Genomic DNA, 955,973 nt, shown 5'->3' on the forward strand with positions numbered 1-955,973 from the left:
TTCCTATGAAAAGTTTCAACCTCCTTCATGACCTTGTGCTCACTGCACCACCATTCAGCATGTCCTCCCTGAGCCCAGGGCTCATTGCTCATTCCCAGTGCTCTGCTGGCCCTCATCCCCACTTTCCCAGCACATCAGGTACTTCCTCCTCGCCTTTGGCTTTAAATGGCTGGGGGGCAGCACGGAGAGGAGGGACTGAAAACACTCAGCTGTTACCCCACCACACCAAACCCCACAGAGAAAAAAAAGGATGAAAGCCCAGGAGGTTTTTTAAGCTGGTATTTTTATTAGAACTCTCTACATAAAGCACCTTTGCCTGCCTTGAACTGACAGCACCTCTCCGAACAAGCTCTTCCGTAACACAGCACAAGATGCTTCGAACTACTCGGCGTTCCTGGACTTGGACACGGCCGCCCTCACGGCCTGCATGATGGCATCCTTGTCGATGCCAAACATCCTCAGGAGCTCCGCTGACTTCCCGCTGCGGGGCACCTGGGACACGGCCAGGCGGCTCACGGTGACGCCGGGCTCGCCCACCACCGCGGCACACACGGCCTCGCCGATGCCACCTGCGGAGAGAGGGCAAACATGGACTAGACCGGAGCGTCCGAGCAGGGAACACACAGGCTCTGTGTGTGCCTGAGCAAAGGGCCCTGCAAGGTACAGCCTCGGTCCCCAGGCTTATGAAAACACCAATCACATGTGTCCAAGTTGGCCTTTCCTTATATCAAAGGCATTCTGAGGACAGGCAGCCTGACATTTCTGAAGTACTTCCCAATCAGCAGCCAGACACACCTGCCTCTCAAGGGCACAGGACTGTCAGCAAGCTCTCAGCACCTCAGCAGCAGCCACCGAGGGATAGGTTTAAAAATACATTTAGACTGAAGAGTATTTACGAGTGTACTTAACGTGCTGAAATTCCAACCAATCTCAGCAGCATTTCAGAGCTCCATCTCTCCCCAGTGCTGTACGTGCCGCTGGGCACCTCTCTGGTTATGTAACACTCACAACCTTTGCTTGGAGCTCAGCTCACACTGAGTCACTATCACTGACAGGGACAAAGGATGCAATGGGAACTGTGTGGAGGCAGGAGAGACACTGGAAGCAAGAGTACTAGGGAAGAAGAAAACACACGACTTGTGTCCAAAGCAAGTGCTCTGGGACCTGGTAGGAGAGAAGCCTCAGTGCTGCCCTTCAGTCAGGGTGTTATCTGGGAGGTCTTCCCACAGCTTGGGCATGGTGGGATGTAACCAGTTGAACTGAGCCTGCAGCCAGGGGCACCTCTGCAGGGCAGCTGGTAAGATCAGCCTGATGGGGCCTGCAACACACTCAGGGTTCTGATGCTCATACAGCTGCCTTGCCCTGCCTGCTCCAGAGAGCTTAAATAGCCTGTTCAGCACCTCACAGTGTCATGATTTGCCATCTTGCAAATCTGCAGTATAATACTTGTCCAGAGTTGAACACTAAGCTTGAAAATTATGAGGTTCAGTGACCTATAACCATCCAGAGTCTGGAACAAAAGTATGGTGTATCCAGCACTTATGGCAGATCTAGCTCACTTCAGGTACCTAGCAAGAGTGATGCTCACCTTAAAGTAGGGTGAGCAATATTATCATAATTATATCTACTAATTTCTATTAGTAGATATCTACAACAGCAAAGAAAGAGGGAGGAATTTATCCCACAGGGACTGCAGAAACTGCCAAAAACATCTGATTTCAGGCAACCTGGAGCCAAGCTTTTGGACACAGGGAATACTTAAGAAGTTTGCACAGCAATGGTCTCTCCTGCAATTTCACACCTGCAGAGCAGCTGCTGTACAGCCACTCAGAGAACACTCCTGTGCAGAGCCCCTGCAGCACAACAGGAATTTACAATTTCACTGGGCACAAACGAATCCAGACTTCACTTGGACCAAGCACAGAAGAGCACACAAGGCTGAGATAATCAGAAAGGCAGCCCTGATTAAACCACTGCATCTGAGGAAACTTTCAACCCTCAGTGTCACTTGACAATCCTAACAGCAACAAAAAAGGCTGAAATCTCTCTTTTGCTTTAATGGAACAACAGCATCAGATCCCCTACTCCTCTGCTGGGTCAGAAGCTGGGAGCTTCCAGCCCCTGAGGGCTGTGACCTCCCGGACCCTGCTCACCTTCATGGTAGTGGTCCTCAACAGTGATGATTCTACCCTTGGTTGCTCGTGCACTTTCAAGTATTGTCTTCTTATCCAGGGGCTTTATAGTGAAGGGATCAATCACACGGATGAAGATTTTCTCTGCAGAAAACAGAATGAAATGATTTGCAACATGAATGTGGAGCATGCAGGACAATGCCAGTGGCACAGGCAATCCCTGTGACCTTCTAGACCATTATGAAAACTCCCAGGTACCTGAACCTACGGCTTGTCTACCACAGAACTCAACCAACCCTAATTTTTGTATGCATTCTTTCTCCATGCACCTTGTGAAATAGTAATATCCATATATATCCATAGTAACATCCATTCATTCACTGACAAGACAGAAAAGCCTTGGGTAGGTGACTCAAGGTCACTAGGAGTGCCCATCAGCAAGACATGTAACTGGCCTTCCCCCAGGTAAGAGCAGAATCCACTCACCAGAAAATCCTCCTTATTCAGATTGTCAATCACAATTTTTTTCCTGGACCTTTATTTTACCTTTAACTTTACTGTCAAACCAGCCACAATTTCCTCCTGATTCTTTGCTTTTATAGGCATTTTGAGTTTTTTCTTCACTGCAGGCTGCCACGTCCCAGGTATGTCTGAACTGCCCCAGCCCTGCTCGGGGCACCCTTAAGGTTGGCACCAAACTCAGGATCTGTCCTGTGCTCATAAGGCAGGCCCAGATGGCTCGTTAAAACTGCACACAAATGGCAATTGTTTATAAAGAATAGCAGTTGCTGAGGTTTTGTCTGACCCTGGCAAGCTGAACACTGGGTCAACTCCTACACATGAAGAGGCCCTATTGTCACAGTTTTATGACTGAAGGCTCTTTAGTGGCCAATACATTTTGGGTATTAGATACTGCCTCTGCACTGAGGGATTATCTCTCCAGAGGTTGTTACTCACACTTCAAGATCAGCAGAGCATTGCAAAGCATGGTAAAATACAGAAAAGTAACAATGGTTCTGAAAATGCAACTTTTAAAATGTCCTAAGGCTGGTGACTCGAGGTCATGACAAAGCATCAGTCCACCCAGACACTGCACACAAAGCTCCCCGTAAGCCACGGGCAGCATTAACTGTATTATCTCCTGCTATTTGTAATCTCTTCCTGGGCGCAGTCCCCTGACTCACAGATGGGGCTTTCACGGGTTCTTTTTCTTCTTATTTCACTGAAGGATTATCATGGCTGTGAGATGTCAGCGCTCTTGAGCACTACAGTGGACCTGTGCCTCCTCCCAGGCTGTTCCAGAGCTGATCCATTCACTCAGAGAAGCCCAGGGCAGCTGCAATCCAGGGCCGTGTCCTGCGGGGCAGTGTCCTGGCACACGGGGACAGGCTGTGGTTTGGTCCCTGGCTGTTTGCAGCACATTGTGCTGTGACCATGTGCCACTCCTGCTTCTCACACACTGTCTCCAAGCCTCTGCCCAGGGCACTATCACACAGATTAGCAGTTCTAAGAAGACATTGATCTGGCCAGTTTGGCAATTTTCATGGCTATTAATACTGCTAAGACAACTAAACCCCACTCCATTTTAGGCAAGACTGGCAGGCTAGAACAGTTTCATTAATGTTTACCAGTACAAAGGGTGAGCAGTTAGGCTGACTGGTATTGATTTTTTTTTTTTGCTGTGTTAAATTACAGAAAAGGAAAAAAGCCCCACCTTTCCTCAGCTGCTCTGCTGCAGCCAGAGCCTCATGCAGAGTGACTCCTGCTCCAATCACAGTCACTTGGTCATCCTTGCTCTTCAAAATCACCTGCAAGAAAACATGTCCAGGTACTTTTAACAGTAAATCTCACAGATTATTTTACATTTCTAGAGATTTTATTAGAGAGATCAAATCTTTGGCATTGCAGTGCTTTAGAGGGAAAAGGGCTTTTACAAGAGGATCAGTGAATATTTTTTCTGATTCTGTTTATCTGTGCAATATTTACCTTTGCCTGTCCAATATGGAAGTCCTCATTGTTGTTGTAAATGACAGGATTTTCAGGACGACTAGTTCTGATGAAACAAATGCCCTGTTTCCAAAGTAAACATGTGAGAAGTTACAAAATCAGAAAGGTGTTGACATTCTAGTTGGTAAACCCTATGAAAAAAATACAGCAAAACAACTTTCTATTTGTGTGGTGTTCATCCTTCTATGTCACCTCTGGTTCTACTGAGTTAACTCCCCCCTGCCCCACCAATTCCCATTAGTCCTTTTTTGGTAGCTGGTTGTTTCAAACATCACAAAACACTTCACCTCTTCTTACAGCACACTGATAACTTACAATTTCCTTTCTGACTCCAAGATCTTTAACTCTCTTTGGAAATGGTTCTCTCAGGGAAATGGAGAATCCTACTCAAGTTAATTAGAATCTTAGAACCTTGCCACATATGTGCAAATGTTACACTTATCAATTTTAAAGCAAAAGAAGAAAGGCTGGGCTGAAGGGAAAAATGCTTTCCATCAGTTAATGTTCAGATGCCCTTCCAGAAGAAAAAACTTGTACTTTAATCTCTCCCTCACGCTCCTTTCCCTACCCTCCATCTTTTTGTCACAAATTGTTCATTACATTTGTTACACTCCAAATTTCTACACTCCTTCACTGAAAAGCTGTAGTAGCAAGACTGAAAAACCTAAAATTATTTGCTCCTTTCTCAAGAAATACTGCTATATTAAGGAGATGATCCAACCCAGTGCTGCCCATGGCATTTGACCATTGCTATGTCCAAGCTGAAGGTCTGAGAGATCAGAAACTCTCTCAGAGCCAAGTGGGAAGTCTTAGTTGTCTTCAGCCACAGTTCAACTTAACTGCAATCCATCACTGGCAACATGGGAGCAAAGGGTGGCCTGTGGGACTGGGAACTCATGTGAGCCCCAGCTCCCAGTGCCCCCAGGAGCTGTAGCCTTAGACTGACAGAGCACCTGACTCCTGAGCTTCCACCTGCAGGCACTTGATGATCAAAATCTTCAAGACGAATTTATCTTTCCACATCCAGCTTCAATTTTGACCCCAGAGACATCGTACTGGGAGTGCACTTCTAAGTTTGCTGATACCTAAGAGAGTTACACTTAACCTTATTCTGAGCCAATACATATTCAAACTGCAATTGCCATGTAATCGTTTACATCTCCCCAAATCTGGCCAGTCTGTTCCAGACTGTTCATTCTGCACTCGCCTGGAGAGAATGTCTGCAACCTTTCCTTGCATAGAAAACATCCCACTGCCACACTGGAGCCTTTGAAAGAATTTATGTGGGTAGAGACGTGCAAGAAACGTGCCAGAAGCAACAAGAGTAGTACAAAAGACAGAATTATTCCCTGGCTCAGAAATACTGTGATGCAAACCTTGGTGTTGGCAGCTATTTCCACTGCTCTTTCAGTGGCTACAGCATCACTGGGATAAAACACAGTGGAGTTGGGAATAGACCGGAACATGCACAGGTCCTCCAGTCCCATCTGAGATGGCCCATCCTCACCTGAAAGAATTAAACCAGGGTTACAAAAGGGCAAGGGCACATTTCTGGCAATCACTCAACACAGCAGTGAGGGTCAACGTAAACCAGGCAAAAAAGAGAAAAGTATAAAATCAGGCACACACACGACATGCAAGTCTACCTGCTTGAGAAAAGAATCATCTTCTCCTTAAACTTGGAACCATCTAAACAGTAAATAAGGATAGAAAGAGACTAAAAAGAAAGAGAGCTGGGATTAAAAAGAAAAATAGGAAATAAAGTGTAACAATAAAACAACACAAAAGGAATACAACAAATTGGAAGGGTACAGATACAGAAAGAGGGTCACGAGATATCTGAGCATCCTCAGATTTACATGTACTGAGGCTACACAAGCAAAATTGATACTTGTCAGTAAGTGTTCCTCCAGATTTAAACTGCTGGAAATGTGAAAGGAGAATGGCATGTGTTCCATCAGAAATGGAGAGTGCAATTGGTGCAACTACTCTCAAATCCTTGGGCTCATTTCAAGATTAAATGAAGGGTATGTATGCATTTTTCAATACCATAAAAAGGTGTTTTAAGGAGCAGCAGGGCATCCGTGTTGTTAATTTAACAACTCAAGCGCCTCGTGGCATAACCTGCAGATCCATGGAAAGGAATCCCTGGCCAGGACACGTGCTGGATGCCATGGATTTCCATGGTTAAAGAAACAACCACCACAACACCCCCCACCCCCCGTGACCTTATGTAACGGAGCTTTGGGAATGGCACTGCTCCAAACCAGCCATGCAAAGAGCTCTGAATCCAGTCATGTCCCAGCCTGCAGCAGCAGGGCCATGAGCCTTCCCACATGCACCCGCTACCTGTTCGTCAAGAAGGACGAGTTCACGAGGAAGGAGGAGACTATTTTCATAAGGGCAGCACAAAACTCTGAAGAACTTTAAATATGTTAAAGAAATCAAGCATTGAACTCTGCCACTGTACATGCCTAGTAAAGTAACCACCAACCAGGAAGAGAGAGCTTCTCTGCTTTCAGTCATGACACGAGAGAAACCTCTCAACATCAGCTTCTAAATCTGTGTGCACTCTTGAGTGAATGAGTGGGATCTCAGTGGGCATTTTCCTTTCCTAAAATGCACCCACACAATGCAGACATAGAAGAAAAGTGAAATTATGGAGAATAAAATTATCAGGTACCTGAATTCGAATATTATTCAAGGTATCATGCTTTTCCTGCTTTTGCTACAGTGGTGCCAATACCACCAGCACTCATAACTCACACCAGAAATTTACAGAGTAGTACTAAGTTGTTTGGCCCCAAGTCTTTAAGAAAATCCCAATTTACATGGTTTTAGAGTACCATAGATCAAAAGAGAGAATAACTCTCAAAACCTCCATTTATAGCATAATAAAAAAAGTGAGTACTTAATATAAACAGTATCAAATGTCCAAGATATAAAACTGTCTAAACAACTGATATTTCTATTTTTGACAGATGTACACTGATTTCTTTCCTTGCATATTCAGTTTGGAAAATACGGATTTTTCCATTACTCTCTTACGACCTTAAAACTTATTTAATGTTTCGGTCCATCAGCCACTATTGGTCTAGGAGTGAACTTAGTACAAGTTCAGAAGGTCATTTCTCATAAATTTAATGGGTCCAAATTTCAGTGCAGCAGAAGCCCAGGTCTACCTAGAACTGCATACATAAAACTTCAATTTTCACCACAGATCCACATCGGATTCTGAATTCCATGCAGATTTTGAATTCCATGCAGGCCCAAAGTTCTAATAGGACATACACTTAATTCATACCCTTCCATTTAAAATTGAATTTTTTAACTGCTCAACGGTTTCTCTGTGTAATTTTCTTTATAACTCTTTATGTAAGTTGCAAAACTTATATAAACTTTATACAACTCTTTATATAAGTTGCAAAACTTTGGGTTGAAATTCTTTTTTGAAAGTCAAAGTTGGGGCCTGAATGAGATTTGTAATTCCAATGACTTTATAAATCCAAGTATGCACTTGGCAATCACAGCTCCCAGCAGAACATTCCAAGTGCTGAAAATTGAAACCTGGGAGTGTAGTTCTAGGAGACAATTTGGGTAGCTCAAACGAGTTTTATCTTCTTAAATGAGCAAAGACCAAAACTAATTGGCTTTTGCACCAACACACTTTGCTGCTTGCTAAAAGTCTTAAACTGGATTGAACTAGACTATGATGAGGTGGGAGGACTGATTTTAACAAGAAAAGAGACTTGTAAAAGAATCCCTCCCTTAATGACATGCAAAAGCCATAATCTGATACACTCTACATACAGTCTCCACTACTACAGCATATTCTACACAGCAGAAAATTTATATCAAGTATATATATGTAGCAAGTTTGAGGCTCTGGATGACAGTACACATGTTTACAAAGTATCTTTAAATCTTTACCAATATTACAGGTCAAATTAACTATTTTGTTTTAAACATAAAACCCCCAAGTCTTCTCCAAACCATACTGGCAGCCGAAACTACTAAATCAACTGCAAAACTGATGTATGCAGAGAGCCTTCATTTACTACCCTGTCAGCTCTCCCTCCCTTTCTTTTTCCCTATGAATACCCACTACTTTTTCAAGCATGAATGTCTACTTGCATTTTCCTTCTTGGTATGCAAGTCTGTTCTTGTTTTCATGGGTGATGTCTACGCATTTCAGTTAAAAAAAAAACCAAACTCCCTTCCTTCCTCAAACCAAAGTCAAACCCCAAGATGATCTGACATGTTCCAAAGAGCTAGGATGGGAAGCCAAGACCAGGGCAGGTTCTGCTGGCAAGGGCCCTCAGCCTGTTGCTCTCAGGCTGCACTGCTTTGGTTTCCACTGGCAATCCCTCTTCCCACACCTCTTGAGTGGATGGATTGCAGGACAGGGACTGGGGGAGCAAAGTCCCTCCATTGTAACACATGTCCTAGGGTCAGCTGGGATAGAGTTAATTTTTTTCAGCTGGTACAGTGCCATGGTTTGGATTTAGGATAAGAATACTGTTGATAACACACTGATGTTTTGGTTGTTGCTGGGTGCTGTCTACCTTAAGTCAAGGGCTTTTCAATGTCCTCATGTCTGCCAGTGAGGAGGTGGACAAGAAGTTGGGAGGGAGCACAGCCTGGACAGCTAACTGGAAGTGGCTGATCACAGCTCAGGGGCAGGCTGGACATCAGTCAGTGGGTGGTGAGCAATTGTAGTGTGCTTATTTTTCCTGGGGGTTATTTTTTTATTTACAATTATTATTAGTAGTAATAGTATATTTTACTTTGTTTCAATTACTAAACTGCTCTTATCTCAACACATGAGTTTTTTTCTGTTCTCCTCCCCATCCCACTGCAGGGGCAGTTTTGTTACCACCTGAGTAACCTCTACATATGTAAATCTATGGGAGCTGATGAGATCCATCCCAGAGTCCCAAGGGAACTGGCTGATGTAGTTGCCAAGACACTCTCCATGATATTTGAAAAGTCATGGCAGTCAGGCGAAGTCCCTGGTGACTGGAGGAACAGAAACACTGCACCCAGTCTTAAAATGGGGAAAAGAGAGGACCCTGGGAACTACCAGCTACCACCCTGTGCCTGGGGATCCTGGAACAGATCCTCCTAGAAGCTGTGCTAAGGCACATGGAGCACAGGAGGTGATTCAGGACAACCAATGGCTTCACCAAGGGCAAATCCTGCCTGATTTTGAGCAACCTGGTCTAGGGGAAGGTGTCCCTGCCCATGGCAGAGTGGTTGGAACAAGGTGACATTCCCAAACCTTTCTATGATTCAATTACCTGAATTACATAACAGCTTCACAGTTCCTGTTTCATCACACTTGGAGATTTTGGGGGTTTTTTTAATCAATGCATGAACAGTTCTAGTAGTAAAAAATACTGAGGTAAGTTGAAGCAGTTATTTCAAACTGGTGATCTTTGAAGGGTTTCTGAGATTGATGGACAAGAACATCTGGGCAAGAATAGTATCTTTAGTTTCTCACTTTAGAGACTGGGAAACAAAATAGAAGCACATGACTGCAAAGATGAACAGGAATCTAAACTCCTCAGATTCCATCAAATCCCTTTATATCAGTCTTTACTGGCACAGTACAAAAGCTTGTAGGAAAAAGTCCTATTTTCATTGGGCCAAAGAGAAAAAAAAGCAGGTGAGGGCTTGAAATCTTCCTCATTCTTTCTAAATACAACACTGTGTCTCACAAAAGCAAATTTGCAAATACGACTTCCTCCCACCAGTGTCACACTGCTACAGCACCCCAGCTACAGCACTGCTTGTCACCACAGAGCATGATCATCCCTAACTGGATGGGAGCTGCTGGCCCCCAGGTGCCCTCACCGATGGAGACGCCGCAGTGGGAGCCGCAGAGGTTGATGTTGCTCTCGGAGATGGCGGCCATGCGGATCTGGTCAAACGCCCGCGTGAAGAAGGTGGCGAAGGTGCTGGCAAAGGCAATGGTTCTGTCCCGAGTGGCACAACCGACTGCAACGCTCACCTGGAGCAGGGAGATGGTACAAGAACAGTGAGTTCCTCATTTATCAGTTGTTTCTGAGACGTCGTCTGTCCGTGGGACTTCTTGCCCTAAAAATTTAGCAGATTAAAAATCTCTGCCCAGTCCTGCTCCTGATTGTTGGCTTTTCCAACATGGAGAGGAAGCAACTTGCTCTTCCACTATCTATCCTCCTGCATCTCCTCTGCTCCTTGCTTCAACTGCTAGCTGTTGTTGATTCTTACTGGCAGCTTCTTTTCTTTATCTGCTCCAAACAGCCTTTCACTGAACTTTAAGAATTATCCCCCTTTCTTTTACTGGATCAAAAGCTTACACTTTCAGCCCAAAGGACACAGTTTTGCTATCTCCAGAAGGCAAAAATTATCATTACCGAGAGGGAATGGATTTACCTGTGTTATTTAGACTGATATTTACTAAAAGGGCTCTCCTTTAGCAAAATGGAAACTAGAACAAGATTCCTAAATTGTTTATTGCTACAATTACCCCATATACTTATTTGAAAAGCAAGTATTAGAACCCCACTCTATGGAGACTCACTGCATGGCAACACCAGTCTTTGGTAAAGGCAGGAGGGTAGTTACCATGTTCTGCTCAGCAATGTAGCACTCGATGTAGCGACTGGGGTGTTCCTTCTTGAAGAGCTCTGAGAAGGTGGAGTTCTTTGTGTCCCCATCCAAAGCAATCACTCGATCGTTGGCATGGCCCAGTTTTGCCAGTGCAACCCCGTAAGCTTTGCGTGTAGCCCACTGGGAAAGGAAAACACAGCAGGGCTGTTGGAACTTTCTGTTTCTACAGGTATTTTTTTCCTTCCCACTTTGTTTTGCCGTTAAGTCTATGAACATACAGTCAAAACCAAAACACAGCCAAAGGCATTTTAAATGACAGTAGTATCAAAAGTACATATGAGAACGGTGACTCGCAGAAGAGTAAATAAAAAAAAGGAAAAAGAAAACCACAATGCAGCATTAGGACACATTGTGTGCTAATGTATTGGAATTGGCAACTCCCTACCAATCCAGCTAGGAAATTCTTAAAACCTTGCTTTCTAATCATGGAAATTCACTGAACTTCGTAGAGTTTCTTTAATTTTAAATGCACATAAAGTAGTTCAGATAATTGATAATAGTCACAAAATGAAGAAGAGTGATTTGAGTCTTCCTATTTTAATATACCCTTTCAATAGCCAGCAAGTTGATTGTCTCACATCACAGAGGCAGGTGTTTGCCTGCTCAGGTGGGTAATTGAAATTGTGGGAAAGGATAACATGAAACCTCCTGCCATACATTTACACAGTCTCACACTTTGAAATATCTGACAAACAGTGAAAACAAAGGGAATACCTTTTCTCCCACTTTGTAAGTTGGTGGAGATGGCATCTTAATGTTTCTAATATTTACTATAGGTGCATCTTCTTCTGGGAGGGCTGGAGAAAGCTTTTTCTTATTTTGGATTTTATCATCTATTTCTTGAATGACTTGTTCAGCCATATTTTTTGGAAGGGGCTTTCCATGCCAGCTTTCCTTATCTTCAACACCTGTGTATTTAAAAATCACATTACAAGTAAGAAAAGTATAAAAACAATCTAGGTTTTTAGCTGCAGATTTTACCCAGGTAAGTGCAGTGGAGTATAACAGTCTAGTATTGTCTTCCAAGGAAGAAATTCCTTAAACAATTACAATAGTAATCAATTGCATTAAGACAGACATGTTTAAACATATAAGAGGAATAATTTACTCTGAACTTGTGACAAAATTCCAGTGTCTTCTACTTTTAAATTGGCACCTAACAGACTTGGTCTGTAAGTGTGGCAGGAAGCGATCAGTAAATCAGTGTGAACATTTCACATGAAATTTCAACAGTTGGGCCTGATTAAACAAACTCGGTTAAGTTTGAAACAACAGCTAACCAAGCTGTCTAATTCAAAAAGCTGACGTTTTTTACAGCTTTATTTTAATAGCTTCTGATGACTCTTATCTGTGCACCTGGCACTAACACCACATTACCTCTCTGGCCGATACACTGCTTTCCCTGAGCAAGTCACCCCGAGTAATGAATTTTGCTTGCTTACTCAAAGAAAAGGAATGAAGATATTCACTCCTGTTATTAATATTTATCTGGTCAGAAAGGCAAACTTGCAGAGTGCTGCTGAAAGCTGGAGCTGAAGAGAATCACAGCAACCCCTGACAACTGAACATGCATTTACTCCACTCCATGGACACAACGCCCCGTTAGCTGGGACACATCTCACTTGCAAGAACCATGGTAACTTTCTCAGCAATAATGGTGTTGAGAAGGGCAGAGAGTTTGAAAGACTTTCTGCCTGCTATTGCTCAGATGTGCAGGTACACACCTGTCCCCTGGACAACGATATTTATGTGAGTCTCACACCATGTAAAAATTCCAAAGGATCTTAGAGACACTGTGAAAAAACTCAAACAGCTGCTAACCTGTAAAATAATTTCTACAGGCTACTGTACCCTGTATGTCCATGAATTCCACATCAGATAAGAATTAAGCTGCAGTATGACCTGGTAGCTGATGGACCCTGTCTCATGCAGCTTTGTCAAAGCTGTAACTGCAGCACCCCCCCCCCCCCCTTGTTTTCCATGCATTGGAAAATACTGCCTGTGGGAACAGCAGACACAGCCACCTGCAACACAGGGAACAGGGACCTTCTGTGACAAAGCTACTCCCTTCTCAGAGTAGTCTCTGTGAGACTAGAGATCAAGGGCACGCCAAGAAAGTGGCCCTCATTTGCCAGGACAACTTTCAAGAGCAAGTCATATGGTACAATGTTTCCCTTGTCCCCAGCCATCTTCCAGACTAGAAAAGACTTTTTATAGAGTAACAACTCAAGAACAGTTGCCAGCAGAGGAAATCCTGCTCTGCAACAAGGGAGTTGTAACAGCCCAGTCCAAGTGCACCTGGGTAACATGAAGAACTGAGTCACATCTTTGCCAGCCTCCAATGAAGCCTCAGGCTGATTGTCCTCCTTAAGAAAAGGCAACAAAGCCTCAGGCTGATTGTCCTCCTTAAGAAAAGGCAACAAAGGAAGGAGACAATAGGGTGAAATTCTGAGTTTTCAGATTGTATGGAAGGATTATCAAGTAAAAAAGCTGACAGGATACAATGTATTTCCAATGTATGAAACGTTAAACTTCTTTATTTTTTACTAATGGCACCTTTATTGCAGTACCATGCACTTATCATACACGTGAGCCTGCACAGCAAGAGATGTTTTATTACCTGATATGCCTTTGCCTTTGTAAGTCTTTGCAATGATGGCTGTTGGCTGGTGTTTGGCCTGGCCAAAGGCTTTGCAAAGCTCCTCCACACTGTGTCCATCCACGATGATAGCATGCCAGCTAAGAACACAAACAGATCAACTGTTTCTAAAGGGTTTTAGCATGTGACACTCTCTGGGAGTCAGCAATAACAATAACGAATACTAATGCCATTCCAGTGCAGTGTCTTTTTAAGGGACCCAAAGTGTGCCAGAAACACAAACTAGCATTTATTTGATATCATAAAAAATACCACAGTTGCTTTTTTATAATGCAAAAAGAGTCACAGAGGCATCAACAGCTACAAGCAAAATTCACAGCCCACAGATAACTAAGTTATCCTACATTTCTTCAGATATAATGGCCATTTTTAATAACAAGAGCAAATCAAACATCTAAAAATAAGATAAAAACTGACAATGGAAGCTGATTAAAAAAAAAAAGCTCCATCATAATTTGCATGGCTGCTATTGTATATGACAGTTTGGGTTTTGCATCTACATAGAAATATGAAACTAAATGAAAGCCAATACACAAAGAATTCTCATCGTTTCCATGCTGTGTTTTTGCTCTACTTGCTATGACAGTACATGTGGTCACACAGTCATAAAATCTGTATTTAATATCATAAAAACAGTTTTAAGATCCTCTAACAGATGTATCTGAGTAAGCAGTCCTCTTATTTTTCCTCTAAACAACAAATTCTGCCACTTTTAATATTCCTGCCGTACCCATAAAGTCGACCAATATCAGGGATTATGAAAGACCACCTTCCTTGGTGATGGCAGCCTTTAGAGCTGCAAGCTCATTTGAACAATTCTGAGAAGCAAATAAAACGTACAGTTTGGACTGAGAGATTATCCTGAGCTCCTTCCCCTCACATACCCAAAGGCCTCGCAGCGTTTCTGGTAGATTTCCACGTGGTGCTGCAGAGGAGCGGGGTCACTTTGTCCAAGACGGTTAACGTCAAATATGGCAACCAGATTATCCAGCTTGTAAAAGCCAGCAAAGGCCATTGCCTCCCAAACAGAGCCCTCAGATAACTCTCCATCTCCAAGCAGACAATACACTCGATAGCTAGAAGAAATTAAAAAAAATTAAAATAAATTAAGTTTGATGTGTAAGCACTATTAAATTAAAAACCAAAACCCCTCTAAACAATTCAGAGTGAGAATTCACTGCTTTTTTCTATCCCAAACTCAACTCCCATTGCTCAATGCATTCACCTCAGATAACATTACATAGTAATCTTAGATAAATCAAATTAAAATATTTTTGAGCTGGTACACATTAGAAAAATAAGATGAGAAATACTGCATTGCCTTCCAAATCTTTGTCTCAAAAAAATCAAGTCTTAAGCCTCCCATTGCAAGGCTTGACTGAACAGGCCCATTGAACACTGTCACTGTGACTCAGCAGGATCTGAACAATGCAGGAATGGTTACTGGCTGCTTCCTCCTTCCTACCATGGACTCTCTGGAAGGACAACCAGCACCTGAATTTCAGGCAACTCTAAACTGTGGATGAATTCAGCTATGGTTTAAAGCATGCTGCATAACCAAATTCAGAATTCAGGAAAAAGATAACCAATGTGATATGACTTCATAGACTATTTCTCTAAACACTAAGCCTTTTATTCAGGTAAAACTCAGCAGGAGCACTGCCTCATCCCTGCAGAATTCATCCCCTGCATTTTTCTTCTATTACCACTCTCTTTTTCTGGATGACAAAGCTTTGTAAATGTTTATTACCCACTAAAATTAAAACAGAACAGTAAATTAGCCTTCAAATATACAATTTTAAAACAAAATAATCGAGATGGCTGTTGGAGATTTTTTTCTTACTAGACATTAAGCTGTAAGAGAATCTTGCTCTGAATCCCACCTGCCTTCGGCTAAATCTGAACTCCTTTCACTGAAGCTGCTCCCCAGTGCTGCACGCAAGACCACCTTTTCCTTTTGTCATGTAAGCACTGGTTAGATTTTTTCCACACGTAGCATCTGTTAAACTCAATTAAAATCAGCAAGTCATCTTTCACAGAAATGATTTCAAGCTAGTGAAGTGTAGGACACATTAACTGGGCAGCCTATGCTCGAATGTACTAGAACTGTCACATAAAATACATCAACTACATCAGGCTATTTTCCTCCTCACACAGATTGCCTTTAGACATTTTCTTTTCTTATGCACAAAACAAATGGCAGAAGCAGTCTTTTTTGTCTCTGTGGAGTTGAGTGCCTTTCTGATAACATTTTAAAGCCCTACTTTATGATCCAATGATGTTATTATTGACCATAACAGTTCCTTATCTAATGTTCTCCATTATTTGTCATCTGACTTTGAACAGACACATTTTTGGCTTGTGTCGTTCTTCTAAGGGGACATGTCCAGCCTCAACATGGCTATCAATTACTCTCTGGGAGTTAGAGGCTGTTCCAACAACTTACTGTCTTCTCTACTCAGGCATACTACCTTGCAATGCTGTCAGGTTACAACAGGAACACACATATGCACTAATTCTTGTTAACCTTTAAACCCTTGTAGTTTTGCTGGCAACAGCTTCGTAATTATCAGGCTCGTAATCTATCACTGAAAACCTGAATTTGAAATTAGATTTGGGAATGGAGAATAGAATAAAGTAGTTTTGTTTTTCCCTGACTAAGGATTTATTTTCACAAAATTTTCCCACTGAATGCCTATAATCATAAAATATGAAGATGGAATTACCTGGCTCTGTCAAAGAACTTGCCAGTGTATGCCATGCCACATGCAGCACCAAGACCCTGCCCAAGGGATCCAGTAGCCACATCAGTGAATGCTTGTCTCTGAGAATAAGAAGAGAACAATTATTTTACAATTAAGAAACAGAGGAACTAAATTGCAGTGCTAGAAGATGGTTCAACATACATCAAAATGCAGCTTCTCAGCCATAACAACATACAAGTCTCTCTAAATCTTGCCCTGAAATCCTTCTCTCTCTGCAATGTGTGTACCTTGATGGTCAGTGTCACAAACTAAACAGGTTCTCTGAGAGGGAATGGTAACTATGGCCCACAAATTTCTCAGCTATGCTTCAGATGGCAGCCGTTAAGAATCAAGGATTTTGTGTAAAAAAGGATCAACTTTCTTCAAAAGAAAGAACTGGCTGAGAATGGAAAGACCAACGAGGTTACAGAACTGGATGCAAACTCTTGAAATACCTCAAAGTTGCTTAAGGGACAAGTAAAGCCTGGATGGAACTTTACATAAGCCTTTTTTAAAATGGAAAATATTGACATGCAGGACTGTGGGGGAACTTTACTACAACAATAAAGGTAATTTTTATATGTTCACTCAAACACAGACACCAATTCAGTTGTGAAGCTGTAAGTATCATCATCCTTCTTAAAAGTCTTTGTCTTTCCTGTACAGTACAGCTGGCAACCAAGAACTGCCATAAAATACATGCTCTTATTGTTTCGCAGAAAACATCATTTTATATCAAAGGTTACAAGCACTCACTGGAACTGGGTGTCCTTCTAGGACAGAATCAATTTTCCTCAAGTTCAGTAATTCTCCTTCTTGTAGAAATCCAGCCTCTGCCCAAACAGAATACAAAATTGGTGCTGCATGACCCTAGGGAGAAACAGAAATTTTAAACAAAGTACAAGTTTCACAACTTCCTAGGATCAATACAAAGCTCTACAAAGCTGACAAACCCTGTCACTAAGAAAACACTGAATTATAAAATACTTTTACAGAACAACATTCACACTAATGCTTGCTTCCAAGTTTCCCACACCCCTGCTCAGAGCATCCCAGATCAATGAGCAAGTGTTATCCCCCTAGAACTTCTTCAGTGTACTCAGGTAAGATGCAGTGTGTGACAACAGGCAAAGTTTCAAGCTTTATACCCTCAGACCCTTGTGGCCAGGTCCAATAGGATAACTCTAAAGCAGCAGTCATCTTCCACCCTGGAGCCATCAGGAGTCACAAGAGCATGCAGAGGTTTGAAGCCATTTAGCAGCTCTGGGCAGAGACCCTGATTAATTAGAGAGGTAAAGCAAACGTGAAGAAGCAACTCTCAGTGCTTTTACCCCCTCAGCATCAGCTGCTTGCTTCTTACCAAATTCCTTATTTTAGAATGGGCATCAGAAGTGGCAACAGTTGCTATATCCAGTGCCAGAATATACATGATGGGCTACACAGCACTACTCTGAGCCACCACATGAAGAATTCTGTCTCTAAGATGAAATCTGTCTCAGTGGAGCAGGAGAGATGTGCCATGTTTTACACAGTTACGTTTTCTGAAGGCCCCTCACCTGCCTTAATGTCATATGATCAAAATGCCCCTGTGATTTCTAAGGGCATAAAGTAAAAGGGGATACAAACAGTAACAGCCAGCCCAGACGTGAGGTTTACAGTTTTCTAACCCACAATGGCTTCAGAAGTAGCACTGACTTTAATATCATCCTGGCACAGTAGGAATGCAAACTACTCACTAACTGCCCTGTTTCATGTAATGCTCCCTGAGAAGCTGGCAGGAATTAGTGCCCACTGGGATGTGGCTGCAGGCAGAACAGCAGGGCTGCAGTTAACAAGGACAGCACAGGAGCTGACTGCCTTGTTAGAAAATTGGTCATGCCAAAATAAAACAGACCTTAATGTATCCTGATAGATTTTATAGACAATATAATAACATTTATTACTTTACACTAGAACAAAGCGAAGACTTATCAAGAAACTTTATACAGACACTTTCAAACCATCTTTAAGTTATGCTACATCTTAATTCAACCAACTTTTAGTTGTCTTTCTGAAGCAGACCAATTCCAAGCTCTCAAATATTTCCAATAAATTTCTGTGCAGATGCAAGTGTAAGTAAGCACAAGTCAAGGAAGACCAGTCAACTTAATCTACAGAAAAGCAGCTCTTTCCTAGCAGAGTGAACAGGATCACAAAACATTTATTATTTACCTTTGAAAGAACAAACCGGTCGTTGCTGGCGTTTCTGGGGTCTTGCACTTTGTACCTCATGGTATGGAAAAACAGCACAGACATAATCTCTGCTGCACTGCAACATGATGTAGGGTGGCTACAAGTCAAGAAGACCCAAGATTACCACTTCTTGTTATTGTTTGCTCAGGTCCATATCTTTAAAATATCACTTTACCAGTCCCCAACTTCTCAGAATTAAAATATACAATCTGAAGTGTTTGAAAACACATCCCATCTGCCATTCCCCCAATGCAAATTAGTTGTACTTCGAGACAAAGGGAGCCTCTTATCTGGTTGAAGTGGATGCTCAATCCAGACCCTGCTGACAGCTCAAGGATGTGTCTTTTAGAGCTCTCTGTTCTTCTCCATGCCAAGGACCACCACCCTGAGGGGTGACCATGAAGCACAGGAACCTGTACAACCTTGGGCCTGAAATCAGACTCCACAGATTTATCCCACAGAAATTCACATGGATGCAGAGGAAACAAGGGCAGCTTTCCACAGTACTTGAGCCACTCACTGAGTGAAGGAATTAAAAGTGTGGCACCAGGACTTGTTCAGGCCCTGATGCACAGGCAGGGATTGGTAACACCAGATTAACTTTTGCAGAAAGTTCTGGAACATTTATCATTGTATAACATAGGAAGCACTTCATTTTACCATGTTAGAGCTGATAGAATTAAAATTCCGATTTCTAAAGAGGGCATTAAATAATGCAACTCTTGTATTTCATCTTCTACTGAAACTGGATTCAGAAATTTACTGTCTCCAGTAAACACCCAGATACATGTTATAAAATACTAACTTGCTTAAACTCTGGTTGGGAGAAGAACATCTCTATCACTTTGAAATATGGTACTAGTTGGTTCATCAAACATTTATAAGTATCTGTGATTCTGTGATGTGGGATAGTCTCTCCCTGAACTGTCTGGGATAACATTTGGAACATTCTTCAACAGGAGCATGAATTAATACTTCAACTACAACTTGCCTCAGAAACACACAGGCCCATTTCAGAGGTAATTGTGCCATAAAGCACCAACAAGCAAATACAGAACTCCCTGAAAAGGGTTCTTTCAAGTGGCAAATAATGAGTTACATATTTCATTTGAAGTGCAAAAGAAAGGCATATAATTACTTTTACATTACCGTAATTAAAATATTGATCAATGTTGTTATGCACCTGGAAGGGATGGCACTACTTGACCACTTAAGTGTACCAGCCTTGGCTTTTCAGCTGCAATAAAGCTTAAAAGGAGTAAGGAGGCTCTTTAAAAATCTTTATTAAATGTGGAAATTAGCACTTTTCGTATTTTACTGGTGTAAATAGGATCGTTTTGGATATCAGTTGTTGCTACTGAAGTACAGGAAAGTGGATGTTGAACAGTAAGAAGGTTGAAAATAACTTACAGTTTCATCTCACTTTCTCTTCTACCGACATATATTTTTCATCTTTTAACACAATATTCTTAAAATATTTGACCCTACTTATAAAACAGGACTAACTTACTATGAAAGTGTCACATTTCATTTCCCACATGTACATTACCATGCATGTTAGGATTAGACAACACTTTCACTAGAGCTTTAACCAGAATATTCTTTTTGATAGTAATAAACCTTCCCTCCCAACATCCCCAACGGTGCTGTAATAAGAGAATAAAAACATGCAAAACACTAGCAAAATACAAATTACAGTTAGTGTCCATCCCTTAGTAAGTACTCACACAGGGAAACAAAAGAATTAGCTTTAAACCATGGTTCAAACATATTAGTAAATATTTACGTATTTGAGTTAATGAAGAAGCCTTACATGCTTGTTTAAAGCTTTCATTCCTTTAATTTTATTAACTTTATACTTAACCATACTTCTATGAACTCCTGGTCTTGGTAAAAAAAGTTTTAAACCACCTAAAATGGTAACGCGTGGAAATAAAAAAAAAGCAGAAAAATTTAATAAATTACCTGAAAATTGGAAAAAAAAAAAATCTTGTTAAAGCTACAGGTAATTACATGAATTCCTACTATCAGAAATAACCAAAAATTTAACTGCTTATCAGATATCAGAAATCATTGTAAAAATCAACTACATCCTGATGGATGAACAACCCAGAACATCGTGGTGCTGGTCCCATTACTACTCTTTGATGGGTTCTACTGAAGCCTTAACTTTGAAATACAGCCCTTCAGGAGGAAACCAAACTGAAGTCCATCAGGACACCGAAATCTTGGATCCACATGAACCAAGAGTAAAATGATTACTCCAAAAAAGTAGTTTAGTAGGTGTTTTTTATTACTCAGCATCAATTATCTCCATCTACACACGTCCGCATTTCAACTAAAAAGGACAGTGGTGGAAAGTTAAAATGGAACACTGAGTTCAAGAGAAAAGCTAAAAAATTGAAGAAAAACTAATCTGCAACAAATTATCACACCACACATTATGAAACTTAACTGCCTCTTAAGAAACTCTTACAACTTCCACTTTTAAGAATGTAACCAGTCACCTCTAGGAAGCCCAGGAACTGTTTCAAAACTGTAAAAAGTTATCATCAGCTACAGAAGAGACTCTACACGTTCTGACGGAAATGTCTGCACTACTTATCTAAAAAAAACCAACCTTCTTCCACGCCCCAAAGCAAGTATGTTCAATCCTTACAACTAACTCAATCAAATTTTTTGCCCACGTAAGTCATTTTAAACACAAAATTTTTTTCCAGTTCACTGAATTTTTCCACCACAGCTGGTGAAGCACTCAAAGTGATGTGTTTGAGCAACTTCAGGATCAGACCGACTTTGCTCATGTCCAGGCAAAGGCTGTACTTTTTTTAACAAAAGGTAGAACAAGTAAAGGCTGCAAGAACTGGTGTGTCAGATCTACCACAGCACCACTTGTGTTGCAATACACACAACATTTTACAGAAATTACTTCCTTGAAAGTAGTAGGCAGCTCCTGTTTTGTCTGAAGTGCTTTTACTGCAAGTATTTCCTTCAGCTTTTACCAACTACACCTTCAACAAACACAAATTTCCTTACCAAAGTCAAAGCAAGCATGACAATTTATTTTTTTAATTAACTGTGAGCTTCTATTTAACTTACATTCAAACATCTTTCCATATTCTTGGTGCACACCAGCAATTTAAGCAAAGTGTACTGTCTCCTTCAATTTTTGGGAAACATATTCATAATGTACAGATGTTTTAGAAGTATGCATGCTTTGTCTAACTCCACAACAGACTGACTCTCTTTTAGGTATGTTACTACACCATCATCTTGGCAATCAAATCTTATTAAGAAAATACATGACTTGCCAACAGAATCTTCCCTCCAGAGCCCATCTTTCATAATCTGCTCGTTATCAGGTTGTGTAATAATTTCAGACTACACAACTCCAGTGGCAGAATAAACCAGAGGGATTAATGAAATGCCATTGTGCAAGAAGGACTCGGTATTGTAGCACACATGAACCAGGAATAAAAAGCTTGAGAAAAAATACTTTACTGTCTCTTCATCAGTATGGTGGGAATGGTTTTACTGCTGAATTCCATGGACCACAGAAGAGAAGCAGAGGCTGTAGCATGAACCTTATCCTTCAACAGCATATCAGACAAAGCAGAGAAATAATTTTATCTGCCGATAAGACAAGTAATACCACGCATCCCTGGGCCTGCTTAAAATACATACTAGAAGCTCGATACTGAAGCCCAAGTTCTACTAAGCAGATTTAGCACAATTTTTCTTACCTACAGTTTCACACAGGCTTGTGTAATAATGCCTCTACACTGCAGCTTTGAAACAAATCAAGAAGTAAAAGAGCAATTGTTGGGTATCCAGCACTTCTCCCTCCAGACTGGACCCAACAAACCCACCCCCACGGAGGCCGAGAGGTTTCCCGTGTCCCAACACCCCATTTCGCAGGAAGAACCACAGCAGCATTTCCATTCGCTGTCTGCAAACAGAACGAGTAAAGTTCAGTTTCTCTGTTTCCAGAGCCATGTGAGGCAGCTCATGCCAGGCACAGGGTGGAGACTGTAAGGCAATTCAAAGAAGCTTTATAACGTTTTACATACCACCCTTCTCCACACGAACCTCGGCATCCAAGAGATTCCTTCAGACTTTTTAAATTTTTTTTTTTTAAACACTGCAGTCAGTTTCAAAGAGGTCCAAAGGAGGAAATTGCAACAAGATGGGAGAGATTAAAAAAAAGGCCAGCACTTTATATGGAGGCACTGAAATATATTATTCAAGCAGAAAAAACGGCTTTAATTTTATATGAGTAAAAGAGGATTGTTTGCAGAGATTTTTTTTCCATAGGTAAAGCACGATCAAAGGAAGGATAACCCTGGAATCTGCACACATCAGAGCCCACACTAAATCCTGTCCAGAGGCCTGAATAAGCTGCCCATTGGAGACCACGGGCATGGCACAGATAATCCCACTTGGGCTCACTTGAAATTCTGTACAGAATTAGTTCCAACTGACGGGCACGCAATGAAAAAGAAGCCGCTTGCGCCTCGGGCACAAATTCTTTGGTTTCCAGTCCTGCATCAACTTAGCATTCCCGGCCTCTCTCGCAGTCACAACACCCGCGGGCACCGGCGCCCAGCGCGGCCCGGGCGGGCTCTGCCCGCGCAGCCCCCGGCCCCGGCCGCCATTTCCAGATGTGCCACCGCCGCATCCAGCGGCGCGGGGGGTGCGGGGCTTTGGCCGGGTCATCCCTGCCCCGCTCCCCATCCCCGCCGCTCCCGCAGCATCCCCGCACAGCCGGAGCGGGGCCTCTGCCCCAGGACACCGGCGCCTGCCCGGGTCCCTCCCAGCCCCAGCCCGAGGCCGGATGCCGCCCCGGGCTGCGGGAGCGCGGCTCCGGTGTGCGGCCGGGGCTCTGCCCGCCTGCCTGCCTCCCTCCCTCGCTCACCCGGAGCCGGCCGCGGTCGTGGCCTTGATGGAGCTGATGCGGAGCCGGTTGGCCGTGTCCTTCAGCGCCTGCAGCGTCTGCTGGTCGGGCTTGTGGTAATCCTCCATGGGGGCGAGGCGGGAGGGCCGCGGCGGCTGCGAGGCTCGGGCGGCGGTGGCTGCACCTGGGGCTGGGCTCCGCGAAGGCTGCGGCGGCGCGGCTCACCCGGGCCGAGCGCGGGGCGGAGAGAAGAGCGAGGGGCGGCCGCCTCCCGCCTCCCGCCCCCCGGCCGGGCCCACCCCCGGGAGGGGCGGGACGGGGCTGTGCGGGCCCGGCGGCTCCCCCAGCCCCGCCCGCGGGCGCCATTTCCCTCGTGCTGGAGGTGCGCGCTGAGGGGGCGGACCCGCGCTCCCGTGTTCCACCCTTCGCGAATCACGGACTCGTTCGGGTTCGGAAGAGATCTCTGGATATCACCCAGTCCAACCCCCCTGCCAAGGCAGGGTCACGTGGACCAGGTGACACGGGAGCGTGTCCAGGTGGATTTTTGATGTCTCAGGAGAAGGAGACTCCACGCCCTCCCTGGGCTGCCTGTTCCCGTGCTCTGCCTCCCTCAGTGTAAAGTTCTGCCTCAGCTTGAGGTGGAACTTCTTGTGTTTTAGTTTATGGCCATTGCTACTTGTCCTGTTCCTGGGCGCCCCTGAAAAGAGTCTGGTACCATTCTCTTGGCACCCACCTTTGAGGTATTTATATGTATTGATGTGATCCCCTCAGTCCTCTCCAGACCAATTAGGCCCAGCTACTTCATCTCTCATAAGAGAAATGCTCCAGACCCTCATCATCTTTATGATCTCTACTGGACTCTCTCCAGGAGCTACTTGTCTCTCTTGTACTGCTGAGGAGCCCAGAACTGACTCCAGGTCTGCCTCACTAGGGCCGAGTGGAGGGGCAGGATCAGCTCCTTCAACCTCTTCAGTTCAACCCCTGTTCAATAAAACTGTTGCTAAGGGTCTGTTCCTGTCTGTAAAAGAATGTTCACAGCATCCCACACCTTAAGAGTGACCTGTTTCCTCCACACAGTCTGGAGAAACAGTAGCAGACTTACCCCATGTGGCTTCCTTCCAGGAAATAATTCATATTACCATAATATATGTTAAAAATGTGACAAATACGGAGTCTTTTGCATAAAATATTGCAGCAAATACATTTTCCCTAGCAATTCTGAAAGCTATGTGATTAGAGCTACAGACTTAACTAGGCAAGTTAAATATTTCATGTTTGTTCTAGAAAGCTTGAGCAGCACTAGAGGTCACAATCTAAAACCAAAAAAAGTTTAAACGGACAATAAAAACAAATACTTCAGATCTTGCTCATGAAACCTGGTATTCCTGCACTGCCCTTTTCTATTTCAGTGTTCTGTCCACTGGTATTTGTCCTAGAAGCTGTACTATATAGATTTAAAAATATTAATATATTTTAAAATCTGTTTTAAAGTTAAACATTTACGTGTAGTGAACTAATGCTATCATTATCTAATTTCAGAAGACACTGAAATGTTGACATTAAAAAAACTACACTTTGACCTTCAAAACTGCAGTTTGGGTTTCAGCAGCAAAAGAAACCAGCTCCATGTGCAGAGCATCCAGCCACGCTCACTTGGCAAACTGCCACTAAGAAGTAACATGTGAAACTCTCAGCAAGGTAAGATAAAACTTTTTTCCCTAAACTAACCAATTTGTTAGAAGAAATAAAAGCAGACACCACTCCCTTAGCTTAACTGCTTTCATAGACTGTTTCATCAGTTGTCTTTTTGAAAATCCTTTTAATAAAATACTTCAGAAGGAACACTAGACTGGAAATAGGCTACGTGCCAGAAAGGAAGAAATGGAGCCAAACAACCAGATTTGACAGTAGCAAAGTGCAGAGTTCATTCTAGAGAGCACTATACAAAGGTTAACTGCTGCAACTGCCATTTGCTGTGCTCCAATCTATATTCAACTTTACAATAATTAGGTAGGCCAACTACTTTTTGTTTGTTTGTTTGGCAGAACTAGTTACCCAAATCTTTTAATTTCAGTAATACACTTTGAAATGATATGACAATAAAATTGGAATATGGAAGAACCTGATGAGAATCACATAAGCCTTGGTTTAAGTTCAGGAACTCTGGTTTAAATTTAGGGACTCTAAAGACATGGCCTATAGTGCCAAGAGCTTTCAAAGGCAGAGCAGTGCCAAGAATATGGTCAGTAAGGGACTATGAAAGATCTAAAGAGTTGCAAATAGCATCTACAAGGGAATTACTCATTTAAGACTCCTCCTTTGCAGAGTTTCAGTTATAAAATCTGCCTTAACTACTGGCAAGGTAACAGTAAATTCAAACCTAAGTTCCCTGTAAAAGACCCTTAACTGAACCTTGTATATGCTATACACCACCAAATATCTGGGTCTGGTTTTGCCATAGCCTCAGCTAGGCCTAAACTCAGACTAATCTTGTAGAGTGAGGGTAACCAACTTCACTGTGCAACTTGCTCAGAGAAGTCTGAGCCAGTCTTTCTCAAGGCAACAGCACACTTGACTCTGGCTGCAGCCATATGGTCAGAAGGTAAGTCTAAGGTAGCTTGAGCCACAAGTACTGTCCTGGATCAAGGCTCCTGATCATTCCTTGCTCATAGTGCTTTAACTTTCCCTGCTGAGCAGTCCCATAGCTCATGAACTGGATTCCTTTCAAATAAAGATGAAACAGAATATTCAGTCTGAGCAGCTAATGCAGCCCAGCTGTTAATGAATATTCAGTCCAACAAGCCAGACAAGAGCTCGTCTGGAGCAGAATTCAAACACATACAGTGCAGATGGGGAGTCCTCAGTACTTTCTCAGGTGCTCTCAAGACCTGCTCTACTGGAATCTCCCACCTGCTGATGTAGTTGAAGCCACAGAGTCATTTTAGCAGCACAGCAGCACTTATTAGCTTGAGCTCTGCTCCATGCTCACTGATCAAGAGCAGTTGTTAAAATACTACCTGTGCCAGGGGAGTAAATGACAATTTCTGTATCACCCCTGCTGCTTAAACGCTGTTCTTTAGACAGGTGACATTTGGCTCAACCATCATCTCAGTGACATGGAGTTCTCCATGTCAGTTGAGTGAGGTTAGGCCGGATAATTTGGTCTTCTCTAATCAGTGATTTAGAAGAGGTGTATAAATTCTTCAAATGAGGCCAAGTGTAAGTGAAATCATGGTTATGATGCCAAACTCCACAGTATTTTGTATTGACTGAAGATACTTTAAGAAAACATGACTGTACACCCAATTTCAGCTGCAGAAAATAAGTTTCAAAAAACTTCCCAAACATATTTGCATCAGGAAACAAAAAGCTTTCTGGATGGCTGGTAGTATCTATAAACAATCAAGTAATTTCTTCACAAAGTGTTTGCTTCTAATAGATTGATTTACTCCCTGTTTTCTGTCTGTACAGTACGATTAGGAAGTCAGCACTGCCAGGCTGTTACTGTTTCTCTCTGCATACATCAATGCTAGTGGTAAAGTGAGAAAATAGTGAACAGAAAGAGTTCAGTCACTCCCTCCTCCTTAGTCAATGTCCTTTGTTTTCTCTCACAATTCTTTTAAATATACACTGGCCAGATCACAGCCTCATTTTGACTTTACTGGGCCAGGCTGATTCCATTCTTGGATGAAGAGTGAAGCCTGTGATCAAGTCTCCGTGGTTACAGTGAAATGCTCTTGAGTCTTTCTTGTAAGGATGGCTCCCTAACAAACTACCTCTCCTAGCAATAGCAGTCTTAACAAGTGCCTTCTCAGGCTGGACATAAGGTGCTTTCTTGTTTCCCTCCTGTAAGAAAATAAGGGGACTGATCTGGATCAGACCAGTATTACTAAGGCTCACAACCTCCTTTGTTTCCTCCATTGTTATCTGGATGGTAGAAAGACTTTAAGTTATCTTAGATAATGTCATTGGGAGATTACTGCCCACAACTCACCCTGTTTTCCCTGAATCCTTGTGCTGCATCACCGAGTGCTTATTATGGTACTGTGTTGTTAAAACAGCAGCTCAAGCATACACAGGGTGAAATTCCACCTTGTGTCAGTGCCTCCACTTTGATCTACTGAAGAGGCATGTTATTTCTGCAGCTCTGACTAAGTGTGATGGACTGTAAAGCAATAGCTAAAGTCATGGTATACCTTGCATGCAGCAGTCAACATTTCTTCCACATTCCTGGGATTTGCCTCTGAAACCACGTACGATATGATTAAAACAAGGATGCAAATGTGTGGACAAACAGCCTTGCTTCAGAACATACAATCACATCTCGTTAGCTTCAATATTAACTACTAGACTAGACAGCTTATTAAATACATACACAGGATAACTGGGTTTTTCCATCCCTTCCTCCACATGTTTCAGTGGCAGGGCATTATTGTGCAGCAGAAGCATGAAAGCTCAGCTATGACTGTCATTTGCTGAGATACTGCAAAAATGCATTGCTGACAGAAGTACATGCAACCCTGTTTACCAGAGCAGGAGCTGCGTGCACAGAGCACTGCTGGAATTCAGGCCAGTTGGCTACCAAGGGGCTCTCAAAAGGAATTCCCAAACCCAGGTCTTGTAAGAGCTCATCACTACAAAATCCAAACAGTAGTGAGTAAAGAAAACGTGTGGAGGCGTGGGAAGGGACCAACAGGCTGAGCAATTGCAGTTTAAGCACTGTATGGATTCCAAACGGAGCTGGAATCTGCCAGTCACTGCTGTCCTGGATTGTAACCTTGCTAGTCCTGAACATCTCTGCACAGTGCACAGGGTTTCATTCCATTTGCAGGGTACCTTAAAAAAGAGAAGTTATGTGGTGGAGTTCCAGTCATTGTAGCCTGGTGGATGGGAATGCAGTACATTCTCAGACCAAATCTGGTGCTGCAGCTTTTCCAGAGATTCAGTCCATACTGTCACATCTTACTCCAAATAAATTCTGTTCTTTCATCATCGATAGCAAGTGTTTTTAGATAAGCACAAGTGCACACTCAAGTAAATACCCTGTGAAAAGAATATTCACCAGGCTGTGAAATAATGATCAGCTCTGCAGTTCCCATTGGAGCATGAAAAATACTCTAAACATCCTTTAGTTGCCATAGAACAGCAGTTTGTGCTACACAGGCCACAAACAGCTATAACCAGCAACCTGGAAAATGCAAGGTTCTCATGGAGCACCTGATCCAGAAATACCCAGACAGGGAAATCAGTTCGCCTTTGAGGTCTATGAGAGCAAAATACAAGAAAAAGATACATACAAGCAGAATATATTCATAGCTCAACTCAACTAAAACCTTCTCTGATAGAGCTGGCAAAGTAATTTGGAAAAGGAAGAATGTTTATGAAAAGCTCATTAACAGAACAGACCATTTTTGAGTTACAGACAGACAAATGCTGGATAAAAATAATTTAAAAAAAAAAATTTAAAAACATAGTAATTTTTATGTTACCTCTAAAGAAAATGTCATTTACTAACAACAACAACAACAACACCCTGGAAAACAAACCAAAAATTGGAAAATTTCCAAAATATTGTCACAATTTTATGATACATGAAAAATGTTCAGATTAAACCAAATAGGCCAAATAATATGAGACAAGTTTTATACAATGAGGCTTTTTTATCTCTATCTAACATGTAGCCCATCAGAGAAAAATCAAGTCATTGCATGTCTCACACAGTTAAAAGGAACTCCCTGTGATTGGTTTTGGTAATTGCTCTGCTATTTGATAATATTTAGGAAAGCATTTCTGCTAGCAGTGCAAGAAAATGACACTATTTAAATTGAAGTTTGTAATGCCAATATTACAGTATTTTGGGGTATTTGGATTGGTTTACTATAATCACTGAATAATATTATTTACAAAATTTTTAAAGTTTACAATCTGACTTTTCACTTGTTGCAATTTTTTCCTATTATCTCTTAAGATAAATATGAAATACTTACACAATAGGAGTTTGAGGCATTTGCCTGCATCTGTGCTTGAAAGTCCTCCTGAATACATAGATGTTCCAAAGTTACTGCATCATATTTGCTTTCTCTATTTGATTCTTAATTCAAGTTCCATAACACTCTTAAAATAAGTTGAAAGGTTATTAGTCTCTTTAGGCTTGGTTTAAATGAGTGTCTGTATTCAAATAACTGAATTTGGCAAAATTAAAAGAATAAAGTTACCAACAATAACTTGTGCTAAAAGAAATCTCCCAAAACAGCAACAGTTTCATAGGCTGTGTAAATTTAGGGAGAAGGTACAAGAGCTATAATAACTGAATAAAGCAGGGTTTATTTGTGCTGTAATGCATGTGGAAAGGAAGTGAAAAAAAATTTTCTTCAGCTTGACCTCTGCAACACAACAGGCTTTGACTGTTCTTGCCCTTTGAAAGAACAGTTGCATTAGAAGCCCTTCAAGAAGGAAATCATTCAAGAATGGATGAGATGGATCGATGCCAAAGCATTCTCTCATTATTCAGACCATTATGCATCACCAGAGCATCCTTCCACATGCAAAACCACAGTGGCTTCAGTTAGACATGGAACAGATTGTTCAGCTCATCTTCAGTAATAACATTAGTTAGCAGCTAATGAATTGTGAAAAAAAAAAATCTCCAATTTCTGTGCAGCATTGCATCAAGAATTGTAAGAAATTATACAAACTGCATGGGAACAGGCATGGGTGCAGTAGTAAGATCAAGCTTTTTTATCTAAAATGAAGTTACAGATAAAGCTACATCACAGGCCCAGGCTCAGGCACTACATAGTATGAATCTACATTACTTTCACATACTTCTTTTATCTTAGCAGTTTCCCCTCAGACAACTTTCCTCACATCTGCAGAATACTAATTTATTTTCAAACCCCCATCAAAAGAAAGTACTGCATGTGTTTCTAACCAAACCTTTGGGATTTCTGTTTGGGCTTCTGTTGTGGCAAGATTTTCCTATTAAACCATTAGAAAGCAAAGATCTGTCTTCATAATGGGTGCCCTGTGCCTTCCATCCTGAAGATTACATCAGGAGCAGGGCTTGCTGTAAACCACAACAGGCTCCAGACACATCCAAATCCTGCAGGCTTTAAGTGCACCCTTGTATCTCAACTCTTGTGTAAGATAGCAGAAGCTTCCTTTACAGCAATTTTGTTACATGGGAGAACTGTGTCCCCAGAGAAGAGAAGTTTATTTATTTGATGCTTAAAAAGTAAACCAGAGAGGGCACGTAGCATCATCCATAAATCCCAGAGAAAGCTGGATAACCTGCTAAGCCTCTCCCATTCCTCTTCTGAACCACAAGAAGTAGAGCAGGATGTGCAAGTCATATGCTCTCTAAATAAAGGCCACAGAGAGTTTTGCATACAGGAGATCTTTGCTCTGTAGATGCTCTTAAAGCTTCTTGACTTATTTATGAGGAGAAAAGAAACACAACTTGTGCATTTACATCACATACCTGCGTGTTTCCAAGAAAGGCCTGAGGGCAAGTGCTTTCATTTCAGCCAGCATATAAAGCTCATCCTTTTGTGGTTGTATTTCCCAAGGTTGGTTTTGTAAAATGAAGCTTCTTGAATTTTAAATAATGGATTATGGTAGAAATATTTTTAAAGGTCTATTTAAAATGAAAGACAAAATGCAACTAGGTATGAGCAGCCTTGTTCTTTGTAGCAGACTTTAAGCTGTAATGTGAGGCCATCAAGCAGAGATAAAAATTAGGTACTGCTGTGAATCAGCCAATTCCATTATGCTGCTTCATTACCAGAGGTTAAAAAAACCCTTAGCAGGGAAATTGTGCCTCCCCAGTCATTTTTAACACACCCTGAAATATTCTGAATTCTTACAGGCAATCCACATTTGAGCTTTGAGGATACCTGGAGACATGTAGCAGTACAGAAACAAAACTGTGATTCAAATTTTTCTCTGCTTCAGGAAATACCTTCCCAGGCCATACTTGTCTCTGTACAATATTCCCTTTCATATTTACTTCCACTCTTTTGCTATTCCTTCCCTTGTTCTCCTCTCAGGAATCTTCTATCCACTGGTTCTTTCTCTTTTGTTTTATTGCAAGTGCTCTTTCAAAATGCAGTAACTGATAAAAATATCTCTTCACTGCCCTCCTTTCTCAATGCTTTTTGAGCCTAATTAGGAGTGTCATATGAAGAAGGATTCTAAGAGGAAGTGAAAAATTGTTGCATAACTGCCAAGGATGAGCTTTACAGTTAAGGGCCGTATTTCAGTTACAGGTCTATCACTGCACTTTAACTCTCCCAAATTAGTAGGTCAGTGCAAAAGTAAATCCCTCAATCAAAACTTGGAAGAGAGAAAAAAGCTGATTCACACTTGTAGCTGGGTGAAGATAGAAGAAAAAAATTTCCACTACTGGGCACTGAAAATTTCATTCAAAGTTGTTTAACATATCTTATAATTTCTAATATTTTGGTTAGAAAACTAAACTGAAATTTACCTCAGCCATACTAAAGCTATTTAGTGATTTGAAGGCATCCTGTTCACAAATGAAGAAAAGCTGTAAGAATGAGGTGTCTTATACTCAGTACTCATGTTAACCTGACCCAGTACCTTGTATATTGAGCAGGAAGTGTAGTTGAATCCTTACTAAATAAATGAATCCACTGACTTCAATTAATGGCCCATAAACTCAAGCTACAACTTATTTCATTCTGCAAGCCTGCAAATAAAATCTGAATTTTAGGGGATGAGCTTTAGGAAGCCTGATGTTTTCACCCTGATTCTACCCAGTGCATATCACCATCATAGCAGGGATTGACTATTCCCTCAGGCACTTTCAGAAAACACAACTGTAGAGGACACAGGATCAAGAGAGAAAAGGCCCAAGAGAGCTTGGTCTGCATAAACTTTTTGTACAGTGCCTGGTTTAGCTGGACCTACAAATACAAATTCAGAAGTATTACCTTGTTTCCAAATCAAAGGGGGGCACTTCACATGAATAACAGTGAAGAGGAACACCTGGATCCAGAGAAGACAAAAAGATTAACAGCATCAACAATAAAAAAATATTCTTGCTATTGACCAAACAGGCAACACACCTAACATAGAATTTAAATCTTGATTCTAGAATTTCAAGTTCGATTCTAAGTTGGTTCCACTTTTCTTCAATTATCTTACAGTAAATCCCATGACTTCTGTACTTGTAGTCTTCTATTAGAAGAATCTGCTTTTGGATATAGTGCAGGAATCAGTTCAATATGAACCACTAGAGCAACAAACCTGTTCTCCCTGACATTGGATATGCCCCACAATCCCAGCTCCTATGGGCAGTTAGAATGGGAGTAAGCATCCAGCTAAGATTAAGGGACTCAGGGATAAGGTTTTGTTTCATTTCAAGATGTTTTCAACAGAAGTTCTGCTATGGTTTTCCTCCTCCTCAGTTTCCCAATTTGACTTTGTGAAATCTGGATTGATCAGTTGCATATCAGATACAGTAACAGGACAACTGCAATTTCCAATGAATTGGATCAAAGACCAACATGGGATTGAGTATCCTATGCCATGTCTATGGATGGGGGGGATACCATAAAAAAGTTATATGGAAAGGCACTAAACCCAGTTACAGCTGTACTTATGACAGTGAATTTGTAGCTGCATTTCTTAGCGTGAAAGGAAATGTATCTGTTTAGCAAATTCAAACCACAAGCATGCTGACAGCAAAACAGAAGCTGTTACAAGTGACAGGGGCTATTCCCAGCTGTCCCTCAAGCAGGCAGGTTGCACTTCCTTAGCAGACAAATGCAAATTGGTTCTACCCCCAGTATGGAGTAAGGAATTCGAGTTTCTCCTCTGGAAAATATTAACCCTAAACAAAAAACTGAATCTTCCAGCAGGCTAACAGGACTCTAGAAATAAAAGGAAACATCACAAGATTTTAGGAGGTGCTGAAACATTTGTTTTGAAGTTTTATTACAAAAATATATTTGCAAACATACAAAATTTTGGATGAAAAAAATGTTCATTCTTAAACATTTATGCAATAACTTAATAACTGCAAACATACATAGGTGCTATAAAATCCATACCATACCAAAAACGTTAATGATGCAGTATCTACATTTATTGACTTACAATTATTCCGGTTTCCAGAAATCTTTCCTGAAGCTCCCTTCCCCATGGTCTTCATATTGAAAGAACATGCAAATGGCTACAACTGGTGCATCCACAGAAGTGATTAAAACTCAGAAATTACTAAAGCACATAGTGTACATAAAAAACCTAACTAACCATATGTCCATACACTGAATAGATAAAAATAAATACACCACCAAATCAGAGATACTGCAGTTTTTCAAATTTGAAGTGAAAAGAAGATATTGCATCTTAACATTTTCGTAACATTGCCAGACAAAACTGAGGTGATACATATTGCACACATTCCTCCTGTTAAGATATGCTGTACAAAGCAACTCAAATACCTGGCAAAAAGGTGGCTGATTTGTTTAGAATACTTTTAAAAACCAACAAGTCCCAAATTAAAGTTTGCTTTCCAGAGTATTTCAGCAGTTGTATCAGTGGCTACACATGTGCTTCAGAAATAAAGCAAAATGAAGTAATTAGAATTGCAAGCAAAAATGAGAAACATCCAGCAGTGTTTAAATGTAATACTGAGCATTTATACAGAGAATTAAACAGTTTCTATGAAATCAAGATGCATCCCTTAAATTTTTTTTTTAAACTTTATCACTCATTCTGCAAATCTTGTGTAATCTGGAAAGATATACTGCTTCTAAAGTTATTAGCTGTTAGGCACCTTTCATATAAACTTTGCATTGTAAATAACAGCAGAGAAAGTCTAACTACAAAACTGAGAATTTTGATTTTCCTGAACAATTAAGCAGCTGTAGGTTTTAAAACTGTCTTTTATTAGGTTTGAGTTTGGACTCTCATTTTTTCCCCAGAAGCAACTTAACATGAGCCACGAAATACATGCTTAGATAAGAATTAATTTGGGGAGTACAGTCTGAACTAATAATCTTTAATTCTCAGAAATAATAGGTAAAATCCCATTAAGCCCGTAGCTAAAAAATAACAAAAACAAAAAATCAAAATCACTTGAAAATGGTCACAATCATTTCCTGTGATGCCCCCTGGTAACTTGCTACACCCTGGTTATCCCTACACATGGAAAACACGAATCAAGCACTTCAACAAGCTGGTGATTTTAAACTTATACAAAAAGTTAAAATAATTAGGGAAAAAAAAGTTTTTAAATACACAGTCCACATTTAAAAAAATATTCAAATTTTACACTATAACTGAGCTTGTGTTTTACAATTAACTCTTCATGCAAGGAGTTTATCTGTTAAAGCCACTACCCTGGCACTTGTCAAACCCCTGCAGTGCTGGGAGACACCCAGGCTGGTTCCGTGTCTGCTGCCACTGAGGTTGGGACAGGCAGAGGTTGGGACAGACACGTGCACGTGTCCAAGATGAACAGTTTGTCTGCTGTGATTTCAACTCTGGTTCTCTGCCAGCTCGTTCTGAAAGCTGGGGCAGGGGAGTAAACCAAGTGTCTGCTGCTACCAGGACACTGCAAAACCAAAGCCAAGGAAGAATCTGCCACTGCTTGTTTCCAGCGGGCCAGGCACCCTCAAAACTTAAGGATATTCAGAGCAGGATTACTTTTGTCAACTGCAGGTGGCTGAAGAACTCAAAATACAACTCCTTCATATCATTTCTACAGATCTTTGGATATGACTGTATTTAGCAAACAGCACCCATGAACACTATCAGCTTCCAGCATTTCTATTCTTACAAACTTTTACCAAATCTTTCTTTGAAGAAACTGTAAGCTGCCCACGAGAAGTGAGAAGTCATCTTTGCTAAATCCAGATAAAAGCAACTCTCTATTTGGTTTAGACTGTCCATTTTTGTTCAGAGGAACTGCTCATTGGTTTGTCCCTTTTAGTGAAACTTTTCCTAAAAAACCCAACAAAAAAATTCAGTTAGACCTTAGATCTAAATCTCACTGTTATGTGCATACACAGTATTACAACTCTAGGATTTATGGAGGAAGGTTCTATCTTCCTTAACAAGGCTGAGTTTATATTGCTGAATTCAAATGCTACTATTAAATCCAATATATTTCTTGATGAATGTGCATGACATTAGCATCTTTCCCTGAATCTTGCACGTTTTTCTAACAATACAGTGTGTATTTTAACTGGAAACACTGAACTCGAAGGCTGAGAAAATATTTTCAGAAGGCAGGTAGTGCTAAACAAAATATATTTTCCACTAAAAAGTTATGAAAAAAACTAAAATAGATCAAATACATAAAAATGTAAATATTTGTTGTATCTAAAACATCCCAATTTGTGAACAAGTCACAATTAAAGCTCAGTTACTAGTTTCCAATGAAATGGCCATGCACCTTGACTATGGCAATATTAACTAATCCTTAGGATATATATATCATACATATATGTTGCAAGGAGCCAAACAATATTTTTCCTCATATTTCAATAGTGCTAGAACAAAGCAGTGCATCATAACTCACTACAGATTATCTTTTTACTCAATAACCCAACACTTTTCTACTGAAAAAGCATCCTTTAAAACTACTATTGCTGGAGAAAGTTGGGACCTGGAGTCAGATTAATCACCTCTGCATGCCTTCAAGAAATAAATACAAGCCATGGGTAAACCAACACAGCAGCATAAGAAAGTATAATTAGAAATTTTCCAATTTCAAATGGGAAGGTAACCAGTTAAATTCTTAGTTAGTGAATAGGGATTTACTAAATCACATATACAAAGCAATAACATTTTAATTAGATAAACTTCAGACTATGAAGTGTGCACTAACAATCTGGGGAGAGGGCAACAGAAGAAAAGCATGCATTTGTTTCCCATCTGCATAGTCTTCAACACTGCAGTTCCAACACAACTGAGGAATGAAAACCAACTATGATGTGGTCCATCCTTAAGCTAAAAGGGAACAAAGTATTTAAATTTTATCAAACACCGCTGAAGAGGAAGAGGGTTTTCCAGTGGTGGTCTCCTAACTATAAATTTAAAACAAGAGAACTTCAACATGCAACAGAACTACTTTAAAAAAATTATACAATCACTGAAGATTTTGCATATTTCAGATTTTCCTTTTTAGAGAAAATGGCCTTACTCACTTGGATACTTGTTTAATGCAAGTAACACAAAAGCAAGTAAGATTAATGAAATATTGAAAGATGAATTTACGTGCAATAACTGCAGACTGTCAATGTATTGAGCAAATCACATTTTTAGACCTTTTGTTAAAGATTTAGCTCCAAAGGCCTGGCTTCCAGATCTGTTCCTTCCCCACACCTGCCAGTTTAATCACAAGGCATTTTGCTCTCCTTTTCCTTAGTCCTTCAACTGGAACTAGTTTCCCACAACTGAATTCTGTCTGGGTGTGCTGTAGTGTACTGTACTGTGTATTTGCTGGTTGAAAGAGTGTTGAGTCTGTAATCCTTGAACAGTGAATACAGCTGGGAATGAGAGCCAGAGCAAACATTTGCACATTCACTTAATGCTAATGAGAGCTCAAATGCAACTTAAGTCCCCTCCCCAATAAAAAAAAAGGTTTGCTGGTGATGATCACAGTGAAAACCTAGATCACTTCTGAGAACATTACTTTCATAAGTATTTAAGGAATAGTCTTTCCTAACAGGTTCAAATTCAAGACATTGAAAACTAAATATTCTTTTACAAAAATATTAGTTTTATAGATGAGGCATAATTGTTTCTAAAATGGACACATTTTAAATAGATTCAGCTTCAATTATAGCTTAATGTTGTCTGTACTCTTGGTTAGGACTTGCAAGTAGACTTCATGGATAGTGCTGAGAAAATGGGAATCATTCTGCAGGAAAAAAAAGAAGAACATTAGAAACATTAGTAAAAAGATGCAAAAAAGTTTAATGCCTTAGTAAAAAGAAGCAAGAAAGTTTAATTTAATGCCTAAGTTGTGCATAAGGATTCCTTACAGTGGCAGCTGCCAGAGTTAAGAGAAGGGAAGCAGCTGGGCACAAGAGGCAGTGCTGTTTGAACCCCTCCCGGGCTGTGAGCCACAGCGCTGGTCAGACACGTGAAGGGATCACTGAGCACACTGGATGCTCAAACAAACAAGGGTTGCTACGTCAACCTTTCACATTTCACTTCCCTCCAGAGCCCAAACCCTAGTCTTAGACACAAAGAATTTCATTCTGTGTACAGGTTCCCACATACAGTCTGCCTGAGTGTCACAAGTGATGGTACTTCTGTCTGTCAGAGCAGCCTCAATGGGACAGCAGTGTGTGTTCTACAAGAACACTCATGGCAAAGCATGACGGGGCAATGGATTAGTTTAACTTAGAGACAATATTTAGAGATATTTTTTGAGTCATTCACATGACAAGTTTACAGAACTGGTATCTAACCAACTAGCTTGAGGGTGTAATATTCTCTTTACAAGATTGAACAGCACATTTGGTATCCTGCTTGGAGTGCTGTGTGAGTACTCCCGTGCTGCAGGATATGCCTGTTTTGGTCTTCATTCAGCTCTCTCTATAAAGACTGGAGACAAAGATTCCTGTCAGCTCTCTAAAGTCACCACTCAGACTACTGGCACTTAGTTTTGGTTGCAAGACTGGTTTAAGTCTTTAACGACAAAAACCATACAAACCAATACAGGAAAAGGTTACATAAAATGGAACAACAGATAAATCAAGCAACTTAATGATGGGATCTGGTAGTGGCCCTTTTTGGTCCTAAAACTTGACCACTGGGAAGATATTGTTTGTTATTTTTAGACTTGCATTTTGGGTGTAAGCTCTGCACATCAGCATGGAGAGGGCAAGAGAATCCCAAGTTAAGAAAGAACCCTTTGTCATTCATGGCAACTTCACCATGGCATTAGAGGTCAAAATCATCTCAATGCATGGCTGCTTCCCAACAGCACAGACTTAATGCAACTGAACTTTTTAGTCCCTAGAAATAGCAGAAGTAAAACTTTGCAATTTCCATTTCAAAGAAACATACTTCAGGTAAAGATGAGGAGAGGTTCTAGGGAACTGAAAACAGGAAAGCTTTCCCTGGGGAAGCAGAAAACTTACAAAGACAGCAAAATCAACTCCCCCCATCCCCACACCAGCTTCTACTAGTGCAGCTGATTCATCACTTGTCTACAAATTCATATGGATGTGAGAGGACACATCCCATGTACTCTGTTCTAATTGCTCCACATCTCAACCAAGAGGAGCAAACTGTGCCATACTACGTGCACAGTGTGGAGTAATTCCAAGACAAAAGAACATATTTTGTAATGTTTCAGAGCAGAAGGAGTTACAGGGCTATGGAATTGCTCAGTGCTGGCTTCTGTACTTGGAACTCTCCCTCAGAGATTGAGCTCTGTATAGACAGTACCTTTATTAGATGTATCAGTGCTTCTTGCAGCTGAGACCTACTGAGAACAGTAGGAGGTGTAGTTTGAATTTCTGTTGTCCCAAGTGTTAAAGGCGAAGAAGAACTGGCTTTATTCTCCACTTCAGTAGCCTTTGTAGCTGATTGTTGAAACACACTGGGAGACAAGAGGACTGAAGGTGTTACTGTTGTCGTGGCTGTAACAAACTGTGGAGGTGCGACCTGTAAGAGAACAGAAAATTAATAAGCACCATTTCCAGTAAGAATGAAGGATGTTGTAAAGGCTGGAGAGATGAGCATAAAGAAAATTAAATAAATTGTAGCCACAATAATTCAGTCAGATATTACAAAAGAGGTGCTGTTAATTGAGAAAGATCTATCTATGAAGATTAATACCAATAGTAATTCTCATTTTCAAAGCTAAAGAAGGTAGCAGCCTTGAACATGCTTGCATGCAGACTCCTTGCTACCTTCCAGAATTTTTGAAACGTAACACATGTAATGAAAGATGAGCTTTTCACCGAGCTAATCAAAGGAGTCGGTAGCAGTTTTGCAGATTATTATTTTCCTTAGGGGTTCACAAAAAGGCAGTCCTGCTTCCTGCCTCCCCTGCTTCTGTGGTCTCCTATTTTTCTTCAAATTCTAAATGTATCTCAAAAATATTTAAAGAGATTGCTGAGTTATAATTAAAGTGTTGGAGTACACTGAAATACTCTCATTTTAAGTACATTTTCCCTTGTGGGGAATATGGGATGGGAATATTTTGAGGACCATCATCCCACCTCATTCTTCCACAGGTCTGTCTCCATTTCATGACAAAAATCCACATGCTGCCTTTACCACTTTTCCTTTTAAACAAAAATTGCAAATTTATAAGACTATTATATTTGCATGAAGTGAACATGAGTAAACATCTGCTTTGAGCAGCTCTGCCATCTCCTGATAACTGCAATCATTAGTCAGTGTCATAATCAATGTCTTGCTCAGGCCTCTGGAATGACCAACATGGTGAAAGAAAAAAGAAAATTAACAAGCCAATCTCACTCAAAAGAAAAGCAACACTAAATGTGATATATATAGATATTTAAAATGTCAGTAAAAGGAGTTCCCCTTGGATAACCAAAGATTTTCAGAAGAAAAAACCCTCCAAAACCATCTGAAGTTAATGTGTATTTAATAACATCAAGAGCAGCAGAACCAGAAAACTGATTTTGTTGTAGTCAAAACTGTGAAGACTCATAGCGTGGGATTTCAGCTGAAGACAATGTGTTTAAACCCACAAATATAGTTTACTACACAACATGCACACGTTCCTTAAAATTCCCAAATCCATATAAAATGTTTTTAGTTCGGTTATTATTTACTAACTGGGTTATGAACAGACTGTAGATCTTATCCCATAGCAGGCCAGTAGCTAGAACAGCATTTTACTTTAAGTAGCACCATTTTTACTGCCTTCACAATCAGATCTGGGCATGCTACTAAAACTGCTTTCATGTAGTGCAAGTTTGACAAGAATGAGGCAATTTCAGAGATTTGAAAAAGGAGGGGGTGGGTAAAGGAAAAGTAGAATTAAATTACAGATGGTATCCTAAAAATAACACATAACAAAAAGGTAATTAAAATAATTCTTGAAGGCTTGACTATTACCAGTTATTTTTTAACTGCAATCTGAAATTTAAAATTGACATTATTTTCAACTCTTACCCAAGACAGTTCTAATAATGTTAAATCTGAATTTAGATCACTAAAACTTGCTATTAGACAGTCTTGCAATAACAAATGCTTGTTATTCTTTTCTTCCTCCATCTTTCATTTCTTTCACTTTGTATCTTTTCATAACATACAAGGTTACCACAGGAATACTAAGTGACAGTAAGGCAAGGACTACATTTTATGCCTCTGGGGTTCTTAAGGCTGGGTTAAGGCTAATAGACCCTGCTACAATATTAAGGCATTAGTACTGCTTGTTTGAAACATTAAAAAAAACCAGTTCAAATGGTGCAAACTCATTGCAAGGCTGCAAATCCAAAAATGTGTTCTCATTTCCACATTAGAACCAACAATAAGAGGCAGTCGAGAACTCCCCCTTCCTTCAGTGCAGCTTCTTTCTGCTTCACAACAGCTCTTTAAATATGGCCAGTGGGTGATGACTATTTGAGATATCAACAGTGAACCACAGCTGCGTTTTCTCTTTTCTAAGAAAACCAATAAACAATTAGCAGAGGTACTTGTTCACTTACTTGACTTGCCTTAGACAAAGTCTTTGGCTGCGGAAACACTTCTGGTTCTTTGTTTTGTTGTACAGTCTAAATTAAAAAAAAAAAAAAAGAAAGGAAATTGTTAATTTTATACCTTTAAATAAGGCACAGGCTCCACTTCCACAGCATCACCCCTCACAACACTGACGAGCCTGTGACCTTCTGTCCCTTCTCAGATCAGCAGCTCTGAGCAGTTCATTTATGATACAAGTACAGATGAATTCTTTAGGACCCACTCACCACCCACTAAAAGCACCAGTTTGAAAAACCTCCTCATCCTCTACAGACAGGTCTGTCACTGGTAGCAGATGCTAATGATACAGAACTAATGGAACTGAATGTCTAACTTGGCAATTCAATCAATTCCACACAGTGGAAGTCCTTCATTATTTTTAAAAGGCTACTATACAACAGCACGTTTCCAAGGGAAAAATACATATAGTCTAAAAACAGCCTAAAACTTCAGGGATATCAGAATACCTGAAGGGGAGGGATTATCTTGCTGTTCAAGGCTGATGGCTTAGTGTGAGATTCTTTGAAGCTCTCTGGTGTTGCAAGTTGGCCAACCGAGGCAGAGATGTTCGGTGTTAAGGACGTTTTAGTGAGAGACTGCTGTTGCATTTGGTCATGCTGTGGGGTCAACCTGAGTTTCTGGAGAAGATCAACGCTTGTATGAGATGGATTTGAGACAGTTCCCGTGTTGGTTGTTGTCAAGGGTGCTATGAGCTGGCTTTGGGCAGCCATTAGGTTTTGTGGAGCGTGGTTCCCCTCAGACGGCGGCTGATTCACCAGTGGGGATATGGGCTTGGCAGCTTGCTGCATAACTTGCATTATACTGTTGCTTTGTTTTAGGCCAGGAAGCATCTGAGCAGGGGCAGCTTCCATTGTCGAGGCTGAATTAAGAACAGGGCTTAAACGAACTGAATAGCTTGAAACATTTTTTATATCAGGCTGGGAAACTGAAGCTGGAGGCATTAGCATAGGTGTTAAACAGTCCTGCTGATTGGCACTGGTTTTAACGCCTGGACTTTCTGATTTCCCTAGGGATTGTTGCATTACTGGTGACTGGTCAAAGGAAAAAGGCAAAAGCAAACTGTGCTGCTCTCTGGCAGATGCATCTGTCTGCAGCTTCTCCATTCTCTCTGCACTGGGATACGGAGCAGTGGGCTGTTCCTTTTGTACAGAGGTTCCAAACAGTTCCTCCAAAGTCAGATGCTTCTGCCTTGACTGAAATGGCTAAAAAGAAGGGAAAAAGAAGTTCTAAGCTTAGAAATATAGACAGCACTGTGCAACTCCCAGGGTCTATTACAAATTCAAGAAAACTACAAGAGACAACTAGGTCAAATGCATGTAAAATCAAGTGTGCCCTGTTTACAGGAATTTTGAAATTAATTTAATTTACAAGGAACATCCTGGCTACGGATGCTTTTGCTTTACAGCCTTCCTGGGACAGAATGTGCACTAGCAGTAAGGAAGGGGGAAGGCTATGGACTGTGGCATGAACATGGCACCTGCCATCATCCATCAGCCACAACTACATAAGGCATTCTGGGGGGATGTGGGGAAAAACAGACATGTTGAACAAAATCCTCACTGAATTTATGAAGTTGGAAATAATGAAACGGCCTAAAAGATGGGAAAGGAACACAGAAAATAGAAGCTACACAACTGAACTAGCAATACATGCCTAGACAGTTTTCCTCACCCTTTTCATTAACAATACAATAGATGTCATGATAGGTAAAAGAATCTGTATACACCTAAACACATGTGTATATATCTCCTTGAAAAGTGTGTATATATAAGCAGACAGTTACATCTTTAAGTCTCTCCCAAAAATGTGCATCTAGCTACACCACTGACATTGTTAGAAAAATATGATTTTAAGGATATCATCTTCTTAATATTTTACTGAAAATATTTTAAAATGTATTTTACTAAAGAGAAAAGAAACAACTATTAATACCACCCGTAATCTCAAATTTTTCCTTTCTTTCCTTTTTTTTTTTGAGGTTGCACAGGACTAGAAGTTATGTAAAACAGCTGGACTGAAATACAACATTCTGTTCAGAAGCCTGAATGGCCTGCAGCACAATTCCAGTGTATTCTGATGGTATGTCTAAACAAAGACACTACTTCACAATGACAACTACTGTACCATGACATTGCTCTGCTGGCTCCAATTTTCCCAGCACAGATAACAGCAGTGAAGCCATGGCAGTACAGGTGCCTAAAAAAACCTTGGGCTTGAAATCACACTCACTTTTGCCCTTGTTACTCACCTCTACTGCCATTGTTACTCATTTTTAGCCAGCTTCTAGTCAGGCACACTTTCATTTTGCAGCTGAGACATTCTACAGTTTATAAACCTTGTTAATTATGTTAGGAATTTTTTCCTAGAAAGTTGTTCTTACTTTCCTCCACTGGTATTACTGTTCCAGAGACCTGTGCTTCAATTATTAAGATTCCATTAAGAGAAAAATCACTGTTCCAGATCATTTCAAACTCTGCTTTTGACTTCAGTATGATTAATTGACTAACTTTCCTTTATTAATACATTACAACAGTCAAGTAATCAACTGACATCTCTGCCATGCTCTTGAGCCAACTCAGACCAGCCCCTTCCATGGATAGTCTCAAACATGAAGTTAGTTTCCAGCATGAAGTACAAACCTCACCTTTTGCCTTGTCCATCTCTGGCTGAAGTATACTTTGAGCCTATCATCAACTCAGTGTGTCATGAAGACAGATCAGCAGGGGTTGCAAAAAGGCAACATGACCACTTTATTTGATAGGAACAGAGTGCAGGTGCAGCTGCTGCTGCTCAAAGGGTTTCTCCAGAAATAATTTCAGGTAAGTTAAACTTTACAGTACAACCTCTGACTGCCAATTCAGGGTTCAGTATCAGTGTTCTGGTTCAGTTTTGCTGATTGCTGGCACAAAAGCATTGCATGATACAACTGATTTTAATTTTGAATGGCCAAGATACAACACTTGACTTCACAGTATCACAGAGAAGACATTTATTTTTATTCCCAAACATGTGGTATCTTTAGCATGAGATGAAGTTAGTCAATCAACATGCAAGTGTGACATTTTGGAGGGAGTTTAGGAATCTCACCATACTTAGCATATGCACACTATTTTTTAGGCATCTGTTTCAATTAGATGAAAAATGTATTTTTATAGTTGAAATGGAATGTCTTTCCAGTAGTCTTCCAGTTGTCCACATTATTAAAAATGTGTCTCAGCACCAACACAACTGTGATATATTCAAAGCCAGTTAACTGGCTTTACAGAATTATCATTTATGCTACCCAAGTAATTTTTTCCAGTATCTCTGCAGCTAATATTTTAAATAGCTCAACAGAATTAAAAATATGACATTTTACATGTTCTATAAATCGACTTTCCCTTTAATTAATCCAGAGCAATTTGTTAGAATCTTATCTTTCCAGTTTTTCCTTTACTAGTTATTTGATTCCTGTTCCGCAATTCCATGTGCTGTCAGGTGGAGCACTTCAGCTGATTTTGTACAGTCTATATGGAATGACCCAAAAGAAAATATCTGCTTTTAAAGTAAAGCCTCAGGCAACTCTGGTGCCAGGTCTCCAGACTGGCATGCACCAAGCAGAGCTGCCAGGGGTCACTCCAGCACCCAAAAGCAGAGGTGCTGTGATAGCGAATATCCCAGCAAACTCCCCACCCCTTATTTTAATAAATTAACTGTTACTGCCCTGTCCCCTAAAACAGATTCCTGCTGCCCATACCCCAGCCTTAACTGCACTAGAAACTACTACTACTCCAAACTAAGTATTGTGTTTAAAAGTACTAAGTGCAAGGTTGCCCACATTTTCATAGGGCACTTCATTTCTCCAGCACGGTGGTTTATTGCATCACAAACACACCGATGAACTACGGCAGGGAACTAAAGCTCCTGTCCCCTGAGGGGCATCTTCTGAGGAGCACCAGCACTGCCCCTCCCGTGCCCACTGGGTGGCACTGCAAGCAGGCCTAAGGCACTTCATGTCTTACTTATTGCAGAATTTACTTTTTTTTCTAAATTTATCTCTAAAATGTCTTGTATGAAGCTGCAGCTTCCTTGTGCAGGATGGTAACTGTAACTTCGAAGGCAGCACAGACAAGCCTTAAGGTCTGAGACAGGAGAACTCAGGGCTTGAGCTGCAACATTATGTCCACCTGACTGATTCAGTGCAATACTGTGGCACAGGCCAGTTTTTCATGCTTCCCGTCTCTCCAAGTCATCCTGCACATTACCACAGTCTGACTTCTTCCAGAATTCAAGCTGGCCCATTTAAACCTACCTGGACATTCACAGCAGTGTGGACATTTCCTCATATTTTTAAAATGCTAAGTCGAAAGAATTTAGGATCCTAAAAGTCTTCAAACTTGTTAGTTTATTTATAGTGATAATACATTCAGCAGACAACACTGCAGGCATTCTACCAAAAAAACCAATTTTGGTACTGAAACAAAGTTCTAAAGGGGAAAAAAAAAAAAAAAAGCCCTTCATTTAGGGTTGGATGAAACATACCTGCTCTTGCACTTGTAATGTAGGCTTTTGTTCTGAAGGTTCTGTGCTTTCTGGCTTTGGAGGATTTGAATTTTGTTGCATTCCACAACTTGATACCATACTTAAGTCACTGATCTGATTCTGAGGGGGCAAAAAAAAAAAAAAATTAATATAAATACACAGGTTAAAAATCTGCATTTACCCACTATACAATCCTGTTTACATGGCACTTGGACTGAAATACAGGTGTACAAAGCACTGATTTTTTGAGAGACTGTCGAATTCAGAAATTTTAGGAAATAAAAATCATACCAAGACATCCAGAATCTGCTATGTACTCATAAAGCTCTTACTCTTTATTATTATATAAAAAACTCCAAACCAAAACACAACTTTATATGTTTTCACCAAGAAAGAAAACTACCTATTAAAGAAAAGGTGGGCTTTTCACATCCTGTGTCTGCATTAGCTCCTAATGAGGAAGTTTGCTGTACTTCTTTAAATCAAGAACCCAATCTAGGAACTGCTTAAAAAAAAAAAATCCTGATGGAAATCACTCCAAGTGGCTGAAAGAGAGCTTGTCACCAGCTTATTTCCACCAGGTTTAACCAAACATGTACATATATTTTCAGGTGTTAATTTAATTTTCTGTGAACAAGACAAAACCAGACAAGTAAGTAGCACTATAACAGTCAGTATGTTTACAGATTGACTTGACTTTCATCTTTAATAAATATATACATAAACAACTATAGAAATTGTATTACAGTTTACATCACCACTGAAAAACCCCAAACTGTAGAACAATCCAGCTTTCAGTGGATAAACTACACCTTATGCATATGATACAGCTCAGCACTGGACAACACACGATGATTGCCCTGGTCACTTACAGCAGTGAAATATAGGTTAAATTTTTTAGCAACAGATTAAAAAGCAATCTGAGCTTTATTCTTTTGTTTTCAAATTCTAATTGAAAGCAATAAATACAAAATCAAGATGATAAATTGTGATTTAGGGACAGAGGTGAAAAGCAAATTGTCCCATCTTTCGTTTAGCCACCAACTTGAAGGTCAAAACTCTTTGTGCCTGAAATGCTGGAGGCCTTCTAGTTACAAAATCAGGAAAGGCAGCGTTCTTTTCACTAGAGGATGAGCTGCAGTATGTTTCCATGCTCATACTGAAATACACACACAAAACCACACTATAAAAAGCATCCATTCACTTCATTAAAAAAAAAATTTCAGAGTTCATTCATTTTCACATATGGGCTTGATGTAGTGTGTACTTGAAGGATTAAGCTGATTTGGAATCCTAGATTAAATCACTCAGACCTTCATAAATCTCTTTTTCACTCCCTCTGCCCCCTTCTCATGCTGACACTCTGCCAATCTCATGTGGGCTGCACACAAGGATTACTGTATGATCCATCTGGAATGTACCAGGCAGATAAGTACTTTCTGCTCCTAAATACAAATTCATGTGTAATTACCAAGTGCCATAAAATTCCTTAAAAAGGAAAAATTAAGACAGGAAAGGTCTCTCAAGAAGCCATGCTCCAAACAAGTTGGTTTCTTTATCATGGTAAGGTTGGCACACCTTGGCTACAAGGAGTTCCAGAGTTAACGTGCCAGAGGTTTGCTGTTAAAGCTGAGGTGGTCAACAAAACATTCTCCAAAGAAGCTTGTTTGAAACATGACCAACATTGTTCAATTCTGCTTATCTGGCAACTGCTACACAACTACAGGCACAGAGGGCTATGATGGGATCATGTTGAACAGGTCCAGCTCGCAGTTCATGTCACACTAAAAGGAAATGAAGTCACTGTTGCAGTTTCACCAGCATTCTAGAAGTATCAAGACATAATCACACACACATAAAACAATGAGAAATCAACCCCCCAATTTTAAAGTAGTTCTACTGTAACCTATGCCCTGCATATTTCCCTGTTGTATTACTGATACCACAGACATTGACCGTCCACTAAAAATAGTCTGCACACACCCATTGCCTCTTTAACAGAATTTTACTTGTCCATGATTCTTGTAACTTTTTTTCTAGCTTTTCAGTAGTCTCACATGAAAAAGATCTGAAAAAAAATTAGAAGACAACGTGGAATATCCCAAGTCACTTTATAAGCCATCTGTTGGAAATGTGTATTATCCAATATTGCTTCATCACATCCTAAGAGGGCACCAAAACAGTGTGTTCTTGTAGTGGGTTTTTTTTTTCCTTCTTTCCAAAACAACTTCAATTTCTTCAAATCTGTCTAAATTGATACACCATTGAAAGATGAACCATTCAGGTTTTGATGTTTCCTTCTGTGATCTCACAAAAGGTGCTACCTCCACAATGCTGGCCTTCACACAAAGACCTCTTCTCCCCGAACAGCACTGATGCACACACAGTCAGAATTAATTATTTTTTTTCATCTGTATTTTAAAGCTTTGAAAAAAGACAGGCTTTTTCTTGGAAATTAATATCTAGCCTGGGTCAAAGGTATTGGATTGTTTGTCACATTCACTGGCCATCAAGCTACATGAGACAGTGACAAGATAAATTGGTTCATACAAGGCTTATCCCACATGCTTATTCCTTTCTCCTCATCCCACATGGTACTGTAACCACCTAGAATCCCACAAAGCCTCAAATCCCAAGTACTTAAAGGAATCAAGCACTGCACTAACGTGCTCCCCCTTCTGCCACCAAGAAACCACGGCACAGCTCTGCAAGGAAATACTCACACGTGGCTTTACTACTGCACATTCCTGTATCATTGTACTTGAGAAGAGGAGTGTTCAGAATCTTTGTTTCCTTTTTAGGATCTCCCACACACTACCTTTATATTCATCCTGCAGTATGAATTTGGTCCTCACAACTATATAAAGTAATTCTTTCCTAAGAGAACTAACATGCTTCACTATGTAATCTTGTGAATTCAGCACTGGCAAAAGATAATAGACTTTTCCTTCCAAAACGAGTTAATTTATTAAAAGCACAAACACAGTAGACAGGACAGAAGTAGTAAACTGGGTAACAGAAAGACAGGGGCACAGTACTGTTACATTTAGTCTACAGCTACTAAAAACGTGTTTCATAGAGTCTACAGATGTACTGAATGACTCAATCTGTAATATCACAAGACATCTTTTGAGACTAAGAGACAGATGCTGTTGGGCAATTTTTATTTGCTATTCCCAGAGACAAAATTTTCTCACAGCAGGAGAAATCACTGTAAAATGGGCCTATCAAGCTACACTTCAAGTTGGATCACATGACCAGTATTCAATCCATCTTGCCTGAAAGCAGAGACTGTTTCCTAGTACAGTGTACCTGAGGGAGGGAACAAGACATCAGTCTGAAAACAAGGCGATGGCAGAGACAGCCCACCCTTTAAACAAAGCACAGCTGATGTGCTAAAAACTAGTTTCCTGAAAAGAGACATTTACTTACTCGTTCATATTCATCCTTGGCTTTACTGAGCATTTCCAGGATGTCAATGGGCCTGTTTTCATTGCAGCCATTGGTTCTGCTGGGACTTTTTCTGTCCTGGGAAACTTGCTGTGATCTCTGAGCTTCTTGTTCAACCACTCTGTAACAGGAAAGGAGAAACAGCACTTAAAAATTTTATCTAGAGTTAACATCTTGCAAAAAGCAGTATAGAAAAAGGTACTCCCAGCATATTAACACATTTCTTCCGCCTCAATAAAAATGTAACACTCATCTGACCAAAGTTACTCAGGATTTCATTTGCTACAAGGTTTATACAAGTCAAATTGTCGAATGGTCTGTAGGATTTATCTCCAACTCAGAGAGCACTAGGCTGTCTCTCACACAGTTTGCCTACAGTAAACACCACTTCTATAAAACTCTCCTGTTTAGACATTTTTACAGTAAAATACATGGACATCCAAGCACGTGATATACAAAGAACATAGGTTATAGTGTAGGTTAAGATACATTGTTTTACTCTTTACTTCCTCACATGCATTTTTTCCATATTTAGCCAATTCAAGCTGTATTATTCAGCAGAATATTACCAAACAGTTCTAACGTAGGATGAGGCTGAGCATTATACAACAAAACTAAGACAGTGGGAACGAAGGGAGTTGGCTCACACCAGATGTCTCTGGAGTCAGTCTGCAAGGAGACGTAGAGCAAGTGACTCCTCACAGCCCCATCTAAGACTCCAGGAAGAACAGCAAACCATTTTCTTCCTGAGTTGCCCTCTAGTCATTCCAATTACCTGCAGGCTGGAAACACGGTGTTCCTGCCAGCCTCTGGTGCCTACGGTTCACTCACCACTTCTACTCCACTCCTACTTGCCTCAAGTATCCAAAACTTCCATTTAAAAGATAGTTAAGATAGGCAGGAAGATGATGTGTACGTGGCACATTCCATTAATAAAAGTAAAGGCAGCACATACTCCTAATCCATATGCAGTTCACAAGATATACATGGCTGTGCAACGCGCTAGAGCTTATCCTCTTGAAATAAACACACACCAGCCTGTAATCCCTTCTTTTTTAAGCCTGCATTAATCAAATATGTTAAGAAAAAACAAGCACTGTAAACAGGGCAGAGCTCTGGAGCTGGCATGTCACTTGAGAACTTGCATGCTGTGGAACTGATGGCTGATGGGGGAGCCAAGAGGTGCGGTCACAACAATCACGAGCAGTGTCAATCATTCCAGCCTCCAGTTTCTTTGGGTCAGTTAGGATTCAGGACAAACCCTAGATTTTGTAGACTGTAATTATTTATATGCACCTCTATGTTGATAGTTCTGAGGAAAAAAAATAGTTCAAGTCTTGGAAGTTTCTCCCCAGTTTTCTAACAACCAAGTCCCTTTACTTCACTGGAGTTTAGTTGTGTTTATTTGAAAAAGGGTTAGATTTGGCTTTTAACAATTCAGTGTTGCTTTCAGAATTTTTAATGACACAAGCTGGTTATTTAACCAGCTTCTGGTTATTAGTACAGCTTTCTCTGCAAGCAGCAGACACCTGCAAAGGTAACTCACAATAGGGGGGCCAATCTACACCCTGACAATTTCCAAGAACTGCAGCATGTGCTCGTTTGGATGGAGCAGCTCAACACTCCACAAGTGTTTCTATGGTGACACCCTGAGAGAACATTTTGTTCACACATTCCACATGGCCACCCAGTCCTGACTTAGGACCTGTCTAAACTCACTCCAGAACTAAGGATGAGAAAGAGCAACGTAAAAAAATCACAACACTTGGCTGTGATTTTAAGTGTTAGCATAATTGTATGAGAAAAAAGAAATACTTCAGTTAAAGGATAAATTCTGGACAACTGATGTCACAAGAGTGCTGCCTGATAGGGAAGCAAAGGCTTCACTCGTACTTGGCCCAGGTTTCAATGAAACATCCTCCAGTGAAAACAGTACTAGTTGGTCTCATATTAAAACATCTTCAAGGAGTACATCCATTTCACAGAAATGTTTCACAAATATTTCTGAAAAACATTTCATAATATTTTTCTCTTGTTCATTATGAAGTGTTTGTTACCTCTTTAAAATTTACTTTTTTTGTTGAAGAATAACAGTTTATTTTCTCATGTAGATAATTGTGTGGTAGCTCCAACTCCATCCTGTCTTGTGCAGGTTACATTTAGATGGTGGTGATGACTAAATGTGAAACTGCATCCCCAGAACTCTGAGATCTCTCCCAGTTCTAGCGTGTTGCCTGTATCTCAGAAGCCACTTTGGGTTGAAACAGGGTAAAACAAGCTTATCAACAAAGCTAAAAATACCTCCCCCTCCCTGATTTATCAGTCAGAATACAACAGATTCACAAATATTTGAAACCCCCCAGTTTCTGTCCTACTTCTAGAAAGCTTATCCCTCAATCAATCATCCTGACTTAACTAGAGCCAAGTTAATTTTTTCTGAAGTCAGGAGCTTGACGACTGCCATAAAATGTTTTCATTTCAGAAAATTCTAGAATTCTTTGAAAAAAAAAAAAAAGAACAAAAAGTTCTGTAAATTTAATACCTTTCCTGGGGAAAAATAGCCAACTAATGCAAATGTGTACACTGAGCATGCTCTGTGTGCAATCCAGGATGAAATCTTTTTTAAGCAAGGCCTGCTGTTTCTTTCCATTATATCAGATAGTGGAAGAGGCACACATTCCTTCAGGGACACAGGAGCTGCTGTGACAGTTTGTTGAAGAATATCTGCAGTTAAAGCCTTGAAAATATACCTGGCACAACCTCACAGAAGGGCAGGGGGCAGGGAGAGAGTGTGAGAAGTGACATCTGTGATTACAAAGCAAACACTAATTTGCTTTTCTTTTGAAAGATAAGCCACCAAAATATAAATGGATGGTCTGCAATCTTGTTAACTCAGTCTGGCACAATAAGGTCAAGTCAAACAGCAGGGAAGAGAATGCAAATCTCCTTGAAACCTTTTATGGTTATGCTTTTAAAGTGCTGAGGTACTATAAAGGCAGTACTCCTTCCTATCAGTGATTAAGAAAAACTCACCTTAACACAAGGGTGTAAATCTAAATTTCCACTCCAGACAAAGACAAAAAAGCTGTGAAAAAAAATTAATACCCTTGGAAGAAAATGTAAATATTGCAATCCAGCAAATAGGGTAAATGTGCTTTATGGACTGTTGTGCTATGGCTGCACTGGTCTGTTACCTGATACTTCTAAAGATTCCTGGGGTATCTATAGCCACGGTTTGTGCTACAGTGGCCAGACTTGTTTAACATCAGATGGACTCAAGGTTTGCTCTGTGCCACTTAGAGCTGCACTGCAGCTGTGCATGACAGAATAGCAACATGGCAGAGTTTGAAGGGTTCAGCTTTCTCTCCCACTTCAAACATGAATCATGGCTGTAAATTAAAAGGTGCATTAAACAAAGAAACCCTTCTGATGCTCTCTGTTTATAAAGAAGAGAGACAAGCGAGGTTTTGTTATTTGTTTTGGTAACAATATCCAAGAGTCTGTTTCACCCAATGTTTTCCATTAACCCTTGTAGCCAATCCTTATATTTGGAGAAGCCAAGTAACAGCAAAAAGTTCAACCTAACTGGGAAGAAAAAAACAATAGCAGGAAATGGGAACTGTATGGGGTTATCAGGATAAGAAAAAAGAAAAAGAATCTAGAAAGAGATCTTGATATCAAAGTCTGTCATTTATGTTGTCTCACAGTGCTTCTGTGTGGAAAAGCCAAAATAACTCACTGCAAAAACCCCAGATTAGGAAATCAGAATTCAGCTGAAAATGTCTACATTGTGACTGGTTTCCATATAATTAAATATTATATATTTCCATAGAATTTTGCAAGCCTTTGCATGCCCTGACTTGCAAGCCACGACATGCTGATTAAGGCACACAATAGTTAAGGAAGTTCAGGAAAGTGGTGTGATAGTGAAGGGAAGCAAAGCCAAGAACAAGGGATGAGAAGACACCCTGTGCAGGACATCTAAATTTTGCATTTGTGGTGGTGCAACAACCTTGTCTCACAATTCAAGCTCCATCCTAAGGACACTGAAGATTTCCTTTAATCCTAGAAGATTCTACCTAGTTCTCCTGCTATTCTCCCATCTCTTCACTTTAGTCAGGAATAATAACTCTTAAAAAACCCCCGAACAAACCACAAACTCATACAAGAAACAGCCTACCACAAAACCAACCAAAAAAACCCCAACCATCCTTTATTTCATTATACTTTCTGTATTAGAAAGTCTTTTGCCAGCATCCCTTTACAAAACAATTTAAAATAATGAACAGTGCTCATGTGTGATTCCTTTGGAGAATGCCAACTTATACTTCGACTGATTCTTTTCATCACTTAACAGAAAATTTTAATCTTGGAGGTTTTTTAAAAACAAAACTATAATTTTCATTACTAAAAAACCTGGTACCAGCAAGAATGTTGTATTTCTCCATTTTAGGAGAGCGAGAAAAAAGCAAGCAATTTAACAGGTTCAGATTTTTTCCTGTATTGCATAAAAGAATTACAGAATAATAAGGTCCCAGTACTTACTTAGCCATGAGTTTTGCTATTCGATGACAGTCATTCTTGTCATAAAACCAAATACTGTAAATTGACACTAGAAAATAAGAATGAAAGTGTAAGGCAAAGAAATCAAATGCATAGGAAAAAAGTTAAAAAACCAAAGTGAATTAGATCTGCAACGTGAATTACCATCAATTTCCACTCAAATATTGTGTGTGACCAAGGACTATAAAATAATCAGAAATAGCACCTGTGCAAACACAAATATCTTTAGTTAGACAAAGAGCAAGAACTACAAAATGCTGATACTGGTTGTAAACAAAAGTGGCAAGAAAATGAAGTTTGAACCAGCAGATGCCATCTGCAGTTGCAGCCTCCTGTTTTGAATTGCTGACTTTACCATTTAAACTAGGTCAAAGAATATCCATTTTTTAAAAAAAAATAATTTTAAAATTTGTCAATTTCTGAAAATCAACAAAAATATTAGTTTGAATTACAGAATGACAGTTCACTCAGGGGCTCTCTGGAAGGTTCCCCATCCAGGAGGAAGCAGTACCAAAGCTCCAATCACACTGTCACAGTCATGGAGCAGCTTCAAAATAGACTCATAGTGACCCCTACTCTTTGAAGGTATCAAGGACAAAGCAATGAGGGCAAAGGGGTTCCAGCTCAGCAACACTCAGCCCCATTCTGGCTTTCAGAAGTAAAATTCCACTGCAAGTTGGCAGAGTTGGAGCCCGACTGCTGAGCTAAAGATACTCCATCAGAGGGAGAAACTTTGTCAGTAGTGCCATGTGCTGCTCCTTCCCCAGGAATCCCACTTCCAAGGGCCTCTCACCCACACACGAGCTCATCTCCTCATCGTCCCACAGTTGTGCCAACACCACAAAGCTGCAGAACTTTTTTCAGAATTGTATTGAATCCAACCCACAAACCAGATTATTTTAAATCTTAACTCACCTACAAAGTTTGTCAATGCACAGTGTGCAAGTACATTAAAGGCAACTAGACACTTTATATATGTTACCATTACAGTACTTTAATTTCTGGAAAAATGCTTTTAGCCTTGTAAAACTCACATTTACACTGCAGTTCATCCTGATATTATTATGAAGTTGAAATCATTGATTATAAAAATATAACTTAAAGTGAAGGAAAGGAATGTTTAAAAAAAAAACGCAACTTTTTCCAGCTGGATGAAGATTTTTATTTCAAAGTGAAATCCTTTTCTTTCTTTATTCACTTTTTTTCCTCCTTGAAATACTCAAAAGCCTCAAGACAGCCCACTCAAAATTATGTCAAGCCATGGCAAAGAGAGCAATTATTTGACAAACTTTTTCTCTAGATGTTCCAGTTATCCCAGGCTTACATCCTCAAAAACTCACATACACACCTCATTTCTAGAACAATATCATAAGACAAATTGAAATTGTTCTTTTTCTTTTACTCAATAACAACTGTATTCATTTGGGTGTTTGTTTCTTTAGAGGTTCCAGCTCAAGACAACAAAGCTTTTCAAGTCATAAACAAAGAAATCAATGTACAAAAGACATAAGCCAATACAAAAGCATTTCATACATGCTTATGCTTATAAGCCATACAAGCCAATGCTTATGAAATGCTTGTATTAAAATTTACAGTTTAATACAACTGGATTGTCTGCTGCAGAGAAACCTATAAAAATTTCCAGTTTTAGCTACTTCTTTAGTCATGCAACGTATTTTAGCACTGAAGAAAAGCTCTTTCCCTTCCCTGACTTCATTATCAGACCAACTGCCAAGAAGAGAAAGCTGCTTCAAAAGCATACTTGCTGAAGAAAGGAAGATAAGGAACCCATAATGATATCTTCATGGGACAAATGATACAGTCACACTCAATTCTGCCAGAAACAGGCCTACACAAGATCAGAAGTAGATCCAAATCTCCACTTGGTACTACTGGCAAGCAATTGTAGGGAGCCACTGCAGAACATTAACAATACTGCAAAGATGTAAAGCAGATCATGAACAAGCAAACTCGGGCACTAACGTACGTCCAACAAGCTGGAATGTTTACCTTCCTCTTTCCAAAAGAGAACTTGTGTACTACCAGTTCAGCTCCCTTGCCCCTGGAGTGTGTGTGTGTCCCAACTGCATTACTATATTTGATGTATTTCTTACATGCAGTTCCAGCTATGAACAGCCTTATATCAGAGTTGGTTCTTACCAGTTCTTTTTAAATATGTGATTTTTTTGCTACACCCAGCATAGACATTAGCTGAGCATCCACATGTCTAATGGCACCTTTCTCCTTGCAGTTCTTTCAAGAGTTTCACCCAACAGAAGCCACTGAATTAAGTGACTCATTTTCCCATCTAGTTAAACACTTTACATCCAGCTTTTCTACAGTGAATGCTGGGCAGTATCTTTAAAAATCAAGTAACAGCAGCTTGTAATCATCAGCAGCAATATCTTTCAGTAGGATTCACATTACACTTTGACACACCTGAAGTAATGAGTAACCCATACCACAGACAAATCGGGTTTCATAAAACTAAAACAACTCATCTGTTATCTTTATCTTTGTTCTTCTCTGACATATGTCATTTTTATTAGAAACACTGACCCACAAATATTTATCTAAACACATAACAAAACTCCTCTCCAAACTTGACTGGACCCCTTATTAAAACTTGATTGAAACTGCAATGGAAAACCAGAGAGATATTGAGAGAACAGAAGCATTGTGGAAGTCTTCTTGCTCAACCCTAACAGCTGGATGGTACTAAAAGGAAGGCCTTGGACTCTTCTCCATTGTTCTGCCACTGCTCCACGGGACAGTCAGGTCACTGTGCCACTGCTCTGAGATCTGAACTAAGAGTGGGAAGAGTCAAGTGCCACTGAGATGCAGAAGCCTCACTCTTTGGCAACATGAAATGAAGCTGAGTCCCAGAGCTGTAGTTTCACTTCAGCTCTCAGTTCAAGTAAGCAGAGAGGCAGTGTCACCACCCTCACATTGCCACAGCTTTGCCATTAACTTGTTCGACCCCAGTTCGCCCCCTCCCTGATGCCAGCTGGGTACATTTTAATAATGCTTTATGCATCAGCTTCACAAATGGGCCATCTGAGCACAAGAGAGAGGACAAAGAACAGGGGCACACAGTAAGGCAAAACTGTTCAAATGGAACTGTGCCCAGGGGAAGTGCACATGGACTCCTCAGCACTGCCAGTTTTGGAGATCCCGGACACTATCACTCTCTTCCCTTTGTTTAACCATTTGTGCAGATACAGCTTCAACTCATTCAAAGAGATGATTTGTTTAAAACTTCATTTAAGCAGCTGGAAGAGAAGACAGAAGAGAGAGAAAAGTTTTATTTTTACAGTTCCAATTTAGGTGTTGCCATACAATGAGGCAGAACAACTGCAAGTGGAGGATAATAACCCTTCAAACTCTGGAATGAAAGGACTCCTATTCTAAAACCCCATCTCCCATAAGGAAATGCACATATATGCATCACTTTACACTTCAAACACAGTTTAAGGCAAAATCACATAAAGCCATCTCTCTTAAAGCTTGTATTTCTTCTAGTTAGCTGAAGTACCACCTCTCCTCAGTCAGCTCTAGTATCTTCTCTGACATTCCTCATATTTATTTCCTCAGTGTAAGTATTACCCTGCCACACAGATTTATAAATCATTAGTTCCTTCCTTTCTTATTGTTTTGAGTGTCTTAGGCCATTTCACTAACACAGCTCACAGCACAATGCCACAAGCATTACCACTGGAGCAATTCCTCAGGTGGCCAACAGCATCTGAGATCAGGAACACTTTAACAAACTGCCATCTGACAGGATTGTATGGAATGAGAAGGATTGCTGCTCTGCAACACTGAACCGTGGCAGAAAGCCCTCCGTAGTTTGAGTGCCATCTTTCAGGTCAAACTACATATTTTTAGAAGTTCTTAACAGTTTTCAATCGTTCCTCTCCTCCTCCAGCTTGCATTGCTTCTTCTGCTCCAGAGATATGAAGAACAGGCTCCTTTCTTATCTCAGCCTAAAGCACTGGGTTAATGTGCTTGCTGGAGAGCCTGTCAGCCTCGGCAATCACAGAGATGTGTTACACTTAACGTGCTGCCAGCCGGGGACGCAGGTGATAAGGAGAGACTTTCCTTCCCACTTCTGAAACCAGTTAGGAGCTCTTTCAAAGACTTTTAATACAACTCATTTTGCTTTTTCTGTTCTGAATACAAATCGTTTTCATCAATAATACAAGCCCAGAAGACAGCACTTTGTAACTGAGTTTTCCACTTTAATGTATAAACCTCTCCAAAATCCACCATTTTTGTATTACTAACTCTTATCTTGGATAGGAATAAGAAGCAAGAAACCCCACCCCCCCCAAACAAAACCCCCACACCAGACAAGGACCACTTATTTTAATACCCAGGTTTTATGCTGAGCATCTGTCTTTTCAGCACCATGGAAATCAACCTGCCTGACCTCCCAAGTGAACTGACTTGGATTAGAAACTCTTTTAATCAAGACCAACACCAGCGATACAGAGGGAAAGTTATAAACGAGAAAGGCTCAGAAGAATTGTTCCTGCAGACTCTAACAGGTAAGTTGGCCATTCCTTAAAACTTTGCCTAATTTTCCTCTATGATTATGCAAACTATCAACTGTCAGCTCCAAATTCTCACATTATAGATTGAGTGGAAGTACTGAACTTTCAAACTGGACTGTTAGTACTGGCAGAACTGTATGCATTTTTTGAAACAGAGTTTGACATACTTTTCACAGAACACAGACAAGAGAAAACAAGCTTAGGTTCATTTAAAAAAAATAGGTCCATGGGATTCAGTGCTTCATGAACAAATACGCTGAATACTCTAAAGAATGTGCAGGTGTCCAGCAGGAGAGTTCAACAAGGATCAAATATACCCAGCAGACTAAGAAATAATAAATGGCATATTAAGTATAATCTAAAAATGTTTACCTTTTAAGAAGAATTCCAAATTTAAAATATGTTACAGTAAGTCAAACAACCTCTTTTTGATTTGTTCATTTCTTGCTTTGTTCACCTCTGGAGATATTTGTTTTCATTAATTCTTTATAACAATGAAAAGCAGAATACTTTTTTTCTATTTACTACTGTAAGTGGTATATTGTCTCACAGACTGTTAGTCACACCCTCTAACATTTTTGCTTTAGGGTCTGATGCCTCACAAGGAAGTGGTGTAAGCTTTGGGGCAGTGTTATAGCAAACTTTTAGGGTCCAGTGTTCTTTTGGGGCTGGAACCACATTGTGTAGACAGAATAATTTTGACAATAAAATTTCTGGAGTTGGGAAAGATTTCCCCGTTAACAGCTAAAATATGAGAAGGGTATGACTGGGTTGGGGGGAAACCTCACAGTGTAATGAATAACAAAGTGACCCAAACATCTTCCATTTTGCTCAGAGTACACATCAAAAGGTACTGTATCACTTGGTCTGTTCTCCTTCCAGAATGCCCATGAAAGTTCCCTTCATGCCCCACCCTGCAAAAACAGGAGGATCCCTCCAAGAGCCATGACAGATAACTCAGTAATTTCCAGTGAGAATAAAATAGCAATTAGCTAGTCTTGGTCTAAGTGGAAAAAGCATCTGTGCAACTGGATAAAGCACCTCATGTCTACAGCTTAATAAAACTAAGTTCTTACATGCAGCAAAGTAACAGTGTCATTGTATAGTAACAGTAGGTATTTGAAGAAATCAAACTACAAAAGAATGGTAAAACCCCACCAAAAATATTATGATCTAGCATGACAGGCAAATCATTCTTACAGCCTCCAGGCAAGCAAAAGCAATGGTTGTGTGCTGCTTGCAGAGTTCCTCACATAACTTGTGAGCAGCTCTGCACTTGCTGGAGTAACCCCACGTTACTGGGTATCCTCAGAACAGCTCTCGGGCCGTTTAAGACAGAAATGCCAGAGGTCTGATCTGGTGCCTGTAACACACTTGGCCCTTATTATCTTTTTAAGTCAAGACAGAATCCCAGAACAAAGTGAAAATGTGGAGTTTATAAAACAGTAGTATCACATTCAGTTACAAATACTGTTGAGACAGAATCTTCCCCAAATATGCGGTGACATAATTTTGCTTTGATCGTCTACCATGCCCTGATGAAGCGTAAACCTCTGTCACTGATCCTGTTACAACTGAACTCTACAGGTGCAAAACATGTTTCTCTGCCCAACAGCAGTATTAATAAACATGATTTTAGGTTTTTACCAAGTAGTTTGAACCATCCCCCATCTGTAAGCTAAGGAAACAGAATCAGCAGTTCAATCACTCAGCAATCTTAACAGGACGACTTATCCTTAAGAGTTTGAAATGATCCCAGTGCATTTCTTCAAGGATACAAAAAACTCCACTCTACAAGAAACAGGGCTGTTGCCAACACTGTGTAAGAGGCAGCTTTTCCTTACACAAGCCAGCAGTCCATCCTCTTTCAGTCATTAAGGATCTCAGCAGAACTTCACTTAGAGACACAGCACATTAAGCCCTCAGAGATACACATTACATTAACCACTGGCTTAACGCTCTGATTTGAATTAGTCCCAAAAATGCAAAGTTTTTCATGCCAGCAGGCAACTGAGCAAAAATGGACATCCTTCCACACGAAAAGAACCTGGATAAGAATCCCCTGATCTGCCCATACAAATAAAACGTGTACATGTTGGAATTTGTCTGCAACTTCAAACCAAGCCTGAAGGGGGTTTTAGTTTGGTCTTGTTTTTTAAAGTTTCACAAATGCTATGCTGATAGAGGCAAACAGCTTTAATACATTTCCATCGTATAAGTTGTTTTTTTCTAACTAATTCAGGGGATAGAGGCCAGAAAATTTGGAAAGTCTCATGTAAGAAAGAAAACCCAAACCACAACAACTAAATGCACAATGTAAGGGAGTTAGTGGGGTTGAAATCATAAATGAAAAAAAACTTAGATGCCATTTTCAATGCTTTTCAGCTTGTGTTTGAACAAAGTGAACACAAGCAGAGGACACAAAAACTCATCTGTTTATTTGTGGCACTTGGGAAAATAACCAATGACATACTAACTACATCGAACATTTGCAATTGGCAGTTGGTGGAGACAGGATGGAGTGATGAAAGAAAGGATAGTTTCTGACTAGAGTCTTTTAAAATGACAGTGGGAAAGAAATAAGAGGGAAAAATACTCTTGGTTATCTCAGAATGCAATTATTTCCCACATCTATAATTTTTCCTTGCTCACCTTTGCATAAATTCCTTCCTTCCTCAGACTCTTCTATGTCATCTCTATCCTAAGTCCCACGAGCCTCCCACACATCTTACAAACCAATGTCCCACAGGAAAATGAGAGCTTTTATCAATGAAAGGAAAACAAGCAGCTTTGGGGTTTCTACTGAACTCACAGCCTATACCTTCTCTGATTACAACTACCTGAAAGAAGGCTATAGCAAGACAGGGGTTGGTCTCTTCTCCCAAGAAGCAAACAGTAGGACAAGAGAAACCAACCTCAAGCTGTGCCAGAGAGATTTAGATTGGATATAAAGAAAAATTTCTTCATGGAAGGGGTAGTCAAGCACTGGAACAGGCTGCCCAGGGAAGCAGTGGAGTAGCCATCCCTGGAGGGATTTAAAAGCTGTGCAGCTGTGGTGCTTAAGGGTGTGGGTTAGTGGTGGACCTGGCATTGCTGGGATAACAGTTGGGCTTGATCTTAAAGGTCTTTTCCAACCTAAACAATTCAATGATTCCATCCTCAAAGTGATCCTTTAGTCACTCCCACTGGTGTACACCTGGTAATTCCACAGCAGCTCCTGATACCATCAGCAGCTTCAACAAACAAACGAATCCACTCCTTGCTTCCCATGTCACCAATTTCACAGCTGCGATTCTGAAATGACACCTTTGCACCATGAGAACCCTCTGCTCTATGGGGTGACTTCTATTTATCAACTTAACCTCATGTAAAGTTCATTTACCCACATAGTCCCTCCTCCTCTTTGTAAGGGCTGCATAATTTACACTTTGAGCTCTTTGGAGCACCAGCACTTTCAGTGTGTACCCAACTGGAACGTACTACACTGAGACTGAGGCTCAACTGATGACACAAAAAACTGCTAGAATTCAAAATGCAGCAAGAAGATCCCAAGTACTATTTCACCACTCATCTGTACCCAAACTTGCTGGAGTCTAAACTGCAGGAAATTTAGAATAGACAACTATCTGCTGAGTCCAAAGCCTATTGTGGAGAAAGAAACCTTCAACCCAGAGCTGAGCAATTTTCTCCACTTCTTCTAGAAGCTAATGATTAATATTTTTTTTTTTTTTTGCTTGCAAGAGGAAGTTCTTAGATCTGTCCTTGCTGTTAAATACTTTCAAAATCTATCAATCTTCATTATTCTTTCTGAGTTTTTATTAATCCTATAGCACTGTGTATATGTTTAGATTACACCTATCAGATTGTTACTTTAAAAGAATATAGCAATATTGCACTTTGACAGTGCAATTGACTCTTTTTATTGAAAGCAGGTGATGATCATAATATAATAGCACAGCTATTTAAGTAAATTTAGCCCAGCAGACAGAAAACATCACCAGACATTTCACTGGAACCTGCCCCATTACATTATACTTGAAAGAGATATCACAGTAATCAGAAGTGATCAAGGTTATAAAACAGAATCTCAAGTTTATATGGTTTAGAGAAAGTTGTACTCACAGCTGGCATTTCTGTAGAGAAGAAAAGGTTCATGGAGCTGAAACTCCAAATCTTTATTTACTGGCTCAACCAGGTTGTGCATGTTCAGTCGATTCACTATCGTAAAACCATGATAAGGAGAAGCTGACCTTGTTTCAATTAAAACAAAACCAAGAATTAATATCTCCATTGACATAAATAATTTTCTGAAACTGAGTTATGAATTAATCTTCAAATCTCCATTGCTTTATTAGGTGGAGCTTTAGCAGTCCTGAAGCTATCACAGTTTTTCTTCTATGCCATTTCTTGGCTGCCACCTAATTTCAATTTCAAACTACACTCTCCTCAAAGCAGGATTAGGATTAGCATTACAGTTCTACACTGTTAAACTGCTGAATCAAAGATATGCCTCTAAAAAAACCCAATTCAAAAAAACCCTATTCAAAAAAACTAGGGCAGGTCCAGCATTAAAATTCAAGTGTATTCAATACTTGACATGAGACAGTTTTGAGGCATTTTAGAATTCTTTTATTAAAGGAGGAAAACCCAAACCACTTACACAGCATCATTTCCCTTACTGTAAATAGACATGACAATAAAAAAGGGCTGCTCTCTTAAACAGCATGAAATGCACTTCTGGGGGAATCATAAGCAGTAATTTCTTCCTAAAGTGAAACTCTGAAAATAAAGAGTTACCCCAGTGTCCTCAAAGTACATATTAAATTATTCAGAATTATACTGCTTAGTGAAACTATTTTTATTATCTAGATATTTGCTGGACACCAGGTTCAAAAACACCGAGCAAGCACTGGAAGTTCAAGATAGTTTTAGATGTGTTTTCTCTTGCTGCATAAATGTCATGTCAGCACTCAGCTGTGCCTGTGAGCAGTCACATAATCAACAACACAGCATGATGAAGGCAGGGTAAAAACTAGACACAATTAGCTGTAAATATTAAGATTTCTGTAAAAATGTGGCCACCTTTACCTAATAATAGACAACAAAAACCCATCAAGAGCTTCCAAGGAAAGGGTAAACAATCCTTTCCACCACAGGTGGGTCTTTTAATGCACCTGACAGAACTTGTTTGAAATCATCAGCTAGTTACACAGAAACCCTTTGCTTTGCTTTTTGGGTTTGTTTGTTTTTTAAATTTGGTTTACTTTCTTACACTAAGTATTTAGAAGCTGGGAGCTGAAGTAACAGGAACTGGCTACTCAAATCCCTTCACAGTGCTAGGATAAAATATTGTAATGACTGAGCTATGACAGTGTGCTTCAGAGTGGCTTTAGCCTGCATTATTTCTATTTCTTGCATTCAACAAAGTTTTATTTCATTTAGACTTTTTATTTGCTTGTTATTTAAAACTTAAATTCATGATTGGTTTTATGTGCTCTCACCCCTTTCCCCTGTCTCATAGAACTGGAAATTTCTTTCATGGTTTTCATAAGGAAATCAAATAGTCCCTAAAACCAGACACCAGAGCAGCTCCAGCTTTTGGGCAACTTCATCCATTTACAAAAATTTTTGCCATTTTCCAGAAGTAGGTTACAACAGATTATTTAATTTGTCATGTCTGTTGTTTTCATAATCAACTTCATGGATTTTAGGAGACAAAGGACAACTTGGCATTTAACAAACTGTGACAAATTATACTGGAATAACGAAATAAGCTCAACAAACTGGGGTTTTAAGTGGGTTCATTAAGTTTTATGATTTCTCAGCAGTACTTTTAGGGGCTTTTGACAGAGTTATTTATCCATGTGCAGAGTTTATTCTTTTTGAAAATGTATACAGCTGTTAACAGCTGGACAAATAAGGAGCTGAGTATGAAAGCTCTACATGGAGATATCTGAAGTTTGTTTTCTTAAGGAAGGAAAACAAACATCACCACCCCTATATCCCCCCCTAAGAAACTCCAAACCAAGAAATCATCCCTTACCTTCTGTACACAAATAAGGTCCCTTCTATGTCGGTTTTCTCCTACAAAAGACAGCAAATGCATTTCAGGGACGTGCTTGTTCACACAGTTACATAGTTATGTTTTAGAATGTTTTAATTACAGAGACTTACAATAGCCTTAACTTTCCATAAGGTTTGACATCACAGGGCTAAAAACGATCTCCTATTTTCAGAAACTACCTATTTTTTCTTACAAAGATTAGGGCATTAATCTCACTTCCAAAAACTTTCTCATGCTAACAATCTGATGATGTGATCTACAGCATTCCACAACCTTCCAAAGCTGATCCTGTAAGGGCAGCCTTCAAATATCGGACAGGTTGTTTTCCAGAGTGTTACTGAAAGCACAGCAATGACAGCACAGCCAGAAACACCACAACAGAACTACGGGCCACGGCTGTTTCATACTCCAGTTTCCAGAGCAACCTGCACCACGGGCTTGTGACCGACCCACAAGCACAGAAAGTTCGTGCAGCTCCAGGGCTGAAGTTCCCCGAATTCCCACTTCTGTAGTTGTGAGACAAAACCGGCGCTCAGGCCAAAACTTGCGTTTTAATGCAGTGACTGACACTAACACCTCTCAAATCCCGCTCTTCCCGAATCAGGGCGCTGCGCAACAGGCACGAGCAACAGCAATAACAAAGTACAATGAGAAAAGGGAAAAAGCCAACGGGCACCAGGAGCCAAAGCGCCTCCGGCCCCAGCGCTGCCCCGTCACTGCGAACCCCCGAGCGCACACACGGCCTCGCCTCTCCCTCTCTCTTCTTATCCTCCTCTCCCTCTTTCTCTCCCTCTCCCTCTTCTGTCCTCCTTCTTCCTCCCCCTTCTCTTCTCCTCCTCCCTCTTCCTCTCTCTCCCCCCTTCTTTTTCCTGTCCCTCTCCCCTCTCTCTCCCTCTCCTTTCCCCTCTCCCCCAGCACAAACACCCTTCGGGTTCGTCACCTCCGCGTGCTGAACGCGCCCAAACCCCCAAAGTTCCCCCGGGGCGAGCGCAGCCCCGCGCGGGCCCCGTGCGGAGGCGCCGGGCCGGGCGGCTGCCGGGACGCGGGCACGGCCGGGCGAGCCCCGCCGGACTCACCCACTCGTTGTCCTTGGGGCTGAAGCTGTAGAGCGCGACCTGCCCGGTCACGTCGGCGATGCCGGTGATGAAGGGGTCGTGCTGCCGCAGGGCCGCCAGACTCATCTCCTGCCCCGCTCTGCCCGCCGCCTCCATCTTGGATCCGGGCAGCCCCGCCCGCGCAACGGCGACAACCGCCACGGTGCCACGGCGTTCCGGCCCCCCCGCCCCCCGGAACGCCCGGCCCGCGCCTGCCGTTCCGCCCGCCGGGCAGGCCCTACACGCCCAGAACCCTTCGGCCCCTCGGGACCTGCAGCCCTTCCAGGGCCCCTCTCCCACCTCCGGACCCGCAGCCGCTTCCCCGGGGCTCCTCTTCACATCTGCGGGCCCCACAGCCCTTTCTCAGGGCCGCTCTGCCCACCTCTGGGCCCTTGGGGTTTGGGCACGGGCCGTGCCCCCGCCGACCCCCGTGGGCAGGGCCGGGGGCTGGGTTCGCATCGTTGTTGTTATTTATTTACTCGCGTTATTAATAAAGAGGTTTCTGAGTTTATTGTGGGCTGGCCTATGAATGTAATGAGCTGGGTCATCTTGATAATTCACTGGAATTCTCTTCCAGCACTGTGGGGGTGATCCTGTGTGTTCCTGTGTTTGTCGTCATCTGGTATATGTTTCACAGTCTGCAGTGGGATAAGGAGTTTTCAGTATTTTAGAAGAATTTTTGGATTGATTATTTTTCTCAGGTGCAGTAAACGTACATAGGTGTGTTTCTCAGGTATAGTAAAGGTACATAGGACACTAAACTGTTCTATATAAAAGTACAGACCTACGTAGTACGTACTTATATTTGCTGGAACAAGAATAAAGGAACATGCAGTGCACTGAGATTTTTCCTACAATTTTTTCCAGTCATTAGTGGATTTTAGGAACAAGAAAGTATAGAATATTCATCACAACCAAGGCATGAATTACTTCTACGATAAGATCCCTGAAATTCAACTGTCTTTGTAGGATTTTGTGCAATTTGACAGAGAACAACCAAGATTGTGAATGTCTAAACAAAAGTTTGTGGCAAGCTTCTGACCCTTCTAAGAATGTAAAAAATTTCTGACAATTTCTCACAGGTCATGTTGTTCTCCATTGCAGGTGGACAAATTTTGGATTTTAATTCATCTTTACAGTATAATCCTCTCCCAGAATGGCAGCCATTTAATGCAAAAACTATAAGTGAGGATCCAGCATTGTATGGTTCTGTCTTTCTGAGAAGTGGAAATGTCAAGTTCCAGTATAATATCATGATTTAAATTATTAAAGCAAAGTCTCTTGGACAGAACATTATTTTACCTGTTTTTGATGTCAAACAATTCTAGTATAAAGTAAAGAGACATTTCTTAGAAAAAAATGTAATCTGGACGCAAAACTTGTCTGTCCTTCATCTTGGACCTGAGCATCAGTAAAAAAACCCAATAAAAGTCATACAGAATATCTTAGAGCTCTGTAACTCTTCCGTCTCCTTCTAATGGTTTTACCACAGGAGGGCCCAATCTAATCCATAAAATTTGGGTTTTCACTGGTTCTGTTAGTGGTGTTTGTCCACCAAGGGCCAACGGTGACATGATGTCAAAAAATACTTTGATGTAAAGTGTCCTGTTATTATTGACTAACAGTCTTTATTAGAAAAAGACAATATGAGAAAATTAAAGTTTGAAAACTATTTTATAAAGAAACAGCACTCTAAGAGCTCAACTGAAACAGAAAGAAAATGACAAACACTTTTTCAAAGAGCTGGTTTTAAACAGCATCTTAAACATCTGTGCCGAGCTGCTCCTTTCTGCAAGGTTATTGTAAGGCAAAGGTATCTTTCAAATTAAAAAGCTAATTGGCAAAGCGTGTGAAATCTCTTCAGGTGTGAGAAGTCCTTGGCTTCATCTCAAACTCAAACACAGGGAGCAGCAATGAAGAAAGGGAAGTGCTGGGTTTCAGTTATGGTTTTCCTCTTTATCTGCTAATTCCAGTTCTGCATTTCACTGAATTTATCCTCTCTGTCTATCCCACTGTTGTTGCACTGGAATCAAATATTTTGTATCAGAAGTGATCCGTGGCCTGTCATCTGCTTCCTCAGCCTTGAAGCACACCAAGGTATGTTGGATACTCAGAGCCAAGCTCTGACCTCAGTGTAAACTGCAATTAGTTGTAGCTGCTCAGGCTTCTTCTGTGATTATTGTATGTTACAAATTTCCCTGGAGCTGTGCAGGAGTTACTGCTGGGGGAATGTTCCTCTGTCACTCCCTGTTGTTGATTCTTGCACGGAACCAGGCAGAGGTGGGATGATGCACATAATGCCCTTTTCATGTTTTCTCTGTGAGTGGGACAGATTCCATTTGTATTTCAACAAGTGAAGAGAACATTGTGTTCTATATTTCAATTATGCTGAAGACATTTTCAGCTGAGATTTTATAGGACAGCATATGATGATTTGTTACCCTAAGTACTGTTATCTACCTTATATATGTTAATATTAAGGTAGGTGAAGTAATAAAGACCTTCTTTTATGCTTTCAGTTGCTTGTGACAGCGTGGCTGGGACTCTGTTGATGTTTACTCCTGGCTGGTGATAGTTCTGTTAAACAACCTCTTTTTGTGGCCCCTGTTTTTACACAGTAGATTATTTACGTATTCTCAAAACTTATTTGGGCTACAGTCACTCCTTTAAATTTCCTACAGAAAAGTCTCCTTCAATTTGCAGTCCCATTATTTTTCCCTTGTTAGCTGAGTATCCTCAGCAAAGAATATATTGCTGCTGTTGGGATGAGGGAGAAGAACTCCCAGTCAGTCAATTTTCTGTTATTACTCCAGGCTGAATTAGGGTCCAGCGAGTCCTGCAAATCTGAGTGACTCATGGAACTCATAGTCTTATCTTTGCAGTTTTCCACTTGAAGCAATTGTCAGAAATTCCCGGTTTTGTGAGTTGCTTTGCGAATTACAGGCTTCTGTTGTTTTCCTTGCAGGTGTTTTTCTTTGAACTGTAAGTGGGGGCAATTCCTGGGTTATTGATTAGTAATTGGGTTGTTATCTCTACCTTAAATTTCAATGATGATGACTGTAGTTTTGCAGACTTTTTATTTGGGCCTAGTCGTAGATAGTTATCACCAGGACAATTTGCCCTTTCTCAGTCAATAACTTAATGAACTTTTATTTTGCATTTTAGTTCTCTGAGTGGTTATAAAAAAACAAGGGGGAGGGGATGCTAGAATTTTGTAAGGGCTGCCATTTTGTTTGAAAAATCCTTTCATTTCACAGGAGGCATTACTCGAGCATTTTTATTTGCTTATTATTGTTACAGCATTTACTTCAGTTGTATTCTTTGGTCTGCTGTGAAAGCACATTTGATCTTTGCCATTGCTGAGCCTGGTGGTTCCTGAAATTCGGTGTCCTTGCTATACCTCACTGTACAAATAGTTCTTCCTGCGGTGTTTTTCCAGGCTGATAAAGGACAACTGAGAACTGCTGCAGTTAGAGATTATGACCCACCTCTGTAAATGGGATTTGTAAAAATCTCACCTTTTGAGGATTAGTACAGAAAAGGTCTTGCATGCTACTCAAGAACAGTTTATACCAAATTTATGGCATAAGGAAAAGTTACCTTCCATGGCAGTTGTTTTGATCCTTAGGAGTGGCAAGTGGATCAGAAGCCTTTCGCAGGAGTTCCAGCTTGCCATGTACTCCTTCTGCACTAATGCTGCAGCCACAGGAACCTTGTTGAATAATCCTGGGTACAAATATTTATTTCTAGCTGTGAAAAATCATTTTCCAGCTCTGGAGAAAAGTTTTCTAAATTGTAACACATTAAAGTGGTATAAATAGCTGTGAATACAGTCCAGAGGGATCCACAGCAGTGCTAATCTAAACAACTAAAATCCATGGGATAGGATGGTGTGTAAAGGGAATCCTGGTTTTGGAGGGCTATCACACTGACCTATCTGGCTGTAGACATGGGATTTTTTCCTATTTCCATGCTGTACATAAAATGTGTAACTCCTTTGCATAGTACCTGAGTTTTGCAGGTGTTGCAATACTGAAATCTGAATTTAACCAGGAATTTCTTTGGTCTTGTTTTGTCAGGAAATATTTGCAGTAATGATTCTGTAAAATGAATGCATGACTTTCTTTTTTTTCTTTTTTTCTTTCTTTTTCTTTTCTTTCTTTTTTATTTTCTTTTTTTCCCTCCTTATTAAACCAACAAAGTGTTCTAGAAAATATGAACCAGGATGCATTAAAAACAACAGCATTTTCTGAAATAACGTAATTTAAAAGAGTACAAGGGAAATGACATAAAAAAGCATTTAGCCATCTATATGTTTGCTGCCATTTTGGATGTATTACCAACAGTTATGGTCCTTCTAAGAGATGCTAAAAAAAACATTGAAAGAAGCAAAGAGAAATCATTAAATTACAGTTACAATTCAATAAAAACAAGAGTCTGAAAAATATTCAATTCGGTTTATACAATAAAGCTGTTCCCACAACAACAGTGTAAGAGGGTGAAATAGGTCACAGGCAGCCCTCCTTACATTGCTCAATAACATTAGAAGGATTAATCATTTATGGATTATCTCCTAGAAACAATGATCTGGTGCAGACAGGTAATCCAATCTCCTCTGTCTTTCTAACCTGGTTTGCCGTTTCACAGGAGGTTGTGGAAGGGTGGCAAGTTTTTCTAGGAAGACATTGCCTGCCAGCTTGAAACATGTAAATTGCTGGAACTTGCTTCAAAATATGACAGCTCTTCTCTGATGAAGGTAGGTAGTGAAATTAGACAGGTAAAATGAACTTTTTTGTAATGAGAACGCAGAGGTTCAGCTCAGAAATTGTATCATGTTCACCCTCAGTTCTAATCTGTCACTGACAGCATAAAGAGAGAAGTTTATCATTGACATAAATCAGAACTAGAGAGGAAATGTTATTCCTGAGACTCTGCATTTGCATAAATATCCAGTAATGTGTTTTTCCTGACTAAATTTCTAGAAAAAATTAAATACAACTTATTTTTGAATACAAGCCTTCCAGTGATGGCAGGCTCTGTAGGTACATTAGATGTAGATGTGCAGCCTGGCTTTTATTGCTTGATTTGCTTCATGTAATGCATTTGGCTTTGAACATACATCTTTAGCCACTTCTGTGATATTTTATCCAGCAGTAGCCTCAAGGCCTGCTGCTAAATATATTTGATAGTGCTAATTTAATTGCTGAAAATGAACTATATAGCAAATATCCATTGGACAAAATATTGCAGTAGCAAAGGTGATCAGTGATTTTCAATTGCTAATTTCATTTTGCATGTAGTTTCTGTTTTATTGGTATAATAACATTAGGAAAAAAATATTCAATTACTATCACAAGCAGAGTAGCCTGTTCCCCTAAGCCCTCTTGTATAGATTCTAGACTGCACAGTTCAAAAAAACCCCAACAAACAAGACAATTAGATTAACAAGGTCCTGCTCTCTACAGTGAGAAATACATCAGGAATAATTGTGTACCACAGTAGAAACCTTGAGCCTTGAGAAAGCTACCTTGGTAGAACTATGTTAGTTTTTAACTCAGCCAATTTTTAATTACTGAATTATCTATGTTAAATATACTCTGTCAGCTTTATGGCATTATTGTGTGCTTATATTTTTGTCTTCCCGTAAGCATCCTTTTGTTCCTGAGCCACTTTTGATGCCTCCATGTGTCTAGCCCTTTAAATACTGAGACTGTCACATAAATTTTAAAATGTAGGTTTCTATGCTCTTTATCTCTGAAGCCTTGCTGTAAAATAGCAAGTCAGAATTCCTTTTTCATATTTTTAGCTGACCCTCTTGCAAAATATGCACATATCAGGGCAATCATGTTTAAAATAGGTGAGATAAATTTTTTATGACCAAATGTGTATTTTTCAATAGTCTTTTCTTGATGTGGCACAGTACTAATAAAGAAGATGCAACACAATTCTGAGAGTAAATAGCTTCTGGAGCTTTTCAGACATGACTGAGAACAAATAGAATGTAGAACAGCCAGGTGATTTGAGCTGCTTTTGATGCTTCTTGGGTTTTCCAGTGTCAGAGGAATGGGAATTAGTAAACCTGCATTCATTTCATAGGTTATTAAACCACTTCAGCTCTCTGTGCCTTCATTTTCTGAGACATAAAATGAGTACAATACATTCACTCATCATTATAAATTTCATTGAAAGACTTTTTTGAAGCACAATATAAGCAGTAGGTATTCTGACTATATTTCACTGCTCCAGGGAAGGGCTGGTGGGTTGCTGAGGTATCACAAAATCTCCTTTGAAGGTGAGGGCAGCAGCTGCATTGTGGTGTTATGGTGGCACAGGAGCAGGCACGCAGGGTTGCTGTGCTCTGGCAGGGTGGGTGTCCTCGGCCCCCTCAGTGCCACCCAACACCTTCTCTGGGTGCTCATCTGCTGCTGGAGCTGGACTGCAGATGGGAACATACCCAGGTGTAGCCAGAGACCTTGGGCACGGCACTGTTTCCTTCCTGCACGTGGATCTCTTGCTCTTTCCTTTGTCAGCTTTCCTCAGGTTGTATCACGTCCAAGAGCATTCAGTGACATAACCACGTGGATTGAATGTGTGTCGTGTGCTAAATTCTGCCTCTCTCAGTTGCAGTCAGGAGTCCATGATGTGTTTCTGCTTTGAAAAAACTTGGAGGCAGAATCACCCACTCTGGGATGGGGTGGCCTTCCTCCAAGGGGTGAGGAAGGCGGGCTAAGAGGAGTGGGAAGGAGTCACCATACGTGGTGAAAAGGGAAGCTCAATTACATCATGACTAAGGAAATAAACTGGATGAGATCCTAAGCTCTTATTTGGCTTCTTTTCACCAGTTAAATTCTGGCTGATGGAGAATTCCTTTGCTGTAGTCACTGAGAATGGAGCCATAAAGTTGTCTGCCAGAGATCCTCAGGGGAGCCCTGTGGATAAGATGTGGGAGGAGTGGCACTGGAAGGGCGTTTCAAGGGGAGGCATTAACACACAATGGTGTGGAAATTTGTAACCAGAGTAGGACAGAGCTTAGGGTGAGACACCGCTATAGCTCAGGCAGGCCTTGAGGGCTGTGATGGAAGTGCAGTTGCAGCCTTTCATTTTGGGACCTTGTGTCCCTTGACTCTGGTGTAAGAAAATAAATGATCTGGTAGTAATGTGTTACTTAAGAACAAAAGCAATAACAGCTCATTTAATTAATTTCAGATGGGCTGTGTGCAGTTACGTGCATAAAGCAAAATGGCAGTCAGTTATTTCCTACAGAACCTTCTACAAAATTCTGTGCACAGATTTACTGAGTTTTCATTTTGAAAATAAATGTAACTTTAGAGATTGATCTACAAATTAGGTTGCTTGCTTAGGCACGTTTTCAAAGGAAAAAGAGCTGACTAATATGTTGTATGTTGAAACCATCCACTACACTCATACAGAAATTTTTCCCCAGAGGCATGTCACAATAAAATTACTTTTGCATGAGGAATTAGTGTACAGAACTGTTGAATCCAAAGAGCTTGTGCAGAGGTGATAGGTTGTGTCAGGTAAGGATTGAAGAGCTGATGAGCATCTCTACAATGGATTGTAATAATCTCAAATTATTTAAACACCTCTTAAGTACCAGTCTTCATGACAGGCTCCAATAGGTTCTTTCAAGACTCTCACAGTCAGTACAACTATTTCCCATTTTCAGAATTACTACCTCTTTTAAAGTCTGTATAAACCATGTGATTTTCAAAACAATTAATTCTAACAGACTTTGAGAGCTGCAGTGTAAACAATGCACATATGCACAAACAGCTGAAGGACCACATCTCGTCTTGCTTTTTCCTTCTGGTGTGACGCCTCCCAGAGCTGGCAGGTTCAGCCAGGCTCTGCAGCCCTGGGGTGACACAGTGCCTGCCTGAGTGCCCAGCTCCTCCTCTGCCCGTGAGGACAATCTGTGGCTGATGACAGCTGGCACAGAAATCCATGATGGGTGGGTGAAGCTTGCCATGCTTGCCTTTCCCCTGTCACTGTGTGCACCTGGCATTGGCCAGACAGGGATGGGGCATTTTAGGAAGCTTGGCACTTCCCCCACAAAAAAGACCTGTCCAGCAGGAGAACTGAGTTCCAGAAGTGATGAACTGTCCTACAGGGGCCAGAGTCCACCATTTACCCTAACAGAAAGATATTTAAAACCAGCTGCCAAAATATAGAACAAAACATTACCTCCATAAAATGTTTTCACTCTGAGATAAAACTGACATCCTGTGTTGGACTGAGAAAAATTCTGATCAGCTCTGTTTTCCTGATGGAGTTGTTACATGGATAACTAGTGGGTGGTTATGTCTAGGAGGTAAACTGGGCACAGAGGGAGAGCTGTCAGTGTACCTGCAGTGCATGGAAAGGGGGCGAGGGACCAGCTGAGGGAAAGGCTGTTCCTCCTGCTCTTTGCCTTAGCCCTTGGTAGCAAGTGTCCACTGAGGAGCAGGGGAGTTGAGCCTGAAGGAAGGTCTCAAGAGGCAGACATGTCTTTGTAATATATTTATGTGGTAAGGGGACTGTTTATAACATTTACAACATGGGCATATATTTTTGTAAGATTCTCCTGTTATATTCTGTTGTTTGTTTGTTTGTGGGTTTTTTGTTTGTTTGGTTTTTTGTTTTGGTTTGGTTTTTTTTCCCCTGTGAGTTTGGTTTTTTTGTTTTGTTTTGTTTTATTTTTGGACTCAGTCTTAAATTCCAGCTGTAGTGGGGAGCTGGCCAAGTAGGCTGTTTAAACTTCTAAGATTTAGCTCTTCAGGGCCACCAAGTGATTCATGAGCTTCTGTGACACAAGAGCCAGGCAGCTTCAAACAGCTGTGGGGAATGCTGAAGTTAAAAGGGCAATAACCTGTTTTTCTTGTTCCTTTAGAAAATACCCCCAAATATTGTGTAATATCAGGATTTTTACATTTATTCAACCTCAGATATTTCTTTTATAGGCTCTAAGCTATTAATGGTGCCTGTGTAATGGTCACACTTCTGCAAAGTGCTCTCTCTGTCTTAGGGCCCCAAGCCAACTGCTGAGAGCTGTGAAGGGTGATAACTATTTGTTTGGTTTTAATCAATGAGAGACTCACTAAGTGAAATGCACTACAAGTGAAAGCTAGTAACTGAAATGCTTACTTTATCAGGAAAACATGACTGCCAGAATAAGAGCATTTTATCAAACACTTTGAGATATAAAAAAATAAATGCATCATAATGAAGGTAATTGTACAAATGTATTTTATCATCATCATGTCAGCAGAACAGAGAGAGACTTATTAAACTTATTTCAATCTCCATTAGTTCTTTATAACTTTGACAAAAAAATCAGAGAGGAAGATAAAGAAATTGTCCATATTCTATTTCTTTAAGTTGATTTTTCATTTGCATCTCTAGTCAGAATTTAATTATTAATGTCTGCAAAAACCTATTCTGGTAATGGACTATTTGCAAACTGTTCACTGAGATTATTATTTAAGATTTCTCTTAATTGTCGTTTTAAGCAACATTGTGCTGGCTCTTGAAATGCTCCCAAAGCCATCAAGTGTTCTCCAGAGGATGTGCTAATGAGGTGTATAATGGGACATTAAGATGAATTTATTATTTTAATTTATACATAAAAATGTTATTTTTTATACTTTTGTTACTCATTTCTCATTAAAAGTAAGCTAATAATGGAAAATGTTTATCTTGTAAAATTGTCAAAGAAGAATGCCTTGCTTATATGTCTGTAGCAGCAGGGCCTGTATATAGACTTCAAATATAATCAGCAAAAGGATAATAGAGGAAAAAACCAACTGAAATGTAGATCTGTAGCAAGATCTGTAGTTAGTTCCCGGATTTTTGAGGCTACTACAGTCTCTTTGGGGCCCAGTTTTCCCTCGTATCTTGTCTGGAATTGCCTTTTTTTGCACTTCCACCAAGCTTATGCAAGACAGGAACTTTGTAAATCTCCATAACTTATTTTTCCAATGGGAAACTTTGCCGATGTATGTGTGGCTGTTGTGGGCTTCACTCATCTATATAATCCAGGGGAGCTGTTCCCAGCTTTAATCTGGATCTGGATGGCCCAGACTGACCTCAGTGGTGGGCTGACAAGGACTGATGGTTGAGCTGGCCCTTCCAGCAAGTCCAGAGCCATGGTGACTGTGGTCATCCTGGGAATGCTCACACTGGTAACATCAGTGCTATTTAGAGGAGCATCTAAATTTGTTTTCTGACTAGTCAGTAGATGAGGTGTGTGGCTATTTGAAAATGCTCATTTTGTGACCTTTGGCTTGCATCCGGGACCTATTTAAGTCCTAACCTTTGGCTTGTATCTTCATTTCTGGCTCATGCTCTTGACCTTTGGTATTTAGCCTCACTGCTGGTCTTTGGGTGCCAGATCACTTCTTGTCTTAGGCTTGGATTCTGGTGTTGGATATTAGCTCCAACTGCTTATTGCAGCTTGGCACTTAAAATTTTATGTGTGCTTTTGAAATTTTCCCCTTAGGGCACTAACTGTGCTCCTTAGAGTTCTCTTTCAGCCCTTATGTAAAACTCTTGTAATCGGAACAGCTCTATTCTAAACACATCCCTTTTCTCATGGGTCATTAAACTGAGGATGCAGAGCTGTTTGGACACTCCTCATGGGATCCCTGATTCCTACTTGGCATGAGGAGTCTTTTGGTTGCCTTTGTGCTCTCATTTGTGTGATGTGCAGGTGGGTGGGTGCCCAGCAGCAGAGCCTCAGCCCCAGGTGGCCGTGGGAAGTCTGTTTTATGGCTGGACACTCCAAAAGCCAAAATGAGTGCAAGCCTGATAAATCCTAGCATCCTGTTTGCTACAAATCTGCTGCTGAGACTCCACTCTGTAAATTTGACCCAATGTGTAAGAATGAAAAACTCTCCATAAATGAAAATGAAATCAGTTCATTTCCTCCTAAGACATATTACATAAAATGGCAGCAAAACCATATCTAAGGAAAATAAAAACAACCCCAACATCCCTGGGGTATTTTCAGTAAAAACATCACAAAATTCTGTTGCTTTTGGAGGTCAGATGGCAAGCTTCATGTTCACAGTCGTGACTACATGCTCCTGTGAGTTTGTTTCCCTGGCTTTACAGGGACTGTTCGCGTGAATAACTGCTCCCGCAGAGTGAATAAAGGCATTTGCAATCTGGTCCCAGCTGGAAACTTATTTCTGAAGCCAGTTCACTCCCTTCATAAAGCACAGATTCTTTATTTTATCTTGTCTTGTATTTAGTTTACATGATTTGAAATCTTTAGGTTGACTGCTATACCATTTCGAATCACTTCCTACTGGAAGAGGCGTACGTTTTATAGCTCTTAATTCTTTCTGGACACGTATTTGGAATAGAGATATTCTTCTTGTCTGGGAGGAGAAGGGTAATTGCTGCCTGCCTGGATATCAGTTAATTAGCAGTCTCCTCACCAGTGGACACCTGGCTAAATCCACTCCTTTGCTGAATAATTTATTAAATAACTACAAGACTATTGAGGCAGCCCCAACAGTATTTTATAACAAAGCACTAATTATTTGGTATATTAATGGCAAAAGAGATGTAAGGAAACACAGGGCATATATTCTCAATTGCTTACCAACCTTTCTTTCACACCCTTCTCTTGGATCACAGAGCTCAGTGAATTAGATCCAGTCGTTCCTCAAGTGAGGATGTGCCATAATTTCAGACAGTTATTGACTATCCTTTTCCTCCATGTTTAATGCAATCTTGGCCTGGTTTGGAATGCAGAATAACATTTCAAGCAGGACTCACTGTCATAGCCCTGGCAAGGCTGCTTAGATAGGGAGAATCAGCCCCACTAAGTGCTGACGCCTGTGCAGTGGCTTGGGAAATGTGCGGAGGAAATGCCTGATAAACCCTTTGCTCGGCTGCCCTGTCACATCTTTGTGGGGCTGTCCATTAACATGCCACCAGCCCAGTGACAGCACTGGGGTCTGCCCAGATCACTTAGCCTCTGTCTAGTGGATAAGACAAGCTTTCTGGGGAATGTACCAAGATAATTACAGGAAGGTGAAGCTGAATTGTGTACATGTGCTGCACCGAGTGCTCTGAGCAGAGGAGGCTTTATTCTGCACTACGGAGACCAGATGGACTCTGTGACTGTTCTTTCGGTTTCTGGGGGAGAATTCAATACATATGGTCTGGAATCAACACCTCGTTTTGTCAGTACAAGTCACACCATCACACTCTGCTGCCCCCCCTCTAATTTTTGTTGTTGTTTTATAAACAGAAGATCTGCTGGTAGCAGGTATGTGTTAAGGCAGCCTTCTGAAATTTGCCAGCTCTTTATCCCTTTTGCTGAACCCCTGCTGGAATCAAATAGCCCAATTTCTTTTCTTCGTGATTCCTGCAGGGTATGGACAGCTGTTATTTTGAAAAGAGAGGCTTTGTACCATAGTCATTCTTCTCAGCAATTTGAAAAAAGCACAAGCTTTCTGTTACTCTAATGTCTTATCAGATGGTATCTATTGATACATATATAACATCCTACTGTATAAATTGTGAAAGTGGAAGGTCAGTACTTTTGATGGTTGGGTCTAACTCTGTTCTTTTAGGGCCAGTCCTGGCAGCGTATCTAAGATACCTTGGTACACCAAAGGAATACACAGGTATTTCCCAGGTATTACTGAAAAATACCAGTGATCAGTTTAATGCTGGGATATGCTGACTGGGGAGGAAGCACACTCCAGTTTTTGGGTACTGCTTTCCAATACATGATTCCTACAAAACCGAGCACTTTAACAAGTGTTAAAACATTATTCTGCATGGCATTGTAGTTCATCTGTTGCAGTATATTTTTTTTCCCAGTGAAAACAAGGTTTAGCTCCATATCTTAGCATACTGAATAGTTTAGTGTGCTGCAGATTAATTTGAAGAGACCCCCATTACAAGCAACTGTAATAAAACTGGGGACCTAGCTTGGTAACTCTAGTTTAAATATATATGACTGTACTCCATGGTATGGTCACAGAAAAGAATTTAAAATCCTTTCTTGTCTATTTGTTAAAATAATTTACATTTTAATTTTATCTAGAACTTTTCTGCCACATCTTTAATTTATGTGAAATCATAAAGCTTTGTTTTTAATGAAATGTGCATGGTACAAAAAAAGAAACTATAATTTTAGATTTTCGTATATAATAGGTAGAGACATAAATGATAAGTTTTGGTGTCTGTTGGTTCTTCCTTGACTAAACATCTGCCCATTCTTTAGTGATGTTTGTGATAGGGCAGATTTGCTGTTATATTATCCCACAATTTTAGAATATTAAGGCAGTAAACAACACAGAAAATAAATTTTTCATAATGGAGGCAGCTAACTCACACCAGGACCAAAATGTGTTAAAGAACAAAGCTGAAACATTGTACTATCCTCTTGTTACAGACCAGAAATCAGAGGTGTGGGCAACACAGACCAGATAATTTTTAGGCTTTAGTGGGCTTGAGCTTGCATTGGTTCAGAACATTTTCCATATGAGTAGCAAAACTGAACTAGTCTTACAGGTAAAGGAGAAGCAAAACCTCACAGTCCTCTGAATACATTTTTGTTTTATTTAAAAGAGTTAGTTTTCAAGGTAGAAGGGGTTAGTAATGATCCTTTCAAATGATGATGATTTCTTTCTTATTTAAAAAGAAATCTCCTTACTGAAATGTTCTTAAATGTTGTTTAGAATGCTTTCATTTAAATTAAATGGTTGAGTGGAATGAGATAAAGAATTATGCTGAATTCAGCAACCTTTCAGATGGTGGTGCCAGTTTGCTCTTAGGAAATATCTGGGGGATTGTTCATCAGAGTGGTCACTATTGCAGCTCTTGTACCTCACTGACCACTGGAGTTGCTGTCTTTTGTTTTTGCAAAAGAAGTTTGATTTCATCCTGGGCTGCTCACACTGACTCGATGCACACTTCCAGGTGAGTATATGAAGACCATTAGTTTGAGAGAAGCAATTTTCATGGATTCCTTATGTTTGATGTTGCATAGGACTTGAATTGTGCACTGTGGACTCTGAAACTCAGTTTCATTTCGTATTTTAGAAAGCACACCTGTAACTTTTGAGATAAAAAAGTCATTGAAACTGTCACTGTCCATTGCACTCATGCTTTGACTTCTCCTTTGTGGTTCTCCTCATTCATTAATGCTGACATGCTGCCTGATCTCACTCACATTTTATGATGCACAGACACTCCATATGTATGAGAAAGACCTGCCAGAGCCTGGGAGGCTTTTTTTCTCCAGTGAATTGATTATCTTCAAAGTCCTGTCCCATATCTTTTTTTTTTTTTTTTTTTGCAACAAGATCTTCCTGTGTGTCAGGGTATTAAAGATGCCTTTAAACCAGCCTGTTTCCACTGCTCAGGGATCAGCCTTAAGATGGTGTTGGTTTAGGATGTACTGGAGGGTTGAGTGAGAGGGATTTTACAACTGCACAACCTCCACACTGATGACCGGGGTTAAATTGCCTTTAATCCCCAAGTATATACTAGCATAGGATTATTCTGGCTCCTGTTTTTTCACTGTAATTCCTGTCTACTTTGTGGATCTTACACTTAGATCTATTCTAATGATCTTCAAAGGTAGTAATTAATATAACCTTCAACTGGGAAAAGAATTGCAAAACTATTGTGAAAAATTTTGTTTTCCCTCTTTCATTTGTGGATAAGTGTTTGTATTTCACCCTGACTCAGAGGCACTTCCTCTGCTCCCTCACCCTCCATTGAGGAGCTGGTAGAATAGGCCTATCCCTGCATTCTGCAGAAAATTGGCTCCTTTTCCTCTTGCCACAAGGCTTGGACAGGAACGAAACAGTGGATGAAGCATCCACCATAAGGTCATTTTGCTGCTGTTATGTATCTCTGTATCTACCAGGCTTTCCCTCATACAGACTGGGATGCCTTGCTGGAAAACCTAATACTGCCTTTCACTGTGAGGATTCCCACCTTGCAGAGCTAAGGACAAATGTCCTCCACAGCTTTGCTTCCCTAGAATCCTTTTTGCACTGTTTTGAAACTGCACTGAGACCAACCAAGTGGAAGTTCCCACATCATTTCCAACCCAGGCAGAGATCATGCTGACCTTGCCCAGACTTCATGCTTGAATGTCTCCTGTATGCTCAGAATTCCAATTAAAAAATCTGGGCTTTGGGTCTGGAGTATAGTAAAGTAATAGGTACTGAATAATTTGACACGTTTCTGACTGGCTGGAGGTCATTTAAGGCTTTGAAACTAACCGTGTAAAAAAAGGTGATGTGGAAGCTATTTTTGGAATAAAAGCAAATTTTAAGGTGTCTTTAGTGGTTCACAAGGATGAACTTGTAAAAAAGAAAAAAGTACCTATTTATATCTTTTCAGGAGAGGTATTGTAATTCCTTTTTCTGTTAATATAAAATATTGAGTTTAGAAAATGTCCAGTGCATTTTAAGCACATTTAAACTTTATATTCTGTGAATTTGGCATACACACTAAAAAAGTAGCAGCTCTTTCTAGTCTCTTTTTTTCCCTCCCTCCCTGATTATGGATCACAGACACAGGGTGTACAATTTATAAAATGTATTCAAGTGCAGACACATTCCTAAATGTCAGGGCAGCTTCAGGTGATTCTATCTAATTTTACTGCTTTGAAAGCTGATAAAATTTAAAATTTCCAATAAGCTGTAGAAAAAAAGACTTTTTACTGCTGGAAAATACCTAATTCAAAATTTCTTCTAGTAGTATGGAAGAAGAACTTGATATGGAAAACATTTAAAATGTCTTAAAAATGAAACTGAATGCTGTATTTCAACATTCCTGTTTTTCACTTGGATCTTTTTTCTTGTTCAAACTTTTAGCTGTACTGTAACATTTCAATATTACTGTAAAAATATTTCAACAGGACCTGGTTGCACCTTCCTCAATTAAGGTGGTGCAATCCACATTTCACCAAACATTTTAGGGTTTCAATATTTTTTATCCACTAAGGATGAAAGTAAACTTTGAAATGCCTCAATTTCCCAAGGGATAGAAAATTTATTTCTCTAACTAGAAGTGTTTTGCCACATTTCTCCCTGAAGTAGGATTTGTGTCCTTATTACACGGTGTGCTTCCTCTTGCAGTCTTGATGATCAAAGCTTGAGAGCTGTCAGGTGAGAAAAAATGTGTGGCACATAAGAAGTTTGTATCAGTAACATATTGTTTAAAATCAAAGGAAATTACAACAAAAAAAAAATCATGTTTCTTTTCACCTTAAAACTAAATCAACCCAGTGTTAATTAACCTTCAGAGGCAGCAGTAGCTTCAGAAAATATTGGCTTTTCTGGGATTTTTATCAGAAGAAAGTCCTTGGTCTCCAAATACATAACACAGAACTGTTTTTACGGTTCCAAGGGATTATTTAAAGAAAAAAAGAAGTTACATCAAGATTTTTAGTCTCACTGAAGTCCATGAGCACTGGATTAGGTCCTTAGATCCGGTTATGTAAACATTTCTGTAACATTTTTAGACTGTAATGTTTGGCCTGTTACTATAGAGCGCTGCAGTGCTTTTCATAGCTTGATGTTTTAATACCTACATTTGAAGAGCTTATAATTTATCTTTTACCTGATACATCCACTTTCCATGTTAACATTCCTTTCCTTTCTGTCCTCATCAAAACATGTGAAACAGCTGCCTGGGGTCTGACACCGTGTAGGAATGCTGCTGAGTATCAGCAATCCCCAATTCACAGGAGAGGAGAGCTTATCCTTTGCATTTCATATTGCAGCTATTTCCTGTTTAAGGTTTTTTTTAATCCACTGTCCTTGCTCCTTGTGCCTAGTGAGTGGATAAATTTGGCCCCCCCGTGAATGCTGCATTGAAGACTTTCAACCTATTTTCTCTGTTCCTTGCTCTGTATGAGCTTTATCTCTGTGTAGCTTTATCTTTGTATAAAGGGTCAGTGCAGAGTCTAAGGTTTTAGCCCAACAGTGCTGAACCCCACCTAAAAACCTTGCTTCAGGTGTTAGCTGGGCCTGCAGTGACACAGGAGGGCTATGCCTTGCAGAGGAGGCCTGGAAGGAGAGGTCCAGGAAACACTTGGCTTTGGTTCAGGGAGCTGCATGGTCAGGTAGACAGTGAAGACAATACTCCATGTTCTAGGATCCTGTTAGAAGGAAATAAGGACCTCAGGGTTAAAAAGACTTGACTCTTTCCCATTAATTCTGCATACTGCACTGACTTTTCACCTAATTTTTCAAAAGATGTATCTCACTATTAACTGGATAGTGTTAAACAAAGGGGAGCAGATTGATCTAAAGGGGGTGAATAATAGCTGCCTTGTGTCAGAAATGCTGAAAGATTGCACACTGAACGAAGTGAAACACGGTCCCTCAGTCATTGTTCATTCACTCTACTCTCCTGTGCCATCTGTTACACGGTGCAGTGACACGCTAAATCACTGAATCTCGAAAGCATCAGCATTTTGCACAAAGGAAAAAGACTGAGAGTGCCAGGAAAATGCTTTTGAATGTGTGACCTGTATCTTATGCAAGCAGTGTGCCCTTCCCTGGCAGCACAGGCAAGCAGGGGAGTGGAGTTCCACCTCTTCTCTGTGCTAAATGGCAATAAATATTATATTATAACATGCATGCATGATCTGATAAACTTATGACAGAACTGTGGTTCTGAAGCACCAGCAGTGTTAATTACTACAGTGAAAATAATTCCTTTGCTACCAAATTAAACTGATGTTGCGTGGGCATGTGTCTGTTTTAATATTGCTTTTATTACCCTGTTTCTTACAGCCATTAGAGCTCTCCTAAGATGAGCACAATGTAGTTTTTCCATGTTCACCAGTTGTGCTGCTTTAAGAATGATGCCAATAGACTTTCTCAAACACTTGAACATACATTATGGAGGATGCACAGCTGCCCTTCTTCAAAAGCTGCTGGAAGAATATCACAGTGCAAACCTTCACTCATTTATGAAGTCAAGGAAGATGTGACCCTTACAAAGTCAATGGGGTTAGGTGACCTATATAGTTGTTATCTTACAATCTTTGTTGTAACTAATTCTGAACATGAGAAATAAACACCCTCTTTTTTTACTTACTGGAATTCTTCAAATCCTCATAAAAATTTACTGAGATAATAATAGCCATCATATGTTGCATAGATAGTACAGTTCATCTCTAAGTGCTTTTTAAAGATAAGAAGCATCTTCATTGATGCTGAAATGAAATTAAAATGGCTTGTGCTAAGTCCCACAGCACCTACTGACAAGGATGGGGAGTGATGAAACCATCCAATGCACCAAGTCTGTGCAACAGTAACTTCATCTTTGTTGTTCTTACCATTTGCAATTAAACCTATTAAAATACTTTTAAAAAATATAAAAAAAATAACTAATACTGTAATCTGTGCACGCTTTACCTTAAGCATTGCCTAGCTCTGTTACTGCAAGAGGTGGTCCTGTGCTCAGTCCTGTTTTCTTGTATTTTGGACATTTGGAATGCTGGAGCAACAATCTCAATATTGAAAGGAAGAAGGGAGAGAGGCACTCTACACTGCTGAAAGAAATCTCTTATATTAGTGGCATTTACCACTCCTCAGACTGGTCCAAGCAGACATATTTTCCTGCATTCCCAAAGTGAAGCCTGATCTTAACTGTTCAGATGTAATATTTGTGTGTGGTCTGCCTTTTCTTTCTACCTTATTTACTTCCATTGTACTGCAGCATAAATTTGACTTAAATTACCATATTAATACTTCTCCTTCTGGATCTTTTAAGCCATTCATAGTAGTTTCATAACACTGTATCTCACTGTGCTTTCAGTGCAATCCCCTCTCTATCACACCACGTTAATGAGAGAAGGGATAGTTCTCCCCACTTAACTTCTTGCATCATGCTTTGTGAGATACTTTTTGTTCCCGACATGTGAAGGTATCTTAGGATGCTGTCCTTGAAACCTTTGCTTTCCTTTTTGTTGTGTTCTTATTGTGTCTGCCTGGGCTTTAAGTTTTATGCTCTGCCAAATTTTAGCCCAGAGTGACAGCGGAGAAATGAGCATTATAATGAAAGTGCTGACAAACCCTTAGCTGTAATGACGTGAATGGCACAGCTATCATTTGAGTTTGCTGTGTTCTTTACTGTAAATCTTTAATGCTATTTTCTCCTTTTATCCCGTGTTGAGCAGTGGGATTACTCAAGTGGTTTATGGCTTAGAAGTTGTGCCATTGAGTGAGTTGTTCAGTGGGGTGGAAGGATTCCTCTCTGGGGGCTACCTTCTTCTTTTAGAAGTGTGGAAAAGTTTAGGATTTGAGAAGGAAAAACGCTGTCAGCAAGAGGGTCGATACTTCATTGCCATTCCAGCACTGCCATCAACTTTGACCCCTGAGATCACTCCCTCTAACGACACCTAATTTTGTGTGTGTTGGGTGAGGTAAGGTCAGTGTCCTCTGAGGTGGAAGAAACAGGGCATTTTGTACTGTAAAGGGGAAAAGAGCGAAGCTTAAAAGTGAGAAAATTTAGCTTGTAATAAAGAAGTGTCAGTGGATGATGTAGGCATTAATATTTTAGACTGTAATTCATTTGGAGCAGGATGTCTGCATTCCTGTGTGCCACAGATGCTGCCCAAAACATTTCTGACATTACCACAGTACAAATAATGTAGGGGCTAGATATGAATCCATACTGCAGTGCCCATTCCCTGTCTGCATGTACCTGATGTTGCAGCAATGGAAGTAACAATGCTGTGGATTTTCCCTTTGATTTCAGTGACAGCAGAAACAAATTTTGAAGATGCCTTTTGGGTTGGATCTCTAGCTTTTCTGAAATGGCAGAAGTTGTTTCATCTCAAATATGCTCTGGTATTTTATATCAGACAAGGATTTGGTTCTGGGAATCACCTCTGCCTGATTCCAGTCAGATGCAATTAGCATGTGGGTGGTTGTGTGGCTCTCACTGTGCCATGTGACCAGGTAATGCTAAGGAAGAGGGAACTGTAATCCCTTTAGCTCCACCATATATCTTCCCATGGTGACAGATTAACACTGTGTCAATTTGAACAAAGTAAAAATGGTATGCATAATATTAAAAAAGATAAAACAAAGTGTATGTGCAGAGGGATGTTAAAAGCCTACAGATATCCACTAACATGGGCCTCATGAAGCTGACTCCCATTTACCCATTGGGGAAATTAAATCTTCATCTTTGGACATGAAGAAGACTTGACTGTGCAAGGCCATGAGCTACCTGATCTAAAATGGTTCTGCACTGAGTAGGGGATTGAACTAGGTGAGTTCAGAGGTCCTTTTCAGCTGATATTGTTCTATGAATCTAGTCTATTAAAAGCAAGATTAGTGGTGAAGTCATTGTCCTTTCTGTTGTGAATCTGACAATACTTCTGAACTAGTGGGTGCTTAGACCTGTCCAGGGGGAGATTAATAGGTCTGGCAGGATCACTGAAGGAAGACCCTTCAAATGTGTTACACCAGAAACAGATGAACTCATTGCTGTCAGCAAAGTTAAGGTACAAGCTTTCATTTCATCTCCTGTGTTTCCCTGTCACAAAGACTGAGATCTGTATTTCTCTCATTCTTTACTATGACCTTTGAATAAAAATGCTTATGACTCAAAAGTTCACCTGCTTTGTCTGAAATCATCCCACTTTTCCTTTGCTTTACTGTATGGAAATGATGTTGATTCACAGAGATTACTGTGCATCACCCGCCTTTGCTCTTTTTCTTCTTTTGCTTTTCACATGTGACAGCATTATATCACGGGACTTGCATCTACTTCTCAGGTTCTGTGGAGCAGGTATGATTTGGGGAGTTTCTGGAATAGTGTTCCACAGATGTGGCTGCCCTGGGGAGCACTGCTGCCAGCTGCTTTCCATAAGAAACAGCACAAACTCTTCAGATCATTGTCTCTCTTTAACTCCCCTCCACCTTTCAAGATTTCACTGTATTAAGAAGGCACACAGACACATTGTCTTTACAACTATGTGTAACACTTGATTTCTTGAGCTGACAGCTACCACCAGTTATTCATTAATAGTCTTTTGAGGGACAGTGCTAATAGTGAGAACAGCAGCAGTGGGGGTGATATCATTATTCTCTGAGTCAGGTTTGATTAAAGAAGCTAACAAATCACCAAGAGAAGCTTCTGAGAATCAGAATTGCAAACTAGATGATAACAGCCTTCTCTGGATTATGTGTCGCCCTTCAGTTAAAACAGTTCTCTGTATTTCTGAGCTCTTCTTTTACAACATTTTGCTGTCATGAAGCATATACACAAAAGAAATCGTAGGGGAAAAGACCCGTGTAACCTTCCTGCTTTATTGTGCTTTACCATCATTGTACTCTCGGGCAGACCACAACAGATGAGGTAAAAGCAGAAATTTTGTGAGTTTATTCTTACCCCAGACCTGTGATAGCAATAAAACTTGTTTCATCTCTCAACGCCTCGTCTTATCTCCATGAAAAATGCAGTGGTTTTGATTTATATTAAAAAGGAGGATTAGAAGCTTAGTCCATTCATTTTTGTAAAGCATTTTGAAGTATTTAGAAGAAGATGTGAGTACAAAGGTTGGCTGGTTAGGAGCCTGCTGAGCAGGGTGGCAATGGTAATAAAATCCATATATGAGTTTTCTTGGTTGCTTTTCTGGACTCTTGATTTGCAGTGTGACATAAAGAATTCATAAAGAGCCCTTGGCAGAGGTGAACAAGAGCAGTTATACAGCACCTCCAGAGCAGATACATGGTGATCTCAGTGACTCCTGGGTTGAGAATAGGTACAGGAGACACATACACATATTTTCTTGAGTGTACAACCACAGTTGTAAGTAGTAATGAGCAGTAAGACTGGGGTGTTAAGCATTTTGATTTCATTATGATTGCTCTTTGAGACACAGATATGAGCTGAAGCATAAAAAAGTACTGATTTGTTGAGTGTCTAGTAAACTTTAAAAAAACTTCCAAAAATAGCAGCATAACTATAAGTGTAATAAATTCTAGATTTTTTGTCCCTTGTACCACTTTTCCTAATAGCTTACAAGAAGTCAATGTGTTAAGTCAAGCAGAAAGCTTTAGAAAACAAAATATATCTATTCTGCCCAAGAAGTGACACAATTTTTCATCCCTGCATGCAGAGGAAGTATTTGACACTAGGACATTCTGGTATATATGGTAACACATAAATCCATCTTGGTTCCTATATGGGGCTTAGCCAGAAGCCATGGAAAGAAATACTCTGCAAAGAGACAGCAGGTATGTGAATATTATCTCAGCCCCCTCCATCCAGTGACCTTTTTCTGGCAGCCTCCTTTTCACTGGAACCTAAGGGAAAACTACAAATTCATTTTCAGAGGGACTATGGCAAAGACCTGTGGGAGACAACAGTCCCTTCATCTGTCTCCCTGTTTTGGGCCTCACTTACCAACTTTGGTGCTGCTAAAACTTGTCCTAAGAAGTTTAGCTCATTTCCCTTTTCCCCCACTTAAATGTATGTATTAAATCATCATTCTATTCTGAGAATTGCTTCCCTGCACATTTCCCAATGGAGAACTAGCATGTATCTTACAGGGAGAAACAAGTGTGTTGATGTCTGACACATTAGATTTTCTTCTATATTTGCCCTTCCTTTGTGTACAGCAAGAGGCTAAAAATTGTCGAGGATATTTGTTGCTTGTCACTCTTATTTGTGCATGATCATACACATACAGCCTTATGCAGGGACATGGAAACTTGGAATTTTAAAACAGTAAGGAAAGGTTTTATATCCTTGTTTATCCTCTAGGCACTGTGCTCTCACTTCTCTTTTGATACTGATGGGAAAGAGGCTTATTAATGGGTTGGTTCAATAGACTTGTTAAGAGATTTTCTTTATAATAAAAGAAAAAGCCTACCTTTTTGAAATTCCATCACTCAATGAAATTCCATCACTGATTTAGTCTTTATTTTCCATATGACTAAGCATCTCCTTTTTATACAGAATAAAAATTCTTGTCAAGAAAAATTGGTCACAGTTCAGATGTTTTCTAACAAGACATCAGCTGCATCATTAGTGTGGTTTTCCTCTAAGCTGAGCATCAGCTTATATGAGAAAGAAGTGATTTGCTGAGCTCCACATTCTTCCTCCCTCTCCGATCTGCATATCGTGCTCCATTGCTGTGGTACATTAATTCTCTTGTGACCCAGCCATTCATAAATTAGCTCTCTCATCATCACTGCAGAGAGCACAGAATTGCAATTTAGTGAGGGAAAGATCCTGTAGGTCAACCCACTCCATTTCCTCATCAGTATGAGATTGAAACAGGCTTGTGAAGGAACGGGGGAAACCAGAGGCACTCAGGTTCTGGATTATTCTGGTGGCATAGGTGGAAACTGGGACAACCACCACCAAGATGCTTGTTTTCCACTCTCTGAAGAGTTTGAGACTCTTCTGTCTCTCCAGTGAAGACCTGGTATCTTTATTTAGAGGCAATTCTTCCAAGGAAAAGCCATCTTATTCTTTTCCCCATGAATTTCAGTGCAGAAGAACAGAAAAAGGATCCTTGTTGTTCAGAACATTTAATTTTAAAAAGTGCATATTTGATATTTGAGAAACAATCTATATATTTGTTCTGTGTAGCTTGAAGTGAAATACATGAGTGTTATCCCAAATATTCTAAAGTTAAATACAGTTTTATGGCAAACTTTGTTTTCAGGATCTTTTTCTGGTTTATAAAAATTGGTCTCATAGAAATTCTTTTTGTTTCAGTATCAAACCCAACCTTGCTTACTGTTTTTTCCCTGCATAAAGCCTTGCAACATAGTGGCAGCTCATGTATTTACAGACACACACCCTTCTCAGATGATGAAGGCAGATGAAGGTAATCTAGTCCTTTTATTGAGGTAAATCTTCACGCAACTATTTTTCTTCTGAAATATAATCCCTCTGGTTTTTATGTTTAGAATTCTTTGTTGACCTTGTCTGCTCTTACAGCTCTCACATCCACTGTTGTACTATGCACTGTTTGCAGTGTGCAAAAGAGTTCGGAATGCTGTGTTGTGTTCACACAAATAATATGGAATTTTGGGCTCAACTTTAAAGGAGTAAACCCACATTAGTTTCCTAATGCTGCCATATTTTAATATAAAATGCTTAGTGCTTTATGTTTGAGAAAATGTACAGGCTTAAACTCTGGTTATATCTTTTACACCCATCTTATGGTATTCTGACTGAAAATCCCACAGAACATGATGGCTCAGCTTTCAAGTCACTCTTATGCTCCTGGGCCATAAGAGTGAAAATGTATTTTGACAATGCCATTCAAGCCATACAGTGAGTTACAAATACTGATTGACAAACATCTGTTTCATTTCTCTGTGGAACTGTGCTTGACTAGTGTGTGATAATGGGTGGACGTACAAACATATTCCCTGAGTAGCCAATAATGAGAAAAGATGATTTTATACATTTATTTCTTACACACAGTGAACCTTCCAGTGCCATTGTTCATAGTAATGGGTTGAGGCCACACTGCTGCTGAAGTGAGAGTCAGTCTGTCTCTTGGAAAATACAATTCTGTAGGAGTTTTGCATTTTCTTGATTATGAACAGCAGCTTTATTCAAGTTGGGCAATAATCTCATCAGCTGAACTCAAAAACTTTCTGAGCCCACTTTCTGAGACATTCCTCTAAGGCAGCTAAGAAAGTTTAATTCTTGTGACTACTGCACAGCTCTTTGCACATTGTATTTCCAGTCCAGACTAATGTGCTGGGTGAGCTCCAAGTCGAATGTCCATTGGGATTTTAAGCCTAGTTCTTAACCCAGTTCAGAATTAGGATAAATGAAAATGGCCAGTTCTCAAACTGGCTTCACTGGTGTCAGAGTTAATTACAAGTTTCTGCATGAAGTCTTAGTCCAGATAAAACCTGATAGGAGCTGTACTGAGCAAGAATGTTTAGTGTCTTCAATACAGGCTTCTCTTTATGGACAGGGAACAATGTCCAGAGAGCCAAATGGAAGAAGGACTTTTCTTGTGGTAACTAAACATCAAAATCACACACACACAGTGAGGTGCCAGCTGTACCTGCTGTTGTGAATGCAGTTTGAGGAATGACCTGACAAAGAGCTACAATGATTAGAGAGGAGTTGAGGGGCAGGAAAAATAAGTAGTTATTTAACTTTTCTGAAACAATTTAATGGCTAACAAAAGTTCATTCACGTGTGTCCCTTTATCTGTGAGACATTTTTCTCTTGAGAACTGGCTGTATGATAACATGGATTATTATCTCCCTCACACTCTTTTACACTCAGTATTGTCAAATACACATAAACTGAATGAGAGTCTTGTTTATTTTGTGAAAGAGTAGAAAAAGAGAATGGAAAACACATAGACAACATCTACTTTAAAAATACTGTAGAATTATTAGATACAATAGATACTAATTAACAGCTGATGGAGAATTTAAACCCTGCAATTTTGTGTTAATTCTCAGATTTAAATAACTGCTTTCAGTGGGAAAGAACTGATGATGTATCCAGATGACAGATGGGTGGGACATTCCTTTGTTTGAAAAAAGTGAAAAATACAGTCACAACAATTCTGCAATTAAAGGCATAGTAACTGATCAGCCCTATTTTGGCATCCATTGTGTTAACCCTATTCACACTGATTGATTCCCTAACATATATGAAACTATTTTTTGGAGAAAAGAGTGTTCATGGTGTATAAAATTGTCAGAAAGAGACTCTTAAGAAACTAAAAGAATAGTTTAGTCACATTTTATTTTTCCTGAACATATTTAAGTGCTTTCTGTCTAGGCCTGTTTCTAAGGTTTTATTACTTCAGTTTTTCAGTACTAAATTTATGAAGAAATGATTGGGAAGCTCAATAAGTGCTTTTTTTTCCCCAGATTTTTCTTGAATTTGTGCAGCAAAAAGCTTTTTCTAAAAGATGCCTTCAGGAAAATGTCTTTTGTTTCCACTGCAAATGTATAGTGCTGTGACCACTAAAATGGGAGTCTGGAAATGAGAGTAGGCAGTAGCAGATGAAGCAGCACTACAGCTGTTTTGGGAACAGGAAAAAGGTATGATCACAAGGCAACAATTTGCTACTTTTTGGAAATCAACTCACTATATTCTTCTGGCTGTTTCAGGAGTAAAAGGAATTAAACAAGTCATATATGAAGAAGCTATTTCTAGTCAATTTTGCAGTCAATGTGTGATCATAATTTTGGTGAAAATTGGATTTTAACATTATTTTAAGAAAAGTGTAATATGCATAATAAATACATAGCATGTGATCTTTTTAAAAATCAATTTAACTTAGCTCAGCGTTAATGTACACAGATGTATCAGCTTGTATCTTCAGCACTGTGAGTGAAGTGGCCAATTTAAGCACTAAAGGAGAATGTCCCAGCTCGCTGTCATATGACATCTTTCTCCCTCTTTCAGTGCATTTTTAAGTTGTAAACCCTGCTGCCTCTGACCTGCTGATGCAGACAGTCTCCAGCAAAGCCATGAGCCACACCTTTATCTGCAGGCACCTGCAAAAGTCCAGTTCATATTCTGACTTCCAGAGCTGGGAACAAATTACTTACAAGGTACCTACCCCAAATGAATTAGGCAATCACAGTAAATTTAGAAGAACTTTAAAGAAAGTAATTAAAAAAAAAAGCCAAAGATTAATTAAAGTACAATGCAGTATAGATACTCTATAAATAAATCATGCATGAATAAAGCACAAAACCTGCAAACCTGCCAAAGTCAAAAGGATTTTGTACCAGGCTGCCAACCTATTAAGAAGGAAAACTCACCCAGCTGAAGGATCAGAGAGTGCTCTGAGGGAGATCTGTGTCTTCTAGATGGAAACTCCTTCAACAGTGGCAATTCAACCTGAGAGAAACACCTTCTCACAGCAAAGCTCTCAGTATTTTTCACAAATGCAAAGTTTCTTTAACCTAACAGAGCACACAGATACATGTATTTTGTCATTTGACTCAGGTTTATTTATGCTAATGCTGATAAATCTTTTCCCTCTTGCCTCTGATGCTTTGTAGCTCTTCTACTTCCCCCTAGCTCAGCTGAATGAAATGCTGTCTGTCTGAGACCTGTGCTCCCTGAGTTACACTCTGAGCTTCTGTGTGCATGTCTAAATTACTTTGGGTAGTTCCTTTTGTGGTTTGTATGCTTGGCTTTTGTAATAGGGATCTGTTGTTGTACCAGAGTTTCACAGTCTGAGACAAATATTTGATTGCTAAGCTGAAATGAAATGATTTAATGTAAACGTGAAAAATTTGACTGCATCCTTCTAGGAGGAGCTCTGTTCAAGAACTGGTCTCCTTTTTTCCCTAGATGTTTTTGAATACTTTCCATAAAATCTTTAAAGATCTAGGACTTGTGCTTTCTAGAAGAGAAATATATCTGCTTGTAATGAAACAAAGTTTCTGTTGAGATACTGATGCATTAATACAATGCAAAGGAAGGTCTATATGTCTATCAGAATTATTGCATTTCCTATACTGATCCATTAAATTCTTTTTCTCATTTTCCTTCTTAATTCATGCCGTTACTAAGATTATTTATTTTCTGAAAATCAAAATGCAAATCAAAGGTTCAGTTTGAAGAAGAAATTTCAGTTTCTCTTGTAAAAATGACACAGTCTTACCTACCCACCAATAGTCCTTCCTGTCTCCAGTATGAGCATCTGAATTGTGATGCATGATACTTGATACCCAAACCATTAATTTGTGCCTTGGAAAGATGTTAAAAGAATGATCTTCACTTAACAGTGATTCTGCATGACAGTATATAAAGTATAGACCTGTAGATTTTAAGCACATTAGAGACTATTGTGACTGTCTATTTTGATCTATGTAATTTTATGAATGAATCATTATAGCATGTCCAGTAGCTATGACTGAAAGAGAACTGAGCCTTTAGGAAAATATTCAGTAGTGCAAAGTCCTTTGCAGGCCCACAGTTTACACTTTGTTCATAAGGCACATCAGGCAGTGTTTCATACATTGTATAACAAACTGATACCATCCTCTTTTAGTTATCAAAAGATCATGTCAAATACCACAGAGAAATCTAAATATAATATATTAATGAAGTTATTTTATTAAAACACCTCTTAATCTCAAAAGGAAAAAAGTGGCAAGTGGTCTGAAAGATTAATTTCCCATTGTCCTATGCCAACTTGTATGAATTATACTGCCTTCCTTACTTACTGTTACTTAAAAATTCCAGTGCTGTCTTTTTTATTATCTTGCCCAGGATCTCTATCAGGCTGACAGACATATAATTACCTTGGTCCTTCCATTTACACTGCTCAGATTTGGCACAATTCAGCTTTCTTTCCATCAAGCTGAATTTTAGTATTGAATTCTCCTTCCAAGCTGGGGAACTGTCCTTGGAAAATTTAAAAATAATATCTGACACTGTACTGTTCACATCATGAAACCACAAGCATATGTCACTGAGAAATAAAAATGTTTTTGAAACAATTAAGCTTTACGTCTTACAAGAAAACCCTGCAGCAGTGGAGAATGACTTTAAACATGACTTAATGAATGACTTAAAATTACTTACTTTTTTGGTAAAAGTAACTTGGCTTCTGTAAGAATTTGAATACTTATTCTCTTGAAGTGCTTAATTAAGTGGTCAGTGGTCAGAGGATGATTTTGAAGCACTGGCATTTCTGACACAGGAATGCAAGTTGGGGTGATAGGTGTATTACTACTTAAAGGTTTATAGTGGTTTATTTAGAGGTCCAATGATGACAAGTTAAAACAAAACATCTTGCTAGTTATGAAGTAGTTTGCAAAAGCAAATTGATCTTCAAAAATTGATCTTTCAAAACCATCATGAGTTGATTATGGATTCAGAATGGTCCTTCAATAGAGCATTCTGGTTTATCAAAGTACTGCACTGCATTTTTAAATGTAAAAGAAGTAAAAAGGTTGATTTTATTTATAATTACTTTTAGTAGTGATTCTATTGCAAACCATAGGATCAAGGTGTCTTTTATATTGTGTAGAATCTATCATGACATGGAATATGTTCTTTAATATAAATAAGACTATTAAAAACAGGAATCTGAATTCTTCCTCCTTGTTCACTGCACTGTCACCGACTTTTTATTTAACATCATTGAGTTCTCTTCCATTTAATCTTCATTACATTGCTGGAATAGTTCCTGCAGCAGAAAGTTAAGTCCTAACACTATATAAATTAGCAGCAGAGCTCCCTCTGGTTTCAGTAATTCCATGATTTTATCCTGAATGCATAACCTGTCCTGATGTTGATAAAATCAATGTGAAGCAATGAAAGCTACTGGTTTGGGGTGCCCACAAATCATCAGATTGATTGCAGTTAAAATCCATATACATAAAATTATATATCCAGATATATAAAATACAGACAATTACTGTTGTGCTTGGGTGGGATGCAAACCTACAGAAACCTTATTCTTTGGTTTCATAAGCACACACAGGAACCTTCGTGCTGTCATTGCAAGGGGTGAATTCTGGCCCCATGGAATCAACGTCTCCCAGGGCGTTTCGCCTGCTTGCTCCAGCAAAACCCTTGGCTCCAAGCTCTGCCTTGCCTGTGACTGCTCTGTAAAGCAATTAGCTAACTAGCCTTGTTCTTACAGCTGTGCTGACATCAGCAGGGATGGTGGTGGCCAAAGAGTTTTGGCATGGATCTCTTTAATGTAATGTCATCAACCAGAGCATCCATAGTAGCTTCAGTACAGCCTGAAACACGGGATAGTGGAGGGTGTCAGGGGAAGGGCAGTAAGGAGGTAAGAAGCATATCCAGAGATATTTATATTAAGCAGCATTCAATGACATTAAGGTGAAAATGACATAAAGGTTGTTTGAATGTGCATTTAGAAGGTCAGGTATGTACAGAGAAAAAGAAATGCGAGTTGCATAGTGGTGAGTTTATTTAGTGTGCAGAATCCAGGCAGAGGTATTCTGAATCTGATGAAGAGAATAGTTAGATAAAATGTATTTTTCAGCCTATTTTGACAGTTCTTAGGCTTCAGACATGAGTTCAATAACCTCTTCATGGCAGAAAATATTTGAATTAATCAAAAAAATTAAGCATTGTTACTGCATGCTCAGGTGTGGAGAAGCAAAGAATGCAGTAGCTTCACTTTTTCTCTGGCTGACTAAATTTCTAACTTGATACAAAAGGTTTAATCAAACTAACTTCAAGTTACAAAAAAATACTATATTCTTCAATTTTGTCTGTAATATCTTGTGAATCTAAGACAGTGAGTTCCTTCCTTCATGCTGTTAAATCTAAAGTCAGTGATCGGATGCGGGATGGGCCTGCTGACCTTTTATGCAAAAATCTGGTAGAATATGAGGTAAATACCCTGGTGTGAAGATCCTTCAGGTTTGGGGTTATTTTAAGGTGCTGGGAAAGGCTCATGACTGATCCTTAATCACCCATTATTTCAGGTCTGCCGTCATGTTTTACTAAGATTCTCATTGAGGATACGGCTGCTGCTGCTCTCCATTGGTTCTGCCTGAGTTGTGAGCTCCTGGTTTCTGGGGGGAAAAAAAAGAACAGAAACTTGGGAGAGATTGCAGACTGTTGTCTTGGATTGACTTCACTTCAAAGTAAAGTTGGAAAATGAAGTTTGAATCATCCTGTATTTGTAAAGGTTTTCCCATAGTTGATTGCTATGGAATGCTTTTTATTTCTTCCTAATGCTATACCTGGTTACTGTCTTGTGCTTTAATATCAGTAGGATCAGTCTGGACACTCAGGTTATAATGAGTCATCTCTGCTTTCCTGGTTCTTTCAGATTTAGTTTATTTTTTGTGTTCATCTTGAGCTCTTTCTGCAAAATCACTGTTAAAGGGCCACTGTTGTTTGAAATTTTCTTTCAAGTATATTTGTCACAAATAATGTAGCCTCACAGCTTCTCTGTGTTATTGGTTATTCTAGGTGGCACAAAGGTTATAGCTGATTTTATTGCTCTTAAAATCTTTTTTTTATGGAGTGTCCTCCTCTGCAAGCTGTGTTCTTTTTTCTGGCATTTCACTTTATTGCATGGATATTGAACAGAAGTGGGCATTTACATTTCTAGCTTTATCTTGTTTTGTTGAGTTCTCTCATGCACAGATTCTGTTAAGAGCTCAGTAGCTAATTCCTTGTTGATTCTCATATCACTTCAGTATTTTGAGACCCTTTATTTTCTTTGCAATCTTCTCACTTTGTCAATTCTGGCAGCCTTATACAGTGCTGTTATTGGGTTTGGGGTTTTTTTTACAGTCTTCCAGTTCCATTTCATAATTCTCTTAATCCTCTTCAGATTTCATGTTCTTATATGTGTCATATACCTTCTATTTTTCCTCAAGAACTCTTTTGACATTCTTAGTCATCCACATCGGTCTTATCCTTCTTTTATGCCTAGAATAGCTGATTTTTCTCATGCTCTTGCAATCCCTTGTCCCCCCTTCCTTGCCCCACCTCCTGGTTTGTTCATTATTTAGCACTGGATGTGGCCGGATTGAAAGAAATACCAGATCTCATGGAAGTCAATGATATTGAAGTGTCTGCCTATTTAGGGGAAGCATTGATGTTTAGCTTCAGTGGTTCTGAGTCAGCCTTTGCCCCCAGGCCACTGCTGCATTGCTGGCTCATTTGAACAGCAGAGAAGGTGGTGCTTGGTGATGCAACAGGCACAGGCTGAAAAGATACAGATTCTGTTTGCCAAAAGGCAAATCTGTATGTAAGCAGGATGCTTAGGCAGAGGTAAAAAATAAATTGCTTCGTTTTTCAGATAAATTTCTAGGAAGGCAAAAAAAGTCCTTCTGTAGAGTGTAGCAGCTAATGCACTTGGAAAACATGTAATTTGGTTTTATAGTGGGCACCTTTCCATCAGAGGCAAGATCAAATCCATTATCTATACACACTCCAACCCCAACCTTCATATTTGAACATAATTTAACTAGTGTTTCTGAAGAAGTTTAAACATTGTAATATTGTATCTGAAAACAAAATTAGATTTGAAGGATGGAGAAAAAGAATATTTCACATGGGTTTACAGTGTAGACTCTTGACAAAAATCCAACCTAATGAAGAAGCATTCCTGTCTGTTTTTATATAGCTTGATTCCCCATGTGTTTTAAGTATTCTAACAGCTTATTATTCTAAAAAATAGGCTCACAACCACCCTTTTTTGAAGTCCCTGTTACATTTGCTCTCTCCAGAGTTCTGAAGCTCTACCTCCCAGGCATCACAGCACCATTCCTCACTGCCACAAATGAGGAACATTTTAATGCCTCATTACAGTCAGCTACTCCCTGAGCAGAGTGAGTGTTCTGTGTGGGTGTGTGTATGTTGTGTGTACCCCAGGAGCTGCCCACAGGTGAGATGCACTGCTCAAGAATAGGGGCAGCAGGGAAGGCAGCATTAGCCACCTTTCCTTGGGTCAGATACTAAAAGTAATAAAGATGTGCAGTGCTTTTTTTTTTGTCTTATTGTTGCCAAAACCACCTGAAATATTTGAGCTCTTTTTTCTCCTTTCCACTCTGAAAGAAAACTTTCAACTACAACTTGTTCCTCAATTAGAACTACTCTGTGGAGAGATGGCACTGATGGAAAGTGGCACTTTATATTGTGGCAATCCAGGACTACATCCAGGGGTTAGTCTAATATCTGACATACTTTAATTTACCTTGGACACTTTTCAAATATATGCCTGACTGCAAGATGCTGAGAAACTGTATTGTTAGCCAAGGATCTCCTTGGCAAAGGTCACGATCATTTGTGTTTCCATTGAGAACACAATGTACTGAGGGCTAAAGCAGTTCTGAGGTTCCTCTGAGACATCATAATCTAAAAAATACTGATGGTTGAGAGAAAATCTTTGCTAGGATTTTTAAAAGAATGGCGTTTTTTCCTCTTTCAACTTTGGTTAAACCTTGAATTTTTACAAATTTTTGCTGGACTTTGTGACTGTGTAACATACAAGGTACAGTTGCAACATGCCCACGTCGTGTGACTCTTGAATGTGATTTTGTATGCATGGGACACTCAAATGTGTTTTATATTGCTAGGTACCTATATTAGCTCTCCAGGAGCAGACTAAAAATTATTTCTCTCTCATCAAGTGTTGTTTTACCCACTGTATTGTACACAAAGTAGGTCAAAATGTGCTACAGCTATGCAGAGCCCTTAAACCTAAATCAACCTAATCTAAATCGAACTTCTAAGTGAAATTCACCATTTGGCTTGTTTACAATTTTCCAAATTCAGTATGAGACAAGAGGAAGCAATCTGTGTCTTTAAAGAATTAAAATATGCCCATAAATAAGCTCAATCACTGGCCTTTGTAGAGAACAAAACAAAAAACCCCTCATCTACTAAATCAGCTAGAAGCTGGAAATAAATTTTGAGATTGTACTCTATGTTGCTGGGTTTGTCTGTGTGGAGTTTTTTTTCAACTGTGTATTTATATGGAACAGCAAACACAGATTATGCCTTAGTAATTTTTATGGCTTCGGCATCTGTCCATTTGCTTTTATTCACATATTTTCATAGCCATAATCTCTAGTTTCTTATTTGATGATGCAAACCTTTCAGATGTAGAAATGGATAAAAATCTTACTGAATCTAGTGAGAGTCATTTTCAGGAATAATCCCTTTATTTGACAGGAAATAAAGACCCTGGGCGAAAAAAAAAACAACAAGCAGCATGCATATTAGATGACTGAAGATATTAGTGTCCAGTGCTTTCATAGCTGTGTTTCTGCATAGGGAAATGCTAGAATTGCTCCACAATAACAAACTGGAAAAGCCCCAAGACATAATCCACCTGATCCTAAGTTTTATTTTGCATGTATAATAAAACTTTATTGTGTTTAAATTCCAGAGTATGTTGACAAGTCTGTCATCTGTCTCAAGGCAATACCCATATTAGGATACAACCCCTTCCTTGGGAAATGACACCCCACTTTGAGACACCAGTTCCACGGTCACTGGAAGGAGCTTTACACATAAGTTCAAAGCTCTGAGTGAACTGCATCAACAAGCCAACTGTGTGAGGCAGGTGATTATAAAATATTGAGATTTGGCTGCACTCACTGATTTTCAATTAGCTTCAAGGGCGTACAGAAGAAAGCAAAAGTGTGACAGCATTTTTTAGTTGTTTTAGAAATATTAATATGATGCAAAACTGGAATATTTCCATAAATTAAACACATCACAGCACATCCTCATTTGATGTGCTTGGGCAGTGGTGTCTCTGATGAAAAAAACCAATCCCTAAACCCTCTACACAACAAAGTGTATTTCACAAGCACCTTTTGATAATTGCACCTGCTGGCTGAAAAACATAAAGGGAGAGCCCGTTGTGTCCTAAAGGAACTTTGTTATTTGCATCTACTCTATTACTGATTGAAAGCTCCTCTGTTGCCTTGTCTACTACTGGCGTGATCCCTCAGTGCTTTTCTATAGGGATTTGATTCCCTAGTCTATTAAGCTGGTCTTTGTGTTGTCAAGAGTACACAGTAAAGTCTTATGATATGAAAGGATATTTACTTTGCTTCCTTGTTTATGCTTTTGTCCTTTCAAACTCTTTGAACTCCAGTGAAAGCGCCGTTGTCAGAGGTTTGACCTGACATGGTTCTGTGTTTTGTTGCATGTCACCATAAAACCAGGAGGAAAAATTCTTGGTTGGGTAGAAATCTGGATATCCTACAGCATTCAGAGAGACAGGGAAAGGAATTTTTGAATAATATACAACTCATACATGTGTTTAGATACTCATAAAAACAAAAGCTGAACATTTATACAAGATGTTAATGTTAAAGCCAAAGATGGGATCTTTACATGACAGTCCCAGTTCTACCTGGTGAGGCACTTTAAAAATTATTGTCATATCATTTATATCGAGATTATATCACACGTCCTAAATTATTTAACTTCAATCCTTTACTCCTGTGAGTAGTGCAGCTCATTGGATCTACTTGTAAGAATGCCAGATTTTAAAAGAAAAATTGCTTTAAGCTCTTGCTCCAGATGTGAAAATCTAGGCTTGCGTTTCACTTCAGTAGCAGTTTACACTTGTTTCCCCCATTCTCTAATGTAGTTACTGGGATTGTCCCCTTGTTCTATAGGCCTGTGATTTTCTTATTATCTGTGGCTCCTGTTTCAGTGAGAGGTGCCTACACCAACAAAGAGACATGACTACATTTTCTCCAGTAGGTACCAATTAGCACAGGGAGGAAGCTTTCTTCTTACACTTGTTGTTAGCTCGTACATACTCTAAAAGTAGTTTGTGCCTACTGCTAGACCTACTTATTGTGAAACAGGTAAGGGCAAATCCTGCATGCTTTTGCTGCAGTAGAAAATTGTCTTCCAACAAAATAAATTTGGAATACGTTTTGTGTCATATCCATCACTGAATACATAAATTAGTTAATTGGGTGAAAAGATAAATATAAATATTTACCTTTGGTTTCTTGCTGTAAGTGTGGGCTGTCTCACACACTGAAATAGTGTGTATTCCTGTAAAAGGAAGAATGGATCATGTGAAACTGTGTCATGATACAGCCCCAGAATAAAGTAGGACATTTCTTGACCTTGGTGTGCCCAACTATGCAGCTGTAGTCTTCTTCAAGAGCTGCTTATGACAAGGAATGTAGTAATTTTAAAAATCTATTTGGGAAAGGTTCTACACAGAAATTTGCTAAATTCAAGTTTCCTGTATCTGCCAAGAGAGAAACATTTTTTGAATCCCAGGCAATGTGTTGTGTTTAGTAACTGAATAATTTGATTAGTAACTGAGAATTTGGTTTCACTCTGTACTCTGCTATATGTAAAACCCCATGAATTTTTTTTTACATGTTCCCTAATATCTGTGCCAGTTTGTTAATATTTAATACAGAGCTAATGAATTTCCCTTGTTCTGGTAGAAGTACTTCCAGATAGCACAGCAGAACAAGTTGGTTTAAAAGCGCTAAGCAAGTTTACATTTGAAAGGACACATTTGGGCTTTACAGCAGAAATCAAAGGGCTCTGTAGGAAGAGCAAGGACTCTTGCCCGAGGGCGTGTTTTCCTTTGGGCTGGGTTCCCCTTGGAAGCAGCAGCCGGGGCAGCTCCCATGGGGTGAGGTGGGAGATGCTCCAGGGGCTGGAATTCCCACTTGATGCGGTGGGACCCGGCCCGCCCCCTCTCCCGCTGCCTGGCTCTTGTCTCCCGCAGTCGCCGTGGGAGAGCCCCCACACAGCCGTGTTTGCCTCTCTAAAGTCTGTGCAGTTTTTAGTAGTCTCCCAGCCTCCGGTGCGGGGTTTTGAAACTCCATCACAAGCCACCAGCAGAACATTCTGCAGAAACTGGAGTGTGGCTTGTATTTATAAAAGTTATTTGTTTGCATGAGGCACATGTGCTGATACTGTGAGTCATCCATCCATTTTACTGTGACATTTTCAAGCACAATTATGTGTAGTGGAATTTTTTTGGTAGCTGGCTATGTTGCCCATCTGTGAAATCATCATTCTACCGAGCACTAAAAATAGAGATGAAACTCTTGAGAGAAAATTTTGAATCTACTTAAATGACAGTTTGAAATGTGTTCCTGCAGTCAACAGTTTAAATATTTTCTATCCTAAATATGGATACTCTAAATTTAAGGTGATGTAGTCCTGCTGTCACCACTTCAATTCACCTTGCTAGCACAGTAATAGAGTTGGAAATAATTTCTGGCCAGAAACCCAGCCTGGTGCCCACCAAAGCCAAATCTCTTGGGCCCTGAATGACTGAGACTGGCGTAGGCGGGCAAGAGCTCTGGAAGGTGGATAACACATGTGTTGGAAAGGATTTATTAATAACAGGGGATCACTGGAGAAAAATGCAAAGACAATCCATGATTGTAGATCAGAGAGGAACAGGGAGAAGATTATTTCTTGAGTTTTGACTACTGGGAAAGGAAGCTTTGAGATAAAGAACAACAGAATATCCAGTAACTTTTAATTGGCTATATTTTCAGTCAAAGCAAGTTAGTGAAAAGATATGGTAAACACTGAAAATAGCAAAGAACTACAGCTAGGAGAGGGAACTGCTGGAAGATTATAAACTCTGTTGCTGAGTAATGGCATCCTAATTGAAGCCACAGAAAGCCAAAGAATCTAATTAGTCAGGAAAACACATTTCATTACATTCTTAGTAATTTGTTTTGAAAAAGTCCAACTGGATTTTAAATTTAACAGATTTTCAGTATGTTCAGAGCAGATTACATTGTTTATACTTGCATATAGAGATAATGAAAAATATAGTTGCAGACATAGACAAGAAAGTGTTCAATTGAAAATCATGTTTGCAGTTGTTCCTTGTTATCTAGGTGCCATTATATAAAGTTGTGCACAGAGGATGGGAAAATAAATGAGGACTTTTGTTGAGTTGGTGAGCAATACTGGAGAACATCGCCCATTTCTTTAAACCACAGGCAATCTGAGACATACTTGAAGCTGTAGCTCAGCCAAACAAATGTGCACCCTGCTGCCTTCCCTCCTTCTCTCTCTCCTTCTCCCTCCCTCTCGCCCTCCCTGGTTTTGTACAAGTTTTCACAATGAGATTGTTTTCACAAAATGTACAGCTAAGTACTGAAGTAGTGTTACTCACTTCATTTACATTCAGCTTTCAAAAATTTGTAATTTTGGTGAGCTTACATGCAAATGATTACATAGCAAGACCTCAGTGTGGTAGGTTTCTTTTATCTTGAATTTTTTTTCAAGCATTAAATAGGAGAGAAGAAAATAAAAATTATGCTTAGTATTAGTTACTTTGATTATGCAAATTAATAAAAAACTGATGCAAAACCATAAAAGACTATTCTTGCAGAGGACACATAAAAATTCAGTGTTCTATCTCTTGGAAGTTCTTTTACCTATTAAATCTTAGGCATGGATATGGTCAATAACAAGGACAATTAAGCCTCCCTCTCATCACCTTTATTCTGTAGTGGATTAATGTATTTAAAAATCCATTTATGCATAGCTTTATCTATTTCTGAGTTCCCAGTTAATGAGTTTTCAGAAGTATGCATGTTTTATATTTGTCTATATAAACTACATCTACAATAACAAAGTGCTATTTTAAGTACTTTAAAGAGCCACCTTACTCGTAGTGACATCAGAAAGATGATATTCATTGATCTGGCATAAACAATATACAGACATTTAAATTTCATCATGCTCTTTTTTAGATAAAAATTCTAACTCAAGCTGTAGCTCTACCACAATTCAGATGAGAGGAATGAAAATAAAGTCTTTAGGCAAGAAAAAGAGGAATGCACCTGAAAATATATACAAAATTAAAAGGAAATACATAACATGGATGAGAACGAATCCTGCAAGCCCTTGTTTGCAGCATAACCACCCTTCATTAAAATATTCCTCCCATGAATAAGGATAGTAATAGTTTAGTATATATTAGCATAGTAATAACTTCAGCTGGACTATTAGAATTAATAATGGATTAACCCGCATGAGTGAGAATCCCTGCCTTGCTGAGGACTAGGCTGGTTCTGTAGCTTCCCATTTTTTATAAAATTACGTATTTGTTACGTAAGTTCCTCCCACATGCATTGCAATTGGATTTATTCTTTCTTCCTGCGATGATCCACTGCACAGGATTGCTGTGCTCCACTCCACAAGTTCATCGTGGCTGAAGTTTTGGTTTATCCTTCTGCACAGCGCCCTGAAATTCCTACTGGGCTCTGCTCCCATGATTTCCATTAGAGGCTGTTTCTTTGGCCGCCTCTTTTCCTTACAGGGAATAAATCCCTGAGAAGCAATAAATGTTATTGAGAAGGAAATGATAATAATTTAGTAGCAAATCTGCAACAAACGTATGATAATATTAAATGGATGTTCTCCCTGCTCTACCTTTCTATAACATATAAGGGACATACACTGAATGTGGTATAGAAGTATGACAGATGGGGACATTCATATTTGTTTCTTCTCTGAGGAATGGTTGTTTTCATTCAAAATGTCACCACTTATTGTGGTAGCTGGGATACATTCTAAAACATCCGCAGGATGCTGGCTATTTCATTCAGGAATGAGTGATGTCAAAGTGACAGAAAATTGATACAATTTTAGCAAAATAATTAGACACAAGTTTTTAGAAGAAGGGAAAACAGCTGTTCAGAGGAGAATTGATGGCTTCAGTAAGTAGCACTTTTGTGACTAAAGACTATCAGTGTTCTCAAATACTTTCTCCAAACTTTCTAAAAGGACTTTCTTTTTTAACTCTAATTATGATTTTGAAAATATTGTAGGGAATTTGAACTAGCGATAAAAGGAGAGTTAGCTTTTGAAATATGCACAACCATATGCTGTTGGTTTGGACAAACCATGAATAATTTTTTTCTCTGTTTCATGGTTTTATTGAGAGGCTTATGAAGTTTGGTTTTGAGGAATATTTGGTAGCTTCCAAATACACGTTGCTGTGTACAGCATATTTCAATACATATTGCAAGTACATATTGCTGTGGTCCATTGTAAGGATTGGGGGTTAGAAAACAGATTTTAGAGAGGCCAAAATCCAGGAAATTTATGGAAACATTTGCAAGGGGAGCAGCCCTTTTCTGTGGGATGCTTTTTTGCTTGTGTTAAATCCAGGCCTGATTAGACATAATTTTCTCAACAGTGCTTAAGTTCACAAGCCTCATTTAAAAAAAATTATTTGGATGCTGGACTCCAGCTTTGCCAAGGTACTGCGTGCTGAGCACATTAGGTGCCTCCTTCAGTGCCTGCAGTGGTTGTTAGGCAACTAGTCTTGATTTAGACACTTTTGAAAATCTACCAAGCATTTTTGACACCTAAATATCTGACTGTTGAGAAAAGAAGTACTTTTGTGGACATTTGAGGCAAGTGCTCAAGTACGTAGTAGACTATTTAATCTGGAAACAGCTGCTCTGTACTGACACCTGTGAACAGGATGTGGTGCCTTCCCAATCAAACCAAACCTGCAACATCTGAGCCCAGCAGGTCAGAAGGTTATAAAAGAGGAAGCACTGAACTGCAGGTCAAGAAGTGTTAGTGAGGGATCTCTCTGTGCACGGTTGTTTTTCAAATCAGCGTTGTTGTTAATTTTTTTTTTTTTTTTAATCCTTTAATTGACAAAGGTAAAGCCAAAAGGGATAGGCTCCACCTAACAGAGAGCTTCTTCTAAAGCTGGAGGCTGGGCATTCTTCCCTGGGTCCCTGGAGAATATCAGCGGTATTAAGGTTTTATTGCTCTACTTCTAATTACTGTCTCTACATGTTATTTATTATTAATTAGAGGGAGATAGTTGTGGATGAAGTATGGCTCAAAGAGCGGATAGGGACATGAATAAGGAAAGGGATGGTAGAAATGGTTTCACTGAGATGTTTTCTTAACAAAATACTACCTTTGTCAAAGATAAAAGTTCAAATCCTTTGACTGTGATTGTGGCTTGTTTAAAAATTAATTATGCAATAGTATTTAAAAATATGGGAAAAAGTTCATTGCAGAGAAAACAAACTGTAATTTTGGAGCATCAGTTATGTTTTGAATTTGTATGTCTACAATTCTTATTGTATTTCATTGATTACTTTTGTAGTGATTGAAACACTGCTTTGCTATAACTGAAGGCGGCTGTCCCGAGTTTCCTCCTTTGCAGTAGCACCTCACGGCCCCTCAGCCACGTGCATCGATACACGGCACTTCTGGGGTAGTTTCAGCACTAACGAGACAAAACCTTAAACGAATGTTTGAGGGCTCTGCAATGAAAAGTAACGCCAGAATTCATTCATTTCAAAGCCACATGATTTATCTGGGTAAACCTTGAAAACCTCGGCGTTAGCTTGGAGTCAGAATGACGGCATTTCAACAGGTCAGCGGAGAGCTCGGGATTGGGATGGGTAACTGGGGGGTTTCCCCGGAGGTGAGGGCAGAGGGGGCGGGCAGGTGAGCCGTGAGCTGTTCAGAGCGGGGAAAGGGAGCCGGTGCCGCGGGAGCTCCTCCCGCACCTGCCCTGGACGGGGGAGCGCGGCGGGAGCGCGGCCGGCGGCGAGCGGGTTAAGGCGGCGGCGGCGGGCGCGGGTCTATTTGCGGTGCCGGAGCTGCGGGCGGCCCGAGAGCGGCTCCGCGCCCCCGCCCGGCCCCGCCGAGCGGCAGCAGCAGCAGCAGGTGGCGGCGGCAGCAGCGAGGGAGTTAAACCCCGCGGCGGCAGGAGGAGGGGGACCGCGAGCGGGCGGGCGGCGGCAGCAGCGGCAGGAGGAGGGGGGACCGAGGCGGAGCGGGCGGCGGCAGGAGGAGGGGGACCGGGGAGCAAGGCAGCAGCGGCAGGAGGGGGACCGAGGAGCAGGCGGCGGCGGCGGCGGCAGCAGCCGGGTTGCTAGGGATGGAGAGATCCCGTGTCACCCGGATGTGAGTGTCATGTTGGCCCAAACTCTGAGGGATTTGGCAGCGGCGAAGCAGCAGCGGCAGGAGGAGGAGGAGCAGCAGCCGCCCCTCGCACGTCTCTAGTCACTACCATGGGGGTCGGGTAGCGGGTGGCGCAGGGGCAGCGCGCACCTGGCTCGGGGTGGGGTTGGGGGGCGTCTCTGCCCTTTTTTGTTTTTTTTTTTCGTTTTCCTCTCACACGCTGGAGAAAGTGAGAAAAATGCACCAGCAGCAGCAGCCCGAGCAGCACCCAGAAGGTAAGAGCCGGGGCGCCCACCAAGGGCAGCGGCGTGCTTGGGGCTGAAGGGAGGGAGGGGGCGGGGGAGGATTTATGAGGGATTTGGAAGTCGGGGATTGGGGGGGATTAGGGAAGGGGTTGAGGATGGAGTAGGTTTGGGATGGGAAAGGAATGAGCGGCCGTGTTCGAGGAGGGACCGGGAAGGGCAGAGGACGAGGAGAAGGCGGGATAAGGTGCTGCCCTCGGCGTGTGACCAACGTGCGAGTGGATTTATGCGCGCCTGTCTCTTGTCCTGGGGCCATTAATACCAGCCGGGAGAGGACACCGCTGGGTCTGCGCTTGCCTCTCACTTGTGTAATTGTGGACGAACCTGCCCGGGGATGCGGCTCCCGGGGGTTGCCCCGCGCCGGGCGGGAGGGCAGCGGGGTCCGAGGGCAGGGCAGCGGGTGCGATGCGCTCGGCCCCTGCCCGGCGGGGCGCACGGGGGCGAGACGCGCGGCTCCGCGGCGCTAATCCGCTCCGCCGACGGGCTCCGGCGCTGCCACAGCCCCCGCTGTTGTTTATAAATGATTCCTCCCTCCTCAATCAGCCGCAAGTTTGTGTTGCCCCCGAGGAAAACGCAAGCACCCGGGCTTTGTTTCCCTTTCGAGCATCCCTTGAAAAAGACGCTGGATGTATAGATAGATGGGCAGGTGGGCGGTTTATTTGCGCCGAGCCACGTTTCATGGCATCCCAAAGGGCAGGCGGAAGGCGGGGGAGATGGCTGTGCCATTGCTTTTATATCTGGAAAAAGAAAAAAAGGGGGAGGAGGGTAGAAGGGATGCTTTGGGAAGATGCTGGAGGTAGATTTCCCACCTTTGCCCCCGCGGTGGCTCTGCCCCCGTGTCACCCAGCTGTTGATGCGCCGCCGCTCGCCGCTGGCCAGCGCTCGCCGCGCCGGTGCCGCTCCCCGCGGCAGCTCCGTGGGCGCCCCGCCGTGACCCCCCCACTCCCCGCCGCCATCCCGGGGAGCCATCTTATGGCTCCCGCCTCCCCTCGCCCCCGGAGCGGGGGACGGGCCGGCCTCGGCCGCATCCACGCGCCTTCCCGGCGCTTCCGTGGTTCGTTCCCCCCGTCTAGAGCAGGAGGACTGTGTCTCCCGTGCCTCTCCTCTCCTCGACGAGCAGCGGTCACCTGGGAGCTGTTTTCCTCCCCTGCCCGGGTAGATCCGTTTCACAGTCATCCCGCCTGCCAGCCCGGATTCCCGGCACGTATATTGTGCCGTTCCTCCATTTTTTTTCCCCCACCCAGGCATCTTCAAGTTTTGAATCTCACTCAGGAGCCTCTCCTTCCTACAGGTGCATGTAGGAGTAGACTGTTGCGCTAGTCAAAGAGCTCGCGAGGAAGGATCCTTGCGAGGAGGTGGTGTTTTGCCTCTTTGCTGTCATCTGCATAAAGAGGACTCGATTATTGTTTGGAAGGTGCAGTTTATTTTTAAAATCCTTGTGAAAAAGCAAAACCAAACTCTGTCCTTTAACAGTGGGTTCACGTTTGTAATTTTCTAGTGTGAAAGATAGCAGAGCTTTACGAACATGTTCAGCACAGACAACGTTGGATTTTTTGCTTGTGGGAGGCATCCACGCATTTTTCTTTAAGAATGCAAAACAAGGCAAGATTTAACTTGCTCACAGGACTTCCCCCCCACACACCCCACCCCTCCTTGCTGGTTGGTCTTAATTGAACAATGTGTAAGAAATTTAAGCAACTACTCTTTTTGACCAAAATGAATTGAGATAGTAGTAAATGCTTAGGTGCTACAGCCAAGTTGTTCTTCAGGAGTAGGTATGTTTTCCTGGAAAAAAACCCACGAGGGCAGAAAAGCTACCATCCAGTTAGGAAAAGAAGTGTTAAGTTGTAGAACCAAAATAAGAAGTGTAGTACTTGTGTCTTGATGCTTACATTAAACTTGAAGTTATAATACTGATTCCTGAGCACGGTCGCATCTACCACAGCACCAGTGTGTGCATATGTCTATACCTGTGTGTCCAGTGGAAGCATCACACTGTCAAGAGGCAAGTCAGAAATATTGGGACCCATTCTAGCGTAAAAAATTATAACCAAGTACTTTTTTCTCTTGTCCCACAGAGGTGAACTATGCAAGTAGCACCAGAATTCCTCTCCCTGGTGACGGACCAGCTATTCAGTCAAACAGTTCAGCACCGTCCAAGCAAACTGTTCTATCTTGGCAAGCTGCAATCGATGCTGCTAGACAAGCAAAGGCTGCCCAAAACATGAGTACCACCACAGCCCAGCCTGTAGGATCTCTGTCCCAAAGAAAACGCCAGCAATATGCCAAGAGCAAAAAACAGGGTAATACATCTAATAGTCGGCCACCCCGTGCCCTTTTCTGTTTATCCCTCAACAACCCAATACGAAGAGCCTGCATTAGTCTAGTAGAATGGAAGTATCCTTTGCTGCATTTTAGTTTTTTTATAATTCTCTTATGTTTTCTGAATGTATTGAGGGGATTTTTTTTTTACAGCATCTCTTAGAACATTACAACTAACACAGTAGTTCACTTGCATGTGTGGGTAACTGTCGGTGTTGATGGTAGTCAATTTTGCTTCAATTACTGTTAAAGATGGCCTCTTGTGTCATAAAGACACAACATCATTTTACTGACTTGAGTAGCTCAGAGTCAGAGAAAACCTCTAAGCTGTTCTTTTTTTTTCCTTTTTTTCCTTGAGAGGAGATGGCGGAACATTTTCAAGCTTAGGTTATATTCCAGCAAATCTGTGTTGCATTTTTCACCCTTAAACAAGGTTGAATGGCTATGAGTGTACCTAGCAGTGTTAACTGGGAGATTACTGGAGATGTCAAACCTGTGTCTTCCATGTTGCAGTTTGGTGTATTGCCATTAGGGCAAATGGGTCAGATATAGAAATCTTTATAACGAGATTGTTTTTCCAGGTACTAAATGTAGGGAAGATTTTTACTTAAGCCGAGAAATCACTCTAAGTACACACAAGTGTCGGAAATATATTGATCTTCTGAGCTTTTACAACATATGTCTACCTCCAAACATATTTGGAAGCGTGGTGCATCTAGAGAGGAGATCAGAGATAGTGGCCTGTATTCGTGATAACCTCTATGCTGAGAAGGGTTGCTTTTTCTTTAGTTCAGTGGTTGTGATGTGGAAATATGTGGATTTCTCTGGCAGAACTGAGAGCATGTTGATTTGGTGTGTTATTTAATTATCAAGAAGAGGTTTGAAATAGAAAATAGTTTTGCCAAGGTACCAGGAGAAAATGTTAGCCTATTAGCCATGGCAACATCCCTGTAATGGGAAACAGCTGTTCAAGAGAGTAGATTACTGAGGTAAAACTCATTTTGTTACTATAAACAGAACAACCAACCTGGCAATAAGAGCTGTTACTCATTTATAGGGTTTTGTTTTTCAATTCTTTGAACAGAATTCAATTGTAAATTAAAGATAGTGAAATGGATTCTTCTTTCATTTAAACTGGTAGAAGTCCAAGTAATTTCAGTAAATTGGCCTCTCCTTGGCTAAGGTCAGGTAAATGAAATTACTATGGATTTAGAGTGGAATAACTCAGCGAGAATTTGTCCCAGTAGCACCACATCATAAAACAAGGTTGTCAGTCTTGTGCTGGTATCAATTGCTCATTTCAGTTTGGAAAATGCTGAGTGTTAAGATGTGTGTTGTAACTTTATTTTGTACACAGTATAGCAGCTGTTGATGTTGACAGGCTTTGTAGATGTAAACTTGGCCCTTAAGGTGACAAACTTTTTATAGGCCAACAAAGAAAATTTAGCAAATCTTCCCCCAGTCTTTTATGGACCTCTTGTGGAAACATATCAGGAAGTTGTGCATCAAATATAGGAAAGGATGCAAAAAATCATAGCTGAGGTCCAAAGTACTTCCTTTCCAAAATTCCACAAACAGGTTCATCTGGGTGCTTCCACGTTTGTAGTTAAAAGAAAACAATGAATACTTTGGGAGAAAGGAGAACTAATGATAAACTGAAGGGTGAACTTCATAGGCATGAATTTTAAGAAAGTTTTTGTCTCCAGAAGAAAAAATATATCTCCAGGTTTCTACTGCTGTCATCCAGATACAGGATAAAAAGCATAGCTGCAGTTCTTGGTGTTGTCAGTGTGAAAGCCTGAAGCCTCTCCTCATGCATGGCTACCAAGCCAGTCATGTTGTCCTATTCTTCATTTTACTCACATAAACTTTGATCTGTCCTGGCCAAAGCAAAATTATTCAGAAATCCAGCTGTTGCAGACATGAAGGGGCTCAGAATTTCCCTGCCTTGACTGTACAGCTTCTCAGGGCTCATACAGGGGAATAGTTGTGGTTTTCTGGAACTCTTTCTCATATCCTGCTGTGAACTATATCCCAAATTATTTTCCTCCTTTGGGCAAACATATTTCTATTTAATATTAATGAGACCTTTGTAAGTATCTGAGGACAGAACAGCTCCATGATTATTCCTTGCCCATCATGATGACCCACATATTGATTTAAGAGTGGATGATTATATTCATCTTTGGAATTTAATATAAAGTGCTCTGTGGCAGCATGAGTAATAGTTTTCACTCTTTTCAAAAGGAAGAGGACGTTGGAAGATCATTGTGATGGAAAATCATATGGTATATATAGTGCTATAACTAAAGGTGATGAAGTGTTTGTCATAGTTATCAGTCAAAAGATTGCCTTAAAAGTAAGACTTGTTTTACAATTGTTGATACTGAAAGGAGAACTAGACTTAAAAGTTTGTAGATACTCACAATTCATGAATTCCTTAACAAGATTTTCCAGACCATTTGACATATTTATACTACTGTCTATTTTTGCCAATTGTGTGGCCTTAGCTGTTTACATCCCATTCCCAGAAGATGATTCTAATTCAACTAATCATAATTTGGTAAGTACTCTTGAATTTTAATTTTGTGTTTGTTTGCTATGCTTTCAATTTGGTGGTTGTGATTAGCTGCTAGTATTTGAGACTGCATTAAGTAGAGGTACTTTCAGTTAAAAAAATTGGTATATAGTGGTACTACAAAATGTATATGGAATTGCTCTGGTTTTTTTTCCTCCAGTATTAGGCTGTGCTCCCTTATGTAAAATGAGTTTTTTCAGCAGTGAAATCCTTTGGAGGGAAATGTACATTAATATTATGCTGTGTGCATGTGTATATTTGTGTGGTATAAAACCTTTAATTTGTGTTTTTATTCCTTATATTGATTAAATTTATTTACTAGCTGTTATTGTTGCTGACACTTGTTTCAGATCTTCTGAGGATTTGCTGCCTTTCCTAGTGTGTTGTCTAGTCTGGTTTCAGTTTTTAATGGTGGTGTTTGGCTGTGTATTTTGCTTGATATTTTAGTTTTTAATGAGAGGATGGTGGGAAATTGTACATTCATGTATTTTAAAGTGATAGGAACATCAGTGTGAGTTTTCAGAGCAGTCACTGCTGATATAAGTGATCTTTAAAGAAGGGATGGTACTGCAGTAAATGTGTCTGGAGTTGTATTTCTTCCATTGAAAATAGTGTATTAGTGTTGTTCTTGAAAATATATAATGGAAACTAATTTTTCTAGATTCTCTACTAAAACTTATAAAGGCTGTCACACTCAAGGGTAATATTGAATTACATTGCAGTAATTTAATTGTTTATAATAAACTCCATCTTGAAATAGTGGAGTTCAATGGTCCTGTGCACTCAAAACCTGCATGTGACTTTTTTTGGAGAGGAGAGGGGGGTCATGAAATAAAGAATTGGATACCAGGAAGTGGGTAATTTTGGATTAATTTACCTGGAAAATTAGGGTTGATATGAGGTCTTTTGTATTATGAACACCTTTGCATAATTTGTGGTGTTTGGATGCTTGTTTGTTTTCCTGAAATTCTTCTGTATGTATGACCCATTTCATGTATTCTTTTTGTTTATCAAGATAAAGCAAATATGGGCAATACAAATTGCTGATGAAAGGCAGAATAATTCAGGTCAATGTAAAGAAGGAGTTATGCAGCTGTGTATCAAGCCAACCAACAGTCTTTATCTGTTCCCCCCCTCCATACACACCTGCTTATTTTCTTTCCCCACCCCCCCCCCCCCCCCCCGAGGAATTCAGGGCACAAATCTCCATAACTGTCAATCCACCAAGAGATCCTCTAATAACTAATTTCATAAAGCATTACATGAAAAGGGTAAAGCAGTTACTTGTGTCAGAGGCTAATCATTTTGAAAAAATGCTTTTAGCACTACATTTTTTAGGTTCATATCTGGTATTCCTGACCCAATTTCAGGTCTACAATGTGCTAGTATTTAGAACAAAATAGACATCTTCATCCCTGGTGGTTTTTTGTTTTTTTTTATCTACTGTGACCATCTTACCCTAAGCAAAAATAAAATTCTGTGGGGTTTTTTTTCTTGCTAATAAAAGGTCCTTAATCCTTACTCATTTTAAATAGAAGGGTTCTTGAACATGACCAGTGTTCACTTGGCCACTTTAGTTATCTCAGATTGTCACTTAAATTTGCATCCTGTTTATACTGAAGTTGAGTTGTTCCGCTGTGTTTGCTCAAATAGTTTATACTGACAAGGTGTTTTTGAGTGCTGGAGTAGAGTTAAGTCCAGTAAGGGAACACACAGATATATCCTGTGTGCTCCATCTAATACAATAAATAGTTCTGGAATGAGCAGCATTGGTTTTTCTTACAACAAAGGTTCTCTATTATGAAATACATTAACCAGCAATCTAGATTCATGTCTCTCCCTCCTCACTGACCATTTCCCTAGTGTAGACCCATTTGTTTGTTAGTGTAGATTCAAGTGTGCTGTGAGGGAATATTATAGAAGAGCTGAGTTAGAAATCTTCAGGCTTGTTTGGGAATGTGCTGGAGCATTTCCTGGTGCTTGATGTATGTGTTTGAGAAAGAGGGCTGTCTTACAGTGGAAGTAGAGATTAATCTGTTAATAGTGTTCAGATCTTTTTGCGATGTAGGTCTAAAGAACAGAGCAAATCTTAAAAATCACCATTGAATCTTAAAGGTTTGGTAGGATTTTAGCCCCCTGCACGTAGACACGTGTCTTTCCTGAGCCTTACGCTTCCAGTTTGATCTTACTAGGAGACTACTCTACTCTGGCTTTAATTCAAGTTCATCTTCATACATTTTAGTTTGCATATGGATGTTATATCTAGGGCTTGGTTCTCAGGGAATAAATCAATGTTGCTTCATTGAACTGAATAGATTAATTGCTTTCCATCAGCTGGCTGAACTGGCTCATATTTTTTTTTCATTTGTAAACAGAAAAATGAAGTATTTATGCATGTAGGGTTTGCCTGTGAATACAAAATATACATAATTTGTAATCAGCCATGGAAAGAGGAAGCAGTAGTACAAGAGAGCAAAAACCAGTGGAACACTTGAGTGGGAACTAGGAATGGAAACTTTCCAGTTTTTCTTGGGCTAGTGAGAAGGCTCTTTGCATATGGGGGCATTCGAGCAGGTGAAGTGTTCATTCCTTATGGCTCTGGGAAGTCTGCAGTGGCAACCACAATGCAAGGATGCATGTGCAGAGCAGATGTTCAGTCCTCTCTGTGGTGGGATGTTGGAAGGCAGCTTTTGTATGACGGAATTTGCAAGACTTGTAAGAGAAATTGGAGATGCGATTTCCGAGTCTGTCTTCGCCTGTGACTGAGGCAGTGAAACACTGACTGTGTGTCAACCACCCAGCTGCTGGTTGAGCTGTGAGTGAGCCCTGGCCTTGCTTTGTCATTAAGGTTTCAACATGTGGTGTCTGACCAACACAGCTGTATGTTGCAGTAGTAATGGCAAAATAAATTGTATCACAGAGTAACAAAAAATAGAACAAATGTTTTAAGAAACACGTCTGTGTGTCTTCAGAGAAATAGCAAATCAAATGTATGCATATTTATGTGTTTCTTAATAATAAGCGGTATCTTGGGTATCATTCTTGAAAGTGAGTCAGTTTTTGCTCCTAATTATCTTAAGATAAAGATCTGTGAGAGGGTTCCACAGCTTGTTTTTAGAACAGTAGACAGTTTATAGACTACTGACAGTGCAAGCCAAGTGTAAGGATGGTACAACTGTCTTTCTGTGTTGGTCTTTGCTGATCTATGAGTTGTCATTACTGATGTTTTTGTGATGGAGCCAGCTGCATGCTATAAGATAATGATGGTAATTTAGGGAAGTGAGAAGTTTTTTTTCCTTATATTGGTGACTAAATTAAGAGGGTGGTAACCACAGATGATGTAGGATAGGAGTCCTTTTCATTATCATTTTTTTTTGCATGTCTTTTTGTCTGAGTAGAGAAACTCTGATTTCTGTTTTGCCTCTTTGCCATTCTCTGAGAGCAGAAGGTGCACTACAGCAATCTTCTTGCTCAGGGCATTCCTGGTCATACTTGTTCTCTCTGAAGAGTTGTGGGTGATACAAAACAATGCATTCAAATGAAGCAAAAGTGTAGATTAAATTCAGCTTGACCACTTGCCAATTGTTACAGTCCAAATATTCTCAGTTTTATCTAATCTTTTGTCTAAAACACCTTGATGTGTCTCTGGTGTGTTCCAGGAGAGGCAGGAGGAAGGGATTTTCTTTTCTGTATTTTGAATGGAGTAGTGGGTTTGTGTTCTGTGTGGTGCAGTACAGACTGATGAACTTTAAAAACAGTTACTGAACTTGATTCTGAATTCTACTTCACTAACGATTAGGTCCCTAATCAGTGAAGGTACTTACACAAGTGGGCCCAGTTCTTCTGCAACTAAATGGGTGAAACTAGTATTGAACCAGAGACGTTATTTTTCTCTTACAGCAGAGCAGAGGCACTATGCTTTGGGACAGAGTCCTCATTAGCTCACTACTTCATATTTTAATGTAGTTTCTTTGGAAGTTTCAGCTGATCTGAACTTTCCATGCTTGATTCAGCTCTCCTTTTGGAAGTGTTTCTTGTCTGAACTTGATAAGAAGCAGTTTCTGTCAGAAAGGGTTTCCTGTATATATCTTTCTTCTGTTTCTGCTGTATTTTCCTTCCCCTCTCCTCCCCCCCATCTGTGGTATGTTATTTCCCTTCATGTCTTTTGTCTTTAACTTCTCACTCATTTCTTTCCTATTATCTTTTGTCTCTACCCTCTGTCTTCCCTCTGTGTTTACTCTTCTGTTTGTCCTTTGGTGCAGAATGATTTGCTCTATCTCGCTTTCCCACCTCAATTTTTCTTTCTGGTATCATCCTGCTGTATCATGTTCTGTTCTCCTGTGCTTTGCCTCCTGCTGCCTTTCCCATCAGCCTGACTGGCACTGGGCTTCTTATTTTACCATATGCAGGCAGACTGGCACAATACAAATCTGGATTTTGACTGTGATCAAGACATTGTTGGTTATTCCTTTTTCTTTCCTTTTTTTCCAACAAGTAAATGTGATCAATAAGGTGGCATCCATCCATACAGACTTGATGAAAGCTATGCCCCTGAAGTTTGAGTTGAGTCTCCTTGGTGTGTACTGCAGCTCTTGTGACTAGACCCTGAAGGTTTTCAGTGGTGACACTGTTCTACTTGAGAAGTTTGACAGCCTGTGCATTTTGGGAGACTTAGTTGTATAAATTACAGCAAATTGGCAATTGTGAAGTCATGTGAAAAGAGAACTTACCCCTTATGCATAAAGGGCTGGAACCTAATGTTAAAGACTCTATGCCCCTGATAGCAGGATTCTTCAGCCTTGTGTCTGGCTGCCACTGTCAGTGGGGAACCCTCTGAGTGAGGTTCTGTGTTAAAAGGTGGCCTCTCCAGCCTGTGCTTGCAGAGCAGGTCAGGTCCTGGATGTGTCTTTGTCCCAGGCAGTTGGGGCTGGGAGAGCCATAGTGGGGGACACTGCTACAGAAAGGTAATGTTTGTGTCCTACTTTCAGGCAAAGATTTCCTCTGTAAGTAGCTTTACGTGGATCTTTCAGTCTCTTCAGCAGTAGGAAATCCAGTGTTGTGCCTTCAATCTAGGGCACAGCAGGAGAGTACTCTGAGAAGAACCGGTTGAACTCTTGACTTAGAGGTGTCAGGCTTCCTGTCCTTATCTCATTAGCAACTCTGACTCATTCAGTTCTAAGACCACATGACTAATTAATCCATCCATTGAAAAGATATTGTTGGTTTTTTACCTTGCATCTAATTGTCCTCTAGATGTAGATTATCTGAAAACGTTGTTGTAGAATTTTAGTAATTTAAACCACATTTAGTAAATAATTCTAATTTTTTTCTTTAATTGCTAGATGTTCTATGTTGTATTTTAGAAAGGTTTCAATGTATGTCTACTGTCTTGGTGTTTACTTTTTCAGCTCAGTGGTCTTTGAGGCTTTGGTCTCATCCCCTCAGAAAATTTTCCTAAGTAACTTTTTGATATTGTATTTCTGATGTTTTTCTACCTCTGAGTTCTTAGCTAATGCTTTCCCCAAATGTCTAGCTGGCATAAAAGTCACCTAGGTAAACTTTTAAGGAAAGATGCAAGATAATTTGGACTCTGAAAATACTTCCCTTTGTGTGCAGGGAAAACATAATGGAGACTTTACAATGATTTGTGTATATTTAGCCAAACACCTGCATGCCTGCACTAAAGGCACTAGAATTTGTTTTCAGAGAAAATGTCATTAAGTTTATTCTGAAAAAAGATTCAAAAATACAGGATGTATTTCTTTCTGATATACTACAGGAATCTTATGTTGTGTATAAATTTCAGTCAGTGAAATGTATTCACAGTTCTGTGTGTAAATAGTCAGGAGGAGCCTGTGAGAAAATTAGTTTAATTTTGAAAAAAAAAAAAAATCCACAAATGTTAGGAGCTGTCATTTTTCATGCAGGTTTGAAAATGAAGAGGTTTGGATCAGTTTTGTGTCTACATGCTTATGCAAATGATCATTCTTTTCTGCTCTTTTTAATGTATATTCATTACCCTGACATAGATTTTCTCATTCAAAAAGCCATGAAATAACTCTTTAACTGCTAGAGCAACCTGCCTTATCTTTCATAGTAAAGCTGTTTGGTTATTAGGTGAGACAGCAGGGGTAGTAAGTAACCTTTGCACAACTGCAAGAATTTCTTAATAGATGAGACTTCTGTAAGGGGATTATTAAAAAAATTGTAATGTACTATTCAGACCTATCTGCATATTTTAATTTTTTTATATCACTGACAACCCAAAATTTCCAGTAGTATGCATTAGCTAATTATGGATTGCTTTGACTTTTATCGGTGCCAATGTTGTATTCAAAAAACTTTTTTCCTTTATGGTGTAATGAACACCTCTGCAAAATAGATGAAAATTTGGAGTTTTTAATGTTTTACTCCCACTTTATCCTGCAGTAAGTTCCTAGGCTTATTCTATCTGTTCTGCATTACACCAGTAGTCTTGATAAACATAATTCAATGGGTCAAGTCCATTTCTAGTCGTGAATGAAACAAATTTTATTTCACCCTCTGGCTTAGGAAGAGGGACATTGCTGAAAGAAGGATGTGACCAAAATGACTGGCAATTTCCAACTGGTAGAAAGGTCATTTGGGTTTGTAGAGGTTTAGGAGTAATACAGTCAAGTCCTTGTTCTTCTCTATTCTATGTGTCATGAAGATCTGACTACTTCAGCCCAAATTAAAATGTTTCTTTGGAGTACAGGGGTATGAGAAGAAGATCCACAACTTTGTGTTAAAAGTTTCAGTTAATGATGCTACAAAAACTTTTTTTTTTTAATTGCAAAAGAGAGCTTCTCAGTTGTCCAAAGCAGAAGGCCTTATAGAAAGATGTACTTAATCATTCCAATTTGAAAGGAAATGTTTTTTCCGTGTTCGGAGTTGCAGGCTTGTTCCTGTGGGGAATTCCTACTAAGGACTTGTCTCTCCTTAAAAAGATTTGCTGGTAGTGCATTACTGGCAAATTGCCTAGGGAGAGACAGCACACACCAGAAAGGGTTCTTTCTATTATAGCCTACAGTAAGTCTCTCAAACAGAGTAGTGCTACTCTGGTAGAGAAAACCTTTTCTTTTGTTTTCATTGTGCTGTGGTAGCAGTGATTCCCTGCCCTTCTTTTCCCTTACTCCCTGCTTGATAAAGATAAGCCTGCAAAATGCTTAAGTATGGACTGGTCATGCTTAGTAAATAAGTAAATAATAAAAGTAAATCAAATACATCCAAATACACAGAATAATTGTATTAGTTACTGTAGCAGTTGCATGGTCAGTGGGGAAGTAGTTAGATTTGGTGTTAAAATAGCTGTAATTGAAACCTAAATTGAGTGATTAGGCTGAGTGGGAGAAGTTTGTACTTCTCATACAAACTATTGGAATAGAGTAAAAGATGATTTTTAAATGCTCTGAAAAAACCATGAACAGTCCTGGTTATAAAACCAGTTTAGTGATGGTTATGTAAACCATGTGAATTACCAATTTACCCCAACATTGAGCATGTACATTGAACAGAACACTAATTATGGGTTTATTCCTTGACAGTAGCTGCTATGCTAAAGGAAACCCTGAAAATTGTTTCTGAAAGTTTTGCTCAAAAGATGAACACACAGAATTGAGAATCTTTCTGTGTTGCTCTGTGTCAGTGCCACACCAGACAGACTGCCGCAAATTACTTGGATTTGCTCTGTAAAACCTGTTTTAAAACTCTCATTTATGCTGAATATGGGTGTTTACCTACTTTTAAAAAGATGCTTCCCATCAGAAGCATGAGAGACACTGAGTACTGCGTGTATTTGTTTTTTAATATGGCTTGTGTGTCAGTGCTGTGTCTTGAAACACCACGGAGTTGGGATCCAAGGGTTTTAAAAGTGCTGGTGAAAGCTCACTTGGTTAATTTGAGCAGCAATGGGGAACTTTTTTGGGTGCTTTCAAAAAGGCAGTCCTTGAGTCCTTGTAAAGACTCATGTAGCTGTTAAATCAACTGAAATGTATTTTCTAATGTGGTGAGCTTTAATGACAAACTGTTTTTGGTCATGGTTAATTGAATGTGTGATTTGCTTTACCATTCATTTTGCAAGAATTCAGATTTGTTTATACTTCTGTCATGCAACAAAACCTTTATTTTCCAGGGCCATCTGGAAAAATTGGGCCATGGTGAAAGGTTAAATGAATATATATATATATAGTGACAGTGGGAGAATATTAATTAGGATGGATTTATTTCTAAGTGTTGTCTTTATTTTGGTCATTGTGTAATAATTTGCAATAAAATTTTCATTTAATGAATTGCAAATTGAATATCATTATATTCCCCCTCCTCCCTCCCCCTCACCTCAGAGGAGATTGAGACCACAAGTGTAGTTTCTGCTTGTATAAAATTCACTTGGTAAAACCAATTAGCAGCTACTGTAGCTTGTGGTTGCTTTCATAGTAGTTTTTATGAAGAACAGGGCTTTTAGAGTTCCATTTTTCTTGAAGAATGCCTTGATTAAACAGTGTGGTTCTTCTCAGAGATGCAGGCGCCTGACTTCAGCATTTGAAGCAAAACTTTAAATAAAGATTTGGGATTTATGCTCATAATTTAACTATAAAAGTAACATTTTCAATTATGTCAGCACAGCTAACTAGGATACATTATTTGTTTGTTCAATATCTGTGGGGATTGATAGTAATATTAAACTTTGAAGTCATGAGCAGATTGATTTGCGTGGATTTATTTAGTTACGAACCAAGATTTCCCCCTCCCCCCTCTTGTTTAATATTAAAAGGTATTATGCTGGTATATTTTCAGTTTAGATACATTTCTAGAAGTCTGGGCAATGTTTAACTCTGCTGTTATGATATTTTTCATGGTGATTGTTATTCAAGGCAGTAGAGCTGTTACTGGTTTAAAATCTTGTAGAATTATACATTTGGATGATGCCATTATTAAGGATCTGAGTCTTGCTGTTTGTTACTGTGGTAAATCACATACTACAGGCTGTGATCAGTATTGGTTGGTGTAGCTGAAGAGATGATGTTTCTTGGTTGATCTGATATATCTTAATTGAGGAAAGTAGTTCAGTCCATAGATTCATTTCTCCAGTTGTTCTAGTTGTCCTCCTCTCATGGTACAAACCAGGTGGTATGTTGTATTTTATCACACTGGACATCTGATGTTTGTTTTACTGAGCTACCAGGCTGCATTTCAGTAGAATTGTGTGGAAGATCCAGTGGCACAAAGGAGCAAACAGAGCTGTTACACTGGGACAGCATGAGGGCCAGAAATCTCTTTACAATGTAAGAATATGAACATATGAAGTGCTTGTTAATAAGGTTCACTAGTTTAATAATTACACTTTTCTGGGTTGCTGCAAAGTGCAGCAGCCTCCAGCAAGAGGCATCTTCTGTGGCTCAGCTAATCAGACAAATGCAGTCCTTCCAAGGAGCTGAGTAGCAAATACCCCAAAGCTGTCTTATGTTTATCAGACATTTTGTTAGTGCAGTTTTCACTCTGTTGGATTTATTATATTGCCATTACTGTTTTTTTTTCCTCATATATTCATCCAGAGTCCTTTAAAACACATGGCAATGATGTGTGACATAAGCCAGTTATTCATCATGAAATGATATTTAATTATATGCTTATCTTCATCACAAGAAGACTTATTAGTTCTGAGTTCAGGTAACTTTTGTTATTCAGTAATTTATTTCTTGCTATAGTAAAGGAAAAAGCTGAAAGAAAGCAACCTACCAAATTATGTACCTTTTGTATGCTTATTAGAATAAAGTCTTAATCTCTTGACACCACTGACTTCAGAAAAAAGTGAAAAAATTCAGTGATAAAAAGGAACAATGTTTAACTGAACTGTACCTAAAAGTATCACGGCATTAAATGATGCTTACTCTTTGTGCTGAAGCAAAGGTGAATACTTCCAGGTATCAAGTCTCTAGGACTGGTCTGCATCTGGCTCTGCCTCCTGTGGAGGTGCCTCAGCTGCTGTAATTCTCCAAGCATGGTGTAGAGCAGGACGCTTCTTTGTATTCTAGTACTGCATTGAGTGGTATTTCAAAGGTTTTAGGTTTTGTCTCAAATATAATGAAACTATGTCATTTAACTGAAATTCCCTAAAAGCTGGTTTCAGCAGGGGCTGTTATTTTGCTGGCTAAGGACTCAGTTTTGTTTGCACTGTCACGGGTGTGTTGGTGCCAGCCCACCTTAAGCCCAGGCACGTGTGCCATCTGTGTTCCTAATGCAATAAGGAGACCTTACCCTGAACTCGGAAACACCCTGGAGGCTTTGCAATCTTGACACCCATAGTTAATGCAGATTGAGCATAGGTAGACTGGGCATGCACAGACCTAGTCTGTCAGCATGGGTTAGATTTGTGACTTTTTTAAAGGACTTTGTCTCCTGTAGTAGAAGAAAATCAGCTGCTTCTCACATCTGTTTTCCCTAAGCACTATATGACTTGAGAGGGTTTATCAATGTGGATGAAAAATACATGGGCCACAAGTTCTGATGTAGCTTCATCTTCTGAGAGCATCTGATTTCAGCCAAATAAAGCAGAAACAAATTTCTGAGTTATTTTTACATGACTTTTGAGAACAGGAAGAGAGAAACTTGGTGTTCCCTCTCTCCCCTAAATGCAGGCTGCAGCAAGAGCCCAAATGTCATACCAAAACTCAAGCAATGGCAGGCTGTAGGGATGAGGTTTTATTAATTTTCATGCTTACAGAACTGATTGTCTACTTTAAAAGAAACACTGAATTATGTGGGTTAAGAAAGGAAAATTGTTTGGTGCCATAGTGGAAAAGGTGAGAGAACGTAGATAAAACGCTGACCGAGAACTTCAGGGTGAGCATTGAATGTTTTAGTTTGTCCCTAACTTCTTGGTATTCTTGGACAGGATATTTATATTTCTAGTATTTTATTTTCCCACCTACATAATAGTTTTCTACTTTAAAAGGATATCCACACTTTGATGCCATGAAGTATCCAGATATGGTGAATAAGGTTTGTGTGAACAGTAAGTGGAGTGATATGTAGGGAGTGCTCTTCAAGCAGTTTCTTGCTTTGCCTTTATCTGGAAATGCTTTGGCTGACTTTCTGGTTAGCACTTTCTGGAGGATTTTGTTGTTAGAGGCTATATTTTAAGTTTGAGTACGCAGAGTGTTTTGGCAGCAAATTTTGGCGAAGAAAAAGTGATTGGTAGTGGCAATATAGGAACAGAAGGAACAGCCACTGTTCCCATAGTGATACAGCAAAAGCAGTGACATTTAGGTAAACAGCAGTAGGACAGGAAATTTGGGGGAGTTAATGTTAGATGTCTCAGAAGATACAGTAAGCTCCCATACGGTGTTCGTGTGTATCTGAAAATGGTAATGTTAAGCCTCTATTTGTTACATTAGTAGCACAAGCACCCCTCAGTGTTTAGTTGGGAAGGTTGAGTGATTTCCTTGAACAGGTGATCTGTGAATGAAACCAAGGCAGGCAACATCCCATTCAGCAGAAATTGCACAGAACAAAAGAAAACCTGGTATTTTGAGTGTTCACAAATATGCTCATGGAACTGTCCAGCTGGTGGGAATAGTACCACTGAAGGTCTTTTTGTTTAGTGAGATTCTGTGTTCAGAAATGTTAGTTTAAGTTCCATGTTCCGTCCTTTAACAATAAAAGGAGAGAATCACAGAATGGCTTAGGTTGGAAGGGACCTTCAAGATCCTGGACTTCCAAGCCCCTGCCATGGGGGTGTTTCACTAGACCAGGCTGCTCAAAGCCCCATCCAACCTGGCCTTGAACACTTGTAGGGATGGAGCATAAACAGTAATGTTATATTCTTTTGATATGTGCCTGTGAAATGCTACTAAGACCATAAAATTCTTCTGAATTTGCTTTTACAGAAGTGCAGAACTTCTAATGTTCTTACTCAAATTTCATCTCTAATGAGGAACAGAATTTACCTGTAGTAATTCAGTCTTTGGATCTGGTGTCTTTGGTGTGCAGAACTCATTTGTTTTCGTGAGGTGAATGTTTGCTCCTTTAATTTCGTTGGTAAGTCGGGGAAAAGAAAGGATCAAACTTATGTGCCCAGGTGCATGCCAGAAAATATAAATCATGTGAAGAGGATTTAGTCCCTAGAAGAGATTATGAAATTTTTCTACCAGATGTGTAAACCACATTTTTGCAGAATGTGGAAGAAAAAGTGGAAACCCATAGAAATCTTATTTAAGTCTTCTTCAAATATTAAAACGCAAGTTAGTATGTCCATTTTATTCGAAAAAACTTCAGTATTTTGTATCAGACTCTTGTTTTCAGCATGGCATTCGGAATAGTTTGTGTTTGAGATACACAGCCAGTCCTATTATTAGCAAGTAATCTCAAAGTAAGTCCCTGGCAAGTGTGAAGGACAAATTAAGGTGCCAGAGGTCCAGGTACTTAGGCTATTTTCCACTTGGTTGTTTACTCATTTTTTTCTTCCACTTTTTCCTCATTCTTCATGGGAAGAAAGCTGGTATTGGAGGTTCCAAGCTGATATTTTCACCATAATAATGTACTTTTTGCCTTGACAAGGAGTGGAAGCTAATCTGTTGTTCTGAGAACTAAATCTTGAATGATATGGACTGATGGGTAACCTCATCAGCTATCAATGAACTTAAAGGATTTGGATGTCTCTTCATAGTCATTGTCTGCACACACAGAGCCTGTAATTACAGAGTATAATGCTGTTGTCTGCTCCTTGCTGAACTATTAGCGAGGTCACTAATAATAGAGATACTTTGGTTTCTTGGGCAAGGGGCGGATTTATAGGCTCACAATTGTCTGAAGGAGGCATTTCCTCACCAGACAGGCAGCATTCAGTGTGCCAGGCACTCCAGCACAGGGTCAGCACTCAGCATGCCCAGGTGACCCTGCAACAGCAGCTCTTCCTGTGTTGTACAATTTGTGAGCCCTACACAGTATGCGGAGACAAGACAGGGAGATCTTGGGGTGTGAGAGCACAAGTTTTCTTATCCTTTCTCCTCTAAAAGTTTGGGGGGCTGAGGGGTTAAACACCAGTAAAAAGCCCATGAGTTTACTGATAACAGAGGCAGTTCAGGATGTGCCCTACAAAGCTCTGATTGTGTATTTTGGCAAAGACTGGCAAAGTTGCAAACACTTCCTCACTTTTACTTGCTGTGACTCCAGTCGTGAATAGTGCATATTGAGGCCCTACTGGAATGAAAGAAAACCCTTAAAGTCGAATCCTTGAATTTGAATGTTACTATATGATTTTTTTAAGTTTGTGATGGAATATCTATTTCTGTAAAATGAAAATGGGGTAACTATAGGTGTTTATCTTGATGTAGAAAGGGCAGTTAAAGGGACTTATTATCATTCTATCTAGAAGCTAAGACTGATTTTTTTTTTTAATCTTAAAATTGTGTGTCCTTAAACTGAATATAAATCTCTCTTTGCATCTCTTTGTGTATTGGCTTGATTAGAAGTGACTGGGTTGTGCTCTGAGACAACCCAGTTACGGGGTGACTCATCTCATGCCACCTTTTTCATGGCTGCTCATGTTTTAAATTAATGCATTTTGCTTGCAGTCTTGTTAAACACAAACATTGGAAGTATAATGACTTAGCTAATGAGTGATAAACTGCTGTGGTCCTATGATCACATTGAAATACCTGGCTCCCACGGAGTAGACAAGTTTTCAGCTTTCAGATTGTAATTAATTGTTAGAATTGTTATCATTTGAAGTAGGATGTAAGGTCTCAAGGGATTTGTAGGGTTTTTTTAAGCCAAGCCTAGAGTGTGGGTATCTTACATAGAACCTGCCTTTTCAAGTATCTAGCTGTGTATTCAACTACTGTACCTGTTTTCAAATCAGAAACAGCTTATCTAAGTTTGTATTGCCATTTGTAGTATGACCTCTATTATGGATACTTCTTTTTGCATCTGGTTAACTCTTTCCTAAGGCTAAAGGCTAAATAAAGTCTGTGGCTCCCAGAAGATTATTGAAGAATTCACTCATCTTTGAAAACCTATAAATAAGTTACATGTTACAGCAAAATTGTAAAAAAAAAAAAAAATCAGAGGCAAACATCACAGTGGATTAATTTTTGATAAATGTCATGGCTTCGTGGTGTAATTTACTCTGTCAGGAGCTTTTCGGTTGATAAACGTTTATGAGAATTGATTCCCTAATTTGTAAGTTAGCCATGTGTTGCATGTATCTTTGCTCTACCAAAATAGTTGGATTCTGGCACATTTTATTCTATAGCTTTTCCTAATACAGTTTTTCTGCCTATACTAACAGGTTTTTAAAAGTAGTGATATTTCAATGACGAAAATAATAACACTTCAAAAGACATTAAAACTGGTGAATGGTTTCCCACGACTTCAGTAATAGTTGAATGCTGCTATATTTTCTGCTAACACATGCCATGATTACTTGATAACTTGGTGCTATATCTATTCAAGCTGTGCATGAGTTAAGGAAAATATCACATATTTTAGCTTAGAGTTGCTAGCTGTGATTTTGTATAGGCAGTAATAAGCAGTAAAATGTGCACTCTGTGTTTTGCAGTGACCTTCATTGTCAGATAAACCATAAGAGAAAAATAAAAATCAAAAGACATGCTTAGAAATTCTTTGTTTGGAGGGCTAAATCTGGCCTGTATTCTGCTGTCCTAATTGTGCATAGTGATCGGAGACCTTTTCAGCTTGGGCGGGCACAGATCTTCCAAAGGGCATAATCAAAGCACTTGGTTTTGTTTCTGTTTTACAGTCCTGTACATGTATCAGCCTAAACCAGTGATGTTTGTTCTGAGCTGTAGATTTTTAGTCGGCATACCTGTTTTTTATGTAAATTTGAAAAGCACTCGCACCTCTGAAAAGGGCCAGTAGGTTGTTTTTATCAATAACTTAGGCACCGTAATTAGTTGAAAGTTAAATGTCAAGAATTATCTCTCAGTTTGGATGTGCCCCAAAATTAACTTGGTCATGCTAGAAACAACTCTACATTTTAGCAAGATTTTCCTTAATGTAGGAACAACAAATTATAGCAGCTCTGCTGACTTGTAGGATCAACCCCCCAGTCCTGGCTCTAATGCTGACCAATAGGAAATGTCTAGGGAACAAAGTAAATGCACGGTACTGAATCCAGTTGTCCTCATCTCCAGAAGTTTGAGCCAGAGGTAGGTCTTGTGTTTAGTGATTTTAGATGTGACAGTTCACATTAGTTTAATAATTCAGGCCATAATTTTTTTAAATGTGTTGAGAGGACATCATCTGGTCGTTGTACTTGATTATTTTTATTCTAAAGATGCTTCAGCTGAGACAAATATTCTAGCATCTCCCTCTAAAAAAAACTTCAAATGTGGAGCAATCTCCCCCTCACCTGCAATTTTTTTTTTTTTCACTCTTTCCATTACTCCTTTAACAAACTATTTTGTCCTTTTGTGTCACTGTAGTAGATATTTTTCCTTTTTCTTTCTGCACCTGTAAGGAAGTAAAATTTAAGAATGCAGTGATGGTTGCTGTGAAGGTATTGCTCAGAAACAACACTTTGAATCAGAATGCTTCATGACACAATGACATTATTTTTCCAAGGAATCCAAATCTGAGATGCTGTTATGTATACTGTGTCACAATTGAGTACTGTATAAGATAGATTCTGACCCAGTATTTACCAAGTGATGATCTGGGTTACCAGAATATTCTGTTTTTCTTGCCTTTGAAGGATTCCTAGTCTCATATAGTGTGTAATGGATAAGACACTATTTATTCAGGATAAGACACTATTTATGATGGAATAACTGTTTTCTGTCAGCAGATGTCTTTTAAAAACTGCATTTAATAGTATTTTGTCTGTTATTAATGTAATGCTTATTTTGGCAAACAAACTTTGAAGTTCAAAGTAATCCAAGTTTTCTTTGTCAGAGGTCAAATAGGGAACAAGTTTGTTGTTGGATTCTGTATGGATCTCATTTTTTCCCCCTCAGTTACCCCTCCAATTTAAGTGTTACTTTTTGGATACTGCAACTACCCTCTACCATCTGATGTTCTGTTTTTGAGATTTTGAATTGTAGCAGTATTTGTGTATTGGAAGGGTTAGTAAGAAAAGTACATTTTGAGAAAGTAGCAGCTGTGATCATAATATGTCTGCTTTTGTACCACAAGCAAACAGAAAATGCACGTGGAACTTACTCCATCATTTAGTGCTGTGTCAGCTGTGCCTTTCAGCAGATGTCACTGCCACAGGTTTCTCATTTTAACTTTATCATATCACCGGAGTGCTTTTGAATAATTTCACTGGTAGAAGTTAAAGCCAGTAGGTCTTAGACAGGTTCTAGTAATGATTTCAGCTAAATCAGATGATCTTCAGGTATTTAAATATAGTTTCTGTACATTATTGGTAATGATATCACATTACATATTACCTACATATAATACTGGCTCACAACACCTTTCCTAAGTGTACTGTTGCATGCAGTATTTCTCATTAAAGTGTATCACAGTATTATAAACATCTTCCTATTTACTTGTAGTAGACAAACATATTCTGTATCATGCCACCATAAACTTGTTTGAATTCTCTGGTGTTTTTTTGTGGAGAAGGCAGACAGTAGTGATAAGTAAGCTGCAGAATATCCCAACATTTGTCTGGAATTAAACTGTGTGGTGGATAAAATTTGACAACTATCTCTTGCTTTATTTTCTTGTCCCAAGACTTTAGTCTAATTTGGTGACTTAATTTACTGATTTATAGTTTACTTAAAAACAATTTTGTATTTCCAGATTACTAAATTAACATGTGTATTCAGTAAGCCAGTGACATATTCTTTTTCTTAAAAGGTAGTGAAAGAAGCTGGTGATTCCAGCTGAAGTAGGAGGAAAACACAGTTGGACTGACATTGGTCAACAATAGGCAGCAGCTGTTAAAATCAACTGTTCTGTTTTCAGCCCACTTGCACTGCCTTCATTACCTGATGGATTGTGAATTAGTTACTTCTGTGCTGACTTCTTGATTATCTAAGAGAAAATAAGACATTGTAGTTAAGCAATAGAAAACAAATTCAATTGGAATTAAATAATGCCAAAATGATTTCTGTTTTGTTTTGGAAAACTATCTTGCCTCTTTGATTCTTAAAAATAAAAATCTTTGTAGAAGGTTTGATTGCTGGAAGGAGTCTATGCTCCAGCTGGTTTTTCCCCCATTCTTGTAAGTGATGATGATGACAATCATATCACTTTGCTGTTTTCCAGTGAGATGGACTAAAGTCTCTGTATGAGGTCCAAATTGATACAACCTTCCTAATTATCCATCAGAAGAGCTTTGGGATCCTGTTCAGACATGTTTTTCATTACTGGGGTGCTACATTTGCTACTAGAGACACTTCAGGAAGGAGGAATGAGAATGTTTCTGGGCAGCAACCTTCTTTATCAGGGCCTTCTCTTGACCTTCAGCTCAAGTGTTATTATCTTCAGTGTTGCACTGGTTCTAATAAATGAATGTACAGTCAAGGTATGAAAAGAGGCATTGCCCTCTTAGTGAATACAGATGATTCCACTCAAACTTTCTTCTTCTAGCCTATTGAGCAGTCCTGTTAGTTTTCAGCTATCCTAGATGCTAAGGAAGGGTGGACTGCATATTTATTTCTTCTGAGATTTCTCTGTTCTGCAGAGTCTTTCAATTAGCTCATTGAGAAAGGCAGCTACAATAAAGCAGAGAAAATAAATAACAGACAGGGGATAGAGTCATCTGAGAGAGCTGCCTCATCTGTAAAACTGTTAACTTCAAAGTCTTCCAAACTCCAAGAACTAAAACCATGGGATTGTTTGGCAGTTGGTGTGCACCCCCACTTCCATGCATGCTTTCCCTTGCCTTAATTGTTTAACTCAAATTTTAAATAGGAGATTGTTCTACTACTAAAGTGCTCTCTTTAGCCACTGCTGCTGAGCTGAAGTATGTAGTAATCAGGACAGCAATGGTGAAACTATGTTACAGGAATTTCTTTCTCCATTAGATGCTTTTGGATCACTGATAATAGCTTCTGTGAGTTCCTAAAGGAGATTCTAAGTGGTACAGATTACTAAGTAAGGAGCCATGTCACAAGCAAGTACACTGCTTGTCTAAGGTCAGCAGGCTCACTGAGGAAAATCTATCACAGATTGCTTCAGCTGAGCTTTGTGGCTTTGTCTATAAATTTACTTGTCTATAAATGTCCATCTCCTAGGAGGTGAGACAGGAATCCATGAGCTGACTGGGTCTGTTTGGTGTGTCCACACTGGGAGGATACAGGACTTTGGTAACAGAATATTGGCATGCCACAGTTTAAAAGAAAGTTTCCACGCAGGATAACTACAAATTTCACTTGCTCTGTCTGGAGTCTGCCTAGGAAAGCTCCTAAAATGAGCTCCCCATAGGGCACGTGGGTGTGGCTGATCATAGTTTTCCCATCCTTCTGCACTGGTCACAGGCTTGGGCTTGGAGTGGGATGAGGAAGTGGGAGCCTGATAGTGTGTTCTTCTGCTTCAACACTATCTATGTCCTCATGTAGTGGGGATAACAAAGTCAGGCTCAGGTGCTAAACAGGCCCTGAGGGAACTCTAGGCACTGTCTTGCTACCTTTGTGCTGATAGCCTACAATTGTGATGGTACTTCCTGAGAGCAATAAAAATGCTGCAAAATAACCAATATAATCTATGTACTGTTAATGATGGTGTCTCATCTTGACCAGAAACTATGAAACAACGGCAGGGAGGTTGGAACTAGATGATCTTTAAGCTCTCTTCTAAACCAAACCATTCTGTGAAGTTGATGGAAAATGGAGAAATACATTCTGGAAGTCATACACCATTTTCCAGTCTTATAAATTACTGTGTTTGGTAGTATTTTTGCATTTCTATTCTGTGTTTTTATATTTTCTGTCAGCCTCCAAAATGCAGGTTAGTGCATCTTCTGAAGTTGATACCATAATTTTTATATAGTACAACTTTCCATCTTTTTTTGAAGTGGGAAGTTATTCTGTGCTGAAGGCTGATGTCTGTAATAGTTTGTGTACTTGTGAGAAGAGCCTTTCCATTTAGCTTATCAGTCAGCTGTACCTCTCATTTTTATCTTGTGATGTAGACAACAGCTGGGAGAGGCAGGCTCTGGGTTGCTTTCATTGCTGATAAATACTTCAAAAATCATTAAAGAGAAGACTCTTTCATGCTGAGCAAAAATCCTGCTTTGTTGTCTGTCCTTTCATGAAAATGTAGAAGATTTTGTGTGTCTCATTAGCATTAGTTATCTGTTGCAAATATGCTGACTACCTCTGCAAGAATAAGCTGGCAGTTTTTTAGCATTATTCTCAGCTAGCAAAAAGTCGCTTTATCCCTTGCAAGCAGCATCTTGCACAGTGAGCTTTTGACTCAAACTCTGTGCATGAAAACAGTTCAGTCTTGGCTGGGGGAGGTGGAGGGGAAAGAAATAGCCAAGTCCCTACTGGACACTTTGTATGGAATTACTGTTAAGGTCATTTGCACTAAGAAACACAGTGAATATAAAACTCATTTATTTGGAATTCTAGTCTAGAAGCTTTTTACTTTGGACCAGAACTCTTTGAAAATTTAAGTTTGTGTCAGAACTTTGGCCCATATGAAGATTTTCTGGATAGTTTTTAAAGAAATGTCGAGTTTCTGTAGCCAGATGGATGTTTTGCAGTGACAAAACCTATTAAAGACCACATTGTACGAAGTCAAGATACTTGTGTATAATCTGTGATTCTCTCTTTGGGTCTTTTTCAAAAATGAGGTTCCAAATATCACATTTAATCAACACTAGGGTCACAGAGCTTACTTGCTACATCAATTGCTTTATGGAACATTTCTAGGTGGAAGTGTGTTGTGATAATTTATTTTTTGTATTTTTAAACAGTGACTACACACAGCAAATTATGGCAATAATATGTTTCATTCAACACAAGGCTCAGCAATTTGCAAAGGGGAGCCTAGGACTGGAAGTTCATAAAACAAGTGCTTTTATATTGTAGTCTATTCTAAAAGTAACCATAAGATTGAGGATTAAAAAAGTCACTGGTAAATGCATATTTGAAATGTTCATTTATGTCTTAGTGGTATAGTCTTCGATTTACCAAGCTGATTTCAGATATCAGTTGTGATAAGGATGTGGTCCATTACCTTCAAGAGCTGAAGTTTAATGACATATCGTAGTTTTCATTTCTGGTGGAGGGGGGATAGAATGATATTGGAATATATCACTTGATTGACAGTGGAGATGATGCACAGGAATGATGTTGTATAATTTTATCTGTCTTCTACTAAGGAAGTTGTCGGACTTGAGGTGTGGTTGCTTTCTAAATATACTGTCGAATTTGCTTTTGGACTTCTAGGATTTCAAAATCACTTAATTGTAGATTTTGGGTGTCAAACTGTGCCATGTAATGTGAAATTGTACGTGTGAGTCGTGGTCCTCAGTTCTTGTTTTACCCGCTGGCAATTCCTAACTCTTGTCTGATATTTGATTTCTTCCTGGCTGGTGATGTTTATCCTAACTGTGGTACTCCTCTCCTAGAATTTGAAACCAGTAATGATTGCCTGGCTGAAAAATTCAGGTCTCTTGAGAATACAACAAAGACGTAAGAAAGGGAGCCCATTTGTGTGGCTTTGGAGAGAGGCCAACACTTCTGAAAGTGTTTGGAGGTTGGGATTAAGAAGGACCAGCAGCAGGACTCTACTACCCATAACACCAGGGAATTTAACGTGCAGAGCCTCAAGGACACGTGCTGTCAAAAAAGATGTTCCATATTAGGTTTCCTTGCAGAACAGAGGTCGGAACCTATAAATGGATGATAAGAAAATTAGGGGTGAGAGAGGCGAGGCTAATATAGTTATTTGGGAATGGATTCAGAGCAAACTGAATCAATTACTTCAGACCTAATTTTCATACTAAAACTAAATTTGTGCCAGGATATTTGGTGAGAGTTGTCTGTGTTTAATATTCTTGTTTGAAAGTCAAGTATTTAATAAACTTGAACATTTTGTTCAGTTACTGGGCAATGTCCCAGTTTATGATGCTGTTGAAATGAAAATATTTTGAATGAATAGTGTTGAAAAGCACAGCAGAGGTCTTAATATTGATGGCATTTAAGTATTAATCAGGAACATGGTGTGTAGTGGGAAGTAACTATGTTCCTATGTAAACTTGGTTACTTTGATATGACAAGAGGTTGTTTCTTTAAAAGTGAAGACCTGGATTGATTCCGTTTTTACTCATATAAACTAGGAATTTATTCCTAAGGTGTCCACATACAAAAATATTTTCCACTTGTCTGAACTAAATCTTTGGTGTTGATTTTATAAAGCATTGTAAGTCAATTTATAATGTCCAGATGTGCTAGCATGGAGCTGGATTATATTGTATAAATATCACATTTGAGCTATTAAGCATCTACGGTGACAGGCAAGTAAGTCTTCTGACCTCATTTGTTGATGTGAAGTTACTTGAACAGCATGAAGGGGGTTTAGCCTTCAGAAGAGTGAATGGATATTATACACTATTAAAGTTTCCATACATGGATGATTCAGGAATGTAATCTGAAGAGTTTTATAGGTGAGAAACCAGAGAAGTAGAATAGGATTTTTATTAGTATTGTAGAATTGCTGTTCAATTCCTGGCCTTCAGTTTTGGTTTTAGCATGCTAAATGACTGTATCTTGATTCAAATATTTTTGCGGGGCTGGGGAGGAAGGAGGGGAAAAAAGAGAGAGAAAGAAAACGATTAAATTTTGAAAAAATCTAAGCATTTCTGAAACATTCGGCATTGTCAAAAAGGTTAGATAGGACTTACTTGCATTGTGAGTATTATAAATGCAAACATTACATAAAGCATTTAGGATTGCATATTCAAAAGCCCTGTCTTATGGAAAACTCTCTTTTTTTTTTTTTTTTCTGAAATCCACACACTTTTAACATGACCTTTTAGCTTGAAAGGTAGAATATGTTGGCAAAGGTAGGATAAATGTTTTTTATAAACTTGTGAAGAGGTTTTAGAAACCTGATAAAAACTAGGTTGAATGATGTTCAAATTTGAAGTCAAGTTCAATTGAACATACAAAAAAATGTTACAAGTAGTTTAAAAAACAGATTGAAATGTATTAAAAATCAGATTAATCATTAGCTCCTGTCTCCTCTGCCAAAGGAAACTTGCCTCACATCTGCCAGCCAAACTTGCTGTGGTTATTCCCTACCCTTGTGTTTCAAAGTGGTTTAGCTAAAATAGTTTAAACAATGAGCCTCACTTTTTTTTTTCTTTTCCCCTAAACTAAGCAGTGATGAGCAGCTAAGAATAGATTAAATGGGTTCTCCTTTTCTGCTCTGCAGCTGGATCCAGATGTTTACTCACAGTTTCACTTCCAAGTTTGATACATAATCTTTACTTGACAATTATTGCCCTGTCTGAGGGGTTATGCAACCAGAATGTCCCTCCTTTTGTTGGAAGCACGGGAGGTGAGCGAGGTTGAGAGCTTTGTAACCACACAGCAGCAGGGATTGGACCGAAACAGGCAGATGTGTTTGAGCAAGGGGCTTGCATGGAATTACCCCTGATGGATTTCAGTCTATAGTCTTCTAATAAATTTGAATGCTGTGAGGCTTCCCCCATTTGTGGAATGATGTAAATTCAGCATCAGTGAAGAGAAAGAACTGAAATTCTGGGAATGGAAAACTAGGTTTTCCTGTTTATTTTTGTTTTGCCCTCTGTGGACCATTTGTTTTGTGGATAAATGGTACTTACTTTAGCACATGGCCAAAATGTTAATTTTACTAGTTCAGGTAATTCAGAATTAATGTCTCTTTTTATGCTTCAATGCATTTGCAGTGGAGAAGCCTCAGTACATACATGAGCATGCAACATTTGGTAACGAGACATTATTATCAATTTGTTAAGTGCACAGATGGTACCTTTAATGCCATACAAGGCATGAAGAGATATGTTGCCAAGTTCTTATTTTAGTTATACTGATTGTGACTATAATTCTGCAGTTCTAGAACTATATCTGAATTTAGTCCTTGCTTTGGGTGGCAAAAAACAAATATAGGAGCTGAAAAAGTGTCCCCCCCCCTTTTTTTTTTCCAGTACCAGTGCAAACAGATGATTTAATTACTGAATTTAACTTGTCCTGTAGTGAGAAATTCTTGTGATGCATACGTGTACATGCGGTAAAGTGAGCTGAAGGCTACTCTTGGGAGTTTAATTATTATTTTCTATATTTCTGCATTGTACATATACAGTTTTCAGTTAGAAGCAACCTCTTTATTTTGGTATTTTGAAAGGGAAGCTGACAAATGCCTATAATAATCTGCATACTTAGATGTGAGAAGTGTGGATGTAATTTAAAGCTTGTTGTGTCGAGCTGCTGTTACCTCAAAGAGTGTGGTGCTCTGCCAGTAATAGAGCATCTGCTCTCTGTTGACATTGTCAGAGGTTGAGGTCAGTAATGGTATTATGATCTACTGTATACTTAGCAAAGAGCAGGGTAAAGCTTTTCTGTTTCTAACATGTTTTGCGAGCTGTGTTTGCCACCGCTATCAGTGATTGTAAAAAACAGGACTGTTTGTAGTTTGCTTAGGTGAATTTGCACATTGATTTTTACTGTGCTCTCAGATGTGAGAGCTACTGGTATTCCAACCTGATCATAAAGTAGAAAATATGTCAGGCACACTTCTGGTGAGTTTAATGTCTTTCATCATCAGGATAATATCCTCATCTATGTAGTGTACCTTCTGAAACGTGGGTCTTGGGAATAGAGATCTGTGCTCAGAAAGATGATATCACACCAAAGCTGACAGCGTTGGGTGTTCCAGAGGAGCAATTCTGGAGGCTTAAATGGTATCAGAGTGAGCTAGTAAGGAAGACAGGAAACTGAGGTATAATGTGGGCAGTGAGTACAGCTCTTGTGTCACCAGATGCAGCAGAGAAAGGGGATCGATGTGAACAACAGTTACTGTTACTGTATTGTTTTAGTGACATTTTGCTGATGCAACAAAGCTGTGGCCAAAGCAAATCACACAGCAAAAATGTACTTTCCTGGGCTTGTTTTGCTGATGCTTCTGGAGGAAAAGGAACCTAAAAGGTGTTCCTGTACCAGTGAAAGCACTGATAGTAATATTGTACCCGAAATCAATATGCTTTGTATATTTTATGAAAAGCATAAGCAACTGAATTCTCCCTCCCCATATGAAATTGGGGTTAGAGTCTGCTTGGGCCTAGCAAAATTCAAAGTGATTCAATAGTAAACCAGAAAGTTTTTTCATTGTCTCAGTGTATTTAATTAAATAGGCTTAGGAAAAAATAGGACATGAGCTTTGTGTTTAATTAAAATGCTAATTTGTAATTACAGGAGGCACATATGACCTCAAGTTATTGTGTAATAATCCGTTTCTTGTCAGATCTTGCTTCTAAATGGTGTAGTAGCAGTAACACTTCATGTTAGAGTGGTTTTGGTAATCAGAAACAGTTCCAGTTCAGCACAGTAAACTCTAGTCAGTAATGCATCTTACGTACAGAGTTTGTTTTTAAACTTCATATGAGTGCCTGTCATTAGGTAGTAAAGCACAGCCTCTCTGAAGCATTGCCAAAATCTTATTTTTGGTTCTGCAAGCTGATCTGGCCACACCAACCTGTGTGAAGAGCCATTGGCTTTGCTGTTGTGCTGCAGCAGTGCCTGGAGAATGCAGGTGTGTGTTCACACAACCTGAGTTTAGTCTTAGATATCTAAGCAAGGTGTGCAGAGTTGAAATGTGTTACCAGGGATCTTTTAAATATGTTATATAATTGGATGTTATTGATTACTCTTCCTGGCCCTCTGTGCTAGGTAAATATTTTATTACGTTTGAAACGCAGGTACTGATGTACTGGGAAGGTCGGACTTTGGGCACCTGCCTTTGTGTTTATGCTGTTAACTTTTGCTGACTGGCAGTGCAGGGACAGCTCCCCTGTGGCTGCAGAGCTCAGGCTTAGGTGGTGTTGCACGTGTGACCCAGTGGCTGTTTGATGGCTTCTTTCTCATTCTAGGATCTGCTTTGGGGTCATTTTTATAAGTTGGTGTGTAGTTTTAGATCTTGGTCTTTCTTGAGTGGTCTGCCAGTTATGTCAAAACATAGTGTGTATATGGTGTGTCTTACACAAATTATGTTGTTCTTTGCTCTCTGTTATGCCCAAATTGATTTGTCTCACTCCACTTCTGCATTTCCTCAGCACACCACTGGAGAGCTGTTTGTACCTATGCTTGTGCTCTCATCCCATGCCCACACACCTCTATGCTGCAGCCTGTCTTTCTGCTTCTTAAGGCTCTGCTGTCCTACCATGCCTGTATTCCTCTACACTGATCATGAATGTTCCATTCGTCACAAAATTCACTACTTGTTACTGCTGTCTATGTTCAGCTGTCCTTATGCTGCGTGAAAATAAGCACAAGTAAACCAAACTAGGCAATGCTTACCTGATGTTTGAAAGAATTGTTACAGTTTCAGGTGGCTGAGATGTGTTCAGGCTCAGTCTGTCTAATAAACCTTGGTCCAGAAACCCAGCACAGAGTCCAGGGCTTGTGCCCTGTCATTGGCAGTACTGAATTTAATGGGCTATGGTTGTCTCTGCCACGTGACAGAAGTCCAAGTAATCCTGAAAAGTTGGTACATGAGAATGGATTGCAGTCATAAGATTGCAACATCTTCCTCTGACAAGGTGGTTATGGGGAACTGTGCAAACAATTTTAGCAGCAGATGAGTTCCCAGAATCCTGAGATTAATAAAACAGTCTTAGATGATCTCAGATTCTTTACTAGAGTTAATTTTAAAGCAACACTGTTATCCTTGAGTAACTCTACAGCTTCCCTGTGTTGCTGCAATAGCTTTCTAAATTAAAATTGAGAACAGTCATAATTTTTTAATCTGGTCATAATAAGCAGATTTTTCATCTTATAAAGAAACTAAAATGTACATAAAATAACAAAGACTATTTTTGCATTTGCTACTCACACAGGATTAATTTGCAGAAGTTCTCTAGCAAAAGTTGGACTACAAGAAGTTAAGATGAGAAATAAACCACAGTTCTTATGTGCAGTTATGTTTCATTTATCAGATTCTGTTTTTTCTTAATGAGCTCAGAAGTTTGGATGTACACATGGAGAAGAAGAACTAAGGCCAAGATAGAATAGCAGTATTGTCCTCTCATCTATTGTTTACCCTCATGATTTGCAGATCCAAGTGTGGTTTTGTCCTTACACTGTGTGTATACATAAACTCATTTGGTAAGGGCTACACTGTATGAAAGTTCTCACTGGGAAAAGGAATGAAGTTACAGAACTTGTTTATTCAGGGAATATCCAGCCCTGTTACTTATCCAACTATTCCTTGGCTCAGAGTGGTTCTTCTCTGAATTCAGTTTTGTTTCAGTGTTAGAGAGAATAAAAGAATAATATATGTATATCATCTTAGGAAGAGACTGTTTCCTAAATTCACTCTCAAATAGTCTTTTCTCTAGCAAGAATAATGGCAAAATTGATCACTAATAAAAACCCTTCTTACTGCACCAGATTAATCAAGAGCACAAAAATGTGGAAACTCTGAAAATCTTCAGGAAGCAGAGGAAATCTTTGTATGTGCACACACATGTGTTCATGCATGACTGCAGGCTGATGAATGAGTACTGGAATAACTGAAACTGAAAAATCGTGCAGTTCCAATACAGTTGTAATACATAATGTTTATAAACATGGTTAATTCCCTAAACAAGGGAACTTCACATGTTTTTGTCTTCTGTGATCTTACCAGAGGGATAATTCCCATCCATGGAAGATTTACATGATATTGCAGTAGGTGGGGGGAAAAAATACTGAAAAGTTTAAGACTGGTGGAAAGCCTGTAAGTACACTCATTGCATCTGCTTTATACTGCTGACTAATTGTGTGAGTTAGCATGTATTTTTTTGTATAAACAAATAGATTAATGTTACATGTTTTTAAAGATTGCAATTAATCAGCAACATTCTCTTGAGGTGTTTTTTTTTAAATACCTATTTACATTTTTAATGAAAAACAAACGGAGTAATTCTTCAACTGGAGTAAAGGTACAGATCCATTAACATGGATTAGAAGCAATACTGTGATTATTGCCAAATAAATATACTAGGCCTGTTCATGCCTGTAGGTCTAGTTTGATTTTTAATGTATTCCAAAATGACTTGGAAGGTACTGGGTACCTATATTTAGAAGTCTTCTATTGGAATTCCTGTATCAGAAGAAGGAATGAATCATCTTTAATAACTTGTGTTCAAGTAACGTGATCCACATAATTTTTGCTGATTGTGTACAAAGATATTAAAGTTAAAATAGTCATGGTTTATTTATTCTCACGTGCTGTACCTTCTCAGGAGGTGGGATATGGTGGTCTTGTGTACTGGGTACAGACTCCACCTATAAAGTTCTGTAAAATTACAAAAATTAAATGATTCAAAGTAAAATTGATCAGGATGGAAAGAATGTTGTACTGGGCTAGTGATTCACTACCAGAACACTTTTTTTTCCTGAATGCTACTTTTGTCTTCTTTAACCTTTTGGTCAGGTTAACTTTCTAAGGAGATAAATTGCACCTCACATGAGATCACAAAACCACACAAAAGTGAAGTTTCCTTCTTTAAGACACTAAACTTGTATATAATAGTGTTACAATTTTATATTTTCTCAAATCTTTTGACATTATTTTATTGCATATAGCTATGAATTTAAAAAAACCCAAATGGCTCACCATTGCAATTTGTAAAGCAATTGTTCTCTTTCTGTTTGTTTATTTTGCCTAGATTTGTCTGCTCAGCTAATGATGAGTTTGGAATTCTGATACAGAGGTCCAAAGCAGGAATTAGGCTGCTTCTTGCTTTTAACTTCTCCCTGTGATTAAAAAAAAATAGTAGTAAGGATATAGTTGCATTTCTACACAGCACATAACATTTCTAAGTTTGTGCACTTCAAAGACAGCTGCTGTTGCAGGACTTTAGATGGCTCTCAGTGGAATGTACTATTTTTACTACTTGATTTCTTTGCTTCTTTGTTTGTTTGGGTTTTTGTTTTGTTTTGTTTGTTTTGGGGTTTTTTTGTTTGTTTTTTCCTGGATTGTTTTGCAAGCCAGTTACCAGGAGTGCAATTATATAATCCTGGTTTAATCACAGGCTAGTGTAAATTTGAAAGACTGTTTTACATAGGAAGCCAAACTTATCTGGCTCGATGGCAAAGACCTGATTTCGCAGAAAAACTTTCATGGTTTTGGTCAATGAAAATATGTAGTAGTACAGGTGACCACTTAAACCCTTTCTGGGAAAGGCACTGGCTGTGCAGGTCACAAAAATGTTTGCAAGTGTCATCCCTTCAGCAATAACTTTTAATTATGTAATACTTTGGATTGGATTCTTTTAACATATACTGGAAGAATAAAAAAAGTGAGTCTGTTGGTTGTGTTCATATCTGAAAATAAAAATCTTTGAATTCTGCTCCCCACACATAGTTAGGGAAGAAAACACTTTTGTATCTTAAATAGTAATTCCATGTAGGACCTTATAGTCTTTAAGGAGTTACCTAAGCTTCTGATTAGGAAGCTGTGATAGGAGTGCCAACTGTTATAAATAGTTAATCTAAGAAAGAGGATGATACATTGCTAGAAGAAAGATTATGCATATGATATGCATGCTTCTTGTTATGGGACAGAACCCTTTTCTGGTTTCTATATGTGGTTGAAAAGCCACATTTTGGGACACTCAGCTTAGTGTTTCTGTATTTTTAAAATGAATAACTAAGAAACTGCAGAAACACCATCTGGGTATTTTTAAAAAAAAATAAATCAGGGATTTATGATTAAAATTACTTTACTGACATAGTAAACTAAAGGAAGTTTAAATATATTCTGGTCTGAATTACTTTGCATTTCTCCTTCAGTAGTTACTCAGTAGAAGTTTTCCTTGTGGAGGATTAAAAGACAATGAATGCTGAAATCACATGCCCTAGGAACTCGTTAGCTTTTCTGCAATCTTGTAATCAGAGCTCCATATAATGAAAACTTCCCTTGTGGATGTACTAATCTAGGAAGCAGGCCTATATTAATTATGTAATGGGAGTTGCTTTAGATGCAGTTTCAAATGTTACTTTGTTACAGATGACTCTTTGCTCTTGAAGTGTTACTACATTTACTAATAAGCTTAAGAACTCTAAATTGTCTTTATCAAAAATAGGTCACCTGTTTTGTTTTCTAGCAGCAGGATTACTTTTTATGATTTAAAATCTCATTGTTCATTTTTTTGGTCCAGCCCAGCTTAGGAGAAATCTTTTTGAACTGATCTCTTTACTACCCCTTAGTTTTTCTAAGCTACTTTCACTTGTATAAAATGTTTGGATTGTAGTCAAATGAGTAGAAAAACTGAGCAATTCACTAAAGTTTTTAAAGTAGAGAGGAATTTGATGGAAAAGGGACATGTATTTTGGTAGAGTTCTTACCAATTTAGTAATAATATGATCCACATGCGATTGCAAACTTATTTTTTTATTCACCATTTATTGCATTCAGAATATTTTGTTAAGTCTCAGTTAAGGATACGTAGTTGTATTTACTTTACTATGTTGATTTAAATTCAGAGGAGAAATGGTCAGCAAAAGGTGTTCCCTGTCTAATAATTCTCTTAAGCATTGTGTTAACCAAATCTGTAATATTGGTTAGTTCTCGGGCGTCTCATTGAACTTCACTTAACTGCTCAACACTTTATTTTGTAGGCAGCAGTACAGGTATTGTTGCAATAGTTGAACCAAGAAAATTCTGCACCAGAACTGACCATTTTTAGTACCTACCTCTGGCTTTTTTCCATGTGTGAACAGCCAAAGCAAGAGTATGGATATTCTTGCTGGAGAAGTTTAAATATTAACTCTTATGTACAATATCCATCAAGTTGAGCTGGTAGAGGAACATTATCCTGGGTTTTATCATGACTTGTTTTATGACCCCTACTGTAAATTGCATCCGTATAGAATAACAAATGCTCTTAATTGGAATTGCTTGAACTGCTTTTATTTAATAAAATAGCTTCTATAGGACTTTCCTTAGTCATCAGAATAGATATTCAAATTTAAATAAGTACAAAAGCACAGTCTATTAGTACATGTTGCCATGAGAATGAACTTCAGTGAGTTTTATTCTAAATACTTGGGTATAGTGGTGCAAACTTTATTGTAACAAATCACAGCTGCTTTGAAGATGAGCACACAGCCTTAGTCAGTCGCTGGCCAATTGTTGTCTTTTTCTTCTCTCTATTCTGAATCATCGTGTAAATTGAGGTGGCTGAAAACTTTTCTGACATAAATAATGAAAAAATAGTCACCTGGAGAAACAACATTAACAGTTTCTCATGTAGAGTTCAGAACAAATTAATTGAATCTTGACAGTTTTTTCATTTTCATTGATGATTTAAAAAATCTTTTCTAGTAGGTATACTACGGTGAACAAGTTTTTAAACTTACTTACATCTTTTAAAACAAAAGACAAAAGTTTTTGACAACCTTTTTTTTCAGTTGTTCCACAGTTTTTTCCTTTTTTTATTTAAAGCATTGCAAATATCAGAATGTCAAAGAAAACATTTATATATCTGTTGAACTCCATGTAAAGATCCCACATGCTTTCTAAACAATGTTGATTCAGTTGAAGAAATAATTAAAAAAAATTTATTATGTATATTGTGAAATGCTCTTGGAAATCCAGGGGAGACTTATGTCATTTTTTTACTCAACATGGCATTTGTGATAGAGGGGCTTGTTGAAAAGCATGGTCTGATTTGTTCCTTAAATACTGTGAGCAGTGTTCCTGTGAAGAATAAAAATTTTTTTGAAGGTGATTGTGGATTTTAAGTGTCTGAAATTGAGGCTCTACAAATTCTACATAGTTTTCTGAAACTTCAGTTGGAAATCAAAATGTTAAATTTCAGATTTGTTGCACTAAGTTATTAAAAAGAGAGAAAAACATTTGCCCTCCAGGCCTTGTGTAGGAGTAAAAGGCTTAACATTATTCTGTATCTGTCCTCATGGTTCCTGCAAACTATTATTTAGTCTTATTCTGGTTAATCTTAGAGTTAAAATAAAAAAGTTGGTCCTTTGAAGGGTGTGTCCAGTTTCTGTCCCTCTTTGCCTCTGATAGACAGGTTCTAACCAGTCTTTGGGAGCATGTGGTATTAACTGGAGAGGGTTATGGTTTGGAATATTTCAACTGGCAAGTTTATTCACTAACCTTACCCAGGAAATACCAGGCTTGCTGTCCTATGGACTTGTCTAAGCCAAGGTCAAAAAATGTTCTCCCCCAAACTGGCCCCTTTTTTTGGTCTTTGTCCCAAAGGGAGCACTACCTACTCCTGCCATTTTTTCCATTCATAATATGCAGCAAGTGACTGGTGATGAGTGGGTTCTTTAGCAAAATTTCATTAAGTTCATTTCCCACACACATTCTAACTTCCTTCCAGAGCGAGAACTGCTGTTCTAAACTTTGTAATCATGTGTAACCTATTGAAAGAAGTGAAATTCTTTCTGCACTCAAGGGAACCTTTATAAAACTTCAGGTGTGATTCAGTTGTTCTTGCATTAAATAGTACTTACTCAAGGTGTAATTCTATTTGTTTTGATTATTAGATGGTTATTGTAACACTTGATCAGAATGACTCTACTTTTAATTAGTCTCCAAGGACATGATGTTGTGACTCATCCTCATGCTGAACTATTTTTAGTAAATATTTATGGTCTTACATAGTACTGGAAGGAAATGGACCCCAGTATGTTGACAGAGAGAAGAGTCCTTACTCTGGAGGTGTTCTAAGGTGTAGATTAAGTAGTGTGGCTTTTTCCACGTGACTGTTATGAGATTAGAATTTTCTAGACCACGTGATTACTGAATGTGACCAGGAGTGTGAGAGAGGGACATAAAAGATATTCAGAGGAATTTCAGATCCCTGTCTGGTTTTAGGTACATAGTAATCTGTGTTTAATATGGCCAAAGCCAGTGTGCTTGAGCTCGTTGGCAGTTTTCAGGGATATTTTATATACACATGCAGAAATATGAGAGATGACTTGTTGTTCAATTTCCTATACCATGTGGGAAATTTCTCTGCTATGTAGGACCAAAGTAGAGGGTGAAAAATGCAGAGATGGAGTTAGTTTCAGTATGCAGAGTTGTGGGTTTTTCTGAATGTTGATATCATTCAGTGAACACCGGCCTAACACATAGTTTTGCTTTCTCTGGGTTGGTAGGAGTGTATTTCTCTGCACTGCTGTTATGCTGGTAAAGCACAGGCTTTTGGGTGCTTTTTCCCACTCTGGTATTGCATTGACTTGTGCTGATGCTCTTCTACTTTATCTTAGTCTGTCATCATGCTGTAAATTAAAACTCATATCAGAACCAGTAATGAATGAATATACAGTATTTACCTGCATTCCATTCTGTACAACTTTTCTCCTGTGTAAGGTTTTCATCTCAGTATTCCCAAATAAGGTAGTAATATTTCAAAATTGGAAGGAAGTCATGCTGTAAAACATACTCACAGAAATAGTAAAGTTGTCAGCAGCAGCTTCTAAAATACATCCTTGTTAAATATTTTAGGATTCCATCATGTTCTCAATCGTTTCCTTAGAAGGGACTGTGATCACAGTGGAGAATGTGTTACTTTTCTTTGAGCAACGTGTCTGTAGTCAACAAGAAATAGTTTGAGGCTCATGACCTTCTAAAGTCCTGCCAGAATTCTAGTTAGAAAGTTATTCCATGGCTGTAAGGAGGGAATTAAGAATCCTGCTGCATGAGAATAGAAGCCTCTGGAAGCACAAGGTGATTTACATGTACTGTGTTTTTCCTGAGGGGGCTCTGTTTTCCTGTGTTTTTTTAAGCAACAAGCTTTAAAAAATGTTACAAATAATTTCTGGGGACAGGTGATTCCCATATTTTCTGCAGACTTCACTGTTGAGCAAAACCTTCAGAGACTTTTTAATTTCTGTTTCACCAAGCTATCAGGAAGGTGTTTCAATCACATTTGTGAGCAGATCTTTCTGGTTATTTGCAGTTGGGTGTTCAGATAGTAAGAAGAAACATTATAAACTTAGTGGTGTGGAGATATGAGTGCAACTCGTTCTGATAAATTTTGAGTTTTATATTTGTGTTTTCAGGTCAACTGTTTTACTGAAAATAACTGCATTAAGAGTTTAAGAATATATAGCTAACAGAAGTTCATTAAACTATAGGAAAGATGAATAAAATTGAATCCACTCACCAAAACATTTATAATTGTTTAAATAATACAAAATATTGAACAAAATAAGCTATACTTTCTTCAGGCCATTTGACATAAATATTGATGCATTAGTATAAGCTATTAAAACTAATGTGGCTTTGAATTCTTAAACTCCCCCTTTTCGGTCTCCTTAGCATGAATCTAGTGAAATTTTAATCCAGTTTTTGCTAGTTAAAAAAAAAATCAAATCAGTACTGCAAAATCAGTGATTCTCAGTGCACCAGAAACATGATTATTTCATCGTGCATTCGAAGAAACTTATTACGGTAAAATACTGCAAAATTTATTTGTGAAGAGAGCATGCAGCACATGCCACTGAGTTGGCTCTTTTGTTGCTGCTAGTGCAATTTTACTGAGTATACTGAATATGAAGCAAAGAACTCTGAGTAAAGTGGAACTTTTGCTGAGCTCTACATTGTGAGATTAGAAGACTGAACAAGATTAGCTCAAGGTAGACCTGTAGAAGCAAAGAGAAGCTGAAGGAGTTCGGTGGGGGGGAAGGCAATTTGAAGAAAGAAATATAACTTGGTCAAAGTTCTATTTATCTTTTACTTTCCAACTGGGCTGTAAAAATCTTTCTTGTCATGTTTTCTTAAACATACATTTAAAAGACTTCCTAAAAATACTCCTCACTTTGCTCCACCAAAACCAGATTGTTTTAGATAAAACTTCCCCTTCAGTTACTGAAACGAGTTGGATTAATCTCTGCAGGCCCAAAGAAAAATCATACTATGACAGCAATTTGCATTTCTCTTTCTTCCCTTGAGTGCTCCTGCATTTCATCGCCGTGCAATTGGTGCTAATTCAATTTGCTCTCATTATGCTTTAGATCTCATGGCATTGTCTGGTGCAAATTACTGTCTACAAAATCATGGTAGGCTCACTCAGTTTTTCCAAACTTACTTTTGTGTAGGCTGACTTAAATGTGACTACTGTTAACTGTGTTCATTCATTAAAATTTGTTTTGCTAATCAGATTTTTTTTTTTTCCTGCTAGTCTAGCAAGAGATATTTGTATCCTCTTTAAGGTTAATTGTGTTACTTCTCATTTTGACATGCAATTCCTTGCTAATCTCATGATTTTTTTTTTCTTTTTTTCTGTGGTTTTTTTTTTTTGGGTAGGTTATTGTGTATTCTGATTTAAACTACTGAAGATCATTTTAAGTTCTCTGGTATAAGAGAACTGAAAGAGTCCTGGATAGGCTGTGAAACACTTGGACTGCATTTTTGCATTTTTTTCATCCAAATCCTAAACATTTTGCATATAGTGATCCTAAATGTCTTAATGCAGGACGATGAAGCTATGCAACCTTTGGGCTGTAAGGTGAAAATTTGGAACAATAGCAGCACAACAGTGTGGCAGTGCTTATAGCAGATGCCCTACATACATATGACTGTTCTCCAGGTCTGGATGGGAGGCTATTTGCTGTTTGGTTTGCTGCTCAAAGAGGAGAGGAGGAAATTCTAAATTTTTGGAGTAATAGACAAGGTTTGTTTAGGGACATGTCAGAGCTTTTGACCCTGCTCTCTAGTGAATGACATGAGGCTTTAGTGTTCACTCTTAAGCCCAGTTTCAATGTTGTGCTTTTCTTCTGACAAGTTTACATAGGATGTCAACCAAGAAAGAGCAAAGACGGTCAGAGGTATGTTTGGAGGGCAAAATGGAGTTACTAAACTTATTAAAGGACACTTCTTTATTCATAGATTAATTTCTTTCCTGTAGGTTGTTTGAAGGGCACTGCTTTTTGGCCTGAGGAAGGGAGAAGCTTTTATTAATTGAGTTGAATTGCTCTTGTTTTTATAGCTATAAAGTCAAGTCTGATTAAAAAGCATTTCCCTGGGTTGCTTTGGCAGTCATTATTTCAGGTTGGCAAAAGCAATCTAGGCTTCTGGCATGTGTTGGATCAGATAATGATGATTTCTACTTGAGTTTATAGTTCTGTTGCTGTTATTGGTAACTTCCATGGTCCTATCTTCCAATTCCTGGAAGATGAAATCTGATATCAGTCTGGCTTTTCTTTCTTTTCACCTTGTGCCGAAGTTACTTAAAGAATCCAGCTCTTGATACTTCAACAATTCCCCTGCTAGATTATATGTCTTCAGTTATGCTTTCCTGTGTCATTTATTTTTTTCTGTGGACTCTTACTCTTCTGAAAACTGTATTTTTTTTTCTTTCCCTCCAAAGATGGAATATCTAAGGTTTTAGCTTGATGAACAATTTTCAGTCTCCCTGTTTACTTTAGCATTGCCTTCATCCTCCAGTGCATGTTTCTACTGCTTTGATAGTGGTGTAACTGTACAGCTGTGAGGTGAGACAGATCAATGAACAAACCTATGTAAAAATGGCCCCTCCCCACAATTTTTGATGAACTTTTAAAAGTTTGACACTTCATGCACTGTGGGTATTGTCTCTTTGACCTATTAGGTTTAGGGATCATCTGACCTACTATAGATGTCTGACTTTTATAAGCTCCATAGTACTTGTTGACAGTAATTGAAGATACACATGATCATGGACCATGTCTGATGTGAGTCAAAATTCTTACTGCTGGATAAACTGGCATGGATGTAGTATGAAGTTAGTCTCAACCTCCCGACTTTTCTTGGGTTTGAATTTTCTGAGCAGAATTTTAAGGGAAGAGCATGAAGACTTGTGGACTTAGAACTTTCAGCACTGGATTTCTGAAGTTTGAACGAATACATGTGAAATTGTTACAAAAATGTTCCCCAACACTACAGTAAAACTAATGTTTTTGAGACATAATGTTTTTAAAGAATACTGATGAATCCTCTTTTCTCCTCTGCCTTTAAGTTTTGTAGGCTACTGAGTTCTCATTTGGAACTGATTTTTGGTGTTGGCAGTTTGATTACATGTACATTATCATGGTTGCTTCTGTAACTGGAAGTACAAATATTATGTTGTCAAGTGACTCCAAGTACTGTAACAACTGCACAAGTCATCTGCAGAGCACACAGTGTTTAGGCACTTGCAATGCTTTTCTGTAAGGGAAATGTTGAGGGGAAAGGGTACCAGATGAACAGATGTGGGGTTTTTTGTTTGATTTTTTTTTTTTTTTTTTAAATCAGTGTAATAAATCCATTCTATGGAAAGTTAAGGATGTAGTCTCAGTATATGGTGGGCAATTCAGGGATGGAAAGTCTTAAAGTATGTTTTTAAATGTTATCATGGTTTTATGAATATTTTTCATGTGTTTCCTGGTGAATTGAGGTATTTGAGGTAAGGTAGCACACAAACATAGTAGCACGGTAAAATGTCATATGTAGGTGTGATGCCATATTAATAAATATTCTCTTGCAGATTAATGCTAAAAGAATAAAATTTCTTCATAACTGATGAGTAACTCCTTGCTTACCTCTTTCATGTAAGGCTAGTACAGCATTCATCCTATTGGTATCTAACCATCTGCATTCTTTATAGAAAGTGAATTTATTGCTTGGAACAAACTGAACTTCCTTATCTGCAAAATGATACTATCCAGACAGTCTTCATGAAAGTTGTCAGATGCTTCATTGTGAACCTCAAGTACTGTAGTTACTGTTATCTACTAAAACCTTGGTCTGGCTGGGCAAGTGATTGAAGACAGATATTAGGATGGATTCTGAAGAACTTGACCTAAACTTTATTAAATTGACATTTTCCAAGTAGACACAGTATAAGGATTACATGGTTCCTGCCATGTAATCTATAATTTAGGGCAGATCTCTCTCAGCTTATCAGAAGGATTCACCTTTCCTTGAATTCTTCTGTTTTCTTGCTTGATAGAAGAACAGAAAATCGGAGGAAGTTATGATTTACAAAGTTATTTCCTTCTGTAAGTGTTTGTACAATCCTTTATTTACACTAGAGGTCGTATTTATGACAGAGTCTTTTACCTGTACTGAATATTGGCTTCAAGTTTTAATAGGCTGGATTTTTGCACAGCTAAATGCAGTATCTAAATTTTAGTGTATATACTAATATTGAAATTTCAGTAATATTTACTAACTAGAAAGTAAACTCATCCACAGTTCAGTCAAAGGTAAATTTAGAAATTGGTAGTTTTTCACTGGTTCTACGAGATTGCCCAGCTATTTGTTACGTGTAGACAGGTGGTAGGATTTGTTTTGAGCAAACTGGTTGGTTATGCTGTAGCTGCAGAAGAACACTCAAAGAATCCAATTTCAACCCTTATGCACCTAGATTGAGTTTAAACAAATGACTGAAAGATGAAAGGGTCTATATCCTGTTATAACCTACTCTTCACCTATGTTTTAAACTTTTAATCCTCTACTAATCTTCTCTTACATGAACTTTGTGTTTGTGTTCATCCTGAACTGAACACACACAGGATTTTCAGAATTTTTGCCCTAATGCTGTTTTTGTGCTGAAAGCCAGACTTCATGCAAATCTGTATGAAAAGTGTCAGTGATGCAGTTTTAGTATTAACAGCATAGGAAAGTTGCCTTCTCATATGGGGGGAGGGGAAAGGCTTTTGTTTTTGCATTTTGCTTTAAAAGAGCAAATATATTCAATGCAGTAGGAAGCAAAAATGAAGGAAATTGTTGTTAAAAGAAATATTAATCTGCATTATAGTGGTGTGACAAGGAGAAATTCTCTAGGTTAGGATTGGGGCAGGAGTAGTTTAGATATAAATTAAAAAAATCTCTGTATTTGCAATTCCACTTTCTCATCTCTACTTGCTTCCTCTGGGTCTATATGCAAGGGTATAGCAAACATATGGAAAAGTTTCTGATGTATATATATATTTGAATTTTCTCCCTTGCAGTCTGCAATAGTTGGCCAGCATAAACGTCAGGAAATGCAGCCAGGTCATACTGACCTACTTTGCTTGCTTTTGGAGGGCAGAAGATTACTCTTCTATCCTTGTACTGTGATTTAGATGGATTTGGGAATAAGCCCAATTGAGGGGATTGGTTTGAAATCTCACTTTCTCCCCACTTCTCAGAATGTGCTACTACAAGGAGTCACTGCCATTTACAACATCTGAAAAGTGGTGTACTTTTCATTCTCCACTGTACCAGTAACTTATGTATTGCATATACAGACTATAATCTGGGTGTGCATATAGTCTGTAATATACAGACTGTATATTACAACATGCAGGCTAAGTGTGTGTTTTATGAGCTACCATTAAAACTGTAAAGAAAATGAGATGCATGTAGAATTTGCACATAGCAGTGTTTTAGCTGGCTCAGCTCCAGCAGAGTGGTGTTGGGCTGCATTCCTGATCTCAGTTTCCAGTGCCTGGTTTCATCCCTGCCTTATATGCCATGGTAGAGTGTAGTTCTGCATATGGTTCTTAGATGCTGAAATAGAGACCCCAGACAGCCAGAGTGCTGTCACAGATCAGGCTGCATGAATTGCCAGCCAATACCAGGTTTTATGGTGCTACCAAACTGCTGGGTCTAGCTGGTTATACACTGCAGCCAGAGTTTCAGTTACAGAATCCATTGGGTAGATTTAAAGCTCCCTGGCTTGGGCATGAAGATGAGTGCAGCTGCAGAGCCAGTGCCTTCCCTCTCAGATGATCAGGACTTCACTGTCAGCAACTGGTGTCTTGCTGCTGCAGTTTTAAGGCTATTTCTCTGCTAGATTGAGTTGAAATTAGTCTGCCTATTTATCTTATGATCATTTTGCTGTTCATAAGATAAATACATCTGTCCTTGATGCAATAAAGTTGGCATTAGATACGTGTATTAATTACTTCTGACTCAGTTAAACTAAGTGAGCAAATATGATCAAAGATTAACAGGAGTGTAGAAGTAGAATAACTGTTGTGATAGACAGTCTAAAGTATTGTCACACTAAGTGAACTCTAAGTATATTATTCTTTAGCTTAGAGCAAGAAAACTCAGTAATGTGTATAAGCAAATATGGTATATTTTTTCTTACCTTTTTGCAAACATGCTTTACACTGATATTTTGTGGAATTTGGTGAAACATGCAGTTAAAGGGAAGCTAGGGAGGCAAAGAAGCTTGATATCAGTCTGCTTGATGTCTGATTCTGTCTTCAGCATATCAAGTGAATTTGTTTGTGCCATCACTATAGTAATATTTTGCTGCCTGTCTTCAGACTTTACCTAACTTGCAGTGTCTCAGGGTCCTCCAAGGAATCAATGTATTCTACTTGGCCAGTGGCTGGGGACTTTGGCCTGGACAATACCATGGATCAACCAACAACTGAACTAAGTTGTCAGCCTTTTCTTGAGACTTTTTATGCTTTTCCGGAGGGGAGAATTGATGGTATCTTAACACAATTCTTCAGAAATTATAATATGCCCTGTAATTTAATTTTATTTGGTAACACATCTGTACTGCGCTTTCTTATGTAATGAACCAAAATCTAAGTGGGGTGTAAAATGTTGTTAGTACTCCACTGTTCTTGGTTGGTAGATGGAATAGCAGGTACAATAATGGATGGTTTAACTTCTAGATTATGTCCTTTCACCTGGGCTAAGTAGAATGGTGCTGCCTGTAGTATCTGTTATTTTGGGGAATGCAAGTTAAGGTAAAAGGGTACATATTCCAGAGACAAGGAACAAATGACAGCATTTTCAATGACCTGTGTCAGTGTATGCTATAGAAACTGTGAAAATAGCCAGCTACACAGCACAGTGCCTGATAATCATACTTTTGGAAGACTGCAAGTAAAGGTTAAAAAAACTATTGTTCCTCTTTTCCATATGAAGTATTTCTTACAGAAACATTAAGTTTTTAATAATCACAAGGTCTGATTGCCTACCTAACTTCTTTCTACTCTCCTCATGGCTTATTGCCATCACGGAATCTAAACGACGAAAGTGTGTGGCCTGAAGACCTAATCTAACCATGTCTTGTAACAGTAGTAAAAGGGCTTTACATTTGTCCAATATGTTTCATCCAAAAAACCCCCCAACCCCATTACTACAGCAAAACATCACTGGATACTTTCCAAATACTGGATTCAGACCATTTGACTTACAAGAGAATAGTGTTTAATTCCGGACGTGATGAATACATGACAGCGCAGACATCGAGGTTTATGTAACAAGGGAAAAGATAACTTTATGCAAACCTACCAGAATAATCCTTTTCTCTTCCAAGAAAATTGATCTGCGTTTTTAAGGATCCCCACAGAAAGGACTCCCCATGTGTGAAATGTTAAGAAACTGTGTGCTTATATAGAAAGGATAAATGGTTAAGGTGCCCTACTGAAAGGGAAGCCTGGAGTGCTTCAAAGACTTGTTTTGATCAAATGTGATTGGAGAAACTAGTGTTGATTCTTTGGTGGAGTTCGAGTGGTGACAATTTTGACCCTAAAGTAAGGATTTGAAGGTACAGAGTTTAAATACATTCACTGAAACAGACATAAAAGAAATTCATATCTTTAAATTATGTAACAGATTTATGTGCAGACTTCGTCACACCATGGAAATTGCTTTCTGACAGAGGGTAAATTAATCATCCTCTTGTGGATCAATTCAAATAAATAGGTGCAGAGGAAGGATAATAGGGTGGTTCTGTAAAGAAAACTTAATTCATAAGGGGGAACTGTAATAGCATGACATTTTTCAGCTAGGAAAATTGAAGAGAGAGAGAATCTCATTGGGAGAACATGAGGAAGAGGGAAAAGCTACTCAAGCTAAAGGATAGTGTTGGCACAAGAACAATTGGGTATCAACTCACTGTGGGTAAAGGTACATTAGTGATTAGAAGAGCTTTCTAAATGCCAGAGGGGTGAGATATGGGAGCAGCATTCCAGCAGGAGTGAACAGGACATTCATTTTGGCAGGATTTGAACCCCAAATTCACATATTATCTTAATGCTGTCAACTCTGCTGGGAAAGAGTACAGCAGAGAATGAAGAAATAAAGTAGGAAAAAGAGGCAAATTTGAATTTGCTGACTTGTTGCCTTGATTTACCACCAAACCTAATAAAATGCTAGGCTGTGTATTTTTTATGACAAACTTTAGAATATGTGGAAGAACACGAAATACCAGGAGTTTGTTCAGCACAGCTAATTAGTGCTGCTGCTTCTTTTCACCAAAACCTTTGCAATTAGTAATTGATGGGTTTTCAAAGTCCATTGAGAGTCCTGAGCAGGTAACAGCCCTGGTTCAAAGAGCTGTAGTTCATAGGACTCAGTAGCAGTGCATGTTTTATTATCTAAATGTATTTTTACTTCCTGGTTTTTTCTTTATAGAACAGGAAGGATAGGATTTCTAATGCCAAGTCACTTTCCTAGTTAGAAAAACCCATAGATATTTCATTATGTATACTTTTTGTAATGCTGGGGTATTAATGGAAATGAGGATTTATTGGAATCTAGTGTCACTGATTTTTGAGCTCCTTTCCTAAGTGATAATATATTGGAAATACATAGATTAATGATGACCTGTGAAATTAGGAATAAATAAGGTATTTGGGCAGAAGTACCAAAGTGTCTTATACAGAGAAAGAACCTGATGGAATTGTAATTAAATAAGACTGAAATGGAGAACTATTTTAAATATAAATCATGGTTTTATTCTTCTTGATCATGTGTTTGGTACAATAAGAACGATAAGGATGTTGTAGTTACTGGTGCAGGACAAACGTTATGCAATAGTGTGGAAATAATAACGTATGAAGTGCTTACCTGCTTTGAAGCAAAACCTTGATTTGTTTCTGAAAACTCTTGGGTGACTTTAAAAATGTAACAGTAGTTAAGGTTGATCAAAAGTAAGAGGAATAACTGTATTATGACCTTTGTATTTCAGTGAAATAATGCCTTTTTTGGTGTTTGTTTCCTATGGAAGAGCAGGACTGACTCTTTCAACAAACTTTCACTGCAGGGATCATTGGAGTGCTTTATGTATCTCTACACCAAATACTACTGTAGAAAAAGCACAATTGCTGGATGCCTCACCAAAACTAAATGTCACTGTCAGAAAACAGAAAAAGTAGATCTCTAAAATAATCACTTTTACTTATGCCTGAAGAGTTGTGTTCTGTGATAGCGAGTTTGGACTCTTTCAGCCTTGATTCACAAAAAATGCATATACTCATATAATTTGTCTGATTCCGGTGGTGTTATTACTGATCTGTTCTAGAGGAAATCAAGCAACTGATTTTTCTTGTGGAGCTATGATCCTGTAATAATTGTAACTTTAAGGCTAATCTGCCTTTCAAAAAACAGCATTATTTTAGCTTATTGTAGAAATGAAACTGTTCTTGTATTCCTGTTTTTCTGTTTTTCAGTGTTTTAATACAAAATTCTGAATCATCAGTGAACCTTTGTATAGCAAATATCTATTGTTGTTGTGAATAAATGAAAATTTACATTTTGCATTCCCATAAGTATCTGTTTGAAAAAAAACCACCCCAAACTTACGCTTTTAAATCTGAGCTAAGGTGCCACTTGTAAGTTGTGTCTCAGGTGCTTAACTTTTCAAGGAGAAAACCCAGATTCTTGGTCAACCCAACCAAAACAAAACTAAGAAACAAAGATTATTCTCTGGTCAACAAGCACGTGGTACTCTTGCCACTGTTTTTACATTCTGCTTTTCCTTCTTTGGCACCTTTCATCTTTTAACTCTATGTCCAGGATAAACTAAGCATGCAGATTTAAAGCTTGTCACTTGGTGTACATTCTGTTAATTATGATTAGGATTTAGTCTTATATGCTATAAGAAAACAAATAACTGGTTAATATTTAAAAAGGAAATGCTGTCATAGTTGAAATACCAGATTTTAAATATATAGTCATGTTGAGAATAGAGGTTCATTCCCTGGTATTGTTAATACAGACTTTAAATGTTCCAAAATAAGTACATTGTTTCTTAAGTCTCAATATATTTAGGCATTAGTAAGAAATTAATGTATGTAGTCCACTTGGTAGTTACAAAGTATGTTGCATTTTACTTACTATTTTTGAATATGACCTCTATGTATTTATAATTTAAGAACTGGTTTTGTTTCCAGAAAAGTCAGCTTTTAGGTCATAATTTTTAGTAATCTGTGGGATTTTTGGAGATCAGGGTAATTATAACAATTGTTACATACTTTTCTATGAGGTGACCTGTTCACCATGTACAAGGCTGAATTTGTTGCTGGTATTTTTGCCTCTTTTTATCTTAAAAAAACCCCAAACCAAACAAAAACCACAATAAACATAAAACAAGCCACAAAACCAGCCAAACATAAAGAAGTTCAGATGCTTCAAAAGGATGTGAACTAAGCCATGTAATATGGCTGAATTTCCCTGAAGGAGGAGGAAGGTGTCAGTTACGATTAATGTGAACAACATTTATGGCCCTGGAGATGTGACCTCTCGTTACAGTAAATGTGACAGCATGAATTACTTTCAATTACGGTGAACTACATTCAGCTACATTGGTTCTGACACACCTCACTAGGAGTCTGCTGCTGTGGGAGCTTGAACCAAAGGAAAAAGAGGCAAAACCTCAGAGTGCAAGTGTGTGTGTGTCACTTGAGCAAAAGCGCTGGATTCGGACTCTGATGTATTGGTGCCTCGGGTTTTACACACTTCTGTTACATCACTTTTTATTTCCATTGGCACTTTCAGGTTTATGCCTTGGGCACTGAAGAATATGGAAACCACCTTTTTAATATGCCGTGTATAATAAATGTAAATGCTGAATTATCTTTTTTAAAAGGTTAGATGAATTATCCTTTTTATTTTTGTCAGATAGTAACTTGCATCTTTACTTGGAAGTATAAGTGGGGTTTACTAGCTGTCAGCATGTCCAACGTGTCCCATTTTTTTTATGGCATAACTACTTTCTAATCTTTATTAACATTATGCATTTATTCTTACAAATTAAATATATCACAGCACAGGATATTTATCACTTGACAGAAGCAGTTCTTATAATGTCAGTACTTTTTCCTTCAAGGTTCAATTATCATGCTTGAGTTTCTACCTCTAAGCTTTCACAGAAAATAAAAGATGCCCAGGGCAGAAGTCAACCTTTCACTTTTGCTACAGAGGAGATGCCATCTATTTCACGCTGTGCTAAGTATTCCATCGAAACATGAGTAAAACAGTGCCTTTGGCAAACCATAAATTAGAAATAGCACTAAGCAAAGGAAATAGCTTTAATTAAAGCATTTTGTTTCACTTTGAGGACTCGATTTGCAGAGTATTGGGCATTTTTTCTGCAGAGATGAAGACCCCCTTTTCAAATTCAAGGGACTGGTGTTGGAATCACACTAGAAAATTTGTGATGTAAAACTGCTAGTTAACGAAAGAGGAAGAAAAACAGTGGATGCTGATTCCAAAGTGATTCTGAATTAAGGCTGTGGAGTCTAAATTCCTGTTAGTCTTCATCCTATGTTAAGAACTAATTTTCAAACCTCAGTTTTTCCAGTAGTTTCACTGGGCATTCAATGCTATAATAGTGGTTTGTGAAAATATTTGTAAATGTTTCAATGGGTATTATAAAAACCAATATGCAGTATAAACTGATTTCCATATGTTGGCAACTCCCCAGGCCATTAAGGTACAAAGATTTGTATTTTAGTTGTTTAACATACTAATACTTAGAGTAGAATAATATAATTTTTAGAGCTTTCTTCAAATCACTGAAACAGTGGGAGACTAATAGAATTTCCAAATCAGCTATTCTGGCTGTGAAATATCCTCACTTAAGCAGTCAGATTCCCTCAAATCCTGTGTTTGGTTTTGGGCCCTTCACTTCAAAAGGGAGATTGAGGTGCCTGGAGTGTGTTCAGAGAAGGGCAAAAAAGATGATGAAGGGTCTAGAAAATCCTATGAGGAGCAGCTGATGTTGTTTAGCCTGGAGAAAAGGAATCTCTGAGGGACCTTATCACTCTGTACAACAACCTGAGAGAAGTTCTCCTCTATCATGTCTCAGAAGAAAGGACAACAGGAAATGACCTTATAATTGTACCAGGAAAGGTTCAAATTTAGTATTTAAAAAAAACCCCAAAACAAACACTGAAAGAATGATCAGGCATTAGAACAGGCTGCCCAGGGTGGTGATGGAATCACCATCTCTGCAAGTGTTCAAGAGTTCTCTGGATGTGGCACTTGGGGATATGGTTTAGGTGTAGTTGTGGTGGTGGTGGGTTGATGGATGAACCAGATGATCTTGAAGGTCTCTTCCAACCTTGATGATTCTGTCATCTTTGGTAAATGTATGTTAAATTCTGTGCGTGTAAGTGAAAGAGAGGAAAAATCAATTTTTTGAGTTTGGCTCTTGGTCTCTGTGATTTTTATCTGATTAATATAACAGGTTTTTTTCTTGCCTACTTGAGGGTAGTAGACTTGGGTTCTTAAGATGAAAAAACCTAATATTTCCAGTAGAGAGATAACAACTCATTTCATGTAATTACTTTCAAGAATATAGTTTTAAAATATTCTTTAGGGTCTGTCCCACTGAATAGTTGGGAGAAAAGTCACAGGGATTATGACATTCTAAATCATCTGTAAAGCAGTTTTATAGGTGGAGAAAAAGCAGGTGTTGGTATTCTCAAACTGTCTTATAATGATAATGGAAATGAACTTGAAACAGTGACAGAATACTGAATATATTGATGTGGACAGTGAGTTCTCTGGAAATCAAAACTGATATTCCAGATAAGGGAATAAATTAAAACAGGCTTAGATGCAGTTCAGATGGGAATAATAACAAAATAATCTTCCTGATCAAGTGTTCTGTTTGCAGAAGCGGAAAATGAAATAAGACATTCAAAACTTAAATACATCCCCTGGGATGCCAAATGGTACGGGAATGAGAGGAAGGAAATGATTTTGTGTTGCAACTTTGAAATTATAAAGATGCACTTAGAGGCGTTTGCAGACTCTGGAATTGTAATTGTAGAAGGCACTGGAGGGACCCTAAATAATGTTCTTAATATTCCACAGGGTAATACGAAAACAGATTCATTTGTAGAGAAGAAAGAAATTTGGCTTCAGGGCAAGCAGACTCATGTCTTCCTTTCTATCAGAAGTGGAAGGGTTTTACCAGTAAGGTTTGATCTGCAGATCACAAGAAGTGAACAAAACTTTTTTTTTTTTTTTTTTTACTTTATTCAGTTTTGCTTTTACTGTGGCAAGTTTTCCTCGTACCTTAGCAATGTATATCAGTAGTATTTCAAAATTAGTGCATTTAGTGTTACTTTGGTTGAACACTTTGCTATCATGGTTAGAAGGAAGAAAAGAGTAAGGTTTCATGGTGGTGCTGTTACTAGAACTATAAACTAAATATTTTAATTTTTTTAGTGAATTTTCAGAAGAGTGGATCAGTCTTGTACCTGAATGTGGCTGAAATTAAAGCAGGTGTATGAATTAAAATGTATATATGAATTTAAAGCATGGGTCTTGTTTGTGGGCTGGGTACAAATCAGTGGTTTAGCTGTGCTATTTTTGAATTTTTCTTGGAGCTCCTCTATGCTTATAAAGAGCTATTCCACTTCTTAGTATTTCTCCATGTGCTCTGTTTGCAATGGAGCAAAGTGCTTCTGTTGAACACTGTCATGGCAGAAGAGCACGTTTCTCCTTGTTTTCTTCTCTACAAATCTACATTTTCTTTGTTATGGAACAGCCAGAGCAATCTGACCCTCAGATGTGTAATGAAAATGTCTCCATGTTCATTGAGCCTTCTGTTCAAGTTGGAAGAACTATAGAAATCTTCCCTTTCATAGTTATCCAAATACTTAATGGGCACACAAAATGGGAATCTCCCTGCATTTTATTGCTGCAGGGAAATATCAGTTTCTACAGCCACATGAAATTTTGCATATCTGGAATTTCCTATAAGACATTCTTTCAAAACAAAGTCTTTTGTCAGTGGAAAAGCTTTGATTTTTTGCTGTCGAATAAAATTTTTATTAAATAGACACTTCAACCATTTGGTTGAAAAACAACCACAGGAGAAGAAAAAGTACTAGGAAGAATTTGTTCAGCAAACTGAGACAATCAAGGATAAAGTTGTGCTTTAACGTTTTCATGGCTATTGTAGACCATTCTCCTGTCAGTTTGGATAAATACATGTTTTTGGTTCCTTACATCGCTGTTCTGAACAGTGTCTATGAGGAATGTTCTATCCTGCCTGCTTCTTTAGTGGAAAATCTATTTCATTGGCATCATTGCTGTTGACACTTCTGTAGTTTATGACTCCTAATGCTCTGGCAGGTTGTCTGCTCATAAATAATGCAATCTTCCTACATTTTTTTCAGTGGTTTTTAGTGCAATTTTACCTACTGAAAAATACAGAGTAAATGAAAGTGTATCTGTGGAGTTAAGAAATTCTTTCTAGAAGAAAATAATTCCAAAGAGATAATAGAGCTTGTGGCATGTTGTTCCCAGAAAGGCATTAGATATTTCACACTAAAAGTTATTTATCAGGTGTACCTTCTCCTCAGTATAGAGTTGTCATATCCACATCATATCATCTGATGTTAGGATGTATTAAACAAGAAAGTAGGAACTCCCTACAGATTTCTCTGATCAAATTTCTTAACATTGTTACTGATATAAGGGATTTACATCCTCTACTACTTTTAAAAACCTTTTTTTTTTTTTTTTTTTTTTTTTTTAATAATACTTTAATTCTGTAGGCAGTCCTGATACAGAAGACCCAGCCCTGGTCATAGCAACTGGCTGCTCTCCAAAAGCAGAGGGCTGAAGAAAATGTTCTCCGTCTTGCTGGTTTTCAAGGGGCAATAGTAAGACCACAAGTGTAGGATATTGATTGACCACTGGTCCAGGGCTCTGTCATTTAAAACCTGAGAAGGATGATTAGAAAATCTCCAATAAAATAACAGGCCTAACCATGCACTCCCTTTGTATTCACCTCAAAGTCAGATCAGGGCATAGGGTAGGTGTGGTGTGTTTGAGTTTTTGAAAGCCTTACTCATGAGGTTTCTTAAACCTTTTCCACAGTAATAAAAACCAACCAGACAAAAACACCCCCAAACAAACCCTACTAAACTAAATTATTCATCCTTACATAATGGAAGTTTCTAGTCTACTAGAAGTATTTAGAAAAACAAACTGTCCCATTGGGTCGATTTTTAACAAATCGTTGCGTAGTTTTTAATCTGACAAAAGCAAAAAGCTACTGTAGTCATATATCTGACAGATTAATGAGTAAAGTATTGTGATGAAACTGCGCTATCAGATTTGCCCAGTTCTTTTGTAATGAAAGTGAAAATTAGATTTGCAATCAGATGAATAAATCTTGGGCAAAAAAACACTCAAAGAATGTCATTGTTCTGTTTCTTGGCTGACACTATCAGTGCAGAATGGAACTACAAACCCAATCTGTTCTCCATATTGTTTTAATTTTTTTTTTCCCAGAAAGTCCTTGACATTCTTGAAAAACAGCACTGGGTCATTACAGAGCTGTCAATGAGTACCTAACCCACAGAAATGTTACGTTTTTGGTCTTCACTTCCTTTTCCACTGGGATGCCATATTCCTTCAGGGTGACTCTGAGAATGCCTGCATGAAGGATCTCCTGGAAAACAGGCTGTTTTTTGGGACAGACTTTTCCTTTGGCAAACTCCCCTATATAAAAGCTGAGCACAAAGTGACCATAACTGATGTGAGGGCCACTCCTATATATTGGAGAACTGTGTTAGTCAAAGAAGGAAGTGCACAGGTTGGAAAACTAGGAAACTATTAGAAAGTGAACATAGGAAAAATGTATATGTTTAAATCTAGGCTATTGCAGCATCACCTGAATTGGTTGGCTAAGTGTTTATGGCAGTTTTAAAAAGAATTTATAAACAGTATCTATGTTTTTGAAGTCTGATTAGCCAAAAAAAAAGTGGGAAAAGCTCTCACAGGAGTATTATTTTTTCTTATATGTTTTGTAGTGAAATGCTGAACTGCACTAATTATAGTTAGATTTGATTGATGAGGTTTTGGTCTGGAGTTTTTCTCTTTTAAGGAAAAACAATTTATTTTGGGTTTTGGAGTTGGTTTTGGTTTGTTTGTTTGTTTTTTAACTATTTCACCCTTGTTTTTTTTGTTTCTCCCTAAGTGTTCTGGGAAGTCTATATCTACAAAACACTCGTGGAACATAAAAAATAGACTTGTTACTAGTCTTGTAACATCTGAAAGTTTTCCAAGCTCCAACATATATGTAAAAAAAAAAAATATTCCATAGAGGATTTACTGCTGTCAGTGCTCCTGTGTGTTCTCTACTCATGGGTTTCTGCATGGTCACAGTGAATTTATAGGGATTAAAATATTCTCTTGATTTTTAAATTCTTGGAACTTGAAGATGTTGACTAAACTACATGATACCTAGTAATATTCTCACCCCCTGGTTTTTAGCTAAAACCTGCTGTCTTATAAATAAATGAAACTATTAGCAAGTAACAAAATATGTTTAATGTTAATGCCGTTTTATGACTAGGTGCAGGTTTAATTCATCACTTGACACTGACTCTAGTCAACTGTGCAAGGTAAAATTATGAGACAATGTGCCACTATACCCAAATATTCTGTTCTACTTTCTTTATTGTGGTAACCTTATTTTTTGTGAATATCATGAATTAGAGGGTGGCAGAAAGGCACCCAAGTAAATTGGATTCTGTTCTAGTTATATTCTTTATTGCTTACTTGGCCTGCTCTCAGCTGTGCAATTCAGATTCTTTGGCACTGTGCTCAGTCTTCAATAGGAGTTGTATGGATTTAGTGCTGGAGCTCTTGTGTCACCACCTGCCAGCATTTCTCCAGCTTGCCTTCCACACCTTGCAAGTGTGCAGTCAGTGCAAAGTGATTAGTTCATTTTCCCTTGGTTGATAAATTTTAAGTACATGGTAAATTTGTGGTGGATCTGTTACAGTTTTAGTAGTTTGAGTAAATTTTCAAAATCACAGCATTTATCTCGTTCCTCCAGAACAATAAGCAACAGGAAGGTTGTCTGTGTCTCTGTAAGGGTGTGTAAGGGAGTGTAAATGGTGGATTTAATAATGTGCATACAGAATGGATGTCTACTGTTTGCACTTAGCTGTTATTCAGCAAAACTCTGTATTACCTGTCAGAGAGTAGAGTTCTGCCTGAATATAACATAGGAGAAAACATAGGAAAGAATTTTGGATTTTTTTCTATTTAATGCTATGATCAGAAAATTCTTATTTAACATGTACTAAATAGAACTTGTACATGAACAAAAACAGCATGAATCCACACAGATGCCTGGTAATTGATGTGAAAATTTGTCATTTGGATGCAACATTTTTCTGTACAAACTCTTATTTACGGAACAGAGGTGTCGACATTGTTATTGTGTTACTTGCAAAGTAAAGTGGAAAATGCATGATTAAGAATATGGTAAGCAATCACACTCAAAGATGAAATGCAGGTCTTCTGTGCATTTAGAGGAGGTGATTGCAGGAACTAATGAAAGAAGTTATCACAGTGTTAAACATGGTCTGCTTATTCATCTACCACTGGCTGCCAGAGTCTGTCAGATGAAAGTAAAGGCATTACTGCTACCTGAAATTGCCTTTGAAGGTTGAGATACTATTTCAGTGATGTAAGTTGTTAAAATGCTCCTTCAGACTACATTGATTAAAAAAACCCCCAACTTTAAGAAACTTAATTGCACTTAATTTTAATTACAACTCAGCGTAATGCTGGCACATCCATTTTGTTTGTTTACTGTGCTCATTATTTGAGTTGATTTATTGCATGTTCTTTTTTGCAAACATAAATGCCTGCTTGAGACCTGGAGAATGGAACTGTTGTTAATTGGGGCTATACCAAGCAATTGTCACTTCACAGTTCAAAAAAGATGAAAAGATTTTGTGTCCTCTTTGGAAACAGTGAAAATTCTGAGAGCGAGATTTGTTGCGTGGCAGTGGTACCAGGAATGTGAAATCCCTTTGGTTTTATATACAACTGTTGTAAGAATGTTTATGCTGTGCAACACCTGCTTATTTCTACTCCTTAATATGGAGTTTGCATTTGGTTTTGACTTTCGAGTCTCAGCCTTGCCATCAGATGTCCCAAACTGCCAAAGCATCTGGATCAGCAGTAATATGATGGTGTCCTATAAAGAGACTGGAGATATCTCTGGGCCTAATGCCAAATTCCTGCCCAGACTTGCCCTGAATTTTGCATGCATTCAATGTATTCAGACATAAAAGGGTCTCACGTACTTGAAATGTCACGTGCACTTGAAGTATGGAAATAATGTCTATTGGCCCACGTCTGTGTTAAAAAAGTGTAGGGATGGGTTCATGGTTCTATTTTCTGAAGTTACTGCAGAGCACTGTCAGGAAGCAAAGCTGCACTTCCAAGTGCAGACTTCTGACATAGCTGAGACCAGTAGTTCCATTCCCTCTGGTGGGTCAGGACTGCTCAGGAAGGTACAATGTGATTTAATTGGATTGATCAGAACACAAATCCTTAAAATACTGTTTTTAGAACTCTCCCTGCCTTGTTTGTTATGTATCTAAAGACATAGTTAATCCAATTGTTCTCACCAAATTGTTGAGTGATAAATAATTCTAATTCTTCTCATAACTGGAGAGTAATTTACATGTCTATTCTTGAAAGTAAATTACTTTGTTTCTGTTTTTAAAGGTGATGAAATTAAGCTAGTCATGTGGATTTCTTTTTACCAGGTATATGGATTCCATGTTTGTTTCATTTTCTGTACTGGGAAACTACTGTAAGATTTTTCACATGTGGGAATAAATAAGTTTACTTTCCATTTTTTTTTTCCATTCTTACTGTGGTGTAGGTCACAGATGATTTTTGTGGGACTAAAGGTACATGAGGTGAAAAGTTAAATAATTATATTTTAAAATTCAGAACTCAGTTACTTTTCTGTCTTATAGATGCTACGTTTTCCCAGTGGCAGAACTTGATAGAATGGCTGTTTGTCAAAAAGATAAACAGCTTTATATGTTGTTGAGAGATTGACCATGCAACTTATTAAATACCACACGATTGATTCTTTTTTTTTTTTTCTCAAATTAATAATGTCGAGCATCTTGTGTTATGTCTAAACTTTATGAAGTTTATCAGTTTACTTTGCTTAATGGGAGCCACTTTTTCTGCTAAGCAGGTTTTTACTCTGATACAGGTGTATTACTCTGGATGCAAAAATGTGTTTTCTCAGTTAAGAAATAATTACCATCTCTGATGCCAAGGGAATAGAAATTAATATGGGAAGACTTAATTACATAGCAGAATAGATTAAGGTTTTGCAAATTAATTACTTATTATTTTGAAACAATTATTTTGTGAAGCATCTTAAGTTAAACACAGAGTTGTAGTGCATCACCTTACGACATGTAACAGTAGCTTTGCATATTTCTTTCAGAGATTTTGAAAATATGGAGATAAATGATGACTAATGTACACCATCTGGCCAGGGTGGGGGAAAAAAAAGATTTCCTGAGCAACAGGGTTTCTGCTAAGCTGATTTACTTAAAATAAGAAAGCAAAATTTTTTTTTTATTTTTTAAGAAAATGAAATTCTAATGATTTCACCTAAACTCACTGGGGAAGGGTAGCCTTTGTTTTGTACTCCATGATCAGTATTAAAGTGGAGCTCGTTGGGCTCCATCAGAAAGGAACTGTATCTCACCAGTCCTGTTGCATCATATATTCAGAAAGTGATTGCTGAGACTTGAAGATTTTGAGCAACATTAACAAAAGTGTTAGACAGCCTTGCAGGAATCAGCTGCCTGTGAGGAGAGATGACCCAGCTTTGTGTGGTACCAAGTCAGTGAGCAAACAACTGTAAATCTATACAACCTTAGGATTAGATCCTTTGTAATGCAGACATATTGTTGTGCTTCATATCTTCTATAGGTTTACAGCTGTCAGTTTTTTCTGCTAATTTTGTGATGCAATATAGAACCAAATGGAATAATAGATGTTAGAAATTATGTGCTATTTGTACTTTAATCTGTGCAATTTCTTAGAACCGAACAGCCTTCTCAGTTTCTTTTAATACAGTTTTTGTTGTGCAGGTACTCAGTCTTATGTATTTCTTTCTTTTTTCCTTTTTTTTTTCTGTCGTTTTCTTTCTCAGTGTTTCTACTTCCCCTTTTAATGCAATAAAGTATTCACTTAAAGATCTCAACTAATTTGAACAAAATAATAAATGTAGGGATTTCTCCGCTGTGAAGAAAATAAAGCAGATAAACGTGTGCATCACAACCTGCTAGAAGTGCAACCTTCAGTCTGTATTTTGCATTTATCTTTTACTGGTTTATATTTAGTTTTACCTAGCAACCCCACCTCTACAACTCTTCCAGTAATATTGAAAATGATGTGATGGATGAAACTTCATATAATCTTGAGTAATAGTTGCTTAAACTCTGGACATACAAGATGATGTGTGGCCTACAGATGTATCAGGGTTGCAGAGGCAAAAAGATTGATGTCCACGGTGACTGGCAAGAAATTACCCAAGTGTGAGAAGGGACTGCCAGAACCTTCCTGAGTGTGAGCAGGTTGTTAACTTTGCAGTTCATGTGAGAACATCTGTTGGCTGCCTACTTATTAAAGAGCCAAACAGTCTGTAAGGAAAGCACAGCCTGTACTTGGAATATTGTTAACTATAGGGCCAAGTCATTCATCTAGCCTCTGTGGGAGACACAAGTTGTTATTTAGAAAAAAAAATAAAAAAATTGAGTGTGTGAGAGCATGAAAGGAAGGAAAAATGAAACACTGAAAAAATAATAGTCCTCTTTGGTTGTAGATGTACAATTGTATAGAAATATCTGTGTTCCTTTTCTCAAGGTTTTCAAGGAACTGTGGCTCTGGGATTGCCCAGTGGCTGCTCTTACAAAGCATCTTTTTCTTGTGCTATTGGTTACATTAATAGCATTGTCCCTGATTCTATCTCGTGGCCATTATGAATATATATTTCTAGGGGCAAAATCCAGAACCATTCACATATGTGCTTTACAACAGGGAACAAGGATGGAAGGAAACATTTCCGTTCTTCAGAAAGGAAGGAAAACTTTCCCAGTGTTCAAAGTTGTGTAAAATGTGGGAGCTTTTAGATGTTGAATGCGCAGTGGGTGTGGGTAGTCATACATGCCCTGAATCTATCCCTACTTTTCCCTGTGATCATGGAAGAATTATTAGAATCATATCAGAATGACAGAAGTTACACAACTGTTACCTGGGAGAGACCTTTGGAAGTTACCTTTTCCTTTGGCTCCCAGCAGGACTGTTGCCAGCATTAGATCAGCTCAGCTGTACCATTCTATAGCTGCATCTTCAAAACTTCCTGCTTTAAACCTGCATGTTCCCATTCTGCCCTACCTTTCTGATAAAGAAACTTTCTTAATGTGCTGTGAACCTCCAAACTTGCATCTTATGACTGTCTCCTTATTTTCCCATGTGCTGCTAGTTATCATTTGGCTTCATAGTCTTTGTATCCCCCTTGTACTAGTTGTAGTCTACTGTTAGCTCTTCTCTTGGGGTCCTCTGGATGGAGAGGAGATTCTCCTTGCTGGAGAGGAAATCTTTCCTTTTCTGGAACCTACACTCTCAATACTCATTTTGAACCAAGAGATGCAAAACTGTAGAAGTGTTGCAGCCTCACAGCACTCAGTAGAGACGCATCACAATTTCCCTCTGTCTGGTCACCATGCTGTTCCTAATACAGTCCAGTATGGAATTTGTCTGTTTTACAATGAGCACATATTTAACTTGATGCCCACTGTGATTTCCAGGTCCTTTCTCAGCCCATATTGGTGTGGGATTATTTAACCTAAGGTGCAGCACTTCACATTTTTCCTTGGTGAGAGTCATGTGGCTTCTGTTGGTGCAGCTGTCAAGGTTTCTTGTGGTCCATCTGGCAAGTGACACACACTGACCTTAAACCCACTGGTTGGTTTAAAAATGAGATTATCCTACCTTCCATGTGGATTTAATAGAATGTTTACAATACTGTTTAGGAAATAAGAAACACTCCTTTTCCATAAAAGAAATGAAATAAACAGGAACAAGACCAATATTACCTTTTAAAAATGGATGGTAAGTGATAGGGTAGAGTTGTTTAGATTTGAACTGTCCCATTAAAATGAACTGCAGGGGTATGTGGCCATTAGGCAGGTTACACTGGCATCAGGACTGGTGTGTAGCCCAAAGAGCAGAAGAGCATTAGAACATTTTTTGAAGGGGAACTGTGAATGGCAAAGATGCTTTTTAGGGTGGAACCTGGTAGGCTGATGGATGGAATTAAATTACATGTTTACCTATAAAATAGGACACTGGACATGGTGATCCAGGAGGCCCCATCCAGTCCTGTATCCTGTGTTCTTTTTAAGTAAAGAAGCTATTGCAATCTTGTATATGTGAAACGTATATCTTTTGTCTCACTTTTTCTCTTACTACTATGGTTTTGATGTATATTTTGCCCACAGCAAATGCCAACCATAATATTTTTGTCTTCCTTATGTTGTCTTACATTATTTGTCGTTTTATATCCAAGCTGCAGACTTAGTTATATGCAGGGAGACAAAAATAGCTGTTATTGTAGAATGTGTACGTGGTAGGATTTGCTTGTATTTAAGCATTTTTTGAGTATGTTTCTCAGGAATGCTGATAATCCATATTATTGTAATCTCTGTGGTGCTCTCTAGCTAAAGAGGTTTGATGGATTTTGGTGCACAAGCCATTCACATTTCTTCTGTCAGGCCACTTCACCCTTGTTAAGAAGTAGTTGTTGTAGCTGACTGGTGATAAATTGATGGGTAAATGGAAGAGACAATTTTGAAGGCAATATTAGGAAGCTTGAGGAGAAGGAGGATGTCCATCAGTGTCACTGTACTGGAAGATCCCATACAAAATGTAAAGTAGCTGAGGAGAAACTGCCTTGGGTGAAGTGTTACAGTGTTCATGAAGTGAGCTCCAAGGAGAGGAAAAAGGCAGGAGCAGAGGACTGAGCTGAGCAGGAGATGAGATCCAGGAAGAAACCTTACCTCTCAGAGTGATCCCAGGGTGCTGCTTATTATAGATGAGGAGTACATAGTTTATTGATAAGCCTCTGCATCTGTTCGGTCACCAGTGTCAGGTTTATAGATATATCACATCCCATATGTAAACATCTTAAATGGCCTTTTCAGGAGGAAAAGAAATCTATCTTCCCAAGTTAAAGACCTTGCATGTGAGAATATCAAGGTCTTTTTTTTAAATTGTAAATGGTTGAGGCTTGGTTTCCTCTTTGGTTGTATATGAAGGTGCCAAGATGTGTAACAAATAGGGATCATGTACTTTTCTGCGTTATGTCTATGCTCTCTTTGAATGTATGACAGTAGAAGATTGTAATCCTGACTGGGCAGTCCATGTACCTAACACTGCTTGTGATAAGTGAACAACATCGTGTGTTCCCAAACAAGTTCAAAAAATGAATCATCCACTTTGTACCTTTTATTCTTGGCTGTAATATTTGAGTAGCAATAGGTAACTAAACAAAGTATTATACAAAGTGATGATATCTGAAGGTAAGAAGAACAGACATCTTAACTGATCTCTTTTGGTAGCAGTGACTTCTACCATTTATCCAAATCAAGTATGCTAATACTGTAGAGAGAAGAAGCCCCATAAATATTACCTAGTTAGCTAGGAAAAGAGATTCATTGTATAGTTCTGCTTAAAGTAAGAATGTTGGTAAAATGCAGAAACTAATAACATTTAAAAAAAAATTTAAACAAATATGAAGTTGGAGCTTCAATGATACCAGGTGGCAACACAGTACTTTAAAGCTTCGAACATAATGGGGTGATTTAAAGAAACTGTGGTGATGTGAAAGAAAGAATAAGTTAAAGTAAGCTTTTACATTAAGATGAAGAAGTTGTAAGACAGTTCAAAATTAAGTGAACACTCTGTTAAACAACTTAAAACTTTTTGAATATCCTTAGTGTGGGATAATGCCATCTTAACCTTCTTTATTAGGTAGAACTCTGTAGCTCCTAGTTAAATAAAGGCTGATATAATGAATGCTAAGTATACCACTGCTTGCCTTCTGAGGGTATTTCCAGGGCCCTGTTCTACAGCATTTTCCGGTTTTAATGAGTGCAGAGAATCCTATTGACCTGGATGGGACTATTTGCTTAAGCTAAAGGTACAGTATACTTCCATGTTTGCAGAAACAGAGCTGTTTTTTCTCTCAGAGTGTGAAAACAAGAAAATCTCATGCAATTATGTAATTATAACCTTGTCAGTAGTTATCATTAAGTGTTATGCAAACAAAACCTGTAAAATAAACTGCCATGGAGGTATCTCTTTAGTCCTGATCAATACAACTTACCCTCTTACTGCAAATTTGAACTAGTGAAAAGCTGTTACATTACACTGTCTTTTATTGTACTTTTTTGTCTTCTACAGGAAAAAGTAGAATATGCCTTCCTGATAATTTTTACAGTTGAAACATTTTTGAAGATTATAGCATATGGATTATTATTACACCCCAATGCATATGTTAGAAATGGATGGAATTTATTGGATTTTGTAATAGTAATAGTAGGGTAAGTAACTTATCTTTCATCATACAAATATTTTAAATTTTCTTTACAGGGAAGTAGGTACAGGGCTGTTTGACTGTGAGTAGCAGCCTCTGCTTGATTTCTGTTCCTGTGGAGCAAAAGAATGAACTAAGTGAAAAATTTTAAAAAAGTCCTAAAAGTTTTCTATGCTGTCTGTACCTGTAGGCTGCATTGCATGATCAGCTTTAGAGAATTCTGAGTTCTGACAAAGATTTTTCCACAGTAGTCTTTCAGAATATTTTTCCATCTGATTTGTCAAGGTAAACGGATGTCTTTCCATATGGTGAAAGTTGATCTGTTGATTACATCATTTTATTTATTTGTTTAACTCTGTGCTGTGATCATGTGGAGATATCTACTATACAAAGACCTCTGGGAGAACCCACATGTTTCAAAGAGTGGTCAGGGAGACAAAACTGAGTGATTCTTTGACATTTGCAAAATCAGAGGGAACTTGACTTTGTTTTGAGATGCTGCACGTCAGGCCCCAGACGCATTTATGACTTTGGTTTGCCTGAGGTAGAATGTCTGCTAAAAATTACCCTGTGCACCTTGCTATACCAGGAAGCCCTGGAGAGTTTGTTCTTTGCCTCAGAGCTTGGGCCTTACACAGGTTACAGAAGAGAGGAGAGTGGAACATCCCACATTTATGTTGTGCAGCTGCTTATGATGAATAACTTTTGTGTCAGGACTTCACGTCCATGGTTGTTCTAGTTCATTAGATCCTACCTTCAACTATCTGGGGAATGAATCTTGAGACAGATATTCACTACTTTCCTAAATATTGTGGAGATTATATTAAAAATGTTTTTTCAGTACTTTAAATTCTGCTTATTGAAAATATTAATTATCTAGAACATGGAGAACATCATCCATTGTATAACCCTGTATGTCGTTACTGGCTTGCAAAGGTAACCTTGGTGTGCATTGTGCAGTTTTAATTTCAGTTTTAAATTCAAAATTTATCAAAGGTTGTGTGTAATTGAAAGGGCCCAGAAATTAGAGTGTGTGCTGCTCTTTACTTGTGTCAAGTAAGGAAAAACAAAAAAATGAAAAGAATTTGTAGTAAAGCATCATTAAATTTGGGCAAGTACTATGAATGTACGAATGCCAGATTTTTATTTGATTGTGAGATACTAAATGTTACTGAGAAGATTGTATTTGGGCCAGTTGCTTGGCATTCAGGGAGTTTTGGTCCGGGACTAAAATTTGTGTATAAATAGATCCTTCATCAGGTCAGGTCATTCTCAACAGATTGGCCTCTGTGCCTGAAGGGGAAGCTTGGTGGGCAGGTGTGGAGACTGTCACACACGAGTTCTGTTCTCTTGCCAAGCAGTCACTTGAATAGACCTCTTCCCTTTTGTCAAGTGACCACAGAGTTACAGTAACCCTGGAGCAGTCTAATTAACATGACCTCTATCTTTGGCTGTGTCCTAAATACATGATAACTAAAAAATTTTCCATTAACTCATAAAACACTCATTTTTGGAGGCTAAATATAGTTAGGTCAAATGCTCACACTGAATCCATTGAAAATATGAATAAAAAAGGACTACAAGTTATCAAATACCTAAAATACACACAAAGATTGTCCTAGCTCAAAACCAAAATTGTTGGAATATAAACTATTGTATAGGTTGTCAGCAGCCTACGTGTAAGGCAAGGTGGACCTTTTATAACATGTCAGGCACTGGCAAAACTGCAAGCAATGCTTTTGTTCTTTAGAGAAGAGCACAGCCTACATGATTAAGCAAGCATGAGTCCCATTTATTTAATTAATATGTAAAAGCCCAGTGAAAAATTGATTTTCATATATAACCCAAGGTGGATGTGGAATCACTTCTGGATCTGATTCTATTTGGTTGGCTTCAATGTGAAATTTCATTAGGTATTTTAATAGCTCTGAAAGAGCTACCATGATGTCCTATATTGAATGTATTGAAATTTCCTTCATGTGCTTTCTCAGCAGAAACTGTAACAGTCCAAATGCATTAATCTTAATTATACCTAAAGAAATCTCTACAAGCAAAAGGGAAACATGTATAGAGACTTTTTTCCAAATCAAATCTGGCATTTAAACTTTGGTAAACTGTAGAGGATTGAAAATGTAACTTTCAGTAAAGGAGATCAATATTTCTCTGCCTTGGTGGCTTTATAGGAATGACAAATGTCCTGGTTTCAGCTGGACAACATAAAGTGACAGAGCTGTAGACATAGCTGCAATATAGATATAGCTGTAAGCAGAGCATGAACTACTTTGAGTGGTCTACTACTTGCCTGCTATCTCATCTAATTTCCATTGATTTCTGTTAAAGAATGAGGTCCTGGTAGAGAAAGTTTTCATAGCATCCCTGTGCCTGTAACCCTTTAACTTTCTGAGTGTTGTATGAACTGACAGGCTGAAAGCAGGTTCTCTGAATTCAGAACTTGATTCAGAAGTCTTTTTAATGTCTGCTTTTAAAGCATAAATAGTCACCCTTGAAATCATGGAGGTGGCTTGTTTTCCTAGAATTATGCTTCTGTTAAATTATGGGACTGAATCAGGACCTGAAATACTAAATATCTGGGTTTGGTTGTAGCAATATGTAGGTTGCTGATGTTCATTCCATCATCAGTAGAGTCTCCATTCTGTTCTCTTCTGGAGAAGAATGGAGTCGACCAGGGCTGAGTATTGACTGATATGGGTCAATTGCTGACTGGAGGGAAGGTAAAGTCTCCAATATTCTGATTTAGGCAACCTGTTAATATGTGATTTCAAGCAACTATCCAGCATGAGAGAGCTGTTAACCAGAGTTATGAAAACTTTTCATGACCAAAGTAAACCTCTGCACATTTCGGGCATCTTCTACAAGTGTGAAACACTTTTTAGGGTTACAAGACTCTACTAACTTGATAATCCTTTCAGGAGCAGTGCATTTTACAACTACTGAGCTACAGACTCTGCCAAGGATAACATAGTTTATGTGGTCCAACTGCAGTCTAGAAAACCACCCATCTGAAGTCGAGCTCCAAACTAAAACCAACCTGAGCTTAATTTGTATTTTCAAGCACTTGCATCACTTTAAATTGCTGCTAGAAGTGGGGAAAAAAAAAAAACAAACCCTCTCATCTTCCAAACTGTTCTAATGATACCTAGTTCATTCCTGCAGGGAAAAAATACAATATAATAAATGAGCCATCTGGGAATATATTTATCCTCAGAGGTATTATGTGTAAGAAAAAAATCTTTGTGATGTTATTAGTTGTTACGCTCTATTTTTAATATATTCAGTTTCTGCTGACTGTATATAGAATGTTGGAACTGCAGTGTCACTTGGAATTCATATATTCCACCAAAATTGGACTGGATGGTTTTAGTTATTATCTATTTCTTCGTCTAAAGAAAAGATTAATTCTCCAAAAGTTACAGTTAAAATGTTTGAACCAAAGTAGCAAAGTAGCTTCATTTATTTAAAAGTAGCATGTTGCATATACAAGAGGAATGCTACGTTATTGGATACTGTGTGATCTTTGTTCTCTAGAGGGATTATAAACTCTTGCACTTCCTAACTCTTCCTGCCATGATTTAATGTGTAAATATACCTCTCATTTTGACATCTGAACAACTTTTCTGAACTACCTGCAGTTCAAGTAATTTCCAAAGTAATTGCATGGTAAATGGATAGTGATGACCTTACCTTTCCTCTAATTTTCTAGATTATTTAGTGTAATATTGGAACAATTAACCAAAGAAACAGACGGTGGCAGCCACTCGGGTGGCAAACCTGGTGGCTTTGATGTCAAAGCCCTAAGAGCCTTTCGTGTACTGCGACCTCTCCGGCTTGTATCAGGAGTGCCCAGTAAGCTCTTTTCCATTTAATTCTGTTGGAATGAATACTGCAACTGCTCTGATTATTTCACTTTCTTGTTCCAGGCACTAACAGAAATGAGAGGACAAAAATCTCAACTTTATACTGTCTGGTTCTGTATATAAAGTGAATTTCAAGATGAGTGATACCCTTTTCCAAGTTGAACAAGGGATTGTGAATTCAGTCAGTGTATGATCTTCTTACACAGTTCAATAAGCAGATGGGGAATACACTTCCTTTTTAGGAGCTTTATATAAAAGGAAATTACGTGTTAAAATGCTAAAACACCAGAAAATAAAATTCAGGGTTTTTTTCAATTCTAAAAACCTGCAGGTCTGAAAGTGTAGGTGGTCCTAAATTGGTTTATATGTTGGTAAGTGTATGCCAAAGCACATTACACATTTCATCTTTCCTGCCCCCTCCAGTGCACATGAATGCCTTCTGTTTATCTCAGTAGACCTAACAGATAAATTAGGAAACTTAAAAAGTAGAACAAAACTGTTTAAAGAAAACCATTGAATTTTCTGATATTTCCCCTTTTCTTTTAATACATTATTAATTATTGAAGCTATTTGGGCTGAATACAAGATTCATGGCTTACGATTCAGCTCTTTCTAAGAGATTCAAAGGAAGAAAGCTAATTCTGTGTTTATTCTATCATGGTCTGTTACATGGAAATGATCATGATTTTGCATATTTGGCAAAAGGACTTCAGTGAGGATAGAAGCAGCCTATGGAATGTCAGAAACGAAGTCTATTAAATTAAAAATGAGGCATTATTTTATTCTCATTGGTACTGTGGCAACTTCATTAGTCTGGGAATCACTCATTTTGGTAAAGCCAAAATTTGGATAAATATTTGATTGAGAAAAAGAAAATGAAGTAGTTCTGAAAGTGATAGGAGAGATAAATGATATGAATAAGTTTGTTCAGCGTAAAAACGTGTTTTCCCAGTTAACTATATTTTTCTCTCCAGACCAAAAATACAGTTTTGCAATTGGCTGAGTGTACATTTTCTCAAGACTTGCCACAAAGTTGTGGTTGTTGTACAGAACTTGTTAAAGATCATATAAAATGACCTATAGCCCAACACTGACTACATACCCTTTCTTTTTAGAAAACCATAGATTCTTGTGACACATTTCAAGCACTTACTTCTGTGACATAACAGAGGAAATAATTGGTCAGAAAGTTTTAGATTCTTTTGAAGCTTTTTGTTACAGGAACATTTTGTGGTTCTGGGCAGTAGAATTTTTTTAAAAAAATTATCTCTGCATATCTGTTTCAATAATGTCTAATAATCTGTAATTGTAGAAAGTTTGGTAGTGTGAGACATAGAAATATGGCTTATATCTTATAACCTCATTTTTTTCCCTTTTAGGTTTACAAGTTGTCCTGAATTCCATTATAAAAGCCATGGTCCCCCTCCTCCATATTGCCCTTTTGGTATTGTTTGTAATCATAATCTATGCTATTATAGGATTGGAACTTTTTATTGGAAAAATGCACAAATCTTGTTTTCTTATTGATTCAGGTAAGTCATGAAACTGTTGACTAAAATAAGTGTTTAATTATGTTTTCTTTCAAATCTGTGGGATTTCAGTTTGAAATAGAACCAGGGGCCAAAAACTTCTGTAACCCTAATTTACACTGTGGTTTATAATTTTAGGAAGAGTGCATTCAGTGGAAAAAAACCCCAAACAAACAAAAAAACAAACCAACACCAAAACCACAAAAAAATCAAACCACTCAAAGACTAGAACATGTTCTGAGTAGGTTTTCATTTCTGATATGTGTAATTTAAATGTCAGTAATGAAAATAATAAGAGTGACTATGTACCAGGCATAACTTACTGGCTTCTTTTTCATCTCTGATTGCTGAAAAGGTACCTAGTCCTCTTTCAGGGAAGACAGACTTTACCAAGTTCATAATTTGTCAGTGTTTCTCCTTCAAGATTGTGTCAGTGTGGTAAGAAGTGCAGTTCTGAAATGAGTAAAGAAAGAAAATGGTGTTCTCTATCCAGGTGAAATGATGAAATGGAGGTGTGTGTTGTTGGAGAATTTTGAAAGAGTGAAACCTCATGAGGGAGAGATCTTACCTGGTGGCTAAGAGTGCATTTCTATCAACTAAGTAATGAAGATGATGTGTAGGAATTAGATCTCTTTTCCTTAATGGTTCTCGTGTTGGCATGAAGTGGATGAAAGTGAAGTAACAGCAGTGGAAAGGAAAGAAAAAAAAATTAACCTGAGGAGCTTCTACGAAATGATGTGTTATTACATGCTTCTTTCCACTGCTTAATTACTCAGGCTTTTGTATACATTGTTTTGATTAAGTTATTTTGCAGTTGTAAGGCTCAGATGAGAGAGAGACTCAAAGCTCAAAAGCTCCCACGTATTGCCTTTCTCAGCATTTCTCAGCTTGAAATCTGGATTTATGTTACAGCAGGGTTGATGTTTCTTCATGCAAGGGGTTAACTCATAAAAAATTGAGAACTCAAAGCTGTGATTTTTTTTTTTTGATCAATTTTCAGATATACTAGTTGAAGAAGATCCAGCACCTTGTGCATTCTCAGGGAATGGACGTCAGTGTGTCATGAATGGCACTGAATGTAAGGGTGGATGGGTTGGACCGAACGGAGGCATAACCAACTTTGATAATTTTGCATTTGCAATGTTGACTGTGTTCCAGTGTATAACCATGGAAGGCTGGACGGATGTGTTGTACTGGGTAAGTTCATAAATCACTGAGCTTGCTTTGCTTTTATATTCAAGGGAGAATTGAGCTGTGTTTTGCAATGCTGTCATCAGGAGATCTGGATGAGTTTTGCAGAAGACAAACTCAGCTGCATATTCTTTCCAGTCACACATGTTACTGGACTCCTCGGACTAAAAAGATATTTTAAAAACAAATTTTTTCATTGCTTATTTAAGTTTTTTTTTACCTGTTCCATTTGGATAAATGTAATACTACATTCATGTCCTTTGGACTAGCCTTTTTTCATGTGAGCCTACAGATATTAAGTGTGTCTTCAGTGATTAAGTTTAAGAGCTCTCTTTTTGCAGTATTTCTGCAGAATTTTTCCCAATGTTAACATAAATTAGAACAAAGCACGCTCTCAACTGTCATTGCTTGCCATGGGGACTGCAAACCATTTGTTAACTATTCAGAAACAACAAATTACAAGAACCGTGACCCTGATGTCATCTCCATAGAAGCAGCAGAAGGTATTCAAAAACGTAACTGTGTAAATTCCCACCTTTAAATGCTACTTTGACATAAGGTATGGTACCTGCACAGTCTTGCAACATAAACAAAGTCACGTGGACACAGACTGAGAAACTGAAGATTTATTTAATCCTCATTTTCCAAATGAGAACACACAGATTTTTAAAGGAATAGTCTCCTAAATATACAGATAGACATTTCTCTGCTTAACCCCATTACAGTCTAAAGGACACTACATTCTTTTGTGAATCTTTAAGCATCTAAATATCTGATGTGAGTGATTTGTCCAGGGTCATTCAAGAAGCCTGTGACAGCACCTTCCAGGTGCTGAACATCAGTGAGAATATTCTGTACTACTTGGTACTCTGCAGTAAGTCTTTGTGGCAATTAGGACCTTATAACTAATACAATTCTAACCGTTCAAGGGTTGGAAAATATTTATGGAAGAAAAGTGATTACTAGTAAGGATCACTGTTAGCAAGCTGTTAAAAGTGGACGAGATCTCCAGATGTATCTTACTGGAACTATACTCCAGGTGATGTTGCTACCAGCAGCTCACGTGGTGAATTTGTTACTTTGTCTGGCCAAGTGGGACTGTTTACTGTTATTATCTGTTGAGGGGTACTGGATGCATTTAGGAATCTAGTATTACCCAGTGAATGAACACATAATTTTATGTAGTCATTTGTTGCAAATCAAGGTGAAATAAGCTGTTGCTAAAACATTTAACACCAGTGTAATCTCAGATAAAATCTGTGATACTGAGGTATAGAATATGGAGATGTTTTAAGATAATTAATGGACATTCTTTTAGGATGGAAAGACAAAAAAAGACAGATATGAATATCTACTTTCGCTGTCTTTCCAGAGATACAAAACCAAATTGTAATAAAGGAATACTACAAGAAGCTAAGGCAGCCATTTTAGCTCAACGTGCATGGGTTTTGTGGATTGCTTTTTAGTTGGAAATCTGTTGATGATACACAGACTGAATCAGTTTTACACAAAACAAACAAATAAAACCAAACCCATAAATATTAGAAACTGCACAACATTCTAATTTCCATTCAGTCACTGTGTGAACAGTGAAATAAATTCTGTGGGCTTATCTTGCGAGCAGGTGTAATGTGAGGGGGTGAAATATGTGCAATATTTTGCATCATGTTCTGTGGCATTCTGTTAGCAAGGATGACAGCTGAAAATGACAGCTTCCAATAGCACTCCCTGGCACAGCTCGTTATCACCTGGTTAACGACAGTAAACTTGGTTTAAAAATTCTCCAAGCACCAATAGTGATTTTTCCCTTAGGCATATCTATTATAAGTTGAGGTCTTGATCCTGCTACTGCTGGGAACCCTTCAGATCGTGGTGACTCACATGGGCATCCTGCTGCTCACCAGTTTGCATCTGAATCCCATATGTCCTACTGTTTTTTAGAGAGTTCATCTGGCCACTTTTTTCTTTCTAACTTACTTGCAACTCACTGGATAGCAGATATTACATATTCCATCCACAAGAAATATGACTCTTTAGTGCCAAAAGTTAGACCTGGGAGGTGAAGGGGTGTAGTGTCCTTGTTTTCACCAGCCAGTGCAGCCTGTAGGTTCCCAAATTGTACAGTGTGTTTGTGGCTGCACACCTGTGTGTCTTCTCCATTTATACCAGGACTGTGTTTATTCCTAGTCACAGTCCTTTCTGTTTGCTCTTGAGCCCTAACTGAAGGCTTATGTTATTAGTTTTTGATTCCAGTGCAGTCCTTGTTATTGGCCAAGTGGCAGCTTTTGTGTGCCCAGGTTTTTAATGCTCTGGCTCCCTTTCTAAAGCTGAGACCATAGTACACTTCGCCTCACGTTCAATTTATGCTAGCAAGCTCTCAAGAATTACAAAAATTTGAGTCTGCATTTGCATATCTGGCTCTAGATTTTTCCCATGTCTTTGAAACATCTAGATGTATAGTCTATTAATGGCAAACACGGATTTTGTAAATTGGTTTTTATTTTTAGCTGTTGCACTCGCTACGTAGGAACACAGATAATGAGCAGTGATACTTGCCAGCAAAACCCTCAATTTTCTCATGAGCACCAAAATTATCACATTTAATTATTTTTGTTTTCACCATAGTGAAGTTATCTTTAGTTACTACACTCAAATAATCCACGCTGACACTACTGTAACTTGAATGAGAAATGGGCAGGGCCTCTGAGAAACCACCTTAATGGGATGGGCTGCCAGCACAGTTGATTCAATGATGAAGCAACTATATTAGTGGCTGCTGAATTTTCCTAGCTCAGTGTTATGGAGAGGTGCTGCATTACCAAGTCAAATATTAACAGCTCCTCAGTTCTCTGACACCAACTAGCACTGTTCAGATTGATCTGGAGACTTTTTGAGACTGAAGAACTCAAGCTGAAATTGCTGAATGCATTGATGTCTTAAATGGTTTTGCCTATTAATACACCTGCTGATATGTTAACAAGATATTCTCTCAAGGATTCATGTTTAAAATACTCTATTCATTACTTGAAATGTCTAAGCAGTCTCCAATATATCTAAAACTTGCATAAGGTTTAAGGAAAAGGATGTCAGGTTTTTTTAATATAACCTTTACCGATACTTTTTAAAACTGTCTGTTACTAGTTTTTGCTACTAACATATTATCATCAAAGAAATACTTCGTTCATAATTCCTCTGCATTTATAACAAAAAAAAAGTCTGCACTTACGAATCTGTTTCTTGCTTTAGAAAGCTTTATATACTTCAGTATATTCACTGAAGCATCTTAGAATATCTGAAGAAAATCCATCAGTTCTGAAACACAGCCTGTTTAGGTTACACAGCACTTTTGCATGTGTCTAAATGCCATTTTGCATAAACGTCTACAGAGCCATTGCATTAATGTTACTGGAAGTAACCTATCAAGATAGAAAAGACTGTATCAGTAACTGTATTTCCATATACAAGTACAAGAACTGTGGCTTCCTTACTGGTTTCTCAATAGTACCAGGCAATTTTCTTTATTATACATGAGCTAAAAGGTAGAAAATCACTCTATATTTATTTTCTAACTAGGTGGGAATTAGAAAAAACTATAACTCCCATGTAAACCTATGTATAGAAAAAGAAAATAATTACAATAATAAAACAAAGCAGTCTATTAATTTTTTTCAGAATGTTAATCAGATGATCAGGAACTCAGTCTTTTTGGTTGAGATCTTTTTAGAATGCTCCTAGTTCAAGAATCTTTAAGGAGATCTTACTCAGAAGTATTATAAGGAGGTATGGTGTACTTGAAACCAGGTAATGTGCAGCCAAAGAATTTTCCTGAACGAAGTGTTTTACGAATACATCTCACAAGAAAACCCTTGGCTCATGCACAAAATGTATTATTAAGCTATAAACAAAAAGCTGCAAAATAGGAAGTGTTATCAAAACTGTCATCAGAGTGCTGAGGAGTCTCCTGAAAAATACTTTTCAAAAAACGCAACCAGCAGTTAAATAATCAATAACATTCTAGGACTTTACATTGAATGATTTAATAAGCTAATGGGAATCAACTACTGAGGCTGATTTAAGCCATATTAGTCCCACTCCACCTGCAGAAAGGGCAGGCATGTTGCTGATCCAAATAATACTTGTCAGGAACAAATTTCATCTTATTGCCAGAGAGAAGTCAAAGAATGCTTGACAGCTTTTTTTCCCCTTTGTAAATCAGTTGCAAATATTCAGCAGTGTTAAAAATTGTGAAGAAAAATCGCAGAAAATACTTTATTTTTTCCTTTTTTTTGTTACATACTTATGGACAGCTTGATGCTGCTCTGTTAGCATCGCTCAGCACCACTTTCAGGTCATGTAAGGGAGACTCTTCAGTGGAACAAGTCAGCTCATCCCCAAAGGCATCGATGTGCTGCATGCTCAGTGCTCCCAGCCTTTGATGACTACATAGCCAGAAATTTAACACATGATGTACAGCTGGAGAAAGAGTGATAGAAATTTTGGATGGCAGCATTAGTATATTGCATAAATCTTGCTGAAGAGCCAGGGACAGCAGGGAGAATTTTTTCAATTTGAGTGTTAATTACTTCAATCCAGTTTCATGTTAAAATCTAACTTAACTCCTCTGCCTTTAAGGTAATGATTTGGACTAATTACCTTTTTATGTTCTCTAGGTATAAAAAGCTCCAAACCAACCCATTTTAGATTGCAAAGAGAGAGAACTTAATCTCAGAGAGAAAAGGGAATGATCAAATTCAGACATGCAAACAGAGCTACCATTGCAAGGAATAATACACATATTAAGAGTCTGAATTAGGATCAAAGGGGATGATAATGTAGTGTAAATTTTTTCCAATTAGCATCTTAACACAGACCCCACCCGAGGAGGATTTTAAACTACCTAACAGGGAAATATCTTTCCCATGAAGTGAACTTGATTGACTTTGACAAGTTATCTTCTATCTCAGTCTTAGCTGACTGCTGACCTGAACTGCAGTCAAAGCGTGGAACTAATTTCTTGTCACAGATCATTGCAAATACTAAAAAGAACTTATTATTTCTCCCCAGAAATTTTAAATAAAAATGGGTAGAAACTGGATTAGAAATAGAGTCTGGAATTCAGGTAGTGCTAAGAATTCCACTAGTGGAATAGCTAGAGTTTCTTCCAAAAACTTTGCCATGAGAAGAAAACCATTATTTTAAAAGCATTGTAGTTCCCAGTCTGTCCCAGGATAACAGTTTAGTAAATAAATTCAGATCTCCCTTGAGTATTCGAGTTTTGGTCATTATTGCTACATAAACTAAGGTAACAGCTGTACATCATCTAACTGAACAGCATATGCTATTCTTGCATTTTGTTGTGTCCAGCATATGGGGAATATTAAATACATCCAATTGTTATATAATCTTGTATAGGTGGCATAGCAGATACCAAATGGATGTTTAGTACCTATCACCAAACTGGATATTATTATTTTGTTCATTTTAATACATGATAGCTAAATATTTAAGAAGTAAACACACTGTTCATCATATTAGTTACTCAATTCCAATAGTTTTCGAGCCCTTAGATTTAACAAATCAGATCAGTGCATAGGGTGTATATATTTCTTTTGTGAAGTTAGCTTGGGCAATATAGATAAATAGGTAGAAGCACTCACAAAAATTGTTAATCCTAAATTAACAAGCTGAAACTCATGAAGGAATCAAACACTTGCATTTTTTTTTATACCCATTTTTTTAAGCCTGATAGAGTTTTCAACAGCAAACCTTCTCTGGGTTACTCTTTTGTAGAGGTTGTACTGGTAGTACTCTTGATTTTTGTTATGGTGGTGTCCCTCTACTCTGCAGTTTCAACTTGGGCATAGCTATCTGAAAAAGGACATAATTTCTTAGCAGTCACATTTGACATCAAGGCTTTCCTTGGAACAATTACTTGATTTCCGCCCGTCCCCTCCCCCTAGTTAGACAGTAAGCTGATTAATGGAATGCCACTCACAGGAATTAGCTAAAATAGCATTATATGTAATATGAAGTATCTGAATGAAAAAGACCTACATCCAAACGAATTTCTGAACGGTCTTAGTAAAATTTTACAAACTATCACATTTTAAAGAATAAATGCCTCATTTGAGTACCAAATTTTTATGCTTCATTTGCTAAGTATGGATAAAAACAACAGAAGGAAGATATTGAGGTCTGTTCAGATAGAGCAAAGCAAATTAATAAAACTGAAGCAGTCTTACAAGTTGAGGTTTAACTTAACAGGATCACTTATGTGTCCATATGCAACTGTAGCACAGTTTACTTACAGAAGACGGAGACCAAATTTAAGAGATGATTAAGCAAGTCTGAGGTTCTCTAGGTACTGTGGCAACTTCTCTAAGGGGTCTATTTCTCTTTATGCCTACCTTGGTGCCTGAGCCGTGGAATTCTGATTTTCCAGTTGTTGCTGAGCTGAAATGCTTAACAAAGCAGTGGGCTTGGTGCACGTCCCACCAGTGCACCTCTGCTTGGTTCAGTGTCAGCACCACAGCAAAGGTGAGTCTGGCCAGCCAGGAAAACGTCAGAGAAATCTGTGCTTTGACTCCAGAACCCAGATAAGATTGGATACAAAATTTACATGCTTTTACAAACCAACCTGGAGGCTGCTGTGCTTCAAGCACAGCCTGTTTTAAGTCAGCTTTTAGTTGACTCCACTTCAGTCAAGAATATCTCAGGACAAAACCTTTGAAGCCAGGGGGCTTTGAAAAACTATCTGGTGTACTCTACACTAAGTAGAATAAATAGCCTGATCTGAGGTTTTGTGAACCTCCATTGTATGCTTTGAAGAATGCAGGGTTAGTCCCACTTCACAAAATGCAGATTTCTGAAGGATTTTTACACGTGTAAGGTGATTTGGTAGATTATAGGTAGCAATAAGTAAACCCACCAGTTATGTGTTTGTTGGAATGTTACAACAAGAGGAAGGTAAAGTTGAAACCTAAGGAAGCTAAGAAACCTAAAATATTTAAGAGAGTTTGAAACATTTTGAAAAAAAATTCAAAATAGTTTCATGCAGCACATTGTATCTGTCATGGTACAAATGCAGAATTAGAGGAGTTACTGCAGTGCTTTATCATTATCCCCAGCCAAGGCTTACATAAATTAATATATACAAAGAGCTTGCAATAACTTTCAGTGAAAGAATACCAGGTGTACAGAAAAGTAAGACCTTGATTTGCATACAATAGCATGTGAGGATTTTACTCACAATTACCACAGATAGGGATAAATGAGATTTTAATGATTTCTAATTGATGTTTTAGATTGGAGTGTGCCATCTGCTGCTGTATAGCACTAAGGGTTATGTCTGCTGTAAATTTGACTTTCTCCCCATTTCACTTGAGGGTCCTGGTCTCTGATCACTTATGCTATGTTGTAATGGTAGTTGACTCCAGCTACAGCACAACTAACAAGATAATTCACTCCAAGTGCCAGATGAGGCATTTTCAGACTGTACCAAGTTTGTCCTATCAACCCAAGATAATTTTTCAAGACTGCAGGCATATACCCACAAATATATACACAGAAAATATAAAGAGCCAAGTGGACAATGCATAGTAAACATCTACTGTTATGGTCAAAAAGAATTAAGGGACATGAAAAATACTTTGTCCTTCCTATCATCCATCATCTCATATGTCCTCTGGTTGATGTGGTGGATAAACTAATTAGAACAGAAATTCAGACAGTAAGATTGGATCTGTAAAAAAGCACAAAGAAGAGCAAGAAGGATGGTACTTGGTGGTGCCTCACAATAGGTGCTATGAAGGCTAAAAGCCTCATGGCCTCAAAAAGAGCCAGGGCAAGTCCATTGAGAACCATTAAATATGACACCTCCTTTGGTTATTGTGCTTCCCTGAGCCATAGAGCGGGGGAGTCTTGCAAGATGTTTCACTGAGGATTTGAGTTGTAGTGTCTCCTTCAATTCCTGGTGTTATTTTAACATAATTCAAGGGCTTTTATTGCTTGTATTTCTTAGTTGCAACTTCTAGTACATTTGGAATTTGTCTTTAACTCCTTATTCTGCACTTTGCGTGAAAAGTCAACATTAATCCTTTCAGTCTTATTGCTGAGGATGGAGATTTTCCTGTTCTCATATATTAACCAAGTTCTGTCTCAGTCTTTAATCAGAAGGCAAATCGACTCCTTTAATCTTTCTTTAATTGGAAGTTATGGAAAATGCCATTTGACATGCATGAAATAAGCAGCAAAGTTTTCCAAAAGGAAAGAACTTCTTTTTATACTTTGATCTCTGGTATTAATGCAATCTGAAATATTTCTTCATGAATAGAAATTACAACACATTACTTGAATAGAGTTTAATTGTATCTAGAATTAAATGATAAAGTTGTTGAGTGTTGCTGTTTCAGGCTGTTCTTTTTAGGAATTCAATCTTAGATTAGTGTCAAGGTGTCCTACTAGGTTCAGGTGTTCCTGAATTAGGGAATGCTTTTGAATTAGCTCAGCACTTGCTCAAAACGAAACCTTTGTTCTAATACTGGTTAGCTGCAGTTGCCAGTTTTTACTTCACAAGACATTTGTCCTGGATAGATGAGCCTAAAACATTGGACTTAAAGTGAAACCACATAAATGAAAAGGAATTTTTTTATGTTACCCACTATAAAGTGAAGGAAGGAAATACAAATCACAGTTGCCCCTGCTGACAGAGCAGGAGAATTTGAGCTTCACTCAGGAGCTACTGAGTTAGCACAATGCCTAGCTGCTTGAATATGTTCTCTTTGTGAGCAAAAACAGAGTATGGAGTTGTATTGCAGTGATTTCCAGAGCTCTGTTTTCTCAAAGTAAAATTGCAAATATTAATATTTTGGGTTTTTCAAAAAGACACAGAGGAGTCAAATGTTATCAACACCAGATGAATTTGCCTTCACAGTGGTGACTTGCAAACAACTGCTGATGGAATAATTTGGTTAGATGCAAAATGCATTCATATGTGTTTGGAATTTAATTAAAACGTTTGGTCTGATCAGTTATTGCTGGAAAAACACTTTGCCTGTATGGTATGAGCCGTGTCTGTTAACATGAAATTGAAGCTAATGATCCCAACCTTTCTGAATGGCTATAATCCTTCAACTTCCTATCAACTTCTCCAAAATTCAGCTCTATTGAAACTAGAAGGAAAAAAAATCCAACCCAAATAAATATTTTCAAGTTTTCTTTTTCTTTCTACCTAGAAAGTGTAAGTAATTTTAAGGTACTTTTCGGTACCTCAGTTCAGTTACAAAAGCATTTTAGAAGATGCAAGAAAAAGCTGTGTAATGTAATCTTCCTTGGTTACTTAGGAAGTTTGTTTACTTTGGTAAGTATAAACTGGTATTAATACAAATCACCACTGAGGGGAAAGTGCTTATAGGCCTTAACTTGAAAAACTTAATACGTGTGCTTATATTGGACTGTCCATAGGGCCACTCTGCAGAAGCTGAGATTATGATACATTTTTAAAAGACAGGGGAAAAAATAAAATAGTTTTGGAAAACGTTTGTTCTCATGTTTGATAGGTCTGTTCCAACAGAGATGTTAAGGACAGGAGTTTAACTTGATCAGCCATAGAGCTCAAAGCCTGATCACAAATTTCCGATACAACAAACACAACAGCATTCACAGAAGTGAAAACAGATCTGCAAAAAGGATGTTCTACAACACCATGTCTAATTTTTGTCTGCTGAATTTTCATGGCTAAAAAACAGTTTAAGAAGAATCTAATGCAAACTTGTCAGTATAAACAAAAAAGTCACAATAATTCCTCTTCAAGAAGGGACATTTCCAAGAAGTTTCATGTCACAATTCTTTTTGTGACATAGCAAAATGTCTTTTTGCACCTGAATGCTACACACAAAAACAAATTTCCCTGTTTTAAAATACCTGTTTTTTCTGAATAGGCCTTTTTAGATCTCCATTGGTATATTTCTTAAGTCATCCTTTGATAGGTATAATGATCTGGCTAAGAATAGACAGTGGAAGAGTTCTTTATAGAAAATATGTGAGTCTATAGAGACTGTATTGAAAGCTCAGTTACTTCAACCTCACTTTAAAAAAAATTTATTAGCAACAACTTTTTAAAGTTTATTCAACCTTGATATAATTTATGTTCAAAAGTGTGTCTGGAGTGTTTCCATTATGTTTCTAAAATTTTACACAAGTTTGTTCTCATTTATTTATTTTTTAATTAATTTAAAATATCTGGCAGCATCTGACTAGTATTTCAGGAGAAAACTATTGGAATTCCATGTTACAGAAAAAGTAATACTTCCTGTAATGTTGAGATACATATTGCTGTTTATTTTCTCAAATGATCATTTGTGTCGATAGGATATATAGGAACTACAAATCCTGATATTTCAATATAATTTGTGATCATCATTTTTATCGGAGATCTGAAATTTATTTCATGTTCTCAGTGTTAAAGAACAGAAATGTTGTAATGCCCCATTTATGTTTGATATTATTTCTGATCTGAATACTAGGTTCAGTCACTGTTTTGTTTTAGGGTATTGTATTAGAAATGCAAAGTGAATGTGGCCAGTGCCACCTTTTCACATTGTTCTTTCATTACTGAAGGAATGCATAGAATGTTATCTAACCTGAATAAACAAATTCTCCTTTTCTCTAACTCTTCATTGCTGTTAATATAGTGATCTACTCTATAAGATCATCTTATTTCTTGCAGATGAATGATGCTATGGGATTTGAATTGCCATGGGTGTATTTTGTCAGTCTCGTCATCTTTGGGTCATTTTTCGTACTAAATCTTGTTCTTGGTGTATTGAGCGGGTAAGCATACACCTTTTTCATCATGAAGGCAGAGTCCTGAATTCAGTTGCCATGAACACACAGGTTATCTTGTACAGGTGAGACTTCAGTTGTGATGACATCTTTTAATAAACCTCTATTGCTTCCTCGTCTGATTAGAACAGAAAAAGTTGTCTCTGGTTGTCATATAAATAACACACAAACACCAAAATCAGAGTTTAGACCTATCAATATATATTCATGTCCAGCCTTGTGGCAAAGTTATAAAAAGGACTAATAATTCTCATACACTCACTTAAATCTTATTTCAATTAATCTTCTAAGGCATCACATAGACAAAAAAATTTGGGTAAGTAAATTTAAACAGTTGTTCATTCATTTTTTTAAGAACTGGATAAACCATAAACTTTGTGTTGAACCTACGTGATCTGGCAGCTGCAAAAAGGACTCTGCTGTTTAATAAATGACTGAATCATAACTTATTTCCTTACGTTTTACAGGTAAATGATGCAATAGGATGTGAATGGCCATGGATCTATTTTGTTAGTCTTATCATCCTTGGCTCATTTTTCGTACTTAACCTGGTTCTTGGTGTACTTAGTGGGTAAGCAGTTGAGTTAACATTGTGTATGCTACTGCTACTTGTAAGATGGCCTCTGCATTTACTCAAGCTTCTCAGCAATGGCTTTTTTGCATGCACTTGAGATTCTAATGTCATCCTACCAGTGTTTGCTCTTTGGACTGAACTGTGTGATTCTATTGCCTGTATCTGTCTTGACATCATGTTCACCATGCTTGCTAAAAGTACTCATTAAATGAGGCACTAATCTCCTTATTCTATAATATTCCTGCAGGGAAGAACATTTTGCACACAGAGATGGGTGGCGCACCTGTACAAATATTCTGCCCTGTGGTTATATACAAGTGTTTTTTTCTGAAAGACCAACTTTTGCTTTTGTTCAAATAGTCATAAAACAACTGAAGTGTTGTTTATGTTTACCAGTCACGTATTTTGCACAAAATTTTGCAAAGCATTTTTAATGGGTGCTTCAGGATCTGTCTTACAGAAGAGTGAGGCTGTGTTACCCTGACACAAAGTGTTTGGTGCTTCCTGCATTGCTGGGCTGTGAACTGCTGTGACAACCTGCACCAGGAGGTTGATATATTTATCAATAATCAAGTATCAATTTAATGCAGTTGTCTGTGGGAGGTTGTCACAGCTTTTTCTTGGTTTGTGAACTCCAGGCTCCAGCCAAGAATTGCAGTCATATCAGCTGTAGCTGTATAATGTGCTTTAAAACTGTAATTTATGGCAAGAGTTTGTCAGGTTTTCTTCTTACAAAGCCCCCTTACTTGAGGTTGCAACTCCATTTCCTTTGCTGTTTCCTGGTTACTGACATGGTTGAGCTTGGGAAACTCCAGTTTATGGTCAAGATATTTTCTGATAAACATACCAAAGATCCTGCTAGCATTTGAATACTAAAAAGAAAATTTAATTTAGTTACATGTAGTAGCTTTCATTTGACAAGAACAGTATTGTTTGCTGTATATCTCAGGCAAGCTGTGCCATCTTTGTTGGCTAACAGAAGATTTTTCTCTTGCATGGAAAGCTGCTTGACACCACAGTTACAGTGTCCTCAGGCTGCTGATTGTGTGTGCAGCCCTATTCATGTCTTTGCCACATTGTATGCTAGACTTGAAAAAAACTATAATGCATTATTCCAGGAAATCAGATAAACAAAATTTCCACTTGTTGATGTAACTGTGTTACAGGAGCATTTTTATGTGATGAGTGGTTTTACAGTGTGCTTTTTAAAATCTTAAATCATTTATCTATAATAGGTTACTGTTGCACACAGGAAACTAGGGAAAGCATACTTTTACCTTACTGTCAGAATTGCTTTACAAAGCAGATATTTAAAAGCTAAAAGGTAGTGCTAAAACCACATTGCTGATTTTTTTTTTTTTTAGTTAATCTCTTCCTTCCAAGGCCTATCCTATAAAGTCTGATTTATACAGTCATATCAGCTTTGTTTTATCCAAGGACAAATGTGTAAGCTGTTGTAAAACTAAGGGCCTAGCTTTCAGCCACAATGGACAAACAAAATAATAAATAGAAGGACAGAGAAATGAGAGTAGTTGCAGTGTAAATTCATTTCTTCTTTCATGCTGTTACCTAACGTTGCTGTGTGACCAGACTTTGCACTGAAGTCATTAGAGGATTAGGCTCTCACAGTTCCTTCCCTGGCCCTTAAGAAGGTCATAAGCACCAATTAGTTTTCTTCCTGTCGTGTGAAGGTGTCTGGTAACAGATAATAAATATTCCTGTTTTTCCTTCCGTAACTCAGATTGTTATTGGTTTGGGAGTTTTCTGGTTTTAAAAATAAATTGTAGGGAAAGCAATATCAGATTTGGTATTTTGTTGCATGAATTAATTCTTCTGCTGAATCCATGGAAATTTAGAGAAACCCTCATGACTCTGCTTTACATTTGATTTAATACATTTAAAATACTACATAAGGCTTGCAACATTATTATACATATGATATTTGTTGGAATATGGAGTTGTTCTTTAGCTGCTGTTCTAATACAGGGAAAGAGGTGTCTCCATGTTCTTGGGTTTCTTTCTGCAGACAAGAAATGACCCCTGATTTCTGGGTATTGTGTGACCCATGGAGCAGTAATGCTCTTCAGAGCCCTTGCTGGCTTGCCTTTGGTTTCCAGTGAACAGAAATGGCAGTGTCCAGTGTGACGTGAACCCCCCTTAAATTCATCCAGTCATTAATTGCTAAATTTATTTTTCTGCCATAGCGTCACCCCCCTTCAGGGTCACTTGAGTGCTCAGGGTGTTTGATGAGTTGTATCAATCCATGTTTGCCCTGAATACATGAAAGAGCCTTCCTAAAACTCCCTGGTTTTGATTTCTATCAGAAGAAAATTACACAAGTGAGCTGAGACATGTGATATATAAATATCACCAAGGATTGACACCAAAATCAGAAGGAAAAAGGAAAAGGGAGTATTCCTAAAAGATACTGATCGTACCAAACTGATGTTGAGTACATAAGTGAAGAAAATGTCTTGGTGTACTTGTTTAAAACTCTGACAAACAAGGACCAGTGTGGAATACTGTGACTCTGATTTATTTTGATTGCTATATGACATTTGTATATAAATAATAAATATTTTTCACATCTTTTCTATTTAGACCTAATAATCTAAATTTTATTGATAAAAGTGATGTGCTTGTAAAATCCAGTGGATATTTTTGTATTCCTTAGTAGACAGGAAATACTTTTCATTCTGAGCCAAGCATTGAATATGTAACACGTGCATTTTTTGTTTTTTATTTAAGAGTTATCAGCTTTTACATTTTATGCTCTTCAAATCATAGCATGAAACTTGGTTTGTGATAAATCAAGAGATAAACTTAAATTTCACTAAACTGATCAAATGTCAAGAATGCAAAAATTATGCCAACTTATTTGAAAAGCATGGCTTTGCATACAGATTTTGAAAGTGGAATCTGAATGCCTTTTCTGTATGAAAGTGTTACTTCCTGTAATATCAGGTTATGCTGTGTACATTTAAATTTGTCTGCTGTTTTGATCTGTTTGTGGGTTTAAAATACTCAGTCATTCTCTTTGCACTCCTTTGTTGCCCTGTGACCATCTGCCCCTTTGTATTTCTGTAATGCCTCTTGTGCACTGCATGTTTCATGTATTTAGATACTGTACAAGTGGATGAGAATGATGATTTGGCAGATCTTTTGTTTTTGCATCTAGCTGTTTCTGAAGGTGAGTATTTCCTGGTGATCCGTGTCAGTCTTGCCTGCTGAAGGTGACATTCTTAAAAATAGAGTTCATATTTTTAATAGCAGAAGTGTAAATTAATAGAAACAATGTGTGTGTGGAATCTGCATGTGGGAAATATTGTAATTTCTGCATGGAAGCTGACTGTGGAGATTTTATCCTGAACATTCCCTTGAATAACAAGGATGGAGAGAATTCATAGGCTTGAGTTAATTAATCTTTTTCAAAATAGTCAAATTTTTTCTCTGTATCAGACACTAGAAGTATTCACATTAGTCTAAAAGTGAATTCTCAATTGAAAAGCTATTTCAGTTTTCAAAGCTTGACAGGAAAATCCATTCTTGAAAAAGACTCCAGGTCAGGTTTTAGAATTGGCTCCAGTTCCAGTTCAGGCTCTAGTTCCATCTCAAAAATTAGAGCCAGCTTTAAAAAATACACTAGAAATGGTTCCAGCTCTAGCAGTGACCTGTAAAAATTGCCCTAGAGGCAGTTCTAGAGATGCTCTCCAGAATTAGGATTTAGATTCAGCTCTCCTAAATGTCTCTATAAATTGCTCCAGAAAGGACTGTGGGAAAAGAATACAGAACATGCTCTAAATCCATCTCCAATAAATGGCTGGACAATTGAACATAGATCCAGCTCTGGAAAAGACCTCAGGAAATGGACCTAGTCTCACTCTAGGAAAGGGCATTAAAATTGGCATAAGATGTATTTTTTGAAAGTGTTCTAGAAATGGCTCTAGACCCAGTTAGAGATGTGGCTCTAGGAAAGGGCTGGTGATGGCTCTTGGTCCACCTTCAGCAGGGGCTCTGCAGAAGGCTGTAGCTCTGACCTGAGAGCAGATTTGACAAACAGCTCAACCCTAAGGATATTAGAAAAATTGGCTGTAGATCCAACTCCAGAAATATACCTGGAAATGTATTTGTAATTGTGGTTCAAAACATTTGCCTGCTGATAATTTTTTTCATCACTGTGAATTTCTTAGGAATCTGTCTGGATACCTGGAACAGTCAGATCTTTCACGATTCTTTCAATATTTGGAAATACAGAGCAAAGTGCTTGCAGCTCTTGGGAGCTGCTATAGATGTATTCAGATATTTTCATTACCTTTGGCTGGTCTGCATTTTGTTCATTCCTGTTACAAATATAAAGGTGTTCATGGCTCTGAATAATTGTTTTAGCTCCTAGAAATTGCAGGGTGATCATGATACAGTCACACTCTATTTTGGTTGCTTTGTCTTTTGATCCAGTATTAGGGGGTTGGTTCAATCTGTAAGAGACACCAGTGCACCCTTTTTCCTTTTGTAAAATTTCCTCTGGTTATGGTATAAGGAGTAGGCATTGCATCTTTGGGGCAACTTCATGCTTGATGGAATGACAAAAATTGCTGCTGAGGGGCTGCCCAGCAATTCCAGCTCTGTGAAGGGTGGTGAACTCCTTCAGGAGCCTGCTTTTCATGGAGCTTTGATTACACACAGTGTGACAGGCATAAACTGGACCTATGTTCTCTGAAGGCATGAAATACTAGAACAGAAACTGGGAGCTGAGGACAGGCCTTCTCCAAATATTCTAGGATTAAAAAGACCAGAGCATATCATGGCAATTGGTGCAAGAGACGGTGAGCTGAAATTGAAAGTTAAGTTAGAAATTATAGGGTTATTAGGAAGTTAACTAAAGATAAACCTTAAAAAATGAAGAGAATCGAGTGCTAGTTATCCATCCTGAAAGTACCTTTAAAAGAGCATTAAAAGTTAAGATAAACATGCCAGTAATTCAGTATGCATTGAACTGTTTTGCTATGAACAGAGGAAATACTAGATTATAAAACTTCATAACTTATTTATCAAGAGGCATGGCTTTTAATGATGCATGATAATCTATTCCTGAAGATAGTCCTTATCATTAGGGGATGGTTTCTGCTGACGGCATTTTCTGCTCAGGGCATTAGTATTTCTTCGGGTAACCATGGGAACAAATAAGACTTTTCAAACACACTTTAATAAATCTTTAAGTTGAATCTATTGCCTTGCAAAAGGGCACCAGAACATAAGCTTTGACATGTCCTTATATCCTCCTACATGTAGTCTTGCAGGTTACTAAGAGAATGTTAATTTTTTCAATTTCTTTCTCCCAGTAATATTTGCGATGTATGTACATAATGATGCTAAAAGCTAAGGGTATGTACTCATCCACACTAATCTTACAGCAATATCTGTCAATTAATGTCATATAAAATATGCTGGCACAGATAAGCTCATACACCTAAGGACTGTTGTCTGCAGAATAGATGGAAAAAATTGTAGAAAAAGACATTTGAATAATGATGCACGAAATAGAAAATGGCACTGAACTGTCATCCACAGCCTCTCAGCAAAAGGGAAACGAACTGGTTTTGACAATGTTCCTTTTCACAGCAACAGGAAGGCCTAGTGAAAAAAATAAAAATTATTACTGAAAATTTAACTCCTTCCCATAGGAAGGATATACATTCAGAACAAGAGAGAGTCTCTGGCTGTAGATCTCAACATCTTATGAGCTGGAGTAGGCTCTTTTAGTTGTTGGGTGGCTACTGAAAGTAAAACTCAAACACAAATATATACAAAACAAGGGAATGTTATTCTTGATTGATCAACTAAATATACTAACAGTAATAAATCAGCAAATCCTTTAATCCAAATACAGTAATTACTGATGGACTGCTTTAGACAGAAGTGACTACAGTCAGTGGGAGTAGTTTGTACTCTTGAATAAGAACTTGGAGGGAACTGATTTTATTTCAGTCCTGTCTGAACTGACCACACCAAGGCTTCCTAGCGATTAGTTCTGTGAGTCCTGGCATGTAACAAACCACATCAGCTTCAGAAACGGTTGACAAGGGCCCATCCCAGTGGTGGGGTGATGGTTGGATATGGTCCTGTGCTTGGTACTGCACCTTCTTTTTCTAAGAATTCCAGTATGTCCTGAGCCAAACGGTCTTGACTCAGGACAGGAGGAGCACATCTTAAGGTGCAGATTTAATAACAGTCTGAAACATCAGGTCTTGGTTTTGTTGCTGTATCAAATGGTTCCCTATGTTGCTGTTCCCACCCGTGATCCTGTAGCATTGATGTGCACTCTGGCACAGGAAGGCTGTACAGGCCCTCTGCTACACAGAGGTGGTGCTGGAACCATTGAATATACATTTTGTCAACTGCTAATGAACTACATAGAAATAACTGTGGTAGGTAATACCAGTTTGCATTTTCCCATCAAGAACCCAGTGCTCCTTGCTCAAGGAAAATTCCTGCTAGGATTTTTTTGCGCTACAGAAATAATTTTAGTGTTCAGCCTCTGAGGCGTTTTGTTCCCCCCCCCAAAAGAAGGGGTAACAACGATGTATAAAAATCTCCTGTAATTAAAGATGTGATGTTACTTAACCTTTATGTATCTCCACATCTGTTACACTTTACACCCAGCTGTGAACTGTTGTCCATTCTTAGCTGTACACTTAAAGCAGTTTTAGTTCTCTGATTTGATTCTGCTAATTTGTTGGTTGGTATGGTTACCACTGTGTGAAACCTCTCCTGTGAGTCTGGTCCCCAACACTGTACTCCTGTGAGTACATTTTTATTATTATGTGACTATTCCCTGAGAATAAATGAGAGTCTGGATGTCTGGGTGACAGTTCTACATATAGCATTAGCATAACACTCTCTGCATCCCAAACCCTGTGTGCAGCAAGTTCCACACTGCAGGAGATTAATTATGTCTGTCACTGCATTTGCCGTGACACAAAAGGGCAGTAATATGGCTAACGAAGAATTTGTGTTCTGGTTTATGCTTTGACATCGAAAGCAACTTTTATTTCCCATCATCAATGCCCAGTGATGCACAGGAGATAAAACAACACTCCTGGTGTTGCACAGGCCCCCTTAGGAAATGTGTCTGGTCCTTAGCATGGGGAAACTTCCAGCTGGTAGGAGGCCAGAATAGGTGTGTTTGCAGTTATTATGTCTGTGAATTGCAGAGAGAAGGGAGAGTACACCAAATACTCAATTTAAACAAATTCTTGTCTTAAGATCTTTGGTTAATATGACCCTGCCTGAAATTTCAGGTGTGTGAACCAGAGAGCTGTGACTGAGTCCCAGCAGGTTCTCCCTGCTGCCACTTCCACCCTGTTGCATCGAGCCGTTTCCAACTGATGCATATCAGCAGGAGTTATTTCACTCTGTTGAAGGAAGAATAATCTGGCATGATTGCCCCAGACTACTGAAGCATGAACTCAAGCCCTGCATTTTATATGCTTCTGCCTCAACAACCACTGATGATGACGGTGTTGTGCCTAAACAGAGATGAGATCACCTTTCTGCAAGGACACAAGGAAATTTTGGGCAATAGAAATAAAACCTGCATTTTATGTAGTAGGTTAGGTATCACTAGAAGTAAATGAGATTATGTAAACAAGTCTTGGTAAAATGCTTTATTTTGCAAATTATGCCTCTATTCTGCTGCAGATGAAGCATCCCCCACCCTTCGGCCCAATATACACTTTGAAATGTCAGATCCAGGTCGTTTTACCAAACCAGAATGAAATACGTATTTTCAAGTTAGCTCTCTTAGCACAGGCATTTGTGAAACCAAATATTTACAGAGCTTAAGTCCACTTACTGCAATTAATGTGCAATTTCCTGAGCCTGTCAGCTTCAGAGGCTTCTGCTTGGAGTGCTGGGTTGATGACAGGGAGGCCAGTTGAGGCCATCAGTCCAACCATGTCAGTACTACATTGCCTAAAGAGCCAAAATCTTTTTCTTTCTTCCCTGGATCCAGGCTGTGCATTCCACAGCCATGAAATGCTGCACAAGCAGCTGTCTTATTCCTCCTTGCAGGAGAGCAACCAATGTCTATTTATCTTTATCTAAATATTCAAATATCTTTTTGTATAAATGTTTTTGTCAGAAGTTTTAAAGAACCAACATCTCTCTCTCTCCTCACCCCCATCATCTTTTTCAAATAACTTGTTTCTTGGGGAAAAAAAAGATGCTTTTGTTTTGGTAATAGGAAAGTCATTACTTTCCAATTCCATTAAATTCTACTTTCTTATTCATGGCATTTGACTAAAAGGAGCATGTACATATGTACCTGAGAGATGCCACTTCATTGTGGCTGTGATAGAAAAAAATACCTTAGAGCGAGATTCCTACTTCTCCTGAAGAAAATACAGTCTTCTCAGGTGCTATACTTCCTTACAAACAGTCAGGATTTTAAAAAGTTTTTAAATATCATGGAAATAAGCACCCTTGCGTCTCCCCCTACTGATAACTTGCTGCAGCATTTAACAAGGCAGTGTCTGACTTCTGTGCTGTATTAAAGGGAAAGGTCAGAGTTAGCTGTGTATATAAAAAACTGTGTTTAATTCTCTGCATGTAGCCATTTTAATGTAGAGTCAGAGTTAAAAGGTGGCTCAGCCATGGGTAAAGTGCAGTTCAAACTATCAGCCTTGCCAGCTGATTCATTTAAAAATTATTTCTTTCACTCCTCTCTATATAATAACAGCAACTTTCATTTTACCGTACCCTCACATGTCACATATCCTTTGAATTAATGAGAAACACCCAAAGGACTTAACTGAAAAAGATATGAATACTTAGTAAAAGCTAGCAATGCTTGTTAGCTGTGATTTCATGTTAAGCCACGATAGCTCTTTTTTCAAAGGCTCTGTGGGAAGAGAGGCACGAGTGCATTGCCTCAGTTGGGTGTAAATGAGTCTCTAATGCTCTAAACCCAGCATTCCATAAACCAAATAGTCTCTTACTGGCTTGTGAAATTTTTTTTTTTTTTTAAAGCAATTATCCTTCAGAGAGATCTTTGGGGCCCTCTCTCTTTCACAGGCATTTTTGTGACGAGATGGCCTTTTGCAGGACCTCGTCCTTGGATGGTAGATGAAGGGTAGCAAATGCAAAGCAAGCACTGGCATTCTTCAGCTTCATTACAGTGCCATCAGATGGAACAGGATGATCTCCACGTGCCAAAATGAAATTTTTTTAAGGTCTCAGCTGTAAAAGGTGTAGTGCCTGCCTCTTAGCTTTTGCAGCAGAAAACTGTGTAGCTTCTGCAATGTAACGTTAAAAAAAAGCAACATCTGTATTGTAAAGGGCTTAACTCTTAAATTAACTGATGTCTTCTAAACACTAAATTTATGCTCTAACATGTTTGAAGACAAAACAAAAATAAATAAAAACCCTGGTGAGATTATGTCTTTGCAGTTCTGAATAAATAATCTATTATCACTGAACTGAAATGCCTTCTTAAAGTATTTTGCAGTCTTAAACTAATTTTCTAATATTTTCCACTAAAAAAGGGATTTTATTGAGTACTTTAATAAATTTCCCCTTTAAAAGTGTATTAATTAGGGACTATTTTCTAGTGAAATTTCCCAATAAATAAAGGAGTTGCAAATTCATAGCAAATGAAATTGCTGTAGCCATTTTTTAAATTTAATTTGAGCACTGTTGTAAGATTAACATGGACAGGTAGTGGTAGGACAAGGAGTAATGGCTTTAAACTGAACAAGGTCAGGGTTAGATTAGATATTAGGAAGAAATTCTTCCCTTTGAGGGGGTGAGGTCATCGCACAGGTTGCCCAGAGAACTTGTGGCTGCCCCTTCCCTGGAACTGTCCAAGGCCACGTTAGGTGGGGCTTTGAGGAACCTGGTCTAGTGGAAGATGTCCCTGTCCATGGCAGGGGCTTGGAACCAGGTGGTCTGTAAGGTCCCTTCCAACCCAAACCATTCTGTGATGAACATATGAACTGGAACAAACCTGATTTTAAATATTGAATTTGTACATATTTACAGTACAGTTCAAAAGATGCTTGCCCTCCCTTAATTCTATGTGCTGATACTCAGATAAATTGGAACACGTTCGATCCTTCTAGTGAAGGGAGTAATGTGTTTGGAGTTGTGGATCACACCAAATGTTGTAATAACGTCAGCAGATGAGATGTGGTGGAAGAATATACTTGGCAGTGGTTTTGAGTTATTGTTAAGAGAATCATAGATTTATAGGTTAATTCAGGTTGGAAGAGACCTCATCAGGCCATTTTATCCAATTTCCTTCTCATAACTTTGTTATATTTATCATCATTCCATGATAATTTAGGGATTAAGCCAAAACACATACTAAACTAGACAGACAGTCCAATGCATTGTTTTGAGATTGGGGCAATGAGACAGAGGACAAAAGGATGCATTTCTGATCTGAGAGAGCAGAATTCTAGGTTCTGTTACAGAGAGACAAAAGGCAGAACATCCATATCTCAAACAACACAGGTGTCTGTCCGTGCTGCAGTTAAGAGAGAGCACAATAGTGGAATTCTGGAACACTGTGTGTTTGGGCACAGGCAATGAACTGTGGCTGGAAGAGGAAGGATTTTAGAACTGACTGCCAGAATTTCATTTTCATTGAAACTAATACTCAACATTGATATTACTTTGTTAGTGCAAGTTAATTAATATTTGTAGATAAAAGCGATTTTAAAATCTATACAGAAGAACACAATTAAATGGGGGAATGGACCCTTTCCCTCTGGGAAGTGTTAGGAATACCACTTAATTTTCAATTAAGGCAGAAAATCTCTGAAAGTTGTGATGTAACATGGTAGGGATTTGCCATGACTTCTTTGCACCTCTGCCTTGTTTTCAAAGCAGCTCTCCAATCTGCAGTGTATTTTCTATGTCACTGTGTTACTCTGCAATGTCAAGACCTAGGTCAAAATGCCTGGGAGTTTGTCAGTCAATGCTTTTTTTTCTGCTTTATCCAAATTTGATAGGGAATTTTCCAAAGAAAGAGAAAAAGCCAAGGCCCGAGGGGACTTTCAGAAGCTACGTGAAAAACAGCAGCTCGAAGAAGATCTGAAGGGATATTTGGACTGGATAACGCAGGCAGAAGACATTGACCCTGAGAACGATGAAGAGGCTGATGAGGAAGGCAAGAGGAACAGTACGTATTCCTTCCTCTGCTCCTTCTGTGGGGACAGTTTGACTGACACACTGGGGTGAACGTGGCCGGTCTGATGTGGCTTTCTCATTTCAGTTTGCAAACGTTTTGGGTAGCAGAGCAATTGTCTGTTGATACAGTGATGCTGAGTCATGGAACATAATTTGGAATCTCACAACTAACCAGTGCTCTGGGATGTCCATGTATAAATCATTGTCTGCACTTAGTCACCGCTGAGACTTTTAAACTTGGCTTTATTTGTGTTCTGTAAAAAGTTAGTGCATGGAAGCTGTGTGCCTCTAGGTATCACTGTAAATCCTTCCTCAAGAGGAGTGTGTGTTTGCCTGCAGGTACATGCATGGAAATAATAATAACATAAAGAGCTTAAAAGAAATAACCTTGTGCTAATAGTGAGGATTTTATTTTTGTTTTGAAGTAGGAAAATGAGATTCTGGATCTTTCTTTTTGATATTCAAGAAAACCATATAAAATCTTTTCTACTACGTGTCTTATCTGAGTGTGAAATAAATGGAGTCTTGTGAGATTTTCATTTGACACTAGGAAATATCACTTACTTACAGTGTATTTATTTGACATAGTGTGTTATGGGACAAGTAATTTATGCTGTAGTGACCTTCTTGTGCTTCTGACCTGAGTCCTAAGGTAGAGGAACGAGTTTCATGATATTGTAACAACTGTAAAAGTTATACTTGATTTCTGTATAGCACAAAATTCTGGTAACAGCAGTATTTTAGTGTCATAATTTAGCAGAGGTTATTTTAGCCTCTCTGCTATGTTTGCATAAAAGGATTTAAAATTTTTGTGAGAACACAGTTTCAGAATGTGGTTTATGATTTAATACTAAACCCAAGATTAAAGTCCAAATTTCAATACGTATACTAAGTAGCACCTTGTTGTTAATGTCATACTCTGGAAAGTTATGGTATTGGTTTATTTAGGTACCATTGAGTATTTATAAGGAAATGCATCTGCAAACTGTTTGTCAAAGACAACTCAGAATATTATTTTCTATGTTGAAATAATACATCATTACCCCTATTTTTCTTCTAGTGCTGCTAATTTATTATGAACTGTTCTTTTAAACCACAGTACTTTTCAGATGTAGTAAATAACAAAAATAGTGTGGTTTGATATTGAGTTAGCTGTTTTTAAACTTATCTCTGCATTGCATATAGTTAAGTTTTTTAAAATCTTTACTTTTGAATTTCAGATTTTTATTAGTCCTTTAGTTCACACTAAAAGCAGAGTATGGACCTGTGCTACTGACTGGAAGGAAATAATCATTTTATGAGAGGCTGGAAGGAAACCTGTGGGTTGATGTTGATGCCAGCATCACCCAGAAAGAAATAATTTATGTCTATATGAAAATCTGTTGCACAATCAGAATTTTTATCTAGAACAGAGCAAAAAATCCAGAGTTCACTATACTTAATTATTGTTTCTAACACTGTGTGGGAGGGATACATAAACTGTGGGTTTGGGGCCCAGTATCAAGTCCTAAGACTGAGAAGTAAAAGGTGGTACATTCTATGGAGTAAATACACTTTGTACAAGGCTGCTGTGCAGAACTGTAGGTGGTACAGAATTGTAGGTGATGCCAAATTTTCACAGAGCATTGGACAACCACCCTGTCAGCTCTGCTGCCAATGGGCTTGGTTTACAGATGAAATCCCAGGACCTTTTTGCATCCTGTTCAAACTGGGGTTTGTTAATAGGATGTAAAACCCCCCTTTGCTCCAGCATTCCTTAAACCTGGCTTCTAGGTCATATAGTTAAAAAAATACTTGTTTGCTTAGTTGATTGAGTTTGAAAGAGCTTTTAAGTCTAAACTTTTAACTTGGGAATAATTTTAGGCTAAGTTAAGGGTTGCAGGAAGCTTGCAGAGTAAAAATAGAAGGAAAGTAATTAAAAGAACTTTAAGAGAAATGTCAGGAATTTTATTTCAGGCATGCGTATATTTTTTGAGTGGAAATTTCCAGTGGATAGGCAATCTCCTAGCATTCCTGAGTTTGTGCACATGAGCTTAAATATGTGGCTTGGAATTTCATTTTTAATATCAGCTGCAATGGGCTGTAAAGGAGGAAGGGTTGCTGAGTTGCTCCACCTCCTTGCATTCAAGGCATGAATAGTAAGCTTAGGGAATAAATTTAGTCCAAATAAACTGATGATGGTTTCTTTTGAGTTATCTTTGAAGTATAAGGTAAAGCTGAGTCCCAGGTAGTCAGAATCATAATTTTCGGGCTTCTAGGCAACTGTATTCCTATTTGAATATCTAAACCTCTGGGTGATCAAGCTAACTGCTGATTTATGGTGATAGAAGACCACCATAGTGCAACTTCAATGGTGTGGAAGAGCTCTGGGCTTAGGATACAGAAGAACTCTGTGGCAGGAAAAGGTAGAGATTTCAAGAGCTGTTAAGTCAGTGATTAATAGTTTCTCACATCCTTTAAAATTGTAGTTGGGGTTCCTGCAACCCTCCCAGTATTTTAAAATTTCTAACCAGGGAAGGCATTAAGTCATTTATTTATTAACCCTATGTATTTTTCCATTTCTGTTACTGATAGTGGGCAGGTATTCAGTGATGTTGAATAAAAGAATACTTTTTAAATATTAGAATTGTAAATATGTGTTTAGTAAAAGTTGGAAGTCTTTGTTATGAACGAATAGCTGGATACCCTGAAGTCAGTGAAAAAGCTTCCATTACCTTCAGAGCATTGCAAATTCAGCTCAAAATGCGAAAATCCGTGCGAGGAGAGGGATTTAGCTGTGATTAGTTATGCTGCCGGTGATTTCAGTTTGTTTTGCCTAACCTTGCCTGTGTTGTGTGTACGGACACGTTTTTGTTTTTTTTGCGTTGCGACTGCTGCCACCTCCCGTGTCACTGCTGGGATTACATGTGCTTACCCAGGGGTTACACTGGCCGACTTAATGGAAGACAAGAAGAAAAGCAGACTTAGCTGCTTTGGCCGTTCTTCCAATAAACATGGTAAAACGTGTTCTGATTTGCAGTTGAACTTTCTTTTGTGCCAATGCTGCATTGGATGCGTTAGCTTTTGGGAGCACATATTGGATGCATTTTCTATAACCAAGGCTATCCATCTGTAGCATGTGACCCCTCGTGCATGCAGTCCTTCCTGCTGGTTGAAGTGCATGTCTGAAATGAGGTGCTGCTCTACCTCCCTGAAGCAGAGTGTTTCATCCATTCAGATTTCCTCTGAAGTGTCTTTGTCTGTGACTTTCTTGTTGAAGCATAGGTTTTCTTCTTCAGAAGTCAGGTAAACGAGATAAAAAAAGTACTTTAAATTTAGGTATGAAGAAATTAATACAAATATTTGACAAGCTTTATAATGGATCATGGTGTAAGCTTAGAACAGCATGATGACAGTATTTACAAATTATTTTTAATACAATGTAGAATCTCACAAAACCTAGCAAACTTTTACTGTATCTCGTCTTGTTATTGGTGGTTTCATTTCTGTACTCTCTGGTCTATTCAGTTTTTCCCCACTCACACTGGAGCTGGACAGGGACTTTAGAGTATGATAGTTGTTTTCAAATCTGCACTCTTTTAGTACGGGCAAATGTGTTGTTTTGCCATAATCACAATTGCAGTAGTTGAGAGGTCTGCTTTTAATCCTACCTGCAACAGTTATTTGAATAACTGGCTTCCTTGCTGTCACTATTGTAGTCCAGACTGAGGCTGAAAAATCTGATCCAGTTACTGTAGAGAGTGCAGAATGTTGTCAGAAATTGCTAGGACCCAATGGACTCATTTTGTGCAAACACTGAGTCTGCTTGAAGTTATTTATGCGACCATTACAGATATTGTCTAATAGCTTGCACAGCTTTACAGCCTGAAATAGTTTTTCCGTAAAAGTTACTGAAAGGTGGTTGCTGTTTTACTTTGAATACGTGTTTCAACACAGCCTTTAAACGAGCGGGTTCAGGTTCTGATGGCTCTCGTAAAGCAGCCTGGAACTGGCTGTAAACTTGCTGTTGTTGGCTGGCAGCCCCTGCTGTCTTGCTACTCCTGCCTGACCTTGCTGGTCAAAAGCATCCCCAACCACATGTGCACTGACTTGGTTTCTTCTGCCTTGCAGGGCAGGTAGAACTTTTGTGAGTAGGGTTTTTCTGAAGTACAAGTCAATGGCCTAAGTTTATTTTTTTTCTGTGTTAGTGAGACTTTTACACTGATCTGAGTAGCTCACACTTAGGCTGACACTGGATTAGAAATACTACCCTAAATATTTTTCTTTGTTTTACCTTTCCCTCTGTTTCCACTAAAAGCACCACGTCTGTGGAGTGTGCAGCATTCCCAAGGTTCATAGTGTCATCCTTCAGGCTGCAAGTGGTTGGTTCAGTGATGCTACTCTAATGAACACTGATTGTTTTGCTCTCCTCCCACTGCTATGCAGCTATTCAACCTTACGTTGCTTTTCCACGGGCTACCTATAAAAATTGAGAGCCTACAAGAATGATTGTTGATTATATCAACATTAAATCTACATGAAGACAGATATCTTACCATACTGTTGTGTAGAACATATTCCAAGCAGGCTCTCCTTAAAATGGATTTACGCCAAGGAGCTTCACAGTCAGAATAGATAGCACCACTTCTTTCTGATGTGTTTTCTGGGCATACAGCAGAGTTAGGAAAATTTGAGGTGAATTTGCAATGATAATATTGCCAATTTGGGGATTTTTTTTTCATCCTGTTTTCCTGTTTGACTACCTCAGAGATTTGGTATAAAGGATTCAGAAAATTCATGTCCTAATTTGAGAAAGAATTAAGAGAATTTTGGAGCTCAAGAAATTGGTTGGCTATTGCTAGCAGACAGAATATTACTTTTTTTGCAGGGTTGATTTAAAATTTTGCCGGTATAGTACCTTTTAAAATAATTCCAAGATTTTCTGCAGTAACCAACACTGATGAGCTGTGCAGGTCACTCCACATTGGCACATGTAACCAGAAGGCTGCCCAAGGTGCACCAGAGTGAAAATGAGATCAGCCCATGGATCAAAAAATGCACAGTGGAAGTTGAAAGAGGTTAAAATATACATTCTAGAGGGAAACATTTCTAGCAATAATACTTGACACCACAATTTGGTAGTTCAGGTAATTCTGGATTCTGCAGTGTTGAAAATTTTCATATTGCAGGATTATGTAATTTATTTCTTGTAACTTCTGCTGGCTAGGACACATCACTGCTGATGGACACATCACTGCTGATGGACACTGGCTTGCTCTTTGCTATGCATTATTTATGTTATGTCCTGGAGTGGAGTTTGAAATTCCTGCTCCAAAGTCTGAAAACTCTTTAGAGTAAATAGAGAACATAATAGATTGTTTTTCTCATGTTATATTTTTATCTACAGAAATAAAATGTAGTAGTTGAAGTATTTGACCTGTTTTCTATATACTCAGGAAAGTATTAATGCATGCGGTATGGGTTGCTTATATTGCCTAATGCAAGCACTCTTTTGTTTGAAGTGAGTTAGCTTAATTGAAGAGATTATTAGATCTAGAAATCTACATAATCTTTCCAGAAGAATGCCAGTGAAATAAGGGCAAAAGGTGAATAAAGAATAAATTTGGTCTCTGAACACTGGGCTGCCATTTTAAAGATCTCAAAGCTGACCATGCTGAGCTCACAGTCTTTCCAAACTTCAGTGTGCTGTATTTGCCTGATGAACACCACCTGCCCTTAAGAAGCTGTGGTCATTAAATTGGGTCTTTTGGAGGCTTGACAGGTTGCTTGCATTAGCAGAGTGGATGTGGACATGCAGTGCTGCTGCTCTTTTCTTCTGGCTCAAGATCTAATGGCATTGCTGGAGCTGGACTTCCCCACGGCGCCTTTCTCAGTACTCCTGTCAAGTGTTAATTTTGACATATAAATTACAGTATAATCGCAGCTGAGTTTCTAATGGGAACTGAACTGTCTATGGTTCTTTTTTCCCTCTTCTGTTTGTAACACAGCACCTGCAAGTCACTAAAGAGCTAGAGCAACAGCCATTCTATGTGTGAAAGAGAGAATAACATTCTGACTGTATTTAATAATTAGCAGAACTGACGTTCACTTCAATACAGACAAAGATTTTTTTCCTTTGTACATTGTTTTTCTTCATGCAGTCCTGTTCAAAAAGGTCTGGTATTATTGTGGACTACCATATCAAGTCTGGGTAGACTTGAATTAAAATGCCGAATAATTTTAAAACTAATAACAAATGTAGTTTCGGTGACACTGAGTGACACGTTATGAAGAACTGGATTCTAGGTGCTGCTTTTAGGTGAGGGAAGGGTTGATAAATTTGAAATACAGGTGTGAGACACATTGTACATAAGTAATAATTGCAAAAGTGTGCCTAGCTTTGTTTTCCTGGCAGCTCTTAGTAAGAATGTATGAAACAAGACTTCTGCACTCATATTTTGCAGTTACCCATCACAAGTACTGAAATGGGATCAGGTGACTATAATGTTGTGTTTCCTAACAGCATGCATGTCACCCAGGACAAGGCAAACAGTTCAGTTCTTTACCACACCAGGACACCCCTTGGATTTATTGCAGAACACCCCCCTGGCATTTTGAAATAAAAATTCTTAGTTCTAAGACCTGAGGCTATGTTTGAAATCGTTTTGTGATTTTTTTTCCTCCAACCGTTTGAAATTTTAATAGTTGAATTTGGATATCAGGGATTTTTTTCATTTGTTTTGAAGTCTGTAAGCTGTAGAGTTCACACAGGACTAGCAATATTAATTTTTTAAAACTGAAGCATGATATTAGAATTGAGGCACTTGCAGGTGCTAACCAGGGACTTTCCATGCATAAAGCAATTACAGTAATATTTTAAAAGACTCATCAAAACAGAAGAACCTTGTGAAAGAAGGTGTTGCTGTGCTTATTGCCTGAAGTGCTTTGTTTATTCAAATACCTGCATGGATGTTTTGGATCTTTCTTTGTTCTGCCACTCTCTTTAACTTTTCATATAACAGTGACTTACATTTATGGGGACAGATTCTCAGCTCTTGCAAACAGTAGCTGAGCATCTGGCCTGCATAGACCTGTCAGTCTCTCAGCTGGGATGGAATTGATGGGCATGGAAAGCAAACCAGGACTTACCATTCCGTATATCTTTGTGTCAGTGTTGAGGCAAGATAGAGACTTACTGACAGTTCTCATTCTGTACCTGGTGTGTAGACAAACTGGAAAATTCAGGGCCTGATTCTTAAATCTCACTTATATTATGAAGTGTGTAACTAAACCTGCTTTAAACCTCCTTTAGGCTACCAAATTAGTGAGACCTCACTATCAGAAGTAGGCAGTGTATCCCTTCTGCCTTCGGTACTCTCAGTGCACAAACACTGGCTTTTAAACCCTTCCCAACAAAACAAAACAAAATAAACCAAACAAGCAAATCATCAAAACAGTGGAAGGTACACACCACAATACCTTTAGAATGCTCTGGTTTTCTTCTGTTCTTGCTGTTCTACAGTAATTTCAGGGCATCTTCCGCCTCTCTTATTTTTTCTTACTTTATGTGATATTTGTACTGTATAGACCAGCAGCATTAATTTTACACTTTTCCTGTTCCTGAGTTATTTCTTGCATTCTTTGCATGCAATACAGGCATGTTCTCCCCTAGGAAGCACTGAGAACTTCAGCTGTTCATCATTTCCTAACACCTTTTGACATAAGGTGTCCTCCCTTTATGTTTCACTTGATTTGAAGATAAATGATGATGATCCATCTTCAAATGAGTTTTGTCTAAAAATCATTAGCTACAATTACTAACTGCTCAGTAATGATCCACTGTATGTACAGTAATTCACTGTGTAACAAATGTCATCATTCCCTTTTTAATTAGTATTAATTCTCATCATCATTTGCAGTACCCACCTGCCATTCCCAGTACTCCTTCCTGCTGCTCACACAGTATTTGCAGGCACATTTATTTTCTATCTTCTTGCCTTGATAATTCACGATGTCAGGAAAAGCACAGAGTGGTCGGTATGACCAGAGTGTGATAGTTCCTGCTTTCAGAAGTTGGATAATATTTCCTGGAATTACCAAGCATGTTAACAACTCTTCAACTGATAAGCACCTCCAAAGTGTTAACAGAATGCTTCTCAAAATGACAGGTCACAAAATCTAGCTCATGATTATTTCTTTACAAGGGGTAGCACTCTTTGTTACAAACCTCCTCTACTTTGTATTCTGTAGTGCATTGTCAACAGTTATGTTGAGTCATTGAAAAGAAACAAAGAAGCCACCACGCTCTGGAGTTCTGTGTGCTTTTGCTCTAAGAGGACTGATGAAGTGTCTGACTTCATCTACTGCTCCTCAGCTCTTCCAAGCTGTCATTAGAGGAACGAAAGGTGGAGGTATTGTTGCCATAGGACAGGAGATGGTGATGTGTGTGAAGCCTTGGCTGGTGATGAGTCTAAAGCAGTGCCTGTCTCCCCACAGCAAGCATGCCCACCAGCGAAACTGAGTCGGTGAACACGGAGAACGTGAGCGGAGAGGGGGAGAGCCCCCCTTGCTGTGGGAGCTTATGGTGAGTACGGGCACGGCTTTCAAGTGCCCACCCTGACCAACTCAAAGTTTAAAAGAATCATTCTTTCCCCATTTCAAACTGCTTTGAAATAGTCAAGCTTTGTATGACACTTCGGGGGTTTTTTTGCCTTTCGATAGGTTTAGACCAATTATTACAGTATTAAAGCACTCCTAAAATTCTCAAGGTAGGAAGATATAAAACAATTCAACTCAACTTACAATGAAGTCGTGTTTTCCTGAGAGCTTTTATAAAATATAATTATTGTCCAGAGTGATAAGAACAGAAGTTCCTGATTACATGGAAGAAGGAATGTTTTCTGTTAAATTGTACGTGACCTGGAGAATATCTATTTTTTTCAACAATAACTGAATGTATGGGAATTATTTCTATATCCTATGGTGTTCACTTTTTGTTTGCTCAGATTTTTGTGACTTGCAAGCTTGTTTATTCAATGTTTACTTACTTAGTTTTAAAGGAGATTTCCTTTCTTTCTCTTAAAAAATTTGTAAAGCTTCAGGATTGGTATTGCAGAAAAAAATAAGTAACAGGCAATAGACTTTTAGCATTCATGTTGCATTTTTTTAAAAGCTTGTTTTATATATATGTAATTCCAATGCAAAAGTCTAAAGAAAAAGAATTTGTGTTAATTACTCTTTCTACATTCTTAAAAATGTATTTTCCTTTTCTTCTAGTCAAACCATCTCAAAATCCAAGTTCAGGTCAGTATTTTCCTCTCATAATAGATTTTGTCCTTGTGTCTGTTCACACATCATAATGATCTCACAAAAATACTCTTTGTTTACTGTAGTTTTAATTTTACTATGTGAAAGTTCTTCCTAACAGTTACCAGCAAACACAAAAGTAAAGTATCCAGGAACACTTTTGGAAATCAAACTCCCTCATTCGCTTTGCTGATATTTGCAGCTTTCTTTTCACTTATTAGGAGCATTTGGGAATGTGAGCTTCTATTTTTCAAGTATGTTTGCAGAAGGAAAATGTTATAAGCAAAGTTAATAATTAATAGGCCTGATACTGCAGACACTGAATGTGTCAGTACAAAGCCATTAGGATTCTTTATTTTGATTTTATTTTCCCATCTTGTAGGACATATATTTAGTAATTAGAAAGGATAATTTCAAACACAGAAGAGATAGCCCTTTCTGTTTAAAAAGGTTAGGTTACTCCATGAAGGAACAACAACAAAAAGCTCTGTGATTTAAGGTAAGTAATCAAGTGGTTGACTTAGTGAATCATGAAGGGCAAAGACACTCCTCCAATTGCAGACAACCCACAGGGTAAATATTTTTTGCATAAAATTATCAGTGAGGGACAGTCAAGAAGATGTGGCAGCATCTGGCACCAGCAGTTTAGGTGATATCTGGAGTACCAGTTTCTTAACTCTGATAAAACTGATTTTGGTGTTGGATGCAGAGCAAGTAATTTACTGGTAACAGCAGTGTGTTCTCCTTGCGTTGGCTTCAGAAAGCCTGGAGGTGCACAGTTTGAGCCTGCTTTTGACTCCTACAAGTAGAGATATCCCAACAGTATGATTCTTGTCTCATTGACTTCAATCATAGGAGGTTCTGTGAGTGTGAAAAAAAGTCTGTTTAACCTACCCAGGGAACGAACCATCCTGATGATGGCCGTGGACATAGCCCTTATAGCAGGGGATTGGCAAGATAAGAATGTTCTTGAATACCATGTTGATTTAGGTCAGGAGAGGATATTTTTCCTTTATATGGTTAGAATACTGCAGAGGCTTGAAACATCTTTGTACTGATTTCTGGAACCAGTATTAATTTCCATTACTTCAAGTACAAATTTAAGGTGCATAAGGGAAACTTGGTTAATGCTTGCATACAGTTCCCAGAAGTGAAGCAGAGATATCTAGTTTTATGAATCCAAAGATACACCCTCATACCTAGGTACAGCCTTTAATTGTACTTTATTATCAATCTTATTTACTTCACAAACATTTGCTCACTGACATAATTTCAGGGCACATCAGTAGATATCTCAAGGATTTGGTCAGTAAGATTTGTAATGTTACACAGTAGATTTCTAAAAGGTGACCTTAATGTTCCTACCTTGCTTAATCCTGCCAGAATTCTGTCTGTGGTTTAGCTCAAAGCCTGCATTTTCAGACTAAATTTAATTTGAATTCTGAGTTGATTCATTGGCTTTTCTTTATTGCTATTAAGTGTATGGGGCCTTGGAAAGACAGATCTATCTTGTTACTCAATGGAATGTTGAATGCAGCTTAATCTAATTATGTCACAGGCAATTAGAGTCTGCAAAAGTTGTGGTTTACATTTAGAAATCTATAAAGAAATCTAAAAAAGGAATAACACATTAGCAGTCCCTAATCTGCAGCTGGTGATAATTTACACAACTATTGAAATACTGTACACGTATCTGTGAAAATGTACTTGCTCACACATATGTACTTGCACTATTTCTACACAGAAGAGGCCCTCCTTAAGTTCATATGTGTTTCCTATATAATAATAAATTTGTTTTTATTTGAACTTGCAGTCGACGCTGGCGTCGCTGGAACCGATTTAATAGAAGAAAATGTAGAGCTGCAGTAAAATCTGTCACATTTTATTGGCTTGTTATTGTCTTGGTCTTTCTGAACACATTAACTATCTCCTCAGAGCATTACAATCAACCCGACTGGCTGACCCAGATCCAAGGTACAACCAAAAATTGTTTGTCCCAGTTCTGACTGTAGATACTCGCATTTATCAGTGGCTACTTTTGTACTTCGTCATTCTGTTGTTTGCTGTCCTGAGGGATATTCAGCCCAGCCAAAGGGAGATACAGGAAATGACTGAATGTCTTTGATTTCCACAGCTGTAACACAGCTTAGTGGTAGCCAGCACAGACCTGACCATACTAAATTGTAAATACCTGTACTTTTAGCATGAAACCAGGCCTGAAAGATGAGGAAGGAAATGATACCTGGCGCGGCAGAACATGCTGTGGGCTGGCTGCTTAAGTTACAGTGTGGACTAAAGCTGTGAGTTGAGGAACTGTGAGCTGCACAAAGATTGGAAAGATGAATAGTTTATAGGTGGCAGGAAGCTTTACATCTTTGTGTAACTTTTGCCACTGAGACATAAATTAGAGTCCAACATGAAAAAACAATACTTTCTTCTTAAGCAAAAAGCTGCAAACTAGTGTTGAAAGCATAGTTATAATATGTTAAAATGAAAATGGAATCTATGAGGCAATTCAGAATCTTTCTTTCTTTAATATTTTGTTCCAGATATCGCAAATAAAGTTCTTCTGGCTTTATTCACCTGTGAAATGTTAGTAAAGATGTACAGCTTGGGCCTACAGGCTTATTTTGTTTCTCTCTTTAACCGCTTTGATTGCTTCGTTGTTTGTGGTGGCATTGTTGAAACCATTTTGGTGGAGTTGGAAATTATGTCACCCCTTGGAATTTCAGTGTTTCGCTGTGTTCGTCTCCTGCGTATTTTTAAAGTAACAAGGTAAGATTATCTAATACTGCTAATTCTAAGGATAGCTGAAGAGTGATCAGCAATTCTTTTGTAATACTTCATCATGCACTGCTCTTTTACTGTTTTGTTTGAGGTTTTTTTGGTGTGTGTTAACACACGCATTTTAATTTATAGGCACTGGGCATCCCTGAGCAACTTGGTAGCATCCTTGTTAAACTCAATGAAGTCCATTGCTTCACTGTTGCTTCTGCTTTTCCTCTTCATCATAATCTTCTCGTTGCTTGGAATGCAGCTGTTTGGAGGCAAATTTAATTTTGATGAAACTCAAACAAAACGGAGCACCTTCGATAATTTTCCACAAGCTCTTTTAACTGTATTCCAGGTAACTTTCTTTCATCCCGTATGAAACATTTTACCTTTGATCAACAAAACTGTTTAGGTGATCATGTTACCTGAAAGGAAAATCACGAATACTGTTTATTCAGTTTACTTTAAGTAGCATTCTGTTCATTAAATTCAGTACTCTGGTAACTCAGCACCATTTGTACCATTTGTTTCATATCTTATTTGATCTATCTATGCAACATAGCTGTCATGTTACTTCACAAAATGAGATCTCCTTTGTCCATTAAATACATGACTAGGAAAAGGGGTGGAGTGTTATTTTTATTTTGATCAAATTTGTTTCTTTAACTTCATTAGCTATATGAAAGTTCACCTATGCCCAAGCAGGAAAAAATAATAAGCCTCGTAAGAGTGCTTATTTACATATCGGTCATATCACTTACTATGATGCAAAATTAAGCATTAATTTCTTTAGAGATGCTTTCAGGTTTTATTAAAATTTTAAGGCAACTTGTATGTGACTTGTGAAAAGGTAGGGCCGTACTTAGAGTTTACTTTTCACGAATTTGTAATGCTTTTTTCATTTTTGCCAATGTGGATACTGGAATTAGGCGAATTGGTTTTATCTTTCTAGTCATTTTCACACTCAGCTCTGCATATTACCTCAGTCTTTGGTTTCAGATATTGTAGGTGAGAGTTAAAGGCTGACCCTGCAAGATTCACTTTTTTGGCAACTTCCTGTCTCTTGGGTAGAAGTTGCATCTGGTGATTGCCCAGAGCAAGCAAAAAACTTCCATTTAATTTTAGCATGAGGAAATATCAATGCAATGCTCAGAATTTTTATATTAACTTGATTTTTAAGTGGTGAACTTTTGCTATGTATGTGGCATTACTGAAAACCAGGGCTCTTACTTTCACTTTCCAAAATGAATAAAATGTCAATAAAAATTTATTTTTATTATTTTTGCCTTTGAAGTTCAGTCATACAAATGCATAGCAAAAAATAAAAGCTATTAGAGTTAAACCCAAGCTTTCAGGAGGTGTTTATTTGAATGGAAATTTTAAGAGAGTATGGTATTGCTTTATGCCTACAGAAGGTTAACTGTGTTGTGGTCATAGGAAGTGTGTTCATTGCACTTTTTGATGCTGAGTTACTAATAATCTACTAATATCTGCTCCTTAGATTCTAACAGGTGAAGACTGGAATGCTGTTATGTATGATGGCATAATGGCATACGGTGGTCCATCATCCTCAGGCATGATAGTCTGTATATATTTCATTATCCTCTTCATCTGTGGTAACTGTATCCTTTACACTCACTGGAGACCCCTCCAAATGGGACTGTGTGCCAGGGATATATGCAAATATGCAAAATCTCTCTAGGAGGGAGTAAATGGCCACAGGCACACAAGCACTTTCTACATGTCCCTAACGAACAAGAGTCAATGATGCTCCGTCCATCTCCAGCCACCACACCAGCAGAAACCAGAGAATGTTTTCTGTCTTCCTTCAGTGGGAACATGGCCTTATTCTACCTGCTCTTTGACATCTCTCCCCCTGAAAATGCATGGATGTGGTCTGGTTTCCAGGGCAGTGATATCCCATCCATCCTCGTGATGCTCGCTACAGCCCCGTTAGTTCTGACACACGGGGACAGGGGAGCCAGTGATCCCTGGGTAGTGCAGGGACCAGAGGAGAGAAATCTGCGTGGGGAGATGTGGAGTCAGAGTTAGGATTAAATCTGCTGAAACACTCCTCTTCCCTGCCTTCAGTGTGCTGGAAATGCTTCCTTGGCCCCATGTAGAAACAAAGTACTGTCATTCTCAGAAGTTCTTGAAAGGTTGAGAGGTGATAAAAGGGCAAAAGCATTCTATTTTCTGTAATAAATGGTATTTGTATCAGCATTTGTACTTAACTGATAGGAACTGAAGTACAGAATTTGATAGAGATATTTGTACACGTGGAAGACAGTGCATTATAAAAAATGAATTTTTCAAAATGCCTGAAGCCTTCACTTATAGTAGACAATTTCAGATTTGATACTTGCTCAGGCTGGTGCAAAGCTGAATTTCATTTCTTTAAAAAAAAAAAAGTCAAGTATTCTGCAGTTTTAAAATCTGTGACCCTAAGGGATCTCTGCTTACTTTACAGCCAGTATTATCTAGTCCATTAAATGAGTGTTATTTGCACTACACTCCAGCATCACAAATCTCCACGCTGTAGGTTGGGAACATGTGTTTTATATCTCTCACATTGTCAGTGTTTATGCTGATAATAAACCAAACAAGTATAGTAAGGCATAGTGTCCTTAAAATGATTTGAAATAGATATCTTGTTAAATGTCTTCTTGGCCATTGCTGTGGATAACTTGGCAGATGCTGAAAGTCTAAATACAGCTCAGAAAGAAGAAGCTGAAGAAAAGGAAAGGAAAAAGAATGCAAGGTAAAATAGCATGGGCATGTTGAAAAAACAGGAGAGGGAAGGAGGAGGGTAGTGAATTCTTTCATAAGGATTTTCTTTATATAATGTCTTTACCATGTAATGTCTTTACCATCTTCAAAATTTATTGGACTCAACATAAAAATAGGAAAGTTTGCCTAGACACTAAAATAATAGCCAAATAGTAGGATTGAAGATAAAAGCTAGGTAGTAATTGGGATGAATTAAGAACATAATGATAATCTAGTGATATTTAAAAATTGCAACAGTAGGATTTATTGAACAAATAGCACAAGAATGTATCTGTTGTTGCCAGTGCACAACTCCCTGTGGAATCAGTTCTCTAAGCCTTATATAGACAAGAAGAAAACCTTCCTTTGAAATCAGTGCAAGCCTGTGGAAGTCAATGAAAGCTGTTTGTATGAGTTCAAGGGCACAGTTTATCCCTCTAGAAATGAGTAATTATCATGTATTGAATTTTTTAGGGCTTAGCTTCTGGAATTATGTTTAAGATTATAATCTTTTAAATGGATCATTGCATTCAAATGCAGTAGATTTTGTTGCTCTGACACTTGCAGCTGTGCAAAATATTTTCAATATGTTAGTATAAGGTTTTAGATATGCTCTCTTAACTTTTAATAGAATTGGTATAGTTCACTTAAAATTGTCTGTCTTTGCATGGCATGCTTCGTAATTGTTATTGTATTGTTTTGTAGAAAAGAGAGTCTGGAAAATAAAAAAACTGAGAAGTCAGAAGCTGACCAAAAGAAGCCCAAGGATAGTAAGGTGTTTATTTCAAAAATTGTGTCTTTTCTCAGAAGCAGTTTTACTAATTTTCTAGGGAGTACTTTTCAAGACTGCTGTGCATTGTGCAATTTCTTTTATGAACCCACTATCCCTACATTTTTTCCAGGCAAAGGAAACTTAGTTCTGCTGCTTTGCATCCTCACAATATCTCTTAATTCAGAAAACCCTCTTGGTTTTAGTATATCCTGAGACGGGAAGCTCTTTTAGAACAAAATAGTTAATGTTAGAAAAATGTGATGTCATTTTAGGATTCCTGTAGGTATTTTGCTTGATAAATCCAATAAGATTAGTGAACAATAAACTCTTTAATAGAATGTTCTAGTATTCTTGGTAACTTTATTCAAAGCCTGTTGGTTGTGTCCTCTACACAGCTAAAAAAATATAGATACTATAGAAAAATAATTTTTGAAAAATATGTAATAAACTGTCAGCTCTCTGCTGTTTTCAGTTACCCTGTTTCAGAAAACTGAGACTTAGGGATCACTTCTATGACTTCAGAGGCTTATTTGGTTTGCTTTTTTGTTGAACTTTATACTCCAAGCTATATTCAAATTTATTTTTCTTCTTGTGCATCCCTTTCGTTGCTTCAGGTGACAATTGGTGAATATGGAGAAGGAGAGGAGGAGGATAAAGATCCCTATCCACCCTGTGATGTACCAGGTATGTGAATACTAACTAGAACACAAGCACATTTAAGTTTGTTTGCTAAAATATCCTAAACTTGGTCTTGCTGAGCATTGAATCAAATCCTTTGAAGTCGGTGAAGTTGTGCTCTGTTATCAGTGGATAAGTGGACCTGTAAGCTGCTAAGTATTATCTTTTCCTGCAGCTTCCTAGACAGTACAAACATCATATGAGAGTTAATACTGTGAGCCTCAAGACTGTTGTGGTAACACTATCTGGATGTGGGAGCGAATTCTAAACTTCTCTAAAACGTTTGGCAGAAAAGGGACATTCCAGGGCTCATGATGTTTGGTCAGTTTTCTTCCAGTCCAGTGAACACACTTATCTAAAAATCAGCTCTGCCTGATGGTCTGTGTGCCTGGTACAGAAATCTGCCCTAAATTTTGAGCACACAGTGCTCAACCAGTGCACAGAGCTCAGCACCCCCACAGCACAGCTCAGGCATGGGCTGACAGTCAGGGGATTTTTATCGCCATGCTATGAATGTATATGTATTTCCTATAAGCTGTGTATATTTTAATACAAGCTATGCTTTTGTATTGTTATGAACAAAACCTCAATAATTTATAGTTTATAATAAAGAAGTGTTTAATTTAAAGTAGGTGAAGATGAAGAAGATGAGGAGGATGAACCAGAGGTACCAGCAGGCCCACGCCCCCGTAGGATATCAGAACTAAACATGAAAGAGAAGATCACACCGATCCCTGAAGGGAGTGCCTTCTTCATTTTCAGCAGCACCAATCCGTAAATAAGATTTTGAAAAATACTGATTTAGTGCATTAGGGTTGAACAGTGAAGCAACAGACCTCCTTCCAAGGAGGTTAGGAATAGAAATCTAGTATCTTCAACAGAACAGAGATTGGCTTCCCTCCTAAAATTTTCATAATTATTTAACAAATTAAAAGAATTTGAAAAATATATTAGTTTTCTTCCCACTGTTGAAGATAATAGCATTTTGTACATATAGTGTGAAGTCTGCACATGTCTGGACAGTGCCCTTTAATGTATAGTATCTATTTACTATGTTAGTCACTGGATATAAAAGCTGTGATATAAGGTCTGAGCATCTTCTGCATGAAATAGAATTTCTTGTAGCCCTAGTAACCTTTTTGGAGCAATATAGGCAAGAAGAAGAGACAATAGAAAAAGAGGAAAAGAAGAGAAAGGATGTATACATTCATCTTAGGTAACAGCATTTCCCAGATTCAAACAAACACCAAAGATAAAGACAAATTATTTAAAAAATCAAGAACAATAATAGTTGGATTTTGGAGGGAATTGGGATCTTTCACCTCTCAGTCTAACTCCAGATCATTTGAAGTTCTACACTGCTGAGAAAGCAAACTTGACTAATCAGTAAAATTCATTACTAGTTGTTGGATGGAAGTGAACAAGTGAATTTAATTCAGTTTCTACAGACTGAACATAGCTGGGGCATTTATAGATGGCATTTTTATGAACAGTCTTAGAAATGAGTTTAGGAGTTACTTGGCATGGGAGAATGCTGTCTCCTTAGTGGTAGAGGTCATCACAAGTTTAGATGTTGTGATCATCAAGATACAATGTTTTAGGTTTGTGTCTTACTCATTGCATGCATTGTCTGAAGCTCTTCAGAATCTGCTAACAAAGTGGAAAGAGAGCTCTTTAAACTAGTAATTTTAAGAACACATATACTGACTGCAAAAATATTAGGTTTGTTGAGCATATCAAATTGCTTTTGGCTTCAACTAACACTCCATATTCTCAGGCCAACTTGCTTAAATAAGGTACACTGTACTCCAATTATCTACTTAGTAACAGGAGAACAAATTTTTCCTGAGAGCCTTCTGATTCTTCAGCAGAATTTAGACAACTTCAGTGTTAGTCAGTTATGAACCTGATCCTGCCTTTTTGTCAGTTTAATCCCAGATCTCCTTTACCAAGGTGCTCAGCAGTCTTTGTGATAACCCTGGGCTCAGTGACTCTGAGCATATGTGCAGTTACACTTCATGTCATGTGCCTGAAACCTCATGGCTTTGGAGTCTTCAACACCCACTTACCCTGTAATTCTGTGAGAAAATCTTCACAGAGATTCTGATTTCAGTTGTCTTTAAGTAGCACAGTGAGATCTGCAGCCTAAGCCATGTCTCACAAGATGAGTAATTTTGACAGCTTTGGTAGGAATCAAATCAAACAGGGCATCTGAACTGACCTGTTGTCTAGTGTTGGTCCTTTTGGCATGGTCCTCTGTCCATGTGCAGTGGTACAAATGCTGGAACTTGCAGTGGAATTCATAACCCATTGAAAACCAACCCCTCTCAGATTCCTTTGACAAAGTTCATCTTCACTACAGGTGAATTGGCTTTTGAATTTATTTCCATTCTTAGAAATCTGACCAGTAGCTTTCACATTTTCACTGCTTTTTGCTGCTGATTATTGTTCTGTTACTGTTGGCAGAGTAACAGAAAACATTTTGTACATTAACCATCTGCTGAATTCTATGTGCACACATGGTTTATTTTTGTATCTCTTCTTTAGAATTCGAGTGGGATGCCACAGACTTATCAATCATCACATCTTTACCAATCTCATCCTTGTCTTCATCATGCTGAGCAGTGTTTCCCTGGCAGCAGAAGATCCAATTCGCAGCCACTCTTTTCGAAATAATGTAAGTCCCTCATTTTTGTGTCTGAAGATAAATATACCCTCACAGGATAATAATTCTTTGGGACTAGTGCCTCGTTTTTAATTTTCATGTTAAGAAACATTCCTTTTTCAAGCCATACATTTATATTCTTTTTGCATTAAAAAGCACAAATCTTTAAAGTCAATTGACTTTATGGATGGAACATCATCAGTATTAGAAGTGTTTATTATTTACATCAAATATTTCCTTTGGCTGTTGTTTAGTAGGATATAGGTTCAAACTGAGTGTAATATCTATAATTTTTATATTTTTTCATACTTTGCAGCTGGAGTACCTGATGTGCATTTCCTGAATCACTCTTAGTGCCTGTTAGTGTTTGTCACTGATTTAAAAATGTCAGTTAAAATTATCACTATGTATCACATGTTGGGAATAGATTCTGACCTGTCCTCTCTTCTCCTTCACTGACTCTATTATATGGTCCTGGGGCACTTTGAGTAACACTCTGTAGTGAATGCATGGATTCATAACAGTATTACCTCTTCTTTCAAAGGAACTAGTGTGGCCACACTAAGGGGTTTGAGTACCCCCATGTCAGACTCAAAGATCCTTGGGTTCATGATTGGCCATATCAGAAACTAAACAAGTGACACCTTTATCTAAACTCACATTGAAGAGGAGGATCAGAGCATGCCCAGCTCTTGCCTTGATTCAGAGACAAATGTCATTTCAACCTATACACAAACCCGTACATTTAGAAGTGTTTCTGCATCTTTTTTTTTAGATATATTTGTAGAAGCAAAATATTTGTAGAAGTATTAACTTCTGAAGTGTCTCTGTTACTCAATAAAATTGTAGTTTATGTGCTGAGTAAACACCTGTAGAGATTGCCATGGAGTTAGAGAAACTCTGCCACCTCTTACAGGAAAGGCAGGACTGCCGTGTCTCTAAAGGTTGTATCTCTCTGGTTCTTGCTAGTGTAGATGTCACCTCTTTTGGCTGTTGGCATTCTCTGAACACTTTTTCAGTAACTTTAGTAAAAAAGAAAAAGCTAAATCTTTCTTCAGAGATAAAAGGAGGCCAAAGTACAAATACACTCTGCATGCACTATTCAGCAGAGCTGTGTCCTTCCCATATCTGTAGAACTGGACCAGTGTAACCTGATGAATAAATCACACAAATGGTTGAGAAAAAGAGAGCTGGTGAGGAATACTGAAATTACTGTTAGAGAAATGGCTTCAAGAGCTGATAATTATTTTCATAACTAAAGGAGAAATGGGAAAATGTAAGTGGTAACTGAAAGGGTTGTTCCTGTTTGGGACATAGACAAAATGTGTGAGGGATCTCAGGAAGGCATTGCCCTCTTGTTGTAAGTATTCTCACATGCCCCAGACCTGCATATTTTTCTTTTTGCTACCTTGAGTGTTCATATTCCTTCCACCAACCAGCTCAGCAATGGAATGAAAGTTTACAAACTGGAATGCCTTTAAATATTTTATTTTAACCCTAGAATGAATTGGTTACTGATTAATCTTTGTTGACTTGTTTTATTATTTGCATATTTTTTCAGCCACAGCAAACTGCAGAAGGATGGGATCTTCAGTGGAATATGGGGAAAAATTATTTCCTTTCATTTCATCTAACATGAATAGGTTTTTTTGTGTGTGCTGTTTCTTTATTTCATTTCTCCTTTCCATTTTATTCCTTGTTGAACCATGGGCAACATGTTTCTGTGCACAACTGTTTGCTAGTTGGATTGCTGTATCCTTGAAACTAAACTCTTCCCCTACTGCAGTGCAGGTTGATCTTTAAATTGTGTGCTGGTGATATGGCCACTTTGAGAGGGTGAAATCTGGGTTGTACTGAAATGTGTGCTCAGGTGGCTGTTGACAGCAGGGAGGTCAATGCCACATCCACAATCCTCTTAGAAGTTTGCATATCACTATGCAACTGTTGTGGGGTCTTTTAAATTTCCTACAAGTAAATCACTGCTGTATCTTTCAAGCTCAAGGAAAAAGGGCTGTAGCAATGATTTTAAGTAATTTTGTTATTTTTTAGTTTGCTTTGAGACACTCAAGCCAAGCCTATACAGGAACAATATAATGTAGCAAAATGTGAAATGATATGCAGTCTAGAAGTATCCACTGAAGTTTTGTGATGCAATACTTTGGTAAAAAACCCCAGATGTTATTAATACATATTTGTTCTTTGTATAAGATTCTGTATCTCTGCTAAAGTCTGAAGAAAGTATCTGTGAAAGGTGATGGATGAAAGTCTGAATTGAAAATGTTGATATTGGGTCCTGTCAATTCTTCAGGGGTGAAATCTAATACCCAAGCACAGTGGTGTCTGTTAAATTTTTAAGCAAATAAAAATGGTTGCACAATAGCTGGAATTTTAAACTACTTTGTCTAAATTCTCCATCTATCGACTTAGATTAATTCTGGTGTTGTTGTGCATGTGGTCTAAATTGTAAAAATTTATTAATAGATGGATTTCTTACTGTGGCACGTGTTATACCTTGCAGATACTTGGTTACTTTGACTATGCTTTCACAGCCATCTTTACTGTTGAAATCCTGTTAAAGGTAATGCATTGTTAATTGATCCTTGTTAGCTCAAAAGCAGCTTTAGCAATAATGTTTGTAACTTTTTGTTTACCTTCCAGATCCTAGGGTATGCAGATTATGTCTTCACTAGTATGTTTACATTTGAGATCATTTTGAAGGTAACAGGTTTTTAAAGGAAGCTTGTTTAAAAGGATTTTCCTTGTGTGTCACCTGCCAAGAAAAGGCACTTGAAGTGTTCTTCGCCTTTTCTCTAAGCGATCAAAGCTAAACTCTTTTTAAACTAGAGGATTTTTTTATTTGACAGTTCCTCATAGTTTTGATTGGTCATTTTTTTTACCATTGAGTGCATGAAGAAGCTGATTTTTTACCATTACATCAGTTTAATAATTCATTTTTTACCCTTTTTAAACTTACAGTTGTCAGAAAAGGGAAAAATAATTCACTGCGCATGAGCTTTTCCTTCTCCTTGCTCTGGCATTTCCAAAAGAGATAATCAGTCTTATAAGGAGGGAGCATGTAATTTCTCATTTCTTTTGCTGGACTATATCCACAGAGCTAAAATAGTAGATAACTATTTTCTTGCAATAGGACTTGCAAGATATCTTGCATTTATCTATCTATACACTAAGATACTTTGCATTTATCTTGGGCATACATTTAAATACACAGACAGGCATAAATATGCTTGCTTAAATGTATTACCCATGCATGAGCCAAAAATTGGCATTTTAATGTATAGTTTGTGTACTGATTGTTAAGAATATCCATTGGGGTTACTCGCATTTTTGATGTACGAGACTTACTCTGGCAAAGAAGCCATTGAACTGAGGATTGCGTTCACAATGTAACAAAATACTGAATGAGGAATTAAAATTTTTTGTTGGAAATTGGCAAAATATTCTCTCAGAGATTTACTCATGATTCGTAAACATTTCATGCTGTGCTTATTCACTGTGAGGTTTTGTTTGAGTAACCCTGATTCATACACTTAAAAATTGCTGGCACACTAAGAATCTGTACATAAACTTTGCATTTCCAGTTGAGGATTAAGCTTAACAAAATCTCTTCTCCCAGCTTTTGCTCATGTTGCTGTGCATACTCTTCACAATGCGATTTGATTAATACTAATTGATGCAATATTTGGGCTGTTTACAAGATAAACTGTACTGTAAGTAATAGACTATTTTTATGCTTGTGAATTTTCTCCCAGAGTTATGTTTATCCCCTTATTTCTCGTTTTCAGCAGTGAGGAGCTTGCTATAGAATTGATTATTCTTATAACTTTTGTAGCATGCTAAAATAAATACCCATTTTTTTTGCTGCTAGAGAAAGGCCAAACTAAAGGAAAGGACGAAGAGCTGAAAAGAGCTGTAAAATTAGATCAGACAAGTTCTCAACTCTGAACTTGAGAAGCCATAAAAAAATACATTACCACTATTTGTGTGGCAGAAGAGAGTCAGTAAACTTCCCCAAGCTCTGAGCAGCAAGTTCTCTAGCTCCTGCAGTTCTGTGTGTGTTTCTCTAGGAGACAGAAGAATTATAAAGCGTGGCATAATGAGGCATAACTGGATGTGTTAAGAAAAGCAACGTTCCTGCTAACTGCAAAAGACTTTGGCATGGATCAACTTAAGAGTTATCCAAGGGAAGCAGGAAGCTCTAGAGCTTGGGCTGCTGAAATCTGGCACTGCAAAACATTACAAGGAAACAAGAAGTCACATCATAGCCAAACATGTTGATGCTTCTGACTCCACTTTCTCCAGGAAGCTCTGCCCGCAGTACATTCTTACGTAAAGGAAAATAAATTGTACCATAAAAATGTAATGGACAGCCAGGCCATGATACACATACACAGACAGTGCCTGCTTTACTAACATGTCTCAGACACTGGCTTTGCTTGCTTATGGCTGGAGCCCTCCATGTCCTCTGGGCTGGGTTTTGCGCTGTGCTTCTCACAGTATCCAAGTCATACAGGAACTGCGTGTGTTCGTGAGGAGAAAATTCAAGGCTAGACCTACTGTAACAGTAGTATTCCATGATTTCCAGGCAAAAAGTATATGAAACTGAAATTAAGATAACTAGAGGTGGTGTTATCAGCTGCAGTGGAGAAACTTGTAAATGTCCAAAACCGAACACTAAAACAGAGTAACTCTCAGCATGTGGGGGATCTCCCTGTGCTCTCACTGCTCTGCAGACACGAGGATTTCCACATTACATGGTGTTGAGGATATGAACGAGGATATGAATAACAGAAGAGTTGCAACATCAGTTTAAAAGCATTTAAGAATTCTCTTATGACCTGAAATCCAGTTTACCATCCTGTTTGGAGTGCTTGGGAAAGGTGAAAATATCAAAGCAAGGGTCAGGTTAGGGGCTTGTGCTTTTAACCTGCCCTACTGTGCTAATCCCACATCATTTAAACTTGCTATAGGGAGTTCTAGTCAAATGCTTCCAGTGGGATTTTTGGTGACTGAAGTATGAGTCTCCGTATGAAGTTGGGGAGATATATGCTTCTCCTGTACTTTTAGGTCAATAATTGACTTTATTTTTGTGGGAGTCATTACATGAAACATTGTGTGCTGCTGATAACATTACTACAGTGTAAATAAGTAGTTGTACATGGATGTAAGCCTGATATTCAGGGTTAGTTCAGTGTTTAACTCCCACTGATTTTTATAAGTTTACTCTGTACAGGTGTAAGTGAAAGAGCTAGGAATTTAATGGAAATTTTATAATATAGGTGTGTTATCTCTCATGTCATGGCATAGGTTAGAGGTTTAGCATTTTTACTCTTCTAGTTTGGAGGAACATTTAGTATTTTGATCATGACAAAAGAAGGCTCAACATGAGAATAAGGAGAGGAAGGTTTAAAAAAAAATACCTGTTTCCTTTACAGAGGTATAGATTTTACTGACCGTGATGGTTTGTCATGCACAAGACCTGCAAATTCCTGCACACCAAGTAGTGATGCATTTGACTGAGATGCCTATTCCCTGTAACTCTGTTATATGTTGTGGAACAATCTTGAAAGCTGCAGTAATCTGCTGTGAGGGGAAATGAAATAAAATCTTTTTATTACACCATGAGAAATAGAACAGAATAGGAAGTACAGGGTTTAAAATCACAATCAAGGTCAGATATTCTCTAGCTGGCAGTGAGTTTTCTTACCTGTGCAAAACAATGAGTAGCTAAGTATTCAGTTCTTTTTTTCTGAGGCTGAAGAAATTAGAATCCACGTGCCTGAGCTGACTACTAGGTATTTTTCAGAGGTATCCTTATTTTTGTTACAAGTTTTTAGTTTCAGTGTTTCAGTCTTAACCTGTAACTATGGAAAGACCTATGAAATAGTCTATTCAGCTGGTGATTCTGTGCTTCTAATGGCTTAACTAGATTCCTCTGTGCATTTTTTGACTGGTACTTACTTGCAGTTGTGGTAAGGGTCTAACCCGTAGATTAGGAACCAAATTCAGTTTTGAGATACCCAAGAACATCTGGCCAGATGCTCTCTGCAGCCATAATTAATAGAGCCTCTGTCAATGGCTCCTAATGAAACCTACCAATGATGCATACAGGTTCCTTTGCAAGATACACTTTGTGTGCTTCTTTCATCTAGGGACAGGAAAAAAAATATTAAGAAAAAGTCCAACAGGGACAGCAACTTTTGATATTCCCCACAGAACAGCAGAATTTGGAGACCCTTGTCCAAACATAATGCAGAACAGTTTACGAGTTGTTTCAGGTTATTCCAAGACACCAACTCATGATCCTAACAGGTTTCCCATAAGTCAAAGGTAAATAGCCATGTAATGCTGCCTTAGGGCAGCCTTGTCCTGGTTCTGTACCACATTTGACTCTCAGATGTTTACTGGGCCCCTGCAGGCCCCACGGGCTGCATAGAACCCATATGCCACATAAGCCCCATAGACCCCATGGGCCCTATAGGCAGTACTTTTTCAGCTCCTTCAATTCTCAGGGTAATGTGAATGATTAGGAGTCAGAATCTGGACCCTACAGTTTAGTAAGCATGGCAATTTTATGGTTTTTTTGGTAGTAATTTTTTTAACAAAGGCCAAATCAATTCAGTTGTAATCACCTCAGCCTTATTGGTTCTTACACAAAATAAAACATTTGTTTACATTAGAAACAATATACTTGTTGGTGTTGCTTGAGCAGAATTTTTGTGATTTAAGTGAAAGATTTAATGTATGTAGTGGGATTGTTTTATATCTCAATTACTTTTAGAAAGTGAGATAGTATTGTATACATTCACACTCTAGGCAAGTGTCTTGTAAACAGCCTAAATGTGAATTTGAATAAGCTGAAATATAGACTAAGAGTGTAACAATTCTGTTTTTAGATGACAGCTTTTGGAGCATTCCTTCATAAAGGGTCCTTCTGCAGGAATTATTTTAATTTGCTGGATTTGCTGGTTGTGGGTGTTTCTCTGGTATCATTTGGTATTCAGTAAGTACTACACTTATAATGTGAATGATTTATTTTTACTTCGTGGTTTATACTGAAATCAGAGTTTCAGCTCCTTTTGTTCCCTCACGGTGTGTGGGTGTGCAGCGTCAGTATTTAGGATTGGGAATGGCAAGAGGTAGTGCTTTATATGGAGAGTGTTGTAATTCACTACTAATAAGGGTTGGAAATAAATCACTACTTCCCACTATTTAACAAGAGATCAAGGAAGAGCACTGTGGCACTGTATTGTATAGCAAGTATTACCTGGAGCTTCAGGAGGTTTATGTGCCTTCTCTTGTGCTATTGCCACATCTGCAATTTAGTTTTATGAGCTCGATCTTTCAGTATAGACCTACAGGGGTATGTAACTAGACAGTATTGGAAGAGGGGGAGAACTACACCTTAAGCAGGACTGTAAGTGGTAGTGAAGAGATTTCTTTGGGGTTTTTTTGAGTCAGAGTAAACATAATAAAAGTATGTAAAGGTGCTTAGTGGTTCGCTGAGCTGTCGTTCCTCTTTCAAAATCATCTGTGAAACCGTTTGTGACTTAGAAAAGGGCAAAGGTGGGTGTCAGGCAACTGGTCCCCACTTTGAACTCTGCTAGTACCAGAACACCTATTGCACAAGCTTTCAGTTTCACAGCATATTCTTCAAAAGGCTGTCCACTATTATTGCCTTAAAATGTAGTCCTAGCCTCTTAAAGAGAATGTAAATGATTTTAGATCTTTTGATCTCCACCTAGTTTGAAATTAAGGCATTCATTACAGGATTTATACGTGTCTTCAAAAGAGCTTGTCAACAATGAAAAATACTTTGGGGACTATTTTACTCCATTGTAGTGTCAGACAAGCTTCTGAGTTGTTAATTCCGAAGTTACTCCAGAAATAAAAATAATTCTCACAGTATTTATGAGATTGATACTATTTTCTAGTGTTTACATAAAGTATCAATAAAGAATAAAAAGTCTTGTATATATATCTTGAGATTTTTTTTAAAAAATTCATGTTTAAGGAAGTTGTAAGAACATTGTTATTCTTGGTAATACAATCAGTTACCTTAAAAGTAACAGAATAACTCTTTTTTTCCCCCTAGATCAAGTGCTATCTCAGTCGTGAAGATCCTCAGAGTTTTAAGAGTATTGAGGCCTCTAAGGGCAATAAACAGAGCAAAAGGACTTAAGGTGTTTATTCTTTTAAGCTATATTTCTGTTGGTCTGATTCTCTATTCTGCTTCAGGTTAAAAATTCTTGCACAAGAAAAATTGTCATAAATCAACTCCTGATTCTTAAACATATCTGATCTTAAACAGCCTGAGTTCTGCCCACAGTTACAGAAGGTTGTATGTGGAGGAACTGCCACTGAGACCAGATTTTGACTAATGAATCAATATGTCAGTGCAGTATTTTAATTGTTTATCCATAGTGTTTATGTAATTTTTAGTCAGTTGATGTTGATGGGTTTATGTCAACAGATTTTACAAACAAATCTAGAAAACAAGTCTAATTGCAGTATTAGGTATAATACTGACAACACAAAAATAGTAATTTTAAAAAATAGTACAAAACCAGATTTTATGGTTTGTATGCTGTGAAAAATTGAATTAATTTTTTTTTCTTTCTTTCATTCCAGCATGTTGTTCAATGTGTCTTTGTGGCTATCAGAACTATTGGTAATATCATGATAGTTACAACTCTGCTGCAGTTCATGTTTGCTTGTATTGGGGTGCAGCTGTTCAAGGTAAGAAGACACTCAGAATTTATACTTCATCAAGAAAAGCAAAGCTGAGTTGAATTCTTAGTTACTTGCTGCTGGAACTGGGTGGTCCCAATTCTGAACTAATTGTAGTATAAATGTGTGTGTTTTGCATAGTCTGCATTTTGTCATTGCTTTTTGTTTTTATATGTAGGGAAAGTTCTACAAGTGCACTGATGAGGCAAAACAGAATCCTGAGGAATGCCGGTGAGAAGATCTTTGGTCTAAGAATGTGACGCATTATATTCTGAATAACTTAAATTGTATATGGGCAGGCATGTGTCAGGCCATTTAGGTTTGTGTAAATTGGGATTGTCATCTTAAATCCACCAGAAAACACAGGTTAGCAAGGAAATAAAACAAGCATAAGGAGGGAATAAAAGAAGCAGTTTTGAAGAGTGCATTGAGTAACTCTGAGGTTAATTTAATATTTCACTAATGACAGTTTCTTTCCCACAGAGGGATATACATCGTTTATAAAGATGGAGATGTCGATAATCCAATGGTCAAAGAGAGGGTCTGGCAAAATAGTGATTTCAACTTTGATAATGTTCTCTCTGCTATGATGGCCCTTTTCACAGTATCCACCTTTGAAGGGTGGCCAGCGTGAGTAGATTCTCCGTGTTTTCAAAGCATTGTTAAGATGGTTGCATTTTCCAGAACAGTTTGCTATCATTTACCAGGCATCTTTTGGCAAAAAAGCTGTTCTAAGTAATGGTATAGAAAGTTATTAAGGGAGGAAGTAAAAAACTATTATCCTGAATCTGTGCACTTTTCCTGTATTTTAAAAGTAAGAAAAGGTGAACTTTTTTATACTGTTTGATTACCAATCTTCCAGTTACTTTTGCTGTAATGAGCTACTCCTCAGCTCTAATGGAAGGAATAATTTCAGATGTTTATCCATTGGTGCCCTTTAAGTAGTGATAATTTGGAAATTTTAGGCCTTTGAGTAAAACTTTTGCTAAAAATGCAGGCAGTAGTACACTGCATAGAGAAACCCAGGAAGAGCAAACTGCCACTCATCATTTCCCTAAGTGAAAAGAGTCTTAGAGAATAACTTTATGTGGGGAAATAATTGAAAACTACCACTGTCTGGTCATTACCCTGATTCTTTCAGAAAAGATAGTATACCAATGTGTGCTGTGATTCTTCCGGTTTCAATATTATTGCAAGCACTGTCAGTATCTAGGAAAAGCAGACCATTTCTGAAACCTGTCCCCTGAGTCTGCATATTTTACTGTTTTCTCATTTCAATGATAATGAACATAAAATTATGTTTGTTTTTCAGGCTGCTGTACAAAGCCATTGATTCCAATGGCGAGAACGTAGGACCTGTGTACAACTATAGAGTGGAGATCTCAATTTTTTTCATCATCTATATCATCATTATTGCTTTCTTTATGATGAACATATTTGTTGGTTTTGTGATTGTCACCTTCCAAGAACAGGGAGAACAAGAGTACAAGAACTGCGAGCTGGACAAAAATCAGGTTAAAACAAATAATGAACTCTTAACTTTTGAAAATATCCTTTTTTATTTATGCATGAAGAGCTTCCTTTCTGCTTTGGGTCAGAAGAGGGCACCAAACACATATCTTAGTACTTGTTAATTTGATTTTTTTTTCACTGTCAACTGGGTATTGAGGTTATTATATGTTTCTCTTTCCATAAGCCAAACTTATAATTTTTTTTGTTGTGAAAGGTGTTCAATTAAGTTTGTTATCTTCTTAATGTCTTGCTTTTTGGTGCCACATTAAGAAGAATACAGCACTTGACAGGTTATCCTTAGGCAGAGATAGGTTTTGCAATAAGAACTGGAACAGAGATTTTATGTTCTGAATAGTCTGAAAGTGTTCAAAGTTCAAAATGTTCTACTCCCCACCCTCATTTATTTAGAAATCCATGTGGGATATTCAGATTAAGATGACAAAATCTGTCCCTTTTTATTGTTTAATCCTTTGACTGAGAAACTCCTCAGTTACGAGTCACAACTTGTCAGGTATTCTTGGCCAACTGTAACACACTTCATTTAAACAAAGCCAAGCATGAAACTTTAGCCAGGATTAGCCAGGATTCATTGTGCACCATCACTCAGGGGCTGTGAGCATTCCCTGAGGGACAAGGAGAAGGCCCAGCCTACATGGAGATTGTGAGAATGAATCCATGATGTTCCTGCATATGTCACATGATTTTGCTGGGCAGTTTAATTGAACTACTGGGAATAACATTTCCCCAGTATTTGTTTTGCTGACCTCAAGGGTTTTGTGCTGAGCAGTCACATTGGTGGTTGAAAACAGAGTAAAGACAACACATGACTTGCAGGTGACTTAGTAGTCATGTTCTTAACAGTCATGCTTTGTAATATACATATACAGACATATAGGTGATAGTATATTACTGTGTGCTACTGCAGTGTTAAAAGGCAAAACACTTGAGAATTTCCATGAGCATTGTTTGACTCTTTGCATGTGGCTGAGTAGTGTCTATGGTTAGATAGAGTTGTAAACCCCAAGTGAGGATTGGGAAGCTATTTGATTACTTTATTAACACTTAATAATAAAAAACCCTACATCAAGTAGTTTGTTTTCGAGAGTTTTATTTTAGTAATTGTACCACCAGTTGATTACCTGTTAGGTAATTAGTTGATTACCTGTTAGGTACCTATTTAAAGTCTGACAATTTTTGATGTATTTGCTTTACAGCGTCAGTGTGTAGAATATGCCTTGAAGGCACGTCCTCTCCGTAGATATATTCCAAAAAACCCTTACCAGTACAAGTTCTGGTATGTGGTGAATTCTACTGGATTTGAATACATCATGTTTGTCCTCATCATGCTGAACACCCTTTGCTTGGCTATGCAGGTAGGAAAACCAGAAGCTCTCTTGAAGCAGTTGGCATAAATTGCAGGGAAGATATGGGCGGTATAATGCCTTTAATTTATTGCAATTTGTATTTTTTTATGAAGTGAAACTTTGAAAAAATGCACTTTTGATCATAGTGCTTTTCTGTGATGTGTTCTAGTTGTCTCTTTCTTTCCCTGGGATTTCAGATTTTCATAAGAAAAAGAATGGTTTGAATTCAGTTCACAAAACCATTCTGCTTTTCTCTGTAAACTTGCTTACACTCTACCCCTGTGACTAACATACTTCAGACTTTCTAAGCAAGTGACACAAGGCTGTGTAATGTTAAAGTCTTGCATATAAAGCTTGGAAAAATAAGAAAGCAGTCTAATACTCCTTTTTGAAGGAGCAGTTTTCCTCTGAAAACTGGAGATCTCCTCTGCAGGTTCCCTTAGGATGTTGAGGAATGACCGTGTTGTTCTGCTCAGTACCTAAACAGAATAGATTTAAACAATTCCATACTTGACCAGAGATATTCAGCTAATCTTGCATGTTTATAGGTGTGCTTCCTAAATTTCACTAGAAAATATGTTCCTGTGCTGCATTTTTGTCAATTCTGTCTTATGCTGCCTTTCTTTCACTTAATATTTTAAAGCCTTTACTTCTGTAAGTATTTTATTTTTCATTCACAGCACTATGGACAGTCTAAGCTCTTTAATGATGCGATGGACATTATGAATATGGTTTTCACAGGAGTGTTCACCGTTGAAATGGTTTTGAAACTGATTGCATTCAAACCCAAGGTAAGTTTAAGATATGCTTTAATTAGGTCATCACCACAGGAATTAAATATAATGTTTCACACTAGCTGTGCATTACTCAAAGAACAGAAAGAACAAACATTTTCCCACATTTATCTATCAGTGAAATCACAATAGAAATGTAACACCAGGAAATGAAATGCAGATACCAGAGAATAATCTTACAAAATGGTTGATGAGATCTGGATTATTCTGAGGTAATGAAAATGTCCCTTTCTAAATCAGATCAATCATTTCCTGTTACAAGCATTACCACATCTCCTGTTCTGGGTTCTACATTCATCACTTTACACTAATTTAATCTCCAGTAAAGACCTGTATGTTATGCTATATTCCCTATTCTAAAATGCAAAATTATTTCTTTACTTTATAAAATACAACTAAGTATTACAAACATACACATAAGTAATTTGCATATTCAATAGCCTTTTTGGATTTTTATATTTTCAGTTATATATATACACAATATTTGGTAGAAGGCCCCACACTGAGTAGTTGATTCCTTGCCTTAAAGGGACACTGTCAATATGATTGATGCAGACACATTTTCAAAAGTAGATTTGCAAGAGAAACTGATAACTATAATTACTAGCAGAAAAAAAAGATGAAATTTTCCTGTGGCAGCTAATGCAGTCCTTTTGTTCAGTTCTCATACTGCCTTTATGGAGTGCAAAAGTTAGTGATGAAAAACTAAACTAAATTTTTTTTCAGTACAACAAAATCAATGTTTATTCTGGGCTTATATCTATGTAAATAAGTCGAGTGTGTTCACTTGCTACACATGGAATATGAAAAAAACCAGACGTGCCATTTGAAGTTTACTGATCTCACCATCTAAGGCTGGTACTTTTCATTTTCCATTGCCCTTCTTTTAAAGTGACCAGGATATCTGCATCTGGAGCTGGCTGTGACCCGTGCCCCTCCCTGGTGTGAAGCAGTGCCCCAGGTGGCTGTGGGCTCTGGGGACAGTCCTGTTCTTGCTTTAACCCACCAGCTCTCATGCTTTTACAGCACGGCTGCCCAGAGCTCAGCGTGGAGTAGGTGTATAACCACTGTTCAGCTTTTCAAAACCATTTGTTCAGCTTGCATCTAGTATTGGGCTCAGCCATGGAGCCTGAGCTACTTGATTTAAAGTGAGCTCATGTTTGCCTGCAGAAGTGAACAAATTATCCACCACTTGAGATCTGATGTTGAGATGTGAACTGTGGAGTTCTGGGTGAATGCTCACCCACTCTCCTGTAGTCTTGCTCTGCACTGTCCAGTCCATTGTACATTTCTAATGAATTTATTTGTATTTTTTGTGTCAGCTATCTTATTTAAATACTAAGGGTTTCACACTAAAAATAGCACAATTTGAGGCCCCAGAGAAGATAGCTCAGATATGTGGACCGCAGTGTCATGAGTTGCTGGTTGTGTTTCCTGATCTGTATTTCCTGTTCTATATCCTTGTTTTGCACAGAAGACTTTGCTGCATTTTATCATCTGCTCTTTGAAAGAAGATTGTGAATCCTTGTATGGTTCTCCATGCACTTGTGACTGTAGTCAGAAACAGCAGCTAATGCAAAATACAGTGGTCTGATCATGAGTGTATAAATCACAGTGCTCCATTTGTACTGTGGGCTTCCTATTTGTTATCAAATGCAATGTCTTAATACTGGTCTCTAAGACTTTGTACAATTTGAGTTTTAATTCTGTTGCAACATGCTTTCTCTCTGATTGGATGCTTTTACTGTGAGAGATCCCTGGATCTGAACCCTGAGAGTTTGAAGGGCAGACGCTGCCAGTGAAAGATCCTCATTTCCTGAATTTTGTTCCCCAACAGATGCAGAACACTCTAAACTTGTTAATTAGCAGGACAAGGTTAAAAGACCATGGTGTTAGTCAGAATTTTGGAAGAGACTAATAAGCAGGAAGGGAAGTGAGTTAAATATTTTTGAAGTTGTTCTTGTTATACTTTGGAGATTGTAACCTTTTAAATTGCCAGATACCCTTTAACAAAACACCTATTGCTAACATATATTACATAGTTCCTTAATAATCACAAGTCAGCTAGCAGTCTTAAGCAGAACGTGAATGCCTTGAATTTTAATTTTAAACTAGATACATGCTTAAAAGGACAATTAATTGCTTGAAGTAATATTAAGATTTAATAATAGTAGGAACAATCTGAATCCCAATTTAAGGTTTTGCTTTAGGATCTATGAGGGAAGACTGATTAGTTTCTTCTATGTCTGTGTCACTGGTGGGTCTCTTAGACTAGTCTAACAGAATTAACAGTTTTATTTATTAATTTTGTGCATTTAAAAATTATTTCAGAGATGCTCAAAGCATCAAATAAAAACTCCATTACTCACTGTAGAAATAAGAATAGATAAAACACCTCTAAGTTTTTATCTCATCTGCTTGACAGTGTCCCCTTAATATGTTGACAAAAATCCCGTGTAAACTGTGATCGTTTGGTTTTGCTGGTCATGTAAACTTCAGGCTACTATAAATAATTGATACTCATGCTATGATATTGTGTTGTTTAAAACCAAGGCACTGCAGACTCCCTTCCAACTCTGAAATATATAACATTTGAATAAGTGTTAGGTATTAAAGGTGCTGCGAAGTGTCTGGCACACTTGACTGGGAGACTGGATCACACAGTACTTTCCAGAATGAGGCCCTAAAATTTTCAAGAGAATACTAAAAGGACTAAAATATTTCTGTGCTAGATGAATTGAAACATATTTTGGTGTTCATTCTCTATGCCTCTGTATTCCCCAGGATTTGTGATTTCGTCCTTCAGCATTTCTCTATGAGCAAATTTTTCATAATATAAAATAAAAGAACAGGCCTTTTTCTTCACACTGTTCTTCACATTTGCTAAAATCTGTACTTAGCATGGATCAGTGCAGTACAAAACAAAATACAGCTATGGAATCTAAAATAATACATCAGCACATACTGTCTGTACAGCTTCATGATAGCTAGTGTTGCTTAAACTTGTAATGATTTTCCATGTCGTTTTACATCAGATTTTTGTAAGAAAAAAGGAAAGATGGCTAGTAAGTGAATTGATCTTGGGTCATTGCAGTGGTGAAAACAACTTATTTGCATGATGTTTATTTGCTGTGACTTGTCCATTCCTCCCTTTTCCAAAACCATCTTTATTTTCTCTTAGTTTTTTGTTTATTTGTATGCTTTTGCTTTACATATTACTTTGAACAATATTTGTCTATACTGATGGAAAAGGTTTCATAAAATAAATAAATGTATAAAGTATTTTAGCTGTAAAGTGTTTTAGCTGTATTGAATCAAAATGTGAATTTTTTATTTCAGTGCTTTATATTGTAGCATGTCTAGTAAAGTCACTTTTTCTATAGCTGAAATTCACCTTTATTTGGAGGACCTTTTTTGTAGAGGAAGATGGATAGCACACCTCAGGATTGTGCTGATTATGTGTTTGCTGTTTGCCAATAGTCTCTTATTTTGTGTGTATATATATATATAAATATTGCTATGTTAAAATCAAGAAAGATTCTTAGAAATGAGGAATGTGAATGACCAGGAAGGGTATTATGAGAGTAGCTCCCTTTCTTTAGTTGGCAGCTGCTAATCTCATTAGGATTATAAATTTCAGTACTGTTGGGGTAGTTCAGCATGATGTTTAGTAAAACTTTGGGAATGGCTTGTTCTCATGAAGCAGGATGAGTAAGGAAGGAGTGACAGGGAATTGTGCAGGAGCTCTCAGAAGAGGAGGAGTTTTTTCAGGAGGTCAAATTCATGAACACTTGTTTTTGCCCCAAGAGTGGACCTGGTAGTTAGTCCCAAAGAACCAAAGCATGAGGTGCCAAGGGCTGTAGAGATAATCCTACTCTGATCTATTTTCCTCTTACAGCCCCTTCCTTAAATAAAGGAATGATTATAGCAATTTGTGTTTTAAAAGGGCTAGAAGAGAGTAACATTAAAAACATAATGAGCCTTTCCTGACTCTGCTCAGTGCTTCCTCTCCTAGAATAAATGCTCTACTGTAGCAGCTCTCTCATAGTCTCCAAGAGCAAATTCCCCACACAAAATTAGCTTTTTTATCTTTGAAACTGTGAAGTTACTAGGATTCTCACAGTTTAAAATCTTGAGAAAAGCATCAGTCCAATTCTAAAATATTTTGGAACTGATTTTACTTTTCAGTGCTAACAACCCACTTAATAACTTAATCTACTCAGCTAAAACATTATCTTATAGTAAAGTGTAATAATAAGTGTAAATAGCACATTTGTAATTTTAAGCTTTTTGCTAAATTTATTGTTTTAGAGCTTCAGTAGCGGCTGACAAGTTAGTATTTTAAAATTTTAAAGTTTTTAAAATTTTAAAAGCAGAATGTACGTATAGAAAATGTCCATTTCAGCTTTGGTCACGTAATGCACGTTCCTTAGTCATGGTTGGCTGATAAATTAATATATTTGAATGTAGTAAGAGGCAAGTTCAGTAATTTTTGCAATTCTGGATTTCTGTAATAGCTAGGCAAAATCCACATATTGCAGAAAACCTACATCTCTTGCCTTTATAGAGTTGTCTTCATGAGCATAATATGCCTTGATTTGTTCCCAGTGACAGATTGATCCTGGAACCCACCTCAAGGTTTCTTCTGAAATACCTTTTTGCTCAAAAATGCAGTTTTGATGCCAGTAGTCAGCTAATTGCATGACAGCCCTTTGCAGCAATGTCCCAGTAACATACACATAAGGAATATATATTTAAAGCCATAAAATGTCAGAAGGGTGATTAAGCAATTTATAAAAATGAATTTTCAGGCATTGGACTGGCTGCATTATCAGCATTAGGAAATTGTTCAGGTTGCTGTGGTTCCTAGCTCTGACTTCACTGGATACAGAATCAGGCTGTGACTGCAGATGTAGTATGAGTTCCTATATTAAACCTAGTTTATGAACAGAAGATTGTCAGTTCTCTAATATTTATGCACAATTCCACATTAATAATTGTGCATGTTTAGCCAGTTATGTGCTTTGACTTTTAAATATTTTTACCGGTCACTTAGATAGGACTATCACAAAATCCTTAACAGGATTTTGAATGCTTAAGGAGGCTTCAATTGGCTTGGTCTTGCAGAAATATTATAAAAGGGATCTTGTCTTGCTCATTAGGGTATATGTGTTAGAATTTTTCAGCCTTGCTGGAAGTCCAAACCCAGTTTTGGATGATGGCTTGCCTGCCAACATTGTGCTTATCTGATGGTGTGTTATGCATGTGTAGTGTGTGTGTGTGTGTGTGTCTGCGTGTGTGTGTCTGTACATGTATATATATGAAGTATATATATACACACACATGCACATATATGTTGCTTTTCCTTCAGTAGGCAATATTGTTTTGTTTTTGTTTTGTTTTTCTCATTAGACCACAGGTTTTGTTTAACTAATTTCTGTTTATGCAAAACTAAACAGAAGTATGCAAATATTTGACATTTCATGTGTAATCACAAACGTTTGCACCCTGCCTGCTCTGTTCAGGGCTATTTTAGTGATGCCTGGAATACGTTTGACTCCCTCATCGTTATTGGCAGCATAGTAGACGTCGTTCTCAGTGAAGCTGATGTGAGTATATCCCAGCTTACTTTCCCCAGTCCCTACTTCTCTTTCTCTGTCTCCCCACTATTTCCATCATCTGGACAAGTCACAGATTTTGATCTGATGTTTCTAAAGTTTGAGTACAGACCAGTCATAGGTCAATTATGTTGATATGGGAAATAAATAGCCTTTTTTTTCTGCCAATTTTTTTGAGCTATGAAAGGGAAAGATTAGATTGTATAGTGGTACATCAGAGAAGCCTAGAGTGTTTCTGTGTTATAACACTGTCCTTTTCTTCTCTTTTTCTGTTTGTGTTTTTCTCTTGCTCTCTTTCTGCTGAATGCTTGTCCTAACAGCACTATTTCACTGATGCATGGAACACTTTTGATGCCTTAATTGTTGTTGGTAGCGTCGTTGATATTGCTATAACAGAAGTTAATGTAAGTAGCAACTGTTCATGCACTAAAAAGTAATTGCTGTCATCAAGAAATACAGAAAATGTAAAGTTAATCCCCCAAAAATCCTTTTTTAGGAAAGTATGTTTAATCCTTGAATCAAAGACTAAAACATTGATATAGATGTTTGTACAAGCTGTTATTACTTATTTATATACCTGTATGGTTGCACATGCACACAGCATAGTGAGACAATAAGAATTATGTTTTTCTATGCATGTAAAGGAAATATTTTTTAAAAATTTACATATAAAATAGAAATTAATCTTCTGTTACTATTTTACTTGAAGCCCAATGGGTTTTGTATGTAATTTGACTAAGATAATTCAAGATTCTGTAAGTTGTTTCAGTGCCTCAGTTTAACAAGTAATGATTTCTTTCTCTGTGGGAGGGCTGGGTTTTAGAGTGGTGTTAGCATTTGTCTCTCATGAGGTAGCAGAAGGAGGGCACGTAAGAAAGTAAGGCTTTCCATGCTGTGGAAAACAGAATGTTTGCTCTTTTCCTATTCCTTTGGCTTTTCCTATCCTGCAGTAAGTGTTTTGAAATTTGAATTATTCTTATAATACTTGGAAAACTCCATCTTTCACCAAAATTTTGACTGATGGCCATTACCCATATAGGTGTTAGGACAATAGATTTGCCTTAAAATTGCTTCCTGATCTTGTGTTGAAGTGTGAGAATCTCATGAGTGACTAAAACAGAGGAGTGATGTGATAACATGGGAGTAGGAGAACCTTACCTGACCTTTACATTTCAGACTGATTTTGCTCAGTTCTCAGTGGATAATGAATCTTCCCATGAACTGAAGGAACTTGAGCTGCCAGGGAAGGTCAGTCAGCACAGAATTGCAGTGCCCCATTGAGACATTTTTTAAAGTATAGTTACTCTTCATGCACTAGATTTTTAAAAGCTGCTTCTGATTTATTTTTGATTGTGTTTTTTTTTCTTCTCCTTTGGTTTTGTTCAGGGTTTTTTTGTTCCCTGAGAAGTTTAGACCGAGACTTTCAGCTCAAGTATTTACAATTTATCCACCATCTCCTGTCACAATAGTGTAGATGAGCATAGTGTCTGAAGAGAGTAAAAAGACCAATCATTTAGAATAGCTTTCCCTAATAACTGCAGAATGTATTTGATTGTGAAGAGATTGAAATATAGCTCAGATGTGCTTTCATGATCAAAGGAGATGTCCCTGCATTTAACACTGTATGGACAGTGTTAATTTGACAGCGTTACTTGTAACTGGTCACTGCTGAGCTTTCAGCTGGGAAGAACACTGTCATTTTAGTAATTCTCACAGTTGTCTTGAAAATATTCTGGAGATCAAGTAGTGATCTTCAGGATGAGTACAAACACAGTCAACAACTAGCACTGTCATTTCTCAGTTTTCATGCAATACTCACTGGAGGAAAAAGGCTCATCTTTGATTTCTTTAGTTTTGCACAGCAGACTATTTGTGTACTAAGTATTGTCTGTTCCTGGTCTTTCCACTTTTCTGTGCTTTGTTTGTTCAAGTCAGTAGTGTATTACAGTTTCAATGTATTTTTGGGCTTGATTTCCCATTTTCAACATGAAAGAGTTAATACTGCAGAGTGTCCAAGGAAATGTCTTAGATTTTTATTACTTTTATTATATTGATTCTACTGAATTATTCCTACTTGATTAGTTCTGTGTAAATTTCTGTAATCCAAATTCAGTATTTTAGAATCTTTTCTTTAGTCTTTTTTGGCATTCTGGATTGTGCCATGCCACCTATAGTTGTTACCTGACACTGACAGTGATCCTGGGAAATCTACAGCTCTGCTTAGATGCTGACAAAACTTTGTTTTCAATGGAGATTTCAAGCACGATTGGAATAGCCCCAGTGAAAATTCCCACTGTGGAAACTTCTTAAACTGAGGAAGCTCAGCCTTGTTTGAGGGCTGATCTGAAGCAGTGACAGCACTGACATCAACTCAGATCTTGTTGCAGTTCTAATTGCACGAGCACAACAATCTGAATTGATCAATGGGAAAGAAGACTTGAAAGAATGTTAATACTTAATGTACTCAATAGGAACTAAACATTCTTTTAGGATTACATATATAATTACCTCATGCTCTGGAAACAGCTCAGTGTCATTCTGACAGTCTACCTGTGTATACTTAGATCCATTGCTAAGGCAAGCAAGTCTTTCTGGTGTACAACAAGTTTGTATCTGACCCATTTTTTTCAAGACAGTGGGTTGGACTGTCCAGTTATCTATCACCTTGATTTCAGTATTCAGTTCTGGAAATTATATGTCATCTCTTTTACTTTGTTGTTCATTTTCTTTTTTTAACACTTTATAATGTATATGCTGCCCTGAGGGTGATTCTTCTGATCCAGTAACCTCCCATTCATTCACACATAATCCAGGAAATTACTGTGCTTTGAATATTTTTAGTGCCTGTGGAAGTCAGTGTTTATTGTATTAAGCAATTTACAGGATTGCTCAGCATCCTCAAGGACTGGCTCAGTGACCAATGCCAGAAATGAACCACCTCAGAGCAACATATATTTTGGCAGTAAAAAATTTTCTATGATTGTTTTTCTTAATTTACTCTTTCATTTAATATCCCTTCCTTCAACCTTCTTTTATGAACCTAATTGGTTTTCATGTTCATTTTATTTTTAGAAATTATTAGAGGCAAGTATATATAAGTACATATATATATGGTATAGCAACAAAAAAAATTAAAACCACTACTAAAACCTGTATAATTACTTTTGGGCTCTGTGGCCTTTTGTTTTCAAAAAGTTTCACATAACATGCAAGAACTTGTGTGGTCATAGAAATGGTTCCTTGTCAATTAAAGAAGCAGAGGAATGATTGTGAGACACAAAGTGTTGTCAGCCCATTTTGGGAGATGGACATATATAACTTATGACAATGAGAGATAAATAAATTTGAAATAAAATCTGAACAAATGAGTAAGTTATTAAAAGGAAATTACAGAGAAGTTTCTTTCTGGTCTGACTGTACAGAAATGATGTTATTTACCAACTCAGAAACCATTTTTATGACCAACACCGAATGACTTAGAAGCATGATCACATTGTTACAGTAGCTGTTACAAGGGTTTTAATTCACATTTTTTATATAAGTTTCTTTAGCCATTCATGTGCTGCCAAAATGTCGAGAAGATAATGCAGAGATCACTTTCCTCTTCTTTTGTGCAAACGTTTAATGCCATCACTATAGGACTAATTTTATTCTAGAAATTAAGTAAAATTCTGATTCTTTGCTGAAAAAGGGCTTAAATGAATAGCATTTATATCTTCATCCTGAGTCCCTCAGGAAAACCTGTTTGTCTTGAACCATCACTGTAAACACATGAAGCTTGTTCAACACTTACACTGCTGGAACAGCTGAGAGGGACTGGGAGCAGTGTCATACATCAAAAAAGTCCGGCAAAACTAGAACTGGATGTTGTACCATTTGGCAAGAAGGAGCACCATCATTGGTATGGGATGCTCTGTTGGTTTGCTGGGCTGCTACTGGAGTGTGTTCTGGGAGGGCTGGTGCTTATTTTGACATAGTTGCCCACTCACCCAGTAGCTGGTGGGACAGCTGGCCTTGGTCACGTGGAGAAGTGGAGTAAAAACCTCATCTCTACCTCCTGTAAGAGATTCTGGATTCCAACTTTGAACAAGAGCAGTCCAATTCAGTTTAGATAGAATCATAGAAACGACCAGGTTGGAAAAGACCTCTGAGATCATCAAGTCCAATCCTTGATCCAACACTGCTGTGGTTACCAAACCATGGCACTGATGCCACATCCAGTCTCATCTTAAAAACCTCCACTACCTCCGTGGGCAACTCATTCCAAAATGATATCACTTTACTCATCCCTATCATATGTTAAAACTTTCCTATCATATGTTAGAACATCCCTGTCATATATTAGAACTTAGATTTTGGTTGTAGTTATTGATATTTTTGGATACCGTCAATATATTTTATAGACTTTTGCAAATGTATCTCTATAGGCTCAAGGATACGTCAGAAAACTACATTCTCATATGGCTTTGCTTTCATTATTATGACATTTTCTTGCCATGTGAAATCTCTACTGTGTTGCAATATTTAATTTGGAGATGGAAATAAATTTCTGAGCTGCTTTCCTGAAGATGGTAACATTAATCATTTATTTACTTTATTGCACAATTGAATATTTTTTAGTTATCATACAACACTATATGCCAGCAACATGTTAGTTATTAACTTAGAGTTTTAAATACATCTTTTTACAAGGGAAAAGGTATTTTTTTAATCTTCTCTGGGGTTCTTCGCATTGACTCAAAATGTTTATTAAATTATGTTTATGGGCATTTGGTTCACATTGAACAGGGAATATAAAGAGCACTAATAAGACTGTGGAGAAAATTACTTGCCCACACATCTGAATTCCAGTAACTGTTATCTGAACAGATTGTATGTGTATATGACACACATACAGTACACATTTCTGGAGATATTTTGGCAACCTGAATGTTTTCCTGTGTATGCTGTTGTCATCATATGTGTTTGTCATTCAGATGCTTCCTTCTATATTTGCAGTGATGATGACGCTGTCATTGTGTGTTCTTTTGCTCTGGCATACTCTTGGACCCTTTGGCACAATCTGTTAAAAAGAAGCATTTGACCAACACCATATACTAATATCCACTGTTTTTCACCATGTTTATTTTTTTCTTAAGCACAGACCTACTTTGTTTGCTTCCAGTGCATGATGCAATCTGTTTCACACTGTTCACAGTTTTGACATTGAAGTTCTTTTTAGTTAGGATGTTTATTTTGAACATTTGTTGCAATATCAAGGGTGTAATGAGGAGTTCCTGCTTAGGAAATGTGCTAAATTTTTCACAAGCAGCATTGGTACTTGACCAAAAAAGGTAGCAGGTTGAAAACATTTTAATCAGTGAGTCAGAAATTGAGGTTGGTCACGGGTTAATCTTTTTAGAGGGTTGCGATTGTTTGGGGAAGAAAGCTGTTCTGTTGCACTTTGATTAACTAAAAAAAGAAAAATCATATATTACTGTTTATTTAAAGTATTTAAGAATTGGCTTAAAATTCCATAGTTATGAAGTGCTGTGCTGACCCAGGCTCTGAGTGTAGCTGGCACATGGCTGACAGAAAAGGTAGAACAATGAAGGCAATGTCTGCCCTCATTCACCTCGTTGCAGGGTTTTGGTGAGCCAGGCAGGGAGAGCAGGAGATGTTCATTTATTCTCATTGTGCCCATTACCAGACTCCTAGCAGTGATCCCGGAATCACATCTGTCATCTTAGGAATCACACAGTCCCATGGGGGACAAAAAAATCCTAATGATGACCAACCAGTCCTGAAGCATTGGAATGATTGGTGGAAGGTGGGAGGAAAGAGGAGGCTGGAGGTAGATTTTCTGACCACAGGAAATATTTTTATTTACATTCTTGTCAGCAGACATCATCCACAGAGACAGTCTGGGCTCAGCCTGCCCCCTGCTCAGTCTCAAGTCCATTTTAATACCTCCTCTGCATATGCATAAATGTGCCACCTACTGACATGTGCACAGGCTCGGGATATTCCCAACGTTGCACATCAGGTTGTGTATTTGGGTACTGTATGATTTTCTTTATCTCCAGGAAGCAGATGTTCTGTTTTTATCAATCTGTCTGTTATTATTGCTGAAGACTGTGTTATCTTTACCTGAGTAGCCCAGATCTGAGCATTGCTTCGTGCTGGATGGACACACATAACCATTAACTAATTTTGTCTCCTAAAGGAGCATTTCCTTTACAAATAACTATGAATAATGTTTTCTTTGAGGTATATCACTATATTAGTTTCATTGTAATTGGTATTAATAACATAATCCAAACGGCTTTATTATCAGAGGGAAATGCCAAAGAGAGTAAAAAATAGATACACTTACCTTAAAATGTCAAACTCAAAACACTTGGCCAGTGAATGGCAGAAGTTGAATATTTTCAGATCCATTAGGAAAAACTCCTCTGGTGTGAGGTGTTCATGTTCATATTTTGTTTCTAGCATCTATCTCCACCTTGGTTGGTATGAATGCACAATTTACTTTTTGTGATCAGAGTGTTTTTCATTACTGGCCTGCACATTCCAGTGTCTGTAATTGGTAATCTCTTGGATATGACATCCTAACACTTCCCAGCAGCATCAGATCAGCCATCAGAAACAGGCAATTAGGACTGCTTAGTCCAAAGAAGCTGAGAAAGAGGGATTTGTGAGAGGACTGTGTGTTACTTGGTCCTGGGCATACACCACTATGCACAAAGAAATACATTCAGTGACCTTCAGCCAAAAAAAGTGGAGGGATCATCATTCCTGAGTACCTGCAGTATAACTGTTCGCTTAGTTTGGGTAATAAAAAGTGAGAATGAAATAATTATTAAGATAGTAATACATAAAAAAACTTTTTTTTGACCAATTTTTCCTTTTGTGAGTTTTTTTTTCATAATCAAGTCATAATGCAAGCTCAGTATTTTTTTGTTTTGGAAAAGTGATTAAATAAATATGTAGGACCAAAGTATCCTTTTTCTGTTATAATCTATCCCATTAGGTATTGCTATCCTAATACTGTTCCTAGCTTATTTGGGGCCCAATCCTGCTCCTATAAAAGCTAGAGGGAAAAACTCCCAAATACCAAACCCAGCATTTTACTTCATTTTTAAGTTTCAGTTTGTGATGATACTGTAATTCAGTCTGATCTGTATCTGTCAAATACTTTGTTCTTTCATGATACAAAATACTGAATGTTACTTAAATAATTTGCTCACTATTTAAGACAGTATAAACTTCAACATGAGTCAGTCTCCAGAGATTAATATGACATTTCAGGCTTCATCTGCAGAAGGTATAATGAAACCCTTTTTTGTTTAAATTTTAAGATCAAACAATTTTTTTTTTCTGTACTAAAAAGTCAATAGTACAGGTTTGGGATGGATGTAGATAGGCAACTTTGCAAGATTGTTTCCATTTTTTGTGGTATCTTGAAATTTATGATGTTTGTGATAATGATTTTCTCCTTAATTATATTTTGATAATTTATTTCAAATTGTTGAAATATGCAGGGAATTTCTAATGAAGCAGTTATTTTTCATTGGCAGCATATTTTCTGTGTATTTTATATAAGTTCTTAGAAAGTTTAGATGTTCCAACTGATTTTACAAATACTCTGCTTAATGAAGTTTAATGAGGAGATCTGGGGTTTGCCTATTTTAATGCATAAATTTAGTAATAATTCTTTAAACAGTTTTAAGAGTCTTTGTTTCATAATCTCATGATTCCTGGCAGGGCAGTGATGTATCTGTATGTAGATTGCATGTACTTGAGCAAACAGTTATTTTTACCTCATTTTTCCCTTGTGATACCTTTCTATTATACAAGTTTTGAAAAAAGATAAGGGGAAAACAATTAGTGTTTTAATAATTATCTGATTTTTAAAAAGTGCTACCTCTTACTGTTTTTTTTTTTACCGTAGTATGTTTATATAATGCATTTTCAGCAGAATCAGCTCCTCTCTTTTCTCTTCCTTCTGCTCAAGTTTTATCTTGAGTAACAGCAACACTTGAGATTTTAGTAGAAGTGTGGCATTGAGTGTGACAGATGCATCCACAGTGTGTTGGAAGCAGCACTGAGGCAGCATGAAGTTCATCTATGTGACAGGAATTGTTGAAAGGTTTTAAAAGAACGATATTTTAGGCAAGAGGGTAAGACCCATCACTTGAATCAAACGTCTAGAATTCCATTTGTTCTAGTGCAATAAATGGTTTTAAAGACTTCTGTTCAACCTTGGAAGAAGCTGCTGCAAATCTCTCAGTGCACAAGCAAGCACAGAATGTTGGTCCTCTAAGCTTTACCAGCTGCTGTGCAAAGTGTCAGACCATTTGGGATATTGGGGCAGTTTCTCCCAAAGTCAGGCAGAGAGATTAAAAAGAGAAAACTGAGATTGTTCTTCACAGGACACAGAGTTTGGCTTTGTGAACAAGAAGTTGGTGTGTGCCCCTCTCCTCCTTGTAGCTCCCGAGGGTTGCACAGACCTGTTCTAAAAGGGTCAATTGATCCTGAAGCCCCTTCTCCATGCCTGATCCTGTTACATCAGCTCAGGTATATGAGTAATTTGTAGATGGTGGGAGAGTTCAAGTATTGCCTTCTCATTTGCACTGCTGGGGAAGTGTTAACCTTCATGGCCTTGTGCTAGAAATGTTTGTCTCTCACTTTGGCAGAGTGAAAATGTGTCCTTATAAAGCACTGCAACACCCAGTGTTCATCACTGAGTAATCTCAAGTGAATTAACTTTGCTTTAAGGGAGCTCCTGATGTGCTGTAAAACACAATTATGGTTAGATTCCAGTGATGGAGTAATTAATCTTCAAAAAGAGCACAGCAGAAAAGAGACCTCAAAAGGCTAGTTTGATCCCAAAGCTTTGTTTTGGAATTTTAGTTGGCCTTACTGCTATAATTTTGTACAATTTATGGAAGTTGATGGCTAATTTTGTTTGGCTTACATAGGTGCAGATATTTTATTTTGTATTTATTTTCTGTCAAGTCTTTTAATCATGTTTTGTACTAGCAGATTTTAGTATGAGTCAGCTAGCAATGTTTTAGTATGAGTCAGCCAACATGAAATGCTAAGAGGATGGTTTTATAAGGATATTAATGTTTTGTTCAGGATGTTATTGAGTTGAAAGATGTTCATTTACATTTGGAAATTAAAAATGTTCTACATTTTATTTATGGTTAAGCTGACTTTTTTGATCTTTTATTTGATTTTAATATTTAATGTTCTTAATTTCTTAAAGCCAAAGCCAACTGAAACAGTCACAACTGATGAGTCTGGGGTAAGATCAGTAAACTGACCCCAGTGGTTTTACCTCTACTTGAGTTTATTCTTTTTACCATGTCTTTTTTCCACCAATTTTTTCTGTATTTTTCATAATTGTCTTACTGCAAAGGTGTTATGCAGTGGTTTGCATTCATTGTCAGTGTTCTATTGAAGTCTACTACAAACAAACCCAATATGATCCTATTAACAAACCAGAAAACTTGGAAATGCATGTGATGTGTGAAGCATTTCTACAGGTCCTGTGTTTTCAGCATGTAATTTTTCCTTTCATATCATGGTTATCAAGGTGAACAGGCCCTCAAGATACATTTTCAAATCTTACCTTTTCCACCTTTGCATTTTATGTTGTTTTTCTGGAAGTGTTGCATGTTTGAGTTTGTATTTGGTTTGACTTCTCCATGATGCTCTTCAGAACTCTGAGGACAGCGCTAGGATCTCCATCACTTTTTTCCGTCTCTTCCGGGTCATGAGGTTGGTGAAGCTGCTCAGCAGAGGAGAAGGAATCAGAACTTTACTGTGGACATTTATCAAGTCGTTCCAGGTTAGCAAAATTGGTTTAAGTTTGCTTAATGATTATAACCATTTATACACCAAATTTTAAGAAGAAATACCCCGTAGAGTGCAAAAAAAAATAAAATTAATACTATCAGTGATACCAAATATATGTAAATATATTTCCATGTTAATGCCAAAATGAACTTTACCAGTTACTTCAGTGAGGCTGATGGTCATTCTTTGTCATTTAATGATAGCTGTTACTGTGAGATTTCTGTGGTTCTTCCTAAAAATATATTTGGTATATTTAAAAGGGATAGGATAAGTTTGACATACATAGATCTCACACTGCCACACATTTTATTAGATGATTAGAAAAGAAGAATTTAACCTATTTTTTATACGAAACCAATTTCAAGTGTAACAGATACTTGAATCATTGCTCCTGAAAACTGATGAAGGTGAAGTTAATTGAACTCTGTAACTGTATAGAATAAAGTCTCTTTGTGTTGTCAGAATCAGTAATGAAAATAAAATTAAAATCACTAAAGGTGATTACTCCCTCTGGATTGCTGGCAGAAATAATTTAAAATACAATGAAGCTTGTGCTCATTGTATGCAGCAGAGTATTCAGAGTGACAGGTAATAACGTTTTAAGCACTTGCAGAGGAAAAAACAACTTGGAGAAGTCTGTGTTGTAGAGAGAAATTATTTTTGTAAATGGAAATAGAAACTGTGGGGTGAAGTTATTAAAAGACAATGCACCTGTCCCATTTCTAGGCTCTGCCTTATGTTGCCCTCCTGATTGCCATGCTCTTCTTCATCTATGCTGTCATTGGGATGCAGGTAATTATACAATTGTTTTAGCATTAAAAAACAGTACAGTCTTGTCTGAGACTTGTTTCCTAAGGTGCTTATTGAAGCATTCCTTTGACAATGGTGCTATATGTAAGGCAGTGCCTTCAGAGCAACGTAAAAATCACTATCTTGACAAATCTAAAGTTTAATGAAAGTGTGTCTGTGAAAGTGTTTTTCATATATTCTGAAGCAAATTTAATCTGCAAGGCCTACAGCCTCTGTCAGCACACATCACTGGAATGAAAGTCAAAATCCTGGTTTATTGTAGGTATTTGGAAAAGTGGCCATGAGGGACAACAATCAAATAAACAGAAACAACAATTTTCAGACTTTCCCCCAAGCTGTGCTTCTTCTCTTCAGGTGAGTAAACCTTAACTCTTACTGAATGTATCTCATTTCATACATCTATGAAAAATGTTCAAAATGTGTTTGCTGATGACAATCAGTTCAGCTTAACAAGCCCATACTCTCTCTGTCTGTATGCTGAGTGTCCATGGGCACAGCAGGGGTTTAATGATGTGATACAGAGCTAAACTTATTACAGCTATTGTGAAACACCTCATTTGTGCAGTAATTGTCCAGGTAGAGCCCAAGCACAGCCAGCCCTGATATCACTGTGGGAGTATTGGGAAAGGGGAAAAAGATTGTGCCCTTACGAAATCATTACAAGTACAACCAGTGGGACAGTTGGAAGAAATGAAAAGCTGTTACAAACATAATGAAATAAACTGTTCTTTACATTTACTGAGGAGTTGACAAACAGTAGAGGGTGTAACTTGCAGAAGGGAAATACCAGATAAGCAGCAGGAAAAACTTTATGATGGCAAAGGTAGCTAAATCTTGATGGGAGGGATTATACAATCTCCATCAGTGGAGAGTTAAGGAAGAAGGTAACCATTTGCCAGGAATGCTTCCTGGACAAGGAGAGAGAATGACATGGAACCCTTATGGTGGTTTAGTTGACCTTTTGAAATGTGTCTGCAATGTCAGATGTATGCTTGTCAGTTCTAAAACTTGCTCTGTATTTCTTTTACTTAGTTCCTGCTCTGAAATGTTCTTCTGGCTTCACATTTGCACCGGCACAGCTCCCAGCGTTTTGTCAGAGCTTTACAAATTAATACATCTTTAATCCACTTTGATCAAATAATTCTCATTTTATCTTTGTGACCTTATAAAGGTGTGCCACTGGAGAAGCCTGGCAGGAAATCATGCTGGCATGTTTGCCTGGAAAACGCTGTGATCCAGAATCTGATTATAATCCAGGGGAAGAATACACATGTGGAAGCAATTTTGCCATCATTTATTTTATCAGTTTTTACATGCTCTGTGCATTTCTGGTGAGTTTAGCTTTTGCTTATTAACAGAAATGGGCTTTAGGCATTTTGACTTTCTTCTGGATTAAGAGCTATGAGTTGAGAGAATGACTGAAAATCCCATATCCAAAACATTTTGGCAAGGTTATATTTTTCCATACAGAATCTTAAATCCTGTATCCTATACCAGTTTTTACACTGAGGGTGGTGAAACACTGGAGCAGGTTGCCCAGAGAGGAGATAGATGCCCCCCATTCCTGGAAGTATTCAAGGTTAGGTTGGATGGAGCTCTGGGCAACCTGATCTGGCTCAAGACATCCCTGCTCGTTGGAGGGGGGTTGGATTACATGACCTTTAAAGGTCCTTTCCAGCCCAAATGACTCTATGATTCTAAATTCCCATGTGCAAGATTTTCTTCTGTGTGTAGGGTGGTTGGCTGCACCTTTGAAAGCTTCTTAAGTTAACAGTCTTTTCATAGCTGTTATTTCACGCAGTTCTCAATAGTGTCATTAAATATCCCCTAATAATAAAACTGCAATTCTTTTGACTTACTAGTAAATGCTATTTGTATTTTTAAACTTAGCAGAATTTGGATTGGTGTCTCTACAAGTGTGCTTAATTTGTGGCACATGAGATGTGAACAATAACCTTTCACCTAATCCATGGCTTAATGGATTACTTGCTCTGAAATAATTGTTGAAATATTTTTTTCCTCATTGCAGGTGTGTGGTCTAAGCTGGTTGATTTGTTCTATTCACAGTACTGATCTCCTTGCAAAAGGAGAGTGATCCAACAGAATTCTGTGAACTAATGTAAACATTCACATTCCACTGCTCTGTATCACCTTCTGTGTTAACAAAACATATGTAGAAGTCTTACTGTTATGAAATTGGATCCTATTACTACAGAAACTGTTTCCTGAGATCTACACTGTGTCAAATATGTGTATAGGATCCATTCTTCAATTCGATGTAGCGGGATCTGGCAAATCAAGGAAGAGAAACAAATCCATTTTGCAGCCTGTGTAAAAAACTGAGTACTCCATAGTAGAATCATATTCTCATTATGTCATTACTTGATAGAGTTTCAGTTAGTTAAATGAAATTATTTTCTGTGATATTTGATTATATTTGCCAAAAAATCATCAATTTGTTTGTTTGAATTCTTTAACCTACTCTACCTACTGAATTTGAAAAAAGTAAATGCAAAATGATCAAGGCAGATTGTTCTTAATTACTTTTTTTCCCCTCCTTTAGATTATAAACTTGTTTGTGGCTGTTATTATGGATAATTTTGATTATTTGACACGTGACTGGTCTATTCTGGGTCCTCATCATTTGGATGAATTCAAAAGGATATGGTCAGAATATGACCCTGAAGCAAAGTAAGTTAGATCATTTCTCTGATATGATTTATTTGGTAAAAACAATACAAGCAGAACGTAGTATATTTTGGGGGAGTGGATGTTTGGTAACTGATGTGTGTTGGTTCCAGGGGAAGGATAAAGCATCTTGATGTGGTTACATTACTGAGGCGCATCCAGCCACCCCTTGGTTTTGGCAAGTTATGTCCTCACCGAGTAGCCTGCAAGGTAGGTCTTGGTTTCTCTTGCAGTTCATGCAATTCTGGCCCATATTTATTACATGTGCACAAGTAATCCTGTCTTTTCACAAGTTTTCCTGGTTTTTTTTTTGTTTTTTTTTTTTTTTTCCAGGCTTAAGTTAAACCAGCAAAATTAAGGTCATTTCTTTCTGTGCACTCATTTGAGTACTTGCCACCAATGTAAAGCTCTTCATAGAGGATCAAAATGATAGGGATCAGTGTGTGTATCTGTTATTAGTCTGTTTTTGTCACATATCTGAGCTACCTCATCCCAGCAATTCTGGTGGCCTATCTCACTACTTCAGCCCAGTGACATTTCTGATTTCTCTTCAGTCTCAGGGAGAAGAGGGAGGTAGTTTGCTTTAATTGACAATAAAGTTTTGATACAGTGCTTTTACAGTCGCATTCATGAGAATTTTTCTCCACATGAAACACAGAAATGAGATTGTAGGGGGGGCACTGCAAGATGATAAACCAAGCTGAAGTGAATAATGGTGTGTAATACGATATGTAGCAGTAAGTGAGAAGACAGAAGATTATTGGGAATTTAAAATTATACAGAATCTCTCAGGCAAAATGTGTGATTTTGAGGTGATTTTAATTGTATTTTAATATAAAAGTTGAAAAGCAGCACAAAGGAGATGAATGATTACTGCATTATCTGAGAACCTCAGAACTATGGATATTGTGGGTTTAGCAATTTCAGTGGGAATAAGATCAAGCCTTTTAATTAAAGGATTGTTAAAATAGTATTGTCATTTGAATTTCTTGTATATCTGTTTTAAAAATAGGTAAGTTGACATACAGACCACTGGGTTGGAATAGAATGTCACAAGGCATACTTAAAGCAAACCTGTATGTTAAGATCAATTATTCATTGAGTAATGCTTTTAAACTAGAATAGAAGAAAATCCAGGTAGGACATTAGGAAAAGATTCTGATAGATTAAATAGTATTCTTTTGACAGACAGGGTCACAGCAATGCTGCTCTAAAAGATGAACAGTAACCCAAAGAGAAAAGCCCCTTCCCAGTAGTTCAGTGTAGGTGGCCCAAGAGATGCATGGCAGGACTAAAGAGTTACCTGAGAAGTGCAAGACAGGTCTGGTGCTGTGGTTCTTTAGGCAGCACGAGGAACCCCTGGGAAACCTGGAATGTGACTAAAACTGGAGTGCATGCTCTTAAATAACTGCTTTTGTCCTTAATACTTGCACAATGTGACTTACAGTCATAGTCAAGGACTGAGCTTGGATGTTTGAAAATTGCCTAAATAAACAGCTCATGAAAACTGGACAGTTTTAATTTTTGTGTGAGCATGCATGTGATTAATGCTAGAAAGAAGCGATTTTGACTGCCTATTATACACAGCTAGGGCGTAGGACTCAACTTTTTTTGAAGAACTTATATAATTCATATGCCTCTCACTAATATTATTGTTTGAATACATGAGGTTTTCAAAAGTTAACATTACATAAGGTGTTTTTCAAACAAAGCAGTGTCAAAATTTGTTTTCCTCTTCTCATTTTCAGAGGTTAGTAGCCATGAATATGCCACTAAACAGTGATGGAACCGTCATGTTCAATGCCACTTTGTTTGCTCTGGTTAGGACTGCTCTAAAGATAAAAACAGAAGGTAAGGTTCTTTGCTGTAAAGCTTTTCTGGACTTGTCACAAGGTACAGTGAGGAAAAGTTACAATTTATTCATTTTGTTGGACATGAATAAAGGTGCCTTGGTCTCACTGGATCTGATTTGCTTTGGGATCATGGGTTTTATTCATTGTTGCTAGTAATCATTTGCTAGAAAACAAAAGGAAAGGGGTAGTGAGGCCAGAGCCCAGGATATTGCAGAAATTATTCTATGCTTTCATCTGATCAGATAAAAATGTGCAGCAGGGGCATAACAGGAGTTCTACTGTAAGGAATGAATTAATTCCCCTTCCCAACCCAAATGCTCCTTTCTCACTATCTTTTAGCTTGGTGCCTTGGATCCTACACTGGTGCAACTGCAGCTTTTGCATGCTTGAAAACATCCCCAGTCTGGTTGAGGCCAGTTCTGACTGGGTTGAATGGATTTCTGTAATTTCCATCCAAGAAGGAAAAAGTTTTAAAAATAGTAATATGTTTCACATAATTTTCTTTCTGTTTTCATACTTTTTTTACCTTTTTTCCCCATTCTGTTACTCCTCTATCTTCTTCTCAGCAGAATTTGAGTTCCGCTGTCAACAACAAACTTAGGTTAAGCCCCTTCAGGCATCACTGTGGTTTAGGTGAGCACTGCAAGAGACGAAAAACTGCTCAGTACTCAGTTGCCTGAACTTTCAAGCCTGTACAACTGAGTAATTACTGTGATTAAACAAATAAAGGCTCAGCTTTAGATCAAGAAAGAAGTGGTTTGTAAAGAGCAGGTTGGCACTTTCCGGTCAGCTTAAGTGTAAGGAGTGACAGAGTGAGGCCAAGGTCTGTAAATCACAGCTGACCTCTGCAGTGCTCCAGAGACTGATTTGAAAGCACCAGGAACTCGCTGTCTTATGCCCTTTCTTCTCTTTGGTTGTTGTATTATTGTTACGTGACAGAGCTTAGGTTTGCCACAAAGGATCCCTATCACAGTCTTTAATTGTATACAGCTAATTAACATCCAAAGGCTCATTCATTGCAGCTGGTTGAAACATAATTGCCATCCTCCCTTTTTCTGTTCCATTTCCACAGGTAACCTAGAGCAAGCAAATGAAGAACTTAGAGCAGTTATAAAGAAAATATGGAAGAAAACAAGCATGAAATTACTTGACCAAGTTGTCCCTCCAGCTGGCGGTCAGTCTGATAAACTTTGCACTGTGCTGTTCTCTGTGCCTGTTGGTCTTTCTAGATTGTCAGGGACCAAAGAAATGAAATTACTACATTTTGCAATTATAATGTCATTGAAGGACAACAAACAATAACAAAATAAATAGTGAGAAAATGATATCCTATTACACTTGATAATACATATAGGACTGATAAGTGAAATTTTCTTAGATCAAAAAGAGAGAGAGGAAAATATTGTGCTTATTTTCTTGTTTGTGACAAATACCTTATTAGACCCAAATCTAGTCTTGATTTCGCATTATTCAGCAAAATAAACTAGTTTGGTTTCAATGCACTGATCAAAACAACATGTTTTGTACTATGCTACATTATAGCTTATTTGCTTGTATATGTTGAATACTTCTGGGAGAAAAAAAAATTATTGCCAGCTTAAATTTTTTTTTTTCTAAATTAATAAAGCAAGAAGTTAAATCATCTCAGTTACGCTAGTTTAAACCAGAATCAATCCACAGTCAACAGATGATGGAAATGGTTCAGATTTACACCAGTATGACTGAGATTATGAATATGGCCCATATAAAGAGATATCTCAATTATAATGACACCAAACATTTGTGTCTACAGAATTACAAGGCACGTTTATTAGACGTTCGTACGTGCTGTAAAATAACATGTCAAATATGCGTTATATCTCTCTTTGTAAATATATATATCCTGATATATATATATTTAGCCTTTTTCAATATATACATTTTTATTCATATGCTGTAGTGTAGGTTTAGGTGACTGTTCTTTACTTGCTTTTTCAAGTTTTAAAGGTGCAGGATCTGTTGCACTGTCAGCCACACCCAAGATATGTTTACCTGGACATCCAATACTCAGATCTATTGTAATCACCTGGTGTTTCTTGTAGTTTATTGTACCTTCATAGTGTTACAGCAGCTTCCAAGACTGATCAGACTCAAGAGGCCAGGCATGGTGGTGGTGGAGGCTGACCCTGGAAGGTGATGCTCAGGCCCAGGCAGGAGGAGCACGCTGCCTGCTCTGCTCTTCAGCATGACCCAGCAAGCAGCAGCAGCTTTGTGGCTGCAGGAGCCACTTGCTGTTGGTGTGGTGGCTGCCAGATAATAATGGGGATAAAGGCAAAACCTGAGCCTATTTGACTCTTCAAAGGGGAACTGATACTGCACATTTAAAACAACTTTTGTGTTCTACTCTGTTGTTCTTAGCCTTACACCTGAGTGCTTGCATGGCATAGATGAATCGCTTTGTTATTGTTGTAACTATGTGCTTGAGCTTTTTCTGCAGCCTCTGTTCCTTTCAACTATGAGTCTTTCCGAATATTCTGAAGCAATTCTGTTTTAGGGTGGTGGCATGGAATTAGCGTTGCCTCTTGCCAACTTTATTCCCCTACATTTTTTAATTGAAATAGAGATGCATGCTTCAGAATAGCGAGCTCTGCCTGCCTAAATCAATCTGACAAAGAACCTGTACAGATTACATTCCTAGAACTAATCTTACATAGTAATTCACTGTTAACTTCAGCTTCATTTCATTGCTGAATATAAGCTGTATATTTATTTTCAGCTATACTAAAATTCATTGCTAATATTCTGCAAATGTAGCTCTTCAGTGTAGCTAGAAGGCTGAAAAATGGATCTGCTCAATTGATAGGAAACAGTATGGCTTCTGCAACCCAGTAGAAATAAGAACATGTTAAGAAGTCCTGCAGCTTTATGAATTTTCGATTTCAGTTTGGTTTGTTCCTCTGTGGACCTTGTTATGATTTACCTGAAAATTGAAAATATTTTAAACCACCTAGAAAAAAAAGAGGAATACAGCTATTTTACATTCATATGCCATAGGAGTGTAAAATAGCTTAGTGTACAGTAGAAATTAGTTTTGATGTTTAATATTCAATGGAAAATTGTATATGAATTAACACCAGTGAGAGCTGATAATAGCCATCTGCTAGGAGACACAAAATTCTTTTCAATATAAATCAACAAAGCATCCAAATTCAATATACTAGAATCACTTGCACTTAAAAGTATTGAGAGGTCTAGTTTATAACATTTTTCTCCAGTACTGCTTTTACTGGTAATACTGGATGGTAGGTCCTTTGTGTGCTTATGACTGTGCCTCCAGAACACTTATTTGCAGAGCAGAATGAAAATAATCAGTATCACATTTTTTTCCCTTGGATTATAAATAGATGCACTAGAAATAGACAGTTAATTCTTGTTACTGGTTAAATAACTTATCACTATAACTTAATTAGACTGTTAATAGTTAGCAACGCATTTTTAGTACAGAAAAGTAAAACTGCTTTGCAAAAGCATAGAATGTCAGTCAAATGTCTGATGTATGAATGAGATTAGAGAGTAAGAGAAACACTGAAGATTCACCTGTATTCTCTGAACTCCCCAGTCTCCACCTGCAAGCCCATTGAACTCTGCCTAGTACTTTTTGCCCTCTTCCAAAAGCTTCCCACTGAAATGATTCCTTTTGCTGTCACGAATTGTAATTAGCCATGTGTCTGTTCTGTGGTCAGTTATGCTTAGCTGCCTCCCTATACCTGTCTCTATCTGGCTATGTGTGTGTTACTCCAAAAACAAAGTCACCCTTGGCCAGGTGTCCGTCCCTGTGTGCCCGTGTCTGCAGTACAACTGACTGTGCCTGGGAAATACACGTGCATCTTGTTGGTACATGCAGACTTTGACATGCCCAATTCAGCAAACTGGTAGGGCATTCATCTGATATGCTTATAAAAAGTTGGTGCATGTCCAGAGTGATCAGTAAGGCCCCTGTATTTCTGCATACTGATATTTCACAGGTACTGTCATCTCAGGTACACTCAGTGGTCGTGCAGTGTCATAGCCTGGTTTGAGACATGCTCTAAGTGCAACCCATAGTGTGTTATATCGAGTCTGTCACTTCTATGTGCTTGTTCCTTCTAGGAGCCATTTGCTATTTCACTTCCTCAACAATTCTGTTCAAATACTTGAAATAAAATAGAATAAAGGGTGGGGAAAGGGGGAGTTTGACCAAGGCTATGTTGTAAGTCAATGGGTTCAGCTAAACTAAGGCAGGCAGGTTCAGAGTAGATGCTGTGTAAGAGATCTAACACAAAGCACCATTAGTCCCTGAAGAGCTGCAAAAGGAGATTACAGGTGAACATCAAAGGAAATATTCACAAAAAGTTTAGAAATTAGATTTGTGGAGTCAATTAAAAAGCTTTTTGCTGCTGAGGCTGAATCTGCAGACTGGTGAGCTTTTCTTGTGAGCTATGGAGTTCCTGCTGTTTCCTGCTAGTTCCCCCTTTCCTAGCAGGAACTGGGGGGTCTCAGACGTTTGAGGAGTTGTCACTTGGGCAGAGCAGGCTCTTTAATATGCTAAGATATTTCCTGCAACAGACTAGTCTCCCAACCAATATCTTTTGAAGCAATTATAATTATTTTTGCTTTGATACATTTAAAGACAAACTGCTGGGAGAAGACATTCCAGGTGTTTTCACTGAAGTTAAAGCCTGTCCTACTTTATCCCATGCATACAGCCCATTTCAGATGTTATAATGAGAGGAGCTGATTTTGAATGGTAGAGGTTTCATTTTGAAATAAATTTTATCACAGAGGCAAAAGTGAGTTTAAACAGTCCATGGATTGGATTCCCCATCCTTTTTTTTATGTGAAAGCAAGTCACTAGAAGAAGAAAGTCAATTAAATTTAAATAAGAAACAAACAGTTGTTACAGGTAAAAATAGTATTAGAAATACTGTCATTAGTGAGATACATTGGCACATATTGTTGATAAAACAAAGATACAACAGCATTCTGTTTTAATCAAATGTTAATGTATAGCACCTGATTAGAGCATTTGCTTGATGGGGGCAAGAGGAAAAGCTTGTTTAACAGAACATGCTCACCTGTAAAAACCCCACAGAACAAAAAACAAACTCAAGTCTATTCTAAAACTCCATTAGAGAGTTAAAATATGGAGAAATCAAATGACATTAAAACAGAACCCATACTTTCTAGCAGAGGTGTGTTAAAATGTGCCTGGACATGTTAGATTTTCATGTTCAGCCAAGGCATGAATGTACAGAGTAACCAAGAGCCTGAGATGGGATAAACACGTGTCTGTCCCAGCAAGGGCAGCTGGAATGATGGGAACTTACTCCCCATCAAGATGATCCCTGACAGCAGAGAGAACCTGGATGCTTAGACCACACCAGCCCTCCTTTAGGTATGGCAGCAGCCAGCTAGAAGCACTATTGCAAATGGCCATTTCAGGATATTGAAAACCACTGGGAGGCTGGACAGCACAGCAGGAAGGGTAATAGCCAACTTCATGTCTGATAACTCTAGAGAGGAAAAAAATGTGTGACAACAAAAGCAATGTTTTTGAATGGAAAACTATTCCTAGTTTTCTGGCAAGCATTACTGGGAGATGAAACCTACTCCGCTGAATGATTTACTGGACTCATAAAACAGGCACAGGCATTCTTAACATGCTGTGAGCAGGCGACTGGGTGTCCTCACAAGGACACTGCCACCTGCCTTTGAACTTTGGAAACTTTGAAATTTGGATTTTGTTCACAACAGTGACTCTGTAAACATGCTTGCTTTTATTGTTCTGGCTGTTTGCCTGTCATTTGAATTGTATTAAATTAACTGATGGAAGTTATTTTCATTCCTACCAGCATTGCAGAGCTCACACAACACATAATGTGGAGAGAGCCATGTTGTTTTGTATTTTCTATTAATATTACCTGTGTAGAAGGTGGTTAAAGACCGCATCTTAAACATATAAAAAACACATGAAATTGTAACTTCTGTGGGATTTCATCAGAGACAAGAACCTGTCTTGTCTTATCTGACAATAAAATAGCAGAAGATACAGTGTAACACGAGCATCTGGGACACAAAATTCAAACTGGGACGCTCAGGTATTGCAGTGAGGGCATGACACCAATAAAAAAATCTGCAGAGCAAAGCAGACTGTAAAGATGTCCAAGTCCTTGTGCAATCAGAACAATGCTACACCAATACACTGACTAAGCAAATTTGGTTCAGCCGTGACAAAAAAAAAAAGAGATGTAGGCAGAACCTTTTTTTTACAGTCACTCTTATGAACATCAATGTACGTATGTCATAGTAGCTTGTATTTAATCTATTTATTCCAAGTAACTAAAGCCAGTACTTCAGCTTCACTGCATATACAAACATGTTTATGGTTTTGTTAGAAACTTACTTAGAAGGACATGAGACTTGGTATTGTATTTTCTTCTTTATTGAGGATGAGTTCACTTAACTGACTGAGCCAAAACTGCTTGCTAAAACATTGCTTTTAAGTGAATTACAGGGTCCATTGCTGTAAGCTGAAAGTGCAGCACCTATTGCACCCATCACATTTCCCCCCCCCCAAATCAGATATGAGTGTACAGGCTATTGATAAATGTGCTGACTTGGGAGAGATCTGTCTGGTCTGTTCATTTAGATGATGAGGTAACCGTGGGGAAGTTCTATGCCACCTTCCTGATACAGGACTACTTTAGGAAATTCAAGAAACGCAAAGAACAAGGACTGGTGGGGAAATATCCTGCGAAGAATACCACAATTGCTCTGCAGGTGATTCTGTTTTTACTTTTTTAACTAACCATTTTGTGACCTTACTTGAAATAGCAGGTAGATGAATATTGATGATTGTGCAATGCTGCCAGGATTTTATTTAGCTGGGACACTTTTGGCCCTTATTCATCAGAAAAGTAAAACGTAATCCTGCTATTCTGTTATAACAAGGTAAGTGCAAAAAGTTATTCTCTATGGATTACTCCAACAGTAGCAAGGGTTATAAAATCTCGTAGCAAGTCTTGTTGATACATTGCAGTCTAAAGTTGCAGGTTCAGAATTGGATAAATAAAGTTCTGAGCTATCATTTATGTTCGTTTTGCTTTAACCGTTTAATATTTTGTGTTCTTACAATGGCATAAGCCAGTTCTCAGGGAACTTCCTAATATGCATGACCTCACAGTAAAGAGGGTTTTATATAGTTTTATCATTTCTTAATTCTCATTGTTCCTTTCCTTTTCCACTTTTGACTACTAGTGAAAAACCTTCCTGTTTTTTATTTGCAAATTCCGAATTCCACATTCTTCAGTTTTTTTCACAGGAAGTAATATTAACATACTGCATTAATGTCACACACTTCTGTCTGTCTCTTGAAACAAGCTATCAAATGGAAACCAGGACAATAGATCTGTCTGTCAACAGGCCTGCAGCAAGCAGTCCATAGAGTACACGTGATCTAAAGGGCAAATTCTGAAAACTTCTGTCCAGTGGTACCCTTTCTATTATGAATTTTGAAACAGGCAAATGGAAGGCTGTTCTCAAATAATTCCAGACATCATACACTGCACCATTTTTATTGGATTGGGACTTTATGAATTTCAGTTAATGCTGAGTAGTTTACTACAAACTATAAATACTTTAATGTTTCTGATAATTTTTTACTCTGATGCCAAAATTTATGAATATGTTATGAAAATTCCTTTCTAAAAGAGGAGAAATGTGTTAACCTGATTTAGCTACTGTTTTCTTTGTTAAAAAATCTTGTTGCTTTATACTTCAGTTTAGCAGAACAATCTTTGCTGTGTGAAGTGAGTAATTTGTTTCATTCCTGTGTCCTAAAAATGCCTCTGCTGGCAGCTCTGACACACACTGTGTCACAAGTCACCACAAGCATAAGAGATGCAGCAAGCAGGGAGAGGTTCATCACAATTCTTGCTATTGATTTGGGAGCAAATGGCTTGCCAGGAAATGTATGAACCATATTTGCATAGTAGGAAAGATGAGAAAATTGTTGGGAATAGAAGTGATAAAAAGACTGGAAACAGTTGAGAGGAAAATGAAAGACGTTGGATTTTTAGGAAGGCCTTTGCAGACTTCTCTATTGCAGAAGCATTGGAACATAAAGAGCTCAAAGTTAGTTTTAAGCCACAGTATTACAGGTTTCCGCTTGTGTTTTTGAAGTTTCACACATAAAAACATAGAAACAAACACTGAGTTTTCAAACGTGAGCGTGCTCTGTTGTTTGTTACCAGATTGTTCAATGACAAAAGTAGAGGGCAAGATGGAATTGGAAAGAATTAACTCTTCCTTCATCTTTAGACAACTATTTTTTCAATTCAAAACAGGTAAAAAAATGGCCATGAATCTCTGCTAGGAATCTACAAAGGCTTATGGGATTTGAGGCATGGCACATTTTTTTTTCTGATTAAAATAATGCTCCTGTGGGAATAAAATGAGACAGGCCAGTAGATGGGAAGGTTCTTCATTTCTTTTTTCCCATGTTCTTCTTTTGCCTTACTAACAAATCAGTAGTAGCTCAACTTGATTTACCTAACAGAAGTGAAAATGCCATTTCAAAGAAACCTGAAATCTATAATCGGGAAATAGCCCAGTCCTACAGGTTTTTGATCCAGGATATAAAGGAATAATATGACTCCATACTGGAAACTGCAGCAAGTAAAATTCAAAGTCAAATTGTCACATTTGTTAGAATAATTATTTTTACGAGGATACAGCTTCAAAACAGACCTGGATATCTTTCTAAAAGAGATGTTCTACTTCAACAAGGATTTCATTTCTTCAGATCAAAGCCCTTGAGAACAGTCCTGTGGGATAGAGAAGTTGGTATAAATGATCACAGAGGATCCTTGTGGTTCTATAATGTATAAAAATGGGGCATGTTTCTGGTTTTGGCCTCTTCGTTCCAGACTTGCTTTGTCCAAAGCTCAAATGGTTATAAGTGTTTTCAAAAACCTGTGGTGTTAACACCCATTTTTTGGCAGCATAATTTATGGGTATACCATCCAATTTACTTCTCAACTCAACAGGCATTTTTGGCTGTGTTTACCTTTTTTTTGTTGTTTTGAGAACTTTCTTTTTGAAATTAGAAACTTCCTGTAGTCAGGGCAGGCATGTTACTGCAGCAGCCGCTTTTATTTACTTTCTATAAACTAGTTAAGATTTCACAGTATCTAGAGTCGTGATAGTACCACTGCAAACTGCCTCTGCTTTCTGGATTTGAGAAAGTCCAGCAGAAGCTGGGCTACGTCTGTCTGTAATTTTTTGAAATTCTCTATCATTTTGAAATTTCTCTATCATTAAGAACCTTTCTATACCAGTAATTGTTTGCTTAAAGCTTTAAATAACATGAGGAAAGTACTTTTTTCAGGCTAATAAGAAAAGGTTTTCCAGCCATCTGATTCTTCTATTTGTAAAGAACAAGACCAACTGTATTTTCATATTCTTGTTTACATCTTCTCTCTATTGCAGACCAGTTGTCAGGCTGCAAAATCCTTAAGCAGACCAGCAGATAAAAGGCAGTGTCACCTGTTCCAATTTGTGTCTGAAGCCATATGAGCAACAGATGCTCTTGTACTTTTGCTGATACCTGTGACTTTCTCTTGGGGTAGTTGACCTAGTTAATTAGTGAAGACCATGGTTCCTAAGGATCTAATAAACCATACAGTGCCAACATTATCTAGCCTGGCTTTCCTTATCTCCTTTCTGCTGTGAGAAAGGGAGAAAACAACCTGCTATCAGGCTTTACAGTCCTTTCCTAACCGTTGAATGAAGTAGAAGATGAGTCATAGTTTTATAATCCTGCTGATTCTTACAGTTGTTACACTTTTCCTGCTTCAGAGAGTAAACAACCTCTGTGAGAGAGAAGGCACATGCTCCTTGTGACAAAATCCCATGTGTTTTAGTTCTCAGGACAACTGTTAGTCAAGAAATTAATGTATCTTGCCATTTTCCCTGTTTCATGAGAATCCAATAGAATTTTTTTAATGCAGATTACTTCTTTGCCTTCCTTTATTCCTGGTGTTCTCAGTAGTATTTTGTTGGGGTTTTGAAGGTTGGTTTGTTTCATTTTTTACAATAGTTTCATTTTGTACTTTTGAAGATACTGAAGAGAAATCCTGTCACTGTCAAATGGCCTAAGGCACTGTTCTTCCAAGAGAGTTACACTTACTTTTTTTTTTTTTAAACTAATCCTTTAGTTATAATCTAGGATAAGGAGTTGGATGCCTTGCTTTTTGCTAAAACTGTTTAAAACATTTACTTCTCATGGTGCTATCTCTGGAATGGCTTACAGGCACTGGGTTGAGTCAGGAAAAATAGAACATATCTCCCTGCAAAACTAGATTTGCTTTGTGAATACCAGAGCATGCAGCAGGCAGGAATTCCCCTTCTTACCCCACAATAACTTCATTTGGCATGATTTTTGTTCTGTAGAGCTGAGGTTTTCCTCAAGGATGTAGCATTTGCTGTTAGCCCAACACAGCTGCTGTTTGGGTACGTGTCAGAGAGGAGGAGGCAGCCCAGAAAGTGAGATGGGTCTCAGGGGAATGATTAGCTGCTCAGACTATTAAGTCAAGAAAATATTTTTGCTATGAAGTTTCAAATTCCTCCTCACTCAGAAAAGGACACTTCAAATTATAACCAACAGTAGTTTCTCTAAACTTGCATATTGGCACCGAAAACATCTTCAGAACCGCAATAACAATATCTCTGGGAACTCCACTGGCTGTCTTTTGCAGACCCAGGGGTTTTCACCTCTTATGAAGGGAAGAAAACAAGTGGCTCTGAAATAACACATGACCAGTTTATGTTAGATATCTACTGCCATTTTTGTGATGTTATACATGCTCCTAGGTCACGAGAAAAAAGGTGCCTTTCTTATGCTGATACTTATCCAGTGAGAACAAATATATTTTCTGGGTCAGAAAGAAATGTCTTTGTGTAATGATGGAAATTTGTATTGAGCCAAACAGTAGTCACGTTGCTAGTAAAATAAATGTTAAGTGAAGCATGAAGAATTTTAATTGCTTTCATCTAGTACTTAGGGGCAATGAATTAATTCTGCACTATTTTTCCTAGGAAAATACTTACTGTATTTTTCTGTACTTACTGTATATACTTACTTACTATACTTACTGTACTTACAGTGTAAGTAACATTTGCAGCTATTTTTCGCATTCATTTACAAGTAACACGTTTTGTTAATACACACAAATAAAAGATATTTCCCTTGCCTCCTACAGAAAAGCACTGATTTAGTGAGCTGAACATGATTTTTAGAATCATGTTTCAGATTAAATTAATCATGCTTTTTTCTCTCTGCAGATGTTATAACTGATATTACCCCACAGTAAACATTAATAGAAAAAGGAAAAAAACCCAACCCTCTAGTAGGCATCAGCTGAGGGGTTAATCTGTAGCTCCAGTTCCATTGAATTGTGCTCCCATGCTGATGTGGTGTTCACAGGAGGGCTTAGCTCGAAGGCAGTCTGAGTTGGACTGAGAGCAGAGCTTTTGTGTAGTTGTGGAGCAGCAGTCGGTGTTGGGAGCCGGGCTCTGTGAGGATGAACAGCTCTGGGGAATCACGACTCGCCTACTATGTCTCTTATGTTCACTGCTATAGTGTAGGTCTATCCAGCTATTTCTCTGCACGCCTATTTCCTTATTTCAGTAGTTCTTGTGTTGTATTCTGTTTGTACTAACCTCAGTTTATTTTTGTGTTGTCAGAGTAGCTTTGAGATTTTATGTTCTTTTTAGTTTTCTCTGCTATAAAATAAGCAGATAGTAAAAACGTGTTCATTATCTACAAATGTAATGGTTTATTTGAACATTTTTAGAGTCATAGGCTTTCAGGACTCTGAAACTCTGAAGACCTAAGGATTTAGAATAAATATTTATGCTTGTTCCAGATCTATTGAGTTTATGCAGCAATATACATAAGTATACATCATTGTTCTAAAGGCTGTGAAGCAAAGCTTACCAGTGTTTTCCATTTCCTGATATCATTCTAAGATGCCTCAAAAGAGGGACCATTGTGTATTTTATGTGACTGGAAATAGTTTAGATGATAATGATTCTTACTATTTAAATAAGGGTATTGTGCTTGCAGCTCTTAATCTAAGCTTAAACTGCATCTATATGTAGGTTGGACCATACCTCACAATGCTTGTAGACTGAGTTTAGGTACAGGGAAAACAATCTTTTTGTAGTTCCAGTATTTATAAGCATTTAAACATTTTTCTAGAAGTCATGACTCTGGCATCTTGAATTATACACAGATTTCTTAATACAAGACATATATCTAAAATGGTGTAACTGTTTTATGCATACTATAGACATGGAAAAATTGATTTAAAATGTATTTGGCATTTTTTATAAACAGTCTTTTCAAAATATTTAAATGTTTAACTTTAAAATGTTCTGATGTTTTGGTGTGAGGTGCTTTTTAAGCCTCTTAGAGAGTCTCTCTCTCTAAACAACCAATACAGGGATACAGTTATTGGCCATATGACATTTTTTCTCCCCAAGGGACTCCTGCAGTTCTGTTTTTGCAGCATTTGAAAGCACATACGTGTCATCTCAATGGTGTGTTGGAGACAGGGGCATCATTCATTGTCTCTTGAGATGCTGTTTAGGACCCAGCACTGGTGTCTCAGTGCCTTGTGCCATCTTGATGACACTGCAGGTGCTGTTGTGCCTCCTGAAGCACAGCTGCACAGAATTACCATCTTCATTTGAAGTCATCTTGTGCCTTTATGGGAAAGCCTAATTAAAGGCATGTCTGGGTTTGTCGTGTAATTATGTTGTTCAGCGCTCTGTGTGTCACTGGTTTGCTAAATAACCGTTGGACTGGTTCATCTCATCTTTCTCAAGCCTACAAGGAAAAAATGAAGGAAGGAAGGCTTAAAAATTAAATTTTGGAGTGAGGATGTGTCTGAACAAGAATTAACTTCTTTTTCCAACTTCTAGTGAAACCTCTAGAATAGAGTTAGAGCAGTCAAACACATTAGTCTCTTTTCTTCCTTTACTTCAAAGAAACAACAAAACAGAAAAACCTGAGGAGAAAGTACAGATGTTCTCTGGCAGAACAGCATGGATAGTTCAATCATGCAATTTTGATCAATGTTATCCCTATAGAATTGGTGCCTAAACACATTTCTGGCATGTGTTATCTGTTCTGTTATAGACTCTTTCATCTTCCATTGTCTGTGATGAAAACAAAATCTACTGAAAGGTATAGGGTAAAACATTACATGCACATAAACATTAACACCCATATGTCATTGCAAGAGGTCTGTTACATGGAAATGAGTATTACTGGAGAGAGATGAGCTGATAGAGGCTGCCTGCTTTCTCTTGAGTAAAGGAGGGGTAATTCACTAAGAAGTAAGCCAGAAGGCAATTGGAAATGTAATCAAAATTAAATCATTATTCAATATGTTGCTGTCAAATGTGGCTTTTCTCAGGTCCTAGGCATATATTTGTGGGACTTAGTCACAATTTGGCAGACAGGAATATGAGATGGTTGTTTTTGTCAGGGTTAAAATTTACAATACTGCTGTCTGATAGTGTTGTGTTCACAGGAGGGCTTAGCGCCAGGGCAGTGTGGGTTGGACTTGAAAGCACAGAGCTTTTGTGTGGTTGTAGGGCAGTGCACTCAGTGTCAGCGCTGGGAGATGGGCTCTGTGAGGATGAATAAATCTGGGGACAAGACTTGACTACTGTGTCTCTTGTGTTCACTGCTGTAGCCTAGGTCCGTTTGGCTATTTTATTGCACCCTTATTTCCTCATTTTAGTAGTTCTTGCATTGTATTCTATTCACAAGGTTATTTTACTGTTAAAGTGTCAATGTAGCTTTGAGGTTTTTTGTTCTTTTTAGTTTCCTTTGCTATAAAGTAAGCAGGTAGAGAATGTGAAATGCAAGTGACTATTCTTGCTAATGATCAAAAATAATAGCAATCCTCTGCTAAATAAATAGTGCCTTTGCCTATGCTAAATAAATAGAAGCCTTTGGTCTCCTACTTGAAAATCTGTACCTTACAGTGTTAATTTTACTTCCCTTTAGCACCTTACAAAATGACAACCATTAGCCACCTTGCTGAGATTTTGACTGTGCAAGTAGCTTGAGAAGTGGGAGAAAGCACACTGTATTCATGAAATGTGTATTGTATATTAACTCACTAGTAAATGATTTTTAGAGCCTTGTTCAATTATAGTGTAACTCTCAAAGTTCAGCCCTGAGGAAGAAAATTTAATTGCCAAATACATGTAGCTAATGTGATCAGTCAGGCACCTTTTTCAGGAGGTGAAATACTGGGATGAGTGAAACCTGCAGAGCAGCCTGTGGTAAATCTACACTGTTGGATTAAAAGTTTTTGGTTCATCCCTTTCCAGGTTCTGATTGCCCACACTGCGTAAATACCTTTTTTCTCCTCATCAAACCAACTTTTTCTGTTTTGAGTGGGAATCTGACTGTGATGCAGTTGTATGTTCCTGGGAATGTGTGTGAGAACAGCAGGAATGGGACTAAGCCATGTTTGGGGCCCTCCAAGGTCCTTCAGCTCCAGCTGGAGCTCTGAAACACAAACAAAATTCTCTACACATCCTTATGCCACCCAGAGCAAGTAAGATGCAATGGCAGTGTTATGCCATAGAACTAAAGCTCTGATGGGCTGGGAAAACCTTCAAAAAATGCACAAAAAGAATCAGGTTTTTAGATAATAATCAAATATTAAGCCAAGTGCTGTGCATGTTTTTTGGTAGTGCAAGTGTAATGGTAGTAAGGAGTTAAACACATCTTTGATTTCTTCTGAACCTGACGAGATTAAACAAAAAGGAGTTGCAAAGAACAAGACTGTGTTTCTTGCTTTGGACCAGAGTTAAAACAGGAAAAATGTCTCCTCTCTATGCAAGGCAGGCCTGTACAAAAACCCTGAATTCTTGACATGGGTGTGAGATCTGTTTCCTCTCTAATGTGCAGGTCTGTCCTTGACAAGTCTCAGCATTTTCCCTTTTCCTAAAGGTTGCTTGTGGTGGCAGACTTGAGAAGACTGTGAACTGGTGTACACTGAGGTCCATACTGCTGTAGCTAAATGATCTTCTGCCCTAAACTAAAATTTTAAATCAAGTATCTGTGTATCAAAGTGCAGTGCAGATGAGCTGGAATTATTTCACTGCTTTCTTTTCCATCTGAGCTCCGCTAAAATTGCTGTTGCTGTAGCAAAAATCTCCTTGTGTTTCCTTTGTGGACACAGGCTGCAAACATTTAATACACATCTCATTGAAATGCATTTTATTATAGTTCTTGCTGATTACTTATACCTTATTACAAGATGAATCCTATTTCTGTAAGGGCCCATAAATATCAGTGGTCTTTTAGTCAGTATCTACACTGTGATAATAAAGACGTGATCACCTCACCAGGGTTGTGCTGGAATATATAAGCCTTTTATTAAACAGTAAAGAAACTTAACAGTAGGATGCATCCTGTGTGGATGTCAGGATATGAAAACTTGCTAACTGTCCTTTAAAATAAATTAAAGAGCGACAAAGAATTTGCATTCCTAATGTATTATGATATTGTCATTGATTTAGGCAGGACTAAGGACACTTCATGATATTGGCCCTGAAATACGCCGAGCTATATCCTGTGACTTGCAAGATGATGAACCAGAGGAAAACAATCCAGAGGAGGAGGAAGATGTTTATAAAGTAATGTCAGAACACAACCACGTGCATTGTTTTATCGTATAATATGAGATTAAAGAATGAGCTTATCCTTGAATATGAAATAATATATATATACTAAACCCCTCAAATCAGCAAAATATAAATATTTTATAAATAAGTATATTTTATGTATAGATCTGTAAAAATTGTATTACCAGGACACTTGCATTTCATCATAAATTTAGGAAGCAGTTCCTGCAGGGTGACTCTCCTGCCCCTAGTTCTTTCTCATTTATTCTTATTTTTCCTTAGGCAAATCCTAAGAAAATATATGAACCTTGCCATCTCAAATTTTGATAGTGGCATGGTGTAAACTGGAACTGTCTCAACTTCTGCAGTGGTAGATAGGAAGAAGAGAATGAAATTCTGTGCAGCCAAACCACAACAGACACAGAGCTGCATCTTTTAAAATGAATACCTGGAATTGCATAGAGGACAAATAAATATAAATTGTATTTCTAGTTTCTTGTGAGGGATATCAATAAGAATCAGTTATAAAAATGATTAGTTTTCCTCTTCCACGCTATTTAGTCCTAATGGTGAACACGTACAGTTGGTGTTATAATCAGAAGCAATCTGCAAACCATTTGTCAGCCAGCAAGAAAACTTAATTTTTCCCAAGCATTTCAGAAGAAACAGATGTAAAACATGCTTCTGCAGGAATTATATCAGAAGCCCCATAGCTTGCTACTGTCCTTTGCAAAAAAGGAGGATGTGGCACTGGAGGCAGTGCCCCAGCTACCATCAGTAGATGCATTTCTCTACCAACCATCATTACCTCCTGTCTTCTCTAGATTGAGCTTCAAGACAGACTGCTGTCATCCAAGACCCACACCTGGCTAGACAGGGAGGCTACATTATCTGGGTCAGGTGTAAAAGAGAGCTGCATGTCATGGTCATAACTTAGCACTTCATTCTCTCTTTCACCATCCATTACACTCTCAGGGCTGGTAAAGAGTAAACTACTCTTTCTTGTACCTCTGCAAGAAGAAAGAATGGAAGCACTGAAGCTGAATGTTACCTACTTGAGTTATGCTTGCAAGCTGTTGCATGGCACTCCATCCTGTCTGAGTGACGCCTGTTGCAAACCGGTGCTCTTGGGAGAACAGGAGAGAATTCCACCAAAGTGTTCTCAAAAACAAAGCAGACACGTCCCTTTCTGAGGAAGTTGGTGCATGTTCATGTATGGGAATCTAGGTTTCTCCTGCGTAATAAAATGTGGAGAAAGCTGGATATGTCACATTTAGTTGTATGGAAAAGAATAATGATCACGGCATAATGTCGATTTGACTCGGAAATACAATATTGTCATTATCACAATCACACCTATGTCACTTTAGGAGATCCCATCTGAAGCATCATAAAACTAGAAAGAAAAATCACAGATTATTTGAATTGCTACTTTTGTATGCATGTAGGAGAGAAAAGTAAGTTGTCGCTGTCAAAAATATGTTCTGTTAAGGTATCTGATATAATTTTTTCTTTCTCTTCTCCTAAAACAGAGGAATGGTGCCCTCTTTGGCAACCACATAAACCATATTAGCAGTGACAGACGAGACTCATTTCAACAGATCAACACCACACACCGTCCCTTACATGTTCAGCGGCCTTCATTTCCACCTGCAAGTGATACTGAGAAAAATATCTATCATCAGGCAGGAAACTCTGTATACCACAATCATCATCATCACAACTCGGTAGGAAAGCATGTTCCAAACTCAACAAATGCCAATCTCAATAATGCCAACGTGTCCAAACATCATGGGAAACACGCAAGTTTTGGAAGTCGTGAGCACAGATCTGAGAACAGTTACCGTTCACACTCCAGAACTGATCACGAGAAGCGTAGACGGCCAAGCAGTAGGAGGTAAACTCACAAATACCTGTTTGCTTTTAAATAAATTTATAAATACACTACAAGAAACTTCTGCTATTTATAAATACACTACAAGAAACTTCTGCTTTTCACCTGATGATGTATGAGATGTATTTAAAATCTAACTCAGATATATGGAAAATAGATAATTTTAATAAGGTTTGAAAGTAGCAGTTTTCCTTAAAGTGAAGTTGTCAGTTACAGCACAGACATTGTAATTACCAAAGAATTTTTCTTAGTGACTTGTTTTTAAAATATCTTTCTCATTTTCATGGCTTACCTGGATAGAACACGCTACTATGAAACGTATATTAGGTGAGTTGATATTTTTCTGACATAATTGAAGGGGGAAAAGTAATTTTTCTCCTTTCTTTTTTCTCCTTTTTCTTTTCTAAATAAACTATATGACAATGCTTATGATTAATAAATTAAGTGACAATTTCTAAGTCAAATTTTCCACTGCCTGTTCTAAAAGGATAAACTTCTGGTCAAGTGCAAAGTTGTTCAAGTCCTTTTAAAAGTCCAGGCAGGTCTCTGCAGTTTTCAGCATGGTTAAAGATCACACCTGATGATGACCCTTGTTAAAAATTGACTTGCAAAGACTGGAAAATCGCTGGTGTTAGCTTTGATAAATGTTAATGTGTACAGTTCCATTTACAGGGGACTCAAAATCTTTCCTGATCTTATGTCTTAATATTTTCCAAGACAACCTTTTAGAACAGGATCTGTTTTTTCAGTTAAAGTGCATAAATGGACATCCAGTGCTGGTTTTAATGTCTAGAGTTGCACATCCATTTCAGATTTTTCTTGGAAGACCTCACTGAGAAATCATTAATATTTGAGCCATTTCACAAACTTCAGACATTTAAGAGAGGTTGTGCTTCTTCAAATGACTGTGTGTGTGTTTTGCAAAAATGTCTTAAACATATGAGCATCCTGAGCATCCCCTTCCCTGTTTGTATCATAAGGAAATAAAGGGAGAGAATCTTTAAGAAACAGATACATTATTCACGTTTTGAACTGCACTACTCTGCACTACTAAGACACCACCTTCTGAACTAGAGAGTTCTTAATGATTCTTTTTCCTTTGGAAGCACATTAAAAGGGCTGTGTGTAAAATAAACAATATACAATTGATATAAATAGAAAAAAGTAAGTATTTGTTTGCTACTTACAGATCTGACACTGGTGATGGGCGTCGACCTACTATTTGCCGTGAAGAACATGAAGTGCAAGACTATTGCAATGATGATCATTATTTGGGAGAGCAGGAATATTTCAGTGGAGAGGAATATTATGAAGATGACAGTATGTTGTCAGGAAACAGGTGAGGATCTATTTTAAACTAGGAAAAATATTTCAATAAATTAGATGCTGTAGAGGCTTCCCTAAGCACACTCACACTGAAAACTCTGTAATGAAGTTAATATTCCACAACTGCTGGCAAGTAAAATGATGAGTAGGAATAGAGAGTGTACAAAAGATCTTTTGTGTTTGGCATCATGTGCTGACTCCAGCAAAACTTCTGTACCAAATTCAAAGGAAGGACAAAGTTCCTTTGAACTGATTATCAACTTGGAAGTGTATTTATCTCCTGTGATCTTTGCATTCAATATTTTAATTTCAGGTTTAAGAAGAAAAGGCATTGATTTAATTTTGCTAAATTTAAGCTATTCTCTGCAGTTTTATTTCCTATACTTTTTTTGGAAATGGACTGGAGAGAGTTTTTCTAACTTTAGGACGGGCTCCCAAGTTAGTTCAGCTTTGAGCATTGCCAAATTCGGTTTGAGCACTGTGCTGTTGGCTTCAGGCAGCAATGGCTTCAGCAACAGGGCAGGTCTTGACTTTGAACTGGGACTACTCCTGTCTGTAAATAACAGGCTTCCTGTTGTTCAGGCGGTGTTTGGGTGCTACTTTGAGTGGAAGTTCTGATATTCCTGTGGTAGTAGTTTTTAAAATATAAGATCGTTCCAGTGTTTTCTGTCAACCTGTATTTGGTAATACTGCAGGACTTTCTATTTAAAAGAAAAATAAATGCACCTTTTCCTCAAATATCTTGTGATTTCTTTTAATTTCATAACATCCATCTTCTCCTTATGTTGTAAAAAGACATTTACAAGAATGTATTTGTCTTCCTTACAATAGCTGTGTTTCCCTTCTGCAGGATAAATTCAATAACAAAAATAGCCTCTACTTCCATTGATATTTTTTTTTGTTTTGAAGTCCATCCCAGAAGTAGAGGAATTTATTACCATTTTGTCTTACATCCATAAGTGCATATGCACAAGTGCCAGACGTGTTTAATTCTTCTTCTCCTCCTATACTGACTGTCTTCACCATCTGAATTCTGGCAGGATTGGCACCCTAATCTGCATCTTACTGGTTTGTATAAAAGCTAGGATTTGCATGAAAGCTAAATTTTGCGGAATTCTCAGGTCACTAATTTTTTTTATATGATAGAGTCAAATAACACCCTTCCAAGATGTGATTTTAAATGACAAGTATCCAGACTGTAAAAGGCTTAAATCCGTTCTCTGAGAATCTGTGCTCCCACACATTACTCAGGCTTCATAAGACAGGATGGCAGCAGTAGAACAGAGGATTTATTTTATTTTTTTGAGCAGTGTGCAACTGAGGTCTTACATTTGAGCCTGTACTGGTAAGAAGAAATTGATTGAAAATATAATTTGATAAAAATTTCACCTGAGAACTGACTGTGTAACTGTAGTAGTACAAAGGTATATACCTACTATCTCAAAATCCTACAGAAACTGGATTTTAAAACTGACTGGTGCAATTATATAACATAGTATTTAATTTTCTTGCTGGAGAAAGAATAGACTTGAAAATCTTCTAGAAGAAAACTAATAGATCAATTTACAGATACTCACTAAAATAACATTTTCTGTATTTTATTTTAAATGCAGGCATATATATGATTACCACTGTAGATATCACTGCCATGACTCAGATTTTGAGAGACCAAAAGGTTACCATCACCCACATGGTTTTTTTGAGGAAGATGATTCACAGATCTGCTATGATACAAAAAGATCTCCTAGGAGACGGCTGCTACCTCCAACACCACCACGTAAGTACATTAAGAATAATTTGTTTGCAAATCTAGAATTCTTTAAATGCATTCAGACATGTTCCGGTTTAAAAAGGCTTGTTTTCAGCTTGGATTTCAAATGTGACATTTCTTGATTACTTTTGCCAGTGCAATGTTGTGTATGGCAGAAATATTTATCCATCCTGAGAGACTGGCCAGAGAATCTGTAGATCGTAGCTTACAAGTCAGTCTTTCTAGTATTTCTCACCTCACTCATCCAATAATATAAAAATAACCAATGTCATTACTAGTTTTAACTTGATTTGATAAATGAAGAAAGAGCAAGGTGGGATGCAGCAGTAGTTTGCTTTGAAACTTTGAGCAGGGGGTTTCAATCCATGTGCCCTTTACTCACACCTACAGATGTGTGACACTGCTGTCAGTCAGTGCCAGTCTCTCTAGTGATTCTAGGATAATTTTCAGGGAAGAGAGAACCTAGAGTGAGCTTTGTTTTGGCTTTTGCTTTCCTCACTTTTGAAGTGCCTTTAGTTTTTTAACATGCTTCACAAGTTGCTGTGAAAAATAAGTGTTATGCTGAGCTAAGCACCTTATTTCAGATTCACACTGGTATTTTATTCTGTCATCTTGGGAAAAATGCTTAATATTCTGTGTTTCTTCTGAGGGAGAAAATGTTTCAGTTTATAGATTGAGTTAACATTGTCAACAGATATGTTAACCTATTTCTTTAATTTTCATTTATTCTCTTCCTTAGATCTTTCCCTTGGCTTCTCCTTATCTCAAGAACAATATTACTTTATCTGCATTTCTGCAAGCTCTCATGCTTCTCATCTTGTCATTCTCTCTTTGTATGTTCCAGGCCATGCTGCAGAAATCAGCAATGCTAATCCTCTGCTGAAACTAGACATAGACTCAAAACTCTTGGACTTTTGTTCTTTGACCTCTGACACTTCGTAGAGAGAAAGTACAAAAGTGCAAAAGAAACCTCTTTTTAGGGCTCTTTGTTGGTGCAGGAGAAACAACACTCAGCCCTGTGCACCCCCGTATTGTCCCTACGGACACTCTTACACAGTGTGGGCTGCACAGCCAGGTCTGTCACATGTCTCTGCGTGATGCATCTAACCAGTGCCATCCAGGCAAGACAATGCAGGATTGTTTCTAGAAGTCTCCACATTTTATTTGTTCTGAGGTGGAGAGTTGTCTTCCATTCTGATGATGGTAGGAGCCAGAGCCACAGTCCAGTTGTCCATGGAAGGATGACTGCAAGGACCCCGTGAGTGGGAAAATGAGTTTCAGTCCTTTCCCGTTTCAGACACCTTAAAGGAAATGCAGGTATAGATTTAAAAACTAACAGTGTCTCAGAGACAAGTGTGGTGAGATCATTGTATATCTGAGGCACAGTCCCAGACTGTTCAAAGATACAGAAAGCTGTAGTAAAGGGCAGCAGCAAAATATGTTATCATATAATAAAGGTAGCATTCTTCAGCAATACTGTCAGTGTTGGATCCACAGTTTTGGCACTCAACTCCTTATGAAAAGACTGGTAATGCTCTTTGCTTCTTGGCATTCTGACCTTAAGGGGCACAGATGAAAAAGCAAAAAGAATGAGTCTGGTACTGTAAAGAGTAAATAACTCAGATGAACAGTAGTGAAATGTCCAGAAAGCTGGTAGTTGTCTTCCAGTAGCAGAAGGAAAAGACTTCAGACAAAGGAGAGACTGTGAAAGGAGACCCCTGTACATCTTCCAACAAGATTTTATGATAGCAGAGGAATTTTAAGACAACGAAATAGATGCAAGAGAGCAACCTCATAAAAATTCTCTTGGGTCTGCCCTTGAAACTGTTGTGAGGGAAGGGTTGAAGGTTTCCTCTAACTGCAGTCTTTGGCATTCATGTAACTTTTCTGATAAGGTTTTAATGATGGTGTTGGGCAGACATTTCTTTAGAGGAAGTTTCACTTTTTATCTCTCCTACAGGAGATTAGATAAATGTACTAGATAAGAGGGTATTTGATATCCTAGGATAAGAGGACCTAGTTCTGATCTAAGTTGCATAAGAAGTCCTTTGACTCACCAGCATAAGAAGAACATGGTCAGGCCTCCTGTCATAACCATTTATTTAATATTCAGGAACACATTTGAGAAATTTTAGGGGCTTGTTATCTGAGCAGATTTTAAAACAAGCTCAAACCTATTATTTTTAACTAGGGTATGGCCTCTTTGGGCTGAGGAGAATGTCCTTGCATAAAAAAAGAAAGAAAATAAAAAAGGGATCTGCAGCATTGCACTAAACAGTTTCTGCTGGCATCTGGATTCAGTCCACATTGACGTAACCCTTGGCTGAGAGCTGCAGTGAATTGAGCTCCATGTCAAGCTTTAGAGATGTTTTTATACCAAAATCACCACCAAAGTGTTTGAGCAGTTTCCAGAAGTGTACTGAGAAATGGTTAAGTTGTTCCTACAGATGCTTTTCTGCAGAGAAGCATGTGCAAAGAAGAGTCTTGTTTTGGATGAGGGGACTTTTTGGATTGCTTTTTATTTGTTTTGCTATTGGGACATTTAGCATGTTAGGATCAGGAGCTAAGGCTTACATTCCTGTATTTGAATTTACCATACAGACAATGGAAAGAGACAAAATTTGCATTAAGTGGACTGAATCACCTCCTGCAGGTGCTTGTTTTAGGCCAATAGCTCTTTAAAGAACCTTGATTGTTAGTATCCAGCATTAAGTCTCTATGGCACTTAAGTCTGTTGTTCACAAAATTCTTGGTGTTGGAAAAACGATACCAAGAATAGTTTCAATTAGTCTCAAGAGAGCACAGTTTTGTATCATTTCTTGGTACAGTCAGGTTCTTTCCAGTTTTCCACTATGATGCTTGCAGCTGTGAGGATGTATCTGGATTTCAGCTGCTGTTCAGCATCCAGGCTTTCTTCACACTGAAACTTCCCAGTGTTCTGCACGTTTTCACCAAAACCAGCTGAAACATTTCCACATGAATTCAAATTTCTACTTTTTCCTTTTTAGCATTCACATGAATTACATTGTACGTGACAGCTGAGACCAGGGCTGGTCGTTGTCCTGAGTAACAGAATAAATAGTAGGAATTGAGAACATGAGTCAACTTTGACTTGGATATGACTTTTCATATTGCACATGGCTTCCAAGGAACTGGGGATTTGGTATCTGCTTTGGGAAATCTGGTTCATTAGAATCAGGAGTTTGAAACGATGGGGAAGAAAGAAAAAACTCACAGCAGTTTACGGCAGAACTCTGCAGTTGGGTGTCTGAACCAGTTAGGTGCATCACAAAAGCTTGTTCTGTGAAACAGCTGCCTCAAATTCTATGTTAGGCTGCTTGTATGATTTCTACCTGAGACTGCTTTAGCTCATTTGATGAATCTATCCTGTATCTTGTAACCAGCTGCTTGCTTCTGTTAGCACAAGTTGTTTCTTACTGGGGGATCTGTTTTTGTTTGTGTAATAGTTGACTCACAGTGGAATTCTAGAAATAATAAACTTTGAGTAAAAATATTTTATGTTCCTAATGAATTGTGGTTTCCCTGTAGCACACAGAAGATCTTCCTTTAACTTTGAATGCCTCCGCCGACAAAGTAGCCAAGATGAGATACCACTCTCTCCTAATTTTCACCATCGCACTGCTTTACCACTTCATTTAATGCAACAGCAGGTAAACACAAACTCTTAGTTAACTAATAATAAATTAGGTCTTTCCAGCTTCTATATTGTACTTCTGACTTTCACTGTTGTTTGAAACAATACTATTGTATTGTAGTGTTTGCTGTGAGTGACTTCTAGGCCAAGTGTAGGCTTGTAGTAGAACACTGACCTTGTACAAAACATTGAGAATGAGGAGCTTGCCCCTTTGACTTTTGAAGCACCCACAAAGACTGGGGATGCCCTAAAGAATTCTGACCAGGACTGCATGGTACAGCAGCTGTTTATTAACCTTTGCCTATATGGTTAGTCAACTCCATATGTGTGAGAATTTGCAAGTACCACTTACACATCTTCTGGGGCTCAGTGCCTGGCTTGGATAATGCTGACAGCTTCCTATCCTGTTCCTGCAGGACAGAAGGAATGTTTCTCTACTTTGCTTCCTTGAATATATTGCATAAGCAAAGAGATTTTGTGATATGCATAAAATGGAAAAAAATACCACTTTATCCTGTCAGTGTACCAATTTCAGTGCTGTTCTACAGTACACATCAGAAAATGTTAATTTTGCAAAGCTGCTGCCTGAAAAATTGAACCAAATGCTGAAGTGAGAAATGGGTATGACTGAGCACTTGAAATCACTAACTTCTCACATTCGTCCCCTTACCAGGTCATGGCTGTCGCAGGTCTGGATTCCAGCAAAGCTCATAAACACTCACCAAGCCGTTCAACGCGTTCCTGGGCTACCCCACCTGCCACCCCTCCCAACAGGGACCGCACTCCGTACTACACCCCTCTGATCCAGGTGGACAGGGCTGATTCCACAGAGCACATGAATGGCAGCCTGCCTTCCCTGCACAGGAGCTCTTGGTACACGGATGACCCTGACATTTCCTACCGGACATTTACACCAGCCAATTTGACTGTCCCCAATGACTTTAGGCATAAACACAGTGACAAGCAGAGGAGTGCGGACAGTCTGGTAGAAGCGGTGAGTATTGCAGGAACCTCTGAAGTGGCCAGGAGAGTCTGTCAGTTCAGTTTTTGTGTTGACTTTAAAAAGCATATCATTTGGTTCACAGTAGCTCTCTGAAAATGTGGTATTTTCAGTTTCGTAGCCCCCAGCTGGCTTTAAGTAAAGAGTGGAACTTTTTGAGTTGTATAGTAAAGGATTTCTGCTGAATCCAAATCTTAACATCAGTGAGGTAGTAATCTGAGAACTGAAGATATTTCAACATTTTGAAATCTAAGTTTTCTAGATGAGGATCAGTTCTGAAGTATCCCTCCACATGGGCAATAAGAAAGAGATGATGCATATGCCTGTTTTCTTCATTGTTTCTGTAGAAATATATCACCATTTTTGCAATAATCTGAATAAAACATCAAAAACTCTATGAATCAGTGTGCTAAGTGCAGAGGAATCAGTGTGCTAAGTGCAGAGGAATGAATAACAAGTACAAGGATTGATTTGTAGGTGTACTAAAGAATGTTAGGAATTTCCTTTAATATTAAAAAAGATGTGAAGATAAAGAGTGTACAGCATTTCTGAATCACAGTTACTGTTGTTGCTTCTATCTGTCACTTCCTTTCCATTGCTATGAGCTAAACAATACATTTTGTTACTTGTTTTAGCACATGGGAATTCAACATCTTTTTTCCATGAACTTTAAAGTACTGAGAACATGCAAAAATCTGTATTTTGGGCAGTTGTTCTAACTGCACCATCTGAGATATATTAACTGTACCAGCCTGATGATTCATGTTTATCAAAGACTAACACCAAATTTCTAAAGAGAAGTGTCAGAATCAGTTGCACTATCACATACCTCAAAGGGTGATTTAATTGTTCTTTACACAGGCAGTTTTGTTGGGGGTTGCTGTAGTGATTCAGTGTGGGGCTTCTAGTGTTTTCCACAAACAAGAAACTTTGTTATGGTCTGTCTGTTCTTCTCTGATTCCACTGTGTATCTCACTCTCTCCCCTTCATCTGCCAGGTACTTATATCCGAAGGCCTAGGAAGGTATGCAAAGGACCCGAAATTTGTTTCTGCTACGAAACACGAGATTGCTGATGCATGTGACATGACTATTGATGAGATGGAAAGTGCAGCAAGTAATCTTCTCAATGGAAATATTAGCAATGGGACCAATGGGGATATGTTTCCAATTTTAAGCAGACAAGATTATGAACTTCAAGATTTTGGTCCTGGCTACAGCGATGAAGAACCGGAAACGGGACGATATGAAGAAGACTTAGCTGATGAAATGATATGCATTACAAGTTTATAGTATTTAGCAAGGAAAATGATTCTAATAACAGAAAAAGTGCCTCATAGTTTAAAGATGCTAGGCACTAGCTGGAGTGAATAACCAATCAAAGTTTTGTACGAGTGATGTCACACCTCAAGGAAGCCATAACTAATAAATTTTTTATCTCCAGGTTGCCGAAATGTGATCAGAGCTGCAGTTTGTCAAGTCTCCTCCCGCAGAGCCTTCAGTTCCTCTGTAGGAATAAGGTTATTTTGAAACCAAGCAGATTGTGACAATCAGTTTTTTGAGGGCTAGAGCAGGATTCTGAGGTGTAATATCTTGCCTGTCTTTCAACCTTGTGCTGCTGTCCTTCATAGTAGAGCAGGATTTTGTCAGTGAAAATGTCTGTATAGGTCTGGCACAAAATTGTGCAGGAAACAGCAACATGAGATGAGTGATGACAACAAATAATGTCATTACCTCAGTGCTCAATAGCATATCAGCTACCCGTTGCATATCCATTCTAACATTGTTTTCAAACTTGCCTCCTGATTTCTTTTCTTAATGCTGTTCTAAAATGCAGTTTGTCATGCTCTACCTGTTAGAGATCTTTGGAAAAAGAAGTTATATAGAAGAATAATCTGTCATATGTAACATCAGTTTACATAGGAAAATATCATTCAGATAGTCTGTTTTATGACTATCACGTTAAGGGCAAAATATACTGGAATAATTGCATTCTTACTAATGCACTTGCAACCAGGTTATAGTAGAATTAGATAAGATAGTTTGCTAAAAATTATATAGTAGAAAATATTGTAAATTAATTGTAACATACAATGATTTGTATTTGTAAAGAGATGTTCTATATTTTGTAATTATTGTACCGTAATTGAACTGCAGCAATATTTATGGACCCTAATTATTGTAACTCTCCACAGAATTCTAGATAGAAGTATTTTTACTTGGAATATATAGATCTTTAGCATAAATATTTAAATAGAGCCACCTCTCAGTGTAAATCTCTTTTTGGGATAAAGTGTCAAGTTTGAACTTGGCAACAGAACAGATTTTTTTTTTTTAATAATTGAGTCAAAAGAATCTCTCTGCATAAGGGATGCACCATTGACTACTTACAGTCTTATACTTGGAAAGGTAAAAGATTTAAAGTTATTTCAACTTTTTTGACTGAAAAGTAAGCTCTAATTTTATTTTTGTATTAATCCCATGCAAAAAAAATTAACAACTTGGCAAGTTCTGCCAAGGTATGATCATGAGACAATTAGTTTTGACTAAGTGTAATACTTACATACCCTAATTTGACACAGTAAGCATCTTGGGCAGAAAATACTTCACAGGGAAATTAAAATGCTTTACTTCAATACTACATTGTCTGCTCATAAAGAAAAGAAATATGATAAAATGATTCTACACAGAACCAAAAACCTTGTATACTATTTTATTGCCTCTACCCTTCTGTTGTTCCGTGTGTACTATTTCAAAGATTTATTTTTATGCAATCAAGAGAGGGCTTCAATATTGTTCACAATGCAGTAAAACCCTGAAATGACTTTGAGGCTGAAATGACCTTGGAGGATAATTAAAACACACTGAAAGCTACTGTCTATTTTGTTAGCACTGGATAACAATGACTTGTTCTAACAAGTTCTCTTATCAGGTTTTACCTGTAGTTCATATGCTAGATAGCAATCCAGTTCACATTTTTACAAATGTGATGTTTAAAACATGTCAATAAGCATTTTGTACATAATGACAGTTTCCTATGAATAGCTTACAGACTTCCTCTGAAATCATTCTTATTTCAAATGCCAGGATAAGAACTTAAAGGTTTGTAAATTATTTCTTGACCTACATCATTTTGTATTAAAACAAATGCAAAATGTTCTTCAAAATAAAACTGTGTAATAATTTTATTATACTTGGGTGTCCTTTTACTAATATTTTTTTCACCAAGAGGCTCCAATGGTTAAATTCTGTTTGCATTGTTTGAAGAATGGAAGAGGATGTGTGGAATATAGTATCAGTCTATAGTATCAGAGCATGCACATCTTTTCTGAATGGTTGTTGTTAACCAGAAAGAAAAAAAAGCAACTAGAGTATTCATATAAAAAAGGGATTATTACTTCCCTAGATACAGATCTATGGAAAAAATTAGGGAAATTTTATTTTAATCCTCTAAAACATCAATATTTTTCATGCTGTCTGCAGGGAAGTGCTTGTGTAGGTTACCCAGCTATAGTCACTTGTTGCATTTTCCCAGCTTACAGAAAAAAAACTCCAGGAAGCCAAAATGGAGCTTTCTAGATTTGGTATCTGGTGAAATAACAATGAGGAGTTTTCGAAGTTCCACCTACTGTGGTATACCCACTTCTGAAAACCACCTTTAAGGCAACAGAAGTTAAACATTAAAAAAAAAAAATCCCCAGACTTTTATTTTGTTGAGCAGGGACCTCTGATAGCGCATCAGATTTGGCAGAATAAACTGAAAGATGTTTTTTTTTAATTAATGACTTGTCCAAGGAAACAGAAAACAATATACCTCACTGTATTTTCTTGCTGTTAGTCCTTAGCATTTAATAGTTTTGATGAGAGACTCTTTAGGGCAGATAAGCTATTTTATGAGAAAACTGTTTGCAAAAAAAAAACAAGGAAGGAAATTTAGTTTCAAACCATGTTCTGTGTAGTTAATGGTTTAAGGGAGAACATATGTATGGATATGTAGAATACCTGTTCAATTTTACTACAGAAGTCCATGGAAAAAAGTAATCAATATATGCACACTTATATGGTAATTGGCACCCTTAAAATACTGCCAATCATATTAATTATACAATGCAATAAAACTAGAAGTTCTTTCAACAATTAGAGCATATTTTAAGTCTCCAAATTGGTTTATATGTATTTGTAATGACAGAAAACATTAGCAAAGAATTAGACATTGTGAAGTCTTTTACACTGAAGTAAATTCACTGAAAAGTGAATCTACAAATTATATTCATATTTGAACACTGGAGGTTTTTTTGGAGCTTGGATGACAGAAGAATTGAGACTGAAGTTACAATACTGTGATAAGATATCATGTGTTCTCTCTACAATAACTCTTCATTTTAACTATAATATAAAAAGTATAGATTCTTTAATTATTCCTTAAAAAATTAATGTTTATTGTATAGAAAATGCATATTCCAAGCCCAGTTTACAGTTATCCAGTATTTATATAGCTACCTCATTCGGTTGCAGATTAACTGAAATCAGACACTTGGAAAGGATTTTAAGTTGCTGAAACATCAGAAGTTCTGGTGTACAAAACCTTACCTAAATTAAATATAATGCAGGTTTACAAATACTGCTATTTTCTGCTGGTTTTAAAAGCACTTGTCATACTAAAGGAACTTGAACTGAAATGTGTGTACAAAAGATGTAGTTTTGGTCAGACCTCCAACTGTCTGAAGCATCTGCAGCAAGGTATTCCCATGGAAATGCTGATGTTCTCACTTGTAGAACCGCTGCTGGTTCGAGCCGTGCTGGCAGGTCTAGTAACTTCCAAATTCTTACATCAAACAGCTTTTACAGTTAACTGGTTTTGAATACATAAATAGAAAAATTGTATATGTATATATACAACATATATGTATATATATATATAATATGTATAGAAAAATTAATGTCTCGGTAGAAGTGGCAATAATCACACTATATTATCCTGTTAAATAAGTAAAACTCTGGAATTATCAGCCTGTGTTCTGCAATTCAATAAGGTGTAAAAGATGGTTAATTTTAGCTAGCAGACTACCAGTGCTCCCAGGGCATGTTAGAATATCTTGGACATGTTCTAAGTGTGACTTGACTGCTAGAAGTCAGAACAATTTTACCAGTAATTCAATATCAGCAGCCATATATCAGCAAGAGAAACTAATGGTAAGATTGGTGTTACCTAAAGATTTCTCCAGAGCAACAAAACCTCTCAGCCATTTCTCTAGCACTGCGTCAGAGGAATGTCATGAAGGAGCCTCAGTGTTCTACAGCAGTGAGGCTGGAATTAGTAAAGCAACTGCAGTTCACAGCAATGAAAATATCTAAGTGTTTAGAAAGGGAGGAATCTGCAAGGTGTCTATGGGTGCAAGAAGAGATTATGTTTCAGAAGAAATGCCTGTTTATTTGATTACTCAGTGCAGGGATGTGTACCTGAACTAAGACACACACAGTTTGGCATGGATACCTTGCTATTTACTCATATTTTTAGGGCTTGACATAATGGCAGAGGATGGGTCTGTGTGTGTTCAGTTATGTAAGCCAGTGGCTAGTTAATCCTCTGCAGTTGCATAATAACAATTCCCATTTTGCATGCCTAGAGTGGAACCCCCTGTTGTAAATCTGCAAATGCAGGAACTTCAGCTTTCCATCTTGCCAAATTGCTTCCCCTCTCAACTGCACAGGACTGTGGTAAGTCACACCTGTTTATATTACTCTGAGTGTGCTAATTGTGTTCCAAATGACACTAAGACACTTACTGAATACCTTTAAAGGAAAATCTCGGAAGCACAGGTGCTGAATAAAAATGATTTGCCATTAAAAGGTACAGAATAGCAGTCCCTGCTTCTCCCAAACACACATTAGCATCAGATCAATCGCGTCTTTCAGCTAATCAATCACCTATGACTTGAAATATTCCTGTTCTTCCCCTCATTTCAAAAGAAGGCATCACATACATAGAGAAGGTTTACCTGCCTCTTTTTGGAGCAGAGTTCACCGTCGTCATCTTCCATTTTCAGTGGTTTTGTTTGTCTTTATGCAGACATTCAAGTGAATCAAGTCCTTTCCCTCAGTTAACAGCAGGGCTTCCAATCACTGCCTTACAGCGAGCAGCACCAGGTACAAATATCTGCCTTAAACATCTGCAGTTGTCCCTGTAGCCAATGTCTGAGTCAGCAAGGTTTTTTACAATCTGTTCAAATGGTGTCAAATTCCATTTTTTTTTCTGAAAAAGTTTATTGTGTTTGCCACCAAACTTAGGCTACAGAGGCTTTTACTTTATAATTTGACAGCTGCTTACTCAGAAGTTATTTTTCAATACTTAATAAATCCAAACTAATCAATGGATTCAATTTCATTCAATAAGTTGTTCCCTTAGGTTTGTTTTTTTAAAAATCAGTACCTGGAAGTTAGATTGACACAGAAAACAGCCATGAAAGATCATGTAGCTTAATTTACACATTCGAAGATAATAAAATTAAGATTTAAGTCCTAACTAAAATGGATTCACTGACTAAAATACGTGTCTTCTAATTTAAAAAGATCTCTTCCCATATTATCAGCTTATGCTGTTATTTTGAATAACATTTCATTTCAAATGTAGTTTGGCTGTAATTTTTTAAATTAAATTTGATTAATAGCAAGGCACTATTCACAATATGTGTTGAGAAATATCTTTTGCAAACAATCATCTTGGAGCTAAGACCAGTAACTTTAAGGATGTTACAGGAAGTGCAGATCTCTTACTGTGCCAAATGATAAAGTGGTCCAACTAAATCAGCTTAAATTGTGAACAGAATTCTACTAAGCATCTTGTGAAAAAAAAAAGAAAAAAACAAACACAAAAAACCAAGGAGAAATTCCAGTTTTCTGTTACATTTTTATAAATATTAGCTCCAGCTCTGTATTTTTTTAAAAAATGAACTTCTGATGTATGCAATGTATGTCTTCTTCCTGAATACTGTACAGTTAAGACTGCTGAGTATAATGAAATCTCACCTTCAGTGTGAATTTGTAAACCTCTCATAGACACAACATTTAACAAACTCTGAGCAGGTTCCTCTCTTTGCTATGAATTCTGATACAAACTACTTTGGCTTGTGAATATGAAATTGCCTAAATGCTTATGTTTACTTAACCATTCCTTGCAGGATGTGGGGATAACTGACTAGCTGTTAGCCTGGGTAATATTCTCACAGCAGTTAAAACTCTTCCTTTAAATAACGAGGCAGACCATAATGATTTTCAAAATAGCACATTAATATCTTCCATTACTCATGCAATTGCACAGTATTTCTGGCTCATGTGCACACCTCTCATTTAGAAACAGCTTCTCTTCAACAAAAAGTTTGAATTTACCACAGGAGGTCATATTTAACTTAACTTGTGATTCTTGGGGTGGCCTGCACAGGGTCAGAAGTTGGACTCAATGGTCCTGATGGGTCCTTTCCACTCAGCATATTCTATGATTCTGTAATTCTAAAATAAGCAACTTAAGCCAGCTCATTAAAAAAAAAAGGCAGGTAGTCTAATAATAAAAAAAGAGTTCAAATTAATAGTTATTTTATTAGGATATGTTGTTTTGTGGGATATTTATCATGTTGGCATGTTCAGTATGAGACCCCATATGCTGATCAAAGCCTAAGTAGCAAAAGATGTGAAAGGACGAGAATATTCCTTTATCTCTGTGATTCCAAGGTTTTGGGTTTATATACAGGAATGTTTTTCTCCTGAAGTGACGGGAGGCCCTTAATTATATCTGCAGCTTTCTCTGCTATCATGATCGTTGGGGCATTCAGATTTCCACTGACAACACTGGGCATTATTGAAGCATCGACGACTCTCAAGTTTTCAACACCAATGACTTTTGTTTGGGGATCAACTACAGCAGTGCTGTCTGAAGGCAGACCCATTTTGCAGGTGCAGGAAGGATGATAAGCACTATCAGCCTTCTGCCTTATGAAAGCATCTATTTCTTTGTCAGACTGAACGTGGCTTCCCGGTTGAATTTCAGGCCCACAAAATTTTTCCAAAGCTTTCTGAGCAAAGATCTCTCTGGTCAATTTGACACACTGGCGGAATTCCCAAATATCTCTTTCTGTGCAGAGAAAAAATAAGAAAATTGTAAGTGGACCTTTTGTTTAGCAATACATACAGAATGCATAACAGATAAAATAGCATAGAAGAAAAAAGGCTGGAGGGAAAGTCTCTCACTTCCTGCTGAAAGACATAATAAAGCAGAATATTTTTCAAAGTCACAGATATTTACATTCATTGTGAGCAAAACTCTCACTTGTATTGCACAATCCCAAAAGGGAATAGGTGAGCTATGAGAAAATTGCTCTTTATTTTGCTGTACCCACTGTCCAGCCAAGGCCATTATTCTCAGCACAAAGAAGCAAATGAGATGCATTCCTTCCCAAGCAGAGGAGGGATGGAATGAACAGCATGACACAGCAAACATTGAGAATTCTGACTGCATCCCTTCCAGGGAATTCTTTCTAGTTTATAGGGTGCTTTGGGCAACCACCTCTTTCAATACTAGTTGATTTTATAAATGAGAAATCAGTAACAATGTACCAACCAATGCTTCTGAAATGGTGCTGAGTAGATACAAAAATCTGCCACTGAAACAGGTAAGAAGTAAGTTGACATCAGGGCAAGGAGAGGCTGCATTTACCTGTTGACAGATAATTGGGCTCAATGATAGGATGGTCATTGGGGTCTGTACTCTTCAGCTTCAGCCAGCCCACACTTGAGCTCCTCATGGGTCCCACGTGGACCTGCAACAACAGCGCTGTACTCGTGACACAATCCCACCAGGTGAGGTTCCAAATTCAGTATGAGAATTTTTTTTTTTGCAATTTAGACAGACTTTACAAATTCAGCAAACATAAATGTTAAAAGAGATAATGGAAAATACCATTGAACACTTTCCTGTTTTACATAAATTTTTTGTAAATGTATTCCATAAGGGGAAGGAAATATCGCTCACAGCTGTTCTTTTGATTTAAAATACAATCATTCCAATTTAGTAGTAGCAGAGCATTCTAATACAATCAGCAGCTGGACCAAATTACTATCATCCCTGAAGAAAAGAGAATGGCAAAAAGAAACATGTATATTCAGTGACAGTTCCCCAGAATTAGCACAGACTTGAATCAAGATCACAGTCTAAAATAGGGCTTGGATTTGTGCCAATGAATAAGCGTGTGGTCTTATAAATTTTGACTTAAACCTTTGTCTAAACTGCAGTGGAACAGGGAACAACTTGATTTAGTTTTTAACAGCATCTACCAGAATGTTATCCTAATCAACAGCATGATGGCACTTCACTAGTGCAAATCCTTAAACAGCAATTCAATACTTGCATACTTTCCCAGAGATAAAAAGTAACATAATTTTGGTAGCAATATCAAATGACAAGCTTGTGGTGTTTTCCCCAATGTAGGAGGTTAAGCCAACCCTTTAATATTATACTGTACAAAGTATTTTTCAGTATATAGTCAAACTATCAATATTTGCAATAGAGTGTAAGCCTCCTTGCTCATACAAGACATTATTGGAACATATTCTTCAACTCACCTGGTAAGCTTCCATTGTGGAAGCAACCCGACCATGATCAATCACCTGAGAAGGAAGAAAGTGGAACTGAATGTCGGGGTGAGGAACCCCTGGTTCACTTCGGATAAAACCACCAGATTCTAAGTGGGCAGTGGCTCCCTCACCTAGAGAGTGTAAATGAGATAGAAGATGCCATTAAAAGACCTCAGAAGAGCAATAAATCCACTTCTTTTTAACCCTTAGTAACACTACTATGAATAATTTATAGATTCAGCATCAAGTAGAAGGAATCCATTACGAACAGCTTGTAATTTAAGCAATGTGCATCACTTCCATCTGCTTTTTAATTGACTAGATAAATGTAAATATGCATAACTTTGGAAATCCTGTTTGTTTGAGAGCAGGATGTTACAGTTCTCTCACTAACTGGTAGACCCAGGGTCTAACTCCAGAAGCAGATTTGGTCCCAGGGCTCACAGGTGTGGAGGGAAGCGACTGCAGCATCCTGATATTCCTGCCCTGCACACTCCCTGATGTGCAGTACAGTTATCCCATCAGTCACATGTAATAGGCAGAGCCATCCACAGTCCCCACCCTGAAGGGAAAGGTGCCTGCAATGTGCCCCATATGACGTTATTCCCACATCTGTTTAAAACTGTAAGTTAGCTGTCAATATTTACTTGTGTGGTAAAAAGCCACATATACCCAGTGTAAGTTGTCAAATACTAACAGAATAATTCAGCAAGTGGTGAAGACCTCAACTTTGACCAAACTATTTTACTGATATCAAGGATTGTATTTACAGATTCTTTTTGAGGTACAACTTACAGCTGAGTTACTGCAAAATGCACTGTCCTTTTAGCAAAAGACAGCTCAGATTTACTTGCAAGCCTAAAGGATTCTGATCAGAGCAACAAACAATTGTTCTTCTGGGACAATTTTACAGAAAAATTAGTTCAGTTCAACAATACGTTTTTATTGACATTACATGGATTTCAAGTAGAATATTTTCTTCATTTTTTTAACAATAGCTTTCTCAGTAGCACTGATTTTAAAATGTAGATTTTTTTCTTAAAATGAGATACAGGAATGTTAAAAATAGCATTAAAATATTCTGATTTAGAAGAACATATTTCAAGTCCATTTGCAAGTTCCAGTTATTTTCCAGAGCGTGAAAAAAATTACATATCAAGGCTCCCAGCCTACGAAATTCATGGATGAAAGGCTATAATAATTCTAAATCAATCAGGGGTAGAATGATTGCATACTTTGTTTCATACCTGTAAATTTCCAAAGCCATTCCAGACCAATCATCATCATGTTAAGTGGCTTTTGTGCACTATATAGAGTAATAGGCTTGGTGCACTTTTGCTGGACATACACTTCTAAATGATCTTGAAGGTTCTGGCCTACTCCTGAAGGGAAAAATAAAGGGGGAGGAGGGAGAAGAAAGGGTAGGGGGGGAAGTTATTTCATACAGAACAGTTGCACACCACATTGGCTACCAGAAAACAGCATAAATGGGAACTAAACTAACCTCTTACAAGGGCAGTGGTGACTAAGACCAAGACCATGAGTCATATCAGCCTTTTGCTCATGTCAGAATAAGGTTTTACATAAACATAGCATAACTAGAATGAAAATAGAAAGTTAGTACAGTACTAACTTTTTTTAGTTTTAAGGAAAAGCTCATGTTATTCTTTCTGTATTTGAGTATTTATGACAGTGGGAGTTTATACAATCTGTTGTGGATCAAAACTCACTCAAAATCCTTAATGATAAGTATGCCTCTTAACCTTAAAGTATGCCTTTAGAAAGGAATTTTTACTATCAAATGTAGTGAAGAAAGTGTAGGAGTTTGTAGGAGTTTGTTGTTCAGTTCTAAAATCAATGCATGTTTCCAGTGATTTGTATAAAATCAATGCAACTTTCCACTGATTTGTAACAAACACATTTCAGTCCACACAATCTGATATAAAGAAAACTGAATTTCATGATTCATTTTATTTAAAGGTCATTGAATTGCATCCATAGGAACATGAAAGGTTAAAACAAATAAAACAATTACCAGGAAGATGGCAAACAACAGGGATCCCCAGTTTTTTTAGATCATCTGCATTTCCAATTCCAGATAACATAAGCAGCTGTGGAGAATTTATGGCACCTCCACTTAAAATAACTTCCTTATTGGCAAAAACCTAAAAGGAAATGAGCACAAAAGCCCTAAGATTATTAAGCCTGAGCTGACTGAAAGCAACGTCAAGAGCTTCTGTTTGGATATGCTGTTCTGATCCAGATTAGACACCCCTCCCTCACATTTTCCTCATCCTAAATGTGTTCCTGTCTTGCCAGAAGATTCCACAGAGAGAAATAATCAAGCTTTCACTTTGATCATTTCTGTATTTATTCTCAGCTTTACAATCCATTCAAATTGGATGGCACATAAACATTCAGCTCAGTCAGTACTACGGCTGCAAATAAACTCCTGTCCTACTTGCCAGGAAAAAAGTACCTATGACATTTGGATCAGTCAGTTAAGCTTCTCTTCCCTTTTCAGTAACCATTTGTAAATTAAAACTGAAACTCCTAAGGGAGATCTTGAATTCAGAGACATGCTAGCTCAAAAATTCTCAAGAGCTAATTTTCTTAATTCAACCAAGACTAATGTTTGGGTTTTTATCTTGTAGTTCTCAGAAGCCCCTCAATCACTACAGCACTACTGAGAAAACTGTCTGCAGGCGTATCTCTAATTCTGTTTTGCTGACACACTTTTCATCAGACAGTTTGGTCTGAGCAGGTCATGATATAGCTGCTAAACTATTCCTCTGCCTTTGACTTGGTTTTCTGTGCTGTATAGTTCTTTTCCTAGAACCTTCTCTGCAAGTATTTTGGCACATCATCTTTCCAGGAGTTCTGCCTCAGTATATTCTCATTTAGTAATACCAAAATCTTTCTTTATGTCATTTGTATCGGGGTCTTCCTCTTCACTGTTGCCACACCTCTTTAATCTGGGATCAGAACGAGCCCTCTTAGTTCTTTTTACAGTTAAAACTGTGTGGAGTAAGAAAATATTGATACCCTCCTCCTTTTCCTTTCACTCTTTTAAAGAGGATGATGTGGGTGAACCCAACCATATTCAAGCTATCCCTTTTTATTCCAGTGAGATGGCTCATAGACACACACACGTGTTACATCCTCCCTGGTCACACGAAGTTAGGGATTACAAACTGAATAGTAACTCTTGGACATAAGAAAGAAAATTCTACGTTCATCTGTCCTTAAGAAAGAACAACTACACCACAGAAGAAGCAAAAAGCATGCAACAATTTAATGCAAATTCTAAGCTAGTCCAATATGTTAAAGCAATACACATTTGCAAAAGTAATCCCATAACATTTATCCTTGAATTCTAATATATCAGTGTGGCCACAGTGAGGACAAAATAGGTGACAAACACAATTATGCCCCTGAGCTTCTTCTCATTACATGCAAAATCCATGAGGGTTCAAGGAAACATACAGGCTCCCCAGGGAAGTGCTGGAGTCAACATCCCAGGAAGTGTTCAAAAAAAAGGGAGATGTGGCACTTTATGGTATAGTTTAGTAGGCAAGGTGGTACTTGGTCAAAGGTTGGACTTGATCTTGGAGGTCTTTTCCAACCTTAATTCTATGATTCTGTGATTCCATGTGTGGTATTGCTCATCTGCATTTTCCACTTCCATAGAATGGTTTGGTTTTATTTTAGGCAAGACATTTAGCTTCTAAAGTAACATTAAAAAGTGGTATGTTTTTCCTATAGTATGGTGGAGAGTTAACAGATTAGCACGGAAGGCATATTAGCTTGGAGTAATTCTGTCCTTTTTGAATGACACCTCAGCTATACAGAATGGTTGTAAATGAGATTGTTGCTGGAGTAAAACTAGGAAGTAACAGGAAGAAGAAGTTTCATAAATTATTTTCACACTATTTATCTAATATTGCTCACAGATGGCCAGTGCTGCTTTTTTTGTTTATTATTGTTTTGCTATGGGCAATCATTAGATTAATACATAGTCTAATCATATCAATAATCATAATCATAAGACTAATACAGAGCACATCTATGCCTGTTGAATCAATACTTAGATCTGTATTTTGCATATTATACAAATGTAACTTACTTACATTTTCTATGGTACACACAGAACTGGAGCCAATTTGTTTTAAGTACCAATCAAATGATGCTTGTTCAGTCTAAACTCACTGCAATGTCAGCACTGTAGTTATTCTCAGTCTTTCACGGTGCTTAAAGTTAACATGCTAAGAGAAAAACTGACTTTGATATATTTTTGTATGGGTTATTTAATTTGTGAAACATTGAAACATTTTTATCCTTTAAAATGTTATTTTCTGCTTGATTCTGAACTTAGACAGTGTAGGAATGTTCAGCCTACCTTCCATACTTTTGTCAGAGAGCTTACTGGAATACTGGAATCCTTCTCTAGGACCTCAACCTCTAGTGAAATAACAAGTCACTGGCTGGTGAATAGGTTTTGAATCATGCTTGAATCAGATTTTGGAGATCTCTTGACGTAAAAGAGATCCTATCTAAAATGGACTGTAAAAACAGAAACTCTTTAATGTAATCAAGTGTTTCATCTTGATGTTCATAATGTAATAAAATTATTAGTTCTTCCATCCTGACAGGTCTAAAATTTTCCAGAAAGTAAAAGAAGAGAAATCCTGCCATTGTGATGCTGTAGGGGGAAAATAAAGGAAGAGAAATACTTTGAAGGTGTACTTTGTCTGATATATGCTAAATATATATCATTCTTTCACTATGTATAATTCATACATATATTAATATGCATGAAAATTCATAGCAATTAAAGAATTAAAGAATTTTGCAATTAAATGTTCTGATACTCAGAGTCTTTGATCATGTGTAATTAGGCTTCCAAGACTTTCTTCAACAAAGTTAATCTCGATAATGGCACAAGAACAGCAATTAGAGACTGTTTTCACAGACATTTAACAGCTCATGAAATCAATTAAACGTTCTGCAACTTTTGTTTTACATTGTTAAAATGATTATCATTACCAAACCACTTAGACAACAACAGATTTGTTCTGTGCATTAGAAAATGAAAGAACAGTTTATTTGTAGTGCATTTTAACTTTTAGCAGGTGTTCAGTCACAGAACACTTATCTGCTGAGTCTTATTAGACTTATTGAACTCAAACCATCAAAATTTGTACTCTACTCTCTCTAGGATATTATTATTACACTTTTTAGTTGTTTTATACTTGTTTATGTCTAAGTATCTCATGTTATTAGCATGCAGGCCCTTTTAGGCAATATCCTAGTTACACACTCTGTAACCAGCTGTTAAGGGAAGTGAGGATGTTTTAGCTCTTACAAAAGTCAATGGATTGAAAGAAGCATAAAATTAACTGGTTATCCACAGAGTTAAGTTGTAATGACAATTCAAGCTTCCTTCCACACAATCACATGTTCAGTGGAAGTTGGACTGAGACTGAAAAATACTCATTCCACAACAAACCACAAGGCAAGTTTCATCATGATGTTTCATCATTACTATCCCATGTTTCATCCCATTACTATCTTGATACATAATGGCAAAGTAGAAGTGAATGACTCGTTATTTATCCCTTGAGCCATTCAGAGTTCAGATCTGGCTTTTACAGATTTTCCTACACCAGAACATGATTTTAAGAATTGTTTTTCAGAAACATCAGCACTGCAGTCAACACTAGTCAATATGCTGAGGCAGTGCATGATTGCACCATAGGTTCCAATCAGACATCTTACACAACACTCTTGTGTAACATCAAGTTATGACTTGTCCCCTCAGTACTGAGAGATGGAAATATGATGGAGAAGTTAATCTCTAAATCAATACAACTGTAATATCACCCACTGTAAAATAACTGACAAGGAATCATATACTGGTGCCACTTTTAATAAAAGTTTTGTTTGCTTGTTTGTTTTTTAAATTAATTTTGCTTTGACTCATACCTTTCAACTGGAAAATAAAAATCTCTTACCTTTCTCGTTTGCCCATTTTTCACATACTCAACACCAATGCATTTTGTTCCTTGAAACAAGATTTTTGTTACAAGTGTCTTCTCTGCAACTGACAAATTTGGGCGTGATATGGCTGGGCGAAGATAAGCACTAGCTGTGCTCCATCTTTGACCTACAATGTATATTTACATTAAACATCACAATAGTCATGCTCAGTATTCTTCAGATTTTGGCCAATAACCCTTAGGATGTTTACAGAGGGACAGCCTTCACAGAGTTTATCAGTTCGAAGCAAATGTGATTTGAAATAATAGCGAAAGATTTGATTTTAACATAACGTATTTCACAGTGACATAGTTTAACTGTGAATCAAGACTTGCCTGCCAATGCAATTTTCAATGAAATACACACTAGACTGACAGCAAGCTGCTGTGAAATGAACAGGATGCAAACACAGAGTGCCATAGCTGTGTAGTAACCTAAACACCGAAATGGCATTCAGTGCAGATTATATGTCCATATTCCAAAATTACTTCAGAAGTACCACTGATGGCTCAGAAACAGAAATTATTTATGGATCCCATTATGATTTACCTTGATGTACAGTCATGTCCATCCAGCCAAATCCTTCTTGCTGATAGCCATTCATATCATCTGTGAAGGGATACCCAGCTTGCTGGGTTGCCTCCAGGAATGCTTGATGAAGAGGATGGTTTGTTTTCCCTCTTGACACATGCAGGGGTCCATTTCCACCTCTGTACTGATTTGACCCCAGTTCATGTGTCTGTGCCTTCTTAAAATAGGGCAGGCAATGTTCATAGTCCCATCCCTTAGCCCCTTCCCTGTTCCATCTGTTATAATCCTCTGCATGCCCTCGGATGTAAACCATAGCATTGAGGGAAGAGGAGCCACCCCACACTCTCCCTCGGGGCCAGTACATCACTCGGTTGTCCATGTGCTTTTGGGGTGCTGTGTGGTAATACCAGTTATATTTCTCATCACAGAGGTTGTATGTTAATGCAGCAGGCATGTGAATCTTCCACATCAGTCTTTTACTGCCTAGAAGGGTATCTTTAGGGCCTGCTTCCAAAAGGAGCACAGTACTGAGAGGGTCTTCTGTCAGTCTGTTGGCTAATACACACCCTGCTGATCCAGCTCCAACAATGACGTAGTTATAAGAGTTTGCCTTTTCAGAACTAAGTTGAGATGATGCACGTGACATTTTGAGTTGTTGTTCATTGATGCCCAATATGTTCTTTAATGTGTGTGCTTTAAACAAGCTTCCTCTTACTTTGCCCATCTGACTTACAGGACTGTACCACTTAACTCCTTTCATTAGGTACAACATCTTTACTGATAGTACTGGTTTTGCGGAATTTTCAACAAAAATCCAGTGTTTTACCCTAGAAAAACAAACAAAAAAAAATACTAATTAAGATGTAAGCATTACTACCTCTAAAATGTCAGTCATTTTCAGATAACATTGGTATACTTTACCCATGCTCACTATCCAGAAACAATAGATAATATTAACAATGTTAATAAACCAATAAACATTTACTCTGAAATTTGCTGTCTTATTATTCATTTAATGCAGTCTATATATGTGTATTATATGCAGCCTGACTTCTATTTACTCCTGGTTTCTGAGATAGATACAAGACAGACATTTTCAAATATTTTTCAAACCTGCAAAGGGTGGAAATGTTTGCTTACCTAGTAGTCTGTCTTCACCCACCTCTAATAGGAAAGAATACAAGAAAAACAACAATTCCACAAACTTCTCTGTAAGTTTTTGACAGACAGTGATATCACACAAGCCAATTCACAATGGAAGTGATAAGTATGCCCACTGCACATTCTACCAGACCAAATCTAGGACATCTCTACACAACAAATGTGTAAGAGTGAAACTCATTTCCAGCTATCCCTAAGGTGAAAAACTGCTGGGTTTGGAGGCATGACTCCAAACATAGGGAAAGGCAAAATCTCTTAATCTATGGCTTTCTACCCTAGTACTAAACCCAGGTCCTGCAAGAGTTCTCCAAGTACAGTTACAATCCATCATCACCAGATCCTCAGGCTGAGTAGGAATGGCAAGTTTTTTACCTTCAGAGAAGCCTGTGAGCCCTGTCAGCAACAGAGGTTTAGCTCTGTGTTGTTCTGGTACAGGGTCTCAATGCAAGTTTTTCACAGCCTGTGTGTCACAGAAACTGTTGCTGCTGGCCAGTCAAAAGTGTTTCTCTTGCTCTCGCCCCTTCAAGCTCATTCCTTTTGGTATAAACTGTTAATGAATAGGGATATCTTTAGGTTGTAAATAGTATTTCTCCCTGGCCCATGGCTTCGGTCTAAGTCATTGCTGGGGATTCCAGAGACAGCAACTTATCCAGAGGCTGTTCCACTGTAATGCACTGGCCAACTGAAAGATATAAACAAGCTTTTTCCGGAAATACATTGAATACTGTATTATGTTTGTGAAGCAAAATTTTTCAGAAATTAGTTACGTTGTTACTGTTGATTTTTTTTTACATTCAAATTCCATAGTTATCCAATATTTTGTAATATAAAACCTGTATTTATTTTTAAATGTCTGGGGTTTTTCACTAAAAGAAAACATGCCTTAATGAATCACTGAAGTAATCAGCTTTTTCTTACTGAACAGTGGAACAAAACTGTACTCCTTTTCTTGGATGAAACTCTACATTGTAAAGTTTGTGAGAGCACACACAAGGCCCTAAGGCCCAACTCTGTAACAAAATAGATGTATTTTGCTGATGAATGTTAAAAGTCTTCCATGTACAGTTATATACAATTTTATGTACAGTCTCATGCGCAAAAGTATGTTTTTTTTTTACTCTCAGGGAAAGGATGGGAAGAAGCATACATTTGACTCTTCTTAGAAAAACTTGTAATAGGCTGTACAAACCCCCAAACTTCTGAAAAATGAACAACCAGTCATGGAGAACAGTTTGCTCTGCAAAGAAAAAAAAAAAAGATGCTGGGGATATGTCTGAGCCTAAAGTTCACACAGGTGATTCTCACATGGCTAATTTAAAACTGAGCCCAGCTGAAGGTGGGAGTGGAATTTGTTTTTTGCAGGTGGCAACTATTAAAGGATTGTCTCTAGCAGAAGGGGTTTGCCCATTTCCTGTGATGCAGCAGAGGTGTGTGCAAAGGTAGAAAGGTTTTCACTTGATTTGTTTGTGATGAGGAGGGTTATGGTTTTGAAGTACTGATGTTTAACCTGCAGAACTGACGGGTCACGGGACTTTATTGATTCAGGAACAGCAAACTGGTGATGGGGCTGGTAGAATATGGGCCTGGGCCTGAACAATCTGGGAAAGATATTCTGTCCCTATAATGTGGGTTGTTTCTACTTTTCTGGGAGAAGTGAACACTCAGATTTTGGTCCTACAGAAGGTCAACACTTATTATTTAGACAGGTAGGGCTCACAGACTCTGAAGTGAGTACTGACTGGCTTCTTTTGGCATCTGTAAAACCATTGAATATTATTGTACCTCCTAACCAGAATGCTGATTGTTAAGCCTGAAATCTACCTAGTCCTTGGCTGAGGGTAGATTCTCCAAAATCCCTGGAATTGTGTTCAGTCAGGGACTGATCTACTCTGATAGTGTTGGAGGCTGTAGTTCTACAACTTGCTAAAGCATAAACAGGGGCTCCTGAGCTCCCAAAAACGCTCTCTGAAGTGGCACTCCAAAGACAGCAGTGATATGACAGGATTAAGTGTTTGTGTCTTGCCTTGTGCCAGAATCCTAATACTGAAGTCTATACATTTTAAAAGCTGGTTTGCTTAAGAGCATCTCACAGATACAGCCTTTGAAACTCAAAACTATTCAACATTTTATTGAAGAGGTTGGTCTAAAGGACTGAGATCATCAAGTCCCGAAACTGGAACATGATGATACTTCTCTACAATAATGTATGAAGTACTATAAGCATGCGTGGGTTAATCACAGTTCAAGTTCTTCTGTGGCAAATACTCTTGTGGAATGTGGTAGAACCACAGAAAATGTAATCTTTTTATGCTAAGCATCTCTACACTCAACTTTCCCTTAGCCTTTTTTTTTGGGGGAGGGGGGTGTTCTTTTTTTTTTTTTTTTTTGCACTGGAGCATTTAGAACCTGTGAAGTGTTCCTAAAAACTGTATTTCAGCAAGAAAGGTGCTTTTCTTCAGTAAGTGGAAAAATCAAGTTATTATCTTAATAGACAGAGTCACTTGAGGCTCTGAAATGTGCTGGGGAAGCAGGTTCTCTTTACCCAGGGAATTATAATTTTATAGCAGCTCTATTAAATAGTGTAGTGTCAAAATGAAATATGTAGAAATGTGAAAGTATACACAATGTGGTTCTACTGGAATGCTCTCTACTCACTACGAACAAAAAAGCTGTCTTTTGGGCCTCACTGAATATTACTGCATGTCTATGAGAATTCCCCCAAATCAGGACCTCTTTATGAACATGTAGTAAGATGCTCCTCAGGAATCAGTGAGTAGACCTGCAGAAATGCATATGGCAGCAATATAAAATACATTCCCTGTATTGCAGTAAAGCTTCAAAATCTAGAGCTCATTTTAAAAAAGTTTGTTGCTATTCAGCAGGGCCTACAGACGGTGATCTTACAAGACTGAGGAGAGCAGGAGCACCTGAGCAGGAAAATTCTCTTGCTACAATTTAATAATATATTTAATTGGACACTGGTGAGCTCAAAGTGGGCAGTGGAGTTCTGAAATGAAGTGTTTGGGGCTCCTTGTATCATTGTAACACATTTCTGAATACAGTATCAGGCTGATGTAATCCACCAGTACCTACAGTACCACCAGTACCTACTGTTGTGACTCTGCAGATGTTGATCTGGGGTCACATGTGAAAACAGATTTCTCTAAAGGGCAGTGATGCTGTAAAAGGTGAAGAATGTGTTACTTCACTTTTTTTTTAAGAAGGGGAGACAAAAAGGAGAGGAAAAAAAGGCTGCATAGGTCATCTAAGGACCAAAATGGCTTGCACTCTCTGTAAGAAGGATAAGCAAAGGTGTTAGGATTCAGCCCAGAGATCTTGCTCCTAGACTTCTAAAGGGCTCACAGTCCACTGCAAAGAGAGGAAGGTGGATATCCTCCATACATAGGAGGGTGTATTGGAAAATGGGTAGCAATGAAATGGTTCGGTAGTGTATGAGGTGCCTAATCTAAAAGTGTTAGAGGGCACTGGGCATCATTACTGTTAACCAACCAGGGCTGTCCTGTTCTTTGATAAAACTGCAAATGAGTGATCAAAAACATGTACCACAACAGAGGACCCACTGTCTGGGCTGAAGGCTGAATTACCAGCCAAGAAGGTTAAATCTAATATTGATGTTCTTTTTAAGTAACTGAAGTATTATTTTAAATTTAGTCCACCATGTTTTTCACATTTATAGTTAGATATGATTCCACATTTGAGTTTTTTGTTTGTTTGTTTGGGTTTTTTGTAGTTTGGTTGGTTTTGTGTTCTCTTTGTTGGGTTTGTTTGTTCATTTCATTTTACATCAAATGGAACAGGACTGATAGAATAACATCTGAGAGCATTTTTATCTTGCGAAGTGTGAACTCAGTCAGCACTGTCCTGGTCATAACATTCAAGTGACTTTGAGAGTCAGTGTGTAGATGATTCACAAACTTCTGTTCTCTTAAGTTCTGGAGTGCAGAGGTCAAAAATCAAGCCATTCTGACTTAGTTTAAATGCAGCATACATGTTTGGATTGAATGGATTAAAACACTACTTTCAAGGCACAATTCTTTTTGCTGTATTGATCCACATCCACTCTCCTCTACGCATGGTCCCTCTGCATGAGCACTGTCCTAGCCCAGTTCTTCTTAACTGATCCTGGAACAAAGATGGCCAATGTGCCTGAAACTTTACTCCCTGTCCTATTTTGACAGAGCCAAAACGAGAATATCCTCTCTGGCAGGATGTAAAACATGACCGTCTCCCTGAGATGTCCGCAGCATGGACAACGCACGATGCAGCAGAACAATGAGACCTTGTCAGTACGTTTACCCTTCACAGCGCTGCCAAAACCTGTCAGGCCTGACTGTGTGAGGTGCAGGAGGAACAGCTCCTCAGGTAAAAGCAGCTCTTTGTTTGTTTTTCCATGCTGGAGGCTGTTTAACACCGTTTAAATCAATCTGCCTGGGAATGTTTTGGACTAGCTTTCACTTCAGTCCCGCTAGGAAGGAAGTTCATTCACTTACAAAAACTTTGTGGCAAGTTTCCTTTCCACAACTGGAACCGTTCAAGCCCACTTACCTCGCCGCTTCCTCCTGAGAACAAGCGTGTCTGGCCGCTGTGAGCTCCGCCGGGTCTGCGGCTGCCCGCGACCCCTCTTAGGGGGCTCCTGCCGTACAGAGACCGGGGCCGCCAGAGGAGGAGGGAGATCGCGGGTCTGTCCCGCAGGAGGGGCACCCACAGGACACGTCTTTATCCGTGCCCGCCGCGGAGGCCGCTCGTGTGTGGGGCTGCCACGGGCGGTGGAGCAGCGGGGCCGCGCCGCCGACCCTCGGCAGCCACCGCCTAGCTCCGGGGGGGGACGGGGGTGGTCCCTGCGAGCGCTGGGGCCGCCGGCGGGGGGCGGGCGGCGGAGAGCTCTGTGGAGAGGCAGGGTAGGAGCGCGGGTGGGACTTCCCACCGGAACGCACCCTTTGGGCGCCGAGGAGAAGGTGTCAGAGCGGCTTTGTTCTGTTTCGAAAGCGGACCGAGGGGCAGCCGTGCCGAAGTCCGCCGCCTCGCCCGTCCCGCTGGAGAGCGCGGGCGGCTGGAGCTCCGCGGGACGGGGCCGGGATCGGGACAGGGGACGGGATCGGGACAGCTCCGCCCGCGGGACTCCGGCAGTGTCCAGGTCCGCGCTGAGGCGGCCTCCCCTGCTCCTTTCCCGGGAGCGCTCCAACTTTTTCACTCCGCCCCTAGTGGGGTGGACAAAAAGGCTTTTTTTGTTTAGGGGGTTTTTTTTGTTATTTTTAGTTGGTTGTTTGGTTTTTTTTTTCCCTTAAAGCAATAAAAGTGTTTTTGCTTTTTAAAGCAAACGTCTTCGTCAGCGTTGTCCCCTCGGCTGTGAACCCGGTTTCCAAGGGGAGCGCTGGGAGCTGCAACGCGGCTGGAGGTGAAGGGGGAAGCTCCGGATCGCGATGGGCCGGGTGGGCCCCGCTCCACCGTCCGTGTCCCTGCCCGGCACTGCCGGGGGTGTCCCTGTGTGAGCCGTAGGCGAAGTGCTCGAGGAGAGCCTGTGAAAGTTGAGCTGGACCTTGCAGTTCAAGGCTTTAGGTGCGATCCTTACCTGTGCGATGTGTGTTTCCGGGAGAACACCTTGGTTTGGAAGGGAGCGAGTAGCAAACGAGTTGTCCCAACGTGTCTGTGTGGAACTGACTGTCGGGTTTGGTGCTCATCACCGATAAGTGTGTGTTCAATGATAACTCAGAATATCCCACTGGGTAGCCAATGCTGACTAGAAATTGTTGATGCTACCTCATCCTTAGCTACTCAGAGAGAGAATCACCCCTTTATGCATATTTTAAAAGAATTTAGTGAAAATACACGCAGATCGTGTATTTGCTAAAATTTTAAATATCCATTTAAATTCTTAGTCTTTAAAGATAATTCTGCTGACGTACAGCAGAAGTTGTACTGAAATTGGTACCATGAACATATATAGACATAATACTGAAGGGGGAAAGATGACTCCAAAAGTATTTCACAATATCATCTTTGCCTGAATATTGAATAGAGTCTAAGACCTACTTCTGAATCATTCCCTCTATCATACCCATGGCCTAATAATGGAAATTTTGGGAATTCTGTACAGTTGAATTTGAATAGTAATAGATATTTTAATCTGTGGATATGAGATCAAGAAATTTTCTTAGTTTACATGTGATGACGAATTTAGTCTAGTTACTGGTTGGTTCTCTGACACGACCAAATGTACCTTTAGCAGACTAAACAAATTCCTTGAAGATCTGAGCATGCAGATGTGTAACTAAGAAGTACTATGCTTCTAAATCACTTGGAAGTTTAGTAGGCTAGATATTTTTGCCACATATATTTTCAGGCAGCAGTGCCTGAATTGAAACAGCTGCAGAGAATCCCTGTTGGAACAAACACTCCTGATTTGCCCTTCAAAAGCAAGATCGCTCTGTAAGGTCATAAGGTGCCACCTACAGGGTGTGTGGTGCCTACCACAAGCACAGCTTCAGCAGAAACCCATTTCGTCTCTTATAGTTATTAACAACTTTAAACTGAAATCTTTTCAACCCTCAGGGAGTTTGCAAAAATACAGACAAAATTAGGAGTGAGTTTTACAACAAGCAGTCTTGGGCTTGAACATTTAATATTGCTTTATGAGCATCAAAGGTATGAAGTTCTTATTGATACAGACATAGAAGCAAAGGTAATTTTCTGTTAAATTATAGTAAACCGAAAGCATAGTTTTCTAAGTTGTGCTTCTGTAGTAGCACAGCAGGAGGCTCTTGCTTCCAGTGAAGTGCAATCACCAGAGCTGGCCAGAGAACACAGGGAGAGGGTTTAACAGAGCTGCTGTTGCTTTCAGAGGAGCTCTGCTCCACTGGTAACATTATTTCAGTTTTTGAGATTATATTCTTAAGAATAGTTTAAACAGTGTGATTTTACTCAGAATGAGATTAATCAGTGAACATGACAATGTAAGAAAATACAAAGTAACTAGGAATTAGGCTTCACTAACGTGCAGCACATCTTGCTTGGAATTCCTAAGATACTCTGTTTTGTTGTATTTGACTAGTAGATTTAAAGATAAATGTATATGAATGATCTATAATTCTGCTGTTAAGAATATGTAATAGTTTTAAAGCCTAGTAAGGGCAATTTGAAATGCAATTAAATATTTAACATGATTTAACTTCATAATTATTCTTTTTGTGATAAATGGTTTTGACTTTTTTCTTTCCCTGCATACCCGTCTTCAGGATTTCATGTCACTATTAGATACATGAAACTAGAATTTCTGTGAGGATACCAGGGGGTGATGAGAGCACTGATACTTTTGTAAAGGTAAGCAACATTTTTAAAATTCCAGTAATGATTAACCATTTTGCATTGCCTTTAAGCACAATTTCTCTTCTATATATGGGCATTGGAAACGCTTGTTACAGTAATTCTACATGCATTTTCTCTAAAGTCTATTAAAATATGCACAAATGAATCCATAAATACCATACATTGATAAGTATCATTATGATAACTGAAGATAGTTTTTACAGACTTGTTTCAAAGTGATTCTTTCTCTTTCAGAGCTCCTCACAATCAATTCTGTTGGAGGATTTGTGTTTTCTCCCTGCTGCTCTACTTGTGGCTGCCTGTGCTGCAGTAGCTCATCATAGATCAAGGTAAGAGTTCTTACTTTTTCAAGTTTTAGTATTCTGTAATTCCTGCTGTTTGAGTTTTGCTGCAAGCATCCTTTTAGATAAGATCATGTGAAGAGACCATCTTTTAGGTATCATCGTAATGGAAACTGTCTCAAGTTTGTTTAGGAAGCTCCAGATGCGGCTGTATCAATGTTTCTGTTTAAATCATTGCTGTGCTTTTGAAGGGAGCTGCCCATGAGCCTCTCTCTGGTTGGGTTTGTATTAAGCAGAGCAGCCTAAATGCCCTTGGATGAAATTAAACTGGAAGTTGTACTCTAATGAATCTGACATTGTCAAACTGCTAATTGCTGTGCAGACCATGGGACTGGACCAGGGCTGGGCTGCAGGAACTCCCCTGAAATACTCAGTGCAGAAATGTGTTCCTTGGCCCCAAGGGTTTGTTCTGTCATCTCTGCCATTCTCCCACAGCCTTTTTCCTTCAGTTGCTTTCTTCCTAAATGGAGAGTAAATATTGAATCTCTTCCAACAAATAGCACTTCTGTAACTAAGGATTATTTGTTGGGAGAGAGAGCCTAATGACCTGTACCACAGAACTGAGGTTGGTGCTGGCTGTATAAAATTGCAGCTAGTTCTTTTGGGTGTATTATATTGATTTTTGCAAAATAGGGAAAAAAGCAGACTCTACCCTGGATAATGAAAAGCTAACAAGAGGTTTTGATGATAAGAACCAGCAAGAAAAAAAACCACTCCACTTCCAAATTCTTGGAATTTTCACTGAATAATATAATTTATTACGTAAGTAAAATACCAACAGCAACTGTACTTTTAATTTGTCATTTCACTTTTTTCCATAATGATCACTTATATAACAACTTTATCTCCTGGTAATGTTAGAGTAGGAGTCAGAGTAAGACATTAAACCCACAGTTGCACTCTTCAGCTGTTGCTTCTGTGTACATGTACCTGGAATGAATCTTGACTTAACATCTGTCTCATCAACATTTTATACCTTAAGTTCCTACATTGTGCAATTTTAATATACATAACCTGTATAGTATAAATACAGTTAATTTGGAGATGACTATGGTACTCTGTACACAGATTTCAATGCCTACAATTCCAAAATTGAAGAGTAGCAATGCTGAAGTCACGTGCATTCAGTAAGATTGTTTTTGCAACACTTCTGGAAAAATCTCAGTGGAAGTCAATATTAATAAAATACAAAAATATATATCAGCAGAAGATCAATACCTCTGCACTGAAAAAAAAAAAAGGGGGGGGGCACGTGGGGAAAGGAATCTTGAGTTAAGCAGGTTCCACTGCAGCCACATCCATCACCACACAAATGCAGCTCGTTCTCGTAACATTCGGACACCAAAGCGCTGCCACTCCCGCTGGTAAATCCAGAGCTCCTGAGTTGTGTCAAGACAGGCCAAAACTGCACCTCCCTTCCAGGCAATTAAGCGTGGATCCATATCCTAAATTCAAAACACAGATTGCACACAATCACTGGGCTGATTTTGCATAGCTCTCCAAAGCTGTATCCTACTTTTTCTAACACTATTCACCACTTAGAATCCTGGGGGGTAGGGGAGGAGAAAGGGTTTTTTGACATTATCCAGGAAAAAATAGTGAGATAAAAATATGTAAAGAATTTTTAAGATATTTTGAGAAGTCACTTTTTTTTTTTTAAGATGCCTTTCAGGCATGTCATGAAATTTCTGCCTTCAGCAATGGAGGTTCTCAAATATACTCAAGTTTTAAATTTACAAGTTTTGCCTGATTAATGCCAAATGAAAATTGATCTTAATGCCATGTTTTCTTTTACCTTAATACTAATTTAAAAAAAATACATCACAATTTCTTGCTGAGGAGACAGATTAACTTCACAGGCCAGTACTAACTGTTTCTTTAGGAATAAGGCCTTTGGCTAATAAACACTTCAGTGATCCATACCAGTAACACTCTTGCTCTGCCTTTAACTTCCTGCCTGTAACTGGCCAGTGCCATGTGATAAGCTGAAAGCTCTCCTAAATCTCAGATATTCAACTACTCTGTGGTTTTGACAGAATTTTTTACTTTTAATTTTTCAAAGATTTCAACCAATCATAGTTTATTGACCATTTAGCTCTCAGTTAATAGTTACCTTAGGTCTTGTGATGACTTCAACATTTTCAACAACTCTTCTGAAAGAAGGTGGCATTTTGTTGAGAATTCGGTGTTGAAGGAACTCTTGAGCTTTATGAAACATAAGGCCTCCTCCCACTACTAAGATGGAGCTGTACATCTTCTTTTTTGTATCATCAGATGCTGGAATGAATGGATATATAGAAATATCTGTAGTTTTTAAAGTTAATATGGTTTGTGTTTGTATTACAATTAATTTAGCACAAGTCAAACCATAATGGAAACTGATGTTTGATTTTAAACTTCTTTTTCTATTCCTTGGAGATTCCAAACATGTAGTTCAAGAAACCTCAACAAAGATGCAAGTGTAAGAAACAGTGTAGCTACTCTTGAGATGATAAAATTTAGGGACATGTATCTTTATATTCGGTAAAATAAATCCACACTGACATTTCTTTTTGGGAAGACTTTTAGAGACTTGTACAAATGTAATTCTTACCACAGCAGTCAATACTATGAAGGATGGCTTTGTCAAGGCCCAAGGCTTTGCCTTCAAACTGAGAAACAGCAGTTTTCCTGGACATGTGAGCAGTTAAAGGTTCCTCTGAATCATTGCCAGATATCATACAATCACTCTGGGAAGATCCCAATTCCACTTCTTGTGGGTAGATCCTCTCTGAAATGTCTGAGGTTTGGCCTCTCAATTCTCCCTCAAATGCACCAGGCTTTGACATGGATTTTCTATCAGCTGTAGCTTTTGCAGACTTAAAAATCAGAAAAGAAGTTGAACTATGAGAAATGCAAAAATATCTTCAGCAGGTTACACAACAATACAAAGACTTAACTAAGTCCCATTGTACTTCCATTCACCTTTTTGCACAGTAAGGTTAAGCACTGCATTATTACCTCATCTGATAATTTTTATTTTAATCCCCACATTCAAAGTAAGGGTCTTATTTTGAACTCCATCGGATTGATCAATCCTATAATATGAAGCCTTCTTAGACTCTGAAAATGCAGAGTTCTAATTAAAGACTTGTCTAGATATCCATAATTCCTTAATCTAAACATATTCTTTAATACTTCTGACCCAGGTAACAAACTTTGGTCTCTGAGATGAGCTAATGAGTCCTCATTTTATTTCCCAATTAAGTGATACTTAATGAAAAATAAAACCAGCATTCACACACCTGCTCCTGCTTACTTTGTGTGGCTAGCAGGTAATGTTCATCATGAGGATCCTCAGGGTCACCTTGTGACCTGTGTTGTAAAGTTGTCATTTTTTGTCCAACAATTCCAAAAGTTGCTGGATAAAACAGGGCCATTGGAGCCTGAAGAATGAGAGACTTGGTATGAGTTTACTATTTAGTTTTTCTTTTTTCGACATTTACTGTAAAAAAAGAAAAGCCTGGTTCTACTTTTCCTCACAATTCAAAATTAAAGAGGTGTTTTTTTCCAAGTAGTTTGTAACAGACTGAAGCATCTTTTCCTTTGTATAATTTTAAAAAGTCCAACAAATACACCAGTATATGTATACAAGTTTTGTTACAGATTCTGGCATTGTATGAAAAATACTCAAATACAGTTTTTGTTACAAAATTAGAAAATTCAGTGGTGAGCAGAAAAACTTGCAAAATTAGCATTCATTCCTTGCACTTGAAGGATAATTATCATATGCAGTTGTAGCTATAACCATTCTGACTACAGCTAGTTAGGAAGTCTTGTGTGTCCACTAGTGCTGCACTGGGCTCTTTCATACCTTTGGTAATTAATTTTAGAACTGTCAACAAGAATAGTTTAAGAACAATCCATAAATTACATGGGTTTAGTAGCACTGGGCCCATATGAAGTGAGGCTCTGAGTCTTAATGCTCAATACAATTCTTATTATTAAATTTAAAAAAAAAATCACCTGTAATTTTTCATCCCCTAATCGGAACTGGTATAATAAAGCTGGAGAATCCGGATGCCGAATTTGGAACTCATGATCTTGCAATCCAGAAATATCCTAAAGTCAAAAACAACGTAAGCAAAAATTTGTATCTTTTATATATATCAAGCCACATAATCTGTTTAAACCCTAGGAAACAAAAAAAGTAAAAAACCTCCTCAAACTATGGATTTCATTTACTGTTCTTGAATTCTTTAAGTTTTACTTGGAGAACACACTATTTTCCCCCTCTCACCTGGTCTAGATGACAAAATGTCTCCTTTAAGTGCTGCAGCAGCAGGCAATCCAACTTATTAGTTAACTGACAGTCTCTATATGGGAATCCTGCTCGTTGCATAAGCCAATAAAAACACCTTGACACATCAGATCCTCCATATGCAAGGCACAGCCTAAAGCACAGAGAAGAAGAAAATTTTTCTGTTTATTTGCTGAAACACTGGCTGCCTGCAATAGCATGCAAAGGAATACTTGGAAAACATTCAACATGTTAGGATCATGACTTTCACACAGTTTGCAGAGCACAGTATCAATTCTGATCAGGTCTGCCTGGGTTTTTTTTGGGTTTTTTTTTTTAAGACATGAGAATTCTCTAAGGTTCATATTTTAACAGATGAACCTGTTCCATGGCTCACTAAAAAAAAAAAAACCAAATGGTATTTATGGAAAATTTTTCCTTTTTAAAGTCAAGCCTTTGGTAAGCAACTAAGTACATGCTTGTAATAATCCTGCATATTATAAGATACCTGGTATTGCGATGGGAAACACCATCTTCTACACAGCAAACACTCGTCTTCTGATCTCCCACATCCACAATACAAGCACTGCTTAAACCACTTCCAAAGGTAGCACAGACAGACTCCTGGTGCACAATAATTCCTGGCAATATGAGAAAAAATTATATTAAATTCGTGCCAAACTCCAGTCATGTTGCTGATGTTTAAAGGACATTTTTGTGTTTTTTAAGGATCTGCAAATGGTCTGACTCTGCCCTGAAAGACTCTGTATTTAATGAAGAGGGGGTCGAGGATTTTATTTAGAGATATTTTTTTTGTTGGGTGAGCCTTTAAAAGTTCTGAGAAAGCTAAGAGCAGGGTGCATGCCTATACTCAAATGACCCTTTTTTGTATTATTATTATTATTTTGCCTCTAAACTTTTTTTCTTTTTAGCTGGCACTGCAGGGTTTTGGTTATCAGATGCACATGAATTGTTTCCCTAATTTTTTCTAGTTTTAATCAAGTAGCATTACCATTAGCATTTTAGATACGCTCTTTAAGTACTTATAAAATAAGGTCCAATTTCCCCCTCTATTTTCCTTTCAATCTACCTTTAATTTGCAAATGAGTACATTTGTATCACAAGCCCACACTTAAACCTGAGATGTACTGGAGGTTTCAGTCTGTCCTTCCAAGCAATGAAGGGAAAAAACAGCTTAATTGAGCTGTGCTTTCTAGACAGTAAGTAGAATTACTTTTTGAAGGCAAATGTTTTTAGATAGATTAAGATAATTCAGTTATGTTTTATAATTAGTTCACCTCTTTACTAAATTATTATTGAGGAAATGGCACCTTCAAGAGTTAATAATGCTGCTTTCTGACTTGCATGTATCAGATGACTAATAACCTTTTTATTTTTTCTTGGTATTCTTCCTATTCCACTGCAAATTCTTCTATCCCAGTGCTAGTACATTTTTACACAGTACTACTAGGTAGTAGTGTTCCTATTACTGCTATTCAAAAACTTGTGAGAATTCAAACAAAGCATGATCTAGTACCATTCTGCTCAAAAATTAAAACAGTCAATATGGCTTGTCCATTTTAACATGAAACAAATCAAATCTATATACGCACATGTGAACAAAATTTAAATCTCATGAGACCATTCCCTCTTTTCACAGTATTTATTTACCACCTAGTTAATTCCTTCAGATAAGAAGTCTCTTTTTGTAAAATGAATGTCTTTGATTAGATGTAGAACAGGTTAAATGGGTTCACTGTTTAAGCAAAAATATTTAAGTGTATATTCTGCTGACAGTAATATTTGGAAACTGTTTGCACTTAGTACTGATCCTGTAGCAGTAGCAGTTTTAATCTCCAGCATCTTACAATTAGCTTACTGTTTGCCTAGTCTCTGTCATTTAACTTATTATTCTTGTCCACTTTTTAAGCCTTTTTCCTCTTCATTCCTTGCATATCTAATAAAATGAAATGATTTTGCAGAACCAAAGGTACTACTACTGCTCCGATATATTTTAAATTAAGTATGGTTGGGTTACTGTGCCTTCTGTAATGACTTTCTGTGTTTTCTCTACATGTGAAATCCAAGCAAGATGGTTAAAAATGCAGCAGTGCTTTCCAGAAAACAAGCTAGAAACTTCCAGAAGTTTATCTGAAAGGAAATTTTCATCAGAGGGCTTTCCAGTCTGGAAATAAACATGCAGAAGAAGCTAAGAATTGCTTGATTGTTTTGCTTTTATTTTTTCATTTTATGTGCTTAAGCCAACTCTGAAACTTCCTATCATGTCATCCCCAGAGTGGACAGAAGCAGCATCTTCCATCATACCCTTTTGTTTTGAAGGCTAAGAATCTTAATACTCTGTAGAGTTATTATTTAGAAATATTTAAGAAATCAGACTGTTGCTACTTTTGCCTCAGGTGAATGAGAAGCCCACAGTCAGAATTTGTAACAGTAAACCAAAAAACTTGTTTCAATACCAGCCAACCATTCTGCCCCTTTAAAAGAGACAACAGTTATGTGAATAGTAAAAGATGAAGATGTTAGTCCCAGCCAAAGTGGGATTGATATGCAAAAATATGCATTAAAGGAAAAAAAATTCTTAATTAATCATTAAGTTCTTGCTCAAGTATGGTTTTACCTGAGAAGCCCATCTTCATTAGGATCATATTTACCAGTTCTTTCACGTGTTGTTTATTATAGATGTCTGGAATTAGTAAAATGCATCTGTAGTACTGAAGACAAAAACAGTAAATTAAATCCAGCTCTCAAATTAAGTTTCTCTTTACATTCTTGAACACCTGATGCTAAGGAAGAAAGCATGATATACAAGTTATTAAAAAAAAGCAAAATTTAGAAGAGGGGAAGGTTTTTAATACTTAAAAAAAGAGTTCAAAGTGCATGCTAAGCTAATAGTTTATAGGCCACTAAAGTGTTTAAAAGTACATCAGACATGAGAAAAACACCTACTTGGCAAGGGCAAGGAATTATACAAGTATTAGGCCACTCTTCCTCAGGTGCCTCCTTTACAGTCAATAAAAAAGCCCAAACAAATGAAGATTAAGACAGTGAAATGTCTATAACGGGATTTCTGAACCACCTCCTTAGAAGTTCTATAAACAATTTTTGTCTTAAAGCCATGGACAAAATTCCAAATGATGTCTTAGGAACCATGCTTGCAGAATGTATTTGTTAAGAAAAGCACCAGTAAGAGGCTCGCGATAACAGCAAGGTAATTCTCTTTTACAGTACCATTTATAGTAGTGCATACAGCCCACCTAAATGTATTGTTCACAGCTCACCTTTAGGTCTTTCAGTGGTATTTCCAGATATTTTTGTATTGCATGTGACCATATAACTTCAAGGTCTGCTAATACTGCAGTGAGGGAGCCACCAGGTCCCGGGTGGAGATTCAACTGCCCTCTTCTAATGGGCCAATGTATATTATAAGAATCCAATGGATTAACATACAGTGCCTGAAAATAAGAGATGATGTTCTATGCATTGCTTTCCTCCCAAAATTAGCAACAAATATTAGAATGAAAAATATTTCAGAAGCAGATATAATAAGACATACAGCAGCACTCAGATCAATGTGACAGATATACAGTGGATTTCATTGTAACAGGGTTTGATTGAAACCATTCTAAAGACACTAAATACATTGTTTAAATTATTTGAATGTTCTTGCCCATGGACGTCTACTGAACAAAATGGTATATTTTTCCACTATCTCAAATGAGGAATTAAAATAATTCTAGCTCTTTGAAGCTCATGAATACCTAGTTACTCAGCAGTGATTCCATGTACTGATATTTTTATCAGTTTCTTGCCTTTTCTCTGATTTATGCCATATGGACAAAGTTCTCACCTAGTCCCTGCAGAAACACTGATTTCTAGCAGCAAAGGAACCAAGACACTTATTAGGCAAATGGGGGGAACCCTCAGGTCTTGCTGAATGATAACAAACATTCAATTACTTCACAGTAAAGTTTCTCATACATTGCTTGGCTAGCTTCATCTGTCTTGCAGTACATACTAACTTGTATCAAATGGCTGCTGCTGACATGGCTGCATTTAAACACATGAAGCCTCATGCAGCAGGAAAAGAAATCTTACCTCTTCTCCTACCAAAAATTCAGGATGATTTGACGTGTTTGTCCACTTGGCCCCAGAGCTGTGGTCCAAAATAGCTGGTCGCATCTGTCTGTTGTATGACCTGGCCTGAAATGTAATCAAAACAAACCCTGTAGATAAATATTTCACCAGTCACCTTTTTGCAAGGAAGAAAAAGGAAAAACCCCTTTGACCCCACCCCTTAAGGAAACGTTTTAAATCTTAATTTTCTCACATCTTCAGAGATAGGTCACACAATAGCATTATCCATATTTGCTGTAAAAAGGATATCTATACTTGTCCACTAAAACAAGCAACACACCAAAGGACTATATGAATGAACAATTTAATAAAATCTTAAGAATGAGTTACCTGATCAGGTGACACTGGAATACGCCTCGCTCCATTTGACATCTTTTTGGACCATATTGCTTGGTCCACCATTTTAAGGCCATTTTGTCTCTGCTCAGTACTTTCAGGTTTCTAAGGAAAACCCCAAATATACAATGTAAATACTTACTTGCTAACTACATGTCTGCATACTGGTAACACTGAAGCTATGGTTAAAGAATGAAATCATTACTGTGGCTGATAGACTGTAGAAAGGACAGAGATTTGTACAATGCAAAATAAATGTATGCTTATTTTTAAAGAAATTATTTTTTATATTAGAGTTCCCAACACCTATTTATCAAAATCAACTTGAATCTTTTAAGTGACTGGAGTGGCTGCTGGACTTCATCTCCAAAATGATGCACTCAGGCCATTTTTTAACTACAGAAATATCAAGTACAAGCAAAAATGTTTAAATAGATCTCAATTATTTAAATCTGACGTTTAATATTAGAGACATTAATTTGATTAATTTTAATTTTTTTACAGATGCAGATTATGAATAAGACCACTAGATCTATTTTTTAAGCAGGTTGGAATAAAACCACTTGCTGTGTTATCTAAATCACAAACCAACTTGCAACCAATACATTCACAAATGGAGAAGTCCAATTTTAATCCTACAGCTGGCATTCTATCAAGAGAAATACCAAGTGTGGTACCAGACCACAGCATAGGGAAATCAACATGCATAAACCCTTAATCTATCAATTTATTAGATTTAGTTCATTACAAACAAACCAAATAAAAGCTAATCATAGACTGGTGCAAACTTACTGACAGCGCATTAAAAGCATGAAAAAAAGTGTGGAACTTCAGATGTATTCTCCTCCGGAAAAACACAGAGTATGAGGGGAAGATATGCACTATACAAAGATGCAAGAGAGATGGGTAATTTTAGCGGTCCGGGAGGCCGCGCCGCGGTGTTTCCCGGCTTACATTGAGGCCGTCCCTGAGGAGCCAGCTGTCCCTGTAGACCGCCTGGCCCTGCTGCTTGTGCCGCCGGGCGATGACGTGCGGGATGCCCGCGGGCAAAGTGTCCGTGGCTCTCCCGAGCCGCAGGGTGGTCGAGCCGGGGTGGATCACCACGATGAAGTTGCTCTGTATTTGCTGAAAGCAGCACAACGCGCACGGAGTGAGACAGAATTCCCGCGCCGTCCTGGAACTCTCCCTACGCCCACCCGCGACTCCACACATGCCCCCCCCCGGCCTTTAAAAGGCCGAGCCCGGGCCGGGCCCGCCCCAGCGGGGAGGGGAGGAAGCGCCGCTCTGAGCGTCCGCGGCCGGGCCTCACCTCCTGCAGGGACTCGGGCACGGCGGCGGGGACGATGGGCCGCTTAACGCCGCGCTGCTCCCGCTCCCGGTCGCGCTCCTTGTCCTTCCCGTTCTCCGCCTCGCCCTTCTCCGCCTGGGTCATGCTCCGGCCGGGCGGAAGCCGCGTCTGACGGGGCCGAGCGGCGCCGGGGCGGAAGCGGGCGGGACCCGCGCCCGGCACCGCCCCTGGGCAGGTACCGGGGGGGGGCCTCGGCTTGAGGGGGCACCGCTGCCCCTCGGGAGGTACCGGGGCCCTCGGCTCGAGGGCGGCTCGGCAGCTTCTTGGCGCTGCCCCGAGCTGGCTCGGCTGCAGCGGGTGCGGGGGACAGCGGCTGCCCCGGCCCCCGCGCTGAGGGGCCGAGCGGCGGCAACGAGGGAGCCTGGGAGCAGCAGCCGAGTACTGAGCTGGGTGGTACTGCTGGTGGGACTGCAGGAGGGGTGACACAGCCCCCCAACAGCTTAAAATACGCCTCTGTGTAAAGAGCACAGCACAGCTGATGTAGGCGGTGCACCTATGAATAGCTAACGATGGCCAGTCTACCTGTACACACCTGGTGCGTGGGCAGCAAGTTCCTCTGTGAGCTCTGCGCCTGGGACGTTTGAGTGGAGCTGACGCAGAGCGGGGTTTTAAGGCTGAAGGATACAGCAAGTCTGCAGGTGGTAACTCTGTGTTGGGTACGCGGAGCAGGAGTGGGAGGCGCTGGAGGGGCTTGTTAACCGAGGGGCGCTGTTGGGTATTTTAATTTCCTGCTCAAGGGGTGGGCAGTACGCTCAGTGCAGGTGGCTCCGGCTGCAGGCGCAGTGCGAGCTGCAGGGTGAGCTCTGGGGGACGGGAGCCCGAGGCAAGAGGCCCTGAACTGCCGACCCTTTGCACAACAGAGGGCACGGGGATGTGCGGCCCGGCCAGGTGAGGAGACACTCGGAGGCACGGCAGGAGCTGACAGCCACCAGAGAATGCAGTGCTTAGAGTGTGAGCACGAAAAAGCCCAGGAGTTCCTTTGTTCGGGGTTCCTCCTTGGAGGCACCAGCTCGAGCTGTTGTTATTTACTTATTGCACAAACATTAAATTACTTTAAGGATCCAGACGTCCGAGACTCTCCTATGGGAAAACCTGGGGTAGAGCTGGTAAGGAGACCTGGTCTGTTGTGTCAAGTGGGGTGTGTGGGGAGTCAAGTAGGGCACCCATGGGCTCACTGGAACCACCTGCTGTGAAGGGGCCTCAATCCCAGCTCAGGTGGTGTGGGTGTGACTGCCAGAGTGGCTCTTGGATGGTCAGATAGGAAAGTTTCCTTAACAAGAGATTTATAGAGAGGTTTACGTAAAAATTTTGCAGTGGCACCTTGTAGAAAATAATTTAATCTGGATTCTTGTCAGCTAATGTTTTCTCAAACAGATCTAGCCCTCTCTAAACAAAACAAAAAACCCCCAAAACCCAACCAACCAAAAAATCACCCAACAAACCAAATCCAAATGAGCCCCAGGAACAGTAAGAAACTCCCCTCCTGAAATGGAGTAAAGTAGATAAAAGGTAGTTACTGTTTGAAAGAAAATAACTTTCTGCATTAGCACACAGTATTTCAGTTCACTACCTTTTTCTTCATGCACTAAAACAAAGACGTAATTTTATTGAAAAAAACCTCAAAGTTTTACCAAAATTTGTACAATAAATAGGCTTATACATTTGAGTAACTTTATAATGGAGAAGGAGGCTGTTTCAAGAGATGTTTATAAAACCCATTATGGGCCTTAAGGAAGAAAGTTCATAAAAGGCAAGGACTGTAAAACAAAGTAATTTGTAAACTGCATTTTTAAAGTGCTTTTAGAGTGTCATTAATACCATGACAATACAGCAAAGTACAGAATGTTTGTCCTGACAGAGTAAATACAAAACTTCTTAGGAAGTGCTGCTTTAAGTTTGGCTCTCGAGGGACCACCTGTATCAACTATAAATATGTATTTTTCCTCACTTGAGTAGCTAAGGACTTACTGTACTTCAGATTTTTTTGTTTCTAAAAATGATGAGAAAGTCAGCCTTATGACAAGCCAAATATAATTTACTTATTACTTTGTAACTACAGTAAAATATTCAGAAACTATACAAAGACTTTAGACAGTAAACATGTATTTAATAAAACTGGTTCAGTTACACTGGATCCTTGAAGGAGTTCCCAGTACAACTTCATTAATCTGCTTATATCACAGAACAGTTTCCAGTCAGATGTACACATTCACAATATTCAAACTCATTTGGTCCACCACTAAACTCTTCTTCCTTTCATCTTGCAAATGTGTACACTTGTGCCTGCCTCTTCAGCAGGCATTTACCTAAAAGATAAAGCAATTGCAGTACATTTAAAGACAACAAGGCCTTTCTTTGTGAGATAAAATTAAGTAATAATTTTAAAATAAAATTGTTTTTAATTTAGCTAGATGACACATGCTAAAGACTTTAAAATTTTATTCCTGAGCAGGTTACACATTGCTGTGATCACCAAAAACCCACCCCCAGAGTGTTTGCTGGCCTCGTGTCCAGTCAAAAAGGAAAAATAAAACCCTAAAACATCATATTTGAAAGAAGCTTATCCTTGTTCTAGAGAACTGAAATACTGGTGTACGTGCTTTTTGGTTATGAACTTTTCTCTATTAGACTTACAGGTAGTGATGGTAACACTTTTGTGATGGTAACAATAAGGAGTGATTGACAACAAGGATTGTTTACTTAGGTCTTGAAGTAAATTAAACCATACTGTATATACACACAGGGTTAGACGTAACTCTGACTAGCCAAAATAACTAATAAAACAGAATTAAAGTTCAGGCAGCTGAAAGAAATTTAAAGACCAGGGCTGCCTCCATTTTTAAGCAGTTCTGATTTTTATACTTTACTGGAATTCAAGATTTGTATGGCTTTATAATTGTAACAGGAAAAAAAAAAGATTTTTACTAAGTCTTCTAACAATTTTATTATTTTCCTTCTTTTCTATTAAGGATCTATTTAAAATAAAAAAACCCTATATGTTATACAATAACTATTAGAAATGCAAAAAAAGTTTCAGTTGTTTCTGATCTGGACAGGACTTTAAATTAGCAGCCAAAAAAAATGAAAAGCTAGAAATAATTTTTTATAAGATGTGTTCAAAAGTCTTTGCTAACACTTTGTATATCCACTTCCGTGCAATTAAAAGCCACCATTTCTGAGCCAAAATCTTTTAACATCCTCTCCCCCTCCCTTTTCTCCTCCACTTCACTGTAAGTATCTACCATTTTGATTATCGTCCTGTTCTGGTAACTTCTGCAAAAGTTATACCTTAACCTTGATTATTGTAATTATGAAACTCCCCAATATTCAAAACATAGAGCAGATTGGGAATTACCTTCCTCATCCACCCCCAGCCATTGGTGGTGGACTGGGGCCTCCACCCCAGTGATTTATTCGACCCATCCTACGGCGAGGATTTGCCGGAGGCCTGAGAAGAAAGCAATTCTATTGTCATTAAACTTTTACACTAGAAATGTAACCCTTTCTCTAAATGACAGTTCTTAGTTAGAACCTTGGAAAAAAAAATCAGTTTCATGTTAAAAGCTGTAAAAAACCTCTAACCCCTCTTTCAAAAAAATTATAATTCTTTAATAGTTTCAGAGTGTGTTAGGCTATATTATTTTTCAAGCTGTCCAAAGCTGTGTATTGTTATCAACGATAATACAGATAAACATTTTAGTCTTCCTACACAACCCAGTTAATCTACTCAGATTCATGTGACTTTGCTAAGATAGGAAAAAAAATCAGAACTGGTGTGAATATGAAAAAAATACCCTCTTCTGTCATTGTATCCTGAATAGGAGGAAGATGTATAACCTCTTCTTCTCAAATCTGGTTGAATAATGCTCTGGAAACTGAAAAATAAAACAAGAGTTAGGTGAATTGACTGCTAGATATAGTTTATCTATTTTTGGATTGCAAGATAAGAAATGGCCTGAAAAACAGTAAGTATGTTAAGGAATGAATGGTGTATCTTGCCAAGATCATTGTTGTTTAATTCTTGGCAATTCTTCTCCCACATATCAAACTAAAATCTGAAGTAATTCCAAATTACAGTGAGGCTCAAACTAAAAAATCTCATTTTTGTGTAAATATGCAAGAAATGCATAAAGTATAAACTTGTAACTGAAAGAATCAAGAACTGTTGAATACATCACAAGAACTTTCTGTTTCTTAACTGGCTTTCATCTGGGGCCATAAATTTGTCATTTCTGCTGTGTGATTATTTTTACGTAGCCGGGATCTCTTGTAACCAGTAGAAATTCTCCAAGTAACAGCTTGATTATTGGATCAGCTATCAGACATTAGCTGTTTAACAAAAGTGTATGCTTTCTCCTTTTTGAAGTTTCAAAATAGATGAAATGTAAGAAAACTCATTTGAACTTCCAAGAAGTTAGCATCACTTTTCATGCACTTTTTATTAATACTACTGTAGTGCTTAGTAAACAAAACTATGTAGTCACAGTAAAATATTTGTAGATAGGAATGCTAAAGAGTGAACACAACACTTTTATTGTTGTGTTACTAATAGTACTGAGTAGTTTCTACCTATGTCAAATCTAAAATAAAGCTCACCAAAAGAATTAACTTGTACTTACAACAGAACCACAAAATCTGCTATGGACCAGAAGAAATCTGTTATAGATGACAGACTCCAAGGAGCCCGACTCCGGTTATCCAGAACTTGTCCTGTAACATATCCAGACACAAAACATCCAGTGATGTTCAGTGTGTGACACTGCACAGTACAATACACCCAAGCGGATCTGCTGAGTCCAGAATTGACAAATGGGAGGGAGAAACTTCACGTCATGGGCAACGGCGGCGAGTTTCACTCGCTAGAGATAATTTATTGACCAAGCACTCGAATTACTGGGGTCACCATCGCCAAACGGGCTCTGCGTCCAGGAAACCTATAAAAAGTACCAGCGCAGCGGCGGTTTCCCCGCATGTTGTTTAAGTGCTGTTCTGTTACGCTCCCGGTGTTCGCGCCCCCTTCAAAGTCCCCAAGCGCAGTTCAGAAGCAGGCGAGCTCAGCGGGGGGCGCGGGAGGACGCGACACCGGCAGGGCCGGGGCCCGCCGGGCTCCCCCGGCAGCGGGGCCGGGGCCCGCGGTCACTCCTCGGTCACTCCCCAGACATTCCCCGCCCGGCGCCCCGGGCCCGAGGCCCGCGGTCGCTCCCCGGTCGCTGCCCAGACATTCCCCGCCCGGCGCCCCGACCCCTTCCCCTCACCGTTGGAGATGTAAACCATGGCGGCTCCTGCCCCGCCGGCCCCGCCCACTGCGCATGAGCAGCAGGGCCGGCTGACGGGGCGCCCGGAGATCCTTCCGGGGCCGGAAGGCGGGGCTGTGGCGCTCTGGGGCGGCGCTTGGTGCCTCGGTTCCCTTCCCAGAGGTGTTACAGCGGTGCTCAGCTCCTGTTAACGGGGAGTTACTCTGAGCACGCTGTATTAACGAGGGATACCCCTCAGCACCCTTGTTAACCGGGCGTCCCCTTCAGCGCCCCCTGTTAATGAGGACTCCCCATCAGCACCCCGGTTAACGGGGACTCCCCCTCAGCACCCCCTGTCAACGAGGTCCCCCTCAGCATCTCTTAACGAGGGGTCCCCCTCGGCAGCCCCTGTTAACGAAGAATCCCCCTCAGCCCCCCGTTACCGAGTGTCCCAGTCAGCCCCTGTTCCGGGGGTGTCCCCTCGCCCCGCGGGGCCGGCCTGAGGCGGGCGGTGCTCGGGAGCAGCGTCCCCTCCCTCGGAGCGGGCGGTTCTGCTTCACCTTAAACCATATTTATTTCAGTAGTTCCAGTGTTGTGTTGGAGTTTCTTTGCCGTGTCCATTAAGCGTTTTAAGAACAACAACATGAGTTGGTAGTATGTCAGGGTTTCATAAAAACTAAACGTTCTTAGCCGCCTGCTGTAATAATGGTAGAAATATGACCAGGTCGAGAGATTATTTAACACTTTTGACTAAAGGAAACTTCTGTTTCTTATATTTAATGACAGATATGCGGCTTTAAAATAAACGTTTATCATTAATGTAAGAGCCGGGTAATCTACCACTCAATAAATGGGGCAATACCGAAGTGTTTAGAAAATAGTGCATAATGAACATAAACACAGGCAGTATGTTAAAATGATTCAGGGACAACACCTATTTGTTTTCTTAATTAGTTCTGTTTATGGTAATTTTTTCAAATAATAGTCAAATAATATGAAAATAACTGTGCTTAAGGAAAATATATGACAAATGTATACCTTTATTAATATGCTAACCTGGAAATTATATAGTCTTGTTTTTAAATTATTTTAATTAATATATTTTAATTTCTTTTCACTAGACATTGAGACAAAACAGCAAATTTAAAGAACTATTGCACAAGTTGTAAATAAAATGTTCACCAAGATGAAAACAAAAAGAGGGAGGACAGAAATGGGAAAGTAATGGCATTAAGTAGCCTAAAGGAGGTATTGTGAATTTTGTGGTGTATTGAAAACACACACAAACTAACTCTTGCTCGTACAGAACCAAACATCACAGTCCAAACTTTTCACAGGACTTTACACAGAAACATAATAGTGAACCTGAATATGAGCAGATGATTATTCCTCCTGACCTCAAGCTCTGTATGCAGTTAATGTTGTCCTGCATGAATTAATGTAATAAGAGTTCAAACAATTCCATTTTAAAATGTATTATTTTTCAGGGGGAATATGTTAATCACGCAGAAAAGATTGATGTATTTTTTGCTTTCCAAATGACAGAAAGAACCCAAACAACAAAGAAGATGGCTAGTGAGTTCTTCAGGTGCTTAGTTGGTTTTTTTGTTTTGTTTTATTTTTAAATAAAATGTGAGATAGTCTTGGTTTATTTAGTAATAAAGTAATGATAAATAACATCTTAATGCCCTAAGATTATGTAATTACAATGCAACATTTCTCTGAAATGTAAATCTTCGTTCGCAAAGCCCAACCATGATGATTTTTGGTGAATGAAACGAAAGAAATACACTTTTTAAATTGAGAGTACTGGTGTGTGTATGTTCCTAGCCATTTATTTTTCCAAGAAAATATTTCCAGGTACTTAACAGTGTCAGAATAACCAACCATTGTATACAATGATACATGAAAATGTTAGTAATTTTAACTGGTTTTAATGCACTTAGGTATACATTATTTATTAATTTATTTCCATATTTAAGTTTTAGACATAAGAACATGTGGTTAAAAATCAATGGTAGCGTTGCACTGTCAACCTGGTTATCTATTGGCCAGGAACTAAGCCAAGAAGCGAAATGGGAATGGGAAAAGAGTTATCCACATGCAGTTGGGATATATGGTAGAGCTGGGACAGAAGGTGTTGGTATAAGCTGTGGTGGGAGCTCCTTCCTGGTGGTGCCATGGCCCTGACATCCCACTCTGAGCAGCTCCTCCTTCCCAAGGGGCAGGGCGGGTGTCTCCAGCTGGTGCTCGCTACAGTTCTTCAGGGACCCCACCCTTGCTTTCAGCCTGGTGCTGGGAAGTAGAGGACAGCAGAGGCCCTGCACCTGCACCTCTGCCTAAGGAAAACCAGTAGAAGAGGCGTTTTTAGAGTCAGCAGCAGAAACACAAACCAGCTGGGCTGCCCTTCTCAAGGGTGAGTGCTCTGAGGAGTAGAGCTGGTTGAGCTTCTGAAGGTGAGTGTCATGAGCAGCAGAGCTGGGGAGAGGTGAGTAAGAGCCAAAAGTTAACTGAGATGCTATTTGGAAACTGGAGAGATGTGATTATTTGACAACAGGCAAAGTCAATATTTGTGTGATGCCATGAAGAATAGTGTAGGTCATACATTAGGTAGTTGAAAAACACCAATATACTAAATAGGCTTTAAATTTTTTTAAATGTAATTTGGTTTAGATGGTTTATTTTTTTTAGTCTCTATTCTAAGCGTAAATTTGTCTGTCTTAATTCCTTGTGAATTGTATATTTGTCTACGTACTGCTGTCTGAGCAATATATTACTGTGCTTTATCAATGTTTTCTGTTTTTTCGTGAAAACTAGCAAAACCATGGGTCAGCTACTTTGATAGCATTTTCTATGCTGAGGGATGACCTTTTAGTTGTGATGCAAGAGAATTAGAAAGTTGTGTGCATAGAGAAGTGGTGATGCACCATGAACAGTGCTTGTACTTTCTAAAACTTCTGTTACATTTTTAATGTGAATGTAGGCTTTTTAAGAGGAAATAATTTTGAGTTGAAGATTAAACAGGAGCAACTTGACTCTGCCCCGAAGGGGATTTGCAGGATGTTGACCACATTTATTAACAGAAATAGAAAAGGCACATTTTTTTCCTCTTGCTGGCCTATAGTTATTTCACACAGTGATTATCATGTTACACTACCACATAATTTAAATGGAAACATTCAAAACTTAATTTGGATTTGAATTATTCATGAAAGAGCTGATTGTCACGTAGTATTTGTCTCATACATACACAATTAATACTGTATGTGTTAGAGTGAGGAGGTCTTTTAATTGTCACATTACAAATGTAGAATGCTCATTGCAACATAAGCATAAAACTCAGAGGACATTTCACAGGATTCTGTTTTTTGACAGCTCCTATAAGAAAAAATAATTTGCTGTTTGTGGAAGAGGTGGAATCAATTCCTGGAACTAAATTATGTTGATTTAATGTCAGTACTTTAAACAGAATTTACCTGTTCAAGTAGCTTCAGTTCTAAATAACTGATTGAAGACCTAATTTTCTTTATTCCCTAGTGCCCCAGACAGACATATATTCATGTGCTGTGGGCTTTGAGTTAGAGATATCTTGTCCAGATTTCAACTGGAAGATATATTTGGCAAAATCAGCATCTCTGGTCCTGGCATTAAATCAGGTCAAGAACATAAGTACATAATGTTACAAACTATTTTTTCCCCTGGCTGGGACAGAGACGAGATGTTCTAGTAACAGAATTGGTCTGCAAATTGTTTGTTTACACAATTTGTTGATACTGAATAACAAACATTATGAGGCTTTAGTTCAAAATTATTACCGTTAAGGGTTTGAAAACAAACATATGCTTGAGGAATGCCAAAGGACTGTCTTGTGCTTTTATATTCCTTTAGATAACAGCATATCCTTATGTACAGAAACCCATAACTGCCTGTATGTGTTACATATTCTTAACAGCAAAGACTTCATCCCTCAGGAGAATTAAATTGGTGGTCTTCAATTTAAAGTCGTATCAAAGTCTAGAAAGAAACTTCCCCACTCTTCTCCACGGGGTGAGTGCTGTGCTTACAGTTAATGTCCGGGCACAGAAAGAGCGGGGTCACTAATTGGTCGAAGCGTCTGAGCACAGCGAAGAAATACCCGTGTTTCGGGCGCGGTTTTTGGGTGGGAATACTTTGAATGTCCAGCGGGTGGCAGCGCAAGTGTGAAATAACGCGACCTGCTTTGTTTAGCCGCGCTCCAAATGTCCTACCACCTCTGCCGGAGAATATTTGCATTCTCCTTTATAGAGAAATCCTTCGTCCCGTGCCGGTCGACACTTCTGTAATGCTCAAATGGCAAATTCTTACCGGATTGGGGACCAGTGTTGACTACACAGATGTATAGTGATTGGGAATTTGTTAGAAGTGTCACAGTGGTAGAGTTTGGGCTAAAGTTGGAGAAATGCTTGTGTGTTTACATATGACTGGGGAGTTCGTTGGTTGGAGTTTGTTGGCTTCTTTTTTCTTTTTTTTTTTTTTCTCCACCCTTGTCTTCCTCCCCCAGTTAGTGGAATACCAGACTTCCTATTTTGTTAGTGGAGTCTTTGGCAATTTTTTTGGTGTAAATGAAAAAAAAAGGTGAACATAAGTAAGTGTAATAAGAACATTTTTAAGTACAGCAGGTAGGAAAAATAATGATAATTACATGGGTCAACTGAAAATAAAAATCAGGTCCTCAAACCTATGCCATAAGTTAATGAGAAAGCCTGAAATGGAACTGACCTGCTTATTCTCATACTTGTGTAGTTTCTTGAGGATATACTTGCATCTGTCAGGTAGAGGAAACAAAAGAAGTCTCAGGCTCTGTTAGTCTTTTGGTTTAAAGGCAAATATTCCTTGCCTTGTTATGCTTTCTGCTAATACATGAGAATTAGATTTGTCATGTACCTCATGAGTCTGGACTGTGGATGTATGCACACACACAAGCCTGCTTTGGCATGTTTTCCTTTTTTCCTGAAGTCTTTTAAAAGTAATGGGCTTTCTGTTTACTGAAAAGTAAAATTTAATACAATGAAACTTGAAGAATAAATGTTCAAGTTAGGGCTTATCCTTTTTCCTTACCGTTCTTATATTTTAAAATCCTATTTGTAAAGTTGGCTTGTAGGCACACCTACAGATTTCACACAGCTATTTCCACTTCCCAAGTTTTACTTTCATACTCATGATGATGCCACTATGCTGTTGTGGTATCGTTAGAAATTAAAAGGAATGATTAACCAGACAAATGGATTTATTAAGACAGGTGCTGTGATGTGAATATTGGTTTTACAATAAATGTGTTCACTGAGGTCTGTTAGAGCATATAGTGTGTTTCTGTTCTCTGTAAAAGTTCTATTAATTGTTTATTATATATAAGCCTGCTTGTTTTAGGTGATAGCTAGGTTGTGAATACACTCAAAAGAGGAAAAAAAGGTTTAGCTCACTGATGCTGTTGAGCTGCTTGTAGACAGCTGAAACATTCTTATCAGCCACCTGGTGGGAGAGGTATGGGCTATATGACTGAGAAAACTCGTATGTGAAAAGTAGGAAAGGAAGCTGGAAAACTTGCATTTCAACAAGATGCTACTGCTTGTCATTTATCTTTATTTTTGTGTCTGAGATGACTACAACATAAAATATGTCATAGAGTCCTCTGACCTCACTGATGTTCAGGTGAGCCTTGTGTGGGCAGTGTATTTTTCAAGTTCTTTTCTTCTCTTTTGTGTGGGTATTGTTTCTGCTGGAGAGCTGGCTGCTGTTGTGCTCCTGCCCTTGCTTTAGTGTGGTTTCTGTCAGAAAGTTTCTGTCCCACAGCCTAATCCAGTTGTACTGAGCATTAGTACTATGTCCAGCTATAGCTCTTAAGAGACTTGCTGAATATTTATGGTTGAGATGTTTATACATTAATTATATTTCTTGTTTATGTTAGTCCTTTTAATATAATCATCACTATTGTTTAAGAACAAAGACAAACTCACCTAATTCTTTCTTACTTCCCATATGCTCAAGTGAAATGGCACTTTTCCCTGCTAACATATGTAGCTAGGATATAACAATGCTGTTTTCTGCTGGATGTGCATGGGTTGCATCTACATAGATGATTTAGGGAGCAGAAATGTTTCTTCTTGATACACATTTGCTTTACTGGGTGTTTGGAGCTTTTTTCTGCATTTGGAGTCCTGCAGTAGACACTTGAACATGCTGCTGCTGTGCCAGGAACAAATTCCCTCCTGATAAACCAAAGCTGAGGCTGCACAGCAGCTGGAGCCCCCCTGCAGTGTGGGCATGGCAGGATCAGCTCTCTGTTCCCATGCTGTGCACACTGAGGACTGGCAGCTGGCAAAGATGGAGTGTGGATGTGCAGTTCTGCAATCAACAGAATTCAGCAATTGGAACCTTGGGCTTTTCCTCTCTTTGCAGCAATAACAGCCATCGGTGTTGACTTGTCAGTGGAAACTGTATATGACAAGATCACCCTAAACTATGAGAACGTCCCTTACTGCATTAGAAAGGGCAATGCAAGTAAGGTGACAAATGGAACAAGGCTCTAGTTGTTGCTAGAGGCATCTCTGATACTTGATATACCACTTTCTTTAACTGCTTCAGACTTAACAGCCAAAATAAAAACAGCAGCTAAGGTACTTGTCAGAAGAAGGTGGATGAAGCCAATTCCATAATCTATTTGGTGAATAAAACGGTGATATGATAACTGGCATGTTGTTCTGAAGAGATTTTATAGTTCTGTCGGAGTGCTAACATCAGTTTTTGTCTTCTGAAAATTTATTACTTTAATGGAATATGTTAATGCAATCAAAACATTTTTAAATGGGTGCAAGCAGTGTAGCTATTTAGAAAGCACATAGTTGTTGGGGGTGTTTGGGAAGATGCAGGTGCTGTGAAAGCTGGAATGGTGTTGGCATGATGACTGTAGAGGTTTTAAAAGCCCACTGCACTGAGGTTGTAGCATTCTGATTCCGCTCTTATTGCTCCTGATTTTGATGTTTCTCTGTGTGCAGTGCTGCCATTCTTGGTTTTGCTGAACTTAAAAGGGAAGCTCAGCCATGATAGAAGATGCATTACAAGACCAGACTGCCTTGTCTGAAAGATGCATTTAAAGCTGTGGTTGTCTGCTAGGAAAAATCCCTACAAGCTGTAGGAATAATGTGGGCCAACACTCCCCCCATCCCAAAATAATCCTATATTTTACAGAAGATTGGTGTACTGGGATGCACAACGTCTTGGGGGTTGCAAAAATGGTTTTGAGTTTACTAGATAAAATCAATAAAGGCACACATGAGTCTTTTCATCCTGGAGTTAATTGGAGAAATATTACTCAATATCCTCTCCGGTTTAGCTTTTGTGTGAATATCACATTTGCTTCCTTCATCATCATGTGATAGAGGACCCTAAAGATCCTGATTTTAAAATACAGTTGACACTATTATCCTATTTACTGTATTTTCCATTTTTTTCGTTTAATACAGTTCAATGCATTATACCTCATAATATAGAACATAATGTATATGAGCTCAGTGCTATTAGAGGCAGAGCTAGCCCCCAGTAGGAAGGAGTTGAATATACTTATTTGATATTTTTGTTCATTTTCATCAGACTAGCTGACAAAACCATGGTTTCAATTCTTTACAGTCATACTGGCACGACTTTAAAAACTCTTTCTGCCTGACTTAAATAACTAGGTTTGAAATTCAAAAGGAACAAATTCAGGACATTCAGAAGAATCCCCAGTAACTTCTTTATGTTGAAAATTAATAGCAATTGAATTGTCATGTGTTCCATGCTCAAGGAGGAACAAAAGCCTACCTGTAAAGGATTCATAAGTGCTAATTTTATTCACCAATAAGTACGGTAAAAATTAAGGTTGTCCAGCAATCCAGCCAGCATGAAGCTGAGCTTCAGAGTTAGAGAAAAAGAATGCAAGTCAGACTAAGTAATGGCAGGATAAAATTTCTTGTTAAGTTCTTCCATAAAGTAATATATTGAGTTCTAATTACTGCATCATAAAACAAGACATTATAGCAGTACCAAGGAGAGTTGTAAAAGTTGATTTCTTTTAGAAGCAAAGTCAAGCATAAAAAGTCTGCAGTAATAATAATGTAGTAATATCTAAGTACTTGAAAAAATAAATAATGAGAGAGTTGAAATATATAAAAATGTAAATGGATTAAGCAGTGGAAAGTTTTTCATTTTCCTTGGTAACAAAAATATTTGACAGTGAAAATTAATGGGTGATAACAGGTATTAAGAAGCCCTTTATGTTGTCTTGACAGAAAGGCACATCAATGCAGAAGGAGGTTATTCTTCTTCAAATAATAAACCCACCAAAACCTGCATTGTAAGACTGTTTTTCTTGGAAAAGGCTTTGAAATCAAGCATTTTATATTTTATGTTTTCATAGTACGATTCTCATATTCTAAGCTACTTTCAAAGTTAAATTTACTTTCAGAAGAAGAAGTAGAGGTGAGTTTGAAAAGTTTTCCTTAGGCACTGGATTCCTTCAATCTTGTTGCCCTGGGACAAAATAAAAATAAATCTACGAGAGTCAAAAGGAATTGGATGCTTTTGACTGAGAAAAGTTTTAATTTATGCTCTAAAAACAGTCAAGGATATGAGCAATCATGTCTGAATCTCCAAGCAGTAGGAATAAAACTTATTCCCATATTTATCTCATATGGTATCCTGTGATTTTCTTTGAAGTGTTTGGCAGCAGGTACTGGAAAGAGCTACAGCAAAGCATTTGATACTTGGAACTCCTTTCAGAGACTTTCCAGTGATCACTGCTCCCCACTGCTTACCTTGCTGCTGTGAATCTGCAGCCTTTCTTGTGGATATTAGAAGCAGCCATTAGGCTTCTGGAATATTTGCTTCTCTCGGTCTGTTTGTTACAACTTCATGTTTCTCATCACTAACAGAATTTTCCACATGCTGTCCCAGCAGTGTTTGTCTAGCTTGTTTCCCAGACAAGACAACACTGTGCTGCACTGTCCCACAGCGTGACACGGTCTTGCTGAGAGACCAGTGAGCATCAGTTAATTGTGAGAGTGAAGTCAGGCACCAGCATGAAAATGTGAGGGTTTTAACAAGCAGGTCTCATGGTTGGCTTCCTCACTGAGCATATACCTCAATCACACTTAACTGTGCCAAAGCAGCAGGGCTGCATTATCTTTTAGAGCTCTCTAAATGATGTTGAATATCATTTGTATAATGCTTTAGGTGGGTGTAAGTCATGGAGAATTTGCTTCTGAATGTTCCCCACCTGCACCATGACCCTCTAGGCAGGGCTTTGCTGCTGACCCAGCACACCACATGCATTGCCTGACATTTAACAAGGGGTTTGGCTGTTCATGTGGCTGCCAGAGAACAAGGACAAGGATGCCAGGCTTGGGGCAACTGCTTTTGTTCATTGTGCAGGAAATCTCCAGGTGTGTGGCAGCAAGGTGAGCAGGAGGCAGCTGGTGATGAAGTTCTATATTTTCTTGGGTATTTCCTTATTTGAAGACCTTCTTTGCACCCTTTAAACCATTCATATTTTTAAGTCATTAGAGACAGAAGGAGAAAGGATGAAGATTATTTGTTCTTCGGGGGTTATACTTTTGCCCTCTAACATAAACCTTTATGCTACAAGATTTTCTTCTGGGCTGTTAGCCAGGTACATGAATCACTGTAATCCTGATCAGAGAGATGACAACTAAACTGGTATGAGGAAAACTTACAAATATTTGAACTCACAGTAGATTACAATGCTTTGTTAGGCTAATAGATTTTACAAAGTGCTTGTTTACAGATTGTCCTCTTGAAGCTGTTCAAAACATGCTCCTGAGAGCAAGTTTAAAAAAAAGAATAAAATCAATAGAGAGTGGTTTTGGCCATCACTTGCTTTTCTGCTGCAATGTGACTGGTCCCATCAGAGCTCACTTGTTTAATGCTAAGAGGCAGAATCCAAGCTCTGGAACCAGCAAGCTGGATTTTGTCAGGTTGCTTTCTTTTGTCAATTAAACCTGTTCTGAAGAGACAGAAACTTCACTAATAGCTCCTCAAAGTTCCTCCTGTTATTTTGGGGTCGGAGCTTTCCATGCGTACAAAAGTGATGCTGTTGCCTTCAAATTTCAACTGTTTCATTGCTTGACAGCATGGTGTGTTGATTTTGAGGTGTTTGGTTTTTTTTTCCCCTCAAGGATTATTTTCTAAAGCTGTTTCGCAGATGACACCTGACTACACTTATAAGTTTTTTTTAAATAAAAATTTAATAGTATCTTATACAATCTATGCTTTTGCATGGAAATTGCATAATTGGACAATAAGTTACCTAATTTGTAGAGAAATTACTAGATTCCTGATATAATATTGAAAAGCATGTGTCTGGGAACACAAATATAAAGATCTCTCCTAAGTGTTTTCTTGCCAACAATATAAGATCTGGGTGTCTCTTTGAATGGGTAAGTTGCTCTTATAGTTCTGTGTCTTTCTTGAACCTTTGCTTTAGCAGTTTCTGGCCCATTTACAAATGGTACAGTATAACATACCCACTGTGGGAATATGTCAGTATTTGGGTACCCAGAAAGTAATGTTTCTGCAAAGTGATTAAGCATGGAAGAGTAATATTTATTATTAGACTTACGTAAAAGAAAAAACTTGAAGACAACTTGTTCTAAAGCCATTATTTGAATCTCTTAATGTTTAATATCTCAATCTTTTTCTAGCTGTTCTTTGGATTTGAAGGTCTTGAGGCAACTCTTAACAGTTTTACGAATAGAAGCAGTGACAGTGTATGGATTATCAGCATTTAAAGATCTGAGTTTTTGATCACAGCATTCTTCCCTCCTTTTCCATTAACTTCCTAATTAGATTTACATTGCAATTGTCACTATTGCTATCATCAAAATACCTGTAGTCAGCTCAAGCTGTGTATAAATTAAAGATAGAATATCTAACTATGCTGCATTTTTCATTTAAAGCATGAAACTGAATAAACTTAATACTTCTGGCATAACTAGTTCCCTTAATACAAATAATCAATTACATTTTCCTTTCTGCCACATGGCCAGACATGCAGAGAGATTCTTTCCACCTGGGTTCTTCATGTCATTTGAAAAGCCAGAATTAAAAGGGACAGAAGAGGGATTGCAGCCCTCTCCATTTCATCACATAAACTTTCCCTCTGTGCAGCTGGTACCCTGAAAATGAAACTGCTTCGGAACAGGCTCAATAGATATTAAGTGCGAGAACAAAGGAACTTTAATTCTGTAGTGTGATTTTTGTCCTAGAGAATTAGCATTACTGATATTGGGGGAATCTGTAATCATCTTGGTATATCAATGTAAAATAAATTTCCATATGTCTTTTTGTAAGTTTGGTTGCTGTCTTCCCCCCTTCCTAAAACTTCCATCCCCGACTGTGAAGTGTAAATCTCCCTTGCAATACCTGATCTGTAGTAACAGATACCGTGAAGATGATGCAATCCTCCTCATCACAGCAGTTAATTCCTTCACTATTTTATGGCATATGTATAGCCTATGTGTGTATAAAATACTTGGGATAAGCAGAAAATAGAGGAAGTATACAAATTAGAAATTATATATAGAAACAAGGGAGAAAAGTGTTTTCTGTGCAAATGGTTGGTTATGTGTGTGCTGTGTCTACTTATGTCTCCTTGCTGGTGTGCAAACTCAGGTCATCTTCAGAAGTCTGTAGACCCTCCAGAGGAAGTCAGTGGCTCTTGGAACCTTCATCAGTACTGAATTTATTTTTATAACACTTAAGCTGTGGCTTCTACTGGTTAGGACAAGGCAAAAATATCTCTCCTTGGCTGAAGAGGTTACTACGTGTGTTACACAGAAACAGTTTTCACAGCCTGGTTTGGGAAGGCAGATTAATTTTTCTAATTTGTAATCCCTCAGGCAGGGTCACATGGGGCCTTTACAGAGATCTTAAACCTGATCACTGTGTTACCAGAACCCATTGCCATTTGAGATCATCAACTTCTTTGAGGTCCTAGGTCTGCTGTGACTCTGCAGAACTCCTATAGATTGTTGCTAATGTTTTTTGCAGCAGCTTTCCTATTCTTTGCATATTGATACGCTGTGCTCATCTCGCATATAACTAGTGCAGCGTTTTGTTCTAAAATGTTGTTGTAAATCACTTTTATGTTTTCAAATGTCTTTGCAAGGTGGTGGAATGACTTAGCAGAAAATATTGCAGTTGCTGACAGCAGATTCTTTCCCTTTAGAGATAATGCTTGCAAAAAGAAAACATAATATGATAGCGTAAGCAGAAAAAAATCTGGAAGTCTTGTTGCCCACTTCGATTCTATGACCTTGGATGTAATTAAAAGACTTCTTATCTTTGTTGCTCAAGAAATGGGTAGATATTCCAATACACAAACTTGACTGATTTTTATGAAGAAAGAGGAAAAATGAGCTAGAGTCTGGAAACTTGAAAGGTAACTATATTGATTTTTTTTCCCTAAGAAATTTTTATTAAAAATTGGCCTCTGAGATCTGAACAATTACAGACTTTTCTGCTTTTTACTATGTTTGTTTCATCTAATGGAGCAAATCTACTAAGGGAAAAGAAAATCAGGTTTTTGGATTTATATTTTTCCACTGCAAAACTTTATCTAACTAAAAAGGTATGAGTATTGCCTTTATTCTACAATGTTATCTGATTCATTATACTTTCTAATTTCACTAGCAAGTATGTGTCCTTAGGCCCTCTTGAACGAAAATAAGACATTTTAATCTTACCATGTTCATTGTATCATGGGAAATCCTGTTCCAATTATGTCTCTTTTTCTTTTGTCAATGATCCTATTTTAAATATCTGATGTCTGTGATAGCAGCCACGTTATGTGAATTCTCATTTTTGTAACACACATCCTGTTTTACGTATCTTTATTTTATTATTATTAACCAAATCAGACCTAAGTGCCATCAACCATGATGTGTTTTGCAGCATTCTGACTTAATTTGTGTCTGTCTTACCGTGTCTTTCTTTTCCATTGATTGCACAGAAGTGAACAAGACCATGCTGTTTATCTTCTCCTTCTTTTGTCTTTAGTCTACTCATTCTTTGTTTCTGGGCCTCTGAAGGAATTATGGGAACTCACATTGCTAGATGGTTGTGGGGGAGGAATGTCTGAGGGTCAATGAATTTATTGATATACATAGCCTGAGACTGCAGGGAAAAAAAGAGCCCCCCCAAACCAGCACTGCATGAGACAGCAGTGGTACTCAGACTGCTCCAGGACTGCTCTTAATCACCTTGAAACTTCACATTACAAAACTTGCCTGACTGTCCTGATCATGGCAGAACTGAGGTTTGTGTGGTTACTTTTGGGGGAATGACTGCTGGTGCTTTCTGACAAATCTAGTTCCTTCCTGATGAATTTTTTTTCAGAAAGGGAACAGCGCGTATATTTAAGCTGAGTGCCAATCACCTTTGGGCAGTAGTGCTGGATGACACTCTCTCTCCTCTTCTTACCATTTCATCCCCAAATCAGTAATAGTCTTTGACAAGCATTGCTGTGATTAAGTAAAGAGATGGATTGCTTTGTTAAAACTATTTCACAGAGTATGAAAAAAGTACTTTGAGGCCTGCTTAGATTAATAATTCATAGTTAGCTGATGTGGCAGGACAAACAAAGTACACTCAAAGTTCCAGTTACCTGGAGATCATGAATGTCACTGCATCCTTAACATAATGGACAAGATGCTGCTTCAGGACTTTCAGGGCCAATGTATTCATTGTTCTCCAGTTTGTCCAATGTAGCAATTAATGTGATTAAGCTACTGCCAAATCTGCTTAAATACTATTGCACTGGGTCGTTAACTTTAACACTGTCATCATGTTCTCCCTAGTGCATTTACCTTATTTAAGGAAGATACTAATGCTTAGCATTCACTTGGATCAAGAACATATTAGTGCTTCTATAGTTCTCAAGATATTACTCAAAATGTTCATGCATTAGGAATTATATTGGACTAATGGGGGAAAAATTCAACCCTAAATCTCTTAGCCACTTGAGACTCCCACTGATATTAGAGCAAGTTTCTTTATACCCATAATCTGCAAACTTTTTGGTGTTTAGCCAGATGTGTGTGTGGTTTTTAGCTTGATGGATGTTTGGTTAGGAAATCTTTAGGTTACCTGGAATAAAGGATGCTAAAGCTGTTCCTAGGTCCTAGGAAGGATGTAATGCAACATAGTTCAGAAGAATTATCAGATAATTCTCAAGCAGTTCCTCTTATCCAAAAGACACAACAAGACATGCTGGATTTTTTAGTGAGAGCTCTTGGGATTGGCTGGAGACAGCTATAATGGGTGCCTGAAGATGGATCAGCAGTGGGTAGTAGGTCTAGACACAGGTGAAAGATTTTTTCCAGAAATAACTTAAATAGCCACAAACCCCTGCATATAAATTCGTTGGTTTTGGAAAATTGACTCCTGTTTAGAAGAGTCCCAGTGTTCAGAATGAACTGGAATTCATCCTGCAGAGATGTGGGAAAAGGTTCTGGTGTCAGTTACACAGCCATGAACCTACAGAAATGGTTATTCAGGTAACAGCTGATGCTGGTGGCTTCTAGTCTTTATTGGATATCCCTCATATACCTCAAACAAGGAAGTGATTGAATGTCACATATAACAGTCTCTATGGACTAGAAACTTCTTGTAAGAAAGGAAGAAAAAAGAAGGCATTGATTTTCATTGTTACTGTTACTGCTCTCATTTTCTACCTGCAGGAACAAGAGTAAGAAAAATGTGTAAAATAAATTAATGTTTTATAATTTGCATATATTTGATCTTAGGAGAATGAGTCCTTGGACTTGAGCTTAAAGGGAAGAGGACATATACTTCTATGGCTCTATACTTGAAAAAATTCCTAGGAAAGCGTTGTGGAAGCACATATATCTGCTAGTGGGTCTTCAAATGTTCATGTTACTTCACTTGGGAGAGTTTTAAAAATAAAGGCAGATGCTAAAATCAGAAACATGTCAGGTCCAGCCTCTATGACATGTGAAAGTCTGTTAGGAACCAGTCTAGAAATTAACCTGTGAACTCATTTCCAGTGAGATTAGAATACATTCACAGTGCAGAGATGGGAGGTGGGAGCTCTTGACCAAATGACACAAGAGTGCAAGCTCAAAAAAAGAAACAAAAAGTTAAGAGTCTCATCTGAAAGACAAAGAAATTAAAAATGCTATCTGGTAGATTGGCAGTATGTTATCATGCAGATTACAGGGTGCCCTTGTAAGGCGAAGGAGAGGTGAAAAGAGCGTAGTAGAAATCAACAGGAATATGGGAAAGGACATGCAAAGCTTCTGGCAGAGGGGGGGGCATAGACCATTTCCAGCATCAGGAGATTGTGATAGGGACTTTGGGGGGATAGGAGGAAAGAAATATGTGAGGAGGTTGCCATGGGTGCAGTCTGCTGTGCCTATAACGAAATATACAACCTGAGAAATTGAGGGATTGGTCAGATGTGCCTGAAACGATTCTCAGAGGGAGATAGCATAAAAATTTTTGGTTGTGAACTTATAATCTGCTACCTTTTAGTTAAACCTTTATAAATACTCTTACAGAAATGAGAGTAGGTTGTTTTGTGCATACTGAATGGTAAAACAGTGCTCAAAAAGTGAGTTGGGATGGACAGACAAGGGCACTGTGAAGTCATCCCTAGCATATAGTGTAATGTTCCATGTGTGGAAGAGCATGTAGATGTCTGAGGGCTTGGATACATGGGATCAGTCACTGTAATAAAGGCAGCTTTACTGAATAAAGTTAAGATCTTCTTAGGTGAGATTTGTGCCACATTAAAGACAATGAGGGGGGCTCTCATCAAAGTGTAAAGTGATTATGAAAACGTTTATTTTTACTTTTGATACTACTTTTTTAAGATGTACAACCTTCTATGAAGTGCATAAAGCAACTCAATATCTGTCTGGAACAGGCAATTTTATATTTTTATGTACTAATCTGTATGAACATCTACATGTCCATAATTATGCTTGCTTTCATCCTTCTTCCTTGTTTGTTTATTTTTTTCTGAGGTCTTGTAGTTTAAAAAAAATTTCTCAATATTTTACAGTTTGATCCGAAAGGTCAGAATGAAATGTATACAACCCTGCTCCTATAGTGCTGGTGAACAATGTAGTGGATTCTGTCACTCCTGTGTAGAACAGGAGACATGTTGTGTTAATTAACTTTTTTCTTAGCTGCATCACTTATTAAAAATATTCTGACGAAATGATTGTAGCTATGGATAGAAATTAACTTCTTCACTCTGAGCCCGGGTACGTACCATAAACTGCCTTGCCTCTAATAGCCCTTCAGTTCCAAAATCATTGAGTTTTTTGTCTAGGCAGCCTTTGGAAGCATATGTCTGCAGTACTTTGTATCTTGAAATAAACTGAGGGAACTTTCACAGTTCTGTAGAATCGTCTGACTTGATAAGTACCAAAGAATATGGAGTTTTTCTTGTGCACTAGCCAGATGGATTCCACAGATCCCATATTGCACAGTCTGATCTATAGTCTTGGCAGTAGTTTCTAATGTACATTTTATCTTCAGTTTTTAATTTGTGATGACCTTTACTTCATTAGTTAATGATTTTAAAGTGTGTGATCCATTAGCTGTTTGATTCAGTAGCCATGTACTTCTAGAAATTGCTTCCCAATAGATTCTCTTACAGTTTTATGTTTTTAGAGGCAGGACAATTTCTTACTTTTTGGACATTTCCAAACTTCTACGGAACTGGGATTGAGAATATATAATGCTTAAGCAAATTTCCTTTTAATGACCTAGTCCACTTCCTTGTGAGAAAATTGGACCTCTTCAGTGCAAAATCCTATACAAAATACATTTTTAGGCAGAAAAGGTGTATCTGCACTTTCATCTTTTGGGTCTTCCTCAAATACTGACAATTTTTTTCTATGTTTAAAATGATAAAACATAGGGAACGTTCTTTGGAGATTCACTTTTCCAAGTACTTAGGAAAATATGTGCTTGTTTATCAGAAATTCTGGGTGTCTCTTGGTCCTGCACACCCTAATGAGAACAGCAGGGGTTTGGCCCCTTTCACTGTGGTGTTCACAGTAACAGGCTGGGCAATGTGTCGAAATCACACCTTATGTTTTAAAACTGACTCAGATTCAGATAATAATTAGTATTTTAATCATTCTGAAGCAGTATGATGTTTTTTAAGGAAACAAAGACTTTTATATGCATCAATCAACTCAAAGGAGTTAGAAATGCCTCACAGTTCCCCAGAAGACTTGCTTTTTATGTGGGAACTGACTGGAACCTGAAACTGTTATTATGGCACATGCCTGTCATGAGCAATGTAGAGGGCAGGTGGGAAGTGAGGAGATGCTTGCCTGAATAAGGGACCCTGTGAAATCCTCATCTGAGAAAAAAGAAAGAAAGACTTGTGTGAAGGTACCATGGGATTTGTTTATGGATAAAAAGAGAGGAATTATTTTATAATGTATCCCTCCAAGATAAAATGGTAGCAGCCTGCTTTGATTGCATTTCAAAGGACTTGTGGCACATTAAACCAATTCAGAGAGCTAAGAAGCTTTACACAGTGATCCCAAGACCTTTAGATGTTATTTTATAGTAGGCCCATGTAAAAAACATCCAAATTTTGTGTGTTTTTTTCCTGTACATGATGAGCTCATTAGTTCCTCTGAGAACACAGAGCAACCTGAGAGTAAGAAACTTTAGGTCCCAGACTAGTGAAAAATAATTCCCAGGATGAATTTATTAAACCTTTCAGATGGAAATCATGCAAACTGAAAAAAGAAAATGTGCATTTCAAGGTTAGAAGAGATTATTGTAATGAGATGAGTATGCTAAAAAAAAGTGCGTAAATTATGTTTACTAGATGAAGGCTTTTTATTCTTACTAGTGTTGCATTTACTGTTTGTAATACAGTATCTAGGGAATTCTGCCTGATGCCTGTATTTAAATTAAGGTGGAGTAGTTTACAAGCAGGATAAAATGGTCAGTGTTTCAAGTTAACAACAAGTAAAATAAAATAACTATAATAAAAGTGAATGAAAGAGATATAATATCTAAACTGTGTGCATTGCCCCTTCCTTGTGAAGACCATCTCTCTATAGGGAATTTGCTTAGTTCACAGCTATTTCTGGCATTTTGAACTGCATTTTGACTTTGGTACAAAATATATTGGACTATTTGGAGCTTGGTGACCATGTCATGTAAAACCTACATTCAATAAGTGGCATGCAAAACCAGTATAAATATCAGTGTGTTTGTATAGACAGCTAACAGATAATTACCAGTGAGCTGTCATCAGGAATACAAAATTATGGTGATTATGGGAACAAAAAATAACTGCCTTTCTGCCTCTCTTTTTAATGCTAGTGCATATTCTCATGTGAAAACCACAAGTTCTTTTCCAGGTCACTTTTGCATGTGCTGTTCCTTTCTGTGAAAATCTTAGAAAAAGTAATTCTGAAAAATGAAGATTTTTCATGCCCTCATGGGCAATCTGTATTTGACCTTTTCCAGCAAGTTAATCTCCAGGTCAGAGAGTTTTAGTCATAAAAACTAGTAAAGCCAGTGCAGCAACTACAGTGAGTTTTTCAGCAAATTAGCAAGGGTGGGGTAGCATGAAACAAATCAAGTATACCTTATAGTAGTTTATTGCTTCTCCAAATAAGAAATAGATTTTTTTTTTCATGCAGTAATGGAAAATACTCCCGTGGTATGGCTTGTCTTGCCTGTATTTCTAGAGGGTATAATTACAGATAATGGACTTGGGTTTGCATCTTGGGATTTCAGAATTTTGCAGAGCAACAAAATTTGATTGTTGTGCTCTCACTGAATCCTTTCAAACTCAGTGACTGAAGTGATATCAAAACTGTCAAAAGACCCAAGCAAACAAAACCCACAACAACTGTTAAAAGGCAAAGCTTGTGTTTGTGTAAGTAATGCTGAACTTCAAGACTACATCTGCAAAAGACCCTCCTCCTTGTGGATTATAATGCAAAATAACACTGATGGCAAAATTACAGAATGGTCAGTAAGGTAAAATCATCAGCCCTTAGTGTTATTTGAACAGGCCCATTGTAATGATGCTCTTTCATGAGAGCATTTAGATGTAATGTGAGGCACTTACAGATGCTGGATATACATTTCAAACATGAATATCCTCTTTCTTATCTCAACTGAAATGACCTTTCACGTTATTCTATTCTCATCAGTCTCTTTCCTGAAAGACTTTGCAGCTTGCACACTCTGTGTGTTTTAGCCTGTAGTTAATGCATATGCATTCACTGCTTTGGCAGGTGCTGATGCAGTTCACTTCAGACTCTCAGGGAGAGTGATCCAGTTATTCCTAAATGTGCAAATTGGCTGGAGCATCACTTACCTAACTGCACCCTGGCAGATTCTCTACAACAAGTTTTCATTGCAGGGATCACCTCCAAGTTCCTGATCGATAATTTGTGTGTAGTACATGCTGTAATAATTCCGTTACAGCATGCACTGTGGAAGGAACTCCAGTTCTTTTGGCACAGAAGAGCTGCAAAACTGTATGTTGTTCTCACCATGCAATTAGCCTGTGAAACCCTTCTATCAAGTTGTAGATTCTATGAGAATTCAAAAAGTGGCTATGCAAATTTGTGAAAGAAAAATTCTTGAAGGATGAGGAAGCACAAATATATCAACTGTGGGTCAAGAAGTCTGAGCTGCAAGCTGTTGGAGGTTGGGAGAATATTCTTTGGAGTTATCATTCCAAGTTATTTTTCAGTTTTTTTTTCTTTACATTCACTCTTGGCACCTGTTGGAGCTGGACTACTGAGTTGGCTGGCTGGCTTAATGCAGAGATTCTTATGATAAATTCTTACGATCCTTTAAGGATTTTTCACTAGAAAAATTAAAAGTACTTAGTAAAAACGTGTTTTTAAAATGTCTTATGGGTAGTTCACACTTAGCAGGTAAGGAGGGGTTGGTGGTAGCCTCCAAACTGAGGGTAAATATGTTTGTGTTTTCTTGAATTTGTCTCTCTATTGCTGTCTCCCTGATTACTGTGCTTTCTAGGGTTCTACCAGCAACCTTAGGATTCCTGATTAGAACTGCTGTTGCCCTGCTATTAAGATGGTCAGTGGTGGCTGAGTTGCTACACTGGTGTGGAATGGGAAGTAAAGTGACTAATTCAGTTTATTATGTGGAAAAGCCAAGTAATTGTAGCACAGATGGAATTCAACTGTATCATTCCATCTCCTTCCCTATAGGTGCTTGGACTTGTCTCAGCACATTGCCTGGTTTCATCAGTGTAACAAATCCAAAAAACTGTCAGGTTTCCATTATCACCATCTCTTTGGCACATGAGGTAGATTTTAAGTAGATGATTCATGAGAATGCGTTGTTGGAAAGGGCTGTGCTGAAATGTGTGTGACAGATGTCAAAGAAATATTGCTGATATATTTTAAGTGCTGCTCCCAATTGAGGCATTCTTGAAAGTGTAAATATCCTATAACAACAAGGAAAAAAAATCCTCCTGTACTCATCAGGAAGTGCTTTGTATATGGTTTTCTGGAGCCAGGCTGAACATTTATGATTCTGACAATAGACAGACGTAGAATAACAATATTAAAGTCATCCTTCTGGATAGCATTCCAAGACACATTGCTGTGCTTCTATGCTACTTTGCAGCTTTTATGTAAAGATGATTTCCTCTTCATCACCTTTTGTCATTTCTTAGCACTGTAAATGGGACACTTATTTTTGCAAAAATGTTTGTGTAAAAGGTACAGAAGTTCACAAGTGCCTCATAAATGACAGTTATAATGGCAGATATGCAAGGGGAACTCCCAGCATGTCAACCGAGTTTCCTTGTATATACGTGTGTGGGTAGGACCTGCTTGGAAAAGTTACTCAGATGGAAAAGTTGTCACAGATACAAGACTTCATCAAACCATATAAATAATTAGTTAAAAGTCTGGTGGACTAAAGTATCGCTGTGATGGAGGTTCTTAAAAATTAAGACAAAAGAAAAAACAAAGCCCAAACTCCCCAAATAATTTAGAAATTCCAGACAGGTTTGTAAGATAACAAGGATTAAAACCAGTCCACAGAGATGAGAGTGAAGGGAGTGCCTGCCAAGCCTGGGACAAGGACCCTTTCGCTCTTGTGACTGCTCTCTAAGAACCAGGAAAGGAAAAAGCTGAAATGAATCATTTTGAGCAGCGAGAAAAAGATGTGAATGGCTATGAGATCACTGCGTGTTGGCAAGGATGCCAAACACCCAAGGAGAGAGGAAATAGAAGGGAAAGAGCCACTAAAACTCTGCTAAGACTTTGTGATTTAGTAGGTGATTCCATGAGCTGAGTATGTTGAGTTTTTGTCTTTATTGGAAGAAATCCTTGCACATTAACGGATCTGAAATTTCTTTATACTTACCAATTTTTACTGATTATTATGGCTGTAAATGGTAGGGAAATGTAGGGAAACCAGAAAGATGACTTTGCCACCTAAAGTTTTTATCTTCAGCACAAAATTATATAAATGATAAAAAGAAATATACGCTAGGAACTTAAGCATATAATAACATTGGAATCAATGATTTCTGCCCACAGAACTGACCGTTTATACAGCAGCCAGTGTTCTGTTTTATAAATATTTGATGAAAGGCTTTAGACTGAGCTTGTTGTTAACAAACAGGATAAATGAGTGTAAGTGTGCTGTGCTACCTCAGGCTGTCTGAGCAGTGCTGTCCATACTGCTGTCCATACCTTCAAAGAGTCTGGGTGAGACTGTTGGGGGAGTTGCCATTGTGGACTTGGCTTATGCACCTTGCTGTTGCAGTAAAATAGATGATACCGTACATATGTAATGTTCCTATGTGTGTATCAATTTCTATTTGAAATACTTAATTCTTGCTGTTCTGATTCTATAATGATGAAGTTAAAAATCCGTTTCTGTGTCTTCATGCAGTGTAGGCCATGCTCCAAGCAATGGCTATAGAAATTGTCTTTCCTCTTGGTTTCTGTCTGCAAGTTCAAATGAATTCCATGATGTGATACTGTCAGCTAGTTTTGTGCTTTCATGTATTTGCTCAAAAGGGAGCACACTTTTGATGTTGTTCTACTTATGTCTCATCAAAGGTTTTGTAGCAGCTGCATTTCATGGTTCCCTGCAAAACCACCTGGAAAGCATCCATCGTCTGAAAGTGATATTCTTAAGAGTGCCTTGCAGACTCAGATTTGCAGGTTGCTGAATGCTGCTAAATTGAAAACGACCCTATTTGAAAGGAAATGGATGCTGTCAATCCTTTAAGAATATCAAAAGCTACAGTACAAACAGCTCACAAAATGTAATGGGTGTCTAGAGATCCAGCTGTAAAGCTGCAGTGCAATCTGTTGAATTTTAGTCACATAGAGTAAGATTTTGCATATCTCTCTTAAAATGGTTTTATAGTGAATGGCTATTTTAAACATTTACTGAATATGTGATTACCTGTACTTTTTGAAGGAGACAAGACCTGTATTTAAAGGAATTGTAGTTAAATATTCCTATTACCTTCATGTCTTCCCCTTTCAAGTTGGCAAAGAGAAAAGCATGTGCATTGATTTACATCTGCTTATCCAAACGTGCATGCATTTAAAGGGTCATTGAAAAAAGGATCATTGCTGCTCTTCAATATTGGTTAGGAGAGTATTTAAAATACTATTTTTTTAAAGGGAGATAAGGAATAAATTATGCATGCTCATGATGAAGTTACTTATGAAGTCCACAAGGATCTGTTCGCATACCTGGTCTATATAATTCTATATACACATAAATTATTAATAAAAAAGGTAATTAGTACTATCAACAACAAATTTTATGTCCTCAGTTATCTTAAACAGTGAAAACTTGATTTGACTACTGAGAGCTTGAGAAGGATCTCTTAATAGTGTATGATGCAGTAATATAATAACAATTTTTTTTAAAGTACCAGGTAATGTCAAGAGGAAAACCAAATATAATCTACAGTGATCTCTGAATTGGCTATTGGTAATCGAAGGAGGAGAAAAATATCTCAGAAGTATTGTTGATGGTTCTCCAAAAGTATCACTGAAGGTTTACACTGGATTATTCCAAGAGACTTTAGAAAATATCCATTTTGGTGAAACATCTATGCTTTCTCAACAAATCCATTTTGAAAAAAAATCTTGATTAAAAGTATTTTCATAACCATCTTATGCCTTTTAAAGTTAATCGGTTAAAGAAATTAAGGTCCTTAAATATCCAAAATTAACCGAAAATATCAAGTACAATGGAAAGCTGTGCTCTTTTTGGTTTGTTTTGTTCTGTAGTAATCTGCTTTTCCTTTCCATCAATCATTTCTAGTGGCACTTAATGCTGTGATTCATACCATTAATTTATTCCAAGAATTTACATAGAGAGTATGTAATAATTAACTACTACATCCTGTAGTATTGGTTTCACTAACTGCTACATGAAAGGACAGATATCTCCATACTGATCTGACATTTTTTACTGTTCAGGTGATATAAAGGAGCCAGATGCTGGCTGTAATTAATCAGTAGAGAATTGTTCTGTTGATGGAAAGCTCTCAGCTGGAATAAAGCACACAGAGCTGCATTCTGCACCAAACACTTCTACCTCCCTGGCATCAGAAGAGGGACAACATTTTGATCCATTAATCCAGCTGATGTGTAATGTCTTATGAAAAACATGTGTTGCTAAGACATTAGGTCGATGTTGGCTTGCCCACAGAATTATGGAGCTGTAATTATTTGCTTGTTTTTCATCTGCTGCACTCGTCAGGTGAAGAATGTAAGAGATAACGTAATGCAAGGAGAATTTAGACACTATCATTTTTCTGAGTAATGGTTATTCAATGAAAAGTAATTCTAGAAAGTTTTAGAAAGATATTAAACTAAGTCTTTTAAACTACTTCTCATATATTGACAAAGATTTGTGAGGATCTCATTAGTCACAAGTAGTACAATAAAGGAGTGCTTCCTTTTAAAAAGGAAGGTTATTGTTTAGATTTTACACAGAAGAGCAGCTAGTAAGGTGCCCTTCCCTCAGGATCACTCGAATAAGTAGCATGCATATGTTTTTTGTTAAACTGTTTCCCCTGGTTTTGCATTTACAGTACATTTTAAGAAAAGGAAGATAAATTCATACCAGAAAATAGAATGAAAAATGAAATCTTTATTCAAAGCATAGAAATAAAACACTTTGTGGAAGTTTTTTTGATTATTAAAAGAGAAAAAGTGTGAGGTTTAATCCTTCTGCAGTTTTATGTAATCTTCTATTCCTTCCAAATCACAGAAAACCCCCCAAATATCAAAGAAGACATTGCTATGGGGAGGATTTAAATGCGTAGTTTATTTCACCTCTTGATTGTGAAGATGTTTTAAATGAGAACTTCTCTCCGTTGACAGCCAAGACGCAACACTGAGATCGTAGAAGCCCGCAGTTATCACTACTAAGATGCACCAGCAGCGCGGTTCCTGCGGGGTCCTCCCTGCTCTACCCCGTGTGCTCCGCTGGGTGACAGCACAGTACGCGGGAAGGGCGCGCTGCTCCTGGGAGAGCAGGTGGGAGAGCAGAGGGAATGTGGGAATACTAAAAAGCATGTTTTGGAATACAGTTCTGCCGTGAATTATAGAAAACGGGCGTTTCTAAATGAGCCCCATCTTCTAGGTCTGAAGCTTTAAGTGGCCGATGATCTTTCTTCATTCATTCGAGAATTTAGCAATGCATGCTGATGGTTATTCTTTCTGTGCTGTTCTAGGACTTGAAGGATTCCTGTGCCAGTGTAGTATCAAAATGGAAATGGGTGTTGGATGCAAAGAGAAATTCCCAAGTCCTGCTGTCTTCCTTTTTTTCCCCTATTTTTATTTTATTTCATTTTATTTTAGCCCTCTGTCCGTTAGTTACAGAACTCTGGTCCAGACCCTGTATTTGCTTACACTTTTAAAATTTGTGTCACTTTTGGCTGCAGTCTTTCCTACTTCACATTGTAGTGACAGTGACTGATAGCTTTGAAATTAAGTACCCACCACGTAATGCCTGGAGCCCATTTCTTCTGGGTGTGGGTTCTCAGCCACACTGAACTGCAGCCCTACTGCCCATATTCACGTTGCTCTTTAGTATTCTCCAGAGCACCATGACAGAGAAACTCTTCTCTGCTGATTTTGTTTTGTTTTGGTTTTTGTTTGTTTGTTTGTTTTTGTTTTGTTTTGTTTGTGTTTTGTTTTGGTTTTTTTTAATCTGCATCAACACCATCAGGGCTTACAACCTCCTTATGCTGGCTACAGGAATATGCAAAAGCACCTGTCAGGTTATTCATCCACTTTAGCTTTTTGTTTGGGATTACTAGAAGTTGGCATTGCCAGTTCCTGGACATGTGATGAAACCAAAGAGCGTCTGCGTGATGGACAGGATACCTGCTGTAATCCAGTTTCTCTTTGAGGTAATCAGAAGATGTATAATTTCATCATAGTTGCCAAACACAGTGGAGTTCTTACAGGCCTTGCAGGTACCTTTGATTAGTGTTGATAGAATGAATTTCACAGTTAGTGAAATCCTTCACACCTGGGAGTCCCTCCAGCTGTGTGATGAAAGGGGAAGCTGTTTCCTGAAAGGCCTCTTGGTACAGTTCATTCCTAAGCGCCCCTTGAGGACCCTTCTGGGCAAGAGAGCCCATGCAAGGCACCAGCATGGCTAAGAAGCTTACGACAAACATGTCCAAGGGAAGTAAAGCTCTCCATGTCTTCATATTAATACTGGTTGATTTTTTTGTTTTGTTTTTTTTTATAGCCTCGGCTACACTTAGAGCTCATTAAAGAGCTAATCTAAGAATCCATATTCGGTCCTTAACAACACAGATTCCTGACAGTTTCTGTGCTTTCACTCCCACTTGCTATAAATACATAATGGAAAAATCTAAGTGTTAAAAATGTCAAAGCATTTCCCAGGCTGCTGCTGCGATGAACTGAATGTGCCAAAGGGGGTCACAGGTGAGAGTGGAGAATTGGATCTACTGCTCCATAATCTTGTTGCCTCATAGTAATGTTAATGGTAAATTGCTGTAATAGGGATATTGTACATCCTGATAGGGCAAACAAGTGAGAGCAGTGGAAAGAAAAACACTACTCATTTAATCATTGAGATTAAAAAAAATATTAAAACTAGGGGTTTATTTTTTAATGTGAAACATTTTTGAACTACATTTGTGGTTATTTCATTTTGGTTTTATGCATTTACCCGGCTGTTAAGCAACTCATAGATGTAGGGACACAGCTGAGTAGCACTGTTGGTTTTGCTTCTCAGGGAAGTCTGTCTTAGGGCTGGTAAAAAAGTAAACCCATTGAACTTCTAGTGCTGAACAAAGGAATCATTCAGTTTGGCACGGACCACTAGCTTAATTCATAGCTTTTGCATGGAATTTCATGTTTAAAAAAATCTACAATGAGATAGACATGATTTCTAAATTCTAGTATGTTCTGGTGCAGGAGTTTTCCTCATCCCTCATTGACTCATTTTCATCAGTCTCTCTTCTAATGGAAAGACCATCTACTGTGTATTAACATCCCTGCAGGGTCTGCCATCTTTTTCCCTCTCTATTGCAGGGGCAGACCTAATGCATAGAGGTGTTGCTGCAGTCCAGTGGAATTTGCAACAGAGTTATTGTTAAGAAATGTTCAATTCTTTCTTTTACAAGTGTACGTCATGTGTTTTTCATTATATATTTTTGCAAGAATAGGAAAATACAGCTTATAAATCACTTGCTGAGCTCAAAATCCCTTCCCCATTCTTTGGTTTCTTTCTCGCTGCTTTTACCATGCAGTTTTGTTTCCTTTTGTGAACTTTAGGAGAGAGAGAACATAGAAGAAAATATGCTTGTTCGTATCAAAACATTTCTCCATGTGTTTCAGCAATGTTCTTACCAAAACAATTACTGTTGTGTTTCATCAATATTCCTGTAAGAAAAAAGCAGTTTTTATCTAAGCATAGTTTTTCATTTTCCCCATGAAAGCTTGGAATAAACTCATTAAAAATATACAGTGACATAATGGTGGTACTGTTGTGTGCCATTGGGAAGCCCCTTTAATGATCAGTTCCTAAGATATTCTTTGCTCTGTGTGCTATGAATTGATGTGGGTGAGAGTAATTATTAGTTTCAGTGCAATCTGTCCCAATGCCCTTTTCAACAGAAGGTTCAGGCTGCAGTGTCTAATTGCTGGATAGATAGATTTATAGTGAGTTGTGGTCTACAGGGCATAACATTTAGTGGATACACCATGCCTGCTTCTGCAGCTCTGCAGCTGCATGCTTCCAGCTTTTACAGATGATGAATGCTGCCATTTCTGGTCTCTCTGAATGAATCAAAAAGGAAACAAAGTCTTACCATTAGTCTCATCACTTGCTTGTATTTTCTACCTCTCGTATTCAACTACACTGGAATTATTTGAGGCACCTTTTTTTTTGCAAATACTTTTCTACCTGTATTCAGTTGGGTGTCCCACGAGACACACTTAATGCAAAAACTGTCCGTTGTAGCTTACCTTGTTATATTAGTTATACTTGAGAATTTTAATAGGGCTGTGTTTATCAGTGTATCGTTTTGTTGTCTCACCAAGGGTGTGTTGTGGTATTTCATTTGCCCGGTATTTTCTAAATATGTGGAAATACATCTGAAGAACCTTTTTTTTTTTTTTTTTTTTAATTTCTATTTTTCAAATAGGAAAACTGGCGCATAAAACCAGAAAGGTTCACTCAGAGTCCACAAAAAAGGCTGTTGTCCAGCTAGAAATAACCCTAAGTCTGGGCTCTTAGGCTTCTACTTTAGTATTCATTACTGATCCATATCATGTCCTATTTGAAATAAAAGGGAATCAGGATTTTATTTTCTCCTATGTTTGTTTAAATAGAAAATATTGCTCCTATTCCCTGTGCTAAATACAGATGAGTGTAATTTACTGAATCCACAATATGAAGACTGAGTTCTCTCCTTGCTCGCAATGAATTACTTTTTGTTTGTTTGGTTTGGGGCTTTTTTTGTTCTGTTAAGTTACAATTAGGAAAACGTATTATTTCTGCTCAATGCTGATTTTGCTCTTGACATCATGCAAAATGTCAAATTCCCATTCCCTCTGCTGGGATGCTTAGAGCACAGAGGAGAGAGAGAGACTTTAAGAAACTTTTTGATTAGTTGGTGGTTCATCATAGTAGGAATACAAGTGTTTTTCTTGTGTTTCTCACGAATTTTTAAATGGTAAATAAAAATAATCTTTATTTTTTAATTGGATGGAATGTGTTTTACTGATACTCAGCAGATGAAACTGTATCAGTAAAACTCATTCTGCTACAGAAAATCATACCTGGATTTAGACAAAGAAATGCTCTTTTTTCTTTTTTTTTTTTTTTTATGTTCCTGTTGCTTTATTCTGAGTACTGTTTAGAGTACTATGAAGAGTGAAGAAATGTCTAAGTGGTATATTTTGGGAAGTGATCATAAGAATGAAATGAGTGTGCTGTAAAGAATCCATGGTTACTTGCATTGGAAGGCAGCCTCTTGGGAGCTGCAATCTGTTCCTGAAGCACGTTGCTTTTAAAGGAACACACACTGCTTTACAGGGTGTCTTGGCTCATTAGCATTTACTTCTGTGACTGCATCATGGCAATCCTGAATCATCCTGTCAACATGCCCCTTGCCGGGGCTGTTTGGATTTCAGACATTGATCCTTAGGAGTCCACTTGGATAAAGAAATACTGTCCATTTCCCTTCAAGAAAGGGCACTATTGAAAGTAAACGTGGGCACATGCAGGCTTGACTGTCATTGTGTTTGCTTTCTTCTTCAGGCAAATGGATGATCTGGGTTTGATTTCCACAGTTCTGATGCTATCAAGCTTCTTGAATTAGTCTGCTTCCTGATATTCTCTGCTTCTGACTTTGCCTCTTCTTACAAAACGTACATGCCAAAATTGAATGTATGTTATGCATAGACAAATTACACCTGTGTTAAAGAAGTTAACTTTAGTTTTCATAAATTTACCAAATAATTTTTAATATAAGCCAGGTCATGATTTGTACCAAAAAAATTATAAAATTGGAGGCAAGAAAAGATCCTTTCGTTGTGAAATCGACACCAATGATTATGTCTGGTTAAGCATAGTTGTAGTGGTCCACAGGAATGCGTTGGTATTAAGAGTTGCCACAACATGAAACAGTGCTGTGCAACATGGGTTAAAAATAGACTTCAAAGAGAATTACTACAATTTGATTTAATTATATTCATAATAGGCATCCCCACAGCTTCCTGGTTGTAACTGAGATGGAGCCCAAGCACATTCTTACTGAAGACAATTGTGGCATGTATATGCACATACATAGGAAATATGGAATACAACCATTTGCACCACCTCTGTGGTGCAAATAGCTTTCTTTTGGTTAAAAAAATGACCTTACCAAAAAGGCTTAGTGTACAAATATATATATATATATATATATATATATGCATACACATACATGGCTATATGTATATATTCATAAAAAAGAATTCTGCATAAAATAATTCTGGTTTGTATTTCACTGTTGTTTAATGTGAAATGCTTGTGTTAGTATTTAAACAGCTTCTTCCTCAAGTCTTTTTAGTGTATTTCCACATTTTTGTGATGTTCCTATAAAGTTCTTGAGGCTACAGCAGACTGTCATGTTAGATCTTCACTTTCTGAAAGCACAGTGAAGTCAGCTGCTAGTTTTTACTCATTATTTCATTAATATTCATTAATATTTCATTCATTATTTCCTTAATATTTCAGCTTTCTCAGCTTGTAGCTCAAACTTCTGGGACAGATTGGTTTGCAACTCCAGCAAGTTCTTCAACAACTGCTGCTGGTTAGTCAGCATTTTATAGATGATTGTCATTGTATAGTATGGCAGTAAAAATGTTGTACTGAATAATGTCATATATATTCAATAAACTTACAACTTTTGCAAGCAACATAAACCTTAAAATGATTCCTAAAATAAGGATCTTTCTAAATATCTTTTAATCTGTTATTCCTAGAAAATAGATACATAATATTTTCTGAGGCCTCTTTTAGAAATTTCCGCAGTCAACAGCCATAACTGTGTTTTCCAGTTCTGCTTTGCTGGGTTTGGAAGCTGCTCTGTGTTGAGGTGAGAATGCTTTCATTTTCAGCTTTTATCATGGGGGAGGGTTTTATTTTATGGGAAGGTTACGTGTGTGTGGAGCTTTTGCAATGAGCTGTGAAAGTAACTCTGAAATTTCTCTAATAGACCATTCCCCAATCTTAGGATCTGATCTGACAACACCTTGGCCCTGGTCCTGAGCTGCACTGCAGGCTCTTTACCCCGTGCCAGCAGTGCAAGGTGACTCCAAAGCCAGTTTAATTGGCCATGGAGGGATGTGCTCAACATAAGGATTCTCCCTGGAGGCTGTACAGTGAGTGGCTGAGCCGCTCTCGGGGAGCTGCCGAGCTGAGTAGTGCAGGAGCCTTTGGGAACATTGGCAGCCAGTGTAAATCCGATTAGACTCTGGACAGCTATGATTTATGGGAAAAGACCGGACCAATAAATGTGCAGCCAGTCCACTTCTCAGCCAGGGTTTGTGGAGAAGTGTTTACAGGGGACTCATGTGGTACACAGAATGCTTTGAGGTTTTATTGTATATGCAATCTACACTATGTTAAAGACATGGGAGTTTCAATTAAAATTCTAGGAGGGATAATTTAATCAATGTATTTCTAGGGTATTTTGCTGCGTAATTATCATTGTGATAGAAATATCCCAGTCTGTGAATTTAACTTCAAGGCTATTCATGCTGTACAACCTTGTTCCACTGGAGAGGGTTAATAGGAGATGAAGAACAAGGGATGTGCAGTTAAGATATTTGCATGAAATTGTTAAGGGAGTTGTGGGAAGCATTTTAATTTTCTAATTTTTCATAAATTATTCATTTTTTTAAAATAACATCACGAATTTGAACACAGGTAAATGGTACCAGGCTTTACCATACATCACATCTTTTGCAATCACAATATAAAATGGGCCTTTTCAGATTCTTATGTTTTCTTCAGCAATTTCTTCACTGAGAAAGAGGGTAAAGGGAAATGTTATTTAAGATTTTCTCTTGTCTTTCTCCTCCTCCTACCTAGAAAATTATGGCACTGAGTCAGGTGAGTAATGCAGAATGAAAAGAATAGCTTCTGTTTACATTCTTGTATCTAGTTTTCAGAGCTCTTTTTATATTTCAAAATTATTTTCCTTCATAGTTCTGAGTGTATATTTTACATACTCCTCACACAGCATTTACTGATGATTTGATACCATTTACCCTTCTCTGAGAAGGTAGTAATAATTATTTTCCTGTTTTTTTGTTTTGTACCTACTTTTTTTTTTCTTTTTAAGATTCAAATCCTCACAATAATTTAATTATTTCTTCACATTCTTCGATGTGTACAAAAATAATAGGGCTACATACATGTGTAAAAGGCTATGTACATCCTTTATGTGTCTTAGAATTTGAATGGATGAAGTATCAGAACTGAATGAATTGCTAGCTTCCCCACTACTGTGCCAAAATAGTGACAATGGAATTGTTGGAATGGTCATAGGGTACACAGCAGGCCTCTCTTTCAGCTGCTTTTACTTTGGCCTGAGATGGACACTGGCTCACGGGCGTGTCAAATAGTAACTGAGTTCTTGGTATCGATCCACACTGTGGCAAACAGGTCAAATCCTTTGGATTACCAAGCCCTCTGGAACAGGCAAATTACATGTTTGTTTTAGCAGAAAGAGCAAGGACTTAAATAGGTTCAGAGAGCTGTCCTGGGGTAGGTGCATCCAGACGCTGACAGGTATATTGGCAAGCCAGTGTTAAAGCCTCTTGAACATAACTTTACATTCCTGCTCAAATAAAGATGAGAAATACTCTTCCCACAAGAGATACAAAGGCAGACATGTGGTGGAGATGAGGATGATATTTAAAGAAGCACGTTCATAAAGAGGGAACCCTTTATGAGAGCCTGTTTTATTTACCTAACACGCAATGTAAAGTTTCAGAGCCAAGTGATACAGATCTTTGCTTTGTCTTTTTATGAAGTACCCTATCAAAAACTTTGTTTCAGAACCCTGTGTTTCAACTGTATGTTTGTGACTAGATTTTGAAATTTTAAAATTTGAGTGATACAACATGAGAGGTTATTTCTGTGATTGCTGTCGTGGCACTAATATCCTTTGATATTTCTGCCATTGTCATAGGTTTTTTAAGCACTCTTGTTCTGTATGTTTTGTAATTTCTATATGCAAACATAACAGGGAATTTTGATAATATGTGTTAAGCCAAATATTTTGTTGATTTCTGTATAATGAACTTATAGCAAATTTTGCCATTTTATTTTTTATTTCTGCCAAAAATAGTTATGTAGAGGTTTGTCTTTTATATTTACCATGAGCCTTATTTGATAGTCCAGTTCAGGCAAAGCATTTATCTCCTGGACATAAAATAAATGATGCAATGGTGCTTAGCATTATGAGGATAAAAAACAGTCTCCAAGTCGAAGTGTCCCATTCAAACAGCTTGGCTAGCATTTCCTCTCTCATCTCAAATGCTAATTGGACTTCAAATTGGAGCAAATAGTCCAGCAAAACAATGTAATGTCACCTGAAAAATATACCCCTGCAACGTTTCCCAGTGGGGGCTGCAGCTCTGCATGGCATGAGGAATTAAAGGTATGTCACATCCTGGCACATCAGCCCTGTCGTTTCACCCGCGCTGTGGCGTCGCAGACTGGAGGTGACGTGCCACAGTTGAAAAGCCAGCATATGACAAGCTCTTCATTTAAACGAGTGTGCCAGATGCTGGGAAATTCTGCAGTCTCCACTGATGTTCTGTATAATCAGTTTTTGTGCCATTGTGCTCTCTCAAATGTGGTGTTTTGAAACATCATTTAGGCAGAACAACGATTATCTATACTTTAGGTGTGCATCTGGAATAAAAAAGTGACAATAACTCTCTCCCCCACTATCTTTCCCCTACATCTGTAAATCATTTAAATCTAACCATTTATTTCAGAACTCCACGTTTGCCAAGGAATATCAGAAATCCACATAATGTCCCAAGTGCCAGATTTTGTATCTGGATCTCTGATTTAGATGAATAATGTGTAAAAGTTCATGAGGTGTGAAACTGCATATAGATAGCTCCTCACTGGTTTATGCACATGAGGACACTAAGGTTTCTTCCAAGGTCAGTTCAATTTATGCTCCCCAAATCCTATCAGAAATGTCACTTGCTTTCAGACATAGCAAATGACTAAGCATTTTATTAATGTTAATTTACTGTCCCACCATACTCACTTTTGAAACCCCCATATTAAAATACAATGAAGACTCATACTTTCATAAAGATGTCGTGATATACTGTTATTGTAATTTAAAGGTAAGGACTGCTATCTACTGGGACAATCTTAATCATCTTAATCTTCCATATGCTTAAGAGCTATGAGCTAGATTTAATATTAAGTTTGGTTCTAAGACTGGTTTAAAAAATAATCACAATGGCTGCAGACATACCTATGCATTTTTTTAGAAGTTTTTTTCAAACCTACTCATCTGTTCTTTATTTGGACTCATCCATCCCGTTACTGGAAATCATGTTTATAACAAAATGTATTTTATTTTCTTGTTCAAAACATTTAGTTGACCACATAAATTGGCAAGTGAAATTTTTCACTAAAAACCATATTGCAATTAATAACACCATCAGACCTAGTACCTGTGACTGGTGGATAACTGCAGGCTATTCTTAATGCCAGAATCAGGAGTTGTTTTTAAAGCATGCAGCTGTATGCTAAAGAACTTCATGTCTGGATTTGATTAAATTGGTTTGGATAAAAGTGTTGTATTACAGAAAGTGAAAGTTGTCCAAAGGGTGTGATCAGTGAATAATGAGATACATGAAACTACCTGTTGGAGTGGTCCAAGGAGAAGAACTCATACCCTTTATTTAATTTTTATTTATTTTTTATTATATTTATTTTTACAGTTCTTCGGTTCAAGTATATTCCAGGAACAGGAGCTTATTTACATTTGAAAAATGTTGAGCTATTCAGTGCAAAATGATGCCTGTGTTCGTGTGCTTTGTGCCATAAAGGCTTTCACATTTAAGTTTTACATCCCTTGCTGGTAACTCCTCAAAAAGTGTAAGGATTAGCATAAGTAATAAAGATTTATGTCTACCTTGATCCAGGAATGTTCTTTTGTGGAAAAGGATAAGGCATGTCATGTCTTACTTTCCAGCAAAGCAGTACAGGGAAGCTTTTCTCTGTAACCAATCAGGTCTCTGTGTCACTGAATCTGAATACTACCAGAATCCTAAAATGATACTCTTAATCTTTAGTCACCCTTTTTCTTTGTGACTGCTAATAAGTTGTGAAATTGAGTGTTAGTCTTTGCTGCTTTTCCATTTTTTTTTTTTCATAATCTCTGAGAAGCTGTTGATGAGAACAAATGCTTCTGAAATGGTGTTTATGAGTTTCTGGCTGTGGCGTGTTCTGGAGAATAGGACATGAGAATTAAATCAGTAGCTAGTACAACATAACAAAGGCATTTTTTGTCTCATGTTGGCTAAAAGATGCTATATTTCTGCACTGGAATTTCTATAGACACTTACTTTCAAACCTGCACTAAAATGAGTTGCCATAGTAAGATACAGTTCTGCAAGAATGTTTACTTTCAAGTCCAAACACTATCCAAGATGTGATAATGAGTAGCATTGCAGTGTTTCAACTTTAGGCTAAGACAAAAATCATAAACACAGTGGGTGGACAAATTTAGTTCATTTTTAGTGCTATTTGGATATCCAGAGAACACTGAGCTGCATAGATTCCTGAAAGTCATAAGGCAAAACTGCTTTAAGAGAACTTCCCTCCAGATTTCACATTTAGGCGTTATAGTCATTGCTGTGGCTCATCCCTCATGTGCAGTCATTTTGAGTAAGGTACTTCAGGTACACTTAAAGAAAAACAGGAAGTTATTTACATGTCAATGATCCTGATTTACCTATGGATTCTGTTTTATTTTTCCTTTCTTTCCCTGTCTCACTGAAAGTATTTATATTTTCTAAGCACAAATATACTATATTTCTAATCATGAGATTAAAAATGTATCTATGTTGTTCCCTGAGATGTTCATATCTTTCTTGTGGGTTTACTGGAGGGGAGAAAAGTTGGCTAGAGTTTTAAGAAATATTTATATATGTGAGTTGGAATGTTGCTAAATGCACAAAGAAAGACTCTGCTTTTAGCTTACAAGAGGCATTTTTAATGCCAACTTTAATTAAGGCTTGAAAATTATGGTACAGTACTAAGGAACCTGAGATTCTGATAAAAGGGAAAATTTTTATAATTCTAGAATAATTCCTTAAACTCTTTCTTCAGTATTTGAATAATTAGTAAGACATATCTTACAAAATAAATACCCATGTCACTCCTTTGAAAATCACAGTAAGAAATGTCTTTAAAATTCTTGCAGAAGTAAAGTATAATTCTTGGGATGAGAAAATATGTATATGTTGACTTTGTTTAAGAAATAATACCTGAAGTGATGTAATAAAATTGCTATTGCTGATGGTTTAATCACTCTGTGCTCAGCACAATGCATTTAAAACTGCATCAGAATTTCTGCAAAAAAGAATAAATGTTTGCTTCACTTTCTTGACCATCTGAATGGAATTTCAGACACATATTTCCACTTACAGCTGTATAGGGTATAAACTTTTTCTCTTTTACCTTTTAACTCAGTAAAATTATACAAGAATGAGCTTTGCATGCCTAATGCAGAACAGCTCAGAAGATTAGGAACAAAGCGTTTTTGGAGGACTAACATGCGCTTCAGATATGGGAGTGCAGAAACTGTTGCTTAGCCACAAATGGTTTCTGTCATATTCAACTTTTATCTTGGATATTCTTGAAGGAATCTGGATTAACATAATGAGAATGTTCATGAACCATCTCATCATCATTTTAGAAATTTCAGTGCTGAATAATACACCAGGCTTTATTATCAAGCTTCATGACTGAGCCTTTTTAATTAAGAAAATATATTTGACACATATATTTTTGTTTACATTCACTTTCCTGTATGTCAGCTATTTTTTTTTTCTAGAATTTGAAAAAAGGAGTTGAAATATCAATAAAATTCTGACCATCATTATGTCATCCAAAATAACAGACAATTGCAGGCTCTCTATATTTTTGAGTACGTTTTGTACTGGATGTGTCTAAGGGGATGTTCATTATATGTTGCTGTGAATTCCAATTAATTCCAAATTAATCTTGAATTGAAAATATATATAACCCTTCATCTGGATTTTGTGGTAGCATGCAGCCTTGCATATCACTTGTAAAAAAATTTTGGCATTCAAGAGAAATCACTCATAAAGGAGTAAGTATGTATAATATGCTTTATATGCTGCATTAGTCTTTGAATTATCTGAATGGAAAATTTTTTAAAATATGAAATATTTGTAGTGATACAAAAAAATTTGCTAAGATTTTTCTGAAACAGGGTTTATTTCTTTCTCACATTAAAAACACAGGGTAAATGGGATACAGTGGAAGAACTGATGATAAAGGGTTTTTGGTTTCATTAAAGTTATTGACAGCTTTTATTACAGCTTTATGTCACTACATGAATGTGTAGGATTTTCTCTTTCTTCTTGCTCCTGTCACAGCTTTTAAGCTGTTTTCCTTCATGTAGTGTATGATTCCACTACTCTTCTATCAAGATGGAGAGTCTTTGCAAGGGAAGCAGGGTTGCCATCAGAGATGACATCACAATTTCTTTAAATGCTTCTGCCAGTAATATAAAGAATATTTGGTATAAAAGAGTTTATTTTGGCAAAGGACTCTCTTGGGAGTTCATGTGCTCTCCAGTTTGAGTATATTCTTACCTCCTTTTCTTCTGTATAGATTAATTATAACCTGCCTTTCTCTAGACCTGTTGTGGTTCCATATTTTAATACAGAACCTTAAACACACAATGCTGCACTAGTTTGTATCCATCTATTTGCATCTAGACTCTTTTCTAGGTTTGGGGGTTTTTTTCAGCAGTATTTCAGAAGTTAAGAAAGGATTATACATAGAAAATACTCCCTGAATTTTAAGTTATTTTAATGGCTCTTGAAAGAAAGATTTGAGAGGTTAATGAGGATTCTGTGAATATTTGGAGTGATAGCCATTAAAAAGATGACAACTGATGTGGTAATTATATCTTTTTATGGAAAAATTCTCTCTGTTTATCTGATCTTTACGGAATTCATAGCGAGTTTCTGAGCCCCAGCTCAAGAAGGGTTTAGAATCTGAGGATCCATGACTTGAGACCAGTGAATGCCTTATTCCTGTTGTTGACTCTTTAGTCCTGTTGTCTCCAATGCTTACATTTTTCAATGAGTAACTGCCCAGCAATGGGAAAAGATATTATTGCTTTAGTCTTTAGTAATTGTTTCTCCAGCAACTTGTGTAAACTGGAAATATGCTAATTTGGTGTATATTTTGGGCCTATTCAGGCAGCTCTGTGTCTTTTGGAGGCTACGGGGAAATCAAAATAATGTAAAAATACAGAGATGTAAAGTATTGTGAGCACAACACATGGAGGTTTCCCTCTTTTTTTTTTTTTTTTTTCCCCCCCAAAATATGTTTTCCTGTGCAAGTTGTAAAATACTAGAATGCATATACTGTTTATCATCTCTTCAGTATTTGGCTGCATTTTTCTCCTTGCAGTTGTGAAACAGTCACATATACTGAAACCTTGCCAAACAGCATTGGGAGGTTATTAGAAAATGGAGGTTCTTTGCATAAGTAACATATGTAGATGAATATATAATTAATTAAAATTTTATGAGAGTCTACATCCTCTGTAAATCTACAATATATTATTCATGTTTCTTTGTCTTTTCATTAGTTAACCTATTATTATAATTATCACTCATCTTTTGTGGCAAGCTTTTTAGTTCAGAAATAATTGCTCTAAAAATAATGCACTCCCCTAAAATATTCAGATCGTCTAAGGTGAATTCTTTTGTGGTGATGCAACCTGATACACCTTGGTGAAATTTTGTAGATGTGGCATTTTATATGTTAGGGAAAAACAGGCTGACTGCATGAGAAAAGGAGTGGTGAGTCAGGAGAGGGAGGTATGAGTGACCTTTTCGTTTTTTGTTCTTTGTGTTCATCTTAGACTTGTGATACCGAGTCATCATTTTCAGAGCAGAATAAAATTCTGGGCTAATTAATTCAGTATAATGTATAAATGCTTTATGAAGTTAACAATAGCAGATAATTTTTTTAATAATTGGATTGTGAGATCTTCAACTGTATTCACATTATAAAAAAATAATATTCACTAGCCACATAAACATTTCTCTTAGAGTCTGTCAATCAGCCATCCCACAGTTTTTGGCCAAAAAGCTGTCTGATGTGCTTTAATGTGGGAGTTTGCGTAGTATCCAAATGTTCAAAACAAAACCTAAGTGATGCAAAACGTAGTCTTCATTTCCTTTTCAATGTTTTTTTGTAATGATATAATTTTGTGTCCTCAAAAATAATTATGACACCCCAGAATGGATTTAGAGATGTAAAAGCAATAAATTAAAACTACTTATAAAAAGGGACTGAAGACTGCATATACTTTTCTTCTGTGTTAATGGTTTCAGAAGTGTGTGTGTGTGAATCAGCCCCAGCTTGAGAGGTCAGCTTTCCAAAATTCCCACCATCCTTCGCAAACACCCGGAGTACTTTTGACAACAGAAGTAGTTTAGATGGCAAAATATCAGAAGGAAATTATTTTTGACCATACAGCCTGATATTTTTACACATGATGAATAACCCTGGTGAGTGGGCTGTCGCCAAGGCACCCTCATCCATTGCTGAAGCTTCAGACAAAGGAAAGACTGTAGCAGGACCCATGTTAGGTGTAGCCTCCAGAAATACTATTTAAGATCGGGTGTGCAACTGTTTGTCCTGTGGGAGGGGATGTTATCCAAGCCCCTCTTTTACTAATAAAATGTTATGAGAGACAGTGTGACAATCTTATATAAATGAAGGTCTTTCACATTTGCAACTCTCTCATATCCAACAGGTCACAGTTTCCCTCCAGAGGAGGAAGCATGGCCAACGCCTGGTCTTGTATCAAAGGTGCCATCAACAAGCTATTTGTCCAGTTCTGAGATTAATACTTCTATCATGTCTGTTTGTGCTAGCTTTTATGTTCAACCAAAAAATAAGACCTTTGTCCTTTTTCAGGTTTCTGTGAAAAGATCAGCAGATGACAAGTTCTGATTGCAGTTCTTGTTCATCTGGTCTTATTTTCCAGAATAGGGCAGGACACTTGCCATATGTCCTGTCACAGTAGCTCCCAGTCTGTTGGCCTGAACACACAAATGCCATATAACAGTATAAGTAATTAATGCAAGTAGTGAAAATACCTCTCTGATTTACTTTGATATCAATCATTCAGAGTTCAAACACCTCAATGAAAATTGCAACGTTTTTTAAAATTCCTCTCTGTGATGACTGAAATGGTAGAATAGTTTGGTTACAGAGGTTGAATTCCCTGGTAGTTTCAGGAGTACTTGCCTTGATAAATCTTGCATATTTAACAGTAGGAATAACTTAGAGAAGGAATTTGGTATGAGCAAGTCAATCTGTAGAAAAAAGTGCAAGACGTGAAGTATCAGACTAAATTTATGTATCAGGTATCAGGTAAATTTATGAAGCCTTTCATCTGTCTGTGTTTCAGCAGGAATCCACAGGGGTAGATTTTCTGTAGCATGCATTAAATGCATTTTTGGTCTTCTCATTCAGACACAACTTTCCACATAAGAGATGACATAAAAAACAAGGTGAGAAAGAGCAAATGTTGGTAGGTGATTTGATGTACTATTCCCTTGCTTAGGGACAAAGAGTAAAAGTAAGGAAATAAAAGTTATCATTTATGATGTCTCAGGAAAATGAAGCATTTCATGTTTGCCCAGTCACAGACTTGTCTCCAGTACTGTTTTTCAGTGTGTGAAAGGTGCTTGGAGGCCTTTTCCTGTGAAATGCACTTGCTTTTACTATTCACTAGTGAAGAGGCAGGTAATGAGAAGAAAGTTTGGAACAATTAAATAAACTGCAGCCCCTTGTTCCCTTATCCATTAAGGAAAGAGCATTACAGGAAGCAGCTATGGTGAATAATAACTCTGGAAAACTAAAAAGAGAGCGGACATTAGTGATAATGCACTTTCTGCCTCTAGAAGGTAACATGTCTGCAAAGCAAACAATTTGAAATACACTCAAGAGCAGAGAATAAATATAGAGAGTGAAAATGCTGGATGGCAGACTGAAGCAAAATAAGAGTTTGGAATGCAGTCATTGACAGTAGGGAAAGACATCAATTGGCATATAAGTGCTGCTGAGATTTACATATAACATTAAAAGGTTTGGGAAAAGCAAATCAGCCCAGCTCATATGACAAAATCATTGGAAACAATTTACAGAAGAAAGCGATGTAGCTGTTGATTCCCCAAAATGCCTCATCAAAGTTGAGAGTATTGGAAATTGAATTGGAACATTTCATTGTGTGCTGGATTTTGGCCTCCATTGAGTTACTTGGGGTTTATGGTCACTCCTAAGCTTACATATAGGTCAGGTTAAATTTTGTTACACTGCTTCTGTAAAATGAGAGTTACAAGTGAGGAATGATGGAATGGCTGCATGCAAATGACCAAAAAGACACAGGTAAAAGGTCTACTGAAGGAAAGCAGGTTCTGCTGAGTATGTTTATATTCTGATTGTGAAGATGATATGCTTTTCCCCTTAACCTTTTTTTAGGGCTGTGGATTGTTGATATTATTTTAGTGAAAAATTTAGAAGGCTGTCTTGAGCTCAAATGAATTCTCCTGTTTGAAAAGACCGAGACCTTTATCTAACTCTCTTCAATTAGCTTAGTTCTGTACAGGTTAGAAACTAATATACTGTTTTGTTCAAATCTTAAAACTGCAGTAGAGCTGTTTCCTTGCTTTTTTTTCCTGTTCTTTCTTTTGAAGGGTGTAAAACTTTTTGGCTGCTGCTAAGCAATGAATTACACTGATAAAACTTGGCTATTTTCAATAAAGTAGAACAAGGTCAATTTGAATAAAGAATACCTTATGCTCGAAATGCTTGAGGATAGAGGAGAAGGGAAAAGGAAAGAGATGGGATGGTGGAAGGAATTCAGATACTTTGTTTTCGGGGTAAGTTCAATAGCTCTGCAAGTCTAAAATTAGAAATGTGTGCTATTTTGAGAAATTAGCAGTAAGAAAGATGGGCAGTCTAACAAAACTGTAATAAAATGATTTGTCAAGGTTAGATGTCTCGGTTTAATGCTGCTTGAAATATCTTTAAAGTACTTAAGTGAAGCTGTGTTCAAATCTGAAATCACTATAGTGAAGATTTTACAGTGAAATAGAAGATGATAAGTCAGTGGGAGAAAGCACATAACAAAGAATGTGTATAGATCCTAGTAATGGATTTTTAAGGCTGGAATGTATAGTAAGTACTGGAAGGACTTGATAAAAAGAAACCTTGTCAATAAATGTTCTCAGTTTCAAGCTGGTTTTGCATGAGTAGCTCCAATGGCTTTTACACTCAGACAGTTTCAGATGTGTTGAACTGAACCTGAAATACACTGATGCAGCACTTAACTGAATTCTGTCACAGGTGTTCATGCCTTTAAACGCAGACCTTTACCAAATAGCTTCACTCCTGGGTCAGGCACTCACTCTCCTTGTGTTTGTACAGAAGCTTAATGCTGTTTATTGCAAGTGTGTTTTATTGTAATATCAACGTGAAATAGTAAGTATTTTGCACTGCCATAGGATTGTGCTCCCAAGAAACTTCGTAACAATGTATTAAAATCCAGATAAATGTATGTCTATGATGAGTAGTGGAGTATTAATGCAGCGAACAGCACACAGGCTGATAACACTTCATAGAGCAGGACAGAGTCAAAGTTTAGCTTCCATACAATAATAATCTGAACTCTTTATCAAGACCAATTACCTTGCAGGATGTCAGTAGAGCTGTGCTGCTTGAAAGACCCAGGGGAGCTCTTAGATGGTACTTTTGACTGTGGGTTGTTTCTCTGCTTGTCCGGCACTGAGGATCAGTCCCGTCGGCTTACACTGAGTATGCTTTGGATGTGTGGGTTTCTCTTGGACAGTCCAGGGACTAAATCACAATGTTAATGTGAGTAAGTAGACACAAACCCCTGTTTTGCCTAATTTGATGTCTAGAAGTTGAAATGAGGTCTTGACCCCACAGTACAGAAATGGTAAATTGCAGTATTTTTTCGGGATTTCCTTGCAAACAGAGGTAAGCTGTGCAACCAAAGGAGAGGGTTTGTGGCTTTGTATCCTACAAAGAGGAAGGTGTTTGTCTTTGGATACCTTAGGACATAAATCTCATATGGATTTGTTTAGTTTAGGGAGTTCACAAGAATGATGTTTGTGGTCATCAGGAACCAAGGGATATTTTTCTGCTCCTTGCTCCTGGCCAGAAAGATGCTGGTTTGCTTAGAGCACAAGAAACGTCTTTCTCCAGGCTGGCACATGTTACCAACACCATTTGTGCAAAACAGCTGAAGACATCTGTGCCAAATTCATCCCAGCCCTCAGGTCCTTCAAGACCATCTAAGTGATTTGTTTTTGATGCATTACTTCAGTGAAGACAATGCCCTACAACTTTCCTAATTTAATCTTGGTTTGCAACAGCATAGGGGACTAGTAGTAAAACATACCAGTGTCCATTTAGCTGTGGTTTAATACAGGGTTTTAGTTATAAGTGTGAAAAATAAGTGAAATGAGTATAAAATATACTTTTATTATGTATTTAACCAACATTATCAGTTGTTCTGTGCCACTCATCAGGAGTACTTTTGGCATGTCTTCTGAGTCTAGAGATTGTAGAAATTATGAAATAAAAGCTGAAATGACTATGAAGGTCTAGTTGAATCTATTCCCATTTATGTTCTCCCTCAAGGAGTTAGATTTTGAATCCAAATGCAAATACTCTTGCTGTTATGTCTGACCAGACGCAGAAAGCAAACTAGAATTAAAACTCCTTAAAAAAGAATAAAGGCATTCCAGGATCTTCCCCCAAAATAGGAATTAGTGGACAGGAGGAGAAAGAAGCATGAGAGATTTACTTCATTAACTTCTCTCTTTGCCTTCTCTCCTACAACATTTGGTAGGTGGAGGCTTCTAACACTGCAATATCTCCTGAGGAACCAAAGACTGCATAACCTTGTGTAAGGAACTGAGAGTGGCCTAGTGGAGCATGTGCATCCCTTTCATCTGGCTCAGAGCAATCTCTCGCTCGTCTCAGTGTCTCTCTCTCTGCTTTGGTCAAACCTTTTATCAGTGTTTACATCAAAGTACTTGAGTATCATCTTTTTACAAATATTTTCCAAGGATGGGTTTAAATTAGAACCACCGATATTATAAGTCTCTTGTGTTTCATGAAGTGGGTGAAACCTACTGTGATTTAATCAGGTTTTTCTTTCCTAATGCATCAGTTTGCACAGAGATAGTTCCCATCTGTGCATCTTTTCTTTTTGCCTTAGGGAATTTAGCAGGAAACCTTGTATGCATTCAAACAGCACAGCAGAGTTTAGTGATTTGTATTCTGGTCACATCATAAATAATCCTCTGAATGCTTGTTCCAATGTATAGTAAACACATTTGGGAAAAATACACACAACTGTGTTGAGTGGAGTTGATTTGGGATCACTAGAGTATTATTAAACCAGCATGTTTGTAGTTCCTTCTTATTCTTAAAATTTTGTTATTAGCTATAGCCACGTGGGAGAGGGAGACTTTTAAAACTACCTGATATATAATAATGAAATCTAATATTTCTTTTCATTGAATAGACATTTCCTTTTCTGGATAATGTAAATTAATTTTATTTCTTACCTTCGTGCCTTGTAAGCACATACAGAAGCCATAAACTGAAATGCCAGAGCAGAATCAAATGCTTGAACACATTTAGAAAAAAATAAAAAGAACTAGAACCCAAGAGCTGAACAGTGAAAGTCTCAGTACCTTTGAAAAGCAAGACTGTGTACAAACAATTTAAAATTTGTTTTCAGTGGGTTATTTACAGGAATTTTTGTTTTTATGTCAAACACATCAGCAGTTGCTCCGTGAGCTGAGCAAAAAGGAAAGTAAGTCAGAGATGATTAAATGAAGATTCCTTATGCTATCATGGATCCAGCAAGGTAAGTACTAAGGATAGAATTATGCAAGATTTAAGGTAACACACCCATGTAAGCTTGTACTTGGGCAACTTGTGAAGTTGCTTAATATGCACATGTTACACAGCAAAGTTTTTTCTTTAAGTCAGGAGACCTGAACGCTGCTGAAATACTGGGATATGTGTATTGTGTGTTTAGACACGGGCTTCAGATAATTAGAACACTTGCAACTGAAAAATATTGATAATTTACTCAGTTTATTTGGACCCAATTTATATCTATTATGCATTTTTAGCACATTCTATTATCAGCATCATGTGTTGGGATAATCCGTATTCTTGAGCTTAGATTACTTATGTCCATGCCAGTAGTGCCTAGGGACCAACACAAATCAGTGGTAATGGTAGACATAATGTATGTTGATATTTTATCACACATAACACTTGTCTGTCTGTCCCCAAAGTACCTCATCTGGCTCTTCTGTTAGATGTAAATATTTTTTTAGCCTGTAAAGAAATAGGAATGATCTAGTTCTGCAGGACAGTAAAATTGCACCTCTAGAGTAAGAAATTACTATTGCAAACAAAATCATTACCTAAAGAACAAATAAGAAGGTTTTTTCCAACAATAACAATTCTTCATTGTTGTAGATCATGAATCCAGTAATTTCTGAAGGTTAATGTGTTATTTCTTAAGCACTCACAATAGTGCATTAACTTAATAAGGAGAAAATTGAATTCAAGTTCACCTTACCGAAAAAAAATTGCAGAGATAAAATTTGTAGTAAATAACTAAATAAGTAAAAGGTAGTAAATCTTTTAACAAATTCCAAGTGGTTTAAAAAACACCACCACTCACAGGTGGTCTTCATTGAGTGCTTCATTATCCTTCCCAGCTGGGACCAATCAACACAAGAAGGTTCAGGTGCTTCAGGGACAACAGCCCAGGTTTATAAGAGGTGGTGTAGGGTGTGAAGCAAGAGGGGCAGTGGAAGAAAAAGCTGGAGTGTAGAGAATGCAGTGTACAATACTGAGGACTTATTGAAGTTCATCTGTTGGGTCTTCTTACCGTAAGAAGAATGTCTTTGTGATCTGTGAGAGGACAGGTGTGGGGCCTGCACATGGGGTAAGTAAAGGTTTCTCTCCTCATCTATTATGTGGATGTACAGCCCTCCTGATTTCTGTGCATCCTGATTTTGTGGGTCTGTGTGTTGTGGAGTTGGGTATGAGCAGTTTGCAGTCTTCTGGCAGCCTTTGTAGTATGTATGTATGCAGCAAGCATCAGACCTACTTGTTGAAATCCTTCTTTTTATTTATAAATAAAATGCAGTAAGATGATGTAGAACTCCTAGTTTTGCACAGAAACAATAGACTTCAGTGATTGTGACTTTTCTGCCTTGGGTGGGTGATGATACAGTGAGAGAGCTCTCTGACCAACTGAATGTTCTCAGTAAACTCCCATTCTGTATTTCCACTCTGGATTATCAAATTTCTCTTGTTTTCTTCTTCTTTTAATAATTAAAAGACCTTCAAAGATCCTGTCACAGGCTTTCATACTTTATCTGTAAAAAGTAGAAATTAGTGTGCAATAACTATTGAAAACCACATCACTGTGTCTTCTCTTTATATTTCATAGTCTCCAATTGCCCCTTCAAGAAAACTTAGTATAAAAAACTGTATCTTTAACTTATTTTTGGGAAAGGTATGCTTAAACTGATTGTGTATTGCTCACTTCCAAAAGTTTTCACTTGAATACTATGGGTATTAAAGCCCTTGCAACATCTCTCCACAGTCAGGAGGCAGTGACCATAATTATAACCACTCAACCTTCAGGATCCTGGCAGTATAAACATACTGGATAGCCAGCTTGTGTTTTCATGTTTGGACATGCTACCAAGAAGTGAAAACTTCTATTTGGATTATTAGCATAATTCTTCATAATTTTTTTTTTCCTGTATCAACTTTTTTCTAGTAAAACAACTTCTCTTAGGCTTTATTTGTTTTTCTCATGTGTGCCCTGATGTTCTTTACTACTTCTAAATTAGTTTGGAACAGCATAGATGTATATTATACCCATCATTTCTGCACAAAATTGTACAAAAAAAATGTTTCTTGCTTATGCAACTGTCATGCATAACAGAAATGTCTTAGGTTCCTTTTGCCTTGTAAATCTTCTCTGTTCTCATGCAGCCCTTAGTAGTTTCTGCTCATAATAGTTCTCATGGTAGTATCACCTGCTGTTGTTGTTGCTCTGGGTTTTAAGGGTCTGCTTAATGCTGCCTAGTAATTAAAGGTTTGAACATCAATGTTTCAAGATGTGCTGCTTCGAGCCCATAAGTATGATATTATGAATAGCAAATATGTTTTCTATGGGGTTGTTTTGTTCCTATAAAATTGAAGCTCAGCACTGTTAAAAAGGCCAAAACCAGCTCACTGAAAAAAACCCCTCCAAACAAGAAAACCCTTGTGCTCTCATGGTAGAGGATGATTAACTGTAGTGTGAGCAAGTTAGGAGAGTTTAATAAGCTTTATTTCCTAATATTTTCATTCTGGTGCAGAAATCCTTATTTCTAAGTTGAACAGATTGTATGTTCTGTGTGCTGTGAGAAATCTCCAGTAATGCATCATTGTAGCTTATAATGACAGTGCTTTGCAGTTGTGCAGAACAGAATTGTAAAACAAGGCCAGCCATGGGGAAAACGTTTTGAGATTTCATAGGTACATAGAATGGAGCCTTGTCACTCTATCCACAAATCAGGTGTTACCCCATAGACTTCTCCTCCAGCACAGCCCACCCACTCCTCAATGTTGCACTCAGTGTCTTATTAGTCTTTAATTGTGGATATATGCTGCACATCAGACTTTCTCAAAGGTTTTTAAAGGAGCATTAGGCCTGATGATACAACACTTTTTCACTTTTTGCTTCTTTTATTAACAATACAAGATTTCCCATCCACATGAGGTATCTCTGTCTACTGGCACTGCATGAAACTGGACCTAATTGCTCAGTTTCCACTTACACCTCCTGCCATAAAGCATTAGAATTACATATAACTGAGAATCTGTGGGCTACTTTTAAAATGTGATTGAAAGGTACCTGAGGAAAAAGTAACTACTGTCAGTAAACTTGTATTTGCCATGGGGGGGAGTCTAGTTGAAAACAGCTGAAAATGACTGATCTAGACAATAATGCACCTGCATGAATTTCCTTCCTAACTTCTTCATAACTGTAAGCTGTTTGGCTTGGAACAGAATCCCCCAGGGGATCTTGTCCTTCTCCTGCCTATAACATTCCTGCTGAATCATGTAAGTGCTTATTCTCTGACTTAGCAGTCAATGCCCTTCTGGTCTCCAAAATCTGCCGTGAGACCTTTTTGTGTTCCTCCTTTGTGCTGTTTGTATGTGGTACGTTTGCTCTGTTTAACTGCCCATCCAGGTGGTTATGTAGTTACTTCCTTGGAGTTCTGATATGAAAGGCTTGTCTTGCAATTAGTAGTAATTACTTTTGCACAGTGGCATCTTGCTGGAATACATCATTCCAGATTTAAGAACTGAAGTTCAACTTCAATTGTTTACAGGAATCTTTCTTGTGCCATTATGGAGAGAAGTGTTTTTCACTCCCTCCTGTTATGTTTTCTAAGTTTACTGTCAGACGTGGACATATCTGAATTCCAAGTGTTGGAAAATTTCAATGGTACAACAATTCCAAGTTCATCACAAGCCATCCAACTTAGTTGGTGCAGTAAGCTATTTTCTTCCCCCCTCCTCAGGCTAATTACACCTCCTCCTAGGAAGATCTATTCTAGTTTGGGTCCTACTGATGTGGCAATTCAGCCTGGATTGCTGCATTATTGTTATGTTCTGTTGTTATCCTCTAACTCTTGTACTGCTGAATCACCCTGTCTTATCTACTAGTGGCTTTGCTTGTAATCAGGTGGTCTAGTGACCTTGGTACCTACAAGAATTTTACTTTGGGTTACTGTAGGAAATATGATATTAAATAGATGCTGAAGATTCTTCAGAACAAAACTGTAAAGCTGTGATTCACTTACTTAGCCATACAGACTGGACAAAGAAAAGAATTTGTAAAGAAGGTCTAATAATACCTTGCTTATGTCTGGCATTTCACTCCAATCCTTAGATAAATATGACTTACCTTTGGCATCCCTTGCCCTGTTCTCTTGGGGCCCAAATTCCAATCTGCTTGCTGCAGCCTGGCTGTTGGATTGCTGCAGCTGACAGCTGCAGAACTCGGGACTGGCCATCCAGCCAACAGCAGTGAGTTTGCAGACGTGCTTATGCTCTTCTCTGTGTTTCTTATGCAATCTTAAAATAAATCTGTGGGCACGTGATACTGGTGGTAACTGAGTTGACATATATCTGCTTTTAGTATGTCAGATAAATGCACACATATACAGATTTAGTCATCTATTATAAAAAAATAAAGTGACGCTGATTTTGTCTTGTTTTGCCTTGCCCTTTTATTACCATCTCCTTATTTTATGTTAAATGAAAGAACAAATTGGGGTGGGGGAGAGGCAAACAGGAAAAGTATGATTTCTTGAATTATGGCAATATCTTTAGGAGTACATGCTAACATAACTCACTGTCACTGTCTTAACATCAACAAATACTATGGACAGGAATGTATAGCTTAGAGAAGACTGTACCATGTGCTAAATTTTAAGGAGAGAAATAAAAGTAAGAATATTTTTGCTTTGTAAGGAAACTGTTCAGTTCTGTTCAACAATTAGGAAGTTACTGATGAAAAATCATCTTCAATACCTTTCAAGTACATGAACTTCATGGCTACTGTGTACATGTGCTTGTAAACATCTGTGCTAGTGGAAATATAATTTCATAATATAACTTGTTCTTCTTCATAAATGTCATCACTTCATATCACTAAAAATTTGAGGGAAGAAAAGCTTAAGGATACGGTATGGTGAGACTACCAGTATTTCTACACTACATACCTACTAGTATATATTTGTCATGGAATACTTTGGGTAGTGGAAGGGTCCTTTAAAGGTTACCTCGTCCATTTAGTTAGAACAGTTGGTTCCTGTCCTGGCTAAAATGGAGAAGGACGCTGGTACATGAAGAATTTATGTAGAAAAAAAAAAAGAGCAAGTTCCTTGATGTATATATCTTATGGATTTCTTTGGGAATGTTGATCATTGCAGTTAGATTCCCTCTCCCTCCAGCCTGCAGGCTTCCTCCCTTCAGCTCAGCAGGGTAACAAATTAACCCCCTGCTACCTGGAGGGTGCAGTGTGGTTCTCTCTCTATGAAGAGCAGTGGTAGCAGCAGCAGGTGATGTCCTGCAGTTGTATTGTCATTTCCTGGCTTCAACAGCCACTTCATTAAGGAGCTGATACAACAGCAATATTGGGACAGTCTCTGGGGTAATAACAAATCTCTGGATGCTCATGTTAGGTCACTGAAAGGTCGTGGGCAAGCTTCTGGAATTGGAGAATACCTACAGCTGTGTGGAGCAAGGGAAAACTGATTTTCATGTGACTTAAAAACCAACACACTTAAGAAATCTTGTAGTTAATGTGCTTCTGCATCTACTTACCTCTTCTTTTAATATATATACACCTCAGTTTGACTTCTTATTTTTTTTTCCTTTTTGTTGAAACATCAGCCTTCTTTCTAATCTAATTTTTTTTCTTTGCAAACTGTAGAGACAAAATGACTGAAAGTTCTTTAAGGCTATATGTATAGATGAAATGTAATTTCTTAGAAATGAAAGATCCCTTTAAAAATAGGAGTGTTTTAAGGAAATCTTTCAGTGGTGTTGAAATATGCAGAAATGGTAGTGAAAGTCAAGGTTTATTCACCTTTATTTCTACCCTCCTTCTTCACTGTGGTTTTTTTCTCCTAAAATGAGAAATGGATGTGTCTGTCAATTTGATAGCTTTGTAGATATTACATAAAAGGATATCTGTTCAAACACTTAGTATTATCTTTGGTGAATCTGGCTGTATAGTCCTCAAAGCTTTGTTTGTTGTTCCTTTAACTGACTCAGTAGTGTGTTATTTCTTTATTTAGCATGGTTTGTAGTAAAATGATAATTTCAATTTAAATCCTGTTTTGGACTCTTAAGAGGAGCTGTGAAAGCTGTGTGAATTTTGAATGATACCAGCACTTTGGGGCACTGACTCCTGTCCTATGTGGGGGTTTTACTTTTCACTGCTGGTTAGAAAATCTATCCTGATGAATGGTTCCAGTCCTCATTTAAAAATAAGTAATTCCTGTCTATTGCCTGTTTTTGGGTTTTCTGGATTCTCTATGTAATTTGTTGTTGTATTTCTATTATATTGGAATTCTATACTTGGTTTCAATTGATTCCAGAACATAAAATATAAAACAATTGAGTTCAATAAAAGAAAAACATTCCTCTCAGGGACCAGTAAAGCACAAAGGTGATGGTTATCTGTAAGAGCACCAGATACATGTGTTGTACTTATAAACTTTAAGGGTTTTTCCATGGATTTTTGAAATATCATCATCTTTTTTTATAGACACTCTGCTACTCAGAAATCAACTGTGACACTGTACATGTCTAAAATAGTAGATAAAAGCCCATCTGGAGCATAACCAGCCATTCCAAGAATTAGATTTAATAATATGCTTCAAACCTAAGGGTTTTCTTGGATGACTGTATTGGAGAATTTATCAGGTGCCCTTTTTCTAAAGTTGATTTTTAGTGCTTATGATTCTTATAATCTGTAAACCACAGATATCACAGGCTTTTCAATTATGAAGTAGCCAAATACTTTTGTTCTACTTCAGGGCTTGAATAGCTGTTGAAAAGTATAGTGAGCTGTTTTGTTGAAGGAATTTTTTGATTACTTGAAGAGAAAACAGAAAATACCAATAATGAGTTGAAACTTCGCAGGCTGAACCTTTATATTTAAGAATAACGCAGCAAGCCCTGTAGTGGTGGAAACATCAGCTGGACTTTTTGGGAAATATCACATTTTGTGGAGAAGGATAATGCTTTCCCAGGTGCAGAAATGACTAGCTAGTTTTATTCCATTGCTTCCAATTTTCTACTACCCTGAAAATATACTTGAATCTTTTTTCTGTTTTTAATAAGTGAAGGTCTATGGACCAACAGTAACCGGAGCTGAAAAAATTGTCTTTTTTTTTTTCTTGAAGTGCAAGAGGGAAAAAGTGTTATGGGCTGTAATTTTCTTTGAAAAGGAAGTAGGTTAAAAAGGTTACAATATGCTCTTTTATTGTCACTCATAAAAGCTAAGCTGTTACTGGGAGTTATGTGAAAAATCATGTTTTAGTTTGGCAAACAGCATTATCTATTTGTCAAGGTATTGCAGAGCTTTTTCTGGGTCAGAGTTAACATCTTGGCAACCTTGACAATATCTATCTTTATTTTCATGCATATTTTTTAAATAAAAAGGTCCTCTGCAATGTTTGTAGCCTGCATGGCTTTAATACAGACCTGGGAGAGGCACACACACAGGCTTTGGTGGTGGGGAGACAACTTTGCTCTGCCTTTGCTCATGAGAAATCTTGGCTTGTTAGAATTTTGTGAATAAGAATTGAGGTTTAATTCCTTAGCAAGGAATTGCAAAAAAAAAAAAATTAGACAAAGAAGACTGGGAAAAAGAATTAAAGTATTCTGGGGATTTCTCAAGGTTGATATGTAAAGATCATGTTAATAAAGAGCACTTTGGTAAAAGCTCTGTGCTCTTGGACCTGCAAGTACCAGCACAGGTGTGTTTTCCATTCAGTTAAGCAAGATGTGTACTTGAAATGGCTCTTGAAGTAGGGAAGAGAGAATGGCCAATAACTGCAATACATTATTTCAAAGGTCTCACAGCTGCAGTTATTGATAACTTTTAAAAATTCCATTATGTATACAACATTATATTATTAACATCAAACCTACTCAGTATTCCTATTTATGGTTTGCATACTGTATGGTGTGATAGGTGATAACAGGCTTGTGTCTCTTCACAGAAAGAAACTGTGAGGGGTTTATTTTTTTTAAGCTCCACATAACTTATGTAATTGGTAACTACAATCTTATATGAAATTGAGTTTGGTATGAGTTGAATTATGTAAGACCCTTGATAATTAATGAAGATAGATCTAACTTTAAACGGCCAGTATAAAACAAACAAACTCCCCAAACAACAAATGTAGTAGAATTCTATGATAAGTCCTTGGAAACAATGGTTGAAAGCAGAGTTTGCAGATGGTACTGAAATAGAAAGAACAAATATTGAGCAGTGCAGCTAGACATGAGGAGATTTTAGTTCATAAATACCATGTGTGGACTGTTCATTTGATACAAATGCAATAGCAGATGCTGAAAAATGTCTCTATTATGGCATTATCACAATGAGCCAGTATTTTTATTCTTAGTGTGTTCAACATGTTAAAAATTACTATAATCATAATTTGTGTTGCAGTGAATTATTACAATGCACAATTCTCAAGTTCTTGCAGTATCCACAGATTTTTAGTTTCATTGATATCAATGTATTAATACTGGTTGAAATTTTACAGCAGAGCAATAAGCCTCTTGTCATTCTGAAAGATGATTCTAATTTGCATGTCTTATGTTCTTTGGTTCAACATGTTACTTGTTGGTATTTTGAACTTCTGTTTCTTAAATCCACAAAGACAAAGAAATGAAGGACTCTCCTTTCAGCCAGCCATAATTATATATATATAATTTTGTTTCAAATGCAGTTAAAAAGTATAATTTGTGTTTCAATGACTGAGGATAAGAAAATTCTTGATCCACACTAAGTGTTTTCACCTGTTCTGCCCCAGTTAGCATCATGAAGAGCTTTTTGTTTAACTGCCTAATATAACATATCTATTTCTACACTAACAGCTTCTACAGCTATCACTTGCTCACACTTGACTTCTTGAAACCTGCCTATGTTTTCAAGTCCTCGTCTTGCTGTAATTCACAAAAATAACAGCAGAACTAATGTTCTCTGTACATTTTCTATTTTATTTTATATAAAATAAAATTTTCTATTATATTTTATATAAAAATGCTATATGTAAACTTCCTGTTGTTTACAGAACACTTGTACTATAAAAAGGTATTTGTTCTTTGACAGGAATAGGTGCTGTTCCAAACTTTGCCGGTTCATTTGAGGTCTACAGAAAAGCTTTAAGGGAAACTGGATGAAATCCTGAAATGCATCACTGATTTCTATGTCAAATGTGCAGGCAATATTAAAACAAGAGCCAGCACCTTCTGACCTCCCTTATGCAGCTGAATTAACAGTTTAAATGAAATAGATTTACAATTAGCATCAGTTTTTGGGCTGGAGGCACTGGATCACAGTATTGTGTATCTGCCCTGCAGAAAAGGAGAGAAAAAACATTGATATTGAAGAACTGCTTTTAAGTTCCTTCATCTCAAGGATGGCAATCTGAAAAGAAAACTGAACTAACTCAAACACAGTGCAAAGAGCTGTGAGGTCAAGGTTACCCAAGTGATCTGTTTTGTCCATTACTTACACAGAAAATGAAGCCAAGGGAATTGGATGCTTACCTTGTTTTTTCTCTTCCAATAGCAGTTTCTAGTTTCTCTTATCCCTACCTTTGTCTTGTACTCTGTAGAGATTCTTCCCAGATGAAATGGGTCTGAATTTTGAATGCAGTTTGCTTTTTCTTCTTTCCAAGACTACTGCAGTTGAAAACTGAATCAACATGGTAATTTTTATCAGCGCTGTTTTTAATTTGAACTCAAAGTTAACCACACTTAAATTAGTAATTCCCCTGCAAACTTGAACAGTCTTTTTGGAGCTATGAAAAAGTGAAAATGGGGGGAAATAAAGTGCAGGTGTGTGTTTTGAGAGAGCAACACTAGTTGTATTTCTTGCATTCCCAGGTTTGGGCTCCTTGCTCTTAAACTCTGTTTCTGATTGTGTGCAAATTGTAGACCTTGGTTTTGAAATCTTCAAACTAGTGGTAAGACTTTCTGCCTGAATGAGATATCTGTGGTATTTCCCCCCCCCTCTGAGTGCTATGGGAATGTAATTAGTACTATTAAAATAACTTTAATTGAAAATACAATCTAATTTTCTATTTTGAAAACTCAATAGCTTCAATGTCCTTTTGAATGATTACAGAAGCTGCTTATTTTGATGCTTCTTCAGTGTTATCAGCTGTGGGGAACAATTCAGGATAAACCTCAACCAACTCTCCTTGTTCAAAAAGGGCACACTAAGCCATTATTTGGGTGGAGAAATGGAGGCTGTTGGTCTGTAACAACTAGAAGCATGTGCTGCTTCAGGTTTTATTTAGGTGTGAGGGGCTGTGAGTTCTGCTGCCTGTTTTTGCCTTTTCCTGCTCCTTTTCTTTGTTTTGCTTTTGACTGTTACTGACGTGTCATCTGACCAGTGTTCACTAGTTCTCAGTTTAGTGTCCTCCAGTAGCTTCTTGTTTCAGTAGTCCTATTTAAAATTAAGAAAAAAAGTTTCAAAATATGTCCAGACTACAAATGGAAAGTACTGATTTTTGTTTATATGTCTTAATGCTCTTTGTAATGAGGGTGCTGAAATATGTTAAACTTGAGTAACAAGCACAAGTTAACAATCCAGTGAGTCACTAAGCTTTTCTAATGGTACAGATTGTCAGTCATTACTGAATTTTCTGGCTCCTGTTGCTTTGGATGATTTCTCCTTTGTGTTATCAAGGGTCAGGAGAAAATTACGGGGCTTCTTTTGTGTTGCTGAACAAAGTGCTGTGTTTCTTGACTTCTGAAATGAAATCATTTTGAATTTGTTTTTTTTCCTTCATCTCATTCACCTTCTTTTACACAGTAGTTTGAATTCCCATTAGAGAAAAGAATGTTAGTAACAGGCTTTCAACTTTGCAGTGCTAGTGAGGCAATTATTAATGGAGGCATTTTGATATAGTTTTTTCCATGTCAGCCTTAAGCTGCAACCACAAATGGCTTTTCAGATTTATTTGAACTCTTGTCTTTAGTTTTCATGTTTTTGATGAATGGATGCTGCCTTTAGAGTTTCTAAATATATGTTGGACATATGAAAACATATTCAAGGTCTCTTCTTAAGTGAAAAGAAAGAGTAAAGGCCATAAATAAACCATCAGAGCATTGCTTTTGGAGACGTGTCACACCTGTTGTAGAATTAATATTCTGAAACTTCAGAATGTCAGACTGTTTTTGGAAAGATTCTTCCTAATGAAGAGGGAAAAAAAAAAAGAAAAATAAGGAAGAAAGAAAAAAATATCACTTCAAAGAGTTACTTTCTTGATTGAGTTGGGGTGAAAAAAATGACTTGATGCTTTGATCCTTCCATCAAATGAAACAACATGAGAAAGGAGGGGGGAGGGAAATACGTGTGGCTTTGCAGAGTAATGTTATGCTGTCGACAAGTACCACTAAAGATGTTTATTGGCTTCAGCAGACTGTATCATAATGCAGAAGACTTTTCAGTGATTGTAGGGCTGCCCATTTCCTCTGTTTTAAATTTTGGTGGTAGAATGTTAATAAATCAGTAGTAGTTATCGAACCAACACTAGGTGAGTGGTGATAGATTCAGCATTACTCTACAAAGAGTAAGGGCTGCTGACTGTACAAGGCTTATTCTCAGTATAAACAAACATTATATTAGATAAATATAAACATTTGTCTAAATACATTGTGAATATTTTATGAATAGCTCCTACTGGGGAAGGAAAAAAAAAATCTAACAGAACTACAGTCTGTGAGTTTCATTGAAGAAAAATGCTACACTTTCCATATCTGCCACCACATTTGAGCTAAGGTTTACTGTGAACAACTGTGGGAAGAACAGAATTGAACTTGAGCATCTGGCTGGTGTTTTAGATCCTCTCCTTACCATTTATGACATGCATAAAACAATTGAGGACTTTGAGGACGGATGGGATGTAGGAAGAATAACAACCGAAATCGGTTGGTAGAGGAACCCATTTGTGCTGAGTGGCTTTAGGAGCTGGCAGCTGTCAGAGGAGAGGTGTCAGTGCAGGGTGTGTGAATGCACAGAGCTACTGTGAAAGAACCAGGGCACTGAGCAGGGAAAATGCTTCCTGTTGCTTAGTTCTTGCTGTCTTCAGGGAAATGGGACTTTATACTGTCTCTCTAAAGATGGGCAGGATTGCAGCAAGAGGTTATTTGGTTTTCTCATCAATTTTGCCTGAAAACAACCATGTCCAGGATTCTGTACTTGTTCTTGGCACAGGAAGAGTTATTTCTATTCTTTGATGTTGTGATTGTGAGTTGCTTTTGAAGCCAAGCTTTGCAGCTGACCTTTCAAATTTGAAGTGCTATCTCCTGTAGCAGAATACAACACTCTATTTTCCAAGTAATACTTGAGCATTCAAGGTCTGCTTCTTCTATTTTGAGACTTCATTTCTGTAACCTTCTTTTAGTCTTCCATAAAGAGGATAGAAAAGGGGAAAAGGAGAATAGTAGCAAATGCTTTTAAAGATTCAAAGAAATAGCAAGGCAAAAATATTTTTAATGTGTAGTCAACTCTAGGCACAATTGCTTTCTTGTCATCTTTATTGTAAGGCTGCAATAAATAATTAAGTTGGATGCACCACTTCTGTACAGGTTGGTGTAATGTATAAACAGCTGCTGTCTGGTATTTTGATCTCATTTTACTTACTCCCTTTAGTGAAAATGCTGACCTAGAAATTGTCATCTCAGACTGGAGCAGTGCTGCTTCTGCTCCACTACCTACATCTGATAGTGATCAGTGGCAGCTCTTTTGGAAAACAGTAGGATAAAAGTCTATAGTGGGAATGTATAGAATAATTTTCCCATTTAGGGAGCATTTCTAGTATACATGATGGTGTGGTAGGAAGCAAAAGAAGACCCCGTGATGTTCAGTAGCAAATATGTGTTCTCATGCCAAACAATAGGACACTGATTAAAAAAATAAAATAATAGAATTTTTAAAAGATATGTTTCTTGCACTATGATAAGCAATTTTTTTTTAACAGACCAGTTAAGTTTTAGCTAAAACTAAAGCAAGATTGCTACATCTTGCAATCAAAGTTTAAGTATAAAATCAAGAGTCAAGTCTTTAGCATGTTCTCGAAGTTAGATCCCGTTAACATAACAATTTGACTCCCTGAAAAGTAAGCTCATTGTTCTGTTATCACAGAACTATGCTCTAGAAACACCTCACATGCTGACTCAAAGTTACTTATCTGAAAGACATAAGACTGAATAAATGTATTTTTTTGCATTATGTGGGTCCAGGACGCACAGGACATGCATGCCTGTTAGTGCTGGTTGCTACAGTTTGTGGTAAGGGCTGTTCAGATTTGTTTGGAACACACAAAACACTTTCCTTTATACCAGTGTATTGTTTTGGAAATGGATATTGACTTTACAGCCTGTTACTGTATTTATGTAACACTTTAGATAAATTGAATAAAAATTATTACTCTGTTGGGTGGGAAATGCTGGCTGCTGGTTTTGAGTGAAAAGCAATTGTAGTCAGTTCTCACCAAGTCAGGCATCTGAAGTGCTAGATGCTTTTGAAAATTCTAGCAGATGTCTAACTCTATTTTTAGGTGCTTCAACAACATTTCAGAATCTGGTCTTAAAAAGCAAAAAACCCCCTGAAGATAGCAGTAGGATTTTCATGGTAAATTCAGGTACACAGATTGTCTGTTTTATTCATATATTTTCTGTAAATGCTTTGCAAGACTTGCAGGATGTTTTGCTTTCGAACAATGTGATATCTCCAAACACCGTTCACTGAAATTGTAACAAAGGTCCTTATCCATGGTTTTGATTTTATGGGATATAAAGACTCATAAAAATGGTTTCTGATTTTACATTTATTTTTCACTTTGGTACCACAGTCAGCAGCTCTGGATCCTTCTGCATGTTACTTGTCTAGGTTATGTGCTTCTCTGAGTAAGAAATAGGTCTTCATTTTGGTCACAATAGGACTGTGTACCTTAAAGCCTCAGACACTTTTCTTCCATTGTCATCTCCATGAGTCTTCTTTTCTGGGGTGCTATTTGTATTATTTTTTTCTTCAAGAAAAAACAATTAGGGTATATTCAGAAATGTTTTTTTCTAAACTTAATTTTAACATTCAATCAAAATACACCTCAATATAGATTTTTTTAATTTGCTGGAAACTTCAGATATACTAATCCAGTCCTGTTTATCCAGAACCAGAAAGGTCATGATCAGGTGGGCTTATTGTGTATGTCCACTTTCTGTATTTTGGTTAACAGAGATTGGAATAGAAATTCTGGAATGAGGGTAAAAGTGTCAAGCACCCACAATGTTATCTCAGTGTAAGGTAGTGAGTATTTCAAACTGTAGCTGGTGAAGGGGTAACTCCTAAGCCTTTTTACTTAACTGTGTTGTCCTTTCTCTTATCGAGGGTTTCTCAAAATGGTTTCTGTACTTGATCTTCCTAGAGATGCTATCAGTTGTGTTTGGGGACTAAGAGCCATTAGGTGACCGCTGTGAGATTTTGTTGCTCTGCTGCAGGGCTGTGTTTTTATTTTTCTCTAATTACACAGAGAGTGGTGAGGAATAGCTGAGGGAGTACTTAAAGAATAATTTGAGAAGTTGTTTTGGCTGACACGTTCACTCTACTTCTTCTGTTACTCCTTTTTGGGATGTGAAAGAAGGCTTATCAGAGAAATGGAAAATTTCTGGGCCTTGGCATGTGGTGACTGTGACCTTTATGATGACGTTGATTGATGTTCTGGATGACACTCTCCAGAACACTCTGCCAAGCAACCTTGGCCATTGCTCCTCAGAAGAAATAAAAAGCAGAAAAAAGCAAGGAGATGGGGCTGAAGCAGCAAGCTTGCTAACCTAAGAGAAAGTCCTGAAGCTGCTGCTCACTTGTTTATTGGGGGCTCAAAACTTTGAGCCCTCAGTGGTGTCTGTACTATCATATGTATTTGTTTTAAGCTCTTTAGCTGAGAGAATAACAAAATAATCATCTACATATCTAGACAGATAAATCAAGCATCTGTTGGGGGATGAGGCCTTCAAGTGAGCTGTTCTTAAGCATCTGTTGCCATCTTATTGGCCTTACACCATTCACTTGTTAAGTTGTTTAAATTCTATCCCACCACTTCTGTTTGCCATTCAGATGTGCCACCACCTGGCCTGCTTGTTCCTAGTAGAATAAGTGGTTTACCCATGAGGAGTAAAGTCCATCTGATAATTTTATTTTTATTGTCTATGAATGGGTGGGATGCAACAGTGATTTAACAGTGAAACAAACTTCTGATAGAAGCGAGGAAAAAGCCATTAAAATTAATGTGGGAGTGGTAAAAATTAGCCAGCCTTGAGGGTTTTTGACATGGTTTAACTCCAGTCAGCAACTGAGCACCACACAGCTGCTGGCTCACTCCCTCCCACCTGAGCAGCGTGAGAGTCAGAAGGCTCAAACTTGTAGGTTGAGTTAAAGGTAGTTTAATGGGACATAAATGGAAGAAAATAATAGTATTGATAATAATTAGAGTATACAAAATAGCTGATGTGCAGTGCAGTTGCTCACCACCCACTGACCAATGCCCAGCCAGTTCCCAAGCAGTGGCCCCATCCAGCTTTCCCACAGTTCACACACTGAGCATGGTGCCACATGGTCTGGAATATCCCTTGGGCCATTTGGGGTCAGCTGTCCTGGCTGTGCCTCCACCCAGCTTCTTGTGCCCACAAACCTCCTCACTGGTGGGGTGAGGAGCTGAAAAGTCTGACTCTGTGCAAACTCTGTTCAGCAACAACTAAAATATCAGTGGGTTATCGAGGTTTTCATCCTAAATCCAGAACACAGTACCACACCAGCTACTAGGAAGAAATTTAACTCTTTCTTTAACTCTTTCCTTGCTTTAAAGGGTGCTATTAGTGTATTTGAGATCTACTTTGCAAGGTGAATTTCTACAGAGAATTGTTTACATGGGGTTTTTTTTTGTTTAAATGTTGTATAAGAGAATGGAAATAGCCCTTAACTTGCCTCTCACTATGTATTAAAATCTTGCACGGTTACAATGTGGTGTTGCTAGTACCACATGCTGTGATAAAGAAATGGCTGCTCCAGAAGAGCCTGATGGACAGGAAAAATAAATCTTAAAACTTGCTTCAAATCATGCAAATTCATGTACAATTATTTTACGTATTGGGCCTTCAAGAAGGAAAGTGTTCTTAATTACAGTTCTGTTCATGAGCAGAAAAGAAGTGAAATGGAATTATGATTTTGCACAGATCCATTATTTTATCTTATGATAGCTTAGAATTATCTTTATCTGCTAGATGTTTCTCCCTTTTTTGTAAAATTTTCAACAAAGTTTGTTTCTTGTGTGGAGTAGTACGTGAAAGGTCTCAGTCTTCAAACAGAGCAGTGAGGGGTAAATAGAAGCTGTGACCAGGTGACAAAGTTGTCCAGTTAGCCTGTTTTTCTGTGTCTATTAAGTAAAATAAGACCTTTAGTAAGTTTATTGCATAGTCCATGAAAAGTATATTACCAGAGAGTACTTTTGAAGATTATACTCTAAGGTGCTACTCCTGTGACAGAAGTGCTGTTCATCAACAGCACTTGAGTGGTTTTCTTTTGTGCAAACTTTACACTATTTGATCAGTCTTATTAAAGACTTTAATAAACACTAAATCAAAATTAAACAGGCCCTATTCAGAGTTGAAAGCTGTAACTGCTGTTTGATGAAAGGATAGTTTTTTCTTTCATTAACCATCTGTCTGCAGATACCATTGGACAGAGACCAAAGGATTACAGCAACTCAGTCTGAAGCAGGACAGCAGACTCCCATTGGACTCTGCAATGTGTATAGATAGGGTACAATAGATAGATCTTTCTTCAGGAAGATCTCAATCTCAAAGGATAGTTCTGGGTTTAACATGGTCCAGAGTTGCTGCTGGATGGCAGCAAGTACCCCTTGATCCCCTTTAGGACCATAGCAGGCAGGATAGTGATCTGAGCTTCTCTTCTCCAAAACTGAAGATTCCCCATCTATCTCTCCAATATTTAATTCTCTCTATCATTTGGTAGAGTAGCTTGTAAGCTTGTGGGAGAGTGTGTGTTTGTTTGTTTGAGGTTTCTCTCACTTCTAAGGGATAACATTCAGCTAACTAAATATGCTGGGTTATGTCACCAGGTGCATGTATGTACTCTGTAGCTAAACCTCAGTGTATGCTTTTTCTACTTGGTTGTGAATCCAGTCTTTTAACTCATTTAGCCACTTCAATGGCTCCCACTAATTTTTTGTTTCCTATTCATGTATTGTAATTATACTGTTGATAAAACCCATAATTTTTTCTACCTGGTTAGGGATTTTTTTCTTTTTTTAATTATAATACAAATTTGAAGATTACATTGCTTACCTAGCAGCAAAGCTAACCAGATGGAACGGATTTCTGACTGGCAAGTACAGCTGAAACAGGCACCCTTTGATATCAATTCTAGAACAAAGAAATTGCAAAGTTGTGTTTCCAGATGAACAGAATTTGAATTAGTGCAACTTGTTGGGAGAGTGCAGGGATGGCAGGAGCTGCGGTTGCTACTGTGCTGCTCTTACCAGATTGCCATCAAACCACGCTTCTAGTGGTATGCCTGGGCTGCTATTTCCCCAGGTCTCTGAAAACTGATGCACAGTTGCATAGGTGAAAGTTTGATGTCTTAGAAGAAAGAGCAGAGTTATTTGTGTGATGTGGAAAAGGCATAGGCAAAAATAAGGTAAATTGATTGACTGGTCTGTTAACAGATGCTGGCATGTTCTTGAGCAGAAGTGAAGAGATGATGATTGTGTTACACATAGGTTTGTGCTCTCAAGGTTTAAAGATAACTCTAGAACTGCTTTTGTTAGGAAGATATTTCCTTAATTGTAAAAGATTCTTTATTAAAATTAGCACAGATTCTTGTTGATTTTTGTTTTCAGTTTCTTCTGGGACTCCCTGTAGTGTTTGAAGCATTGCTTTGCTTGAGTACTTTACCATGGAGAGAGTTAAATTATTAAATTGTATTCCAGTTCTTGAAAATGTGGGAGTCTGGGTAAAGTCATTTAGTCCTGTTAAAAGTGTGTTTTCAATAAATATGTACTGTCTTGTACAAAAACTTGCCTCATCTAATATGAGACTAGGGCTTTTCTCTACCTTTATATAATGTAATATATATTTATTACTAAAGCAAGGGGAATGTTGAGGCAGGCTTCAGAAATACAAATGTGATACAGTAGATGCAGATCCTTTTGAGTATCCTTTGGTTAATAATAACATGAAGCCACAGTTTATAGTTCTGATTTGGGGGTTTTAATAGAACTTCTGTCATTATATAGTTTTAATAAAGCTTAATCAGAGTCTACAAAACTGTAAGATTTGGAATGAACTATATATGTGGAAATGTATGTGTATAACCCAATAAAACCCAAACTGTCTATATATTCTTGAAACCAAACCAAGCTGGTGTCAAATAGTCTGTACTCCTGCCCCTTTGGCTTGATCATTATGTAGGAAGAATTCCATGAACAAGCTATGCTTGTACCCAGCTGATTTGTAAAGGTCTTTGTTTCAGTGTAATGTCTTACGCTTGTGACTGTTTGCAAGAATATCCAGACTTAAAGTGAATGAGAGAGTCCTTACAAGTTGTTGAAAGTATATAATAGATTTTGTGTTTTATATTTGAGGAGGAATTTTCCCAATATGGCATGAGAAACTAACAGCTTGTTAGTTAAATAATCTGTAAGGAACTCAGTGTGTGCTGTGTGGTGGTTTGTGGGTTGGGTTTTTTTGTAGCTAGAGTAAACAGAAAAGATCTGAAACAGACTCAAATGGGGAGGAGCATGCAAATGATAACAGATCAAAGCTTTTTCAAAATACTGTTTTATTTTCACATGTATTCTTTGAATTTATCATCTCAGCAGAAAAAGGAAAAATGTGAAGTACAACAGAAAAAGTGAACAGAAGTGGAGGTAAAGGGCAGATTATTTGATAAAGAAGTTAAGAAGTAGCACATAGGAAAAGTAGAGAAGAATCTTGCACCAAAAGATCAGTGATGGATCCTGGGGTTAAAAAACCAATCCTAGGTCTGTGAAGCAGGAAATCTGATAGGAACAATATAGTTGGTTTAGTAAAAAATAAGGCTTTGACCGTGTCTTGTGCAGTGTGCTGAGGCAGGAAATTGTATGGGCTTACCTTGGCAGGAAGCATTCTAGTGAAGTTTAGGTGTTATTAGTTGATCCTGAGAACTGCTGTATTGATACTTTCCTTCATCTTGCCAGTTTGGGTTCTGTGTGCACTGGAAGTTTGCTGTGGAAGGGCTGAGCTCTCCTCAGTGCCTGGCTCACTAACCCAGCCTGGAGCACAGATGGGCACTTGGCATTGAGACAGTGATGTTTAACGGGCGAATTCATATCCAGGAGACCCGAATGCCCTTTCCTAAAGGGATCATATGTATTTTTTTTTTTATTTTTTTTTTTTACCTGGTGGGTGGGGGGATGGTCACGGAACAGGATGCGGTGACTCCCTGAGGGACTGTGTGCTGCTCTTCTCTTGAGGCATCACTAGATCCGCTGTGCAGCAGGATGGGTGCTCACTGGAACACAAATGTGCATAGATGTGACTGTGCTGCTTGTATTTAACAGGACTGTTCTACTGGCATATACATTCTATAGCACTTCCTTTTTCTAATTCACTCCCAGACTAGGTGTGAAAACATCTACTACAAAGCATACGTTTTCTTTTGAGTCTTCAAGAATTTGAAATAAATCACAGGTAACATGAGGAAAGAATAAGTTGTCTTTCTAAGCATGTCCTGGGTGACTGGAGTAATATCTTAATAATCACAGAACAATGATAGTGACAGGGCACAAAATAAAAGCTGAAATCGGTGAAGAGAATCAGATAGCTGTTTTGCTTAGATTTTTACCTTTTAATGGCAAGTTTTCCAGCAGTAAAGATCTTTTCAGTTGGTGGCTTCAAATCCTGGCAACTTTAAATATTTCTTTTTTATTGATACTGTGAACTCCTGCTTACACAATAACACGTTTACCCTAGCTGTCTGTGTATTGATCTGGCACTGATACTCCTGGTTCACATATTTAACATCAACTGAGAGGTTATTTTGTGTTTTCTACAGTCTCATTCGAGAATAATTCCATCCTGAAGGGACTCAGTTGTCAAAACTTGAAAGTACAGTGTATTTCTGACCAGTAAGTGATAGGCTTTTCTTGATCTAAAGTTTACCAACCTGTTCCTTAGAGACTGACACATTTGATTTGCTGCCTTTGAGCACAAAACTATTGCAAGTATCACTGTTTGCCACTTTACAATTTAATTAACTCAGTCGCCAAGTTGTTTTTTTTTTTTTTTTAAAGTAGCCTAAGGCTTCAAGTAAGAAAATGTTAAATATGCTCTGCTAATGCCACCTGCTGATCCTGAGAGTACATATCTGCCTGCAGTTTCCTTTTATGCACAGTTTTCATATACCACTCTGTATACATTCAATGAATAATTTCTCATGTGCTTTGTTGTAGTGTTATTTTAGATCCGTAGTAATGAATTAGTTCTGGACCTTAGTCCCATGTGCCGAAATTTCACTTTAGCTCTAGTCCAATTCTTAATTCTAGTTGTTAAAAGCAAACAACAGAACCCAACTTAGTCCTTGTTTTCACTGCTGTGCTCTAGTTCCCTGCATAGTCAAAATGCAGACTTAAATATTTTATAAAACTGTAAAGAATGGCTTATTGTATCTTACTGTCTCATAAAAACTTACTTTGCGTGTCTGCAAATGTATAAACTCTTGGGCTTGTATGTGACACAGTGCAGTTCAGCTGCTTCATTTTTGTGACCCAATGTTTCAGTGTCTTCCTCGGTTGCAGAGGACTCATGTACAACATGGTCCTGGTGATCAGGATCACAGGGGTGGTAAAAAATATTTTTACTGGGAGTAGTCTTCACTTTTCTGCTGGATGGCAGGCAGGCCTGCCAGTAGCACTGTGAGGCATGATGCACTTACATTTCCCCCCTTGCACCCCCTCCATTTTCTAGGATGTGTTTAGCAGTGGATTGTTTTTGTTTTAAACCTTGTGTTTGAGTTTCTTTGCTTGCACAGTTCAATGGGATGCAAACTACTGAAATAATCAAGTCAGAATTACACTGTATCAACATGTAGATAAACAGTAATTGAATGAACGAGACTGTACAGAGCAAGGGGAACACTTTGAAAGTTCAAGTTAATGGAAGTCTTTTCACATTAGCCTTCACTAAAGGCATGGTTTGGAAGTTGGGAAGGAATTATTGTGATAGACTAGAATGTGTCAGGTATGAACTTAAACTGCTGAAAGAGTACTAATACCATTTTAGGAAAAAAAGAAAACTGAACTATGAGCACCATTTATTTACTTCTACAGTAACATCTCCTCGGACTTGACAGACCTGCCCCTTGAGGGGTGAGTTCTTTATTTTTTGCATCTACTTGTTTCAGCCAGAATTGTATCCTTCACCATCCTTTATAATTATGGACATAATAGGTGAAACAGGATCTGCTTCTTGGGTTTGGTGAGGTTTTAAAAATATTTAAATACTATTTATAACTAAACTTTTCACTGCTCAGTCTTAACCATATACTCTCCTGTTTCTTCAACTCATTTGATTCAAATGTCTGTTGTCAAAATACTTTAGAATACTTCAAGTTGTTGCTGCAGTAATACCTTTCTATTTTAGTTTTGGTTTTGGCTGATAGATGTTTGCACAGAACTGACACGATAAGTTTCTGAATTTAAAAATCCCTGGTTACAGATACTTGAACTCCATTTTGCTTTGGACTAGAGCACATGCTCAACTTGTATATGTCTCTTCTCCCCTCCTCTATCCCCCCCATCATGCCTCTGAAGTGGACTGTCCCTTAGTACTGTGAAATTCTGTAGCAGCAGTTGAATATAGTTATTAAAGGATACATAAAGAGAGAAACTGTCACATTAACAAGATACGAGTCTTTATGTGTGGAGACCTGCTGCACCCACACAGATACTATTCAAAGATTATGTCATTTTAAAACACCATCATAAAAGAAAATCTGTCCTAAATGATGGACTTTGTTACTATTGAAGACTGAAATTAAGAAATGTTACAAAAGGTCTAAGCATACCTAGTTCTTGCTTTTCAGTCTAGCAGGGGTTTGATTACTGTTGTATTGGAACACTTAGGAACAGTCTGATTCTGACAAGTAAAATAAAGAGGTTAAGTGGTCTCCTAATATTTAATTTTGAGGAGAAAGGCTCAAAGGTAACGTGCAGAGGAAACTGCATCTGATCTGCAAGGGCTCCCTGGTGAATAATACTTTATATACAAATGTACAACTACAAGTCCAAGATATAGTAAAACTATGCTCTATAGTAAAACTGACAGTGTTCAGATATGTGCAAAAAATGATCAAATTCCCTCTAATCCAGAAATCAGGGTCCAGCTTGCTGACTGATTCTGTATGCATTCTTGAATGTTGCATGCTTAATAACAGCTCACCCAGCCTTACGTAGCCTGTGAACTCTGAACTGACTAACTAGAGCAGACTTTTTCTCTGTCAAGTTTTCATTAAATTTTAAACTACATATGCGGGTTTGCGGTGTCAGCAAAGAAAAGGATTTCTTCTGGCAGGATTCACCTTCAGGACTTTGTGCTCTAAGATGACCCTGCTTGAGCAGGGAAGTTGGACCAGATGACCCATGGTGGTCTCTTCTAACTCATCGTGCTCTGTGACTTCAGGACTTGAGTACCTGTGCTGGTGGATCACTACTCCAACTCTCACTGTGGTGTTATTTCTCTGGCATAATACTTATTAGGCAGGAGCTGAGGGCTCTGCCCCAGTGTAGACAGGTTTACAGTGTGTGCATAATCTTTAAAGCTTGTGATGATCACTGTCACAGCACTTACAGCACAAAGAGATTCCCTGCACACAACAAACAGCTCTCAAGCTCAGTGCACATCTCCTCCTAACCTCTCGCTGAGCCTTGACAGTCTGGCACAACTGCAGCTTCTGCAGCTGGTTTTCCTTAATGAACTGGAAATGGTATTACATGGGTGCAACTCGGTGTTAACCTGTGATTGATGTGATATTTCACGAGGTAACTCACTGTGTGCGTGTATTAGTGCAGAACAGACTCGTTCCGCTGCACACAATAGGTTCATTCTTCACTAGATAAATATAATGTGAGTAATTGCAGTTCATTATGTAAATACCTTTGTGTGAGACTTTCATGGAGTAGAAATGGATTTTGCAGAATATTTTTCTCCTACATAGAATGCTTTTTAAATGTTTTTTAAAGCAATGTAAGAGTGTCCATCAGGAAGGAGGATTCTAAGCCTGCAACTTAGAACATTTTATTATGACTTAGCCTGACTTGATGTGAGTTGAAAAGAACCATACAAATATCTTAGCCTTTCCCCTTTCAGTAGTAGGTATTGTTTGGTGTGATGGACTGTGTTGTTATTTTGTATTTATTAGGCATCTAGATCATGGAAGGTGAATGGGATAGAATTTAAAAGAAAAAAGACATACTGCCCTAAACAAAGGGAAAGGGATGGGAGGGTTAAGAAGATGTGATGGAGGAGGAATTGAGGTCTAAAGGCACAATTGCTTGTGGTAGTACCAGAAAAATGTCTAAAACTTTGGAAACCTCTTCCTAAATATAGGGTTTATTTCAAGTATTTCTCTCCCTGTATGTGTATATATTAGTGCTGGTACAGAGATAACAACAAATATTTCAATATAATAATAGAAGTGCCTTCCAGTGTGAAAAATATGAGCAAGTCTTCTGTTGGTGAAGGATCATTAAGAATGAAATATTAAAGAACTAAAAGATATCCCTGTTAACCTGATATTATTTTTTTTCTGGCAATATGGTTTTAAATCCAATCTTCTCATAGCATAGGCAGCTTTCTGCACAAGCTTTGCATGCTGACATGTAGAAAAAAATCAGCCAAATGAAAAAAAGAACTGGCAACACTTATTTCTCATATTGCAGTGTTTTTTAATGAAGCTTTTCTACTTGGAATAATATATCATGCCCTTTGTTTCTGGGCACTAAAAAGTAAATCTGTGAAAATGTATCTTTTTATTTCTGTTGGGTTATTCCGTTTTGCAAAGAGAGGAGAGTGTCTTTGCTCCTTACATTGTCTGATAACACCAAGATGCACAATAAAGTCATGTCAGTCAGCTCTGTGAAAAGAAAGGTTGCACAAGTTTGCTAAGACAGATCTGCGTGTCGTGGTGAATTCCAGCCAATACTGTAACATATCTGGAGACCCTGAACAGGCTTCCAATTTAACAATGTCTCTAAAATATTGACATGTGGAGAATGGAAGCCTTTGTTTGTTTTTGCTGTAGCTCAGTTCCCTGCATACCGAACAAAAACCTTTAATGAGGAAAATAGTTTCAACGGACTTAGAAAAACAGCTCAAGTCTATAAATGAATGAAAGGAAAAGCCAGATAACACAGCTGCTTTATGTAATGGTTAGTCTGTCTTCAAACAACTCGACTGTGAAATGGTGCAAGCCTTGAGATTATTACTTTTCCCCAATGGCAATTTGTATTCTCGAGCAGCGAGTGCGCCACCGTATTTCAATCTCAGGGTGGGGGTGGCAGGATGCTGGCTGGAGCTTATTGTGCCAGTTGTGTTAAATAAGGGCAATTAGGACACTCCAGTTTTTCCTAAATAAATCCCCAGTCACTTCATCTATGATTCTTCAAAATGCAAGATGCCAGTTCTCTTGGTAGTACAGCTAAGGCAAGATGCCCAGAAAGATGACATGTGTTTTCTTCAACTACTGCAGTTCCCTGGTCTTACATATTTCTTGAAGCAGTAACTGCTGCTCTAAAAAGTGCTCCTTGAAGTGTCTGCTGTTGTGAGTGCTGCCTTTCCCTGCCAACAGACTGTGTGATCAGATGGTACCCAGGGTGGTATGAAAGAGTTCAGCTCTGCTAAAGGACTGTAGTGTCTGTATGCATCAGTAGGTTAAAGACTGGGCATGTACTGATTATGTCCAGAATAACTTGGGAAATTGTGAGAAGTTTTTTATTGACTTGATCTTTGGAGAATTTATCTTTTCAGAGCTCTGCAGATTCACAGCTCTGTGTTATGGCTTTCTTTTCCTGGGAGTAATTAGTTTGTTTAAACACTGTACCAGAGTGGGGCCACTAGCCTTATAACAAATGCAAGATCATAATTTCTGGTTATGATTTCATTGATATAAAGAACTTGTGTAGGGCTGAAAAAAAGGCACTTATGAATAACTTCATTCTCACCAACCTCTTAGACACAGTGCTCCTACATAGACAGACAGGTAGTGCACACTTTTTCTCTTCCTCTGTGTATTTCTGTCTTTTCCTAAATCTTAGTTTCAGTCACTTCTTGACACGGAAGATGCAAGAGTAGGAGAGCTAGTCAGTCCAGCTATTACTCCCTCTCTCATAAGTAGGGAGCACAGTTTGCATGGGGAAGCTGTCTTAGGATATACTAAAAAGTGTTTGCATTGGACCCAAGTACTTTGAAAAATCTGTAAATGAGAGAATAGCCCCAGCTTTGAAGGGCATGGTGCAGCATCTTGATGAAACACTTCAAGAATGCTGACTTACCAATGATTTCTAATATTCAACCATTTTTATATATGTTTATATAAACATGTATAAAACATGAACATCTTGTAATTCTTTAATCTCCTCATAGGTTTTGTTGTTCTACATATAGGAGATAATAATTAAATCATTACTGTGATTGCAAAAGTATCTACAATATAGATGTGCTGAAGTATGTGTAATGATTAGCACATGAAGTAAAAAGTGTGTAGATATGAAGCATACCCATAAATGGAGTTTCTGTGTCTGACTACTAGCACAAAACTGTTAAAAAGAAGTGCTATTGAAGTGTTGCAGTGATAATTATTAATTCTTTTCCTTAATAACAAAAAACCTGTACAGTATTGCTTTCCTTTTGTAACTAAAAAGATCTGACTTTAGATTTGTAAAGCTTGAAGTGAAGTAAGGAGTTTCCCAGAAGAGCTGCTTGGGAGGAGAATTTTAAACAGTGCAAACAGATGACACCTCAGGTGGAGATTCTCTGGTGAGAAAAAAACCCAAGCAAATCAGCAGTGCACTGATGAGCAGGTCAGTGGTCTCACTGGTGGGGAGTGGCAATAGGTGCTCTTAGCAGCTTGTGGTTTTAACCCTTGATTATGAGTCAAGTGTCACAGGAGCACAGTGCACTGTGTGAAGAAGGCTTTTCATGGAGTTCTGGCACCTCCTGTTCTGGAGACTGAGCAGCTTCTGCAGTTTGGATTTATGGTAATTCGATACAGAACAGAGCACAGGCTGCGATTTCGGGGGCTTTCCCTTCTCCCACAGTCAGAATATGGGCAGCAGTTTGCAGGAGTCAGAAGGGTATCTAGGGTGAAATAACCTTCACTACATTTATAAAGAAGGATGGAAGCACTGAATTGAGGGATCAAAGTGGCTGGAAAACTATTTAGGGAATTGTACGTGTTTTTAGTGAGAAAATGGGCAGTATCATTCTGTGGTTTGGAAAAGTGGGACTTGCAATAGATAAAGATGAGAAATGGAAAATAGACACAGCAATGGAAAACAAAATGGTGGGGCAATAAATGTATTGGAGGAAAAATAGGGACCCTTAGTTTTCATGTATCAAATCATGTATCAGGCCAGTATAATGCTCAGGAAAAGCTCTTGTGGTTTGATGTCTTTCTTAAACTTTTTTTGTTAAGATTGACAAGCTGCCCTGTTGCCTTTTTCTTTCCAGCGGCCCTCAACTAATTAAAAAAATACCAGTTTTGAATGGAGACAGTTATTGCCAGTAATGTCTGAGAGATGAGAGCTGAGAACTGCACAAACATTTTTTGTTCTTGTTTGAAAGACACAAATGGCACATGTAACAAAACATCCCCTTGGGGTTCAGGGTGGTGTCACTGGCCCTTGGTCAAATATCACATTGAATCCATTATCTAAACCTAATGTATTGGTCCCAACAGTAGATTAAGCAAATGTGTTTTCATGACACAAAAACCCCCAAAACAAAAAAAGAAACCCACAAAACCCTCAGCCCTCAAACCCACAAAATCTTGGGGTGGGATAACACCTGACAATAAGAAGTTTGGTTCAGAATTTTGCTTATTTTTTCTATATTTTTCCAAAATCTATCTAGTATTGTGCGCTTCTAAGTAGAATTGTAGTATAAACTGGCATTTGTGGATGGTGATTTTTTTTTTCATTTTCCTTTTACAGATAGGAAGGATGGCTATATTATGGCCTGAACTTGTTAGTATTAATGTTTAAAATGGAGTGATACATTAAAAAGTAATAAGCACAGCAGTTGGAGTGTGTCTGTTGCAATATTAGTGACACTATGATGGATTAACAGCCTGGAAAATAGAAATGCATGCTCTGGCAAATATTTTACCTAACACTTATTAGTATATTTACGGGTATCAATTTTGCTTTTACTTTGCGTATTTTAAGCATAATCATGCTTTAATGTATTTTAAAACCCCCTCAACCGCCTGGTAAATCTACTGTTTTTCAGCAGGTAAAGTCATGAACTTTCCATACAATGTAATGTCAAGCTGTATTATTAAAGTAGAAGTACGATTTGACCACTATACACAAGCCAGAAATTGAAACCTCAGAGTAAGAGACTACCTTGTTTTTTTTTTTTCTGTGACAGAGTATTATTTTGTGTGATGTAAATCATTCATTATGCCCATGCCCACTTTTCCCCCTGACTAAGGGTATTATAGAAGTGCCCTAATAACAGATTGTTTCATTTGTCTACAGCAGCAAGGTTTCAACTAATGCTCATAGAACAAGTAGCTACTTGCCCTGGTGGAAAGAGATGCAAAGTGAAGTAACCACTGCAGAAGTGAAACTTGATTTGCAAAAAGTAGCAAGTCTTAAGTAGTTTTTATCAGGTTGCTATTGTGACTCTGAGACAAATAACGAATTGCCTACACTATTCTTGAAGTTAAATCAGTTTCAGACTCTGAATAGTTAAGAAATTTGCTTAGTGCTTCCTACTACTATTTTAGACTTATTGAAACCTGTTTGCCTTTTGATAATTCTTGGTGGCTTTTCTCTGCAGTTGTGATCAGATATTTAAGTCAAATATTCTCACAGGACACTGCATTATGTTGATATATATTATTTTTCTTTATGCAACAATTTAATGGAATTCATTACAATAATGTGTTACTTTTTAATGTGTGGTATTTCCAGTAGCCTTTTGAGATAACTTTGATTTTTAGGATCAGTCAATGTTCACAATAAATGAACAAGGCTCAACAAAGCGATAGAGTGGAGGTGGGTCACAGGTTAGCAACTGCTGCCATAGAATTATACAAAATTAATTCTCTGTAACATCAGTAAGTAGCACTGTGTTGACTACACTGCTAGTTTCTTGATCTGATATTCAGGACTTCATAAAAGTCACGTTACCACAACAAAACTCATACTTGTGATGCAGGAATTAATTGGAGAGTGACAGAATTATAGGCCTCTGAAGTACCTTACGGCTTTGTGTAATTACTTGACATAGCACTGTTTCTTGGATCAAAAGCCACGTTATATTTTTCAACTTGGCAATAAGGATGTTATTTTGAAAATAATTAAATGCTGGTCTAGATTTTGCAGGTGGCTTTCAGCTGAGTGGTTGGAAGCTTAACCTCCCTGATGCCAGCGGGTCAATAGATGACACTTCATCTCCCACTGCAAAAGGCACTCTTCAGAAAGTGGCTACTCAGGGACATTTTCTCCTTCCTCTCCCCTCAATAACATCATTTTTGGTACCTGATATTTATGTGTCACTAATCATGCCAAGATCTGAAGTAAAAGCAATGCATTTCCTTAACTTTGAAGTCTGTACTTAAGGCTTTGACAAGGGTCCCTTAAAGTGGCTCTGAGGAATTTGCAAGGTTTGGGTGAACATTTACAGGCCATTATAGATATGTCTAGTGGCTCATTCTAGGGTGTAGACAGTAATAGATTAGCACTTAAATATGTTGTAACCTCTAGTCTTCATTTTTTTATCATCAGAGAAAGACTGCTAGGTAGGCTTGTTTCCATAGTATTCTGTCCATTATGTTAGAGCTCTTAATTACAGTTTCTCATTTTTAAGTCCTATCTTCAGTTTTCAAGCATTTTGAATGCATTTGAAAGCATTAACATTTGCAACCTAGCACTAACTTTGGTAGTAAAAAGGTAATTTATTTGCTTAGAAAAGAGTTCACTTCCTAGCATGAAACACTCAAAAGAAACTAAATGTAGACTTTGCCTTAATAGTTGAAAATTCAAAATAAATGAAGCTTATGTAAAATGGCACTAACAGACTAGAGTTACAGTGGACTGCTGAAATTGGATTTGGTTAGCTATAAACATAATTAGCTTAAAGCATTCTAGCTTGCCATGCAGTGTGAGCTCTCATAGGCTGGGATGTGATAATGCTTTGCTCTTTTGCATTTTAACTCCTTGTGGAGATGTGAAAGCCAGCTGATTGTAGACTTTGTAGAAGCTAAATTAACCACGGGTTCCTTGGGGGTTAGTGGCAAACTGTGAGGTTTATTTGGTGTTGAAGTGTGCTAAAGATAACGTGACAGTAACCTAAAATGCTGTACTCGCCTCCTACCAATTCTGAGTGCAGCCAGTATTTTTAAACATCTTCAGAAACATAGGTTGTATATGCCCTTAATATTCTCATGAATGAAATGTTAGTGTTTGATTTGACCTGAACAGTATATACAAACAAGATGATAATATTGTGAAGTTGCATACAAAATACCGATGTGGTTTAGAATTTTTGCGGCATTTTTATTTCTACAAGACAATGCCCATTATGTGGAATTGTGTTCATTTAATCCAGTGAGTGATGCTACTTGACCTCAATCTTTGTTGTAAGTGGGTTGGAATCGGTCAATAAGTAGGCATTTCCACACCAGTGAAACACTTAGATTTCTACACGTGGGACCTTCATAAAATTCTTAGAATATGTGTACATATGTTAAATCTCTATAGAACAGGCCTAATGTGCAGTCTCTTTCCCTTTCTCAGATGTACAGATCACTTGAAACAAGTGAGCCTGTGTTCTCACAGCATGCAAACACTGCTTGATGAATCCTTCCACTGCTGAGTTGTTTCCAAATAATAAATACAGAACCTTCAGCTTTTGCCTTTCATCTGACAATCTCAAGCTTTGCAAAGCTGAGATGGCTTTTGCTATCCCTCTTCTTCTCCTTTTTCCATTTTCCATGTATATGTGAAACATTATATTTGCAGAAAAGTAAGGGAAAGTTGCATACAGGACATTCTATTAAATTGTTCATTGCATGGGGTGGCTATATCCCTTCACTTCCTCTTTTTTACCCTCCCAGTGCCTTTCTTTAAGGGAGAATGTTTCAAGAGAGGTATTTCAGAAAAGGGGGAGAAGGGCCATTTTAATCTCTTACCCCCTCTCCCCACCCCCAAAAAAAATTCATTACATAGAATACATCTGAGGACTATAACCTTAGTATTTAGATTTGCAGAGGAATACAGTACATAGCAAGTATTAACACCATACCATGCAGAGTAGTTAAACTCTCCTATTTTTGCAGTATCTGAGTTTTCTAATATATATAGAATATAGACAAACTCAGGTATTTCCTTTCTTGTATTCTTTTTAAAAAATTAACTTCCAGTAGAGGTGGCTTACATCTTCAGCAAGGTTTTTAGTACTTCAGCCTTCTGCATTTATTACTTCTATTTAGAACTCATTGTAGATAAGCATCTGAAAAAAGAAATACAATAAACATTTGTGTTAATTATATCGTTTCCTCCTACTCTTCTCCCCTTCACCATATGTTCTTTTCTCTCTATGCCTCTCGAGTGACTTTTATTAGGGCCTGATACGTGTCTAATCACACACCTCAAAGTATGCTCTGGTGATGCAAATGTGACCCTGCTTCTGCACTCTTTTGAAAGTGTCAGTATATCTGAGGTAGACAGAGGAAAGAACAGTGGGATTAATTCATCAGGTAGTTACTGTGTGTATTTCCCTGGGTCTGTATTCCCTACTTGAGCCTTTGTGTCAAAGGCTTTGTGTCTCATATTACACATTGCCCTTGACCTGGATTTTTTATTTATTTGTGGGTATTTTTTGGTGTTTGGAGTGGGTTGGTTTGTTTGCTTTTTTTTTGTTTCCCCCTCCCCCTCCACACCAAATCCCTTGGTTATTTTCCCAAATGTGGTCCTCTGAAAAACCTTTGGGAATTCATCAAGTTTCTCTGATCATGTCTGTGACTTTCTATTACAACATTGATTCACATGTCCAAATTTTCTTTCTACTTTCATGGGGAAAACAGCTTCTTTCATTATCTGTGAAATACTAAAATGCACCATTGTGCTTGATCATCAAAGACAGCAGGAAATTAGATGCCATTTTTATCCCTTAAAAATGGGGGACCAGGAGCAGGGCAATCCAGCTTAATAGACTTGTATGGGGAGCTCTGCTTCTGAGACGACTGCCACGTAAGTAACTCACCTGAACTTACTGCTAAGATGCACTTTGGTTTCAGAATGTAAATTTGCTTTAAGCATAAATATATTCCTTCTCTGGCCAGTTATCTGTACATAAATTTGTTTAGTGGGATCAGCCATAATTCCAGATTTAGCAGTTACCTATTACAGCATAAGGACTCAATAGAAATGCTACATTACTTCCAAAAGATAAATTCAATACTATGCTTCTTTGAAACTTAGCTTTCTGCTGCTTTTGCTCCTGGATGTCACAAGGCTGCACTGAATAATGAAGCACACTGCTCTATCCCCAGTATAAAGGACTGAAACCCTTCAGCAGAACTTGCCACTTATTTTTTCTGTTTTCCTTGGTCTTTCCTTATGAAAACCCACTTAGGGCGTTTCTTACATCCTTGTGAGAACAGTGTGGGGAAAATGCTGGCAATAATTTTAAACTGTCTGTCAAGACTGCAGTGATCTGCATATCAGGAATAGTCAGTAGTGGTCAGACCAGGATGCAATAGTGTGACAGAGTGTGGTGCCACTTCCAGTGGTTTGTGTGTTATGGAACAGCCTTGCTTCCCGTTCTCTGAATTATCGAGAAGAACTGATTTGCTGCACGGGCATAACCACTGTGCATTAATGAAAGATGCTGAAAGCACTCTATGGTATAGTGCACACAAACGTTTGTTAACAAAATGAAGATGGACATGCTTGTGCTATCAAGCAAAAATTTCTTTTTCAAGTGCATTTTTTTCCTTAGACTAGCAATAGTAGATATAGGATTTCAGTATTAAACAGATGTGAATGTCCAGTTACACACACACCATATGAATAAATTGTAGATCTGATATCGTATTGAATGTATGATAGATGTAAATAAAGTCAAGGTCTAACAAGTGACTTTATCACCTTTTCTTGCCAATGATTAGTGGCGGGTTTAATACCTGTTAAATTTCTCAGGCCTGTTGAGTGCAGGGACCTTGTATGTGCTTTCAAAAACTTTCTAGGGCTTCCAGTAATTCTTTGAAAAATGAAGCTAGCTGTTACTTGTCACCAGGGCACGGTGTTGACTTGAAGCAGATAAGGATCTGTGTTAATGTAAAAACAGTTTAAATCTCACAAAATGAGTCTTAGAATTTCTTTCCTGACATTGTTTAGCATGTAAAAAGAGCTAAACAGCACAAATATTCAGGTAATCCACCATTCCTGTTTCATTCTTAGCTTGAAAAGATACTATTGTTTATGTAATATGTTCAAAGGGGCACATAATTTATTATATACTGTTAGTCAGCCATGTGCATTTTTACCTTTCTGCCTGTAGGTAAGCTGAACACCTGGTGACATGGCAGCATGTTTAAAACACTGCTGAGAAAATCCGCAGTAACAGCACAGATAATAACAGGTCTTTCAAAATTGAGTAATACACAAAATAAATATCACTTTTAACAAAATTTTCTTTATTGCCTTTGTATGAAGGTAATAGTACAGGGAGAAATATTGATTAGTTTACTGTTCCTGGTGGGGATGGCTGGTGGGTGGTAAAAGTTGCAGGGTACTGTGCTACTCTGCTCTACACAGTTCTCATAAGATGGTCTTTCTGTCTTTAAACTCCTAGTGTCTTCTGAGAAATGAGAACGCTTTTGTCAGCCAGGTGTTGAATAGAGGATATTTAAAGCAAACTGTTCAGTGCTCTTAGAAACGCTAATGTGGAAAAAAATACAGGTACTACATTTTGAGCTTCAAGACAGAAAATGTTAAACAAGACAAGAATGATATAGAAAGGCAGAGTGAATATTTTGAGGTTTTAATTCTAACTACAGAGGGGAGAAACTACAATTCTGGAGCGGACACTGGAGCTATATTGTGTGATGCAAGGATGACTCAGCCCACGCTCAGACCATCTTCAGGTCTTGCTGTACTTATTTACATTAAAGTTCATTGCTATTTTAAATCTGTGCATTTAGTGGAGAAGAAGGTGAGAAAAAAGCAGAGGGAGAAGAATAAAAGCAAAAGGAGGGAGGGTAGATTTTAAAACGCAACAACAAAAATACCTGGACCAATCCCTTCTGATCCCCACACTGCGCTCTCAGTGGAGGAGCTTGTAATCCTATATTTGCTATATCAAGAGGATTCTTCTATGAGCACAAATTAATAATTTATTCATAGGCTGGAGTCAGCCCGCATTGATTTACTTATGCTGCATTTCTTTTCATTCATAAGCCTTCGCTAGTCGGGATCTCTCGGATAGTGACTCGCTGCGGCGCTCCGGCGTGGGAGGAAGCAGCGAAACGTGCCTTTTATGCACAAGGACGTGCTATACATATATGACTCAATTAAATGTGCGAGCCTGACCTAAACCCGGGGCTCGCTCCGGGAACCCGCCGCTCCTCGGCGATGCCACCTCGGCGGGGACCGCTGCTCTCCTCCCTCCGCCTGCCTGCGCCCTCGGTGCGGCGCCGCGGCCGGGATGCTCCGCGCTCCCGGCAGTGCAAGGGCTGAGCTCCGGCCATCCTTCGCCTCTCCGGGCTGTGTGACAGACAGATGCTTGTCACGCAGCGGTGCCCTGCCTGAATTGGCCGGGTCTCCGGTGGGTGTGCACGGCCCCCACCCCCCGCCCCTGCCAGCCCTGCCGAGCCCTCCCTGGCTCAGCCCCCGGCAATGTGCAGCGCTCTCTTCTCGCCTTCCTGGAAGGGCTCAACTACACTTTCCGCTCCTCCAGACTTTCTCTGCTTTTGCCGTACAGAGGCACCCTCCCTCTGGTCCAGCTCCTCCTGTGCCTGCCTCTCTGTCTCCGCGCTATCCCGTTAAAAGGCTGCTGCTCCTGCTCCACTGATCCAATGCACTGGCTGACTTGATCTGAGATGAAGGCTGGAGGTTATCGGCGCGGGAAAGGAGGAGAACTCTAGGCAGCTTTCCATTTGCGAAGTGAGCAGTAATTGCAAGAAGACAGCCTCCCCAGTTGGAATCAATAGTCTGCTTTCTTGCTGCTAAGGGCACTTTGGAGCAGCAGTAGGTCACTGAAGTAACTTCAGCACACTGCTGACTGCGGAGTTGTAAAGAACTACATGCAAGTGGCTGCAGTAGTGCTGGAAAACGCTTTGCTGTTACCAGGGACACAATAGTTTTCAAGTCATTAGAGCTTTGCTTCTGGTCTGCTCCTTCCACTACACAGAGAGGGTCATTCTTTGGAGGGATGAGGATGGAGCTGTGATTTTTCTCCAGTGTTGTTCTAGTGGAGGGGGTAAGAGTGGGGGAAAGAGGCTGTAGAAGCAAAACCCTACTGCTGCTGAACTCAGGTTCACTCGAATTTCCCCAAATCTTTCCAGGCACACAGAGGAACAATGGCAGAAAATCTGAATCTTCTTCGGGCTTTTGGGGGGGTTTTCTTTATCTTCTGGACAGCTTTTAACACAGCCTTAGTGGATGTGGTTGGATCGGAGCAGCAGATCCCCTTGTCTGTGTAAGTGCTTTCATGCTATTCCTCTCAGGACCATGTTCAAGGATAAGAACTTGACTGCTCAAGTTCTTATGTTTTTGTATTGCAGATATTTGACTGTTCAGGACACCTTTGCTCCCCTGTGAGCTGTGTTTGAAGTGGGAGTCTCTAAGGCGCTCAGCACTACTTTGATTTTTATTGTAGGAGCATGTGTTGTGGAGTATGTGGCCACAGAGTCTTTAGTGCTTGTATTTACTGAAGTTGATGCTGTTAACTCTTTCTCTTGTGGGAATTTATCATTCAGATAAACATTTTGCCATTTTATCTGCTGCTTTCCTTTCAATGGATGTATATTATGTTGTGCCAAAGCATGTTTCTGTACAAGTTGATTCTTTAAGTTTTAACAGTGCAGATTGGTAGTTTCATAGCAGAGGCCTTACCTTAGCACAGTGTCTAGTTTGTGCTTATACTTGAGCAGCTTCACTGATCTTTTGCTCTGCTTGGGTTCCTTAGTGAGCTCACTAATGCAAAATTGCTGGGATCCTTCTGAGTGCAGCTGAAGCTGTTACAGTCTGGGTTGCTTTGCTATGACATGTGTATTACATTTCTTCCTGTCTCTTTTTTTTTTTCTTCACAGTGTAAAGCTCTGGGCCTCAGCATTTGGTGGAGAGATCAAATCTATTGCAGCCAAATACTCAGGTTCCCAGCTCTTGCAGAAGGTAAGGATTTCTTCAGCTGTAATAAGGAAGGTTTTAACAGAGAAAATGGAGGCAGATTTAATTTTTTAAACGATTAGAAAAGCAGTGCTGTACGTGCTTTTGTCCAAGATCTATTTTTGTATTGCATACTAGTCCCTGATGACTCTTACATTGCACTGCACTATCTGTGGAGTCCTTGGTTAAACTGATATTTTTCAGTTTGGATGACTTTTTTTTTTTTCTTTCCATCATTAGAAAGCAAACTCTGACACTTCTATTTCTTGAAGCCTGGGCTTCAGCCCGGGTTGCAGGTATTTAGTCTGGTTGCTGCATTGTGATGATGATGTTTCTGTGCAGAAACAGCTGTTTCTTATGAAAAATAGTAACTTCATTCAAGGAGCAGAATTAGTGCATCTTGTGTTATTTCACCCTGTGCTGTTTGTTCTCAAGCCACTGTATCAGGGAGAAGGCGGCTGCACTGTTGTTTGTCATCGCTGCAGTTTTTACAATCCCATTATTCCCCCAATCATCTCAACCCAGTGCTGGGATGTATTACATCATTACAGATAAGGGGAATGAATGTGGTTATCTTCTTGCTCAGCTGCACAGCTGGGTAATAAGCTGGTGAAGTATTGCAAAAACTTGAGAAATTGGTATAAGTCCACGTAATTGGGGCAGAGGGTAATGAAAAAGCAGATTTGAGTATTAGGTATATCAAGGACTTTGTCTACTCTAATTTAAATGTGCAACCTATAGTAAAGTTCTGTATTATAGATGATTTATTTTTACCACAGTTGCCGAAAAAATATGAGACCGAGAGGAATATGTTAAAAATAAGGCTGTGATTTTGAGGCATTGAATATGTGATCCTCGAAATGCAATATGTAAATGGAAAAACATTGAGACATGCACTGATTAGAGCACTCAGTCAACACACATTTCTGCTGATTTTTTGTAGATGTGACTTTTAATTCGGAGTAACACTAATTTTATTTTTTGTCTGATTTCGAAGGAAATTATTCCTTGAGCTCGTAGCATTTATTTTGAAAGGCTTATATATGTGTGAAATTATGTAACAGACAGTATATGTAGCAGCTGAAATAAAAAGCTTGTGCTATCATTTTAACACATTTAAGGCAACTAACTTAATTGCCAAAGGCATATGAGTTCCTTAGCAGTATCTGTCTTTTCAGAGTTGCATACCCAGGACTGTAAAATATGAATTTTACTAAGCTAAAAATATGGAGGTATTAAGAACAAAAATATTTGAGGTCTCTTACTGCCTTTCAGGGCCTTTAAATGGCTTTACTTCAGCATGTTGGGCTAACTTTCATTTTATTCTGAAAACCTGGACACTCAATATTTATCATATTTCTATCTCACATTCTTTAAAGTCTGTGTAGTCTTACATTGTCACGGTTTTGTACGAACACCCTTAATTTATAAGTAGATGGATCTTTCAGTTTTGATTAGTTTCTAATAAGGTATTATTAAAAGGCTTTAATTTTTTTATTGGACCATAACAAACAAGTATCTTCATTTAACTTTGGAACTGTTCCATGCACAGCCATGTTTGTGTGAAAAAAAAATGACATAAAAAATTAAACCTACCAAATACAGATAGCCCAACATTTCCTAGAAGAATATGGTGTATATGGAGTATACTGTGTTTTACAATCTTGCTAAAATCCACGAAGAATCAGTGTGAGATCCTTAATTGTTCTTCTCTTCCTCATGGCAGATATTGCTGCCATCCCTTCTGTAATGTTTTTTTTTCCCCTCTGAAGTAGTAAGATTGCTTCCTATTGGTTGTTATAACTGAAGGTAATTGGAAGCTATTCATTTCACCTTTTCATCAGCATCCTTTCTGTTTCACTAACAACCCTGTGCTCCTGGTTTTGAAGGTGGACAGTGTATATTCATTACAAGCTATTTTGCTTTTGTTGTGATATTTCACTGTTGAATGAAAAAGACAAAATGCATGTTTGGCAGGTATTTAGAGTATTTTTATTCCTCTGTCACATCATCTGTTGGTTTTTTTTTTCTTCTTTTTTTTTTCCTGTTCTGGTTACAGTAATTTTTCTAAGATCTCTGTTGTTTTTTATTTTTATTTAGAATTCCAAGCATCTCTGTTTGTTTAAGCTTGCTATTTCCTGCTGGTGGTCGTGGCAAATGAGCCCGGACAACAGATGACTTAAACGTGTATTTCTTGTATTGTTATGATTTATATTTCTTCTGTAAGCTCATAAACCATACCAAAGTTCAAGATTTGCAAGCATTTTCAACATGCAAAGTCAGTGACAGAAGTTTTCATAAGAGCTAAGGAGGTGATAGCACAGGAGGGCTGTAAATGCAAATGCCTTTTTTTTCTACCCTCTCTGTCCCCACTAGCCAGGCAAGAAGAATCTGTTTGGTGTTTACTGTGGGCTCTGGGTGATCAGAATCCATGTAATTTAAAAGTCAAGATTCCACTTTTAGAAGCAGTGAGACTTCTGATATTACTGGAGAAATCCACATTTCCTGATTATGAATTAAGCATCATTAAACAAGTGAAGATATCAAATGTATGTATGATTATGGCTCTGAGCAGTATAGATTTCTCAATAGCCAGCTGCTTTGGAGTACCATTTAGTTTAATAAAGGCTTGCTAAATGAAAAATTAATGTAAAGGTTACTTAATTCATTTTGTCAGCATACATGGTGAGCACTACTTTCAGAGTGATGCACTTGAAATCGAGACGTGACTGACAGTCTCTACTGCCCAAATGCTTTGCACATTAAGAGTCAGTTGACCCATACTAAAATTTCATTGAGCAAATGAAGTTATGAGATACTCAGTAAAGCAAAAATTTACCAGGTTATAGCTGTGAATATTGATTTAGTTGTTACAATTCTGAAGTCTTGCTGTACTGTGAACATCAAATGAGTCACCAGCATTGGTGTCCTCTTGAGTTTATAAAAGATGCTTAAGAATACTTTTGTTGCTTTTTGAAACTATTTTAGAAAACACCCAAACTGCTTACCTTATCTTAATTAAATGCTTTATTATTTTATGCTTTATGATAATCTTATCCAAATATGTTGTTCTGCCTCCTAAAAGTAACTGGGTTATATGATTTTTCCAAAATTGATGTTAGTTGAAATACAGACACTGCAAGTAGCTCGGAAAATGCTAATAATAGTTCAGTAAATAACTTCAGCAATTATTATGAGCTTTTAAGCAAAATTAGCACTTAAATGTGTTCTACTCCTTGCTTTTAAAGAGATGGAAGACCACTGAGTGCACAGTAAAAACACACAGGAGGAAGTAGGATGGTATTATTCTTAATTTGCTTGATTTCTGGAGGTTTTACAGTTGTCATATAGATTTGGCAGTGCACAAGAAGCTTCTTGGTGCTGTAGAGATATTCACACTCTTCACCTCAGAAAATACTACTGGAGCTAAGAATTGACTCAGATTTTGTTTCTTAGGTGCTTTTTATCCTCTTTAGACTCTCAAAAGACATCTGCCTTATTTGAATCTTGACACTTCACATTTCTTTCATAAACACTCTGTGTTTAGTGAGTCCTGGACTAAATGAAGGGAGCACAGCCCACTGGCAAAGCCAGGCTTCATATATTAGGATGCAAAGTGAGGCTTAGGTGCCAGAGAGATCTTCGCTTCACCTGCTATGATTAGAGTTTTGGAAAAACAGCCTTTGGGGAATGCTACTGTTCACATTACAGTGTCCATGATAATAATGTGGTTTCAGTGCCACACTGTTGCAAAATAATAGCAATAATAACATGAAAGCATAAAATGCAGGTAATGTGCCTTCTGTTACTGTTAAAAATAATTGTTGTTATACAGTAAAGCTTTTCTTAAGTCAGAGCAGTGTCTGTTTCTCTGAACATGCAGCGTGGTCTGTGCTTTCTCAGGTTCCTTTTGAGGAGACTACATTTTTTTTTTCCTCCTAAGTATTCAGAGCTTTGATAATTCTTGATTATTTTTTTTTGTCCTGAACAGTCAATATTATTTTATTGCCTATGTAGGAACAGTTTCTGACTGAAAACACCCTTTATTTTTCGGTTCTGCCATGGAGGTTTTTTAATGACGATAGGCTTTGTTTAGGGCCCTCTCAGATTTTCCTTATGTAAGTCGTCTCACGGAGCCTCCCCTGTTATGTAAGCACTGGCTGCTTTGGTCTGAAGCAGTCTGGAGTCTGCATCTGCCTACTCCTTTCAACAGATTCTTCATTGTGTCGGGAGTTCTCAAATCATTGTGTGTTCTCAAAGCAGGTTTTTCCATCAGGAGAGCATTGCTACTTTTAAAGATGCAGAATTGAATTTTATCTCACTGACTGGATGTGCTGCTGTATCTCGAGAGTTTCTTACAACTGTGGAAATGCCAGTGCAAAACTTAACATAATGGGATGATTTAGATCAATTAGCATTCAGCTGGTGAATCTGATTCATACAGTACATCTATCTTTAGTTCTAAACCGTATAATGGTGACTTAAATTCTTAGAGAAGTTTAGTCCAATTATCTTGACATTAATTGCCTTTCTTTTATTCAGCTGTACGTGGGTTTTGGTCTTTGTAGGCTGTTTCTTTGCTCAAGACACTGCAACTACTGCTTTGAAGGAAGGGTCAGTAGGATTGAAACATGCAATTTAAAGGAGAGACAGGGACTGCCTTCTTGGGTATCAATTCAAACTTCTGCCAGCTGAGCAATTTTAAAACTGCAAAAGTAATACTGTTTTTTTCCTATCAAAAATAAGAGAAAAATTGTAAAAATATCTGTAGACATATGACTATAATTCAAAAAATTAAAAAACAACTCTGACCACTAAAACAAATACCACCCTCCCCTGCAAAAACACCCAAACCATCAGCAATAACTCCCTTCCCCCATCAACCAAAACCAATAGTTCCCCAAAGCCCAAATGTAAAATCCCACTGGCCAGGTAAATGACGTGGAGCTTTACCAAAAGCTCTATATGGAATTAATTTGTTATAATTCAAAATTCTGAAGTCTGTGTTGTATAAAATGTGTCTCCTAGCACTGAATTAAAATCAAACCTTAGAAAATAACGAAATAGGCATCTGAGAATCTTAAACCAGTGTAATTCTGATGATTAGTGCAAATGATGTTTTGGAGCTTCCGGAGCTTGAACCTCCATCCCCTTTAATTCCTACGGATCTTTGGGCTATGTGAATGACAAGGTTATTTTCTGTGTCAAACTAGTCACAGAGCATTTCAGTGTGTTTAAAATATTTAATGTTAACTGCAGACTTAAAGATGTAAATTCTTCTGGATAGATATTTTAATTTTCCTTTGTTCAAGAATAAAAAAGTCAAACACATTCATATGGTACTAATGTATTTGGTGGGAAAACCTGCTGGGTTCCATACTAATTTTCAGATAGTATGTTGTTCTGTAGAGGGAAAGATCACAGTGCTCTCAAATTTGGAGTACTGTGTTCTCTCTCTCACCACAATAAAGAATAACTTTTCCTTCTTTCTTGTAAGAAAGTCCTGCTTTTTCTGGAGATACTGGAAAATTTGCTTTCCCTTCAGTGAAGCTAGAACTGCATCTTGAATGATCTATACTCTCATCTCCTGTTCGAATGTTATGACAGGCGTAATAATTTTTTTTGTGTTGGTAATGTTTTTAAAATGCAGTCTAAATCAGCCTGAATACCAAACATCATGTTTTATATTTACCTGTAACTAAAAGGAAAGTCTTGGTCTAAACCATGTTGAATCCATGCTCTTCTGCTGTCAACACTCTCTATTTTGCAGTATTTTCTGTCTTTCTGGGTTTTGCAAGCAGAGTGTGATCCTCTTACTTGTATTATTGGAAGGAAATATGTTCTATTGTTAGTATGTAACAGAAATGTGAGATGGCCTTAGTAAGTTTATGATGCATGCATTACACTTCCAGTAATGTCTTTTAATATGGAAATTATTGAGCGGACAATCCAACTGGAAAACATCAGATCTTGAAAGGAAGTGAATGCTAATTCCCTTGCTTAATGCATTTATGGTTGTTTGTTTTCACATCCTGTATTGGAAAATGCTTACATTTCAAGGTTAAAGGAGCTGGTGTCCATGCAAATTATCTTGACAGTGGAAGTATGTAGAGCCATGAATAGATGCTGTAGTGTAGTGGTGATTCACTTTTAAGCAACTGCTAATCAATACTCTACACTTCCAAATGTCATTACTGTTCTGTAGGGTACAATTTTTTGTTGCTGATAATAAGTGCTTACACATTGTACAACACAAATTATATATTGATAGAGTAGGCTGTATTTTAGTTTGCTGTAGAAGCTTCACTGACAGGTTTTAATGAAGTACTCTGATTAATATGTTGTTCTTGTGAAGCTCCATTTTGGTTTTTCTATGTATAATGTTTTTGCAAAATGACATGGATGTTTTTATGATCCTATTTAGTATCTGCCAAGTTCATTTGTGTAAAGCTGAAGTACTTTCTTAAGAGTGAATGACCAAATCATTGCAAAATTTGTATTTGAAAAGGAAGTCAGTGCAAACCCACTTTTTTAAAAATCATAGTTGGAGAGAAGTTGGGAATGGTCTTGGTAGCCTCTCCAGAAGTGATGAATTCCAGGGACAGATAATTTCTGAAAATATCCTGCCCTCAGATCTCCCAGGACTTTACAGGTGAAATTACTCCTGTTATAGTTGATAACCAGCTGTTTTTGAGGATGGTATAATGAGGAGACTGATTGGTTGAGACAGACTTGTTCACATGGGAGTGTAGAGACGATGCAATGAAAGAAACTATGGCAATATAAATGTGTTCTCTATATCCATGACAGATGAATGAGAACTCTCTTTAAATACAATAATTAATTTTTTCCTACTATCAATTTTTTTTTGTTTATGGGTTTGTTTTTTTTTTTTTTTAATTACTGAGGGAAAACACTGGAATAGTGCAGAGCTCTTGCACTTTGGCCATTGTGCAGATCTTGCTGAGCTGCCTTATAGTAGGAAGATGAGCTACATCTTTTATTTTGGACTGTAAGCAATGACAGTAATTGTATTTCTTCTTTGTCTGTATCTATGCACTGTTAATCTTCGTGCCTTTTTCTCCTTAAGGCATAGCTGAGGAGTCCTTCAACTTTCAGAGCAGAAACAGGTTATAAAACCCCTGTAGTCATTGGCCAGGGGTTGGCCAGGTTGGCCAGGCTGGCTGAATGCTTGCAATGCTTACTGCTTTTCCCCTTATAAGCACATAATCAAATGATCTTATTAAAATGTATGGCTTTTTACTATAGAATAATAAATATATTAACTATATTAGACTCAAGTTGTTGGATAAAGATGGAAACTGCTCATATCACATCTTGTTGGACTTCAAGTTCAACACCCATGTGGTAAGATATCAACAGGTTTAGCTTTCCAGGATCTCCTGACATGTTCTTATGTTAAGTGTGACTATAAAGTACAAAGATAATGGAGCTTCACTAGGGCTTGTAAGACAATGTGATGTCCCAATCAGAAAGAAGGAAACAATCAGATGTTAACTCCTGGTTTATTCTTTTTGTACCTGCCACAAGTTCTAGTGCTTTGCCATCAACAGTTTTTGATACTTGGTGAAGTTTGTTCTTCGCTGTTCTTACTCCTGAGTTTTCCTTAAGCTGAAGTTTTACTTCTTTAGGTAGAGCCTGTTTGGTTTGTTGGGTGGAGCTTCAAGGCATCCAGGTTCTGGCAATGACTCTTAATCAAGAGAGTTTGACAGGCTACTGACTCTAACCATTTTCTTCTGTCTGTCAAGATTCCTGAAAGAACTCTAAATTAAACTAATACACTTCATTAAGGTAATCAAAGATATTTCTAATATATTAGGTGTTTTCTTTGTTAAGCACTTGCTCCTACTCCTGTGTTTTGTTTTTACTTTCCTTTATTCAACATGTTTTATTGTCTTTGTCTGTCTCCCTGTCTTTCTCTTTCTGAACTACCTTATTTATCTTATATTTTAATTTTTCTGTTTTAAAATGGGCATATTTTCTAGAGAGAAATGTTTTCTTCTGAGACTGTTGCCAAATGTTCTCATAAATAATTTTACAGTACAGGAAGCACTTAGAGATAGTTATTGTTATTTATCCTTCAAACTAGATTGTGAAATCTTAGAGCACCAAAGTTAACAGGTAAAAGATAAAGGAAAAAGTTGTTCTCAGGTCCATTAACAAACAAAATCATAAGGTGACATAATCTAGTTCATAATATTGGGAATATAACCTGAAAAGTGTATATCTATAATTCAGTATATCAAGATTTAATTGGTGGGTCCTGTTGATTGTTCATTAATTGGCTTGTTTATATATATCACTGACAGTAAGTAGTTTCCTTATTGAAGCTTTACTCTGAGTTTTTAGGAAAGGGTGGAAGATGCTTTTGAGCTTGTGGTAGTCTCATAAAATGTTTTCCTTTGGTGTACTCAAAATCTGGTGTTTTCAGGCTTTCCTGAATTTTGTGCAGGTGGCAGATTATGTGTTACATTAACACCATTCCTCTGCAATGTGCAAGGTGAGTAGACCTCCTTTAATTAATGTTTTAAATACAGTGATACTGAATTTAAAAATTCTAACTGCACTCTAAGAATTCAGACTTTGGTGTTTGCCACTAATAACTTGGCAAAACTGGTTCTGGAAACAAATCCTAATTATCCCCCTTGCTACAACTGTGTTTCTGTCTTTCACTATGGAACTCAGATTTTCTTAATTTCTGGAATCATGGAATAATTCATTCTGGAAGAAGATGTAGAGGGTCTTTTAACTTGGAATCTTGCTCAAAGCGAGATCAATGCTGAAATAAGCGCTAAATTCTTGAGGCATTGAATCTGATCTTCAAAACCTTCCAGGACAGTGATGCCACAACCCCTTTTGTTGCAATATTTGTCTCTGGTCTGGACAAGAAGTTACTTGAGCTGGAAGTTTCCATTTCCATTTGACTGCTGTGTGTCACTTCTCCAGCTGTGCACCTCCACAAATAGTATTGGTTCATCCTCATAGTCTCCTCATAGGCATGGAAAAGCACAACACTGTCATGACAGGCCTCTCTGAGGCCCCAGTCAGAGATGATATTTTACCATTTTTTAGTTGCTTCATCAGGTCTCAACGCTTTTTCTGACCTGTTCTTTTAAAATACTTCACAGAAACTTTGTAGGCTTTCTAAATGATTTCTGTTTGATATTCAGGTGGGCCTTTTCCCTCTCACAATAGGAATATGTAACTGCTCCCATAATTATAAAGTCTCAGGAGTAATTTCCACTAAGTTGATTGCATGAACAGGAGAAGACTTTGTAATGGTAACACAGGCATTTCATTTCTATTCTAGGGCTAAACTAAACCATTCAGGTCCCAGTTGCTTCATTAGCCATTTCTTTTACTATCTTTATCACTCACAGTGTCTTAAGCGAACTTAGTATTGTACAGGAACAGTTTGTCAGCTGGCAAAGGTTTTGTGTCTTATTGTCTTTACTTTATTCTGCAGTAGCTGTCAAGGGACTTCTTTGTGCATTTATACACAAACAAAGTTTGACTCACTTTCCTAAAAAGCAGGAATCAAAATTATGCAGTTGTAGTATCTGTAGCCTGTTAGGTAAAAATGCTGTGGAAATGCTGTTTGGAAGGCATTATGAAAACTTGGTCAGGGCCACAGCATGTAGTGTTCCTATTATTCCTCTAGGTCACATTTTAATGTTTGGCTATTCAATATACTTTGAATATTTTGTGTCAAACTATCATTAATTTTCAAACCACAAAAAAAAAAAATCCGTGTAGTATGGGTATTAAAATTTGATGTGTTGGGAACACATCATTGGTCACAAAATTAGATAATTATCTTCTAAAGTAACAAAGCTTCAAAGATAAAAAGCAGGAACATTCGAAGTTCAGCTTTACCTTGAAGCTAAATGGCTATCATTTTCTGACAGCTGCATGAAATGTGTGACTGCCGAGCTGTTTGGACACGATGCTATCGGATTACATTAATAGAAATTTTCCCTGATAATGAAAGCTGGTAGGAGGCTAAGAGTAAAGCTTTATATTATGACTTGCAGCCATTGACTATCTGCACCCAGCAGATTTATTACCCCCTATTGCACACTGTGCCTTTTACAATATCTCCTGCAATTTCTTCATCAAAGTACAACAAGAAAGATGATGATATGGATGGCATGATACAAAAAAATCTGAGTACTCACTTCACATTTCAGACTTCCACCTCTCATTACCGACTGCAATGCAATCTTACAGTAAAAGAAGGAAAGAATTCTGACATCCCCCTGAAACTTTCCATGAAAAAGCATTGTGGAAGGGGAAGGGGATTGAAGGAAAACTGGAGAATTTCTGTTGGTCAACTCAGATTTTCATTTTCTATTGAAATCAAGGCAGCAGATTGAGATACAGAAATGTCCGGCTTTTATCCTGGGGCTGTGATCACTGAATTTTGGCCACCAAGTAGGCCATCAAAAAGTTAGGTCCTTAAGCATGATGTTATTTTAACCTGTAATGTCATACATAAAAATCTGGTGCATGTGATGGGGGTAGGATTTCATCCAGAATGCCAGAAATCTTGACTTGAAAGTTAAATCCACAAGCAAGACTCCTCTCTCCCCAAATGGAGGCATCTTTGCCTAACTTTTCTGTGTAAAATGGGCCTGGTAATGCTTCCTTCTTCCTTAAACTTTTAAACTTTGAGATAGTTTGAATAAGAAGCAATATTTTTTGTAGAGTGTTTAGCATATGCAAAGAATCAGGTGATGAGCATCATTAGCATATGGATATGGAAATAAAGAAAAGTACATGGAAGGGATCAGCTCTGAGAGCTAAAAAGCATCAATTTTAGCATACTTTTAAAATAAAACTTTTCACTACTGAAAAGATAAATGGTTTCCTGTACCAGTCCTGAATAACTACAAAATTGATAGAAACTCACTTATTTCTGCTGTTGGTATTTGGTATCTGTAGCTGGCAATAAATCTCCATATGGCATTGTGCTGGCAAGTGAGATGGAACCCTTTCTTGTCAGAGAATGAACCCATCCTATGCTTTGAATACAGAGTGAAATGCTATGCTGATATTAGAAAGTAATTTTCAAATATTTTATTCTTTCCTTTTTACTTTTTTTTTTTTGTATCCTGGTACTTTTATCTTATTATTCATTTTCTGTGTAACTACAGGTTTGCACTATTTTTTTTTTCTGTCTGGATCCTTCAGACTTTTTCTGACCTTTTCTGGTTTTCTTCCAAGTAAGACCCAACCAACAAGCCTCATTGCAGAGTGAACTTCACAATTCTCAAATGCAGTTAAATTGGGAATCAAACAATCTTCCCTTTTATAGATATCTGATTATTTCTGCCTATATTGCAACTACCACAGAAATTTATTTTCATGTGTTCTTTGTCACTCTGTCTTTCTCTTTACTCTCATTTGTTTGTAGTCATTGCTTTTCTTCCTTTGAGAATTTTTACCATTAATATATTTTTTTTGTGTGCTTTGAGCAGCTCTAATCATAATGCAGTAATGAGGATCTGGTCATCTGAGGAAAACTATGCAGCAATAAAATGAATAATGGCTTAATAATACTTTTATACATAAGAATGGGGGAAGGTGTTATGTGAATGCAAGTGTTGTTCTTAAAGTTACCTTTTCATTAACTTACAGTGTTTGAGCATTTTAAAAAGAAGAATAAATAGATTAGAATCTACTGGTGCACTTTACACATTGTGAATATATTTAGTTATACCTTGGATGGCATGTGCAGAAATGGGGGAGAGACAGGATTCCCTCCAAAACTAAATGGGAGGCAAATTATGGTGGCTTTCTGATAATACAAATTGCAGGGAGGAGTCAGTGTCAGGAAACCATTGCAGGTTTGAAAAACAGCTAAAGGTGTGAGAACAAGGACATGTAAAGGTAGTAAGATGAAGAAGAATGGAACACACTGGGAACTAAGAAGCAGAACCACTGAAGACAGTGGTATTTTTTTTTCTCTCTGTAGTTTAATACAATTGGAAAATAAATTTGTATGGAATTCAGGCAATATGTGTTCCGGTGATTATTTTTGTCAATCCATTAAATGAATAATTTTCGTATTAAAAATATGTCACAGTCAGAAGGTCAAGTTTTGCTATTTTTGAAATGCACGAATACCAGATGATTTAAAGCTTATGCCAAGAAATGAAATTAAGAGAAAAGTATATGCTAAGAAATGTAAATTTCAGTTCAGGAAAGGCTCTGAAATTAAACTGAGTTTAGTAGTGACATAATTCTGACTTTTGTATTTAGCTTCTCAGATGCTTAAAATTTGAATGCTTTAAAGTTTTTGAAACATTTGTTGGCTGCTTTGGTGAGGCTCTTTATTCTGTACAAGCCAATGTAATAGGAATATAGTTCAGCTACCTTCGTAACTTGGCACTAATCCTGTCCAGTCCACCTTAGGCATGTTATTAATGTAGATATATGTTTGCTCAGTAGAACTTCTGCAGCATTACAAGATGTCTAGGGAATTTTGTCTGAAAAAAGATGGTAGGAAACACCATTATATGAGGGAATGGGACCTATACTTACTTATGTGTTGGAATAATTCAAATGTTAGTGTATAGTATTATTCACGTAGAGCCATATTTATCTGATTGCATGCTGCTTATTTATCTTGGTTTATAAATATACAGGAGTTGAATTACTGAAAACTCTAATTATTCTGAACGTAATTTGTCAGACAAAACTAGCTGCTAACTCAGCTTTTCTGAAGAATCTTCAGTGAAATGCAAAACCTAAAAAATACTGTCTTGAAAAGCACAAAATTCCCATTCTTCACACAAATCCTCTGTGCCTGTTGGATATCTTCCTCTCCAGAGTCTAGTAAAAACCTATGGCTTTCTGATATGATGGAAAGGACAACAAATCCAGACCAACTGTGCTGTGGCTTGCATTGCCTGAGCTTCACTTGTTTAAAGCAAATCTTTCAGTATTTTAGGACAACTGTAGTTTGGCAGAGGTGATCCTTTCTCATCTTTGCTGAAATGCTGGTATGTTCATTGGGTAGTTGGTGCAACCATTAAGTTGAATTAAATAATACTTCTGCTTCCAAAGCCTTCAAAACACCTGCAGTTCTGTTTTGCCCCTGACTTGTTAGTTAACCTTATGCAATTCAGTTCTGATACATGTCTGGTTGATGTGTATAAAGATGTGGAAAATCCTCCTTTCTGTCTTCAGTTTAAAAGTTTTGGTGACAACTTGTGTGCAAAATTTGCCTTTGTGGGGTGTGTTTTAATTGGTGTGGTGCTCTTTGTTTTGTAGGTATGTGTGGATGAATGACTGATTTAGTTGACTGAGCAGGTTAATTTTCTGTAGTTTCCCATATACAGCAGTGCTGTCAAAAGGGAACAGTCTTGGAGTGTGGATAATACAGCATCTGTTCCAAAGACTTAGGAAGGTACGAGGTGTTTGCAGGATTAACGTTATTATTTCAATCTCATTTAAAAGTAAACTAATTACCATAACATTTGAATGCACATCAGTTCAGGGTCAATTGAGGCAAATGCAGATGGGAGTTACTTTGCTTGTTGATCTGAGTGGCACCTCTGCAGTTGTCTTGTGCCTAAAGTAAGGTCATTTCTGGTAGCATTGTGTATGCTTTTAATAAAAAGTACTTGCAAGAAATGTTGTGTAGCTTACATATTGTGAAAGAGTAGCTGACTCTGTGTGGACTGTCTATGGCTAAAATCATGGCTGCTGATGAGAAATAATGTAAAGAGGAAAAGTGAAGAAAAGAATTGCTGCTGACTGGCAGCTAGTTAAAGTACATGCAAGGAAAAAATAATTTCCACTTATATCTAGGATATATGAATAGGTTGGTGTCTCCTGTGATTGTATGCCACCTTGAAAGCCTTTAAACCAGTACTTGGAATGCTGAGTGTTGTATAAATTGCAAAAGGATTGGATCTGCAATCTGCTAGCTTTCTTTTATATTCACAATAGTCATACACAGTAATGAGACTGTTATCTGTAATGAAACCATATTCTGTTGGAAAAGAGGTGGAGAATGTTTGGGGGTGCAATGTTCTTTAGACTGGAAAAATGTTATGGTTTAAATGCAAAGAGTAATTATAAATCTTCTTGATGGTTTCACATTAAGTCAAGCTGTAATTTATTTGAACTGTAGAAGTGTATGTACTTTGCCAATTTCTACTTTTTCTCCTTGGTGGGGAGGAGGTTAGAATTGAAAGGCAGCTTTTGTTTCCTTGTTTAATCACCGAAAAGGAAAAGTAACTGGAACAGAATCCCATTTCTTATAGGTGAACAGTAAAATAAAATTCTCTCAGCTAGTGATTTCAGAATATGCACTCCCTAATTCTTCTGTTCATTCCCTCCCACAGGAGCTGGCAATCCCTCTGTGGCACTAACTCTTCTCCTTCTGTGTGTCGTGTGTGAAGAATTGCTTTTTTTTCCTTTTTAATGAGTGGCTTGATATACAACATATCTTTTGCCTTAAGCATTTATTTTTCTGATACATTTAATTTCCTTCTCCCCAATCCTCTATCCTTACTTCAGATTTCTGATATCATTTGATAATTGGCTTTTTGATAATACTGCTTTTAAAATCCTATTTTCAGATTTACTCCTATGTATTAATTTTTTTTTATATACATACATGGTATAGTAAAGCCATTAGTACCTTCTCAGCTCTTCAAAATATCCCAGTACCTTCTCTTAAGAAATATATCTAACCTTGATGTACATAAAATCACTTAGATTGAAAAAGACCTTTAGGATGATGTAGTCTGACTGTTAACCCAGCACTGCCAAGTCCACCACTAACCCATGTCCCCCGGTGCCACATCTACATGGCTTTTAAATCCCTGAAGGAATGGTGACTCTACCACTCCCCTGGGCAACCTGTACCAGTGCTTGACAACCTTTATAATGAAGGAATTTTTCTCAGTATCCAGATTGAGCTCTCCGTCTGTGCCAGTATCATCTACCTCTTAAATGCCCCTTGGTTTTTGACTACATTTAGTCTATGACATTTCCTTGGGTGCAGAATGTGCTTTCATTTGGAAAGTGTAGATGATCCTCTGCTTGTTCAGAGTGAACCTTTTCACCTCTTTGGGCCTAAATTCATTCTGTAATCTCTAGTGCCCCACTGATCTTTCCAGACAAAAGAAACTGTGGAAGAACTAGTAAAACATGAAAATGTTTTTCATTTACCACTCCCTAAGCTTTCAGAAGCTGGAAGAGTTGTTCAGGATACAAAGGAGACAGTCTGCAGGGGAGAATGGGAACAGAAGAAACATTAATTAAAGGAAAATTCTGAAAATTTCCTAACATTCTTTATTTCTCATAGTGTTTCAGTACCAACTTAGGAGTGGTTTCTTTAGTTTGGTGAGAAGGAAATGGGACTCTGGAGGCTCAGATCCTGTTGCTGTGTGTGTGTCACTGGGGCTGCTGGGGTCACTGAGCAAATGATTCTGTCCTTCATCTGTTGTGTCTCACAACAATTCCTTTGAGACAGTCTAAGTCAGTTTTAGGTTTCAGTAGCTACGTGGCACTTTGCATCTGCTGAATAGTTGCAAAGGTGCTATCTGAAATTTGTTCTTGACTTGGCGTTGTCCCCCAGCTTTGCTATCAGGAGGATTGCAACCCAGCCTTCCAGCAGGATTCATTCACAGTCTTCCTGTCACCTATTGCCACCTAAGGCCCACAGTTACACTGCTCTGGTTTCAAGTTACTCCAGGTAGTTCAGAGACCAGGTGAAAATCTATTTTCTTTTCCTAGTTTCATTTGCTTTACTCAAAAGACCTCCATAGGTCTGGCTTTTGTTTTAATTCTTACTCCTCTCTATGCATATAGGTCATATTGTGTGCCCGCTCACTTGGTTAAGCACAGAATATTTGAATATTTGATAGTGAGACTTTTGAGATGTAAATTAAGCTGTTTGTTATATGTTGAAAAATGGGTTTCTTACTAAAATGACAGAACCTCTTTCTCTGGATCTCATGTGCAATAGTTAAACTTATGTTCAGGTAACACTTCAAAGTGAAGAAGGGTAACCATCATTATTTAATTACAGTGAGTGTTGAGAGCAATTAAAATACCTTTGCACAACAGAAGCAGACTCAGATTGTCAGATTTACAATATCCTTTTTCAGGATAAGTTACAAACTTAGACTGTGCTTGTGATAGAGTTTTCTGGGCTTTAAACCAGTATTACTAAAATAGCATGTATGTGATTGAAGAAGAGTAAGAAACACCACAGAATTCCATGGAAAAGGAAATAGAGGAGGCATGAAAGAGCCTCAGTTGTAAAGTCCTATGAACAATGTTACTCTTTAAATAAAGGTGGTGGTCTTTAAAAACCAGGCAATTGGATCTATTTCTTTCTGCAACTGCAGCAAATCACATGACCTTGAGCTAATTACTGTGTTAAAAAGGGATAACCATAGCTTTTGTATAGGTTTATGCATTTTTTTTTTTTAATTCCATATTTAAAATTCTATTTTTTTAAAGACTATTTACCTGTTCCATCTGAATTTCTCTCTCATTGCTACTGACTGGTCCATTTTACAAGATATATTTTATATATATGATCTTATACCATCCTTTAAAAACAACCCCCCCTCCAAAATCTCAGAAAATCATGTACTAAATTTGTACCTATCATGTAACTGTAAGAAGTATTATGAAATTAGATAAAAGAAAATAAAAAAAGTTATAGAGCCATTTTAATACACCTTATTGTCTGAGATTGTGCAATTTATCACTAATGAGCATTGCCTACCATGTTGTCTTTACTTTGTTTCCTCTGCCTAAAATAGACCTTAGAAATCATGTAGTAGAACTGTGATATGACTCCAAGTTTGGATAAGGATTACAGGAAAAACATTTTATTAATTTTTGTAGCCTGGATAACCACGTTATTGGAAAACAAGAAAAAGGCTGATAGAAAAAAAAAACCCCAGTACAAATTCCTCCCCTGCCATGTATTCATTATATATTCAAGGATTGCTCTACCTGTGCAGGGATAAAAATACCCAAGTACTGCAGCAAGATGTTGTATTGCAGGTGGTGTCTGTTCAGGCATGAAAAAAAACCTGCCTAACTCTGGTTTTCTGGAATGTGGAGAAACTGTGAAGAGAGATTTGCTCTGTTGTACTACATAAGTATTACCAGTAGTCCATTATGAAACAGGTAAAGGAAAAAGAAAGGCAGTAGGTGAAATTGGATATCATTGTTCTTTGCACTAAACCAGCCAAATCTCTTGTCTGATGTTCTTAGACCGAGAATTTTTTTTTTTTTTGTAAGATATCTTCTGGATGCTTCACTGACCTTTCAAAGAAAAAAATCCTTTGAAGAAAAAAAAAATACCCTTTACAACTTCCTTATCATAAAGATGTTGCACACTTGTAAATGCAAATAATAATAATAATAATAAATTATTCTTGAGTGAAGCTGTTTGAAATTTATTTTCTGTACATCTGGAAAAATTTTCTTGTTGCTTTTATTTCTTGACACTGAAGAAATTTTGTAAGATTTTCCAGCAAAACTAGCAGTGATACCAGAAAACAAACAAGAAAAATCATAAATGAAGAAACATTCTAGGTAGACTGAAAGGTTTTAATCAGCCAGATGTATAAATATTTCAATTTCTACTTAGAAGTAAAATATTGAATCCAGTATTTAGAACTCAGTGTACCCATTAGCTCCCTCAAAATGTTCCATTTAGAAAGCAAAGTTTAATTTGTTATAATAGCTATTGTTTTAAACTAATGACAATGTTTGTTTAACCTTATTTGCTTGAATGGCCCTATGAGTTTAAAATGTGTTGAACTAGGCCTAAATACCCAACATTAATATGGCTTAGAGTTTGGAAAAAACCCTGGAATTCGACAGTTGTTGAGCTGAAGGAGAAGACAATCTATAATATTTGACTTGTCTGAACTCAGTTGCTCAGAGAAATGTTTTGAGGTGTGATGTGACCTGCAATGGTTTGTAGGGGGGGTGTTATCAAGGTCAGTGTCATCTGACCTTTTCTTGCTATCGTTCTGTTCTGCAGTTCCTTTCTAATCTGTGACTGTATTCTCTGCTGAGCTACTGTGGCTCATGTATAGAACACTTACTCGTTGACAATTAAAATTAAAATGAACCATACTAAATTATGAACGTTAAAAAGCAAAGAAAAACCCTGGAACAACTTATTTCCCCAGAGCATACTGTGAAAGAGACCTTGGCTTTACTTTGTAAATTTTGCTGTTGCTGTAGTGACTTTTTTTTCCCCAAGAAGTTTTATAGTCTACTGGACAAAGTAGTAATTAGGTAGGTAAACCATGTACATCAAGAACCATGCAGAAGTGGTATTCTGGTACTGTTTGGCTACTGTCTAGGGAACTGCATAGCCTAGAGCTGCTGCTGTGCCATGTGTTCAGGAATAAAGAGTACTGAAAAATCTAAACGCTAAAAATAAACATGATGGAGGCAAGAGGACTCCCTTAGTCTATCCTCAGCAGTATAGTTTTGTGAAGTAGAGGTATAAAAAGCTCTCACTTTGTTTGGTTCAGTTTAAACAAATTCAAACTAAAATAGAAAATCGTTATGAAAAGTTGACTCGTGGAATTGTCTTATTGTTAAGGTTTGGTGTATATCTGAGAGAAAATACTCGAAAGGAAAGCAGCTGGAAATGAAGGAGTTTGTAAGTTGGCACTGTAGCCAAGTGTAGAGGCACACGTGCCTTTCTCTGAGTCTGCTGAGTTGGCTTCTGAGGAGTCTTTCTGCCACAAATGCTTTTGAAACAGAACATAAAGCAAATACTCAAAGGGAAGCAACTTTTAATCAAAATTTTAATAAAATTAAGATTACAGTTTTAATCAAAGGCTGATTATTAATGACTTATCCCGTATTTTTTTATGTATGCTGCCTATTGTGTGTCAGACACATAGACAAATATATTCCTGAAGATCAGAGTGTTGCTTAGGCACTCATTTCTCATTCCCTCACCTTTCCTATTCTGAAACTGGGGATGGCAGCACAGTAAGTGCTGTTATCACATTTCTGTATAAGTTTGGAGACAAACCTTATGGAAAAGTCTGTCTTGTGGAATTGCCAGATGAATTGAAAGGTATAATGTGTTGGTTGACTTTGATTTATTTCAGGCAACTTGAAACCTTTGGACACCGTGTTCTTGACTCAGAGTCCTTAGCTCTTGAAGTTGACCTACTTGTAGGTAATTTTGTGATCCTTGTTGATTTTGTTCCTACTCTGAAAAAAATGTAGCAGAATTACTCCTTTTGTGTGTATGTTCTGATTTCTTTTTTTTTTTTTTTAAATTAATTTTCCTCTTATTCTCACTTTCACATCATATTACATCTCTGTAAGGGGAGTTCTGTGTGCCATAATCATCAATTAGTAGCTGGACTGTTCATGCCTCTTCTAAGGTTTGTTTTCAACACCAAAATATTCTGAAGAGAAATGACCACAAAAGGAGTAGGTAAAATAAACAAAAAATCAAAATATTTTTACACTTCAAACATTTTTGTTCTGGGTAGGTGAAAACCAGGTAAATGTAAGTTTCAGGAAAACTGGATTAATACAAAATGCTGTGCTAATATAGAGCTTGAGAAATGTAAGCATCTTTTGCTGCTAAAAATGAAAATCACGTGTTTCTGTGGCTAGCCCAGCCACTCAGTGATACTTGCCAACATCTACCCATATACAGGTATCTGAATAAAAATGGTATATTTTGTGTGAAACATACCTTTTTACTTGTCAGGGCTTTTTTCCTCTCTAATTCCTTATTTTCATTAGGAATTGGAGTTTTTAATTTTAGAACCCGGTGGGGAGTGTGGAGAATTTTCTCTAACAGTAGGTGTTTATCTCTTTGCTGAGGCACAGTTCAGTCCTTTTTTTTTTTTTCTCTCTCTCCAAAGGCAAATGTATTCCTCTTGTGAGCAGTTAGCTTTTAGTTAATTGGCTGATACTAAAAGATAAACTGTGGAAGTGCCAGAGGGTATTAAGTCACACTGGCAATCCTAGTTGCACCAACTAATACTCTCAGCAAGGAATCATTGGAGTACAGCTCTCATTCAGATCACACTTTGCTTATGAGCAAATCCTTACCTGGGTATCATTAAATTTAAGCCTTCATACCTCGAATCAAATTAATGGCAAACTGCTCCCAATCCTTCCCCCTGTCCCCCCCCAAACTTCAACCCTGCTTCTGTCTGAGTGAGCTGCTTGAAAAGTTCCTATATTCAGATTCCACTGTCTTACGTGTTTCTGTACTGAGCCTTTCTCACCTGGCTGGAATAATAAGCAATAGATAGTTATGAAGAAGTAAATTACAACAATTGCAAACAGACCAAATATTTTTTTTGTGCAAACTGATCAATACTTCATTTTCTACCATTTTGTTAATCTGTTTTGATTGCTCGAGATGACTTGCCCTCCTCCTCCTAAGAGGATACAAATTTTCGGGCGAATGATTCTGTCCTTAAGAAAGTTCTCTTTAACCACTGCCATGTGCAAGCCAGACTTTTTAGCTAATCTTGTCTCAACTTAAAAAAAGAAACCCTTCAGCATTTCTGTAGTTGCCTAAGCATCTTGCATCTATGATTTGTGCTTCTTTTTTATCTTTTTGTTAAGTCCTGGCTAGTGCCTGTGGAATTGTACAATTTCTATCTTCACTACAAGTGAAAATGTCTAAAGACTGTTTGTTTGCTTTGGCTCCACTAGGCTGACTGCCAGTCAGTCTTTCTTCCCAGATAAGGTACAGACTCCATGACAATGTCCATACAGCCTTTTGTCAGGCAGCCATAGGAACGGCTGTGGGAGCAGCTTGGCCTGCAGTCTGTTCCTTCTCCATCCTGTGACTGCTCTGGGAAGCAGAGTCCCTGCAGCCTGCCAGGCTGAGTCCTGGGCAGAGCATTCAGCTGCTGAACTGCACTGTGTGTGAGGCTGCCAGGAGTGCCCAGGCAGGTGCCATCATCTGTGCTCCCAAAGGCATCCTCCAGCTGCATTTTCAGGTTGCCTGTCAAGAGATCTGATCTGAGGACTCATCACCTCTCAGGAGAACATGCTCAGTGTACTCTGGCATCATCACCTCTGTAAGACAAGGTGGGTGCTTGTCATTAAGCTTGTCCTGATGTCTTTTTTGTCCTTTATTCCTCTAAGCCAAAAACTCCTTTCAATCACTAAAGATCCTGATGGCTTTTTCTGTACAGACAAAACCTGATACACGTTTCCCTCACACCACTTGTCCTTTTCCTTCTGTTTTAGTAGCACTGTCGATGTGCTGACACTTGAAGGTAACCTGCATCGCTACCAAGTCCTGTTTCACTCAATAAACTTCATCAACATAGGAAAAAACAACCCAAATCTCATGAAACCCTCTTATCTTTCTAGGATTTATTGCCGTTAGGAATAATTAAAACACCTTAAGAATATTCAGTTAGGCTTTGTCTTTTGAAGTAACAGTATGCTTCTCTCTTCAGGAGTGCTCAGCCTAATCTTTTTTTTTCTTAGATCCCAGTTCCATCTCATTTCAGGTGTTATGGGTACTTTATTTCATCAAATCAGGAGAAGCATTTTAATCTGCTGACACTGCCATAAGGCTCTCAAGGAAATTTTACCTGTTACACTGTTACAACAGGAAAAAAAAAATCACACTGCATCCATAATAAGCTTTTATTAGCTTGACCTATTTAGTAGTTTTTCTTCCTTTTTGTGACAATTTCTGTAATAGAGATTAGGAGAAGTGTCAGTTTATCACCGTGAAAATGGTAAAGCAATTACACAGCCCTTTAAGGCGTTGTATTTTGAAGTTTTATGTTTAATGCAAGACTTTCTTCTAAGCTTAAAAGATGGGAAGGAATTTCAGAAGTGCTTTGGTAATGGTCTGGGATTTTTCTGTGGAACTTTTTTCTTGCATTTACTGTTTTTTGTCACAGGATGGCAGCATGAGTAAGACCCTAAGAAAGTATAGTGGTGAGTCCTTTTTGATGTCTTCTAAAGATTTGTGCAGGGTTAGATTTGTTACTCTTCAAGGGGAGAGGTCAGCTATAATTTTGCATCCTAAAGATTGAATAACTACGTTTCCAGTGCTTGTGCATCATTTTAGATTCTGAATTGCAAATTATGAAGGGATGAAGTGGATAAACTTCTCATTTGAAAGATAAAGTTTCCATCTGGATAAGGCTTTTTGAATAGTATTAACTTTTATACCTTGTCCTTTTATTTTCCAGGTTAGAACTCAGGGTTCATTTTTAGTGTGCTTGTATATGATTTGGAAATCTTTTTTTTTTGTTACCGAACTATAAACTTTTACTTTGTGAGCAAGTTTCATAAAACATCTACCTGCACCTGAACCAGATGCTTGGATCCCTACATCCTGAAGAAGCTTAGCTATTAGAAATTTGTAGGCCAACCCCCTTTTTAAAATGAGTTACTTGATCATTGGTTTTACTATAATTGTTATTATAAGGCATTGTTACTTGAAAGGGGGAATTGATGAGGCAAGTTGGACTTCCTATGAGTTTTGGGTGGTACATGTGCTGATGTATCACTTAGTAATCTCTGTAATCTCTTTCCTTGCAGACTTCTTTCATATCTGATCTTAATTTGCTGCTGAAGATAATTCTGCTATGAACCACTTAGAGTTGTCATAGCCTCTCACATAAAGCTACATCAACCACAAAGCTAACAATGTCTTTGATCACTTCTGTGATGTTTATTAGTTGCTTTCCTTTCAGGAATTGCTAGGCCCTTTAGAAAGCATCAAAGAATTCTACAATAATCCTGCATCAAACCAAGACACCCCTTCAGCTGAAGAGGGCTCTGCATTATCCTTCCAGATGCCACTGGTGCTGGTTCTGAGTCTACTGGAGAGTTCATGAACAGCAGTGTAGTGCTTTTCTGCTACTGTTGGGGATCTAAGCAAACTTATGCTGTAGTGCTCCCAGCTGCCAGTAATTTTAGAGCCTTTAACTATAATGCTCACTATGCAGATTTACATTTACAAATTCTATTACTTTGTCCATTTTATTCTGTGAGTGGTTCATGTCCTTCCTATTCATTTTTCTGTGCATCGAGTGTTATTTCAGCTCTAATTTGTTTGACATTCTTGCTAGTAGTATATTTGTATTCACAGAAAAGCATGTGAACAATTTCATCTATTGATGCTGTACAATGTGCCTATTAGATATACAAGTAGCAGTTGAATATATCCCCCGACCATTGTTAGGCCTCTTCAAATGATAATGTGCCCACGTTCCTCTGTGAGGCTGATGCAGCATAAGAATGAGTCTGCAATCTTCAAGGACCTGTATGTTGTGCTAGCAGTGACCAGAAATTGAAAGTAATTACTTCCATTACTTATGCAGTGAATAGCAGGGAATATGTGTAGTTTCATTATGTTCATTAGTTTTACTTGTAGACCACAGCCATTAGCAAATCACACCGTTGCAGTTCAAGAGGCTCAGCTGGGGAGCTCATCCCATTCCTGTGATGGAATCATGAGCAGAAATAGAGTGAAAAGTTTTTGGTCATTCTCCAGGCATTCCTATGTGAAGTCTGGAATTAGCCAGAGTGACTTTTAAAAACTCTAGTTATTCTATACCAACTCCTTCACTAAAAATGGGTTTGTACAGTGAAACTTATTATGCAATGATAAAAAATACGTACACAAATCTTCTTATTGGCCTCTTTTTATAGAACTATTTCTGCATATTTGGAGGATGTATGAGCATAAGGAGATTTGCTTTCAATATCCCAGGAAATAGAAATTATGCTTATTTCATCCTTTTTGCTTAAAGGTACTAATAGTAATAAGTGATATTACATAAAGGTATCTCAATGTAGCATAACTAGAGAGCTGTCAAGTCCATGTTCTAAGATCCCCTTGAAGGCAAGAACGAAGAATGACAACTTGTTAACATTTATTTCCTGAGCTGAATTTTTAGACGAGTCTGCATCTTTTACAGAAACAAATGTATAGAACAGCAAACATGTGGGTGTCCTCAGCAGGATCACAGCGTGCTGCTACCAGTAATCTCACTAAAAAATAGTAATGAAACAAGAAGGAAAACAAGTATCTGTTAGTAATGTATATGCTAGTGAATGAGCTGCTTGGTATAAATAGCTCAAATACATTGTAGTTGCAAAATGGCACAAGATCATCCGAAGTGGAATGTTAATTGGACAGCTTCTTTAGGCTTGTGTAGCTTCTCACTCTTCAGAGACAACTGGGGAAATTCATGATGGGAAGTTCTTGAAATGTTTGCCTTGATTTGGTTCTGACTCAATACATTTAATAGATAAGAGAAGCTTAATAGAGGAGGTAAGCTTATGACAGGCTGAATACTGAACTTTGTCACGCTATTTTGGCCACATTAACAAAGTGAAATTGCTATTGCAAAACACCCGAATGTTGCATTTTTTCCCATCAATCAAAAATTGTAAAATTCAGCTTGAACTGGTTAACTCTCTTCCTTAAAGTGGGATGTTGAGCTGTAAAGTGGACTGTGAGGGCGAGCAGTAGAACTGACAGCATTTGTCTTTTCAACAAAAAGCAACTAAACATTGCCTTCGTCAATCTGCTCCAGGGAGCTTCCATCCCCAAGTACTTTGACTAGAATATGAAATTTTAAACATTCTATATGATTCCAAAGGAAATTATTGTTTATAACTTGGAGTGCAGTATTTTCATTTCAGTTAATAGAGATGAATTCTGTAATATCTGCTCTGTAGTTGGTTTTGTCTGAAACACGTACTGTTACTAGTTGGCACATGTAGAAAATAAGACTTTATTTCAGATTAGCAATTAATATTCTTACTTTGGCATAATTACCAGGTTTATCTTTGCTTTGGCCTGTAGCTTTTTACTTACCTCCACTGGCATGTTGAGGTTTTGTTTTTCTGATTTTCCTTTGTACTGCGTACCCCTGTAACATGCACTCTATGCCCTTTTTAGAAATCATTGTCTCTATAAGTAACTTAAAACATTTGAAGTCACTTTTATATCCCTTCCCCCAGTGAAAAGTATTCCTATGACTAATTTGGCATTTTGCAGTGGTGGGAACTGGATGGGAAAGGGGATGGAGAAGGAAAAGAATGGATTTTTTCAAATGCTTCAGCTACTTGGAAGTGGAAACCTTGACAGGGTCTCCTTTGCTTGGAGTCACTCATAATTGAGAAGTAAAATTTACCTGCAGATTGCCAACTGCATCTAGGCCTCTTAGTCTGACATTCCTGTTGGGGACAGGGATTAGATGCTAAGGAGGCATTTAGTATTCCATTAAAAAACCAGAGGCAGAGAGCTTTATGGTCAGGTTAACTTATGGAAAAGAGGAGGAGGAGTTCCCTATCATATGGAGAGAAACAGTGGACTCTTGCTAGTCTACGGTCCAATTCATGTTGCTGATTTAAAAACTGGCATTTTATGATGACCCTGAAAAGGAATCAAAGGACATAAAGTGGTAAGTTATGGCAGACTTGTGCAGGGGGGTATAAAAAAAGTAATATATGGAAAAGGGGGCTTAGATGAAAGAAATTAAAGAACGAAATGCAAAGAGACATGCCCATAGACGAAAAGCGACTGCTGGATGGCAAAAGTGTGTGTAGGAACAGATCTTTCATCTGCTGACCTTTAAACCCCCAAAGTCTCAACTGCTCTCCTTCTGGCAATTAAATTCCAGATACGAGAATGAGTATTCACTTCTTCCTGCAGTTTCCTAACATATGAAACACTCTAGTCCCATTTGTCAGTATGGATGTATGACAAAATAGGAGAGGGTGGGCACTGCACCTTGATCACAGGTGAGGTTGAAGGACAGCGGAAAACGAAACTCCCTTCATTCCTCCCCACCATTTATGTTCAGGTTAACCCTTACAAATAAATGAAACAGCTTGGAAGGGCTGTCATGTCTTTGCATGGGCAGTTAGCTGCTACAAATTAGAGAGGTTCTTATGAAATGTAAATATCTATCAGGGTTGCACTGGTTTCTGCACTGCTGTTGAAGACATCCTGAACCTTCTTCCTGAAATACAGGAAAAATTACTTCATGTTAGATAGTATACCTATCTGGTTAGAAATTGGAAGATGGGATCATCTATTCAAAGAGAATTATTAGTGATAACAGTGTGACAAACATCAGCAAAATTGATTTAATGTATCATTATGACACTGTGTTTCCTATTATTAAAAGATACTACTGATGAAAAATGACAGTTAAAAATCTAAAATTTTCTTTCAAATTCCTGCCAAAAAAATATTGTCTTGATATATGTAATATAAATCTAAATATTGGATGCAAAGTGATCTAAAAACTATTTCTAAATGGAGAGGACTTTTTATTATATATAATGATCGTTATTGATGACTGTATGATGATGATGATGATTATTATAGGCTTTTCATTTGTCTAAGATAACCTCTTTATTCTTCCGTAGTTCTGTAATCTCATGTAAATTTTGAAATACAGAATTCAAATACTATTAATTTAAATTGAAAGAGTATTTAAAAAAGATAAAATTCTAGTTCTGTATGTGCTGAGTAGATGAATGCAAATCAGACATTTATACTTATAGAGTTTATTGCTGAACATCAAAAGCAAGTTTAACATTCTGCGGATTTTAAATATAGGTACACTATATTTTGGTTTTTTTGTCTGTGTACAGCTTTGTTTAACCTTTCACAGTCAAACACAGCATTTGATGATTTTTGTTGTATATGACTTGATATATATAGAACTCTTACAGCAAGTGGGAAAACATTTCACTGCTTTCTTTCAATATAAGAACTGCCATAATGAGGGCTATTGCTGTGCTATAGAGTAAATCACATGACATGAGATTTCACACAATCTCTAGAGATTCTGTTCCTTCTGCATCAGAATCCAGGCACAACATGAAGAGTAATTTTTTTGTAAATGATCTTTTAGAGGATGCACAGTAATAATGATGACATTCTGAAAGAAAATGGAGAAACAGCCTTTGAAAGCACTTATGGACTTCAAGAAGTGAGTAAAAATCGTGTGACTTCTCTTTGCGTCAGACTTTTAAATGTTGTGTCAAGTTCAGAATTTGCTTGAGCAAAATGTTATTTGATTTGGATTACTGAAACAGCATGCTCAGCTAGTCATGAAGATAAAATAAACCATGGAGCAGGTCCTTGCTGTGCTGTTGAGGGTGGCAGCATGGAATTGTGCCACCACTGGATGGATGCAGTCTGCAGCTGTTAACTACTGCCTGAATGATCTGAAGTGTTGAGGTGAATGCAGGTTCTGAGCATGAATGTGGGCTGTACTGACTGTCTTTTATTCCAGAGGGTAAAGCCCAGGGTTGAAAAAGTCACTTCTTGGTACCACGTGTGTCTGTGTGTCCCAAGGACCATTGGCAGGATTCTTTTATCATGTTCATTCACCCATATATCCTATGAGGGAGTACAGCACTAAATTGTTATACTTTACACTCAATACCATTAATCTGAAGTGGATAGTTTAACTTATTGTAGGTTATTAGCTGTTCACCTTGAAAACCAATGAATAAAAATGAAAGGTATCCTGATGTCAAGCGTTATTTCTTGAAAGTGCAGTGCCCGGATTTTGTAATTGCCATGAACAACTGAAAGGAGAGAATACCGGTTAAAATGTTGGTTTAGGTCACTTGTTACGTAGTAACCAAAGTAAATTGTAATATCAGACACTTTTGGTGATGGAGGAAGGATCTTTCCCACTTCTTTTTTTTTTCCTTATCTTCCCACACACCAAGATACTTTAGGGTCTAGTTAACAAGTGGAAATCCCCCCATGTCCACCATTCCCTTAGGTTTATCATATTACTGTAGGCTGGATTCTGGAAACTAAAATGCTTACTGAATTCATCAGGCTGCTAGGAAAAAGTTATTGACTCTTACATGTATTGCTTAGTTGTGGGCACAGGAAGAATTCAACATCAGCATTATCAACCTTCAGAATTTTCTTAGGAAAGAAGTTAGGATATGTGCACCTGATATGCTTATTGATTAAAAACATGACGAGGGCATTCTGATAATTCATGTCTTAATATGGTTGATAATCAAAAAGGGCAGGTCTTCTAAAAAAGATGATATTTGCATTAAAAAAAAAAGTTTTACAATATATATCTTCAATTATTTTACAGTTAAATCTTTTCAAACTAACTTTTTCTGAGGTTTTTATTTGGCTCTAGAAATTGCTTTTTTAAACAAAAAATTGAATTTGGAGTTATAATTCTTTTCGGTTTAAATTGAAATTTTGAATTTAACAGATCTTGTGGTTTTTTTCCTATTTGCAGTTTAATTTCTATCAAACTGTATAATGTCTTTTACATAATTTTTATTCATGAGGTCTGATACTCATGATTATGTGTGTCAGTTACAGGGTATGACGTTTTATTGTGGTGGAAGAACTGCATAAAAGAACAGTATTTCTGAGTTTAGAGTTAGGTTTTGAAAATGTGAGAAAAAGGGCAGGGGGATTTAATTTTGGTTTTCTAATTTGGAGGAGTAGGAAAGCTGATACAAAACAGGTTCAAGTCTGGTTCTACACCTCCCTCCACTATTTCTCTTTCCTCAAGGCTATGCACTTCCTTGACTACTTCTTGTCATGATGTATTCTGTGTTGAGACAGAAAAGTAGGGAATCTCTTGGCTGGTGTTATGGCAGTGATGGCAGTTAGTGGATACCAGCTTTAGCTGGGAGGATTTTGTAAAAGTTATTTTCTTCGAGTTATTAAATCTTTTCCTTATCTTTCTTGTGGATATGGGCACATTAATGTTTGTAAAGTACTTTCTGAAAATTGAGGGAAGGTGTTTGAAAAGCGTGAAGCACAGCCATTCTCCCACTCTGCCATAGTCTTCAAAAGGGATTAAACTTAAAAGCAGTCTGGTAGGATCCATTCTGGGAAAGTAGCAGAGGGCTTCAGCTCATTTCACATGGTTCAAAACTGGGGAGAGGCTTTTAAATTCAGTTGTATTTGCAGGGTAAGGCTTTGGCATATTTGTTTACTGTCTTTTGTACTTGGGCCACAGTTTTCTTTCACTATAGATAGTTGACACACTATTTCATTTTTTAGAGTGTACAGAAGGGTCTGTTATCACTAATAACTAAACTCCAACTTCTCACAAGATGTTAGTCTCCTGAAAAGTTGAGTGGATACCATTTCATTCCTAATGTTTTTTTATGTTTCTCAATACATGTTCTGAAAAGCTTGATGATATGGGGGGATGAGAAGCATCCCAAGTTTGCTTTGGAGTTATTGTTGGTTCACACTCTTTGGAAAGGAGCTTTTGGATATAGATACAGGCAGTGACTTTGGTGCTTTAGGCCTAGTATTGTGTACATTATAGGTCAAGTTAATGCTCTGAGTTTTTTCAAGAAACATAGTGGGACTGAATTTGGAGAATATTTTATATAGAATACTGTAGGAAGAAAACTGATTTTGAAGCAAAGGATTGGGATTTCTGAAAATCACCCCCACACCCCATTCAGGTGAGAGTTATGGGTCTGCTATAAAGTAACTTCCCTTGTAAGGAAGAAACTACTGCTCAGAAAACCTTCACTCTTCAGGTTTTCCACTTGCTGTGAAGTCAGAGCCCTTATACAACAGACACTGTGGGATGGAAAGCAGTTTTCACAGTCGTTGGAGAACCCAGGGAAATGTGACTGTGCTGCCAGCATTGAAGATGGGCAGCTGCAGAATATGGGAAATGAAACTGCAGGGCAGAATACAGACCCCTCATTTGGATTATCCCATTTCTCAGTGTTCATCATTTGCCAATGGAATTTTACCCTTTCTGAAAATACATATCTATATATTTTTAAGATATGTGATATAGTGGTTAAGTTGTTATAGCAACTGAAATAGTTTGGACGTCTGAGGAAAACATTCTAATAATAAGAGAGAGTGTTGGGCAAACTTCAGTGGAAACCAACTTTTGTAAGGTACAGATAGTTCTGCCAGGGATAACAGTTCTCAAAGTGGTATCTCCATGGTTCCTGTTCAAGATGGAAAGAACTTCAAAGGCACTTCTTTTGTAGGACTTCCTAAAACTTATCTTGCATCAATTGGGAATTTCCCCCAAAATATCATTCTTCTCCAAAATATATTTACACCATTTTTCCTTGGTTTCTTTTTTTTCTTTGTGTTGTATATATCAGAAACTGAGAAAGCTTGCAGTGTTTGACTAAAATGAGCAAATCTTCATTAGTGCAAAAGCTTTTTAAACATTTAATGGTACAGGTGCAGAGTGTTGCAGCTGAAAAATCTGAGGACTCTTACTACGCCATCAGGTTGAGACTTCTTTAAGAAGTCTAACACAGTGTCAATAGTTCCTAGGACAGTCACTTGTTACTTTGTTTTTGCCCTTCTTAAAATTCAAACCAAGCTGTTTTCCTTTAAAAAAGAAAATGTGGTAATTTTCCTTTTTCCCTAGTTGCTTAATTGAATGTTTCTATTTTCTTCTTATTATATTTTAACATGTAAACCCTGGAAAAGGACAGGGAAGTGTACATGTTACTGGGACACAATACAGCTTAAAGCAGCAGTTACCAAGAACTACTGTCTGTTTTCAGACTTACTTCTCTCTTGCTGTATCAGCTGTTGAATTTAAGTGGTACCATGGAGCTACAGCACTACTTGCACACATCAGCCATTCTGTATTTAGTCCTAATCACAGTGCTTTTGTCCTGTTCTGGTCCTGGCTTAGTATTTTCAGTTGTTCTTATTTCTTCTTTTGTCTGCTCTAGAAGTGAGATCCATTCAGATGTTGGTCATGTGCATAAAAAAATCAGGCTTATTTTATGTAATATTTTAAATCCTTTGCTATTTTTTTCTGGATTCAAGATATACTTCCATAGAAATGGAAATAAGGCCTAGCAACTGAGTTGTATTGTGGACTGAGTTCCATCAGCTGCAAGAGATAGTGAATAAAAGATGAAAGAATTTCAAATGAGCTTAAAAATATCTCTTCATATTACTTTGTCCCTTATAATTTTTGAAATCTGTCATACTTTATATTTAAAAATTGAACTGAAACAGTACTCTTCCTTAGGATGGTATATTTTAGTGGATTCTTAAATTTGGAAGATTTAAAAGGCAGATGGTTTTCTTTCGTGAGCTTAAGATTACCATTGAAAGCAACAGCTCCTTCCAGGAATATAGTTAAATGGGATAATATTCATGTGACCAGGAGCAATTTTAACTGTGCAGTTGGTTATAGGCATTACACTTGGAAAGCAGAATAATACAGAAATTTTGCAGTCCGACGATATATTCTAATGCATTCAGTATGACCTTATTCATGTGTCTACTACTTCCTTAGACTTATGGAATCCAGGAGTTTGATGAAAAACCAGAATAGTGAAGTGCTACATTGCAGTAGCAATGTGTTTGCTTCCTAACACTGAGTTGAAGCTTGGAGGCTTTGTATTACACTGTTCAGTTCAACAAATGACATGGTCACTCTTGATATCTGCCTTTTCATAAAAAGCAAATTTGGTGGTTCAACTGGACCCTATAGAATATGCTTTGTGCAGAATGGAAGTCAAAATGAGAAAGAGGACAGTAAGAATTGCTGGGAATGGAACAAAATGAAACAAATTATTGTGCGAGGCTATTAATCCGTGTTGGACTCAAATCTTGAATAAAATATGCAGTGCTGATTTTCCATCTCAATAAGGTTACAGTAGAATGAGAAAAGGTAGAAGCAAATCTTTAATATCATGAAATGAACAAGACACCTTTGCAGGGTGAAATTAAGACTAGCACACAAAAGGATTGAAAAGGAGAGAAAGGATAGTGTGAAAGCTGTGTAAAATCACTGGTGACACGGAAGAAGTGATCAAGAAATTATTCACAGTTTCTTTTAACAAAGGAGTTGAAGAGCATCATATGAAATTCAGTTGAAAGTTTTGATATAATGGAGATGCTGTTTCCATTAGACATGATCTATGTAATTCATTGTCATGGGATATTAATAATGCCATAGTATAAATAAGTTCAAAAGGCAATTAGAGAAGTGCACAGAGGAAAGTTTACCAAAGACTATTAAAAATTAAATGGATGCAGATGCCACTTTTATCTTGAAGTTCTTACATCACAGATTTTCAATGCCTAGGAGAATATATGTGGAGAACATTAACACCTACTTCTTTTATCCTTATAACATTTGAGCATCTGCAGCTGGACACTGTAGCAATGTTATCCAATATGACTATTGTTGTGTCCATAATTATTGTAGGCTACAGAAAACATACCTTATTCATTTATGCTAATTATGGGTGACAACACAAATCGTGATGGCTTCAGGGCAACGAAGTTTAGGCATAACTACCCATGCTGGACAGAAACAAATTCAGAGTGCACATTGGAGCTCTTCTATATAACCTGACTGGTTTGCTTTCCAGTGTAGGTGTGTTTTGTGTGTGTGTTTGCTTGTTGAGTACAGCGTAGGACTTCAGCACTGTATTGTAAATTTTGGTAACATTCTAGTTTAAGTAATCTTTGATTGCTGCACATTGGGCTAGAGGAGTGATTTGTTTACAGGGCTTCTCTCTTGAACTATAAATGGCATCTTTAGCACACATAACAGGAAGAGCATAAAACAGGTAGTTGACAACAATATCAACTACACCAAACTGTGTCTTACTACTGGTTTCTTGTGTAATTTGCTGTGTCATTGTAGATTATATTTGTTAGTTCAATTACTTTTAAATTCCTTGATAAAATAATTTGTTAGTGTGACTATTTGGAAAGGTCAATTAAAATTAGCCAGAGAAATCAATTTACATCAGAAAACCTGTTTGAAGAAACCATTAAGTGCTTGATTTGCTGACAAAACTGGATGTGCACTTAGATTTGGAACTCCAGCTGTGGGAACCTCCATCTATGATGAACCTGCAAGGGAAACCTGCACTCGTCTGTTGGGAACACTGAAGCACTGAGAAAGGCTTTGTGAGTTAGGTGTCCTGTGTCTCAATGTCTGTTCTTCTACCATTTCACTTCAATTCCTTATTATTTATTGCTTGCAATTTTTTTTTGTCATAAAACAACTAAAAAGAAAATCAGAAACATAACTTCGCATAGTAAATCTTTGATACACAGTCAGCATAGTTTGTAGTCTGTTGTTTTAAATAGACTCTGTACCTGATTATGTATCAGTAACTTTTGTGTTTTGTCCTTATAGCTAAAATAGCAGAGATGGGTACAGCTAAAATTAGTTTTAAAAGAGCACTTTACAATATGTACACCTCTTTCACCTCTTTTACCCTTTGTTAACGGTAAAGAGCAGTAAATCGACTTGAAATTGGGCCGAATTGACACCTACAATACTTACACTGTGCTTATTGTGTGAGAAACTCACTGTAGCATCATTAATCAAGCTGTCAGGTACAATGTGAAAGTCCTACATTCATTACATAAAGAGGAACTCCATGAAGAAATGGAACCCCTATGATGAATAGATACTGGACACCAATTATTGTGATGCTATTAATCATTAAACCATAGTTAACACAGACTAGGAACTGTGAACTTAAACCTCTGTGGGGAAAAAAAGCACCTATGTTCGTATTCATACATAAAACTCTGTGAGCTTTATAATCTTAAACGTTCATTTGATGAGATGACAACTAGAATTGAATGTTGCCGAGTTAACTTAGGAACACTTATAATGGAAAGTATGATAGATGAGAAATTTCCTTGCCACGCATGCTCTGGGAACACATGCATCACACTGGCTTCTGCTGTCTCCCACTGTCTTCCTTGGGAGCCCTCATGTTACTTTACAGAAAGATTTTTCTTATTTCTTCTTAAGATGATTTTCTTTTTTTCTGCAGCTGGAAAGTTTCTCATTGTATGAGAACGTGAAGGGAATATACTTGCAAGTGATGAGAATGTTGTGTAATATGAAAAGAGTGTGTTCCCACTGATAAGGAGGAGAAGTCTTTGCACACCTATGTAACGAATATCTATAATTTAAATACCTAACAGATTGTTTTCCTTGTTTGGTGAACATCATCCTGACTTAATTTTTCACGTAAGTGCCTGTAAGTAGTTCTGTTGCAGGTACTTCTTTGTGGTCTTACTCCTACTTCATGTAATTCCTGGAGCTTTCTGTTTGAAATCCAAGTGGCTTAATGAATTTGATGCAAGTAAAAATAACCCAAACCCTAAAACTGTAGAGGCAGTGGATCTCAGAGCACCTTATTGTTGAGTAGCACTACTGCAAAGCAGTCTCTGTTGTCAAAATCTTTAACATGGAAAGTGTATGTTCCACTTGAGACTACAAAAAATAATTCACGGTCAAATTCCAAATTTTTCAGAAAATGCTGTGAAATCATTAATTTTTGTGGAAAATAAAAATACTTTTCTGTGAAGTACGAACTGTACAAAATGGTTTGGATCCTATATCTGGTTGAAAGCTGTTCATGAAACTACTGAATCTCCAAAATAGTATTTATTTTAGCCTTATGTCTTTTGCTGCAACATTACCTTTTGAAAACCATTTTTTGGTGTTAATTTCTCTCTCTGGATTAATTCTCATTCATTTCAGATGTTTTGAATATTAAGCAGATATAGTTATTTTGATGGCATAAACTAAATAATGAGATTTGAACTTTTCAGTTCATCTGCTTCATCATTCTCTTGCATTTTCATAGATAACTCTCTGAGCTATGACAGAAATCTAGAGTTCCCTTTTACCCTAATACATAGGCAACTGTACTCTACCATTCTCTGTCTTTTTTTTTTTTTTCCAACAAGATTTGAGTAGAAACCCTGTCTTCTGCTTTGCTTGTGCTTTTTAAATTATCACTTGAATCCTAAAGAGCTTTCAGGATTTCTTGTCCTTTTTTTCAGGCTGCTGAAATCAAATGTAATCTCAGTGTTTCACTGCAGAGAGGAAACGAATCACACGAGGCCACTTTCTGTACAATCAACCACAGAACATTCAGTCAGAGCTGAGCAAAGCCCCAGTCAGAATTAATTGCTAAAATTATATAATTACAGCTGCACTGAATGAGACTAGACCACAGCATCTGTTCCAGTCTCAACTGCATTTATTCTTGCGTTAGGGGGAAAAGTGCAAACTAGGATATAGACTTTTCTGTGCCATTTTATGAATTTCTAAATAAAATAGTGGTTTATTTAACAGGATATTCTCAAGTGAAATAGAGATTTTTAAAACAGCATAGTAGTGTTACCAAAGGAAGAAAGGAATTATCACTTCAATTGTTAAATGCTGAAAGGTTTTTAGATATGGAAACCAATTTATAACTAGAACAAACTTTGGTACATAAGTAGACTAAGCCTTCTCTTTTGGCATGCTAAACTGAAGATACTGATGTGCTCCACTCATCAGTTGTCCGATGGCTTTGCTTTTCTGGAACCAAGTTGTGGCAGAATTGGTGCTTTTTGAAAACTGCCATGGATTGCTCACTCAGAAGGGCAAGATTTACTGTTTTTGAAAAAGCAGCAAGAGGAATTGAACCTTCAAAAAGCCCAGTGAGAAAAGCAAAAGCCACACTTGTGTTCCTTGCTGGTGTGACCGATTTTGCTGTTGTACCCATTGGAACTATTTCTAGGCTATCGAGAGGGCAGTAAGGAAATAATTCCTTTTTGCCAGTCCTAAGCCAGCCCCAGATAGTCCCCTTAAAAGAAGAGCTGGGCTTGGTTACTAGAGATAGAACCAGTATGTTCCACCGACTTGCTCTACTAGTTTTTAATCTTGAAGTTGACCAATTTTCAGAATTTACACTAAAATAATGAAATGAGTATATAGACTTTTCCATCAGAATTTATAGGTAATAACTTCTTTCTCCCCGGAAAATGAGTCTATAAAAAGGCATCAAACAGCTTGAGATTTGCAATCATGAATAAAGAAATTTGGCAGACACTGTTGTGCTGTGGAAACTCTGGGAGTTCGGTGTTACAACAGAGCATTTTTTAAACCCAATTTAGTGTCAAACGTTTCAGAAAACTTACGTCAAACTGACCAAGAATATAAGAGTTGTGTTCCAAACTAAAAAGTATCTGTCTGTATTTCACAAACATTTAATTCACAAATTGTGTTCCTTGGTATGCCATCCTCTTTAAGTTGTCTAGTAGCATGTCACTACTGAGTCCTTGTTGCTCCCCTTGTTATGTTGAAGTCACCAGTTTTGAGCATGTTTTTTGCACATATTAGATTTGTTAATACAGTCAGATTTAAATGTTGTCTTTCCTAAAACAACCAGGCAGAATGTGTGAGGCTGTCATTGAACACAAAACACCAACTGAGAATGGCTGCATCACTTCTGTAATTTTATTTACTGCTCTGTCTTGCTAAGAAGGCAGGTTTTTTTATATTGCACACATATAATAAATGTTGACAATATTTGTCAAAAACTTTTTATTAAATGAGACAGAGATAAAATTGGATTTCATGATAAAAAGAGCACTCAGTCTCATTTAGAATGTATAGTCTTTTTTTGCAGTGCCAATCTGCAGAGCTGTTTGGTGATGAGTTCTGGTTATGTGAACAAGGTATTTTACTGACTGAATTCTTAATATGCTTAATTTTCTGCAGCCTTTGCAGGTGCATGGAAACATATTGTGATAATTGCTAAAATGATATTTTAACATACTTTCTTGTTCTAAAGCTTACTTTAAGTTCAAGTGTTAAGTTCTCTCTCCAGTCTATGTTGTGTAAGACCACACTTATTCGTGATCACCTGTTTTTATACAACAATTTAAATGGAAGTCAGAAAGTGATATTAGGATGACAAATACACTATAGGTTTAATATAGTAGTACCATTTCTATGTATTTCCTTCCCCTCATGTCTTAACAAGTACACCTGAATACATGCATGTGGTTTCCACGCAAGAGCTAAAATCAGAGCTTTTATTTATCCACTAGTTACAAGTATTTACCTACTTACTGTTGTCTACTTCATGTTTTAAAAACTCAATATATTCATTGTGGGACAAAAGATGACATGACCTCACTATTTTTTTCCTACTCTGATCTGATTCTTACTGTTATCATATTGGAAGATGGTAATCTAGGACAGAAGTGGATGGGTTGCTCTCAGAGAACTGCTATAAGGAAATGGTGAATATGTGATGGACTTCAAACTAAACCTTAGGGCATTTCCATTTTCTTCAAAGTGTTTCTGTGTATCTGTGTGTGTAATTTGTCACATACATGTTCCACAAAAGAGATCTTCAGCTCCTGCTTCAGTCCAGTTGTTTAGCGCTTTGCAGTTCTGGATGAATAAAATGGAATTTACTCACTGCTTTCCATCTGCAATTATTTGCAGTGGAGAGCTCACACACCTCTGTTATTTTGGCAGATAGAGACCTTTTTTTTGATCTCAAATCTAATTCTGGTATTAATATTTGTTTTAGGTGGCTGAAGTGTTAAGTGACCTGGCAGTGTTCAAAGCCAGCTTCTGGATAAGGCCTTGAGCGACCCAGTCTAATGAGAGGTGTTCCTGCCCATGGCAGGGGGTTTGGGACTAGATCATCTTTAAGTTCCCTTCCAACCCCTTCGCATTCTATGATTCTGTGAAGACAGACTGGCAAATGTGGCTGCATGCTCAGGATATACAAGGGTCAATAAAGGAGTTAGTTATGAAGCTGCTGGAGAATTTGGTTTAAAAAAAGGAAGTTGAGAGATGTTGTAAATATTGTTTGACCTTTGACTGTCACTTCAGGTTTCAAGATGCTTCTTGCTGAAGGGGGTTAAACTGCTGGGAACTACCCTTTGGAAGCAGGTGGCATGTGTGTGATGCTGAAAAGCAGCAGTGCCATCCGTGTCCTGGAGAGTTATGGTGATTAAACAAAAGGTGAAGTTTTCCTCAACCTTCAGCACATGTGTAGTCTTACAACTCAAAGACTATAGGATGCTATTTTTGAAAAATGCTTTCTGTGGCTCTGATGTCTGTAACTGTGTTCTCACCTTTTCAATTAGTGAGTTCACCTCTCTTTAATGTAGTTTGCATAAATTAATCTTATTAGTTTTTTTACATTTTAAATCTGTAGTTCTTGCTGTGTACTCACTATTATAAATCAATATTTAAATATAATTTGGAGAAAGCAGTGTATTCCTTAAAGAAAGAAAAAATGTCTTAGAAATATGGTGAGAAATTTAGGGGTTGAGTTTAGTCTTTTATGGTATAGGTGTACTTGTATTTTACAATACCTGTATGGTTTAATCCTAATATGGATGATGATATTATAGATGAATGAGGGGTGTAGTCCTGCTTTGTTTTATTTGGTATTGTCATTTAACATAAATTTTCACGGTACAGTAGCTTCCATATAAATATAGGTGACTACCCTGGCAGGGACAATTTCAGGAGCATGTTCCTATCTAAGAGAAGATGCAAATAGATTTGACAAACAGATAGGAAGTGTCTGGAATTTGGAGGAAGCAGCTCCTGTGTGTGTGTTAGCTGTTAATCAATTCGATGGTTTATATATTGCAGAGGAAAAAAAACCCCAAACTCTCCAGTTCTAAATCTTGTACTGCTCTGCCTGCCCTCATAAGGATTTGAAGGAGGATAGGAACTCCTTCAAGTCTCTGTGCAAGCATATAGAGGGTTGTCTTAGATTTTCCTTGTTTCTGTGAGTGTACAAAGACTATTTTAGAGGTGTCTTAGAGTGTTGTATGAATAGGTGTGCTCTTTGTGTGATAAGGGATAACGATTTGTTGTAACGTGTTAGGAATCTAAAATTAATCTGAAATTTTAAAACTGTAAAATGAGCTACCATGCACCTGTTCTCTAAAATATTTAAAGACAACTCTAAGGATGACAACTGACTGAGTGGATTTCTCACCTGACTTTTATTTTACTTTTTTGTCCACTGAAATGGTGCTATGCACCATGAATCCCACATCCCACTGTTTTTGGCTTTCAGAGGTTTCAGCACCCATTTATTTAGTAGCTCCGTCTTAGTGACAGACTGCTGTGGTGGTGGAAAGTCTGTTAGTGAAAGGACCCTTTAATCACTACTCTCTTTATGGTGTATTTAGACATCAGAATAGTTGGCTTTGTCTTTCAGTCTGAGATTATGGCAGTAGCTCAGAGGTATCAGAAAGCTACAGCATGAAGTTTTCATGGACATGCTTATTTAGTGCCTGACATTTATCCTCATAGTATAATGTTCTAAGGTTTCTGCTAGGTTTTTCTTTTTCTTCATGGATTATGGAATTAGGTTTTATATGGACTTGACAAACTGACAGTAGGCATTTCTGCTGTGAAAGTGATTCCTTTTTTAGTCAAGAGGCTGAAGTTAGATATAGGTCTTAGCTCGACTTTTATAAAATGCCATGATGAACAAATGCAATTTGTGGTGTTTCACATGTAGTAACTTAGGTGTTTGCAGTTTTATTTGGTTCACACATAGTTGCTTCTGATGAAATATACATATTACAGGAAGTATTTTCTGCATTCTTATTATTTAGTAGTAGAACTTCAGATGGAGGTTCTCAATGAGCATTGACAATTAAAGCGAAATTAAAATAAGTAAGGGTTAAGAAACTGCTTTCAGCTAACTGGGATTTTTTGGCTGGTTGAGATTCGAGAGTAAAAGATATTTAGATGAAAGCCTTGTTATGCCATTATGTGTGATTAAATTATACAGTGTCATCTGAACGGTATCGCCTTCAACAATATGTCTATAAATTACCTTTGTACTTTCTGCTCTTTGAGTCTTTGGAGCATCTATATTTATGTGCTCCTGTCTGTTCTCAAGGGCTCTTTTTTCATAATGAGGGTGCATCTCTCCTCGCGTGGTGTTTGATGCAGGTGTGATTACAGACAATACGCAGAGGGTTCATCTAATTTGCTTTATTTGTTCTACTGCTGAAGGTACATATTTCCATTTTAAAGACATCCTTCTGTGGTTTCTTTATGGAGACCTAAAGATTTCAGTAAACGAGTGTAATTAGAATTTCTTTCCTATTAAAACAGTGGTTTTCCTGTTGGTGAGAGGCTTCATTCCACATGTGTCTGGCTGGTGGTTATTACGTGCCAATATTCAGATGTTTAACTAGGTTGAATTCAGGTCTCCTGGACCTGGTGTGTTGGTCCACTGGAGACACTGGCTTTGGCCCTACAAAACTGTATTACCTTGGTGTCAAAAAGACAATTTATAGTGTTAATGTTGAGAAGCAAGAAAACCAGTAATGGGGAATGTAAGGGTAACTAAGCAGGTCATCTTCTTTCATGCATCCCTTTTGTAATTAAAACAGGTAATATACATATAAATAGAAAAGAAAAAGTTATTCTGACATTTCATACTGGCTTTTTTTTTTTTCTTTAAGCTAATTTAAGTGGTTGGTCTACTAATGTAATGTGAAAGAAGCAACAGTTCCTGAAATAATTCTACATTTTCTGTCTTTTGGAATGCCTTTTATGTAATCCATGATCGTAGGCTGGTTCATTTCACAGGAGATATGAAAAGTGCTACTATTCAGAACATGAGTCTTAACAAAAGGATCATACAAGAAGATATGCTGTAATTAAAATGAAACATTCTAACTACTTTTTACAACTAAAACCTTTCTTTAAATGATGAAATAAGCCCAGGAGGTGAGTGAAGAAATACGTGGCTGTGGTGTGTATTGGTGTTTATTATACCTGTATATGGAATAAAGGTAATCTAAACAAATTAAATGTGCTTGAAAACTACAGAAAATCCTGCTGAATGTGCTCCATGGGGTGTTTAATGTAAATTTCTTGGAGATCTCAAGGATAGGACTTTTTAGGATGTGTGAAATTTCACTAGATCACTTAACTAAGCTACCTGAGGTCCTCAATTCATGTGAGAAAGTATGATCTTGATCTCACTTGAATTATTAATTTAAAACTTAATACTTGAGTACATATGCTCCAGAATGTGATAATTGTGTTACAAAGTCCTGGACATGTGCAACAATACGAATCATATGAAGAAGTAAAGTGCTCAGAGTTTTGCAAGATTCTGCTTATGTTATTTTGAATATCTGTTAAACACATGGCAAAAAGTTGAAGGAAAAAAAATAGGGAAGTGAGCTTTTAACAGAAGAGTAATTGTTGTTTTAGGCACAGATAGTGTACTGTGTTCTTTATTCTTATTGACAGGTAAGGCACAAACTACAGATGTGACTGATCAGTTTGAGTGCAGTTGCATTAGTGTGCTCCCTAATTCTGGGGAGATGTACTTGTGATAAATTCAAATTCCCTATTATTTGAAAATATGCAAGAAGAGATTAAGTAAATTCCATATTTAACAGGCAAAAATTAGGAAATAATCAAAAGCTTAGAGGAAAACCTTATTACTTGGTTGTAGTTGTGTGTATACCACCATTTACTGGGACTTGGGAGCTGTCAGTGTGGACGGAAGGAGCTGGAACAGTGGGGCTTCGAGCAAACAAACAAAAGCGCCCTGAGTCTGGACAGCACCAGAACTCACATTTCTGTTGTGCCAAGGTCTAGCTGCAGTGGTTTTAGTGTAATGGTGGGTGATTTCTTGAAAATGCTAGCAAAGAGAAGGCTTTTGAGATGTTAATTTGCTCTTATGCAAATTAACCTGTCAGTGAATGTGGAAGACCCAACTTCTTTTCCTAGAGTGGTTCCTATGGTTTCGGAGGTATGCTTTGTCAGCTGGGAAGCTATGAATATTTATGGTACACAAAGAAACCCCTCATCTGTGTTGCAGTTTCTATACTTTTTATTTAATTTCACATTAAAAGATGTCGTTTCTATCCATTGCATAGGTAAATGGCTTCATCAGCAATCATTTTATGCATGCAAGAGCTGGACTGATTTACAGAATGCTAAACACAGATGGGTTTGTTCCTAATGCTCTCTAGTAGCTACTGTAGGAAATAGTGCACAGTATATGCCTAATACATTATTTACTGAAGATAAATGCCAGACATGATTATGGTAAATTAGACCTTTTGAATTATTTATGAGACTCAGTGCTAAATGTTTTTCTCCTCCTTGTGTTACTATAAAAGCTGTTATAATTGTTGGTAAACACTTTTTTTGTTAATTATTCAAGATACAGGAAATAAAATGTTTGGTTAAGTGAATCTGTTATTCACTTAAATCCATCTGTTGGTTTTTTTTCTCCAAATGTATTTCAACATTTATCTCTGCTTTCTGAGGTAAAAAATTAATGCATTATTAGGTAATAGTCCTTGTAATCCTGTCATCACCTAGGTAGAGAAACTGAAAAGCAGAGTGCTGCATGGGAAACCATTCTTTTTTTTAACCATCACACTTTCTAATATTTCCATAATATGTGAGTGGAAATATGTTCCGTGGATATGTGGCTCTTCTCCATTGAGTGGATTTGTGGCTAAATTTTGGTATTTTAGCTTGTGACATGACTTGCACAATGATGACCCTCTTTTCCATTGAAATACTTGAATTTTTGAGGAAAATAGGTCTGTACAGTATACAGACTGGCATAATATTTTGTATATTCCAATCTCTATCTGCTTCGCTGGTTTCCAGTAAAATACCAAATAAAAAATCTGATCCTGAATTAAGGATTCAAAACAAGGAGTTCCTCCTCCAGCCATTTTAATGTTTGTGGGGTTATTTTTTCTTTTCCTAATTATATTTTGAAATTGAAATTCTAAGATGCCACTGTTCCCAAAGGCCAAATGAACATAATCTATTTGACAGCAGACTGGCTTTTGGCAGCAAGGAGCACGCTGACAATGTGGGCATATACATCTTTTGTCAGTTTTTATTTAGCATGCAAAATATATTTCTCAGGCTGTGAGAGTATTTCTGCAGCAGTTTTAAAGCTATGGTAGCACTTATGTGTTAAATTCTCATTCTGCATTTTTCATAGAGACAATGCCCTCTTATTTATTCAAACTGAAACATCTTTGAAGCTCCCCATAATAATTCATATTTATTTTGATACATTTGGTATGTATTTTTCACTCAGTTGGGATAGCAAGGCTCACTTCTTCATAGTTGTTCGGGCATCACTTTTGAATCTGCTGTAAAACTTAGTAGTGCTGAGATGTGGAAATGTCACATGGCTTGGAGAGAGTTAATTCCAGGAAAATTCTCTCCATACTTAGTTGAACAAGGTATTTCATAGGGCACACACACAGAGGTGTGAATGGGGAAATGCCGTAGCATGTTCAAAACTGTTCTGTAATATGTTCACATTCCCCATGTTTCTGAGTGATATCTGGAAGAGAAAACTGTATTGGTGGAAGATGGAGAAAGTTTGATTAGGAAATTTTAGGAATAATGCACTTCTACCATGAGGTATTTCTAATCAATCTTTCTTATCAAATTAAAAATCAGGCAACTTTCTTATCTTTATCAGGTAGTATATTTTGGAAAGCTGTTCCTGTTTCTTCCAGTCAATTAACTTTCTCTTCCCCACATTTCTCTCTTGGATTCAGCCAGAAAAATCAAATTTTGTGTGTCCTTTTACTGACAAGTATTTTTTGAAGTGTTTCATTTCTCTCTTTTTATAAAGCATTATGACAACTGTTGGGTTGATTTTTTTCTTTTTTTTTCTTTGGAAAGCTTTTTCTTCTGTTAAACAATTTGGTCCAGATCTAAACTATATATTTATTTCAGGAAAGCTTTTGTAAGTAATGTTAACATATGCATTCTGTTAAATTAAAGAGGACAAGTGCTAAATGCTTAGCATTTAAATCCGTGAGGAAAAACGGAAAACAGCAGCTTTAATTTAAATTAATTCAGCTTTAAGATAAATTTCTGCATAGGTCCAAATTCTGTTTGGTTTTTCCTCCTGTAAAGTGACGAGTTAAATGAAGCAACCACAGTGTGGTTTGGCCTAATTCCTGTGTGCACTTCAGACAGTGATGTTCACTTAGTATGAATCAAGAGGAGGAAGTTGAATACATGCTGAGCAATGATTTATGTTTCTCATCTACCCATTTACCAAAGGAATAAGAGAAGATCAGATAATGATTTGTCCGTGTGTATTCACATCACTTGACCTATTCAAATTTTTTCATTACCTGTGATCTTTTCATGAAAGCAGGAACTTGGCTGGCTTGAATTTCAGATGTGATTAGAAAGAATAGTTATAAAACCTGAACTGATATACAGTAATGAACAAAATACCTGTGAGGCTATAGAAAATATTTCATATCAATCCTGAAGAGCAAATTCAACCAACCAGGGTTAAAAGTCGGTGCGGTGAAGTAGTAATTAGTGTTAGTAAAAAAAAGGAGTAGACTGCAATGGATAGTGCACTGGATTTCAGTTTCAAATGGTGTGATGGCCTATTTCTCATCAGTAATATTGCTTGTAGAAGTATTGAAGTATAAAGATTCCATGCTGGTCATTAGATTTGACATGCAATTTATTAATTTCTGTTTTCAAAGTACATGTAATTGGGGGTGGTGTGGGAGTGAGTAGTGAGGTAGGTGTTAGCTTTGTGAATTTGCTCTGATAGCCTTTGAAGCAGACATATTAAGAAGTTGCTATAGTATAAAAACTGCTGTCAAATACTAGTGCCCCCAGTCTCTCTGAATTTCATGTCAGATGTGCTTAATTTAATGGAAAAAAAAAGAGGCTTGGGGCTGTTTACTTTTCTCATTTTTGGCCTTTCTTTCTCGATCAAGTAATACAGTTTTGTGCATCCTGATCAGTAAAAGTCACTGTGGTTGTAAATTCATTAGTAATTTTGTAAATACTATGAATTCAAATGATTTCTAGATCCTCTCTCTGCAGTTAGCTGTAGGAAAGAGCAGAAAAACATTCTAATATAAGTTAAATATTCTGAACATAAGTCAGTTTGAAATCCATACTGTATTATAAGAGAATTAGTTATGTTTCACCCTTTGCTTCTTAGAATTTGTATTTTATTATGAAATTATTTTGGAAAATGTCCTCATTCATTCTGTTTAAATTTTGGCCCTATGAAGAAAAGTTAAGTGTAACTTTTCACACACACCCCCATTATCAAATAGAATTAAATATGACCACTCTTTTTTTTCTCCTAATCCATTGACAACCTGCAGTTTTCTGATAAACAATTAGTGTAATGATTTATCTAGAGGGAAAAGCAAAATGTTTAGAAGGTAGGTTATCTGGCAAATTATTTTAAAATTAAATGGTGAAGTGATGGGCCCAGGGGCATGGTGATTCAAAACAGCACCAAGGAATAATTACAGTAGAGTTTGTAAACTAAACAGGCATCAATATTTACAGTTCAGACAAACGTTGATTTATTGTGCATGGTTAACTTGTGCTTTAACAGAAGCCCAGTTGCCGAGACAAAAAGTCACTGCATTTGCTGTTTGTTTCAAGAGGGACAAATGAAATTTTTGTGGCTGAAAATATCAGAAATGTCCGAAAGAAGTGGGATAGTTTGTCTCTTGCTTGTATGTTAAGAAAAAACAAACAAACAAAAGCCCATCACCCCACTGCTCACTAGAAAACAAACCCCAAAACCAAACAAACCCAAACCAACCAAGCAACCAAGAAATCAACCCCAAAAGGCCCAAATCCAGGAACTAGGTAGTGACATACTGAAGATAATTAGGAGATACTGATTCCTCTCAACTTTCATTTACTTAGAAAGGTGTTGCAGGCACCAGCACGGTGTGTGTTTGGAAACACAGCCATTAATGGCTAGCAATGAAATCACAAGTATTTTAAGTGGAAAAAAGCATCCCAGTGCAGTGAAGTACTGTTGACTTGGCAGTGACACTTATGCTTACCCCAAAGGGTTAACATCTCCCCGCCCCCCCCCAGGGGTACATCAATAATGCATTTAAAATTCATTACTGGTAATTTTATCGTTGGTAGCAGTTTACTGTGCTTTAATGGACGTGTTGATAAGAGTCTGTCTGGAGACGATAACAGACTTTTTCCGTTTCTGTTCCCGTGGCCATAATCACGGATGTGTTTGTTTACTGGCATGCTCGAGGAGTCTCAGCAGAATTAAGGAGATGGCTCTGACGTGCTCCTGGAGCTGAAAAGCGGCTTCCACACCCGCATCCTCAATACAGCGGCATTCCAGGAGCTGACTGTAGGAATTAAGACTTAGTTCTCAGTGTTCCCCAAATCTCAGGGAAAAATACGGCTTGAGAAAAATCCTGTTATGATGCTAGCACAGAAATGATCAGGAGATAAATGGAACTGGGTATTTAACTTTCAAAAAGCAGTTTTCCAGGTGTGCTTTGCCTGTAGAACAGCATTAAGAAGCCAAATTATTTTACTACATATTTAATTTCTTCCTAATGAGGTGATTTCCAGCCCCTTATAGGAGACTGGCTCAGCCTACAGTGTCACCAAAATGCCAAATATCCCTTTGCTGTCTCCAGGAGTGTGTCCCCACTGGCTGCTGTGCAGGAGGGATGGCGAGGGCTGCTGGAAGCACAGGCAGCAGTAGCTCTTTGTTTCCTTGGTGCTCCATTCATCATTTCCTAAGAAAGAAATGAGCTTCCTACTTCCCTTGAAGTCCTTGTGCGTAAGCCCTTTCCCTGGCAGATGGGATTTTTCTTTGGGAAATAAATTACCTGCTTCTGCCTTCTCTGTATTTAGTAGAAAAGGTATTTAAGCAGGAGATGAGTGAGACACAGAGTTCTGCTCTTGAACACTGGCTTCTGCTGGCTGTTGCAGGAAAGAAATGGTTCTGGATTTTTTGTTTCTTACTCTTAGTGCCTCAGCTTTTAAAACAAAAGCTACTGTGTAGCTGATGCTGTTTAACTCTGACAAATACTGAATTTTCCCCTATCTGTGTAGTATTGTTCAGTCACAAGTTTGGAAGTAGCATCAAGAACCATAACCTCACTTTTCCTGCACAAGTTGTCTTCACCGTGTTTTCTGCAAGTGACTGAAGCTCAGATAGTGAGTGGCTTAATAAAATATCTTTTGGTTTTGCGTTTCAGATGCAGGTATTGCACATATAGGTGCTCCCACCACATTCAGTAACAAAGTTCTTTGTTTTCCATAGATTCATAAAGAAAAGCAACACGTCCTTTTGCATATTGTATAAATTGAGTAAATTTATGTTCAGCAACACCTTCAGTATTGTTAGAAAAACAAGAAATGAAAATATTTACATGATTTTCAATCCTTTTCTAACTTGTCCAATTAGTTACTGGTTTTTATTTTCAGACATTATTATAGTGGAGAATGCCCAAAAATATTTTGTAAATTGCTTTTGGAAGTTTTGTATTAGAATAGTTCTAAAGTTTTACATTTTTTAAATGCAGGTTTTTAAGATTTGGGACTGTGTTTTTCTTGGTACATGCTGTTCTGATTGTAATGAAATATTAGAAAGAATAAGGACAAATAACTGTTTTTGAAGAGTAAGCTGAAAACATAAGAGACTGCTCGTTTCTTTCACAGAATGATTTTTCAAAATTACTTTTAATTCTTTCTTGCAGCAGATGTATAGATAATAGAGAAATTCTAAAGGAGATAAAGAATTTCAGTTACAGGCCCTGGAATGTTTTTATTAAATGCCCAGGTAAAAGACTATTCCTAATGACTATGAGATTTGCTTGCATGCAGTGCTAGATTAATCTGAGATTGTTTAATACCTGCTGCCCCCCTGCCCTTAGCTGCTGTTAGAAATTGCAGCTCCTGCAAGCTGCAAGAGGAAGTGGAATAACACCTTGTATCTTCTGTGCAGCTCGATGACTTGCAGCCTGGGTTAAAATCCTGAGCTGTGAACTGGAGGGCTGAAGAGGATTTGAATGTCTCGTTCAGCACCCCTTTAGTGGAGCTGAGTGGGCAGCTGGAAGCCAGAATCACTTCCATCTTCTCTCTCCTTTCAAGTTCTGTGTGCGGTGCCAATCTGAAGGCAGGCTGTGTTTGGATGAGAGTAGGGAGGCACCATCTGTTGAAGGTTGTTCTCTTGCAGAAGCCTGGGAACTCAGCAGAACTGAGGGTAGCCTGGCTGTTCCTGCACTCACTCAGTGTTCCACAACTGACATCTTTTACCTGCTGCCAGTGTATTTCACAGGGTGACAAAGCCTGTCTTTGGCTATTCTTAAGGGCTTAATTGGTTTTGGCCATATCAGAGTATAAAGTGTATGTCAATGAAAAAATTGCATATGTCATATATTCTATGATCTTGATTAAATTAATTTAGTGTGTCACAGTTCCAATGTAAACAAGCCTTTAGATGTATTTGGAATCCTTCCTGTCTTCAGTGAGAGAAAAACTGGGACTGCTGTGTATTAAATTCTGCTTCATAAACATTCATGGAAATGCACAATTTTCTGAGCATAAACAGTCCCATTGGCCCCAGCAGAAATGTTTAGAGTGACTAAACTGATTAAGAGCTGACTGATGTAACTGTAAGGCTACAGTCACCATAAAGCTGTGTTTGGTCCCAGAAAACTTAGTGGCAAGCACTGTTAGCTCTATAAAAGCATCTTTATTCTGTAAATCCTAACTAATTACAATATAAAGCAAGCTGTGGATCTAAACCCCAGAAATGTAAGATGTCTGAAAAAAATACCTGTACTATAGAAATAGAGCTCCCTCTGGAAAGACACGTGGAATGTTCTGTAGTTTAATACAGATGACAATATATGTAGAAAACATGCAAACACTGTAATGGGGAACAGGAACATGAAATAAGAAGAGACAAGATCTTTTCTACTATGTCTTGAATTGACTTCAACAAAATGAACCTATTACAGAATTGCCTTTAGGGTTTATCATTTGTGTGTCTTAATTTCTATGTAAATATGGAAATGCAAAAAAAAAAATAAAATAGGAAAACCAGTATGTAAAAACCAAATCTTAGAAAGATCCATCTCAGATTTCCCAACTTTCCTTGGTGTGCTCAGCTTTTAGGAACTGATTTGGGGCCCCTGTGGGAAATTGGCTGTACCTGAAGTACAGAACAGACAGAACAGGGTCCCTGTGCCAGTGCTGTACCTTCACCATTAGATAACTCTTTGAAGTGTGATTGTGGAACAGTTTGAAACCTGCAGAAAGCAGCTGCTGGTGATAAAGCATGAACTGCGAGGAGGTTTGTGAGACAATAGGATGAATGAGAATAAAAGTCCACGTAAAACGTATCTTCAAATAGAAATACAACTGTCTTTTTTTTTAACTTATATTTTTGCTAAAATATTATCAGTGTAATGAAATGGCACCATTTGAAGATTTTTTTTAATTTATGCTTGATATTTTTAGCAAAGTACAACGTTTCCCTTAATCCATTTTAATAGGATTTACAATCCTTTTTTTGATCTGAAGCTTCAAGCCTTTCTGAAGCTTCACTAAATCTACAGTTGTAGTAAAGCCAAAAGGGTTGTATGAATTTAGTTTGCAGTCTCTTGATGCAATTTATATACATTCCTACCAAGGAAAATATCCCTACACAATATTTCTAGTGTGGATCACACTTCTTGTAAGTAAGTGACCTTTTGTAATGCATTATAATTAACTCATTTTCTGTATATTTGTTTTATTTTCTTAGAGAGATTTTATTTAAGAACATTTTGAGATTCATCAGTCTATAAAATGAGTTTCCAGGGCTAAAATATCAAAACTGGATCCTGTTTAGAGCACTTTACATTGTATCACACATAATCAAGTGTTAGCCAAATATTTTCTTTAACAATTAGCTTCATTTTAATCCTCCTAATCTGGTGTGAGCACACAGTCCCCTTTCAGCCCAGCTGACTGGACCACATCCAGGCTCCTCCTATCAGTGAAATCAGATGCAATTGGATCAATTCAGAAATAAGGCACAGAATCATCAGTCTGATGAGCAGATTTGCACAGGACATAAACTTTCAATTGCTGTATAGATGTATTAGCAAAAGTATACTCTCAATATGATGTAAAACTGTCCTAACCACCCAGTTATGTAATTTGCCCTCAACACATTCCTTTTTACAAAGTTTGCTTGAGGTAAAAAATAGTTTTTTAAAGAAAGGATCATTAGTAGTTAGTGTTTAAAGAAAGGATTTTGCACCTTCTTTGCTCACAGTGAAGATTATATTTAAGATTTCTGACTTGACCTGATTTTCCCACATGTGAAAAAACAAGCATTCTTTCCCTGAAACGTTGGGAGAGTGTCTTAGGCCCTTCATCCACACAGGACAACCTTGATCTAAATGGTAAGTCTTGTAGACCTTTGCAAGGGGCCTGCTGGAATTATATTTAGAATCTTGAATAATGTTCTCTTTGTATGCTTATTTCTCCTTATCCCCTTAAATATTTTTACCTTGTTTTATCTGAGAAAAACACAAAGCCCATCACAACTGAGCTTTGATTGTTAGATGATTAAAATCTTAGGTTTTTGTTGTGTGTATCGCATGTTGATCGCTGATAAATTCAGAACAGCAAAAGCACAGAATTTTTTTCTGTCAGTCTGCTCCCTCCCAAATGCCTTAACTAGCAGAGACAGAGGCTTTGGAACAGCAGTAGTGCAAGAAAAGGGTATGGTAATTACAGTGGTGGTGTTTTTTTTAAAACTGCTTTCTGCTATTATTTTCTGCATATCCTTGGGCCCAAAAAGCACTGAGATGAATGTCATAAAAGACAGTGTATTCCCAGCTGTGCCAAGTACCATGTCCTAGAAATTCCTCCTGTGCATTTGGAAAAATGTTTTAAGGGGTATTAAATCTATTTACAGAAAGGATGAACAGAGGAGTGAATAGTGAAAATACTTCAGGAAAAAAGATTGTAAACTGTGATTAATATGTATTTTCCAAATAATTTAGTAATAACTGCCAGGTTATTACAATGATTCAGATAGAAAAAGCTTCAGTGTCTACTCTGAAATAGGGTTTTTAGTCTGCCCCCCTCACCCTGTTTATCCATTTTAGGGGAAAAGTAAATAGGTTATCACTGGGAAAGATTTTTGGAATCTGCCAAGTGTATTCTTGTATTGCAGGTCTTGTATTGCAATAAATTAGAAATTCACTGTACCCTCTGTCATATTTGCTACTGAGATCTAGTCACATGAACACTGTGTATATTAGATATTTTCTTAGTTTAAACCATATTTAAGTTCCATTTAAGAACCAGATATCTGATACAAATGAATTTTATTGCATATTTTGATAGCTCTAGTCATAGTATATTGTGAGAGTACTTTAAAATGTCTTCCTAACTGACTGTAGAAGAGACTGTGGCTGTATGGCCTCATTAAACATGTGTTAGTTGAGAATAGTCTGTGTGAGAGAATAACCTGACATTGTATTGTCTCAGTAGAATTCTCTTTTTGCTAAGGAAGGAGTCTTAGATTATCACTGTCTCAATTTTCTAGTTTTCACACATATAATATTATATATCAATTACTTTAAAATGTACCAGTTGTCCACTTTTTAGAACTCACCTTAATTTGCCATCCTGTTTAAAAATAATAAATTGAATAATTGTGAAATATAAACCACTGTTGAATTGGATAAGCTTGGTTTAAAAGGTCTATCTCTCATCTCATACTACCCATGATTACTAAAAATTTTTAAGAACATAAAAAGGGTAAGTGCCGAGAAATCCCAAATTCTGAAACAATAGAATTGCAGTCAATGCACTGACCATCCCCACCCCCATCCCAGAGCCAGAATAAACCTGCATAAATGGGATTGTGTGATTCTATTGGGAAGGCAATTAATCCCCTGAGAGAGGGAGAGAGCTATTAATATGCAAATGATCTTCATGACATGGTCAGCATATTTTAAAGGGTTTTGTGTCACTAACATGCATTTCCATTGGAACAAAGCAATTTTAAAGAATTTGTAGGAAAATGAAGTTTTGAGGAAAGGAGTTTTATTAAGCAGAAGATGATAGTTTCTCAAGTGCCCATTTGCTGCTGGTTTCCGACTGGGAGCTGCAACAGTGCAAGCACCAAAGCAGGCGGCTCCTGGCACCAGTGCTGGCAGCCACAGATACCCACCCGTCTGCTGGATGCTTTAGCATCCAGGCATTGAATCTTAAACTTCTTTCTCCATGTGTCACTTCTTTGTCCCCCCCAAACAGAACTCTTGAAGGGCATAGATCATGCACCTTTTCCAGGACTAGTGCCCTTCTAGTTTGTTATGGGAAGGAGGAGTCAGGGGTACAACTGTGCAGAGATGCTCAAGGTATTTGCAGAGTGTGGGAGAGGCAGTGCAGGCACACAGGGCAGGCAGCTGCTGAGGGTTTCTGATGGCACTGGTGTTGCCTCATCCCTCTGCTCTCTTCTGTCCTCTCTGTGCTTTCCTCTGCCCTGGGCTTTACCTCCTTCTCCAGAATGATTCCTGCCCCAGCCCGTCTTTAGCTGCCTTTGCTGCCCACTCCCGGTAGTTTCTTGGCAGAGTGCCTTTCCTCTGTATAGCATGTCCTGTCCCTTATTTTGATTCAGAGATCTGAGGTAAAGACCATTCCTCCTCCAAATACATGAGCCAGAACAGTGACATCAACTGCCTCTGAAGAATGTCTGACCTGGAGCTCCCAGTAACACTGACATTCCTGAGTTAGCCAGATGTAATCTGAAATCACAAAAATGTTCTTAATCTAGATTATGGGATTCAGATGCATTCTGATATCTTAATCTTCCCTCGATAAATTGCAGTAAAGGATTTGTAAACTAAGGTAGCCCCCTCTCAGCCATGTCTTTGGTTAACCTGGAGACCCCCAGCTCTTTGCTGAGACCATCTCCTGCCTCTGCTCAACTACTCACTACCTCCTGTGCAGTGAGGCAGTGGAACTGCTTACTCCATGGCTTCCCAAAAAGCAGCAATCTCCTTCCTCCCCAGTGTGTCCCAGCTGTTGGCAGGCTCTGTGCTGGGTTTGAAGTGAGCAGTGTACTCAGCCAGCAGCTGCTGTCACAGCAGGATCTGCCGGCCCTTGACAGGGAAATGATGCCGGTGTGCAGCGCTGGGGAGAGAGGGTTGGTCGGAGAGCCTGGAATTTAGAGGCAAATTTGGAGTGTTCAAGGGGAGTGCTGAACTGCAAATCTCTTGACCTCTACAAGCTCTTTGAGGAAGCACTGACAATTATTTTAAAGTGCTGGATCTAGTACTACAAACCAAGAGTTAGGCCAGATCTTTTGAAGGGTCGGCACTCAGAGAAACTCTAAGGAAGGAAGAAAATCGAGTTGTCTGCAGTCATTTAAAAGGTTTTGACCTACGTAAAATCTGTGTGAAAGCAAACACATAGTTGTGGGATGTTATATTTTATTTCCTTGGTAACTTTATTTTATATTTATGGCTCTAAACCACTTCCTGAAAAGCAAGGGAAAAACTGACTGTACTTGAAGAGGTATGAAAGACATTACCATGCTTACTGAAAATTCTGGGATTTTTCTCTACTAAAATGGGGAGCAATAGTGAATGGAGGCTTTTATGTTGAGACATTAAAGAAAAGAGCTGTTCTGTGGGGTGATACAGAAATAGTTTTACTCACAATGAAATGCTTTTGTTTTCTGTAGCACTGGAAGAAACAGTACATTTTTTTCTTCAGAGAAAACATCAAGACATTGGGAGTGAAGTGTTGAGATTGTGTTAATTAGCATAGGAAAATAGTTTGTCAATTTAGCTTTATGATTATAGTAATTCCGTTAATATTTTTGTGGTAGACTGCAGCCTACATTAGGACAAAGGTCCCAGGAGAGAAAAGACACCAATACTTAAAATGTCTCTTTAGTTTGTGAACAGCAGTGAAATCAACTTTATGTTGTGAAAATAAGGGAGGTGATGAGAAACTATTGGGTATCCAAAAGCATCTGGTTCAGTAAAATGGTCTGTGAATTTGTGTAAAATACACTGGGCTAATTTTTTACCAGTGACTTACAAAAAACTGACTGGGATATAATGTACAGAATGTGCTTATTTCCTAGGTAAGACTTGATTTTTATTTTCAAATCCTCAAAAGTCAGAGAGTTGTTATCAGGAAAAAATTCTCTACTCTGAGGGTGGTGAGGCACTGGAACTGGTTCTCAGAGAAGTGGTGGATGCCCCATCCCTGGAGGTGTTCAAGGCCAGGCTACCTGGAGCTCTGAGCAACCTGGTGTGATGGAAGTGTCCCTGTCCATGGCAGGGGGTTGGAACTAGATGATTTTTAAGGTCCCTTCCGACCCAAACCATTCTATAATTTTTTAAAAAATACACGATTAATACAAAAGATTTGATTTTTCTTTCTCTTAAAAGAACACTTGCCTTTTTATTTTTTTTACCTTGCCATATAAGTCATATTTTGATATGAAATGACAATTTTGTGGCCTAACACAGTTCAGTAATATTCAGCCATATCTAGTTGTTGAATAATACTTATTTAACACGTTATTTGATGAACATTGCCACTATTCCTATGCTTTATAGAAGGAGCAGAGGTATTTTAGTTTATCAAACAATGAAAATGTAAGAAGGAAGAAAAAGTAATTTGAATTATAATGAAGTGGTATAAAATTCACAGTACATTAGTTTTCATCTGTGGGATCTTATAATGAGTATTATTCTGCCAGGCTAAAAATTAATGTTGTGAGGAACTCCCCTCAAGTGCCTTGTGATGTTTCATATCTTTTCACTGTGTTAACCATCATAAGGTTTGACCCTAAGTTCCCAAATGCATCTCATTAACACAGAGATTTCTGCTTTGGCTTAAATAATAAAATCGTGTAGCTGATTGTGTCTGTCAGTTTGTCAGTGGGATGAAAATATCTACACTTTTAGTTTTTTACAAAAGTACCTTAAGAACATCAGCCAAAGCAACTTTGTTGGCATTTGCTGTGGGACTGTACGAGCATAAAATTTTCAAGTGGTACCAGCACAAAGCTATTTGACAGAACTGGGAGACAGCACCCAGAAAATCACTGCCAGCTGGCACACTGAGCGTTGGATTTGAAAAGCACAAAGCCACTTTTCAGTCATTTTTATATTCTCAGATTAGTTGTGCACACTGTCTTTTGAAATGGAAGATACAACCCCTTTACCTTCATACAGGTTAAAGAAAGTTATTTTTGTGAAAGTCTCAATTAATTTTGGAAGATGATCTCAGTGAGTGGAATCAAAACACTAAGCATTTCTTTTTCAAACTGAAGATGCAAAGGCAAGTCTTTTTAGGGGTGTATTTTCTTAAGAGGTTTATAGGAATGCATAGGATGCAGCTTTTGCTTTTATTCACACTGTTTCAGCTGTTGGAATTAGTGTCTGGTTTTCTGAGGTTCAGTTAATGATTCAGATCTACATCTGGAGTTATAAAATGTTGCTGCATCCATAGAAATGTTTCCTTGATGCAAAACATTAGAACTGAATAGAAATAAAATAGCAATTAAATATAATAATTTTGCATAAAAAGCATCATCACAATTGCAAAATTGCACATTTGAAACCTTAATTTGTGAGATTGAGAGACCATCCTGTGCACTGAAAGTTACTGATCTCATGAGGAAAGTTTAGCAGAGTTAAGTTTACATCATAAAGTGTTTGTATACGCAAGCTAAAATGCTTTTGCTTTTGCAACCGTAAATCGAGGTTTCTTAGTTTACAAGTACTGGAGTTTGTCAGCTAAATTGCTTTTCTTAGCATAACTTGCTCATTTGTTATTTCCCTGAGGGCTTTTGTTTGCTCGTTTACAAAGATAAAGCCTCAAACAGATTCTTGTGCTCCCAGTTGTAAATGTTGCTTTTGATCGGTGCATCTAAACGGCGACTGCGGTTGGTTGCGAGCACTTAATCTTTAGGACTGATGGCAGTGGCCCCTGGCTTGAGAGGATGATTAGCCTGGAAAAACAGATGGACAGGGATGCACCTGGGGCGTTCAACTACCGTGGTCCTGTGCTGCTCCTACTGGGCTACTCTAGCACTGGGTCTCTGTCTGCCCTCCTTGCAGCTGCCCTCGTCTTCCCACAGTGTTTCCAACCCCGTTGTAGCAGTGCTGATGCTGTTGGTGATGATCTTAGTAGCCATTGCCTAAGAAATCTGCACTTTTCATCTTCCAGGGTTAACTTGGGTAAGATGATGAAGTAAAATGTTTCTGATAATCCAAGAAAGCAAAAGGAGAAGCTCTTCCAGTATTCCCAACACATGGTATCTCAGTGCAAACGACCACACTATAGGCCGTTTTCTTGTCCTTGGAGCGTATCATCAGCTTTGGCAGTTCTAATCAGAAAGATCACAAGAGTTTTTTACTTAGGCGAACTAAACATGGGGTTGCTGCCTCTTTCCCCTAGACAGAGCTGGAATTTGTTTCTGCTTTAATTCTTGCATTTTCAGAATGGTTTGGAAAAGTCAAAAATTCAAGATTTTTGCTGTCTCCAAACTTCTGGTTTCTCAAGTGACATCTATATTTCCTTTTCAAAATGAAAGGACAAGCAGGGGATAACTCCTCTTGACCTGAACTAAAGTAATTTATTTAGCCACTGAACTGAGAAGTCTACTGTTTTTATAATTTCTGTAATCTGAATAACAATAATGGCAACAAATCTCAGATAGAATGAAAATCATAAACTTTTCATACCGTGTTTGTTTTATTGAGTAATTTTCACGTCTTTGTTTTAGAGCATCTCAGAGTTCAATTGTCTATAGTTACATATGGACAATGAAAAGACAATTCCAGCCCCAGAAGTCTGCAGTCTAAATATAGCATGAGAGAGAACAGCTGGACTCTGCAGCAGCACAGGCGCTCTAGGAACGAGTGAAATAATTGTGATTACTGCAATAAGCAGTGGTCACAGAACACCAGCTGCCTCCCCAGCATGAAGCAAAGTTTCAAGTGGATTAGGTATTCATGACTTTAGCTTCTCTGGTTTACTGTCCTGAAGCTTGCAAGTGAATTTATTGCTTGTCAGGTGGGTAAATTATTGGTGGCTGAAATAACATGAGAATGTAGCTTGGCAACGTGGTTGAGAAAAGTCTGGAAGATAAGAGGATGACAACAAACGAAACTGTTTGTCTGTCTTTAGAAGAAGTGAGATTCTTTGAACTAGCTGAGTTAATCTGCATTTATGTGTGCTTCACAGTAGCACACGTGGTGAAACTGGAACAGGAGAGACTTATAGTAAATGTAATGGAACAACTTATTTAACATAATGCTCCGGGTGTGGAAGGAGAAGAAAATGCTTTGCAGGCAAAGCTTTGCTGCCACGCGTGGTTTGCTGCAGCTCACAGGGTGATGCTGAAGGGACCTCGGTTGGCCGTGTCCTGTACTACTGATGCTGGAAAAAAGTGTATTTATCTGTGTCAGATGAAGGCTAAATTTAGTCCTGAATTAGTCTAATTCTGTCTCTCTCCTGTCTGATCTGCAAACATCCATATGTAAGCTGTCTTTGGTGTCATGGTGAGCAATTATCAGTGTTCTCTTTCACACAGGTAGTTTCTGTATAGAAGATGAATAAGGTTTGTACTTCCTGAGTATAGCACCAGGTACACTTACTAACTATTCCTTTTAGTGTTTACCTTAAGCATGTTATTCATTTACTATCAGTTTAGTAGTTTAATGAGTAAAATGGTGTAAATAGTATACCTGTGTGTCTAATAAGCATTTAGATGAACAAGTCTTATAGTTTTCTGGAAGCACAGAAACTTCTACCTCACGTGTCTGCAAATAGTATTGCATACACATTTTTACTTAGAGAACTATTAACTTCTTTCAAACAACTCTGATTCACCAGGCACATAGCAAAAAATATTTTGTGGCAAGTGCATACTAGAAGCAAATGGAATGTGCTTTTTTTTTAAAAAAAAATTTCTTCCTATTACCTGCAGTTTTAACACAAGGTATTTCAACCTCAAACTAACCCTTGAGTTTCTTCAGTTAAATTATAGTGCCCTAAAAATGAGCACTGAAAGTTATTTTACAAATGTAAGTATATTATTTGTTTATTCTAATGTCATACAGGGCAAAGTGTAAGACATTAACATGAGTATTCACAATATATATTGTAAATTACGTTTGCTTCTCTCAAACCAGAAATTGTAAAGCCTTTGTGGGGCTGTAGGGATAAAAAGCAGAGCAGTTAACTGCTACAAGCTATTGCTACTGAAGACTGTAATTTTCCTCTTGTAACTCAAAGCAGGCAGGGCTGCAGGTACGAGTGAAGTCTGAATTCCAGGGAACTACAGGTTCCTTATGCATCTCCTCTTTTCCCAAAAGGAGGAAACTAGGAGCACCATGGTAAACGACAAAGTCCTGATGGACAGAACTTTCTCAGGATGTGGCTGGCTTTGGAGAGTAACTTGTTTCATTCCAAACAGTTTTCACAAGTTTCATAAAAAAACCATTAATATTAATATGCAATATCAGACTATGATTGGTTGAGTATAAATTACTCCTACGCTGAATCTTGCACTGATTGTGGTAAGAAAATGAGTGAAGTTTATGAAAGTCTTTCACTGTAAACTTTTAGGCATTTTCGAGTTTAGTTTCACTGGGTTTGCTACTGTGTATTTTTTAATGAATTCCAAAATGCTGAGACATTTGAGAACAATTGGAGGAGAAAAGTATGTTGTCCTTTAGGGAACAACAGTAATTCTGCACTTTTTTTTTTTAGATTCACAGGTTTATATTTCATTAAAAGACATGTTAATGTTGCATTAAAAGCTGAAACATTCTGAAACTGCTAATGCACTGTAAACAGCAGAGAAAGGTTATACAACTTAGACAGAAAAGGTAAAAATGCCTTTGAAATTGCAGTTACACTGAAGAACTGAAACTTCCAAACTGAAATTGTATTGACATTTAGCAGTGGAGCAATGGGTTTGCATCATGAGCTGTTGTAGATAAGTTAACTTTGAAGTTATTTCTCAGAATCTTTCTGCTTAATTTGGATTTTATAACCCCCTTATTCATTAATATAAACAACTGCCTCTAATAACCGGACAGTAATTAATAGAATCGGCAGATCTCCCCAAATATTATACATACCTTTAGTTCCAGTGAAATTGTATGAATTGAAGCTTGGCTAATGAGGAAGCAAAGATCATCCCAGTAGGTGGTTTAGGAAGAGAAGAATGTGGTTTATAGTAATACTTGTAGTAATAACCTAAAAGCAATTCTTGGCCCTCCTTATTGATTTGGAAAAAGGCATTTCTCCTGTGGTTTAGTGTGCTGTCCTTAAAAAGGTAGAGGTTTCTGTAAGGATAAAGTGAAATGGGAAACTAGGAGACGGTGTTTAACATATTTCAGGGCATAAAAAATATTGTACAAGATAATTTTTCAGCATAAAAACTTTTAATAGGTTTTAGTATTTTGTGACTTTAGGCAATATCTGGCAACTTTTTTTACTGCACCCTTTTCTAGTTAATTTGCACATGGGGAGGGTATAAAATTTGCATATCTCCTCCATTCAGCAGATTTTGCCAGCAAGGCTTGCTCCATGCATGTGAAGCAAGAATCCTCTCAGAACAAGTATTTCTTAACGACATTGTTTACTTTGCGCTCCTTAGTATAAACAAGCTTCAAGAAAAAAATATATGAGCATTTAAAATCTATGTTAAGTCTGCCAGAAGTGTGTTAACCAGACTGGCAGGAATATAGATACTACAGAACTTAACACTGGTTCCAATATTTGGCTAATCAAGTCTGCAGCCTCAGCTCTTGCAAGTAGTTGAGAGTGGTTTGTATTTCAAATTCAATTATAAGTAGGTTTCTGTGCATGTGGTATGTGATTACTTACACACAGAGTAGCTGCTATGCCTTTGATCTCCCCGTTTCAGATGGAGAGAAAGCTAGTTGCAATAATTAATGTTTGTGTACAAACATATATTTGTTGTGGGTTTTTTGTTGACTGTAATGGTGACTCTACTGTAAAATGTTCTTGGGGTTCCATTTTAACATTTGGGTGTGTTGAATAATAAGCTAGTTTTTTAATATTCAGGGGTTTTATATCTTACCTGGTCTCTTGGAATATCGATCATCCATTTAAACTCTCTCTTGCCTCTTTATCACTGTCTTTTATACCTGGACATATGAAACAAGACCAGGGAAGATATTTTTGCTCTGATATAGCAATGTCATATCTGCTGTGCCAAGTGTTTAACCTTTTACCACAACTTAGTTCTCATAGAAGTGCTATTTTATGCCCATTTTACAACAGATTAATTTTGCTCTGGTTGTTGTCAGAGGATGTTGGGTCTCTCAGAGCTTGCAGTCATAGTGCCAGCAAGTTTCTCAGTTTTGAAGGTTGCTTGTGCCGTGACTGAGCAGAGATGTCACACATCCTGTCTTGCTGTAGGAACATGATGTGTTTATTGGAACACAGTTGAGTTGTATGTCTTGAGCCTCAAGGAAACAAGCAATTCTTACTGACTTTGTTCATGCACAGATGTAGATTTTCTTCTGTATTTAATAAGCTGCTGGTCAGACAGCATCAAATCCAAACCACCAGAGTAAGTGTGTATGTCTCTACAGGAACTGTGTCGTTAAACAAAGGTTAAATCCGCAAAATGTTGTGGGAAGAGAAAATAGTAATTATTAAACCATGTCTGTTCTTTCCAAAGCAATAATATGCAACTGTATCTATGATATGAGATCTGTAGAACCAAGGCAAATAATTGGAATAATATTCTGTCTCAAACATCCAAGAATTCTTAAATATTTTTCTGATTATTTGTCACAAATTCTGCATGTCTGTGCATAGACTGTAGGTGGGAGCTTCCCGGAGCATGTCCTTTGTGTTACAGGAGACATTTAGGATCTCTGTAGCTTCTGTTTCTTTGAATTCCTCTCAGTTGGTGAAACTTCCAGGCAGGAAAATGTAAATAGGTGGTTTGAAACCTGCCTACAAGCCTTGGTCTAAGCTGACTCTTCTGAACTGCAGTCTAGTAGAAGGTAGTAATACTGAAATTGTCTCTAAGTATTAATTACCTACAAAGAGTTCTGGCCCTTTGAAATGAGCTGAAACTGGAAACACCATGGCAGAAAGAGTTGCTTCAAATCTATTGAAACAAACTGAATTCCTTTGCCACCTTTTGGGGAAGGTGGCTTATGACCATAGTGAAATGTTATGATAAATGCAAATTACTAAAAGTATCTTTTCTTGCTTAATAACATTCTCTGTCTTTATCAATAAGAAATGCCAGTGTCAGCATTTTTATGATACTTGTTAATATGTAGTTCTATATGATGGTGATATGAACAATGCAAAGAAGTAAGTTGTGCTTTATTTTTTTCTTATGATATATCAAGAAAACTCACTAGCACTTTAAATTTGCTTTTTTAAAAGCATGATTTGTTGAAATAGAATGGACTAGTTCTGTGTTAATGGTGGCACACAGGCACCTCGGGCATCATTAGCTATTTTACTTTGTCAGCTATTTTTAGAGGGCAAGGATTTTGACATTCATTCACCAGCTGTGCATAGCTTTTGCTCAAGGAAGGTTTTTAAACCAGATAATTATTATGATGAATTAAAAGTATAAATTATGAAGACATAAGGTTGTATATCCTGAATGCAGAGCATGCATTTGGCTTAGAGAAAACCTGCCCAAGTGGGAGTTTCCCTGTAGGTTCTAAGTGAACTATAATTCATTTTCTCATAAACACTCTTATATTGCAGTACTCTGAAAGAATACTGTCATAAAAATTTACCTGCATTTTCAGAAAACTCAGTTTTGTTCAGGGTGCTTTTATTCCTGTCTCTGGAGTCTGGGCTTGTAGCAGCTTGGTCTGTTATATTAAACCACACTCTGCACCCTTGGCACACAATGAATATGTTTGTATAGGAAGCATGGAAGAAAAATACCTGTTCTCTAAAGAAGATGTGCTATCGTTTTTTTCTGGTTTTGCTTTCTGGGTTTCTGGGGGTAAATTTTTAATCTTAATTTTGTGAATTTTAGGCATACTATTTGGAGAAGCTTTTCCCAAGCTTTCCTGTTTTGAAGGAAGCAACATGAACGGTAACAGCATAAACTGCTGGTCATTCATCCTTGTGACCTACACCCTTGTGTAGGGTTAAAATATATTTGGTGCACATTAAAAGGCCAATATTTATCAGAAGTGGTTTGGTAGTATCTGATTGTTGTCGTTCTTTCCTGATTAAACTTTACAACAATTGTGACAGTAGTAGTGTCAGATGGCTCACACACTAAGATTTCTAGACTTTTAAAATATTGCATTTGAGAGACTTTGTCAGTTTTTAGTCCAGGAAATGATTAAAGCATCTCGGATAACGTAGATAAACTTTCTATGATACCATTAGAGTGGAAATATAATCCCCCTGAGGAAGAAAACCATGGCAACGTTAGTAACGTGGAATTATGTAGAGCACAACTTAGATGGTATAAATAGAATAGTATGGAGAAAAGTGTTTAAATATCCAAAGACTTCAAATATTTGATGCTGTCCCTGTGTTGGTATTTATGGAGAGCTCTGGATTATAAGGCCTGATCCTAAACACATGGGGGTGAAAAAAAACTTTTCTTGAGTTTGGTGGTATGCTAAACAGATCCTATATAAGCTTGTGGAATTTTCTCATTGCCATCAATGACAGACTAAATGGGGGCTGTTATTTAATATAGCAATTGTTCCTTGATGTTCTTTGCAAAATTTCATATCTTTTGCCCTAAGCATTATTGTTTCAAAATCTTCCATGTTATTAAGTCCGGTTCTAAGACCTTCAGTGATTTGCAAAAGACACTCTTAAGCAATTAAAACTAAATTGAACTAATTCTAGTCCTTTCCACCCCACAGTCAGAACTCATCCATGCTGTTTGCATTGGCGCCTTTCCATGTTCCAGCTTACCTTTTCATGTATTGAGATACCCAGATATTTCTGCCAACCTTATCAGCAAAATATTTTTTAAAAAGGCTTTCAGTTTGCTGCGTTTTCCTAAGCTGTTGCTTTACCTGCGAGGATACTGTAATATTGAACTCAACCTCTCTGTTTAGTCTGAGCAAAAGTGGAATGGTTAAGGTCGACCACTGTATGAGGCTCTGGGAAATCTATTATCAGGCAGAACATTTCACACTTCAGTAAACTCCAAATTAATTACATTGATGGTACATGAATACCAAAAGAAAGTGAGCGTAATTAATGCTGCTTCAGCAAACATCAGAGGAAATATTAGTGATTTCCAATTGATGATAATGCTAATGTGTTGTATAAAAGTATTTTATTAGGAATGGTATAATGCTGAATCTTGAAGTGCCTGTGTAATGTGCCAGTTTATTAATTTAAATATGTTTTTATTGGCAATTTAAGATGATATCAGCATGCAAATATATTTTAATATAGTCTTAGTTATGTGCTGTTCACTTGCAGGACAGTTTAGGTGTGAGGGCAGACAAATCTGAAACCAAACAGGAACATGTGTGAAGGAGTTGGAAGAGAATAGATCTGCTACCTTGCACTTCTGGAGGGCAGACTTTGGCCTCTTTAGGAGACTGGTTTGCATAGTCCCTTAGAAGGCATTCCTGAAGGGCCAAGGAGTCCAGAAAGGCTGGACATTCTTAAAGAAGGAAATCGTAGAGGCACAGGAGCTGGCTGTCCCCATGTGCTAAAAAATGAGTGGGTGGGGAAGACCATCCTGGCTGAACAGAGAGCTTTGGCTGGAACTCAGGGAAATAAAAAAAAAAAGGGGAGTTTACAACCTCTGGAAGAAAGGATAGGGAACTCAGGAGGACTACAAGGATGTCATGAGGTTATGCAGGGAGAAAATTGAAGGGCCAAAGTCCAACTAGTACTTAATCTGGCTACTGACATAAAAGACAGTTAAAGAATGTTTCTATAAATACATTGGCAACATATTGGATGTGAGGGAAAACAGTGACAAAGTATGAGGAAAAGGCTGAGGTACTGAATGCCTTCTTTGACTCAGTCTTTAAGACCAGTTTCTCTAACCCACTGAGCTGTAAGAGTGAAGCCCCCATACTCAAATGGGAAATGGTCAACATCCTGCTATCTCACTTAGACACAGACTATGGGTCCAGATGGGATCCATCCAAGGGTACTGAGGGAACTGGTGGAAGTGCTCATTGAGCCACTTTCCATTATTTATCAGTAAGTCTGGTTACTGGAGAGGTCCCAGTTAACTAAGCATTGGCAGATGTGGTGCCCATCTACAAGAAGGTTTGGAAGGAGGATCTTGGGAACTGCAGGCCTGTCAGCCTGACCTTGGTGCCAGGGAAGGTTATGGAGTAGATAATCTTGAGTGCCACCATATAGCACAGGACAACCAGGGGCTCAGACCCAGGCAAGAGCATCCTGGTCTGTCTCATCAATAGAGCCAGCAGGACCAGGACAGTGACTGACCCCTGCACTCTGTATTGAGGAGGCCATACCTCAAATCCTGTGCCCGGTTTTAGACCCCTCACGACAAGAAACACGTTGAGGTGCTGGAGTGTGTCCGGAGAAGAGCAACAGAGCTGGGAAGGGTCTGGAACCTCTCTTAAGAGGAGCAACTGAGTGAGCTGGGAGGGTTTAACCTGGAGAAAAGGAGACTCGGGGGGACCTTATTGCTCTGTACAACTGAAAGGAGATTGTAAGCAGGTGGATGTTGGCCTCTTTTCCTGGATAACGAGTTACAGGATGAGACGAAATGGCTTCAAGTTATGCCATGGGGAGGTATAGATTCGATATTAGGAAAACTTCTTCACTGAAAGGGCTGTCAAACACTGGAACAGGCTGCCCAGGGAAGTGATGGAGTCACCATCCCTGTAGGGATTTAAAAGATGTGTAGATGTGGTTAGTGGTGGGCTGGGCAGTACTGGGTTAATGGCTGGATTTGATGATATCAAAGGTATTTTTACAATCTAAACTATTCTATTATTCTATGTCTTCTAGGGTTTATAGTGCAGCATTAAAAGCTGATGCTACCTCAACACCATCTATAATTCAGTGACATTTACACAAAAATATGCCATTAATGGTATTATGCCTTCTATTGTTTATAATCTGAACTATAATGAATTCCACCCTGCCTATTGTAGAGTACTGTAAGAGCAGCCACTGTAAAACAAGCTGTCGGCATCCAAAATGCAGTTTCTCACCCAGAAACAATGTAATAAGAAAAATAATTAGATTCTCTGATTAGCAAAACACAGTGAAATTGTATAAGGTGGTTTTGAATTTTTTTGCAGATGTTAGCACTTTATAAATTTGCATTGGAATCTTATTTCAACCACTGCGACTGACTTTCAAGCAACAGTAAGCAGGGTATAGTTAACCACTGAAGCAGAAATTTAGAGTCAATGAGTAATTATTAAGAGCTTTCCAGAATATTAGCTGTTTCAGTTGCTGCAGTGATGGAATAGTCCATTAGATATTTCTGTTTCTGGCAACTCCTGAGAATTGATTCTGATACGAAACAAGGAGCCATTTTGATCAATACTGTAATTACTCTTATTGATGGATTGTTTTACAATGATAGTCATCATTGCAATATGTCTGCTCAGGAGGCATCAAGACTGTCCGCTGCATGTGGTAATGCACCACAAATATCTGATTCAAATCAACACACTATTGAGACTGGGCTGACAAGCGTGAAATTAATTGTTCCACTTCATGTAAGACCTGCATTCTTCTTTTGAGAGAGTAATTTGTTGCTGTGTGTAGCCTGGGAACGGTACAGCTTCGGTGCCATGTTAGGTGTGGCTTTTTTGGTCTTTGTTTTTTCCCTGCAAGATCAGTTCTTTCACCCTTTTAAGCATAAGCAAAGGAATTCATGACTCAAGGGCTCTGACAAAATTCGTATCCTTTCAGGTTTTTGAGGATGGAATTGCGTATCTTGGTAAGAGAAAAATAGGCTTTATCATCCAAGCTATTGAAAGGTTTTAAAATATGAGTGACACTGAGGCAAGAAAATCCAAAGTCCTTGTATATGAAAGTATAGCAGAGTGAGATAATGTTTGGAAGCTGGTTGGTTTTCTTTCATCTGAAATGTTGAATTATTGTTAGTTTACTTTTTAAATGGATGTTTATACTGAAAATTATATCTTCAAATTGCTTTGGTGGAATAGGAACTACATGCAGGGAAAGAAAATATTTAGAAACATAAATAGAGATGTACTGTGCCACACCACTATGGTCTATTGATGGCTGGTTGGACAAATGGTTTATTAATTAACGGAAGCTAAATAATACATTTATTGTGATAATGAAATGACAGTTATTAGTACAGTTCCCAAATTGTGTTCCACTTAATACTTGTGTGCTTCTACTTTAAGGATGGTAAATTGCAGTTTTAGGTTTCTTTAATGAACATTCATGATATTAAAATAACTTGAACCTTTCGGTCTTCAATTTTATCCCATTCTGTTTTGTCATTTTCTTCTCTTTTATCTAAGCTTTTCTCTCTCAAAGGAGAGGCAAGGGTTGTTTATTCCCAACTGGAATGGTGTGTGTGCACCCAAGCATATGTAAGTTTACTGCCTCTGTTTAAATTCTAACAAAATAAATTCTTAACTTGGTATGAGTATACTGGTTTTCTTATAAAAACATAGAAATAGCTGTGGAAATCAATGGGCATTTCTCAGTCTGCTATTCTGTCTAATAGTGTTGGACTGAAATGTTTATGAGGATGATGCTAATATTTCTGCTGTGAACAGCTGAAAATAACCTTCTTGCAGAAGTGAAGAGCCCAGCACAGAGTCCCTGATTTATTTTCATAAGAGCTCATTTTTTTTCTGTCCTAAAACCACTATTCTCTCATCAGCACAGGAGACTGTCAGCTTTTTAAATACTGGTTATGTAGTTGACCTCAGTGGGTTTTTTGTGATGGTAATTTCAGTGCTTTACATTTACACCTTGTGTAAAGTGGTGCTGCTGAGGGGGTTGTACTTCTGACTTGTTCATCGTGTTTCAGTGCTACAACTGCTTTCTTATCATCTTCTTGGGGAATCTTCCAGTGAGAGAACACTACAACAAGTTCTTTAGTGTACTAAGCAGATGCACAGATGGTTTATTTTTCAAGAATATCACTTAACAAAGACAAACTTTTGCTTCTTGCCCAAAAAAAAAACTTTTCAAGGGCTTATCACACTGATACCAAACCTCATCTATGTCCCGTGTTTCACACTTGTGTCACGCCTTATAGAATCACAGAAAGGTTTGGGTTGGGAGGAACTTTAAAGTTCATCTAGTTCCACCTCTCACTAGACCAGGCTGCTCCAGGCACTGTCCATCCAACCTGCCTTATGTTTTAGTGATGAGCAGTAGCACAGTAACACACAGTGCTGTTCTAATGTCCTAACTACCACAATTCTTAGGCACTGATAATCTCGGTAGTATCTGCCAACAAACACCGCAGATCCTGTGTCTTGCTGAACCCTGTCATCTTGTCTGGCCTCTCCTTGTACCACTGAGCTCTGCTCTTTGTCTTTCAGAGGTGCATCCACCTCTCTTGCCTTTGTAGTGACTGAGGACACAGTTGGTGCCTGTTGGAAGTCCCTAACTCGGGTTGGACTGGGCAGTGCTGAGCAGCAATTCCTTGAAATCATTTTTTGCAATGAGCTCCCTGAAATCTAACATTTATCTTTCATTTATCTCTAGGCTAAACACATAACAAAGCTCTTTGCTGAAGATACATTTTTTGTTGCCCTGGCATAATCTATCAGGTACTTCTCTAGGTCAGAAACTCAAAGAACTGCTACTTGCTGACTTTCCAAATATAAGAGATATTTTATTGATCTGTCTACTTCTTAATTACCATAATCTTGTCTGCTTTATTGCTGTTATGGTGTGTGATCTGTGATCGCTCAAGTTTATTTTATCTAGAGTATCAAATATAATACACCCTCAGTCGCTTATAGTTTTAAGATTGTTTCTACTTGTATTGATTTTTGAGCTTGTTTTATTAAATTGTAGGCAGAAGAAATTCAAGAGCTCGCTTGCTTGATAAATGTCTTACAACTTTAGTTTCTTGTAGGAAAGAAATATCAGCCACACAAAGAAGAAAAAGACAATCAAAGTACGTGGTTTGCCTTTAGAGATGAAAGGAGGGAGGGGTTGCAGGGCAGAATAGCTGCTATGTAGGACCAAGCACCCTGAAGGACGTTGCTGTTGCCCCAGAGATGTACACACCAGGTATTTATCTTCAGTCTGGACACTTCACCTGAGCCAGAAATTTTCTGGGCAGAGAACACACCCCCTACTTGAATTTCAAGTAATGATTTCCATGTCTGAATGGCAGAAACAAGTTTTCTTGTTGAAATTCTGAAGTGCTTGCTTTTGGTGGGCCTTGTGTTTGAACAGTGTTCACAGCTACTTTGCTACTTCAAGTTTCTCTGCTGTATAAGGTTTTGTGTGGGTTTATGTGGGGAGCAGTATGCACCTAGGGCTTTTTTTCAGTATTCTTTTAAAAGGAAAAAATTATATTAGTTTATGCCTAAACATTGATATGTACAGTTTTAACAAGAACTAGTTATATCTTAATAAGCTAAAATCAAAATTAATTTATACATGGTAAAAAAACCCAGAACTTGCTATTTTCTGAGCTGTGGCAGGCTAATCTATTTACCTTCATGCTGATTTCTAAAATATAAAATAAAAAAACCCCAAAACCAAACAAAAACCCCCCAAAACCCTAAAAACCCCTCTTCCTTAACATTTGTTAAGTGTTTAGAACTGTTTGCTATGTAAAAATTGTGTTACATTTGTACATAGTGTTAGTGCAACTACTATTGGAAAAACTACTATGCAAATTCCAACTTTTGGTAGGCTTATCTAGTTGTTGATTCTTATTTTATTTACTAACTTTTCATATCCTTTCTATAGAGAAGGCTGTGTATTTAGCTGGTTAAAATATGATAAGAATGAAAACATTACGTGAAACTGAAATTGTGAGATATGTGGTTTTATTTGTGCACTATCCAGAGCATTCTTCAAATTGATAATTTGAAGAGAGTGAGAGAAGAAAGAGAAAGATTGAGAAAGAGAGTGTCTCTGTGAGCTTTGCCTGGTGTACCTTGACTTCTTTTTCTCTTACATTGTAATACTGCATCTGAAGTCCATTTTGCACTTTGACACATAGTGGAAGGTCACTCTTGTGTAACAAACTGCCTACTCAGAGCAAGTTGCTTTAAAAAAATAAAGGCAGGAAGCAGCTATAAAGAAAAACACACCGCTGAATATTACTGAGTGGCAAATTCTTGAGCAGAGGGAGTTTTGTGGCTATTGACACCCTGGATCTGGTACAGTTATGAAACTTGAGTGTTATTGAAACTGAACCTAATGCTACCTTCTGTACCAGAAACTTGTCTCCATTCCCAACAGACATATTTAAAGTAGCAAGTGCTCAGTATATAAATACTTTGATTGGATTAATAGATTTGAGGATTAAGTTTGTCTGTTTCAGAACTGGAGATCACTTTTTCTGAAAATCTCACATGCCTGCATTTGTATGCTAGTTTTCAGAAATTCTCGTTTCTTTCCTTATTTATACTTTAATCCTGGATAATATAAATGTAGGCACGTATAATGCATTGTATGATTAAAACTTGTTAGAAAAATGGATAAAAATTCTGCCTTCGTTCCCTTGAGTCAGCAGTCCTAAATCTGTCTCTCACAGGTACTGGTTATTCATCTGACTTGGGCACAAAATACCCACTGTCAGCTGAGAATTGTCTGTCTGCCTAAAGCTTAGTGCTGTTTTCTTCTTTTCCCTATACCTCTATTCTCTGAGCATTTGGGGAATAAAACTGAAGTGACTTAATTTTGAAAATCAGACAAGTTGCAGTGCTTGCTGAAATTGGGCATGTTAGAACTATAAAATCTAATGGCCACTGGTGTGTTCTACTGACATTTGGTCTGTCTACACCAGGAATTTTTTTGCTCCCTGTTTTGTTCCAGGGCTCTCTTTTTGGGCTGTCTTTCAGAGCAACCAACTTGTTCTCTAGAAGATGAATTGTGGGGACTAGTTTGCTGCAGGATACCATCTGGGAGTGATGTGTACTGAGTACACTGGGCTGAGACCAAGCCCCTCCACTCAAGAGGTGTCACAGCAGGTCACATGTGCTCAGATGGCCCCACACAGTCCAAGCAGTCAGGGCACACCGTCAACTTTATGCCAGAAAATACCTGGTTTGATTTCCTGAGTCAGAGCTAATAGATTGTAATAACATGTCAGGAGCAAAGGACCTGACAGCAGGGGTAGCACAACTGCAGGAGGACTTGGCACGTGCTGGGCAGATTGGCCAGGTGCAAACAGTCTGACTGTGCTCTGCTCCCCACACACTGACCCAGGGATGAGGGCTCCTTGCCTTGGTCTGATCCATCCAGACAGGAAGGACGTAGCTGTGCTGTCCCCATGAGTTCTGTCACCAGCAGACCTGCTTGGAGTGCTGTCAGTACTTCCTTTGGATGCAAGACCTACGTGGGTGGAACAGCCACAGGTGCAGTTATGGTGAAGTGGAGCCCAGTCAGCAGCTGGGGCAGTCTGGAAAGAATGGAAAAACTCTGTGCCACAGAAGAATCTTGAGATTTTATATGTTTTTATTTTTCTCCTCATAATACAGTTTCCCATTGAACATGCCTGGATTTGTTTGATCTGTGCGTATGGCTGAAGGTAATGCATATAGTCCACTGTTCTGCTCTATATAATTTGAAAATCTTTCATCATTTCATGTACTTAGTATCAGAGCTGAAACAATAGTGCAGCAGGTTTTAGTATAGTACTGCATTTAAAAATAGCTCAAAACTGAAACTTCACTATTTCTCTTTTTTTTTGAGAACATAATGATTTAGTGCATGACATGGATGATTTACACTGGAAATTTGAGAAAACATGTATAAATAAAAAACTAAATGTAGAAATTAATCTTATTGTTCTGTTTTGAAAAGTGACCATCATGCCTGTGCATAAACTTGTTTCCAACAAAAAAATTTCAGTTGGCAGATTTATGGAACAGGCATGGAAACCAAATTGTCATGGTAAAGTATAGTCACTTCTTTGGATCTGGATCAATACTCCACAGAGTAAATATAGATGAGGGCCTATATGCAGATGACTGAAATTTTAAGCTAGAATTTTATGATTCTGTATTTTCAGTGGTTTTTCAGGTAGAAGATGGGTTTAGTACACTTTCACACTTGCAGCCCTCAAAATTGCAAGTGAGAGGATTGGAGCCACTGTGGCCACTAGAAGCACAGTATCAGTTCCCAAAAAACAATGTATTTTTCACTAGTGATTTGTAATTGCTGAATGAGCTCTTAGAATATTGATAAAACTGATTTTTATTTTTTGATTAAATAGAACACCTGTGAAACACAAAATGTAGTGAGAGGTTCTTATGGTTCTTAGATGAATAGAAATTGATGATAGCAGTTACATCAAGGTACTGTTTAGTACCCCTTCAGTCTTAGCAGAAATATTGAATTGTTCTCTAGTTGTAGGATTTTATAGGATCTCTGTGTTTTCAAACCTCTCACCTTTTCCATAAGCTGCAGTAAGTAAAAACTTCATATGGGGGTCAGTTAAATTATAAACGTTTTTTAAATAAAACAATATCAATTGCTATGCAATACTGTTTGCTGCAGTACCTCTGCAGCGTTGAGGCTTCAGGTAGACCAGTCACAGCATTTATTTAGTTCTAGTAGTATTTTGTTCTTTGTATTATATTGCATTTGGATCGTATATAAGTCTTTATTCTTGCTACTGCTTGAATTACAGATTCTTATATTTCATACTACTTTTACAGTGTTTTGTACTCTTTATTTCATGCTGCCTATATATGCTTTAATGCTTGAGATCTTTCTGGCAATTGCTTCTCCTGTGAATACTGTTTGCACAAGTGGGAGCTGTGCTGATGTCAGTTTGATCAAGTTGGTGAAGGAGGGTTTGCAGGAATTTATCATATGCTGTATGCGATTTTTTTTAGTTTAAAATGATTTAGAACACTTACATAGAATGCATTAAGCAATTCCCTCCAGATTTATGGGGGAAAAAAACCCCCAACCTAAAAGAAGATTCATCCCCTCCTACCTGAAGTTTTTTTTAGGCTGATTTAAATATATTTTTTGCATGTCCCTTGCCATCTTCCCCCACATTAACTTTATGAAATAGACTAATAAAGTAATGTTTTCTTTCAAGCTGTTTTAATAACATTAGCTTTGCCTTGGTACCTCATTTTCACAGCGATTTTTGCCTGTGGTTAACGAAAGATCTGTTAATATAGTGGCTTGATTTGGTAGACTATGTGAGTCTTTTGTCCCTATTTGGTTTGTTTATTTTAACTTCCAAGAAACTGAGTATAGTTAGACGTTTTGTATTTCCAAATGGGAACTTGTAGGAGAAGCAAATAGTTTGTGTAGAACTCTCTGTATTATTTTTGGATTGGAGAAATCTGACATACAGGAAAATTGCTTGTGCAGTTAGATTTTGTTGTTTCTCCGTTGGGATGGATTTCACACTCGGCTTTAGAACAAAGGAAATGATGATTTATGCAGTACATAATGGTCCCGGGGTAATGAGTGTGTGAGTGCTCATCGTGCAAATGAAATTCAGGGAACCATAATGTATGGAATAAATAGTGACAACCGTGAATTAGAGACCCATAATTCCACTAAGGAGTTCTGAGGATGACATAAACTTCAAAGGCAAAGCTTGGGTGGTTTGTGGTGCTCTGTCTCTGGAGCCCAGAAGAAGAATTAATTCCTGTTCCAGGTCCTTAATTCCAAATTAATGTAATTTTCTTTTCTTGTTCAACACGTGAACCTCACCTCCTTTACCTTTTTAAGTAGTGTGTCTCTACATCTTTCTGTTATGACATCTGTCCCTCTGTCCTGCTCTCCAGCATGTTCTCTTTTTCTTGCAAGCTTATGGACAGGAACAGTAATAGCTTTAATTTCCAAACTATTGCAAACTGACATCTCAGTTGGAATGGTTTTGTTGTTGCTTTTTTTAAATGTCCTAAGTTGCTCATCAGCTTAAATTCTTTGACATTGTGTTTGATAAAAGCTTTCAGCTTGATATGTGCATGATTTTATGGAGTCTAAATAGAAAATAAGTGTGTTGTGGTTGTAATTACAGTTAATTTCTTGTGGAGTTGTGTTGGTTTTAATTAACTAGTGATTGGAAAATATTTTTATGCAATAATTTTTTAAGAATTCTTTGAGGAAAATAAAAATAGGGAATTTATATTGAAAACTGTTTTTCTATTTTTAAGTGATATAAAGTACATGTGGTGCTTTGGGATACATATTTATCTGATTCTGCAAAGTGGATAACTATTTTTACAAACTGAGTAACAACTTATGTGCATAAACATTTCATGGCAGATAAACACAATGATTATTTTATGTTTGTTTGAATGTATTGCAGTACTTCAGAATGACAGGTACTGTGTGCTCTTGCTGCATAAAGAGCATTGCTTCTGAGTCTGTATATTTTTCTTGCATGTGAATTATGAAAAGTACATTTTATTACATCTGATTCAAGTTTTACTCAAAATTCTGTATTCTTTTCACTTTTTAAGCACACACAGAGTATATGTGCTGAAAATATGATAATCTATTTAAAAATGTTTTCTGACTTATGTTTGTTTTGAAGTTAGGTGAGTTTTTCTAGCAATCAATACAATAAGCCTTTGGCTTTTATGCAGGTACAGTATATGTGATACAAATATTATTACTGGAATGCTATTATCATCAAATCTTTTAGTTCTGTGGTTCCTAGGATTTTTGGTGTTTGGGATTCCACGATGCAAACTGAGACTGATGCCAAGGCTTCAAAGCAGAAACTAATTCTTAGTTCTGGAACAAATTGTTCTTGGGGCTAAACTACTGGGGCTTTTCACAGATTTTGTTTCCTTCCTGATTTGCAAGACTAAGCCAAGGAAGCAAGGTGAAGCTGACTATGGAAATATTATTATCCTTGTTTAATACCTTGAGAAGAGAAGCACTGAGTAATTAAGTGACTAATTCAGGGTTATGCAAAACTCTGTGGCAAAACTGGGACTTGAGCCCAGTTCTTTCAAGTCCAAGGTTAATATCTCAACCACTAGACCATTCTTCCTCTGAGAATATATCTTTCATTATAACCCAGAATTTCACTTGTGCTAATTCTACTGCAAAACCAAAATCCCTTTGACTCAAATTTTCCGGGGGTACTCTCAAGTAACTGCTTCTGCAAAGCCTGTTTCACTATTATTAAGTTTCATTTATTGGTAAAATAACTGATGTTTGAAAACAAGTTTAAGCTTAAATAGTAAGGCTTTTTATACTTTCTGTGAGTTTTTCATTCCTCTGTCACCTAATATTACAGTAAATTTTATTATTTACTGCAACTATTGCGTTGCTTGAAACTAGACAGATTGTGTCTGTCTCAGCAGTATTTGAACTACAAAGCATAATTTTGCTATATTTCTTCTCTCTTAATATATATTTATATGTAAAATGAAAGCTAAATTCTGAAGGAATTAATAATAATGTGACAGTTCAGTGTTCTAAAATTTAAAGCCTCAGTACAAGGCACAGTTGGCATCAGATTTGATTTATATTGTAGCTCTCACTTTAAATGTATCTTATTCAAGACGAAAAAAATGAAGCTTCAGTATATACTGCCTGACTAGATGTTTTATTATAGAACAAAATGGTGATTTCTTCAAATGAAACTTGTCAAACTACTTGATATAATATGGGATATTTTTTTTTGGACTTCAGCTCTGGAAAAGGGTGGCAAGCCAGGACCAGTAACTGGAAGAACAACAAATAATTAGAAGCATAAACATGTATGATACAAATTATTGGGAAAGGAATAGGATATTAAATAAGTCTTAAACATTGTATATCTAATATATGTGCTATTTTAGTAAAAATGTGGGCCATTCATTTATGAAAATATTTTCAAGGGAACTCAATTTTCTGATACAGCTTCAAAGATCTGGTTTGTTAAGATACTTACTGGGGTAGAAATAAATGTAATGGTCCTTTTGGATATTTATTCATTCTTATTCCATTTGTGCTATATGCTAATACCTGGTCCTTTTAAACTAATTCACAAGATTCTAAGTTCAAACATCTTCAGAAGATCTTGTAAATATTTTAGTGAATGAATGACGTATTTAAGAAGTTTATACATTTTTTTTCTATACAAGAATATTGAAGAATGTTTACAATTTCTGCATCAAACTATCCCTGTAATACAGATTTAATTTGTTTTATGAATGAGGAAATGAAGACACAGGAAAGTTAAAATACTTCCATCAGCAGACTGCTGCAGTGCAGGGAAGAGAGCCGCAGTGCTTGGGAGATTTGTGTTGTCTTCCCAATTGTCATTTAGCAAGTGCTTTGTTATGGCTCTTAGTGTGCTGTGCAAAAAAGAGGACACATTTATGCTTTGTTGTTGTCCATATATGACCATTAAACCTACCTCCAACTTCTTAAATCAGAAGGGAATTACTACATTATCATAGAAAATATGTAAAAGTTAAGCCCTAATAGTCATGGAATTGTAGATTTTTTTTAACTTTATTGATCCTTTCATATGCTGTTAACTGATATTATTTAGAAATTTATTACTGAAGAATTCCAAGGAAAGCCAGAGATGACCAGCTGATTTTGACCTTTACTCATTTGTTGTTATAAAATTTGTAAAATGTTTCTGCTTGTTAGTGAAATTATTATCTAGAAACAAAGACTTTTTCTGGGCAGGATTATAGCCACTGCATGCTAATTAATGGAACAAAGGGATGAGGATTACAGAAGCAATAACAGTAAACTATCCAGGAACAGTTGCACTGGGACATTATCTTCCTGTCAGCTGTGCTGTTGTGTGCTTTGGCACTTCTTCTCTTGTCATCCCACAGTAACCAGAGACTGTTATGAGGGCCTCATGGAAATATGCCTCATCACATCTCTGTGGCTTTTCCAGAAGAAATCCTACCCACTGGGTCAGCAGAACCAGATGGGGAGAAAAAAATAATCTAGTGATGGTATTCTTAATGGGATGGTAATGGTTCACCAAAAGTGATAAAGGATGGGTTATTTCTGTAACCACTAATCATGAAATAAACTGTTTAGGGTGAAATGAATCACTCTTCAAAAATATATAATGGCAACTTGGGTATCCTCAGTTCTGTTTTGGCAGGAGATCCTGATGTATGGAGGAGAATATTTTCTCAGCTATAAGGGTCATCACAGAGTTCTAAATCTGGTAACTGGTAGTTACTTTTTCCTGGAAAGCACAATGGTATGGTGAAAGGTTAGTTTGCTGAAGAATGTTTTCACTGCTAGTACCAGACATCAGATATTCTTAGCATGCTTCTGTTTATATATTCTGCATTTTCTTCAATTTCTGCTCCACTGTTTTATTTAGTAATATTGTCTTGTCAAGGCTTCTAGTTGCTTCTTGTGTAGTGTATCCTATTTCACACCTTGTGGCATCTAAGCCCTGATTTTTAGATTGTTACTTAAGCAATGGGTTCATGCAATTTTCTATTTGTTGTTTTGGGAATGAGCTCAAATCTTTTCTGAAGTGATCATCAAACACTCTTCATTTGAACCAAGAGTATAAAAGGGCTGGGATGTGATTGGAATACTTGCAAAAATAAAAGTCAGTATTTCCTGATTTTTTTGTCAAACGCAGGATTGACAGAAAAGCTGTAAAATTGACAGGAATCAAATTAACATTATTTAATGTAGGCCGTTATTGCTGAGTTATCTGATTCACTGCAATAAATGTTCCCTTTTCCTTTGTCTCCTATAAATATATAATTTTATTTTCCTTACTTGCAAGGAGCTACTGATGAAGTGATTGGCAACATTCTCATGATTTGACTCTTAGTCTCCAGTTGGAACAGGAAAATTTGAAGAATGAGCCAAAAGCAAATGATGAACATTGCAGTTTTTTGTTTGTTTTAAAGACTGGGAAACATTCCCTTATCCACTAAGGCATTGTTCAGCATACGTCAGATTAGGGTGTTTTAGAGACATCTAGAGATGTAAGATGGCGCCACCACTCAAGCATAAATAATGCTCAGGACTCGACACAGGCTCTGCAGATATGAATTAATGAAGTTGGGCTGTTCCTGTAAAAGGATCTTTTCCATATTCCAATCTCCTTTAGGTGAGTTTGGGTGTGGATGATACGTAACCTGATCAGTGGGGCTGCAGTGTTTGTGCAGGGCCCCGTGGGGATAAGCAACATGCTGCTTGTGTATGTCCAGCACCCCAGAGACGGGTCACAGCTGCAATAGGACTTTTCCCAGTTTATGTTGAGAGCTGTCCATGACATTGGGTCTGGAATAGCATCAGTGCCTCATCTCAGAAGTACTCGTGTACCTGCAGCAGGGGTCTGGAAGATGTGTTGAACCCAAAGGAGGTGGTGTGGCTGAGTCTTGCTAACTCACCCAATCAAACTGGTTTACTTGCTGTTCCACCACAGTTGGGGGTGAGAGGAAGAGTCTCCTTCAGCTGGTGACTGGGAACCTTGGGGGTTAGTCCACCTCAGTCCCCTGGCTCAGGAAGATCTTGTGGTCAAACAGCTCACCAGGAGGTTGCTGCGTTGGCTCAGATGCTCCTGAAACAGCAGCATGATGTGGATCTGAGTGCAAGCCTTCTAGCTAGCCCGGAGTTTAGGATATCTTGTGGGTGCAGTTGCTCATTTGTACAGTTTTGGGCCTTATTCCTGAAATAAAAATTCATAAGGTATGATTTTGAAAGCATAGTTGTGTTACTAAAACCAAATGGTTAAAAGGGAAGTATTTTTGAAGGAATTAAAGGCAACCTTTTTTTAAAGGGACAGAAGAACAATCCTTATTTTGTGGCTAAAACAAAACTCTGTTGATTTGCTTGATGATGCCCAAAAAGAATGGTTGAGAACAAAGTTGGTTTTATTATGCCATAAGATTTTCAATTACCAGAAGCCTTCCCAACTGTGATACTGTGATGGAAAAACAAGCTTTTTCAGAGTTAGGAATTTCTGTGCAAACACTGAAAGTTAATATAAAATAAATCAGTAGTTCTGTGTGCTGATAGTGTAAGAAAATTCTAGATTACGAAAAAACACAGGTAGTGCAACCTATGATTAAAATGGTGCTTGTGAATTGCTTTCAGTCTAGGTTTAAAAAAAATTGTAGGTGGTGTTCTATTGAAGCCTTAAAGATATCTTGCATCTTTTGCCAGTGGCTATTATGCATTCGGGCACCTCAGGAACAAAGAAATGACAGAGAAATGGATGGCCTGGGTTTAACTAAGTAGGTGATGGTACAGATGAGGCCTGATAAGCTTAACACTTCATCTCCGTGCTGCCACTGTGGTTTGCAAGGAGATTAGAACTGTCTGACTGTGAGGAGGGCAAGCTCCACAAATTCACTCATACATGGCAGTTCTGTAATGAGGTGATACTTCATTCCTTAAACTACTGAACTAGAACTGCACAAACAGATGTATGCCTCTGGCAGTGCTGGGCATGCGGCACAGGCTCTGCCACACCTCCAAATGCAAACACAACGTCCACTTGCCACAATCATATTTTACTGATGCGCAATATTCTTGGTGTGTTCGTAATAATAAAGTACAAATTACGTTTTCGTGAAAGAAGGAAACCTGGAAGTAAATCCAAGGTGTTTATAATGCAGGGTGAAGTCTGACAAGAATCTCAGTAATATCTATAATTTTCAGTGGGTTAACATGACAAAGTGTTGGAAATTGAGAGTATTCTGCCCTTGGTTATGTGCATTATATTCTTTCACAACAACTCAGAAAGCTCACAAAATGGAGATGTGACCCTACACTGACTGTTTTTACACAGTGAACAGCCCAACATTAAGCTCAGACTCAGAAGTCAGCCTTTCCGTGCTTGGGGGCAGGAGTTTAGCAAAACTAGGGAAGGATGGGAAATGGCCACTGGGACCCTAATTCACATATAGACAGCCTTAAGTGCTGACTTGTTCTGCGTGCTGCAGTAGGACCACTTGTGATTTTTAACTTCAGTGTATGTTAATTACTCTGCTGCTTAGAGGCCTCAGTGCAGTTCACCAAGGTCGTTGCTTTGTGGTGCTCCTTGTGGAATTTATCAGTAGGTTGCCTGGCAGTAACCTGTGATTCTGGTGCCTTTGTTTGATGTTCGGAGGTTTAGTGAAATTGTGTATTTTTATTAAGCAATGAAGTAGCAGCAGTCTGCTGATGGCACTTTGCTGAACACTGTCATGAAGAATGTATTATAAAAATGGAAACCCTAATTTCAATGTCTTTGTGAAAATGTACTGTTAGCAGTTTAAGGTTTACTTTGTTCCAAAATGGTACTTAAAAGAATTCAAACACAATGAATATTAAAATTCTGTTCTTTAGAAAGTAAGAGCACTCTTTAAAACCAGAGGACCAGTAGCTTTATCTTGTTTCCTCTTCTAGAGGCTTACTGGTCTATGGCCAGTCCATCAGATTAAGAGGACCTCCAAATGTTTTTTTATTTCCTAAGAAGGGGATGCCTGTATTAGATGCTGATCTCTTAAACCTGGCTTTTTTTAATTGCCAAAAAAAAAAATAAAAAAAATATTTAATTAACTAGTAGAGCTGAATCAAAGAAACTAAGCCACAGCATAAGCAGTTTTCAATGCTAAGGCTTTCCATTTTGGTGTATTGAACCACATAAGGCTTAAAACATTTCTATATGTATATTCACTAGTACTTCTGTTGCAGAAATGTAAGTTTAGGCATCAGTCGTTTATACTAATAAACATCCCACCTAGAACAAGATCTTGCATTTAAGAAACAAACTTTCAAATTCTAGTGCTTGAAAATATCAACCGGTATGTGCATATGCTCCCAAAACACAAGCTGCTTTCTCTGAATATGTGCAAATAAAGTCATATTCTTTTAAGTACTCTAAGCATATGAACAGAAAAGATACAGTAAAGAGATAACAGTATGTGTTCTTTTTCTAATTAACAACTTCTATGTGATTAACGTGTTCTTCTACTTGCTTCCTCTCATGTGTGAAGGGAGCAAAAGTAAATTAATTACCATTAGCCTGAAGGAGAGCACACTGTATTCTTTACGACTTCATAGTATTGATTTGGCTGTTATTCATGGCCTCTATTCTCTGCTATGCAGATTGATGCATCTTTAATTCATAGATACATTATCATTAAGAGTGGTTTATTGACCAAGCAAAACAAAGCTGTTGCTAGGTCCTTTCTAGTGCCAAAGCTCTGGACTTTTTTTGATAAATGTATTAGTTTATGCATTCTATTATAGACTCTGGAGTTGAGTAGTTCATTGCTATACACTATGGCAATGACCTATTCTAGTGCTATATGTGATATGCTTTTGTGTTTTTTTGAGAGATGAACTCTGTTGTTAATGTAATGAATTCTTAAATTACAAAAAACTTTCTGGTCCTTTGAGAATCAAAAACAGCTGAATAAGCATCTCCAGGTTTGTGTACGTTTGCTGCAGCTAACTGCACATAGAAAAAAAGAGTGTGCCCTGCACTTTAACTGGAAATAAATTTGGTTCAGATTTAATTTGGGCAAAAGATTTTTCGTTTTTCAAAAACAGCACTAAATTGATGATTTGTTGAAATGTTTCCAATCTGATCAAATACTGACATGTAAATACGCAAAAATAAATCTATACTGGCATGGTAGCCAACTTATTTTGTTGTTTAGTTTGTTGGGGTTTTTTTGAGAGAGGAGAAAAAGACAGGACTATACAAAACTATACAAATTTCTAACAGAGGGTCTGAATCTGATTAGTTTTTGACATAGGTTTTGATGAAGGTGATATCATTAGGGAGCTTAATAAAAGTGACTTGGGTTTTCAGTTTCAGGGGGAAATAAGGACAGAGATTGAGGCTGCTGGACTTCAGTCCTCTCTGCAAAATTTTAAATTGCTCAATCTGTTTATTTACTCTTTGCAGTGATGTTCAGTAATACCTGTGTATGGTATAGCATGGGCATATCATACAAAAACCCCAACAAAACCAAACCAACAAACAAAAAACCCCCCAAACCAAAGCAAGAGCTACAAACAGAGCTCTGGCTGTGACTTTGATGCACAGGGCTTTTCTTTAACCAGATTTCAAGCTTAAATTTTAAAAGTGTGAGAGAGAAAAAACTCTGGGGGAGAAAAGCACATCAGTACTTCAGATGGCAATCTAAGAACATGTACAACATAGCTAAGTGGCCCAAAGAGAAAAGATCTGTGCAAGTTCTGCCGTGCAGGGCATTAGTTTATATCATATTACATATTTCAAAGGCAGTTATTAAATATTGGATTAAGTGTGGTTTGGCAGTCAAACTTTAACCCCTTGTTTTTCCTTGTGTGTTTGCTGGTTTGTTTTATGAGGCTTTGAAAGAATTCACGATGAATATACTACTCTCCCTAAAGGTACAGAAAGGCTGGTCATCCTATACTGTTTCTTGTGAAGTTTTATAAGTGACTGGAAATCCCATATAGAAATGAAAAGCATTAGCTGTATGGCAAAGCCACAAATGTGTTTTCACACTTCCAGGCACTGCCAAATGCTATAATTTGGTTTCCAAATCTTTTTGGGTTTTTTATGATTAGCCTGCTGAATTCTTCTCAAGACATCTGCACTCAGACCATGTGCAGGTGGTCTGATTTTCAGAGATGTTGAGAATATTCTGACATTGCTGCCTTTGATGTGACTGAGATTTTGAAAACAAATTATTTTTTCATGTTCAGTGATGAAATTAAGAGTTTGGAGCCTAAATTTAGGTGCCTGAGTTCAGATATGTTATGCTTTTTCTCATTCTTTTGAGTCCCCTTTGGTACGTAATATTCTGATACTTGTCTAAACCCCTAAATCAATATAAATGCTCTTATCAGGTGCATACAGAAAAGTGCAATGATGAGACAGTACAGCAGGGGTCAATGCCATGTCCTTCATAGTGACAAACAATGAAATAAAACCCATTTAAGAGTTAATGTTGAAGGTTCCACCTAATGCAAAGGGCAAAGGTTTAGAGGTAGTGTCTGCACAGATGAATGTTAGCGATAGAGAACATTGCAAACTTAAATTGGTCTCCCAAGGAGATGAGATTGCATTTCTTTTTCTGAGGAACAAAAGCCATGAACTGTTCTAAATGAGCAGTGCTTTTGAATCTTGTCACAAGTCATGGATACTGCCAAGCAAAGGTTTGTCTTGGAAGGCACTTCATTCTTTTTCTGCAGGCTCCAGCTTTCTAGCTTTCTTTGTTGCTCATTTTGTTTTATTTCTAGTTTAGTGGCAACCATAGAAGGTGGGAAGACAAAGATAATTTTTCTGAGATGGAAAATAAGCGTTGTCTAATAAAAGTAGATAGAAATACTGAAACCCAGAACAACAGCTGGGTGTAAGGCAGACATTGGTCTGCAGAGGTGGAACAATAAGGAGGGAGAGAGACACGCAGTGATAAAAGGAGGATAATGAAAAAAAAGCCATTATCAAGAAAGTCTGATTGAAAAAATTAGTTTGTGGATGTACCCTGTGATCTTACAGCACAAAGCAAGCTGTCTCTTTTGGTTGTTCTTGTTTCCAATAGCCATAAAGGCTTTCAGAGAAGACTAATGCAGTTTCGTGTACAAGAGAAAATGTTGTACTATCTCATCCCTCTGAGAATTGCTGAAGATAGTAAGTTGTCAGGTTCCCTACTTCTGAATCTTCAGTGGCCTAGAATAGCTATCCAGGATGAAAGGACTGCATTCTCACATTTCTTCAGTGTTTTGTGAGGAGCAGATTAGTTGTACCTGCTTCTAATATACTTGCTTTCACCTGAAAATACAGTGATTGCTTTGCCTTGGGTGAACATGTGCTCCGGGTCATATTTTAATTCTGCAGATTTATATCAATGGGTGTCTTGTTCCTCATGTAAAGCAGTTTATGTGAAATACTGGAGTGAGTTTTGAAGAACATCATTATGGAAAAAGGAGTTCCAGAATGTTCTTTTTCAAGCTTAAAAGAGAACTTTATGGTTTTTTTTTCTGAAATAAAAGCAAAGGTATGTGACATAGATAGCTTCTGTGAAATATATTTCTAAAGCAGTTTTTAATAGCCTTTGTTAATTTGTTCTTAAAACATCCATGCTGCCCTGTGAAGATGTTTCTGATACATAAACTGCAGGACAATAACTTGCTTTTTCAACTGTTTTCAATATGATTGAGTTCATATTCATATTCAGGAAAGCTGGTGAGCTGACACTCCTGTAAAGTGAGTCTGAAGTCCCCTTGGCCTTTGCCACTGGGTGCTGGAGGCAGCAGCCAGGCAAACCTTCTCAAATATGTGTCATTCCTCTAGTGAGCACTGACCAGAGCAACTCTGTTAAAGGGAAAGATGGGAATGTATTCCTGTTTGACTGCTTGGAATTAGATTGCCTAACTAGAGTGTTATTTGTAGTGAATATTATGTTTTTTGTTGGTTTTTTTTTTTTTTGGCAGAGACTTATTAGCTGCTTCAAGTAAAAATTACAATACTGCATTAATCTTACTGCTTTAATGCATTTGGTTTTGTAGCACCTGCATATAGCAATGAGGTAAAAAAAGATCAGAAGTTAATATCTTCGTAAAGATTAAATATGCAGGGGATATAGTGCCCTTGCAGTGATTTTAATGTGTAAATTATTTTGCAAGGAAAGCAGTAACTATCCTTGTCAAGTCTGCTGATGATAACAAATTTCCCAGGACAGCTGATCTTTGCCTATAATATACCAGGTACAGCTTTGACTAGCTAATCACAGTAAAGTAGTATGCAACAAATATTTCACTATTTTGCTGGAGTTTGAGGCAACAGAGGGTCCTCAGATACCTGTGTGTAGCAAGAGTCAAACGTGACAGGCTAATGTAGAGCTCCTTGGAGTCATTTGATGAAGTGAGGGAAAATTTCTCTGCAGAAAATGAGTGTGCCATCACACTGGTCATTGCTGATGGATTTCATCAACACAAAGAGGTTCAGTAAAGGTTAATAGGAGTGTGTAATGTGGTGTAACACAAACTCCCAATTACTGAGGAGTTCTCTAATGTCAAGGTGAAGAGAAGTGTGCTGTTGTGACTCATCTTTCCATGCAGATCAAGCTGAAGGTAACAAAGTTGACTGTGGTTTATTGGGCAGGGCACTGGAAGAATAACCAAGGGAGCTTTTTCTCTTTGTATTTCCGAACTGTTGTGTGATGTTGGGCATGTCACTGAATTTCTGTGTAGTCCAATATCCTTGTATATGTGGAGATAATGACAGATATGTCCTTTATAATGTCTGAAGATTTGTGGATGAAAAATTATATATGAGCTCTGAATTAAAATAATTTTGTTCAACAACAAAATTTTAAAAAATATCTTACATTTGTTTATTTTTTTAAGGCCCTAAAGCTGCTCCATTGAATGAATGCATTTTAGAGTCAGGAGGGCTAGATAACAATGTAACAGTGGCACTCTAGTTTAATAAAACCACCCCACCATAGGGTCAGTGTGATAATGCGAAAACACAGAATCTTTTATGAATAAGAGATTCACAGATGAGTCTATCAGAGGAGTACACCATCTGTATTTGATATCTCTGCTGTGGTAGTGCCATCTGAGTACCCTTCTGCTCAGTGGAAAAGCTCAGATTCCCACTCACACGCTCACGTCATTCCGGAGACAGCTTTTTGTTTGGCTTCCAGTCAGGTTTATTCCGGTGGTGCACGCATGGTTAGCGACCCCTCACTTCCAGTGAAGCAGTTGGAGGCTGTGCTGGATGATTTTAAATCTTCTGTTGGGAATTGCTCTGCCATCCCTCACGTGCCAAAGAGGCGTGTGCTGGTGTGGTGGAGCACTGCAGGAACTCGTGCCACGTAAGGTCTGAACGTTCAGTGGTTTTGTCCCATCAGTTCGAACGTGGATATTGTTTTAAAATAATATCACCTTATAAAATGCTGTGAGAGATTTTCTAGATCAAGAGCTACATATATGCTTCGTGTTGCTTCAAAAGCTCAAAGCCACATTTTGCTAAAACCCCTGCTCTGTGCACAGAGCCTTTAATTTCAACAGAACTGTTAATGGGGTAAGGCAGCAACTAATGAGACTACATTTTTGATTTGCTTCATGTATATTGCAGGGTTTAGGCTTTATAACTGAAAAAGCCCCAAAACCAAAACCTATATAGCGTGTAAAGAGGAGTAGGTGTTCTTAAAGCATCCTGGATTAATAACATTTATTTTAAGTTTTGTGCATTTGTGATAAAAACTTACATGTAAAAATCATTATACAATAAGAAGAGCATATAGAAATGAATGGGCTTTAATGTTACATTGTGATCAGGAATAGATAAGTGAAAGAAAAAAAATTTCTTTATGCATAGAAATGTCGTATAATAACCTTCTGATCCCTACAATCTAGAAGAACTCTACCTAAAAATTCAAGGCAACTTTGGTTAGGAATGTCAGCACAGGTGATGAAATTCATGGGTTTAGTGGTAAACAATGAACTAAATCAGAACCCTGACATAACTTTTGACTCTGTAACTAAAGAAACAACATTAATTGCTGCAAATTGTATTAGCTGTGAGCTTTTAGCAGTCTTGCAGAGTCTTTCATTGATTACATTTGATTGTCAGGAAATCTCACAGAATTCAAATAGTTGTAATAAACCCATTAATTCCTGTGAGCCTCCAGATGAGCACTTGCATTCTGAAGGGAGTCACTGTTAGGATCCCATGGCAGTGTCTGAAGCAAGTTTAAACTGTTCCATCACTGCCCAGCACAGCCCTTCTACTGGGCCACAGATATTAAATGAAATCAAAAGCTGGTGATTTAATCAAAAGTGTATGTTTCTGTGATCTCATTTTACATTTTGCCATGTTGAGACTTCAACATCTGCAAGCGGTTTTTTTGAAATGGCATGGAGTAAACATACACTTATTTTTGTCATGGAAACAATGGATAGATTGGATATTTGATCTTCCATTTGCATGCCGGTTCTGCTTTTTCATTGTAAAACATAAAATGTATGTATGCATATATAGATTTAACATGTCTGTGACAAAACCCCTCAAACAGCAGCATTTGTAAAGTAAGTACAACTGTAGCTATGAATGCACCTCACAGACATATATCCATTCCAAATATGCAACCAGAGAGACTACTTTTATAATATTATTACAAGATTCCTGTTGAATTCCTTTCTTTAATCAGGATGGTAGTGGTATTTACTGGCTCTGAAAATCCCAGGGAGTGGGAATTATTTTCATCGTAAATGGGTGTAGTGTTCTGCAGATGTACAAAGCACCCAGAGCCTTGTTGAAAGACTGAGACTAAGGACTGTTTACACACTTGTAAGTAACTTGAAATATTTTTATATACAGCATAAGGGCAAATATCTTGATTTCAATAAGACTTGATAGAAGTAGCTACAAGTTGGAACACAAAGATAATGTTTCTCTTTGAAGTAAAAACAAGGAGAAAACATTTCAGCTGTAGCTGACAATCTTGCTTCGAGTGTACTTTTCCTGCCTTAGTCACTCAAACTATGTAGGTTTTGGTGTGGTTTACCTTTATTTTGGTTTTGTTTGTTTGGGTTTTGGTGGAGTTTTTGTTTGTTGTGGGTTTTTGTTTGGGTTTTTTGTTTGTGCATCTGCACTTTTTGTTGGGGGGTGTGTGTGTTTGTTGTTTCAGTGCCAAATACTTGGATTGTATTAAAGGCTCCTGACCCCAGTTTTGTATAGATTGCTTTCTGGTTTGTTATTTCTAGATGACCATTTATTAAGCAAGAGAAAAAACCCCACACCTAAACTCATGAAAAACATTAAGAGTTCTGACAGTGAAATACTGTCTGTCTTTCCCCGGTGTTTATGTGAAATGATCTGGCAAAACAGATGCTGAAGAAATAATGTATTTTTTGTGTGCTTTCTCAAATGATAAATGTTCCTGTCTCTCTGGAGAATTTCTTACCAAATGCTGATTTTTGCAAGCAGAAAGAATCAGCATTTCAAGGTTTTCTTTTTTTATAATGCAGCAAATCAGAAGTTGTATCTGCTCAATCTTCTAGACAATTGGAAATCCGCTTATCAAAAGAAAAGATCCAGCTATGACTCTAATTTTTCATGCACTTTTTTTTATGCAGGTCAGTTATTTATAGCGAAGTGATAGTTGTTTTCTCTCCCTTTAATAACAGTGCACATGTATTACTGCCTAAGTTGCAAATTATGAGAACTTTTCAGTATCCCCTAAAGGAATAAAACTATGAAATACTGAAAAAAAAGAGGGTTTAATTTTTTTAATGTTAAAATTAAAAGCTTTATCATCAGTTTCATAATTTTTACAGCAAAGGGAAATGTCAATTTAAGGTATTGCTTGGAATTGCCCTTCAGAGCAGCAGTACTGCAAGGTAGTTGGCAAGTCTGGAATATAAAGGGCAACCTGGCTCAGTAACTGTTTTTTTTTCACCACTCCATGATAGCATTTTGTTTAGTTGGAGCCATAGTGGCACAGTGCTGCTTTCTCAAGATTACCTTAAAATGAAATAATTTCATTTAAAAACTAATTCAAACTTATTTCAAAGGGACTTTGCTGTTTTAGTTTATTTATATTAACCCCAAATTTAATATGTAAAAATTTAGTGGTAGGGAAATGATGAGAGCTGGAGGTCTGAGAGCCTCTGCAGTGAAAGGAAGAGAATCCATTATCAAGGATGGCCTTTGTTATGGTTTTATTGTGATTCTGGTTTTTTCACTATCTTGTGTGATTCAGGTTTCTTGCATTGGCAGTTGTTATAAAAACAACTACTTTCTAGATTGAATCTAAATTCCCAGCATCATGCAGAGTGAGGGCTAAGAGGAAGTGCACAGACACAGTTTAGACTGGCACCTCTTCCTTCCAGACACAATTGCTGGAGCACAAGGACAGTGCTTTTCCCAACCACGTAATTTCTCCTGTTTTGAGACCTTTCACTAATGCCTGAAAAAATAGTAGAATTGTTCTTATGTGAATGTAAAATACATATTATGCAAACCTCCTGAGATGTAAACCTCTTGGTTAGTAGGGTCTTGCAGATCAAGTAACCGCTCCTTGTTGGTTGCAAATGTCCTTGCAGGTTTCCAACAACTGACTAGACAGGCACCAGGCAAGATGTGTGGTCTTTTCAAATAGATCTTAAATAATATCTTCTGTTTCTTCTTTTATGTTCTTTTAAATTAGCAAAAAAAAAGAATTTATGTACCATGAGCAAGCATAATGATACAATCAAAAATTATCAGTTAAGAAATCATTCACATCTATTTTGAGTACAAGTTATTTTTAATTTTCAAAAGCACCGGTTAATCAAAATTGAGAAGTGTGGCTTTTTAATATGCTCTCACAAGAACCTAACAGAGTATGTGGAAGGATTTTGTGTGTCTCGAAAATTTTATGGACTTGAACTGTACCATTCAGTTTTCTCACAAACACAGTGAATAATTGCCTGGTTTTCTTCACTTGATGGCAAAGCTTAAATCAATAAATCTGATGACCTGAAAGCAATCTCTTCCAGTGATGCATTTTAGAACGCTTTCTAAGAACTCAAAAGTCAAGTCTAAAGGAAACTATTTTTATCAGAAGGTGAGATGATGTTGAACAGGATCTGTGCAGCTGGAAATAAGTGATTCAAATTTGTACTTCATTTGTTTTAAATCCTCCAAAGCTTCAAATCCTGTGGGATGTGGACAGACTTTGACATCATTAATTACCTGGCAATGTTTTCAATTTACTGATCATTTACTACAATTTATCACAGTATTTGTTACAATAATATTGGCTTCTCTATCTACCGTGTTCTTGTATTTGCTCCAGTAAATAATAAAAATATATTTTTCTATTGTAGACAAACCACTCTTATCTCAAGTAATGGCATAAATGGACTTGCAGAGTTAAAATCAGAACTCTGCTTATGATATCTAAGGTCCAACCAAGAAGGGGGGGAAAAAAAATCAAATTTCCCCTCCTTCCCCAAGGGAGCAAAACACAAGTGGCCTGCTTGAGGTTTCTTAGGTTGCTTAGGCTGCTATCGAAGTCTCAGACTAGAGACTCATCACAGGAAACAGTGTGGGAAAATGAAATTATTACTGAAATTATGGAATGTAAAAAGTTTATTGCCCTAAATATTTACTGACAGCTTTGTATTTTTAACTTTATTTTGAAATTGTCTGCAAATTATGTTTTATCAAATATTGTTTCTTTATTAAAATATTCACACAAGTTTTCACAGAGAAGTATAAATTTTAAAGCAAGTCCAAAGTGTCATTCTACCTTGAAAATTAGTTTTGTTGGAAGAAATGGGCACAATGTTCTCCTAAAATAAAATCCTTTCTTCCATCAGCAGCCAGGACATGACTGGTCATGACTTATTCACTGTTTTGATCATTTTAATGTTCATCCAGGCACTTTGAACCCACTGTTTTTGATTGTCCTATTCTTCATTCTCTCTCTGGAGTTATACAAAGTTTGGAGATAATTGTAATTCTGTAGGTGAATTCTAGTAATAAATCTTTTGAATAGAATCATTTCGTTTTATTGGCTCAAATACCGTACTGTGGGTTGTCCTAAGGGTTTGGAAGGTATTTTTGGCACACGGGGATAAAACTGGCAAAAGCCAGGTATGCCTTTCTTCTTCTTTGCGGTGTCATGGAGGTACAGGTTGTGAAGAGGTTCAGGATTTGGAAATGGGCAGTGATTAGTTCAACAGAACCATACATGTTTTAGAAGGAGATGAGCAAACTACAGCTGGACTGAAAGGCATCTGTTCTTAGAGCAGGGGTTATACTGGAATGACATGGGAAAGAAAATGAAAATAATTCATTCTTACAAGCTTCCTTATAAACAATGATAAATAAAAAATTTTGATGTGCAGAAAATAGAAGATAAAAATAGTTTGGAATATATTTTTAGTGCCTAGGCATTCTGAGAGAGAGTCACATGGCGACACGAGACCATACGGTGATACTCATCCATAGTGCATAAAGGATCCTTTTATGCTTGTGTTGGGATGAAGACTCATGTTCCTGTGATTTGTTTAGGGTTTTCTTTGCATGGAAGTGTCTTGACAAGCTTGTAGTGTGTGTATTTATAATGTAAGCATTGTATGCAGCTTGTGGAATAGATGTCTACAGGAAGTCCTGCTTAGGAGGAGGAGGATGATGATTCTAGGTTGCTAAGATTCAGTGGATTGCCGAGCGTATCACTGGTTTGAAATGGTTCTTGGATGGGATACATGTATTTTTGGCTACTTTTTTTTTTGGCTGTTGTTTAGTTGGGGGGAGATGTAATTTAAGTGTTGTGAAGGGGAATTGCCGTTTTCCTACAGTGCACGAGATAAATATTTTTATTATTCTTTTAAATGGAGTTCTGATTCCAATCCAGTTGTTCTCTTTCTGCAATGGCATCTTGGCACAAGGCAGTCTGCTGTCACACCACTAAATGTCACATAAATGAAAAATGTCAGTAAAAGTGTAATATGAAACTAATAATTAGTTGTCAAAATTTCAGCTGGTTCCCTGTGAATAACTTTTCCCTATTTTTTTTTCTTTTTCCAGAAATACAAAGAATATGAGAAGGATGTTGCAATAGAAGAAATTGATGGCCTCCAGCTTGTGAAAAAGTTAGCAAAGAATATGGAAGAAATGTTTCATAAGAAGTCTGAAGCTGTACGGGTAAGCAGCAGATCAACCTGCTATTTCCTTCTGTGATGTAAAACTAAGTATATAATTTAGGTTTTGCTCTGAAGGCTGTACTAGCAGTTGAAGGTGCTGAAGTGGAAATACGAAAGCATTCAGAAGTATTTTAGGATCAACGTTCGAGAGAATAGATATAAATTATTTATACCTTCAATGGATAAATGTAAGAGAGTGTAACCAGGTTTGGACTACCAATTTCTGATATGAGTTTGTAAGGTATCATTTGTGTGCAGTAAAACATAACTACATATGCTTGTGCATTAAAATGTTAGATTTCAAAATATCCAACCAAAGCAGACTTAATTTCACTGCTCACTCTTACAAAAATAGTATTGCAGGGAAATATCTGAGTTCAATAACTGTCTTTTAGTTCAAATCAAGAAAAACAAGCAAAGACTTCAAATGGAACTAAATACAAAATTCCTTTAATTGTGGTAAGTACTACATCACTCTACAGGCAACTTAATAGTGATCCTTAAGTAACTATAGACAGCTTTCTGTACATCTGTAAGTTTTTGTGTATTTGTTTGGTTGGTTTGGTTTTTTTTTTTTCTAAAATCTCCATTCTGATCCTGCTTTTGCAGTAGCTTTCATGCCTGTTAGATTTACCACAAGAAAGAGGAAAAAATTCTGACTTCTGTGTTTTACTATATCAAATAGGAGCTCATTGTAACTTGCAGGTCCTAAGGAATAACTGATGTTCCTGTTGTAGTTTTCATTTTGCGTTATTCTTTTCTAGAAATGGAGGTGACTGCCTGGAACAGTAGTTCCTGTTACATCACCTGTATCAGCGAACTAACAGAACATTCTGGTGATGCTGTTTACCAGCAGCTACTCCATTTCAGCCAGGCTTGTCTGCTCAATTGAGTTGAAGGTATTTGTGTCTCAACCGCAGAGCCGAAAGCATCACCCGAGGACAGGGATTCCATTTGTGTAACTGTAGACACAATTTCGCCTTCAGTCTTGTATTATTTGTTATGGTGCAAAAGGGAGGAAGGAATTTGGCTACATTTTAGAGGTTGAATTTTCTGGGCTGACAGTGAAGTAAAACATATTTCAGCTTGTAAAATGGAGCGCGCTTGGCAGGGAAGCAGAGAAAGACAATAAACATGGAACCCCACAATGCTATTTTTACAGTCTGTTTTTCAGAGGAAAAACTACACTTTAATATGTGTTCAACAGCTTCCAGAAGCCTGCAGGATATTGACTCCGGGGGAACTCTTTTCCTTGTTCCTTAGCAGAGAAAACTGCTCCCCTGAGATAATAACAATTTGAAAAAATCATTCTTGGAGCTGCACTTATTTGGAGCAAGAAGTGACCAGTGAGCTGCACACTTGCTGGTGAGGGAATAGAATTCCATGAGCGAGGAGTGTTGGTGGGGAACAGCAGTTTGTGTCTCAATTAGAGCTTCCTAACAAATGTTTAGAACAGGTGTGGTCTCTTCAAACAGATGGTATGTTTATCTAAGGAGGAAAAAAATGTAGGATCAATATAGACCACCATGCTCTGAGTAAAAATGGGCCCAAATTCTGTGAAGTTTAACCATGTGTATAATATTGAATGAATGGATTTTAGTGCTGGAAAAAGTGAATGAAATCCAGAGCCTTCTAGGGAAGGTTTCTATCTTTGGAAAGGAAGCTGAAAGCTTGGTTTGGACAGGGTCACTTCTTTTAAGAAATGCTCTGTTCAGTGTACTTTCCAATAGAGCAATTAATTTTTGCATAATTACATAAAGTGGTCCATCTTGGTTGCTAGAGCTGTAGTGAGTGACCTGTTACGTTCTGGTAGTAAGTAGTGTTTTGTGCTTTATATCCTGAGAAGTACAAAAACCTTTGGTACAGTGCAGGTTTCACAGGAGTTTCATCTGTGGTATATCATAACTAATATTCTCCTCATATCTGGGGCAGGGAGATAGGAGTTGCAACACTCCTATGGACCTAAGATCTCTGTTCCACTCTGATACCGGATCATCTTGCCTCTAAAATAATACAATTTTGATGTAAGCTTTTGATGGAAACTTGTGCAAGAGCACTGAAACATAGAGTTCAGAGTAGTATGTTGGATATGTTGGGGTAAATACTGAATGAAAAGTACCCTACAAATATCTCTTAGCCCTAAAATAATGGTGTTACCATAGTGAGGGTTCAAATCCAAGGGCTCAGAAAACATGTTCCACAGTTAGCCGAAATTGTTACCCTACAATACTGATTGTATTAGCTTCATGTAGACATCAATATCCGTGGTTTAATCTAAAATACTTTTTAGATAAAACATTTTAAGCAATGTACTTCTTTGGGTTCTAGCAGATATAACAATCTGTGACAAATATTCAGAAGGCCATAGCATATAAAATGTTTGATTGGTAGAAAAGGCCAAGAAGAAAGACCAGGAAATATAGAAATAGGATAGCTTGGAAAGGCCTCGGGTTTTTTGTTTGTTTGTTGGTTTGGTTTGTTTTGCTTTATACTTTCAAACACATTAACTTGTTCAAAGCTACTATCACGTTTGAACTCTCTTCTCCCTCCTCCCCCTTAATATTCTGGTTGAATTTTTATCTTTCTGTCTCATCACTTTTCATAGTGATTAGTTGGTTCAGTGTGATTTTTGTCATATCCATCCCCTGTTTGAATTACCCTTCAGTATGCAATTAGCCTATCACAGAATGTCCTATTTTTATGCTGTCAGATACATAAGATAAATGGAAAACTGAAAGTACTAAACCAATTATATAACCTTTTGTCATCTACTTACTGATGGAAATCCTTGCAAGCAACTTTCCCTCCTGTCCCCAGTGTTCACTATTTACCTCAGGTTTATGTCAGTTCAGGATATTCCTGTTAACCATTTCCTTCCTAATACTGCCCTACTTGATGGAATTTCAGGCAAGCAACTTTGTTTTATTCTGAGGTATCTGTGACATGAGTGAAATTAAAATCACTGAAGAGCAGCTTTGATTCAGTGTTGCTGATGTTTTGTTTCTATCTGTGACAAAGGTTGATGTATCCATTTGCTTTTAAGATGATGACACTTAAGTTGGGAAAAATCTTACTGCCCATAAGGTGGCAGACATGGAAGTGTTTCCTGCACTGTTCAGCAGTTGGTTTAATTTTACAGCCAAACACAAATAAACTCTTTGAGAGCCTTGTGTAGTCTGCTGTCACTTGTGGCATTACTGCAGATGCTTTTCCTGGACTTTTAATGATTTCACTCATAGGAAATGTGCTTGATCAGTCTTAATGTAAAGTTACCCATGATTTTTTAAATAATTTTTTGTAAGTTTTATGAAACTGAGCAGCAGTGGAGCACTATGACACAATGCTCAGTAACAAATGACTATGGCAATAAACTTGATCTTGAAAAAGGGATGGAATTAAAATTGTTCATTTGGTGCTTTAACATTTCCTACTTATTGGCACAATGGAAGAAAATTCCAAGAAGGCTAGAGGGAAGGGAAAAAGAAAGCAAAATGAAAGATAAGTAAGTTATTAGGGAATATCCAAAAAGCTATTATTAAAACTTCAGCTGTGCATTTAAGTTTCTATTTTCATTAGTCTTTCTTTGTAAATAAAGAGATCCTATAAAAATGATTGTTGATTTACTGGCAAGATGGCAAATGGAGTATTAAGGATGATTTTTCTTTAAGGTAACTACCATTGCTGCAATGGAAAATGCAAATAAGGGACTTCTTTTTATTAACTTTTCCTACTGTAGCTACCTGGTGTTCATTGTGAAGCTGATTCTCATTATAACTGTACTGTGAAAAGTAATTGCTATTGTACAGTAATTCAATTTCAGTGCATTCATGCATCAGTAAACCAGTGGGGTTTATCTAGAGAAACCTGGCACTCTAAAGCTTTTTATCATGAAATTCCACATGCAGACAAATGTTCTTCTAAGGAGTAGAATATAAGCATTTACATTTAACAGACATTTGCAATGAAGAGAAATGGATTTTTTTCCACTGGTGATTTTTACACCAGTCTTTAAGATGTTTTCAGATGCTATTAGGATGATACTCTTCATACACAGTTAAAGTAATGTATGTGTTTGAAACGTTTGTGCTTATTCATATGCATATGTGGTTTGCACATTTGAGGCTGTGGATGTATATACATGAGGGTACAGATTTTTAGACACGTGCATTTTGAGGTTTATATGTGCAAGATCAGCAGATGCAATTTACTATTGGTTTTCTGCATATATATGTACATAGGTACGTAAGCAAAGTATTAAACAACACGTACTGCATTCAGATATTTCCAAGCAAATACTGGTAAATTAGTGTCCTGGTCAATAAATTAATTTTTATTTAAAACAGATGTTGGTGAGTGCAATATGAACTTGGCTTGGTGAACACAGAGATCATGGCAAGTACTTCAAAGCTGAGAAAGTTCCTAAACAGAGGAATTTTCTTTATTCAGAGCACTACAGAATATTTCCATAGAGAGAGTTTATGAAAGCTCAGTAGAGAATTCATACTGAATATTGTAGTCAATGAGTGTAGCTTTTATTTACAAGCCCTCTCCAAGTACTTTTTTCTTGAGTGTACTTGGAATTTAACTAATTTTTAGTGTGTAACTTGGTGGTAAGTTCTTTCCCATTTGAGGAAATAGTGAGGAATATTCCAGGTGAATTTTGAACCACTCTTTGGAGTCTGTTTTAAATGTATGCCGACTTGAATACCCACTGTGTATTTTATTACATTGTACTTTTATTCTGGGTTTCTATCACTTTGATCAAGGCTAGATTGGGACTGGCATTCTTAAGAAGAGAAGCAAATAATCATTCATATTTCATATTCATATAATATAGTAGAAATAGAAAGATCTTAAATGTCAAAACTTATTCATTTTCTAGGCTCACTGTTTCACAATGTAGAATAAACACTTTTCCATTATCCACTCACTTCCTTCATTGACCTAATTTGCATCTGCAGAATTAGAAAGAAAATGAATATCAATGTGCACTCTTTAAAACTGTGCTGCTCAGTGGGGGCTGTGCTGACCTCTGACTTTTTTTTTTTTTTAAATAAATATAGTAAGAAAGTTGGTGGTTTTTTACCAGCAGATGGAAATAGGAAAAAACCCCCAAAACCTCAACATTAAGTTTATAAAATTACTGAAGGAAAAATTATAAATGGTTGTGGGTGGAGGGAAATTATGGTGAATCAACCCAGTATTACTATAAATAGTTTTAACTGACAGAGTAAAGACATAATGAAGAAAGGAGAGATGGCTACAGTTGTGTTAATTACTGCTGACAAATTAAAGGTTTGCAGCAATATTTTTGTATTCACATTTAGTATTTTAACCGTAATTGTTGCTGGTTAATTTTAGTGCCACTTAAATTTTGCTCATAGTTCTGCTGGTCTCCTTTATGTGTCAGTGACAAATTTCTGTTCTTGAAAGCACTAAGAGCCTTGTTTTTGCTTTTTTGCAAATTAGACTACACTGGAAAAATGAAAAGATGGTTAGTAATCCACTGACAGTCAGTGGGGGGGATTCAGTAGCATAATACATAACCTTGACAGTCATGGTTTGGAGAATATTTAAAGGCTCAGTAAATATTTTTCTTTATTCAGATTGGACTTGATGGTTGTTTTTGCTAAATATGTAGAATTTCGGATATTCAGCAAATAAAGAATTGGAAAACCTATTCTAGTGCAGATCAGCTAGATCACACGTTGCTGCTTTGCTTTTTAGTTCTTTGAGTTTCTCAACAGACTTGTGTATTTATAAGCAGATACTACTGGAATACTGAAAGGGGAAAAAATGTTTACTTTTATTGTAGTGTAGGTGGGCGTCTCTTCTCCTTAACCTTTGTTCCCATCACAGAGCTGTGGTGTGAGAGCTCAAACTGTTCTCAGGTGCTGCTGGGAAACAAGAGAAATGAAAGAAAAAGGTACACCATTTTCTCATACCTGTACTATGTGTGCAATGGACTAGATAGGTTTAATGAAAGTTAGGTTGGTTTTTTTTTTTTCTGTAAACCTCTCTGAATAATAGCAGGGGCCCAAGTGCATTGATTAAATATTTACCTCTTATATGTCCTAAAATCCAGCTGGTTCTGCAAAAAGCTGTTCTTTAAACAGGTGGGAGGGAAGAGGTGAAACCTGAAAAACTCACAGAATGAGAAGAAAGCCAGTGAAAACCTCAAGGGAGATCTTTTGGGGATGATATGTATTTGCCAAGAATTCCGGGGGGTCACGTACATCACCTGGTATGTGCAGTATCCAGGGGCTCCTGTTCCTGGATGCATTACTGCTACAGTGCATACTGCTGTGGCTCTGCAAGCGTGGAGCTTTCATTGTCTTGGTGCAGTTTGAAATAAATATCTACAAAAAATGAAGCAACTTGAATCATCTTTGAATTTCGTCTTCTTTAAAACTCTGGTATGTTTGTATGGTAAAAGAAAAAAATGATCCATGGTCTAGTTAGTCTTAGGAAATTCAGTGAATTTTTTTGGAAGTTCAAATTTAGAAAAAAGAAGTATTTTAGGAAAAAAAGTATTCTTAGGATAAAAAGAAGGAAAATAAAGACTTTTAGAGAAAACTTAAAAGCATTTCTGCTGGAGACAATTATGATGGTCTCATTTTCAGTGCTGAGAAGAGAAGTAAAAAGTATTTAAAGATAGTGCATTCAACTGTAGAACACTTATCTGAAAATACAGACAGAGAGAAAATCCAGCCATAATGTTTAGTCTTTGCCATCAACATAAAATAGCTTTCCAGACAGTAGGAAGGAAACAGTAAAGTAGTTTTGGAAGAAAGAAGTAGGATAAATTAGTCTCATTTATCCTTCTTTCTTATCACTGCTTTAGACTATTAGCATATTTTACATTAACATTAATTATCTTAACAAAAGTAGTCATATTGTCCAACTTGCTGTTCAATGTGTTATTTAAACTAGTCACTTCAAACAGTAATGTTTTAATTAAAATTTAATTCCACTTGCACAACTGTCACCTGTTCAATTTCCAATCATAATTCTTCTTTAATTTTGTAAATGTGTATGATTGAATCTATTTTTTAGAATTATAAAAATAAGCACCAGTACTTTTAAGTCATAAAAAAATGATGTTCGGTGTCAGCTCACTTTTATAGGGTTTATTGATACTTATTTTTAACTGACTATAAATATTCTCTTGAGAAGATGCACTTATAGCTTACTTGATGTTCATGTAACATCAGCCTATTTTCTGACACCTTATGCTCATTCAATTTAATGTTTAGATGATTAAAAAAACGTATCTTCCTAAAAAGAATGCTCAGTTTAGTGTAACTGCATCTGTACAGAGCAGGTTTTCAAGCCACTGCCTCCTTTTTCCATTAAATGAACAATGCCAACCTCCTCTGTTTTATCTGTGGAGCGTAAGGGAGCACCAGGAGCAATAGTGAGGAGGAGCCTGTTAATAGCTTTCTTGGAGGGATTTAATGAATGGTCATTTATCAATATTTTGAGTAGGAGAGAGACTATCACCTCTGTGTGATTCTTCATTTTGAAGTGCTCAGAAGCATTTCAATGAAAAGAGCTGTAAAGAGAATTCATTAGTGTTTGAGAGCATTAACTCTTCCCTCTGCTCTTCCTGCTTCCAGCGGGTTCTGTGCCAGCTCAGGTGTGTCAGCTTAGCCTGACCTGCCCTGGGAGCACCACTGAGAGAGAAGAGCCTCCTACACAGATAACTGAGGGCAAATACCCCATTTATCCTCTTTACTCCCACCTTTCTTGAGTTTATTTGACTTCAGTGTAATTAGGTAGGAATATGCCTGCTTAATCTAAAATACTCCCAGTTTAGTTAATTTGTTATGTCTCTAACAGCTGATTACGTATTCCCAACTTGCCCAGCACTGGCCAGCACAGTTCCTTTGTCTCTCAACTTCTGGATTTTTAACACTTACTGGTTCAAAAGTTATTCTGCCTGATCTCATTTTTCTATTTACTTTTATCTTCTTGTTTGAATAGAATTATACTTTATAGATTTATACAGTAAGCCCACTGTGCTCCTTCTTCTACTTGTACAGTTTCTTTAAGGCTGGAAAACTGAGCAGACTGTAGCAGCGTGCTTTTGAAGTGCACAGGCTCTCTAATTGTTCTAGGCAGCTGCTGCTGAGGGTAGGGGTAAAGAAACTCTTCCCAGCTGCACTGAATTTCAGGTGATCACAATTTCTGTTAGAGTAAATCAAGACTTCAAGATTATCACTGTTGGTGCTATGTGAAACAGTTTTGGGAGGAAAAAGCAGTGAGATGAGATGCTGCTTTTCTTTTTTTCCTGGAAAATCAGGGGTTTATTTTGAGATTGACTTGACTGAAAATTTAGTTAATGTTCTTGTTTTGGACTGTATTTTGACAGCTCTGTGAAATGCAGCTGCAATAAAACACCAGATTTGATGGTGAAACTAGAATTCCAAATGTTTTAAACTAATCTTCCTTTTGCTGAATACCAAGAAAAAGGCTCAAGTTTTGTTTGTTAGCATTAGACTTCTGAATTGTCTTAGCCTGTACTTTGGCTATGGCAATGGCTCTTGAGAAAGAAGTCTCCTTTCTGGCTTTCTCTGGTGCTTGCTCCTCTGGGTTTTCTCCTTTACTTTTCCTCCACTGAACTGTGGCAAAGCTTTGCGTGGCTATGCAGAGTAGTCTGAGAATCGTAAGACTGAATAATTACCCAGTCCAGAAACCCCCAAACAAAAACCCAAGAGAGGCTTTCTTTCCCTTAGAGTAATTAGAATTTTGTTCATTGTGCAATGAAAAATACTTACAACAGCAAGGCATAGGAAGGAGATGGGCGATAGGAATGAATAAGATCATATGATGGACACTGCTGCTTTTTATTTTCTTGTGGGAATCACAGTGATGACTTTAAACTATATTGAACCATCTTCCTGTTTGGATGTTTTTTTAAGCTCTCTAGTGGCTATGCAGCTGTTTAGGGAAATTGTCTTATCACTTGTGTCTAAGTCACTTCAGGTCTGATGTAGTACGTGTTTCTGGGCTAAATCTGTTTTGCTGTTCATGCTGTACTTGGCAGGTGAGCATCTCCTCTGTAGGTGAGCAATTGTTTATGTATGGTAACTGCAGAAAGCTGAGCTCTGAGCTCAGACTGTGGGTGTCTGATCAAAAATGTTTCAAATTAGTAACCTGAATCTCTAGAGCTTCAGAAAAATATGATTGATAGATTTGAGAGTTTTGCTAGGCAAAAGGGCAACATCCCAGGAACAGTACAAACCAACTGAAGCCTGAGCCTCATAGTGTTCAAATTCTGATAGTACAAACAGTGGAGATCAACCAGCTTTAGGACTGATAGGAGGGGTGGAAAGAATCTTCCTAAAACAATGGTCTCGCTGGTGATCAATTTTGCTGATTGATCAAAATGTGCTTAAAAATAACACGTTCATGGATTTCAAATCACTTCCGAAGATGGACTCTGAATGTGAGGCTTCATGAAAATGTCTAGGTGATGCTTTCCATGTACACAGCCAAAAGCATTTTGATACACTTCTGTTGTAGAATTAGGATTTGTGGCAGGGACAGCTGAGCCCACAGCCCTGTAAGGCAGCACTGCTGTGCACTTGGGCGAGAGCAGGCACAGAGCCTGGCACCTGGGCTTGAGTTTGCTTTTCTGTTTTGAGGTGACACAAAGTTAAAAATTCCTGGGTAGTATGAGCAGAAGTGTGAATTTTGGTTTTGTGGTATTTTAAGCTTGGAAGGAAGAATATTGTGTCATGTTCTCTTAAACACTGTGTTATTTGGCTCTGTCTTTGGTGCTTGGCAATAGTAAGAACAAGTGTAGTAATTTATTTCAGGTGGCATCTTGATTTCCGTGCCATGTAATTATGCCACATTAACTTTGGTATATGTTTTAAAATTAGTTACTCTGAAGGGAACAAACAATAAATTAAAGAGAACACTTTATAGCTTATTTTACCATCCACATAAATAGATACAGCTACATATTCTTGGACTAAATGCATTTCTCTGTCATTTAAGCTAACACAGCATATCTTGTATGATTGCTTCTGGCCATGCTGTGCAACTACTCTAGGAGGACAAACTGTTTGAGTAAATCATAACAAAAAAGGTGTTTCATGGAAGAAATAAACAGCTCCAAACTAATACTATAAATTGAAATTTTATTGATTAATCTGTTTTTTTTATTATAAGGTTTAAATTACAGCAATCATTGAGGCACAAAGCACTACAGAAATACTATATTACAGAAAAATCTTGTGCCTGGTATTTTTGATGGGTCATTTCAGAACAATGAAAAATTACAATGGAAACAATATATGCAAGCAAAAAGGGAACAACTGCTCTGTACCTGCGAGTCTTGTTTTACAAAGAAGCTGGAATTGCAGAAGCAAGCTGTGCTGCAGCAAAAGGCACAAGCTATGCTGCAGAGAAATATTATAATTCTGACCACTTTCAGTCCCACCCTTACAAGCAGTGTCACAGATAACACTTTCATTTATGATGGATATACTGGCTTGGGTTAGTTTCCCAAATCATTTACATTGTGATACAAGTTTGCACTGTCCTTAAAATAATTTTATCTCCATTTCAAAAGACTGCAGAAAAACTGAAGAAAAATTTACCACAGTAAGTGAGGCAACATTGTAACAATATTGTTTTGTTTATGAGTCCCATCTTTACTTTGGTTTATGTTTATGTTTTTCCTGATGCCATGGAAGTATCAAAGGATATGCTAATGATAAACCATAGTGGCAGTGACAGATAACACTTTAAAGGTGAAATGCATAATTCTCTAACAACCTTGGCAGCACAGTCACCTTCCCTGAAACACACAGTGCAAGGCCGCCCTTTTTGCATCACATTACTCAGCCTCAGAAATTAAGAAATAAACCTCAGGGGTTTGGTTTTGTTTTTGTTTGGTTTGGTTTTTTGTGGTTTTGTTTGGTTTTTTTTTTATTTCTCTTTTGTGTTTAACAAATCTAGAGCTAAAATTATTTGGAAGTATAACTTCTTTGAAATGGACAGTATTTTGTTTCATGTTCAACAGTTAAAAGGATAAAAAAAGAGACCTTAGCAATGTAAGACAGCTAATTGTTTGCTGCAGGCATACTGGTAATACTGCACAAAAATAGCTGTTCAGCCACCTTATATTGCAGTATTACGTTCTTGAGTTCTATATGAAAATTACTATATTCAAATACTGTTTATGTATAAAGATCAAACCTTGAAAAATTATGTGTTTTGCTCTGCTGAGATGTCTAACTATTTATATCCCCAAAGTAGCTTGGAGTCATTTAGTTTTCAGCTCATTTAACAGATTTTACACACATTTCTGCCACTACAATTAATATTGTCTAAAACATTACAAATTGTGAAATTCTTTCATGTTAAAGACAAATCAAATATTAGAAACATTTCCTGCATCTATTACCACATTTACATTATGAAACACCACACACTCCTCACATCACATTTTGCAACCAGAAAGATTTTTGAACAACTTCAAGAATGAGAATTTTACACCAATCTGTCTTTAAAAAAACCCCAACCTACAAGGGATGTTAATGAGTAGCAAGCTAGCTTGCTTGTCAATATGGATAGGCTCATACTGACACATCCCAAACCTGAATCAGGATATTATACTACCTCTGACACTGCAGGAGTGTCAGCATGTTAAACACCAGCAGCACACTAACCTCCCACTTGTCACAAATAAGCCCTTCCTCCTTGTCCCAAAAGATGATACATGGGCACTGTGTCCTTTTAATTTTAGTAATATTGAGTTGGTGTTGCTTTTTAGCTATTACTTTTCAGTCATTCATATGCTTTTTTTATCCTACATATTAACACTGCATACAGTGGAGAGAGCAAGAACAAAGGAATGTGCTTTGTATTTGGAGTGGCCAAAAGGAACATGGCTATTGACCATGTATTCCTGTTAGAGTTCATTTTGCTCCTGTGGAAGGTAAACCTACCTCCCACAGGCTTTTACTGGGGAACAGTCCACTACACCACAGAAATGAAGTCACTAATGAGGCTCTTCACAGAGGAATGTCATATTTACTCACATCTATCTGCAAATCTCCACCAGCAATTTGAAAGCTGATTTTCCCAGAGTCCCAAGTGTGGAATTTAGTCAGGGATCTCGGCAACTGTATCTGTCAGAACCCAGATTTCTCCATCCCAGGAGTTTAGAAGGCAAGTAGAAGGTGGTCAGTATCACTTACAATACACATTCATCAAGAAGCTCAAATTCATCCTTTGGCAAATCAGGATTCAGGAGTTTGGGAACACCAGACAAAACACCACCAGAATCCCCCAGCCTTGGGATCAAGAGAATAAGTTCCTTCCCACTATTCACATTGCCTACTGATTAAGAGTCCACTCAAGAAAGCCAAGGGTAATATCACTCCCTCAAAAATGATTGCAAATCTTCAGTTTTTACAAGTTTCAAATTTACACAGGGTTAAAGTGAAGGAATTTGCCTGACATGTAGCAAACAGCTCTCTATCACCAGGACAGTGCAGCTACTGGCACAGGAGTCAGCACGTGCTGTCTGAGTACACAGACTGCTGCTGAGTCTTTCTGGAGAATTCAGTGCTGCTGGGGTTATTTCATTCCTTTGGATTCCCTAAGGAGGTAATAAGCAAATAAATACTTATAGATTTCAGAGTACTTTCTGCGAGCTACCAGGATAAAATCATCATCTACACAGATGCTTTAACAGCACTGAGAGGAGCCAGTTCCATCAGAGATATGGAAATCATTCCAATTTCAATTTCACATTGAGTGCTAACAGAGGAATTTAGAGCAGGTGTATGATCCAGCCAGTGCTGCCCTGGTTCCAGAGTGATTTGGCTTCCACACAGTCTCCCTTTCCCAGTCAGTCATTGAAAATCTCTTCAGAAATACAGGTTTGGAAACTTCAAAGCCAATTAATTCTGTCCTTCAGTCCAAGAGAAAAATCACAGAGCTCAGTGTCTACAGCCTGACCGCAGAGAGAGGAAAACAAACTCAAACAAGCTGCTCCTTCAGGCAGCAGAGAAAGTGCACTGTGGAGGGGGAAGGTTGAGGAACAGTATGCCTTGCTTATTAAAATGCGAGAAGATTAATATCCCAGGTACATCTTCTGTAGTTGCATTCATGGAATTATCGGGAACAGACCAAAGAGTGAGCCCAAAGATTCGTAGATCCCTCCTTGGTACAAGAGGGCTGAGATCAACCAGAGCAGAGCTACAGGGATGGGAGAGACCACTGCTCACCAGCCTCTCTCCTCAGCAGGCAGCTACCTGGGGAAAGCAGCACAGCTGTGGGGGAAATGCTAATTCTGGCTGGTTTATTATCTGCTGGAAGTAATGAAATGAACCAGGGTGGCATTTCATCCTCAAGGTTTAAGGTTTATTTTCAAATCCAAAGAAAATGAATCTCAGGGATATGGTAAACTCACACTGACAGATTTCACACAGCTTACCCCAAAATTAATAAATGCCTTTGTGGTATTCCTTTCCTTCTTTTTTAATTAAGTGATTTCCAGATAGAGTAGACAGGAGTATTAAAATTAAAGGATACACCAAATCTTATTACTAGTTTTGCTGTTCCAGAATTCCAGAGAGAGTTTTACCACTTCCAGAAGCTCTCTATTTCTGCTTAGTTTTTGTCTTGTTCTGAGGCAAATGTGATGCCAATTCCAGAAGATGTAGAAAGTGCCATACAGAATTAATTTCAGCTGCAATTCCTATTTTAAAGTATCTCTTTGAAGGTAGCACATGAGCAGATTTGATATTCTCAGAACATATGCATTCACTACATATCTACTTTGCCTGACAGTTTGAGACATCTAAATATTCTCTCTTGATTGCAGTATTCCACATTTCACCTGAGTCCCACAAAATTCTTTGCTTTCAGCATTTTCCTCCTATATCACACCATACCTGTCACGATATATTCCAAATTGTAAGGAACATCCACAGAACAGAAATACTATGTATGCCCTATGGCAAAAGTCAGATTAATCACTAAAATGAGAAAGAGATCCAAAACGCTGCTTGGGGACCACTTTGCAACAGTATCTCTTGCCAAAGGCAAGTTTCCGAGGGCAAAAAAAGGTCCTTTATGAACCCTCAAAACCATCAGTACAAGAGCTGCACATACATCAAAACTAAAGAAAATTAAATTGCCCTCAGGTTTAAAAACAGAGTTTGATTTAAAGTAGAAACAAAAAACACAAAGCTGACTTTTGTCAAAAATTAACTAGATTAAAAACTTGTCAGGTTTTTGTGTGTGTGTGCAAGAAGAGAATGGCATTTCTAGTACAGGTGAGCAAGACCTCTGAACACGATGGGGAAACGTTGGACTCTCAGCCAAAGCTCTGGGTAACTTCATTCATATACTCATATTTGGGTGTTACGGATTCTAGATTAGAACTGACCTTGAAAAACACCTTCCCTGAAAGAGAAATTTCTCAGCACTGGATTTTTTCTTACTTCAATGTAGTTTACTTAGTTTTCTACATAGAAATCTACCTCCTTGCTAGCAAGCTGCTGAGTCTGACCTCTTCAGGCTGTAGCTACTCCAGAGCTCGGCTATAGCTGCCTTCTTACACCTGAGAGCAGGTATGTGCTCTAAGGGCGTGGAGTCCATCCAGACCAGCATTCAGTCTCAGAGGTGGCCAAAAGAAGAAATCCAAGGAAGCACGAAATAACAATCTAAGTGTAGACGATAATGCCTCAGGAGTACCGTGCCAAGCTTCCAGTCTGCAGCTCTGGGACTTCACAAGAACTGAGTAACCCCCCTTAAGGCATTGCTCTGGAAAACAGAGCAGCTGCTGGCCCTCCAGTTCTCCCCATCATTTATGATGCTACTGACTAGTTTTCACACCCCACCCCTCTGTTCTCTTTCTTTCAGGAATGAAGAATCCCACACGTATATAATCCATGTGCAATAAAGTCATTCACACCTGCAGTTGCCTTTGCTTCCCTTCTCTGAATTCTTAAAGTTCATTATTGACTCCCTAAGACCTGAACCTCACGCTGCTGAAGCTGCAGCTGCATTGTGAATTAGGAGACTGGCAAACAGCTTTCAAGGAAATTAGAGAGTTCCCAGAGGCCTTTAGCAAACCCAAAAGCATGAGGTGAAAAGCCTCAGCACAAACCTGAACACAGCTACCAAGTCATGAGTGAGGCTCTGAGGTATCAAACCTGACCTGAAGAAACCTGGAGGTTGAACACCTGAGCCAGTGGCTGCCCTTGCTGCAGCACTTGCCTGGACCATAAGACCTTGGTCACCACCAAGGGAAAGCTTATGAAATTTTCTCTTCCCTCACTCTTGCATCACGATGCCATTCACTCCAGCACAATACCATCTGCACTCAGCTACTAGAAACACACATACTTTTTGATAAAAAATAATCATCTATGTCCTAGGATTTGAAATGTCTTCCCTGGGTTTCTACTTAAATGAAAATGAGAATTTCCCAGTAATTTCACTTTTAAAAAACATATCAAGCTTTCTATTATCTGTCAACTCAGAATCTCAGCATTTTTCAAATCAAATAGGTTTTTTCTCTACTGTGCTACCTATTTTGGCATGAAAAGGAATAAGAGCAGAAATACTCAAAGTGCCATCCAGCATTACTGGGCAAGATGGAGAAGAAGCTACAGGAGAGAGCACTGTCTAACACGGCTTAAGCACTGAAAGGGCTTCCCACACCCCATAAAGGGGATGGGGAGCTCTCCAGCAAGTTAAAACATGGAAATGAGTTCCTTTTCAGTTGTCACACACAGGGTACATTATAACTTATTACACCTTACATCTTATGAAATAAAAATGTCATTTCTCTATTCTCTTCTCCTGAAAAGTTGCACAGATTGAAAACTCTGAAGTTCACTCCAAGCCTTGAGATCTTTAAGGATGAAGAAATGGAGAAGTGAGGACATCACCCTTACTAACAATAACATCATATCAAGTTTACAGGGTTTAAATCCAATGTAACTTTTATTTTGCACTTATTATTATTATTTTATTTTTATTATGATTTTAGGCATCACAAAACTGCATCTTATTATGAAATTGCAGGGAATGGCCAAATTATCTCTGCTGGAATTTGATAGGACAATGGAGCACCTATTCAGAGACTGCCAAGTTATGATTCACTAAGCAGAGTCAAGGTTAGACCCAGATGCCAATAAAGATTCATTAAGTATGAAATACAATATCAGCAGTGTCTTTCTAATGACCTAAACACTAATTTTGGCTCCGAGTACTCAAATTCCCCAAAGAAAGAAAGGAAAAAGGGAACAATTTCACAGCTTTTAACCACAAATGCGATAACATGTAAAACATTTGAAAATATATTGGGAGCTATATAAAAGTAAGAGTAGGCAAGTGAAATACAACATTGCAAATTAATAGTGTTTAGTTAGATTTTTCTTTATTTATTCTAGTGTGAGGAATGATTCCTTTTCCTAGTTACTTTAAAGTTTTGAATATTGCACCAAGAAAAAAATTAAAATCATATGCATCATCTAATTCATATGTGATGCAATACCAGAAGACCAAACCAGTTACCTAACACTACTGCACCTAGAGAAAAGAATAAAAATCATGCTTAATCTTTCTATTCTCAACTTTTCATAAATAAATAGCATGTGAAAATACTACTAGAAAAAGGAAGGTTGGATTTTCAAAAGAAAGAATTATACAGGAAGAAATACTGAGTTTTTAAAGGAAAAATGGAAATAAAATAATAACACAGCAAAAAGAAATCTTACCTCAAAAATTATATTAATAACATTGTATTTTAATTAAATTTTATGGGCTGTTTACATGCCAGTGGGTTGTACTTGCTTGTCTCCCAAGAGAAGAACTGTAAGAAACCAATACTGAAACCAGATTAATTGAAATTTCATCCAGGATAAAACTTTATGTTCTTTTACTTTAGACTGAAGTCAAATGTTCAGCCCACTTCACATTGCAGTGCAATTAATTTCTGAAGTAACGCTCACCACACCACTTGCTCATTTCACTTTTTAAGCATTAGTGCTTTGTAAGACAAATAAGGGGAACCAAATAACAGACATTTATAACAGATAATGAAGACATTTCTCCTCTAAAACACTTTCTTAATTTCAGTCCCATTAGCAATAATTCAAAGTTACAGTTGCAGGCTGGTACAAGTCCTCTGCTAAATCAGTTGCTGGTATTAATAATTTCTGTCTGGACAAGTGTCCATATTGCAATGAGGATTACTCAGTCAATATGTTAGCTATGACAGACTGAATGCAGAGGATTAAGGAGGTTTTGAAATCAAATTATTCTTGTCACCATCTGTAGACTGCATGGAAAACCTGTCTGAGAAGTTTTCCTTTATACTAGTAGCAATGATAAAACAGAAAACATTTCCCATTATTTAAATTTAAAAAGGTTTTTTTTAGTTTTTTTTTTAATATGAATAGTTTTTTATATATGGTATCACAAGGTTTTCTACACCAGAGCTTTAAACCAGCTTTTGCAGGACACCAATCAGTGAATGTCTGCATGTTTATCTTGCTTTTTAACTGCCTTGGAAGACTTTTAATGCAACAAATTAAAATTAACCAGAAATCAAGTATACCATTGACATCGGCACCCACAAGGGTTCCAGCCCTGTAAGATTTACGTGGCCAGCATGGACTTACCTTGTATGAGCACAGAACAAATGCATGGATATGCCAATGGAACTTCTGCCACAGGACTGGCACCAAATTCTACTGGAAGAAACGCACTGTGTTTATGGCTGCTTATATATCTCATGTCTTTATCTGAATTCTGGAACAACATTATATTTACACCTTAAATGTTGCACATCCTCCTGAGTCCTGCTCTACAACATAATCAGAATAATGCAAGATCAGTTGTCCCTCTGACAGGAAGCACTACGTTATACCACAGTTCTCACCATCCCTGCTGTGGAATGAAGCTATTTAAGGCTTCGTTCATTCATGCATAATATATGAGAGGCTTCTGAGCTTGACTTAGCTCTGCCATTTTAGATGAAATATTTTACTTGTGTCATTAAGAAAACCTAGAGTTTGTGTTGACACCATCCTACACCCCTGTAACTTACAGAATCCTCAGTGGGAACAGCTGAACTTTAATGATTTTGCAATTCCAGGAGATAATGTTTCTCCTCTACCTGCCATGCACTCTAAGATATTATCAGTGTCACAATGATATGTAACACAAAAATGTTTTAGGAACACATAATATAAAAGTCATTGGTTTGTATCACTTTATTTGTTAAACATTTTTAAAGTACGCTCTATTTCTCTGTTGATATTATAGTAAAACCACATTCTTTTCTGTGCCATCACCTGAGTCTATCAGCAGGGAGCATGCTGACACAACTACACTGTTTCACCCATTTCACTTTCACATTCCATACGCATACAGAAAGATGAGTCTTGCAAAACTCCTTCTGGATTATACCTTCATGACAAAAACTGACCTCAAATCCACTCATTAGCAAATTAATCTTATAAGATATTCTAATAAACTCCTCTATTCTTCCTGCAGTTCCTACAACACAATCTTTTTCTTCACAAGAAGTGACCTGCTGCACTAAAACTTTTCAGACGTGGTACCACAACTGTTAAGTAACTGATATTTAAAATGGGTATCAATAAACCCAGAGTGCAAAAAGAAATTAAAGTAACCTGGTTCTAAACACAAGGAGCGGCTGGAACCACTGCAAATTCAATGGTGGCTATCTTAAGGGATAGACTAAATATAAAAGCTAATTCTAACAAACTTAACCAAACTACTGTACCTTCATTTGAGTATTTTGTATAAGAAATACCAAAAATCCAAGTAGCTTCAGCTACAATCCAATCCATTCTCTTAACTGGTGCCACTTCAATCATCATTTCTAGCATTCTGAAAGGGTAGAAACCTTCTTTCCAAACCTTTGACTTCGAAATAAATACCCTATTTATACACAAAATGTGTCTTGCGACTTTTTCATCTTTTTCATTGCTATTGACAGCTGTGAGGTTCCAGTTTGTCCTGCAAGCTCATGCACTGAAAGCAATGAGCACCATAAGGGCTTACAGCCATTAGTTCTTTAGCAAAGAGACAAGAGAAATGAAAATTATTCCTGGAATTTCACCTCAGGGTACTCACAAAATAAACGCTTCGTGTTTTCCTTATCTGCTCACAATGAACACATAAGTCTAATAAGATATGTCATATGCATAAATGGACAGTTGAAAGATGAAATCAGGTCAATGCTGATCTCATTAGGTTTACAATGGTAAAGAAAAATAATTTGTTGAATTATGGGAGAAAGGAAAAAACATCATTATAGTTTAAAATTATCTATAGAGCAAGGCAGTGGGTAAACAGCCTAGAATCTAACATGAAGCACCACATGATGAGCAACCCAGCAGTGCAAACAAGGTAGACTTAAGCATGATTACAGAAAAATAATTTATAGAGGACTGAACATGACGAAGGAAGACAATCAAGAAGCAGTCAAAAATTAAAGCATCCAATAAAATATTAGAAAATCAGGAGAAATTCTTCAAAAAACTAGCAAACATTGGCAGGGTGGCAGTCAGACCACAGAGGATATGGGAAGGAAAGTGTCAGACAGTATTGATATAGCATGGAACAAGCACATTAATTGCCTCAGAGTTCAGTACAAAAGACACAAAAGAGTGATCAGGAATTTTATATTATTTTTTTAATGAGAACATGTACTTAAAGGAAAAAAAAAAAAGGAAGAGCCAAGGTAATTAAATAATTTCAATGAAACTCTAAAACCAAGAGTTACAATAGCTTCTGGCTTCAAGAAGTCTATCAGGGCACTGATAATCCCTTTGGTGCAGACTGTCACTTGGAATTGCCTAAAATAATTAACTAATCTCCATTGCTACAGCTTCCCAGCCACACAGGCCATCTCCTTAGCCATGAAAAATGGCAGACAATTCTCAGAAGTGTTCATTTGATATATTGCATTACAGTCATCAGGAGAGAAATGGAGTAATAAAATGTATTTCTCTCAGTTAATCGTGTCCTCGAATAGAGAACAGGGTACTGGGGAAAAGTTCAAAACTGTCACCTGCAGCCAGGGACAGAATGTAGGATACGGCCTGCATTCTCACAGACATGTAGATCTGATTGAAAGAGGTGAACAATATTTGATTAGTATTACAGTAAAATATATCTCTTTTCCATCTGCTCACATCTATCAACGTTCATGTGCAACAAAGCTGAGTTTCAACAACCTAAGAGAAGACAGAAAAAAATCCCGAAGATCTCAGGCTGTTTCAAACCCAAGGCATCTCTCTGGTTTTTTTTTTTTTTTTTGATATTTTGGGGTTGTGTTGATTTAGTTCTGAGGAACTTTTCTTTTACTTTTGTCACGCAATACCCTGATTGTCTCCTGCACATTGCTCTGGGTTTGCAAAAAGCAGCCCGGTCAGTGCCCTCTGTGTGGTTCACTTCTTGCTCTGGGCAGCAAAGTAAAAGGTGAAGGTTCATCAGGCAGTTGTGTCTGACATTATATCACACAGATTTGAGCTCAGAAAACCAGGTGATGAATGAGAAGACAAAAGCCTTAACATGTAGCACTTTTTCAAATAAAATACCATCTTTTAAATAAGAGTATAGCAATATAAGAGCAACTGTATTATAACTGTATCATAAGCTCCAATTACTTTCAAAAACATAGCATTCATCTAATAACTTCAAGTTGTTTAAAGGATCACAGCAATGATCTGTTGTCACACCTTATAATGTCAACATGTAAGAGCCATAAGACAGCTCCAAACCTCTCTCCAGCAGTGCTGAGCAGTGTGTTGGGGAAAAGAACTTAAGTCTTTGGCTTTGGTGGTTTTTTTTTTAGTAAACCATTTCAGTTCATGGCAATCAGTGTTTTATGGGCTTCCTGATTTAAAGGTTGTCCATTAGTATATTAATTAGCCACCTATGGACTCTCTTTTATGAATTTATCCAATCCCTTATTGAACTTCAGTCAAAAATAAAGATCAAGAGGTTAGTGATTTAATTTCTAGATCATGAGCATGGAATTATCTAAAGGAAAAGGAAAACAACTATTCCCATTTCTAAAATGATTCATAGTGACATTTAAATGAAAATTGCTTAATTCACAAATCAAAGCAAAATTTCCATTTTTATATGTCAAAAATATTTGCACTAAAATAAGATAATTTAGTCTTCTTAAACCCATCTCAAAAATAACACCATTTTTCAAGTGTAAAAAAGTAAAACTCCATAAATATCCATAAATGAATGTAACACAATTAAGGTAAATGCAGAATTAATGACTTAAGAATTACTAATTTACTGCCACATTTACAAAGTACTATATTACTGTCTCACCACAAGACATGGGAAACGAGTGATAAAAGTATGATTTTACTGACAAAACTCAATTTTGTCAATATAATGAAAAATCCCTGCACTGTGCAATCCCCAAGGGGTATCAAACCCAAAAACCCCACTGATGAAAAACTAAGGTGTAAATTAGCAAACAAAGATGTTTACCAATGTTCTCCTTCAACACATTCCCTACCTGTGCCAAAGATTTACCAGTTACAGTGCTTTTAAGCACTGTCTTATCCTTACACTTAAGAATTAAAGAATTAACCTCAGATGTCTGCAATTCTTTTTCTGATGTATAAAAAGTTGTCCTGTAATCCTTCTGGGGAGTCTGTAGTGTATAGTCAATATTATGATAAATATGGCAAGGGTGATTTGAAGATACATGAAACCTCTCAGTGCTGCCTAACTCAAGCCAGTATATCCATCATAAATGAAAGTGTTATCTGTGACACTGCTTGTAAGGGTGGGACTGAAAGTGGTCAGAATTATAATATTGGGACTTTCTATTAGGTTCTAACCTAGCTATCTTCCTCAAAATCCTTATTGAAAATGGATTTGTTGCATTGATTCAGAAGTAGGTTTAAAGCCTGGTGAAATACTATGAGACAATAACTTTCTTACTCTGGGGGTCATCCTCTCTGTGTGATGCTGGAATAAACGGGGCAGAGCTGGAGTTGCAGTTTTCCCCGACTCTTTTTTGCAGATGTTAAAACTTTGTATATAAACACATGCAAAAAAAAAGTAAAATTAAGACATTATACTATTTTTCCATGTACCTTATTTCATCAGATAGTTGAGTGATGGTATTCACTGCAACCTTTATATCAAAATGGGATCTGAATTAATCTGTTAATAGCCGTGTTATAGCCATGGCAGTGCTGCATTGTGGTATTTACTAGTACCGTACTATTTTACTACTCTGTAAGAGCTTATCCTTTGTTGTTTTGCTGTTTCTGTTAATGAGAAGCTGAAATATTTTCCCATATATATCAGTGGAGATCCCTGGGTGTCAGTGGAAATCCCTACAGAGTGTCTGAAGAAAAAAGCAATATCCCAACTTTCAAAAACTGAGGATTTAATTGCCATTTACACGGTCTGTTACACATTTGTATAATAAAATTGACCTTGCAAGTTTTATTAGTGTATGACTTAGCCATCATTCATACTTCTTAAAGATTCATGGGAAAGGTCTTACACATTTTTATTTGAATATCGTTTGGCAAACAGTTCAAACACCTACTGGGAAAAAAAAGGGATTTAAATAACTTGAGAATCAGACTAAGCAGGATGTGCAAACCCTTCCAAGTCCCCAAAATCCCAAAACAAAACCAAAAATATACCACCCCCCCAAAAAAAAAAATCTCCTAAAATTCAACACCAAAAAAAAATCAGAGTTGAGCCTGCCAAGATAATGATACTATTCTAAGCCCAACCTTTATACCTGAGTTCTAAAAAAATGTTTATTTCCTCGGTCAGTTGAAAACTCTCCAGGTGAGGGTATTACAGACATGAAGCCTGACCACCATGACATGATCTTAAAAAGACTGTAAAAGGCACATTCTGCAGCACGTGGTGCAATCCATGCAGTGGGAACATGGCAGTCCCCATATGGAAGTCCTGCTGACAGAAGCAAAATAGTTTTTAAGCAGCATGTACTGTTATACTGCTCCACAGAGCTGTGAACTGTGTGGTGTGGAAGCCTGGAAGCCTGTACCATATCCCTCTTCCATCTGTGCAGGATGGCTTTGGTGCCAGACAGGTAGTAGGCTCTGCTGTGCTCTGCTACCCTTCATCTGCTTTCATGGCTCCCACTAGTAAAAGCAGAATTTTGTACTGCTGAAATTCAGTGAAATCAATGAAATTCCATATGGCAGGAGGTTAGTCACTTGTTTTCGATGTAGCTACTCTTTAAAGGGGGTGAGCTTTTAATTGTGAAGATATTTAGATTCTTAATATCAGAAGTAAAGTACTGTTCAAGTTCCCAGTTTTAATAGATTATGTGTGTTAGGTACAATTAAAAAGAAGAGCAGCACCACTGCCAAAAACAAAACAAAAAACCTCCCCAATATTTGTAGAAGATATCTATGTTTTTAATATGCTGGTGTAATGTAACTGATTATCAAAAGACCATTCTAAGCTCAAATTTCAAAATTCTATTCTCCAACATAAGACTAATTTTCTGTGAAATGAAAGGATTATTTTTGTTAATTTTTTAAACTGAAATACAGCATATATCTCTTTTTTATATTTGAAATTTTCCCCCAAACTCAAACCAACCAAATAGCCATATAAAGACTTGCTTTCCCACTCTTGGTATTGATAATTCAGTGTGAAGATTACTCACACCTGGTGCTTTTGTTATTCCTCAGTATTCTGATTGCCTCTTGAAGCTCTTCACAATTTCATTCTTCTTCAAATGGCTCAGCTGTCTGGAAAAAGGCCGATTGCTTTTGTGAATTTCAGCATTGAGAAACTCAGTAAAATACTCTTTTGATCTTTCTTTAATTGCATTTGTTTTAACAAAAATATATCTGCATTTCTGTGTTCATTCTTTAACTTTGATTTCTTCACGTACTGAAGTTGCAAATTAATCTTACTCTATTAGTATTAACTTAGTTCATCTCAGCTGTTCTGTGCAAGTTCTGGCTTTTGCATTACGTGATGAAAACAAAAACTCGGATGGCTGGTTTTTTTTTTCCACACTGCTGACTTACAAACTTTGACAAGTTTTCTCAGGCTCTTGGTTGTCCTGTTTTGGCCCTTCCTTTGTACTCTCTGTTATTTATCACTTTTGGACCTCTCAGCATATTTTATACAAGTGGATTGGTCCATTTGAACCTCTATGGACTCTTGTAAAGTCTCAAACCCTTTCCGAATTATTCCCCAAGAATTTCTGTCCATGTTTATGTTGCTTGTAAAGGAGAATTTAACCTGTGTGCTTTTGCATTTCTGAGATGGAATCCGAACATTCCATACCTTCTGTTAATTTATTTACTTCAGTAATTCTTTTGCCTTGCTCTATCACATGGTAGTTGTGAGTTAGGCTGCTCACCTGAAGCTCCCAGATAATAAGATTTTGGGATTTTTTTTGTCACTGAGCCCGAACACTCAAAGCACCATATGAAAAATCTTTTGTTTCCAAGGTCAAGTTGTGAAAAAGTAGAAAACACTAGAGTTAAGGTTGCCAATAGATTATTTATACTATGATACCATTTTCAATAATTTAATAATTTGTCTTTAGGTCTTCTGACCCAATGTATAGAGCAGACCTGCTGAAAGGTTAAATCAGTGCTGCTGGGAAAGAAAATTGTGCATAAAAGATTTCATGTGTGCCTCCCTTCATATTTTTATTTTTTAAACAAATGAGTTTTCTCCTGTAATATTCAACTTTGTGTGCCAGGGCTATCTACTTGTAGTGTCCTCCAGGAAAAAAACTCTAGCTCTGATTTCTCTGATTCTATGCTAAGAAACCTTTTATACAGCAGTTCTAAAGGTAGGATTTTTTCATGTTGTCTTCAGTTGGACCCAGTTTTTTGATCTGTGGTTTGCTGGATATAAGATGCTAAAATAATATAATAAAAATGTTCACTAGAACAGTATAATTGACATAACAGGCTTTTTTGTTACAGATTATTGCCAAAAGGTGGCAGTCTTTGTCCCCAAAATTCTGTCCTATCTAGGAAATGTTACGTATGGCAAACATAATTTATTCCTAACTACACCTGATAATAAAAATTACTTTTTAAGTAGACATAGAGGGTAAAAACCCCCTATATTTGAAAGTTTAAGGGTGACATACCTATAGTTATATTTTATTTTGACAGTGGAATGTTAAATAACAAAACTTGGAGGAGAGCAGTGATGGGGAAAGAGCACTTCACAAGTAGACTGTTAATGAGCAAGACCTGTGGTTAGTACTTTAAGTACTTCAGGTTTTGGAGATACTGCAAGAATCTAAGTAGATTGCTGTGTTCATCAATCAACACGATGAAATACATAGAAATAATCCACTTACATAAAAATTCATGGTGCAGTTGTTGATTTTTCTTTCCAAGTGTTCTGGTAGATTCCAGCAAAGTGCAGGTAATTTTCTTACGAATTAGTCTGAAAAAAAAAGTTGATGATAAATGATAGCCTTGCTAAAGATATGCAAGAATTTGGCTGTATGTTTTGTGTTTTACATAGCAGTTCTTTTGGTTTGATGTTGTGATTTTGGTTTCTTTTTACATAATGAGAGAGGGTATCAAGCAAAAAGATTTTATTCATTTTACAAAGACTGCAACTTTCCTGTCACATTTAATCACTTCATTCGTGTCTATACAGACATTTAAAAATCTGTGATACTATATTAAATCATTGAATAGAAAGTAACAAAAAATTTACAAGAAACTGTTATTGTCTTTATGGTTCTGGATAAAACTTGCATCCTGATTTTGAGGGGAGTTTAGGACAGTGCTGTCACATACAACTGCACACACCAAACTGGGGTAGGAGTCACAGCTGAGGGCACATATTTACATCCCTGGCTGCCTTTTCCAGGCCCCATCCAGCTCTCTCGTCCTTCCCCCACTGGCACATCAAATCCTGCTGCTTTCAGGTTGCAGTGAATGAGGGTGGGCTTTGAATGCAGAAAGCTGTGCCTTTTAGAACTCCTAAAGAAAGAGAAAAACTTGGAAAAATCCTCTGCATTCAGGTGTGTTTTACTGGAGTCTCCTTGCAGAGCAAAATGCTGACAAGGTGCCTGTCTGCTCAGACTGTGGAGAGGATGGGCTTTTTGGTAAGGCTCTGTCAGTTCAGGACACACCTGAGTAGTCCAGAAAACATGGGAAAGTTAGTAATATGCTAACATTTATTATGTTATTGAGTTAAAAATGAGGAAAACTAAGACACTTCAGGAGAACTTGTCAGTGTAATACTTTGAATTCAAAAGTGTGCTTGTAACCAGTTGAAGAATGTACAGAACCATGGAAAGAAGAGTGTAAGCTGAGCTGTAATTTCTTTTATAAATACCTGGTTTTTATATATGTACTATATCCCTATACTCTCTCTATAACTATCTGAATCTTTCTCCTAAGGTTTTTCAGTCAATTGTTATTTCAGATCTTCTGCCAATAGTTTCAGAAGAACACTGAGAAATTTTCAGATGCAAGAATCCATTGCTCTGTCTTTTTAAAATTTTTATTACTTTTTATCGACACTTACATTATTGAGGTCTTATATCATTTATATGAATTGTGTCACATAACAGAAATAGAAAAATTCAGTTGGTAAGAACTCGTTCTGAACCATTTAAGTGTTACACAGAAGTGTTCTCCATTTCAATTTGTTCTTTATTTTTTCAAGAGTTTATGATGAAAGCCTCATTACTGAGTGTGTTTGACTCATCTTTGTATCCTGGCATAATGAAAACAATAATTAGAATGGTTTTGTCATAGAAAATATATTTAATTTCATCTTCTTTTGAGTAGAATCACAGAATGGTTTGGGTTGGAAGAGACATAAAGGTCATTGAGTTCTAACCCCCCTGCTGTGGGCAGGAACACCTTCCACCATCCCAGGTTGCTCCAAGCCCTGTCCAGCCTGACCTTGGGATTGGGCAGCCACAGCTTCTCTGGGCAACCTGTGCCAGGGCCTCCCCACCCTCACAGGGAAGAATTTCTTCATGACATCTAATCTAAATCTGCTCTCTTTCAGTTTAGTGCCATTATCCCTTGTCCTACCACTACATGTCCTTGTAAAAAAATCCTTCTCCAACTCTCTTTAGCCCCTTTAAGTACTTTAGTGTTACATATTTTTCATGACAGATATTGCAAATCACTTTATTCCGTTTATTACTCTGGAATGAGTTGTAACTGCTGAAAGGTCGTGAAGGACTCTATTTAAAAGCCAAATCTAATACATAAGTCTTTAAGAGAGATTGTCCAACAGATTTAATAACCAATAGATGACAAATTTTACAATCTAACATTGCACAAATACATCAGGTCTATCAAACTCCTTTCGGTGGCATCAGGGAGTTTCACAAAGGTAAGGTCTGAGGCTGGCCCTGTGTCTCCTGCTGTCACCCCCCAAACCCTGGGCTGGAGGAACTCTGACCCAGGTGTTCACAGAGTCTTCAACCTGCAAAGTGTAGGCATCTTCAGGGAATAAGGATTTAATAAATGGGAAAGCTACGTCCACATGGGACCAGAGAACTGACTTAGATCTTTCCATTCTCCTTTGCATCTATTATTTTTGTGATTCTTCTATACTACTTGTGTGGGTTTTAAATTAGACAGAGAAGATGAGGAGCATCAGCAGCTACAGATCTTTAGGGCTTCATGGTTTGTTCATGGAAAAGAAGTATTTTGGACATGTTTCTAGGGTCAGAGTTGAGCTAAAACACAGAGCAGTGCTAAAACTGCTTGTGGCAACAGTGATGACCTTGGTGGTTTTGTCTGTGTTAGGACTTTGAAGGTTGGAGCACACTTGCTGGTCATAGATAAATGGATCATTGGAAAACCTGTGGTGATGGCTGGGGCAGTTGTTCAGCCAATAGAGAAAGCCTTGCCAGAAGTGTGGAGCAGTTCACAATTCTCCTAAATCAAAAATAAATGGAAAACTATTGTTATAATTTAGTTGCCTCTGCAAACATAAGGTATTAGTTTTTGTTGGCTTGGTTGCAGTCATTGGTTGTCACTTTTTGAACCTGCAGGTGTTGGTTAGCTCTGTGAAGACTCATATTGCTCCCTAGGTGCATTTTAGAAGTACTTTGAGAGTCAAGAGAAAAAAAAATTAATAAGAAAAATGGGAGTATTTTATGAAATGAGTTCCCTAGGTCATACCAAAATCTAGAGGTGTGTCAAACTTAATGGAAATGATGTGCTGTGTCGCATATTTTACTTTGTTTTCCAAATAAATCTGCATACGATAATTAAATGCTGAACGTTCCAGTTGATAAAAACTAATTAAGAGGTGAAAGTACAGCAATCTTTTAGTCATTGGGAGAATACAAGTTACAAGACTTCTCTTAATAAGGAACAAAACACCCAATGGATTTGAACTCATTACCTTTACAAAGTAAGGCAGATAAGGTTTTGATTATGCAATGCAGCCTTTCGTTTGGGTTTGGGAATTTGCAATTTTCCTCTAATTACAAGGACAGCTTAATATTGTTCTTAAGATAGAGTGAAAAATACTGACTATTATTGCAGAAATATTTACTTCAAAAAATACTAAATGAATAGATGGGATGGAGTCTGTACCTATACACAGACTTCTGAGTCTGGATATAAACATGACTTTGGCAAAGTGATGCTCCTATACTATGTATGACTTCAGCATTAATTCATAGGGTACCAGAGAAACCTTCCAGGTATATAGAACTGATGTCTCGTTACTAAGTGTGGACAAATGTGTCACCATAGGGTTTCAATGTAGCCTTTTTTTTTTTTTTCTGTTCTTTTTTGTACCAGATCTGCCAGAATATACAAAATTATGAAAAGACTAAATTATCGCTTACTTTGCAAGTTGCTTTTGTAATTAATTCCAGCAGCTTCAACAATCAAGTCTTCAGAATATAAAGTATGATCCAGGAGACCAAAGAGGCTTGGAATTTCATCTTTGAACTTCAGCTGTTTCCAAGAAAGAAACGAAAGGAAATGCATTGCTTTACTCTTTTAAACGTAATACTGATGTTCTTTTCATTAAGACTCTACAGCACTCCTCTGCTTGGGAACAAGTTCTTGAAATTGGCAGGGCTGGGGCCTTGACACGAAGTTTTCTTTGAAATTCTGTTCCAGCTGGATCAAGTTGTTAGCATTTGGAAACTCTGCACAAAGAGGCATATGGCCGTTAGAAAGGTATCAGAGCGAAACTGTCTGTAAATGAAATCTTTGAAAATTCCTTTCACTGTGATTTTTCAGTACAGGGTCAAACAAGACTTTCCTGCAACTGCAGCATTACTTTCTCATTGCCTGAACCAGCAGCAGGCAGGGGAAACAGCATCTTTCTCTCCTGAGGCACTGTCAGTGCATCCATATGCCTGCTGGACCAAGGAGAGAGTTTTCTTGTCTTATCTCTCTGTGTTCATGTTAGGGCACTGGAAAATGGAAGGGGCAGCAGCCAAGGGAGTCTGTTGGTGGGTTTAGGAGAGGCTGAGGAAGGTACTGCCACAAGGAGAGCAGTAGTGGAGAATAATGAGATGGTTTATAGAGACAAAAAGAGCAGGATTAAACTGCGCCGGGATTTAGAGATACTCTAGATGTGCAAGATACTCTAGATGGGCTCAATGAGGTTGTAAAGGGAATGGGGTAAATTGGAAATTAAAGTTGGCAGAATGAGGAATGAAGAGATATCAGTAGGGACCTGGAAAAGACTGGTCATGAATATGCTTGGGAGTGTGAACACCAAGGCTGTTATAAAGAAGGAGGCATAATTGTTAGGTGCTGGAGCAGAAGTGGAGAGAAATACGAAAAATTTTAACATTAGAGTTTGGGACATAATGTGGCCTTAATGAGCTCATGGCCAGTTAGGGAAGGAGCAGGAATAAGCTGTGGTTTCCACCTATTTTATGTTTGAAGGTGGAATTTGGTACATTGCAGCATTGAATTGGTCCAAAGAATCTGTGCCTATATAACCTGAGGTGTAACTGGATTTCTAAGTATCAGGAAAATGTTTGTAAAATCTGCTCCTGATGAGACTGGAAATGGATACCAACTGTTTTCTTCACATCTTCACAATAATACTCTGTTTGCCTCAATATCTGGCTTAGAGACTTTGACTTGCAAGGGAAGGTTTTAGTAGAAACCTCAGTTTTGTTTTCCTTTCAATTTTTTAAAATTTTCCCTTTCATTTAATCTACTGGCAGCTGAAATCCTGACCCTGTGGAGAGTAAAAAACAATGGTCCGATTGACTTTGCATGAGAGGGACACATCTTGGTTTGAAAGCAAAGAACGAAGCTCAGTTTCTTGTGATTGAGTGCTGGGCAAGGCAATGGAACTAAGTCCCTGCAAACTCTGGAACTGACCTTTGCTTCTGGTAATAAATCTTGAGGGTTTTTTGCTGCTGTTGTGTGACACTAATCTGGTTGGAAACTGAAGGGAGGACAGTATATCATAACCGGTTTGGTCGAACTAGACTGCAAATTGCAGGCTGAATTTGAATTAACTTGGGGGATTGAGCAGAGGTGAGGAAAAAAGCTGAGTGAGGGAACAAAACAAAGACAATTGGTTTCACTTGGTGCTTCTATATGTAAACAGAAGAGAAACACCTTGACTAGTCCCAGGACTGGTGTCAGGACAAAGTGTTGCCTCAAGTCTCCTCTCCCCTGTCAAGCGAGCGTGGGAATATTTCCATTTCTCCTTAGCTCATTTCTGTTGCACATATGGTGTGGGATTAATCTCCCTTAACTTCATTCATATAAAGTTAAACATCTAGTGAAAAAAAGTGTGAAGGAAAAGTTCTGAAGATCTTCCTGTATCTTATGAGCTATTTTAGAACGGGACATGCAGCACCTTTGGAGTTCTCTGTCTCTACATATGAAGGATGTTTAGGTAACTTCAGTGGAGACATGATTAACTTTGAAATAGCTGAGGTTAGGGGAGATAAATCCTACCTGTGGAGAATTTTGCATTAAATGAACTTCCATGAAAAGTGTTATCTGAAATCTTTCTCAAACAATATCTGCCAAGAATCCAGCAATGATGCCAAGAGCTGTCAAAGCTGAGGAAAAGCTGTTTTTGCTAAGACATGTAAGTCCCCACTGTCTTCAAATGCAGGAAAGACAGTCTGGCTGACTAAATATATTTAAACATATAATTATCCACACAGGTGGATATTTAGATACATACACAGGGCTACTTCCCTTGATTTTGGAAGATGTTTTATGAAGTAACATTTAGATCAGATTTTTAAATTTATGTGGAAGAGAACAAAGAATTATTCATTGAAAGCAAAACTTTACAAAGTGTGTTGCCATGTTGCAAGTGAAATTAAAAAGATGCATAAAGGTATTTCTGGAGAATTACACGACCTTGGATGAACACATGATTGGTGCAAAATCCTGAAGAACATTTCTTTTGGCCATGAGGTAGGAGAGGTGGCTGAAGGAGCTGGTTGTTGCTGTACCCCAGCCAGGCAAATCACATTTTAAAAATCCCTGGAACAGCTCTAAGTTGTGTCTGCAGCTGAAATGATTCCTTGATGTCTGGGACATACAGAATTAAAAGCATGGAATAAAACCTTATTTAACACTTCATTCTGCTCTGTGCTAGACACAATAATGTGGTAGGACCAGATTTGATAATCTGCATATTTTATATCTGATATATTGGCTTTGTGCAGCCTTTTGAGCACTGAAGAACTTGGTACAAGACAAATGTGTTATCTTCTTCGTCTGGAGTCTTCCTTCCATGCCATGGCAATCTCCAGATGCCATAATTAAATATAGTGTAGACCTAGTTAAGTTAGAAATGCATCTAATTACTCCAGGGTTGTCTTAACCACTGTTATGCAATGTGTGAGTTTGATGTATTTTAATCCGTTTACAGTTTCGTTTCTGTTTGTCCAGCTCTGTGCCAAGCTGAAGTCTTTATGTTGCTTCAAAAAGCCAGCTAGCACTCTAACAACAATCAACCTGAAAATCTGCCAGTTTTGAATGAATATAAGTGGATAATTGAAGTTATTTGCAATAATTGCATATGCTAAGCTTTTAATTTATTTTTATCCTTTATTTATAATTTCTGCTTTGATTATGCCTTGCAGCACTTACTGTGGCTGAGCATTGTCTAGTTGGGTTGCAGTGGAATTTGATGGTGTTCGTAGAGCAGTCATTTTTTTGTATGGCATTAGTTGCAAGATTGATACCTATCTTAAGCTACAAGTGCTAGGAACTCTGATATCAAGATAATTGGCTCTAAATAATTTTCAATGTGTCTTCGTCACAGCAACAGCAATGTTAGTGCTAAAATTTCCTAGAAATTACCTCATACCTTTGTTCTCCTCTCTACCTGAGGAGAACAAAGTGGGGAATAAAATACGGGCTTTCTGAAAAGAAGAAACTGCCTGTTTGTGTGTCCCCATCCTTAAGGATTAAACCAGCCAAACTGGTGGTTGGTTGTCATTGCCCTGTCTAAAACCACCTGTGTTTCTGAGAAAAACAAGTATTCCTCCAAGGTCAACATCAGTCTCTGATTCCTACATCGCTTCTCCATAGGTTATAGCAAACATGTGCAAAGCTATTTGCTATAAAATTGGGGACTGAGAGACCTGTTTGCACATTGGTGCATTCATTGCTATCTTAAACAAAGCTGTCCTTGAGCAGAGGAAATAATTGTGATACTGATGAACAATGTCAAATAGTCTCTGTTGGCCTCTTTACCTTGTCCACTTAACGAGCTGTGAAAGAAGCAAACCCCAGAACTGTGATGGAAGTAAGGAGGGCCCGCGGCACAATTAGCACCCGTGCCAGAATATTACCTAAGCTCACTTAATGCTAATAAATCTTCTTCTTTCCCAAAACAGCCCAAGCTTTGCAGAAGTTTTCAAAGCACCTGCAACCTTACAGATTTCCTGGAAAGGAAAGCCCCTTTTCCCTTCTGAAACAGACCCCAAAACGGGGAAGTCATAGGAAGGTACCTGGGTAATGTTTGGAGTTTGGTGATCTGTTGCCGAGTACTCCCACGGGCACAGTGAAGGCTTCTCACGGAGAAGCCGGTGAAGAAAATTGCTCTGATGATTGAAACACAAGTTGTTGTTTCTCTCCCAGGAATACACTCAACTGCTGAACTGTGTTTAAACAGTTATATGGCTGCACTTTAGGAAATATTTTTGGCATATTCGCAGCTCAGTTACTATAAATTTTGATTGGAAATTAGATATTCAAATCAATAATAGAGTTATTAAAGTTGCACTGAATATTTCATCTGAAGAAGGGTGGCTATTGATAGTTTTAAGTCTTTTCTGTGTACAGGAAGCTGCTGTTTTTTGCTTGGTAATGTACCAGAAATCTTGCTACAAAATATGAAAGAAATAAGATTTTAAAAACAGAGATAAGTTTTCTTAGTTTTGTTGTCTGCTGTTTTTCTTAGCGCGGTTCATTATTTTTGATTAAGATAGAAATCCTAGTTACAATTCCGTACATAGGAGTCTGGGAGACAGGCTTTTTAAAGTTACACAAATTGGGTTTTTTTTCTCTACATATGGTTGTGGAGTTGGTTTGTTTTTTTGGTTTTTTTTCAGTGCAGTATATTCGTATATTTTTCTTGGGTTTAGACTTCTTGCTGCTTTTTAATAAGCATGACTTTTAATTATTTTTGCTTCCAAAACACAAATCAACCTTGAAGGAATATAAAAGATTTCTATAGGAACATCAAACAGATCTGGTACTACAGGAAAATAATGAGAAAGTCTTTCAGGGTTCAGGGCTATTTTTTGTTGTTGGTTGAATGCATTCAATGCTAGAATATAAGACCTTCCTACAGGTTTATCTAAACTTTTAATGATGACTGTGATATCTCAGTGCATTTTTTTTGCCATTTTGAAATGAAACTTAATCATATTGATATTATGGAATATAAACTATTCATCTTATGGATTGAGATGACACCAGAACTTAGCTGATATTAGTTATAATTAAGGTAGAGCAGTTTTCTATCCTTTTTTAAAATTTGTTGCACTTTGGTTTGGAAAAGAGCAATTTTTAGCTACATTTATAGTTTTATGTGTAGCAGTTGGTTTATTTTAGAGAAACAGAAAGGAAACAATAAATGTTCTTCAAGATTTGAGAGCTGAAAAGAGAGAAGAACATAATTCAGTCACCATTTATGGGTAAAGGTTAGTAATCAATTGCAGTTCAGGAGTTCAGAAACTGTTTCAAACCTTGTTACGCTTATGAATTTATTTAACTTCAAAATGGGATTCTAATGAAGAAGAATCACTGAAAAGCAATATGAAACTCTTAAAAAGTATATGAAAAAAGATCTCAGAAGCTAAAATGTGTACCTTATACTCTGGATGTTTGTGTGATGTTTTTCCTTGAAATTGTGATTTCTGCCCATTTCTGTTCCTTTTCCCCTTTACTTTCTGTTGGATTCTTCTTCCTGTTATCCATTCTGTTTCACCTTTCCTTTGCTATCTCTATAACAACCTAACCTGAAAGAGACTTTATCTGGAATATCAGTTCACTGAAATTATAATATCATTTGTCAAGAAAATTACCCTATTCAGACATAGCTCCATGATTTATTTAAAAAAATATGACTGCGAAGTAACAAAATTTCTTTTTCTTCTCTCAGCTTTCTCTATGTTATTCGTGACACCAGTACCACTTAAAATACCAAACACTGACAATGTGTTTTGGTGACGATTTTGTTTTTTTTTTTTTAATGTGGTATTTGTTTGTATTCTGGTCCATGCATTGTGATATGCTGGATAAGTCAGTTCATCTGTCTTACATATACACATATTGGGCAAGTTTTAAGGATTAGCTCCTTAACAGAGGGAAACTCAACTGAACCTGTCCCCTAAAACGTTAAAATTGTTCATTGTCTAAAGATTATGTGCTGCCCTTGACTTGCCTGTGTGTGCTCACGCCAACATCTCTCTATATCTAGGGCTAAATACTTCTGAAAACACTCTACAGTGGTGTAACTCTAACAGTGCTGACTCTGTGTTCATAATTCATTCCATGTAAATGCACATAGATAACTCACAATTCCCTTCAGGATAACCACAGCTTGGTTAGCATTTGCTTGCTACAGCAGGGGTTTTAGAGTATGGTTACTGAAATGAAAATATATTGGTATTTGTATTAGGAGTGTCATTATAAACTATTAAGTTAAAATCGCTGATCACGCTGATGTCGAGAATCATTGCTAGATAACTGTTCAGTCATTAAAATATTTGAAAAGGGATTTTTGGCCTCCATATAAAAATGCTGCAGTATTACATGTGGTTTTTATATTTTTGCCTCCAGAGTGTTAAGGAATTTCTTCCATAATGCTTTATCCCTCTGGGGACTTCTTTAAAAAAAAAAAAAAATCCAACCAAAAAAACCCCCAAAAAATAACAAAAAAACCCCAAAACATTTGTATTCAATTTCTCCATTCTGAGATAGTTTATGTATATCCACTAATATGTCATTTTGTGGATTTAGGCTTATTACTGGCTTACCTTTTCTGAAGCTCTCCCAGATTTCTGATGGCTTCCTTCATAATGGTGTTGAGATACTTAAAACAAACTGTGGTTAAGGACTGATTACATAGAAAATCCAGCATATGCTTGTCTTATCTACATTTAGTGTGCCAAAATTTTAGTTTCCTTATTAGTTTTGTGAGAGCAAAGCATGTAGTGTGAACACATATTTGCTTTGTTCAAGGAAAAATGCCAGCCAGTAGATAGTTCACTTTTTTGGGGATTCAGTTTCCTGTAGAGAATGTTGCTATTAAAAAGTATGTAAAAATATACTTTAAAGAAAAATAAATAAATATAAAACCTGAAATCTTAGTGAATAAATCAATAAGTACCAATCAGTGCTTTTCATTTCTGAGCTGCCCTCCTTACCAGATGTTTCTACTATTGCCCATCTTATACTTCTCTAGTTATTTCTTACATGTGGGGATAAATCTTAGTTTAAATTTATTTCACTGAGGCAAAAATGTAATTGAAACACATTGGAATCAATACAAACTATATAAAAAACCATGAATTATTTTTCTAGCCCGCCAGGTACTAATATCTAATATCACTGGTATCTCATGAAATGCTGTAATAATTTTTCTTTCGATGAGTAAGTAAATATTTCAGCACAGAAAGAAAAACACGTTTCTCTTATCCTTGTATTCTTTTCTGTATGAAGAATTTTCTTGATTCTTCCTTCACTTTTTTCCACTCAAACTCATCAGTCATGATCTTTTGTATCAGAGAAGCACAAAGTAGTAATGTAACTACAGTTTTTGCATAAAGGAGGACACACCTCGAGGAATGAATTGAAGTAGTTATTTTACATTAAATGCCTTTTTCATACTTGAAAAATGAGGACTATATTGGTAAAATCCTTTCAGCAGACCCCTAGCTTGCTAAATAGACTGAGAGCATTCCAATGTGTACAAATCTGTTTCAGTTGCTCCGAGGCTTCCTCCTCAGAATTGTTAATTTGTGTTATTTCCCTTTTTGGATCCTAAATACAGAAAAATTGTGGATCCAATGAATGTTTGTTACCCTTTCACATTGTGAGGTCTGCTTTTGCTGCTATTCAGATGGTCCAGAAGTAGTGGGAATGATTACACCAAACTTCACTGTTTCATTTGGAATGTTTTTCCATGGATTCCCCTCCTGCAGCCTATTGTTCTGCATCCCTGTTGTTGGGTTCTTTTACCCCTGTACACGGGAAGGTGAGCTGGTGCATTTTACCAGTTCAGTTCTGGTTTGATTTGCCCAGCGTTGGAACCATTTCAGTTCAATTCCAGTTTAGGTCAAAAGAGTTTGCTGTGACCCAGCTGGGTTTTCATGGAACAAGATGTTCAAAGGTGGAACCAGTCAAATGTCAGGGATGTACTCCCAACACAGGGCTCTGGGAAGGTGGCATCCACCTACTCCCTCTTGCTCTCCTCTATGCGCCTTGGTATCAGGAGCGTTTCAAGTTTTTAATCTTGCGTTGGAAATGTGTAATCTGCACCAAAGAAAGAGGTGTGAAAAGCCTCCCCACTGGGATGTATTGGGAGGGTGCAGAAGCCCAGCAGAGGACTGAGGGTTGTGCTGTCCCGTGGGTGAGGTGGGAGCTGAGGCAGAGCAGTGGGACCACAGGCTGTGACTTGCACAAACCTTCCCTGTAACCACCGTGGCTCTGCTTCAATCTGTCAGCTTGCTGGTGAACCATTTGTTCTGCATTGGCAGCCAGAAATATTTTTCTTGGTTCAGCTTCCATTACAGCTCAAGCTGTATACCAATCAATATGAACTCTGATTTAATTTTGATTTATATCCAAAGACTCGATAAATGTGAATACCGTTCCGAAAAGGGAAAAAATTGTGTGCATGGCTTCCCACTCTGTGTGTGAGAGTCTGGAACTCGCTTCATGATACAAAAATATTTGAAAATATGCACGTGTACCAGTGTCTGATAGATCAAAGAAAATGAAAAGTAATATATAGACTATTCTGTGACAATCATTCCTTGTTTAGTTTTGGGTTGTGTATATGAATGTTCAAGTAGATTAAATAAAAACTAGAAGGAGGTACTTCCATAGTTAAAATAGTTTGAACTATAAAGAATTCTGAATAAAATCTTAAAAAGGATATAATATCATTTCACAAGAGAATATCTGCAGCAAACCCCTACGTAAATTAGATTTTTCAGGTGCCTGTGTTTTGGTCTGATCATGTTTTTTTCCCATCAAAGATGATAGTGTTAAGGAACAGTGACTACTACAGGGAATTTAGGTAATTATTAAGTATTTTTATTGCTATTAAAAATACTTCTGAATTGCTGTCATTCAGTAAATATTACTTCTGTAATTGCAGAATAATCTTCTTGTGATAATGCACCAAGTTAAGGTAGTATATAAAAACACTTCAAATCTGCTCAGTAAAGAAACCTAGTCTCTATTTTTCTAATCTCATGTTTGAAGTCTAATTTTTTTCAGTTTCTTGAAATCAAGTGCATTATTAGGGAATGCCTCCTATTCTAATGTAAATAAGATTTGAAAAGGGCTCCTCTGTGGAAATAAGGTCCAGTGTGAAAGCAACTTTGTGTTCTTTAAAAAATCAGTTTTGGAATATGAGCTGCAGGATGCTGAGCACTATTGGAAAAAATAACATTTTTATTTCTCTGTTTATTGATAGTCGAGTTGTTTTGAACATTTTGTGCCACCAATAATGGTTTAAAAAGGGTTTAAAAAGCTCGATCAGTTTTTCTTTTTTCCTAAATCTGGATAATTTATTTCTATTTAAAAAAGTATCATAGCAGATAAATTACACAATGCTCAAACAATCTCTGTTTTTATAAAGGAGAACTCTGTTATAAATATGTTATCTGTTATTTCAAAAACACTCTTTTTTTTCCTTTTTTTCAGCGTCTTGTTGAAGCTGCAGAAGATGCTTACCTGAAACACGAATTTGATGCTGACTTACAGGTAATTAATAATTACTTTCTCGAATGTTTATCATCAGAGTACACTCTGATATAAGAGTTTATACAATAGCTTACTTGAAGAGCTGCTATAGAAAGCCAAGCATGTGAGTAATAGATGCTGATTACAGCAAATGGAATTAATGAAGGCTGGCTCAGTATTTTGACAGGTTATATATTTAGTGGATGTGTGTTGGGACACCAGGCAGGTGGATTTTACTCTTTCAGAGGTTTCATTTAAATTCCCTTGCATTTCTGTGGAGGTCAAGATTTTTAAGCACAGTAATTAGCAGCATGTTCCGTCACTGCAGTGAACTGGCAAGGAACTGCTCTGTAGAGACTTGGATTTGCAGATGGGGTGGGACCCACAGGGATGGGATTAGTATGACCTTGATTTGTGCAAGTGGTTTACGTTTGGATCTGTGTCCGGAGCAGACACTGCTTTTTCTCTTACCTACAAATCCCTAGAGCTGTACCACTGTTGTGTGTTGCCTTCAGGAATAACATGGGGGGTGGGCAGCACTGTGACAGCTCACAGTTAAAAATGTTTAAAAGAAAAGCCTTTGGTTGAATAAGACACATAATTTAAAAAAAATAAAGATTAATTTAAACCCCAAGTAATTTAGCCTAAAATTGAAAGTTTAACAGCAAGTCTTACTCAATGCTTAAACGAGTAAATACTTCCTTACCTTTAATGAATTCCTATATCCTTAGTTTCTTGAATGCCATGTTAGGTGGAGTTTTGTTGACTTTGTCTCTACCTAGATGTAATTTTAAAACCTTCTGTGAATATTTGCTGTTAAGTCTATTTAAATTTTTGGCTTAAGTGTTAAGGGAAACAGAGACTTTTTCCACAGACTTTTTCCCATACATTTATTTAAGAAATAAACAGATCTCTAAGTTCTGTTTTCAGATTTTACCATGGTTATGTCCAGTAATCACAAAACCTTTTAATTTAATGAAAATATGACATAAATTACTTATTTCTGTGCAGAAAGCGAAAAAAAAATAGAGTGAATTTATCAGAGCCTAGGATAAAATAATTGAGCTCACAAGGCTGTAATACTAGGGTATATCAGCCCACAGTGGAGTAAGGATAAAATGAGCACACTGAAAATGATAATTCATATTATTGTTGTATATCTGATGAGTGCTGGCTTCTGTATTCAAATGCTTTAGAGTTCTCTCACGTTCTGGCCTTGCAGAGGTGTGCTGCATTTTGGTTTTTTGAACTTTAAACCTTGGAGAAATAGGAGCTATTGTCTGAATAAATCAGAAACACGCTTCATGGAAGATCTTTCAGAGGGCTACAGTAAGTAAGTTCTTCTTCTCTGCAGGATAGTTCTCACTTTGAGGAAGTCCTTGGTTTGCTGAGGCTCTGGCGATATTAACACTTTCAGGAAGGCAGTTGAAAGCCATTTGTGTCAGCAGCATTAACAGGACAATCAAATCTTTGTGTGGAGCTGTGTTGTTTATTACTGTCACGGTCCATTAAAGCTAATCAATTGTTAATCTTGGTTTCAGCGACCTCTTTGCAACCCTTGCTGGGTGATTGTTGTTCTTTATCAAAATCTCATAATACCATCTGCTCAATATAAAGTAATGGCCAGGATGATTTGATAGTGTACATTCAAGTGGAGGGGGACAGAAGGCTTATATAATCTACAGTGTATACAATTCTGCTCTCAAAGAGGAATTTTTTGGCATTTGTATTGCTTTGGCCGACGTGTGCAAGACAGGATTAAGTGCTTTGAATTAGTGATACGTGATACAGCACCAGCCTGAGCTCTTTGTGCTCAGATATTCTGGAAATTCAGAAAGCACATAAAGAAAGTCCTTTTGTGCTTTTTATTTGTCCAACATCACCTTCTACGTCTTGAGGACAGTATAGATAATATTGTGTTAGTACATAAAAATGATATAAGGGAGAAATAAAATTATATTAGTATTTTTATTGACTGTAGAAAAGCACCAACTTAAAGAAAATAATAACTTGAAGAGTTCACCTTTTAGACTGCTGGTATTCTCTTCAGTAATGCTGAAACTGTATCATTTGGTTAGGCTAGACCTGATCCCTTCTGGGCATTTTTCTTAGCACGTTATTAGATTTGCCCTTAGTTATTCCATAGGTATTCTAATCAATATACTGTAGTGCTGTGTAATGGTCTAAGCACTCAACTATCAAACCCTGGACTGAATCCATTGGCATCACCAAAAAACACCTTATAGTCCTAAACATAAATAAAATTCCCAGACAATTGAAAGAAATAAATCAAAAGGGGTGATGTGATGTTTAACTCATCAGCATTATGTATTGCATATTTGAGTAATGGCTGAACTACGAATCAGTGAGAACAGACTTTAAAGATTTACTCTCCAATATTTATGCTTTAGGAGATTCTTCTTTTTTTTTTCCTGTTAGGGATGTGAACCAAGAGCTGCATTTGTAGCAAGTTATGAGGAAATAACCTTCTAAATGTTACTTATGTTTGAGCCTTTAACCCAGTCCAGGGTTTTCTCACCTGGTGGATATGGTTGCAAGTTATTCTCTCTTATTAAATACTATTTTCAAGTTTGTAAGTGGAATCACTTTCTTTAGTCATGCCTAATAATGTACTTGGGGATGAAAGACGAATTAGCATTTGTATTGCTACAGCAAGTTGCCCTGTCGCAATATATTCACAGGCATAAAGAGCTGTTCATCTTGCTTTATGTGGGGCACTGTCTCTGTGCTCACCTCTGTTTAAAATAAAGCAATTCCTCCTGATTTGCTGGTTTTAACACAATGAAAAAAACCCCAATATAGAGGTGAACTGCCAAGCACACACCCACCAAGAATATCGGATTTTGCAGGTTTTGAAGTGATTCTACAACCATCATTTACTTTTCTTGACTGTTTGCCAGAGAAAAATTTTTGGGGAAAGATAATAAAGAGGACAACATCTTCTGTTGGGAGGTGATCTATTAAAAAGAACTTTCAAATACCATAATCGTTGTTAGCTGAAATTTGGCCTCCTGATCTTTTACTGCCGTTGTGCTGGGGTGTGTGTTCCTGAGGTGTGAACTGCCTTGTTGTGGTTCCCAGAAATACTGTTGGAGAGTTTGTGTTCAGGTTCTGGGAAGAGGATCTGAAGTGGAAAACTCTTCCCTGGAGCTGTCGTGTACCTAAGAATTTGTTGTGTATGCAGCTGATATAATCACACAGGTGTAGAGGCTCTCTCCTCCCACCACATTTCCTAAAACCACTGAAACTGGACAGATTTTGTAGGGTAGAAATTCACCAAGGTATTGCCCAGCTGCTGCTCTCGTGCAGTTGGTGGTGAGGTGGCAAAGCACACTCAGAGTGCTCATTGGGTTTGCACACTCAGTTTGTGTCATTGGGTCTGAGCCCTTTGGACAGAAACGTGCAGAATATTGTTACCACCTGAACAGAGTGAGGGTGGGATCCCTATCACGGAGCTGGATCATTTCTGGGTTTCCGTAATTTCAGGATGTGGATGCTCAGCAGTGGGACTGATGGTGGAGTTCTCAATGGAGCTGTAAAAATAACTTGTGCTTTGTTTCTTACAAACTTAAAAAAAAAAAAAAGGATTTTAGAATAAAGATTTATAATACTTGGTTCCTACCCAGTTTTCATACTTCTGACTCCAATGACAAGAGGAAGTCATACAAAATTTCATTATGACTACTTGTTCATTTGCTGACTGGTTCTATTACAAATACATATCTGCAGGGTAGTTCTTTTATTTTCTGTGTGTTAATTAAGTTAATTAGTTCACTTGACTTACATTCCTGCTGAGCTTTCTCTGCATGTGTGTGATGTGATGATAAAAAAGCAAGGTTATTTTAATAGAACCAAAGCTGGTACCTAGTTGATGCACCGGCATTACTAGATTTTTTTCCTTCCTGGTTGTTGTAGTTTCACTTTCTGTACAAGACAGGAGAGATTCAAGTGCCAGTACTTTAAGATAGTTGAACTTATTTCAGTTTTATGTCCCAAGACTAGAAGAGGATTAATAAAATAGTTTTTAGGAAAAGATTACTTTCTTTTAAGAATACTCTTAAAGTTAATTTAGCAAGATAAAAAAGGAATAATGGTATAAGGCTGCTTTTCATTATTCATTTCCTTTAGATCTATAACATATGGCAGAGCCTTAAGGAAAAGGTTTGCAAAACTGTACCAGAGTTAGGTACCTGTTTGCCAGATTTTGCTGTCTGTTAACTCCAAATTGCATTTTGTGTCCTTGAAAAATCTCACCCTGACCCTCAGAATGTATATGTTGGCTAAATAAAAGACCTTGTGAAATCAGCACATGGAGAGTTAAGGGGTTTCCAGTGGTTTACACATGTGAACAATGTACTTTTTTATACATATTTAATGATTTTTGAAAATGTACAAATGGTAAGACTTCAAATGTTTAGGAGAAAGCACAAATATCAAAAGAAGGCTGAGGAACAGAATTAGTCCAGTTCATGTGCTTTACATCTTTTAGGTCTAACCTTCCAACTGTTAATATTGCTCAATAGTTTATTGTTGACCTTCAAAGGGAGCTACCTGACTTTTAGTAATTTTGAAATTCAGCTCTTAGATCTAAAGCTTAAATATGGATATAAAAGCATAACTTAAATTGCTGCTACTTTAAAAAAAAACCACCTGACCTAAATGTTTATTTAGTATAATGACACCAGGCAAAAATTTATAATGATGGATTATTAAATGCTTAGGGATTTAATAAAAATTTAAACAAATAGATGGTAATTACATTGACATCAGGTACTGGAAAATACAAGGACAAAAGATAATTGAGAATAGCTATTCCACATAATCTTATTAAACTCCTCTTATAACATAGGCATTACTTTTATGTTAGTATTTCAGAAAAGTCTCTTTGCATATTTATTATCTCACTAATATTGCATGAGGCACATGATAACAAGATTTACAGTCTATTAATATTATTCTAGCTGTTAGAATAATGTCCACAAGTCTCAAGTCAACTCTTGAAGGGTCCTGGACCTCCACAATGGAACAGGAAGTCTGTTGGACTTCAAGCACTCGGAACCAATGATTGAAATGACTTTTTGAAAAGTGCATTTAAAATAGCCATGCAGCATCTGAAGTTTGATGTGCTTCATGGAGTATTTATCCAAGCAGCTTATTTCCTAAATCAGAAATCAAGCTTTCTACACTCCAAGCCTGGAAAGAGCCTAAATTCCTTTTTAAACTTTCTTTGAAATATTTTGCAGGCCCAAGTGCTCTCAGCTGTATTTGGATGTGGTATCGGGTGTCCCTGTAGCTTGTAATAAGGCAGGAGGAAGAGCTGGCACCAATCTGAACTGTTAACTTCTCATGGCCCTGTGCAACTCCTGCAGAAGTAGCTGCAAAGCCTGGAAACATTATAGTTTATTCAGTTGTAAAATCTGCCTCAGGAGCTCTTTCCTGCTCTTTTCCTCTTCATCTTACTCTAACGCTTGTGATGCTGCGGTGGGTTCTCCTCTGTGTTATATTCATCCAACTGAAGTCATAATTTGGATACATCCATGATGTAGAAATGCTGCCAGAACCTGCAGAAGTCTTGTTCTTACCAAATTTTCTGAATAGCTTGAAGTTTTCAGTACTGATCAAAAGATAAGGGAGACGAAAAAAAGACAGTAAGCACAGAATTCAGAATGTCAGTAAAAACCACCTGCAGTACCAAACCCCCAAACTCTTAAGAGTTTCAATGCAATTTGAGGGCCAAGAGGATGGAAAAAGGGCATAGAAACATGAGTGTGTAGTGAGCTAGAGAACCGCAAGGCACAGCAGGCCACATTTAAATTGTAAAAGCATCTGTTAGAGTTTTTATTTGGTGTTAGTTTTTCCTTTGTTATTTTTTTCTTTCATAAAATACTTCAATACTTTTTTCTGAAAGTGAAAAAAGGTTCAGCTTTGCAGTTCTTAGATTTGTCTTATTCTTATTGATTTCTGTGAGCTCAAATTAAGGACTTCTCAACTGCTCTAATGCTGCAGCAAATTGATTTTCAGATTTTTAGGGCTCTCAGTGGAGATCACTTTGGCTTGTCTATTCTTTCCTATTTATTTGTTGAAGCTGGCAAGAGGAAAACTAAAATGACTGTGGAACTGTCGAGACATCAGTGGATTCAGATGTTACTGGTTAAAAAATTCAGTAGAACTCATGCAAAAGTAAGGTAACCTTCAGAGGAAGACCTTCACTTCCCTTTTGCTCTGCATGTATGGCAGGGATTAAGTATCAGAAAGCCAGTGCAGAGGAAGAGGGGCCATGTACCTTTTGGATTATTTTAATTTCAAAGCTTTTATGTTTTCTGCCTCTGTGGCAAGCAAACAGAAAGAGAGAAAAAAGATTCTGTGAAGCCAGGCTAGCAATATTTTAGTTCATCTTCTAATTATGAATGACTTTATTATTTTTTACGCTTTGGATTTCTGTAGATTTATTTTTTTTTATTTTTTACTTGAGCTTTGAGAGAAAATTTTTGACGTTTTAAGATAATTATGATCAGTGGATAATTTCCATTACTTCTCCCTCTCTTCCACACGTTTCTCTAAGAACTAACTTCTTTTACTACAAGCAAATCAAATGTAAATAACTAGAGTGATTTTACTTTTATGCATGTTCATAACTTCTGTTGACAAGGAGTGAGTTTGATAGCAGGCACAGAAAGGCCGAGTTTAACTCACTGTCTCAGAAGCCAAGCTGCAGGAGATGATTTTTCAACCATTTCATAATTTTGGTGCTGTTCTGCCCTGTCTAAGGGAGCCATCCAAAGAGAACTCTGCCTGTCTAGTTCAATAGCTGTCCTGTCTACATGGGGCTGGAGAGCAGAGGAACCTGCAGCTCTGGTCTGAATTTGCTACTGCACATGACGTGCTCTGCTCCTGAGAGGGTTTGGCACTGAGTTACAGAGAGTCATTCTTCTGACTGCAGTTACAGGACTCATCCTTTTGGTACCTTTGAGCCAGAAGTAGTTTCCAGACATTTCTGGATTTATTCTTGCCAGCCTCTCTTGTAATAGCAATCGCTATCTGAAGTGTGTGAGGTGTGTGCTGAAGAACACACTATAAATTCAGTTCTACCCATCAAATACAGACACAGTGCTTTTTGCCTGGTGATACCTGCTGTAAATAATTACAGAAATCTGAAACTTGGAACTGTCAAAGAACTGTATGACTGGGCTGATAAAGTTGTTTTCCTGAGACTTTAGCTTTTCCATTTATTTGGCCCTTTATTGTGTTTGCTTGCTACCAGAAAAGAGAAGGAAATAGTTTTCTCATCCCGTGAGTGTTTTCAAAATTTCGAGTTCTCTGATTAAACATTGAGATGCCCCAAAGGTTTTTCTGAGCAAGAGAAACCTCCGCTTTGGAGCAGCTCATAATCAGATAGGTGGGGCTCTCAGTTAGGATATGAGAAACCTGTTCAAGTTGCTTCTCTGGTGAATATTAAATTATTTGTATTATGTGAAACAACTGCAGCAGAAGAGTTTGTGAGATGCTCAGCTCAGAAAAGCCTGATGGATGGGGCAGTTGTTTTGGATTTCGGAGGCCCTAGTCTGAGTTTCTGTTCCACTTGATTCAGAGGGTAGTTTTGAACTGCAGTACAAGTATTTTCCTCTCTGGCACAATTCTGCAAAAAAGAAATGTATTTTCCAAAACTAAGAAGATTCACAGGTCTCATCTAACAGCAGCAACAAGATGGAACAGAAAGTATTTACATACGTATAATACATATATACAGTTTTTCCTTTCCCATGCTCAAATCATTAAGTATTTCCAGGTTGCTTTTTAATGCTCTTTGTAAGCATGTTATAAGAGTCAGAGACATGTTTAAAAGAACTAAAAGCTGAGATTCTTGCATATTCACATCTATTCATGGGTTAAGGTTATAAGTAAAACGGAAGTTCTATTTAGAATAGTAATAAAACAATTGGTTGTTTGCAATACAGAATTCTTTCTTTACTGTTTTTGCAAGGCAAGTCTTTAAATTATTCCAGTAGAACAGACAGAGGAATAAACTAGTATTTTTCAGGTAAAAGGATAATGATGTACCAGAAGAAATTAGTCACATAAAACAGATGTGTTCACTTTCAAGCAGGTAAAGGAAAGAAAGAAAAGAGAGACAGTATGAAATGAACTTCTGGCAGAAAATCAATAACAATTCTTAAAGCTGCAGCCTTAAAATTAGGTTGACATTTGTCATGTCAAGCTTGGAGTGGGTGTAAACCTGCAAGAACTTCACCTGAGAATCCAAAACAATTTACTCTTTTAAGATGTCCAGCATTCCTTCCAAGAGTGCCCCAACCAGAGCAGCTTCTGCCAATGTGATTGCCTTTCCACCCTGTCAAAACAGCATGTGAACTATGCATGCTACAGTTTATAATTGAGCAGTTGGCAGCTTTCCCTGCATTTCAAAGCAGACTGTTTTTTGGGAAGGTGGGCTCCTCGTGGGCCCCGGGCAGGGATGTCCGAGTAGGCAGAACAGGTTAAACTGAAGGGGAAACTGCAATTTGTGAAGGAAGGATGTGGAAGATGCAGAAGAAATCAGAAACGGTGCAGAAAAAAGTTAGGTGTCAGAAGGCTGTAACGTGCAGGAAAGAACACTGGAGAAGGAGAAATACTTAATAATGTGTAAGGGCAAAGCTGTGAAGTGTTAATGTCTTAGTGTTTCAAGAGTACTGACAGTAATCTTTTTGCAAGTGTCTCTAAAGCCATTACCTTTGCTTATAGTGAGGCTAAAATGGAGAAACCATTTTCAGCTACTTAAACTCAAAACTTTTAGTGAGCTTAAAAGTAGGTAAACATTCAAATACCATTTAAAAAAAGGTTTCAGGAAGTCAGGCAAAACAGGTATGCATAGGGAGTGAGGGAGGAAGACTGCATAGGAGATGAGGAAAAAGATCACAATGTTATTGAAAAACATACGCTCCTTGAGATTGCTGTAAACCTCAGAGAAACTTGGCTTATCATTGTCAGAGCAGACAGAGATGATGTGTTTAATATCGTGTCACTAGTAGATATTTATGGGCCTATCAATTTCCAGTTCCAGCTAACCAAGAAAGCAGCTCAAAAGTCAGAGAAATGGCCATGCAAGATGAATTTAGAGTTGCCAGTGCCTAATGTTTGCAGCATTGGTGATAGCAAACACGAGTTTGGCATTGACATTCACTTCATGGTGGCAGTTGTTTGACATTTTTTGTTCAGACTTGTAGCCTAGAAATTAGTGGTCATTCCTCTTCAGAAAAACAAAATAAAATAAATAGAGAGCTTTTCACCTTCTGAAAATGCTTTCTAATTAGCTTTTAGCTTTCTGCTGCAGACAAGGTCAGCTACTCAGCGGCAGAACTCTGAGCCCTGTGCCTTTGCCCTGCCCTCAGCACTGAGCAGGTTCACACTGGGAGTCAGATTTACTTGTACATTCCTAGCCCTGTCAAGATCTCAGTGAATGTTTTAACAAAACTACTCTCCTTGATTTAAGTGATGCCAAAGGCAAGGGACAGATCTGAGGATTTTGATCCTATTGAGATTCATTTTGAAAAGTGCTGCTTTGGCTTAGCTCTCCTTTATCCGTGGATATTCACAACGTATCAGACAGCACAAGGAGGAGCTGATGTACAGGGATTGTTGCTTTTGATTTGTTAAGACTTCTACACCAAAGGTACATCCAGTGTATCATCAAAGCTGTGTGTCTGAGATGTGCATTCTGCCAGGATCACATGCTTTCTAAAGTATATTTTAAAAAAATTATTTGAAACCTCTGCTTAATTCTGTATGTATTTTTACTTGTTTTGTACGTACATTTAGTTTCTGATATGTTGAAAGTGCAAGATGTGAAGGTGCTTAAGGGAACAGGCAGTGCTGGAGTTAATGTTATTATTTGTAAGGCTCATTGGTCAATGATACTGAGCTCTGCTCCAGGAAAAAAAAGATCCTTAATTCACTCTTACAAAATTCAATGCCCTATTGTTCTCACTTTTCTGAAGTCACTGTTTATAACATTGCTCTACTCTCCCCTCTGTGGAATAATATAATTTATTGGAGCAGTTCATTCATAGTCTATGTGATATCTATCTTTTGGGACAGAGATACCTTTTGCATGATGTACACACTGTTAGCTTCAAACTCTTCCTGTTTGCTTTATGTGCAAGGGTTTGTAATCAGGAATATTTATGCATCCTGGTACCCAGTTGTGCTGTGCTTGCTGTTTTCTGCTCTTCATAGAAAATTAAACTTTTTTTCTTTTTGGCTCACACCTACCTGAAAAGCAAAAGATTTGAGAATATTACCCAATGGATTTATGATTACTAGGCAGATAGCCAGTAATAAGCAGTGATATCTGATACTACGGCCCAGACATTCTTTGCTTTTTTTCCACCTTTTTCCTATTATCTCTAGGTTTAATAAACTATAAATGGGAGACATAAATAGCAGACCATCTTTTCTCTTTTTGTGCCTTTTTTTTTTTTTGAGGTGCTTGGTGATGAGATTAAGTTAAGGGTCATATATTCTTCCAACCTAGTATTTAGAAATAGGCAAATTATTTAAAAGGGTGGAAGTGATCTAGGTTTATTCATTTTTGTGGGAGAGCAGCTTTTTTGCTACACAACAATCATTTTAAATGGAAATAACAGTATTACAGATAAAGATTTAATGAATATATATGAGAAAGGCAAGATAGGAGTCACTAAGCGGTTCAGAGCTTTAGATGAGGTCACGTTTCTGACTTGTGTAGTATGAAAGTGAGTAAATCTTAAATGATCACAGTCAAAGTATTTCCAGGGTATTGCACATACTGCTTATTATAGGAAAAAAAAATTACTTTCTTGCCTTTGGCTTATAAGAAAGATATTGAGTGAAAACCAGCTGCATTTGTACCTTAATGTTTCCACTGTATGTATTGTTTCTTTGTTTCTGAATCTCACATAATTGCTGACTACAAAATTAAAATGCCAAGCTCATTATTTCAATCCTCAAATATAACTTGCTTTAGACTTATGCTTTTGTCTCTAATTGTAGTGTCTATGTGTTGAGCTTCATTAACTTGAAACAGAAGGAGCCCCCACTTTTGTGTTAAAGTTAATTAAAGCTGGTAATGGTTATTGTCTGAAAATTTTCTGGGTTCAAGTAGGTTATTTTGCCTCTGTCTCTATTTTCACGCATCATTTCATCAATTGTGGTTGGTCAATTCATAATATGCAGGGTTTATCTGAATTCAGTGAGCTATGGGGGTTTTTTAATCATAAAAATACACTTGAAAATTTTCTAATGGTTAGTTGAAAGCTTCTGCCTGTGAAATAGTCACTATGACATTTAAGATTTTTTAAAAATTATTTGGAAAAGCAGAAGCAATTAGTTTCCCGTGAATAAAAGGTAACAGCACAAAACACAATAGACAGATCGATGTCAAGGGCCACAGTTATGACTTTCAGGTCTTTTTAATGTAAAAATTGAAAATTTCAAAATATGAGAAATGTGTGATGATGTGTAAAACCTTCAGACTTGGAAGCACAGTCTTCTGAGCTGTACACTACATACACTTTTGACCATGACAGATAGTATGAAATGATCATGGGTATTTAGATGCATGTATAGTTTGGTATTTATGTTTTAATAGTTCTTTTCACAGTTCTGCACTTCTACCTTATGTATATTGTCTGGTTTTGTGGGTTATGCTGTGGGAGATGTCCTGCTTAAAAAATACCCACAAAAAACCCCTCCTGATGAAAGACCATGTCTAAGATAAGGCCAGGAGTTCTGTAACTAAGTGCAATGGTTCAGCATATAAACAGATGAAATAAAAAATAGAAGAGGTACTTGCCTATGGGAAAAACTTGGAAAAAAAGCAATGGTATGTTCCTTGAAAAATCATACAGGTCAAGTTTAAATAAGTGTTTTGTTTGTGGTTCATTTAAAAAAAAAGAGGAAAAACCCCTCCAACATTACAATAACAGTAATTTGATTTAATGTTACATTTTATGTGTTTCATATTGCAGATTTAAACTATCAGCTATATAGCTAAAGCTTTTGGGCTATTCAGTTGGGACGTAAAAAAAGGGATTTGCAATCTTATTCTGCATCCAGTTAGTTTTTCAAAACGAGGAGCGTGTGCTCAGAGAAATATTGCTGTGGGTCCAGAAGGTGCCTATCAGGGACACTAGTGAAATATTTAATGGATATTCTGTGCCTGTGTGAAGCTCCTGCTGACAAAGTCAGCTCAAGAGCTTTCAGCATCATGTGCAAAACAGGGTTTCACAGCAAAGAAGAGTTGAGCTGAGGGGGATGTGTTGTGTTGGAAGGACCATGGGCTGCCAGTTGGGCTGGCAAAGACCAGCTGGTTGGCAGCAAGGTGAGGAGGTTTGGTACAGTTCGTAGGGCTTGTGTGAGCTTATGCAGTGTTTGTGATTTTTTGAAGGGGTGTATGGAATTGTGATGAGGTAAAATGATCTGGACAGAGGTCATCTGAGGTGGTGAAAAGCTGTGAGAGGTCTCATAGGCTCCAAGGTCTGTCCAAGCCCAGTGACCTTGCTGCCCTAGCACAGTTCTGAACGGTTCTGCATGCTCTTCTCTCCTTTCTGTTGCACTCCTCACCAGGGTGCCTGACTCAATTCCTCCCCTCTTCACATTCTACCCCCACAGCAACAGCAGCAGTGGGATGGGGAGGCAGCCTTGGTAGCTTTTTCTCCATCCCTGCACGATCTTTCTTTCTTCCCCCCCTTAATGTTTCAAGTGTGTTCCCTCCTGTTCATCCTATCCCAACTCAGATTTTCACCTCATCTTCCTGTTTTCCCTCTGTGTGTGTATGAGAAGACAAAGCTGGGAGGTGGGATTGTTATCAAGTTGAAAGTGTTTGAGCAGATTTTTTTCTTAGTAGGGGACTCTCCTGTGGTACTTGTGTAAACCACCTGTGCTCCTGGTGGTTTATCTGGAGAGAGACACAAGGAGATACAAGGGGTACAAAGCTCTCTCATTTGCTGTCTCGTCCTTTCTCTTCAGGCTGCAGTTCAGCTCTACTTTTGACTGATAAAGCATTTCTGCAGTGACAAATCCTCTGCTACCCCTCCAAGTATGTGCCTGATGGTTTCATTAGCCTTTGCCACGGTTGCCTGGCTCCCTGAGAGCACGGGTGTGCTCACCCCTGTGTGCAGACACCTCTCTGTTGTTGGCTCCAGATAAGCCCTGACATTAACTGGTGAATTTGGTGAGCATTGCCTCAGAAGGACAGTATAAGAACTGTGTTTTTTGAATAGGACTTTACAGTACCATAAACAGTGACATCATTGTATATACACACAAATATATAAGGATGAATACAGCAAATGCAATCTTACAAGTTGGCTGGAAAATACATGCTCCAGGCCCAGATTTAATAGGAACTTTCATATTCTATTCTTGGAATATAAAGCCAATATTTTTGTCTATTTTGACTTTTGCATTAATAAAATGAGGTCAGGAAATCTGTTAAAGTTTATCTTTAGAAATGTTTTCAACCCAGTCACCTTGTTTTAAAAATCATTTCCGTTTGTTATCTGCACATTTGAGTAGATTGTGTTTCCTTGTGATTGAGTCTCTGAAGGAAAGCACTAACAGATTCCTGTAATTGATTATACTTTAATGATACATAATGGCAAGTTCTGTTTTCCATTATTGTTACCCTACACTCTGAACTGTAACTGCTGTGATACCAGAATGTATATTGATATACAATTGATTTAGTAACATTTTACTGGTTGAACTGTCTTGCATTAACTAAAACCACATCTCCACTTCTTCAACAAAAGCGACCATTCCCACACCCAGGGCAGGTACCGGACACGTCTCCGCAGATGGTCACTTCCCTCAGCTTATTGGAGTTGGCAAAGGACAGCACTGCTGGGGATCTCTGTAATCACTGTCTCTGGCTTTTGTGGGTGATTCCAGATGGGAGTTAGCTGTTCTTACATTTCCAATGTTTCACTAATTACTTGTTTTTTTCCTTTTTGATTGTCCTTTTTCAACAAGTGATCCTCTACTTCTCCCTCCCACTCCCACCTCCACAAATCCTTGATGACGAGTAAGGTGGTTGATGATCTGAGAGTGTCACTTCATGATCAGTATGACCTAATTATTTATGGATGTCCCCTGCCTCTTTGTATAAATCTCTTCCCTTGTGTTTAGGTGGAAAACTCTAGAGCAGGGATTACTTTGCATGCATGTGGTGGTGTGTGCATTTGTAACAGCAGTTAACACACCTGAGTCCTGCTCTCTGTCTCTCACTCCCGCGTGCTCTTTGCTTCCACAAACAAATAGTGCAATTCATTTGCCACTTAGCTTGACTGGAACTCTTGGACACACAGCATGTCCTAAGCACAAGCTTGTGGGGGAGATCTGGCGAGTGACTCGGCTGGCGAGTGGAGCTGGCCCAGGTGGGAAAAAACAAACTTTGAAAAGCTAATTTAAATGTTGCATTTTGCAGGTGTTTCAAAAAACCATAGAGCTATTGTCTTCTCGATAATCATAGAACAGATAGAGGAAACGTAATGGCTGGAACATTATAATGATTTAAAATTGGTCACCTACATTCAAAATATTGGATAGAAGCACACAGTGTAGTCAGACAATGTACTGGCTGGGGCTTTGTGTTTGCCTTTATTTTAAACTTTTTTTACTGACAATGTGTGCCAACAAATCTCATTTACTGTATTGTAAGTCAGCAACTATATTATCAAAATCCTTTATTTTCCTGAAATTCAAATTTAAGTTTTCACATAGCAGTCACCATATCAAGCAGCCAGTGTGACCTTTCTTGACCAAAAGCTTGGGAAAAAAAAATAGCCAAAAACCTGCTGTTTGCACTTGGTGAATGCCAATTTTTGGTAGAGTCAACGTACTTTGTAAAAATCTGTAATAATTTTGTATTTCAGTTTCAAAAATGAAATTTTAGCTTTAAATTTCAGTTTAAGTTCTGAAAACTAAAAAAAAAATAAAAAAAAATAGTCGCTTCTGAAGTAAATGAGTGAATTGACTCTTTGGTAAGTTGAACTGCAACACAATGACTTGCCAACACACACAGATTTTGTATTTTATTCCGTGTTACATAATTTTTTAAATGTCTTAGATGTATACAATGATGTAATTTGTATTACCATTCAACACTTCAATTCTCTTAAATGTAGGTTAAATATTAGTTTAACGGCTTTGTGTCTAGCACTGATTACAATTCAAATCCTCCTTACGTGCTGTTCTGAACTGCTGATGGTAATAACATTTGTAACGTTCACTGTCATTGCCATCCTAGTCATAAACAGTAATATCAATTAATATGTACTTATGCTTCTGTGGTTACTGTGTGCAGGGATTAATAGAGAAATTATTTTTATTATCAGAGAACAGTTTCAAAGAGATAAGAACTGCAAATGCAAAGCAGATTAGGTTACTTAAATGGCCTTTTCAGTGGTGATATTTGAATGTTTGTAGTATCTCAGCAGTTTTGGAATATAATACACAATTTAATTTCCTGTATATTTGTGTTCTGGCGGAACAATTTTTGGACTGTGAAGTAAAATTTATGCTCTAGTGCTGTGTATTCTCAGCTCAACCCCACATTGCAAAAGAAACCTCAACACATTTCTTTGATTTAAAAAACATGAGTTCCTAATTAGTTGCCCATAGACAATGGTAGATTTTTCCAACTGCAAAATGATTAATAATACATAATTAAAATGGAACCTGGATCAAGAACTCATCAAGTCTCTCTAATACCATAATACTGTACCCTTTTCCTCGGCAAGTGATCCTCCCCCAGGGAATCTGGATGACTCTCAGGAAATCTGTTCCTGCAAATACACTGTCTTCTCTCATAAGGAATTTTCAAAATTTGCAGTTGAGGAACTTCTTTTCAATAATTTCATGTTAAAAATATGCAACTCATAAGAGTGTTAAGTAAATTTTGGAATATGTCACCAAACATGTATATGATGTATGAAGTGCTCTGTTAACATGCTTTATAGTTGGAAGTCAGTGGTAACCAAACATTCACACATGAAGAACAGACCATTATTAGTCCCATAGCTTTACTAAATCTTTTCTAAAAGACTGTACAATTTATTCTTGCAGATTAAAAAAAACCCCAAATCCTCCCATCTACTTGCCTCGAAGCTGAATCACCAAGAAAGCACAGATCAACAGAAAATAATATCTCTGTACTTTATTCCTTTACGTGTTAACCTCCCCACACCCCTGCTCCCCAAATTGCTGTCCAGGACTCACCAGATGCTCAATTACAGTCCAGACAATTGGAATGAATACTGTAGAAAAGCAGGTCTGGACCATATGGACCATATCCCAGCTGTTCAATGGGAATAAATACCGTAACACTGGGAACCACTAGATGCCACTCTTGTCTCATCCCACTACAAGTCTGAGAGTATTTATGATTGTTTAAAAAACCCAACTGTGCCCTCCCACCCGCAAAGTCCCTTTAAAGATGTTCTTTTGGTATTTCAGATATTTTGCCCCCCCTTTTTTTTTTAATTAAAGTTACAATATGACCCTATTGTTTATAGCATTCATTCCCTCCACTGTAATGTTGCTCTTATTTATAAATATTTAAAAGCTATCCCTGGACATTTTTTTTGCCACTGGCCCCTTGCATAACTATGTTGTGCTATATCTCATTTTTCTCTTCGTGTGGAATTCACAAAATTCTGGCATGTGTATTTATCTGTGTTTCTGACTGATTTCACAGCCTCTTATGGTGCAAGAAGCCCTAAATCTAATTTTTTTTTTTTTTAAGTTCTATGAAGAACTTCACCTTTGTATTTTTTTCTATACCAGGAACAATAGGAATCTCTTGAACTTCTTGTATATCCAGATTTTGCCATTGATGACCTTTCTACTACATTTGTCATAACATTTCTATGTGATTTGCCTGACTGTAGCTGCCTATTCCCCAGTTTACATCTTTCAGGATAATGCTAGCCAGAGAGTCGATGAAGAATAAGTGTAAAAATGTTCAGGTTATTTGAGACAAAGCAGGAAAAATTAAAAAAAAAGTAATCCCTACAACCTTCAGCATTGCAAAAGTTCATCTAGGTCTTCAAAAGAAATACAGTGAATTTCTAAATACTTGTATAAGAATCTCTCCTTTCTGCATCTTGGGAATTATGTGGAATATAGTAGTCACTTGTTTCCAGAGAAATGTTTCCAAATTCTGAAATTTCTTTTAAGATAATTACCCAAAATTCAATAAGAAAATGTCTCAGAAACTTGCCTGTCTTGCAAGAGAATGAAAACCAAAAGAAATTTGTTATAATGTCAGTAGCATTGAACAAATAATCCCTCAGACGTTGAAAACATCAGTAGTAGAGAGAAATATATCCTCTTTTGTTGGTAAGGCTGAATGTGTTTTCCTTTGTGTGAATTTGATATAGACTGTGTGATTTTAATACTCTTTTCCATACAGCATCAAATATGGGTTTTTTACAACCTTAAATATATGTGTGAGATAGCTTCTAAAGAGACTTCTGAAGTAGAAGTAGCTTCTATAGTAGGCTGTAAACTACTTGTATGGCAGCCAGAGTCAATGGAAGTCACTTGCTTGAAAAATAGACAGTATATATTCTGTAAGTAACCTGCAACAGCTTGTGAATAACATGACTTGGTAATGATGAAAAATTATAGGCATATGAAGACCTCCTGCACATTCAATTCGGGTAGATTTAAATCTATCTGAGTATTCTCTGGCACATGTGGAATGCTGTGGATTGATAGAAAAATGCAGAGGGATACATGCATTGAGAAAGCCCTCTGTACTCTGGTTAGATCCTTAGAGGTGATGATCATTGCTGGGGCTCCATGGAGAGAAATGGGATTGCAACGTCAAAGTGCAAAAGCACAGGAAAAAGATGTTAGTGCATAAAAATGTGTCAGTTAAAAAGGAGACTGAATTATTTAAATAAAGTAGAGCTGCCTTTCTTGAGAGTTTAGAGACTGTATGCAAATAAAAAGTATTATTCTGGTCTTTTTAGGAAAAAGAACTATTACTGGTTCACGGAATTAACAGCCACACTACATGCAGACCAAAGTCCAGAGAGGAGGGTACATGTGGAACCTTAACTTTATTGCTTCCATATCTCTGAATAATAACTGTGCAACTTGAAAGTTCCCTTTTTGTCATTTAGAATGGAATGATTTAATTTATTTAAGTTTCTGTGATGAACACTTAATGCCTTACACATGCAGGGAGGGGTATAGTCCGTGACTCAGCCCCTGAGTCGGTAACTACAGTCTGCGCTGTTGCAGCCAGGGAGCTTTTTGTGGTCATTAGCAAAGGCTGACCTCTCTGTTTGTATACAATGTCTTGACCATGCAATTGTTGAAGGGCAAGTTTAGGGGATGTGGTTAAATTAGACTGCAGTTTTATTAACTCACTTGGGATCATAGCAGTTATTTATTAAAGGTCACTCTGTAGTTCCGTTCTCCCCTACTATCAGATCTTTCCTTTGTAATCTCTTCCCACTAAGGTCCTCATTACTTCCCTTTTCTATGAATATTTAAATGGTGGTGGTTGTGGTGAAAACAGAGTCTTTGTATCAGCTCCACCAAAGCACATCCTTATGTGGTGTACATGGAGAATACAAATCTCTTACAAAGCTATATTGGGTCACGGAAATGAGAGGAAGCATCGAGTTTGCTTTTCCCCAAGGGGCAGTGGCTAGTGGTTCTCTTTGTCAAGGGTAATTCCATGCCTTCCATTGGACAGCTGCATGTCAAGGGCTTGCAGATGCCAGTTTTGCTCAAGAGTCACCATCTGCAGGAGCAGCAGCTCCTGCTCACCCCCTCCCTTGTCCCACACCAGCACTCTCACCCCATATCCATCTCACCCCTTGTGCTTCCCCGGAAGAAGCGTACTCCAGGTGAGCCCTGCTCCCCATAATATCCATCCTTGCCTGTCCCAGCAGCCAGAGCACAAAGGCAGCACATCTGGAGGGGGATGATGCTGCTGTGCTGGGGGGTAACTCTGCTCCAGCTGTGCCAGCGGACAGTGCGGCAGCGGCGGCCAAAGCCTTGTCTCCTCGTCCAGGTCAGACTGAGTGCTGCTGCTCTGCTTGCAGCAGCTTCTCACTGCTCACAAATGGTTTTGTACTAGAGTCTGAAAACCTCTCGTGTCTGCTGTCGTCACTATAAGAAAAAAAAAAGGATAAATATGAGTGTCCAGTGCAGTTTTTCCTCTCTGGTGATCTTTCAGTAGTGTCTCCACACCCTGACATGGGTAAGTTCCCCACATCAGGAAACTTCTAGTCTGGCAGTAAACGACCTCACTAATGGCACCTTTGGAGTAACTAAAAAGGAGAGGGGATATACTGTGGTATAAGGTTTCCAATCCTGTAATTGCATATGAACTCCTGCAATATTCCTTGCAGTCTGGAGAAGTGCAGACATGGACTGTGGCTGGCAGGCAGGGTGAGGTGGGGAGGTGCAGTGCACCTGCAGTGCAGGGCTGGCTCAGTGGTGTTGCATCTGAACCTGCTGCAGGGGCCAGGCCAGCCCTGGGGAGTTCCTTGTGGGAAACTTTGGGCAGAACACCAGGGTGGGAGAAGACTGTGCTATACAAGGATGAAAGTATGTCTGTTGTCAGAGTGGCAACTGTGTGCATATTCTTCCCCCTAATTAACTGGTTTTTCCCCCTCCCCTCAAATATTAAGTCAGGATGTTTTCCTCAGATATAGAAGGGCAAACATTTTGAAGGAAATTAGTTTTAATCTAATAAAGTCTGTTCCAGGACAGAATTTGCAATAAGCATAACCTTTTATAAATAAAGCTGAATATCGTACAACACACAGAATTTAAGGGAAGAAGGGAGAGTACATGACCAAATAGACTCAAATTTTTTGAGTGAATACTGGGACAAGGAGGTTTATTCCCCCATTAGTGCAGGTATATAACTCGAGGGCCAGTAAGTGCCAGATAAACATGAACTAAAAATATAAACAAGTATTGCTAAGACACAGTTTTTATTTTCAGAGTTTTTAACACTCCTTCATATGTTGAACCTCGTTAAAAATATGTACTACACAACGACAACAATATGATAGTTGATGAGCTTATATATTTAATCAATGATCTATATGCTTTTTAGCTGACACAAGCAATAATCTAGATAGAAAAGTATTAGGGATTGTTTATATTAAGACCAACACAATTATTATCAGAGTAAGAAATTGTGATTAGACTCGGGAATGTGATATAAGAGAACTTTTAGCATTATGATATACCATTTATAATGTAATTTGTTTATTCACTTTTTTTCACCTGAGTCCAGTTTTTCTGTGATTATCCTTTGTGATGCTGCAGTGTAAGATGTTGCTGGTCTGTGTGGTCAACTGCAGGGCCATGAGGAGACTGTTTGCTGTGGTCTTGAGAGCAGGGGTTCTGCGTAGTACAAGACTCCCTCTGATGTTATAGGCTCTTCTCTTAATAATGCTAATTAACTGGGGCACAGTATGGTGTAGGCAAGGTAATACAGCATCCAGCTGACCTTTTTTAGTCTTTGAATTAAGAGAGTTTCTGCCCTTGGTTGTGCTGTACAGCATAGTTATGCTTAATTATAGCAGAGGTCACACCAAATTTAAAGCCAAATGAAAGATTTGAGAATGAAACTGAAATACTTAAGTCACTCAGGCACTTCCCCCTCCCCCCTCCCCCATTTCACTTATCTTTTCAGGAGGCATGTGGAATTTTGGGCAGAGTAGGACCAAAGTCATAATTTCTTTTCCCATGCTTTATTCCCTATATCACTTTTTTTCCTCGGTTATCTTGCTTTCATTTCAGTTCATTTGTGTGAAATACACACCAAATTCAGAAACTGAGTATCTAGTAGGAATGTATTGCTCTTCCTTATTGCAGGTAAGTAAACACCAGTGAGGGCATGTGCTTGCCAGGGCTTTGCAAAACTTACATTAAGATTTGTGGAACCATGCCAAGCATTGATGGATTCAGCTATCATTAAAAGCTAAACTTCCTTGAGATTTTTCCTAAGATTCACAGAACTCTTCAAGCAAATTTGAGCCCCGTTGCAGTAATCTGAGGACTGATTTATTGCTCTGTCTCAAACTCTAAAGTACTTAGGGTTTCGTGTTTTCAGCATTGCAATAAGTAAACTTGGAAGATTTTTTAGATCTGATCCTGATGCATAGCTCAGCACAAAATCCAGAATGAGCCAGAATAGAAATCAAAACTGATTCTTCTCAACCCATACAGATGAAACCTGCAGTTGTACTTTTTTAAACTCTGTGTTATGTGTCTTTCAAAGGATTGATAATAGTTTGTTGCTATTTTACAAGTATAGGCAAATAAGAGTTGGCAAACAGCCTGGTGAGAAAGAAATGAGAAAGAGAATGAAGGAATATAGGTACAAAGAAGCTGTAAGCCAACCACCCCCAGAACCATACTGTGAAATGATATGACTAAAATATGTGCATGGTAAATAGTGTGACATTGAAAAATGAAACATTCAATATTACAGCCAAAGGAGAAAAAAGCCAGCTTCCAAAATTGAGTTCTGGCAGTATGTTCTGAGAGTGGAATAGGCATATGCTTGATTGCAGTTTGGGTGTAGAGAAAAGAGATTCACAGAGCCCTATTTCAGTTCTTTCTGTGTTTTCCCACAGTATGAATTAATCACATCTAATACTAATTATATACTTGCAACATTCAGAATTCCTGCATCAACTGTGGAAAAATGTGAAGATGTTTCCAAGACTGGGGCAGCTCTAACAATGAATCCATGGATGTGCTTTTGCAATTGTTTGCTGTGCGTCATATCCAAACCCAGTTATGTTCTGCACATTTACCCTTCTGGACTTTGGTGGTGATTTACACTGCTAGGGAAGCAGTTGGGTGAAACCATGTCTCAGAAATGTGGAAGCCTCATATAAATAAATTAAAAACAGGCGCTTGATTTCAGTGAATCACAGCCTTTTGACGTGTGTAATTTCAACACATGATTGTCACCAGCTAGTCAACCTCCTTGACTCATGGGGATGCTTCAGCTTGATAGAAAATGTAAAACGCAAAAGTGGGATTTTTTTAGCTATTCTAAGATGCTGTCTGGTCTCCATCCATACAAATAGGGCAGATTCATACATACTAATGGCATATTAAGAAACTGTCTTATTACTTATCATTCTGGATTAATGATGCCCTGATTATCTTGACTGTAATCACTAGGTCAAATGAAGAGTTACTTCCAGGCTTTGAGATACAGGCAGGTAGTTATTTTGTTGCTGCTAAAAATAGAAGCATGGCCTGACTACAGTGGTGAAATTATTTCAGGAGGTTAATCTGAGAAGGAGTTAAATTCTTTGTGTTGTTAATGTTGGTCTTGCCTGGAATTAGACAAGCTGTGTGAAGATTCCATCCCAAGGGAACCTGTTAGGGAGCTGAATTGGTGTGATCATGAGGTGCAGGTGCCGCATTCAGAAATGGCAAGTTTGAACAGAACTGTTTCAGTGTGGCCTGTTAGGAGCTCAGACAGGACTCTGATTGCTTCGTAAGGGTATATGTTAGAGTACCAGTGATGCTTTGAGGGGCTGGTCATGCTGTGGGGTATTTTTCATCAGGCAGTTTCAGTCCTGCAAATATGACAAATGTGGTAATTCCCATCTGGAGCCTGTGAGTCAAGACTGATCTCTCCCCTGAGATATACCAAATGATGATTTTGGTTTTTTTCCTGCATTTTTGGCAAAGTGGTTAAAGAACAGTATCTATTGAAAAATCAAATACATTTCAGCAAGATTTTGTTGTGGAAATATGTAGATATGCTTAAATTTTCTGATTTGAAGTAAAAGAAATTGCTGTCTTCAAGTGGAATGAAAAATTTTGAGTTTCAGAAACAACATTAAAATTTCCTAACTTCATTAGCTTACAAATTTGCAGTTAATAGCAGAGCTTCAGTTAGCAAGACTCCAGTGAGGCTGGTGTAAAGTAAGAAGTTTCTCATTTTGTCTTACTTGCTGAATTTTTTATTTCCAGCAGCCTAGTGAGAGATATATTTGCTACTTCACTTTCATCTCCATTTCTTATTAACTAGATTTAGGAAGAGTAGAAAGAAAAAGAGAATGAATAGAATAGGAAAGAAAAAGAGGGTGAAGCTTTTCACCTGTCATCTTACAGCACTTCAGATGGTCAGTGAAACACTGAGCAGCCCTGTGTTGGGATGTACACAGACTGTACAGGAAATACAGGAATATCAGAGCTAGTCAGGAGGAGAACATTGGTGAGCTAGTCTTGCTTCGTTTCATGGACAACTGTAGAGGGCTGGCTGTATTTTGAGGGCTGTCTTCTCTTTTCCTCTCGTTTAATATTTGCTTGACAGTGTCCTACCCTTCAGTAACTACTGTGAGGCTCAGGTAGGAGAAGCTCCAAATTAACACTTGAACTTTGCCTGGAAGATGCCAGTGTTGTGCATTAATACTTTGAGCTGAGAGCAAAAGGAGGTGGATTGAATGTGTGGGTCTTGAACTATCAGCACTCTGATCTAAGTGTCCTTAGTGCAGACCAGGCAGGTGATTTCCCTTTGGCCACTGCTGACATGAATCCCTGGGAGCTGAACTCTGCCAGAACTGCTGCTGCAGAGAAGCACTAGAAATTGTAATTATTTCACCTTCTCAGGCACAGTCATCCACAGGATTTGGGGAGTGGGTATTAAAATGTGTGGTTGCAAACCCTCTTAATTCTTCTGTACAGAAAAGTGGTATTGTATCAGATTAACTTCTTAGTCATGTATATGTTCCAAGATAAAGGGACAGCTATTGTTTTCAGCTGCAGCACCCACCATTCACATCAAAGTCTCTGCATAGCTGTAACAGAGATGAGAAGCTTTTTTTAATTGAATACGTCTCATTTCCTTGAAGTATTTAAGGCTTGTCACTGCCTAACTGAACCCAAGATGCTGACAAATATGCAAGTCATTTGTAAAGCAGTTAAAGTACAGGATATATATAAGTAGAGACATTCTTCTGATTAGAAAATAATCTTGTGTTAATAATAAGTTTTCCTGTTGTAAAATTCTTTCTAAATACAGTAATATTCCAAATGGAAATTAGAGATATTTCAGGGATGACATTTCATTATTCCCAATCAGCTTTTCTATAAACAAACTGCAAATTTTCAGTGTCAGCATATAGCTCAGGTAAAACTAAGCTCATATTTGTACTCTGAGTCCCCGAGTGTTTCCTGAGGAGTTATCCATGGCATATTTCTGTTTTCAGATGATGTGTGTTACATTAGGCAGTTTGAATGGTATCCATTAGCATAAGCCCTTCTGTCTTTGAAAATATTTTTGTCACTAAAGTTTATAAGTCTGGTTTTAGGTCTCTGTGTTTGTTTAAACTACAGATCAGTAAATGGCTGAGATGTGTATTACATTTCAGCGTTTCTTCATGATATATTGTATTTATTGTTGTTCAGATCTCTGTGTGGTCTAGTCACGCTATCTATTATTTCAACAAAGTAGCTAATGACAAACTGGTTGCGTAATGAAGTGCTTTCGTGGCACCTTATTTAGGGAGGCAGGATCTTTTTCTGGCAGTTGAAGGCTAATGTAACAATATCTAGTGTAATTTCTCCCTTGGAATCTACATTCAGTAAGTCATCTGTGTAGTAAACTTATGTCCAGGAAACCTGAATTAATAACCTCTGGGTCAGCCCCACAAATTTTTCATTATTTCAAATGCCTCTTCCTGTTGGTTAAGCCTTTTGTTCAGGATGACACTGAATTGCAGTGGTTAGATGGCTTATGAACTGTGTTTTCAGGAAGGACTATTGACACTACAGGTAATTTTTCTTGCAGACTCGAAGGAAACATGGAAGTAAGAGACATTAAATATAGTAATTATCCATGAAAATAACCATTAAAACAGTAAATACGATTACGTTTTTATGAATATTGTTTTGGCTATGGCAATAAGCTCAGAGTCAACATATTCAAAACTGATAAATCATTTCTATAAGATAGTATATTATATTTACACTAATCTTTATTTCTGCAATAAATGTTTAAAGGCAATTTAGAATTTTCCTGCTAATTAAAGTTAACTAATTTATATAATTTTTTTACATTCAACTTTTCCCTTTAACATGTAGGCACATGCAAGAGAATTTATATACCTGCATATCATGTTTTCAATTAAGAAGACAGTAGCAATTAAGAAAAAATGCTGTTTGTGTCCTTAAAAGTACCATTCTTCAGATGATGTTCTGGAAACAAAAGATGCGGGGTCTTAGATAAACATCTGTTGGGAATGAAGGGTTCTTCATATTTTTTACTAGATGAGCATTTCAGACTCATTTGCGACTGGATGATACCGTATTCTCTCTTGTTATTTTCAATTTATTCTTTAGCAGAGACGGGAAGGGAACACTGAAATAGAAAATTAGGATGTTTAGAGAGAATAACTAAAGAGAGCTGCAAAAGGGTTTTTAATTTGTTTAGATGGCTGAGAGGCCCCCTCTTGAGGGATCTTTCCTGCTGAGCTGAGGGAAGTGCACAAAGACTCCGTGTACCCAGTCTGGGCTGCCACTGTCTGCTGGGGACTTCCTCACATCTCAGCAGATGCTTCAGCAAGGCCCATCTTAGGAATGTTTCTTGGACTCTTCAGAGTCTTTTGGAGATATTATCTCCCCCACTTCTTTAACCTAAACTTCCAGTGCTTGTAAACAAGACACAGAAGAAGTTGGATTGTGGGATAGATGGTTCACAAAACTACCAGTTATCCCATCCCCTAGATGGGTTTCAAACAACAATGTTATGTCTTTGGTTGCCTTGCTCTACCTGATCAGCTTTTTAAAAACTGTTTATCTGTTTTAATTTAGAATAGATAAAACTGCCACACAAACTAGAGCTGGAACATGGAAATCGGTGTGGTGTTTCTGAAAATCTAAATGGTTTTTTCAGTTGCATTCAGAGAGTCTCACATTCTGCTCTGGTTTGACCAAAACTCTGAAGTTACGTGCAGGAGTACAATAGCAACACAGTGTACAGCACAGTGAGTGCACTAGGAAATTGTTCTTTGGTTATGAGACTTTAATATAGTGAAGAAATAATTGTTCAAGTTTCCAGATAGTTTCATGATGTTACTCTGACAGGTTCAGTTTATATGTGTTCTTCTGTTGATGCTGTTACATTTATCATTGTTAACCTGTCCTTGCTTGATGTGAAAAATGGTTAGAAGTTGAAAACATAAAGAAACCATTTTCATATTTCATAAACTTAACTCTTGGGCTCTACCATTTACTTATTCACACAAATTCAGGATGGGAGTAGTGTGCAGGTGTTCATTTTACCCATGCAGAGATTTTGCAATATCCAAGTTCTTAACCTGCCCCTATTTCCACCCTCCCTCACCCCCCAGCTCACTCCCAGGGCAAATATAAACCACTATTTGATGCAAATCTGCCTCAACTGGTTTATGTAGATTCTGAGTTTCTATATCTAGGATTCATGCTTGCTGAATGAAGTCAAGAAAAGACTTAGTGTGTGACATGAAAAAGTATTGTCTTTGTGTCTTTCTAAAACTTTACTCATACAATCAGTGCAGAACAAAATTTTAAGGAATCAGAGAAGTGATACTTGCATACTCTCTTTGTGAGATGTTTTTAAACACTTCAAATTAATTTTGTGAATAAAATAGATGCCATTGTCCTTCCTCCTGCCTCCCTTCCCCCTCACTCCAGAGACATGTGTTTCTTTTATTAAATTAACTCATCATCATGGTTTTGTTATTTCAACTGTGGGCTTAGATGACCAAACTTCTATATTGCTTGAGAGAGTCATTAATCATTTGAAGAGGATTTGTATATGTTCAGTTGCTCAACATCTCATCTCTCACTTTACTCCCAAATAAATTCAATAATGTTGCACGTGTTCTTTTGCTTTCCTTTGTGTAGTCAATAATATTAATTTAACCTCCTGTGTGTTGGTGGGTGGTTGGGAGTAACAAAACAAACATGGAACTGCAGTGAGCACCATGAAATTTTGTTCTGTTCGAGTTCTTCGCTATTTAATTATTTTGATTATCCCCTGTTGGTTTGAAAAAAATAAATCTGGTAAAGTGCATGTTTAATTCATCATTCAGAGCCACGGTTAGTGTTCTAATGTTGACTGCTGGATCTGAACTGCCTGTTCCTGTCTGTATTTTTGGGAATAGTTATTAACCCCCAGCCCAGCACAATGCTATATATAGGCTGTGTCCTGACCCTGGGCACATCTTGTAGGAGGCAGTACAGCTCTTGCTGAGTCCAGAGCAGCATCATATGCATGCTTTAGACTGAAGAGTCTGGGTTAAAGTTGCTTCTCATGGGAGACAGAAGATGCAGAGCTTGAGAAATATTTTTTCCTCCTGCTTGGAAGTAGGAATGAGGCACTTAGGGCATACAACTGTAAAAAGGCACAGAGAAGTCAGATACTTCTCCACTGATAATTAGAAGCAGCCTTGAGGTTGTCATCAACCTGAATGTGTCAGATGAGCTGAACATGTACGAACAGCACTGATTTCACTTGAAAAGTTTTCATCTTATCTGTTCGTGAAATAGTTTGTTTTTCTCTTTCTATAACACATTTTAAACTGTATGGATGGTTTTGGTTTTTTTTAATGTTCTATATTGAACACCATTCACTGGTTACTTTGTGGTGGTAAGATGAAAAAACTTCAGAAAATATTAGTGTATTGATTTTGAAGCAAGTCTGTCATTTTGCTATCTTCTTTGACAGAATATTCTTTTACAGAGTTACTTCACAGAAGTTGTTGATCCTACTTGTTCACTAACTTGCTATTAGCTGTAGGGCTTTAAAGAGAAATGAAGGACTCCTGTGGTTCTAGGCAACAACAAAAAAGGTATTAAAATGAATTAAAATCTTGCAGATTTTTTGCATCTCTAATGATACACAAATGTTATAATTTGTTTAAAAAGGTCAGCCCCATAAAACTGGTTTGGGAAATATTTGAGTTAGTGGAATTTAGAAGAAAGACATCCTGACAACCTGGCATGTGTTTTGCTCTAAGTATTCTGCATCTGTGATTTGGCCACACTGGGATACTACTTCTAATCTAAAAATAAAATGAGACATGGTGAAGATTTTTAATACTCTGAAAGTATTATTAATCTAGTCATGGCTTACCGTGTAATGTGTCTCAGTTTTCCTAGTCTGAAAAGGGAGGATCACCCTCGTAATGGCAAGCTTGATACAAGTGTGCTCAAAAGTGTTTCAACATCCTGAAGTGTTTAGAAGTACTTACTAGTCTTCCCTTGTTTTCTTTGCTCTGGCACAGAACTTGTCCTTTTGGAGTGAAAAGTTTTAGGTTTATTGCTGGTACTTCCGAAGTGTTGTTTAAATAAAGCCTAAGAACCTCTCATGTTTATTAGCAAGAAAAATGAGCCTTTTCTATTAGTGTGTTTCTGAATTGGAAGTATTATGTCCATCAGGAGTGAGTTGGGAAGAAGGATCCTCAGCAGAAGTGCAGAGCCAAGGGAGCTCTGACTGCACCAAGGCCAGAGTGGGAGTGCAGGAGAGGGAGCATTTGGGATGGAGCTGAGAAGGGGCTGCCCCAGCCCCAGGAATGTTCCTGCCATGCTCACTCAGCAGTATGTGGAAGAGATGATAAATATTATCAAAAGACAACACTACTATACTGGCAGATTTTCCAGGTTGGGGATTTTTGTCTTTTTGTTGTCTCCCAGTGTTTGTGTGCAAGCTCGGTGACTGCGCCACAGGCCTTGCGGTATTGCTGGTACTTATGTGGGTTTGAAAGGCTCAACCTTCACAAATTCACTCTACCATTACTGTGTTCTGGTTACAAGATAATTCTTTTAAGTCATGAAATTCTTGATTAAAGTTGCTCTTGAAATTTTCAGTAAATTGCTTCCATGGTTTACTCCAGCTCTGTAGGACCGTGATTCCTGGTTCTGAACTTGTTCCTCCATGCCAGTGGCGTCTTTTTGACATACACCCACTGGGAGAAGGGAAAAATTATGGTGTCACCGGAGTAGGGATTTGTTTTGTTCTTTAGCAGAAAGTATTCCTTGGAGATTTTTATGTGTATGAAAATGAACACACAGAACACTTGCATTTCTAGACAGAGCAAAAACTTTAGATGTCCAGTAAAGCTCATCAAGGTGTCCAAAATGCCAGACTAAAAGCCCATTGTGGAAACCTTTCCTCCTTCCTTGTTCTATTTACTAAATTTTAGAGTGACCAAAGAGTTTTTATTCAGTCTTGTGACAAAGAAGAGACTCTCGAGAACTTTTGTATATAAAAATAAATATTTTTGAAGCTATTTATCTGTAAAGGAAAAGGAGGCTCCATCTGAAACCGGTAACTTAAAGTGATGGTTTTTAACTTTAGTGGGTGATCTAAAATAGCCATCATAATTACCTATTACTTGCCATGTTCAGTGAATCAGTTAATCCTTGCAAGACTTCTGAGACCTTGATGTGTTATCAATTTACGTGCTGCTATATTTTTATACTGTAATAACGTATTACTTATTTATCCTCTTTTAAAGCAATTTTAATAGGGTAATCATATTGGGAAGGAATATATAACCTGGGAAAAGGTCATCTCAATTTGACTGTGTATGAAACAGATTAGTATTTTTTCAAGGATGCGAGTAATGTTTCTGTACAACTTCCATAGTTGAAGAGGGACTAATGACAATATTTCAAATCCCTGGTGTTTTTTGAGCCTTGCTGTTGAATAAAGACATGAATAAAGGGGAGGAAAAAAAGCGTTGCATGTTTCTACAGAGGAGCAAGGAGGAACCTTCAGAGAATAATTGGACATGATAAAGATTGTATCTTACAACAAGTGATGCTGCTTTCTCAAATTTAAAAGCTTTTTAAAATTCAGAAGTTTCTGTTGAATGAGGCAGTTTGCTTTTATGACCTTTTATACTTGCTCACTAAACAGACTAAGTTATTAAATACAAAATCTTTAATCATATGCTTCAAAACATAAATTCTCCTTACTGCACAACTGTCTGAAGAGACTTCTTTGAGCCTTAAAAACTGATGTGCATTCAGACATCTGCCTCTTCTTTAACACAAGTACTAGAGTGGAGACTGTTGTCAATGTGTTCTGTGGTAGGAAAGCCTCCCTCAGAGTGGATAGCATTTCTCATTTTGGTTTTTACCTATCATGAACATTTCTGTCCTCTTTAGTGATATATTCCTACTTTTATAGATATGTCCTCAGAGTCCTGAGAAAATAAATTTTTCCTTTTTTTTCTTTTAAACTCACTGATGATAATAGCTATTTTGTTGAAACTGTCATAGATATTTCAATTATTGTTCGTTTCTAGCTGTCTGTGCTATTAAATGCTAAGTTTTGCTTTCCCCTTTGTTTTCCATGTTATTTGCTGCTACTTCATTTCTCTCTGATGCTGCAGCATTTTGAGGTTCAATGCAAATGCCATAAACTTTCCTTAATTTAGTGTCTTTCAGATACATTCAACTTTCTCTTTAGATGAGTTGTAAGGCTGCAGAAACTCTGTGAAAATGGTTATTGAATAGTTAAGAATTATCAATGTAACCCCAATACTGCTCCAGTGCTGACCCTTTCGTGCAAATCGTTCCTAGTTGCATTCTTACACCTTTCTGGTCCTCATGCCTCTGCGAGTGAGACTTTTTTAATGCTGTCTTGATAAAAATAATTTCTATACTATAGAAAAAATATATCAAACTAAAATTGTAGCTTGTATTCTTTCACGGTGTTAAAAACCAATATACTTGATTTTAAAATGCAATGAGATGGACTGATACATGTTTACTCTTGTGTGCCAAGTGCTCTCTAAGTTGCAAAGGCAATTTGCATTAGAATGTATTTTTAATTTAAACAGTAAATATTTAAATTTAAATAAATATGCTGTTTACAGTGTTAACAAATATTTGATAAGTAATTTAAGCATTGTGAGATATCTGTTTACAAAAAGATAAGTGTAAATGGCAATATAGAATGTAACTCATCTACCACAGTTTGTACAATAACTTCCAATATTATATCTAAATTACTGAAGTCTTGTTTCAGCCAAGTATCCATTGTAATCAAGGTTCTCATTTACTTGAGACATTATGCCAGAGTAATTGGCTAAACTAGAATAGAAAACTTCAAAGTTTCCTTCTTACCTTGCACATCATTTCTCCCGTGTAACCCTGTGGTTCTCATTGCAGGCCACAAACTTTACTCTTCCCCAGTTTTTCTTTGATATATTTTTAATGGATTATTTTTTATCATTATTAACATATGTCCATGGCAGCCATCCTAAGAGATCATGTAGCACCCACTTTTTTACTGTGGCTGAAGCTGTCTTTTGTTTTAAAACAAACTTGCCTTTGCCTGTCAGTGTGAATGATCCTGTAAAACAATTTTGTGATTGATTTCCTAGCAGCCCCCCAAGTCTCTACCTACTCTGATTACAGCACTATGCCAGAGCAGTCTGAGGTTCTACAGATTATTAGAATCTGTGATTCCTTGGAATGTCTCAGATATGGTCAACTCCTTGCTGAATGGTCCAGTGCTTGTTCTGTTGAGCACCGACCTGTTAATACTACCTTGCATTGGGAAGGCTTTCTTTGCAAGGGTGAAAATGAAAGCTAAGATTGTTATTTGTCCCCATTTTTTATGACTTTACTCTGTTTTCTTCATTTTGATACAATGTGGGATTTCAAAATGGTAGAACAAACCCGCAGAATGATGCAGATGCTGCTAGGAATGTACAAGCAAAAAACCCCAGTGTGTTTATTTGAGCAAATTTAAATGCACAAGAGTATAAAAAAGTATATATAAATATAAATGTTGGTGTTTAGATCTAAAGATTCAGAAGACACGAATGAGATTTCCTTGTTCACCTGCAGGTCTACATGTAAGGTTAATGCAAACTCACCTGTTGGACAAGTCACAGTAGAGCCTGTCTCTGCTCCCACCCTGGATAATTACCTTGTTATTTATTAAACTAATAACTTTTTGGCATGTTATATTCTGTACACTCAGAACTCACCTAGTTAAGGTTACAAAGACTGACCTCCATTGACAAGATTAAATTGAAGTCATTTTCTCTAAGAGCTTAGGTGGAGTATTTGTGTTGTCAGCAAACAGGACTTTATCCTCTTTCTCCTGGGCATTATCTCGAATGCAGTGTCAGAATGCCAGATGGATTTGCTTTAATATTTTTTCTCCAGTTTTTAATATTCTTCTATCACCTTTCAGCTGTCACACTCAATAATTTCTTCAGAAAAGAAGTGCCCAAAAGTAGCCACTGTATAACAGCTCTACTTTAAATGCTGATCTTTTTCAGTAGTTTTTTCGAGCTGTATTTATTACCTGATGTTTAACCCTTAGAACTTTCAGGACTGCTTTAAATATGGTTCTTTTTGTAGGCTTCTCACTTGCAAAAAAACCCTGAACAAACCAAAGCCAACACCCACAGATGAAACAGACCCCCTCCCCCTCAGGAAAATAGTAATTATCCACAGTACCATAAGGACTATTTTTATACTACAATTTGCTTTAACCCTCCCCCCCCATAAATCATTTTATTTTGTATACACTTGTAGAATTGAAAAGAGAAAATACAGACTCAGACCAATAAATCAATGAATACTAAATAAACTGAAGAAACAATCAGTCCTAATTACTCTTAATTGTAACATAAGTGGTTTCTTTTTTTTTTTTTCTTTTTTTTGGAATATAGAGCAGATTTGAATACTTGGTTAACCTTGCTACTTACAAAATGTGATGGAGGAGGAAGTCTACTAACTAACTTTGGAAAAGGAAATAGCCCACTGAATGAAAGGAAAAATAATGCTCTTTTAGAGGTGATTTCATGTATATTCTGACATCCTTATTTGAAATTTGTTCATTTTTCCTTCAATTTGCAAGTTATTATAAAAGCCATGTGCAAGTAAAATTTACATCCTTGAAATCACTAAGTCTGCATGTGAATTACTGTAAAAATTATTTCATGATATGTAACTTAAGTTCAGTTAAAGAACAGCAGTATGTTGCTACATATTTTAGTACAGAATCTTGTCAAGCTTAATCATCTTTCTCCTAAAGCATAATATTTGAATTGAACTTTTGTCTTAGAATTTGGTAGGTGTTGTGAATGCTTTCAATGGCGGTTTTAGATAAGAAAAAAAGAAGACAACCCTCCTTTCATTTCTCTGTAACAATCTTGATAAGGTTTATAAAGCCAAGAAGCATCATGAAAACAGCACAATGGTTTATCTGTGGTTCCAGCAGTTGTGGAGGTGGAATGTGCTTGTTCAACAGAGAAAAAGGGAAACAAACCCATGACATTAAGGACAAGAAAACAAGCACTTTGGAAGGAAGAGGAAACAATCATCCTTACCCTAAGGGAACTCAGCTGTCCAGGGACTGGGAAGAGAGAGGTGGATGGCAAGAAAGAAGTGTGAAAGATATAATTTTATTTATCACTGTACTCCCAGGACATGGAATATCAGCCTTTCTTCCAGACTTAGATAGTATCTGATGTATCATGGAAAGCTACACAGCTTCTTCCCTGCTTGGAATTGGAGTAGAACTGCATTTTACAGCAGTCATTAGTGCATTGCTTAATGTTGGAAGGAATATTTTATTACTTACTAGAATGGGAAAGAAGTGGAATTTCCAGTCTTCTGCTGTGTCTCTCTGGCTTTTGCAGAAGATATAAGTAAAAAGCTGTTGTCCCATGTGAGTGGCAGGCATGCAGTGCAGTTCATGATCCATGATAAACCTGGATAATATGCAGAGATAGAGAAGGTTTCTCCCAGATAGGGTGAGAACTGGTGTTTCTTGGGAATGATCATGTATCTCCATCCTTTTGGTTCTGGTATGACAGGAATCAAATCCATAACAGTGACAATCTATCAAATGGGAGAGAGAAGGGTGTTGGATAATTCTAATAAATTTAGGAATTAATTAGTTAATGGCAGTACAACTGTGAGCTTAGGATTCATTAGCTGTATGTATTCATGAGATGTATGCAGCAGACTATTTGGCTCATCTCTGTATAAACCAGTGAAATAACTTTAAAGTCAGATGTTTAATCATGTCAGATTAATTTCCGTTAAATTGACTTTCAAATACTGATGTGTCCCAGCCTTTGTTGTATGTGATTAATGGTATGGGGAATGCTGAGTTTGTCTGAATATTTCTGTCATACACACAAGGTCCTCCAAATCTGACATGCAGTGAGCTCCTTTGTACTCTGCTTTCATTTAAAATCCAAGTGATGGGTTGGCCATTTTGAAAAACCAGAAGCTAAAAGAGAGGGGTAAGGAAAGCTGCTCTCCAAGTAATCTTCCAGTTTAGATACTGTTTAAATAATTAAACCTTTTAATGGAAGTGTATAAGTTGTAAGATTTTAACTGGTTCTTTTTTGGTAGAATGAATTGTGTATCACACTAAGAAAGAATGCTGTGAAAAGCCTTGCAAGATTTTGTACTTGCTGGTCTGTTTTAGCTTTGCAAAGAGTGTATTTATCCTTGTACAAATTATATCAATAAGTATCATCTACGAATGCAAAGATTTATATTTAAATGTTATATACATTTACTCTCAATGGATAGTCAGGGCAGAAACTCATATTTAAATTAATTTGATTCTTCAAAGATGCTAAACTTTAGTCTCTTCGTGTCAAGAAACACATCAGAAACTCTTGCCAAGGGTTAAGGTTATTTAGGAGGTTAAAAAGTAGTCTGCACTGTTTGTTGCCCTCAAAGCTTGATAGAATTTCTGGTTAAACTAGGTCATAAAGAAATCCATAATTTTATCTAAATTACTTTTGCTTATCTGGTTATAATTCTGTACAAAATAGGCCAAATACTCTTCAGGAATCTTTAACAGAAAGACAATAATTTCTTGCTGAAAATAAGTCACTATGAAGATGATATGTCCATATTAAAGTATACGTAATTTTACAAAACCAGCTATGATAAGAATTTCTAAAATTCAGCATAAAGAAAATAGTTTAAGGAAGTGTCAGTCAGTATACACTGGGTAAGCAACTATAGTTGTAGTTAATATTCCTGTGAAGTAAAGACACTTAGTTCATGAAGGCCTAAGTTCAGCAATTATAGTAGTTCTTGAACTGGTGGAAATAAGGTCAACAGAGAGATCATCATTAAATAATCATCCAGGAAAATATTTAAATCTAGAAAGCTTTGTATTAAAAATAGTATGTATATTATTTATGATCAGAGTTTTTGTTGGACTGCCCTTAATATTTTCAAGGCAGCCAGAACTGAGGTAATACGGGGTTTTCTTGGAATGTATTGACAAATCTGTTTTCAGAAAGGACTATACTAGGACTATAGAGGGAATCTGAGGGATGGTCAAAATTTCTTTTTCTGCTATTCTAGGTGGAGATATATGTCAGGGTTTAATCAATGGATTGATAGACATGTTAAACTATTCGTATTTTTAAGCTGAATATGTGTTCTGAATACAGACTGTGGGTTTCTGTTGTAGTACGAATACTTCAATGCTGTGCTCATAAATGAACGAGATGAAGAGGGAAACTACCTGGAGCTGGGGAAGGAGTTCATTCTGGTGCCAAATGACCACTTCAATAACTTGCCTGTGAACATCAGTCTGAGTGATGTCCAAGTACCAACCAACATGTATAATAAGGGTAAGAAAAAAGCTGTTTTATTTAATCATTCCACTGGCTGAACTCAGAAACATCCTTGCTTTAAAAATTAAGCTGTTGATTAGCTGTGTATTATCTGTGTTTTCCAGTTAGCAATAAAACTGGAATTTCAGTGGAAGAATGTTTGAAGTGTGACAGTTCTGTAATGTATTTTGTCCTGTGGCAATTTAGCAATTTATTACGGTCAATGATTTGCATATTAGACTGTCATGAATTCTGCCATGGAGTATGACAGAATATGTTTATTTTTATGAATTATTTTCCAGAATCTTCAAATAATTTGATCAGAGCTTACATTGCCTCTTACCAGTTGGATTCTACCTGCGCTGAGATCTAGATGTGTCTGTGAAAGACACAGGGTAGATGGGAGGGGAATATTTTATTAGATTTCTGCTTTCAATCTTCTGGGAATATTTGTAGCTGTGTGCATTCTATTACGGTTCTATACACAGCTGCTGTGAGATTTCAGATAATATTTAGAAGGAATAAACTGCATTAAAATTTCTACTCCCTTGCCTATTTGCCATAGGCGCTGGATAGCACATAGCACTAACCAACAGCTACATTAGATAGTAGAAGTGATGGACTTAGGTCTAAAAATTGGCAGTGCAAACTGAACTCAGACAGACTTAACTCATTTTCCCTTTACCACTCCCCTTTGATCAGACAGCACAAAATTGTGTTTTTACAGTGCTTATGCATCATCTATCTATTTATTTTTCTCAAACCAGTAATAAAAGAAAAGTTAAGAAGGAAAGTGCCAGAATTTCCCAACAGTGTCTGCAGTATGTTTGTCATTGGTCTGTAGAAGGCTGCCTAATCTCATTATCTGGTTTCTCTTTCTGTTTTAACTATACTAAAAGACAGGTAAAAAGACATTAAAGGTTTTCCTCGTAATACATTCCAGGCTAGCAGTTGTGGTAATTCATGCAAGGATATTGGGTAATCACAAATGGAAGGAGAATTAGTTCAGATAGGTTGGGCTGGTAAGAGAAGCTGTTGACATGACAGCTTCTCTTCAAAGTTAGGATTCTGACTTGAGAATCTTGAGAAGCCAAAACCAGTGATGTTTTAAACTAGGGACTAAAAGATAACAAAGTTTCCTAGAGATTATTTGAAAGATTGTGAAATGATCAATGCGGGATATTTTGAAAAGATTTGGAAAGTGCTTAAAGCTTCTAAAGATACCAAACCACTTCTTTGTGCAAGTGCTAATGTTTATTTAATCAAGCCTGTCTATAAATTAATTCATTCTAGAACTGCTAAGAAGGAAAAAAAATGGTTGAAAAGGGATACAGAGGTCAGGCAATCACGTGTTTCTGGAGAAGCACACTAACCTGAGTAGTGAGAGCAGTAGAACTAAAGGATGTTCAGTTACATGATATGTCATACTGCTGTGTATAGAATATGTTTTATATGCTGACTATTTATAGTTAAAGGCCAAAGTCAAAGGGCTTGTTCAATCTTGTTTTGTCCTCTAATACAGGGATTGCCTGTAGAAATGGGGAAGATGGAGCTCTGTGATGATTCCTGTTTCCACCCCATCTAATTCAAACCATCCAAAACCATTGCTTTATACAGCTGCAGAAGAAAAGCATTTTTTTTTCACTTAAATGTATTCCAACTGCAGAAATCTGGTTTGTTGCTGACATTTTCCTTGCACATGGACATGATAGTCTCGATTTGGAGTCTGTCAATGTGTGGAAATGCTACTCTTGCCAAGAAGAGGACTGTATACTTAAATTTTTTTCCCCAGTTCTGTAATGCAGAGGGGTGATAAGTCAATCAAATCCTAGCCTGAGGGTACAGGCAGTAGATATCGATAGGTTTACAACTGAGTGTCTGCACAACACCATTTCTCTAGAAAAGGCCTGTTGTTCATTTCCAGGTTATGTTTTGGTTTATTGAATTACTAGGCAGAACCACAGCTCAAACAGTTGAAAACAGATAAGTGTGATCACTGAATAGTTAAACACAGGACTCTAGAATCAGCATAGAAAAAAAAAAGCAGCTCTCTATTCGTAAGTTAATGCTCACCTTTTTCTTTAATTTTTGTTCTCTTAGTTGTACAGATAGTGACAGGACACATCGAAGACATGAAAATGTGCCTTAGACTGAAAGGCTTCAGGAGCTCAGTTCATTTAGCTTATTCAAGAGATGACTAAAGGTTTAATTAGTTGATCTGGAGTTAATTACTAATACCAGACTCTATAATCTGGTTGACAAAGATTTTAGAAGATCCAGAGGCTGAAATTGGGTTCCATTATTTTGCAAATTGCACAACTCAGTTAAGTTTTGGGAAAAACTTTGGCCTGGTCAGCTGCATGATCACAGTGATCCCTCCCAGCTGTAGAATCCCTAAAGTGGATGGTCACAGTTCCTAACTAGGCTCTCAACAAGATAGGCTTAACAATCATGGAACATCAATACATTTCTATTCTTATATATCTTCTGGCTCTTTCAGCCTCTTCATAAAAAAGCTTAAAAACATTGATGGTATCAACAGGACTACCTAATTCCCATTCTAAGGAAATATTCAAGTTTAGAATCTGAAAATAAAAAGCAAAAGCAGATTTCATTACATTTATGATGAAATCAAGAAAACTTAAGTACCACAAATATAAAATCTATGATACTGAAATTTAACATGGAACATTTTGAAAAATAAAATAAAAGCCACTAAAAACATCTGCCAACCTAAAAGTAACTCTAGTGCCATCTTTGATTACAGACTGTATGCACCTACTGTAAATGTATATGGGAAGGTAAACTAGTGAATTTATTAAAGAGTGACAGATTTGCATTTACAGTACTCTTGATCATCATTGTAAAATATAAAGGTCCTGTCTGGTTATTGAAGTGCTTTTATACTTTTCATTCCCCTCTTCTGCACACCCTCGTTCCCTGCTTTCTACTTATCTTACAGATCACATCAATAATGTCAAAAATAGAAACGTTACTGATCTTTGAAATAGAAAGCCTATGCAGCTCAGAAAACTGTCTTTTGACATTCCTATGATTTTCATATACTGGAGGAATTCAGAGCAAAGAAGAGTGGGACGATGACACTCTACACTGGAGTGTATTTCCCTGTCTGTACAGACACAACTCGCTTTAGGCCACTTCACAGCAAAGCTGTTGGTCCATTTAAACTGCACAACATTCTTATAGAATTAACTTCCTTCATTTTTCCTGAAAATGACTGCTTATTATAAAGTTTTGCTTTTGAAATGTTTAAGCATGCATGGGGAGTCTAAATCTGTCACTGCATTTTGTTCTCTTTAAACACAAAAGTGTGTTTGTTACCTACAGCCTCACTGCCTGTAGCCAAAGGATTTGCAAGGCATTATGTTTTTAAACAAGGAATAATTAATTAAGGTTAAGAAAGAAGTTCTGTGACAGCTGTCTTAGCAAGCAGTAGCTCTTCCATCCACAAATCTGGCAATTATCAACTGTGTACAGATTTGTGACAGAAAGTAGGGAAAAAGTTCTTAGTGAATTAATCATATTCATTTATTCACAGATGAAAAAGGAAGGAAAGGAATAAGACACTTTTTCATTAGAAGCAAAGTCCAACTTTTAAAAGTACAGAATCAGTGTGAACCCAGTTTGGACAATGCAGTAACAAGGCAAAAATCCATGTGTGAGAGCAGGTGTATAAAAGGCACTGCCTCATTCAGCTGCTGGGGGTCTTTTTTTAGTTGAGTTTATTTACATGGGTTATATAGCAGCACAAAGTGCGTTCTCATGGCTCTTATTTTTTATGTCTCCCCTATTATTTTAGAATGTAAGTGATTTGGGACATGCTACTGTCTCAGACATATCTTGCATTTATACTTCCACAGGTATGCATTCCTAAGATACTCATATGACTTTCTACATGTCAATCAGTATATTTTGACCAGCTGTTGTGGAAGAGATTAGTAATAATGAAAAATGATTAATGATTTAAAATTTGCATGGTTTAAACATTTGATTTATTATTTTATGAGATGCCAGTAAGTATATTAAGAAGAACCTAGGAATGTGATGTATAATTAACGGTAGCAGTTGGAATGTGGGCTGGGCTTTCTGGCAACCATCCATGGGGAACATGGCAGTAGGATTGCCACTGGGAAGAGCAGGATTCTAAAATGGATTTGTGTACATGAGGAGATGATAAAAGAAGACTCAAAACTGATCTTGCAGATGTTGACAGCATATCAAAGTAAAAGAAAAATAGAGCAGCATTTTACCTTTTGTTAGTATGAGAATATAGGTAGCCAAGACTCTACATCCTAAGTCCAAAGTATGTGCTGTATCTGAGATGAAGAACCTACTCCAGTCTTTTTTTTCCCCCCTAAGTTCATCTCACCTCATATTTACCCATAGTTGTGTAAATGACATATTTTATGCTAATCAGTTTGCACTAGGCAGTTTTTTCAAGTTATGAATACTTGGATAAATGAGGTTTTCAGTGGAATGTAGAAGAAAAGCAAAGCCAAGGTGGGGGTGACTGTGTCTTGGTGACATACTCTCAGACAATTCTAAGATTATGCCACCTGTGGAAAAGCAAAGTACAGTACCAGGAGTGACACACAGCAGGAGCTCATCTGCTTACGTCAGCATTGCGTGAAATGTAGGAAACACAAGAGGGAAATCTCAGTATCAACTGAAAACAACTCCTATTTTTGAGCTTTTGCAGTTGGTCTTTGTTTATATGATAAGGTAAACTTTACATTCATTGTTTGCAGAAAGGAGAAAAGCCCAGGTTCCCTTCTTTTCAGTGCTTCAGACATTTCTGGACAAAAGCACTTCTCCTTGCCCTTTAAACTGTCTTTCTCTTGTACCTTTCTGTTGTTTCCCTCAGGTCTTCAGATTTGTATTTATCAAAATTTACTCTCTCATTCTGCTAGTGTTCTTAGTCATTAAAAATAGTTAGCTTAATTCACTAACTAAGAATATTGACTAATTAATTTAACTAGCACTAAATTCTCCTTTATCAAGTAACTGTGCAAACAAGAGGGTTGGACTCCTTAAAGTCAATAATGTTATTGTTGCAAAATCAGTATTAGATTGCAGTTACCTCTTCCATTCCTAGGAACACAAACAGGCAGCTACTTAGGTGCATCACAGCAGCTCCTGCCTATCTAGAGCACTTTTAATCCTTTTCCACTTCGGGGGAATTACTCCAGTGCTTCTTGCATGTTTCTGAGACTTGAACTTGCAGAATATTTCCAGAAAAACTGTAAAGAATTCATAGTGATTTATAAATTGGTGCACTATGAGTTTTCTCAAAGTGTCAAGTCATTTTGCTACCTTTTGTTGTAACCGAAAGTTAAATAGTTAGAATTTTGGATTTTAAAAAGTTTGGTGACAACAGCATCTGGTGGGAATCAAGGGTAGCTAATAAGATTGTTAGGTGCATGCCTTTATAATTTGATTGCCCCTTTTGGAGTAGAAAGAGACCAACAAAACTAATTTGGTTCTAATCACAGCTGGATAAAATAAAACACACTCTTTACTCAATCTGTTTAGATTCAATGTGCTCAGTGTAATAATTTCTTCACCATGAGAAATTTAGAACCAAGGAGAGACTTCTGTACCTGGGAGCTTTTCATGTCTAAAAATATTATTTATTTCTAAACCCCTTCTGTCTCATAAAATCTTTACTGTAGCTCTGCCTCTAGATTTGGTCTGGACTAAAATATTTCACACCCAAAGACAACCTTTCTAAATGTTCTTAAAAAATAAAAATGCCTTTTAGAATGAGGTAAGTTTTACTTTCCTCATTGGTTATCTGCTACCTCCATTTCCTTTCTTTATCTTCCCAAGAAGACACAAAAATGAATGTTATTATTCAGGCCTACTTTAGTGCTTGCATAGTTTCATCTTTGCACTGACTATTTCATTTGTTCCTGTTTAGGCCTGTACTAACACTTTGACAACTGCACATTATGCTAATTCCCTCATCACATTTTTTTCTCCTGCTTAGTGAATAACATTTTCTCCTATTTTCAATCCTGAACTTAGATCTCTATTTTCTGTATGAACTATTCCTGCTTGATCTCCTTTGTGCTTGTGATTATGACATGTGGCTTTCTCTGAGATGAATTACATATGAAGAAGTTGGGCAGTGTCTCAAGGCAATTGGATGTATGATGTCAGCTGCAGGTTATTGGGAGATGGCAAAATGCTGCTTTCTGCCACTTGTTCTTGCTGGGTATTACTGTCCCATTCAAAGCAGCTGTCATAAACTGTTCTGTAAGCTCTTCCCAAAACTGGCTTGGTAAAAGGAATCAGATCAGTGTTTTTTCTTAGCAGAGTGTTTGAAAATAGAATCATTTTGACAGAAGTAGGGTGGGGGTGACCATATGAGAATCTGTCTACCAGCCCTGGACAGTAGTCTCTGAGACGTGGTGGAGGAGGTAGACATGTGCCAATAAAGGTAGCCTGGGGAAAGGATAATCTCTTTGTTTGGGTCAGAGGAGATGCAGCTTGAGAAATCTGTTTGATTTTACCTTAAATACCCCCCAACGAAACAGAGAACAAAGTGAAACAATTTATCTTGGCAATAGAAGGGAAGTAGGCTTATATAAGTTGATTTAAGTAATGGGAGGTTTTTCCTTTGTTGTCATTTCTAGTTTACTATATATATAATCTTGTTTTACTTGCTAAGTTTTATAATGGAGAAATATTTCCTAGAGGATAAACCTTCATCCCATTCACACAGCTGACAGTGCAATTAAGTGCATTCTGCAGCTTTGCAAGACTTAGTTATCCATTGAATTTTCTGTACTTATTTAAAGTCATTGAGCAAAGAGTCCAAACATACTACCAGATGAAAACCCAGATTTTCAAATTCTAAATACTCTTAATTATTTTAAGTGTATTTTTGTTTTCATCACTAGTGAATGTCACGGGAAAAGACATGTATAGAGGGGAAAAGACATGTATATATATAGACATATATAAAAGATATATGCAGAGAGAGATATCCCACATGGTGGAGAGTGGTTCAGCCTGTTGTCACACCAAAGGATTTTGATATATATATATATGTGATTCACTGAACTATTGCAGGAAATCTTACGGATACAAGATAGTTTTGTGGCCATGGTTCTGCAACTAACTTGTCAAGTCCTGCATCAGAAGAATTTCAATTTAAGGTGCAGCACAAGGTTCATATCTCTATTTTCTTTCCCATCCAGAGACAGGCAGACAGCAGCTCTGCACTGCCTTCCATTTGTACAGCACACAGCTTTTCAGAGCCATGACAATATTGTACACCAGTATTTTAGTGCTTGCTTATTTTCCCATAGTTTGTTTCCAGTGAGATTCCATTGGATAGCCTCAGGCACAGTTTCTCAATTTAAACTCTGTGACTGTTGATGAGTTTTAGACCTGGCTCAGCAGTCTGGTGCTCTTCAGCACAGCACCGAGCGCACACCCCTGCCCCACAAAGAGTTATGTTCCATTGATTTCCATGGCCCTAAAATTCAACACCTACTCAGACTGAAGCCTCTGAGGAACTCACATCTACATGTTTTAGCTTGGGCTTTTTGCACTTTACTCCTAGTAAAGGCCTGGGGTGAATATCACACAAACACTTAAATGCCAGTCATTCTAGATGCACCACCACATCAGCACCTTGCTGGTACAAATGAATAGGCTTGTTCTGAACAGACTTAGTTCTGGAAATTTTTCTTCCTAGGTTGATTTACAGTGATGTCTGTTTAAATTAGCTTGAACAGGGAAATGTCTACCCTTGACTCAGAAGAATTCTTAGACTCTGTGAAAAGAATTGATTACTGTCTTTGAAGTGCCCAAGGTGAAGTGTTGGTTGGTGTGAAGAAAAGTGGGATGTGGTGGGTAACTCACAAAAGGACCATATTAACTTGTCTACATATAGTGAAGTCTACAATAATAACTATCTTCCATAAATGGCTTTCTGATTCAGGAAGGCACATTGAAGTCCTTTCTGCTTTCCTGCTTGTCGCTCAAGCTGAATTAAAATACCAGTGTCTGAGCATGTGCAGAGAGTTATTCACTTTTTCTTTTTTTTAGAAACTTCGTATCAATAACTGCCTCACCTAAAAGGGGATAGACTCTGCTTCAGGGAGGATGTGTGCTCTCTGCAGGGAGAAGAAAATATGTTAGAATCAATTATTGATTTTGGTAATGATATGTTGAAATAAAGCATAAAATTTCCCCAAAAGTGTTGGGTCTGGAAAGTTACTCTTCAACTTTCATTTATAGTGGAGAATGGGGCTTATACTAATGAACCATGTTTCAACTTTTTCTTTATGTGACTACATTTTAAACTCAGGAAGTCACATGAACTTTTAGCACAGTGCTTATGCTGATTTCTTTTTAATACTGACATGATTTATACTGGATACATTTCTCAGCATTTACCTACAGCTTTTTATGACATTTCATAATATCTACCAGTACAAAAGGCTGGATTTTCACATCCTTTGATACATTAAGCAAGTTATATTTCATAGTATTGTCATGGGATTTGGAAAGATATTTTGAGTTCAGACTCATGTTTTTGTGAATTTTGTAATTAAGTCTTCATTCCCTACTATAATGTATTTGAGAGGGGAGCAAATGAGCAGCAATATGGTTTAAATCAAATAATCATAATTGACTTCTAAAAATCTCTCCTTAATAACAGTTCCCTCCTTGCTGCCTCTGACATTAGACTGCAATATGTGCACTTGTTGATGCTTTGGCACTTTTGGACTTTTTCTTATTATCAGATTGGCTGGTCTTTGGAAAATACCCATCAGCAGCCCAGAGCCTGGTTAGCTTATAAAATCTCTGCTATCATACGCTGCCAGGTGCCTTAGCAAATTACTTTTACCTTATTGCATCAGCAGGCCTGGCTCTCTGTTAAGTTGGGAAATACAGATATGTTACAGGGAAGATCTTTTCTTTAAAGAAGCTGGAGTACAGTTAGTGCATGATCAGGTGAAAAATCAATTTTTCCCAGTCTTTTTTGATTGAGGTTAAAAAAAAGAAAAAGATTCCACTGGATTGCAGGTTGTCAGGGACCTATCTAAGTATATTTATATAGTGAAGTAGGAGCCTTAGTGCAAGATGTTGCTGTGCCTTTACTGACAGAGCAGAAGAATCAAGATAGGAAATAAAATCTGATCTTCAATTACACTGTCTAAAGCTAATCTACTGCTTTGAAAAACAAAAGCAATAATATAAATTTTAACTTAGAAAAGTCTGTCTGACTGTCTTCCGTCTGTTCTTCCCATCCTGATGCTGTGATAGAGCTGCTGTTCTGGTGTTTTTGAAGTACAGGAAGCAATTTTATCAGTGCTTTCCATAACTGCAGAGTTTTTCTCTGATGGATGCTGAAGTCCATGAATATTTTCAAGCATTTCTGTCAACAGGAGATATGGTTTATGTCAACTCAACTAACAAACATAAGGCACACAATATGTTGCTGAGAGTCTCAAGCTGTGTAAATCCAGTATCAAGCTGTAAAAATCAACGTTTTTAAAAACTGGTTCATGAATGTAAAATACAATTTAAAGTTCAATAAGAAGTAAAAAGATAAAGAAGTCTTCATTAATAATAATCTAAATTCATTTTTCCTTAAATTAATACCACACTGAGACTAATTCCATGTCATTGAATTTGAAATATATTCAAATGTTAACAACCATTTTGACTTGGTAACAGTGATTGCTCTGAGTAAATATGGATTTATAAAAGAAGTGATTAGAAAGTATTTTGCAGGTCTTGAAGTATATTTGGACTTCACTCATTTCAGAGACAAGATGACTATAAATATTTTCCCATGGATTTAAGTTCAATTTTCATTATTGTTCTCATTTTCAGAATTCAATTTCTTCTCATGTCTTTTTTTCTTTTTACAAGGTTGCAATACTATTTTGCAGAAATAGGCTTTATCTCTTTGTCTTACACAGTTCTCTGTAGAACATGTGTAATGTCTTTTGTACCTCTCTTTATCTCTCTTGTCGTTTATCATTTTACTGCCTGTTGAAAATGTAGATTTTATCGTGTGACTTCAACCTTTGTTTAAAAGCTTTGTGTTATTATTATTGTTGTTACTACTATGGAAAGCTGGGAATCGGTTAGTTGTGCGCTCTCACATTGTTTTGTGGATTGTAGATTGCAGAATAGTTTGGTTTGGAAGGGACCTTTAAAGGTCATCTACTCTAATTTCCCTGCAATGGGCAGGGACATCTACAATCGATCATGTTGCTCAGAGCTTCAGAGCTCTGTCCAGCCAGACCTGGAAGGTTTCCAGGGAGGGAACATCAACCACCTCTCTGGGCAACCTGTTCCAGAGCTTCACAAACCTCATCAGAAAAATTGTCTTCTTTAAATCTAGTCTGAATCTACCCCCTTTTAATTTAAAACCTTTACCCCTTGTTCTGTTGCAAGATGTTTTCTTTATTTGCTTGCAGTTGTTTCCATCCTTCCTATCTTTTTACCTTTATAATCACCAGTACTTTAAGAAATTATTTGCAAACACTGTGAATGCAATACAACTTTGAATAATTCTGAACTCACAGTCTTTAGTAACAAAACCACCAGGTCTGGTCTGTGCTTTTCTGCTTACTGTATTTACTTCTTATGTACTGAAAACGTTGCAAGAGGAGGTCTCAGACTTCACAAATTGTCTTTAAGTTTTGCTTGAACAGTTCAGAGACTGGTAAAGAATATTACCTGTGTCAAATGGCATTTCCATTGCATGATGTTCACTGCATGTTAAAAGATGAGTTTATGCACTACAAGTCAATAAATGCAGACTCTAATCAAAAGTTTTGCTTGCATAGGAAAAAAAATCTGCTGCACGTAATAGAGCCTTCTCTAAAAGATATTGAAATGTGATGAACCACAACCATTTTTTGATTAAGTGAGGTTTTTTCAATTTGATACTCAAAAAGAGCTATGAATATCGTTCAGTCATACTTTCCTATCAATGCCTTCCAACTGGCTGCCAAAATCGAGATTACCTGTTTTCTAGAATATTAGAACCAAACCAAAATCATTTCCCAAGGGATGCAGAAAGATTATAATCTGCAGCTAGCACATACGCAAAACCCTTTTCCTGCAAGGTGTGAAATTAAGAAATAAAATCTTGTCTGTCACTGTTGCATGTGATTTTATGGACTTTGCTTCTGAAAATTCAACATCTTGGAGTTGTTATTTAAATAGTCATGGCCACATACTGTCCTGGGCCACTATATTTATATTTTGAAATCCTTCCCCTGAATTGTTTGTCTTCACATTTTAAGATCTCTAGGACAGTGTTTGCTCTGTCTCCCTAACTTTGGACATTGTTTAATGTAAAAAGAACTTTTTTAGTCTAACTGATTTAGTCAAGGTTGCAGATAATGTCCTATCTTCCCATGTTTCTTTGTTTTAACTCTTGTTGCCTATTGGATAAAGATGCACAGACTTCTTCTCCACTTATTCCATCTGCTTTTGCTCAAATTCTGCCTCAAATCTGATTCCCAGAGTTTCCTCAGGCTGCTGCTTTGTTCTCGCAAAGGGCTTTGGCTTCACAGATTTTTACTTTTATTTTTTTCCCCTCAATTCTCTGTCTTTAACAGCAAACCTTTCGGAAATGTTGGCATCACCACACAAGATGTGTGCTGTGCTTTATCTTTCTTGTGTTCTGGTCTGTCCCTGGCTGTGGATCTAATCTGGGTGTTTCTAAGGCATCCTCATCACCATGGCAACTAGATGTCAGATACTGGCTACATGGTAACATCAAGTATTTCCTCTAAAAAGCCCAACTCTCCACCACTCCTTATTCAGCAGCTGTTGCTTGGTTACTGAGAGTTGGGCTTTGCCTTTTGACAAATGTGAGCCAGTGAAGGTTTGTTAATGGCACTATCTCAGGTACAATATTAAGAGGCTTTTTGACCTCTCACACCTCCGTCAATCATGATGCCTCCCCTACTTCCTTGTTGCTTCCGGGAGCAAGAAAGTGACCAAAATTTCTGAAAATCTTCAGGATTGAATATGCAAACCCATTTAATTAAATGGTTGTATGGCAAAGTAAAAACTAACTTCTGCTTGGTATGGAGTAGAGACAATTGACATCTGACAAAGAATCACAGAAGTTTATCTAAAGATACATTTTATTCATTTTGTCTACTGTTTTAGAATGCAATAATAATTTGCCTCTCCATCCTGCTATATAACACAGACCCTTTGATTTTTCTTGGATGTGTCTTGTGTGAAGAGGAGAAAAGGTGGCCTACTCTTCTGGTTATGTATTAGTGTGCTTGGCCAGAATATAAACTGTTTCAAAATACTGTTTGGCTGAAAACTTGCAAAGACATTTTTACACTGTACTTTGTTTATTTAGGTGTCTTGCAGCTTTTATTTGGCACATTCCTGAAGGAGCAAATAGTGTTTAAGAATCCATAACTGATTTTGTGCTGTACTCATCCCAAGATGCATTTGTGTGTCTGCTCAGTGTTTTTAGTAAGTTTTAATACTAATACTATCTTCAGAGGTTTGGGAAACAGCTGAACATTTTCATATCTTGTATGAGTAAGACTTCCATTTTACTCCAGTTGTGCAGATGGTCTTTTCTGCAAGGAAGAGGTGCTACACAAGGATTATAAAAGCACTACAGCAGAAAGAGCCTGTTGATTTGAGAAGATAAGAGATGATGACTTGTCATGTGCGATAAGTGTGCTGTCATACTGTGTTGATGTTCCTGGGAATGTAGCAACAGAGGTTTATTTATTATAGCCCAGTATGACTGTAATGCATTTAACATGCTAAAAAGTGTTCTCTCTAAATGTTCTCATGCCTCCATTTGTTGTATGCAAGAGGCACGATGTGTTGATAGGATGTCTTTAGCATCTTCTCTTCAAAGCATTATTTGTTACTCCTTGCTGCTCTGTGCTGTGTAGCTAAGTTGACCTGTTTCTGTAACTCCACATCTCTGAATATCAGTGCAGTAAGAATTAGACATTTACTGTGAAATGCTAGTTTGCAGGTTTGCATGGTCTTGTCTTTTAAATGGCTTTTTTGAAGATTTGTGGACAGGTCTGTCCTTGGGAAATTTCCGTGAGGATGACTTCTGTTTCCAGGGCTGTGTCATATATCACTTTGACAACAGCTCTGATAAAGTTGTTCCTTTTGCTATGTTGTGTGTTAAATATTTTGCAGCACAGTTGGTTTGATTTGGCAGCAGTCACGTTTACTTTCTTTTCCCCTGGTTTACAGTGTGTTCCCCTGGCTTCCTGTATTGTTTGTCGTGACACTTTTCCTGCCCTGCCACTTGCAGATGTTTAAATTTCCTGGCCGCTGACAGTCACTGTTCAATCAGCCTTTGCAGAAATTTCTTCTTGCCACGTGTCAGAGCTGGATCCTTTTTTTGCAGTATTCATGACTAATTTTGCTTCTGTGATGAAAATGCCGTGGATATAGGGTGTGTGTTAGGTTTGCTTATGTCCCGAGACTTTGTTTTCTCTTTTCTGCTTGGAAAACTGTTTCTGGCAGTGGTCTTTCATGTTGTTCATCTTGTCTCTCAGTCATGCCCTGGCATCCTAGAGCTCAGTGGTGTAGTATTTTCTTACCAGTCTTTCAGGTTTCATAGTTTTCAACTTGTGTCATTCAAAAGTGTGGAGATGGGTCTGTTTTACTGAAAATACAGAAGTATCCTGGTATCTGCAGTCACATTAAGTTATGGAGGATAATCTATCCGGATTACTGGGTTTTGACTTTAGTTCTCCTCACCTCAAGGCAGTTGCTGGGTGGGCAATCTCATTTTGTTTAAACTGTGTTAGAGGTAGGTCTGACTGCCTCATATGCCTGGCTCCTTGGACGACAGCTTTATTAAAGCAGCATCTTTCTAGTTCTTCCTGGGATTCCCTTTACTTTTGCTCCAAGGTCCTTAATCTTATTTTTTTTTTTTTTTTAGAAATGTAATGTTCTGTGTTCAAAGATGGTGCCTATATACAGTTTCCAGAGCTTTACTCCAACCTACTTACAGGTCAGGCACATATTGGTTGCCTTTAGCTGTTTCATCTAATAAGTTAAGCAAGGTCCAACCAGGTCAGTAGCTCATGGGTGACCTCAAATGTCCACTGATTTGCTGTAGGTCATTTTTAATAACTCATTAGATGGCAAACTCTTAGCAGAGACAGAAATGAATCTCTGTCCCACAATGGTGTTAGTGAGGAGTTTTCAGCTGTAATTCTGGCTTTCAAATGAACTAAAGTTGAATCTCAGGCCACCTTGAATAAAAAAACATTATTAAAACAAAAAAACCCCAACACCGTAAAACAACCCAGATCAACACCCAAATGCACTCATGAAACTCAACATAAAAATAAACACTTCTGGCCATACTTCAAGTCTTCTGCTGCCACTTCAGAGAAGAAGGGGAAAGTTATTTGTGCAATGTTGGAAGATGAAGGCACTAAATGCCTACTACTATGCCTTTATACAGTCATGTGCTTGAAGTCTTTACCATCCCATATACTTACAAGGAGGGAATGTGATTTCTGACATTGGTGAATGGTTCCCAGCACATGAAGCAAAATGGACAAACACCTAATTTTATGTCTACAGATGGCCAGATGCTTTGATCTGTGAGATGATGCATCCACATAGTCCAGTGGAGTCAGAGGGAGGGGAAGAGAGAGAAAAAAGGGAAGGCAGTTGCCAAAATTGGCATCCAGCCCCAGCCCTTGAATGTGCTGGACCACCCTGAAAAGCATTCATATTAGGGTTTAGTAGTGTAATTATTAGATTGTTGGTATATGTCCCAGCAAAGTATGTTATTTGTTATTCTTTAAAATATGATCAGACTAAATATGTTGTCAGTGTCATAAAAACTAAGCTAATATTGTTGCTATCTCTGAGCCAGAAGAGTGTTGGATTGTACATTCCTTTTCCAGGGCTGGGCCCTGTAAGCTGTGCTTGTACTGCTTTATTATATCACAGAACTGCTGTGCAACATTAAGGGCCGCCCTTGAGGCTGTCAGATATTACAAGAAGGAACACCATTCTCAGTGCCAGCATCTGTGACAGCTTTCCAGGAGAAAATAATGATTATATCACAGAAGTCCTGTAATAGGGGAAAAAAGCTTAAGAATCAATAATAACTTCTTTCCTTGATAATAAAGCAGAGCATGGCAAGAAAGAGAAGTATTCTACACTTTCTTCATAGTCACATTCTTTAGTGGTCTCCCTTATTTTCTGTAAAACTTGCTGGAATAATTGGAATGCAAAATGAGTTGTGTGTGTATTAGTTTCGTTCCATAGCCTTTTTATAGTCTAGATACTTTTATGGATCCTATGACTAAAAAACCCAACCAATTCATTACCCTTGGCATGCTCTTGCACATCTTTCAGACTGCACACCATGGTTGCTGTTTTTGAGACTTCAGACCTCTCTCTTCAGGTCAGCAGGATCTATGACAGCAACTTAATTGCTACATGCATTTGTGCTGTTCTTTGGCAATTTCGTTTCAGTTCCCTGTCACTGTACCTGTTTGCCTGGGGGTTGGTTTTGTGTTAAATATCAGTAAAAACAGGTAACATCTATACAAACAATGGTAGAGCAAAATCCCATATAATTGCAAGCCAGCTCATCTAAACAGCAAGGGAAAGGAAATATGTTAATTATCTTTTAGCCTGTAGGAAGCAAAAGCAGAAATTATATTTCAAGAACTGTGGTGAAAGCTATTTACATTTATTATCTTTGAGCCCCATAACATCACATTAATGATTTTGTATTTATATTAAGCTTTACCTTTTATTCTTTTTCTCCATCCCCAAATTTCTGAATATTCACAAGCATTAATTTATCACTACTGACATGTAAGTATCTTGGGGTGCAAATGTTGTTCAGCAGTAATTTAAAAACTTAAGAATACTGTTTCTAAATTAAGTACTGGGAGCAATTTAAACAATTTAATGTAATTACTAAAATTGGAAATTGCCCAGAACTACAAGGTTAACATACAGGTTATTAGATGATGAGACTGTAAAATTTTTATGAGGACAGATGGTCAGTAACTCAGTTGTATTTGGGGTGATGCATGTGGACAGAGATGCACCCACATCACAGCGTTATCAGATTTAGAACAAGGAGCTCCAGTTTTAATCCCTCACCCTGAAGGTTCAGGAGCCAGTAAGGATGTCCAATTTCCACACAGGTCTGCTGTTTGGTACTGTAGGTACATTTTTTCCCCACTTTCCTTTTCTTTGTATTCTAAGGATTCAACTGATTGTGGCCATATTTGCATTTTTAATAAAAATGGTTACACAAGATGAACTTGATACATTATGAAAAGAACAGCCAGAATAACAGACATGCAGGGTGTGGGAAGGCAGTGAATTGTCACCAGCTTTCACTTTGAAGGAACCCAGTCAACGTAGGTCACGTTTTAATTGTGCCCTTTTTTTAAAAAAAAATCCCTCCTTTGTGCTCCTTTCAGTTAAAAAGATTCTATTAGTTTCAGAGTCACTGGATTAATGTTTATAGTGATCAGCATTTGGATGATTAGTGTTGTTAACTTGATGCAGAATATAGACTCCACCAGTCACACTCAAGGAAAACCTCCTGATTTTATTTCCATGGAGCTCTCTAAACTGTAGTACAGCTATATAAACATGTTAGGTGGCTCTTCATAGATGGGCCAAGAAAAGTAATCCAAAAGATCCATAGATATTTTAATGTGATTTTTAAAAGTGATTTATATTTCTATTTTTTATACATAGATATATTTTTTCAAACTGGGAGGACTTCACATTCAGTTTAGAGCTAAAGAGATGGCTGACTAAAGTTGTTCCATGACCTTATGGAGCTGGAGTATTTATAGAATTCAAAGAAAATTATTATTGGGTTGGAAGGCAGAGTGAAAGTTCTGCTCACAAGTGGCTCTATAGCACAGGTTCATTAGGAAAGGGCATTAAAAGTCAGCCTTCGAGGGATCCAGGATAGGAGACATCTGAGGAATTGATGAGACAGTAAAACACTAAGGTACAATGTGCAGTCTTGAAATGAGGTCCAAATGTAAGTTGTAAGAACCACTGCAGTTTATTTTAAATATAAATTAGGATAGAATTATTCTGTTTGATTTGTTTGGCTTTTCACTGATCCTGCAGACTGAAGGGCATGTGAAGATCTTGTAGCCCTCTGGAGGCTTGAGAAATGGTTCCTTCTTTTTAACTCTAAGTAGGTTTTTCTAGCAATGCTAGAAAAACGGAATGAACAAAAAACTCGACCCTCTAAACTTTGTTGCTCTTTTCAAAGAGGGATTAAATTCATCACCTTATCTCAGTATTGTAATGCTGAGTCAATAATGCCACAGCAACTTTTAGTGATTTAAATACTCCACTAGAACTTGTGAATAGAAGCAGAATAAGAATATCAGTGTTTGAACCAGTACTGGGAAGTTCCAGTGGACTGAGGAGAGGATTCTCATTTTAGGGCTTCACCCTTCAGGTAATGCCCAAATGCTGAACAACGGATTGACATTTTGGAGTGCTGAAACAGGAACGTATTTTTATAAACTGATGATAGATCCCAGTCTTGACAGTTAATTTGTGATGTCTTGGTCACAGTTTGTTACTGGGGTAACTGCAGACTGGTAAACAATTGGACAATGGATGTTGCCAGCTAGACTAAGCTGAAGGATACCCTTGGACTAGGACATTGGTTTGTTTGATATGTGTCTGGTTGGATAGATTTTAAGTCTATATTTCATCCTCTAGAGAAAGAAGTAACTATACTTGACAGGTTTTAAAAACAACAGCTGTTTTGTTGACCTTGCTTTTTCACATTCCATCTATATAAACCTAAATATTTAGGTGAAAGCAACATGCAAACTTGTGTAGCTGAGATTTCCCTTTTTCTTCTGTTTTTCCTGATGAATGGGAGGGAAGATAACAATTCACCTTTTTTCCACTCCATTAAAATAGCATTCCAAGCAGTCTTCAGAAATCAGTCCAGCAACATTATTTTGCAAGCTAATGGATGCTTTATTTCAAATGCTTGAGCAAATGTTTCTGTGTATTCATGTATGCACACTTGTGCAAATTAAATAATGCAGCTGTGGTTTCAGTTCAGTTTTTTCCTTTCTATTCTGTTGACTTCACATACAGATTGATTTGGGAATATGGTGTATTCTAATTGTTTCTCACCTTTCAAAATTCATGGTTTGAAATTCAGTAAGTTTTTAAGACGTGTTCATTGATTTCTCATTTCCCACTATCGAACCAAATCTGCAGCTTTAAAATGCGCTTGGGCTGCCTGTGCTTTTAGGGATTGATAGATGGGGGTGTTTTAAACAGAACAGTTTCAACATCAAGGATTTACTTTGTAGTTTACTTTTAATGGGAATAAAAGATAATTGGGTAAATGTTGTGAAATGTGGGTTCAGTGTTTTCCTAATAATATTAGTGTTATTTGTCATGAGATTTTTGTTTTTGTACGTATATCATAATTCAAGTGTGAAATAAAAGGTATTTCACTTTCTGTTCCAACATGGAAACTTTCAGATTTAGTGAAAATGACCTTACCAAGTTGAAGGTTAAAAAAATATGAAGTGTGTCCATGAGACATTCCACGCATTTAGGGAAGGAAAATTGAGTAAATAATCTGTTGTTAGATTGACTTATTTATGTTCTTCAGGACAAGTGATACAGGAGTTCAAGATAGATGGTCTAATGAGCAATTTTAACTTATCTAAAAAATGTACCTGCTGTCTCTGCTCTGTTTTAATCATACTTCTGTTATTTGAGCAAATAATTTATTTTGAATCATTTATTTGACAAAAGAAAAAAAAATATGTTCTACAATAGTTTGCTGTCAATACATTTTTGGGTATTGAATGAGCTGAAGATGATAGAGTTCAAGGGATTCTACTTAGATAAAATAATTTTTCTTTGTATGTGCACTGTTTGTCTGTTGTTTGTTTCCAGACCCGGCCATTGTAAATGGAGTTTATTGGTCAGAATCTTTAAATAAGGTGTTTGTTGACAATTTTGATCGTGACCCTTCTCTCATCTGGCAGTACTTTGGAAGTGCAAAAGGATTTTTCAGGCAATATCCAGGTAAGAAGTACAGAAGTTCTTACTTAAAATACAATAAAGAATGCTATGGTTGAAAATTTCCACTGAGTATTGTCAGTGTAAATCCTGACTTCAACAGATATTTGCAGGTTTGGTTTTACTTTATCTGGTTTTCAGAGAGAGAGAGATTTCTAATCAACATTTTCAACCTTCTGAAGTTTTTTTACCAGTTTTCATTTTGGGGGTGAAGCCCTCATGATAACTCATGTACTCATAAATATTCCTATTCAGGTGGACATATACACACACATGAAAAATATCTTATAAACAGACTGTGAAGAAGGAGGGCAAAAGGATTAAACTCTTCATATAGGAGTGAATTTAAATAATGTGCTCTATCAATGCATACAGTTAGGCTTCATTATAATTTGTGTATCAGCTTCTAGGCTTCCACTTAACCTGACATACTTACATTTAAAGATTTCAAAAATTTGCTTTAAAGTTTATTTTCTCACGAACTGTAATAAATTGAAATTACATCACTTGTATTATTTCTATTGAAATAGGCTAAAACATGTATTTTCACCTATTAAGTTTTATGTTTAATGCCATACCAAATTTACCACATTATAATAAACTAAAAAGTCAAATACATTGGTTCTCAGCTTCTGTAACTTTGGATCAGGCCCATAGTGGGAACTGTTCCTTTAGCTGACGTGGTTTAGCAACCCATGTTTTTTTAAGTCTTGATTTAAACAAGTTTACTCTAAGCCTGTATGTCTGCAAGTGCCTGAAAGTAATGGCTGCTACATCTGTGTTAGTTTCAGATTGTATTTCAGTTCCCAAGCTCCATGATATTTCAGGGTAGGAGAAACATTAGTCCTTGTTTTAGAGGCTGTTTCTTGTTTTGTGCTCGAAAATGAGTGTAAAAAAAAAAAGAAGAAGAATTGCCCTGTCAATTTTTTTTTTTTCCTTGGAAATGTTTTTATCGTATTTCTTTTGACCCACAACCAGGAGATATTACCCCTTCACAGTGATGGGAGCAAAACATCAGGAGTATGACCTGTGAGAGGAGCAGTTGATGTAACAGGAGCTGTTGAGATCAGCCATGGGTAGGAAGTGCTCAAGGTTTGGAAGGGACTTGGCAAGTGCGTGATAAAGCTTGCCAGCATCAAAGGCCAAGTGTGAAAACACTTCTGTGAAAGTAGTGCAATGAACATAGTAGGCCTTCAGAGGTTTTCACCTCACAGTAGGCTTAAAAGGAGTGAGGAAAAAAAGATTATTTCTGGTGGTCTTATTTTATTAATTTTATTTTTTCCCCACTATTTCCTATGTTATAATGGCTCTGCCTGTTAGATTGAAGTATGAAGCTCCATTAACCCCTACTTAGCCCCAATACCAAAGATACATTTTGAACAGGTACTGTAAAAATGTAATTTCATCTTTAATTCTCTCTTTTTTAAACAGGAATTAAATGGGAACCTGATGAGAATGGAGTCATTGCATTTGACTGCAGAAACAGAAAATGGTAGGAAATGACTACAGGTGTTTAAGAAATTTGAAAGGATAAAAAGTTCATATCTAAAAGGAGTCGTTCTGTCTTATGTCTCAGGTACATCCAGGCAGCAACTTCTCCAAAAGATGTGGTAATTTTAGTGGATGTCAGTGGCAGTATGAAAGGGCTTCGCTTGACTATTGCAAAACAGACAGTTTCATCAATTTTGGATACCCTTGGAGATGATGACTTCTTCAATATAATTGCTGTGAGTGTCTCAGGATTTCTTTCTTTTTTTTTTTTTGTTCCATCACTTCTTGCCATCTGTCATGTTTTACATCACAAAAGCCCATTGAAAAATGCTGCAGACAGGTGATCGATAACGTGACATCTGAACCCACTGGACAGACACCGTGTTTTTCCAGTGCCAGATTCTTCAGGTGACAGAGATTTCAGACTGTTTGTCCATGACTTGCAATTTGAAACCCTTTAAACAAGTTGTCTTGATTTTAGGGCTTGTAATATGTGGGTTTTTTTAGTTTGCTTGAACTTCCTGTATTACCTTAATTTTTAAGTTCAGGGTGTTTCTGTGTTCCCCTTGCCTTCCACCTGTCTCCCCCTCAGCTACTGCAATACAGTTCAAATTGCAAAGTGATTAATGTGTGAGAATTAATAGATTCAGGTCCAGCTTTTGCTGAAGCTTTTATGGCATGACAAAATGCCAGCATAGCTGCTCAGTGCTCATGTTTTCCTCAGTAGGAATCTGAAATGTAGGTATGTGTAAGCTGTGCAGAGGAGTTGTTGGTGATTACTAACAGTGAGAAATCAGATCATCAGTAGTTAGTTTTCCATGGTACGTGTTTTAAATCTATGACAAGGGGTTGCTTTTACTAAATTTAAAGAGTAATGTGGTTAATCATGTGGGTAAGGATGGCTTTAGCAAGTCCAAAACTGACATCAGAACTAGATTTGGAAGGGAGGAGGAACTGGTGGTTTTATAAATTTTCCTTTGCTGATATTATTTTGCTAATACTTTATAGATAAATGGTTTTATTAAATGCATAAATCCTAAAAACAGCTTCAACTTCTTGAATGTGAGGAGGATTTTGGCCTTTTTTTTGCTAAAAGGGAAGTGCCCTTTGTGAAATAAATGACCCCAGTGACACCAGTGCAAATTGAGATTCTATGGAGAATGAACTATGGATATGTGTATATACTGTGTTTTTAACAGATAGCAAGCAGTTCAGAATATCTTTTGTATTAATCTCCTTGCATGATAATTGCATAATTAGCAGAAACTCATGTAGTATAAAGACATAATTACATACTGTATCAAAAAAAGGTTTACTGTCTTCAAAAAAATTGTGATTAACTGTAATCTAAATAACTTCTGCAAGTTGAAAGCATGTTTCAACTAAGTAATTATTAAGATGCCTGACCAGCCATTTTTTGGTGTATAATCTCTGTGTTTATCAGCAGTTGTGATAGTTACTGTGAAGGGTGTAGGAAGAAAAAAGAAATGTGTTTTTTTAAGTATAGTTTCTTACATACGTAGCTTGAATCCAAACTAATGATTTTGCCTACGTAGTACAGCAGAAATACTGTGTAAATAGTTTTTAAAAAGCAAGTATGAAAAAACTAATTGCCATTTTTTCCAATTTAAAGTTTAATTGAAAGTGAACTGAGCTGTGTGTAAAACAGCATGGAGTCACAGAATTTTAACGTAAGTTATTGCCAATGACACAAACTTCTGATCACTGATTTGGGCGTTGAGAAAAGGAAAGAAAAGGCAAACTGAGCCTTTCCTCCCTGTTTCCCAGGCTGTCTCCTGTCCAACAGCCCACTCTGTGCCTGGTCCCAGCACTTCTGCTGCCGTTTCAATCCCTCCCTTCTCCTGGCTGAGGTGCAGGAGCACCTGAGGCAGCTGGTCCTGTGTTGGTTTCCATCAGCAGTTCCTCTCTGTCCCTCCTCACTGCTCATTGTTTCTACTGTCTCTGCTCTTCGTTTTTCTCTTCACTGGGTCGCCCATGGCCGTGGTCCCTCAGTGGTGCCCCCACCCCGGTGTGGGTCACCCCCAGCCCACGGTGTCCAGCAGCACACCCCTTTCACCATGGCGCTTTTCCAACTGTCTTTCCAAATGTTTCCGACCCCTAACGACTCCTTCCATGTGCTGCCTGTGCAAAGGCACCAGAGCCCCCACCAGCCTGCTGTTGCTGCTGCCCTTTGGGCACCTCACAGGTTGCTCCAGCCAGAGTTGGTGCTGATTGGAACTGGCTGTGATGGGCACAGGGCAGTTCATGGCCCTCTCCCACAAAGGCTTTGGCTCCAGCCTACTCTTGCAGTGCTTTGCTAGTATCAGAAATTCTGAGTATTTAGGAAGAAATGTAATTACTGTGGTAGTTACAACATTTATCTGAGGTAATTTTTTTCCTCTGTAGGTTTTCTCCTCTATAACCTCTTTTAGGATGGATATGTGTTTGTTTGTTCAAATAATTAGAAATAGTGGCTGAGAATTGTTTTTATGCTTAACCAGCTCAACTGTTTAGTTTTGTTAGGACGTTGATGGTTTAGTGATTGTGCAAATATGGACCTGAAATTATTCACTGCATTGAAAGAGGTACCACATGCGGGAACAAGGAAGAGTGGCAGTGAGGAGGTGAAGTGCTGTCCTGTTGCCTTGGAGTTCTCCTGTGGGAAGAGTTTGTAGGGAGTCATTTTGGACTAAGTCAAAGAATCATAGAATATGTTGAGGTGGAAGAATCATTGAGTCCAACTCCTGGGCTTGCACAGGGCATCCCAAGAATCACACCTTGTTCTTGACTCTGTTGTCCAAATGCTCCTTGAACTCTGTCAGGCTTGGTGTTGTAACCACTTCCATGGGGAGCCTCTTCCAGTGCCAAACCACTCTCTGGTGAAAAACTTTTTCCTGATATGTAACCTAAACCTCCCAGACTCGTGCATAACAAACTTCATACTTTGCTGTCTCACAAGGCAAAAAAATAACAATAATGTAAAGAAAACACAAAATTTGTTTGCTTGAATATGTAACTAATTAGCAACAGAGACCTCTGCTGTGTAGAATGGAGTGGACCTTTTAATGAGGAAGGGCACAGGTAGGCTGAGTCTGAATCACGAACTTCTTTCAAAACGTGGTGTGTTAAACACATACCAAGGGTACACAGTAAAGCCAGAGTCACTGTGACCTACATTAACAGCAAAAATTACTTCTGAAGCATTACTTTGACCAAGTGCCAGCAGGGCAAATGAATTCTGTCAAGACCGAAGATGTTTCAGTGATCAAAACACGAGACAACAAAGCCCACACAAGAGGCTGCTTGGTGTGAAAGCACTGAAAATTCCATACAGCTTTTATCTGTAGACAGATGTTTGAGTGAGATTATATCTTACTCTTTGTGATTTCGACACAGCCTGGTGATGTGACAGCAGTTTCATTTGAAGGTAACGTACACATATGTCCATATAAGAAATACCCTTTGTAATGCAAGATCTGTGCTCGTACAGCAAGTCTCTGTATCTAGAACTGACCAGCTGTGCAGTGTGTGCAAAAACACATCCTCTGTGCCCAGATGGTGAAGCCTTGCTCTTCACACAGCACGCAGCTCAGACTGATTGCTCTGAAAGGCCTGTCCAAATTGTTGCTCTGTGGGGACTGCCTGGACATCTGGAAGTCTCAGACAAACAGCCAAGTACCTCCTTCTCTTCCCAGACCGAACTGTGAGGTGGAATAAGAGTGTTATTATTGTGGGAAATCTGGACAAACAATGTAGTTATTGGATGAAGCAAAAGTTTTGAGCCTGAGTGACTGTGATTTTCAGAGTGGCTTTATTATGCACAGTGACTATTGGAAGAAATATTTGTATGCATCTGTGTATATATGTATACATATATAAATGTAGGTATAGCAGAGAGCAGAATTCAGTGCAGGTCTTTCCAGAGAATAAATATAAAAGGATGTTGTTAAAATCATTATAGCTTTCCTGGGTAGGTTGTTGCAAAACCAATCTGAAATTGATGGACTAGATGATTGAACTGCAAAAAATTATTGAAACACAAGAGTGATTTTGTGCTGCCTGTGTTAAAATTTGAGGCCAGTTCTTTGGTGCATGAACAGAGATGCCTGCAACAAGAGAAAAGGCATATTTTTCCAGTTTGCTTTGAAGTGTAATTCCAAGTCAAGCATTAAACCAACAATATTATCATAAAAGAAGTATTAATTTTGCAAAATGCTGCAGTTTTTAAAATGCTTTTATAAAAATGCAAACTCCCCATTAAATTAGCAAAATATTAACTGAGCCAAGAATGTTAATTTTACTGCTTTAGCCACACCATTTTAGCAAAATTGATTAGAATAAAAGTATTTGTTAATTCAAAGCACAGTAATATAGTTCCCAGCTTTAATATGTAGCATTTTCCATCATAAGTGGTTTCAGCATAATCTCTATTTTTCAGTCCTTCAGGGTGGACTATGGATAAATTTACTTTTTAGCCTCCTTGAATAGTGAGATTCTGTACAGGTAATGTGTGAACAGGCTGGAAAAGGGAACAGCAGCCCAAGGGAACCTCAGTATGATCCCTCCTAGCAGTGGGCTGTGCTTGTGTGCCACTTGTAGCCCATGGAAACACTAGTGGAAATATGAATTCCTTTGATTCCTTTTCTGGTTTGGCTTCACTGTTGGACCTTAGTTTGGGCTGTACTGGATATCTGAGTATGCTTAATATAGCGGGAAACCTTTTACCTGTGTATTGTTGCACAACAAAATGTGCATTTAATTTATTTCTGTGGACCTTGCTCCAGACAGCTTAAATATGACAAAGGATAAATATGAAAAAAGCTAAGGAAAATGTATACTACTTGTGCAAGTGTGCTAGAACCATATATGTATCTCACTTGTGCTGTCTCTGTGAGAATAAACATTTTTATTTATCCTTTTTTTTGAAGTAGGTTGCTTCTGTAAAGTAGGGCTGTGAGGGCACTTAAAGCATGTCCTCTGTGAAAGCTTGAGCATCCTTTATCCTGCACAACTGAGTAACACTAAAGGCATAGTTGGAAACTATGGGGAATCTCTCTGGGATGTGATGCAGCTGGCAGCCATGGAAGCTACATATCTGTGGGAATAGCCTGATGATATGAGTTACTCAAAATAGCAGTTAAAATAAATCTCATAGAAATCTAGTGGACAGAAATTATGCTGCTTAGATGCAAGGTCTGATAGAGTAGGAAGTTGTTTCATCTGTTTACTGGTGGTGATGGGCCTGTAAAAAAATGTGGTGGTACCTACAGCATTAGGAAATCTTGAGTTTGCTTTCATGCAGGTGTTTGAAACTGAGACACTGACTGAGAGAAAAGCAGACTTCAGCATTTTACTGCGTGTTGGCCAACTGCAGACACTGTGCTTGGGGTCGTATAAAGAGATGTGTAATGACAGCTGCAGAAATCAAGCTAAGAACAGGCTTAACTGGAAAATGTCTTCATTAAAGAACATGCTGAGAAAAACCTGTGTGAGGACAGGAAAAGGCTTGGGAGAAGAGGCTGGTGTACCAGAGCCTGTTATAGATTTTCAGTACTTTTTTTACAATAGATTGGAATATAGTCTTGCCTTTGGACTATAATAAGAGATGCTGTGTAGATTTGGCACTATTATTTTGCAAAGACTCTCAGGAGATAGATTGGAAAGCAGTCTGAAGGGAGAAACTACAGGGGAAAGTACATCATTTATCAGATCAATAACTGTTATGAGACTGAGATGCACATGGGACACTCTCAGTGACTCTAAAGTGTTCTAGAAGCCTTTGCCTTGTATTTTGTATTACCTTTGGAACAATTGATATGTCCACACACTCTCATATATTGAAATAACATTGATGGGAATAAAATAATTAAGGAAGCATGCAAATCCACTGCAAAAATTGTGTAAATATCTTTCAAGCAGTTCTCCTTGTTTCTCTACAACCAGTTAGTATGCTGATGCTGTTGTAAATCATCTGTGTATCCAGCAATAATAGGTTACTCTTGGTTTATATTTCCTTGTAACTGAGGATTGAGTCTGGCACAGCGCCTCAAGAATAACTTCATGCAGTTCAAATTAAATACTCTTCCCTGTGCAAGAGTAATTATGTAATGATGAGCGTGGTGAGTAGTGCACAGTTAAAATGAATGGTGATGACAGGTGTCCAAGGTGGCTCAGGTTGCAGGGGTTTATGGTGTAGAGAAAAGAGTGATGTAAAACGGAATAGAGCAGAATAAACTTGGAGCTACAGACAGAGACAGTGAGAACTTGCAGTGACAGAGAGCCCTGTCTAAGCGGCATCTGTGACGAGTTGTTCATTGCAAGGCTTTTTTATTCCCACTGAGGTGGAGTAAGAAGGGAGAAAATGGATATATTAATCTAAAAAAATAGATTCTAATGAAACATAATCTAATGAAATATTTTCCCTGATTATTTTCGACTTGACTGAATGCGTTGTCTTTTTTTGTTTACTGTGGATGTTCTGACTCAATGCCTTGTGAAAGAGTGAAGCTGCTTAAAGCCTGGACGCAAAGCCTGTTTGATCTGTGATAACTTCTAAAGTGGATTAAATTAATGGGAGGAGGAATTAAGTTAAGGCCCTATCTAGACAACTATATGTAGACTCTTTGAAGGTACTGCTTTACTAATTTGACCCGTGTTGAAAGGTTTTAAAGATTTAAACTATTAAGTCCAAATATCAGTCAGGCATCCATGAGTCTGCAAGGTCTACTGACTGCAGATGAGCCTTCATTTTTTTGATGCTTAAGATGCTTCTGAAAGTAGGACTGGGCAATCTAACTTAGACCTTGCAAGATAAGCACATAATTCCTTCAAGATCTGTCACATCTTCCTGACTTAGTGCATAGTAAGCCCCTCTGCTTGACTGAAATTCTGACAATTGTCAAACATTTCCAGGATTGATTCAAGCTTACAGATTTTTTTGGTGTAGTTGTTCCAGTATTAACCTTCCAGAATGTTAGCCAGTGCCACAAATATTTGTCGGGACTTTTTTTTGAATGTAGCAAAGAATTGGGAGTTTTGATTGTCAAACATGACTTCTTAATATTATCCAGATTTCAATTCTGAGGATATTTTTGCCAGCTACTGTATATAGTACCCTTAACTCCACCTGAGTGTTGGCATCCATTCAATTTAATATTCCTTTAGGAGTATAAACCTCTGAAGAATTAAGAAGCATGTAAAAGGAAAAGAAAACCACAGCCAGTTTTTTAAAATGAACAAAATCCTTTTGGTCTTGATTTCTGTGAATGTTTCACTGCGGTTCTAAATCGTTGAATTAAATTGTATCTTCCAAGCTTTTAATTAAATTTTTCATCATACTTTGTATTTCTCTCTATAGTATAATGAAGAACTCCACTATGTAGAGCCGTGTTTGAATGGAACATTAGTTCAAGCAGACAGAGCCAACAAAGAGGTAAGGAATGAAAGTAAAAAACAGTGAAGAGGCAGGATGCAGCATGTAACAATGTGCCATAACGACCTTTTCCCAGGAAAATTCATTCCATTATTAGCATTTATTAATTATTCTCCTCATGCAGTTTCAGAGGAGTTTTATATGACTCAGTAGGAAGAAAAAGAAATAACCTTCTAGTCAATGTGGTTGAATTAACTTAATGGAAAAATACAGAAATCACTGAAAATATACTGTTAATAAAGTTTGGTAATTATTTTTAAGTAGAATATTTCAGCTGCTTTAATTTGAACTATCATTCTATTACCAAAAATTACTGAGGAAGAGATTGCATCCTTAAATCAAATACTGAAGTTTAAACAAAATCGCAAAACAAATGAACACAAATATAATACTATACAAATAAAAGAATTTAGCTTTCCAAACAGGTCTTTCAACGTAATAATGCACTCATTCAAGAATGTTCTGTAAAAATGTTCAAATTAGTTATACCCTGATGGAATTTTTGAGGAAAAAAACTTGCAGTAATTTCAGTGAAAATTGCATTTTAAGAAAGATCTCAGTTTGAATCTGCAGCTTGAAGTTTAGTTTATTGACTGCCATCCAAATGCAGTTGCTCCGTGGAGGCATGACTCTTAGGAGGGTAAGGTAAGATGGTTTATGCCATGTAAAATTATGAAATAAGGCAGCTGAAAAGTCCAGTGATTCTTGCAGAGGGAAAGACCTGTAAGCCTTAAGCCAGTGAGCCACTTGTATTGTTGTAGAACTTCTTCCCTGCTAAGGCTTCCTCTCCTCTTAAAGTGATTTGTCCACCTGTAATGAATCTTGCTTATGGCTGGAGGGGGCAGCAGTCATGCTTCTTTCTTTAAATAGTTCTCTGTTTTTATTAGAGGCTAATCAGGAGAGTTTCAGCTCAACACTGAGTTGTGCTTAACATCCAGTGTGGTGGCTCATTTTTGCTGACGTTGTCAATGAGATGTTATAGGAAGTAGAAAACACAGCTCAGAAAAAAACTGAACTGTGTTAATGCTGGGTCTTTTTATGTGTAGCAAGACAAAATTATTTTGATTTTGTTATGTTGATTTTTACTCCATTGTAGTATTCACGAGAGTTCTTTGCATTTTACCTGCATATACACCCACATTCTACAGAAATTATTCTTCATGGGCTGCTTCCTTGGTATACTTGATATTTCCCACTGTAGTTATCTGAATATCATTTTGTTACTATGTGGAATGAATTGTTTCTAACAATTTGGTGTTGAAGTCTTGTGTGAACTGTGATGCAGTTTTCTAAATGAGCACTTTATTGTGGGTGTAGTTAATGAGCCATATGAAATCTGTGCAAGTTCTAGACACAAACCTAAAGATTCAAACATATTGCCCAGATGTCCTGTCTGGAATTAATCCTACTGTTAACCTTTCCATCACTCTGCAACTGATCAAGATGCAGGTTATCATGCATCCATATGTTACTTAATGTCAGATTCATTTCAATTTAATTAATCAAAAAGTTTTTACGCCACCCAGATGATGCTCAGATTTTATGAACTGTGCTCAATTGTTCAAATTAACTAAGTACAATTTCATTTTTTGTAATTGAGAGCAGTCTTTGATATAATTTCTTGTTTGCTAAATTATTTTATTTATTTATTTATGGAATAGCTTTGTGCTTTATTTTGCCTGTAAATTGAATAACACATGCAAGGTTTGGAGGAATAATTAAATATGACTATTTTTTCCTAGTTATTCATATCAGTAAGTAGGTAATGTACTTTCACTGACAGATCAGAACTAGAGAATAAACTTGAGATAGGTAGCATTTAATAGTTCTATGTATTTGTATATGCCACAACTTTGTCAATCTTCATTTCTTTTTTAAGTGAGCTTGTATGTTATTATTTTTCTAGTTAGTGTAATGAAGTTAAAAATTTATTTGCCTAAATACTCGAAGGCACAAAAGTGCCACTGTTCCGAGTATAGCTCGGAGTATTAAGTAAAGATTGTCCAAGGAGATGGACAACCACTTAATCTTAAATGAGTAATTCAGTTATCATGCTCCTGAATTCAGTTACAAACAGCCCTCTGAAATATCTGATACTGTTGTAAGATGTGATGCTGAGTGATTTGAATATACTGACACAGCAAATTTACCTGGGGGCCTCATCAAAACCTCACTGAATTAACTGGAAAAGGTTCTCTTGAATTCACAGTCTGTTGGTCAGGCACACAGAAAAAAGATGTCTTAAAATGTGCTGTTCCAAAGCTGGTAAAAAGCTATCAGAGTGTTTAGCTGTGTTTTGGAACTCATCATAAGTATTCAGTCATTTGGGCTGTTACTGTCATTTCTGTGTCTGACAGATATACCACAGTTCTGCCACATGTCCCTTGTAATATCAGAAAAAAGTAGATAAAATTACACTTTCACAACTAGTCTTACAAGGTAGATACTCCTTTGCACGTTCACTGGTAGTAATAACACTTTCTTTTGTTTACTAAGTGATAAAACAAACATGAAAAGTATATAATGACAAACACTGTGTTATGTATTTCCAAACAGTCATCATGAAAATGTAACCATGTTTCTGTATTGGAAAAGTAGAACAGGTGGTTTGCAGGCAATGTTTTCATATAGTCTGTTGTTTCAGTTAATATATCTACATATGCCTGATTTTTTTGAATTTCAACACAAGTCTGAAGATGGAACTATGTATATTCATCCCAGAACTTTCTATCCTTTGTGTTTATGTCAAATAGTCTCCACAACCGAATGGGTGCAAGGATGACCACATCTCTTACTGCCAGTATAATCTCTTGGCACCAAAACAAATATAGCCATTTTAAAAAAGAACATTTTTTTTTTCTTTTACTGCCAAAAATATGATACTCTCGGGCACGTGGTGTGACTCTAGGGGATAGTCCTGTGCAGGGCTAAGGGTTGGACTCGGTCATCCTTGAGGTCCCTTCCAGCTCGGCATGTTCTGTGCAATGTCTCTTCCCATATTATAACTTTAAATAGAAACAACCAAAAATGCTGGAATGGTATTCCATATTGTTAGTTTTCTTTTATGTGGAAAGAGCAGATCTATACTTCTGATGATTGCAGGGACTGGATTTTTAACAGTTCACTCTACTACTCTTTTATGTAGCTATACATACTCCTGACCTTACTTAAGACAGGTATTACTTACTGCAGCATTGTTGCTGGAAGCATGCATAGAACCAGTTTCTATTAGTTCATGCTGAGTAAAATTTAATTTCTACCATTTTGGAAGTACATATCTCTCTTCTTCTCTCTCTCACTCTCTCTTTTTTTTTTTTTCTTTAAGCCATAATACATGACTGCCAATATAAAAAACTCCCATTAAATGATCCTTAACAAAAAAATCTCCCCACAACATACACAGAGGCACACCCCAGTTCTTGTTAACTGCATCTTGCTAGGTTCATCTGACATCACTTGTAGCAAATACAGTTCTTAGAAGCAGAGATAAGAAATTACTTTGAGATGTTCGACTGGAGCTTTTAATCTCATGCGGAAAGCAGCTGTTTCAATAACTCCAAATAAAAATTGCTTTCACAGGATCAGTACCCCAGTCTGTATTTGTCTTGAAAGTATTTATTGAAGAACTACTTTGCTGTCTTTCTGTAAGTCTCAGACGTTTTCAAATGGAATCTTTCTACTCTGAGGATGTCACTTAAACATGCCAAATGTCCTTCTTTGAACAGAGTTTAATCACTAAACTTTAACAAAACAAAGAAGTAGAAATAGGAGATCTAGAAGATTAGCTATCCCTATCACTTGCCTTTCATTTGTAGTGAGCTAAGGGGCAAATCAGCTTCTCAGGAGAATAAATAGGGTTAAATTACACTAACCTGGGGCTGGATGTGGGGAGAGACCACATCCTCTCTTTTTGGGAGAGCTAGGTGTGGTGTTTGCTTCTGCTGAGAGGGTTCCCATGTGCCAGCACAGACTCTGCCCTGCTCATCCTGAGCCCTCTCCTAGACACAGCCTGGCTTTCCAAGGCTCAGGCATAAATGAACCCTGTGTTTGCCACTCCCAGCAGCCTCTTGCCCCAGGCACTTGGGCTACAGCCAGAGCCTATTCTGTTACCCTGCACAACCTGGCTAGGTAAGGTGAAACCTGGGAGCATCTTCAGGGAATGGAGCATAAGGATATTTTTTGGTAGGCTACAGGAAACAGCTTCAGCCCCAGGGCTTGTAGCAGCCTGGGAAATGAGTGTTTCTCAATGGTGTTGGTGCTGAATATTCGATGGGATTAAGGATAGCAAATGAACATGCTCTTTCACATTCAGGGATGGGTTGCAGAAATTCTTATCCATAATGTGCAGGGAATGTAACAGGCTTCCAGAGAGCCAGACTTTCAGAAAATCCAATTAGTCTTAAGGAAAAAAAAAAAAGATATCTGGTGTCTGGTTTGCACATTTTCTCAGTGAAACACGGTCATTCTTGCTCCCCTCCACATCTCTTCACTTTTTAAGACAGAATCATTATTGTAAACACAGTGTAAATTCCACACATTGGCTCTAGACCACTTACCATTATTTTCTGGGCCACAGTTTGGGAAATAATTACCTAAAAGAAAAAAAATCCACTCTCATTAAAGTATGAAAAAGCATTTAATGCATTGTAGCCCTCTTATATCCACTCTCTGAGTAATGTATATTAGTTTTCAGTTCCAAGCATCAGGAAAGATATTATAAAGTCCACTTCCACCCTTCTCCCCCTGCCCCTTCATTTTTCTCTGTCTTTCAGGTAAGAACATATACCTGCCACTAGAGTAAATCTGTACAAAGTGCACACAGAGCAAGGAAGCTGCATTTCTCTTTGAATGACACCGCAGTTATTATTGATGAAGCTGCATTCTTTCCTTCTCTTCCTCTACAATGTGCACTCTGTATTCCAGTTGTAACTTTTCTTAAATTAAAATTCAACTGGAATTTCTGAACTGAACTCTATTCTCACAGCTACAGTACATTTATATGATGTAAATTAGCCAAGTTAGTCAAAGATTCTTGATCCTGGTAGAGGTTTCATAGGGGTTGGTGTAGTGAAGGCAAGAATTCATTTCTGAACAAGCCTCATCTTACCTGTTACTTGATCAAGACCACTCCTTCATTAGAGCACTAATAAATATCTGTCTGATGTATTACAGTAGATTTAATATAATTAAGCATTTTAATATTTTCATGTAATTTTATTATGGGAAGGAAATGAAGGTTGGAGAAAACAGTTTTTTCAGCCCTGAATCTCCAGAATGTTGATCAAGTAACATGCTTTTCTTTAAGAAAGTGTGAGTGTTCTAAGTATCTAAACCTGTTCCCAACCAGCTTAAAGAAGAACCAAGTAATGCAGTCTTGAGTTGTAAATCTTTATTTAACTTTTTTTTTTTTTTTACTGCTAGCAGTAACCTACCAGGAGGAGATACTAACATAATTAGTATAAAATATTTAGAAATTTCCACAGGTTTTGGTCAAGTTGTTTTATTACTTTTCTGCAAAATTGTTGGCTCTGTAAGTGCTTGTTGTGTGTAGCTTTCAGAGCAGTGAGGATTTAATTGCACCTTGAAGCAGATACAGCTTCAGAAGACATCCTCTTTTTTGGAAACCTTACTGAATGAAGTTTGTCTTTTATTTATAAAACACAAAGTTGCAATTTCAAATATGACAGTGATGTGAGTGGTGTTAGTATATGTGCTTCCACTTTTACTAAGATACGAAGTAGGCATCCCAGTACTAGATTTCTTCCAAGATATAGTGTTTCAGTTTTCATTTTACAACAGGACAATATAGAAATTTGTTTTAAGAAAAATTATAATGTCAGGTGATATGACAGGTGTCATGGTTTCTCCACTTACTTCTAAGTTTTTCCAGCCAACAATTGTCATAAATTTCTGTGTTGGCACATACCTGCCCTGAAGGTTCAGTTTAGATCTGTGGATACTGTAAGCTATCCCTAATTTGCAGATCTTGCTTGAAGTTTCATTTATCACAAGAATTAAAGCTGTAATTACATTGGGTAGCATAACTGAAGTTGAAATTAATCTGCGAACATAAATGTGGTTTAGTAATATAAAATATGTAAGGTATATTCAAATTTTACCAGACTATTTTATAATTTGGCATTAGCACTAAACAGCTGGTGCCTTGAAGTATATCAATTTGCTATACACAAATTTAAAAAAGAGTGGGAAATAGTTCAGACACTATTCTGTCACCGTCTGCACTTTCTCCACAAATTACAAACATGTGGAACTGCCTATTTTAATACCAGTTTTCTTGGGCCAAGAGGTTTTCATCTTTGAGAAACTCCATGTTACAATTTACCTACCCCAAAGGAGTCGGATGACAATCTGATTTAATGTAACTCCAGATTTAAAGTAACAATATTACAATATACATTCCTCTTTTATATGTTTTTTTAATGTACTATATATGGGTTGAGGACATTTCTCTGTAAACGTTTCCAGATGAAATATATCATCTTCTAGATGCACAGATAGGCACAGTAACTCCAAACTAAATCAAGAACTTACCCCAGTGTAAATTCAAATGACAAAAATAGACAGATGTAGTGTATAACTTCCAAAGGGCTTTTATTTTTCTATGCAATTACCAGAAATTAAATAACCAGAAGACTGATTCAGCAAAGCAGCTGAGTGAAATTGCCAGTAAGAGGTTGGTAAATACAAATTTTGCATATTGAATTTTATTTAAGCAAATTACTTTTGCATATTTATCTATCCATGTCTGTCAGATCTCAAGAAAAGGTTGTCAACAGCATTACTTGGCTGTTAAAAAGCCCAAAACAGTGAAGTTTCACTGAAGTCTACTCTTTTTTTAAAACTGTCTAACCATTATAGACCTCCAGATCTTTCAGTTAGCCCCAGAGCACTGAAATTTGGCACGAAGTTTTCTATTGCAGCAACCAATTTGCTCAAGGAGAATTTATTTTTAATGTGAGGATATTGAATCTTGAACTCTTTGGTTCGGCATTGTTTTCATGATTGCTTTTACAAAAAAAATCCTGTTTTCCAACACAACGTATTAGGAAACAGAAGTGGTTGGATAATTATCACTAGCAAGCTAACCTGGAATTGCCCTGGCAGTGGATTTTAAATGGGATGATGCTTAAATGCATTTTACAGATGTGATGCACATTTATCTGTTAGCACATGTGGGTAAACTTGCCTGTGACACACCAGTAAATATCACTCTCCCACCTCACACATGCTTCCTAATTGTTTTTTTTTCTTTCCTGCTTTATATGCTGATGTGGTCCATCTTCACAAATCTGATAAATCTTTGCCAAGTATGTCTCAGGAATATTTGGAGTTACAGCATGCATGGATAAATATGGAAACTAATAGCAAAGACTTGCAGTAAAACTGACAAAAAATCTGGAGCGATGTTGAACCCGTTAATGATGCTTTTCTGTAGAAAGCTCCCCCTTTTCAGACAATTAATAGCAAATATCATGATTTTCCAGTGTAGCTGTATAATCTCTGCTGCACATATCAGTTGTGAACTGTTCCCTCTTTGGAATCAGGGGAAAGTACTTTATTCATAGGCTTGAATCCGTGGTCCTGTACTCCCATCTAATTTGGATATTCCTACTCATCCTAAGTGGTACCTTATTTTTTGATAATCATAAGTAGGCTATAATAAAATGTGTCTTAAGTAGAAATAGGTGTGAGAATATGATTTTTCTTCTTTAGAAAAACGCTGTCAGTATCCCCCATTCAGTAAACCCCATTCTTCTTCAAATAGGCACATTTGTAACTGCACCTGGGACAGGAACCCATTTCCTGATTCCAGGCCCATTGGATGCATTTGTTGGTTTGCTTCTAACTTAGAGGGTCCTTACAAAGTTTACACAATGTAAAAAGAAAAGGAGAGAAGCAAATCAAAGAGTTTTGCATGCATAGATTCTTATCATATGTTGGGCTCACTGGGACTTTTTGGTTCTGACAGTGGACAGTGTTTAGAAACAAACAGCAGCACACAAGGGCACAAGAACAAGTGTGTGCATTGCTGCTGTTCTAGTTTGAAACCTGGTAGGTACATGCAAAGAATTGTCCTGGATGACATGCACAAGTGGATTTGTGTCCTCATTCTCTTCATCTCATGTTTTTCAGACACTTCCACATCATCAAGCTGAACGTGTCTGTGCTTCCTCACTGCAATAAGACACAACTTCTGTTGAGCTCTGACCCTGTAATTTTGTAATCAGACATCAGCGGCTGATTGTCATAATTGTGTGCCTAATTTGCATTCAGAATTACCAGGACTATGCATGTCAATTAGGTATATGAGTCCACAATTAGGTATTGCACATTGTGGTATTGCACATGGAAATTAAGCTTACAGTTGCCCAGCAATGATTGTGTTGGACAGATATCCAAGTCAGACTCTAGGAAATTCAGATATTAGTCTGTAAGGGCTCCAATAGGATAGTAAAGAGAAGTTGAGATGAACCAACACTGTACAAATTATTACTAAAAAGAGCTCTTTAAGATGTAAAGTTTAAAATACGCTTTTTGACTCATTAAGAGCAGGGAACTCCTGGGTTTGGAGTTCCTGAAAGTTTGGTTCCTGAAAGTTATTGAAAGTGGGTTGAGGTGTTTTTTATCTCATTCTGAAATCCCTTTTACTTCAAACTGATGTTTCAGTGGTTAATGTCCTGTCTTGACATTTTTTCACTACGATAAGGGCTGGAATACACTTTTCTGTTTTACAGTGCTTTTGTAATGGATGAAATTACTGAGTGGGAGTTGGAGACATGTGTGGGCAAACTGTAGAGAAATTTTGAGAAGAATATTAGTTTGAAACTTTGCTTTTCTCATACCCAAATAATGCAATGCTTTTTAAAATGCCTTTTCCAGTACCAAATAGAGCACTATAACATGACTGGCAGAGCATTGTTGTACTGCCTGGACATGTCTGAAATGGGGGAAAAAAAGAGTGACTGAAATTTGGAGCTTTTCTCCTTACAGATTTTCCTTAAAACAACAGCCTGACAGGTTATAGTGGTGTCAGTAGTACACCCTTGAAAGTCACAATAAAGTACCACTCTTTGAGAGGGTAAACAAGCAGCCTCTCTGAAAGTACAACAGTATATTTTGATTGTTTGCTAATAAACACCCTGAGCCAGATGTAGAGTGAACAGTCTGATTAAGCCATTCTTTGTGCTGCCTGTGAAATAAAACATGATTTGTTTTGGCATGAATCCAGTTAATGCCACACATTGAGGGCATCTGGTATGATAAGGTAGGGAAACAAAGAAATGTTAACTTGCATGTTTTGTGATTTTATTTTTTCCAGTGGACATAAAGTACTGAAATTCTCAAAAAAAAAAATTAAGACAAGACAGAGAATGGAGTTGGTTTAAAAAACAAATAAAAAACTACAAACCCCTCTAGTCAAAGACCAAACCACACATGCATTTGGGGTTTTTTTTAACCTTTTGCAGAATCACCTTGTAGCATCTGTTCACTCTGAAACCTGGAGGCAGAAAACACTGATTTCTTTAAAAATTGATATTGCATGGAATAATTTTTTACCATTTTTACTATGTTGTATCAAAAAAAGACATTATTTTATTTCTTCACATATCAATAGTATACTTCTCAGAACTGGTATAAATAGAGCTATGGTGAGAGAAAATGTTTGTTCTTCTGAGTGATCATGTGAACTGAATTATACACTAGAGATTATATAATTTAGTATTAATTTTAGATAATCTGTTTATGCTGTGTGTTCATTCTTGACAGTTCATAGGCATTGTGATAATAATGGAATAACAGTTTGAAAGAATATGAGAATTATTATGTGAAGTGAGAAGAAGATATGAATAACACTAAAGAGAAACACAAAAAAATCAACCAAGGAAAAATTTCTTGATTGAATAAGTAGCCAAAAATGTATCTTGTGTAACCTTTGCATTATTATTTTTCTAACACATCCTTAGTTTGGTGTTACTTCAAGAGTCCAAAAGGATTAATGAGGAATCACTTTGGTTTATGAACTGGTGTATTTAGTCATTTAAGCCTAAGAAGTAGGTTTAAAGTATTCAGAAATAATCATTGATATCAACAAGAATGTTGTGACAACATCCTGACAAAACTTTCATGTTCATGTTTCAGCATTTCAGGGAACACCTTGACAAACTTTTTGCAAAAGGAATTGGAATGCTGGACATTGCTTTAAATGAAGCTTTCAACATGCTCAATGAAGTAAGTTCATGCTTTTCAGATTTCCACTGGGGACACCTTTCTTGCTGTTTAGCAATTTCAGTTTTAAAATAATAAATTAGAACTCAAAAATGTGATGGTAGTAATATATTATCCATAGAACAAGAATTCTATATAATCTATATGTGGTGGAATATATAAACAAATCTACAATTTTTTATGTGTATGTTTTATATTGATGTATTCTGTGCCTATGTATACACCTATACATATATGTGTACGTTAAATAAGGTTTATTTCAGCAGCTGTTCTATGTGTTAAAAAATACCAGAGTAACATGCAAATTTCACAGTTTGTTCTTTTTTTATTTGGAAGAGCTAATATTTTGAGAATGACACAAATTTGTATATTCATAAACACTTAGAATACACTGTTATTAGAGTTGTGAAATCATGGTTTATAGGTTTGACTTCTGGCATGAAACTTATCATTTACTGCTTATATAAAGGAAGTTACTTGAACACTTTTGTACTTCCGAAATGCTCTGAGATAGAGGGAGAAATATCAAGCTTTGTCTAACCAGCTCAAAGGTATTGTTTTAACTATTTTTCTGCCAAAAACATGCAGGTAACTTTCTGACAACATTCCTGTGAATAATGTCTATAAACAGGAATACAGTCTCTTGGAGGTGAACATCATGATCATGGAGATAATCTAGTGCAGGGCCTGCTTTTGCTCACAGGGTACACATCAGTCTTAGTGGTTACGGTGATTTTATGCAGTGTATTTCAGAGAGATTTTGCTTGTCATTTCTGGTAAAAGTAAAATATATTGTCAGTCTATGCATTTCAGCAAAGAACAACTTTAACAGCATTTTAACTCAGCTGACTATATACTTTCTTGGAGATGTTCATTGAAAAAAAGCAAGGAAAGAAAGGAGGAAAGTGAGCAGTAGCAGTAATGAATTCTGTATCTTAAAAATCATGTAGCTTTAGAATTAATATGCATTCTAACTAACCTCAGTTGGATTTTAAGAATTCAGAAAAAATAGTCATAACTCATGAATTAGTAGATTATAAAATAAAGATTGAACTAGACCAAATATTATTTTTAGAAACTTTATTATTATCACTCATATTTACCAGGGTTGTTCTGGAAAGAAAATTTTCAGTCACAAATACAGGTAGCTTTTTTTTTCTTTCCTCTGCCTCCTGTCCCCCTCTTCCTTAAGTATAATCAGTTATTTGGGGGAAAAAATATTAAAATCTGTTAGTCTGCTGGAAGATGAAAAATCTCATCTAAACTAAGTAGCAAACTGTATTTTGATTGAAGGAGGCACCTTGCAAAGAAGACCTCAAACCAGAACATTCTCCAGGTTTTTCTTGACTAGTGTGCCTGCCTTTATAGTATATATTTATAGAATAATTACTGGTTCTAATGCCTTTGTATTCATCTTGAAGGACAATATTGATCAATTCCTTTCCAGGCATAAAATCCTAAAATAAAAAAAAGGATGATTTTCCTCCACCCACTGCTTGTGTGTTCAGCCAGACTGTGTGGAACTAATGCCTTCATGTGGTGCATGCCAAAAATGACAATGGGAAAAGGTGTACGAAGTAAAGAACCCTCTAGGTTATTTAGAGAGTTTATTAAGAATTGTGGGCACCAAGTATAGTCTTAGGAACCAGAACCACACCAGTAAATAGCAGCCAGCCTAAATGCAAGAGTTGTTCTGTACTGGTCTTCCGATGTGTAAACTGAAAAACTGAAAAAACCCTCATGTTACAGACGGTGATCAAGAGTTCCTGAAATGAGAATTGTTTTGTTTTATTTTGTTGTAAAATCTGTGAGGTAACTGAAGTTATAACAATAAATGTGGTATAAAAATCTCTTTAAATAAAAATAGTTTTGAGAGTAAGGGGAACTGATATCCCATGTACTGAATTGTACCCATGAGACAGATCTGTAAGGTCACGATGGGTCATGCTACATGTGTTCAGATCTATGCAAGGTGGTATATTGATTGTTTCTATTTATACTATAAAAGAAAGTATAGTAGATTCAAGCCTTTTTGCGTATAAACTTTCAGAAATGCCAGCATAAAAATCTTTTCCATTATATACAGGCATATCAACAAAGTCTCTGGAAGTTTCTGTTAAGCAGCACAGCCTAGAAAAAAAGCTACTTAATCTTTCCTTAAAAGAGTACAGCAAACCATTTCCTACTTTTTTTTTTACAGGGTGTGACCTTCATGTGTCAGAAATCTATTCTTGTAAACTATAAGTTAGCTAAGGATGTCTTTTCTACACTAGGAAAAAAAAAAGAAGTAGAAAGGGGGGCAGGTAGGAAAGGAAAAAAAAGAGAAAGCGTTGTATTGCACGAATAGTCTATTGAGATTCTGGTTGGACTTTAGAACGGTTCAGGGATTACAACAATTAAACTCAGTTGATTTTCCCTTGCAATTTACCTTTCAGTATTTGCTATGGTTGTTAAGATTTGAAGATGGTTGATACCGATGTCTTTGAAAAGCACATTTAAAAATCCACTTACAAATTCTTTCCAATCATCAATTTATGCAGTGTACATTATACAGTGTAAGAATACAGAAGTGCTTGGTACAGTAGTTGGGCACCTACTATGTCATGTGACAACTGCAATTATCTCTTTTTGGTGACAAATGCACTCTTTGTAGTGATTACCTTTAAAAAAATCATAACCAATTAAATAAAATTCTGTGACATTTCAAAGACTGTTAATCACAACCAAATGCAGTAAATGTCAGGATGCACTGAAGTTTTTTCAGCTAACTGATGAATCACTGAGTTAATTGTAGTTCATCATAAGGCCCTTGTCATTGTTATTATTATGGAAAACACTTTCATCACTCTTGCTATTCAATAAAATTAAAGTTTTAGACAAATATGAGAAGATATTACTCATCCAAGTATTTGAATTGAATCTCATTCCTCAAAATATTCAGATAACTATGTAGAATAATGCAGATGCACACAGAGTGATGTTTTAAAATAAATGTATGAAGGCATTCCCCCCTCATTAATTTTTCTTTTAAGATACCTTGTCACTTTCCAAATACATTGTCCCTGTGAAGAATATATCCCTTCACAAAGCAGCTTCATCTTTATGAGAAAATATCGAATCTAAGATCATGAAGGAATCCAACTTTAAAAATTCTAGTTCTAGTTAAGACTGGAAAAACTGCCATGAGTGAAGAATTTTGTGGGTAGTTTGCCCTGCAAGTATCACATATAATTTTCAACCAGCCACTGACCAGAATATACTTAAACACACATTAGCTGCCTGTTAAGCAACATGTTTCCATTGCTCTTTGCTGAGATTCCTTTTTGCTCAAAAAGAAACTGAGGGAGAAATGCATTGATAGAAATGATTGTTGAATGTGGGTGTGATTGCTCAGATACAGAAGTGTGAAGGCAGAAGAAAAGAGGATAGAACACTGCTGGAGCCCACCATCCACCCTTTTCTGCTGCAGGCACTTCTACAAAGATGAAATTTTTAGAAGTTGAGAACTTTTTTTTAGAAAAAGTGACTTTTAGACTTTTGGAAGAACAGTGAATATGTAAGGGTAAGTAAACTGCAGAAAGCTTAAAGACAGAGGAGTTGCTACACCAAATCAGATCAGAATAATCTGAATAATTTTTGATGAATACAGAAGTGGTCAGAGACTCTGTGAGGTAATTCACTTTTAAATGGGACCACCCTATTCTGGAGCACAACCAGGCTGGCAAGGTGGGGCAAGGTAATTGTTGCTTGGCTTTCTCAACATCAAGAGAAAGGGCATAGGATGAGGCCTTGCCTGACCTCGAATTTGATAATGTACTACATGGGAAGAGAGTAAAAGGAGATTGTTCTTTCATTAGAATGTATTCAACTTTTAGCCCAGTCTATAGAGTTGTTTGTAATATCCCAGTTTGTTGATCTTTTCATGGATATTTTTTAAAGTGTTCATACATAACAATTAAAAATCAAATAATTTTCCAGTTTTGCTTTTTTTGCTGAAAGCCAGATGTTTCACCTAGGTTCTTTAAATATATAAGTACACAGAAAAATAAGAACCTGTTCTATAACCGAAGCAAACAGAGGCAGTGGATTCAAAGTCAGAGCACCACCTCCAGAATCAAGAGATCAAACTTATGACTCAGTCCAACGTGCTTGCTCTTTGACAGGAGAAAATCTCATTTGTATAATGATGAAACTCCCTTTGCGTATGCCAAAGGATATGTTGATTGCTGTCTAAGTACCTGTGCTCAAGTGCTGCTGTTCAGCAGCTTGACTTGCTTTTATATATTCATTTCGAGTAAGGGGAGAATCTCAAAATATACGAATAAGAACTTGGTTCTCCCAGAGAAATATTTTATGGAAAATAACATATGGAATGTAATCCTGAGTGAATCTGAATGCCATATATCACATGTCTCTCTGAGTTGTGTATCTTCTTTACTTTGCAGACAAATCCTCGGTTATTCATTACTTCTTTCTTAACTTGTGCTTTTAAAATGGCATTTAAATCAATGCAAACCCTATATAGATGCATCAATACTTATCATCTACCTAAAACAGGGGAATACAGTTTCAGTTTGGGGAAGTACTGTATTTGGGGATGCTTCTTATTTTTCAATTCACTAAGAACATAATATCTATGATAAACTGTTTTCAGCCTGAGTGTTTTCATCTACTACTAATAATACTAGAGATTTCACAAAATATATGTTTATCCAGTGTGATCCTATCTATCTTCATTTAACAGGAATGTGCTGTACCTCATGATTGTTTCCTTTCACAGTTCAATCACACAGGACAAGGAAGCATTTGCAGCCAAGCCATAATGTTGATCACTGACGGGGCTGTGGACACATATGATACAATATTTGCAAAATATAATTGGCCAGACAGAAAAGTAAGTATGTTATCACCTTTATTCAATGGAAAACCTGAAGCTTCATGTCCAAGATAAAGTGTAGGTTTATTGAAAAGTCAATAACAATCTTTCTAATGATCTAAAAGTAATTTTGGATAACTGGATGTTTCACTAATGACAAAAATGATGTTTATATGATATTGCTCGAGGATAGAGATGGCCTTTTACTGTAGTAATGAACTTAGGTTCATAAGATATTAAGGCACTATTTCTCTCCAGGGTACGTTTTTGAGCGTTATATAATCCTTCCCCTGTGAGACATCATTAAACAAGAAAATTTTCTTCTTTCTCTCAAAATACACATTAATAATTCAGTGCTTTTTCAAGCTAAAGATAGGTATGTACTGTGGACAGCGAATGACTTACTATGACTGGAGAAACAGCAGGTGTAGTATTCTGTATTTTTAATTTCTTTATTTGTCTGAGTGAGGCATAGAGTTGGCAGTTGATAAGATTTTATTAAAAATTTATTTGCTTCTATTGGTCTGTGTGAAGAAATTTGACCAGAATTAAATTTCCTTGCTATGTAACGCAGTAGTGCAGAAACACCCTTTTCCTGATGAGGAAGTTGTAGTAGGCCTTGTATCTGTGTACGTGAAATAATTTCCTTCTGCACTTGCTCTTCTGCTAAAGCAAGTTTTGGAACTATTTTAGGAAGTTTTTGTAGTTTGAGATACCTGCCGTGTTATGTCCCTGTGAAAGCAACAACCAACTCTTTGAAGTGCAATTTGAGCAAGTAATTGATTAATCTCAGTGTTCTGCAGGGAGGTTGTGTATTTTGTGAAAAAAAAAGTAGTAGTTTTAATTGTAGCTTTTAGTCCTGTTTCTCTTTTATAAAGTTCTGTTTGTTCTCTGTTCTCTCTTCTCTTGTTTACCTGAACTAGACCTCATCTATTAGCAATTAATGAGCAAGAGAAAATGGGAAATTGGTGACCTTTTTTTTTACTGGTCTTCTGAAAATGTTATGCTAATTACTGTCATTTTGTGGAGTAAAAATTATGTACAACCATTCTACTTTCTGTTGGGTAAGAGGTTATTGTTCAGAGAATGTAGAGTACTAAATAACTGCAATCTGAAGATCTATTTTGCTCTTCAGATACCTTGCTAGTTCCTCTTACGTAACTTCATTCTCTAAAAGAAGAAAGGTCATATTCTTTGTGACTTTACCAGGACGCACAAGGAAAACTGTTATCTTTGAAAGAATGCAAGGATACCTTGGTATTTCTGCATATTCTGTAATTCTTTTTGTGTGAATTGATGCTCATAGAAATGCTTGATAGTGATATAGTCTACATATATTTCTTAAATCCTTGTTTGTATTCACACGTCTTTCTGAATGTTTTCTGAGAGAAACAAGACAGCTATAACCTGATTGTGAAATTACTGTCTTAATAGCTGCATGTTCAGATCAGAAATGTTTATAAACAGCAGATAAAAATGTTTCCTTTTTCTGAGTAATTTCCAGATGTTTGCACGTACTTTTATCCCTACAGAAATGGTCTGAGAAGTGTTAATTTCAGCTATAGGCTTCAGTATTTACTCTTAATACTTTAGTCAGTTAAATCTTGTAGCGGTTCAGGATTTCCACGATCAAATGATGTATGAAGAATTTTCATTTAGCAATATACAAATGTAAAGAAGTTAAATTTAAACAAATTAAATAAACCATATGAGGAATATGACTAAATTTAAATTACCTTTGGAATTTCAATCTGTATTTCTTGGACCCTCTCTATCCTACCAATTTTATCTCCAGTTTTATTTATGATTGTGTGACTTGGTTAGCTCTGTTTTATGAAAACACAATGTTGTTCCACTGGGAAGAGGGTTAAAAGTCTTGTGGCCAGTCCTTCTGCTCTTATTCAGTGGGATACTATCTAATCGAAGTTGTTAAGTCCTCAGATGTTCCATGAGAACATTTTGCTTTATCTGTCAAGGAGATTCACAGAATCTCTCAGTAGGGTGTGCCTCTGATGTGTTGTATTTTCTTATGAGATGGAGTTAGTTCCTCTCTTAAGAAGAAGAGACCATGGAGACACTCTCTCTTATCATAAGAAATCAGTAAGGAAGGAATTCTCTGAAACAGTCAGCTAAGTATTTTCAGAAAACCATGTGTTGTATATCTTTCTTGTGCAAATCCACAGCTATATCTGAGATAACAATACTCAGCACAGCTGTTGCAATAAGCAGCAGGACAGGTTTCCCTTGGGGAATATTTCTGCAAAGACCTAGCAGGAAGAATCCTACCTCGTTTACCAAGGACTTGGTGTTTAGGGAGTAGCTTTTAGTTCATGTGCAATATTCTACACAGCTCTATAAAAATATTTATTGTGTTAATACAGCCTTCTAAATTGTGTATTAGAAAATATGCAGGGGAAAAAAAAAAAAACCAAATCACTTTGTCATCCTTTCAGCCTGAAATGTTTCAGTATGAAAAATGTAAAAGATTTCCATATGTATGCTTTAATGCATTAGAGCTTTCAATGTTTTTATAGGATTTGTTGTTCTAGAAAGAAAGACTTATTCAGAATGCACTAATGTACATACTCCTATTTGCAATTTCAGTGTGCCTAAAAATTATGAATCCTGTGCACTTCACATTCGCTGCTTTTGCATTACACCATCTTTATTCTCTCCAAAGCTGTTTTTTTATATTTATAAATCACACTTTTGAACTGCTTAACAATTTTTAGTCATATTTTTTGTTCTCTATTCATCAATGTATTGCCTTTTCATCTTTCTTATCATTTATATTTTTCCTGCATTTTGATACTGGGGTGGACAGTGATGGAAAAGGTAATAGCTCCTAATTGAGGTAAGTTATTAAGTTTCTGTTTACCTCAATTACCCTGTCAGGAAAGTACCAGTTCCAGTTATAAATTATCTAATGTTGGATAATATAAAATATGTTATCAATAGTTGCACCAGAAGCATCTTCTCTTATAGAAAGGAAGAAATTCTTTATATAACTGTGAAGGCTTTACTGGTTTGTTGGTGACAATCTCTAAAAATGGAGAGTGAAATAAACTGTCAGGATATAAATAACAATTCATATTTTCTTCCTTTTCCCAAACCATTTATATCTCTGTAAAAAATATTTTTTTTAAAAAAATAAGCTGTGTAAACAGGGATAAGAGCAGGGATAATACAATACATAGTATTGTAGATGTATTCTGCCTGAAAACTGATTAAAAATCATCTTCCTTCTGATAATGCATTAAATGAAAATTGTGTTGCAATGATTTTTAAATGGAATAAAATGGCTCCTGCTAAATCACCAAAGGAGCTTAAATTAGTCAGTTGGGTTTTTGGGAGGAAATCAGGCTGATTTTGTGTATGAGCTAAAGACTTATGACCATCAAAAGACTATTTAAAATTATCTTCTGGACTGTTTCCTTGAAAGAAGAAATGCTTTCATTTTACTGAATTTTTTATGAGTCTCTATCTCCCTCAGCAAAAGAACCCCCCTTTCTGCATGTTTTCCTAATATATTCTGCTACTTAAAGTGTAAATCTAGTAGAAGTTGGTTTTATAACTCACTATATTTTATTTACATGACTAAGTCTCTAAGTTGATAATGTTTATTTCCTTTTTTTTTTATGAGTCCTTACATACAATCCTGCACCTCAAGGAGCTGATTCACACACATTATAAATGAGTTTGTGTTATTTACATAATTTTTCTCATTCATGAAGCTTACATTCAGTAAGTTTCCATAATTCATTCGTGGCAACTCTGTCACATGAAATACCAACAAGAGAACAATTAATCTGCAAGAGTAAATACATCTACACTGCTATATAAAAGCTAAGATTTTCAGCATGCAGCAGAAATAAGTATTTCAAAAGAATAGTACCAAGAAAGTGTTTGTTTACGATTACAGCTATAATACAGTTGCAATAATTTTATTTTTTGAGGTCCTTTTTCAGGAGAAAGCCTTTTAAGTCTCCAGATATCTTTTTGATGTCAGTTGGAACAGAGTCATGCTTTTACTCTGTGTTATTGCTGCTACTGTTATGTCCGAATGCACTACTAGAAACAAACAAAATATTGCCCTGCAATATTTCACTAAGTACCTTATTCTGATTTAAAAGGATGAAAAGACAGGAAGGGGGGACACAGGCAGACAGATAGACTTGACCACAGGAAAAGGTAACCCCTCAGGTTTGCTCCCAGAAAGTAGTACCACGAATTTCTTTTCTTAAATAGCACAGTCCTAATTCCTCCCTATTGGAAAATTCCAGCAAGTAACTAATGGAAAATTCCAGGAAGATTAATCTTGCAAATGTTGCTGAAATGCTGTAGCACATCAAAAATGAAATTACAATGAAATCAGAGATGTTCCAAAGCTTGAAGCTCTGTCATGTTCTCAGTTGAAAGCCATTTTTATCACTAATTGAAAATTAGTCAACTTTGAAGAGAAAGTGTCTACTTAAATATTATTTTACCTATTTTGACATTTTACATATAGCAAGACTGTTCTCAGTATATTGTGATACTGCAAAGGAAAATAATACACTAAATCCTTTTGTCTAAATATATGAGGAAACACTTTAAAACCCTATTGACTCAGCAGCAACTTCATGAATCTTTTTTCTCTTATGATCCTTTTTCTCCGCTGGCTAAAATGACCCAGTGCCTGCACATATTGCAGGTGTTTTTCTCTCCTCCATTTCCCCACTGTTTTATGTGACTATCAAGTTCTGTACTTCTATAAAACCTGTCTACTCACTGCTTTGGAGAAGCCCAAAAGTATTTCTTCCATAACTATGATTCAGAGCAATCTAAAATCACATTGAGATCAGGGAGAAATAAGTGCTTATTTCACTTTGGATAAGTCTTCTAGCATTCCTGTTTCATATGGGTTGATGCAGCACTCAAGTGGTTAAGGAAAATGTCAACTTTGTGACCTTTTATGACTTACAACATCCAGAAATAGACGTTCTGCTCCCTGAGCCTTGAGAGCTCTTTACTTCATGATGTTGTACCAAAAGCAAACTCTGGAAAAGAAAGCAACAGAATAATTTAATCAGTTGAACTATATCCTTCCCTTTGGTTTGTCTCCGAGTCTGAGAAGCATTTGCTTTCATAATTATCTGGAATAGCTATATGCTATGGTAGATATATGCAAAACCAGAAGCACTAATCCCTAACTACGTAGTCAAGTTAAATGGAAACCAAAACCCCACCTAAAATTTCTTCATTTTCTAGAAACAAATCCAACTAGAGAATCTGGGATAAAAACACCTCCATATTCAGTTACCTTGTTAGATATTCTGCAGCCTTTCACTTTCTGGGCGAGTAACAGGGAATAGAACTTCATCTGTCTGTGTTCCATTATTCTGAGGATTCTGGGCAGAATTAATTTTGTATGGCACAGAAATATTTTCTTTATCCTTGTGAACCATTACAACAAGGCAGAGATTTAAGATGGTTTCTATCACTTCTAAAGTTTCAACTAGGGTGAATATAAAGTGTAACTGCAATAACATCTTTATTCCAACTGCTAAATGATTGTGATATAGAAAGACCTAACAGCTAATGCTGCCTGTGTCTGAATGGAACATTTGAAATTACAATATAAATAGTTCCATGACTTTTAAGTGTTTATACCTGCTCTTACATCTGCTTCACTGGAAAAATTTCATAGTCTGGCAGGTCTCTGGATCTATATACAGTACTTAAAATTATAATTGAATCCAGAGGGCAGCACCTCAAAATTTGCCGGATTAAGATTTGATCTCATAACTGTACGTTATATTTGCAGATAATAATAATCGGTTGATAACTCCTTAGTTATGTGGGACTTTCATGCATACAGGATCAATATTTATAGTACATTTAATAATGTATGGCTTTCTTAAGTATTTAAGAAAATACTTGGTCATTGCTGGTAAGAACTGGTCACTTGGTCACTAAAGCTCTTAATTTCAATCTGTTCATTTATATTAGAGATCTACAAAATAAATATTTGTCTTTAATAGATCTGCTTTTTTTTCAACTAGAAAACCATTTAGTCAGTTTATTTAGTTGTAAACAACCTATTGGCTTCAAATGAAATGGAAGTCTGAACTTTGAGTATATGTAAAATTGCCCAAACATTTAGATCCTGCCACGGGACAGGAAAGAATGCTTTCCTTTCCCTCCTTTAACAAAGAAAGGTGAAAACATGACCTGTTTTCATTTCCTTTGTCTGAAGACTATCCTAAGGAAATCAATGGATGCTGAAAACAGGCTACAAGAGAATGAGTGGCTGTGCTGTGGTCTTGCATTGGTGGCAAATCATCTTTTTCTTCGTGTCTGCTGTCCAAAAGGTTACAAACCTCCCAGCGAATTTTTAACCAAGTCTGTAGCTGAGAAACCTGCTGATGTTGGCAACAGGGAACATTAGTACAGCAGATTGAATGTCTCGTGTGCAATGTTGCCTGGATGTTATTAAATTGATTTTTTTTTTTCTGAAAAGACTGCTGTACTTTAGGGATGGATGTTATTACTGCTTCACAAACCCTGTGCTTTATTACTGGTTATCTCAAGAACAAAAGATGGTCCAGACACTTCACAGGCCTTTCAAACGATGTCATAACTTACATTAATTACTTATCTTTTTAGGCACCCCTGCAGTATGATGAAAGATGGGGTATGAGATCAAACAGAAGTTTTTGATTTTGGGATAAAGAGAAACAACTCCTCAGAAAGCCTGTAGTCCGAGTTTCCTGCCCCATCTGCAATTTTTTTTTTTGGGGGAAAAAAAGGTTAAAAAAGGTTTTATTAAGCATTATTACTTCTCCCTTTTAATGAGAAAATTAGGTTGGTAGGTTCCCGTTTCAGTGAATTTTTTTTGGTCTAAAGTACTGTAATGCTGTCTACAAGCAGTAGTAGTATTTTTACTTGTATTCTTTAATATGAGACCCACAGTTGTTAAGACCTCTTTTCTAGTCCAATTTCAATTTAATTTGCCATGAGGAAACTTTTTCTGCAGTGTTTAAAATCAAAAGATGGAGAGATGTTTTTTGTGAAGATAAGGTTAATTAAATATTAACCTCAGGGTATATGTGGATTGCCAGAGGAAGGATTACTGCCCCTTGTATACAGAGTCCTGTGGTTGGCTAGAATCACAAGGTGGCTAATGCTTTCTGATGTTTGAGGAATTTTTGATGGAATGATAATTTATACACAATGTAAATGCGTATCTATAGTGCCATTACCATGCTAATGTTTGTCATATGGTCAGAAATAGATACAAAAGTAAATTAGTGATGAGTCACACAGAACACCTTATAAACAGTGGGCAGTAAAAATGGAGAATAATCTAAAATCTGAAATAGATTGTCCAAAGTACGCTTTTGGAACTCAAAAGTATTGGTAACACAAAAATAATTCCTTTTCCTTGTAAAAAAAGGAGTTAATTTTTATGTAGTATGTAGAGAGAGTTCCAAAATTTAAGATAAAATACATTACCCTAAAACGTCCCTAGATGACTTCAAGTCACTATTTGCATCTGTCATAATACTCCTTATCACTGAATATGTGACTGACAGCCATTACTAAAAAGAGAGACCAAAATGTAATAAGTTAATATTATAAGAACCTGTTATATTATGGATTCTGTTGACTAATTAAAAAAATTAATATATATGTAAAAAACACTTCTCCTGATATTTTACATGCTGTAAAGTCTTAATTTTTAAAAACTCTTATGCCAGAAGCAAGATGGTTAAAATAGGCATAGTAATTGCACAAATATGCCTGTTTTGTTCTGTGGACTGTGTCTATTCTTGAGGTAGTGTTTTATGTGAAGAATTATGTCATCTGCTTGAGGAAATGGTGAGATCATTTATTTCTTGCAGTTCTTCAACAGCATGATAAAAACTGTATTTTAGGTTGTGTGGTTTAAACTGAGCAATGGTGCAGTTACACTAAAAGCCAAGATTCAGTTCAGACTGTTTGTTTTTAATTACTTCTCTTTATAGTGTATGCAACAGACAGAAGAGATGTTGAAGGCTGTCAAAGCTGATCTATTTTAGATGACTCTCTGCAGTCTCTGTAAAATATCAGGAATGTGTGTTGTTAATTGTGAGTGGTCACCAACAAAAAGGTGACCATGGTTGCATATGTGAAACCCATTTGGCAGCATTTGACAAAAAAGAAGTAGTACAATCTTCCAATCAATTATTTTGGATTAATAGTAGCAAAAAAAAAAGTAAAAAATAGTAAAAAAAAAAAAAAAAAAATTATGTTGGATTGATTGAATGTCTTCCTGAATCAAATGTTTAAAGTTTGGCAGTTGGAAGAAGTTGAAATAATCTGAATTTGTATTAAATTTGTTACATTAGAGGAGAACTGTGGTAAAAAATAAGTTGATGCAACAGACCAAACTAGGGATCTGTTCACTCATTTCTGCTTCCTCCCCCAACAGCCTGAAACAAGGAGATGTACAAACTTGCTTGCTTTATAGGTACTTTCTGTTCTGTAGAACACAAGATACTAAATGATAACTTTTTACTGACTTTACAGATAGGGAAGAGTGAAAAATTCATGTTTTAAAGAGCTGACCTTATGATGTTTTAGGCCTGTTAAAGTGTTTAGAATATCCTGCAATAAAATTTTGAGTTTGTCATTATTTATTTAATGTAAGATTAAGCTTGAATCAAACACAGCATTATGTAGTGAAGAAGCATTATTAGCATTGAAGATTTTTTTATGACTACCAAGAATGGCTTCAGTTCCACGCAGAAGTACAAGTAGAGGAGACAGTGCAGTTGTGAGGCTTAAGAGGAAAATGGGTTGTTGCATCTTTTCCTAACCACTAGGTCAGATCCATTGCTAGTTCTGGTGAGGTCTGGCAATTCCACAGCCTGTAAGCAATTGGCAAATACGTTGGAAAACTATAGACCAGCACAAAACCCAACTGTTTTCAAACATTTTCATCTGAGTTCTGAACTATATTTCTACCTAGTTTGTATGATCCATTCTTAGTTCATTCCTGTATCACTTTTCCTTTAATGAAATCTTCATATACTTCTATTTTGTGTAACTCTCACTGAATTAAAATAAGCCATAGTGTGTTGTTTCGTTACACACTGAGACTTTAACTTGTGTTGGATATTTACATTAAGTTGAGAAGGTTGGTAAATTGCATGTTTAAATATCAACTCTCAAGAGATGTTTGGAAAGGGAATGTTACAAAGGGAGGAAGTTAAATGTTTGGTATAGTATTCTCTTGCTGGCATCCCATTACATGTAGTGAATGGTATTTCTTACTCATTTTACTCTGAGAGGCCAAATTCGCCTGGTTTGGAAGTATAACAGACGTTGTTTATATGAAATTATTATTCATATATACCATTTTCCCAGGGTACCTCTGTTATCCTTCGTGGTGTCTGGCTGTAGAACAATTCCACAATGAATGCACATATATCAAGACAGTACAAGAGATTCATTCCATGCAGGGGCTCATGTATGTCTAGTTTAGTATTCATTTCAGTGAAGTGCTTACATATGTGAATTATTACATCTCTATAACCAAAGCAATGGATTCAGGCATACATTAAAGCCCTTTACTGAATTAAGAACTAAACAAGTTATCCAAACAATCCCATCTTTAGAACTCCGTTGTGGGTCTGCTGATTCTTTCTGAGTGGTTGAGTCTGTAACTTTGTTAGTGGTTCTGCATTTTATAGAATACCCATTTAGAGCACACTGTTTGTTTATCTCACTGTATTTATACCTACTTTTTCTAAACTGGCATAACAGCATTAACTGCATTCTGAGACTTCTGCAAAACACGGCAGTCTCTGTAGACTTAACTTTTGTGATCTGTTCCCATGTGCAGACATCTGCTGCAAAATTGATAAAAACTCATTCTTTTCTGTGAGGTTCTAAATGCCATCATCCCATAATCCTCTCTACTACCCCTGCCATAGTTGTCCCTGTGCAGAACTGACAGAATGAGATTTGCACATCTGAATAAATATGTTCTCTTTCTGTGGGATAACATTGTGCACTGACTTCTGTTAAGATTTCGGTTCAGTCACAGAGGTTTCCCCTTACGAGTTCTTGAAAGCTTTTTGCTGGATTTGAACACTGAGGCTGAGTTTAGTGCATTGTTAGAAGACAGAAGTCTTTATTCTGCCATCTTATGTCATTAGACACTCATATCTTTAAGAAACATGTAGGATTTTGAATCATCTGGGACTTGTTATTGAAGAAGGCTTTAAAATCTATTGTAGCAGTAAAGTGTATATGCCAATGGCTGCTGTTCAGCATGTTATTATGAAAATAGGAGCAGCTATAAATACTTAGAAAACATTTTGAAATATATGTTATATTGAAATTCATAAAACAGAACACCTACAGAGCCTGGACAATTCAAGACAGAAGCCATTTAGGGTTTGTTTTTGTGGAAAATTGGTTCCCTCTCTAATCGTACAGTCAAGTTCCTTATCTCTTATGCTTCAATATGATCTGGAAATACTCAGCAACTTCTGGTAACATTTGTATGTTCACATCACCTATTTTAAAAAATAAGTAGAAACAAGTTATCCTTTTTTGAGGAAAAACGTTGCCATGAGCACCCTTAGAAAGAAGACTGCTCTCTGTTGTCAGGATGCCTAAAGGAAAAGTTGGAAGTTTGCACGAATGGAGACAGCAGACATATCTGCTGGGCAAGCTCCTGGGCATTCCTCTTGGCAGGAATAAAATATGATGGAACTGTAGAATACAGCAGTTATTCCAAGAATTTTCTATCAAATGTGATTCATTCAGTATTTCAGCCTCTGATGAGGAAGAATTCTTTGGGTTCTTGAAAGTCTGAGGTAGTATCAGGTATGGTCTCTTTCTGTACTTTTTAGTTGATTTAATCATACAAGATACTAATACAACCATTAAGAATGTTTCCTAAGTGTAAAAAGCAAAAGATAGAATAATACTGGTGTTTCAATGAATCATTTTTATTTCAGTCTAAATCTTTAACTCTTACTAGACAAATATGCGTTGTCAATCAATAAACTGAAATATATACTCAGTATGTCAGATAGAAAGCAGTGAGCTTGTTTTCAACTCCTGTCCTCCTAGACTTCTTCTTCCCCAAATAATTAACAAATTATTGCAAAAATGGAGTAGGTGCAACATATTGCAAAATATGAAAGACCACCTGAAAAATAACTTCTGCTATTTTCTAGATCCATCTGCCTACTAGACTTTCCAAGAGTAAAAAATCAAGCCCAAAATTACAAGGAAAAGGTGTAGTGGAAGAAATAGGAGAGAGAAGGAAGTAAGAGGAAGTGAATGAAATAGGAATCAAAAGGAGATTTCTCAGGCTGTCTTACACAGATTACTTTCCTTCTGGGATAAAGTTTTCAATGGTATTGCATGGAAGGCTGGCTGCAGAGAGCTGTGAGTTACCAGCATGCACAAGCCTGGAAGAAGAATTACCAAATTCTGGACTGGTGTTACTAAATATGATTTTCAACAAACTGAGTATAAAATTTGGGACTGCAGCTGACCTCCCCTTCCCATGTACCTTATGCTCCCAGGGACCTGAAATCTGGGTTATGGGTTACTTGCAGCAGGTCACTTATTCAGGATTCCAATCTGCCTCTTTTGAGGTGCTACTTTCCTCAGATTTTGCAGTACCTACAAACATCTATCAGCCTGAGAATGACTGTTTCATTTGCTCTGCAGTAGGTGTGCAGTTGTTTTCAATTAATTTTAAAATTAAGGGGGAAATTCCTCAGCAGTTTGTCTACTCTATTAATTTAATCTCCAAGAGTGAAATTAACTGAGTATACATTTATTGGGTTTGCTCTTACTGTGAAACAGAAAAGGCTGAATTTCCCATAAAATGAGAGTTTTGTCTAAATACTGAAACATCTGTGGTAGGGATGGGTGAAAACTGTAAACATTTGCTTTGGCTAAGTTTGCATCACATTTAGGGGGTGAGTTTTCATAAAATATTCACGCTATCAAGTTTTATAGGCACAAAAAATTCATGGAAGACGAATTTCATCCTCTGTGCAAAAATGACTCTGGTTAGATTGTCTTTCTGTCCATCCCTTTCTTGTTACAGTTGAAAAAAAGTCCCTCATCAGTCACCAGTTTGTGGGAGCACCATCAGTGTAACATTTTTGCTGTTGTAGTGCTGGCAGTTTTGAGCGGGGACCACAGAATGTGGCTAGAGAGTAGGAATAGTCTGAGATTCCCGTTGTTTTCTAGTGTAGAATTTGAGTCTGATCTTGTGGTTTATATTGTATTGGAAAGGCATAAACAGCCTACAATTCAGAAATAAATCTGGACTTTTACTATGACTAAGTTCTTTTCCCCTCATTCTCCATTACCTCTGTTCTTGTGCTGTCATGTCAGTACTACTTGCCTTTGTTCTGGGCCATGATGGGAACACAACCAGTGGCAGAATCCTGCCATTGTGTGGCAGGGATTTGTGAGGATCTAAAAGTCTCTCTTCACAGCTGTGAACTCTGCATCAGAGGAGCTGAGGGTGATTTTAGTACATTGTTTCTGTCTCCACTGGGTCTTTATTTGGGACATCCAGTATCCTAGCTGGGTGTACCTTGCTTTATTTACCAGAAAATCTGTGCTCTCAGCTGTGCTGTGCCTGGAAGTCGAGTACGTGGGCAGCACACACTGCCTGAGATTTGATCAGTATAACAATACTCTGTGTTTCAGCTTTCCTAGAAGAATTTCTTTGGAAAATAACTCTACTTAAAAAGATCAGTAGGAGTTTTCTGCTCTGTCTGCTACACATGGAACAATATTTGCCAAGACAAAAGATCCTGTTAGCTGCCTTGTGAAATAAGTTTTCCTTTTCTTTGCTGGAGGTAGTTGAAAGCACTGTTTTGTGTGTCATTCAGTACAGTCCTGTCAAAAGGAGAGCTATCTCATGGCTATCTCCCAGAGTTATCATGGATTTCATGATGAGTAGTACCCACAGTATTTATATAGCAAATGGAGCTGTTTAGAATTTTTTAAAAAAGGTGACAGAACTTAGTCCATAATGGAAACTTAGCAGTATTGCTTACTAATGATTTTAACAAGCAATGATAGTATAATTCTAATAACAGTCATAGTAATTTTTTAAAATATTTTGATTCATTTAAGCAACCGAAACCAAATTTGTGCAAAATATTCAAATGTGTACACAAATAGCATGAGAAAACTGTGAGTACAGAGGTTTTAGCACCATATCTGATAATACTGAATTTTTGGCTAAAAATTGTACTGGCTGACTAAGTGTATTTTGACATATGGCACCCCATTTTGAAGCAAACTGTTTTATTTAGGCTGACCTAAATTCTCCTTAAAAGGCCATGTATGGAAACTAGTGATGAGCCAGACATCTGAGGATGCCTTTGTGGTACATCATGTTTGTGCAATTTCAGACAGAAAAATGCACTTGGCTCAGAATTTGTGTGCAGCAAGAGTGACAACTAGCAAGCCATTAGATCAGTGTAATTGGTGGGGTTTCCCCTATAATTTTAACAGTGTTATATACAATATTCAGTTGTATTCAAAGGTGAAACTCAAAATGAAATCTTTGGCTGTTCTCTGCTTGCTTTTTTTTCAAAATTCTCAAAATAAGAGTTTGTTTCATAATAAAATCCTTCCCCAAGTTAGTAGGCATGGCTAAACTGAGGTCAGGCCATTTTTGGTGACATAGCAGCAAGGATGTAGGGAATGTCTTCTTACCCCCCTGCCACTTCACAGCCTTCGCAAAAGTTGCTCATGGTGTCTCTTCTCCAGGGCAAAGAGATGACAGCCATTAATCACTGGCAACCAGTCAGAACATACTTCTCAGCTGACAAATACTGAACCTTTAAGGAAGTTAGCTAATTCCTTTCCTGAATCCCTCTGTTAGACTCCTCAATCCGTCTAGGGAACTGTCTGATAACTACTGTGCCACTCTGTGCCACACCAACTTTTAGATATGCTCTTTTGTGCCAAAGACTCACTTTCCTAACTCCTAAATGTTACCTTTAAGGCTCTCTGCTTAGCAGGGGTGGGCAGGGTCTACACATGATACAAACCACCAGGGATTCTCAAGAAGAGGAGAGGAATACAGCAGAAAAGTACCCACGTTGTGCAGAGGGGGCACAAGTTGTGCAAAGCTGTTTTTGCCAAAGGGGGGGAAAAGTAGATCTTGAGCTCAGCTCTAAGGGATGGTAATGTTGCCATCTCCCATGGATTTTTAAAGTTTCATTTTATTGTTTTTTCTTTTATTTCTGAGAGGTTTTTTCCTGGTAGATGTCAATGGTGGAAAGTGTCAATGTGGTCTTGCTTGAACTGTATTTTTGTGGAGCCAGGAGGAGGAAAATAGCAGATGGACTTCACATCCTGGCAAGGTTAAGATTGCTATTCACATAAGACTAATATTATTGGCCCTTTCTATATAAATTCTGTGCAAGGTTTGTACAGTGACTCCTCCACCTGTAATTATACAGGTACACAGTATTCCAGAATATTCTGGGAAGGAGAGCAATTGACTATAATTTGTGGAGTTTCATGGCAATTGTTTCTTCTTTGCTGCAAGGGGCACTGAAGCTAAATCCTCACTGTGGCTTCCACTGGAAAGCCATGACCCTGAAATAGGGCTGAACTTCAGTGTAAAACTGTGTTGAAAACTATATAGTTTGTTATATATATATATAATTAATAATTTTTTCTTCCTCCTTGTGGAGAAGAGACTTGATTAAGGTTATTTTTAAATTTTACAACCAAACTATTTATTTTCACTTATAAGGCGATTTGGTAATTTTCTCACATTTGTACTGAATTGTTGATACCATATTGTCTGTCCAAGAAATATGTATGTTGCAGTGTAGCACTAAAAAAGCATTTAAAGAGGCATATTCTCTATTAAATCACAAAAAATGAAAAGTGTTGAGTCAGGAGGAATTTTAATAACTATTTCAGAATTCAATGTTAATATATTTTACATTTTTTATATTAATGTCACTTTTTATAGGATACACCTTTAAACAGATAGTAAACTGTGAAATAACATACAGACTTGCAGAAAACAATCTAGATAATTTTCCATCATTTAAAGAGAAATAGATGAATGAACACCTGATTTAGTCATGGTTTGGTTTGCTGCTTTTTGAATGTTGGAACATTTAATAGCCATAAGGGAATAGTAATGTAAAGCAAGCCATACAGGTATGTTACAAACACTACTAAAGAACTTTATATTTTCTACTAATGTACAGATTTAGCCTTTCCAAAAGAAACTGGCTCAACAAAACATGCATCTTTTCCTTCAGTCTCCAAAGTGGCTTATTAATGGGTTGTTGAGTGGCAAAAGAATCTGGTGCTCATTGCCACATTAATATTTAATCAAGTGCTAACAGCCCTACAGTATCTACATGATCCAGAGCTACTCACAGGAGCTGTGTCAGTACAAAGTGTACTTGCCCTCTGAGTGAGACTGGATTATGAAATTAGAAGCACAGACAAGATTACGGCGCCATCATAAGCAGATATCTTTGTACTTTTATTTTGCTGAATTAATTCTGCTGATATTTGCTCTGTGGGTTTAATCACCTGTGTAGTACAGCTCAGACTTCCCACTAGGGAAGTTTCTTTCATGGCCTGGCTTCTTGCAATAAGTTTTCTTAAACCGCATTCTGAAAAGATATTTTTAAAATTTGGTCTATACTGGGCACGTATGTCTCTAAATTCTGGAAGAGGCACATGACAAATTAGTGAGATTTTAGAAGGAAGTTTTGAAAAACAGTGTAAATTTATAGTTAGATGTTTACATTTATCCTCTGTGTTGATTGAATGTAAACATAACTTGTTACATATTTTCTGAACGTGTAGAAGAGACCTGAGTATATGTACAGATTTGGACTCCCTTATAATTTGTGCTGTGTAAACTTTACAGGGTTTTTTGTTGTTTTGGTTTGCGTTATTTTGGTTTTTGTTCTTGTTGTTCGGTTTTTTTGGTTGTTGTTTGTTTCATTGGTTGCCTTTTTTTTTTTTTTTTTTTTAACTACTTGGGGCATCTCTGGCTGATAAAAACACAGAATCCGAAGGGCTGGACTGTGAAAGTTTCCGTCATGGTCAGGAGGGGATCTTGCATTGGAGCAGTCTGTGAGATGATGTAGCTTGATGCAACTGCCACCTTGTTCCTGGCTGCAGCACTTACTTACTAAGAAAAATCTGTGCCATTTCCAGTAGTTCTCTGGACCCCTTTGCATCAGGTCCCTCAGGGACAGTGCCAGAAGCAGACCCCTGCTGAGGTCACTCTCAATTTAAGCACCTTCCCACCACTGAACCATTTTGAATGCCAGCAACCAAAACTGTGAACAGTGCTGGCAGAACTGAATGTTGTACAGCCTTGCTGGCTCTTTGTGCCTGTGTTAGAAGCCCTTTGTCAATGGAATATTAAATTATTCTTCTGTTGCTGAAGTGCTCTTTGCATGCTCTCGGTGTGGATTAAGTAGCTGATGTATTCTGTTCAAATAATGTGTACCCTTCATGGCAGACACAAATAAGCAGTTCTAGTGTTTCTTTGACTCTTGTTTGTTGTCATAAGTAGCTGTATTATCTTAGGAGTGTTGTACTGTGCTAATTACAAAAGTAGGCAAGATCCATGATATGAATAAAAATTTAAGAGAATCTGGACTGCCTAACAAAATGCAGGGCTTAAAACAATCTAGAACCTTCCAAAATTGGACAGGGAATTGTCTCCCTTCAAGATAACTTGAGTTTTAAGTTTTCTTACCCTATGATTTATAAGTCCGGATCATAATCTCAACATTAATTAAATGGAATCTAAGAGGTGCTAATATTTTATTGTAATTACCAATTCCGTTGCTTTTTGCCTCCCTGCACTGTACAAATTTCAGAAGAAAATGGAAGAAATTCTTTTATGTAAACATGTCACTGGCTAATCTCTTACATTTCTTCCTACAGCTGCTGCAGTCTGTGTTGCTTGTATGATTTTCTGTGACAGTAGTGGCAGAAGCTGTTAATAAATTAGGCCCATAGCCTCTTGATGGCAGTGTATTTCCTTCTTGAGTTCATAGGCTTTACAGAACATTTATGTCTCATTACAACCGGTACAGCAGTTTATGCCCTAATAAATCAAGGGAGCTTTGCAGAGATGATCTTGACAGTAATGAATCTTTCTGTTGGCATTTCCACTTCACAGACACAAATAATGAAGCAAAACTGCCCCATCTGGCCACTCAGTAAGAGTCAAATCACAGTGGGAAGCTGTTTTCTCAAGCATGACAAAGGTCATTGTGTGCAGCAGGAGTGAGGGATAGCAGGTTGTGCTGTGAGTGACAGTATAGAATGAAGCCATTTGTGAGCTTTTATCATTATAATTACATTTATTAGCTGGGCTGCCAAGATTCAACCCGCCCTTCTAACAAGTCTGTGTGCTCTTACATCAAAAGCTACCTTAACTGATTTCTGCAGATTATTTGGAGAGCTGTTGGTTAGTTATTGCACATAAAATTGATTTAATCAGCTCAATCAGCCACTGAAGTGGTATTATTAAGGTCTCCCACAGTAATAATTTTTAAATAATTTCTGCTGCCTTAAAAGAACAAAACCTGACAAAAATGCTGTACACTAGTTATAAACTAATAGTTGCAGCAGGTTCACTCTGCTTTAGGACATAAAGCAGAAATGCAGGATCTGTCATCTCAGATTGGCTGGTGGGTCCACCGAGCCTTCTGTCTGGCCTTTGGCTGTATGTGAACAGGAGATTCTTCCACCTGTTCTAAAATCCTCAGTTCCTGGGACTTTTTGGATATACTACTCACTTGTTAGTAAAGTCCTTGCAGCACAGAACTTGGATATGCACCAAGAATCTTTGAAGGTTTTTCCAGGGCCTTTCACAAGGCATCTTCCCCATTCTGAATGGTCGCAGCTCTGCATAAACAGTACCACAGCATCTCTATTTCAAAGCACATTTCTCCCATTTTGATCTTTTCCTGCTTGATAATACTGCTGTGTCTGATTTCTTCCTCTGGAAAGATAAAACACTTTCTCCTGTATTAGTGTGGGATTTGTACACTGCATTAAAGAACGGAATTGAAAAGAGGTTTTCTTGTGTTGGGAAGGAGTTTGGGGCTGCTTTAATTTGTTAATTTTCATTTATATTTTTTTCTCATCTATTTCATGCTCTCTTCCTTCCTTTTCAGTAACATGTTAGTCCTGCACACGTGGTGTGGTAAGGAAAGGCTGGTGCAGCATTCAGCATTGCTGAGATTCTGAACAGGGCCACCATGTGTCACCGAGGAGATGTCACCCGGTTGCCCACAGAGCTCAGTGCTCCTCGTGTTTTGGTTTTGCACACAGCAGACCTCAAATGTCTGTAGGTTCACATGGTCACTGCTCTACCTTGGCGACTTTTAAATTCAGAAATGCTTTGTTTCTGGAGGCATGAGTCAACAAGTAAACTAATTTCTGTTCACATGTGGCAATTCTCCCTTCACTTAAAGCACGTATTTTTGCTGCAAAGCAGGGGTGTACTTACAGGTTGTGTATTGAGGGATCACTCATCCTTCCCAGGATGCAGGAATGCAGGTATCCATTATGTATTAAAAATGTGACACCAACAGCGTTTTATTTGGAAAATCAAAAGCTATTTTTTCCAGTTGATATTTTACAGGGGTTATATTGCACATCAAGAATGCAATCGCCTGAGTACACTGATTGTAGCGGTTTAAACTGATGTTTTCCCTTGTCTCTCCTGATGATGTCTCTGTTTGGGAAACCTTTTGTGATTCAGGCCATCAACCAAATACCTTTTTCTTTCTTTTTTTGCCTAAAAAAATCTGGGTTTTTTTCGTTGTGAGTTTGGTTGGTTTTTGTTTTTTGTTTGTTTGGGTTTTTTTCCCCCCCAAAGACCTTCAACAATCATATTTGTATTCAGATTTATTCAAATTTATTCCAGAGCAAAGTAATTTTTTTGCAGGACAGAAGGAAAATTAAGTGCTGGAATTTCTTTATACTAGCAGCATGCAAACTTTCCCAATTTATACAAGCAGTGAAAAGCTTCAGGCAACCTTCTTGCTACCTAAGAACAAGAATCAAATGTACAAATCCTAGGCTATTTGTATTCTTTTCATGTTCTATCCCTTCTTTTTTTTTTTTTCTTTCCATACATGAACACTGACAAGTTGAAAGATTATAGCTTTCAACTGCTGTCTTGACAGATATTTATCTGTGACTGTTATTTTGTCTGTCTGTGATGGGAGTCACCACAAAATTTCACTATTTTTGTGCCAACATCTGTGAAATGCAGGGAAGCAAAAATACTTTTACAGTTTTTGTGTCATAGCAAGAATTTTGATTGCTGATATACAAGCTACCTTTTGTAGTGCAGTATCACTTCAATCTGTTTTTTCTGTGTTCTGGTTTCATTTGGTTTTATTCACTGAGTGCTAATGTGCTGGCCTGTGTGAAATGTATGGAATTAGTGATGCTTTTTTCATCAGTTGTGAAATAAGCTGGTTATGAAGTTTCTGTATAAATTCAGTTACTCTTTCTTAGTTCTTTCACTTTCAAAGTTGAAAAAAAAGATCAAAGAAAGTCCATAAAATCAGTATGGCGTCAATTCCTTTGGCTTATATCTTTCCTGGCTTTCACCAAAGTATTGCCATTTGTTGACTCCAATTTTGAGTGAGAAATGTGTTTCTTTTATTTTGAAAAATTGTGCACTGGTACCTTAGAGAAAGACCATATTGTTAATGCTCTTAATATAGCTTTTAAATTTTACTGTCCCCAAAAATATTTCAAATCAAAGGAGTTCTCCTTCTTATCCTTTTCCTTATCACATATTGTATTTTATAGTCAGCCTTGTTTAACTCAGCTGATCTTTCTCCTGTGATACCACTATTAGGTGTGATACCACCTGCAGACACAGTCACCATATTGTGATCAGTAGCATTATGTGGTCATAAAATCTCCATTTTATTGTCACTAATGTTTTGTGTGTCTGCTATGGTAAAAAAAAAAACAACAAAACTATCTAAAAATTTTTTTACTCAACGTGATCAGATGAAAGATGAAGCAAGAGAAAGAAACCACACGGCTGATGGCAAGAACATAAGAGCATAGCACTGTGGTTTAAAGGTGTGTTCAGCTGCGCTTTCATGAGACAATTCAGCCAACTTAAAAACTGTCAGTGATGTGTGGGGGCTTGAGAGAGCAGGGAAGGAACAAGGTGGTGCTGGGGAAGGAGAAAAAAGCAGCCTGTGGGCCAGTGCCCCCAGGAGCTGTGTGTCAGCAGCCAGAGCAGACTGGTGGCACTACAGCCCTGGGGTCACTTGTTCAAGCCCTAAGATCCTCCGTCCCAGAAGAGCCCGGGGTCAGGAAGGAGCACAGAGAGAGACAGGCCAGTGGAGTGAATTTATCCTCCTTCCCACCCCTGACCTGTTTGCACACTCTGTCCTGCTCTAGCAGCACAGGGGAAGCTGTGACCAGATGCAGGTGCCCCCGGACCAGGACAAGCATTGTCACCATCAGCAGGGAGTGGTGAGATGACAAACAGGAGGTGACAGCTCCCTATGCATCCTAGTGCTTTCTGCTGCTGCTGCTGCTGAAGGGACATCCCTTCCCTTCCTCCCACTCCCCCTTCAAGTGCCGGTTCCTGAGCTGGCTCTGGCTGCAGAGAGCAAGTTCAGATGAATGAACAGGCTGATAATCAACCCACCATAAAAAGTGAGGACTGTAGAGCACTGAGCTCATCTCAATGAGAGGGTCAGAGGAGAGCCAGAGTCAGCAGAAGGTGGAGAGTAGCAGCCAGGTTGTTGGTCTGACAATTCCCATTGAGAAAATAAGCTGAGCTAATGGATTCATGTCAGCAGAATTTCTAGGGTAGATGCGACTGAAACAGGTGGGGAGGGAAGGGAGGGGGAGCCCTGATTGTTGTAAAGATTCTTTTGGTTCAGTAGCAAAAGCCACTGTACATTTTGGCAGAACTACTGCCATATATTCTACCTGTAAGAGTAACAGTTTTCCTGGTTAAAAACCATAGTGCTTGTTGGAGAACTTGTGTTGATATATATAGGTAAGCCCCTTTCTAATGCAGAGATAAATACGTGTATTCCACTCTGTATCATAAAAAAGTGTTTAGGGGAAATTTTCTGAGAATTTTTGCTTTAATATCCTTCCTCCTTTAAATATCATTTTGATTTAGAGAAAGAATGGCAGAGAAAAAAAAAGAAGAGGAGGGTGGGGCAACATGTTTTAGGTCGTGTAATAATAAAACAAAATGCTTTCAGTATAAATAACTTGATTATTACCACAGACTTTTCATGTTTGCTTCTTTCTGTGTTTATTACATATATTATTTTTAGTTTTATGAATAAAGTACATGTGTGAGGAAATATACAACTTGGCAACAGGGAAACAAGAAAATTAAAGCCATGTCATTGTGTGGTGAAAATTCTTCTAGTGGAAGTGATACTACCTCTAAACTGATCTTGCTTTCACTTGACTTAAATCATATTTCTTTGCAGTCACATTTGAGACCCAACTTTACCCATTCATAATCCTGGATTAAAGAGTACACTTGCATTTTGAAAAGGAGTACATTTTAAAACTTAAATATATGATTTAAAAGTTTGAAGAAATCTAGCAGCTGAAGAGCATCTTGGTCTCCTGTACAAATAATGCATCATAATTTGTGAGTCTGTTTAAGGTATAATGGATGTCCTTTAGCTTTTAGATTATGTTGTTACTCATGACAGGTTTTGAAAATAAAAATTGTCTGCTGGTAAGGTTAATAATATTCATGTTGACTTACGAAAATGTAACGTGTGGCTGTTGCATTAAGATGGTTTATGCTGTAAGACCTACAAGTAAAAATAGAATCCTTATTTTTTTCGGTACTGAGAGATATATTTTCAGCTGTGTTAAAAGAACTGTTTGGGAGTTGCCTAATGAAGTAATTAAGAAATGGTAGAGTAAAATTAGTCAAAGCTAAAAGTGTTTGCAGGAGTACATGAAAGTCTTGCGTGAGAGAGAAACTCACTTATTTTAGATTACTGTTGGGACTGGTTTCTGTCCTGGGTGCTTTAAACTGAAAGTCTCTGATTCTAAACCAGTTAGTTTAGTCTGGTGTGGTCTAGACATCACACAAGTATCATGTTTGCTCAGTCTTTCCTGCTAGAGTTGTTTTAGTTTTATTAAATTAACATTTTTTAGTTAACAAATTAATAATTTGTTGGGTTACATCAAGAGAAAAAGAGAGGAATCATGAGGAAATATGTGCCTGGATATACTTTAATGACATGAAATATACATCAAAAGTAGAAGACCGGGAGGTGTGCTCTCCAAGAAATATATTCATCATTTGTAGAAAGTGAAGGGGTGATTAGGACATCCTCCTCAGGTTTCAGTTGTTTATCAGTTAGTGCACTTTGCACGTGAATAGCTGCATTTCTCTGCTCTTACTCAAGTGGAGGAGAAACATGAAATGCTAAAGATCATTAAAGCTTTATTTGTCTCCCATTTGTGTTCCATTCATAAGTGTTTAACTGTGGATTGTGCACCTCCATTTTGTGTATCTTGACTGACTCCTGTTTACCCATACCCTTTAAAAACCAATTTAACTTGATGAGCTCCTTCAAAGTAGGATAGAGCTTGCAGAGTCATAAAATATGTATTTTAAAGTTTAAAACATGATCCTTTAACACTAACCCAATAGAGTTGTGCAGCTCTGACTGTTTCTTCCCTCTGAGTGGTCTTTGTCTAAGGCTGGTTTTCCAGGTAACTTCCTCAGTTGCTTTTCATTCCCAATTTCCATCCTATTAACAAGTATAATTGATCCTGAGTATAGCATACTTGGGTTCCAGGGCTGATCCTCTCTTTCTAGGCTGACATACAGAACCTTCTGGTTTAGGATGTGAATTCAGCCTGGGTTGAAGGTGACCAACTTCTCAGGAAGGTTAACTTTTGTATTATCCCCAAATATGGTAACTTTACAAAATTTTGACTGACAGACAAGCAAGATTTTCCACAGCTGACTGAGAGTCATTTTTTTATCTTAGAGGAGATATGTGACATAGCCCAAGGCACAACGAGGTGCATTCAGAAACAACTGTCAGTGTGCCAGTATGGTGCTCTCAGATATTAGGCTAATTGGACACTCAAATCTGATTTTTCTGGGCTGTATCTATTTGGTAACATGCCTCAAATGCTGCTGTGCAGTGGTAGGAAATGCTAGACTAGATTTACGTACTAACTGCAGTGTACACTGGCTTCATGAGCCAAATTGCTTTTCAGTTCAAAGATAATATTTCCATTTAAATTAGTAGGATTTATACCATATGACCTTCTGGAAGAGGTTTATACCATACTAATCTTTGTTATGAAATCTTAATCCTAATATTTTAGTTGTTTTAAATATGCATTGGTTTGAGTGGGTCTTTATTAGTGGTATTTATTCCAAGTTAGAAAGTGGATGTCTAACAAAACTCTCACTGTAAGAATGTTCGGAAATCTATGCAGTGTATTTTTGTATATCCTATTTAAAGTGCCTGCTGGCAGGAAAACCATTCTGCTCATCCTCAGAAGATCAGGATGTCACCATTCCCTTAGCAACAAATACCTTGTGGAAAAGTGCAATTAAAACTTGCATTGGTATAACACAAGTTCTAAACACGGTTTGAGGACATCAGGTTAATCATACTAGATCATGGAGAAATTGCTGTGTGTTCAGAGCTGTGTGTTGGCAAGAGTTCTTTTTAATATATATTCTTATAATGTTCTTTACATTTTGGTGTACTTAAGACATCTGAAAAACCACTGTAGCTTCAATCAATTTTACTTTCCAGCTGGAAGGAAAATCAGTAATAGGGAGAGCGGTAATTGTAATTAAGCTAAGATCAAATTATGATTAATTTGAAATATTGGCAACCTAAAAATATTTCTCCCTTTCCCTGTTTAATTATCTTTATAAGGACATTGTTTGCTCTCCTTACAGTTCAATAACTTGTATTTGCTTGCAAAAAACCTAAACTTATTTGCTTCTTCTGCTGCTTCTAAGAATGAAAAGTATGAAGTTTTTTTCACTGTCTCTTAATACATGCTCTCTGATGAAAGCAGTCAGAATCCTTGAGATGTGTGTAAATTTGGTAGGCTTGTAATGTAGAAACGTTCCATTAAATTTATAAATTGAATTTTGAGCTTTGGAATACTACGCAAATGATTAGGTATTAGTATATGACACTACTTCTATAATTTCTCTGGAGTGAGATTTGGATTGTATTAGATTTTTTTCCTCTTTTTACTGCATTTTTTTTTCTGAATTTCTTTTGTGTATTTTGTCAAGTTAAAGAGATGTTTTATGACTTTTAAAAATCCTTTCATCCCAAGACGTATTTTTAAAAATGCTGAAAATATGTCCAAATTCATGGACCATTAAATAAGTCCCTTAGTATTATCATTTATCCACAGCTGAGTAAGATATTACAGGTAGGAGGCCTTTGCTTCCTTTATGCCAGAATGGAGACGGAAAAGACTTCAAAATGAGGCAAAATGTCTTTTGCAGTGAAATGTTGTGCCCCTATTGCAAATATACTGTGTGTCCCCTCTCCTCCATTATTTGAAGTATTGATGATGCAATTGTGTGGATGGAGAAGAACTCGACTGAATTCAATTGTGTACTGTGCTTTGATTTTAGTTTTTTTAAAAAAACAGGGCTGTGACCACCAGCCAAAACTATGAAGATGCCAGTGGGGGTGGACAGCAGATGGAAGCTGACTTCTAGCTCTGGAAAGCCATGAGGTGATCTTGTTCAGTGGTTCTTGGTAGAGAAAACTATTTCTACATCATGAGGTATCTTTACTTATGATCAGGACAAGTTTACATCATCAGGTCCACCTGCTATTTGTAGGTGTTTTAGGGGCTATGCTTGCTGGGTAGAGCAGATTTGATTCTCTGCAAGGCCTGCTGTTTTAGGTTTGGTTCCTACCACCCTATTTTAACAAGTTTCTGAAAGAATCCAAGTTGTTTATTTCCCATTTCTGACTAGCCACATTCTCTGAGCTGTCATTTGAATATGACCTCACACAGGTGAAGGATTTCTTGGATAAGTTGACTGATCAGTAGAGCAATTCTGCAAAGAAACCTGAAATAAAAAGGCATAAAAAGGAAGATAGATGATGCATGTCTTGTAGTGTGGTATTCAGCTAGAAAAGTTTCCTTGGCAATTGCTATTAGACAAAAATAGTAAGTTAGAAGAATATTCCTGAAAGCAAGCTTTCTGCAGAACTGATGCTCATAATATCTAGTTCAAAGCACATATTCAAATAACGTTAATAGAAGTTAATACACTATGGCAAATACACTGCTTGCATATCAGAGGGCTTAATGCTGCATCTAATTAGAACAGCTTTTAAAAATTTTAATCTATTAATAAATTACTTTGCATGCATATTAAGATGTTAATGTTCATAGTTGATTTGATTTTCTGTTAGGTAACACTCACAAAGCTTTTTTTTTTAATTGGTTAAAGGAGATGACTGTACATCTCACCATTATTTAATTAAAGCATTCATTTAATCAGTAGAAGTATAATTGCTCTTGTTACCTATACAGACATACTTTGTGTGGTTTTTTACATCTGTTCTCTTGCATGGTTTTTTTTTGATCCAACAATTTTTTACCAGACTTTTTTTTTTTTGATGAGTTATAGACCTTCGTGATCATCATGAGTGATGTATGCTAAAGTGAAAACTTAAGTTGAGCGATACATAAGGGTATGTACATAAAAAGAGATCGTGCTAGAGTATAAACTTTGTTAGCCTTTCTTTTATGTGACCTTTAAATGGGTAATGTTTCCCTTGGGACTGAAGTGAAAATACTCAGAGATACAGCCAAGGCAGGTCCTCTCAAAAATGTAAAAGTATCTGCAATAACAGATGTGCAAGTTCTGTCATTTCTCCTCCCACATCAGAATATGTTGGAAACATTATTGGATTACTTCATATTAAATGAAAGTGGAGACTTGCCATCTCCTTTTCTTGTTAGCTCAGGTGAGCATTTGTAAAGTCACTGCACTTGGTATCTGGGAGCAAGACTCCTACAGCGTTCTGTTGATGTTTCTCTTTTTAAGGAGTACCCTCTCATCTTATGTAAGTTAGGGGGAAAATTTATGCACAAAAAGTCTTGCACTTTAGTCAGTTTTTGTTATAAATCAGTAATTTGGCTCCAATTTCTTTTGGATTACATCCTCTGTGAGAAACAGACATTTAATTCAACACTGGGACTGGCTGCAATCATAAAACAAAATAGAGGAGGAACCAGTGCCAGAGGCTTCAAATACAGTACACTGGCTGTGAAATAATACCCATGAATACAGCATCCTTGTTATATCAGATCTCTTCACATAAGAGCATTGTTATTTTACCTTCCATCTGTAAGGCTTGTGAAGAAATGCCTAAATAGGGAAGTCCTCAAACTCTTTCCGTTTTCCTCGAGTTTTGGAACTGAGGGTGCCTACAGAAGTGGTAGCACTTAGAGATGTCAGCCTGCTGAAGTGCCACTGAGCAATGTGAAGGTCTTAAGCAGGGCTGTTGAGCGCTGCTATGCAATTTGGATCTGGAAACAGATAACAAGTTGCTGCTTCTTAGTGTGTAGTCTTATCTTACATTTTGAACAGATTTCTATTGTGTTTGGCTGGCTTTTGAATTTAGAGCACAGATTTAACCAAAAAGTGTGTTCCCAATGGGCAAGGAAGAGTCTTGAAAGAAAGTGAATAATTGAATTTTTGTGTATGATTTGTCGAGTATGCAAAGCTTCGCTCCACTCTGTAGAAGAATGCTGGGTGATATCACTGTCATATAATGGAGATGTCAACAACTGCATCTTACTGCTTTTTAACATGGTTTAGGAATCTCAGTGGCCATTTAGGAATCAGAATCCAAAAGTACACCGATAAGGCTGTGAAACAGTGTTGACTCACCCCTATTCCTTTTTCCAAATTAAGCTCACTTCCCTCTGCTGCATCAGAAAGGAGTGGGAGTGAGAGGAGTGTTCCTCACTGACCTGTTGGAACTGTGGGATAATGTGCCTGGGCTAGTTACCCATGGACAGTTTTTCCCAGCAGAACTGTGCAGAACAGTTATGCTGGTCCTTAGGAATTATGAATGCTTAACATGTTCACAGTTCTGTACAGTGACTAATTAGTCCTTTTATGTGCATTTAGTGGCATTATCAAAAGCTCTCAGGAGTTTTACACAGTGGATGGTTTTGAGAGTCACAATGTCACCTGTGTGGGTGACATTAGGTACCTTTGAAAAGCAATTGTTAATTCAGAGAGGGAAATCTTATTCTTGTATCTTTCTCTTATAAGTCAAATGAAACAAAAATCTTTCTTTTCATAGCATAGAACTATGATCCTGATGTATTTTTAACTGCAAAGGTTTTGAGTTTCTGCAACTTTAGAATTTCTGCATAATTTAGAATTTTTTAGAACGTAATGTATTAATTGACAGCAGTGTGTTTCCATTCCTGTTGCAAAAGCATCAGACTATAGAGAAAAATCCCATACCTCCTCACATGCTGTTTTAATAATGTATATGTGTTTGAATATTCGAAGTTTCTTTGACCTCTGGTCTGGTTTGGGGTTTATCTCAATCTACTGTGTAGGAAGCTGGGTATTAAAATTAATATATATTTTATATATATTAATATATATGCATGCCATTAGATGTACTAAAAATCAACTGAGTGCAACAAAAGTTGAAAGAGAAGTGTTGAAATGTGAAAAGAGGAGAGCAGAATCCAAAAAAGGGAATAAGAGAGTCATCATGACTATAAGGGAAGGATTGAACACTTTGTCATCACTTTGTTGACTGATGAGAGATCCAGGAAGGAATTCCACTCAAGCTGTCACATCTGTGCAGTATTAACAAGAGAAAAGGCAAGAAACATAGAGGAAGGTGCATTTAAAAAAGGGGGTTTTATTTTTATTTGGAGGTATGTTACTCTTGGAAAATCAGTGCACTGTATGCCCTGTGTGTGCTGCCCTTGCACTGAGTCCAGGAGAGCAAAAGTGGTGCTTGAAAACAGGGTTTTTGTCACTTTCCATGTGAAACAAAGTATGAGCAAAAAAAACTGGGAGATCATGTAAAGTTTTGACAATTTGGTGAATGAGATGTGAGAGAGCACAGCTCCTTTTCATATGTTTCTTAATAAGCATGAGGTTTGCAACAATAATATTATCAGTGCCAACAGCTTAAAATAGCTCCCTTCTGTCTATTCTCCATTTTACTATGGCCAGACTTCACTTCATCCTGATGGAAAGCAAGCCATCAGTGTATGTTTTTTTCATCTCTAAGCTAGAGAATTATTTAAAGAAAATGGCATTAGCTGGCAATTGCTAAGTTACTATTTGTAGCAATTTGTTAGAAATTGCTAATTAGTGTTTTTTACTGATTAGCTGTTATTTGTAAAGAACTTTGCATAAGTAAAGGATTGGTAATGTGTAAAGGACTTATTCCAAAGAGTAGCACAAATTTGTAGCTCTTCACGGAAAACCTACTTGAATACTTACCTTTGTCTCAGAGTTAGCTGGAGTGATTGTCATAGAACTGAAAGAGATTTTTTTTACTGCTCTCTTCCTCCTTTTGGCAATAGAGGAGGCTAGATTCACATATTTTGTATTTGCAGATTCATATATTTTCATATGCTTACCTGAAATTTTTCTTAGTAGGAACAAAATTGAGCTAAAGTGAATAGGGGAAAAACATTTTCCTATGTTGGCAAATCACATTTCTTCATTGATAAAGTAAACAAGGCTTTATGTAATGCTATAGATTTAATAGCATCATTTTCCACGCAATGCTGTACTGAGGCAAAGAACCAGAATTTGGTAACCTATAGTATTACATTTACTTTAACATTGTCATGTTTCATTGCATAATTTCTATAGAAAATTACATCCGTAATGTATTACTGTAACTTTGATCTGCCATCAACTGAAAATGAGAATTTATCAATCTGTTCATTCTGGTCTCACTGGAGACTGAGGTAGATATAAGCAAAATAAAAAATAAGGTACCAGAAACTCAACAAGTGAAGTACTGGGGGAGTATCTAAATTATTTTCAATGGTGTCTTCTATTACAAGTTCAAGAAAGGGACGAGTTAAATTTTGACACACACAAGTTCTGGGGACTTGGGGTAGACTTAAGGATCAGTCACAACCCAGCTTGCCTTTGAAGCTCTTGAGGGGGGATGGCTATCTTACAGAAAGAATAGAATGCAGCAGAATTTGTCTGTTTTCATAACTTTTGACTCTGTTGCTGTATTTTCTGATGAAAAGTTTGTTAAGAATCCCCAGTCCTTCCAGTAATACTTCGAGGATTCTGTTTAGAAGAAGCTGATGTTTAGTGAGACAATATAATCCATCTTCTTTTTAGATTTTAAACATGTTAAAAAAGTTCTAGTTCTCCACAGTAGCCGAAATAATCGATTTGTTTCTCTGATACCTTTCTGTTGTTCCTAAATTAAAATGACGCTTTTAATTCCTGTAGTAGACTTTGTTTTGTTGTCACATACAACAAAAGGATACAAGGTTTACAACTAGTCAAAAAGCAGCATATTCTGGTCAGTAGCCTGGTTTGAAGTGTCACACTGGAGCTGTTTCTGTATTAGCCTAAATTTATTTAGCTTCGTGAGGGAGGTGCTCAAAGTTAAAAGGACAAGCTCCTTGCTGCCTCTGGCTGCACAATACCACTGTTCTGTACAGCAGTTGAAACACTGCTCACTGGCAAAGAATTTTTCAATTCGTATGTGTTCTTCATTAGTTTATAATCTTACAATTATATTCAGGACCAACACATGTTTTATTTGGCTTACCATCATTCTTTGTCATGTTTCTGATTTTTGTCTCCTTTATATATATGCAGTCATTAAAAGAGAAACATATTTTAAAGGCATATCTATGGTAAAAGTCAAATGCTTCAAATTTTAATAGGGATGTCAAAATTGCAATTAAAATGAAATGCTCTGATTCTCAGTGTCACATAGAAATTTTTTTTTTTTTTTTTTTTGAAGAGTACTGGAATTGATCAATTAAAAGTTATATTCCTGGTACAACTGAAGTTTTGTGCATTTTTTATTAGAAACATTTTTCTCTCTAGGCTCTTATGATAAAATTAATAAAATACATCTTGTAAATATTCTAAATATCTTCTAAATGTTTTGATTCCTTTGAAATTTTCACAGTTGACCAGATCATAGTGATAATAATGAATGACAGTTCACTTTTATGGAATGTTTGTGTATGTAGTCCTCAAAATAATTTTTATTTATTTATCATTTATGGATAGAGAAAATACATTGCAGGGAGGTGGAATAATTTGTTTAAAATTCATGAACTGGTAATATGGCCAGGATCACATTTTATTTGTAATGACTACACAATAGTAATAAAGGTAAATATCCAACATGACCACAATTTTGGTTATAGAACAAAGAAAACTCTCCAGAAGACAGTATGGCTGATTAATTAAATGCATTACTCATAAGCAACTTCTTATAACTATTTATACTTGTATGTATTGTTTGGTCTTAAAGTTGGCTGAACCTGCAGCCCGGTGGAACCCCTTTAACACTGGTGATCTCTGTTCAGCACGAAATGATTCAACACAGGCACAGAGTTGTTTCTGTAGTGGCTGTTACAAAACTAGAGAGCAGAGAGGATGCTCGTGAGATGTGCCATTCCCTTGGGATAGCTGTGGTTATGGAGGAATCCTGCTGAACAGCTGTCCTACCTGAGCAAGCCAAGTGCTCTTCTAACCCCTGACAGAACTGTTGCAGCTAAAAGTCATATATTTAATTTTATTGTTTGCTTTGCTGTTGTGGTAACAATGCTGCTTAAAATCCTTGTGGGCATAGCATGACATTTTTGATGTTTAGGAGAGAAATTCTGGTGCTTTGTGAGGGTACAAGCAAATGGCAACATTGCAGACAGGCAGGGCAGGTTAAAAGCCTTCTTCCCTGGCAGAGCTGCCTGTGTTGCATCAGGCATTGAAGAGCTGGTACAAATCCTGTGGGGACTGTGACTCAGCTGCTCTGCATTAACACTTCTACCAGTGTCTTTGCTATTTACTGTGCTTTGACCTTGCTCAATTAAAAAGTGCTTGAGAGTTTCTGCTAATGTGCAACTCCCTCTACTGTGCCTGAAGCATAAATATGCTCTGGCTCTTTCTTGATTGTTAGGTTGACTTTTGACTTTAGGAGAAGGTAGTTGTAGTAGGCAGATTACAAAGGGGCAGGTGACTTTCTGTTTACTTCTGTTAAAAACACACATGGTAGTGATAGCTGTAATTCTGATGGACTTTAAAGGCTTTATGAGTGTATTCCTTCAGTTTTCAGTATTTTGACATTTCTCGACTTACTTTTACCTAATTTTTTAGATGTTGAAGGTTTATGTATTTTATTTATTTATATTAGTAATGGAGGATCCCAGAACAGGCAAATGTCTCATTCCTTTTGCACGAAGTGTGGCTCTGCTGGAGCCACACACTATTGCTCTCTCCAGCTAATTTACTGTCTGTTCCTGTGTGTTCCCTCAGTCCAGTCTGAGCTGATATCAGTGAACAGTGTAAACTCTAACAAGCAAGACTTGAGAGGAGACTGTCACACGTTTGATGATCAATGAAGGAATACCTTTTAATGCTCTCTAGTCAGCACATTGTGTTCCCCCAGCAGCCCTGAGCATGCCAACTGTCAGGATATTGATTGGATAGTCTCCATAGCTACTGTAAGTGCTGTGATATTGCGCCATATAATTTCCAGCTTCTGTTTTTCTGTCATCATTTAGAAAACTGCACCTACTCCAGATTGGGATTTTATGGTCTACTGCCCCACTGGACAGTTTATTTCTATTTTGGTGGAGAAAACTTTTCAAAATGTCTGTAATCTACAAAGTATATATATGGTGCATGGCCACGATACTATCACAGTAAGTGAAAAATTGATAGGGGTCATTGCTCCCTTGATAACAAATGAAAATAATGCAAACTTGCATAGGGCAGAGGAAAAGCAAATAGCACAAACTGTATATAGAACATCAGATTTTTTTCACTGGTATACTAATGTAGAGCTCCAGCTTTACATTCATGTTTGACATTCTGAAGGAATAAGAAGGCAGAAGGAGTTGCCTGGTTTAGTACTTATCAGTTGTTGATGGGAAGCTTTATCCTGCAAGAACTTTGTTCATAAAGGGTGGAGGGAGAACCTAATTTTTGTAGTGGATCCCTGAAATACGTGAGCAAGAGCCTGTTTAAAAAGTCTATTACAGAAGATTTATGTGTTAATTAAAAACGTAGTTAGTAGGAGATTTTCCAAAAGTAATGTTCTTGCGATTCAACACAAAGTAGTTTTAACTAATTCTTTAATCTGTAAATTGATCATCAGGTAAATACTGCCTATGGAGCAAACAGTATTTTGTCACACTGAGAATGTAGGATGAAGATGTGAAAGGGATTTGCAGAGTAGTGAGACTGTAAAGGCAGGTGATGTTTAACATTTGTAGGTTTAATGCATGCTAGTAGGTCCTAAGCCTTTCCTCAGCCTTCAAATCATATTTTCTTTTCTTTTTTTTTCTTTTTTTTTTGTTCTGCTTCAAATTCTTTCTTCTATAGAGTTACAAAAAAAAATTAAAAATCTTTATCTTTCATGAGACTTTTACATATTTGGGTTTTAATTTTTTTTTATTCATATTAGTTACAGGTTGTACTTAAGTTTTTATTAAATATTTACATATGTGTTTTGCTTTAAAGGCATTGTTCAGAAATTAAGAACCCTTTATGGTAGATGTTATTAAAAAATTATGGCTCAATAATCCAAAATGAGGTGAATATATCTTAAAAGATACCACTACATTGCTGCAGTCAATGGAAGATTACCCAATGTTCATGTATTGATGTCCACAGTAAATTCAATTAATTAGCAAGTAATTTGGAGAGAAATGCAATTACTGTTTGTTAGTTACTCATGATTATTAACAACCATTATGAGGCATATATTATATAAAAAACCAAGTACAATTGTTGCAGTTATAACTTTCCTTTTATTTATCTTTTGACTTTGTTTCTGTGTTTTGTAAAGATGCAGCTGTGATGTGAAAAGGCTTAAGTGCGTGCTTAACTTTAGGCACTGGGAATTTTCTGAGAGAGTCTTCTGTGAAAAGCATTTTAATTTGTGACCTTGTCTGGATACTTGTATTAGAGTTTGCTACTTCTGTGAGAAAGTTTCCCTAAGTCTTGACACCTTTTAACCTCACTGCCCTCATGAACTGCCTAAATTTTATTTGAACTCAAGATGCCTAGAAATCAAATCTGGCATCACATACTCATGACTGCAGGATAGTGATATGTGAAACTATTTCAATCTCCCACATTAAATATTTTTTAAAATAATATTGTGACATTAATGAACCTTTTGGACAAAGCTGTGTGTCAGGAGACTTTCTCATTAACCCATGTATCACTAGAATTTTGGCCTCATGATGGGATGAAGGCACTGGAAACTGTATCCCCTCAGGATGGGGATTGCATCAGAAGCAGGATCTGGGATCTTTTTCTGCTTCACCAGATGCCAGGCATATGGAATATCTGAGGCCAGCTTCAATCCCTTCTTTGTATGTTCTTTGCTGGAAGTCATAAAATCAGAAAGAACATGTAATATTTCTGTCTAACTTTTAGAAAGATGGTGAAAAACCAGGCACATAGCAGACGTATATAGTAGTGCAGTGATCTGATAGTTTTGTAGTATGACAGTGGTGGTACCTGATAATTCTGATGTCATTTGATACTGTGATTTTATTTATTAGACTCCATGAGGCACCTCATACCTTTATCTGCCTAATGAGGACTGCACAACATGACCATGAGGACAGATGAGAATTGTCAAACTGGGCAATGAGTGTTAGAAAACACACTTTTATCATTAAAAGTTCCCGGGGCACCCTGAATTTTTGCTGAAAACAGTGGTAGCTCAATAGCCTTACACTGTGCCTGGAAAACTTTCTGGATGAACACATAGGAAGGCCTGGGTGGTGAATTTGGGTTTGTGCAGCACATCTGAAGGCAGTGGAAAAATTCCAGGAGATCAAATGAAATACTTTTCTGTATCTGTGAAAGACCTCAGGGCCTGAGTTTATGAATTCTGGTATAAAGACTCTACCTCTAAAACAAGCAGCACTGTTGGTTATTTGGAATAATAACTTGATGTAATATATGTAGTTGCCAACTACCTCGCAGAAACTTTTCCAGTTTTCTTTGTGTTCTGATAATTTGTTTCCTGCCAGAGATTCTGTGGAGATTTATCCACATATTTTCCTAAGGTTTATTCAGAAACCTGGAACCACAGTCTGTAGATATTTAGAGAAAATTCTCATTCAAGTTCCCCTGTGATATATTGTGACTATGATCTGCCTTGTAAAATCCAGTAAAAGTTGTCAGGAGAGTTTGTTTGAGGAACTATATTCCTGAAAAACTCACTATTTACTTCTGTATGTTCTACTCCCTGGCTTGACCCAAATGTTGTCTTTAGTAAACTTTTGCATGAGGATCGCTGTTTGCAAACACTGTATACATGAAATCTGTTCTACACTTAAAACACAGTATATTTGAACAAATAAAGGGCATTGAAGATCATGGCTTAGAAATAAGATCTTCTGGATTCTATTCCTGCTTTTTTTTTGGATCAACAGCCTGCTGACAACCTTACAGTTTTTGCATGTCTTGGCTTTTTTAAATGGAGGGATGAATAAACCCACCAAATTTGCACATTTTTTTTTGGAATTCTGTCTGCATAAGTTCGTTTTATTTAACTTCTTCCTATTCCACTTGAATGGGTGATATCTAGAGTGTCTGTCCTGTTGTAAATGAAATGGTACGTGCAGGTCAGTGAAGCCAAAATTTTGCATACAAATTTCAGTATAGTATGGAAATTCATAAATAGTTGGCTATGAAGTTTACATTAGCGGCCCACTTGATTCTGAGGTCTCTACAGCTACTACAGACAAAAATCACCATTAAAGATAATAAAAACAAACCTGACACTGAATGGATAAACCTGAACAAAATCTCTTTGATTGGAGCATTTGGGATAACTGCCAGGCTGGACTTTGAGATGTTTACAATATGTTATGTGTTGATTGAGGAGAGGATCATGAAAGGTACAGTTTTAGCACCCCCAACCTGTGCCAAAGTATGCAAGAAGGTGGGTTCTGCTGTTTGGATAGGGGACAGATCAATTAAATCTTTTAGGACAGGATGCTTTAAAATGCATGTTTGTAAGTTAAGACGTAACCTAAACATTTTAATCACAAGAGATTCTGAAGTTTTATCCACACGGTGAGTTCTTGGTGGGGAATCAGCATTAAAACAGACTCTCCTAGGTCTTCAGCAGTTCATTTCTTTTCAACCATGCAGCTTTTGGATTGGTTGAGCATTTAAAATTCATTCTTCTCCCCTGCTAATTAGAGACTGTAAGGAGATGTGGTGATGTAGCTTTTCTTTCAGTTTCAGATCAGACACAGTTTGTTTAATTTATTCAGACACATTTTGAATTCTTTTAATATAATAAATAAACCTTGACAGAATGTCATGGTTGAACTGTAATCCTTACTAGAAATACTATTTTGCCATTCAGATTCCCAAACTCCTAAACAAAATTAAAGTTTAAAAAGGGCTTATTCTTGAAAGAAAGAGACAGACACTGACAAAGGAAACCCAAGAATAGATACATTATTTTCTCAATCCTTTGCAGACAAACAATTCCCATGTTTCAGTAGTTTTATCAAACAGTAAATCTGGAATAAAAATTAGCTGTTACACATTTTGCTTGTAAAGTGGTTCTGGATTTAGTGGCACCTTGGTAAGTTAAAGATTTGACCAATGGTTATTTTTAGTATGGAAATAGTACGTGGTTTTCTAGATGGGAGAAATTGGCTGTCTGGAATAGTAGTGATGGTTTTAATCCTGAAGAAATAAAGTAAAATTTGACATGAAATGTACACTTGAAAAATTATTGCTTGTTTTGCTTTATACCATCAAGATGATTTAAATTTTTACTATCTTACATTGGGTTATTTTTGGAAACTAACTTTTTTTTTTGAGAATTGTAATTTTGACTTTGAATTTTATTCCTAAAAGACCTTATGGCATTTGACCAGTTTTCTGGTGTGAGACATATTGTACTGGTGTGATTTTCCTGTTAAGGACTTTGGGTTTTTTGTGAAGTGTTGTGTTGTGCCATCCAGGTCAGCACAGCAAGCACTTAAACAGATAAGTAGTTCTAGTGAGGGTTTGTTGGCACAAATTTCATGAATGCCAACAGAGAAGAATTACCTCAGTGGAAAAAAAAAAAACGCTTTAGCAAGATGAAACAATAGAGCTCATGCAAAAATAAAGATGAAGAAAATTAAAATTGGAGGTAAAATTAGAGGTAACAATTTAAGTAGAATGGACTGGACAGAAACAAAGTTGCAAAGTGATTAGCAGGATAAAATTCACATTTTGCTTTGAGATTCTGGAAATAAACAAAAGGCTGAAGAATGTGGGCAAAGTAGAGTGCATTAGACGATTTTCCATTTAAGATGTTGAAATAAAAATTCGAAAGATTCATGCAATCAGAGGATAAGCTCAATTCTGCTTTGTTAGACAAAGTCTGAAGTGGATGTATTAAATTCAATGGAAATAAGATTTACCAGATAAATTATTGGTGCTGAAACAAATTTCAGCAAGAAAGTAACATGAAGCCATGACTGTTTGCTTAAAATAGGTGGCAAAACAATAGAACAGAGAATAATTTGAATTTTCATATAGCAAATTCACATATAGGTTTACTGGTCAGTACTGAGTTCTGTTGTCAGACTAAAATTCAGACTCTGAAGTGCTTTTCTCCTTGGGTATTTTCATTTCCTTAAATCCTTTCCAGTGAAACTGTGAAGAATGGTAGCATCTTAATTTTAAAATAGTGGTTTTAAAAGAATAATTTTAAGAACTTCTAAGCTATTATTTTGGCTTTATTTAGCATGCATGAAGGTGGAACAATGGTATCATAGAGTAAGCCAGATATAACACCAACTACTTTTTGTCATACATCTCTCTTTTGTAACGTCAAACTGGCTTATGTTCATATTAACATGCTGCTCTGATGGTCACAAATGTTCCTGGTAGACACAAACAAATTCTCTTTTTTCATATTATTCTTTTTTTCTCTGGTGTCTAATAACAAAGTGTATGCATATGAAAAGCCAGTCCTGAATGGGAAAATTTGCTCTTCATTTTCTGCAGTCACACTGTGAATAAGATATTAGTCAGGCATGTGCAGACACTTTCTGTACGTTACTGGCAGAGAAAGGAGCAGATTTCAGGTCTTTGAATCCCAGATCCCGTTATTCTTTATTGTCTGGGTGTCCATTTTCTGAGTAATGTAAAATTCAACCAGTATCTCCTGAGGCAAAATGTCAATGAATTCACCTATCCAATTATTTGGGCTCCTATAAATTTGTTATTACATTTTTATTATATAGGTAATAGTCAAATGCCTTGGGCATCCTTGCATAAAATAGCTCACCTAATATTAAGTTGCCAGCAGAACAGCAAACTCTTTTCCTGTCTGTGATTGTTTGAGGGACTCACTTTGCTCAGTCTCCAGAATATGATGGCTCTTGTATTATGTTTTTATGAATGTCATTGATTCTGGACAATTTTGGGCAGATGGTGGAACAAGAGTTTCTAATAGAAAATGCTCTATTGCAATGCTCTTTTAAATTAAGGTCAAGGCAGCTTCAACACTTTTACAACTAGAGTAATCCAGATGAGACTATCAAATAGACATTGTTCAAATTATTTGGGATTGAAAGATTCAACCTTCATTTTGAAGTTAATGTAGAAATTGTATTATGTATTGTCTTGTACTTTTGAACTGAGTCCAGATACTCTTCTGTGTGGAATATGTTGCCATAACCTGGTTTTGAGAAAACGAGTGACGGTAGAAAGAGTGATGTCTGAAATAAATGAGTGCAATTCCCTGGCTAGTTGCCCATGTCGAAAGCTTTCCTAGGCTCAGCTGCTGGTTCCAGGGCAGCTGGGGGATGTGGTGCAGCTCCCATGTCAGTGATGTGCATAACAAATGGTAGGAATACAGGCTGCATAAATAGGGAAGATATCCTTTTCAGTGTACAAGCTGACTGCTTCCTTCAAGTGCACTGGCATCGCTTGAGTCTTGTCCTTATTCAGCGTCAGCCAGCGAAGTGTCAGCCCTGCCCTCATCTCCCTCTGACAGTGCCCCACATAATCAATAGCTGGATTAGGAGAGAGTGGGTCAACTGACTGAGACTAATGGCTCCATATGCACTATGAGAACAAGTAAAAGGAAGAGTACCTTAGCAGTCCATGTGCAGCTCCCCTGCAGTACTAACATTTTCTGGATGTCTGGAGACTTCCTGTACATCTCTTTTCTAAGAAATGCATTGAATTGTGTTTTATATGTATTATCTACTTGTAGTGATGCTTTCAGAAAAGGATTACTCGAGGAAGTGTGTCGTTAAGGGAAATTACGGAATTCTAAGAACATACTTCAGCTTAAGCAAGAAAATTTCTGATGATGAATAAAAGATACACCACATATCATTGAAAGACGAAGTTAAGAATTAGGAATGAGAACACTGTAGGAGGAGGCATTTGGGACTAAAAGCTCACAAACAGTTTTCCAGGAAAAAAAAAAATCGGTTTTGGAATGGGCTTGCAGGTTCATGTGCAGGTTACATTTGCAGTAGGTGTTACCTGAATATGGTGGGTGCTTCGTGTCCACTTTAAACTGCATCTGTAGGGCCACTGAGTTGATCTGAGAATGAAATCTGAAGTGTCAAAGTTGGCAGCTATAAACTGAGACATTACAGTGTCTGTGTGCTATTTGTTTCAAATGAATGCACTGTTATTTGAACGTTGTATTTATTCTTCTGTGAGATTTCTGTACTTGAGCTGTCTGTATACGTGTTCTGGTTCAGAAAAACACCCTGTCTGTATGTCGTTTATTGGATTTCAGCATGGTGGAGCTCTTCAATGTAGTTTAAAGAAATATAGAAATATAAAGTTTGGTTAAAGTGGATAATCTTCAAGTAAACATTTTTTTAGTAAATAAAAATTAATTTTCTAGAAAAATCTGGGAAAATAAATTCTAATTTCAGAAGCTATAATGGTAACATAATTGTGTGCTTCACTTCAACAATACGGCTGAAGTTAGAGTAAATGTTACAAAGGGAAAGACTAAATTATAAAGGTCCTTTTTACTAAATAATGAAGGTTGTTTTCTATCCTGGGTCTCATCTTCCTTCCTCTTCCTCCCAGTGAACATATGAGGGATTATACAAGTATATCTCATATCTTTGGATCACAGGGAGCATCATAGCCTGTGTGGCAATATTGAGAAGTGTCTACTAATAAGAATTTGAGTGAGTATTTCTGAATTCCACATGCATTCTCGTATCTTCCAAACAGATTAAACAGATAAGAACATCAGCATTCTTACTGCGAATTAAGTTTCCACGTATGGATTTATTCAAGGATAGCTGTTGTGTTTCAGTTCAGATATCTTTATTTCAGATCAGCCTTTAAGTATAGCAGTCCTTAAATGCTTTGCGTGATGGGGAGAGGAAACAGTACAGACACCAAATGTTTTTCCTGTGGAGGGGAAGGCAGTGGCAAACCCAAAGGAATCGTGGAGTTGGACACGAGAATAGGAAGGGGATGATGGACAGATAGGCAAGCAATTTCAGTGGAGCTGCATTTGTTTTCTTGCTCTGGCATCAGCCAGGATTCCTGGAGTTTCATTGCCCCCAACTGGCCATTCCTTTTCCTCTGGTACCCACCTGCAATTCTTGTCTCCCTGGGCGAGGGTGAGGGATCCACCCTGGGGACATCCCTCCCTTTGTGACAGCTGTCCCTGCTGAAGGGCCCCTGGGACTGCTTGACCCTCAGGTTCAGCTGGGCAGGACTTTAATTCCATGTGTCCAGTGTTGTCTGGCTTAATTAATTTACTTCCACCTTGGACTGAATAACCCCCTTTTCTCTTTTGGCTGTCTCATTAAAAGGTTGAATAAAACCTCTGTGTTAATTTGTTACATGTTAGTTTTCCCTTTCCTGAGGCATGCTTTGTACAGAGAAAGCTTGTATGCCCACATGTTCTCTTTTCTCTTCTGTGTTTTTGTGTTTAGCAATCATGTTTATATATTATTGACATAATATATATGTATATCTTAAATACTGTCATATATATATATATATATATATATATATATATATATGAAATAGATCAGAAGTTATCATGTTAGGCTCACATCTTGACTTCCTAATCTTTATTATTATTGCATTTCCTTTGTCTCTCAACTGGCCACTTTCTCCCTGTGTTGCCTGATGCTGCATTAAGGATGTTTGTTCTATTGCAGGACACTAAGAGTTTTCAACATCTAGTTTTCAGAGCATTTTGGAGCCTTTGCAGCTCTGGTCTTTATAGTTCTCCAAAGTACTATCTTCCTTCTGTTGTAAACTATTTTCTTCTTTAATCCTGTCTTTGTCTTGTCTTCCAACTTTGTCTTGCTTCTCTTGTCTTGACTTTGTGGGCATTTACTTTGTCCTTTTGTCTTTACTTCTCTACTCTGATATTCTCTCTTTTTTTTTCTGTTTAATTTCATTTTTTTAAATTTCCTTTTTATTTTGGAAGTGTGCTTTTTATATGATTGCAGTAATAGTAAAACCTAAGCACATATTTTATCCTTAATTCAAGATAATTGATCCTAGGGACAAATTTATGATCTACAGACAGCTGTCTCTCCAAAAAGGCACTTATGGATTTCACTGGAGACAACAGAGTTGTAGGTGGTTTGTTTGGGCTCATCTGTAACAATCAGCTGATGCCGTCCTGCAGTGCAGAACTGATCTCAGCATACGTGGCAATTTGCTGTTTCCTGAGAATTGTAATATTTCACTTCCTTTCTGCCCTCTGGCGAAGAGGATCCATTTCCTCTGTGTTGCCATGTAGGGAAGCTACAGCCAGAGAGTACTGTGGCTCCTCTGCATCTGATCTCTGAAACCCAGTCCTGAATTCAGGCTGTCTTTTGGTCCAGATGGGTTAGCAAATCACCCCTCACAGACAGATCTGTTGTTATTCATGTGTAGTGGGTATTGTTATGTGCTGAAGTGACAGTCACTTTCTGAAAGTATTTTCTCTGTGCAGGCCATTTTCATTCTACTTACAAGTAAAATGTTTTCTATTTGTATTTGGGCAAGAAATGCAGCATCAAGCCACTGTATTAAAAAGTTACAGAATGCTTAGGGGGCGTTTTAAATATTTAAAATTACTCCACATGTTAAAAATGTCCTAGAGTTTGGAATTGATGATCTGATTAGAGATCTTGTAATGGGTGTGGAGATGGAGGCAGTGAAAATCCTGAAAAGGGGCTTTTTGAATAGATTCTGAAAAAGATTGCCATAAGGAAAAATGAATACAGTGATGTAGCATGTCAGGAATTTTTTTAAGAAATCAGTTACTCAGTGTCAAAAATCCTTTATCAAAACAAATTATTTTTATCCCCGAAGTTTTACGGTTCCCCATTTTTCACCACTAACTTAACTTTCCTGTGTTTCTTAATGTCAAATGCAAGTTAAATGTAAGTGTCCTGATGCTCAGTGTCCTCATTTTGTTTCTCAGTTCTCATTCTTCTCATGTTTCTCTGAAACAGGGAGGAAGAAACCCTTTGTTTAGGCTACATGTTCTAAGAGCAAAGAGTGTTTATAGAGTATTCATCTTTTTTTCTTGTCCATGATACATGTGGTGACATCACTGCATACTTTTGTATGGTTCGGACAATGCAAAACCAGCAGTGAAAATGGAGAGAGCAAACAGAACATGTTTTTATGATTAGCTACAAAACTTAGAGCACAGCTTGTGAGTCACGTTGAAGAAAAAAGCTTATTATAGTTCTGAACTCGAAGGATGGACCTCCCTAAGCTGTTTTTTCCTATTCAGTGTCCAAAGAAGTTCTCCTCCTTCTTCGTTCTATCTAGTTACCAGATTTAAAATAGTCAAAATAATCTCAGTTACAGAGCTTTTAAAATTAGCTAGGATAGCTAAGGGTAAATAAAAAAATAAGTCTTCTAGAAGTGCAGGGTTCCTACTCTATTACAGACCTTTCTAAGGGTCTCAGGTCCTGCAGTGCACACAAAGTCTAGCTAAAGCTTTTTTCCATGTTTCTTTTTCCCAGGTAGAGATGAATAACCACCTCCTTTTTCTTGCATTCATGTCAAGTATGTATTGCAATTTCTCTCAGACACATGGAGCAAGTGTTTGATATTTGCTTTTATTTCAGTAGTTTGCCCTTGTTGACCCACAATGAATTTGTGATTTTTTCTGAAATCTGGATCTTTTTCTTTTTCTCTTCTAGCTTTATCCTCATCTTTTGTCAATGCATTGGAAATTTCCCTCCTAATGATGTACTTATTTGAACTAAATTTAATCCTGTTCACTTGAGACTGTTTCTCTTGCTCCAAAATTCTATTTTGAACTCTAATTCTATATTCCAAAGTGCTTGGAAGGACTTCCAGCTTCATGTTATTTGACAAATCTTTAAGTGTCCTCTCTAGTCAGTCATCTAAATCCTGAATCAAATTATTAAATTGCACTCGATACAGGCCAGATCATTCTCCCCTTCTACCAAATTCTCTCCCTAATATGACAGAAATAAATAGGCTTTGAGAGCACAGCTGTCTGAAAAGTGCATTCACCTTATGTTCATTTCATTAGGCCTGGAGTCCTTAGAGGTAAGACAACATCACTGAGCAGACAACTGCTCTGGCTTATTTTTCTGTCAGTCCCAATTGGAAGCTCTCCTGGATGGTGTAGTCCCCATACTTCTCCTAAAAATACTTGCAGAATTTAAGCAAGATATCTTTCTCCTCCTTTCTTCTCCTACGTCGTACAGAAGATACTTATTATTAAAGGAAATCATATTGGTTTGACAGAATCACTCTTAGATTGATGTTGGTTGTTACTTTGCACTCTATTATGTTGTGAATTAATTGTTTAATCATGTTTGCTAGTGTCTTTTTGGGTGGTGAAATCCACCAAGTAATTCTACAGATTTTTTTACTTTTTCTTGGGTTTGAAAATATTTAAAAATATGTTTCCCTTTTCTTATCCTTGGCATTTCCTTTGCTGCCCAGAGATCTTAAAAAATATTAATTAATACTTTAAAGACTGATTTGATTAATTTCTTGAAAACTTCATGGGAAATTTTATCTAGCATCATTAATTTAAACACATTTATCTACTATTCCTTTCTAAATATGACCTCAGTTCCTAATCTCATGCCCTTTCTGACATGTAAACTCTACTATTTGATATGATTCCTCCAGTTTTGTGAAAGAAAATCAGAAATTTTCCAAGATTAGACAAATTGGAAGAAATAAATCATAAGGTGAGGAGACCATGCATCTACCTCTGGCCTATAAATGATATTGCAATTTTTTGTGACCTGGTCTAATGCAATGGTTAAACAAAGTGTTACACACTGTTTGCTGTCTTTAGGCATTTGTTCTGTATCCATGGACTTATTTTAATGTAAATAGTCACCTCAACAGCTGTGTCCCCTTAAGCACATTTTATTTAGCAGCTGGGTTATACACGTCACTTGGCAGCCATGGATTTGCAATTTTTCCCCGTGCCAAGGGGGCAGCTGGAATAATTTGAGTGCTCATTAATTTGGGAGAAATATGAGCTGCAAGTCAGACAACATGAGTCTTCTGTATGGTGTTGTACAGGGATAAGTGGATCAGGGTAGAAGCAATTTGCCCTGTCCCAAGGGGGTCTTCGTTTTTTAATAAGCTGGTTATGAAAATTCTATTTCTTTGCAGTTTAAAGAGTCTAATTAGAGCCTGTAATTTTTCTCGTATAACTGGAGTGGATGAAGGTTAACATTGGGCCTCCAGAGTCTTTTCACATTCATTTACAGACTTAAATCAGGTAATAGTTTGTAGCTAATTAGAATGGTGTATTAAATATTTAGTTTGACTCGACTTAACCGTGAGAACGCATGGATTCTGTAGGGCTACTAAAATTATAAAGTAGAGGTAAATTTAATGTTTAATCAAAGATAAACTTAAAGGTATAGTAATTTTAATACTGAGTGGTATACTCTGACAGTCTGAGCCGTAATTGCCTTCAGTTGGTTGAAATGTCAAGGTAAAGGAATTTGATGTCTATTCCAGGTTTTTGTTGTAGCACTTTGATGGTGCAAACAATTTCTGGTGTATATACACAGTGTCTGAAGGGTTAAATGGTTTTCAGCATAGCAGACAGTTTTTATGTAAAATCTCATTTATTTTACTATCCACTAACTCAGCATTTTTAGAAAGATTTTCTTAAAGAAGTTGTAGTGTTCCTACTCACAGGAAGTCCAACAATAAACACGCATTCCTACCAGAGTTTGCCAAACAGTGGATGTGCTGTTCCACCAGAGCAGTATCTGCATTTGCAGCTTTTGCTTTGGCTGATTTTGCATTTCAGTGAACTAGTAAAGTAATCTTAAAATTACATGAGCAAACATTTTTTCCTGCTCGTGTAAGTCAAGTCTTCAGTTTTATTCTCAGGCACATGGTGAGATTCTTGGGGCTGTCCTGTACAGGGCCAGGAGCTGAACTTTGAGAATCCCTGTGGATCCTTTCCAGCTTCTCTTCTATAAGTCTATGATTCTATTAAATCTGCAATTTGCAAAATTCTTTGCATTCTCTGAGTGGATCTCACTTTTCTGTGCTACATTATGAGAATCTTCCTGTTGCTGGTTGGATTTCTAGAACTTGAACTTTTTTCCACTGAACTTTGTATAAAAACTATCATAAAATTCAGTTGTACAAAATCAGATATAGTCTTACAAAGTTGAACTCAGCACCACATTGGCTTTTACCTAAAATGGTTGGTTTGAAGCAAAGGCCAGGAGGATTTATATCTCCTTACAGTGAAGGAAAATTTGCTCTTTTCAAGTTTGCAGGAAAAAAGACAAATATCCTGAGTCATGAAATACAGAAGCTCCCTTCATCACAATTCTGTAAAGCTTTCATGAAACAGATCATATTTTATTCCGCTGGACATTTTTAGTAATACCTCTCAGTTAGAGGAGGAACAGCTATGGTTTAAATTTTTCTGGATTTATCTTAATGATTTTTTTTTTGATTGTGTGACATTTATTCTGTGAAGCAATTTTACTGATTAAATACATAGCATCCAACTCATGCCACTATCCTGCACAATACAAAATGGCATCACACAGATGTATCTGTGATGTACCAGAGCACAGGACCTTACATCTTTTTTAATTATCCCTCTGCTGTTTGATGTCTACCAAATAATTTTGCCTTTAGTGCTCAGACAACAATTACATTCTGTTAAATTTTAGCTGGTGAAAGTTTTGATGCCTTCTTACAACTTTGTAGGACTGATACTTATTTCCAGTGAGAAAACTGTGTGTGCTAATTCCTCTACCAGTGGGTACTTTGGTACTATTTTCTATTTGCTTCTGTGTTAATGCCATTTTAGTTTAGACTGGAATCAAAACTGCTCATCTTCTTCCTAACCAGTCCAACAGTTTCAGTGAGCTGATTTCTTATCCCATAAACTGAGTAGAACTCCCCTTTGTCTTGCCTGAAGGTTCACTTTTATCCTCAGCACTTAGTCCAAATAGAAATGGAGTCCCTTGTTCATTTGCAAACAAGGCTGTGGATCTAAAACTGGAGTACTGAAAGTGGTGAAATACTTCAAAGGGAAAAGGGAAGAATGCCACTAAAGGGAAGACATGAACAAATCATTGAGACAAAATAAAGAAGAAATATACTATTTGACAGAAGAAAAAAAAAAAAAAAAACAAGACAAAAAGAGCATCTGTAACCTCAAAATAGTCAAACTTTTCTGACTCTAAGCTCACTCAGGCCTCAGATTGTTGGCTCATGATCTGTAGCTTTAATCTCAAGTTTCCTCTCCAACATTTTTTGGATGCTAGAAACTCCATTACAGATTGGTAGAAAATCAGTGATAAAACTTCTGAATATCACCTTATTTTGTTACACTGCTTTCCCAGTTGCCAGTTTTTATAAAATGGTTTATGACTGCAATAATCCCCTCAAAATCAGCTGTTATGGGAGATAATAGCCGGTTGTCAGAGCATTTACCACCCTTGACTTCACTTTGGGCCATTATGTAACAAAAGAATGAACTGGTGGTAAGGTTGCCAGGTGTATTAAATTATATGATGAATTATAGAGATTCTGCAGTGGGGATTAGTGTCCAAAAGAGACTAGTGGAGATTGCCAAACCCATTATCTGATAGGAGTGCAGGCTGGACAAAATCCCGAGGGTGAAAGGCCAGTGCTTTATCCATTATGTCATCCTCTAATCTGTGTCTGCACCATGCCCAGGGAAGCACACTGCAAATGAGTTACCATTGTTCTGTGTTACACCCTGGAACTGTGTAATAACAGAAGTGGAGACGTTGGCAGTGTTTGGTTCCTTACAATGTGGTCTGATTTTGATCTTTCCTCGTGGATTCTTGCAAAAAAATTAGTTGATATACAAGAAAGTTCAGTAGAGTAGTAGCAGAAATTGTATGAGCCTGCTTTTTCCACAGAAGCTTCAGTTAGATCCAAGAAAATTGGTTATGTCATGGCTTCTGCTCTAATCCCTTCCTCTCCTCTCCATTCAGACAAATTAATTTGTTTAGGCTGCTATTTTGCATTTAAGGAAGAAAATGTATGTTCTACATTTCAGCAATCCTTCAGAATTTTGAAGAATGACAATATTAGGTATAGTCGAATTATGCTTAAGTGGTTGATCTATGCTTGGCTTGTTAATGGTTTGTAATGACTGATCTGGAATCTTGCACAGCAGGAGTGGAATCAAAAATTTCCTTAGCTTTTCAGATGAGAGCACAGAATTTGTTCCTAGCTCCAATAAATCTGTTTTATTTTACTTTGAAATAGTAACACTGATATGATAGAAAACTGATTTCAGGTAATTCTGAAAGTTAAAAAAGTATGAGTTAAAATATTCTTCTTCCTTTATACCTCATGTAATTGAAGTCATGGCATTAGTACATGGTACATGGTTGGATTTGCTACTAGAAGGATATAAAAAGTAGAATAAATAAAATTTTCTAAAACTCAGGAAAATATTTCTAAAATAGATCTTCACTGTATCTGAAATATTTATAACACAACCCATTGGTCTCACAGTAACTTGTTATAGTTCTAGCTTGTGCTGAGAGTACAAGTTACAGTGAAGGTAACAAGTTGGTTTGGGGTTTTTTGAAAAGGAGGCTCTGGAATGTCATTTTCTAGACATTGTCTCAGCCAAAAAGTTTAATATTCTCAAAATCTGTGAAAATTGTCTTTGCTGAATTAACTTGTTAAACTGCAAAGAAGAATTTAATACATTCAAAGTACACTGTTGTATTACACTTAGTACCTTATTGGTTGCCTATGTGACTTCATTGGCACAAGCTGCACACTAAGCAGGAAAGATGGCTAAAAAAGTATTAGTTGCTTATTAGACCTGTTTTGTGGAGGTTTTTAGTTTTGCCTTTGAATGCCATGTTTTAAATGGTTATTTAACATGATCTGTTTGCTCCCCAAATCTTTGCATATAATTCTTTATTGTTTAGGTCTTACTGTGCCCTTTGGGCTGCCTGTGAAGGAGCTGATCTTACTTTATGTGTCAAACAGCTAAAACTTGTGTGCTATGTAAAAGGCCTGAGATGTCTTGTTTCTTTCAGAACCATGTTAACCATCAAACTCCTTTAGGGAACAATAAGGCTTCTGCTAATATGTTTTGGACAGTTTCTCATCACCTGCTCTATCCTTGCACAGTGTAAAATAGCATAATCTCATCTTCTTCTGCTAGCAACATTCCTTATGTACTGGGTGAGTTTTGACAGTGGGAAAATATTCTTGGTAAATCTTGAGTTACATTATAGTGTTCTGTAAATCCACAAAGTATGTCAGCACATTGTCGGGGCTAGAAGAAATATCCTCACCCAACGGCTGGTGTGAAACACGTAGCTTGTTTGGATTTTCCAAAAGTAACTCTCAGCAGCTCTAGATCCAGAGAGCAGATCTAGAAATGCTGCTCACAGGTGAGTGTGACACAGTGCTGCTGTCCCCTGACCACAAGGGATTACCTACAGCACGTAGTTCCTTTTCTCCTGCATGTGTTTGCTGAGGTAGGTCTGTTCAAAGAGCTGTTGGGGTTGTGGGTGTTTGGGAAAGCAGTGCTCAGCTGATTTAGCGTTTTTCTCTGTTACTGTTTTTGCTTACAGTGTCTTGTTTTCCACTGAATTAATTTCCATTAATTATTTGGAGTTTGTATCTGCTAGCTCTCCCACCGGTTTTTATGGTACAACACACGGTGTTTCGGGTATCACTGTAGTAGGAAACACTGTTATAAATTGTCTGGGTACAGTGTGCAGTTGCAGGAAGGAGAAAACATTAGGAAATGTATAAATGCAAACTTTCCCAAAAGAGGTATTTTTAATACTATGGGAGAAAAATTAACAATGAGGAACCTTTTCCTGAGTAACTTAACGTGTAAGGATTCAATGTCATGAGGTAATGTCTCCAATTTCATGGCTTCCTTGGACTGAGTGCAGTGTAAGTTGAGTCTTTCAGCACCTTACAGGGTAAAGGTCTCTAATAGGACAGAAGATACTGAGGTGGTGCTGTCTTGTGTCATCTCACAGGGCTTTACAGCCCTCATCAGTAGAATTTTGTGTCCTCAGTTAAAGCATTGTCTTCAGGGAACTTCCTGCTAACCTGTCAATGCAAATAGATCCTCAAGTCTTTTTTTTTCCCCCAGCACTTCATAGTAAAAAAATGAACTAAAACAGAAAATCTATGAAGACATTTAGAGATAAAGTGAAGTTTCAAGAGAGACCTTATATTTCCATTGCTCTTTTCCCATGCCTGTTCAGTACCCTATATGCTATGCCCTTTGCAACAACCAGATACACTACAGTATACTTGGAATTCATGTACTGATTTTGGATTCCTTTGTGTGCTTATAGTTTGAAGTTAGAACCTATAACAAATCTCAAATTGATAAACTTTACGAACTCATCATTTTTCCCTTTTCAGATTTGGAAAGATTTCTTGTGCAAAGAACAGGGGCCTGTTGAGAGTTTTTTTACTGTGAATCTTACTGATCATGATGAATGAATCCAGTATGACTCTCAGAATTCTTTCTGACTGCCTCCAGACTGTTTCCTTCCAGGAAAATGGAGTGGGGTTGTGCCATCTGCTTAGTACAGGGACCAGCTCCAGCATCAATTCCCCTTTTTCCCTATTAGTGTATTCTAAGGTAGAGGTCTATAAGAGGATGCTGGAGAGAGGGGAATAGGAGGATGAGGTTCTGCAAAGAAGAGTGATATGGAAGACTAATCTGGAAGTGGTGACAAGCACAGTGTAATGTTGGGGGTGAAGCAGTGGAAGTGTAAATAAAACCTCAAGCTTTTTCCGAAGTTGGAAGTAAGTTTCATTTACTTACTTTCAGAATTTAAACCTACAAAAGAAATCAGAAGATTATAAAGCAGCAGAACCCCAAGGAAGAGAAGGCAGTTACTGAGGCTTAAAGGATGGAGTTAATAACTTTGTCCTGGGTAAATAACTTTAAGAATATTTCCACTGTAAGCAAGAGTAAGAAGAAATGGAGCATGAAAAATTCATAATCAACAGAAAGAGAAGCTGAATTGAAGAGACAAGTAATTTTCAACATAAAATTGAAATAGCAAAAGAATAGAACAGGCGTTTACCCTGGGAAATTAAGATGTGATGTAATTGTCGATTCTGCCACCACAAATTACAGATTCTGAAGTTAATTTTTGCATTTATTTTTTTATTTCTTGTTTCAACCTCTTGGTAGACTTTCAAAGAATGAGCAAATCCTCCCTAATGCCATTTTTCTGAACAGAAAAATGGATCTGCCTGGAGGAGGTCCATATGAGAATTTCGAAGTGAACATTTTTCTTTTCACCTTATACTCTGATGAGTTTCCCTATATTTTTCCCATGTACTCTTTTAGTTATACTCAAAGAGAGTGACCTAGAACTTTGGGTTTAGTCAGTAATAAAGTTTGAGAATGTAGCCCTGGGATTTTATTTAGAAGAGTGGTACCGGCTCTTAGTGAATATTATTAATTTTTCTGTTCAGCTTTTAATTGAAGATAAACCTACACTTCAATAATATTTTTTTTAAGATACTCTAATATGTGTAGATGTTCAGTGTCTTTTAGGTAGTACAGGAGTATGTTTAGGCAGAGTAGAAAAAGAAATGTCAATGCAAAAACGAGTCATTTTTTCTGGGATGCTCATCTTCACTTTTCGGATGACAGTACGCACAGCACAGGTTAAAAGATGTTAAGGGAGACCAGTGATTTTTCTTTTTGAAAAGTTCTATTAACAAATGTAAGAGTCATAAATAAATGGCAGCCCTTTTTATTATCAAATTCACAAAATTCAGACAATTAGAGAATCGCTTTTGTGAATCTTGATTTGCAGCACGTAAATCAATCCTGGACTTACTCTGGTTTCATCTGCTTGCACTGTGGAGGGTTCTTGCCACAGTGTCTTCAGCTGTATTGGGCAAGATGCTCTGAATTGTTGTTCTGCTGAGTCTTTATTTCCAGCTGACCTGTCGTCAGCACAGGAATAATTCATTGCTATTTATTATCTTAAATTCTGTACAAAACATTTCCTAGCTATCTTAAGTATGTTCAAGAGTCTCCTGTGTGACTGTTCTTCAGGCTTTCTACTATGATACTATGCAAGTATCTTTTCTATACAGTTTGGTCAATTGTACAGCACTAATTGCCTGCAGAAGTCTCTGGGAGGGGGCCATTTTCTCCAACCAACTAGCTAATTAACACTCTGATGTATGCAAATAGTGCCTATCAGGGGGTCTAGCCATAACATGAGTTGCCTAGGAGAGGCAACTTAAGAGCTCTCACCTTGAGAGCTCCTGTAACAGTAAAATTAGTTCTTTTGGGTGAGGCTCCTTAGCAGTGCAGGCAATCACTCAGTATCACATCAATCTCTTGTTCCAAATCAGTCCATTTGCTCATCTATGCAGAGAGTAGCTGAGGCTTTCCTGGACCACCATGGCTTCTAACTGTGGGAACTTGAATTTCATCCCTATATCCCACTTAAAACTTAAATTCCATAGCTCTTGCCACAGGACTATTTTTATTTCTTGCTGAGCCAGAAAGGAAAGCCTATTTTGCTGAAGGTGTCCATGAAATAGTTTGCAGCTGCAAACAGAGGTTTGCACTGTCAGCTGCAATAAGTCCCATTTCCCCTCCCACACGGTATTTTAAGTTTCTGGAAATACTGTTTTACCAGCTGTTTGGCATGAAGATATGACTTCACAGTTCCAGTGTGTAGAATCTTGCAGATTGACTCGTCTTGCTTAACGTAGATGGAGGAAGGTCTCTGTTCTCATCACTGTGAATTTAATGAAGTTTCAGAGGTGAGGACAGTTCAGGGACTGCAGATTAGCCCATGCATAATGGATGGAACTGCTAAGTGGATATTTCACATGAAGTGTTTAGCACTGAAATAGCTGTCATTTAAGTCATCATTCTTAGGTTTCCTCACTAATGGTTGAGTGTATGCATCTCTGAGATTTTATATAAACCTTCTGTCCAGAGTCTAAAGGTTCAAACTTCAGAATATTCCCTGGCTGTTAAAGCAAGAAACTTATTATCAGTACTGTCTTATTTTCCAAAATTTGAGAGGATGCAACATAGAGAGCAACTACCTGTTTAGTCCAAGCCATGATCTGTGCCTAGGTAAGGCAACAAGAATGTGAAAAACCAGAGATTGGAAAACAGGTTAAAAATGGTGATAATGTATGCAGTTAAATGTCTGCTTTTGATTTAGTTATTTTACTCAGTGTAAGATTTGTGTTCAGTTTTGTCTGAACTACTGAACTTGGTGGTTCAATGCCTTAATATTAATTAATTCTGCTGCATACATGGGAGTAGTTGCCAACACAACTTGCGACAGCTGTCGGCGTGCTGCGCTTCTTACCACTAGTTTACTACGGACTAGTGGTTTGGACCAGAATCCACACCTCGCACAGAGGCTGACCATCATAAAATGCACTCTTGAAATTAGTTAGTTGTGTAATATGAATTTGATTCCACAGTTCAAAATCATTTGAGCTTCTGCAGCAATCTTTCAGTAAGAAAGGTAAGTGAATGGAGTGCTCTTTTCCAGAGGTGACCCTTCTAGGTCCGGAATGAGGCATAATAAGTAGCTAATATGTGGGAGGTTTCCACAGCTGCTGTTTTAAAGATAATTAAAACACATCAATCTCAAGTGGTATTCTTTGCTATTCAACACTTGCTTTAGAAAAATGTAGAAAAATATGAAGTGAGAAAGTCATAAGCTCTATTAACGTTACTGGTTCCATTGTCCTTTCAGTTTCCTTAATATTACTGTGGAACCCTCACTCCATTTTCTGTGAACATTGGCTTGAAAAATAGTAGTCTATGGTACATCTGCAGGAGATACCTACTGTGCAGAAACAGCAAGTATAGTTGCAAAGATTAAGGTTTTTGCTCTTAGAATAAATTTTGCTTTTCATTCAGTCAATCTGACATCTACAATTTTCAGTTTTGTAGATTGATATAAAAATTGAAGACTGGTGCTTCTGCCTGAGAATATTTTCTCTCTCCACATCTAACAGGTCGTGATAAGCCTTAATATAGTTGATATCATATTTGACAGGTCGGACACGGAAAATATTTTGATTCAGGTTTCTCAAGTATCTTGCAAAGCTTTCAAAATTATCCAGAACTGAAGGGCTCTTTTTTGTCATATGTTTTTTACCAGAGAGGTACTTACATCCTCTGATGCAGATTCCTACTCTGATGAAAATGGTCTCTTGATTCAGTCGCAGCACTTGGATATTCAAAGGTGTTTTTCTCATTTGGCTTCCACTCAGTTAGCCAGAGCATATGTAGACTATGTAAATGTTGTTACTGGATCTTCTGGGACTGACCCAGAATAACTTCGAATTTTTTCAGTCTACCTTGACTAAAACATTCTCTCCATATGGATTCAAATAATTCCTGGTGTCCTAACATTATGTTGTACCATAACATACCAATATAGGTGTATCAGTGTGTATGTGTGTAGTGTATATACCTCTGAAAGCTCCTAGTTTCTACTGTGTTATTTTCTTTAAGGTCCAATATAAACAATGGAGAGACACCCCTAATATTTCATCTATTATTAATTTTAGAGATTTCAATCATCTGCCTCAGTATTATATATATTTTTCAGCAGACTACACAACATTAGTGCTATATCTGGATTGTTTGGGTAAAATAAACATTTAATGCAACCATTTTTCAGAGCAGAACTGATTTGATGCACCTCCCATTCAGTTGTTTCATATTCACAAAGAAGAAAAAATGGGGGTAACTATAAAAAATTTTACCTTCCAATGTATATCCTACATGGTATCTGGGCATGTGGATAGATATTAAATCTGGTACCTAATGTCTAGTCAATGTACAATGAAAATTTCAGTGGTCACTACGATCAGTGTGTCCTGTTTTGCACCATGTGGAGCCCATCCTTGCATAGGTCTTATCCATGTGGAGCAGCAGTTAAGTAGCTTGAAATTACCCTACTAAATTAATGTAGTGCTTCTGTAATACTGACTTATAGTTTTATGTATATACAGGGCACACATCTATAGCTACAGTGACTTTTTTCCTGTTTATTGGTATTATACCATGGGTGGTACAGCACACAGAGAATTCTCACACAGAACACCTATCCAGGAAAGTAAAACTAGTGTAAGAGGTGTGTGGAACCAAGGTTGTCTTTAAAAATGGGACTTAGAATGTAGTCTTATTCGTACAAGTTTTAGTTTGAATGATTTATTACCTAAGTCATCGTTGTGATTTCTGAAAGCAGAAAATAATATGGCAAGCCTTTGTTTAGTAAAATTATTTCTGGTGTGTTTTTCACTGCAAGCTCACAGTGAATTAAGTTTACCTAATGGGTCCCATGAACTGATCAAAGGAAACTTTTAGAAGTAGAGAAATAATCAGAATTGTTTTTCGTCAGAGCTGATTTTGAGGATTTTTCTTGCTATTCTGAATGGAGTATTAAATAATTTTCACAGTACCTATTAATGTGTCTTTAAGGCCAATGTAGAAGGAAAACTTTAATGTAACAGTGGCATTATTTTTAATTAAAAAATGCCTTTCTGTGACCCTCTCATGGTTATTTTCTTACAAAGCTACTATGAATAATGAAGTATTCTAAGTATTGAACAATATAGAAATGGTATTTTAAAATTATAGTGTAACTTATTATATAAAAGACTTTTTTTCATACTGACACTGGTAAATGCCATTTTATCACATGTACCATGAAAAGTGTATAGAGAAAAATGCACAATGACTGGGAACAGGAAAGGAAAGCAATATTTAATAAACTCTGATCACTCAGTTCAGTTCTAGCTCTCTGTCTTACAGATTTCTTTTATTTTTTTCACGTAATGACAAATAATTAGCAGTATTTTTTATGATGCTTTAAGTATTTTCTAGCAAAACTTCAGATACCAATTCAACTAGATGTAGAAAATATAGTCAGAGAAAAATCATTAAAATCTTTGCAGTAGTATTGCAGAGACAGCCCACTCCTCATGATGATCCATGTTACTGATTTGTTGAAATTTTATTTTTTGTAGGTTCCATGGAGCTATTGTGCTGCTTAGGCTTGTTATCATGCTTACTGCTCATCCATTTAGATAAGGCTGGTCTGCTTTTATTAAGAGCACAGTCTAGTTTGATTCTTTATAGATTAAAGCAGATCATTAAATATAAATCTCTCAGATGTATTCAGTCTCCCCATAGGCTGTATTCAAGCATCATTTTCAGGAAGATAAACTTTGACAGTGATTTATGCTGTATTTTGAGAGTGTAAATCTCACTGTACACTTTCACGAGTCTTTGTAGAATAAAGATTTTCTTTATTAATGCTTTTCATAGGCATCAACAAAGTACAAAAGTATCATTCTTTTGTTTAACACTGTGTTCTTTAGAGTCTTAGAGTGGGATTATAGATACTGTTGGATTCAAACTGGCAGCACTACACAACCAGTGTGTAAATCATGACTTAGTTCTGTGTACATTTGATGTTTAAAAGAATGGGAAGATTTTTATGATTGATGATCTCTAGGCATGATAATAAGGCAAAACATCATCTATGCCTAGAAGCAGGATGTGGCCATTAAGAAAATGGACAAAAGGGCAGTGAGAGAAGAGGGAAACTTTCAAAGTATTTTAAAAACACTTCTGTGAGGGAAAAAAAAAAGCCCTATGGGAAGTTAGTATAAAGTTGTTTATTCTACAAATAATAGATTTTGTGAACGAGGAAAATGTATTAATGGAAAAAATTATTGAAATTTAATTTTTTTTATTTGCAAAGGAATTAAATTACATTAAAGTGCTTCCTGTGGGTGCCTGTCTCTGAGTTGACAGTGATACTGTGTCACAGGAACCTTGCAAACTGAGGGGAATTTGCTTGCCTGGTGTTTCAGATCCTTTATCTACAGCAGTATTTGCTAATTAAGTGCCTGTTCCCCACTTCATAGCGATTTTCTGAATTAATAACTGCAGAACAGATTTGTCTGAAACATGCAGTTTTGCTTTGTACCCCAGTGGTTTTAGTTTATTCCCAATTACATATTAAACGTAACTTTAGTTAAATGTCAGATAATAAACACATCCAAAAAGATCAGTTCTTCTGTTACATAGAACAAACCCCACATTTTCATCAAGAAGACATTACTGGCAGAGATCTTTTTTTTAACATACTGTGCTGCTTAACCAGTAATACTTTCTTAGAAAGGGTATCCATATGGATGACACACATGTATCTGGAGTTCTACTGAATATGTTTTAAATGCAGTATTAATTGGCTCATCTTTTGCCTTGTACTTTCAGGTTCGTATTTTTACTTATCTGATTGGAAGAGAAGCAGCATTTGCTGATAACCTGAAGTGGATGGCCTGTGCTAACAAAGGTTAGTTCACCTTCATCTGTGAAAGCCTTGTTTTCAAACCCCTATTCCTGTGCCTTCCTGCATACCTGACCCTTCTGGAGATATGGTGTCACTGGCAACTAATGAGAGAGGATCAGCTGGGTTTTTTTACAGAAAATGAAAAGACTTGTATCTTGTAACATAAAATTTAAAGAGCCAAACGAATCCAATTTGAAATGTATTTTTTTCTTAAAATATGCATGAAGCTTTTAAACTATGTGGTCTTGAATTTTTGTTCAGAGAACAAACTAATTTTGAAGCATTTGTTCTATTAAGGCTGTTATTACTAAGAGTTAGTTTGATTTCTAAGAACATGGGGTACAAGTCTCATTGTGTTAAGCATGGTATGTGAAACACCAGACATTCTGTCCCTGGAGGAACTGACAGTGTAATTGAAAAAAACTGGTTTATATCGTTTAAGGGAAGAGCATTAAAACATTTAAGATGCTGAGATGCTACAGTAAAAGGATTGACTAATAAAAGTAAGAATGATTCAGGATTAAAAAAAAACCCCAAACCCCTAATTAATCTTCAGGTTTTCCTTTTCCTTTCCTCTTGGAAAAAACCAAAAAACTTCTTTTTCCATTGTACCACATTACATTATGATGAATTGCATCAGGTGCTATCCATTTAGTCATTATTTCTTTAACTACTGTTATGTCCAGCTGATGGAAATTACTCAGTTTGAAGTCTTGTCTTAATCAGCTAATATTACACCATAATTTAGTTTAAATAATAGTATAAGAATCCTTTGAAGCATCTTTTTTGAAGACAATTTAATCAACAAAATCTTTTAACTTTTTAGCCCAGCTCCACAAATTCATAAGGATCTAAGTACAGCAACTCAGAAATTAGGACCAGGCAATGGAGACTGGCTTAGCAGATCATCTGGTCCATGTCTTCCTCATTCCCAGAGGGGGAAAAGTGGTCACCTTTGTCATTCTTCAGGACTACTTTGTTCTTTTCATGGCCATGTTGCTTTGAGTCAGAGTCTTACTCATATGAATCAACTAAACAGCTTAATGACTATTACTTCTATAAATTTATTTCCCTCTCAGTTTAATAGTTACAATACCTACTCTCTGATAGCTTGTAATGCAAAAATCTTCTACCTCTAATCAGTAACTATTTTTTTTTTTAGCTTTGAAAATCACAATTGGAAACAGCATAAGTCACTATGTCAGACAGTACGAAATTTGGATCTTTTTCTTACTGTTTTCAGCTACATCTTGTCCATTTTATTTTAGTGGAATGAAGAATTAAAGCACAACAGATGAGGAGTGTAGTAAAGCTGGTCTAAAGATTGGCTGAATGTCTGGACTGCAGTTTACTCCTTGCATGGGTGGGCCATGTATGTTGTTGTCACTGAGGGTCAATGACCCTAAAATCAATTTTCCTTGCAGTGATTTTCCCCTTGGAAGCACAACATAGATGAAGGTTGTTGCAGGGTTTCCAGCTGACTGGACTGTGGACAGCAGTCCTTTCCTTCAAAATGGGTCACAGGGGAAATTCATACCACCTTGCAAAACTTCTTTAGCTTCTATCTTATAATGGTGAAACTTTAAAACCCCAAGCATGTTTTTCTGCTACATTTTTCTGTATAAGTAGGGCATATCTAGAGGGAGTTTGCTTAATGAAGCAAAACACCAAACCATTTTAAATACATTAAAACATTCAAGATCCCCAAAATCCCTCTAGAGCATTTTTTGAATTTGCAGTGATTTACCCTTCTGTATCATAAGCAAGTGCACATAAAGGAAAACAATAAAGATTTACTAAGATTCTGAAGCCAAGAAAGGTGAAAATTTCCTAGTGCTTAGTATGCATGTGCCAGATGTTAGCAGTAGTGTCTAGAACTTAGAAGTAAGCAGGCACTACCTTTCCCTCAGCAATCACTTCCAGCAGAAAGCTGTAAAGATAAAGATGGGAGTTAATGCATTACTTGCTAACAAAACCACTGAAACTAAATATTTTTCTTTTCAGTAAAATTCACTATTACAGCCTCTGATTTACTTATTTGTTTGAGGTTTTTTAAAATATTTTGCTATGAATCCTCACTGTGGTTGGCATATCATAAAATGGACAAAGGATAGGATTCATCAGTACGAACGAACCGAGCAGAGGCTGAGAGAGATGTTTTGAATATGGGAGGGCTGAGAGGGGCTCTAACTCCAGCAGAGGACAGATCAGCCCCGAGGCAGGTTGTGCCCCAGCTGGAGCAGTTTATAGGCTATTGTATTAGCAGAGGAGAGTTCCGTACAGGAAGCATCCATTCCCATTATTAGCATGACCCCAGCACCTCCCGCACTGTGGGCTCTGGTGAGGGGGTGGCAGGCAGCCAGTCACCGAGGCTGTTCACCTGCTCCAGAGGCCTCTTAGGTGGGGGGAGAGGGGGAAATCTCCATGGGAGTTTTACAGCTGCAGTGAAACAATGAATTCCCTCCTTAGTCCCTGCACGAAGAGGATTTTTTTAATTCTGACATTTTATTAGTTGCAGGAAGGTTGCATCTCTTTTGCGAAGTGCCCAGAAAATGAGAGGTGCTGTGCTCCGTGTAAAAATCAAACAGAGGCATCTTGATAAGTTATGAGTCTAAAGGTGGACATTTTAGAGAAAAGCAAGGCATCCAAAAAACAGTGCAAGGGCTGTGTAGTGTGGAAAGGCAGCCCACATGCAGAGCATAAGTGTCTGTCTTTTACCACATTATTATACATATCTCATGCTTGTCATTACCAGATCTTATCCATTTCCTTCATGAGTTTTTTCCTGCTGGGGAGGAAAAAAAGGTGGTGGTGACTGTATAGGACTCTGAGGTGGCATAATTCACACACCAGGGAGCCGAGAAGCAGGTGTTAGAATGCAAAAGTTTAAGCATGGGTTTGCTGCTATTGCTTACATGGCCTCAGCAGCTGTGCTCAAGAACTTCAGAGCAAGTCTTTAACTGATGATTAAACCGTTAAACCTCGCTATAGGAACAGTAAGGTTTTAATTCCATAGGGTACCTCTGATCTCTAGATAAGAGAGAGAAATTTTGCAAAGTAGGAAGCTAACTCCTGGGAGGTTTGACATTTGCTACAGATGGCTAGAAACATGGTTGTCAAAAAGTCTAAATACAAACAGTGTACAGAACAAGGAAGTTCTGGCATCCAGACTACAGGACAACCTTACAATCTTACCAAAACTGGCCCTGTCTGGACAAACACAGCTCAAAATTTCTTTGCAGTTGCCACGTTTTCTGCTTAAGCTTAATAAAGCTTAAGATTTCAGGTCCACAGATGCTGTGATCTTGTCAAATGATTAAAGTTGTAGAGAGGCCTCTTTCAGATTGGTCTTTTCTCATTAACGGAAAGTGTGTGAGGGGAAGTGATGCATTTAAATAAGGCCTGATGAAACTGTAGCCTTGAAATTTGTCAGTCCCTCATCACCTTTGCATGATGTGGGCTCCAGATGCCAAGTTTATGGTGTATAAAGATACTTGACATCCAAGCACTGAAAAGGAAGTGGTGACAGCTCAGATAGCTGAGGCCTCTGCTGTTCTCAGTGCTGTCAGGTTGCAGGAGATGTTTTAAAGGATTAACCAAGCTGTGATCACTAAACCAAGCAATTCTAGTTGAAATCTACATTTTCTATGACCTGCCATATTTGTAAATAACATATTGCTTTTTTTTTCCAGTCACACTGTGTGTGGATGAGAATATGCAACTACTGTCCTGTTACTGTAGTTCTAATCCATCATGTTTTTTGAAACTGGAAAAACTGGATGAGACGTTTTTGGACAAAGATAATACCAGTTCTAAATTTTAAAGTATGCAGCATTAAAAAAACCCCCAAACCATTAAACAACAATAGTTCTGGAAATAGAGGTTTAGTACAGACAGTGCAGGGATTCATAGCAATAGAAACCCTGTCCTTGAGGACTGGCCAAAGGTTTCACAGACTTCTGCTTTCACCAATTTTTATTGTTTGAGGGTGATTCTTGTAAAACATTCCTTTTTTGGAAATAAATAAGCAGAAACCATGACAGACATAAATCATATCATTCTCCTTATTGCAGTCTTCTTTAGCTTGTTCTCTCTGATTTAAATCTTTGAATTGTGGTTTTACAGGGTTTTTTACTCAGATCTCTACCTTAGCTGATGTACAAGAGAATGTTATGGAATATCTTCATGTTCTCAGCCGACCAAAGGTTATTGACCAAGAACATGATGTAGTGTGGACTGAAGCATACATTGACAGCACTGTAAGTCTGCATGATAAAGCATTTAATAAAGGCTTATGGCAAATAATGAAGAATTAGGAACAAAAATGTTGTGGTAGAAACACTCATTGTGCATCTGATTTCTGTTGCAGGTAAGTGCTAACTCAATGTAAGAATTGAGACTTTATATCTTTATTCTACAAGCAAATAATTCAACATTACTGAACTTTAGCAGATATTTATACATTGTAATTATGTAGAAAATAATGAAACAAACATGAGTTACAGAATAATTTCAAAATTTATGACCTCTAAACCTACATTTTTTAATAATCAAAAAATGGGCATTCAACAGAAATTAATTATATTGAGTAACCATTTTTTCTCTGTTTTAAAACATATCAGTGAATATGTCAGCATAAACACATAGACTGACAAGAACCAGTGTTTCCAGTGTAGAAAGGTGGGTCAACATCTAGGAGTTAACTGTGATATCCTGGGGAAGAATATTGAGAAGACTCTGCCTTTTAAAGTGAATTGAATGGGTGATGTGGTAAAATAATTGTCATAAATGTTCAATTTTTACTTGACATCCTTGTGAAACAGAGTTGAAGCACAACTTTTTATTATACTGCGACTGAGCTCTCATGATACTTTTGTAGAATTCGTGGTAAATCATCAAATTTGCAGGTAAAGATTGTTCATTTCCATGGGTTGGTCTGAAATAGCGTTTTTATCTATTTTTTTTTTCTCATTAGCTTTCTTTTGTCCCAGTTAAAATATTTTGGTTTGTAAATCACCCATAGAACAAGACTTGGCAGCAAATATCTGTTATTTAGTATAAGTGATGCCAGTTATTCAATATAATGACAAATTATGACAGATGACAAGTGGCATGGTTGATTCTTTCTGGTTTAAATTTTTGATTTTTGAAGGTGGGGAGAATGTCATCAGCTTCACTTTGATATTTGGGGTTTTTTGTTTGTTTGGAGTCTGTGATGTTTCTAGAAGGTCCAGTTTTAAATCAATGCAAAACTATCGTAGGAAAAAAAACCACCCTGGGAATAGAGCTTTTACTTCATTTTCACAATTGTTTAGACCTTTCCTATTCTTCAGTTGTGGCCATGAGTAATGTAACACAAATACTTAAAACTGCAGTTATGAAGGAGAAACAAAAAGTTAATTGCTTTAGGGGGAATAAACTTTATCTCTCTTTCCTTTTTTTTTTTTTTTAATAACATATTAATCCAGTCTCCCCTTTGTTCTCTTTCTTTTATTGAAACATAAGATGAGATGAACAGAAACTGTGGGTTATTATTGTGCCTTCAGGGAATCCCATGAAATGGAGAGATGACCAGGAGAATCTTGTTCTCATTCACTTCTTTTTTTTTTTTCAAATGCTTGAAGTAGTCAGTGTCTGTATGTTGAAGAGAGTTTGTGTATTTGCTAGAGAGAGTGGCAGGCAGAGACTCATGAAATGGGCGTCTTAGTGCAACTCTCCTTTACCCTTGAGCCATGCATTGAAATTGTTGCAAACAAAATCTTCCTCCTTTCTCAACACCAAGGCTTCCCCTTTACCTACCAACAAAGTACGAAATGCTGTTTCAGAATTAATTTCACAGTTTACTCTTTCTGTTGTCTGTTAATCTATATTTTTTCTCTCTTTGTAGGGACAAAAATACTCATGAAAGTTAGTCTAATTTTCACTGGTTCTCCTGTAGGTTATGAAAAGGCTAAGGAAAATTAACAACTTAATGTTGTGTGAAATACTAAGTGAATACAGAAAGGGTTAATAAATGCAAATGAATTTAAGAACAGTAGAGGGAGTGAGGAGCAGGAATCTTTCCTGAGAAAACAGGATAAGAAAAGACAATGGAGCTGTTACAATCTTGAATAATGGAACTGTTTAAATCCATACAAAAGGTCTTTTTCTGCAGTCAAAATACTTCCAGGTTCTTCTCTTTATGTTTTATTGTTTTCTTACTCTCATTACTAAACTAATTAATGTCACTAGACACACACATACATATACACACACACTCATGTACATACTCACGTGCACACACATATTTTAAGGAGTTATGAATGGAGTCTGTCTTGGCATTGGAAGTGCCATTTAAATAATCCCCTCCATCTCAGAACTTCTGGATTTTCACAGCCAGTTTGAGTCCTTGCTCCTCCGTGGCTGCTGCTTGGATCATTCCATGTTAGAAGTATTAGTGCATTTCCAGATAACTTAAATGTTCTTATCACCCAGCTGTGTCCAAGCAGCCATGGCTGCATTCTCTGGGCTGTAATCAGTGTCACTGTGCCCTAACAACATGGAATATACTTCCCTGTTCCCTTCTCACCAAATATCAGAGCTAATTGGCCAGCTGTGCTGTTTCTGAGCAAGCAACATTAGGCTGGAACATACTGGGATCCAGATAGAAAGAAGCTGGACAGGAATAGTCTTAGGATACAAAACATTTCCCTTGTTACCCCAGACAGTTATCATCCAATATTTGTCCAGGACAAAGTCATCTGTGAACGCCAGAAGTTAGGTCATTTAAGTGTTTGATACCATTTAGGAATATTCCGAGAATTTTGCTACTAAAACAAGGCATTTAATTCTTGTGTCTGTTCACCTTTCCTGTGAGAGGATGTCTGCAAAATGTTCATACAGCTGCCTCTTCAGCCTGGCTTTGACACTCTTGAGAAAGCTTCATATACTGAAAGAAAAAAGTACAGCCTTTATGTAAGTGGAAATCTCTGGCAAGGCATCATATGCAGAATATGTAACATGGAGCAACCTGGATGGACATCAGGGCTGTGCTGCCTTTGACACTGTCGGGATCCCGCTGCTGATAAATGATGGGATTACAAAGCAATGAGATTAGACCTCTCTGGATGATTCCTTGTTTCACAGGCAACTGAACTGTCTTCCCTTTTTCTGCCCCTAGACTTTGTTCTCTCCCCAGTGTTTCCTGTCTTTCTGAAGAGGTATCCAGGCAGCTCCTACGGTCATTTTTAGTTACCCTTCATCAGGAAAATTGCTGGGCATCAGAATGTTCAAGGGAGGTAATGCATAGAGGTAGTCTCTTGGGATTGTGGGTAGTCATCTAAAGAGCACAGAAACCTTCAACTCACTCTTATGGTCACATCTGGAATGTGAAGAAACATTTCTTCTTTTGCTGCAGGAAATAAAACAAAGACTGGTCTGGCCCCCAAGTTTCCCCTGTTTAAAAGCCTGTGATTGAGAATTTGTTTATTGGGGTGTACAGTTTGACCTACTTGGATCTTTGTTGACTCTTCCTGGTGAATTTTGTTTCTCGTAAGTGTACCTGAATATATTCTCTGGATCTAATGTACCATTGAGTTCATCTCCTTCAGGCTATTAGTTTCAAGCTGTGAGCAGATTCAGGCACAAATTACCACGTTGGCTCTGTTCAGTTTTCAACTGGAGGATTTCTTTGCATAAAAAGAGCAAATTACTATTTGATTGAATATTTTGAGATGACTGTCTGGTGCTCCCGAATGTAAGAGTTCATTTAAAAAAACAGTGTTCTGAATCATTACAGGTCATGATTCATCATAATATGAATGGTGAGTACTTTTGCTCAGTGTTGAAGTACTATATCTTGATTCTTCATTTGCTTTATCCCCACCCTCTCACAGACATGTACATTCAATTATGGATTTTAGTTCAATTTTAGTTCAATTTCTCAATTGATGTTATATACATATATGTATTTTATATATATGTATATACACACACCTCATTTCTTTCTTTTTTTGAAGGAGGCGTTTTTTGGAAATATTTCCTGACCAAGACACTGATGCTGTGCTAGTAAGGCAACCTGCCCAAGAATCTTATTTTCTCTTATGGAGGCAGTAAATTGAGATAGCTGCACTGAACCACAGCCTTTACTATTTCTGAACTGCTTATGATGGATGTTACAATTACATTATTGCATATACGATCAAAAAAACCTTCACTGTTCATCTTCATTCTTAAAAAAAATGAAGTACTTTGTAGGCATAGTTGGGTTCAGGTTCTTTGCAGAAATACAGTAGGAAGTATAGGAAGCTCATGCCTCTCAAATAGATGTCACATGAAAATCCAAATGTTTTCTGTATGGAAATTCAAATTCTAGGATACAGTTCCTTTTAAAAAAGGATGAATTCCGAGCCCATTCCAGAGAGGCAAGGGAAGCTGTGTACATGGTCCTCTGTATAATGTACAGAGTTGTAACAGAAAGTCCTACAGACTGAGAGCTATTATTCTGGCATTTTTTCTATCCAGGACCTTCTGCTGAGGTATAAGAATGCTGATTAGTACTTCTTCCACTCACACAGTTTTATTTGTGTTCAATGTACAGAAGAGGCTTTATGAAGTAACAAAAATAAAATAGTACCCCATTTCCACTAACTTCTATTACCAGAGATATCTTCAAATACTTTTGGTGGCACAAATTAATTGTGCTGTTTTAATAAGTGAGTGTAATTAGCATTTCTGTCACAGTAAAAGGTTCCCTGGGCCTCTATTTCAAAAAATAATTTCTAGATTGTAGTACTGGTATGCATTAAAATGCATCAGAGTGTTCAGAATGTTCACATACATCTACAATAAGTAAATATTGGTAATCACTGCAGAACTGAATGTCAGGAAATGTCATTAATCAGCAGCTGGGATAAGAAAATTTACACACAGACGATAATTTTTAAATTTGTTTTTTTGTAATACTTTAAGAACTAGAAATCTATGTTACTTTTTTCCCAATCCCACTTTGGGTTTGGTTACACGCTCTAACCCTCCCTTTCTGGCCAGCATCCCTTAATCTCTAAGAATTTACAACTCTTTATCAGAGACTGTCATCACTTGCAACTGCCTCTGAGGTTCCCATGAGAATTTCTTTTTCTTGCTTTGACATTTGAGTGAATTGGGTTGGGGAAGAAAAATCCCATGCATGGATATCAGGCCTTCCATCAGGTATTTTTGTTTGTGAAATAAGGTTCTTCAAGCTCTGCTTTGTCTCCTACAGACCTGCAGTAGTCTTTTGAAGGCTCTGGTATGGGAGTAAAGTAGAAAGTAGCCCAGGCAATACCATCTTATCAGCACTTCAGTTTGGATTAATTTTCCTGAAAGAGTACAACACTTCTGCCCATTTCATCCTTTTTGAAGCTTGTACAGGAGCACGGCTGCAGTTTGAAGTTGCAGCAGTTACAATCTGCTGTATCTGCACTGGGACCTTAGAGATCTGGACAGTGCTTGAGACATTAACAGTGCTGGTCAGTGCAGCTGCCTGTGCACGCAGTAAAAACACATTATGCACATATTTGTAGGAAGGTGCAACATCCCTTTATGCCAATGATTAACATGCTGTCTGTGATAATCCTTGTTGACAGTCTAATAAAAAAAAGTTTGAACTATAACTTTTGAGTTCTCTGGCCCAAAATTTCTAGTTGCCATAATTAACTACCCTCATTTTCTCCTAAACTGTTCTAATCTGTTTGTTTTACTGCTGGATCTAGAATAACTGAATTATCATTAAACACATGAACTGTTTCAAATTCAGTGAGATCTGTGTCAACTGTCAAAACATAATGAGTGCTCAAAATAGTAAATTAATTAACCTCTCAACTAAATAAAATTCATGCACTCTTATTGCCTTTCAGATGCAGCTCAAAATAACAATGGATGTTGTTCTTTTATGTTAGAAAATGCACATCTGATTTACAAACACTGGCAGCAGGGTGCTAATCAGTGCAAGGGATGTTGTGCTATTTATTTTTGTGCTCAGACCCCGTGTTCACACACAAGACCAAGAGTCTTGGTGCAATGTGTCCCAGTAAAACACACAAATTGAGATCCCTGAAATGAAAATTTGGGCATGCACAGGAAAATAAAGTCCATAATCACCTAGTGGGAATATGGATACTTTTAATAAGAATGATTAGTGCATTGTTACATGCATACAGTACATACAGATAAGGGTATCACCTATGCCTGTATATGTACATATAAAAGTCTATCTTTCAGGTTTTTAAGTAAACTCCTTCATTTGATAAATTACATGTTTATGTTACTCCTCTACTAATACTGGAACTTTTGGTATTAGGACAATTTTCAATGATTGCATTAAGCAAAGAATATTACTACAGGGAGTTAATTGCTAGTTGTCAAAGTCACTAGAAATCTGTTGTAAGGAAACAGCAATACTTAATTTAATGAATTAACACTTTTCATGTGTATTGCTCTGTATGGTATTTACACTATAAAATGCTATATGTGATACATCAAAAAGATGTTTAAAACATCAAAAACAAAAACAAAAGTCCTGCACTTAAAGAGGAACGTAAAATTTCCTGCTGGGGATGTGGAACATGGAATGCCATCTGTATTATATGGCACTGAGAAAACTGATTATGTTTGGACCTCTATTTCATAGCAGATGGGTTCATTAAATTTAATAGCCTCCAGAGCCTTTAGAAACAGTGTTAAAAACATGTGGAACATGCTGAGACACTTCACTTCTCGCCCCACAGTCATTATAACTCTGGCACAGACTATAAATATTACAGTACTTTATTTCCATTGAATCGGATTAGTATGATGATTATTTTTCCTAGTGTACACTTACATGAGAAATGCAGAATGCAAATTGTTCTTCTTCAAACTTTGAGGTATGCAATTGATGTCTTTAAAAGCGTTTTACAGTTCTTTGCACTTGGAGGCTTTTATATAGAACTTATTTTTATCTTCTTCCTGCAACATCAGCAAGCAACTGTAATGCCACAGCAAAGCTGGGCCTTAAGCAGCTCTGTTCCCAGTGTGGTGCAAATAAGACAAGCATAAGGTTAAACCATAGATGGGAAATCAGGGGAGTGTTACATCTTGGCTTTTAATATTGCTTCTCCTTTCTAGTATTTTATTATTTTATATGATAGGGTAACTACAGTTTGACCTTGGTCTCTGTTCATCTTTTATCACTGGATCAAAAAGAGATTAAGTATCTAATTTTGAATCAGATTAGTTCCTGTGGAAACATTGCTTTGAATAGAGTAAAATCTCACCTTTTTGAAATATTCTCAGAACTTGATAACTAAAACAATATTTTACCATTTGCTTTTCCATGTTAAATGATGTTTGAAATGAAAACAAGGAAGTTTTACCATGTTTAAGTGCTTTGACATCTGTCTAACGTTCTTCCACATCTTCATTTACATGTTCTGATGTTTAAACTAAGTTACTGTTTTAACAAATTTTGTCATGTTTGATCACTTTTTTTTTTTAATACCCCAGTTTTCCAATAACCATATCAGCTTGTTCTTGTACAATGTAATTATCTTCCATTTCCAATTCCTTTCCTGCAGAATACTCTGACTATCCACACTGTCTTTTACTGTTTTTCTAAGGTCACTCTTGTGTTTAAGTTGTACTGACCATTTTAATGTGGATTTTCTCTTTCTTCAACTCCAGTTTTGCTACTGACCGTTGCTGATGTTATTATCAAAACCTGTGAATTTTAATAAACCACTGAAGTCCTTCTAATAGATGATGTATGGTGACAGGATTAAATAACGATACCTTCCTCATATCATTTAAATTCAAATAGCTGGAATTACCAGTTGCTTAGGAAGGGCAGTTAGTGTAAGGACATAGTAAGACAGGATAGGTCAATGCAATAAGTGATTATTGGTATTTAGGAGAGTATATAGTGTCCACTTCTGCAGGTTTCCCACACAGGTGTCTACATCTCAAGAATCATGGGGTTGTTGCTTGTGTTAAACTTAATTTCACAGAACTATATTAGGAAGAAATTTTTCCTCATATCCCATCTAAAACTCCCCTGGTGTAACTTTAGACTGTTTCCTCTTGTGTTTTTTGCATGTTACTTGGGAGAAGAGACTGACCTCCACCTGGCTACAACCTCCTTTCAGGTAGTTGTAGAGAGTGAGAAGGTCTCCCCTGAGCCTTCTTTTCTCCAGGCTAAACACCCCCAGCTCCCTCAGCTGCTCCTGATCAGACTTGTGCTCCAGCCCCTTCCCCAACTCTGTTGTCCTTCGCTGGACACACTCCAGTACCTCAATGTGTGTCTTGTAGTGAGAACCCCAAAACTGACCCCAGGATTCGAGGTGTGGTGTCACCAGTGCCAAGTGCAGGGGTACGATCACTGCCCTGGTCCTGCTGCCACACTATTGCTGATCCAGGCCAGGATGCCCTTGGCCTTCTTGGCCCCCTGGGCACACGCTGGCTCATGTTCATCCAGCTGTCAAACAGCACCCCAAGAGCCTTTTCTGCTGGGCAGCTTTCCAGCCACTCTGCCCCAAACCTGGAGCACTGAGTGGGGCTGCTGTGACCTGAGTGCAGGAGTCAGCACTTTACCTGGTTGAACCTCATACAATTGGCCTCAGCCCATGGATCCAGCCTGTCCAGATCCCTCTGTAGAACCTTTCTACCCTCAAGCAGATCAACAGTGCCACCCAACTTGGTGTCATCTGCAAACTGACTGAGGGTGCCCTTGATCCCCTGATCCAGATCACTGATAAATGCATTGAATAGGACTGAGCCCTGGGGAACACCACTAGTGACCAAACAGCACCTGGATGTAACTCCATTCCCCACCACTCTCTGGGCCCAGCCATCCATCCCGCTTTTTCCTCCCAGTGAACAGTGCACCCATTCAAGCCACAAGCAGCCAGTTTCTCCAGGAAAATGCTGTGGGAAAGATGACGTTCCTTCATCCACTAAGCAGGTCACCTTGTCACAGATTGAGATCAGCTTAGTCAAGCAGGACCTGCCTTTCCTAAACCCATTCTGGCTGGGTCTGATCACCTGGTTGTCCTGCCCCTGCTGTGTGATGGCACCTAAGATGACCTGCTCTAGAACCTTCCCCAGCACCAAGGTGTCTGTAGGTCCTGCATCCTCCTTCTGACCCTTGTTGTAGACAGGTCTCACAATTTCTAACTTGAAGTCAGCTGGGAGCTCCCTGGCTAGCAAGGACTGCTGACAAATGATTGAAAGTGCCTTCTTGTAGGAAAACTGATTGGGTGCATTTGAAAAAGAATCCACAGAACTGCAAGTGTCAGTAGATTTTACCTGCTGGATGATCTCCCACTGGCTACTATATACAAATTACAGAGAATTGCTCTACTGTTGAATTTGATTAACAGGCATATTCATGGCAAAAGGGTTTTGGTCTCATTTGCAGACACCTGCACACTGGAGATAGAGTAACTTGGGACCATTTTCAGCTGTGATCTGCCAATGACACACAGTGCCTTTGACTAAAGGGAGAGAAAATGCTTTCCATTTCCATCTTGTTTCATAGGGAATTTTCTGGTTTTGCTGTGACACAGAAATAAGATCAAAAGGTGACAAGTCACTAAGTAGAGAAAGAATTTGTTTCTAGATCCCTTCATGTTATGGTGGATCCAACATTTAGGAGGACATGTCTATACTGAGGGAAAATAACTACCTAAAGGCTTTCACAACTAATAACTGTTTGTCCATCTTTGATCTTACTGCCTTCATTCTGAGTGAAATTGGGTTAATTATAATGAAATTGTAGGTATGTTGTCAGATATATTACTTTTTTCTGGCCTGTTTTTGTCTTCAGTTTTCACATGACAGATATTTTAGGGTAAATGATAATGTAGGAAAGCAGTGAATTTAGTATAATGTACTTAATCCAATCCTTTGATCTCATATTTGTCGTTCTTTGACTTTCTGGAAGAAAGAGGGCAGTGAAGATGAAATATAATTTATCTGCGCTGCTGGAGTAAAACCCTGCAATAATAAGAAAGACTTATTAAAGTATTGGTGCTATTCGAGCTTTGCTGCAGTGGCAGAATTCAGTGCAAAAATAAAAGGAAGAACAGAGAATAAGAGGAAATAATCTTCTTTTTTGTCTGTTGTTCTGCAGATAGGGAAGTTGTTGGTTATTTATAGCTCTCCTTTTTGGATAATCAGGAGATTTCACGTGCAACTCAGTCATGTACACAAGATGTATAAACATTAAAGTTCGTGTTTATCACAGTCATTATGAATAATATGTACTTTGAAGTTAGGAATTCGTGTAGAAATTATTCAGAAATACACTTTATTCTACAAGGAATAATAAGATGTTTCTTACTGATGCTCTTGCTGCTTGACAGCGAGGTGTTCCATCTTTGTCCACACCATTGTATTTTGCCAGATCAGATCTTTCCAAGCAAACATTTCCCCTAATGATTAGTTGAAAGATAATTTAATCAGTTGGCAAATATATGATCTTCAGCAACATCAGTATGAGCAGGAGAAAGTTTAGAACACTTATAAGTATTTTCTCTGGAATTCATAGGAACCATTTCAGCTGCCCTGATGTCAGTTTTTTCAGGAGGAAGAAATAGTCACCCTAAATATTAGTTTACATTTGCTAGTTCTAGGAAAATCAGTAAAATCTCTAAGGATTCTCTAGGAAGAGCTCCTACAAGGACACTACAGGACCGTTCTTTTTCCCTTTTTTACCCTGCTTTTATACAGTGTAAGTACTACAAGCGAATACACATTAAAAAGTATATACTAATACCAAAAATCAACCTTACAGAGGTTTCTAATGTCTTTTTGTTCTGTTGTAGCCAAATACCTCTGGATAATAATAAAGGCCTCAGTTTTGAATGTTGTTAGGTGTATTCCAGAAAACTGTCAAAAAAAAGTAAAAGTAAACTACCTAAGTCAGCTATGTGCTTGCATTCCATATGGGTTACATTTGTTGATTATTATTCTTTGCTTTACCCTCCAGTTGATGAGTAGTATCTCCATTTATGTACCTGGAGTTACACTGATGTAAACCAGAAGACACATTCATTGTATCAGTTAAAAAAAAAAGTCAATTTAAGGGGCTTGGATTATACTTCTGTTGAGTGAGGGAACATTCTAACAGTTTCATGGATTAAAGCCTTAAAACCTCAGAAATTTAAAAGTGAACAACAAAATGCCTTTGTAGGAAAGAGACATTTTATTTTTCTTGCCTCCTTCACCTTGTCCTTTTTGTGTTACAGTTTAGTTTTAGAAAATGGAGATACAGTGAAATCTGATTTTGCAATAATCAGGGATTTATGTCTTTGAAATTCTTCTTGTGTAGCCAACTACAAGATAATGGGATCTATCCCATTTTAGGTCCTAGCATGTCTAAAAACTACCTTAATGTCTGCAAACAGCTCTAGCTCTGAGATAGGCGAAAGAATTTTGAGAATTTTGGGACCTTTTCTTGTGAGTATTTTTAGTTAGGAAAATTTTCTTGGCCTACTGGATAATGCAATATGAGAGAAAAGAGCAGAAGGTGGTGAGTAATTATGCCTCAGGCCAAAACTTCTTCTTGAACTAGACTTCACATGTGATGTATTAAACCATGGGAAACTGCATACTTGAAATTAATTTAGATCATCTAGAAATGCTCTCAGATTCCTGACCTTCTAACAATTTAGAGCCTTAGCTATTGGCCATCAGGTCAAATTGGCCTTTAGGAAGCTTTGAACTTTAAAGCCATGCAGAGTAAAAACTAAAAGCTTCTTCCAAAATAAAAAAGCAAGAGAAATGTAACTCTTTCTTCCAAGGGAGTGGATCTTTATAGAACCTGATGAGTTCCCCTTGCAGTGTGGAGAGTCCATAAAATGCTCTGTAGGTTTTTCGAGAAAGTGTAGGTATAAAATCTTGCTGTAAAACTAGGAACAGTGAGTTACATTAACTGTTTGCTTCTTGGAGGGGTATGAAGCCAGAATCTGTTTCTCAAAGCAGAGGTAATGAACAGAATGTGGCATTGATTATGTCATTTTATCGTTTATAATGGCAGCACCTACCCACAAACTGATATAAAAATTCTATAAAAAAAAGAAAGAATGTATTGTTAGAGTAGGAGTTTATCCAACTAAGAGATTTCACAATGTTAAATGGAGTGTTTTCTAAGATTTTTTTAAATACTTTGTTTCATCATGTAGTTTAAAAATAATGCTTCCAAAAGCTAGAGACTTAAACATGCCTTCTGATCTGGTCCATCTCTATTAGCTGATCAAATCAGTTGCTTTGTTTATGCACGTGAACCTGAAACCACATGTTCCTAATTTGGAAACCACATGGTGGTCACCTTGCTACTAGAGTGTAGTCTTTTAGCATATTGTTAATTTATTTCCAAAATACACATTGGGTATTTGAGTCTCAAATTTTTATACAGAGCCTGAACACAATTTTTATGAAGATTTGTTCCTGGTTTCAAGGGTTATGCCTCTTTCCCTCACAAAGTAAAGCAACACTTTAATATGTCTATCTGAGCTCAACTCCTGTGCTTCATGCAGTAGTTTTTTGCAGTGTTTTTGCACACAGTTTGTTCCTTCTTTTTCTTTCTGCTTCATCTGAACTTTTGCAGCGTGCCAAGATGGACCCAGCAGTGTTTTGCCCTTTCAAAGGCAAATGGATAAACAAGAGAAAAGGTGATTATCTGAGAAACAGAGTGAAGCTTTTTGAAAGCTTTGAAGCTTTTAGTTTACTTGTTGTGCATAAGCTGCCTTTCCTGCTGCTTTCTAGTGCCCTTGCTCTATTATCATATCCGTGGATTTCTTCCTCTCAGCAAATGAAATTGTCCTAAGATTTTGTTCCTTCTTTCTTCCTTTAAAATGTATTTACTGTCGTTTATCAGCTCAAATAATCTCATGAGCGTATGGTATATATCTCATTATGCCCTCCAGCAAACTACTCCATACAGAGCAGTTCTGGGCCATTGGTTACTACATTACCTTCAAGGTGTTTTGTACTAGCTAAATATGAAATCTCTACAAGAGTTCTGCTCATTCAGGAGTGCTAAATGGGAAAAAAAATATAAAATATAGTGATGTATTTGTTAGGCAACTAAGCAGATCACTCCCTCTATAAAAATGCTCAATATTTTAATTCTAAAAGATAATTGATTCCAGAACTTAGAGTCCTGTACTGGTTCCAGTCTTTGCATCAAACTTCTAGAATCACCTACGTGATTTCAAAATATTTTTAGAATTACTTGTTTCTAAGTAATTAAGCGAAAGAGTAAGTCCCATTAATTGCAACCTCCCCTCCCCTAAACCCAGCCCCATTTTTCTTTGCTGTGGTATTTCTAGAATCTTTTGCATCACAGATTTGTGTTCTTACATGATCAATTTAGTCCTCTAGTTATCAAAAGCAGATAGATTACCTTTATTGTATGTACAGTCTTATTGATGAGTTTCTCACTGATAAGTTTTTCCCTATGCCTGATTCTTCTGGTCTTGTTCTTGTATACTGAACTTCAGTCATCTGAAGTCAATTAATTATTTCCTATCTTCCCCCTTTGTTTAAGTTTTAAACATTTCACAGTAATTTTGCAGGTGCCTTGCTTTGTCCTGGTATTAGCAAAAGCTTTCTTTTTTCAAATAGAAGTTCATTGATTTCATCATAAAGTAAAAAGATCAATAGCTGACATAAAAAGAAGCTTAAATGAAGATAATGGAAAGCAAATTAATATGGAATTAAATATTGTAAATAAGTTCTGCCAGCCCACTGATGTCAGGGCAGGTTTTTTTAACAAATATTTTTATTATTAACCCTGTATCCTTGATACAAAATTATATATAAACTTTATTATGGCTCATTTTTTCCTTCATACCTGTAAATAGTGTCCCCTGCAAATGAGAAAATGTTTGCTTCTCCAGGGAACTGCTGGACATCAAGTAACTTACTGTCTGTTTCTCCATTTCATGTTCTGTTGTCACAGTCCAAACTGCTCTGATCTTAAATGGTGCTGTTTACATACCGTAGAGTAAGTGGCAGCAAAAGGTTCTTCTTCCATATTAAAAACAAGATCCACAAGGTTAAACTAAATTTCTGGTTGAATTGTGCCTAACACAAATTTTCAGGTCCTAAAAACCTTCCATCGTGGTTGATTCCTTCACTCCCGTGAGGTTGTGAGCTACAGCAAAAGAGAAATGACTCTGGGGTTTCTAAGTTGTACCCCTAAAATGCACAGATAGTTTGTGACAGTAAGAGAGAGGGACAGAGAATAAGAGAATGGAAAAGGAGCCTTGATACACCCCCTTGTGCTTCTGGCAGAGCAGCACTCTGGATGCACAGAAAAAATGGCACTCTGTGAAAAAAAGATGGAGAAAACGGTAGTTTGGGATAATTCAACTATACATGCTCTTACAGCAGTTCCCTTTTTAGACCATGTTGGATGATTAAAACTGTTTTCAAAGTACAATTCCATTCAATGCAATCACAGTAATGCTAGAAATCACAAACACAATTAGTAAATCTAATTTTTAGAAGACGTTCTGGCTTGCTTTATGCGTTCATTAGATCAAATGCACTTTCATCCATCCTCAGAAAGGGGTTGTCTTTAGATGTTGGTCTTACATTGATATATAGAGCAAGATTTAATATAGTGCAAGATCAAAACCCCACTAAACTCATTGCAGGATTCTCATTGATCTAATAGGTACTGCATGAGGATCTTGTTTGGTTTGGCTTTGAGGCCAGTATGGACTGTATTGTGGGAGAAAGAGGAGATGTGTTTAGATCCTAAGAGGATTTATGATTAAGAAATGATTTTTTTTTTCCTAGAAGGACTGTCAAAGAACTTACTCTTTTTCCAAGTGTGAAAGGGCATTTATGTGAGAATAGATGAATAAACAAATATGTGTATATGCACCTATCTTCTGAGGTTGATTCTTTTTTCCTTCCTTCCCTCTCCTGGTAATTCAGAAAAAATCTTTACAGTATGAAGGCCTTGCTTAGGTTTTTTTCACTGAAATACAAGTGTGATTTTTTTTTTTCTTTTCAGCTCTTTTTTTACTCCAAAGCAGTTATTTTTCATTTAGTAGAACTGTTTCTCTGGGAAGGATGCTATTGTCTATCGTCCTTCTAACAGCCTTTCTAAACATCTCATTTAGAAATAATTAGCATTAGTAATAATTAAAATACCACTATCTGTCCTCTAGAGGCGGTACAAAAGTATTAAGGAGAAAGAGCCTCACCATATAATTTGATGCTGTTTTACATCTCACAAAATGTAATGTCCACAAGTATGTTGAAAGTTTCCACACAAAGTTCAGAGAGCAGATGCAGACAGATATGACTTAGCTGACTGTTTTAAAAGTTGAGCACATTTAGATTTTTTTTTGTGTTGATGTTTCTCATTTTAAAAACAAGATTACTAGACAGTGCATTAGAAATTCTTCAGTCATTTATATTAATAAGCAGTAAATGTATTTTAGAAAATGTGTAAAATGTTCAAAAGGTGGAACCATTTTGTTAAAAAGATGTTAAGTATATGTAATTCTTTGGTATGCTCTACTATTTCTTAAATTCAACCTGATACCTTTGCAACTCCTGTGTTTTCATATTTCACAAGAGCTAAGTTCTTTCTTCTTTGTCATTTTTAGGAATCTTTTTTAAAGACAGAACTAGAATTGTAATTTTCGTTTATATTTTATGACTCTCTTCTCCATAGCAACATTTAGATTTCCTCTGATGGGCGTACTTTGCATGCAGTGCACGGTCTATCCTTGACTAAAATGCTGTAGTTTCTGAAAAATATGTGATAGCTCAGTAAAACAATTACGTGAACAAAGAAGGATTTGCTGTTAAATCCCTTGAAAATTCAAGTGCATTTTCCTTAGAGATGTCAGCCCAGTGAGGTGCAGGTTAATGTCATACTTTTAATATTTATACTGAAACCTTAACATCAGGAATGTCCCAGTAGGAGGCTGAATTTTATTTCTTCATCTGTGTGTGCATGTAATCATCTGTGATGCCTGTAGTAGATGGTTCCAGAAAGGGGGGAATAAGTGCATAGATTGTAAAAGAAAAATCACCAAAATCATAACATTTAAATGCTGTATCTTATAGCAACTAAGCAAGCAGATTTTAAAGCAGAAAGTTTACATTTACTGTTAAAAACTAAGTGTGCATATTCTTTCTATTCTCTCCCAAGTTTTTTTACCTTTTATGGGAAGAGCTGGGGAAACCTGCCTGGTAATGTATGAAGTGCTTTGCATTTCTGCATTTGCCACAACACTTCACATCTTTCCTGAAAGTGTATTTTTAAAAAGTAAAAGTTCTAACCCATACATCCAGTGCCAAATTCAGAGTCAATATGTGACATGAACAGGATGAGTCTGAACATTGCAAACATCGGAAATGTAGCGATGACTTGAGGTTAAATTTAGTGCAGTTCTGAAAGTATTTACAGAAATGGCTGTACTATCAAAACCATATTCGGACTTGTTGATTATTTACTGACATGTTTGTAGTTAATTCCTATTGATTTTTATCGTATCTGATTATGAAACAATCAAGTCCATAGGGCTGTCAGCATTTTTCTGTGACTGGTGACATTTAAAAGCTTGGCAGGAGAATAGGTCTGTGGAAATCAGGTCAGTGAAAGTAAAATAAGAGTTTCTTTTTTATTTTTCAATGCTTTAACATAAGTACATTGCAATAATATATTTTTTTATAATGATAACTTCGTGCAATTATTGGAAAAACAGAAAATGGAGAGTTAATTTCATGATGATATATGCTATTTTTATTTCTTTAGTAATAGAAGACAAATTTCTAAAATAATAAAAAAACTGTTGACTGTAGTTTAGTCTTGCAAAAGATTTGGGTTTTGCTATTCTTTAAAAAAAACATAAGGTTGAATTCTGATGCAACAGACGCGTAACTCTATAATTCTAATATGTTTTCCTTTAAGACTTTTAGACATGGTTGGAAATCTAGGACATACAGTTACATAGTGTTTTGAACAAATCGTTGAAACAGCTATAAAAGATTTTAAAAGTGTATGGCTTTTTCTTTTGGAATTATCACTAAAACACAAAATCAGTCTTGATGAACTTATTTTGTTAAGGGTGAAAGGAGACAGACTTTTACAAGGTCTTTATCAGAACTCCTGGTCCTATAACATACACCTCCTACTTCTGAGACAGTATTTCAGATCTCTCTGTGCTACTGTGTGCTGCACTCAATACTATGGCCTCACAGTATCGGATCCAAACAGTAGTGCAAAATCCTTGCTGTTGGATCCCTTTGCCTGTGTAGGGTTGTTTTACCATGTTAGAAGTGACTGTGATTGTTCTTTTTCTGATAATACCAAACACATTTCCACGAAGAGCTGGAAACAATACCAGATTATTTGCAAATGTGGACAGCATGACACTGTGTGCAACGATGGTATTGAAAAACCTCCTGCAGTTGTTTATTCTGTTTTACATTGTGTGACAGGACCCCAAGTTGACCTGAATTTGGAAGTGGAATTCTCAACATGTCTTACTGGCATCAAGCATATTGGGAACCTCAGGGGGCTTGCAGTTTCTGAGGAGTAATGTTTTAAAATCCAAAAGAGAATAAGAAAATGTGAGACAGCAAATGGCCAGGCTTCCTCCCTGCATCTATGCCCCATCATGTGTATTCCTTAGAGACAATCACCAGAGGGAGGAAGAGACACTACTAGAAAACAAATAGGAACAGGAGGTACTTTGGTATGGTTGGAGCTGAATAAAACCATGGAAAGGGCAGAATTTATCATGGGTATAAGTAGGATAGAAAGACCTGCAGTGCTTCAGGGCCAGGGAAAGATCACACAGTTTATTGCAAAACTGCCTCTTAGCAGTGTGTAAAGCAAACCACAGGAATCAGAGGTACCCACTGGGTTTTACACAGAGACAAGCAGGTTTTAGACTATCCAATAAAAGATCAGACCAGAGGACTATTACTGTTATTGTTAGGAAAATTATTTGTTTCCTATTACCTCCCAGAAGGGGTAATGTCAGACAAACCTCCACAGTTTATTTCAAAGGAATTTGTAGCAATTATTAAAGTGAATTGCTGACATATAGGATCTTGTAACAGCCAAGTTTCAAATCAGCAGTGGAATGAAGATTTATCTGACTTGAACAAAGACAGATTTTTTTTTTTTTAAGGAAACAACTGTGAACCTGGATTTTGAAGCTTAGGTGAAAAGTGTCAAGCCCAGGAAAAGGCATGATGGAATGTAGATCTTGTCTACTGGCCTTATTATTCTTAATCAAGGTTGTGACTACTAATATTTCAGAACAAGCAAGTATTCTTGATTTTATAAGAGGTTATATAAATTCAGCAATAGATAATACAGATCTCTAATTTGTAAATGCTTATCAATGTGCTCTCGAAAATAATCTGAGTAAAAGCAATAGGGATGTGTTCGTATGCAAAAGTGTGTAGCATCTAGTGTTTGTGGTAATTATTAATAGGAAATCTTCACTTGCATTCCATCTGACTGTAACTCCCTCACATGACCAAACTTGACCAAATTGTATTTATCTGAAGGGATAAGCTTAAATAGGAGTAAACTCAAGCTCTGAAAAGAAGTAGTAAAAATTACATTGAAGAGTAATTAATATTTGTATGAGAATTTAACATAAATTTGAGGTCTCAATAGAGCCTTGTGTGTGTGCATGCATTTGTGTTTTGGCTTTCTTTGTTTGTTCAGGTTTTTAATTCTTTCGTTCACACACCACACAGCCCCTACACCCCTTTCTTTGAACCTCTCTCCCCTGTCTGGGACCATCAGCTTTCCAATTTAGTTTGAATCTTATCTTCAAATAAGAGTTTCTGCAATGATACTTCTGTACCTAACATTGTATGTACTGCATTGGCTGCCTTGACTGCACTTGACATACTCTTTGGTGGAAGATGGCATACAAATTAGCTCCTTATGAAAACATGTGAGTTTGCTATGTGTAGTGGGCTTGGGGAAACCACAGAGTTCTTCAGGATTTATTCCCAAATTGGGACTTTGGACATCATTCTTCACTGCACCTGTCTTTATCTCAGATGCCAATGAAAAGATGCTTGCAATTTTTACATGTATTTAAGAAGAAGATGGCATTAACAAAAAAACCCCCACAAACCCACAAAAACAAAACCTCCACAAAAAAGTGTTATAGAGCAAACCGGTTTCATTGCTATATTCTTCTTTTGTCTGAATGTAAAAAAGAAGAAACTTCCACTTCTCAGAGTCGAAGTAGTTAACCAAGTAAAAAACTAATAAGTAGTTAAACTTTAAAGAAAGGCTTTAAAGTGCTCTAACCTGTTATACAGGATTTAGATCATGTATTTACAGTTCAGAGATATCTGTACTTTCTGCAGCAACCCTCGTATATGGTTCAATGTAATCAATTATTAAAAACCCCGGGCTTTTAAAGAAACACATAGAAGTTATACTTCAATGTGACCATGGTTTGTATTTTGCTATTGGATTGCTGAAGTTTTAGGATGACAGAATTTTACTTGCAGCTATTCTCCCTGCCGTGAATTTTGTTACATTTTATATTGTGAAAACAGAGAAATTGTGACTGGTTGCTCCCAGTGTTTGTGGATTAGAGATCATGTGACAGTTCCCTTTTGTGATGTGTTCTGATGTGAATATCTGCTTTTAGCAGAGGACCCTGTGGAAGTTGGTTTTTTTTCTGTTCTTTTTTTAATTCAGAGCAAGGACAAAAGGTCAGTTTGAAGCTCACTAGAGATCTTGAAGGTCTTTTTTGCATTTGGCATCGATTCACCTGCCTGTTTCTGTGTTCAACTGATGCTTATAAAGAACAATTTATATGAGAAAAACAAATTTTCTGAGAAGGTGGATTTAGCACAAGGCTGGGTTGCTGTGTATGGTGGATTTCTCTACAAGTATGAAGTAGGAAGAGAAGAATTCAGAAAAAGGGAAAACTCTATTGGGCCTATAATACTTTGGTTTTCTGACTTCCTCCCCTGCAATGGGTTTTCTTTTTTCTAAAGTGAAAACAGAACCCATCCTTCAACTCTTGATAACCAAGGTATTTTATGTGTAATGGAGTCTCCTACCTGCTCTCCCTGCCTTTCTACATGAGTTGTTGCTTACAGTAAATACTGTAAGCATACAGTCAGGGTTGTCTAAGAACAATCTTGTCTAACAACATCTGTGTGATATAAATATGCATATATGCATAAACACTTATCTTTTATTTGCATATATGGACATATAATCATACTTGTCTTTACAGCACAGAAATGTATTGTTCTATGCATAATGTATTGTATATTATGCATGTATTATAACATGTTTACATAAGCAGTTACTAACATTTTCTTAACATTTTGTTTTTCTTTCCTCTGTTATTGAGAATATAGCCTTCTACTTTAATATGATAATCTGCTCTTGATGTCCATGTCAGTTAAAACTTAAGCTATCTTTATATTGAATTATATTTGTGTGCAGGAAGATGGAACTACTTCACAGTTCATGTGTGATACCATATCTGATGAGAAAACAATCCCTCTCTTAGTGTTGTGATATTTAACAAATTGCATGGTGCTTTTTTGATACCTAGTAGAGAAGCTGTCAACTCATAAACTCAGTTAAAAAGCCCTCAATAAGTTAAATCAATTGGCAGTGTAAACCTGGTTCCTCTAGTTTCTTTCCTCTATACTTTGTTTTATATTATGCTTATGATTTTATTAATACAACAGCTAAAGTAGCTGTTCAAATTAATTTAGTATATAATGATTGCTTGTTCTGTTTTGTTGTTTTCCAGCTCCCTCAGGCTCAAAAGGTAAAATATTTTAATCCAATCTTAGTCATTCAAAGCAGTCACCAGTCCTTCATGTTTCCATGGTGGTGTGAGTGTGGTACAGCAGTGATCAGTGAAACAGTTCACTGTGAGGGGCTCTGGGCTGGGCTGCAGGAAGGGAGCTCCCATCCAGCCCAGCTGAGGAACCTGCTGAGAGCAGCTCCTCAGATGTATGAGCTATTTTAACATGATAGGCATCTAGTAGCCTACAACTTTGAAACAACAGGGAGGCTATTTTATCAACAATTTGAAATAATAATAAGGATTACAAAATATAAAACCACCCCATTACTCCATGTGAAACATCTCTGGATCATTTTGTCTCTGCAGAACCCGTGGTATAGCTGGTACCCTTTCACTGATCCCCACTGTATCTATCAGCACACCTCTGAACACATTCAACATTTGACTTCTCTAATAGGTTGCATAGTTTTCGTGCTCTTGCCTTTCAACCACTTCTGCATCGATATGGTATGATAGCACAGCCACCACTGCACATCATGGTAGCACAGTGATTGTGGCAAAGTTGAGGGATTGCTTGATGCCTGTTGCATCATCCTTATGTATTTCACAAATATAATTAAAGCTTCCAGAAACTAGAAAATGTAGATGATGTTCTGTGGTGTTGGTAAAAAATATTAAAATGAAAAAAAGGAATGGAATATGCTGGGAAATTGCAATACTTACTTTCCCAAATTATTCTTATTGTTCTTGGTAACGTACCTTTAATAAGGAATCACAGCAATTAATCAGATAAACATCATTGATAAATTATGACAAAAATTCAGTAGTTAATAAAAGCTATAGGTGAAGTGATCTTCAATGAATAACTTTCAAAGAATGGTGAGGGCCTCCATGGAAATCATGATTAACTAACTTTTTAGCTTAAAAAGCAAGAAATATGAGATGTGAGCTTTTATTTTTATGATGCTATGTATATTCAAAATTTTCTTGTTTATGGAGCTCAGAAAATTCTATTACAAATCTGCAGCTAATGTGCTGTTTTGTGACTGGGCTGTGTCTGTAGTTTGTTCTTGTTTTGATAGTTGCAGAACATGGTACCAAAAAATGTTGCTTTTTTTTTTTCTTCTGGAAATAGATGGTTTAAAGAAATATTTTGTTTACAGCTTCCAGGAAAAGTAGAAGGACTCAAAGAGTTACTAGACTGGCTAACTTTGGCTTTTTCATATTCACCTGCTTGTCTAAATGTTTGTGCCAAATGCTTCTCTTAGTTTGCAGAAAGAAGAGAGAGTGAGGCTGTAATGTGCTGGTTCAGAATGATACAACCAGTCAGGCTGTTTACCAGATTGTGTTGTGTAGTACTGTATTACCTATTCTGCTGTCCACAATTCTGAGCTATTAAATAATATTTTGGTACAAATTACTAAAGTTCAAGGGTAGTGAAAAAGCACACAGTTTTCATAGAAGGTCAAAAATGCTGGATTTTGGAATGCTTACCCCTTGAGCAAACTAATGCAGAGCTAAAGCCACATATTTTATATATGCATTCATAACTGGTGAATTGTTCAAACTGACTGTGTACTGCTTTAGTGCAGAGAAAGAGGAGAGGGGTGGGAAGGAAGGAATGGGATGGCGAGGGAGGACAGACACACGTAATTCCCGAGGGCTTTTGATAACTTCAGGCAAGAAATATTCCTTTTTATAAGCATGGCCTGACAGCTTATGAACAAAATTAGAGAATCTCTTGCTCTCTGCAAGGTGAAGGGAAGCAGCACAGCTGATTCATGCCTTTATGAATGACTTAGTCACTGGTGTACATGTTTTGCCATATGGTGTCTGAACTTGTACTGTATTTTTGTTGGAATCTATGTATCATCCTGCAAATGTTTTCTCTATAAACATTTCAAACAGTCATGTCTCTCTAAACATGTTCACTTTAATCTTTGAGTGATCTGAAAGAAAAATGTGGCATTTCAAGTTTACCTTTACTATTTTATATCCATTATAAATAGTTCATCATCTTGATGAAATGTGTTATGTCTTATGTGTGAAAGACTTTGGCTACAGTCTTTTCAGTGTTTAGTCAATGTTCTGTGGTGATTAGCTATTGATTTTGAAGACCTGTAGATTCTCAACCAGCAAGTTAAATAACAATTAAAACTGTGACTGTTACGCTCTCTGCTCCAAGTCAAACCGTTGCAAATTCAGAATGAGGAGTTTAAGGTGGATATGTCTGTTGTACCATGATATTTGTCTTGAAAAGATCTTTGTGATATATCCTACACTTAAAATAAGAAATAATACAGAACCAAAACGAAAACCAACAAAAAACCCCTCACCGTAATTTCAGAAAATAGAGATGCTGATTTACTGTGGTTATGTAGCTCTCAGAACAAAATATATCTAGGAAGAGCTAATGTATCTGAAAGAAAGAACCACTACCAGACAAATGAAACAAATTCATTTGAATTTTACTTGTCCTCTATGTTGCTTTTCTGCATGTTTTTAGGTAACCATCCCACAGGGCTGTGAAAATAGCAGTAAAATAAACTAATAACTCAAATGTATCAATTTTCAGATTTGGTTTCCAAAATGACCTTTATCTTTGAAATGCTTAGGAAAAACAGCTTTTTGTATTCATCAAAGAGGATAAGTTATTCTTCCTTAATAGTTAAAAGAGGTGTTTTGTTTCCTAGTAGGAAAGCTTTACTTGCTTTCTTGAGCAAACACAGCAGGAGTCAAAAGCTGTTGCTCTACTCCTGCTGTGATGTTTTGTTCTACTTTGCTTGAGTGAAGAGGTAGAAGTGAATAAATTAGGCACACAAATCAGAAGCAAGTGGTTGTGTTTGGAACATTTAGGATTTTTTAAAAATTATTCTCTCATGAATGAAATCATATTTCCTCCGTATAGAAATGTTTTGATGATATTTGTTGCCAAAAAGTTCCTGACAGCTTTCTTCTCTCTTTCTGTGTTATCCCTTAACTTCTGTAAGTAGTGCTGTGCCCTCCTTTTATCTTGTTGCTATCATCTCTCAACTATTTGGGAGCATCGTTTATCATTTCCTGCATCGTTTACCTTATACTTTGAAGAGTTGAATTAACTGTCACTGGGAATAGAAAATAGAAAACTTGCAAAGCTACTATTTCATTGAAGTGCATGACTAGTGATTCTAGCATTTTTATAAAGTGATAGTAGTTAAGTTGAATCTAATGAAGTACAAAATAATCATAAACAGTTTGATTTAGCATTCCTTTGGATCTGTTTCCTGCTGATGAGGTGCTATTGTCTCTCAGTTTCGTACTGTATGTAGTGATCCATTCAGAAAACCATGTTAAAATTTTCATTTACATGTTAATTGCAATCTTAAATTCAGTTTCCAAACTTCTCTCTAACATTCCTCAACAAGCAAGCTGACTTTTCATAACGTTTTTGAGTCAGAAGTTTATGAACTCTAAGTAACTATTTTGCAATATGAGAGTTTTTCTTGGCGTTTCATTTCTGTGTGCTAAACCTGGAAATTACTCTTTAACTTAATACACTCACACAGATTCCTGTATTGTCTCAGGCCATAATTTAAATCTGTGCCAAAATAATAGTTACTCCTTATTCCTTTAGTCTGTATAAAACACAGTTAAATTAATGAATAATACACAAATTCCAGTTCTCTGGTACTTCCAGCCTACCTCTTGTCTCTAATCAGCACATAAAAGTACAGTAGTCAGAGACGAAGACAACACCTCGTGAAGCAAGTTTATGCAGAGTGGGGAAAGGAAGAAGGTGGAGGGGTTGGGAAGGTGGCAGAGTTATAACAAAGTAGTGAAGAAAAAACCAAAAGCTTTGGCATGAACCCCATAGTTCAAATACATCCCTAAGGAACTGCTGCCTGCCCGAGGTGAAGGTTCAGCAGCAGCATTGTGGCAACCACAGTCAGCGCTGGTGCCTCCTGAGAGGGTTTGCAGTGTTCCCACAGTTTCACCCCACTTTCAGCTCCTCTGAATATAACAGTGTTTCCCCCCTACTTTTCAAATGTTTCTTTTCACAAGGCTGTGCAGCCTATGCCAGCAGATCTTCACTTTGTGGTTTTTCCTTACTGATGTTCCTCAAATCCTGCTTTCTTCCAAACCTGCAACCCCTAAGAAAAATGTTTCAGGGATGCATTTTGAATTCCTCTTTCTGTAAAGGAAACACCTAAGGAAATGGATATTCTTTCCTGTATATGCATTTCTGGAGTTATTCCAGAACCTGCCTTAGTCTTTGTCCTGGGGACGGATGCTGGTGCTGAATGTGAGACTAAACTTTAAGGGGCTCACTCTAAGAGGATCTTCTTTATTTGTTGTTGCTGAAGATCTGTTTGGGGTTGGTCTGAGGGGGAGGTAACCCTCTACAGCAGTGAATTAAAGGGAAAACTGTAGAGGTTAAATCTCCTTCCAGAAGGAATTTTTCTCCAATAATGAAACTATTACTGCTAGGCATTACAGGTCTGTGACTTTCTCAGAGAGTAAGTTCTGTTTCTTTATCCTAAACACCCAAGAGACATTTAGCCTGGGAATGCGTTTTTCCTCATTCTTGAGATTTTTTTTTTAAAGGTTTGTTATTGTTTGCTCAGCATTTTGTCAAACTGAGTGTCCATGGCCCTTGTATAGTTTTCTGCCTAAAACTGTTACCACTGCATCTTTTCAGTAGAGCAACTTCCTGTGGCAGATCACTGGTGCTGTTTCTTTCATTCATCATTTTAGATGATGAATGTAGTGATAACTTATAAAATCCTAGGATCTAGCTGAAATCTGTGTTTTTCTTTTGGGAGTCTAGTTTTACTTTCTCTTGCCAATGTGATCCAAAGTAGCAATTCTGAGACAAAACATAGTGGTGCAAGTTGGACAAGCTACAAGAACTTATTTTTTTTTGCAATGCTATTAGATGAACATTTGAGAAACGAATATTCCATAGCATAATTCATTCCAACTTCAAATTGACCGCCCTCAAGCACTTAAATACATGTATTTTTATCATGATAATTCCATGGTTTAGAGAGCCATAGGAATAATAATAACTAAACTACTTTTGTTTATTCAAGGGTATCTTTCCAGACTTGAAAGAATAAGAAGCATCTGAGGGGCCATACAGTTCAATATTCTCCCATGTGCATGAATCCACACAGATTTAATATTTCACTGATCAGAATTCCCATAAATTCTTATTTAATTAATTTGAAATTTTTATAAGTTTATTATCCAGTCGAACACTGTCAAATAATTGGCATTTTGAGGCTAGTGTTGCCTTGTATTTTTCTTGTAATGGTGGTTCTTCTTAAATGATGGCAGATGTCTTCTTAAATATTCTCTCACCTGACAAAAGAGGTCTACTACTTTGACTCATGATGTAAAAGAGGTGGGAATAGCTTCTACTAAGGGCAAAAAAGAAAGAAAATGAAAATATGAGTGGAAGCTAAGCTTAAAAGAAAATTAAATTGAGGTTTGTTTTGTTGTTTTTCATTTATTAGTAAACACTAGAAGAAGTTATGTTATTGTGAGTTGATGTTTCTAGTAGAAGATGAAATTTGTAGCGTCCTCAAATGTAGAAATAAATCAGAAATGAACAGTTCAGCAGAAAGGTAGAGAATCAAATAATATCTGGAATGACTGGTGGAATAACAGGGCCTGCAATATGAAAACTTTATTGTACACTGGCAGTACTAAAAGAGATATTCAGTGTAGAGATGAGTCCTTTTTTTCCAGTTTTTGGAGGAGAAACTTGAACATGAAAAAATACCCCACTGCAAAGGAGCTCTGCTTGTGCACACGTGGTTTGCCTCAGTTCAGAGGTTCCTGTGTGTGCTGTGTCTGCCACGGGAAGGTCTGGAGTGAGAGGTGTTCACACTGTTTTCATGTCACTGTGGAGAATCTATTCAGGCTCAAACCCCTGGTGTAGACAGCAGAAGCCACTCTCAAGTCTCACACACTGCTGGGGACTCCCAGACACATCCCTGCTCCTTTCCTACCTGAGGAAGTAGGCAGCCCAATACTGGTCACCAGATTAGTCTGACCAGTAGGATAGTGAAGACTGATGAGGTAGTAAAAAAAACCCTTAAAAATATTTCCTCTAAGAAATGTTTGACTACAGTGCTCTTTTTTTTTTCCCAAGCTTACAAAATTCTTTTCTATAACTTTGACTTTGTGGTGTCCAGTTGATAAGTTTGGGAATCGTAATGAATATTTACATTTTCTTTTTGAGAAAAAACATTCAGTCATTCAAAGACTTTATCATAATTTACTGTTTGTGATAGTTAACACTTTTCATTGTGTTAACTTCTAATTAGATGATGATTAAAATAAAAATCCTAGCCAGTCCTGAGGATATCAGTGTTTGCTCTGAATATAACTAATATGAGCTGAAGCTTTATCAGTGATTAGAGCATATATTAGTGGTTTCAGGTTTTTTTCCTCAGAATCACTAAATTTTTCATACACTTGCATGAGCTTTTAGAACTCTGCTACATGTAAGAAATAGTCAGACTTGAAAAGCAACAATGCAAAATACCTAGATCATGACTTCCTTTGGATTTTTTTAATGGACTCTAGCATTAATTGTCTTAGCAGAAATACCTGGTGGCTAACATTCTACTGTTTCAAAGTATTTCTGCCAAAATGTCATTGCCCAGGGAATCAAGCTCCTCCCCAGCAGATAATTCTTCACTGTCTAACAATTTTTTGTGAAGCAAATGTTGCAGCTTGAGTTGGTGACTCAGTAAAACACTGCAAATTCGAGTCATTACTCAGCCAGTTATTTGCTGACTCCACTTATGGTAGTGGCCAACAACCTGTTCATCTGCCAAACTAACAAAAAATCAGACAGGCTGGATTATACAATTGCAATTCTATAGAAGTGATTGCAGCAGCCAACTCTAGTTGGTACTTGTAGATATCTCTCATAATTACAGGGCAATCACTCTTGCATGCCCCCACAATTCGTTTTGAGAGTTAGTGAGCTGTTCTTTTAGAATTTCCAAGGAACTCTAGTCTGTGTGTGTGTGGGGTGTCTCTATTTAAAGAATTTCAAATACCCTAAAATTCTACTGACAGTCCCTTGGCTGCATCCTATCCATTAAATTGTTTTGAGTGATCTCTTGAGAGTGAGTGGACTCATAAAGTAATACTGTTCTGATACTTGACAAATACATGATGTCAGAGAAGAACAACCCTGGGCAATCTTATAAAATCTCTAACTGCTCCAAAATATCACCCCATAATCAGCAGAATGCTTTTTCATTCCCTGGTGTGTGTGAGTTTGGGACTATTGACTGTGATACCTCAGAAGGCTTCTCTCCATACTAATCATGTCAGTGTGCTTGACTGTACTACTCTGGCCAAGGAGAGTCAATTCTTACAGTAATTTGGCAACATTTGAGTTTCATGTCCAACCTTTGAACTCCCAATGTTTTGCCAAGTGTTTGATTTTGCTTTTTTTTTTTCTTAGTAACTTACTATTATTCCCTAATAGATCAAGTATTATATTAGGGCTGGAAATATCTCTTCTTATTACCAAGGAAAACAAAACTAAAAAAAAGGAAACACAATCATAAGCCAGTTCCATCTCATATCCCTAGTGATTCCTTATTGGATGTAAACTTCCTTGACTCAACCCCATTTGTGTTCCTGTCTGATGTCTGCAAACATTCCTTCTCACCGTAAGATAGTGCCCTGCTTCAACAAATATACTTATTTGGGAAACTGAAATCCTGCTGAAGTAGATTGGGAGCTGCAAGTAAAAAAATTTTCTAGATTTTATTTGTCTGATTTGTTATTGTGAAATATGCTTCATGAGCTGAAAATGTGGGGAGCTGATAGCTGTTGCTTCATTACAACAAAACCTTGTAAACAATTTAAAAAGTTGCAAAAAAAAAAAAAAAAGTAGTAGAAATTCTACCTGTAGAAATTCTACCTGAGTACAGAAAGTGTGATACTGATGTAGGAGTAGTAGGAGAATATCACAGTTGCAGTTGGGCATGCCTGTCACCTATAGTATTTCTCAGGAAGTTCTTCTCTATGACCGTGTCCTTTTGGCTAAACTTTGTGTTCTATGAAATCTCCACTTAATATTATAACTGTGTCATATTTTTAAGTGTTGGAAAAGCCTCTTCAAACATCTGTCCCTAGAAACAGAAAGAGTTTAACAGTAACTCTCAGCCTCCTGCTTGAGTTGTCTTTTATGGGTAGATGGTAAAGATCTACAGGCACACACAGGAGTGCTTGTCCTGGGCATGCACTTAGTCTGTGCCTTAGGGCAGAGATTTAGTCTGCCCAGAGGGCATGAAGAGAGATAGTCTGAACACTATCACTCTCCTGTGGCCAATGATAAGCATTCTACATGTTTCTCTTGAGTGGAACCAAGGTCAGAAAGTCTCTTTTCTCCCTACATTGAAGAAATACGTTGAAACCTGATGTGCAGAATCAGCTAATGCTTCATGCCGCCTCTGTCCAGTGAACTGAAACCGGATGGAGCAAAGATGCTCCTGGGATCCTCACTGGCCATCATCCTTTCTGCCGCTGTGCTGGCTGATGAGATCTCAGCCTGGACCCGAACAAAGTGCGTGCAACTCTTGACCTCTTGTTCTTTGCTGCGAGAAAACAGCCCGAGGCAATTTTGGCAGAGCTGCCACTGGGAAAGATGTAGAACAGACCTCCAGCTGCTTTGCTACTGCACATGCTGCTTCCACAATCCACGTTTCAGCCCCTTCTCTCTCATGGGAGACTGCAGTAGGAATGAAGATGAGGCATCTTTCCTGTCAGTGGAGGTGGTGGGATGGTTAGAGCTGGTACAGTTCAGATGGGGACGGGGCTGGGCTGGGTTGCACTGACTGCAAGTTTAACTGCATAAGTGTCATTGAGATAAATTGCTTTGTCTCATTTAAAATGAAAAAAAAATGTAATTGAAAAATGCAATCACATGTCTGTAATTGTTCCATATTTCTTAGAGATAGTATTTCTTTTTCAAATGTAGCTTGCTGATGATCAGGGATTGGTGTTGATGACAACTGTTGCCATGCCAGTGTTTAGTAAGCAAAATGAGACTGTAAGTATTCAGACTATTTCTGTCATATGACAATGACGTGACTGCAATGAAGTTGCTTTCAGGGACTTAATAAGATTTTAACCAACTCTAAAATTTTTCTTCTCTTCTTATTTTGTCTGCAGTTAGTATCCCTTTATTAGCATAAAAATGTGGAAAATTAATCCCAAATAACTATACTCTAGAAACCATAGTAAAATGATGAAACTCTATGTCTAAGAGAAAAATCTCAGATGACACTAGGCCTTTGGGTTTTCTTACTTCTGTATTACTTTTTTACAGAAAATAATCTATATAATTTTCATCTTTGCACTGATATAACTCTGAATTTAATTAGATTATGTTTATGTCTATTTATCTTTAATAATTTAACAGATTATTAAAGAAAGTTAAGTGTACTTTCCCCTTTTGTTTATGAAATGGCAGGAGAAATTGGGAAAGAAGGGAGCAACATATTTAACAGTAGTTTTAAATTGAAAACCTGTTTTGCATGTGAAAATTTTCTGTTGAAGGACTTGCTCTCAGAAGCTTGCATGCCTTTTGCTGTGTGAATTGCAGATAAAGTAGAAAGGAGCAATATTATTGATTAAATTACTGCTTGATTGGCTGAGTTCCCCACTTTTTAAATAATTTGTCTGTAATCTCTTAATTTCTGCAGTGTAGGTCTGAGGTGAAATAAGTGGTGAGAATGTTTATTATTACTGTGGTTCTGAGTACATATTTTATTGTTCTTTTCAGAGGTCTAAAGGGATTCTTCTGGGAGTAGTTGGCACAGATGTTCCAGTTAAAGAGCTTTTAAAAACTATTCCAAAATACAAGGTAATACATAAATGATGAGATATCATTTATACTCTGTATAATACCCAAAATATAACATAATTTATTTCGTATGTTGATACTGTTTGCAGTGATGTAGCTCCATTATTTCATTCATTTTCCTCCGGAATTGTAGTTCTGTGATGTCTGAGATCAAATGCAGTTTTTAGCACCAAAATTAATATATGGCTTGATCTTCACATTTTTGGGATCAGTGTGCTCTAGAAGGTAATACTAAGTATTGTCTGTAATAAAATCAGTGAAATTATTCAACCACACAATCCAGCCAGAATACCATGCAAAATAAGGAGAAATTCAGGCTGAAAAATTCTGTGACTTTTTATGAAAACCTATCCTTAACCTGGCTTTAGGCTTCCTGTTTGTGTGTAGCAATTCCTGTCCAAATTCTGTGGCTCCTGGAATTAAAGCAAGTGGCACATTGCAGGAACTTAGACAAGTTCCTTCCTAACCAGACAAGTGGTTCCTTCTCTCCTCCTCTGTATTTGTTAGGTATTTCCCTCTACTTAGTTTTCCAATATCAGAGACAACTTTACTATAAAATTCTTAAAAATTAATTATCATTAAAGTTTTATTTGATGCACTATATCTCTTGAAACGTGTTTAACTCAGTAAAAATAAGCTTCAGGGAAATGCAAAGATATAATTACTTTTCATTTAAATTTGATGCAATACATTAGTATGTCACTACTTCTCTATGTCTGAAATGTTTTACTATGATGCTCTTTTATTCACAAGTGAAAATTAAATTAATGTTTTCCAGTTAATTCCTAGTGGATTTTTTTTACATGACAAACAAGAATGTAACATAATACTGCAGACAGCCTTTTTAAAGATTGTAGATATTGGAATAGCTGCTTTTTGACATGCACACATACTGAGCATAAATCTGTATATCATACTTTCCTCTAAATTGGCTGCTGTGCTCTCATTTACTGATTTCTAAGAGGGTGAAGGAAGAAGCTGACTTGTGACTACCTTTGAATATTGTCACATGTTTGTAGATAATTCTAGTTAGGACAAAAAAATTCCTCATATCAATTTTAATTCTAATTTGAATACGTTAGCAATTACCCAGTTATTTTCTGATTAATATGCAGTAACTAAAAAATCTAAATGAAATGAGAATTTGATTAAAATAATGCATAAAATAGTGGCAATAGTGTAGATAAGGTGTATTGGAGTAATTTCCTGTGACCTGGATCCCACGACGCCAGGTGCTATGCAAACAGAACAGAAAGGCTGTCGCAGCTGGAAAAAAGTTGGACACTATGGGAAGAGGCAGCAGATGAGTGCACACTGATATCAGAACACAGGGACAGAGACATTGCTGGTAAGGATCAATAACAGGGAACGATCTCAGTGCACTGACCAACAAAGTTTGATAACAGCAACTTATATGTTTGTGTGCAGAAATACTGTATCAGTAAAAGGTAGAAGAGAAGGGAGCAAAATGTGCCCCTTTGCAAAATTGGAAGCAGTGGAAACAATCTTTGGAGCAGTCTTCTAATGAGCTATGGGAAGAGCAAGTTTTATTTGTAATGAGAAGGAAGAACAGGGTTGTGGTACCTGCAGAAATAAAAACTTGGCTGTTCGTGGCTGGGTAGGAAAAAAATAAATCACAGTTATTCCTAAGTAATCTCTAAGATTTGGACATAGTCTGAATGCAAGAACTAAAGAGAGTGGGAGGCCTGAATAACAGGTATTGCAACAGAGTTAGTAATTCAGAAAAGGAGAAATTTTTTAAGAAATGGCTTTCTGTGAAAGCAATATGAGATCCTCTTGCTGAATATTAAACTTTTTATTTGAAGGTACATTTTATACTGCAGGAGGTACTGCAAGTGAGGATTATTACAGGAGGCACCAATATCATGCAATACAGTTAGATTAGTGAAATCACTTGAGTTACAACTTCCAGTCTCACATCCCATAAACAAAGACTGCAATGGCAAGAGCATAATCACCCCTGGGACCCACTACTGTAGAGGCAACACACGAAATACAATTCACACAGGGATATAAAATGACTGCTTAGAAATAGAATTCTGCTGACCTGGAAATCTCTCAGCTTCGATGAGGGGGATTTTTTGCCAGAGAAGATGGGTAACAGCAACAAGCTATTTTCAGCAGTCGTTATCTAGACTAAACTTCCCCAGATGTCAGTGGCAGTTTCTCTTGAATAAGATGGGGTTGAATTTAGTAATACAGGACTTCCATGTGGCATTTTACAGCAGTTAGAAAAAGGTTTTTTTGTTTCTGAATCTGCAATTCAGAGACAGAGTTCGAGGTTTAAAAGGGCAATGCTGCTGTAAGTGGTAGTATCTCTCAAACCAAAGCATTTTAAGTGCAGAGACTGTGTAATTTCACATATTGCCCAGAACACAATAAAATACTGCCCTTGGAGTCTGGGTACTTTTTCCTGTGAATTATACCACCCACATTTGTTTCCTTACCTGACTTCCATTGTCTGGATGTCATTCTGCAGTTACAAACACAGACAATTATACTTGAGATCTGCTATTTAGCCAACAGCTTATTCCCTTGTCATACTATAATAGGTAAAATATGTCCACTGTTATTATTTTGGTTATCCCCCCCTTATGAAGAGATGCCAAGAACATATCACCTTCTATTACTTTCACTGAAGTTTATTGCTTTAGGAAAACCGCTAATTTATGAAACAATCTTCTATATGGCAGATACAGTTGACCATATACAATTATTCACACAGAGACACTATAAATCAACCTGATATGCTTTCCCTGTGACCTCCCCACAATATCGTACTCTGGTTTATACTTCCAGAGAATTACAGAAGCTGATAGGCTTGCTCTCCTTTTTGCCCCTTCACAATGATTCTGACTTGTCAGCCTTGCCCACATTGCTTCGTGTTAGACAAATTCCTAAGGACCCACTTCAGCAAAGCATTTAAGAATGCACTCAAGTTAGATAGAAAGGTGTTTAATAGTGAGAATTTTAAAGTAAACATCAAAGCAAGATAGTTCTGGAATTTTGAGTTTGATTTTTTATTGTTTATTTGTTATTAATAGCCCAGTGCATTAGGTTGCTTAAAAAAAAAAGGGATGTTGTATTAGGTTACTTCAGAATTGAAAAAAAAACAGGTGAGAAAGGATAGTGAGATGTGCTCTGCCTGGCAAAAGTTACCTAGTGAACCTGCAGAAAGATTCTATATTAAGTTTGTGCTAAGAAGGGATGTTTGAATGACCACATGAATGATTTGAAGGTACATTTATTGCATTCAGTGGATGCAATCAACTGTGTAATAGGCATATTGTTAAAAAGACTAGTATTGTTATTTAAGTAAGTACAATGCTAAATTTGATTACCTATACTGCTAGGCCTCATAAAGTATTTCATTGCCCTCAAATAAATTCCAGTTCCATTTAGTACAAATATGTAAAGTTAGAGGAGTTTCTTTAGTAGAAATATGCCTTCTGTGGCTGCAGATGAACTGGAATTAACAGAGAGCCTATAAGATTGGAAAATGTAAATATCACATATGACAGGTCACTGCTTGCTTACTATAGCTGTGCATTCATTATCTTTGATTTAAATGGTTCTTAAGCAACAGCTGTTGAACAGGTGAAGTAAGCTGTGCCTCACCACTCCTGGGAACAGCTGAATTTACTAAATTCCTGTACCTCTGTGCTTTGGCACATGCTATGGTGTGTGTCACAGGCTGTGGCATCTCATACATATATGTAATATATAATTCATTGTAGCACAACAAGGGTTACACAACACAGAAACAAGTGCCCTGCATAGGAGAGTGTTTGTGACATTTTAAAATTGTGCTACATGCTGAATTCATCACAGTGTCACGTCCTCATTTTCACAAAATGTCAAGGATCTTTGCCTATGTTGTAATAAAACTCTGTGTGGATAAGGCTTATAAATTGCTAATTAGTATTTCTTTCTCATTTACTTTTACAGTTAGGTATTCATGGATATGCTTTTGCAATTACAAACAATGGATATATTTTGACTCACCCAGAACTTAGGCCTTTGGTAAGAATGGTATTTATTGATCTATTATATTTTGCTATATATGTTGCATTTGTTTTTTTCTTAGTGTGAATAGTGTAATATACATGAAAAAATTAAATACAATAGACCAGTTACTTTATATGGCTTTATAACACATTATAGTTCTTGGTAAATTTAAATCTGGAAACAAAGGTTAGCATGAAAAAAACCAGGGAAAATAAATATACAAGTTGCTTCTGCAGAAGATGCAGACCCCCATTACTGCAAAATAGCAAAGCCAAAAATTGCTATAATTATGTTCATTTTACAGTGAAATGGAATGTTGGAATGCTCCAGCACTGTGTAATAACCCCTATTTGTCATGCTAAAGTGTTAAAGTTAATTTAATATATGTGCAGAAATGTCACTAAAGCATATTTTCAAGCGAAATAGGAGCACTAGAGATTTTTGTACTAAAAGAGAAATAGCAGCAAATTTTACCTTTAGTTTCCCTTATCATCTTGTTTGCATTAATCACGGAAAGAAAAATAAAGTGCCTGTTATGCAAATGTTTATCAACTTGACTCCCCAGAGAACTGGTACATTCCTGGTTGCATCATTGTTTAGGAACAGCACTTGCAAGTGTTCCATCACTATCAACTCCCAGCAAAGCCTTGGTATTAATAGTTCCACTGCTGTATCCACATGGCTGCCATATGTATTTCTCTTGCAGGCACTTCAAGTAATGTCTGATTTCAACGATATTTTAGTGGAAAACAAACATTAACTGGGTGGATAATGTAATATGAAAATTAAATTAATGAAAAGCGTGATTTATTAAGTCATTAGCGCATCTGATGTTTTCATCCAGCAGAAGAATTTGTCTTTCTAAGATTTGGACTAGGAATTGCACACTTAATTAACATTTGTATTTGCACTTATTGTTTCCCCATTTATTTTTTAACTGGAATAGAGCTTATGAAAAGTGGAACAGGGAAACTTCAGTAGGTGAATGGAAGAGTATTTTCAGAGTAACTTGACCGTAAAATGGACAGACAATCTAATGGCAAAGCAGACCATAGTATCTTGTAAGCAATCTTAAAATAAATGGTTTAATTGTCATTTTTCTTCCAAGAATATCACCCATTATTCTGGATGGGAGATTTTTTTTACAACTGTGGAAAGGAGGACAATACCTGTAGAGAATTTGGCAAATTACTGACCAATAAACAATACAATTCTCAGAAATGGCTCTTGCAAATTATCCCATTGGCTTTTTCACCATTTGGTGGTGAGTCACTACATATCCAGGTCAGACCCCAGTCCAATTAATGCACTCCAGTGACTGTTCATCTCTACACTCCCCACAGGTGATTTGTCATGATGATGAATTTATATCTTTTTGTTTTACGGAAATTAGGACCTCTGCTACCCGAATATATAAATATCAGGAAGTGAAAAACTTCCAGCCTCTATAGAAGCAGTTTACTTTCAGGAAGGTAGAAAACTAAATCAATATGTAACCATTTCACCCCTCAGTAAAATGTGTTTTCTTTCCACAAAATTTTACGTATTGAGAAGTGCATAAGTGTAGATTTTATGAGATTAATTCAGCATACCTGGACACATCTAGTCCAGAATCTCATTTCCATGATTAATTCCTGAGGAAGATGTAGGAACTAGGAGGATGTGGAGAATCTCTTTTTCAGTGTGAAATCTCAGCAGTCAATGTAACTGTTAAGAGTTTCGGTAGGTTTTTCCTCATAAACCTTTGATTCTGACATTTTAACATTTCAACTTATTATAGTGGATACTTCCATTACCCATACTAATATATTCATTTTTGTCAGTCAGCTTGACTTCTCATAGTAGTGATTTTTCATATTCTAACCATTCTTTCCACAGTTTCTATTTTTAATTTGATTTTTAAATTTCATTTGAAGTATTTCTTATATTATGAATCGGGAAAGCAGAAGTTCCTGATCTATCTTTTCTTTTCCATTTCTTGCTTTGTGTAATGATTTGTGGTTGTTATCTCATTGAATCTGCTCATCGCAATAAGAAACCAATATTTTCAGTCTTGTTGTAATGTTTTTCTACTCGTATTTTTCTGCATTGCAGTATTTTGTTGTCGTGTTTTCTGTATTTTTCTGACCTCTTGTTTGTCCATTTCTCCACATTCTTTCCTTTTCTGACTGAGATTGCCTGCTGAGCTTTATTTGGTAACCATAGCAAAGGCGAGGCAGCAATAGGGGCTGCACAAAACCTTAGAGCACCTGGATTATATGTAAAGATTTTTAATGCCCCTTCAGGTCTCTTCTGCTGTGTCTTCACTGCTTTGTTTCCTCAGCTAATTTGTCGAAAGTGACTTTTTGTGTAATGTTATCTCACATCCAGCTGCACCACAGATATAAACTAAAAATTGCTTAAGAGAACCAAAGTTATGGGCACACTGACTAGATCTAAATCTTGACTGTCATAACGTTCTATATTTTTTCCTACATTTTGCTAATTGAAAATATGTATTAGACTTTTTATAGTCATTCAGCTCAGTGGTCAAAATGCTGAAATAAGTGTTGAGATTTAATGTAAACTTTAGTAGTAAATTCTCTTTTTTTTGTTGCTATTGTACGGGAAATACCAGTGTAAGGAGTTGTTGTCTTCAAAATGTCTACCTGTTGCAATGAAAAGTGTGACAGGGGATTGGTTTTAGTTCATGATTGACCACTACCATCAGACTATTTTTTTCTTATCTCTGTATGTATTAAAATCCACGGGGTTTTTAATATCCTATTCCAAATTGGATATATATGCATGGGGTCTTATAGCATTCCCCAGTTTTCGTAATACAAAAATCATGACTTGGTCTTAATTCCTAAAAATGCTTTTGAAATTTCAGGTATCACAGGTACATTTGACATCCCATGTTTGCAAGCCATATGAATATATTTGAAAGTTCCCTATTCACAAGTTAGTTCTTTCAGAATTATTAGTATTTATTCATTATAGAATAGATATTTTAAAAACCAGATGGTAATGAAATCTAGGAGCAGTGGATAGCTTAGGCTGACAGAGGGTGTTACCCTCTCCCTTATTTTTATTATGTTTTAATGAAGCAAAAGGTGATTTGCTATTACTATCCCTCACCGCAGTGTACATCTTGAAGGCACTTATTTCATTACCTTATACAATCATATCTTTTAAAATCAAAATGTTGGGCAATAGCCCATAAGCTGTCAGCTAGGGGAACTCATTGTGATATATTCATGGTCTGTTCATTTTTTGGAAGAGTCATTTTTACCTCTGGATTCTGTCAGTAGTAGGTAATGAGAGTCTTCTGTTGACTTCAGTGGAGTTTTTGAGAGTGAAGTGATTGCTGGCCTGGGTCCTTAGTTTAATATTGCAGGCCAAATCCTGATACCGTTGTAACTAATGACAAAACATCTCATGAAATTTGTAACAATAAGTGTGTGAAAATAGGCATGTAGGTCTGAAATTAGATAGTTCCCTAAAGATATTATCTAAAATTATTTGTATGTCTTAGAGTTATGTTCAAGTTTCATTGATTAGTGACTTGGTCCACACTGTATTTTCCTACAGTGTTATAAAACTAGAATATTACTGGACTCTCAAGTTCCTAACCCCAGTGGCTATATCTGTTAGTTCTGAAGCTGATGTACTTGTGTTTTAAGGAATTGCCTTCTGAAACACAAAGCAGAGAGGCAGGATAGCAAACAGCAAGGAGTGCTTCCTCTGGCACCGGATTTTTATCTAACACTGACCAGTACATGGAATCACTAAGCTGGCTATATTATCTTAGTGATTATCCTCTTGGATTTATATTTAAAAAGGCTTTTCTTGGAAATTTCCTCTCTTGTTTCTCCTGCTGTTTTGGGGGTTTCTTTGTTTGTTTGTTTTGGTTTTTTGAATAAGCTTGGCTTTTGGCGAGGACGATCAGTTGGGTGCCCGTGGGCAGCTGGTGGGAGGGATCGCAGGAAGGAGAGGAGCGTGCAAGGTACTCACAGAGGTGAGTGTTGCTGGAGCAGCCCCCAGACCTTTCCCGTGAAGTGTCGGAGTGCCCGTTAACCTCACAGAAGCTCTGATTTTGTCTCCGTTCCACCCGTGTCCCTCGTCCCCCGCAGCGGCCCGGCACAGGCTGCACTGCGGGGCCGGCCCAGGCGGTGGCGCTCCAGCACCGCCGAGGGGCTCGGGGGGAGCGGGACGAGCTGCGGTGACACAGCCCGGGAACCCATCCCGACTGGAATCGAGGTGGAAAATTGCCGTGGGCATCCTTCGGCTCTGTTTCAAAGCCTTTTTGCTTTCTTTCTCTCCCTCTTTTTTTTTTTTTTTTTTTCCCCAGTCATTTATCACGAGAGTACGCTTTGCACGTCCTCAGGTATTACACCCTAAGTCACCTTTCCTAGCAAGAGTACTCCAGTGAGAACTCCAGAAACTATAGCAGATGCTAATAATTTATTTTTTTTTTCGTGTGGCTGCATCAGAATGCTCCAATCTGCTGAATTTGACGAAAAGTCTATACTTTTACAGCGTAGTGTTTTATTTTCCACGTGAGAATATTTTCAGTTGTGTGATGCAATGTTGAAAACCACAATTTACTGTTAAAAATAAAAAAAGTTTGGGAGTTCAAAAACGAATTTTGAGATTTTCAGGGCAGTAATTTGGTTTCTGAGGCTCCTTACCCATGTTGAAATGTAGACACGAGGACACAGGTTTTCCTCAGCAGCGATTATGGCAGATTGAATCACCTGCTTTTCAGTAGCCTCTTAACACTTGCAGTGTGCCCGGTGTTACACCGTTACATTTTAAAATGTAAAATATGTCATCACGATGTTACAGTTTGCCAAAGAAATTAATTTACTCGGATGTAAAGGAAAGAGTAAGAAACAAATATTTTTTATGTCCACTTATTAACAAGCGCCACATTAACTGTAGCTGCTTGCTCGTTGCTGCAACTGTCACTGTGCAGTCTGTTAAAGGCTGGTGCCAGAGGAGAACTGCTTTCTCAGGAAAGTGTAGTGGGATTACAGAGAAATTAAGGAATGTCACTGGAAGATTAGTGTCTGCCACAGTCACAGATTGCCACCGTTGTGAACATTGTCTGGTGTCAGGGGTTTGTACTGTTGCCTCTCTGTCCCAATGTTTGCGTGGCTTTCAATGAATAATAGCAGGATTGCTTCTAGGTTTTATGAAGCCCGTGGCTTTTTTGATTCATGGTTAGCAATGGGATTTGTATTTTTGTTCAGGGAGTGGAAGAGGGGGTTTTTTTCCAGTAATTGCTAGGTTCATTTAGGGTAGAATACTCGAAGTTCCTGAACAGGGACCTTGAGTTCCTTAATTAAAGAAAATACGCATTTGAAGACAAATGCATATGTTCTTGAATCAAATTGCATCTATTGTTCAGCTTCTACCATTTTTTTGGATAAAACTAAGATTAAAAACAGATTCTGATTTATGAATTAATCCAATAACATCCTTGATTATTAAGGATTTTGTAACACTTCTAAGTTTAAATCAAAATCTTCTATCTGAGAAGATGGAGGCATATATTCTTACTCTCGGTATATGCTCTGGAAGGCTTGTAATGGGGTTTTATGAATGGCTATATGTGAATGCTCTACTTTTCACTGTAAATGAATTCAATTGATACATTGCTTTCTATACAAGGATGCATATCTTTAATTTGATCAGTCTTAGTTAGGGAAAGTTACACATAAAAATCAAAGCCCATGTATAATATCGCAATGCCCTCACCAAAATATATTGGTAGTTTAACTGCCTGAGTAAGTTACCATTTTAAAATTAAAATGTGGACTGTCACAATATATTGTATTAAGTTACAGGACCTGGAATATTTGAAGATTGCTAGATCAGTATTAAGTCCTTCGTAGCTGCAAATTCTGGGAAAATTTGTTTCTCCTAATATAGAAAAACAGAGAAATCCGAGTCTCAGGGGAAACATTAATGCCCCACTTAAGCAGTGTTAGCCTTTCATAAGCAGCAAATCTCATTTCTCTCTGGGGAGTCCCGCCTGGAACGTAAGATAACCTACACTTACCCTTGCTTTATTCAGCAACTCCATAAAACTCTACAGCTGTAGCTGACAGCAGAATATTTAAATGATTTGAACAGTGTAAATGCCTCACGTTCATTTAAATAACTGAAGAATTCAATCACTTGAATGCCAATGATTATTCCTATTGGAGTTTACATTTCAAAAAAAGACAGCCCATCTGAATCCCTGTGAGAGCATTAAATTGCTATCTAATTAGAAGTGCAAAATTACATATATTTAAAAGATAATTAAAGGTTTGAAGGCTGTTGAATAACTGGTTGTACATATAAATGAATCACTGAAAATTTGTTAGCAATATGTGAAGCTTTCTTTTATTCTTTGCTTTCAGCTTTGAAGTTAGGTATAACCGAGCTCAGGGGTTTAAGTCTGGTAGTATTAAGATAAAGGCAGATGTTTTTAATTATTTCTACTCAAACCCCAAATAATTATAAGCAGCTGCCAATTTTACATAATCCCAAATGACAAATCCTGAGAATGCAAATAAAATCCCAAATAGAGGGGTTGTTTTCTTCAGGGGAGTAAATCACATACATGTCGCATCGCTGATCAACTGCAATCCACCTGAGAACGGGTGCTCAGCCCATGTGCTCTTTGGCCAGGCTCAAGGTGTGGGGCTTAAAGCTGGTTTTTGTGTTGACTTTTATCGCACCCTGAATAGTTCCCTATTGCTCTATCATTTTAATCACTACTGCACCATTTGAAATGCAAACACATATTATGAGTGTAAATAGGCATAAAATAGGCATAAAACCTGTTTTCTTCTATTGCTTCACTAGAGGGTTCTCCTATGTACATGGCAGATCTAATGATTCCTACTTTTTCTCTACCTGGAAACTTAGAATTCCATTATTCTCTTTTCCCTAGCAAACGACCCGGCTCCTGCTGTCAGCAGTACTTCTGCGAATGTTATAGTGTGGCAGTTTTTCACAGCCATCTGACATGAAAAATCAGTCCAAAATAACTGGTTTTAACTACCAGCCATAACCTAGGAACTTCTGGATTAACATCTTAAATAATCATCTGGTCATGAAAAATCTGCCTTTGGAAAGGGAAGTTGTTCTTCCTATTTTCCAAAGAGAATCAAAATGTCACCTTTTTTAATATTAAAATAAGGAAGTTTGTATAGAAAACAATGTTGATTTTTCGCTGAACACCGATGAGTGTTCTACAGATTCGAGGTTAAATGCAGATCAGGAAGAGATCTTTTGAGGTTGCAAACTGGATGGAAATCATGAAGTAAAACTATCACAAATGACAAATCAGGATCTTGTGAGCAGGAAAGAATTATCTGGAATGAAATAAAGAGCCAAGCAGCAGTGATTTTAAGTTGATATAGGATGCAGCTTCACATGTATCCCCAGGCAGAATGGTTTGGAGCTATGCAGCACATGGTGAATGAAAGCTCTGTCACTGTGAGTGATGTCATACAAACAGGTGAAGCAGTGCAGGGAACTTTTCACTTTCACAACTTTGTTGGTTTTTTGGAGGGTCTTTTTGTTTGTTTTTTAGGGGGTTGGATTTTGTTTTGTTTGTTTGGTTGGTTGGTTTTATTTGAGTGAATCAGTCTATTGAAGTCATCTCTTCCTCAGTCTTCTCGTGACATGACAGTGTATTCCATCTCTGTCTCTTTATTTAAAACTATATAGAAAAGTGTGTAATTCTAGATAGTTATGCTTTTCTTCTGATATTTGTTCATTCAAGCTTTCCTATCAAACTTTGTAGACAAGAATACCTTTACAGGATTGCTTAATGCAATTTGCAGTTATACATACAATTCTTTGTGTATTTTATTATGTCAAATTGAAGCTATATTCATGTGTTCAGGTTTGTCTTCTCTAAACAAACAAAACAGGTTCATTTTCAAATCCTGTTGGTATTAATACATAACCAAATTTTGAAGTACTGATTCAAAAATATGAAGCTTCATCCAATGGTGCTTTGTTTTAAAATTGGAGAAGTTTTTTTCATTACCTCATACCTTATTTTTGCACATATTACTAGTTTGTCAAGAAAGAGCTATCCCTTGAAATTATTTTATCTCTTTGGGTTTTGGTTGTTGTTTAGTAGATGCTTTCTTACTATATTTTTGTACAGATGATTCCACATATGTGGCTAAGAAGGTTCACTAAAATCTAGTGGTGCTTCCAAGGCTGCTATCACAGTAACTTACTCTCTCCTATCTCCCCATTATCCATATGGAGCACGTCTGAGAAATTCCGATCACCTTAGACCCAAGACTTGCAGCTGTTAAGATGTAGTTTGCTCTCTCCATGATCAGATAGCTACACTCTGACTTTATAAACACGTGGATGGTCACATTCAATGCAGATGGTTTGGGACTGCTTGTGTTAAAAAAACTAAAATCAAAGCAAAGCGTTTAATAATGGCACATGTAAATGGTTGTATATGGGGTGGTGAAAAAATGTGATTCAGTCCTCAAGCACTACATGTCACATGTTGTTTGAATCATCCAGTGCTATAAGAGTTTGGCCCAGCCTCAAATAAAAGATAGTGAGTAAGATAAAGCTCATTCTAATCACAAAATCAAATCCTGTGCTCTTTTCCCAAACAACAGTGAGTTGGAGCCATCATGTTGTTTTGGGCAGACTAAAAGATTCTTCTGTTGTAGACCAGATATTTAACATTTTTCAGTTGTTTTTTTTTCCTCACAGGGGTTAACTACTATATAATATCACCACACATTTTATACTAGTCAAAGTAGATTAACAGTACACATTTTAAATCTATCTCTTTTTCTCATGCACTTAAATCAGAGTAATTTGATAGAATTCCTAGTTTGCATCTTTCCCAGGGGGTCCCTTAATGATTTGTTTCAATGCTTTATAGTAATCTTGCAGATGGGTTTGGCTTCAGCTTTCAATCAGTATTTTATACTTCACTCAGTAGCCTTAGAGATAAAAATTAGATTAGGTTTGCTACCAGACAAGAAGATATAACTGAATGCTATTTTTAAAAGCTGAGGAATTGCTTCTGTACCCATGAATAAATTTTACTGAGAAATTAGTTAAGCAATAACACTAGAAAGAAACTGAAGAAGAATGGCCATTTCAACAGTACTGTTAAGAAGTATTTTATATGTGATCTAAGTGCATTTATGTTCGACACCCTGGTTACATGAGCATAAAGATATGTAAATTTACTGCTGAGAATAAGTTGATATCTTCATGAAAATTAGATTTATAAGAAAAGTTACCCAGATGTACAAATAATTGCCCTTTTTTTTGGTATCACATTCTTCCTGGAAGTTGGTTTTTGTTTTCTCTGCTGTCCTTTTCTGAACTATAAAAAAAAATCTGTTCTTCACTTGTTGAATTCCTGTGTAGGCACTTAAACAGTAGCTCCTAAAGTGTAATTACAGAATAAGGGGTTAGGCATCTCAATACTTTATTAGTTCCTGTCCTAAATGTGTTTAGGAATTGCACTTTCGATTCCTTTGAATGCTTATAGAGCTGAACTCCTGCTAGACCACTGGGGTTTTGGCTTTGTTTCTTCTAATCTAAATTTTTAATACATGAATGCTTCCAATTCTGGCCTTTCTGCAGAACTTTGGGTGTCTTATCCAGCTCCTCATTTGATTGCTTTTGGTTTTTGATTTTTGTTCTCCAAGCGCAAGGTGTGAAATCTATATGATTAAAATAAATAGAAACCTCATAATCAGTATGATGCAAGTGGTTTGCCTTATGTTTGAAGCCTACTTCTGCTGTCAGACACTCAAGATCAACTACTATTGTCCTAAGTAAGGATTTGCACATGTGTCTGAGAATGCAATATAGGCCAGAAGCTCTTCAACATCTGTGAGTGAGGATGTAATTAAATATTGGAACCAGTACAGGAGCTGTTTGCTCTACTCAAATGATCCCAGCTAACTTCTATGTAACACTGTTCAGCTCTCAGTATTTCAGAGCCTGACTGTAACCATTTCTACACTAGAATGACTAAATCAGATCAAAGATTTGTTTGGTTAATTGGTGCAGCCACAGAAAGTAGATGTAGTTACTCATTGTAAAGATTAAAGATAATATTGATGTAGCTGCAGCCATAATGAAAGACTTGCCAAACATAGTTACAAAAATCAAGCCCTGCTAATGAATGGGATGTTATCCTCTCATACGTTATTCTTGTGAGATTTAGTTGTATTGGCTGCAAACTTCGTGTTTCAGTATTTGGGTATAGTTATCTCTGCCTATCAGAGCTGTCATGTAGCAAGAAGTAATTGTAGAACTGAGCTGCTTGAATTCAAAGTCTAGTATATAAGCATGTGCTGAAAGCAGAAGTTCTTCACATCTCTCTACCAATCTGTTGAATGGTATTAGACCAGAAGTAGACAACCCTGTTGTTAAAAGAATGGTGGATTTTAGCAGAGGGGCAAGAAAAGAACAGGAAAGTACTTTTCGGTTACATCTGCATCAATTCTCACAATGTAGACTAAGACATATGAACAGAGTTGTTAGGATTTTTTATTAAAAAGAATGCAATTTGACTCAGGATTGTATCCCACAGAATTTCCCCAAAAGAATCATCTGTAGAAATAATTGGAGTGTCCAATTTTTTATGAGCAAAAATTAAGGAGGATCAGTGAAGCCTGTGCTAGAAGAAACTTTACAGTGCTACCAGTATCTCAAAATCTCTTTGTGACTATGATGCTGCAGTCAATATTTTTACAAGTTTGCTGTTCTTGAGGAAGATACTGTCATGCCTATTTTAAAGTATTGTAGTTCACAAAAGGAACTGTGGAATTCACATGAGAATTTCTAATTCAGAGAGGAAAAAGTCAGGCTGAGAATAACCTTCTTAATGCTCAGAGAGCAAGTCTTTCTCTTGATCTCCGTAATCTGCAGAATGTGATTAAAGTCCCTGCACTGTTGGCTGTGGTGATGAATTGCTCATATCAAACACTGACAGGTTTGGTTTATGGTACATTTGGTCCTGCCCTGAGGGAGGAGAATCAACTACACCTACTGCCTTACAGGTACATTTTGTACCCTTCTGTGATGCTGTCGTTGAACAGTCAGAAAAGCAACTTGGGGGTTTTTCACAGCATCCCAATGTCTCCTGTCATACTTCATAAAAAGATGGTTGTTTGCTCCCACTTGTATGCATCATAAAAGATAAGAGATTAGATTTCACATTATGCTGGTCCTCTCCCAAATTTACTTTTTTTTTCAAATATAGTCTCCTAATTTAACTTAACCAGTTAGGTTCTTTATTCACAAGTCTTCCTAAATGTTTGTTTCTTTCTTCCACTAAGACAGGTTTGAGTGGTTACACTAGTAGGCTGATTTTGAATGTTCAGCAGGGGGCAGAATTTCCCACATTATAAACACCTCGGTGTCAAATCAATTTGTCTCTAGAATGTTTATTTTAAATGTGTGATTTACAGCGTAACAGTGAGTAGTGATAAAACCCCCATATACTATCACTGTTAGTACGTTACTTTTTCCCCCATGAAGTTGTAGATAAAATGGAGTATCAGCAAATGTTAACACCATACTTCCCAAGACTTGCATCTTATCTTGTTTAAAGTGAAATGGGTAAACATTTTGTTGATAAGATTATAGTAAATATAACTTCCTGTATAGCTGAAAGAGCTAGTTTGAGACATTTAACATAAACTGCCAGATCCAAGGTCTCGTGTATTTTCCATATGGGGAGAAGAAGGTACAACTGCTGAGTTTGATTTCCCAGTGCATCCATCAAGAAAGGTTTTACATCATGACAAGAGATCATATAATAATCATGTGATGTAGGTTTTTAGTTCACATGGAACATTTATGCAGTAGTACAGCGCATTTTGTATGAATTAAGCTCCCTGCTGTGAAGTGTATTGCACAAAATCAACATCCAGTAAATTTTTTTTAAATCTTCTGATACAAAATAATTGTGCAAATAAAACAGGATGTGCTAAATGCTTCACCTTTTTTTATACCAGTATGAAGAGGGGAAGAAAAGAAGAAAGCCCAACTACAGTAGTGTGGATCTTTCTGAGGTTGAGTGGGAAGACAGAGATGATGTGGTAAGTGATGTGTTTTAAAACCCTGTCAGAAGACATTGTTGCATCCCACTACTGTACCTGGAAACTGTTTAAGTAGTCATTAGAGAGGCCACCTGACTGCTGTCAGGAAGGGAAGGACAATAGACCCTTTTACTTCATTCAGAATTTTACAACTGTTTTGTATTGTTTCTTCCTTATATATGCATATACCACAAACACAGACTCTTTGTATTTTTGGTAAAACTCATCACCCTTGCAGTCTCCATGCATCCCATTGTGTATTTTTGCTGGACAGCAAATATAGCATGAGAGACAGGAATAGAATGTCTCCTTGGGGCCGGCCCAGACAACTGCTGAAACTCAGAAATGAAAGAATGAGTTTAACTTCTTTCCGTGAGATCCCTCTTTCCTTAATGGAAGTAATGAGAGCTGGTTTACTGAATGCATAAAATCAAAAAAACATCAGATGAATATACAAAATTGGATTCTTTGACCTGTATGCAGAGCAGTTTCACTCTCAGCTCCTAATTCCAGACACATGGGTAGCTGCAGGAGCATGCATTCTGTGTCTATCAACTGTTATGCACACAATGCTCTCCATTAGCCTCATTTTTCAGTGCTCCATCTACTCTGTAGTTCACCCTTTATCTTATTCTTTCTTGCCTTTCAGGCTTAGCCTTTTCTGCAGTACTGTATCAAAAGCTTTCCTTATGTCCATGGCTTAACCTCTGCCTGGTCTTTCTGTCACTTCCTCAATAAATCTGATTTGTTAGGCATGATTCGTTTTGTGTGAATCCACGCTGACTGTCCTTAATTAAATCGTAACTTTCCAGGTGTTCCCCTTTCTGTCCTGTAATTTAGTTTTTCCCATAAGTTCCCTACTGCCAAAGTCACGACTACATGTCTGTATTTTTCATAGATGTCTCCTCGATCCCTTCTCAAATATCAGTACTGTGTTAGCTTCTCTCAAGTCCCTCGTACCTCTGCTTTTCCAGAGAAGTTTTGAATATATCCACTGAAGGTTCCCATATTTACTTTGTCATGTCCTTCCGAAATCTGGGATGGATCACGTACAACAGCCCCTGGAGTCTTGTCAGTCTTCAGATGTACTAATTTCTTGATCCCTGTTCTGACATAAGTCTATATTTTCCTTCTCCCTTACAAAATATATATCTTGCATTCCTCCCTCTCTCCACCCCCTTTGTGAATAGTGAAACAGTTCATCTATGTTTTAAGCAACGTCTGTTCCATCAGGTGATAGATTGTCCTCGGCCTCTCCTCGGAGGCCATCTTACTTCCTTAGTTAAAGTTTTGTGTTGGAGTGCACGCACAAACTCTTTCTAATGTTTGTGTGGCTTTGTGCTGTTTCCTATGCACACACTATTTAAGGTTTCTTCATTAGATTTTCAGACACCGTAGCAGCCTTGGCGATCTCATTGGCTTCATGTTTTATACCTGGCTTTTTTTTCTTATCTTTGATCACTTATTACTCAACCAGTTTCTCTGCTAATGACCTTAGAAAATTTCCTCTGTCCTTTCAAATGCTATTTCTGTAGTTACATAAAGCCCTTAAACCTTCGTGATTTTTCTTCTTGCTCTTTCTCTTTGGTTTGTTTTCTTTTTTTATATTTTTATTTCTTCCAATACTTCATCTGCTTAATTCTGAGATGTTAATCCCTCATTTTTTCAGTGGTTCAGTTAATGTAACATTGAACTATTTCTATGACATTGCAAATTTAGTTTTATTTATAATTGACATTCTATCTGAATACACATGAAAGTCCAAATTAAACTCTATTTCCCTTTGTTGACACTCCTATGCTGTCATTTTTTCTGAAAATTTCTACCAGAAATTGCATTTTGTCTATCTGTAGGCCAAAAAATTTTCATTTCACATTTTGATGAAAGATACATACATGCTTTTTATCTCACTTTTTCCCTTTCACCTATAAAACAAGCTTCTTAGAAATAAATTTTTAATTGTAGCATAGAGACAAGCTGCATGTGGCTCTGCTTCACCCAAGACCTTGGATTTGATGTTCTTGATTTTTTCCAAGCTTGGGTAGTAAAGCATTGTTTATTCAACTGCAGAGGGAAAGAATTAATATATTCATATAGCTGCTTTTAATAACATAGACTACTACTGGGATACTTTTCTCCCATGAAACACTTATGTGGAAGCTGATTAAGACTTTTTCTTAGTTTTTACCACATTAATTTAAGGGTTATGTAGTTTTCCAAGAATACAGAATGATCTCATACTACAACAGTGAAACTCAGTTGTTAGCAATTGATTGGAAGATATTTAGCTGAAGGAGTAAGAATACTTATTACTCTGAAGAGGTGAAGAAATTGGTTTTCTCTAGTGATCCAGTAAGCAAAAGGTGTCCGAACTAAGGTTATAATTTTTTTGTTGTCATAAATATATCAGCTCATTTTCCAGGTTAACAATACCTACTATCTTGCTGTTAATGCATTTTATTAGAAACAGAAATTTTAGCATCAGTTTATTAAGTTAACAGTGTCTTCCAGCAAGGTTTGCAAATACACAGGACCAAAGAGGAAAAGTTTCAATTTGGATAGAAACCTTTTTCTCATTAACTCACTTAAAATTCCTTTATTATAATTTCTAGCTGAATGAAATATTTTTTTTTCCAAATAAAAAAGGCCGTGAATGAATGTTTTGGGGCTTGGAGCCAGTTGAGGCAGTACTTATTTTATGCATTTGAGGAGGGAGATGAAACTGCAGAAGAGCTGAGAAACCAGATTACAAAGCCAAGAAATGCAATCACAGCAAGCAGGAAAAAAAAAAAAAAAAAGAAAGAAAACTAAAACTCTAAATCCCACATGCAGACTTGATCTTAAACACTACTGAGAGTTTGGAGAACCTTTTAGTAAATCTATGACTTGCCTGAGGCTTGTGGGAGGAATGGGTCTTAGACAACTGCAGGCACCAATAGGAGAAAAATGAAAACCATGTTAAAGATAAATGGAACTGTTCTGTAAATGTTAGAAAGTAGATGGTTAATTAAGACCAGCTCTCCAAGTCCAAAACCACAAAACTTAAAATAGGAAACTATTTCCAGAATTGCCTATTATGTATTGTTAAAAAAAAAAAATCTACAGTAAAATATATACTTTATTTTATATATGCCTCCAGCTAAAAATTATTCTTTTACACTCACTGACAGAAGAGTAAGACTGTTAATTCAAATCTAGATGCCCTAGAATTAGATTTAAAGAGCTACAAAGTTTGCAGTTTTTGATAGGTCAGCCATGCTCAACTTGTTCATGAGAATAGAACCAGATACTTCACTGGCAAGTTTAGTCATTCGCTTTTCGCTCCATACTAACTCAGAAAGCCTGTAGAGTGCATTTATAAGTCTATCTTCACAATTTTTCATTAAAACCCGACTGAATTGCCCAAACTGGCATGAGGTACTCTGGAACAGGAGGTATTTATTCACTTGAACATGATGTTCAAAATTGTGTTCAGATAGATAAGCAATAGAAGAGACATAAAAATGCTCCCTTTGTCAATATTATTCTGCATTTTGAATATTGAATTGATTAGTGATAGTGGAATTTTCCAATTGTAATGAAAACTACAGCTGCAAAAGATTCATAGGTGCTTTTTACCACAACAAGCGAAATAACTCACTCCTTCCATTAGTAAATCTAAGAGCAATCAAATGAAATGTTTCCATATATAGATGATATAACTGTTAAACAGTAACTTTCTTATTTCTTCCCTGAAGTCCTGAACTGATAAATAGGCAAATTCAAAGCCCTAATGTTGAGAATTTCTAAAAAAAACCCCCTGTATTTTCATTCTTCAGTTGCAGCCCAGAGCCCCTGCCCTCAGAGCAGCTGTGCCAGGGTAGCGTGTCCTCATCCTGCTGGTCATTTTGTTCTGTAGACCCGGGGGATGGGTGTTGGTTTTTTTACTCTTCATCATCATGGCATGTTCACCTAAGGGAGAGGGTGTGTGTCCTCTGGGAGGAAGACTTTTCTCTCCTATGGAGCAAATATGTTGTGCTGAGGGAAGGGGTTTTAGAGGTGTTGGGAAAGGGGCTTTGCAGCACAGGTTTGGGAGGCTAGAAAACAGTTACAGAAAAACACTGTTTGTGGTGATCTAGAAAGTAACAGATGTAACTTGCAGAGCAGCAGGTAAATCATTGTGTATAGACTCCATTTATTTTCTGATTTCCCTAGCTTCTCTGAGTTTTTGGTTTATACAACTTGGTTTTGAGAGGGATTTAAAATGTCTCTTGGACAGCTTTGAGAGGGAGAGGTCCAGGCCAATTCTTAAAGGTGTGACTGACTTAGGGCTTCCATTACAGAGCTAAAAGTTATTACCTTGCAAGGGGCACCTGACACCAAAGGACAACTGAGGGAGTTGCAGAGCACTGTAGTTGTGTTCCCACTGAAACAGGTTACTGATCAAATGGGCTGTCATTCTGTTTTCATGGGCTAGTTCTAATTTCTGATGCAGTTAGGATGAAGTTTCTGGTACTGGTTTAGGATGCAGCCCAATGTAGATTCTTAAGTAGAATGAATAGTGTGGGGTAAGTGGTGTTTTCTCTTATTCTGTATAGTTGTTGATGTAATTAAACACTGAGCCCTGGTCTAACTTCACCTAAATCCAGCTGGGAACCTAGTCCTTACCCTCCCATGCAGTGACTGCAAAATAGTCAATCACACTGTGTCACATAAAATCCAGATTAATCCACAAAGAGCTATTTTACTATGAGGGATGCTGAAAGCTCTTATCTTCTGTGCCTTAGCAACGTGCCTAGAGTTGTATGGCAGGAGTCTTGGCCTATACAGTCAATAACAGAATCTGTAAGGGGGTTTTTCAGTGCATAGTAGAATTACTGAAAATGAAGAAGTGAAGAAAATTGAGCACTGCTTAGGCCAAATGAGTGTACTGGAGAGCTCAGAGGTAAAAGAATTATCGAAAATGCAAATAAAGGGATTGACACACATTTCCTTCCTTTCAGCTCCGAAATGCAATGGTGAATCGGAAAACAGGGAAATTCTCCATGGAAGTGAAGAAGACAGTGGACAAAGGGGTACAGTGTCTAAAATATCATTCCAACTAAATATAAAGCAAGCAATAATTTTTAAACAGTTTTTAAGTTTGCTATAAATATTATTCACTGCAGTATTTTTTTTTTTCTCACTGAATGTAAACATTGCTTGTAATTTTATCAGGGATTAACCACTTGGTCTTTTATATATTTCTCATAGCAAACTAAATTCTTCCCCCATCCCCTTCTTTCTTGTTCTGAATCTAGAAGCGGGTATTGGTGATGACAAATGACTACTATTATACAGACATCAAGGGGACTCCATTCAGGTAGAGCCGACCATAATAAATGGACATTTCATCCAACTCATTGGATCTGTGCTTATACAGAGCTTGTGAACTCATTAAAAGCTCATCAGCAAAAGTAGACAATGAAATATCCCTGGACAATGCTGAAAATAGCAAGGAAAAGGAACCTACCAGCATTCCTTTCAGCTTTTCCAGGGATGGAAAGTTTGTGCAAGCTCACACAGGCAAACTCCCAGTGTTTGTCATGGCTTACGTTTCATTGAAAAAATATTCAGTTGAGGTTTACATTGAACGAAAGGCTTTCGAAAGTACTTGGAGAGCTATAAATACTATAATCCATTTAAGTAACTACATATTGAGCCCCATTTTGATTTTTTTTTTTCCACAACAAGAATGTAATGTAAAATGAGATAGTATTTCACTTCCAATTTGAGGTTTGGTTGGTTTTTTTTCTCTGAACTACCTTTGGTGTATTTCTATAACTGAAACTGAGTACATTGGTAATTTTGGCAGGGGGAAAAAAAAGGAAAAGAAAGACAGGTAGTCACTTCAAAAATGCTTATATTTGAATTAGAAATAATCCATTAATAAAAGAGTACTAGTGGTAACTTATGCATAAAGCAGAAGGGTGGCAGTTGCAATACTCAACTGAAATTTTCTTCAATGTAACTGTTTCACATAACTTGAGCTACATTGCCACATAGAGAAACTATAGGCACGTTTCTCTGACCTCTAATGCAGTGTTTATTCTTGTTGAAATTCACACGAGTGGTAATACTCAGTGTAGGTTTGGTCTTGGTTTTATTTTGTGGAATTTTTTGTTGTTGCTGGGGGTTTTTTGTTTGGTTGGGGTTTTTGTTTTGTTTTGTTGTGGTTTTTTTTCCTCTGGCACTGTCTATCTTGCCCTATTAAGTAAGCAGATATATGCATGCAGTGCAAGTTATGATGCTGAGGACAGAAATATTTAGGAAAAAGTCCTGGTTTTTTAGCATGGTATATATCTAGTTTTGATGGGTTGTAGTGTAGATTTGGGAAGACAGCAGGGGCAACATTTATTAAAATCTATATTGTAGTGTCAAAGATTTTTAGTGTTCAGCCCCTTCCCAGATTGAGCTGTTGATTGCAGTTTGTGTTCTCTTGGATTTGGTGCCTCTACATGTACTTCAAGTACTGGCAGATTTTTAGCCTGAGATAATCCCCTTGAATGAATGAATGCCAGAAGGTATTCTGTGTATGTGTTCAATAACAAGAGGCATGGAATCCCCAGCCATTAAACTTGGATAGTTTAAATGGTAGACTAAAAACCAAACCAAAACAGAGTATGTAACTGTTGATAATTTATGAAGCCAAAGTCAATACAAAAGAGCTATACTAACTAAAAATATGAAACACAGAAAAATTAGTCCAAGAGGAGTCATGATGCTGTTGTCACATTGGAAATTTTTTTCCTCTCAGTAGCTCCATCAGTTCCCACACTTCTGTAGTTTCTCAACAGCTTACTCTGATTACAAAAAATTGTCTCCTTCATTGTAAGGCCATGGGCATGTTCAAGGCCCAGCTGAAGAAATCTCATGCTGAGTGAACAGCAGTGAGCTTAGAGGGGCTCATTTATTAGTTTGCCAGAGAATAATGGTTTACTGCACCTCTAAGCACACATAAATACAGCCAATTGTTGCAACCACATCATTGAAGCAACTAGTTGTAAAATAAATATAATCTGTGAGGGTTTGGAAACAAACAGTTTTAAAGTTAATCATAGTACACTAGCTGGAGATGTTAGAAATGAAAATAGCTCTGAATGTCTGCTATTGTTTGTCTCACAGATTTCAAGGTCTGCTTTATTTCTGTGCACAGTTTAGGTGTGGCTCTCTCTAGAGGACATGGAAAATATTTCTTCAGAGGGAACGTAACTGTAGAAGAAGGTAAGATACCTACCTTCTCATGTTGCTTACACAGTAGTTTTATTGTTGATTTGGTAGTCTTAAAGCTTTTATGTTTGTCTGGAGATTCCATAAGGTAATTAGATTTTTTCTTTTCTTTTCTTTTTTTTTTTTTTTAATTTTATTTGAAGACCTTTTACTTCACAGGATTTTTGTCCTCAGTTATATTAAGCATAGTCAGACTGTGAATTTTCTTTAGATGTGATCATCTTCTGTCCTCTCTCAATGTTCCAGAGAATCACTCAGGCCCAATGTTAATTATTTGTGGTGTTTTCTAAATGAAGTAACCACTAAGAGCACTATAATTGTTATGGCATTTTTCTTCACAGACTATACATTGTGAACTCTTTCATAGCTATAATTGCTTTGGGCATTATCTACAAGGATTTACATATTTATAGCAGCAGTAGAGGGAACCAGGGAAAGAACTGTTTTTTCTTTGTGGTTTTGCTTATTGATAAGTCCCCAGTTAAATGAGTACAGGAGTCCACTGTGTGTGGTGATAAAAGGTGTTTTGCAACAAGGTTTCTGAAGATGAAGGAAGAGTAGAGGCATTTCAGAAGATTGAAGAGATTCGAAAAGTTTTAGAAATTATTGAGCAAAAAATGTTTCAATACCGGAATTCTTTCAGATTTTATGCTGAAGTCTCCATTTCCAATTCTTCTTGTTTTGTCAGTGATGTCAAACAAGATACTTAATTTCTTCAGGTCTTTGTTCCTGTATTTTGTGACACGAATATGTTCCTGTACTCAGGAGAGATATAAAAAGAAATGCTTTGAAGTTTGAGTCAGTTGAGCAGCAAAATACAAGTCTAGATAGAAAGAGAGCACAGCAGAAGATTCAGAGCTGCTTGCTCTCCAAACTGTTCCCAACATACCTCTCACTGATGTTCTTTAATCCAGCCACACATCTCAGCAATCTGTCTGATATTTGCTCCCAGATGCATCACCAGAAGTGTTAACAGAACCATAACTAACAGTTCCTTCTCTCCCACTCTTACCTTCACTGATTCTCCATCACTGACACTTCACTGTCCTCCCCAAGGACTACAGTTGTAGTTCTGGTTTTGGCTTCCCTGCTTTCCTTAACCGCTGTTGTTTTGTCATTGTTTATTATGTGCTCTGGCAGGTTAAACCCAGACCCTGCCTTCTGATCCCTATTTTCTTATTGTCTATTGATAAGTGTTTTAAGAGTTTTTAAAATTGCCAAAGTACATTTTTATTGTGCTATATAACTAATGATATAGTTCTTATTTACAAGCATTTGCGTGACCTGTTAGCACAAAAAAACTATTCTGAATGATCCCATAAATTGTTGTTTGTGTTCATGGGCTGTGTCCTTAGGTTTTGAGGGAATTACAACTTTTTTCTTAAAAGAGAAGGAGAACAACTCACATGAAATGAGAAGTGTATATTTTAGCATAAAGAACTTTACTGGCCAAAGAGAACAAGGGAGTATGAACAGGAGTCTGTTACCATTTTGTATTTGTCTTTATTCAGATTTTCTTCTTAACTTTAAATATATTATGTGAGTAATTTGTATGAGTTAAACATACTAGCAAAAAAAAGTTTTCCTACCTTTTCAGTTTTAGATCTGATTTAGCTGGCTTTTGCAAGTTTGTTAGACCCTGAAGTGTATTTGAGCATAGTTTACTGTGATTTATTTCGTCGTGGTAATAATGCACTTTCCAAAAAGGGTTTATGTTGTGGAGTATATGCAAATAACCATCTGTTACCCAGACTGCTCCCTAAGTAACCCATTATTATTACTGTTACAGGTTTACATGATTTAGAACACCCTGATGTATCTTTAGCAGATGAATGGTAAGCCTTAAATAAAGCATGAAATTGGTGTCTGTTACCCTTCTTGGTTTCATATTGTTTGTGCTTGCAGAGCCCAATTCTTTATGTTCGAAGACAAAGGGAGATCATTCTTACACATATAATAACATTTTAATGTCTTGACAACGTGTTCACAGGTCCTATTGCAACACTGACTTACATCCTGAGCACCGTCAAATGACTCAGTTAGAAGCAATTAAACGCTACCTCACGGGAAAAGAGCCATTGCTGCAATGCAAGTATTTTGTTAAACATGCACTTAAATAGGCTTTACTCCAGCTAAAAACTGTTGCACTGAACCTTCTACAGAATGGAAAGCTACTTAGTTCAACCAGTGTTAGTTTGTGATAGGATTGCTTGGCTGATGTAACTTTGGAATTTCAATTGGTTTTGAGTTTTATCCAGGGTATCAATAAAGATATTGATGATTCAGATTTCTGACTTTTGCAGTGAACAATATGCCTGAAACAAACATTCAGGTTTCTTTTCGGATGCTGTAGCTATGCTATGCAAAATTATCACTCCATCTGGTTTTGTAAGTTAAACAGAATTGGTCTGAATCAATCCTTGGATCATGCCTCTAAAGAATATATGAGATATTTCATGAGCATCTTAGGGAGGATGGGTATGCAAATTAGCATTTCTGAACTTCAAGGTAGAATAAAAAATTCAAGTGGGTAAGTGCATATTCTGCCCACCTGCAGAAATGTGAGTGTTAGTAGACCTGCTTGTTTTAACCTTATGTCATGTGCAAATGGGAGCATTACATAATATATACATGGACAAGTTACAAGAGAAGTGGAGGATCAATGTTTGGGTTTTTATCTAAATTGTTGTTAGTGCAGTGAAATTATATATGAAAAACTGCATTGTTGTAAAATACCATTTAATATTACATAGTGAGTGCTTCATAATGCAAAACTTTTGAAAGCATATCACAGATAAAATAATGTACAATGTAAGAAAACCTATTGTCTAGTCATCTAAAAAGATTTCTCTGTATGCACATACATTTACTGATTTTAATATATTGTAATAGGTGATAAAGAATTGATCCAGGAAGTTCTGTTTGATGCAGTTGTGAGTGCACCAATTGAAGCTTATTGGACCAGCCTAGCATTGAATAAATCAGAGTAAGCAGGCTTTGTGTCAACCTTATCTATCAGCCATGGATGTATTTTTGACAGATATGTTAGTGAACTGGTGGCATGTCTAACAAATTCTGATATGCATGAAGATATTATTTTAACCATTTGATCCCAAATAGCACCAATTTCGAGTTCAGCCTTAAGTGCTTATCTTGCAGTGTACATCATGGTGATTAGTTGTAATTTCCACAATAAAACTAATGAAATTCTATACTTGTTTGCTTGAGCAACATTCACACCTATGACTTGAAGCATAGACATACTATGGAAGTGTTGAATGGACTGGGAGCAAAATCTGGAATTGCTGCCCATCTCAGAATCACTGAGTGCCAGTGGCTATTAAATAGTTGGTATGTAGCTATGCCGTGCCTTTTTATGCTATGACTTCCATATAGACCCTCCCTACAAATCCTACAAAATTTACTGTCTTTGACTTTTTAGTGATTTTTACCCTAAATCGCATTTCTACACTGCATGTTTTTCAAAACCCACGTGTCTATAACTTAAAAAACAGCATTTAAAAATAAATCAATAAATAAGGGAACTATGCTTAAGATAATATTTCTCAAGAACTACAGTAGACTTGTACTTTCTTTGACCAGTAATATAGCTTTATCTTTTTATTATCTAAAAGTATTATCTTTGCCATTTCAGAAACTCTGACAAAGGAGTGGAAGTTGCCTTCCTTGGAACACGGACTGGACTATCTCGTATCAACCTGTTTGTGGGTCCAGAGCAGCTCACTAACCAGTAAGTAACAAAGCTATGCTTGGCAGCCATATAAGAAAAGAAGGGAAAAATGTTTATTTTTATGAAGCCCATCTACTGTTTCTTCAGATAGAACAAGTTAGAAAGATCTCATAGGATCCCTTAAATTCTTTGTTCAACTGGAACATTTGGAACAATGAACTATTTTACATGAGTAGCCCATATATTTACTTTTTCCACACACATACTCCCAGCTTCACATCTTTATTCTTCAGAGCAGAATTATGAAAATACTACACCTGCAGATAATGATTTTTTTTTTTTTACTACCCCGCCTAAAAACAAGTACTTGTAGGCTTTTTCAGAGATTTTGCATCACTGTTGTGGAAAACATTTTCAGTGTTGAAATAAAACCAAGTGGCAGAAGTGGACTGAGTGTGAGAGTAATCAAGAGATCTCATTACACAAGGGTTTCCTATTTTGCTTGGAGAAGATGTAATCTAATGGAGGTATTATGCATGCAAAAGAAAATATGCACTTGATATTTATGATAATATAATTTTATTTAATATAAAATTATATGGTGCCTATCTGACCACAACTACTGTTGTAGTTCAAGTAGCCTGATGGGTGAGATCAATAGCACACCAATTTGTTACTGTCAGACAGCAAACCAGAACAACTGTGTGGACACCATACTTTCTCTTGTCACTTGATACAACTTTTCCTCTGTCAACATTGCCTGAAATTATTGAGGAATAAAGTAGTTGTTTATTGAGGAATAATTATTGAGGAATAATGTAGTTGTCCACTACCACCCCTTACACAGTAACAGGAAAGTAGGCTGTAAAATCATTTCTTTTTTTCACTACTTAATACCAGTGCCAACAGACTATCAAATCTCCAGTGCATTTTCCACCTTGTACAGTTCACAGTTCTTACATTGTGCTAAAAGACAAAGGCCTTTTAGACTAAACATTTTTATTTGTACACATCAGTAAAAATGTTTTTAGCAGTACTTAGAGGTACTATTTTTCAGTACTTTTTCCATCTTCCACAGCAGAAGTGATTGTAAGTGTGTCACAAATATTTATTAGTGGCTAAATTTAACCCTTTCGTTGAACAAATGGTATCAGAAGAATTGTTCCAAACCATTTCCTTTCCCTAAAAATTGCATTTTTTTTAATTGTCTTGCAAAACTAGAAACTATTGTGTACCACGCAACAAGCAACAAGTGTTTTCTGTCTCTCTTTTTTCTCAAGAGACTTCCTGACAGCTGAAGATAAGGAGAACATTTTTAATGCTGACCATTTTCCACTCTGGTACAGAAGAGCTGCTGAGCAAATACCTGGGAGCTTTGTGTATTCAATCCCATTCAGCACAGGTCTATCATTTTGTCATTCTCTAAATTCTGAGACATATATGATGCTGAAAGGATTCCAAGTATGTCAGTACTGAGTGGGCTCTGTAGCTGATCTCAAATGTTAACCTGAAATATGCATTGAAATCTGCAGCTACTTTACTGGCCCTTTGTTCAGGTGCATCACTTACAGGGCTCCAGGGGGAACCCCAAGGTGTGGTGTAACACTTTGCTTTTAATATTTGCACAGGTTGAACTTACAGCCTGGTATTTTAAGGAAGACAAGTCCAACAGAACAAATGTTCACACTAATGAGAAGCCCAACCAAAAGTTGTCACCTTTGTTGCCATTTTAGCAGAGTCAAAACCTGATAATCATTTCAGTGTTTTAAGCTTGGGTTTGGGACGCTGGGGAATTTAAAATGGCAGTGCCTGTATGTTCTGTGCATACATATAGAACATGATGTTTACTACTTTATTTTCTGAGCACTAAATCCATATGGACTGTTATTTCAAACCAGGGGGAAAAAAGCTCAGTTGCCTCATTCTGCAATATGTTTTTTCAATTATTTTTACTTTTTTTCTTAATAAACCCTGCAGAAACTGCAAACAAGAGCAATGTGGTGACAGCCAGTACTGCTATTCAGCTTCTGGATGACAGGAAATCTCCAGTGGTTGCAGGTACAATTGTTGTACTTTATTTGATTTGTTATTTTTTTAAAAAACAATTTAACCATTTCTCACTTTTTTGGGTTAGCAGATATTTAATGTAGAAATATGTTTTGAGAAGGTATCACATATAACCAGTTCTAATATTGCATCAACAAGCTTTGGGTTTGGTTGTTTGGTTTTTAGTTAATTGTAAAAGAGACAGGCAGGCGTTGCTTCCATTTCCCTAATAATTGTTTAATATTAAACATTAAAAATTGCTTGGGTCCCATATTTTCCATCTAAGATAAAGACAAGGTCTTTAAACCTTCTAAATGCTAAAGCATGTAAAAAAATTCTGTGATATCTACAAATGCATAATGCCATGAAAAATAAGATTGGTGAACTTACAATCTGAAGCTCTTCAGTGTTTTTTTTTACTTCTAATTCTGTAAACTTTTAAAACTGTGTGCTAGATATTTTGTTTACAGTATGAAGCATTTTTAAGAATTTACTTTGAATAATTTTTCCTTTCTCTCTTGTATGGCTGCATGTTTTCAGTTGCGCTTTTTTTGTGGGGAGACCTCTTTGGATCTGTATAAACCTTTTTCCATGAAAGTATCACTCAGCCAGCAACAGCCATTCAGAGACAAACAAGTATATGCATTATTCTTGTCCTCTTTAAGTTGGAGATCATAAATGTGACTTGTCAGTCCTACTTTTTTCTCTCAGGAAACTTTTAAGAAATTACCCAGAATCTATTTCAAGTTTTAGGTTTTGTTATAAGGGTGACAATATTCTGTTTTAAGCAAAATGGATTTGGAGGCAGAAACTGGAGCAGTGGTAAATGGAAGAAGTTTGAAGTTTTTATTAGCCAGACTTGGGAGACTAAAGTAAGATTATGGGTAACATTTTCAAATACCTCCATTGGAGTTCAAATTTGGCCAAAACGTGTCATTTTAATTTGTGTGAAGTAAGTACTCCTTATCCCCATTTGGTCTGAGTAGATTACAGAAAGCAGCAGGATGGGATACACATTTCATGTTAAATCACTCTATTCCCTAGAGGGATTTGACTGAAAATAAAGCTGTGCCAGAATGTTGTTTATTACAGACCACTACAAGAGTTTAAAACTGGCAGAGAGAAATTAGAACATTATTATAAAATGAAAACCTGAGTGAGACCTGCCCATGAGGGGCCAAAAAAAGGAACAAAACAATTTCTTAGTACAAAATCTGTAGTTTCTTCTATTTTCCTACCTACACTAAGGCTTATTGTAAGTAGGGAATATTCAACTCTGTAATATAGGCAGAAAATCCTAAAATCAGTGAGTCTGCAGACTGTTACTACACAGAAATTGAGTGTTGCTGCTGTTTCACCATCTGTACCTACTAATACCAGTTCCCTGTCAGAATGTGTTTGCTTATTGGCAAAAAACCCATGTAATTTGTTTTTAAAATCCCTCCTGCCTCTTGCAATTGAGATTGTGATTTTATTTTTTTTTAACTTAAATGAATGCCAATTTCTATAGAAAGTGTGGAAGGAGAACATAAGGCTTTAATATATAAGTGTAGTAGCATCATATACATTTCTGTTTATACAGAGCTCAATTTAGTTGCTGGAGAGGAAGTGACAGTAGCACTGAATGCAGGGATTTTTTTAGGTTTAAACACATTTATGGTCAAAACTATTTTAGTTGAGTGTTTTCTATGACCATGTCTTCTATTTCAAGTTTACATTGAAATTTTAAGCATCTTCAAAATATCCCTGTTACATTGTGACAGAGAATAAAAGATGGTGGGATTTTTTTTTTCTTCTCAACATGACCTAAAAACAGGAGAATGACCCAGTCCCTAGTCCTGAAATTTCATGAGATTCCTTCAAGATTAGTATTCCTTAAAAATAAATTATTAAAGATACTACTCATCTAGACAGTTCTGAACAAGATATGGGGATGGAAACAAGTAAATAAGAGTCATCATGGAGCAAAGCAGGCTCTAAAAATTGAAAAAATGGTTCTTTCCGGAGATTTTGGGAGTGTTGAACCTTCATAGAAGTAATTCCCTGGAGATACATTTTAGTTCAAAAGCTGCAGTACAATACAGGACCTTAAAAACCCTTCCTGTTGAAAGAGGCCATTGCTGTTCACAGAAAACATGGAAATTATCCCCTTGGTATGTTTAATTAAAGATAACAGCACTGACATAATCTTCTTAGGGCAAAAATTTATTAAAGAATGCTGAAGAAAATGTCTGATGAAAATTGTCAAGTCCTCTTAACTTTTCTTCATTGAACAAGCAGAACCTGGATTTCAAGCCTCATTGGAAACATCCATAGCAGTGCTGACTAAAATACTCTGGACACTTATTCAGAAGGAAAGATTAAATCATACACAGGCAAAGGCTGTAGCCTCACAGTCATTTGAAATTTAAAATTTGAAGGAGATGAGAAGAAATAGTCCATTTTTGTTTAATACAAGGCTGCTTAGAAAAGCTGAAATTAAGCATAATTTTCCTTAATCCTTTTGTGCCTATTTGTGTGCAGACCAGTTATTTACATGAATTGTTAAGGTTGGAATTGACCTCTTGAGATCATGTAGTCCAATCCTAGTGGAGTAGATTTGAGAGACTCTTGAGCTAGACAGATTAACCAGAACTATGTCCAGCCAGATCCTGAATGCCTCCACACATGGAGAGGCCTCACCCTCTCTGGGTGTGTTATATTAAATGTAACTAGATAGGAAAAACAGCTGGGGCTTTATTATTTTTTGCCACCAATTGTTAAAAATGTAGAATTCAAAAAGAGTTTTGTTTCTATGGTACCAAAGTACGATGAAAGAGTACCTATTTATTTTCTACCAATTTTTTTTATATGATCAATTTTGTGTTGGACTTCCTAATTATCAAAGTCGAAATTAGAAAACACCGAGTCCTCCTTGCATGCATGCTCTTCTGTGGTCTGTCAGTCAAAATCAAGTAATATTTTAATTTCATTTTAAAAATAATTTTAAAAACATAAAAAGCTTTACCAATACCTGAGACCTGTAGTTTCTGAAACAGAGCAAGCCCTAACTGGAATAGTATATTAACAGAAGTTCACTGTAGCTAAATTAGTGAGAAATGAAACTACTCCCACTATCCTAAAATTTCTCTTATTCAGTGGAATTCTGAGAAGAAAAGAAATCTATGTTTTTCTTATGTACAGGCATGTTTACAGTCATTTTCTATCAAAGAGCAGTGATTGCCTGGGACATGCATTCAAGCGTTGCCATAGCTCTGTGAATCTACCCTGACTCATTCTACTCTGCTGAAGCTGCACAAAAAGAGCAATTGCAGTAATTTCTGTTTGGACAGAAGAGAAAAATCTGGTTTTCTTCATAATTGCAAGATTTTTGATTGGTGTGTTTGTTTTTCTTCTTTATGCTGTGTTCCTCGTACAGGTTGTGGCTGGAAAACCAACCGCTCTCAGAATCTTCTGTGGCAAAAGTTACCAGAAGATTTGTGAGAATGCCAGGCTCACAAGGATTAGATTTTGCCCTTTATGAACATGTTGAATAATAGTTATACTTTTTTATGTAGTCTTTTCAAGAGAATACATCTATTAATTTCAGAGTGATTAAAGATGGCCAGTTTTTTCTCACAGATGTCAAATTTTCTGCTGCCAAGCAGTAAAAGCTGAAACAAAAATGAGAGATACTTTCTACCACCCATGATTCATAACTTCATACAGTGTCTTGTCTCTATGTGGGTGTCTGACAGAGAAGGTTGCAAGGAGTCTGTCCTTAAATGCATGGCAGGTGCCTTTAATTCCATAGTAGATACTGCCAAAGGTTGGGTTGCTCCCTATTTTTTGCCACACTAATGCTGTGAGACTAATAGAAATTATTTGTAAGAGATTTCTTGGAAAGAAACATGTACTCATGACTTAATAGAATAAAAGAAACACCTACTATTGATTTCTGCCAAAACCATAGATCATGCCTAAGTGTTATTTTATAGATATATAATTTATATTTAAATATGAACTAAAATATATTCAAAATATAATAAGCCAGGTCATTGTAGTCAAATGTGGGAGGTGTTACCGAAACTGAAGAAAAGTCTCCTCTGAAAGTTTGATTTTAAATGCTTTTACCAAAAATACTTATTATGCAAACAAGGAATATTGTGTTTTATTCTGGCAAACAAATTGTTCCAAGTAATACCATGATGCAGTATCTAACTTTTCCAGTATTTAACTTGAAGTCGATCCCTTATTTTTAAAACCAGCCCATATACAAATTCAAGGTTTTTACTCCAAAGTCTGGTTAGAGAGAGATTTTTTTACAGGTGTCCTCATCCATCACCTTATTTGTTCTCTCTTTTATATAATTTTAAACCCCAACTTTATTATAGTAAAAAAATTCAGTTATTCCATGTTAAATATCCCTAGTCAGGATGCTAAAATCCCTCAGCTATTTCAAATGACACAGCTTGAATATTTAAGACCTCCTTTTTTTTTTTTCCCATCCATAAGCTAAGGAAGATGGTAATGATTTAATTTCATCACTGATTTGTTAAAATTGGCACTCAGTTTTGAATGCCTCTATTCTGGCTAGTGGAAAGTGATCCTAATGGTCCTGCTGTTTAAGATATTTCAAGCTGTGCCTTAAGAACAGGAAAGATCCAGAATCTCATATTACTTCTGAAGTACAGATCAGTCTTATTGAGACTGGTCGCTCTTCAGGTTTTCGTTCTTCCTGTTTAAATCAGCTTCTACAAAACAGCAATTTAAAAGGAAAATTTGTGAATATACCAGTTTTCAAGTAACTGAGGCTTCTGCTGACCTAGGTTCTAAGTAAGGAAGATTCTTTTATAATTTCATGGAGGACAATGGTCACATTGTATCTGAAAATCAGTGACTTTATGACACAAAAATTTTACTCTTCACCCTGTGTTCCTTTTTTTTTTCTATGTGTTAATATTTGTATATACGTGACCTCAACAGTCCATTCAGGGTTTTTTTGAGTGAATTTAAATAGGGTTTGAATGTACATCTCTCTTTTAACAAGTTCCTAGAACATGTATTGAAAACCTGATTCCCAATTGCTTAATCAAAAGTAGTTTTAACTGTTGATATTTCTAGGAGTGACAGACACTGTAAATGTTTCACAAATGGTGAAATCTACTGTTGTTACAGTAGCAAATAGAGTAAATACATCTGCTCTGTAGTGCTTGGAATTTTTTTTCTATTCTTTCTCACATATTGTATTAGTATATCATGAAGAACATTCAAGTAAATGTCACTGCCATACACAGTCCTTAAAATTTACGATGCCATCTATAAAATTGCATTTTAGTGTGAAGACCTAACGGAAAATGAATATGTCATCATAATGACACACCAACCAAATTTTTGAGGCATTCTAAAATAGATGTTTTCCTTGTCAGGCAAGACAGTGATTTACTTAATCTTTACTCCACATTATAAGCCACAGAAGATTATATTCAGCAGTAATGTTTAGCAAATCCCTCAAAATGTTTTTCATGCTTTGGTAGAAAACCACTACTTTATGTTTTTTCCAGAGTTTCTTGTTCATTTTGAATATTATCTTTGTGTTCACAAATCTAATATTAGTAATGTTTTCAGTTTCAGGAAAACTGAGATGTGTATTTGTATAGTCTAACATTAAAGAACTTGCAGACTTAGGTTGGGAGCCATTACTTGGGAAAGATGGTTTGCAGGTAATGTGTGGAGAGAGGGAACCTGAAGTTAGCTCACATAGTCACAACCCTTCACACATTTGCATTCATTTCCATTTGTTCTCAATTTCACTTCACCACACAGAATTAGTGTGTGGAATAGTTGGATAACGGGGGTTTTAAAGATAGTTCTCTGCTAGTGTTGAGAATTTAACCTCTATTTATCTAATTCTAGGACTTCCCTCATCACTTGCTCTTAGAGGATTCAGGACTCTGACAGATGAATTAGAACAGTATCCCACATGTGTAGTACTCACATGTATAGTAAATGGCACAGAGCACCTGCTCTTTGCTTCTGCACTTTTACTTTGCTTTTGGGATTTTCTGGTTGGTTGGTTGGGTTTTAGTACTATGTAATTTGTGGATGAGGAAGATCCTTGTGATCTAATAGCAATGAGATTCCAGGGGCATTTGCTAAATAATTCTGATGCCAACAAAATAAATCCCTGATTGCAGAACGGGGCAGCAGATAAGCTGCTGGGTCCTTTGGAAAACTTCAAATAATACTGTGCAAGTATGAAGCTGCAATCACATATATATGTTTGCATTACTACCAGTTTAAGTACCGTGGATTGACTATTTTCCCCCCAGTAGGCTATATTTCCACATATTAACAGTGTTTTCTCATGTGTTGTATGTTGAAATGAGGATGAAACCTTATGCCAAAAAAGTTGAACACACAGTGTACATAGCCCTAAAACATGGGGGCATCCCTCTGCAATCAGCACAAGAGAGAAACCACAGCTTTCCTTGGAGATAGGTATGAAATATGTAGTTGTTGGTTTGTTTATTGTTGGTTTCCTACTCCTTCCCCCCTCTAGTGGCTTACTGTGACTGGTGTTGCTGCCTGTTTCCCCCCTTGTCTGGGGAACATACAGTCACTTTCCAGGTAATGTGAGCTCAGGACATACCAAGACTCTCTTATGATTGTTATTACAATGCCAACTTTGGCCGAATTCAAAGAGCAAAGCTTTAAAAGCAGGCATCCTTTCCGGATGCTTAACTAAAACCTGTGTGTCCTTGTCTCCTGGGCAGCAAAGATAGATGGTTATTGGGTAATACTTGGTATTTTCATGTTGTTAATGATAGATAAGCCACGAATAGTGTCAGTGATACTTCAATGTTCAAAAAGAGGGATCCAGAATTTGTTTGGACATTGCATTTCTAGAGAATAATGAAGCTGAATTTTGCTTGACTTTTTGGAAGCTCTGAATGGAAAGACAAATATGGCATGCAAGTATGCTTCAGTTTAAGCTTTGAGTATTTCTATATAGATATAGTCTCTATAAATATAAATAAATGACCTATAGTAGGTCATTTTCTGTAAAGAACATTGTTCTTTTGTAGTTTTTAATTTCTGTTCTAAAATGAAATTTTAGAAAGTCTCTTTTTCTGGAAACAAAGCAATATAGTGAGCCTTTTATGAAGGACAGGAATACAACAGTATGTGTGCTTTCTCTGTCTTTTCAAATGCCTTGCAGAGTAGTGTGTCCTGATATTCTGTTGACTTTGAGGGGGAAGAGTGTTTTTCACAAAGATTAGAAAAAATTACTGTGCTTACTATAATACTCTCACGAGATTGCTGGAAGAACAATAAAGCTTTCTGGGGAACCTTTATCTGAAAAATAAATCTGTGCAGACAAATTATTTCAGTGGCAGATGTCCATTGCTAAGCTTTACAAATCAAGGGCAGTTCTGTGGGGAATCCCTAGATTCAGTCTTCCACTTGTTGTAGTCAATAATTTTTATAGACAATAAGCGGTGGCTTTTATCTTTGTTTATCAGTAGTCAAACATTCTGTTTACCAAAAAATAAATAATTTTATCTTTATTACTTTAAGCAATTGAATCAATACTTTTCTCTGCTCAGTGTTTGTTATTAGCTTATCATCAGAAATAACTGGAATTTGTTAACTGCAAACCCTTTTGTAAATATCATCTATAGTCTTATAAAACTTAAATGAAAAATTTCCCTGGGATTTTTGTTGGATTGGGTTTTTTTGGTTTTTTTTCTTTTTTTTTTTTTTTTTTGTCTAGCAAACAGCATGTTAGAAAGTATGGAATCAGATTTTGCATGGATTGGCTTGCTCTATCCCCATAGCAGAGGGAACTAATGGAAATATGAAATACTTTGCTTTCTGGCAGAACTCCACAGCAATTTACAGCTGTGTGTGTGCATGAAATCCCCGAAATATCTTCAATGTGACTTGGAATGAGTTTCTTTAAATGTTGCACCCTTCATTGCCTCTTCCTCACCTTTTACCTCTTTGGTTTTTGTTTTTTTGGGGGGGTTTCTTTTGCTTTTTTTTTTGTTTTTAATTAATGGTCTTACAGTAAGGAAAGCCTGAAAGGTTTCTGGTGATAGGACTCTCTTTTTAAGGACTAGGAAGATGTTCTGGGTTATTCCTGACTAGGAGATAGCAAGTCAATTCTTGTTTTTCCTTTGCTTAAAACTATCAGCAATGTGGACTGGTTTTTGCTGGAAGCTGCATTGCTGTATCTGAGCCTTTAGAAATACTGTGGGTGAAATCTCTCTGCCAGTCAGAATTTTATTACCTTTCATCTTAGAATCTGCAGTTTGACTGCAAGTGTGCTCATTTTAGGTTGTCACTGTAGAAAAGCACTGATTTGGCATGGCTCCAAACTCATTTATTGGCCCATGGGCAATAGGATCCAATACTGTCTTACTTCAGACTTCTCTATCTGAAAAGCTGTGTTTTACTTTGTAAAATATTATGTCAGTAAATGGATAAAAGAGTAGAAAACGTAGATTTGTATATTTAAATGTCTTAGCTCTGAAAGTAGATTATTCATTAGGCTTTACCAAATATTTAGAAGGAAAAAAAGCAAATTTCAAGAGATCAAAAACCCTGAATACAAATATTCTGAATATTAAGATATTATAAAAAAATGTAAATATTCTAAAAATCTTGTGCTGATGATGTCTCAGCTGAAGCAATGTGCCCAATTTAGGCTACCACATTTTAAACTAAATGTAGAAAAACTGAAAAGGTTTCAGGGAATGCAGGGAAGAAAAAAAAGTTTAGAGAATGTGGCCTTGCAGGAAAAATTTGAAACAGCTTGGTTTATTTAGTTCAGGACAGAGAAGAATGAGCAGAGCCTAATAATGATATGAAGTACTTAGCAGTTAAAAAAAAAAAAAAAAAAAAAAGAAAAGAAAAGAAAAAAAAGAACAGACAGTAATTGATTGTTTTCAATGCCTGCTAGATTTAGATTAAGCCTGAGATGCTTAATTTTCTCTGGACATGAAAGTAACTACAGATGCAGGAATGAGCTTTAATATTTAGGTTGCAATTATTACTAAGTAGATAAGAGCAAGGGTTACATGACTCCTGCCATACAGCCCATTACTCAGTTCAGGCTGTTATTAGAACAGCTACAGAGCTTCATCTTGGAATCCATCTGTTGGAAGGACAGAGCAGGTCTCTGAATGCCATGACACAGCGTCCCTTTGCCCTTGTTACAGACTGTTACTTGGACATTTTCCTCAAGATTGTAAACATTCTTGATTTCTGCATTAGCTTCCTAGGGAGGTCTTTATCCCTGTCATTGGAGAGAGTTAGAAACACATTAGACATCTGTCATGAATAGCCTGAAATGTATTTTATCTTGTCTTGGAAAAGGTGAATGGAGCTGCTGATCTGTGTTGGTTGCCTTAGAACAATTTCCAAGAATTATTTAAAAAATGCTTCTGCACATTCAAAATATTCTTTCGGTTCTAAACCTCTCTTATTCAAATGGCTTTGGCTCCAATTTCCCCTGATGGCAAGACAGTTCTGCAAAAAGTGAAGGTGGACCCTTGAGTGAATTCAGCTGAATGTTTTCTCTGTGAAAGAGAACGTGTAAACATGCAACAATATTGTCCTCACACTGAAGGGCAGCACTGTGATGGGAGCTGCATCTGATTGTGAATTGTATAGATCTTAAAAAAGATAGTAATTTGTAGCTATTTTCTATTTTTTTTTTGCAGAAGGGTCATTCCTGTTGGGCACTGACTGTAGCTACCCCACAAGTTGTATCTTGGTCTGCATCAAGAGCTAGTGAAGGATAGTGGAATGCTTTAAAGTGCCTATATCAAGATTTCATTACCTCAAACACTTGGCCTTAAATGAATATTTTAAAGTACCTGTATCAAGATTTCATTACCTCAAATGCTTGGCCTTAAATCATCAGTCAGTCAGTCATGACTGGGCTTCACGAACGAAGATTTGGCCTTAAATACTGGCTTCAGAATATACATACACAAAATATAGATAAACTTACATTGTTTTATATGAAGTATTAGCAGGTATTCCAAGGAATATATATGTTTACCTTTTGAAAAAGTATGGGGGAAAAAAAATGAAAAAAACCCAGTAATTACTATTAAATCAATCCTGTTTAGACTCCAGGCTTTTTAGCTGAAGCGAGGGCTTTATTTTCAAGAAACCAAAGGCAGAAGTAACTCAAGCCAAGGAACTATCAAATGGCTCTTTTTCCTCTGGAGTCCCGTGCTGTCTGACAGGGGCCAAATGTTCTTTGTGGTATTTAGCAGTAATTGCAGCATAAGCACAACCATAAACAGCAGCTGCCAGCATCATTAGACACACGATCCCGCAGACGACCCCGGTGATGACGACGGTGGCGATGGCGTGGCGCAGGCTCACCGGCCTGGGCTTGGGTTTGGGCTCACAGCTGGCGCGGCCGCTGTCGCCGTGCTCGCCGTGGGGACCGTGCTTCGGGGAGCTCCGGTGCTCCCAGCTGTGGTGGTGAGTGCTGGCCAGGTGAGCGTGAGCCGTCCTCAGGGGGCACGCCCCGAACAGCTCGTAGGGAACCTTGAGGAGGTCCTTTCCCTTCCGAATCCCCGGCGCCGCGCAGACGATGCCGTCGCTTATTCCTCCTGGAAAAAAAAAGAAACCCCAAATTGAATTAATTATGATACTAAGATTTGATGGTTTCTAAATTATCTTCATGTGAAAATAACAGAAACCTGAAGTAAATTTATCGTCAACTTCGATTTCGTACTTTTAAAGATTTATAACTATATTTTAAAGACCTATTACCCTGCTCAAATGTTAAATTTCATGATTGCTTAGAGCCAGCTTCCACTCTCTCCCAGAGGATGTCTTTAGTATATTAGGCAATGAAGTAGGAAGCCACAGTCCTGGTCAATCACACAGTTGTTCCTCAGCATTTTTCAGTTTGGTCAATGGTGAGATTATTACAATTTAACACTCATATAAGAGAATATTTTCAAGAAGCAGTTCATCAGGAATTGAGTTACCTGTGATTTTATGGATGTAGAAGTGAAAAAAACAACAATAGTGGTAGAAAATTAAGAACTAAGTCATAGAAGAAAACAAAGAGGTATTGTTAACAGCGAATTCGGCTCATTGAAATTCATGCCATTGCTTCTTTTTATAGAGAGAAATGGAAACAATATATTTAGAAATTATTTCCCACTTGATTGAAATAATCATTGTTCTGACATCATATTCTAACCTTAACAAGGCAAAGAGAGTTCAGTAGATTGTATGGATACATGAGAAATTTTTTGAAGCAAGGCTTATGGTAAGAAAATGTACAGAGATATAATGAGTTAAGATTAATCAACCTATTACCCTGCTGAAATGTTGAATTTCATGATTGCTTAGAGCCAACTTCCACTCTCTCCCAGAGGATGTTTTTAGTATAATGGGCAGTGAAGTAGGAAGCCACAGTCCTGGTCAATCACACAGTTGTTCCTCAACATGTGGAGCATGGGTCTCAGGTCCCTAATTGGTCAATACACATGGCTTTAGAAGTGTAGTGGGTCAAGGAGTCCACAAAGCAAAAAACAATGTTTGCATATTTTTTAAAATTAACTAGTGAAATTAACTGAATTTTCTTTCTCTTCTCTGTACAAATAATGCACCTTCCAGCTAAAGCCAGGCATAGAAATTTTCATCCTGAAAAGACTTTGAGAAAGTAGAGAACACAGATGGACCCAAACTAAAATCTGGAGACTGCTCCACGAATATTGGTGATATTCCAAGGCAGATCTGAGCATAGCAGGTCTCTTGGCCTTTAATAGCCAAACCAAAACATGGCTCCAGATACCTCCAACATACTCCTTGGAATGTGGATATAGATTAGTAGTCCAAATCCTGCAATTGCGAGTCTTTAAAACTGGGCTTCCTTTAAAACTTGTTGCTAAAATGAATTTGTAAGTTCCATATCACTGAATTTAATTAATCTGTCAGTGTTCGGGAAGATGGAAGGGCATCACTGAATTTCTAAGCAACATTGGTTTTTGAAATAAGTTACAATATTTATGCTGCTTGCAGAGTAATTAAAATAATCTGATATGTTTATCTTTGATCATTACATTCTTCTGCCCAGAGAAGTCAACCCCTGCTGAATTCTTTTGTGGGGAATAGTTCCAGCATAATAAAAATAAATCCCTGCGATAATGTAATATTTTGCCAATCAAAAACATTAAGATTTTAACACTTAGAGGAGTTTAGCCTTTTCTCTTTTCTGGAAGGTTGCTTATGGCAGTGAATTTACCTCATCCAAAGATTACTCCAGTATTAATTTTGTCAATGCATAGCCAGTACAGTTTTCCAGTTGACCTGTAGAGTTCTGATCCCTGAAAATGGTATTCCATTCAGTCACAGGCCACATGGACCACTTTCATATATGCAGTGTTTCAACCTGCTCCATGTCACTTCCATATACAGACAGGTAATCAGCAGTTTGGTCACATGCAAGCCTCAAAGCCTCATTTAGAAAAAAGAAAATTGCCCTGCTGTTCTGAATTCTCAGTCTGAACATACCTCCTGGAAGAAATAAATTACTTTCTTTTAATACTTAATTCTTTTAGAATTAAATCATATTATCTTTTTTACAGCATAACTCATGAATATATTTAAAAGCAGGTGTGAGCAAAATATGACTACTTCTATTTATAAAATTCACTTTTCCCTATGTGATGCAATTACACATTTCTGTCAGGAAATTGCCAATGAATTTAGTACCTCTTCTAGTTAGCAAAAAATTAAGAAGCAACACTAGGTATTCTTACAATATTATAGAACTACTAAGTGATAATTAATAGAGGAACTAGAATCCTGAGTTTTCCAGAGTTTAATTGGCACTGATATCTGTCTTGATGTTTACCATTATGCAACAACTAAAAAGCTTTTAAACAGTAGGTTAGTTTCTAGCAAAAATATATTGGTAGAACTAAAGCAAATGTATGTGCACGAGTATATTTGTTATACATAAAGATATGGATCTAAATGCATGCACACACTGCACGTTTGCAGAACATATCTGTACACACTGAATGGTTGGGTGGGTGTACTTTCTGTCTTTCTCTGTGTGCTAATATGAACTTCTGCCCTGATTCTAGTTTGCCACCTGTATTTATGAAAACACTTATATTCTGACCCATGCATAAGGATATATTTTAGTGTGTATATTTGAGGGAGTGATTTAAGGTGTGGGATAAATTGGTAAGCCATCAGGGCACTGAAGATCAAATAGATGCTGGTTAAATGTTCTCACGTGCACTGTATGTAGTGAGAAAAATTCCTTACCTCTGTATAGAAAGCTCTCCAGCCACAGTTTCAGGCCAAAGACATTACAATTACATTGCCAGGGATTGTCTTTGAAGAGAACCACTTTCAGATTTGGAAGTGACTCCAGCAGAACTCTTTCCATTTTCTGAAGTTTGTTATGCTTCAAAGAGAGCAGTGTTATATTCCCTGTGCTGTTTCCAAAAGTCTCGGGCAAACGTATAATGCTGTTGGATGACAAGTCCAGTTCTTTTAGGTGTGGGAGGAAACTGAAAGTCTTGTTTTCTATATAATGAATCAAATTTCTGGTTAGGTTCAGAACCTGCAGATACCGTAATTTCTGGAAAGCACCAGGTGCCACACTTGAGAGAGAATTATTAGACAAGTCTAAGATTTTGAGTAGCGGCGTTCCAGTGAATGCATTTTGGTTGATTCTCCAGATACGGTTATTCTGCAACTGTAGTATCTGAATTTCAGGAGGTAAACGAGGAGGGATTTCAGTAAATCCTCTGTTCTTGCAGTCTGCAGTCTTCGAAGCTGTATGGCACAGGCATTTGTCGGGGCATCCATGAGCTGCATGTGTTAACAAGATGACACTCAAAACAAAAAGCCAGTTGCCTGTATCAAATGTGAAAGATATAAAATGAGTTTAAAATGTTTGTCTTTTGGCAATATACAGGTCATAAACGTGACCAGAAGATATACAGTTCCATAATAAACATCAATTTAGCTTAAAGAGAGCGTTTCTTTGACAATACATGAGTAAATTGAGATAGTATTGTACTTTTATAATGCAGAATGAAGTTAGTGCTCCCATAGTCTTAAAATGAAGCAATGGCTTCATCTTAAATACAAATGGTTTTCAGGAGTGTTTGCCATCATTAGAGCGCTGATGTTTGAAGGGAATGTTACAGAGTTTCTAAAATTATTGAACTGAAATGTCTCTCTGTGGTAGTAACAAATTCTTCTGTGTCAGAAGAATTACGAGTAGAACTTGTATTTTTCTTTGGTTTTACTAATCTTACTGCCTAAAAGAATTAAGTCAACGTAACATCAAAAAAATAACAAGCTTCAAAGACATTGCTATAAAAGCAAGTAACAGTACTTTTTCAGGAATCCAGATTCTGTTTGTTCTTTAAAATATCTATGTTTATGCTTTTTGCTTAAATTTCCTTATCTGAATACCAGCTGTACTTCCTATAGATACAGGTTTCTAAACAATCAACAGACATTTGTCAACAAGCTTTTAAAAAGATAAATTAATTGACAGGAGTACTTCATAGTATTTAGTATTTATAATTATCTGTTGCTCTCTGATGTTCAGCTAGTTTTAACTGAAAAAAATAATAGTTTTTACCTTTTATATCTTCCTAATGATCTTAACTTTGAAAACAAGGTGCCACTTACAGCTATGTTCATATACAAAGCATGAATTTTTTTTTTAAAACAAGAATCAGATGGCATTGAATAATTAGATTTTATTTGACTAGAGAAAGCTAGAATGATAAATCTTTTCGTATCATTGTCTTTGAGATTCCTCAAATAGTTTTTACTATTTATTATTTCAAAATGCAAAACATTTTAGTTTGTTGCCACTTGAAACCTCTGGAAATTAACGGACTTACAGCTTATTGACTTAGAGAGATAAAACCTTAATTACTATCAGGGAATATCATATTAGTGGAATAACAGTGTATTATTATAGTATGAAATATGATAAATGTATAAATGAAAGTTTTATTTTGAGACTACAGTTTAAGGCACAAACTAGTCACTAATTTTCACTTGAAATTGTATTTACATAAAAATTATACATGATCTTCTGCAATACTGAATTCTTCGTTGTGGAATTCACTTGAAAGAATTCAGCATTCCTGCAAGCAAGGTAAGCAATGCTTTCAGTTCATTACACTGTTCTGCAACAGTTGGCTTTGGAAACAGACACAGCGTCCAATATAGAGTTAAAATAAGCACTTACTTAGCAATGAAATGCTTAGAGAAGAGAAAAATTACATTATTAATCTGAATGCTTCAGTATCTCACCTTTCATTCCGCTTTGCTTGCTCTTCTCCTGGCAGAGGATTTGGTCCAGATTTCTGATGTAGAACAGTAACAAACGCTGTCCTGATTACCACTTCAAATCTGTCACGTGCTCATCCAGTTTCCTTTCTGTGGATTTTTTTAGGTGATATCTCTGGCTTGTGTAGAAATGCAATTACTTTTAGTCAGTTACTCCATCAGCCCTTTTTTTTTCTTTATCACGGTCTTCCACCCCATCCCCCCTGCCCCGGCTTTTATGATTCTTAGAGACTTACTATGCCTTAATCAGTCAACAAACCATGCAAAGAGTGTCTGCCCAACTCTAACTGGACAGCTGTAACATACAAATAATGACCTGATAGCCTTGCCTTTTCAATTTATTTAATCTGCATCAAATGCAAAGCAAAAAATAAATCTACCTTCTAATATCCAGTATTCTTTCTGAATTCTGGTGGATTATTAGCTATGCTGTGTCAATTTTTGCAAGATCAGATGACTCTGAATATGGATTCTGATTATCCTGGGCTCTGACTAGAGGCACTGGAGTGTATAATATCACTACAAATAGACCTGTGGATTGATGACATAGTTTTGACAGTGCCCTTGTTTGCTCTTTTAAGCTTATTCATCTGACATCCATTAGTTGTGCTGACAGGATTTTATTGCATGGGAATACAGAACTGGTGGCTCCTTCTGTAAAAATGGCACACACACTGCTATAGTCACCAAGAATATTGAATAAATTAATTTATTTTCCAAGATATTGGAAAGAAGTAGCAGATGATACTTAAAATTGTGCTTTATGTGTTCATGTGGTGCCTTGACTTGTCTCTTTGTTATTTCTTCAGTATAACTCATTCATACTGTGCCATCTACAGCAATAAAAGGATAAATGACTTGTGACTATGAAGGAACTCAAAGGTGTTGAAAGGAATGAGAGATCTGGTATATAATTAAGTCTTTCCAGGCCATATGGTCACTCCATCTGTTAGCTGACCTATGGAGAGGGAAGTTTTTCAATCAAAAGCTTTCAGACCTATTCTTAAATGTAACATAGCTTTCTTAGATACAAATTCTGCTTAAGGTCCTTTTGAAAAGATCACACAAAGCTTACTTTCTAGGGCAAAACTTATATGCTGTAAGCAATGCTATGGAAGGAATTATAGAAAAGTCAGATCAGAAGGTCCAAACTGCTGCTTAATGCATCTGGTCTTTATCAGAGGTTATCCAGGGTCCTGTCAAGCTGTGACTTGGATATTTACTTGGCCAGTTCTATGCAACCTACTCCAATGTGTACTTGTCCTCAGCATTAATAATTTTATCTTACATTCAGTTAGAGATTTCCTTGGAGCAGCTTGTGTCCCTCACCTCTTGTCCTGTCACTACACATCGTTGTGAAGAAAGTAACCCCCTCTTCTCCACAGCTCCCTTTTGGTTACCAGAGGTTTGTGTTTAGCTCTCTGGCACCCTCATTCATAAGGGAGAGCTGTGACTGTTATTATTTTGTCCTTTGCTGAATTGTTTCTGGCACCAGTCAAGAGACCAAGAGCAGTGAAGGAGAACATGGCATTCTATAAAGTAAACATGATTGTTCATCTTGAGGATCCCAGGATTACTGCTGTGAGTGGCAGACCATACTATCCTTGACACTCTTGATGAATGACACATCATCCTGATACAGGATAAAGGTTGAGATTCAGTGCAGAGGAATACTGTAGATGTAGATACCTGGTATCACAGTCATACTGATTAACCACAATTACAAAAAGAGAGGGAGAGATGCTTAAAGATCAGCTGTACCATACCTTAAATAATGCCAGGTTAATGCAAAAAGCTTTTCTAGCAAACATATTAACAGACTTGTCTTAAATAGTACCAGTGAATCATTTTAGCAAAGACAGAACTAAATGTAAAAAGGACTATTATAAAATATCAATGTCCTTAGAAGTTGTAGCCTTGCTAGCTATGAATACTCTTTCAAATAAAAAAAGTAAGGTCAGGTACTTGTTGCTTGAGATGACATCCCTCTCTCTTGGAATAACTCATCCCTTGTATCAGTGTCATCTCTTTTCATGACTTTTGATTATGTTGCAGGAAGTACTAGCTATTATGTTCTTTTTCTCTGATCTGATAAGACTAATTTATACTTTTAAATTCCCTTTGGTATATGAAATTTTATTTGACTCATGAATTCAAAGGGTTTATTTTTTAAGTTATTTTCAATCTTAACTAATGTTTCCTGACCAGGTGGGTTTACGAACTCCCACAGTAGTTTATTTCATCTAACAGTGAGCTTGAAGAACGTCTCTTAACTGCCTCTCCTATTTTAGGTAAATCTTTGGAAATAAAATTGTATTATTTTTAGCACGTGCCATATTAAAGAGTTCTTCATAGGACAAGGTCACTGAAAGTTAAGCGCTGTGGGAGGTTCAGTGCCAGCAATAATGCAGAGGTTGTTTTGTTTATTCAAAATCGTGGTATAAGAAGTTATTACTTTTTTAAAAATCTTCATGCTGGGTTCAGATTTGGAAACATATGATTAAATCTGTCAATTTGCTTTTCATGTAGATGTGGCTATTTTTTTCCTTGTATTGAGAACTCTGAATGCACATGTTTTGTAAACAGAAGTTTCCCCAACCTATAATCCACGTCCTATTCCCATTTATTAGCAATAATACTTTGGTTGTGACGGAGGAGTCTGATGTGGTGAAAATTATAGTTGTGTCACAGGTAGAGATTTGCCAGAAACAGAATAACCATGAAATGTACTCTACTTCTGGCCTTTTGAACCACCAGCAGGATTCTTTTCAGTTGTCTGATGTGGTGCAGCAACTGTGTTATTGTAACTTCTTAAATTAGCGTGTGCCTTGTTGTAGCAAGGTATGTTTCCCATTGCAGAGCAAGACAGCAATGAACTAATATCCGATCCCTGTTGGCTGGTGGGGGCAGTTCTGTCTTTGCTTTGCCAGCAAACTCTTTGTTGCAGCAATTACTGCCATCTGCTTCAAGGGAGTCCTATGTGTAAGAATCATCTCTTTTACAGAAGAGCATTATGTTAATTAAACTCTAGCAGAAAGGAAACAATTTAAATATTTCAAATATTTAAAAGCTACAGGATTGGAATTCCACTGCATTGTATATCGAGTCCAGGCAGACATGATTACATTAAAAAATGTTCCCAAGACCACAGCAGACAATTCCTATACATACTCTTTATTAGATTTATTTTCCTTATAGTGGAAAATAGTATAGCCTAGTATAGCTTTGGAGTGGGAAGGAATTAAAACTGAGATACTTTCAGGGAGACAGCATGTGCTTTCTCCTTACTAACATGTCTCCAGACTGGTAAAACATCCAAGCTCTTGCTGAAGACCTTAAATAAAACTTTGGGCAACGCAACTCATCTTCATTTTGGTTCAGGACAAAAAAAATTTTGTATTTGTTAGTGAAACAACCCACACCTCTGTTGTTAAAAGTCTTCCCCTTTAACTAGTACTTAAAAAAAAATACAGTAGTGTATCATGGAGAAAGAGCTTATCCTTTCCCAGATGAGTCAGAATGCTGTGCAAACAAAGATGACAGGACAGAAGAAACCCATGAGTCCCTCATGCTTTTACTTCTACAAGGGCCGTCCTTGTACTCTAAGAGCTCAGGACCCTTTCAACCTTTTCCTGGCAGGGTACTAGGTTTTCAAAAGTTGACAAAACATAGAGGAAAGCCCTGGATCCTGGTTCAGCCTGCCTTTCACAGGAGAAGTATAAGCCAATGGATCAAACTAAATTTCGCTCAAGGAAGATTTATATCTTAAAAAGCTGGCCACATTTTCCAGAAGAGGTGGGTGTGTGGATTTCTTCAGACATCTTATTGCTTAGATAGGATAAGAAGGGAGTAATAGAAGCTAAAATTTATTGACATCAAATTTGGCTATCAGGATATATAGTTATCAGGTATAAGGAGACACAATGATGTATAAAAAGTTTTGTGTCTGCATTTTCCCTTCAGGTGGGAAGTAATATTGTGTAGCTCTAGAAATGAGAAAACAGGCAGACAATTGTGATTTTGTAGTAGAGGGGAAGAGCCCAGTTTTCTTCTTTCCAGTGGCTTGTTTTGCCTTACCTAGATACATCTGGTACTTGTTTATACAGTGTGTAATTAATCTATGAAATGCATTGTTGGAAGTTATCCTTGGGCCAGAAGATTAGTAGGATTCATATATAATCTGGAGCTGTAGTTACCTCATGGGGGAAAAAAAATAATTTAGAAGGGATATAAACTTTCACTCTTAAGGGTTTTAATCAACCACTAATGACACAAGTTATGGAGAGAAACCTTTCCCTGTGGGCAGGGTTTTTTCCATAATTATTATTTATAGGAATTTTTACACCTTCCTCTGACACCTCTAGAAGAGGCCAATGTGTGAGATGTAATAGTGGACTAGATGAACTGGAACATGCTGCATTCCAGGTGGCAGCTTGCAGTGGGGGAAAGGGGTAGCTGGGCAGCCTGACAGCCTGGCACTTGCCCAAGCTGCAGGCTGGGGAGGTGTGTGCTGCTGTGCCCCTGGTACCATCAGTGCTGCTGCTCTGAGCACCTTCTCCATTTCGGTCGGAACTTTGTTCTTCCCTAGACCACTGTTCTGATTTGGACTGGAAAATCCTTTTAACATTCATATCCAGGTCTTTGCTAACCAGGTCTGTGTTCATAACCTGTAAACCAACTGTTTAGGTCCTTTTTTGCAGTTTTCTTCTTTTTTTTTTTTTTCTCACTGTAGTGATGCAAGACTTTCAATCCAGTAGGTAGCAATTTGTTGTGATATTACAATTCTAATATACTGCAGTTAGAAGTTGCTTGTACTCCTTTTCCTATTACTAAATGAGCAGAACCATATGAGGGTGAGAAGGGCTTGGAAAATGCTGAAAGACCAGCCTTGCAATGTGCTTTAATAGGTAGAAAAATTACCAGAGTGGATGCAAGACCTTCAGAATGAGGAGGAGCACAGGGAATAGAGAGGCTGGGCCTCTCTACCTTAATTGATTAGATGAAGTTACAAGTTAGATGAAGTTGCTGCAAGGGGCAGATTATGTGTCAGCAGAGTATTTGTTCCATCACAAATAGCAGCAGGAGGTGCAGATTCCATTTTCAATCATTTTCTGACTAATGTCTACTACCTGTTATGCATGCTGAGCATCCATAGATAGAATGTTTCGCCAGTATGATTATAGTTAATTAATGAATTCATTTTGCCATTATTGTAAATAGGAAAAAATATTGCTTGACATCAAACTAACATAAGTGAAAGAAGTAAAATAGGAGCAAGAAAACCACATGTAAAATAAGGATAGGTGTACACTTTGTTTTATCTTGGCATTTTAGATGCTTTTTGTCCACTCTTAAACATGTTAAAACTGAGATAATTCACTCTTTTTCTAGATAGTTTATTTATTTTTCACCAAAGACAAGTTTCCTTTTTAAGCTTTTACTTAGTGTTTTTATTTCCTTATTTTTATATTTAATCAGAATTTCTATTCATGGTCATAGCTCACCCTGGACTCAAACTTAAGACCAATATATAAATCTCCTGTGCATTCTGAATGGTTGATTTACTAGACCAGTTCTTGTAAGAATTGGAAAAATTTTTTTGAACAACTTCTGTAAAAGGGTATTTAAGTGTTCATTGTGTATGAAGAAAGATTGTAAAGTGCAATAAATGTTTCTTAAACTGCTGCTCACCAATTGTGCTACAAAATTGAACTTGTACTTCATTGATTCCTTTTGTGCTTTTAAAGCAAATTGTAGTGGTTAAGTAAAACTTACTCACTGTAAAATATTGGGAACTTCTATATTTATGGACTCAAAAGGACTCTTTCTCTTTTGCCTTAGTAGTCACTTGAACACAAGAACTTGCAGAAGCAGGACTGGTATGTTTGCTGCAGTAAAAAAATCAAATAATTAAACCTCTTGCAACACTTTAGAAATAGCCATGGGAGGTTTTTTTTTTTTTTTCATTTTCATCAGTGTACTAAACAACCCGACATTAAAATTATGCAGCTGATAAATGTTAAATCCATAATTTTTGTGGATTTGAACATCAGTAGAAAGTATTCCATTGGATCACGACCACTGTGTTCAGTAGCTTTGGAATTTGAACTTTGACGGAATACTTCCCTTTGATGATCTTTTGCTAAGAGAAAAGGTTGAAGGCTGTAACTCCTAAAAGAATCTCAATTGTCCTGCAGCAGGTAAAGTATGATGGACCATCTGCCCACTACATTATAGTGTGCCTGTTAGCAGTGTGTAACCCTCCTCAGTACTGGTATGTGGCAGCTGTAACTAGCAGACCTCTGAGCATGATGGATGAACAGGGCCTGGAATGGCAGTGTTTGTGCCTTGTGGGACCATTTCACAAGCGGAGAAAGGACATTGTAAACTTTTACCGTATATCTCCAGTGAACAGGAACAAACCAGATACCTGTACTTGCTGCTGCTGTTCTTCATTTCAATAGCAGATAGATGTCACAGGGCAGCAAAGAATTTGCTGCTTTTCTAGTCTCTTTGTTCTCTCTGGATTTCTCTGTCACCCCTACTGCTTTAAGTGCTGCAGCAGCAGGCACCAAAAATCTGAATATGACAACGTACCAGAGATCATATGGCATGCTGTTATCCTTCTCTCCCCCCCTGCCCCCCAATTTTTAACATGTCAGCAGGTTTTAAACACCAAGGATGTTTTTAAAGCACCTTTTTCTCCTGAGAATGTTTTAAATGAAGTAACAGGGTAAGTCAGGTATATAGATAGATTTCTCATCCTTCAAGTTTAGCTAGTTCTGTTGTTTACAGACATGATGAATCCTTGGGAAACTCAGCTAGTATAAAGGATAATGATGTTTCTGTTTAGAATTTGTGAAACAGGCCACTGAGAGGACTTTTTTGTTTTAAAAAAAGAAAATACTCTTTCAGAGGGCATTTTATTAATGAGAATTACAATACTGGAAAATCTGGTCTAGATTAGCAAAGAACAGTAACAGTGTATCCAAATGGAACTGGTTGGATAATTAAATTCATTTAATAGGTACTGAAATTTAAACCTCTTGATCCCTCTGACGTAAGCATAACTCTTAAAAGTCGTGGAACTTGATTCTAAAAGTGTAATGTGGGAGAGAAATATTGAGACCATGATTAAGGATTTCAGATACCCTGGGAGGAAATGTGTACAGGATTAAAACAATAGGCATTTAAATAAGGAAAAAAAAAGAAAAAAGAACAAACCCTCAAACTGTAGCTATGAAATATCAGAAGTAGCTTTAATAAAACCCTGTTTATGTATGTGTGCAGCTTATACCAGCGGTAATGACATGACTGGGATAACCTAATGGGAAAGAAAGGACACTACAGATTTAAATCATTAAGAAACATCATGTTTTCACTATTCTTACACTCTTTTTACCTCTTCTGTATTATCTTGTCTGTTTTGACTGTATGGTCTTCTGTATTTCTGTTTTGATTTCCTGTTTTCATGTTCAGAGTCCCTAAAGGTCCTCGTTCTATGATTTCTCATTAATAGGATATTTTTTCAATATTCTTTAGAGTTGATGAAGTATGTGAGTGTATAATATTTTCCTTTTCTTGGTTCGTAAAAAGGAGAACTTTACTGCATTTTAATACGTCTGTTAGGAGGATTGTAGCAAATGGCTGACAGGCTGTCTGCTAAGCAAAAAGGAAAATGTTTTAGTAAGATTGGCATAAATTATGAAGTCCTGACAGTCATAATACTGAGCTATGCCTAGTTTTTGTTTGTACTAACTAGTTATCTCTAAGCTTTTAACTGTGGTTTCTGTTTCACTGTCCCTTAAGATGCTGAACTGTACAGGTAATACATGTTATCATTTAATACAGTCCCTTTTTATTCAAAGGCATTTCTATTTTAATACTCTTCAATTTATGGTGGATCTCAAAAGTTCCCAACCTGTTTGAACTTCCTCTGTCCACAAAGCTATAGCTTTCTTGGGTGGAAAGGGTGTATTTTCATTTTTACTTGCTTTCATTTCCTTCTACAGTATGTTATTTTGGAACATAATGGCAGGCCTGAGCTTGGTTACTCATGTTTTGGCTGAGACTTTTTATCCTTTTCCTTTTTCAGAATGGCAGTGTCCGTTTTCTCTCCATCTCTGCATTTCAGCAGAGTTAGAATAGATGAACCCAAAGAACAGAACTACTGACTTCTCTGTTTCTTAAAGTGCTCGTTGGGAGGAGTAGGCTGACTGCATTTAGAAGCTGAAGTTATGCATCGTGTGCTCAGTTTAGTGAAATAATAATTTCCACACCTTGGTTTTTTTTGGTGTCAATAAGATTTTAAATGGGTTTTCATTAATTACTGCTACGAGTTTCTTTTCTATCAACCCATTAGAAAGAAGAAAGAACAGAACACTGTAATTTGTAGTTTGTGATGATTTGGAGATGTTATGTTCAAACACAGGCACCTAAGTGAACATTTGTATTTCATGCAATTATAGTACAGGTTTTCCTTGAAAACTAAACATTATCTACTCTACCAGGTGCCATCAGCTGGTCATACATTATTTTCTAACCTTTTACAAAGGAGTAGATCCAGTGTTTCTGGAAGAGCAACCTTAACTTCTGGATAAATGACTTCCCGTTCTATCTTACAGTTTTAAAGGTCAAACCTTGCTATATTTTTCTCCCCCAAGCTGGGATGACTGTTTTCAGATTGCACCCTAATCTATAACACCGATTGCAAGAATATTTAGCTATAATTGCTTTCGTTCCTAGAATTCAAATCACTTTTCACAGAATGTGAAGTATCCTTCCTCCCTTTTCTCAGCTGGGGAAATGGAGCACAGAACACTAAACGTGCTTTGCTCGTGGTTGCACAACAGGGAAACAGCAGAGCCTGGAACAGCCCTAAACCTTCAGTGCTTCAGCCACTGCACCACCCTGTCTTCATAGGCAGATGTTCTCTGGTGGAAGCTTCACAGAAATCCACATTCCATGGGATAATTTGCTTACATATGAATATTGTAAGACAAGAGCAATGTTGTCATTTTATAAAAAATTGTATGTATAAGACCGGTTAACACATTTTAAGCAGTGGCGATGCTGAGATTTCCTCTGTTTTTTAGAGATTAAGATGGGCTGAACAAGGGAGGGTTTCCCATGGTAAAAGTACTGCTGTAAATTTTTCTTCTGGTAATGTAATTAGGAAGTATTGGCTCCAGTTAATGTAACTTAAACAAAACATGTTGTCCTCGGCAAACTTGTTAAACAAGCATAGCATTGTCTAAAAAGAAAACAGGGACAATATAGTGTTTCCATGGAAACTCAGTTAAAATGCTGATTTGTGGATATGAGCATAATCAGTACTACAGTCTAATCTGATTGAATTAAGTGAAAAAGAGTCTTAGTTATGAAGTCAACACAGTAGAAAAGTATCTCCACACATGCAAGAGTCATAGTCTTCCATCCTTATAGATTCTTTCTAACTGCATGTAAAAGCATGGAAATTTGTGTGGGACCTTTCTCTTTTTCGTTTTATGGTCAAGTGCACCATTTTTAATACAAAAATCAAGATCAGAATTTAAAATAAATCTGTTTAAATACACTTTATTGGAGTTGGTTATAGTTTGCTGCATCTCCAATGTGTGTTTTTTATTTCCTTTTATTATTTTAATGAAAAGGAGAAGGATAGGGCATATCAGCTCTGTACTGTGAGAGAAGGGAGAAGATAATCTTTGCTTACCTTATAGACATGCTGAGAAGATTTATTAATTCTGAAAAGGAGTGTTTGTAGAATAGAAGATAAATAAAGGATTTGATTGAATTGACCTATTAGAAAATTAAATATGCTTTATAAATGTGTTACAGCAGCACTTCCAAAAGAACCTTTGTCATTTAGAAATGTCTACATTTTGGAAAGTGGTATTTCAATGTTATTTTGATGCCCAGGAATATGATAGAGACTTCAGAAATCCAGTCTGAAGTGTTTCTGGAAAGCCCATCAGTATCAGCTGGTCTTTGGTACATGCCTTAACAGCTATAAAAACCTGGCCTTTGGAAGGTTAACTTTACTTGTAAATCAATAATAGGTTTTCCTTTACACAATAACATAATTTCTGAAAATTCCTGCCAAAAGTCCTTTCTTTGAGCGGAGATTTAAGGCCTTTTTGTGTTCTCCAGAGCTCCATTCTGGAAGGTGCTAAGTGTTCTTATCGCATGCTGGACATCCCTTAACTCTCACAGACTTCAGTGAGCACTAGCAGTGCTCAACACCTTCCAGGCAGAAGTCCCAGCTGAATTTGCACCTATTAGGAAACTTATTAAAAATGGAAGCTATTTTGTATGATAAAATCCTTAGTTTAATGTAATACCAGACAATTACCTTTCAGAAACCTTCCTGATTTATTTCAAGGCTGTTAGATTAAAGGGGATTACATCTGGTATCTGTGATACTGATTTCTCTCAAAAATTACTAATTTACAGTTTCTTTAAGGAATGCTTTAAGGCTGTATTGACAGCTAAATCCTACTATTCAGCTGTATATAAATTGTAATATATTACTTGTAGAAGCATCTGGATAATAGTTTATGTGAAGAAAGTAGGGTCCATTTGTACTTCCATTGTGAAAGTCATGTCAGCACTTACACTATTTCTGGAAGTTAATAACTCACCCAGAGAAGTTCATTTATGGTCATAACTTGGCACACAGATCTCTGGCAATGGTGTCATTTTATTACAAAAAGTAAAAGTCTGTCAGTGCCTTTTCATTTATCAATCTTGACATTTTTTAAGAACTTTATTTCTTTGTTATTTTCTTGGAGTATCAATTGAAAATATTTATTAATTATATAAATTTGGCCATAAGTTTGTCAATAGATCGGAGTTTGTATTTTGTGGCTTTAAGAAGATTGTTTCATCTGTGCATAATGAAGCAAATAAGCTTATTTTTAGCACTTGTTTTTAGTCACCAGATCAGACCTAAGCAACCATTTCTGCTGGTGAGTGTGTGGGCTTATGTAGCAATTTTGAAGATTATTTCTGAAATATGGTAAGTAGACAAGTAAAATAGAAAGGTGTCATTCTGTCCCTGAATGTTTGACCTCTTGGATGCACATTAACTGTTTTCCAGTTCACATACTTGAACTTCTACACGTTAGATAAAGCAAAAGACACATTATTTTCCTTAATACAGTTTATTCCTGAGAGGTATAGTTAACATATCTTGATGGTTTCAAAATGGTGCCAATAAATGGTTCACATGAAATAAAGTTAAGTAAATGTGAAATGTTCAGATTATGGGTAATGTTCATCCATAGTTTTAGAGACTGACTTTCAAACTGAGATGTTTGTCTGTAATATACTGAATACATCTTGAATGATGGTATTTCTTTTTATTTAACACATACAAAGTAGGAGAATATGAAAAAGAAGAAAGCTTATATTTCAGTACATTTGAGAATCTTTCAGTGCTATTAATGTAAGATTCCTTTCCATTGCAGACATGGTTTAAACCTCTAGTTCAGCATTTTCCAGGAATGCTAGTTTGTAGCTCAAATACTAGCTCCTACTTTTGTTGAGCAGTAGGCAGCTGTGTTCTTTTCTACACAGATATTCAATAAAAATGCATTTTTGATGCAAAAATTTTTTTAAAAAGGCTTCTTTTGCAATTATACTGTTCATGGAAAAGTTTAACGTGTCTCTTTTGCTAATACTGGTTTTTAAAATTGTTCAGTAAAAGATACAAACACGAATCAGGATTCTTTTGGGCATATACATTTTTTTTGCACTTTTCTAAGACTATACATTACCACCATGTGGTTAAACAGCAAAAAGATGGTTAAATAAAGTAGCGACCTTAGAAAAATAAAAACATGAGAAATATTCTGGAACATTACAGTAAATATTTGACTTATAAAACATCTAATAGATATTGTGTTGAAAGGCTGGAGACTTGTATTCATGATGAGGTATTTTTGATGTATTATTTGACTTCAAATAACATTACTCATATTTTTAGTAATTCAGAGTAATTTTCTAATCACAGTATAGCAAACAGTTTGTAAAGAATGTCACTGTTTTTATTATAACTCAGTAAATGAGAGATCTAATACTTATTTCCAAATGATGTGATAAACTAGAATATTGGTGTTTTCTCATTCACTGTCATAAATCCAGTTTGACTAATGAGATTTCATATATTCACAGACCTTGTATATGTACAAGTACCCCCAATGATAACAGGACAGGGTAAGCAGTTGGGAGTCAGTGTGTTCTGCAGGAAGAGTTGAATTCTCTAAGTCCCCTCTCTCTGCTAAGATTGGGAGCAGCACAGTCTGCATGTCTTGGCCCCTTGGTGTGTAGTGGGAGGGCACTGATCTGATAGGGAACAAATGGACAGAGAACTCCCTCCCAAGTTCATTTTGCAGTGGATGACATAATATTTATCTTTAATGTCTCATCCAAAATATTCTGCATCTGGCAGTAGGACAACTTGTACCCATTCTGCTATGATAGGATTTCAGTTTGAGAGGGGTAAACCTCTTTGGAAATAGCAATAGAAGCTTTGCCCATTTCTGAAATCACCCTTTCTCACAATGCTGAGATGTGTAGAAACAGAGGTTTTTTTGTCAACATGCTTAGGTAGTCGCCAGAATGAGGTCTGAAAAGAAAATATGACCAAGGTTTGAATGTGTTGAATTATAGTTACAAGTGGAAGCAGAAAGCCCAACATCTCCTAAGAGAATCTGGTCACAGTCTCTAAGAGTTCAGATAAGTATCCTAATTTCTGGATGTTTGTCTGAACTTTGAGCCTCTTAGGGTTCCTTAATTGCAAACTCGAAACCACAGCCTTTTGGCTGAGATTGAAAGGTAAACTGGCTCTGCTACTCTATACTCCGACCTCAGTTGTGAGAAGTAAAGCTTTATTTGAGCACTTGACAAGTCATGGATCGTCCCTTAAGATTTATAAATGTGCTTACAAATATATACTGTTCCTACTTTTCGTTTCAGTCATGGGCTGTACTTGAATAGCAAGGAAACACTATAAAACTAAAAAATGGTTAGGGATTTATAAAAATACCCTCATTGCTTCATTATTTTAGCATTACTGTGGTCTTCACATGCTTGCTTTCAGCCTTTACATGCTTCCTATACCATCAGAATTCAGATATATTTGTCTGAGTATTTGCCATGCAAAGAGATTCTGGAAGAAAGTTGAAAGCTCAAAGGAATTCATAAAAGCTCTACCACCAGCAAGGTTTCCTTTGTAATGGTTCTTGCTACCCTCTGCAAGCTGCTGAAGCTTCCCAAGGCTAAGAAAAATACTGCCTATCTTTCATCCTTTTTTTTTTTTTTTTTTTTGTGTGTGTGTGTGTAATGGAATGAGCCAGGTGTCAGTAGGTGTCAGGTATTTTCTAAAAGTCACAGGGAGGATACTCCAGACACCAGACAGGGCTTAACTGTGCCTGCCTCACCCTCTTCAGTTTTGGCAATCTAAGACCCTACTTTATATTATCAATGTACTCCTTGTATTTCTCAGGAACAAAGTACATATCTTTCCAGCAAAGTGCACTCAGTGTAATTTTGCATGTGTAGTGGTTACCTTCCTCCAGGCTTAGGGGAGTTTTTCAGTTTCGGGTTCCTTTGTGTGTTGTTTCTTTGTTTGTTTTTGTTTGGGTTTTTGTTTGTTCTGGGTTTTGTCGGGTTTGTTTTTCTTTTTAAGTTAGAGATGGGTTCTCAACTACCTCCCCTGATCTGTGCTGCTGGTACACAAAGTTTATCACGGGGTAAATGAGTAGATTTCTGTGGGAGCCCTTTGTAACAGTGTTGGCAGCACATCAGCTACTATCTTAGGAAGTCTGAAACACAGTATAATTGTCTAAATGATAATTTACAGGTAAGCTGTTTCCCTCCAAGTTCCTCAGTGAAGATTCCTGAAAAAGCAAGGGACTTTGAGTCAAGACTTTTTTTTTTTTTTAAATGTTTTCACTCAATTTATATCCTTTCTGTGTTTCCTCCTGCTCCTGCTGCTACTTCATTAGTCCTCCAGAAGGAAGATATGTGTCAGGGAGTCACAGGGAGTCTGGTTTATGATGATGTTCACAGACTGCCCTCCACAGTTCAGTTTGTCAGGGCTTGGCTGCAAACCAAGCCCTTCAGTTTTCCCTGGTGGTTTGAGTTTGGATGAACTTCGGCCTCCCAGCAATCATCATCCTGCTCCCCTTTCAGCTTGGCCTCGCATCAAGTTCCCAATATCTCCTCCCTTTCTTCTTGAGCTTGGCCTCCAGGAAATTCCAGTTGCCCTTGCCTTCTCTGTATCTTGGGACTTTCCATCCAGGCAACTGCTTCCACCACTAATTCTAAAAACCTTCTGGAAGAAAAGAGCAGGTTTGAAGTCCATGAGAAAAGAGGCAGAACTTCAACTTTTCATTGCCCATTTAAGAAGATTTCACTCATTTACATACTGCCTCACAATACCTCTGATGAAGGAAGGATTCTTTGTGTTGCTAAATCTTATGACATGTTATGATATGTGCAAACTGTCCCCATAACTAACTGATAATTATATAGAACTCAAAAATGTCTGTGTATGTGCAGTCAGTCCACTTATTTGATGGCAAGAACATAAATGTAAGATACAAGTAATAATACAAAATTTTTTCCTGCTTATTGTATAGAATCAAAACTACTTGATAATTTGATCTTTGAGCTTTTTTTTTATTTTATGTTGTAGCTAGGTTAATAAAAGACTCTTTTTTTTTTACAATCTGTAAATGTTAATGAGACACTGTAATTCAAACTAGGGTGGAAAAGGTAGGTGCACATTTATGTGGATTTCAAAGGATTTAGTACTAAAAAAAAATTTAAAATATTAAAATAATTTAAGGGTACTTAAATACGCACTATAGACACATTGTGAGGTTAGGCAAGAGGGTTCCATGTCAGAGAAGCTACAAGTTGTAAGAACATTAGAAATTGTCACTGAGTTAAATAATAAAATATATTAAAAGCCATCCCAACAAACCAACACATTGCAGAGGACAGTTTCTGAAAAGTAGTATCTTATCCAAATGCATAATGGCTACCTTATTTTGCTGGGGTAGGAATTATGCTTTATCATAAGAAATACTTTCCAGGTAAGAAAACTAATATTTTTTTCTTGTTATAATAAAATTCTGAGGATCTTCTGTTTGAAGAGAGGAACTGAAAAAATGAGTCAGGGTGAGAAGAGGAAGGTATGGGTAGAAGGGGAAAGATCACTGAGAAGGAGACTGAATGAAGTGTGAAGTTTGGAAAGGGAAAACTGCATTTTACTGTGCAAGTGAACTGAACCTGGGATTAGAAGCAGTCTGGGAAGTGCACAATTGACAAGTGCTTGTTAGTATTTTTATATATCCTGCATGTAATTTAAGAGTGACTGTCACTGAGAATACAGCTATGCTGCATGATACTGGAGCATAAATATATTACTTATTATGTAACTATATTCTTGCAGGAGAGTTCCTCTTGGAATACCTCTAATTCGTTAGCCAAGACTTCTTGGGATTGAAGAGAAAAATTATCCACATTTTCTTTTTAATTATGCTACATAACACCTATGTTTTATAGGGATTTTTTTATCATCTCTGGTGGTGGGAGTCTTCCATGAATCTGTACTAGATGTTCTTCTTGACAGCTCTGGTGTTTATTTCTCAGTATTATGCATTGGGGTGCAATATTCAGTGTCTCATTCTTTTCCTGAGCTGAATACCAAAGACAGAGATTTTGAGCTGAAACAGATTTAAACAGAAGAAGTGCAATCAACTTTTTTAAAATATTCAAATGCATTCTGGAACATTTCAAATTTAGTTGTTAGATATTTTAAAAGATAATAATAGAGTTAGTATTAGTAGGGAGAAAGAAGAGCACCTTAAGGAGTCTAAGCTTAATACACAAAAGAAATGTAGATTGAAAAATAACCCTGCTACAAGTCTGTATCCTAGATTTCTTATTTTGAAGCCAAGTTAAACCTCATTTAAGATAATTCCATCAGAAATAGGAGGTCAAAATGTTCTCAAAATGTTAGACATCTTTTATGTATGAGAAAAATCTTAGTCTATACCATATTCTGTGGGAAAAGAAGTGGAGACCTTAAAATATATTTGTAACCTTGCTTTTATATAGTACAATAGTCTATAGATATTTCACAGAATGGAAATCCCTTTAGCTTTTATTACTTTTTCCTATAATGATGTATTTGAAATCTCTTTGTCAGGCTTATAGGGAGATTCAGCTCCTCTCTTGCCTGAAATAAATCAGTCTAATCCATTTTCCTCTCTTATTTTAAGTAGGAAATTATTCTTTTTACTTAGAGCCTAAGTAGTCTTGTATTTCTGTGCATAGAAGTAATTTGTTGAGGAAGGCTTTCCTAGTCTTTCTGTCTGTTTGCTTAACTGTGGAGATTTCAAAATGAACTCAAGCAATCCTGATCTATTCTGAGTTATTTGTTTTCCTTCATGTTTGCCTGACACTAAGCAGCCCTGAGCCCTGCAGCAGTTGAACACTTCCCAGTACTTCTATCCCAAAAGCAACCCACTAAAAGAGTGAAATATTACCTTCTGCCACGGAATTGATGCATAAGGAAATTACTTATTTAACGATAATTATCACTCAGCCAAGAATATAACTTTGTCATTCTCAACCATCTGTTATTTCATAGGGTCTGCACTGCAGAATAGCAGCTAATTTATTAAACCAAGGGAAGAAATCTCAGGGATTTAATAACTGTTTTCCATAGGTAGCATTGAAGGTGGTTAACGAAATCACCTAAGAAAATTTGCTGATGCTGTTGAGACAAAAAATTGGATTTGCAATATTTGTTTGAAATGAAAGGATTTGTTTTACGTGGAGAAGGAGTTCAACACCCCTCCATCAGCTCCCATGGATTGCTCTCCTGCATGTCTCCAGCTCCAGCCCACTCTCCCCTGTGACATTACAGAGGAAATGCAGCAGTGAAGACAAAACCTTTTCTCCTCATCTTGACTACTTTTTCCTGGCTGAAAAAAATAATTTTTTATCCTTTGGCCATTTTGGTTGAACCAAGCCTGCAAATGTTGAAGACTACTTTATGCTTTAAAGTGTATGTTGCACACAAAGATCGATTAGAGGTTTTGTTGTTTGTGGTTTTTTTTTTTAATTAAAAATGTGGCTGTTTTCTGGGTACCTTACTGAACAATATTTAGACAAATTTCAGTGCAATTACAGTTTTTTAATCTAATCTCTGTGGTAGCTGTTACACCCAGGAGGCTAAACTAGGAATTAGTGACATGGGACATATAATTTTGAAATTTTCCTGTTTCCCTTTTCCCCCACATGTAGCCAGTTTGTAAAACATACATTTTAAATATAGAGTGGCTTGGAGCACAGGTATTTTATATTGAAATTCTTAAGTGCTGAAGGACTAGGGAGTGCTCAGAAGAATATATTGACTCTAAAACCTTTTGAAGAATAGCTCTTATGGCATTAAATGACCAAACCAAAAAAAGTAATCTTCTAGTTACAGTGTTCTTGAAAAGCTCAGGAGGGAAAATCCTGCAAAAATGCTTTAGTATCACATCAGGGCTTGAAAAGAAAATTATTTTCCCATACACTAACACTTAATTCTTTTGAAAGTAGAGGCATTCAAATAACTTTTAGCTGAATTTTAGGAAGCATTAGTAATTTTCATTTATTTTATACTACATAGGATATAGATTATTTAGAAGTTACTCATTCCATGACAGGGAAGCTCCTATGTGGAATTGTGCAAGAAACTCTGCTCTTTTACGTCATCGGGATAATGAACTTGATAATTTGGAAACTGAAATATTCTCAGTTTTCTGAATGGCTTCTCTGCTCTGGGAGGTGAGGACTCCAAAGGGTCAACCTTATCAGGGCCTTAAATGAGCAATATCTAAGTACAGCCCAGGCATCTCTCCTGTTAACAGCGTTCTGAGATGGACAATTCCAGGGCTGACACAACACCAAGAAGTGAAATGGTTTCCTTGAGGGAAGTGTGTGTGTTTTGCCTTCATTTCACAAAAGGGGGGGTGGGATGTGCAGATCACCTGAGTGCTGGGAGTGAATCTGAAGGCAAACCATAGATGAAGAAAACACACGCTGCATGGCTGTCAGACAGTGTCTTCTTGTGGACTGTGAAATGAATTCCTAGATAATAAAATGTAGCTGGAGAGAGTTTCCTCTGATGTTTATTCAAAAGAACTGGATTTCTCTACCTATGCTCTTAAGCAAAAAACATCCATGAGTTACAGATAGCAGAAAAATATTTATAACCTGCTAGAATAGGAAAATTATTGATGCAATTTCATATTCTATTGTATCAGTTCATTACAGATTTCATTTCACAGACTTTTCCCTACCTGCTTACACAAAATAAAATACAAGCATGACATCAGCGTGTGTGTATTTGCAAAAGCAAGTGCCAATAATCTAAATGATTTTAAATGATTCCTGCTGTGGACCCTAGAGGAGGAATGAAATAAATGAAATTTTATTCAGTTTTCCAAAACAACTATTTTTTCTTTTTTTTGAGTCTTTGTTTTTAAACAAAACATTGTAGCAATGAATTTGCTAGGAGTTAGATTTCTGACTTTTAAGGCTTTACAACTGAAGCTTTTTTGAATTCTCTCAGTTTAGGCAGGTGAGACCAGAAGAATCAACGGCCTTTGGAGCTTATGCAAACCACAGTGCATTATATCATTCTTCAATAGGAACATCAGATTAGGCTGGAAGAAAGGTTCACTGATATTTGGAAAAGCAATCCCACCTGAAATGATGAGAAATGTATAACTTACACCTGTAGTATCATTAATAATTATTTTTTTAAATTACAATTTATTATCATTAATAGCTTTTTTCTTTAAAATTTGAAACCCAGTTATATGCGTCCGATACTTTCCTTTGACAGAACTGCACATAATAATCTTAATTTCAATTTTTTTCAAACAAATTTTTAATGCTTCTTTTGTTCCACTGATGTGTCATGGATTAAATGACCTCAAAACAAATCATCACTTGAAATGTTAACCAAATTTTCATGTTGTTTCAGCAAATCTTCATGTATTTCATCACAAAACACACAGTGTGAGTTCCCTACAGCTGTTATATTGGTACCAGTAAAATATAAATGAAATTGGTGTGAACGTAAATATGTTCATCTTGTGGTTCTTTTATGTTAATTATGGAGACATATGCAATTTGAACGAGTTTTTTATACAATGTGACAAATATCTAAATCTCTAACAGCATCTTCCTGTTTAATCAAATTGTAAAGGGTTTAAAATATGACTGTGTGGTGTCTTCAGTTTAATTAGCTGTGGTTTTTTATTTCAGGGCTTACTTTCTCTTTTCATTGTAAGACTTCTTCTTTCTGAGTAATTTCAAATAATTGTTTTGAAGGAATTGAGCACGCTTGGTTTATTTATTAATTTATTTTGTTTTAATTTATGTCTTTCCTAGCTGTAGGTATCCAGATGAAACTTGAATTTTTCCAGCGGAAATTTTGGACTGCAAGCAGACAGGTATATTTTAAATTTTTCTTTGTCATTGAATGCACAACAGCTTTTTAACTGTGCTGATGATCTGCAATATTTTGTCATAAGCAAACTGTTTTAAAGAAACAATGTATTTGAAGACTTGTTCTGATTTACATTCTGGTTCATTGTTACAAAGGAGAATTCAATGGTGATTAACAGTTGCTTGATCCCACGTTTGTGGAGGCAGTTAGAAAGATTATTAATTTTAGACCCCAGTACATTTGTTGGTATGTTGTTTTTCTGCCTTAGAAAAGTATAAACAGTAAACAAAACTGTGATATTTATTTGCTTCCAGTAGTAGCAGAATTATCCCTTCTCACTTACTTTTCTCTTGTAACATTCAGTAACTGAAGTATCACATTATTTAACTAAACTAGATTACTGAGTCATGGTTGGCATTCATAGTCTTCAATAAATTTCACTTAAAACATTCAAGGGATAGAATTTACACTCATTGAAGAGGATAATCAGGTGCTTTCTAAAGGTTAGGGGATACCACCCCTACTTTGAGAATGGATTGGAACTGTACTGTTCCAGAAAAAACCCTAAAATGCAGGAGTGCCCACCCCCTACTGGAAAACCCTCCCTCTGTGAATGGTCTCGAAGCTTCCAGCACATGGAGGAGATTGTGGTGTTTAAACCAGCTGGAACTGTTACATGTGACTGCACCTTTTCTCTGCAGGCAGGAACAGAACAGGTTTGGTGAACAGGTTTAAAATTTTCTTAGTCATTTTTAGAACCATTTTAAATAAAAAATGTAATCAATAGCAGCTCCTTTATAATTCTGAATTTTTTAAATGTTTATTTTGTAATCTTTGAATGAGAAATGAAATATTGTATTGATTTTTGATATCATCTCTAGTGTGCATCTCTCGATGGCAGATGTGCTATAAGTTGTGATGATGAAGTAAGTATTTAACTGATTTTTTTTTCCATGTATATCTCTACTGCAGTAGAACATAAAGTTCATGAATTTAATTTGAACATCTTGTGTACATTATGATCTCTTCGTGTAATTTGTGATCACCTTTGATATATTACATTATTTAGATACTGAGACTTTTATGATGAGTGCTTATAGACATGCATTTAATTACAAGGTTGACATCAGTACCTAAAACATGTTGCAGTAAATTCTGCTTTGTAAATCCAGTTTGGGAAATAATTTGGAGCAGTGCTAAGGCATTTGTTTACTACTTTATTATTAAATTTAAAGAAACATAAGCAGTTTAAAGTCTTTCGAGCTTGACACCAGCAGGAGCCATGTAAGCATATGTAGAAATTTATTAATACTGAGAACCTTGCTGATTTAGAGATTCCAAACTCTTTCTTAATGACAAAACATACTGTTGATAGGACTCAATCAAATATCACAGCTCCTCTGTTGAGTCTATTAACTTTCACATCTTCTCTCATTGACAAGAAAATATCTGTGAACAGTTATGGTATAAATTAAAGCATTTAAAAGTAAATATTAAGTCATTAATGCAAATGGAATGGCACAATAATCAATAAATATTAATTATTCCTAATAGCAAAATATTAATAACAAAAATAATTAATTAAAAATAAAGCAAATTATCAATGTGTGTGATACTTTTGATTCTAAAATACATCCTATTAATTTGAAATCCTTTTTTCTTTTTTTTTTAACCTTTGAATTTGCTCATTTCTTCTTGGTTTCCTGATGTCTCACATTTTATTTAAATGTACTGTTTTCTTTCTTTTTCATTTTTGGTTTCTTAACCCATATTACATTCCATTACTGTTATTGTATATTGGAGCTGTGAAAATACATAGAGGGCTTGAACTTGATCAAAGTTACTGTAATTCAAATGTGTTCTCAGACCTCAGTCAACATTCTTGCTGTGTTTATTCTGGACTTTATGCCTAAGGTTTTACAAGCTCAGGGACTCTCCACCTATAGAACATTCCCCTTGAAATCTGAAGTTCACTGAACTTGAACCTTTAGGCAAACCTGAGCATGGTTCACTCCCAATACCTGTGAAATATTGTGAATTAAACCTCTTTCATACAGCTCCAGTCAATCCAATAGCTATTATCTCATACATTAATCTTGTATCAGAAATCTTTTGTTTGAGATTTGCTAATGTGTTGGATGAGTCAATGCACCCTGCTGCCCTTTGTCAGTGCTGAAGTTGTTACAAACTGTTTCTTTAACACAATGCTGAACACTGAACATTATTTATCTTGCTGGCAAGCGGTTGAATGAATGGTCCTGAATGAATATTTGTTTTCCTTTGAAAATGTTTCTAAAACGGATTGAAATAGAAGCCCTCTTATCTTCCCATACCACCAAAAAGATGCAGATTCCACTTACCACTTATTTCATTATACCGCTTTCCAATAATAATGCTAAAAAATTAGTATTTTTTAAATTTCTGAACAATGCTAGTCAATGACTCTGTCTTAGAGATTTGAGACATGGCCACTAATTCTTGAACTGAGCCAGTATTTTCCCAACAGCATGTAAGTCACAAACTATGAATTAAGCCTACACTCTTTCTTGTCCAGCATAATTACTTTTATTTATTTTCTATGGAGAAGTAGTGTTTCTAAAGCACTGAATTCAGATTAATTTTTCATGCATGAGGACTGCAAATACGTATCCTCAAAAGACTTCTCTGTTGACTTAGCTCCTCTCCTTATAAAGTTGGTGGGAGGTTTATGGTGGACTTTGGGGGCAGCAGTGTTCTGGTGTTACAGCCTCCTCATGAAATTCCACCCTTCACACACCATTGAGGTTAAGGAGCTGCCTCTTCTGAATGCATTAGCTCTGCTGGGTTCTTTGCCAGCATCATCAGCTTTTCACATTGCATTTGCCAATTTTGGGCTTTCTAGCAGATCAAAGGTCGGAAATGAGTTGTTTCAACTTCCTTTATGACAGGTTTTCTGTCACTGGGGGTGCCTGTAGCTTAGGGTTCCCCTGTTAGAATGAATATCCTGCATTTGCATTAGGGAATAATGTTCATTCTGAACTTTTGCCTGATTTTGGCTTTCTTGTTTCTATAAAAAGTCTACCTCAAGCCAGCATTTTTGCAAATCTCTCCTCTTCTTTGCCCCACAGAGCAGTACTAATATATGGCCAGAATGAGAGTCAGACAGATCTAAACATTTCTTGCAATACCAGGCTGCATTTTTGCATCTTGCACATCTACTACTGCATGGGGCTGCTTTCCTCCCTAAAACAACAGAGAGATTTTGCTGGATGTGCAAAGTGTAGCAAAAAGTATATTTTGTCATATCTCTGTACAGCCCATTTGCAGCAGGAAGGATTTTGAATTGAAAACAAAGCCATGAGAATTCCTATTTTGAAAGCCATTCTACTTAATTTCTTTTCTTCTTACACAAATGGCATTGAAAATTCAATAAGCAATGATAAAAATGTTTGCTTATTTAGACCAACAACAGAAATACAAAAAAGATTCAACACTGAGGTAGGTATTTGGCATTACTGAAGAGAAACTGAGTTATATCAGGGTTGAAGTTGAACCTTATGTTTAAACTCTGAAGCACAGTAATTAAAACTTTGCCTGTAGCGAGTAATTCACTTGAGGTTAAAACAGTGCATGTGTGTATGCAGGGAAGCACTGATTTGGGTTTACCTTGTTTTATACAGTTTATAAGTCTGACCTACGAAAGGCTAACAGTCGTACCTCTAAATCCAGTTCCCAATTAAAAACACAATTTGGAAAGCTTTAGGAGACCTGTGGGGCCTCTTTTACAGAAGTTTCTGGTCCCATCCCCCAATGAACAAATTAAAAAATATTACCTGGTCCCCTGTTGGTTCTGCAGGCTGACACTGTGTTTTCATTAATACATCGTTAGGGTAATGACACTGTGCTGATGTTTTTCTCCAAACACAGGAGAAGCCATCAGGAAGACCAAAGTTCTGAGCCTTTGCAAACTTAGTTATAAGGAAAACTTTTAAGAATGGCTTAAAAAAACACTGACCTTGTTTTTCTTATGTTTGTTTGTAATTATCTTATATCCTCCCATTTTGTACACATCTTTGTTTTGCATGAAACAAATGCATAAAAATTAAATCAGATAACATCCCATAAGTCAGGACTGCACTCAGAATTTATGCAAACCATTATAACAACCTGAAGGTTTTATCCATTTAGAATTCACTTAGAAGTACATGATTAACTTATTGATGTATCCTAAAATCAAAAATTAAAATGGTATTTTATCATTTTTCAGACAATCAACTGTTACTTAATAGATAACAATGGATTTATTTTAGTGTCTGAAGACTATAGACAGGTAAGGGAAAGATTTTTCTTCAGTTTTTTCATGTAACACCTTAATCTAAAAGTATTTGTTTCTTAAATAGGCCACCATCTGAAAATGGTAAGGATTCAGTAACATAAAATTAAAAAAATTCCTTCTACAAAGAGTGTAAGTTGTTTCTCACAGGAGCTCAGTTTCTGTCTCCCATTGGGGCAGGGTCTGCTCTTAAACTCATAAATGTTCTCTTAAAGGCCTTTCTTGCTGCAGAAGTGTCTGTCTTCTGTAAAATGTTTTTACCCAAAAAAACCTCCAGATTCTCTGTGGCATTTTTGTCACATGGAAAGGCTGGCAAGAGAGGGAGGGGACACAGAGCTTTTACATTCAAACTTGAGATAATGAGATTTTACAGAGCTGCTAGTTGAGGAGTTTGTTTTCTGAAGTGGATTACAGACATTGAAGGATTAAAACTAAGCACTCAGCATCACAACAGAGAGGACAAGGAGCACGATTAATAAGACCATTCAAAACATCAATTTGCTTGTTCTTCTTGGAAAATTATTGAAAAATTAACGTATAATCACTCAATCATGTGAACCTTATGAAGAAACCATCACAATTCTCATTAACTTTTGCCTGAAAATGGCTGGGATGGTGCCCCAATTATGCCAGAATTGTCTGAAGTTGAATTTCTTTTATGTGTTGGGATTGTGAATAGGAATATTCACACTCCTACTTAGCCCTCAGGTGAATTAAATCTGTTATGACTGGGTTGGTTACTGAGAAACACTTTTTGGAAAGACCTCTGGGAGACTTGGAAGAGTGTCTTTAGAGAAGATAAAAATTCAAAGTGAATGGCAAAAAAAGAAGCTAAACTGAGCATTTTGCTTTTAAATTAAAAGCTTGAATTACTGTATCCTTAAATCTGACACTTCTGGAAGTAACAAGATAGAGATTTTTTTTGCCTTTGAATAGCACAAAAATAATTACCTGTTTCCTTATGAACCCTCTCTCCCTTGCTCCATTTTGGTTGGGACTTTGAAAGTTATATTAGCACATAATAAAGAGGAGAAAGGCAATTTTTCTGAAACTGTTGTCCTTCCAACAGGGCACTAACTGTTAAACATGCTGTACTGTGTCATGCAATAGTCATTCTTCGTGGTATGTCATCTTATATGCAAAACTGAGAACTGACATGGATTATTTTTTCAAATTTATTAAATTTATTGCTTCCATTTCTTTAGAATGTTAAACATGTTCTGAATATAATTCCAGGATGTATACAAAAAATTATAAGCTAAAAATATAGCATTGCTTAAATATTAACTGTGTTATGTTTTAAGTAGATTTGGGGTTTCTTTTTGCTTTTTATCTAACTATTAAATCTATATTTTCTGTTTAGTTGAGCATGATATAAGAAATACAGCCATTATAGAATAATCTCGATACATTTAAAATATGTTCCTCTCATTATTTCCCCTTTTGTTGTTGTTACTAGAGGTAAATAGTTGGGACTTGTGTAAATTACTTGCAAGTTTATAGTTAGCTGTGGCCAATAAATATTGGAAATAAATGTTTCCTTTGATAGTTACCTGATATCAGCCATTACATATTCCTGTGAAGAGTACAGTGTGGACAACTGCTGAGCCAGAACTAGGGCTAGTTTTGTAGTTACAGTGGATCTAAGTCTAACATGGACAGTAGAGTTGTGTCTATGTTTTTGTAACACCATAACAAGATTACAATAGTATATATTTGTTTTTATATGTGTGTATACACTCTATATTTATTGTGGATAGAGAAGGGGGAGGGAAGTGGGATGGTGCCTTATCAATGACTTGCCTGTCTGGGGTTTCTTCAGCACTGATTTTCTATGGACTTTCCAAACGTGACCAGAACTGCTTCAAGAATCCTGTTTGTGGGGCAGTGTAATTCTTCATCTGAATTGCAATTAAATCTTAATGTATTAAAAAAATAATGATAACCTGTGTGTTACTGCTTTGGGGGAGAACTAGCATTTACAGACAGAGCTTTTGTGGAAAGAACTGTCACTGAAATGTCTTCATAAGACTGGTGCACAACTTGATAAATCAGGTTTATTACTATCTAAGGTTGTAACCAGGCATTTATGGTTTAGGGGTTTTTGACATTGCCTCTCCAATAGTTAGGATAATTTTTCTTCATCAGTCAGCTAGAGCTATTGAAGCTAGTATTTTTAGTCATGTTCCTCTTGTTTCTAGGAGACTTTACATACCCATATGTTTTGGAAAATGTTCCAAGATTCCCCCGAGGAAAAAAAAAAAAGGCAATACATGGTTTTTAGGTGGAGGAATGCCTTTTTTTAGCTAGGGCTGTAACTTTTCTGCCTGCGAAATCCCAGGTGCATACTTGAGGTCAGCTAAGTTCCTTGTAATGGAATTGAGGTTTAGTTCATACAAAACCTATGGAATCCATGCAATTTGAGAGTGTAGTGCCCTTTCCCCCTCATAAATTGTGGGATTTCTCCCTTTAAACAATGAAGAGAAATATCCAATTCTTCTGGGAGTTGAGACTCTAAAATAAAACAGGTCTTCCCAAGGTAGAAAAAATGCTGTATATGCAGGATTTTCCACTGTCATATGAATGGCTGCAGATGACAGAGTCACTTCCATAGTACATACCAAATTCATAACATGAATGTTTGTTTTCTCAATAGAGATTTATTTTTATTAGTCCACAAGTGCTGAACAAGGACAAAATGAGTAATTCATCAGGCTGAGTGGTTTTAAGTACGAAATGACTCTGAAAGGAGTTAAAATTTATAGGATTGATGAAATGTACTGTTCCAGCTCCTTAAACAGGTCATGCAGGAATTATAAACAACGCTTTTTAATGACTGTTTATGAAATCCTCTCACAACCTGTTTATATCTTTTTTGAGTAACATTTTAATCACAAGGGTTTGTGATCAGATTAGTGTGTTTTCTTTACAAGCTTTACGTTTGGATGGCTTTTATTTCTGATATTAGATGTTATATAATGTACCTCAATATATTGTTTAAGCTCTCACATCTGCTCAGGGGTAATAATGTAATCCCAACCACTTGCCATGACTGTGAAGTCCTCATCAGATTTTATGTAGCAGTAGTCCTGAAAACCTGTCTATGTAACTGTCAAAGCCACTCTTGTCAGATCCTGGATTATGCCAGTTTAAATTGAACCCAATGTTGTTTTGTGTTTATCTACAGTTTTGGTAATTTCTTGCATTTTCCCTTTGCAGACTGGTTACTTTTTTGGGGAGGTTGAAGGGGCTGTGATGAACAAGTTACTAACAATGGGCTCCTTTAAGAGGTAAGATTTTCTATCTCTTAAAAAATATTTTAACAACAAAACGAAACGAAACTAAATCAAAGTCATACGAAAGAAAGCCAAGACTGGCAGCGTGGCTGGATTCTCATTTATGTCTCTTTTCTGTATGATCTGAGTGTAACTCGATACCATGCACGTTGAATGTTGAGAGCATTGGAGTCAGCCTACAGTGAGTTTCTTTTTGAAAGAAGGTTTATTTGACTACAATGCTAAAGCTGTGTGCCTTTCCTGTTCCCACTGCACTCAAGTGGAAAAGGGATTGGGCCATATCTACTGCTGAACAGTTTTAAATGGCTCTTAAGCAAATCATTGATGCCACATTACCATTTTGACCTGTAAAAAGTTGGAGATTGCTCAAACTAGACAGTGCAAAATGCCCCGCTGTTAAAGGGAAAGTGTGTTCTCCCAGTAATCCATCTTCATTCACATGCTAACTTACCTCTGAACATTGTTGTGACTATTGACCTGGTCTTACTCTCATGATGACAATACAAACTAATAGTGATTTTATGTGTTGTCCTTTGAAATAAATTATGCATTCTGGGTAATTAAGAAGAAACTTTTCCCTTTAACCTGTAACTCAACACTAGAGTCTTCATGGTTTTCACATTGTCCAAGAACTGTTCCATACCCTTTTGTCCTATGACAGCATGGGAGAAGTGCTGACAGTATATATTGTACTTTTCCCTTTTATTTTCTTGTGCGTTTCTAGTATAGAAAGGCAGACACATCACTGATCCCATCACTCACTGAATGTAGTTATTACATGTGAGGGTGTATACAGAGGCTCTCAGAACAGATGGTTTGTGTGCTTGCTTGGTAAACCAGCTCTCCTAAAGGCAGAAATCTTTCCATGCTGCCTCTGTGTGCTACAGCTGAATACCACACCCAGTGACTGACCTGACATGTGCAGATAGCACTCATGGAATCATCCCAAATCCTAGTTTTCTGAGGGTGGCAACCTTTTTGTGTTTAGCACCACATTCTTAACATATGCTGTCGAAGGAAGTGAAGTAATACATATTTATAGACTGGGTTTGACGATGAAAAGATCTGTTTATTTAACAGAAAGAAAAACACACGGTCAAAACTAAGGGATAACACTTTAATTTGTCGCAATTTGTTTTGTCTTGCCCAGCAAAGCATTTCAAACAGAATATGTAGTCAATGACCAATGGTGGTGGGCACCATTGAGAGCACAGACTGCAGGGCTCGAGAGTTCCCTCTAAACTGCAGCAGGCGCCTCTCTGCCCTGGACCATTGGCTTCTGATTTTGCTGGTCTTGAACTCCAAGGCAGTCAGAGATAATGAAGGCACCAGCTCAGTGCAACTGAGCTGCATACTAGAGAAAATGTAAACACAGTGAGTTGGTTATTTAAACATAGTAAACTGACCATTGCCAATCAGTTAAAGATGGGAGAGAATCAAAGTGGTATAATTGTGCTAAATGAGCATCCTGCTGTGCAGCAGATAACTCTGTGCAGCAACAAAAACACCCAAACCAGACTGTCTTTGAGCTGTGCTAGATGAGGCCTTGAAAAAAATTATTCCAGCAGTCTGAAGAAGAAATCTTTGCTGGCTCTCATGAAAAACAGCCAGATGCATTTACCATATTTTTAAGATTACTAATTTGTTCAAATGGGGTTGTGTTTTGATTTACCAAACGTTTTTATATATGAAATAAAAAGAAAAGAAAAAGAGTGCTTGATGCAGTGGCAAAATCTGTCACTAGTACCATTTCCCTGAGAGCATAATGTGGATATTGCATACATTATACTTACCATTGCTGCTCTTACCATGTAGGCAAAATCAGAGAACAAACTCTGCTCATTAGCATTTCATTCTGATAATATCCAGTCATCCTTTCTTCCAATTTGCTTTTTACGTGGCACGTACTGTCCAGCAGGTGAATTATATAATGCTGCACTTTTTGACCTGGTCTTGCTCCCTTTTTGATTACTTCAGAAGGAGAAGGTTCTGTGGTGTCTGATCTTCACTGTAGAAGTTGGCTAACCTTGGGGATGGGAGTCCCCTCTTCCTTTGGCACCAGTGATGTGAGTGGCAGCTCCGATATGTGCTCCCACCTCACTGACTCCTGCCAGCTTTCAGGCTCTCCATCCACAAAAGGAATGAAATAACCCTTTGTCCATTCTCCCAGCTACCACTCATTTGGAGTGATGTAGAAGTTCTTTTTAGGGCTGTGCTGGAAGTGCTAAACAAAAGGGGTTTGTTTGCTGCTGACTGTGTTTCTTTTCAACCTGCAGCAGGATGAAATTCAATTTTTGTGTTCACTGTTTATTTTTTAAAGTGAACTTAAATACCTCCTTCCCTCTCAATTTCTTTAAACTCAGTGCTTCTTTTGAATAATGTGTACATATGTATGTATGTATGTATATTTTCTTAGTTTATGGGGTTTATAATTAGGGAGAAAAATTATATCAGTGCCTCCACAGCAACGTGACATGCTCTATGATTTCATTTAGCAAAATTATGTTTATCTTATACCTTAAGTATTGCACACAATTAAATAATTTAAATATGATTTAAATTTATTATTAAATAAATTAGGATGTGCTTATGGAAAAGTATCTGCTTCACATAACTTAGAAAAGTTTCTTTATAGTTTCCTCAGCACTTTGTTTATATAAAAACAGTGAAAAAAATAGAAAAATTCAACAGCTCCAAGCAGGAAAATCTAAAAAACCCACATTAACATCAGGAAAATTAAGGGCTATCAAAGCAATGAGGTCCCCAAAGAAATAAACATAATAAATCTGTAAGAGAAAATAAAACATCACTTGACTTCAAAACACTTTCACCCTTTCCAGTAGGAGGAAAACTAAGCAATTCTACAAGACAAATATGGAAGCAGCATCATTTCCTCTTACAGTTCTCTTTCCACCAGACATCCTCTTGGCCTCTGAAGAAGAATCCATGCTTTGCTATTTAATCCTGTTGTCAGGATATATGAATTAAATGGCACACCCCTGAAATTCAGCTTTCCCGGATGCCAAGGCTCACTCTATAAGTTCTTGTTGCTTTGAGAGCTTCTCTTGTTTCTCAGTTGTTCTTTCTCTGTTCCTTTCTCTTTACACACATGCTTCTTAGTGAGGAATGTGCATCCTGTCCATGCCCCTGGGCACGATGCAGTCCAGATCCTTCTCCTGTGCTCTCCAAATGCTTGCACAGAGAGGCAGACTTTCATCTCTCTGTCTTGATTTGCTTTATAAGCAAAACACAGTACTAGTTTTGCCTCCAGGTTATAAGAGTATATACATAAAAAAAAAAAAATCACAACTCTTCACTAAGCTTACTTGTAAGAAACAGAACATTCTTAAAACCAAATCACAATAACAGTAAGTGGTTGCTCACCAACAGACACCAGTTTCCACTGGGGCAGCACAGCTTCCAACTGAAGGATTTTTTTTTTTCCTCTTTCTTAGACCACTCTTTCTTATTTAGCATCCATTTTATTAGGGCATTCTTCAATTTTTGGTGAAGCTGTTAAATGGACAGTCTCATTTAAAATTTGTGTTTATTTTTATGTGGATTTATACAGTCATCTTCACGTAGATGTACATTTTGGAGAAGATCAGTGACAGACTGCAGGAACTATCCAAATTAGAGATACTGGATTTGGTACTGGACAAGTGCAACTGTGATGTAGCAATATGCTTTTACATTTTAAAAAACTTCCCTATCTTTATTGATGATTTACTTAGTAAAGAAAAAAGCAAGATCAAAATAAACCCTGTGTTTATAGCATAAATACCAGGAAAATAGTCAGGTAGATCAATAAACATTTTTTTTTTGTTTAGGCAGGCAGAAGAGACTCAAGGTAGGAAAATGAGCTGACTATTTCCAATAATTATCTTCCATATTCGCTGCCATGTGCACTGCAGGGCACGTGTGAGTCTTGCACCCAAAAATAGCAAGTAATATCTGTCACTTCCCTCTTGTTATTACCAACAGCCACCATGTTCTGATTTTTTTTATTTTTTTATTTTTTTACATTTACTAGATCTGCATCTGATACCTGCATTCGGAAACTCCCACATTCCTGTGGGCTATATTTTCTTCTCATATTTTGTCCATGTGACATCTAAAATTAATGTCTTTATATTGAGTTTTGGGCACTGTTAGAATTTATGTCTCTGTAAATATTACCTTTAATTACATTAAATCATTTTATACACTTAAGGAGAAACATGGGCATGTGTGATAGATAGATGAATTCTCATTCCATATTCTGGAAATACAGATTGAGTTCTAGTTTTTATGCTTGTTATTCTTTGAGCACCTTGGCCACTGGGAATAGCTGAGCAATAAAAGCAAAGATATGTGATGACAAGTTTGTTTTGTCAAAATACTGTCATTTATTTTTATTCTTTCCATTGATTTTCTTGGTGGTGAAAGGTATTAGCCTGACAGCTTCTGGACGCTAATAATCTGTCTGTCAGTGAAGGTGGGAGAGCCAGAGCAGCAGCAGTCCAGGATTCCTTACAGTGTCCTGCTACCTCCCCACAGGACCTTCTCTAGACTGCAGAAACTGGTTTGCTCTTCACACCATTCAACACTGTCCCTCCTTGTGAGGATGCCAGGCCAGCTGCACATCTCATGTCTGAGTTCAGTCTTTCCACCACAAGTGAGCTGTAGTCACCATTAATTTTTACATGGACTACTGAGTAAAGCGTAGTGTCAATAATTAAGGCTTCTGGATTATTGGCTTCCTTTACTTGGTTCTTTGGAGCATTTCTTTTTTCTCTGTGGACTCGGCATTTACTTCCGTGATAAGAAGCTTATTATTCTTACACAGTGTATAAAACCCACCCAATCTTCAACAAAACATTTGAAATGTTATGCATTGAATATCTTTCAGCTCTTACAATTGTCAGTAATGGTATTTTACGCTAGTAAATCCATAGTTGTGCTGAAAATCTAGCTGAAAGCAATAGAGTACATCTGTTAATATATCCTGTGCTGCTGGTGGGTCTTGGAAGTTTAATTTTCTTGAACCAGGTTCATACTCAATTGCAAGTACATTGCAAAGTACGAGACTGGAATTTACTATACCGGGAAATCGACAATAAAAGGGTTTTCCCTACAATGTATTTGGCCCCTGAAGTTACATAAAACAGTGATGCACATTTAGTTTTTGTAAGTTATTTTCCATCAGTTAAAGATGATTGTTCATCGTGTTTGTCCTACAGCTTATGTTAAGGGCAGTTGCTCTGTGGAGTTCAGACGTGGAAGTTGACAGGATGGTGATGTCAGACAGTCTCAGGCTGTCATGTGAAGCAAGAGCAAAGCTCCCCGTGAGGTGCTGTAACACAGGACATGGACTTGGGCATCTAGGTGGACCATATCCTGAGCTGAACAGGATATGGTTAGCTGCAAACAGTCATTTGAAACTGAGATACATCAGTTCAGAAAGGGTGATCTGGAAGCTTTTTTTTCTGTAACACTGAGTTAAGTCTGTTTGAGTGAGAAGAAAGCCTATTTTCTAAAATCTCAGAAAGATGTCAGCAGTAAAATAACATTCTGGAAATGACACCTGAGCACAGAAGCACTACAGTGCCTTAAGCCACTGCTTTGACCACAAATACTGCAGTAGCTTTTATAAGGAATAGTGCTGGAAAGCGTTTACTTTCCTATTACATTTATAAGAATAAAACTAAAACAACTGGATTTGAATTTGTGAATGACTTGGAACGCAAATATAGTGATCTTTAATACCGTTCATAGTGACAGAGAATCGAGAATTGGTTCAGTATGTTGCAGTGTTCAGACTGCAACATGGTTATGGGATACATCCACTGATCTTTGAATTGTGTTACAAAATTCCCGTGTGTTTCTAGCACAAAACAGTCAGGTTTTTTAATATAATTTCACAGTAAGACTTTCACTGATTTATTTTGCACATCCTGTATTATAGGTGTTTGAATCATCTTTAGAAACTTTGAGGTAGCTGTTGAACCTGCCCACTTTGAAAGTTACTGAGATGGGAATACATTGTTCTAAAACCATTCCAGGCTTCTGTTCAGAAATGTGTCTGCCATGTACCTTTCTAAGAATTTGCTCCTTTGTTTTGGTTTTTTTTTTGGTTGATTTTTTTTTTTTTTTTACCCTGGACACATTATCTGTTCTCTCATTTATTCCTGAACCAGAATCTTCACACTGGAAATGCTTTCAAATATATTTACTAAACTCATCTAACTAAAACTAATATCATCCACAGGTGATATTCAAGCCTTTCCAAATAACAATTCTTTAGTATTCCACAATGATTTTGAGGTTGTTTATTACAGCTCTTCCCTTCATCACTCTAAAGTTTACTATTTCTTTCCCTGTTAAATGAAGGGGTTTTTAATTACATACTCATATTGTTTTCCTTTCTGTTGATCATAATACAATCTTAGATGGTTGTATACTCCCTACAATACAATAAGACAATCTACAAAACATATAATCTAACATTTTGGAGTGCAATATTAATTATAGTTCTGATTATTTGTATGAGTACATATTTCAGTCTTTTAAAATCTTTTTATCTTTGAGCATTTAAAGAAACTATTACACCTATTAGACTGTAATAATTACATAAGAAATGTAATACAAGTACAAATACCGATGAGGAAAGGCTTTTATCAATATTTAAAATTAAGTTCAAATTATAATAGATGTTTCACATGGCACATTATAATAGTATTTGATTAACACTGCTTAGCAGAATAATGAAATCCACGGATTGACCAAGAAGTTCTGGTGTATGAGATTGAAATTTGAGACATTGATTATACTTTCAAACATGAAACAAACAGTCACCAAACTTAATTAATATATTAAAAATTTACATTTATAATGAATACACATAAAACAATGCCTTCTACTTGTAACACTAGATATTCAATGAAGCAGAAGGGGACCATTTCATCCATATAGAATTTCTTGACTACTCTGCAGAGAGCACATTAACAGCTGTAGAACTGCCCTTGCTGTGCGCTTATCACTTGCCACCATCACTGGGTTGGTCCAAGTGGACATGCAACACAGTCCTTGGATCTAGAGGAACAAAATAGTCAAGCCAACCAAGGCTGGAAAGGCTGAGCTGTAGAGGTTACTTTACAGGGGCTGGATTCTGACCATGGTTAAAGGGGTAAAAAAATTAAGGAAAGAAAAAAAAAAAAAGCTAGGGCCAGTGGTGTATTACTGCATGCCACACAGGCAGCACAGCTCACACCGTGTACTGCTCTGTTTGTCTTGGCAGATCTGTGTGCGCGGATCTGGCTGTGGGCGTGATTCTGCCAAAGATGGTCAGTGTTCAACTTACACCCATGTTTAGGTCTCTAGTTATGCGTTTGTCTACCATGTGCCTCTCTCTGCCAGTCCACAAAACAATGGCTTCCTAGGCATTTCTATTCTCAGTATAAGAGAAAGTGAATAACGTAAGCGATATGACCACGTGATAAATGTTTAGTTGAAGCTGCAAGACCCACTGTATTAGATATTTTGCTTGTAAACCAAAAAGAAAATATAGACAAAATAAAGAAGCTTTAAGTGATGGTTGCTGTCACAAAATCAGATCAGAAAAAAAAAACCCAAACCAACAAGCAACAGTTTCTACCACAATGGAATACAGCATTTTATTGGTACAGGTTGCAATGTTTCATGGCATGCAGTGCAGAATGCCTCATGACGATGCTGAATGCATTTCATGACCTGGTTTTGGCAGCTTCTGGGACATCCTTTCCATAGCTGAATTTGTGTGCTCTCCTTTCCTCTTCACTTAGAAGCAAGGCACACATTGCAAAACATTGAAGTCCCATCTCATACATCTATTAACCATCTCTGTCCAGTTGTGCTCCTTTGTCCCTCTGATGATGCAAAAGTCAAATGGATATGTTATATATTTACACTTGTTGCAAATTACTAGCTAAAGATTCTCTACATCTGCTATAGATGCTAAGTGCTTTTTTATGTGGATGATTATAGTTAATTGATTGTTCTATGGACAGACAGATTTAGAGAAATAATCACAATAATTCCATATACTAGCTCTGAGTTCTGGATTTTACATTTAGATCTCTGAAGTGTTTCAATGATGAGTCAAATTGCAAGCATAAGTAAATTTCCCTATGTTTACTATGCATCTGAGGAGGCTTCTAGCATATGTTGATTACAGCAGGTACTTGACATGGAATATTTTGCCCTTATGAAAAGAAGCAAAGGTAAACCCATCCTACTTCAATCATCTGTTCTGTGAATGCACTGAAATTCTACCTCTCCCTCCTTCAGAATCAAGACCATCTTACAAATTAGCTGTGCACTGAGATGCTGGAACTGTAGAAATGTCTTTCTGCTTTTACTGGAGTTCCAAGTGGTCTATTGTGAGCAGCCCCTCAAATGCATAGGCTCTTTCACTCTCTGGGGCTAAATGTGCTGATCTTAGTCCAGAACCAATTGTTTAAGCATTGTGTTGAATGTGTATTATCCTCCTCCCCCTCACATTGTTTATACCATTGTGTGTTACACTGTATGTGTATCTTCCCTGGTTTCTTCCAGTTATCCTTTTGCTTTGTTCTGTAGTCTGACAAAACCCTTACAAAGTTTTCACAGAATTCCTTATCTTTATACTCCTTTGTGTAACCTGTATTTTAATGATCCCATTCCCTCTTTCCTCTCTACTACTGTTACAATTTTTATTTTCCTGTCCACTTCGTGAGCAGGCTGTTCCATATCATCATTTTTATCCCACTGAGTTTTCTTCTTTTAGTCAAGCAGTTTTCTGTTCTTCTCTGTAGAATTACACTTTATGACTACCAGGCCATGTGTAGAACAAACAAAGAGAGTAGCGACAGTGCCCATAGCTTGCTGGACGTAAGTATAGCACATTTTCTGAGCACCTTTCCATGCAACCATCAAAGAAAATTGTTGCAAATATCTCATGGCCATTATAAGCCCATTATTTTGATTTGGAATGTTTACAGCTCTTGGGTTTGTCCCAGTGCATTCAAGGGATGGTTCATTATAAACAAATGCAAGGTGTTAAGCATTTTCGAGTTCAAATACACAATCATTTTAATACTGGGCCATCATTTCTGAGGTTGTGTCAGGAGATTCTATGCACCATATGAATCTGCCTTAGGAATTTGTAAATTTGGCAGTAGATTGTGCTTTGTCTGGGAGACTGGAATCACATATGCCTTTCCTGTATGTAAACAAGTAATTGAAATTAAAAATTGAGATTTTTTTTTTTATATGAAATGATTGGTTCGTTGGCAAGTCATGCAAGTCAGTGATTTTAGCACTTTTTTCTTCCTGAGTATTTAAAAATGTTATTAAAGTAGAATTTCAATGCGTTTAAACCCTTCTCTTGCAATCTGGATACAAACCCTGACCCTCTGCAAGGCCTGATTAGAATCAAGCTGGGTCTTGCAAGGGCAACACTTCCTTGTTGCTAAGTCCTATATCTAGTTAATAACACCAAGGGTATTTTATAATCATGCATCTGTCTCACTGATTGCTGTAATAATCTATCAGAACTGATCAGGTGGTGTTAGAGTGTAGGTTTTGCATATTAAAAATTATTTTCACAAATAGATGACAGTAATAGTATGAAAAAATTCTCAGATAAAGAGAGCAGAAGAAAAACACTGGTATATTTTACTAGTCTGGAAAAGCTATCTGATAGTATTTTTAAATGCACAGGGATCTAGCTAGAAAAAACCAAGTCTGCATATAGTTAAACTGTTGAATAAATATCAAATTCTGGCAACCTCCAAATATATACATATATAGTTGCTATGGTTTAATAACTGTGTGCTTTTGGGGATGTTGTCACTTACAAATTTATATGATTTTTTTTTCCAAATGCCTGAAAATTTGAACTTTATCAGTTTTTTTATCCACCAAAGTCTGAATCTGAGAAAAGACCATCTTGACATAATAATAAATACTGCACTGTGCCATGAGACCTAAATTATCAGTGAAATAGAAAGTGATACTGTGAAGCACATTTGCATGAAATATCTTAAAGCATATTACAACTCTTAGCAAAATCCTACCATCCTAAGGCTCGAGGCTTCAGCTCAGTTTGCTTGAGCACTCAGCATGTAGAACTGAAGTGTTTATCTCTTAAAAGTGGACTCTAACTAAACATGTATTGTTCCTAATTAATAATGAATATATTGTTTTATACTAAATCATTTGGCATGATAAAAGCAAAAGTATACAGCAAAGTTAATTACTTGGGCATGAAATTTCAGGTTTTCTTATTTGGAATAACAATAAATAAGATGTCCCATAAGGCTAAAACTGTGTTTTCTTTTTGTCTCTAGGAAAGTCTTGTAGTTCTTTATCTCTTCCTATACGACAGTGCTTAACAGCTGAAAATCTTTCCTTTCTCAGCTGTTATAAATTCTACTGGGCCTTTTATGGCACTGACTGACACGAGTTTGTTGCTCTGTGAGTTCTCAGCCATGCAGAGAAACACTCTCTGTGGGCCCTGAAAATTTTAAATGGCTGTTGCTGCTCACCAAAACAGCACTGCTTCAGTGAGTGCTGGCTCAGGACGGTGAAGAATTGCTTTAGATATCTGAGTAGTTCTGTTAATATGACTTCTTGTATGTGCCAATATACTCTGTTGATATCTAAAAGAGTCTGCAGAACTTTATGCAACTAGGACACCGTAACACAAATGAGGGAGACAAGGAGAGATTCCTTTCCAAATTTCTGGAAACTGATTTTTCTACCTGAGTTTCTTTCATGAAAGATTAATCTCATTAATATTCTTTTCAAAAATTGAACATTCAAAATGTATTAGAAGTACTGTAAACGCAGGATTTTCAGGGGATTTGCTGTATTTTTCATGATCCAGAAAGCAGAGGAAGGAGGCAAAAACCTTCTTACAGTGTTTACAGTTGGACCTTCCATATGACACAGATAATCATTTAGGTAAAGTCAAGCTTCAGAAACTATTCCCAGCCTAATTAGGCTGAGGTATTGAACAGAGATTTACACTACAGAGAGGAAAGCCTAAGAATTGCAGCCCAATAAAAGCTCATATCATCTACCCGAGCTGTTCCTTCAGCAATAGCCAGGGAAATAGGAACCCCTAGAGGTTAAAGATTTAAGAATCGTTTGCAAAACCATCCTTTCCCCCTCTGATAATCTGTGTACAAGATCAACTGTGAGAAAAAGGAAATTTCATTACTATACATTTTAATAATAAATATAATAATGTTTCTTCTTCATAAGAAAAAGGGTTTTTTCTCATGTTCCCCATGCATTTGAATATCCATAATATTGTTTTCATATGAAGAATTCAGTTAAGATATAAATGCTGCATGTTTTGCCTTTCTATTAAATGAGTTGCTTCTCTTCAGCCTTATAATGCCTTCTTTGCTGCAGTAAAATGGATTATGACTGAACTTGTCTTGTAAGTAGATTTTATCAGAACTTAATATTTGTATGAATTACTGAATATTTGCACTTTTGAATATTTAATTATCACTTGTACCTTTTGCATTTTACATACATTATGCTGCTTTTATTATATGACTTGAAATATAGTAATATTTGTCAGAGGTTTTTTTCCAATTCTGAATTCTTAAAATCTGAGACGATTTTGGCTATATAAATGCACAGCATCACTTTTATTACGTGGTCTTCACTTGTATGTGTATATCTTTGTTTAGCAGATCACAATATACAGCCCAAATTTATTTTTGTGGTTAATGTTAAATTTTAGATAAATGACTGGCCGTTTGTGATGCTACTTGGGTGGGCTGTTGTCAGTAGAGAAACTCGGTTGCACTGACTCACTGTATTGTTTGTCACGTCATAAAATTCTATAAGATGGACCTTTTACAGTACATGCCAGATAAGGTGTGCTCTGGATGTTGCTGAATTGTTTTATCTCTGCTAATCCTTCTGACATTCCCAATTAATTCATAATGATCGTTACCTTTAAGAGACGGTGCCTAAGAAATAACAGAGCAATATTACCTGGGGAAGAGGAAGCCTTAAAATGTGTCATGTTATTAACTGACATGATTTATTATTGTTCTTATCAGAAAGCAGAGCTACAGATCTCAGTGAATTTCATCTTCATTGAAATAGAACTGTTTTTTCCTTGTAGTCATTTTGTTTAATTGTAAATTTTATAAGCTTTCATCAAAGTTCAGAATAAAGAGTTAAAGAGATTTAACTGAGTGGCTACTGCTAGAGGGCAGAGATTGATCTTAAATGCAGCTTTCAAAGCAAATAGAAGGGAAAGAATTGTGTTAAAATGAGACTGATGCTTCATGTAACAGCTTCAAAAATTTCAAGAAACTTTCTATGCTTATAAGTCTTGTAGATTCACAGGCATATGATGAACTGGATGTTGGTTTCACATTCTTTACACTTAAAATAAGTGACAGACTGGCACTTCTCAGTCCGTTCTTCCAAGTAAATCATAGTATATTTAAGTGGGAAAATGCATTCTTTACAATTTAGTTAGAATTGATTAGATAGTGGTTAATCAGTCTTTTCTGCTCTTAGAAATAAAATAGCTTATTATTTGGAAAATTAATAAAATATAGTATTTTATGTGTATGCCTGTATTGTAGCCTGGACAGTTCTAGTCCTGTGGTATTTTACTAGAGTCAAAATACCTGTATAATAAAGACATAATGTTCAACAGCAAAAAGAGTATATACTGCCATGCATTGAGAATTTTAATTGACACTTCAAATAAGACCAATATTTAAATTAATAATAGCTAAATGTATGATTTATTGATAGGATTATTTTCAGAATAAGTTCTCAGAGCTAAAATGCAACCCAGTGAAAATATGAGAATAGCAGTAGTTGCTAATCCCAGAGTTATAGTAACATGAATTCCAGTTCTATTTTAGCTTTTATTTAAAATAGGGTTAACGTTTTCAAGCTACTGCCAGTTTAGTGTTTGGAAAACATGCTGTGGGATAATGAAAACTCCAATAATTTCTCTAGGTTCCTTGTGGAATTCAATCTATGCAGTTGGTGGCACTCCGATCTAACAGCAAAAGGTAAGTGTAATTTTTTTTCCAGACGTAATGTCAGAAATGTCTAGGTTAAATTGGACTTTTGAAATTTGGATGTGCATAAACTGTTTTAGATTAAATAATAAATATCTGATAACAATAGTTTGTCTACATGTCAGCATTCTCTTTTTTGTGAATGTTTCCTAAAACACAAGGGAATTAAGCTCTTCTATGAATAAACACAAAGTGCTTGTGTGTGTTCTGTGAATACAGTGCACTGCTATAATGAAAAAGTTAAAATAGTAAGTAATGATTAAATATATTTTTAAAAACACTTCTCTTCATTCCAAAACAATCTTTGTGATTTTGTTTTATTACTCCGTTCGAAATATACATTTAAGTGAATTAAAATTCAGTTTACTCAAAATAATTTTTAAAATGTGGAAACTTCATTTGAAATGACAGAATTTTAATAGTTCTCATAAAAATGGGAAGTTTTCAGTGTAAGTAGTCTTAGATTTTAGCAGACTTTTTATGGCATTTTCAGAAGTTGCTCAGAAGTAAAGGGCTAATTTATGGGAGCACTGCTCTTCAATTGATGATTTTTTAGGCAAATTGTGCTGGTATAATGATTTAAACTGAATTCTTCAGCCTCATATTTGCACATTCCTTACAAAGCAGGGGATAAAATTGCTGCTTTAGGCTTCAGTTTATATTTACATTGCCTGGTATCCAGGAAAAATCATATCCTATCTGAAGTTTAGATATCAGGAAAATTGAACATACTGATGCCCTGGAATAATCCAGTATTCCCTGGAATAATAAGATGTTCCTAGTATAAAATTTCTATCCTGGAGCAACCAGAAATTATTGGCAAAGCACATGTCAGGCTACTGCCTAATGTGTGGTAAATGCTGGGTAAGGGACAGGGAGGCTGAGTAGGGTGTCTGCTGGAGGTGAGGGTTTGGTAAGAGCCTTCTGAAAATTTAGGTGCATGAACTTATTCCAGCCTTTCCCACACTGATGTGAACTGCACAGTGCTCTGCAGCACTGGAGCTGAGGCTTCTGAGACACCAGCAATGAGTCTGATGCAGATTGGGTGCCCACACACGGGTAGAGCTTCATGGGAACCTGCCAGGCACTTTGCTTTGGGGACTGCTTCCTGACCAGCAGTGCCTACACAGGTCTCCTAAAAACCAAGACTAACTTTCCAGTGATTTCCGTAATGATGAAGAAAAAAGTCTCTGACTCTGATGGCTGGTAGGGACAGTTGGGCTTGCTGTGCTAGACCCAGAAAATGCAAACCAGTTGCTGTTCTGTATCTGAAGAGGAATGGCAGATTCACCAGCCCTTGATGTTTGCAGAACAGCACAAAGCATCCACTGTAGGAAACAACTTTTCTGGAAGTTTTTTTCCCATGTGCTGTACAAATATGCTTCAATATATCCTGACATGAAACACTCAATAGCACTTGCATTGTATGTTAGGGAAAATATCTTTCAAAAGCAATCCCTTTTCATCTCATGAAAATGAATGTCTGATTTGTATTTAAAGAGTGCACTAACTACAGATGAGGCATTGATAACTTGCAAACTTGCTTTTCTTAAAAACAAAAATATCATTACAGCACTTTGATGGACAAGCATGATTGAGGAATTTCAAGTTTTAGTTGACAGTGAAGTTTTAATTACCCAAGTCACTTGCTTCATTTCTTTGATGAGTAAGAGTATTAAAAATATCCTCTCATCATTGGGGTGTCATAACTTTTATGGTATGCCCATATGGTATTGCCCAGCTCCTGTTTGGTTAGATAGCAACAGATAGCTCTTTGGAAAACAGCATGTTTTAGTAAAGCAAAAGCAACAGATATTTCACAAGAAAGCAGGAGAAAAAAGCACATGTTTAGGAATTATAGATTATATATATATACAGAAGAGTACCAAATTCTTCTATAGATGTTATGTTACCACTAAGAGTTTTATGACTGCAATTAATGAAATTAAAATTAAAAAATTTGCACCTTTTTTATTTTTTTTTTTTTTTTTACTTAACAAAGCTTAGAAAAAAGATCAGTTCCTCTAATATGGAAATTGCTTCCCATTCAGTTTGTGACATTAATGGTGTATCACATATTATGAAAATCCTAGAGGGCCCACACACACCTGCCCACTTAACAAACCCTACTCTGAAAAGTACTTCTGCACAAGATCTTGTAATCTCAATCACATTTGTAAATGAGAGAGAAGAAACCCTAAACCTTGAACAATCCCATCATCTTCTGGACTCCAGAGAGGTGCTGGAAATCTGAGACCCATGAATCTTTGGCAGTTTCTTTGTTACACAAGCCATATGTTGATAAAAATGAGGGTAGACCCAAAACACAGGTGATAAATTCCAGTCATTCTTTACGGCAGATAAGGAAAACAGAAGAGAAAGGGAGAAGGTACAGTAGAAGTAGTCAGACAATTTTTAAAAAAATACTTAATATGTGACATACTTAAATATGTCACAATCCTAGTGAAAACTTCAGAAATAACGAAACTCTTCTGACCAACTTTAGTACCTCCTTTGAGGTACTCCGTTTTTTATTCTGTACAAAAACTGTGAACAGTTCAGAAATGCACATCCTGCTGTGTGATTGCAACTGCAGTTGTGGTGGTTCCCTTGCACTGCACAGTGGATGCACCACTCACTCTGAAACATATTATCTCCAATGGAAGATCTGTCCAGCCCAAGAGCCTGTTTAGTGTAATCTATTTTTGTCATACCTCATCTTGTTTTCTCACTTAGCAATTAGTTTAAGATAGGTTTAACATTTGTGCTGATGTACAAGTATATCTCTGTGTTAAGGAACAATGAAGGTGTGGGGAGGAAAAAGAAAGGGAATGAGGGAGAGGCATTGTCTGACAAATGCTTCAGCGTGAGAGTCAGAAGAGCTGCCTTCAGTTCCCAGCTTTGCTGCTGTCCTGTAGTTTGACCTTGAACCAGTCTCACTGCTTTCTGGTATCTCAGTTTCCCAATCTTTAAGATGTAAATAGTGACTCTTTCTTTTTCCTGCAAGGGCTTCAGACTAAAGGGTCTTCATTAGTAGTATTTTGAGAAACAGATAACATTGGAATTGGGTAAAGTAACTCTTCTACCTCCCCCACCCACAGAGTTATTGTAGCTGATGAAACCCTGTAAAGATTCCCAAGCTGTAATCCAAAAAAAGTGTTTTGGCTTCAGTAAAATATACCAAAATTTTCATCAAATAAATGTAAACTCCTATGAATAAAAGTTAGTGATGCACAGCACCACTGAGACAAAAACGACAGTAAATCCAGCTTGAATCTGCACGGAAAGAATGAAAACTTGTGCATATGTAAAGTGGGTTGGCAATGGTTAAACCATTAATAACTACTTTATTAGTAATGTCTTGCAAAATTATATTCCATGGATAAACTTCTTTCTTTCTTTTTTTTTTTTTTAATTTAATTGAAAAAATAGTGTTATGCACTGCCTAGGAAATCTCACAGGGTGGCAGAAGCTGAGTAACATTTCCGTTCTCTGTGAGCTCCGCAGTACAGCATCTCATGTTGTTCCTAATTTTGTGTGCTGTTCTTCCCATGCTAACATCGAGATATTTTTTTCCTGTGCCTATAGCGCAGAGGTTGAAACAAACCCTAGAGCCCTGTGACACTGAATATCCAGCTTTTGTTTCCGAACGCACTATAAAGGAGACCACGGGGAATATTGCTTGCGATGACTGTTTCAAGTAAGCCCTTTAAATATATTTTTTTTTATACAACTCTTTGTGACAAAGCAATAAAACTGAATTATTCAAGGCTGTGCTGAAGAATTTACAAGCCTGTTATGTTTTGCATTATGTAATGACCTCTGTCAGGGTGTCATTTCTCTTATTACAGGGGTCATTTAAAAATTTGATGCTCTTAAATTGAAGTGTTGGCTATTATTTTCTGCCAAAAAAAACCGTAAAACCAGTACAGGCTTATGTTAATTTCAACTAGTGAATGCTTTAAGACTTTTCCTATTTGCAGGCAGCATTCTAAGGACATTGTCTGTAAGATTTAGATGCAAAAAGGTAAGTGCTGTTCAGGCTCCTCAACAGGAGTGAAACCCTGCTGGATAGGTTAGGAGTTCCCTTGTGGTAAAGTGAGACCTGTTTGTTTTACTGGAATGCCAAACAGAGTTTCCTTCTTAGAATTATTGGGCTGAAAGAGTGGGAGAGGATTCTCCATTCTCCAAGTGTTCAGTGCTGGGAAGCTGAGTTAATAGTAACAAATCTCACATGTCAGTGCTGCAATCTTGTCAGTTCTGCCAGTGCTACTGTAAAATCATCCCTCATAGGGTTAAAAGAAAAGACTTCAGTGTAGCTTTCCTTCTTCACAATTGAAATGTCTTTTCTCTGCATTTGGTGGCTATGTGCAGTGACATTTTGACTGTAGTTCTGGTACATTGTAATGGAAGTATTGCATAGGTATTGTTTATACAAATTTCTGTACCTTGAGAAGTCACTTAATTGGATTTCCTTTACGCTGAGTAAGTTGTCATCATAAAGGAGATAAGTATTTACAGCAAATATGTCTATCAATATAAATGTCAGGAAGAATTTATAAGTTAAACAAAAATTGTTATAACACTCTCTCTCTCCAGGCTAAATCAATATGCAATTAGCAAATAAAGGTGAAAACTCTGTCACTTTGAAGTCAATAGGTGTGCTTCTGGACTTAGTCCTATTTTTCTCCTTGATATTTTCAATATTTTAAAACAGGAAATAGGAGTAAGTACACTGGAGATAAATTTTGAGTGCTAATATTGACTTTTGATTTGCTACTGACCAACTTTTAAGTATAAGAACATTGTTAATGTCTAGTATGAATAATTGGTTTTATATGGCTTTGTGGGATAGAAGTATGAGAGTGCTTTGTAAATTGATGCTCGGGAGCCCTTTAAGCATAACAATAGGTCCCACTGGCTGAAAAGTACAAATTCAACAAAATCAAACCATGCTTTTTCCACTTGACATATCAAATACAATGTAGGTTACACTGCTATGAGTGCTTTGTGCCAGCATTGTAGAATTTAAACTGCCTTAATTTGTGTTAATTTAACACGAGATTACTGAGAAGTTGTGCAACAAATTATCATGCATCCCTTGAGGTGTTCAAGGCCAGGTTGGATGGAGTTTTGAGCAATCTGGTCTAGTGGAAGGTGTCCCTGCCCGTGACAGGGGGGTTGGAATTGGATGGTCTTTAAGGTCCCTTCAAATCCAAACCATTCTGTGATTCTGTTTAAATATGGCAAACAGACATGATTCTATGGAAAGAAGATTAATTTAACAGGACTAGGTTTTCTCAAAGGAGTGCAGATTTTAGTCTGTGTTCTTAGGTAACTTCAGGTCAAAGAACAAGTTTCAAAAATAATACAATTCTGCAATACTTGGAAAGCACCAAGTTGGAAACTGAGTTTAGTGAAAATTATAGTATTTCAAAAATAATGCACTAAGATCTTTTTCGTAGAAAAACATTTTGTGTTCCACAGTGGAAAAAAAAATAAAAGAAAACCCTGTAAGTTACAAACTGATCTCAAGGCACCCATTACTTCTCTCCACAAGTAATGGCAAAACCTAAAGAAATAATCCAGAAGAACTATTAGATTCTCATGGGAAAATTGTTCGTTATACCATTTACCCACTGTCATTAACAATCTACAAATTGCATCTAAGATTGCAGACTACACTGGATTCCAAATATTTTTGTTACAACCCAGGACGTTTTCCCGCAGAACAGCTCAGGAATTTGACCCAAAGTCCTTTGTAGACCTACATCTTCTGACCCAGTTTTCCGTTTCATGGCTTTAGTACCAATAAATATTTTTACAAGCAAGTGTATTGCTTAATATTTGTAATTTAAGAATGATGGGCTCAATCAGTCAGAATTTAGGTTCAGTCGTATATACAACAAGTCTGGCACTGACACCATGTCCAGTTAATCTGTGCAGCATCTGTTGCATACCAGGCTCTGATTCAGATCCCTTTGAGTCAGTGGGATTATTTTCTGTGTCCTCCTTGGATCTCATTATTGATTAAACTGTGATATATAATTGCAAATATTTATTACAAATAGAAAAAGATACTTGTAAATATTTAGCTAATTATACACCCCTTGGAATATTGAAAACCTATTTGAAAGGCACTAGGAAAGTCAGTGTATTGTGAACAGGTTTGCAAACAAAAGTTGTGCAAGTGCTCTGCTTCAAGTAAGTTGTGTCAAAAGTTACTCAAGTCACTGGCTTTTGTTCCTACAACATCAGGCAATAGCACAGAGCCCTTGTCCAAAAAAGGAGACTAAAAGCAGTCTTTTAGCAGAAGTAAAAATGATGACTGATATTACTTGAAACCATATCCTGTTACTTAGATAAGGCATTTTGGTGCACAAATACTGTGGTTTTGCCAGCAAGGTCACGTAGTGGGAGTCCAAGGCTCAGTTTTATTCAGTCCTGGGTGAGCTGTTACTGATCTTATAGAAATACTCTGCACCTCAGTTGCCAAAGTAAACACTTACCAGCTACAGTAATGAAAACTCTCTTATAAACGCTTCCAATCATAAATTTAATCATAGGTGCTTGGATTTAAATCAAAGAGTCCTCAAATAAATGATACAGTAGAAAGGGCTACATGCTAATTACTTTGTTAATAAGTGTCTCACCTTTTCAGTCACCTCTGAGAACTTTAGCACCTGTACACTTAAGCAGGCTTCAAGTCAGGCACTAAATATACACAGACATATAAAATGCGTTCTCTATATGGAAACTTATCTCTTACTAGCAAAAAATAAATGCTACTTTGGGATAAATAGCAATGTTTAAAAATGATTTTCAAAAATATAGGTTTTATTAAGAAAGTAGGAGCCTGAAAGAAAATAAGAATTAACGTAAGAATGTCATTAGGGTCAGGGTTTGGCTGCCCCACCCCATAATTTGTTGTTATTCAATATCCCAATGATTATTAAATTAATCTGTTATTTAAACAGCAACGAAAACCAAGTCAACCCACATTTTCTAAGCACTGTCAACAAGAGAGAAAAACTGGTTTTTTTAAAAAATCTGAAATGCTTTCATATTTTCCAGTAAGCTATTCCACGTTATAACAAAAAAATATTAAAAAACTAAACCCCATTATTTCTGCAAACTCATAGGATAGACTATTGAATGTCGTATCACAGCTTCAATGTTAGAAATAGTGAATTCGTAAAGAGAAGTATCTTTTTCTTTATCAATGTCAGCTGACACTCTGTGGAGTCAGAGTTACACCAATGCACTTAGTTTGGGCTTTAAAGGTGGTGTGCTGCTCAGAGATGTGGTTTGGATTAAACATGAAGTTTGAAGTCTTAGGCTAAATAAGCATCTCAGTGCTGCTTGTCGTTTTATGAGGTATTACCCCAACATGACAGCCAATTTTAAATGTAAGTGTGTCAACTAAAGTTCCTCAGCAATGCTCACTGGTTACATTACCAGTTTTTGCCTTCTGGTGACCTCATCGTTGCAAATTGTAATTGCACTAAAATTGTCTAAGGAAACCATCTTAGAAAGTCAGAGTTGTTGTTATAAATTAGAAGGGATGATGGTTGTTATGATATTTGACTGGAAAAATTTAGATGATCTTTTACTTTATCCTCTCGTTTGTAGAACAAACAAAAAAGGTTTTGTCTATTTGCAAATCTTATTTATGTCTGAAAATTCAAATTTTTTCATTAAACTTCACTTAGGAAAATACTATTAATTTCAGCTATAACTCTGGCTGCCTGTAGATCTTCTGTACATCAGCAACTTACTTATCTGACTACTTATACTCTACGTATATATATTAAAATTTCAAAGGTGCAAGGAACCAGTTGAGTGCATAATTGACACATATGTGTGTTCACTGTAAAAACTGTGGGTATACAGACCATGCAGCAGTTGCACAGTCAAATGCTTAAAAATTTGCCCTTTTAACCTCTCCTGTTCATGTGTGATGACATACTGGACTTGGATGAAGATCAAAAATCTGGCCTTACTTCCAATGACCCAGGGAGCAAAGCCCCCTTCTCTTTTAATTGCAGCACTCACGGGTCCACAAGGTCAATACAGAAACCCCCAAGAAACTGCTTTGTTTCCAGTTGATTCTTTGTGCACAATCTCGGGACACAAAATAAAGAGAAAAATAAATATGAGAAAGACATATTCTCACAAGGGAAACAGGGAAGTATGTGGCTACAATCATCCTAACCCTGGGAAAGATTTATGTGTGTTTTAATTATGCAAGATGAATGTGTTTACTTTGTTGGCTATCACAGGTAAATTGCCTGTTAAAATGGATAGGAACTACTTATTTGAATAAACACTGTCCCATATATTATGTCTTTGGCCCATTGGGGTGTTAGTAAGCAGACATTTATTTAACAAGGAAAATCATCAATAAACCAAATTACTTCTCTTACTTTGTTACAGACTGGACATTGAATGCTGTTTACTGTCAATAAAAGAGGTAAACGGGAATGGAACTGTAGTTCAGGGTGACACTCAACCCTTTATGTGTATTTATACTGGCAAATTTCAGACTTGTCCACTAAGTGAGCAGATTTGGCAGTAACAGATAAATAACAACACGAATTAGATTCAGATTGTTCAGGGCATGAGTATATTAGCGTCAGGAATAGTGCAATCTGCAGACATTAAAGTGGTAATGGTTTTTAAAAACCACTTAATCTTGAGACATACCACCATTTGCTAAAATATTTCTACATTGCTCTCTCAGTCGAAGCTTGCCAAACTGCTGTACTTGATCATGTTTAAAATGTGTAAATAAATAACCAGTTCAATTTACCATGAAATAAATTATCATTTGCCTTTTCAGATGTAGTTAGTTTACTTCTAAACAAATCATCTTGCCACATAAAACAACCAAAGCATCAAGGACCAATTTCTTCACATTCAGAGCTCTATCTGTGTGCATCAGAATGTCCCTTTGTATGTCCTGGAGTTGTTAGGGCACTAATTTATAGTTAGTCTTCTAAAAGACATTTTGGGCTGTGTTCCTTTTACTGTATCCATCTTTCATGACTGTGAAGAAAGGGTTCTCTATATTTCACCAGGCTTTGTTCAGCCTGTGTGTTTCTGCATTCTTGCTTTTTCAGCAGCTGTGCCAAGTACCTGTGTGATAACATGCACATGAATGGTTTTGACCTGTGCCCGTGTCGAGTCACAGGTGTGCTGTAGACAAACTGCTCGTGGGTGATCTTTACAACATTGAATTTCAGAGAGATTGTTTAGATGTGCATGAAAGTCAAGGAATATCTTCAAGGGAAACTCTGTATTTTGCGTACCTCAGTGGTTAATCAGTGAAATCTCAAGAACCACAAGCTAAATATATAGAATTGTCTTGCACTTCTTTTTTGAAAATCAGATCTTCCAGACTTGCAGAACACTTATGAATGTTAAAAAGTCTTTAAATTTGAGGCAACAGCAGTATTTGTAGAAACTTATCCTAGCCAAAACCCCAAAGCTCTAGAAGACCTAAAAATACTTTTTTCCCTGTTCTTTCCTTGTAAAAAGTATCAAATTATACAATTTAAACTGCTAGAATTGTTTATTAAAGGTCTTTATACTTAGCTTAAAATTTTATATTGTGCGTTACCCACACATCTCCACTTGCAGGCTGAGTAACTTTCTCTTCACTTCAAAGGCAACAGTGATTATAATGTTTGTCATGCAGGTGCAATTTAAAGTCACTGTATGGGCAATTTAACTCTACCCTTTGATAATGTATATTTTGAATGACCAGTTCAGGAAACACTGTAAATTACTATTTTCATTTAAGAAAAAAGGTATATAAAATAATAGAGCATGACATATCTAAGCTACCAGGCAGGTCTTTGCCTGCCAGTCATTAGTTTAACAATCCTTTGGGCAGTTTTCAAGGATGGGGGATTTTTACTGTCTTGGGATTTTTGTTTTTAAGTAGACAAAGATTTTCAATATTCCTTTTTTTGTTTTGTTTTGTTTCAGAACTTTTTTATTATGCTTGTTGAATTCAGGAGTATTTTAGTTTTTTATACATAGAATGCCACCCTATCCTCAGAATAGTCTTTAATTGTTATCTCAGTTTCTACGTGTGAGGGTGTTCCCCCAAAAATCAAAAACATGGAGTTTGTTTGTTTAGTTGACAAAAACTGTGTAAATCTGTACTCAGTTTCTCTTTCTTGATTTGCTTGGCATTTTAATCATCACAAAAATTTTAGAGAATGAAAGAATCACTGTGGATCAAAGGAGAAAAAGTATATGTAATGTAAAAAAGTTCTAACTATAGTAACCTGTCTAAAAGGATATTTGTAATGGCAGGAAATATATTGAATGAGAGGGGGACTCTATAGAAGGAAGAGAAAGATGAGGAAAAAGTGGTCTTTTCATGCAGATATGTGCAACTTTTTCTTTGAGAGGCTTCATAGCACTGGTCGTGTAAGTACTGTAAAAGCTTGGAGATCCACGGGTTGGCTTCCTGGAAATTCAGTCTGTTAATGTTGTCTGAAATTTTTGCTGTAGGTTTTTTTCTAACAAGTAGGATGAGACCTCTCCTAACTCCCCACTTCCCTACTTACGTCTTCCAAACGACACTAGAGCTGATTTGCTTGAGAAGTTTATAAATGCAACCTCTGTATGGAAAGGTGGTGATCTCCACCCCTGTTCATACTTAAACTCAGTACTCCTATAAAATATGAATACTTAAAATTTAACTGAATTTTAGTTTTTTTACAAGCATTAATAATTATTAACCAAATGATAGATAGTATCTGACACAATGAAAGGATGCTTTGTAATGAAAGGGGATTTAAAAAGTTGTATGAATGCCAAAATATATAGAACTAATCAGTAATATATATTATATTTATTAAAAATGGCTTGGAATAGGAAAAATTATTAGAATTGAGAAACAATGCAATGAATTTTTAAAACCAGGCACACTTGTGAAGGATAGCTAATACTATAGCACATTAATTTTATTTTATAATGTATTCATATTATATTATACTCCAATAAAAACAATGCAAACATGGCAAAGACATCTGCACGTGTAGCACTTCTCTTTATAAAGGGTTTAAGAGGGCTTAATGGATATTTAAAAGCCTTTAACTTAGAAAAACAACATGAATCTTAAGATTTGAGAGCCATGCAAGGAGCACTTGTATATTACATGAAATAATATCGAGTTTTACCTGGATACGGAGAAGATAGCATGTATTGTACTTAATTCTTTCAGATGTGGCCTTCTGAATCATTGCTAAAGTTTATATTTACAGCGATAAATGAACAGCCCCTTTGCAAAATACACTGTGGGCACATTCAGTGAGCAGTTTAGTTCTAAGATTTATTCCACTGTAATGTGAATTCTGCTTTTTATATTTCAGTTTCTGTTGTGTAGCTCTTGGCTACGGTCATATTGTAGATTAGACTAGACCTAAAGCTGTGGAAAAGAGTAGTTACCAATTCAGGCAATTCAAAATTTACTTTCACAATGTCATATGATATTTGTGAGCCTTCATAAACCAGAGTATACCAACTGGCTTTTTAATCTTTAAGTTATATTTAGGACCTAGCTTAGAAATCATACAGTATTTTAAAAACATAATCTGAGATGTCTCTCGATACAAACCGCAGTTACTTAAGTAGGGCTGCAAAACTCTGCTAAAAACCCATTTTTGCTAACATGCTGTAGTAGAACTGCATTTTCCAGCCTGGTTAACTTCTCTGACCTCTCTGTTGTTGTCCTGTTAAGCCATGTCACTGCAAAAAAGCTAATTCCAACGTTTTAGAGACCTCTGATACGATTTGCTTTGTTCCAATTACTGTGTCTCCTCTGTTGTTCATTGTGAGCTTAGAATCAGGTAACCTCTCTGCCTGTGGACACCCACTTATGTAATATTCAGCTCAGGTTTGTTCAGGGGTGTGAATGTTTAAAGTTTGTGGGATTTCTGGGCTTGCTTTCTTTGTAAAAATTTTGCAGTCCATTTTAAACCTAGAGATCTGAAGCTTTCCATTGTCTTACACCCTCATACGGGACAGCAGCTGGGCTGAAAAGGTTATGACCACTGTCCTCATTACACAGAGTAACTTTTGTCACCCTAAAGGCTGTACACTCAAAATTTTTGAGTGCTTGTAGCATTTCTGTTATGCATACTCATATTTGAACATCAGTTATTGGAGAAAGCATCCCCTGACTGAAAGAGGATCCGCACTTCTGGGGTTTCCTGCCTGAAAACCCACAAACATTCAGCACACACAGGAACAGTGAGGATGGCATCACTCATTTAAATCCTTGGTTCTAAACTTTGCTCTGAGTATGTTTGTACTGACATCAAGTTGTGCTACAGTCAGTCAGGCTCTATTTTGCTAGCATGAGGTCGGGGTCAGATTACAGGCCTGAGGCTGGAAGTTTATCTGCCTCTTTTTATATGAGAGAACCACTAGCTGATTTTTTTATGCACTGCTCCAGCTCTCAGAAATGTTATTATTGGCATATATGTTATTTTTATAAATTGCATTAAAGATATTCCATTCTCTATCATCATTTATTTGGAAAAAAAACCACAGAAAACAAGTAGCGCAACTTGACTGTGATATAAACATTTCATTCATTCATTTAAAAAATATGATAAGTGAGAGAAATGTGGGTTAGAAATGTGGCCAGCAGCCTGGAAAGCACATGATAGGAGTTGGGAAATAGCAAAGTGGATATCTGCACTTCAGCTGAATGCTTAAAGTTTGTTCCAGACCATTAGGGTTGAACGTTTGCAACCAACATTATGTGAGTAACATATTTGAGTGCAGAGCGCACAATATTTTCCATTTACTGTACCCTGCTCCTGGTATGTTTTTTTCTTTCTCTAAAAAATAGGAAAGATCAAATTTGACAGATATGAAATGTAATCGCAAAGTAACTACTCATCTTAATCCAAACTATTCAAACATCATTAATGGAGGTTTGCACACAAAAAATACACTGCAAGGCCTGGAGGGAAATGGCTGAATTTACAGCAATGCTCAAGCACCAGAGCACTTAGTGAGGACTATTTAAGTTGAGTACCATGGAAATTCAACCTCCTTTTTCACATCTTTGTGTATGTGTTTAGGTTGCCAACTTGAAAATATTATTCTCCCTTTGTTTCAGTTCAAACTCCTCACAGTGAATTTCTTCTATTCTTTGTGGGATTCATCTGCATAAGCAAAACAACTGGTATTTAAAAGATCTTTTCTATTGCCACCTAAAACTGATTGGTATGACTATGTATGTGCAGGAGTGACATATGCTAACACAACAATGTGTTATTATTCTAATCATAATTTGAATGTAAGTCCACCTGTGACTTTAAACAGTAGTAATAGTGTTCCTATGGTCATTAAAGAAACAAATGGAAAATACACATATGGGGGTTTTTTGCCCTTAAATCAGGCTGTTAAAGCTCCTGAGCATGGAATTAAGAATGAATCTGAACAGCTATTTAAATATTTATATGACTAAAATCCCTCCTAAGCCATGTGTTTGTCATGACCATATATTCTACTGTACAGTGTCTGTTGTCATGAGCACAGATATAACAGCAGTGTATTTTTGTAAAATTAAAAGAGAATATTGATTGTAAAATACAGCATATCAATCAATAATTATTACTTATGAACAAGGGTGTTTTAAAGCAAAGTGCAACAGTGAAGTATTTCTGTGAGAAAACAACAATTAATTTTTTAACAAGAAACACACAGCATTGTTTTTAGACAAATTGAATGCTTTTAATGTTGTTGCTGTGCTCAAATCCTTCTCAAGTTACAAAGAAATATCTTCCATTCTTCAGGATAATGGGAAGATATTTTCTCTAAAGTTTTTGATTCTGCAGGCATAGTCTTATCCTGTAAGTGTCTTCAGGCTTCCGTGCTGCTTACCATTCAGTTTGTTCCCTCAAATACTTTTCAACCTTTACAACTGTTTGAAGAAAATAGGGAAATGTGGTTCTGAAAATTAGAGATTTCTGAATGCTCTCAGGAGGTTTATTACCATTCTTTGTTGCTGAAACAAGTCATGTAGCAGTGTCACTGGCCACCAGCTAATGGCAGCATGTCTGCAAGCCAGGAAAAGGAAAACAGTTTGGTGCAAGTGACCAAGAAATGATGGTATTTGGGATCCTAGGTGTGAACAGTCCAATATGACTGTTTCATGGCCCACCCTCAGTACCCCATAAAATATGTTGCATTCAACAGGTTTCCTTAAACTTGGGTGTTTCTGGGACTGTGTAAGTGGCTGTTTATTAGTAGGGAAACCTCAGGTCTGTGTTCAGTTTATTTTCTGTCCAAAACTTAACATCAGTGGAGAAGGAAATGGATTACTTCTCCTGCATGGAAATACAGAGACTAGGCTGCTTAAAAGGAATATTGATTTCCTTTAATAGCAGATGCTACAGTCAAATAGTAGAGAGTAAACAACTTAAAGGTTAGGTTTGCTTAGCTGGACAAGACACATCTCTTGCGTGTCTGAACTAGAATTACCTTGCCTGTTATCGATCCAGCTATGCTAGGAAAGGAAAATTGAAGCCAACAGCATTTCAGAGACAAGATGTTAAGCCTGCCACATATAGATTTTGCAACTTATGATTGAGGTATTTGTAGTGAAGCAATGATCTGCATTAACAAACCAAATATGTGACTTACAGAAGTATGTAATCCTCAAGTTGGCCAGTAAGCTGGACAGATAGGGAGAAAAAAGGGCACAGCTCTACCTTGCTCCTGCTGTGCCTGTTTGTATCAATGTGGGAGATGCTCCAAAATCCCTAAGGAGACAGGCTGCAGAGGCCTCATGACAAAGCCACCTCCTGCAGCAGCTAGTGACCTGCTTCCCTCTATCCCTTTCCCAAAGGACACTGCTTGTCCTGTCATCCTGTCCTTTCCTCCACCTTGGAAGATCTGCCTCCATTCCAGAGAGGTTTGTCCCTCTCCCACTTGCCTTACTAATACTTTGGCATCCCAGAGGTTCAGAGATTGGAAGACGAAAGGAAGAGAAAGAAGCACAATGTGGAGAGAGGGTAGTGCATCAAGGGTAGTGTCAGCTCAGTCCCCACTCCTCTACTGTGTATATTCTAATTATTTATCCTTACAAGAGAAAGTAACTCTTACAGTAAGAAAAAGAACTGACATTTTCGGAATTAGGTGTGGGAGATTTTTGTTGTTTGGTTTTTTTTAAACATAATCTTTGGAAGAAGTTATTATGATAACAATAGAATATATATTATAACTGTATTAAAAAAATTATATATACAAGCAAAAGGAGGAGATTCAAATTTTAAAAAACCCAACCAACCAGATTTGAATGTAGAGTGCTGGCTCTTTCAGAACAGGTGTTGCAGCCTGCACTTAGCTGTAGGTATCATTTCACCCTGCTCAGGATGCATTTCTCTGCAGGATCACTATTCATCCATTAGAGAGAAGGACCCTCCTGCAGAGGATGACTCAGATCACCGAAGCCAAGCTCCTGCTCTGAATTATCCTTGAGTAGTCCATGTCTCTGCATGTGCTCTGTCCAGAGTTGGAGGTGATTACCCTTCTTATGTAGGAACCTGAGTTGTGTGCATAAAGGCAGCTGGTGTGACTGCCCTCCAACATTTGTACTACAGTCCTGTTATGATGATTTCCAAATTCTAGGGTGTGGTAAGGAGTTAGAATGAACTGACTCTCTGTGGGAAGAGTCATTTAGCCACCAGACACACATACTTTCTTATCATGTCTTCATAAGCACAACTTTACCAAACTGAATTATAGTTGCAGCAGTACTTGAATTCCAAGTCTCTTCCTATTTCATTCCACAATGAAATATTAATTTTCAAGGAGCAGTATTGCTTTTTGAACAAATATTTACTATTTCAAAGTAAAACATGAAGCTGGTTTTTTTTCCAGATCAATTTGTATGATATTTGTAAAGATGTTTTTATATGGACCAATACAGAAATAGGTTAAAAAGAAACAGATAATGTGTGTGTAATATGATAAAAGTAATGATCTGACTCAAAATACAGACTTTCTTGCAGATTTACTCTCACTTCTTATTTTCTCTTCATTAACAAAATAGTTTGGCATGACTAGATTTTCTTCATTCTTCTCTCTCTTCCCCTTTCAAGTATTAAATTTCTTCCTTCCTCACCTTCCCCACAAAGTTAAGAAACAGTTTGTTTTCAGGTCTGTTTTAAGCCTCTGAACCTGCACATCAAATAAACCAAACTAGTTCCTCAGTGGATGAAAGATGGAGGAGAAATTATTAATAAGCTTCTTATTGACTCAATGTGCTTCAACAGGAACCCCAACAGTTTATTCTGGTTTATATTTGGAGATATATGCAAGGCTATTTCTGTGCAGCCACTGTCAAATGATGGTGATGATAGTGGTGTAAAGGAAAAGGATTCAAATCAAAAGATTTACACTACTTAACACAAAAAGAGCTTTAGCCTTTAAACATGCAATATTCTTTATAATATTAAGGCAAATAAACATAGACTTTCTTCTGATTGTTAAACCAGCAAAATGTTCAGCAAACCCCCTTACTCGGTCCTTGAGACTTGGCTTCCATATTGCCAGTGACACAAATGCCAGCCTAAACCAGCAGGTGTTCAGAAATAGTTATTGTAATGGAAACTTTGGAGACTCACAGCAGAGCTCACTAAAACATAATACCATTTTCATTACTTTGTTAGCAACTTTATTTCCCACTGCAGCCATGGAAGCTCCTTGCTGGAGTTTTTTCTCCCTTGCAGCTGAACCTTGGCGTGCAGAGTGAAACATTTTGGTAGAATGTTTCAGTCTTTGAAAGGCTTTGGTCTGACTGTGTTCATGCACCTTTTGTTTTCTCTGAATGTTTGGTTCCTGAGACTTAGTGGCATGAATGTTCAAAATGAATTTTAAAGATGCATATGCATGTCACCACGGAAACTGAAGGCCCAGCTCAAACAGCAGAGCTGCTGCTGGGATGATTGTGTGCTTTATCCAGCTTGGGCATGGAAGCAGTGCCATGTGAATTGTCTGAACAGCCACACAGCAACTGCAGTGGTTACGACTGGCAAAAACTTCTCTGCCATTGATCTGGTGAGGGTAAGGACATCTCATGACTGTGAAATGATCCTAAATTAAAGCAGCTGAAAGAAGTGTATTTGCTTGTGCAAGCTATTAATAGAAAAGAAAGATAAAATGGACATTTTTTTGCCCTTACTCATTTGTTCAACTCAATCTCGGTCTTCAATCCTTTGTCTTCACTTGTTGATATGTTAATGCTTTGCCTGTGGCCTCACAAGTCAATGACTGGTGAGGACTCACACTTGGCTTTGCAACTTCATTTCAAGATTATATTTGAGAATTGTGAAAGAGAAAACATTCATATCCTGCTTGTGGAAGAAAACATTTTCTTTTTAATTTACCTCTAGTGGGATGGACGAGAAGCCAGTTGTTTCGCTTTGCAAGATATTAGTAATTATTGTGCTCTGTGGAAAAAAAAATGCTGCAGTGAGCCAAAGATTTCATTGTTTTGTGGCTCTTTATGGCAGTCCTATATTCTCTGGCAGTCACCATAAGGCTAGACACTTCACAAACATCTGCACTAGAGAAACAGACTGTAGACTTGTAAGAATATTCACTGTTTGGTAAACTGAATCAGTGTAATTAGTTAATTCCTATGATATAATTCCTAGAATAGAAAAGGGGTTTTTTTACTTAGCCTAACATATTGCTCTTTGCAGTTCCTTTAATTCATAATTTCCATCAATCCATGCATATAATGCATTCCCCAAATGGATGAAGAAGTCAAAAAATATGAAGGCTTGTAGTAATTAAGTGATACAGAAAATTTTGCTAGACTTGGTAGTGTAGCTGTATAGTAATTTACTCAGCACTGTAGTTCTGTGGTTGAAACTTTCTTTCTTCTGGGTTAAAGTGCTTCATTTTTCATCACAGCTAGGTAAAGTGATAGGAAATTTCCCCCCCCCTCCCTCAACTTCGAGGAAGCAGCAGTCTGTACTGAACAGCCTTACAGCACCCCAGGGAAGTGGGTGAAAGAAGAAATGAAATGAGAAATATGCCCACCTTTCATGAAGTGGCACCTTTAGGCCTGGCTGTGTGGTACATGCTTTTCACAGGCTTCAGTATTCAGCTGGGGGTCGCAAAAAAGGGTTTCACAGAGGGCCTTGGATTTGAACCTGCCATAGATAAAACAGAAAAGTAATTACCCCCTTCTTAGCAAAAAGAGAAGTTGATCATTTAGCATTAAATTAATTGCTACAGCACTTCATGCCCTTGGGGTCCTTTTCTGAACTAGTTTTAATAAATATGAATTTCAGACGGCACAAAATCCAAATTGTGCCAATTTCTGGGAATAAAAATCATGTTTTTTCTATCCTTTAGTGTTTGATTTATTCATAGCTGTTTTGAGCAATTCATGCATTACAATTTTGGTGTTATTGTCTGCTAAAGATTTTCCCTCCTTTCCTTTTATTGGCCCCATTTCTCCCACACACAAATCCACAAAGCCACAGATGCTCCATTACAATGATGTCAGTCTTGCTACATGCTCCAGCTGTTTGGTAGGTACATTTATAAAGTTCAGCCTTTTACATTATGCCATAAATGTATATTTCATGTATAAACATAAAGCTAACATATTGCAGATCACTCTAAGTGTAATTTTAATGGAGGTTCAGTAAGTTTAAAAAATACTGAAAAGTGTTTAATCTTTCCGTTGGCAAGATTTTTATAGTAAGTTTTCCAATATTTTTTTTCTTAGGGTAGGTTTGAATATTCCCTGCCCTCTCCACTATTTCATCTTCTGTGATCTTTGGAAAAAGCAGGGAGTTATTTTAGTAAGACAATATGTATTTTAAAGAAAGATGTCTAAGGAAAAATATGTTTCTCTCCACATCTTCTTGGTGCTCAAACCCTCACTTAATGTTCTGTACATTTACCAGCAAACCACGTTGAAAAATACCTTATTCCTGGAATTGTCAGATTTCAATGATATTTGATATGGCAGATACTCTGCTGATATGGTATATAAATTCTAACAGATTATTTTAAAAATTCATCAAGAATTGGATCTGAACCCTTTCTTTGTATTGTGTCCTGAATTTCAAAAAAATGCCAAACAGTGCCTGTTTGGCTCTGCCTTCTGCCCCTTTTCTCTATGGTATGTGCTTAAGGGTTCAGCTCATTGAAACTCTGGGCATCCTCTGTGCCCACAGGATCCTTCCCTGGTCTCCCCTGGGTGTTTTCCTTCTTATAAGCCATGTCTTGATTGTTCTCTCTTCTTTTTAGTTGCCTACTTTGTCTTAATTCAAATGTGGTGCTGAGCTATCACCATATTTGTACCACAGAGTCATCATTATTCTAAAATAAATCTCTCCACTTAGGAAGATTTTGAGGCTCAGTCTCTGTTTTGTTGGCTCAGTAATACAATGGCTCTCAGGAGGACAGATAAAAGCTGAGATCAGTAGTTCCTGTTGCTTCAAGTGAGACCCAGAGTGCATCAAGTCCCTAATACCAATGTAGAGGCTAAAGTTTGGGACCATGAGCTATCAGTACGTGGCTGCAGAAGAACCTTCCTTATTTTTGGGGTTCAGTTTCATTCCAGACCATAAATACACAGCTGGTGTACATAATAGAGTGGGCATTGCCCAGTGCCTTCTGCTTCTACAAGGTATGGAGATACAACAAAAAGTCAGTGATACTTGTGACAGTATCACAGGCAGTGTTGACAAGTTCAGAAAACCCTAACAGAACCTGTGGCTCAGAAATGCAGATAATGTCACCATTATTTGTTTTCTTTTTAATTTGCAGGTCTTTTGTTATCCAGCAAATCCCAAGCAGCAACCTCTTCATGGTGGTAGTAGATAATGAATGCTTCTGTGATTCTATCCCACCAATTACCATGGCACCTATAGAAATAAGGTATATCCTTTTCTCTACAAATTTGTCAGAAAGAGATTCAAGATGCAAATATTGAAAGATCTCTTATAATGTAAAACTTGCATTGCGTGACATCATCACCCATAAAGTGCTGGGGCTGTTTGAAATGAAGCCAACTAAGAATGTGTTCTTACTTTTTTTTTTAATGAGAATTCACTTTTTATTTTTTTTAAACGACCAATATGAATTAAGCAAACACATTATGTGGATCTTTAGGTAGAATAAGGTCATAGTCATCTTTAGATAACTGAACATGTTACAAATTAGGCCTTAACTATGTAGTTTCCTTATAAAAGTTGAGTTCCTGATATTGGAACTTATAAAACTCTGTGCAATAGAGATACCTCTTTATTTTAGGGTTAAACTGGAGCATTGAAAATATTTCAGAATCCTGCTTTCCAAAAGTATAGCAATGTAACAAAGTAAATATATCACTTGAGTTTTAGTTGCCCCACTTCCTATTTTGTGCTGTTCTGTACTTCAGGATTTGTTTTCTGCCATAAGCTGGAATTTGCCAAAAGCAACCTGCAGTGTGCTTTTGTTGCACACTTACAGAAAGACAAGTTAGCAGTGTAAGTGCACGTGATACTGTCAAAACTATGGAGAGGAGAGCACTAGAATTACTTTCTTTTTCTTGTGGTAACCACACGTATCACCTTGGGGTTTTGATGGAGAGGGAGGAAGGAGCTAAAAGATCTTCACTATGTTCATTTCAACATACTCCCATAACAATGCAGTTCTCAGAACATCTCTCCTTAACTGCCTTGTACATAATGAATCCCTTAAGTGTGAACGTTTAAAATCTCAGAAGATAAGACGACGCCCAGAATCTTGTCATGGATTTCACCCTGAAGTAAGTTTCTTTTCCTTTCTTTTGGACTCTGGTAGATGTTTCTTTTCTTTAAAAAGAAAGTAAATAGGAAAACTATCTTCCAAAATGAAATGTCAGGAAATATCCAGAACACTCAGTATTAAGAGAAGTGAGTTACAGAAGTGCTGCAAATGTTTTTTGTGTTCATGTTCAACGTCTTGACTTGCTGCTTTAGCAGACTGCTTTGTATCATGTAAGAGAACGGGGTAGGATGTGAGCACAAACAGGCAGCCAGGAATATCTGAGAACTTGCTCTGGCTCAAACACTGACCACAAGATTCCTCATTAGAGATGATTGGGAACTTTGTGCTGTTAATGTTTCTCTCAGTAACCGGCGGCAGCAGCTCAGCTGTCATGCAATACTCATTATGTTCATATAATATTGCTTGGGAGGGAGAGTGATTGCTCTGCTACATGTATTTGCTACTCTGTGTTCTGCATAACACTCTTTGTACATGCCAAGGAGATCTTGTAGAGACCAAGATGTGATTACAGTGGCTTGTACAGCACGTGTTCATAGACATCCTTTTTACTCTGGAGTAGCTTTGTTTCATGCCTCTGACAGTGTAATGGAATGTAGAATGAGACCTAAAATATGGTGGGGAGGGAATTTGTAATCCTTGTTGAGAATGCTCACTTTCAGTCTACAATCCCCACTTGTTCCACTCAAAAGGTGCACCTGTACTACTTCCTGAGTGTATTTAATTTGTGGGGTTTGTTGTTTGCACCAGTGTTCTTATGCCTCTGAAGTTTGTTAAATAATCATAATTGAATGTAATGACTTGTATTTATTTTCATTTGTTTGTTTGTTTTTCTTTAGGAAAATGCAAGGGAATGTGGTGGTGTCTCAGGCCTTAGTGCTAAACCTTCTCTTGTTCTTCTTCCTCTGCTATTGACAATTTTCTCAAGGTGACATTGACTGATGTGTTCAAATGGCATGCTAATCCATGGATAAACTGTGAACTGGGAAATGGTGCAACATAGAGGACATGAAATATAGTCAGAGCATCAGCATTTCATGATTTTAAACTGTTGGTGATATAAATTCCTAAAGATATGTTGAAAAAAGATTTATCTTTTTACTTTGCAAGTCATGCAGATGTGAATTTGGCATATGGTAGTCATGATTCATCAAAAAAGGACTTGGTAGATAGAGGTGACCATCGCTTTGTCCCATTGAAAACAATTTCAGACTGTGTAATTTTTTCAATAAAGTATATTAAAATCACAGTTTCAGAGTGTATTTTAAGTATGCTAATATATATGTTCCAATAATGAATGATGGGAAGAAAATAAAATAAATGGAAGATCTTTTATTATGCTTTTAGCCTGTTTCTGAAAGGATTCAGAGAAGAAAATATGAAGCTTTTACAATAAGGCAGAATAGATTTTTATTAACAAATAAATAAACACATGTGTGTGTATGAAGGTAACATGATGCTGAAATATAGTGAAGGTTTGGTTTCTGGAAATAGCCATAAAACATCTTATCTGCATTTAGAAAGTGAGCCAAAGCCTTATTTAAGCCTTGTCCCTAACTTGAGCAAGCTTTGGATCAAATGGGTTGATTTGGTTGCAGAAGGCAAAAGTAAGTACTTTTCACCTGTTTCAGTTTATGGGAAGATATGTAAAATAGCCCATATAAAAGGATGACACTGTTCTCTTGGAGTTCTGCCCTTTAGATGTCATGTCAGCTTGGAGAAGCTTGTTATGAGAAAATTCATAAGCAGAAAAAGTTGGTCTTACAACACATCTGTGTCAGCAGAACTCACTATTGTTTTTCACTGGGGCTTCCTGTCAGTGTGCAAAGATCAAGACCAGTATTTTTTTATTCTAGGCCTTATATTCTTATTTGTAAGGGAAATGAGAAAATAAAGATGAGTATATTCCTCTTGCAATTGGTAGCAGTGTCCCTATTGTGGATATATTTGCTGAAGATCTTGATCTTTGAACTATATTAATCTTTCAGTTTATTGTTGGAGTTTTATATGAAGTAGAATGCTATAAAAATAACATGGCCTCCTAACAATATAATACATTAAATGCAAAATAAAATGCCACTGTTCTAAATCTGGTGCTTGAAGATTGCTGTTTCCTGGTTGGGAGTAAATATGCTTTTAGCCTTAGATAAACGCTAAGCAGATTTTAGCTGGGAGTAGGGAGCAAGGCCACTGAGAGGGGCTTTGTTTTAAGGAATACTATCCAGCTTGTAAGAGGAAGAACTAGTAAAATAAAATTTCCACTTCAATGCTTTCATGGGTTCAAATGCACTGGTACTTCCTCTGATTCTGAAACCATACAGGTCTTTGTCTGGACTCTTAACTTTCTTTTCCTCACCTTATTTTTTTTTAGGAGTTTTTTCCTACAGTCTTCTCTGTCCTTGCTTGTTGGTCTCAAAATCACTCACTGTGGAATAATTTTCCAGCTGACATTCAGTCAATCTGTTGTCTTAGTGACATGAGCTAAGCTGTTTACTGAGCTAATTGGGAATTCAAGGCATTTTCTCCACTTGGACCCACACAGATATCCTGCCATTCTTTGCTTGGTTTTTCTCTGAGCTCCGTTCCCCCTTACCCTCCATCATTCTCTCAAAAACTCAAGTCAATACTTTATAAATAAAGTATTTTAGTTCCTGATTTTCCCTCTGAGTTTGCAGAATGCACAACACTGCAGCCTCATAATGCTTTTGTATGTCTGATGCTTGTTCTTTTGCAATGCTACTTAAGCGGGGAAATGTTTATAAGCCACACAATCCAGGTGATTTTTCCTTGTTAGTAGAAAGTGGAAATAAAAATCTTTCTCATTAGAGCTATTGAAAAGCTCTGTATACATCTGTCTGATGCATAAATCATCATTGCTTACAAAGAAAGGAAAAGCATTAAAGGAGAAAATTTATTTCTACAGGACATAGATGAAAATGCATAATAATAATTAATTGCTAATTTTTGAAAGAATTGGGCAGATTTTAAATTAGAAAGGAGCCAAGGAGTGACAAGGGAGATTAAAATGTAACAGACTAAACTAATATTGTGAAAGAGATTAAAATATGGGTACGTAAATGAATATTGCTCAGGGAAATGTGACAGTTCATTTTCACCCATTAAGACACAGTTATAAAGGCAGAATGCATTGGTGTACACAAACAAGTTACTGTGTGAAACAGAATAATCCAAATAAGTTGCTAAGTAAGTGTAAAAACATTTTAATGAGTTGCCATTTCTCTGCTAACAAAGATACCTTTTTAATTTTGTGTTTATTCCTTTAGAAGTTTCTCATGCAGCGTGAATCCAGGTTGGTAAAGCCAGTAGTTCAGGAGAAATGGACATGAGGCCAACTGGCTCAGTGGTGTGTGGATGCACCAGTAAAATCACTTCTCCAAAGTGAAGAGGCTGAATGCCAACAGCCTGTGTCAGAGCACAGAAACGATGATTAGGAGTTCTATGGGACAGAGTTTGCTGACATGGGCTGAAAACATGCCCAGGGCTGGTTGAAACAGTTTTACAGAAAAGCTGATCCCATGCTAACGCATAGGAATGTTCCTGACTGCTGCTGAGTTTACCAGTCTGTTTGTCACCATTAGCTCTGAAACACTGAGAAGGTGTGAAGGTACCGTACCATGAAGTGGGTCAGTGCTGTCCATACCCATGGTAGGTCATAGAAAGTGGAATTAAATTCCATAACCTCGCTAATCATAGGTGCTACTCCTCTTGAATCCTAAAATTATTATACAAGGTCTGATACAAAGTCCAGTGTAGTCAAAAGCAAAACATGTATACATACAGCTGCATATATGTAAACTACATACATGTTTAATAAAGAGGAAATTCAGACGTCTTCTGTATTTTCTAACTCCCTGAATCTGAGGACAAATCCGAGAAGAACCAGGACAAACTGTACAATCAGTTTGTACGCAGGAGAGGCAGAGCTGAAAGCTTTAGCTTCTGCAGGGCTTGGATCTTTTTTCCTTCTTTACTCTCTTTGCTAATGGCATTGATTTGCAACTTATTAGCCCCAGCTGCCTCATCTTCCTTTAATCTTGATAAAGTGAAAGCTGTCTGGGGGCTCGGGGCTGGCCAAGGACACACCATTTTCTAATGGCTTTGTGTGGGAAAACTGTCCATAACTGTCAGTGCGGCAAACTCTCCTTTAAAATCCTGTAAACCAGAGAGCCTCGGGCAGGTTTCTGCAGCTGTGCTATCTCCTCTCATTGTTTTTGTGTCACTGAGACTGCCTGACCCACTGTGTTTGGCTGCCAGGGCCAGCTCTGCAATATGTACACTCAGTGACACAGGTGGTTGCCCAGGGCAAGAAGATATTAAAAGCAGCAGTAATTGTTTCATTGCCTAAATGGCTTCAAGAAACTGTTTCAGTTTTCTGATAGCAGGAGCCCCTAAACAAGGCACTGGTCTGTTTAGCCCTTTGGGTTCACAAGGCAAGATAGAGGTTTGGCTCGGAAGGTTTGTGGCTAGAAGACTCCAGTTATTTCCACGTGTTTCCTGAGCCTTTTATGGCCTCCAAGGACTTTTATATCTTGGGACTTTCTGTGCCTGAGAAATTCCAACTCATGTGAGTTTAATGTAAATTGGAAAGTTTTCTGTGGAAGAGTGCATCAAAACCTTTCATCCATGGAAAATATTTTTATTTCATTTTCCTACTTGATTATTCTTTTCCCTGAACTGCCCAAGATACTCCCAATAATATGGGCTTTTTTCCTACTTGTTCAAATTCTTCCCCATGGGTCTGAAGGATTTTAGTATGTATTTAGATGACTTGCTATTTATCTGGTGTACAGCAACGTATCCTCTCTGACAGGTCCAGCTCCCATGTATCTACTGAGAGAGAAATGGTTCCCATGTACAGCATCCTCAGAATATCTCACTGGAGTTTATCACAATCCAGTCTGAAGTCAATTTTCTTCTCTCTTTATCCTTCAGCCCTTAGTCTCAGATCATATTTCTTCTAATATAATAATATTCTTGCTATAATTCCTTGGGAGGATTTATGTCCTCTTCAACAGTCAGTCTTATGTTTCTTCCCAAGAACACTTTTTGGAACTGGATGTTATAACTTGGATATACCAAGTCATAGTCTATTCTTGTGATTCTCTGAATGGAAGGATATGTTTCCAACTCTTCCTGTCTTCTTTTCCTTCTTCCCATGGTAACTGTGGTCAACTAAGCAAATGGTTTTTTATTGTTTGCACTTCAGTACAAATTATAGTCCACAGTTCTGACTAGCAGATGCTTTGAAGAGTTTCAAAGCACAGTGTTAATCTCGGAAGAACCCATTGATTTTCCTTGGATTAGAGTGGGAACGAGAGGCACTTCTGCATTGTGGTTGCTTTAGATCCAAGTTAAAAATGGTAAAACAAAGGTGTATAACCCTTCAGTAAGTAGCATTAAGAAAATGTATGCAATATATTTTAAAACAAATGTATCCCTTACAGAACATTTGTTCAATGCCAGATGGCTGCTTTATGGTCAGTTTTAAGGATGTGAAACTTTGCTTGCAGAATGAGATCCTGTTGAAACTGAAATGAGTGTAAACAAGTCATGTTCTTTCACTGTGAAAGCATTGCATGCCCATGTATGCATATGTTAAATATCTAATTACTGAGGCTTCCTTTAGTTCTGTAATTTTTAAAAAGGCACCTTTAATTAAACATAAAAAGGTAATTAAAGGGTGGTAACTACATTTTTCAATTATTTTCTCCTAAGTCTGATGGTGCCTTACTTAAGAGTAGCCAGTTGAGCTGTGGATTGATCCAGCCATCCAAGCGATGAGATGCTGAAACCTTAAGATAATTTCCCTGTCAACAGTTGTAGCAGATTTGATTGTTCATCTTTGTGGTAGAAATAACCAGGTAATTTTGTTTGTGTCACTCTACCCTCTAACACCTCACCAGGTGTCAAAAGCTCACATTTTTTTCTCTGCTCTGCTGCTAACAGTTTCTGGCAGCATGTGGAGCATCTTGACTATGCCAAGATTTGTAGATAATTCTCACAAAATTGACAAAATAGTATTAAAAAAATCAATGCGGTATCAAAATGAGTGGCATGAAAGCAACTGTGTTGCCTGTGATATTTTCATTATTCATTGTAATTCCTTTGTTATCGTTATATTAAATGGAATTGAGACTGAATTTCCAGTTTGTCATGTCACAGTGCTGCGAAATTCAAGATACTTTGAAGAGTTGAGTTCTAGTTCATTCAAGTAGTACAGAGCCTGGTTATCTCTTACTTGAATTCTTTTATCGAAAGGTTATAAGGAGTTGACAGCTAGTAGGGCCCCTGTAAGATCAAACTGGAAACCTGGCTTTTTCATTCCAGATGTGGTCTTGAACTGCACTTATATGTGTTTAAAACAGCCTTGTAAGAGAAGGTTACACTTGACAATTCTGAGTCAAATTTGAACCTTAACACCAGAAGTTCAAGTGGTTAATGCTGGGTTTGTTTGACTATGTTAGGATTTAGTTTGCAGCATTAACACGCTGGGTATTTCACTTCCAGGAGAAAGGGAAGATCAGATATCAGTTCGAAGCAAAAAGTATTTTAAATCAACCATTTAAGTGTCTTAGGCAGAGTGTTAAATGTTTAATATGGAAAGCTAGTTGGGACTAGCTGGGATAGCTGAACTAATCGAGAATGCTTCAGGCAGACATGCAAATGTGCAGATGACTCCTGAAACAGGAAATACAGAATTGTTTTGTTTCTTTGTTAGTGACTTGGCACTGGTCAGTTTGGTTTAGCTGGAAAACGGAAGATTATTTTTCATTTGCCATGTAGTTTGTGGGGAAAAAAAAAACCAAACTAATTTATAAGCAGCCAGCTGCATTCCTGGAATCTTCTAACATTTCCTTTGAGACATCACTGTGATATGCACGATAATTAAGATAGAATCCCAAGTTCCTGACAATATTTTATTATCTTTTATAGTTAATGAAGCTGCTTAGGTGCATCTGTTTCATGTCTACAGATGTCAGTGAAATAATAGGGGAAAAAAAATCTATTTACATAGCTAGTTTCTAAGCATCAAAACCAAAACAGAACCACAATTAATTTGTAATTGCATTACCTCTAACAAACTTTAAAAAGCAGGACGTAACCTAGTGATAAAGGCACTAATGGAGACTTGTGATTTCCCATCAGCAGATCTTTGTGGGTTTCAGAAAGGCATTTTGGTTTACAGTAGACATTATTTCTGCTTTTTCTTCTTCAGTCTTTCAAAGTCTAAACCCAGAAAATTTCCAGAACTCCCAGGAAATCTATCCTCTGGAGAAACAGTAAACAAGGAGTATTTTGAATTCTCCTTAAAACACAAAGTTAATGTGATACACTTGAATTCTTACGAGTATGGACTCAATAAGGGATATATCTAGTTAATATCCTTTAGGTCTACTAGTAATGATATAAGCAGAGATCTCTGTAGGAAGATAAATATTCTGTGAGATATAGGAAGGTCAAGAATTTTTATTTTCCACTGATAAAACTTTTCTTGGCAGAAAACCTCCAGATCTTATTTAAAAGAAAAAAAACTTAAAAACTTGGGTTTATGAGAACTCCGAGGGACATTGTTTAAGTCCATTTTTTAACCATGAAATCCTTTTGACATATGGCAGTCATTATGTATTTGCATCTGTCTATCTTGAAGATTTTTTCTAATAGAAGATACTTAAAAGTTTCACATTTAACATATTTTTCAATAAACACTTGAGAACTTCTTAACAGTAAACAATGATCTTAAACTGCCTTGCCAAACATGTAAATGATCTACAACTCCTAATACACCAAAGATTGTTGCGTATTTTCAGCTCTGCATTTGGGACCTCTAGGCAATGCTGTTTCAGATTAGGATAAACCATGAATTTCTTAACTGTTTCACTTGAGAGAAGAAGGCTTTATCGTTCTGATACTCATGGCAGAAAACTTGGAAATTTGTCCTGCCCATTCCTTTCCAAATACAGCAACCTTATCTTCATTAGCATCTGACAGATTTAAGATTAGTGGAGGATACCCTAAGTAAAAAAATTAAATACTCTGGGTAAAATAAACAGGAAAAACCCCTCTATGCTTTGTACCACTTTCCTTGCCTGTCCAGCTTTTACCTCAGCCTCACACAAGAAAAGTCCCTTGTAGTGTGGCATATGTAGAGGAAAGATTATGGCTTTTTGAAAGGGAAGAATGACACATTTTTCCTTCTCTCCTGTTGCAACCATCAATAGAAATATTCATGCTACTTTCTTAGATTCTTCCTTTTATGTAGACCTACTGGTAAAGCTGGCTATGAACAGGGAGGGAGGGTATATAAGATTCAGCTTTTTAGGTTTTAGAGAGTGAAACGAAATTTTGTTTGGACAGCATTTTCATGGCTTTAGTATAAAGCCGTTTTTATGCAGAAGGACACAAGCATACATTATTGGAGACAATGCCTCAGTGCCAGCTTGCAGAAAAGACAACTTGATGCATATTTGTGTTTGTGATCAGAAGCTACATTTGCTGTTTAGGAGTGATCACAAGGAAGGGCAGCACAGACTGAAAGATGAAGCAGTTGAAGACAAGGAAACAGAGAGGGAAGTTGATTCTGAGTAAATTCTGAATAATAGGAAAGCAAAAAGACATGTTTCCCACTGAGCGAGGTTTGGTCTTGGTTCAGCAGAGATTTCCTCTTGAATTCTTTTCCTGTATTGTCCTTCTTTTATGGTTTGGGAGATGGAAATGCAGAGAGCTCAGGATGTGAATCCTTTGAGATTTTGCATTTGTGTTTCATTCAGGAAGTAAGAGTAGTCTGGTGCTTGACCTGGCTGTAAATACTTTGCCCCAGGAATGCTGCATTGATCAAATCAGGATATAAAACTGAGGAGCTCAGCTGTTCAGTCAGTTGTGTGCAAGCAACGGGAAGATATGGCTCCAAAGAATCTTACCTAGCAGCTTCATGTTCAGTCTATTAGATTGCAATGTCCTGAGATGAGGTAGGCTGATCACTTAAGTCAACATAGAGTAAGAAATCAAAATCTCATATGTCTTGCGAATGCCACTAGAGTCTTACCCATTTTTTAAATAGAAATAACAGTGGTGTAGGTATAGGTATCTTTTCCATATCTTCAGTGAACTTTAGCTGGAGCATATAAAGCCCTTCATCTAAAGTATCTGTTATTTCAAGGTCAGTGCTATAAATAAAGAAACTCATTCAAAAAACACTTCTTAAACTATGTCATGTTTATTATGCTTATCAGATATCCCATTTTCTCCAAGAGAGAAATCTTGAATGGTGCCTGTAAAACCTGAAGTGTAATATGCTAAAAAGTTTGCTTTCTGGAAGAATAGAGTATTAAACTATTCTTAAAGCCTTAACATAAGTAAGTAACTGTGAAACACTGCAAAATACTCCCAATAAGCCTCCTGGCCCATTTGTTACTAAACTTCTAGAAACATAAATTTCTATTACCAGCACTGTCTTCTGGAAGACATTTGCAACTCATATAAATGAAAAAACAGGCACTTATCAAACAGACAATGCTTTGACATCTCAGTAGATCAGGTTTTGGTTTTTTTTAATGGCTGAATAATCACTGAAGAAGCACAATCACAGTATTCATGAAGGAGAAAAGAGAAAGCAAATGGATATAAAATTGACCCATCACTCTTTGTTCCAGTCTTTAGAGATTGCTGGACTCCACATCTGTTTCTTCTCCATGGTTTTATCATGATGATCTTTTCTGCTTATAAGGCTCTAGGTCCTTTTAAATCCTTCCATTCTGTGTTTCTATTCCTGCTTACTTTTTTCCATGAGCTTTGAAAAACAATCCTAAAAGACCCAACAAACCACCAAACCCTAGCATCAGATAGAAAAAGGAAAAGAGCTCAAGGAATCTTTCTGGAGTTTGGAGTCTGTTACCATTAGAATCAGAAAGATTACTTTGACAGTCCTGTAGGGACTGTGTGTGTGTGTGTGTGTGTATGTATATATGTACTTGTATATATTACAGTTCTGGAAAATACTTATGTCATAAAGAGCATTATTTTACTCAAGCAGATATTGATAAGCAACATGTCATCCTGGAACATCCTTACTTTCTGGTTCTGATTACACCCTCTTAACCTAGTCTATACCTATGCACTGGAGTGCAATAACTCATGGAATATTATGGGCCACATGTATTTCAAGCTGGCTTCTCAAGTGACAGCATAACTCTTTTGAATCTCCTGGTCCAGCCTTCAACAGAGGATGTAAATCCTCGTCTCCTGATGAATTTGAAGAGTGTGGCAGCACTCTCCCTATCCATGCATTGTGCAAACAGGCCCCTTACACTTCATTCCATCTGTCCTCCCTGCATGGTCTGCATCTAAAGGGCCGAATGTATGGGCTGGGGGATAGAATTAGGAAAGAACATCTATTGAGAAGCCTCAAATGACATTATTTTTTTTTTCATTTCTCTTTGCTTTCACTTGGTGTTTTTTAAGGATTTGTTGGAGAGAATTAGCTTCAGTTCCTATTTATACATTCACATACTGTGCTTTTTAGCACTTGTACCCTACTTGAAGTGCCTTGACAGGACTATTCAAAGGTAATTGAATTCCATGGTGCACTTTAAAATTATGTTCTTGAATAGAATATAGAGTACAGTGCTTTAAGTTTTGTTTGTCTATTCATCTTTCCTTGAGTTTCAGGGAAAGAAAAGACATTGGGTTTATCTTGAGACTTGACTGTAAAAAAATGCTATTTTTCCTTCCGTTTCTACTGAGTTTGCTGGAAGCTGTATTGGAAAGGACCAATGACACCTACTTAGAGCAATTTTAGCAAGAAATAAAAGTACATTTGGGCCTGATTCTGTATTGGACTGCAAGCACTGCATGTTTGAAGTGTCTACTGGTGACTGAAACCTTGTCGTTTCTGGGTTTCTGTTTTTCTTAGCAGAGTTTTAAATCATGTGTTAGCCTCCTGGATCTTCTTAAGATCTGCACTCCTGTGAATTTAACTGCAGTGAATTTAACTTACTGGTTAACAGAATTTCAAGAAGAAATGCTGTGTATATCTGTGCTGCTGTTTTTTCACCCTTTTTCACCTATACTGCTCTCAGAAAATGACAATTCTTATAAGGATTGGAGACTATCACTATTCCTTTATTTTATTCAGTTTTCTCAGGTTAATATATGACCTTTTACCTTTACTGAGGAATTTCCCCATATGTCTGCTCAAAGAATTTCCTTGGATGATTCTCTGGGGATTTCATTCCATGTTTTGTAGAAGTGAATTATGATTGGATTAGAAAGGCGTAAATCTTCTTGAGTTTTCAGGAGATTATTTCCTGGATTTCCAAAGTTAGCTGTATGTCATTCTATCTTCACCCATGCCATGGGCCCTGTATCCCTGTTCCAGGTGGAATTGGTTTCTGTCTGGTTGAAATTCATTTGGTTTAGGCTGGAGTTCTTAAATTTGAGCAATCAAGAGCAACTGAGATCATGCAAATATAAGCAAATGGCTTTTGAACAGAACTCTTAAAGTGATTCAGAAAGCTCACTGCTGAGAAAACACAGTCTAGCTAATTTTTTGACAGTTCTCTATAAGGTGAGATCTATTTGAATAAAGTGAAACATCCAGAGCTTAAGCTAAATAATTGACAGCAAGTCATACGTTTTTTCTCTTTATTGTGAAAGGCTTATAAGGTATTGTATATTGTTAGTGTTATCAGTTCATTATAAAGAAAAATGTGTATTCTTCAAAATTGTCTTTGGAGGATAGATGGAATTATTTCTGATTATTTTTCTGTTGAGAAAAATAATGGATAATGCCCAGTGAAATGTTGGCTTAAGCATGTTTCTTTAGAAATTGGAATCAGTAGTCTCATAAGTTTTTTAATATTCAATGAATGCAAAAATATCCAGTTTCTGTGAACCTCTGTCAAAATGCAGAGCAACACTAATTGCACGTGGAGGGTCACATCAGTACATAAGGATCTGAAATGTCAGGAACTTATTAGTGAAAGAAACAAATATTAGAGATGCCAGGTTCACACTGTAGTTGCTTCCTAATTTGAGGAAGTCAAATATTAGCGCTGCTTCCTAAGTAAACCACATAAGCTTATATTTTTCCACAAGGGTCCCCAAGGAGCACTGGGCAGCTGGCATTCTTCCCTGCTCTGAGCCAGTGCTGGTCAGCTATTACAAGTGCTACTATTTCACTGAGAAGTGAGTAGAGCTCTTGATCAGTTCTGATTGAATGCTGGCACTTTGCACAAGTATAACTGCCAAGTCAGAGTGTTTGTAGCTGGTACTACCTGTGTCACCCACTGAAATTTAAGTATTCTCTCAATTGTCGGTCTTCATCCCCTTCTGCACAATCTCAACAAGTGCTGAAGGGTGTTTCCTTCCCGAAGAGGCTGTCAGGTGGGACTCCATGAGCTTCCTGCTGCTTTTTCATCCTCTTAACATGTACATGACTCTGCTCTGTGCAGGGGAACATTCGTTGGCTTGGTTGTACCGGGATAATTTTATCAATTGTAATTACCCCAGTCTGGCCAGTATAACTCCCCTTTTGGATATATTTAGTATGAAGCAAAGATATCTTTTTCTCCTTAAACAGCTTTCATAGTGACATAAACTAAACCAGAGATAAGCACTCATAGTCCTTATATGAATGTTGACATAGAAAGTTATATTTATATCACAATTATAACAGTTATAATTAAGCCACTATAACTATGCTGGTAAATTTCCCAGCGTAGTGAAGCCCTTAATTAGGAGGTAAAGTCTGAAAGGTTTTCAGTTGGCTAATGCCACCCAGCTTTAAAACAACACTGCATCCAGTTCAGCCAGCAGTGCCTTGTGCCTAGTTCAGTGTGGGGTAAGTCTGAGGTCAGAGGGGGACCTTTATGGGCTGAAACCTGTTCCTAATATAAATGAAAGTATAGCTGCAGATGGAAGGAACGGCGTGGAGGATTTGGGGAAGGGAAGAGATGGTGTAGCCAGCCTGGTGTTTTCCACCTTTTTTAAGGATGCTTAGTCAGGATCCTTCTGTGGGGCAGATTTGTGCACAGAAAAAAGCTTGTCTCTTTCTGATGTGGACCAGGAGTCTTTGCCACTTGCAGATAAGGTGGCTTCAGTGCAACCTTGATTAGACCAGAACTCAGCTGAACAGACTGATAAAGAAGGATGTCGCCTATTTAATAGATGCTGGTGTAATAGCACAAGGTCCTGCTGCTTTGTAATCTACAGGTATTAGCTCCAGACTGAACTTAAAAAGACACTAGTTTTGATTTAGAAAGCTCCAAACAGCTTTGGACAATCTAGACTATCTTTGGACTATTTAGAATGACTTTCCAGTATCATACTTTTGTAGTTAAAATGAGCAAAGGTATCCCCTTTCACTCTAAAGAGAGAAGGCAGATGTCTGTAAATTGCTTGCTAATGTCATTCCTTACTAGAAAAGCCTCAGTGTGCTGACTGATGTTCAGGTGATTTCGCAAAATACATTCTTTTCTATGAATTTTGGAGTTCATGTATTTTGATGGTAGTTGGAGCTCTGGAAGGGATAGAAGGTGGGGGAGTTTACCATGGGCTTAATCCCTGGTTGTTAAGGAAGGATGTGAATATTTAAATCTTGTCTGGGTAGTTTAAAAGGTACAGAAAGATTTTGGGTAAGTGCTCATTCTTCGTGACAATTTCCATAAATATTTAAACACAAACTGTCAGATGCCCTGATAACCTTTGACCTCAAAATTGTTTATATTTTAGTCATATGTAAAATAGTTTAATAAACTGTATATATAAATTATATACACTTAGAGAGCTAGCTTTTATGGGAAACACCCTTTGATTTTTTCATAGTAACAAATCAATCTGTGTTAGGAACAAACATTACACTAAGCATGGAAAAATTGCTACAGAGCTTGGATATTTTTTGAACTCTAATCCTGATTTTCTAACATTAGATTTTGGCCACTGAAAGTAGCGTAAAATATCAACAGAGCTTGGGTCTCTACAGAGAGACCAAAAAAAAAGAGAATAAATCCTCTAAATTACTGAACACATTCAGAAGGGAAGGAGGTCTAATCTCATTTCAGCTAGTGCTGCAGACAGTAAGTAATGAATTGGGGAAATCAGATAGAAACTGTAGCAACATTTCTGGATAAAATCTGGAGCTGATAAACAGGCACATTCACCTTCTGCTGAATCAGAGAGAAGTGCATTGAATAGTTACTGAGATTTATGCAAATGCTTTTATTCAACTCTCTGTTGAATTCTCAGCAACTGAAATGAGCAGTGTCAGGCAGTTGATGGTCAGTGTCTGCACAGCATTTCTACAATGACAAATTTTTGCTCTGCTGTCAGAGCTGTGTGATGCACAGTGGTGTCCTGCAGGGAGCAATGTGCTTGGTTTCACTCACCAGCTACAATTTCAGCTACTTTCTCATACCTCCATCTTTCCTCACTGGTTGCAGGGCCCAGTTCCCACCGCCTTTGCACAGGGAGAGCTGCAGCTGAAGGCAGGAGAAATCTGGCTGCTGTGAGACAGTATGGAGTTAGTCTGATAGCTTTTTAAAGTGCTTCAGGATCCTTTGGGATGAGATGTGCTATATAACTTTCGATTATTATGTTTTAAACTGTTCATTTGAAAATGCCTGCTTAAGTTTTTGGCACAGCAAAATAGGACTGTTGAACCAAAGCTGGAGGCATATGGAAAAGGAAAAGCAAGGGGCTTTATTGAAGTTCTCCCAAGGCTCTACAGCTTGAAGAGCTTCTTAGAGAAGTGTGTACTGCCAGGCCACTCTTTTTTCCCAAGCTCTCACAGCTCTAGTAATATGGTTTGAAATGAAAATAAAATACAGAAGCTTAGTTAATATATGCCACTTCCTTCGCTGTGTTTAACACACAGGCTGAGTCCTGAACTTACTTGGTCATTTTGATGATTGGCCAATTATGTATAATACTCTGTCCACTTCGGCTTTTTATTTCCTGTTTAGTTCTGAAAAACAATTACAGTACCTCTCTAAGAAGCGATTGTAGTCTTTGTAAATGTCATGGCATATTACACATGCTTGTATTTTGGCAATTGTCACAATGCATTACTGCTTAAAAAATAATTTATGTGCATTACACATAAAAGACACAATAGATTTTGAGGAAAGACTGTGCCACAGAAATAAGTGTGGCAGTTGTACAACAATATGGGTAGCTGTTATGTTGTGTTAAGTTGTGGGCAACATTTTTGGACAAAAGATTCTAGTATGGTTTTGTTGTAACCTTTTGCTTTCTGTGGAAATTATTTTTCCTTGGGGGAGAAAAAAATAAAACCTTATTCTAAAAAATTAAACCAAAACAAAATAACTAAAATGCAAACATGTTTGTTTTGAACTCACATTATGAAACAGAATGAGCAGTTTCTGTTCCGCTTAAAGTGTGTAGTTTTGAATTCAACGTAAAACTGTTTATTAGGATGGAAAACGTCTTTTTGCTGACTACTTGTACTCTTTTTCTTTCCTTACCTGAGAACTGTAAAGCTACATAAAGTTTTAAGTGTATATAAAGAGCAGCACGTTTGAATAGGGAAATATAATTCAGATCTACCTGATTGTTAAGATTGGGAAAAGCAGATGAGGAATGAGACACTTTCCTAAAAGAAAATGCTTTCTCAGTTCAATAAGTTTTCCCCTTCATATTGCAGTATAACAGTCAATGGCCTTGTTCCAACATTCACTAAACCAGAAGGTTTGCTCAGATTCCTATACAGCTCCATCAGCTTTGGTAGAAGAGCTTTTTTTGCTAAAAATTAAGTACATGCATAAATGTCTCCTGGAGCAGAGCCGAACTTAGCAAGGGGCTTTACCCCCTTGGAGCTCGGTGCTCCCCCAGCCCCGTTCTCTGTGCACAATGTGTTCCAGAGCCATGCTCAGTGACTGATGGATCATTTGACTTCAATATGTGCTCACTTTGGATTCTTTGTTCCAAAATGTGGATTTGAATACAAATGAGCCTGAACACAAGCCAACTGAGGAACCTCTTTCTGTCTCAAAATATTAAATGCCTAAGAATCTTTAATTAAAAAGAAAATAAATAAATAAACAAGAGGCCTGACACAAACTGACCAGAGCTGTAAAGGACACGTGCTTATGTGGTTTTATTTATTTTTCACATGTGTGTAATTGAACATTATCAAAGCGAGCCCACAATAAAATACAATGGAATGTCAGCATTACCATCTGTTTGCCCTGTGCTGTTCAACGGAGCCAAACAAGGTCCCCTTTTAGATCACTATCTCTTACACTTTGTTTTCCCCATAAGAGAAGCAAGTGGGCATGGGCCAGGCTTTGGGCATGGGCCAGGCTTTGGCCATTGTGCTGCTGGTTCAGGTAAAACACAGTGCCCCGTTGGGGGATCTGCCTTCAGCTAATCTACTCAGACAGACACCCTTGTGATTTGTGTACCCTTTCTGATCTACAATCACAGATCAAAGGAAAAGGCAGGCTGGTAATGTCAAAGCACACAACTCCCAGACTGTGGAAGTGAAGAACAGCACCTTGAGCTGCAACCCTGAAGGGAATCTGCCATAAATCCTGCTGTGGCAGTAGAGCAGGATAGGTGAAAGCCACCCACTGTGTTTGGCTTGTAGCTGCCACTTGGCTTTCAAAAAGCCTGTTCACTTTTTTTTTTTTTTTTAAAGATACTTTGGAGGTCTCTGTTATAGTGCCATGTAGTTCTGTACTCTTCTAAAAGCAGTGACTTGCATGCTTTTTGCTAGAAGATGAGAATTTTTTATGAAATGCACATTTATGTCTGGGGAGTGACAAGTGTTAGTGGTAGCAGTCAGGACTTTCAGTCAAGAAAGGGAGAAGCTCATTTCCATTCCAAGGTCTGATGCACTATTTAAGCCTTGTGTTTGGACCAAAACCCTGGCAAACTATAGGTAAGCGGCAAAACACTCAATAATCAGGATTATGTAATAAAATTGAAATGGTTTATGGGACCTTGGTGGGTCCTGGGCATGGAGACAAATTTCCCTCATAATTTCCATTGAATTAAAGCATCTGGGGAAAGAGGCTGAATGCCTGAATGAAGACAGAAGTACAGAGAAAGCAGTAAATGGTGGTCTGAGAGGAGCTGATCAGTGAGCCTGTACTGTCACACAGTGCTGCCAGGGAGCTGCTCAGCAGGGAATGCCTGTCCTCAGAAACTGGACATTTTAGCAACAAGGATTCAGCCCTGTATGAAGAAGGTGTAAGCTTACCATGCTACAACCTGCATCCCTTTAGTAGGAAAGTCTTTGATCACACTGCAAGAAGAGGACATCGGGGTGTGAAGCTGAGGCGGGGGAGGACAGAGTTAACTGCTCTGGAACTTTCCCATCCTCTCCCCTACCTAAAATCCCACATAAGTGTTGTTTGGGAGAGAGCAGACAGACAAGAGGAAGAGCATTTCTATAATGATAAAAATTATACTGGAAGGAGGATAAAACAAGGCAAGCCAGAGTCTCAATTCTTTGGTTGAAATCCTTTCAACTTTGCATGAGACACGAGGAAGAATGGTTATTTAGCCACCCTTAGGCCTGCAGGTGAGTGAATGAAGTAGTTGCCTGTTACTTTGGGGATTACCTGTGGCGTCTTAGTGACTTTGCTTGTGTGATCATTACAGGTATTTTCTATAAACCCTAATGCTGGAAGTTGTGGTGGACTCCAAACTGTTCCAGTGGTACCTTGGACTGGAAGATGTTAAGCTCAGTGGGGTTGAATTCTTTCAGAAATGTATGAAGATAGTTCCTACAGGAATTGTCACACTGTAGTGACTTGATTAAACAAAGAAAACAGATGGGCTGTTGTTCTGGGTGCTTTGTAATGGATAATACTCAAATGATTAATGAGTTACTGGAGCACCAGTAGAGACCTAACTATTATTCTGTATGGCATTCATGAACTGCAGGAACATAGCTGCTTGGCTGGAGAAAAACTCAAAAGTCAGAGCTTTGAAAAGCTTAAGCACATAAAAATGTTACACTGTTTTGTGTCTCCAGGAAGCACATAGTAATATGAAACATCCACCACATGTTTAAATTCTGTAGGCTTATTTATATATACATATGTGTGTGTGTATTTATAGGGAGAGAGAGAGAGAGAGATTAAACTATGTGATTCTACCGTTTTAAAGCTGTTTGCAGATATTCTATAGCAGTTTTGTAAAAGGAACATCTAGGATGAGAGAAATGAGCACCCAGCATCACAAAAAAAATAAAAATAAAGTAAATCAGATTGTCAGATATCATGCTGGTCTAAAAACTCAATATACAAGAATTAATGGAGGAACTGGACCATGAAAGCCAAGAAATGGGGCCTGAAAATAAACTTGATTAAGAAGATAATGCCCAAGATGTACAAAGGAAGACTGATTAGCATAGACGAGAACATCAGTGAACAAGCAGATGAATAAATCTCACATAGACAGCTGTTCAGATCAGATTGGACATATTTAAAAGATGAAAGACAACATAAGGAGCAATTTCTCATTTAGACTGGAAAGGAAGGCCTCCAACTGATGTATTCCTTCTATAAATGGCTTTTGGCCAAGACACAAAGTTTCATCCATAAGAAAATATGGTAGTTGGTTTGCTTTTATCCTGAAAAACTGTAGACAGACCATGACAGGAATTCCATTATGAGAAAGAGACACAAAACAATGAATAAAACAAACTTGGTCAGCAAATACATTTAAAGCAGAGTAGGTAATAGGCTGGGAGCATGAGAGTATGACTGGTAGGTTATGCACATGGGATAAATGCCTCCTGTACCTCATAGTAAAGCTCAATTGGGATTTTTTTTTCAGTGAAAAGGCCTCCAACCAATAAAAACAGTGAAAGCACCACTAGAGTGCAGACTACTAGCTGTTTATTAGTTTATTAATTATTGTGATGCGGGTGTAAGAGTAAGTCGCTAGATGATGGCTTATTCTGCAGAAATTCTGCACCATCTCTGCTCTGAAAGACAAAAACAAAACCTGAAGAAGGGTGGCAGATGCATAAGCTACTAGGAGTTACATGAGATACAGAGGGAGTTAGCTATAAATGTTTTTTTTTAAATTATTTTATTTTATTTTTTAATTGAGAATAGAAGCTCAGAGGAAGAGTCTAGAAAGAAGAAAGACCTGAACCTGTCACCTGTATTTTACCCAGGGTAAGTAAATAGATACTTTTTGTCCCAAGATAAATGAATGAGGAAGAGATGGAAGACCTAATTTGTCTGATGTCCTACTGTCACTGTTGTACAGCATTTTGGTGGGTCTAAGTCCAGATGGACGTTGCTGTAGAGTGGCCTCACAAGCTCGATGTACCCAAAAACGCACAGGGTTCGGTATTTTCGGTCAGGCACAGGCAGTTGCAGCTGTTGCTATTTTTGCCCCGACTCCTCTCTAATCACTCAACACATTTTAAAGCAAGATATAATGATAGACTGTGTTGCCAAGACAGAAAAATCAACAAAGTATCTAAGGGAATATGAAAAGAAATGAAAATCCAAAATGTATCTGGAAGAGAAATATGCCGGACAAAACCACTTTTGATAAAGGTTGTTCTGTAAACTTGGCAATGTCTCTGCTGTAAGTAAATATGACTGTCTGCCTGTCTTGCTTTATGTTCAATATGTCCAAAATTGGGGGTGTGTGGAGGAAATACAAGGATATCTGTTCTCTTGGTGTAGCCAGCTGAGTTTTCAGGCCTAATCCATTCTGAAATTAAAATTAGCTCAAATGGTTGGATTCTACCAGGAAGTTTAAAATGGAGAATTTCCTTCATAAATATGGATAAAAAGAAGAAAACTTTTTGGATGTTCTGCACAGTGGCTTCCATCAGAAAAATCAAAATCTCGCTCTCTTTTTCCATCAGTTTATCAGTGCTCTCCCTGGATTTCAGATATTATTTTATACATGACTTAGGATAAAAGTCCCAAATCCCTCTTACTACTTATGAAATATCTTTAGGTTTATACTGACACCTTTAATAGTAACCATTCAATCAGCTTTTGTAGCACCTAAGGACAAAATTTCATTAACTTCAGCACTGCCGAATCAAATGTGAGAAGTCGTAAAAACCCTTTGATATAAACAAGTTAGGAAACGCCATCATTAAGCACTCCCCTTCTCAGGAATAAAAGTCCCAATCCAAAATAAATTGACATAAGTAGAACAACTTGTTTTTCTGATATCAAAGGGGTTTGGTTGCAACCACAAATCATGGTGAATTAGACATAACCTAGATATTCTTTTCTTTCCTTCATTGTAAATACTGTCTTTCCATCTCCATTGAGGAGGGGAAATAAGGAGGGGGAGGTGTGTATTATTTTTAACAAATAGTAGTATTTAGAATACCTAGAAATGTTTTCAGGCAAATGTAGGACAAATAAATTCCATTGTAATTGCAAAAAATAAATCTTCTACTGAATCAAGTACTCCACCTATCTTCTATCATTGTAGAAGATGAAATATGTGACTTTCCAGAAACAGAACACTGGTAATTAGTAAAACTATATAATTCATTTTTGAAAAACATACTCTGCCTTTGTATTAGGAAGCCACGTGCTCAGTCTACTTGCTGTAGAGCTTCTGACATTCCAAGGATCACCCATCAACAGCTCCAATGCTTTACTGGGGCTTCTGAATTACATTTCAGGACCATAAAGGCCATGGGTTCCTCCACAGCTTCATAGAGTGAAGACCATCCAAGCAAGTGGGGAAGTCACATCAGCAGGGGCATATCTGATCTCCAAAAACTGCTCATGTAAGTGCGCACAAAATGGCTTTTTTTGCTGTTGTTGTTACTGTTAGACATTCTAAAATAGTTTCAGAAGACAAAACTATCGTGTAAAATATATTTGTGGATGTTACTTGCTGAAGTTCTTTATGAATTAACTTCACTACCTCTGTTGGAATTACAGATTGCCATAACATAATATAAGAGATTGATGGATAACACTGAAACTAGGTAAAAAAGGAAAAAAAGACTGTGGTTTACAAGCTGTGTAGGAGGTCCATACTAAGTTGACATGGAAGCTCTTAAATTTTATACCTAAGATTTCATAATCAATATATCACATTGTTACAAGTGATATAAACAATTTTTTTTTCCTTCCTTTTTTTTCCATCTGATTTGCCAATATTGACTAGAAGTAGTCACATAACTGCATTTCAAACTGGATTTTTTAGATGATGTTGTTGTTGGACATTATTGTGGTAACTCTAAATTTTACAATTAGCCAAAGTGACTTTTTAGAACCACTTGAATATATCTTTTCATGGCTTTGCTGATGCAGGGCAAAAATCTGGGGGTGTTTCCCAGGATATGCAATTAACTCCCTCCCTTGTGACACAAAGAGGATAGCAAAACCCAAGTCAGGAGGAACAGAGCTCCACAGGAAAGATGGCTACAAATCTTCAGTATTAAAAAAGGCAATTCAATCTTTTTGAGATATAGCTCAAACCTGAAAACAACAAAATAATTGAATATGTTTATTTCTTCAAGTGGACAAACACTTCATACTTATTCATAGTTTTTATTCCAGTTCTGTTTCCTGAAAAATGGAGTTTGCATAATACACCTGCTTATAATAATCAACCACGCTTATGATTACAATTTTCTCTGAAGTTTTCCAGAATGAAACCAGATTTGCAGCTGTGTGTATAGATTGTGTGTCAGAGTATTTAAAGATATTGTTACTTTTCCAGGTCTGTAACTTTGCTTTTTCCTACAGTGACCACCAGGTAACCCATGCAGTGCTAATCTGTATTTGTCCCCCACTTGCCCAGACCATGAAAACTCAAATGCCTGGATCCTTGTCTGACCCATGTGCCTCAGCTCCATCCCAAGGAGACCAGGTTGTCCCCATCTCTGGACTTGGGACACTGCCAGGAACACACATGACATCAGAACTTAACACACTGCCAGCAGTCAGAAATTTTCTTGACCCAAACACTATTCAGATCAAGTGATAGGCTGCTATAGACTTTATTTAGATTTAGACCTTAACCTGGCCATATGGAGTTCATATATGTTAAATGGAACTTACATATATGTTAAGTATTCAAGGTATAGCAAGCACTGATATTCAATCTTGAGTCAGTTTGGGCTGTTAATGTATTTATTGCACAGTCATGGAAGATTCAAGCATAACCTGATCTCGTCACATAATGACTTTAATTACTTAGCAGGGTTGGAAGCAACTCCTTCTGTTTCAGTTCTAGAGAGGCTTTTACTACCTGGAGGTATATCCTGAAAGTCTTTTAAAGCTGTTGCTTTAAGAATAAATGCATGACAAGTTCCCTCTTGTGCACCTATGAACCCGCTAATACTCACTATCAGCACATCAATATCATTATATCTCTGTAAGGTTGTTCAGAGTGAATATAGAGAAATAGTTCACATTCTTAACTGTGACATATCTACTCTCCCCCCAGGCTCCCACATTAAATAGCTGCAGGACAGAATAGGAATAATCTCTTGATCCTGTTTCACTGTTGGGATTTCTTAGTTGCATTTTAGCTTGGGCACACAATATTGAGGATCTTCCATAGGCTGGAAACAATAATTCTCAAGTGGGCACACATATGAAGAGTTTTACAGGGTGGAAGAGGCATGTCTGATTCACCATAAAGACTGGGTAAAGACCCACACAGCCACTGGGATACAGATTGCAAGTTATCAGGCTTCTGAAGATCTCACAGGTAAGGGGACAAAAGCGATTAAATACTTTAAGTCAAATACCTCTGCATAAATGTGAGATTTATAGGAGTATTCAGTGTGTTCATTTTTTCCAGATTCAGTCTTATTTCAGATATTAGGCTTTATTTTCCCATGTAAATTGATTTTTAAAGTGCCATGTTAAAATTATTCTGCTAAGTGTAAGGGGATTACATTAGTTTCTTTAACTGCTTCATATATTTGTTTCAGCTGGAAACAAGAAAACTAAATGGCTGAAATTCCAGTGCCTAGCATACACCTATAGCTTGTTATGCAAAGTCATCCTCAGGTAATATCTGTGCCCATATAAAATAATAAAAGTTAAGGCAAAAAGTAAAAGAGTATATAAAATAGCAACAGCATGTGATACCAATTATGTTACAGCCAAAAATAATACTTCTTGGCATGTTATGCTTAAACTATGTTCTGTTAATGTTTCTTGGGTATAGGCAGATTTTGATTTACACTTAGAAATATTTCTATTTGAGAACATTAGGAAAATATTTTGAAATTACAATTTGCAAGCATGTGGAATGAGTTACCTCCCACAATTATGTGAACTACTGTATAGCAGAGCTGCATTAGCTTCCCTGCAACTAATGAACCATGTCATTAATTACAGATATTCAAAATAAAAATTACTCCAAGGCAAGACAAATATTTACAATAAATAAAAGGGTCAAGAACTACAAAGTAGCCATTTCATTCTAAACCAATTGTGTTCAATTTTTATGCTCTTTCTCCTCAAATTTAATTCGAAGCACATTAACTCGATTTCATATGTCAAACCTGACAGCTGTAGGTGTACCCCCAAAGAGACTTCCATCAGGGGCTGGGATCACTGAAAGATTTTCAGTAAAAGCGTTAACTGTATTTAAAGATGTGTTTATTAAACTCGCGTGGCTTGTTCTCAGTATAGGTTTCTCTTGGAAACAGCTAGGAAGGGATTGTCTCACTGGCAAAACCACCTTCAACTTCCAGCCACAGCATCAGGCTGGTCAGACACTGCACCCCTGCACTTCAGAGGAGCTGGGGCAGCACAAGGGGCTACAGGGAGAGCCTGGGGAAGGCAGAACTCTTGCTCACCAGAGCCGTGGGACGAGGAGCCCTTCAGCTCTTTCTCCTCTCCCACTGCAGTAAATGGGACCTGGCATGTACCACCAACTTTTTCTGACATCTGTGCAGAGGTGATTCTCAACCTTCAATAGGAGTTTCAGTCTCTGCATGGTCAAACCATTGCCATGGTGTGAGGGTACAGCAAGAGGCTGTGCCTAGAAATTCAGGTAGGGCCAAAATCTGACTGCTGCTGTGGGGTTTATTCAAGGTACTGAGGTGGAGAATATCCACAAAGCTCCCCTCAGTGTATTAGACTGAGCTTGGCTGTTGCCTCCATGCTGGTTGCTGCAGCTATAAAAATACCATACTCATCCTGCCTTCAGGAAACAGGGAGCAAAGTGTTTTTCTTCCTTGTTTCAGCTAGTCGCTTATTCTGCTGCTGTGTGCTGTCTCAGTAGCAGAGCAGGGCAAATGAGTAGCATTTCCATGTAAATCTTTCTATGGAGGAGAGTTTTCCGTGTCAGGCTCTAATGGGAAACCCTCCCAGGTCCCCCTCTCCTGCAGGGAGAGCAGTGCCTGTTGTAGGTGAGACACCCTGTGACCTACCCCACACATGATCTGACGTGCAGCTTCTACCCACGGTCATGCTCTCTTCACTGCCACTGTACTCATATTCTACTTGTACATTTGGTATTATGTCAAAGGGTTTTTTGCTTGGTTTGGGTGATTTATTTACTTTTTAGCAGATAACATACAATCCCAAATACTGTAATGGCATTTTCCTCTGTAAACCCATTATAATGGCTCATGTAAGTCACATGGCATTACCTTATTGCTAGTTACATCATTGAATATTTTATATTAAGCATAATATAAAATATTTTCCCTTTACTTTCTTTTCTTTTTCCTCTTTGAACTACATCATTACCTCTCCAAAAGTCAGGCATGAGGGTAGACAGATGCACTGACCATATAGATAGCAAGCAAGAAGATTCCCCAATGAAACAGGCACATAAAAGTTCCCATAACATCCACACCTTTGTTTGTAAAGAAAGTGTGTGGTATAATAAAGATAACAGCAGCAGATAAGAAGTTTATCTAAATATATTGCCGAGAACAAAAGCAGATGATAAGGTATTGCTGCTATCAGGAGGCCAGAAAGTGCCGCAGTTCAACTCGGTTCTGTATTATTTTGAGTTAACCTTATTTGTGATCACAGTGATTTTTAGCAAAAATGTGAAGAACAAGAAAAGGAATTGAGTGGAAGCAAATAGCTCAAGCAGGCTTTGCTGGAATGTGGGAAAGTTGCTAAAAGTCATATTAAAATCAACAAAAGCATTCAATGCATGTCTTGGAGAAAAGGTTGTGTTTAAGAGAAAAGGTCAGCTGTTAAAAAAAATATTTGGGCAATATGAAAAATTACAAATCCTTTCCTCAGGAGTTTGGGGCTGATTGCATGAGGGTGTACAGACTTAACAGTGACAACTTTTACAGCTGAACAATGCTTTTGCAATGAAATCCTGTCTCCGTTCAAATCAATGGCAAAATTCCCATCCACTTCAATGCAGCCAGGATTTCATGTATATCTGCCTTTTTTCATTCTTCCTTGATATTTGTATCCCAACTATCTGGCAGACTATTGTCTGTCCAGGTCAAAAGTAAAGCTTTCTATCATGTGTCAGGGTTACTGTCTGTTTTCTCACCAAGAGAAAAGAAAGAATGAAAAAGTGTGACACATACTTGCAGTGCTATATCATTCACTTCGTTGCTGAGAGTAAAGAATTGTTTGATGCATCTGCTGGGAGAAGGACAAAATTCAAGCAAAAAGGCTAAATGCTGCCTGTGTGTCATTCCCAACTCCAAGGCTTTTAAAGAGCTCTTATTTTCAGCTCTCCATGTATTAAGTTTCGGATATGGGTGTCACGGGATTTAAGCAGGGGCAGAATTACCTCAATACTGTCTGCTCTTAAAAATGTTTCCTGAATATGGAAAAGTATTGCATGGGCAGGAAGGAAGGTGACTTTCATCAAACAAATCTGTCATGCAGACTATTTAACTCATCAAACAAACCCTGGTATTTTTGCCTCTGAATATAAGCATTAACCTAGAAAAATGAGAGAGATTAATGAAAATTCAAATTGAGAGAATGAAAATAAGAGATAAACTGCTGTTTTGCAGATGAATGAATTTTTAAAAATGCTTAAATCCACAGAGCTTGTCAAAATGCACCAAGAAGTGCCCTGGTAAGTGAGAAATGACACAGAGAGGGTAATAAATGTGAATGGGGAGCTTTGTGTTCCCCCAGTGCACTATTTGTACACTACAAAAGCTTTAGAAGAATTGTAATTCTACACTCACTGTTGCTTATCTTGAGGAAAGTACATGCAGTCTGCAAAGTGGCTGTTGCTATTCTGGTTTTAAAGCCCATCTGAGAGCACAGGGACATTGCAAGCAAGAACCTTTCACAAGTATAATGGGGAGCCTTGGAAAAATAAGGAAACATTCAGACAAGTGAAAATCCTTTAGCTGTAGTCAAAGCAAGTTAGAAAAGAATTAATGTATCAGCTGACTTTAGTTTGTGGATGCTGTCATGGTAGATAAAACCAATACCTATGGCAGATAAAATATACATGGTAATACATGTGCATCTATCAAAGGAATATGTCAATATGAGTGAATCCCACATAAGGAAATGGTGATTACATTGTATTGATCTGCAGAAAGAATTCACCTCCAGGCTAGATACAGAGTGAATCCAAGAGTTTTGTATAGAGTCAGTAAATAAGGACATGTTCATAGTTCTGACATTTTCTAGCCTCTTAAGTCTTCTTGTTGTTTTCCCAGCCATGGTGCACGATGTCAGAAACATTACTGTGTCATTAACTTACTGGACAGCTGATCTGATAAAATATATTTGAAAATAAGTATGCACATACATTTTCAAGTTGGTCATAATTAAATATTGTACAATCCATGACAGAGATTGCACAGTCCATCCTTTTTGCTGGGGTGCATGAGCTGGTGGAAATACTTGTGAGTACATCGTTAATCTTCAATGGTCAGTGGCCATTTCTGAAGCTGCATCAGCAAACACTTCTGCTAGCAGTCTCTTTCTGCAGCATATTAGTATAAATTTAACCCACTTGGGAAGTGCAAACAGCAGAGTTGATGAGCCTGGGATCAGTGCCAGGCCAGTGCAGCTACATGGCTTTTGTACCAGCCAGCTCCTATTCTACAAGCTTGGGAAGGAGTTAAGGAGAATCCCTCCATGTAAGATGTACTTAAACATAGCCAGGACACTGAGGCAAATGTTATAGTAACTGCTGGTAAGGGATGCCAAATGTGTCATCTCACTCCTCTTTTCAGCTGGGCAGTGGAAGAGAAAAATAAATCCTTTCAGACTAGAAAAATTCATCCTGAATTTCCCTTTTCTAATTCTTCAAGGTCTCTTTCTCCTGATTTCATTGTCTTTCTCAAAGCAATGCTGAATACTGCTTTGCTTACCTCAAATTTGGATCATCAAACTATCCTTTTTCCTTTGGCATATTTGCTAATTTCCTTAGATTTATATCTCTCTGTAATGATTAGAATTTTATTAAAGTTAGCACCTTAGATTCACAGAGAAAAACTGCAACAAACTTAGGAAGCTCAATGTAAATCTCATTGCCCACATTTAATCTGGAAGCCACAGAGAAGCAATAAACATGGTAACCCCTGTTGCAAATTAGTGTGATACTTTTCAAACTGTAATCCAGTCGTAGTTTAATTTGGTTTACCTCAAGAATCTCTTTGTGATATTTCCGGGAAATTCAAGATAGTGACAATGAGTAATTCTGGTTTACGAGCAAAAGTTACCAGTTGTTGCCAGAGAATTTTGTGCTGCTTAGTTGAGTTTTGATGTTCTTGCTGCTATCTACAAACCCAATTTTTCCACGTGACTTTGTGATGAGATCTAAATCTCTGTATCAAATGTTAAAATCCTTGGCACTTGCAAAACAGTAAGATTTATGTAGTGAGTAGCAGATGAGGAAAATAAGGTTATTCTCACTAGGGAAGGGGAGACATTTTAGTGATCTAATTGTTGTTCCTTATATGCAGAAGACTGATAAAATTGAGTTACACAAAATTTTCCCACCTTCAAAAACACAAAAGCAAAATGACATAATGCACATCCTAGGAAATTAGAAGAAGGTAGGAACTTAATAGGAAACTACTGTATTTCACCCAAAGAGAAATAAACATATTGAAAGGATTATAAGAAATGTCCACTTAGAGTTGCAAAATCAATTCTTTCAAGGGATAATTAAAGAAACTGTAGAAAGAAATAATTGAAATGCATAGGAAAAAAGGAGTATCTTTAAAAGGACAAGGAGGCAAGAGTTCCTTTGGTTTCTATGTACCTGGAATTTCTGGTTTTAAAAAGATGCTAGTTCAAGCATAGAAGCAGGAAATTATATACCGAGTTATTCCAAGTCTAATATCCCAACTCTGAAATGCACTCTCTTACTCCTATTATACACTAGTCTTGAATATATATTGAGTGAGTCCTATATGGTCCTTTTTTGTTGGAAGAGTCAACTTTCAAGTGGAACAAAACAGTAGTTCGCACCACTTTCAGATGACAGTTCTTCCCTTATCTTTCTTCAAGCTCAAAACCACAGAGGTGCAAAATCCTATTTAAAAGTAGTGAAAACGAGTGCTATGTGCTGGAGTACCTGTGCAAAACAAATCTGCAAAAGGTAGGAATGGGGTAAGAGAACATCACTGTTGCCTGTTCAGATCAAAGGGAGTAGTTCAGAGATGTTCCTATGGGAGGAGCCTCACCAGGACTATTCTCACTCTAACAATTCAGAGTTTATTGGACATGGAGGACTAAATTTACAAAGAGAAGCATATGCTTCCTTCCTTCACTGGCTTAATTAGAGCCTAAGTACCTGAAGCAGTAGGATATGCAGAAAAAGCTGACTGTTTCTTGCCTTTCCTGTATCTACTTGTAGGTACAGTTTGTTAATACCCACAATTAACTGCAGGAAATAAAAAAAGGGTCATACCCCTAAGAAGAAAATATTTCTCCTTCTTACCCTACGTGTTAAGGCTTCCCTGGCAGGGAATTCTGATTTTCTGCTGCTCTGGCAGATTGTTTGAAAATGAGCGACTGCATGAGCACTTCTGGAACATGGAAGAGCTGAGAGTGGGAGAAAGCATTGTGGAAGCCTTCCTCCTTGAGACACTTAGAAATTAAATAACTGAAGCTTTTAGAAATTTAGTGTAGTAGACTGACACCTAACTAACAAGGAAATAAAAGAGATTGCCCAGGAGCAATTTTTGAGTTGCAGTTTTGCCATGCTCTGGTGCTGGCTGGGGCATTTGTCTGAGCTGTTCCCAGATAAATGACTCTGTTCCTGCCCCTAAGCAGGCTCCAGGCAGGAACAAGCAGGAAGAGGAGGCAAGTAAAAGGTCTTAGAGGTCACAGCTCACTGAAGGAATGAGCTCAGTTGGTTCCTGGGTTAGAGTGATCAGCAGAGAGCAGCACTCTAACCATTCACGGGTGCAACAGAGCTTTGAGCATTTAGGCATCTGTAGCAGCAGGAACCAAAAGAGGCCAAGTTTTGCCAAGAGTGGTAAAAACTGAACTTTCTCCCTGCCCCCAATCTTCTTAGCATAGAAGGGAAGGTAAAATAGAAAAAGTATCTGTTTCATATGCCACAGTGCAAGAGGGATAAGTCCACTGACAGCCTCTGGGGACAGGTCCAGTGGCTCTGGGGCCAGGATGCAGCAGGTCAGGAGCTTTGGAGGTGAAACTCTGTTGGAGGCAATGAAGTCCTTCAGGTCCCTTCATCCAATTAACATAAATCTTTATATTTAAAAAATAATTCTTTAGGGATTCTGTTATATCTTATAACCACATAGTCAGACCTTGGACATTGTTCATAACAGTTATATTTTTAAGAGTGACAAGCAGACTTTCACCCTGCTTTTAGCCTCATCTGCTGTGTCTTGCCTTGTCTTGTCTGTGTGTTTGAGCCAACAATGAGGGAACTTTCTTTCCTGCTTGAGCAGATGTTTACCTTTCAGCACCTAAGATGACCTTTTGACTTGGGTTTGAAATTTTGGCCCTGCTGAAATGGGTGGAGGTTTTGGCATTGATTTTGATAGAGCAAGCATTTCATTCCAGGTGCTCTGCTCAATAAAGCATATAAAATTACAAAACACAGGCCCTTCCTCTTTCTCAACTTCTCAGTCATCCCAGGTATTACTAAATGATAAACACAAAAATCTGGAGGAAACAAAATGGCATCTTAAAAAAAGTCTCCTACATGAATAATTAAAATACCTTTTAATATATATAATAGGTGCACCTATATGCACATGCACACACATATATATGCTGTCAATGGGATCAAAGCTTTTCTCCAGCACTTTAATAGGTGGCATGCACCCTCACTTATCTGCTAAAATCAAAACCTGTACATGCACATGCAGGTGCTGGGAGTTGCTTTTTCATATTGTTGGCACAGGGCCACATAGTAGAGCCATACACCTCACCTTCATTTTTTAACAAGCCTGTGTTTTCTCAGGTGTTCATTTATCTCTGTGAAGAAGTTTCTCAGCCCCGTAACGTCAGGTTTAGCACGCTAATAGGAAGAGGTGCTCTTGCTGCCAATAAACAGGCCTTGTGCTGTCTTAGATGCAAGGATAAAACAATAGAATTCTCTTTTTATTATTTATAAATATTCTTTGCAAATATAAGAATCACGAAAATGGAATAGTAACAATTGGCATTTGAAACAGACTGCCAAAGGATGTAGTAGGTTTTCTACCACTGTGAGTTCAAATTTGGATAACTTTCTAAAAGACAAGTTTAGGTTCAATCTACAAAATGCTCTCCCAGAGGCATGAGCCACTGTATGAAATGTAAGGTCTGTGTTGTAATGGCTCTTTTTGTCTTTAAAAATCCATGAGTCCATGCCGGTTTTGGCAACAGAAAGATACCATGAACAAAGGCAGAAGGAACTAAGGATTATTTTCTTGGAAAAAAAATATTGCTTTCAACAATGAAGCTAAGCCAAGGGAGGTGCATATAATCATCCATGTGATTAACATAAGCACTCTGCTCAAGTGGGCCAGTCTTTTAATTCACTGCTAGGTCCCAAAATTGCAGCATGGATTGACTGAATTTTTGAGTGAGTGATTGAATTGTTTATATTGAATATCTTTTTGGCAGTTTAGGAAGTGACTCTCCTCTTGCTACTTAAGCTCCATTAGAACACTTGTGATTTTTCTTCAGGCAATATTGTCAGTTCCCATTTCTCTCAATTCTCTGCCTTTTGACAGCAATGAGTCAAATTATGGATTTTTTTCCTTGTCTGAGAGTCCTTTGCTTTTCTGCAGTTTTCTACTTCAAGAGTTCATTTCTTCTCCTTTGCAATCAGAAGAGTTTTATTGTTGCCTCTCATGGGCTAGGAACAGGGCTCTGGTTTTTCTTTTGTACATTTATTTGATTCAAGGAGCTGGCTCTTGTTATCTAAACTAAAAGTCACTTTCTTATCTATTAGTCATTTTATGTTAAAGATCAAAAGTCTGGGGGATTTGTTGTTGATTCTAATCTCACAACATTTTTCTTTATTTACTCTTCTTGTAGATTCTGTATTTGAGAATTTGCAAAACTTGCTTTCGATGTCAACATTCAAGCATTTCCCATTAAAAAAAACAACCTGAAGTAATTTAAAATAGTTTCAGAGACTTCCCCCACAGTCTCAGATGGAATAGTCTATAGTTTCCTGATATTAATCTGTGTTTTTATTTTACATTGTAGTATTATGTTGCCACTTGTTTTTTCTAGTCCTTTTGGATCACTGCTGAAATGCATAAGGTTATGACAAGAAATTATATCTTTAAAGGATTTTAAACTCCTTCTAATGTCTGGTCACTTTTATAGGTACTATGGAAGATGTACTATTTTCAAATTTTATTAGAATCAAAAATGTTTAACTCCTACTTATTTCAGAGTTTCCTGACTGAGCCTGAAAATAAAAAACAAAAACAAAAACAAAACAAAAAACAAAACCAAAACAAACAAAAAAACCCAACAACAACAAAAAGATTGCTTAAAACTATATATTATTCTAACTATTAAAATGAGAATAGCTTTCAAAGTGATCGGTTGCCGTGAGGAGGAGGAGGACATGTGACAGAAACTGCCTTCTGGGAAGGAAGGGAGGAGTATTCAGGTACCCAGAATTTTGTGGGCAAGTGAACATGCCGTGTGTCCAGTGCATGGAGCAGCAGGAGCCATTAGAGATAATCCAAGGAATAACTGTGGCTAACCCAGCACGGCAGGAGCTGCTTCAGACGGGGCTTGCTCTGCACTTGTCGATGTCCTTGAATGACACACAAGGGTCCAAGCCTGACACCCCCAGTCCTGCTGCTGCTCATGAAGAGGCTGCTGCGTCACCTTCAGCAAGTGACACCCACAGGCACAGGGAGGTATTGAGGACACTCTTTTCTAAACGTTTGCTACAACAGGCATTGCACTGCTCAGAGGTCACCCGTGGCTTTAACATCTGCGTCTCCCGGGGGGGAATCTCTCCTGGATGGTTTATTCTCTAATTTCCAGTATGGATTATGTTGTTTAAAGTACGTTTTTCTCTTAGTGTGCTCTGAATAAAGTAGGGTGAGTACTCCTTGAGAAGGGATTTGAGTAATTCTGTTGGCTTATTTTGGTATTTGCACCACTTTGTTTACTTCCTTTAAACTTTCATAAAAGGGATTTAGAAATTATTATTTGTGGTCATAGGGACAAGAAGAAAAAAGGCTGCAAATATGTTATAGGCACAATATTTACATTGCAATTCTCTCTGATTCTCTTGGATACTGTATCTGAATTAGGTGCTGCCTAGTCTGGGAAGGGTCAGGTGGACAGTAATTATCACACACAGGTGATCTGAAATATTGCCTGTTGCCAACAGCTTTCCAGCAGTCCCTCAGGTGAGTTGTACTTTCATTGAGCTCTCAGAGGATTTTTAAGTAAGTGCTTTTGTAAAAAATGGTGAGGTTAAATTGGAAATAGTTTGCTAACAAGAAGGACTATGACTGCCATATGAAATATCAGACAGGGATAACTAGCCAAGGTCTAGTTTTGATGATTTTTAAGTTCTCATACATGCAAGCTCCATTTCTACAGAGGAATTTGCATTTAATCCTCTTTAAACTTCCCCTGAATTTTGTTTATGTTCTGGTTTTGGCTGGAGTAGAGTTAGTTTTTTCACAGTAGCTGGTATGGGGCTGTGTTTTGAACCATCTATTTGTATTTTTCAGGTAGTGCCTTTGTAACTTGCTTTATTCTTTCACTGATGTGTGTCCCTCCCCAGTAAGAACCACAAAACAAACTAGATTTCAGAATACATATCCTCTGAAGCACTGTCCACGGAATTTTGCTGAGCCTAAATGTTTTCAGCATGTGTGAGAAAGTAAATATACATGTAACAAAGAGTTCTTCCTTCCCTGGGCAAGACCGTGTTATATAATGGAAGAAATATTATTCTTGGCATGATAATTAAAAAGAAATCACACATTTGAAAGGCACCAGCCCACAAAAAACAGGGTTTACAGCTGGCAAGGCAAATAACAGCATTCTAGGACAACTTTTTTTTCTGCTGTGGTAGGAGTTACATGGGTGCTATGTCAGGAGCCTTTGGCTTTTGTTTTTCTAGTAACATTAATACAAGTGAAACCATACTATTTTTTTTACATATCAATTTTGCAGAAGTAATTTTCTTCACATTTCAACTGGACAGTAACAAATGAAGTCCACACATACCAAGTCCAGAACTGTTTCATAACAGTTTAATGATTTCTTCACTTTTCTGTGAGATTTCTTATAACAGCCCCAGCATATTAGAAATTATAAATTTATGCAGTCTATTTCCTTATCCTTCTATCTCATTTTGTACCATGGCAAGGCTGTACAGTCCAGGTTCCTGCTCTCCTCCCAGGTAGCTTGGCCCTGCCTGGAGATATCATTCTAAGCACCAATGCATCTGCCACTTTCAGGGGTAATTTGCACTTTTATTAAAGATAGATTAAAAAAAAAAGTGTACATTTAGAATCCTGCAGGTCAAACCTGGAGCCTTGGAGTGGCTGTGAAGCTCTGAAACCAAATGTCTGGCTTTTTTTTTCTTTCTTTTTTTTTTTTTTTTAACAGGTGGATTTGCACAATGACCTCAGTACTGGGACATGGGTAAATACCACAGTCTTGCTTTAGACAACTGTGTCCCCAGAGAGCACAGTCAGTACCAAGGAGCTTCTGCAGGGGAACCTGTTGAGGGAATGGAGCAGTAACACTGCCAGAAAGAGCCAAGGATGTCTCAGCCTCTATCATTTTCTATTTTTCTGCACTATATTCTCATGTCCCCTTAATGCAGGTGTGATCACAATATCCCCCTAAGAAAATATCTGTACCAAAAAGGAAGAGAAAAAACCCCACAACTCAAATCCATTAATTTCAGGGTGCACTACCCCCTCTTCTCCTGGGAGCTCAGTCCAGCCCAGTGGTCCCAGTGCAGGCCCTGGGGTGTGTCACTGGGCACACTGGGGAGTGATTGCAACATCACCTTCTGGTGGAGAAATCTCTGTGATTGCCTTCAGGAGAATGGTCTGATCCACAGCCCATGATGCTGTTGCTGAGTGAGTGGCAGGAGCATTCCCTGGGTGTTTTGGAGCGAGGATTTGGAAGGAGGGGGGTTTGGGTTGGCCACACCTGATGAGATGAAAATTGTAAAAATACTCTTCCCCACTCCATTATATAACATTATATCTTCAGTCTTACTGAAGATGCCAGAAATACAGGGAGAAAGAGGAGAGGAAGCACATGTCACCACTTTGTGCAACCTTTTTTCTCCTCCACCACCAGCAGGATGAGCTGATCTCACTCCAACCTGTACAAGGGCTCAGGACTCCCAAGCTGAGGAAACCTGGGAGTAGATAGTCTGTGATGGACACCTGAGAGAGTCCCTGAATTTGCAGATCCTGTAAGAGCTGTTGTTTTCCAGTGTGCCCTACTGTGCCTGTATGCACCAGGCTGGTGGGTTCCTTAGGCACCAATACCCTTTTTGAGGTCACAGTGTATTTTAGAAGATTTGCTTTTGACATCATGTGGCCAGAGTCGTTTGGAGCCTGATCATGCACTAGAGAACATGTCAGGAAACCACAAGGCATAATTTCTCTGTGTGGCAATAATCTGCAGGGAGCCTGGATAGCTGTAATGGTACATTGCTGCTCGCTTTACATCTGACTTTGCATTAACTCTTCAATTTGCTTGCTTTGGCTTCTCTGGCTGTTAAATACATACACTCAGGGTCACTTTGACATAGTAAAAATTCAGTTTCTGGAGTCAGCTCCTTAGTCTTCAAACCCTGGAGTTCCTCATGTCAGCCCTGCTCCCACGTGCTGCACAGGGTCACGTGCACCACACCACTGGGGGTAAGTCTCCATCTCACCTTCCCTTGCTAATTTGCTGGGACAGTGACTAATTCCAGAGGCATTGAAAATGAGTTAGGGATTTTCACCTGAATTAAATTTACTATAAAAGTTACACGGATTGTTTTTAACTGTTATCATACAAAAAGTAGTTTTAAAAACATCTCTGTCTACCACTCCTGCCTTTACTGTACCAAACTCCAGCAAGCAGAGGACAGCTTATTTTTAAACCCTTTTTACAGTTTTCTGCTTTTAGAATTCTCTTCTACTAATGCAGAAGCTTTGCCCTTTCTACCAAGTCTGGAGTAGTCCACTCTCTATTTCCCTACTTCTTATCTCTTTTGATCATTTAGATTTAAAGAGACTGGATAAAATCAGGCAGCTGAAACATCCAAAATCCATCTTTGGAAGAGGGGTTTGTTGTCCTCCTCTCCCCACAAATCAGAATGATGCTTGCAAGCCTGCAGAAGCACTATTCCTACTCCCATCCACAACCTATTTAGATAATAGAGTCTCTCGGGCCCAAGAGAGGTAAAATGTATTGAATAGGGGAATAAGATCCTCATGAACTTCTGGTACTGGAGGAAACAGTGAGTAATTGTTGCTAGATCTAGTTTTTGTTAGAATTTACTGCAGCTTTTATTTAAGAAAATGTGCTTTAGATACTTTATATTCCTTGCTTTCATCTAGTAAAAACAGCCAAAATAGTATTTGATAAAAATAACCTGTTATTTGAAATACATTTTCTTGAATGATTGTCATCAAAAGTAATGAACTTTAACAAAACTAATTCTGTACTTTTCCATACGAAAACCATTCACCTTCAGATTTATGCTCTCTGTGACTTTAAAATTAGATTGAAGAGAAGCAGGCAAAGACAAACCAAATATTAACAGCAGCAGGAAGAAAACCCCAAGTATCTGGCAGAGAGCACAATAGATAGACCCCTTCCTACCCAACCTACTGTTTCACCTCGATTTATAGAATGGAAACCGGCCTTACAGCGGGGTGACCTGCAGAAACAGAAACACATAGCATGGAAAAAGAGAAAATAAAAAAAAAATAATCAGAGCAGCAATGTAGCTACGTACTGCTGAAAATATTTGGCTTGGCTGCAGTGTCAGCTTAGAGCTTAAGCAGTTCTTGATTTTTCTTCAGGTTGGTTTCCGCATCATTAACAAGGACTGTACTATGGTTAGCTCGGTCACACAGAAGCTGCTCCCAGGATCTCAATATCTTGAACTATGCAAAAGGTACAAGTCAGAATAAATATACCATGTTTATAATTTATGCTTGAAGTGAATAACGCTGCATTGTCAAATCTCAATTAGCCGTGGTCGCTTATTTGGTCTGAGGATTATCTTTGCCACAGACCCTGAGATCTTGGATCTGGCAGATTTCTTAACTAAGATAAAGTGTTGTGCAAACAGGGCTCCTCAACCCCCCGGGCCAGCCCAGCTCTGGGAACAGTGGAGCAGAGCCTGCTCAGCCTGCTGGGTCCAGCTGGAGGGTCCCGTTCCATGCAGGAATCTCACCAATCCCCCCCCTCCCACCCCTGCTCCTCTGAGCCTCCTGCCCCCAGGGAAGGTTGGGAATTTGCTGATCATTATTTTGTCTCCTGCCAGGGCCACTTTCTTTGCAATTCTTTGCAATTCTTTGCAATTGTGGATTGGATTCTTCCTAATTCTACTCCTTAGAGATTTTTCTCCCAAAAACCCTCATGGGAAGGGTAAAATAATGATTGACAATTATTGCTTTATTATTGGAGAAAGAAACAATGCAGCTCATGAATAGTAAATGACCAGAGAGGCAGTTATTCCCCTTGTCATGAACATCTCTTTGTCAGGATTAGATGATGTCCAGAGAGCTGCAGAGCCCTCTGGAAAGCATTATGCCATATCTGCACAACCTGTTGTTATTCACATAACTGTGATCTCTGTCATAATGTGAAGGTTTGCAATTAAATATAAAATAGGTGCAAGAACACTCATTAGAAGTTCTTACCATGTCAATATATGAGAGAGAAAAGATTTTCCCTTGTAAATACAGGCCTGAATTAGGAGTTAAAAATACCTCCTTCTGTAAAATGCTGTCAAAATGTAAATGCTTTTCTTCCGATAATGCAGGTACCTTAAGACTGATTAAAACCAAAACAAAACCAACCAAAAAAAAAAACTCAAACAAAAACAGCACAACAAGATTTTAAAAAGCCCTTTCTAGAATTCTGTGGATAGGTATAATAACAAATGATGTTTCTGAAGTGAGGAGGGGTTAAGCAAACTCAACTCTGATGGCTCTATTTCCAGCTCTAATAAAATATTCCAGAGTGTCTTGCAAGAGATCCTATAAATGTGAATACAGAAAAGCTGAACATTCTTTTACAGAGGCAGGTCTTTTCCTCAAGCATAAATATTCTTAGTCTGTTTTTTTGGAGATAAAGACTATATCATTACCAGACCCATGGCTGGAATTTCTCTTTGAAAAGAATCCTTGTAAATGCTGTGTCTCTGAAGCCAAATACTCGTAACTTCTAGTGAAAATTTCACTAAATATTCCATACAAAGACCAAATTGTGCTAACTAGGAACTTTCACAGTTTATGCAAAGTTAATATTATATAATATTGAAAAAAGAGAAGTTATAAAGCTACTTTCTGTGTAAATAATTTGAAGTTTTTAGTCCCCTCTAGATTTTTAAAATTGTTTATACACCTAAATCCCATTGAATTAAGTGGAAGTTAGGACCCTAATTATAAGTGTTTACTTTTATTGTATATTCTTAATTTAAATCTGAACTTCTTAAGAATTTTTGAAAATTTTACAATTTTTTTTTAATTAAAAAGTAGAAAAGTGAGTATGCAAGAAATCATATTCCCCAAACAGCGTGTGCATGAAAACAGATCCACTATCTCAAACTCCATTGGAGGAAAGTCAGTAGTATAACATATTACCGCCTCTCAAATATACAAGAATACCTTATAGTCTCTTTAGAAGATTATTTCCAATCAGTATTGAGCTTTAAACTGCACAGAAAAATAATTAATAATTCAATTAGATCTGGATTTTTTCGAGTTGTTTGTTTGAGGATGTTGGGCTTGATTTAAAGAGCTTTCAGGTGTTCTTTACCTTTTCTTATGACAAGTAACATAAAAAATAAAAGATTTCCCCATATAACAGTAGCCACTGGTGTCCTGTGTCAGGGTATTAACCTTTTTAACCCTGTCAGTTGGCTGGGGCCAGGAAATATGGACTAGTCTTTTACTACTCTTCTGTGTGTCACAACTTTATTATGCATCACATTTTTGCTCTTCTGAAGTGTCTATAGCACTAAAAAAATAGTCTTGTAAAGAGAATGCAGTGCTACAGGGCTGAAAAGGTATGTAGGACTGAATATCATATATTTTATCAAAGCAATGTCCTTCTTCATCCAGAGCACATTATTGTTGCTCTGTAAAACCTTAACATCAAAGAAAGACTCAGGGTTCTGTTTTGTATTTTGTAAAGGTGATCTCTGAGCAGTTCTATTTGAATTATCCAATAGTTTGCTGTATATCATTTTGCTGATGACAAGAAAGCTGTCTCATACCCTTACTGGTGTCTGTGCAAAGTTGGCTTGTCCTTCAAGTCAGTATAAAGCCATATATACAGCTGATTAGCAATAAATATTTCAACTGCTTTTAAAGAAATATTAGTTCCTACAGGCAATGCTATTGTCCATTGCTTATACATACTAAAATCTTTTCAGAGTGCTTGTACACATCCTCCCTTAAGAATAATACTGAAAATCATACAAGCACCTAAAATCTCATCATGGTAAGATGGCATCATATTGCTAGAAGAATTAAAGACACCTTTTAATTCATAGAAAAACATTGCTTTGTCACTTAATTGTAAATCTTCAAAGATTTACATGTTGTTTTCAGAAACCCAGATGGTGGTAGAAGAATGTTATCTTCCACTGAATATCATTTTGTTAAATACATAACAGCTTTGGTCATTAATGGCAAGCTGCATCCAATTCTCTTCTCGTTTCTGGGGTTACAGATGATGTAATAGCTTGGCTTCTTGCTCCTTCCTCTTATGTCCATTTCTTCCAGATTGTCACCCATAATTTACCATTCACTTTTATGCAAAAGGTTCACCTCCAAGCACTGTTTCTTCTGACAACCGTAGTGGCAACTGGTTACAGTGACTTGGAGCGAACGTCCTCAAACCACAGCAGTATCTGCCTGCTGGGGCAGAGCAGGGCCCTTCTGCCCGCTTTGATCCTGACCATCTGGTGCAGGCAAGTGGCCCCAACATCACCTTCGACTGGGGAGAGTTTCCTTCCTGCCTGTACCTTCTGCCTGCACTTCCCAAGGATCCCCTGCACCTCTGCCACTGCTCTCCCCCATTGGAGCCAGAAATGGGCGCGGTTTCAATCCATCTCTGATGCAGAGTTTATGCTTTGGTGGAATAACCTGACTGGCTCACACAGCACCAGGTGAACTTCCACTTCCCAGATGAGATTTTTTTTTTTCTCTCCTCTGTGTCTGTGTGTGTGTTTCTGGCTCAGCAGCCTCCTTTGACTTGACTCCAATGTCACACAGATAACCCAAGGAAACTGTGACATTTATTCCCCATCACTCTGTCATCTTCCACAGCAGGGTATTGCTGATGGGAAACTTAAATATGATCCAGGGAGCATTCAAATGAGACTTCATCACCCATTAAATGCAATTTTGTTCCCAAAATCACTCTGTTTCTCCTTAGCAACTTTAGTCCTTTAGAAAACAGTGGCAAAGACCATGGCAACACTCCCTGCAAGGCGGTTTTTTGTGCTACAGCAAGATTTCAGCTTCATTTCAATCCCTCTGTGTACCTCTGGCAGTCCTTGGTAGACAGCTTGTTGGGCAAAGGATGTTTTGGGGATGAATTCAATCAGGAGAGCAGTAAAAAATAAAGTGAGGGGAAGTTTTCCTATTTGGTGAGATGATGCAACACTGCAATAATCTGGAAATAGATGGACTGAATAGCCTTTTACTTGCCTGATTTATAAGAGAAGTAGACAAAATAAAGGAGAATATACTTTCAAGAATAATCCTACCTCAGACTTTTCATCTGAAACTAGTTTGAGTTGGTCACTATTCACATTTTCCATTTCTTAAGCTAATCAGTATTCACAGTTTCCTTTTTTTTAATGCTTAGTATTCAAAATACCAAATTCTTAACAAATATTAACTCATTCTGATCTGCAATGAAGCCACAGCATTTTCAAAATTTTACATTAAATCAAAATCCTAGGGGGGAAAAAAAAGGTATGTTTATTCTAGACTTGTAAAACGTGTCTCAAACTTTAGCCATATAATTTTGCAACGTATTTACTTTTATAAGCCAGTTTAGTTCCCCACTAGTTTGTGTTATGTCAGTAATAGCAATCTGATCATACAGTAAGTACGGTCTGTTCATTTTTAATTAAGGAGAAGAAGGACTCAGCTGATTAAAAACCTTTTCTTTCTTTACATTCACAGTGGGTGCACCTTAACCACTCCTGACAGCACTTTACATCACCAGAAGAACCCCTGTAGTGACTGATGTGCCTGTATGGCCCAGAGCAGAGCAGTGTCGAGAGGTCATTGAGGGTCCTGAACTCAGCAGCTGGGCTGGAGAAGTTGGTGGGTCCACAACAACTCTGAAGCCTTTGGACTTCTTTTAAGGGGTCCACAGCAGCAGATAATGGATTTGCTCCGCTTTATCATCTTTTGTGGACCCCTTAAAAGTAGTCCAAAGACTTCTGAAGTGACTAGTGGAATCCAGGTTCATGTCTTTCTTTTCACTTTTGATACTTGTGCAAGATCTTTTCATCCCTGCCAAGGAGGGCGAGCGATCACGGTCACTGTGTTGTGTAGGCATCGGTGGTTTTGTACACTGTATGCTTCTACTGACCTTCCAGAAGCTAAAAAATTAAGAAATACAAATCCCTGCCTGAAAAACTGAGGTTATAAATAATTTTTTCAAAACATTCTGAGGTAAAAAAAAAAATCATAGTGAAAATTTGTTCATTTCAGAGTATTTTTCTTGAAAAACCTTCACGCAGACTTCTGAGATTTATCAAGCAACTTTGTGGAGAAAGAATATTTCACTAAAATCTTGTAAACCATGCATATAAGCATATATATATATATATATATATAAGGACCAACCATCTCTGGTCTAAATCAATTGCAAATAGAGACATAATTTAACTGACATTTCTGATCCAAGGAGTACCCCTTATGCATTGATTTGTTGGCAAGGAAAATTTTTTACCCTTCTTTTTTTTCTGTATCACAGAGCTTGTTTACTTAGAAAATATGCTTTAAACCTTCATGTTACAATTTAGATGCAAATGTTTTTTTGTGTTTCTTTAAACACTATACATCCTGTACAAATAAATACTGCCCTGTTTTACTATCAAAAAAATGGAATTTCCCTTTTCAGCATTTGCAGATGAAATATTTTTTTAGTTTTAAGATTTTGCTTTCATTTTTTAACCGAGTAAGTTTTATGGTTAGAATAATTAAAATTGGAACACATTGGATTCCAGCAGCCCCTTGGATGCATTTCATGCCTATCACTCCCCTGCTTTGCCTGGCCTTGACTTTCCCTCCCTTCCTTCCTCTATTGTCTTTTTCTAGTGCAGCAAAGAAAATAGCTTTATGCCAAATATCACACATGACTTTTTTTTTTTTTACAAAGGTTATCCCTTTTTTGGCATATTTTTCTAATTTATGATATGTTAGTCCATCTTCATTTTATTCTTACTGCTGGCATAACTGAGAGTTTGGAACTTGGTTTTACAGTGTTGTCTATATGCAATTGAGTACAATCAACTTCCAGTAGTAAAGTTTTGGTCACTTAGTTCAAAATGCTGCAATAATATATCCTGTTTTAAGGTTTTGGGTTTTCTTCAAGACACTAATATGGTGTTCATTATCAAAGGACAAAGGGCACTCGGAATTGTAATAAGGACTTTCTGGTTTTAAATTCCATTACTTGCATTAAAACCACTTACTGCCACTAAGAAAAATGAGTATAACTTTGTGAAGTTTGTGGCAAATAGGCAGTCTTTTGATATCTTATAGCAGAATGTTTCAGTTAATAGGTCTGTACTTGAAAGTACCCTTTCACACCAATGGTTGCAAGTGCCTTCCATGTTTTTGTTTAAGTCTGACATCCATGAAAAAGACAACCAAGATCTGTTTCTTATTGTGCATTAAAGAGGGTTCTTTGGAAATTGCTGAATAACTTAGCAATATGCTCTGTATCATTTCTACTGATGACAGGAGAGATGTCATCCCTGGTGCATCTGTCTTAAGTATCCTCTTGGACAACTTCTGTATATTGCAATCTGTGTCATTTCTTCAAATAGGAAGTGGTTTCAAAAGCTCTGTTAATTGGCAAATACCAAAATATTTCGCTTGTTTGCAAGAAAAAAAATAATAGAGCATGCTGACTCTCGGGAATCAATTCCCAATAATAAGTACTCTTCCATTTACCAAAAAAAAAAAAAAAAGAGAAAGAAAGGAAAAACACCACAACACTCCTACACTTAATTCAAGATCAGGGCTGTTTTTTCAACACAAATATGTTGAAGCATTTCATCAGGTCTTTGCCTTGTGGTGTTTAATGATCACAGCTGTACCAAGTTGGTTTGTCTTCTAGTCAAGGCAGCTGGTCAGGCCTGGAGATTGACTTTTGTTGTATTTCTATGTGTAGATTCTTTTTTGTTGTTGTTGTTTATCACTTTTGTACTTGAAACAACAAAAGGGTCCTTCTCAAATGAGGTGCATCTCCAAGGGCTGGCTGTGCATCAGCCCAGACACTGTCTGGGACAGGCTCACAGCTAATGGGGCCTTCAAATACAGAAGGGACAGGTGGGTGGTGGGCATTGGTGAAAAGAAATCTACTGTGATTTAGGAAATGTCCTTTACCAAAAATGAAGTAATTTTCAACACATTTGAGTTAATGGTACTAGCTGATGATGCTCAGTGAACATATTTGTGTTAGATTTAGCCTGCAAATATTTGGACTGGGCATTACACGGTATCTCAGTGTAGACCCTTTTAATCAAAAAGGCTCTAGTTTTAGGAAGTCCCTGTTACATCTGGGGTGGGAGATGGTGGAGGCTACTTTTCTTTATATGCATATATTTTGTTTTCTCTTCTTTTAACAACATCAGTGCAGACAACATCTCTGTCATCCTGACTTACACTGTGATTTTAAGATGTCATCAGAAACATTTCTTTTAGTGACTGCCAGTCGTTAATTGCTTCTCCTGTATGTCTCCATAAACATTACATGTAGATATATTGGTATATATATTCATGTGTTTTATGTTTGTATAAACATACTGCTAATACTGTGTTTCTCCAATAGAGAGCTCTATAAATCTAGACCTCCAGAGATACCTTATAATGACTTAAACATTACACCAAACGAGATTCCAAGGGGACATGATCAGGATGTAATAATGGGCCAATGTCAAAAAGGATTTATGATTATTATTCATATGACTCAACCATATGCTCCAGCTACTGCTGTAATCTTGCTTGTCTTGGTCTGACATCTGTAGTGATAATGAGTAAAATTGCATTACGCCACAGAAAAAAATCAAGACACTTAAAAAATAACTAGTGGGCTGCCAGGAGAAACATTGACCTCCTCTGTAGGGTCAAGAGATGGTTTTAAAATATGCTGGATGCTCCTGACAAAGTTGAAGCTCTCTGAGGATCTGGCAACCAGCTGTTCTAGCTTTATTAGAGAAGAACTTAGATATAATTGAATTCCTAAACCATATGTATTTATCACTGCACTTAAACACCATGCATGATCCAATTGAGTTGACTTTAAAAAAAGGAAGTTACTTATTTCAGTTTATGTAGGAGGACAAATGGAGACTGGGGATGATGTGTGTTTCTGGGATCACCTGAACAGTCACAGTACCTATCTGTCTTTCCCGCTTAAGCATCAAGTTTTTGAGTGACTACAGTGAGAAGACAGATATTTCTGGTTTGTTTCCCTCTAACAATCTTGGTCTGTCTTAGTCTTTTAAGGAGCAACCCTCAGTTCTGGCTGTATCTGAACCTGCTGCTGGCTGGGGAACAGTAGCTTATTTGTATCATTTCCAGGCTTCTCTGTTCAGTAGGAATTTAGCAAACATGCAAATACCTTGTGGAGAGATGTGAAGGCACTGAGAACTCCTTCCTGCTTTTGGACTAATATATAGTGTTGTGCAAGGTAAATACAGGAGTGCAGACTTCCTTAATTTCTGTCGAAGTCCATTAATGTTCTGTTACTGACTGCAGCACTTAGGTAAGAGGTGAAAACTCATTTGTTTCTCACTGAGAAAGAGAAAACTCGAGTGAAATGGCCTGATGTCAACCCTTGTAATCCTGCAGTGGTGGTTAGCAGATGGGCAGCAAGCAAAAGTCAAAGCAGCTCATGCATAAAGTGGGCTAAATCACAAACCACCAAAGTTGCTGTAAAATCATGGCCAAACATACCAGTAGAGGACAAATATTTAGGCAGTGTCAGTCAGTCAGCTAATGTATGTATCAGCATATTAGTGAGGAAATCCCCAGAAGCTCTGTGGGAGTTTTTCTTTTTGATCTGCCACCACCTGCCCTGCTGCTGGCATCGGTGCTGCAGCCACCAGGCAGGCAGGAGCAGCTCCCCTGGGACTCCAACAAGTTGCTCCTTAAGGCAAATAACCACTTCATTAATGCAAAGGCAGACTGAGCAATCAGCAGCTGGTGAGGAGTAAAAGGGAACCAGACTAGAGACAAGCTTGTCTGCCTGCCCCAGAACTGTGTCAGCAGAGATCCTTCTCTGCTTGTTAATAGAAGCAAATGTTCTTCATTGCTGTCAGACTTGTACAGTCTCCATTCTGCTCACACTAAACTCTGGTGCCTCTCCTCATCCTGCTGAGGTCCTCAGCCAAAAGACATGTTCGACATCTGTGAAGCCTGAAGTCTTGGCTCACATGAATACTAGCACTGGTAGATGGGAGATGTTGTTTTAAGCACCTGACATCCTCCATCTGTCTTCTTTATTTTTAATTATTTCTTGTCTATAGAGTGACCTAATCAAACAAGCTCCTGTCTGATGTCAAGGTTCTTTCTTTGCTTTAATCTCTTCACATTTCTATATAATTTCTTTTTCCTCTGGAACTATCAAAGAATTTTCTTTAACAAGCCCATCAATGAAAAACAAAGTCTGCATTCTTGAATTCTAAGTCACACATAAACCGTAAAGATGCTGTTTGCTCAGTGTTGACAGAAGCAGTCGTCTGCCCTAATTTACCTTCATCGTATGTTTTTATTAGAGCTGTGGGAGCATGCATAAACTCACCAGGGGGACATGCACATTACAGGGCTCTTTTCTTAAACTCTCAGCTTTAATAAAAACACACAGGCTACAGTTCTGTCCTGTAATGGGACAGCAATACCTCTCTGTCCTGTGTCCTTTTCATATCAGAACAATTGTGTCTGAAAAATATTCATTTACTGAAAGTCCTGACAACAGCAGGCAGGAATGGCCTTTGAGGAATGATCTTGGGGAATTGTCTCTTCCATTTATGTCCTTCTGCTCAGTCCTACAGAAGAGCTTAGTGATGCTTTACCTCTAACCCAGATGTCAAAGCTGATATCTGTATTTTAACCCAATTATTTTTCAGGTGCTTATGGAGACAGAGTGATTTCATGGACTAGCACTAATGGGTTTCCAGCAGTAACTAAAATGGCCAAGCTATTGCTACAGGCTGACATTACTGTAAGCAGGATTTCCATCTCCACTGTGAAATTTTTGAGGCTGAACTGCTAAGGGTCTTTTTTGAGGCCCAACTGATAAGTATTAGATATGGATGTATACATCCTCATCCACACACATCAAATGGAGACCATGTGAGCTCAACAAGTAGAAAGGTTATCACTGTGGCTCATTAGGATGCTTCATACTTAACTTGCAGAAATCACCTAGATTAGAGAAAGGTGTCATTTGATCTTCAGTTTTTCCACGGATGCTGCCAAATAGTTTTCTAAATCAGTCCCAAATGTGGCCTGCTCTCTGTGTTGGGCCAGTGTGAATATAGTAGTGGTTTTGTTCCTCCTTGCTACCTTTTCTTCTCCCCCTGCGCCTCCTCCTAGACTTTGGGGCAAGAGTACTGAGCCCCAGAATATCACACAAGTTAGACAAAACAAAGCTCCAACGTGTGCTAGATGTAATAACCTGCAATGTCTCCCCTGTCATCCCAAATTACTGCAACACAGTTTGTTTCAGCCTTGCCTACCTACGTGCCTGCCTGCTGGAGAGCAGTTCCTCCTCCTCAGCTGGGCTGGTGCAGGGTCAGGTGTCAGCTCTTTGCTGAAATGTGCTGGCACTGTGCCCTGCTCACCTCAGGGGTCATGGGTAAATGGTGCTGACCCTGATCACCTGCAGGCACCTTCATGAGTTGTTTGGCTTCTCAGAAATGTTTTGGGGCTTGCTGGAAATCAGTCACTGCCAGTGAATCAGGCACACAAGACTCCCTGATACCTGACTGGTGTCTTTGGCAGTGGCATAAAGCAGCCTCCTCTTTGAGTCTTAACAGAGAAACTTTTCCCTCTGTGCCAGGCTGGCAATGCTGAACATTTGGGATCTTAGTTTCAAAAACAACTCTTCTCTGACATGTTATGGAAGCAATTTCTGAAAAGATCCTGGGTATGCATGTAGAAAGCTCTCTGCTATCACGAGGAGATAGGTCTTTGGTAAGTAATGTCATTGATTGATTGCTTTCTTAATGAAGTTCATTGTAATTTTGGTGGTTTACCTTACTTCTTGGGTTTTCTTCTGGGCATTGATAAACCACTGCAGTCCACAGTGGATGGGCTATACAAACAAATACTCTGCAGGCTCTCCTGTGCAAGACATATATTGTCGCAGTCTCGGGTGTCTGTAATTTAGGAGCTAATGTACTTTTCCAGCCTTAGAATTCTTACAGTCCTAAAATAAGCTAGGTACATTGAAACAGTCTATGTAGAAAGTCTTTGAAAAATCATCTCAACCATGTAGAAACAGCTTAGAAAGCCCTTGATAATGCTTACAGCAAGTGCTAACAGCCAAGTGACCACAAGTACTTGAAGGCAGTAGACTCTTCCATTCAAAATGTTGGACCCAGAAGAAAATGTTTCCAGAATTACATGGTGAGGGAATCCACACCTACCACTTTATTGTAGTCCTGTGTACTTAAAGAGGGTTACACAGTGACACATCTGTGATCTCTCCTGGTGTACTCACTGGCACACTTGAAAGATAAAGGTAGAAAACTAGTGTTTCAGGTAAATCAATGAAAGTATGGAACCAAATGGTGAAACAGGTGTTCTCCTGTAAAACAGTGAATTGAAGCATAACTTGTACTTTTCCTCCACTTGCCCCCTCAAAGGCTGCATACTGCATCCATCAAAGGACTGAATTCTCAAATACAGATTGTGTACATTCTTGCATGTGATGTTTTGTGCTCTATTTCTCTTAATGCTGCTTTGCTGTTACATCTATTTGTCTTTTTTTAGAAAGGTTAATACTGGAAAGGAGTTTGATTATTTTGTTGCCCTTTGCTGTTGACTTCCACATAATTTTTCTTCTCTTTACCTGATTGAAAAAAACAGCAAACATGGCAGAATCCCATGGGTATGACCTGGCACAGCACCAGTAAAGACCCCACCCAAACAACAAAACAGGTTTTTTGTAATACTTTCTTGAAGTGTGAGTATATGAGTTTGGAGCTCTAAGGGATTGAAAGGGCTTGTTTTGTTTTTATTTGGTTTGCACAATGTAATTTTTTGCTTGCAGCAATATTATTTAATGATGATCATGGCGGACACTGAGAAAAGAAGTCCTGTTTAATCTTGTATTTATTTTAAATCTTTTTTTAAAAGTATCAGTGGAGCAAAAGAACAACCAGAAAGGCACAGTTCAGGACCTCAAATGCATTTCTGTTCCAGTTTCAGGTGGGAGCTGACTACATGGCTAAGGGCAGAGATGCGTATGGAAAAGAATTTGCATTGTTTTCTGCCTCTGAATATCCCAGGTAAGATGCAGACAGTTCTAAGAGAATGACTAAAGGCACATAACAACAGTTACCTAATTAATTTCTTAGAGCCTGTCTATAGATTATACTTCTAAAGGAACATTTTGAAGGAAGAAACTTGGAGAATCAGACCATGTTCAATAGGACAGCATAAACACAGGGATTCAGGAGGCTGTGGAAGTGGAAAATAGGGATATAGTGATTGGCACTATGGTTAGATTAGTGCAGTGGGTCATGCAGATGAGCCATGTGAGTGGACTCCAAACCAGGATTGCACCATCCTAAACTCGAGGCGTGTGGTGACAACATGACATCTGGATGTCATGTGGTGGAGAATGGTGTGAGAAAGATCCAATTCCCAAAGCCTAAAATAGATAATGTCTATTGGTGCCATTGTTTCCTTTCGGTATTTGCTTTTGATAATACCTGTTGGTGTCACTGGTTCCTTTTTTAGCACACCCAAAGTGCTTTGCTCTGTGTGTAGGAATGCTTGAGCATTGTCAAAGGTGATGGAAGGAGAACATCACTTAAAAGTGTATTTGAACACTGTTAACAAAGGTCTTTTGGAACAACTCAACCTGTGTCATTGCCCCTCTACCAAAGATGTCAGTCAAGGAGCAGTGGCCAAAACCACCTCCAGAAAACTTCCTCCCGGTGGCCACAGTGTGAGAACAGTCACTGCCACACTCATATCATAGGGATTTCATTTCTTTCAACAGACCTTTCCATCATCCTTGCAGTAGTGGTTAGTGAAATGAATGAGGTCCCACAAGTGAAAACATAAGTAGAGAAGTGACCTTCATAGACAGAGGTATAAAATAACAAATCCAGCATCACAACAAGCCAACAGTGCAGTGAGCACAGATGGAAGCAGATGAAATAAATTAAAACAATGTTGATATCTCCTGTATTCCCCAGTATCTCAGAGGATATGAAAAGTCTCCATGTATTTTTATTTTTCTAGTTGCTTATATTCAGATTTTTACAAGCCCAAAACCTGCTTTATAGATGTTTTCCCTGTCATTTAGTGACAAATTAAGGGAAGGACTACTATAACTGAGTAGTAATTTAATCATAAATGACACAACAAAACTTTTTTTTTATTTTCAGTAATAATTTTTGCTCTGTTTCATGCTCTTTAATTTAAGATTAAAACCACCTTTTTAAACCATCATCTTAAAACTGAGAACAGAAAAAAAAAACTTATAAAAAGAAGTAGATGAATGCTAGTTTCAGGATGTTTTTATTAGAATACTTTTAGAAGAAATTGTTGGTGAAATATTGTTCTTGTAGCTCAGTTTTCCTTACTACTGAGGAAAATCAGAAGCAGAAAAAGAGGTGGTTTCTGGTCACACCACAAGTCTACAGAATTAGGGCTCAGTCTCCGCTTACTGTTAAAACTCGTAAAATGTGTAGACTCATCGTGGAGTTCAGTGGAGTTGCTCTGAGGAGCTGGAAACCACACCAGCCCGTTCCCCCGGGTCACCTCTGACCAGATGGACCAGCCAGTGCTCCCACTTTCCGTACCTGTGTCCTCAGCGCCGCCAGGAAGGAGCCGACACATCCCTCTGTAAGCAGAATTCAGCCACAATAGTGTGTCACGCCAGAAGAGATTTCTTTACTCCTGAGATGGATGTGTTTTATAATGGTAACAGAAATGCCTTTCCATGTGAATTCTAGCAGGGACGCACAGAGCTCAAGAGATCTAACCCAGGAAAGAATTTGAACAGCACATAGAGAGTAGAAAAAGCAGAAACAGAAAAACAGGGTGGTTTTGGTTCTTTGGATTCTTTTTATTTTCATTTTACTGTTTTATATGCTGTTTTATATGTTCTCAGAGTTTCTGGAAGTTTGAATTCCTCTACCTGGGGTAGAAGACCCAGCAAAGGCAGAAACTGGGTACTTTTGTGTGCCTGGTCCAATGTTTTCACTTAATGCATGTGTGATATTTGACATATAGCTGCACAGCCAGCTATGCAAGCAGCATGGCATGAACATTTTTGCTTTCTGTGTTTATTAATGTTTTCCATAGCCTTCCGTCACCTGTGGGGGCTTAAACTAAACTTATAAAAAGCAGTACTGCTACATGAATATGACAAAACTCCAAAAGACAGTAAAAGTTAGATTACTGCCTTAACAACTCAACTGGCTGAAATATTTTCTCTCCATAATCAAATGGGTCTCTCTCATTATCATGCTTAAACAAACAGCTTAATAGGAGGCCGAGTACAAGAGTGTACAGCTCAATGTAAGAAACTACTGCTTTGTCACCAGCCACGTGGAAAAAAATGTAGATTATGCTAGGAAGTTGCTTACAGAATTGGTCTGAGTCTGACCTGAAGATCGGGTTGTTTCCAGGTTAGTAGCCTGCCAGCTGAGTTGCATATTCCCGTTCCTATGCTGCCCAGAGCTCTGCTTTGCTGGAGCAGTGAGAGTGTCCTCAGGTGGCTGCTGGACCACTGCAATCCCTGGGGCTTGCCCGAGAGATGGGAAGGGTGGGGGTGAACGGACTGGAGCTACGGAGTCAAATAACTCCTGGTTTTATCTTGTCAATCAGATACTTTTTTTTTTTTCCATAGAGTAACTTATTTTCCTTGCAGATATCCTTGTTGTTAAAAGTGCCCTGGGGTTAATGAAACTGTTGGGGACTCTCCTCTCCCAGTGAGTCCACCCAGGGCCCTGAGGCTCTTGCTAGTGCAGCCAAGGCACTCGTGGGTCCGTGAGGGGCCAGGACAGGATGGGTTAAAATGGCTTCTGCCGTGAGATTTTCGTAACCATGGGTTGTGTCTGTGGAAGTTGTAACTCAGCTTGTGTGCACCCACATCACTCGGTGCTGTGGGAGCTGCCTTTGCCGCGAGGGCTGAGATTACAGAGCAGTTTCCTCCCCGGCCTGGTTGACCACGCGCGCACACGTGCACGTTTCCAAAATAATCCATTCTGGGGCATGAGTGGTTTTTTTGGTGGATTTGCTGTATGACAGAAAACGCAACAAAATCTTTTGAGCTTTTTGGGAGTTATGAGAGGATAGCAGTGATGCTTGTCCTGTTAACCAAAGAATTCCAACCTCTGTCTATTTCAGCAACAACAAATACAACTACAGTGGGTCTCTTGGTGAGTCTCTTCCTGAGCCTCCTCTTCTCTAGTCATCCTTCTCTTTCCAGGACACATTGCTTTCACTTTTCTCACTGCAAAAGCAAAAACTATTGCCCTCTCTCTCCCTTCTATCAAACCTGTTCTTCCTATTCCTAGAAAATCCTTGCTTCTCATTCTTCCCTCAATCCTTTTAGTACTAGCTGCTCCCTTTCTTTGAGCATATCTCTTTCTTTTCCCAGTGGCTAGTGCTTGCAGTGTCACCATCCCTTGGTAAATGAATGGAATTTGGCCCCATATTGACCACCTAGACAGGATCCTAAACTCAGGGTTCACAGGGGAATCCCTCTGAGCATTTCAGTACCAAAGGCACTGTTTCATTCTCTTCCACACCATTTTAAGCAAAGGGCTGGGTTACTCAGTTGCAACAGCCCCAATGGTTCCATGGTTTCCATGATGCATTGGCTGAAGTACCCCTGAGAACAGTCATTTTCTAAGGCTCCTACACTTGTTATTGTTTTCTTCCATTAGCATGATATTTTCATTCAGAGAAGTCAAATCCCCTGTCTTCACTCTGCCTGTCACTCAGATGAGCGGAGTTGGCCCATCTGGACCTCAGAGGATCTGTTCCTGTAACTTTTTTATGGTATCTCCTGCACTTAAGCCTGCATGAAGGTATCTGACATTTTAAAGGAATCTCTGTAACATCTCTAAATTAAACACTCTGTCTTGTTTGTTAATTTGGTTTATCTCTGCTATCATCTACCATGAAACTGCAAGCTCCACATCCTTTCAGAAAACAAACATGACTGACAGCAATCGTTATACAGAAAAGCTGAAGCAAACCATGCTTTGAAGGATTTTCTGTTGGGATTCATAATAGCATGGAGTTAAAAGAGAGAAAATAGGTTCCTTGGAGCATAAGATCGTAAAATGCTAATTTCAGTGACACAGTGGTGGACTGAGTAAATATAGAAAGGATTTATTATGAAGTTCTTTAGTGCTGTTGGCACTAACAGCAAATTGCTGGGCAACATTATATTGCCAAAATCCAGGAAATAGCACAAACATTGAACCACTGTATTTTCAATGACAATAATGACTGAAGCTTCGGTATTGGTTGGCATCCCCACAAAAGGCACATGTTGGCATGTTCAGGAATGTAAATGATAGATCTGCTGCTTGAAGTTTATAATTATTTAATCAAACCCAGACTGCAGAACCTGGAGGGACATCGTGTATCCTTAAAGGAGAAGAAAGAGGGAGAAAGAGAGAGAAAGAAAGGAAAGTCATACTTTGCAAATGACGGAATGTATTGGTCCTCTGGGTGTGCCCACCATGCATCTGTGACTGCTGCAGAATTCGTGGGTGATCTTTTCTGCTTGCCACATCACCATGTACTTGTAGCCCTTCGGAAAACAAATTGTCGACAATCTCTTTTATGTGCTGATGGAAGTCAGATCAATTATCTGACTTCCTTTCGTGGAAGAAAGAAAATCTACAGATCAGGACAGGAAACCACTCATTTGATGAACTATTTCTACACTACTGTACACAGACACACATACACAACCTCCTTCCTCCTCTCCTGCAGACAGACACGCACAGAGCTACAAGGCCTCTCTCTTCTAGACACACACACACAGAGGCATGTTATTTTCAGCTCACATTTCACGTTTAGATTACTATTAGGGAATTTCAAGAAGACTTATTTTGTTTCCATTTCTTGTAAGGGGGAAAAAAAAAAAAAAAAGAGATAATGAACATTCCGTTTTCAGAAATAAATCTCCCGGCACTCTGTGTTCTGGCTGGTAAGAGCCTGAGTAGCAGAGCTCTTCTATGTTCCCAGCCTGGGCTTTGCTGCCGACTCAGCTTTCAATTTAGTCCTAGCATGATGGAAAAAGAAAAAAGTCTTTCAAAAGCAGCAATTGTGTGTTTCTGGGGAGAGAGAACAAATTACTAAATCAAATTAGCATTACATTTCATTCCTAGACCCTAGGAGATTCAAGGATTTACATAATATACTTTCTTAAATTACGTTGTTAGTGTAAACATTAAGATTCTGCACAAAATCCCTGAGAAGTGATGCAGCCTTAGCTGATGTCATCACGTAATATTTAAAAAAAGAAAAAAAGGGAAGAAATGTCTTAGCTGCATATATCAACACATTATTTTTAAAAATAAAAAGGCAGGATTTTATTATATTCTGAAGGATTTAATTACTTTAATCCATTCACTCTGTATGTTAGGAATACTTGTATTGTTTTTTCCTTTTCTGTCTTCACAGATGAAAATATTTGCTGTAGGGGTATTCCTGGCTGTTGAAGATGAAATCCAGGCCCCACATAAGGCTGTGGAAGAGTTACTGTGGATTTCCATGGGATCATCATTTGACTCCAGAAGGCTAAATAAGGGTTCTCAATATTATTCCATTTCCCATGCCAAATTTCCAAATCTAGTGACCTCCTCCTTCTTTGTATCACCAAATTATCTGTAATTTCCCCTCACTTTACTGATTTCTTTTTCACAACAATAAGTTAGGGCCAAGTTTCCATGTGGGGCTCTGCAGCCCATTACTGCCCAATGGGCAGCTGTGCTCTCGCTGACACCACCAGCCACGTGGCACCAGGCTGCCTCTGGCTCCAGTTTTAAAATTCACTCTGACAAAAAAATGGTGCAGTGATCAAAATAAAATGAAAAATTGGCTTCCATGTCTAGGGCGTGTGCATTTGATAATTAATCAGAGCATAATGTAGAGAATGTTGTTGTTAATTTTATAAGTTTCATGTCTGCCAAAGAGGTGCAAATGGTAACAGAAGAAATCAACTAAAATTGCATTTATGTCCTAAGAACATATAAAGGATAGTCAGTACTGTTGTAATTGCTGGATTAGAACTACTCTTTTGAAGAGCTAAGTCACTGCAACATGAAGAAATACACAGCTTACGTTTAATTCTTTTAATTTAAAGATGACTTGAAGAGCAGTACAAAACAAAGACACCATTGAAACACATAAGTCAAAAAGCTTTGTAATAATAAAAAATTACTCTAGTGCTGGGTTTTATTTTTGCATTGGATTGAGCAGTTCTGTCAATCCTAGGACACCCTGTATATGTCTTCTCTGCTTCATACAACAAATGCTCCCTACAAATTTGTGCAATGATATGTAATATATTCAGGAAAACTAATTACTGAAGCAATTTATGTTTGGAGAGTTATCTCTAAAGCCGGCGGGAGAGGAACATTTTGTATGATGAGGGCTCACATTCCATACACAATTTCTTTTATTTAATCTACCTGTGTATGGAAATCTATTATTTAAAAAGAGGTAATATTTGGAACAATAAATTCAGCATTTAAAAGGCATATGAAAAAACATGCAAATTGGGAACCATAGAGTTAAAATTTCAGGCATTTTATTACTTTTTTACGGACAATCATTATGAAGGTAAAAGTTGAGTGCATGACATAATGTGCTACCACTTTAAATGCACCCTTCTACTACCTGGTAAATGGGCATTTATATAATAGAGCATTGGGAAAAATGAACAATGACTCCTGCTTCTTATCTTTTCTTTTAGGTTTCTTTTCTTGACAAGGAATGTGGAATTTACATTTAAATTTCCTGTGGTTTGTCTGTTTGTCAGTTCTAAGGCCACCTCTGTGATTTACAGTTTTTGCATTTAGTGATTTTCTCAAACAAAATAAGAAACGTTCTTTTTTAGTTCTCCTTTTGAAATCTCCAGTACTAATATTAGGTTTTAAATTAGATGTCTGATAAATGAAATATGTGTGTTGATTTTTCAGTTGAGAGTTTTTTTTAAAAAGAAATTAATTACTTATATAAACCAAAATGAACCAAAACAAGGTCACTTGGGAAAGCTTTCATTCATTGATTACTTTGTAAGGATCAGCTGGAAAGGTGAAGGAATATCTACAATATCCGATATATTCATATGAAAAATACAACCTATGTACATTTTTTTCTCTGTGTTGCAAGAAGTTTCATTTCCTGCTGAAGTTTACGGGTGCACTGCTTAACTGCTGTTCTCTTGCAAAGCCTGAAATTTCAAATGAGGCAGATCCATTGACCACATCCATGTCCTCTCTGCAGCTGATCCCAAATCCAGTGAAATCAAGGGGAGGCCATGCATGAAGGTCGGACATGCCAGCTGTTCCACACTGGCACTGTTTCTCTGAAACTGAAGTGGCAACATCCCTTCCCACCAGCAGGAACGCTACACTGAGCTTGTTTTTAAGTGGCAGTTTCAAACTGGCTCTATTTCTCAATACACATAATTCTCGGTATTTGATACATGTAGAACATATCTTTTGTATGTTGAGAGGTTCTTTGCTAATAATATGTCAAACTGTATCCCCAGATATCTTGAAGACACTCCCCAGGTATGACTAGTTATGCATGAATACAAATGGAGAGAACTGGGTTTAGTTATTAATTTACTTATGTTCCAAGAACGTATTTCCATCTCAACACTTTCTGTTTTCTTTCTTACATTTCCCAAACTATATGCTATATTTTTTTATTTATTTTTTTTTTTACTGTCATCATTGTGACTGTGTCAGCTCTTTTATCCTGCAGTGGTAAAGTCCAAATAGTTCCTTCGTGACTATCCAAGAGGGCTGTATTCACCAGCAGTCTGTATTTTGAGAATTAAGAAAAATGTGATTCAATGCTTAGATATCTTTTGCTTCTAGCTCATTTGCTGATAAGTAGCTGCCAACTTTTAGCCCTGCACTCTCCAGCACTGGGACCTTTGTGTGTGAGGGAGCGTTGGCTCATTCCCGGGGCAGTGCCAGCTGTGCTTGAGCCAGGGATGTTTCCCCCTCCTGCTTCTCCATCGCTGTATATGTCTTCAAACATTGAAGTTGTTGATAGCAAATATGTGACCTAGTCTGTACTTCAGCAGCTTCAGTTAAATTATATCTCCTCTGTAAATACTCATCTTCCTTTTGCCATTTAAGGCAAAATCCGTTCTGCAGAGTGCACTGCTTGGTTAAAGCATTTGTGTGTGATCACTACCTGGATTTCTGTCTCATTTGGACAGGCATATATAGAAAACACAGTATTTAAATGTACTGTATTTATTTCAGTTGTATACACAGCAATTCGTCCATATCTCTGTATATCAGAAAGTTTTGTGTATAATGTGAACAGCACAACTTTTCCAAACAGCACTTGTGCTTCCACAGCCCAAATCTCCATTCATCCTCTGTTAGCAACATGAATAAATTTCTCCAACCCTTCAACCCAGAAAGCTAAGCAGTGAACCCTTAAAAAATGACATGGTCTATACTGATGTCACTGGACATAACAGTAATTCCAGAACATAGAAATCACCCAATATAATATCAACACGTACAAGATTTAAGACAAAGCTTAAACTGGAGCTTTTTCTATGAAAAAAAATGTTTCACAGATGAAGCATTTTGCAGAAATGTGCTTATATAAACAAAAATGTCAATGGAGAAAAAGCTACATGTTCATGTCATTCCTTTTTAGGAAGAAATACATTACAATAAAAAATGTTTCATCACTCTAAGTAATCTTATTTTATTTTTATACCATATAACTAATTAAATCTGTTTAACATTGCAACATAATACAGCGGTGAAGAACATCCAATATAGAATATTTCAGTGGCTGTAAGCCACAATGTCTTGCAGCTTTCAGTCTCCTGTCATTATTAATGTTTCAGTTCATTTTTATGCCTTGCAATAATTTATTTTTTGATTCTAGAATAGCCATTGAGTTGGAAGTTCTATTTACTTTGTTCCTCTTTAGAAAACACAACAGCAATATCAGGAGGCAATTCTTTGCAAATTGAGGAATGTAGTCAATATTATATAAATATATTCATATCCTTTCTCTGTACCTCAATTCCCCCTTTTGTAAAATGGAGAAAAATAGACCTTCCATTGTAAAGCACTTATGATGAATGGAAATGTTAATGCAAAAATGTTCTGGCCTTTCTTATCATGCTATTCTGGAGTTTTCTGGCCAGGTCCTCTAGGGCCAGCGTCTCAGAAGTGTGAAGCCACCCAAAAGCTGACTCGCCTGCTGCACCTTGAGGCGTTTTCCGAAAGTCTTCCCAGTGTTTCACCTCACCATTCCCACTGGGCACGTGTTGTACTTGCATTCTCCTGACTCAGCTTCTCCAGTCAGGAGTACCCTCATGACCCAGGGCAAGAGGCAGAGGATGCAGTCAACCCTGTTCTTTCCCCAGTGCTGCTGCAGTGTGTGCTACAGGACAGACAAGATCAGGATCGTGGGCTGCTTTTAATCAAAATGCCTCTTGGCTGGGCACATTTACAGACATGCTTTTGGTAAAAAAAGGTGTGAGAATTGGGCAGCACCAGTGCACTCGTTTACTTAGGTAAAACCTTTCCCACTGGAATTACCTTTAGAACTCTCTCAAATACATAGTGTGAACTAACAGTGCAGTACAACAGCCTGATTGCATATGGGAAATGCTTTGCTACATGCTTAAAATGAGCCCTGTTGATAAATTGAGTACTACTGAATGAACTAGTTTGCACAATCAGCCCATGGGAGATTTTAGCTAGCTTCTTGCTCTGGAAAGTAGCATTGTATAGCAGAGAGCAGAAGATGCAACATTGTAGTGCCAAGGGTATCTCATGGGTAAAATCCAGAACCCTGGGAGAAGATGTTATGTGCCTGGGAGTACAGGATGTGCAAGGGATTTTAAAATCCTATAGAGCTGCTGTTAAAACTAGGGAAAGAGTAAAATTGATGTTAAAGCTGTATTAAATTCTCTTCTGCACTGTTTTCTATTATGTTTGAAAACCCAGTAATACTTCAGCAGCCTATCTGAAAAGAAAAAAAAGATTACTTTTCTGCAAGTGGGAGGACTGACAAGATTACAGCAGCTGGGTGTCTATTACCCCAAGCCACATCGTACAGAGCTAAAATGAATCTTCCTACAGAAAGCTAATCAAGGTGGAAGAGAAAAATTGGGTTCATTAACAATACCTGTCACTGAAAAGTCAAATCATTTTTCACTCTTTAGTTGAGTCCAATTACAGAGATATTACTAGAAATTATTTTTCTGTGACAGAGCTTTGACAGTGATTTTTCTTTCTTGGCACTTTGCTTATTGCTTACTCGCATTGCACCCATTGCTGAGTGGAGATTAACACCTGTTCCTGTTTTAACAGAAAATGATGGATGGTGCCATTACTGGCACAGATTTATGTGAACAAAATTAAGGCTGTGTGCATTAACTTTGTAGTTACAGCAATTACCACAATTACTTTCGAATTATAGCTTGCACAGACCCTACACCAAAGCTGAAATACTGAGAACAACCATCCTCCCATTTTCTTGGAGAGGGTTGTAGGCAAAATGCAAGCTTGCTCCTTGCCTCCCTTGAGTCAAGGGAAAGCTATAAAGCACCCCCTTCATTTTGCCTTCTCAGCTAGTGATTTTCATAACACACCTCCCAAATATATATGTAAGGTTCTCACATTTCAGTTTATAGCTACATTCGACTCAAATATGAAATGGATATTTATAAAGCCTGTGTCAAATCTCAAGTGCTTATCTGGATTTTTGAAACCTGACCCAAGTGACTAAATTAATGGGCACAGTTGTATTTTGGCTTTAAATATATGTATCAGCTGTACCACTCAGTATAATTCACCTCACCTGGCATTGGCTGTTGAAGCTTTGAGTTCCAGGCTAAGCTTCTCATCAAGGTTCCTTCTAGAGCCGTTGGGGATCAAGACATGTCACTCCAGCAAAGACAGACAGCTGATACTCATGGGGTCACTTGCCTTTCAGAAGTGCCTGTTTCTGTCCTTGGACTATAGAGGGAGCCAAGACAACTAAATAAAAGCCCAGCTTTTATTTAGGATTAAATTCACAGCCATCTAGATGAGGTGAAGGGAAACTGCCATCCCCAGAGAGTCTCTTACTGCCTTTGAGCTGGACCAGCCAGTTTGGCAACTGTCTGTCACACAGCAGCATGTTCTGCTGGGTAAACTTCTCTAGTACAGTAGAGATACCTCTGAATGTAACTTTCCTGTTTCTCTCGCTGGCAAGCTGAGTTTCTCAAAGGGAGATGTACAAAACTCATGGCCCATACTTTCTGAAATGTGATACTTGAAAATGTAGTTATAAAGAGATCTAATAATCTTTTAGACTATTAAAGCTATAGCTAATAAATGCACCAATAACAATTTTCTTTCCTGCAGCTAACTGTGAAACTCAACATCCTTCTTTATTTTGTGGCATGACCAGAAAAAGTATCTTTGGGGTTTAATCTGATATAAAATGTTCTCTGAAATACTTTACATAAAAATTGTTCTCATAAAAGATATATTTTTCTAGAAAGAAAAAAACCAAAAAAATTTCCATATCACATTTTTTGGAACCAGTTATCCCCGGTCTTACAAACCAACCCTTATATCTTCCTGTTGACAGCACTGTGTTTTCTTTTCTTCTCTTTTTTTCCTAGTGCATTTGTAGCGTGTGGATCAAAGGTTTATGGATTCTTGTCTTTTCTTGAACCCACAAGCTAAGTAGCAACCCAGACAAGTTTTAAAAGTTTGCAAATCATTAAGAAACAAAGCAGACAAAACACATAGTGTTCCCAAGAGACTCGAGACATGAAAGCATCTGTGTTGTGATGAACGTACACAAAATCTGTTGGGACTAGACTTAGTTGTTTAGTAGGACTTGGAATGCACTATGATTCAGATTTCCTGTTGCAGCTTTCAGGAATCAGCCTATATATTTTGCCACAAATCTCCCAGATGCTCTCTCTGCAATGGAGCTGAACCTGTCCATTATTCTGGACTGAACCTCAGATATTTGGACACTGATCTCCATCCAGATTTTAAGTACGTGTCTCATAATACATGTTCTACTTGAAGCTCTGCAGGATTTTCCTAGGTTTTGGTTTCTTTAGAAACTTTATATGAAAAACTCTGCTTATTGAATTTAGGAGCCTTTGCCACTGCATTCAGGATTTCGTGTCTTGCTGTTTTCTGCCATGGTCCTCTGATGGTAGACTGTTTTTGGTCTCCTTTCCCATTTGCTTTACCTGACAATGGTTAGCCTGGCTTCACACCAGGACATTATCAGGCAAGGAGTTGGCATGTGCTTTATTCAGTGCTAATGCTTTAATCAGGCTACACTGAGGTACTAAGTCAAATGCCTTATGCAAGTCTAACACCTGTGTAGTTGCCTTAATCAAAATGTTTGGCAAGACTTATTTGTCCATATAGACATCTTGAGTGGCACCAATTATGCTCTCATCCTTTAATTTTGTACTAATTGAAGCCCTTATCAGCTTTTCCATTACTTTGCTTAGGATTGATGCCAGAATAACTGACCTGTAATTAATGGGATCCTTCTGCTTCCATTCTTTGGCTTCTGGGAGCACTGCATATTTCTACTGTTCTCTAACAATGGCTGGATTTACAGCACATGGGCTCTTTCATATAAAAATATTCATCTCTAATAAAAAGATTTTAACAGTCCTGGGCAATGTGATGCAAGGGAGTTTATTATCATTGGGCCATATGATTGTATCACATTTTTTCTCCTCAACTATTAAACAGTAGAGTCTGTGTGTGTGTCTACATGTGTCTATGCACAATATGTATCATTTGTGTCTTATCTATAATATTAATAACACTGTTGATTTAAAGAATTCGGTAGTATGTTCATAGTATTTTAAGGAATTGCAGGGGAGAAGCACACACCTGAAAACATTTCTTATTTTTCTTAGCAACATATATTTCCTTAGCTTTCTTTATCATATTTCTACATTTTTTTCATTGGTAATTTATGATACCGTTGTTTAATTTGATACATGTATTTTTACATCTATACAAGTGAGAGAAGGTTTTCCATATTGTGCAGCAATGCCATGTTTTATGTTTTGGTGTTTTCTGCCAAAAAAGAGAGACATAATCACAAACATTGCTCATATGTAATGAAAGGATGAGCAAAGATGTTCTGATTGAATTTAATCCATTCTGTGCCAAATGGTGTTATTTTACAGTCCAGAGCATTTATTCTATTGTGTTCCAGCAAAGACACACTAAGAAGAATAATAAAGCAAAATAAGACACCCTCCTACTAAAACTCCCCTTTTTTTTTTCCTTTCCATTGTCTTTTTTTCCTGTGTTTAAACATGAGTTGTTTGGCAATTCTACTTGTTCTCCTAAGCTCATTCACTTTTTATTCAAATGGTCAATATAGATCTGTCACTGCACCAATGCTCACCAACACAGCAGCTCGAAGCTTACCAATGACATCCTGACAGTTGAGCCTGCATTCTCAGTTTACTGGGGTTTGTATCTCTCCTGTTTACTGTAGATTCACAAGACAATTATATTTTATAAACACCTGGTAATTTAGTTAAAATAAGGAGCTGGACTTATAACAAGAGAATGTGTTTTTTAAGGTTTGGCATTCAGATGAAAAACAGATGTTTATCGTGCTTTTTAAGTGTCCAGGAGATCTTGTCACAAGTGTCTGGCTTGTACAGTTATTTTTATGTTATATGTAAAGTGCATATTATTCTTTTTGTTCATGTATTAACACATGCATATTATTTTATAAATGAGTTTTGTTTTCTTATTATGCAATAACACTTTTGGTAATTGCCCAGAGCTCTGCATGTAAATGTTCTCTACAAAGGTGTTTGGATTAAAGATGTCTGGCTGCAGCTTTATTAAACAAACTGTTAATTAATCTCAAACATTATCTAGCATGCCAAAGGCCTTCCCTTTGTAGACAATGTAGTTTATCTGTGGAATCTCCACTCACTTGGGCTTTCTTACTTCTTATATATGCCAAACCCATCTGAGCAGTTTCCCTGTACAGAGCACTGGCTGTAAGGATGCAGGTGCAGCCAAGAAGTAAAGCCTTCATATTCAGCTTTGTGCTGCCAAATCACCCACCTGGACTGGACTACTGTCCTCACACTGTGGAATGCAGATCTCACCTTTAAAGTTGCATCAAAGAAAAACAAAAGGTCAGTTTGTCTCTTAGGACATCAGTCTTTTTCAAGCATTGTTCTTAAAAGAGAACATTTAAGAAAGGAGAGCTCTGGGAACAGTAGCCGTTCTCACAAAAATGTTCCCACTAGATTCTGCAGGGTTCACCAGTTCCTGATCTCTTGGCTCAGCTCTTCCTCCTGAAGAAGAATGGAAAAAACCAAGAGGGATTAGTCCTTAAAACTTCCCAGAAGATATAGTTTAGGGCTAGACTAACCATTTAGCGTGCCAGTCTCAGTCTTAGATTCTGCCCCTGTTTCTGCTAATTTAAATCTAGTACAAGACTGTTGACTTCAATACTATTCTAACTAAGGAAATTACATTCTGAATTTTGACCTGTTTTTCTTTATGTCATCATTTCTGTTCTCTTTCATCTTATCTACTTTGTGTCAGTCTTTCCTCTCCTTTTACATCAGCTAGGGAGTCCCCTCTATAGCTTTATTTCAGATTTTGTTCGCCTCTGATCTTTTTCTCATTCTTATAATGAAGTTACATAGTCTTATCCAAAAGGTGGTAAAAAAGTGTTTCTCCTGGACTAAGTATGAATATACATAAGAAGGACTATAATACTTCTTTCTGTCTCTTCTGATTACAAAAACAATAACAAACAAGAAAAGCATTATGGAGCAGTTAGTGGAGGAAAAGGGACAATTACAAGTGAGCCTAAATTCAGAATTATGAGTTTGAGTCAAAGCCTTCTGAAGATCATGAGAGTCTTTCCACCCACTTCAAAAAGGTGAGAAGCACACCTAGTCTTTCCTCTCTACTTAACCCAGCCTTGGGTATGAGCTGCATTAACAACCCAGGGAAACTGCCTTGAAGGTTAAGCCTGCCTTATTTTCATAGGGAAATTTTGACTAATTTTTCCAGACTTTGGAACTTAATTAAAATACTGGGAAATTTCAAAGTGGCAACTATGTTAAGACTTTTTTATTCTATATTCCTTCTTGGGTGGATCAAGTAAAGTAAAGGAAAAAGGAACATCTCTGATTGCTGAAAGTTTTTCTTTCATTCAGATGCCTTTGCAAACTCCAGTCACAGAGAGCAAAAAGGTTTGTTTTGACCTCCTCAATATCGTATGCAGAACTAAACTTATTTATACATATTGCCCTGCTATTACACAAAGAACGTGTCTGCTGTCTGTAAAAAAAAAAGTATTACCAGTCATACTGTTCCTGTGATGATCCTATGTATCAGAACTATATTTAGAAGCACCTTTTGCTTTAATAGAATGCAAAATTTAAACTGTAATTACAGTTTAAATCTAATTAAGTGAAAAATTAGTTGCTCCCCTTTTGACAGGACGAGTCACTCAATTGCTGCACCACTTGTAAGGCAGAGGTGGTGCCCACTTTGGTGTCATTGGGTCTCTTAGGTCAAGACAATTGGAATCTCCTGCTTGTATGAAAAACATTTTCTTTTTTTTTAAAACGATGAGAGTTGTGTTCCATAGCAGTAACCATTTTCCAGTGTTTCTGAGGAAATGGATGTTGTGAAAGAATACTGGCTTGAAAGCAATGCCCCATGGCACTGCATGCACCTGGGGGTCCAGAAAGCATCCAGGGAGGTGACCTGGATCATACTGACTGTGCTCATCTCTGCCATAAACAAATTTCTGCTCCAAACTTATACACCTGTGTGTTGGGTTTGTGTGCACAGAATGCAGGTATGGTGGGTTGCCTGAGGAACCGTGGGGGATTTTACCCTCCTGCTTTTTCCGACTTCAGCAGTCAGCATGGGATGCACAATCCCATGTCCTTGAACTTTGTGGTGACACATGTATATGAATCTTTCATCCAGCAACTTATACTGCTGTGTATATAGACTATGTATATTTAGAAATATTTTCTAGCATTGATGTAAATTTTGGAGCATTTTTCTCTGTTTAGATTCTGTTTATCCCATGTACAGATTCACTGTTTTCTTGAGTCAGAAAACCAAAAGAAAAATCGAGACTAAATTGTTTTCTCATCTCAGTTTATAGCATCATCTGATAAAATGGAGGTTTCTTCTCCAGACAAACTGTACAAAAAGTGAGCACTTTGCCAGAATCCCTTTAGTGCCTGTAAAATGCTTAACAGAAGGCTTGTTGTGACACAGGAATATCACCCCTAATTGTCAAATCCATTCCAAATAAAGATGGGAGAAGATGAGTGGGTAATGTTTTCTGTCAGCAGTCAGGCCTTTGGAAACTTCATTGTGGACAATTAGATCTAATTTTGAACTTTTTGTCTTCTCAGTCACAGTTTCATAGATTTTGTTACTTTCCCAGGTTGTGTTTGTTTGATACTTTAAAGTGACTTGTGGGGCAGTTGGATGTAATGGAACAGTGTTTGGGAAGGGAACTGCTCAGCTGATCTCCATAAGGTGAGTGTGGGTCTGGACCAGCCCAGGCTGGAAAGTAGGAGGGTTGGGCAGCAGTGATGTCCTGACAGAAAGGTCCAGACCCATCAGCCCAGGTATAACAAGGGTTCTTGGAGTTTTTGGAGTAACATCTGTTGGGATTGAACTAAGTTTCTTCACTCTTTCATACTGTCCCACAAGGGTAGCATCTTATGGTCTCATTGTCTCAATTCCCTTTCACTTTGTTTTCGAACCCCTTTGAGGCTTGTTCCCCACCCTCTTTTCTTTTTTCAGTACTATGTTGCTTAGAGGTATTGTCTTTCTTCTCCAAGGTCTTTACACTTTTAACTGGAATTAATGACATTTTTGGGTCAGACAGCCAAGAGAAAACTGGATCCTTCCAGTTTAGGGACCAAATTTTTTGGTGTTGTAGAGCAACCAGCCCTGGAGATTGTTGAAATAAAAGGGAGGCTGGACACTCATCTCTGCCTGGATATTTTAAAGGCTTTATTTTCAAACAACTCTGTTTTTGGAGAAAAGAAAAACCACAGGATACACTTATGAGGGAAATAATTTCTAAAGCCGTGCCAGATCCTCAGCTCTTTCCTGTGGCCCGGCACTGAGAAGCAATCTTTAGGCTGCCTGCAGAGGACATCTGGTGATCCTGTGGTGTAGGGGAGTCATCATGCTGCTTAGCCACTTCAGGACATCTGCTCTGTTTAGCTTTTGGAGAGCGATGGGACAAAGCCAGGATTTGCAGTATTTCGAAATAGATCTGTCAGCAGAACAGTCCCTGGAGAATTTTATTTCTGCGGTGTAACTTCAGGTTGGTCCTCTCTCTGCTATTTTCGAATCAACCAGAAAGAATCCAGTGTATCTCCAGATGAGACAACAGAGATGCAACTTTTGCCACTTCTGTGGACTCTGCCCAAAAACAATTTTCCAGATAGAAGGGACCTCTTCTGAATACTGAATATAATTTTTTTACTGGAAATATCTTAGCCAACTATAAGGACAAGAAGTGTGTAGCTTTATTGTCAGCAGGAATCAAGAGTTAGGAATCATATTAAGCCATTGAGAGCACAAGGCAGCTGGTACAGCTCTAAACTTCCTTGGACATGTCCTCAGTGTGAGATGATTGCAAGTGCCTGATGCGCTGGTGATGTATCTGTATGTCAGAAATGCCAAAGCTCCAACTACTAGCACTACCTCTATGGACCCTTGCACCACCTTCTGCTCCACTGTTTTTGGATTCAAAGCGTCAAAGACTTGATTGCAAGGAGTTATGCCTTATTTGCTACAAACCAGATGTACATAGACTTGATCTTACTGTTCCTACTTGAACAAAAAAGCAGTGTAAATCATTCACACCTCTGTTGTGATGGAACAAGAAAGAGGTAAATCTGCCTGAAAAGTGGATGGATCATGAATCAGTGACCTTCTTTCATTCTCTTCTGCCCTCTTTTTTTGGTAAAGATGGTCAAACCTTTATTAAGAAAATAAGATAACAAAAAGATATCGTAAGTTAAACTCATTGATATGATCTCAAAGAGGATGATACAGAAATGTCCATCCTCTCCCATGCTGTAGGTAGCAGATGTAGCATTAGACAATTTATTTTGTCACATTTCTAACAAATTATTCTGCTTCATAAATCTCATAAGCACTTAAAACAAAATTTGTTAATCAGGGTTGATACTCCAAAAAGTCTGATGTTTTTGACTCCTAGATAAGTGAGCACTCATGGAATTCATGCTGTAACTTCTGTATGGACAAGATGGACTGGGACCTATGGACTGGCATCATCCTTCTTAGCTCAAAACTGAGCTGGTATGTATCAAAAATTAAAGGTACTTTTATATTTACAATATAGAATGCCAATAAGGGAGGCCTAGGAAAATTGTTAGGATGGTAACTAGGACGTATGACATTCATTTAACCCTGTCCTAAACAGATAAAACTTCATTGATTTTTAATTCTTTTTAAAAGTGTGTTTTGGTTATTATGCAAAAGAGTAAATTATTCTAATTAGGTACCAAGATACCTGTAATGTGTTTGAATTCATGAAAGTAAGTCATAAAAATGAAAAGGAACAACAGTGTTTGTGTAAATGTGAATTCCTCTTCTAGCATCTTAAGCACTGAGAAGTAAAATGAGCTATGGAATAAGCAAGTGTAATGACTATTGCCTTCAAAAAAGATTTGCATTGTTTATGCAGTCACTGAATTTGGTGCAGAATCATTTAATCCAGTAGATCTGATCTCCTGAAATCTTCTTTAGATTTAAGCCTCTTCTGCAGGTCTTCTCGGGACAGACACGTTTCTAGAGTCATAAATTTCAGAATTTAATCACTTTTTAAGACTGCTGGCACCAGTGATATGCATAATTCACGAGTTTCACATTGCAGACATGTTGAGGCAAATGAGCTGTTGTAAACATGTGACTAGTCACTGTGTACATACAAATCCAGTAGTAAATATTGTTCATGCTTCACTGCACAGTGCAAAATACCTTTTTTCTCTTGAAATATAAAGGCAGCATTTTATGATTTCCATGGCCACAAAGAGATATGAGGTTGAATAGGTGGATTTCAGTATTTCTGTCACGGTGGAGAAGGCCACACATTTTTCTTTCTACAAGCCTTTATTTTTAAAATATATAAATCTTAATAGTGATTAGAATATTAATTAGAAATATGTCTTTTAATGAAGTTTTCTCCTCTGCTTTTGATCCTCAGAATCCAAGGTCCCTTTCCTGAACTGAGTCACAAATACAGCAGAAGTTTTTGAAGCACTTCATTTGCAGATCTCAACCACAAAAGAGAAGCAGTCACCTCCAAGATACCTGAACTGTCTCAAGGAAAATGGCAAGGTCCACATTTATGAGTGAGGTGAATGAAATTATTTATTTAGGGCACCTCTACCATTATTAAAGATCTCTTTTTGTCCCCAGTGCCCATGAAGAGAGACAAGATGCTGGTTGGTACTTTTTGTCTGCTTCTCATTTGTTCATTACCATTCATCTTCTCCACAGCATTACCCACCCCATGAAGCAACACTCTCTCCCAGTACTTCTGTCTTGACACATCAAAAAAGCCACCCATGATTCTGAGAGATGCTGCTGGCTTTTGTAGCAGTGCAGGGCAACAAATAGAACAAAAGGCTTCAAAGCAGGCAAATTAAGAGTGATCTCTAAGATAAACATGTATTATTCAGTAACATTATTTAAATTCCAGGAAGTCTGAAGTCCATACCTCTTGCTTTGTGTCGCCCAGAGCCTGCTCTTTGTTTGCTGTCAGGTTTCCAGTGTACGACTGGGGGTGACTGAGTTTTCCATTCATTACCAGGCATAACTATTTTCTCACTCTTCAGCTGTGCCTTCAGATGTTAGTCACAGTCAAGCTTTGTGACCATTGGCATGAATTCCACCAGGTCTGAGGAAGAGGAAGATGTTGCACATTTCCAGCAAGAAAACTCAAATCACCATTCTCGTGTCTCTGTCACACTCCTCTGTCCCTGCCCAAAGTAATCAAAAAACTTTACCTTCTGCACCTGACTTCATATAGCCTCAGTGATATCTTTTGTATCTATTGATTTGCTATTTCTGAATTTTCTTTATTTTTACATTTACTCTCTTGTTCAACAAAGGAGATGGAAGAAGGAAAAAGGAACTGCCTTCAGTTGTTCTGCTGGGACTGAAGACGAGTAAGCTTTGAATTCTACATACTAGTGGCATAGGAAGGGTGCAGGGAGCATGAAAATTTTGTTTATTGAGTATGAAAATATGAATGATTGGAAGAAAGCACAAGTTTACTGCAGTTATCGCTTGAATGGAGCTCACTTTTGACAAGGCTCAGTGAGGGAAGCAGGGGCATAATTGTTTACTCTTTGGGTTTTTTCCCATTCATAGTAGAAAAAGATGCAAATTAGAGCTGTGTCAAACACAGGAGGTCCATCCTATGCAAGGTCTTGAAATATGGCGTTGTTCCAAACTGGAACAGTGCTCCAAAATTTCCAAATGTTCAATGAAGGAAAATGTCAGAGAAAAATAATTCAACCCATGTTCACAGAATCATTTTACTTTGTCAAAGCTGAAGTGTTCTGTTTTCACTTTGATTTCTTTATATTTTTTATATGATGCATCTAACCTGATGCTAAATAAAACACCTCATTCAAAACTTTCAAGTCTGACAATACTGGAAAATGGCATCTGCTAGGGGTACCACTTTGAATCAGAGTTACCCAAATCTTCACAGATGTCCACTGAGATTCTTGAAAAGTTAATTTCAGTTAGTTATTAATTACTAATTGTTCATTTGGAACTGTTTATAACCATTTATTCAACCATGTTGAATGAGTCACCCATCAAAATAACACCAAGAAGCAGGGAGGCCTCCTGATACACACCCAACTAATTCCATCTGAGTGTGGTCCCAGCAGTGCATAAGGAAACCCATGAAGACGTGTGGAGGGGTTATCACAGCACAAGTTGCGTGTAGGCCTCTAACCAAACACAGTCACCCACTGCTTCAGGTCACAAACCTCTTCAGATGAAGGACAAACAGTCCTGGTAGACAACGTTAACAAGTTTCCTTCATGCTTTAAGATGGACTGCAGGTTGAGTTTTCATAACCTTGGAAGATACTCCTGTCAAATAGCTTTGATTTGGAACCGGCAGGACCCAGGTCAGCAGATGTGCCCAGGCCATGCCAGGTGGGTTCTCTGTGTCCTAGAACAGCCATTGGCCATAATGAAATATTTAATGGCTGTATCATCCCTTTTTAATAATTTCCATTATCTACCTAGAACACAACCTGGGTGTGCAACTGGAAATAAGTGTCTCAAAATTATTGAAGCCAACCCTGGGAAAAGGACTGTCCTGCCACGACGTTGATCCTGTCGGGCTTGTTTGGCTTTGCTTGCTCAGTAATCACACAGGGGCCTTTTTAGCCATTGTGTGATCACTAGGGCATAACTTGCTCACATGTGGTCACAACACAGCTCCACAGCTCTTCTTCCTGCTGACCACAAGAGGTATGACCACAGCATAACCTCAGAGGGCATTGCCCACCCCTTGTCCACACTGCACTTACAGCTTGACCAACGTGGTTTAATCTGATCTGTAACAGTGGATGAGCTTAAACCACCACGTTCATCATAATAATTTGTTGGTTAACTCCTGCCATTCATTTATTTCCTTACGGAGCATTGATAAACTCCCATCACAAAGAATTATCATTAACTAGTGCACAATTATTTGCTTAAGAAGCCTAATAATCAATCATCAAATTTCTCCACTTGTTTTGTGGCATTGTATTTCAACACTTGGTAGAGTATGAAACATTATCATTCTTTACACAAGTTTGTTAAAAGAATATTTATTTTAAGAGGTTTCAGTATAAATAAAGATTTTCTACATATATTTCTTTTAACAGGTTTATTTTCATTTCAGCTATTTGCTTTCCTATGAAAAATTTATGTGAAAAAATAATCCAGAAATGTAAATGGTATGAAAACGGAATTATCCATCAGATGGAAGGGGTGATCACTCCAAGTCAGGTATGAGGGCTTAGGTGGGGTACAGCAAATGGCTTCACTGGTTTATATGTTCAGGGGATTTCTCTCCATGCCCCTCTCTCCCCACTACTGTAGTTCATTTATCCTTTGAGAAAGAAAAAGGAAGGCTGGTATAAATTAGGAATGGTAATGTAAAAGCTTATATGCACTGCATAAAAGTTTTTCAAATTAATATAGGCATTAAATTGCCAAATTTTTTTTCCATATACTGCCAGTATTAAACATGACATGTCTGCTAGGGTTGGTATAAAGCTTTGTCAACATTTTTGGCATACAAGGTCTCGGCCTGGGGTCAGTATTTTCTCGACCAAATTTTGTTGTTTCAGTTGCCTTTTTATACTCATATATTGTAACTCAAACATTTCCAAAAAAATGAAATTTGGCAGGCTACTAGTCCATAATGTGGTCTGATGCCTTTGGGTATTTTTTTAAATGTAAATCATTGAGATATTTAAGGTTTGAGGTTTAAGAACTGTGCACACACTTTAACAACTTCTTTTAAAAATATTTAGTATGCATATTTACTACATATGTATCTTATAGAGACTAGAGATTAAACTGGAGATTACTTGCTAAAATATGCAAACTGCTGTCCATGAATAAACATCCTCATGAACTCCTATTGAAAGTTTCTTATTTAAAAAAAAAAAAAAATGTTTAAAGCTACAATAAAAGCAAAGGGAAGTAAGATGGGGGGAGGAAAAAGCAACGTTTAAGTAATTTTAATGGTTTAACTTGGCCATGGAAAATAAAGAAGTTCTTTTTTTTCTCCTGGGATCTAATCCAAAGACCACTGAGGTCAAAAGAAGGCTTTCCACCTATTCCCATGTGTGCTGGATCTGATCTCTGCTCTGCTGCTCCCTCACTGTGCTGTGCTGATGGGCTGCAGCAGCAGCTCCCATAACGTGGCAGCCACTCAACTCATCTGCCCTGTGCATTGCAGAGGTTTGGGGTGGGTTACTGGTGGCAGAGGAACTCTCCTCTGGAGCATCTGTTAATTTGAATCAGATTTCCATTTTGCTTTGACATATTAGTGCTTACCAGTTATTCCTTACAGTCCCCAGACATTAAAATATGGGAGTCAAATTGTAGAATCCTGCGAAAGTGTGACTGTCCCAGCGTACCTGTGCACGTCAGTTATGTACCACACAGCACCCTCAGCCCAAGAGTTCAAGATATCAGTCTCATTTCAGAGTAATTTTTAGCATCAGGAATACATTCCATAATTTTTGTTAGTTACAAATGACAGGATCTGTGTAATCAATGAACACTGGCGCCGTCGCATGCAATGCTCGTTAGAATGCAATTCCTGCAGTTCCTGGACAATCTGTTCCTTATGGAGATTTCTGGGAGCTTGTAAACTCCCCCTAAGATGCTGGCAACATCAACCAAACATCTCAGACACATTGTCTTTCTGAACCTGAGCTTTTTTAATGGTGGTTAAACATGTTGTCTGCTTTAGTTTCCTGTCTATCTTCATCATAAGCCAGCACCTGTTTCCAATAAATTACACACAGAGCTGTATCAGCAACACCTTGGCAGCAGCTGCCACCCTGAAAAGCAGAATGCCCTTGAGGACAATACACCTGTGAACACATACAGTGTTTATTTAGCTGAAAGGCAAAACTTTAAGTTACATAAAGCAATTATCTGAAGCCTAATGCAGGTCCATTATTAACACAAAATAACCTTGTTCTTTAAAACCAATAAAAATCTATTTAAAGGCTTTTTCCAAATCCCAGGGAAACATGTACTAGCACCATGGATCTGCTATTATCCTAGGACTTAAATGGTCTGCTGGTGGGAACACGTGTGGGGGAGGCTACATGTGAAGCTACAAAGTAATAGGACACAGATTTGGAGTTCGTTATGCACAGAGATGAGAGAAGAAGCCAAATCATGTACAGAGAGACTGTTGAACAACAGACTTTTTTTTCCTTTTAGGTTCCACATTATAAAGAAGCATTTTTTTGCTGAGCTATAGAACTACTCTGTTTAAGACAGTGTTTGATCTTTCCATCACTGTGAGACAGTAGGAAAAAAAGTGGTTCTAAGAAAAAGGTTTTCTTATTACTAGAACGAACCTTTCATTTCCAGTTCACTACCAGCACTGTCCTTTCATGTAAGAGCAAGGCTATTTTAGCAATGGTAAGTAGAGTTGTTGTTTGCAGCAGATCACAGGATAATGCAAAGGAATAAACTTGTGACCAAAATAAAACACAAGTCCGAGATAAGTTCTCAAGTTTTGGTAAAGCAAGAACTACCACTAGGAACTCAAGTTCCTAATAAGAGCTCTGTAGCTCAAGTGAAATATAACACACATTTTCAGTTTATTACACATACTTTAAAGATTATTTGGCACATGAACTTTATAAATCATTTAAAGGGGGAGACATTTTCTACCTGGTGTTTCCAAAATTAACACTAAATGTGAAAAGTTTATATGTGTGTGCACATATGTATATATTGTACAAAATGCTCATAAAATGCTACTTTTAAAGTCATGCTTTATAATACTGTCATTCCCTGTCTGATGCCTCCTGATGCCATTTAAGTGATCAGTCAGAATGCTCTTAGGTGAAAATGTGTTTTAACACCTCTGTTTGGCTAGACCTGAAAGCTGTGGAAGGACTTGCTAATGAGTATTTCAGCCTTCTTAGGTGTCATTTTCCTAAACCCTTACAATGTTGAATACAAATACAGGTAGATTGATGGTGCCAGCATGCTCTCACCAGTAATTTTGTAGAATTAGATTCAAAAAGTTATGTCATATTTTATAAAATGCAAAATAAAATTCCAAAAGAATAGCATTAGCTTAACCTCACAATAAATACTTTGTCTTTCAAAGATTGCTAATAAACATATTTTGTCTAATATTTTATTATCAGACAGTTTAAAGTCTAAAAAAGCTGTATTTTTTACACTTGATTTTCTTAGAACTGCTCTATTTTCATCTCAGAGCAAGCATGACACATTTCAGAGATCCAAGCTAAAACATATGGATTAAGTCAATGATTCCATTTCTAAACCTCCAAATGACTGTTCTGATTACTCATGCAAATCTATATATTTGCCAGGTTTCCTAAAGACTTTAATATGAGTAAAATTATTAGGAATATATTTACTTCTTCTAAGGTATGTGAGAATACGATGGAATGATGGTCTCTATATACAGATACAAACCTGTTCCTTGATTTTCATTTTCTTGGCTGTGTTTGATTGTAATTGAAAATAAATGCTAGGAGCACCCAGCTAAGATTCCAACCAAAAGGAAATCCAGCTATGGCTACAGAACAAAAACTATTTATTTTCCCCTGGAGTGTTTAGCTTTTATTAAATGTCAACAAATCTAAACCCATACTTTACTAATGTATGGTGTGTATGGGAAATAAGTCACACACACAAGTCAGAAGATAATGTTTCCTTTGGTTTAGATAAACAGGTTCCAGAGAACTGAAATCTCACACAAGCATTTAAAACCTTCCCCTTATTTTCCCCTAACATGTGTCAGATCTCCCACTGGTGACCAAGGAATGCCAAACTGGGATTTAACCTTGAGGTCTGGAAGCAGACCTACATGTATGATTGTTCACTACCCTCTGTGAGGAGTTTATCCATTGCTTCCTTTCCTGTTGACTTTCATGCATGCTGTTAGCCCAGGATGTTACATGGTCTTAAACAGAAAATGGAATTACAAGAGGAAGATGCTGCTGTGGCATACATGGCATTGCTGCCAGCATGTCCAGAAGTGCTGAGGCAGCAAAAGGAGGGTAGAGCTGTGAAAGCCTGTTTGCCTTCTCCCCAACACCCTAGCTGCAGTGTGGTCTTCTTTGTGTTAGCTGTCATCACTGGGTTTCTCAGGGTGTGGTGTCTGAGCCAGGTAAATGTAGGGTTGGCTTTGGTCTCCAGTCAGATGGCATCCAAAAATAGGTATCAAAAGACACACACCTCTTTCTAAAAAGCCAAACAGATGAAAGTACAAATGAAAAAGACAGCTTGGGTACAGCAGACAAACAACCACCAGTAAGGCTCGCTATGTATCAGATCATCTTCCTGGAGAACCTTTTCTCTCAGGTACAATAAGGTGGCAAAAGAGCCACTGTTATGAGAGTTTCTTTTATTGCAATGCTTCTTTATTATTTTAATTAAATTTCTTTCCACTCATGGAGATACACAAAGCAACAAAAGAAAGCAATATGAAAGTTCACAGTCTGCAAGATTCATCTTGTGTTCACAGGTTTTGTGTAACTCATTTTAAACCGATGTTTGCTTGTTTAAGAATGCACACCTGCACGTTACCACTTGTGGTAAATAAGTTTATTAGCCAAGGAATGTCTGAATTCTTACTGGAAATCCCATGTAAATGCAGTTATGTTTTCTGTTACAATCCCTCTTTGGTAAAATATGCTATCCCACTTCCATACTCCAGGGAAAAAGTCAGTAAATTATGCACAAACATGCAGGAAAGTTGCAGGTGAAAAGATTCACAGGGCTCAAAAACGTCACATGCCTTATGATTCAATGTGTCTTTCCATATATAATTTAAGCATTTGGTTTCATATTATATTCATGTTAGATCAAATGTTCCTCTCAGAGACTAGGACTTTATTACTGTCTCATTTGTATTTGTTTTTACTTTGAATTAAAACCTAAAGGTGGTGACAGAAGAAGTTCTGATGCTTGGCATAGGATTAATACTTGAGAGCCATTCAACTTTGTTAATCATCCATTTGAAGGGAATTTCCTTATGCAAAGAGATTGCTCCACTTTGGACAAAGCAATTTTATTTCATCTCTGAACTCTGAAAGAGCAGAAGGGTGGAAAGAAAGTGAGGGGAGGCAAAGGAGCAAAGGGAGATGAAGCAAAGTGGGAAGCTTTGATCCTTTCACTGTGGAGCTGAGGCTGTTCAGAATGAAAGAATCTCTCACCATCTAAAAAAAAAAGAAAAAAAAAAAGAGAAGAAAAAGGAAGAGAAACAGAGAGTAGTATAACAGAAGACAAAAAGTGAAGCAGGAAGCACAGCCTCAAAGTAAGGAGTGACACCAGGCTCTGAAGGAGAAGCTTTGCAAGGAACAGAAGAGGAAATATCCCAGCTTCCTAAATGCAAGGAGCTTCCAAAAGAAGTAAAGAAATAACAGCAATAAAAGACATTGAATTGACTTCTGATTTGCATTGCCGAGTACATTTTTTACAATATCTAAATTATAAAATAATTGTGCCATAACTGACTGAACAGCTCAGAGCTGTAGGGAAAAACCACACAACAAAGACTTCAGCAGTAGGACTCAGATTCTATTTCTAAAGCAGAGAGACACCTGGGGGTGTGACAGAGTTTGGGGAAGGGCAGTGCTGGATCCCACTTGGGTCAGGGTAAACTTGAGAGAAAAAGGATTTATCAGCAGGTCAATCACTGCAGTGTATAGGTAATTATAAACAGCATATGAATTCAGTGCCTGAAGAGTTGCCATCTCTTTTTTCCTACCAAAAGCAATCACTATTCAGGCATTTGAATAATAGAAACAGAATGCACACCTACCCACTGTAATTTATGTAATCTGCTTTCAACAAGATGTCCTCTTTAAACAAAAAATCCTTGAAAAATCCACGTCAATCCTTCATCTCTCCTCTGAAGAATGTATATTTATATTATTCGTGAGCCAAGAATGGATCATCATTCACATAGTCAGAAGAAACATTAGATTACTTATACAGCTTGGCCAGCCTCATTTTATTCTCTTTACTTCATTTTTGGAAAGAGTTATACATTAAATGGGTATCTCTGCTGAGTGTAATAGGACTACCTGGAACCTTACACAGAAAGGAGTGCTAAGAGACTCGGTGAACATTGTTGCTTATTTTTGCAAGATTCTACTATTTCTGTAAAGGAATAATATAAGGACAGTCTTTGGCAAGTTTTAACAAGGTGCTGGTTTTCTGAATCCTTCTGGAAATACTATTTACAAACACTCAGACCTTTTCTTTGTCTCATTCAATGTCCATGCTCAAAGAGAACAGGACTTCACATTAATTTAGCTGTATATGTTTGTTATTTCAAGTAAAACTCTCAAATCATCAAAAGGCCTCTACGTATGAGGTATTTCAAGAAAGCAGACACAGGCACACCAGATCAAAGGTACAGAATACAGTCTGATTAAACTAATTCTTTTAAAGTGCATTCGATGAAATTTTCTTTGATTCAGGGAACATGAAAACCAAAGTACCTTTGAACAAAAAGTTCCAATGAAATTCAATATTTTTTTATAATTTAAGAAATTCAAGAGTTTTAATGTTTCTTTGCTTTTGCCTTCTTGTATGTCAGAGTGGGACAGAACTATTGCATGAAATATATATGGGGTCAAAGCCTAAAGCAGAGCCCTCAAAAATAATGTCTGCAGAACGTCTGAGCTTTCTTTGAATTTCATGCCACTTCAGAACAATGATGCTTACAACAGTCTCAGCAAGACATTTTAGGTTGTTTATTAAAAAATAAACAGAGACCAAACCTTTGAAGAGCACAATTTACATGCATTTACAACTATCCCTTTTAATTAACCTGGAAACTTTTTTCTGTTCAGCATTTATCCTGTTCAGCCATCACACAGCTGGTCTCACTTGATTCTGTCCTGCCAGTTTGGCAAGATGTAAAGCATCCCCAAGACCCAGGATATGAGAAACATCATGGAAAAGTCACATACAGATTGTGACTTCTGAAAGCATTTAGACATGAGTCTTTTCTATGTCTTATTTTAGGTAGAATTGTAGTATATCTGTTCACTATATGCTCATCTTTAAAGATTTTATCTCCATCCCTGCATCTTCATTAGTTTTTATATATTTGGTCACCAACCAGCATGCTGCTATAGTTCCTTACCCTTTTTCATTGAGAAAAATGAAGAAACATCTGTCTGGAGATCTGAAGGTCTTGTAGCCTCTCCATCAGCTTTGGCTTCCTGACTAGCTGAGTTTTGTTAATCCTCTTTCATACTGCTCAACTGTCATGTCTCTCACTTTCACAGTCTCTTGACTTTCCTCTTCAAACTGTCCTTCAGAAGCTCCTGACTTCTCTGAACAGACAAGACTTCCTCATGGCATTTGTACATTCCTGAATCCAACTTTTGTGTTCCAGTGAAGGCACCTTCTGTAGAGATTCTGCTTCCCTTGAATTAACTATGTGGTGTCTGTTGAATGTACTGCTATAAAGTCACCAACTCCATCTATTTTTCTACTTTCTGTGGAGGCCCAAATCTCATTTCAAAAACTGTCAGGTGAAAGCCAAGATAATGAAAAGTTTTCCCAGAACCAAGTAAACTTTACTAGTTATGTTTATAAAGATGTGATAACTGTAATCATCATGAAGGCTACGAGCTTTCAGCAATGACAAGCACAAAAAAATTCAGATGAACAGGTTTCAGTGGCTGTTAATGTACTGCATGGCATAAAATAAGAAAATAAGAAACGAGAAAATGTCTGTTTAAAAGTATATTTTACCTGTTTGATAGATATCTGACAGTCACCTTGACCACCTGTTGCCTGGCTCTTGCTCATTTTCAGGATATTGATGCAAATATAGGCTTTGGACTGTTTATATTAAGCAAAAACCTTAAGACTCACCAAGTGATTGAGTGCAAAGGGACTGAAGAAGCTGTCAGACATTCTCATGTGTTGTCTGTGCTGTAATTGTTTCCAGTGGTCAGCAAAAAACGAAACAGAACCATAAGGTTTTAAAGATTAGGCTTAATGTCTCCCACATAGTCTAATACATGATATGGCCCTTTCCTGGAACACTGTATGCACTGAAAGAGAGTGATGAAGCAGAAGAATGGGCACTATGCCATTGCATCAGATGAAAGGGACACTGGTGGATATTTGCCATGGGAATACTTGACTGTAAAGCACTTGATCTACTGTCTGTTAACTCATGGGAATGGAACCAGTAAACTTGGGAAACCTCAAATAAATTCCCATTGTATATATAATATAATCCAAAACAGAATCGTCTTTGGGAACAATTGCTAATGATACTGGAAGTCATCCTTGTTTAGTGGAAGAAGAGACAATTTTTTATTTGCATTTCAGTACAGACTTTTATACTGAAAATTTTTACCCAATATTTACAAGATGGAAAGTCTGTCATTAGTGAAATCTTAATTTTAAGCATCAGCTTATGAGGTGATTAGAAAAAACATCTTTTAAAAGCCTGCTTCTACCACCATTGCAATGACATGAGGAACCTTTAAAATTACCTAAATGATAAATTACTCTTTCAGAAGAATTCTTGAATGAGCTCATCTTTGTACCCTATCCACCATAGTCATGGTTTCTGTTGCAAACCAGATGAGCTGAACTTGTACCTTAGATCTTTTTTCTAATTTATGAAACAAATGTGTAGTAAAGACTAAGTTAGCTTCACATACAAACATTTGCACTGACATCTAAAACCTTCTAAAGGTTTTGTCATTGTATGTACAGAAATGAAATTATTTTAAAATTCTTCCTTAGTCCAAAGTTTTCCTCAGTCTGTGAAGTTTTTTTTTAAATCAATCATCTGCAGATACCTCACACTGAATAAGTCATGCATTTCTAAATGGCTTCCCTAGAGGCTTTTTATTCAGTATTTAAAAGAAAACATTAGTCACTGGAATCAGAATACACAGCTAACATATTAAGAAGTCCAGAACAAAATAACTGATGTCGATCTATAAAGAACTTCTCTTTTACTTACTAGATCCCAAACAATGAATAAACATAGACTAGTAAATTATATATCAAATATAATTCATTTATAAAATACATATAAATACTTAAACAGTGTGGCATTGCAGTTGGGGACACAAAATATAATGGAAATTTTACATATGACCTTTTAGAAAGCAAACCAACTGTTGTCAGTTTAATAACTCTTCTATGTTATAACAACACTTTAATAACAATAAAATAACATTTTTTCCTGCCTCACAGAATTTGCTCTTGTTTTAAGTTTTCTTCTCTAACCCTTGAAAGCAAGTTTCTGTACTCGCTGTCTAAAACGCAGTATCTCCATTCACATTTTGTCTCAAAACATCTTTCTCGCCCACTTCTTTTACTTCCACAAGACATAGCCAGAGAATAATATGTCTCAGCTGCCATAGAATGCATTCCACCAAAAGAATGCACCCAAATTTGACCCAGGGAACAAGATACACCACGCATTATATAAAAACCTTAATATTAAGTTGCCAGAAGGGTATCTGGCAGGCTCCAAATTAAATGCCTGTTCAGCCGACTCTAAATACTCTGTTACTCCATAACCTTCCCATGGCCCACCACTTGTATGTACTTTAAAGGAAAAAAAAAAAGAGTTTCTTGGAAAGACAAGTCTTTTCACAATAACTCCAAGGTGCAGGTGAAACTCAGTTTTCCTATTTAAATTATGCTCAATTTTCATTCCCCTCTTTGTCTACATTCCTCTCCCTTTCCCTTTTTCTGTGCTTACTTCTGAATGGATTAAAATCCAATTAAATTCTTTAGAAACGAAGGGAGAAAAAAGACACCCATATGTGTCTTCTCAGCTATTTTTTTAAAACTCTCTCAGCCCCAATAAAAACACTGTGTATCTAGGCATTGCAAACCAACATTATTTTTGCTGTAAAATCACCACGTGCATGTTCTTGGACATGAGTCCTCTGTGCAAGATCTTTTCACACGTGGAAAAACAGCTGACATTTCATCACTTTCATGAAGGAATAAATAGTAGAATCAGGGAAGAGAAATCCACTGCTGTTCTTTCTACTCACAGAGGCTGCTTCTTCAGCATCAGGATTGTGCATGTTGATATTAATTATGAAAGTCACTTTCTTATACAGTGTCTACTGCAGTGTCTGTTACATCAGAAGTTTAAATTATTTCACTGTGCCCTGCAGTTGTCACAAACTTCCTACAAAATGAAGAGAAAAACTCATTTCCTAAACTAATCTGGTGATCCTAATACAAGAACTAACTTGCTATGCTATTTCACAGGATCACGGGATGGTTGGGATTGGAAGGGATCTTGGAGGTCACCTCATCCAATCCCCCTGTTTGAGCAGGACAACTGAGAGCCAGTTACCTCAAACCATGTCCAGGTGGCTTTTGAATTCCTCAAAGGATGGAGACTCTACAACCTCAACCAGTGCTAGTGCTCGATCAACATGACAACAAAAATGTTTCCTGCTGTTCTGACAGACCCTCCTGTGTTCAGTTTGTGCCCATTGCCTCTTGTCCTGTCACTGGGCACCACTGAAAAGAGCCTGGTTCTTTCTTTTCTACACCCACCCTTCAGATATTTATTGATGGTATAGTGATGGTGATTTATCACTGATGATACTTTTCAGTTTTTCCTCCTATGAGAGGTGCTCCAATCTCTTTGTCATCTTTGTGGCACTTCTCCGGTCTCTCTCTAGTAAGTCCAGTATCTGCAAGTAAGGATTGGCTCAAAGCAAAGCAGAGCCTATGTTAAACATGCTTGAATAAGGCAGCAACACTGTCAGTGAAGCAGAAGGTAAAAAAAGCTGAGCAAATAAAAAATATCAAAGAAAGATAATCTGTTACACCTTGGATCTTGTACGTAAAGCCTTAGCACACAGGAATACAACTTGCCCGGGGCATGATCTGTTGTGTTTCTGATGTGGAGCAAAGAGGGAAAACCAGGCATCACAGAGAAACAGGAGGTAGGACAGAGCAGAGATGTTTAGAGGAAACCTGAATGTGTGGGTGCATATGTCTGTGTGTCTGTCTGTGTGCAGATAGTGTCTGCTACTGCTAAGGCACTGTAATCTGATGCAAACTGTTTCATATACTAAAATGCTGTATTAGTAAAAAGATCTTTTCAGAAATAGACAGATGTGGTATCTATGCCAAAAAATGACATTGCAAAGGGATTAACTGTTTAAGTGGTCAAATTAAACACGACAGAAACAGTTAGCTTCCCTTGGCCTGTAGCTCCTCTGCATGAGGCAGCTTGTCTCAAGTTGCCAATAGCTCATTGCTACTAAGGCTAGGAGACAGTAACATTAGGAATTGGGACATTTCCCAGTCTCTCACTGTCTGAACTTATGCCTTGTAGTCTTATCTGTGTTAGGGCCAGGATCCCCCAGTCTCCCTGTGCCTAAACCTGGGCCATAGCAGAGAGCTGTCCCAGTCTAGCTATTTCTAGAGCACTGTCCATGCACTTGGCTTAGACGTGTTTATTCTGGCAAAACTGAGCTTTTGCTGCGTAACATGGGTGAAATAAGCTACCCTGGTGAATACAGAGTTCTGTCATAACTAAGTCCACAGCAGGGACTTTTGCTGACACAACAAGGGATAATACTCATCAACTGATATTGTAGTTTTTAGTGGAAGCCTGGCCTAAATCCAAGACTGGGACGTATAACATGCTTATTATTATTGTTCTTATTAGCAGTCTTATTTAGATTAAAGCCCTGGCTCGATACTTGATTCAGGATATTAGGAGTAGCAATATGTGTATAGAAGGAAACACAGAGACATGCAGAGGTGCTCCAGCCAGATCAGTGGCTATTCCAACACAATTGTGTTTCTGGCACTCAGCTTTACTCTTCCAAAGCAAGCTCAGCTATCTTTGGACAGTTCTGCCATAAGATTAATAGGTCTCTTAAAAGAGTATTAGCTGGTGTCAGAGAGCATCAGCTGTTTGTTAGAGTTTTTTTATTATTTTCTTTTCAGTAGGAAAAAACCATTTTATAAATAGCTAATTAATTGCTTCTCCTTCCCCATTGCCCAACTATTACCATTTTCCCAATTTGTGTGTGCACACATCCTGTCACTTCACTGCTTCCTGCACCTATGCATGGCCTCTCTCTCTAGGCTTAACAAATGCCCACACTGCAACTGTTATCTCCTTCAGGCTTGGATAACACCTCTGCAGCAAACATGAACTCACCTGCACATTGCCTTGGCTGCTCCTGCCAAAACTCAATGCCACGATTTTTGAACCGGTGCCTTTGTAATATATCAAAAGAATTTCCCGGCACAGCTCTTGAGTTAGTGACTGAGTCACTTATAAACACAATGGCTTCATAAGCATGGGAAGGTGTGCTCCTTGCCGCTCCCATTTCACCTGTCATTGCAATGATACAGTGCAGTAGTAGTGTTTTGGGATAGATATGGGCATTTCGCTACTGCTCACATAAGGGATCCTGAATGGTTCCCTGACCCTACTCTAGATCAAATAAAATTATCGTGCCAGAGAGGTTGGCTTAAATCTAGCAGACTTTTTACTACCAAAGCATAAAAAACAGATTCTGCAGACCTCCTGCATTTCTTATACAAAATGTCTGAGATTTTTTAAGGCCCTAAGTAATGAAAATTGGCTTTGCAACCACCATAAATTGAAAAAGGAATAACAAATAAGCCACAAATATTTGCTGCTGATACCAGGTTCTGAAAGATAATAAAAACATTTGCAGAAGCATTGTATGGCACTGGGTGGCTGGATGCTAAAATGGCAATGAACACACAGCCCGACACAGACCAAAAGGGAGGCCCTGAAATATTTACCAGCACTCCCAAGGAATGAGATCTGGAACCATAATAGATGTGTTTAGGAGAATATTAGTGCACAGCAAGCAAGACCATAAGGAACTCTTAGGAAAGAAAAACAAAACTGAGAACCACCCTGTACCTGTATTTTGAATATCAGGTACAATCTTGGCATCCTACATTTCAAAAACAGTAAAACCAGAAGAGGTGCAGAAAAGGGTACCAAAAACTGGCCAGTCCTGTGGAGTGGCAGGCACAGAAAGATCAGGAGTGTAGGGCATGATCCCCTTGCTATCAGTGACAGGAGAGACAGAAGGTAGCTCTTGATGGGCCTCTGCCTGTTGGGGGTTTTAATTTGTAAATCCTTCATGGAGCTAGATCTGCATAGCCTTGAGTAACTGGAAGGAAACCTAAAGATCAGGGAGGGAGAAGTAGGGAGAAGAAAACAGAGGGAAAATGTCAACAATCTCTGAAAGAGCCAGTCAACACAGCTGGAAAAAATGTTCTGGATAAGGAATTGCAGCCGGTAGAAGTGCCAAAGTGCACTTAGATTAAACTAGAGCCGTTCTGAGCAGACTGTCAAAAACATGCCTGCACAAGCAGTATCTTCAGTATCGTTCGCAAAGCAGCTAGTGTCAGTGAAGCCGACTTTACCCAAAATAATTATGCACTTTTTTGTACTTCTAAGTATTATCTAGATTTACAAAAATAGCAACAGTGTCTATCTGGAATTCAGCTGGACTAACAGACAGGGATTCACACACACAGCCACCGGAGTTGCATCCAAAGTCTGATGAGCTGCAGCAAACACAGCAGCTGCAGAGCCTGCCACGATCCAGGAGCTGCCCAGGTGTCAGATGGCCAAAGCACTAATACAGCAAATTGCTGGGAAAATGCTAAGTACAATACATCATTGATTCTGTATTATTTGTGCTACATTTCTCATTTATGGTGTCATGTCTGACTATTGCTGTAGCTTTGATCAGAGAGGGACCTGGCAAAGGGCCATTCTAACTGTGCTTTGGATCCTTCTTTCTGGGAGCAGCCTTGGTGTGGTCAGTATCTCCCCGTGCAGGTTGCCTGTTTGCCATGTGTTATCCTTATATATAGACATATGTACACACAGATTAATAGTTAATTTAGCGCAAGAATTTGATGGTGAGACAGAGGACCCCAAGAGAAAAGTTCTTTCCTGTTGAGATAAAGCAGTTACTCTGTTAGCTTAAGCCAGCAGAGACTTTTTTTATGTTACCCAGAATTGCTTAGACTGAGATTTTCTGAACATCTATGCATTTGAAAAAGACTAAACTATTTGAAAGGAGCTATTAGCATGCATGCTTTAACTTCACTTCTTTTTCATGTTTGGCTCTTACGGAAAAATACCAGATTTTGATATGAACATCTGTTTCATGTTTTTCTAAATGTGAGCTTAGTATGAAAATTAACCCCTGAATTTTTGGTTTCAACAGACTTCTAACTCTTCAGAGTGCATTCAGGAGCCTTGTCTTTTTAGTACTGCTAGGAACTCAGCTCAGCCTATGGCTGCTGTGTCTTCTGGAAATAACTTGGCCAACCCTGTATGTGTTCAAATGTTTAACAGCCTTATTTTTCAATTAGTCACCATTAGCAATTGTCACTTCTTTTTGCTGAGGTACTCCAGGAGAAGCTCAGCTCTCAGTTTCGTGCAACCTCATTTAACTTTTATCCCAAGAAAATGCAGGGAAATAACAACCATATTTGCTCTTCCAGAAATGTGTTTTAGTTACCAACAGGCTCAGCAGATGTTTAGCAATTGTGAAACCACTCTACAGAGCACAAGTCTGAGCTTGATTTAGTGGGCAGTTTGTTCTCACCACCCCAGAGGATGAAGGCATTGGACACTATCATATTTTCATCTACCAAAACAAAGGCAATTTTCTTTCCTGCCAGTTTAGGATACATTAGTTAAAGGTAGTGACAACTAGCAAATGTCCCCAAATGCCAGAGTTCCTTTCATTGTGTGTGAGCACCCAAAAGCCAGAGGATTTTCTGAGTTACACAAACTGCCAAGCCAAAAGAAAAAAAAAAAAAGGCTTCTTGTACCTCCTGCTTCAGGCTGGCTCAATAACCACTCAAATGTGTTTTCTTTTTGACATATTGGTAGTTCCCATTTAGAGTTAAAGGAGGGGCTATACAAGGGGGAAAAAGAGAACTAAATAAGAAGAAAATATTTAATGTATTTTAAACTCTTTAGAATGTTTGACCCTGACCTGGGTGAGTTTCAGATATAATTCAACTCTCACCAGTTTGTCTATCTGTGATCATAGCCAGATTCTGCTCCAGCTTATGGAAACAGTAGGTATTTTTTTCTGTTACTATAGGAATAAACATTCTCACCACAGTGAGAAAGTTTTGCACACATTTACACTGAGAATCTCCAGTATAACATCTTTCAAAGCTGATGAGACACTCTTCATTTCCCCTTCAAATACACAATGATCTGCAGGGTTTACTTTTAATACCTGTTCATGTATTTTTTTTTTTACATAGTACCATTGTATTTCTGAGGCCATCAGTGACATCCAGTGGCCAACTAGATTAAGCCTAGACATGTTTTATAGATATCTGCCCACTTTCCTTAGCAAAAAAATCAATAAAAATGTGAACTGTGCAGTTGACTTCTTTAGCTTAATTCTCTCACAGGTGTGATGGGAATCTCCTGGGAGAAAAGCTCTCAGGATTTGATGCTCACTCTGTTCCCTCTCTTTGAGATGGTGAAACCAGCTGTTCCATGGGAGGCACAAGGGTGTGATTCCAGCTCTGTTCTGTGACAGTATCAGTCAAAACTGAACCTGAAGTCTCTCAGGATTTGAGTTGGTGCACAACTATAACTAGATTTTTTGGTTTTGATGCAGGGAGACATGAATCTCAATATAAGCGTGTCCTCCCCTCTTTGTTTCATTAAGGAGATTTCATTTTTACAAATTTATTTTAAATGAGCTACTCTAAAAGCAATTGATAGTAAAGGCAAAGGAAATATTTATTCAGCCTAAATCATACATCTGAATAAAAAACAAGTGTGAAGCACTACAGAACAGGTAAAACTCTGCACCACAAAAATGTCAGTCATACTGTATCTAATGGGAATGCAAAAATAAAATTCCCAACACTGAATTTTAAGCTTTCTTGCAGCGAGCTATCATGTTATTAACTCAGTTAATACCTTTCATTGGGTAAAAAAGAGGTGTTCTGGAGAAAGTGGTTGATGATGCTCAGCCCCTGAGCTACCAGGGCAGCACAGGGGCGTCATATCTGGCCCTGGCAGTGCAGTCCTCACAGTGGGTGGTGAAAGGGCATGTCCACCCCCAGACACCCCCTCCTCCTGTCCATCTTTTGGCAGCATCTGGGGCTCTGAGTTCAGGTGAGTTACCTTATCCACAAGTGATTATACCACATGTGGTGAGAGGAAATGGGGGGGCATTTGCCCTCACCTGGTTAGCCCTTGCAAAGAACAAACCCATTATACTTTTTTTTGTAAAAAAATCACTTTAAATAGAAAGGGTATGACATAAATGGAAGTTAAGGACCAAAGCTTTTGTTGTGCTGATTTAGCACTACAAAGTACAGACAATAGCACTATGGTTGTTACCATCATGTTCCAACACCAGTAGTAGTCATTTTGTTACTACCATGACTGTTTTATGGCATCTATCAACTTTTACTAGATAGTCAATTTTCCTGTGACCTGTTCCAATAAGCTATTATGTGTCATATTTGCAAGAAATTCAAGAGCTAAATGCAGTGCTCTGGAAAAGGACATTTGTGCCAGCTACTACCATTGTCATATTTGTGATTTATTTTCCTCCCATCATCCTTTCTCCATAGCTGGCACACACTAAAGAAATGGGGTTGCTTATGAAAAAATAGTTGTGGTCATCAGAAACAAGAAGAAAAAATAATAAATTCCAGAACTCTAGTTTAGAATAAAGGGGCTTGCTTCTGGGAAACATAGTATGAGCATGAAGTAGCAGTGAACAAGAACTAAATGTCTGTTGCTCATTAGTCCACCAGATAATGAATTAATGATACTTCATGGATTAGAGCATGCAAAGATGGGATCTGTGCTCATCTATACTATTGACAAGAGGAAAGAACATCAGTGAAACTGAAACTTACTCCACATTTAAACTAATGCTGTCAGAGAAGAAACTACCTCTTTGTTTACAGTACTTTAAATTCCTTTAAATAAGTAGATAATATCCATTTAAGTGGTCGAGAAAGGCCAAAACCAAACCCGTGGTTTCACAAGCTTGCTTGTTTGAAGTGCACTAAATAGACTTTATTTTAAAAGGTAACGGATGTTTACTGAGCTTTCTTGATTCTTGCCAAGGACAAGCTGACTTACAGGGCAGACAGTCAGAGCAATTATGCACCTTCTACTTGTAGGCAAAAATGTTTCATAATCTCTTCATACAATCACAGTTACTTTTCTGCCTCTACTCTTTTCACAGTAGCCAGTAGCCACTTAAATGGCAGCTTTGTGCACCTGGCAGCCAGTGAGCAATGGTGAGGGATTGCAAATACACACATTTAAATACTTGTGGATAATACATATTTTTAATATATATATAATACAATATACTATGTATTGCTTACTATATATTATATAGTGCATATATATACTTTTTTTTCATGCCTCTTGTTCAGAATCAGCACTTTAATCAGCCTGTTGAAGGTACCATTACAAACATCAGCATTCAGTGTCAGTGTATGAGTTATGCCATTTTTTTCAGCGCAGTTTCCTCTGATTTCACAGCGAAGAGAGAGGGCAAAGCCTGCGAAACTGCTGCAAATGAAATACAGAAAGAGTGTTGTGGATCATTTCTGCAGTAATTCCCACCGAAAGCCAGTAATACTTTTAGAAACTTGCAATTATACATGCAAGGCATCGTTACTGGCGAGTAGCTCTGCCATGAAAGGCTGTACAGTTGGTATTGCGGTTACTGACGGTTTGCTCTGTTCTGCTATATGGTTTCCTTTCTATGTATCGTGTAAAGACATTTTGATGATGTTTCACCACTGTAATATACAAACAGCATTTTCTATGAGGCAGAAAATTAAAATCCAGAGTGGATACCCAAAGGCATTGAGAAAATATGTTAGCTACTTTATTTATGCAGTTATTTAAAGAATCTCGTAAGAGAACCGGCATAGCTAAGCCCACAGTACTCATTTGGACAGTTGAGCTCAGGATCTTCAACTAACCATCAACTGCATATTCAGCTCACTGCAAGGAGCTTTTGCCATATGTTTTCTTTACACTGTGCTGATAACACACAGTTTAAAAATCCCACTTCGTCAGTCAGAATGGAGCATTTGCTAATTTTTGCAGGGAAAGTAAACATACCTGTGTTATGGAAAATTAAGTTCTAAAAGGCTCCTTTGCACTTGTAATGATGGGGTTCAGGTCTACTAAGCTCCATCTTGTTGCTGAACCTATTTTCATTAGCATTTTCTGGCTCCTCAGACAGCTGATCACAGCGTTGGTAGCACTATTTTTCCATCTAAGGTTTGTCTCAGTTTTGGTCTAGGTAAGAGCAATTATGGAATTAATTATTGGCGGTACAGCTGTTGTTCCCCACACCCTGCCAAAAGGCACCCTAGCACACAGTCTTCCCCACACAAAATGCTGGTGACAAAGCAAATATGATGTGCTTAGTCTAATAGAGACACAGCAACTCCTATCCTACAGCCAAACCAGAGTATTACAAGCAAACGCTTGCCAGGAAAGCTGCTATGCACTCAGTGTGCCTGCCCCTCTGCAGGCTTTGGGCAGGTACTGTGAACACACCTCTGGGATCTGGAATATGGAATACATAAGAGTAAGAGATGCAGACCAGTTTGTGCTTAAAAAACGTTTTTCCCCAAATCCACCAAATCCTTTATCCAGTTATCCTAATACTAAACCCGTGTCATCAGTTGTACTAGAACTATTTCTCAAACATGTTCTTTGTACTGATTGCCCCTTATGTGATCCTGTGCATCTCAGCATGCCAATACGGAGTTCTGCTTGTCCACTTCCTTTATTGACATAGACACCTTTTTCTCTAAGAACTAAAGACAAAATTACCAATACTTCAGCCTAATTAGTGGCACTTTCCCCTTTCCATCTGCTTCCCTATGTCCTGCCCAACTACTTGCCCACAGCTTCTTCCATGTGCTTCAGCAGTGGGTCAGTTATTGCTATAAAATATCTTAAAAGAGCCCAAATATTCATATGTGTCCTTGGAAATCAATGTTCCAGCATGGTCTAGCATGACTTAATTTCATTTGCAAGGTCTGCTGCTGGGCAGCTGCTGCTCTCAAAGCCACCTCTTGCCTGCTTCCCACCTCAACATAGGGATAATGATCTAACCAAGTGAGTGACCATAAACCCTTCCTTTGGTTCCTTTGCTTTAATCAAAACAGCAAACATGCACCTTTTTCTGCTAAGACCCTATAGAAGTGCAAAGCAACTTTGATGCTCTAAGACAAATTCAGGAGCCTGTGAGACAAAACACAGCTGCCATGAAGAAGCAACCTGGGCTGAATTTAAAGCTTCAGCTTAAACAAATGTCATCTACTACTGCTGCAGTTCAGAAGAGCTCTTCCTACGGCTCTCACCAAAGACATCATCTCAATCCACAGTCCCCACGGCAGCTGAGCATAAAAGCAGCTATCCTTCCAGTGTACTGCATGTTATTGTCACCACTCCTAAGTGGAGAACTTGGGGCCTACAAGGATGAGTCAGACTTTCAAAGATAGCACTAATTCTCCATTGTTATGTTTGCAATTTGCAATTCATTGGATTACATAAATCACACGATTACCAACCAGAAACATTCCCACATTGCTTCAGAAGCCAACCACGCCAAGGCTTCTGACATTTGAATAGTGAACCCTTACAGTGAATTGCTTGTGTGCTATTCAAAAACCAAAATAATATTTCGAAAAAATGGCAAGTAATTTTAGACAAATAGACTGCATAATGTAAAAAAAATCTGTGAACCAAAAAAAGAACTTCTTGGTAGTTTTAGTTAATGCTTCCAGCCTTAACTTATTCCAACCCAAATCCCATAGCTAGGTGTTTGCACTCTGGCTGTGCTCCTCAACACAACTTTACTCAACAGCTAGCAGAATTATTCTTTTTTTTTTTTCTTTTGAGGATTTTTTTACTCTGGAAGAACTAAAGAAGTGGTATAAGAATTATAGAAGTGGTATAGAAGTATAGAAGTGGTAATAGGGATCTTTCTGGAACCATATATTTGTTTTCTAATCAAGTATATTTCTATTGTTGTCCTCATGCTCCTGTGTAAGTGAAATCTGAACTGGCCCTGTAATATCTGTGAAATTGTGCTTCCAAGTTGAACTCTCACACTGCTTCTAGCTTTCAGTGACTTTCAGTAAGTTGTCCAATGGCTCCCTGCCAATCTGAAAGTTTCAGTAAATGCAAAGCAACTCTCTGAGGATCATGTTGGAAGCACAAATGCTTTTGGTTTCAGTAACAGAGCAAAATCTAAAAAAAAATTTTGGGATATTTACTTATACAGCATAAATGGGTATAATACTGTGTATCACACGGTTGGAGTTTTAATTCCCAAACTACATCTAAGAAATTCTGAGCTTTTCCCCTCCTACACTGAAGCCTGAATGTTGTAGAAGCAGAGAAACAAATGAGGTTTTTGGAACTAGATGATCTTTCCGGTCCCTTCCAACCCAAACCGTTCTATGATTATCAATAACTGAGATATCAAATTTCACTCCTTTGGTACATATAAATCTGAAATGATCTGAATGGCTTCAGCTGAGTCACTTCCAGACATATCTGGCACTGGAATGTTGCTTCTCAGTGATATTCATCAGCTGCTTTTGCTACCTGTGCTCATTGTTTCAGGCACAGAGACGGGGCTACATCCCCCACACAGCACATTGGGCCTGCAATCCCAGCACATCTGCTCTTGTCCAGTAAAATACAACAAGCTTCTAGATAAGTATGTGCTCAAGACTAGATATGCAGTCCAGCAGCCAAGATTACAAGTGAGTTCTGTAGGTGGTAACATCTGCTGGCAGTGGGTGTTTGAAGTGGACTTGACAACCACACTATTAACCCTGGGGTTTGATGTTGTTGGTTAGTGGATTGCTTGGGGATTTTTTTTACATCTTTGAAGAATGACAAAAATTTGTGGGAAAAACAGGAAAATAATGGGAGTGAGCAGCTGTTGGAAACTGAATTTTCATCTACCCCAAAACAAGCAAGACTTAAGTTGCATAAAATTCTTTCTTTGGGACCAGACAGATTTCCTTCCAACTGAAGTGTTTAGAGTTTAGTTTCTTTTTTTAGAGGAATTATTTCTGGCTAGCTTTTGTTGACCTGTCTAGATTTTTTTTAGTTTTATTTTTGTAAAACAAACTGACTGAAAACTTAATTCACCTCAGCTGTAGAGGTCACTTTTACACAGGACTGCTAATTGCAGAGAAGTGGAAGTTCATCTGTCATTTTTTCTCACCAGTGTAATATAAGAGAAATGGTGGGCCCCACCAAGCTCGGGTCAGAAATGACCACAGCATCTCTGTGTGACTCTGTTCAGGTGTGAGCACAGGCACTTTCAGGGTGGCTGACAGGGCTGGGCATACCCACCTGCCCACTCAGTTGCTTTTTAAGTCACAAAACACTGTACCATTTGCACTGATCTCAGATAAAAAAAAAATATATCTCTAATCCAGAGAGATTCTGGGACTGAAATGCAGGGGTAGGATTAGGGTTAGGTCCTCACAACCACTTCTTTCTCAATAATATGCTTAATTAGCCACACTATCTCCTCTGAGGTTTGCTAATTTAGTAAATGTATGAGATTGTATCATCTGTTTGAGTAAAGTGAGATCTGACCCAATAGGTTTTCCCTAAGAAAACTACTGTGAGAAAGTATGTACAGAAAATCCTAAATAAACAATGCTTTCTTCTTCACCAGATAATACACTGTACTAGCTGGTCACTGTTGTAAACAAATATGTAAAATCAGGAGACATGCAGAAAGATGTCATTCTCCTGCAGTAAAGTTGGTCACCTGCTAATGTTATTACAAAAGACAGGAATAAATTCTGATTAATAAGGAGAAGACAACTGCAAGAGACACAAGAATAAGTTGTACTCAAAGCCCATCAGGGTGAATGATCAGCTGACCTCAGTGGTGGTTCTTTCTGCTTTGCACTCCAAAATGACTGCATAGGTACTAATTATAATAAAACAAATATTGGTTGTGCTTGCCACACCGTGCCAGATAGCAGATGCATCTTAAAAGACAAGTAATTATAACCTTCCAAGATTATTAGATTAGCAAAAATACAGCTGCAAAACAAAGTAAACACGAATTTAATTACCATGCTAATTTTCTTTTGGTATGAGAAATACTGGTTCTACTGTAATTGCTTACTTTATACATCTAGTCTTGCCACTACTACTGTTTAAGTTACTAAAGCACTTAAAAAGATAGAAACTGCATTGCAGTTGTGAAGTTTAATGCTCAAACAGCCTATAAGTATTACACAGTTATAGGATCTTAAAAATTAAAAAACTAACTCTCGACCTTTTAAAGGGAAATAAAAGCTGGAGCTGCTAAGCACCAGGGAGAATAAAAATACGTTTGTGCAAACTGTGTCCCCTCTTCTATTAAGCACTTCTGAAATTTTTAATAATTGATGCAAAATGAAATGTTTTGGTGAAAAATCTTGGGATTTTCTCCTTCACCAATTAGCATTTCAGCATTGATTATAAAAGAGTCTTTCTAATGAAAGGAAAGAAGAAAACAGCAGGACATTCACCAAGAAAATGCTCAGACTGGGCCCAGCCCCCTGAATTCACTGACACTTCTACTCAGGAAAAGTGGAACTTGCCACTGAGACCTGTGTGATTTCAGTCATTTACTCACGAACATTGAAACCCCACAGTTCCCTCTATCATTGCTGTCATGAGATCAATGTTTATAAAAAGAGAAAATTCAAGAAAAGAGTGTCTATGCTGGATTTACTGCCTGATAGATGCAGACAGTCCTGCTGATGGGAGAATGGAAAATGCCATTGCTCAGGTGTCAAAGGAGACGTCAGATCAGCTCCCTTAGAAGACAATCCCTTTTGGGCACCAAAAATATATACCGTTCTGTTAGAAAAACATAATTGGGTTTTTGCCATTTTTTTTCTTGTTCTCTTTTAATTTTAACACCTCTTGTTCAGTTTATCTTTAGATACCAACGACTACCATTTCTCTTTGTTTGAGAATATGTCCTATAGCTGGTACTGGTATTCAACAACAAAGAATTGCACAGCATAAGCCTTCACAAAACAATCTGCCCTCAGACATTTGTGGATAAGTCCCATAGAACCTGGTGCATGCCTTCACCTTATAAATTGTTTTTGTCAGCAGAATAATGTTTCTCTGTAAACTGTTCTGGATTTCTAGAGCAAATGTAAAGTGCTGTTTCTAAACAGTAATGCTATTTCCCCCCTCCGAAGTAGAATATGCTTCAATTATTGGCAGGAAACTTGTTCTCTACCCTGGGATAGCTTGAGTGAGTAAAGGGAACAAACCACTATGAACTGAATAATTTAAAAAGAAAGAAAGAAAGAAAACTCTCCTCCCGCTTGCAAACAGAAGATTGGTTCATTTGCGCATGCTGTGCAAAACTTGCCACAAAGTCCTTTGTGCCATCAGCATGAAAAGAATCCTTTGCCCAGGCAGGAGATTAGGGTGGCCAGCGGGAATCCCTGCACCCGAAATTCAGATCAGAATGGGTAAGTTCATGGGAAGTTGGGATTTTAAAGGGATTGTTCTGATGATGCCAAAAGCAACAACAGCCAACTCCACGGGTCCATCCAAATTTCAGCTTTCACTCTCAGTAAAGGTACACTGAGGAGACGGAGTGCAAGGGGCTGGTTTTGCTCACCTTTAAGGGTGTCGTGCAAGAGCGAACCACAAAGGTGCCAGCAGGTACCTCAGGTGTCCCATCTGAGACCCCCAACCGCAGCCTCTCCCTCCCCTTTGCATCAGCAAACCCCGAGAGATCGGTGCTGGCGCTGGCGGCAGCTGAACGCTGCGGTCTCACGCAGCACAATCCATGCATCAATCTTCCTTACAGCGGTGTCTTATCTTGGCTCCCAGAGTCGTAGTCAACTCCAGAAACTATGAGGGCACCGGGGAGCGGGTGCGAGACGCGGGAGCCGCAGCTGCCACTCCCCTCCTGTGCCGGCAATTGTGCTGCCACCTCGGGAGCGCTCCCGGCCGCCCGGCCTGGTCAAAGGACCTTTGAATTAACCTTTTCACTGGAAAAGAGATTGTGGCCCTATAGAAAAGTATGAATTCAGAGCAAAGCCTTTCTGCGGGATTAGTCCATTAGAAGCAAAAAGAGAAAGGTTTTTTTGTTGTTCTGCGAAATATAAGTGATTACGGGATTTAAAGGGGAAAAAAAAATTCGTCTGCTATAGTGGGGAATATCAGCTTTGGAACAATGAGTGCTCTTATCCTCCGGCTAAGTCCCTGTACTGCCCTTATCTGCACCCCATCGGACTGCCTGCCAGGAGAGTGAGCTAAGAGATATAGTGTAACCACTGTCCTGTGTGGTCCTTCCCTCCATCCTCTCTCAAGGGAAAAAGGTGTGTGAGAGATGTGGATCTGCTGCACTACAGGATTTTTTCAGAAAAGAGGGAACGTTGTGCTAAGATTTTATATCAGAGGAAGAGAAGTCACCCGATTTCCTGTCAGAGTTTCTTCTTGTTTTCTTTTTTACATTTTTTTGGTGGTGTTTTCTTCCCTCCTCACCTTACCTTTCAATGTTTCTCGAAGTCAGTTATCTGTCCATTAATAGCCAAAGCGCCATTACTTGCTCATCTCACCTTTGGGAGAGAAGTAAAAGACTGTGGAATTCCCATCAACTTAGAAACAAATGATTTTTTTGTATTTTCTTATTAAGATATCAATTCGACATGCTTAGGTACAAAGGAATTTTTTTTTAATATCAATTAATGAGGGGGGCATTTTCAGTTTGGTGACAAATTTGAGTAACCTTAAAAAAGCAAGATTTTTTTTTTTTTCCTAAAAAAGGAGGAGAACAGCACTTAGTAAATAAGAAATCTGTTCCCTGTACAGTATCTGGTAGAAAGAGAAGAGTGAGCACCTCTGTTTCAATTCATCATACAAACTTAAATAAAGGCAGGGTTTCTATAGGTCCCATAGTAACTAAAGGTAAAAGGTTTTTCAAATTTCAGACCACGCAGTCTTTATGTCAAAACTATTCAGTTCAGATCTTATGATCAGACTTTCAAATAGATTCTGATCTTTGTTTAGAAACCATCTGGCCAAAGAAAAATTGCCAACTATAACCCTTTTTTTTTCTTTTTTCACTTCATCCCAAAAATGTGTTTCACTTTTCATCCTTATGTGTCAAAAGTGATAAAGGACATTTAAATATCCAGTGCATGTTCTTTACACATAACAAAGTTTGTGTAATCACATTCTTGTAGCAGTAAAATCCCATATTCCTTCCCTTTACAGATGGCACAGTAATTATCATTTAGCTCTCAGAGTGTAACTCAGGGTGTGGAAAGACACACAAAGTTTACATGCATGCTAACCCACCCTTTTGCAGAATTTCAAATGTAACCAATTTTTTGGTTGTATGGTCACATTAAAATTCCCCTTTTGCAACACTTCATGCAAAAAACAAACACCTGGATTCAGAGTTTCCTAAAGGAGTCATCTGAAAATAGGTACTTTCTGCCAAAATGTCACAAAGATTTATGTGCTTACATTCATGGATTAAATTGAGGACAGGTGGGAGAACATTCAAGTATGAGAAGGAATGATAGCAAATTTATGTGTAAAAAAAGGGGGGAAGGAGGGTAGTTATTATGATTTCTGGTGGTTTAGATAAAACACACATAGATTTTTTTAAAAGGGAAGGTACCGTACCTGAAAATCCATCCTTCAGCAGTGAAATAATTATCTGTGGGATTGTATTTCCTTAAAGTGAAGAGAGAGGTATTCTGGAATTCAAAACATAGTGTCTTAACCACGTCACTGAACGACATTTGGATGTCACGCAGAGTGTTGGAGCAGATGTTTATGACCAGGACTCACAGTGCACCAGCACGGGGCCAGCAGGCACTGAGACACTGCAGCTGCAGCTTGCTGTCCTTCCCTGGCCAGGATCATTGTGCCTTTCCCAAGGACATCCCCTCCCACCACTAAATGGGAGACAGCAACGGCTCCTGCAGAGGAGAACTGGATGGTCACTGACATTCCCTGGAGCCCCTCACACGTGGTGGCCTCTGAGCTTCTGCAGGAAGGCCAAGAACAGGTGGGCACTGGTCATGGGAGAGAGGAGACTCAAACCAAGTAAGCTGAAGTAAAAGCAACAAGAACACCAAGCTGTTTGTGAAAATTTGGTTTTAAACCTGATTTGTGTTTCAAACACTTTTCTAATATCTAGGTAGTCTTAAATAGGATCACATGATGCCTGACCCACTGGGAAGGGATGCTGGAGTCTGAGAAATGTCCTCTTATCTTGATTTTAATGGGGGATGGGGATGGGGGCATCCATTAAAAGTCCTGTTGTGTCCAAACCCTATACAGGACACTTTCAAACTAAATGTTACACTGAAGAGAACTGTAACATAGCTCAGTAGTCAGCCAAGCCAGCTGCTACTTTAGCCTCTCTAAAACACCATCCCAATTATTATCAGGATTCATAGCTAAGATATGTTGTAAATCAAGCTGTTCAGTGCTCGCTAAATTCCTTTTAGATTAAAATTAACTTCATTCCAATCCATGCACCCAGAGCTGGCTGTGTGTATATTATCGTTCCTTTAAAGCTGTGATGCACTCAAGATCAACACATTCCCACCTTTTAAATCACAGAGGATGATTACATTGAGGCAAATGAAAACTGAAGCATATTGACAAGCTTGCTTTTTTTTTTCCTCCCCACTGCAGGAAATGATTGTAGAGGTAGGCAGCCTAGTGTTTCACAGAAGTACTATGTTTTATGTAAATAAATATATAGCTAGGAACAGTCATGGAGGTTAAAGGGCATCTGTAAAGAGAAAACTATGATTCCTAGACCCTTTGTTAAGTTTATTTAGTAGAGAGACTAGAGAAAGTTTCAGACTGGGCTGTAAGGTGCTAATAGCCTGACCAGATAAATGTTAGCTTCCCGAGTCTGGATGCCAGAAGAAACTGTAAATGGCTAAGAGCTGACATAGAATTCTTCTATCCAAGAAAAACATGTTATTCTGCACCAAAAAAAAATTAGGGTATAGAGTATTACATCTCAGTGTAACATTGATGTGTTATTCTTTTTCAACCTCTGGCCTTCAGGATGGTGCAGTGTTATCGTTCTATATTAATCCTCCCATGCATAAATTTAGCTTTAAAATTTTTAAGTAGAAACCATCAACCTATGCTTCATAATTCAAAATTTATTTTTATTCGCTGTTGCCTCCAATTACTTCTTAGAAACTTAAAGCTGAATTAGATTGCTTCCCTATATTTATTTTTCCTGTATCACACACACATAAAAATTTATCAACATGGAGCACTTGTATAAATTCTGAACCACTGGAATTGTTTTTCTGTTCAGAACCAAATTAAATTATTTATACAGGGACAGTGACTGTTGGATTAGACCTTAATTACAGCAACACTTTTACAAGAAAAACAGGTTGAATTTACCAAGTTTGTAATTGATAATCACTAACAACAACTTGCTCAGTGAGTATTTCACAACTAGCTTAACAGTATGTTTCAGGTGATGCTCCTGAAGGCATCAGGGCCCTTTTTCCATTTGCCCTGTACCTGCAGAGTTTGATGCCTGACCACAATCAGGTCATCTGAATCTGTCTGTTGCCTCTGAACTCTGAAAGAAAGGTTGTTTTAAAAATTAGGTCTGGTAATTTCATCCTGCCAGGTACAACTGAAGCTTCTAGAAATTAATTTTTCTTCAGATAACATAGAATTTTCCATCTGAGGTTCACCAGTTTAATACAACCTTAGGAAATATTTAAGTTAGGCTAATATTGTATAGCTATGTTGCTTGAAAACTCTTTGAAAAGTGGCAGATTCAACCTATTCCCAGCAGGATGTTAAATTTTGGTACTTATTTACCTGATGGGATCAAATCATGTCCCCATTTTCACCTTTACAATCACACTGAAACCACCGGAAATATGCGATTGGAAAAGAAAGCAAATGTAACGTGAGGTCACTGTTCCTTTTTTCTCAAAGATAAGAAGTTTTCACATAGCAGCAGCCTCTGGGAAACAATCCATTTTAGACCAAATTAGTCCCAGTGGTAATGTTGATTTTTAGCAACTGAATTACACCAGGGATACATTTAATTCTACTTTTCTTTGTTGTTCTCATTAATAAGCCACATTATGTCACACAGTCTGTGTGCAAAAGTATGATTAGTGTTATTTAATTACTTTGTTTTTGTAAGAAAATCTACCCAGTTGGGTTGCATATAACCAGTAATGTGGCCAAATCAAATGTGTGCACTCCAACCCAAATATTTTTTTCTTTGTTTCTGCACATATAATTGCATGTAATTTTTAGTTGTGTACAGGATTTTTATGATAAAACCCCATTAATCACATATTCGTCAATGCAGCAAAAATACAACCGAGCAAAAGTGGTATAACGTTACAAACATAAGACATGTTTTAGGATGGAAAGAGGCCAGGATTCCCATCTTCATCTATCCCCTAATGTTACATAAATGACTAAGTCATCATATCCATGGTTTTCACATGGAAATATAAACACCACTGAAATTCCATGCACTATAAATGTCTATGGCTCTTGAGTGCTTAAAATTACCAAGAGTGCCGTAAGAACAGTGTACACAACGTCCACTGAAGGATGAGAACAGCCCAGGCAGTGCTGGCAGTGGGTGCAGAAGACGTGGTGCATTAACTGCCATCCAGCCTCCCACGTTATCACCTTCCCTGGTGTCCTCACACACAGGTTGCTTCAGATCTCTGGCCATTCAGTTCCTCCAGCTCCTGGAGTGTTTTTTGTTACATTTCCATCACTTGGATTATTTAGCTCTGAAGGCCTAGTATGCAAGTCTAGGGCTCCTGAAAGAATGGGGTCTCAAAGTTTATTTAGTTCCTGAAGCCTTGTTCTGGCACTAATTAAAAATAACTTTTCATGTGGGGTACTGTGGACCCAGTGTCCCACTCTTCTGCAGAAACAAGGAGTTGAAGTCAGAGAAGTTGCTCTTCGTGTATAGCAGCATCCGGGTGAGAAAAATTTTTCTCTGTCTGTGCTTTTGCAACTAAACCAAAGCCAGGCCATATTCTAATCTAATTATAGTCCTTAATCAGCAGTGTGTTACCAGCTCTGGGTCTTTTTAACTTTAGAGTCTCGAGAAAACAATTCATAAACAAGCAGTGGTTGTGAAATCCAGTCAGGCAAGAGACTCCTCTGATTTCCGAGCAGAGATCCGTGCTATGTTGATGACACTACTGGCTCAAATATCATATTTACATTCTAGTTTTTAATGGCTTGCAGTTAGGAATCAGACAAGCTGTTCTGTAGGTGGTCTAAATTATATCCTGTGCGCACACTGCGTGCTGAGAGAAGTTTGCTGATCTAACAAATGATAAAAGACTAAGCAATACCCACTGTACATCCAAATCTTTACCCTGGCAAACCTTATGCTGATTTTTCACAGGAGTTTTGCCTGAGTAATGGCCATAGAATTTGGCCCATTTTGACCAAATTAGTGATTAAGAGTTCAGTACCAGGAACCCTATCCCTTTGGTGCACTGTAGGTATTTAAAGCTAATTCGCATTACTGCAATTACAAAAAAAAAATCTTACTATTTTCCAATCTTCTTTAACCTCAAGTTTTTCTGTGGTGAAAATATTTTATCCGTTTAATGTTAATATGTTTTTTTAGCCAGATCTGGTTACCTAAATATGTAGATGTATGACTTGTGGGACTTTCAGGAATACCTGTCTTTCACTAAAATCAAGGAGAATGAACCGTTAAATGTCTTTAACGAGTCATACCAAACTGACTGATGAATAAAAATCACATTAGAAAGCCCTGACAAAGCAGGGGATTTATTCTGCCACCCATAAGCCAAACCACTATTCAGGTCCCAGTGCTTGACTTCTGGTAAGACTGTCAGTCTCCTTCCTCTTTAACTCACTTCTTTCATGTACTTTAAAAAGGGGCTGTCTAAGATACAACCTGATCTTTCAATCTGTACATAGCTCAGTGAAGATCCTAATCCTGACTGAGACTGGAAATACTCAGCTTAATTATTTTAACTCCAATAAATGGTAAAACCTAGAAGTTGTGGTGACACCAGTAGAGAGCTGATATATCCCATCATTTTCTTTAATGTTGTATTTGAAACAGAAATGCTTGCAGAGGGGTTTTCTTGTTGGGGACAGTGGGTGGGTAAACTGAAACAATAGTTCTACGACAGGTCCCTAAATGATATCAAAAACTAACGCCTTTGTCTTACAAAAGGCATAAAAGATGAGAGCATGGCCTCTGAGGCTCTGCTCCCTCCCCAGCAGCTCAGCAGCTCAGGCTCATCTCAGGTGTGTGCACATCTGAGTCCTTGTGCCTGAAGCTGCCAAGGGCCAGCTCAGCAGGACTGTGGCTCCTGCCCCTTCTGCACTGCATGTTCACTACTCTATCCAGGGTAGCAAGTCACAGTGCAGGCACAGTGGATTCCACCTTGTGGGGCCAAAATCAATCTTGGCTGCTTTTCTGGGGGAAGAAAAAGCTCTGGGACAGCCCTGTGGCCTGGGCTCATAGGGATGGCAGCAGCCCGGGAGGTGTTTTGGAGCACAATTCCCAGGAATTTGTACTCTGGAAACAGTCTGACTAGTGAGAATAACTGGGAGATTTACCTCCTGCTCTGAAGTAACATGAGACATCATGTAAGAATGAGATTAAAATTATTAATTTGAGGCAATTACAAGGAGAACAGCCCTTCTTTATGTCATTTCTTCATAATCCTGAAATAATCCCTGGAAGTAGGCAAATTTCAGTTTCCTTCAACACCTGTTAATATGTTTGAGATACATGTTGTAATCCTTGTTCCTCCTTCCTGTATCTTGCTGGACTTTGGCTTTTGGGGAGAGATTTCGGTCGCTGTTCTCTAATTGAATATAGCTCTGCTTACAGCCACGAGTTATTAACACTGAAACTCCCTACAGTATCTCAGCTCTTTATCAAGTTTAGGAACAATTTAAGTAAGAGTTTAGCAGATAAGGTACCTTCTTACTTCCTCTCTTTATCCCACTGCCTTCCTGCAGAGCCAAGAAAGAGCAGGGAATAGGAATATCAGGGCTACCTCTTCATTCTTAATAAAACACTGCTTGTGAATAACCACTGAAGGACTGGAGGAAACACTCCAGCAAGTCCAAACCCACTGCCAACCCTGATGTTGAGACAGAGGAGGGAACTGGTGGGTCCCCAAGCATGAACACTGTCTCAGTGGGGTGGGGGCAAGGGGAGCAGGCAACAAACCCTGTGCAGGTCTCATCTGTGGGAGCTGCTCCCACAGTTCATGGACAGGCCTTGGAAATGCAGCTCCCAGTCCTTCTTGTAGTAGTTATTAGCAGTATAAGAGCTAATATTTTCATTTACAGGCAAAATTTATTCTTTATTTTATTTTTTGTAGTGTATTGATCTGATCAGATTTTCAGCCTTGGTGCAACTACTTGCTATTTTCCTCCCCAGGACCTTGGAGAAGACAGGACATCTGCGCCATGTCAGGTGGGTGCTGTCCTGCAGAAGGTCAGAGCCTGTGGAGTGATAGCTTTTACTCAGAGAAGAGAGTGAGTTCTTCTTCCAGGGGCAATGTTCTTCTCTTCATGCCTTGGAGACCCTCAGCAGCAAACACCAAACTTCTCTGCTTTCTGCTCTTTCCCCTCCCTGAAGGCTGCCCAAAGCCCTACCTAAAGGCCGCAAAATACTCCCTACTCCCAGTGCCCTGGACTGAACCATGAGCTGCTGAACTCTCAAACGTGCTTTTTGGTGGGTGCACACAGTGATGTTTTGTCTGCTGCTCCTTCTAACTTGAGTTCATTTGTCTTGATGTTTCCCACAGATGGTTACAATAAGACTGCAAATGGTTTCCCAGCTTCAAAAAAAAAAAAAAAAAAAAGGAAAGAAAAAAAGGGAACAAAAACCCCCTCTCCTTTCTATTCTTTTTAGAGAAACTCAAATGTCTTAGTTAGGAATTAAAGTCTGAATATTAAGTTAAACTATTCTGTGAAGTCATTTTAGTTTTGCTGGCCTGGATTTTTAAACAATCAAATCGCTTTGGGATGGAAATGTTCCCTCTGCAAACCAGGAGAGAAGAATATTTTCTGCAGTGGCTTAGGTGATAAAGGCTATATATAATAAATAATAACATGGTCATATTTTCAACACTATCCTTGGTCATTGCATTAATCACCCCATGCATAAAAATAGGCTTTCTGATCTGCTTATGTATTGTTCTGCATATTTGTTCCTCATTTGTAGCTTTTTCTTTTTTTTTAATCTAGTTTGCTAGATCATGATGGGATAATTTCAGGAAGTTTAGAGCTAGATTCCCTCCTGCTTGCACTAACTCTCTGCTCTGAACAGCAGGACATCCATTCCAAACTAATGTAAGAAAAACAAGAACAAGTTTTCACTGTGAGAGGTTCCTCTCCTAATTCATTCAGACTTTCTGGGAGAAGGGATGAAAATGGCTTTTGAAATATAAAAGGCTGCTATAGCTGGCTCATCACTAGGGTTTGTCATATCCCATTAGCAGCGATCTAGAAATATCAGTGTCATAACATGTTGGCAATCACTCCTCTTTACCAGTATCATATGAATGCCCATCCACATTAACGTCCAACCTGTCATTCAAACAGCTACAAAAACGTATTGTGTAACAGGAAAATTGCTAATGCACATAGGCTTTCCTGTTACCAGTAAGAGTAAAGGAATAACATCCTTTATCCTGTAGAAACTGGTACCTCTGTCAACATTCACCAGACAAAAAACATAACCATCACAGGTACTTTCACCACTTTTGAAGATTTTACATTTTAGATATTCTTTTATCTCCATTAAAATCCCTTGCTATACATGTATTTCATGTCCATGGTGTTTGCTGAGGTTTAGACGTAAAATATAGCTTCTTTGCCTAATAAACTGTATTTTTTTTCACTTCTATTCAAGTAGGTCCACTTTATTACAGAAACCTAAATGTTCAGTCATTGTAAGGGATTACCATTACATATTCCTATAAATAATTGTTCACTTTAAGGATAAAGTGAGTAGGAATTTGCTTCCAAAGCATTCTCATCAATATACTGTCAGCTTAATGCTGATACCTTTTAATTACATGGGATTTTTTCTGGAGATTTATCCTTAAACCTCTCAATAATCCCAGCAAAATCTTCATGTCAACTAATGGACCACTCCCCTTACAGTGCAATTGCATCAAGCGAAGAAAAGGATCTAAACAGTTCCTTCCCTTTTTCCTCAATTTAGTAATACAAAATTGTTAAATGGGAATAGAATGTAGGAAATGTCAATCCATAAACAAGAAAACTCCCAGTAAAAGAGACTGGGTTACATGCCTTCCTCTGAATAGAAAAAATTCAGCTGCAAGTCTGTGGCATGCAATTTCATCTTTCAGGAATTTTCTTCGGGCTCACAAAGGAGTACACATTATTCAGCTTTTGTCTGCAAATGATAAAACAAAGCCAGCACGAGCTCGGAACAGGAAACGGAGAGAAGCAAAACAATAGCCTTGAATTTGGAATAAAACCTAGATGTTAGGTGGCCGAGCTATTTGAAATATAATTGCAGTTACAAATATTCCGAGCTCGCCAGGCGAAATTTAATAAATAAATAAAAAATTGGGTGTGAACACGCCGTTGATCCGGGCGTTCGGCACAGTGCCACCTCCTGCAGACCTGCTGAGGTTCTGAGCACATTTTTCTGATTGAACGCTCTTCTCCCAGTCAGTCAGAGCGCGGCACCAGTTGCCAGAAATCATTCATCAGCCCCTTGCAGAAAGGGCTGTCAGCTCAGGCTGCAGGCCTAGCGCCAGGCTGTCAAGTGTTGGGCTTGCAGCCAGTCTGTCATGGTTTGAGGCTGGTAGCCAAGCAGTAACTTTGATGTTTAAGGGGTTAGCCAACTGGTATGTGAGGGTGGCCTATCAGCTCAGAAATAATATACCGCACTCAAAGGTCACGAGTCCTGAAACTAATCTGGCTGTTATAATATTTCTAATAAAAACTGAGGTAGACCTTTTATATTGTAAAAAGTGTTCAAATTATTTCAGTATTTGTTTTGATTAAAATTTCCATTACACGTGCTTTTCATTACGCAACTCAATTAGTATATAAAAGATTTTCTGTTTAAAATGTTCAAATGAGCATAATTGTTCAATTTGGAAAGATTACAATGCTTTTATTTAATTAACACTGCAATAAATACTTCATTTTGTAATGAACCCCATACTTTTGGGCCATTAACCATTCACTAAATTTACAGTATGGAAGGTTCTTTATGGGGAAGAAGATAAATAAAGCGATTTAAATGAATGTGCAACAGCTCTGATGCTAAGCAGCAAATTATAGCTTTTTGCTTCCCATCCACAAGAGTCATACCTCGATTACAAACATATGGGAATGTAATAAACACTATACATTTCAATTACTATTTTGAACATGAGTTACACAACACTTTCAGATCTGCTACGTAGAAATGCATGTCTGCATTTGTGCCATCTTCCCAGAAAAAGAAGATGAAGCAAATTTTCATCTGCCTTTCAGTTTCTCCTTCTCCCACCCCATTCACTGGTTCTTCGGTTCTGAAAATCTGTGTGGGAATTTCCTGATTTAGACCCGATCATTTGTTTCTTCGTGAGAGTAAAAGAAATCAAAAACCAACAAACTTCCCAGCAGTAGCAATGTGATGGAGGAAAATGCCCTGGTAGTAGCATGGTGTGGTGAATGAAATCACACCAATGAATGAAACCACAGAGAGCAGGATTTTAACAGAGTGACAGGAATACAGGGCAAACCCTGGTATTCCAGTTGGATCACGTACATCCATCCCTCCATTCTAAAGCTACAAGTGCATCTAAATTCATAAATCAGAAAGAGGCCTAAAAGGTAAAAATGGCTCTGTCAAGTAGTGGAAGTACTTCTCAGAGTTGGATGGGAAGCAAGAACCTGGAGTCATGGAATCGTTTAGGTTGGGAAAGACCTCCAAGATCATGGAGTCCAACCGTTAACCTAATGGTCCCCACAGGCAGAGCGATCTGAGCCCACCGTGCCTGACGGGAGTGACTGCGGGGTGTTAAATACCTTCAAATCCCAACAAAACCCGCAGAGCTGGGAGCTGTGGGCACGTGCAGGAGCCATGCAGCATCCTGTTTGATCCCAGGCTGCCTGGGATCTGCCGCCAAGGCCGCCGTGCCACCCACCTGCTGGGGAGCTCTCCTGGAAAAAGGGCTCACCTCTGTCAATATTTTGTGTCATTTCATGGTTGTATGCATGGAGGGCAAAGCTATTGCAGATTTACAGGGCTGCTCAGCCAAAAAAGCTCATAAAACTCTAGTTTGCCAAAAATGGTAACACAACCAGTAACAAAATCTAATTTGTGAACTTCACTAGGAAAAAGGGTTCTTTGTAAAACTATGATTTCATCTAGGAATATGGATTCAAAAGATTTTATTGTTTAATTAACCAAACCTCTCTTTCTCTAATCCAAATTTTACAATCCAGAATCTTTAAATGAAAACCATAAAAACCCACCCAAAAAAACCCAAACCAAACCAACAAGAAAACAACCCAAGAAAACACTTGGAAATGTATTACACTTTCCTTTTTCATGCTTTTAAAACAGACTGGACAGCATTTTTCTACAATGTCCACTGGAATCCTTTCAGATATTGTGCTCTGTTTACAGTATCCATTGTTTACAATAATGATGAAATTAAATTAAGTCACATAACCATGTATTTAGGCATTCCTTATGAACTGTAACCATTGAACAAACTACTTGAAAAACATTACGGCGTGTTCTATTTCTCAACTGTTATTTGGAATTTTTTTCCTAATCTGAAAAAAATACATAATTAGCACAGACATAAAATAAAATAACATGTAGATTTAGAGAACATTTAACACCACAGGTGAAAATAAAAAGTACTACTGAAACTTGACTTAATAAAAAGTTTTTCTTAAGAGTATTTAAAATTTCTAAGTATACCTTAAGACAAGTAAACATTTAAAATAGATTGTTCTCAGGAAATTTAGCCACCTGCTTTTGTATATTTTCTAGAGAGGGAAAAAATATAGCCTCCTGTTGTGCAAAAATAAATTGAGTAGTTTGTGGTAACTTTATTAAAGATGAGTAATTTTTAAAGCTAACAGTGAGACATAAATGTTTAACACAAGAGTCTCTTTCTTACAGAACCTTTGAATAAGGACATGCCTGTTTTAAACTGTAGATTTACAGGCAGAGAAGAAGCAAAATATTTAAAAATATTGTCTGTATAGTCTGGTCAATGAAAGTGTTAAAATCACATTAAAAACTCAACGAGCTTCAACCTGTCCTATACTATCTCCTTAGTCCCTGGCCCTTGCAATCCTAGGTAGGTTATGGGCCTCCATGTACTTCAGTGAGGCTGCTCTCATTTTAATAATAGACTTAACATTGCTAGGAGAAGAAAGGATATATTCTTTAAAGTCTATTTTGTGGGCCTATTTCAAGGGCCTGATTAATAATCAATACACTACATTTCATGGTACTTAAACATGAGTTTATGAAGTAGTTTAGTTTAACTCCAAATGTTTCTCTCCGATAGTAATCTCTGTCTCATTACTAATTTTCTTTCTAATTTCAGACCATGAGAACTGCTCTTTTCTTGCCCAACTGCATGATTTGAGGTCAACTAGATTGAAAAACGATAAAAGATTCCTTCATAATTAACTGATGTTATCAAACTCCAGACATAAAAGTCAAATATTCTGAAACATCAGGTCCTCCAGTTCAGTTCTGCAGTGTTGTCTCTGAATCCTCCACCAAGGAAGGGAGACACCTCTGGTTTAGGCCTCAGGTACCAGGGAAATACAACTTTCCTACCTTTCGTCTATATGGTAAATAAGAATTAAAAGAAACGGTCATAATAGTCTAAAGGATAAATTATTAATTTCCTGGTTTTGTCTGTTCAAGTAAAATGACTTCTGTTTACACAAAAAGGTTGATTTGGTTTTGAAACACTTCTTTTCTTTACCATTCATATCCCAACCCTGAAAACTCTTCATCTTTCTCTTTTTATGGAACTATAAACATTGAAAGCAATAATGACTCTCTAATGCTGTCTTCCTTTATACCAGAACACCTTAATCTGTCTATTTACAGCATCTTAATAATTTAAATTATCAGAATGGTGTTTTTTCAGCTTGTTCAGTACATGATTATGAACCAAATATACTTTTTCATGAAATGTGTGTTGCTAGGACTTTGGCACTGTCCTGAAGGGTAAGATGGGAATATGGTCAAGAATGTTAATGTTTTGACCAAGCTGTCTCATAATAGTTGTGCAAAGGGCTGCGGCTTCATAGGCCTTTCTTTCTTTTTTAGCTCTGCAGAAGTCTGAAACTGTGCCATTAAGACACTTCTGAATTACATGGCCATCAGACAGTCTTGTCTGGTGCCTTAAACGAATGTCTCCTTCATTATATGGATCAGAAGTTGGAAGTATCACACGTCTCATGTGCACAGCACTCAGCACTCAATGTGAGCTCTTTTGAGATCCTTATCTCTCAACCAGTTTTTCTTCAAAGTCATAAACATCTGGAAATTGTGCACTATTCTTGCAATAGAAATCAAACACTCGAGTCCTTATTTGATCTCCCAGCGAACATTCCCATTGCTTTCTTCTGTTGTGTAGGTGTCACAGGATTTGGCTTTCTGTTTGACAGCTTCTTTTCCGAGGTGACTGGGAATCAGTCAGACAAGGACAAATTAGGTCTTCTTTTGCCATCTGCGTTATTTAACTGACTAAATAATACAATGTTCAAGAGACAGTCAGAGGTTTTATATTGAGATAAAGTTGTTACGATAGAAAAGTTAAAGTCTCCTTTGCCCTTATTAGGAACAGAGTGTCCCGTGCCATCCAGGCTTTACCTAGAAAGCTGTGGTCAATTATGAAATCCAAACTCTTAAACATGCTTCTGCTTGTGGGTGAGACACACACCTAACATAATGTTTTGCCTGCCGAAGGAAAAGAAATAAACAGACAGGGGAGGTATGCAGTGATTTCTTCCTCCACAAGCCCTTGCAGCTTCTGACAGTATCTGACTTTGGGACTTCCTAAGTTGTTTTCTAAGAGATAATACTTAATACTGCCACACAATTTAGACATTAATAGTTTTTCCGAAAGAGACAGATCTTGCTTCGTCTGAATCTGTCAAGAATTGAGCTCGGTCTGATGTTTCAGAATGGAAATTTCCATAGAGGCTTAAAAGCAGTTTTGAATATCTCGCGTGGCCACGGCTCAGCTTTAAAAGGAAGAGCTTTAAAGGATTATTGGAAAGTTTTTAGTAGCTCATCCTGATTTTCCCATTTTCTCTGTTACTACAGTCAGGTAATATCAGTAGCTTCAGAAGGAATTGAATTGAGGATATTTTTTTGATTTGTGGAAAAAAACCCATCAGTGGTATATGTTACATTCCTGATTCATCTTTAGAATGAGGGAATACAGTGCCCCATATCATAGTGTTCCTATGGGCCTCACAGCTAAAATCCTTCTCCTGTCAAAGCAGAGTAGCCAGTATAACATTCTATTTGAAGTACTACATTTAGAGAGACTTAGATATGTCTCACATATCTCAGGAAGCAACAAGCATATGCTAAGTTTTACACGGAAAATACAGACTGAATAGAAGTATGAATTGCCCAATGGAGAAACAAATCTTCCATTTTTCATGTCAAACACATCAATTTCCCGTTTTTAAAAGTTTTCTATCTGTGTTTTCTTTTCCTCCAAAGAGTATGTGAATTCCTCCCCCTCCTGTTTTTATTTTTATTTTCCTTTAATGTTTCCTTCAGGAAAAAAGCAGTTCTGACCAGGTCTACTTTTCTGAATGCTTGAACATAAAATGTCCTTGGCAGCTTTGTGCCTGCAGGATGTGGTCCCCTGCATGGAGTGGGAGTTGCTGGAGGAGCTGGGGAATGAGAGCACCTCATACACAGGAGAGACCGGGAGCAGGTGAGCAAACGTGCTGCTTTTCAGATCTCAGTTTATCTTTGCACTCTAAAAGCCTGAAGCTGTTTCATATAAATGCTTAATTGTAAGGTTGTAAATAAGGTACACCAGATTCTGAAATGGAAGCATGAAAAATACTTTTTTTTTTTTTACAAGTTACCCCACATCATTAAACTTTCTGAAGGACTGTATGTATTTCTTAAACTTTTCTTTTTTCACAACCCCTTACAAAACATTTAAGTATTAAAATTCATTCAGAGGATATTTATAGTTATGACGAAGAATAACAAGTTTCATGTGGGCATCTGAATATTTGGCACAAAAAGCAGCAATGTGACTGCCTATACACTGTGAAGCATCAAATATGTATTTATTTCATGAGTTCAGGATGCCAGGCTAATTTATGAGCAGCTGAATGAAATAGAGCCATAAGTGAGTTCAAGTTAGTGGTCATCCCAGATAAGTAAAAAAAAATCCAACCCTACTACCCTTGGATTTAACCACTGGAGATGCTCCCTGTCATGTTAGACCATGTATATTATCTGTGCAATAGGCTCTTCAAGGGGTCTAAAATGTACATTTAGTGGTATTAGTAAGCAATTGTGCTGCAGGAATCTTCGTGGCTGCCTGTCTTGTTCTGGTCTGGGAATTGTCAATCTCTCTACAGCACGTGAGAATAACATGTTGGGATGCCACAAGAATGTGGGTAACATTTATGTAACCTTCAGCCTTTGTGGGAAAATAAAATCCTTTGTTACTTGGAGTTGACTCTGGACCAGATGGTATGAATAAATGTTTGCAATGCCAGTGCTGTTCAGCTTGGCTGATCGATTCTGTCATACTCCCAAGGAGGTAGAGAGGCCTTAAATAACTGATTCAGGATGTAGAAAATATTTTCCTTTTCCTGTTGCAGTAGTATTATGCAGAAGTGATGCTATTCTGACTGCCAGCTTCTCACTCAGCAGGATGCATGAATTATGTAAATATTGATCAGGCTTTTAGCAAAGTTGACACAGCTCATTGCTAACACTTTTATGTATTTTAATTAATTCCAAAGATGCCTAAAGCACAAGAGTCGCTATCTTTCTTTTTCATTTTTTATTTCCTGTTTTGGTATTATTGTTGCCTGAACTAACTGGAGCTGATGCAAAACCTGCGTTTGGTTCTTTATGAAATTCCAGTCTGGCCAACAAGAGCATTCCTATGGCAGAACAATTTGGCAAACCTTTCTCGGCCAGTATGAGCCTGATGACAGCAATCACCTTATTTCTTATGTGTGGAATATAGTGTCTAGTGCTGGCCTGAAGCTGACTCAGAGCTTCTAGGTGCACGCTATGAATAAAAACAACCAAGTGATTCATTTATAGAGTTTGCATAACATCTCTTCTCCTTCTTTAAATTTTCCCCTTTCTTTTCAATATCCAAGGTGGTGGGTCTCACAAACACAGGTACCAGCGGTTTTTTTTGAAGAGCTCAATCCCCTACGCCCCACATCCCCAAAGGCTTCAGCCCCTAAAGTTTGATTATGTGCCAAGCTTTATGTGGGCCCTGCTAAAGCTGGGCCACAGAGACCAAACTGGGTTTTTTTAATGCAAAACTGCAACCAAAAAACTCACTGATTTTTAAAAATTACCAAAAGCATGTGCTACTTTCAACTTCTGTGCTACACACAAAAATTTGCTGAAACACCTACTGTGGTATCAGGTGGGAAAAAATTAGTTTCTGCAAGTTTCTGATGCAAACCTGGTTTTATTTTAGCAATGTCACATAAATGCCTTTATGTTGCTTTTGTTCTTCAAACTCCTGATATATTTTAACTGTTCTATTTATGACGCATTATGTCAATTAGGAAGCTGTGAAACCTCCAAGGGGTTTTTGGCCCTTTTATATCCTTAGCACAGCACAGAGCAGACCTGCTCCTGCAGAGAATTGCCTCTGCTCTTATCAGACCACAGCAAAGCCTCAAGATAATCCTTCTCTATGTCTTGAAGTGGGACAGATACATCAGTATTTACATATTGGTGTCTACAAAACTATTATTACAAGAAAAATAAGGACAAATTCACATATTAATAGTTTCTTTGATACCAATAGAGCAAACCTGTATTTACAATATTGTAACTTAGAGAGAAATTCCCCTTTATCTGTCCTACCTGAATTTATAACAGACACACAAGTACACTTTAAGATATATACATTATGAACACAGAACTGTCATCACAGCACTTGGGACTAGATTTTAACCTGTACATGTGCTGTACACCTGTGCTTTGTCTGACAATGCACTTGATTTGCAGTGTGGGAAACTCCCAGGTTCAAAGTTAATCTAGTGTCTTTTTTTTTCCTCTTATGAGATCATTTTAATCTTTCCTCTGTAATTCTCACACAGCTTCTGGGGTAGCTGCAGCATTAGTTCCACCTCCTTTAAGAATATGAAACTTATTCCACTAATACAGAATTAACCACTAAGAAGAGGACCAAAGACTATAATCTATCCCATCAATGTTGTCAAATACCCTACTCTATATTTTTTCTCTTAAAGCCAATAATGTTCAAAGAGAAATCAATTTCATCAAATTTTAAAAAATGACAGAAAGCCAAACCCCACATGTAAATGTAGTTTCTTTACTGTTTCACTTCAAAAACCATAATCACTGTCTCTGCTACATTTACCCTGCAAACAACCTGTCATCACACTTTCCCGTGATGAGCACCGTGGAGATATTATACAAGTACTTTCATTTCCATTTTACTCATTCAAAGAAAAGTCACTAACTACTTCTCTCTTTCTTTCTTTCTCCAAGGCCAGACTGCTCATGAACCCAACTGGGACCATCCACCTCCCTTTCTTTTCCTTTCCTCCCCCTCCCTTACCGTACTCAAGGCAGCTGCTGCATCCCAAACTGAACAATACCAGAGGTTGGCTATCTGTACTTTTCCAGGCAAAATGGCTACATCCTATGTATGGAGTATACTAGACTCTTTGTAATTTAACCCTGGCATCTTTGACAAGGTAGCTGCATTCTGTCTCACAGCATGTTGTATATTTTAAATGCTGTTGTACAACTGCAAGCCAGACCGCACAGTATAAAGTAACGGCTGAACAAAAAAGAGATTCAGTACTAACAGGCAAACCGCAAAAGTTTTGGCTGAGCATCCAAAACTGCTAATGCTTATCGGGACCTCCTGAGAGCCCCCCTCCCTTCTGCAGCCCAGAAACCTCCACCGCCAAGTGTCCTGATCCTCATTAACTTCACATTGCTATCATTTGCTAGTTTTTTGCAGCAGCCTCCACAAGCTGCTTGGCACTTCCCAAACACAGTACGAGACATGATTTGCTATTGTTTTCTCCTCGTTTGTTTTTTTTTTTTTAATTTTATTTTTGGGGACAGCAGGAGACATGAGCTGTGCTGGAGAAATTACAAAATTAGAGCAAACCCTGCTCTGTGTCTGTGCATCAATGAGGTGCCATCTGATGAGAGCTGGAATCTGGCCTCCCCAGCCCTTTAGGGGTCCTTTGTTATTTGTCACACCATCAGGCCTCCAATCCTGCCAGCTTAGTCTGAAGCATGGAAGCAGCTCCATTAAGTTCAAAAAGTGACCCATTTTAAAAGTTATGCCCAAGAGTTTACATCTTAGCAGAGACAAGGGCTCTTACCCCTGAAATGAGAGCACACCAAAAGTATAGTGAAGGAAAGCTAGAATATAGCTTTTTACCTAAATGCCTACAAGCAGCATTTACCTACCAGACAGCAACTTTTCAGGCTTCCCTTCTCCTCTCCATTCCTGCTCAGTCTGTGTCTGCAGCAGGATGACAGTTGCCGTCCTCAGCACAGCTGTCAAATGCATTGCTAAGGCTCCGTACCTTGACAGAAATACCATCACTGATCCTCTTCCCTGCCAATAAACACTACTGCAAGATTGTTTGGGGGTCTATGCAGCTTTTTTAGAAATGTCCTGGGACCACAGTTAAGTGTCAGGATACCCCTTGTAGTCACAACTTCATTTCAATACTGCAATTACCCTTCCAAAGGACAGAAAGTAGAGAATAACAGCACAGATTCTATCACAGGATCAGCATTTTCTTCACTGATTCTTTTTTTAATTTCCTTTCTGTTCCCTTTTATTTGGAAGCTCTTCTCCTCCTAGTGTTATTTTTACCCATTTGGCTTCTCATGACAGAATACCCTGCTTCCAGCCCCTCAGTGCCCTCTCTGTGCATCTCCTGTGGTTTGCAGTGCTTTACTCCTACACCACAATTAATGAGTTACCTCTGCCATCACAGGACCCAGTTTCTGAATGGCCAATCAGGTATGATGACACGTGTGACCCAACACCAGTAGAGGGATTAGCAAAACTAATTTCTCTACAGATGGTTAAGAATCAGAGTTCTACAGGAAAGCAACTACTCTAATGAGACTGTGACCTGTCAGTGCCCTGGGAAATATCTGTTAGGTGTCACCAACACAGATAAAAGCGCTTGCTAACATGATTTCACTCACTCAGAGTGTGACAATATGATGTTATCTCTTGGATCTGATCCACAGCACCAAAAAGGCTAGGGGGTGTTGTCTGGGTTTTTTTTAACAATAGTAAACATGGCTTCTGGCTTCCTTGTGGGTGGTATATTAAATTTGAATTTTTTTCCCCTAATGTGGTTCAGCTATGAATTTATTTTTTCCCCACCTTGCTTGAACCATAATATTGTGCTAATATTTGTAGCCACTTTCAGGTGGCTACAAATCAGATATGCTGATTTTAAGATTTTCTTGCTGTTTTGCGCCAAGGGTTAGAAATAATTAATTAGCATATAATGTAGCACCAGAAAAATCCTGATTCCCAGGATTATCATAACATGCAATATCTTCTTACAGACATAGTTTTGCTGTAGATAACAAAATGGTACGTGTTCAGTACTTGTGGTGGTATTCCTTAGCAAAGGGCAGCAGTGTAGGCTCTGGATAGAACAGTAAATTCTCACTTATCATTAGAAAATTTTCATGATCCCACAGACATGTCTCCATGGGAGATGAAGTGGTACAAGTAACCGTGAAATGGCTGTAATTAGCAAAGTAGCGCTTGCTGGTAGTTGAAAAAATAAATAAGCCTTTAACTCAGGAAAGAAGTTGAATCCAAATAATTGTCTGAGGAAAAAGAAAAGCCCACTATCCAGTATATCCTTCATTACTATTTCATTTCTCACTTTGATAAGGGGATGGGCTTTTCTTTCCCCATCTGAGGAAGAAGAAAATAATCCATATCTCACAAAGGAGATCTGTGGGACGTTTTTTTAAATGTTCATTAGAATTATCCAAATCATCTAATATGCTGCATTATTAACAAGAAATTGAAGTCATAGGAGATTGAACTCATGGGTATATCTGAGTGTTACAAGTGAAGATGAAAAAAGTTCTACCTGAAAACATGCTACTAAATGCAGGATATTGCTTGTGTGAAGTTATCAGCAGACACTATCGTTAGGCCTGTGATTGCACACTGACTGCAGGTGTATTTTATAATTACACATGATTGCATAGATACTTCACATCAGCTCCACTGCCTCTCTCACCTGTGCCATGACTGTACAGTGGGAGGGAACAAGGCTTTTACTCCATTTTTCACTGAAATTTGGGTTTACTTGAAGTAAAAACACATGTTCAAAATGGCTAGTGAAGTTTCACAAGCAAGAAACTAGACACCATGCCTTCTAACTCATCTCTCAGAACCACCAGAAATAGTGGCTTCCCACTAAGAAGCCCCTTCCAAGCACTTTGGCTCACTGGCTGGGCAGTGTAAGAGGCATTTATGTATACATTGGATTATATACAAGCTTTGCCTGGCTAAGTCTTTTGCTTTCAAGTTTGTTAATCCTGGTATCTTTGGGTTTTGACTCATAAGACAGATTCTTATCTTAGGATGTCTGTAGGGATTCCTACTCTGTGGTGCCTGGACCACCCATCTCTTGGAGATCTCCCCCAGCCTATTCCTCCCATTGCAGCAGGACTCACTGGCTGTGACTGACGGACCATCACCATGGACCAGCTGTCACTGCCTCACATCTTAAGCAAGGAGGGAATGCCAAAAACCTACACCACCTCCAGCATAGTGCTCATCTGCAACATGGGCAATGCAGACTGTATCCTCTACACTTTATAGAAACTTAAACTCAGTTTAGCTGAATTAATCTTCAGTTCTGGGGAAATGGTAGAAGGACTTCTCCTTACCTCCTTTCCCAGGGGTTTCCTCAGCGCTGCTTTTCTCCATTGTGTGTGATTCCCTTTTCTATTAGATCAGATCTTGCCATGTTCAAAAGCAGATATTTAGGGTTTTAGGCTATTTAGGTGTTAAGAGATATTTACAGTTAGAAAATATGCAGGAACCCAATCAAACTGATGTACTAACTGCAGGGGAATTTTTCAGGACCTACAATTTAAAGTGCCCAAGTCCCTAAAGAGAGCCTGGTATGCTGGTTAGTAACTGTTCCAGCCCTAATGAGGAAGGGAGCAACAAATATGGGAAAACAAAGATTGCTGAAATATGGATGTCTGGCACAGTTTGAATGACTGTGGTAAACAATGTAAGGAGTGACAGGAGCAGAACTTCTGCTTGACACATGCTGCTTTGGGTTGCATAGGATGGGTAATTCCATTTTTATGATGATGGAAGTTAGTAAATATAGCTTCTCATCTTAAAGTCCTCTTTTTTGAAAGTGGAAAACCCACTGGTTGTGAAGAGACTGGCAAATACCATAAATTTGTGTGAAATGTTAGAAAGTGTCTCTGAGGCCAGTTCACACAGGCTGTATAAAGCTACTCATTATTCTGAGGGGGGAAAACCCCCACATTCTGGGGGGCACTGACCTCTCTGAAAACCTTCTCTAAAAGTTGCCAAAGTTGATTTTGATTCCAGAGAATAAAAGAAAGTTGTATGTTGTTATACAAGTCTTCCCATTATTTTCACTTAGTAATGGAAAGAGTATTAATACAAAGACTTCCATGTTTCCACTTGGAATAAGTCACCCCCAGTACTGACACTCAACATGGGAAAAATGCATTAACACCTTGACCAGCACCTAGAGCTTTTCTGTTCTTTACTTTTTGACTCCAAACTTTGTCTCAGCTCTTCATGTCATGGTTCTCTGTCACCTGTCGAAACAATATTATTTAACAGGGTTTTTTTATCCTCAGACAGTTCTTAACAGAATTTCACCATCTGGCTATCATGGTCTGGTTTTTTGCATGTCATCTGTTTTTGATTTAACAATTCTGGTTTGTGGTTTAGAAACTCTTGTCTGTGACCTCTGTATCTTGAATATTCTCTGTGAGCCACCTTCATCATTACTGTCTTCTAATTCCTCTCATTTCTTCTGATCTCCTCTTATTATACCTGACTAAATAGATTTGTTTATTTTGGCCCTAGTCTAGCCTCTGATCTTGTGCTTATTTAATCCTTAATCCTCTTAACACCTCAATTGAGAGAGATACATTTTTCTTTTCAGGGTATCTGTTCTTTCTAAGTTAATTCTTAACTACAGTAGTGTCTCAGGCAGCCACTTAATATTTAGATCTTCCTCCCTCTTCAACACTAATAGCATTCAAAATTTGTTATTGCTGTCAGTAATGCAGTGTTCGAGCGGTAGGTGGAAGACAGAGCTCAATTAAACCAGGGCTTCTGTAACATTTTCATTGCTCACAAAAAAGCAGCTGCACACTTGAGCTTGGGCTCTGAGACAGAATTTTCACTAACATACGTTTTGCAGCTGGCACAAGGACATACAAGGTTATCTTTGGTTTGACCTTTTGTCCATCAGTAAACTGATGTCCAGATTTGCCTCTATTGCTCATAAAGAGGCAAGAGTGAAGTGGACACTACTTAATCTTTTCAGTACAGAACTCTGCAGACCACTGGCCACCTTTGATAGACTTTCCTGTTAAAAAAGGGATGAGTCATCCCTAATATTTCTTCATTGCCCCTCTATGCAGGATTAAATTCATAAGAATTTTATGTACACCTGCTGAAGTGCAGCAAAGACTGAAGTAACTTATACATTGATTCACTGATTTATTTCTCTACTCTACAAGAGTAAAGATCAAGACAAAACTTGGATCACCAGTATAGTGATAGTATAGCTTCATAAAACATCCTGCAGTGGACTGCAGCTAATAATTTAACATATCTTTTTTCTTCTTTTTTACTAAATATAGTTTCTCTGGAAAGATGACCTTCCCTCTTTGCCTAATTGTCTTACTTTAAGACTGTTGAGGTAGCTGTCAGCCTCTGTGGTGGAAGCATCACCCAGCACATCAGACATCTGTGTCATCTTTTTGGTTTTCATTTTTGAAGTACTTTGGTTTGTCATGAATTCACAGAAACACAGCAGATGTTGGGCATATTGGTTGCTGCTGTGCTGTGCTGTTGCCAGGAGATCTCCCCACACTGCTGACCTGGCTGGGTAAGCAAGTCCTCGGCCAGACTTTGGCACTTTGGTTTCTCTCCTACAGAGAGCTGCTCTTAGCACCTTCTGTATTAGCCAGAGCAACTCTCCCAAAGTGACACTGAGAGCTCCCACACCATCTGCTCCTGCTACTGGAAAATATTTCTCCTTAAAGACTGAGTTGTGGTGGCTGAAACATGGCTGTGCCATGGGCACAGGGAAGAACTGGATTTCTGTTTCAGCTACACGTCTTCCTTAGTCTATGACAAACCCATTCCTTAACCAAGAACATGTCTTGAATAAGACACAGGAGTTAAGACCAGAGTCTTCCAAAAGTACTAGTGTGAATGTTCTTCATTGCCACACAACTCTTGTGGCAATACTAGAGAAAATAACAGTCAGAATATTTCTTGTTCAATGTTACATACAATATATAAAACCCTCACTGAAACTATTAAGTGAATACAACCTTGAGGCTACAGGACTATTCAATTCACCTGTACTTGTTTTTGAAGTGCTTTTCAGGGAAAGATGCTTAAGGGAAAACTTAAACAATCCAGCCTTGAACAGATAGCAGATAAAAAGTTATCAAAATCTCAGTCTGACCACACTGACATTAGTGACTTTTCTCAGCTTTGGAACATTTCTCAGTTTTCCTACCAAAACCCTCTGTTTGGTGACCCTTTGGTGACAACAGTGTCTCATGTAGGAGAGATTTTGGTTAAGAGAAAAGGTATACTTTAAAAATTTGCTTTTCTTTATATATATGCTGGAAAAATTATTCAAAATAAGGGAGGAAAATACACCCAAAATGGTATGTAACATAGATAGTTCCTGAATATTCAAGAACATAAGCTAACAGTAAATTTCTTTGGTAGTTAAATATATTTTTTTAGCATTCCTTTTTTGGGCTTTTTTTGTTCTTTTTCTGGTTTTCCAGGGGCTTCATACAAGCATTTTGTACATGGTAGAACACTTTAAGAACAATGACTGAGCTCACAAAAGGTACATATGAAGTAACAACAGTGTCACTTAGTATTTTCTGTCTTCATGATGGACATTAAAGAATTTTGCTTAGTTTACAAACACTTTCCATGCTTAGATACATGATATTAGTGATTAATAAGAGTGTGTTTCAAGCAGACAGAGCTCTCCTTTTTTGCCTTGAGTTAAAGCTGACTTCTGGAAAGTGACTAATTTACATTTGCTAATGTGGTGGTAAAAAAACACGCTCATCCACAGATCAGTGAATGTAAGCAAACATGCCTTGCCATGCCTGGCCACCATGAGGACTGTACATGCAGTCAAGTTGAACTACACAGAGCCAGACCTTGCCTACAACTTGGCAGAGGGACAATATACAGAAATGTGTGGATAATTTTATTATTCCATCATCTGTGGCTTTGGTAATGGTGATGTAAAATCAATGACAAATCACATCTCTGTGTGAGATTGTCACTGTGGTGTCTCTTGACTGTTGCAGTTTCAGAGTCAGGCAACATAAATCCATTGCTTCTGGGCAGACCTAACATCTTCAGAAAGAAAAGGACAAAACTTGTCCTGAGAAGTTCCTGGTTCACACTCAGCTGGCACATGAGTTCTTTGAAAGAACACATTACTCAGATGGGTGTGTACAGTTTGATACTGCTTGGCTCTGTCGTAGAATATGAAATATATATACGAGGAATATCAACCTTGCTGGTCACTTCGAGTTCTGCTAGATTCACAGGGAGCTGCTGGCAAATTTCAAGTCATCTGCTTTGACTTAGGCTTTCCCCTTCCCCGAGTAACAACAATGATGCAGAGGTACTTGTCTCTGGACATTTGGAAATTGGATGGAAACAAATACAAAAATGCAGAAATATGTAACTACTCTGCCTTTAAGAGAGTAGAACCTCATCTTTTGTGTAGCTTTTCTAGAAGAGCTGCTGAAAAACTTGGGATGGCTTTCTCTGTTCAGACAACTGCTTCATAACTTCAGAAATATTATCTTTGTTCTCATCTCCTTATTAGGTAATTTTAACCACTTTGAAGGCATGGCAAATTCACCTCATTATTGAGGAAAAAAACCCCATGCATAGTTTTCTCAGTTCAAATGAGCCATGTTTCAGGACATAAAAGCAAATATTTCTGCAGAATGATAATTTGCTATCCAAACAAACATAATTAGAAGCAATCTGGTGAAATAACACTCACAGTCCAATTAGTGTATAAGAAACTAAGAGAAAATACAAAACTAAACAGTACCTAAAATCTTTTTTGAGTGTTCTTCTCTAATTTATTATAATTCATCCATTATCCCAATTTTAGAAGTGAACAAAGTAATCTTGAAGCAATCTTACCATCCAGATCAAGTCTGGACTGTAATTACTTCTCTTCCTTAAAAAATATAGTAAACAATTTTGCAATGCATATGACTAAGTTTATCATTGGCCATGCTAATTGGTATACACTTTACCCTTGCCAGCTCAAAGGAAAAGCATTACTAAAGTGAAAGATGCAGAAATAGCCTTCATTGTATATGTTACATACATGAATAAATGTACCAGTTTGTAGTAATAACAGATCCAGCCCTCCAGAGAGCCCTGAGCGTTTGTGAACTGTTCAACACTCATTAACTGTTGACATTCTTTAGAAATGAATAATTTATTTGAGTTTGGAAGAGTAGCACATGATCTAATAAAATAAACAAGTCATTGTCATCTGCAGGTAGTGTGCCAGATACATGACTTAAGCTTTGGTGGAAGCAACAGTACTATTTGCATAGAATATTCTTTTAGGGCTAATGTTGGGAAAGCTCTGCTGACAGCTCTTGGCCTCTGCAGGGAGATATGAATCTTCACCTGCTGTCTGCTCCCACCTGCTGTTGAGGTCTCTCATAAAGTTAAGGACAGCCTTTGGCTACTCTAGAAAAAAAAAAAGAATCATTCTATATATAAGTACTCTGTACTAGTCACTTAAAGCATAACTTGCTAGCCTCAACCTTTTTATCAGTACTTATATGAGCAAGTTAAACTGTGTCTTTTGTGAAAATAAATACAAGGAGAGTGATTGGTGATTGGTGCCTTCTGCTCTGCTCGAGCTGAGGACAAGGGTTGCACACAACATCCTATTCCCAGGCAGCCCTCCAACTGGCATGGTCTGTGCTTCGTGGTGAAAGGGCGTCCCACCCGAGAGGCAGCCACTCCTGTGCTTCAGTCCTTACCTCCAGAGACAGCTGACTAGTCCTGTGGAACTGAATATGACTTGGCAGAGGTATCTTTAATACCATCATAGAAAACTGCATCAGCTCCCTCAAGCACATTACGTTTACTCAAATGCTTGTTATTTACCACACATTATTTTGCCCAAAGGAAATGAACAGAGAACCAACTAGAAGGAACATTTTAAATGTTCACAGGTTTGTAATAAAATTTCAGGTTACACCGACTGTTACACCATGGGAACTGATAAAAAGCACAATATCAAATTAAACTGACTTGCTAGTTGGCATACAAAAAAAAAAAAGCATGAGTTTTTAAATGTTTAAAGCATCAGCTTACAGAGCAGGAACTAATTAGGCATGCACTAACGAGGTATGATATTATGAAATGAGAATTAATGAAACTTCAAAGTGCTACCTTTTGAAGTACAAAGCTGGCAAAACATCTCCAGATAATTGCCTTGGAGACAGGACCTAGTCCAGGCTCCAAGATTGGCCTAAAAATCAGTCACCACCCACTCCTGTAGCCACAAGGAAGTGGACAATCAATCTGGACTAACTTCTGCTAGTGGCATTTAAGGACTTGCTACCCAAGATATATATTTATATAATATGGACAACCTCCAGCAGGAAGCAAGCAATACCATCACCTTGCCAAGAGGAAACAGCTGGGGGCTAAACTACACAAAGCTGTTCAGTCCTGTGTCTGCAACAGGGTGTTTTGAAGTTAACAGAGAGAAGACAAATTCCTGATCTTGGCAGCTGGAGCTTTACAGCTTTGCTATCTGGAACTTCGTAAACCAGTGTTTAGGAGTTTCTCTAACTAATGTACCAAGGGAGTGACAAAACCAAGGGTTGGAGTCCCCAACTCTTCTTACTTCCCTCCCTGCCTAGCAAAGAGTTAGTTAATAGAAAGCAGGACAGCTACAAAATGAAAATCAGGGACACATCCAGAAATAACAAATAGTCTGGTAGCTAAGGATGTGTGCCAGACATGCAGAAGACTGCCTTGTAGGTCCTGGCTCTGAACCAAGGCCAAGCAAGGACTCGGTTTTGGTATCCAGCACCCATACCAGCAGGTCACAGAGGTCATACAAGGAGCACTTGTATCTTCCATCAGCAAGAACATACTACTAGGCTAGAGAAACACTGTGAAAAATTACTTGGTTTGGAAATTTTCGCAGATTATATGATGCACCACTTAAAAAACCCCAGGCTACCTGGGACAGAGAATGACTTCTGAGATACATTTTCAATTCAGCCTTATCATCTCATCTGAAATTCCAAGGCTTCAGCAATAAATGAGAAACTGTTGTTTGATACTGTTTAAACTCTTTCAAAATGTGTTTAATCCAAAAGATGCTCTTGCTGATTCTTTGCTTTGACCACAAATTGTGCTTCGCAAGAATCAGTCCCTATCTGGCCTGCAGGACCACAGGCAGAGTGCATGTAATAAAACAAAAAAAAATGGCTTATACCCTAGTAAGAAAAATACAGCCAGGAAAAGATGCATTCTAACCTTCTCACTTCAAATACTTCAGAGTCACTTACATGAAATACAGCTCTATAACCTTCAATATGTTCCCTTCACCCAGAGTTCAGATCATTATTGACTCTCACCGAAAAGACTCTAAGCCCTTTTATCAGGCAAAGCCTTTGTAGGAATTGTGTCAGGTAAAGACTTTGTAGGAACTATGGATTCTAGTCATTCTCACAAATACCTCTATAAATATGAATACAGTTTGCATTCTACCAGTACTTAATATGTGCCTTGAGGAAGAACCTGTAAGTCTAACATATTAAATGCACTTTCTTCCTCCAGGTACTGTGGGAGAGCAATAAATGACATTCCTAGCCTCTGATCTGAAGCTTATTATTTTAATAGAACTCAGGTGACTGTGTGTGAAGCATAAATGACTTTGGGACTTCAGCCTGAGTTCATTTCACACAACAGCAGAAAACGGTACTGTGCAACAATACAGTTCAAACTTCCCAAAGAGAGTCTGCATACTGGATTTTGGATGTAAAGAGATTGTTTTCACCATTTCATAACTTGTTCATGCACCCCAAGTTTGGATTTAGGATATTTCACTGCTGGCCTACTGTACTGTATCTTGTCATCCACTTTACCTCTTGTTGTGTGAACTGCTGCCTCCCCACATTTTGCACTGTGTATCATAACAATTTTGAACAACATCTGAAATGTCTGGAGTTTTAATCTCTCCCAAATCACTATGACTTTAGCTTCTTCAACAGCTCTGGTTTTCATCTGATTTATTAGTACTTGTCCTTCTTATTTTTATTACTCTTTCAAGGAGGAAAATGAAAACTGTCATAAAAATTATTGTTCTCATACATATACTGGAAATCCAGATAAGGACACTGGATGCAGATTTAAAGTTTCTTCCTTTTATTTAAAAATAGTATTATTTGCATTAGAACATCTATTAAACTTTGCTCGACTTTTTCACAGATATGTTTTTGCCCCTTTTTTTTTCCGATGGAAAAATATTCTCCAAGGGCATTTGGATATGTTTTAAACAGTCACAAAATATGTGGGATCATACCCTCAGCTGGTGTAAACTGATGACAACCCATTTCTTTCAAAGTTAGCTTTGTGCAACCACCTTGTTTTTTGCCAGTTGTGGCTCAAAAACTATCTGGAAAACAACCACTTTGGAAATGTTTACACGCCTGGCTGGTCTTATTCTATCCTGTTTTGTTTATATCTTAAATATTTTGGACCAGATATATGATTAATTCAGTGGAAATTTTACCCTGGTTACTCACGAGTTGTTTTGCAGCGGTTTGATTTCACTTCAGGGAGTGGAGAGATTGTGTTTACTGATGGAGGAGAACGAAACAGCAGCGATAAACCCCACTCTTTGACACTGCCGAAGCACAGGAATGCTGCATACCGCCCTGTCAGCGTTGCACCATGCTTTCATACTTCTCCTCTCACAGTTTACCAGAGAGACTCAAGATTCCTACAATTCCCAAAGTGCCCAAATCTTCTAGACTGAGGCCAAAATCAAGTTATCACAGTAAACTTCAATGAATTTTTGTAGCTTTTCAAACTGTATTTATAGGTCAAGAGGAGGATTTGCTTTGTTTTTTTCCTCTTTGAAGCCTCAGAACATATACTTTTTAACAAGATATTGTCCTCTAATTAGAAAAAAAGAAAAGGCTTTCTGGCCCTAAAATCTATGGCGTGCAAAATAAACATACAGGCTTTCTTCTTTCATGTTTTCCAGACCAGACATTTTTACACTCCTGGGAAGCTCCTACCTCCTGTTCCTATCAAAGGAAGACAGGTAGGAGGGGCATAGGGGAAGCCGGGGCTTTCAAAATTGGTTTATTGGGGGTTCAATTGTAGACTCTGTAATACTGCTTTTGTTTTACACAGATATCAGGATTCCAAACCTCCCTTGTCCTCCCCAACACTTCTGTGGCTATCAGAGCTTTCAGCTACACAGAAACTGTAATGTGCAGACCCAGTCTCCAACAGAGCCCAGCTAGGTAGGGAAATAACTTTCATAAAGAGCTAACTTGAACACAAGCTATTCTCCCAGCTCTCCCAGCAGCTCTCCCTGCCACTGCCTACATCTGAAAGACTGGGCAAAAGTCACTTCTTTTTGCATTTTAAAGAAAAGTTTTAATGTCATGATGCTGATGCTGGAAATTTTCTTTACACAGATACCTTAAAAATACTTCATTGTGTGAAACGCAAGTTCAGAGAATATCCCACAGTCAACAGAATGGTTAGGGAGAAGATGAGCATGTGAATTCAATTCCCACAATGCTGTTCAATAATGCTTAAGGCACTGCAGTTGCTTATAAGCAACAGGAATACAGCAAAAGCACATCAAGTGTTTTTAGCTGTCTTTTAATGAAACATAGCATGTGGCAGTAGGGAGAGGAGAGAAGTAGCAGCTCACCACAGACCACCAGAATACCACAGAGACCTTCTATCAGGAGGGTTTTTTACTCTTTAAAGCTGAATTAGATTCCTGGTATTCAGTATAACCAGATCTACACAGTCAGAGTTATGAATGAGACCCCTAAAATCAGGACAATGGTTTTAAAGTGAGATTTAAGCAAAATATGTTTTACTCGCCTTCTGGGTGTTCAGCCCCTAGGGTTAACATTTCCAAAATTCTGTTTGTAATCACAAGGTCTAGAAACCCACTATTTAACTGAGATTTGTGCATGCTTCAAGAGCTGAGGTGTGAAGAAAAACCCCAAGCCTTGCACAAGATGTGATGAAGTCGTCATAGTTGGCAGTGCTGTGGATATTATATAGTTTGGCCCTGTCCAGGGGAAAAATACTCTCTTACAGCTGCTGACCTTACAAATTCTCCTAGTCTCTACTGGTGATATCGCTCAGTCTCAGGCAGTTCCTGCACCTCTGCACAACTTCTGAACTCTGAAATGTTTAGAGTTTATTCCACAGTAAACTGAGCTCAACCCTGAACGGGCTGACCAGCCAAGAAGCCAACATCAATAGCTTTTCACAGTTTGCTTGGCCCCAGGAGTGCCAAATATACCATAGCAGATATAAATCTGAGACATATAATATTATTCTAAAAAGAGAGCTAATTTTCTCAGCATCTAATTGAATTCTCTAGTAGTTTCACTGAGAAGTGTTGTGCTGGTTTCATCTCAACATTTAATGAATACTGATTTTTTAAAGAAACTGTTTCTTTGCATTAAAATTTACTTCCCCACACTCCCCAAAGTATCAAAAGAAATTGAATCTTAGATTTATAATTAATGTGGTTTGGATTTTATAAGAAAATTTTTACAGCAAAGAACATTTCCATAAATCATGTCCATGATTGAAAAAACATGGTCATAACTGAAGACAAAACTGCTTCATTTTGCATCTGTTTCACATATATAAATGTGTCAGGTTTACTTAAAACACACTGATAAAGATGAGGAAGAAGGGAAGAAAATTATAAAAATAGCCTAGGTTGTATTGGTAACACTTCTTTTACTATAATTCTCTCTGATACTATTGTGACCAGACTCATTACTTTTCTTGCATGGTTTAGTCATTTAAGCTATTAAGAAGTTAAAAGAAAAAATAACTTTTACAGAATTAAGCTCTTAGTTCAACCCTACAAAAAACCTGGCACATGCAATGCGTCATTACCTTATTTTCTTCTTCTGACCACAGATAGCAGCCCCAAATTAGTTCATCACAGAATTGATTCCTTTCTGCTCATACCAAATGTGGTGCTATTGATAGCTGTGATTTCAGGATCTGTGTTGGTAGGGCAGTGCCAGTTTAGACTAAGAGAGAATCTGACCAGTGCTCCTGTAACACATCAGAAGTGAAGTGAAGCAGTTTGCCAACAGAACCACTTATCATATGCAATGTCCTACTTGTATATTATTACTTCACAGCATAACATATCTTCCAAATAAATAACTTTGCTGCCTAGTTGGCCAACAATCTGTTATTAATAAAAAAGGAACACTAATATGTTTCTTCTAATATTTTTAATTAAAATATACGTCTTTAATATATTTGACTTCTTTTTACCACAGCAGTCTGGCATGAAACATCAGAGAGAACAAGAGTATACAGCAAAAATAAATTAAGTGTTTAACCCACCACCATCTTGATGGGAAAACATATGAAACAAATTATTCAAACACAGGTAAGCAATGTGCTACATAACTTTTTTTCTCCTAACAAGTGTGTAGGTGGTGTGGCTAATGCGAAGTCTACCTCCTTCTTCACACATAAAGTCCCTTTAAAATTGTTTTTAGACTCTTTCCATTTATAGTGAAATCTCCTTCAGTTTACTTAGGACTTAAGTATTTAACTATGTACTTAAAAAAATAAACTATTCTTATTTTCTGTAGCTTATTTTAGCAGCAATACATTATTTAGGAAAAAACCTCAACTGTTCGTGAGAAATTTCTGCCAATAAATGTCCTGTCCTTCAATGGTAAGGTATATTTCTTTTTACGATATATCCATTTACAAATTAACAGGGAGGGGGAAAAAATCCTTAAACGTTTTCAAGAAACGGTAGGTAAGGTAGGTGAGAAGAAAAACTATCACTAAGTTTTCAGGTGTTTGGGTAAATTTGCAAGCAATTTGAAAACTCGAAGAGATCTAAATGAGACTTCAGCCCTTACACTCCGCTCCCCCATTGAGCCTCCCGAGGCTCCGACTGCCGGCGCGTGGCAGCCTCATTATTGTTTTGTGCTTCCTTTTTATTTTAGTTGGCGTTTATTTAGTTGCTGAGGGCAAGGTATCCTCCAAACTAAGGCAAACCGCATTTTTGGAGGCACAGGAAGAAAGAAGCGATACGATTTGTGCTGACGAAATGGAAACCGGGTTTTGTTTGCCCACGGGCCCGGCGGTCGCAGGGCCCTGACATGGCCGCCCACGCTCTGGGCTGCCCAGCCACGCAGCATCACCGTGGCCACCAAGCACAAACATTTGGGAATATCGTGTCCATTCGGGAACAGCTGCCCCCTACCCCAATGGGCTGACTGACATTGGAAAGGGCTTTAAAGGTCCTACCCTTTCCCCACAGGTCGAGGGTGGGCCATGAGCAGCACGCACCCAAGGCTGTGCTCCAAGGGGCAGGGAAGGCTCTGACCCCATTCCCTTCCCTGGGGCGGGGAAGCATCAAGCCAAGAACCAAAATGCAGCTGCCCTGGCTCGTGTAGGACATGAGTTCCCAGGACTCTGCCACCTACTGCCCAGCACCACCCCGGGCACTGCGCAGCCTCATCAGCACAGCCCGGTCCCTATCTGCCTGAGGAGAACACAAAACCAGACAAAATAAGGAGTGGAGGGGAGAGGGAGAAGGCAGGACAAAGAAAAGAGGCAGAGTTATAAATAAATATAAATAAAACAATGAAGTAACAGAAACTGGAGGGTGAATCTGACAAATGACTGGCCTGCTGACAGCCAGCCTGGCACAGGGACACAGGCTGGAGTAGAGGGTTGTATGCACACAAAGGCTGGGAGGATTTTGGGAGAGGATTTTGCTTCCCCCGTGGTTCCCCAAGTAGCCCTGAGCTCTCTGTGCCTCCATGTTGACCAATTTGTTGTGACTTCGGCAGGGAAGGAGGCTCCAGGGTCCCGTACAGCCAGAGAAATACTCATAATCCTCACAAGCCAATGGCCCAATCATGAGATTTTCCCCCTAACGTGAATAAGCTGTATGAGAAGTTGGTTTTGCATGAGCAAAGACTGCAGGACTGAGCCTAGGGACCACCTTATGAAGATGAAATATTTCTGATTTGGTTTTTATATTTGAAATCCTTGCATTAGCCAATCTCCCAAATAGCAGCAATGCCAAACTTCCTTTTACTGAGCCTCAGTCAGCTGGCTTTGGGTGCCCAGCCAAAACCAAAACAAGAATTTATTGTGTGCTGCTATCTCCAGTTCCTAACAATATATTACTCAAAATCTGAAAATTTTAACTGTGCCAAACATTCTTTATCGAGGAGGTACCTGGATAGAAACCTTAATTTCTGAGTGTTTCTGCAAAGAATAAACTACTGCTAATGGTAGGAACATTACAAGATGGATATATTCTGGCTCTATACATCTGAATTCTGTGCTGATTTAACCCCATCTACACAGGAACATAAGAACAGCTGTACTGGGGTGCATCTAACTGCTGCAGCAGTATCTCAGCTGGCACACAGGGAAATAAAAAATATTACTTTAAAAAAAAAAAAGAAAAGAAAAAAAGGAAAAACTGTTGAATACTCCCAATGCCTCTCTCATGAGTCTTTCTCCAGTTCTGGCTGGAGCCCATGGGAAAGTCTGACACCTAAAATGTCCAGAGGTTCTTCTGCTCATCTCATGGAAAACTTTGTGTTTGGGGCCTGGTCCCCACAGCCCTCACCTGTGAACCTTTGTTCTCCTGTTAGAGGCAGGCAAGAATCAGTTCCACTCCACTACTTACAGTTTTCTTAACTTTAAGTAGTAAGACTCTTCTTTTAAGAGGCTGGGGGCAAATGAAGAAAAATGCAATTAGGAGGTAATAGCTGTACTGGGTGAGCTATTGAAACACTTTGATTCCCACATTAAACCAGCAAGACTCTGATGTTTCCAAGTTCACTGGGATGTGTGTCCAAATTGACCTTTTATTGCATATGGTCAAGTGCTGTGAAAAATCCCACCACTTAGCATCTCCCTGTTATCTCACCCACAAGCAGGGAAATTCTCCCCTTCAAAGAGAACCATAAAAAGAGATAACAGAGACAAGGGCTTCTGTCCCATCAGCATTTCAAACTCCACATCCCCTCAGGAAAAGAGGGGGGTTTTTTGTAAGGGAAAATAGGGTTATTTGTAAGAGTAAACTGATCAATGACTGCAGTTTCTCACCCACCAATCTTGTGCAAAACAGAGAAGAAATGCCTCCGGGCTCTCCACTTGGAATGTGTAGTGGCAAACCACTGCAGGTACAAGCCTTGCACCAGTGGCATTGGTAAATCATCTTACCAAGGACACACAGGATTACAATTCTTCCATATAACTCCAGTGCAAAGACAAATTTCTACCCAACTCTTCCACACTTTCAGCCCCCTTTTTACCAAGGAGCACGATCCATTTCACTTTCATACACTAATAGATCTAGAGTCAAAACTGCTGCTATGTACTGAATGCCAAAGTAGATGCTGCTGTACGTGGGTGGGAGGGGGAAGGAGTCTGCCAGTATAGCACATTTCATTCAGGGAACTGGTATAAACTACATACAGACAAAACACTAGCTTGCCAGTATAAGCTGTGGCTACACTAGGAAAGTTTGCCAGAATAGCAAACTGCCAAATCTTTTCTAGCATAGACAATCCATGCTATCCCACAGATAAATGTTGCTTCAGACATTAACTCTCACTGATCTCACCACACTGCACGTACGAGCTGACTTCATGTACCACCTATAGCCATCTTTCCTATAGTTTTACCTGGAGTCAAAGCAGTGATGATTACCATCCTCCAAAGACTTAGACACTTCACAAATTAAGAGTAGACACAGAAAGTCCAGAACATCTGGGACAGTAAATACCATAGATACAAAGGAGCATAGGGCATTTCTTTTTTTTTTTTTTAGATGGCTTTTTAATTTAAAGTCAAGAACTTTACTGGAAGAACATATAAAATATAATATAATATCATGTAATATCATATAATGACATCTGAAAACACAACAAAAATTATTAGAAAGATCATGCTGTAGTCAAAGCATTTATCATAGCCTGAGAAACTATTGTTCAAAGTAGTGGTTGACCTCAGCATCTGAAAGCAGAGAGATGGAGGTAAAGAAGCCAATCAATCATTTAGCAAAGTAGAGTGTTGCATATATGGCTTTTTCTGTGCAGATTACTTTTTTCCTCACATTCACAAAATCTTGATAATTAACCTGCTAAGAACATTTAAAAACTACTGGTCTAGAGTAAAAGAAATTATACCATTGAAACCACCAGGAGTAACCACACTTTACAGAACTTTGAAGGTTATGCCCCAAGACCAATTAGCAGTGGTTAATGCTTTTTGACATAGCAAAATAATGGATTTCTAATATAGGTTTAAATTCCAGTCTTGCTCTCTGTTTTTCTCTTTTTTGAGAATTTTTCTTTCCATTTTGCAGGTAGGTGATCTGCTTTCTTATTTCATGTAAGCATTTCCACTCATTTGCTCCTGTATCATCCGGTCTTTTATTAATCTAATTTCTGAGAAAAATAAGTCTTTGGATTTTCCTTGCATCCCCAGGTTGTCTGGCAATTGGTCCTACATTGTTACAGGAGAGATGACAGTTTATTAAGCATTAAGCTACAGACTAATGAGTTCTTGCCAAAGCCTGTCAGAATTAATTCTTTTTCCAATGAAGTGAAATGAGTGGCTGAATGGATCAATACAATTGCTTGCAATCAGTGCTTCTCCACAATAAGTGCAGGAAAGCATTGCCACTACTATTCTGTTGTATTTGCTATTAGTGACTGAAGTCTCAAATTGCCCAGCTTCTTTTCCGATGCAAAAGAGGTTTGCCAGAGAGGGTGAGGAAATTCAGGCAAAGTAAATAACAGTGTTATTAACTAATTTCTTATTCTCCTTCAACATTTTTCCCAATATTGCCCACATTTGTCAGCACTCAGATTTCATGTCTCCTTTGACTTTCAGGAAGAAATATTTCAGTTTCTCGTAAGGACCAGATCTTGGCTATCTTACCACTGCATGGGTTCTGGCTTCAGAGATAGTCCCACAGATTTTTGGGAGGGGACCAAAAAAGAAGAAAAAAAAAAAGCAGAGAGAAGGGCTTCGTATCAGTGGAAATACACATTTCCAGGCAAGGCACTCCTCAGTGTGAGCCAAGGTGTTAGTGTGCTGCCACCAGGTTGTCTAGACTAATTAACTTTAAACACTACTCTTTACTGTTAAAATTTATTTCGCAGCTTTGTCTGTTATTCCTGAGTTCCCGAGTTGGTCCTTGTGACTCTGAATGCTGCTCTTCTATCTCCTCACGATTTAAAAAAAAAAATAAAATTAAGAAATCCCCCTTCCCCTCTGCCCTGGCCATCTTTCCTGAGAACAGTGTGACCTAACACACAGCAGCTCTGGAAATGCAAAAGGCTCTGGGACTCCTTTAACATAGCCACTGACTGATTTAAGAGGCGATTCTTATTTATTATACATTATGGTAATTCATTTTTCATTGTTTGGGAGATTCAGAGGGCTTTGTGTTACCTTTAAAGAAAGTGCTGACAAGCTACTACAAGTGTAAGGAGAGAGGCCACACAAGAGGAGGAAAAGAAAACCAGTGCTAATGGCTGTTTGCTCGGATATGGCTGGTATTCTTCTTTCAGTTCATATTTATTTAGGAATTCAAGAAATATTACAATTGTGGCAACTAGTCAGGGGCTACACCATTGTATAAACTGGTTCACTTATTCATATCAAGTGCTCAAAGCCAATAAATGTCCTGGTTTGGGATGTATGACACTGACTTGCAGAGTCACCGAGGAGGGCAATGAGCGCTCCCCCTCAGCCCAGCACTCAGCACTTAGCAGAGCTGGCTGCTTCACAAATACTGCCCTGGATCATGATCTGTGCTCGGCAAGCAATGCAGCTGCTCCACAAACCCTGCCCTGGATCGTGCTCTGTGCTCGGCACAGCCTCGCTCTCCAGCCGAGCCCCAGCGCTTCGGCTTTCGCTCTGCACAGAAACAAGTGAGCCCCTCTCGTTGGACTTGGACAGAGGAACCGGAGCCGGAGTTTTCTTTTCCTGTGTTTACTTATTTCTCATGTCTTCTGCTTTCAGACAGATGAAATTTATTGGTTTTCTAGGACCAAGAATTTAAAATATTGATAATGATCCCATCTCGGGATATCTTCATAAGCAAACTCCCTGAGAGATAGCAGTTGGTGTGTTAACAGCAGAGCCAGTAAAGCTGCTTTCCCCAGAGTTTGTGCCTGACACTGAATTGCTGCATGGATGCACCGTTATCTGCAATAAGAGATTAACATTCACTACAACCTGTTCTTTGGTAGCGACCCAAGCTAGGTCCCTTTGCTGGGTTATTTTTACAAAACGAAAATGGAAGTTGTTTCAGAATTCTCCCCTTCTGCAAAGTTTGGTTTAAGCATCATCCAATGAGAAGGGAGGAAAAGTGACAGCCAAGACCCAAAATCTCCTTCAAGAAAAAGAATTAAGTACTGTATAGAGCGAAAGTGGGGAATTCTAGCCAAATCTACTGCAGGTAAGGAACTACTGGAATAATTATTCAAGGACCACATGACTAGTTTTTAACCAATTAATAAACTATTTGAAGTATTTAGAGGATTCAGACAAGAAAGAAAACTAAGCAATTTAAAAAATGCCACATTAATTGCAGAATTACACGTCATACACTCTAACCTAGATGTAAATGTATTAAGAGAATAGTAATATTTCCTCATTTCTTTTATACTATTTCTACATATCATCAGTATTTGTTAATACTAGCTAATATAAGATACATTTTTATTTCCTTTCAGCTCTGCTGTCTATAGAGATAACATTATGGGATATATTTTCCAATCCCAGGCCCCACATTTTCCTATGCTCAAATTTACTATACACATATGTCTAGATTATGCACAAAAAAAATTAAAGGGGATGAGCAGCACATGTTCAAAAGACTAAAGAAATAATTACTTTAAAGTCAATATCTCAATATTTTGAGGAAGAAGGAGAGAGGAGAGAACAGGGAAAATCAGGACTCAGTTTTAGAGCTTTTACAGCTAGTATTATATGGAGCAGCCTAAATAAATAGGCTGAAACCAACGTGCTCTTTGAGCAAGAAAGATACTCATATTCAGAGTGCTCTCTTGATGACTGCGCTTAGAGCCAAAGCTATTTTATTTTTTAATCAAATCTGCAACTTTGTTACCAGTCCATCGGGTATAAACTATTGACCTAAGTAACAGAGCTCCCTCTAATGGTGTTTCTATAGTTGTACTGATTTCTAGTACGTTGTATGCGTGTTCTTCCTGCTTGTTGCTATTAAAGTTTACATGAAGCTCAGGGCTGCCTTTGTTGTATATATTTGTGTTTATTCACTCCCATCTGGTGCTACAGCTTTCCTTTCTGAGAAAGGAGCAGTTCATTGCAATGGAGTCTGAATATCAAAGGAAGTCTGTGCAGAAGAGGATCATTATTATGTATTAAGCAACCCAAAAAGGGAGTAAAAGCATTAGCATCTGGAGAGTAATTTATAAGGCTTTTTCCTCTGTTTGTAAATACTGGTTACTTGCTTGCAAAAACAATAATACTTTCTTTGCACGTTTGGATTTTTTTTTTAATTTTCTCATCCTGGAATTCCACCACAGGAGAGGTTGTTGCTGTCTTTGGGATACTGCCAGGCATATAACAGTTGAGGTGGGTTTAAGGCAAGACAAGATTCAAAGAGTAAATTTGAGGAAAAAAGGTGTAAGCACTTGACAAACCTAAAAGAAAATAATATGAAAACTTGCCGATGCAGAACATCATTCACTTGCTTTTCATCTAGAAATTGGCCAAAGCCAGGTTTATTTCAGATAATTCCCCCTGCTCCACCCCACTTTTTGCAAGTTCAAATGAAACAAGACCCAAAAGCAAAACATGGCAAATTTTGATCCAAATAAACAAAACTACAACAAAAAGTCTGCTTGTTTGTTTTACCCCCAAAGCACTCCAGTTTTGCCCAGAAGAGCTCTGAATATTCCAGTTTGACCACAAGTAGAAATGCTCTGCAGTGCCTCATCTTTGCCTTCATTTGTGCACATCACCAAGCTTAGTAAATCAGCAAAATTACTGCTCCTCAGTGAAGGAGTAAGCATAACATGGAAGGGATAACTGCCAACAAGAAATAAGAGGTATTGACATGGTTCTGTAGAGAAGTCAGCACCATTAATTCACTCTTTAGTATCAGCATGAAACTCATTCACACACCTTAAACAAAAGCTGGACAGAACTGGACAGAAGCTTTACTGTGCAGTGTTGAAAGAAGAATAAAAGCCAGGACCATCTGTCCAACAAAAATTAAAAAATAAAAAGTAAGAGCAGGAGGGAAGGGAACAGAAGCTACTGGAAAGAAACCTGGCTTTGCAGAACTGCAGCTACGCACGGCTATGTTTATACGTACTTCGTGCTTTATAAAAAATTATGAGTATACACCACATTGGTTTAAGAAAAAAGAGCAGTAGAAGTACTGAGAGAAATAAAACACACCCTTGGCTAAGTATCTTGGTCTGTCTCCCCAGGGAGAAAAAGCATTTTTGGTGGTCAGGCAAAAAGGAAAGCAGAGATTCATTATTATTACTTTTGTAGAACTACACTGTGCATGCAAAAGGCAGGAATATGCAGAAAACATTTATTTTTACTTTCCCATGTATTTCATTGGCAGTACAACTTTGAAAAACTCATTCTCTTTCTGCATGGTACCTGCCTATACAAGGGTTGGCAAACAATCAGCTCCCTTTATAAGTTTTGGGATTTTTTTTTAAGCTGGTATTGTTGAAAATCTGCCTCTTCAAAAAATCATTTAACAAGTTCACAAATCTGGAAATAAAGACCTAACAGAGGCATCGTTCAGCAGCTGGGGCACTGCAGGTGCACAGGTTGCAAGCCCCGTTTAGGTCACAGCAGTGGGTGGCAGTGGGTGGCACTAGTGGTGGCTTATTTGATCCTAAACTACCATCTTATTTGAGTTTGAAAAAAACTCCTATTTGTGGTTTTCAAATTATGGAATGAACTTAATTAAACTGTAAAACATTAAACAACAGCAGGAAAGATGATATCCTTGTAGGGGAAAAAAAAAAAAAGAATAAATCAAGTTCCTTAGTGACTTGGAGAAAATAAACATAAACTGGCTGTAAAAATAAATCCAAAATTTCTACTTCTATTCATCACCTGTTTAGTGGAGACAGCAAGGTGATTTTGTCTTTTTAGAGAAAAGTTTCTTCAAGGAAGAAAAAAACAAAGCTGATATATAGATGCATGTCCTTGAGAAAGAATATTGATTCTTTTCTCTGTTTTTTCTCTTCTCCTTCCCCTCTCCTCTGATGTCACTCTGTCAGGCTACAAACTGCACACTCCAAAGAGTTCAAATGTTTTTCTAAATCTAAAGAAACATGGTAAAATGTGGAGCATTACAACATTACCACTCTAATTTATCAAAAGTTTGGAACGTTCCTCTATATGTGTGAGTGGGAAGGCAGAAAAAGGCATTTTTGACATGTAAAATCATGACTAGAGAACGTTAGAGAAAGTGCAGGCAAAAAAGGAGAGCAATGGAAAAAAGTAGAAAACAACAAAAGGAGAAAAAAATTGGTGGGGAAACAAATTCACAAGCGTATCTGACGTTAATTTTTTAAAAAATAAAAACCTGTCATAAATTGTAAAGATTTCCTGCATAGTAATTGAAAGAAAAAAAAAAATTCAGTTGAAGCCTTTTACATGAGACAAAAAAAATGTGTTTCTACCAGCTGTCATGAAGATATTGCACAATGACTGGCACAGAAAACTAACCCTCAGCGGTTTTGGGTCTTTTTCTGGTGGTTTTGGGATGGGTTTTTTTTAAAGTATACTCAATGCATCAGAAAAACTAAACTGGAAAAAGAAGTTACCACTTTGGATTTAACTTTTAAACAAGGAAAAGCCTGATTCTTCTCTTACTCTGTGAATTGGAAAACTACTGAAGACAATATCATACTGAGAGCTTAATTCAGCGAGGTACTTAGGAGTGTGCCCAGCTTCAAATCACAGTGACTGCTCCATTGGGTCGGTGACATTCTCTGAGTCAGGGCCCCAGAAAAAATCAGGGACAATCTTAATAACTTCTGTATAAAAAACTGTCAGTGAGAAATTAAAGTCCTTGGTCTTTGGAGGACTCTTGGAACTGAGTAAATCACAGAGATTGAGCAGGAACATGAGGACAAAGACTGTCAGAGAGATAGGCTGGGACTGTGTAACACCTTGCAAACAAGGAAAGCAATTTCAAAACCAGTATGGTATTTGACTGGCAGCCAATACATTTTCAAAATAAATCGAATGTGCTCCTGTCATCTCCTTTTCATAAGAAACCTGGCAGCCACATTCTGTGCTAGTTGGAGTTTATGTAAAGTCCCCGGTTCCCTTAACATAGTGAAAACCCAGCCTGCGCTACAAGTGTTTTCACTGTTCATCTAAACTGTACTTGCATCCTCAAACACCACTCTGTTTTCCCATGATTTTTCATCATATTGCATTCATGAAGAGCCTTTAAAAAGTGAGATTGTACTGATAAAAAAAAAAATCTTTAAAATAATTTACTTGCAGTGAGTGTTCTCAGGAACACCATAAATAAAAGACTGATTCCATATCGATCATTGAATGCTAAACCAAATCGGATCAATTTCAGAAACAAAATTAACTGATCTCATTAAAATATGGAATTAATTATTCCTTTCTGAGATTCATTTCACATTAATACATTAATAGTTTTCGATATGATATTATTCTTTTTCCAAGCATGGTGTATTAATATTGAGAACTAATAATTACTAAATAGAAAAAAATATTTCAGTATTCCTTAAATTCTGAGTAACAACTAAGTATTTTTCAAAGATTAAGCAGAGCGGGAATTGGCAAGAAGTTGTGGGAGGAGCAGGAAAGCAAAGCTATGGCTAATCATTGAAAGGGAGGGAAAGATGCAAGTATGGTGCAATAATCTACATTTAGAAAGCAGTGAAACAATCAGCTGAAATAGATAATGAGGAGCCTTGCCACAATGACGCATAATAATCAGCAGCCACCAAATCTGTAAGTGGGGAAATTCATTATACCTTATACAAGCTGACAAAACCAAATGACATAAATTCAATTAGATTTTAAAGAATTCAATTATATACAAAAGTCCAGATTCTTGATATCAGGCTCTTGATTGTGATTTGGAGAAGATTCCATTAGAAAACTCCAAGACTGATATAGCAGCAGAATTTTAAGTGAGAGAAAAAAATGCAATGGATTGTGTTGTCATAAATGTCTTTATGAAGGCAAAGAGAGAGTGATGGTTGGATAAATGCTAGAACCAATTTTATTTAACATCTTTATGAATATCTTTAAAGGGATTACACAGCACATTGACTAAATATGCATGACACATTAATTAGGAAGTGCTACAAATATCAGGAAGGACCCAGAAATTTTTAAAACCCCAGAAAGAAAAAACCAAATTAAATACCATCCAAGCAAATATATGCTAGTATCCTGGGAAAAGAGATGGTTAAATTCTGCACTAAACTTCGAGTTCTAGTGGCATTTATAATATATGCTGAAAGCAAATTAACTGTGCCACACTTGCTTCACATAATGCAACACAGGGTGAAACCATCTCGAATATTTTGCATGTCTCCTTTGAGACAGGGAAAGATATTCAAGCTTCAATGTGGCAAGGCTAGATCTTCCCAATGATGTAGCAAGGGAAGAATGCCATGTTTGGCTAGGATTTGTCTAGATAACCAGGTGAATTATTACGCCTTTTACTCTCTATTTCCTATACCTTACATCTTCCCCCTTTTTTAAATGAGAAGAATTCTGCCCCCCCAATCCCAAATATGAATTCTAATTAAAAAAGAGATTGCAATGCAGCTTGATCATTGTGTTTTACAAGTTATTTATCTAAATTATGTGGCCTTTGTATGAATAATTATTCCTTATCATTCAGTTTGCTCTGTATAAAGATAGCTGAAAGCTAATTAGAAATTGTTCAGTGATTAGCCAGTGCTGTCTTTGATCACTCCTTGCTTTTAAAATTTGTTTCTGTGCCCATATTACATTCCCAAGGTGTTTTCATTTACCATCAGGAAAACAGATAGAATTAGATCATGTCACAGGAAAGGAGTGCTGAGAGGATGAGTAAAATCAATGCCAAAAAAAAAAAAAAAGGTAGTTGTAGTTTAACAAGTTGAAAAAAAAACCCCAATCAAAACACAAATTGGGTATTTTAGGATTTTTAGTACAGAAAGGAAATTCGTACAGTCCTTCCAACATGCTTATGATCAAAACCACATCGTAGCAGCCAAATATCCAGTGCTCATTGCTTCAATAGCTCCTTGTTAATTCACTTAACTCAAATATTGGAAGTTATGTTTGGGAAGCCCCACTCAAACTTTACATGGCCAACTGACTCAGAAACATCCCCCTGCTTCCATTAACTCTTTTTATATCTTCCTTTCAAAGCCTCATCACTCATGGAAAATGAGCCACTTGTGGCAGTTTCTGATTTTGACAGGAATGCCACAGGAGAGGTGATGCCCACATAGCCAGGGTGGGCAGAGGACTGTTCCTGTAGCACTCTCCAAAGCTCTTGTGGATACTCCTGTATTCAGTATCACAGTAAAAAGGGAAGTTATCAGGACGGACTCCACACCACTGGCCATTTGATAGCTGATTATGCAGCAGGCTTGCCAGCAAGCTTGCTGAATAGGCTTTAAAATATCTTATATGGCTCAGTGGTCTCATAATCCCCATTATACGAGACCTGGAACATCTCTTTTGGAATTCACCTCTGCTTTACTCAGTGTAAGCCTAACTGTCTTCTGTCTGAGCAGAACATATTGATCCCATTTGATTCTACAATGCATCTGCTGCCATTAGAGTTTTATTGGGAGGAAGTGTCACCATAAAGGGCAGCCTGCTGCCTGCCCAGCATTTATCAATACCTATCTGCAGGAAAAACGAGCTCATTAGCAATGTGCTGTGTGGAAGGTCTGGGAACAGGGAAACTGCATAACAAATGACAAGCCACAAACTAGAAAGTAAAACATGCTATAGCAGCACTGGACAAATTTGACATCACAGCAATGTCCCTGCCTACGCCCAGGGAGTAAAGGAGGTCTGCCCTGCGTTTGAAGTTTATTTGAGAGAGTAAACAGTAAGTTCTTCTCTTGCATTTGTCTTGCAGAATTAGCAGTGTGGCTAGAAATTTCTCTTCTGGGAAAAGCTTTACATTTTATGTTCCACATCATCTTGGGAATTGTTGACACCTCTGTCTAAATCTTATCAGTAGGTTTTACCAGCTATCTCCTTCCTCATTCCAATTAGCATAGAGAGAAAAGAGGATTTGTCTTTTTCTGCAGGGGCTGAACAAGATGAGAGGAGTAGCAGATAATAATGGATGCATTACAGGAATTTTTAGACCTATAGGCGCATGCACTATGCCCTGCAGCACAGACTTTGAGTTCCTGGTGCTCTCCAGTCTCTGAGGTCTTCTACAACACATAGCCAGGAGGATGGTAAACTATTTCAGATAGTGTGAGTGGCCTCTCTAAGTTTTCAACAGAGACTTGCTTACCTCCTCAAAACAAGAGTCAAACTTTTCATATAAGGGTGTCAGTACTGAATCAGATCAAAGATTCACCCAGCTCTGTTCTGCCTCTGACAGCAATCTCTAAAACACATGGACAGATCTCAACTGAAGATATAATTGTAGAAAAGTGGGCAGTGGCACTCCCTCCAACACTCATCCTCATAAGTTCCAGTCATAAGGTGGTATAAGGACATCCAGAGCTGGAGGGTGGACCAGACCTGAAGGACTAGGCCTCCATTAACATATCTAGATTCTTTTTTAACTATTATACTTTTAAAAACACAAGCCCAAGGGTCACTTCTTCCTCCGTTTTAGCTCATAGGGAAGGGAGAGACAGTCAGACCATGCAGTCACTTCTCTCTGGCTGCTTGGCTGCACTTCTCAGAAATTTCTTACAATTGCTGAGGTGGCACTCGAGGAAGGGGTAAGCAGGACTTCTGTTTTCATCAAACTTCCAACACCACCCAAGCAGTCCAGCAGCCTACAGTAAAGGGAATTGTATCCATTCTTGCAAGTCCTGTGTGGCAGATGGGTATATTAGATGTGAAACCAGTAGTGCTTCAGAACAGGGTTTGATCCATGAAAGACGTGACTCCTCACAGACTGGCTCTGCTATGGAAAATAAAGCGGAGCCTTTTTCTAAGAGATTAGAAGGTGCTGAAAACAAGTTTGCTGGTCTGCAAATTAGCTGTGCTGGATATGTTGGCATGTTTAATATGTTGCTCAAGGAAAATAAAGTGCTACAACACAAGATAGACAAAGTAGATAATGAGGCCAGAAAGAGGATTTCTAAGAATAGTTCCGTGTCTCTGAGAAAATCGAAACAGGGAAAGGGGATGTTTGCTCTGCACAGTGGCCTGAGGATCCGTAGTACTGGGGGAGGACTGGGTGTTGATTTCTTTGATCTCTGCCAGAAGAGCACCAACTGCACATTCTGCAGCAGTTGGTTGCCTGGCACAGAGGGCCCTTCCACACCAATAGGAAGCTCCCAGAGATTGGACTATCTCAAAGGTGGATCAAGGCTGGGGAATTCCCTCCCCCGTCTCCTCAAGACTTCTGCTCCCATGGTGAAATACAGCTTTTTGACCCATCTTTTCTCACAATTGCTCATAAATTGCCACAAAGCTGCCATGGTGCAGCCTCTTACCTTTGGGATGAGGTGAGAATCTCCAGGGGCTGCTGTGATTCATTCATGGGTGGTTAGCTCCCACCAAGGGAAAAGTGATCCCCATAGCTTCATTTATGTGCTCTGATGTTTTATTAAACTGACTCTCCTTCTTGCTGAACACAGCACCTAGTTTTCATTTCACATATTAATTTCTCATTCCAGTCAAGTCAAATATTCACCTTAAACTAGCTCTGAGGTCCTTTTCTAAAAAATTTTCCCTCAGAAAAATACTATATCAACCAGATGATAACAACTAAAGTGAGAAGAAATTCTTAAAATGTGTTTTCTTTTACACTCAACTCAATAGCATGTTCCTCTGACATCAGCCTCCTCATTTTTCCTAAGTGCACTATCTATTGAGCATTCTCAAATCTGAGGCTATTATTGTGACATGAGGGGCACTCTCTTGATATACACATAACAGTAAATATACACAAATTTCTATCCTGAAATCCCTTTTTTTTCCTTCCAGTTTGCTTTTTCTTCTCCTCTCTTCACTGTGACTATGATGGGAAGCTAGTTCAGACAGCACGTCCGGTTCACAAACCCCGTAAAGCAGCTGTTTAAATTGTCCACATGTTTTCTAATAGAGGTCAGATAAAATGCATGTTTAAGTCTTTCTAAATCGGGGTGTTACAGTTAACACAGGCCACTGTGCAAAACCTTAGCCAGGTAGCACGTTGGAATAGGGACCACTCACCTTTTTTACAGTGCTGAAAGCACTGTGTTTCTAATCCTGATTTCCTTTAATGTTGCATAAACAGAGACCTGTCAGTGCCTGGTGAACAAGAGCAGCTTGGGTGCATACAGCAACTGCTCTACATTTACAGCCCCAATTCAGCTTGTTTAGATACCCACAAGTTGCATGCAAATAGGTTTGTTCCCATTACCCTGCTGCATTCTTGTCCCTTCCCTCACAGAATGCTGCTACAGTGGATGACAAACAACTCCCCACATAAAAGGCAAGCTAAAGGTCATACTGCTACTTCATTCTGAAAGCACAGCTACTCCATTTCATCTGCTACAAGAGAAAACACAGTCCTCTTCACAAGGACTCTGAGCTGAATCTGTATTATTTAGATAAAGACAGTGAGGAGTGCGGGCATCACCTTGCAAACGCCCAGGGTACCACATTCACCCCCTGACCCTGAAGGTGGCCTGGTGCCCATCTGGTGCCAGTGCATTGGCTCACAGGCACCAGTGTCAGGCCTGGGGATCTCAGAGAAGTTTTGTAAATTTTAGGAATTCAGGAGAAGGGCATGGACGGAGGATTCAAAATCCAGAAACATCTACTTTGATGTTGCATGCTTTTCCCCTGTCATTCAAACACATGTTTTTTTGTTTAAGGATGATTAATATACTTTTAATGTTTTTCCTAACTGAAGGAAAGCCTGTGCTATATATTAAAAGAGTCTAGAAAAACACCCCGAAAGCTGAGCTGGCATAAGTGGGTAGCCTGTATGTGATGTTTATTATGATTTTTCCTTAAGATCCTTGTCTCCTCATTTTTCACTGCTTCTTTTTGCATTTGTCACTGCCTTGTTTGAGGCATCTTGTCTTCACTCCCATATTACTCCAAGTCCCAAGAAAAATTCAACCCGAAACACCCTTTGAGAAAGCTTTAACAAGTACAAAACTGAGCCAAGCTCCAGGCAGAGCTCTGCAGTACGTGCAGAGCGCTGACTTGCTGCCACTGCAGTTTGACTGGCCAAAAACCCCTGGGTGTGATAGCGTGGGTTGCAGGGTGTTTGTCAGGTGTCTGGATTAGGATACAACCTGGGCTGTTCACATCTGGCCATGGTAGACCCAGAGCTACTGCTCTGGCAGGGCAAGAGGAGGTTTCCCAGGCAGTCTCAGGCCAGGGCTCCATTTCCACTGCCCTGCAGTGTCCCTGCCCCAGCCCCAGCTGAGCACTTGCCTCCCCTCTCCTGTGCACCAAAATGCCATGTCAGGGTCTAACCCTGAGTGCAGGAAGACACAACAAGTCCCACTGAAGGCAGGGCGATTATTCTGTCTCTCATGATGATATTTTGGAGTGTTAACACGGGTAACTGCAGATGATGGTTATGCCTGACACAAGGGGAAAAAAACAGCAGAAGTTTGACAGCAAACACGCAAAGTAATCAGTTCTGGAACTGGATTCACAACACTTGTTAAACACTGGAAATGGTGGACGTAGGAGGTTTGGCTAAATCCAAGCTCAGGTTTACGGGTCAGATGAAACAGCTGCTTAAATTTCCAGGAAAAATGACTGCGCCACTGGCATGTGGCACAGGCTGTAACATTTATCAAAGAAATAAACAGTAGTCCATGAGGTCCTCAAATCCATTCATTTCTATCCCTATCCTTTTCACCTTGCAGATAAGACAAAAAACCTCATTATGTTTTACTTTCCTAAGTTTTATGGCTCTGACATATATTCAGAATGACTGCCTTTGCTGCTGTTAACTACCTGCCAGCACTCTCATTAAGGTTCATTTAGGAATAATCTATTACCAAAAAGGAAAGGTCCCAGTTTCAAGGATCGATTCTTTAAATCACAGCATGCCATCCTGCAGCAACAGGAAGACAGGCAGTCCCCCCACCAGCACCTTTCAGAGCTGCTCAGTGGGGGAAGAGGCAGCCCATGGGAAGGTGTATTGAATTTCCAGATGGGAAAGTAATGGCAGAAAACTCAGGTCACCACGAACCTGGACAAGTGCAAAAGAGCAATATTTCACTCCAGTATGACGAACTGCATATAAAGAATATACAATCTGCACTCTCCCTTAAAAACTGTCCAGATGGATGGATGATAAGAATATTTAGCAAAACAAATGCCATGCAATATTATTTGCATATATTCTTCCTTGCATTTATAAAATAAAGATAAAAAAAATATAGTCTTGGAAAAGATACAAACATAGGCAGAATACAAAGTAGAAGGCTACTCTAAACTACAGACAATAATGCACATACCCATTTTTCTTTTCTTTGATTTTAAAAACTTCTCTAGAAACTTAAATGTATGCTTCAATGAAAATTTAACAAATACTATAATTTATATTACTATCCAAGCACCTTTGATGGTTCACTTAAAATATTTCTTGTCTAGTTTACTTTTTAAAATACATTGAAGTGTAAACATTTTTAGGAAAAAAACTAAAAAAACCACCCAAAACACTGGAAATGGAAAAAGAGGGGAAAAAATCAAGTCACGTTGACTGATACACAAAAAGTAGACTTTGTTAACGTTATATTCATTACCTTAGAAAACATTTTACAGGAAGTGTAGTAAATCCACCACAGATGTGATAAAGATTAAAACCTCTTTTAAAGCAAATCTGTCCATTTAAAATAACCCAAAAGGCATGTGCAACATTTCTCAGCAATTCTCCAAATAAATAGCTGACAAAACAAACTCACTATTAAACTGAAGTATTTAATAAACTCTACACAAATACAGTCTGTAAATCAGGATGAAAATCACAAAATCCTCATTTTTTCCTTCATCTCCCAGAGATATTAAAAAGCACTTAGAAGCTGATTTGAAATGGCAGCCCATTTGCTCTAGCACTGTGCTACCTACCACAATGACACACAAAATAACTTGCAGTGCAACATGCTGCAAGAAGAATATAAGCACTTAATTTAACTTAGAGCACTAGTTAAAATAAAAAAAAAATAAAAATTTGAAATACAAGTATCTAAATTGAGGGTACATTATTTGCCATATTTAACAGAGCAAATGTTACTATTTTATCCATATTTCATTTTGGTTTCTTTAATAGACGATCTTTAGATGAGCCTGGATTTAATATTTGCATTAAGCATACCTGTAAATGCTCCACCCGAACATCAAAAATGGCTTGCAAGATTCTGAGTCCTACATGCATATTAAATCAGCATTAACATTTTTTTCTAAGGAATATCTGACAGTGCAGTAGGGTTAAATGAGAGTTTACAAATAAAGAATTAAACTGCCCACTGCATCATGGTAACATGTTGCATTTCATTCTCCCCTGACGAATGTCCCCATCCTGCAGTTCACAAACAGGATTTCTACCATTCTCCTGTACTTTTAAACAATGTTTTAAAGCAGTTGAATTAAAAGAAATATTTAGATTGACAACAGAGAGTCAGAAGAAAACATACAGATACATTTTGCTATTGGTTTGTAAGCTGTGGCATAACCTGATCATTGCATACTACTCCCACACATGACAGCTATAGGAGAATACAGAAAAAGTTGAAATGGTGCAGATGAAGAGGAAAAACAGCCTTGGGACCCAAACCTGCAAACATTTTTTCCCATGATTAACTACTCTGCCACAAGGAATTTCATTTGAATAATTAAGAGTACTCAAAGTACCAAAGTTAAATACATACATAAGTATTTACAGGCTTGGACTTTGATATGACCCAAGGAAGCAGTAGAGAAACTCTGTCCCTATTTTTCTTTGTCCTCAGCTGAGCTAATTCCCATCACTAACAGCAAGGATTTTGTCAGGAAAAAGACCTGTCATCAGGTGACAGCTTCCCCTGGGTACACAGAATTTTAATTCAGATTTTTATTTTGAAGAAAAAGTTATCTCTCTCCCAACAAAAGCAAAATAAGGAGAACATGCATGCAGATTGCAGCCCATAAAACAACTATATACAATGTTAAATATTTGCTTATCTTCTTATGTTAGCTTGGCAAGAATTAAATTTGCTACTCATGACTACTGCTGACATTCCAAGTTCATGCCAAGAAATGTATTTACTACCACACACTGCCATCTTTTATATAACATAACATGTGTGTGTGTTTATATGCATATACATATATGCATACACAGTCAAAAAGAGCTGTGCCATAAATAATAAATCAAGTTAAAGTAATATTTAACCCCCACACACCAAACATGCTAATAAACATATGCAGTGTATAGACAAAACCTATGCTTGACTTTCATCATGATGTAATTGCTATTTCAGATCAAACTGAGAAAATTAACATGCCAGCCAAATTACCATGAAGTAGGCTAATTTGGCCAAAACATTCAATTTCTCACTTTCTTTCTGCAATAAAAATATTATTGAAAAATTTGAATTATGTAAATAAGGTAGGAATAAATACAACGTTAAAAACATAACTCAGTTCCAATAAAACAGGAATGCACAAAGTATGGACCCTGCTTCTTAATCAGGCTAATTCTCTGCTGAAATAAGGAGTGCACACACCAGAAGATGACAAAAAGAGACAAGTGCTCCAAATACAGCATAGCGTGTTGCAAGGGAAAAGCAATTTTTTTTTCTTTTTTTAAATAAAGCAATGCAGTAAGCATAGACTTAAATGCTTAAGAAATTTTCCCCATGGATGACATACATAATTTGATATATTATATGTATTTCCTTGTACATTTCCTCCAAATTCCTGTATTTGAATTGTCAGTTGTAATATGCTATTTCTCAACAGGAGCTTGAACAGACATCAGATCTTTCACTCGTCTGTGACCGTGCTATTTTCTTACAGAAATAACCAAGGACCGAACATGCTTCCAATAAATTCCCTGATGTCCCACGGCTCCAGAAGAACAAGGCACCAGCCTAAGCAGAGCCCACAGTGCGATAGCCACTGTACAGACTCGGGCAGAGCCCAGTCCCTGGGCCTGGGGTTTATTGTGATAGATTTGCATTCTCTGTTGCTCGGGAAGTGGGATTGGTCAGCACTGAGCTCAAGACCCATGATTTACCTCTCAATTCTACATCAGGCCTTGAGGAGACTGTATCCAGATGCCTATCAGTGTGCTGTGTTGGTACCAGATGTCCTGATACAACACTGTTGGGCCCCTGTACTTGCTCTGTTCCAAGAAAGAGGGCAACTCCTTGTGTAAAGGGGTTCTCACCTGCTGAAACACACCCTGGAGCTGCTGAGAACTCTTGATATAGTTTAGAGAAGCTAAAACAAGATCCAAAGCAGCTACGAGCAGAGATTCCCAAGTCTACACCATTTGTGCACACAAGTGTTGACTTGATTCTACCAAGTCAAGTGCAGCTCATCTGTAACTGAGTCAGGACCCCTGTGAGGGCTGCAGGGACTCTTAGGGTTCACATCAGGGCAACTGGCAGGAAGATCAGTGTGCTCCTCACGTCATAAATATCTCTGGCCAATATCAAATGTTTATGTAGTCCAAACCCACATCAATTATACAAATTAGAGGTAAAGTTCACCATAAAAAACAAAATCAAGACCTTTGGGTCAATACACAAAATCCGGCAGAGTGCACCCTCAGGATTTCCTCTACTGAGATAGAACAAAATGCCCATAAAATGTAGACAGCTGGTAATAACATCAGGGCAAGGAAGCCTCTATGGATTGCTTAGAAGCTCAAGTACATTTCAATTTAAAAATGATTAAGCAAACTGCATAAACTGAGTGCAAATCATGTTTCAGTAATTTACCTTCTAAATAAGAAAAGCTACTTACTGGGAGACTGAAATACACAGTTTTAGAATTTGTTTGCATAAGAAAGGTACATCCTAAATTTTGTAATATACAGTGTTGATAGTATATATTTAAATGAGCCTCTATAATCTCACATCCCGCTACTATAAGTGTTTGTTTAATCAGCAGAAGCAGAGGCCTTGATGTAGGCAATTCTGAGGAAACACAGCTCCCTTTTCCTTCTGTGGGAGCTATGCAAAGCTCAGTGTTCCCCAGGAGGTATGCTGTAAACCATGTTTTCTTCTTCATGTGAAGGTCTCAGGATTTGATCTAAGTTCAATTTAAGTTGGAAAATCATAACTGCTATTTTAATAATACACTAAAGTTAGAACTAGATGAGCAAACTATTGGTTCCTGTCTGCCTTTCCAGATACAAGCCAGTAACAGTTTTGGAAACAAAACTCTCGTGCTGTCACAAAACATAAGAGCAGTAAGTGGAGCCACCAGTAACTTCTGTAGCAGGAATTCCAAAAATCGATATTTCAACATAGAGCTCATAAAAAGCATCCATCTATTACTAAGAAAAATCCACTGTGGGGTTTTTTTTCAAATTCAAAGTTATCTATCAGCTTCTGAGAGGTATTAGGATTGCATTTTGTAATTTTCCTCTGGCAAAAAGTCTCCCAGGAGGGTGGCAGAGGGACTGAAGAGCAGTGACCCTGCCAAGGGGCACATTGGAGGCAGCAGGAGCAGTTGACCCAGACACCTCTCTCTAGACTCAACTACTTGAAAGGAGGAGGTTGTAGCAAAGTGGTGGTCAGTCTCTTCTCCCAAGTAACAAGCAATAGGACAAGAGGAAAAGCAATAGGACAAGAGGAAAAGGCCTCAGGTTGCCCCAGGGGATGTTTTATCCCCTAATTGGATTTAGTGAAAATTTCCTCACCCAAAGATTTGTCAAGCACTGGAAAAGGCTGCCCAGGGCAGTAGTGGAGTCACCATCCCTGGAGGGATTTAAAAGACATGTAGGTGTGGCACTGAGGGACATGGTCTAGTGATGGACTGGGCAGTACCGGGTTAATAGTTGGACTTAAAGGTTTATTCCCACCTAAATGATTCTATGGTACACAGAGCATGGTGTCGTATGGCCTGGAATATCCCTTTGGCCAGTTGGGGCCAGCTGTCCCTGCTGTGTCTCCTCCCAACTTCTTGTGCCCCCGCAGTCCACTCACTGTCACAGCATGAGAACCTGAGAAGTCCTTGATTGGTATAAACACTGCTCCGAAACTAAAATCATCAGTGTGTTATCAACATTACTCTTATCCTAAATCCAAATCACAGCACTGTACCAGTACTACTAGGAAGAAAATTGACTCTATCCCAGCTGAAACCTGGACAACAGGAAACCCTACCCATCCAGAGATGATTTCTTCCCCACACTGTATCTGCCAGTAATGGGTACCAGAGCGGCAGGAGGAGACGTGTGGGAGCTATAGAAGCAGCTCTGGAGCAATCTTCTTGTAAGAACAAATCCTTCTGAACCCTTAGCCTGGGATCTGAACATCTGCATTTACATGTGTTCTGAGTTTTTAAGAGCATTTGGCTATATTTTAATATATGTAATAATTGAATTGTAATAGCTGTCTATGAAATGAGCTCTTTGTATAAATAAGTTTCAGACAAGATCTGGTCACTAAGGGGGTTTAATTAACAACTACCTGGAAATTCTTACTTGAAAATTGATCAAGTTACTGAGTGTGCAAGTGGCTGTCACCAGTGAGATTGCTTAAGAGTCACCAAAATCATTTATGAAACTTTAAAAAAAGGAGAAGAAACTGCCCTTCCTCAGTTTCAAGCTGATGAAGGACACATGTGAGTGTGCCCTTAAACAAATAAACATAACAAAAACAAAATGAAAAAAAGCTTTCCTGATTAAATAATGAGTTATTGCCTGGAACAGCAAAAACACATAAACAAATACAGTGAGTTAAAATGAGGAGAGAAAACTGCTTCAGTAAAGACTAGGATCCTCTCCAGAGCACGAGCTGTGAGCAGTAAGCTGAGCCCACGTCATCAGTATGGTTGGCACCAGCTGCTTTTGAGGCCATGAGTTACCAAAATGTGCTGACTTTTTTTTAGCACTGACCCAAGTTTCTGCCATCTCCTGGAGTGCATTCTTCTTTTCTCTTTTTTTTTCTTTTTTTTTTTTTTTTTTTTTTGTGAGTTTGTTTTGGGATTTTTTTAAGTAGCAGCATAAAGAGCTGAACAGGTTGATATGGTGATGGCATTACATTTTGATCTTTTGCTTCAAACAAAAGATGCACACCCAACTATCAAAATAAAGTGAACTTTGTTTAACATTACTTTCCCTTGCCTTTTACCCTGTGTAGTCACACAGAACAGAGCCAACAGGATATAAAATGTTACCCAACCAGAACTATCCGCAATGCAGACATTTGAGACTCATGTTGCCTCTTCTTGTTTCTGAACTCCTTTTATAAATGTCCTTTTTACCTTGGTCTGCTTTGTAATATTTAAGTAATTTTCAAAAGAATAACAAACTCCCATTTAACTCAAACTGTCAGAATAGGAAAGTCATTTTTCCAGGACAGCTTCCCTTCCTCTCTGTCAAAGGAAAACAGGCTATGGCAGGTCCCAAAGTAGGTGACTGATTTACGGAAATGTTATGTGCAACTAGTAAACCCTTCTCAGCTAAGCAAGAATAGCTGCAGCTGCAGCAAAGGTAGAAGCATTATATGCAGTATTTCTTTAAAAGGCATAGTTACAATATCAATGTGCAGCTAGGAGCTTCCACACCACCTGTATTTTAACATTGTCCAACCAGAAGTATGTCAATGTATATATTATTCATAAGGATTCCAAACTTTAAGATCTCTCTAGCTGGGAAAACAAACAACATTCCCCCTGTTTCCCACAAAGCTTCCCATTTCCTATTCCTGCCATGCAATAAAAATGCTTGCAAAACTTTTTGGACAGTCTCCTATCTTTTCTCCTGTTTGAGGAGAAAAATAAATGTCCTCAGATTCCTTATAACAGAGAGAGGTTTAAAATAGTTTCTAAAAGATTTTATAGCATCTTAAAATATTTTCTTTTATCTTTTATATTTTTCTTACAGTGTCTGAAGATTATGGGCTGAGTTTAAAAAACCCTTGGGTGCTACTTTTGGAGTTGAGAGTATGCATATGGTGCACACATTTCCAACTAAGTGATGACTTCCATGAGACGTAGTACTACATGTGGGTGGGATGCTGGCAAGTAACAGATTTTAATGTACAATTCAAATAAGGGCATGAAAATCCAAGTTCTGCAATAAAAGAAACATGTCGAAATTCAATGGGAGAAATTTAAAGTTATTTATTCTCTGCCTTCAAAAGAGCTGGGAATTTCAGTTCTGTCCTGAGGCTGCACAGAATGGCTACATGGAAAATCTGTCTCCAACCAAATCTGCCCAGGACTGCAGGCATTAGGCTGATTTTGTGATGTCATCTAGTGTATTGTTTCACAGAAAATATGGAATTGATTGCATTTTGCTAAGTGAAGTGGAAACAAAAAGATTTCTCATGCTCAGATGTAATCACTTCAAAATTAGGGCTAATACATCTTTCTGGCCTCAACAGAAACCTCTACACCTATAAGTGACTTCAGCAGCCTCGAATGAGGTGTGCTGTTATCACGATGTTGGGCAGTAGCCTGGCCACAGTAGGATGAGGATAGTGTGGGCTTTCAAGCTGGAGACTCAACACTACAAAAATTCTTTGCCCAAGGCACTAGCATAATTAGGGATGGTTCTGATCATTAATGCTGGAGAAGCAGTTATATTGTTTAGCAATTTATCCAGTACAAGTAACATGCTCAGCTCTGTACAGTACATAGTTCACATTTATTTCCTTCCCCAAGGAAAGTATAGATTGACCACACCACAAAATGTACTGTGACTGGGACATTGTGTCCCAAATAAGTTATAATATGCTCTGCTCTTTGTTGTGTAGACACTAGTACTGAATTGTGTTATAGTTCTACATTAATATAATATTTTTAGGTTTTTAAGAGTACTAACAGCATAGCACATAACAGATAACACCCAGATTCTTAAAAGCCTAGCATCGAGTTTGTACAGATCTGATTGATTTACCAACAGAAGTCTTAAAGAAGTATTTATTATAAAGACAGTTTCTGAAGAAAGAAAAAGTAGGTGTTTGTTTACTGCAAAAATGGGAAGATGCTCTCACAAATGGAGGGGGTGGGTGTTGACAGCACAAGGCATATGAACATAAGTGGGAGAAGGATGAAAAATTTGGGGGATTTGGTATCATAAAAGAGCAAGAGGTTATGTAAAACTAATGAGACATGCAGAGCCCTAAAACCTCATGCTATTACCTAGGGATCAGATCCCACAAACATCCCATGCAATTTAAGAAAATCATTTTTTCTCATCAGATCTAAGACATACAGTATAGTAGGAAAATTTTTTTCAAGTTTGGCACGTCATCAAAGTCACCTGTGAAGTCAAAGAAAAGCACCTCCACCCTAAACTGAGGTTTCCACATGGGGAAAGAAAACATGTTCCCTTCACTGGTTATTTCTACCAAAGAAAGCAGAAGGTAGGTGGGAGACACAGAGAGCCATCAGCTCTTCCCATTCTGCCTTAATTAAGCTGGAATTCAGCCAGGACAGTACTTTTGCAACAGTGTCATCGAAACCTGAGGCGATCCAGTCCAACCCCTTCCCAAAGATGGCACCTTTGGAAGTCCGCCACTTCCTCCAGCTCTCCTTTCCCCCTGACTCAGGAGGGCCATGCCTCCCAGTAGCCCAGCGGGCCAGGGTTTTGGTGGCTTTCCAGCCAACGGTGGAGGCCTCGCCCTCGCCTGCGAGCCGGCAGCTCCCAGACCAACGGGGAATGGCTGCAGACTTGAAAGACACGCTGCTTAAAAGGCTCTCTCATGTTTCAGCTGACCATGTGTTTTCTCTTAGTACCCTGTGAGTTCAAATACCTCTGTATAACAGAAGTCAGACTGAAAAGGCATTGTGCATAAAATAATTCTTATCCACGTTGCTACGAGCCTTTGTGCTTCTCAAAAGCATACACAAGTAGGCTGGGTCCTATTCACACTACTTGGTCCACAGATTGCATCTTGTTCAAATTCAGTGATGAAAAAAAAGGGTTGTAAAGGTTTTCTTTTAAACCTGATCTGTAGCAGCACAGAAATATTTAACAACATCTACATCATTCATAGGTAACTATCTTTTGAGAAAGACCAGATTTCTCTTTCTTCCCATGTAACATTGCTAACTTGAGTGTGTGTCAACAGCAGGATCAGGCTCAAGGGAATGACAGAGTTTGCAACAACATCCTACCAGGTCCTAAAGCCAATCCCAAACCACAGCTGGTTTGGTTTAAAAAAAAAAAAAAAAAAAAAAAAAAAAAAGCGTAGTAGTAGTTCTGAAGTATTTAACTAATATTGAAGGATGCAACTCTGCAACTCTACCAGTGGTTCTGATTACCAAGAAATCAGAAATATGCCAACAAGGTGTTTTGTGAACACACCCCAGTTCAGAAAGAATATTTGTTATCTCTGATTTTTATTACTTATTTAATTGTACTGGTTTTACAGTTTTTTTCAATGCATTCAGAATGCCAGTAAATTAATAATCACTTAAGTAAAATTTCCACACAGAGTGAGTAGTCACTGTAGCAAAATAAGGTAGTATTGATTCAACTCAGAAACTGGGACTTCTTCAGGACAACAGCTTAAGAAATAATTTTGATTAAATTGAGAGGTTCATATGATACTATGCTTTCTACCAAATTAGTCATTGTCCGCAAGCAAACATTTCTGCAGCACTCCTCAAAGTCTTTGCTTTTATACTGCAAACTCTGGCCCTTTCTTATGGACATCATTTAGGACAATGTGATGGACTCTGCATAATTCACCTCATCATCTACTTACCAAGCTGAGCCAGTTGTTCTCTCATTGGCATGGGACCTAGGGAGCAGCTGAGAGGTGTCTTCATTGATGATTTTAGGTACTAACACATGGAAAATGGTAACCTTTTGGTGGTGACCTCCCAGCCTTGCAGATACATAGTCTAAAATGAACCACAGGCTCACAGACACACACTTTCCCCCAGGCACCTTCAGATGGAGGTGGTGTTGCAGGTTTGCTTTCAAGACTCAGGAGAGCCTTTCAGTGCAGAGCTCTGCTGGACAACACTGTCCCTGATCCACAGCAGTCACATCCTCCCCCTTGTAGCCCCAGCATGCCTTTAACACCCCCATGTACTCTCTTGTTTTCTATTAAGATCATAATATAATATGGACAGGATTGCTGACAGTGCCCACAGACTTCCAACTCCTGTAGACCCATGCTTAGATTAATGGCAGGCATGAGGGATTTAGCCAGTCATCCATGCAGGTCTGAAATAACTTCTCTGCTGCCTCCCTTTTGCTTAATAACCAATGTCTAAAAGCCAAAGAGGTCAGGGTTGTGTTGTGAGGTAGCACAAATAATCTTCTCTTAGATTACCAGGAATCCTTTCCCCAGACTGGGTCAGTAGGGCTGGGGAAGCTTCATCTTCTGCACCACGGGGCACTCAGCTGCTGCACCCACCTGAGCAAAGCACGATGCAGCAGCTCCCAGCCACCAAAGCCTTGCAGGGCAGCACTGGGGGGTTCCTACTCTCTAAATGCAGTTTAATTTCCCACTTTCTCCTAATCAGTCTCAGTGAAGCACCTCACTGCTACAATCATATTATTCTGAGTAGTGACACCATTCCCTGGGTTGTGCTGTGGACTTACTCTTAACAGTCTGAGAAACGCCATCTGCATGACCTGATGATCTCCTAGGGGTTTTTGGAAACTCTGAATGCTTGTAAAACCCACATTAACATACTGCATCCCATTGTGCTGAAAATTGTTATCATTAAAGAAAATTCCAGTGTCATGAGAGCATTTACAATAATCATTTCTATGTTAGAACAGTGTTTTACAAAAGCGTTTTTCATTTGATAAAAATCAACCTCCCTACTTTGTTAAGTAAGATGTTCCCAAGCAAAGGCAAGTCTAATTCAAGAACAGCAAATAGGAGTAGAGCTTGTATTGCTTGTGTGTGAGCCAGAAATAACTGGTTTTAAGTTGGTTATTAATGTATACCTTTACTACTCTGACTCAGCCTTCTGTGCATTTCTTTTCCTCCACTTTATACCATCCATCCTCTCTGTTCACACAGAAACCTGAGACTGGCAGCCTTTAAAAAGCACGTTAGCTGGAAGAGTTAGAGGTATATTCCAGATCTCATGTATTAAATTCCTTCAGCCTGCTGACCTCTTCTATTCCCAGGGAAAATGCAGGCTGCATCACTGGGCAGGACTTCAAAACAATTAGGGACAGGGATCAGACACCACTGGACTAAGTGTCTCATTTCTTTCCTTTCTTAAGGAAAGAAAATCTACAAGACACGGTTTGGTTCTCATTCACAGTTTTTCTGGAGCACAACATGTTCTGTGTTGCTATGGGTTATGAACACGTGTTAGGGAAATCATATAAGCATCTAATCCAAGCACCACTCAGTTAATTAATACTGTGCTGTTAACAGGGCTATAACTGCATGTGTTTCATGAGAATTAACAAGATTTGTTTGCATTAACATGGTCTTACATCTCCCAGGTGACAGCAGGGACCCTGCAACAGAGATTTACACTCTGCTCTGGCCACTGTCACCAGAGGGG

The 955,973-nt window shown here is 37.6% G+C and overlaps 8 protein-coding genes and 3 long non-coding RNA genes across 34 annotated transcripts; 3 read left to right on the top strand and 8 right to left on the bottom strand.

Moving 5' to 3' along the window:
* Positions 1-265: 265 nt before the first annotated feature.
* On the bottom strand, positions 266-23,555 carry TKT (transketolase). Its single transcript, XM_027640739.1, has 14 exons — positions 23,344-23,555; positions 18,408-18,525; positions 16,953-17,066; positions 16,179-16,276; positions 14,337-14,528; positions 13,414-13,532; positions 11,508-11,701; positions 10,749-10,913; positions 9,996-10,152; positions 5,516-5,646; positions 4,119-4,202; positions 3,847-3,940; positions 2,154-2,276; positions 266-569 (listed from the first exon to the last, which is right to left on the bottom strand). Exons 1-14 carry the CDS (start codon positions 23,448-23,450, stop codon positions 382-384), a joined length of 1,884 nt encoding a protein of 627 aa, XP_027496540.1. The 5' UTR covers positions 23,451-23,555; the 3' UTR covers positions 266-381.
* On the top strand, positions 10,082-58,131 carry LOC113945959. The gene is made up of 4 exons (XR_003527235.1): positions 10,082-10,179; positions 24,862-25,020; positions 43,031-43,131; positions 57,994-58,131. It is a non-coding gene; the product is annotated as an uncharacterized LOC113945959 (long non-coding RNA).
* Positions 26,798-29,671, bottom strand: LOC113945960. The gene is made up of 3 exons (XR_003527236.1): positions 29,310-29,671; positions 28,159-28,365; positions 26,798-27,168 (listed from the first exon to the last, which is right to left on the bottom strand). It is a non-coding gene; the product is annotated as an uncharacterized LOC113945960 (long non-coding RNA).
* DCP1A (decapping mRNA 1A) lies at positions 33,246-65,462 on the bottom strand. 3 transcript variants are annotated; one of them, XM_027640741.1, is made up of 10 exons: positions 65,283-65,462; positions 64,186-64,226; positions 62,265-62,392; positions 53,569-53,635; positions 49,006-49,144; positions 45,574-45,693; positions 41,499-42,254; positions 41,010-41,066; positions 38,761-38,979; positions 33,246-37,219 (listed from the first exon to the last, which is right to left on the bottom strand). In XM_027640741.1, the coding sequence occupies exons 1-10, from the start codon at positions 65,415-65,417 to the stop codon at positions 37,139-37,141; spliced, it is 1,743 nt and encodes a 580-aa protein (XP_027496542.1). In that variant the 5' UTR covers positions 65,418-65,462; the 3' UTR covers positions 33,246-37,138. The 3 variants fall into 3 exon arrangements, with proteins under 3 accessions (XP_027496542.1, XP_027496541.1, XP_027496543.1); XM_027640740.1 differs by having other exon boundaries at positions 41,001-41,066; positions 65,283-65,460; XM_027640742.1 differs by lacking the exon at positions 65,283-65,462 and adding an exon at positions 64,317-65,048 and having other exon boundaries at positions 41,001-41,066.
* A 41,115-nt stretch (positions 65,463-106,577) lies between these two features.
* On the top strand, positions 106,578-279,675 carry CACNA1D (calcium voltage-gated channel subunit alpha1 D). 12 transcript variants are annotated; one of them, XM_027640415.1, is made up of 50 exons: positions 106,578-106,972; positions 109,078-109,396; positions 111,779-111,884; positions 169,596-169,735; positions 173,450-173,592; positions 174,983-175,135; positions 176,133-176,329; positions 187,050-187,153; positions 198,752-198,921; positions 207,405-207,492; positions 208,185-208,211; positions 210,028-210,188; positions 210,764-210,989; positions 211,134-211,341; positions 212,488-212,608; positions 213,633-213,747; positions 214,461-214,530; positions 215,142-215,211; positions 215,835-215,979; positions 217,753-217,882; positions 220,389-220,448; positions 224,785-224,891; positions 225,984-226,071; positions 226,520-226,627; positions 226,797-226,849; positions 227,102-227,248; positions 227,931-228,132; positions 229,345-229,503; positions 230,175-230,285; positions 233,324-233,353; positions 235,814-235,897; positions 236,227-236,310; positions 245,160-245,198; positions 245,616-245,744; positions 246,479-246,544; positions 246,825-246,916; positions 247,734-247,893; positions 249,126-249,253; positions 249,364-249,460; positions 250,999-251,101; positions 252,176-252,277; positions 257,771-257,901; positions 266,734-266,850; positions 268,371-268,735; positions 269,033-269,059; positions 269,922-270,071; positions 271,666-271,835; positions 275,379-275,500; positions 276,158-276,478; positions 277,482-279,675. In XM_027640415.1, the coding sequence occupies exons 1-50, from the start codon at positions 106,936-106,938 to the stop codon at positions 277,773-277,775; spliced, it is 6,576 nt and encodes a 2,191-aa protein (XP_027496216.1). In that variant the 5' UTR covers positions 106,578-106,935; the 3' UTR covers positions 277,776-279,675. The 12 variants fall into 12 exon arrangements, with proteins under 12 accessions (XP_027496216.1, XP_027496215.1, XP_027496217.1 ...); XM_027640414.1 differs by lacking the exon at positions 187,050-187,153 and adding an exon at positions 187,633-187,736; XM_027640416.1 differs by lacking the exon at positions 187,050-187,153 and adding an exon at positions 187,633-187,736 and having other exon boundaries at positions 215,838-215,979.
* LOC113945831 lies at positions 262,774-270,031 on the bottom strand. The gene is made up of 3 exons (XR_003527196.1): positions 269,920-270,031; positions 267,894-268,072; positions 262,774-264,013 (listed from the first exon to the last, which is right to left on the bottom strand). It is a non-coding gene; the product is annotated as an uncharacterized LOC113945831 (long non-coding RNA).
* A 4,365-nt stretch (positions 279,676-284,040) lies between the features above and the next one.
* On the bottom strand, positions 284,041-298,633 carry CHDH (choline dehydrogenase). Its single transcript, XM_027640436.1, has 8 exons — positions 298,404-298,633; positions 292,695-293,503; positions 292,121-292,272; positions 288,142-288,271; positions 287,354-287,488; positions 286,095-286,237; positions 285,190-285,292; positions 284,041-284,607 (listed from the first exon to the last, which is right to left on the bottom strand). Exons 2-8 carry the CDS (start codon positions 293,446-293,448, stop codon positions 284,189-284,191), a joined length of 1,836 nt encoding a protein of 611 aa, XP_027496237.1. The 5' UTR covers positions 293,449-293,503; positions 298,404-298,633; the 3' UTR covers positions 284,041-284,188.
* A 3,661-nt stretch (positions 298,634-302,294) lies between these two features.
* Positions 302,295-311,788, bottom strand: ACTR8 (ARP8 actin related protein 8 homolog). Its single transcript, XM_027640435.1, has 13 exons — positions 311,602-311,788; positions 311,247-311,417; positions 310,287-310,397; positions 309,918-310,022; positions 309,101-309,274; positions 308,440-308,533; positions 306,310-306,442; positions 305,802-305,955; positions 305,528-305,623; positions 304,807-304,947; positions 304,116-304,380; positions 303,636-303,799; positions 302,295-302,967 (listed from the first exon to the last, which is right to left on the bottom strand). Exons 1-13 carry the CDS (start codon positions 311,722-311,724, stop codon positions 302,824-302,826), a joined length of 1,875 nt encoding a protein of 624 aa, XP_027496236.1. The 5' UTR covers positions 311,725-311,788; the 3' UTR covers positions 302,295-302,823.
* Positions 311,789-313,657: 1,869 nt separating this feature from the next.
* On the bottom strand, positions 313,658-317,523 carry SELENOK (selenoprotein K). Of its 4 annotated transcripts, none has more exons than XR_003527195.1 (5): positions 317,435-317,523; positions 316,260-316,350; positions 315,435-315,515; positions 314,996-315,088; positions 313,658-313,946 (listed from the first exon to the last, which is right to left on the bottom strand). XR_003527195.1 is itself a non-coding variant. In XM_027640437.1 (5 exons), the coding sequence occupies exons 1-5, from the start codon at positions 316,912-316,914 to the stop codon at positions 313,943-313,945; spliced, it is 288 nt and encodes a 95-aa protein (XP_027496238.1). In that variant the 5' UTR covers positions 316,915-317,025; the 3' UTR covers positions 313,658-313,942. The 4 variants fall into 4 exon arrangements, 2 of the variants coding, with proteins under 2 accessions (XP_027496238.1, XP_027496240.1); XR_003527194.1 differs by lacking the exon at positions 317,435-317,523 and adding an exon at positions 316,544-316,683; XM_027640437.1 differs by lacking the exon at positions 317,435-317,523 and adding an exon at positions 316,896-317,025.
* Positions 317,524-317,999: 476 nt separating this feature from the next.
* Positions 318,000-802,186, top strand: CACNA2D3 (calcium voltage-gated channel auxiliary subunit alpha2delta 3). Of its 8 annotated transcripts, none has more exons than XM_027640431.1 (40): positions 318,000-318,122; positions 318,420-318,462; positions 319,163-319,330; positions 396,808-396,889; positions 487,187-487,303; positions 525,729-525,788; positions 561,298-561,460; positions 580,415-580,546; positions 581,972-582,032; positions 582,117-582,267; positions 589,389-589,463; positions 599,625-599,714; positions 604,492-604,605; positions 660,696-660,774; positions 664,897-665,030; positions 685,563-685,580; positions 694,558-694,629; positions 695,365-695,445; positions 699,415-699,489; positions 711,492-711,575; positions 716,558-716,629; positions 716,855-716,916; positions 718,750-718,817; positions 720,613-720,658; positions 720,814-720,911; positions 721,716-721,809; positions 722,479-722,574; positions 723,795-723,916; positions 724,492-724,572; positions 759,385-759,446; positions 760,324-760,368; positions 763,689-763,751; positions 766,974-767,044; positions 775,864-775,939; positions 778,447-778,499; positions 780,059-780,114; positions 783,712-783,823; positions 799,957-800,069; positions 800,856-800,938; positions 801,777-802,186. In XM_027640431.1, exons 5-40 carry the CDS (start codon positions 487,265-487,267, stop codon positions 801,867-801,869), a joined length of 2,994 nt encoding a protein of 997 aa, XP_027496232.1. In that variant the 5' UTR covers positions 318,000-318,122; positions 318,420-318,462; positions 319,163-319,330; positions 396,808-396,889; positions 487,187-487,264; the 3' UTR covers positions 801,870-802,186. The 8 variants fall into 8 exon arrangements, 7 of the variants coding, with proteins under 7 accessions (XP_027496232.1, XP_027496233.1, XP_027496234.1 ...); XM_027640432.1 differs by having other exon boundaries at positions 318,000-318,095; XM_027640433.1 differs by lacking the exon at positions 318,000-318,122 and having other exon boundaries at positions 318,407-318,462.
* LRTM1 (leucine rich repeats and transmembrane domains 1) lies at positions 734,746-739,891 on the bottom strand. Its single transcript, XM_027640116.1, has 3 exons — positions 739,885-739,891; positions 737,863-738,459; positions 734,746-735,179 (listed from the first exon to the last, which is right to left on the bottom strand). Exons 1-3 carry the CDS (start codon positions 739,889-739,891, stop codon positions 734,746-734,748), a joined length of 1,038 nt encoding a protein of 345 aa, XP_027495917.1.
* Positions 802,187-955,973: the final 153,787 nt, after the last annotated feature.

Source organism: Corapipo altera, unplaced genomic scaffold (genome assembly GCF_003945725.1).
Source record: "Corapipo altera isolate COAL_440 unplaced genomic scaffold, ASM394572v1 55, whole genome shotgun sequence".
NCBI lineage: Eukaryota > Metazoa > Chordata > Aves > Passeriformes > Pipridae > Corapipo > Corapipo altera.

Bases quoted from the DNA above. Each gene is read 5' to 3' on its own strand.
- ACTR8 (XM_027640435.1), bottom strand. From the start codon at position 311,724: ATGACCCAGGCGGAGAAGGGCGAGGCGGAGAACGGGAAGGACAAGGAG. The intron at 304,948-305,527 runs GTGATTTTTTTT...CTCATTCTTCAG, and splicing joins TAGGGGATGAAAAATTACAG to GCTCCAATGGCCCTGTTTTA. The intron at 304,381-304,806 runs GTGTGTGAATGC...CTGATTTTTAAG, and splicing joins CACAAAGTAAGCAGGAGCAG to TCTGCAAAAGCTACAGCTGA.
- LRTM1 (XM_027640116.1), bottom strand. The intron at 735,180-737,862 runs GTAAGGAATTTT...TTTTTTTTCCAG, and splicing joins GGAGAGCTTTCTATACAGAG to GAGGAATAAGCGACGGCATC.
- DCP1A (XM_027640740.1), bottom strand. From the start codon at position 65,417: ATGGAGGCGGCGGGCAGAGCGGGGCAGGAGATGAGTCTGGCGGCCCTG. The intron at 45,694-49,005 runs GTAAGTAAATGT...TTGCCCCCTCAG, and splicing joins CCAAGGATGAATATGAACGA to AATCAGATCAGTGACTTAAG. The intron at 37,220-38,760 runs GTACTGTCTATA...TTTTTCCTGCAG, and splicing joins CACTGATACATCTAATAAAG to AATGATTCCCATTTTCTCAG.
- CACNA1D (XM_027640415.1), top strand. From the start codon at position 106,936: ATGCACCAGCAGCAGCAGCCCGAGCAGCACCCAGAAG. The intron at 198,922-207,404 runs GTACGTATTCCT...GTCTCCCCACAG, and splicing joins TGAGGAAGGCAAGAGGAACA to CAAGCATGCCCACCAGCGAA. The intron at 220,449-224,784 runs GTAATGCATTGT...TTCTGTTTTTAG, and splicing joins CTGTTGAAATCCTGTTAAAG to ATGACAGCTTTTGGAGCATT.
- CACNA2D3 (XM_027640428.1), top strand. From the start codon at position 396,076: ATGGCAGAAAATCTGAATCTTCTTCGGGCTTTTGGGGGGGTTTTCTTT. The intron at 722,575-723,794 runs GTAAGTAACAAA...TTTTTTCTCAAG, and splicing joins CCAGAGCAGCTCACTAACCA to AGACTTCCTGACAGCTGAAG. The intron at 724,573-759,384 runs GTACAATTGTTG...TGTCTTTCCTAG, and splicing joins GAAATCTCCAGTGGTTGCAG to CTGTAGGTATCCAGATGAAA.
- TKT (XM_027640739.1), bottom strand. From the start codon at position 23,450: ATGGAGGATTACCACAAGCCCGACCAGCAGACGCTGCAGGCGCTGAAG. The intron at 5,647-9,995 runs GTGAGGGCACCT...TAATTCTTTCAG, and splicing joins CCACTGCGGCGTCTCCATCG to GTGAGGATGGGCCATCTCAG. The intron at 4,203-5,515 runs GTTTGCATCACA...CTTTGGAAACAG, and splicing joins AAATAGCTGCCAACACCAAG to GGCATTTGTTTCATCAGAAC.
- CHDH (XM_027640436.1), bottom strand. From the start codon at position 293,448: ATGTTGTACCTAATGAAAGGAGTTAAGTGGTACAGTCCTGTAAGTCAG. The intron at 286,238-287,353 runs GTATGAAACAAA...TACACTCTCTAG, and splicing joins ATGGCTTTGGAAATTTACAG to GTGAGGGAGCCACTGCCCAC. The intron at 285,293-286,094 runs GTGAGTTGAAGA...CTGTTGTTGCAG, and splicing joins CCACAATGGAAGCTTACCAG to GTCCACGTGGGACCCATGAG.